Source organism: Pseudophryne corroboree, chromosome 1 (genome assembly GCF_028390025.1).
Source record: "Pseudophryne corroboree isolate aPseCor3 chromosome 1, aPseCor3.hap2, whole genome shotgun sequence".
NCBI classification, from domain to species: Eukaryota; Metazoa; Chordata; class Amphibia; order Anura; family Myobatrachidae; genus Pseudophryne; species Pseudophryne corroboree.
Window position 1 is genome coordinate 835,418,425 of NC_086444.1, and position 1,153,433 is coordinate 836,571,857.

General features: G+C 44.9%; 2 protein-coding genes, 3 long non-coding RNA genes and 1 pseudogene across 21 annotated transcripts in view; 3 read left to right on the forward strand and 3 right to left on the reverse strand.

The window, feature by feature from the left end:
- Positions 1-119,199: 119,199 nt before the first annotated feature.
- On the reverse strand, positions 119,200-119,318 carry LOC134943524 (5S ribosomal RNA; annotated as a pseudogene).
- Positions 119,319-160,059: 40,741 nt separating this feature from the next.
- Positions 160,060-645,739, forward strand: MAPK10 (mitogen-activated protein kinase 10). 7 transcript variants are annotated; one of them, XM_063919876.1, is made up of 15 exons: positions 160,062-160,510; positions 256,707-256,862; positions 347,609-347,680; positions 410,380-410,549; positions 433,992-434,121; positions 462,498-462,556; positions 465,616-465,754; positions 467,151-467,316; positions 475,671-475,742; positions 551,423-551,605; positions 575,904-576,028; positions 581,214-581,270; positions 586,856-586,919; positions 588,403-588,480; positions 643,953-645,739. In XM_063919876.1, exons 3-15 carry the CDS (start codon positions 347,615-347,617, stop codon positions 644,093-644,095), a joined length of 1,452 nt encoding a protein of 483 aa, XP_063775946.1. In that variant the 5' UTR covers positions 160,062-160,510; positions 256,707-256,862; positions 347,609-347,614; the 3' UTR covers positions 644,096-645,739. The 7 variants fall into 7 exon arrangements, with proteins under 7 accessions (XP_063775951.1, XP_063775946.1, XP_063775945.1 ...); XM_063919877.1 differs by having other exon boundaries at positions 160,063-160,510; positions 347,609-347,707; XM_063919879.1 differs by having other exon boundaries at positions 160,063-160,510; positions 347,609-347,697.
- LOC134912023 (uncharacterized) lies at positions 182,842-189,595 on the reverse strand. The gene is made up of 2 exons (XR_010176966.1): positions 187,946-189,595; positions 182,842-185,322 (listed from the first exon to the last, which is right to left on the reverse strand). It is a non-coding gene; the product is annotated as an uncharacterized LOC134912023 (long non-coding RNA).
- A 17,011-nt stretch (positions 645,740-662,750) lies between the features above and the next one.
- The window catches only part of ARHGAP24 (Rho GTPase activating protein 24), a 1,566,862-nt gene continuing 1,076,179 nt past the window's right edge, over positions 662,751-1,153,433 (reverse strand). For 6 of the 10 annotated variants that reach the window (XM_063919883.1, XM_063919884.1, XM_063919885.1 and 3 more), the window contains 7 exons: positions 801,724-801,846; positions 729,054-729,261; positions 686,075-686,207; positions 682,643-682,716; positions 676,349-676,470; positions 668,993-670,067; positions 662,751-663,573 (listed from right to left, as the gene is read on the reverse strand). In XM_063919883.1, the coding sequence (XP_063775953.1) occupies positions 663,330-663,573; positions 668,993-670,067; positions 676,349-676,470; positions 682,643-682,716; positions 686,075-686,207; positions 729,054-729,261; positions 801,724-801,846 (1,979 nt within the window). In that variant the 3' untranslated portion in view covers positions 662,751-663,329. Of the gene's footprint in view, positions 663,574-668,992; positions 670,068-676,348; positions 676,471-682,642; positions 682,717-686,074; positions 686,208-729,053; positions 729,262-767,607; positions 768,386-801,723; positions 801,847-846,568; positions 846,742-889,060; positions 889,321-1,061,254; positions 1,061,491-1,153,433 lie in introns of those variants that run through there. The other 4 variants (XM_063919892.1, XM_063919891.1, XM_063919887.1 and 1 more) reach the window with 4 other exon arrangements.
- On the forward strand, positions 754,338-772,269 carry LOC134912217 (uncharacterized). Of its 2 annotated transcripts, none has more exons than XR_010176970.1 (5): positions 754,338-754,401; positions 754,754-754,880; positions 756,347-756,506; positions 767,122-767,225; positions 771,505-772,269. It is a non-coding gene; the product is annotated as an uncharacterized LOC134912217 (long non-coding RNA). The 2 variants fall into 2 exon arrangements; XR_010176969.1 differs by having other exon boundaries at positions 754,754-754,876.
- Positions 815,912-848,276, forward strand: LOC134912233 (uncharacterized). The gene is made up of 5 exons (XR_010176971.1): positions 815,912-816,003; positions 835,349-835,507; positions 844,207-844,360; positions 845,051-845,158; positions 848,070-848,276. It is a non-coding gene; the product is annotated as an uncharacterized LOC134912233 (long non-coding RNA).

Consider the following 1,153,433-nt stretch of genomic DNA (forward strand, 5'->3'; position numbering starts at 1 on the left):
GCTTTGAAACGTTGGCTACAACACGCAGTATTGTGTCTTTATTTACCTGAGTGCCGCCGTCTACGTGTACACTATATTGGGGAGCTGCTCAGCCCTCTAATATGGAAGGCAACAGGAGGTATACTTTTTTATGTGGAGAGTGCCAGTCCTAACGATTTTATATATATATATATATATATATATATATATAAAATTGTATTTATATAGCGCTCTTTCTCCAATAGGACTCAAGGCGCTTAACAGATACATAGCATAATATAGTACAGAAAATAATGAAGTACAAAACAGCTTTTCAGAAAATACAGAAGCATGGAGATACTAAAGGAACAATTATGGGAATGCTTGAGTAAACAGGACAGTCTTGAGTCTACTTTTGAAGGATTCTATAGTTGGGGCCTCTCGCACTGTGCGGCGAAGTGAGTTCCATAGAGTCGGAGCCACATGACTAAAAGCTCGACCCCCAGATGAATTACGGGAGATTCTAGGTACTGCTAAAAGTCCTTCATCTACAGATCGCAGTAATCAAGAGGGGCAGTATGGGGTCAGAAGCTGCTTCAGGTACCTTGGGCCCTCGTCATGTAGTACTTTGAAACTCAGTAAGCCAATCTTGAAGATGTTTCGCCATCTTACAGGCAGCCAGTGAAGGGAGTAGAGTATGGGTGTTATGTGTCTAGAACGGGGCTGGTCGGTTAACAGCTGGCAGCTGTGTTTTGCACCAGCTGTAAGCGGTGGTTGGCTATGCTGCAGTCTTGTCATTTTATGTTGCAGTCCTATCATAAGGACCTCTGTTTTATCCGTGTTCAGTCACAGCCAACTGGCACTCATCCACTCCTGAAGTTCAGCTAGACAGCCATTTAGGGTTGCTATTGGGTTATCAGTGCCCGGAGCAAAGGACAAGTACAGTTGTCTATCATCTGCATAGCATTGGTAGACTAGCCCATGGCGCCTGATTATTTCACCCAGCGGGAGCATGTATACTGCAAAAAGCATGGGAAATAGTATAGAACCTTGTGGGACACCACATGGCAATGGCAGTGGTGGTGACAAGTATAATCCAGACAATACTCTCTGTGAGCTGCCTGTGAGAAATGATTTGAACCAGCTTAGGACTGTGCCATCCAGTCCACAAAAATGTATCAGTCGCTCAATCAGAAGCCCATGATCCACGGTATTAAATGCTGCAGAGAGATCCAGAAGGATTAATATTGAACAGTCACCTCTGTCTCTTGCCATCAGAAGATCATTTAACACACACACACCAGGGCTGTTTCAGTGCTATGTCTTCTCCTGAATCCTGATTGGAATGGATCATAGATATCATGGGTTGTCAGGCGGGTTTCCAGTTGATGTGCAACCACTTTCTCAATAACCTTTCCTAGAAAACGAAGATTTGATACCAGCCTGTAGTTGGTTATGCAGTCAGGATCTAAATTAGGTTTTTAGAGAAGAGGTCTAACAATTGCTTCCTTTAGGGGTCCAGGACCTTATTTGAGGGGTTGCAACTGAGAACCAAAGGGAGTGGTGGACTGACCAGATGACTGGGTGTATTTTTAGGTCAGTGACTTCTAATCCAATCTGAAAGACAAGATCAAGAGTGTGACCACTTTTATGTGTGGCAGAAGGAATGACCTGTGTGAAGCCCAGACCATTCATTGTGCACAGGAGGTCTTGGCCAAGGCGTGAGAGCTCATCATCCATATATATAAACAAAACCAACAGTAAAGGTTTAGACAGTCATCCTGGTGGGCTCCAGGATGACTGTCTAAACCTTTACTGTTGGTCTTGACAAAGGTCCAGCAAGGACCGAAATGTTGACAACTCCACGAGATATAACCTGTATGATAAAGTACCTGTGAGTCACAATAAAACTATAATGGTGAAATTGTGGTGAGTGCCTATACCTACTTTTGTTTATTGATTGGCCTGGCAAGCCTTTATGGAGCACCGCCAGATATGATTTGGAAACAGTGAGTGTGGACTTTACAATATATATATATATATATATATATATATATATATATATATATATACACAGGGGCTAAGGTGAGCTGGAATGGGGCAGAACTGCGTTCCTTCTGTTCCATTTGTAGACAGAACCGGTCCAGCCCACCTAACCCAGGATGTCAGAGCCTTAGGCCGAAGGGAGATGTTGGGTGCCTGCTGAGATTTCATTAACAGCGGGTGCTCGGCCCCTTCCCCACAGCGGCAGCTGGAGGAAGGAGTTCACTCCTGAGCTCCAGCTTCCAGCTCTTGCAGTGTGCACTTTAACTTCTCTCCTATAGTTCCAAGAAGCGGGTGGCCAGATTGATGGCAGTGGTCAGATGCAGAAGCAGGGCTTAATATAAGTTTTTTTTAATGTAAGTGACACTACTATAGTTGCATTACTAATGGGAGCACTACTACTGGTGGCACTACTACAAGGGGCATTACCACTGGGGGCACTACTACAGAGGGGCATTACTTCTGGGGCATTACTACTGAGGGCACTACTACAGGGGGTATTATACTAGAGGCACTACTAATGGAGGGCACTGCATAGGGGGCACTTCATAAGGGGCATCACTCCCGGGGGCATAATAGGCAATTCTACTGGGGGCACTGTTTAAGGGCACCACTATTATGTGCTTTGCATAAGGGGCACTATCACCATGGGCACTGCATAAGGGGCACTACCATTACATTGGGCATTGCATCAGGGGCGCTACCGCTGTGGGCATTGTATAAAGGGGCACTACTGCTGTGGACATTATGTGTAGTAGGTACACTACTACTGTGGGCATTGTGTATAAGGGTACTACTGTGTGCAGAGGCGTCGCTCTGCCCCTTTTACACCCGGTCTGGCAGGGTTAAAAAGGGGCATGACTTCGTGGATCAGGGGCGTGGTTTTCACTGGAATGTGGGCATGGTTTCTTGGGATGTGGGCGGGGCTAGCTGTCCTGACCCAGTTTTCTTCACGCTGGGGGACGGGAGGAGCGGGCTGCCCCGGGGAGTGTTCTTGCTGCAGTGCCGGTTTCTGCTCAGTTACAGGAGCCAGGTTGCTGCACTGTAATGTTACAGTGCAGCACCTGGCTCCTGTCACTGAGCAGGAGCCGCCCTCCTCGGCGGGTGACACCCAGGCATGGGCCACACCCCCTTCTGACGCCAATGACTGTGTGATAACATGAATAAGGGACACTACTCTGTGGTGTAATGTGAATAAGATTGTGCTACTGTGTGTCATCATTTTAATTAGGGATAATAATGTATGACAAAGCCCCTTTCTTTTTGAGGCCATGCCTCTTTTTCAAAGCACATCTATAGCGCGCAAAGCTCCTTTATTAAATAAGTGCCAGGGTGGTTCCCCCACTTCTGTAGGACCACTTTAAGCTCTATATATATATATATATATATATATATATATATAGTTAGATACTATATAGACTCTCCTGTTAGTGTCTTTGCATGAAATGGCATCTCGCAAAAAGACACTGTCAGGGGAGGGTCATTTGTAGAGAATCACATTCCTGAAAAAGTCAAATCAGATTAAATTTATTGGCTGATTCAAGTGGGGTTACCACAAAAAAGGATCCATCAAAAGATCACCAGGAGCTCACACCAGCTGGAAGAGTGGCGTTGACTTCAGTACCTGTCCCTAAATAGGATATCCACTCGGTTTCACCAAAGTTAGTTTAAAAAGTGCAAAAAACTTTACAATTTTATCTTATTAATAATCTGACAAAATGCTAAAAAAAAAAAAGGATCTGTGGCATGTTTTGGGTTCTAACAGCGCAAGGTTTTTTTTTTTATAGGACCATTACAGAAGAGGGGAAATTCAAAAAAGAATTTACTATTGACTTATGACCTACATTAAGAGAAAAAGTTAAAGAAAAGTCCATACATTCCATACTACAAAATATTAGTGATGAGCGGATTCGGTTTTACTCGGTTTTACTCGGTTCTCAAAACAGAATCTTATTGACTCACTGATGTCACGTGTTTTGGATAGCCAATAAGATTCTGTTTTGAGAACCGAGTAAAACCGAATCCGCTCATCACTACAAAATATAAGCAACAATATAGAGCACATTTTATTTTATGTATTCAAATTAATTAAAGAAATGAAAGAATTAAGAAATTTCTTTTTCACATTTTACTGAAATACCGTTACTGCTCTATTGGTGTATTTTTATCATGTGTGTTTTGTTCTCGCTCCATACTTACAAAAACTAATTGAAAAGACCAGCCAGTTGTTTATATGTAGAAATATAGACCTACTGTAGTTTTTTTCCCACTATCATATTTATTGGATTTTAGTTTTCAAGAAATATATATATATATATATATATAGACACAGTCGACGTCAAAAACAAAAACAAAATAGAAAGTACAGAATAAAGGGATGATGGGAAGGGGGGGGGGGTGATAGACAATTCCTACATCAGAGGAGCCTAAGCCCACAACAAAAAGAAAATATTGGGTTTCACATATGATAAGAAAGACATTGGGCCAAATGTAGTATAGTGAGAGTTTCAAAAAGTGAGAGATTTGGTAAGGTTTTTCAGTTTTTTTTTAAAGTGGCAATCATTTACACTGCAAAACCAGGTTGATCTTTCTGTGTAAATGATTGCCACTTAAAAAAAAACTGCAATACCTTACCAAGTCTCTCACTTTTTGAAACTCTCACTTTATTACATTTGTCCCATAATGTCACACATGGTAACTCAGCTCAGAGAAGACAGCTTAAGGATCATAACTAGGGGAATTAAAGACATTAAAATCTATAGGAACACTATAAATGGCCCATTTCTTCCCTAAACTCTCCCCATCTGACCCATTTCATGTGACAAGATGAGGAAGAGGGGGAATATTCACTTTCCGCCTTTTCAAATAAATAATGCTTATGGATTTTGTTTGTAATAATGGTAATATTAGGAATTAGAGGGGATTTCCTCATATTGGCAATAGCGGCCTTGGTTATGTATATGTCCCATGAGGTATCTGTCACCTTGGGACATTTTTTCCGGGTAGACATGAAATACAGCTATCAAAAGTTCTGCAGGAACCACAATGCCCAATACTTCACTAATCATAGTAAATACCTCCTTCCAGAGCGGCTGCAGGACAGGTCATACCAAGAAGATAAAAAAAGCAAATGAAGGCTGCGCTAAATTATTACATAGAACAACAATAATATCTGATAATTCAATATTTAATTAAAAGTGAATATATTTAATATAGGAATATAAACCATCAATGGTAGTTCTAAATAATAACATTAAAAAGTACACATGGTAGAATAAATAAAACCAGGGTTACCCATAGGCCAGGAATATATGCAATATTGGATTCAGGAAGTCCGTTCCAGATTTGTTCCCCCAATAATCAATATGTCCAGCAACTGCAGATTTAGGAGGTGTATATATCCAAAATTGTGGCTTTACCGCTAGAGGATATGTTGCTCCAAGGTGGTGAATGGTGAGCTCCTCATGCAATGCGGTGGCAAAAGTTCGACAGTTCAGCCAAATAACAGATGCCCTCCGATATGGATCTTGTGCTGGAATGTAGTAGGGGATGGTCCGGACTTTTAGGTAGGAGTTCCTGGCGTGGGTCCCTGTAGCCTGTCGAACTTTTTCCACCGCATTGCATGAGGAGCTCACCATTCACCACCTTGGAGCAACATATCCTCTAGCGGTAAAGCCCCAATTTTGGATATATACACCTCCTAAATCTGCAGTTGCTGGACATATTGATTATTAGGGGAACAAATCTGGAACGGACTTCCTGAATCCAATATTGCATATATTCCTGGCCTATGGGTAACCCTGGTTTTATTTATTCTACCATGTGTACTTTTTAATGTTATTATTTGGAACTACCATTGATGGTTTATATTCCTATATTAAATATATTCACTTTTAATTAAATATTGAATTATCAGATATTATTGTTGTTCTATGTAATAATTTAGCGCAGCCTTCATTTGCTTTTTTTGTCTACCTATTGTGGGAGTGACTTCCCGTCCTTACGGCTGCTCCTTGACAGAGCACCCCATATCTAAGCGCCCGAGAACTCTGGGTTATTCCTTTCTTTTACACATACCAAGAAGATGTGGTAGATATCTCCAACAGAGCCACAATTCCTCCAACAAAACTAGGATACTGAGGGCCATATCTTATGTTGCCACTCTGGAATGAAGTTGGCTCTATGTATCAGTTTATAATACATCTCAAAATGATTAACACATTTAGAGATCTTGAAACAACTTTTAAAAATAATGTCCCAATCCTACAATGTCAGGAATTGAGAAAGGTCTTTTTTCCATTTGTCTTGGGAGGGAAGCTTCTCTTTCCAAAAGCAGGTATTGATACCACCAAGAGAAACTCCCCCTCTGCGATGAAGATTTAAGCCAGGACATCATTGGGGGAAGGTACAATTTGTTCAATGGCAGCGACACATAACTCTGCAGTCAATATTTCAGCTGTAAATATTTTTAAAAGTTCCGGGGTGAGACATTAAACTCACTTTGGAGAAAGGAAAAAGAAGCCAGTCCATTCTCCTGTATCACATCCTTCAAGGTAGTTAAACCCAATACAGCCCAGGAGTCAAATTGCAGGGTTGGAATCAGAGCAGCTATTGCTTTTAAAGAAAGCTCTGGGGACAGTAACAAATTCTCCTTATTACAGGATATAAATTTACGTCAGACTTGGACTGTAGTTGACACAAATTTACAGGTATTAATGTGAGAGGGATATTGTCAAATCCCCACAGTGAGGGGACAAGAAAGAGAAACCAGTTATAACTGGGGTGCACACACACACAACTAATATTTGAAATATATACTAGATAAAACAATTTTTTAGAAGTTCCCCTATATTTTATGTTGTCCAATAAAGGCTTAAATGCCCACAATTAATAAATGATAATAGATCAATGAAAAGTATTTTTGTCATTTAGGGACTATAAATGTCCTTTATTGTTTGACGAGCGAAGTATTAAAATCAGAAAAATGTGAAAGAAAATAAGAAAAGCAAATACAGTGAATAAAGATTAAAAACAAATAGCAGATGTGTCCATTCCTTTATGTATTATATGTACTTTCTTATCCGCACAATCATGAACCCAGAGATTGAGACTGCGTAGAGTGCTGTGACAGCACTAATTCAATGGATCTAATTTATGATTGTCCCGTTGATTGCAGGTTTCTAAAACAGTAAAGCTGATATCACACAGTGAAAAGATATTGCATTCCACTATTGGTAGTAATGATACAAGGTAATGGTAACATATGTATCTAAATGTTGCAATGTTCATTTACTGCTGCTGGCAAATTGTCCAGCTATATTGAAACATTACCGTATAAGTACACTGCCACCCGCCTTTTTCTCAGGGCCATTTGCTATATAACAAAGGGGGAATCTTGTATTGATAAAAAGAGGAGGTACTGACTTTTAAAAGTGGGGTTCTTGAACCACAAGAATGTGTGCCTTTAGTTTATGGAAATAATTCAAAGCAAGTTTCCTCTTATGCTGAGAGTTCAGTCCCTTGGCATTAATAGAAACAAAGGGCCTAATTCAGACCTGATCGCAACAACAACATTTGCTGTAATGGGCAAAACCATGTGCAGTGCATGTGGGGCAGATATAACATGCGCACAGGGAGTTAGATTTGGGTGGGGTGTGTTCAAACTGAAATCTAAATTGCAGTGTAAAAATAAAGCAGCCAGTATTTACCCTGCACAGAAATAAATTAACCCACCCAAATCTAACTCTCCCTGCAAATGTTATATCTGCCCCACCTGCACTGCACATGGTTTTGCCCATTAGAGAAAGATGTTGCTTTTGCGATCAGGTCTGAATAAGACCTAAATTAGTCATTGTGAATCAAGACAAAATAGGATTTACCTAATCTCACATGTGAGATTACAATAAGAGCAAATCTGGCATAAAGGGAAAACACAACATGTATGGAAAAGTACAAATACACACAAAAAAATAAAAACATAAGCAAATCTGACCCCACATGGGCCCAAAACAGGCACCATACCATGACCATCTGAATGATTAGAATGGGGGGGGGGGGGAGGGGTTAGTGGCCCATCTCCCATCACACTGCTTAATACAAAATGAAGTTGCAACTGCATGCTTGGTTACAAACACATGGCTCCCTACCCAGTCCAAAAGACTTACTAAGTGGGTTATCTGTGGAGTGTAAAAATACCATAGGCAGCAAGTCAATGCCCGGCATCCGGACACACGGAAGAACATATTGAATTTATAATAAAATGGCATATGAACAGATTATAAACATTAATTTTAGAATATGATTCCATGAAAGTGGAGAAAACATTGCAAATAAACAACAGTAGTCTCCCTAAGGAATCAAAGTTTGATGGCCTTCTTAATTAGTTACATTATCTTTGGAAGATCTATATTATAGAAAGCAAAGGAGACACTAATGTTACTAAGCGACTAGATCCCGCCGTAGGCCAGTCCTGCTGAAGCCTAGGGGTTGGGGAGACATTAATAGGAGTCAAACAGCTTCATACCATCCGCTAAGTTATTGATTGATATAGTGGAGCCATCCCATGAGATTAACAATTTAGTGGGGAAACCCCACCTGTAGGGGATATTAGCTTTCCTAAGGACACTGGTCATCGGTTGAAATGAGTGTCTCATTAGCAATGTGGCCCTTGAAAGATCCCCGAACAGTTGAACAGAGCCAAGAGCATCCGCTTTATTAGATGACAGTCTGGCAGCTTTCAATATTGGTTCTTTTATATGAAAGAAGTGTTCTCTCATCAAGACATTCTGTTGCCCATCATCAGGAGCATTCCTGGCTTTAGGTAATCGGTGTATTCGATCTATAAGAAGCTCAGTCGCTGCAGCTGATGGGATGAGTGTCTTAAATGAAGTGATAGCGTAGTCATGTAGACTTCTGTTAGAAACAGTCTCTGGCACTCCTTGACGTTTATGATTGTTCCTTCTCGATCTGTCTTCCAAATCAATGACCTTATCTCTCAGTGTTGTGACCTCCATTTCTAAGGCATTGCGTGATATTATAAACTCATTGTGTGAACGAACCACCTCCTCCATTTTGGTCTCAAGGTGATCAGTTCTGACTCCCAGTTCATCTGTATTTTGTTGACAAGCTTGAAGGGTGGCTCAGAATTCAGCCGCCACTTCATCTTTAAATTTTGATAGCAGAGATTTCATAGTCCCAACTGTCAGTGTGTCATTATCGTCAACAGATCTGGGGTAAGCACCAACCTGTGGAGGTGAAGCAGCATTGCTACTAAATGGTGATGTAGAGGAATATCCACCCAAAGGAGGTGCCTCATTTCCCTTAGGTTTGGAAGGCTGGGGTGACCACTTGAAGAATGCAACTTGAGAGGCAGTCTTGGTCACCTTAACTTTTTTAGGAAGCATAATGAAGTTGTTTTAAAGATGAGGAAGACAATTTAGAAGTGAAGCAAATGTAAAAGAACTCCATGAATAATACATTTTATACCATTTCACAGATTAAGTAAACGACAGGAGATTATAGGCATCATCTTTCCCTCATGAGGAAACTTTCCGGGGCACATCCAAGTCAACTCCAGAATAGAAATGCAGCCAGCAGTGAATGTAATAATGATACGTAAAGTTCTGCTAGAATGTATAGAAATAATAAGTGAAGTTAGTAATGATAGAAGTAGTGACAAACATCTAGCAGATGGCGCTCCAGGTTAAGAAAAGATATCAGAGTGCTGGAGATGTAGTCATTAAATACTAGCAAACCAACCTTTAGTAATCTTAAGGGTAATAAGTAGGGTCCATGTATTCTTCAAAAATAGCTGCTTATGGACTTCTGTTTCACCAGATAGAATTACTGGGCATGGGTGTAGCATTTAATGATTACAGCAGAAGTAAAGTATGTAAGCCCTCTGAGAGTAATTTTGCCTTGTCTTGTAGTATCCTTATATATTTAATGTCAGGGATTCAGCAATAATACCTCAAAATAGTCTGGCACTCACCCAATTTATAAAAAAAAGTAAACTTGGAACTGAATAAGATCAGGTTACTTGTGTGGCTTTTGGGGATGCCCAGCAAGGTGGCCGGATGCTCCCTTCTAACCTACTTTGATCGCAGAGACAGCTCGATTCCGGTGTCTTCAGTGGTTATTTATATTGCTGTAGCCACTCAGGGAGTTTTCGGGCACTAATGCAGCACTCCACCAGTGAGGGAGCAGGGCCACTCACTTTCCTCCACAATTCGCCAAGCACACCAAAGCTGGCCACTCCCATGGGAGCGAAGATGGCAGTGTCGGTTCCCCACTCGAGACTGGGGCTTCAGTGGGATACACGGGCCACACTTGGAAGCAGGCATGGACCCGTTCAGCAGTTCAGCTCCACACTTCCCAGGTGTCAGAGAAGGCTCTCTGTATTTTTGTCTGTTCATTCTGGCATCACGCAATAACGACGAGATGATTTTGGATCAGGTTTTCACTATTGCATAGCTTAGTGACCTAGAAAGAAACTGAGATATGTATAATCTCGATTTAACATCAGGAGGAGCAATAAAGGAAAACCAGGCGTGTGACAGTGTGCAGGCTCCTCAAGTCCAAAATTACTATACGTGGGGGATTTCTGAACTGGACTTCCAGTGTACAGCATTGCATTGACTGTTGGTGCTTTCCGATCATGCTTCTGGGGAACTTGACCCTGCCCAAGTTATGCATTGGAACCCGACTTCAAGTGACTGCTCTGCAGAGGAACCTAATTGAGATAAAGATTCTAACGGAATGTGGTGTAGGTGAGACGTGTTTATACCACGTATTTCCCTTATCCCCAACAATTTTCCTATTCAATTTAAGTGCCTGCAGCTTCCTGTAAGCATTTGCTTCACTATGATGATCAACAAGTCACAGGGGAAACAGTCAGGGCTGCAGGCATAGATCTTAGTACCAGCTGCTTCTCCCATGGGCAGTTCTAAGTGGTTTGCTCACGTAGCCACAAGCATATTTTTGTGGTAATCCATTAAGGAAAATATTAAATATTGTTTACAAAGACATTTTGTGATCAATGTGTACAATAAAAAATACACGTGAAAAAAAGTGTTTTTGAAATTTTTGCTCATTTATTAAAAATAAAAAAATAAGAAATCACATGTACTGTATATAAGTATTCACAGTCTTTGCCATGAAGCTCAAAATTGAGCTCAGGTGCATCCTGTTTCCACTAATCACCCTTAAGATGTTCCTACAGCTTAATTGTAGTCCACCTGTGGTAAATTCAGTTGATTGGACATGATTTGGAAAGACACACACCTGTCTATATAAGGTCCCACACTTGACAGTGCATGTCTGAGCACAAATCAAGCATGAAGTCAAAGGAATTGTCTGTAGACCTCTGAGACAGGCCCAAATCTGGGGAAGGGTACAGAAAAATATCTGCTGATTTGAAGGTCCCAATGAGCACAATGGCCTCCATCATCCGTAAATGGAAGAAGTTTGGAACCACAAAGGCTCTTCCTAGAGCTGGCCGGCCGACTAAACTGACCGATCGGGGAAGAAGGGCCCTAGTCAGGGAGGTGACCAAGAACCCGATGGTCACTTTGTCAGAGCTACAGCATTCCTCTGTGGAGAGAGGAGAACCTTCCAGAAGGACAACCATATCTGCAGCAATCCACCAATCAGGCCTGTATCGTAGAGTGGCCAGACAGTAGCCACTCATTAATAAAAAGCACATGGCAGTCCATCTGGAGTTTGCCAAAATGGACCTGAAGGACTCTCAGACCATGAGTAACAAAATACCTGGTCAGATGAGACAAAGATTGAACTCTTTGGCATGAATGCCAGGCATCTTGTTTGAAGGAAACCAGGCACCGCTTATCACCAGGCCAATACCATCCCTACAGTGAAGCATGGTGGTGGCAGCATCATGCTGTGTGGATGTTTTTCAGTGTCAGGAACTGGGAGACTAGTCAAGATAGAGGGACAGATGAATGCAGCAATGTACAGAGACATCCTGGATGAAAACCTACTCCAGAGTGCTCTTGACCTTAGACTGGGGCGATGGTTCATCTTTCGGCAGGACAGCGACCACTAAGCACACAGCCCAGATATCAAAGGAGTGGCTTCAGGACAACTCTGTGAATGTCTTTGAGTGGCCCAGCCAGAGCCCAGACTTGAATCCGATTGAACATCTCTGGAGAGATCTGAAAATGGCTGTGCATCGATGCTTCCCATCCAACCTGATGAAGCTTGAGAGGAATTGCAAAGAGGAATGGGTGAAACTGCCCAACGATAGATGTGCCAAGCTTGTGGCATCATATTCAAAAAGACTTGAGGCTGTAATTGCTACCAAAGGTGCATCAGCAAAGTATTGCGCAAAGGCTGTGAATACTTATGTACATGTGATTTCTTCATTTTTTTATTTTTAATAAATTAGCAAAAATCTTAAAAATTTTTTTTTCATGTTGTCTTTATGGGGTATTGTGTATAGAATTTTGAGGGAAAAATGAATTTATTCCATGTTGGAATAAGGCTGTAACATAACAAAATGTGGAAAAAGTGAAGCACTGTGAATACATTCCGAATGCACTGTACATCACAATGTTAGATGGCACAACTGTCTTTGTAAAATTAGTTCCACTGAGCAATAAACAATCTTCCATACGAGTGAAGCTGCGGGTGAACACGAGTATGTATGTATAAATAATATATATATATATATATATATATATATATAAACAAATAACCCACTGCACTAAAATCAGGAGTCAGCTGCACCTCTAGTAAGGGTCCACGCATAAAACATGGAACACAATTTCTGAGGGCGCTAATATTAGTCGGAATCAGAAATATTAAAGAACAATATAAAATATATAAAATTTATTCACAATTTCCGCATAACAGAGATAATCAAAACTATCCACACAGGGAATAGTTCTAATTTAATCAAGCAGAATTTTCTTGCCAAATAGTTGTTCAAAAAAGGTGATGTATGTATCAAGAAGACACAGAACCCAACGCGTTTCGTCCCAAAGGACTTCCTCAGGGGTAAGTATCTAGATAATAAATAAAACAATAAACAATAAACATGTATAAAATACCAGTTGTTTAACAATAGTCCAACATCCTACACAACGATGTTTGTGAAGCTACTATACACAATAACATTCACTAACAGCCAGTTGATGATTTATCATAGAGTTCATTTTCAGAATAAAAGAATACAAGAATAAAATAAATGTGTATTCTTTTATTTGTTTATATGGAAAAACAAATGTGGTATGTATACCTGCTCTCTTCTCTTTTGTATATTCAATAGATTTCTGAAAATGAACTCTATGATAAATCATCAACTGTCTGTTAGTGAATGTTATTGTGTATAGTATGTTCACAAACATCATTGTGTAGGATGTTGGACTATTGTTAAACAACTGATATTTTATACATGTTTATTGTTTTATTGTTTCATTTATCATCTAGATACTTACCCCTGAGGAAGTCCTTTGGAATGAAACGCGTTGGTTTCTGTGTCATACATCACCTTTTTTGAACAACTATTTGGCAAGAAAACTCTGCTTGATTAAATTAGAACTATTCCCTTTGTGGATAGTTTTGATTATGTCTGTTATGTGGAAATTGTGAATTAAATTTTACAGATTTTATACTGTTCTTTAATATTTCTGATTCCGACTAATATTAGCGCCCTCAGAAATTGTATTACACACACACACACACACACACACACACACACACACACACACACACACACATTACATACATACACACAAATAAGTTGCGCTCACTTAGTTTTCCACTGGGGTGCAACACTCAGGCTTTATCCATTGCTGGGGCCAATATATAGAAATAGAAAAAAGAGTGCACTCACCAGACTTCTTAATTCCACATAATAAAATTCTAAATGTATTCTATATTCTTAAGAACACAGGCATATTTGGTTGATGTTTCGGTCCATTCCAGGACCTTTTACAAGACCTAGCATTGCTACAACAGACCCCACCCATGGGTAGAAAGGCCCACACATACCAGACCATACATTATGGCATGTGTTCCGTGTCTGCTTACAACAGAAATGTAGTTATAGGGGATATAGTCACAGGAGAGGCTTGGACAGCATGCCTAACTTCCTATGTGTGTCCCCTTATGCAAACGGAGGTGACTGAGGACCATTCCTAAACACAGAATGACATTCAATCACAGGTTAGGATTATCCACCTCAGAGCTACTGGTACCCATGAGCACCTGCACATCAATATACTCAGATCTTAATAAACACACATAAATCAACACATAATAAATACTGTACCTGGTCATCAGCTATATACAAAAAATATTACGAAGAAAAAAATAATAAGAAAAAACAAAAAGATAAGTCGCTTTTAAAGTGCCGACCTCAACACTACCATGGTATAACTGTCAGTCCTTATACAAAAATAGGAGTATTCATCTCATTCAAGCACCTGGGGGCTACTGTATGAAGGTGGTAAATCCACCATGCCTCCTTTTTTAATAATTTCAAACCAAGATAACCACCTCTTTGGAGTAGTGGGATCCAATCTATACTCATACAACATAGAGGAGAAATCTGGTGACCTCTCTGCCAGGATATTGGTGAATGTAGAATTTACCCACCACCATTGCTCGACATGTTGTGCAGCCTAGACATCTATAGAACCCTTTTTGCTGTGTTTGGCCAATTATTCTCAGGCAATGTTCTGGGTTGCATATTAGGTCTTAATAGGGCATCCTTTAGATTGGGTACACTCAACAGTGGTCTGTGGCCATGCAGTATCCTGAATGCCAGGTTTGTCGCCACCATAGGCCATTGTTTCTTAATAGTTTTTTGGACTGTTTTTAAACCAGTATCACAGCGCATGCTTAGGACTAACCTGCTGGCCTTATCTTTCCCAGCAGCATCCTTCTTGTTACCAGAGTGGAATATATTTTTAGCCTTGGTGAAAAAGGTCTTAATGACTTTTGGTTGATAACCTCTCCCTGCAAAACGTTGTTCACATTCCTGAAGTTGTTTCTTTACTCTTAAGTTGTTGTTGTTCCTCAAAATTCATAAAAACTGTGACATCGGTAACCCCAATTTGACAAAATCTGGATGATGGATGGTCGCTAATAGCAATGCATTCCTATCTGTCGGTTTGCAGAATACTGTATATTCAAGTGTACACCCAGTCTTAATGATCGTGACATCTAAAAAAATCATTAGTTCTTTCATTTAGTGAGGCAGTAAAATGCACTGGACTATCTAGATTGTTTAGTTTGTTTAACATGTCATTGAAAGAGGTGGCGTCGATTTTCTCAAATAAGAAAAACAACATCTATGAATCTCCGATAATATAAAATCTTATCAGAATACTCCTGTATAATATGATTTTGTTCATATTGATTCATATAAACATTGGCATAAGCTGGGGTGATGTTGTACCCCATCGCAGTCCCCACTATTTAAAAGAGCCAATGCTCTGAAATACTGAGAACAACCTCGGGCTGTGCCTGCATTATTTTGATGCTGCTTATACCTGGAGTGCCATTCACCACACCTTTGAGATATATATATATAATATATATATTTTATTGAACATATTTTCCAACAACATAAGTAAATGGTAGGGAGGGAAGGGGTTGACAGAAGGCAAAAATATGGAAGAAGGGAAGAGTTGAGAATACACCCAAGCATGAGTTAAAAGGTTGTGGAAGCCAAGGACAATAAATCTTACAAAAACATATCTAAATATGACATTGAGAAAACAATAATACAGCATATTTATATTCATTAGACATATTCATAATCACAGGAGGACCAATGGCTGCTTGGGATAGACTATGAAGTTATAGCCCAGGAGACATAGGTTAGGGAGCACTGTGGATGAGCATCCACGGAGACCAGATGGAGATACAAGTAGAATTATTGTCAACTATACTGGAAATTAACTCCATTTGGTAGGGGAACCATATCATTTCCACTATTGAGATTACAAAGGGAGGCACAGGGGACTTCCAATTAGATGTTGTGTGGCATTTGACTCCAGTCAATATGTGCCATATACGTTTCTGTAAAGTTTTGGACACACTAGCATTTGGTCTGGGTAAAAAAATAGTAGGTTGGAGAGGCAGACATGATAAGATTAGTAATCTGAAATACAGGCGATGGACCTTTTCCCAAACAGCAGTTAACTTTGGACAAGACCAAAATATGTGAAGCAGGGTACCCTCCTTACAAAGTTCAGAGGATGAGGAGAACATTTTATGCAAGCGTTGGGGAACCATGTACCAGCACAGATATATCTTTAGGTAGTTATCCAGATATTGGACTGAAGTAGCGGAGAAAACTGTGTTGGACATATTGCCGGCTCCCAGGGCCTCCCCCATGTAATATTCCCAGACCTCCTCATGATGAGCCAAAAGAGGGGCATTGTGAGTAAGTAAAAGGTGACAGCTGGTCAAGAGTAGACCCATAGCTGAAGAACAAAGAGAGCAGTGCAATTCAAGTGCAGTTCATGATCTAACTCTGCTAGGAGTACAAAGCGAGGTATGAAAGTTATGCAGCTCCAGGTATTGATAGCAGCAATGGGAGAGTCCTGATTAGGAAGGGACAGAGTTATGATTAGGAAGGGAAGGACCATAAAGGTGCAATATCAGATAAAAATAGTAAGCCTCATCTGGACCAGTGTTGGAAAGCCCCATGGTTTATCTGTATTATCCCAATAAAGGATGAAGAGATGGAGTAGATTACATAAAATCACAATGGTGAAGGCAATTTTAGGAAACTAAAGCAGAGGAATTCCTGCAACACCAGGCCACCCATAATAAAGACGAAATGTAGTGCGAGAATTCAAATTCAAGTTGGACCTATCTATATAAAGAAGGATCATACAGCCACAATACTTGCTGAGCAAGATGAGCTGCATAAAAATAGAATTTAAGATAAGGGATCACATATTAAGATGCTGGGCATTCTACAGGTTTTGCCATACTGATTTTCACTAGGTACAGTGTTAGGAATTATTAGCATTTAAGCCAGGATTAAATATCAGTTTTATTACCCGGCCCACATATACACATACACAATATTTTTCACCTCAACTCAATGATTGTTTAATCATTTAATTATTGTTTGGACTAACCATTAGTCCTAGATTTTCTCTGACCGTTTTTGATTAAACAAAATGTTGTACTTTGTTATTGTATTATCTAAATTGGTGTATAATTTGGCTCCTCCAAGTGAAAACCTTGCATTGTTTGCATTATTGATTTATATCATATTTTCTTTCTTTTTTTGTTCTATATTAGTTCATCTGTGTTATCCAGCTTTTTTACCTACTTGTTTTTTTAAGTGACTTAGTTGATTAAAACTAAAGGATCTTAACATGAATAATTTGGAGCAGAGAAGGGAAAGGGGGGACATTCCTTGTCTGCAATGGGTGAGGCGACCAACATGGAATAAAGAATGGAGATGGCTCCTCTATAACCTTTTTTTATTTGTTACTTATTATATGGGAGCATACAGATCTGAAGATCTGTACTCCATACCAATTGATGCATATGTTATGATGCTACAGTGTGATGCAAGATAAACCCATAGAGTATTAAAACACCATCCCCATTGCTCCCTTAGTGACTGGATATGTACAAAGGCACTTAGGCTGCCACCAGTTCTTACTTCTGGCAGTTTGGTTTAACTTAATAACATCTGAAGGTTGCAGTTGGTACATAGTTTGGATGTATCTGAGCTGGCAATCTTGATGTAGACGAAGGCAGAATCAGAACTCCTAGTAATGGGCTTGGCGAGGACTAATACACCAGCAGGTGAACAACAGGAAGGACATAACCTTGTTGCCAGAGGGATGGAAGTTCCGCACATATAATCGCACACTGGAGTGTGAGTGGACCGCAGGTAGTGATGGAGATTAGGTGCGGTAAGAGCTGAACTAGAAAGTAAGAGTCTTGGAAACCATCACATACACCACAGAAGACAATGGGTCCAGACAGGATGGCACTTCCCCTTTCACGTCAGTGAGGTAGCAGGAATGCCATCTGGCAGCCCCAGAAGACAGGGCCCAGCAAGTGATGCAGAAGTATGGCTATAGTAATAGATGAAAAGAGCAGACTTTTAATGTATGGGACAGACTTTGGGGTATGGGAACAGAAGACAATAGGAAAAAGAAATAAAGAAGAAATGGAGGAAATTAAAATGGGGATAGATAAGACAAAGGAAAGGCAAGAAACGAATAAGAGGAAAAGGCAGAAAGGAATAAACAGACAGAGGGAGCAGCAAGAAGAACAGAAAAAAAGAGGGTAGCCAATATAAGCCAAATTATTTAGTACTTATTAAACTGCTTCCAAATGATCAAAGAGGAACCAAAATGTTCCAGCTAGTCTAAACTAATACAAAACACACCCCAATCTCCATCCACAACAAGCCTAACCAATGAACCTACTGTAACAGGACTAAACAACTGACTTTAACATTAACTCTTTCTTTCTAGTTTTGGCAGACTCAACTTAAGGGGGGAATTTAATTACTGGCGAAGGGTGCTAATTGCCATTACTGCAGCGTTTAAATGCTCGCAATGGCAGTCCTTCTCACATCTTTCGCCTTGCTGGCCAAATGCCCTACTCACCCTATGTGATAGCGAAAACTTCTGTGCCAGCGGCTAGGCAAAGACGTCTGCCGGCAATTAAATACCCTCTAAGTGTTTAAATGTCCACTAGGTATATTAAATGTCTTCTGTGACTCTAAACTATTTATCAGCAGATTTCAGCCACCCTACCCGGACAGTTAACAAACATAACTAAAATAATGACACAGATAAGATTGGCAGGGGAAAAGGGTATGCTTTATTTATATATTTAAATGAGTGTTTAATGAAACTTGGGTAGTATGATGGTGAAAGAATGGCCACTAGTATGAAATGATGGACGTGTGTGTGTGTGTGTGTGTGTGTGTGTGTGTGTGTGTGTGTGGTGGAGTTTTAAATATTTCCTTTATAGTGCAACTACAAGTGCCAGAGATCCCTTACGGCTCGGGCATACTGGTGCTTGTTGTTTTCCAACTTCCGGCATGTGGGGAAGGCTTGCTGGAAACTGTGGTCTCACTGTAATGGACAATATTTCTTCTAATATGACACAATCAACATCACACCCATCGCCACCAGTGGTGCTGAGGACAGGTGTGTGGCGAGGGTGGCTGCATTGGAGCATGAGCTCTGGGTGCCAGAAAAGTTAGACATGCCGGAGCTCTGCTGTCCTCTTTATATGTCTCACTATCTGCTTATAGCTGTGCAGCAGGGTTACTTCTGTCCTGCTACACCACTCTACTCTGGCTGCTGCAGCACCTCTCTTTGTCCCAGTTACTGCAGCACCTCTCTCTGTCCCAGCTGCTGCAGCACCTCTTTCTGTCCCAGCTGCTGCAGCACCTCCTCTCTCTGCCCATCTGTTGCAGCACCCCTCTCTGCCCCAACAGCTACAGCACGTCTCTCTACATTGATGCTGCAGCATCTCTCTCTGCCCAAACTGCTGCTGTAGCACCTCTCTCTGCATTAGAAGCTGCAGAGTAACATGTATAAGCTCTACTGTGGCATTATATGTATAAACGGCTCTACTATGGTGTTACGTGTATAAGCTAATCTACTGTGGTGTAACATGTATAAACGGCTCTACTGTGGTGCAATGTATATAAGTGGCTCTACTGTGGTGTAATGTATATAAGCGGCTCTACTTTGGTGTAATGTATATACGCAGCTCTTCTTTGGTGTTACATATAAGTGACTCTACTGTGGTGTAACGTGTATAAGTGACTCTACTGTGGTGTAACGTGTATAAACGCCTCTACTGTGGTGCAACATATATAAGAGGCACTACTGTGGTGTAATGTATATAAGCGGCTCTACTTTGGTGTAATGTATATAAGCAGCTCTTCTTTGATGTTACATGTTTAAGCGACTCTACTGTGGTGTAACGTGTATAAGCGGCTCTACAGTGGTGTAATGTGTATAAATGGCTCTACTGTGGTGTAACATGTGTAAGCAGCTCTACTGTGGTGTAACGTGTATAAGAGACTATACTGTGGTGTAACGTGTATAAAATGCTCCACTGTGGTGTAACGTATTTAAGCGGCTCTACTGTGGTGTAACATGTGTAAGCGCCTGTACAGTACTGTGTGGTGTAATGTGAATAACGGACAATACTGTATGGTGTAATCTGAATCTGAGTACTTTTCTATGGCCATGCCCCTTCCCCATGAAGCCAATTCCCTATATTTTTGTTGCGTGCCTTCGCTGAGCACTGTCCCTGTTTTTAAACATGAGGGGCGCCCAAAGGAAACTTTGACCTTGAGCTCCACAAGGTCTAGAACTGGCCCTGTCACCAAGTTAGGATTTTTCAATATTTCTTCTTTTCAAATGTAACATGCCCCCAATTCAGTAAAGGGGAGTGTGCGTCGAAACATACCCTTTGTCCGGGCACCACGGTACCTAGCTACACCTCTGACTGAGGATATCCCGGGGCTATACCCTAGGCCTGGGAAATACTCAGGAGCAGGGGTGCATCAAGAGAGGAGGAGACCCATTTGCAGTCTCCATCCAGGACCTCTCCTTTCTGGCCATCACAGCAATAGACTCTGGACACTTGGTTACCCTAGCGATGTCCAAGTATCTAGTGCACATGCAAAGGTCAATGGGAAAATGGCGCAGCAGCAATTTTACTGGTGATTTCCTACTGTGCATGTGCAAAATGCAAGGAATATGGCCACTGTGCCTATTTCCCACTGGTTTCTGCAGTGCTGCTGCTGCCAGCGCAGGACTTTGTAGGGTAAGTATTGAAAAAGTTGTTGCAGGGTGTGTGGTGTAGTCCTCCCTGGACCCTGGGGGGGCCGTGTGTACCACGCACACTTCACACATTATAGATATGCCAGTGCTTAGGATTCCACTTCCCGAGGAATCCCTGGCCTGGGCTGACTAGATGGAGGCAGATTAATGTTTTGGCCGGGGGACCCCTGGAAGCATGTCCCCCTGCTATGGCATCACCTGGTTGAGCAGCATGGGAGACCCACACGGTTTTTCCAGGACCAGAACTAGCTGATAGGTCTGGGGATAGTTATACTTTTGGGGAGACCAATCAGAATATACACGTCTACCACAAAAAAATTCATAGGTGTAACAGTGCAATTTTTTTTAAATGATCTCTTGATGAAAGTAATGTCAAGTCCTGACATATACATAATTGTTACATGGAAAAATGTCCATCCTCTACCCATTTACAGAATATAAAACTTGAAACAATAATTTCCCCTTCTTTTTTATCTTCGGAGTGTGTTGTTCTTTTTTTAATCATCTCATTACATTTTTTTTTTTATATATATCTAAATTTAATCTAATTCTGTCCCCTTGGCTGCCCCAGAAAATATAAGACAACAAAATAGTATATAAGTAGCATACCTAATTAAAGCATACAATTATTATTAACATGGCTCATACAGATAATATACATCAGTCAGAATAATATAGACTCCCTGCTCCAAAACATCAGTAAAATAAATGGCTTTGAGATCCCTGAAGAAATAATTACCCTGGCATATAAAAGCATGCAGTGGACTCAGTCCTTGATGCTTGTAAATAATTTATGTTTTGGAAAGTCTTTGTATTTCCATAAAAAAATGTCTCATGTTACTGCTGCTCATCTGCCTGTCAATGTCTTAGGGGCATCTTTCAGGAGTAATGTATTTTAATGGATATGTCCTTGTGCGTAGGGAGCCACATTTCTTATAAGGCTTAGTATTAGTTGTGCTGAAGTACACAGCTCAGATGAAACTTCTTTTCTTCAGGCCATGGATAGAAACATGGGTCATATATTCTATGTTCTAGATATTGTCAAAATAAAAAGCTTTTCCCCCCTATAAACTACAAATACTTAGCTTTGTTTACTTTAATGCATATTCTTCTCACTTGTAAAACAGCTTTAATTTACTGGCCCATGTGAAATATATCCTGGTATAGTAGCTACAATGGAATGGGTTTGATGGATCGACCCTATTAAAGTCGACACTCATTAGGTCAACTGGCAGTAGGTCGACACCCTGAAAAGGTCGACATGGAAAAGGTTGAATGGAAAAAGGTTGACGTGAGTTTTTTTTTAGTGTTTTTGGTGTTGTTTTGTTCGTAAAGTGACCAGGAACCCCAATTAGTGCACTGTGTCCCCTTGCATGGCTCGCTTCGCTCACTATGCTTCAGGCAGGTTACCAATCCCAATTGTAGTCCACGTGGATCGTAAAGTATGAAAAAGTAAAAAAAAGTTTAAAATAAAAATGTGGCAAACTCATGTCGACCTTTTCATGTGTTGATCTTTGCCATGTCAACCTAATGCTCATGTTGACCTAATGCATGTCGAGCAATAGTGGTCCACCTTTTGAGTGTCGACCTAAGAAAGGTCGACCTAAGGACCGTATCCCAGCTACAATACCAACACTATGCAGCCTCACTAATTGGGAAACCTTGGACCCGGAGGAAAATGATTCAGAAGGGAGAAAATAAAAGTGTATATGCCTCAGGCGCATGTTTTGTATTCTAAGAGATTGAATAGTTTGGTGCAGGTATTGCTGTGAGAGTTACCCATTTCCATAAAATAATTAAAATACTGTAGGTGTAATTTCACTAATGATATGGTGCTGGAGAAGAAAGAGAATCTCGTAGCTGCAGTATGGAGTACAGTAATCTTTTGTTAGGTTCTTAACCTATATCACTGCCTATTCTTTTTATATGTTTTGTTTATATCTTAAATAAAGAAAGACACAGTATAAAGACTCAACTGGAACTCACTTGCATGATCACATTGCTCTTTAGCATCATGTTAATTCATGATTGCATTGGTGTACGATGGGGTGCTTATCCCTTTTGGGGTTTTGCCATAAGATATAGTATTTCTCGTCTATAACTTTGGGGCATTTCAATTGTCAGTAATGACTGCAAACTGCTGCTAGAGCAATCGTAATGGCGGCACTTTGTTACCATCCACATTGACAATTTTACTTCCACCCCAGAGGAAATTTGTCAAAGGACATTGGTGATGTTGGGGTACTGTATTCTACCGCTGTGTGCACAGCCAAACATCACAGCAACACATCACTGCCTATTATTTATCAAAAGGATACTTCTTTCTTTACCTCCGCTCTGCCACTAGGTGTATCATACACTCAGTTTTGAACTGATCTGTCCTTTTCTGGGACATAAGTAAATAAAGTATGTGGAGCAGTATAACTCTCAGGTGTCCTGGCATAGGCAACACACTTTAGATTCTAGGGCCCTGTCCTGCTCTTCTGAGCTAGGATGTTTGTACTGCCTGCGGGCAATGTTAGGAGATATGTACCACACATCTGTTCTCAAGACCAGGGGTTCTCAACTCCAGCCTTCAAGTATCACCAAAAGGCAGGGCTGTATCTAGGTGCAGGCGAGCCGTGCAATCACACAGGGCACCTGCTGCCACCATCGGAGGGGGAAGGGGGGGGGGGTTGCGCTTGGACAGACAGGGGCCCGAGAGGCAGTGGGGTGTGATGCTTAGCTGGTGGACAGCCATGGATTCAGAGACCACACCCGTGACATTTCAAATGTGGCACCAGTGGCCGCTCCTGATTGGCTGATGCACTATGTGTTCCAACTGGCTGGTGGCCGGCGCCTCATTTGAAATGCCAACAGTGTGGTTAGTCTCTCCATGGCTGCCTACTGTCACTCTCTCCATGGCTGCCTGCTTTCACCCCCTTCATGGCTGTTGGGGTCTCCATGCTGGAGTTACTTAGGCAGTTCCTCTGATGGCCAGTGACAGGGATCTCTCTCAAGTGAGATAGCTGCTAGAGGGGATCTGTCTCACTCAGCCAGCACTGCCCAGCTACAACCTGCCTGACTGTAAGGCAGTGCCGTAACTAGGTGTGTGCGGATGGGGCATTGCACACAGCGCAGTTGCGCTGTGGGCGCACCATCCGCATCCACACTGATTAACTGCCACCAGCTGCTGCACTGCCCACTGTAGTGTATAGTATATTAGTAGCGCTGCGACCGGCTCCTTCCCCGCCGGAGCCAGCGCTGCTAATATAGATCACAGGCACAGCAGGCAGCGCTGGGCAGTCTGTGTCTGTGAGTCTCTCCTCCGTGTGCTGTGCTTTGCTCCGCCCTCCCCCCCTCCTCCTGCTCTCCTGCACTGTACACTGGCTTCCGGGTACTGGAGAGACGGCTACTGATGCTGCTGATTAACACAGCAAGTGAAGTCTCTCCCTCCATTCCTCCCACTGTAAGATTAGGTTTTTGTATACAAGGGAACTAACGTTCAGGCTACTACATGCAAGAGAATCTGCAGAACTGCAAGTACTGGGATCAGCAGCCAAATAACAAATCCTGTTATGTACAGTCCTGAACGATCTTTTGCTTTCATATAAATTGTAATTACTTTTTCTTTGAGCAACATTATTCATAAAAGGTAAAAGACATTAAATTGATTAAATTCATGACTGTCAGAGACAGAGCTGTAACTAGGTATGGACGCTGTCTGCCGTAATGTGTAAAAAGGGGGATGCTGTCTGCCGTAATGTGTAAAAAGGGGACACTGTCTGCCGTAATGTGTAAAAAGGGGGACGCTGTCTGCTGTAATGTGTAAAAAGGGGGATGCTGTCTGCTGTAATGTGTAAAAAGGGGGACGCTGTCTGCCGCAATGTGTAAAAAGGGGACGCTGTCTGCCGTAGTGTGTAAAAAGGGAGGCTGTCTGCCGTAATGTGTAAAAAGGAGACGCTGTCTGCCGTAATGTGTAAAAAGGGGAAAGCTGTCTGCCGTAATGTGTAAAAAGGGGGACGTTGTCTGCCATAATGTGTAAAAAGGGGACGTTGTCTGCCGTAATGTGTAAAAAGGGGGACGCTGTCTGCCATAATGTATAAAAAGAGGACGCTGTCTGCCGTAATGTGTAAAAAGGGGGGCCGCTGTCTGCTTTAATGTTTAAAAAGGGGGACGCTGTCTGCCGTAATGTGTAAAAAGGGGGACGCTGTCTGCTGTAATGTGTAAAAAGGTGCTCTACCTGGTGTAGTGGCGCTACTATGCAGCGTAATTTGAGTAATGGAAACTACTGTGCACCGTAATATGAACGGGTATTATTTTGTGGCCACACCCCTTCCCCATGAAGCCACGCCCCTATAAAAATGTGCGCGCCTACGGCACGCACTGCCGTTTTACATAAGGGGGCACCGATGCCGTTTCTTGCGCACAGCTCTAAAATGTCTAGTTACGGCACTGCTGTAAGGGACCTGAAGGAGAACCTGGAGGCAAGATATCACTGATGTGGATCTGGCTTTTTCAATCTTATTTTTATGTGGATCTGGCTTTTTCAATTTTGATTTTTATGTGGATCTGGCTTGTTCAATGTTCTTTTATGTGGATCTATTTTTATATTTATTTTTATGTGGAGCTGGCTTTATTGTGGATCCTGGGGGTGCAGGCTGCAAAAGAGGGGTGTAAGGTAGTCTTTTCCTGTGAGACCACACCCCTTGCAGTGAGGCCATGCCCCCTTTTTGTCATGTGTGCCTTCGGCATGTGCAAATGTTTCTCGGTATGCAACATTTTAAAAATATTGGGGAGGGGGGGGGGGGCACATTATTACTGTTCACACTAGGAGACATATTGTCTAGAAACAGCCCAGGCCATGTTTTGCTGAATTATGTAATCTTGCACATGTGAGGTAATCCATTATGCTAGGTCAGTAATTATCCTACCTACTTCCATAGATAGAATTCCTCAACATGATCTGTTAGGAAGACTGGAGGGTAGATGTTGAGAGCCACTGCTCTAGACAGCCAGAGCCGGCCCTAACCAATATGATGCCCTAGGCAAGATTTTGGCTGGTGCCCCCTAGCACCACCGCTGGTTCCGCCTCTGACCTTGCACCTCTTTCCCAGCACCACCACCCCTCACCCATAGCAGTCCTTATTTTGGTGTTTGTACCCCCTATATTTTAAATTGGAACAGATCGCACATTTGGCGCACAGCCCAAAAAGGGGTGTGTTTTTGCTGGCAAGGGGCATGGCCACACAATAGTAACCCCAATTCCAATTACACCACACAGTACTGCAAATTTATTCACATTTGATCATGCAATAGTGTCCATAATTCATATTACATCCCACAGTAGTATCACTTTGCCTTATAAACGTTACTCCTCACGGTAGAGCCCCTTATTCACATTACATCACACTGAATTGCTCCTTATTCACATTACACCACACCCTATTGCTCTTTATTCACATTAGACAACACAGTAGTGCTCTTTCTATACGCAATGCCACATAGTAGAGCCCCTTATACACATAATGCCACACATTAGTAATACATTTATAGACATAATTCCGCACCGTAATGCCCCTTACACATGAGACAAATTATTAATTTCCTTATAAACATAATGCGCCTTACACATTATGACAACCTTTATTAATGCCCTTTTGCACATAATGTCCCTTACACATAATGACACACATTGTGCCCCCTACATATTTGCTGCACATTATTAGTGCCCCTATACACATAATGACACACATAGTGCCCCTTACACATATGTTGCACTTTATTAATGCATTTTTATATGACACACAGGGTCCCCCGTACACATTTGCTGCACATTATTAGTGCCCTATACACATAATGACACACATACAGTAGTATCCTGCTACACATATGCCGCACATTATTAATGCCCTTATACACATAATGACACACATAGTGCCCCCTACACATATGTTGCACATTATTAATGCATTTTTACATGACACACATAATGCTCCTTACACATATTCCGAACACTACTGCACAACCAACCCACTCACATGCACACAGCACTCACACTGCCACTGTGACCTCTGCCTCTTAGATACAGATGTGTCCTCATAATTATTGCCTCAATGCTAACGTCAGGCGCCTTTTTTTATGAAAATGCATCTTATTTGCATTGCTATGTGGCTAGGATGCACAAGCTGCTTCTGCTGATTAAAATGATATGCAGCATGCCTATATACTGTGTGAGACTGTGGCTGTATCTGCATATGAAATGCTACACACAGAATATAGGCATGCCGCATATCATTGTAATCAGCAGAAGCTGCTGATGCCCCTAGGCATATCAAGTGAGTGGAGGATGCTGCATATACCACTGGTGTGTAAAGTAATACAAGGGACGGATCGGGGTTGAGGACTGCCTTGCTCTTCAGAGGAGCTACTAAAACCCCACGTCCGTGTTGTCATGACCCCTTTGGTGCAGCCACACCAATGAACTGCTGAAATGTACAAAGGGCATTATTTAGTAGCATTCGCTACTGAGATATGATTGCATCTGGGCGCGGGCTGGGAGATGCGATCACATCTCAGTGATGTGAATGCCTCTGCCTAATTGACAGACATAGGCGTTCACAGGGCGGACGGAGGCGGCACTGCGGCATTGCGGGGGTGGAGTTGGAAATGGGGGTGGGTCCAGCCACTGCAGAGCAAAACATGGAGGCAGTGCGCCTTCCTTCGCAGCTAGGTTGCGCTGGCAGGGGACTAGCTACCATAGTTTTGCGGGGTCAGTGATGTGATTACAATTGAATTGCGATCCCATTGCTGGCGACCATTTGCATGCTAGGCAGGCTTGCCCTGTGCTGAGCGGCCCCCAGAATGCGATCGCAAGCAGTTGCAGTTTTGCTGATTTAGCAAAACTGCAACTGAATCTGACTAGGCTCCAATACACTGATATTAATTAGAGATGAACGGCTCGGATTTTGTAAAATCCGAGCCACCTCAAACTTCTGGGATCTGAGTCTTTCTGAGCCCTGGCTCAGGTTTTCCTGCCAAGCTTGGATTCCAAATCGAGGCAAAACAACATCCTCCTGGCACTGGATTCTTGTGAGTTTTGAATTCAATATAAGTGGGCCGCGGCCGGGAGTCGGTCCATTACGCTCCGGTCCAGGCATGCTGTTGTTTGCTGCGCTTTGCTCTGCTTTAAGTGTCTGTTGGTGTCCATCTCAGTGTGGCTGTGCGGTGTCCCTCTCAGAGTGGCATGTATTGTGTCCATCTTAGTGGCTGTGCTGTGTCCATCTCAGTGGCTGTGCGGTGTCCTGCTCAGTGGTTGTGCTATGTCCATCTCAGTGGCTGTATGGTGGGTGTCCATCTCAGTGGTTACTGCACTGACTCTGCAGGCCTCTCCCGCTGCATTAACATAAACAGTGGGTTTAAAAAAGTTAAATAAAAAAATAAAAAAAAATTAAAAGTAAAAACAAAGTAATAAAGGGTTTTAAAAATGGTATAATTTGGACTCTTCTGCGCACTGCACCCTAGTACGTTCTGTACTGCAGTGCATATGTGGAAAAGCAGTCTGACTCCACACAGTGTCAGCTGAACTGCCAGTGGAAAAAAAGGAAAACACATATTGTCTAATTTGTTTGTACAATTATGTGCACTGCACGCCAGTATGCTGTACCCAATTGCGACTTTGTTTTCAATTCCATCTTGCACCACTTTCATTTCTGCAACTGCTGTGTGTCAATGTTTCTTATAATTTTGAGCACAAGAGTAGAGTCAATTAAGTGGGGTCCCTTGTTGGGGGGCTGCAAGATTAAATGCATTGATGAATTCATTAACCAAACCCTCACTATTTATTATTGTTAGTTATTATGGTGAGTGCAGAGCCTCTGCGATTTATATATACAGTATAAAATTGATAGATAGATAGATAGATAGATAGATAGATAGATAGATAGATAGATAGATAGATAGATAGATAGATACACACATTTATAGAATACCTGTACTTTCAGAACACTCTAAGAAAATACATTTGGACACCTTTATCCTTTAGATTACATCACACATTTCTTAGCAGTCCTACCCAAAACCTTCAGTCACAGCCTCCATTATTTGAAGCACACATTTCTAAATACTGTCAAACCAATGACCTTTCATACTACAGACACTCTACTCATGCAACTATTTGTCCCTGTATAGGTCAGTATAAGAGTTCTAACTATAGTATTTGAATCTACTTGTAATTGGAAACCATTGCAACTAGACAGATCTATATTGTGTGCATCCACACTTCCTCTGCAGCCACACACTACGTAGATCTGCTAGTACTGATTATTTTTTTACAAAGGTAAATTGCATAAGTAGCTTCATATAGTTAAAATTATCATGCTTCCTATACAGGAGCAAATATCTCCATGAGTAAGGTGTCTGACTTGTAATATGAAAGATTATGGGTTTGAATCCTGAGTGTAACAGTATTATGAAAAGTGTGTCTTAAATAAAGGAGTTGGTGACTGAAGGTGCTTAGGGATACAATGGGTGTTGTGACACATGTTACACCTAGGTGGTCATTCCGAGTTGTTCGCTCGTTGACGTTTTTTGCAACGCAGTGGATTAGGTGGAAAATGCGCATGGTACGCAGCGCGCATGCGCTAAGTAATTTAACACAAAACTTTGGAGATTTACACAATCTCGAGTGACATTTTTTCAACGCTCGAGTGATCGTAGTGTGATTGACAGGAAGTGGGTGTTTCTGGGCGGCAACTCAGCGTTTTCAGGGAGTGTGCTAATAAACGCAGGCATGCCAGGTAAAAACGCAGGAGTGGCTAGAGAAACGGGGGAGTGGCTGGCCGAACGCAGGGCGTGTTTGTGACGTCAAACCATGAACTAAATGGACTGAGGTGTTCGCAATCTAGGAGTAGGTCTGGAGCTACTCAGAAACTGCAAGGAATTATTTAGTAGCAGTACTGCTAATCTTTCATTCGCTACTCTGTTAAGCTAAGATACACTCCCAGAGGGCGGCGGCCTAGCGTGTGCAATGCTGCTAAAAGCAGCTAGCGAGCGAACAACTCGGAATGAGGGCCCTAGTACCCTAGATACAGCCCTGGCATCTTGTTTTCACTTGAACTCAAATGTATTAATGATATCGCAATACTACTATAGTTTTTTCAGTCAGGAACTGGAATGCCTTCACAGAGTAATGGTGACTGTGGATTGTTTTCCGTCAGAATAGTGACCATCAAGTCCCACTCATCGTTACTGCTCAGGAGGAAAGTAAGTCAAAGTCACCAAGATCCTGAGCATTATTTAAGGTACTGTGTGTTATTCAGCTGGAACTTGTATATAGATATGTACACTTTTTTAATCTTTTATTTTAATAAATCATTGTTTGCATGGTTCACATGTCTTTAATGCTGGTGCAAAGAATTAAGGCCCTCATTCCGAGTTGTTCGCTCGCTAGCTGCTTTTAGCAGCACTGCACACGCTAAGCTGCCGCCCTCTGGGAGTGTATCTTAGCACAGCAGAATTGCGAACGAAAGATTCGCAGAATTGCGAATAGAAATTTCTTAGCAGTTTCTGAGTAGCTCCAGACTTACTCAGCCATTGCGATCAGTTCAGTCAGTTTAGTTCCTGGTTTGACGTCACAAACACACCCAGCGTTCGCCCAGACACTCCCCCGTTTCTTCAGACACTCCCGCGTTTTTCCCAGAAACGCCAGCATTTTTTCGCACACGCCCAGTTTCCGCCCAGAAACACCCACTTCCTATCAATCACAGTACGATCACCAGAACGATGAAAAATCCTCGTTATGCCGTGAGTAAAATACCTAACTTTTGAGTAAAATAACTAAGCGCATGCGCTCTGCGAACCTTGCGCATGCGCAGTAAGCGAGTAATCGCAATATAGCGAAAATCGGCAACGAGCGAACAACTCGGAATGACCACCTAAGACTAGAACTTCACAAAGAGTTAAAGGATTATATATTGAGAGTAGCCCGTGGCCTTCATGTAAGATCACATTCACCATATTTACCAACATAAGTTTGTTTAATTTTGGAACAAGATTGTATTTCAAACTGCTACACTATAGAACATCTACTTGTTTTAGTTTGCTACAAAAATTTCTTAGTTCATGTTATTTATACAACATTCACTTAATTTCTACTGACTGGGGATATATGAATAATTTGACTAGGTTCTTTCTCTAATGACTTTTATTAAATGCCTGCAATGGAGGATTCATAAGTATTGTCCAGCAAAAGTAAAATATATGATCTGACAAATTTCCATAATATTATTCCAGAGTGATTTACAGTGTGTGGTGTAAATTTGCTGTATGCTTCACTAAGAATCTCTGAAATAATTTTCTGTTATGCTCCAAAAATTCCCTCACCGACATTTTTTGCCACATAATATTGTGGAACTCAATTGATTGCCGAGCCTTTTCTTAAATGTCAGCAATACTCACTCTGCTAGATGTACAAACATGCTTAAAAAGCTATATATAGCTGCTACCAATATTGATAGCATTTAATGAAAGTGCTCACACAGTGTTGCTTTTCAGTGTATTGTCATCAGCAGAAAATACAGGGATTCTATTTCAATAAACAATCTTTTTTGTTTATAAAAATAAGATTTTAAACCTACTGGTAAATCTTTTTCTTCTAGTCCGTAGAGGATGCTGGGGACTCCGTAAGGACCATGGGGTATAGACGGGCTCCGCAGGAGACATGGGCACTGTAAAGACTTTAGAATGGGTGTGCACTGGCTCCTCCCTCTATGCCCCTCCTCCAGACCTCAGTTAGAGAAACTGTGCCCAGAGGAGACGGACAGTACGAGGAAAGGATTTTTGTTAATCTAAGGGCAAGATTCATACCAGCCCACACCATCCACACCATATAACCTGGAATATACGCAACCAGTTAACAGTATGAACAAAACAGCATCAGCCAAAGACTGATCTTAACTGTAACATAACCCTTATGTAAGCAACAACTATATACAAGCCTTGCAGAAATATGTCCGCACTGGGACGGGCGCCCAGCATCCTCTACGGACCAGGAGAAAAAGATTTACCGGTAGGTTTAAAATCTTATTTTCTCTTACGTCCTAGAGGATGCTGGGGACTCCGTAAGGACCATGGGGATTATACCAAAGCTCCAAACCGGGCGGGAGAGTGCGGATGACTCTGCAGCACCGATTGAGCAAACATGAGGTCCTCATCAGCCAGGGTATCAAACTTGTAGAATTTAGCAAAGGTGTTTGAACCCGACCAAGTAGCTGCTCGGCACAGCTGTAACGCCGAGACGCCTCGGGCAGCCGCCCAAGAAGAGCCCACCTTCCTAGTGGAATGGGCCTTTACCGAATTTGGTAACGGCAATTCAGCCATAGAATGAGCCTGCTGAATCGTGTTACAGATCCAGCGAGCAATAGTCTGCTTAGAAGCAGGAGCGCCAACCTTGTTGGACGCATACAGGACAAACAGTGCCTCTGTTTTCCTAATCCGAGCCGTCCTGGCTACGTAAATTTTTAAGGCCCTGACTACATCCAAGTATCCCGTAGCCACCGGCACCACAATAGGTTGGTTCATATGAAACGATGAAACCACCTAAGGCAAAAATTGAGGACGCGTCCTCAACTCTGCTCTATCCACATGGAAAATCAGATAGGGGCTTTTGTGAGACAAAGCCGCCAATTCGGACACCCGCCTTGCAGATGCAGAGGCCAACAACATGACCACCTTCCAAGTGAGAAATTTTAATTTCACTGTTTGAAGAGGCTCAAACCAGTGAGAATTTAGGAACTGTAACACCACGTTAAGGTCCCAAGGTGCCACTGGGGGCACAAAAGGAGGCTGGATGTGCAGCACTCCCTGTACAAAAGTCTGGGCTTCTGGGAGAGAAGCCAATTCCTTCTGAAAGAATATAGATAGGGCCGAAATCTGTACCTTAATGGAGCCTAACTTCAGGCCCATATCCACTCCTGTCTGTAGAAAGTGGAGAAAACGGGCCAAGTGGAAATCTTCCGTAGGAGCATTCTTGGCTTCATATCAAGATACATACTTCCTCCAGATACGGTGATAATGTTTCGCCGTCACCTCCTTCCTAGCTTTTATCAGAGTAGGGATGACTTCCTCCGGAATACCTTTCCCAGCTAGGATTCGGTGTTCAACCGCCATGCCGTCAAACGTAACCGCGGTAAGTCTTGGAATACGCAGGGCCCCTGCTGCAAAAGGTCCTCCCTGAGAGGAAGAGGCCATGGATCTTCTGTGAGCATCTCCTGAAGATCTGAATACCAGGCCCTTCGAGGCCAATCTGGAACAATGAGTATTGTCCGAACTCTTTTTCGTCTTATGATTCTCAATATTTTTCAGATGAGAGGAAGAGGAGGGAACACATAGACCGATTGAAACACCCACGGTGTCACCAGGGCATCTACCGCTACTGCCTGAGAGTCCCTTGACCTGGCACAATACCTCCGAATCTTCTTGTTGAGGCGTGACGCCATCATGTCTATTTGAGGAAGTCCCCAAAGACTCGTTATCTCTGCAAAAACTTCTTGATGAAGTCCCCACTCTCCTGGATGGAGATCGTGTCTGCTGAGGAAGTCTGCTTCCCAGTTGTCCACTCCCGGAATGAAGACTGCTGACCGAGCGCTTACATGATTTTCCGCCCAGCGAAGAATCCTGGTGGCTTCCGCCATTGCCACTCTGCTCCTAGTCCTGCCTTGGCGATTTACATGAGCCACGCTGTGACGTTGTCCGATTGAATCAGAACCGGCAGGTCGCAAAGAAAATTCTCCGCTTGTCATAGGCTGTTGTATATGGCCCTTAATTCTTGACCATAGTCCCTGAAAATTTCTTCCTTGTGTGACTGCTCCCCATCCTCGGAGGCTCGCGTCCGTGGTCACCAGAACCCAGTCCTGAATGCCGAACCTGCGACCCTCTAGAAGGTGAGCACTCTGCAGCCACCACAGGAGAGACACCCTGGCCCTGGGGGACAGGCTTATTTTCTGATGAATCTGAAGATGGGACCCGGACCACTTGTCCAGAAGGTCCCACTGAAATGTCCTCGCATGAAACCTGCCGAAGGGGATCGCCTCATAGGTCGCCATCATTTTTCCCATTACTCGAGTGCATTGATGAACTGACACTCTGTTCGGTTTTAACAGGTCTCTGACCATGTTCTGGAGTTCCTGGGCTTTTTCCATCGGGAGAAAAACCCTCTTTTGTTCCGTGTCCAGAATCATGCCTAAAAACGATAGCCGAGTCGTTGGAACCAACTGTGACTTTGGTAGATTTAGAATCCAGCCATGCTGCTGGAGCACTCTCAGGGGGAGCGACACGTTTTTCAGCAACTGATCTCTTGATCTCGCTTTTATCAGGAGATCGTCCAAGTACGGGATAATTGTGACTCCCTGCCTGCGCAGGAGCACCATCATTTCCGCCATTACCTTGGTGAAAATCCTCTGGGCCGTGGAAAGCCCAAACGGCAACGTCTGAAACTGGTAATGACAGCCCTGTACAGCGAATCTCAGGTATGCCTGATGAGGGGGATATATGGGGACATGAAGGTATGCATCCTTTATGTCCAGTGACACCATAAAATACCCCCCTTCCAGGCTGGAGATAACTGCCCGGAGCGATTCCATCTTGAATTTGAACTTTTGCAAGTACAGGTTTAGGGATTTTAGATTTAGAATGGGTCTGACCGAGCCATTCGGTTTCGGAACCACAAACAGGGTTGAATAGTACCCCTTCCCCTGTTGAACTAGGGGAACCTTGACAATCACTTGCTGTTGACACAGCTTTTGAATTGCAGCTAAAACTATCTCCCTTTCTGGGGGAGAAGCTGGTAAAGCCGATTTGAAAAATCGGCACGGAGGCACCTCTTCGAATTCCAGCTTGTAGCCCTGGGATACAATTTCCATCGCCCAAGGATCCACGTCTGACTTAACCCAGACGTGGCTGAAGAGTCGAAGACGTGCCTCTACCGGCGCGGACTCCCTCAGTGGAGCCCCAGCGTCATGCGGTGGATTTAGTAGAAGCCGGGGAGGACTTCTGCTCCTGGGAACTAGCCGTGGCAGGCATTCTTTTCCCTTTACCCTTACCTCTGGCGAGGAAGGAAGAGCCCGACCTCTTCTGGATTTATGCGACCGAAAGGACTGCATCTGATATTGTGGTGTTTTCTTTTGCTGTGGGGGAACATAAGGTAATTAGCAGAATTTGCTATCCTTTTCCTAGCATCGTAGGGCAAGGCCGCCCAGCATGCTGACTGCCGTCTCCCCCCTTGATGCATCAGAAATTGTGGTCGCCTTGCCTTCATTTGTTAAGCCTCTTGCGGCGCAGAAGTTCTCGATAGCGGCGGCTGTGAGTGACATCACACAGCCGCCATGATCACGCCCCAACATGCCCCCGTTTGTCCGATTCCACACCCCGTTTGCACCACACCGTCCCCCGCTACACTCCATCTCCTCCCTGGAAATGGCGATTTACATGAGCGTTGCCCACCCATCCCCGGCCTGCGACCACCTCTGCCGGACTGACAGGCAGAGGCGATCGCATTCTCTGCGGCCCCTTGCAGAAAATGCGGTGCATGCGCAGGATGGGAGCATGCCCAGGACGGGCGCTGCGCCTGTATCTTTTTCTCAGAATTTGCGGTTGGATCGCTTACTGCGATCCAACCTGAATTAGGCCCATTATACACTGGTGCAGCTGCTGGAAATTTGGTGAGTTTTGATCAGAAATGTGTGGACAAGGTAGGCAAGTGGGGAACTGTCTCACCTGCTATAGACTTTTTACTCCAGAGTTTGTACTGTAAAAATGATAAGAATAATATAAAGAAGATATTTCTAAAATATTCTTTGTATTTTACTTATACTTAATATAGCCACAAATCTGGTTTAAACGTTGGTATGACAGGAAAGGCTCTGCCTCACCTGCTGCACTCCACGGCGAAAGTTTAGAGAACTATTACCCGGAACATGCACCAGCAAAACAAAGAAGAAAGGCGAAACGTGCACACCCCCTGCGTGGGAGCATTCTGGGCAATGAGTTGGGAGAAGGCGGAGAAGTGTTTCCATGGAGCTCTTGCCCCTTGTTCTGGCATGCTGGCCTGGGAACTACAGGTGTCCGTAGCACAGATAAGTTACCCCACAGACACTTTACTTACACAAGTGCAAGTATGATAAAAAAGAGAGGGTGTCCTGACTAACCAAAGATGCAGTAATGTATCATATACTGTCATTTCAGCTCCCTGCACTGCTCTTGCCAGAAACATGCCCATTGCCCTCCTAAATATCTGTTTTATTCCACTCACGCTAGCCAACAAGCGCAATAACAACAAGAACTAGTTACTTGCAGTTGTGCAACAATAACTATGGCAAGATGTACTGCACTACATGGCCGTCTTAACAGCAGTGTAGGCCCCTGGACAGAGCAATGCACTGGGGCACCTACCCACTCTCCAGCGCTAGGGGTAGGGGGTGCTAGCAGCGGCAGTTTTGATGTCCCGCGGGCGCTAGGGAGTGTTCTTTCTTCCACTCAGAATGTACGACATGGAGCAGTAATTTCTGCTAATTACTCCTTTACTGCACAGATGGGGGTATATTTACTAAGCTCCCGATTTTGTTTGATTTGGTTTTTCTTTTCAAAATGTAATCTCGGGAAATTACTAAACAGAAATCTCGGCAGTGATGAGGGCATTCGTATTTGTTTTAACGGCAGAGTTCACAAATACGAATGAATACACCATCGGTCAAACACGCCTGTTATTTTATACAACTCAGTAATTTACTAAGAATTCGTATTCACAATCACTGCCGGCAATAGCCAAACACTGCCGGGAAATGTTAGAATTTGTAAAAAAAAAAAAGCAGTTTTCAAATAGACGTGCTTTTTTTTATCCGTATTCTGATAGGCATGCACGGATCAGTGAGATCCGTGCATGCTTATCAGTGGGAAAAGAGTGACCCCAATTAACTTTGCGGTTAACCGCAGACCGCAAAGTTCCCATCATTGGTTACAATGGAGCAGCGCTACGCTACAGTGTAACCAGTGCGCTCCTCCTGATTGACAGTGCAGGAGTGCACAGCCAATCAGGATAGTGCCATGACGTGGCGCTCCCTGATTGGCTGGCGGGAACCTTCACTGACAGAAGTCACGGGGGGTTCCGCCAGTCGGGGAAAGGGGTTCCATGTGTAAACATAGAACCCCTTTAGTAGCGTGGCCCAGGTTTTTCGTTTTTTTATTTTAAACAACTACGTGGATTACAAAGTTAAAGAAGAGGAGAGAACGATGCCGGATTCTTTGTAAGTATAATTTTTATTTACAGGTACCCGTGGATTCTACGTGGACAAGGGGACCGAGGTGCTCCGTGTCAACATAGGTAAGTATGTGTGTGTGTAAGTGTGCATGTATGTCAATTAAAGTTGTACTATCACGGTGTGTGTGTTGTGTATTTTTTGGGGTATTCTTTTTGTAGTAGAACTACAGGTACCAGTGAGCCCGTTATTTCCCCGCATGCTGGTACTTGTGGTTCTCCAAGTACCAGCTTGCGGGGGAGGCTTGCCGGGACATGTTGTTCTACTACAAAAAACAATATTCTTTCTTTTTACACAAAGGCTATCAGCCTCCCATCCACCACCCACGGATGGAGGGGACAGCCTCGGGCTTCACCCCTGGCCCTTGGGTAGCTGGAGGGGGGGGGACCCCTTGATTTAAGGTGTTCCCACTCCTACAGGGTACCCCGGCCAGTGGTGACTAGTTGGGGGGGTAATGCCACGGCCGCAGGGACCTATATAAAAGTGCCCCACGGCTGTGGCATTATCTCTCTGGCTAGTGGAGCCCGGTGCTGGTTTAAAAAATACGGGGGACTCCTACGTGTTTTGTCACCCATATTTTTTGAACCAAGACCGGACGCAGAGCCTGGTGCTGGTTGTTTAAATATGGGGGGACCCTATACATTTTTTCCCCTGTATTTTTTCAACCAGGACCGGCTCAAAGAACCCGAGACTGGTTATGCTTAGGAGGGGGGACCCAGCGCAATCCCCCCCCCCCCCCCCCCGATTTTTAACACTTTCCACACTTCATATAATGTACACAATGAAGCCCTGCACGGATCTCACTGATCCGCCCAGAATTCATTGTGTTAAGTCCGGCAGTGTTTTACTAATCACTCCCGTAAAACACTGCCTGACAATACGAATCACATCGACATTGGAAAATATGAAATTAGACAACTCGGCAGCTTAGTAAATTACATGCACTTTGGGGGTCATTCCGAGTTGTTCGCTCGTTGCCGATTTTCTCAACGGAGTGATTAAGGCAAAAATGCGCTTGCGCATGGTACGCAGCGCGCATGCGCTAAGTATTTTAGCACAAAACTTAGTAGATTTACTCATGTCCGAACTAAGAATTTTCATTGTTGAAGTGATCGGAGTGTGATTGACAGGAAGTGGGTGTTTCTGGGCGGAAACTGACCATTTTCTGGGAGTGTGCGGAAAAACGCAGGCGTGCCAGGATAAAATGCGGGAGTGTCCGGAGAAGCGGGGGGGTGGTTGGCCGAACGCAGGGCGTGTTTGTGACGTCAAACCAGGAACGAAACCGGCTGAGCTGATCGCAGTGTAGGAGTAAGTCTCGAGCTACTCAGAAACTGCTAAGAATTATTTAATCGCAATTCTGCTAATCTTTCGTTCGCTATTCTGCTAAGCTAAGATACACTCCCAGAGGGCGGCGGCCTAGCATGTGCAATGCTGATAAAAACGGAAAGCGAGCGAACAACTCGGAATGAGGGCCTTTATTCAAAAAGTTGAAAAAAAACACAACCGATACAATTCGAGATGGGGCGAGAGGGAGAACCCTAAACTGTAGAAGGGGGCATTGGGCTGAACGAAGGGGCCCCAGTACCTGACTATGAGGGTGGTAGGGGGTATTTAATATGCAGGGTAGGGGTGGATAGTGGAGTGGGCTTAATAGTAATCATTTATCATACCAGGCGTGTGGAGCTGGAGCAGGGACCAGCTACTGGAAGGCTAATAACTCTGATTCTGGGCATAGTAGAGAAAAGCTGCCAGTGCCCACCGAAATGGGAGAGCCTCAGCTTTTGGAGTATACCCTCAGAAAAATTGTAAGCCTGACAGAACCCAAGATATCTGGCTGGGAAGAGCAATTGACAGGCTCTGATGGAGAGCACTGCTTTGAAGTCAGATATCTCTGGTCCCCAGGGCCGATTTTCAAAAATCTAGTACCCCTGGAGAAAGGAAACCCTCAGCTATCAGCTGAGGGCCCTTATACTACTAGGTTCCTTGGGCAACTGCACAATGAGTCCATACGAAAAGATGGTCCTGCTGCACTACCTTTACCACTTACAGTAATAATCCTAATGATCACAGGCATTGCAATATAATCTTAAATCATGATGCAGTACAATGAAGGAAGTACAGTGTTGCAATACAGGTGATAACTAGAGATGAGCGCCTGAAATTTTTCGGGTTTTGTGTTTTGGGTTCGGTTCCGCGGCCGTGTTTTGGGTTCGAACGCGTTTTGGCAAAACCTCACCGAATTATTTTTGTCGGATTCGGGTGTGTTTTGGATTCGGGTGTTTTTTTCCAAAAACACTAAAAAACAGCTTAAATCATAGAATTTGGGGGTCATTTTGATCCCAAAGTATTATTAACCTCAAAAACCATAATTTACACTCATTTTCAGTCTATTCTGAATACCTCACACCTCACAATATTATTTTTAGTCCTAAAATTTGCACCGAGGTCGCTGTGTGAGTAAGATAAGCGACCCTAGTGGCCGACACAAACACCGGGCCCATCTAGGAGTGGCACTGCAGTGTCACGCAGGATGTCCCTTCCAAAAAACCCTCCCCAAACAGCACATGACGCAAAGAAAAAAAGAGGCGCAATGAGGTAGCTGTGTGAGTAAGATTAGCGACCCTAGTGGCCGACACAAACACCGGGCCCATCTAGGAGTGGCATTTTTGTTCTCCATATTTTAATAGGCACAACTAAAAGGCACCTCAGGTAAACAATGGAGATGGATGGATTGGATACTAGTATACAATTATGGACGGGCTGCCGAGTGCCGACACAGAGGTAGCCACAGCCGTGAACTACCGCACTGTACTGTGTCTGCTGCTAATATATAGACTGGTTGATAAAGAGATAGTATACTCGTAACTAGTATGTATGTATAAAGAAAGAAAAAAAAACCACGGTTAGGTGGTATATACAATTATGGACGGGCTGCCGAGTGCCGACACAGAGGTAGCCACAGCCGTGAACTACCGCACTGTACTGTGTCTGCTGCTAATATATAGACTGGTTGATAAAGAGATAGTATACTCGTAACTAGTATGTATGTATAAAGAAAGAAAAAAAACCCACGGTTAGGTCACTGGTATATACAATTATGGACGGGCTGCCGAGTGCCGACACAGAGGTAGCCACAGCCGTGAACTACCGCACTGTACTGTGTCTGCTGCTAATATATAGACTGGTTGATAAAGAGATAGTATACTCGTAACTAGTATGTATGTATAAAGAAAGAAAAAAAAACCACGGTTAGGTCACTGGTATATACAATTATGGACGGGCTGCCGAGTGCCGACACAGAGGTAGCCACAGCCGTGAACTACCGCACTGTACTGTGTCTGCTGCTAATATATAGACTGGTTGATAAAGAGATAGTATACTCGTAACTAGTATGTATGTATAAAGAAAGAAAAAAAAACCACGGTTAGGTGGTATATACAATTATGGACGGGCTGCCGAGTGCCGACACAGAGGTAGCCACAGCCGTGAACTACCGCACTGTACTGTGTCTGCTGCTAATATATAGACTGGTTGATAAAGAGATAGTATACTCGTAACTAGTATGTATGTATAAAGAAAGAAAAAAAAACCACGGTTAGGTCACTGGTATATACAATTATGGACGGGCTGCCGAGTGCCGACACAGAGGTAGCCACAGCCGTGAACTACCGCACTGTACACTGGTTGATAAAGAGATAGTAGTATACTCGTAACAACTAGTATGACTGACTATGACGGTATAAAGAATGAAAAAAAAACCACGGTTAGGTGGTATATATTATAATACAATTATGGATGGACGGACTGCCTGCCGAGTGCCGACACAGAGGTAGCCACAGCCGTGAACTACCGCACTGTACACTGGTTGATAAAGAGATAGTAGTATACTCGTAACAACTAGTATGACTGACTATGACGGTATAAAGAATGAAAAAAAAACCACGGTTAGGCGGTATATATTATAATACAATTATGGATGGACGGACTGCCTGCCGACTGCCGACACAGAGGTAGCCACAGCCGTGAACTACCGCACTGTACACTGGTTGATAAAGAGATAGTAGTATACTCGTAACAACTAGTATGACACTATGACGGTATAAAGAATGAAAAAAAAACCACGGTTAGGTGGTATATATTATAATACAATTATGGATGGACGGACTGCCTGCCGACTGCCGACACAGAGGTAGCCACAGCCGTGAACTACCGCACTGTACACTGGTTGATAAAGAGATAGTAGTATACTCGTAACAACTAGTATGACACTATGACGGTATAAAGAATGAAAAAAAAACCACGGTTAGGTGGTATATATTATAATAATACAATTATGGATGGACGGACTGCCTGCCGACTGCCGACACAGAGGTAGCCACAGCCGTGAACTACCGCACTGTACACTGGTTGATAAAGAGATAGTAGTATACTCGTAACAACTAGTATGACTATGACGACGGTATAAAGAAAGAAAAAAAAATACCACGGTTAGGTGGTATATAATTATACAATTATGGATGGACGGACTGCCTGCCGAGTGCCGACTGCCGACACAGAGGTAGCCACAGCCGTGAACTACCGCACTGTACTGTGTCTGCTGCTAATATAGACTGGTTGATAAAGAGATAGTATACAACAATATACTACTATACTGGTGGTCAGGCACTGGTCACCACTAGTCACACTGGCAGTGGCACTCCTGCAGCAAAAGTGTGCACTGTTTAATTTTAAATTAATATAATATTATGTACTCCTGGCTCCTGCTATAACAACCTGCAGTGCTCCCCAGTCTCCCCCACAATTATTATAAGCTTTTATACATTGATGTGCAGCACACTGGGCTGAGCTGAGTGCACACAGACTGAGTCACACTGTGTGACTGCTGTGTATCGTTTTTTTCAGGCAGAGAACGGATATAGCAGAGAACGGATATATTAAATAAAAGTTAACTTAACAACAACTGCACTGGTCACTGTGGTAAACTCTGTCTGCACAATCTCTCTCTCTCTCTCTCTCTTCTAATCTATTCTAATGGAGAGGACGCCAGCCACGTCCTCTCCCTATCAATCTCAATGCACGTGTGAAAATGGCGGCGACGCGCGGCTCCTTATATAGAATCCGAGTCTCGCGAGAATCCGACAGCGTCATGATGACGTTCGGGCGCGCTCGGGTTAACCGAGCAAGGCGGGAAGATCCGAGTCGCTCGGACCCGTGAAAAAAAAAGTGAAGTTCGTGCGGGTTCGGATTCAAAGAAACCGAACCCGCTCATCTCTAGTGATAACTGCAGTGGTGGCTCCTGAGGTGGGGTTGCAGCGCAGTCCAAAATTCAAATAGGGGAGCCATACCAACTGCCAGTGACTCCAGGCCAGCGATGTTTGGCAGCGTTTAGGGTGGCAGTTGGTGTGGCTCCCCTATTTGAAATTTGGACTGTGCTGCAGCCCCACCTCTAGAGCCGCCACTTGTGATAAGTAATGCAAAAAGGGACCCACCTGTCAACCGCCAGCATATTTGGAAATCTAGTTCTAACCAGATTGGGGATGCATGCTGTTTGGGGTGGGGGGTGCTTTGAGCTTTTTTTTAATGTGATCTGACACTTTATCTTGGGGCATGTAGGGTGTCAATGAAGGCCGTCAGCAGCACACTGAGAGCCACAGGGGTGAAGTTCCTGCAGCTCTCACACTCAATCTAATTAGTCACGAAGGGTGCAATGTGCCATTGCTGCGGCATTTTAATACCTGCAATGTCACACGATCTTGCATCCTTCATGGGCTGGTTTCTGCCCAAACTCACACAAAAATGCTTGGAGCCCTATAGGGCAGCGAGCACTTTTGTGCAAGTTCGGGCCTCCGTATCATACGACCATTGCTGTAATGACTTGCACCTGTGAGATCATCGCAGCTAATTGTATTGAGTCAATCACAGGTGACTCATCAAAGGGGTCAGAAGAGCATGTGCTGAGCCATCATTGGAAGAGCTCAGTCGGAGCTGGATTAACAACAGGTCTGTCACCCACGGGCCCCACACACACTGCCCCCCCCCCCCCCCCTTCACCTATGCATAGCTACATCACCAGCAAGGCATAATGTGAACTGGGAGCAGTACAGAGTGTTCATCAGTATAATGTGTGACAGTAGTCACACCTTATATTTTTTTATAACATTGCCAGCATATCATATTGACAATTATATTGGTAGGAGTCCCCACAAACTAGTCACCCTGGGGTCCCCACTAACCTTAATCCCGCCCTGAGCTCAGATCAAGCTAGCCTGATCCCTGCAGATACAGGTTGAGTATCCCTTATCCAAAATTCAAAATCCCACATTTTTGTATCCCCTACTGAGATAATTGGCTAGATGCATCATCGCTTGGAAAGTGGTAAATTGGAGAGTGAAAAAGTGGCAGCCAATCAGCTCCTAACTGCCATGTCACAGGCTGTGTTTGGAAAATGTCAGTTAGGAGCTGATTGACTGTTACTTTTTCACTCTCCATTTTATCACTTTCCAAGCGATGATACATCTGTCCCAATGACATATATATTATGTGTATATATAGATATATTATATAGATATATAATATATATGTATATGTGTCATTATCTCAGTAGGGGAACCAAAAATGAATGATTTAGAATTTTGGATAAGGGATACTCAACCTGTAGTCAGCCTCACATGATTCATATAATTCTGCTGAATGTTGTCACCTATCTCTTCTACAGAGGTACAGTATGTATACCATATGCTGTAGCGTTAATGTCTGATAATGTTGTTTTAATGATAAGAATGCCTGGATTATTGTGTCAAATGGATGCCAAAGAGATTTTTTATTTAATTAAAAATATGTTTTCATCTACTAATTAAATTAGAATATTTTAATATAATTTTTTTTTTCTTTTTGGACAAAAGGGTTGCCAGCAGGGTAGCCAGCCACCCACAGCTCCGTTCCTAGGTGAGATGGGATCCTGTATTGTGATGTGCATGAGTACAGTGATGGATAGGACAGATGGTGAGGGCTCCTTCCCAGTGGGTGTAGTCAGTGTAACAGGTGATTCTGGGGCAGGCGTGACCAAAGAATCCATGAACTCAACATGCAGTTAAACCCCAACAAGTGTAAAGTCAGAGTCACTGAGCAGGGCTGTTTCTAGCCAATTTGGCTCCCAGTGCGAGATTTCAAAATGCGCCACCCCCCCATAGTTCTAAAAAGAAAAATGTGCGCGCCACAAGGGTGTATGGTCTCATTAAAATGGGCGTGGTCTCATTCAAATGGCAGGCATTCTTTTCCCTTTACCCTTACCTCTGGCGAGGAAGGAAGAGCCCGACCTCTTCTGGATTTATGCGACCGAAAGGACTGCATCTGATATTGTGGTGTTTTCTTTTGCTGTGGGGGAACATAAGGTAATTAGCAGAATTTGCTATCCTTTTCCTAGCATCGTAGGGCAAGGCCGCCCAGCATGCTGACTGCCGTCTCCCCCCTTGATGCATCAGAAATTGTGGTCGCCTTGCCTTCATTTGTTAAGCCTCTTGCGGCGCAGAAGTTCTCGATAGCGGCGGCTGTGAGTGACATCACACAGCCGCCATGATCACGCCCCAACATGCCCCCGTTTGTCCGATTCCACACCCCGTTTGCACCACACCGTCCCCCGCTACACTCCATCTCCTCCCTGGAAATGGCGATTTACATGAGCGTTGCCCACCCACCCCCGGCCTGCGACCACCTCTGCCGGACTGACAGGCAGAGGCGATCGCATTCTCTGCGGCCCCTTGCAGAAAATGCGGGTGCATGCGCAGGATGGGTGCATGCCCAGGACGGGCGCTGCGCCTGTATCTTTTTCTCAGAATTTGCGGTTGGATCGCTTACTGCGATCCAACCTGAATTAGGCCCATTATACACTGGTGCAGCTGCTGGAAATTTGGTGAGTTTTGATCAGAAATGTGTGGACAAGGTAGGCAAGTGGGGAACTGTCTCACCTGCTATAGACTTTTTACTCCAGAGTTTGTACTGTAAAAATGATAAGAATAATATAAAGAAGATATTTCTAAAATATTCTTTGTATTTTACTTATACTTAATATAGCCACAAATCTGGTTTAAACGTTGGTATGACAGGAAAGGCTCTGCCTCACCTGCTGCACTCCACGGCGAAAGTTTAGAGAACTATTACCCGGAACATGCACCAGCAAAACAAAGAAGAAAGGCGAAACGTGCACACCCCCTGCGTGGGAGCATTCTGGGCAATGAGTTGGGAGAAGGCGGAGAAGTGTTTCCATGGAGCTCTTGCCCCTTGTTCTGGCATGCTGGCCTGGGAACTACAGGTGTCCGTAGCACAGATAAGTTACCCCACAGACACTTTACTTACACAAGTGCAAGTATGATAAAAAAGAGAGGGTGTCCTGACTAACCAAAGATGCAGTAATGTATCATATACTGTCATTTCAGCTCCCTGCACTGCTCTTGCCAGAAACATGCCCATTGCCCTCCTAAATATCTGTTTTATTCCACTCACGCTAGCCAACAAGCGCAATAATAACAAGAACTAGTTACTTGCAGTTGTGCAACAATAACTATGGCAAGATGTACTGCACTACATGGCCGTCTTAACAGCAGTGTAGGCCCCTGGACAGAGCAATGCACTGGGGCACCTACCCATTCTCCAGCGCTAGGGGTAGGGGGTGCTAGCAGCGGCAGTTTTGATGTCCCGCGGGCGCTAGGGAGTGTTCTTTCTTCCACTCAGAATGTACGACATGGAGCAGTAATTTCTGCTAATTACTCCTTTACTGCACAGATGGGGGTATATTTACTAAGCTCCCAATTTTGTTTGATTTGGTTTTTCTTTTCAAAATGTAATCTCGGGAAATTACTAAACAGAAATCTCGGCAGTGATGAGGGCATTCGTATTTGTTTTAACGGCAGAGTTCACAAATACGAATGAATACACCATCGGTCAAACACGCCTGTTATTTTATACAACTCAGTAATTTACTAAGAATTCGTATTCACAATCACTGCCGGCAATAGCCAAACACTGCCGGGAAATGTTAGAATTTGTAAAAAAAAAAGCAGTTTTCAAATAGACCTGCTTTTTTTTATCCGTATTCTGATAGGCATGCACGGATCAGTGAGATCCGTGCATGCTTATCAGTGGGAAAAGAGTGACCCCAATTAACTTTGCGGTTAACCGCAGACCGCAAAGTTCCCATCATTGGTTACAATGGAGCAGCGCTACGCTACAGTGTAACCAGTGCGCTCCTCTTGATTGACAGTGCAGGAGTGCACAGCCAATCAGGATAGTGCCATGATGTGGCGCTCCCTGATTGGCTGGCGGGAACCTTCACTGACAGAAGTCACGGGGGGTTCCGCCAGTCGGGGAAAGGGGTTCCATGTGTAAACATAGAACCCCTTTAGTAGCGTGGCCCAGGTTTTTCGTTTTTTTATTTTAAACAAGTACGTGGATTACAAAGTTAAAGAAGAGGACAGAACGATGCCGGATTCTTTGTAAGTATAATTTTTATTTACAGGTACCCGTGGATTCTACGTGGACAAGGGGACCGAGGTGCTCCGTGTCAACATAGGTAAGTATGTGTGTGTGTAAGTGTGCATGTATGTCAATTAAAGTTGTACTATCACGGTGTGTGTGTTGTGTATTTTTTGGGGTATTCTTTTTGTAGTAGAACTACAGGTACCAGTGAGCCCGTTATTTCCCCGCATGCTGGTACTTGTGGTTCTCCAAGTACCAGCTTGCGGGGGAGGCTTGCCGGGACATGTTGTTCTACTACAAAAAACAATATTCTTTCTTTTTACACAAAGGCTATCAGCCTCCCATCCACCACCCACGGATGGAGGGGACAGCCTCGGGCTTCACCCCTGGCCCTTGGGTAGCTGGAGGGGGGGGGACCCCTTGATTTAAGGTGTTCCCACTCCTACAGGGTACCCCGGCCAGTGGTGACTAGTTGGGGGGGTAATGCCACGGCCGCAGGGACCTATATAAAAGTGCCCCACGGCTGTGGCATTATCTCTCTGGCTAGTGGAGCCCGGTGCTGGTTTAAAAAATACGGGGGACTCCTACGTGTTTTGTCACCCATATTTTTTGAACCAAGACCGGACGCAGAGCCTGGTGCTGGTTGTTTAAATATGGGGGGACCCTATACATTTTTTCCCCTGTATTTTTTCAACCAGGACCGGCTCAAAGAACCCGAGACTGGTTATGCTTAGGAGGGGGGACCCAGCGCAATCCCCCCCCCCCCCCTGATTTTTAACACTTTCCACACTTCATATAATGTACACAATGAAGCCCTGCACGGATCTCACTGATCCGCCCAGAATTCATTGTGTTAAGTCCGGCAGTGTTTTACTAATCACTCCCGTAAAACACTGCCTGACAATACGAATCACATCGACATTGGAAAATATGAAATTAGACAACTCGGCAGCTTAGTAAATTACATGCACTTTGGGGGTCATTCCGAGTTGTTCGCTCGTTGCCGATTTTCGCAACGGAGTGATTAAGGCAAAAATGCGCTTGCGCATGGTACGCAGCGCGCATGCGCTAAGTATTTTAGCACAAAACTTAGTAGATTTACTCATGTCCGAACTAAGAATTTTCATTGTTGAAGTGATCGGAGTGTGATTGACAGGAAGTGGGTGTTTCTGGGCGGAAACTGACCATTTTCTGGGAGTGTGCGGAAAAACGCAGGCGTGCCAGGATAAAATGCGGGAGTGTCCGGAGAAGCGGGGGGGTGGTTGGCCGAACGCAGGGCGTGTTTGTGACGTCAAACCAGGAACGAAACCGGCTGAGCTGATCGCAGTGTAGGAGTAAGTCTCGAGCTACTCAGAAACTGCTAAGAATTATTTAATCGCAATTCTGCTAATCTTTCGTTCGCTATTCTGCTAAGCTAAGATACACTCCCAGAGGGCGGCGGCCTAGCATGTGCAATGCTGATAAAAACGGAAAGCGAGCGAACAACTCGGAATGAGGGCCTTTATTCAAAAAGTTGAAAAAAAACACAACCGATACAATTCGAGATGGGGCGAGAGGGAGAACCCTAAACTGTAGAAGGGGGCATTGGGCTGAACGAAGGGGCCCCAGTACCTGACTATGAGGGTGGTAGGGGGTATTTAATATGCAGGGTAGGGGTGGATAGTGGAGTGGGCTTAATAGTAATCATTTATCATACCAGGCGTGTGGAGCTGGAGCAGGGACCAGCTACTGGAAGGCTAATAACTCTGATTCTGGGCATAGTAGAGAAAAGCTGCCAGTGCCCACCGAAATGGGAGAGCCTCAGCTTTTGGAGTATACCCTCAGAAAAATTGTAAGCCTGACAGAACCCAAGATATCTGGCTGGGAAGAGCAATTGACAGGCTCTGATGGAGAGCACTGCTTTGAAGTCAGATATCTCTGGTCCCCAGGGCCGATTTTCAAAAATCTAGTACCCCTGGAGAAAGGAAACCCTCAGCTATCAGCTGAGGGCCCTTATACTACTAGGTTCCTTGGGCAACTGCACAATGAGTCCATACGAAAAGATGGTCCTGCTGCACTACCTTTACCACTTACAGTAATAATCCTAATGATCACAGGCATTGCAATATAATCTTAAATCATGATGCAGTACAATGAAGGAAGTACAGTGTTGCAATACAGGTGATAACTGCAGTGGTGGCTCCTGAGGTGGGGTTGCAGCGCAGTCCAAAATTCAAATAGGGGAGCCATACCAACTGCCAGTGACTCCAGGCCAGCGATGTTTGGCAGCGTTTAGGGTGGCAGTTGGTGTGGCTCCCCTATTTGAAATTTGGACTGTGCTGCAGCCCCACCTCTAGAGCCGCCACTTGTGATAAGTAATGCAAAAATGGACCCACCTGTCAACCGCCAGCATATTTGGAAATCTAGTTCTAACCAGATTGGGGATGCATGCTGTTTGGGGTGGGGGGTGCTTTGAGCTTTTTTTTAATGTGATCTGACACTTTATCTTGGGGCATGTAGGGTGTCAATGAAGGCCGTCAGCAGCACACTGAGAGCCACAGGGGTGAAGTTCCTGCAGCTCTCACACTCAATCTAATTAGTCACGAAGGGTGCAATGTGCCATTGCTGCGGCATTTTAATACCTGCAATGTCACACGATCTTGCATCCTTCATGGGCTGGTTTCTGCCCAAACTCACACAAAAATGCTTGGAGCCCTATAGGGCAGCGAGCACTTTTGTGCAAGTTCGGGCCTCCGTATCATACGACCATTGCTGTAATGACTTGCACCTGTGAGATCATCGCAGCTAATTGTATTGAGTCAATCACAGGTGACTCATCAAAGGGGTCAGAAGAGCATGTGCTGAGCCATCATTGGAAGAGCTCAGTCGGAGCTGGATTAACAACAGGTCTGTCACCCACGGGCCCCACACACACTGCCCCCCCCCCCCCCCTTCCTTCACCTATGCATAGCTACATCACCAGCAAGGCATAATGTGAACTGGGAGCAGTACAGAGTGTTCATCAGTATAATGTGTGACAGTAGTCACACCTTATATTTTTTAATAACATTGCCAGCATATCATATTGACAATTATATTGGTAGGAGTCCCCACAAACTAGTCACCCTGGGGTCCCCACTAACCTTAATCCCGCCCTGAGCTCAGATCAAGCTAGCCTGATCCCTGCAGATACAGGTTGAGTATCCCTTATCCAAAATTCAAAATCCCACATTTTTGTATCCCCTACTGAGATAATTGGCTAGATGCATCATCGCTTGGAAAGTGGTAAATTGGAGAGTGAAAAAGTGGCAGCCAATCAGCTCCTAACTGCCATGTCACAGGCTGTGTTTGGAAAATGTCAGTTAGGAGCTGATTGACTGTTACTTTTTCACTCTCCATTTTATCACTTTCCAAGCGATGATACATCTGTCCCAATGACATATATATTATGTGTATATATAGATATATTATATAGATATATAATATATATGTATATGTGTCATTATCTCAGTAGGGGAACCAAAAATGAATGATTTAGAATTTTGGATAAGGGATACTCAACCTGTAGTCAGCCTCACATGATTCATATAATTCTGCTGAATGTTGTCACCTATCTCTTCTACAGAGGTACAGTATGTATACCATATGCTGTAGCGTTAATGTCTGATAATGTTGTTTTAATGATAAGAATGCCTGGATTATTGTGTCAAATGGATGCCAAAGAGATTTTTTATTTAATTAAAAATATGTTTTCATCTACTAATTAAATTAGAATATTTTAATATAATTTTCTTTTTCTTTTTGGACAAAAGGGTTGCCAGCAGGGTAGCCAGCCACCCACAGCTCCGTTCCTAGGTGAGATGGGATCCTGTATTGTGATGTGCATGAGTACAGTGATGGATAGGACAGATGGTGAGGGCTCCTTCCCAGTGGGTGTAGTCAGTGTAACAGGTGATTCTGGGGCAGGCGTGACCAAAGAATCCATGAACTCAACATGCAGTTAAACCCCAACAAGTGTAAAGTCAGAGTCACTGAGCAGGGCTGTTTCTAGCCAATTTGGCTCCTAGTGCGAGATTTCAAAATGCGCCACCCCCCCATAGTTCTAAAAAGAAAAATGTGCGCGCCACAAGGGTGTATGGTCTCATTAAAATGGGCGTGGTCTCATTCAAATGGGCGTGGCCTCATCTGATATCACGGCCACCACAGGAAGAAGAAAAAAGGCCCCATTTTACACACTACGGCAGGCAAGAGTCCCCATTTTACACATTACGCAGGCACATGTCCCCATTTTACTTAGTGCGGCAGGCACGTGTCCCCATTTTACACAGTAGGCAGGCAAGAGTCCCCATTTTACACATTACGGCAGGCAAGAGTCCCCATTTTACACATTGCGGCAGGCACGTGTCCCCATTTTACACAGTACGCAGGCAAGAGTCCCCATTTTACACATTGCGGCAGGCACGTGTCCCCATTTTACACAGTACGCAGGCAAGAGTCCCCATTTTACATATTGCGGCAGGCAAGAGTCCCCATTTTACACATTGCGGCCGGCAAGAGTCCCCATTTTACACATTGCGACAGGCACGTGTCACCATTTTACACAGTACGCAGGCAAGAGTCCCCATTTTACATATTGCTGCAGGCAAGAGTCCCCATTTTACACATTGCAGCCGGCAAGAGTCCCCATTTTACACATTACGGCAGGCAAGAGTCCTCAATTTACATAGTACGGCAGGCAAGTGTCCCCAATTACACAGTGCAGCAGGCAAGTGTCCCCAATTTCACAGTGCAGCAGGCAAGTGTCCCCAATTTACACATTACGGCAGGTAAGTGTCCCCGATTACAGTCCCCAATTACACAGTGCAGCAGGCAAGTGTCCCCAATTTACACATTACGGCAGGTAAGTGTCCCTGATTACACAGTGCAGCAGGCAAGTGTCCCCAATTACACAGTGCGGCAAGCAAGTGTCCCCAATTACACAGTGCGGCAGGCAAGTGTCCCCAATTACACAGTGTGGCAGGCAAGTGTCCCCAATTACACAGTGCGGCAGGCAAGTGTCCCCAATTACACAGTGCGGCAGGCAAGTGTCAAGTTGGGGGAAGGAAGGGAGAGAGAGGGGGGGAGAGAGAGAGAGACAACTTACATATGAAGGATCTTCCTGCTCTTTGGGTTGGCCGTCTCTCCTTCCTCGCGCCTCCTCCTTCCAGCTTCCTCGCACCTCCTCCTTCCAGCCCTCCTCCGTCTTCCTGAGTACTCCTGCTCGGGGGGCGGAGTTTCGCGGAATGACACGATTGCGTCGTGACATCACGACGCAACCGCGTCATTCCGCGAAACTCCGCCCCCCGAGCAAGAGTACTCGGAAACACGGAGGACAGGGAAACTGGGACCTGTAAAGTGCCTCGGCGGGCGCCCCGTGCGGTTGCATGGCTCGCCCGCCGCAAGAAACGGCACTGTCACTGAGGTCCCATTGTTGGCCATTTCATAACTTCAGAGGGTCCTACTAAGACCCAGGCTATACAACAAAAGCCTACCCCACAGAAACGCTGAGCCTGCAGTGCTTTTTGGCTGTGAACGATTACCTTTCAAAATTTCTCCCACTCTACAATGAAGACACAGTCCCACAACACAAGGTTTTGCACAACACCGTTGAACAGTGTTTATTGGACTGTCATGCTGCTGCTATTTCTTACCTCAAGGCTATGCTCACTTACAGCCTGGCGTTACAATTTTTTGATGTGCATGTTCCCGCTGTGATCTCTAGCAATGCCTCCCAGCATAGTCCTGTTGCTGTATGTAAAGATAGGAGAGAGAAAAGATTGTCTCTTTACTGGCGCACTAAAGAAATAAATAAAATATAACTTTTATTAAGTATTATTAAATTTGGCTTTCCTTTGACATTGTATTAAAATTTAATTAAATCTTACAAGTGATGTTTAAGTATTAAGTGAAAGTGTAAACTTTAGTGATTAAAAATTCACACCTCGTTGCCTATTCTATATACAGTGTTATTGAAGTTTAATATACAGTAGATATATTCAATATAATTATTCACATGTTGGAATATAGCAAAATATAGAGGAATATATTAAAGGCCCATACACACTAGGAGATTTTCATTTCAAAAGACTTTGACAACATCTCTGGAAGATATATCTTTCACCAAAGTAGTGCATACACACTGAGCTATTTTCCCAAAGAGCAAGAGATTTTCTGGAGGCGAAAGACTTTGCTGAAAATCTTTCATTAGAAAGGCTATTTACATAATGGGCTGGCCCAGCAATGTATATATTACTGCCTTTAAAATAAATAATCATTGGTGGGCAGTGGTATATACATTATGTACAATGTATATAACCCAGGGACACAAACTTGTTGGCAGCGATTTACTTCACAGTGTGCCACTGCACGATGCTCCTCAAACGTGCGTCTCCGAGTGAGCTGGGTGGGACCGTGGCACTGTAGCCGGAGGGGCTTGGGGAGGGAGCAGGGCGGATCCGCAACAATGTAGCCGGACGGGCTTGGGGCAGGAGCAGGGCGGAACCATGGCACCGTAGCTGGAGGGGCTTGTCGAGGGAGGAGGGCGGGTTCACTTGACTGAAAGTAGTTAATCTTTCAGCCATCAGCGCTAAAGGGTGGGCCATTTTATGACTCTGCTGCCGTAATTTGTAAAAAGGGGGACACTGCTGCCGTAATGTGTAAAAAGGGGGACTCTGCTGCTGTAATGTGTAAAATGGGACCGCTGCTGTAATGGGTAAAAGGGGACTGCTGCCGTAATGGGTAAAAGGGGGACTGCTGCCATAATGGGTAAAAGGGGGCCTGCTGCCACAATGCATATAAATGGGGCTCTGTCTGCAATTTATATATTATGTATAAACATTGGTGGCCAGTGGAGCCAGAACATATACATTGCTGGCCTCTGCCAACAAAGTATATATTAAAGGCATAAATAATTGTTGGTGGCCAGTGGTGGCAGTAATATATTTGTGTGTGTATATATATATATATATATATAAATATATATATATGACACTCTGAAACGGACCCCCTGTGAACTGGACGTATGGAGAATGTATATAAATGCAGGCACACTCATTGACTGAGACCCCTGAATGAGCCCTTTTCACTAGCTGGCCCAGTCAGTCTGAAGGGGTAAGCACCTCCTCCTGCGGTTGCCTGGGAGACGTCAGTAGCACCATGGCAAGAATCCTATGGACACTAGGACCCTGAGTGCCCCTGCAGTGCTGGCCAGAGCGGGAAGGCTGAGAGACCTTTGATTGGACTTGGCAGAGCGGGAATAGAGAGGAGGCGGGGTTCGAGCTCAGAGAGGCTGTGTGAGGAGAGGCTCTGTGGAGAGCGTGTCAGCTGCTGAGGAGACCGCTGAGGAGGACTGCCAGCGACTGTGAAGCGGTACGCTCCCCCTGAGGTGACACGTGAGGTGAGCCGCATAGTGTGACCTGTCCGCCGACCGATAGATAGTGCTGAGGGGGGAGGCAGCAGTGTGCTCCCTGAAGAGAGCAAGCGGTGCAGAGGGCCAGAAGCTGGAGCCGGAGCAGTGGTAGAGGGAGACCGGACTTTGCGCACATGGAGAGGAGCCGGCACAGTGTGCTGAGAGGAGCTGCAGACGGAGTGTGTGAGACCCACAACTGCAGGGACAAGTCAGTCCAGAAACGAACGTCCACTGGAGAGCTGCAGAGGACAGCGGCAGGGAGCTGGTGGGTGTGCTGAGAGACTCTGGAGTGTGAGACTGCAGTGACAGCCACAGGTACCTTAACCCCATATCCTCTTACTGGCCGACTTACTGAGGTACAATCCTCTGCTAACTCCCTTGCGCACCTACAGAACTGTAACTGCCAGTTGATTACTTGGCATTACTGGCAGAGTGATTAGGCAAACAAAGCATCCACAGCCTCACTGTAAATAAGCCAAGCCCAGTCAGCACATACGTTAATCCCCAGGATACTAGCCCGTGATACGCCCCAGTCCGTCCAAAAGACAGTCAATCAGGCTCAGCTTGTCAGCTACTAGTATAGCTATTGGAGATAGAGGCTGAGTGAGGGAACGAGACACTGCCATCCCTGCTCCATAGACAGTTATTCAGCATCACAGGGATTCACTACAGCCTGCATCCAGCTTTGCTTAGAGCCCTTTTTTTCGCCTAAAACTGTTATTCTTCTATGCACACTAACTATCCTCTACTACTTGCAGGATAATTGGCTCTGTTAAACCTGTAAGCTTATGCATGCTATCCCTTTGACTGAACACTGTTAAGAGTTTGCATGTTATTCTACACCCTGCACTGATCTGCTTGCTTTAAACTGTACCCCTACTGCATGCTAATCAGCACTACGGAACTGTACTAAATTCTGCCTTGACAGTGCTTGATTCTGCTAATCCGCACACAGGGACTGTGCTATAAACTCTATTATTGACAGTGCTTTATCTGCTTTAACTACTACTTTGAAAACTGCAAATTTGTAAGGGGTTCATACTCCAAAGATTTTAAGGGATTCCTTTGCTACTTAGAGTAGCCATGAACTAACTACATGAGTTAAGTTAGAAGCAGATTGCAGTGACAGCTGAGGTTATAGAGTCACCAGGTGTACACGTGAGAATACCACAGGTGAACAGTACATTTATAGTATAATAAGGTAATATACTAGTACACTGTGACATGATAGTCTGAAATGGTGTTGTACCCTCTTGTTTGCCTTATCTACTTTTATTAAGAATTGTATGTGCCTTTTTAACTTATTAATTTCAGAGTGGTGACCAGTTTGTTCCTAAATAATAAATCTTTATGTCACCGTCCTAACGTGTGGTGACTATTGTGTTGGGTCCTCTGGGGTTGGGGCTCCTCGTCTCTCTGCATAGGATTCCACCAGTGAGATAAACATAGAAACATATAATTTTTTTATCCTTTAGGTAATCTCAACCCTTTTTGAACCTTAATTCTTTGTTAATTCTTTGTAAGTAAATTCATATGCCTATACCAAGCATGTTTAAATTGCTCTACAGTCTTAGCCTCTACCACCTCTGATGGGAGGCTATTCCACTTATCCACTACCCTTTCTGTGAAGTAATTTTTCCTTACATTTCCCCTGAACCTACCTCCCTCCAGTTTCAGTGTATGTCCTCGAGTTCTAGTACTTCTCTTCCTTTGAAGAATGTTTCCCTCTTGAACATTGCTAAAACCTTCGGTATATTTGAACGTTTCTGTCAGAACTCTGGTATTTTGTGTATCCAAGTTAGAATCAATATGTGGTTCTGTGGTGGGCACACAGTGCAGGAAACTTGGTGGGCGTAGATAAGACTTGCGGATGTGGTACACAGGAAGATGAGGTTAATATTGATATGCTTTATTGTAGATTACATGAAATATACTGGCAAAAGAATCAGTTCAATATCTGGATTGCTTGAGCCGGACTGGAATCCAGCGAGACAACTGGAACTGGAGTCAGTTAATATCCGACTTGTTTGAACCGGCCTGGAATCCGGTGAGACAACTGGAACTGGAGTCAGTTAAATATCCGACTTGCTTGAACCGGCCTGGAATCCGGTGAGACAACTGGAACTGGAGTCAGTTAAATATCCGATTTGCTTGAACCGGCCTGGAATCCGGTGAGACAACTGGAACTGGAGTCGGTTAAATATCCGACTTGCTTGAACCGGCCTGGAATCCGGTGAGACAACTGGAACTGAAGTCGGTTAAATATCCGACTTGCTTGAACCGGCCTGGAATCCGGTGAGACAACTGGAACTGGAGTCGGTTAAATATCCGACTTGCTTGAACCGGCCTGGAATCCGGTGAGACAACTGGAACTGCAGTTCACATGAATTCACACTGATTAGCTTGCACTTGGACTGAGCTGTTTCAGGAATGCTTGCAGCAGCACACTCAAGGACACACTGGAAGATTATTTAACTTCAGGAAACTCAGCACAGGTGTTACTACTATGAGCTGGAATCACAGTGTTAGTATTGCTGCAGTGAGTAGAAATCACAGTGCTGGTAATACTTGCTTTGAGCTGAAATCACAGTGCTGGTAATGCTGCTAAGAGCTGAAGTCTCTGTGCTGATGATATACAATGAGCTGGAATCACAGGTAGTTTAAAGAGCTTCAGGGCACAAGGAGTGAACCCTGAAGTCTGAGTCTAGACGCAGCTAGGAAGCGACGTTGTTCTGGACGATTTGCTAGGGCCCTGCCCAGCCCCTTTATCCCCCTTGCTGGACAGTGATTGGGCAGTGGAATCATGTGACTGAACCGACAGCCGTGGTTGGTAGAGTTGCGGTCAGCCGATCATCGGCAACATGGCTGCGGCCAGCGGGGAGGATAGCGGTGAGCTGGAATGGAGTTCAGGGGTACTGGAGCCAGCACAGTGGGAAGCAGAACAAGTGGCGACATGACACCTGCAGGACCACCAGAGCCGGACTAGGCTGCGCACTGGTAAGATCTGTGACGCTAAGTCCCGATTCCTGACAGTACCCCTCCCTTTGAGGGTGGCCACTGGACACCTTTTAGGCTTCAATGGAAATTTGCTATGGAAGACTCGGACTAAATAAGGAGCATGCACATCTGAAGCATTGATCCAAGCTCTCTCTTCAGGACCATATCCTCTCCAGTCGATTAGGTATTGCAGACGACCATAACGACATCTAGAATCAAGAATTTTCTCAACTTCAAATTCCACACCACGGCTGGTAACAACTTTCTGAGCTTTTGGAGGAGTCTGTTGGAAGCGATTGAGCACTAGAGGCCGGAGGAGAGAGATATGGAAAGAATTTGGAATTTTTAGATATGAAGGCAAAGTCAACTTATAAGCTACTGGATTGATTACTTGTTCCACAGGGAAAGGACCGATAAATCTTGGAGCAAACTTCATGGAAGGAACTTTGAGTCTAAGATTACGAGTAGACAGCCAAACTCGATCTCCTGGCTTTAAACTGGGAACAGCTCGTCTCTTCTGATCAGCAAATAATTTATAACTGGCGGAGGCTTTCTTTAAAGACTGATGAATTGACTTCCACACTTTAGAGAATTGCTGTAAAGAAACGGAAGCAGCTGGGACATCAACTGCCGGTAATGATTGAAAATCAGGTACTCGTGGATGTTGGCCATAAACTGTGAAGAAAGGTGTTGTGTCAGTGGCAGTATGGTAACGAAAGTTGTGAGCAAACTCTGCCCAGGGTAGTAGATCTACCCAATCGTCTTGAGATGAAGAGACATAAAGCCTGATAAATGTTTTTAATTCTTGATTTACCCTTTCTGTTTGGCCATTTGTCTGTGGATGGTGTGCTGAAGAGAATTTCAGTTTTACTTGAAGAGCTGAACAGAGGGCTTTCCAAAACTTCGCCACAAACTGTACTCCTCGGTCAGATATAATTTCAGTTGGAAGTCCATGAAGACGAAAGATTTCTCTAAGAAAGTGCTGGGCCAACTTGTTTGCTGATGGTAGCCCTGTGAGTGGAATGAAATGAGCCATTTTTGAGAACCTGTCGACCACTACCCAGATGGTATTGTGACCACGGGAAGGCGGTAACTCAGAGATAAAGTCCATATTAAATATGGGACCACGGTCGTGTTGGAATAGATAATGGCTGTAAAGTTCCCGCTGGAGACTGCCGGGAGGTTTTATGTTGAGCACATTTGGGACATGACTGCACAAAATCTTGAATGTCGGACTTCATGTTGGGCCACCAATAGGACCTTTGAAGAGTTTTATAAACTTTAAGAACTCCAGGAAGTCCAAAGAACTGAGAAGTATGTGCCCAAGTCAGTAATTTCTTCCGCAATTCTGGTGTTACAAACATTTTGCCAGGAGGAGGAGTAGAATACGTAACTTGAGTAGTAGCAAATGATACTGGACTAATAATAGGACGTTCTTCTTGTGAATTTGCCTCTGTATCCGGAACCATGGAACGTGATAAGGCGTCCGCTTTCACGTTTTGAGACCCAGGACGAAATGTGATAAGGAAACTGAATCTAGAAAAGAATAAAGCCCACCGGGCATGACGTGGGTTGAGACATTGAGCAGACTTGAGGTACAGCAAGTTTTTATGATCTGTAAGAATTGATACAGGAAATTTAGCTCCTTCTAGGAGATATCTCCATTCCTCCAGAGCCAACTTGATTGCTAACAATTCTTGATCACCAATAGAATAATTCCTTTCTGCAGGAGAAAATTTTCTGGAGAAAAAAAACACATGGATGCAACTTTCCAGCATCAGAAGTCTGTGAGAGAACTGCTCCCACATCTACTGTGGACGCATCCACTTCTAAAATGAAAGGCTTCTGAACATCAGGCTGATGGAGAACTGATGCGGTGATAAAAGCTTGCTTGATAAGGTGAAAAGCAGACAGAGCTTCCTTGGACCAGTGAGCAGGATCAGAACCTTTGCGGGTTAAAGCAGTAATTGGTGCTACCAGAGTTGAAAATCCTTTGATAAACTTTCTGTAATAGTTAGCGAATCCCAAAAACCTCTGTACTGCCTTCACAGTTGTAGGAAGAGTCCAATTGAGTATGGAATCTAACTTGGCAGGATCCATACGGAGTTCAGAGCCAGATATAATGTATCCAAGGAATGGAATAGATGAGACTTCGAATGTACATTTTGATAACTTTCCATACAAACGATTCTGACGAAGACGGCTGAGAACTTCTCTGACTTGTTGACGATGTGTTGCAAGATCTCGAGAAAAAATGAGGATATCGTCTAAATAAACAACGACAAATTTGTACAAAATGTCTCTGAAGATTTCGTTTACAAAATGCTGAAACACTGCAGGAGCATTACTTAACCCAAAAGGCATCACAAGGTATTCATAATGACCATCTCTAGTGTTAAAAGCTGTTTTCCATTCATCTCATTTGTGTATTCTTATAAGATTGTAGGCGCCTCGTAAATCGAGCTTGGTGAAGATAGTGGCTCCTTTAACTCTGTCAAAAAGCTCGGTAATTAAGGGCAAAGGATAACCATTCTTAACTGTAATATCATTAAGACCACGATAATCTATACAAGGTCGAAGACCACCATCTTTCTTTTAAACGAAGAAGAACCCAGCGCCTGCAGGAGATGAGAAAGGCCGAATGAAACCCTTTTGGAGATTTTCTTTAATGTATTCTGACATTGCTATAGTCTCAGGAACAGATAGTGGATAGGTACGTCCCTTGGGTGGAGTTTTTCCTGGAATGATATCAATGGGACAGTCCCACTCTCGATGAAGAGGTAACACATTTGCAGCTTGCTCACTGAATACATCTGAAAAGTCCTGGTATACATCTGGTAATACATCTGAAGCTTTAGTCTGTCGAACGGGAATAACATGCTGTAAACAGGACTTGAAGCAAGAGGGGCTCCAAGCAGAAATCTGAAGAGTGGACCAGTCAATGGATGGATTGTGCAATTGCAGCCATGGAAGACCTAGAACCATCTCGTGGGTAGCCTTGGGAATCACAAAGAACTCAATCTGTTCAGAATGGAGAATCCCAATACGTAAAGACAAAGGTGCTGTCTGAAGGGTGATATTACTTTCTGGTATGCGACTTCCATTAACCGCAGTCAAAGCTATAGGCCTGAGTAATGTTTTAGTAGGCAGACCCAATTCATGTACTACAGAGAGGGTCAGAAAGTTGCCTGCAGCTCCTGAGTCTAGGAGTGCTGAGAGAAATCTTGTACCATGGAAGTATTCCAGAGTTGCAGGCAGAATACAATCTTTCTGTGGAGAAGTTTTCTAAAGGATTCCTAACCTGACTTCCCCTTTACAGGTTAGGCTCTGGCGTTTCCCGGACGGGTGGGACAAGAACCCAGGAAATGACCTGGAGCAGCACAATAAAGGCACAACTTCCGTCGCTGTCTACGAGAGCGCTCCTCAGAGGATAGGCGTGATCGATTAATCTCCATTGGTTCTTCTGAGGATGCAGATGGAGAAGATGCACGAGGAACAGAGTGTATCTTTGTGTGGTCACCCCTGAATCTCTCACTAATCCGTTCTCTCATACGTAGATCAATCTTAACGCATAAGGAGATCAGGTCATCTAACTTAGTCGGAAGATCACGCGCTGCCAGTTCATCCTTTAGTTTATCAGAAAGTCCATGCCTAAAAGCGGCCACCAAAGCATCATTATTCCAATTTAGCTCGGATGCTAAAGTCTGAAACTGAATTACAAATTGCCCAACAGGGCGTGATCCCTGCTGTATCTGGAGAATGTCAGCAGAAGCGAAGGAAGACCTGCCGGGCTCATCAAATATTCTTCTGAAGGTGCTCACGAAGAGAGAATCAGCACGCTCCCATAATGGTGACACCCAGTTCAGAGCAGAACCTGACAGCAAGGACACGATATAGGCCACTTTAGTTCTATCCGTAGGAAAGTTATGAGGAAGTAATTCGAAGTGTACTTCACAAACATTTAAAAAGCCTCGGCAGAGTTTTGGATTGCCGTCAAACTTGCAAGGTGTGGGCAGCTGAAGACGTGACACCCAGGTGTCGGCTGTTGCTAGCTGGATTGATGTAACTGGTGCAGGACTGGATACTGGAGTAGCTGAATTTAAAGATGATTGCATGTTATTAAGATGTGTAGAGACCTCTTGCAAGAACTGAACCACTTGCCACTGGGCGGTTTCCTGACCTTCTAGTCTGGTTATAAGACTTTGAAGAGCCCCTGGACCAACACTCTGATCATCACTTGAATCCATGGGTCCAGAACAAACTGTCAGAACTCTGGTATTTTGTGTATCCAAGTTAGAATCAATATGTGGTTCTGTGGTGGGCACACAGTGCAGGAAACTTGGTGGGCGTAGATAAGACTTGCAGATGAGGTACACAGGAAGATGAGGTTAATATTGATATGCTTTATTGTAGATTACATGAAATATACTGGCAAAAGAATCAGTTCAATATCTGGATTGCTTGAGCCGGACTGGAATCCAGCGAGACAACTGGAACTGGAGTCAGTTAATATCCGACTTGTTTGAACCGGCCTGGAATCCGGTGAGACAACTGGAACTGGAGTCAGTTAAATATCCGACTTGCTTGAACCGGCCTGGAATCCGGTGAGACAACTAGAACTGGAGTCGGTTAAATATCCGACTTGCTTGAACCGGCCTGGAATCCGGTGAGACAACTGGAACTGCAGTTCACATGAATTCACACTGATTAGCTTGCACTTGGACTGAGCTGTTTCAGGAATGCTTGCAGCAGCACACTCAAGGACACACTGGAAGATTATTTAACTTCAGGAAACTCAGCACAGGTGTTACTACTATGAGCTGGAATCACAGTGTTAGTATTGCTGCAGTGAGTAGAAATCACAGTGCTGGTAATACTTGCTTTGAGCTGAAATCACAGTGCTGGTAATGCTGCTAAGAGCTGAAGTCTCTGTGCTGATGATATACAATGAGCTGGAATCACAGGTAGTTTAAAGAGCTTCAGGGCACAAGGAGTGAACCCTGAAGTCTGAGTCTAGACGCAGCTAGGAAGCGACGTTGTTCTGGACGATTTGCTAGGGCCCTGCCCAGCCCCTTTATCCCCCTTGCTGGATAGTGATTGGGCAGTGGAATCATGTGACTGAACCGACAGCCGTGGTTGGTAGAGTTACGGTCAGCTGATCATCAGCAACATGGCGGCGCCCAGTACCTGCGGCCAGCGGGGAGGATAGTGGTGAGCTGGAATGGAGTTCAGGGGTACTGGAGCCAGGGCCGAAACTAGGGGGGGCTAGGGGGGCAGGCGACCTGGGCGCCAGATTGGAGGGGGCGCCGAGACCCCCTAACACCCGCCGCGGCACTTTTAAACCCCCTTCTCCCGAGTGCCCAGCTCGGGGGGCGGGGTTTCGCGGAATGACGCGATTGCGTCGTGACGTCACGGCGCAAACGCGTCATTCCACGAAACCCTGCCGGAGGAGGGAGAAGGGGGAGCCCGGAGCCGCGCAGACGAGGAGGGAGAGGCGGCTAAAGAGCGGCGAGAACCGCTTCAAATGTAAGTCAGCCCCTCTCCCTTCCTCTCTCTCTCTCTCCCTCCACCACCTGCCGCAATGTGTAAAATGGGGACCTGTGCCTGCCGCTATGTGTAAAATGGGGACACTTGCCAGCGTACTGTGTAAAATGGGGACCTGTGCCTGCCACAATGTGTAAAATGGGGACACTTGCCAGCGTACTGTGTAAAATGGGGACCTCTGCCTGCCGCTATGTGTAAAATGGGGACACTTGCCAGCGTACTGTGTAAAATGGGGACCTGTGCCTGCCGCAATGTGTAAAATGGGGACACTTGCCAGCGTACTGTGTAAAATGGGGACCTGTGCCTGCCGCTATGTGTAAAATGGGGACACTTGCCAGCGTACTGTGTAAAATGGGGACCTGTGCCTGCCGCAATGTGTAAAATGGGGACCTGTGCCTGCCGCAATGTGTAAAATGGGGACCTGTGCCTGCCGCAATGTGTAAAATGGGGACACTTGCCAGCGTACTGTGTAAAATGGGGACCTGTGCCTGCCGCTATGTGTAAAATGGGGACACTTGCCAGCGTACTGTGTAAAATGGGGACCTGTGCCTGCCGCAATGTGTAAAATGGGGACACTTGCCAGCGTACTGTGTAAAATGGGGACCTGTGCCTGCCGCTATGTGTAAAATGGGGACACTTGCCAGCGTACTGTGTAAAATGGGGACCTGTGCCTGCCGCAATGTGTAAAATGGGGACACTTGCCAGCGTACTGTGTAAAATGGGGACCTGTGCCTGCCGCTATGTGTAAAATGGGGACACTTGCCAGCGTACTGTGTAAAATGGGGACCTGTGCCTGCCGCAATGTGTAAAATGGGGACCTGTGCCTGCCGCAATGTGTAAAATGGGGACACTTGCCAGCGTACTGTGTAAAATGGGGACCTGTGCCTGCCGCTATGTGTAAAATGGGGACACTTGCCAGCGTACTGTGTAAAATGGGGACCTGTGCCTGCCGCTATGTGTAAAATGGGGACACTTGCCAGCGTACTGTGTAAAATGGGGACCTGTGCCTGCCGCAATGTGTAAAATGGGGACACTTGCCAGCGTACTGTGTAAAATGGGGACCTGTGCCTGCCGCAATGTGTAAAATGGGGACACTTTTTCCTGCCGCAATGTGTAAAATGGGGACACTTTTTCCTGCCGCAATGTGTAAAATGGGGACACCTGTCTGCCGCAATGTGTAAAATGGGGTCACCTGTCTGCCGCAATGTGTAAAATGGGGAATGGGGACACTTGCCTGTCGTACTGTGTAAAATGGGGACACTTTTTCCTGGATATGAAATTTATGTTAGAAAAGGCAGTTTTTCAGGTAAAAAAGTTCTGAAAGAGATATATATATATATATATATATATAATATTTTTATTCATTTATTTTTTATTTTTTTTATTTTATTTTATTATTTTATTATTTTTATTTATTTATTGTAAAATATTTTTTTTTTTTTGCGGGGGGGGGGGGGGGGGTGTCAAATGACTACCTTGCCCCGGGTGACAAAAATCCTAGTTTCGGCCCTGCTGGAGCCAGCACAGTGGGAAGCAGAACAAGTGGCGACATGGCACCTGCAGGACCACCGGAGCCGGACTAGGCTGCGCACTGGTAAGATCTGTGACGCTAAGTCCCGATTCCTGACAGTTTCTATCATGTCCCCTCCTAGTGGCGGGAGGTCCCGAGCAGAAGGGCTTCTGGGAACTGTAGTTTATTTAGCACATCTTCACTGTAACGCGCCGTGGTGGGACACCAGCAATAGCAAGAGTGAGTGACAACTTTACAAGTCTTCGGGAGAAGAGTCACTGCCCATGGGGGGGGGGGGGGGGGGGGGAGGGCAGCGCTCCTGCTTCTAAATATCCTGCTGCTGCCCCTCAGTGAGTTGGGGCGCGGGGAGGGATCGGGGAGAAAGTGGAGTGGAGCGGGGTCAGACTCCGGAGTGCCGAGGACAGTTTCATCCATCATTGCTCAGCGCCGTACACACTGAGCGATGATGGATGAAGAAGCAGTGAGTTGGGCAAAACATTGTGTGCAAAACACACGATTGCCCACCTCACTGGCGATGATGCGGGAGCGCGCAACAGCACTCATTGTTCATCGCCCGCCCATACATACTAGAGATGAGCGGGTTCGGTTTCTCTGAATCCGAACCCGCCAGAACTTCATGTTTTTTTTCACGGGTCCGAGCGACTCGGATCTTCCCGCCTTGCTCGGTTAACCCGAGCGCGCCCGAACGTCATCATGACGCTGTCGGATTCTCGCGAGGCTCGGATTCTATCGCGAGACTCGGATTCTATATAAGGAGCCGCGCGTCGCCGCCATTTTCACACGTGCATTGAGATTGATAGGGAGAGGACGTGGCTGGCGTCCTCTCCGTTTAGACACTTGATTTACTAATTTTGGGGAGCATTAGGAGTACTCAGTAGTGTACAGTGCAGAGTTTTGCTGATAGTGACCAGTGACCACCACTTTTATTTATAATCCGTTCTCTGCCTGAAAAAAGCGATACACAGCACACAGTGACTCAGTCACATACCATATCTGTGTGCACTGCTCAGGCTCAGGCCAGTGTGCTGCATCATCTATTATCTATATATAATATTATATATCTGTCTGACTGCTCAGCTCACACAGCTTATAATTGTGGGGGAGACTGGGGAGCACTACTGCAGTGCCAGTTATAGGTTATAGCAGGAGCCAGGAGTACATAATATATTATATAGTGAGTGACCACCAGACACACAGTGCAGTTTATTTAATATATCCGTTCTCTGCCTGAAAAAAGCGATACACACAGTGACTCAGTCAGTCACATACCATATCTGTGTGCACTGCTCAGGCTCAGGCCAGTGTGCTGCATCATCTATATATATTATATATCTGTCTGACTGCTCAGCTCACACAGCTTATAATTGTGGGGGAGACTGGGGAGCACTGCCAGTTATAGGTTATAGCAGGAGCCAGGAGTACATAATATTATATTAAAATTAAACAGTGCACACTTTTGCTGCAGGAGTGCCACTGCCAGTGTGACTAGTGACCAGTGACCTGACCACCAGTATATAATATTAGTAGTATACTATCTCTTTATCAACCAGTCTATATTAGCAGCAGACACAGTACAGTGCGGTAGTTCACGGCTGTGGCTACCTCTGTGTCGGCACTCGGCAGCCCGTCCATAATTGTATATACCACCTAACCGTGGTTTTTTTTTCTTTCTTTATACATACATACTAGTTACGAGTATACTATCTCTTTATCAACCAGTCTATATATTAGCAGCAGACACAGTACAGTGCGGTAGTTCACGGCTGTGGCTACCTCTGTGTCGGCACTCGGCAGCCCGTCCATAATTGTATATACCACCTAACCGTGGTTTTTTTTTCTTTCTTTATACATACATACTAGTTACGAGTATACTATCTCTTTATCAACCAGTCTATATTAGCAGCAGACACAGTACAGTGCGGTAGTTCACGGCTGTGGCTACCTCTGTGTCGGCACTCGGCAGCCCGTCCATAATTGTATATACCACCTAACCGTGGTTTTTTTTTCTTTCTTTATAGTCATACTAGTTACGAGTATACTATCTCTTTATCAACCAGTCTATATTAGCAGCAGACACAGTACAGTGCGGTAGTTCACGGCTGTGGCTACCTCTGTGTCGGCACTCGGCAGCCCGTCCATAATTGTATATACCACCTAACCGTGGTTTTTTTTTCTTTCTTTATACATACATACTAGTTTCGAGTATACTATCTCTTTATCAACCAGTCTATATTAGCAGCAGACACAGTACAGTGCGGTAGTTCACGGCTGTGGCTACCTCTGTGTCGGCACTCGGCAGCCCGTCCATAATTGTATATACCACCTAACCGTGGTTTTTTTTTCTTTCTTTATACATACATACTAGTTACGAGTATACTATCTCTTTATCAACCAGTCTATATATTAGCAGCAGACACAGTACAGTGCGGTAGTTCACGGCTGTGGCTACCTCTGTGTCGGCACTCGGCAGCCCGTCCATAATTGTATATACCACCTAACCGTGGTTTTTTTTTCTTTCTTTATACATACATACTAGTTACGAGTATACTATCTCTTTATCAACCAGTCTATATATTAGCAGCAGACACAGTACAGTGCGGTAGTTCACGGCTGTGGCTACCTCTGTGTCGGCACTCGGCAGCCCGTCCATAATTGTATATACCACCTAACCGTGGTTTTTTTTTCTTTCTTTATACATACATACTAGTTACGAGTATACTATCTCTTTATCAACCAGTCTATATATTAGCAGCAGACACAGTACAGTGCGGTAGTTCACGGCTGTGGCTACCTCTGTGTCGGCACTCGGCAGCCCGTCCATAATTGTATATACCACCTAACCGTGGTTTTTTTTTCTTTCTTTATACATACATACTAGTTACGAGTATACTATCTCTTTATCAACCAGTCTATATATTAGCAGCAGACACAGTACAGTGCGGTAGTTCACGGCTGTGGCTACCTCTGTGTCGGCACTCGGCAGCCCGTCCATAATTGTATATACCACCTAACCGTGGTTTTTTTTTCTTTCTTTATACATACATACTAGTTACGAGTATACTATCTCTTTATCAACCAGTCTATATATTAGCAGCAGACACAGTACAGTGCGGTAGTTCACGGCTGTGGCTACCTCTGTGTCGGCACTCGGCAGCCCGTCCATAATTGTATATACCACCTAACCGTGGTTTTTTTTTCTTTCTTTATACATACATACTAGTTACGAGTATACTATCTCTTTATCAACCAGTCTATATTAGCAGCAGACACAGTACAGTGCGGTAGTTCACGGCTGTGGCTACCTCTGTGTCGGCACTCGGCAGCCCGTCCATAATTGTATATACCACCTAACCGTGGTTTTTTTTTTCTTTCTTTATAGTCATACTAGTTACGAGTATACTATCTCTTTATCAACCAGTCTATAAATTAGCAGCAGACACAGTACAGTGCGGTAGTTCACGGCTGTGGCTACCTCTGTGTCGGCACTCGGCAGCCCGTCCATAATTGTATATACCACCTAACCGTGGTTTTTTTTTCTTTCTTTATACATACATACTAGTTACGAGTATACTATCTCTTTATCAACCAGTCTATATATTAGCAGCAGACACAGTACAGTGCGGTAGTTCACGGCTGTGGCTACCTCTGTGTCGGCACTCGGCAGCCCGTCCATAATTGTATACTAGTATCCAATCCATCCATCTCCATTGTTTACCTGAGGTGCCTTTTAGTTGTGCCTATTAAAATATGGAGAACAAAAATGTTGAGGTTCCAAAATTAGGGAAAGATCAAGATCCACTTCCACCTCGTGCTGAAGCTGCTGCCACTAGTCATGGCCGAGACGATGAAATGCCAGCAACGTCGTCTGCCAAGGCCGATGCCCAATGGCATAGTACAGAGCATGTCAAAACCAAAACACCAAATATCAGTAAAAAAAGGACTCCAAAACCTAAAATAAAATTGTCGGAGGAGAAGCGTAAACTTGCCAATATGCCATTTACCACACGGAGTGGCAAGGAACGGCTGAGGCCCTGGCCTATGTTCATGGCTAGTGGTTCAGCTTCACATGAGGATGGAAGCACTCAGCCTCTCGCTAGAAAACTGAAAAGACTCAAGCTGGCAAAAGCACCGCAAAGAACTGTGCGTTCTTTGAAATCCCAAATCCACAAGGAGAGTCCAATTGTGTCGGTTGCGATGCCTGACCTTCCCAACACTGGACGTGAAGAGCATGCGCCTTCCACCATTTGCACGCCCCCTGCAAGTGCTGGAAGGAGCACCCGCAGTCCAGTTCCTGATAGTCAGATTGAAGATGTCAGTGTTGAAGTACACCAGGATGAGGAGGATATGGGTGTTGCTGGCGCTGGGGAGGAAATTGACCAGGAGGATTCTGATGGTGAGGTGGTTTGTTTAAGTCAGGCACCCGGGGAGACACCTGTTGTCCGTGGGAGGAATATGGCCGTTGACATGCCAGGTGAAAATACCAAAAAAATCAGCTCTTCGGTGTGGAGGTATTTCACCAGAAATGCGGACAACAGGTGTCAAGCCGTGTGTTCCCTTTGTCAAGCTGTAATAAGTAGGGGTAAGGACGTTAACCACCTCGGAACATCCTCCCTTATACGTCACCTGCAGCGCATTCATAATAAGTCAGTGACAAGTTCAAAAACTTTGGGTGACAGCGGAAGCAGTCCACTGACCAGTAAATCCCTTCCTCTTGTAACCAAGCTCACGCAAACCACCCCACCAACTCCCTCAGTGTCAATTTCCTCCTTCCCCAGGAATGCCAATAGTCCTGCAGGCCATGTCACTGGCAAGTCTGACGAGTCCTCTCCTGCCTGGGATTCCTCCGATGCATCCTTGCGTGTAACGCCTACTGCTGCTGGCGCTGCTGTTGTTGCCGCTGGGAGTCGATGGTCATCCCAGAGGGGAAGTCGTAAGCCCACTTGTACTACTTCCAGTAAGCAATTGACTGTTCAACAGTCCTTTGCGAGGAAGATGAAATATCACAGCAGTCATCCTACTGCAAAGCGGATAACTGAGTCCTTGACAACTATGTTGGTGTTAGACGTGCGTCCGGTATCCGCCGTTAGTTCACAGGGAACTAGACAATTTATTGAGGCAGTGTGCCCCCGTTACCAAATACCATCTAGGTTCCACTTCTCTAGGCAGGCGATACCGAGAATGTACACGGACGTCAGAAAAAGACTCACCAGTCTCCTAAAAAATGCAGTTGTACCCAATGTCCACTTAACCACGGACATGTGGACAAGTGGAGCAGGGCAGGGTCAGGACTATATGACTGTGACAGCCCACTGGGTAGATGTATGGACTCCCGCCGCAAGAACAGCAGCGGCGGCACCAGTAGCAGCATCTCGCAAACGCCAACTCTTTCCTAGGCAGGCTACGCTTTGTATCACCGCTTTCCAGAATACGCACACAGCTGAAAACCTCTTACGGCAACTGAGGAAGATCATCGCGGAATGGCTTACCCCAATTGGACTCTCCTGTGGATTTGTGGCATCGGACAACGCCAGCAATATTGTGTGTGCATTAAATATGGGCAAATTCCAGCACGTCCCATGTTTTGCACATACCTTGAATTTGGTGGTGCAGAATTTTTTAAAAAACGACAGGGGCGTGCAAGAGATGCTGTCGGTGGCCAGAAAAATTGCGGGACACTTTCGGCGTACAGGCACCACGTACAGAAGACTGGAGCACCACCAAAAACTACTGAACCTGCCCTGCCATCATCTGAAGCAAGAAGTGGTAACGAGGTGGAATTCAACCCTCTATATGCTTCAGAGGTTGGAGGAGCAGCAAAAGGCCATTCAAGCCTATACAATTGAGCACGATATAGGAGATGGAATGCACCTGTCTCAAGTGCAGTGGAGAATGATTTCAACGTTGTGCAAGGTTCTGATGCCCTTTGAACTTGCCACACGTGAAGTCAGTTCAGACACTGCCAGCCTGAGTCAGGTCATTCCCCTCATCAGGCTTTTGCAGAAGAAGCTGGAGGCATTGAAGAAGGAGCTAAAAGGGAGCGATTCCGCTAGGCATGTGGGACTTGTGGATGCAGCCCTTAATTCGCTTAACAAGGATTCACGGGTGGTCAATCTGTTGAAATCAGAGCACTACATTTTGGCCACCGTGCTCGATCCTAGATTTAAAGCCTACCTTGGATCTCTCTTTCCGGCAGACACAGGTCTGCTGGGGTTGAAAGACCTGCTGGTGACAAAATTGTCAAGTCAAGCGGAACGCGACCTGTCAACATCTCCTCCTTCACATTCTCCCGCAACTGGGGGTGCGAGGAAAAGGCTCAGAATTCCGAGCCCACCCGCTGGCGGTGATGCAGGGCAGTCTGGAGCGACTGCTGATGCTGACATCTGGTCCGGACTGAAGGACCTGACAACGATTACGGACATGTCGTCTACTGTCACTGCATATGATTCTCTCCCCATTGAAAGAATGGTGGAGGATTATATGAGTGACCGCATCCAAGTAGGCACGTCAGACAGTCCGTACTTATACTGGCAGGAAAAAGAGGCAATTTGGAGGCCCTTGCACAAACTGGCTTTATTCTACCTAAGTTGCCCTCCCACAAGTGTGTACTCCGAAAGAGTGTTTAGTGCCACCGCTCACCTTGTCAGCAATCGGCGTACGAGGTTACATCCAGGGTCGCTAATCTTACTCACACAGTCAGCTACCTCATTGCGCCTCTTTTTTTCTTTGCGTCATGTGCTGTTTGGGGAGGGTTTTTTGGAAGGGACATCCTGCGTGACACTGCAGTGCCACTCCTAGATGGGCCCGGTGTTTGTGTTGGCCACTAGGGTCGCTAATCTTACTCACACAGCTACCTCATTGCGCCTCTTTTTTTCTTTGCGTCATGTGCTGTTTGGGGAGGGTTTTTTGGAAGGGACATCCTGCGTGACACTGCAGTGCCACTCCTAGATGGGCCCGGTGTTTGTGTCGGCCACTAGGGTCGCTAATCTTACTCACACAGCTACCTCATTGCGCCTCTTTTTTTCTTTGCGTCATGTGCTGTTTGGGGAGGGTTTTTTGGAAGGGACATCCTGCGTGACACTGCAGTGCCACTCCTAGATGGGCCCGGTGTTTGTGTCGGCCACTAGGGTCGCTAATCTTACTCACACAGCTACCTCATTGCGCCTCTTTTTTTCTTTGCGTCATGTGCTGTTTGGGGAGGGTTTTTTGGAAGGGCCATCCTGCGTGACACTGCAGTGCCACTCCTAGATGGGCCCGGTGTTTGTGTCGGCCACTAGGGTCGCTAATCTTACTCACACAGCTACCTCATTGCGCCTCTTTTTTTCTTTGCGTCATGTGCTGTTTGGGGAGGGTTTTTTGGAAGGGACATCCTGCGTGACACTGCAGTGCCACTCCTAGATGGGCCCGGTGTTTGTGTCGGCCACTAGGGTCGCTAATCTTACTCACACAGCTACCTCATTGCGCCTCTTTTTTTCTTTGCGTCATGTGCTGTTTGGGGAGGGTTTTTTGGAAGGGACATCCTGCGTGACACTGCAGTGCCACTCCTAGATGGGCCCGGTGTTTGTGTCGGCCACTAGGGTCGCTTATCTTACTCACACAGCGACCTCGGTGCAAATTTTAGGACTAAAAATAATATTGTGAGGTGTGAGGTATTCAGAATAGACTGAAAATGAGTGTAAATTATGGTTTTTGAGGTTAATAATACTTTGGGATCAAAATGACCCCCAAATTCTATGATTTAAGCTGTTTTTTAGTGTTTTTTGAAAAAAACACCCGAATCCAAAACACACCCGAATCCGACAAAAAAAATTCGGTGAGGTTTTGCCAAAACGCGTTCGAACCCAAAACACGGCCGCGGAACCGAACCCAAAACCAAAACACAAAACCCGAAAAATTTCAGGCGCTCATCTCTAATACATACCAGTAGATTTTAAACTCAAAGCAGCTCAAAATACCAAAAGTTAGCTGCTTTGGGCTCAATTTTCTAGTGTGTATGGGCCTTAAAGTGTCGTACTGACGGGGAGATTTCCCCAGAGATGTGTGCTGAGTGGTCTAGCACAGACAGCTCAGCACACATCTCTCCCCCCCCCCCCCCCTTAGCACAGCGCAATGTGCTGAGCAAGGGGGGGCAGACTCGGGGGGGCGCTCATTTCACCCAGCTGTGAAATGAGCGACCTGCTAGATTGTGCCTGCATGCAGGTCAATTTAGCACCAGCAATAGCGACGCACGGGACCGCACATCGCTGTCACCAGCACCCCTACACACGGAGCGATGTTCAGCTAATTTCTAAGCAATCTAGTCAGATTCCTTCTAAATTAGCTTAACATCGCTCTGTGTGTACCCCCTTTAAGACTTATGAGTTACTGTATATGTAAATTAAATAGAACTTAAATATAAATCGATATTACAGTACTTAATCATTACACAATTCATATTTTAGTGATGCGCCTTATTATATGCTGAATCCAGTGAATGAATTTATATATTGACAAATCTGCCAAAAGATTAAGTTGCAGGTAAATCTCTGTATTTACCTCAATACTGCTTTGGTGCAAAATCCAGGTTGTACCTTGGTCTATTCTATAGTCTGGTCACGGATGTATAGAAATCCTAAAGAATATATGTGATCTGTACTTAATGTTTTGACACATTTTCATGCAGTAACACGGAAATGGTGGTCATCATATCATGCACTGCTTGTCACAGTAAGATACACATAAAATCTAGCAACACACACTGCCTGCTTTCTCAGACTGTTTAGACCAATTTGTGATTTATGTCCTATTCCTGTAGACTGTGACCGTTTCTTCCCATATGTTATGTTATGAGAGCTTGTTAGATCCCAGCTCACATGGTGTTCCTCAGTAGAGAGGCGTCACGGGGTGTGGAGACACCTGGTGCACACTCAGTATTCCTCCTCCTGTGCTGTAGATGCAGCCACCCGAAAAGAGGGTATGGCCTAATAAAAAGGGGATGTGGCTTTGCAGGGATCCCTGTTACATCATTCTGGGGGGTGTCCAGCATCCCTGGAGATGCTGGCTGCCCCCAGACACTAGGCTTGTGTAGTGCCGGCTCTTCATCTGTAACAGGAGTCGAGTGCTGCAGGAGAATATCACTGTGCAGCACTCGGCTCCTGTCACTGTAGAAGAGCCAGCACTTTGGTGTCACCTCGTCCAAGGGAGTCATCTGGGTGCGGGCTGCACCTGGGTTGTGACGCCACTGTCTCAGAGCAGGTCAGAGGCAGAGTCAACAATGTGAAGATCATAAATGTCAACATTATGGTGTGGCCATTATGGGGCGAGATTCAAATGTTTTTCTGCTTGGCAGCCACTAGATGGCTGTCACAACTGAGGGCTGAGGCTGACTGAGGGAAGCCTCAGATGTAGGGACTGGCGTGTAGGTGAACCATGGAGGTGAGATTAGGTTCCTAGACATACAGGATGTTAGAACACCATGAACCTGAAGGCGGGACCACAACAACGGAGTAAAATATAACAGTCAGTTTATTGAACACACAGTATAAATCTTGCCAATGAGATATCTTCAACAGTGAGTGCAGAATGAAAATGCAGTACAGTTCCTGGGAATGCAACTGGTATTTGAGACTGTGGCTATGCAGAAGAAGATAACAAAGTCCTTGCCAAAATCCGGAGTTGGAAAGTCTGTGGCCACAGCTAACCGCTGTAATGAGGAACGAGCAAGTACTGCCCAGTAGGTGGTAGACAGGAGACTGGGATAGGCACTGATACACTGAGGTTGAAGAGATGTAGATAGGAGTGCCAGAGACTACCGCATGGAACCGGTGTGAGGAAAGATGTGCTGAACTCACCACTGGAGCAACAGTTCGATGGTGAGCAGTTCGTAGCCAAATTCTGGCGAAGTCTGTGTTCAGCACTTCAAGTCAAGCTAAAATTTTCCACAGCTTATCACCCCCAAAACAAATGGGCAAACTGAAAGGGTGAATCAGGACTTGGAGTCCTTCCTCCGAATTTATATATCCTCTTCTCAAGACGACTGGGTTCATCTTCTTCCATGGGTCGAATTTTGTTATAATAACCAGTACCACTCTTCATCCTCTTCTACGCCATTCTTTGCCAACTCTTCTGGAAGACCATGTAATCTGGAGATTTCTTGAATAAAAACTTGAGCCAGCTTGGAAGATGATGGAAGACCGGTGAGAGGAACAAAGTGAGCCATCTTGGTGAACCGGTCAACTACCACCCAGATGGTATTATACTTGTTACATTCAGGAAGATCTGAAATAAAGTCCATAGATAAATGGGTCCATGGGTGATGAGGAACAGACAAGGGTACCAGTTGTCCAGCGGGCGACTGGCGAGGTACCTTGTGCTGGGCACATTTAGGGCAGGATGCAATAAACTCTGTAGTGTCTTTCTTCAGGGTCGGCCACCAGTATGATCTGGAAATGAATTTAAAGGTTTTCTGAATACCCTAATGTCCGGCAAAGCGAGAGGGATGTGCCCATTGTAAGAGCTTCCTTCTAAGGGCCGGTGTCACAAAGCTTTTCCCTGGCGGATGCACAGAGTCCACTCTCACGGCGGAGAATGCCACTGGATTGAGAATGGGATATTTACCAGTAGACTCAGACTCATTTTCTTGCTCCCAGGAGTGGGAAAGAGCATCAGCCTTATGATTCTGTGACCCTGGACAAAACTAAAGTTTAAAGTCAAACCTGGAAAAGAAGAGTACCTATCTGGCTTGACGAGGGTTGAGGCATTGGGTGGCTTTTAAGTACAGAAGGTTCTTGTGGTCTGTCAGGATAGTGATGGCATGAGAAACTCCCTCCAGTAGATATCTCCATTCTTCAAGAGCGAGTTTAATAGCTAAAAGTTCTTGATCGCCAATGGCGTAATTACACTCAGCAAGAGAGAACTTCCATGAGAAGAAGCCACAGGGATGTAAGTGGCCATCTTCGGCTCTTTGAGAGAGCACAGCACCGACTCCGACTGAAGAGGCATCCACCTCTAAGGTGAAGGGTGAGCTGGTATCAGGCTGATTCAGAACTGGAGCGGAGACAAACTTCTGTTTGAGTAGATAAAAAGCTTGAGTTAGCTTCTTCCGACCACTTGGAGGGATTAGCACCTTTTCTTGTAAGAGCAGTGATAGGTGCTACAATAGTAGAGAAGCCCCAAATGAACCTCCTGTAATAATTGACGAACCCCAGAAATCTTTGAATACCCTTGAGTGTTGTGGGTATTGGCCAATCACAGATAGCCTGGAGTTTCTCAGGATCCATCTGTAATCCGGAACCGGACACGATGTACCCCAGAAACGGAACTGACTTGACCTCAAAGACACATTTTTCCAATTTACAGTAGAGATAGTTGGCACGGAGACGGTACAGAACTTCCTTGACCCAATGACGATGCTCCTTTAAGTCGTTAGTAAAGATTAAAATATCATCGAGGTAGACCACAACATGTCGGAAGAGGATATTACGAAAAATTTTGTTCACGAAATGTTGGAATACTGCTGGAGCGTTACTGAGTCTGAAAGGCATGACAAGGTACTCGTAATGTTCGTCACGGGTATTAAACGCGGTCTTCCACTCATCACCCTTCCGGATACGGATGAGATTGTACGCACCCCTCAGGTCCAACTTGGAAAATATGGTGGCTCCACTGACACGATCAAATAGCTCGGTGATAAGAGGCAAAGGATACCGGTTTTTCACTGTGATGTCGTTGAGCCCACGGTAGTCAATACAGGGTCGCAGACCACCATCTTTCTTTTTCACAAAGGAGAAGCCTGCGCCAGCCGGTGAGGAGGAAGGTCGAATGAAACCTTTGGCAAGATTCTCTTTTATATACTCCTTCATGGAGTGGGTCTCTGGAAGCGACAATGGATAGGTGCGTCCTCGAGGTGGAGACTTCCCTGGAATGAGATCAATGGGACAATCCCACTCCCTATGAGGAGGAAGAATATCTGTGAGTAATGACGGCGGAGGCCGCAGAGGGTAGCAGACGGCAAACTTTAAACAGCTGGATGTTTAATATAATGTTGCCATGTCAGCGCTGCTGCGATCACAGAGGAGAACCTTGAGACACAGATATGTAGCACGCTGCCCGCAGACAGCGGAGGTGGATCCCAGGCCTGGAATGCCGTGCCAGTCTCAGAAGGCACTTAGCAGGTAAATAATGGGGGCTAATAACTAGTGATGAGCACCGGAAATTTTTCGGGTTTTGTGTTTTGGTTTTGGGTCCGGTTCCGCGGCCGTGTTTTGGGTTCGAACGCGTTTTGGCAAAACCTCACCGAATTTTTTTTGTCGGATTCGGGTGTGTTTTGGATTCGGGTGTTTTTTTCCAAAAAACCCTAAAAAACAGCTTAAATCATAGAATTTGGGGGTCATTTTGATCCCAAAGTATTATTAACCTCAATAACCATAATTTCCACTCATTTTCAGTCTATTCTGAACACCTCACACCTCACAATATTATTTTTAGTCCTAAAATTTGCACCGAGGTCGCTGGATGACTAAGCTCAGCGACCCAAGTGGCCGACACAAACACCTGGCCCATCTAGGAGTGGCACTGCAGTGTCACGCAGGATGTCCCTTCCAAAAAACACCCCCCAAACAGCACATGACGCAAAGAAGAAAAAAAAGAGGCGCAATGAGGTAGCTGTGTGAGTAAGCTAAGCGACCCTAGTGGCTGACACAAACACCTGGCCCATCTAGGAGTGGCACTGCAGTGTCACGCAGGATGGCCCTTCCAAAAAACACCCCCCAAACAGCACATGACGCAAAGAAAAAAAGAGGCGCAATGAGGTAGCTGTGTGACTAAGATAAGCGACCCAAGTGGCCGACACAAACACCTGGCCCATCTAGGAGTGGCACTGCAGTGTCACGCAGGATGGCCCTTCCAAAAACTACTCCCCAAACAGCACATGACGCAAAGAAAAATGAAAGAAAAAAGAGGTGCAAGATGGAATTGTCCTTGGGCCCTCCCACCCACCCTTATGTTGTATAAACAGGACATGCACACTTTAACCAACCCATCATTTCAGTGACAGGGTCTGCCACATGACTGTGACTGAAATGACGGGTTGGTTTGGACCCCCACCAAAAAAGAAGCAATTAATCTCTCCTTGCACAAACTGGCTCTACAGAGGCAAGATGTCCACCTCATCATCATCCTCCGATATATCACCGTGTACATCCCCCTCCTCACAGATTATCAATTCGTCCCCACTGGAATCCACCATCTCAGCTCCCTGTGTACTTTGTGGAGGCAATTGCTGCTGGTGAATGTCTCCACGGAGGAATTGACTGTAATTCATTTTAATGAACATCATCTTCTCCACATTTTCTGGATGTAACCTCGTACGCCGATTGCTGACAAGGTGAGCGGTGGCACTAAACACTCTTTCGGAGTACACACTTGTGGGAGGGCAACTTAGGTAGAATAAAGCCAGTTTGTGCAAGGGCCTCCAAATTGCCTCTTTTTCCTGCCAGTATAAGTACGGACTGTCTGACGTGCCTACTTGGATGCGGTCACTCATATAATCCTCCACCATTCTTTCAATGGGGAGAGAATCATATGCAGTGACAGTAGACGACATGTCCGTAATCGTTGTCAGGTCCTTCAGTCCGGACCAGATGTCAGCATCAGCAGTCGCTCCAGACTGCCCTGCATCACCGCCAGCGGGTGGGCTCGGAATTCTGAGCCTTTTCCTCGCACCCCCAGTTGCGGGAGAATGTGAAGGAGGAGATGTTGACAGGTCGCGTTCCGCTTGACTTGACAATTTTCTCACCAGCAGTTCTTTGAACCCCAGCAGACTTGTGTCTGCCGGAAAGAGAGATCCAAGGTAGGTTTTAAATCTAGGATCGAGCACGGTGGCCAAAATGTAGTGCTCTGATTTCAACAGATTGACCACCCCTGAATCCTTGTTAAGCGAATTAAGGGCTCCATCCACAAGTCCCACATGCCTAGCGGAATCGCTCTGTGTTAGCTCCTCCTTCAATGTCTCCAGCTTCTTCTGCAAAAGCCTGATGAGGGGAATGACCTGACTCAGGCTGGCAGTGTCTGAACTGACTTCACGTGTGGCAAGTTCAAAAGGTTGCAGAACCTTGCACAACGTTGAAATCATTCTCCACTGCGCTTGAGACAGGTGCATTCCACCTCCTATATCGTGCTCAGTTGTATAGGCTTGAATGGCCTTTTGCTGCTCCTCCAACCTCTGAAGCATATAGAGGGTTGAATTCCACCTCGTTACCACTTCTTGCTTCAGATGATGGCAGGGCAGGTTCAGGCGTTTTTGGTGGTGCTCCAGTCTTCTGTACGTGGTGCCTGTACGCCGAAAGTGTGCCGCAATTCTTCTGGCCACCGACAGCATCTCTTGCACGCCCCTCTCGTTTTTTAAATAATTCTGCACCACCAAATTCAAGGTATGTGCAAAACATGGGACGTGCTGGAATTTGCCCAGATTTAATGCACACACAATATTGCTGGCATTGTCCGATGCCACAAATCCACAGGAGAGTCCAATTGGGGTAAGCCATTCTGCGATGATCTTCCTCAGTTGCCGTAAGAGGTTTTCAGCTGTGTGCGTATTCTGGAAACCGGTGATACAAAGCGTAGCCTGCCTAGGAAAGAGTTGGCGTTTGCGAGATGCTGCTACTGGTGCCGCCGCTGCTGTTCTTGCGGCGGGAGTCAATACATCTACCCAGTGGGCTGTCACAGTCATATAGTCCTGAGTCTGCCCTGCTCCACTTGTCCACATGTCCGTGGTTAAGTGGACATTGGGTACAACTGCATTTTTTAGGACACTGGTGAGTCTTTTTCTGAGGTCTGTGTACATTTTCGGTATCGCCTGCCTAGAGAAATGGAACCTAGATGGTATTTGGTACCGGGGACACAGTACCTCCAACAAGTCTCTAGTTGGCTCTGCAGTAACGATGGATACCGGAACCACGTTTCTCACCGCCCAGGATGCCAAGGCCTCAGTTATCCGCTTTGCAGCAGGATGACTGCTGTGATATTTCATCTTCCTCGCAAAGGACTGTTGGACAGTCAATTGCTTGGTGGAAGTAGTAAAAGTGGTCTTACGACTTCCCCTCTGGGATGACCATCGACTCCCAGCAGCAACAACAGCAGCGCCAGCAGCAGTAGGCGTTACACGCAAGGATGCATCGGAGGAATCCCAGGCAGGAGAGGACTCGTCAGAATTGCCAGTGACATGGCCTGCAGGACTATTGGCATTCCTGGGGAAGGAGGAAATTGACACTGAGGGAGTTGGTGGGGTGGTTTGCGTGAGCTTGGTTACAAGAGGAAGGGATTTACTGGTCAGTGGACTGCTTCCGCTGTCGCCCAAAGTTTTTGAACTTGTCACTGACTTATTATGAATGCGCTGCAGGTGACGTATAAGGGAGGATGTTCCGAGGTGGTTAACGTCCTTACCCCTACTTATTACAGCTTGACAAAGGCAACACACGGCTTGACAAATGTTGTCCGCATTTCTGTTGAAATACTTCCACACTGAAGAGCTGATTTTTTTGGTATTTTCACCAGGCATGTCAACGGCCATATTCCTCCCACGGACAACAGGTGTCTCCCCGGGTGCCTGACTTAAACAAACCACCTCACCATCAGAATCCTCCTGGTCAATTTCCTCCCCAGCGCCAGCAACACCCATATCCTCCTCATCCTGGTGTACTTCAACACTGACATCTTCAATCTGACTATCAGGAACTGGACTGCGGGTGCTCCTTCCAGCACTTGCAGGGGGCGTGCAAATGGTGGAAGGCGCATGCTCTTCACGTCCAGTGTTGGGAAGGTCAGGCATCGCAACCGACACAATTGGACTCTCCTTGTGGATTTGTGATTTCGAAGAACGCACAGTTCTTTGCTGTGCTTTTGCCAGCTTAAGTCTTTTCATTTTTCTAGCGAGAGGCTGAGTGCTTCCATCCTCATGTGAAGCTGAACCACTAGCCATGAACATAGGCCAGGGCCTCAGCCGTTCCTTGCCACTCCGTGTGGTAAATGGCATATTGGCAAGTTTACGCTTCTCCTCCGACGATTTTATTTTAGATTTTTGAGTCCTTTTTTTACTGATATTTGGTGTTTTGGATTTTACATGCTCTGTACTATGACATTGGGCATCGGCCTTGGCAGACGACGTTGATGGCATTTCATCGTCTCGGCCATGACTAGTGGCAGCAGCTTCAGCACGAGGTGGAAGTGGATCTTGATCTTTCCCTATTTTTGGAACCTCAACATTTTTGTTCTCCATATTTTAATAGGCACAACTAAAAGGCACCTCAGGTAAACAATGGAGATGGATGGATACTAGTATACTTATGGATGACGAGCGACTGCCGACACAGAGGTAGCTACAGCCGTGGACTACCATACTGCGTCTGCTAGTATAGACTGGATGATAATGATATAAAAAATATATATATATATCACTACTGCAGGACAGGTATATATTGTATAATGACGGACCTGCTGGACACTGTCAGCACTGCAGACTCCTAAACTACTAGTATGAAGAAGATAGAAAAAAAAACCCACCACAGGTAGGTATACAATTATGGACGAGCGACTGCCAGTGCCGACACAGAGGTAGCTACAGCCGTGGACTACCGTACTGCGTCTGCTAGTATAGACTGGATGATAATGATATAAAAAATATATATATATCACTACTGCAGGACAGGTATATATTGTATAATGACGGACCTGCTGGACACTGTCAGCACTGCAGACTCCTAAACTACTAGTATGAAGAAGATAGAAAAAAAAAAAACCCACCACAGGTAGGTATACAATTATGGACGAGCGACTGCCAGTGCCGACACAGAGGTAGCTACAGCCGTGGACTACCGTACTGCGTCTGCTAGTATAGACTGGATGATAATGATATAAAAAATATATATATATCACTACTGCAGGACAGGTATATATTGTATAATGACGGACCTGCTGGACACTGTCAGCACTGCAGACTCCTAAACTACTAGTATGAAGAAGATAGAAAAAAAAAAAAAAACACCACAGGTAGGTATACAATTATGGACGAGCGACTGCCGACACAGAGGTAGCTACAGCCGTGGACTACCGTACTGCGTCTGCTAGTATAGACTGGATGATAATGATATAAAAAATATATATATATCACTACTGCAGGACAGGTATATATTGTATAATGACGGACCTGCTGGACACTGTCAGCACTGCAGACTCCTAAACTACTAGTATGAAGAAGATAGAAAAAAAAAACCCACCACAGGTAGGTATACAATTATGGACGAGCGACTGCCGACACAGAGGTAGCTTCAGCCGTGGACTACCGTACTGCGTCTGCTAGTATAGACTGGATGATAATGATATAAAAAATATATATATATCACTACTGCAGGACAGGTATATATTGTATAATGACGGACCTGCTGGACACTGTCAGCACTGCAGACTCCTAAACTACTAGTATGAAGAAGATAGAAAAAAAAACCCCACCACAGGTAGGTATACAATTATGGACAAGCGACTGCCAGTGCCGACACAGAGGTAGCTACAGCCGTGGACTACCGTACTGCGTCTGCTAGTATAGTTTGGATGATAATGATATAAAAAATATATATATATATCACTACTGCAGGACAGGTATATATTATATAATGACGGACCTGCTGGACACTGTCAGCACTGCAGACTCCTAAACTACTAGTATGAAGAAGATAGAAAAAAAACAAACCACCACAGGTAGGTATACAATTATGGACGAGCGACTGCCGACACAGAGGTAGCTACAGCCGTGGACTACCGTACTGCGTCTGCTAGTATAGACTGGATGATAATGATATAAAAAATATATATATATCACTACTGCAGGACAGGTATATATTATATAATGACGGACCTGCTGGACACTGTCAGCACTGCAGACTCCTAAACTACTAGTATGAAGAAGATAGAAAAAAAAAACCCACCACAGGTAGGTATACAATTATGGACGAGCGACTGCCGACACAGAGGTAGCTACAGCCGTGGACTACCGTACTGCGTCTGCTAGTATAGACTGGATGATAATGATATAAAATATATATATATATCACTACTGCAGGACAGGTATATATTATATAATGACGGACCTGCTGGACACTGTCAGCACTGCAGACTCCTAAACTACTAGTATGAAGAAGATAGAAATATAATGAATGACGGACCTGCTGGACACTGTCAGCAGAATGCGTTTATAGAATTAAAAAAAAAAACACCACACGAGTGTTTAACTTTTTCAGGCAGACAATATACTGGTGGTCACTGCTGGTCAGTCACACTGGCACTCTGGCAGCAAAAGTGTGCACTGTTAAATATGTACTCCTGCTCTAACTGCTCCCCAGTCTCCCCCACAATTAAGCTGTGTGAGCAGTGAGCACTACTCAGCACAGTCAGATATACATAGATGAGATTATCATGCAGCACACTGAGGCTGAGCACAGATATGGTATGTGACTGTGTATCGTTTTTTTTCAGGCAGAGAACGGATTATATTAAATAATAAATAAAACTGGTGGTCACTAGTATAACTATCAGCAAAACTCTGCACTCTCTGAGTACTCCTAATGCTCCAGTAAATCAAGTGTCTCACTCTCTATCTAAACGGAGAGGACGCCAGCCACGTCCTCTCCCTATCAATCTCAATGCACGTGTGAAAATAGCGGCGACGCGCGGCTCCTTATATAGAATCCGAGTCTCGCGATAGAATACGAGCCTCGCGAGAATCCGACAGCGGGATGATGACGTTCGGGCGCGCTCGGGTTAGCCGAGCAAGGCGGGAAGATCCGAGTCTGCCTCGGACCCGTGTAAAAAGCGTGAAGTTCGGGGGGGTTCGGTTTCCGAGAAACCGAACCCGCTCATCACTACTAATAACCCGGATTGTGACAATGGTGCCCAATGGAGCTATTCAAATGTATACATTTCAGTTTGCACACACTGGGGATGGTGAGCTGAAATGTTTGAAAAGTGATCCGTTTGGGCACCCAAACAGCACTTTTCTCATTCGCGCCTATTAGTTTATTCAGGTTTAGCCACTTTACGCGGCTAACACCGACACTAATGGGCGCGATCAGTGCGAAAGGGGGCATTAATTGAATATCACCTCCTGCGATCTCCCGTACTTTAGAAGGGAAATCGGGGGCGATAACAATTGTATTCCCCCCTATGATTGTTAACATTGTGAATGTTAACCTTATTAACTGCACCCCCTATGTGGGATAGCTCCCCCAATATAATAATACCAAACTAGCCTGTAGGTGAACCATTTAAACTTCATCCTAGTATTGGAGATAGTAGAGCACTATGGTGGCTAGAAGATCACATTTTTAGTTGGTTGTTTATAGCAGAAACTCTGTCAGCTAATGTATAGCAATCCTTCAATCCCTAAAGCTAATATAGCGCACATTCAATGTCTATTGACTACTGAATAGACTTCCAATAGCAGACCGCTGAAATCTTGTCTATAACAGACATGTGCATAGCAGATCTAAAAGAGCAAAAATCTCTGATGGCTATTGTAATGTAATGATATTACTTCTACCACTAATAAATATTATACAGACTAATTTGTATTGTCATGGCTACTGTATTGTGATTCTTATGTACAGTACTTGGGACATATATTGGGCCGCATTCAGATACTGTCCCAAAGCGGCTGAAGTACGCAAGTTGATTGATGTTTTGTACTGCACATGCATCTAAGCTGTACTGCACATGCGCAGTGAGTGAATTGTGATGGCGCACACGAAACGAGGAATCAGTCACACAGTGAGTGACAGGAAGACAGCATTTGGAGGTGGGAACAGGGAGTGGTCGGATAAATACAGGCATGTTATGACCGTTCAGGCTGTTTTCTGGGCGTGCATAAAGTAGCAGTTGCGATCTCACTTAAAACTGGAGAGCCCTCTGCGTCTCAGTAGAGCGGCTCAGCCTGCACGTCTTCAGAGGCACTCAGACTCTGCGTGACTACTTTATCTGCCACAATGGTAACGATGTTTCAGCAGTTGTACACTGTCGGACGGAAATGAGGAGGCAGCAGTGGGCATCCCTATGGTCAGGTTAGCTCCTGGGCATATTGGTGGTCATTCCGAGTTGATCGCAGCCAGCAACTTATTGCTGCTGCTGCGATCAACTAGAACACGCCTATGGGGGAGTGTATTTTAGCTTAGCAGGGATGCGATCGCTTGTGCAGCCCTGCTAAGTTAAAAAAATTTCAAGCAGAAGTAGACCAGCCCTGGACATACTTACCCTGTGCGATGGATCCAGCGATGATGGGCCCGGCTTTGACGTCACACCTCCACACTCCGTTGTCCTGGACACGCCTGTGTTTTACTCACCACTCCCCGAAAACGGTCTCCAACGGTCCGGATCCGCCTTGTCATGCCTCCTTCCTGTCAATCTTCTTAGCGGTCGCCTCTGCGACCGCTTCCGTCGGTAGCCGCGACGTAACCTGGTGACCCCTGTCGCCGAACAACGTCGCGCACGTGCACTGCGGGCACTGCGCATGCGCATTCCGCACCCGCTCGCTCCACAGCGAAAAACCGGTGCGTGCGAACGGGTCGGAATGACCCGCATTCGGCATTATTCAGCTTCAGTTGCAAAATTACAAAATCGGAAATTGGGTGATTATCAGCACACTATCCTGGGTCAACCACAATTGTTGATGGTACTCGAATTCTGTGTATGCATCGCAATTCTGCGACTGCATACGCAATTTTGCAATTGCATCAGTGGGCGTTTTTTACCTTTCTTGGAGGCTCTTCACATATGCGATTTTTAACAGAAGCAGGATTGAGAAAATCGCAATTTCTGCCCCAATAACAATCCAAGCTGAGTTAGGCCCATTAGCAGAATATACTCGCAATTGTGGATGGCAAAAACAGCAGCATCAATCACATCAGTATAGAAAATACTTTAGTAACGGCTGCTGGTTTTGTAAACACAATTTATTCACAAAATATATATTAAATTTAAAATATAGATTTGAAGCCTTCACAACACTATGTAAGAACAACTATGATAAAAATGGACACGTGTACTAAAACTAAAGGCTTGCTAGTATGACATAAATTGCTGGTTAAATGAACATAGATTGCATGCATGCACTGGAGATTAGTAACCACTGGTTAGTATTGCGCATTGAGCTCAAATGAAATGTTAGTATGGCAAGGCAGTTCTTAAGCTTAAAAAGCCTGTTTATACTTCACCAGTGTGAAGCTGATCCTGTGGAGTCCAGTTACGTGTGGAATCACGTGAGTCCTCTGAGCAAATAATATATCCACGTGTATAATCAAGTCCGATGTGCATGGAATATGGTCACTAGCTCACTGACCAGTTTGCAGTGGCCGCACTACGGCGGCTCCCCAATGTATTAGTCCTGGGTCTTGGCTGGTATGTGTCTGCCGCAGCCGCAAGGTAACCGGGGCTGAAGGCAAGCCCAAAGCTGCAGGGGACGCTCAGTCGCCGCGTTCCGCGGCAGGTGGAACCAAATCCCCGGAAACAGACCCATTTTTGTTTCTCACAAAAACACTTCAGGTTTCACGGAACCTGTGTGTTTTCGTAAGGAAAGCTGTTTTTTATGGGCAATCCTTATTGGATAGCCTGTAAAAAAACATTGGTGTAACATCTGAAAAAAGTGTGATCTTTAATAGGGCATCACCCTAGATGTGAGAATTTACCTTATACAATGTAAATGAAATCTACCATAAAATTAGAGATGAGCGGGTTCGGATTTAACGCCAGAATTAACGCCAGTTCGGTTTTATCCGGATTATTCCTATTGGCTATCCAAAACACGTGGCATCCGTGATCCAATAAGATGCCGTTTTGAGAACCAAGTAAATCCGAGTAAAACCGAGTAAAACCGAACCCGCTCATCTCTACATAAAATCTGCACCATAAAGGTTATAAAACCTCACCATTTGATTCTGAATATAATTCTGTGCAGTTCGATTGAGTGATTGACAGCAACAGGTTACATTGTATCCACCATTTGAGGTTATAGTATGTATAGTATAGTATAATTGTGACACATTGCTTGGACTTCACTGTTGGTGCACTAATCACTGCTGGGAGACAATGAATTATAACAGTGATACTGTGTTATATCTTTATGCTCTGCTAGCGAAGAGGAGACATCATGTTAACACAATACTCCAACTTTACAGCATTAAACTACTTGTTTATGGATATATTTGAAAAGAAATGGTGATGACAAGTATTGATTCTATGATTGTTTATAGGGGAGATGAGTTAATCATCTATAGGGATATGTGTGTGATGATTATTTGAGATACAGATACCATCTATTAAGATACATATTAGATACCCTGTGTCATATTGATTTTGTAGGACTAGAAAGGTGGTATCTAACTTCCCAAGGTCACGTGATACTAATAAAACCTCATGTCATTAGTTATATCATATTTAATAATACTTAATTACTTGAATGATTGAATCTGTAACACACAGTAATAAGAGTCAAGTGCTTTTTATTTCTTATCACTTATTACATTTACAGTTTTAATATTTTACTTGTTTTTCACCATTGTCACAATCATGCCATTAATCTGGATCCTTATTTCTAACCATACATTGTCATTACCGTACTAATCAATTAATCAATCAATCAATCAATCAATCAAACAATCAATCATTCCAGTGAGTGTCTTTTTCCTTTTTTTCTGTCTCTAGGTGTGCCCACCTACCTTTTCTTCCTTGTGTGGGAGGATCCATCCTGTTATTGGGAGTGCCGGACCTGTAGAATTTATCTATCTATCTATCTATCTATCTATCTATCTATCTATCTATCTATCTATCTATCTATCTATCTATCTATCTATCTATCTATCTGAAATAAACCTGTGCTAACATACTGTAATCCCTGTTTTGTTAATCAAATAAGATGTTTGTTGTTGGATTGCCTTTAATATTGACTGCTAACATTGGCATTACTTTTTGAAGAATTACCAGTAAAAATTACTATCAGGAGATGAAATTAAAACCCCCATCTTTTGACATACTACATGTTTTCCAACCTGTCCAATTCATTTATCTTGTGTGGTCTTTCATTGCACATTAATAATTGATGATACTATAAGGGAAGATTTTTCACTGGAATTGGACTTTAATGATGCACAAACATATTTATAGGACTCCTGCATTTGTCGATTTATAGGTTTTACATTTGTAATATTTTGAGAAAATATTTCCATTTATTCAGGATATTCATAGGTTTATTGATAAATGTTTGGTAGTGTGTCTAATAAAAAATGTTAGCAAATAGTCAAATAGCTGATATGATAAATGTATAGTTTATAAAGCCATGTGTGAATGAATATATACATGTTTTGTAGCAGCACAATGCAAAGAAAAAATACTATGGTAATTTTCTGCTAGCCCATAAAAGATACAGTATTAAGAATAAATATAAAACAAGTGTATGTGAGCCATTTGCAAATGCAATAATGTTTGAGTAATTTGCACATATTCTCAGTTCAGTGCTCTGTGATAGAATTGTCCACTGATTTTTTTCTAGATCACTGTTTGCTATGACTACACTGTAGATGGCATTTTAGTGACAGGGGAGTACTAGGGGGACAGGGGGACCGGGCCCCGAGACACTCAGGAGACCACAGCGCCCAGTCTATGTTCTGGCTGCTGCAGCCGACCCTGTGGAAGAGACAAAGGAAGGGATGAGCTGAGGGCCAACTATCCTATACCCATCAGTGAGAAATAGGGGGCCCAAAAAATATGAGGTACAGGGCCCCAAGAGTTCTGTTTCCAGCCCTGGAAGGAGGAGCAAAGCTGAGTGCTGCAATGTAAGATATACCGAACACATTACCCTGAACGTCTTTGGCTGATTTAATAAAGAAAATCAGGGTGGCCCTTTGTTATCATCAACAGTTGTAAATAATATGAGGATGTTTGACTTTATTTGTACAAAATTCTTATTGGCACATGCCTACAAGTTGGTGGGTACGTAGAGGATGCCGGGGCAAATGCAGGATTTATTGGCGGGGGTTTCCATATTTATGTGTATATATATATATATATATATATATATAGAGAGAGAGAGAGAGAGAGAGAGATACAAATACAAACAATATCTCTGTGCACTAATAAATATATAACTAGATTCAGTTCAGAAGGAAGCTATTTGCTCCAATGAATCAATCGGATATTCAATATATTGAGGCAAGGCAATGATTCAGATGGTCAATGCAATGGTTCCCTAAAAAAGAATCCCCTCACCAGAGATCACCCGATAAAAAAAATCAGACTTACTGTATATAGTATAAAGTTTTCTTTTACTTCTTAAAAATATTTAAAATAACACATTTTTTAACATAAAATAAATAAATCCATAACATGATTGAGTACAGGAAGTTGGAATGGTTCCACCCTCACCTATAGCAAAAGGTGTGAGCTCAGGGTGGAATTCACATGTACCAAACCATGGCAGATATTGATAGATGAACCCTATGTGCTTCATCTTAACTACTTCATCAGGGGTATATAGATTTTTAGGGTGGAAAATAGGGGAGGAACTTCACAATATTGTAATGGAGATTGACACTAATAAGTTTTATTTTATAATTAGGATTTATTATAGATATATGGTCTTTAAGAATAACTCAAGGAATGAGCGTGATCGCACAGTTAATCTTAAACCTAATTGGTATGTAATTTAATATTATTCAAACACATAAAACGTATTAGTGTCAATCTCCATTACAATATTGTGATATTCCTCCCCTTTTTTCCACCCAAAAAAATATATACCCCTGATGAAGTCATTAAGACGGTCATTAAAACGCGTAGGGCTCATCTATCAATATCTGCCATGGTTTGGTACAATTGATTCATTGGAGCGAGTAGCTTCCTTCTGAACTAAATCTACAGTTATAAATGTATTAGCGCACAGAGATATTGTTTATATTTGTATGAATATCTTGGTTTCCCACTAACAGGGGTTCCATCTCCGGTGCTGCTCACAATATAGTGCAATATTAAGAGTATCTTTTGTCTAATATATATATATATATATATATATATATACATATCATTCTGGTACACACTGGTCATACTGGTACCACACTTTGGTACACACTGATCTATTCGGAACTGTTGATAGGTACTGTAGTTTAATGATTAATCGCTACATGCTGCCTCTCAACTGTGTCTTACTGAGCATTACTCATCTGTCTAAATAATATAACATGTAAATATTATTCACCAAACTTATATAGTGTGTATATATATATATATATATATATATATATAGTTAGTTCACACGGATCGGCACTCACCTAACCGGTGGTAGACTGCTCCGGTGCCCTCTGAAGATCTATTTCTATAGACGACAAAATTCCAAACAGCGGCACTCGGAGACTTGAGCAAAATCTTAAAAAAGTGCTTTTAATCTATCATAGTGACAATTTGCATTCCATTCCAACATTTCGGGGCATAGACCACCCCTTTATCAAGGTGAGCAAACAAGAAGACTTCTTGTTTGCTCACCTTGATAAAGGGGTGGTCTATGCCCCGAAACGTTGGAATGGAATGCAAATTGTCACTATGATAGATTAAAAGCACTTTTTTAAGATTTTGCTCAAGTCTCCGAGTGCCGCTGTTTGGAATTTTGTCGTCTATATATATATATATATATATATATATATATATATATATATATATATACACTCTCTCTCTCTCTCTCTCTCTATATATATATATATTTAGCGCCTATTAAAAACATTATCCTTATTGACCGTACTAATGATTAGTTTACAATCTGTAGGAAAATAGGCATTGATACACAAGGATAGGTGTTATCTATTTCATAAAGGTCCACCAGATTGCAAAGGTTCTTGGTGGGCTGTATGATATGGTTGCACAGCAAGTTGTGAGGATATGTGTGAACTCTACAGTGGGGATGTAAGAGGATAGGAAACTCTATGAAGGCTATGTGGGCGGTTCCGGAATTTGCTAAACTTGCTTGTAAATTACTGTTCAGTAATGCTGGGGGATGTGTGGATTAGGGCATAGCTGAATTAAAGCCATGGGGTGCCCAGGGCACTTAAGACAGTGGGGCCCCTAATAAAGAGCAGGCAGATGAATTATATCAATATACATATATGAGTGTGTGTGTGTGTGTGTGTATATATATATATATATATATATAACTCGGCACTCCAGGGACACGATGTAAACGTCTTTTAATGGTGCAAAAAGTTCAACATGTTTTGAGGCACAAGCCTCTTCCTCAGGACACACCAATGACAAAACATAAAACATTTAAACAGCTTAAATACCTGTACTCCATCGAGCTGCTCCCGTCGCTGCCCACAGAGCCACGCGTCACCGCCGCCGGATGTCCGCATGCCGCTCACTTCCTGGTAACCAGTTGGCTGGTGTTGCCAAGCAACACTCAGCTTGCATCCCAACAGAGGAGTCCCGGTGTCACATCTAATGGCGGCACTGCAGTAGAACAGGGGCATATAGGCAGGGGCTGCAAAGAAATAAAACAAAAATAAAGGTAAATAATACACAAAAAAGACATGACCAAAAACATACTAATATTAAAAACATATATCACAACAAGCTATTGTAATAATTAGTGTGATAATTAGAACAGACCAAATTAGCCAAAAATACAACTAGCAAATAGGAGTGTGTTACATTAAAATATTCCAATTGATCTTATAATTTAAACCATGTGGAGAAATCGAATTTAGGCGGAAAATCCACCTGGATTCGGTGAGCAATAGATGTTTCGATCTATCGCCACCACGGGGAGATTACAGCACCTGATCAATAATAAAATACTTTAGAGATGTTAATGGGTGGCCCATCATCTTAAAGTGACGGGCCACTGGCTGATCAATCGATCTGTCTCTAGATGACAACTGTATAGCCGACCTATGTAAGGCCATTCGTTCACGAAATTGACGTGTCGTCTGGCCCACATAATACAGGCCACACGGACACACAATAACGTAAACAACAAAAGATGAAGTACAAGTCAAAACGGACCGAATGTCATAGGTTTTTGGCAGATGAGGCTGTTTAAATGATTTACAAGTGACCATAAATGTACAGGTGGTACAGTTATAACAGCTATAGCACCCTGGTGGCTTATAGTAAACATTAGGTTGTCGGGGAATACCTCTACCAGTAATATCGGTAATCATTAATCTATCCCTTAGATTACGTCCTCTTTTGAAAGCTGCCAGAGGCGCATAGTATTAAGTCCCGGTAAATCTTTATCTGTGGCCACAATTGGCCAAAGTGCTTTAGACGCACGGTTGATAACGGGGCTGGCTGTACTAAAATTGCTCACCCAAGGCAAAATACGTTCTGGCTGACGGGTACAAGTCTGAAACAATTCTGACCTGGACATTTGTAAATCCTGTAATTTTTGTTCTTCCAGGACCTTGAGATCATAACCTCTTGCTACAAACTTCAAAATGAGCTCATCTATAGCTATTAATGCATGTGAGGGATCGCTAGAGATCCTGGCCACACTCATCATCTGGGATAACGGCAACCCTCGTTTAAGAGGGCCCGGATGATGACTGGATGCCAGCAAAAAGGTATTACGGTCAACATCTTTGTTAAATACCTCTGTCACAATAACACCCTCTTTTAAGATTACACGTACATTCAGGAAGTTAGCTGTCTCTTCACTACTGGAGTAAGTGAATTTAATAGAAGAATTCATATTGTTAACTTCCTGCATGAGGGTATTAAACCTGTCAGCACCCCCCGTCCACAACAAAAATATGTTGTCTATATACCTAGTATATAATTTGATATACTGACGGACATCACAGCGATTCAGAAACATACTGTCTTCTTGGTCAAACATAAATACATTGGCGTACGACGGGGCCACTGCTGACCCCATCGCACACCCACGTTCCTGCAAATAATAACAACCATCATGAAGAAAATAATTACGGTGCAGAGTCAATTCAAGTCAACTCAAAAACAGATCACGATTAAATAAATTAGGATCCAAGAACTGAAACAGGAAATTTTTCATAGAGGCCAATCCACCCATGTGCAGAATCGACATGTATAAACTACACACATCGAGACAGCACATGAGCGTGCCCTCTGGCATATCCCCGACACCATTAAGCAATTTCAAAAAATCCGTAGTGTCTTTAAGAAAGGACTGTTTGTTTGAAAGCAGAGGCTGCAACAGATGGTCCAAAAGTTGAGCAGTAGGTTGATATAAAGAACCACAAGCCGCTATTATGGGGCAGCCCGGTGGGTCACTACTGTTTTTATGCAGCTTGGGCAAGGTATATAATACCGGAATTTTGGGATGGTCCACCTGTAACGCTTTAGCTATTTTAGCTGTAATGAGATTTTGATGTACAGCTACTGAAAGAATATCATTTAATTCTTTCTGATATTTGATAGTAGGATTACCATGCAGACGTGAATAAACTCCTTCCTCAGACAGCTGATGATTGATTTCAGCACGATACTTATGTATATATTGTATCACAATTGCTCCGCCTTTATTGGTGGGGCGAATAATAATGTCATCATAGGAGCCTAAATCACGTAGTGCCATGGATTCTCGATTTGTGAGATTTTTATGAACAATGCCCAGAGCAGCTGTAAATTTCATCACGGATTCATCCAAAAGGCGATTAAAGGTCTTAAGTGATGAATTAGTAGAAACGGGATCAAATCTAGATTTTGATTTACCTCTAAGGAAGCTTTCAAGTGAAGTTGAATCAGATATACTATTTTGATATTGGAAATGTTCTTTCAGGCGAAGATTTCTTGCAAATCTATGATGATCCATACGCCAGGTAAAATCATCAAAAATATTTGGTAGGGACAAACGAAAGTCCTTTGCGTAACACCTGCATCTCCATATCAGACAGAGTCCTATTAGATAGGTTGAAGATTAAGTTATTTTCTTGCGAGACGGATTTCTCCTGACTTCGCGTACCTCTTTTACATTGCTTGCCCCTGCGGGTGGCCTTCCTCCATGTGCTTGAGCAACAGGCACTTTGTCTAAAGGGACATCTGCTGATGTGGATGATTCCTCAGGCTCCGATGTAGCAAATTCACTATCACTGTTATTCTGCAAAGCCCCATTTTTGTTACGACTCTGAGGACGTCTCTGTTGCCATGGCCTTCTGCGCCTTTCCAGAGCCCTACTACGACTTTCACATCCACCTCCAGATAACCACTTGTAAACGCGATTTTCCTCATAATCTGCATCTACAGTATGCTTTTTGTTCTTTTTGAACTTGATAAGATTCTTTCTATATTGTTCACACTGAAGTTGTAACTTAGAAACCCAGCCAGCATTCGCCTCGTCTTCCAAGATGCTCTGGTGTTCTCTTTCAAGATTCTGTATTTTAGTGCATGCAATCTGGAGCTCGCGTCCAGCTTCCTCGATAACGAGGATCATTAAATCTAGGGCACATTTATTCAAGATACCTATCCATTTGCGAACAAAGTCTGTATTCTGTCTTCCAATAGTTGGAGCGTTATTAACTCTGAAACCCCGTGGGATTTTCCGTTCGCGAAAATAATCTGAAAGAGGATCCATGCATCAAATAGTCGATCTCATGCCTCTTCAGTTTGAACAATTGGTGATGTAAGTCATCCAAGTTATGGACAGGATCATTAATGGTTACTGTCTCTTTAAACAGGATATCTTCAATTTGGTCAGTTGTGAAGCTGAAAATCTGACTAGTGAGTGTTCTGAGATCTTGACAGCCGGCTTGATCTTGAGTAGATTTACCGGGACTTAATACTATGCGCCCTATGACAGCTTTCAAAAGAGGACGTAATCTAAGGGATAGATTAATGATTACCGATATTACTGGTAGAGGTATTCCCCGACAACCTAATGTTTACTATTTCTTGAACGAATGGCCTTACATAGGTCTGCTATACAGTTGTCATCTAGAGACAGATCGATTGATCAGCCAGTAGCCCGTCACTTTAAGATGATGGGCCACCCATTAACATCTCTAAAGTATTTTATTTATTGATCAGGTGCTGGAATCTCCCCGTGGTGGCGATAGAGCGAAACATCTATTGCTCACCGAATCCAGGTGGATTTTCAGCCTAAATTCGATTTCTCCGCATGGTTTAACCACTTGCCTGGCATGATCGCATCAGATGCGATCATGCCTGCAAGTGCTCTATCTGACCTGGTCGCACGGGATGCGACCAGTCAGATAGGGAGTGTTAGCAGCGGCAGGGAAGAGAAACTCCCCTCCGCTGCTGCTGTCAGAGGGACCGGAAGGTCCCTCTGCCTCCCTGCACTCTCCCCGTGTCTGCCGTGCTGCCGATCACTGCTGATCGGTTAGGACGGCAGGATCTCCCCCCTCCAGCGGCTGCAGACAATGGCAGCCGCTGGGGAGTGTAAATAAACCCTCCCTGGCTGCCCCCAGACCCCCCCCCCCCCCTGCATACCTCGAGGCTGTCTCGGCTTTCAAAATGAAAGCCACGATGGTCGCGATGTTCCCGATGGTCGCGATGTTCCCGATCGATGTTTCAATGTTTGGGGAAAAAATATATATATATTTTTTTAAATAAAAAATATATATTTTTCTTCTTTTTTTTAACTAAAATCATTTGGGATAGGGTTAAATTCATGTTCTTCACCTAATTCACTCATAAGAAAAACCCGACAATTTTGGAGCGTTTTTTTGCGACATAAATCGTCAGTTAAGTGGTTAAATGATAAGATCAATTGGAATAGTTTAATGTAACACACTCCTATTTGCTAGTTGTATTTTTGGCTAATTTGGTCTGTTCTAATTATCACACTAATTATTACACGTTTATTTTTGTTTTATTTCTTTGCAGCCCCTGCCTATATGCCCCTGTTCTACTGCAGTGCCGCCATTAGATGTGACAACGGGACTCCTCCGCTGGGACGCAAGCTGAGTGTTGCTTGGCAACACCAGCCAACTGGTTACCAGGAAGTGAGCGGCCTGTGGACATCCGGCGGCGGTGATGCGTGGCGCTGTGGGCAGCGGCGGGAGCAGCTCGATGGAGTACAGGTATTTAAGCTGTTTAAATGTTTTATGTTTTGTCATTGGTGTGTCCTGAGGTAGAGGCTTGTGCCTCAAAACATGTTGAACTTTTTGCACCATTAAAAGACGTTTACATCGTGTCTTTGGAGTGCCGTGCATCTTTGGAGGAGTTGTATTATTTCATTGCACCGGGACCAGCTGTTTTATTAGCACAGAGTGCCGGCACATTTGGAGTATATATATATATATATATATATATATATATATAAAAACATATATACAAATACAGCCAGCCTTACTCTGCTGGTGACACAGCCTCCCTGAGCAGCACACGACCACAGGCCACCCAAACTCCACTGGGCGCTGGCTCCACGATTCTCAAGCTGCTAGGGATCTCTCCTTCCCAGTAGCCTGCGCGCCCAGCCAATGACTGAGTGGCAGGCTGCTTCATTCATACATTATTGGACAGCTGTGCTGTCACTCAGCTGTCCCGTCTGTGCTTTCTGCTACGCTTAACCGGCCGCCACTGCAGTGGGGCCGGGAGCGCAGCACCGCAGATCGGATCGGAAGAGAAATCCGGTCTGTGACAAGGCAGGTGGAAAGGGGGGCCCGTGGTACTTACCCCCAGCCCCCCTTTAATCCGGCTCTGGGTTAGGATTAGGTTGCAGGAGGGGTGGGTTAGGATTAGCGTTAGAGTTACATTACTTGCCAAAATCCATCAGGATTTTGAACATTGGGATTCCACTGTCGGGTTTCTGACCGTTGATATGCTGAGAGCCAGGATATCATAACCAACCCATGTGTATATAGTAAAAATAATGCATGCTCAAAAACACACCTCTGTCACCATGATGGTGTATTTTGGTGCATGTAGTAAAGAAGAGCGATTAATCTCACTGCAAATGGTGCATGAATTTGTTATATGGTAATTTAGTGCTCTAGTTACTAAAGATTACAAAAGTCTAACTTGATGTGTAGCATGTTTTCTAACTATTAATAAAATAACTAGAGACTATTCAATATTGTCTAAAAAATTAACTATTTTTCAATATACAGTACGTCTGTATATCAAAAAATCACAAATGTAGTCAAATATAATATCAATCAGCAGGTCTTGTCATATGAATGAACCTGCCTTGAGGGTCACTTAATTATTTAATAAAATATCCTGAATTATTATGCCAACATACCAAGCTGTCACCATACAAAGAATCAAGAATTATTCAGAGAAATAGATAAAAAGGAAACATTTGGTTAAAATAAATATTTCTCATGTAAATAATAATATATTGCAGATAGTTTAGGACATTTATTTATAATAAACACAGTAGTTCACAGAAAAAATATATTGAATTAATCATATAAAACATTATATTGTTACATAGTAAACTGCCTAAATGTATGGCTATATCTACATATATACAATTAGGATCTCATTTATAGTTGATCTTACTCAAGGGCATCTTAAGATGTCTTAAGTCTACTGCGCCTGTCTCCAGAAACATGGCGCACTAAAGTTTGATATAATGTGAATAAGGGGCATTATTGTTTGTTGTAACGTGAATAAGGGGCACTACTATGTGGTGTAATATGAATCAGGGGCACTGCATTCAGTGTAATGTGAATAAGATTGTTCTACTGTGTGGCGTCATTTGAATTGGGGGTACTATTGTGTGACCACACCCATCCTTGTGAGACCACACCGCTTTTTTGCAACCAGGTTGTTGCCTAAACCTAAATACTGGTCCTGGCTCTGCCTAATGGAAGGGGGGGATAGGTGGTGGGGGAAATTAGTTCCCCCACCTCTCCAGGACCACTTAAAACACTGCCCCATGTCTACATAAGTCCTTATGCAGACTATGCGTAACACTGACAATTTGTTTAGGGAACTTTTACCTTTGTGATTGTGAGGCACACTTACTTATGCCAATAATATGCAACTGTTCTGCACTGTTTCTCCCAGAATGTCACTGATCCCCTTTTACTTATTTATTTATTAACAGTTTCTTATATAGCGCAGCAAATTCCGTTGCACTTTGCAATTGGAAATAATAATGATATAACAAAACTGGGTAATAACAAACAATCATAGAGGTAGGAAGGCCCTGCTCGCAAGCTTACAATCTATAGGGAAATAGGCATGTATATACAAGGAAAGGTGCTATCTATTACATAGTTGTCCACCAGATTGCAAAGGTTCTTGGTGGGCTGTATGATGTGGTAATACAGCAATGATGAACCGGGTTCGAGAGGAAGGGAAAGTGAAGAATGAGAAGACATGTGAGGATATGTGTGGACCGTGCAGAGTGGATGCAATTTGATAGGAAGGTTTATGAAAGTTATGTGGGCGGTTCTGGAATTTGATATGCTTGCCTAAAGAGGTGAGTTTTCAGGGAACGCTTGAAGGTTTGGAGACTAGAGGAGAGTCTTATTGTGCGTGGTAGGGCATTCCACAGAGTGGGTGCAGCCCGATGAAAGTCCTGCAATCGTGAGTGGGAGCGAGTAATGACTGTGGATGAGAGATGCAGGTCTTGTGAAGAGCGAAGAGGTCGGGTTGGGAGATATTTTGAGATAAGCGAAGTGATGTACGTTGGTGTAGTTTGGTTAATGGCCTTGTGTGTGAGTAAAAGTATTTTATATTGAATACGGTAGAATACAGGTAACCAATGGAGGAACTGACAGAGTGGATCTACAGATGAAGAAACGTCTAGCGAGGAAGATTAGCCTCCCAGCTGCATTCCGAATGGATTGTAGTGGTGAGTCTCATTTTGGGAAGACCAGTTATGAGACTATTGCAATAATCAATGCGGGAGATAAAGAGAGCGTGGATTAGAATTTTAGCAGTGTCTTGAGTATGGTATGGTCGTATTTTGGATATGTTTTTTAGATGCATGTAACATGATCTTGAGATAGATTGAATGTGGGGAACAAAGGACAGATCAGAGTCAAGGATGACACCTAGGCAGCGAGCTTGTGGGGTAGGGTAGATAGTCGAGTTTTCAACAGTGATAGAGATATCAGGTTGGTGTCTACTATTGGCCGGTGGAAATATAATTAACTCTGTCTTTGAAATATTAAGTTTGAGGTGGCGAGATGTCATCCAGGATGAAATGGCAGAAAGGCATTCAGTGACACGGTCCAGTACAAATAGGGACAAGTCAGGGGAGGATAGGTAGATTTGAGAATCATCTACGTACAGATGATACTGAAATCCAAAAGAGCTGATTAGTTTACCAAGAGATGAGGTATAGATAGAGAAAAGCAGAGGGCCTAAGACTGAGCCTTGCGGTACTCCAACTGAAAGATGTAGCGAAGAGGAGGTAGATTCAGAGAAGCGAACACTGAAGGAGCGATTAGATAGGTAGGATGAGAACCAAGAAAGAGCTGTGTCTTTAAGACCTAGGGATTGTAGTGTTTGTATGAGAAGAGAGTGGTCTACAGTGTCAAATGCAGCAGACAGATCTAGAAGAATAAGTAGTGAGTAATGGCCTTTAGACTTCGTAGTGACCAAATCATTAACCACTTTAGTCAGTGCTGTACTTCCCGGGATCTTTGCTCTGCTCCATTCTTTTTTCTTAAAACTCTACATCTTTCTACATTATTTTCTTCCTTATTGTCCTATCAGTTTGTGAAACCTTCTTGATATGGGTACACTTCATGTGCGTACACACTACGCAATATCACATACCATCCGGCTGTTATTGTATAGCTTGATATTGTGTTTGATGCACGCTCCCGCAGGTCGTATGCTGCATCATACATCGGACCTACATGCAGGTCTGACATGTGAAGTTGCTTACGAGGGCCATGCTGCCGAATGCCCCGCCGCCGCTCGTCACAGCCGACATCGGCAAGTGTGTATGCACTTGCCAATGCCAACCCCGCAGCCGGGTCCCGTTGCAGGTGATGTCACATCCAGCGAACATCGTCCTAGTGTGTACATAGCCATACTCTGGTTTCGCCAGCTTCCTTTCTGCTTTACTCTTAGCATCTGTTTCCTTTGTGGTAATTAGAACCTGTTCATATCACCCATTACCACAGGTAACCAAATTATCAACCTCTTTCATAGGCAAGTCAGACAATTTGTTCATGATCAAACAACTTGATCAAACAGCAACTATTTGCAGTCATCGTAATGTACAACTTCTTCTGTATGTACTCATACACTGTCATACCCAGAGATAATACATTCTGGCTTCCAGCTTGGTCCATTTCATTATATACTTCTTTGGCTCTCTCTCTGGAAACTCTCTCCAACTGACAACTCATTATCAGAATCTGCGTCACATAGTATGCTGAATATTTTATTTATTTTTCTTTGTCAGCTTCTTGGGAATAATATTGTTCTCTTGAAAAGCCAAAGGGGTATATTTGCTAAAGGCCATTTTGTTGACCATTTTAGCTGACGGATTTGCAAACCAACCATTTATGTGAAATATGTCAAAACCAGTGGAGTGGCTACATGACAATTCTGGCTGGCCACATTATGCCACACACCGTAATGCTTATTACACATTATGCCACACACCGTAATGCTTATTACACATTATGCCACACACCATAATGCCCATTACACATTATGCCACACACTGTAATGCCGTACATATTATACCACATACAGTAATGCCTATTACATATTATGCCACACACGGTAATGCCTGTTACATATTATGCCATACACTGTAATGCCTTACATATTATACCACACATCGTAATGCCTATTACATATTATGCCACACACAGTTATGCCACTGACACCATTTTATGTCCCACACACAAAAATGCCCCTTATAAATTATGCCCCAGCTGTGGGCTGGTGGTACTGAGTACCACCACCATATTTCTTAATGGTTCTCCATACCACCCCATACCACCCTACTTTCAGCACTGCTATGATCACTTCATTAGGTGTAAAAGCTTAAAAAAAGTGTGCCCCTCCAACCAAATCATTAATCAGCCCATGACCTTTCAGTATCGGCTGGTATGGGAAAATAGGGGAAATAAACAGAATGGGGCCCCCCATATATTGCTGTAACCAGCACCAGGCTGAACCCGGGGGACTCATGTTATAGCAGGGAGATACATAGTGTGGGATCTCCCAGCTAGCAACCAGCCCCAAACTTTCGGCCTAGGGCTTGAATTCCATGGAGAGTCTGGATCTCAAAAATAAATTGGGGTCACCCCTCCTGAGGAATCAACAGGCCTGGGCCCACGGGTGAGGTGGTGCAGGTTTAATAGTTAAAGAATAGATAATGATGTCTATTACAGAGACTGCAAGTCCCAGTAAGTCTTTCCCGACATGCAGACACTTGTGGAACAACAAGTTCAAGCATGCCTGGACATTAAGGGCCCACTGGCACCTGTAGTCCGCCTGTTAAGAAAATATTAAAATAAGCACAGTACTTGGCCACCAACTGTGGTAATCCTTTACTGGAAGAAAAAAAAACATCCCAAAACCACAATATTTATACTTACCAAATCCTTGGATGGGTTCCTCTTCAGTCTAAGTAGCATCCAATGGTTTTGATAAAATAAAAAAAATGAACGGAGCCCACCGGACAGGCACTATACACTGTGTACAGTTCCAACATGGAATGGCATGTCACTAGCGGAGAGTGTCATAGGAGTGAATGGGGAAGTGCTGCTATGGGCTGACAGTGACTACTCAGCCAATCTGCACTTCCCCATTCTGACTTTCAGAGGAATTCCAGCCCTGGGCTGACCAGTTTGGGTCTGGTTGCTGTCATGGAAGGGAGACCCCATAATGTGTGTCTCACTGCTATAGTGTCAGCTCCCCAGCTGGTCAACATAGTGCTGGTTATAGGAAAATAAGGTTAACCCAAGCTATTTTTACCCCTATCTTCCCATACCAGCTCAGGCTAAGAAGTTCAGGACTGGTGATTGATTGGGGAGCACGCTTTAAAAAAAAGTTAACTCTAAGATTTTAAACTTAATCCGCAAGAATTGTGAGAATTGGGGGAGAGTGAAGATATAGGATTGAAAGCAAAGTTTCAACAAGTCACTTAATCAAGAGCCATAGACCCTACTTCAAGCCATATGAAACCATGACAGTGTGAAGGTAACCAATCCCACCAATGTAGCTAAATGTTAGCCAAATATTAACATCTACTGTACAGTTTTAACACACCTGCCTTTGCTCAATAAACTACCCACAATTATCATTGAATAGCTAATCAAGTAAATGTCCCCAGCTCAGAAAGTGAGCTTTTGGAAGTATTTTAATACCTACTGACAGCCAATGCAGCAAACATCTTTTTTAACACTTTACTCAAGACCCTCAGAGCAAACTTGGCCTCATATTCAATAGCATTGTATATACAAATAATTGAGTACATTTTCCTTCCCAGCAAAGATGTTAGAGGCCCAGATAGTGACCTTGACCTTCTTAAGGTAAGTAAAATCTTCCCAATCCTTTCCCCTATTTGGTGAAGACTAGACAAATTTTGCCCCCAGCTAAAACCACCCTGGAAGATGAAATTCAACCTAATTAATAGAATGGTAGGTTCTTACATGTACATTACCGGTGTTAGCTATACTACCCCACTATCACCTACAATGGAGGTGGAACAAGGATTAAATGTTGTTGTGGGTGTATCATCTGCCTTATGTTGACAATATGAAAATAACTCCACAATAGTAATAAGATAACCATAAGATCATATGTTATTTACTAAAATGGGGGCTACTTCTTTTTTTAAATTCCTCAGAGAGATATATCAATGTTGAAAAAACCTGTAAAAGTAGATTATATAAGAATGAAATACATGGAACTAGGTAGATTAACAGCAGTAATGCCAGGGACCACCATTTGAAGCACATGGACAACTATATGAGTAAACTTAGAAAAATGACTGGGTGTGCTCACATTACTACTTTTTTGGACTGACAAATGCTATGCATTGGCATGGTAGCTGGCATTACAAATATTGCAGGTGCTGGCGTGTGTGATTACAGCTACCGGTAGAGCAACATCAAAGCTGGCATCTCTTACTTCAGCTGCGAGTGGATCGCCATTTTAAAGTCAACACAATAATAATATTTTATCTTGTTCCTTTTTTTTTACGTTCTCTGAATTTATGCTAGGTAAACACTTCAGCGAGAGGTCAGTGGACCCGCTGTCACGCTGACAGAGCGTCAATTGCAGGAAAGTATATACACTTACCGATCTACCGCTTGATGTGTTGGTCTTGCATCAGAGCCAGGCAGGCATTTGAATTTGACTGCCCACCTCTGTGTATGGTCGACGGACTGCCCATGCACACAGCCAGAAGCCCCAATGCTGTGTGCTGCACAGATGATGCGATATGTCTTTGAACAACATCGTTCACAGACATCGTTTTTATACACCTGCCAACCTACTAATGAAATATTGGCTATTCGCTTGAATGCCCAATATAGCGCCCAGTGTGTACCCAGCTTTACAGTAGATCTGCAAGAAATAGTCACATTATTTTACTAGTCTTAGAAACTGTTGTAAGGATTCTTCGGTATCAACATCCAACAAGATGACATTTTAGTATGAGTGCTCATTTGCCTTCTATAACATTACGGATCCCAGTGCAAACCATTTGCATATCTTTAATTCCCAGTCACAAGGGCTTTAATTATCTTACAACACAGTTGATTCATTAGCCAGCAAGGCTCTGCTTTTCAGTAATGGACATTTGCAAACAGGAATAAATCTGTTGACGCAGCATAAAAGCTGTTTCTTTGTATTTAATAACATAATGTGCCTATATTTGTAAATGTGTGCTAGTTTTTCATATACACACAATCATAGATGATATTTACTGTAAAAGGAGTTACATTTTATAGGAGTTCTGTAGTTGGAAATCATTAACATACTGGGAGATTACACAGACATTGCTTGCTAATTTATTTGATTCTGAACACAAATTCAAAAGCAAAATGTAATTTGCTGAAATAGATGTTATAATGAAACTCAACCCATGTGGCATTCTTTTTTTATTGGATTCCTGCAACATATTTAGTTTGGAATGGTATAGAAATAACATAATATTAAATTCTGGAGGTAATTAGGCTAGGGCTAAATTGGGGGTGTTATGTTTAGATTGTTGAGAAGGGGATGACAGGACCAGAAGGTTTAGGAAAGTTGGTTTGGGCTGTGTGGTCTTGGCTGAAGGATCCTCTTCTTGTGTTCTCCGAAGATCTTTTGAGCAATGACCTTTGTACACTCCGGGTTAAGAATCGTAGAACTCACCAGCAGGTCTTCTAGCCTATAATAGTCACTGTTCCCATAAGGCGTGATGTGCCTATCGGTACTAGGATGCCACCCGGACTTACATCGTAACAGTGCTGTAACTAGACATTTCAGCGCTATGTTCAAGAAACAGCATTGGTGTCTGGTCGCAGCGGCTGTGTGTGACGTCATGCAGCCATCGCAGCCTGCCCCCTCAATGGTCCGGGCATGCCTGCGTTGCCCAGACCACGTCTCATAAATGGCGGCCAAAAGCCGCCAGCCTGCCCCCTCCCACCCAGTGACCGCCTCTGCCTGTCAATCAGGCAGAGGCGATCGCAGGGCTGAGACAGCCATCGTTCTGTGGCGCCGGCACATGCGCAGTTCAGACCTGATCGCTGCTGTGTGAAAATGAACAGCACCGATCAGGTCTGAAATAGGCCCACAGTGTGAGTGTGTGTGTGGTGTAGCCTTAGACACAGTGTGAGTGTGTGTGTGTGTGTGTGTGTGTGTGTGTGTGTGTGTGTGTGTGTGTGTGTGTGTGTGTGTGCGGTGTAGCTTTAGACACAGTGTGAGTGTATGTGTGTGTGTGTTCAGGTGATGGAAAAGTACCAATATTCACTACTGTCAGTGTGCCATTACCGCAGAGTGGCAGAGGGAAGACGGCTGCTCTCACCCAAGCAGAGCCAGCCCTAACCAGTTTAACGCCCTAGGCAAGATTTTGACTGATGCCCCCCAGCATCGACGCTAGTTCTGCCTCTGACCCAGCACCCTTCACCCAGCAATACAGATCACAGCAGCAGCCAGCAACACCCATTACCTCTCGGAAAGGGGGAGAGAGTGATAGAGAAAGAGCAAGGTGAGAGACTGAGAAAGAGAGTGGGGGGAGAGCAAGAGAAAGGGTGTAGAAAGAAAGAGAGAGCGAGAGAGAGAGACAGACAGACAGCAGAGTAGAGAAAGCAGGGTGAGAGAGGAAAGAGGGAGAGAAAGAGAGAGGAGAGGAGAGAAAGAAAGAAAGAAAGAAAGAAAGAAAGAAAGAAAGAAAGAAAGAAAGAAAGAAAGAAAGAAAGAAAGAAAGAAAGAAAGAAAGAAAGAAAGAAAGATGGGGAGTAAAAGAGTGTTGAGAGAGAGGGGAAACAGAGTGTAAGAGAAAGAGAGGAGAGAGTGAAAGGGAAAGAGAGAGAAAGAGGTCAGACAGGGGCGAGAGAAAAGGTAGAAAGAGGGAGATGGGGCGGGGGAAGAGAGAGCAGGGCAGAGAGATAAAGCATGAGAGAAAAAGTGAGAGAGAAAGAATGAAAGAAAGAGAAAGAAAGAAAGAAAGAAAGAAAGAAAGAAAGAAAGAAAGAAAGAAAGGTAGAAAGAAAGAGGTGAGAGAGAGAAGGAGAGAGAGGGAGCTTGGGGAGAGTGGGCAGGGGAGATAGGCGGGGAAGAGAGAGAGACGGGAGAGAGAGGAAGAAAGAGAACAGGAAAGAGGTGAGACAGAGGCGGGGGTCTGAGAGAGGGGTTAGAGGGAAAGAAAGAAAGAAAGAAAGAAAGAAAGAAAGAAAGAAAGAAAGAAAGAAAGAAAGAAAGAAAGAAGGGGATGAGAGGGTTGAGAGAGAGGGGGTGGGCTGGCGGGTGAGAGAGAGGGGGGGGGAGTCGAAAAAGAGAAAGAAAGAGGTCAGACAGAGTGGGGGTGAGAAAGGAGAGAGAGAAAGGGCGGAGAGAGGGAATAAGGGGAGGGAAAGAGAGAGAGTGAGATAAGTGAGACAGACACCAGGGAAGAGAAAGCAGTGTGAGGGAGGAAAGAGAAAGGCACAAGGGGAAGAAAGATAGAGAGAGGAGAGAGAAAAAAAGAAACAGAGGGGTAGTGAGAGAGAGGGGGTTGATAGAGATTAGAGAGAGTGAAGGGGATGAGAAAGAGAGGGAGAGAAAAAGAAAGAGGGAGAGATGGGGAGAAAGAGGGTAAGAGAGAGGTGAGACAGAGTGTGGGTGAGAGAGTTGAGAAAGAGTGAGGCAGGGCGAGAGACAGTGAGGCAGGGCGAGAGAGATAAAGGTGAGACAGAGAGGTAGGTTAAGTTTAACTTGGGGGATGAGAGAGAGGGTTGAAAGAGGGAGAGGGGGGCAAGAGATAGAGAAAGAGGGGAGACAGAGTGGGAGTGAGAGAGAGAGGGGGGGCTGGGGGAGAGAAAGACCAGGGGAGAGAAAGGGGGAAAGAGGAGTGAGAAAGGGGCGGGGTAGAGTGAGATTGGGGGTACATGTGGCACTGTGCACCTCGCTCTGTACCACTACCCCCGATACAAGTGTCACTGTGTGTCATCCCTCCCTTAAGTACAAGCGGCACTATGTACCTCGGGCAGCAGCGGGTCTCCCTTCTCATCAGTGCCGGTATCAGCGGGTCCTCCTTTCACCGCCGGCGGCAGCAGGTCCCCTCTTCTGGTTTTTGTGGGATTGTGACGTTGGGCAACACAAGAGAGGAAGAAAAGGTTAAAGGAGGGGCTGGATTGGGTGGACCACTTCCTCCTGCTAGTACTGTGCTGACAGTTCTGCTGCATGCTCCTTCATTGTACCACACAGCCGCAGGTCCCCGTTTAAAAAAAAGTGTCACAAACGACACGGGGTGGGAACGTGCCCGTGTGCCCCCCACCACCCTGATCTAACAGTGCCTCCAGTCACCACACACACAGCCTGTTACCCCCATTCAAAACATACACACAAACAGCCTGGAGTCTCCAATCACGATACACACACACAGCCTGCCCCCTACAGTCACCACACACACACAGCCTGTTACCCCCCAGTCACCACACACAGCCTGTTACCCCCTGTCACCACTCACACACAGCCTGTTACCCCCAGTCACCACACACACACAACCTATCCGCTACAGTCACCACACACATACAGCCTAGTACCCCCCACAGTCACTACACACACACACACAGCCTGTGACCCCCCAGTCACCACACACACACACACACACACACACACACACAACCTGTCCCTCTACACACACACAGCCTGTTACCCACCCAGTCACCGTGCACACACACACACACACACACACACACACAGCATGTCCCCTACAGTCACCACACGCACACAGCCTGTTACCCTCCAGCCTCCACACACGCACAGCCTGTTACTCCCCCTGTCACTACACACACAAAGCCTGTTACTCCCCAGTCACCACAAACACACACACACACACACACACACACACACACACACACACACACACACACACACACACACCCTGTCCTCTACAGTCACCACACGCACCCTGCCTATCCCCTACAGTCACCCCCCCCCCTCCCACCCACACCCACATATACATACCTACATGCAGGGCTGTTTCTAGCCCATTTGGCTCCCAGTGCGAGATTTAAAAAATGTGCGCCCCCCCCACACACATTGACATAAAAAAATGTGCCCCCCCCCATAGATATAATAACAAATTTGCGCGTGTGCTCCCGGAAAAGGGGCATGGCCTCATTAAATGGGCGTGGCCTTGTCTGAAAAGTCTACCTTACACCCCAGTTTTTGACCCTGCACCATCAGATCACGGCCACCACAGGAAAGAAAAGGAAATTCTACCATATTAAGTCCCACAAAGTAATGCCCCCTTGCACCATATTATGCCACACACCGCAATGCCCTTGATACATTAAATCCCCATTTTACACATTACGGCAGGCAAGAGTGCCCATTTGACACATTACGGCAGGCAAGAGTCCCCATTTTACACCTTACCGCAGACAAGAGTCCCCATTTTATACATTACGGCAGGCAAGAGTCCCCATTTTACACATTATGGCAGGCAAGAGTCCCCATTTTACACATTATAGCAGGCAGAGTCCCCTTCTACAAAAAGAGAGAGAGAGAAAGAGAAAGTTAAGTTATACCTACATTTGCAGCGGCATCCTCCGCAGGCCAGAGGTCTTCTTCCATACCGCTTCCCGCTCTTAAGGCCTGTGCTGGCCTGCCTCTCCCTCCTCCAGCTCCTAGCTTGCCCGCCATGTCCCGGGCGGATCCACCTCCTCCTCACCATCAAATACTCCGCTTGGGGGCGGAGTTTCGTGTAATGACGCGTTTGCATTGTGACGTCACGATGCAAACGCGTCATTGGACAAAACTCCTCCCCCTGAGCAGAGTAGTAATGACGGGAGGAGGGGCAGTACAAACGGAGCAACCAAGAGCTGCGGCGGGCACACCGTGCAATTGCACGCCTCGCCCGCCGCAAGAAACGGCTCTGCCTACATGTTACCACCAGGTCCCACAGATGTAGCAGGCAGGGCTGGGCCTCACACAGACAACTACCGAGGCCCAGGCAAAGTCTGAGGCGGGGCCTAACCATGGACCTCCGTGGCCACCACGCCCCTTTCATAAAATCCCCCCACTAGAAAGCAGCAGGGGCACCTGGGCTGGAGGTGGAGCTGTTTTGAGAGAGGAGAAGGAGGCACTGGAGTCGGGAACTGCTGCCCAGCACCAGTGAGCTCTGCCCCCAAGCACCGCTGCTGTAGTGCTGCCTGTCTGGCTGCCTGTGAGCACAGGCCGCCTGAGTGCAGGCCGAGGAGGGGAGGGACCAGATATTTGCTGCGGGCTGGAGACGGGGATATTACACGTTACCGTAAAGTCTGTGGCTGTGTGCCGCACAAGCCCCGCCCAGTCCTGCTTAACCTTTCACTTTCAGTTTCTGTATTCCGGCCGTTACCGGGATGTGCGTGACTGCGTGTGTATGAGTCAGTGTAACCATGCACAGCACAACCGCCGCCTGGGAGAATAGTAATAAGACAGCCACGCACCACAACGCCCGCACTGCCGAACAGCTCTATTTTTGCCAGGGCAGCCAATCGGGAGCACATAAAGCAAGATGCGCTCCTACCGCAAGTGCGCTGTGTGCCAGGTACACTCAGCACACACCTAGTTACGGCCCTGGGTGGTAGTATGAGCTTAACCCTGAGGAACCCGAGTCAGTGCCGGTGGAATGAAAGACCCGAGGAAGAGAGGAGTTACTCAGGAACAGATAATGAGAGGAAGAGAGTGTAACTACAGTGTCAGGGGAAGACCGGGAGAACTAGAGATATAAGGACCAAAGAGTACAGACAATGACTAGACTAGAGAAGCAGGGTCTTGAATGCTATAAGGGCATGGGAGCACACGACAGGAAACACCTAGGGCCAGCAGGGGGATTTACTGGAACTGGGAGCACGGGAGAAAGGGAACACAGAGAGGAACCACCCTGTAACAAAGAAACGGGAGATAGAACAGCAGAAATTACAGATAACGATGTGACAGATTATGTCACTAGCACGGGGCTGGACACGGGTACTCCGCGGAAGATATTACTAAGGTACCCAGGCAGAGAATTCCACAGCTAATACTTGAACCAACAGACAAGGGCTCCCGCTGCAGCCAGAAACTATGGAGGTAATTCAGAGTTGATCGTAGCAGCACATTTGTTAGCAGATGGGCAAAACCATGGGGGTCATTCCGAGTTGATCGCTCGCTGACGATTTTCGCAGTGCAGTGATCAGGTGATAAAACGGCATTTCTGCACATGGTTATGCCCCGCAATGCGCACGCGCAACGTACGGTTACAAAGCTCTTTGTGGTTGTGCTCAGGTTCTAGCGAAGTTTTGCTTCGCACTGGCGGCCGCAAGATGTGTATGACGGGTGTATAACGTCAAATCCGGACATGAATAGGCTGAAGTGATCGCAAGCGCTCAGCAGGTTCAGAGCTACTCAGAAACTGCACAAACTGGTTTTGCAGAGCTCAGCTGCACAAGCGTTCGCACTTTTGCTAAGCTAAAATACACTCCTCAGTGGGCGGCAGCATAGCGTTTGCACAGCTGCTAAAACTAGCTAGCAAGCGATCAACTCGGAATGACCCCCTATGTGCACTGCAGGGGTTGTGTGTGTGTGGGGGGGCAGATATAACATGTGCAGAGAGAGTTAGATTTGGGTGGGGTGTGATCAAACTGAAATCTAAATTGCAGTGTAAAAATAAAGCAGCCAGTATTTACCCTGCACAGAAACAAAGTAACCCACCCAAATCTAACTCTCTCTGCAAATGTTATATCTGTCACACCTGCTGTGCACATGGGGGGTCATTCCGAGTTGATCACTCGCTAGCTATTTTTTGCAGCGATGTGATCAGATAGTCGCCGCCTATGGGGGAGTGTATTTTCGCTTTGCAAGTGTGTGAACGCATGTGCAGCCAAGCGGTACAAAAAAAGTTTTGTGCAGTTTCTGAGTAGGTCTGAACTCAGTTTCTGAGTAGGTCTGAACTCAGCCGCTGCGATCACTTCAGCCTGTCCGGTCCCGGAATTGACGTTAGACACCCGCCCTGCAAACGCTTGGACACGCCTGCGTTTTTCCAACCACTCCCAGAAAACGGTCAGTTGACACAAATAAATGCCTTCTTCCTGTCGATCTTCTTGCGATCGGCTGTGCAAATGGATTCTTCATTAAATCCATCGGCCAGCACCGATCCGTTTTGTACCCATATGACGCGCCTGAGCATTGCGGTGCATACGCATGCGCAGTTTTGCCGAGTTTTGACCTGATCGCATCGCTGCAAAAAATAGCTAGCGTGCGATCAGGTCGGAATGACCCCCATGGTTTTGCCCAACTGCTAACAACTTTGCTGCTGCGATCAACTCTGAATTACACCCTATGACCAGCACCGAGAGGCAGACCGGGAAGATAAAGGGAGAATGAGCCAATCAGCAAAGTCATTAAGGACAAGCCTTCCCTGATTACAATTCCATGCAGCTGTCTCTCAGCATATCTCTACAGTCCTGTGACTGCCTGGCGTCTGTGTAACCAGGCAAGTCACTAGGACACCGGGAGGAAACTCCCCCCACCCGCCGCAGGCAGGGTGTCCTGGATTCCATACAGCCGGCGGCTGGGGATGGCAGTACATAAGCGACCCGGACGCTGCGGAAGACACGGGCCGCAGCCCACGACAGCACGGCCTGTGACAGGTCTGCGATATTTAGGGTGTGGAGATTAGGGGGCTTGGGATGTAGTGATATTGGTATAATTTAACAGTTTTAGCGCTGTGTCCCCCTGAAAAATAGATTACATATTATATTTAGTGAAAATGAGACATTCATAGGCGGAACCAGGAGGGGGGCACTCTGGAACTTGCCCCCCCTGTCGTTTCTGACTTCTTCTTTTTTTCAAAAGGAGAACAGCAGCAGCACTACTGCTATTTCCGTCAGTCAGATTTGATAAAAGAGCCGGTAGTCACTAGGACCCGCCACTGCTCTAACAGCAAGTCCGTGTGGTAACCAATGGGGATGCTGGAGCTGCAGCTCCAGTCTCGCCCTGCTCACACTGCAACCTACCTCCCCCACTGCCAGCCAGCCAGAGTCCAGCCCAGGCGCGGGCAGGGCCGGCGCTTCCATTAGGCAGCTTTAGGCAGCTGCCTATGGGCGCCAGGACCTGAGGGGGCGGTATGCTGAGGCTGTCAGGAGCCCTGGTCGTTTTGACTGTTAGCCGCCAACCCGCTCTCCCCCCTTCGCCCTTTACTAGCCCCCATAAAATAGCAGCAGCAAGGCACCCGGCGGCATGGAGACACATAGCAGCGCTGCGGGTAGTCCTGCAACGATGCTAAGCTGACTGACAGGCAGCTAGACAATTCACTGCCGCACCGCTATGCAGTGGGAGCAGCGAGTTGGTTTCCCCCTCGGCCAGTCCCGTGTCCCCCATCTGCCGGGCCGGCTCCATAGCCTGCTGCTTGATGGGGTTTTTTTGGTGGTTTTTTTTATAAAAGGGGCGTGGCCACACCTCCGTGATTAGGCCACGCCCCCCGAGTATGCTAGGTCCTCGGCGGTCTTTCTATGGCTCTGCTGCTTGTTCTTTCAGACTTGCTCCTGTGATATACTGTAAGCTGGAGGTAACTACTGTGTGTGTGTGTGTGTGTGTGTGTGTGTGTGTGTGTGTGTGTGTGTGTGTGTGTGTGTGTGTGTGCCTCAGTATCAGTGTGTGCCTCAGTATGAGTTTGTCGTCTCAGTATGTGTCTCAGTATGAGTGTGTGTGTGTCTCAGTATCAGTGTGTGCCTCAGTATGAGTTTGTCGTCTCAGTATGTGTCTCAGTATGAGTGTGTGTGTGTCTCAGTATCAGTGTGTGTCTCAGTATGAGTGTGTGTCTCAGTATGAGTGTGTGTCTCAGTATCAGTGTGTGTGTGTCTCTGACTTAGTATTAGTGTCATCATACGCGGATTCAGGGGGGGGGGGGGCACCAAGGCACGTGCTCCCCCTGTCATTTAGGAGGTGGTTTTTTTTTAATGCTGCACTGCACAATGAGGCCGCTGGCTGTCGGTCCCTCCTTCCTGTAGCAGCTTACCTAGGAACGAACAGCCCAGCTCCGCCTTCTGCATTCTGATCCGCGGGCTGGGCCTAATTCGGACTTTAGTGTCACCCTCTCTCTGGCTGCACTAGTACACGGGGGAGGAGGGGCTCCGCGGTACGCTGATTGCGGGGAAGTGAGAGCCGTCAATGCCGCCGCCTGTTAGATGGAGCAAGCTGCCGCCTGATGGAGCCAGCCGGACCCGCCACCAGGAGACAGATCCCTGCACAGAGTTGGCAGTGCAGGGGTGATTGAGCTGAGCTGGGGACCGAGGAAGCAGGTAGGGTGCAGGGACACGGGAAGGGCTACTGAGTGAGTGTGCGGTGCTGCACTCGCATGTGCAGGGCCAGACAGAAACAGTGCTCTCTCAGTGTCTGCCCCCTTCTCCAGCCTGGTGCCCCCACCTTTACTGCCCCTAGCCCCAGTGTCTCCCATCCTGCCAGCCCAATGTTTCCCCTTCCCTCCCCAACCAGCCCACTGTTCCCATCTCACTGCTCTCCCATCTAGAACCCCCCAGTGAGTCTAGACATACTGATCCCTCCTCACCAGCCCAGTGTTACCCCTTTCACTGCCCCCTTCCCATCCTGCCAAGTGCCTCCCCACTCATAGTGCCCTGGGCCCCCCAATCCAGCCCAGTGTCCCCCACCATCTCACTAACTCCCTTATCCCAGTATCTACCACCCTGTCTGCCCAGTGTCTCCCCTCTCCCAGCCCCCATCTCACTGCCCCTCAGCAAGGACATCCCCTCATTCAGCCCAGTGTATCCCCTTCTACAGCCTAGTGTTTCCCCCTCCCACCACCATCTCTCTGCCCCATTTCCATCTAGGCCGGTGTCCCATATATAGATCCCACTGCCTGTCACCTACTGCCTTTCTGTCTCCAGCTATCTCTCCCCATCACTTTTCTCCCATTACCCATTGCCTTCTACTCTCAACCTGACATCACCCACTGCCTCTCCCCGTCACATTCTCCCTGTCACCTACTGCCTTTCTGTCTCCAACTATCTCTCCCCATCACTTTTCTCTCCTGTCACCCATTGCCTTTTACTCTCTACCTGACATCACCCACTACCTCTCCCCGTCACATTCTCCCTGTCACCCACTGCCTTTCTTTCTCCCACTATTTCACCCCATCACTTCTCCCTCCTGTCTGCCTCTCCCTGTCACCCACTATCTCTCCCCGTCATCCACTATGTCACAAACAATCTCACATTCTGTGGCGTCACCCACTGCCTCATGGATATGGCATTCTCTTTGAAGCCACAACCATTGTTGCAAGGCCAAACCCACTTTTCTGGAGCACGTGCGTCTTATGTGCGCACTAAAGTACCTCCCCCTCATTTCCTCTGTCATGGTGCCCCCCCCCGTCATTTTGTTCTGGATCCGCCCCTGAGTGTCATTGTGTTTCTCAGTATGAGTGTACATGTGCCTCTACCTCAGTATGAGTGTCAGTGTGTGTGTCTCAGTGTGAGTGTCACTGTGTGTCTCAGTATGAGTGCCACTGTGTGTCCGTCCCAGTATGAGTGTCAGTGTGTGTGTGTCTCAGTATGAGTGTCACTGTGTGTGTGTCTCAGTATGAGTGTCACTGTGTGTGTGTGTGTGTGTGTGTGTGTGTGTGTCTCAGTATGAGTGTGTGTGGGCCTCAGTGTGAGTAGTTGTGTATGTGTTACAGGGCTCACTGGGAAACATCCAGTACCTGTAATGCTATACCTCACACTCTGTTAAAGGTGTGGCATTTGATATGCCGGCTGTCGGGATCCCAGCGCTCAGCATACCGACGCCGGAATCCCGACAGCCGGCATACCGACAACTATTTTCCCTCTTGGGGTGTCCACGATCCCCCTGGAGGGAGAATAACAAGCGCCACTGTGCCCGCAAGGGGCTCTTTTGTGCTCGCCCCGCTGCCGGTATACCAGCGGTCAGGATCCCAGCGACGGTATGCTGGGCGCTGGGATCCCTAGCAATGTCATACCGTAGTACACCCAGTTAAAGAAGTTCCCTGCACACATACTGTATCACAAAAGGTCTGCAGTTGCTGAGAGTATAGGCAGATTCAGTGGCAGCACCGAGCACTGAGCCCCCCCCCCCCCCCTCACAGCAACAGGCGTGCTGCACTGGAGGGAGGGGGGGGATATGCCCCAGGCCGCTCCGTCATTTATGTCCTGGTCCGCCTCATCTACAGAAAGTGGACCAGTGGTTTATGCATCTGCAGCCTGATCCAACTGTCACTGTGGGACCAACGCCAGCATGTGAATGTGATACTACTATAGACTTTTTTTTACTTTGTCCTACAGACCTACGGAAGACCTGTAGGTCCATAGGCTGTGATGGATGCCGACTGATTGCTTCTCCGTCTGACGGTTACTCCTCCTTGCAAGTAAGTAGTGGAGTTTTTTTTCCATGCGTCAGCTGTAGCTGGTGTGAAACTACATTGTCCAGTATGCCCTGCTTCTTTTTTGGCAGGATATGCTGGGACTTGCAGTTCCACATTGGCTGGGGGTGCCACATTTCACCTATATTTGCAACATAAAAACTGTCAATGAACCAACATAGTATATCACAAGATATATAGTGTATGGCTGAACAAGACATCCGTACCTGCTGCTCAGAAAACGTATTTGTCAGTTTGTCGTGTTCTATTTTTTTTACCATTTATTAGTACTGAAATCTAACTGCACACACTAAAAATAAGCTGCCCAACAACGATCAGAATCCCGATGCCGGAATCCCAAGAGTCAGCATACTGAATGTAAGTATGCCGGGGAGGGTTACAGTTAGGCTGCGGGGGGAGGGGGTTAGGGTTAGGCACCAGGGTAGGGTTAGGTTGCAGGGGGGGAAATTAAAGTTAGACTGCAGGAAGGGAGGGTTAGGCGGCAGGTAGGGGAGGGAAGAGGGTTAGCATACTTTCCTACGAGGGGTTGGGATTATGGGGGTCATTCCGAGTTGATCGCTAGATTAAAATGTTCACTGCGCTGCGATTAAGTGAAAAAACAGCACTTCTGCGCATGCGTATGCACAAAGTACTTTCACAACGGCCGATGTAGTTTCACACAAGGTCTAGCGTTGCTTTTCAGTCACAATGGCGGCCTCAGAGTGATTGACATGAAGTGGGCGTTTCTGGTTGTCAACTGACCGTTTCCAGGTAGTGTTCGAAAAAACGCAGGCGTTCCAGGAAAAACGCAGGCGTGGCTGGGAGAACGCAGGGTGTGTTTGTGACGTCAAATCCGGAACTGAATGGTCTGAAGTGATCGCAAGCGCTGAGTAGGTCTGAAGCTACTCTGACACTGCACAATTTGTTTTTGCTGCCGCTCTGCAATCCTTTAGTTCGCACTTCTGCTAAGCAAAAATACACTCCCAGTGGGCGGCGGCATAGCGTTTGCACGGCTGCTAAAAACTGCTAGCGAGCGATCAACTCGGAATGACCACCTATAAGCAGCAGGATGCTGCTGTCATTCTTCTGACTACCGGCATCCTAAGCGTCAGGATCCCTTTCCCAAACTGCTGTAGGGTGTATTCTCTATACAGTCTGCAACATTTTTGATACGTTATTATCCAATTGGCGGAACAGTAGCATAGGGTAAGCATTACTGCCTCACAGCACTCAGGTCATGAGTTCAATTCCTGGTCATGGCCTGTCTGTGTAGAGTTTGCATGTTCTTTTTATGTTTCTATGGGTTTCCTCTGGGTATTCCTGTTTCCTCCCATACTCCAAAAACATATGGTCAGGTTATGTGGATTTGTCTGTGTGTGTTTGCATTTTAGAGAGTATCACTCCCATTCCAGTGGAACAGGGAGAGATATGAATTCTGATGTTCTGTGTACAAATTAGTGGCACTATATAAGTAAATAATAATAATAATAATTTTGATACTAAGATAGGGCCTTGCACATATGTTGGAGAAGCCATCACGTTTTCCCTTTGTACTTAGCAGGAGCACATTAATTTGCTGTTCTGACAATAATAAAGGGCTATATGCAAGTTATGTACTGGGGAGCATTGTGTTTTGGTTTTTCCTGTCAGGGCAAATGTGTGTTTCTTTTACCCTGTGGAAGCCAATGTGTTTTTTTCTTTTTTTCCTGAAAGGGGTAATTGTGTTTGTTATTATTTGTTCCTGTGGATGCCAATGTGTTTTATTTTATCCTGTGGTGGCTGATAGGTGTGATGGTCGGGGGGTGGGGGGAGGCTGAAGTCTTGCCTAGGGTGCCGAGAAACCTTGCACCGGCCCTGGGCGCGGGGTTCAAATGCCAGCATCGAGTAATACTGTTACTTATGACGGCGCAGAAGGCTTCATTAGCCCTCACTGTACCACAGTTTCTCAGCACTTCCTTTACCACCATGCTAGGTGCAGTCAAACTCAGCTCAGCTTTGGCAATAAACCAGGATGTGCTGCTACAGCCAATCATTACCTGATGGCGTATTCTGTGAGGTCACGCCCCCTGTGATACCACTCCTTTTATCTGGGAGCACGCGTGCCTTAGGTGCACGTAAATATAACTATTACCGTTCCCCTATCATGGTGCCCCCCCCTTTCATATTCTTCTGGATCCGTCCCTGACAACATTCAATATCAAAAGAGACAACTATTACATATATTTAAAAAAAGTGTTCCATATGTTTATGTATATTACAGAAAAGTCAATACCTATTAATGTGCCGCAAATATAAAAAGTTTATTTGGGTTTTGCTCACTATATTTAAGATGTAATTGATGAAAACACTGAAAGGTGACCTTTTCATTACACTGTTCTAATGTGGGAGGCGTGTTTCTTTTTTCAAAAATGCCAGACAAAAATAAGTCAGTGTGATCAAAGAAAACTGATGCCACCTACGAATGGAAGTTGCGGGTTGAGATCACAGAATTATAAATGAGATTAAGGATTTGTCATTCTCCCTAGATGCTACTCATGTGTCAACGCATGTGATTCATTGAACAAACTAGCAAGATGTATGTTTACCACTGAAGACCTGGAAGAAAATTAGTGGCTTATCCTGATTTACAATATTTATTGTATTATAAGTGGCACCATGTGTATATACTGTATTGTTCCATTGCTTGAATTGTTTTGGTGTTTCAGCATTTTTTGTTAAAATTGTAAGCTAAACATATTGGCAGTATTCTTGATATCACTGCTCTAACAGCATGTAGCTTGCTGCTTAATTCCATTCCCTTTCTCAAATCAAAGGTCTGCCCATGTCCATGCAATCTTGCCCTCACAAATAAGAAGATATGTATCAATAATTGGAGAGAGATAAAGTGAAGAGCAATAAATTAATTAAAACACCCAATTAACTCCTCATGTTAGAGGCTGGGGGAGATGTACTAAGCAGTGATAAAAGTGGAGAAGTGAGCCAGTGGAGAAGTTGCCCGTGGCAACCAATCAACATAACAATTAGAATTTGCATACTATACAAGTATATAGAGCAGCTGATTGGTTGCCATGGGCAACTTCTCCACTTTTATCACTGCTTAGTACATGTCCTCCTATTTTTAAAATTGACAGTAAGTAGGCAGATTGGTTGGTACTTTATCTCTCTCTAAAGGTTTGATAGATCTCCCCCATAAACTTGTACAGTCTGAAGCTCCAGAAATTCAGTTTTTCGCAACTCTTTTGAATTTCAGTTACAGTTTTCCAGATCCGGTCCTGGGCACTGGATGTAGTGACTTTTTGCTGAAATGATGGCACAGTCTTGTGCTGTCTGTCAGGGTGGACTTGCAGTGCACAGTGACTGGGAGGGAAAGAACAGGGTCTCGCGAGACTTCCAAATCCGAGACACTAAGCTGCACGCCTGCCACGTCAGGCAGCCTCACAGCTGAACTAATTTGCTGCCAAAGCTGGCTATCACAGGCAAATCACTGCCAGGAACCGCCTCAATGAGTGACTGACTATAATTAATTCCTTTTTTTCTTCCCGACTCAGAGAAATCCCCCACACCAGGGGTATTCAACATGTGGCCCTTCAGCTGCTGTGGCACATCCAATCATGTTCTGCCACAGTTTTAGCATGTCCTAATAGCAAAACTGTGGCAGGACATGATGGGATGTGTTGTTCCACAGCAAGTGGAGGGCCACATGTTGAATTACTCTACTCTAAACTGATGCACTTGTGGCAGAGGGTGGGCTTCCGCCAGCAGGTCACCTGCAATGTAACCATGGTGACTGCGTCCTGGCCCTGGCAATGGAATTTCACTAGATATCCTTACTATCACAAAGGTTCCGAATATGTCCAGTGTTCACTTAGTTAATCCGATGCTGTGTCGTTTATTTAAGATGCCTCTGCGGCTTTTGCGTGTCTTTGTACACAGCAGCTGAACCATTATCAGTGCCCTCTGAATCAGCCCCTTAGTTAATTATTTGGCTTAGCAAAATCCTTGCCCAAATACATTTATTCCTGAAAAGAGCTATAGTATTATACTGTGCATGTGTGTGAGTCCTCACCTCAACCAATCTCTTTTGTTACTCCATTTAAATATATTATTTTTATATTTATAGTTCAACTTTTTTTAAATTAATTTTTTTATTCTTCATCATATATTCATGTCTTTGATTTTCATATATACGTACAGTACTGTATACATATTAGCAGCGGCAGTGTGATCCGTGCGTGCTTCTGTGTAAAAGTGTGGGTAGTAATTTAAAAAAATTTCCAGTCTAGCGTCCTCGTGATGAGATGGCTTTGCCATTCTTCCGGTTGGGCGTAGACGTCTCCCTGCCCTTCTTCCGGCTGGGCGGGTGCGTGGTGCCTTGTCTCAGCTGTTCCCAGCATCTCCATAGTGATGTGTGGTTTCATATACCGGGATGCGGTGGCCATCTTTGAAGTGTTTTTTTTGGACTGTGATTCCAATCCATACGACGGCCATCTTTGAGGAGCCTTTAGATCGCAGACACTGCTTTATGTTTGAGGTGCAGAAGCAGGTCAAACAAATAAAACAAACACACATATTAGTATTTGTAAATAGAATGAGTTTAAAAAGACTATTTAAAACATACTGCTTAGATCTAATTAATGCTTAATGGACCAAAGGATGGATTATATTTAAACCCAGATCTGGGTTAGTGAGAATTTCGACTACTGGACTTTCATTAATAAATTGTAGTGTTTAATAAATTACTATTTAGTACATTATTAATGCTATATTAGTATACTACGTCTATTTAAATATTACTAGATCCTAATTAAAGGACGACTTTCAAATAAGTGCAGAGAGTGGATTATCTGAATGGTGATAAACAATTGTCAGTATGATGTTATAGATAAATCACTGATTGACTAGTGCAGAATTTTTGGGATATTGTGAGGATAGATGAATATAACGTGAGGAGAGTATTTTCAGAGATACGGTGAAGGTCTTAGGTCATGGAATTAAGTGAATTAAGTGTCGAGAGGGTTGTGGTTAAATTACAAGAGGCGTTATGAAATTTAGTAAGAATAAAGATATAGTGTCTATACAGATAGTGGATTATTCGTATGTCAATATTCCCTGTATTACCACTGTTACGAGCTAGCTGGTCTACCCTTATACAGTACCCAATCTTCTCAAGTGGTTACCCACTTGGTACTGATTGGGCCCAACACTGCTTAGCTTCCAAGATCGGACGAGATTGGGCGTGTGCCAGTGCGGTGTGACTGTATTTTTCGGCGAAATGACTTATTCACACAGTAACAGGTTTTTATTGGGAATAATTGACATTTTGTATTAGGACCTGATTTATAAAAGTGCAAGGTGACGACAGAAGAAGAGGAGTATACTATACACATCCATGATTGTTTGGTCGTCGATGCCTCTGTCAAAGAAAGGGTGCGATTTCATATCCTTCGTTGAAGCCCAGAGGGTGTGAGGTTTTTAGTTGAAATATCCAGAACATTTCTCTCTGGGACAGTTTCTTAGCCAGGTCTCCACCTCTGTCTCCACTGGTCCCTTACCCCTTGATGAAGTCTAAGGACGAAACGCGTTGGGTGTACCTCCACTGACTCTCCATCTTCAAAAGATAAGCATCATTTTTATCATCCTGAAATATTTTTTATCAGTATGAAATTGTTTTTACTGATTTTACATGATTTTGGATTCTAGCTAAATTATATACTCTATTTTTACCTGGATAGGGGGGGAGTTATTGCGCCACTTGTATTTCACAATTATTAAGAATAGGAAATAACGTATAACATAAAAAGTGAAGTTTAAAATAGACACTCCCTAAAAATTCAAAAGGGTGTCAGCTGACCCCCAAACAGGGATGGTAGTTCCCTGCGATATGAGAGAATGTAAACAAAGGGGGGAGGGGGGAATATAGCGACCAACGGTGTCTTTAAAAACTCACAATGAAGGTAAAAAATATAAATACAATTTATTCACATAAAATAAAGTTTTCACATTAGGTTTTACACATAAAAATATCTTAATAACAGGTCTCTTTAAAAAATGGGATAAAAACAATTTACACAATTCTAAGTATATTACCAGTTAAAAATAGATAAGAAGATTGTAACTTAACTGGGTATAAGGTCACTGCCAGGTTGGCCAACGCGTTTCGTCATACAGACTTCATCAAGACTTGATGAAGTCTGTATGACGAAACGCGTTGGCCAACCTGGCAGTGACCTTATACCCAGTTAAGTTACAATCTTCTTATCTATTTTTACCTGTTTGTTTTTTAAAATAATCTTTTTTTACTGCATATCAAATTTTTACCTACTTTTTTATCCCATCATTATGTTATAAATTGTATAAATAAATATATTGTTACCCTTTTTCTAAAACCGTATCCTGCTATATTCTTCATAGTTACATTAATTTGATAGACACTGTAAGTCGCTGGTACCCCTATTCCCCCCCTTTTCCCCCCCACAAATATATATATATATATATACTCACCTAATCCAGTGTAGATCAGTCATCTTCATTCCATGTAGGCATCCATAGGATTAAAAAAACAAAAAACAGAACTATCCCAAACCCACTGAGCAAAGGCGTGCAAAGCAGGGAGGCGCCAGGCTGGAGCCCGGTGTTGCTGCCGGCTGCCGCTGCGCCTGTCACACTGTATGACAGGCAGCGTGAAGCTGGGATGGGGAAGAATATTCCCTTTTGGCCTCACACTGTAATACCCGGGAGCCACTGTCATGTAGTGCAGGGAAAGGGTCCGTATCGCTCCTCCCTCCTCCCAGCAGTAGCAGGCACTGAAACTAAGGTCAGATAGGAAGACCTGCGTGTCCAGAAAAACAGTAGGCCCCCCCCCCCCAGGTTACTGGGTTCCGCAAGGCAGAGACAACACAAGTGTCAAATGGAGTGTTGTCCCTGGCTCTGCTCAGAGCCGGATTAATAGGGGCACTCAGGGGGCAAGTAACCCAAGGTCCCGCTAGAATAAGGGACCCCCTCGACCCATAGGAAACTTTCACTTTGGCTCTGAGGTTACGCAGCAGCTGCTGCAATTACTGTGCCGAATGGTCATCTCTCACTGCCACCAATGGACTACTCCCTCCAGGCTCCATGAAGCCCCACCCCTTTCTTTCCTCTATCCTATGTCTATGCTTATCCTGCCCTAGTCTCCATCCCTTCCTCTCCTCTTCTCGGCTGGGGGTGTATTAATGTTATCTGTGAGGGTTATGTTAAGAGGATGGGGTTGTATTAACATTATGGTTGTATATTATTGGTATCCAGGTGGGGGGTGTATTAATATTATGGGGTTATATTACTGCTATCTAGGTGGTTGGGTGGGGGTGTATTAATATTATGGGGTTATATTACTGCTATCTAGATGGTGGGGTGGGGGTGTATTAATATTATGGGGGTATATCACTGCTTTCTGGGTGGTGGGGTGGGGGTGTATTAATATTATGGGGTTATATTACTGCTATCTAGGTGGTGGGATGGGGGTGTATTAATATTATGGGGGTATATCACTGCTTTCTGGGTGGTGGGGTGGGGGTGTATTAATATTATGGGGTTATATTACTGCAATCTAGGTGGTGGGATGGGGTGTATTAATATTATGGGGGTATATCACTGCTAACTGGGTGGTGGGGTGGGGGTGTATTAATACTAGGCCTGATTTAGAGGTGGGTGGATCTGCAGGAGCTGTTACAGCTGCTACTACATCTTTATGCTAATGATGCAGCCAGTGGGCATCCTAATGTGATGTCCACTGGCTGTAACGCAAATCTGTTGATGTGCACATGAAGACGGGCCATCAATCAAACATCAGTCACACCATCAGACATTAAAGCATCCCTGTTATGTTCAGACTGTCCATTGTATCATAGCTGCCAGTGCCAGTGGAACTGCGTCTTTTGACACAGTCCCTTACATTGACACACCTACCGCCATTTGACTCCCTCCAATCACCTCCCAGGAACACCTGTCGAAACTGCATGGCTCTCCATGCAATGCCAGTATGTGTCTCCTGGTGGTAATGATTGGGACACATTATATTGGCTCCACCTGACATAGTGCTATGATTCATACATTCATAGGATTCTGTACCTTTACACCTCTGCAGATTTGAAGGCTCGGACTTCGGAAAACCAAGTGTGCAGAAGACGGGATCAGTGTAGTGGAGAAGATTCCCTCAGCGGTAAGTAGCTGTGACATGCACCCACCCACACATTTTATACCATAAAACACACACACACACACACACACACACACACACACACACACACACACACACACACATATATATATACCAGGTATCAGAGACCGAAGAGATCTCAAAAGAGGGCACTCACCAGTCAAATTGACTAAAAGGCTGTTAGCTGGCATGCTGACTGGATGTCTTTGGTGACTGTCTTGAGAAAGACCTTATAGGTCGAAACGTCGACTCTTTACTGATGACTGTGATGAAACAACAAAAGCCTTTTAGTCAATTGGACTGGTGAGTGCCCTCTTTTGAGATCTCTTTGGTCTCTGATACCTTGGTATATGTGAAACCTTTTTTGGGTTTTTTTTGAGGAGCACCCCTAATATATGGACTCTTTTGATGTGAGTGCGGACTTTCACACAAACTATATATATATATATATATATATATATATATATATTATAATATGTATATGTCTATCATAGCAAGGGGTCCAGCTCTCCCTGTAGAATAAAGCCATCTGTGCAGGGGGCCCCGAACGGACTAGTAAAAGTGTATGTTTACACATACACTTCTACTACGCGACTAGCGGGCCTCCATGTGATTGATGGCACTAGAGGAACCTGGCAGCCAATCAGGAGCCGCTGCCATAGCAACAGCTTCTTGATTGGCTTTGCTCTTCCAGGGCTCAGCCTATCACTGTTTGCCCATAGGAATGAATGGAGGCGCTCGGCTACATTCCTTCCTATGGTGGGAAATGCTAAATTGGTAAAACCACTAGGGTCAGTCCAAATTGACCTTGTGGTCAAAGCGGGAATACGTAACACAATGAAGCCCTGCACAGATTTCATTGATCCGGCCGGGCTTCATTGTGTCATGTTCGGTAGTGTTTTACTAAACTCCCCGTAAAACACTGCTCTATATTACGAATAACATCAACATCAGAAAACTCAAATTGAAGAGACACAGGAGCTTAGTAAATTACCATTTGTTTTTTTTCTCAAAAACTTGCAGTCTAAAACATTTGATACCTGTTTAATAGCTAGTCCAGCCCGGAATGACATCAATGCCAGTTCCAGCCTGGTACCTGTCTACTACCTGGTCCAGCCTGGCTCGAAAGCAATACCTGTTCCAGCCCGATTCCTGTCTGACACTGGTTCAAGCCCAGTTCCTGTCTAATAGCTGGTCCAGCCCGGCACAAGAGCAATTCCAGTTCCAGCCCAATTTCTAATAGCTGGTCCAGCCCGGTTCCTGTCTAATAGCCAGTCTAGCCTGGCACAAAAGCAATACCGGTTCCAGCACGGTTGGAGAACTCTGTCTATGAGAAAATTTAATTGATTACAACTTACAGATGCAGCCGCGCTCATCTGAGGCGCTCCATCGCAAACGAGCACTCCCGGCGTGACTATGCGATCCGTCCGCCTAGTCACGCCGGGAGTGAACAGCGACGCTCCCATTCAGAGCATCTCTGTCCGGGCGCGCAGATGGAGACACTCTCCATTCAAGTGGATGAGGCGCGTCTCCGTCACGGGTGCACGTGCCCGGGCGGACGGGGAAGCGCGCGCCCACGGAGCCACGACTAGCGTGGCTCCATCTGTAATGTTTATTTAGTTAGAGTGAATATGTGGTTGCCTCTAAGGTGAATTACACATAGGGCATACCAATAGAAAAAAATTGTTGAAAATATCAGAAAAAGTGTTTATGAAAAACTAGAGTACAATGACTCAATAAAACACACAGGCAGTCAAATGTTATTAAAGTCACAGTATAATACTGTTATGAAATGTCCAGAACTTGAAACAGAAATGGCAGAATGCAGCGTGCTTCGATGTGAAGAGACTTATCAAGGTAAATCAAATTGACACTCAATATGATCGAAGCAAAATCACAGACACAACAAATTCCATTTACAGTCACCTACAATAACACTCCAGCTTAGTGATCTCTGAGATGGCAGAATATGGGTGGTCATTCCAAGCTGATTGCAGCAGCAATTTTGTTAGCAGTTGGGCAAAACCATGGTGGTCATTCCGAGTTATTCGCTCTCTAGCTGCTTTTAGCAGAATTGCAAACGCTAGGCCGCCGCCCTCTGGGAGTGTATCTTAGCTTAGCAGAATAGCGAACGAAAGAGTAGCAGAACTGCTACTAAATATTTTCTTGCTGTTTCTGAGTAGCTCCAGACCTACTCCTAGATTGCGATCAGCTCAGTCCGTTTAGTTCCTGGTTTGACGTCACAAACACGCCCTGCGTTCGGCCAGCCACTCCCCCATTTCTCCAGACACTCCCGCGTTTTTCCCTGACAAAACACGGGAGTGTGCTAAAAAACGCTCAGTTACCACCCAGAAACGCCCCTTTCCTGTCAATCACTCACCGATCAGCAGTGCGACTGAAAAGCGCCGCACGAACAACAGCAAAACTGCTAAGTTTTTAGTTAAATAACTAAGCACATGCACGCTGCATACCATGCGCATGCGCATTTAGCAACAAATCGCAGCATAGCGAAAATCGGCAACGAGCGAACAACTCGGAATGACCACCCGTGTGCACTGCAGGAGGGCAGATATAACATGTGCGTTAGAGTTGGGTGGGGTGTGTTCAAACTGGAATCTAGATTGCAGTGTAAAATAAAGCAGCCAGTATTTACCCTGCACAGAAACAAAATAACCCACCCAAATTTGACTCTCTCTGCAAATGTTATATCTGCCCCCCCCTGCAGTGCACATGGTTTTGCCCAACTGCTAACAAACTTGCTGCTGCGATCAACTCAGAATTACCAAAAAACACTAAAAAAGGAGCGCTTGATTTAATTATGCATATTGTGTGGAACGCACATACCTGTAAAAAAATTATTTTTCGTTAGTAAAATGTTTAAGCTCTTTTGTGAAATGGTGGTGGAACGGAGACAGTTATTGTTAACAGTTGTGAATTATACCGGACAGTCTTTTTTGCCGAACTATCCCTGCTGACCCTATTAGTACCTCTCTGGGAGAGGTACTAATAGGGTCAGCAGGGATAGTTCGGCAATTTTTTTACAGGTATGTGCGTTCCACACAATATGCATAATTAAATCAAGCGCTCCTTTTTTAGTGTTTTTTGTTGTTTATTGGATGGAGCTGCTATCACAAACATAAGCGCGGTCATTATCTTACTTTACAACTCAGAATTACCCCCCATGGTGCGCTTCGATATGAGGAAACATAAAAGGTGGATCAAATCAGTATTCAATCGAAGCAATTTCACAGTCACAGTATATGGATAAATAAATAACACTTGCAATGAACCACAAAATTTTTAAAAAAACATAAGAGTGACATCATGACAGCCTTTGTATCAATAGTTAACAGATTTCTTTTGTATGGCAGCAAATGATACTTTGTTGCTGAGGTGACTGTTTATGTGTTAAATAAACTTTTAGTTTTAATCAATGTAAATTTACTCAAAGACAGAGTGGCCCAAACAAGAGAGTTTCTTTTCTTCTTTATCTCTGCTAATACTGGTTCCAGCCTGGTTCCTCTCTAATAGTTGGTCCAGCCTGACAGGAGAGCAGTACCGCTTCCAGCCCAGTTCTTGTCTATTTGCCTGCCCAGCATGGCAGGAGAGCAATATCGGTTCCAGCCTAATACCAGTTCCAGTCCAGTTCCTGTCTAATTGCTGGCCAAGCTCAGCACCAGAGTAATAATGTTTCCTTCCCAGTACCTGTCTAATAGCTGGTCCAGCCCAGCATGAGAGCAATACCAGTTCCAGCCCGGTTCCTGTCTACTAGCCAGCCTAGGCTGGCGTGTGAGAAATACCGGTTCCAGCCAGGTTCCTGTCTACTACCCGCTCCAGCCTGGCACTAGAGCAATACCTGTTTCAGCCCGGTTCCTGTCTTATACCAGTTCCAGCACGGTTCCTGTCTAAAAGCCGGTCAAGCCTGGCATGAGAACAATATTGGTTCCAGCCCGGTTCCTGTCTACATGCAGATCCAACCCGGCATAAGAGCAATACCGGTTACAGTCTAATACCGTTACCAGACCTGACATAAGAGCAATACCGGTTCCAGCTTGATGGCGGACTGATGTAGCTGCACATACACAAGGTCAGTCCCGCCTACCTAAGGTAATGGGCAGGCTCTTTGGGTAGTGGGGTCCATCCTGCTCTCAGCACTGGGCCAATTGCATAACTATTATCGAAATGGTCGAGCAGTGGACCTGATGAAACTCACGGGAATAAATAATAGGATTTTAATTACCTACTGGTAAATCCTTTTCTCGTAGTCCGTAGGGGATACTGGGAATCTATTTAGTACCATGGGGTATAGACAGGTCCACTAGGAGCCATGGACACTATAGAAGTTTGATTAGGTGTGCTGGCTCCTCCCTCTATGCCCCTCCTACCAGACTCAGTCTAGGAAACTGTGCCCGAGGAGACGGACATACTTTGAGAGAAGGATATATAAAAAGTAAAGTGGTGAGATTTCAAACCAGCACAACCATAACAAGAAGAAAGCCATCCTAACCAAAACTTGTAAATAGGAACAGCAACAGCTGAACCAAACAACATTACTTAACCAACGAGGCACTGGGCGGGCGCCCAGTATCCCCTATGACTACGAGAAAAGGATTTACCAGTAGGTAATTAAAATCCTATTTTCTCTTACGTTCTAGGGGATACTGGGAATTCATTTAGTACCATGGGGAAGTACCAAAGCTCCCAAACCGGGTGGGAGAGTGCTGAGGTTCCTGCAAAACTGATTGACCAAACTGAAGGTCCTCAGAGGCCAAAGTATTGAAATTTGTAGAACTTAGCCAACTTGCTCGAACCTGACCAAGTAGCAGCTCGGCAGCCCCCAAGAAGAACCCACCGACCTAGTAGAGTGGGCCTGTACAGATTTTGGAACTGGCAAGCCTGCCGTGGAATAAGCATGCTGGATAGTGAGTCTGATCCAGCGTGCAATGGACTGCTTTGAAGCAGGACACCCAATTTTATTGGGATCATAAAGAACGAACAGCGAGTCCAATTTCCTGTGACGAGCTGTTCTCTTTACATACACCTTCAAAGCCCTCACAACATTCAAAGACTTTGAAGTAGCAGAGGTGTCCGTAACAACCGGAACCACAATAGGTTGGTTTATGTGAAACGCAGACACCAACTTAGGAAGAAATTGCTGACGAGTCCTGAGTTCAGCTCTGTCCTCATGGAAAATTAGGTAGGGACTCTTGTGAGACAATGTCCCCAACTCCGACACACGTCTTGCAGAAGCCAAGGCCAACAGTGTGACGGTCTTCCACGTAAGGTACTTTACGTCTACCTCCTGTAACGGCTTAAAACAGTCCAACTGGAGGAACTGCAGCACCAAATTGAGATCCCAAGGTGCCGTGGGAGGCACAAAGCGAGGTTGGATGTGCAGAAAACCTTTCAAGAACATCTGAACCTCAGGGAGAGAAGCCAATTGTTTCTGAAAGAAAATAGACAAGGCCGAAATCTGGACTTTTATGGAGCCTAGACATAGGACCACATCCACTTCCGACTGCAGAAAAAGCAGGAAACATCTCAGATGGAATTCTACCGCAGAATATTGTCTGCTCTCACACAAAAAGACATATTTCTTCCAGATACGGTGGTAATGTTTAGACGTTACCCCCTTCCTGGCTTGAATCATAGTCGGGGTGACCTTGTCAGGAATCCCCCTCCTGGTAAGAATCATCCGTTCATCTTCCATGCCGTTAAATGTAGCCTCGGTAAGTCTTGATAGACGAACGGGCCCTGTTGCAAAATATCCTCGCGAAGAGGTAGAGGTCACGGATCTTCGAGCAGTACCTCGAGAAGATCCGCATACCAGGCCCTTCGTGGCCAGTCCGGAGCAATGAGGATTGCTTGAGCCTTTTCCCTTTTTATTCTTTTTAGGATTCTTGGGATCAAAGGAAGTGGAGGAAACACGTACACCAGCTGGTAGACCCAGGGAGTTGTCAGAGTGTCTACCACCACTGCATGTTGGTCTCTCGACCTGGAACAATACCGCTTGAGCTTCTTGTTGAGTCAAGAGGCCATCATGTCGATTTGTGGATATCCCCACCAACGTGTCAACCACCGGAACACCTCCGGGTGAAGGCCCTATTCCCCCGGGTGCAGGTCGTGTCTGCTGAGGAATTCTGCTTCCCAGTTGTCTACTGCCGGGATGAAGACCGCCGACAATGCCACGGCGTGTTTTTCCACCCAGAGGAGAATTCTTAACACCTCTGACATTGCTGCTCTGCTTTTCGTTCCGCCCTGTCGGTTTATGTACGTCACTGCCAGCATATTGTCCGACTGGACCTGAATGGCCTGATTCTGAAGAAGAAAAGCAGCCTGTCGAAGAGCGTTGTAGATAGCTCTGAGTTCCAGGATGTTTATTGGAAGGACGACTTCCCGACTTTAACATCTACCCTGAAACTGCACCCCCTGGGTGACTGTGCCCCAACTTCTGAGGCTTGCGTCTGTGGTTAGCAGAATCCAATTCTGAATCCTGAACCTCCGACCCTCGACTAAGTGAGAAGTTTGTAACCACCACAGGAGGGAGATCTTGGCTTTTGGAGACAGATGAATCCTCTGGTGCATGTGAAGATGCGATCCGGACCATTTGTCCAACAGATCCAGCTGGAAGGACCTCGCATGAAACCTTCCATACTGAATCGCCTCGTAAGAGGCCACCATTTTCCCCAGAAGGCGTATGCAGAGATGCACCGAGATCCGAGTTGGCTTCAGGACAGCTCGAACCATTGACTGGATTACCATTGCCTTTTCCAAGGGAAGGAATACTTTCTGAGACTCTGTGTCCAGTATCATTTCCAGCAAAGGAAGCCTCTGTGTTGGTTCTAGGTGAGATTTTGGTAGCTTCAGAGTCCACCCGTGATCCAGGAGTAATCTGGTTGAGAGGCTAATGTTCTCCAACAACTGTTCCCTGGATGATGCCACAACATCATCTCTGCCATCACTTTGGTGAACACCCTCGGTGCTGTGGAGAGACCAAATGGCAGGGCCTGGAACTGGTAGCGACAGTCCTACAGTGCAAACCGTAGATAAGCCTGATGAGGCGGCCAGATCGGAATAACGTGTTTTATGGTAAGAAATTACCCTTGTTAAAACTCTTTCTGCGAGGTACACAGAAGGAGCTGTATTAGGCAGACATGCAGTTTTGGCAGTAGCCAAGTCAGCCACTATCTTATTTAAGTCCTCCCCAAACAGAATATCCCCCTTGAAAGGGAGTACCTCCAGGGTTTTTCTAGAGTCCAGATCCACAGACCAGGTGTTAGGGTCTCCTGCCCTGTGCTGCCACGTCGTCATGGCAACCGGGAGACAAGTGCTAGTGGAGTAACCTGAGCGCAGCTGATACTCCGGTTCGGGTCTTTTGCTGTGCAGTGGTTATAGGCTCTGTGCACGGCAGGGGATCCGGTGCTGGTTTTTGTGCTCACAGTCTGTGAGGTCTGAGTGGGGCGTGGACAGCACCTGCTTTATAAGGCCTCTTTTCAGGTTAAGCAGATGCTGCTGAATCTTTGTTGGTTAGTCAGTTCATGAAAGTTAGCCAGTACTGTGTAGCTTTGTATTTGTTTGTTGCTTACTGCAAATAGGCCTGGGGATTTGGTATTACACTCTGCCAATCCAGACCTAGCAGTAAGACTGGAGTCAGTCGTTTAGCTTGCTGGGGTTCTGTTACTACTCTGTGAACTTAGCAAGTTTGCGGCTGTATTCTAAGACTTGCCTGTCTAATCCTGTCTCACTGTGCTAGGTGTCAGGGGTCAGTTTAGTGGCAGTAAGCTAAAACCTGTGCACCGCAAGTGAGAATCAGGATTGTGGAGACTCTCCTTGTGTCTATCATTCCATCTCTGACCAAGGAGTTTACTGCCACACCCGTTGGTAACCCTTTAGGGTTTTGCTGTTGCCCTTAGCAACAGCATTTCGGGTTCTCTACGTATTAAAACACAACATCTTGCTTTTTACATCTGAGCAGTTCTAATACAAGGGAGATACCCAGTTCCTTAGCCTCTGGGCTTCTCTGTTCACTTTGTGTGTATTGTGTTACCCTATCACCTTCTGTGTACGTTATGTCATATTCCCCAGTCTGTCTGTAAGTCCATTTGTTTTGCATAACAGTTCAAACACCAGTACATTCCTGCAGACACTGGAGTGCATAACAGTTCTGACACCAGTACTTTCCTGCAGGCACTGGTGTGCATAACATATTCAGCAGCCTAATACTCCTGTTGAAATTTTGTGGGAATATGGAGCATACCCCTCAAAATACGTTGCAACAGGTGGTCGATCAGGTGCAGGTCCTGACTCGACAATTTAATGATTTGTCCATTAAAATGCACACCTCCCAGGCTGCTGGCGGAGCTCCCGCAGCAGCAGCACCTGCAGGGGTTAAGGAGCCGAAAGTAAATCTCCCGGATCGTTTTTCTGGAGATCGTTCGCAGTTCTTTTGTTTCAAGGAGAGCTGCAAGCTATACTTCCGGCTTAGGCCTCAGTCTTCTGGGTCGGAGATTCAGCGGGTGGGCATAGTGATTTCCTTGCTACAAGGAGACCCACAGGTCTGGGCATATGGGTTGCAGCCTGACTGTCCGTCGCTTAAAAATGTTGATGCTTTTTTTACGGCACTGGGCATGTTGTATGATGACCCTGACAAGACGGCCTCAGCCGAGGCTCAGATTTCGATCCTTAAGCAAGGGCGAAGGCCAGTTGAGGTTTACTGTACGGAGTTTCGGAGGTTGGCCCATGATACCCAGTGGAATGACCCAGCCCTGAGACACCAGTACCGAAGAGGTCTTTCTAACCAGATAAAGGACCAACTGGTACAATATCCCTTGCCTGATAGCTTGGCTCAGCTCATGCAGTTATCCATCCGGGTGGATAGACGGCTGAGAGAGCGTAGGCTTGAAAGGGAGACTGAGATTTCCTTCCTTCCCAAGGGAACCTCAGACTCTGAGGAATTTTCTGAGGAGCCTATGCAGATTGGGGCTACCCGCCTCTCCTCGCGTGAGAAGATGCGGAGGAGACAGCAGGGGTTGTGTTTGTACTGTGGGAATAAAGGTCATGTGGTAGTATCATGCCCAGAAAAGCCGGAAAACTTCAGGGCCTGAGGGTGATGGGAAATATCCTGTCAGGCCAGAAGTCAGAATTTCCCAAGAAGACTTTTATCATTCCGGTGACCTTGAAGATCCTCGGTCAAACTGTCAAGACTGAGGCCTTTGTGGACAGTGGGGCCGACGGGGTTTTTATGGACCGCCAATTCGCCCTGAAACACTCTGTTCCCTTAGTACCCTTGGCATCGGAAATTGAGATTTGTGGGTTAAACGGGGAACCATTATCCCAAGGTAAAATTACCTCTTGCACTAGCCAGATTTCTTTGTTTATTGGAGCCACACACTCTGAAAAATTGTCCTTTTATGTGACTGTCTGTACTTTTGCCTCATTGGTGTTGGGGTTACCCTGGTTAAGGGCCCACAATCCTCAATTTGACTGGGTCTCTGGGGAGATTCTTAGTTGGGGTACTGATTGTTTCAGGAGTTGCTTGAGCCTTCCAGTCAGGCTCTCGCAGCTAAGTTTGCCAGGATTGCCAGGGTGTTATGCAGATTTTGCGGACGTGTTCTCCAAAAAAGTTGCAGAGGTACTACCTCCCCATCGCCCCTATGACTGTGCCATTGATTTGTTGCCAAATGCTAAGCTTCCCAAGAGCAGGTTGTACTCCCTGTCACGTCCTGAGACTCAGGCTATGGCAGAGTACATTCAGGAGAACTTGGCTAAGGGATTTATCAGACCTTCACAGTCTCCAGTTGGGTCGGGGTTCTTCTTCGTGGGTAAAAAGGACGGTTCGTTGCGACCCTGCATCGACTTCAGGGAATTGAACCGTATCACGATTAAAAACTCATACCCACTGCCTCTCATTTCGGTCTTGTTTGACCAGCTTCGTACTGCCACCATTTTTTCTAAGATTGACCTACGCGGTGCGTACAATCTAATCCGAATAAGAGAGGGGGATGAATGGAAGACTGCCTTTAATACCCACTCAGGGCATTATGAATATTTGGTGATGCCTTTTGGGCTCTGTAATGCCCCGGCAGTCTTCCAGGATTTCATGAATGATGTGCTCAGGGAATATTTGGATAGATTCTTAGTTGTATACTTAGATGACATCCTAATCTTCTCCCATTCCCTGGAGGAACATCGGAAGCATGTACGCTTAGTCCTCCAGAAACTCAGAGACCACCGGCTTGGGGCGAAGCTGGAGAAGTGCGAATTTGAAGTTCAGCAAATCGCATTTCTAGGATATATTATCTCCCCAGAAGGTTTCCAAATGGAGGGTTCCAAGGTACAGGCAGTCCTGGATTGGGTGCAGCCCACTAGTTTGAAGACGCTTCAGCGTTTCCTGGGCTTTGCGAATTTTTATAGACGATTTATCGCTGGATTTTCGTCTATAGTGGCACCCTTGGTGGCACTCACTAAGAAAGGGGCGGATGTTGCTCACTGGTCTTGTGAGGCTAAAGCGGCTTTTGCCCGTCTCAAAAGGGCATTTGTTTCGGCCAAGGTGCTGCGACACCCAGATCCAGAGCGTCCTTTTGTGGTGGAGGTGGATGCCTCTGAGATGGGTATTGGGGCAGTGCTTTCTCAGATGGGAGTGTCTGATAATCGCCTTCATCCCTGTGCTTACTTTTCCCGTAAATTTTCGCCTGCCGAGATGAATTATGACGTGGGTAACCGGGAATTGTTGGCTATTAAGGATGCACTCGAGGAGTGGAGACACTGGCTTGAGGGGGCTAAGTTTGTGGTCTCAATTCTCACTGACCATAAGAATCTGGCATATTTAGAGTCAGCGAAGCGTCTCAATGCCAGGCAGGCACGATGGGCTTTGTTTTTTGCTCGCTTTAATTTTTTGATAACATATCGCCCTGGGTCAAAAAACATCAAGGCTGATGCGCTCTCGCGGAGTTTTGCTCCAATCCAGGAGACCACCGAGGAGCCGTTGCCCATTGTTTCCCCATCATGTATTAAAGTGGGCATTACCCAGGACCTCTTATCATTAGTCCTTAGAGCACAGGAGCAGGCTCCTCGGTCTTTTGTTTGTGCCTCCTAGGTTAAGACAGCGAGTGTTCCTGGAATTCCATGCCAAGAAGTCGGCAGGCCACCCGGGTATTGCCAGAACTCGGGAGTTGCTATCTAGGGCGGTGTGGTGGCCCTCGGTGGCTAAGGATGTGGATCAGTGGGTTCGGGCATGTGACATCTGTGCCCGAAATAAGACTCCTAGAGGGGTTCCTGTTGGCCCATTACATCCACTCTCTATCCCATCTAAGCCATGGACCCACATTTCAATGGATTTTGTGGTGGACTTGCCCAAATCCTCGGGGATGACAGCCATCTGGGTTGTCGTTGACAGGTTTTCGAAGATGGCGCACTTCGTTCCACTGGTTGGGCTGCCATCAGCCAGACGCCTGTCTGAATTATTTATGCTGCATGTTGTGCGTCTCCACGGGTTGCCACTTGATGTGGTCTCTGACCGCGGATCCCAGTTTGTGGCCAAATTCTGGAGGGCATTTTGTTCCGATCTCCAGATTTCTGTCAGCTTGTCGTCAGGCTACCATCCGCAGTCTAATGGGCAGACTGAAAGGGTGAACCAGTCCTTGGAGCAGTTCCTCAGGTGTTATGTCTCCAAGTGTCAGACTGACTGGGTTGCTCATCTGTCCATGGCAGAGTTTGCCTATAACAACGCGGCTCACTCTGCTACAGGGATCTCTCCCTTCCTTTGTGTGTATGGGCATCATCCTAAGGCCAATTCTTTTGACCCCCTGGACTCCACGCCTGGTGGTTCCTCTGTGGTTTTGGTCCTTAGAGGTATTTGGCGGAAAGTGAAGAAAGCCCTTGTGTCTGTGTCATTAGTGACCAAAAGGGTTTTTGATAAGCGGAAAAGACCTTGCAGCTTCAAATTAGGAGACTTCGTCTGGTTGTCTACCAAGAATTTGAAGTTGAGACAGCCATCTCATAAGTTAGGCCCCCGGTTCATCGGCCCTTATAAGATCACCAGGGTTATCAATCCGGTGGCATTTCAGTTAGATCTGCCCCGTTCTTTGGGTATCAATAAAACATTTCATTGTTCCCTTTTAAAACGGGCGATTAGTAATCCTTCTTCCAGTGGAAGACCTTCCCCTCTTCTGATACGTGGCCAGAGGGAGTTTGTTGTTGAAAGGATTCTTGACTCCAAGGTGGTTCGGGGTCGGCTGTCATTTTTGGTGCACTGGAAGGGGTATGGCCCGGAGGAGCGGTCATGGGTGCGCAGTTGTGATCTTCATGCCCCCAGACTGATACGCTCTTTCTTCTCGCAGTTCCCCGATAAACCCGGTGGTAGGGGTTCTTTGACCCCTCGTCAGAGGGGGGGTACTGTTAGGGTCTCCTGCCCTGTGCTGCCACGTCGTCATGGCAACCGGGAGACAAGTGCTAGTGGAGTAACCTGAGCGCAGCTGATACTCCGGTTCGGGTCTTTTGCTGTGCAGTGGTTATAGGCTCTGTGCACGGCAGGGGATCCGGTGCTGGTTTTTGTGCTCACAGTCTGTGAGGTCTGAGTGGGGCGTGGACAGCACCTGCTTTATAAGGCCTCTTTTCAGGGTAAGCAGATGCTGCTGAATCTTTGTTGGTTAGTCAGTTCATGAAAGTTAGCCAGTACTGTGTAGCTTTGTATTTGTTTGTTGCTTACTGCAAATAGGCCTGGGGATTTGGTATTACACTCTGCCAATCCAGACCTAGCAGTAAGACTGGAGTCAGTCGTTTAGCTTGCTGGGGTTCTGTTACTACTCTGTGAACTTAGCAAGTTTGCGGCTGTATTCTAAGACTTGCCTGTCTAATCCTGTCTCACTGTGCTAGGTGTCAGGGGTCAGTTTAGTGGCAGTAAGCTAAAACCTGTGCACCGCAAGTGAGAATCAGGATTGTGGAGACTCTCCTTGTGTCTATCATTCCATCTCTGACCAAGGAGTTTACTGCCACACCCGTTGGTAACCCTTTAGGGTTTTGCTGTTGCCCTTAGCAACAGCATTTCGGGTTCTCTACGTATTAAAACACAACATCTTGCTTTTTACATCTGAGCAGTTCTAATACAAGGGAGATACCCAGTTCCTTAGCCTCTGGGCTTCTCTGTTCACTTTGTGTGTATTGTGTTACCCTATCACCTTCTGTGTACGTTATGTCATATTCCCCAGTCTGTCTGTAAGTCCATTTGTTTTGCATAACAGTTCAAACACCAGTACATTCCTGCAGACACTGGAGTGCATAACAGTTCTGACACCAGTACTTTCCTGCAGGCACTGGTGTGCATAACACCAGGATCTCAGCCACAATATCCTGCAAGCCAGGACTGACGTAGTAGAGGCCTTGGCTGCTAGGATACCGGCATCAGAAGCTGTCTCTTTAATATAACGAGAAGCTGTGACAATATATGACAAGCATTGTCTAGCATGGTCAGAGGAGATTTCAGCTTCTAACTCCAAGGCCCATGCTTCAATAGCCTCTGCCGCCCATGTAGCTGCAAAAGTGGGCCTGTGTGCAGCACCCGTGAGGGTGTAAATCGCTTTTAGACAACCCTTGACACGTTTATCCATAGGCTCTTTTAGAGACGTGACGGTTGTGACAGGTAGAGCTGAGGAAACCACCATCCTAGCCACATGTGAGTCTACTGGAGGAGGCGTTTCCCAATTCTAAGACAGCTCTTGCGCGAGGAGATAGCGAGCCAGCATCTTCTTTTGAGGCACAAACTTCGTACCCGGGCTTTGCCAGGGTTCCTGACGTATATCCACTAGGTGGTCAGAGTGAGGTAAAACTTGTTTAATCACCTTCTGACGCTTGAATGTATCTGGTTTCTTAGGAGGAACGGATGGCTCGGGATCATCCGTAATCTGCAGAATTAACTTAATAGCCTCCAAAAGATCAGGAACATCCACATGTGAACTACCCTCCCCATCAGCCGTATCTGAGTCAGAACCTGTGGGGTCAGTGTATGTGCTGTCTTCATAAGACAAGATGTCAGTGACAGCAGTGGATTGTGAGGAGACGAGCGCTCGCTTAGAGGACCTCTTGGACTTAGGCGAGCGTTGGTCAGACTTTTTAGTAGTCAGGGACTGGTTCAACTTCTTTAATTGAGCAGATAAATCGTCCGCCCACGGCGGGTTAGCTGCAGGGACCACATACGGTTGTACCGGCATTGGGGGTCCCATAGGGGGTGTGTTTATGAACTAGTGTATGCAGAAGCGTGGAAAAAGCGGCCCACGGAGGGTCAGTATGTGCCTCCGTTGCCACAGTCCCACTGGGGGGGCAAGGAGCCCCCAGAACCAGAGCCCACAGCTGCTATATTCTCCCCATATGTGCCTGTGGCTTCAGCAACACCAGCAGTGTGCTCCGCCCCAGAACCGTTACCCTCAGAAGCAGACATGATATAACTTGCAGTATGAGGTAACACAGTACAATCATTAGCAGCACTATATCCCTAAACCCAAACCCCTGCGCAGTGTAGTCAGCACCAGCAGAGATAAAGGAGAGATATGGTGACTAAATAACAGAGAAAAATACGTAATACAGTATATCTTTCTGAAAATCCTATATTAAATAACACCTGACGCACCAAGCCCCCTCAGGTTATAGAATATAGGGATAGCAAGTTGAGTGAAAGACACGAGATGGACACCACTCAGCTATCAATGCACACACAAATAGTCACAGTTTGTACAATGCAGAGGTTATTACAGACAATAATACTGCACTGGACTAGCTTACACAGCTATATAGTCAATAGATATAACAGTACACAGTAAGAACTGGATGTATATCACAGGGTAATTGTACTATAGGGATCAGTACTAAATGCCGCCGGCCGGAATCCCGGCGGTCGAAATCCCGACGCCGGAATCCCGGCCACACAATCCCGACAGGGGTGGCGAGTGGAACGCAGCCCCTTGCGGGCACGCTTCGCTCGCCACCACGCTGCGGGTACTATTATATTCTCCCTCTATGGGTGTCGTGGACACCCACGGAGGGAGAATATGTCGGGATTGTGGCGGTCGGGATTGTGGCGGTCGGGATTCCGGCGTCGGTATTTCGACCGCCGGGATTCCGGCCGGCGGCATCTTGACCGCATCCCGTACTATAAACCCCTGACTAAATGCACTCTCTCTTACTAACACTGACTAAAAAGGCAGGTAGAATACTTAAGTGTCATGTAAAGGCACAGCGCTGACAACCAGGCGGTTTTACATAGGATGATTTGCCCAAGCAGTCCCAGGAACAGTGAGCTGAGGAGTAATGGCGCCGCAGACACTGACAGGGAGTGAGGAAAAGACAGAGATGCAGCTCCAGGGCGGGAACACTTGCTGGAAATGGCGCCCTGGGGCTGGGGGAGGGGCTTCAGGTCTAAGCCTTATCCCCCTTGCTGGCAAAACCACAGGGTACTGTGGGCGATATTAAAATCGGTTTTAAGAGAAAACCTGACCTGCGCCCATGCCCTGGTGATCTAGTGGGATCGCCTGTATCCACAGTGTCCACCGCCAGCGCGCGCGGCCCGCCTCCCACTGACTGCGCCGGATCGCGATAAAGACCGGGTCCCGCGAGCGGGACCCACTTACCACCTCCCGAAGCGCGGCCACGCGATCCTGGAGAGCCCCAGCCGTGTTTGTCTAACATGAAGAAAACCGGAGCCTCCGCTGTAGGTACCCGGCAACCAGGGCTCGGGAGTGTACAGCGCCGCTGGGGAGAGCTGGAGCTGCAGCAGTGAATGTCACAAGACATTTACCACCGCTGCTGCCCTTGAAGTCTTCACTTTTTACCTCATAAAAAGCTTTTCTCAGGGCTGCTTGGAGCAGCCCCTCTGTTAAGTGCCTGCTTACTGCAGCACCAACTGACAAACTGAGCTCCTGTGCTGGGAGGTGGGGTGATACAGGAGGCGGCACTATGCATCTTGGGAAGAAGGTCAAAGCTTTGAGCCTGTTGGTGCCTCGGATCAAGATCCTACTCTACACCCCATTGTCCAGACTTGTGGAGCTCAGTGTACCCCGCAACAGAAATGAAGGTATGCATCCTTGATATCCAGAGACACTAGGAATTCCCCCTCTTCCAGACCTGAGATCACCGCTCTCAGAAACTCCATCTTGAATTCGAACACTCGTAAGTACGGGTTCAACGATTTGAGGTTCAGAATCGGTCTCACCAAACCGTCCAGCTTCGGTACAAGCTGAAATAGTAACCCTTGCTTTGTAGATGAGGTGGAACTGGAACAATGACCTGGGTCTGTAACAGTGATGGCGTGAATGGCGTCCTGTAAGGTTATTCTTGCCTCTTGTGAAATTTGTAAGCCTGATTTGAAGAATCTGTGAGGTGGGAGCTCCTGGAACTCCAGTGTGTAGCTCTGGGATATAAGGTCTATGACCCAGGTATCCTGGCACGATCTTGTCCAGATGTGACTGAAGAATTTTAGCTGGGCTCCAACTCGACAGTCTTCCAGGCATTGTGGTCCACCGTCATGTGGAAGGTTTTGAGGAAGCAGAGCCTGAACTTTGTTCCTGTGAACCGGCAGTAGCTGGTTTCCGTGGTTTACCTCTAGCACCTCTGGCGGCGGTAGAGGAACCTCTGGCTTTGCCTCTAAACTTGGCCGTCCGAATGGAATAGGCCTTCCTAGCTGGGGGAGCTGCAGAAGGTAGGTATGTGGACTTACCCCCAGTAGCTTTGGAGATCCATTTGTCTAGTTCATCTCCAAATAAGGCCTCATCTGTGAAAGGTAGGCCTTCCACGTGTTTCCTGGAGTTTGCATCCTCAGTCCACTGGCGTAGCCATAGACCCCTGCGTGCAGAGACTGCCATAGCTGTAGTGCGTGTATTAAGCAAGCCTATCTCTTTTGTGGCTTACACCTTAAAGTTCGCAGAGTCCTGTATATGTTGCAAAAGCAAAATAATCTTCCCTTGAGGCAAAGTACAGTATCAAACCCCTCAATTAGGTTACCCGACCATTTAGCAATGGCTCGCGTAATCCACCCACATGCTGTAATGGGTCCCTGGGCCACCCCCGCAACTGCATATAAAGATTTGAGCGCAGTCTCAATTTTGCGATCAGCCACGTCTTTTAGGGAGGCTGCACCTGGGACAGGCAATACAATTTTCCGTGAGAGCCTGGAGACTGATGCATCCACTACCGGTGGATTCTCCCGTTTTTCCTATCCTAAGGAGGAAAAGGAAAAGATGATAACAACCGTTTAGGGCAGTGATCACAAAATACGTGCTGTAGCTACAGTGCTCGTGGGACTCACTTTTTAAAAATGAGCGGGTACTGCAGGACACGCTGTGAGTCAGAGTCCTGTGTGCGCTTCAGCCACTACTGAAATGCTATTGGCTGGGGTGCACAGAGGACTTGCTGCGCATCCTGCAGGACCTGTTCTTTCCTCAGTGGTCGTCTCACCTGTCACTCACTGCTGGCAGCCATTCCCCATCTGAGACCTCTGTCCTTGGCTGCACTGCCAGGGGGAGTCCATGCCAACAGGCCATGTGTCCATCAAATCAGGGCAGGAACCCGGCAGGTGGGGAGCGGCAGTTGCGGTGCGGCCTCTGTAGCGCTGAGGGGACCGTGAGTCCATCTCACCAGTGCAGCATCAGGTAACGGGGTGGAGGGGGGAAAGAGGAGTGCTGCAGCAGGCTTAGCGTTAAGTACAGCAAAAGAAGGTCCTGGGCACGACACCACCGCAGGTAGCATAGAAGGAGGCAATGGATCCGTTATTGAAAATGGTCGCACGGACAGTACACTACATTGGCTGTTGGAGTGGACTCTGAAGGGACATTTGCTTTTTGGGCCTCCTTTTATACTACCTGCGGTGGTGCCGTGCTTTCCAGCCTGGGACCTTCTTTTGCTTTACTTAAAGCTATGCCTACCGCAGCACCCCTAGACGATGATAGACCCTGCATTTGGACTAAAGTTTACCTGCACTGTTGCCACTTTACACATTGCCATGTGTGTTTTTGTTTAGAATTGTATATGCAACATGTATTATTAGAAAAAAAAATTATGCGTATACTCCTCATACATTAAGGACGGTAATTTGGGGCTATTAATTTTTTGGGGGGTATAAGCGCCAACACACTTAAACAACCTGAAAAAAATTGTTTCAGGCCTCAGTAAGTAATGCCGGGGCACAGGATCTGACGTTCATAATACAGATGCCGGGATCCCAATGTATAAAATCCCGACAGGGGTGAGTAGAGGGTATTTCCCCCGTCCCTTGCCCTCGAACCCACTGTTTCCACACCCTAACCTCCCACTTAGTGACTGACCCTAACCACCCAACGGTGGTGCCTAAACCCAACTGCCTCATCCCCGCTGCCTAAACCCATTCCTCCCCTTGCAGCCTGACCCTAATCTCCCTCGGGGGTGCCTAACCCCCACTCCACTCATCCTAACCCTAACCTACCCCACCCCCGCAGCCTAACCCCCCTTCCCATTCCTATACCTTTTTATTACCGTTGGTATTCCAGGTCGGTCCCCTGCCCCTTTCAGAGTTCCGGTACCAGGATTCCTGCGGGTGTCAGGATCCCGGCTTCAGTATTTCGACTGCCAGGATCCCAACAGCTGGCATCTTCACCGCATCCCGCCTAGAATACCTTCTGTGTAGTCTGTTTTTTTTTTTTTATATATATAGATAGTAGCTCATGTTGTAAATCTGCATATTAGAATAGAGAAAGCCTTTTACTGTCGGCATGCTGTGCATTGCATTATTATTATCCTTTATTTATAGCTCTACAATAACTAGAGGACAATAGACCGGGTCCTGCAAGATACGCTGTGAGTCAGAGTCCTGTGTGTGCCTCGGCTAAAACTGAGTGGCCGTATCACCTGTTAATCACCTCCTTTCCCCCAGCATTGCCCAACATGTTTTCTACCCTTACCCCCAACACTTTCTGCCCCTAACCCACTCCTTGCCCTGAGTACTGCCCCAACTGCTACTGAGTATTGCCTCTTGCTAACCCCCTCTTTGCCGCCAGCACTGCACAAACTGCTATCATCCCTTACTCTCTTCCTACCCACAGCACTTCCTGCCCCTAACCCTCTCCTTGTTCCCCAGAACTGTCCCATCTGCTTTCTGCCCTTATCCCCCATAATATATGATGGGACCCAGAAATAGTGGAGTAGGACCCTCATTTTTTCAAGTGAGGGGTCCCTGGGACCCACAAATTCTTTCTCTCCGTGCGATCACTGTTTAGGGATTTGAAATTTCTTATCTGGATTAAACCATGGTTCTTCAAACAGGGTATTTAGTTCCTTTGACACAGGAAAAGTGACTGAGGATTTCTTCTTTATATTAAAAATAAGATTTTACACTTACCGGTAAATTTATTTCTCGTAGTCCGTAGAGGATGCTGGGACTCCGTAAGGACCATGGGGAATAGACGGGCTTCGCAGGAGGCATGGGCACTTTAAGAAAGACTTTGGACTCTGGGTGTGCACTGGCTCCTCCCTCTATGCCCCTCCTCCAGACCCCAGTTAGAGAAACTGTGCCCAGAGGAGATGGACAGTACAAAGAAAGGATTTTTGGGAATCCCAGGGCAAGATTCATACCAGCCACACCAATCACACCGTATAACTTGTGATAACTACCCAGTTAATAGTATGAACAAACAACATAGTCTCGGTCTAAACCGATGAAACTATAACATAACCCTTATGTAAGTTTTGCAGAAGAAGTCCGCACTTGGGACGGGCGCCCAGCATCCTCTACGGACTACGAGAAATAGATTTACCGGTAAGTGTAAAATCTTATTTTCTCTAACGTCCTAGAGGATGCTGGGACTCCGTAAGGACCATGGGGATTATACCAAAGCTCCCAAACGGGCGGGAGAGTGCGGATGACTCTGCAGCACCGATTGAGCAAACAGGAGGTCCTCCTCAGCCAGGGTATCAAATTTATAGAACTTTGCAAAGGTGTTTGACCCCGACCAAGTAGCTGCTCGGCACAACTGTAATGCCGAGACCCCTCGGGCAACCGCCCATGACGAGCCCACCTTCCTAGTGGAATGGGCCTTAACCGATTTAGGCAATGGTAATCCTGCCGTAGAATGCGCCTGCTGAATCGTGTTACAGATCCAGCGAGCAATAGTCTGCTTTGAAGCAGGCGCGCCAACTTTGTTGGCTGCATACAGAACAAACAGCGCTTCAGTTTTCCTAACCCTCGCTGTTCTGGCCACATAAATCTTCATAGCCCTGACCACATCAAGGGACTCGGAATCCTCCAAGTCCCGTGTAGCCACAGGCACGACAATAGGTTGATTCATATGAAAAGAAGAGACCACTTTAGGCAGAAATTGAGGACGAGTCCTCAATTCTGCCCTATCCACGTGGAAAACCAGATAGGGGCTTTTATGTGACAAAGCCGCTAATTCCGAAACACGCCTCGCAGAAGCCAAGGCCAACAACATGACCACTTTTCAAGTGAGATATTTCAACTCCACTGTTGTGAGTGGTTCAAACCAAGGTGACTTGAGGAAACTTAATACCACATTAAGATGCCACGGTGCCACCGGAGGTACAAAAGGAGGCTGAATATGCAGCACCCCCTTCACGAATGTCTGTACTTCAGGAAGAGAAGCCAATTCCTTTTGAAAGAAAATGGATAAGGCCGAAATTTGGACCTTTATGGACCCTAATTTTAGGCCCAAAGTCACTCCTGTTTGCAGGAAGTGAAGCAGACGACCCAAATGGAACTCCTCCGTAGGAGCAGTCCTGGCCTCACACCAAGAAACATATTTTCGCCATATACGGTGGTAATGTTTCAATGTCACGTCCTTCCTAGCCTTGATCAGGGTAGGAATGACCTCCTCCGGAATACCTTTTTTCGCTAGGATCCGGCGTTCAACCGCCATGCCGTCAAACGCAGCCGCGGTTAAGTCTTGGAACAGACAGGGCCCCTGCTGCAGCAGGTCCTGTCTTAGAGGAAGAGGCCACGGATCTTCTGTGAGCAACTCTTGCAGATCCGGATACCAAGTCCTTCGTGGCCAATCTGGAACAATGAGGATTGTTCTTACTCTTCTTAGTCTTATTATTCTCAACACCTTGGGTATGAGAGGTAGAGGAGGGAACACATAGACCGATCTGAACACCCAAGGTGTCACTAGAGCATCCACCGCTACCGCCTGAGGGTCTCTTGACCTGGTGCAATACCGCTTTAGCTTTTTGTTGAGACGGGACGCCATCATGTCTATCTGAGGCAGTCCCCACCGACCCACGATCTGTGCGAAGACTTCTTGATGAAGTCCCCACTCTCCCGGATGCAGGTCGTGCCTGCTGAGGAAGTCCGCTTCCCAGTTGTCCACCCCCGGGATGAATACAGCTGATAGGGCGCTTACATGGCCTTCCGCCCAGCGAAGAATCCTGGTCGCTTCTGCCATGGCCGCTCTGCTCCTTGTGCCGCCTTGGCGGTTTACATGAGCCACTGCTGTGACATTGTCTGACTGAATCAGAACCGGTTTGTCCCGAAGCAATGCCTCCGCCTGGCGTAGGGCGTTGTATATGGCCCTCAACTCCAGGACGTTGATGTGGAGACAAGTCTCTAGATTCGACCAGAGACCTTGGAAATTTCTTCCCAGTGTGACTGCTCCCCAACCTCGGAGGCTTGCGTCCGTGGTCACCAGGATCCAGTCCTGAATTCCGAACCTGCGGCCTTCTAGGAGGTGAGCACTGTGCAGCCACCACAGGAGAGATACCCTGGCTCTGGGAGACAGGGTGATCCTCTGATGCATTTGTAAATGGGACCCGGACCATTTGTCCAGTAGATCCCATTGAAAGGTCCTCGCATGGAACCTTCCGAAGGGGATGTCCTCGTATGATGCCACCATCTTCCCCAGGACACGCGTGCAGTGATGCACTGAAACCTTTTTTTAGCTTTAATAGGTTCCTGACCAGGGCTATGAGCTCCTGAGCCTTTTCCATCGGAAGAAAAACCTTTTTCTGGTCTGTGTCTAGAATCAGACCCAGAAAGGTCAGGCGCGTTGTAGAGACTAGCTGGGACTTCGGTATATTGAGAATCCAGCCGTGCCCCTGCAACATCCTCACCGACAGCGACACGCTGTCCAGCAACTTCTCCCGAGATCTCGCCTTTATGAGGAGATCGTCCAAGTATGGGAAAATTGTGACACCCTGCTTGCGCAGGAGCACCATCATTTCCACCATTACCTTGGTGAAAATTCTCGGGGCTGTGGAAAGCCCAAACGGCAACGTCTGAAAATAAGATTTTACTCACCGGTAAATCTATTTCTCGTAGTCCGTAGTGGATGCTGGGAACTCCGTAAGGACCATGGGGAATAGACGGGCTCCGCAGGAGACTGGGCACTCTAAAAGAAAGATTAGGCACTATCTGGTGTGCACTGGCTCCTCCCACTATGACCCTCCTCCAGACCTCAGTTAGGATACTGTGCCCAGAAGAGCTGACACAATAAGGAAGGATTTTGAATCCCGGGTAAGACTCATACCAGCCACACCAATCACACTGTATAACTCGTGATACTACACCCAGTTAACAGTATGAAATATAACTGAGCCTCTCAACAGATGGCTCAACAATAACCCTTAGTTAGGCAATAACTACATACAAGTATTGCAGACAATCCGCACTTGGGATGGGCGCCCAGCATCCACTACGGACTACGAGAAATAGATTTACCGGTGAGTAAAATCTTATTTTCTCTGACGTCCTAGTGGATGCTGGGAACTCCGTAAGGACCATGGGGATTATACCAAAGCTCCCAAACAGGCGGAGAGTGCGGATGACTCTGCAGCACCGAATGAGAGAACTCAAGGTCCTCCTCAGCCAGGGTATCAATTTTGTAGAATTTAGCAAACGTGTTTGCCCCTGACCAAGTTGCAGCTCGGCAAAATTGTAAAGCCGAGACCCCTCGGGCAGCCGCCCAAGATGAGCCCACTTTCCTCATGGAATGGGCTTTTACTGATTTAGGATGCGGCAATCCAGCCGCAGAATGCTTCAGCTGAATTGTGCTACAAATTCAGCAAGCAATAGTCTGCTTAGAAGCAGGAGCACCTATTTTGTTGGGTGCCTACAGGATAAAAAGCGAGTCAGTTTTCCTGACTCCAGCCGTCCTGGAAATATAAATTTTTAAGGCCCTGACTTGGAATCTTCCAAGTCCCTAGTAGCCGCAGGCACTACAATAGGTTGGTTCAAGTGAAAAGCTGATACCACCTTAGGGAGAAACTGGGGACGAGTCCTCAATTCTGCCCTATCCATATGGAAAATCAGATAAGGGCTTTTACATGACAAAGCCGCCAATTCTGACACACGCCTGGCCGAAGCCAAGGCCAATAACATGACCACTTTCCACGTGAGATATTTAAAATCCACAGTTTTAAGTGGCTCAAACCAATGTGATTTTAAGAAACTCAACACCACGTTGAGATCCCAAGGTGCCACAGGAGGCACAAAAAGGGGCTGAATATGTAGCACTCCCTTTACAAATGTCTGAACTCCAGGCAGTGAAGCCAGTTCTTTCTGGAAGAAAATCGACAGAGCCGAAATCTGGACCTTAATGGAACCCAATTTTAGGCCCATAGTCACCCCTGACTGTAGGAAGTGCAGAAAACGACCCAGCTGAAATTCCTCTGTTGGGGCCTTCTTGGCCTCACACCACGCAACATATTTTCGCCAAATACGGTGATAATGATTTGCGGTTACTTCTTTCCTGGCTTTTATCAGCGTAGGAATGACTTCTTCCGGAATGCCCTTTTCCTTTAGGATCCGGAATTCAACCGCCATGCCGTCAAACGCAGCCACGGTAAGTCTTGGAACAGACAGGGCCCCTGCTGTAGCAGATCCTGTCTGAGCGGTAGAGGCCATGGGTCCTCTGATATCATTTCTTGAAGTTCTGGGTACCAAGCTCTTCTTGGCCCATCCGGAACCACGAGTATCATTCTTACTCCTCGTTTTCTTATTATTCTCAGTACCTTTGGTATGAGAGGCAGAGGAGGGAATACATAAACCGACTGGTACACCCACGGTGTCACTAGAGCGTCCACAGCTATTGCCTGAGGGTCCCTTGACCTGGCGCAATATCTAGTTTTTTGTTTAGGCGGGACGCCATCATGTCCACCTGTGGCCTTTCCCAACGGTTTACCAACAGTTGGAAGACTTCTGGATGAAGTCCCCACCCTCCCGGGTGTAGGTCGTGTCTGCTGAGGAAGTCTGCTTCCCAGTTGTCCACTCCCGGAATGAACACTGCTGACATTGCTAAGACGTGATTTTCCGCCCATCGGAGAATCCTTGTGGCTTCTGCCATCGCCATCCTGCTTCTTGTGCCGCCCTGTCGGTTTACATGGGCGACTGCCGTGATGTTGTCTGATTGGATCAGTACCGGCTGGTTTTGAAGCAGAGGCCTTGCCAGACTTAGGGCATTGTAAATGGCCCTCAGTTCCAGAATATTTATGTGTAGGGACGACTCCTGACTTGACCAAAGTCCTTGGAAATTTCTTCCCTGTGTGACTGCCCCCCAGCCTCGAAGGCTGGCATCCGTGGTTACCAGGACCCAGTCCTGTATGCCGAATCTGCGGCCCTCTTGAAGATGAGCACTCTGCAGCCACCACAGTAGAGATACCCTGGTCCTTGGAGACAGGGTTATCAGCCGATGCATCTGAAGATGCGATCCCGACCACTTGTCCAAGAGGTCCCACTGAAAGGTTCTTGCATGGAACCTGCCGAATGGAATTTTGCTTCGTAAGAAGCTACCATTTTTCCCAGGACTCGTGTGCAGTGATGCACCGATACCTGTTTTGGTTTCAGGAGGTCTCTGACTAGAGATGACAGCTCCTTGGCTTTCTCCTGCGGGAGAAACACTTTTTTCTGTTCTGTGTCCAGAACCATCCCCAGGAACAGTAGGCGTGTGGTAGGAACCAGCTGTGACTTTGGAATGTATAGAATCCATCCGTGCTGTTGTAGCACTTCCCGAGATAGTGCTACTCCGACCAACAACTGCTCCTTGGACCTCGCCTTTATAAGGAGATCGTCCAAGTACGGGATAATTAAAACTTCCTTTTTTCGAAGGAGTATCATAATTTCTGCCATTACCTTGGTAAAGACCCTCGGTGCCGTGGACAGTCCAAACGGCAGTGTTTGGAATTGGTAATGGCAATCCTGTACCACAAATCTGAGGTACTCCTGGTGAGGATGGTAAATGGGGACATGTAGGTAAGCATCCTTGATGTCCAGGGATACCATGTAATCCCCCTCCTCCAGGCTTGCAATAACCGCCCTGAGCGATTCCATCTTGAACTTGATTTTTTTTATGTATGTGTTCAAGGATTTCAAATTTAAAATGGGTCTCACCGAACCGTCCGGTTTCGGTACCACAAACAGTGTGGAATAGTAACCCCGTCCTTGTTGAAGTAGGGGCACCTTGACTATCACCTGCTGGGAATACAGCTTGTGAATTGCCTCTAGCACAGCCTCCCTGCCTGAGGGAGTTGTCGGCAAGGCAGATTTGAGGAAACGGCGGGGGGGGGGGGGGGGGGAGACGCCTCGAATTCCAGCTTGTACCCCTGAGATACTACTTGAAGGATCCAGGGATCCACCTGTGAGCGAGCCCACTGATCGCTGACATTTTTGAGGCGGCCCCCCACCGTACCTGGCTACGCCTGTGGAGCCCCCGCGTCATGCGGTGGACTCAGAGGAAGCGGGGGAAGAATTTTGAATCTGGGAACTGGCTGACTGGTGCAGCTTTTTCCCTCTTCCCTCATCTCTGTGCAGAAAGGAAGCGCCTTTGACCCGCTTGCTTTTCTGAAGCCGAAAGGACTGTACCTGATAATACAGTGCTTTCTTAGGCTGTGAGGAAACCTGAGGTAAAAAATTTTCTTCCCAGCTGTTGCTGTGGATACGAGGTCCCAGAGATCATCCCCAAACAATTCCTCACCCTTATAAGGCTCTACGTGCCTTTTAAAGTCAGCATCACCTGTCCAGTGTCGGGTCTTTAATACCCTCCTGACAGAATGGACATTGCATTAATTCTGGATGCCAGCCGGCAAAATATCCCTCTGTGCATCCCTCATATATAAGACGACGTCTTATGTTCGCAAAATAGTATCCCTGTTTGACAGGGTTACAGACCACGCTGCAGCAGCACTATCTGCAGGTCTCAGTCTAGTACCTGAGTGTGTAAATACAGACTTCAGGATAGCCTCCTGCTTTTTATCAGCAGGTACCTTCAAAGTGGCTGTATCCTAAGACGGCAGTGCCACCTTTTTTGACAAACGTGTGAGCGCCTTATCCACCCTAGGGGGATATCTCCCAGCGTAACTTATCCTCTGGCGGGAAAGGGTACGCCATCAGTAACTTTTTAGAAATTACCAGTTTCTTATCGGGGGAACCCACGCTTTTTCACACTTCATTCACTCATTTGATGGGGGAACAAAACACTGCCTGCTTTTTCTCCCCAAACATAAAACCCTTTTTTAGTGGTACTTGGGTTAATGTCAGAAATGTGTAACACATTTTTTATTGCCGGGATCATGTAACGGATGTTCCTAGTGGATTGTGTATATGTCTCAACCTCGTCGACACTGGAGCCAGACTCCGTGTCGACATCTGTGTCTGCCATCTGAGGGAGCGGGCGTTTTTGAGCCCCTGATGGCCTTTGAGACGCCTGGGCAGGCGCGGGCTGAGAAGCCGGCTGTCCCATAGCTGTTACGTCATCCAGCCTTTTATGTAAGGAGTTGACACTGTCGGTTTATACCTTCCACCTATCCATCCACTCTGGTGTCGGCCCCACAGGGGGCGACATCACATTTATCGGCATCTGCTCTGCCATCACATAAGCCTCCTCATCAAACGTGTCGACACAGCCGTACCGACACACCGCACACACACACAGGGAATGCTCTGACTGAGGACAGGACCCCACACAGCCCTTTGGGGAGACAGAGAGAGAGTATGCCAGCACACACCAGAGCGCTATATAATTTTGGGATTAACACTATATTGAGTGAATTTTTCCCAATAGCTGCTTGTATATACAATATTGCGCCTAAATTTTGTGCCCCCCTCTCTTTTTAACCCTTTGAGCCTGAAAACTACAGGGGAGAGCCTGGGGAGCTGTCTTCCAGCTGCACTGTGAAGAGAAAATGGCGCCAGTGTGCTGAGGGAGAAGCCCCGCCCCTTTTTCAACTGACTTTCTCCCGCTTTTTCTGGAATACTGGCAGGGGTAATTTTACATCTATATAGCCTCTAGGACTATATATGATGTAGATTTGCCAGCCAAGGTGTCATATATTGCCCTCAGGGCGCCCCCCCCAGCGCCCTGCACCCTCAGTGACCGGAGTGTGAAGTGTGCATGAGGAGCAATGGCTACCTTGGTGATGACTGATGTCTTCTGCCGCCGATTTTCCGGACCTCTTCTTGCTTCTGGCTCTGTAAGGGGGACGGCGGCGTGGCTCCGGGAACGAACACCAAGGCCAGTTCCATGCGGTCGATCCCTCTGGAGCTAATGGTGTCCAGTAGCCTAAGAAGCCCAAGCTAGCTGCAAGCAGGTAGGTTCGCTTCTTCTCCCCTTAGTCCCTCGATGCAGTGAGCCTGTTGCCAGCAGGTCTCACTGTAAAATAAAAAACCTAAAATAAACTTTCTTTCTAGGAGCTCAGGAGAGCCCCTAGTGTGCATCCAGCTCGGCCGGGCACAGAAATCTAACTGAGGTCTGGAGGAGGGTCATAGTGGGAGGAGCCAGTGCACACCAGATAGTACCTAATCTTTCTTTTAGAATGCCCAGTCTCCTGCGGAGCCCGTCTATTCCCCATGGTCCTTACGGAGTTCCCAGCATCCACTAGGACGTCAGAGAAATTGGTAATGACAGTCCTGTACTGTCTCTGTACTGTACTGTACTAAATCTCAGGAACGCCTGGTGAGGAGGGAAAATCGGAACATGAAGGTATGCATCCTTTATGTCCAGGGACACCATCCAATCCCCCCCCTCCAGGCTGGCGATGACCGCTCTGAGCGATTCCATCTTGAACTTGAACTTTTTCAAGTACAAGTTCAGGGATTTTAGATTCAAAATGGGCCTGACCGAACCGTCCGGTTTCGGGACCACAAACAAGGTTGAGTAATACCCCTTTCCTTGCTGGAGAAGAGGAACTTTGACTATCACCTGTTGAAGATACAATTTTTGAATTGCAGTCAACACTAACTCCCTCTCTGATGGGGAAGAGCCGATTTGAAAAACCAGCGAGGAGGCACGTCTTCGTATTCCAGCCTATATCCCTGAGAAACAATCTCTATAGCCCAGGGATCCACCTGTGAGTGAACCCAGACCTGGCTGAAAAATCGAAGACGTGCACCCACTTGAGCTGACTCCCCCCGGGAAGCCCCAGCGTTATGCGGTGGACTTTGCAGATGTAGGGGAGGACTTCTGCTCCTGGGAACTAGCTGCATGCAGCTTTTTTCCCTTGCCTTTTCCTCTGGCAAGGAAGGACGATCCCCGTACCTTCTTGCTTTTATTGGAACGAAAGGACTGCATTTGATAATGAGGTGCCTTTTTAGTATGCTGCGGGGGGACATAAGGTAAGAAATTCGATTTACTGGCCGTAGCAGTAGAGACAAGGTCCGAGAGGCCTTCTCCAAACAACTTCTCCCCCTTGTAAGGAAACGACTCCATATGCCGCTTTGAGTCGGCATCCCCCGTCCACTGTTGGGTCCACAGGAGTCGCCTAGCAGAAATAGACAAAGCATTTATTCTGGAGCTTAGTAACAAATGTCTCTTTGAGCATCCCTCATATATAAAGCAGCATCTTTGATATGCTCTAGGGTCATTAGAATGGAATCCTTATCTAGGGTGTCAAGTTCCGTAGATAAGGAATCTGTCCATGCTGCGACAGCACTACACACCCAGACCGATGCCATAGCCTGTCTAACGATAGTACCGGAATGTGTGTAAATGTGCTTCATGGTAGCCTCCTGCTTACGATCAGCAGGATCCTTGAGGGAAGCTGTATTCTGAGAAGGCAGTGCCACCTTCTTGGATAAGCGTGTCAGCGCCTTGTGTACCTTCGGCGAAGATTCCCATCGTATCCTGTCCTTTTGTGGAAAGGGATACGCCATAAGAATCCTTTTGGGAACTTGTAGTCTCCTATCTGGAGATTCCCAAGCCTTTTCGCACAAGTCGCTTAGTTCAAATGAGGACGGAAAAGTGACCTCAGGCTTTTTCCCTTTATACATAGTGGGACTCATAGATACATTAAAAGAACCTGTATACTAGACGTGATGCATGTTTACCTTTTTGTGTGAATATATCATTGTCAGCAGGTCATACATAAAAGAGTCCATATACAAGACGTAAAGCAGGATTATAATGTGGGCTGCATATTAATAAAGATACATAGACAGTATCCACTATCTGCTATGTCTAAAACGACACTGTATAACTTGAACCTCTGTCTGAATCACAGACATGGGGGTATATTTACTAAGGTCCCGATTTTGACCGAGATGCCGTTTTTTCTTCAAAGTGTCATCTCTGGAATTTACTAAGCAAAAATCACGGCAGTGATGAGGGCATTCGTAATATTTTGGAAGTCCTAGGAAAAAATCACGAATCAATACACCATCGGTCAAATACGCCTGCAATTTGGTAGAAATCAGGAATTTACTAAAAAGTGCAAATCATAAACACTGCCGACAATAGCCAAACACTGCCGTGCAGAAATACAAATCGTAAAAAAGTGCTAAAAAAAACAGACCTGCTTTTTTATCCCGTGTTTGGATAGGCATGCAGGGATCCATGAGATCCGTGCATGTTTATCAGTGGGAAGGGGATGGGAAAGTGTTAATTTATTGGAAAAAAATTGCGTGGGGTCCCCCCTCCTAAGCCAAACCAGCCTCGGGCTCTTTGAGCCGGTCCTGGTTGCAAAAATATGGGGAAAAAATTGACAGGGGTTCCCCCATATTTAAACAACCAGCACCGGGCTCTGCGCCTGGTCCTGGTTCCAAAAATACGGGGGACAAAAAGCGTAGGGGTCCCCCGTATTTTTGAAACCAGCACCGGGCTCCACTAGCTGGACAGATAATGCCACAGCCGGGGGTCACTTTTATACAGCGCCCTGCGGCCGTGGCATTCAATACCCAACTAGTCACCCCTGGCCGGGGTACCCTGGAGGAGTGGGAACCCCTTCAATCAAGGGGTCCCCCCCCTCCAGCCACCCAAGGGCCAGGGGTGAAGCCCGAGGCTGTCCCCCCCATCCAATGGGCTGCGGATGGGGGGCTGATAGCCTTTGTTGTAAGTTATGAATATTGTTTTTAGTAGCAGTACTACAAGTCCCAGCAAGCCTCCCCCGCAAGCTGGTACTTGGAGAACCACAAGTACCAGCATGCGGCGGAAAACCGGGCCCGCTGGTACCTGTAGTACTACTACTAAAAAAATACCCCAATAAAGACATAACACACACACCGTGAAAGTATAACTTTAATACATACATACACACCACCATATACACATACTTACCTTATGTTCACAAGAGGGTCGGTCCTCTTCTCCATGTAGAATCCATGGTGTACCTGTTGAAAAAATTCTACTCACCAAATCCAGTGTAGAGGGCTCCTCGGGTAATCCATTTGTAATCCACGTACTTGTAAAAATAAAAAAACGGACACCCGACCACGAACTGAAAGGGGCCCCATGTTTTCACATGGGACCCCTTTCCCCGAATGCCAGAAACCCCCTCTGACTTAAGTCTACTTACTTTCGGTCACCCGCTGACCACAAAGTTCCCACCACTGGTTACAATGGAGCGCATAGGCGCTATATTGTAACACTGCCGTGTGCCGCCTGTCATACAGTACAGGAGCACACAGCCGATCAGGAGGGTGCCACAACGTGGTGCTCCCTGATTGGCTGATGGAACCCTCTTAGACTTAAGTCAGAGGGGGTTTCTGGCATTCGGGGAAAGGGGTCCCATGTGAAAACATGGGGCCCCTTTCAGTTCGTGGTCGGGTGTCCGTTTTTTTATTTTTACAAGTACGTGGATTACAAATGGATTACCCGAGGAGCCCTCTACACTGGATTTGGTGAGTAGAATTTTTTCAACAGGTACACCATGGATTCTACATGGAGAAGAGGACCGACCCTCGTGTGAACATAAGTTAAGTATGTGTATATGGAGGTGTGTATGTATGCATTAAAGTTATACTTTCAAGGTGTGTGTGTTATGTCTTTATTGGGGTATTTTTTTAGTAGTAGTACTACAGGTACCAGCGGGCCCGGTTTTCCGCCGCATGCTGGTACTTGTGGTTCTCCAAGTACCAGCTTGTGGGGGAGGCTTGCTGGGACTTGTAGTACTGCTACTAAAAACAATATTCATAACTTACAACAAAGGCTATCAGCCCCCCATCCGCAGCCCATTGGATGGGGGGGACAGCCTCGGGCTTCACCCCTGGCCCTTGGGTGGCTGGAGGGGGGGGACCCCTTGATTGAAGGTGTTCCCACTCCTCCAGGGTACCCCGGCCAGGGGTGACTAGTTGGGTATTTAATGCCACGGCCGCAGGGCGCTGTATAAAAGTGACCCCCAGCTGTGGCATTATCTGTCCAGCTAGTGGAGCCCGGTGCTGGTTTAAAAAATACGGGGGACCCCTACGCTTTTTGTCCCCCGTATTTTTGGAACAAGGACCAGGCGCAGAGCCCGGTGCTGGTTGCTTAAATATGGGAGAACCCCTGTCAATTTTTTTCACATATTTTTGCAACCAGGACCGGCTCAAAGAGCCCGAGGCTGGTTTGGCTTAGGAGGGGGGACCCCACGCAATTTTTTTTTAAAGTTTAAACATTTATTATTTTTTTTACAAGGTGCACAATGCAGCCCAGCACGGATCTCTCAGATCCGGCCGAGATTCATTGTATTAAAGTCGGCAGTGTTTTACAAGTCACTCACGTAAAACACTGCCTAAAAAAATGAATGACATCGACATCGGAAAAACCGAAAATGCAGAATACGGCAGCTTAGTAAATTAGTCGTAATCAATTCAAAAAGTTGCATATTTACACTTTCGATGTCATTCGTGATTGAACTTTGACCTCAAACGGGAAAATACGATTCTTAGTAAATTTACCCCATGGTATGGAAAAGTGAATAACACCATAGTTAGCAGACTTGGCTTTGTGTGGGATATAATAATAATATTCCTTGTCCTTTTTCCAATCAATCCACCTATGTGATAAATATAAGCTGACATTGTGCCCACTTGGGATATTTAATAGGATTGTATAGATGATCATAGACCTCCTGTATAGAATTTGTTAAAAGATTTAGAAACTACACACACAGCTTAGGAATACAGAAATAACAACACAGTGAGCCTGAAAGACAATTTTATTATCACTTTTCATTAATTTTTTCACATATGTATGTTTATATTTCACCAAACAGGATAATTTTAACTAATATAATAAAGGTTAAGTCTTATTAAAATTAATAATACAATAATACAATAATCTCCTTTCTAAGTGCGCCAACAAAAAGACAATTCTGTTCTTTCGTTTTTTTGTCTTCTATCTTCGTTGTCTTAGGCAGCACCCCCACTCTGTGGATCCTATTACAGATGACATGAACAATTGGGGACCTATTTAATAATAAAACTTGTGCAGAAATATTCCCATTCCCCTTTTCCCTTGTATATAAACTGAAGACAGGTTCCCCCTGAGGCCCCTTGGAGAGACAGAGAGAGAGTATGCCAGCACACACCCCAGCGCTATATAACCCTGGAGAAAAACACAGATTGTTTTCCCAGTAGCGCTGCTTAATGTATAAACGCCAATAATGTGCCCCCCCTCTACTTTAAAACCCCCTTTCACTGTGTGTCAAGCAGGGGAGAGTCCGGGGAGCTTCCTCTCAGCGGTGCTGTGGAGAGAAAATGGCGCTGGTGAGTGCTGAGGGAGAAGCCCCGCCCCCTCGGCGGCGGGCTTCTGTCCCGGTCAAACTTACTAAAAAATGGCGGGGGCTCTTTTATATACATGTACAGTGCCCACCTGTACATGTATATAGACTTTTGCCATAGGAGAGGTGTTTTATTGCTGCCCAGGGCGCCCCCCCTGCGCCCTGCACCCTTACAGTGACCGGAGTGTGTGAGGTGTATGGGAGCAATGACGCACAGCTGCGGTGCTGTGCGTTACCTCAGTGAAGCACCGAAGGCTTCTGCTGCCTGAGACGTCTTCTGTTTTCGTTTCTTCTGGCTCTGTGAGAACGGCGGCGCGGCTCTGGGGTGAACGCCCAGGACGAACCTGTGTTCACTCCCTCTGGAGCTAATGGTGTCCAGTAGCCGAGGAAGCAGAGCTTATCATTTAAGTAGGTCTGCTCCTCTCTCCTCAGTCCCTCGATGAAGGGAGCCTGTTGCCAGCAGTGCTCCCTGAAAAAGAGAAAAAATCCTAACAAAAATGCTTTCTAAGCAGGAAACTCAGGAGAGCTCCCTGCAGTGGCACCCATTCTCCTCTGGGCACAGTCTAAAACTGGGGTCTGGAGGAGGGGCATAGAGGGAGGAGCCAGTGCACACCCAGAGTCCAAAGTCTTTCTTAAAGTGCCCATGCCTCCTGCGGAGCCCGTCTATTCCCCATGGTCCTTACGGAGTCCCAGCATCCTCTAGGACGTTAGAGAAATAAGATTCCTAATTCTCCTCTGTCACCTTATCAGGGATATTCAGAACTTCTCTGATAGCTTCTATGAGAGCCTCTATACCCTGCAACAGAGTACCCTCCCCCACCTCTGAGTCCACCTCACCCTCCTCCATGTCTGACCCCTCATCATAAGAGTCAGACTGCAGGATATGGGCCAAAGTACGTTTTTGCGGACAAATGGCAGGGGACTGAGTCCTTTTTCATAAACTCAGTCAGCCATAGACTGTCTTAAGTATTGCGTCTCTTTTTCATTCCAAAATAAGTTAGTAGAAATTGAGGAAATAATTTTCCTAATGGAGTCCAGCCATGCTGGTTCAGCCCCACAAGCCTGGGAAGGGATACTACACTGAGTACACACTAGTGGAGAAGAGCAACACTGTGCTTTACATGAAATACACTCTTTGCCTGACATACTGTAACAGCACGCACACACACACACACACACACACACACACACACACACACACACACACACACACACACACACACACACACACACACACACACACACACACACACACACACACACACACCCGTCTTAACGGCAGTGTAGGCCCCTGGGCACAGCAATGCATTGGGCCCCCTACCCATCCTCCAGCGGTAGGGGTGGGGGGTGCTATCAGCGGCAGCTTTGATGTCCCGTGGGTGGTAGGGGGTGTTCTATCTTCCGCTCAGCATGTAGGACCTGGAGCAGTAATTTCTGCTAATTGCTCCTTTACTGCACAGATGGGGCGGGAGGGAGAACACTAAACTGTAGAAGAGGGCATTGGGCTGAATGAAGGGGCCCCGGTACATGACTTCCGGGGTGGTAGGGGGTGTTTAATACACAGGGGAGGGATGGATAGTGGAGTAGGCTTAATATTCATCATTTTCTGGTGGGAGGGCAGCTTGCTTGACTGCAGATATCTCAAGTTCCTGAAAATATATTTCTTGGTTTTGAATGGGATAACAAAAGTAGAGATTCCCACCTTTCAGAAGGTTTTGGGGACTTGGGGATCAGAGTTCAGGAGCCAGAGCAATCCTCCAATGAATATATAAAACTGTATACCAGGCGCGTGGAGCTGGAGCAGGGACCAGCTGATGGAAGGCTGATATCTCTGGTTCTGGGCACAGTAGAGACAAGCTGCCAGCGTCCAGCAAAAGGGGAGAGTCCCAGATTTTGGATTATACCCTCAGAAAAACTCTAAATCAGACAGAACCTGAGATATCTGGCTGGGAAGAGCAATTAACAGGCTCGGATGGGGACCACTGCTTTCACGTTGGATATCTCCGGTTCCCCAAGGCCGATTTTCAAAAATCTGGTACCCCTGGAAAGAGGGGACCCTCAGCTATCAGCCTAGTGCCCTTATACTCCTGGGGCCCTTGGGCAAGAGCCCATTGAGCCCATACGGAAAGACGGCCCTGCACACACACACACACACACACACACACACACACACACACACACACAAAGGTTACATGCACAATTAACCCCAAATAGCCCTTCCAGGGAGACACAGAGATAGCATGGAACCAGCACATAGCGCCCTAATCGCTAATGTCAAGCTTAGCCGGGTCGCAGACTAAGTACCTAGGTTATGGACCTAGTACACTAATAATCGCTCTCCCCCTGGTACCCCTGAGGTAATCTGGAGTCTCTCCGGAGGAGCTGCACGTCCCTGTCAGTCGGCGTCTGTGTCAGCTGCAGTAGGGAAAATGGCGCCTGTGAGCTGCTGAATCCGCTCAAAGTGAAGCCAAACTCCTTTTATGGCTTTGTTGCCAGTCTGGGTACTGTGTCCGCTGTTCAATGTCTGTGTCCGTACACAGCTGGGAGACGCAGTCTACCCCGTTTAGAAGCCGTGCATCTCAATACCCTCATGCCGCCATAATGGCCGGCGACCCGCTAACCGGGATGCCGGCTTAGTACTCACCACTCTTCATTCTTCTGGCTCTGCTAGGGGTGGCGGCGTGCTGCGGGAATGTAAGCTCGCCGTGGTGGGGCTTGCAAATAGTTCCCTCAGGAGCTAGCATCCTGTCAGGGTGGAACGGGACCATTAACCCTGAGAGAGGTTGGGCCGTTCACCCCACTAAGTCCCACGAAGCAGACAGGCTGGTGCCATCCAGTCCTGCCTGAAAATAACAAGGGCCCTCATTCCGAGTTGTTCGCTCGCTAGCTACTTTTAGCAGAAATGCAAACACAAAGCCGCTGCCCTCTGGGAGTGTATCTTAGCATAGCAGAATTGCTAACGAAAGATTAGCAATTCTGCTATTAAGTATTTCCTTGCAGTTTCTGAGTAGCTCCAGACCTACTCCTAGATTGTGATCACCTCAGTCCGTTTAGTTCCTGGTTTGACGTCACAAACACGCCCAGCCACTCCTCCGTTTCTCCAGCCACTCCTGCATTTTTATCTGGCACGCCTGCGTTTTTTAGCACACTCCCTGAAAACGGCCAGTTTCCGCCCAGAAACACCCACTTCCTGTCAATCACACGACGATCAGCAGAGCGATTGAAAAGCTTTGTTCGCCCTTCAGTAAAATAGCATAGTTTTGTGTAAAAATACTTAGCGCGTGCGCCCTGCTGTGCATACGCATGCGCAGAACTGCCGGATTTTAGCCTATTAGCAATTCTGCTAAAAATAGCAGCGAGCGAACAACTCGGAATGACCACCAAACTTAGAGAATAAATGCAGAAAACTCTTCAGGAGCTTCCAAACATGTGATCGGTTCCTCCGTGCACATTTTCTAAACTGAGTCTGGTAGGAGGGGCATAGAGGGAGGAGCCAGCACACCTAATCAAACGTCTATAGTGCCCATGACTCCTAGTAAACCCGTCTATACCCCATGGTACTAAATGGATTCCCAGTATCCCCTAGGACGTAAGAGAAAATAGGATTTTAATTACCTACCAGTAAATCCTTTTCTCTGAGTCCGTAGAGGATGCTGGGGTCCACATTAGTACCATGGGGTATAGATGGGTCCCTTGGGAGCCATGGGCACTTTAAGAGTTTAATAATGTGGGCTGGCCCCTCCCTCTATGCCCCTCCTACCAGACTCAGTTTAGAAAATGTGCCCAGTTGAGCCGGTCACAGCTAGGGGAGCTCCTAGGTGCTTTTCTAATTTTATTATTTTTTAAGAGATGTTAGGTACAGGGAGACTGCTGGCAACAGCCTCTCTGCTTCATGGGACTTAGGGGGGAGTAGAATGCTGTTTTACTGCTCTGATTGTGTGTAATTCACAATCAGAATGGACAGTCAGCTTTCTCTCCTTGCCTCCAAGAAACTACAGAAACTCCAGCCTGCGGGTACAGATGCTCCCTGGTCCAGCCCGCCCCTGCTCAAAGCCCATTAGAATTGTTTGGCCCTGGGCAGCTGCCCAGTGTGTCTATACATTGAGATGACCCTGCCCAGTGGCCCTGGTGCAGTGCACCTGCTGCATCATTGGTAGTTCTGCCCCTCTATTAGTGTTCATTCTTCAGTTGTGTAGTGTGCATTTCCATATTGTGTCTTAAATTCTTCCCAAGCTCAAGAATGCAATGTTCCACTAAGTGGCCATGGGATCATTGCACTAATGTAAAGAAGGAAAAAAACAATACAAAAGCAGTATAATTACTGGTAGAGCTTATTCCGCTGAATTAAAGGATTTCTTTTTTTTTTCTAAAGGAAAAGTAAGGCGGGACAAGGATTCCACAATTTTCCAAGTTATTTTGCCACCCATCTGATAACGTAACATGCCTGTATCATGAAAAATATGAGACTACATATATACAGGGATTAGTCGCCAGACACCACACTTCGCTGGAGATGGTGCCCAGAAGATATCAATGCAGAAGTGATGGTACAGGGAAAGTAATCTGTTCCTGGTTAGGTGCAGGATGCTAACCTGTGCCATTGGTGCTCTGGAGGGGGTAACAGCTACCACACATTACTGTACAGATACTGAAAATAAATGAAGCCGGTAATGGCCTGTAATGCAATAGGAGCAGACCTAGCATGTACTGCAGGATATTCCGTGTGATGCTCCAGAGGCTGCTGCTGCTGGTTACTGTGTCATGTCCTCTGATGCTGCACGGAGCAGATATAGCTGCTGCGGCTGCAGATTACACTCTTCTTCCCTCCCCCTATACTCACCCACCCAGCTCACCCCCTGAGACCTCCATGTCTCTGACGTCATGTGTGCTCCTTCCAGTTGCCATAGCGACTCCATTCCCCAAACCCCATCGCCTGTCTCCTCTCGCAGCCTCCACAATGGTACAGCCAGCATCATCATCATCACCATCACGCCGCACAGTGCTGCTAGTGCTAGCTCCAGTGACTAACTGAGAGAGGTGATTCAGCAGCAGCAGCATCCTGTGTATGCCCGGCCGCCCGCAGCCCCACCACCTCCCGCTTCTTCTGTGTGTTACTATAGAGAGAGAGAGAACTGCCATTACCCTAGCCGTGCACCCCAGCCCCAATCCGGGGTCCTGCTATATCACCTGGCTATCACTCACTACTCAATCTCACCCCCCCTCCCCCCCACCCGTCATTGGCGTCTGGAATGAGGTGTAAGAGAGCCACATAGAGGAGCAGCATCTGGAGGCGCAGCTCTAGCCCAGGATCCTCACGTTGCAGGCACGGAATGGTGAGTAGCCCGGGCGCTGCTGCTGCTGGGATGGGGGCTCAGGGCGGGGTGGTGTATCACAATATGTTATTACTGACATGTACCGTGTGGCACTGTGACTGACATATATTATATATATATATATATATATATACATACAGCTGGCACACATATAGACACATACAGTATTGGTTGGTAGGTAGGGGGGATGCTGGTGGCTGTGCACATTAGTACTGATACACAGACTGGAACCCTGCCTATAAATGCTGTGTCCTTTATGCAATCACTGTGTTTTTTGTTTTTTTTTTGGCTTTTTATTTCTTAAATTCGTGATGCTAAGAGAAATGGCCTCATGTACGTAGTTTATCAATAGCTATTAATACTTTGTCATCGCTCTCATTTATGTCTGCTCACAAGCTAATGTTTATAATGACACCTCACAGTGGATTATTCTTTTAAAAAGCAAATGTCTGCTATTTCTACCTATATGTCTGTGGCTTTCCTCTAATCGTGTACCTACTGCAGCAGTGATATACATGCCTATCTGTGTGGCGAAATGCCAAATCTGGGAATGTTTACTGAAAGGTGGGAATTATTTCAAATTAAAAAAAAAGCTAAATTGTAACGGGAAGCATTGAATAGATATTGTATTGATGGGACTTAAAAAAAATGGCATGACAGAACAGTGTTTTCTTTTTTTGTTTTTTTGTTTTGCTGCATTGCCACACCATCGTCTGCAATTTCTCCTCTCTTTACCTATTGATTACCAATAATTCATAAAGAGGTTTAATAAACACGGTGGGAGACTTGGTGGCAGAACCTAAAACTGTAGAATCCTTCTTAAAAAAGAAATGACGTGCTTTTATCCTCAGAAAAAACACAGTGAATGCATCTGATGGTATACTCGACAAGGCCGAAGCTGGATAACATTCTGGCTGAAGGTGGATATTGTTGAATGATGTGGCTAACCTGCCAGTATAGCAGATTGGTAGATGCCATAGACACTGTGCGGTATGTTGCAGGCCTCTCTCCAGCAGCAGAGACTGTGTGAGGAGACTGCTGGCTGCAGCATTGTGACAGGTTGCTCTCCTAAGCTCTGCTCCAAGAGTGCAGTATTAAACACCCTCTTGCTTTATCACTATAGCACAGTGCAAAGCCACCAAAAGGTGCCGACCCTAGTAAACCTTTAAGCTAATTACGCTGTGTTCGTCAAAGTAAATATTGCTGCTTTGTCACCTTCTGTTGCATTTTTTTTGCTGCAGTAAAACTGCTGTTAATTTAAATTGATGGCTATTTTGTAGGAAGATTTGTATACTTAGTGTACCTTTAAACAGATTCTGTTTGTCTTGAACAAGATTATAAACTACCTCTAGTTATTACAGTGGGTCATTTTTTTCAGCTTGGGCAAATGAAAACAATGATGTAATATATATTGTTACTATTCTGTTTTGTGTTGTCAGATGTAAACATGCTGTCTCATGTACAGTATGTGTACAAAACAGATCATATCAGGTATAAAAATTGTAAATAATGTCTTCATTTCATTTTGCACACTGTTGTAAGACCATTGAGGTTAATGGCTTTGGCACATAACTAATCATATTGAGTTTTAGGATTAAAGAAAGTAGAACTTCTTCAATATGCTGGTTGTCAGCCCACACTAGGGCTCTGCAGTGCCAATGGACTATCTGCTGAAATCGGAAGCATTAATTATGCTAATGCTGGTTTCAAGCCAAACCAGCAGGTATTTTCTTATGCTGTTTTATCCAGACAGTCCAATTTAGCCATAAACCTTCATTGCATCCCTTCCCCCATTAAAATGCTTATGCATAGAGCAGCCCCCCCCCCCCCCACCAGTGTAATTGACAGCTGTCAAATTGCAATGAGTGATGCTGCCATTGTTCTTCTGCTTATACTAGGATTCTGCTGCAGTTTCTGGAAAAAAAGGCACACAAAAAACAAATGGAGTTGAGTATTAAAAATGAAGAGACTACATGAACATGCACACTAGGGTGAGCTATTCCTTGAAGAATCAAAGAATCATCTCCCTTTGTTGCCTTGTGTTGACAATGGGTCTGTCAGGTTTATTTACATGGGATTATCCTATTATCCGGTCACCAAATTTTAAAATATGGAATACTGTATATATTTACAATTATAACTAATTTATAAATGCGATTGATAACCTGTCATCAGATCTTGCAGCCGTCCTTTTGTTTGGTCTGCGCTCCCTGAATGAAGTGCTTGAGAGATGAAAGGTGACAATAATAACCGTAAATGCTAGGTTCTGAATCCTACATGGAGGGGACACATTTTCCATTCACTATTGCAGTCAGGCCGACAGTTAAAATGATTGTTGGTTTTACATCTCCATTAAGCCTAACCAGATTTCCTCCATATCGTTATTATTAGGTAAATACTTTCCTATTTACACGGGTTCCATAACTCATTATATCTATATTTAATTCACAAAGCGGATAAGTTGGTTTGGTATTTGGATACGTAAATCTTGTTAATTCAGCCCACTGGTCTTTGTTCTAGTTTAGATATGGGTGAGTGTAGCTTGGTGTAGGCACTAGTGGGCAGGTTTGGAAGTGGACGACATGTTTATTATTCCTTTTATTATTATTTTGTTAATATCAGTATATTATATAGCGCCTGTGTATTACAAAGCGTGCTACGGGTGCATATGTTTTTATAATAATATTTGTCATGTATTCAGAGGGACAACGCCACCTTCTCAAATTGTAAACAACGGGATCATATTTGACTTGCTATTAGTTTTTCATCAGAATTAAAGCAGAGAACAAAAAAGTGACACGCTTGAAGCTTCACCCAATGGATATCATGCATCCCTATAGTAAATACTGTAGGTCTGTGGAACACACTTAAGCTATATAAGTTTACGATAGGCGCACCAGCTAACTGCACAGACCGTAAAATGCTGTAAAAACTATAGTGTATTAAATATTAATAAGGTCTTCAGCACACATGGAAATTCCAATTCAAATAAGAAATTTGGAAAGGGCTACATTTTTAGCAGTATTTCTTGGCTTCCTGTCAGTAACCTATGAAGTTCACTGCAGTCACTTTTCCTGGTCAGAAACTATCACAGGGAGCAATAATAATTGTAAACAAAATGTCCATAATCTAATAATTTGTCAAGGTATGGGAAGTTATGTATAGCATCTGTACAGAGTACCGGTAATTCTCAATTTGGGCTACTACTTTCCATTTCAGGGTATGCCATTTCCACACTGTGGGTCTAATTCAGCTTCAGTAGCAGTTATGCTAGAAAAGCAAAACTGCTACTGCAGATGATCGCATGCTGAGGGCTGCCTTCAGCCTGGCTTGGGATCAAAATTCGATTGCGATCACATTGCAGAAATCTGAGGATTGTCGAAGCCCCCTGCATACAGTACATAGCCAGGCTCCATATGCAGGTGCACCACTGCCATGTTTCCTATCGCAGGAAACGCAGGCGACATAATCGGGCAGCCCGAAAACACCCATGACGTGCCTACGTTTCCTGCTCCCCCCCAATGTCGCATTGCCGCTCCAACCGCTGCCGCCTATCACTCACTTTGCGATCGCAATGAAGAAAGTCTGCGCATGCGCAATGCAGACGCTGCGTATGTGCAGATGGTTGAAAAATGTCCGTCTGCGATTTTTTTACTTTTTCAATTGGTACTGATTGGGCCCTGTTTTTTTACATTCTGCGTTTTGTGGAATTTTTGTTATATAGGGCCTAATTCAGACCTAATCGCTCCTCTGCGAATTTGCAGAGGTTTGCGTTCAGATAGTCGCCGCCCAGACAGAGTGAAAATCCGCCCAGTGCAAGTGTGCGTACGCTGTGCGAAAAGCTTTGAATGTGCCGGGCAGCTACAAATCCATTCGCAACTCACCAGCTAATGTTTTTCCCAGTCTGTGTGGTAGCCCAGGACCCACTCTTACAGTGTGAAAGAAACAGGCTGATCGGGCCGGAGCTGACGTCACATACCCTCCCTGAAAACGCTTGCAGTTACCATCCCCAAACGTCCGCTTCCTGTCAATCAACTTGCGAACACCTAGCAATAAAAAAAGACGCTGATTTCTTTCGCAGTTTGGTCTTGCATGTGTGCATTATGATCCTTACGCATGCGCAGTCCTTTAATAATTATATGTTAATTTTAATAATTATTAATAGAATATTAGAATAATTAATAATTGGTTGGCTTGTGAATTCGCACAACAGCAATCAGGTCTGAATTAGGCCCATATGTAGTGTAAATGAATTCTGCATCATAGTGAAAATTGAAAGTGGAAATTTTAGAGGACAAATTTAACTAGAGACGTGCAAAACTAGTTGCTCTCTCTCTCTCTCTCTCTCTCTCTCTATATATATATATATATATATATATATATATATATATATATATATATATATACAGTTGTGCGCATAAGTTTACATACCCTAGCAGAATTTGTGATTTTCTAGCCATTTGTCAGAGAAACTTTTCTTTCACTCATGGTTAGTGGTTGGGTGAAGCCATTTATTGTCAAACAACTGTGTTTACTCTTTTTAAATCATAATGACAACAGAAACTACCCAAATGACCCTGATCAAAAGTTTACATACCCCAGTTCTTAATACCGTGTATTGCCCCCTTTAACATCAATGACAGCTTGAAGTCTTTTGTGGTAGTTGTGGATGAGGCTCTTTATTTTCTCAGATGGTAAAGCTGCCCATTCTTCTTGGCAAAAAGCCTCCAGTTCCTGTAAATTCTTGGGCTGTCTTGCATGAACTGCACGTTTGAGATCTCCCCAGAGTGGCTCAATGATATTGAGGTCAGGAGACTGAGATGGCCACTCCAGAACCTTCACTTTATTCTGCTGTAGCCAATGACAGGTCGACTTGGCCTTGTGTTTTGGATCAGTCTCATGTTGGAACGTCCAAGTACGTCCCATGCGCAGCTTCCGGGCTGATGAGTGCAAATTTTCCTCCAGTATTTTCTGATAACATGCTGCATTCATCTTGCCATCAGTTTTGACCAAGTTTCCAGTGCCTTTGTAGCTCACACATCCCCAAAACATCAGCGATCCACCTCCGTGTTTCACAGTAGGAATGGTGTACCTTTCATCATCATTGTTGACTCCTCTCCAAATGTAACGTTTATGGTTGTGGCCAAAAAGTAAAATTTTGGTCTCATCACTCCAAATGACTTTGTTCCAGAAGTTTTGAGGTTTGTCTCTGTGCTGTTTGGAGTATTGTAAGCGGGATTGTTTGTGGCATTTGCGTAGTAATGGCTTTTTTCTGGCGACTGGACCATGCAGCCCATTTTTATTCAATTGCCTCCTTATTGTGCATCTTGAAACAACTACACCACTTTTTTTCAGAGAGTCCTGTATTTCAGCTGAAGTTATTTGTGGATTTTTCTTTGCATCCCGAACAATTTTCCTGGCAGTTGTGGCTGAAATTTTTGTTGGTCTACCTGACCGTGATTTGGTTTACACAGAATCCCTCATTTTCCACTTCTTAATTAGAGTTTGAACACTGCTGATTGGCATTCTCAATTGCTTGGATATCTTTTTATATCCCTTTCCTGTTTTATACAGTTCAATTACCTTTTCCCGCAGATCCTTTGACAATTCTTTTGCTTTCCCCATGACTCAGAATCCAGACACGTCAGTGCAGCACTGGATGAAAGATGCAAGGGTCTTTCAGGAGTCCAGAAACTCACTGACCTTTTCTACACACACACTGATTACAAGCCAACAGATCACAGGTGAGGATGGTTACCTTTAGTAGCCATTCAAACCCGTTTGTGTCAACTTGTGTGCATGTTATCAGGCCAAAATCTCCAGGGTATGTAAACTTTTGATCAGGGTCATTTGGGTAGTTTCTGTTGTCATTATGATTTAAAAAGAGTAAACACAGTTGTTTGACAATAAATGGCTTCACCCAACCACTAACCATGAGTGAAAGAAAAGTGAGTTATCATTCATATTCTCTGACAAATGGCCAGAAAATCACAAATTCTGCTAGGGTATGTAAACTTTTGAGCACAACTGTATATATATACACATATATATATATATATATATATATTACACACACACACATATATAAGAACTCTTATTTTTATATAGTGATTCTTAAACATGGAGCTTTATGTGAACACTGCACATAACAAAGAGTTGAAAGGTCATAATTGACATTGGATACATTTAAATGTCAAATGAAAGCATTTCATACAGTAAGTCTGTGACCCTTGTACACTAAAGAAACCTAGATAAAGCTGTCATACACAACACTGTGCCTATGTTTGTGCTATATTTAGAAAACAGTATAATTTACCGTGTGATGGTGTTGGCTGTACAGGTGGTATTCATGTGACCGGCAGTCAGGAGACCGACGGTCACATGACCTCCCCCAACATCCCGCCTTCTCACTATCCCGATGGTCGGTATGCCGACCAACAGGGACTATTTCCTCTTGTGGGTGCCCACGACATCCATAGAGTGGGAATAGAACCCGAGCCCGCAAGGGTCTTGCTGCACGGTCTCCTGACCGTCGGTCAGCCATACCACACCCGGTTGTACATGGCATATATTTTTCAACCATTGAACACCACACCTGTCACCCCATGCATGGCCAATGGACATGTTCATAATAGGATTTTTATTTTCTTGAGAAGTGTGAAAATACCCACCCACTTTCCACTACAGCCACCTGTTACAGAGGACAATGTGTGTGTACTTGACATTGTACTTGACTTGATATTGTTGAAATGCCGACATTGCCTTTTCTGTATTATTTTAATCCCTAACCTTAACTCTAACCCTAACCCTTTGCCTAATAGAAAAGTCGGCATTCTGTCAATGTTGACATTTTGCCATTGTATACATTAATGATGTAGACATTGTAACCAGTGTTAGACTGGTGTTGACATTATGACTGGCAACATGCAGCTTGACATATCCAAACAAGCCCATTCCGGTGACACCTATAAAATATATAGGCCAATATATAGGCCCTCATTCAGCTCGCAGCGCAGAATTACAAAAATCGCAATGAATCGATTTTTTTAATTCTGCGCATGCACCGCAGCCGCACAGCATGTACACATGCAATCAGAGTTAGGAAGGATGCAACAGTACTTTGATTGACAGCAGTGAGTTTGGGGGGAGGGGTGTTAGGGTTTAGGGATAGGAAGGTTAGGGTTAGTTACTGGGGAGGGTTAGGTTTAGGCAGCGGGGAAGGGAGGGTTAGGGTTAGGCACCAAGCGGGGAGGGTAGGGTAGGGAAAAGGTGAGGGTTAGGAGGCTTAATGGGGGGCTGTCGGTATTTTGATGAACGGGATGCCGCTGTCGGTATACTGACAGCCGGCATTGTATCCATCGTCAAATCATACTGAATCCGGAGAGTACAGTCCAGGGAGAATATAGTACAGAGAGGGTGTGTATGAGAAATAGAGACAGAGGAACAGAAAGTGACAGACAGCAGTCAGAGAACAGGAATAATAGGAAACAAAGAGCAATGATAGCTGGGAGCAAAGAGCTATATAGAGAACACAATGCAGAAAGAAGAGGTCACAAAGGGAGAGCTGCAGCACGACTTGAAGAGATGCAAAGGCAGTTTGACATGGTGGCTGTGTATTACACCTGCCCCACTAACCCACCCTGCGGAGTCCTGGGAATCAGTACTCTGCGCTGGGGGTGCTCTACCAAGGTATCCTCTCCCCCCCAATCTCCTACCTGCTCTTCCAGTTCCCGGTACCTGGCTGCAGTGATCTGGCTTGGAGTCCGCTGACCAGGAGGAGGCGTATAAAGCTTCGGGCTGACACCTGTTGAAGTTCCACTGAGCAGTCTATGTCTCTCTAGATGACCTGCATCATGCAATGGGATATCCTCTGCCGGGCCACTCTCCCTGTGACTGCAAGTGCATCACATATTTTCACACACTTATACATATACATAATTACATACATGTACACATACAGTACATATATAGTCACACACATACACACCTATACACATATATACAAATAGCCACACACTTATACACACAGCCACATACTTATATACACAGTCACACACATATACACACACAGCCACACATAAATGCTCACAGACACACATAAATGCACACAGCCACATACTTATACACACACAGTCACACACTTATACACATATACACACAGCCACACACATATACACACAGCCACACACTTATACACACAGCCACACACTTAAACACATATACACACAGCCACACACTTATACACAGTCACACACTTATACACACAGCTACATATATATAAACACAAACACTTATACACACACAGTCACACATACACACAGCCTCACACATACATACATATATACATACAGCCACACACATACACTTATAGATGGTGCCTGCCCCCCCCACTCTTACTTTTACACAACACATGGCAGCACATCTTAGTATATACAGGCAGCAGCTCAGCCTCTTATCCTCCCTCAGTTTCCCACATTGCACAGCAGCAAGCAACCAGTGACTGCACACAGAGCCGTGTAGCCCCGCCCCCTGCTCGGACTCTCCTTAGTTTCACTTTCAAAAGCTTGTATGCTGCAGCTTTCAGTGCGGTGAGTGTGTGACAGGGGAGGGGGAGAGGAGGCTTCAGATGCCGGCGCCGCTGCCTATCATAGAGTGTGACAGGCGCAGCAGCCGGCATCAGCAGGGGAACTCAGCACAGGGATGCAGAGCGGGTAGAGCGCCTCTCCCCCCTGGCGCCTACCTGCACTGCATCCCTTTGCTGAGCGGTAAGTGCCAGGCCTGCTTTGCAGCCAGGTTGCGGAGGCAGGGGGCATCCACAGTTGCTGCGACCGCAATCTGATTGCGATGTGATCACAATTAGGTTGCAGTCACAGCCGCTGGGTGGCGGGTAGCATAGTGGGTGGCCTTGCCCTGCACTGGGTGGCCCCCAAGCACTTTCAAGCACTAGCACTTTCAAGCACCAGCACTTTCAAGCCATCGGCATTGCTGGAGCTGAGTGCAGCCCCTGCATCGGCTTCTCCCTCCTAGTGTGACCAGGTAACCACAGCCGTGGGACACAATCAGCACTCTGGCAAGCCCAACACCCTCACTACTGCCGTCTCAATTGGATGTGACTTAATCCTTCTCCACACGAATAAATAGCAATGCAGCCGCCCAGCATCTGCCGGCCGTTGATCTCAATCCGGTTCTTACACCGGGAAAAGTAAGTGCTGCACGCTACAATACTCACTTTTGCCACCTTAGCCAGCTCCTCGCACAATATTGTATCTAGCTGTCCATAGTAAAGGACTAAGGACCATTTTTTCGTAAAGACTCTGAAACTTTTAAGCGCATATGGGGCTAGCCAGCTAACTCTGACCTGCATTTAACCACATGAATACCATAGACCAGTTGTTCTCAAACTGTGTGCCGTGGCACCCTGGGTGCTACGGGGTACTTGCAGGGGTGCCTCAGGTTGGTGGTCAAGGACCAATTCAAACTATTTGTCAATGTAAAAGTCAAAACTCGTGCTTGTGGCTGCCAATCATAAAATATATGGACAAACAGAAGCAAATCTGTTCACCACATAATTAAACCTAAGGATGACATATAAACATAATTTACTTAATTTATTATTTTTTTCTAAATTTCTCAATAAGAAACTTTTAGCTTAGGGGGGCGTGAAAAAAATTCTGAAACTCTAGGGCGCCGTTATTCAAAAAAGTTTGGGAACCACTGGCATAGACGTCACTTACATCTAAACTTGTACTTAATATATTTTTTTATTTTTTTTTGTTCTCATCGGATACAAATTGTTGATATGGCAAGTTACAATTTTAATTGTAACAATAACTAATGTTACTGTGCACAGTACCCTTTTATATATAAATCTTTTGTTTTTTATATGGATACATTTAACTGATTGTAGTTAATAAACATTGTGGCACTGTCGGTTTGTGATGCATCTGTGAATCCTTCAGCGCAGTTAGTTTTCTATCTATAGTATAAAAGTAATATGTATATCAGTTCTAATGTGTGGTAATATTTCCTCAATAATCTGCACAGTAGTAATGGCCAGTATTTTACCAGCAATGCTCAGCAGTATCTCAGCAGTAAAATGTCTGTAGTAATGCCTAGTGATATGCTAAAAATAATACCCAGTAAAATGCCAGCTGTGAAGCACAGTAACATACTAGCTGTAATGCTATAGATGTACAGTACTAACATTAATGCTGAGCAATATTCCAGCATTGATGCTACTCAGTAATACAGTACGCAAAAAGTATTATGTCAGCTGGTGAAAGGTTGAATATTATACCATCTGCTGTAATGACAAGTAGTATGCCAATGATATGCCAACAATAACATGCCCTATAATATATTACCAATGATGCCCAGTAATAGTATGTCAGCAGTAGTGACTTCAAATAATATGCAAACAGTAATGCTAAGAATGTATCCAGACCCACAGATGTGTACGCAATCACTTATACCCCTTTCACACCAGCCAAAATTTCCCGGGTTAATGCACATGAACGCGCATCAACCCGGGAAATTTCTCAGTGTGAAAGGGTACAGGGTCAAAATCCCGGGATTCCTGCCCCGGCATTTCAACCCTGCTATCTTCCAGGGTTGGTCCCGGGATCTTCCCGGGAACCTGGTCAGTGTGAACGGGAGCCGGGTCAATGTGCCCCGGCTCCCGTTCACTCTCTATGTAGCAGGTGGCGCTTAGAGATCATGTGATCTCTTGCGCCGCCCCCGCCGCGTTACCGCTGACTTCAGCAACCCGGCAATATGCCGGGCTGCTGACTGCAGTATGCAAGGGGTCTTACTTTAATTCACTTTTCTCTAACGTCCTAGTGGATGCTGGGGACTCCGTCAGGACCATGGGGATAGCGGCTCCGCAGGAGACAGGGCACAAAAAGTAAGCTTTTAGGATCACATGGTGTGTACTGGCTCCTCCCCCTATGACCCTCCTCCAAGCCTCAGTTAGGTTTTTGTGCCCGTCCGAGCAGGGTGCAATCTAGGTGGCTCTCATAAAGAGCTGCTTAGAAAAAGTTTTTTAGGTTTCTTATTTTCAGTGAGTCCTGCTGGCAACAGGCTCACTGCTACGAGGGACTTAGGGGAGAGAAGTGAACTCACCTGCGTGCAGGATGGATTTGCTTCTTAGGCTACTGGACACCATTAGCTCCAGAGGGATCGAACACAGGCCCAGCCATGGAGTCCGGTCCCGGAGCCGTGCCGCCGACCCCCCTTGCAGATGCCGAAGTTGAAGAGGTCCAGAGGTCCGGAAACAGGCGGCAGAAGACTTTCAGTCTTCATAAGGTAGCGCACAGCACTGCAGCTGTGCGCCATTGTTGTCGGCACACTTCACACCAGCGGTCACTGAGGGTGCAGGGCGCTGGGGGGGGCGCCCTGGGCAGCAATGTATAATACCTTTTTCTATGGCTAAAATACATCACATATAGCCCTTGAGGCTATATGGATGTATTTAACCCCTGCCATATATCGCAAACTCCGGGAGAAGAGCCCGCCGTTTTAGGGGGCGGGGCCTATTCTCCTCAGCACACCGCCATTTTCCTGCTCAGCTCCGCTGTGAGGAAGGCTCCCAGGACTCTCCCCTGCACTGCACTACAGAAACAGGGTAAGGGGGGCATATTTTGGCGATATTTTTATATATTAAGCGCATATAACAGAAACAACACCTTTTAGGGTTGTTTATATACATTTTTATAGCGCTTTGGTGTGTGCTGGCAAACTCTCCCTCTGTCTCCCCAAAGGGCTAGTGGGGTCCTGTCTTCGATAAGAGCATTCCCTGTGTGTCTGCTGTGTGTCGGTACGTGTGTGTCGACATGTATGAGGACGATGTTGGTGTGGAGGCGGAGCAATTGCCGGTAATGGTGATGTCACCCCCTAGGGAGTCGACACCGGAATGGATGGCTTTAATTATGGAATTACGTGATAATGTTAGCACGCTGCAAAAGTCAGTTGACGACATGAGACGGCCGGAAAACCAGTTAGTACCTGTCCAGGCGTCTCAGGCACCGTCAGGGGCTGTAAAACGTCCCTTACCTCAGTCAGTCGACACAGGTACCGACACAGATGAATCTAGTGTCGACGGTGAAGAAAGAAACGTATTTTCCAATAGGGCCACACGTTATATGATCACGGCAATGAAGGAGGCTTTGCATATCTCTGATACTGCAGGTACCTCAAAGGGGGGTATTATGTGGGGTGTGAAAAAACTACCTGTAGCTTTTCCAGAATCAGAGGAATTGAATGACGTGTGTGATGAAGCGTGGGTTAACCCCGATAGAAAACTGCTAATTTCAAAGAAGTTATTGGCATTATACCCTTTCCCACCAGAGGTTAGGGCGCGCTGGGAAACACCCCCTAGGGTGGATAAGGCGCTCACACGCTTATCAAAACAAGTGGCGTTACCGTCTCCTGATACGGCCGCCCTCAAGGATCCAGCTGATAGGAGGCTGGAAACAACCCTGAAGAGTATATACACACATACTGGTGTTATACTGCGACCAGCAATAGCCTCAGCCTGGATGTGCAGTGCTGGGGTGGTGTGGTCGGATTCCCTGACTGAAAATATTGATACCCTGGATAGGGACAGTATTTTATTGACTATAGAGCAATTAAAGGATGCTTTTCTTTATATGCGAGATGCTCAGAGGGATATTTGCACTCTGGCATCGAGAGTAAGTGCGCTGTGCATATCTGCCAGAAGAAGTTTATGGACGCGACAGTGGTCAGGTGATGCGGATTCCAAACGGCATATGGAAGTATTGCCGTATAAAGGAGAGGAATTATTTGGGGTCGGTCTATCGGATCTGGTGGCCACGGCAACAGCCGGAAAATCCACTTTTTTACCTCAGGTCACCTCCCAACAGAAAAAGACACCGTCTTTTCAGCCGCAGTCCTTTCATTCCTATAAGAACAAGCGGGCAAAAGGACAGTCATATTTGCCCAGAGGCAAAGGAAGGGGTAAGAGGGTGCAGCAAGCAACTACTTCCCACGAACAGAAGCCCTCCCCGGCTTCTACAAAGCCCTCAGCATGACGCTGGGGCTGTGCAAGCGGACTCAGGGGCGGTGGGGGGTCGACTAAAGATTTTCAGCACACAGTGGGCGCGCTCACAGGTGGACCCTTGGATCCTGCAGGTAGTATCTCAGGGTTACAAGTTGGAATTCGAAAAGTCTCCCCCTCGCCGGTTCCAAAAGTCTGCTTTACCAACGTCTCCCTCAGAAAGGGCGACGGTATTGGAAGCCATTCACAAGCTGTATTCTCAGCAGGTGATAGTCAAGGTACCCCTCCTACAACAGGGAAAGGGGTATTATTCCACACTATTTGTGGTACCGAAGCCGGACGGTTCGGTAAGACCTATTCTAAATCTGAAATCCTTGAACCTGTACATACAGAAATTCAAGTTCAAGATGGAGTCACTCAGAGCAGTGATAGCGAATCTGGAAGAAGGGGACTTCATGGTGTCCCTGGACATAAAAGATGCTTATCTGCATGTCCCAATTTACCCTTCACACCAAGGGTATCTCAGGTTCGTGATACAAAACTGTCATTATCAGTTTCAAACGCTGCCGTTTGGTTTGTCCACGGCACCTCGGGTCTTTACCAAGGTAATGGCCGAAATGATGGTTCTTCTACGAAGAAAAGGCGTGTTAATTATCCCTTACTTGGACGATCTCCTGATAAGGGCAAGGTCCAGAGAACAGCTGGAAGTCGGAGTAGCACTAACCCAAGTAGTGCTTCAACAACACGGGTGGATTCTGAATCTTCCAAAATCTCAATTGACCCCGACGACACGTCTGCTGTTCCTGGGAATGATTCTGGACACTGTTCAGAAAAAGGTGTTTCTCCCGGAGGAGAAAGCAAGGGAGTTATCCGAACTTGTCAGGAACCTCCTAAAACCAGGAAAGGTGTCAGTACATCAATGCACAAGAGTCCTGGGAAAGATGGTGGCTTCTTACGAAGCAATTCCATTCGGCAGATTCCACGCACGAATATTTCAGTGGGATCTGCTGGACAAATGGTCCGGATCGCATCTGCACATGCATCAGCGGATAACACTGTCACCAAGAACAAGGGTGTCTCTTCTGTGGTGGTTGCAGAGTGCCCATCTGTTAGAGGGCCGCAGATTCGGCATACAGGACTGGGTCCTGGTGACTACGGATGCCAGCCTACGAGGCTGGGGAGCAGTCACACAGGGAAGAAACTTCCAGGGCGTGTGGTCAAACCTGGAGACGTCTCTTCACATAAATATACTGGAGCTAAGAGCGATTTACAATGCTCTAAGCCTGGCAAAACCGCTGCTTCAGGGTCAGCCGGTGTTGATCCAGTCGGACAACATCACGGCAGTCGCCCACGTAAACAGACAGGGCGGCACGAGAAGCAGAAGAGCAATGACAGAAGCTGCAAGGATTCTTCGCTGGGCGGAAAATCATGTCATAGCACTGTCAGCAGTGTTCATTCCGGGAGTGGACAACTGGGAAGCAGACTTCCTCAGCAGACACGACCTCCACCCGGGAGAGTGGGGACTTCATCCAGAAGTCTTCCACATGATTGTGAACCGTTGGGAAAAACCAAAGGTGGACATGATGGCGTCCCGCCTCAACAAGAAACTGGACAGATATTGCGCCAGGTCAAGAGACCCTCAGGCAATAGCTGTGGACGCTCTGGTAACACCGTGGGTGTACCAGTCCGTGTATGTGTTTCCTCCTCTGCCTCTCATACCAAAGGTACTGAGAATTATACGGCTACGGGGAGTAAGAACAATACTCGTGGCTCCGGATTGGCCGAGAAGGACTTGGTACCCGGAAGTTCAAGAGATGCTCACGGAAGAGCCGTGGCCTCTACCGTTAAGAAGGGATCTGCTTCAGCAGGGACCTTGTATGTTCCAAGACTTACCGCGACTGCGTTTGACGGCATGGCGGTTGAACGCCGGATTCTAAAAGAAAAGGGCATTCCAGAGGAAGTTATTCCTACCTTGATTAAAGCCAGGAAGGAAGTGACCGCACAACATTATCACCGCATTTGGAGAAAATATGTTGCGTGGTGTGAGGCCAAGAAGGCCCCAACGGAGGAATTTCAATTGGGTCGATTCCTACATTTCCTGCAGGCAGGATTGTCTATGGGCCTCAAATTGGGGTCTATTAAGGTTCAAATTTCGGCCTTATCGATTTTCTTCCAGAAAGAATTGGCTTCAGTGCCTGAAGTACAAACCTTTGTCAAAGGTGTACTACATATACAGCCCCCGATTGTGCCTCCAGTGGCACCGTGGGATCTCAACGTAGTTTTGGATTTTCTCACATCCCATTGGTTTGAGCCGCTCAAATCGGTAGATTTGAAGTATCTTACATGGAAAGTAACCATGCTACTGGCCCTGGCTTCAGCCAGGAGAGTATCAGAGTTGGCGGCTTTATCGTACAAAAGCCCATATCTGATTTTCCATTCGGACAGGGCAGAACTGCGGACGCGTCCTCAGTTTCTGCCTAAGGTGGTTTCGGCTTTTCACTTGAACCAGCCTATTGTGGTGCCTGCGGCTACTAGCGACTTGGAGGACTCCCAAGTTGCTGGACGTTGTCAGAGCATTGAAAATATATATTTCAAGGACGGCTGGAGTCAGAAAATCTGACTCGCTGTTTATCCTGTATGCACCCAACAAGATGGGTGCTCCTGCGTCTAAGCAGACGATTGCTCGTTGGATCTGTAGCACAATCCAACTTGCACATTCTGTGGCAGGCCTGCCACAGCCTAAATCTGTAAATGCCCACTCCACAAGGAAGGTGGGCTCATCTTGGGCGGCTGCCCGAGGGGTCTCGGCATTGCAACTTTGCCGAGCAGCTACGTGGTCAGGGGAGAACACGTTTGTAAAATTTTACAAATTTGATACTCTGGCTAAGGAGGACCTGGAGTTCTCTCATTCGGTGCTGCAGAGTCATCCGCACTCTCCCGCCCGTTTGGGAGCTTTGGTATAATCCCCATGGTCCTGACGGAGTCCCCAGCATCCACTAGGACGTTAGAGAAAATAAGAATTTACTTACCGATAATTCTATTTCTCATAGTCCGTAGTGGATGCTGGGCGCCCATCCCAAGTGCGGATTGTCTGCAATACTTGTACATAGTTATTGTTACAAAAATCGGGTTATTATTGTTGTGAGCCATCTTTTCAGAGGCTTCTTCGTTGTTATCATACTGTTAACTGGGTTCAAATCACAAGTTGTACGGTGTGATTGGTGTGGCTGGTATGAGTCTTACCCGGGATTCAAGATCCTTCCTTATTGTGTACGCTTGTCCGGGCACAGTACCTAACTGAGGCTTGGAGGAGGGTCATAGGGGGAGGAGCCAGTACACACCATGTGATCCTAAAAGCTTACTTTTTGTGCCCTGTCTCCTGCGGAGCCGCTATCCCCATGGTCCTGACGGAGTCCCCAGCATCCACTACGGACTATGAGAAATAGAATTATCAGTAAGTAAATTCTTATTTTTTTAAGTAACCGACATCGCATTTCCCATACTTATAATGGGAAATGTGATTTGAGACGAATTTACTGGGAAAAAAAAGTGAAACAAAATCGCAGTGAGCCCTGTGATAATTTCTCCAGCTCAGACTGGCGAAATCACAGGACAGCACTGCAATATGCAGCCTTTTGCAAGACAGGCTGATCACTGGTAAAAAAAAAAAAAGACATTCTTACCTGTCCAGGATTCGGTGATCGGTGCTCCTGTGCGGGCTGCTGGGTGCCGGGTTCTCCACACGCTGCGCTGTGACCCCCGGTTCAGTAATGTGATGCTGCAAAACAGCAGCTCACTTTACAGCACAGCAGTGCACAGGATCTGGCGCCCGGCAGCCCAGCAGGAGCAGCGATGACCGGCTCCCTGGACTGGTGAGAATATTTACTGTGGGGGGGTCCGCGGCACGCAGGGGGTAGTTGCAACGGGGGGTTTGACTCGGCGGTGGTAGCACTAAGGGGCGTATTTATCACCATCCACATCCAAGGATGCGGATGTGAGGTGATGTCCTAGCTGCGCACCAGCTAGGACATCGGGGTATTTTTCACAAACCCTGGTGATGCTGCGGTCAGGCATCACAGGGAAAGAGCTTGCTCGCAATCTCTGTCCCTGCATGCAATAATTGATACATCCATGCGATGTAATCAATTATCGCAGTACGGATTCAGGCAATTTTATCACCTCACATCCGCATCCTTGGATGTGGATGGTGATAAATACGCCCCTTAGTGTTTATGGCCACATGTCACGAGACGCTTGCTGCACTTTAGACACTCTGCCATGGATATTAATTTCCATACTTTTGTACTTTTTCCTATATATTGCATCTTATTTGCATCATAGCGCATACATTGTCACTCGGTGTCCTAGGGACACTGGACTAGTGATGTTGTTAAAAGGGGATTGGTTTAAAGTCACAGATTAAGCATAGCAATACGTTGCATGAGGCACGGCGTGGCTCACTTATATTGGACCTCTGTCATTTGCCCTTTTTTCCCAGATTAGCGACTGATGGCCTAATTCAATAAGGATCACTGTGGGTCCTGCGAACGCATTGCAGGGATGCAAACGCCTCTGCCTGAATGACAGGCAGAGGCATCTGGAGGGAGGTGTGGCATTAGGGAAGATGGGGGCGTGTTGCCCCCGTTTCCCAGGAAAGGCGAGGCAAAGGACTACATCTCAGACACAGTTTTGTTGACCTCGCAAGCTGCACTGCAACAGCAAGCCTGAGTAATCTCAGGCTTACTCAGCCTGTCGTCACAGATGAACAATGCGACCGATGGTCGCGATGTTCATCCCATTTACGATTGCATTGCAAATGCAGGAAGGAGGTGATATGCAATTGCAATCCTTACTGAATTAAGCCCCGAGTCTCACAGAAAAGCTACATGCAATGCAAGCATCACTGTTCAGAGTCCTGTCCTGGTACTTGGCCCTGAGTTACAGCCTATGGCACCATCTCTAATTTGATGACAATGGGCTCTGGAGAGGCAGTGGAGGCAAAAAGGCACAGTGCAACCAGATGAGTGATAAAAGATCGTTGCATACCGAGTGTCACTTTCTTGGTGCCTTTTTTTAAAGTTTATTTGAAACATATTTCTGCATCTGGCACTCTAGTCATGCCATTCCATACTGCCCACAGAGGTGACTCAAATTACAGATGTGTCTTCATGCGTCTTTTTTTGCGCCATAAGGCGTGTGATGCCTGGTGAGGCTTAGACGCACCACCACAGGTAGCACTTCCTGTGTTTGAGTGTATTTTGTGATTTATCTCACTAATAGTTGTCTGTATAGAGTGGCACGCATCGTTATGCTTAATCTGCTAATTTGTACCAATTCCTTTGCAACAAAAATACTAAAAACAGTACCATTAGCGACTTGGGCCCGGATTTAGAGATGGATGCAGAGCAGTGTTTAAAAAATGCTAATGCTACAGGAGGCGTCTGTAGGAAAGGGATCCGCACAAAGATGCAGCATCAAATCAGCATCACAACCATCAGTAACTATGCTGTCAGCCGAAACTGTATCAGCCACAGCACTCCCAGAAAATGGGGACGACACCCATTTTTTGGAACTCTGGCCAGCCCCGACCTGCCCCCCAAACATCGGCAGCCCGTCAGTCAGTCTGTGGCTTAGGAGTCAATGCGTGTGATCAAGCAGCACCCATTTTGCACATGTGCAGAATGGGTCTTGTGCATGTGCAGTCCACTCACCATTGGAGATGTACTCAAACCATTGGGTTTGCGCATATCTCTGAATGAGGAATGAGGTACCTAGTACACTATTAGTGTAATTAGACGCAAAACGACCTGATTCATGATGTTTTTGCAATGGAGTGATTATCAGCAACATGTGCCAAGGTACCTTTGTGATCATGCTTGCACTGACATGTTATACACAGAGTGATTGACAGGTAGGGACCATGTGGGGGAGTTAACGTTATAGTAGCGGCCAAAACACAGGCCTGTCATGGCTGTTTTCAAGGTGTGCATCTGCCTTCAGCTGCGAGCATGTACACCGAGAAACATGGCGCGAGCATCGCTACTGCCGCCTCCAGTCTGCATAGCCATAGGTCAACACTTGGATTCGATGTTCCTCATTATTACAGTGCTGTTTATGAGTATGCATCGGATCACAGAAGCAGCCAGGTGGTGTCTATTTACACAATACACCTCCTGCTGCATTAGCTTAATTTAGCGCAGTAACTGCGTATAAAGACACAGCCATTGTGCTACTGCACCCATCCATGAATCAGGCCTTAAGCACTTAGAGTTAGTTTAGCACATTAAGATACATTTTAAGACAAAAGTTGAAAGGCGCAGATAATTAGCAAGTCTGTGGTGCGCCAATCGGAACTTCAATATTTGAAACAATCTGAGGACATGTGTATGTGATCACATCTGTATACTGCATACAGGGAAACAAAAGATATTTTGAGAACTTTGTCTAGCAACCAAAAACGTATTGGGCAATTAACCAGTAGCACAAATTAAGGATGTTATCGGTGACATAATATTTCCAGGGGCACATCTTGCACTATAATGTTAAAGATATGTCAGATGTGGAGCGGAGTCTGAGCTACATGCAAGTCCGTTTTGCATTTCTCAGCACTGAGCATGCTCACCTCCACTTTTGACAGAAGTCAACAGAAAAGTTCAAAATTAAAATAGCGCTAATGATCTAATTAGCAAATACCTTTGAATGTAATTTGATTTCCAAAATTTGGTAGCGACTTTTGTAATAGTAACTATAGTTTTAGCAAAATAAAATGCTGTGTGTAATATCAACACATATTGCATTATTTTACTGTTCTTAGACTGTTGTTGACCTCATCCCGAGCGGTATGTTATGTCAGCAGTCATAATGTCGACATGAGAATCATCCTAGTCTTCCCATATACCAGATATGAGCAAAATATAATAATAATAATAATAATAATAATAATAATAATAAATAGAATAACAAAAAGACAAGCACAGTGCATACAGCAGATGTACTTTTCCAAATGAATCTTCAGTAGATTATTGCTTTTTATTGTAGTGAACATAATCTAATCTAAACTATAGCTAATAAAAAGATCAAATTCAAGATTTGATTTGTTTACTTGAAATGATTTAATACATTTTAATTTATTTATAAAGACGACAAGGGTGGGGATATTCTTTAAAAAGTTCTGAATATGAAGTTGAGTGCACAGGTTCTCTTTCCTTTAGATGTACATTTGACATGACATCTGTACATCGCATTTGTCTGTACACAGGGGCTAATTCAGACCTGATCGCTAAGCTGTGTTTTTGTACAGCGGGTGATCAGGTCTAAACTGCGCATGCAATTGTAATATGGTTTAACAGTTCCGCACTAGCAGTGTACTATAAAGTCACACTTAAATATAGCCGAACATAGAAATGACCAATATACATAGTGCTAAAAGCCAAATCTGGGTAGCACTTTACTTATTGGTGGTGCTCCCAAAATACTTTTGTAGGTTAACTACACATATAAAAAGAAAGGAAAGACAAAAGAAATCCTTTTTGGGAGCACTCTTATTTTAAATTTTTAATTTATTAATTAATATTAATCAGTCAAAGCAATATGATGATGTGATAATGGATAATCTAAAACGTAACATTTATTCTGTTCCTATTAAAATATCGACCAGTGCGGTCCAATGTAATTATAATCTCTATCTTAATATATAGAGTAGAGAATAGAAAGGTGAAATATAAGATATATAGTGAGAGTGAGCAATAAAGAATTGCTCCACCAGTGTTATTAAAAATGAAAATTAGGTGATCATCTTGGTGACATCCACAGTGCCTGGTATTCCTAGGTGGTCCCCCTTCAAAGTACTAACCAGGTCTATCCTATCAGCTTCCGAGATATAAGATCGGGCTACTTTCAGGATAGTACGACCTTGAATAATAGAGATGATATGAAGGAAGAGAGAACCCACTTCTGCTGTCTGTACTCTGCCTGTAATTCGTTACTATATCAGTTGGCCCCAGGCTTTTCCAAATGAGAGAGTGTTGGAAGATAGAACCATCACCTGTCTTGTTGGGAATAAATAATCCTTTTCTTTGGATATGCAACAGAGAAAAGGAAAAAAGAAAGAAGAAAGGAAGAACCACTTCTGCTTTCTGTTGTGACAGCAAAATGTACGCTGAAAAGGGCAAGGCCCTTAATCAACACTGCTGTCAGCCAGATGAGAGAGTGATGGATGGAAAAAGGGTCAGCTCAAGACAGAATATGGGAGGAGTCAAACTTGGTGGGAATAGTTCATTCAAAAGAACATCCCAGTTTTAATCGTAGTTGATCACCTTTTTAAATAGATGCCCAGTTGGTAACAATGAAAATAAAGCTGATGTAACTGGATCTACAAAGATACTTGTTTAGGATATTGTTATATATCATGAATATTATTTGCATATAATAGTTCCAATTAAGAGTAGTCACATTTGGATATAATTATATGCCATCAGCTTTAATCAATCTATATATAGTGATGGTTCCAACTAGAGATAATCAGATAGAATTTGTCAAAATCTGTGGAAATAAACAAAATTATATTCACCTAGACATCAATTGAAAAGACACATGGGAGCACCAAACTCTCACATATATAAAGAATAAATATACAAGAAATAAATGAGACAAGGTTGCAGGAAATCTTCAAAGCACAAAATCTGCACAATGAGGTCAGAAATTCATTTGATAACACAATGCTACAATGGCTATCTCATAAGGTATTATTGAGCTAATTAATCCAAAGGATTAAATCTGTTGGATTCTGACATCTTTAATATATAAACAATCATACATTGGTGCTTTCTGCAGAAGGAAAAAGTAGCATAGTGCTGCAAAATCTATATTTTTCAAGCATTATTCTACTGCGAAATTAATTCGAAAAGGATCATTATCCCCTGCTAGCATAACTGGAGATTGAATCTATGAAGAATCTGAAACATTCATTGGTTGATATAGATAATCATAATATATTGCTTGCTACAGATAAAAAGAGCAAACTAAAAAAGATAAAATGAAACAATGTTGCTTCAAACACAAAATCAACAGCATTGATACGAACAAATAATGAATAGAACCTTCTTTCAATAGCACAGTGCTGCGGACGCTATATTGCCAGACATCATTGATTGATTAGTTCAAAAACAGTCATTATCTACTGCTGATATTGCTAAGGAGATAGGTCTATAGAGTTCTGAAAGGATTTGACCTTATTTTTTTTAACCCTCGATGTGATGGCCTTACAGACGTCTGGAGTGTAAACTTTTAACCACAAGGTACATGCACAGACAAGCAGTTAAAATTCACACTGTTTATTATAAAGTTAACAAGAGTATATAAGACAATGCATATGGGTGGAACTGACAAGTGTAAAAGGGCTCATTGGCTTAGGGGTAGGTGCCTGGGTGGGGTACGTAGGGGTGGTTAATACTTGACATAACATAATTGGATATAGCAGTTGCCAGGCAGATGTTATATATGTTGCATCAGACGAAACTTAACAAAGGATCTTTTAGTAACACACAGAAGTAGAAAAAGCAGGTTTCATCTAGTAGAGAGCTGACCTTGGATGCCAGACCCACACAAGCCTGGTATCTGTATGAGAGACAAAGGCATCTAACACAGGGCAGCAGCATCCATTGCAAACACATAAGAGTTCATAAAGCATGTTTTAACCCTTCACTAGGGAAATAGAAATATTCACTTTTACACTGTAATTATTATAAGGAAACTGATCATATAAAAAGTAATATGTACAAAGACAGAAGAGGTAACCCTTCAATCCCCTCTTAGAATCATGATTATTATATGACATGATTCTTGAGTGAGGCTCCTTTCTTGTTTCTCCAGTTCTTGAGATATTGGACATAATCGTCGGGTCCCTTACTATCAGAGGAGGTGACAGGACTGGTGGTTATGTCATAATACATCAGGGCCTTATCAATGCCTTTGGAGGTAAGTTTCTTTCCACAGGGAATTACACAATAAACTATAATGCCTACAAGAATTAAAGTTACAAGTATGAATATGCTTATTTGCACAAGAGCCAGTTTCCAATTTTCAAACCATCCAAAATATTGGCTCCATGGGTTATCAATACCTGAATTTTTCTTAAGTTCTATGGATAAGGTTTCTAACTTGTTTATGGCTAAAGTAACCTTACCATTGGGACCAGTGTTGTCAGGAATATATGTACAACAGCCTTCCACCTTACTAATGTAAACACATGTACCGCCTTTTTCTGCTAGGATCATGTCAAGGGCCATTCTATTTTGGAATGTCATTTGGGAAGTGGCTTCTAGCTGTTCAGCTATACCTTTAAGAGCATCTTTGGTATCATTAACAAATCTTTGTTGATTATAATATATATAATTAATCCAGGCTACGTTTTTATTTACAGTTTCCCACATATGTAATAAATGTCGCCTAATGATCTAGTTTGGTTGACTAAAACAGTTGTTCTTTTATTTGCACAATACCCTGGTGGGAAGGTTTTTAAATTTCTCCCTGTTGTGGTGTTAGATGTATAACAAGTGTAGTTTCCAGGATATATGGTTATGGTGCTTCCTGGGTTGGGATTTTTTGACAATATGGGATATTCCCTTTTCCACATTTCGCACTGACTGTCATTTGTTTTGGTGTCATTAAAAAGGCTGAAAAAAAACAATTTTCTTGTTCTAGGGGTATATTAAGGGGCACTGTACCTAGGTGGGGCCTAGATTTGCCACAGACATAACAGTTGCTTTTATTGTGTTTGTTAGCACTATACTTCATCCATTCCAACCAAAAATTAATGTCAGAGAAACCAGTTTCAATAGCTAGGGTGTCTTCAAAGGTAGGGTTAGTAATAGCCACCATATCTTTAAAAGTGGCAATATGGGGCTTTAAAGGTTTGTTTTGGGGAGCAATTTTAGGCTGGTATTTTGGGTTTTTATACATATCCCATAAATAAAACATTTGCCTTGCACTATAATACCCTGCTTGCCACCATATACCAAGTACATAAGTCTCATTGTCGCTTCTGCTAGGGTTCACTATGTTTAGTCTAAACCTGTATGAATTTGGGCCTTCATCCATCTTATGAATGGATAGTCTAGAAAGTAGGGGTACTCCATATTTGCTCCATCTATTCTTTGCAAACGATGGGCCATATTTCCAATCTACTCCTGTATTCCACCCCACAGCTTCCCAGGAATTACAATTAGATCCATAATATCTATTGTCATAGTACCATTCGTCAGTAACACAAATATATACTGTCTCAGACATTCCTGATTTCCTCCTTTGTTGTATATAATATTTGTCATCAGCAATTTTGGGGAACATAAAATAGTCAAGGATATATGTGGCTACGTGTGTATTGGAGGAATTGTACCACAAGGTGGGGATCCCATTAGTCTGTGTAATATCAACCTCACATATTGTGTGGTGAGTGAGGGCCAGTAGGGCTATCAAGGTAGTCCCCAGGATAAAGATAGGGGACAGGTTCCTCATCTTCTTCTGTTCTTCTTTCTTCGCTAGGTGGGAGGTCAGGGCTGTCTGCCCCGGTTCGTACCTCACTGGAATCACTTGCTTCCCTCTCTAGGTCTGGTCTAGGAACCTTTTTTTTTACTCGGGATGCATGGATCCAGGTAGGACTTTCCTCTGTCAGGACTGCTGTTCGGGTAACTGCTACGACCTCTGTCTCTGGACCATAGGTGAAGTCTCCTGGGCTCTTGTTCCTGGGGAGCACCTTCACCACGACTCTGTCTCCGACTTTAAAGGGGTGTGTAGGTTCCTGTGGATTCAAAAGGGTTTTTACAAACAACCTCATGTTCAATTTCATTCAGTTTTGTTATCAGGGACCTGACATACTCTTCTCTGATAAGTTCTAGATCTCCCTCCTGTATTACTAATGGTTTCTTAGCCCAAGGTGTGGGAAAAGGCCTGCCCATTAGTATTTTAAATGGGGAGTAACCTAGAGTTTTCTGTGGGGTATTCAAGATGCTGGTGTTTAGCTTTATTAGGGTTGTTCCTGAGGCAAGTGATGCATCTGCTAACATACTGGTCCACAAGTGATTTGGCATTAGTAACATAAAAATCACTGGTTAGTAGGAGGAGTGTTGTGGCTTCACCACGGTGACCAACACCACGGCACTGGGCAACGAGCAAAGGGGCACTGGACTGGGGTATACAGGGTTTCCCCTCTTTGCAGATTAATCCTGATTTAGGATTTTTTCTGCAGAATTGGGTAAGTCCAGTCGGAGAGATCAGTATTAGTCGCAGCAGCTTGAAGTTGAGTGAGCAGATGGACGTTGTCAAGGGAGGGACATGCTCTAGTGAGTGCAATGAGTTCTGCAGCTTGCGCGGACTGATAAGGTATTGGTAGGGTTTCCAACACAGTATCAGGGAGGGTGACAATGGCATAGCCAGCCTGGTATGTATTGTCATTGGGCCTACTACAGGAGTCGTCAACAAAAACAATGTCTGTGCCTGGTATGGGAACGGGAGACATGTCAAGTCTGGGAGAAGTTTCAGCTTCAATGGAAGCAGCACAGTCATGTAGGTCGGGTGGTTCATCCTCGGGACCTTTCAAGCCTAAAAGGGCATTGAGAATGGGTGCAGGGCCAGAAGAACCAGCAGTGTACTTAATGGTAAGGGTAGGGTTACTCAAAAGGAGTACTTCATATCCACTAAGGCGTTGTGCTGACATGTGCTGTGTGTAAGCCTTTAAGTATTGCCAGGACATCATGTGTGGTGTGGAGTACTGTGATGTGGCCTAAAGTGAGGGTAGTGGCCATTTCTGCAACCATTGCACAGGCTGCCAAAGCCCTGAGGCAGGCAGGCATACCTTGCACAGACACTGGCATGACTTTGGAAAAAAAATGCCACGGGGCGCAACTTCCCTCCATGAAACTGTGTGAGCACCCCCGCCATGGTTTTACAATTGTCCCTTGCATATAGATGGAAAGGTAGTACATAACTGGGGAGGCCAAGTGCCGGACTTTTCATCAACATACATTTTAAACTTTCATATGCAGTTAACATTTCTTGTGACCATTGTACAGTTTTAGGTTTGTCCTTCAGTGTGGCTTGTCTCAAAATGTTATCACAATAAGAGCAATCAGATATCCACTGTCTGCAGTAATTTACCATACCCAGGAAGGACAGTAGTTCCTTCTGGGTAGTTGGGGTGACCAGGCCCAATACAGACTGTATGCATTGTGGACTGACTTTTCTCTCTCCCTGAGTGAGCACAAAACCTAAGTAATCAACATGCTTTTTACACCATTGCATTTTTATTTTGGACACCTTGTGTCCACATTCACAAAGCCAGTTTAGTAATGAAACACCATCCTCTCGGCAGGCCTCCTCAGTTTTACTACAGAGCAGCAGATCATCTGCATACTGTAGCAGGACTGAACCATGGTGAGGTTGCCAGGGCCTCAATGTGGCCTGGAGACAACAGGTGCGTCAATAATCTGCACCAGGTAAGTTGTTTACCCTCAAAAGAAAAGGCAAAAGTAATTGTGTCTGTGAATCTACAGGTATGCTGAAAAAAAGGCATTCTTCAACACTCAGAAAATCTGTAAGAGAAGAACGCAGCATCTGTAGGGATTGCAGAAATGAGTGAGTTTACATCTGGAACAATTGGTGCAATTGGGACAATTAACTGATTGATCGCTCTGAGATCCTGTACAAATCCCATACTACCATCAGCTTTGGCAACAGGGTTCACAGGAGTACAGTATGGTGATACAATATGTCTGAGATACCCTGTTGTAAGAATTGCTGTATCATGGGGCGGAGACCTTCTATCTTTTCTGGTGAGAGGGGGTATTGCATAAGTCAGAACACAAAACACTGGCTGCTGCACCGCTGTCCACTAAAAAGGGAATTTTACTTCCATTTATAATAAGTGGCAGCAGAGGTGAATCTCACTATGACGGGAGAGTTGAATAAAGGCTGGGATACCCTCCTCCGGGCCCCGTCAGTGCGCGGGGTCTTTGGAATGTTCCCTGACTGCGGGGTTGGTTCTGTCTGTCAAAGCGTCTGGAGCTCTGATAGTTATGAGTGGGCGCAGGTTTCTTTTTACAAGCTACAGCGACAGGCAAAAAAACACAGGCAAAAAAAAAACTTCCTTCATATGTGTATAGCTGCGTCCTTTGCAAGTTTTGCGTAAATAAGATATACAGCCATCGAGGGTAATGGTGGGCTTGGGACAGTGTTTTACTATTATCTAAACTCTGGGTTATTGGTGCGTTAGGGATAGAGCTAGTGGACGCACCCTCCAGCAGTGAAGTTGGAAGCGATCCCATTTAGTGTGAAAGGGTTACTGCTGCCAAGAGATTTGTGTCTCTGAGCGCAGGATACATTGGAATGCAAAAGGGGGGGGGGCGAGAGGGATTTCAAAGACTTACAATTCCTCTGCAGCTTCGCTTCTGTGCTATTGGAAACTGACATTTTTTCTTAAATCTCCATATAGAAAAGGTAATTACTGCCTTCCCGTAGGAATGGGTCCCGTCCTGCTTTCTCTGTCCATCCCGCTAAATTATCCACCCATGGGTTAACTAAATAATACTCTGAGGTAGAGTTACGGGCAACATACATCCTGCATGTCTCACCAGGGAGGGGCGGGGGATATGCAGTTTTTTTACTCTGACTAGAGCCCATTGTCAGACAGTAATATAAATCAACAGTACAACTTTTAAAAGAAAATTATCTAAAATATACGACACTCTACTTATACATAGGTCCCTCCCATAGTAAAAATGCAATCTACACCAGCTTTCTACGCAATTTCCACAACAACCCACAACAACTGTCTATGCAATATCACAACAAAAATGCAGTTTACAAAAAAAACCTTCTATGCAATTTCACAACAAAAAGACTTTCTATGAAATTTCACAACAAAAAAAATGCAATTTACAAAAACTTTCTATGCATGCATTAGCTAACACCAGTTAATTAGTCATTGACAATATCACAATATTATCTGTATAATGAGAACATGAAATCTTTTGACGGGTACGCTTACCTTCGTACAAGATGTCAGAAAAAATACAGCGTTTTAGACAGGAAGCAAGAAAAGTGTTTGAGTAAAGATATCTGGCAGACGAAAACTTACCAGCCGTCTGGACCAAATATAAGAACTTATCTCACTACAAACATACAAAAATATATAGGCGATCAAATCGGGGTATTCTCTACGTTACGTATAGACTCCCAGGTCTATTTTAAGTATCCCAGATACTAACGTCTTTGGAGAAGTGCGCTCGGACCCCTGGTCCCTTCTCAGACGTATCTTTAAGTCCCAGACATTAAAGATTCTATGGTATCCCTGATACCTGTTTTAAAAACTTCGTAATATTAAGTCCCGGACTTAAATATTACCTTGTCACGTGTTCCCGGAACACTGACACGGATTCAGCTTCAGTGTATGACCGCAATCCCGCATAGCAAAGACAGACAATAAATCTTCTATCTTTATTATTCGGGGACGATCACTGAATCCCGGACATAACCCCCAGCTGAAAGGATTTGACCTTATTTTTTTTAACCCTCGATGTGATGGCCTTACAGACGTCTGGAGTGTAAACTTTTAACCACAAGGTACATGCACAGACAAGCAGTTAAAATTCACACTGTTTATTATAAAGTTAACAAGAGTATATAAGACAATGCATATGGGTGGAACTGACAAGTGTAAAAGGGCTCATTGGCTTAGGGGTAGGTGCCTGGGTGGGGTACGTAGGGGTGGTTAATACTTGACATAACATAATTGGATATAGCAGTTGCCAGGCAGATGTTATATATGTTGCATCAGACGAAACTTAACAAAGGATCTTTTAGTAACACACAGAAGTAGAAAAAGCAGGTTTCATCTAGTAGAGAGCTGACCTTGGATGCCAGACCCACACAAGCCTGGTATCTGTATGAGAGACAAAGGCATCTAACACAGGGCAGCAGCATCCATTGCAAACACATAAGAGTTCATAAAGCATGTTTTAACCCTTCACTAGGGAAATAGAAATATTCACTTTTACACTGTAATTATTATAAGGAAACTGATCATATAAAAAGTAATATGTACAAAGACAGAAGAGGTAACCCTTCAAGTTCTAAGACATTCATATGCTGATGTAAACGAACAAGGATTAGTGCTTTCTGCAAAGGATGGAAATAATGCAACTTGTAACTCAATTAACCAGTGCTTTCTGCAGATAAAAAGCAACATGAACAAAATGAAACAAGCGCAAAATCAACAGCATTGATACAAACAAACAATGAATGGAACCTTATTTCAATAGCACAGTGTTGCAAACGCTATATTGTCAAAACATCATTAATTGATTGGTTCAAAATCGTCATTAACTTCTGCTAGAAATGCTGAGAAAATAGATATAGAGTTCTAAACCATTCATATGCTGATGTAAATGAACATAGAATAATGCTTTCTGCAGAGGAAGAAAAATAATGCAACTTATTGCTCAATTAAGTATAGAATGCACCTCCTGAATAATTATATATAGGGGCAGCAGGCGGATGATATAGGCTAATGTGATAGTTAAATATACTAATGCATTAGTCCTGCAGGAAAATATATATGTAAAGATTCCTGTTATCCTCAAAATTATGAGGTGCGCTGTGGAGAGAGGAACGGGGAAAGCAGAGCAGGTGCCGCCGTGAGTAAATAATTAGTCACGGTGATAGACAGCCAGTGTGTTACCCAACGCCGCTCCAAACGGCTTCGGATGCCGGCGTGTGTTAATGTCCTCCACTGCTCCGACCGACTAACAGCTTCCCTCATTCACTTCTGCCGCGCGCCGTCCCACTGAGGTGCTGCGACCGCCCGGACCAAGACGGGGGGCGTGGCCGCACGACGTCAAGTGACGTCAGTCCCGACGTACGTTTCACCGCTGGGCTTGTTCACGGGAGCCCTGATCGCTAGGCTGTGTTTTCGTACAGCGGACGATCAGGTCTAAACTGCGCATGCGTATGCACCGCAATGCACAGGCGCGTCGCACGGGTACAAAGCGGATCGCCGCTCAGCGATGGGTTTGTGCGAAGGATCCGTTCGCATAGGCGTTCACAAGGAGATTGACAGGAAGAAGGCGTTTGTGGGTGGCAACTGACCATTTTTTGGGAGTGTTTGGAAAACGCAGGCGTGTCCAAGCGTTTACAGGCAGGGTTCCTGATGTCAATTCCGGTCCCGGACAGGCTGAAGTGTTCGTAGCGGCTGAGTAAGTCCTGGGCTACTCAGAGACTGCACAAAATCAGTTTGTACAGCTCTTCTACACATGCATTCACACACTTGCAAAGCGATAATACACTCCCCTATGGGTGGCGACTATGCGGACGCAGGACTGCAAAAAACTCCTAGCGAGCGAACAGGTCTGAATTAGCCCCACAGAGATCACATGTGCAGCATTCGGGCAAGTTACAGATTCATCCTCCCCATGCCCACTTCATCTAGGTCTTATGTGTTATGAAGAATACAAGTATGCTCTGACCCTCCTCATATGCACATTAAAAGAAAATATACCTGTAATATAGTTTCCCATATAAATTTCTTTGATATTATTATGATTAATATGTTGTAAAATCGTCCTTTATATAATGCAAAGTACCAGCAAGTCACAAGAATCGTAACTAATGAGGTCACTGCTAACTGACTTAAAAGAAAAACGACCATGTGCCCTTTTGGTGTATAAATAGCGGTAATTGCTCATAGTAAAGACCCTCGTGGTTTTTAGGTTTTAGCAGCTCAGCATTCGTGTCCTAATACCCTTCTGGATCAGAACCAAACGGAAGGATTCATTACTAAATTCTGAGTGGTTCAGACAAGTGAGATTTACTGCAGGGAACTGGATATATTAATGCAGTACCAAGGCAATCACATAAAAAACTGAATATTATTGTAAAAAAGAATCTCTGGGAATTGTATCGCCACTAATTGTCCTGACATAGTGATATTCCTTAATTTACTTATATTTACTGTATAGAGCGTGCTGCTTCAACAACACCATTTGGAAAACAGGAATCAAATTAGGATTCCGGTGACCCTAGAGTTGCAGTGGAGAATACCAAGGGCAATGGAGTGGCAATGGAGAGACCAAGTATTTTCTCATCCAATATGCCAAAACTCTACACCACCACACATACAATATGTAATCACCTTGGTCACAGCATAGCAATACTATAAGGGTTGTGGGACTTAGATTTCCACTTGTTCTAATGACCTTTAATTAACCTTGCATGCCATGGGAAACCAGAAAATATTCAATGATGAAGATCCATGTGCAGGTTACTCAATGATGGAGGACAAGAACAGATGCAGAATGCTCAATGATGAAGATCAGGTGCAGGCTACTCAGTGATGGAGGACAAGAACAGATGCAGAATACTCAATGATGAAGATCAGGTGCAGGCTACTCAATTATGGAGGACAAGAACAGATGCAGAATACTCAATGATGATCAGGTGCAGGCTACTCAATGATGGAGAACAAGAACAGATGCAGAATACTCAATGATGAAGATCAGGTGCAGGCTACTCAATGGTGGAGATCAAGTTTAGGCTTCTCATTAACACTTATTTCTGCTGATAACCTGAAGCAAATACAATTTGTTTGTATTCAGTACTTGGTTTCAAACCTAGCTATTATGTGGACAGCCACCTCTACTATTTACCCCTTGGCTGGTCTTTGCTTAAACTGATACGCGGTTTAGGAGATTTTATTTTACATACCTCTCATACCTAAGATCAAACCTGAAATGCATCCTGCAAGCCTTTGAATACATCAGGCACTGATGTCTGTAGATATTAAACTTAAATCTTAAAGTGATGGAAAATATTTAATAAATACAGAGATTCTTATGGTGGATCTGTACCACTGTGCAGTATGAACGTGGTACAGAATTAAAAAATAAAATAAAAAAACGTTTCCTGTTAATATAAATAGTATCACAATCTCTAAATGTTTGCATTTAAAAGTCACATGGGGTTGTTTGACAGTGCATAGTAAAAGATACAAACTGATCAGTAATTTGATTTAACCCAGCATGTGAAAATAATGCAAATGTTTTATTTGTTCTACAAATTCCTGCTATTCAGATGCATAGAAGGGGGGAGAGGACAGGTACCAAGAACCCAGACCTGCCATGGACACATAGTCACATCCTACGATTGTGTGGTCATGCCCCCTCACCGTACCCAGCCACCTCAAGCTGAAGTGCAACTTCTGCAGAAGGCCCCCAGCACATACTGTACTTGACCTGGTTACTTATCTAAAACTGCCCCACATTCACCTCGCCATATGCTACTCAAACCTCCCAGTTGTCCCAAAACTCATCAATATGACCACAGACTTCTGCTTGCCTCAAAAAGACCTCACATACATACATACATACATACATACATACATACATGCATACATACATACATACATACATGAACAAACCTCCACAAGCCTTCAGAACCTACTCCAACCCTCCCCATGTTCCTCTCAGACCTACCTACATGCCTATACCAAAATGCTTTTCACACCTCTCCATGTGCCACACACCTTACATACCCCCACTCCCTGTTTAATATACATTACATTAAAAATACTTCCCTCCAAACCAAAGCACATCATTCTCCAGTGATGTGCTGCGTGACTTTGTTTCATTGTGCATAGGAGATCATGTGATGTGCTTATTCTTTATTACATAAGGAGGAGAACATGTCAGAAAGAGGAGTTTTAGTGAAGCTCACCAGGCAGCTGGCGACTAGAAGTCCGTCTATTGACCTGTGCTGCTGTAAGCAGGCAGTATTACTTGTTGTTGCATAGCTGGCTGTGTGTGCATAAGAATATAGATGATGGTAGTGTTTGCAGTATGTGGTATTGTGCTTTATAACTTTGTTGAACTATACTGACCGGAGACTGTTATGTGGATCAGTATTCTTCAGTGCTACATTGTAAAATGTTCTCTTAATAAGGGGGAACACTTCCAGGTGACTACTACCACAAAGCATATGAATGCTATCTGATTGACTGAATACTACATGTTTTTAATCACTGATCTGTTTGGCCAGTTAAATATTTATCAAACATTTTATCATTAAAAAAACCACATATCTAAAATTATCTATAGTCAGAATGTATTGTAAAGCTTTAATATAGTTTGTTTAATGCATACAGTTATTTCCAAAATGTAGATGTATTAAAGCAGGCATGTCCAAACTGTGGCCCTCCAGCTGTTGTGAAACTACATATCCCAGTTATCACAATTTCTTTCAATAGTGCAGCAAATATGTGTTATAAACCATAATTCATATTATACACTGTTACTGCAATCATTATACTAATATACTAACATGATGAAACCACTTTGAAAAATGCTCAAAGAATATATATATATATATATATGCATATATATGCATACATACATACATACACATACCTCCCAACATGACCCTCTCCAGGAGGGACACAATGCTCTGCTCCTGGACTTCCCTCATAATTTATGATTGCCATCACCTGGGGTGAAACACCTTTCTTATCCATTAACCTGTTCACCACAGGTGCTGGCAATTATACATTAAGAGAAAAGTCCAGAAGCAGAGCATTGTGTCCCTCCTGGAGAGGGTCATGTTGGGAGGTATGCATACATACATATAATCTGCAAAGGAACACATGCACCAATGTAAAAGTTTCGGGTGTAGTATGGTAGGCCGGCGGTCGGGCTCCCGGCGACCAGCAACCCGGCACCGGGAGCCCGACCGCCGGTTTACCAACAGTGTGGCGAGCGCAAATGAGCCCCTTGCTACGCGCGCCACGCTATTTTATTCTCCGTCCAGGGGGGTCGTGGACCCCCACGAGGGAGAATAAGTGTCGGTATGCCGGCTGTCGGGATTCCGGCGCCGGTATCCAGACAGCCGGCATACTGAAGACCACCCAAAGTTTCAAATTGGTTTTCCTCACAGCTTCCAAGAAGACAGGCAGACCCTTAGCACAATGGGTATCCGGTTGATACTGTAGATAGACAGTCAATAGATAGACACCATGGGGGGAATTCAAATGTTTGAAAAGTCAGTTGGGTGTCTGTTTTTTCCTATCTAATAGACAGGAAAAAACATACACCCAACCGACTTTTCAATTTGAATTCCCCCCATATGTTAGACAGACATTAGGTCAACAGGGTCAAAAGTCAACATGAAAAAGGTAGACAGTACAAAAGGTCGACAGGGTCAAAAGGTCGACATGAAAATGGTCGACATAAAAAAGATAGAGACTTTGTTTTAAATGTTACATGGTTTTGGACTGTTTCATACCTTCTCTATTTATGTCGGCATAGAGTTGGTTATAAACTTTGTGGCAAGCGCAGTGAGCCACCGAGCCCGAAGCGTGGCGAGCGGATGCCTTTCTACAATTGGGGGTCCCAGATGACTAAACTATCCACACAAACCACAACAATGCAAAAAACATGGTGTCTACCTTTTTTGTGTCGACCATTTTCATGTCGACCTTTTGACCCTGTTGACCTTTTGTACTGTTTTCCTTTTTTCATGTCGACCTTTTGACCCTGTCGACCTAATATCTGTCTAACATATGGTGTCTTTCTATTGACTGTCTAACTAGACACTGTCTATCTATCAACCAACACCCGCACAATGTCAGCAGGTTACAGCAAGTCACAGGTCATACAAACAGTAGTGTTCAAGAAGCACATCCAGGACTCCTAACACTAGCCACCCCCTGACCTTTCACCTGTGTGACTAATTCACCATCAGGAGCTCTGTCTCTTGTGACTGAAACCTTTTAAAACAAACTGACAGGTGTCTGCTTTCATGCCTGCTGTTGTTCATACTTGAACACCCAAAATACCTGGACTGGCTCTCGCATCCACTGGTTCTAGAGCCATGTCAAATTTGGCACTCTGGACTCCATATAAGAACTCACAACGGCTCACATAAGTATACAAAATACATAACATACCTTTTAAAGGTGATCAACCATGTGATCAGGGTCCTGGACGCGAATCCTTTTTGATCTGCGATGGCGTCACGGAATGCGCCAGCCAGCAGGAGTCATGGCTGACTCCGAGGGAAGCGTCCGGATGTATGTGACCATCACCAAGTCTACACAATAACAAAACATACTACAAATCAAATAAGAAAAACAACAGCTACATGACCATAAATCTATCATCTATATGGTAATTCTATCAAGCTGATAGTTAAATTGTAGCAGACAAAATTTAGCACAGCTACGATCATCTTCCCAGACATGCGGTGGGACGCCCAGCACAGGGCTAGTCTGCCCCACATGTCAGTCCGGCTACCCCCACACAAGTACAAAAGAGTAACTGCCAGCCAGCGCAGCTCCTGCGGCTGGCCGGGAGTTACTCGTCACTGCCCCGGGTCGTAGCGGCTGCGTGTGACGTCACACAGCCGCTGCGGCCCGCCCCCGTACGGTGTTGGCCAGACCGCACGCCTGTGTTGGCCAGACCGCCCCCCGGAAAACGTGCCGTGCTGCCCCCTCCCGTCCAGGGACCGCCTCTGCCTGTCAATCAGGCAGAGGCGATCGCTAGGCAAAGACGGCCTCCGGCCGTGTGGCATGTGCCGGTGCATGCGCAGTTCTGACCCATTCACTGCGCTGCGAACAACTGCAGCGTGCGATTGGGTCGGAATGACCCCCAAAATGCTTTCTACTTAGACTACCTTCTTAATTTATGATTGCAAACACCTGCGTTGAAATACCTTTTTTATCAATGAAATAGTTCAACACAGGTTACATCAATCATATATTAAGTGGGATGTCCAGGCAGAGAGCATTTTGTCCCTCCTGGAATGGGACATGTTGAGAGGTATGCACAACCTAATATACATCTCCTACCTTCCACCGGGGCCACCCTGTCTTAAGTGCCCCGGGCACCCCCAAGGCTTAATCCGACCCTGGTGGAGGTTGATGCGGTATTGCTCACAAAATGAGCACACATTAGTCTTTATACAAGTGCCAGGCAAAACTAAAGAAATTTCCAACCATAAATGTCACAGACAATTGTGTGCGCATTTTTTCACATGTAACAAATATATTCACTATTAGGTATCAATTAAACTGCCAAAACATGCCTAATACAGAAGAAACAACTCCTCTTGTTACATATTACAAAATAATCGAGTTACTGTAAAAAAATATAATAATTTGCTTATACGTACACGTAAAAGCATAATCTGCCTGAGCAATAAAAAAAGCACCAATCAACGTCAGTGGAATGGCGGCGAATGTCGTCACCTTCATCCCTTATCTGCCCCTCATCACCAGGGCTGGTGCTACATGCTCAGCAAAGGGATGCAAAGCAGGGTGGCACCATTATGTATGAGGGGCACTACAACTGTGAGTATAATGTGTATAAGCAGCACTACTACTGTGGGCATTTTGTGTATAAGCAGCACTACTACTGTTGACATTACTGTATGTGTGCAGTGGGCACTACTGCTGTGGGCATTATGTATAAGCGACACTACTAACATCTTACCATGTATATTTTGGAGCAGAGATGGGGAAAGGTGGGACATGATAGAAACTTTAAAGGGTTTTAGCAAAGTATAAGAGGGAAAGATTCTTCAAAGAAAGAAAAGTATTAGAGCTCGAGGACATACACTGAAACTGGGGGGAGGCAGGTTCAGGGGAAATTTATGAGAAATTACCGTACTTCACAGAAAGGGTAGTGGATAAGTGGAATAGCCTCCCATCAGAGGTGGTAGAGGCTGAGACAGTAGAGCAATTTAAACATGCTTGGGATAGGTATATCAATAGCCTTACAAAGAACTAAGGTTCAAAAAGGGTTGAGATTATCTGAAGGATAGAAAAGGGGCAGATTAGATGGGCCAAGTGGTTATTATCTGCCGTCAAATTCTATGTTTCTGTGTTTACTTCTGGGGCATTATGTGTATAAAGGCCCGTATTCACGGGCAGATGTGGGAGAGATGTGTGCTGAGCGAACCGGTGGGGGGGGGGGGGGACGACGATGGGGGTGACACTCATTTCACCCAGCGGATGTTACCTATGGGGGTAATTCTGAGTTGATAGCAGCAGGAACTTTGTTAGCAGTTGGGCAAAACCATGTGCACTGCAGGGGAGGCAGATATAACATGTGCAGAGAGAGTTAAATTTGGGTGGGGTGTGTTCAAACTGCCAACTAAATTGCAGTGTAAAAATAAAGCAGCCAGTATTTACCCTGCACAGAAACAAAATAACCCACCCAAATCTAACTCTCTCTGCAAATGTTATATCTGCCCCCCCCCCCCCCCCTTTCCCCTGCAGTGCACATGGTTTTGCCCAACTGCTATAAAATTCCCTGCTGCTGTCAACTTGGAATTACCCCCTCTGTTCACTGCAGGGGAGGCAGATTTAACATGTGCATAGTGAGTTAGATTTGGGTGTGGTGTGTTCAATCTGCAATCTAATTTGCAGTGTAAAAATAAAGCAGCCAGTATTTACCCTGCACAGAAACAAAATAACCCACCCAAATCTAACTCTTTCTGCACATGTTATATCTGCCTCCCCTGCAGTGCACATGGTTTTGCCCAACTGCTAACAAAATTCCTGCTGCGATCAACTTGGAATTACCCCCCATAGTGCATTAATATTTCTGTTACTGGCAAACAGAATCCTATTCTTGCATCTGTCATGTATATTTCAGATAAGAAATATTTTACAACATCCTAACAAATTAGTGATTTGTCTGCCTTCTAAAATGCTAGAATAAAGATTAAAATGAGGAATTATTTAGTGTAATATTCAAATTCTCTACATTACTTGATAAATTCTTTCAACATATCAAACTGGAAAGCTAATGTAATATCTCATATGATTGATACACAGTATAATGGTATGACATCAATAGTACAGTTACAAAATGTTGCTGTCTGTTTGGGAACCAACAGTTATTGCATGATGTAGGCGGAAAACCGTCTGACCTATTTCTAGAAACACTTGCATTACATGAATGAATCCCAGTGAATCTATGCTGTATGTGGTAGCCATGGAGACTTACAGGTTGTCTGAGAAATGGTAGCAGCCGGATCCCAGACCACAAAGATCCTTTTTTTTATTTTTTCTTCAGCATTTAAATTCCTGTAGTTTATTTTGTTTCTTTTGTTAATGCAAAGTATGTTGTCCTTTATTACAAAACATGTATACAAGACAGTATTCCGGCTTGGGTAATCAACATTTAATCATATAAAAGGACTTATTTTGACAAATATGTTGAATGTTAATCCCATAGACATACCTCCAAACATTTAAATAAATAACAAAATAACTAAAAACAAAATAAGCATCGGCCGACCTGCCCACTTTTTAGTGATACTCCGCCCATACTTGTCCAACTTCTGCCCTTTTTTGAGGTCTATGAATCAGGACTGTCCGGCCAAAATCCAGCAGTTGGGAATTACACATGAAATGCTATGATCAGAAATCAGTCCGTTTTGTATCTACAGGTTGCACATAAAAGCACTTTTGGCCGATTCACGTGTTTAAGCGCTGCTGCAACTCCTGTTGCGCTGTTCAATTTCTCTTACGTCCTAGTAGATACTGGGGTCTTGTACTTTAGTACCATGGGGTATAGATCGGGCCCACTGGAGCCTGGCACTTTAAAAACCTTTAGTGTGTGTATTTGTGTGCTGGCTCCTCCCCTCTATGTCCCTCCTACCAGAATCAGTTTAGAAAATTGTGCCCAAGGAGCCGGGTGCATTTCTCTGGAGCTCCAGAGAGTTTCCTTTGTTTTTATTTTAGTTTATTAGTTTCAGGTAGACCTGGTTGGCAACCAGGCTACCTGCTTCGTGGTACTTAGAGGGGGGACCGAACCAACCTCCTGAGGGTTAATGGTTCATAATCCCAGCTGACAGGACACTGAGGTCCTGAGGTACTGATCACACATCGTTAGTATGTGTGCCCACACCAGCAGCTAGCCGCCACGCTCTAACAGATGCCGAAGTACAAGGTACGGTGAGTGTTGCACCGAATCCCCGGTGCAGTTTTGGCGTCAAGTCATGCGGCGGTCCTGGGCCCAGAGCTGCGGTGCCCGCCGTGGACAAACTGGCTAAGGGCTGATGCCCCTCAGTGCTCACTGTCACAAAAAGGCTTTGTGTGCACTGTATGCATATTATGATGTTATTTCTAACATAGCCAGTATAAACTATTGATCGGGGACCACGCGCCATTACAGGGGGTGGGGCTTCCCATAGCGGGACCTGAGGCGGCAAGGCGCCATTTCCTGCTGCTGCAGATCAATGCTGCATGCACGCTGCTCCTCCAGAGACCCATGCTACTACAGGACTCTGTGCTACTACCAGGAGGTAATAGAAAGGGGGGAGCACACCAGCGGTAGCACCGCTGCACTACTGTCAGGTCATACACTTAGATACACATTGTACTGCTTTGTTTCTGTGTGCTGGTGTCCGCTCCTCAGTGACACCTCAGTGGCTCTCTAGGGTCTGTGTGGAGGTGTTGGTCAGTGGGCTGCGCTGTTTTTACGGTTGTGTAAGATGTCTGTGGACATGGTAATGTGTGCTGCTTGTAACTCAACCCCGTCTTCAGCAGCGGTGGTCACTCAAGTGTGAACAATGTTCCTTATCTCCACAAGGTCACAGTTCACAGGCACCTGACTGGCTAGATAGTTTTAAATGCATGATTCAGAATGTTAATTCAGAATTAGCTGCAGCTAGAAAAGAGACAGGTGTTAAAACACTCTATTGCTTGTGTGGCCAAAGCAGCAGATACCAAAAATGCTTTTCAGCCCCCTCTAGTGGATTCACATAAACGCTCACTGCCGCAGGTGCTCCAGACCGATTCTGATCAGCCTGATGTAGATGATGATGATAAGGATGACGACAGCTCTCTATCCCCAGGGGTGGAGGCCCTCATCTTTGCTGTGAGAGAGGCTCTTCACATACCGGATCAGGAGTCAGAGCCAAATGAGGAGTTGTATTTTAATGTTAGATCAAAGACCTCAACAACTTTTCCTATGTCCTAACAACTCCCTGGCCAAGGAAGCATGGTTAAACCCTGATAAAAAATGTAAAATTCCTCAGAGGTTCTTAACTACTTTTCACCTCCCAGCTGAGGACAAGAAAGTATAGGAAAAACCCCCGTCAGTCGATACGTCTGTATCCAGACTGTCTAAGAAATTGGTACTGCCGGTGCCAGGGGCTATATTCCTAAAAGAGCCAGCTGACCGTAAGATTGAGACCACACTCAAGGCAATATATACAGCAGCAGGCGCAGCACAACACCCCACAATTGTTTGTGGGTTGATTTCCAGGTAGTCAAGTGGTCAGATAATGTTATTGACGGTTTAGACTCTCTGCCCAGGGATGAGGTCTTTACTCTGCTGTAACATATACAGGATGCTGCGAATTTTATGAGTGAGGCTATTAAGGAGTTGTGTAAGATAAGTGGCCGCACTACTGCTATGGCTGTTTCAGCGCGCAGAGCACTGCGGTTACGTCAGTGGTTGGCAGATGCTGATTCCAAAAAGGGTGTAGAAAATCTTCCTTTTACAGGTGATGCCTTGTTTGGAGACAAATTAAATAAATGGATCTCCCAAGCAACAGCGGGTAAGTCTACCTATCTGCCGCTGTATCTGCAGGTGTTCAAATTCAAGATGGAATCCCTGCGGGTGGGGGTGTCCGCTCTGGAGGAGGGGGAATTCCTGGTGTCTCTGGATGTCAAGGATGCTTACCTACACATTCCCATGTGGCTCCCCCATTATAACAACTAAAATTGATGTTACTATTGAAGCAAAATCAATACAGGCGCTATAATGAATTAGAAACAATAAATGTGTTCACACTAATAAAATAGTACGTAAACTGCAGCTCCCATATAAGGTGTCTGCAACACCTAAAAACACAGTATATTTTATAATATAATTATAATTATAACTATATAAGAGAGCGCAAGGTGCTGAATGGATAAATACAATTTATTAAAATGTTTAAAAATAATACAATCAATAAACAAGAAGTTAGCTATTTATGGAGCATAAGATCAGCTGACCATCCCTAGTGATTAATACGAATGTCCCATCTTTTGTGAAGCATGGAATATCCAATTGATATTAGTGGAATTAATAAAGAGTATTAATGAAGAGACGTCTCCCTTCAAACTCTGTTTAGAGAACAAAGTCCACCGTGGATTAGAATGCCTCCGTATAAATTATACTGGAAAAGGTAGGTTTTAAAATGGAAATTGGACGCCACCATTAATGAGATTGATATTGATATCTCCAAGCCAACGTACTGCTTCACTTTTCAACCCCCACATATACAACTAGAAGCTCACCGCAGATGTTGATGAACAGAAGCCGTGTCCTGTAGCACTCAGGAGACCAGGCAGTGCGAAAGCAGCGGTGTGGAGACGATGGCAGGTCTCAGATATCTGCAGCACCGCAGGTGTGGAGACGATGGCAGGTCTCAAATCTCTGCAGCACCGCGAGTGTGATGATGGAAAAAAGCCGTATCCTTTAGCACTCAGGAGGCCAGGCGGTGTGGGAGTAACAGTGTGGAGACGATGGCAGGTCTCAGGTGTGGTAGTGAACGGATGTTGACAGGTCCCGGGGGGGGAAAGCAGACGCGGCTGTAGGTGGCGGAGATGGTTGACAGTCAGCCCAGTAACAATAGTGGAGATGGTCAGGACCATAAGGTAGTAGCTCCAGCCCTAATTAACGCGTTTCTCCGACTTAAGGGCAGTCGGTTTCATCAGGCTTACCTCAGGTTCGCCATATTGGACAACCATTTCCTGTTTCAGGCTTTACCCTTTGGATTATCCACAGCTCCGAGTGTCTTCATCAAAGTCATCGCGGAGATGATGCTGCAACTGCGCGTGATGGGTTTAAACATAGTCCCTTACTTGGACGATCTCTTCAAAAAGGCTGTGTCCAAGGAGCGTCTGCTGCACAGCATCGATCTGACGACTCGCCTACTTACAGATCATGAGTGGATCCTAAATTTTCAGAAATCTCACCTGGAACCGACCCAACATCTTTGCATTCGATTACTGGGCAAGATGGTGGCTGCTTACGAGGCAATCCAATATGGCAGATTCCATGCCCGTCCATTTCAGCTGGATCTACTGGACAAATGGTCGGGGTCTCACCTTCATATGCATCAGGAAGTGACCTTATCTCCGAAAGCCTGGATTTCTCTATTATGGAGGCTACAGGTTCCTCACCTGGTGGAGGGGAGGAGTTTCAATATCCACTCATGGACTCTACTGACAATGGATGCCAGCCCTCGGGGTTGGGGGGCTGTGACCAAAGGGGCCCAGTTCCAGGGGATATGGTTGAGACAGGAGTCTGTTCTGCCGATAAACAACCTGGAACTCAGGGCAGTTTACCATGCTCTTCTGCAGGCGTCTCATCTCCTGAGGGACCAGGCGATCCAGATTCAGTCGAACAACGCCACGGCTGTGGCATACATAAACTGACAAGGGGGAAAAAGAAGCAGAGCGGCGATGCGAGAGGTGTCAAAAATCCTCCTCTGGGCGGAGGCCAATGCAAGGGCTGTCTCTGCCATATTCATTCCAGGAGTGGACAACTGGGAAGCAGACTTCCTTAGCAGGCACGACCTCCATCTGGGGGAATGGGGCCTACATCCCCAGGTTTTTCAACAGTTAATTCACCGGTGGGACTATCCGCAGATAGATCTGATGGCTTCTCGACTCAACAAGAAGCTATGCCATTACTGTTCCAGAACGAGGGATCCGCAGGCTGTTGCAGTGGACGCACTGATGATGTCGTGGAGGTACCAGTTTGTGTACCTGTTCCCTCCTCTACTGCTAATCCCAAGGGTTCTAAAAAGACTAAGAAGGGAAAGCGTTCAGGCCATTCTAATTGCCCCGGATTGGCCGCGATGGGCGTGGTACTTGGACCTCCTAACCAAGGCTCTGGAGGATCCCTGGCCTCTACCGCTCTGAGAATATCTTAAGCAAGGTCCGTTCGTCTATCCAGACTTACAGCGGCTACGTTTGATGGCTTGGAAGTTGAGAGGGACATTCTGGCTAGGAAAGGTCTTCCCTCCACGATCATTTCCACAATGGTCCAGGCCAGGAAGATGGTTACGTTGAAAGATTACCATCGTTTCTGGAAAAAGTATGTTTCCTGGTGTGAGGGTAGAAAGGTTTCTCCCGTGGAATTTAGAATTGGTCGTTTTCTACTTTTCCTGCAAGCGGGAGTGAATATGGGACTACGGTTAGCCTCCATCAAAGGTCGGAGTTCTGTGCTCTCTATTTTCTTCCACAAATAACTTGCCATGTTGCCTGAAGTACAAACTTTCTTGTAGGGAGTTCTTCATTTGCAACCAGCCTTTGTCCCTCCCACGGCTCTTTCGGACCTCAATGTGGTTCTGTCCTTTTTTCCAGTCGGACTGATTTGAACCCTTACATAGGGTGGAGTTAAAATTTCTCACCTGGAAGACGGTGATGTTATTGGCATTGGCGTCTGCTATACGGGTGTCTGAATTGGGGGCCTTATCCTGTAAGAGCCCTTATTTGATATTTCATGAAGACAGAGCGAAACTTAGGACCCGTCCTCAGTTCTTGGCAAAAGTGCTGTCAGCCTTTCATGTGAATCAACCTATTGCGGTTCCAGTGTTGTCTGACGCTTCCATTGGTCCTGAGTCCCTGGATATGGTCAGGGCCCTGAAGATTTATATCAAAAGGACGGCTTGTCATCGGAAATCTGACTCGCTGTTTATCCTTTATGATGCTTCCAAGGTTGGTCGGCTAGCTTCTAAGCAATCTGTTGCTTGCTGGCTCCGGTTGACCATCCAACAGGCATATACTTCGGCGGCTCTGCCCTTTCTGAGGTCTATTCAGGCCCACTTGACAAGGTCGGAGGGCTCTTCCTGGGTGGCTGCCTGGGGAGTATCGGCCCTTCAGTAGTTGCTGCTACTTGGTCTGGTTCGAGCACGTTTGTAAAATTCTATTGCTTCGATACCCTGGCCAAGGATGACCTTCAGTTTGGTCAGGCGGTTTTACAGGGGTCTCAGCACTCTCCCACCCGTTTGGGAGCTTTGGGACTTCCCCATGGTACTAAAGTACAAGACCCCAGTATCCACTAGGACGTAAGAGAAAATAGGAATTTAATTCCTACCGATAATTCCTTTTCTCCTAGTCCGTAGTGGATACTGTGCGCCCGCCTCAGTTCTTCGTTCCTGCTTACCTGTGTAAGTATTTGGTTGGATCGGCGTTGCGGTCTCATTATGTTGTTGGGATAGCGGTGCTATCCTGGTTGGGTTGCTGTTGCTATCCTCTGTTCTGGTTAGCGCCCTCCTTTCGTTTATGGTTGTGTGTTGGCTTGTTGCCTCACCGCTGTTGTAATGTTTATTCTCTCATATTATGTCCTTCTCCTCGGGCACAGTTTTCCTAGACTGAGTCTGGTAGGAGGGTCATAGAGGGGAGGAGCCAGCACACACATACACACACTAAAGGTTTTTAAAGTGCCAAGCTCCAATGGACCCAATCTATACCCCATGGTACTAAAGTACAAGACCCCAGTATCCACTACGGACTAAGAGAAAAGGAATTACCGGTAGGTATTAAATTCCTATTTTCTGCTAGCACCCTCCAGTGGTGGCGAGCAGAAATCAGTTCCGGGTGGTCAAAGGGCATTTTGGGCATGCTAACCTGTAATTTAAATGGGTTTAACACATTTACGTGGCTAAGCCGGTGCTTTTGAGTGCAACAAGAAATGGCATCCGCAGCAGTCATGCCTGATTGGAGCAAAATTGAACAGCCCGCCGTGCACCCTCTAGAAAAAAAACAATTCAATCTCCCCCTCTATGTCCTCTCAAAGTTACCTTGTATATAAATCCATTGTACTTTTGTCATTGTTTTCACTTTTTCCACTGCATCACACGATTTACATTTCATAAAATCTTATCTCATTTAAGGATTTTTGTGAGTTTTAATGCCTCTTAGAGATTGTGGCTTCATTTAATTATTTCAATGAAAAACAATAGCTTTGTATCATTTTCTTAGATTTTTTTTTTTAAAGTGGCCACAAGTTACCCCAAATCACTTTTCTTTTTGCATAGTTAGTGTTTTTGTAATTAAACAAAATTTGTAAGCTTTTTAAATTACTTTAAAAAAAAGGATGCCCAATCAGCCTTTTAAAACCATCCAGTAAATTCCTAATGCCCACTACCAGCCTTCTATATGGTCCTGCTAACGAAGTTGTCATCTTTTTGGGGTCCAGAGAGGTTTCCCCACTTTGTCTTACTCTTTCCCAGTTTGCTTTTGAACAAAATAAGTATAACCTGCTGCAAGCAGTTTGAGTTGGCATTTGTAATTGAATTGTGAGAATCTCGGGTGTGTGTACACATGAAGGCAAAGTGTGTGAGTTTAACAATACGAGTTTGCCGTCTGCAAATTAGAATCTAATTGAATCCCCCCTTGAAGTTGCTTAAATGTATGTGTATGAATGTTACTAAGGTACGTAAATTGTCTAAAATTACATTACTATGGATTACCAATGTGCTAGACTTTAATGGAAATAAAAATTACATAAAAATGGAACAGTGCTGTCTTTTTAGAAAGACCTGCCATGATACCTTTCTTAAGCTAGATGAACCCTCCTGGTACAGGAATAGGTTACATCAATTTTAATTTACGTCATGACTTTGCCTGTTTTATGAGTTAATAAAATCATCTGGTCTGAATGGCCTCCACTTTGTCTGCTTGTCTGGTTGCATTACATTGGATAGGTGTTTTGTTTATCTGATATTGATGTGAGTTGACTAGCTTTAATATACTATAGTTTTAATAGAGCCATACTTAGTGTTCTTGTGCTTATGGTCTTCATCCTTGCTTCTGTTGCAAGCCATTGGTAATGAGCTAATTAAAAAGGTTGAACACAGTAAATAAAGCTTTATAATGAATAATAAACCACACATCATGTGAGTCATATGAATAATTAGGCAATTACTGGTACCAGGGCCCTGTGTACATAAGATGTATGTAACCCAGTAAGAGTATTATCAGTATAAAAAATAAACTCTGACATGATTTATAAAATCACACATCAATAAAACGTGTAGAACGAATACTCTTTATTCCTAAAGCCACGTAGAAACTTAGGGTCTAATTCAGGTTTGTACTTTATTGTAGAGCCGCAGGGAAGTGGCTGTGCAGTACCGGAAATGAAAATCGATCATGAGGTGGTGTTGTATGAAATAGAAGCCTACTGCATGCACCTGTGGGGCCCAAGTGCTGCGTCTGAGAATGCAGCACCGGAGCACCATCACGACCATTGGTTGTGACTCACAATGGACACAGCACTCGGCCAGTCTGCGGAAGCCAAAGCATACTCAGACTAACTATTGAATTTGGTTAGCCGGTTCCAGGAAGTCTGCATCTGACGAAGCAGACCCAGGGTCCAGCATGTCTACAAAACAGGGGCAGCATGTCCCCTATTTTAGAAAACAGACCCGCTCGCTGCCCCTGCTCTGCCCCCCAAATGCCGCAGCATGTCACTCATGCACTCACGTACGTAAATCATCGGGTAGGTATACATATCTGTATCAGGCCCTGAGTGCGGTAGCAATGAGAATGGCTTGCTGTCACCAACATTTCTAGTACTATCATTTGGTTAATGGATTTTCTCATACGTCCTAGAGGATGCTGGGGACTCCAAAAGGACCATGGGGTATAGACAGATCCGCAGGAGCATGGGCACACTATAAAGACTTAAACTGAGTGTGAACTGGCTCCTCCCTCTATGCCCCTCCTCCAGACCTCAGTTAGACTTTGTGCCCAGGAGTGATGGGTCACACACTAGGGGAGCTCTACTGAGTTTCTCTGAAAGACTTTATGTTAGGTTTTTTATTTTCAGGGAGACCTGCTGGCTACAGGCTCCCTGCGGCGTGGGAGTGAGGGGAGAGAAGCAGGACCTACTTCTTCTTAGTTCAAAGGCTCTGCTTCTCGGCTACTGGACACCATTAGCTCCAGAGGGTTCGATCACTTGGTGCGCCTAGCTGCTTGTTCCCGGAGCCGCGCCGTCAATCCCCTCATAGAAGCCGGAAGAAAGAAGCCGGGTGAGTATTGGAAGAAAAGAAGACTTCAGTGACGGCAGAAGACTTCAGTAACGGAGGTAACAGATCGTGCTACGCTCCATGCTCCCACACACCAACGTCTCTGGCAGGGTGCAGGGCGCTGGGGGGGAGCACCCTGGGGGCATGTTGCTGAGGGTCTAGGAGCTGGCGGGGGGACATATTTAGGTGCCTGGGCACCGGTATGTTCACCCCGCCAGTGTGCCGCGGGGGGAGCAACGGTGGTAGTGCTGCGCTCCCTGCTCCCACACAAACCATCGGCCTGCAGGGTGCAGGGCGCTGGGGGGGGGGGGGGGAGCGCCCTGGGCAGTATAGCTATATATATGTATCGTGTACTTCCCTGGCGGGGGGACATCCTTCGGTGCCCGCCCCGCCAGTACGCCGCGAACGGGAGGGAGCAGCAGCGGTAGCGCTGCGCTCCCCGCTCCCGCACGCCATCGGCCTGCAGGGTGCAGGGCGCTGGGGGGGAGCGCCCTGGGCAGTATATATATATATATATATATATATATATATATATTTGTGTTATGTACTTCACTGGCGGTGGGACAGCCTTCAGTGCCCGCCCCGCCAGTACGCCGCGAATGGGCGGGAGCAGCAGTGGTAGCGCTGCGCTCCCTGCTCCCGTACACCAGAAGCCTGCAGGGTGCAGGGCGCTGGGGGGGAGCGCCCTGGGCAGCATTTATTGAATGATCCCGGGCGGGGGAACATACCCGGACACCGGGTGTCTTTACCCCGCCAGGGCACCGCAGCGTGCACGCTGCGCTCCACGGCTCCCACACACCAACGGCTTCCGTGGGTGCGGGGCGCGCGCGCGGGGGGGGGGCGCCCTGGGCTGTGTTTATACCTATAGGGGTATATACAGGGGTTACTCCCTGTATATAAGCCCCAGTTCAAGTTAGGGTTATATATTTATTTATATATTGAGCGGGCTTGAGCGCGCCGGAAAGGGGCGGAGCTTAAGCCCTCACTGAGGAGTCAGCGCCATTTTCCCCAGATCCCCGCCAGGACTTGCTGGATAGTAAGATGGAGGGGGGGCACGGGGTTTTTAATGCTATATGGGTGCCATATAGCATTATGGTTTGATAATGGACGCATAATCACTCTTGTATTTCATAACTTCACTGTTTCCCTGTTTGTACCCACTATTGGTTAGTCGACATATGTCGACAGGTGTGAGGGCTTTGACACAAGCTGCTGTTGGGATAACTGTCGGCTTCGCCGGCGTGGGCGGTACTTGATTCGGAAAATTAAGTATTAGCAAATGGGTGTTTGTGTGCTTGGAACAGTAAACACGATAGGGGAGGTACAGTCGTTTGGGAATGCCCTGTCGCATCAACGGTATTTCCTGGGTAAAAAAATTATCAGGCTGTTATGGCCTTGTACCTGTATATATATATATATATATATATATATTTATATGTATATGTGAGGCGAGTGTTATCAAAATTGTATTTGTATCCTTCCCTCAGACCCCTCGGGGTTCCAAGATTATTATTATTTTTTGCCCGCTTACTATTCCTTGCTGTCGACATTTACTAAGTTCCTGGTAGATCCACATCAGGGGCATGTCAGTACATGGTCATACACATTCACAACACATTACTGTCACTAGGGACCTGACAGGTCTGGACAATCCACTTGCGTATAGGTTATATCTATATGTGTATATATGTAGACATAGGTTTATATATGCATGGTTAGGATATATGTGTTTTATTGTGTATTGCATGATGTATATCCATGAAGGCTGAAATAATGTTATTCTTCTCATGTGCTGGTCGCTCTGTTGATTAAGCTCTAGATTGGCCGTGACGAGTTGGTTTTCGATCCTCTCAAGGAGTCCGAATACTGTATTATTCTCTTCACAACGCGGAGAGAAAATTATAACAGTCAACTCCTGGTCGACGCAGAGCCCGGTCGAAAAGGATCGTACACAGGCAGCTAAGTAAAATTTTATTTCTATACATGGACCTTATTTGCACTGTATGCACTTGAGGGAATGTTGTATTCGTGTAGGCATCCGATAGAATTACCCTACCCAGAGTGGGTAGGCTTGCCTATGTTGATTCTATCTTATAACATTACAGCAGACTGCCACGTGACAGCAGGAGGGTGACCGGAAAAATGCTGAGGATGTCTCCGGGCAATCTCGGCGGATACCACTGGTAAGTCTAACTTCGTGAGTTAGCTTCCTTCACAATGGTTGGTGACGCATTCTTTTGTGGGATGCTGTCGTTTTAACCGGTTCGATACCGTTCTTTTCGGTGCAGACAGTGGAAGGTGAAAAGGTAAGAGTTCTGCAGCCTTGTTGGGTTTGCAGTAGTGGATGTCGTTTTCTGTTTCCTCCACATCCACCACTTGTCACTGAGTCTATCGGGCTGGTCCCCACTCCGGTGGGCACTCTTCTACTAAGTTTCAGTTGGTCCAGGAATAGACTAGGACCTGTGGGTTTTTTATAGAATCCAAAGGGGAACATTCTGAGTTACGGTTGTTTCCCCTTACTGTTTTTCTAATAGTTCTTGCCGTTCCACTATGGAAGGGAAGATAGTACTCGACGCCATACAGAGGTGCGTCAGGTTCAGGACATTGTCCGGTTGTCTCTGTAAAAGGGGTATCGTTGTTTCTCTCTGACTGTTCTTCGACACGAGGATTGGCTGTGGTTTCCAACGACACAGATGTTGGAGGTGGGTTTCAGAGTTGCTAATGACCGGTTAAGGTTCGGTATTTTTCCATATGAAAAGAGGTCTGAGGATCCAAAGTTGGATAGGCTTTACTGTGACGCTTCATCAATGTGCTCCGTTACTAAACCGGTTGGGTGCGGCCTGAAAGTCCTTTTTTGGTGAGCGGGTCTAATGCTAGAGTGGCTTTCAAGAGACCAAAGTAAAGAAAAGGGGATCAGTTTCTCTGGGTGCACTCTTTCCCAAGACCAATAAAGATTTTTGGTATTAAATCTGTGTTTCTATACTTTTTTATATATATATATCTATATTAACACTTGATTTATGTTACCTACCAATACCCATATGGAATAAATGAACTTTATTAATGTCCCAAATGACAGGCGGCACACGGCTTTGATTTTAATCTTCTTTATTATTTGACACTAGGACAAATAAACTCCCTTTTTTCTTTATTTGTCCATTTTTCTGATTCACGTCTATCTTTCTATATTGTTTTTATACTTCACTTTCATGGCCCAATTTAGGGTCATAATACTTCATATGGGACATTAATAAAGTTCATTTATTCCATATGGGTATTGGTAGGTAACATAAATCAAGTGTTAATATAGATATATATATATATAAAAAAAAAGTATAGAAACACAGATTTAATACCAAAAATCTTTATTGGTCTTGGGAAAGAGTGCACCCAGAGAAACTGATCCCCTTTTCTTTACTTTGTTCGCATGTATTTTAGGATCAGTGGGTAGCACCAGTCTAAAACTATGTATTTGTAATTTATAAGTTATTAAAGAGACTATATCCCTGTGACCACTATCTATTATCAGAATATTCTGGTGCGGGATTTCTTTGTTTTTTTGGCTTTCAAGAGACCAGTTGGAAATGTGGTCCGGGACTCACCTGCACATGCACCTGAATATAATCATAACGGCCAGGACATCGTTCCTGTGGTGTCGGCTCGGTTCTCTCCCTCTAGAGGGATGAAGGTTCGGGTTCCAGGTGTAGATCCTGGTGTCCGTGCATACAGATCTCCGCGACGGGGGAGCAGTACTTGCAAGGGACGTGTTTCCAGGGGATAAGGTCAAGTTGGAAAGCTTGTCTGCTATAAGCTTTTTTGAATTAAGAGTTAGTTTCGACAACTGTATTCTTCGTGTTCTGTCCGTGTTAGTTCTGCTAGACGACTTGTCAGCAGTGGAGTAAGTATGCCGCTATGGCGGAGCTAGGAGAAGAGCGGCAATGGCAGAAGATGCACAGTTTTGCCATTGGGTGTAAAGTCTGGTAAATGCTATATTAGCAGTCTTCGTTCCGGGGGTGAACGACTGAGAACTAGATTTCATCTGCTGACGCGATCTCCATACTGGGAGAAATTCAGTCATCATCGAGTAGTTTTCACAGATGTTACAAGTCTTTGAGGAATGTTACAATTGGATTTGTTGACGTCTCGCCTCAACGAGAGGCCTCAGGGATATTGTTCCAGGCCAAGGGTCGCTCAAGCTATGGCAGTGGACATCCTCGTGTCACCGTGGGTGTTTTGAGTCGGTCTATGTGGTCTCTCCGCTTTCACTTTTTCTGAAGGTGATAAACGGGAGATGAAAGAAGGTTCAGGCGATCCTCTTGGACCCGGTCTTGCCAAGGAGGGTTTGCTATCCAGTTTTTTTCATGTTTACTCACAGAGAATTCCTGCCCTCTTCCTCTACGTGAGGATCTGTTACGACAAGATCAGGGTGTGTTTCAAGACTTACCGCGGCTGCGTCTGACGTCGTGGTGGTTGATTGCCGTATCCTAAGCTGAAAGGGTGTTCCCAGTGTAGTCATTTCCTCAATTCTTAAGACTAAGAAGAAGTAACGGCTAAGCTTTACCACCGTAGTTGGCGTAACTATGGTTTTTGGTGTGTATCCAGGAAGGCCTATGGAAGACTTTCAGCTAGGTCATTCTTATCCATACATTGCAAACCGGTGTGGATGCAAGCTTAAAGTTGGGCTCCATTTCTGTGCAGTGTATCCTAATAATTTCTTTACAAATATTTCTCTCTTGGAAAGGGGTTGTGCTCTTGGCTTTGACATCCGCAAGGCGGGTGTCGGAAGTGGTGGTTTTGTCTCACAAGAGCCTTGTTTGATCTTGCATGTGGTTAGAGAGGACTTGAGAACTCGGTTAGTAGTTCTGCCAAGAATGGTGTCTGGGTTTCGCAGAAATCGGTCTATTTTGATGCCGGTGGTTACTTAGGCATTAGCTGATTCAATTTCTCTCGATGTAGCCAGGGATTTGAATATTTTGGTCGCCAGTTGGGCTCAGTTTGGAGAACCAGTGGTTCTGTTTGTCTGGTATGTTCCCAGCATGGTTTGGGTGACTGTGTTATGCAGTCTGTTACACGCTGGATCTGTGATGCTATTTGGCATGCTCCTTCTTCGGCTGGATTGCCATCACCGAGGTCGGTGGAGGCCCATTCTGCTGGGAAGATGGGCTCTTCCTGGGCGGATGCCCGAGGAGTCTCGGCGGTTCAACTTTGCCGAGGGGATACTTGGTCGGGTTCAAACGCTTTTGCTATGCTCTACAAGTTTGATACCCTGGTTGAGGGGGACCTTTTGTTGGCTCAATCGGTGCTGCAGAGTCGTTCGCACTCTCCCGCCCGTTCTGGAGCTTTGGTATTGACCCCATGGTCCTTTTGGAGTCCCCAGCATCCTCTAGGACGTATGAGAAAATAGGATTTTGGTACCTACCGGTAAATCCTTTTCTCTTAGTCCGTGGAGGATGCTGGGCGCCCGTCCCAGTACGTACTGTGTCTGCAGTTATTGTTTTGGTTACGGTCTAGTGGTGTTTCTTCGCTGTCAGACTGTTGCTGACGATGTACAGGCCATGGCATGAGGTGTCTTATTATTGGTAGTGTTGACACACAGGTTGTGTTACATATTCTCTCAGCATGTGGCTGTGTCTTGTTTATGCCGTGGGCTGGTTTTCTATTGAATGCCACGTTCTGCGGTATGTTCGTGGTGTGAGCTGGTATGACACTCCCCGTGTTTAGAAATTCTTTCCTCGAAATGTCCATCTCTCCTGGGCACAGTTTTCTAACTGAGGTCTGGAGAAGGGGCATAGAGGGAGGAGCCAGTTCACACCCAGTTTAAGTCTTTATAGTGTGCCCAAGCTCCTGCGGATCCGTCTATACCCCATGGTCCTTTTGGAGTCCCCAGTATCCTCTACGGACTAAGAGAAAAGGATTTACCGGTAGGTACCAAAATCCTCTTTTTTTTCGATACATTTATTTTATGTTGTTTAAATGGTTACTTATGTTGTACTAATTCCTCAAAGTCATACATTATTTGCAGTCAACCCTAATTTCACATTTCCTGTTTGACACTATTTTATTTCTGTATAGTAGGGATCCCTACTGTATAGTCAGTTGTTGTGTACTATTCTGAGTGGCCAGTATAGTGCAATAGGTCCTATTTTAGTCATCCAAAAGTTATAAACTTCAGTGCATACATGATGCAGAGATACATGTTTGGTCAGAATGTTGTAGATGAGATGTATCATTTTGTTTAACTACACAGATGTGACTTTTCTTAGAAAGTCTACCAGTTTTTAATGGAAAATCTAAAACCATGTACACACTAATTATGGGGCTGTGTAACTGATAATTGGCTGATTGGCTGCATAATTGGATTGTGGGTATGCAGGGGCTCCAGCTGTTAAATGGCATTAAATGCTCCGGCATCAGCCAGAATGAGAGTTTGGGATCTGGTGTGCGGCACACGTTGTCAACCTCTGGATCCCTTTAGAGAGATCTGAAAAAAGTACACACTGCATTAGAAATTTCTCAGTGTGTATGGGTACACACCAATCCGATAATTGCTCTGTAATATCGGAGCATTTATTGGATCAGCACACACTATTTGTTAGTGTGTACCCAGCTTAACACAATAAATATAAATACGCTATTCTGCTATTAATATTATATTTTCCTGATCCCTTGAAAAATTTTAAAAGAGTCTTTTGTTGTATTATGTGTTGTCTGTATGTGCTTTATATTCTAGCTACAAAATAGCTATTTTTACTTGAGTACCACCTCGTACTCCCTCGAGGGTGGCCCTGAGCATTACGAGTGCATGCTTCCTTGCATTTATATATTTCACTCATTCCTGTATCTCCATATGAAAGAATAACATTTACACAACATTTAGTTTTTTGATGCCCTTATGATGTAATGTCAAAGTATTTAGAATATTGATATTCTGAATGTCAACAACATCGTTCCCAATCTTGACATGTTCATTTAACATGCTAACATTGACAAAATATTGACATTATGCATGTCTTCATTATGGAAATATCAGTGTTAGTTTTAGGATTAGGCTGTGGTTAGGGTTTGTGTTAGGCGGCAGTCAGGGTTAGATAGAATGGTCAACATTCTCACCATTGACATGCATAATGTTAATATGCTGAACATGTCACCATTATGTCAGGTGCTGACATAGTGAATGTCGATATGTCAAATGTTGCCTTTTAGACCCTGTCGATATCCACACTGACGACATTCAGACAATGTTGACATTCTCATGTAAACATTATGGGAGGAATTCAAATGTTTGAAATGTCGGTTGGGTGTCTGTTTTTTCCTGTCTATTAGATAGGAGAAAACAGACACCCAACTGACTTTTCAAACATTGGAATTCCCCCCTATGACTGTCAAACCCTTTCATGTTACAACAGCCACAAACAAATCCTCATTTTTTAATCTGAGGAATTTAGCCAGAATAAAGCACTTAATTCCCTCATAAGCTTTGCCAAAAGTCATACATGCATTTGTATCATCTTGATTAGACTACTGCAATGCCCTCAACCTTGGTATCCCAGCAAAATAATTGCACCACTTGTAGCTGGTAAAAAACGCAGCTGCCAAACTATTAACTACCCAGCCCTGTTCTAGCCACATAACACCCATACTCTACTCCCTCCACTGGCTGCCAGTAAGATGGTGATTCATCTTCAAGATTGGCTTATTGACTCTTAAAGCATTACATGACCAGGGTCCAAGGTACCTGGAGCAGCTTCTGATTCCATACTGCCCAACTCAATTACTGCGATCTGTAGATTTTAGCAGTACCTATAATCTCCCATAATTCATCTGCGGGTCAAGCTTTTAGCCATGCGGCTCTGGCTCTGTGGAACTCACTTCCCTGCACAGTTCAAGAGGCCCCCACTCTAGAATACTTCAAAAACAGACACAAGACTTTCCTTTTTACTCAAGCATTTCTGTAATGTCCCTTTAGTATCTCCATGTGCTCTGTATTTTCTGTACTTCATTGTTTCTGTACTGTATTATGGGGATACAGTAATTCAGACCTGATTGTAGCAGCAAATTTGTTAGCAGTTGGGCAAAACCATGTGCACTGCAGGGGGTCCAGATGTATCATGCACGGAGAGAGTTAGATTTGGGTGGTTTATATTGTTTCTGTGCAGGGTAAATACTGGCTGCCTTATTTTTACACTACAATTTAGATTTCAGTTTGAACACACCCCACCCAAATCTAACTCTCTGTGCACGTTATATCTGACCCTCCCCCCCGCAGTGCACATGGTTTTGCCCAACTGCTAACAAATTTGCTGCTTTGATCAGGTCTGAATTACCCCCAATGTTCATTCAATCTTTTAAGCATTTCGAGTCCTATTGGAGAAAGTGCGCTATATAATTAAAATAATCTGTATTATGAGAAAATTGTTATGACCTTTTAAAATAAATATTTCAACAAGTTAGAATAAATTTGTGAATCGATTCTCTAAATGCAGAACGATTGGCTTAATTTTATGCTAATTCAGGATGCAAGAAATTCAGTTCTGGAATCCACTTATCAGTTCCAGGTAAATTTTAGGCACTTCCTCGCTGTAGGCTTTGCTTCAGAGCCGAACTTGTCACACCACATCACACCAAAGGTTCATATCTTATTACTAGCACATTTATCATTTCTTCATTCCATTTTGATTTTTACTAATTTACTTTTAATATATAAGCCACTCATGGCAGAGATAATGCCATCAAAAGAAGCTAGCTAAAGCAGGTGCAAGAAACCGCAGCCAGCCTCATTGTCACTCCCTGTATATGTCAACTGTGAAATGAAAAAGTGATATATTCATAGCTGCAAACAGTCCTGATATTAGTGACCTGCCAAGAAAGGATTATGGTCTCAGCACAAATGGGCATGGAGCCTAATTCAGACCTGATCACTGTTGTGCGTAATCACATTGCGGGCAATTATCGAATGACTGCGCATGCGTATGCACCGCAATGTACGTGCACGAGCCCAAACAGCGACAGAATGGTGCGAAAATTTAGATCACTAGGCATATGCAAGGTGATTGACAGGAAACGGACGTTTATGGGTGGTAACTGCCCGTTTTCTGGGAGTGTCAGGAAAAATGCAGGCGTCCCCAAGCGTTTTCAAGGCGGTTGTGTGACGTCAGCTCCAGCCCTGATCAGCCTGTTTGTATCGCACTGTAGGAGTAAGGCCTGGGCTACGCGCAGACTGCACAGAATGGAAAAATCATTCGATGGTGAGTGAGCTGCAAACGGATTTGCAGACGTCTGCTGTATGGCAAAGTTTTTGCACGTGTATGCATGCATTCGCACATTTGCACGGGGCAAGTTTTCACTCTCTATGGGCAGTCGCAGACCTCTGCAAAAATACAGAGGAGTGATCAGGTCTGAATTAGGCCCATGGTGTGGATGCTTTAGAGCACGGGTTCCCAAACTCGATCCTCAGGACTCCGCACAGTGCATGTTTTGCAGGTAACCCAGCAAGTGCACAGGTGTATTAATTACTCACAGAGACATTTTAAAAGGCCCACAGGCCGCTAATTATTTCACTTGTGATTCTGTGAGGAGATCTGGAAAACATGCACTGTGTGGGGTCCTGAGGACCAAGTTTGAGAACCTATGCTTTAGAGCACAGGTTCTCAAACTCGGTCCTCAGGACCCCACACAGTGCATGTTTTGCAGGTCTCCTCACAGAATTGCAAGTGAAATAATTAGCTCCACCTGTGGACCTTTTAAAATGGGTCAGTGAGTAATTAATACACCTGTGCACTTGCTAGGTTGGCTGCAAATCATGCACTGTGTGGGGTCCTGAGGACCGAGCTTGAGAACCCCTGCTTTAGAGCATACTTGCCTACCCAACCCTCTCCATGAGGGAGAAAATGCTCTGTTCCTGGATTTTCCTGGTAATGTATGATTGCCATCACCTGTGGTGAGCTAGTTAATTGATAAGAAAGGTGTTTCACCACAGGTGATGGCAATCATACATTACCAGGAAAGTCCAGGAACAGAGCATTTTCTCCCTCATGGAGAGGGTCAGGTAGGCAAGTATGCTTTAGAGCGAATGCGCATTCATTCTTAATACATATGTAACATCATTAGCCATGATAAAGAAACCTGAATATACTTTAATATTGCATGGCAAAAGTATCACTGTAAGTCTACTTATAAGCCCATGTTTGTTTTAAGCGATGTGTGACAGTTTTGTTTTATATTTTCCTGTGTACCAATGTGAACTTTGTGTTATATAGTTATTCTAGTCAATAGATCCAATTCCTTTAGGGAGATTTTGTTCCATTGCTGACAACGCTCATCCCCTCACAACCACCTCTTACTGATACGCTAGTATTATTTTGAGTATGAAAAGGAGTATGACAATTCCATGGAACGCTGTGGCACTCGGCTGGAAAAAAATCTCCCTGACTGAATCAGGTTAGTTTTTTTTCTTTACAGTCCTAAAAAATGTGTGCAGAAATAATGTGAATTTACTTTGCACTTTAGTTTGAAAGAAATTAAATCAGAGAAAATAAGGTCTGATTTTACAGAGAAGAAAAAAAAGATACAAGTGATAGGGCTGTAACACACGCTCCGGTTTTTGTCGGATGGCAAAAAGCCAGACAAACTGTCCGTTTTTTTGCCATCCGGCAAAGTCTTTCACACACTACAGCTTTGAGCCGTGTGTAATGCTGTACGCATGCGCAGCATTAGACACGGCTTGAAAAAAAAAAACGTGTGTGAAAGCTCCCCTTCACACACACAGTCCACTGCATGCAAAGACGGCACGGCTTCGGCACGGCAGCCGGACCTTCCAGTGGATATCTCCGGCTGCAACCCGGCAGCCGAGCCGGGGCCGTGCAATGTGAAAGGACCCTACCCCTTACACTGTTAATTACAATACTGGCACGGGAAAAAGCCATCCGGCCGGCGCGTGTGTTTCAGCCCATACTGTAGAAGTGACCTGTTTTGTCCTAACATGATTTAAAGGGGTGAAACACTCTAGATATCCACTTGAGTGTATAATGTAGTAAAGATCTTTAGGGAATACAGATTGAGTATCCCTTATCCAAAATGCTAGGGACCAGAAGTATTTTGGATATCGTATTTTTCCTTATTTTGGAATAATTGCATACCATAATGAGATATCATGGTGATGGGACCTAAGTCTAAGCACAGAATGCATTTATGTTTCATATACACCTTATACACACAGCCTGAAGGTAATTTTAGCCAATATTTTTTATAACTTTGTGCATTAAACAAAGCGTGTGTACATTCACACAATTCATTTATGTTTCATATACACCTTATACACACAGCCTGGAGGTCATTTAATACAATATTTTAATAACTTTGTGTATTAAACAAAGTTTGTGTACATTCGGCCTAATTCCGACCTGGTTGTACGCAGGCTATTTTTTGCACTGCTGAGACCAGGTAATCGCCGCCTACATGGGAGGGGGTAAGCGCTTTGCAGGGATGCGATCAGCTGTGCAGTGAGCTGCACAAACAAAAGTTTGTGCAGTTTCTGCACAGCCGAGGACTTACTCAGCCGCTGCGACGATCCGGACAGGTGGGGATGTCAGGAATCCTCCTCCAGAACAGCTGGGCACGCCTGTGGACACTCCCAGAAAATGGTGAGTTGCCGCCCAAGAACACCTTCTGCCTGTCAATCTTCTTGCGATCGCTTTCTTTGTTAGATTTGTCGCTGTCCGCCGACGTGCCTGCACATTGCGAGCCACACACATGCACTGTTCAGACCCGATCGCACGGCTGCGAATAAAATGCAGCGTGCGATCGGGTCTGAATGACCCCCATTGAGCCATCAGAAAACAAAGGTTTCACTATCTCACTCTCACTCAAAAAATTCTGTATTTCGGAATATTCCGTATTTCCGAATATTTGGATATGGGATACTCAACCTGTATAGTAACCAGTATGTGTATCAATACAAATGACATCAAATTATGAAACTCATGTATAATCATAAATAAAGTTAGCAAATCACATAATGAATTTGATAGACCTATAGTGATCATTTCTGTGGCTAGGTGATGAATAAAATGTACAACTGTGTACGTTGCAATTATGGACGCTAAGTATTTTTATAGAGTATTTGTAGTTGGAAACTACTATTTTTCATTTCCTTGATCTGTCTACTCAAATAAAATTTAGAAGTATTACACTAGATGCTGCCATATTTCTATGAGAGGCTGTCATACTGTACATGTTTTGGCAATTTCTGTACTGAAAATATGTTTCGGACTGTTTTGTTTCATTTCACAGAAGAAGCGACTAGTGAAGCAGTCTCCCTCTGGGCCCCCTTCTGTCTAGCCAGCAGCTTAGTAGACTCTGAGAACTATGGTCACTAGGAGATCCAAGTGCTGTACCAGAGTCTAGTGCGCAGATCTCTGGGTAAATGGCGCAGTGGTTTTCGAGATGCAGTTAATTTTCCAGCTGTCGGGATCCCGGCGGTCAGGATACCGACACCGGAATCCCAACAGCCGACAGTGCCTGCAGCCGGAATCCGGGCTTTCAGTGTCTCTTCCCACTGGTGGGTGTCCACGACACCCATAGAGTGGGAATTGAACCTGTGGCGAGCGCAGTGAGCCACCGAGCCCACAGCGAGCCCACAAGGGGACTCTTTGCACTCTCCCCACTGCCGGCATATTGGGGACCGGGATGCCATCGTCAGTATACTGACAGCCGGTATCCCGTCCGCTGGTAAATCATACTGATCCCTGGTTTTCCTACTTTGCATACGCAAAACACTAGTAAAAATGGCCACCACAGTATTTTCAGGATGATTTGTGTAGCACTATGGAGGGGTAAGTATTCAAGAAATGGGTGCGGTGTGGGGGCCCCTGGGCCCAGGTGCCATGTGTGCACCTCTCACCTTGCACCCATTGTAGATATGCCACTGCTAAAATCCATTTTGAAGTTCGGGTGTTAAAATTCTTTCAGTCTACATTTGAAAATATCTGTTGAATGCACACAAGATGCCCATGTACTGTATTGGAGGTTTCATGCTCCCTCTTTCTACAACAAAGCAGCAAAACAGTTTATTGCATAGAAATACATCATTCTGCTTCAGCTTATTTTAGCTAATAATAATTGTGCATATTCTGCTTTTTTATTTGGGCTTTTCTCTGCACTAATCTAGAAATAGATTTAAAAGTACATTAGATTACTGAATTTCCCAGATGTTTAGAAATGTTTGAAAAGTATTTATTTTTTCATAAACAGGATCCCTACTTACACGAATGTTGATGAACCAAGGCATAACGTTTATTTGTTTAGTTCATGTGAAACCTGGTAATTAATGAACTTTCTCTTGAAGCTAGTATACATAACCTTGAATTACCTTTTATGTGTAACATAAGTTTATCTCGTTAATTTTCTTTTTCTAAATCAATTATCTGTATATTTCACAAGTGTTTTAAAAATCAGATGTACTTGGAATAAAGGTTCCTTCAGAGTTATATAGCCAAACATTTCTTTTCAATTGAAGTTCAGATACTGCAAACACGAGTCATCTTTACCCATGCACCTGTAAGGATTTGCATCTTTTGCATCTTACTATAATATAGGTGCAAGTACACACTGATGTAATAAGTCAGCTGCATGTTTATTCTACATCTTTAGATTCATACAGCTCTGCATATATGGGACAGTATGTTATTTTTCTGTGTTTATTGAGTAATGTACAACCATTTTATCATACCTCCCAACATGACCCTCTCCAGGAGGGCCAAAATGCTCTGCTTCTGGACTTTTCTCTTAAGTTATGATTAATGGCACATGTTTTGAACAGGCTAATGCAGGCATGTGCAAACTGCGGCCCTCCAGCTGTTGTGAAACTACGTATCCCAGCATGCCCTGACACAGTTTTGCTGTCAGAGAATGCTGAAGCTGTGTCAGGGCATGCTGGGATGTGTAGTTTCTCAACAGCTGGAGGGCCGCAGTTTGGACATGCCTGGGCTAATGGACAAGAAAGGTGTTTCAGCACAGGTGATGGCAATTACAAGTTGAGAGTGAAGTCCAGGAGCAGAGCATTCTGTCCCTCCTGGAGAGGGTCATGTTGGGAGGTATGATTTTATTAACAACTCTGCATTGGTCTCAGTATGAGGAATGGTTTCTACAATTCACCTTATACTGTATGTAGATTATGGGGTTTATTCATGTTTGATAGCAAACCAAAAAAGCTAGTAATTGGGAATAACCATGGGGCCAATTGAGACCTGATCGCTCGCTAGCGTTTTTTATACCGCTGCGATCAGGTCAGAACTGTGCATGCGTATGCGCCGCAATGTGCAGGCGCGTCGCATGGGTACAAAGCGTTTCATTGCTCAGCGATGGGTTTGTGCGAAGAATCCATTTGCACGGGCGATCGCAAGGTGATTGACAGGAAGAAGGCATTTGTGGGTGGCAACTGACCGTTTTCTGGCAGTGTTTGGAAAAGCACAGGCGTTCCCAAGCGTTTGCAGGGCGGGTGATTGACATCAATTCCAGTCCTGGACAGGCTGAAGTGATCGCAGTGGCTGAGTAAGTCCTGGGCTACTCAGAAACTGTACAAGATCTTTATGTACCGCTCGGCTGCACATGCGATCTCACTCTTGCACAGCTAAAATACACTCCCCGGTGGGCGGCGACTATGCGAACGCAGGACTGCAAAAACAGCTAGCGAGCGATCAGGTCTGAATTACCCCCCATGTGCACTGCAGGTGGGGCAGATATAACAAATGCAGAGAGAGTTAGATTTGGGTGGGTTATTTTGTTTCTGTGCAGGGTAAATACTGGCTGCTTTATTTCTACACTGCAATTTAGATTTCAGTTTGAACACACCCCACCCAAATCTAACTCTCTCTGCACATGATACATCTACCCAACCTGCAGTGCACATGATTTTGACCAATTGCTAACTTTTTAGGTTTGCTAACAAACCTGAATAAGGCCCTATATGTAGATTTACAATATATAATTTATTACGATTTATTGTTTTTAGACAACTTAATATAATGACAGTAGTGGAAACATGTTCCCATGATTAACGTGGTTTTACAGTAACATTAAAAATATGCCATTTATTATTATTATTATTACATTTTATTTATAAGGTGCCACATGTGTTTCTCAGCGCCGTACAAAGGACAGTACAGGGGACAAAACATAGCATTACAGTAAATAAATAACAGAAAGAGTACAGGTAACAGAGCACCACACGTTCTCAAGACATAATACAGCTAAGATGTAAGTATTGATGGAGTGATCAGCATACTACTAGAGGCTGGTGGCAATAGATGGAGATGAGCCTTGACTAGCAGGATAAAGATGGTCGTTGAGTAGGGGAGAGCTGTGACTGAAATGTGTTGAGACGAGGGCTTAGATAACAAGAGGAAAGAGGGCCCTGCTCTGAAGAGCTAACAATCTAGTGGGGAGGGGCGACAGAGAGATGACAAGAGGTGCAGGCAAGTGGGAGGTAGCCTGATGGCAGTATTCAAGCAAAGCTGAGATGTTCACTGCATGAGGCAGGGGGGTGGAGGCGCGGCTTCAATGACTGCAATGTAATACTTCCTATCCAATGTGCTAGGGTAGAGGTTCCCAAACACGGTCCTCAAGGTACCCCAAGAGTATAGGTTTTGAGAATATCCATGGCTCAGCACAGATGGTTAAATCAAAATGACTGGGGTGGTAATTATTAAATCACCTGTGGCCAGGGGCGTAGAGCGCCACGCCCAGACCCCGGTAAAGGGAGGGGCATGGCTTAAAAAAGAGGGTACGATGATGCCCACTAGTATAAAAATAATTATTTAATAAGATATTGCGGCCCCATTCACTACACAGGGGGGCACAATTTTAACACAGAGGGGTAGGGGGGGGGGGCGCAGGGGAGGGCACCTGCTTCCTATGTTACTTCAACAGGAAGCGGGTCTCTCCTCCTCGACCAGTGCCATCTTCCCAGTGATATTTGGGAAAAAGACGCTGGCCACTAGAGAGCACAGTGCCAAAGTCTTTGCTTTCTATGTGCGGCACCATTTTCCCCGAAGAGATCACCGGGAAGATGGCGCAGCTGGCCACAGCACAGGTATACTGGATGGGGTAGTAGACTCGGGCCCCCACAGAGCCCCTCCAGCAGCCAGGCCCAGGTAATTTGTACCTGCCCCCCCCCCCCCTCTCCCCTTTCCTCTTGGCGCCACTGCCTGTGGCCAAGCATGGATAAACTTAAAATCTGGACTGTTGTGGTGCCTTTTTAGGACCGCATTTGAGAACCACTGTGCTAAGGTATGGCCAGGTCTAAAAAACAGACATGCAGTACTCAACATTGTTATGAATTAAAACAATGCAAAGTTTCACAATGTGTTTAATGTATTTTTTATGAAGCACCCTATTTATGTATTTCTCTATCGTCCTAAGTGGATGCTGGGGTTCCTGAAAGGACCATGGGGAATAGCGGCTCCGCAGGAGACAGGGCACAAAAGTAAAGCTTTTACAGGTCAGGTGGTGTGTACTGGCTCCTCCCCCCATGACCCTCCTCCAGACTCCAGTTAGATTTTTGTGCCCGGCCGAGAAGGGTGCAATTCTAGGTGGCTCTCATAAAGAGCTGCTTAGAGAGTTTAGCTTAGGTTTTTTATTTTACAGTGATTCCTGCTGGCAACAGGATCACTGCAACGAGGGACAGAGGGGAGAAGAAGTGAACTCACCTGCGTGCAGGATGGATTGGCTTCTTGGCTACTGGACATGAAGCTCCAGAGGGACGATCACAGGTACAGCCTGGATGGTCACCGGAGCCACGCCGCCGGCCCCCTCACAGATGCTGAAGCAAGAAGAGGTCCAGAATCGGCGGCTGAAGACTCCTGCAGTCTTCTTAAGGTAGCGCACAGCACTGCAGCTGTGCGCCATTTTCCTCTCAGCACACTTCACACGGCAGTCACTGAGGGTGCAGGGCGCTGGGGGGGGGGCGCCCTGGGAGGCAAATGAAAACCTTTAAAAAGGCTAAAAATACCTCACATATAGCCCCAGAGGCTATATGGAGATATTTACCCCTGCCTAAATGTACTAAATAGCGGGAGACGAGCCCGCCGGAAAAGGGGCGGGGCCTATCTCCTCAGCACACGGCGCCATTTTCTGTCACAGCTCCGCTGGTCAGGAAGGCTCCCAGGTCTCTCCCCTGCACTGCACTACAGAAACAGGGTATAACAGAGAGGGGGGGCAAAATAAATGGCAATATATTAATATAAAAGCAGCTATAAGGGAGCACTTAATCATAAGGCTATCCCTGTCATATATAGCGCTTTTTGGTGTGTGCTGGCAGACTCTCCCTCTGTCTCCCCAAAGGGCTAGTGGGTCCTGTCTTCGTATAGAGCATTCCCTGTGTGTCTGCTGTGTGTCGGTACGTGTGTGTCGACATGTATGAGGACGTTATTGGTGTGGAGGCGGAGCAATTGCCAAATATGAGGATGTCACCTTCTAGGGGGTCGACACCAGAATGGATGCCTTTATTTGTGGAATTACGGGATAGCGTCAACTCGCTTAAGCAGTCGTTTGCCGACATGAGGCGGCCGGACACTCAATTAGTGCCTGTCCAGGCGCCTCAAACACCGTCAGGGGCTGTAAAACGCCCCTTGCCTCAGTCGGTCGACACAGACCCAGACACAGGCACTGATTCCGGTGGTGAAGGTGACGAATCAACCGTATTTTCCAGTAGGGCCACACGTTATATGATTTTGGCAATAAAGGAGATGTTACATTTAGCTGATACTACAGGTACCACTAAACAGGGTATTATGTGGGGTGTGAAAAAACTACCAGTAGTTTTTACCGAATCAGAAGAATTAAATGACGTGTGTGATGAAGCGTGGGGTGCCCCGATAAAAAACTGCTAATTTCAAAGAAGTTATTGGCTTTATACCCTTTCCCGCCAGAGGTTAGGGAACGCTGGGAAACACCTCCTAGGGTGGACAAAGCGCTAACACGCTTATCAAAACAAGTGGCGTTACCCTCTCCTGAGACGGCCGCACTTAAAGATCCATCAGATAGGAGGATGGAAAATATCCAAAAAGGTATATACACACATGCAGGTGTTATACTACGACCAGCTATTGCGACTGCCTGGATGTGCAGTGCTGGGGTAGTTTGGTCAGAGTCCCTGATCGAAAATATTGATACCCTGGACAGGGACAATATTTTACTGTCGTTAGAACAAATAAAGGATGCATTTCTTTATATGCGTGATGCACAGAGAGATATCTGCACACTGGCATCACGGGTAAGTGCTATGTCCATTTCGGCCAGAAGAGCTTTATGGACACGACAGTGGACAGGCGATGCGTAGAGGAGTTATTTGGGGTCGGTCTATCGGATTTGGTGGCCATGGCTACGGCCGGGAAATCCACCTTTCTACCTCAAGTCACTCCCCAACAGAAAAAGGCACCGACCTTTCAACCGCAGCCCTTTCGTTCCTTTAAAAATAAGAGAGCAAAGGGCTATTCATATCTGCCACGAGGCAGAGGACGAGGGAAGAGACAGCAACAGGCAGCTCCTTCCCAGGAACAGAAGCCCTCCCCGGCTTCTACAAAAGCCTCAGCATGACGCTGGGGCTTCGCAAGCGGACTCGGGGGCGGTAGGCGGTCGTCTCAAGAATTACAGCGCGCAGTGGGCTCACTCGCAGGTAAATCCCTGGATCCTGCAGATAATATCTCAGGGGTACAGGTTGAAATTAGAGACAGAGCCACCTCGCCGTTTACTGAAGTCTGCTTTACCAACGTCCCCCTCAGAAAGGGAGACGGTTTTGGAAGCCATTCACAAGCTGTATTCTCAGCAGGTGATAGTCAAGGTACCTCTTCTACAACAAGGGAAGGGGTATTATTCCACTCTTTTTGTGGTACCGAAGCCGGATGGCTCGGTAAGGCCTATTCTAAATCTGAAGTCCTTGAACCTGTACATAAAGAAGTTCAAGTTCAAGATGGAGTCACTCAGAGCAGTGATAGCGAACCTGGAAGAAGGGGACTTTATGGTATCCTTGGACATCAAGGATGCGTATCTCCACGCTCCAATTACCCCTCACACCAGGGGTACCTCAGGTTCGTTGTACAAAACTGTCACTATCAGTTTCAGACGCTGCCGTTTGGTTTGTCCACGGCACCTCGGGTCTTTACAAAGGTAATGGCCGAGATAATATTTCTTCTTCGAAGAAAAGGCGTATTAATTATCCCATACTTGGACGATCTCCTAATAAGGGCAAGGTCCAGAGAACAGCTAGAGATGGGTTTAGCACTATCTCAAGAGGTGCTAAAGCAGCACGGATGGATTCTGAATATTCCAAAATCCCAATTAATGCCGACAACTCGTCTGCTGTTCCTGGGGATGATTCTGGACACAGTTCAGAAAAAGGTTTTTCTTCCCGAAGAAAAAGCCAAGGAGTTATCTGACCTGGTCAGGAACCTCCTAAAACCAGGAAAGGTGTCTGTACATCAATGCACAAGAGTCCTGGGAAAAAATGGTAGCTTCTTACGAAGCAATCCCTTTCGGCAGATTCCATGCAAAGGGATCTGTTGGACAAATGGTCAGGGTCGCATCTTCAGATGCACCTGCGGATAACCCTGTCGCCGAGGACAAGGGTATCCCTTCTGTGGTGGTTGCAGGAGGCTCATCTATTGGAGGGCCGCAGATTCGGCATGCAGGATTGGATCCTGGTGACCACGGATGCCAGCCTGAGAGGCTGGGGAGCAGTCACACAGGGAAGAAATTTCCAGGGAGTGTGGTCGAGCCTGAAAAAGTCTCTTCACATAAGCATTCTGGAACTAAGAGCAATCTACAATGCTCTAAGCCAGGCGGAACCTCTGCTTCAAGGAAGACCGGTGTTGATCCAGTCGGACAACATCACGGCAGTCGCCCATGTAAACAGACAGGGCGGCACAAGAAGCAGGAGGGCAATGGCAGAAGCTGCCAGGATCCTTCGCTGGGCGGAGAATCACGTGATAGCACTGTCAGCAGTATTCATCCCGGGCGTGGACAACTGGGAAGCAGACTTCCTCAGCAGACACGACCTTCACCCGGGAGAGTGGGGACTTCATCCAGAAGTTTTCCACATGCTATTAAACCGTTGGGTAAAACCAATGGTGGACATGATGGCGTCTCGCCTCAACAAAACACTGGACGGGTATTGCGCCAGGTCAAGAGATCCGCAGGCAATAGCTGTGGACGCGCTGGTAACACCTTGGGTGTACCAGTCGGTATATGTGTTTCCTCCTCTGCCTCTCATACCAAAGGTATTGAGGATTATACGGCAAAGAGGAGTAAGACTAGTGGCTCCGGATTGGCCAAGAAGGACTTGGTACCCGGAACTTCAAGAGATGGTCACGGACGATCCGTGGCCTCTACTTCTGAGAAGGGACCTGCTTCAGCAGGGTACTTGTCTTTTTCAAGACTTACCGCGGCTGCGTTTGACGGCATGGCGTTTGAATGCCGGATCCTAAAAGGAAAAGGCATTCCAGAAGAAGTCATTCCTACCTTGATAAAGGCAAGGAAGGAAGTCACCGCGAAGCATTATCGCCGTATTTGGCGAAAATATGTTGCGTGGTGCGAGCAGCGGAGTGCTCCGATGGAGGAATTTCAACTGGATCGTTTTCCTACATTTCCTGAAATCAGGATTGTCTATGGGTCTCAAATTGGGATCTATTAAGGTTCAAATTTCGGCCCTATCAATATTCTTCCAAAAAGAATTGGCCTCAGTCCCTGAGGTCCAGATTTTTATCAAAGGAGTACTGCATATACAGCCTCCTGTGGTGCCTAAGGTGGCACCGTGGGATCTAAATGTAGTTTTAGATTTCCTCAAATCCAATTGGTTTGAACCACTAAAGAATGTGGATTTGAAATATCTCACATGGAAAGTGACTATGTTACTGGCCCTGGCTTCGGCCGGGAGAGTATCTGAACTGGCGGCTTTGTTTTATAAAAGCCCTTATTTAATTTTCCATTCGACATAGGGCAGAGCTGCGGACGCGTCCGCATTTTCTCCCTAAGGTGGTATCAGCGTTTCACCTGAACCAGCCTATTGTAGTGCCTGCGGCTACAGACGACTTGAAGGACTCCAAGTTGTTGGACGTTGTCAGAGCCTTAAAAATATACATTTAAAGGACGGCTGGAGTCAGAAAATCTGACTCGCTGTTTATACTGTATGCACCCAACAAGTTGGGTGCACCTGCTTCTAAGCAGTCGATTGCTCGTTGGATTTGTAACAAAATTCAACTTGTACATTCTGTGGCAGGCCTGCCACAGCCTAAATCTGTTAAGGCCCATTCCGCAAGGAAGGTGGGCTCATCTTGGGCGGCTGCCCGAGGGGTCTCGGCATTACAACTCTGCCGAGCAGCTACGTGGTCAGGGGAGAACACGTTTGTAAATTTTTACAAATTTGATACCCTGGCAAAGGAGGACCTGGAGTTCTCTCATTCGGTGCTGCAGAGTCATCCGCACTCTCCCGCCCGTTTGGGAGCTTTGGTATAATCCCCATGGTCCTTTCAGGAACCCCAGCATCCACTTAGGACGATAGAGAAAATAAGAATTTACTTACCGATAATTCTATTTCTCGGAGTCCGTAGTGGATGCTGGGCGCCCATCCCAAGTGCGGATTATCTGCAATACTTGTACATAGTTATTGTTAACTAATTCGGGTTATTGTTTAGGAAGCCATCTTTCAGAGGCTCCTCTGTTATCATACTGTTAACTGGGTTTAGATCACAAGTTGTACGGTGTGATTGGTGTGGCTGGTATGAGTCTTACCCGGGATTCAAAATCCTCCCTTATTGTGTACGCTCGTCCGGGCACAGTACCTAACTGGAGTCTGGAGGAGGGTCATGGGGGGAGGAGCCAGTACACACCACCTGACCTGTAAAAGCTTTACTTTTGTGCCCTGTCTCCTGCGGAGCCGCTATTCCCCATGGTCCTTTCAGGAACCCCAGCATCCACTACGGACTCCGAGAAATAGAATTATCGGTAAGTAAATTCTTATTATTACAACCATTTGTTGAACAATTACAAAACTATTTCTGTTTTGTGACAACATCTGAGGGAAATTCTTGGAAAGTTAATTTCCTGTAACTTGCTGAGAACTCAAGATACTGTATAATGGCCCTCATTCCGAGTTGATCGGTCGCAAGGCGAATTTAGCAGAGTTACACACGCTAAGCCGCCGCCTACTGGGAGTGTATCTTAGCATCTTAAAATTGCGACCGATGTATTCGCAATATTGCGATCACAAACTACTTAGCAGTTTTAGAGTAGCTCCAGACTTACTCTGCCTGTGCGATCAGTTCAGTGCTTGTCGTTCCTGGTTTGACGTCACAAACACACCCAGCGTTCGCCCAACCACTCCCCCGTTTCTCCGGCCACTCCTGCGTTTTTTCCGGAAACGGTAGCGTTTTCAGCCACACGCCCATAAAACGCCGTGTTTCCGCCCAGTAACACCCATTTCCTGTCAATCACATTACGATCGCCGGAGCGATGAAAAAGCCGTGAGTAAAAATACTTTCTTCATAGCAAAGATACTTGGCGCAGTCGCAGTGCGAATATTGCGCATGCGCACTAAGCGGAATTTCACTGCGATGCAATGAAAAATACCGAGCGAACGACTCGGAATGAGGGCCAATATTATCAATATTATCAGCCGTTCATTTAAGAAGATTTGTGTCATTGGGGTGACTTGTTACAGATAAGCAGACTTGAAAACGAAATGCTTAATTATATATAAAAGCTTTGCGTGTAGACTTTTAAGAAGCCATTATATAAATTGTATGAATTAAATATGATATTAGCATTTGAGAAGAAATCAACCTAGTATTTGGCTTTTATCTGCTGATAAGAGCATTTGAGCTCTATCAGGAATAGTACTTTACTATTCTATTCTAGGAATAGTACTTTAGTATTCTAATCCAGTGACTCTAGAACAGGAACTGCATCTCTCTAAGTTGTAACTGGAACATAATATAGGGCAGCACTCCGGTATAGTGGTAAGCATTCCTGCTTGCGAAGCGAATAAGATACCGCCGCACAGCACTGAGGTCTTGGGCTTGATTTCCATCAAGGCCTTAACTGTGTGGAGTTTGTATATACATCATAATTGTATGCTTCCACTGGTCCAAGAACTGATATAAATGACTGTAAAATTCCCTGCAAAGTACTGCACAATATGTGTGCGCTACATATATATATATATATATATATATATAGACCAAAAATTAATACATTTAGGTGGGAAGCAAATTTTTCTTTAAGTGATTGAATACAGTTAAATTGATCTAAAATGTGTTAACATATTGTAACTTAAAATATAAATGTGCAATATTTATAGCACTTTGAGTGGTGAGCTCACGGATACCTTGTGATGAATACGCACATCCCACGTATATAATTTTAGATGTTTAAAAGCTTTGGCAGACACAGATGGGGAGATTATAGCTGTCAGGAAATGAAATATATTGAGCTGATGGTTTGCAGAGCCTCAGTGTAGCAGGTGATCGCAATGCACCATTTTCTTATGAACCGACATATCAAACATGCATATTCATATATGCCTATACTGTATCTACATGGTACACCCCTTTGGTACACGCCGTTTCGGTGAGGCTGTGTACAAGTGATGTCCATGTAGCAACACTCTTCTTGGCCATGCCTCCACCAAAATCTGTACAGGGCAGCATGGATGGTTTAATGTCTCCCAGGACTAAGATCTTGGGTTCAGTTCCCACCATGTCCCTAACTGTGTGGAGTTTGTATATTCGTGCTTGCGTAGGTTTCCTCCTACAATCCAAAAGTAGGCTAATCTAGGTTTCCAACAAAAAGTAACCCTAGTTTGTACAGTGAGTGTGTGTACATGTTGTAGGGAATATGGATTGTAAGCTCCACTGGGTCAGGGACTGATATAAATGGCTAAATATTCTGTGAAGCGCTATGGAATATGTGTGTGCTATATAAATAACTGGTAATAATGAATAAATAAATAAATACAGTCAACATGAATTATGAACGGGTCTTCCATCTACTAGAGATTGATGCAGAAAACTTCTGCCCCAACACCACTAACCTTTTATGCTCAACTATTATAAAACACACAATATTTGTTGCCAAAACCACAACGGTATATTTATATATCTTAAATATAGGAAGATCAAAGATTATCAGCAAAAAATTTAGAAATATAGATTTTGAAAAACACACAATCACTTGAATTTGCAATAAGACAACAATAGGGTTCATAAAGAATAATATCGGCAATAGATAGAACATGTGATTATTATTTATTTATTAACCGTTTCTTATATAGCGCAGCAAATTCCGTTGCGCTTTACAATTGGAAATAACAATGATATAACAAAACTGGGTAATAACAAACAGTCATAGACGTAGGAAGGCCCTGCTCGCAAGCTTACAATCTATAGAAGAGTATACAGTTGGCAGGACATGAAGAGATCAGTAAAGTGCGATGTATGGCTATATCGTTAATCACCACTGAGTGTGAAAAATTGATATAGAAGGTATAAATATTCACAAAATAGCATTGATGTCTAGCATAGAACTTTGAGCAAAAAGGATAAAGGGGCTGATTCAGAGATGAATGCAGATAGCTGCATAAGATCCAGTTCTGCGTTCATCTCTCATGCTGGGGGCCGCCCAGCACAGTGCAAGGATTAAGGTTTGTGGGGGTCCCTGGGCAACAAACTTGTGGGGGCCCCGATCTCTGCATGTATACAATAGTACATCCCGTTGGAACTTGATTTCTTATTGCCGACAATGGCGATGATATGTAATTATAATCACCGTTAGGACCTAATCGTATATATATATATATATATATATATATATATGATAAAACAAGAGTTAGGGTATAAAAGCAACCATAGGTGTCTGAGTTCTCTAAAATTGGGACTGTAAAATAGAAGTATAAATTTAAATTACTTACATAGAATAGCAAATAAAAGTATAGTCCATAAAATTGCAATGTTAGCATGAGACTCTTAGGCAATCAATCAATATAAAATGGCACTTTTAAAAAAAAAAGTAAAATATAGTAATAGTAAGGAATTTTTTATTTTTTTTTAAAGATAGAAGATGCTTATCTTTTAGAAAAGGTGCAGTCTGGGAAGGTCCAACGCATTTCGTCAGATAGACTTCATCACTTGACACATGGTCGAGTCACATTATTATGACTCCCACCTACATTTGACGGTCGCAGCGCATAGCCCATGAAGTACGTCATGTGTGGTGTGCTGGCTTGGTGGGTATATAAGGTGTGCAATAGGCCGTCTGCACACATATCCCTCGTTGCTGTCATGGGTAAAAGGAGCGATTTATCAGAGTTGCTAAAGGGGATGATTATCGGCTTTCAGCCCAAGGGTGACAGTATTTCTGAAACAGTGCTGTTTGTGAACTGTTTGCGTGCTGCTGTGGTGAAGGTGTATCGTGACTGGACAAATGGCACCATCGCAAATAACCGACGTGGAGACTGCGGAGCACTGCATGTCATTGATGTGAGATGTGAACGTCAGCTACGAAGGTGCGTAAGGGCCGACCAACACGCTACAGTAGAGCAGCTCACCGTTAAAATGAACCTGGAGGCTACCAGATATGTGTCTAAAATGATAGTATAGCTCATCTAGCTGCTGTCCGTGCTGCACACGGCGGTTACTCTGGCTATTAGCTGGTGGTCATAATAATGTGACTCGACCATGAATATATCAAATAATTGTGTAAGACTGTCTCATCCCCTGCGCACACACCCCAACAGCTCCCACTGTGAGCGGAGAAGACAAGACAGCACTGGCTGAGGAGAGCCGAGTTTAAGTAGATTGAGGTTGTTATACTAGTGTATCCATGTATAAATACTATTCAGAATATTAGTACATAAGTTAAAGTGCATGGAATACAGTTTATGTTCAATTGGTTTTGAATATGATTGAATATTGCTACAATTTCTTGACAAAGCTCACTTTCATTTATCTGGCTACTTTAACAAGCAGAATTTTTGTTACTGGGCGGAAAACAATCCTCATCAACTTCATAAAAGGCCTCTACACAGATAATGGGGCCATATGAAAGCTGAGGTCTGCAAACATCGACCAAGAATCATTAATGAACTGAAGGTTGCTATATGCCGAGAAAGGACGATATTTCATTCAAAACCAATTGAAAATAAACTGTATTCCATGCACTTTTACATTATGTACTAACATTTTTAATAGGGTTTACCATCAGGGCCGGTTCTAGACCTTGTGGCACCCAGTGTAAAAGTTTCCTGAGGCGCCACCCCATAGGGGCGTGGCTTCTTCATAGGGGAGGGGCATGGCCACAGTTATCCCCCTGTACCTGTGCCCCCCTGTAGCTGTGCCCCCAGTAGATTTGCCCCCAGTAGCTGTACCCCAAGCAGCTGGGCCCCCTGTAGCTGTGCACCCTGTAGCTGTGCCCCCAGTAGATTTGCCCCCAGTAGCTCTGCCACCTGTAGCAGTGCCCCCACTAATTGTGACCCCTGTAGTTGTGCACCCTATAGCTGTGCCCCTTGTAGCTGTGCCCCCAGTTGATTTGCCCACAGTAGCTGTGCCCCCAGTTGATTTGCTCCCTTTAGTAGTGCCCCCAGTAGTTGTGACCCCTGTAGCTGTGCCCCCTGTAGTAGCGCATCTTGCAAACACCAAAATAAAACAAAAAATAATACTTACAAGCCCCGCTCCTGCTTCCGGACTGCTGCTGCGCTGCCCTCCGTCTCCGGCCGCCGGCTCCTCTCTTTGGGAGAGACGTCATGACGTCTCTCCCATAGCAGCGCTGCACAAACACTAGAGGTCAGTTATAACCTCTAGTATCTGTCACTGGAGCCGGCTGCAGCGGGCGCCCACACAGCCCACGGCGCCTGCTGCAGCCGAGGAGAGCAGGGATCAGGAAGAGCGGCTCTTGCCATGGTGGCGGCGCCGTTGGGGCAGTGGCGCCACGGGCAAAAAGCCTGCTTGCCCGTGGCAAAACCCACTACTGTTTACCATGCCTTTTTTTGTTAATCTTATTTATTTTTTATTACCAGTTATTTATATAGCACACACATATTCTGCAGCGCTTTACAGAGAATATTTGGCCACTCACATCAGTCCCTGCCTCAGATATGTGTGCTTCTCCCCCATGTATTACAGCAGCGGTGCAGGCTCAGTGACAGGGGTGCTATGTGGCCCTGTCCTTATCAGCGCTGCTATCTATAAGTTAGCAGGCATCTCCTCTAACCTAAGTGGGTGTCCACATGTTTTCTGTGCTGGTCTTAACAAAAACAGATCCCCCAAAAGTTCTGTGTATTGTCCCCTTAAATATTTATAAATGTTGATCATGTCCCCTCTTAATCTCCTCTTTTCTAGTGTGAACATGTCAAGCCTTGCAAGTCTTTACTGGTATTCCATCGTCTCCATCCCCTTTATTAGTTTGGTCGCCCGCCTCTGAACCTTTTCTAGTTCCAGGATATCCTTATTGTAGTAGGGTGCCCAAAATTGTGCGCAGTATTCCAGGTGTGGCCTCACTAGGGCTTTATATAATGGGAGTATAACACTCTCATCCCTTGCATCAATACCCCTCTTTATGCATGCTAGTACCTTGTTTGCCTTTTTTGCCGCTATCCTACATTGGGTGCTGCTGCTAAGTTTGTTATCTATATGAACACCTAAATCTTTTTCCAGTACTGAGTCCCCTAAAATCACCCCATTAAGTATGTAGGTGTTATTTTTGTTCTTGCTACCAAGGTGCATTACCTTACACTTGTCTGTATTAAACCTCATTCTCCATTTTGCTGCCCATGATTCCAGTTTAAATCGTTCTGGAGAGACTCAGCATCTCCCTCCTAATTTATAACCTTACATAGTTTGGTATCGTCTGCAAAAATTGACACCATGCTCTCTAGACCTTCCGCTAGATCGTTAATGAAAATGGTGAACAATAGCGGTCCGAGAACAGACCCTTGTGGCACACCACTTAGAACTTCAGTCCAATTTGAAAAAGTTCCATTTACCACAACGTGCTGCTCCCTATTATCTAACCAGTTACTAACCCAAGTGCATATTGTGCTCCCTAGCCCTAGTTCATGTAACTTACCCTGATCAAGGTTCGTACTAACTGTTTCATAAAAGCCTAGTAAGTTTGACATGATCTATCCTTCACAAATCCATGTTGGTTCCTAATAATAATCTTTTTGGCTTCAAGGATCTTCTGTACACTATCCCTCAGAATGCTTTCTAGGACTTTCCCCACAATAGATGTAAGACTAACTGGTCTATAATTGCCTGGTTCAGCTTTACTTCCCTTTTTGAAGATTGGCACTACTTCCGCTATACACCAGTCTTTGGAAACTATGCCTGATGTAAGTGAATCATTGAAGATTAGAAATAGAGGTCTTGCTAATTCAGAGTGTAGCTCCATGAGAACCCTTGGATGAATACTGTCTGGACCAGGTGATTTATTAATCTTAATTTTTTTCAATCGGTCACAGACTTCCTCCTCTGGCTGTCACTGGCTGTGGTGGGCGGCGGCTCAGAACTGTGCAGGGGATCTTGCATGAGTAGCAAAATCCTGTGCATGTTCAGAGAAGCTGGCTGAGCAGGGAGACACAGCGCATCAGCACTAATCTGATGCGCTGTGTGCTTAAGGGGGGCAACGCCTGAGGGGGGAGTTTTCACTTCCCCGCTTCGGCAGACAAGACGTTAATACATCTTGTTGATATTCCTTCCTACTTTGCCTCGGTAGTAAGGCGAAGCAGGAAGTGTTATAATGGCATGATCCATGCCGCTATAATACATTTACGCCTAAATATGTTGGCTGTAATTTGAATATACATTTGTACAATTTCACTTTCATTTTTACAATTACAGATTGGCTGAATTCTGTAGGGATGAAAAGCAATATTTTTTTCTTTTTTATTGCAGACTACAAAATATTTTTATTATGAAAATTTAGATATTTCTATATGAGGTTGTTTTCACAGTGAGCATTTCTAGTTGATGTGTTTATACCATGCTGTATACTTGCTTACTACAACAACATACATATTGTTTTCCAAATCATTGATCCTTAAGGGGGGTACACACAGGGAGATTTCTCTCAGAGATGTGTGCTGGGTGATCTAGCATAGAACACTCAGCACACTTCTCTCCCCTGCTTAGCACACAGCGTGATGTGTGCTGAGCGAGGGTGTGGCGACCCTCACCTCACCCAGCAGTCAGGTGAGCGAACTAACTAGGGCCCTCATTTCGAGTTGTTTGCTCGCTAGCTGCTTTTAGCAGCTTTGCACACGCTAAGCTGCCGCCTACTGGGTGTGAATCTTTGCTTTGCAGATTAGCGAACGAAAGATTCGCAAAATAGCGAATAGAATAGCGATCAGAAATTTCTTTGCAGTTTCCGAGTAGCTCGATACTTACTCTGCCACTGCGATCAGTTCAGTCCTTTTCGTTTCTGGTTTGACGTCACAAACACACCCAGCATTCGCCCAGACACTCCCCCGTTTCTCCAGCCACTCCCGCGTTTTTCCCAGAAACTGCAGCGTTTTTTCACATACTCCCATAAAACGGCCAGTTTCCTCCCAGAAACACCCACTTCCTGTCAATCACACTCCGATCACCAGAACGAAGAAATTTCTTCGTTAAGCTGTGAGTAAAATACCAAACTTCTTAGCAAATTTACTTGGCGCAGGCGCGGTGCGAACATTGCGCATGCGCAGTTTGCGGAAAATCGCTGCGATGCGAAGAAAAATAACGAGCGAACAACTCGGAATGAGGGCCTAGATTTGGTGTGCATGCATGCCAAATCTAGAGTAAGCAATAGCGACGCGCAGGGCCGCTCATCACTGTCGCTATGGGCAGTGATGAGCTATACTAATCAGATTGCTTAGTATTTAAGCAGGTATCTCTCCATGTTTTCCCCCCTTTATGATCACCACACTTGCCTGCTCACATATGTTGCATGTGTAACATTCATACTGCATTGGACTTTAGTGGTTATGTGGTGATGTGAACATCGGGATGATGTGGTGATGTGAACATCGGAATGATGTGGTGATGTGAACATCGGGATTAATGATTCCGAAATATATATGTATTTTGCATGTTTTCATGAATACATAAACACTAAACTACATTATAATGTAGTTCATTCCAGTCTGGACTAACAATTGCCATTGGTTTACATTGCTGATATATATTGTTAAGTTGTATTGATTTAACTAGTATTGGGTGTGACTGTTATTTTTGTTACAACACATCTCAAAGTTCAGTACAGATTTTTTGTATTATTGTTTTTAATCTTGTTTCTTAATATTTCCCATGTTCAAAATTTTCCTATGGACATCTGCCACAGTTCTCAGTTCTGGTTCCAGTTTCTGTTGTATTGGATGTGCTCAATTACAGCTCATATACCAGAGATTTTCAACCTTTTACAACTCGCGGCATACTGAACAAGATTTAAATATTGACAAGGCACACTCAAATATGGTGATGCATGGTGCAGTTGCGTGTCCTAGGATGTCATGTCGCAGCTTCTCTATAGGTAACGCCTGAACCACATCTGAGAAAGCCAGAAAAGCCCAACACTGCCCGGCCCCAAAATTAGAACTGGCTCTGCAACCACTAAACCCACCAGTATTGATCGTCCCAGGGCCTCAGTAGCGGCAAAACACTGATGGGCCTGGCTCTGCTTCTATGGCGGCACACCTGGAGACTGCTCAGGGCACACTAGTGTGCCACGGCACAGTGGTTGAAAAACACTGTTATATACAGTGGGCAGAATCTATTATATAATCTCCAAAGGCATATGTCTAGCTCAGGCCCAGTAAGAGTTGTCTCCACTCACTGCTCTCACTGGCTGCCTGACTCCCAGATACAGCCTCACTTCTATCTAATCACCCCAATACGGATAGGATTGGATTGTTCACTCCTCTCAGCTCCTGCAAATACCAACTCTGCCTCCCCAAAGCTACTGTAACAATACAGTACCATAGATTGATGTACCAAAATTTTAATTTAGTTGTTTTGATGTTATTTATTTTTAGTATATTTTATTTAGATTAAAGAAAAAATCATTATCAAGAATCTTCAGAAAACCAGGGAGAAAAACAATTAACTGCTTCTGCAGCGTCTTTGAACAAAGCCATGACTGGTGGTCTTCAGGTTGCCGGCGGCCGGGCTCCCGACGGCCACCATACCGGCGCCAGAATCCAGACCGCCGGCATACCGACAACTTTTCTCCCTCTTGGGGGTCCACGACCCCTCTGGAGGGAGAATAGATAGCGTGGCGAGCGCAGCGAGCCCGCAAGGGGCTCATTTGCGCTCTCGCCCAGCTGTCGGTATGCCAGTGGTCGGGATTCCGGCGCCGGTATGATGGTCGCCGGGAGCCCGACCGCCGCCAACACATACTACACCCGCCATTACGTGCATAATACAGTCAATGATTTTGCTCTTTAAAATGTCCTACTTTATTAGTATCAATACATTATTCTGCTAATAATTACTTCCAACTCCAAATCTTTTGTGAAATGCACTCAAATTTACCATGTCTGTTCAAAATATAAAAGACATTCATATAATCAACAGTTATATTTCAGTGCAGCCGAAAGCTACATAACTAGTAGAAAATGCCACCCAGTGGCGTAACTAGAAATTTTTCTCCCCCAAGCCAAAAAATTCTTCGGCGCCCCCCCCCCTTCATGCTCCATTATTGGGAGCAAGGAAGGGCGCCAAAAAAGGGGTGTGGTTTTGTTGGAGTGGGCGTGGTTTCGCATAAAGGGGCGTGGCATTGCAGGAAAAGACTACCTTATACCCCAGTTTTGCAACCTGCACGCCCATACGTTGGCCACCACAGGGAAGAAAAATAATCCTGATTCATGACCCTTACATTATTTGTCATTTTTCCTCCTTATAGTAATGCCCAGTATACATTATGCCACATACTGCAATGGCCCTTAGACATTATTCCACGCACAATAATGCACATGACACAATATGCACACACTGTAATGCCCCAGACACATTATGCCACACACCGTAATGCCTGTGACACATTATGACAGGAATCGCAATGCCCGTTATACATTATGCTACACACTGCAATGCCCCTGATACATTATAGCACATACAATGTCTGTGACACATTATGACACACACCGCAATGTCCGTGATACATTATGCCACACACTGCAATGCCCGATACATTATAGCACATACAATGCCTGTGACACATTATGCCACACACTGCAATGACCTTGAGACATTATACCACAATGCCCGTGATATAGTATACCATACACCGTAATGCCTGTGACACATACCGCAATGCCCTGCCCGTTATACCCTATGCCACACATCGCAATGCCCGTTATGTATTATGCCACACTGCAATGACCCTGAGACATTATACCACATACCACAATGCCCGTGATATAGTATACCACACACCGTAATGCCTGACACATTATGACACACACCGCAATGTCCGTGATACATTATGCCACACACTGCAATGACCCTGAGACATTATACCACATATCACAATGCCCGCGATATAGTATACCATACACCGTAATACCTGTGACACATTATGACACACACCGCAATGTCCGTGATACATTATGCCACACACCGTAATGCCCATTACACATTAAGTCCTACAGTAAGGCTTCTAATTACTTTTCAATTACCTGCTCGTTGTTAGGGGTTTCATGCACTGGGTGTCATGCTCGTTGCCAGGGGTTTCATGCTCTTGGTTCCATGCACGGTGCCAGGGGTTTTCATGCTCAGGGTGTCATGCTCGTTGCCAGGGGTTTCATGCACTGGGTGTCATGCTCGTTGCCAGGTGTTTCATGCACTGGGTGTCATGCTCGTTGCCAGGTGTTTCATGCACTGGGTGTCATGCTCGTTGCTAGGAGGTAGTCCTTGTTGCTAGGGCTGTGCTCCCAGTGCCACATATGTCCCCGGTGCCAGATATTCCCCCACGGTGCCAGGTACTTACATGCCCCAGTGCCAAATATAGTCCCCCCCCCATGTGCCAGGTACACATATACCCCCCCAGTGCCACATATGCCCCCAGTGCCAGATATTCCCCCCCAGTGCCACATATGCCCCCAGTGCCAGATATGCCCCAGTGCCATATATTCCCCCCCAGTGCCAAATATGCCCCCAGTGCCATATATGCCCCCAGTGCCAGATATTCCCCCCCAGTGCCAGATATTCCCCCCAGTGCCATATATGCCCCAGTGCCAGATATCCCCCCCCCCAGTGCCATATATGCCCCCAGTGCCAGATATTCCCCCCAGTGCCATATATGCCCCCCGTGCCATATATGCCCCCAGTGCCAGATATCCCCCCCCAGTGCCATATATGCCCCCAGTGCCAGATATTCCCCCCCAGTGCCATATATGCCCCAGTGCCAGATATCCCCACCCCCCAGTGCCAGATATGCCCCCAGTGCCAGATATTCCCCCCAGTGCCAGATATTCCTCCCTCCCCCACCCCCGTGCCATATATGCCCCTAGTGCCAGATATTTACCCCCCCCCCCCGTCGCTTTTTGGAGGGACACGGAGGGCACAGCTCGTCTCTCCTGTGTCCCTCCTGCTGCATCATCTCCGGCGGCCGCGGGTCTAATAGGGGGAAGTGCCGGTTCGTGAGCCAATTAGAGCTCACGGACGGCACTTCCCCCTATTAGACCCGCGGCCGCCGGAGATGATGCAGCAGGAGGGACACAGGGAGGCGCGCTGTGTGCCCTCCGTGTCCCTCCAACAAGCGGCGGAGGGAAGGAGACTGCAGACTGACATGCGGACGCTCGTCCGCATGTCAGTCTGCTGTAAATCAGTGGCGCCCCCGCAGCCCCTCGCCCCCAAGCCACCGCGAGGACTGCGGGGGCAGTAGTTACGCCACTGATGCCACCCCACTGTTAACATCATTTTATAAAGCTCCTGTATGTTGTTTAAATGAAATGCAGCATAAACTGTTTACATAACCCTGTTGATCTGACTAGCATTTTTATTTAGTCCACATTTCTCTTTCTAAGCACTTTTTCGATCATAGGTAAAAAGATGAATCAATATCATAAATTCTCTAAGCACCTATAAAATATGCTGGTGTGACATTTTTGTAAAGGTCAATTGCTAATGCAAATTTTATGTGAAAGAGACCATCTATAGTGCATGCATTTGATATGTGTTTTATTATGTTCAGTAGAGATGGTTGGTGTCTATTTTTTGTGCAATAATTCCTCTTTTTAGTATTTTATTACCATTGTAATCAGGGCCGGACTGGGGCTAATAATAGGACCTGGCATATAAAGGGAAGGCATTTTCACATTTGACCAAGCCCTAGCTTAGCAGTTGTAGAGGATTAGATAGTGTTCACTGTAGGAATTGTTTAGGTCAGGAGCAGGGGCGGATCCAGAAAAAAATTACAGGGGGGGCACCATAAGGGGCGTGGCTTCGTTTGAATGGGCGTGGCTTCGTTTGAATGGGCGTGGTATTGCAGGAAAAGACTACCTTATACCCCAGTTTTGAAATTTTTCTTCCCTAAACCAAAACATTCTCTGGTGCACCGAAGGCGAGCGCTGCAAAAAGGGGGTGTGGCCTTGCAGAAATTGGTGTGGCTTTGCATAAAGGGGCGTAGCATTGCAAGAAAAGACTACCTTATACCCCAGTTTTGCAACCTGCACGCCCAGACGTTGGCAACTACAGGAAAGAAAAATAATCCTGTTTCATGCCCCTTACATTATTTGTCATTTTTCCTCCTTATAGTAATGCCCAGTATACATTATTCCACATACTGCAATGGCCCTTAGACATTATTCCACACACAATAATGCACATGACACAATATGCACACACTGTAATGCCCCAGACACATTATGCCACACACCGTAATGCCTGTGACACATTATGACAGGAATCGCAATGCCCGTTATACATTATGCTACACACTGCACTGCCCCTGATACATTATAGCACATACAATGTCTGTGACACATTATGCCACACACTGCAATGACCTTGAGACATTATACCACAATGCCCGTGATATAGTATACCATACACCGTAATGCCTGTGACACATACCGCAATGCCCGTTATACTCTATGCCACACACCGCAATGCCCGTTATATATTATGCCACACTGCAATGACCCTGAGACATTATACCACATACCACAATGCCCGTGATATAGTATACCACACACCGTAATGCCTGACACATTATGATACACACCGCAATGTCCGTGATACATTATGCCACACACTGCAATGACCCTGAGACATTATACCACATATCACAATGCCAGCGATATAGTATACCATACACCGTAATGCCTGTGACACATTATGACACACACCGCAATGTCCGTGATACATTATGCCACACACCGTAATGCCCATTACACATTAAGTCCTACAGTAAGGCTTCTAATTACTTTTCAAATACCTGCTCGTTGTCAGGGGTTTCATGCACTGGGTGTCATGCTCGTTGCCAGGGGTTTCATGCTCTTGGTTCCATGCACGGTGCCAGGGGTTTTCATGCTCAGGGTGTCATGCTCGTTGCCAGGGGTTTCATGCACTGGGTGTCATGCTCGTTGCCAGGGGTTTCATGCACTGGGTGTCATGCTCGTTGCCAGGGGTTTCATGCACTGGGTGTCATGCTCGTTGCTAGGAGGTAGTCCTTGTTGCTAGGGCTGTGCTCCCAGTGCCACATATGTCCCCAGTGCCAGATATTCCCCCACGGTGCCAGGTACTCACATGCCCCCAGTGCCAAATATAGCCCCCCCCCCATGTGCCAGGTAAACATATACCCCCAGTGCCAGATATTCCCCGACAGTGCCACATATGCCCCCAGTGCCAGATATCGCCCCCCCCCCCAGTGCTATATATGCCCCCAGTGCCACATATGCGCCAGTGCCAGATATTCCCCCCCCAGTGCCACATATGCCCCCAGTGCCAGATATTCCCCCCCCCAGTGCCATATATGCCCCCAGTGCCAGATATTTCCCCCAGTGCCATATATGTCCCCAGTGCCAGATATTCTCCCCCCCCTCCCTGCCAAATATGCCCCCAGTGCCAGATATTCCCTCCCCAGTGCCATATATGCCCCCAGTGCCAGATATTCCCCCCAGTGCCACATATGTCCCCAGTGCCAGATATTCCCCCCCCCCCTCCCTGCCAAATATGCCCCCAGTGCCAGATATTCCCCCCCCAGTGCGCCCCCCCTTCCTCCGCCGCCGCTGCTCCCCCCGCTCCCCTGCTGTTAGGAGGGACACGGAGGGCACAGTGCACGCCTCCCTGTGTCCCTCCTGTGTCTCCGGCGGCCGCGGGTCACTGTAATAAAGGAAGTGCTCACGAACGGCACTTCCTTTATGAGACCAGCGGCCGCCGGAGACCCAGGAGGGACACAGGAGAGGCGCGCACTGTGCCCTCCGTGTCCCTCCTAACAGCAGGGGAGGAAACGAGACCGCAGACTGACATGCGGATGCTCGTCCGCATGTCAGTCTGCACTAAAAATGACAGGGGGGGCACGTGCCTTGGTGTCCCCCCCCCTAAATCCGCCACTGGTCAGGAGTGCTGAACACAGAGGAGGATACATCTGTGTACACCAAAGCAGAGCTGTGACTACACATTTTGGAGCCCTGTGTACATAAAGTGCCCACCTCTATAAATGAAGCAGGGATAGCATGCACAAAAAAAAAACCCAGGTGTGGTCTCGCTGAGAAAGGGGGTGACCACACAATAGTACTTTCCAATTGAAATGATGCTACACAGTAGTGCCCTTTAGTCACATTACACCACAGTTGTGTCCCTTATTCACATTACGTCACAGAGTAGTTCCCCTTATTCATGTTATGTCACAGTGGTGCCCCTTACATTATACCACACAGTGTGCTTCTTATTCACGTTCCGCCACACAGTAAAGCCCATTCACGTTATGCCACACAGAGCCCATTCATCATGATAGACACAGAGCCCATTCACGTTATGTAACACAGTAGTACCCTTATACACATTATGCCACACAGTAGTAGTGCCCCCTTTCAACACATTATACCACACAATAATGCCACTTACACATTATGCCACACACAATAATGCCTTTTGCAACTATACCACACAGTAATGCCCTTTACAAATTATGCCATGTAGTTGTGCCCCTTTTGACGCATTATGCCAGACAATAACATTTCCCCTTACACATTATGCCATACAGTAATGCCCCTTATAGCATTATGAAATTAAAAAAGAAAGGTCGCTCTAAGGAGCCCTTGTAAATAAAACTGCCAGTGCTTTTATAAACAGTAATTTATTATAATAATCTCTTCATATAAAATCACAGTAAAGAAGAAAATCACACTCGTAGGTATAAATTAGATACAATGTTAAATTCATAAAATTGAAATCTATCGAGCCAAGTCTCAAAGGATGTTACTAAGTGCAATTTCCTTCACTGGTAACAATAAGTTAAAGGAAATAAATATTGTCCCAGGTGATCTAGAAAGTTATTTGTAAACCAGTCTTTGAGGGGTTAATTACGTTGGAGTCCGAATGATTTATTTAAACATGATATTAGGATGATAATATTAGACACCCACCTGGAGAGTTCTATATTGTATGTCCGTGAGGATAATCCCTTGGTGTTATAGACGTTGGTAATATCGAGCAATATATCAGCTGCTGTTACTCTATCCCAATCACGGGGGACCTATTACAAGGTGAGAGGAGATGGCCGTATTCCGTTCATCCCCGGGTGCAGCGGCTAAGATGATACCAGCGTGCCCGAACATCAGCAGAATGAAGGGTTTCCTCGGCAAATACTCTCCAGGACTACACGTGTCGGAGCTCCAAACAAACCCCAAATAACTTTTGTATCAAGTAGGTGTCCTAGACGTGTTTCGTCACATCCGGTGACTTTCTCAATAGGCGGTACTCCCTGTCATTAACAGAATCCTTTTTATATGTTAGGATTATATTATGACATATAGAAGGTGTGAATTTGTGTATATATTATGACATATGGAAGGAGTGTCTGTATATTATGACATGTAGAAGGTGTGTCTGTAAATTATGACATAAAGTTTCTATATTATGACACATAGAAGGTGTGTATTTGTGTATATATTATGACATATGGAAGGAGTGTCTATTTTAGAACATATGGAAGGTACAGTATGTGTATATTTTGATATATGGAAGGTGTGTGTGTATATTATGCCATATAGAAGCTGTATCTGTATATTATGACAAATGGAAGGAGTGTCTGTATAAGATGTAATAACTTTTGTATGGTAGCAAAGCTCACAGGCCTCCTGTATCAGGTAGCATCCTGCTTTTGTGTTGTCACCTGGAAGTGTCCAGCAAATGTATTTTAGGCACTACGTTACAATTTTATTTAATGCTTAGAATATGTGCCTTACATCACATAGGTATATGATGAGTAGAATACATTATGACACAAGCTTAAACAAATTAAAGTTAAAAAGTAACACCTAGGAACAATATAGCAAACATATAAACATTGTGTTGGGAAAATTGTGTTTATGACAGCATTGGTGAGTACAATCTATTAGAACAGCACTGAAATTCTGTAAGTCCCTGGAGTGTACCAGCTCAGGGACATTACATAAAGCACTTGCACTCAAGTTCTGCAAATGTGCCCTATTTGATATCAATACAGTCTGCTGTGCCCAGCAGGGTCTAGTTAAATGTATAGGGGTATATGCAATTGTGGTCGAATTCCCGAAATTGTCGAATTTCGGGTCATTTTCGACCAAAAAAAACAATTCCCCTATGCAATCCAGTGCTTTCCGACCAAAAAACGGACTTTCAAAATTCGACTTTTTGAAATTCGACTTTTTGCAAATTCGACTTTTCTGCAATGATACAAGTGCTGCAATTCGACCAAAGCATATTCAATTCAAGTTTGGAAATTCGACAGCAGTGCTTTTAGACAGCAAATTCGTCATTTTCAATCCGCCACACTTTGGAGGGTGAAAACAAATAAAAAAATTTTAAACATGTTTTTTTTTGTGTTTTTTTTTTGGGGAATAGCAGATCTATTTATATTAGAAGGGATTAGGTATTTTTTTTTTTTTTGGGGGGAGGCACAAATATTATTTATATATTTTTTAAAATATTATTATTATTATTTTTTTTTTTTGATTGCTGGAACGGTAAAATCAGAAAAAAAAATGGCGTGGGGTCCCCCCTCCAAAGCATAACCAGCCTCGGGCTCATTGAGCTGGTCCTGGTTCTAAAAATGCGGGGAAAAATTGGGCATGGATCCCCCGTATTTTTAAAACCAGCACCGGGCTCTGCGCCTGATGCTGGTGCCAAAAATACGGGGGACAAAAAGCGTAGGGGTCCCCCGTATTTTTAACACCAGCATCGGGCTCCACTAGCTGGACAGATAATGCCACAGCCGGGGGTCACTTTTATGCCGTGCCCTGCGGCCGTGGCATCAAATATCCAACTAGTCACCCCTGGCCGGGGTACCCTGGGGGAGTGGGGACCCCTTCAATCAAGGGGTCCCCCCCCCCCCAGCCACCCAAGGGCCAGGGGTGAAGCCCGAGGCTGTCCCCCCCCATCCAATGGGCTGCGGATGGGAGGGCTGATAGCCTTTGTGATAAAAAAAAGATATTGTTTTTTCCATTAGTACTACAAGTCCCAGCAAGCCTCCCCCGCAAGCTGGTACTTGGAGAACCACAAGTACCAGCATGCGGGAGAAAAACGGGCCCGCTGGTACCTGTAGTACTACTGGGGAAAAAATACCCAAATAAAAACAGGACACACACACCGTCGACAGTAAAACTTTATTTCACACTACCGACACACACATACTTACCTATGTTCACACGCCGACATCGGTCCTCTTCTCCATGTAGAATCCACGGATACCTGTAAAGAAAAGTTCAAAATACTCACCTCAACCAGGGTCCAGAGATAAATCCACGTACTTGGCAAAAAAATAAAACGCAAATACCCGCTCCATAACAGACTGAAAGGGGTCCCATGCTGACACATGGGACACCTTTCCACGAATGAGACCTGTCAGTGACAGCTGTCACTGACAGGTCTCTAAGCCAAGCGCAACTTCGTTGCGCTCACCTGATTGGCTGATCGCTGTCTGAACTCAGACAGCGCATCGCACAGCTCCCTCCATTATATTCAATGGTGGGAACTTAGCGGCTAGCGGTGAGGTCACCCGCCGGTCAGCGGCTGACCGGCGGGTGACCCCACCGCTACCGCAAAGTTCCCACCATTGAAAGTAATGGAGCGGCTTTGCGAGGCGCTGTCAGAGTACAGACGGCGCTCAGCCAATCAGGTGAGCGCCACGGAAGTAGCGCTTCCTGATTGGCTGAAGGGACATCAGTGACAGGAGTCACGTGATGTCCCGGCATTCGGGGAAAGGAGTCTAATGTGAAAACATTGGACCCCTTTCATTAGTCCGGTGGATCGTGTTCGTTTTTTTGTTTTGCCAAGTACGTGGATTATACCCTGGACCTGGATGTACCTCTGGACGCTGGAAGGTGAGTACCATTTTTTCACAGGTACCCTCGGATCGTCGGAGACCGTGGCAGTCGGCGTGTCAACATAGGTAAGTATGTGTGTGTCGGTGTATGAAATAAAGTTTTACTATCAAGGTGTGTGTGTCCTGTTTTTATTTGGGTATTTTTTTCCCAGTAGTACTACAGGTACCAGCGGGCCCGTTTTTCTCCCGCATGCTGGTACTTGTGGTTCTCCAAGTACCAGCTTGCGGGGGAGGCTTGCTGGGACTTGTAGTACTAATGGAAAAAACAATATCTTTTTTTTATCACAAAGGCTATCAGCCCTCCCATCCGCAGCCCATTGGATGGGGGGGGACAGCCTCGGGCTTCACCCCTGGCCCTTGGGTGGCTGGGGGGGGGACCCCTTGATTGAAGGGGTCCCCACTCCCCCAGGGTACCCCGGCCAGGGGTGACTAGTTGGATTTTTGATGCCACGGCCGCAGGGCACGGCATAAAAGTGACCCCCGGCTGTGGCATTATCTGTCCAGCTAGTGGAGCCCGATGCTGGTGTTAAAAATACGGGGGACCCCTACTCTTTTTGTCCCCCGTATTTTTGGCACCAGCATCAGGCGCAGAGCCCGGTGCTGGTTTTAAAAATACGGGGGATCCCTGGCCAATTTTTCCCCTGCATTTTTAGAACCAGGACCAGCTCAAAGAGCCCGAGGCTGGTTATGCTTTGGAGGGGGGACCCCACGCCATTTTTTTTTCGGGTTTTTCACGTTTTTTCCCGTTTTTTAAAATCGCGGCAAAATCCGCCAAATCGGCCGATTTTCGCCCGCGATTCTGGCGAATCCGTTTTTCATTGAATATGGTGAATCCCGGCAGGCACCTGCCGGGATTCACCTGGCGAATTTGGTCGAATTAAAAAACGGCGATAATTGCCGCGAATTCGACCGCAATTGCATATACCCCTATGGGGTATATGCAATAGCGGGCGAATTCGCGGCAATTATCGCCGTTTTTTCAATTCGACCAAATTCGCCAGGTGAATTCCGGAAGGTGGCTTCCGGAATTCACCATATGCAATGAAAAACGGATTCGCCAGAGTCGCGGGCGAAAATCGGCCGATTTGGCGGATTTTGCCGCGATTTTAAAAAACGGGAAAAAACGGGGAAAAACCCGAAAAAAAAATGGCGTGGGGTCCCCCCTCCAAAGCATAACCAGCCTCGGGCTCATCGAGCTGGTCCTGGTTCTAAAAATGCAGGGGAAAAATCGGCCAGGGATCCCCCGTATTTTTAAAACCAGCACCGGGCTCTGCGCCTGATGCTGGTGCCAAAAATACGGGGGACAAAAAGAGTAGGGGTCCCCCGTATTTTTAACACCAGCATCGGGCTCCACTAGCTGGACAGATAATGCCACAGCCGGGGGTCACTTTTATGCCGTGCCCTGCGGCCGTGGCATCAAATATCCAACTAGTCACCCCTGGCCGGGGTACCCTGGGGGAGTGGGGACCCCTTCAATCAAGGGGTCCCCCCCCCCAGCCACCCAAGGGCCAGGGGTGAAGCCCGAGGCTGTCCCCCCCCATCCAATGGGCTGCGGATGGGGGGGCTGATAGCCTTTGTGATAAAATAAAAGATATTGTTTTTTCCATTAGTACTACAAGTCCCAGCAAGCCTCCCCCGCAAGCTGGTACTTGGAGAACCACAAGTACCAGCATGCGGGAGAAAAACGGGCCCGCTGGTACCTGTAGTACTACTGGGAAAAAAATACCCAAATAAAAACAGGACACACACACCTTGATAGTAAAACTTTATTTCATACGCCGACACACACATACTTACCTGTGTTGACACGCCGACTGCAACGATCTCCGACGATCCGAGGGTACCTGTCAAAAAATTATACTCACCTTCCAGCGTCCAGAGGTCCAGGTCCAGAGGTAAATCCACGTACTTTGTAAAAAAACAAACCGAACACGATCCACCGGACTAATGAAAGGGGTCCAATGTTTTCACATTAGACTCCTTTCCCCGAATGCCGGGACATCACGTGACTCCTGTCACTGATGTCCCTTCAGCCAATCAGGAAGCGCTACTGCCGTGGCGCTCACCTGATTGGCTGGACGCCGTCTGTACTCTGACAGCGCCTCGCAAAGCCGCTCCATTACTTTCAATGGTGGGAACTTTGCGGCTAGCGGTGGGGTCACCCGCCGGTCAGCCGCTGACCGGCGGGTGACCTCACCGCTAGCCGCTAAGTTCCCACCATTGAATATAGTGGAGGGAGCTGTGCGATGCGCTGTCACAGCGATCAGCCAATCAGGTGAGCGCAACGAAGTTGCGCTTCCTGATTGGCTTAGAGACCTGTCAGTGACAGCTGTCACTGACAGGTCTCAATCGTGGAAAGGTGTCCCATGTGTCAGCATGGGACCCCTTTCAGTCCGTTCTGGAGCGGGTATTTGCGTTTTCTTTTTTTGCCAAGTACGTGGATTTATCTCTGGACCCTGAGGTGAGTATATTGAACTTTGCTTTTCAGGTATCCGTGGATTCTACATGGAGAAGAGGACCGATGTCGGCGTGTGAACATAGGTAAGTATGTGTGTGTCGGTAGTGTGAAATAAAGTTTTACTGTCGACGGTGTGTGTGTCCTGTTTTTATTTGGGTATTTTTTTCCCAGTAGTACTACAGGTACCAGCGGGCCCGCTTTTCTCCCGCATGCTGGTACTTGTGGTTCTCCTAGTACCAGCTTGCGGGGGAGGCTTGCTGGGACTTGTAGTACTAATGGAAAAAACAATATCTTTTTTTTATCACAAAAGGCTATCAGCCCCCCCATCCGCAGCCCATTGGATGGGGGGGACAGCCTCGGGCTTCACCCCTGGCCCTTGGGTGGCTGGGGGGGGGGGACCCCTTGATTGAAGGGGTCCCCACTCCCCCAGGGTACCCCGGCCAGGGGTGACTAGTTGGATATTTGATGCCACGGCCGCAGGGCACGGCATAAAAGTGACCCCCGGCTGTGGCATTATCTGTCCAGCTAGTGGAGCCCGATGCTGGTGTTAAAAATACGGGGGACCCCTACTCTTTTTGTCCCCCGTATTTTTGGCACCAGCACCAGGCGCAGAGCCCGGTGCTGGTTTTAAAAATACGGGGGATCCCCTGTCAATTTTTTCCCCGCATTTTTAGAACCAGGACCAGCTCAATGAGCCCGAGGCTGGTTATGCTTTGGAGGGGGGACCCCACGCCATTTTTTTTTCTGATTTTACCGTTCCAGCAATAAAAAAAAAAAAAAAATAATAATAATATTTTAAAAAATATATAAATAATATTTGTGCCTCCCCCCCCCAAAAAAAAAGTACCTAATCCCTTCTAATATAAATAGATCTGCTATTCCCCCCCAAAAAAACACCAAAAAAAACATGTTTAAATTTTTTTTATTTGTTTTCACCCTCCAAAGTGTGGCGGATTGAAAATGACGAATTTGCTGTCTAAAAGCACTGCTGTCGAATTTCCAAACTTGAATTGAATATGCTTTGGTCGAATTGCAGCACTTGTATCATTGCAGAAAAGTCGAATTTGCAAAAAGTCGAATTTCAAAAAGTCGAATTTTGAAAGTCCGTTTTTTGGTCGGAAAGCACTGCATTGCATAGGCGAATTTTTTTTTTTGGTCGAAAATGACCCGAAATTCGCCAATTTCGGGAATTCGACCACAATTGCATATACCCCTTAAGCTTTTAAAGATTCTGCACTGATGTTGTCTTCTTGAAAAAATATTTGATGAGGGTAAGTATGCAATAAAAACAACGTGGGCAGAGCCTGACCCCATTAGTCTGCTTACATTGGTCTCTTTTTTTTTTAGAAAATAAATATCCATAATAGATGCAATCTCAAGCACACTTAACCCCTTCATAAATGAGGGCATTTCATTCCTTATTGGTCTGACTGCATTTTCCATTTTTCCAAAGTTTAACCTGATGAACTTCATATTTGTATGCTGCAGATGGATGGGGCTTTCTTTCTGTAGCATATGGGTTGCTGTATCAAGCAGCGAAAAGAGTGCAGAAGTTGACCAGTGAAGAAGTTGCCCTTAGCAACAAATAAGCTTTGAGATAGCATTTATCAAGTACATCCAATAAAATGATAGGTAGCAGCTGATTGGTTGCTGTGGACAACTTCTCTACTCTTTTTCACTACTTCATACATCAATCCCATAGTCATGTAAATATATTTTCTTTTCTGACCATTGTTACTTTCATGCAATTAGGGCATACTTAAGAAGATTAATTGGCTTCCTTTGTTGTGTACATGGTTTTAGCAAATATGTGTTCTTTATGCAAACTCTGCTGAAGCTATAGAAACAGAAACAAAGATACAGTACTTAAGGGCCGTATTCACGGCCCAATTTGGGGAGAGATGTGTGCTGAGCGAACCGCTCAGCACACATCTCTCCCCCTGCTCAGCACATCGCCATGTGTGCTGAGCGTGCGGGGTGAGACGGGGGGCCGCTCATTTCACCCAGCGGTTGAAACGAGTGACCTGCTAGATTGAGCCTGCATGCAGGCCAATCTAGCACCAGCGATAGCGATGCACGGGGCCGCACATCGCTATAGCTGTGGGGGATACACACGGAGTGATCACTACTTAAATTCTAAGCAATGTAGTCAGATTGCTTAGATTTTAAGCAGCGATCGCTCCGTGAGTACCACCCTTAAGTGTCATTTAGATTATTGTTTTTTTATCTTAAAAATATGATGTACATTTATCTATAGCTAGGACAACATTCATTCTGTGTAATTTGTTTAATAACTTTTTTTTCAATAACATGATTTGCTTCTTATTTATTACAATATATTTTATGAGAAATTTTAAAGTATACAAAACGAATAACAATAAACAAAACAACAAAACAGCAACAAGGAACGGAAGGGAGAGATAGAGAGGGATAGAGGGAACATAACAATAGGCAAGAGCAAATAGCCTTAGGGGTAGCCACTGTGAGGTCTACATAAAAAATACACATGCATCGCAAGAACTAGCATCAATAAACTGTTACATTATGGCTATGAAGAAGGCTGACAAAGCTAAATGTTCACTATAGTAGGAGTGCTAAATGAACCATTTTATTAGGGGAAAGAAGGAGAGGATATTTTCGAGAAGCCGTTGTTTTCCATCCATGGGAGCCAACATTCAAAAATAATTTGAAGTGCTCTCAATGTCCAGCCCTACATATGACTGAAAAATGCCACATATAGATATGGTTCTGGGGAGCCAAATATCGGGCAGTGCTTAACCACTTAACTGGCTAATATTTTTCCCCCAAAACTGCTCAGAAATTGTTGGTTTTTATATGATTGTTTTAGGCTAAGAACATCTATTTAAAACTTTCCCAACATGATTGTATTAATAAAATAAACAAAAAAACTTTTTTATGAAACACATAACACCAATACTGTTTTATTTTCTAATATCAGTTGCTGATATATCGAGCCATCAAAGATTGGGACATCACAACATCGTGGCTTTAGATTTCCCTGGCTACTCCTCTCTACATCCACCAGGTTGGGGATGCTACCAGGCTGACCAATCAGCAGTGATCGACTGCACGGCAGACAGGACCGGGAGGTACCTCTGAGATTGGCGGCTGCTAGAAAATGATCTTCCAGCTGCCGTCCAGTGGGCGTTTCTGACTTCTCACATTAGATGTATCCCTGTTAGGGAAAGTCCAGCCTGGCGTGGTTGCATCTGAGCACCCACAGAACTGGCTCCTATCTGTGTTTCCATCTCATGACTTCTACAAACTTTAGCTATGATTATAAAGGTAAAGACTGAAAAAAGTTTGTGGCATCAAGCATAATAATAAAGTGTTTTAATCAGCTGCTTACCAGGGAAGAGGACTGCTAATCCTCTAAAAATACATAGTAACTCCCAGGAGTGGGGAAAATAAAATATATCAGTATCAATTCACTCAGTGGTCATGTAAAGATACAATTAAAGTGCTATTTAGTGCAGTAATAATATATGGATATAATTGAATGCAATCTATGTCACATAGTATCCAATATTCTATTTCATCAATACCATACGGTTTTCTCAAAAACACTACTAGAGTGTAGTAGAAGAATATATACTGTTATTACAGCAGTAAATAGTACATGCTCCACTTTTCTTAGAAATAGTGCTTGTGGTAAGTTCAAGATAATAATATCTTGAATGGATGTACTGAAGTTTATACGTTGTCCGTTAATAGTTCTAACGCCAGAGATTCTCAGTCCATGGCAGACAGTCTCTATGAAGCGACAGTCAACACAATATATAATGTAGAAGTTGGTTCATCCTCACAGATAAATTACTATTGTCTCACCACAACGTTGTGTAGATGTAGGTCCCGTGGATAGTATTGATCCTTTGGCAGCCTGCCGGGGCCAGCAGTGCGGCTGAGATCAATGGCACAGTGACACACCAAGGGAGGGATGCACATGCGCACTGATATATTGGTACTATACAGGCTTTCCTGTGCCGTGGCTCAGTGTATTTGCAAACAAGCCTGTAAGCTTAGGCTTGAGTCCAGTAGATGGAGCTGCACATGGCAGATAGCAACATAGACCACTGGGTGCAATCGTGTTCACCAGACACCAGGAAAACTCTGTATCTTCTACACGTTTCACCACATAACGAAGTGCCTTTGTTGAGAAACGGAAGTTTGGAGAAGAAGGGGATTTTCATAACATTGTTTTTATTTTAATTTATGTATTTATATATATTTTCTTACTTTCTATGTCATTTGTTTATTATATATTCTTTCAGATGTACACTTAACATCTCGTGCGTGACTCTAAAATCACTCACATATATATATATATATATATATACAGCATATATATATATATATATACAGTATATATATATATACACACACAATGTATATATATATATATATATATATATGTGTGTGTATATATATATATGGTTATATGTTATGTAAACGCTGGTTTACGTACAGGACTAAAAGCAACACTTTAAAAAGACATTTCATACACTTTAAATGGAGCCGCTGCGGCCGATATACTTAATCCTCAACCTACGTACTTATTACACCATTAGCGTACAGAGCCCCATACCGTGTACTTACTTTGCGTACAAACGCCGCGCTGGCTGTACAAAGTACACTCAGTGCGTACACACCCAAATATACTCCGTGAACCCTTAACAGATATACATGTGATAGTAATACACTTATAACCTTAGCAGGGAAAGGAAAACACGACACCAGTTTGTATTTAAAATGCCGGGTTCCGACACCACAACATATTATTACTGAAAGGGGGTTACAATAACAAAGCAATACAATACAAAAGAATAATGGCTACAGTCAATGGTACATACGTGTTTGGTTTTCGCCGCGCTTCCCAGTCTGGTCCTCAGTCATCTGGGTAGATGACCTTTTGAGTCTGTGTGTGATCAGGCCTGCAGCTGGCTCTTTTATACAATCTTCCAAAACTTAACACAATGGATACTGTAATCTCTTTGTCCATTGGACACAGGGATGGTCATTTACAGTACAGGAGAGGTCATAGGTTGGTTTTAATAGGTGGGCGATGTCTGTTCCAGATGCACTTGTGGGTGGTCTCCTCTGGGTTCCCGCCGCATACCAAATGTACAGTAAATACAGTTTATATCTATATTCTGCTCCTGCGCATAACTATTCGCTGGAACGTGCGACCTTCTGCAAACCAACACCGGAATATTGCCCTTAAAATACCCTACAGCTGGATACCAAACACCACCTTTTAACCTTGTTCTGTCCCCTCCTATCCTGTAAAGGTGAATCCCTTTGTTCTGATACCATTTAAACTGTTGTAACTTGCTGGTGCGGTGCAGGGAGACTATGTGTACATTGTGCACTATTTGGATTAAATATGTAATGTGTTTTGATGGCTTTTCCATGCGTTCACAAACTCTACCGTAAATACTCATACCACGCGCTAATGCGCAGGACCGTGGGAGCGACCATACGCAAATTGCGAATATGTGCACGCACGGCAAAGTACGCGCACGGAGGCCATCTGTGTGTAGTTTGTACGTGATGTGTGTACTGCAATATTTTTCGACTTTGACAGTTATACAAGCTACCATTAGATCATCATTACCAGTAACCTGTCATTGCTGAGTTGCAAGGATCCACTAGACTCAAACTTCGCTTTATTCAGCAGTAGGATCGTGAATTGCTCCACATAATAATGTAATATTTTAATGTCATAAGCCAGTGCTGTCCAACCAATGTGCCTTTAGCTACAGTTACAACACTTATCTGACATTGTTTCTACAGTATATATACAGTACTAGGCATAGTTCTAGAACTGTTGCAGACTTTTGTTTCATCTTTCTGATATGGAGTTGACACCTATCACTAGTAATTAAGTTGCAGGTGTATAACAGCAGGTGACTAGACCTGGTATGTGAGGTTTACAGCTACCTGTGCTACAGGACTAAACATTAATCGATAGAATGCTTATTCTTGTGTTAATAATAAAAAGAGTGTCAATAACATGAAAGTGCTATGGGAATTATTTCATCCCGAAAGTATCACTGTTTCTGTTTGCATAGGTTCAGGGCTGCATCCACCGAAAATCAATTCTTCGTCCCCTTCTGATATCTCTGTGAGGCATCCAGGGATCAGATTCAATACACTAAGATATGTGCAAGTGAAAGTATTTGCTTAGAACTGAAAAATTCAACCTTCAGTTTAAAGGTCATCTGCAGGTATGTTATTGCACAAAATGATTAAATCTTTACTTGATTTTGCTAAATAAAACAATTTAGAGTTGCTGTAAAATTATCCAGATTTTTAGGAGAAAATAAAAAATTCATGTAAATGCAAAAAAAGACTTCATCCTGACCAGAGCCGGCCACAGGCATAGGCAAACTAGGCAATTGCCTAGGGCATTTGATATGCCTAGGGGCATCATCAGCTTCTGCTGATTAAAATGATATGCGGCATGCCTATATTCTGTATGTAGCATTTCATATGCAGATACAGCCACAGTCTCACACAGTATATTGGCATGCTGCATATCAGTTTAATCAGCAGAAGCTGCTTGTGCATCCTAGCCACATAGCAATGCAAATAAGATGCATTTTCATTAAAAAAAAGTGCCCGACGTTAGCATTGATGCAAGATTTGTGAGGACACATCTGTATCTAAGCAGAGGCAGAGGTCACAGTGTTAGTGGAAGTGTGAGTACTGTGTGCATGTGAGTGGGTTGGTTGTGCAGTAGTGTTCAGAATATGTGTAAGGAGCATTATGTGTGTCATGTAAAAATGCATTAATAATGTGCAACATACAGTATGTGTAAAGGGCCACTATGTGTATCATTATGTGTATAAAGGCATTAATAATGTGCGGCATATGTGTAACAGGGTACTACTGTATGTGTGTCATTATGTGTATAGGGGCACTAATAATGTGCAGCAAATGTGTAGGGGGCACTATGTGTGTCATTATGTGTATAAGGGCATTAATAATGTGCGGCATATTTGTAACAGGGTACTACTGTATGTGTGTCATTATGTGTATAGGGGCACTAATAATGTGCAGCAAATGTGTAGGGGGCACTATGTGTGTCATTATGTGTATAAGGGCATTAATAATGTGCGGCATATGTGTAAGGGACATTATGTGTAAAAGGGCATTAATAAAGGTTGTCATAATGTGTAAGGTGCATTATGTTTATAAGGACATTAATGTGTCTCATGTGTAAGGGGCATTACTGTGTGGAATTGTGTATAAATGCATTACTAATGTGTGGCATTATGTGTATAAGGTGCTCTACTATGTGGCGTTGCAAATAGAAAGGGCACTACTGTGTTGTCTAATGTGAATAAAGAGCAATAAGGTGTGGTGTAATGTGAATAAGGAGCAATTCAGTGTGATGTAATGTGAATAAGGGGCTCTACTGTGAGGAGTAACGTTTATAAGGTAAAGTGATACTACTGTGGGATGTAATGAATTATGGACACTATCGCAAGATAAAATGTGAATAAAGTTGCAGTACTGTGTGGCGTAATTGGAATTGGGGTTACTATTGTGTGGCCATGTCCCTTCCCAGCAAGAAGATGCCCCTTTTTGGGCTGTGCGTCAAATGTGCGAACTGTTCCTATTTAAAATATAGGGGGTACAAGGACTGCTATGGGTGAGGGGTAATGGTGCTGGGAAAGAGGTGCAAGGTCAGAGGCAGAACCAGCGGTGGTGCTAGGGGGCACCAGCCAAAATCTTGCCTAGGGCATCATATTGGTTAGGGCCGGCTCTGATCCTGACACAGCTATGAATAAAATAGTAACCACCTACAATATTTCCAATGGCTGAAGAGGTTGTCCCAGATAATGAATTTTCCATTGAAAAGTCCATTTCCACTAGCTACTGTCAGCGATCTCCTATAAATATCCACTATCTTAAATTGACCCTTTGGTGAAAACTGCCGTAGTAAGGGTCTGATTCATTTTACAAAAGTGGAACAATTACACAAAGTAGGATTCCTCTGTTTGGTACTCTTTTCGCTAATCGTGGCTCTGTGTGTAACTAGGTGTTAGATAGGTGATAGATTATACCCCCTTTCCATCTAATTACGCGGGTCGCAGCCGGGAGCCTGACATGGGTGCTACCCGGCTGCGACCCGCGTCAGCCCCATTTCCATCTGCAATTTCCAACCCGGCATACTGCCGGGTTGGTGACATTGCCAGTGACGCAGCGGTGGCGCTGGGTGATCACATGATCTCCCAGCGCCGCCCTCCCATACAGTGTGAACGGGAGACGTGTTGCTTCCGTTTACACTGCACAGCTTACCCATGTTCAACCCTGCAAACTACCCGAGTTGGAATACCGGGTTAGTCGACCCGGCTTATTCCAATTCAGCCCTTTTACACCAGCCAGCAACACGGGTTATGCGCGTTCATGTACAATATCCTGTGTTGTATTCTGGCTGGTGGAAAAGGGGTATAAGTCACTCCTTAGGAGGTTCTAGGCTACATTCTGTATTTTATTTTGCGGTTATGGTTCAATAGTTCTGCAGTAAGAAGGTCTACAATCATTAGGTTGACACCAAATGGTCGACAGTGAAAAAGTCAACATGAACAAAAGGTCGACATGGTCATTAGGTCAACACATGAAAAGGTCAACAGGTACAAAAGAACGACATGTGAAATGGTCGACACAGGAAAAGGTTGACACAAAGTTTTTACATTTTTTTGGTGCCGTTTTTGCCATCTCAGCACGTAAACCCCCAATTAGAGTACTGCGTCCCCTTGCATGGCTCGCTTCAGTCGCCATGTTACTATTCCCAGTCATAGTCCATGTGGTTGGTAAAGTATGAAAAAGTAAAAAAAAATAAACTAATGCCAACCATATGTGTGTCGACCACTGGCATGTCGACCATTTGAACATTTCGACCTTTTGTACCTGTCGACCATAAGCACTGTTGACCTAATGACCATGTCAATCTTTTGATCATGTCAACCTAATGCATAGTGACCTATTGACTGTCTAACTAGACACTGTAGGTTTATTGACTGCATACCCTATTTTGTATTTAGACCCACACATTTTTTTAAATCACGTGTTATATATCCAGTATTTTATTTTTTATTAAAATATACTAATTAGTGCTAATACAAGAAGTGTGTCTTGAATCATTATTGAATGGCAGAACCCTCTATGGGGCATTTACAAAAATATGTGGAAAAGTACAAGTGCGCAGTAATCCATAGAATGAAATAAAACAATTACTTGCAGTAGTTTGATAAAGCTAACTCCCGATTGGTTGCCCCTGGGACAAGGGGACACACCGTCAAAGTTCTGTCTATTCCCCTCGGAACAGGGGATGTGGTATCCCCTGTTCCGAGAGGAATAGACAGAACTTTGTCGGTCCCATAGCAACATTTTGAAGGGGCCCCTATCCCAGTGCTTTTAGAGAGACACCTCTCCACATCCGTTGTTAATGTTGTGCCCCATGATAGTGCCCTAGTTAATTTTGGAAGCATAGTAGTGCCCTAGTTCACATTATGTCACATTGTAGGGCTGCTAGTACACATTATACAACACAATATCCCAAATTCACATTATGACATAGTGGGCCTAATTTAGAGTTGATCGCAGCAGCAAATTTGTTAGCAGTTAGGCAAAACCATGTGCACTGCAGGGGGGGGGGGGGGCAGATATAAAAGGTGCAGAGAGAGTTAGATTTGGGTGGGGTGTGTTCAAACTGAAATTTAAATTGCAGTGTAAAAATAAAGCAGCCAGTATTTACCCTGCACAGAAACAAAATAACCCACCCAAATCTAATTCTCTCTGAAAATGTTATATCTGCCACACCTGCAGTGCACATGGGGGGGTCATTCCGAGTTGATCGCACTTCACTTTTGGGTAGCTTGGTTTGTTGGTATCTGTATGGAGGGAAATGTATTTTCTCTTGGCAAACTAAGCAATACTGTACCATGCAGAAAAAGTACTATACATTCCTAAAAATAAGACAAAATGAATGCAGACAAAAATGACTTATTAGCACTTAAAATATACAGATAGATCACAGGTTCTCAAACTCGGTTCTCAGGACCCCACACAGTGCATGTTTTGCAGGTCTCCTCACAGAATCACAAGTGAAATAATTAACTCCACCTGTGGACCTCTTAAAATGTGTCAGTGAGTAATTAATACACCTGTGCACCTGCTGGGTTACCTGCAAAACATGCACTGTGTGGGGTCCTGAGGACCGAGTTTGAGAACCCATGAGATAGATACATTCTTTACTAATCATTTGTGCAGTTTCCTAAGTAAAGCCTATGACAGCATAAGCATTGATGGGCTATTGTATTCAAACTAAATGTTTGTTTTGGTGTTTACCTCTGAGCTTTTATTATCATTTGTTACAGCATTCTATTGCAGTGTTCTCCCCATAAAATTTTGCCAGCCAGGTGGCATCAAGTAGTAGCCAGGCGTGGGCCTTCATGCAAAAAAGGGGCATGACTTCACAGGGAAAGGGCGTGGCCACACAGCAGTACTGATTCACATTATACCCACACAGTATGGCCCCTTATTGCACATTATACTCAAATACTAGTGCCCCCTATACCCATTATGCCACACAGCAGGGACCCCCTAACCTATCGGATACTAAAGGGTGGACTGGGCCTAATGTCCAGTTACTCAACCAGGGCTGTTGCCTTCCTACCTTAGAGCACATAAAGTGTATTGGACTTAATGTCCAGAGTCACTTATTTGTGGCACGGGCCCTCTGCCTGCCTAACATGCCCCACAGGCCTGAGGCCTGTTTGCACCCATGGGCCCAAGGGGGGGAGGGGGGGTATGTTACTAGTAGCCAAGGCCTTCCTGTACATTGGAAGAGGCTGCAGTGGGGAGCTTCATTCAGCTCTTTAGGCTGCAGCACTCTCCAGTACTCTTCTTCTACCACTGGCCCATCCTAACGATGTCTTCTTGCCTCTTTAGTCGTGGCCGGAGCTCTTCAGTAGATGTCTGCTCAACTGAATGCTTAGCGGGTGGAGCTATGATGCAGTGAGCTGCAATTGATTCTCCTTGACTGCTTGTAATTAGCTGCCTGTGATGGGCTGCCTGTTCGTGAGCCGTGATTGGCTTGCGAATGGCGCAAAATTTTATTGGGCGCTACCTGTAGCCTGACTCTTAGTTAGTGGCAGCGGTGGCAAAGAATGCCGGGTGGCAGGGCACTTTTGCCGGATGGCCTGCCAGAAAAATAAAGCGTGGGGAGAACACTGTATTGTGTTCAGGTCTCTGTAAAAAGAGCTGATATGCTGATTATTTTCACACTGGCTGGTAGCAGCTAATGGGAAGGAGAGTTAACAGTGGTATATTTATAATGGGTGTAGTGTGCAGTGACACTGCTTCATGAGATGGAGGCCCTGTACAAGCCCCTTCACTTGTGTGCCCATCTTTCACCCATGGAGAGAGCCTGTTGTCACTTGTTCCTTTTGCGTTTCCTTTTGGTTCTCTCCGCCATGGTAGAAGAGCTGGAGTCCCATGGGATACGGTGGCTCCCAGACACTGGTTGGCTGGGAGTGAGCCATGCAGTGGGAGCCACCGCATAACGTGAGCTAGCTCCTTGCACTGATTCAGTCTGCTCAGGCTGCCTCCAGCTTCAACACCAAAGGCAACCTCTTCTGCCTGTGTGGCTCCATTGCTGTCACTATATCTATACATGTATGCATTTGTGCAACTCTTATTTCTATCCACTAACATTCTACTCACTCACTTTCTACTGACTCTCTTATTGTATATACCAGTGGTTCTCAACCGGTGGTACACGCAATACCACTGGTAAAATTAGCAAAGCTAGGTGGCACTCAAGCTCAAGCCTTGGCCAATGGCAATATCTGTAAATCATTGACCGACCTCTCTGCTTAGTTCCTGCTTACCCTGCTGCCTCTTCTTCTGAGGTATGATGCTGTGCACTGCAGCCGGATACTTACTCACACCACTCAGATACCATCTCCTACCTCACAGTAGCTAGGACTACCCAACACATGGCAGCTCTGCGTAAATGAAATACTTACACAGTGTGCCATTTTGCAGCTACCTGCTATCAGCAGCTGCTCTGGAGCCATTTTCTGGTTCCCCCTTAGCAACACTGCACCAAGGTAGGGGCCACTGTCCAGCGTCTTATTAACAGCTGCCACAACAGCTGAGGTCACATAGATCATTACCTGAAAGGATCAATTGAGCACAGAGGGCAGCTCCTTAATACCTTCTATACTGTGTTATTTGTTTTATGATTTTATATCAATGGCTACATTGATCTGGTTATATTTTGAGTTGGATTTATTATTTGTTGAGTGAGAGCTACAGTATGTGGAGGGGTCAGTGTGCTATGTGGAATGATTATCACAAATATTTACATGTTTTAAATGCATACCTTCTGCAAAGTGGTACTTGACCTATTCCCACTGTTGCTGTATGGTACTTGCCAAAGATAGGTTGTGAACCCCTTTTATTTACTGTAGGGAACTTTAACAGTGCATGTTATTTACTAACACATATTAAATGGTCCAAAGGTTATACTAATTATTTGATTTGTGATTTTTGAGATACCAGGAAAATATGCACTGGTTACACGAGTCTGTGAAACACTGCTCTATGGCAGGGCCATAACTAGGGTGGTACGGAGTGTGCACGGTAGGGGGCACTCTTGGTGGTACTTGTCAATTATCTGTTTTAATTACTTTCACTTATAGCTTCCCCCTTTTTAAAGCCCAGCATCTCCTGATCATCCCTGTCTCCTTCCCCCATCCCTCCCGTTGCTAATACCTATACAACATTCATGGAACCCATTGCCTGTGGCATTGCAGTCAGACAATATTCATTGCGCTATCTGCACTTGCATAGTAGACTAGAGAATTAATTTGGGGGTGGGTCAATTCTCTTTCTGGCACAGGGCACCAAAAAGTCTAGTTACTGCTCTGATCTATGGTAAGCACAATACATCCAGAATCAGTGGAAGGAAGGGGAATGGGTTGGGGTTGAAGGGAGATGAGAAAATGTTAAGAGTTATGGTGGAGGAGGAGGGTGAAGAGTGATAGGTAGAATGTTGCCCCTGAGAGGGTGACATTCAACTATTTAGGGGCACCAAAATGAAATTATACCTCTACGCCCCCAACCTAAAAACATTGTGGTATCCTAGTGCCCAGCGAAGAAAAAGTACACAGCACGGAAATCGTGCCAGGCATCTAAGGATAGGTGCACCGTATGATAGAGCAGAGTTGATTACTGACTGTCAGAAAAACATAAATATACAAAACAAATAGCAGCCACTTTTTTGAAGTATAAGTTGTCTTATTTATGTAGTTATTACTTAAATGATGGTCATTATTTTTAGCAACTTTTTTGTAAGCAAATGTTTTATTGCCCTTATATTCTGATAAATCTGTATTTAAATGGGTGTGTCATTTTTTTGTCACATTTTAGATTAATTTCATACCTATCTTAATGTTAACTAAATTCATTTTGAGACTAATTTTTCAATCTTCAACTGTCATACATTATTTTCCATACACTTTGTCTAGATTCATCTTGAGTAATGTTTCTCAGAAAACCAGTTCAACTAAAATGACCAAATGTATGTAACAGGTTTAGTTATTTTTGTATAACCCATTTTTTTTTTCTAATCTCCCCCTTCATGTAACTAATGTGAGGGAGGTTGGAACCCCCTATTGACTGAAGCCAGGATGATGGATCATGCTGATTATACAGTGCACAATGGCACGAGGGCACGAGCACAGTTGGTTTCAAATTAAGTTCACTTAACAGTGAGCTGCACATACAAAACAGTAAATATATGTATATAAAAATATGCTGTGGTTCACGCATTGTAAGATCTCTGCCAGAAGCATATGCACCTATTTAACGCCAGGCATGGGTCACATGCACTTATGTCCAATCAAAGTCGGTTCATAAGTGATGCCAATCGTAGGGGTCATCAGGTGGTTTCACCTATCCCTCACGTGTTGCTAATAATATGGCTTCCTCAGCTATATACAGTATGTGTCTGTGTCCTGTAAACTACTCTTCTTCAATGCATGAACTTTCTGGTCATGTTTTCTTACGGCATCTTATGCCCAAACTGGTATAATATTCACTTAGCCCATGAATCTCTAATTGTGGGGGGGATGGGGTGGTGGTTTTTAAATTAAAGATGACAGCTGAAAAGGGCTGATCCCCTACTGTAGGCCATAATCCTAATTATCTAATGTTAGTGTATATTAATTTGGACCCTACTACTAAAAGTAGAGACTTCATAGGATACACCATTACACAATACTAATTTTTACACATTATTATATTTCGCCCTCAGTCTCAGTTATTGAACATTTCAGCAGGCCTTATCTTTGCGATGTATACACTGAGCCATGGGTGACATAGTCAGGAAGCAGAATAATAAATACAAGAATGGACCCCTATGGCCTGCATGCTTATTTTATCTGTGCATTAGAAATTAATTATGAAAAGCTGCTTGAAATTTGCTTATTTTATGTTTTATACTAGAGGATCAGCCCTTTTAAGCTGTCATCTAATAAAGTTACTGTCTTTAGCCTTCAGCCAAATTCTTATATAGTACATGGTTCATTTAATAGACCAACGTCTTCAATTATACTGAATATTTTACTACATGCCATGATATTGGATTACTACGCTTAGGAGCCCTCATTCAGATGTGGTTGGGGGATTATCACTGCCGCTTACATAGAAGCAGCTGCAACAGCACTAATACGGTGCTGCATTACTGATATTATTGGTGACAGCCTCTGGAGAAACAGGCTGTCGCCACCACCTTCCTACCCCCAAACTGTATCCGACTGCCAGTCACTGACAGTCTGATGCCATAGTGCGACCGACTACAAAAATTATTTTGGGCCTATCTTATTAAATTGGCTAGGAGCAGCAAGTGCTAGCAGATATGGCCTTGGATGTACTGTATGTTGTTATCCATTGATAGTGACAAAGCTACAACATACATCAATATACACATTGGAAGGTGGAATACAATATAATCTTTTGTTGATTGGGAATGTTGTTTTCTCATAAAGTGGATGTTATTAATTGCATATAGTAAAAGCAATAGGAAGTCTAAGTAAAAGGAAATTATTTACTCTGATTGTATATTAATTAAGGATGTTGAAAATAGGTCTGCTTAATTACACAAAGAAATTAGGCAGCATGCAGTGAGCTACTTTAGTATGATATTATGATATTATACACCTAACATTTATTGAAACAGCCTTCCTTTTAGATTATTTTACTATGTATTTCTACTTTAAAGCCAAAGTCCTATGTGTATGGGCACAAGATAAGTTCTATTTGTAGAAATGATCTCAGAAGACATTCAATCTATTAAACATCCAACCTCTATGACCAAATACCAAACTATGGTCTCAGTCAAGGCTTCTATTTATTATTGTTTTACAGTTTGAAGTCTTATGATTGAGGTTAACTTTGACATTTTAAATTAGGGAGCAATATGAGAAATTAGTCCTAATAATATGTTTACTTTTGGGATAGTTTTGTCACCAATGTATTAGGCATAGCACTAGTATATTGAAGTGAGTCCACTTCTCATTCTTCTGTGAAATCTCTTTTCTTCCATTATTGTGCAGTGAATAACTCTTTCCTTAGGCATAATCAATGTGAGCATTTTTGTACAGGGAGTGAAAGGCCTCATTTTCTTGAACAAAGTGTTATGGAAAAGAAAACCTTCACACTGAATGCTTCTCCATGTGCCTTCAAAAACTTCTCATTGGGAAATATTTTAGAAGAGGTTAATCTATTCACAGCTGTCTCTGCCGAAATCTCTTTTGCAGCTTTGATATTCTAAGTGCTCCAGGATTTTAGAATTCTATTAAGACCTAGGGAACAGCACAATTTTAGTTTCAATGTAAAAGTGAAGGTATTAAGTGGATGTAGAGATACAAATTACCTAGAGCAATTGCAACAAAGAAAACAAAATTTGCAATGTCTTCAAGGAGGGAGATAGTTGGTTCCATTCGCATAGGGTATTGGTATCCGCTCCCTGCTTGCAGAAAGATACACTGATGTTCTTATTAGACTATAAACTGGTCTACTTTTCTTTCTTGACAAAGTAGTTATACATGTTTCTATTTTTCTTGTATTTCATTCGTTTTCCTAAAGCGATGTTTAGACAGTACACAGTCTTTTTGATCTCAGTGATATCTAGAGAATTTACAGGTAGCACACCATAGTTCCTCTGTTAATGCTGCACAAATTTTAAAGTTTAATTTAACAAATTTTAGTACACTTAGGGAAACTACTGTAAGATTAGACGGATGGCTAAATTCATGGTATTACATTTATTTATAAATACTCTCTGTATTGCTTAAAAGGACTAAGGGGTATGTTTACTAAAGGTCGATTTTCATAGATTTTTATTGATTTCAAATCAGTGAAAATCGATCTAGATCGATGTAATGTTTCTTTCCAGGGAAAAAACACACATTTACTAACAGTTCAGCCCTAAACACAACATTGAATGAGATCGATTTTCATCTATTTAAAAATGATTACTATTAAGTACAGTAAATATACATCTACAGTCGTAGTCAGAAATTACTTATTTCCACAGTAGCATTTTAAAGTTGTCTTTCAAACCTTCAAGTTCAAGTTTGTTTAAGTCCTAAACCGGTACCAGATACCCAAAAGGGAGATGTACTAGGTATGCGTTTACCAATAAGACACATCTTTATATAATATATATAAATCCCTATAGGTCTGGCATCCAAGCAACTTACTGCGTGTCCTTGCCAAGATAAGCACAAACACAAGTTGAGTAAATCCAAAAAGGTTCTTTTGCTGTATAACTTTAACGCAGGGGTGTCAAACACAAGGCCCGCGGGCCAAATCCGGCCCGCCAGACCTCGTCTGATGGCCCGCGGTGCCGCCGCCAGCCTTCCCTTTTTTTTTTTCAATGAATTTACTCCGTGCCTGCACGGAGTAAATTCATTTTAAAAATGGCTCAAGTTAAAAAAAATAAAAAAAATTTACTTACCTTCCGGGACCTGGCCCGACTTCTTCCTGCCCCGCACTGCTCCCTGGGTGTCGGACGTGACGTCATCACGTGACGTCCGCCCGACATCTCCAGGGATCAGAGGAGCGCGCGGACGCCGCGGAGAGGAGCAAGAAGAAAGAAGTAAAAGAAAGAAAGAAGTAAAAGGTAAGTAAAGTAAATGGAGGGGGCAGATGGCTGGGCACTATAAAAGGGGGCAGATGGCTGGGCACTATAAAAGGGGGCAGATGGCTGGGCACTATAAAAGGGGGCACATGGCTGGGCACTATAAAAGGGGGCAGATGGCTGGGCACTATAAAAGGGGGCAGATGGCTGGGCACTATAAAAGGGGGCAGATGGCTGGGCACTATAAAAGGGGGCAGATGGCTGGGCACTATAAAAGGGGGCACATGGCCTTGTGTTTTCCATATGTTTAATAAACAGTGTTTGGCAATATTTGTATGTTTAAAAAAAAATTAATGTTTGTTACCAAAAAACATTTTTCAATACATTGTACAATAATTGTACATTTGAATATCTACTTGTCATTATTCTGACTATGTTTCTGCTTTCAGAGCTAGTTATTACTTACATTATTACAAAAAACAGTAATAATTGAATGCAGTGACATTAATTTATGATAATAAAGAGTGGACACATAGACCTACAGATACAACCGGCCCTTTGATGGGGACCAAACTGCTGATGCGGCCCCCGATGAATTTGAGTTTGACACCCCTGCTTTAACGTTTCGGGGATTACACCTAAAGACGGATTTCTAAATCCCGAAACGTTGAAGTAAAGCATGAAAGAACCGTTTTGGATTTACTCATATGTAGTGCCATGCTTGCTTTTATATATATATATATATATATATATATATATATATATTCATATACCAGGAAATAGAGGAGTACAGCACTTAGGATACTTAATGCTTGAAATAGATATTTTGACATAAAACTGGTTTCAAGCATTATTAAGTATCCTGAGTGATGTATTTGCTAAATTGGAGTGCTATAAGATCCAAATCAACAGGCGGCACTCATCAGGACAATTTATACAAAGACACAGCAGAGCCCTGGTGGGTTTATCATCATTTCAGAACTTGTATTAGATGTTCTTTTGTCACAAGTATATAAAAATTACATAGTGTCTAATAGTGTATGTAGTTTCTTAAAACCACCAGTGTACAGTGAAGTTGATAAAAGTAGATTAACAATTTACTACACACACACACACACAAGGAAAAACCCCTGTGTAAATTCTGCGTTTGCCCCTGAGTGCACTTATCTGTCCATGGAGAAAGACAAGGTACAATATCAATATCAACTTGTTACATTGCACTATTTGTGTTTTCAAATTATATACAGCAAGTTTCTGTATTTGCAAAATGGCGACACTGACAGAATGTTGAAATGACCAAAATGCCAACACCCAATTTTAAGCCTACCCCTTAACACTAACCCTAAAGTTTGTGTTATTTACATTTTTATTGTGCCGACGATTTGCTGAAATGTTAGGTGTTGATATTTTAACCTTGTCAACATTATGACATTCAACGTTATGGTGGGGACCTTTGACTGTCAACATGATGTCTACGGCTGCTTGCAGTGTGCACAGAAAATGGGAGAATTAACCAAATGAACCAAACTGTTAATTACATTGTAAATTAGTAATTGCACTAATTACAGTAAACAATGCATTACAGTGCTTTTCTTCATTACTAATAAGAGTGATACATTTTTATTTCCAAGATTATACATGCACTAACTTTTTTTTCCAGTCACACATTATCTTGTTTAACACTAAATAGCTTTTTCCAATATTTGACTTTTTTTTCATCAATAATTTAAGTTAAAGTTTTCAAATTTAAGGGTACAGAAAAGAAGAAAGGGCAAACCAAGCACAAAGTACAACATAAAAAGGGAAAAGATACATCAAATGATCATTTTTTGAACACCACCTTCATATATAACAGCAGGAATTCTTTTTTTCTCCATACTATTATTGCAATTTTCCTTTCACCTTTTATAATAAAAGACAAAAATGACATTATGACACAATTCAGTGAGAATAGCAATGTAATCCGCTGTGCTACACAGCATTTTACTGATCCCAGTTTGACAGCTAGACGCACAGGGGCGTACTGAATACAGCTGCAACATGTTGTTAATCTGTTTTTCTGCTTCATAAAACTTGTAGTTAACCCTTTACTCTGCTAATTTCATTTCTATAAAAATATTTATGAACCTTGCAATGGTTTTTCTGTTTTTTAATCTAGACAAATAGTATATTGAGGTACCAGAAATTATAATTTTTTCCACATTTAAATTCTGAAACTATCTAATACATATATATATATATAATTTTATCTCTTAGGGTCTCTTAGGGATCCAAGTACAGTATCTGTTTCAGGGGGTGGTATTCATGTGACCGCCGGTCAGCTGACCGACAGTCACATGACCTCCTCCACCAGCCCGACGGCTCACTATCCCAATGGTCGGCATGCCGACCAACAGGGACTATTTCCACTCGTGGGTGTCCACGACACCCATAGAGTGGGAATAGAATCCGTGGCGACCGCAGGTCGTCACCGAGCCCGCAAGGGGCTTGCTGCACTCACCCCTCCCCGCCGGGATCCCGGCGTCGGTATGCTGCCGGGATCCCGGCATCGGTAAGCTGACCGGCGGTCTCCTGACCGCCGGTCAGCAGTACTACACCCGTTTCAGGATAGTGTGCAATAACCAGTGGCGCTAAACGGTGAAATAAATAGAATAGAAACATTTTATTCCTCTCTTGTAGCACTCGGATTCAATAAATTGGTTATTTGTGCATATGGGGAGAGAGATAAAACAATATAGTGTGATACTGTCACAGATAATAAAATGTATTAAATAAAATCAGCTTCTGATACAAAGTAGTAAACATTGACATACATGACTCCGTGATGGAGTGCAAAATACTGTAGTCCAACAATTGCTAGAAAGCCATACCAGCGGCTGGTAAAAGTCCAAGTTTGTTTGCAATGAGGGAAATCTGGAATCTAACAAACCTAGTATCCACTTCTGTCACACTGGCCTCAGTAGCCGTGACGCATTTTTGTGCATTCAGCTCTTCCTCAGAAGGAGTGTGTGTAAGACACTGGGGGGATTATCCGGATTCCCCTCATTGCAAACCAACACTGGACTTTTATCAACCTCTGATATGGAGCCTTTCTAGACAAAGACTGCTTACCTTTTACTGCTGATTGATTTAATTTTTGCACTATTTTTGCACTATTTTTTCTCTGACGTCCTAGTGGATGCTGGGGACTCCGTCAGGACCATGGGGATTAGCGGCTCCGCAGGAGACAGGGCACAAAAATAAAGCTTTAGGATCAGGTGGTGTGCACTGGCTCCTCCCCCTATGACCCTCCTCCAAGCCTCAGTTAGGTTTTTGTGCCCGTCCGAGCAGGGTGCAATCTAGGTGGCTCTCCTAAAGAGCTGCTTAGAAAAAGTTTTTAGGTTTTTTATTTTACAGTGAGTCCTGCTGGCAACAGGCTCACTGCAACGAGGGACTTAGGGGAGAAGAAGTGAACTCACCTGCGTGCAGGATGGATTGGCTTCTTAGGCTACTGGACACCATTAGCTCCAGAGGGATCGAACACAGGCCCAGCCATGGAGTCCGGTCCCGGAGCCGCGCCGCCGACCCCCTTGCAGATGCCGAAAAGTGAAGAGGTCCAGAAACCGGCGGCAGAAGACTTTTCAGTCTTCATGAGGTAGCGCACAGCACTGCAGCTGTGCGCCATTGTTGTCACACACTTCACACCAGCGGTCACTGAGGGTGCAGGGCGCTGTGGGGGGCACCCTGGGCAGCAATGAAATACCTATACTGGCTAAAAGATACATCACATATAGCCCCTGGGGCTATATGGATGTATTTAACCCCTGCCAGGTCTCAGAAAAACGGGAGAAGAAGCCCGCCGAAAAGGGGGTGGGGCCTATTCTCCTCAGCACACAGCGCCATTTTCCCTCACAGAAATGCTGGTGGGAAGGCTCCCAGGCTCTCCCCTGCACTGCACTACAGAAACAGGGTTAAAACAGAGAGGGGGGGCACTTATTTGGCGATATGATTATATATATTAAGATGCTATAAGGGAAAAACACTTATATAAAGGTTGTCCCTGTATAATTATAGCGTTTTGGTGTGTGCTGGCAAACTCTCCCTCTGTCTCTCCAAAGGGCTAGTGGGGTCCTGTCCTCTATCAGAGCATTCCCTGTGTGTGTGCTGTGTGTCGGTACGTGTGTGTCGACATGTATGAGGACGATGTTGGTGAGGAGGCGGAGCAATTGCCTGTAATGGTGATGTCACTCTCTAGGGAGTCGACACCGGAATGGATGGCTTATTTAAGGAATTACGTGATAATGTCAACACGCTGCAAGGTCGGTTGACGACATGAGACGGCCGGCAAACCAATTAGTACCTGTCCAGGCGTCTCAAACACCGTCAGGGGCGTTAAAACGTCTTTTTACCTCAGTCGGTCGACACAGACACGGACACTGACTCCAGTGTCGACGGTGAAGAAACAAACGTATTTTTCTTTTAGGGCCACACGTTACTTGTTAAGGGCAATGAAGGAGGTGTTACATATTTCTGATACTACAAGTACCACAAAAAAGGGTATTTTGTGGAGTGTGAAAAAACTACCTGTAGTTTTTCCTGAATCAGATAAATTAAATGAAGTGTGTGATGATGCGTGGGTTTCCCCCGATAGAAAATTATTGGCGGTATACCCTTTCCCGCCAGAAGTTAGGGCGCGTTGGGAAACACCCCTTAGGGTAGATAAGGCGCTCACACGCTTATCAAAACAAGTGGCGGTACCGTCTCCAGATAGGGCCGCCCTCAAGGAGCCAGCTGATAGGAGGCTGGAAAATATCCTAAAAAGTATATACACACATACTGGTGTTATACTGCGACCAGCGATCGCCTCAGCCTGGATGTGCAGCGCTGGGGTGGCTTGGTCGGATTCCCTGACTGAAAATATTGATACCCTTGACAGGGACAGTATTTTACTGACTATAGAGCATTTAAAGGATGCATTTCTATATATGCGAGATGCACAGAGGGATATTTGCACTCTGGCATCAAGAGTAAGTGCGATGTCCATATCTGCCAGAAGTTGTTTATGGACACGACAGTGGTCAGGTGATGCAGATTCCAAACGGCACATGGAAGTATTGCCGTATAAAGGAGAAAAAGACAACGTCTTTTCAGCCTCAGTCCTTTCGTCCCCATAAGGGCAAGCGGTCAAAAGGCCAGTCATATCTGCCATGGGATAGAGGAAAGGGAAGAAGACTGCAGCAGGCAGCCCATTCCCAGGAACAGAAGCCCTCCACCGCTTCTGCCAAGTCCTCAGCATGACGCTGGGGCCGTACAAGCGGACTCAGGTGCGGTGGGGGGTCGTCTCAAGAGTTTCAGCACGCAGTGGGCTCACTCGCAAGTGGACCCCTGGATCCTACAAGTAGTATCCCAGGGGTACAGATTGGAAGTTCGAGACGTCTCCCCCTCGCAGGTTCCTGAAGTCTGCTTTACCAACGTCTCCCTCCGACAGGGAGGCAGTAGTGGAAACAATTCACAAGCTGTATTCCCAGCAGGTGATAATCAAAGTACCCCTCCTACAACAAGGAAAGGGGTATTATTCCACACTATATTGTGGTACTGAAGCCAGACGGCTCGGTGAGACCTATTCTAAATCTGAAATATTTGAACACTTACATAAAAAGGTTCAAATCAAGATGGAGTCACTCAGAGCAGTGATAGCGAACCAGGAAAAAGGGGACTATATGGTGTCCCGGGACAGATGCTTACCTCCATGTCCCAATTTGCCCTTCTCACCAAGGGTACCTCAGGTTCGTGGTACAGAACTGTCACTATCAGTTTCAGACGCTGCCGGTTGGATTGTCCACGGCACCCCAGGTCCTTACCAAGGTAATGGCCGAAATGATGATTCTTCTTCAAAGAAAATGGACGATCTCCTGATAAGGGCAAGGTCCAGAGAACAGTTGGAGGTCGGAGTAGCACTATCTCAAGTAGTTCTACGACAGCACGGGTGGATTCTAAATATTCCAAAACCGCAGCTGTTTCCGACGACACGTCTGCTGTTCCTAGGGATGATTCTGGACACAGTCCAGAAAAAGGTGTTTCTCCCGGAGAAGAAAGCCAGGGAGTTATCCGAGCTAGTCAGGAACCTCCTAAAACCAGGAAAAGTGTCAGTGCATCATTGCACAAGGGTCCTGGGAAAAATGGTGGCTTCTTACGAAGCGATTCCATTCGGCAGATTTCACGCAAGAACTTTTCAGTGGGATCTGCTGGACAAATGGTCCGGATCGCATCTGCAGATGCATCAGCGGATAACCTTATCGCCACGGACAAGGGTGTCTCTTCTGTGGTGGTTGCAGAGTGCTCATCTGTTAGAGGGCCGCAGATTCGGCATACAGGACTGGGTCCTGGTGACCACGGATGCCAGTCTGAGAGGCTGGGGAGCGGTCACACAGGGAAGAAACTTCCAGGGAGTATGGTCAAGCCTGGAGATGTCTCTTCACATAAATATACTGGAGCTAAGAGCGATTTACAATGCTCTAAGCCTGGCAAAACCCCTGCTTCAGGGTCAGCCGGTGTTGATCCAGTCGGACAACATCACGGCAGTCGCCCACGTAAACAGACAGGGCGGCACAAGAAGCAGGAGAGCAATGGCAGAAGCTGCAAGGATTCTTCGCTGGGCGGAAGATCATGTGATAGCACTGTCAGCAGTGTTCATTCCGGGAGTGGACAACTGGGAAGCAGACTTCCTCAGCAGACACGATCTACACCCGGGAGAGTGGGGACTTCATCCAGAAGTCTTCCACATGATTGTGAACCGTTGGGAAAAACCAAAGGTGGATATGATGGCGTCTCGCCTCAACAAAAAACTGGACAGGTATTGCGCCAGGTCAAGAGACCCTCAGGCAATAGCTGTGGACGCTCTGGTAACACCGTGGGTGTTCCAGTCAGTGTATGTGTTTCCTCCTCTGCCTCTCTTACCAAAAGTACTGAGAATTATACGGCAAAGGGGAGTAAGAACGATACTCGTGGCTCCGGATTGGCCAAGAAGAACTTGGTACCCGGAACTTCAGGAGATGCTCACGGAAGATCCGTGGCCTCTACCTCTAAGACGGGACCTGCTTCAGCAGGGACCGTGTCTATTCCAAGACTTACCGCGGCTGCGTTTGACGGCATGGCGGTTGAACGCCGAATTCTAAGGGAAAAAGGCATTCCGGAAGAGGTCATTCCTACACTGGTAAAAGCCAGGAAGGAGGTGACTGCACAACATTATCACCGCATTTGGAGAAAATATGTTGCGTGGTGTGAGGCCAGGAAGGCCCCCACGGAGGAATTTCAATTGGGTCGATTCCTACATTTCCTGCAAACAGGATTGTCTATGGGCCTCAAATTGGGGTCCATTAAGGTTCAAATTTCGGCCCTGTCGATTTTCTTCCAGAAAGAATTGGCTTCAGTTCCTGAAGTCCAGACTTTTGTAAAAGGAGTACTACATATACAGCCCCGGTTGTGCCCCCAGTGGCTCCGTGGGACCTTAATGTAGTTTTGGATTTTCTCAAATCCCATTGGTTTGAGCCACTCAAATCGGTGGATTTGAAATATCTTACATGGAAAGTAACCATGCTACTGGCCCTGGCTTCAGCCAGGAGAGTGTCAGAATTGGCGGCTTTATCGTATAAAAGCCCATATCTGATTTTCCATTCGGACAGGGCAGAACTGCGGAAGCGTCCTCAGTTTCTGCCTAAGGTGGTGTCAGCGTTTCACCTGAACCAGCCTATTGTGGTGCCTGCGGCTACTAGCGATTTGGAGGATTCCAAGTTGCTGGACGTTGTCAGGGCATTGAAAATATATATTTCAAGGACGGCTGGAGTCAGAAAATCTGACTCGCTGTTTATACTGTATGCACCCAACAAGCTGGGTGCTCCTGCTTCTAAGCAGACGATTGCTCGTTGGATTGGTAGCACAATTCAACTTGCACATTCTGTGGCAGGCCTGCCACAGCCTAAATCTGTCAAGGCCCATTCCACAAGGAAGGTGGGCTCATCCTGGGCGGCTGCCCGAGGGGTCTCGGCATTACAACTCTGCCGAGCAGCTACGTGGTCGGGGGAGAACACGTTTGTAAAATTCTACAAATTTGATACCCTGGCTAAAGAGGACCTGGAGTTCTCTCATTCGGTGCTGCAGAGTCATCCGCACTCTCCCGCCCGTTTGGGAGCTTTGGTATAATCCCCATGGTCCTGACGGAGTCCCCAGCATCCACTAGGACGTCAGAGAAAATAAGATTTTACTTACCGATAAATCTATTTCTCGTAGTCCGTAGTGGATGCTGGGCGCCCATCCCAAGTGCGGATTGTCTGCAATACTTGTACATAGTTATTGTTACAAAAAAATCGGGTTGTTATTGTTGTGAGCCGTATGTTCAGAGGCTCCTACGTTTGTCATACTGTTAACTGGGTTCAGATCACAAGTTGTACGGTGTGATTGGTGTGGCTGGTATGAGTCTTACCCGGGATTCAAAATCCTTCCTTATTGTGTACGCTCGTCCGGGCACAGTATCCTAACTGAGGCTTGGAGGAGGGTCATAGGGGGAGGAGCCAGTGCACACCACCTGATCCTAAAGCTTTATTTTTGTGCCCTGTCTCCTGCGGAGCCGCTAATCCCCATGGTCCTGACGGAGTCCCCAGCATCCACTACGGACTACGAGAAATAGATTTATCAGTAAGTAAAATCTTATTTTTTTACTACAACACGGAATCATATATGTCTATGTTTACTACTTATATGCACGAATAACAAGAGTTCTAACTAACAAAGAAAAATCTTAACCTTCTCTTTGATTAGGCAACTTGTACACATTCAGAACTATATTTCTTATTTGTCATTTTAAGCATGTTATGGAAATCTTCTATCCACTGCCACCAAAACAGTAGTGTACCCCATCATGAGCATTAAGGACTTCTCTCAAAGGTAGAAACCACATTTAATGGTGAGGTCTTCATCCCCCCCAAAATACATGTATTACATTTATTTCTGACTTGTATAATTTTTTGGGGTTGACTAATTTAGATAAAAAGTAGAAAAATATCAGTACATGAGCAAATACAAATATATCTTCATTTTAGTAAATGTTTTGTTATGACTTTGAACACTTAAGGACAAATTCCACCGATAAAATAGGCAAAATTCCATGGCTAATGAGGTGAATGTTACAGTTTTGAAAATTGTACTCTTTTCAGTTCCTGGTTATAGATTGGCACATCGTTAAAATTGACTGGCCATGACTGATTGCCTAGCACAGGCCCAGTTCAGCCTTCATTATTACATTAGTTTCATAGTGTTAAATTTACTAAAGCTTCTAAAACAGACAATGCAATTGAGAAATGATAGCTAGAATCTGATTGGTTGCTATAGGTGACACCACCACTTTTCATTTTGAAAAGTTTTAGTAAATCTGTCTCTTAGAATCTAACATTCTGCGAGTTGATATATTTTAAGTACAGATGTGTCCTCACACATCTTGTTCCAAAACAGCTGCATGGCTTGGCCACAACCTCTTTGGTGTGCTTCTAATCACGGGTTTGTGGGTACGCACGCTTCTGTAATTGCCACCCCCCAGTGCGCCAGTCAAAACTACAGGTAGTGGGAGCATAATATCCTACTACCCAGTCCTGTAATCTGGCTTCTCCTCCATATGCAGGCAGCGGTAGAGACCTAGTCACGTTGACTTTGACCGCATTGATGTTTCATTTTAACATTGGGTGCGTAGGAACTCCACTGCATGCCGCTATCTTTGTCCCGTGATGCGTACGCATCTAGGGCTAAAAATGTAAGGAGACAGATCTGTATAGCAAAAGACTAATGGTGCACAAAGGCCTGTGGCCTGTATTCTACAGAAACAGTATCTACTGCCTGTAGGCTGCAGTGCCGACCACACATTGCATGGGGGGGGGGGCTAATGCATATAAACTTACATGTATTGCAGTATATATGTGACCATTGACTAGTTTCACAAGTCTGGGGCCAGGCTTATAGAGGAAGGAGAAGTGAAGCTGAATGCTGAGTCCCGGGTACAGCGTCTCAGTGAAACACATGGCAGCCCGCATATATGTTACATACAACATTACTTGTATGGTTATGTTGTATGTGTTAAACAATCCCTCCCAGCTATGTTTAGTCACACTGCAGCCCATGGGCAATAGCTGCCACTGTTTAGAACTGATAGAATGTCTAAAAGCATAACTTTAATTAATAATCTCAATTCCATAAATACATTGCACAACACGTTTACAAACCTTAAAAATCAATTCAGTCAGCAGTGTGAAATTTATTCTCTCCTATATTACAGCTGCCTTGGTAGAAACAGAGTAGCGACCGATCATTATATATTTACTATATAATACTTTGCACCTTCCTGATTTATTTTGAGAAATTTCTATTTCAAACATGATGATTAGGTTACACTTTTGTTGGTGCACTGTGAGAATAGCTAATCTATATGGATTCCTGTGAAATGTTTTGGTGAAAGCTTTTTTCAGTAGGATAAATTCAAACAATGACCTTAAGTATTGGTGTTGCATTAACTGCAGCAGTATACCATTTCATGTATAAACACTTCTAAGTAGCAATGCTTAATACTGTTAATGTAAAATCAATTAGAGACTAAATACATTAAAATCTGGAAGTCCAAGATTAGATGGATTTTTTTTTTTAATTGACAAGTGAAACAAATTACAGGTTGAGTATCCCATATCCAAATATTCCGAAATACGGAATATTCCGAATTACGGAATTTTTTTAGTGAGAGTGAGATAGTGAAACCTTTGTTTTCTGATAGCTCAGTGTACACAAACTTTGTTTAATACACAAAGTTATTAAAAATATTGTATTAAATGACCTTCAGGCTGTGTGTACAAGGTGTATATGAAACATAAATGAATTGTGTGAATGTACACACACTTTGTTTAATGCACAAAGTTATTAAAAATATTGGCTAAAATGAACTTCAGGCTGTGTGTATAAGGTGTATATGAAACATAAATGCATTCTGTGCTTAGACTTGGGTCCCATCGCCATGATTACTCATTATGGTATGCAATTATTCCAAAATACGGAAAAATCCGATATCCAAAATTCTTCCGGTCCCAAGCATTTTGGATTAGGGATACTCAACCTGTACTTTGTAATTATTATCATTAGATGAATGCAGAAAGTAGCAGTGATCTAAATATATATTTGCACTAGAAAGAGGCATTAAAGTTAATTAGTTAAAGAAGAAATATATTAGAAGAAATTGGCTTTCTAAAAGTAAAAGTACAATCTGTGTGAAAGTTTTTGCAGTGACTAGCAAAATCATTGCTAGTCAACACATCCTCAGTTTTTAAAAAAATATTTTTTATATGTAAATTACGGCATGACTGACCAAAAGGCTCAATAAATATCCCGACTAAAGATGAATTAAATGAAACAGCAAACTTCAAGGGTGTTTCGTGTCCGATGAAAACAGTAACTTTGCAACAATCTTCTAAAACATTTGACTTTTAGAACAATGTTATACAGGATGAGTATCCCATATCCAAATATTCCGAAATACGGAATATTCCAAAATACGGACTTTTTTTGAGTGAGAGTGAGATAGTGAAACCTTTTGTTTTTTGATGGCTCAATGTACACAAACTTTGTTTAATACACAAAGTTATTAAAAATATTGTATTAAATGACCTTCAGACTGTGTGTATAAGGTGTATATGAAACATAAATACATTCTGTGCTTAGATTTAGGTCCCATCACCATGATATCTCATTATGGTATGCAATTATTCCAAAATACAGAAAAATCCCATATCCAAAATACCTATGGTCCCAAGCATTTTGGATAAGTGATACTCAACCTGTATTTCAATTTGTAGCTTTAGAACAAAATAACCATTCAAAACTATTTTTTGAAAACATTCAAAAAAATTGGACAAACATATGTATAAACTACCTTTAAAACACCCTTTTAAACAATTATTTTTGAATATACTACTTTTGGCTCAATATTGCAAATCGCTGTGCAAACTATTTTTTGTCTCTATTTTATTGCAGATACTATATGTTCATATGTTCAGTTTGTCAATTCAAGTGATGGGGTGGGATGTAATGAAGTCCGAGTTCGGCAGCCGTGCAGGATGCCGGCTGAACTGTGACTTTTTTTTAAAGGGGCAATCATTTACAAGGCTAAACCATGCCTCATCATCAGTAAGTGACATATATAAGTAGGCTTACAATTATTAATAGTCTTGATACAAGAAAATATATTTAAAATTAAACATTTTTTCTCTAACGTCCTAAGTGGATGCTGGGGACTCCGTAAGGACCATGGGGAATAGCGGCTCCGCAGGAGACTGGGCACATCTAAAGAAAGCTCTAGGACTAACTGGTGTGCACTGGCTCCTCCCCCTATGACCCTCCTCCAAGCCTCAGTTAGATTTCTGTGCCCGACGAGAAGGGTGCACACTAGGGGCTCTCCTGAGTGAAAGTTTTAGTTTAGGTTTGTTATTTTCAGTGAGACCTGCTGGCAACAGGCTCACTGCATCGAGGGACTAAGGGGAGAAGAAGCGAACTCACCTGCGTGCAGAGTGGATTGGGCTTCTTGGCTACTGGACATTAGCTCCAGAGGGACGATCACAGGTCCAGCCTGGATGGGTCCCGGAGCCGCGCCGCCGGCCCCCTTACAGAGCCAGAAGAGCGAAGAGGTCCGGAAAAATCGGCGGCAGAAGACGTTCCTGTCTTCAATAAGGTAGCGCACAGCACTGCAGCTGTGCGCCATTGCTCTCAGCACACTTCATACTCCGGTCACTGAGGGTGCAGGGCGCTGGGGGGGGGCGCCCTGAGACGCAATAAAACTTGACAGAAATACCTTACATGGCAAAAAATGCATCACATATAGCTCCTGGGCTATATGGATGCATTTAACCCCTGCCAGAATATACAAAAAACCGGGAGATAAGGCCGCCGTAAAGGGGGCGGAGCCTATCTCCTCAGCACACTGGCGCCATTTTCCCTCACAGCTCAGTTGGAGGGAAGCTCCCTGCTCTTCCCTGCAGTCACTACACTACAGAAAAAAGAGAGGGGGGCACTAATTAGGCGCAGTATTAAAACATACAGCAGCTATAAGGGGAAAAACACTTATATAAGGTTATCCCTGTATATATATAGCGCTCTGGTGTGTGCTGGCATACTCTCCCTCTGTCTCCCCAAAGGGCTAGTGGGGTCCTGTCCTCTATCAGAGCATTCCCTGTGTGTGTGCTGTGTGTCGGTACGTTTGTGTCGACATGTATGAGGAGAAAAATGATGTGGAGACGGAGCAGAGTGTCTGTAACAGTGATGTCACCCCCTAGGGGGTCGACACCTGAGTGGATGTACTGTTGAAAATTACGTGACAGTGTCAGCTCTATATAAAAAAACAGTGGTTGACATAAGACAGCCGGCTACTCAGCTTGTGCCTGTCCAGACGTCTCATAGGCCGTCAGGGGCTCTAAAGCGGCCGTTACCTCAGATGGCAGATACAGACGCCGACACGGATACTGACTCCTGTGTCGACGGTCAAGAGACAACCGTTTCCAGTAGGGCCACACGTTACATGATTGAGACAATGGAAAATGTTTTTATACATTTCCGATAATACGAGTACCACCAAAAAGGGGTATTATGTTCGGTGAGGGAAAAACTACCTGTAGTTTTCCTGAATCTGAGAAATAAAATGAGGTGTGTGATGATGCGTGGGTTTCCCCCCGATAACAAATTTCTTAAAAAGTATTGGCTGCATACCCTTTCCCGCCAGAGGTTAGGGTGCGTTGGGAAACACCCCCTAGGGGGGATAAGGCGCTCACACGCTTGTAAGAACAAGGGCTCTACCCTCTCATGAGATGGCCGCCCTTAAGGATCCTGCTGATAGAAAGCAGGAGGGTATCCAAAAAGGTATTTACACACATACTGGTGTTATACTGCGACCAGCTATCGCCTCAGCCTGGAGGTGCAGTGCTGGGTTGGCATGGTCGGATTCCCTGACTGGAAATATTGATATCCTAGATAAGGATAGTATATTATTGCCTATAGAGCATTTAAAAGATGCAATTCTATATATGCATGATGCACAGCGGAATAATTGGCGACTGGCATCAAGTATAAGTGCGTTGTCCAAGTCTACCAGTAAAATGGTCAGGTGATGCGGATTCCAAACGGCATTTGGAAGTATTGCCTTTGAAAGGGGACATTTGGGGTCGGTCTTTTAGACCTGGTGGCCACGGCAACAGCTGGGAAATCCACGTTTGTACCCCAGGTCGCCTCTCAAAATAAGACGCCGTATTATCAGGCGCAGTCCTTTTTTGGCAAGCGGACAAAAGGTTCCTCTTTTCTGCTCGTGACAGAGGGAGAGGAAAAAGGCTGTAGAGATCAGCCAGTTCCCAGGAACAGAAACCCTTTCCCGCCTCTGCCAAGCCCTCAGTATGACGCTAGGGCTTTACAAGCTCAGGCACGGTGGGGGCCCGTTCTCAATGAATTTCAGTGCGCAGTGGGCTCACTCGCAAGTAGACCCCTGGATCCTTCAGGTAATATCTCAGGGGTACATATTGGAATTCGAGACGTCTCCCCCTCGCCGTTTCCAAAAGTCGGCTTTACCGACGTCTCCCTCTGACAGGGAGGCAGTTTTGGAAGCCATTCACAAGCTGTATTCCCAGCAGGTGATAATCGAGGTACCCCTCCTGCAACAGGGAACGGGGTATTATTCCACACTATTGTGGTACCGAAGCCAGACGGCTCGGTGAGACCGATTCTAAATCTAAAATCTAAAATCTTTGAACACTTACATACAGAGGTTCAAATTCAAGATTGAGTCACTCAGAGCAGTGATTGCGAACCTGGAAGAAGGGGACTACATGATGTCTCGGGACATCAAGGATGCTTACCTTCATGTCAAAATTTACCCTTCTCACCAAGGGTACCTCAGGTTATGGTACAGAACTGTCACTATCAGTTCAGACGCTGCCGTAGGGATGGTCCACGGCACCCCGGGTCTTTACCAAGGTAATGGACGAAATGATATCCCTTCGAAGGAAGGGAATTTTAGTTATCCCTTACTTGGACGATTCCCTGATACGGGTAAGATCCAGGGAACAGTTGGAGGTCGGTGTAGCACTATCTCAGGTAGTGTTGCGGCAGCACGATTGGATTCTCAATATTCCAAAATCGCAGCTGGTTCCGACGACTTGTCTTCTGTTTCCTAGGGATGATCCTGGACACAGTCCAGAAAAAAGGTGTTTCTCCCGGAAGAGAAAGCCAGGGAGTTATCCGAGCTAATCAGGAACCTCCTAAAACCGAACCAAGTCTCAGTGCATCAATGCACAAGGGTTCTGGGTAAAAATGGTGGCTTCCTACGAAGCAATCCCATTCGTTAGATTCCACGCAAGAACTTTCCAGTGGAACCTACTGGACAAATGGTCCGGGTCGCATTTTCAGATGCATCAGCGGATAACCCTGTCACCAAGGACAAGGGTATCCATCCTGTAGTGGTTGCAGAGTGCTCATCTTCTAGAGGGCCGCAGATTCGGCATTCAGGACTGGGTCCTGGTGACCACGGATGCCAGCCTGCGAGGCTGGGGAGCAGTCACACAGGGAAGGAATATCCCGGGCTTTGGGTCAAGTCTGGATACATCACTTCACATAAATATCCTGAAGCTAAGGGCCATTTACAATGCTCTAAGCTTAGCGAGACCTCTGCTTCAAGGTCAGCCGGTGTTGATCCAGTCGGACAACATCATGGCAGTCACCCACGTAAACAGACAGGGTGGCACAAGAAGCAGGAGGGCAAGGGCAGAAGCTGCAAGGATTCTTCGCTGGGCGGAAAATCATGTGATAGCACTGTCAACAGTATTCATTCCGGGAGTGGACAACTGGGAAGCAGACTTCCTCAGCACGACCTCCACCCGGGAGAGTGGGGACTTCACCCAGAAGTCGTCCACATGATTAAAAAACTCGACAGGTATTGCGCCAGGTCAAGAGACCCTCAGGCAATAGTTGTAGACGCTCTGGTAACACAGTGGGTGTACCAGTCAGTGTATGTGTTCCCTCCTCTGCCTCTCATACCCAAGGTACTGAGATTGATAAGATGGAGAGGAGAAAGCACTATATTCGTGGCTCCGGATTGGCCAAGAAGGACTTGGTAACCGGAACTTCAAGAGAGGCTCACGGAGGATCCGTGGCCTCTATCTCTAAGAAGGGACCTGCTCCAGCAAGGACCCTGTCTTTCCAAGACTTACCGCGGCTGCGTTTGACGGCATGGCGGTTGAACACCGGATCCTGAAGGAAAAAAGGCATTCCGGATGAAGTCATCCCTATCCTGATCAAAAGCCAGGAAGGATGTAACCGCAAAAACATTATCACCGCAATTGGCGAAAATATGTTGCGTAGTGCGAGGCCAGTAAGGCCCGACGGAGGAAATTCAACTGGGTCGATTCCTACATTTCCTGCAAACAGGAGAGTCTATGGGCCTGAAATTGGGGTCCATTAAGGTTCAGATTTCGGCCCTGTCAATTTTCTTCCAAAAAAGAACTAGCTTCAGTCCCTGAAGTTTAGACGTTTGTAAAAGGGGTACTGCATATACAGCCTCCTTTTGTGCCTCCAGTGGCAATTTGGGATCTCAATGTAGTTTGGGTTCCAAAAGTCACATTGGTTTGAACCACTTAAATCTGTGGAGTTAAAATATCTCACATGGAAAGTGGTCATGCTGTTGGCCCTGGCCTGGGCCAGGCGCGTGTCAGAATTGGCGGCTTTATCCTGTAAAAGCCCTTATCTGATTTTCCATTCGGACAGGGGGAATTGAGTACTCGTCCTCAGTTTCTCCCTAAGGTGGTTCCAGCGTTTTCACCTGAACCAACCTATTGTGGTGCCTGCGGCTACTAGGGACTTGGAGGACTCCAAGTTGCTGGATGTTGTCAGGGCCCTGAAAATATGTTTCCAGGACGGCTGGAGTCAGGAAATCTGACTCGCTGTTTATCCTGTATGCACCCAACATGCTGGGTGCTCCTGCTTCTAAGCAGACTATTGCTCGTTGGATTTGTAGTACAATTCAGCTTGCACATTCTGTGGCAGGCCTGCCACAGCTAAAATCTGTAAAAGCCCGTTCCACAAGGAAAGTGGGCTCATCTTGGGCGGCTGCCCGAGGGGTCTCGGCTTTACAACGTTGCCGAGCAGCTACTTGGTCAGGGGCAAACATGTTTGCTAAATTCTACAAATTTGATACCCTGGCTGAGGAGGACCTGGAGTTCTCTCATTCGGTGCTGCAGAGTCATCCGCACTCTCCCGCCCGTTTGGGAGCTTTGGTATAATCCCCATGGTCCTTACGGAGTCCCCAGCATCCACTTAGGACGTTAGAGAAAATAAGAATTTACTTACCGATAATTCTATTTCTCATAGTCCGTAGTGGATGCTGGGCGCCCATCCCAAGTGCGGATTGTCTGCAATACTGGTACATAGTTATTGTTACCAAAAAATCGGGTTATTGCTGTAGTGAGCCATCTTTTCTAGAGGCTCCTCTGTTATCATGCTGTTAACTGGGTTCAGATCCAAGTTGTACAGTGTGATTGGTGTGGCTGGTATGAGTCTTACCCGGGATTCAAAATCCTTCCTTATTGTGTACGCTCGTCCGGGCACAGTATCCTAACTGAGGCTTGGAGGAGGGTCATAGGGGGAGGAGCCAGTGCACACCAGTTAGTCCTAGAGCTTTCTTTAGATGTGCCCAGTCTCCTGCGGAGCCGCTATTCCCCATGGTCCTTACGGAGTCCCCAGCATCCACTACGGACTATGAGAAATAGAATTATCGGTAAGTAAATTCTTATTATTTTTAGAACAAAGTTGTATTTCAGTGTGTGATTCTTAGAAAGCCGTAATGTAAGTAAATGAATGCAAGTGTCATAAAATTATTTTCATTCTCCTACAAGTTTATGTTTAAACCGAAATTGACAAACCACAACTAATTAATGTTTTAGTAATTAGATCAGATTTCCCATACTTGTAGTGGGAAATGTGATCTGCTCAAATTTACTAATATAAAATTGGCAAAAAATATCTTAGGTAGCATTGTGATAATAACACCATCTGGCGTTATGCAGGCTTCCCTTCTCATTTCTCTTACTCCTGCTCTGCTCTTCCTCATGCTGACAGGAAAAGCAAAACAGAATAGGCTTCTGTGATCAGCCATGTGTATCTAATAGACCATAGCCTGATCACAGTGAAAATAGATAGTTAAAATAGAAAATAAATCAAATAAAACTTACCCGTACTCAGGGACTGGTGATTGGCTTTTCCTTCTGATCTGTGCGATCTCAGCTGAGATACCTACCAGGACTTTCACAGCATCTCAGTCTATTGCACGGATCAGCTAACCATGGTCTCACAGAAGGAGGCGCCGATTGCCAGGGCCGTCTATTCATATGGGCTCAGTGGGCACTTGCCCAAGGGCCCCATGAGTATAAGGGCCCTATGCTGATAGCTGAGGGTCTCCTTTTTCCAGGGGTACCAAATTTTTGAAAATCGGCCCTGGTGAACCAGAGATACCCGACTTCAAAGCAGTGGTCCCCATCCGAGCCTGTTAATTGCTCTTCCCAGACAGATATTTTGGGTTCTGTCTGACTTAAGGTGTGTAAACACGGTGAGATAAATCCTTTTGATTTTGACTATATAGTCAAAATCGCAAGGAAAGTTAGTGCAAATCGCAAGGTGTTAGTCACCTTGCGATTCCCATTCAATACCGATGCGCACTCCCGCAGGGTCGACTAGATAGACTGTGCAGGCAAGTCAATCTTGACTATATAGTGTACTATCTAGTACAAAGTATAGTCAAAAATGTCACTTAGTCAAAATCGTACATAGACAAAATCGAACGTATAGTCAAAATCGGTGCTTCTGGGCCCTGGGGGAGTTCAAGGGAAATCACATAGTCAAAATCGGGCATATCAAGGATCTGACCATGTGTATGCACCTTTAGAGCTTTTATGAGGAAATTTTCCAATACCTGGGACTATCCCATTCCAGTGGACACTGGCAGCTTTTCTCTACTATGCCCAGAACCAGAGCTATTAGCCTTCCAGCAGCCGGACCCAGCTCCACACGCTTGTTATGCAGTGTTATATTTTCGTTGGTGGATTGCTCTGGCTACTGAACCCTGATCCCCAAGTCCCCAGTACCTTCTGAAAGGTGAGACTCTAGTTTTTTATCCAATTGAAAGCTAAGAAATCTATTTCCAGGAATTGAAGATATCTGCAGTCAAGCATGCTGCCCTTGCACCGGAAAATGATGAATATTAAGCCGACTCCACTATCCACCCCTCCTCTGCGATTCAAACACCCCCTACCACCCTGGAAGTCATGTACCATGGTCCTTTCATTTAGACCAATGGCCCCTTCTACAGTTTAGTGTTCTCCTCCTGCCCTATATCCCACCATCTGTGCAATAAAGGTCCTACATGCTGAGTGGAAGATAGAACACCCCTTACCACCTGCGGGACATCAGAGCTGCTGCTTATACTACCGCCCACCCCTGCCACTGAAGGATGGGTAGGGGCCCCAATGCATTGCTTTGCCCAGGAGCATTCACTTCTGTTAAGACGGTTAGGCTAATTACTGGTACCTGGGTGCAGGTAAATTTTATTTGATTTATTTTCTAATGGGATCATGGCACCAGCACTAGGGGAAATCTAGTAGGGAAGGGAAGAGGGGGCAGCGAAGAGGTAGCCGGTGGCACATTCTAGGTGTATTTTTTTTTTACAATATCCTGAGACGTGCTTGCAGGGGATTCGAAGGGACAGAGCCATCTTGCAAGCTCTGTCCTTGCATGTAATATTTTATACATTCTTGCAGTGTATTCAAACACCAAATTGCGATAATTGGGAACATTTATCACATCCCATCCGCATCTGTAATCCACTACAAACATCCTGTATACAAACTGCTGACTCTTAAATCTAAAATTTACAAAATGACACAATCACTGCAGGCAATGAACACAGATGTGCACACAGCAATGCTTATTTCACTGTTATTTATAAGTGTCACACATGAACTTCATCGCCACATCTCTAGAGTTTTCTGGTAACAATCTTTGAAGGAGTATGTACAATAGAACCTACAGTATGTGAGGTATTATTGTATGTAACATAAATTACTATGGGTAGAAATTGGCTATGTTATGTCTTTAATAAAATATGTTTCTTTTTTTAATTTGAAAAGAAAAAGTTTTCTGTCACATGTTATCAGCTTCATTTTCCTTTTTAACCTTCATGTAACCCATTAGTAACTTAGCCATGAATCAATCACTTCAAGCCATTTTCATATCATCAACCATCTTAATAGCCTTGAAAGAAATGTAACCTTTTTCTTTATAATTCTGTTGTCAAAGATATGTGAAGGGCATCTCTGAAAATGTACCTTTCCTCAGAGTGGGACTAATGTTATATAATGAGGATCATACAAATGAACTCTTCATCCCAAGAACCTTTCCCCCTATGTTTCATATCACCATTTATACTATTTGACTTCACATTAATATAATGGTTGTTATTTGTTACACATTAAGTTTTCTGCCCAACCTACCATAGGGGCTTGTTTAGTCTTGATGATGTGAAGACCAACATACGTCTCCATTCCTGCACTCCACCTTTTCTTCATATTGTGGCTACTTACTGATCTCTTTGTCAGCTTGAAAATGTGTGGTAATCTCTGTGCTAGGCTGACCCCAACAACTTTAAACACACCAGGAATATAGCATGTACCTCTTTTAGGTGCTTGCATTTCACTCTTCATGAGTAGTGAAGTGTAAAGTAGTTTACAGTCCTGACAGTATGGGAGAGTCTAGAGAAATCAATATTTTCCCATCAGAACTGGAATAGTTGACAGACTGTGCTCCTTGTTCTACCGAATTTTTAACAGTAAACTATTAGTATTTACGGGTTGATGATGGAATCCCGGCGGCCGGGATCCCTAAGGTCAGTATACCGACACCGGGATCCCAGCCGTCAGAATGCCAGCAGCGGAGTGAGCGCTAGAAAGCCGCCACAGGTTCTGTACCCATTCTATCGGTAACGTGGACATCCACGAGTGGGAATTGCCCTGTCGTAGCTGTCGGCATTCTCGCCGGTCGGGATCCCGGCGTCAGTATTCTGACAGCCAGGATCCCAACCGACAGGATATTAACTACATCCTGTATTTACATTTAATAGGCCTTCATCCTCAAAAAGTTATAAGCGGATAATATTACAATATATAAATATATCAATTTACTCTATACCTAAGCATTAAATTAATAGCATTCACATTTAATAAACACCAATAACCACAAAACATTTTTATCTCCTAAGGAAACCCACCTGTTTTTCAGGTGGGATGGTGAGTCTAGCCTTTCGCCACCAGCTCATTTCAGTCTCTGAAGTGGGAAGGACGGGAGTGTGGGAATGGTAGGGGAAGAGAAAACAATGAGAGGAAAGAGGTAAGAGGAGAGGAAAAGAGAGAGGAAGTATAGAAGGGAGTGAAGAACAAAGAAGGGAGAAGTGGAGAAACAGATCTCCTATACATAGCACAGAAAAAAAGGTGGCTGGTCTAAGTGGATGAGCCAGCCAAAAAAACAATGCCTGTACAATGCCTGTAGAAAACGTGCAAGGAAACAAAATTTCTCCTGGGGGACCTCAGAACCACTTGGCCTATAACTAACAGTACTTACTTGGAGTGGCCATGATCCATTCCTCACTAACATCTGAGCTATTAGCACCCTCAGCCTTACTAATACTAGAGCTACCCTAAATGCTATTGGCTGAGCAATGGTGACAACAAGTACAATAGTTGGCATACTTTCCAACTTTTTTGTGCTTGAATAGTGATAATAATAATAATATTTATTACTTTTCTGTGTTTTCTCCCAATAGGACTCAGAGTGCTTTACATTTGCATTTACAACACAAAGTACAAACTAAGTTTAACAGAGGTTGTATTTTATTGTGAACTAAAGGGACATTAGTGAAATGCTTGAGTAAACATGTAAGTCTTGAGTCTTTTTTTGGTGGATTTTAGAGTGGAGGCATCTCTGTGTGGGACAGCGAGTTCCATAGATTCGGAGCTGCAAAGCTAAAAGTTTGACGGCCAGAATTAATGAAGCGATCTCCAGCTGTGATTAGTCGCAGCCTGGCACGCTATGCAGCATGCCGTGATGCAACATGCTGCATCGCAATAAGATGACCATGGCTACATCTGTAGATCCTAGGTACTGCTAAAACCTCTTCATCTACAGATCTCAGTAATTGAGCAGGGCAGTCTGCAATCAGAAGCTGCTTCAGGTACCTTGGACCCTGGTCAAGTAGGCTATGAATGTCAGTAAGCCAATCTTGAAATAGATTCTCCATCTTACAGGCAGCCTTTGAAGGGAGTAGAGAATGGATGTTATGTGGCTGGGATGAGGCTTGTTGGTTAATAGCCTGGCAGCTGCGTTTTGTACCATATGCAAGCGGTGCAGTTATTTTGCTGAGAAACCCAAGTAGAGGGCATTCCAGTAGTCTAGGCATGATGATAAAAATGCATGTACTTTCTGGTAGTCCAGGTGTGTGATGTTGGTGCGGTGACAGGGTACGGGTGTGGTTAGCCCTCTCTTTCGTGTTCCGCAAGATTTTCCCCCAAACTCAGAAGTCTCCAGGCAATTCTGTGAGAGTGGGCAAGCACAAACACCAGTCTTTCTCTTACGTCCTAGAGGATGCTGGAGACTTCGTAAGGACCATGGGGTATAGACGGGGTCCGCAGGAGACAGGGGCACTTTAAGATCTTTTAATGGGCGTGAACTGGCTCCTCCCTCTATGACCCTCCTCCAGACCTCAGTTGGATTCTACACTAAAGGATCCTGCGGATCGCAGGCAGGAAACTACCTTGAAATTGATTTATGCGACTACGAGAACCCTGCTCAGACCAGCGGTAGCGTCGGCATGGGTGAGTAGCGCGATTGCAGGATGGGCAGATAACTTGTCATCTGACATGGACACCCTCGACAGGGAGAGTGTATTGTTGACATTGGGTCACATTAAGGACGCAGCGTTATACCTAAGGGAGGCTGCGAGAGATATTGGCCTCTTGGGATCAAGGGCCAATGCCATGGCAATTTCAGCTAGGAGGGCATTGTGGACCCATCAATGGACTGGTGATGCTGACTCCAAGAGACTTATGGAGGCCTTGCCTTACAAGGGTGAACTTTTGTTTGGGGATGGCCTCGCGGACCTGGTTTCCACAGGTACCGCGGGTAAGTCTTCTTTTTTGCCTTTTGTTCCCCCACAGCAAAAGAAAACACCTCCATACCAGATGCAGTCCTTTCGGTCTCATAAATTCAGAAAGGGACGTGGATCATCCTTCCTCGCCAGAGGCAAGGGTAGAGGGAAAAGAACACCAGGTGCGGCTAGTTCCCAGGAGCAGAAGTCCTCTCCGGCCTCTACCAAATCCACCGCATGACGCTCGGGCTCCACTGCGGGAGTCCGCACCGGTGGGGGCACATCTTCAGCTCTTCAGCTGGAGTTCGAAGACGTGCCTCCACACCGATTTTTCAAATCGGCCTTACCAGCTTCTCTCCCAGAGAGAGAAATAGTTTTAATAATAATAATAATTAATAATAATTTTATTTATATAGCGCTCTTTCTCCAATAGGACTCAAGGCGCTTAACAGATACATAGCATAATATAGTACAGAAAATAATGAAGTACATTTTCATAAAATACAGAAGCATGAAGATACTAAAAGGGACATTATGGAAATGCTTGAGTAAACAGAAAAGTCTTGAGTCTACTTTTGAAGGATTCTATAGTTGGGGCCTCTCGCACTGTGCGGGAAAGTGAGTTCCATAGAGTCGGAGCCGCATGACTAAAAGCTCGACCCCCAGATGAATTATGGTAGATTCTAGGTACTGCTAAAAGTCCTTCATCTACAGATCGCAGTAATCGAGTGGGGTAGTATGGGGTCAGAAGCTGTTTCAGGTACCTTGGGCCTTGGTCATGTAATGCTTTGAAACTCAGTAAGCCAATCTTGAAAATGATTCGCCATCGTACAGGCAGCCAGTGAAGGGAGTAGAGGATGGGTGTTATGTGGCTAGAACGGGGCTGGTTGGTTAATAGCCTGGCAGCTGTGTTTTGCACCAGCTGTAAGCGCTGCAATTCTTTTGCTGGTAGACCAAGGTAGAGGGCATTACAGTAGTCTAAACGAGATGATATAAATGCATGTATGACTTTTGGCATATCATCTGAGGGAATTAAGTGCTTGATTCTGGCTATGTTCCTCAGGTGAAAGAATGAGGATTTTGATTGTCCAGGCAGCCTCTGCACACTAGCACTGAGTGCTCTGTAAAAAAAGAAGCAGTGCATGGGTAACAGTGGTATGTAGTCTAAGCCTGCTTGGGAGAGGGACACTGTTCACTATACACCAGAGTCGTGCTGAGCTCACTACACTACTAATTGGCCCTACCCTGCCCAAACCATATCACAGAGTGAACATGTGCACTGCACCCAGACTGATCCTGTATATACTGCACTACATCACATACTGACCATGCACATACTGTACTACACAACAGATTGACCCTGTGTACACTATATCATAGACTGACCCTGTATATACTGCACTACATCATATACTAACCATGCACACACTGTATTACACAACTACACTACACCACAGAATAACCTTGCACACACTACACCACAAACTGACCCTAAGTGCACTGCACCATTACACCATAAACTGACATGCTATTCACTCTAACAGACAGCTTACACACACTACAGTACTATACAACAGTTGTATTAGTGGTGAGTTTCCATCAGAACCTTGCGTGATGTGCGACTGTGCATATTGCGGGTAATTGTCTCATGGCTGATCCTCTCCCGGTCACCCTCACCCTGTCACCGTCTGCCTCTCACCATCACCGTCTGCCTCTCCCTGTCACCCTCTCACTGTCACCCACTGCCTCTCCCTGTCATCATCTTGTAGACAGCTTATCCTGTGAGGCAACACCCATTGCAATGGGGCCATGCCCCCTATCAGGAGCATGCACCTGAGGCTCCTCCCCTTATTGTGGTGCCCTCCTGTAATTTTCTTCTTGATCCGCCCTTGCACACATCATCTAGTGTGTACCCAGCTTTAGAGTAAAAGCTCCAATGGAGCAGGACTAATGTGAATGCTTGTACTGTATATTCACTTTAAAGTGATGCAAAATATGGTGAAGCTGTTTAAATATTAAAATATTGAAATTAAAGCACAAACAAGTCTCTTGTATACCTTTTAATTATATGGCTAAAGTCATTGGGAATCCTTTCCTGAAGTAGTGTGCGGACACCAGGTTTATGTGTGTGTTGTTCTAGCCTATTGCCCATCATCACCCTGAGAAAAGCAGTGGTTATAGTTCTTGCACGGTACCCTGCTTCTTTTATGGATCGCAGTAGATGAAGAGGCTTCTTTCATTCTTTCCCATTTAGACTTGCTGATCCTGGCTGCTCGGCCTGATGTGCGTATTTGGTAGGTACCAGTCAACCCACTCGTGCGGGTACACTAGGTTCACTTATCCATGGACTTCTCCTGATGGAGATGGTGCTCACTCCTGCTGGAGCTATCTGGTAGGAACTGGAATTCTACCTCCCAGGTTATCTAGTGTCTAGAACTGAGTAAAAAGTACTGCATGTGTTAAAACCTGTTATATTCCCACAATGAGATGACACCACTGGCTATGAGTTCCAAATCCCAAAGCCCTGGTATCGGGTACTTTAAATGAAGCACTGGCTACAGAACAGTAATACCCCTTTCTCATACGTCCTAGAGGATGCTGGGGACTCCAAAAGGACCATGGGGTATAGACGGATCCGCAGGAGCTTGGGCACACTATAAAGACTTAAACTGGGTGTGAACTGGCTCCTCCCTCTATGCCCCTCCCCCAGACCTCAGTTAGACTTTGTGCCCAGGAGTGATGGGTCACACACTAGGGGAGCTCTCCTGAGTTTCTCTAAAAGACTTTATGTTAGTTTTTTTATTTTCAGGTAGACCTGCTGGCTACAGGCTCCCTGCATCGTGGGAGTGAGGGGAGAGAAGCAGACCTACTTCTTCTTAGTTCAAGGGCTCTGCTTCTCGGCTACTGGACACCATTAGCTCCAGAGGGTTCGATCACTTGGTGCGCCTAGCTGCTTGTTCCCGGAGCCACGCCGTCACCCCCCTCACAGAAGCCAGAAGAAAGAAGCCGGGTGAGTATGTGAAGAACAGAAGACTTCAGTGACGGCAGAAGACTTCAGTAACGGAGGTACAGCGGTTGCGCTGCGCTCCATGCTCCCACACACCAATGGCACTCACAGGGTGCAGGGCGCTGGGGGGGGGGGAGCGCCCTGGGCAGCAGGTTACTGTTTTCTTTTTAAGGCTGACATAAAAGCATTTCGGTGCCTGGGCACTGTGTCTCATACCCCCGCCAGCATATAACAGCGCGCTGCGCACCATTCCTCCCCGCAGCCAGCTCCCATGGGTGCAGGGCGCTGGGGGGGAGAGCGCCCTGGGCAGCATATTACAGTTTTCTGGGCTGTGTGAGATCAGTCTGGTGGTGCCGGTCTCCGTGTCCCGGACCCCCGTCAGCATATTGTAGCGCACTACGCGCCGTTTCTTCCCCGCCGCCGGCTCCCACGGGTGCAGGGCGCTAGGGGGGAAGCGCCCTGGGCAGCATATTACAGGCAGTAAAAGGTTAAAACTGGCGGTGCCGGGGCTCCGTGCCCCGGACCCCGCCAGCATGTTCTAGCGCGCTGCGCGCCATTTCTCCCCCGACGCCAGCTCCATGGGTGCAGGGAGGGGGGACGCGCCCTGGGCTGCATATATGGTTTATAATTGTTAGTCCCCGGCTCCGCACACGATACCGCCGGTCATAGAGGCGGTCACGCGCCGCGCCGGTGCTCCCACACACCAACGTTTTACTTGGGTGCAGGGCGCAGGGGGGGCGCCCTGAACGGCAGTGTTTGTTGATATATAGTGGATTTACACTATATAGGTGTCCAGACTGTGTATTTCGGATAAGGGGCGAGAGCGCGCTGGGAAGAGGCGGAGCGTAGTCCTCAGAACGGAGTCAGCGCCATTTTCCTCACATCCCCGCCAGGACTTGCTGTATAGTAGGATGGAGGGGGGGCACAGTGTTTTTAATGCTATATGGGTGTCATATAGCATTATGTTGATAATGGATGCATAATCCTTGTTGTAATACATAAATTCACTGTTTCCCTGTTAGTTTACCCACTATCGGTTAGTCGACATGTGTCGACGGGTGTGGGGGCTTTTTCACGAGCTGTTGTGGGATTAACTGGCGGCTGCGCCGACGCAGGGCGGTGCTTGATTCGGAAAATTAAGTATTACCAAGTTGGTGTTTGTGTGCTTAAAACAGTTAACACATTAGGGAAGTCACAGTGGTTTGTGGATGCCCTGTCGGCATCAACGGTATTTCCTGGGTGAAAAATTATCAGGCTGTTATTGCCTTGTACCTATATATATATATGTATATTTATAGGTGTTTGTGGGGGGAGTCTTATCAAATTTGTATTTGTATGCTTCCCTCAGACCCCTCGGGGTTCCAAGTTTATTCTTATTTTTTGCCCGCTTACTATTCCTTGCTGTCGACATTTAACGTTCCTGGTAGATCCACATCGGGGGCATGTCAGTACATGATCATACACATTCACAACACATTACTGTCTCTAGGGACCTGACTGGTCGGGACAATCCACTTGCATATAGGTTATGTCTATATGTTTATATATGTAGATATGGGTTTATAAATGCATGATTAGGATATATGTGTTTTATTGTGTATTGCAGGATGTATATCAATGAATGCTGAAATAATGGTATTCTTATCATGTGCTGGACGCTCTGTTGATTAAGCTCTAGATTGGCCGTGGCGAGTTGGTTTTTCGATCCTCTCAAGGAGTCCGAATATTATTCTCTTCCTGACGCGGAGAAAATTTTATGACAGTCAACTCCTGGTCGACGCAGAGCCCGGTTGCACAGGATCATACACAGGCAGCTAAGTGAAATTTTATTTCTATACTTTGACCTTATTTGCACTGTATGCACATGAGGGAGTGTTGTATTCGGGTAGGCATCCGATAGAATTACCCTACCCAGAGTGGGTAAGCTTGCCGATGTTGATTCTAACTTATAACATTACAGCAGGCTACCACGTGACAACAGGAGGTGTGACCGGAAAAATGCTGAGAATGTCTCCGAGTGATACTGGAGGGAGGTATACAGCTGTTTGGTGTGACTTCTGTTCAGTCACTCTCGGCGGATACCACTGGTAAGTCTAACTTCGTGAGTTAGCCTCCTTCACAACGGTTGGCGACGCATTCTTTTGTGGGATGCAGTCGTTTTATCCGGTTCGATACCGTTTCTTTTTTCCTTTTCTGTGCAGGCAGCGGAAGGTGAAAAGGTAGGTGTTCTGCAACCTTGTTAGGTTCGCAGAAGTGGATGTCGCTTTCTGTTTCCACTAGATCCACCACTTGTCGCTGAGTCTATTTGGCTGGTCCCCACTCCGGTGACCGCTTGTCTACTAGTTTCAGTTAGCCCAGGAATAGACTAGGACCTGTGAGTTATTTATAGAATCCAAAGGGGGATATTCTGTGTTACGGTTTTTTCCCCTTACTATTTTTTCTAATAGATCTTGCTGTTGTTCCCAACGACGCAGATGTCGAATGTGGGTTTCAGAGTAGTTAAGGTTCGGTGTGTTTCCTGTGGAAAGAGGTCTGAGGATCCAGAGTTGGTTCGGCTTTGCTGTGACACCTCATCAATAGGTTCCGTTAATAAAACAGATGGGTGCGGCCTAAGAGGCCTTTTTCGGTGAGCAGGTCTAATACCAGAGTGGTTTTCAAGGGACCAGTTGGAAATGTGGTCCGAGTCTCACCTGCGCATGCACTGGACAATAATCCTAACGGCCAGGACATCGCTCCTGTGGTGTCTACTCGGTTCTCTCCTTCTAGAGGAATGTAGGTTCGTGATCCAGGTTAGATCCTGGCGCCCGTGCATACAGATCTCCGAAGCTGGGGAGCAGTCCTTTGCAAGGGACGTATTTCCAGAGGATAAGGTCAAGTTGGGAAACTTGTCTGCTATAAGCTTTCTTGAATTAAGAGCTATTTTCGCCGAACGTATTCTTCGGGTTCTGCCCGTGTTAGTTTTGCCAGACGACTTGTCAGCAGTGGCGTAAGTAAGCCGCTATGGCGGAACAAGGAGCAAAGCGGCACTGGCGGAAGATGCACAGTTGGCAGTTGAGTGGAAAGTCTGGTAAACGCTATAATAACAGTCTTCGTTCCGGAGGTAAACGACGGAGAAATAGATTTCCTCTGCTGACGCGATATCCAGCCGGGAAAAATTCAGTCATCATCTAGAAGCTTTCCCAGACGTGACAAGTCTTTGAGGAGTGTCGAAATTGGACATGTTGGCGTCTCGCCTCCACGGGAGGCCTCAGGGAGATTGTTCCAGGTCAAGGGACATTCAAGATATAGCAGTGGAAATCCTTGTGACACCATGGGTGTTTTTGGTCGGTCTATGTGGCCTCTCCGTTTTCACTTTTCTGACGGTGGTAAGCGTAAGATGATCAAAGGTTCCGGTGATCCTCTGGAATCCGGTCTAGCCAGCGAGGGTTGGCTATCCAGTTTTTCATGGTTTACTCATAAGAAGATTACTGCCCTCTTCCTCTAGGTGAGGTAATGTTACAACAAGATCAGGGCGTGTATCATGACTTACCGCGGCTGCGTCTGACGGCGGGGCGGTTGAATGCCATATCCTAAGCCGAACGGGTGTTCCCAGTTAAGTCGTTTCCTCAATTCTTCAGGCTAGGAAAGAACTAACGGCAAAGCGTTACCACCGTAGTTGGAGTAATTAATTATGTGTCTCGGTGTGTATCCAGGAAGGCTCCTATGGAAGACTTTCAGCTAGGTCGTGCTTATCCATACTTTACAAGCCAGTGTAGATGCAAGCCTAATAAGTTTCTTTACATAATTTCTCTCTTGGAAAGTGGTAATGCTATTGGCTTTGACGGCCGCAAGGCGGGTGTCTAAAGTGGTGGTTTTGTCTCACAAGAGCCTTGTTTGACTTTTCAGGTGGATAGAGAGGAATTGAGTACTCGGTTGGTGGTTCTACCAAGAGTGGTTTCTGGGTTTCGCAGAAATCGGCCTATTTTGATGCCGGTGGTTACTTAGGCATTAGCTGATTCAAATTCCCTGGGTTTTGAGTATGTAGGTCGCCAATTTGGCTCAGTTTGGAGAAACAGACGCTATGTTTGTCTGGTATGTTCCCAGCATGGTTTGGGAGGCTGCGTTATGCAGTCTGTTACACGCTGAATCTGTGATGCGGTTTGGCATGTTCGTTCTGTGGCTGGATTGCTGTCACTGGCGTCGGTGGGTGTCCATTCTTTTGGGAATATGGGCTTTTCTTGGGCGGGTGCCCGAGGAGTCTCGGCGGTTCAACTTTGCTGAGCGGATTCTTGGTCAGGATCAAACGCTTTTGCTATGCTCTACAAGTTTGATACCCTGATTTTTGGGGACCTTTTGTTTGCTCATTCGGTGCTGCAGAGTCGTCCGCACTCTCCCGCCCGTTTTGGAGCTTTGGTATAAACCCCATGGTCCTTTTGGAGTCCCCAGCATCCTCTAGGACGTATGAGAAAATAGGATTTTGGTACCTACCGGTAAATCCTTTTCTCTTAGTCCGTAGAGGATGGTGGGCGCCCGTCCCAGTGCGTACTGTGTCTGCAGTTATTGCTTCAGGTTACACCCTGGGGGTCTTATTTTTGCTTATGTGGACACATGGTTTGTGTTACATATTCTCTCAGCATGTGGCTGTGTTTTGTTCATGCCGTTGGCTGGTATTCTACTGAATGCCACGTTCTACGGTGTGTTTGAGGTGTGAGCTGGTATGACACTCACCGTGTTTATAACAATAAATTCTTTCCTCGAAATGTCCATCTCTCCTGGGCACAGTTTTCTAACTGAGGTCTGGGGGAGGGGCATAGAGGGAGGAGCCAGTTCACACCCAGTTTAAGTCTTTATAGTGTGCCCAAGCTCCTGCGGATCCGTCTATACCCCATGGTCTATTTGGAGTCCCCAGCATCCTCTACGGACTGAGAAAAGGATTTACCGGTAGGTATCAAAATCCTATTTTTACACTGCCCGAATAACTCGAGTTATTGCCTTGTCAACCCAGGTCACCCCTCAGTGTAAATGGGTCCCTGAGGAAAAGGTCGACTGACCCAGCAATCCATCCCTGGTAGCAAGCAGGGTTGGACCTGTGTAAGAGGCAGTGTAAATGGGTGACCAGGTCATCTTACCCGAATCCCGTTTACACTGTATGGAGAGTCGGCTCTCCTGTACTAGGAGATTATGCCATCTCCCAGCGCCAGCAGAGGGAAGCCCCAACAATATCCTGGGTCCAGTGTCAACCGGATTTCAGGCCACTGTGACACGCCTTGAAACCCAAGTTCAGTGACCCAGCTTGGTCCCGGGATAGCAGTATAAACAGGGTATTCTTGGTCTTGTGTTCTGCACAGTGCCCCCTGCAGTTTTGGGGGCATAAAGTGAAGTAAAATCACATCTAGAACAATGCCCACTCAGTCATGCTGACAACGGGTTTTAGCTTTCTAACTGAAAAAACTCTCTTAAACCCCCTTTGGGCATTTGTGATGTCACAGGGCATTCTGCTGACCCTGGTTTTCTGTGTGGACCTGAGAGCGGGGGGTGGGTGGGGGGGTGTGGAGTATCGGGGCTGACAGTTCGGGACTCCCTGTGGTAGGTTCTAGCAGTAATAGCAAATTGAAGAAGAAGACAACTCTATTGGGGCACAAAAAATAGAGTTGTCTTCTCTTATTTGTTATTACTGCATTACTACATTAAAAAACTCTAGGGAGCACCATTGGCCCTTATTTATCTAACACTTCCACTAAACTGATGATGCTCCGATGTCAAATAAAAGTCAAAACTACCTCTCCCGTGGGCTGGTTTCTAACCGAGCGTCCTCGGTTAGGTTATCCTGCGTTGCCCACCACGTAGCTGTCACTGGGAGGGAGAGTGCAAAGCTTGCACCGGGCGGAGTCCTACACGGAGATGCTGCTGGAGGTATGAAGGAGCCGCTATGGAGACTGAATTGCCAATGCTGCTCAGCAGGCCTTGATGTCAGCTGCGGCGTGCAGAGAATAATATGCCACTGCAGGGGCTGCAAGGCCAATGTCGGAATCTTAGTATAGATGAAAGTGCTTGTCATGCAAAATGCTTGTTAGGCAGAGTGTAGAAGTCCAGTAGGTAAAAAAGAATTGAGGAGTCCTAACTGGTTTCGTCACGCTCCACGTGACTTTCTCTCCCTATATATATTTCTCTCCCTATATACAAATGAGGACTTTCTAGAGCTCGCCCCGCTGCCAGCATACTGGTGGCTGGGATCCCACTGTCGGTCTTATGACCGCCGGTAAAATGTATGTATTCTATATTCCTTACAATACCGGTCTTACATATCTCTCACCCAGTTGGAGGGTGTTACCCAGTGCGCTATTTAACCCCAAAAAACTTTTTTCAGTAGGTCCTAGCAGACCAGACCAGTCACCTGGCTGACTGAACACAAACTATACCTAACTGCACATATTCACATTGGCTAACAAGACATCATAAACCATAATACATCATCAATATACACCCGGTCATGCAGAACATAGTTTTTCAGAACATTATGATCCTGTACACAGCAGCAGTGATGTACAAACACTTCATTTGCATTATAATGTGCAAACTTCCTTTGACACACTGTAGTGTGTTGCATATGAGAAAAGACAGCTATTTCACCCTCCAAATGTGCACGCACCTCTGATTATGCATCTGTTCCTCCTACGCTTATATATTGAGATGCAGAGAACAGGCTGGAAAAACACACTGTCAGTTTCATTACCTGGAGACGGCATCACAAGAAGTCCAAAGGGAAATTAAAATAATATATATTTTAAAGAATGCTATGTAGTCTTGCGAAGTGATACAGCAACAAGGACTATAGTGAATTAGAACTACTATTGCCTCATGTTGATGGGGAAAAAAAAAACCTTCTACATACTTTACACTGTTCATGTCTAATCAACCACTAAAAAAGTACAATTCTTTAAAATATCTTGAAAACGACTTGAATTTACATTTAATTTGAACAAACAACAAGGCTTAATCGATTTTATACAGATGGCGGTGTGGTCTGCGCTCCCTCAAAATTGGAATTTGTCTTTATGGGATAGGTTATATCAGTGCAGCCCAGGTGCCTAAGAGGAATTCTTTTCAGGGGTTCCTCGTTAAGCAATAGCAAATACAGAAACTGTTTTATTGTGAACAAAGACAGAACGAAAATCAGTGTTAGATAAGCATTTAAAATGAGAGACAGCAATATATATTTTATATTTAAACCTTTATGTATTACTGATTTCCCAAATATCAAGCAGCGCCACGGGTCCCTGTTCTTTCTGTATTTGCTAAGGCTTAATCGATGTGTTTATAATGTATGTACTAAGCACGCACTGGAATATACAACAAAATCCCACCACAAGGTAACTTTTTATTTTGGCAAGGTCATGCTGAGGTTACATAGTGTGGGCAACAGAGAAGCTAGGCTTTCTGTCACTTGGTTCAACGTATTGGCTCGCTCCTCTCCACTAGTCGATAATAGTCACCCTTGCCTAGTTAGGATATAGCTGTCAGCAATGTAAAGACTGAAATGTTTGTATGATGAGGGAAAAATCTATTTTTAGTTCTGTTATATTAAGATGCCAGTATCTGCTGCATTTATTTTGTGATTCTGCTGTATTTACACTTTTCAGTGGAGCATGCACTCTCATCTGTCTCAAGACTTAATGGCTAAATATTGCTGCCTGTACTCCCATCACAGAGCATTGTAGTGTAGCATATACTACAGAGAGCATCAGTGACAGTTTTATAATGCACAGAATGTTACAGTGGCCTACATATAATGCAGAGAATGCTGCAGTGACACCATATAATACAGAGAGTGTTGCAGTCACAGGCCAGATAATGCAAAGAGCATGGCAGTAACCACCACATAATACAGAGAGCATCACAGTGACAACCATATAATAATAATAATAAGATTTTACTCACCAGTAAATCTATTTCTCGTAGTCCGTAGTGGATGCTGGGGACTCCGTAAGGACCATGGGGAATAGATGGGCTCCGCAGGAGACTGGGCACTCTAAGAAAGATTTAGTACTACTGGTGTGCACTGGCTCCTCCCTCTATGCCCCTCCTCCAGACCTCAGTTAAGGAAACTGTGCCCGGAAGAGCTGACATTACAAGGAAAGGATTTTGGAATCCAGGGTAAGACTCATACCAGCCACACCAATCACACCGTATAACTTGTGATTAACATACCCAGTCAACAGTATGAACAACAACAGAGCATCAGACAAACCTGATGCAACCATAACATAACCCTTATTTAAGCAATAACTATATACAAGTATTGCAGAAAAAGTCCGCACTTGGGACGGGCGCCCAGCATCCACTACGGACTACGAGAAATAGATTTACCGGTGAGTAAAATCTTATTTTCTCTAACGTCCTAGTGGATGCTGGGGACTCTGTAAGGACCATGGGGATTATACCAAAGCTCCCAAACGGGCGGGAGAGTGCGGATTACTCTGCAGCATCGAATGAGCAAACACAAGATCCTCCTCAGCCAGGGTATCAAACTTGTAGAACTTTGCAAAAGTGTTTGAACCCGACCAAGTAGCAGCTCGGCAAAGCTGTAATGCCGAGACCCCTCGGGCAGCCGCCCAAGAAGAGCCCACCTTCCTTGTGGAATGGGCTTTTACTGATTTTGGAGGCGGCAAGCCAGCCGCAGAATGAGCCTGCTGAATCGTGTTACAGATCCAGCGAGCAATAGTTTGCTTTGAAGCAGGAGCACCCAGCTTGTTGGATGATACAGGATAAACAGCGAGTCAGTTTTCCTGACTCCAGCCGTTCTGGCTACATAAATCTTCAAAGCCCTGACTACATCTAGTAACTTGGAATCCTCCAAGTCACAAGTAGCCGCAGGCACCACAATAGGTTGGTTCAAATGAAAAGATGACACCACCTTTGGCAGAAATTGCGGACGAGTCCGTAATTCTGCCCTGTCCATATGGAAAACCAGATAGGGGCTTTTACATGACAAAGCCGCCAATTCTGACACACGCCTAGCCAAAGCTAAGGCCAATAGCATGACCACTTTCCACGTGAGATATTTTAACTCCACGGTCTTAAGCGGCTCAAACCAGTGAGATTTCAGGAAACTCAACACCATGTTAAGATCCCAAGGTGCCACTGGTGGCACAAAAGGGGGCTGAATATGCAGCACTCCCTTTACAACGTCTGAACTTCAGGTAGAGAAGCTAGTTTTTTATGAAAGAAAATGGATAGGGCCGAAATCTGGACCTTAATGGACACCAATTCTAGGCCCAAAGTCACTCCCGACTGTAGGAAGTGAAGGAAACGGCCCAGCTGGAATTCCTCTGTAGAGGCATTCCTGGCCTCACACCCAGCAACATATTTTCGCCGTATACGGTGATAATGTTTAGCCGTCACGTCCTTCCTAGCCTTTATCAGCGTAGGAATAACCTCATCTGGAATCCCTTTTTTCTACTAGGATCCGGCGTTCAACCGCCATGCCGTCAAACGCAGCTGGGGTAAGTCTTGGAACATACAAGGTCCCTGCTGCAACAGATCCTGCCCTAGAGGCAGAGGCCATGGGTCCTCTATGAGCATTTCTTGCAGCTCTGGATACCAAGTCCTTCTTGGCCAATCCGGAACAATGAGTATTGTTCTCACTCCTCTTTTCCTTATGATTCTCAGCACTATGGGTAAGAGAGGAAGAGGAGGAAACACATGAACCGACTGGAACATCCACGGTGTCACCAGTGCGTCTTCAGCTATCGCCTGAGAGTCTCTTGACCTGGCGCAATACCTCTGTAGCTTTTTGTTGAGGCGGGATGCCATCATGTCCACCTGTGGCAGTTCCCACCGACCTACAATCTGCGCGAAGACTTCTTGCTGAAGTCCCCCCTCTCCCGGGTGGAGGTCGTGCCTGCTGAGGAAGTCTGCTTCCCAGTTGTCCACTCCCGGAATGAACACTGCTGACAGTGCTTGTACGTGATTCTCCGCCCAGCGAAGAATTCTGGTGGCTTCTAGCCACCCTGCTCCTTGTGCCGCCTTGGTGGTTTACATGAGCCACTGCGGTGATGTTGTCTGATTGGATCAGCACCGATTGGTTGTGAAGCAGGGTCTCCGCTTGACTTAGGGCGTTGTATATGGCCCTTAGTTCCAGGATATTGATGTGAAGGCAAGTCTCCTGACTTGACCACAGCCCTTGGAAACTTCTTCCCTGAGTGACTGCCCCCCACCCTCGGAGGCTTGCATCCGTGGTCACCAGGACCCAGTCCTGAATGCCGAACCTGCGGCCCTCGAGAAGGTGAGTACTCTGCAGCCACCACCGGAGAGACACCCTGGCCCCGGGGGATAGGGTGATTAACCGATGCATCTAAAGATGTGATCCGGACCACTTTGTCCAGTAAGTCCCATTAGAAGGTCCTCTCATGGAACCTGCCGATAGGAATGGCCTCGTATGATGCCACCATCCTTCCCAGGACTCGAGTGCAGTGATGCACTGACACCTGTTTTGGTTTTAATAGATTCCTGACCAGTGTCACGAGCTCCTGAGCTCTCTCTATCAGGAGATAACCCCTTTTCTGGTCTGTGTCAAGGATCATGCCTAGGAGAGGCAGGTGAGCTGTAGGAACCAACTGCGACTTTGGAATATATAGAATCCAGCCGTGTTGCCGTTACACTTCCAGAGAAAGTGATACGCTGTTCAGCCACTGCTCTCTTGATCTCGCTTTTATGAGGAGATCGTCCAAGTACGTGATAATAGTGACACCTTGCTTCCGCAGGAGCACCATCATTTCCGCCATTACCTTGGTGAATATCTGAAATTGGTAATGACAATCCCGTACCACAATTCTGAGGTACGCCTGATGAGGTGGATAAATGGCGACATGAAGGTATGCCTCCTTTATGTCCCGAGTCACGATAAAATCTCCCCCTTTCAGGCTTGTAACGACCGCTCTTAGCGATTCCATCTTGAACTTGATCCTTTTCAGGTATATGTTCAGAGATTTTGAATTCAATATGGGTCTGACCGAACCGTCTGGTTTCGGGACTACCACATGGTCGAATAATAACCCCCTCCTTGTCGAAGGAGGGGAACCTTGACCACCACCTGTTGAAGCTACAATTTGTGAATTGCAGTTAACCCTGTTTCCCTCTCGTGGGGGGAAGCCGGCAGGGCCGTCAGTGAGGAGGCATCTTCTCAAAGTCCAGCTTGTATCCCTGAGACACAATATCTATTGCCCAGGGATCTAACAGGGAGTGAACCCACTTGTTGCAGAACTTACGAAAGCGTGCCCCCACCGGGCCTAGCTCCGTCTGTGGAGCACCAGCGACATGCGGTGGATTTTCATAGAGGCCAGGGAGGACTTCTGTTCCTGGGAACTAGCTGTGTTGTGCAGCTTCTTTCCTCTGGCCCCGCCTCTGGCAAGAAAGGACGCATCTCGGACTTTCTTGTTTCTTTGTTCGAAAAGCAGCATTTGATAATGACGTGCTTTCCTAGGCTGTGCAGGAATATAAGGCAAAATATCCGAATTACCAGCTATAGCCGTGGAGACCAGGTCCGAGAACCCTTCTCCACACAATCCTCAGCCTTCCATATGCCACTTAAGTTGGCATCATCTGTCCATTGCATATTCTACAGGACACGTCAAGCAGAAATCGACATAGCTTTGACTCTAGGACCCAGTATACTCATGTCTCTTTGGACATGTTTGTTTATATATATCTCTTAAGACAGCATCTTTAATATATATACATATCTCTCTATATACATATATATATATATATATATATACATACTAGGGTCTCAATTAGTGCTGATAAGGTACCTGTCCACGCCGCCCCAGCGCTATAAACCCATGCCGACACCATCGCCGGTCTGAGTAGTGTACCAGAATGTGCACGCTATCTGCAGGATCCCTGAGAATAGCTAGGGCTACCTTCTGGGCAAACGTGACACCCTAGGGGAAGATTCCCATCGTATCCTGGCCCTAGTGGGGAAAGGATACTGCCTGAGAATTCTTTGTGGGAAGCTGCAGTCTCTTGTCTGGAGATTCCCGCTCTTTTTCCTCATGAGAGGAAGGAAATTTACCTCAGCTTTCTTCCCCTTAAACATGTGTACCCTTGTGTCAGGGACAAATGAGTCATCAGTGATATGCAAATCATCTTTTATTACAATAATCATATATTGAATACTTTTCTGCCATTTTGGCTGTAACTTTGCATTATCGTAGTCGACACTGGAGTCAAACTCTGTGTCGATATCAGTGTTTATTATTTTGGATAGTGAGCATTGTGAGACTCTGAAGGTCTCTGCGCCATGGGGACAGACATGGGTAGATTTCCTGTCTGTTCTCTAATCTTTTGTGCAATAAATTCACCTTAGCACTTACACATATCCAAACAGGTGTCGGCGTTGTCGACGGAGACACCCTCTCACACACATATTTGCTCTATCTCCTCCTTAGGGGAGCCTTTTACCTCAGACATGTCGACACACACGTACCGACACACCACACACACAGGGGATGCTCTATTTGAAGACAGTTCCCCCACAAGGCCCTTTGGAGAGACAGAGAGAGAGTATGCCAGCACACACCCCAGCGCTATATGACCCAGGAATCACACAGTAACTTAGTGTTCACCCAGTAGCTGCTGTATATATTGTTTTTACGCCAAATTTATGTGCCCCCCTCTCTTTTTCACCCTCTTTTATCGTGCTTCTGCAGGGGAGAGCCTGGGGAGCTTCTTCTCAGGTGTGGAGAGAAAATGGCGCTGGTGAGTGCTGAGGAAGAAGCCCCGCCCCCTCAGCGGCGGGCTTCTGTCCCGCGATTTTGTGTAAAAATAATAGCGGGGGCTCATGCATGTTACAGTGCCCAGCTGTATATATGCTGCTTTTTGCCAGGAGGTACTCAATTGCTGCCCAGGGCGCCCCCCCCCAGCGCCCTGCACCCTACAGTGACCGGAGTGTGTGGGTTAGTGTGGGAGCAATGGCGCACAGCTGCAGTGCTGTGCGCTACCTCATATGAAGACAGGAGTCTTCTGCCGCCGATTTTGACGTCTTCTTGCTTCAACCCGCCGGCTTCTGTCTTCTGGCTCTGCGAGGGGGATGGCGGCGCGGCTCCGGGAACGGACGACCAAGGTTAAGTTCCTGTGTTCGATCCCTCTGGAGCTAATGGTGTCCAGTAGCCTAAGAAGCGCAACCTAGCCGCAGTTAGTAGGTTTGCTTCTCTCCCCTCAGTCCCACGTAGCAGAGAGTCTGTTGCCAGCAGAAGCTCTCTGAAAATAAAAAACCTAACTAAAATACTTTCTTAATAGCAAGCTCAGGAGAGCTCACTAAAATGCACCCAGCTCCTTCCGGGCACAGATTCTAACTGAGGTCTGGAGGAGGGGCATAGAGGGAGGAGCCAGTGCATACCAGTAGTACTAAATCTTTCTTAGAGTGCCAAGTCTCCTGCGGAGCCCGTCTATTCCCCATGGTCCTTACGGAGTCCCCAGCATCCACTAGGACGTTAGAGAAAATAATAATAATATAATTTATATATAATGTATATATATATATATATATATATGCAGTTCTATTTTTGTAGAAAAATAGGTTCAGGAACCGGGCAGTGCAGAGTTGTGTGGTGATGTGGGTGGAGCTACTACAGGGGTGGGGCATCAATTGGTGCATAAACTTTGTTTAAACATATAATGCTCCCAGCAGTACCAGTTACACAATGCCCCCAGCAGTGAGAGTTACACAATACCCCCAGCAGTGTCAGTTATACAATGCCACTAGTAGTGCCAGTTACACAATGCTTCCAGTAGTACCAGTAAAACAATGTGCCCAGCAGTGAGAGTTACACAATGCCCCCAGCAGTATCAGTTACACAATGCCACCAGCAGTGAGAGTTACACAATGCCCTCAGCAGTGTCAGTTACACAATGCCACCAGCAGTGAGAGTTAAACAATGCCTCCAGCAGTGTCAGTTACACAATGCACTAGTAGTGCCTGTTACACAATACTCCCAGTAGTACCAGTTACACAATGCCCCCAGCAGTGCCAGTTACACAATGCCTCCAGCAGTGCCAGTTATACAATTCCCCAGCAGTACCAGTTATACAATGCCTCCAGTAGTGCCAGTTAAACGATGCTTCCATCAGTACCAGTTACGCAATGCCCCCAGCAGTGAGAGTTACACAGTGCTTCCAGTAGAACCAGTTACACAATGCCCCCAGCAGTGCCAGTTACACAATGCCTCCAGCAGTGCCAGTTACACAATGCCCCAGCAGTGCCAGTTACACAGTGCCCCCAGCAGTGCCAGTTACACAGTGCCCCCAGCAGTGCCAGTTACACAGTGCCACCAGTAGTGACAGTTACACAATGCTCCCAGCAGTACCAGTTACACAATGCCCCCAGCAGTGCCAGTTACACAATGCCCCCAGCAGTACCAGTTACACAATGCCTCCAGCGGTGCCAGTTACACAATGCCTCCAGCAGTGCCAGTTACACAATGCCCCCAGCAGTGCCAGTTACACAGTGCCACCAGTAGTGACAGTTACACAATGCTCCCAGCAGTACCAGTTACATAATGCCCCCAGCAGTGCCAGTTACACATTGCCCCCAGCAGTACCAGTTACACAATGCCCCCAGCAGTAACAGTTACACAATGCCCCCAGCAGTAACAGTTACACAATGCCCCCAGCAGTGCCAGTTACACAATGCCTCCAGCAGTGCCAGTTACACAATGCCCCAGCAGTGCCAGTTACACAGTGCCCCCAGCAGTGCCAGTTACACAGTGCCCCCAGCAGTGCCAGTTACACAGTGCCACCAGTAGTGACAGTTACACAATGCTCCCAGCAGTGCCAGTTACACAATGCCCCCAGCAGTACCAGTTACACAATGCCTCCAGCAGTGCCAGTTACACAATGCCCCCAGCAGTAACAGTTACACAATGCCCCCAGCAGTGCCAGTTACACAGTGCCACCAGTAGTGACAGTTACACAATGCTCCCAGCAGTACCAGTTACATAATGCCCCCAGCAGTGCCAGTTACATAATGCCCCCAGCAGTGCCAGTTACACAGTGCCCCCAGCAGTGCCAGTTACACAGTGCCACCAGTAGTGACAGTTACACAATGCCCCCAGCAGTGCCAGTTACACAATGCCCCCAGCAGTACCAGTTACACAATGCCTCCAGCAGTGCCAGTTACACAATGCCCCCAGCAGTACCAGTTACACAATGCCTCCAGCAGTGCCAGTTACACAATGCCCCCAGCAGTAACAGTTACACAATGCCCCCAGCAGTGCCAGTTCAGTGCACATTTTCTGACAAGTTCCAAATTTTGTGAAAATGTATCTTTCACTGAGGTTTAAAAAAACAGGGAAAATGAGGTAACACAAAAAAACACAGTGTTCTAGTCTTTCTGTGATGAATACATAGAGTGCTGGAATATATCAGACCAAAAAGCCAGAGAATAACAGCATCATAGATCATTTGCATGCATAAGCTACATTTGCCATTGACAGGCAACATCCTGGGGAACAAGACTTTTCATCAAGGCTAGGATGTGACAGCAGTGACAATAGCAATGTAGTGATAGCTCCACTTGGTCAGTTTTCATGTGCAAGGTCCAGAAAATTACAACTTTATTCTGTCATTCTTTCGAGAAACAACTGGCATCTACATTACAGATAAAATTACTTGTGATAGGTAAACTGAAGTTTTCAGGTAACAACAGGAAAGTGAAGCTATATTTACATCCCATATATTTACTGGTGATTATATTGTCGTTGTAAGACCCCTTCTTTCAGCAAACGTATAATAAAATAGTTAATTGAAATTTGTGTGAGGACATATATTTTTTTCAGGTATTCATACTATATGTAAAGTACATGTAGTACATGTAGTACATGATGCAGCTCCAAAAGATAACATATTATTATATAGCAATGCAATCACATTACGCTTACAAATACTCATTCCATAAGACGTACCTAGCAATACTCATCATACAGATAGAGCTGTGACCTGACAAAGGCTTAAGTGAGGAGTTATAGACTGACCTTGTCACATGTTATAGAATTCATGGTTGGTTTTCCAAACACCTGCCAGACCACACATACAGTATGTCTTGGGGCCAACAAGTCTTACTGCTTTCTCCTACTACGGAACACCGCTTTTGCAAAATGCAAGCCAAGCTGTATGCAAATCATGGAGGAATTTATTAAGATTGTGTAGCCTAATCAAAAACTAAGGTAAACAATAATTCCCCGTTTGACTAATTCAGACAAATTTCAGTTTTGTGAAATAACTTGTGAACTGATCCAGAGGGTTTTTGAAATAAGTGATATCCCGACATAGAGCTTTAAGATAGTAATATATATATTGGTTTATGTGATGGATTAATCTCGCTTTATTGCAAGTATTAACATCACTGTATCCGAGTGGCACTGCTTGTTGGATGTGTTTGCATTTACAGTAATATATATATATATATAGATAGATAGATAGATAGATAGATAGATATACTGTATATATATAGATATATAGATAGATAGATAGATAGATACACACACACACACACACACACACACACACACACACACACACACACAGCTGACGCTTGGAGCCACATTCATTATGGACAATATTGGATATTAAGATACTCCCAACAATTATGGGACTTTACATTTTTGGGCCTCTCCTCCTATCTTATATTTAAAAATAATAATTTTGTATATATATCCAATATTGTCCATAATGAATCTGTGGCTCCAAGTGTCGTCTGATCTCTCAATTTTGCGATTGGTGAAGGTCCCAAAGTAAGTTCTTCAAGTTTCTGTAACCAGCCGATCCTCCTTCATATGGTTCTCTCATTTTTAAAAATCAACAATCCAATTTAGTTCCGATTTATTAGAGCTATTTAACAATGCTTGCCTGCTTCAAGAAGAGAGGCTGTCCTGGGAAATCCCTTTCGCCATTAAGGGGAGAGTTCAGTTATATACAGTAATTTACGAGGTGTGAAAAAAAGGTGGTAGCCTCGTCCTCTAATGCTCGAGGCTATTAAAATAGAGACCTTTTTTCTCACCCAATAAATGATCCTATTATTGGGCATTAACACATAGAATCCGGGATAAGTTCCTGGACTTATGTGTTAACATGGTTCGGGCACATGGTAAGAGGCAATTTATTGGGGATTTCTTTTTGGGTCTGCTCAGGCCCGAAACGAAATCCCCCATTACGTGCAGCCTGCGGGATTAATTTAATAGCCCTAGGGGTCAATTAGTCTGCAGTAAAATACCATGGATAATTGAATTCCCCCCTAAGTCTTTAAGTGAAAGGCTTCACTTCCTAAACCAGTTGGGTGCGCTACTGTATCTGCTGGACAGTTATCCAAATATTTCTCTACGGGAATAATGTAGCACATAGCCTACAGGTTTGCACTATAGGCTGAAGATGGCATTAACTAACAGGACCACAGTCCCCATTGACTAAAATAAACACTGCGCTGTGCAGTATTAGCACACTCTAATACACAAAAGTCAGATGAGCTGAAATACACTAATGTCGTTAACATATAATGGCCCTCATTCCGAGTTGATCGGTCGCAAGGCGAATTTAGCAGAGTTACACACGCTAAGCCTACGCCTACTGGGAGTGTATCTTAGCATCTTAAAATTGCGACAGATGTATTCGCAATATTGCGATCACAAACTACTTAGCAGTTTTAGAGTAGCTCCACACTTACTCTGCCAGTGCGATCAGTTCAGTGCTTGTCGTTCCTGGTTTGACGTCACAAACACACCCAGCGTTCGCCCAACCACTCCCCCGTTTCTCCGGCCACTCCTGCGTTTTTTCCGGAAACGGTAGCGTTTTCAGCCACACGCCCATAAAACGCTGTGTTTCCGCCCAGTAACACCCATTTCCTGTCAATCACATTACGATCGCCGGAGCGAGGAAAAAGCCGTGAGTAAAAATACTATCTTCATAGCAAAGATACTTGGCGCAGTCGCAGTGCGAATATTGCGCATGCGCACTATGCGGAATTTCACTGCGATGCGATGAAAAATACCGAGCGAACGACTCGGAATGAGGGCCAATGTTCTGGTTGACATAGATGGTTTTAGCTAAATTAACTTTATCACACTGCTGTTCAGTTTTGAAAATGTTGCATAATAGATGCCCTAACCCTGATTAGACCCAGTGGCATCATAAAGGGTGTGCGGGGTGTGTGGCCCACTCCCGGGTGTCACCTGCCGAGGGGTGACACCAAAATGCCGGCTTCTGCTCAGTGACAGGAGCCAAGTGATGCACTGTTACATTATGAGCTGCACTCGGCTCCTGTCACTGTGTAGGAGCCGGCACTGCAGACACAGCACTCCTCGGGAGACAGCCCACACCTCCCAAGTGACAAAAAAAACGGGTCTTGGGTTGCGAACCCCCACCCCTCCCATGTAACCCTGCCACCTTCCTGTGAAGCCCCGCCCCTTTTTTTAACCCCCCCAAGTGACGAAAACCTGTGTTGGGACAAAGCCCTGTCCCTCCAATGAAGTCCCGCCCCCTTCCTGCAAGTCCAACTCCCTTTTTGGCAGCGCCGCCACATCGGGTGTCCAGGAGGTATGTGACGCCTTTGATCAGACGCATCTAAAAATATGCTCTATGAAATATAATTATACATTTATACCCTATATACTGGGTATAAATCTGGTCCTAGTGCCACACAATAGTATATAATAACGTGGGGAGTTAAGTACAGTTGTGGCAGCCAAACTGATTAGAGGTGTGCAAGTCCTCTTTAACAGAAAACAGTGGAATATAAAACAGATGGTGCCGCTATTACATTACTCACCACACTTTTAATTAAAAAATAACACTTTAATAAGTTATAAATTAAATGTGTATATACACATGAAAGTGTATACATTGAAGGAATGAAATAACTTCCTGGTTCAGAGAAACGTGTTGGGGGATTATTTCTAAACTCTGCTTAGTACTATTACTACACAGTTCTCCATTTGCATCACCCCGGGACTCTGCAACAACTCCACTGTGTCCCCTGTCATCACCAGCTTTAGTGCTCCGGCTCCATTTTGGCCTCCACATGCAGTGAGGATCTGCGGCACCTAGGGTTACCACCTCATCCCTTTAATTCTGGACACATTAATTACACAGGTTCTGTGGCTGATTAAAACCAGGTGAAATGGAGTCTTGAAGTCAGCCAGCCACAGAACCTGTGTAATTAATATGTGTCCAGAATTAAAGGGATGAGGTAGTAACCTTGGCGGCACCAGAACACCGGGACAGGACTGCCAGGTGCCCCCAATAGAGAACCGCTTTTTGCCGTTGAGCTTTAAACCGCAAGCAGCTGTATTTACCAGCATCCCACGCTGTACACCAACGATGGCTTATGGGCACAAGAATCAGCTGACCATCGCAGCACACAGTATATGCCGCTGCCATCGGCAGCTGATAATATCGGATGCGGCCATTACACCTAAGCACCCCACATACATTGCTGTTGATTGTGTCAGCTCTCTGGATTTTACTGTTACCATCTAACATCCAAGTGTATCGATAAAGGAGCTGTATTACAGCTAAACATAATGCGCTGAAGAGCGCGGTCGGTGAGTGCAAAATTGTATTAGTGAGACGGATGAAAGTACCCTTACTTTTAAGTATTAAGAGACATCTGCATGCTTTTTTTTTTTTTTTTTTTTTATTAGATAGATGAGTCACAAAACAATACAGGAATAGGCGAAGACATTGTGAAACATTAAGCCTACACAGTCAACAATATACAGTAAGCATCCCCATAAGGGAGGCCAAGAACCCGAACTAACAATTTCCTGAGAGCTTATATTCCTTCTAAAATAAAGCTAAAACTCATCAATTTTCAAAATAGTACGAAGAAGTACAGAGATAAAGAAAAGAGGGGGGGGGGGAGAAAAAGGAGACAGGGAAAGAGGGAACATAGTTCCGGAGGTCGGAGAAAAGAAAGAAAAGTAGAAAAATATAGTGGATATGGGAGGGGGGGATGAGGATGACTCGACCGGATCCGTCCTAGGAATACATGGCGATGGAGACTAATTAGAGCTTACAGTATCAATGGACCCAGTTAGCGGAAGGGTGGAGAGGTCTTAAAAAAGGACGTCCACGGTTCCCAGGTCCTGAGAAATGCCTCAGAGGAGCCCTTCAGAATGCTAGTGATATGTTCCATAGTATATATGTGCCATATCTTCCCTACAATTTCTCCCACAGTGGGAACCTCTGTGGATTTCCAGGACGAAGCAATGGCACACCTAGCAGCAAGAACCATGTGAGTGAATAGTTTAGTCTGACATCGTGACGCTCCAGATAGCGACACAGAGAGAAGGAAGTGCTTGGGGCACAAGGGAATAGAAATCCCCAGGATCGAGGACATCTGCATGCTTTTCATTTATAATTGGATCCGGATAATACAGACACGGGGGTATATTTACTAAGCTCCCGATTTTGACCGAGATGCCGTTTTTTCTTCAAAGTGTCATCTCGGTTAATCTCGGTAATTTACTAAACACTAATCACGGCAGTGATGAGGGCATTCGTAATTTTTTGCAAGTTCAGGTAAAAAATTACGAATGAATACACCATCGGTCAAAACGCGGCTGTTTAAGTATGAATCTCGGTCATTTACTAAGAAGTGCAAAGCCAAAAAAGAACAAACACTGCCGTGAAAAATTACAACTCGTAAAAAAGTGCTAAAAAAAAACAGACCTTTTTTTTTTATTCGTGATTGGATAGGCATGCACGGATCCATGAGATCCGTGCATGTATATCAGTGGGAAGGGGTGGGAAAGTGCTTATTTTTTCAAAAAAAATTGCGTGGGGTCCCCCCTCCTAAGCATAACCAGCCTCGGGCTCTTTGAGCCGATCCTGGTTGCAGAAATATGGTGAAAAAAATGACAGGGGTTCCCCCATATTTAAGCAACCAGCATCGGGCTCTGCGCCTGGTCCTGGTCCCAAAAATACGGGGGGAAAAAAGAGTAGGGGTCCCCCGTATTTTTAAAACCAGCACCGGGCTCCACTAGCTGGACAGATAATGCCACAGCCGGGGGTCACTTTTATACAGCGCCCTGCGGCCGTGGCATCAAAAATCCAACTAGTCACCCCTGGCCGGGGTACCCTGGGGGAGTGGGAACCCCTTCAATCAAGGGGTCCCCCCCCCCCAGCCACCCAAGGGCCAGGGGTGAAGCCCGAGGCTGTCCCCCCCCCATCCAATGGGCTGCGGATGGGAGGGCTGATAGCCTTTGTTGTAAAATAAAAGATATTGTTTTTAGTAGCAGTACTACAAGTCCCAGCAAGCCTCCCCCGCATGCTGGTACTTGGAGAACCACAAGTACCAGCATGCGGCGGAAAAACGGGCCCGCTGGTACCTGTAGTACTACCACTAAAAAAATACCCAAAAAAACACAAGACACACACACCGTGAAAGTATAATTTTATTACATACATACACACATACATACATACTTACCTTATGTTCCCACGCAGGTCGGTCCTCTTCTCCAGTAGAATCCAAGGGGTACCTGTTGAATAAATTCTACTCACGAGATCCAGGGGTCCAGGCTCCTCGGCAAATCCAGGGATAATCCACGTACTTGAATAAAACAAAAAAACGGTTGCCCGACCACGAACTGAAAGGTGACCCATGTTTGCACATGGGTCACCTTCCCACGAATGCCAGAAACCCACTTTGCCTTCTGGCTAAGTGGGTTTCTTCAGCCAATCAGGGAGTGCCACGTTGTAGCACCCTCCTGATCGGCTGTGTGCTCTTGTCCTCACTGACAGGCAGCACACGGCAGTGTTACAATGTAGCGCCTATGCGCTACATTGTAACCAATGGTGGGAACTTTCTGCCCTGCGGTTGACCTAAAGTGACGTCACCGCTGAGCAGAAAGTTCCCACCATTGGTTACAATGTAGCGCATAGGCGCAACATTGTAACACTGCCGCGTGCTGCCTGTCAGTGAGGACAGCAGCACACAGCTGATCAGGAGAGTGCTACAACGTGGCACTCCCTGATTGGCTGAAGAAACCCACTTAGCCAGAAGGCAAAGTGGGTTTCTGGCATTCGTGGGAAGGTGACCCATGTGCAAACATGGGTCACCTTTCAGTTCGTGGTCGGGCAACCGTTTTTTTGTTTTATTCAAGTACGTGGATTATCCCTGGATTTGCCGAGGAGCCTGGACCCCTGGATCTCGTGAGTAGAATTTATTCAACAGGTACCCCTTGGATTCTACTGGAGAAGAGGACCGACCTGCGTGGGAACATAAGGTAAGTATGTATGTATGTGTGTATGTATGTAATAAAATTATACTTTCACGGTGTGTGTGTCTTGTGTTTTTTTGGGTATTTTTTTAGTGGTAGTACTACAGGTACCAGCGGGCCCGTTTTTCCGCCGCATGCTGGTACTTGTGGTTCTCCAAGTACCAGCATGCGGGGGAGGCTTGCTGGGACTTGTAGTACTGCTACTAAAAACAATATCTTTTATTTTACAACAAAGGCTATCAGCCCCCCCATCCGCAGCCCATTGGATGGGGGGGGACAGCCTCGGGCTTCACCCCTGGCCCTTGGGTGGCTGGGGGGGGGGGACCCCTTGATTGAAGGGGTCCCCACTCCCCCATGGTACCCCGGCCAGGGGTGACTAGTTGGATTTTTGATGCCACGGCCGCAGGGCACTATATAAAAGTGACCCCCGGCTGTGGCATTATCTGTCCAGCTAGTGGAGCCCGGTGCTGGTTTTAAAAATACGGGGGACCCCTACTCTTTTTGTCCCCCGTATTTTTGGGACCAGGACCAGGCGCAGAGCCCGATGCTGGTTGCTTAAATATGGGGGAACCCCTGTCATTTTTTTCCCATATTTCTGCAACCAGGATCGGCTCAAAGAGCCCGAGGCTGGTTATGCTTAGGAGGGGGGACCCCACGCATTTTTTGGGGGGATTTTACATTGTTTAATTAAAAATAAAAAATAAAAAGAACCCCAGCACGGATCACACAGATCCGGCCGAGATTGATTGTAAAAAAAAACGGCAGTGTTTTGCTAATCACTGCCGTAAAATTAGGAAAAAAAAAACGAATGACATCGACATCGGAAGAAAAGAAAAACACGAATACGACAGCTTAGTAAATCCATCGTAATAAATTCAAAAAGTTGCAGTTTTACACTCTCGATGTCATTCGTGATTGAACTTTGACCTATTTTCGGAAATTACGAATCTTAGTAAATATACCCCATGGTGTCTAATATTATTTTTTTTAAAGAATGTTGCATTACTATTACATTTATATTTTATGCTTGCAGTGTTATTGTCACTCTACTCAGGTTTTACATTGTGACATTGATTCAATGTATACAACTTTCATGTGTATATGCACATTTAATTTATAGCTTATTAAAGTGTTATTTTTTTATTTAAAGTGTGGTAAGTAGTGTACTAGCGGCGCCATCTGTTTTATATTCCACTTTCCTAATATGCCAGAAAAAAGTACACTAATACATTCGTAATATTATGCTAGATATTATCTGCCGTAAATCCTTCTTAAAGACAGAAGAACTGTGTCTGGACAGGAAGCTTATAAACACAAAACTAGCCCACAAAGGTTATTAGGATAATTACATTCTTTAAGCTTGCCTTCACCAGCCATGCCAAACTTAAACGCATGTCAGCAGAATAGCCTCAAGTAGTCACTGGGAGAAAAATCTACTCTGACTGTAGATAAGGGATTTGTAGATTAGAATTCTCGGTGTGGATGGCCATGCTAATAACTCATTGCTGGGACACTGCAGAGCTTCAGCATTGCTTCCTAAATGAGTATGCCAAAACTTAATGAAATTTACAGTCATTGAATTATCAGCAATTTAGAATTATATTACTTATTAATTGAATTGTAGATTGTCTCTGTAATAATCGTAATGTCATTTCTCTGACGTCCTAGTGGATGCTGGGACTCCGTAAGGACCATGGGGAATAGCGGCCGGCTCCGCAGGAGACAGGGCACAAGAATAAAAGCTTTAGGATCAGGTGGTGTGCACTGGCTCCTCCCCCTATGACCCTCCTCCAAGCCTCAGTTAGATTTTTGTGCCCGAACGAGAAGGGTGCAGGCTAGGTGGCTCTCCTGAGCTGCTTAGAATAAAAGTATATTTTAGGTTTTTTATTTTCAGTGAGTCCTGCTGGCAACAGGCTCACTGCATCGTGGGACTAAGGGGAGAAGAAACGGACTCACCTGCGTGCAGAGTGGATCGGGTTTCTTAGGCTACTGGACATTAGCTCCAGAGGGACGATCACAGGTTCAGCCTGGATGGGTCCCGGAGCCGCGCCGCCGGCCCCCTTACAGAGCCAGAAGAGCGAAGAGGTCCGGTGAAATCGGCGGCAGAAGACGATCCTGTCTTCAGACTAAGGTAGCGCACAGCACCGCAGCTGTGCGCCATTGCTCTCAGCACACTTCACACTCCGGTCACTGAGGGTGCAGGGCGCTGGGGGGGAGCGCCCTGAGACGCAATATAACATGATATACCTTAGATTGGCTAAAGAATACATCACATATAGCTCTGGGGCTATATGGATGTATTTTAACCCTTGCCATTTTTTACAGAAAAAGCGGGAGATAAGGACGTCGTGAAGGGGCGGAGCCTATCTCCTCAGCACACAAGCGCCATTTTCCCTCACAGCTCCGCTGGAAGGACGGCTCCCTGACTCTCCCCTGCAGACTTGCTACTGAATCAGGGTAAAAAAGAGAAGGGGGGGCACTATTGGCAGCTAAAAACTATATAAACAGCAGCTATAAGGGAATAACACTTATATAAGGTTATCCCTGTATATATATATATAGCGCTTGGTGTGTGCTGGCAGACTCTCCCTCTGTCTCTCCAAAGGGCTTGTGGGGTCCTGTCCTCTATCAGAGCATTCCCGGTGTGTGTGCTGTGTGTCGGTACGTGTGTGTCGACATGTATGAGGAGGAAAATGATGTGGAGGCGGAGAAATTGCCTGGGTTAGTGATGTCACCCCCTAGGGAGTCGACACCTGACTGGATGATCGTATTTAAAGAATTAAGTGATAATGTCAGCACTTTGCAAAGAACGGTTGATGACATGAGACAGCCGGCAAATCAATTAGTGCCTGTCCAGGCGTCTCAGACACCGTCAGGGGCCCTAAAACGCCCGTTACCTCAGTGGGTCGACACAGACCCAGACACAGATACTGAGTCTAGTGTCGACGGTGAGGAGACAAACGTAATGTCCAGTAGGGCCACACGTTACATGATCACGGCAATGAAGGAAGCATTGAACATTTCTGACACTACAAGTACCACAAAGAAGGGTATTATGTGGGGTGTGAAAAAACTACCAATAGTTTTCCCTGAGTCAGATGAGTTAAATGAGGTGTGTGATAAAGCGTGGGTTTCCCCCGACAAAAAACTGCTAATTTCTAAAAAATTATTGGCACTATATCCTTTCCCGTTAGAGGTTAGGACACGTTGGGAAACACCCCCTAGGGTAGATAAGGCGCTCACACGTTTATCTAAACAAGTAGCGTTACCGTCTCCTGATACGGCCACCCTCAAAGAACCAGCAGATAGAAGGCTGGAAAATATTCTTAAAAGTATATACACACATACTGGTGTTATACTGCGACCAGCAATCGCTTCAGCCTGGATGTGCAGTGCTGGCGTCGCGTGGTCGGATTCCCTGACTGAAAATATTGATACCCTGGATAGGGACAATATACTGTTAACTATAGAGCATTTGAAGGATGCTTTACTATATATGCGTGATGCACAGAGGGATATTTGCACCCTGGCATCAAGAGTAAGTGCTATGTCCATTTCTGCCAGAAGAGCGTTATGGACGCGACAGTGGTCAGGCGATGCGGATTCCAAACGACATATGGAAGTATTGCTGTATAAAGGGGAGGAGTTATTTGGGGCTGGTCTATCGGACCTGGTGGCCACGGCAACGGCTGGAAAATCCACCTTTTTACCCCAGGTCACTTCACATCAGCAGAAAAAGACACCGTCTTTTCAAACTCAGTCCTTTCGTTCCCATAAGTACAAGCGAGCTAAAGGCCATTCCTTCCTGCCCCGGGGCAGAGGAAGGGGAAAAAGACTGCACCATGCAGCCGCTTCCCAGGAGCAGAAGCCCTCCCCTGCTTCTGCCAAGTCTTCAGCATGACGCTGGGGCTTTACAAGCAGACTCAGACATGGTGGGGGCCCGTCTCAAGAATTTCAACGCGCAGTGGGCTCACTCGCAAGTGGACCCCTGGATTCTACAGGTGGTATCGCAGGGGTACAAACTGGAATTCGAGGCGTTTCCCCCTCGCCGGTTCCTGAAGTCTGCTCTACCAAAGTCTCCCTCCGACAGGGAGGCAGTTTTGGAAGCCATTCACAAGCTGTATTCCCAGCAGGTGATAATCAAGGTACCCCTCCTACAACAGGGAAAGGGGTATTATTCCACGCTGTTTGTGGTACCGAAGCCGGACGGCTCGGTGAGACCAATTTTAAATCAAAAATCCCTGAACACTTACATAAAGAGGTTCAAATTCAAGATGGAATCACTCAGAGCGGTGATAGCAAACCTGGAAGAAGGGGACTATATGGTGTCTCTGGACATCAAGGATGCTTATCTCCACGTCCCAATCTACCCGTCTCACCAAGGGTACCTCAGGTTTGTAGTACAAAACTGTCATTATCAGTTTCAGACGCTGCCGTTTGGGTTGTCCACGGCACCTCGGGTCTTTACCAAGGTAATGGCCGAAATGATGATTCTTCTTCGAAGAAAAGGCATCTTAATTATCCCTTACTTGGACGATCTCCTGATAAGGGCAAGGTCCAGGGAACAGTTAGAAGTCGGAGTAGCACTATCTCAGGTAGTGTTACGTCAGCACGGGTGGATCCTAAATATTCCAAAATCGCAGCTGATTCCAACGACACGTCTACTGTTCCTAGGAATGATTCTGGACACAGTCCAGAAAAAGGTGTTTCTCCCGGAGGAGAAGGCCAGGGAGTTATCCGAGCTAGTCAGGAACCTCCTAAAACCAGGCCAGGTGTCAGTGCATCAGTGCACGAGGGTCCTGGGAAAAATGGTGGCTTCTTACGAAGCGATTCCATTCGGAAGATTCCATGCAAGAACGTTTCAGTGGGATCTACTGGACAAATGGTCCGGATCGCATCTTCAGATGCATCAGCGGATAACCCTGTCGACAAGGACAAGGGTGTCTCTTCTGTGGTGGCTGCAGAGTGCTCATCTACTAGAGGGCCGCAGATTTGGCATTCAGGATTGGGTCCTGGTGACCACGGACGCCAGCCTGAGAGGCTGGGGGGCAGTCACACAGGGAAAAAATTTCCAGGGCTTGTGGTCAAGCATGGAAACATCTCTTCATATAAACATTCTGGAACTAAGGGCCATTTACAATGCCCTAAGTCAAGCGAAACCCCTGCTTCAGGGTCAGGCGGTATTGATCCAATCGGACAACATCACGTCAGTCGCCCACGTAAACAGACAGGGCGGCACGAGAAGCAGGAGGGCAATGGCAGAAGCTGCAAGGATTCTTCGCTGGGCGGAAAATCATGTGATAGCTCTGTCAGCAGTGTTCATTCCGGGAGTGGACAACTGGGAAGCAGACTTCCTCAGCAGACACGACCTTCACCCGGGAGAGTGGGGACTTCACCCAGAAGTCTTCCACCTGATTGTAAACCGTTGGGAAAAACCAAAGGTGGACATGATGGCGTCACGTCTAAACAAAAAACTAGACAGATATTGCGCCAGGTCAAGGGACCCTCAGGCAATAGCGGTGGACGCTCTGGTGACACCGTGGGTGTACCAGTCAGTGTATGTGTTCCCTCCTCTGCCTCTCATACCAAAAGTACTGAGAATCATAAGAAGGAGAGGAGTAAGAACGATACTCGTGGTTCCGGATTGGCCAAGAAGGACTTGGTACCCGGAACTTCAAGAGATGCTCACGGAAGACCCGTGGCCTCTACCTCTAAGAAAGGACCTGCTCCAACAGGGGCCTTGTCTGTTCCAAGACTTACCGCGGCTGCGTTTGACGGCATGGCGGTTGAACGCCGGATCCTGAAGGAAAAAGGCATTCCAGATGAAGTCATCCCTACCCTGGTCAAAGCCAGGAAGGATGTAACCGCAAAACATTATCACCGCATTTGGCGAAAATATGTTGCGTGGTGTGAGGCCAAGAAGGCCCCTACAGAGGAATTTCAACTGGGTCGTTTCCTCCATTTCCTGCAAACAGGACTGTCTATGGGCCTAAAATTAGGGTCCATTAAGGTTCAAATTTCGGCCCTGTCGATTTTCTTCCAGAAAGAACTGGCTTCAGTACCTGAAGTTCAGACATTTGTAAAAGGGGTACTGCATATACAACCTCCTTTTGTGCCTCCAGTGGCACCTTGGGATCTCAATGTTGTTTTGAGGTTCCTTAAGTCACATTGGTTTGAACCACTCACCACTGTGGACTTAAAATATCTCACATGGAAGGTGACGATGCTGTTAGCCCTGGCTTCAGCCAGGCGTGTGTCAGAATTGGCGGCTTTATCATATAAAAGCCCTTACTTAATTTTTCATTCTGACAGGGCAGAATTGAGGACTCAAAAAAAAAAAAAAAAAAAAGGATTAAGGCAGAGACTGATACAGCGTGGAACCTTGAAAGGCGGAACAGCTGGACCGTGGAGGAGTTACGCCCGGGATTGACCCTTCCATGTGCAACACATGCCTTGTATAGGCCCACTCTGGTACGCAGTTACTCTGTATGGTGGTGGATAACTTGTTCATTGTTACTATATGAATTTAAAAAAAAAGTTTTAGAATAAATGAAAAAATTGTTTTACGCTATGAGAGGCGTCTTTTTCTGATCTCATTTGAGGTATCTTGGACGTCTATGTAAGAAGATATCAGAACGTGAAATACTGTCACCATTATTCCTTGCAAGAATCTGATGGACATTACGTTTTGGTGATATATATCCCAATTGGGGAGCGCTATTCATAATTTTTTGTTTCACATATGCATTCTGGTTTGTGGTAACCTGTTGAGTAGCTGCACCCCTTGCATTTCAGCGCAGTTGATATATTTCTCTGTTTGAGAATTGAGGACTCGTCCTCAATTTCTCCCTAAGGTGGTTTCTGCTTTTCACATGAACCAACCTATTGTGATGCCTGCGGCTACTAGGGACTTGGAGGACTCCAAGTTACTTGACGTTGTCAGGGCCCTGAAAATATATGTTTCCAGGACGGCGGGAGTCAGAAAGTCTGACTCGCTGTTTATCCTGTATGCACCCAACAAGCTGGGTGCTCCTGCTTCTAAGCAGACTATTGCTCGTTGGATTTGTAGTACAATTCAGCTTGCACATTCTGTGGCAGGCCTGCCACAGCCAAAATCTGTGAAAGCCCATTCCACAAGGAAAGTGGGCTCATCTTGGGCGGCTGCCCGAGGGGTCTCGGCTTTACAACTTTGCCGAGCAGCTACTTGGTCAGGGGCAAACACGTTTGCTAAATTCTACAAATTTGATACCCTGGCTGAGGAGGACCTGGAGTTCTCTCATTCGGTGCTGCAGAGTCATCCGCACTCTCCCGCCCGTTTGGGAGCTTTGGTATAATCCCCATGGTCCTTACGGAGTCCCAGCATCCACTAGGACGTCAGAGAAAATAAGATTTTACTTACCGATAAATCTATTTCTCGTAGTCCGTAGTGGATGCTGGGCGCCCATCCCAAGTGCGGATTGTCTGCAATACTTGTACATAGTTTTCTCTAACGTCCTAGTGGATGCTGGGGACTCCGTCAGGACCATGGGGAATAGCGGGCTCCGCAGGAGACAGGGCACATCTAAAAAGCCTTTTAGGTCACATGGTGTGTACTGGCTCCTCCCCCTATGACCCTCCTCCAAGCTTCAGTTAGGTTTCTGTGCCCGTCCGAGTAGGGTGCAACCTGGATGGCTCTCTTATAGAGCTGTTTAGAAAAGTCTTTTTTAGGTTTAAACTAATCAGTGATTCCTGCTGGCGACAGGATCACTGCAACGTGGGACTTAGGGGAGAGACTTGCAACTCACCTGCGTGCAGGAGGATTGAAGTCTTAGGCTACTGGACACTGAGCTCCAGAGGGAGTCGGAACACAGGTCAGCCTGGGGTTCGTCCCGGAGCCGCGCCGCCGATCCCCCTTACAGACGCTGAAGACGGCGGAGACGGAGGTCCGGTGACAGGCGGCAGAAGGCTTCTCAGTCTTCATAGAGGTAGCGCACAGCACTGCAGCTGTGCGCCATTGTTGTCTCACAGGCTCACTGACACGGTCACGGAGGGTGCAGGGCGCTGCTGGGGGCGCCCTGGGCAGCAATATAAATACCTAATTTGGCAAAAGAAATACACCACATATAGCCATTAAGGCTATATGTATGTATTTTAACCCAGGCCAGTATTAAACAAACCGGGAGGAAAAGCCCGCCGAGAAAGGGGCGGAGCTTATTCTCCTCAGCACACAGGCGCCATTTTCCTGCCCAGCTCCGCTGGTGAGGAAGGCTCCCACTCTCCCCTGCACTGCACTACAGAAACAGGGTTAAAGAGAAGGGGGGCATAAATTGGCGATATATATATATATATATATTAAGAGCGCATATATAGAAACAACACCTTCTAGGGTTGTTATATACATTATAGCGCTTTTGGTGTGTGCTGGCAAACTCTCCCTCTGTCTCCCCAAAGGGCTAGTGGGTCCTGTCCTCTATCAGAGCATTCCCTGTGTGTGTGCTGTAGGTCGGTACGTGTGTGTCGACATGTATGAGGAAAATGTTGGTGAGGAGACGGAGCAAATTGCCTGTAATGGTGATGTCACTCTCTAGGGAGTCGACACCGGAATGGATGGCTTACTTATGGAATTACGTCATAATGTCAACACGCTGCAAGCCGGTTGACGACATGAGACAGCCGGCGGACAAATTAGTATCGGTCCAGGCGTCTCAGACACCGTCAGGGGCTTGTAAAAACGCCCAATTACCTCAGTCGGTCGACAGACACTGACACGGACACTGACCCCAGTGTCGACGGTGAAGAAACAAACGTATTTTTCCTTTAGGGCCACAAGTTACATGTTAAGGGCAATGAAGGAGGTGTTACATATTTCTGATACCACAAGTACCACAAATAAGGGTATTTTGTAGGGTGGGAATAAACTACTTGTAGTTTTGCCTGAATCAGATAAATTAAATGAAGTGTGTGATGATACGTGGGGTTCCTCCGATAGAAAGTTATGGGCGGTATACCCTTTCCCGCCAAAAGTAAGGGCGAGTGGGAAAACACACCTTAGGGTGGATAAGGCGCTCACACGCTTATAAAAACATGGCGTTACCGTCTCCAGATACGGCCGCCCTCAAGGAGCCAGCTGATAGGAAGCTGGAAAAATATCATAACAGTATATACACACATACTGGTGTTATACTACGACCAGCAATCGCCTCAGCCTGGATGTGCAGCGCTGAGGGGGCTTGGTCGGATTTCCTGACTGAAAATTTTGATACCCTTGACAGGGACAAGATTTTATTGACTATAGAGCATTTTAAGGATGCATTTCTATATATGCGTGATGCGCAGAGGCATATTTGCATTCTGGCATCAAGAGTAATTGTGATGTACATATCTGCCAGACAAAGACACGATAGTGGTCAGGTGAGGCAGATTCCAGACGGCATATGGAAGTATTGCCGTATAAAGGGGCGGTCCATTGGACCTGGTGGCCATGGCAACAGCTGAAAAATCCACCTTTTGTTACCCCGAGTCACATATCGGCAGAAAAGGACACAGTCTTTTCAGTCTCAGTCCTTTCGTCCCCATACGGGCAGGCGGGCAAAGGCCAGTCATATCTGCCCAGGGGTAGAGGAAAGGGAAGAAGACTGCAGCAAGCAGCCCATTCCCGGGAACAGAAGCCCTTCACAGCTTCTGCCAAGTCCGCAGCATAACGCTGGGGCCGTACAAGCGGACTCAGGTGCGGTAGGGGGTCATCTCAAGAGTTTCAGAATCACTCGCAAGGGAACTCCGGGATCCTACATGTAGTATCCCAGGTGTACATTGGAAATTCGAGACGTCTCCCCCTCACACAATTCACAGGCTGTATTCCCAGCAGGTGATAATCAAAGTACCCCTCTTACAACAAGGAAGGGGGTAGTATTCCACACTATATTGTGGTACTGAAGCCAACCGGCTCGGTGAGATCTGAAATATTTGAACACTTACATACAAGCGTTCAAATCAAGATGGAGTCACTCGGAGCAGTGATAGCGAACCAGGAAGAAGGGGACGATATGGTGTCACTGGATATCAGGGACGCTTACATACAGGTCCAAATTTACCCTTCTCACCAAGGGTACTTCAGGTTCCTGGTACAGAACTGTCACTATCAGTTCAGACGCTGCCGTTTGGATTGTCCACGGCGCCCCGGGTCTTTACCAAGGTAATGGCCGGAATGATGATTTTTCTTAAAAGAAACATGGACGCATTCCTGATAAGGGCAAGGTCCAGAGAACAGTTGGAGGTCGGAGTAGCACTATCTTAAGTAGTTCTACGACAGCACGAATGGATTCTAAATATTCCAAAATCGCAGCTTTTTCCGACGACACGTCTACTGTTCCTAGGGATGATTCTGGACACAGTCCAGAAAAACGTGTTTCTCCCAGTGGAGAAAGCCAGGGAGTTATCCGAGCTAATCGGGATCCTCCTAAAACCAGGAAAACTGTCAGTGCATCATTGCACAAGAGTCCTGGTAAAAATGGTGGCTTATTACGAAGCAATTCCATTCGGCAGATTTCCCGCAAGAACACTTCAGTGGGATCTGCTGGACAAATGGTCCGGATCGCATCCTCAGATGCATCAGCGGATAACCCTATATCCAAGGACAAGGGTGTCTCTCCTGTGGTGATTACAGAGTGCTCATCGTCTAGAGGGCCGCAGATTCGGCATTCAGGATTGGATGCCGGTGACCACGGAGGCCAGCCTGAGAGGCTGGGGAACAGTCACACAGGGAAAAAAAAAAAAAAAAAAAAAATTTCCAAGGAAGTGTGATTAAGTCTAGCTCTCCACATAGATGGAGCTAAGAGCAAAATTATAATGCTCTAAACTTAGCAAGACCTCTGCTTCAAGGTCAGCCGGTATTGATCCAGTGGGATAACATCACGGCAGTCGCCCACGTAAACAGAAAGGGCGGCACAAGAAGCAGGAGGGCAGTGACAAAACTGCAAGGATTTTTCGCTAGGCGGAAAATCATGTGATAGCACTGTCAGCAGTGTTCTTTCCGGGAGTGGACGACTGGGAAGCAGACTTCCTCAGCAGGCATTACCTCCACCCGGCAGAGTGGAAACTTCATAGGGAAGTTTTTCAGCATGATTGTGGACCGTTGGCAAAGACCAAAGGTGGACATGATGGCGTCCCGCCCGAACAAAAAACGGGACAGGTATTCCGCCAGGTCTTGAGACCTTCAGGCGATAGCTGTGGATGTTCTGGTAACACCGTGGGTGTAACAGTCAGTGTATGTGTTCCCTCCTCTGTTTCTCATAACCAAGGTATTGAGAATTATAAGACATAGAGGAGTATGAACTATACTAGTGGCTCCGGATTGGCCAAGAGGGACTTGGTACCCGGAACTTCAAGAGATGCTCACAGAGGACTAAGGGCCTGGGGAGCTAAGAAGGAACTTGCTTCAGCAAGTACCATGTATATTCCAAGACTTACCGCGGCTGCGTGTGACGGCATGGCGGTTGAATGCCGGATCCTGAAGGGAAAAGGCATTCCATAAGAGGTCATACCTACCCTGGTCAAAGCCAGGAAGGAGGTGACCGCACAACGTCATCACCACATGTGGTGAAAATATGTTGCGTGGGTGAGGCCAGGAAGGCTCCACGAAGGAAATTCAACTAGGTCGATTTCTACACTTCCTGAAAACAGGAGTGTTTTGAGCCTCAAATTGGGGTTCATTAAGATTTAAATTTCGGCCCTGTAGATTTTCTTCTAGAAATAAATTAACTTCAGTTCCTGAAGTCCAGATTGTAAAGGGTGTATTGCATATACAGCTCTTTTGTGCCTCTAGGGGCACCGTGAGATCTCAACATAGTGTTGGGATTCCTTATATTCATATTGGTTTGAACCGCTCAAATCTGTGGATTTGAAATATCTCACATGGAAAGTGACCATGCTGTTGACCAATATCTCACATGGAAAGTGACCATGTTGTTAGCCCTGGCCTCGGCCAGGCGATTGTCAGAATGGGCGGCTTTGTCTTACAAAAGCCCATATTAAAAATTTTCCATTTGAACAGGGCAGAACTGGGTCTCGTCTCCAGTTTCTTCCTAAAGGGGTGTCAGCGTTTTCACCTGAAACAACCTATTGTGGTGCCTGCGGCTACTAGGGACTTGGAGGACTCCAAATTTACTAGACGTTGTCAGGGCCCTAAAAATATATATATATATATATATATATAGTTAGGACGGCTGGTGTCAGAAAGTCTGACTTGCTGTTTATCTTGTATGCACCCAACAAGCTGGGTGCTCCTGCTTCTAAGCAGTCTATTGCACGCTAGATTTGTAGTACAATTCAGCTTGCACATTCTGTGGCAGGCCTGCCACAGCCGAAATATGTAGATGCCCATTCCACAAGGAAGGTGGCCTCATCCTGGGCGGCTGCCCGAGGAGTCTCGGCATTATAACTTTGCCGAGCAGCTACGTGGTCAGGGGAGAACACGTTTGTAAAATTTTACAAATTTGATACTCTGGCTAAAGAGGACCTGGAGTTCTCTCATTCGGTGCTGCAGAGTCATCCGCACTCTCCCGCCCGTTTGGGAGCTTTGGTATAATCCCCATGGTCCTGACGGAGTCCCCAGCATCCACTAGGACGTTAGAGAAAATAAGATTTTACTTACCGATAAATCTATTTCTCGTAGTCCGTAGTGGATGCTGGGCGCCCATCCCAAGTGCGGATTGTCTGCAATGTTTGTACATAGTTATTGTTACAAAAATCGGGTTATTACTATTGTTGTGAGCCATCTTTTTAGAGGCTACTTCGTGTTTTGTTATCATACTGTTAACTGGGTTCAGATCACAAGTTGTACGGTGTGATTGGTGTGGCTGGTATGAGTCTTACCCGGGATTCAAGATCCTTCCTTATTGTGTACGCTCGTCCGGGCACAGTACCTAACTGAAGCTTGGAGGAGGGTCATAGGGGGAGGAGCCAGTACACACCATGTGACCTAAAAGGCTTTTTAGATGTGCCCTGTCTCCTGCGGAGCCCGCTATTCCCCATGGTCCTGACGGAGTCCCCAGCATCCACTACGGACTACGAGAAATAGATTTATCGGTAAGTAAAATCTTATTATTGTTAACTAAATCGGGTTATTGTTGTTGTGAGCCATCTTTTCAGAGGCTCCTTCGTTGTTATCATACTGTTAACTGGGTTCAGATCACAAGTTGTACGGTGTGATTGGTGTGGCTGGTATGAGTCTTACCCGGGATTCAATATCCTTCCTTATTATGTACGCTCGTCCGGGCACAGTATCCTAACTGAGGCTTGGAGGAGGGTCATAGGGGGAGGAGCCAGTGCACACCACCTTATCCTAAAGCTTTTATTCTTGTGCCCTGTCTCCTGCGGAGCCGGCCGCTATTCCCCATGGTCCTTACGGAGTCCCAGCATCCACTACGGACTACGAGAAATAGATTTATCGGTAAGTAAAATCTTATTTTTTACAGTGACCTGTCTTTTTAACAATTGTGCATAAAGTTGGGGTAAATTTACTAATACCCCTTTTCCATCTAATTATGCGGTTCGCAGCCGGGAGCCTGACACGGGTGCTACCTGGCTGCGACCCGTGTCAGCCCCCCTTTCCATCTGCCGTCTCCAACCCGACATATTGCTGGGAGATCACATGATCTCCCAGCGGCGCTCTCCCATACAGTGTGAACGGGAGCCGTGTCGCTTCCGTTTACACTGCACAGCTTACCGGGTTGAATCCGTGTTCAACCCTGCAAGCTACCCGAGTTGGAATACCGGGTCAATCGATCCGGATTATTCCAACTCAGCCCTTTTACACCAGCCAGCAACACGGGTTATGCGCGTTCATGTGCAATAATAACCTGTTTTATATGCTGGCTGGCGGAAAAGGGGTATAAGATGAGAGCTCTATTTAAGATGGGATGCAACCAGATTCTACAGTACTTCTCATTTATCTAGCACCTTCTAGAAGATTATACCTGGAATCTGATTGGTTGCTATGGGCAACATCCCATCTTAAATAGAACTCCCATTTTAGTAAATTTACCCCTAACTTGTTAAACTGAAAATTGTAGCCATTGATGACAGTTTAGATAGATTTTAATATAGATATCAACTATTATTCCGTATCACTGAGTATTGCAATGCAGTACACATTCTAGTAACTGCCTCTTTGGCATTGGAATATGTAACTACCTTTATCATGAGATGGAAAGGAAATAGGGGCCCACTTTTATTTCAGTTATCATTCTGTATGTATAGAGTTTTGTTTTGGGTTCATTTTTCTAAAATGACAATCAAGTAGTGTTTAACATCGCCCCTGAGGAGGCATCGTGAGAGCGGAAGCCTAGAATGTAGTGACAATTCCTAGTGTATGCAGAACACAAACATACAGAATGCTTTGTGCCAAAACACAGCATCATTCCATGCTCATGGGTGTCATAGTAGGTACTAAAAGGGACATAACAGGCAATGGGTAATGGCTCTCTGCAATTTTTGATCGGAAAAAAAGTAACATATTATTGTTCCATTTAACAGCACGGTTGTTATTTTCTTGTTATTTACATCAGATGCAATTACCAGTAATTGTTTTTCTTGTATACAATATAAATCTTGAATTATTAAACATTAATTGTCATTGCAATAGAATAATATTTAGATCAAGTCCCAGGATTACGTTACAATTGTAAACTTAGGCTTTAATGTACAGGGAATGACACATTTAGGAAAGTCTAACCAGCAGCAAAGTGTGCCTGGAAGCTAATAATGCAGCTAATAGTGACTGCACATGCTGAGATATTGCTGCTGATACTGAGTTTTGGTCTGATGTTGCTGCACATGTGCACATGTGGATATAAGACAATGGGGGTAATTCAGATGTAATCGGAGATGTTCTAAATTTAGCACATCTACTGTACGATCATTTTCTCAGACATGCGGGGGGGACGCCCAGCACAGGGTTAGTCTGCCCCGCATGTCTGGCCCTACCAGGGCACCCACTGAGTAGCGTCCCGGGTTACGCCTCTGTTGTCCATACCGCCCTCTCCTGCCCTGTGACCGCCTCTGCTTGTCAATCAGGCAGAGGCGATCGCAGCCCTGAGATGCTTTTAGCAACTTACTGGGCTCCCGGGGTGCGCACTCCACATAGGGATTCAGACTGCGATAGCTGCCGCTGCAGTGATCCAGTCTGAATTAGGCGTCATGATGCTCCATAATTACACAGTTAAAAACCATATGACCAAGTTGATTGGTCCATAATGTACGAATTCAGGTTTTTACTCTGCTTGTTTTCAAAATAATTCACTATATACATATACGAATGGTGTAATGGTTAGCATTACTGCCTCAGAGCACTGAGGTCATGGGTTCGATTCCCACCATGGCCCTAACTGTGCGGAGTTTGTCCATTCTCCCTGTGCTTGTGTGGGTTTCGTCCGGGTTCTCCGGTTTCCTCGCAAAATCCAAAAATATACTGGTAGGTCAAATTAAGCCTAGTGTGTAGGGGTGCATGTGATGGGGAATATAGATTGTAAGCTCCACTGGGGCAGGGACTGATGTGAATGGCTGAATATTCTCTATAAAGCGCTGCGGAATATGTGTGCTCTATATAAATAATTGCAAATAAATAAATATGTATATTTACTGAACCAGCAAGTAGGGTATATATACTCCAACTTTATTGTATATGCAGGAACATTTGGAGATTGAACCTAAAGTACAGTATACATGTTGCATTAACATTTTACTAAATTTATATCCAAAAAAAGAAAAATAGTTATAAAGTCATAATTATTTTATGTTTCGTGGCTGCCTGTATTCTGATGGACAGGTTAGTTTGGTACATTATCCAAATATGCAAATTTGCATAAATCAAAGCAAATAATAAGACATTTGCTATCATTAGACAGTAATACAAATGAGCGCTTAGCATAAAACGATGCAATCTTTTTAACATTGTTACATTTAGGGGGATACTGACCACAATTACCCACTTCATGTGCAAAACGGGCTTTTAATCGCGATTGGTGAAAAAAATGCATATTCAGTTGGTCCTCCCCGGTTATCACGCAATAATTCTTCATAGATTTCATGGCAAATTTATTTCACCTACTCTGAGCAGGTGAAAAGTTTTGCTAAATCCCTATTTTAAGGTAAAAATGTTGGGACTTGGGGCCTAATTCAGACTGGATCGCGGCAGCGGTAGCAATCGCAGTCTGAAGCCCTTTGCAGAGTGCGCACCCTGGTAGCCCAGTGAGATGCTAAAAGCATCTCAGGGCTGCGATCGCCTCTGCCTGATTGACAGGCAGAGGCGGTCGAGGGGCGGGAGGGGGAATGCCAACGGCGTTAGAACGCCATTGATGGGGCGCAGTCTGGATAACGCAGGAGTGCCTGAACCATTGCGGGGGCGTGCCGCGCCGGCTGCGTGACATCACACACAGCTGCTGTGACCCGGGACATGGCGTTTAACCGCCTGCCAACACACAGGAGCTGCGCTGGCAGGGAGCTACTTAGCGGATGCGAGAGCATTGGCGCTGTGCGATGCTTTTGCACCCGTGGGGGGGGGGGGGGGGGGCAGAGCCTGACATGCGGGGCGGACTAGCCCTGTGCTGGGTGTCCCCCCGCATGTCAGAGTAAGTGATCGTAGATGTGCTAAATCTAGCACATCTATTATCACATTTGCTTTACCCCCTTGTTCCAGAACACCTTGGGCACCCCCCTAAGGACTAATTAGACACTTACAATTTTTTAATTAGCTTAATTGGTTTTTTCATTTATTTAGCTTAATTTTGGCTGAAAAAAGCCAAAATACAGAAAATTGGTTTACAAAGTATGGGACAGGTATATGGGAGTGCTTCATAAATGGGGCAATTGTTTTTAGGCTTGTAGGTGGGAGGACATTTTTTGAAAGTTTTTGGTAAACTGGCTTAAAATGACCCAAATATATACTATTACCCATATTTGTGCATCACAAATTTAAATAGAGAATTTATTTTGCAACAAAAACATGTGCTTCCATTAATTGTTTTCACAGAACACCAAATATTTTTATTGTAGCCACTAATACCCCGGGTCCTTACCGGGTGGGATCCAGCATTGGACCCTAATAGCAGGCTTCCCGATCCGGCAATATGCAGGGTCGGGATGCCATAGCGGCGGAGTCGGCAGCGGGGGCGGGGCGCCTCTCCCTATATAGTGAACGAGTCCTGGGTCAAAGCGTTTACACTGCCACTGACCCAATATTCAACCCGCGAATAACCCTTCTTATTACTCGGGTTGAATTACCATGTCAGGAGACCCAGGAATTCTCCCTGGGCCCTTTCACACCGCACACTGGGGGTAATTCTGAGTTGATCGCAGCAGGAATTTTGTTAGCAGTTGGGCAAAACCATGTGAACTGCAGGGGAGGAAGATATAACATGTGCAGAGAGAATTAGATTTGGGTGTGGTGTGTTCAATCTGCAATCTAAATTGCAGTGTAGAAATAAAGCAGCCAGTATTTACCCTGCACAGAAACTAAATAACCTACCCAAATCTAACTCTCTCTGCACATGTTATATCTGCCTCCCCTGCAGTGCACATGGTTTTGCCCAACTGCTAACAAAATTCCTGCTGCGATCAACTCAGAATTACCCCCACTGACCCATGTCGACCCGGCAATATGCCGTGTCGATACCCGGTTATTTATGCGATATGAAAGGGGTACAAAAGACTTCTATATTATCCTTTGTTTGTTTGTCTCCCTCTTTCAACCCCAACCCCAGATCTTTCATTAGTTTTGCCGGAAAGAATTATCTTGCGAATGCTGTTTTCGCACATTTCTAATAGGATAGTGCCAAAAATGGGAGCGTGCATGCATACATGCGATAAGTGGAGTTTTCACACGGCATATACAAAAAATTAATCAGTGTTAAATTACCACTTTATTGCGTACAATTGAATATCCCCCTTAGGATATGTATCATACAACAGAGTGTTCACAATAACTGCATTAACTCACATCCAGTTATAAAAATAATCTTTTATTAAAATTGTATTCAGCATTGTCAATTTTGCTCTCCCACAAACTATTTCTAAATTATAAGTGACTTGACGGTGGACTGGTAAGTAATTAAAAGCAAATGCATAAGAAATTCTATGGAGAATGACTCCACAATGCAGTATAATGCAGTTTATCATATAGAACTTATGTGTTGAAGTTGCAGTGATTAATGAGGACTAATGTAGGAAGATTTTTACCTAAATCAAGTATATATCTGTGCTTTAATGGTAAGTTAGTAATTTGTTTTGCTAAATAAGATTACTTGTAGGAAGAAATTGTTCAAAATTATCTCCAGTGTCACTGAGACTGGTTCTTGTCAAAACTAAATGTAATGAGCAACTGAAATAATTTGTTTTTCTGTCCAGATGTAATGAAAAGTACTGAAGATTCAGATTATTGGTAAGGTAATTTAGTTGGTAAATATTTTATACTGGGCCAGTAAAGTTCCATAATTACAATTTTGATTGGGAAAATTAGAGAGCATATTCAGCCATGTGTTTTCCTAGCTCTGAATCGAGCGCATACTGGCTATCTGGAAGCAGGGTAAGCCAGCTGGCACCACTCCATTTCCTGTTCACTCATTGCATTGAATTCTACCTTACTCAAAAGAAACAAACTCAGTCAGATCAATTCCCTATAGCAAGGGACTGCAATGCAATGTGCATTGATTTTTTTCCCCTATACATACAAGACCCTATCCTACTAAATGCAACATAATATAAATTATGTACAGTATCTACCTTTATAGTTCAATGAGAGACATTGATCATTAGGATATTGCTCTTTTATATTTAGGTTCTACTAAATTCAAAATGAAATGATTGAATTGATGCATAAGCATTTGTTGTCTTAATGTGTTCTGAGAACATTTTGAATAGTTCTTTAGCCTTATGAATATACATCTGTCATCTACACACAGTGTATGCAGCAATTTTGTTTGTCCCATACAGTCACTGGGTATCCGTTTTGTGTAGCTACAGTATCAACTTAATATTCACAATGGACAGTAGCATAAAAAGTGCAGCCGCAATTATAGGTTTTAGAGTGTTACTCATCTGCCTTTTAGTATTGGGCTCCCAATAACTAAATACACAATCCAGGTAATCAGTAGGCAAGGATATAATAAGTGAATCCCAATTAACAGGCAGTGGGGCAGATGCACAGCAAGGCAATAGCATTGAGCATGAATGAGACAGAAAAGTAATCCAAAGACTAGTCCAATAAAAAAATAAACAACAGTCAACAGCAACCAGGTGTATTTGAAGGAATTTCAAAGCAGAAGAGTAGTCAAAATGAATATGAGAGGGCAAAAGCCGATGTTCGAGGGGTGTGCACAAAAACAAGCTCACAGAAAATCACCTAGCATTGATTACTAGGTGGGATCCCATTATATGCAGAGATGTGCATGTTTGGATTTACTCAGTTTTTAATGCCATATTAGGTTTGGATTTATCCAAATTTTTCTTATTGGCTATCCAAAACACATGACAACCAAAGAGCAAATAAGATGCCGTTTTGAGATCTGAGTAAATCCAGGTAAACCTGAACCCGCGCTTCTCTAATTATAAATGTTAAAGGTTGTGGCTGCAATCACTGACAGATTACTTGGCAGAGCGTGTGAAGATATGCACAGGAGCTGGAGACCCTTGTTAGCCTATGTACAATACTTTGAAATCTCTGAGCATTATTTCACCCAGACACATTTTTAAAGTAAGTGGGAAGAGTACTGAATAAGTGCTTACGTAGCGCAATACATTTTGCTGATTGTGGGCCTAATTCAGAGACATATGCAAATGCCATCGCAGCTGCGAAATCATACACAGCAGCTGTTCGAAATATTTGAAGGCTCACTGCACATTGGTCATACTGTATGGTTGTGTAGCATGGCTGATGGAAGTAAGACGCAGAAGCCATTGTAGCTGCGTATACGATCAGTCACAAGCTGTGACATGTCCCAGAGATGGTCGCGAAACACCTGCATCTGAGTCGCCACTCCACGTTACCTTCCACACATGGTTCCTTACTGTCACTCGCTACTATTTCCTCTAGTCTCCAAGTGTGCTGTCTTGGAGTATTACTTGACTATTCTCTCTCCTTCAAACCACACATTCAACACCTCTCGCAAACCTGCTCTTTTCATCTCCAGGATCAGACCAAGGATGCTACTAAGACCCTTATCCACTCACTGGTCATCTCCAGACTGGACTACTGTAATCTCCTCTTACTGTATGTTGCATCCCTGACAAATTGCTCTCTCCACTCCAGACTATCCTCAATGCTTCAGCCCGGCTCATCTTCCTCACCAAATGAACTATGTCCATCTTCCCTCTCTTAAAAGCCCTTCACTGGCTCCCCTTCCTTTTCAGAATCCAATTCAAGATTCTCACACGCACTTACAAAGCCCTTACCCACTCCTTTCCCACTTACATCTCTGACCTTATCTGCCTTTACACTCCTACCCATTCGTTTCGCTCCGCTAATGTACGCCACCACTCCTGCCCACTAATTACTTCCTTCTACTCCTACTTTAAAGATTTTTCATGTGCTGCTCCCTAGCTCTGGAATTTTCTACCTCTCCTTATTAGACTCTCCACCTCTCTACGAAACTTTAAACGGGCTCTCAAGATCACTTCACTAAACCCAGCCAACTCTCATCTTAACCCTCTGTTCCACACTTACTGTGTACCCCATCTGTGTCACCCCTGACTGTCTGCCCCTCCCCTTTAGAATGCAAACTCTTATGAGCAGGGCCCTCTTCCCTCATGTTCCTTTCCTTCCCTTACTTAAACCATTTTCTACTCCATACTCCCTTCCATGGCACAGAATACCTCAGTTTTCTGCCACCCTAATACTTACTTCAGTGTCATGTGCTGATGCAGCTATGTTTATATGCCTCTTACTTGTCCTATAGTGTTTTGAACTGTTAAGGCCCATACACACTTGCTGATAAAATGAGCGACGTCGCTCATTTTCCCCTTCCCTGATTGACGTCGCTCATTTTATCGGCAAGTGTGTATGCCGCCACCGACGACCGATGCACGGCCCTGCGGGTCGGCAACGATCGTCGCTGTCGGCAGTGCATGCATGCAGGATCTGGACTGTCGTCCACGACCTGCATGCGGGGCTGGCGGAGGCCTGACGTCACTGAGCAATATGAGCGGTCCGGGAGGGGAAACATTAGACAACGTCGTGTACGGACCTTACGTTACGTTTTTCTTATTTGTTTACGTAACTGTTCTCTGTTTATCCCTTGTGGCGCCATATAAATAAAGGATAAAAACAATAATGTGTAAATGTAACAAGTGATATACTGGATGTATCCAATAGGATTCTCACTAGTTTAGACAGAGTGGTTATAACTTGAGAAACTCTATTGAATGTTTTCTGAATATTAAATAAAAGTTAATTTCTTTCTGTTTGTGAATATAGTAATCCTGCATGAAAACAGTACAGCTCAGTTTTAGGCTTTGGCAGCGGGAAGGGGGCGTTAAAGTTAGGCACCACTGGGAAGGATTAGGCTGCGGTGGGAGGGTTAGGTTTAGGCTGCGGTAAAGGTTGGTTAGGGTAAGGGAGGTTAGGGATCAGGTTTAGCATTCTAAATTATCCTGTGTCGGTATTTTAATCATCGAGATGCTGCTTTCGGTATTTTGACAGCCGGCATCCCAGCTGTGTTTAAACAAATGTCATTTTCTAAAGACAGAATATAAAAACAGGCAGTATTTTCTTATTTACTTTCTAGGACACCACACTAATCTTTTTTAATGTTAGTGTCCCCTTAAGATGAAGCTATAAGACAAACATAAAACTAAGGCTGTATACACACTAGTACGATGTGCGCCCCATGTTATATTGTATACAATTTCCCGACATACGATATCGGGCATACCCACTATTCCATAAAATAATAAGATAAGATGAAATTATATCTTGTGGGTTTGGAGTTGTTTTTAAAGGAGCACAAGCAGAATAAGAAGAAGGAGTAGGGGGGTCCAGGCTGACATCAGCGCCCTAAAATCACATGGTTGTATGTACACACTACAAAAAAGCTCATGATATTGCATCATCAAGACTGCATGCAGGTCAGATGTTGGATGTCCACGGGAGCGTGCACCATATGATAAATCGTGTGTACACACTATGCAATATTGTATGCAATCATACAACATCAGCAATATTGTATGCAATATCTCATAGTGTGTAAGAAGTAGAAGATGTTCTTCCTTTACCCTTTTGTCATTACAACCTAGAACCTTCTCCAAATACAGTAGTTATTAAAATTCTCAATTCTACATAAATGTATGGATCCTATGGTAACAGAAACTCATCAGCTGTAATTGCACTTGCGGTAAACAATCAAATCAGTGCACTCATTCTGCAGTAAATGAGACTAATGGAAAAAGAAATGGTAGTGATTGTGTACATTTCCTGATTATACAATAAATATATTTTCTCTAACGTCCTAAGTGGATGCTGGGGACTCCGTAAGGACCATGGGGAATAGCGGCTCCGCAGGAGACTGGGCACATCTAAAGAAAGCTTTAGGACTATCTGGTGTGCACTGGCTCCTCCCCCTATGACCCTCCTCCAAGCCTCAGTTAGATCTCTGTGCCCGAACGAGAAGGGTGCACACTAGGGGCTCTCCTGAGCTTCTTAGTGAAAGTTTTAGATTAGGTTTTTTATTTTCAGTGAGACCTGCTGGCAACAGGCTCACTGCATCGAGGGACTAAGGGGAGAAGAAGCGAACTCACCTGCGTGCAGGATGGATTGGGCTTCTTAGGCTACTGGACATTAGCTCCAGAGGGACGATCACAGGCCCAGCTTGGATGGGTCCCGGAGCCGCGCCGCCGGCCCCCTTACAGACCCAGAAGGCAGAAGAGGTCCGGAAAATCGGCGGCAGAAGACGTCCTGTCTTCAACAAGGTAGCGCACAGCACTGCAGCTGTGCGCCATTGCTCTCAGCACACTTCGGTCACTGAGGGTGCAGGGCGCTGGGGGGGGCGTCCTGAGACGCAATAAAAACACCTTGGATGGCAAAAAAAATGCATCACATATAGCTCCTGGGTTATATGGATGTATTTAACCCCTGCCAGAATCCATAAAAAAGCAGGAGAAAAGTCCGCGAAAAAGGGGCGGAGCCTATCTCCTCAGCACACTGGCGCCATTTTCCCTCACAGCTCCGTTGGAGGGAAGCTCCCTGTCTCTCCCCTGCAGTCACTACACTACAGAAAGGGTTAAAAAAAGAGAGGGGGGCACTAATTGGGCGCAGTATTAACTATACAGCAGCTATAAGGGGAAAAACACTTATATAAGGTTATCCCTGTATATATATAGCGCTCTGGTGTGTGCTGGCAAACTCTCCCTCTGTCTCCCCAAAGGGCTAGTGGGGTCCTGTCCTCTATCAGAGCATTCCCTGTGTGTGTGCTGTGTGTCGGTACTTTTGTGTCGACATGTATGAGGAGAAAAATGATGTGGAGACGGAGCAGTTTGCCTGTAATAGTGATGTCACCCCCTAGGGGGTCGACACCTGAGTGGATGAACTGTTGGAAGGAATTACGTGACAGTGTCAGCTCTGTATAAAAGACAGTGGTTGACATGAGACAGCCGGCTACTCAGCTTGTGCCTGTCCAGACGTCTCATAGGCCGTCAGGGGCTCTAAAGCGCCCGTTACCTCAGATGGCAGATATAGACGCCGACACGGATACTGACTCCAGTGTCGACGGTGAAGAGACAAATGTGACTTCCAGTAGGGCCACACGTTACATGATTGAGGCAATGAAAAATGTTTTACACATTTCTGATAATACGAGTACCACCAAAAAAAGGGGTATTATGTTCGGTGAGGAAAAACTACCTGTAGTTTTCCTGAATCTGAGAAATTAAATGAGGTGTGTGATGATGCGTGGGTTTCCCCCGATAACAACGGATAATTTCTAAAATGTTATTGGCATTATATCCTTTCCCGCCAGAGGTTAGGGTGCGTTGGGAAACACCCCCTAGGGGGGATAAAGCGCTCACACGCTTGTAAGGGCTCTACCTTCGCCTGAGATGGCCGCCCTTAAGGATCCTGCTGATAGAAAGCAGGAGGGTATCCTAAAAGGTATTTACACACATACTGGTGTTATACTGCGACCAGCAATCGCCTCAGCCTTGATGTGCAGTGCTGGGTTGGCGTGGTCGGATTCCCTGACTGAAAATATTGATACCCTAGATAGGGACAGTATATTTATGCCTATAGAGCATTTAAAAGATGCATTTTTATATATGCGTGATGCACAGCGGAATATTTGCCGACTGGCATCAAGTCTAAGCGCGTTGTCCATTTCTACCAGTAGAGGGTTATGGACACGTCAGTGGTCAGGTGATGCGTATTCCAAACGGCATTTGGAAGTATTGCTTTATTAAGGGAGGAGTTATTTGGGGTCGGTCTTTCAGACCTGGTGGCCACGGCAACAGCTGGGAATTCCACGTTTGTACCCCAGGTCGCCTCTCAACATGAGAAGACGCCGTATTATCAGGCGCAGTCTTTTCGTGGACAAGCGGGCAAAAGGTTCCTCATTTCTGCCCCGTGACAGAGGGAGAGGAAAAAGGCTGCAGAAATCAGCCAGTTCCCAGGAACAGAAACCCTCTCCCGCCTCTGCCAAGCCCTCAGTATACGCTGGGGCTTTACAAGCAGAATCAGGCACGGTGGGGGGGCCCGTCTCAATGAATTTCAGCGCGCAGTGGGCTCACTCACAAGTAGACCCCTGGATCCTTCAGGTGATATCTCAGGGGTACAAATTAGAATTCGAGACGTCTCCCCCTCGCCGTTTCCTAAAGTCGGCTTTACCGATGTCTCCTTCTGACAGGGAGACAGTTTTGGAAGCCATTTACAAGCTGTATTCCCAGCAGGTGATAATCAAGATACCCCTCCTGCAACAGGGAACGGGGTATTATTCCACACTGTTGTGGTACCGAAGCCGGACGGCTCGGTGAGACCGATTCTAAATCTAAAATCTTTGAACACTTACGTACAGAGGTTCAAATTCAAGATTGAGTCTCTCAGAGCAGTGATTGCGAACCTGGAAGAAGGGGACTACATGATGTCTCGGGACATCAAGGATGCTTACCTTCATGTCAAAATTTACCCTTCTCACCAAGGGTACCTCAGGTTTATGGTACAGAACTGTCACTATCAGTTCAGACGCTGCCGTATGGATGGTACACGGCACCCCGGGTCTTTACCAAGGTAATGGCCGAAATGATGATATTCCTTCGAAGGAAAGGGTAAGATCCAGGGAACAGTTGGAGGTCGGTGTAGCACTATCTCAGGTAGTGTTGCGGCAGCACGATTGGATTCTCAATATTCCAAAATCGCACCTGGTTCCGACGACGTGTCTTCTGTTCCTAGGGATGATCCTGGACACAGTCCAGAAAAAGGTGTTTCTCCCGGAGGAGAAAGCCAGGGAGTTATCCGAGCTAGTCAGGAACCTCCTAAAACCGAGCCAAGTCTCAGTGCATCAATGCACAAGGGTTCTGGGTAAAATGGTGGCTTCCTACGAAGCAATCCCATTCGGCAGATTCCACGCAAGAACTTTCCAGTGGGACCTGCTGGACAAATGGTCCGGATCGCATCTTCAGATGCATCAGCGGATAACCCTGTCACCAAGGACAAGGGTGTCCCTCCTGTGGTGGTTGCAGAGTGCTCATCTTCTAGAGGGCCGCAGATTAGGCATTCAGGACTGGGTCCTGGTGACCACGGATGCCAGCCTGCGAGGCTGGGGAGCAGTCACACAGGGAAGGAATATCCAGGGCTTATGGTCAAGCCTGGAGACATCACTTCACATAAATATCCTGAAGCTAAGGGACATTTACAATGCTCTAAGCTTAGCAAGACCTCTGCTTCAAGGTCAGCCGGTGTTGATCCAGTCGGACAACATCACGGCAGTCACCCACGTAAACAGACAGGGTGGCACAAGAAGCAGGAGGGCAATGGCAGAAGCTGCAAGGATTCTTCACTGGTCGGAAAATCATGTGATAGCACTGTCAGCAGTATTCATTCCGGGAGTGGACAACTGGGAAGCAGACTTCCTCAGCACGACCTCCACCCGGGAGAGTGGGGACTTCACCCAGAAGTCTTCCACATGATTAAAAACTCGACAGGTATTGCGCCAGGTCCAGGGACCCTCAGGCAATAAGCTGTAGACGCTCTGGTAACACCGTGGGTGTACCAGTCAGGGTATGTGTTCCCTCCTCTGCCTCTCATACCCAAGGTACTGAGATTGATAAGATGGAGAGGAGTAAGCACTATATTCGTGGTTCCGGCTTGGCCAAGAAGGACTTGGTAACCGGAACTTCAAGAGATGCTCACGGAGGATCCGTGGCCTCTACCTCTAAGAAGGGACCTGCTCCAGCAAGGACCCTGTCTGTTCCAAGACTTACCGCGGCTGCGTTTGACGGCATGGCGGTTGAACGCCGGATCCTGAAGGAAAAAAGGCATTCCGGATGAAGTCATCCCTATCCTGATCAAAGCCAGGAAGGATGTAACCGCAAAAACATTATCACCGCAATTGGCGAAAATATGTTGCGTGGTGCGAGGCCAGTAAGGCCCGACGGAGGAAATTCAACTGGGTCGATTCCTACATTTCCTGCAAACAGGAGTGTCTATGGGCCTGAAATTGGGGTCCATTAAGGTTCAAATTTCGGCCCTGTCAATTTTCTTCCAAAAAGAACTAGCTTCAGTCCCTGAAGTTCAGACGTTTGTAAAAGGGGTACTGCATATACAGCCTCCTTTTGTGCCTCCAGTGGCACTTTGGGATCTCAATGTAGTTTTGGGTTCCAAAAGTCACATTGGTTTGAACCACTTAAATCTGTGGAGTTAAAATATCTCACATGGAAAGTGGTCATGCTGTTGGCCCTGGCCTGGGCCAGGCGCGTGTCAGAATTGGCGGCTTTATCCTGAAAAAGCCCTTATCTGATTTTCCATTCGGACAGGGCGGAATTGAGGACTCGTCCTCAGTTTCTCCCCAAGGTGGTTTCAGCGTCTCACCTGAACCAACCTATTGGTGGTGCCTGCGGCTACTAGGGACTTGGAGGCCTCCAAGTTGCTAGACGTTGTCAGTGCCCTGAAAATATATGTTTCCAGGACGGCTGGAGTCAGGAAATCTGACTCGCTGTTTATCCTGTGTGCACCCAACAAGCTGGGTGCTCCTGCTTCTAAGCAGACTATTGCTCGTTGGATTTGTAGTACAATTCAGCTTGCACATTCTGTGGCAGGCCTGCCACAGCCAAAAATCTGTAAATGCCCACTCCACAAGGAAGGTGGGCTCATCTTGGGCGGCTGCCCGAGGGGTCTCGGCTTTACAACTTTGCCGAGCAGCTACTTGGTCAGGAGCAAATACGTTTGTAAAATTCTACAAAATTGATATCCTGGCTGAGGAGGACCTGGAGTTCTCTCATTTGGTGCTGCAGAGTCATCCGCACTCTCCCGCCCGTTTGGGAGCTTTGGTATAATCCCCATGGTCCTTACGGAGTCCCCAGCATCCACTTAGGACGTTAGAGAAAATAAGAATTTACTTACCGATAATTCTATTTCTCATAGTCCGTAGTGGATGCTGGGCGCCCATCCCAAGTGCGGATTGTCTGCAATACTTGTACATAGTTATTGTTACAAAAATCGGGTTATTATTGTTGTGAGCCATCTTTCAGAGGCTCCTCTGTTATCATGCTGTTAACTGGGTTCAGATCACAGGTTATACGGTGTGATTGGTGTGGCTGGTATGAGTCTTACCCGGGATTCAAAATCCTTCCTTATTGTGTACGCTCGTCCGGGCACAGTATCCTAACTGAGGCTTGGAGGAGGGTCATAGGGGGAGGAGCCAGTGCACACCAGCTAGTCCTAAAGCTTTTACTTTTGTGCCCAGTCTCCTGCGGAGCCGCTATTCCCCCATGGTCCTTACGGAGTCCCCAGCATCCACTACGGACGTTAGAGAAAATAAGAATTTACTTACCGATAATTCTATTTCTCATAGTCCGTAGTGGATGCTGGGCGCCCATCCCAAGTGCGGATTGTCTGCAATACTTGTACATAGTTATTGTTACAAAAATCGGGTTATTATTGTTGTGAGCCATCTTTCAGAGGCTCCTCTGTTATCATGCTGTTAACTGGGTTCAGATCACAAGTTATACGGTGTGATTGGTGTGGCTGGTATGAGTCTTACCCGGGATTCAAAATCCTTCCTTATTGTGTACGCTCGTCCGGGCACAGTATCCTAACTGAGGCTTGGAGGAGGGTCATAGGGGGAGGAGCCAGTGCACACCAGCTAGTCCTAAAGCTTTTACTTTTGTGCCCAGTCTCCTGCGGAGCCGCTATTCCCCCATGGTCCTTACAGAGTCCCCAGCATCCACTACGGACTATGAGAAATAGAATTATCGGTAAGTAAATTCTTATTATATTTCAGCTACAAGTTCATTGGAAGAAAATATAACATTTGTATCGCCATTGATTTGCCTGTCCTAGGCATTCTCTTTATCTGCAATCTATCATTCATGCATTTCTTTTGCCCATATATAACTATTCCCAAGTTCAGTGCACTGCAATTTATTTGCAGGAAAACTCTATTATTTAACCAATCTAAAGGGACAACAATATCCATCAAATCTATCAAGAATTTGAGACGTAGCCCTTATAGAAAAGATCTATTTATTTTTCCTGGTCTATCTGCAACTGTAGCCCATGGAACTCTAATAAAGACTCAGGAACAAGCAAATCCCCAACAGAATATTTAATTTTAATTCAGCGGAGAGGATAAAAAAGTGCAGAGTTTCATGCCTGGTATGCTACCAGCTGAGGAAAGAAAATTACCACTCACTGAACAGTGAAACTTTGATGTACTGATCTTCATTAGCATTCTGTGTCCTCTGCATACCGTAGCCGTTCACCACACCAGCCTGAATACTGTAGATGTGTTCCCCTTGCTCTTACAATTATCACAGAAGAATCTTCATCATTTGTGAAGAATAATGCTTTAATCATTGGTTGTTTTTGTTTTGTTTTTTTCACGTTATTTTCTATACTGAATTCAAGACTTTTTTTAGCTTTACAATTGGGCAATTGATTTGATGTACAGCCCATCTCATTTTAGTTTCAGCTAGTAGATTTATTAACAGGGGTAGGGCCACTGATATCACTGCAGCTTAAGTTACTACAGGTTTATCTTTTCCACCAGTATCAGATACAATTATAACACTTGTAAAAAGGTGAATTTACTTTCATGGCTCATATTTAAATCTTACAGTTTTAGGGTTTAGTGGTCCTTTAAACATTTAGCATTTTTTGGCATGTGCACATATAAAATACTAATATGACACAATAAGCATTTTCAGTAATTCAAAAACACTTAAAAAAATAATCACACTTACATACCTCCCAACTTTTCAAAGAAGGGAACCGGGACCTAGAAAGGGTTGTGGCCTCATTTGGGAGGGTGTGGCTTCTACCTGGTGGTTGGGGCCTCACAATGTGGACCCTTTTCTTTGCCATTTAGAAGGCATGCCCAGCGCTCACTGGGCAGCTAGGCAGCCCCCTACTCACCTCCCAGCACTGAATAGATGCCATGCGCATGTATTCAGAGATCACTCACTGCTTTGCAGAACAGAGCGATCAAAGGCTCCCCCAACTGCCCCACCTGCGATTGGGGCAGCGGGACAGTGTCCGAATAGCGGGACTGTCCCACTGGAGTCGGGACAGTTGGGAGGTATGCACTTACCATTGTCTTTGGGCATGCCTTATCATTCAATTTTTTGGGGCATCTCGTCCGCAGATATGCGGAGGCTAACCCTTTAAACTATGTTCATGTCACTCCCGAGTAGGCAGTTCTCTGTGTTTTTTACCCAAATCTTCTCATGACCCCTGAGAGTAAAAAGCTCTTATTTGCCTTAAGTGTCATGGAAAAGAAAATTATCTTGCAGGGCTGGCTTGAGTAAATAAGTCTAACGCTTTTTAACACTATGGGAGTCTTATATACTGTAGACACCTTGTCTTTGACAACCAGAGAACAATTTCATCACAGCCAGAGAACAAGTTCATCCCAGCCTTAATACAACCACCTGGTATCTTACCAGGATGGCTATGTTAAGGGCCCGATACACTACAACGATATGTCCTGAGGCTGAAGTCGAAGGCGATTTCCCTTGAACTCTCCCGGGAGCTTCCCAGGAGTGGTTCCATACGATTTTGTACATTTTGCATGTGCTATATCGTATGCGATCCCAGCCATGCCTGCGGGAACCGACATATCACGATTGCAGCACTAGCGATCTAGGGGAGCCGATCCGACCCTCATGAGAACGTGCATCGGATTGAAAACACCTCCAAAATGCCCGATTTCACCCGATATATCGGCCCAAATGGCCAAATTGGATGAAATTGGGCATTATCATTCTAGTGTCTGGGGCCCTTAAGATCCACCCTTTTCCTTGAGTTAAGGTATTACATGATCGACGTCTCCCGCTCAGGTTCTGTCAGCTATATACTGTAGGTGATCTATTACCAAAGTATCCCAATATTTGTCCACTGCAAGTTTATACCAATATAATACATCTTGTCTGCTCCCAATACTCTATGGATGAATATATTTGTAACAATAGAACTGTATCACACAATTGTTGCTCATGTCTGGATGTGTTAAAATGTTGTATACTGCCGATTGTTATTTTACTCTGCAATGTCTCAATAAATACTTTTCATTAAAAAAAAATCATTCTGATGCATATATAGATATTAGGTGGTTTAAATTAACTAAATATTATTTATGTAGCCCAAACCATTTCCTGTTCTAGCATATGTTTTTTCTACTACACAATTCTAACTAGTGCACAGGTTGCCCAGTGATGTCCTGTGCCAATCCATGTTGCTGAGTAATAGCGTACTCTCCATTTGTCAAGGGGCCAAGTGGCATCTTTTTCATTTAGTGGCTAAAATTTATTGCATTACCAAAATATAAACAATGTACTTTACATGCTGTCCAACTGGATGTATTGCCAGAAATAATCTCGCAAGCCTTTTTGTGTGCCTGCAGTTCTCAAACTGCGCAGACTTTTTTTGTATTATATACATATTTTTTCATTGAGTGAATAATTCATAAATGTTGTTCCAGAAATGAACCACCTAAGGTCTTATTTAATTACACAGTTATAATGTAATGTAATGTAATCTACAGCAGCCTATCAGATTTTAACATTCAATTTTTTAAAGATGTCTTAGAAATATGACAGCCTTAGCTTTATTTGTTATGGGTTACAGCATATAATCTAATATTAATATTTTAATCTTCATGCAGGTATTTATGAGCCGACATTTCTTGTACAACTGCAGTGAACCTACCCTGGATGTGAAAATTGCCTTTTGTCAGGTGTGTGTTCCATACAGGTAAAACAAGGTACCGTATGAATTTGTTCTTCCATTTCCTTCCAAATTGTTTGTTATTTGTCATTTTACAGTTTCCCAATTTCATTTGTATGAATGTCAGTGTTACATTAAATGTATCTTTCTGATATCAGTTTATGCTTGGATGTTGTATAACATTGCGTCACAATTCATTTATGCTGATAGAAAAAATTATAAATGTTATGCTAAATTTAGAAAATACATTTGTCAAGCAATTGTCAAGGAATCAAGGCGGTCATTCCGACCTGTTCTCACACTGCCGTTTTTTCGCAGCGCAGCAATCAGGTCACTACTGCGCATGCGTACGCACCGCAATACGCAGGCACGTCGTATGGGTACAAAGCGGATCGTTGCTTAGCGATGAATTTAACGAAGAATCCATTTGCACAGCCGATCGCAAGGTGATTGACAAGAAGAAGGCATTTATGGGTGTCAACTGACCGTTCTTTGGGAGTGTTTGGGAAAACGCAGGCGTGTCCAAGCGTTTGCAGGGCGGGTGTCTGATGTCAATTCCGGGACCAGACAGGCTGAAGTGATCACAAGGGCTGAGTAAGTTCAGAGCTACTCAGAAACTGCACAAAATGTTTTTGCAGAGCTCAGCTGCACAGGCGTTTGCACACTTGCAAAGCGAAAATACACTCCCCTATAGGCGGCGACTATCTGATCGCAGCGCTGCAAAAAGTAGCTGGCGAGCGATCAACTCGGAATGACCCCCCCCAAGTAATTTTTTAACACAGACAACATACTACCATGTATAATAAACCCAATGCAATAATAGAGAAAAACAAGTACAGAAAAATAAATGACATCATGTAAAACACAATCTATTGTGCACTAAAGGTTAATTACAAAAATCAATAATCCATTCATTAGCCTTCTATTCTCATACGTCCTAGGGGATGCTGGGGTCACCATTAGAAACATGGGGTATAGACGGGATCCGCAGGAGATATGGGCACTTTAAGACTTTCAAAGGGTGTGAACTGGCTCCTTCCTCTATGCCCCTCCTCCAGACTCCAGTTTTAGAATTGTGCCCAGTGAGACTGGACGCATTACAGGGTGCTCTACTGAGTTTCTCTGAAAATACTTTGTGTTAGGTTTTTTATGTTCAGGGAGGCTGCTGGCAACAACCTCCCTGCTTCGTGGGACTGAGGGGAGAGAAGTATGACCAACTTCTAGTGAGTTTAATGGCTCTGCTTCTGGCTACAGGACACCATTAGCTCCTGAGGGTTTGATCGTTGGGTACGCTCAGATGCTCGCTCCCACAGCCGGCCGTCACCCCCCTTACAGAGCCAGAAGTCAGAAGACAGGTGAGTAGAAGAAGAAAGAAGACTTCAGTGACGGCATTTCCCTGAGGTACCGCACAGCGAGTGGACGCTGCGCGCCAAGCTCCCGCTCACACACACAGCACTACTGGGAGGACATTAGTGCAAAGGCACTGTCCTAACCACCGCCAGTATAATCAGTATTACAAAGAGCGGGACGGAAGCGCGCCATTAAGGGGACGGAGATCCGTCCCCACAGCTCGCTCGGCGCCATTTCATCTCCGCTGGCTGCAGAGACGCTGGTCCTTCCTCACACTACTGAGCAAGTATCAGGGTCTAAACAGGGGGGGGGGCAGGTTATTTGGTGCAATAATATAATATAAAAAGCGCTACAGGTCTGGGGCATTTAGTAATCGCTTCAGACCCATGTATTTGGCACTGGGGTGTGAGCTGGCAAATTCCCTCTGTGTCTCTCTGACAGGCTTTTCTGGGGGTCTGTCCCCTATAAGCCCAGTGTGTCTGTGGGTGTTTCTTACACGTGTGTCGGCATGTCTGAAGCTGAGTGCTCTTCACAGGAGGAGGCTGTATTAGAGACACAAAAGGCGGTGGAGGTGACCATGTCGGCATCGCCGACTCCTGATTGGGTAAATGTGTTGAATGCTTTGAATGCTAATGTAGCTCATATTAGTAAGAGATTAGACAAGTCTGAGTCTCAGACCCAGGCATGGAAGAAATCTGTGGAAGATATGTTATTACAAGTTCAGGTCCCCTCGGGGTCACAGAAACGTACGTTTACCCAGTTGGCTGACACTGCTACCGACACGGACACTGATTCCAGTGTCGACTATAGTGATTCCAGATTAGATCCGAAATTGGCAAAGAGCATTCAGTACATGATTGTGGCTATTAAAGAGGTATTGCATATCACTGAGGACCCTGCTGTTCCAGATAAAATGGTCTGTATGTATAAGAAGAAGAAACCTGAGATAACGTTTCCTCCCTCTCATGAACTGAACACGCTATGTGAAAAAGTCTGGGAAAGTCCTGACAAAAAGTTTCAGATTCCCAAAAGAATTACGGTAGCTTATCCATTTCCCTCGGCAGATAGGGAAAAGTGGGAGTCACCCCCCACCGTGGACAAGGCCCTGTCACGTTTTTCTAAAAAGGTGGCTCTCCCGTCACCTGACACGGGATCGTAAACAAGAAACTACATTAAAGTCCATTTATGCGACCACAGGTACGCTACTCAGACCTTTCATTGCGTCTGCGTGGGTAAGTAGTGCTATCGAAAAGTAGGCAGACAACTTGTCTTCTGAAATAGATACCCTAGATAAGGATAGCATCCTCTTGACACTGGGTTATATCAAGAACGTTGCAGCATACCTTAAGGAAGCTGCAAGAGATATTGGTCTTTTGGGATCAAAGGCCAATGCCATGGCAGTCTCAGCTAGACGAGCGTTGTGGATTCACCAATGGAATGCTGATGCTGATTCCAAGAAAAGTATGGAGACTCTACCATATAAAGGTAAGGCCTTATTTGGTGACGGCCTTGATGATTTGGTATCTACAGCTACCGCGGGTAAGTCATCCTTTTTGCCTTATGTTCCTCCACAACAAAAGAAAACACATCACTATCAGATGCAGTCCTTTCGGCCCAATAAATACAGAAAGGGCCGAGGTTCTTCCTTCCCTGCTACTAGAGGAAGGGGAAGAGGTAAACGATCACCAGCCTTGTCAGGCTCCCAGGAGCAGAAGTCCTCCCAGGCTTCTGCTAATTCCACCGCATGACGTTGGGGCTCCTATGCGGGAGTCCGCACCGGTGGGGGCGCGTCTCAAACTCTTTAGTCAGTTTTGGGTTCGTTCGGACCTAGACCCATGGGTTTTACAAATAGTATCTCAAGGGTACAAGCTGGAGTTTCAAGACGTTCCTCCTCGACGTTTTTTCAAATCGGCCTTACCAGCTTCTCTTCCGGACAGGGAGGTAGTTTGCGACGCAATACAAAAGTTGTGTCAAAATCAAGTTATAGTCAGGGTTCCCCAGTCTCAACAGGGAGAAGGTTTTTATTCGAGCCTGGTTGTGGTTCCGAAGCCGGACGGCTCGGTCAGACCAATCCTAAACCTGAAATCCCTAAATTTCTACCTAAAGAAATTCAAATTGAAGATGGAGTCTCTCCGAACAGTGATCTCCAGTCTGGAGGAAGGGGATTTAATGGTGTCGGTGGACATAAAGGATGCCTACTTACTTGTTCCCATTTATCCTCCGCATCAGGCTTACCTGAGGTTTGCAATTCAGGATTGTCATTACCAATTACAAACGTTGCCGTTTGGTCTGTCCACGGCTCCGAGGATTTTCACCAAAGTGATGGCGGAGATGATGGTTCTCCTTCGCAAGCAAGACACGATCTCCATCCAGGAGAGTGGGGCCTCCACCAAGAAGTCTTCGCAGAGGTGACAAGTCGTTGGGGAGTTCCTCAAGTAGACATGATGGCATCTCGTCTCAACAAGAAGCTTCAGAGATATTGTTCCAGGTCAAGGGACCCTCAAGCAATAGCAGTGGATGCACTGGTGACACCGTGGGTGTTTCAGTCGGTGTATGTATTCCCTCCACTTCCTCTCATTCCAAAGGTTCTAAAGATCATAAGAAGAACAAAGATCCGGGCGATCCTCATTGTCCCAGACTGGCCAAGGAGGGCTTGGTATCCAGATCTTCAGGAATTACTCATAGGAGATCCCTGGCCTCTTCCTCTGCGCGAGGACCTGTTACAACAGGGGCCGTGCGTGTATCAGGACTTACCGCGGCTACGTTTGACGGCATGGCGTTGAGCACAAAATCCTAGCCCGTAAGGGTATTCCCAGTGAAGTCATTCCCACACTTATTCAAGCCAGAAAAGGGGTAACATCTAAACATTACCACCGTATTTGGAGAAAATATGTTTCTTGGTGTGAATCCAAGGGGGCTCCTACGGAAGAGTTTCGGCTAGGACGGTTTCTCCATTTTCTACAAGCAGGTGTGGATGCGGGCCTAAAATTGGGCTCAATTAAGGTACAGATTTCGGCCTTATCGGTTTTCTTTCAGAAACAATTGGCCTCCCTTCCAGAAGTTCAGACTTTCGTGAAAGGTGTGTTGCACATCCAACCTCCATTTGTGCCTCCAGTGGCACCATGGGATCTTAATGTGGTGTTGCAGTTCCTTCAATCACATTGGTTTGAACCTTTACGGAAGGTGGAGTTGAAATTCCTCACTTGGAAAGTGGTCATCCTGTTGGCCTTGGCATCTGCAAGGTGGGTGTCTGAGTTAGCGGCCTTGTCTCACAAGAGCCCTTATTTGATCTTCCATGAAGATAGAGCTGAATTGAGGACACGTCAACAATTTTTACCGAAGGTGGTTTCCTCTTTCCACATGAACCAACCTATTGTGGTGCCTGTGGCTATTGACGCCTTAGCTGAGTCAAAATCTATGGAAGTGGTCAGAGCTTTGAAGATTTATGTCGCCAGAACGGCTCAGATTAGGAAAACAGAGGCTCTGTTTGTCCGGTTTGCTCCCAGCAGGGTTGATCCAGCGTGTCCTGCACGCTGGATCTGTAACAAGATTCAGCATGCTCATTCCACGGCTGGATTGCTGTTACCGGAATCGGTGAAGGCCCATTCTACTAGAAAGGTGGGCTCATCCTGGGCGGCAACCCGGGGGGGTCTCGGCATTACAACTTTGCCGAGCAGCTACTTGGTCGGGGTCAAACACATTTGCAAAGTTCTACAAGTTTGACACCTTGGCCGATAAAGACCTTAAGTTTGGTCAATCGGTGCTGCAGAGTCATCCGCACTCTCCCGCCCATTCTAGAGCCTTGGTATAACCCCATGGTTCTAATGGTGACCCCAGCATCCTCTAGGACGTATGAGAAAATAGGATTTTAATACCTACCGGTAAATCCTTTTCTCTTAGTCCATAGAGGATGCTGGGCGCCCGTCCCAGTGCGTACTGTATATACTGTATCTGCAGTTATTAGTTGTGGTTACACACATGTTGTGTTATGTTTTTGTCAGCATGTTGCTGCATTTGTTCATGCCGTTGGCTTGTGTTCTGTTGAATGCCACGTTGTACGGCATTCTTGAGGTGTGAGCTGGTATGAATCTCACCTTAGTTTAACAATAAATCCTTTCCTCGAAATGTCCATCTCCCTGGGCACAGTTCATATAACTGGAGTCTGGAGGAGGGGCATATAGGGAGGAGCCAGTTCACACCCTTCCAAATTCTTAAAGTGCCCATGTCTCCTGCGGATCCCGTCTATACCCCATGTTTCTAATGGTGACCCCAGCATCCTCTATGGACTAAGAGAAAAGGATTTACCGTTAGGTATTAAAATCCTATTTTATACAATATACGCACGCTCCAGACATCCACATGCTAATATGTTTTTAATGAGAATTTACTCAGAAATTAAGGGCCTAATTCAGACCTGATTGCTCCTCAGAGGTTTGCGATCAGATAGTCACTGCCCAGACAGAGTGAATACCTGCCCTGTGCAAGTCTGCGTACGCCGTGCGAAAGGCTTTGCAAACGCCGGTCAGCATCAAATCTGTTCGCAACTCACTCACCATCGAAGGTTTTTTCCAGTCTGTGCGTAGCACAGGACCTAGTCCTCTAGTGCGATAGAAACAGGCTGATCGGGGCCGGAGCTGACATCATACACCCTCCCTGAAAATGCTTGGGAACGCCTGTGTTTTGCCTGACACTCCCAGAAAACATCCAGCTACCACCCCCAAATGTCCACTTCCTGTCAATCAACCTACGTATGTCTAGCGATCAAAACAAATTCTGGATTCTTTCGCAGTTTGGCCTCACACGTGCGCACTACGATCCGTACGTAGTCGATCGAAAAGCCGTCACATCAAATCAAAACAATTTGTTAGAAAAAAATCATGTTTTGCGCATGCACAAAAAAAGCCCCGTTTGCACAAGTACAAAGCTCTCCAGCTCTTGCGCGCATGCGCAAAACCTCTGCAGTGTGGCCAGCCGGGGATGAGACTGAGGGCGGGCCCATTGCAACTGAGACTGGATGGAGGAAGGTTCAGGGGAAATTTTTGGAAAAATTTCTTCACAGAAAAGGTAGTGGACAAGTGGAATAGTCCCCCAGCAGAGGTGGTAGAGGTTAAGACAGTAGAGCAATTTAAACATGCATGGGATAGACATAAGGATATCCTTGCAAAGAAATAAGGATCAAATAAGGTTAGGGTAAAAATATTGTAAAAAAAAAAAAAAGGGGCGGACTAGATGGGCCAAGTGGTTTTTATCTGCCGTCAAATTCTATGTTTCTATGTGGGACACTCAATGGAAAGTTTTGCCATAAGCTCCACAAGGTCTAGAACTGGCCCTGTACCAATTTTGGATTTTTAAATATTGTTACTTTTCAAATGTAACATGACACCACATGTTGGCTAGACCCAGGGGCGTATCCACCTATCGGTCAAGATGGCACTCGCAGGGGTGCCACCCCCGGCCAGAAGGTAGATTCAATTTTAATGGCAGCCACTGTCCACCCCCGACCACCCCAACCTCACCACCACTGACCGTTCCTCACCTGCACTGACGCCCAGGAACGATCATAGCCAGCAGCAGCGGCAGCCACTGTGGCGCGGTGTCAGACCCCGGCACCAATTACAGTCAAGAAACTGCATAAACTACAACTCCCAGCAACCCTTGATACCGTGAGCTCACTGCAGCAAGGACTGCTGGGAGGTGTAGTTCATGTAGTTTCTTGATTGTAGCGCAGTGCCGGACACCGGCGCCAATTACAGTGGCTGCCGCTGCTGCCTGCTATGGTTGTTCCTGGGCATCAGTGAGGAACTAACGGTTCGGTGAGAGGAGGGGGTTTGGGGGTGGGTAGTTACTCCTAGGAGTAGCCACTCTTCCTGCTGAGCATTGTCTACATAAATGAAATTGTGGCTTACAGCGAATTCAGCATTATTGTGTTACTGTTTGCCTTACCGAATTGGCATATTCAATACAAATCTAGCTGTGAATTCAGAGCATTTTTTATTGCATCTGTTATTGCAAGCTTGTTTTTACTGATTTTTTTTGTGAGATTTATACGATCATTGATTGGTCATCCATTCTTTTATGTTCTTCTGACCTTTTTGATAATGAGCCCCTGATGAAGTCCAGTTGGACGAAACGCGTTGGGTTTTGGTTCAGGTATGAGAACATTGGATATGTACTAATTAAGAAAACAACATTGGATTAACGAATTGTCCGCAATATACGGTTTCCATATCTGATGTCTGCATTTTAATTATGTCAGCCATTTGTCATTCACTGTGATTGTTCAATATTTTTATATAAATAAATCGGAATCTTTTAAGTGAATTGTGGTCAAATCCTGGAAGATATAATCATAGACAAGCTCCCTTAGACATTACCCCTTTTTTTGCATTTGTACCTTTGTACTCCATCTAACAGGGAGCACGTCTTGAGGTTGAGCTCCATACATAGCGCTATTTTTAGGTCTACCCCCTTTCTATATATATATATATATATATATTGTGACAAGAACACTGGGATAGTGTTTGAGGGCAGGTATATTTGTCCCAGGTTCTTGTCTTACATGTTTTAGAAAATGTTAACTTCTAGGAAAAATGCTTTTTGTTTTGTCTGAACCTTTTCAGTTTGCTGTAAAAGCTGGGTAAAGGCTCTGAGAGAGAGATAAGGCGAGTTCTAGACATTGGGCCCAGTTCGGGTCTTTGGCCTCACAGAGGGCTAATCAGGGTTTCAGCTGTGTAAGTGTGTTATAGTGCTGCTAACCTGATTAGTATGGGCAGACTGCCTGGGAAGGCTGAGGGATCTGTGTGTGAGAGACACGCTTTCTGTTTCTGATGCAAGTAAGCTATACAGTATGTACTGAAGAACTCTGTGTTTTGTTTAGTGACAGTTAGGAATATCTTATGTTTAGTTAGTGCCGGACAGGCAAGGTATTTTTATTTTGGGGTTTGTTTTATTTTCTGTTTCAATAAAACTGGCCGGGGTCAGTTGTACCAGAAACTGGACTTGTGTTGTTCCTCAGCTGCTGCGTGCTACCATATTCCCCAGGAAAAGGCGCCTTGCACCCCTACAGTGTTACAACTTGGTGGAGAATGCGAGCAACCCCGTTCTGCGCATAAGTGAAAGCAGCAGCTTTGTGAGGCCTGCAGAAAACGGTGGTTTATGCAGATACAGCCCAGTGTGAAGTTACTGAGACTCACCCCTGAGGGTTTGATATATGTCTTGGGTGAAAGCAGCTACAAAGCCGCCTGAAAAATCTGTCGACATGGAGGATCTGCTTAAAGCCTTGCTGCAAGCTACAGCGGCTCAGCAGGAGGCCAACCGACAGCAGCAGGTGGCAATGGAGGAAAATAGGAGACAGCAGCAGGTGGCTATTGACGAACTTTACCGGCAACAGCGTCAGGATAGAGAGGCCTTAACAGAAGTGGTGCAGAGCCTTGCAGCCCGGATTGGAGATGTGGCCGTCAGTGCTCCGACCAGCTCTAGTTCTATACGGGCCAGTCACTTCTTGCAGAAAATGACAGAGGCTGACGATGTGGAGGCCTACTTGACCACGTTTGAAAGGACTGCAGAGCGTGAGAACTGGCCAAAAGCACAGTGGGCCAGTCTGCTGGCACCTTTTCTGTCAGGTGAGCCCCAAAAAGCGTACTTTGATTTAAGCCCTGCTGAGGCTCGGGACTATGATAAACTAAAGACTGAGATCCTGACCCGCCTGGGAGTCACGCTGTCAGTACGAGCACAACGGGTGCACCGTTGGGTGTACGCCATGGAGAAGCCTCCGCGCTCTCAGATGCACGACCTTATTCAGCTAACAAAAAAATGGCTACAGCCAGAGACATTAACTGGTCCCCAGATGGTTGAAAGAGTCGTCATGGACCGCTACTTGAGATCTTTGCCCATGGTCCTGCGCAAGTGGGTGAGCCATGGAAACCCGGGTACTGCTGACCAATTAGTAGACATGGTAGAGCGGTATTTGGCAGCAGAGGAACTACTGATGACCACCCAGCAACCCATAGATCCTCGACAGCGCCCTTCAGTAAAGACTGGTAAGACTGTTCCGTGGGAAAACGTTGCTGGGCGGTTAAGAGAACGCAAGGCTGGAGAGACTGTAAACACTGGCCCTGGAGACAGGCCAATGGGGCTAGAACGGTCTATGTTGCCCAAACGGGTTGATAATCGTGTGGTTAAATGTTTTAGATGTGGTATGCCAGGTCATGTTGTTGCCAATTGCCCAGTCATGCAAGAACCCATGCAATGTGATGCTGCCTTTGAATGTCGCAGAATGTCTTTCTTTGCTAGGTTAGCCTGTACTGTGGTACCTTCACCTGAGCTGGAAAAACAAATGTGTGATGTGTTCTTAGAGGGTAACCGGGTAGATGCCTTGCTAGATTCAGGAAGTTTAGTTACCCTCGTGAAAGCTGGGTTAGTGAACCCCTTAAAGGTCCAGCAAATACCTATTGGGGTAACTTGCATACATGGGGATACCCAACATTATGCCACTGCTGAGGTGAATATAGAAACTTGTTGTGGGTCAGCAATGGTTAAAGTGGGACTGGTCCCTACCTTGGTGCATGAGGCCATAATAGGGAGGGATTTTCCTCATTTTTGGAAACTGTGGGAATCACGGTTATCAACAGATGTGAGAAGTAAAAAGCCAGTTGATAATACCGGTGATTTTATGGATGTACGTGGGTCTTCGGAACTTTCTGGCCCTTTGCCTTTTGCTAGTTTGGCTGGGGAAGTGACAGATGGGGAGTCCAGTGAGGACCCTCTTGCCGGGAACAGAGACATAGTAGTTAGAACTGAAAGCGTGCCTGACCTGGAGGTAAAGAAGGATCTGTTTGCGTCTGAACAGTTAAAGGATCCTACCTTAATAAAGGCTAGAGAGAATGTTAAAATTGTTAATGGGGAACCTGTGGTACCAGGTGACAGGGTTACGTATCCCCACATGGCCATCTGTAATGAGCTCTTGTACCACATTGTCAAAAGGGGTGAGGATGTGGTAGAACAGCTGGTAGTTCCCCAGCCTTATCGGAGAACGGTACTAGATTTAGCTCATAGTCACGTTACCGCAGGACATTTAGGGGCAGAAAAAACCACTGAAAGAGTTTTACAAAGGTTCTTTTGGCCAGGGGTTTATAAAGAAGTGTCTGAATATTGTTCTTCCTGTCCTGAATGCCAGTATCATGCCCCTAGACCCCATTTCAGGAGCCCACTAGTTCCCATGCCTATTATAGAGGTCCCGTTTGACAGAATAGCCATGGATCTCGTGGGGCCCTTGTTAAAGTCTGCTCGGGGCCATCAGTATATCCTGGTAATTATGGACTATGCCACTCGATATCCTGAGGCTGTCCCTTTACGCACTATCACAACCAAGGCGATAGCTAAGGAGCTGGTGCAGGTATTTAGTAGAGTGGGAATACCAAAAGAAATTTTGACTGACCAAGGTACTCCATTTATGTCAAGGATCATGAAAGAATTGTGCAAGTTATTTAAGGTCACTCACCTCAGGACGTCCATCTACCATCCCCAAACTGACGGGTTGGTGGAAAGGTTTAATAAAACATTAAAAAGTATGTTAAAAAAGGTTGTTGAGAGAGATGGGAAAAACTGGGATTGTTTGTTGCCCTACTTGTTAATGGCCATCAGAGAAGTTCCTCAGTCCTCTACGGGGTTTTCTCCGTTTGATTTGTTGTATGGTAGACACCCCAGAGGGTTGTTGGATATTGCCAAAGAGACGTGGGAAGGACAGCCCACTCCTTATAGAAGCGTTATTGAGCATGTAACACAAATGCAGGATAGGATTGCAGCCGTGGTACCTGTTGTCAGAGAGCACATGGAACAGGCCCAAAGTGCTCAACAGAGGGTCTATAACCGGAGTGCCAAGATACGGGAATTTGCTCCTGGAGATAGAGTTCTTGTTTTGGTACCCACTGTGGAAAGCAAATTCCTAGCTAAATGGCAGGGTCCATTTGAGATTAGGGAAAAAGTGAATGAGGTTAATTACAAAGTATACCAGCCGGGAAAGAGAAAACCCGAACAGATTTACCATGTTAACTTAATCAAACCCTGGAAAGATAGGTTGTCTCTGTCAGCGGAGCCTTGCCCTTCGGTGTTTTCACCCCGGTTGCTTCCCGCAGTGAAGGTGTCAGAGACATTATCAGCTGATCAGAACAATCAGGTTAAAGAATTTCTCATCCAAAATAGGGAGGTATTTTCAGAGCTGCCTGGCCGAACGACCATAATAAAACATGACATTGTCACAGAACCAGGGGTCAGGGTTCATTTAAAGCCATATAGGATTCCTGAAGCTCAGCGAGAAGCTATTTCTAAGGAAGTTAAAACCATGTTAGAACTTGGAGTCATAGAGGAGTCTAACAGTGAGTGGTCCAGTCCCATAGTGCTCATCCCGAAGCCCGACGGTAGCATACGCTTCTGTAATGACTTTCGTAAGTTAAATGAGGTGTCCAAGTTTGACGCATACCCCATGCCCCGTGTGGATGAGCTTGTAGAAAGGCTGGGAACAGCCAGGTTTCTCACCACATTGGACCTGACCAAAGGTTACTGGCAAATACCTTTATCTGATAGCGCCAAAGAAAAAACAGCCTTTTCGGTTCCGGAGGGGCTGTACCAGTATAAGATGTTACCCTTTGGGTTGCATGGGGCTCCAGCAACCTTTCAACGGGCGATGGATAAAATTTTGAGGCCCCATAGAAAATATGCAGCTGCCTATTTGGATGATGTGGTAATTCACAGTACAGACTGGGGGTCCCATTTGGTTAAAGTACAAGCAGTACTGGACTCAATCAGAGAGGCAGGGTTAACTGCTAACCCAAAGAAGTGCTGCCTCGCAATGGAGGAGGTCAAATACTTGGGCTTCACCATAGGCAGAGGTCTGATTAGGCCCCAATTGAATAAAGTTGATGCTATTCAAAACTGGCCTCGTCCAGTGAATAAAAAACAGGTAAGGGCTTTTTTGGGAATTACTGGGTACTATAGACGGTTTATTCCTAATTTTGCGACCACAGCGGTGCCGTTGTCAGACCTTACCAAAGGGAAGCAGTCAAATGTGGTGAAATGGAACCCTGATGCAGAAAAGGCGTTCCAAGCGTTAAAAGTGGCTTTGTGTTCACAACCGGTGTTGATAACACCAGATTTTTCAAAAGAATTTGTGGTACAGACAGATGCCTCAGAGGTAGGGATAGGTGCTGTGCTGTCCCAAACCAGAGATGGGGACGAACACCCTATCATTTATTTGAGTAGGAAACTCAATGAGCATGAAAAAAGGTATGCCATTGTGGAAAAGGAGGCTTTGGCCATTAAGTGGGCACTAGATACCTTGAGATATTACCTCTTGGGTAGACAATTCAGACTAGTGACAGACCATGCCCCTTTAAAATGGATGTATGTAAATAGAGGCAAGAATGCTCGTGTAACTAGATGGTTTCTAGCGTTGCAGGACTTTAAGTTTACTGTCGAACATAGACCGGGAACACAATTGGCCAACGCAGATGCATTGTCTCGCATCTTCTGTTTGGGGGCTACAAGTGTTCCGGCCCCTAGGTCGAAACAGGGGAGGGGGATATGTGACAAGAACACTGGGATAGTGTTTGAGGGCAGGTATATTTGTCCCAGGTTCTTGTCTTACATGTTTTAGAAAATGTTAACTTCTAGGAAAAATGCTTTTTGTTTTGTCTGAACCTTTTCAGTTTGCTGTAAAAGCTGGGTAAAGGCTCTGAGAGAGAGATAAGGCGAGTTCTAGACATTGGGCCCAGTTCGGGTCTTTGGCCTCACAGAGGGCTAATCAGGGTTTCAGCTGTGTAAGTGTGTTATAGTGCTGCTAACCTGATTAGTATGGGCAGACTGCCTGGGAAGGCTGAGGGATCTGTGTGTGAGAGACACGCTTTCTGTTTCTGATGCAAGTAAGCTATACAGTATGTACTGAAGAACTCTGTGTTTTGTTTAGTGACAGTTAGGAATATCTTATGTTTAGTTAGTGCCGGACAGGCAAGGTATTTTTATTTTGGGGTTTGTTTTATTTTCTGTTTCAATAAAACTGGCCGGGGTCAGTTGTACCAGAAACTGGACTTGTGTTGTTCCTCAGCTGCTGCGTGCTACCATATTCCCCAGGAAAAGGCGCCTTGCACCCCTACAGTGTTACAATATATATATATATATATATATATATATATATATATATATATATATATATAGATAGATAGATAGCTAGATATAGATATATATATATACACTGCTCAAAAAAATAAAGGGAACACATAAACAACACAATGTAACTCCAAGTCAATCACACTTCTGTGAAATCAAACTGTCCACTTAGGAAGAAACACTGATTGACAATTAATTTGGGGGTTTCGCAACATCGGGTTAATAAAGCCTTTATTACAAGCATCTGGTTGGAGATACATCCATTTCAAGTTCTGGCTGTGATCACCTGACTGTAAAATCCTCACATCAACTGGAATTTGTTTATGCATAAGATTGTAACATTGTTTTAGTGTATTTTTAGAAGGTTGTGTCAATGACGAACATTTAGGATAAATATCGTTTGTTTCTCTAACGTCCTAGTGGATGCTGGGGACTCCGTCAGGACCATGGGGAATAGCGGCTCCGCAGGAGACAGGGCACAAAAGCAAGCTTTTAGGATCACATGGTGTGTACTGGCTCCTCCCCCTATGACCCTCCTCCAAGCCTCAGTTAGGTTTTTGTGCCCGGCCGAGAAGGGTGCAATCTAGGTGGCTCTCTTAAAGAGTTGCTTAGAAAAAGTTTTTAGGTTCTTTATTTTCAGTGAGTCCTGCTGGCAACAGGCTCACTGCATCGAGGGACTTAGGGGAGAGATTTTCAACTCACCTGCGTGCAGGATGGATTGGATTCTTAGGCTACTGGACATAGCTCCAGAGGGAGTCGGAACACAGGGCTCGCCCTGGGGTTCGTCCCGGAGCCGCGCCGCCGACCCCCCTTGCAGATGCTGAAGATGAAGAGGTCCGGAACCAGGCGGCAGAAGACTCTCAGTCTTCATCAGGTAGCGCACAGCACTGCAGCTGTGCGCCATTGTTGTCAGCACACTTCACACAGCGGTCACGGAGGGTGCAGGGCGCTGGGGGGGGGGCGCCCTGGGCAGCAATGTATAATACCTGTATGGCGAAAAATACATCACATGTAGCCCTTGAGGCTATATGGATGTATTTAACCCCTGCCAGATATCTAAAACTCCGGAGAAGAAGCCCGCCGAAAAGGGGGCGGGGCCTATTCTCCTCAGCACACAGCGCCATTTTCCCTCACAGAAAGGCTGGTGGGAAGGCTCCCATGCTCTCCCCTGCACTGCACTACAGAAACAGGGTTAAAACAGAGAGGGGGGGCACTGATTTGGCGATATGTATATATATTAAAATGCTATAAGGGAGGAACACTTATATAAAGGTTGTCCCTGGATAATTATAGCGTTTTGGTGTGTGCTGGCAAACTCTCCCTCTGTCTCCCCAAAGGGCTAGTGGGTCCTGTCCTCTATCAGAGCATTCCCTATGTGTGTGCTGTATGTCGGTACGTGTGTGTCGACATGTATGAGGAAAATATTGGTGAGGAGGCGGAGCAAATTGCCTGTAATGGTGATGTCACTCTCTAGGGAGTCGACACCGGAATGGATGGCTTATTTATGGAAATTACGTGACAATGTCAACACGCTGCAAGCCGGTTGACGACATGAGAGGGCTGGCGAACAAATTAGTATCTGTCCAGGCGTCTCAAACACCGTCAGGGGCTGTAAAATGCCCATTTACCTCAGTCGGTCGACACAGACCCAGACACGGACACTGTTTTCAGTGTCGACGGTGAAGAAACAAACGTATTTTCTTTTAGGGCCACACGTTAAGGGCAATGAAGGAGGTGTTACATATTTCTGATACTCCAAGTACCACAAAAAAGGGTATTATGTGTGAGGTGAAAAAACTACCTGTAGTTTTTCCTGAATCAGATAAATTAAATGAAGTGTGTGATGATGCGTGGGTTTCCCCCGATAGAAAATTATTGGCGGTATACCCTTTCCCGCCAGAAGTTAAGGCGCGGTGGGAAACACCCCTCAGGGTGGATAAGGCGCTCACACGCTTATCAGAACAAGTGGCGGTACCATCTACGGATAGGGCCGTACTTAAGGAGCCAGCTGATAGGAGGCTGAAAAATATCCTAAAAAGTATACACACACATGCTGGTGTTATACTGCGACCAGCGATCGCCTCAGCCTGGATGTGCAGAGCTGAGGTGGCTTGGTCGGATTCCCTGACTAAAAATATTGATACCTTTGACAGGGACAGTATTTTATTGACTATAGAGCATTTAAAGGATGCATTTCTATATATGCGAGATGCGCAGAGGGATATTTGCACTCTGGCATCAAGAGTAAATGCGATGTCCATATCTGCAAGAAGATGTTTATGGACACGACAGTGGTCAGGTGATGCAGATTCCAAACGGCACAAAGATGTATTGCCGTATAAAGGGGAGGAGTTATTTGGGGTCGGTCCATGGGACCTGGTGGCCAGGGCAACTGCTGGAAAATCCACCGTTTTTTACCCTAAGTCACATCTCTGCAGAAAAAGACACCGTCTTTTCAGCCTCAGTCCTTTCGTCCCTATAAGAGTCATATCTGCCATGGGATAGAGGAAAGGGAAGAAGACTGCAGCAGGCAGCCCATTCCCAGGAACAGAAGCCCTCCACCGCTTCTACCAAGTTCTCAGCATGACGCTGGGACCGTACAGGACCCCTGGATCCTACAAGTAGTATCCAAGGGGTACAGATTGGAATGTCGAGAGGTTTCCCCCCTCGCAGGTTCCTGTAGTCTGCTGTACCAATGTCTCCCTCCGACAGGGAGGCAGTATTGAAAACAATTCACAAGCTGTATTCCCAGCAGGTGATAATAAAATTACCCCTCCGACAACAAGGAAAGGGGTATTACTCCACACTATATGGTGGTACTGAAGGCTAGGTGAGACCTATTCTAAATCTGAAAAATTTGAACACTTACAAGGGTTCAAATCCAGATGGAGTCACTCAGAGCAGTGATAGCAAAGAACAAGGGGACTATATGGTGTCCCGGGACATCAGGGATGCTTACCTCCATGTCCCAAAATTTGCCTTTTCTCACCAAGGGTACCTCAGGTTCGTGGTACAGAACTGTCACTATCAGTTTCAAGACGATGCCGTTGGATTGTCCAAGGCATCCCGGGTCCTTACCAAGGTAATGACCGAAAGGAGGATTCGTCTTCAAAGAAAATGGACGACCTCCTGATAAGAACAAGGTCCAGAGAACAGTTGGAGGTCGGAGTAGCACTATCTCAAGTAGTTCTACGACAGCACGGGTGGATTCTAAATATTCCAAAACCGCAGTTGTTCCGACGACACGTCTGCTGGTCCTAGGGATGATTCTGGACACAGTCCAGGAAAAGGTGTTTCTCCCAGAGGAGAAAGCCAGGGAGTTATCCGAGCTAATCGGGATCCTCCTAAAACCAGGAAAAGTGTCAGTGCATCATTGCACAAGAGTCCTGGTAAAAATAGGGGCTTATTACGAAGCGCTTCCATTCGGCAGATTTCACGCAAGAACTCTTCAGTGGGATCTGCTGGAAAAATGGTCCGGATCGCATCTTCAGATGCATCAGCGGATAACCCTATATCCAAGGACAAGGGTGTCTCTCCTGTGGTGATTACAGAGTGCTCATCTTCTAGAGGGCCGCAGATTCGGCATTCAGGATTGGATGCTGGTGACCACGGAGGCCAGCCTGAGAGGCTGGGGAGCAGTCACACTGGAGCTAAGAGCAAATTTATAATGCTCTAAGCTTAGCAAGACCTCTGCTTCAAGGTCAGCCGGTATTGATCCAGTGGGATAACATCACGGCAGTCGCCCACGTAAACAGAAAGGGCGGCACAAGAAGCAGGAGGGCAGTGGCAAAACTGCAAGGATTTTTCGCTAGGCGGAAAATCATGTGATAGCACTGTCAGCAGTGTTCATTCCGGGAGTGGACGACTGGGAAGCAGACTTCCTCAGCAGGCACGACCTCCACCCGGGAGAGTGGGAACTTCATCGGGAAGTTTTCCGCATGATTGTGAACCGTTGGGAAAGACCAAAGGGGGACATGATGGCGTCCCGCCCGAACAAAAAATGGGACAGGTATTGCGCCAGGTCACGAGACCTTCAGGCGATAGCTGTGGACGTCCTGGTAACACCGTGGGTGTAACAGTCGGTGTATGTGTTCCCTCCTCTGCTTCTCATAACCAAGGTATTGAGAATTATAAGACATAGAGGAGTAAGAACTATACTCGTGGCTCCGGATTGGCCAAGAGTGACTTGGTAACCGGAACTTCAAGAGATGCTCACAGAGGACTAAGGGCCTCGGGAGCTAAGAAGGGATTTGCTTTCAGCAAGTACCATGTCTGTTCCAAGAGGAACCGTGGCATCGGCCTTTAAGAAAGGACCTGCTCCAGCAGGGACCTTGTCTGTTCCAAGACTTACCGCGACTGCGTTTGACGGCATGGCGGTTTGAACGCCGGATCCTAAGGGAAAAGGCATTCCGGAAGAGGTCATACCTACCCTGGTCAAAGCCAGGAAGGAGGTGACCGCACAACGTTATCACCACATGTGGTAAAAATATGTTGCGTGGGTGAGGCCAGGAAGGCCCCACGAAAAAATTTCAACTAGGTCGATTTCTGCACTTCCTGCAAACAGGAGTGTCTATGAGCCTCAAATTGGGGTCCATTAAGGTTCAAGTTTCGGCCCTATAGATTTTCTTCCAGAAAGAATTGGCTTCAGTTCCTGAAGTCCAGACGTTGTCAAGGGAGTATTGCATATACAGCCCTTGTGTGCCTCCAGTGGCACCGTGGGATCTCAACGTAGTGTTGGGATTCCTCAAATCATATTGGTTTGAACCACTCAAATCTGTGGATTTGAAATATCTCACATGGAAAGTGACCATACTGTTGGCCCTGGCCTCGGCCAGGCGATTGTCAAAATTGGCGGCTTTGTCTTACAAAAGCCCATATTTAATTTTCCATTCGGACAGGGCAGAACTGCGGACTCGTCCCCAGTTTCTTCCTAAGGTGGTGTCAGCGTTTCACCTGAAACAACCTATTGTGGTGCCTGCGGCTACTAGGGACTTGGAGGACTCCAAGTTGCTAGACGTTGTCAGGGCCCTGAAAATATATATATATATATAATTCCAGGACGGCTGGAGTCAGAAAGTCTGACTTGCTGTTTATATTGTAGGCACCCAAAAAGCTGGGTGCTCCTGCTTCTAAGCAGACTATTGCTCGTTGGATTTGTAGTACAATTCAGCTTGCACATTCTGTGGCAGGCCTGCCACAGCCAAAATCTGTAAATGCCCATTCCACAAGGAAGGTGGGCTCATCTTGGGCGGCTGCCCGAGGGGTCTCGGCTTTACAACTTTGCCGAGCAGCTACTTGGTCAGCGGCAAACACGTTTGCTAAATTCTACAAATTTGATACCCTGTCTGAGGAGGACCTGGAGTTCTCTCATTCGGTGCTGCAGAGTCATCCGCACTCTCCCGCCCGTTTGGGAGCTTTGGTATAATCCCCATGGTCCTGACGGAGTCCCCAGCATCCACTAGGACGTTAGAGAAAATAAGATTTTACTTACCGATAAATCTATTTCTCATAGTCCGTAGTGGATGCTGGGCGCCCATCCCAAGTGCGGATTGTCTGCATTACTTGTACGTAGTTATTGTTACAAAAAATCGGGTTATTATTGTTGTGAGCCATCTTTTTTAGAGGCTACTTCATTGTTATCATACTGTTAACTGGGTTCAAATCACAAGTTGTACGGTGTGATTGGTGTGGCTGGTATGAGTCTTACCCGGGATTCAAGATCCTTCCTTATTGTGTACGCTAGTCCGGGCACAGTACCTAACTGAGGCTTGGAGGAGGGTCATAGGGGGAGGAGCCAGTACACACCATGTGATCCTAAAAGCTTGCTTTTGTGCCCTGTCTCCTGCGGAGCCGCTATTCCCCATGGTCCTGACGGAGTCCCCAGCATCCACTACGGACTATGAGAAATAGATTTATCGGTAAGTAAAATCTTATTTTCTGTATAATAAAAACTTTTAATTATTGTCATAGAAAAGGCATATTGGCTCCCACGAGAATCCTTTTCTATTCTAAATCTACTTTTAATACCTTATCTGACAGAGGGTATTTCTTGGTGGTTTGAGACTAGTGGTGTAGCGCAGTAAATTGGGGTTGAATCTTCGTTCCATATATATAGATATATATAGATATATATAGATAGATAGATATATATATATATATACACTGCTCAAAAAAATAAAGGGAACACATAAACAACACAATGTAACTCCAAGTCAATCACACTTCTGTGAAAACAAACTGTCCACTTAGGAAGAAACACTGATTGACAATCAATTTCACATTCTGTTGTGCAAATGGAATAGACAACAGGTGGAAATTATAGGCAATTAGCAAGACACCCCCAATAAAGGAGTTGTTCTGCAGGTGGTGACCACAGACCACTTCTCAGCTCCTATGCTTTCTGGCTGATGTTTTGGTCACTTTTGAAGGCTGGCGGTGCTTTCACTCTAGTAGTAGCATGAGACGGAGTCTACAACCCACACAAGTGGCTCAGGTAGCGCAGCTCATTCAGGATGGCATATCAATGCGAGCTGTGGCAAGAAGGTTTGCTGTGTCTGTCAGCGTAGTGTCCAGAGCATGGAGGCGCTACCAGGAGACATGCCAGTACATCAGGAGACATGGCGGAGGCCGTAGGAGGGCAACAACCCAGCAGCAGGACCGCTACCACCGCCTTTGTGCAAGGAGGAACAGGAGGAGCACTGCCAGAGCCCTGCAAAATGACCTCCAGCAAGCCACAAATGTGCATGAGTGTACTCAAACAATCAGAAACAGACTCCATGAGGGTGGTATGAGGGCCCGACGTCCACAGGTAGGGGTTGTGCTTACAGCCCAACACCGTGCAGAACGTTTGGCATTTGCCAGAGAACACCTAGATTGGAAAATTTGCCACTGGCATCCTGTGCTCTTCACAGATGAAAGCAGGTTCTCACTGTGCACATGTGACAGACGTGACAGAGTCTGGAGACGCCAAGGAGAACGTTCTGCTTCCTGCAACATCCTCCAGCATGACTGGATTGGTAGTGGGTCAGTAATGGTGTGGGGTGGCATTTCTTTGGGGGGCCGCACAGCCCTCCATGTGCTCGCCAGGGGTAGCCTGACTGCCATTAGGTACCGAGATGAGATCCTCAGACCCCTTGTGAGACCATATGCTGGTGCGGTTGGCCCTGGGTTCCTCCTAATGCAAGACAGTGCTAGACCTCATGTGGCTGGAGTGTGTCAGCAGTTCCTGCAAGATGAAGGCATTGATGCTATGGACTGGCCCGCCCGTTCCCCAGACCTGAATCCAATTGAGCACATCTGGGACATCATGTCTCGCTCCATCCACCAACGCCACGTTGCACCACAGACTGTCCAGGAGTTGGCGGATGCTTTAGTCCAGGTCTGGGAGGAGATCCCTCAGGAGACCGTCCGTCACCTCATCAGGAGCATGCCCAGGCGTTGTAGGGAGGTCATACAGGCACGTGGAGGCCACACACACTACTGAGCCTCATTCTGACTTGTTTTAAGGACATTACATCAAAGTTGGATCAGCCTGTGGTGTGTTTTTCCACTTTAATTTTGAGTGTGACTCCAAATCCAGACCTCCATGGGTTAATAAATTTGATTTCCATTGATAATTTTTGTGTGATTTTGTTGTCAGCACATTCAACTATGTAAAGAACAAAGTATTTAATAAGAATATTTAATTCATTCAGATCTAGGATGTGTTATTTTAGTGTCCCCTTATTTTTTTGAGCAGTATATATATATATATATATATATATATATATATACATTATATATGTATATATACATGTGTGTATGTATTATATATATATATACACACACACACACACACACACACACACACACACACACACACATAAGGAGGGCACCAGGGTAAGTACGATTCCATCAGTAGGTATTGCCAGAGTGCTGGAATGATGCTGTGTATAGTGTATAGTATAGTGTGTGTGTATATATATATATATATATATATATATATAAAACAAAAGGTAACCCTTCTTTTTGCGCTGTACCACTTGTCTCTAACCAACAAGAAATACCCTCTGTCAGATAAGGTATCTAGAATAGGTATGGGATAGGAAAAAGATCTTGTGGGAGCCAATCAGCCTTCAGGATAACAATATTATAAAAATAATTTTTTATTTATACACAAACAAAAGGTATTTATAACCTAAAAGTTTGTCCTAGGTACAAATATCTAAAAATTCAATAAAACAATTAAACAATCTTATACATAGTTGTGAGGAATTTACAGTCAGGTGATCAGTCAGAACTTGTAGGAGACGGGCATCCAACCAGGTGCTTGTATTATAGCTTTGTTAGCTCAATAGTATAAACCCAACGCGTTTCGTCCGTTAGGACTTCATCAGGGGTTGATAATCTAAATAGTTACAGAGGGAAATAAGTCACAATCTTCATGGCCAACTTTTTGGACAATAAACTCAAGTAGTCATAACGAGTGTTCTATTGAAATCAAGTATGGATGAACATACATACCAGCTTTCATGATAAAATGATTTACCACTGATTAAGACAGATTTAAATTCTTAATGTTACATCCAATCGCAAGTTCTTTTCAAATGATTTGGTATCTGAAACATTACCGTTATACTAATTAATATACATTATATCAATATATACATATACATATATATATATATACATATATATACACATATAAATACATTCCATAGGAAGGGGAAAAAGGGTCAGAAGAGAAGAACTTTATAACTGTTCTCAAATTTGTAATATATAGAGTAAAACATCAATACTAATACTCCAATTCAATTAGAAGGGGTCATACATAAATGGAGGTCTTAAGAGGAAAAGGCAATCAGACGTTATTGGAAACTTATTATGACAGTACTAGACATAAGATCCAAAAAAACATATAGAAGATATAATTTAGCGATACATACCTAAATAAACTTCATCAAAACAGAAAAAGTACAATTATGTAGAAGTCAGAAGTAGTATTTATCCCTAAAAAGGATAAGGATAAAACTGTATTTCTTATATAGCTCTTAATTAACTCATAAAAAATTTATGTATATTATACATCGTTGTGGCTTTTTTATAGGCCGTTTAAACAGAGAAAAAGAAGCCAACAACATCACTCAGAAGAAATTTATAGATCTAAAAGTACAACTTAATCACTTTAACATAGGAGACCATGCTGATATCAATTAATTAAACTCTTCAATTCTATAAGGAATCCTTTAAACAATTTACTAAATTACTAGTTAAACTATTTTGTTATCAATGGGATGGAAGTTAAATCGGTGTGGAGCCATACCCAATTGAAGATCTAATTCACAACCGTTAAACAGAAAAATGGACCGAGCTTATAATATTATTAACATGTGACTTTCTAATTAGAGCCTAATTAATCTAGTTCTTACCTAATCAAGGAGAGTAGAATCCTACAATCCAACTCTGCTCCAAAAAATCACCACAATGGGAGTCTTTAGAAATTTCCAATCCTGAACCGCACTATTCCCTACAATTAAGGAATCAGTGATTGAAGGTTATATATTTAATAACCCGTATATGCAATTAAGTTATCAATTTCCTTAATTAGCTAGGAGATCATAAGAACTTCCATAGCTAAATTACAACTAGTATTTAATCTAATTTTTAAATTTTAAGAAGAACTTACTATTTCACTGGAACTGGCATAACCTCACAGGATCACAACTACAAATGAGGGACAGTACAAGGCCTCTTTTATACCTCCCCTAACCTTACATCACTTCCTGTCAATTTAATGGGAACTACTAACCTTATAACAAACGGATAGCTGGTTTAATACTTGTCACATTGCTAATTTTATCTCATGTGTATTTTATTAATAATTTGAATGACTCCAACTTTGTGAGAATGACATAAAGCCCCTGGAACGCGCTTTGCGTTCCATTTGCGGCATCGCGTGCGTGTCACGGCCGCTAACTTCCGGTTCCGGCGGAAGTACGTCTGTATGCGTGTCACCGCCTCAGCTGCGTGTCACGGACCCGCACTTCTGGTTACGGCTATAAGCAGTGAACCGCTGATAAGACCTCAGTTATTAAACTATAGGAAATGACTAATTTAACACCAGGGACTTTTCAGCAGGTTTTATATACTCACATTACCAGTGTCGACGTTTCGGCTCCGTAACATAACCTTTCTCAAGACATCCCACCAGTAGAAGAGACATGTCTTTGTCTCTTCTACTGGTGGGATGTCTTGAGAAAAGTTACGTTATGTTTTTGTCTACACTGGTGATGTGAGTAAATAAAGCCTGCTGAAAAGTCCACGGTGAGTGCACCTTCTCTTATTGGAATGGATAAATTTTGTATAGCTCGATGTGGTATACTGGGTTAGCATTTTTTGGAGATATTTTATATATTTTTATATATATATATATATATATATATATATATATAAAAATATAAATAGGGTACGATGATGGCGGCACTTTTACAGACTCTTGAGAAGTGGCCGCTTGGTCACAATAAATGATTTAGCTACTTGCATTTTTCAAGAGTCTTTATGAGTGCCGCCATCATCGTACCCTGTTTAGTGATTTCCAGTCACCTGGAGGGCACCGCAGCCACTTATTTATTTGGTCACAGGAGTGCCGGGACTTTGTTCTGACTATATATATATATATATCAACAAGCGCAGGTGCGGCACTCGAGCCAAAATTAGCAGCGAAAAAATGACAGGCGGAGACTGTATAATTCAATCAATCAACGTTTCAATATTTGAAAATATTGTCATCAGGATTATAATAGTAAGTACAACACATACCTTTATAGTGCCCACCAAACAAGAAAATAGCGGTTCCCGGGCTGGGACTGCACACCCGCCCAGTCGCCGCACACTCACTGACGTCACCCGTGAGGCGCATTCTACTACGTACACCATTACCATGGCAACCCAAAAACAAGCTGAAAAAATACAATACAGAGTTAATCATCGACACTGTAACAATACAATACAAAATCAATGCTGGCATATACATAAAATACAAAGCATAAGGAAATCTTACCTACACATAGAGACAACGCTAATACACTGCCTCACCATACAGACTAGCAGCAAAGATAATTTCAACGTAAACTTGCAAAGGTGATATTCTCATTTAACCCGTTAGGGGAAATGACATTTAGCCTATAGATCCATCGCGCCTCACACTTCAAAAGGCGCAGGGAGCGATCACCTCCTCGGGCATTTGGCAAAATAGTATCGATCATCCGATATCTTAAGCTGGAAAGGGTATGATGGAACTCCGCAAAATGACGAGCGACCGGTTGGTCGCTAGAACCGGAACTAATAGCTGCCCGAATGGCACTCCGATGATTACCCATTCGCTCTTTAAATTTGCTCTCGGTTTTACCGATATAACTCAAACCGCAGGGGCAGATAATTTGATAAACAACAAAAGATGAATTACAAGTAAAATGATGGAGGATTTTATAAGTTTTGCCTAAATGAGGATGTTGGAACGTGTCACCAGTTAACAAAAACTGGCAAGTAGTGCATGTACACTTAAAGCAACCCATACGTGTCCTTCCAAACAAGGGGCGGTTAAGGATACTTAAGGAAGATACATCGGTTTTTACCAAGATGTCTTTTAAGTTACGTCCACGGGAGTAACAGGACATTACATCATAATTGGCAAGTTTTAATTTAGCATCGCTTTGTACAATAGGCCATAACTTTTTTATTGTTTTATTAACAGTAGGGGAAGCAAGATTAAATTTATTGACCCACCCAAACTTCTTTCTTTTACTAATATCCGGGGTGGCTGATGTGTTTGTATTATTAACTAAAGAAATTCTATCCAGAGATAAAACTTTACTTTTACAAGCCTCTAACAAATCCTTACTATAACCACGATCTAGGAATTTTTTTATCAATAAATCAATTTGGGTTTCAGACATCACCCTATCGCTATTAATGCGGTGAATACGAAGCATCTGGGAGTATGGAAGGCCATTTATCAAAGCTGACGGATGACAGCTTTGCGCTTTCAATAGCATATTCCTATCCGTAGGCTTTGTAAAGAGACTAGTATGGATCTGTTGATTTTTCACGGAAATACACACATCAAGAAAGTGAACAGTCTCTCTGCTTGACGAATAAGTAAATTTGATGGGATGATTAGAGCAATTATGCTTATTAATCAAATTACTCAATAACTCAATATCTCCACACCAAATCAAAAGCAGATCATCTATATATCGTAAAAACAATAAAATTCTAGATGATATTGTCTCATCGGAAAAGAATAGTGCATGCTCCACAAAAAACATAACAACATTGGCATAGGCTGGAGCCATGGAACTACCCATGGCACAGCCGCTGGTTTGCAAATAAAACTTGCCGTTGTACAGAAAAAAGTTGTTATTTAAAATGAGTTCAAACAACTGGAGCATGATACCAATCTTATCCGAGGAGAAGTCACTTTTATCGTTCCAAAACACCTGCAACGAATGTAACCCCAAACTATGGGGGATGGAGGTATACAAATTAACCACATCAATGGTAACTAGCCAGCAATCAGATGGTAATAAAGGTAAGTCATGCAACTTGCGTAGCAAAGTAGATGTGTCTAGCAAAAAAGTAGGTTCCACTTGAATAAGGGGTTGCAAAAAAGAATCAAGGTATGCTGCCGCAGGCTGAAAAAGGGAGCCCCGTGCAGACACAATCGGGCGCCCCGGGGGGGGGATCTAACCCCTTATGGATTTTTGGTATGGTATAAAAAATCGGGATAATGGGTGATTGTGGAAGTAATACATCTTTAATTTTCTCTGTAATAACACCCATATCCAAAGCCTGGCAGAGTACCCTTACTAATTCCCTCTTACAAACCCTAGTGGGGTCACCAGGTAAGAGGCGATATACCAACGGATCTAGTAGCTGATGCATAACTTCCCGATCATAGTCCACAAAGTCCTGTAAAACGATAGCACCGCCTTTATCCGCCTGGCGGATTATTAAATTCTTATTACCAGCCAGGCTTCTCAAAGCTTGTCGTTCAATTGGGGACAAATTAGGGTGATGATTCCCCTTCTCGTTTAATTCCGGACATGCATGAACCTCTTGATCCAAAAGTCTCATAACCGTCCTAATCGTAGGATTATTAGACGGAGGGTCAAAATGGGAACGAGATGCAAACTTTTTAAGGGATGCAGGGAGTTGTTCACTATTTGTCTCCACATCTTGACCAAAAAATTATTTTAGCCGGAGAGCACGTGATAATTCATACTTTTCCATACCCCACTCCAATTCATCAAATCGCACTGTAGGTATGAAGGATAAACCTTTTGAGAGCAAACTAAATTCTCAAGTTGACAGTTCGTAAGAAGACAAATTAAAGATTAAATCTTTTTGTAAAGTGGGGGACGTCCTACTCTTCCCCTGCCTCTTTGTTTGTTTTCCCCTTCTCGTAAACTTCCTTTGCCTCCTTCTTCTGCCGGGATATTCTTCGGAATTTTGGGACGTGTGCCCAAAGGGGCCCTCTGAGACTTTGATTGTTCTATTTCACTGTTAGAACTTGAATCTGTATCAAAACGGCCCTTAGACCGATTAACTTGGCGTCTATTTCTTCTGAAAAACGGCTGCTTTCTTTCAGAAGTCGAATTACCTGAGGTCCACCGGTAAATCGTATGGCGTTCATAGTCCCCTTCCACTTTGACCAATTTCTCTTTTTTAAATTGGAGCAGATCTTTTTTATACGTAGCCAACTGCAATCTCAAACGGTCCATCCAGTCAGTGCTTTCATCTGCTGATAGAATCGGGACATTAATCTGTTCAAATTGTAAGATCTTATCTTTGATGACCTGAAGCTCTTATTTGGAACCGCCCCTTGTTTGGAAGGACACGTATGGGTTGCTTTAAGTGTACATGCACTACTTGCCAGTTTTTGTTAACTGGTGACACGTTCCAACATCCTCATTTAGGCAAAACTTATAAAATCCTCCATCATTTTACTTGTAATTCATCTTTTGTTGTTTATCAAATTATCTGCCCCTGCGGTTTGAGTTATATCGTTAAAACCGAGAGCAAATTTAAAGAGCGAATGGGTAATCATCGGAGTGCCATTTGGTGCAGCTATTAGTTCCGGTTGGTCGCTCGTCATTTTGCGGAGTTCCATCATACCCTTTCCAGCTTAAGATATCGGATGATCGATACTATTTTGCCAAATGCCCGAGGAGGTGATAGCTCCCTGCGCCTTTTGAAGTGTGAGGCGCGATGGATCTATAGGCTAAATGTAATTTCCCCTAACGGGTTAAATGAGAATATCACCTTTGCAAGTTTACGTTGAAATTATCTTTGCTGCTAGTCTGTATGGTGAGGCAGTGTATTAGCGTTGTCTCTATGTGTAGGTAAGATTTCCTTATGCTTTGTATTTTATGTATATGCCAGCATTGATTTTGTATTGTATTGTTACAGTGTCGATGATGAACTCTATATTGTATTTTTTCAGCTTGTTTTTGGGTTGCCATGGTAACGGTGTACGTAGTAGAATGCGCCTCACGGGTGACGTCAGTGGGTGTGCGGCGACGGGGCGGGTGTGCAGTCCCAGCCCGGGAACCGCTATTTTCTTGTTTGGTGGGCACTATAAAGGTATGTGTTGTACTTACTATTATAATCCTGATGACAATATTTTCAAATATTGAAACGTTGATTGATTGAATTATACAGTCTCCGCCTGTCATTTTTTCGCTGCTAATTTTGGCTTGAGTGCCGCACCTGCACTTGTTGTATATCCTCTATCTGTGAGGGCACCGGCTCAAGTTTCTTATGCTGTGGGGAGTGCCGGACTTTGGAACTTCTGTATATATATATATACAGGTTGAGTATCCCTTATCCAAAATGCTTGGGACCAGAACTATTTTGGATATCGGATTTTTCCGTATTTTGGAATAATTGCATACCATAATGAGATATCATGGTGATGGGACCTAAGTCTAAGCACAGAATACATTTATGTTACATATACACCTTATACACACAGCCTGAAGGTCATTTTAGCCAATATTTTTTTATAACTTTGTGCATTAAACAAAGTGTGTCTACATTCACACAATTCATTTATGTTTCATATACACCTTATACACACAGCCTGAAGGTCATTTAATACAATATTTTTAATAACTTGTGTATTAAACAAAGTTTGTGTACATTTAGCCAGCAAAAAACAAAGATTTCAGTATTTCACTCTCGCTCAAAAAAGTCCGTATTTTGGAATATTCCGTATTTCGGAATATTTGGATATGGGATACTCAACCTGTATATATATTGGGTAGTGAGAGTATGGCGCCACAGGTGTATGTGAATAGAAACAGTATTTAAAGTAGTAGTCACTACAAATCGGACACTCCTTTCGTAATATAAGGTGTCAGCTTACCCCTAAGTATTAGGCAGGGATAAATTGCCTTTAGATTAAAATATGGAAAGAGGGATAGGGATACCAGCGACCAACAGTGTCTGATAAAAAATATATAGATATGAAGAAATTGATGGATACGTATGAACAATATAACAGTATATTTATTTATACAGCAAATTAAAAACTAATGTGGGCTAAAAAAAATGGAGGATATAAAAATACTAAAACATCTAAGTAAGAACTGTCTAGAACACTAAAATACTAAATTAAATGCATACAATAACGACAATAATACACTGGATAAAAAATATGTGATAAGAGAGTGCTGCTTAACTTTAAAAGTTGAGGATCAATTGAGGTACACACAATGCGTTTCGTCCATCAGACTTCATCAAGGGGCCTCTGGCTCTGTGTAATATATATGTATATATATATATATATATATATATATATATTCAGAGTCATACTATACAGAAATAATACTGCTAGTAAGGCACTGTAAAGCATCAGTTAATCACATTACAGTGGATTACAATACATCAAATGAACAAAATTAACTCAGTTTGGATGTCTTTGAGTTTTTCATATATCCATGTATTTCAGTACCACTGTTGTATAAACAAATACAATTGAGTCTCTAAAATCCAAAATTCTTGCGATCAGAAGTATTTTGCATATAGGATTTTTCCATGTTTTGGACTATATCTTGGGGATAGAACCCAAGTCTAAACAAGAAGTGCATTTATGTTTCATACACTTTACACACATAGCGTGAATGCAGTTTTATAAATTTTTACCCATTAAACAAAGTTTGTGTACATTGAATCATCAGAAAACAAAGGTGTCATTATCTCATTCAGGTTCAAAAATTGTTTAGAAATATTCTGTATATCAGATTTTTGGATATGGGAGACTCAACCTATGAAATGCAAGTTGTCTCTGTTGCTGTGGAATACTACTATTCTATATTAAGTTACAGTATTGTTACTGTTATTAAAGTACGTGACATTAAAGTAAACTTAGTTGTGGAAAGGCACATAGACAGAAGTAACTAACAATTGAAGAATTTTAAAAAATGGAATTAGGATAGATACATTTTATTAAAGGCCATTACTTGTTTCCTATTATTTCAACCAAAATGTGTATTAATTCAGATGTAGTGTCTCTCTTGCTCAGGTGCCAAAATTAATTAGTATGTGATGTCACTCTGTCTCACAACATGACATCACCTTTATCACTTAGAGCTCTTTTTTATAGCTTTAGTTGGAGAGTTACAGTATATGTGGTAATAGACTATTTCATAAGCCCTTTTTGCTGTATTGTGATATATTTATAACCCATCATTAGAGCCAATTTATGTCATGGCGAAACAGATTAGCAATCTTCAAGGAAGTTATTGGTAGTCATTATAGTGCCTTCATAGAGTACAGTCTTCCTGTGGAATAATAAATGCTGTAGTATATCTGTCATGCTGTGGCCTTAGGAAGAAATGTCTCTATAATTAATTTAACAAGTACCCCTGGGACTTGGCATTTCAGAAAGTTCACACAATGTGCAACTTTATCTCCTTGTAAGGTTCTAGACTTGATTAGCATGGTTGGATAAACAAAGAGTAACATTATGGTTATTACTGTGGTTTACAGTAAGTCACAAGTTTTTAATTAATGTCTGAAAAGAGACGGCTGATAATTAAACTGAAGTACATGGTATAGTCCAAATGCAGTATACAGCTGACGAATATGTTTTATCCTATTTACAATCAATGCTAAGAGACTGTGCAGAATATGAACTTCACTAATTGTCTATGGAGGGTAAAATGTGGTCAGATACACAGTTTTCTCTGACGTCCTATTGGATGCTGGGACTCCGTAAGGACCATGGGGAATAGCGGCTCCGCAGGAGACAGGGCACAAGAATAAAAGCTTTAGGATCAGGTGGTGTGCACTGGCTCCTCCCCCTATGACCCTCCTCCAAGCCTCAGTTAGATTTTTGTGCCCGAACGAGAAGGGTGCAGGCTAGGTGGCTCTCCTGAGCTGCTTAGAATAAAAGTATATTTTAGGTTTTTTATTTTCAGTAAGTCCTGCTGGCAACAGGCTCACTGCATCGTGGGACTAAGGGGAGAAGAAACGGACTCACCTGCGTGCAGAGTGGATCGGGTTTCTTAGGCTACTGGACATTAGCTCCAGAGGGACGATCACAGGTTCAGCCTGGATGGGTCCCGGAGCCGCGCCGCCGGCCCCCTTACAGAGCCAGAAGAGCGAAGAGGTCCGGTGAAATCGGCGGCAGAAGACGATCCTGTCTTCAGACTAAGGTAGCGCACAGCACCGCAGCTGTGCGCCATTGCTCTCAGCACACTTCACACTCCGGTCACTGAGGGTGCAGGGCGCTGGGGGGGAGCGCCCTGAGACGCAATATAACAGATAATACCTTAGGTTGGCTAAAAGAATACATCACATATAGCTCTTGGGCTATATGGATGTATTTTAACCCCTGCCATTTTTTACAGAAAAAGCGGGAGATAAGGACGTCGTGAAGGGGCGGAGCCTATCTCCTCAGCACACAAGCGCCATTTTCCCTCACAGCTCCGCTGGAAGGACGGCTCCCTGACTCTCCCCTGCAGACTTGCTACTGAATCAGAGTAAAAAAGAGAAGGGGGGGCACTATTGGCAGCTAAAAACTATATAAACAGCAGCTATAAGGGAATAACACTTATATAAGGTTATCCCTGTATATATATATAGCGCTTGGTGTGTGCTGGCAGACTCTCCCTCTGTCTCTCCAAAGGGCTTGTGGGGTCCTGTCCTCTATCAGAGCATTCCCGGTGTGTGTGCTGTGTGTCGGTACGTGTTTGTCGACATGTATGAGGAGGAAAATGATGTGGAGGCGGAGCAATTGCCTGGGTTAGTGATGTCACCTCCTAGGGAGTCGACACCTGACTGGATGATCGTATTTAAAGAATTAAGTGATAATGTCAGCACTTTGCAAAGAACGGTTGATGACATGAGACAGCCGGCAAATCAATTAGTGCCTGTCCAGGCGTCTCAGACACCGTCAGGGGCCCTAAAACGCCCGATACCTCAGTGGGTCGACACAGACCCAGACACAGATACTGAGTCTAGTGTCGACGGTGAGGAGACAAACGTAATGTCCAGTAGGGCCACACGTTACATGATCACGGCAATGAAGGAAGCATTGAACATTTCTGACACTACAAGTACCACAAAGAAGGGTATTATGTGGGGTGTGAAAAAACTACCAATAGTTTTCCCTGAGTCAGGTGAATTAAATGAGGTGTGTGATAAAGCGTGGGTTTCCCCCGACAAAAAACTGCTAATTTCTAAAAAATTATTGGCACTATATCCTTTCCCGTTAGAGGTTAGGACACGTTGGGAAACACCCCCTAGGGTAGATAAGGCGCTCACACGTTTATCTAAACAAGTAGCATTACCGTCTCCTGATACGGCCACCCTCAAAGAACCAGCAGATAGAAGGCTGGAAAATATTCTTAAAAGTATATACACACATACTGGTGTTATACTGCGACCAGCAATCGCTTCAGCCTGGATGTGCAGTGCTGGCGTCGCGTGGTCGGATTCCCTGACTGAAAATATTGATACCCTGGATAGGGACAATATACTGTTAACTATAGAGCATTTGAAGGATGCATTACTATTTATGCGTGATGCACAGAGGGATATTTGCACCCTGGCATCAAGAGTAAGTGCTATGTCCATTTCTGCCAGAAGAGCGTTATGGACGCGACAGTGGTCAGGCGATGCGGATTCCAAACGACATATGGAAGTATTGCCGTATAAAGGGGAGGAGTTATTTGGGGCTGGTCTATCGGACCTGGTGGCCACGGCAACGGCTGGAAAATCCACCTTTTTACCCCAGGTCACTTCACATCAGCAGAAAAAGACACCGTCTTTTCAAACTCAGTCCTTTCGTTCCCATAAGTACAAGCGAGCTAAAGGCCATTCCTTCCTGCCCCGGGGCAGAGGAAGGGGAAAAAGACTGCACCATGCAGCCGCTTCCCAGGAGCAGAAGCCCTCCCCTGCTTCTGCCAAGTCTTCAGCATGGCGCTGGGGCTTTACAAGCAGACTCAGACATACCAAAGTCTCCCTCCGACAGGGAGGCAGTTTTGGAAGCCATTCACAAGCTGTATTCCCTGCAGGTGATAATCAAGGTACCCCTCCTACAACAGGGAAAGGGGTATTATTCCACGCTGTTTGTGGTACCGAAGCCAGACGGCTCGGTGAGACCAATTTTAAATCTGAAATCCCTGAACACTTACATAAAGAGGTTCAAATTCAAGATGGAATCACTCAGAGCGGTGATAGCAAACCTGGAAGAAGGGGACTATATGGTGTCTCTGGACATCAAGGATGCTTATCTCCACGTCCCAATCTACCCGTCTCACCAAGGGTACCTCAGGTTTGTAGTACAAAACTGTCATTATCAGTTTCAGACGCTGCCGTTTGGGTTGTCCACGGCACCTCCGGTCTTTACCAAGGTAATGGCCGAAATGATGATTCTTCTTCGAAGAAAAGGCATCTTAATTATCCCTTACTTGGACGATCTCCTGATAAGGGCAAGGTCCAGGGAACAGTTAGAAGTCGGAGTAGCACTATCTCAGGTAGTGTTACGTCAGCATGGGTGGATCCTAAATATTCCAAAATCGCAGCTGATTCCAACGACACGTCTACTGTTCCTAGGAATGATTCTGGACACAGTCCAGAAAAAGGTGTTTCTCCCGGAGGAGAAGGCCAGGGAGTTATCCGAGCTAGTCAGGAACCTCCTAAAACCAGGCCAGGTGTCAGTGCATCAGTGCACGAGGGTCCTGGGAAAAATGGTGGCTTCTTACGAAGCAATTCCATTCGGAAGATTCCATGCAAGAACGTTTCAGTGGGATCTACTGGACAAATGGTCCGGATCGCATCTTCAGATGCATCAGCGGATAACCCTGTCGACAAGGACAAGGGTGTCTCTTCTGTGGTGGCTGCAGAGTGCTCATCTACTAGAGGGCCGCAGATTTGGCATTCAGGATTGGGTCCTGGTGACCACGGACGCCAGCCTGAGAGGCTGGGGGGCAGTCACACAGGGAAAAAATTTCCAGGGCTTGTGGTCAAGCATGGAAACATCTCTTCATATAAACATTCTGGAACTAAGGGCCATTTACAATGCCTTAAGTCAAGCGAAACCCCTGCTTCAGGGTCAGGCGGTATTGATCCAATCGGACAACATCACGTCAGTCGCCCACGTAAACAGACAGGGCGGCACGAGAAGCAGGAGGGCAATGGCAGAAGCTGCAAGGATTCTTCGCTGGGCGGAAAATCATGTGATAGCTCTGTCAGCAGTGTTCATTCCGGGAGTGGACAACTGGGAAGCAGACTTCCTCAGCAGACACGACCTTCACCCGGGAGAGTGGGGACTTCACCCAGAAGTCTTCCACCTGATTGTAAACCGTTGGGAAAAACCAAAGGTGGACATGATGGCGTCACGTCTAAACAAAAAACTAGACAGATATTGCACCAGGTCAAGGGACCCTCAGGCAATAGCGGTGGACGCTCTGGTGACACCGTGGGTGTACCAGTCAGTGTATGTGTTCCCTCCTCTGCCTCTCATACCAAAAGTACTGAGAATCATAAGAAGGAGAGGAGTAAGAACGATACTCGTGGTTCCGGATTGGCCAAGAAGGACTTGGTACCCGGAACTTCAAGAGATGCTCACGGAAGACCCGTGGCCTCTACCTCTAAGAAAGGACCTGCTCCAGCAGGGGCCTTGTCTGTTCCAAGACTTACCGCGGCTGCGTTTGACGGCATGGCGGTTGAACGCCGGATCCTGAAGGAAAAAGGCATTCCAGATGAAGTCATCCCTACCCTGGTCAAAGCCAGGACGGATGTAACCGCAAAACATTATCACCGCATTTGGCGAAAATATGTTGCGTGGTGTGAGGCCAAGAAGGCCCCTACAGAGGAATTTCAACTGGGTCGTTTCCTCCATTTCCTGCAAACAGGACTGTCTATGGGCCTAAAATTAGGGTCCATTAAGGTTCAAATTTCGGCCCTGTCGATTTTCTTCCAGAAAGAACTGGCTTCAGTACCTGAAGTTCAGACATTTGTAAAAGGGGTACTGCATATACAACCTCCTTTTGTGCCTCCAGTGGCACCTTGGGATCTCAATGTTGTTTTGAGGTTCCTTAAGTCACATTGGTTTGAACCACTCACCACTGTGGACTTAAAATATCTCACATGGAAGGTGACGATGCTGTTAGCCCTGGCTTCAGCCAGGCGTGTGTCAGAATTGGCGGCTTTATCATATAAAAGCCCTTACTTAATTTTTCATTATAACAGGGCAGAATTGAGGACTCGTCCTCAATTTCTCCCTAAGGTGGTTTCTGCTTTTCACATGAACCAACCTATTGTGGTGCCTGCGGCTACTAGGGACTTGGAGGACTCCAAGTTACTTGACGTTGTCAGGGCCCTGAAAATATATGTTTCCAGGACGGCTGGAGTCAGAAAGTCTGACTCGCTGTTTATCCTGTATGCACCCAACAAGCTGGGTGCTCCTGCTTCTAAGCAGACTATTGCTCGTTGGATTTGTAGTACAATTCAGCTTGCACATTCTGTGGCAGGCCTGCCACAGCCAAAATCTGTAAAAGCCCATTCCACAAGGAAAGTGGGCTCATCTTGGGCGGCTGCCCGAGGGGTCTCGGCTTTACAACTTAGCCGAGCAGCTACTTGGTCAGGGGCAAACACGTTTGCTAAATTCTACAAATTTGATACCCTGGCTGAGGAGGACCTGGAGTTCTCTCATTCGGTGCTGCAGAGTCATCCGCACTCTCCCGCCCGTTTGGGAGCTTTGGTATAATCCCCATGGTCCTTACGGAGTCCCAGCATCCACTAGGACGTCAGAGAAAATAAGATTTTACTTACCGATAAATCTATTTCTCGTAGTCCGTAGTGGATGCTGGGCGCCCATCCCAAGTGCGGATTGTCTGCAATACTTGTACATAGTTATTGTTAACTAAATCGGGTTATTGTTGTTGTTAGCCATCTTTTCAGAGGCTCCTTCGTTGTTATCATACTGTTAACTGGGTTCAGATCACAAGTTGTACGGTGTGATTGGTGTGGCTGGTATGAGTCTTACCCGGGATTCAATATCCTTCCTGATTATGTACGCTCGTCCGGGCACAGTATCCTAACTGAGGCTTGGAGGAGGGTCATAGGGGGAGGAGCCAGTGCACACCACCTGATCCTAAAGCTTTTATTCTTGTGCCCTGTCTCCTGCGGAGCCGCTATTCCCCATGGTCCTTACGGAGTCCCAGCATCCACTACGGACTACGAGAAATAGATTTATCGGTAAGTAAAATCTTATTTTTTTTAAATGTATATACTTTGAAATTGAATTGATACAATTGTTACTTATTATTGACAGGTTTTTTTAAATAGTGCTTGCATGTGATATAGTGCCTTACAGAGCACATTTAAGGGGGAACACAATTAGCCATGGTAATTTGCTGCAGGCTAATTGATCCCCCGTGGTTATTCCATTAGTCCCTGAAGGCAAGCTGCACTTAACGGGGATTTCTTTCTGCGTCTGAACAGTCATGAAAAAAATCCCTGATAAATAGCTTGTTTTTTGACCCTGCTCCAGTGTTAACACATAGATATGGCAACTGAATCCAGATTCTATGTGTAAACGCCAGAGAAAAAGGGCTGTACTTGAATAGATTTGGGCTTTAAAACTCAAGGCTACCTCCCTTATTCACCCCCATTAAATTAACAGGGCTAATTAAATTCCTCCCTTAATTATCTACATCAGTCAGTGTCCCAGTGTAGCTGCTATAAGGCCTCATGCAGAGTTGGACGCAAATTGCGTGTACTCACAAAAGTTTCATGCTCTCAGAAAAATAGTCTTTATGTCAATTTGACCGCAAATGCAAAATGCTATCAACTCTACATACAGTAGGAAGCAATTTCAGGACACATTTGTGATTACTTGTAACTTGTGTCCATATATGAGCTGTACATGGGTCCCCGTCCCCTAATTGTAAAGCCAGCAATAGTGTTTACAGTCCAGTGCTGTAGTGACAAGGGTGCAGAAATACCCTTTAATTTATTTTATGCTCAGTTCTGCTTGAGTCCCGTAGTGTCTGACTGACAATTAAAGTGAAACACAGGGACCACAGGGCAGTGGCAAGGGTAAGAGAGCAAAGGACATTGTTCTCCTACATTGCACTGGTAGCAGGCATATGACTATCTGGATACAGAAATTACACTAATTGCAGAGTTTACATTTATAATAGTTAAAAAGCCCTTAAGTAAGTGGTTCCCAATTTTTTGTTTTAATCAAGGCGTCCCAGGGTATCAGAATTTTTTTCAAGGCACCCCATGGCCAAAAGTTTCTTATTTAAATAAATTCAGATTTTTTTTAGGTCTGGGCCGAAACTAGGATTTTTGTCACCTGGGGCAAGGCAGTAATTTGACTCCTGAAATTTGGGTTGGTCTCCTGACCCCCTGAAGGGTAGATCAGCCTCTTGAATCCCACCCACATCTGAGTGCTCGGTGATGTGATTCACAATGAATCATGTCATCTTGGACCAGCCCCATGCAACATAATTCTGCTGTTTGCTGTTTTCACAGCAGAGAACAGAGCCACGATGAAACTATTTGCTATTACTTTCTCACAACACCTCCCGCCTGGACCTTGCCTCCTAGAGGGGAGCTGAAGAAAAGTAGGGTATGAATATGAATACAAAAATGAATACAGAGGTTGTTCCTGATATACTGTAATAAAATAGGATTTTTTTTTATCATATATGAATGATCTTAAATAGTAAAAAAAGCGCATTTCTCAATATGCCTTTATTGTACAGTACTTGCCTATATTAATTGATTGTACAAAGCATTTAAGATACAGTGAAATTTCTAATCAACCTCCGTCACTACCCGGGTTGTTTTTTTTTCTTTCAGGGACTCTTTCACACCAAGCTATAACCCAGGTCAAAGTGAACTTTGTGAAAGGGGTATGATTATCAAAGATACAAGCACACTAATATTTCTTATTAAAGAAACATTTTTACTATTATGGTTTGTTATAAAAATTGGAGCAATATTAGTTATTAATAAAGCTAGAAGGGCACCATTCTTTAGTTTGTGACCCTGGTACACACCAGCCAAGGGCATTCCTAGATGTGGCACACCTAATGGTAATTTCCCCCTTGGATCAGTTCTACAGAATGTTCAGTAGCCCAGTCCATCAAAGCAGAAAAATGAAGGTTTAAAAAAAACTGTGCAACTATAAATCACCTCCTAGGGTCTTTAGATAGATTAGAAATTAAAGCAGATTATATTGGAGCAGTACTGTTGCTAGATTAACAGATCAGTCTGTAGGACCAAATTGACTAATTAGTATACAATGTGGAGGTTACATTTGACAAGTAGTTTGCAGAACAAGAGTAATAATCCCATTTCCTCAAATCTGGAAAGGACAAATTCTGTTTCTGAAATTTGTAGAAAGAACCGATATAATTTAAGACCTTCAATCTGACATGTAATCAATTGAATTTTCCATTTTTTCTTGCCTATAATCCAGCATTGTCATGTATCCAAATAAATGACAAAATGTTATTAAGTTTCAGCTCATAGTTCTGTGATTCATGTAGTTCAATATTGGAATTCTATGTTTTCTTGACATTTCTATAAATAAACAATGATAAATTAGTTGTAGAACCAATAATTTGCTTTTTTATTTCCCTTGGTCAAATTATTTTGAGCACAATAAAACTTTTTCTTATTGTGACCAATGCACACCTTAAAAAGAACCTGAAATCATAACAACAAATATCCAGTTTAGATGAAATAGAAACATAGAATTTGACGGCAGATAAGAACCACTTGGCCCAGCTAGTCTGACCCTTTTTTTACCATATTTTTATCTCAAACCTTATTTGAGCCTTATTTCTTTGTAAGGATAACCTTATGTCTATCCCATGCATGTTTAAATTGCTCTGCTGTCTTAGCCTCTACCACCTCTGATGGGAGGCTAATCCACTCATCTACTACCCTTTCTGTGAAATTATTTTTCCTCAAATTTCACCTGAACCTACCTCCCTCCAGTCTCAGTGCATGTCCTCGTGTCCTATTGCTTCTCTTTATTTGAAGAATATTTCCCTCCTGAACTTTGTTAAAATCCTTGATACAGTATATTTGAAAGTTTCTATCATGTCCCCCCTTTCCCTTCTCTGCTTCAAACTATACATATTGAGATTTTTTTATGGCCTCCAGAATTGAACACAGTATTCTAGATGAGGCCATACCAATGACCTATATAGTGGCATTATTACTTCTTTCTGCTGCTGATTCCTCTCCCAATGCAGCCAAGCATCTGACTAGCCTGCCTCATGGCTTTATTACATTGCTTACCTGCCTTTAAGTCACCTGAATTAGTGACTCCTAGATCCCTTTCCTCCTCAGTAGTTTCCAGTATAGTGCCATTAATACTATATTTAGCCTTTGGCTTTTTGAGACTCAAGTGCATGATTTAGCATTTTTGGCATTAAACTGTAATTGCCACACTCTTGACTATTCCTCTAGTCTACGTAGATCCTCAATCACTTGTTTTACCCCTCCTTGTGTCTCTACCCTGTTGCATATCTTTGTGTCATCTGCAAAAAGGCATACTTTCCCTTTATTGCCATTTGCAATGTCACCAATAAAGATATTAAAGAGCACTGGTCCAAGTACAGATCCCTGGAGTATTCCACTGGTAACTTTTCCCTCCTGTGAATGCACTCCATTTACTACAATTTTCTGTTTTCTACCCTCCAACCAAGATCTTATCCATTCAACAATCTTAGTATCCAATCCCAAGCTTTCACGTTTATTTAGCAGTCTGTGATGTGGAACAGTGTCAAAAGCCTTACTAAAATCTAGATAAGCTATATCCACGGCTCCACCTTTATCACTTTACTCACACAGTCAAAAAAGTCAATAAGGTGTGTTTGACATGATCTCCCCCCAGTGAATCCATGCTGTTTGGGATCCTGTAAATGTATTTCTTTTAAGAGTGTTTCCCAATTTCCCTACTACTGATGTAAGACTCACTGGTCTGTAGTTGTTTGCCTATTCCTTGCTTCCACTTTTGTGCAGTGGGACTACATTTGCTCTTTTCCAGTCCTCTGGAAATACTCCTGAAGCTAATGACTGGTTGAATAATTCTGTTAATAGTGCTACCATATCCTCTTTAAGCTCCTTTAGTATCCTTGGATGTATCTCATCTGGCCCCATAGATTTGTCCACTTTCAGCTTTGAGAGATCTGTTAGGACCTTCTCCTCTGCAAATGTACTTGTTTAATTTTCCTGAATATCCTTACAACTTAACTATGGCCCCTTCCCCTCTGTTTCAGTAGTGAATACTGAGCAAAAATAATTATTAAGATGATCTGATATTACATTGTCTCCCTCAACAAGACTCGCAGTCTCTGTCTTTAGTTTTATTATTCCGCCTTTTTTTATTCTCCTTTCGCTTATATACCTAAAAAAAGTTTTGCCTTCTTTACCCACTGACTGGGCCATTTTCTCCTCAGCTTGGGCCTTTGCACATGTGATTACCTTCTTAGTCTCTTTCTGTCTAAAACGATATATCTCTTTGTCTTCATTATTTTGTGTCTGCTTATATTTCCTAAAAGCCATCTCTTTTACTTTCACAATACTTGCTACTTCTCTCACAAACCACACTGGCTTCCTTTTCCTTGTGTTTTTCTTAACACTTTTGATACAAAGGTCTGTTGCCTTTAATACTGCACTTTTTAATGTTTCCCACCTCTCTTGCACTGCTATCTTGTTCATCAATCCAGTAACATGGCCAATATGATTACTAATTTTACCTCCCATTATCAGGCCTACAATCTGAGAGTGGGAACTACAAGTCTTTTACAATGAAGTCAAAGTAAAACAATGTAAAATGCAATTTATCCTGGCTATTCTTCAGGTGCATTGTGACCAATGGGCAAAATAAAAATTCTGAACTCATGGATTGTCTAATATAATAGAGCCAATGAAATATGTGAAAAATTATGTCAAACAAACACCTACCAGCCTCTTCCAACGGGATCGGTGTAGGATCCTGGCAGTCGGGATCCTGGTGGTCAGGATACGATGCCGGGATCCCGACAGGCGGAATCCCAGCAGCGAGTGCAGCATGTCCCCTCGCGGGTTTGCTACGCTCTCCATGCATCGGGCCCAGGGCCGGATTAAAGGCCACATGGGGCTGGAGCTGAAAATATTCAAGGGCCAATTGTAAGAAATGGGGGAGGTGTGATCAGTGCTGTGTGGGTGTGGCCATTGTCATGTGGGTGCGGCCAGAGCCATGTAGGCGTGTGCATCTCCTACACTATCAACTCCAATGTCTCTCTAAGTATGTGAAAAAAAAAATTGCATCATTTTGTGCAAAAAATATAAATGTAGTCTTAATAGCTATGATTTATGGCCGACCATGTGGCCAGCTGATGGTTAGTGATCAGCATGCTGCCATGGTGATAGGCCTATTTTTATGTGGTGACCTGGAGCCATTATATTCCGCGCCACCACCCAAAGGTGAATTCCAGCTTGTGTCAGTATTCCAACTGCCGGCATTTTGCTGGGTGTCAGGATTTCGGCATCGGTATCCTGACCGCCAGGATCCCGGAAGCCAGAAGGTTAACCGCATACCCTTCGAACAACTATTCAATACAGAGACTATTATAGCATACTCCATACAATGCAGTACATTTTAATGATCGATATATAATACAGAGAGCATCTTAATGACTAAGAGAACATTCCATCTACCTCTATGCAATGCTCAGTGCATTCAAGTGATCTCTATACAATAGATAAATAATGAATACTTTTGACCTCTAGTCAAATCACAATGCATGCCAGTAACTACTAATTAATGCCAGACATGTTCTGGTGCCACTATAAAATGCAGGCCTTAATTTATCTGTTTGAATTAGATGCATGACAGTTCTCTGGTGGTTTTACAATGTGGCCACCCTAAATCTCTGGTTATGTTACAGTGCATACTTGTAACATCCCCCCACACACACTATCTCTGTTAGTGTAATATACAGACTATATAGTTCTAATGGCTTTAAAATGCTGTATTTTGAGTAAGCCAGGTTCTACCATCCCAATTACTGTCCAGTTGCACAATTCATGGCTACATTCATTAAATATGATACATTGTACCTGACCTGGGACAGAAACCACCCTATAGAAAGAAAGAAATACACACACTCCTGCGCTAGGAGGAATAACACATTCAACCCTGTGCTATGCAGATTTTCATGCAGCAAATACCACCAACAAAAATCAATTAAAAGGTGAAACTTAACATCAGGGAGTTGAAATTTGAGCCAGTAGGCTATTCTCAATTCGTAGAATTCCACAATGTAACATGTAAAGAACAAAAAAATGACATAATAGTGCAGACTGTCAATACAAGATTATTTGTTTATTCAAGAGATCCACTTACAAACGAAGGGTTAGTATCAGCTTGATGGTAATCACACAATGGCAATGCAGCATATACCAGGTGTATTGGTCCAGATGGTGATGGCCAACCTTTCATATAGACTCCATGGTAAAATAATGAATACCATAAAAAAGAAATGCAAATAGTGCAAGTATGTAAAATCGAACAGTGGTTTAATACAGATATGAACTTACAAACAAATATACGAAACACAGCATAATGGATCCCCCACTGGCAAACAGCACAGGTAGCTCCTGATGTCCTAGATGTTCCAAGGAATCGACCAGAACCCACTTCCGGATTGTGAGTATGGCAGCACACCCACGAGTTTAGCTTTATACTGAAACCTTACAAAGACACGCTAGACGCGTTTCAGACCAATGTCCTTCCTCAGTAGCGTGGCTTCAGCTCTCTAAACTGTCCTTATATCCTCCAAATATGAGCAGTCACAGGTGTCTCCATTCGCCGCTGATCGGCGCCATTCGTAGACTGCGCATGCGCGCCAAGGCCGGAACCAAAAGTGACATAGCAATTTGCGTTCCATTTTACCGTAAGTGATCACCTTGCGTTCCAAAGTCCATTTTACATGCTGTGATCACTAGAAACGCTTCCACTACGACGCGTCTCAGGATTTAAAGTTCAAGTTGTCACATAGATACTGGAGCTAAATAACGGAGATTATAAGGCACAGTTCATCTAATATATAACAACAATATTAAAAACAATTAAAACACAATTAAAAATAAAAATATAAAGTGCTGAAAAAGAAGGATAGATAAAATACCTTAAAAATCAAGGGAATAAGCAATTAAAACTAAAGATGCGTATTGATCAATATAGAGGAGTTTTTAAGTTAAAAAGCTTTTAAGCTCAAACTCAACATTGAGTCCCTTGGGTACAAGGGTCCCCAAATGGTGAATCCACCGCATCTCAGCTTGTGATAACCGCTTCTCAATATCATTGTTCCTACATTTTGGGAGTATCTGTTGAATACCCCAAAAGTTTTTATATAACATTCCCTTGAGTTATGATGGGATTCCCTTGATTTTTAAGGTATTTTATCTATCCCTCTTTTTCAGCACTTTATATTTTTATTTTTAATTGTGTTTTAATTGTTTTTAATATTGTTTTTATATATTAGATGAACTGTGCCTTATAATCTCCGTTATTTAGCTCCGGTATCTATGTGACAACTTGAACATTAAATCCTGAGAAGCGCCATAGTGGAAGCGTTTCTAGTGATCACAGCATGTAAAACGGACTTTGGTATGCAAGGTGATCACTTCCAGTAAAATGGAACGCAAATTGCTATGTCACTTCCGGTTCCGGCCTTGGCACGCATGCGCAGTCTACGAATGGCGCCGATCAGCAGCGAACGGAGACACCTGTGACTGCTCATATTTGGAGGCAGTGGTGCAAGTAGAAAAAATGTCTTATAAGTACTGTGTGTGCCAAAAAATGCATGTGGCCAAATGCCACATGGGGTGTGGCCAATGAAAATGGGGTTTGATACACATATGGGGGAGGGGCAGATACACATATGACCCCAGTAGTGCCAGATACACATTGCCCCACAGTGCCAGATATACATTGCCCCACAGTGCCAGATATACATTGCCCTACAGTGCCAGATACACATTGCCTCGCTGTGCCAGATACACAAATGCCCCCAGAGTGCCAGATATACATTGCCTCACAGTGCCAGATACACAAATGCCCCCAGAGTGCCAGATACACATTGCCCCATAGTGCCAGATACACAATACCCCCAGAGTGCCAGATATACATTGCCTCACAGTGCCAGATATACATTGCCTCACAGTGCCAGATACACAAATTCCCCCAGAGTGCCAGATATACATTGCCTCACAGTGCCAGATACAGAAATGTCCGCACTGTGTCAGATATACATTGCCCCCAGTGCCAGATACAGAAATGCACCCACAGTGCCAGATATGCCCCCAGTGCCAGATACAGAAATGCCACCACAGTGCCAGATATGCCCCCAGTGCCAGATATGCCCCCAGTGCCAGATACACATGTCCCTGCAGTGCCAGATATGCCCCCAGTGCCAGATATACATGTCACCTGCAGTGCCAGATATGCCCCCAGTGCCAGATACACATGTCCCCCCAGTGCCAGATATGCCCCCAGTGCCAGATACACATGTCCTCTGCAGTGCCAGATATGCCCCCAGTGCCAGATATGCCTCAGTGCCAGATACACATGTCCTCCGCAGTGCCCGATATGCCTTCAGTGCCAGATATGCCCCCAGTGCCAGGTATACATGTTCCCCAGTGCCAGATATGCCCTCAGTGCCAGTTATGCCCCCAGTGCCAGATATGCCCCCAGTAAAAGATACACATGTCCCCCCAGTGCCAAATATGCCCCCAGTGCCATGTATACATGCCTCTCCGCCCCCATTCCCCCCCCCCCTGCTCACCGCTGCTGCTGTCCTGTTTGTGTGAGGGGAGGAGAGCGCAGCGTGCACCTCTCCTGCCCCTCAGTCGGTGCGGGTGTCTTTCTTCAATTCAGTGGCGATCCGTGAGCCAATCAAAGCTTGCGGTCCGGCAGCATTGGCTGCCGGTCCGCGAGCTCTGATTGGCTCACGGGCCGGGCGCTGAATTGAAGAAAAACACTGAGGGGCAGGAGAGCGAACGCTGCCTTCTCCCCTCATGCAGTGGCGGTGATCAGTGGAGGGAGGGAGGGGAGCAAGGAGCGGTGGCCCGTCGGCGTGGATACGGCGTACCCACGGCTAAATTCTTAAGGGTACGCCATACCCACCCGTACCTGCCCACTTGCACCGCTGTTTGGAGGATATAAGGACAGTTTAGAGAGCTGAAGCCACACTACTGAGGAAGGACATTGGTCTGAAACGCGTCTAGCATGTCTTTGTAAGGTTTCCCTAGTAGGCTAAACTCGTGGGTGTGCTGCCGTACTCACAATCCGGAAGTGGGTTCTGGTCGATTTCTTGGAACATCTTGGACATTAGGAGCTACCTGTGCTGTTTGCCAGTGGAGGATCCATTATGCTGTGTTTCGTATATTTGTTTATATGTGCATATCTGTATTAAACCACTGTTTGTTTTTACATACTTGCACTATCTGCATTTCTTTTTTATGGTATTCGTTATTTCACCATTGGGTCTATATGAAAGGTTGGCCGTCACAATCTGGACCAATACACCTGGTGTATGCTGCATTGCCATTGTGTGATTACCATCAAGCTGATATTAACCCTTCGTTTGTAAGTGGATCTCTTGAATAAACAAATAATCGGGTGTAGTATTGTATGCCGGCGGCCGGGCTCCCGGCGACAAGCATACCGGCACCGGAATCCCGACCGCCGGCATACCAACAGCGTGGCGAGCGCAAATGAGCCCCTTGCTATATGGTATTTTCTGAGTAAATTGGATGCTTACTCTGGTACACACTATTAGCTGCATTCTGGGGGACTTTTATTGCGCACTATTACTGAAATTATTCTTTTGTTCACGTACAGATACCACCCTGGAACCAGTAGTATGCATCAGGTTTGATTAGGGTTAGGCTATGGGAGGGGAGGGTTAGGCACTATGAGGAGGGGGAAGGTTAGGCTATGGAATGAGAAGGTTAGGGATAGGCACTAGGGGAAAGTTTAGGGGTTGGGATTAATGAGTCACTGCTGGACCTGGAGTCTCCTGAACTGGCATAATAGGTAATTGGGTTTTTTTTTTCTACCACTTGGTCTTGCCATTGCTGAACACTCTTATTGATGTTGTGCTTGTGTGCTAGCTGTAGTACAGTAGTCACTGCCAAAATCAGGGTCCTTCTCAAGCACTATTTGCTTGTTATTGTGGCTGGTTCCTTCTGACTACTTTGGATCAAGACTGCTGGGTAGTAGGCAAACTGTTGACTCAGATACTGGGTTCAATATAGGACAGTCAGGGAATGAATGAGTGATTAGCTTTGATCTCTAGTTCACAGGTTAGTCAATAGGTGTCAGGCAGAATCTGGCAAGCAGAATTAGGTTTATTGCTCAGAACTAGTCCTTAAAATAACTATTATAAATCTGCGTATGGTACTGATGATCAAGTTGGTGCATGGGGTTCTAGTGCCTTTTTAATACAATTTTACACACTTGTTGGCAGGGAGTAATCCAGTCTTTCCACATTTGACCAATCCAGGCTGATTCATACATGTCGCACCGTTTAACATTGTGTCCTGTCGCGGAGGAGTGTGCTCTTCCTGCTATCCACCATTGGCCTTGGTGAAGAGAACTCAGTCCACTATCGTACATAGGCGGCCGTATTATATCTGGAGACTGCTGTGTGTGGCTGCGCTCACTGAGGAACAGCTAACAGCCTGAACGCACCAAGCAGGACCAGTCAAAAAAATCAGTAACACAGCAGCTCTGCAGAACGCGACTTTATCATCCATGGTTTCCACCAGAGATTTCCAGGTTCCCCCTGTCCCCACTTCCAAGCCCTCCTCTCAGATTAAACAATAAAAATGACAAAAGTAGAAATAGGAGACTCAGTCTAAATAGGAGGCTCCCATGTTTATTGATATATCCAGATGTAGCCAGGTTCATCGTTGCTGCGATGCGTACACACGTGGATACGCATTGCGGCAACACCTAGCTGTGCCTGGCTGTATTTATTCGCACTTGTGAGTAGGAAATGCAGTGCATATGCATCGCGGGTGCGAATATATAATGCAGCAACCTAGTCGTAGTTGTGACTAGGCGTAGCCACAATGAGAGTGGCTACATCTGTATTTGGGAATTATTAATGATGATGAGTCTATGGGGCCTATGTATCAATCAATTTTTTACTAAAATATTGTGAAAATGAATGCTTTTACTATATAGATTTTTTTCTTATTTAAGTATCTCTTCATTTTTTGGTAAATCTCCCTCATGGCCAGAATTTTCAGCCCTCTAAAATGTTGACTGTTTTTCCCATACCTCTAATGGGAAATGTGATTAGTCCATATTTAGGGGCATATTTATCACAATCTGTATATTTAATGCGGATATGATTTTTTTTATTTATTTAAATTCGCATTGTGAATACAAATATTTTCATGCAAATTTTTTTATGTATCTCTTGCCATTGCATGGGCTTTGATATGAGCCCGTCCTACCGAAGAGCTGGAAGCAGAGTGATAGCTTAGGTGTTTTGAATTAGAGATACTCCCGCACCAGATTATTTGATGATCAATATTATACAGGGAATATTAATAGCGTGATAATTTATGTTGACAAAACAAATATTTCAACATAAAACACATATAAGTGGTGCTGCTTATTGATTCAGTATACATGTACAGACTTAAAGGAGAAAAAAGGGAATCAACTTTTCAGTAGCACCACTCCTTCCCTTCCACAAGAAAATTAAATCTCCTTTCTTAGAAATAACATTATTTATACTTTATTGATAACCTTATAAAATCAAGAAGAGGTTTCAATACCCATATGTGATGTAAATTTCTTTATTGTTATCACATATGATGTAGTGTATGTCCCCCTATTTTAAGGAGGTCATGTAGAGTGAAGTATAACATTGATAAAGACAGAATAACGTGTAGAAAACAAAATACATTTGTACTTAATAAAAGTGGTTTAAAAGAAAGTGCTAGTACGCTGTCTTTATTCTGTAAATGAATCAAGTACCTGTGATATTACAGATTGATTTATGATTCTTCAAATCACCACTAACTGTTATAGCCCTGATGAAGCTTAGTAAAGTGAAATGCGCAGAGGCATTGCTGTGCGCTGTCTGTACTGTTATTATGTATAATGAAATCCTGTGTGTTTTGGGGCTGGGGCATTCAAGACAGGGGTGCCTGGGAAGAGGGGGAGTGTATATTGGATTGTGCATACCTCCCAAGATGACCCATTTCAGGAATGACATAATGCTGTCTAATTGGACTTCACTTTTGATATACGATTGGTGTCACTTGTGTTGAACTGTTTAATTGATAAGGTATTTCAGTAAGGTGATTGAACTCATAATTTAAGAGTGAAGTCAATGTGGAGAGTATTTTACCCCTCCTAAATGGGTCATGTTGGGAGGTATGGATTGTGTATATTAAATTTAAACCAATGGTGTATATTAGATTGAAACTAATAATTTAATAATGCCTGGGTACTGTTTATAGCTCCACCTAATTGAGAGAAAACTATTTTATAATGTTTTCCTGAAGTGGAGCAAAGACAACTTAAACAGTTGTAAGCTGTAAGTACTGTGTTCACATTTTTAGTTGATTTGTAGGAGTGTACTGAAAGATTTAAATAACCTTTGTTGTTATTACAGCAGTTCTTAGGGTTAAGCGGTATTTGATTAGAAGTGATTAGAAGTATCTGATTAGAAGTAATTAGAAGTATCTGATTAGAAGTAAGCGCTGAAGCACTTTGATACAGCTCTCTATAACGAGTATTATTTTTTATTAACGTTGGTGCAACTTTCTCCGCAGAGTTGTACCTATAAAGAAAACCTCAATACACCATGCGGTGCTAAATGCCCATCACCACTGAGCAACGCTGAGTGATATACAGATGTAGCCACCTTTATCTTGACCGATTCTCTGCCTAGACGGACGTTTAGTCACGCTAAGGCGATAGCTTAACTTGCTGAGTTTAATCACAGGCAGGCGCGTTGAAGCGATTCAAGATACTCAGCATGCATTACACATCTTCACCACTGGGTGGCTAATGCTCCACTAATCCAGTACTTTCGATTGTATAGCGACGGATTGATCTACAGCTCTGGCAAATGGTCAGTGACGACTGTAATCTTAATAGATGGTGACCAATAGCCAGACGGTGAGAGTTCTCAATATAAATAAATAGTTTATACAGACACGAACGAACATGTTAAAACACTTGTGTATGCAGACGCAAGATTGTGTATGGAGACGCAACTAATTGTGTAAAAGGAAGTATGTACAATGCATAAACACGGTGCTTTTGAAATACATGTACAGTATGAGCGTCCGAGTTCACGTGACATTCACATTATTATAATTTTTTTTCTTTGTTATACATTCAATGGAAGGGTGCACACAGGTTTCACATAAATCTTGTCTTGTAACCTGATCGGAACTCCCTACCTGTCTACTGCATGAACTGTGCAGGCTCCAAGGGGGGAAGGGGAAAGTGGGATGGGGGTAGGGCGAGGCAGTGGAAAATACAGTGTTCAAAGAACGGGCCAATGCTGAAGGAGCGTCAGAATCCCCTAGCTAAAATACACAGGGTCGATAGGGATAAGCGAGGTCTATGCACATAACGATACACCAGACCCCATTGCATCACAAAGTGACAAAATGTCCGAGGCACATGAACCCCCGCCTTGTAGCAATATGTGCATAGACCTCGCTTAACCCTATCGCCCCTGTGTGTTTTAGCTAGGGGATTCCGACGCTCCTTCAGCACTGCCCCAAAGCCTGCAAAACCTATGCCGTCACTCGCTCCATAGCTGAGTGCTGACACAAGGTGGATGTTCATGTGCCTTGGACATTTTGTCACTTTGTGATGCGATGGGGTCTGGGGTATCGTTAAGTGCATAGACCTCGCTTATCCCTATCGACCCTGTGTATTTTAGCTAGGGGATTCTGACACTCCTTCAGCATTACCCCGTGACCTACAAAATCTGTGCTGTTACTTGCTCCATAGCCGAGGGCCTCCATGGGGCAAGGAGTCACAGGCGGTAGCCATTTCAATTGAGTCTGCCCTGCTACAGAATTGTATGTGTACCGTATGGTGCATAGAACCTTAACAGTACAACCGCTCCTGCAGCTTTGCCCTGGTTTATGTGAATAACTCCCTCCCTGTCTACTGCATGACCTGTGCAGGCTCCCAGGGGGGAAGGGCGATGGGCTAGCGGGAGGTGGTTGAAAATACCGTGCTTTGTAAATTCAAGTACTGTATGTGTCCGAGTCCCTAGTATGTTCTTCTAGTGTACTAATTAGCACGAACAGCTTGTAACGTACAGTGGCAAGTTTAATCTTTCTATGTATAATGGAGAGATAAAAGCTCCTCCCTAAGTTCCTAGATGCCAAATCACCGTCCTTAGTATCTCTGTACAGTATGTTCTACTAGTGTACTAATTAGCACGAACAGCTTTTAACTGGATGCCAAATCACCATACTTAGTATCTCTGTACAGTATGTTCTATTAGGGTACTAATTAGCACAAACAGCTTGTAATGTACAGCGGCAAGTTTAATCTTTCTATGTATAATGGAGAGAGATAAAAGCTCCTCAGTAAGTTCATGGATGTCAAATCACCGTACTTAGTATCTCTGTACAGTATGTTCTATTAGGGTACTAATTAGCTGTTCGTGCTAATTAGTACCCTAATAGAAAATACTATACAGAGATACTAAGGACGGTGATTTGGCAACCAGGAACTTAGGGAGGAGCTTTTATCTCCCTATATTATACATAGAAAGATTAAACTTGCCACTGTACGTTACAAGCTGTTCGTGCTAATTAGTACACTAGTAGAACATACTGTACAGAGATAATAAATACAGTGATTTGGCATCCAGGAACTTAGGGAGGAGCTTTTATCTCTCTCCATTGTAATCTTTCTAAGTATAATGGAGAGAGATAAAAGCTCCTCCCTGAGTTACTGGATGCCAAAACACTGTTCGTAGTATCTCTGTACAGTATGTTCTACTAGTGTACTAATTAGCACGAGCAGCTTGTAACGTACAGTGGCAGGTTTGATCTTTCTATGTATAATGTAGAGAGATAAAAGCTCCTCTCTAAGTTCCTGGTTGCCAAATCACCGTCCTTAGTATCTCTGCATAGTAATTTCTATTAGGGTACTAATTAGCACGAACAGCTAATTAGTACCCTAATTGAACATACTGTACAGAGATACTAAGTATGGTGATTTGGCATCCAGTTAAAAGCTGTTCGTGCTAATTAGTACAATAATAGAACATACTGCACAGAGATACTAAGGACGGTAATTTGGCATCTAGGAACTTAGGGAGGAGCTTTTATCTCTCCATTATACATAGAAAGATTAAACTTGCCACTGTACGTTACAAGCTGTTCGTGCTAATTAGTACACTAGTAGAACATAGAGTACAGAGATACTAAGGACGGTAATTTGGCACCCAGGAATTTAGGGAGGAGCTTTTATCTCTCTCCATTATACTTAGAAAGATTACAATGGAGAGAGATTAAAGCTCCTCGCTAAGTTCGTGGATGCCAAATCACTGTACTTAGTATCTCTGTACAGTATGTTCTACTAGTGTACTAATTGACATGAACAGCTTGTAATGTACAGTGGCAAGTGTAATTTTTCTAAGTATAATGGAGAGAGATAAAAACTCCTCCCTATGTTCCTGGATGTCAAATTACCATGCTTAGCATTTCTGTACAGTATTTCCTATCTAGCCAGAAACCCTGCATCCTGTGCAAGCTAGGCGGACAACTGGAGGGGACCCTATACACGGTTGCTTCCCGTTTCCCTTTCCAGTGTCACATAAACTGGTGGTTGGTCTGCCCCGAAAGCCAAGAGTCTCTTCTTTTGTATGGTTCCAGTCCTGAGTCTCTGGGACACCCAGAACCAGAGATAACAGTATGCAAAATGGACCCATTTTTCCATAGACTATAATGGGCCCGTTAATTCAGACCCACCATGAGTTCCGACGCTTGCCATGAGCCTTGTGGGGGTCACAGAAACTTGAGGTTGGTACCCTCCGGTAGCTATTTGTCTCCCCTTCCATACCAACCTAGCGATGAAGGCTCTCACCTCCCGCGCTGAGAGTCCCAGGTTTGAGTCCCAAAGTGCCAACCTTTTTTTTTTATTTTTTATATGTTTCCGTGACATTCACTTTATTTTTTTTCTTTGTTATACATTCAATGGAAGGGTGCACACAGGTTTCACATAAATCAGAGTGGGCGGGGGATTTTCCTACATACAGTAGTATACTGTTGCACATGTCTTGTAACCTGATCGGAACTCCCTCCCTGTCTACTGCATGTACTTTGCAGGCTCCCAGGGGGGAAGGGGAAAGTGGGATGGGGGTAGGGCGAGGCAGTGAAAAATACAGTGTTCAAAGAAAAGGCATAATCAAAACCATGGGGAACTTTGCAGTGTATCGTTATGTGCATAGACCTCGCTTATCCCTATCACCCCTGTGTAATTTAGCTAGGGGATTCTGACGCTCCTTCAGCATTACTCTGTAGCCTGCAAAAACTATGCCGCTGCTCGCTCCATAGCTGAGTGCTGCCACAAGGCAGGGGTTCACGTGCCTCGGAAATTTTGTCACTTTGCGATGCGATGGGGTCCGGTGTATCATTATGTGCATAGACCTTGCTTATCCCTATCGCCCCTGTGTATTTTAGCTAGGGAATTCTGATGCTCCTTCAGCATTGTCCCGTAGCCTGCAAAATCTGTGCTGTTACTTGCTCCATAGCCGAGTGCCTCCATGGAGCTAGGAGTCACAGGCGGTAGCCATTTCAATTGAGTCTGCACTGCTATAGAATTGTATGTGTACCGTACGGTGCATAGAACCTTGACAGTAGAAACTCTCCTGCAGCTTTGCCCTGCTTTATGTAAAACTTGTGTTTTGTCAGTTTGCTATGCGATCGAGCCCGGTGTAACGTAATGTGCATAGACCTCGCTTATCTCTATCGCCCCTGTGTATTTTGGCTAGGGGATTGTGACGCTCCTTCAGCATTGCCCCGTAGCCTGCAAAACTTATGCCATCTCTCACTCCATATCCGAATGCTGCCTGCCACGTGGTGGGGGTTCAGGGGCGGTGACCATTTTGCCAGTGTGCTATGCAATCGAGTTCGGTGTACCGTAATGTGCATAGACCTCGCTTATTCCTATCGCCCCTGTGTATTTTAGCTAGGGGATTGTGACGCTCCTTCAGCATTGCCCCATAGCCTGCAAAATCTGGACTGTTACTTGCTCCGTGGCCTAGGGCTTCCGTGGGGCAAGGAGTCATAGGTGGTAGCCATTTCTATTGAGTCTGCCCTGCTACAGAATTATATGTGTACTGTACGGTGCATAGAACCTTAAAAGCAGAACCGCTCTTGCAGCTTTGTCCTGGTTTATTTGAATTAAAAAAAATAAAGTGTCTGGAAAAAACTAACATGCATTCGTACTTTAGGAATCGAACTCGGGACTCTGAGTATTGGAAGCGGAACACTTCACCACTTCGCCGCAGACAGATGAATAAATCCATTGGTTTTGATTATGTTGTAATGTGCTACGGGATTAGGACGCTAACATACTGTACAAAATTCCTAATCTCAAGAGGCAATAGTGAACTTCTAACACGTCCATTTGCGACAGTGTACACTACTGGTTTTATGTTGTTTTGTCTGCGGGACTTGGACGCTCACATATTCATAAAGTACTGTAGATGGATCATATACTGTATGCTGTACTATTTGCATCTGTACCGTATATACTGTATTAAATAATGCAGAGTAATGAGTATTTACTGTATTAAATAATGCAGCGTAATGAGTATTTACTGTATGCAGCGTAATGAGGCACCTTAGTAAAGTAGTCCTTATTATATATTTCAGTATTGTATTTTACGGCAGACCACACGCATGCGCAGTGGTGATTGTAAAAAGCGGCATCTGGTGGATGATCGCAGGTATTACACGTAAAGGTAACGCCAAATGCTCTGTCTGCCTCCGTGCGATTAGGTACGCATCTCTGTGACTAGGCGCACCTCCCTACTCCCCGGTACGCTGCGTATGCTCGATCGGGACAAACGCCTCAGCCAGTCAAGATAAAGGTGGCTACATCTGTAGCATAGTATTATTTGCACCGCAGACACAGATGACATGGAAAAAAATCCCACGGCTGCTGCATCATAGCACTTTCCGATTGTGCATTCAATTCAGTACAGGACTGAAAAGGGCTGTTTGGCGCAACTGCAGCAATAGTGTATGAGGACACTGGTAACAACAAATAATATTAACTGATTTCAATTACACTTTTTATTGTTTGACAAATTAAAGCATAGCTTTTTGTTCCCCTGCATTTAGCAATGTTTTTGCCTTCATAACCTTTGTAAAACACCAACATATTTAACTTTACAGCTATTTCTAATACCTTTCATTGGCTACCCATATGGATGTGTTAACTTATTGTATTTTGTTCTATAAAATAATGTAATGCCCCGCAATCCCCCTACATCAGTGAGTTATAAAAATGAATTATTCATTTCATCCATAACTACGTATCTATTACTGGATTACATTTCAAATCCTTAAGTATATTTCAAACATATTTCCCTGGGTTGGGTATAAGATCGCGGCGCACAGGATACCGGGGATCAGAATACAGATGATGAAGATCCCGATGGGTAAATGAAGCATTCTATCTCAACCCCTATCCCTCCCTTACCACAGCCTAACCCTAACCTCTTGCATTAGGGCCTAACCCTAACCTCCCTGGTTAGTGCTTAAACCGAATCCCCCACAGCCTAACCCTCCCCACTTAGAGGGTAAACCTAACTGCCCCACCCCCATCATTGGTGGCTAACCCTAATCCCCCTCCCCGCAGCCTAACCCAAACCTCCCCCCCCCCCCCCAGCCTAACAATAACACCCCCGGGGGTCGCTCTAAGATTAATCTTACAGTAAATTAAAAGATTATTTAAATTTAACTGCAGGTGGGGGTGCACCTTTGAGTATTTTCTCTTTCCTCAAATGCTCTCCCTCTCCTGAATCCCAATCTTATGGTTCTCAGTAAGAGAACATAGTTTTTAATATACTATTATAATATTATGAACACGGCATTGATTTAGCCAAACATATATAAAAGCCCAAAGGAATTAGGTTTTCCAGGGACATGGGGTCTCAAAACCACCCGAATAGAAACTGCTTTTTGCGTTGACATTCTACAGTGAACAGCAAATGAGCCAATACACAAGTCAAGTATGGAGGAAGTACAGTAAGATCAATAAATTCTTACTGTTCACGCATATATAGCTTCGTAGTAAAGATAGCTGTTATAGATTAAGTCCCTCATTCCGAGTTGTTCGCTCGCTAGCTGCTTTTAGCAACATTGCACACGCTAGGCTGCCGCCCTCTGGGAGTGTATCTTAGCTTAGCAGAATAGCGAACGAAAGATTAGCAGAACTGCTACTAAATAATTCTTTGCAGTTTCTGAGTAGCTCCAGACCTACTCACAGATTGCGATCAGCTCAGTCCGTTTAGTTCCTGGTTTGATGTCACAAACACGCCCTGCGTTCTGCCAACCACTCCCCCATTTCTCCAGACACTCCCGCATTTTTCCCTGACACGCCTGCGTTTTTTTAGCACACTCCCGGAAAACGCTCAGTTACCACCCAGAAACGCCCCTTTCCTGTCAATCATTCACCGATCAGCAGTGCGACTGTAAAGCGCCGCAGGATCCACAGCAAAACTGCTAAGTTTTTTGTTAAATAACTAAGCGCATGCGCCCTGCGGCGTGCCTTGCGCATGCGAAATTAGCAACAAATTCGCAGCATAGCGAAAATCGGCAACGAGCGAACAACTCGGAATGACCCCCTAAATCAGAGGTTCTTCTCATGAGAATTTACTATATGCTATTGTACGATTCATAACATTATGTTCCTAACATCGGGGGTCATTCCGAGTGTTTCACTCGTTGCCGATTTTCACTATACTGCGATTAGTCACTTACTGCGCATGCGCAAGGTTCGCAGAGCGCATGCGCTTAGTTATTTTACACAAAAGTTAGGTATTTTACTCATGGCATAACAAAGCTTTTTCATCAATGCTACAGAATAAATGTCAACATATAACATCAAGCGCCAGAATAAAGGAAAACTTCCCTTGGGTGCGGAAGATTCTGTAGAGGATGATTCTTTCTTTTTCACAGTTGATGGTTTCTCCTTCCACTCTCAATATGGATGGTACATGTAAAGGAATATAACAATACAATAGTGTAGTATGTCTATAACAGATGGTGTTACACCCGAGTGGTAGATTCTGAAGTTAGGGAATAGTGCAGATCCTTCACCATGGCTCTAAAAACTTTCCTTTCACTTAGATGATTAATCTCAGGTATGCATACCCCAACTCACAGGCAAGATGTTTTTTTCAAACATGTAAAGGTATCTTTAACCGGATATATTAAATCCCCCAGAAAACTGTCTTTAGCGGGCGTACCCCAACTCACAGCAAATGACGATACATAAAACACATAAAGGTTTCTTTTCTGAAGTGACAAGAGATGACAGCGTACCCCAACTCACAATTCAGTTGATTTTCGTAAGCATGTAAAGGTTTCTTTCAGCATCCAGAAAAGACCAACCAATGAGAAAAGTCCAATGTATTTATTCCATAAAAAAGTACCCCAAATTGGTTAACAAAAAAGGGGATACAACAAAGTCCATAAAACATATAAAAGTTACAAGGAGCAATGTTGCATGGTCTCACCCAGGGAAATAGGCTACTGGTATCCAAACACCCGGGTTGCAGACAGGAGCTGATCACTTTTTTTGTACTGCCTGGTCTCCCCTTTTGGACTTTGGACTCTGGAAGCCTTGAACTGGTGGGATATTCCGGAATCCGACTCGTCAGGTGTTTGGATACCAGTAGCCTATTTCCCTGGGTGAGACCATGCAACATTGCTCCTTGTAACTTTTATATGTTTTATGGACTTTGTTGTATCCCCTTTTTTTGTTAACCAATTTGGGGTACTTTTTTATGGAATAAATACATTGGACTTTTCTCATTGGTTGGTCTTTTCTGGATGCTGAAAGAAACCTTTACATGCTTACGAAAATCAACTGAATTGTGAGTTGGGGTACGCTGTCATCTCTTGTCACTTCAGAAAAGAAACCTTTATGTGTTTTATGTATCGTCATTTGCTGTGAGTTGGGGTACGCCCGCTAAAGACAGTTTTCTGGGGGATTTAATATATCCGGTTAAAGATACCTTTACATGTTTGAAAAAAACATCTTGCCTGTGAGTTGGGGTATGCATACCTGAGATTAATCATCTAAGTGAAAGGAAAGTTTTTAGAGCCATGGTGAAGGATCTGCACTATTCCCTAACTTCAGAAACTACCACTCGGGTGTAACACCATCTGTTATAGACATACTACACTATTGTATTGTTATATTCCTTTACATGTACCATCCATATTGAGAGTGGAAGGAGAAACCATCAACTGTGAAATAGAAAGAATCATCCTCTACAGAATCTTCCGCACCCTAGGGAAGTTTTCCTTTATTCTGGCGCTTGATGTTATATGTTGACATTTATTCTGTAGCATTGGTCATTTGTTTGGAGAGTGGTGTTCTCTCTGTTGTTATACATTACTCAGCAGCCAGGGGCGCCTTAGATAGATCCAATCCGTTTTTTTGTTCCTAAAGCTTTTTCATCGCTGTGCTGATCGTAGTGTGATTGACAGGAAGTGGGTGTTTCTGGCAGTGCCGTAAATAGGCATTTTAGCGCTGTGTGCAAGAAACGATAGTGGCGCCCCCCCCCCAATGTAAGATAGGGGCAGTGCGCGCCGTAGGCGTGCAAAAAATTTATAGGGGCGTGGCTTAATGGGGAAGGGGCGTGGCCACAAAATAATAGCAATTCATACTACGGTGCACAGTAGTCTACATTATTCAAATTACGCTGCACAGTAGCGCCCCTTTTATACATTACAATAGACAGCGTCCCCCTTTTTACACATTACAGCAGCCAGTCCCCCTTTTTACACATTGCGGCAGCTAGTCCCCCTTTTTACACATTGCAGCAGCCAGGCCCCCTTTTTACACATTGCGGCATCCAGGCCCCCTTTTTACACATTGCGGCAGCCAGTCCACCTTTTTACACATTGCGGCATCCAGGCCCCCTTTTTACACATTACGGCAGCCAGTCCCCCTTTTTACACATTGCGGCAGCCAGTCCCCCTTTTTACACATTGCGGCATCCAGGCCCCCTTTTTACACATTGCGGCAGCCAGTCACCCTTTTTACATATTGCGGCAGCCAGTCCCCCTTTTTACACATTGCGGCATCCAGGCCCCCTTTTTACACATTACGGCAGCCAGTCCCCATTTTTACACATTGCGGCAGCCAGTCCCCCTCTTTACACATTGCGGCATCCAGTCCCCCTTTTTACACATTGTGGCAGCCAGTCCCCATTTTTACACATTGCGGCATCCAGGACCCCTTTTTACACATTGCGGCAGCCAGTCCCCCTTTTTACACATTGCGGCATCCAGGCCCCCTTTTTACACATTGCGGCAGCCAGTCACCCTTTTTACATATTGCGGCAGCCAGTCCCCCTTTTTACACATTGCGGCATCCAGGCCCCCTTTTTACACATTACGGCAGCCAGTCCCCATTTTTACACATTGCGGCAGCCAGTCCCCCTCTTTACACATTGCGGCATCCAGTCCCCCTTTTTACACATTGTGGCAGCCAGTCCCCATTTTTACACATTGCGGCATCCAGGACCCCTTTTTACACATTGCGGCAGACGGGACCCCATTTTACACATTGCGGCAGCCGGGACCCCATTTTACACATTGCGGCAGACGAGACCCCATTTTACACATTGCGGCAGCCGGGACCCCATTTTACACATTGCGGCAGACGAGACCCCATTTTACACATTGCGGCAGACGGTGAGAGAGAGAGAGAGAGGGGGGGGGGATATACTTACCTTCTCCCCGCTGACAGGCTCCTCGTGCAGCTTCCTCTCGGTGCAGGCTGTGTGAGGTGAGAAGGAGGAGGAGGGAGGGGGAGCAGGGAGCCGCAGCAGCGCTATTTGATTGGTAGTAAGCGCCGCTGCAGCATCCCCCTCTCCTCCTGTATTGGTTGCCTGGCGCTGCTGTGGATGCTGGGGAACCGCATCCCAGCATCCTTAGCAGCGCCGGGCAGCCAATACAGGAGGAGAGGGGGATGCTGCAGCGGCGCTTACTACCAATCAAATAGCGCTGCTGCGGCTCACTGCTCCCCCTCCTTCCTCCTCCTTCTCTCCGCTGCCCGGCGCTGGTCCTCTTCTCCCTACACAGCGGGGCGCACGGCGCAGACTTCGGCGGCATGTAATGAGTCAATTTGACTCATTACATGCCGCTGGCCGTTGCGCCCTCAGGGCAACTGCGCTGTGTGCCAAGCCCCCTTGGCACACACGTAGTTACGGCCCTGGTTTCTGGGCGGAAACTGGCCGTTTTATGGGAGTGTGCGGAAAAACGCAGGCGTTCGAGTTGCAAAACGCAGGAGTGGCTGGAGAAATGGGGGAGTGGCTGGGCGAACGCTGGGTGTGTTTGTGACATCAAACCAGGAACGAAAAGGACTGAGCTGGTCGCAATGGCTGAGTAAGTCTGGAGCTACTCAGAAACTGCGGGGTAATCGTTACGAGAAAATTAGCGAAGCTTTCGTTAGCAATTCTGCTATGCTAAGATACACTCCCAGTAGGCGGCGGCTTAGCGTGTGCAATGCTGCTAAAAGCAGCTAGCGAGCGAACAACTCGGAATCACCCCCATTCCCCTAATTTTCAAATATTCAGTCTTCCACAACTTTAGCTTTTACGATTAACACTGTCTAATATTTGTAATAATTTAATTTCAATTACAAAAGCAGTATATTGAAGTGATTAAACATCAAGCACACATTTGCTTTGGGAGTACAAAATTGTAATTTAAAAATATAAAATTTTTTTTATATATCAACATGATCAAAGAGTAGCCATTTCTAATTATGAAGATCCTGTACTGTCCCAATATTTGCAGAAAGCCAAGGTCACTAAAGCCCCCTTTTATCATTGGTGACTGAACTGCTGGGCTTCTATTACTGTATTTAGTGAGAGAATCTCTGTACTGTCATTTGTCAGGCAAAGAGGCACATATTATACATCCCTGAGTGGCTCAGCACAGTATATTTCATTGTGATAGACATCCTGGTGTGTTTGGCTCCCTTACTCCCAGATAATATGCGGCCACGCATAAATCAAGTTCATGGCACTTTCAATGATGTGACTTTCGGATAGTTCACTTGAGTGCAGTAATTTTGTTTCAAGTACAGCAGCATGGACTGTAAATAAAATTTGTCTGGGGATAAAAAGAGAATTGGGATTACATTTTCAAATTTCCCCGCCCAAAGAAATCAAATCAATCTACTGCTTTTTTGTTACAACCATTAACCCTTACTAGAGTGTGGTTTTATTAGACATGTCTATATCAAATTCGCCATCACTTGACAGTCAAAATTGTTCCTACAAAACATAATATTTCAGTACCAGCTTGTAGTAGACGTTGTACAATAGTAACAGCTTGAGATATAGAACATGGCCTTAAAATAAAACTATATCTGTGGAACAGAATTGAAATGAAGGTGATGGAGTTAAAGCAAAATTCTTGGCTTTATGAATGGGGCGAAATACAGGTTTATTAATACTGCTACCCTAGGGCCCAGCCTGTGTGGTAATAAACAGTTATGTTAATAAGATATTTGTTGTAAAGGAATACGTGTCATATGGAAACATGTACAAACATAGTTTTAAGAATAGACACATTTGGGTTGGCCCTAACATATTGCTAGACTTAAGGGTAGATTACCTAAAGTTTCTAAAAATGAAAAATGGTTTTCAGATTCTAGCAATCATTCCTCTATTGTATTCTAGAAAACGGATAGAATCTGATTCATTGCTATGGGCCACACCACCACTTGTGTGTTAGAAGCTTTAGCAAGCTTTAGTAAATCTACCTCTGTAAAGAAAAAAAGGAGATAAAAGTGTAAACCTTACGGTTAACACTTAAACAATGTCAAAAGTGAGTAGATAAACTCTTTCTTGTACTAGAAATGACAAAGCTTTTAGGAAGGCACAAGCTGGTCCGGATATGTCAATCATGTGTATTTTTATAGTTTTGTTTTTTCCTTTTAAAGGACTCGCATGTTATCCATTTTATAGAAGTTTTCATTGAATAGGTTACATACTTTACATTACAATACAATTAAGAACAACATATTATAATATACAGTTATATATGCTTGATTAAGGAAAACATTGCAATTGAGTGCCTCTTCACCTGTGATGGGACATACACAAATAACATTGAAGTGTGTATGCCTAGCTAATCACACCATGAGGTATATTTACTTAAGGTCGATTTTCATCGATTTTCATTGATCTTAAAATCAATGAAAATAGAACTAAATTGATATTGAGTTTTAGCACCTATAACACAAATGTACTGGTTCAAATCATTCTCACCGGCAGGTCACAGAGAGTTTAATCTCTGGAGTATACTCATCGTCACCAGTGCCACTACCATGTGGTACTCCACAAGATAAAATACTATCCCCCATGCTACCACTGGGTGAAATAATCAGGAGTTATGGCCTGGTCTACCACTGCTATGCAGATAATACATAACTGTACCTGTCCTTTGCTCCAGGTGCTGAGAACCCAATAACAACCCTAAATTGCTGTCTAGCTGAGCTCCAGTAGTGGATGAGTTGACTGCCACTGAATCCTGGTAAAACAGAGGTCCTTATATAATCCTGATAAAACAGAGGTCGTTATAGAACTTCAACATCAAAGGGCAAGACTGCAGCATAGCCAACCAACTGGATTTACACTTGGGTGTTCAGAATTACAAAACACTGATCATGTACAGAATCTTGGCTTTGTCCTAGATGGTGGCCTGACAATTAAATATCTAATATCAGCCACAATCAGCCACAATATCTAATACTCCCAATCATTGTCAATGTTCCTTTGTCTTTTTATGTAACCTACTGTAAATTCAATCTCTGCACATCATGTTTTTTGTTGTTTTTTTCCATTGAAAACTGTTTAACTGACACCTTTATGAAATGTGTTTATCAATTTATAATGATTTTTCAGATATCATTAGGTTAAAAATAAGCATGCATGAATTGCACATTGAAATTGATTCATTGATACAGTAGGTGCCATTTCTTTAGCTACAAAAAAAGCAGTTTGAACCCAATTTGACAGAATGCCTGTATTACGTGTTGTGTAACTTTTTTACAGTCTACTCTGAGCTTTGAATGTTTATGTTGTTAGAATTGTTTGTTAAGCAATGTCTACATTAGGATCAAGTGCATAAGTTGCTAAGTTTATATTGTGATCAGATTTGTGTAATATCATTTGTACATCGTGATCAGATGTGTGTGCAGAACTTCTGCATTGTTAAGAACTTCTGATGTTTATATAAAAAAAATTCGGAATGATTTTCAACTTACAATTTTAAAAATTAAATTTTATATTATACTTATATTAATGTATAATTTATAATGATCAAAAAAAAAAATTCCTACATTTATGTTTCATATTCTAGGGATTCGGTAATCAAGTGGATGTGTCATATATTGCCAAACATTACAACATGAGCAAAAGCAAAGTTGACAACCAGTTCTACAGTGTGGAAGTAGGAGACTCGACCTTCACAGTTCTGAAACGCTACCAGAATCTCAAGCCCATAGGATCTGGGGCTCAGGGAATAGTTTGGTAAGTAAATGCATTGCTTTACTGCACAAAATCTATACACATCATAAAATGTGACGGAACACGAATTGAAAGATGCTCACAGAATGCAGATTGCATGTATGTATAGGGTTTTGCAGGACTATAATGAGTAAGAAGACTGGTACTGGCAGTAAAGTAGTAATGTAAAGTAGAAAAGTACAATACAAAGCCATACTAACTAGATCAAACATATACACAAATTACACACATGCACACCTGCAGATTATCTCACTGAGAATTAAATGTACAAAGAAAAAGATTAAGGGGGCACATTCATGTGTCCTTTTAAATGTATTGTAGAATTATGTGAATGATGCACATTTTGCCCGAGAGAGTGGGCTTGTTTACAGGTGGTGAACATGAACAAGCCCAATTTCTCTGACAAAATTCTGTGTGCATGTGTGTGTGAGACCTACATTTGTTTACAGGATTATTGACCATTTGGGTCCTCCATGAACTTTTCCTGTGCTGAAAAAAGCTCACTGAATATGATATAAATAATATTACTTTTTTTTAAATTAAGTTATTGTGAGGTTGCCTTCCATTTATGGACTTATTATATATTGTGCAAATACAGTATTTCTCCGCCGTTGTGAAGGGTAATTGCAGGAGGGTCGTGTTACACTCATCTTACAGGGGATGTGTCTGTAAGGGTGTAGTATGGCTGACCGGTGGTCAGGAGACCGCCGGTCAGCATACCGACGCCGGGATCCTGGCAGCATACCGACGCCGGGATCCCGGCGGGGAGGGGCGAGTGCAGCAAGCCCCTTGCGGGCTCGGTGGCGACCTGCGGTCGCCACGGGTTTTATTCCCACTCTATGGGTGTCGTAGACACCCACGAGTGGAAATAGTCCCTGTTGGTCGGCATGCCGACCATCGGGATAGTGAGGGGTCGGGATGCTGGAGCAGGTCATGTGACTGTCGGTCTCCCGACCGCCGGTCACATGAATACCGTCTGTAACAGTATCACATTATAAAAAGTGTACGCCACAAAAAAGATAAAACTGAAAAAAGAAATAATAAAAAAATAACAAATTATCAAATAGTCTAACTGATAAATACAACACATTTAATTGCGACCTGCTGCTTCATCCAATCCCTGAGGAAGTCGTAGGTCACATTAAATGTGACACATTTATCAGTGAGCTAAATTGATCTAGTGTCATTTTTTGTTAATTATTTTATGATTTTTTTTAATATCCTTTTGATGCCTTACACTTTATCACTGTGATTTAAATATAACTTGCTCCTTTTTAAGTTGTTTCTTTTTATCACCATATATAATTATAATTAAATATCCTTCAGAAATAACAAATATTTAACAGTAATTTGAACATGAACGGGAAACGTATATCCCAAATTTTAAATCAACCTAATTTGAATTAAGGTCTAAATTAACAAATTATATAAACATGTTTGTGGCCATGGATCAGTTGTAATTCAATTTAAATAGTAGTGATTTATTTTATGTGCACACTTATAAAATGTACCCCTTTTGCATTTTCCCAACAGATGCTGTATTATTACACAAATAGGTGCTCATTCAGAGCTGCATGCAAATCTGTTTCACTTATGGATCTTGCAATTCTTTGCACTGTAGGCAGCGAACCTCTGAGCTAATAATAACAAGAGAAGATCGGTATAAAAGAAGTTTCTCATAAACAATATTCTTCTATACTGAATAAAAGAAAAATATATATTTTCACACACAATGTATATATACATACATACATAAATAAAGAAATAAATAATTATGATGACCGGTCAATTAAACAAACACTTATAATAAATTATATATAATATATGATCTTAAATTGTGCATTTCTAAAAAGTATCAACCTATAAGTATACTCATAGTAAATTCTCAAACCGATATACTACAGTGGGTGGATCTCATAATATCTATTAAAGTCTGATCTAAATACATAGTAAGAAAAAGTACTGTGTCCACACCTACTGTATATCAAAGCGATTCCAAGGAAATTGATGAATATACAGTATATCACTTTTACTCCAGGTGCTTAGTCCCACAGTCCCTATAGTTAGTCAATGGACGAGCAATGGGGCAGATGTATGAAGCCTGGAGAAGGGATAAAGCAGTGATAAAGAAGTGATAAGTGGAAGGTGATAATGCTCCAGCCAAACATGGGTGTGGTTCATCAAATCGACAGTGTCTAGGTCGACAATGTTTAGGTCGACCACTATATGTCGACAGTCACTAGGTCGACATGGATGGAAGGTCGACAGGGTTTCTAGGTCGACATGTGCTAGGTCGACAGGTCTAAAGGTCGACATGAGGAAATTTTTTTTTTTTTTGGTGTCGTTTTCTTCGTAGAGTGACCGGGATCCCAAATTAGTGCACCGCGTCCCCTCGCATGGCTCGCTTCGCTCGCCATGCTTCGGGCATGGTGCCTTCGCTCCGCTACCGCTTCGCTCGGCAAACTTTACCGTTCCAATCGTAGTCCACGTGGATCGTTAAGTATGAAAAAATTTAAAAAAAGAAAAAAAATGTGAAAAACTCATGTCGACCTTTAGACCTGTCGACCTAGTACATGTCGACCTAGAAACCCTGTCGACCTTCCATCCATGTCGACCTAGTGACTGTCGACCTATAGTGGTCAACCTAAACATTGTCGACCTGTCGATCTTCAGACCGGATCCCCCAAACATTACAGGTTTGAAAAATGACAGTTGGGAACTGATTGGCTGGTGCGTTATCACTTGCCACTAATCACTTCTTGATCACTGCTTTATCACTTCTCCATGCTTAATATATCTGCCCCAATGTTCGCTATCCAGCCTCCACTGTGGGATGTCATGGTAAACGTCTGTGTATAGGTGAGTGATAGGGGATGGGGGCTAAGTCTCCATTGCTGGAGGGACTGCAATGCTGAAAGCCTGCTTGCTGCGTAATGTCAGTGTCCCGTAATAGCCGCAGCTTGTTCAGAGCCTCAACCCTGCAACCAATCAATGCTTCCAAGCACACAGATGAAACATCTTGCACGATCTCCTAAGGTAAATAGATTTAAGGGGCCAAATGTAATAGAGTGAGAGTTTCAGAAAGTGAGAGATTTGGTAAGGTTTTGCAGTTTTTTTTAAAGTGGCAATCATTTACACCGCAAGATCAACCTTGTTTTGCAGTGTAAATGATTGCCACTTTAAAAAAAACGGAAAAATCTTACCAAATCTCTCACTTTCTGAAACTCTCACTCTTATTACATTTGGCCCAAGGTCTCAACCTCTGTCGTGTTTATCTCCACTTAACATGGGCTTTATCAAAGAATTATCAAACTCTTTGCACTGCACGCGCTCCGTAGCTGAGCATATGCAATATTGAGCAACTACGGACAAGTTGTAGCCTGATGTCATTTTACTGCTGAGTAAGTGTAAATAGGTGGAAGCTGGGTGTTCCCAGAGGTGAGCGTCTGCAGGTACTGTAGATATGGGAGAGGAGGCCGCACAGATGCAGCAGAGTACTGAATAGAAGCAGGGATCCACATGTGAATGTGATGTGGCTGCATCTGGGGCCAACTTTTCTGCAAATCAGCCCTGTGATGTGTAAGGTGGCAAGTTTATTTATTTGTTTATTTGCAAATCCATTGTAAAGCAAATGCAAAAGATAAACTGTCTTGCCTGTAGTCACTTAGCTTTCCCGTCCAACAGAATATGTTACCCATTGTTAATATGCCCTGGAACTTCAAATGCATACTCTCGTTCAGCATATGAATAATGTCACAATGCATTTGGAATTCTAGTAACAGAGGAAAGAAATATTCTTTATCAGTAGCAGTGTCTGGGCAGTTTAATTTCATCGAAACACAGCAGCATTTTAATAACTTTGTATTCTTCGTTATATTGCAAAAACATCTTGAACAAAAATAATACACTATTTATTATCTCTGAAATATAAACAATTGATATATTATACATAGGAAAACCTTGACTTTAATGTTAAATGCTATATGATGTCCCTTGCTAGCACACATCTAATTAATTAAGATAGAAAACTGGTAATGTAAAAATCATGACCACATTGGATTGTAACATCTCAGCTGGGGTGTAGTAGGGTATGCCGGTGGCCGGGCTCCCGGGGGCCAGCATACCGGCGCCGGAATCCCGACCGCCGGCATACCGACAGCTGGGCGAGCGCAAATGAGCCCCTTGTGGGCACGGTGGCATGCTCTATTCTCCCTCCAGGGGATCATGGAACCCCAAGAGAGAGAAAAAGTGTTGGTATGCCGGCTGTCGGGATTCCGGCGCCGGTATACTGTGCTCCGGGATCCCGACAGTCGGCAAACTGAAGACCACCCCTCAGCTGTATTATATTCACTGTCCTGCTAGTAAAGCGGCCTATGGTATGTTTGTTTTCATTCATATCAATCAAAGTTTGAGCAGAAGATTTTCATTGAAAAATCAAATTTGATGGATAGCTATAAAGAGTTCCTTGATCAATTCTTTATTATTTATTTGTCAACAGTTATTTATGGGATGCAGTTAAATTGCAGGCTGTCGGGATCCCGGCATTCAGGAATCCAAATGCCGGGGACTGACAACTGCACCCACTACACTTTCATGCCGGACCCGTGATTTACACATGCACACACATTCTGCAGCGCTTTGCAAAGAATATTTGGCTATTCATATCTGCGACTGCCCCAGTGGAGCTTACAATGTATACTACTTAAATAAATAATAATTAAAACACAATGCAACAATGTGCTACGTATTTAATTATGCAATATTTGAATGTAATTAGTGCATAAGAACAAACGATCAGATTGAAATATGAAACGGTCTTTCTCTGGACAAAACTGTTATCCTCTCAATTACACCATTCATTGAATTCAATAAATGTTTAATAACAGTCACCTAAACCCCAATGTTTCATATCATCTAAATGTTAAGGACCTTTCCTGTTGAATTACTCTAATTCTTATTTACATTTTTTAATTGTTTTTGTAACTTTTTACCTGGGAAAAACCAATGCATGTGGGGAACATGCAAAATGTGCATAGAGATTTAAACTAGGTACACACTATATACAATTATCTGCCAGATAATCTGCCAGATTAGCCCTGAGCCCCATCTTTCTAATCACTTTTCCATTGTGAGATGGGTTTAAAGTTTTTCTTATGCTCTCAATGTTGTTATCCCAGGGCTATTGAGTACACAACATATTTTGTTTTCCCACCTCCATTTCTGTCAGTTATTTTAGATCTTTGATAATGTTTATTTCAAACAGTTATTTTAGGTAATTGAATTAAGGTTATTTCTGTCAGTTATTACAGTTCATTAACAATTTCATCCAAATCCATCCAGTGGCAGGCCCTGAACAGGCTCCCTGTGTCAAAGTTCTGCCCAGCATATACCAACGGGAGGTCCGACTGGGACCCCAACCCCCTAGTACAGTGATTTTCAACCTTTTTTTACTTGCGGCATACCGAACAATATTTTAAAATTGCCAAGGCACACCATCAGTTCACCCACAGGAAAAAAAAAAAAAAACACACATTGGCCCTCACAGCAAAAAAATAATAAAAAAATCCATACATACATTGGCCTACACAGAAAATACAAGGAGAAATAACATAACAAATATTAGCCGCTACCGGTCAGCTGTCCTCCTCCCTGTCCATCAGTAGCGGGGGTTATTCATAGTGGAGTGCTGCAAATACTGAGCAGCGGGCTGCCGGGCAGGTGTGGATGTGGGTGGGCAAGGAAAGCTGTGGATGCAGGAGGGAACTGGAAGTTGTATATGCAGGCGGGTGGGCTGACTGAGTGATGAGACGCGGTGGCCGTGACCTAGGATATCATGCCGCCGCGTCACAAAGGCATAGGTCATGGCTGGAGCATGACTGATCCTCTAAGAAGAGCCCGGGCCAACAGTTCATTCTGAAGGTGCAGGAAGCTGCTCTGGCTCCGCGGCACACCTTGCAACTGGTCGCGGCACACTAGTGTGCCACGGCACACTGGTTGAAAAAGACTGCCCTAGTATGTCTTCTGGGATCCAATGTTACCACTACATTTGCTGGATTACAGGCGCACATGGTGGACAGTGTACAAAAGTCACTTCAAACTTTAGCTATTTCTTTAGGAACACTTCATTCATTTACACCTTTAGATTTATCTCCTAAAATACTGTTGCTTTGAATCTCATTTTATGTTAAATGAACCCTGAGAATTGGATATGCCCTACATTTATGTGTTTGCTATTATTGCATGGATATTTCTGCATACACCAAATGTGCCTATTCGATATAAATGCCGTCCTAAAGTATAGACCTAGTCCCAGTTACTGGCACTGTATTTTCACCAGTAAAAATAAAATCACCCTTTGGCATATAAACATGACATCTGACAGGGCTGGTTCTATACCTTGTGGCGCCAAGGGCTAGTTTCTTTTGGCGCACCCCCAATGCAAAATAGGGTTAGTGCGTGTGGAAACCAAAAATTGGGGTGTGGCTTCATGGGGAAGGGGTGTACCAATTCATATTACACTGCACAGTAGTGTCCATCAGTTACCACATAATAGTACCCCTTATACACATTATGCCAGGTAGAGCCCCTTTCACAACACAGAAAAAACAAACACAGGAATTGAAAAATCCTGATGCATGCCCTTTACATTATTTGTAATTTTCCCTCCTTATAGTAATGCCCCATACACATTATGCCACACACCGTAATGCCCATAACACTTTATTCCACACACCTTAATGCCCATTATGCATTATGCCACACATTGTAATGCCTATTAGAACTTATGCCACACACTGTAAAGCCCCTTACACATTATGCCACACACCGTAATGTCTATTACAACTTATGCCACACCCCATAATGCCCATTACATGTTATGCCACACACCATAATGCCCATTTCATACTATGCCACATACCATAATGCCAATTACACATTATGCCACACATCGTAATACCCATTCCACATTATGCCACACACCGTAATGCTCATGCCACATTATGCCACACACCATAATGCCCATTACACCTGAATGAGACTCTAGAACTAGCCCTTGATGAAGTGGCTCCAGCTACCCATCACACTCCACATAGGCTTAGATGTCAACCATGGCACTTCAAATTAACAAGACAACTACAAAAACTCATACGAAAACTTGAACGTCAGTTGCATAAATCTCGTATTTCAAGTGACTTCCTCACATATAAGACTGTCTACCATTCTTATAAAAATGCCCTGGACACTGTCAAACAAACATATTTCCAAACTCTTATCTCTGCTCAAGCCTCTAACCCCAAACAACTCTTTAATACATTTAAATCACTTCTGAATCCTCCCTCACCTACCCCACCAGCCACTATCAAGGCACAGGATCTTGCTTCCTACTTCAAGGAGAAGATTGATAAGATCCGAGATGAGATGAAATGGTATGCTGTTCGGCAGACAGTGACCTGCTCCATTCTTTACCTTAACCCTCTGGCACTCTTTCTTCATTTGATACCACAAATGAAGATGAAGTATCATCACTCTTCTCATCCTGCTTCTCTACTACCTCTCCTCTTGATCCTTTACCCTCACAAATAAGTAAAGCTCTGTCTCTGGTGCTCATCCCTACCTTAACTAACATCTGTAATCTCTCTCTCTGTACTGGTATTTTTCCTTCACTCTTCAAGCATGCAGTGATTACTCCCATTTTAAAATAACAAAATTCTGACCCTAATGCTCTCTCAAACTACCGCCCTATCTCTCAGCTCCCCTGTCTCTCTAAGCTACTTGAGAGACTTGCCTACACTCGACTCACACACTTTCTTAACTCATACACTTTGTTGGACCCACTTCAGTCAGGCTTCCGTTCCCAACATTCCACAGAGACAGCACTGACTAAAGTGGTTAATGATTTGGTCACTACGAAGTCTAAAGGCCACTACTCACTACTTATTCTTCTAGATCTATCTGCTGCATTTGACACTGTAGACCACTCTCTTCTCATACAGACACTACAATCCCTAGGTCTTAAAGACACAGCCCTTTCTTGGTTCCTATCCTACCTATCTAATCGCTCCTTCAGTGTTCGCTTCTCTGGATCCACCTCCTATTCGCTACCTCTTTCAGTTGGAGTACCGCAAGGCTCAGTCTTGGGTCCTCTGCTTTTCTCTATCTATACCTCATCTCTTGGTAAACTAATCAGCTCTTTTGGATTTCAGTATCATCTGTACGCAGATGATGCTCAAATCTACCTATCCTCCCCTGACTTGTCTCTATCTGTACTGGACCGTGTCACTGAATGCCTTTCTGCCATTTCATCCTGGATGACATCTCACCACCTCAAACTGAATATTTCAAAGACAGAGTTAATTATATTTCCACCAGCCAATAGTAGGTACAAACCTGATATCTCTATCGCTGCTGAAACTCGACTATCTACCCTACCCCACAAGCTCGCTGCCTAGGTGTCATCCTTGACTCTGATCTGTCCTTTGTTCCCCTCATGTTACATGCACCTAAAAAACATATCCAAAATATGACCATACCTTACACAAGACACTGCTAAAACTCTAATCCACGCTCTCATTATCTCCCGCATTAATTATTGCAAAAGTCTCCTAACTGGTCTTCCCAAAACGAGACTCTCACCACTACAATCCATTCTGAATGCAGCGGCGAGGTTTATCTTCCTCGCTAGACGTTCATCGTCTGCAGATCCACTCTGTCAGTCCCTCCATTGGTTACCTGTACTCTACCGCATTCAATATAAAATGCTTTTACCCACACACAAGGCCATTAACCAAACTACACCAACGTACATCACTTCGCTTATCTCAAAATATCTCCCAACCCGACCTCTTTGCTTTTCACAAGACCTGCGTCTCTCATCCACACTCATTACTCGCTCCCACTCACGATTGCAGGACTTTCATCGGGCTGCACCCACTCTGTGGAATGCCCTACCACGCACAATAAGACTCTCCTCTAGTCTCCAAACCTTCAAGCGTTCCCTGAAAACTCACCTCTTTAGGCAAGCATATAAAGTTCCAGAATCGCCCACATAACTTTCATAAACCTTCCTATCAAATTGCATCCACTCTGTACAGTCCACACATATCCTCACATGTCTTCTCATACTTCACTTTCCCTTCCTCTTGAACCCGGTTCATCATTGCTGTATGACCATATCATACAGCCCTCCAAGAACCTTTGCAATCTGGCGAACAACTATGCAATAGATAGCACCTTTCCTTGTGTATACATGCCTATTTCCCTATAGATTGTAAGCTTGCGAGCAGGGCCTTCCTATCTCTATGTTTGTTATCACCCATTTTGTTATTGTTATTTCAAATTGTAAAGCGCAACGGAATTTGCTGCGCTATATAAGAAACTGTTAATAAATAAATAATAATAAATACATGTTATGCCACACACCGTTTTGCCCATTTCATGCCACACACCGTAATGCCCATTACAAGTTATGCCACACACTGTAACTCCCATTACATGTTAGGCACACACCATAATGCCCATTTCATTTTATGCCACACACCATAATGCCCATTAGACGTTATGCCAGACATTATGCCATACACTGTAATGTCCATTACACATTATGCCACATAGAGTTATGCCCCTGACACCATTTTATGCCCCTCACTCAATAATTTCCCCTACAAATTATGCCCTACAGTAAGGCTTCTAATTACTCTTAAATTACCTGTCTTAGTCAGGGGTCCAATTATCGTTGCCAGGGGTTTCATGCTCATTGCCAAGGGTTTCCTGCTCTGAGTTCTACTCTTGTTGCCAGCGGTCTAATGCTCGTTGCCAGGGGTCTCATGCTCATTGCCAAGGGTTTCCTGCTCGTTATCAGGGCTTCCCTGCTTGTTGCCAGTCTAGTGTGCATTAACGTTTATTTTTTAATTAATACCAATATAAACTCTCCTGGACCCGATACCAATCCTCATATTCTCTGTAGATGGCAACAAAAAAAAACATGCAAAATTCACGTTACAGTACAGATTTCATTCCAGGCAGCTACATTTTCTGAATACATTCAATATGATTAATGATGGCTGACGCATCCCTCTGTCCCGCTAGATAAATTGCATGCTTTATTGTTCTTGAAGATTGAGAAACAAGCACATTTACATCTCAAACAATGAAGCAGACAAGGCTGAAAATTGTGTTTGTTTCCATCTTCAAATAACTTTCAAATATATACATTTATGTTCCTGATAGTTACGTGTTCAGATTCTTTGTCTTTTTCATATTGGGATTGAGCCTCTTATAATTATTTTTATGTAAATAAGACAGAGACGTCATATTTTGGTATCATACACAGTAGACAGGTTTTACTAGTTATTTATCTTACATAGTGGCCTATAATGTCCTGCATTTTAAATGTAGTGTAGCTATGATCAGGGATGTTTCTAGGCAATTTGACTCGCAGCGCGAACAGTAAAAAATGAGCCCCAATAGACATTCTAAAATGAACCCAACTATAGATATAAAAAACCGATCCAGGTGAGGGGGCGTGGCCTAGATAAAATAGTCCAAAAATACTACTTTACACCCCAGTTTTTGACTCTGCACCAACAGACCTTGGCCACCTTTGTAAACAATTAAAATTCCACAATATTGAGCCCCACACAGTTTTCCCGTTACACCATATTATGCCCCATGTACCATATTTTGCCACACACCGCAATGCCGTGATACATTATGCCCTACAGTAAGGCTTCTAATTACTATTAAATTACCTGCTCATTGCGAGGGGTTTCATGCTCTGGGTTCCATGCTCATTGCCAGGGGTTTCATGCTCTGGGTTCTACGCTCGTTGCCAGGGGTTTCATGCTCTGGCCGTCATGCTCGTTGCCAGGGTTGTGTAATGCTTATTGCCAGGGGTTCCATGTTCGTTTCCAGAGGTTTCATGGTCTGGCTCTGGGTGTCATGCTTGTTGCCAAGGGTGTGTGATGATCATTGCCAGGGCTTTCATGCTCTGGCTCTGAATGTCTTGCTCGTTGCCAGGGGTGTGTAATGCTCATTGCCAAGGGAAAAAACTCATTGGTGCCAGCACTGCTATCCTCACCCTCCTCCCGACCATAGTACTCCACTTATTTATTACCAGTTATTTATATAGCGCACACATATTCTGCAGTGCTTTACAGAGAATATTTGCCCATTCACATCAGTCCCTGCCCCAGTGGAGCTTACAATCTATATTCCCTATCACATGTACACACTGACACATTCACGCTAGGGTTAAAAAATTTTGGAAGCCAATTAATCTACCAGTATATTTTTGGATTGTGGGAGGAAACCGGAATACCCGGAGGAAACCCACGCAAGTATGGGGAGAATATACAAACTCTGCACAGTTAGGGCCATGGTGGGAATCGAACCAATGACCTCAGTGGCTGTGAGGCAGTAATGCTAACCATTACACCATCCGTACTGCCCCAAGGGGCGGAGTTTCATGAAATAGTGTGGTTGTGTTATAATATCACAAAACAACTGCGTCATTTCACAAAACTCCGCCCCCTGAGTAGAGTACTACGGGCGGGAGGAGGGAGATCAGGATAGCAGCCAGCAGGTGTCACAGCGGGTGCCCGCCTGATCACACGGCTCGCCCGCCGGTAGAAACAGCACTGGCTATGATAATATAGACTAAATTTGCAAGGTGAAAAGAAGTTTCATGCAAGTTCAGTAGACTTTTCTTGCCATGACATTCTCTCCGTTAACAGCTTGTCCTTGTAAAGAGCACTGTATTGCCAAAAGAATTGTTGATACGGTATCCAAGCCTTCCTATCCGGTAATTTGTGAATCTGTCAGGGTCGCTGCTATACGGTCGGAAATTAAGGGATCGCGGCAGATATCAGAAATATCCGCTATGGCCCCACCTTCTTAAATCCTGGACCTGTTTTGGGGCCGGTATCCGGCAGAAACTCTTTAATAATTTTGCCCCATAGGATGTTAAAATATACAATACACAATCAAATAGAGCAGCATTGACGGAGAAGCCTTGTCGATCGGCTTGGGGGCTTAACCCTATATCTGCAGATATACGCAACTAAGATCTCCGTATTATCTGATTTATTATGTAGTATTATTATTCACTCAGTGTGCATTAGGGAACACAAATTGTTTTTTCTTACACAGAATTACCCCTCCCTTTTAGCACCTGACTGATATTACATCTGATTGAGCAGCTTTCCAATATTTGTGCATTGATTGCACTGTTACCTTTTTTATTTTGAGATCCCGAACTGCGTCTGCCATTATAAAGAAATTGTGGTGTATGCATACTTGCTTACTCTCTCTCGGAGTGTTCGGCAGACTGAGTTTTGGAATGAACGGCTGGGTTACCCTCCCACATTGTAATAGATAGCGTATTCGTAGCCCCTCCCCTTACTGTGTGATGCTACCTATTGCATTGCCACTTGGACCCCCCCTGTTGGATCTTCCAGAGTAAGCAAGTAAAGGTATAAGCTATAATCTTTAATACACTGAAATGTATTTTTTCATTTAAAACTTCAAACTAGAGGAAATACTTAATTTGCATTTCATACAGTTGTGTTTCACGAGTGATAATTCCACCATTACCTGCATTGCTGCTTCAAACAGCAACTAGTTTCCTGTTGTCAGACTGATGCTGTGTTAATAGACAACACTTAAAAGGCAGCATAGTTATTTTATAGGAAATGTCACATGTAAGACAATATTCATATATGTTGAACTTCATTACATAATTATGATTGTATATTTAGTATACTTATAAACCTTTATGCTCAGGTTAGCACTATCTGCGTTGATCCACAATTCTTATTTCTGAGCATCTATGCAGCTGGTTAGTGATCACATTTAAGTAACCATCATAATCATCTTTAAATATGTGATATAGCAATTACTTATTTAAGCTATGTAACCTATCCATAAACATTTCCTATGTTTTCCTTTTAATTATCACCACAAACAGGAATATAGGCCCTCATTCCGAGTCGTTCGCTCGGTAAATTTCTTCGCATCGCAGTGATTTTCCGCTTAGTGCGCATGCGCAATATCCGCACTGCGACTGCGCCAAGTAATTTTGCTATGAAGATAGTATTTTTACTAACGGCTTTTTCTTCGCTCCGGCGATCGTAATGTGATTGACAGGAAATGGGTGTTACTGGGCGGAAACAGGCCGTTTTAAGGGCGTGTGGGAAAAAACGCTACCGTTTCCGGAAAAAACGCGGGAGTGGCTGGAGAAACGGAGGAGTGTCTGGGCGAACGCTGGGTGTGTTTGTGACGTCAAACCAGGAACAACAAGCACTGAACTGATCGCAGATGCCGAGTAAGTCTGAAGCTACTCTGAAACTGCTAAGAAGTTTGTAATCGCAATATTGCGAATACATCGTTCGCAATTTTAACAAGCTAAGATTCACTCCCAGTAGGCGGCAGCTTAGCGTGTGCAATATTGCTAAAATCGCCTTGCGAGCGAACAACTCGGAATGACCTCCATAATTTTACACGTTTCATTATATTACTCTGTTAACTGTATTATTAGGACTTTCAGATGCACATATTAGAATTGAACTACTGGAATGCAGCATTTTACAGTCAAGTCTAGTAAATCTGTTCAGTGCTAGAGAAAAGTAGTATAATAGACTTTTTGCTGCAAAATCCATGACCATAAGTACCATCATTTTATTACATTTAGGATGACATTAAAAGGTTTATGGCTTGCAACACTGTACATGACAAATTCATGGGTGCTGAAGTGATTAGAATGACTAAATTCGATGTATCATTGACATATTTATTGTTTACACTAGCATTTTGACATTTTTAAACACTGTTTTTTTTAAGTTTTTATAAAAATAAGCAAAACGTTTTGACAAGTCTTAATGCACATTATTGGTAGCATTTCTATAAATGAAAGGCTGCTATATTTTTAAATCTCCCGGAGTGGCATATTTAACACAAACAACATTTAAGTGTGGTTGTGTATGTTATCCCCCCAACTTGCAATAGGCTTGCTTTTACCAATGTTGGGGTTCTAGGACAGGGCTTCCGAAAAAAAATTGTCCCGGCAAAGGGCTAGAAGCAAAGTCATAGCTACCACTATCACTTTGCTTCCAGGTTCATGTCTGAGATCGTACTGCACCTGCAGTCATGCTGTGTTTGCATCAGTTGGTGCCAATGCTACTATGGCCTTGTGCCATTTGAAGATGGTTTGAGCTACCAGGGCCAAACATCTTGGTACATTTGACAATTTAGAAATAACTTTAGTAAATATTCACCTTTTATGTCTCTCCTTCCCTTGAGCTATACGAATGCTGTATTTTAAGGACTGGATATTTACATAACGATTATGCATTGTTCTTCACATACATTTTTTAATGCCAGGAGGCATTATGAGGGAGGTGGGGGTAGTGCGGACTGAAGGGGTATGGGGGTGGGGGCGCAGAGAGCTCAGCCTGTAGTTACCAAAATCATTATCATCCTTCACCTGCCTTCAGATCATGCTCCGTCTTTCCTCTAACCTCTTTGCTCGCCCTGGGTGCAGAGCAGTTTAAGAAATTTCTGGGGGGAGTGCCTATCAAATAGGCCCCAGGGGAGAACACTGCTTCGATATGTATCAGTCGTTAAAAGAGCAGGAACAGCAACCCAGTATTATTACTGTGGCTTCTGCCAGTCATGATAGTACTTCAACATTTACTGAAGGTAGTCCAGGGGACAGAAAGTTTAAGAAAGGGCACATGAAATCGAAATATTTCACAGTGTTGAAGAAAAGAGCTAGAAATGTCACCTTTAAAACAGACAAGCAGTGCCCCCCAAAAAGAAGAACATTAAGGCTGAAGAACAGATCCCTGAGGAGAGACTAGGAGTGTCCATAATAGCTATGTGTGAGTCTGAGATTTATTAAATTGTACTCATAGAGAAGCCTCCTTCCACCATTTCTGCACCCCGTGCAAATGTGGGGATGGGCAGTACAAATAAATATGGTGACATAATAGAAATTGAGGATGCTAGTGTGGAAATGCAACAGGATGAATAGGCTATTTGCATACTTTCGGACGCTAAGGATGTAGATTATGAGGATGTTGTTTATGTAAAACCCCTTTCACACTGATTGGAGCTTTCTTGGGCTCAGAACAGATGATGTCATCATCCAGAGCCCGGGAAAGTGGAGGAGAAGCCCTGGAAAGTGCCGAGCAGAGGAGACAGGCAACATGGCGACCTGGACAGATCAAGAGATCAGAGAGCTGCTCAGCATAATGGGGGAGGAGGAAATACAGAGACAGATAAATGTGCAGTATACTGCACAGTGTGACAAGCTGCATCATGCTCTCATTGGCTGCATACATACTCCGTTGGCCATGACTGCTGCAATGCTGTGAGCAGGCCACACCCCTCCCTTTGCTTGCCTATTGTGACCTCATCTATGTGAGCAATGTCCATTTATAATGACATACATATGTATTTGCAGGGATTTCCCAGGATCAGTGCAAACGGGGCTGTCCCAGGTCGATCCCAGGTCTAAGTGCTGTGTGAAAGAGGACATTCCCGTGTTGTATCCCGGGATGCATCCGGGAATACATTCCCGGGTGTGACCCGGCTCTGTCAGTGTGAAAGGGGTATAAGTCAGCTACCAGTGAATGTAGTTCTTGCTTATGGTAAAAAGAAAGCCATTGTCATGCCTGAGCATAAGCCCAAATAGCCACCTTTTGGGTGTGAAATTATTTTTCCCCAAATCCTGACAACATTTGTAAAGGTACAGTATCTGTGCCATATGTGAGGCCAAAGTTAGTAGAGGTAGGGATGTTGACCATCTACTGTAGGCACTTCTCCCTGTTACATAATTTGCAGTGCATTCATGCAACTTAATTAACAAAATTGCAATAATTAGTAAAATAATAAAAAGCAGTCAAGTATCAGCTACCAGCAGGTTGGACCAGCACATGCAGTCTTCACCGTCAACCCCCTCATCATCAACCTCCTCATCATCAACCTCCTCATTAATGATCGGAGGTAGTTCTTTAAAAAAAAAAAAAACAGTTGTGTCCAAACAATCAAGCACTTCAGTCACAAAAGTGGCAGTCTCTGTCGCTGAAGTGCTGGTTTATTAAACCGTGCATGTCCTTTTTAATATCCAACAAAAGGGTGGAAAGGAGAGCCCTTCTTGCAAATATTGTGGACTAGATATAGGAGAGAAAACATGATTTCTCTGACGTCCTAGTGGATGCTGGGAACTCCGTAAGGACCATGGGGAATAGCGGGCTCCGGAGGAGGCTGGGCACTCTAGAAAGATTTATGACTACCTGGTGTGCACTGGCTCCTCCCACCATGACCCTCCTCCAAGCCTCAGTTAGATTTTGTGCCCGGCCGAGGTTGGATGCACACTAGGGGCTCTCCTGAGCTCTTAGAAAGAAAGATAGACTTAGGTTTTTTATTTTCAGTGAGACCTGCTGGCAACAGGCTCACTGCAGCGAGGGACTAAGGGGAGAAGAAGCGAACTCGCCTGCTTGCAGCCGGATTGGGCTTCTTAGGCTACTGGACACCATTAGCTCCAGAGGGATCGACCGCAGGCCCAGTCCTTGGTGTTCGGTCTCGGAGCCGCGCCGCCGTCCCCCTTACAGAACCAGAAGCAAGAAGAGGTCCGGAAAATCGGCGGCAGAAGACATCAGTCTTCTCCAAGGTAGCGCACAGCACTGCAGCTGTGCGTCATTGCTCCTCACACACACTTCACACTCCGGTCACTGAGGGTGCAGGGCGCTGGGGGGGGGGCGCCCTGAGAAGCAATTATAACACCTTGGCTGGCAAAAATACCACAATATATAGCCCTAGAGGCTATATATGTGGAAAATACCCCTGCCAGAATCCAGAAAAAAGCGGGAGAATAGGCCGCGGAAAAGGGGCGGAGCTATCTCCTGCAGCACACTGGCGCCATTTCTCCTTCACAGATCCACTGGAAGGAAGCTCCCTGGCTCTCCCCTGCAGTCTACACTACAGAAAAGGGTAAAAAAAGAGAGGGGGGGCACTAAATTTAGGCGCTGTATAAATTATATAGAAAAAGCAGCTATAGGGGACATAACTCAGTTAGTCCCTGCATTATATAGCGCTCTGGTGTGTGCTGGCATACTCTCACTCTGTCCCCCCAAAGGGCTTTTGTGGGTCCTGTCCTCTGTTGGAGCATTCTGGGAAGTCAGCATTTTTACCCCATGTCCCCTCACAGCCTAAGAAGGCGCCGTTTTATCAGGTTCAGTCCTTTCGGACCCAGAAAAACAGGCGTGGAAAAGGCGGGTCTTTTCTATCCAGAGGCAGAGGTAGGGGAAAAAGGCTGCAAAAAACAGCAGGTTCCCAGGAGCAAAAGTCCTCCCCCGCTTCTTCTGCCAAGTCCGCCGCATGACGGTGGGGCTCCACAGGCGGAGCCTGGTACGGTGGGGGGCCGCCTCAAGAATTTCAGCGATCAGTGGGCTCGCTCACAGGTGGATCCCTGGATCCTTCAAATAGTATCTCAGGGGTACAAACTGGAATTCGAGGCGTCTCCACCCCACCGGTTCCTAAAATCTGCCTTGCCGATTGCTCCCTCAGACAGGGAGGCGGTGCTAGCGGCAATTCACAAGCTGTATTCCCAGCAGGTGATAATCAAGGTACCCCTACTTCAACAAGGCCGGGGTTACTATTCCACACTATTTGTGGTACCGAAACGGGACGGTTCGGTGAGACCCATTTTAAATTTGAAATCCTTGAACACATACATAAAAAAATTCAAGTTCAAGATGGAATCGCTCAGGGCGGTTATTGCGAGCCTGGAAGAGGGGGATTACATGGTATCCCTGGACATCAAGGATGCTTACTTGCATGTCCCCATTTACCATCCTCACCAGGAGTACCTCAGATTTGTGGTACAGGATTGCCATTACCAATTCCAGACGCTGCCGTTTGGACTGTCCACGGCACCGAGGGTATTTACCAAGGTTATGGCGGAAATGATGATACTCCTTCGAAAAAAGGGAGTTTTAATTATCCCGTACTTGGACGATCTCCTAATAAAAGCGAGGTCCAAGGAACAGTTGTTGGTGGGAGTAGCACTATCTCAGGAGGTGCTGCACCAGCACGGCTGGATTCTGAATATCCCGAAGTCACAGCTGGTTCCGACGACACGACTACTGTTCCTGGGTATGATTCTGGATACAGTCCAGAAAAAAGTGTTTCTCCCGGAGGAGAAAGCCAGGGAGTTGTCATCTCTAGTCAGAGACCTCCTGAAACCAAAACAAGTCTCAGTGCATCGCTGCACGCGGGTCCTGGGAAAGATGGTGGCTTCTTACGAAGCAATTCCCTTCGGCAGGTTCCATGCCAGAATCTTTCAGTGGGACCTGTTGGACCAGTGGTCCGGATCGCATCTTCAGATGCATCGCTTGATAACCCTGTCTCCAAGAACCAGGGTGTCTCTACTGTGGTGGCTGCAGAGTGCCCATCTTCTAGAGGGCCGCAGGTTCGGCATACAGGACTGGGTCCTGGTGACCACGGATGCCAGCTTCGAGGCTGGGGGGCAGTCACACAGGGAAGAAACTTCCAAGGACTATGGTCGAGTCAGGAGACTTCCCTTCACATAAATATTCTGGAACTAAGGGCCATCTACAATGCCCTAAGTCAAGCAAAATCCCTGCTCCTACACCAGCCGGTGCTGATCCAGTCAGACAACATCACGGCAGTCGCCCATGTAAATCGACAGGGCGGCACAAGAAGCAGGATGGCGATGGCAGAAGCCACAAGAATTCTCCGATGGGCGGAGAATCATGTACTAGCACTGTCAGCAGTGTTCATTCCGGGAGTGGACAACTGGGAAGCAGACTTCCTCAGCAGACACGACCTCCACCCGGGAGAGTGGGGACTTCTTCCAGAAGTCTTCCAGATGCTGGTAAACCGTTGGGAAAAACCACAGGTGGACATGATGGCGTCCCGCCTCAACAAAAAGTTAAAAAGGTATTGCGCCAGGTCAAGGGACCCTCAGGCGGTAGCTGTGGACGCTCTAGTGACACCGTGGGTGTACCAGTCGGTTTATGTGTTCCCTCCTCTGCCTCTCATACCAAAGGTATTGAGAATAATAAGAAAGAGAGGAGTAAACACCATTCTCGTGGTTCCGGATTGGCCAAGACGAGCGTGGTACCCGGAACTTCAAGAGATGCTCTCAGAGGACCCGTGGCCTCTACCGCTCAGACAGGACCTGCTACAGCAGGGGCCCTGTCTGTTCCAAGACTTACCGCGGCTGCGTTTGACGGCATGGCGGTTGAACACCGGATCCTAAAGGAAAAGGGTATTCCGGAAGAAGTCATTCCTACGCTTATTAAGGCCAGGAAAGATGTTACGGCAAAGCATTATCACCGCATATGGCGGAAATATGTTGCATGGTGCGAGGCCAAAAAGGCCCCAACAGAGGAATTTCAACTAGGTCGATTTCTGCATTTCCTGCAAGCAGGAGTGAATATGGGCCTAAAACTAGGCTCCATTAAAGTACAGATCTCGGCTCTGTCGATTTTCTTTCAAAAAGAACTAGCTTCAGTACCTGAAGTTCAGACATTTGTGAAAGGAGTGCTGCATATTCAGCCCCCATTTGTGCCTCCTGTGGCACCTTGGGATCTCAACGTGATGTTGAGTTTCTTAAAATCACATTGGTTTCAACCACTAAAAACCGTGGATCTGAAATATCTCACGTGGAAAGTGGTCATGTTATTGGCCTTGGCTTCAGCCAGGCGAGTGTCAGAATTGGCGGCTTTATCATGTAAAAGCCCTTATCTGATTTTCCATATGGATAGGGCAGAATTGAGGACTCGTCCCCAATTTCTCCCTAAGGTGGTGTCAGCGTTTCACCTGAACCAGCCTATTGTGGTGCCTGCGGCTACTAAGGATTTGGAGGACTCCAAGTTGCTAGACGTTGTCAGGGCCCTGAAAATATATGTTTCCAGGACGGCTGGAGTCAGAAAATCTGACTCGCTGTTTATCCTGTATGCACCCAACAAGCTGGGTGCTCCTGCTTCTAAGCAGTCTATTGCTCGCTGGATTTGTAGTACAATTCAGCTTGCACATTCTGTGGCAGGCCTGCCACAGCCAAAATCTGTGAATGCCCATTCCACAAGGAAGGTGGGCTCATCTTGGGCGGCTGCCCGAGGGGTCTCGGCTTTACAACTTTGCCGAGCAGCTACTTGGTCAGGGGCAAACACGTTTGCAAAATTCTACAAATTTGATACCCTGGCTGAGGAGGACCTGGAGTTCTCTCATTCGGTGCTGCAGAGTCATCCGCACTCTCCCGCCCGTTTGGGAGCTTTGGTATAATCCCCATGGTCCTTACGGAGTTCCCAGCATCCACTAGGACGTCAGAGAAAATAAGAATTTACTCACCGGTAATTCTATTTCTCGTAGTCCGTAGTGGATGCTGGGCGCCCATCCCAAGTGCGGATTGTCTGCAATACTTGTAAATAGTTATTGTTAACTAAAGGGTTATTGTTGAGCCATCTGTTGAGAGGCTCAGTTGTTTTCATACTGTAAAACTGGATATAGTATCACGAGTTGTACGGTGTGATTGGTGTGGCTGGTAAGAGTCTTACCCGGGATTCTAAATCCTTCCTTATTATGTCAGCTCGTCCGGGCACAGTGTCCTAACTGAGGCTTGGAGGAGGGTCATGGTGGGAAGAGCCAGTGCACACCAGGTAGTCATAAATCTTTCTAGAGTGCCCAGCCTCCTCCGGAGCCCGCTATTCCCCATGGTCCTTACGGAGTTCCCAGCATCCACTACGGACTACGAGAAATAGAATTACCGGTGAGTAAATTCTTATTATTATCCCTCATACTCAGACTCTCCGGTGCACCTCTAAAATGTACTACAGAGGTGTGTTACACAATTAGGAAGGGGGTGGGGACAATTAGGAAGGGGGGGGGGGGGGGTAGCATGGCCAGCAGGTGAGCCTCCTAATATTTGTTAGTGTAAGATAATTTGATTGTGCAGCTTTGCAGTGCAAGCATTCATTTTCTTATCTAATTTTAACAACCCTTGGGTGTTAGCCAAGTTTGTTTGCAAACAAACAGTTAGCAATTGGGCAAAACCATGTTGCACAGCAGCTGGGGCAGATGTAACATGTGCAGATAGCTTTAGATCTGGGTGGGTTATATTGTTTCTGTGCATAGTAAATACTGGCTGCTTGATTTCTACACTGCAATTTAGATTTCAGTTTGAACCTACCTCACATACCCCTGCCCCACCTGCAGTGTAACATGGTTTTGCCCAATTGCTAACTTTTTTGGTTGGCTAACAAACTTGAATAAGGCCCCTTGTCAGGAATCCATGGCTATTATCTTTACTCTTTTATGGACTTTTGTCAGTGGCTGCAAAACAGATTGTTATTTTTTTATTCTAAATTAATCAATTAAATGAATCAATAAATTAATCAGTTCATTAAACCCAGGAATCCTTTGCTATTAACAGTGTACTCTTATGGCCTTTTCTCTTAGTATCTCCCAAACAGATTGTGATTTTATTATTATTATTATTATTATTATTATAATAATAATAGTAAAAAAAATTGTACATAGCATTTTTCTATAGTAGGGCTCAAGGCACTTAATAGAATGAACATACAGTAATACAGTAGAAAAGCTATTCATAAAATACAGAGAACATGGAGATACTAAAGTGACATTAACAATACCTCCCAACTTTTAAAGCTGGAGGTGCGGGACCTTGCGCACCCATGTCCAAAAAGGGGTGGGGCCTCGGGTAAAGGGGTAGGACGTCAAATGTTGGGGTTGTGGTGTAATTTCATGACCTCCGTTATTGTCATTTTGTTGGTGTGCCCTGCGCTCTCTTTGCAGCTGGGCAGCCCCCGGCTCAACCCCCTGCCTTTACATAACATAGCAGCAGTGATCACAAGCTCCCCCAACCTAAAATCCCCCCACCCGCGGGACACTGCAGCCCGCGGGCGGGACAGAAGGCCAGTGTCCGAATAGAGGGACTGTCCCGTTGGATTCGGGGCAGTTGGGAAGTATGCATTAAGGAAATGCTTGAGTAAACAGGAAAGTCTTGAGTCCGTTTTAAAGTATTGTAGAGTGGGGCCTCTCAAAATGTGTGGGGAAGCAAATTCCATAGAGTTGGAGCAACATGGCTAAAAGCTCATCCCACAGATGAATTCCAGGAGATTTTAGGTCTTCTAAAAGTCCTTCATGGGGTTGTATAGTTTATTAAGCTGACATACTGTCTGCCACTGCTGTGCCACAATGGGGTCGATTCAATTCACCGACAGTTGAATAGCGCCGGGAATTAGCTCCCGGCGCTATTCAATTCAGCGCCAAGGGACACTAATTGTCGGGAATTCTTCTCTCACCCCTGGGGGATGAGAGAGGAAATCCGACAAAAGTGCTGCCGCGCGCCCGGCGCAAGGCTGATTCTGTCGGTGGGGAGTTAAGTCGGAGAATGCCCGTTCTCCCGACAAAACAACCGGTTAAGTCCGGGAGAACGGGCATTCGCCGACTTAATTTGAGCTGAATTGAATAGCTCCGGGAGCTAATTCCCGGCACTATTCAACTGTCGGTGAATTGAATCGACCCCAGTGTTTTATAGATGTGCTATATTCTTAAAGTAACTGCTGTGTACCAATGCTTTGTCACTTCCCTATCCGAGTGGGGATTATGGCCGGCAGTCGGGATTCCGACCGCCGGTATTGCACCGGTTGACAGGATTCCGGCGTCGGTCTCCTGACAGCCGGGATCCCACCAACCGGCAAATTGACTGCTTCCCTGATCCAAATCCTACCTGCACAAATGCAACATGCAATAAATGGTGGGCACTTTTATGGCGATGCATCTACTTTGTTTTCTTAAATAAAAATAAATGTATGCACATTCCAGTAAAACAGACCTATCAATTGTACTGTAGTGGGAATGCCAGGATTGCCTCACATGCCTGAAATGGTATATATGCAAACATGAGGGAGGCTTCTAGTGCAGTAATTAAAAACACTGGATAACATATAATGAAAATATATAGGTATAAGTGATAAAATAACAAAATTAGAAAAATACACCACAATTTATGGGTGTTTTTCCACTCTGGACATAATGCTGACTGTCACAGTATTTGAGTTGTGGGACATATGAACGGGAAGTGATTTAATATAACAGGTAAGGCAGAACATCATTATTTCACCCCTATCTGTGTCTGCCCTGTTTCCAAATGTAATTGTTCAGAAATGCTGGAAAATAGCACTAGATAAAGCAATCACAGAGGAAGTACAGTGTACACGGGAAGGATAACAAGCACTGTTTTATATTCTGACCTTCTAAAGTCAAACTGTGATTTCTAATCCTCTGGACATTGTTCTTTTAATGCACTGGAAAACTACTTTGGAGATTTTCTCCATTCTCCTCTTACAAACATAATACACTGCAGTTCTCATGGTGCTTCTGTATCTTGTCTTTCAGTGCTGCTTATGATGCTGTGCTTGATAGGAATGTGGCTATTAAGAAACTCAGCCGACCATTTCAAAATCAAACACATGCCAAACGGGCATACAGGGAACTGGTTCTAATGAAGTGTGTAAATCATAAAAATGTAAGTTTCTCTCTCTCATTACTCTCTGTGCTGGTTACTTATTGTGTTATGTTTTTCTATACAAAAATTGCAGTTTATGTCTACAGTGCAAGCCAAATGCCTTGAATAGCAATACTGTATATGTACTACCAAGGCAAATGTGAAAGTATTTCCTATGTGGCTTAATGCATTGAGGATAAGGGTCTGATTCTGAGTGATCTTATGCAAATGCACATGTGTTACACAAAGTATGCACAAAGGTGGTGCTTGGGTCAGACTGTGTCAGAAATGTGGTAGAAATGTGGCGTCTCTGGGTTGTAGCTACTAGTGCACACAAAAAAATGGTACGTTCAGCGGACGTGTTATGGGAGTGTCACAGGCGTGCCAATGCAAGCAGCTGCGTTCCTAGATGCACAGCCGCAGGTATAGGAGGCCATTGTCACATGGAGAACCTGCCATAGGGCTGGTGCAACTTTCGATGGAGTGACCGATGGTGGTGTAAAAAAACACACAGTGCGGTTTTATATCGTGCATGGAAGCTGGCAGTGGGCGTCTCAGGCCTTGTTCATTTAACGCATGTACACCAGGGAAGGAATTTGTAATGACATTTGCATAAACTTTCAGCCTGGCGACCACCAATAGATGCCGATGTGTGCACTTGTGCGTGAGACTTGGAATCAGGCCCTAAGAACGCCTGTGCACCTGTAACTCGAGAGTGGCCGATTACATGTTGGCTATCTTTGTCTATGGGGGATATCCAATTAGCCCCGGTAATTTACCGGGGCTAATTGTCCCGCCGGGGGCTATCCTATTACCCCCGATAAGTCAGCACAAGCGGTGGCTTATCGCGGGTTACCTGATGTTGCACCGGGTGCCGCCTGCTGACAGCTCCCGGTGCAGTGCTGCTCCTTCGGCTCCCCGCGGTCACATGGGTGCTCCCCCGTCATGTGACCTCTGCCGGGGGAGAGGGGGTGATGCGGTCACGGTGCTGCCCCGGCTTCCCTGAAGGGTGTCAGCGCCGAGTGGTAGCTTCCAGGCCGCGGCGCCATGCCTGCAGTCCCAACCTGCTGCTGCTGCAGCGGGCATGGGACACTGCAGGTTGTCCCGGTCATCAGGGATTTTGTTTCGCCTGCCCCAGACAGGCAAAACCGGGTGTAGTATGAGTGTCCGGCGGCCGGGATCCCGGGGGCCAGCATACCGGCGCCGGGATCCCGACCGCTGGCATACCGACAGCTGGGCGAGCACTAATAATATTTTTGTAATATATTGTCTATCAATTTCTAAATCTGTAGTGTAATCTGAAAGAAGCTGTACAGTATGCGCTCCACCCTAATTACTGCTCATTTAAACTGTGAAACATGAATCTTTTTCTGGGAACTGCTATTTTACCTACAAAGGCAACTCCAGTTCTGTGTATGTGAAGTGGGGTAGTCATTTGCTTTCCTGCATTCCTCTACTGCACTTGTGTCTCAAACTGCTTTGTTCATATTACCCAAAGTGATTTTATTTACCATTATAAAACTTAGCAGTAACTGTAATTGGCTAAAACCAGTTCTGTGTGTGACCAGAAGCGCCAATCAGATCCTCAGTGACTACATCTTCAGGACAGTGTGTATTGTATATACAGTACAATTAGTGTGATCTCAGCTACAGAGACTCACAATGTTCTAGTGCATGCATCATCTTCTCTATAGTGGGAGTCAGACTACACGGCTGTGTATCACGGCATGTACTCCATGCTTTACCACCACAGACATCTCCTGATAAGTACCACTACCTAATGCTGATACCTTGTGTTATATATGGGCTCCTGATTACAGCTATCAGTGTTACATCTGAGTCACTTGTGTTCACTAAATAAACCTACATTACTGTTTAAGTCACTAAGTGTGTGGACTGACGTCACTGCACCAGATAGCCTAGCACACTCTGCCAACAGATTATGGGCCCAGTCCTGTGCCCAAACCCGCATGTACTTGAAGATTAACCCCCTGAGTGCTTTTAAATAATCACACTGTCAAAGTTTAAAGTGACATTTTATACAAGTGCAGAAAGGATGTATAACACAGGACACATCATGAACTTTGCTAAGCTGAAAGATTCAGAGAACTATGCTACATGGAAGTTTGCCATGGAAATGCAGCCTAAGCGGGAAAAGTTGGGGAAGGTTACTATAGACCCGGGAGCAGGTCAAAACGCAGATGACGTAGACAGAGCCATTGGGATAGGTTTAGCTGTAGAGCAGCATGTCTATTCAATAGTCAGTGGGACATTTTCAGCTAAGGACATGTAGACAGCCCTGCAAAATGCATATAAAGATAAAGGTCTAATGAGAAGGATGAGTTTAAGATGCATGCTGTATGGAACAAAACTGAGTGCCTGCAAAGACATGAACGATTACATTGATAAGTTATTGTCGATAGCTCAGCAGTTGGCATCTGTGGGGGCAAGGGACAAGGAAGAAGTCGCAATGGCAATGTTACAGAATCTGATGAAAAAATTAGATTTTTTTTTTGGTGGTTGCGTTAGAGTCAAACGACACTAAACTGACAACAGAGATTGTAAGAGCCAAGTTGCTGCAGTTCCAAGAACGTATTCCTGACGAGACTATAGCTGAGGGTTCTGCCTTGATCACAAAGGGCACAAAGTCCAGAAAGCACAAATTCAAGTGTTTTGTATGTCACAGGATAGGACATAAAGCTTCAGATCACAGAATGAGAAATTCCAGTGGTGCGCAGAAGCAGCGTGACAAGCCAAACGAGTCAGTACTGAATGTAGCAGACAGTCACATGAAGGATTGCTGGTACATGGACTCAGGGGCCACTAGACATTTCAGTTGCAGTAAGCATTGGTTCAATTCTTTAACACCATGTGTTCCCACTACAGTTACAGGGATTGGAAATAAGGCCCTTACTGCATTACAAGCTGGGACAATCACAGTACGTTTAAGAATTGGAGGGGAGACAGTTGTTACAGATATCCTAGATGTGTTGTACGTGCCTGATTTAGGAAGTAATGTCATTGCTATCAGCGTCCTAGAGAAAAAAGGCTAAAAAGTCCAATTTCAGAAGGGCAATTGAATGGTGCAGAATTAAAGAGGGACTGTTATTGATTCAGCAAACCGGTGCAACAAACTATATGTCCTGGACACTGAGGAATGTACTGCAATGATGGCTACTGAGGAAACTGCTAGATGGAATGGTAACAGGGATCACCATGAGCAACGCGGAAAGACCCATGTGTGAGAGTTGCATAAAAGGCAAAAAATGTGCAACCCATTTCTACAGTCAGTTAAAAGAGCAGAGACACTGTTAGCTCTAGTGCACACAGACATGTGTGGTCCAATGGAGGAAGAATCAATCAGTGGTTACAGGTATTTCATGACTCTCATTGATAACGCCACAAGAATGACACACGTGTACTTCCTTAAGGAGAAAAGTGAAAGTATCAACAAAATTGTGGAGTACAAAAACCTGGTGGAGAATCAGACAGGTCTGAAACTAAAGATCCTGAGGGTACAAAATATGATAACAAAGTCTTATCTGCATTCCTTAGGAAATATGGCATAAAGCATCAGCTAACAATTGCCTACACACCGGAACAGAATGGCATGAGTGAGCGGGCAAACCTCACAATTGTTGAGAGAGCGCGGACTATGTTAAGTGATTCTGGCCTGAAAAAGAAGTTTTGGGCAGAAGCAGTATCTACTGCAGTATACCTAAAGAATCGTGCACCTACAGTGGCCGTCAAAGGTGAAACGCCACTGGACCCGTGGTCCAGGAAAAAGTCAAGTATCAGTCATCTTCGTGTCTTCGGGAGCAAAGCTTCTGCACATATACCAAAGGAGAAAAGGAGAATGCTAGATCCAAAATCCATAGAATGTTTAATGCTCGGATAATGCAACGAAAGCAAAGGATACAGACTTTGGAATGTTACAAGTAAACATCTTCTTAAATCCAGAGATTTGGTATTCTACGAGACAGCACCACTAACTGGAGCAGTGGAGCAACAACAAAATGTATTTTTGGATGTACAGGCAGCAGAAAGCATGTCAACAAGTCAGAGAACAGAAGTTCCACGAGGAGCAACAAAGGTATTCCAGCTAAGAAATACAGTGAGGAGTATGCAAACATAGCTTACTGTGAACCTCAAAACATACAGGAAGCAAAGTCAAGCAGTGATTGGACAGAGTGGGAGTCAGCAATTGATACAGAACTGTCAACACTACATGATCTACTGTTATATCAACTAGACTTTGATTCCGCATTCCATAATAGAGATTTGATTGAGGAAATTTATAGGGAAACTCCTGATCATTATGATATGGACATATTCCAAACTGGTAAAGTTTGTCTCTTAAAGAAGTCAGTATACGGCCTCAAGCAAAGTGGTTGTTGCTGTTGCGTAAAGTTGGATGCAGCATTACAAAAAATTAACTTTGTTAATGTCAGAGACTGATCACTGCCTATACCACAAAACCATCAAATAAAAGTTGTTCATCATAGCTGTCTATGTGGATGATTTACTTTTGGCAGGTCAAGAAGATCATATCACTGATGTCAAGCACCAGCTTAAACAAAGATTCAAGTTGAAAGATCTAAGGCTTGCAAATCATCTATTAGGTATAAAAATTATACAAAACCTGCAAGAGAGAACTGTCACAATTGACCAACAAACATACATTGAGGTAATAATTTCTAAGTACGGAATGACAGATGCAAAACCAGTAAGTACTCCCATTGATAAAAGTACAAAGATGGTCAAGGCCATGTCACCAAGCAGCAAAAGGGAGATAGAGGAAATGCAAGAATTCCCATATCAAAATGCCATTGGTAGTTTGATGTATGCAAGAATTGGGACACGTCCAGACATCACACATGCAATGAGTTGGACAAGCCAGTTCGCAAATAATCCTGGGCGACAACACTGGATTCCAGTAAACAGAACACTAAGGTACCTCAAAGGTACAAGTTCACTAAAGCTGAAATTTACAAGATCATCAGATACCAGTTTAAAAGTATTCTGTGATGCCGACTGGGGATCAGATGAGGATGATAGACGTTCTTATACTGGATACCTCTTTGCACTAGCAGGCGCAGCCGTAAGCTGGGCAAATAGGAAACAACCCACAGTTGCTCGTTCTACAACAGAGGCAGAGTACATGGCGCACACAGAATCTTCAAAAGAAGTGCTTTGGATGAGAGAGACTTTATGTGAATTAGGTCTTCTTTACTACAGTGAGATCATCAACATAAAGTTTGATAACAAGGGAACAATTGATCTTTCTTGTAGCACAAAGCATCATGGACGGTCTAAGCACATTGCTATAAGACATAATTTCATTCGTGAGTTGGTGGAAAACAAGTCCGTCAATATGGAATATGTTGCAAGTGAAGAAAATATTGCTGACATGTTGACAAAAAGACTGTCATCACACTTGCTACTTGCATTCCTAATGGAATGTGGACTAGAATATGGTTAATGTTGATTTATTCTTACTGTTTTTGCTTCACGTTATGTTTTCGGTTGCAGGAGTGACTTTATTGATTTGTTTGATAAAATGTCATGTTCTTTAAACTTGTGACCGGAGACAGTCTTGAGCGAGGGGTAGTGTTAGGATATGAGGAGGAGGGGGCAGCGGTGCTGGGGGGAAGGATGGTTAGAAGGTTGGAGGAGATTTTAAACTAGGAGCCTGGGGGGAGGGTTTAGCTAGAAACTACGGGTCATGCAGTGAGAATAGTGGGGATGGTGGTAGTAAACGAAATGGGGGAGAAGTTGGGGGGAGGGTAAGAGCAGGCGGTAAGGTTACTAACATGGGTACTAAAAGGGATTTTACCAAAGCACTAACCAATGACGATTACAGGTCATCCTTGCTACATAAGGTGAAAGATGTCCCTAACGCAAGGGAAAATACTTATATTAGTTGTATGTATGTAAACGCCAGAAGCATTACTGGTAAAAAGGGTGAACTAGAAATACTTGCAGCAAGCAAACAGTATGATATTATAGGCATTACTGAAACTTGGTGGGAGGAATCTCATGATTGGACAGTCAATCTAGAGGGCTATACACTGTTTAGGAGAGACAGACTAAATAAAAAGGGTGGAGGGGTGTGTCTTTACGTAAAGCCGTTTTTAAAACCTAATATATGGGAAGATATTCAGGAGGGGACTGTAGACACTGTCGAGACATTATGGGTGGAAATTGCATGCGGGGAAAAAGGAATAAAAAATTTAGTATTGGGTGTATGCTATAGGCCGCCTGGTATCAACGCATCTGATGATGAATTGTTACTAAAGCAAATTGAAAGAGCAGCAGGAGTAGGAGACATAGTAGTGATGGGAGATTTTAACTATCCAGAGATAAACTGGAAAAACGACTTATGTGATACTGCTAGGGGCAATATGTTTTTAAACACACTTCATGATAACTACTTAGTCCAACTAATTGAGGAACCAACTAGGTACAATGCAATCTTAGACCTGGTATTAACAAACAATGGGGATTTGGTATCAGGTATTATAGTAGGGGAACCCATAGGAAACAGCGACCACAATATGGTCACATTCAATATCAGTTTCTATAAATAGCCCTATACTGGCTCAACTAGGACTTTAAACTTTAGCAAAGCAAATTTTGAAAAGATGAGAGTATTTTTCAGGGATATTGAATGGGAAGGTTTGTTTTTAGGAAAAAATACTACGGAGAAATGGGAGGTACTAAAATTCCTGCTAGCTAAAAATACACTCAAATGTATTCCTATGAGTAGCAAAAAAAGGAATAAAAATCATAAACCGATGTGGCTTAACAAAAAGATTAAGGAACTTATGGGCAAGAAAAGGCGAGCATTTAAAAAATACAAATCTGACGGGGAAGCAGAGTCATTTCAGCACTATAAGGAATGTAACAAAATTTGCAAAAAGGAAATAAGAGCGGCTAAAGTAGAAACTGAAAAACTAGTAGCAAAGGAAAGCAAAGCGAATCCCAAAAAATTCTTTAAATACATTAATAGCAAGAGATTAAAGAAGGAGAGTATAGGCCCTTTAAAAGACAAGTTGGGAGTCTTAAGCAAAAATGATAATGACATAGCGGACACACTAAATGAGTTTTTTTCAACAGTATTCACTAGAGAGGACCCAATTCAGGGACTGACACACAATCTCAATAATGAGAATATGACACTGATAGGTACTTATTTAAGCGAGGAAGTAGTCTGTGACCGATTAAAACATTTAAAGATTAATAAATCACCAGGGCCCGATGGCATTCATCCAAGGGTTCTAATGGAGCTTCACTCTGAACTGGCAAAACCGCTATCTTTGATCTTTAAGGATTCAGTTATATCAGGTATGGTTCCCAAAGACTGGCGTATAGCGGAAGTAGTGCCTATATTCAAAAAGGGAAGTAAAGCTGAACCAGGTAATTATAGACCAGTTAGTCTTACATCTATAGTGGGGAAAGTATTGGAAGGTATTCTAAGAGATAGTATTCAGAAGTTCCTTGAAACCAATAAGGTCATTAAAAGGAATCAACATGGGTTTATGAAGGACAGATCCTGTCAAACCAACTTACTTGGCTTTTATGAAACAGTAAGGGCAAACCTAGATCAGGGTAAAGACGTGGATGTAATCTTTTTAGACTTTGCCAAAGCGTTCGATACTGTACCACACATGAGACTTATCTACAAGCTACAAGAATCAGGGCTAGGAAGCACAATATGCACTTGGGTCAAAAACTGGTTAGATAATAGGGAGCAGCGCGTTGTGGTTAATGGATCTTTTTCAACTTGGACTGAAGTGCTAAGTGGTGTGCCGCAAGGCTCAGTATTAGGACCGCTATTGTTCAATATTTTCATTAACGACCTAACAGAAGGTCTAGAGAGCATGGTGTCAATTTTTGCAGATGATACCAAATTGTGTAAGGCTATAAATACAGAGGAGGATGCCGAGTCTCTTCAGAACGACTTAGTTAAATTAGAAGCATGGGCAGCCAAATGGAGAATGCGCTTCAACATAGACAAGTGTAAGGTAATGCACTGTGGTAACAAGAACAAAAATTACACCTACCTACTAAATGGGGTAAAATTAGGGGATTCTGTACTGGAAAAGGACTTAGGTGTCCTCATAGATAGCAAGCTAAGCAGTAGTACCCAAAGTAGGACTGCAGCAAAGAAGGCTAATAAGATATTAGCATGCATAAAACGGGGTATTGATGCTAGGGACGAGAGTATTATACTCCCGTTATTTAAATCACTAGTGAGGCCACACCTTGAATACTGTGTACAATTGTGGGCACCGTACTACAAAAAGGATATCCTGGAGCTTGAAAAGGTACAGAGGAGGGCGACCAAACTAATTAAGGGCATGGAGACGATGGAATACAAGGAAAGGCTTGAAAGACTAGGCATGTTTACATTGGAAAAGCGGAGACTAAGAGGGGATATGATCAACATCTACAAATATATAAGGGGACAATACACAGAGTTTGCGCGGGACCTGTTTTTGGTTAGAACAACACAGAGGACTCGTGGACACTCGCTCAGGTTAGAGGAGAGGAGATTCCGCACAATACGGCGTAAAGGCTTTTTCACGGTAAGGACAATACGTGTTTGGAATTCCCTGCCCGAGGGAGTTGTAATGGCGGAATCTGTCAACACCTTTAAGAATGGGTTAGATAAATTCCTAATGGATAAGGATATCCAGGGGTATGGTGCATAGTCATGCATTATAGTTACTATAAATAGGGATAAAATGCAACGGCTGACAGCAGCATCAGTCAGAAATTTTAGTCAAATCATCATGCATAGGAGACCACAAATAGGTTGAACTCGATGGACAATTGTCTTTTTTCAACCTCAGATACTATGTTACTATGTTAGGATATGGTGCACTCTGTACCTGTCTCATTCTGTGTATCAGTCTATGGGTGCATACCCTAGTGTTAGACCTCTAGTGCCAGGAGTCACTGGGAGGCGGAGTCATATGATGTAGGTTCCTGTTCCTCCATCTCAGGGAGAGTGAGGAGAGTGTGACACACAGACTGAGAGACAAAGGGCCTAATCAGAGTTGATCGCAGCAGCAAATTTGTTAGCAGTTGGACAAAACCATGTGCACTGCAGGGGGGGGGGCAGATATAACATGTGCAGAGAGAGTTAGATTTGGGTGGGGTGGGTTCAAACTGCAATCTAAATTGCAGTGTAAAAATAAAGCAGCCATTATTTACGCTGCACAGAAACAAAATAACCCACCCAAATCTAACTCTCTCTCTCTCTGCACGTTATATCTGCCACACCTGCAGTACACATGGGGGGTCATTCCGAGTTGATCGCTCGCTAGCTGTTTTTAGCAGCCGTGCAAATGCTATGCCGCCTCCCACTGGGAGTGTATTTTAGCTTAGCAGAAGTGCGAACGAAAGGATCGCACAGCGGCTACAAAATAATTTTGTGCAGTTTTAGAGTAGCTTCAGACCTACTCAGCGCTTGCGATGACTTCAGACTGTTCAGTTCCTGTTTTGACATCACAAACACGCCCTGCATTCGCCCAGCCACGCCTGCGTTTTTCCTGGTACGCCTGAGTTTTTTCGAACACTCCCTGAAAACGGTCAGTTGACACCCAGAAACGCCCACTTCATGTCAATCACTCTGCGGCCACCAGTGCGACTGAAAAGCTTCGCTAGACCTTGTGTAAAAATACATCGGCTGTTGTGAAAGTACGTCGCGCGTGCGCATTGCGCTGCATACGTTTTTTTTGCATCATCGCAGCGCAGCGAACATTTTCAGCTAGCCATCAACTCGGAATGACCCCCATGGTTTTGCCCAACTGCTAACAAATTTGCTGCTGCGATCAACTCTGAATTACCCCCAGAATCCTGTGTGTACAAGTGTGCAGAGCTGAGACTGGGAGCAGATCTCAGCTACAGAGACTCACAGTGTTCTAGTGCATGCATCATCTTCTCTACAGTGGGAGTCAGACTACACGGCTGTGTATTGCTCCATGCTTCACCACCACAGACATCTCCTGATAAGTACCACTACCTAATGCTACATAATGTTACCTTGTATGATATATGGGCTCCTGATTACAGCTATCAGTGTTACATCTGAGTCACATGTGTTCACTAAATAAACCTGCATTACTGTTTAAGTCACTAAGTGTGTGGACTGACGTCACTGCACCAGATAGCCCAGCACACTCTACCAAAAAGATGTGCTTAAGATGCACTTGTTGCAGAGAAATTGTTTTCTTTGCTATTCTTTACTTTAGTGAATAAAACCATAGGCGTGCGCAGCTAATTTTATTTGCACCGCAGGAGGGGCGTGTCTAGCACCACCTTTTGGTCGTGTCTAGCACCACACAGGGACATGTCTAGCACTATTTTACATTCGCTCAGTAAAATCACATGACTTAATTTAATTTCTCCCTAGTTCATAATAATAAAGTATATATAATATACCTTAGAGAAATAAAATGAAACATAATGGTGTGACCACTGGCCGATACTGACTGTCCGCTACGGCATAACCCTGAGTCCTAACTGCTGCTGCAGCCTATCGCTGCTTACACTTTCCCAATCTATCTCTGACCCAGCAGCAGAACTAGAGAGTGGTGGGCCTAGGTGCATATGCACCACCCACCCCTTGCACCCCAAGCACCTACACCCTAATTTTGAGTGGGACATTCTGAAAAGTATGGGAGACTTAGGGGGCCGAACATTTGAGTTTTAATATAACACAAGTACAGTTAAAATATACACGTGCCATCACAGCCACATCTACCTCTTTCTATGCCATCAGACCCCACCTCCGCAGGACCCAGCATTTGTCACACATGTCCCCATGCTCCCCAGCTATTGACCGTAGTGCCCCTTATTCACATTATGCCACACGGTATGAGCCAAATTCATATTATGCCACACGGTGTGACCCAAATTCATATTATGCCACACGGTATGACCCAAATTCACATTATGCCACACGGTATGAGCTATAATTCATATTATGCCACACGGTATGAGCCAAATTCACATTATGCGACACAGTATGAGCTGAAATCCACATTATGTCACACGGTATGAGCCAAATTCACATTATGCCCAGAGCTGGCCCTAATCAATTTGATGCCCCTAGCACCGCCACTACAGATGTAGCCAGCCTCATTGTTGTCGCAGTGCGTACCCACGACCATACGCATCACGGCAAGCTGCACTGAATGCGGTGTTGTGAATAGCTGCAGCCAGCGTTTGCGTGAATATGCATGCGCGCATCATAATTGTACACCAGTTCTTTTAGTCTCATTCTGTACTTTTAATAACATCTATTATGTGCCTCAACAGTCAGGGAAGATGCACAATGCTAGACACACCCTGAGCAATGTAACAGAAAGCCTTACACAGGCAGAAAGGTGACACATGTAATAAAGATAGCCCTAATACACACACACACACACACACACACACACACACACACACACACACGCACACACACACACACGCACGCACTGTCAAATGCACTGACATACACTGACACAAACCTTACCTTCTCTTTCCTGGCCGGGCACCATGGTATGGCTGCTGTTAGAGATCCACCTGCACCAGCAAGAGAAAGCAGGGCTGCACACAGATCGCCGGGCCCAGAGAAAGCTGGGGATGTGGCCTAATCGCGCACGCCACACCCACTTTTAGAAAGACCCCTCTAAATCAGGAGGAACTGCCCTGCTGGGGCCGGGAGAGGAGGCGCATGGGACTTCAGCCACTGCAGAGCAGCAAGCCGGGCTCGGCGGCAAACCACAGCAATCAGCACTCCACTGTGCAACAGCAGGCATGGAGTGTGGGGGGTGCCGCACATTAGGGGGTGCCTGTGCGCACCGGGCACCCCCCCCCCCCTGCGCATGCCTATGAATAAAACATGATACAGTTTAAATCACTAATAAACAGTACTCTGTTTACGTCCTAGAAAAAAACAATCGTCAAACCATGAAATAGTTATCCCTTTGTATGGTGTATTTCTTTTTTTTATATAATAGTTTTTACTAAACTTTACCAGAAACAGAAAATCAAGAGCAATAGTACACATTACATGAAATGTCAATAAGCGATGGCAGAAATGAGCAAACAACAGAAGTTTGCACAATACATTAACCTTAAGGCAAAGTGCTCAATTCACCAAACATGCACTACTAACCCTGGTAACATACAAAGAAAATACACAACAGAAACAGAACAAGGAGAACAACAAATTGTGCAGATAGGAAAGTGAAAGAAGGAGAGAGACAAGACAGTGACACACAGGGGGACAGAAAGACAAAGATAGAGCTCTACTATAATTGAGTTCCCAGAAACGGCATAATCAAGTAGTGGTACAGGGAAGTAGGTGTGAAACGTCAGTTATAACAGGTAATATCAGAATGTGGGGAGTATAATTGCGACAAATCTGTGGGATCACTGACAACCAAGGGAAGACCCCACCGCTCCCGAAATTCCTTCCATTTCAGCCATTTTCTTTGCACTGAGGTAGGCGATATAGAGTACACACCTCTGTCTTTAAGCAAAGCTATAGTGCGTGGTGGAATGTGGAGCGGTAAAGCTTCCGTCTTGGAAGTGTTTCATTTATAGTAAGAAATTCTGGAATATCGATTTAGGATATGATGGAGGGCAGGGAGGGAGGTGTCAGGGTGGGTCAAACAGAGCAGAATGTCATCAGCAAATAAGCTGATCTTGTGAGTCAGACCCCCTATCTCAGGACCTGTAACTGCCTTCTCAGCCCTAATGGTCTCGGCTAAAGGTTCGATAGCTAAGGCAAATATGAGGGGCGACAAGGAACAGCCCTGTCTAGTGCCATTCAATATATCAAATCTCCCTGACAGACATCCATTAACAAACACCCTTGCAGAGGGAGTGGAATACAAAGCAAATATAGAATCCAAAAACCTCCCAATAAATCCAAAACTTACATAGAACAGCCCTCAGATATCCCCAATGGAGTCTGTCGAACGCCTTCTCGGCGTCCAACAAAAGAATTAAAAGTGGCATTTTATGTGCATTGCAATATTCTATAATGTTATAGACTCTCCGAGTGTTGTCCGGGGCCTGCCTGCCCAGGACAAAACCAACCTAGTCAGCAGCTATGAGGAATAGCAGTATTGGACAAAGGCGATTGGCGATAAGTTTTGCAAAAAGCTTAAGGTCTGTGTTCAACAGAGCTATCGGGCGGTGATTTTGAACAGATGTAGGAGGTTTATCAGGTTTAGGAATAGCAACTATTTGCGCTTCGAGCATTTCCCTCGGAAACCGCTCCACATCTGATGCCTCATTAAAAACTGTCAACAGCACTGGGGCCAAGTCAGCCTTGTATGTTTTATAGAAATTAGATGGGAAGCAGTCAGGGCCTGGGGCTTTATCTCTCGGGAGATCATCAATAGCCACCTCCAATTCCTTTATATTCCAAGGGGAGCTAAGGGACAGGCAGCCCTCGGAGTCCAGCATCGGGAGGGAGATATTCCTCAGAAAAGACTGGATTTCAGCCTCCATGGGCTGGGGGGTGACCGGGTCAGACTGTAAACTATAAAGTTGGGAATAATACTCTGCAAAGGTGTTCGCAATATCATAGCGGTCAGACACTCTGGATCCCGTGGAGGAACAAAGATAATGAATTCTGGCCCTAGCTCGTCTGCCTCGTAATTTCCGAGCCAAGAGTCGACCCGCCTTATTACCAAACACATAAAATCACTGGTTCAGTCGTGCAATATTACGTTGCACATCCCAAAGAGAGAAAACATTCACCCTTTCCCTAGCGGCTAGCAAAAGCTTGAAAACAGATTTATTTTGGGGGTCAGCTTTATGCATCAATTCCAGTTTGGCAACTTCACTTTCAGCCAGCAAGCGCTCAGTTTGTTGAGAACGTTTAAGCCGAGAGGCTGTTTGAATGGCCGATCCCCGAACTACCGCCTTAAGGGAGCACCAGTTATTAAATATCGAGGTGTCGTCCGGCTTATTAGTACAGGTTGAGTATCCCATATCCAAATATTCCGAAATACGGAATATTCCGAAATACGGACTTTTTTGTGTGAGAGTGAGATAATGAAACCTTTGTTTTCTGATGGCTCAATGTACATAAACTTTGTTTAATACACAAAGTTATTAAAAATATTGTATTAAATGACCTTCAGGCTGTGTGTATAAGGTGTATGTGAAACATAAATGAATTGTGTGACTGTAGACACACTTTGTTTAATGCACAAAGTTATAAAAAATATTAGCTAAAATGACCTTCAGGCTGTGTGTATAAGGTGTATATGTAACATAAATGCATTCTGTGCTTATATTTAGGTCCCATCACCATGATATCTCATTATGGTATGCAATTATTCCAAAATACGGAAAAATCCGATATCCAAAATACCTCTGGTCCCAAGCATTTTGGATAAGGGATACTCAACCTGTATCTAAATAAAGCTGTATAGAACATCATATGGCAAGGGAAGCTTCAGAGTGACTAAGTAAGAAGTTCCCCAACCTCCAGGGCCCTGGAGAGAATTTACAGGCCTCCTGGTCCCATACTACCAGTAGTGGGGAATGATCGGACCAAGTCATTGGTGATATGATTATTTCCCTAATAGTCAGTATTATCTCTTTATTAGTTAAAACAAGGTCAATTCTAGAATACGAGGAATGGACATGAGAGTAAAATGTATAGTCCCTTACAGTGGCATGTTTAGCCCTCCACGCATCATAAAGGTCATATTCACTGAGTAGGTGGCGGAGGCCAGCCTTCCTATCAGGGGTGCTTTTATTCCTGGGTAAGGTACGTCTAGTAGAACGAGATCTATCCATAAAAGGATCAACAACTAAATTAAAATCCCCCAAAATCATGACAGCCCCTTTAGCATGTTTCTGTACTAGGGAGCATAATTTCTTGCAGAACGCTAGTTGGCCAGAGTTCGGTGCATAGCATGAGACTAAAGTGAACATAGTATTTTCAAGTAGTCCCAATAGTATGAGGTACTGGCCTTCCGGGTCTACAATTTGGGATTCTAGGGTGAAAGAGCAGTTCAGGGAGATGTATGGTGTATTTCTAATGGGACTGTAGGACACACCTATGTTGAATTTACTTAGGTACAAAAGTTTATGAGAGGCTAAATAAAATAATGCCATATACACTTGATCTGTTATGAGCTGCCACCACAGCTTATAGTTGTTGCAGGCCCTGGCCGTTGCTAGGCAATCGGGACACTGCGTCATGTCAACCACAGCGATTGCTGGGCAACTGGGACTCCGATGGCTGCTCTGTTCTGTGGTCCTGGCTATTGCCTAGCAGCTAGGACTCCTGTGTGTTTGTTCTGCTCTACAGCTGCAATCTATTAATCATTAAGGGGGTTGGACTGTCTGGCTCACTGCCATTGGTCCCTGCTCCTGATAAAAGGCAGCCTGTCCTGCGAAGCCTACTAGTGATGATTTGGAGTTCCTGTGTTATACTATATCATTCTGCTGCCTGAATAAAGTGCTGACTACAGATTATAGTCATATAGTCTTATAGTCATACCATATAGTCTTATAGTCATTCCATGCCGTGGCATGACTTGGTAGCGCTGAGTGTCTTTATTAGAGATGAGCGCCTGAAATTTTTCGGGTTTTGTGTTTTGGTTTTGGGTTCGGTTCCGCGGCCGTGTTTTGGGTTCGACCGCGTTTTGGCAAAACCTCACCGAATTTTTTTTGTCGGATTCGGGTGTGTTTTGGATTCGGGTGTTTTTTTAAAAAAACACTAAAAAACAGCTTAAATCATAGAATTTGGGGGTCATTTTGATCCCATATTATTATTAACCTCAAAAACCATAATTTCCACTCATTTTCAGTCTATTCTGAATACCTCACACCTCACAATATTATTTTTAGTCCTAAAATTTGCACCAAGGTCGCTGGATGACTAAGCTAAGCGACACTAGTGGCCGACACAAACACCTGGCCCATCTAGGAGTGGCACTGCAGTGTCACGCAGGATGTCCCTTCCAAAAAACCCTCCCCAATCAGCACATGACGCAAAGAAAAAAAGAGGCGCAATGAGGTAGCTGACTGTGTGAGTAAGATAAGCGACCCTAGTGGCCGACACAAACACCGGGCCCATTTAGGAGTGGCACTGCAGTGTCACGCAGGATGTCCCTTCCAAAAAACCCTCCCCAATCAGCACATGACGCAAAGAAAAAAAGAGGCGCAATGAGGTAGCTGACTGTGTGAGTAAGATTAGCGACCCTAGTGGCCGACACAAACACCGGGCCCATTTAGGAGTGGCACTGCAGTGTCACGCAGGATGTCCCTTCCAAAAAACCCTCCCCAATCAGCACATGACGCAAAGAAAAAAAGAGGCGCAATGAGGTAGCTGACTGTGTGAGTAAGATTAGCGACCCTAGTGGCCGACACAAACACCGGGCCCATTTAGGAGTGGCACTGCAGTGTCACGCAGGATGTCCCTTCCAAAAAACCCTCCCCAATCAGCACATGACGCAAAGAAAAAAAGAGGCGCAATGAGGTAGCTGACTGTGTGAGTAAGATTAGCGACCCTAGTGGCCGACACAAACACCGGGCCCATTTAGGAGTGGCACTGCAGTGTCACGCAGGATGTCCCTTCCAAAAAACCCTCCCCAATCAGCACATGACGCAAAGAAAAAAAGAGGCGCAATGAGGTAGCTGACTGTGTGAGTAAGATTAGCGACCCTAGTGGCCGACACAAACACCGGGCCCATTTAGGAGTGGCACTGCAGTGTCACGCAGGATGTCCCTTCCAAAAAACCCTCCCCAAACAGCACATGACGCAAAGAAAAATAAAAGAAAAAAGAGGTGCAAGATGGAATTGTCCTTGGGCCCTCCCACCCACCCTTATGTTGTATAAACAAAACAGGACATGCACACTTTAACCAACCCATCATTTCAGTGACAGGGTCTGCCACACGACTGTGACTGATATGACGGGTTGGTTTGGACCCCCCCCCAAAAAAGAAGCAATTAATCTCTCCTTGCACAAACTGGCTCTACAGAGGCAAGATGTCCACCTCATCATCACCCTCCGATATATCACCGTGTACATCCCCCTCCTCACAGATTATCAATTCGTCCCCACTGGAATCCACCATCTCAGCTCCCTGTGTACTTTGTGGAGGCAATTGCTGCTGGTCAATGTCTCCGCGGAGGAATTGATTATAATTAATTTTAATGAACATCATCTTCTCCACATTTTCTGGATGTAACCTCGTACGCCGATTGCTGACAAGGTGAGCGGCGGCACTAAACACTCTTTCGGAGTACACACTTGTGGGAGGGCAACTTAGGTAGAATAAAGCCAGTTTGTGCAATGGCCTCCAAATTGCCTCTTTTTCCTGCCAGTATAAGTATGGACTGTGTGACGTGCCTACTTGGATGCGGTCACTCATATAATCCTCCACCATTCTTTCAATGGTGAGAGAATCATATGCAGTGACAGTAGACGACATGTCCGTAATCGTTGTCAGGTCCTTCAGTCCGGACCAGATGTCAGCATCAGCAGTCGCTCCAGACTGCCCTGCATCACCGCCAGCGGGTGGGCTCGGAATTCTGAGCCTTTTCCTCGCACCCCCAGTTGCGGGAGAATGTGAAGGAGGAGATGTTGACAGGTCGCGTTCCGCTTGACTTGACAATTTTCTCACCAGCAGGTCTTTCAACCCCAGCAGACTTGTGTCTGCCGGAAAGAGAGATCCAAGGTAGGCTTTAAATCTAGGATCGAGCACGGTGGCCAAAATGTAGTGCTCTGATTTCAACAGATTGACCACCCGTGAATCCTTGTTAAGCGAATTAAGGGCTCCATCCACAAGTCCCACATGCCTAGCGGAATCGCTCCGTGTTAGCTCCTCCTTCAATGTCTCCAGCTTCTTCTGCAAAAGCCTGATGAGGGGAATGACCTGACTCAGGCTGGCAGTGTCTGAACTGACTTCACGTGTGGCAAGTTCAAAGGGCATCAGAACCTTGCACAACGTTGAAATCATTCTCCACTGCGCTTGAGACAGGTGCATTCCACCTCCTATATCGTGCTCAATTGTATAGGCTTGAATGGCCTTTTGCTGCTCCTCCAACCTCTGAAGCATATAGAGGGTTGAATTCCACCTCGTTACCACTTCTTGCTTCAGATGATGGCAGGGCAGGTTCAGTAGTTTTTGGTGGTGCTCCAGTCTTCTGTACGTGGTGCCTGTACGCCAAAAGTGTCCCGCAATTTTTCTGGCCACCGACAGCATCTCTTGCACGCCCCTGTCGTTTTTTAAATAATTCTGCACCACCAAATTCAAGGTATGTGCAAAACATGGGACGTGCTGGAATTTGCCCATATTTAATGCACACACAATATTGCTGGCGTTGTCCGATGCCACAAATCCACAGGAGAGTCCAATTGGGGTAAGCCATTCCGCGATGATCTTCCTCAGTTGCCGTAAGAGGTTTTCAGCTGTGTGCGTATTCTGGAAACCGGTGATACAAAGCGTAGCCTGCCTAGGAAAGAGTTGGCGTTTGCGAGATGCTGCTACTGGTGCCGCCGCTGCTGTTCTTGCGGCGGGAGTCCATACATCTACCCAGTGGGCTGTCACAGTCATATAGTCCTGACCCTGCCCTGCTCCACTTGTCCACATGTCCGTGGTTAAGTGGACATTGGGTACAACTGCATTTTTTAGGACACTGGTGAGTCTTTTTCTGACGTCCGTGTACATTCTCGGTATCGCCTGCCTAGAGAAGTGGAACCTAGATGGTATTTGGTAACGGGGGCACACTGCCTCAATAAATTGTCTAGTTCCCTGTGAACTAACGGCGGATACCGGACGCACGTCTAACACCAACATAGTTGTCAAGGCCTCAGTTATCCGCTTTGCAGCAGGATGACTGCTGTGATATTTCATCTTCCTCGCAAAGGACTGTTGAACAGTCAATTGCTTACTGGAAGTAGTACAAGTGGGCTTACGACTTCCCCTCTGGGATGACCATCGACTCCCAGCAGCAACAACAGCAGCGCCAGCAGCAGTAGGCGTTACACGCAAGGATGCATCGGAGGAATCCCAGGCAGGAGAGGACTCGTCAGAATTGCCAGTGACATTGCCTGCAGGACTATTGGCATTCCTGGGGAAGGAGGAAATTGACACTGAGGGAGTTGGTGGGGTGGTTTGCGTGAGCTTGGTTACAAGAGGAAGGGATTTACTGGTCAGTGGACTGCTTCCGCTGTCACCCAAAGTTTTTGAACTTGTCACTGACTTATTATGAATGCGCTGCAGGTGACGTATAAGGGAGGATGTTCCGAGGTGGTTAACGTCCTTACCCCTACTTATTACAGCTTGACAAAGGGAACACACGGCTTGACACCTGTTGTCCGCATTTCTGTTGAAATAGTTCCACACCGAAGAGCTGATTTTTTTGGTATTTTCACCAGGCATGTCAACGGCCATATTCCTCCCACGGACAACAGGTGTCTCCCCGGGTGCCTGACTTAAACAAACCACCTCACCATCAGAATCCTCCTGGTCAATTTCCTCCCCAGCGCCAGCAACACCCATATCCTCCTCATCCTGGTGTACTTCAACACTGACATCTTCAATCTGACTATCAGGAACTGGACTGCGGGTGCTCCTTCCAGCACTTGCAGGGGGCGTGCAAATGGTGGAAGGCGCATGCTCTTCACGTCCAGTGTTGGGAAGGTCAGGCATCGCAACCGACACAATTGGACTCTCCTTGTGGATTTGGGATTTCGAAGAACGCACAGTTCTTTGCGGTGCTACTGCTTTTGCCAGCTTGAGTCTTTTCATTTTTCTAGCGAGAGGCTGAGTGCCTCCATCCTCATGTGAAGCTGAACCACTAGCCATGAACATAGGCCAGGGCCTCAGCCGTTCCTTGCCACTCCGTGTGGTAAATGGCATATTGGCAAGTTTACGCTTCTCCTCCGACAATTTTATTTTAGGTTTTGGAGTCCTTTTTTTACTGATATTTGGTGTTTTGGATTTGACATGCTCTGTACTATGACATTGGGCATCGGCCTTGGCAGACGACGTTGCTGGCATTTCATCGTCTCGGCCATGACTAGTGGCAGCAGCTTCAGCACGAGGTGGAAGTGGATCTTGATCTTTCCCTAATTTTGGAACCTCAACATTTTTGTTCTCCATATTTTAATAGGCACAACTAAAAGGCACCTCAGGTAAACAATGGAGATGGATGGATACTAGTATACAATTATGGACGGACTGCCGAGTGCCGACACAGAGGTAGCTACAGCCGTGAACTACCGTACTGTGTCTGCTGCTAATATAGACTGGTTGATAAAGAGATGTCGTAGTATGTATGTATGAAGAAGAAAGAAAAAAAAACCACGGTTAGGTGGTATACAATTATGGACGGACTGCCGAGTGCCGACACAGAGGTAGCCACAGCCGTGAACTACCGTACTGTACTGTGTCTGCTGCTAATATAGACTGGTTGATAAAGAGATGTCGTAGTATGTATGTATGAAGAAGAAAGAAAAAAAAACCACGGGTAGGTGGTATACAATTATGGACGGACTGCCGAGTGCCGACACAGAGGTAGCCACAGCCGTGAACTACCGTACTGTACTGTGTCTGCTGCTAATATAGACTGGTTGATAAAGAGATGTAGTAGTATGTATGTATAAAGAAGAAAGAAAAAAAAACCACGGGTAGGTGGTATACAATTATGGACGGACTGCCGAGTGCCGACACAGAGGTAGCCACAGCCGTGAACTACCGTACTGTACTGTGTCTGCTGCTAATATAGACTGGTTGATAAAGAGATGTCGTAGTATGTATGTATGAAGAAGAAAGAAAAAAAAACCACGGTTAGGTGGTATACAATTATGGACGGACTGCCGAGTGCCGACACAGAGGTAGCCACAGCCGTGAACTACCGTACTGTACTGTGTCTGCTGCTAATATAGACTGGTTGATAAAGAGATGTCGTAGTATGTATGTATAAAGAAGAAAGAAAAAAAAACCACGGTTAGGTGGTATACAATTATGGACGGACTGCCGAGTGCCGACACAGAGGTAGCCACAGCCGTGAACTACCGTACTGTACTGTGTCTGCTGCTAATATAGACTGGTTGATAAAGAGATGTCGTAGTATGTATGTATGAAGAAGAAAGAAAAAAAAACCACGGTTAGGTGGTATACAATTATGGACGGACTGCCGAGTGCCGACACAGAGGTAGCCACAGCCGTGAACTACCGTACTGTACTGTGTCTGCTGCTAATATAGACTGGTTGATAAAGAGATGTCGTAGTATGTATGTATAAAGAAGAAAGAAAAAAAAACCACGGTTAGGTGGTATACAATTATGTACGGACTGCCGAGTGCCGACACAGAGGTAGCCACAGCCGTGAACTACCGTACTGTACTGTGTCTGCTGCTAATATAGACTGGTTGATAAAGAGATGTAGTAGTATGTATGTATAAAGAAGAAAGAAAAAAAAACCACGGGTAGGTGGTATACAATTATGGATGGACTGCCGAGTGCCGACACAGAGGTAGCTACAGCCGTGAACTACCGTACTGTGTCTGCTGCGACTGGATGATAAATAATGATATAAAAAATATATATATATCACTACTGCAGCCGGACAGGTATATATATTATATAATGACGGACCTGCTGGACACTGTCTGTCAGCAGAATGAGTTTTTTATAGAATAAAAAAAAAAACACCACACAAGTGAAGTCACACGACGAGTGTTTAACTTTTTCAGGCAATCACAATATAGTATACTACTAACTATACTGGTGGTCAGTGTGGTCAGGTCACTGGTCAGTCACACTGGCAGTGGCACTCCTGCAGCAAAAGTGTGCACTGTTTAATTTTAATATAATATGTACTCCTGGCTCCTGCTATAACCTATAACTGGCACTGCAGTGCTCCCCAGTCTCCCCCACAATTATAAGCTGTGTGAGCTGAGCACAGTCAGATATATAATATATACATAGATGATGCAGCACACTGGGCTGAGCAGTGCACACAGATATGGTATGTGACTGTCTTGTACTCCTGGCTCCTGCTATAACCTATAACTGGCACTGCAGTGCTCCCCAGTCTCCCCCACAATTATAAGCTGTGTGAGCTGAGCACAGTCAGATATATAATATATACATAGATGATGCAGGCATGCAGCACACTGGGCTGAGCAGTGCACACAGATATGGTATGTGACTGAGTCACTGTGTGTACCGTTTTTTTTCAGGCAGAGAACGGATATATTAAATAAAACAACTGCACTGCTGGTGGTCACTGTGGTCAGTCACTAAACTCTGCACTCTCTTCTACAGTATCAGCCTCAGGTCAATCTCTCTCTCTCTCTCCTAATCTAAATGGAGAGGACGCCAGCCACGTCCTCTCCCTATCAATCTCAATGCACGTGTGAAAATGGCGGCGACGCGCGGCTCCTTATATAGAATCCGAGTCTCGCGAGAATCCGACAGCGTCATGATGACGTTCGGGCGCGCTCGGGTTAACCGAGCAAGGCGGGAAGATCCGAGTCGCTCGGACCCGTGAAAAAAAACATGAAGTTCGTGCGGGTTCGGATTCAGAGAAACCGAACCCGCTCATCTCTAGTCTTTATGTGCGACTTATTCCATTTAAATGTGTCTAAGTCGCATTGCTGTGCAAATAGGACACACATGCAGCTTATGCTGATTAAGATGATATGCAGCATGCTTTTATTCTGTGTGTAACTGTGACTATATCTGCATATAAAATGGTACGTTACAGTGTTTTCCCAGAAAGCATTTTTTGCAAAAAATTAAGCCCGATTTAGGGCCTGATTCAGACCTAGTCGCTGTGCTGCAAATTACACTATGTTGGAGGAGTGTTAATTTGCCACGTGCAAGTATGCGAATGCATGTGTACGCTATGCGAAAATTCCCTTCATCCAGCAGACAGTTGCAAAACCGTTCGCAACACACTCACCATCAAATGTTTTTACCATTCTGTGCAGTGTGTGCAGTCTGTGCGTAGCTCAATACTTACTCCTCCAGTGCGAAAAAATTAGACTGGTTGGGACCGGAGCTGATGTCACACACCTGCCCTGAAAACGCTTAGGCGCCCCTGCGTTTTTCCAGACACTCCCAGAAAATGGTCAGTTACCAGGGACGTGCAGTCAGGGGAGGCAGAGGAGGCAGTGCCTTCCCTGTCATTATTGATTAAAATAATACAAAGAATATACTTATGACACATATTTTTTGTTATAAGTATCATCTTTATATTATGCTAATTATTTTAATACAGCAATAGCAGTGCCTCCCATTGGCAATTGGAAGTGGATTAAGTGGGGGTGGGGCCAAGCACTTAGGCTGTAAAAGCCCATAAAAAAAATGGTGAAAGCGGCACTTCTACATGTGCCTTGTTGACAGGGACACCCTGTCCATGTCAGCAATGCAGCTGTGATTGGACAGCGGATCCAGTGCTGGATCCGCTGTCCAATCACCCATACGCGGTGGGCGGGACTTGGGGTGACTGGCATTGGAGCCTTCTGGGCTATAGTAGCAGTGGCCCTGAAGGCGGTGTTGTTGTGGTGTGTGCGGTGACGACGGAGGACAGCGCTCTTCCCTCTCTTTTACTCCTCCGCCCTCCCAGCCAGCAGCAGCGGCACAATCCCAGATGCCTACACTGTCCTCGACACCCAGGTGAGACAGGGGGCCGCTGGGCTGGGTATTGCATTGATTATATATATATATATATATATATATATATATATATATAAAAGTCTCCAACTTTGGGACTCCAAAGACTTTAAAGCATATACTGCGCCCGGTGCCTTCCTCATTACAGCCTCCATGGCTGCACGTTTTTCACTCCTCCACTGGCGACACTCTGAGGCTTTTACCACATCACAGAAGACACGAGTTGGTTATTATTTGGCAATGTTTCAGCGCCGTGTAGCGCTTTGATAAAAGCGATACACGGCGCTGAAATGTTGCCAAATAATAGCCGACTCGTGTCTTTTGTGATGTGGTAAAAGCCTCAGAGTGCCGCCAGTGGAGGAGTATGACGTGCGGTGAGCTAAAGGGCTCAGGTGGCCCTGGCTAACCCCAGAGCCAGATTTACATGCAATATATGAGCCAAAGTGTACATCTGGGCATTATACACAGGTGCAGTATTATATACTTATGGAAATTTGGTGAGTTTTGATCAGAGATGTGCGAAAAAGTTGGCCAGGTGCGGCACTGCCTCACCTGCCATAGACTTTTTATTCCACGGTTTTGGCTATAAAAATGATTAGAATAATGCAAAGAAGATATTTCAAACATATTCTTTGTGTTTTTCATATACTTTATACAGTCAAAACTCTGGCACAAACGTTAGTATGACAGGAAAGGCTCTGCCTCACCTGCCTCACCCCACCGCACGTCACTGGCTATATATATATATATATATATATATATAGAGACAGGCAGCAGACATGACACTCCAGGTGTCTTACACAATAAATCTCTCAGGCAGGCAGTGTAGAGAGCAACGTTTCAATGCCGGTTTAATAAGGCATTTTCCTCAGGTGTATGTACCTATGTATATCAGTGCCTCCCCAGCCTATGATCTCACCGCACGTCACTGTCAATTACCACTTACAAATGTCCTCTTCCTGTCAGTCACCTTGTGAACGCCCGTGTGATCGAAATTTTCGCACCATCCTGTCACTGTTTGGCAATGCGTGTGCTCATTGCGGTGCATATGCATGTACAGTAGTTCAATTATCGCACAGCAGCGATCAGGTCTGAATGGGCCCTTTAGCAGAGCTGCCCGGGAGTTGCTGGTTTACTCACACAAGGCATCTACTTCTGCATGGCGTATTGAGGCAAGATATATGAGGACACATCTGTATATCTTCATTACTGTGGACGTTCATTACCAACAGCAGTAGTCATTGTGCTAAATTCTTGCACTGCATCCTGGTTCTGATCTGTGTATTCATCCATCAGCTGCTTCTCACCTGTGCTGCACTCCAGACCTCACATTATTCTCCTATGGCAAAATCCACATCCACAGTCTGCTTATCATTATCCTGAGACATCCCTGCCACACCTAGCTTCAGTATCCTGAACACTTCTAGTATTCCACAGTCAAGTCTCCTGTTATCCTCCAGATAATAATCCTGCAGTCTCCAGACAATTGAGTAAGCATCTTCTGCTAGAAGTTTAAGTATTGGTGGCCACTTAGGTACCGATGTGTATATCAAACACTAAGGGAACAGTGGGTGGCTGTTGTAGGCAGGAGACCCCTCATGGACTTAGAGTTCCCTAACATGGTCACACTCATGAAGGCGGTCTGAGTCAGTATCTTACATTTTTCCAAAGATCTGATAGAGCTTGCCAGAATGCAGTTATTTGCAGAATTTGTCCTACATGCAAAAAAAATTGCATTTGTCCCTTTTGCTGTTGACCATGATTGTGTGAGATCAATGTAACCAAGCCGTATATGCACCTACTGTAACTCTCTATAAGGCAACTAATAGTTTTGGACAGTTGTATTTATACATCCTCAAAACAGAGAAAAAGAGTAACAAAATAGCACAGTTACAATATCAGTAAAGTAGGTACAAGTAGATGTATTCCAAAAAATTATATAGGCAACATCAGACAAGTAAAGGACAGGTGAATACATTAGTTAAATGTCAAAATGAAAGTTACTGTAATAGTAAAAGTGACAGAGGAGGGTTCACACAAACAAAGCAGGTTCATGTTTGGTTACTGCAAAGCAAGTACTTTGTATAGGTTTATATGGTTAGCAGCTGAAAGTATGATGGCGTCTTCTTTTACATTTCAGTACTAAGCTTCCAAGAACCTGTTCTCAGTATTGTCTTATGTCTTCCCTGTATAAACTCTTGTTAAAGGTCTACATTGAAACACAGAACACGTTTGTGCTTCTGCAGTGTTGATATGGATTTATTTAATTGTAAGAGTAAGTCAGGCTGTGTAAGGAGTCCAGCCAAGAAACAATTGATCATTTCAATGCTAAAGGCATATCAGATTACACTGCTAGAATAATCATGGAGAGGCAAACACATACAGGTTTTTTTTTGCATTGCACAGTAAATAAAAGGATATATTGAGTAAGTATATCTATCCTTGTCTATTTAATTGAAATACGGAGTGTGGAATGTCTGGGTTACTGGGATACATTGCAAGATGTCCATCAATTAATGGAGCCACATGAAAGAAAACAGACAACGTGCTACCCTGAAGTTACCCTGAAGCTGTCCCCATGTTGTTACATTACTGTCACTAGAGTTGTGTTATCCCGAGTATATTTATAATCCAGAAGCCATGGGTTGAGTAAGCAGTTTGTTCATATCATGATACAGGCAATATGGGATACAGTTAAGTTTCCGACTGACGGTATCCTGAAGGACACTACAAGCCCGGCGTCGAGATGCCTACGCACTTGGGATACCGGCATCAAAATACCAACAGCTGATATCCCGAACGTCCTTCCAGCGGGAAGCGCTGGCGTCCAGCCATGCGCGAGGGGCGGGGTTAGGTTTAGGCATGAGCAGAGGGGTTAGTGTTAGGGTGAAGGGACGGAAAGGTTAGAGTTAGGTACCCGGGAGGGAGGGTTAGGTTTAGGCACTTTGAAGGGGAGGTTGGGGATAGGCACCAAGCAGGGAGGGTTAGATTTAGGCAGCGTGAAGGGGCGGGTTAGGGTTAGGCATCACCAGGGAGGGTTAGGGTTAGGCACCACCGTGGAGGGTTAAGTTTAGGCACCCACAAGGGAGGGTTAGGGTAGGGAGCAGGGGAGGCTTAAGGTACTTAACGGGGGGCTGTCGTGATTATAATGGTCGGTATTCTGACCGCCGGCATCCCGTCCATCAGTAAATCATACTGTACCCAGCAATAGGTTACAGGTGACTTTCACGGATGGTCATGGCCATCATGCTATCCATACCCAGTGACCTTTATTGTACCCAAGGGTATTATTCTTGAAGCTTCATCATTTTAAAGGTTCACTTGTTTCAGTAATGGGGCCATTACTATTGAGTGGGGTATATGAATTTCTAGGCAAATTCTTAGAGTTTACTAATTATTTACTGTAAATCCCCAAATATTGTATTTAGTGTTAATGTAAAGTTCCAGATAAAAGATGTGTATTTTATTGGTTGAGGCACACTGTGGGCTTGGTTTAGAGTTGAATGCACTGTAATGCCAACTGTGGGCTGGAAAAGTACTCTTTGGCACCTTTGCCACTGAACCAAGGTGATTCAGTCTGCCGGCAGACTCCTGGACCTTTTTGCACTTGCCGAGGAGAATTTCCCTGGTTATTTCGGACCAATGCTGCTACTGTGAGTTACTTACCACTGAATATAAGACTGCCTTATTTTCACCAGACTTTGTGCCCCGGGCATCGCTGTGAAGATACAGCGCACCAAAGTGTGTTCAAAAATATTTTATGAGGTATTGGGAGATCCATGCCACATTCCACTGTTTATCTATACTAGATTTGAATATATGTGGGGACGAGTAAATCGCAAATCTGTGTATCTACCCCTTTTATACTGTCCCTTTAATGTTTATGTTTTGTGTTTGTATTGTCTTGGTATGTCATTTCTGTAGTATACCGGTATTAGGCCATTTGAGATTGCACAGTATATCACTCTGAATTTTAACATATTTAAATAAATATTTTTATATCTATTAAAGTGTTTTTCTGATTTATATATCTGCAACATCCTCCTATTTCTGGTTTAATCTTGCCACTTTTCATAGCTAAATGGTAAGCGCAGTGTAAACATACCTATTTCTATTTTTCTAATTCAGCAAGAGTTGTAGTTGTGCGAATAGACTCATTACACTAACATGCGGGGGGCTGCCTAGCACAGGGCAAGTCCGGCATGCAAGCCGGGTCCTCTCCCCCACCGCTAACATGCAAAACACTTTGCAGTTGACGCCTACAAAATGATGCGTACCCTCCACCCGCCAGGACTTGAACTGCGATCGCAGTTTAAGTCCTCGCACATGCACACAGCGGCGTGCAAGCATGCGCAGAAGTGCTAAAATCAGCAAATAGAGATTTTAGTACTTTAGCGATCCATGTTGAATTATGCACTAATTGCAATTTTAGCAAGAAATGTCATTGACCAATAAGGAAAGCTCAACATATACAAAATAAATTGCAGAACCTAGACTTTAAAATTAAATCTAAAAAGATCCTCACATTATATGTTTTCCAATGGATTAGCATTAGAGATGGAAGAAATGAAGGCTTATGTTTTATCCTGTCTCCAGTGCCTCCATTTTCAGTTGACTGTAGCAGGTTGTTATCAAACTTTAATTTGCATAATGATTTTGTAAATTAAAATATAATTGCATATTCCTTCTTATCATATGCCTGTCTTTCTTTCCTTTTCTATTTTAGATTATCAGTTTATTAAATGTCTTTACATCACAGAAGTCTCTTGAGGAGTTCCAAGATGTGTAAGTAATGCCTGATTAAATTAAATTAATCTACAGAGGTGGAGAATGTGCCTTCATTTATTAGATAAAATCAACACTGTATTGATTGCAGGATGTTGCTGTAGTTGTAGGAAGCTTAAAAAATAAGGACGAAAGGACGTTAAAAATAATTTTAATTAGTGATTATTCACTCAGGCTATGGCATTCTTATATTTCCTTCAAGGTTTTTTTTTTCATTTTCAGTCTTCTAGAGGGATTATTCAGGTTTGTTTGCAAACTAAAAGATAAGATAAGAATAATTTATTGTCACTGTACATGGACATGTATAGCGAAATTACATACAGTTCTCATGTCATATACACCAGATAAAATACATCACATAAGTTTAGCAAAGTTGAGAATTCAAACCAACAATCACAGAAGGGAAGAAGCTATTCCTTAACCTAGTGGTACGACATCTTAGACACCTATAACGTCTCCCCGATGGCAAAAGGGAAAAAAAACACATTACAGGGGTGACCCCTATCTTCAGTCATCTTGGTTGCCTTTGACAGACTCCTCGCGGTGAATACATCCGCCAACCTTGGCAAGGGTTGGCCAATGATCCTCTCCGCAGATTTAATCACTCTTTCCAAGGCAACAAGATCCGAACACTAGGCATTACCATACCACACCGTGATCGCGTAGGTCAGCAATCTCTCTCTCACACTCTCAATCACGCAGCGATAAAAGTTAACAAGAGTAGATTGCTGCAGACCTGCTACTCAGAGCTTCCGTAAGAAAAAAAGACGCTGCAGAGCCTTCCCGACCACAGACGTGATATGCAAGGACCATGATAAATCCTCCGTGAATTTGATCCCCAAAAATTTCACATCAGTGACCCTTTCCACCTCCTCACCATTCAAAATCAACGGACAGATGATAGTTTTTTTAGATTTCCTAAAATCTATCACAACCTCCTTAGTTTTCTTACCGTTTAATAACAGATTGTTTTTTACCCCCCACTCGGCGAGCTTTCTCACTTCCTCTCAATAACCACTCTCATCTCCACCGATTATCAAACCTACCAGAGTGGTATCATCCGCAAACTTAATCACAGAGCTTGTCTCCAAATTAGACTCACAGTCAGAGGTATACAAAGAATATAAGAAGGGACTTAAAACACAACCCTGCGGAACTCCTATGTTTAACACCAGTTCTGAAGACAGGTCAGAGCCCAGTCTGACTGTCTGCGTGCGATCTGTCAGGAAATCCAACAGCCAATTACATATGGCCGTATCATAGAAAAGAGTTAGCAATTGGGCAAAACCATGTTGCACTGCGGGTGGGGCAGATGTAACATGTGCAGAGAGATTTAGATTTGGTGGGTTATATTGTTTCTGTGCATGGAAAATACTGGCTGCTTAATTTGTACACTGCAATTTAGATTTCAGTTTGAACACACCCCACCCAAATATAATCTCTCTGCACATGTTACATCTGCCCCACACGCAGTGCAGCATAGTTTTGCCCAATTGCTAATTTTGGGGGGTTTGCTAACAAACCTGAATAAGGCCCTAGGTCTGCTGTCTCTGGTGACCATCCACTGTACATTGGAAAGTAATTTACCAGCTTCATTCCTTACTGTAATGTAAATATCTGTTAAATATAGGACAGTTAGGAAAGTGGACCTTGCCACAACAATAATAACATGCATCCCATTTCCAATAAATATGTGTTTTATGTAACAAGATCATGAAACAAAAATATTTAATTTACACTTTAAGATGTTCTACATTATGTGCTGGATAATGAGAATTATTACATTTAAATCAATAGTATTATAAATTCCTGTTCTGCAGCATGTTAATAATTGGATTGGTAGAAGAGAAGATTGCCAATTTATCCACATGAGCAAATGCAAAGTATCACAACTTTGATAGTTCTCTTCTTTTTTTTTTTAACAGCTAAGCATTGCCTAAAGTGATATCTAGACAGCTAAGTGTTGTCCATGCATGTTCTAGGAGTAGGTTCTACATGATACACTAGAGTGATATCTAAAAAGATGAACTTTGTTAATATATATTCTAGAACACAGGTTCTCAAAGTCGGTCCTCAGGACCCCACACGGTGCATGTTTTCCAGGTCTCCTCACAGAATCACAAGTGAAATAATTAGCTCCACCTGCGACCTTTTAAAATGTGTCAGTGAGTAATTAATACACCTGTGCACCTGCTGGGTTACCTGCAAAACATGCACTGTGTGGGGTCCTGAGGACCGAGTTTGAGAACCTGTGTTCTAGAAGAAGGTTCTACATGTTCTAGGAGAAGGTTCTACATGAGCCTCTACTGTAATATAAAGACAGCTACAGATGGAGCCACACTCAACTAGTGAGGCTCCATCGGAGAAGTGCACTCCCGGCAGGACTAGGCGATCCAGCACCTAGCTCCGCCACAGGAGTGCACAGAGACACTCCCATTTTAGTGAATGGGGCACGTGCATGTCACAGATGCGATGATAGGTGCGCCATGATTAGCGTGGCTCCATCTGTAAGCCTTGTCAATGTGTATTCTAGTAATATGTTCTATATGAACCACTACAGTGATCTCTAGAACACTAAGCTTTGTCAATTCGTGTTATAGGAGTAGACTCTGCATGAGCCACTTGAGGGATATATAGAAAACAAAGATTTGTCAATGTATGTTCTTAGAGAAAGTTCCACATTAGCCACAATTTCCATGGCTGATTGATTTAAGAAGTAATATTTTTTATTGTTACTAAATATTAGTAAATTCACAATAGAAAGTAACAAGTTTTTATCTTGGGTTTTGTACTTATAAATATTTTGACACATATTGCTATCTAGATTCTATGTTAAATTTTAGTCCTTATTCGCTCTGCGTTGAATTCATCTTACAGTATGTGGTCTAGTAATTGGTAACACCTGTTAGAGTGCTATTACACTAACAATGTATTTAATTGTGATACATACAGTATGTGAAATAATTCCTACTATAATGTCATGTTAATAAAATGTTAATAAAATATCCAAAATGACATTTGTAGGAAGTGTTTCTTTAAATCAATTCTGATTTTTCTAGTTATCTAGTCATGGAATTAATGGATGCCAACTTGTGCCAGGTGATTCAGATGGAACTAGATCATGAGCGAATGTCTTACCTGCTGTACCAAATGCTATGTGGAATTAAACATCTTCATTCAGCTGGAATCATACACAGGGTTAGTAATATTATTGCATGGAATTTAGAATTTCTTATTTTGTCTTCTATATCATATATAATTTACAGCTACAGTTCTATGCATGAGTTCAAATAGAGTTGGATTAAATAATAATGATGTTGATGATGAAGTTGTATAAATCTTGAATTTCTTATATGAATAATGGTTATCTCCACCCTTCTTACATAGTGCCAAATCACTTTGACAATTGGTAGGCAAATGATTTGGAAGGGAAAGGCAACATAACACATAGTCATAGTAATTATAGCATTAAATGTAATCTATGGTAAATGGTAGTAATCATCTGTGATAGCTACAATTAAAGGCAAGTACTTTTATACAAGAAAGCATGCTACATGATACTGGCATGAAACACTAAGCTTCATTTCAACGTACAATGCTGCTCTAAGTTACAATTGCTGAAATAAGCTGATTATTGAGACATACAAGCAGGAATAGTAAAAGAAGCAAACTTTCACATGCCAATACATGAATGCCTATCAGATACTGAGTTTAGTGGTGACATGAGGCGTATTTTGAGATATTTGTAGAAAAATAAAGGGGGGGGGGGGCAACTAGGATGAAGACTGAGACTCCTTTGTGGTGCACTCATAATGAAATCAATAGGTTCAAATTTAACTTATAATTAAATATCTTGAAAACATAATACCCTGTAAAGCAGAAATACTTTTATGTTTAGGAGACACTCTGGTACTTGGGTTCCTCCTGAAGAGAACAAAGAGGGATCCTGTCTTAAGGTAGACAGCACTTAAGTCAACACTCATTAGGTCAACCACTATTGGTCAACATGCATTATGTCGACATGGTCACTAGGTCGACATGATCACTAGGTTGACATGGACATTCACTTTTTTTACTTTTTCATACTTTACGGTCCACGTGAACTATGACTGGGAATTGTAACCTGTGCCGAGTGCAGCGGTAGCGGAGCAAGGTACCTTGCCCGATGCATGGCGAGTGAAGCAAGCCATGTGAGGGAATACGGTGCACTAATTGGGGTTCCCGGTCACTTTACAAACGTAAACGACACCAAAATTTTTCCAAAAACTCATGTCGACTTTTTCCCATGTCGACCTTGCTCACGTCGACATAATGACCATGTTGACCTATTTCAGGTGTCGACCTAGTCACTATCAACCAATAGTGGTCTACCTAATGACTATCGACCTAGTTACTGTCGACCCTATGATCTACACCCCTTAGAGAAAGGCTGCTATCAAAATATTAGTATCAACCTAGATAGGTATTTGCAGAGTTATGTTTCTTGAGCGTGCTACGTTGGTAATGTCAGACACATTAATATGAATAACATGGAACATGTACAGAAGATTCTGCTTTATACACCTTTACTAACACATTCCCATTTCCGATGCAGGATTTAAAACCAAGTAATATTGTTGTGAAATCAGACTGCACCTTGAAGATTCTTGACTTTGGATTGGCAAGGACTGCTGGCACTAGCTTCATGATGACCCCATATGTAGTAACACGTTATTACAGAGCACCAGAAGTCATTCTTGGAATGGGATACAAGGAAAATGGTAGGCTGTGCCCTAGACACAGTCTGTTGGTAAATGAAGGGAATGTAGGAAATAGACAAGTAGACTGAGAAATAGTGAGCACTGATCTCCTATAAGAAGTTATTTTCAGGAATAGAGTACCTTTAACACCTTCAGGTGTTAGGAGGGCATGAGTCAAAATAAATTCATGTTGGGGTTCATCATGGGGTAAGAGTATATGATATTGCAAAACATATGAAACTCTGTTGTGTGGTAACAGCACTAGCAGAAGATTGTACATTGCAAGAGAGCAGCAATGCGCTATTCTTATTTTAGTGCACGGGATTACTACAATTCTCTGTCTTTGAAATACTCCTATATACCACTAAATGCCAATTAATTTTGTTAATTGCATTACATGCCACCCTAGATATAATGTACATTTTGACTGACAGTACAAAGAGAGAGATCTTATCTTTAGTTTGGTAAGGTTAATTACTGTAAAAAAAAAAATTTAGACCACTAAATGGCCTGCTGTATGTAGCAGGCCAGTACATTTGTTATGTATATCCATGAATGAATGGAAAAAAATAAAATAAAAAATAATATATATATATATATATATATATATTCAATGGAATTTTCATATGTGGTAATATAAGATATATATATATATATTTTTTTTTTTTTATTTATTTTTTTTTTATTTTATTTTTTCAAATGTGTGAGGGTTTAGGACAATAAATGAATTGGTTGTCTAACTGCTCACCACAGCTGTATTTGTTATATTATGAATAATACATAACATCAATTAAAACACAGAAACTGAAGGTAGAAAAAAGAGCACTCTCCTTCCACTTCCATTCCTCAGCCTGTAATATCTTCTAAACAGAAGGTCAAAACAGTTTTAAAGAACTGTAACACAGGTTGGGATTACATGAGTATGCAGAATGTATAGACATAACTGAGAATAACACAATTTATACAGTATGCCATCTTGTTTCTCATTGTCATATTGTCAGCTGACTAATTCATGTCCCTGTAATTCATGCAAAAACACTTATATATATTTTATGCATTTTGAGTTGAATGTATCTTTACATATAGCATATACTGTTGTGGTGCACAGAAATGTGGTCATCATCATCATCATCAATTTGGGCACTGGCACCCTGTCTATTGGACATACCTCCTAAAAGCTGTCTCTGGAAGTATCTGTAGGGGGTGTGGTTGACTTGTGCTTCCGCACCCTGACTGTACTGAACTTGCAATCTCACATGCATATCCAAGTGCAAATGGGCCCACGTATAAGATATATACTCAAATCAAATTATGGGCCTAAGTTGTGTGCATGAGCAATGCACCACAATTTACGCAAGTTGATTTTTTTATTTGACATAAATGTACTCATGTCCAACTCTAAACCAGGTCCATAGTACATTTACTTGGGACATTTGTCTGCATTGGCCCTTTGTAGTGCAGCAAATTACAATTAAGTTTGCAACTATTTCAGTAACCATTGACATGTCCTCATATTGTTTTGGTTTTATAGATTCATATGAATTTTATCATTTTATTTATTATACTTTGTTCTCCTTGTACAATTTATTTTGTTTCACTTTTTTACTTTCATGCCATTAATATTTTGAGCACAGTAATCAGATATTAGATGAAAAAATAATTTCAACAAAGCTGCTCTGATCTTCCCATCGCAACACTCTAAGTCTTTTTTTTAATTCTAATAGCATCAGTTATAATTAATTCAGAGAATGGCATGTCTTCATTACAGTCTTTTCACATTCATCATTTTACAGTAGCTTTTTGTTTTCACTGTCATTTTCATTATTTCTTGTCCTATCTTATCCCCGCAAAAAATGGTGAACTGCTCAATCAGATAGTGATGTTACTCAGGTGCTAAAAGGGAGGGGTAATTCTGTGTAGGAAAAAACAATGGTTCCCTAATGCACACTGAGTGAATAATATTCCTACATAATAGTCAGATAATACGGAGATCTTGGTTGCGTATATCTGCAGATATAGGGTTAAGCCCCCAGGCCGATCGACAAGGCTTCTCCGTCACTGTGGGTCCCTAATATTAGGTATGGGTCCGGGGTGCAGGACCCCATAACGTCGGCACAGGTCGGCTACCCCAGGTCGGCACACAGGTGAGAGTTAATAGGGTTAATAAGAAGCACAGAAGTGCTATGTAAGTGGTGTGATTAAAATAATACAAAAATATATACAAAGTGATAGGGAAACTCATAAGTGTTAATAAAGTGTTAGGGTGTGCATTAATATTATTCACTCAGTGTGCATTAGGGAACCATTGCTTTTTCCCATCTTATCCCCACCTGTACAATTGCAAGGTACCATTTAAAAGATGCTCAGCTATTTGCTAAAATGGGTATTTGTGTTAGCAATAATAAGAATTTACTTACCGATAATTCTATTTCTCGGAGTCCGTAGTGGATGCTGGGGTTCCTGAAAGGACCAGGGGGATAGCGGCTCCGCAGGAGACAGGGCACAAAAAGTAAAGCTTTAGGATCAGGTGGTGTGCACTGGCTCCTCCCCCTATGACCCTCCTCCAAGCCTCAGTTAGGATACTGTGCCCGGACGAGCGTACACAATAAGGAAGGATTTTGAATCCCGGGTAAGACTCATACCAGCCACAGCAATCACACTGTACAACCTGTGATCTGAACCCAGTTAACAGTATGATAACAGCGGAGCCTCTGAAAAGATGGCTCACAACAATAATAACCCGATTTTTGTAACTATGTACAAGTATTGCAGATAATCCGCACTTGGGATGGGCGCCCAGCATCCACTACGGACTCCGAGAAATAGAATTATCGGTAAGTAAATTCTTATTTTCTCTATCGTCCTAGTGGATGCTGGGGTTCCTGAAAGGACCATGGGGATAATACCAAAGCTCCCAAACGGGCGGGAGAGTGCGGATGACTCTGCAGCACCGAATGAGAGAACTCCAGGTCCTCCTTAGCCAGGGTATCAAATTTGTAGGATTTTACCAACGTGTTTGCCCCTGACTAAATAGCCGCTCGGCAAAGTTGTAAAGCCGAGACCCCTCGGGCAGCCGCCCAAGATAAGCCCACCTTCCTTGTGGAATGGGCATTTACATATTTTGGCTGTGGCAGGCCTGCCACAGAATGTGCAAGCTGAATTGTATTACACATCCAACTAGCAATAGTCTGCTTAGAAGCAAGAGCACCCAGTTTGTTGGGTGCATACAGGATAACAGCAAGTCAGTTTTCCTGACTCCAGCCGTCCTGGAACCTATATTTACAGGGCCCTGACAACATCTAGCAACCTGGAGTCCTCCAAGTCCCTAGTAGGCGCAAGGCACCAAAATAAGCTGGTTCAGGTGAAACACTGACACCACCTTAGGGAGAGAACTGGGGACGAGTCCGCAGCTCTGCCCTGTCCAAATGGACAACCAGATATGGGCTTTTTTGAGAAAAAAACCACCAATTTGACACTCGCCTGGTCCAGGCCAGGGCCAAGAGCATGGTCACTTTTCATGTGAGATGCTTCAAATCCACAGATTTGACTGGTTTTAAACCAATGTGATTTGAGGAATCCCAGAACTACGTTGAGATCCCACAGTGCCACTGGAGGCACAAAAGGGGGTTGTATATGCAATACTCCCTTGACAAACTTCTGGACTTCAGGAACTGAAGCCACTTCTTTCTGGAAGAAAATCGACAGGGCCGAAATTTGAACCTTAATGGACCCCAATTTGAGGCCCATAGACACTCCTGTTTGCAGGAAATGCAGGAATCGACCGAGTTGAAATTTCTTCATGGGGCCTTTCTGGCCTCACACCACGCAACATATTTTTGCCACATGTGGTGATAATGTTGTGCGGTCACCTCCTTTCTGGCTTTGACCAGGGTAGGAATGACCTCTTCCGGAATGCCTTTTTCCCTTAGGATCCGGCGTTCCACCGCCATGCCTTCAAACGCAGCTGCGGTAAGTCTTGGAACAGACATGGTACTTGCTGAAACAAGTCCCTTCTTAGCGGCAGAGGCCATAAGTCCTCTGTGAGCATCTCTTGAAGTTCCGGGTACCAAGTCCTTCTTGGCCAATCCGGAGCCATGAGTATAGTTCTTACTCCTCTACGTCTTATAAGTCTCAGTACCTGAGGTATGAGAAGCAGAGGATGGAACACATACACCGACTGGTACATCCATGGTGTTACCAGAACGTCCACAGCTATTGCCTGAGGGTCTCTTAACCTGGCGCAATACCTGTCCCGTTTTTTGTTCAGACGGGACGCCATCATGTCCACCTTTGGTATTTCCCAACGGTTTACAATCATGTGGAAAACTTCCCGATGAAGTTTCCACTCTGCCGGGTGGAGGTCGTGCCTGCTGAGGAAGTCTGCTTCCCAGTTTCCATTCCCGGAATGAAACACTGCTGACAGTGCTATCACATGATTTTCCGCCCAGCGAAAAGTCCTTGCAGTTTTTGCCATTGCCCTCCTGCTTCTTGTGCCGCCCTGTCTATTTACGTGGGCGACTGCCGTGATGTTTTTCCCACTGGATCAATACCGGCTGACCTTGAAGCAGAGGTCTTGCTAAGCTTAGAGTATTATAAATTTACCCTTAGCTCCAGTATATTTATGTGGAGAAAAGTCTCCAGACTTGATCACACTCCCTGGAAATTTTTTCCTTGTGTGACTGCTCCCCAGCCTCTCGGGCTGGCCTCCGTGGTCACCAGCATCCAATCCTGAATGCCGAATCTGCGGCCCTCTAGAAGATGAGCACTCTGTAACCACCACAGGAGAGACACCCTTGTCCTTGGATATAGGGTTATCCGCTGATGCATCTGAAGATGCGATCCGGACCATTTGTCCAGCAGATCCCACTGAAAAATTCTTGCGTGAAATCTGCCGAATGGAATTGCTTCGTAGGAAGTCACCATCTTTACCAGGACCCTTGTGCAATGATGCACTGATTTTAGGAGGTTCCTGACTAGCTCGGATAACTCCCTGGCTTTCTCTTCCGGGAGAAACACCTTTTTCTGGACTGTGTCCAGAATCATCCCTAGGCACAGCAGACTTGTCGTCGGGATCAGCTGCGATTTTGGAATATTTAGAATCCACCTGTGCTGTTGTAGCAGTATCCGAGATAGTGCTACTCCGACCTCCAACTGTTCCCTGGACTTTTATCAGGAGATCGTCCAAGTAAGGGATAATTAAGACGCCTTTTCTTCGAAGAAGAATCATCATTTCGGCCATTACCTTGGTAAAGACCCGGGGTGCCGTGGACAATCCAAACGGCAGCGTCTGAAACTGATAGTGACAGTTCTGTACCACGAACCTGAGGTACCCTTAGTGAGAAGGGCAAATTTTGGACATGGAGGTAAGCATCCCTGATGTCTCGGGACACTATATAGTCCCCTTCTTCCTGGTTCGTTATCACTGCTCTGAGTGACTCCATCTTGATTTGAACCTTTGTAAGTGTTCAAATTTTTTTAGATTTAGAATAGGTCTCACCTAGCCTTCTGGCTTCAGTACCACAATATAATGTGGAATAATACCCCTTTTCTTGTTGTAGGAGGGGTAATTTGATTATCACCTGCTGGGAATACAGCTTGTGAATTGTTTCCCATACTGCCTCCTTGTCGGAGGGAGACCTTGGTAAACCAGACTTCAGGAGCCTGCGAAGGGGAAACGTCTCGACATTCCAATCTGTACCCCTGGGATACTACATGTAGGATCCAGGGGTCCTGTCCGGTCCCAGCGTCATGCTGAGAGCTTGGCAGAAGCGGTGGAACGCTTCTGTTCCTGGGAATGGGCTGCCTGCTGCAGTCTTCTTCCCTTTCCTCTATCCCTGGGCAGATATGACTCTTATAGGGACGAAAGGACTGAGGCTGAAAAGACGGTGTCTTTTTCTGCAGAGATGTGACTTAGGGTAAAAACGGTGGATTTTCCAGCAGTTGCCGTGGCCACCAGGTCCGATGGACCGACCCCAAATAACTCCTCTTCCTTTATACGGCACTACACCTTTGTGCCGTTTGGAATCTGCATCACCTGACCACTGTCGTGTCCATAAACATCTTCTGGCAGATATGGACATCGCACTTACTCTTGATGCCAGAGTGCAAATATCCCTCTGTGCATCTCGCATATATAGAAAATGCATCCTTTAAATGCTCTATAGTCAATAAAATACTGTCCCTGTCAAGGGTATCAATATTTTTAGTCAGGGACTCCGACCAAGCCACCCCAGCTCTGCACATCCAGGCTGAGGCGATCGCTGGTCGCAGTATAACACCAGTATGTGTGTATATACTTTTTATGATATTTTCCAGCCTCCTGTCAGCTGGCTCCTTGAGGACGGCCCTATCTATAGACGGTACCGCCACTTGTTTTGATAAGCGTGTGAGCGCCTTATCCACCCTAAGGGGTGTTTCCCAACGCGCCCTAACTTCTGGCGGGAAAGGGTATACCGCCCATAATTTTCTATCGGGGGGAACCCACGCATCATCACACACTTCATTTAATTTATCTGATTCAGGAAAAACTACGGTAGTTTTTTCACATCCCACATAATACCCTCTTTTGTGGTACTTGTAGTATCAGAAATATGTAACACCTCCTTCATTGCCCTTAACGTGTGGCCCTAATAAGGAATACGTTTGTTTATTCACCGTCGACACTGGATTCAGTGTCCGTGTCTGTGTCTGTGTCGACCGACTAAAGTAAACGGGCGTTTTAAAACCCCTGACGGTGTTTCTGAGACGTCTGGACCGGTACTAATTGTTTGTCGGCCGTCTCATGTCGTCAACCGACCTTGCAGCGTGTTGACATTATCACGTAATTCCCTAAATAAGCCATCCATTCCGGTGTCGACTCCCTAGAGAGTGACATCACCATTACAGGCAATTGCTCCGCCTCCTCACCAACATCGTCCTCATACATGTCGACACACACGTACCGACACACAGCACACACACAGGGAATGCTCTGATAGAGGACAGGACCCACTAGCCCTTTGGAGAGACAGAGGGAGAGTTTGCCAGCACACACCAAAAACGCTATAATTATATAGGGACAACCTTATATAAGTGTTTTCCCTTATAGCATCTTTTATATATTTCTAACGCCAAATTAGTGCCCCCCCTCTCTGTTTTAACCCTGTTTCTGTAGTGCAGTGCAGGGGAGAGCCTGGGAGCCTTCCCTCCAGCCTTTCTGTGAGGGAAAATGGCGCTGTGTGCTGAGGAGATAGGCCCCGCCCCTTTTTCGGCGGGCTCGTCTCCCGCTCTTTAATGGATTCTGGCAGGGGTTAAATATCTCCATATAGCCCCCGGAGGCTATATGTGAGGTATTTTTAGCCAAAAAAGGTTTTCATTTGCCTCCCAGGGCGCCCCCCTCCCAGCGCCCTGCACCCTCAGTGACTGCCGTGTGAAGTGTGCTGAGAGGAAAATGGCGCACAGCTGCAGTGCTGTGCGCTACCTTAAGAAGACTGAGGAGTCTTCTGCCGCCGATTCTGGACCTCTTCTTGTTTCAGCATCTGCAAGGGGGCCGGCGGCGAGGCTCCGGTGACCATCCAGGCTGTACCTGTGATCGTCCCTCTGGAGCTAATGTCCAGTAGCCAAGAAGCCAATCCATCCTGCACGCAGGTGAGTTCACTTCTTCTCCCCTAAGTCCCTCGTTGCAGTGATCCTGTTGCCAGCAGGACTCACTGTAAAATAAAAAAAACCTAAGCTAAACTTTTCTAAGCAGCTCTTTAGGAGAGCCACCTAGATTGCACCCTTCTCGGCCGGGCACAAAAATCTAACTGAGGCTTGGAGGAGGGTCATAGGGGGAGGAGCCAGTGCACACCACCTGATCCTAAAGCTTTACTTTTTGTGCCCTGTCTCCTGCGGAGCCGCTATCCCCCTGGTCCTTTCAGGAACCCCAGCATCCACTAGGACGATAGAGAAATTGCTTTTATTTAAGCTGCTACTTTTGCTACATTTATTTGCCTTTTTATTGTGAGTAAAATTCAGCTGGGATATTTAGGAAACAGTGCTGAACAGGGGAAAAAGGTGTTAGAAACCATAGCAACCACATTCTAACTCATTTTTATAGTAGTACCTAGAACATTTAAGCACATCCTGGCAGGCTGCTATGGCTTCTAACACTTTTAGAAGTGCATAATTTTTCACAGTGGTTCCCAAATATGCTTCTTTTTTTATATGAATGAATCAATAGGTTGAACTCGATAGACAAATTGTCTTTTTTCAACTTCAGAAACTATGTTACTATGGGGGGGGGGGGATAACAGGAGTTGTGCTCTCTTACATCCATGCTTTACAAATTGACCTTCCTAGCTAACTTTGCCTTTTCCTCTTTCCACATCTTAATGGCCTTGTTTCTGCACTTCTAGTGGATATTTGGTCTGTGGGATGCATTATGGGAGAAATGGTCCGCCACAAGATCCTCTTTCCAGGAAGGGACTGTATCCTTGTACCATTTCGGAGCTTCAGTTTACTTATGGGAACATACCTTCCAACTTACAAAGCTTATACGTCTTATTATTAACCACCATACTATTTTTTGCTGTGCACTAACTCTTCTCATTATTATTTTTATGATGACAGTCAGGAATTATGGCACAGATCAGCATGAGTATAAGACATCTACTTAAAATGATATGTCATTTGCATTGGTGTTATCAAAAACTGATAAGTGCGAGTACTAAACTAAAATATAACCTCTTCCCTATTTGTCAATTTTCTACTAAAAGTAACAAACTTATTATTATCCAACCATCATACAAAAAACAGTAATATGCGCTATATCAATACACTGTATTATATCATATTTATTCATAGCTTTTAATATCATGCTAGTTTTTTGTAATTTGGTCTTGTTTAGTTTTTATTCTTGGCACCAGCTCATAGATTTTTTTTAATGCAAACAATTACTTTATTTACTATGTACATAATATATTTACATTGTAACGTTACAACCACTGGACCATTTGTACGTTTCTAATCCAGACATTTTGTGACAGGTTTGCTTTTGTTACTAACCGGATGGATTGTACCATCATATATACAGCCCCACAACGCACTTATTGCAATTCTGTTACAGAGTAGCACTTCTGACACAAAATCTCTAAGAGTATTTAACTCGCAACCTCTAACACTTTTAAGTTAAGATAACTGCTACGTAGAAAGCATTTTGTTTGCTTTATGATAGTAATGATGATATACATTTTATGGCTAAAACTAATTTGTATTGCAAATAATCACAAGGGAATGTCATTGTTGTAATTTACTATTCTACTCTCCATTATTAGTTTATAATATGTTTCGTGTTGTAGTGGCTTAATACAGAGCTGTCTAACTCATGAGGAACACCTGCCTTATGTAATTGATGCAATTTCATTCTGACTTGCAAAGGGGCATGTATTTACTGTAATATATATATATATATATATATATATATATATATTTATTTATTTTTATATTTTTATTTATATATATATATATATATATATATATACTTTATTTATATTGATTGATATAGATATAGATATATATATATATATATATATATATATATACATACCTCGTCAGTTAGACAGCAACTATTATGCATAGCTAAATTAAAAATACTTATATTCCTGTTTCTCACTTTTCATTAACTCTACATCATTCACCTAATGCCTCTAGTAATACATGTGCATGGACAGGAAAAGGGATTGATGGATGTCAGAGATGTAACACAAGTGATTGTGCATGCCCTTGTGCAATAACTAAGATACAATATTGATCCTGTATTGCAGTTTGGCTTGGATAATAGATTGTCTAAAGTCACCTTGATATAACATCTGATAAGGTTACTCACTGTAACTTGCCCTCATTACAATTGCCCAGACTACATCATTATGCTGCTTGTTGGTTTATATTACCTTGTCCCAAATTATATAACCATGGGACTCACATATAGCAGCTATATATATTTGGAGAGCTTTCTAAAGTGCTTTGCCGCTAGACAGCATTATGGCTGAAGTACGTCTTATTTACTGGTCCTGGTTTATTGAGTGTTCCTCAGATGAACAGTATTACTCTCTAACATTTTCTTCTTCAGCAGGTCACAGAAAGCGTTACCCCTGTTTTTCCTGTTCACTCTCAGAGTATCAATCATTCTACAGTCTTCTAGCTTCATTAGTTTTCCTGTAATAGTCACAATCAAAGAGCGCTAGGTTGGAAGGTATGTATAAGTCATAGCAGATAATTAACTAGAGGACAGAAAACTATGACTACCAATTATAGTATAACATATAATGTAACAATACCCATGAAATCTTTATGGTAAACTACTGCTTATTTTATTTTTGGGGTGTTGCATATTGTATTTTTTATTTGTCATGTTATGCTTTGCAAGTTCCCATTACCATACAGGATTGCAGTTAATGAAGACATCATGCCTGCACAGATGCGACCTCTTGGTTACCGCATTGATGCTCACAGCTTGGCTTACTTATGTGTTCCATTAGCAAGTGCATTTGATTCTGAGTTCCACTCTGTGAAATTGTATGACCGTTTCTCTCATCTTGTATTCCTTCTAATGCTATAATTTCACCATCACTAAGACATGCTTCTGCACATTTTACTCTTACATTTTAAATGTAGGGGATATATTTATAGAGAGGTAGTCAAGTGTTCCATTATGCTGTTGTGCTGGTACTAAAAGGGTGTTTGGGAACAGCTTCTGCAAACTGCACATTGTACAAGTCCTTTTTCATACTGAAGCTTTAATTCCATAGAAATAGAAGGCTTCTCAGAAGTCTCAGGACATGGGCTGAGTTTCAGACAGGCGTGACATTTATCACCTACCTGTTGTACAGTAACTGCTTACTGCATTTAAACCCTTTAATAAAGGGGTTGTCCTTTTTATTCTAAATACTTTTTGTCTTCTCGACCAGCCACTCATGCCGGAAAAGTGAATTAAAGAGCCAAATGCAGGGAAAATTGTGATGGCGCATTTAGCCTCCTTTTCCCACAATATTGCTCATAATCTGTACTTTTAAAGGAGGCTGCAATGTTTGATGCTAAGAATTGTCCTCAAGGTAATGTAGAAGAGAAAATAACAAGATGATTTGCTGAGCTGGGGAGGTGCAGACACCAATCCTGCTCTCCATGGAGCCCTGCACGTGAGCTGTACATTTTGAGCAAACAGCACAATCATTTTAACAGCATGGTCTTAACTGCCTCAGTAGTTCCAACAAATCAGTGGCTGATTATTATAAATTATCCTGTGAAGCCCCCTGCTAGTACAACTCTGACCACTGATGTAATCAGATCCACTGGAGAGTGATTCAACCAGAGCTAGATAGAAGAGGAAATTACACACCATAGCAGGGGTCTACTCTCAGGATGACAACAGCTGGTTCTGACAGCAAAAAAAATGTATTTAAAGCATTTTTGGAAAACTAATTACATTGAGCTTTGTTTTAATTTTATTTATTTTTATTTACTTTTTTTTTTTTTAATCTTTTTTTTACTTTCATTGAAATATGCGCTGAAAGCCCAAGACCAGGCTTCCAGCCTCTGGCACATCTGTTGCCTGTGAAGTCGGGTCATGCATGGTCATTTGCAGGCACAGAGGACTGCTAAGTCCAGGGTTACCATTGCCAGGGTGAAACTGTAGGAACTGAGCATCCATCCTGCAGCTGTGTTAATGGTAAGTAGTGGCGATTGAAGATTTTCTATAGGCTGCAATAGAAAATCTTTATTATTGCCACTATTTGATGAATACACCTTTTAGGACACAAGAACTGCTTAGTTTCTTTGCCGTATATTATATTCTTTATTTATACCAGTCACTGTAGGAACCTAGTAGAAATGCTCTGTCATTTTAATGAGTTGTTTCTTCCTATCTGCTCTTTTCTTGCCATAAACAGCATTGGTTTTCAAGAGTAGTTTGTTTCTTATGATTAAGTGAGTTTTTTCTGCTTTGTAATAGAATCAATCTTAAATATTCAAATGTGCTGGATTAAATCCTTATATTTAATTGTCATCCTAAAGCACTGCTAGCCATTCTATATGGAGAATGAAGGCAATTGTAATCAAACATAAAACTAGAAATGATGAACATCCACAATGCTCCCATATAACCTTATTACACTTTATATTCATGTTCTTTTACAATAGGAAAAACAAGTGTGAGGAATTGAGCTGAGAAATGCATAAATCTGCACTTTTCTGCCGCTTGCCGGAAATTATGGATTATGAATATTGATTCCAAGTTGTAATGTGCTCAGTATTCATTAAGTTCTGTGGCAAATTAATTTTCTTGCAAATATGTGTAATATTTAGAACTTTTTCAAGCAGTTCTCAGTTAATGGAACACTTACACTGCAAATACAACTCTGAAAGGGACTAACATTAATTAATAAAAATCCACTTATTACATAAATGTAATTTCAGAAATTAATTTAACCCAGAAGATCGATAGCAATAATTCCACCTGGAATGCAGCTTTTTGCCTTTCGGATATAATAGGCAATTGATTACACTTGAAAAACACATATTTTCTTTTAATGTTTAATAAAAGTAAAAGGGAACTTGACACGTGTAATAAATGATATCTCCTAATTAAATTTTGATTTATTACTATTAAGTTTTATGCTGCCCTAATGTAGAATAATAAATGTACAATAAATGGCACCTTCATATTTAAATGTAAAAAAAGAAAAACAATGTATGGCATACTCATTAGCCTAAATAATAATTTACTAATGGAAACCCTAATAGAAACCTGTATCAGTGTGATACACAACATCCAACCTCCACCACATCCATTTATACAGTATACTGCACAGCATCCATTCATACAGTATACTGCACAGTATCCATTCATACAGTGTACTGCACAGCATCCATTCATACAGTATACTGCACAGCATCCATTCATACAGTATACTGCACGGGTGGTCTTCAGTATTCCGTCGGTCGGGCTCCCAGCGACCAGCATACCGGCGCCGGGAGCCCGACAGCCGGCATACCGACACTTATTCTCCCTCGTGGGGGTCCACAACCCCCCTGGAGGGAGAATAAAATAGTGTGGCGCGCGTAGCAAGGGGCTCATTTGCGCTCGCCACACTGTCGGTAAGCCGGCGGTCGGGCTCCCGGCGCCGGTATGCTGGTCACCGGGAGCCCGACCGCCGGCATATCGTTGTGAACCCTACTGCACGGCACGGCATCCATTCATACAGTATACTGCACAGCATCCATTCATACAGTATACTGCACAGCATCCATTCATACAGTATACTGCACAGCATCCATTCATACAGTATACTGCACAGCATCCATTCATACAGTATACTGCACAGCATCCATTCATACAGTATACTGCACAGCGTCCATTCATACAGTGTACTACACAGCATCCATTCATACAGTATACTGCACAGCATCCATTCATACAGTATACTGCACAGCATCCATTCATAAAATATACTGCACAGCATCCATTCATACAGTGTACTGCACAGCATCCATTCATACAGTATACTGCACAGCATCCATTCATACAGTATACTGCACAGCATCCATTCATACAGTATACTGCACAGCATCCATTCATACAATATACTGCACAGCATCCATTCATACAGTATACTGCACAGCATTCATTCATACAGTATACTGCACAGCGTCCATTCATACAGTGTACTACACAGCATCCATTCATACAATATACTGCACAGCATCCATTCATACAGTGTACTGCACAGCATCCATTCATATCATGGGGTTACATCTGTGTGCATAAATCTCTATTCGCGCTAGCCATTCCAGCTGCTGCCTTCACAACATCATTACTCTGCTGTCAGGGAATTTAGTGTGGAAGGGGTTTTATTTCAGAAAAATGTTAAGATAAGGGGCATTCTAGATTAACATTTCTTAAATAGTGGAGATATCCTTTAGGCTTATTTGAACCTGCAGAAGAGGGGTTGCAGTCGTTAGGTCGACATGCATTGGGTCGACCACTAAAGGTCGACATGCACTAGGTCGACAGGTTCATTAGGTCGACATGAGTTTTTCACAATTTTCTTTTCATTTTTTGACCTTTTTCATACTTTACGATCCACGTGGACTATTAATGGGAACGATAATCTGTGCCGAGTGCAGCGGCAACGGAGCGAGGCACCTTGCCCGAAGCCGCTCGCCATGCGAGGGGACGCCGTGCACTAATTGGGGTTCCCCGTCACTGTACGAAAAAAACAACACCAAAAACAGTCAAAAAACCCATGTCGACCTTTTCACCTGTCGACCTTGCACATGTCGACCTAACAACCCTGTCGACCTAGACACCCTGTCGACCTAGTGCATGTTGACCTTCAGTGGTCGACCCAATGCATGCCGACCTAATGTGTGTCGACCCAACGACCCATACCCCAGAAGAGTTAGTTGGAAAACAGAGTAAAGTTTTAACTTTGCAATTCATTAAAATATACTCTGTCAGGCAGCTGTGACTGCTGTTACACTGCCACACACAGGTGATCTTCCAGCTCCAGGGCACATGACCAGTGTCTAGTGTAGTTACTCATGTAAACTAAGGGCGATGTGCAATGAGCCCGGACCGCCTGACGTGGGCATACACACTGTGCGATATGGCTAGTGACGTCATGCCGCACCAGGCTGTGCATGCAGTTTTGGACGATGAGTCCAGATTGAGCTGCATGCACCGCCGAGACCGGCGGTCGTTAACGACCCGCGGGGCCGTGCATCAGCCGTCGTCAGCAGCATACACCCTGGGCTATATAGTAAATGATAATGCTCAGAATGGTAAAAATAAGCGATATCACTTACTATATCGCCTAGTGTGTAGTGACCAGATCACTTGCAGCACAACTTGGGGCCTGTTAGTGTGACTGGGAATTAACCATACACATGATTAGTAGCAGCAAATTATAATCCTCTTCTGACAACATTTACCATCATACCTGATGATAATCACTTCTATCTAATTATTATTGGCTATTGCAGTCATTTTGAGACGTACATCCTGCAATCTCCATCTATCAGTTGCAATATTGCAGCTTGTTGTTTGTTTTGTTTGCAGCATCCTGTTATGACACTGCAATTCCTCTGCAGAGGAAACCATTAACACTGAAGCACATTTAATGTACTGGAATAAACTTTACAAGACATGATAGGAAAAATGCTTTGACAGGTCTTTGCAGGCAAGGCCAATTGTCTCCTGACGACTAACCTGACTAAAACCCTTATTAGAGAATTTCTTATGTTATATGCAGTAATCAATTATTATGTTTCTCTAACGTCCTAGTCGATGCTGGGGACTCCGTAAGCACCATGGGGAATAGACGGGCTCCGCAGGAGACAGGGCACTTTAAGAAAGAATTTGGATACTGGTGTGCACTGGCTCCTCCCTCTATGCCCCTCCTCCAGACCTCAGTTTGAATCTGTGCCCGGACGAGCAGGGTGCTACTTAGTGAGCTCTCCTGAGCTTGCTGTAAGAAAGTATTTTGTTAGGTTTTTTATTTTCAGGGAGCTCTGCTGGCAACAGACTCTCTGCTACGTGGGACTGAGGGGAGAGAAGCAGCCCTACTCACTGAAGATAGGTCCTGCTTCTTAGGCTACTGGACACCATTAGCTCCAGAGGGATCGTACACAGGATCGCACCCTTGGTCGTCCGATCCCGGAGACGCGCCGCCGTCCCCCTCGCAGAGCCGGAAGACAGAAGCCGGTGACAGAAGCAAGAAGACTTCGAAATCGTCGGCAGAAGACTCCAGTCTTCATATGAGGTAGCGCACAGCACTGCAGCTGTGCGCCATTGCTCCCACACTAAACCCACATACTCCGGTCACTGTAGGGTGCAGGGCGCAGGGGGGGGGCGCCCTGGGCAGCAATTAGAGACCTCTTGGCAAAAGTGGGCATATATACAGTTGGGCACTGTATATATGTATGAGCCCCCGCCAAAATTGTACATGAAAGCGGGACAGAAGCCCGCCGTCGAGGGGGCGGGGCTTCTTCCTCAGCACTCACCAGCGCCATGTTTTTTCTCCACAGCACCGCTGAGAGGAAGCTCCCCAGTCTCTCCCCTGCAGTTACATGGTAGAGGAGGGTAAAAAGAGAGGGGGGGCACATAATTAGGTGCAAAAATCAATATAAACAGCAGCTACTGGGTTAACATTAAGTTACTGTGTTATTCCTGGGTTAATAGCGCTGGGGTGTGTGCTGGCATACTCTCTCTCTCTGTCTCTCCAAAGGGCGTTTTGGGGGAATTGTCTTCAGATGAGCATTCCCTGAGTGTGTGGTGTGTCGGTACGTGTGTGTCGACATGTCTGAGGTAAAAGGCTCCCCTAAGGAGGAGATAGAGCAAATATGTGTGTGTGAGGGTGTCTCCGTCGACAACGCCGACACCTGTTTGGATATGTGTAATTAAGTGCTAAGGTTAATTTATTGCACAAAAGATTAGAGAACAGACAGGATATCTACCCATGTCTGTCCCTATGTCGCAGAGACCTTCAGAGTCTCTCAATGCTCACTGTCCAAAATAATAAACACTGATATCGACACGGAGGTTGCCTCAAGTGTCGACTACGATAATGCAAAGTTACAGCCAAAATGGCAGAAAAGTATTCAATATATGATTATTGTAATAAAAGATGATTTGCATATCACTGATGACTCATCTGTCCTTGACACAAGGGTACACATGTTTAAGGGGAAGAAAGCTGAGGTAAATTTCCCTCCTCTCATGATGAAAAAGAGCGGGAATCTCCAGACAAGAGACTGCAGTTTCCCACAAAGAATTCTCAGGCAGTATCCTTTCCCCACTAGGGCCAGGATAGGATGGGAATCTTCCCCTAGGGTGTCACGTTTGCCCAAAAGGTAGCCCTGACGTAACAGCTATTCTCAGGGATCCTGCAGATAGCGTGCACATTCTTGTACACTACTCAGACCGGCGATTGTGTCGGCATGGGTTTATAGAGCTGTGGCAGCGTGGACAGGTACCTTATCAGCAGAGATTGAGACCCTAGTATGTAGATATATATATATATATATGTATATATAGATATATATATATTAAAGATGCTGTCTTAATATATATATATATATATATATATATATATAAAACATGCCCAAAGAGACATGAGTATACTGGGTCCTAGAGTCAAAGCTATGTCGATTTCTGCTTGACGTGTCCTGTAGAATATGCAATGGACAGATGATGCCGACTTAAGAGGCATATGGAAGGCTTAGGATTTTGTGGAGAAGGGTTCTCGGACCTGGTCTCCACAGCTATAGCTGGTAATTCTGATATTTTGCCTTATATTCCTGCTCAGCTTAGGAAAGCACAACATTATCAATGCAGCCTTTCGAACAAAGAAACAAGAAAGTCCGAGGTGCGTCCTTTCTTGCCAGAGGCGGGGGCAGAGGAAAGAAGCTGCACAACACAGCTAGTTCCCAGGAACAGAAGTCCTCCCCGGCCTCTACAAAAATCCACCGCATGTCGCTGGGGCTCCACAGGCGGAGCTAGGCCCGGTGGGGGCACGCCTTCGTAAGTTCAGCCACAAGTGGGTTCACTCCCTATTAGATCCCTGGGCAATAGATATTGTGTCTCAGGGATACAAGCTGGACTTTGAGAAGATGCCCCCTCACCAACGTACCCTGCCGGCTTCCCCCCTCGAGAGGGAAACAGTGTTAACTGCAATTCACAAATTGTATCTTCAACAGGTGGTGGTCAAGGTTCCCCTCCTTCAACAAGGAGGGGGTTATTATTCGACCATGTGGTAGTCCCGAAACCGGACGGTTCGGTCAGACCCATATTGAATTTAAAATCCCTGAACATACACCTGAAAAGGTTCAAGTTCAAGATGGAATCGCTAAGAGCGGTCATTGCAAGCCTGAAAGGGGGAGATTTTATGGTGACTCGGGACATAAAGGATGCATACCTTCATGTCCCCATTTATCCACCTCCTCAGGCGTACCTCAGAATTGCGGTACGGGATTGTCATTACCAATTTCAGACGTTGCCGTTTGGTCTCTCCACGGCCCCGAGAATGTTCACCAAGGTAATGGCGGAAATTATGGTGCTCCTGCGGAAGCAAGGTGTCACTATTATCACATACTTGGACGATCTCCTCATAAAAGCGAGATCAAGAGAGCAGTGGCTGAACAGCGTATCACTTTCTCTGGAAGTGTAACGGCAACACGGCTGGATTCTATATATTCCAAAGTCGCAGTTGGTTCCTACAGCTCATCTGCCTCTCCTAGGCATGATCCTAGACACAGACCAGAAAAGGGTTTATCTCCCGATATAGAGAGCTCAGGAGCTCGTGACACTGGTCAGGAATCTATTAAAACCAAAACAGGTGTCAGTGCATCACTGCACTCGATTCCTGGGAAGGATGGTGGCATCATACGAGGCCATTCCCTTCGGCAGGTTCCATGCGAGGACCTTCCAATGGGACTTACTGGACAAGTGGTCTGGATCACATCTTCAGATGCATCGGTTAATCACCCTATCCCCCAGGGCCAGGGTGTCTCTCCGGTGGTGGCTGCAGAGTGCTCACCTTCTCGAAGGTCGCAGATTCGGCATTCAGGACTGGGTCCTGGTGACCACGGATGTAAGCCTCCGAGGGTGGGGGGCAGTCACATAGGGAAGAAATTTCCAAGGGCTGTGGTCAAGTCAGGAGACTTGCCTTCACATCAACATCCTGGAACTAAGGGCCATATACAATGCCCTACGTCAAGCGGAGTCCCTGCTTCGCGACCAACCGGTTCTGATTCAGTCAGACAATATCACAGCAGTGGCTCATGTAAACCTCCAAGGCGGCACAAGGAGCAGGGTGGCGATGGTAGAAGCCACCAGAATTCTTCGCTGGGCGGAGAATCACGTAAGAGCACTGTCAGCAGTGTTCATTCCGGGAGTGGACAACTGGGAAGCAGACTTCCTCAGCAGGCACGACCTCCAACCGGGAGAGTGGGGACTTCATGAAGAAGTCATCACGCAGATGCAAGGCGGTGGGAACTGCCACAGGTGGACATGATGGCATCCCACCTCAACAAAGAGCTACAGAGATATTGCGCCAGGTCAAGAGACCCTCAGGCGATAGCTGTAGACAGACTAGTGACACCGTGGGTGTTTCAGTCGATTTATGTATTTCCTCCTCTTCCTCTCATACCAAAGGTGCTGAGAATCATAAGAAAAAGAAGAGTGAGAACAATACTCATTGCTCCGGATTGGCCAAGAAGGACTTGGTATCCGGATCTGCAAGAAATGCTCACAGAGGACCCATGGCCTCTGCCTCTAAGACAGGACTTGTTGCAACAGGGGCCCTGTCTGTTCCAAGACTTACCGCGGCTGCGTTGACGGCATGGCGGTTGAACGCCGGATCCTAGCAGAAAAAGGCATTCCGGGTGAGGTTATTCCTACGCTGATAAAGGCTAGGAAGGACGTGACGGCTAAACATTATCACCGTTTATGGCGAAAATATGTTGCTTGGTGTGAGGCCAGGAATTCCCCTACAGAGGAATTCCAGCTGGGCCGTTTCCTTCACTTCCTACAGTTGGGAGTGACTTTGGGCCTGAAATTGGGTTCCATTAAGGTCCAGATTTCGGCTCTATCCATTTTCTTTCAAAAAGAACTGGCTTCTCTTCCTGAATTACAGACGTTTGTAAAGGGAGTGCTGCATATTCAGCCCCCTTTTGTGCCTCCAGTGGCACCTTGGGATCTTAACGTGGTGTTGAGTTTCCTGAAGTCACACTGGTTTGAGCCACTCAAAACCATGGAGTTAAAATTTCTCATGTGAAAGGTGGTCATGCTATTAGCCTTGGCTTCAGCTGTGTCAGAATTAGCGGCTTTGTCACATAAAAGCCCCTATCTAGTTTTCCATATGGACAGGGCAGAATTGCGGACCCGTCCACAATTTCTGCAAAAAGTGGTGTCATCCTTTCATATGAACCAACCTATTGTGGTGCCTGTGGCTACTCGTGACTTGGAGGATTCCGAGTTACTAGATGTGGTCAGGGCTTTGAAGATTTATGTAGCCAGAACGGCTAGGGTCAGGAAAACAGAATCTTTGTTTATCCTGTATGCTTCCAACAAGCTTGGGGCGCCTGCTTCAAAGCAAACTATTGCTCGCTGGATCTGTAACACGATTCAGCAGGCTCATTCTGCGGCTGGGTTGCCGCTGCCTAGATCAGTTAAGGCCCATTCCACAATGAAGGTGGCTCTTCTTGGGCGGCTGCCCGAGGGGTCTCGGCATTACAGCTTTGCCGAGCGGCTACTTGGTCAGGTTCAAACACCTTTGCAAAGTTCTACAAGTTTGATACCCTGGCTGAGGAGGACCTTGTGTTTGCTCATTCGGTGCTGCAGAGTCATACGCACTCTCCCGCCCGTTTGGGAGCTTTGGTATAATCCCCATGGTCCTTACGGAGTCCCCAGCATCCACTAGGACGTTAGAGAAAATAAGATTTTACTTACCGGTAAATCTATTTCTCGTAGTCCGTAGTGGATGCTGGGCGCCCGTCCCAAGTGCGGACTTCTTCTGCAATACTTGTATATAGTTATTGCTTAAATAAGGGTTATGTTGGTTGCATCAGGGTTGATCTGATGCTCCGTTGTTGTTCATACTGTTAACTGGGTAAGTTTATCACGAGTTATACGGTGTGATTGGTGTGACTGGTATGAGTCTTGCCCTGGATTCCAAAATCCTTTCCTTGTACTGTCAGCTCTTCCGGGCACAGTTACTCTAACTGAGATCTGGAGGAGGGACATAGAGGGAGGAGCCAGAGCACACCAGTATCCAAATTCTTTCTTAAAGTGCCCTGTCTCCTGCGGAGCCCGTCTATTCCCCATGGTCCTTACGGAGTCCCCAGCATCCACTACGGACTACGAGAAATAATTTTACCGGTAAGTAAAATCTTATTTTCTATTCACAATTGTATGCTTTGTGGACATGTTCTAATTGCCTTTAGGTGTGTGTTGTAATCAAAAACCAACCCATATCAAGTTTATTGACTTTTTCTATTGCACTACTATATCCTATGTAAGGATATTAAGTTCAAATAAACATTTCACTCGGCACCCACCAGGGACGGACTGAGGCTGTCTAACAGCATTGTACTTTGCACGCACAAACATGGGGCATGGTCACGGTTCACAGGGGCATGCTGTTAGTCTCTAGGGCCTGGCCTCGCAACATGTCCTTATGTCTCTGTATGTCAGATGGCCAAGCAGAGTGCCAGGAGGTGGAGCTGCTCGGCGTGCCCCTAAAAGATTGCTTAGCTGGGATGTAGGTATGATCCCGTCGGTCAGGATCCCGGTGGTTAGCATACTGATGCTGGTATCCCGACCGCCAGAATGCCGGCAGAGGGCCCAGGACTATTCCCATTTGTGGGTGTCCACGACACCCATAGAGTGGCACTAGAACCGCAAGGGACTTGGTTTCGCTCACCCCCCTGTCTGCACTCTGGCGGCCAGGATCCCAGCGTCGGTATGCTGACCTTCAGGATCCAGGATCCTGACCGACCCAACCTGCTTAACCAGCCCTCGTCTCTGTGTGGTGAACAACCCATCATGCCATCAGCTCTTCTGGTATTTACCAGAAGTACCAGATGGGCAGTCTAGCTCTGGCACCCACAGATAACATCAGACCCAGAAGTCGTCTCACTGTGGTGCTTTCCAGAGCATAGACCCTCCATCATAAAACTATCAAACAGTAGCAAAGACAAATGTAACCCCCCTTTCACTATACTGTGAGGAGCTACCCAATAATTAGCTATGACTCCACCCAAGTATGTGTACTTACTGATTCATATAGGGCCTGCTTGGGCAAACCCCTTTTTATTATAATTTTTTCACTAATTAAGAGTGTATTTATTATCACATGCACTCAAGATGCTGCTCAAGAACCAGGTAGATTTATTAATATTACACTTACGTCTTCCAGTGTCACAGAACATTTATAACATATCACATCAATAACCAGCAAGGTAACTCATTTCATTTGCATTCCATTCCATGTTATATGTTAACAAACAATAATATATTCCCCCAAGTTTTATGAATAACTGCACAGCTCTTGCTTTACTAGTAATTGTAGTCTCGGTTATATATATATATATATATATATATATATACAGTATATATATATATATATATATACACAGTATATATATATATATATATATTTATATTAGAGGTTTTTGTTAGCTAGTATTGCGCTTTAAACTTAGTGATTTTGGATATGACAAGAATTGTTGTATCCAAAATGTTTTTATACTTTTTTAAATAATAGTCGCCAGCAACTCCAAAGATTGGTCCTCTACCTGAAAGGACCTTTTGCAAGAATCTGAAAATGTTGTTTCTTTGGGGTGCGCCTAATATTTTTAACCTTCTAAGGATTGATTAGTCTTTATAGTCAGTTATATATGAGATAATGAACCTCTTATACCAATTCAATAGACAAGTGAAATAGCATCAGTCTTTTTCTTTTCCAAGATACACGTATATTTATATAAAAATATTTGTTACTAAAAACTTATTGCATCAAGACAGTAGTGAGTACATAAAAACAATTCAATTTTTCTGTAGGTATTTGGTAGATGAATTTTCTATTTCCATTAAGGATCCCAATACTATATCAACCAACGCGTTTCGTCATTTAAGACTTCATCAGGGGTGTCTTTAGTATACACTTATCAAAACAGTATTCAACTGGCTGTCATTAATGTGTTCTTCTTGATTTTTCTTTTATTCAAATTAGTATCAGTAGCTGGACAGTGTCATTAGCTGGTGCCTCCTGTCTTGTAGTATGTAGCTACCTGTAAGGTTTTCTTCAGGGAATTTAATTATCCGTTTCCTAAGGATTCTATGTTTCCAGAATGTTCTAGCCTGTATTATTATATATATAGAGATAGATAGATAGATAGATAGATAGATATCAGGTACTTACCTTGTAATGAAAAGCAAACTAGTAAAGGTCTCCAGTCCTTACACCAGATTGCTTAGTGTATTATAAATTCCTGCTTCCTGTGTCTATATGGGATGAAGGAGGTGTCTCCAGCTATACGGTAGTGAGGATACAGCTATTAAAGCCTTTAAGATAATATGTAATGGATAGTTAAAGGTTCCCAACTGAGTTCAAATAGTACTCCTGCATTAATCCTTTAAGTAAGGTATGGAATAAAGGTACAATACAGTCTCCTACTGGTATCCAGTACACTAGTTCGCTTGTACTCCATGAAAGAGATGCAGTGTCTTATGTTTCTATCTTATTTTGACAATTCAATAGTCTATTCCTCTTTAGACCAATAGAAGGGGCTATTAGACGAACTGTGCTCTTTTATCATGTACTATACTGGAGTCGGTGTCAATATAACTCCTGCTTGCCACACTAGTAAAAGTAGACCAATCCATGAACATATATGGTATGGACAGCTTGACAATGGGTTATTTGTCTGTCAAGGCATATTACTAGCATAGTAGCTGTGGATATCTCGTACATTAGTATAGTATTTTCTTCTCACCTATAGCTGAACTGCTTCAGCTATATAGGCAGTCCGACCCTGCCCCCTAGCTAGTCACCAGCCACTCTAGATGGATCTGAATGGTGCTTTATTTTACTGTCATATCCACTTTCTAGTACCTTTCCTCTCTCTGTATATTGATGGCTTCTATTAGCTGGAATGGTGCTCCCTTCTCATAGCTGCTGCTGGCCTGTCCTGTCAGCCCTTCCTTATGCCATCACTGTGTTCATGGACACTAGGGATCCCTTATGCTGAGGTAACTCTCCTCCAGCCGCAGCTCCTGTACCTTTAGTTTGCTCACATGCGGCCAGACCTCTAGGGATAGGGACTAACTTGAAGTGGTGAAAGGGATTGGGGCTGCCCCTTCAGTGGTGCCAGGCAGCTACTCACAAGTCCTCCTCAGGTAACGACACTCTGGGAATGCACTGTAGATGTTACACACCCACATCTAATGGTGACACTGTGGGGAGCTGAAGCTGATGGTGCATGCTCTGCTATTGAAAACAGGTCCCCCCGAACTTCTTTCCCTCACAGGACAAATCAATCCACAGCTGAATCACTCCGCCCCTTTCTGTAACTGTCACCAATGTCTGTGGAATGTATTAGTGCAGTTTGCAGCACTAAAATCCACTGCCCCAATGCAATAAAAGTAATAGGGGTACACACATCTCATCACAACAGACTTTAGATAATACATGTACATTTTACATGTATATATATATATATATATACAAGTACACTGTATGTAACATAGGACATGACTGTCTACTACACTTATTGTAACAAGTGGTTACACAAAGAATCTCTTACAGGTTTCAGCAAAGTCTACATTTAGTCACATTTATTAATGTTTGATAGCATGAGGATTACCTGAGATTAATACAACCCATAACACTTTTGGTATAACCTCCTTTTTCAGGTACAAAACATGACAGCACACAATCCCAATAGTCTCCCTTGTATCATCAGTAAAACTGCTACTTGGAGAGGTACTTCTCTCAAAAGTGTCTTCAAGGCCAGCAATACCATTAGGCATCTTTCTATGGCATCGACATCATTTGGGGGGCGCAGCATGAGTCCACCTAGCACAAACCCTGTTGGGCAAAATACTTATAAGAGCATATTTAGCAATATAAAATACTTTGCCTTTTAGATTATAGAAAGCTGAACAAAACAAGTATGAGATTAATGAAGATATACTTTATCTGCAAGATTCACACACACACACACACACACACACACACACACACACACACACACACACAATGATGAAGATGAGCTTTTGCCTAGAGCGCCGAGAAATCTTGCACTTGGCCCTGGGTAATTTTAACCTGTTTAGAGCTAGTTAAGCAACACGAGTGGACACATGTAAAATGTACAGTAAGGGGCTTCGGTATGTTACATCGACAGTTGAAATTCATAGTGGTCATCGTGTCATGATGACATGGTCATCGTGTCAACATTAAGCATGGTGACACTGCTGAATTGTCGACATGATCTCAATGTTGACAATCCATTTTTCAGGTATGCCTAACCCTGATGTGAACATTTCCACTGTCAGATGTCAACATTTTGTCCATGTCAACATTTTCCAGATCATCATAACTGAAAATTCTGGTGTCGCCATTATGAATGTCCAAGAAATCAGTATAATGAGGAAAACCTTGTGAAAGAATGTGCAGTTTCTCTATATCTTCCATAACACTGATAGTTTTTATTATATAAGACTGAAGCAGATACTGTACTGTGTAGAAACTATTTAGTTACTTTCTCAGTAATAAACAGTTGCAAAGCTATAACCAGGAACTATAACTCCTGTCACACCTACTGTAAATTCACTTTTTCTATATAATTAAATGACTAGTAAATGTAAATTGCACACAGGATGTCCGCAAGATGAACAAAAATGGTACAAAAATATGTTAATATATTTTATTAAGTAAGATATTTAGGTGTGAGGTTAGTCTATTGTATTGTAGGAGGGATGGTGTGTTTGTAATTTTGTGTGAGGGGAGAGGATAGATCCACGGGACTTTCATTTTGCCTCAGAAGTCATCCTGAGGTAATTACTGTATATATTATAAACAAACACCATTGTTATAAATATAGCAACCTGTAGGCTAGTAAGCTGTTATAATACCAGTTAATTTTATATGTAACCAAATAAAACTCCAATTAAATCTCACACAAACAAATGCCAGGAACCTCCATTTTGAAGTAATTGCTTCCAGATAATTCATGTGGTGTAAAGAAAGGGATTAGGGGAAGGGAGGTCCAAACATTCCTTACTACACAACACCATCTTATATTATAGAATATAAGAATGTACAGTATTGATAAGATACTGTACAAATACAATCTATACTATAATTTTAAACTAGGAACAAGGTATAAACCAGGTGCATCCAAACTTTATTCTTGGAGTGCCAATTTAGAAAATTATTTTGAACGGAGGGCCATAATATTTTCTGTCAAAGTCACCCTCACAGCACTTAGAGAAGTGTTCTTTGCTGAGTAAATCTTATTCTAAGCGCTTTACTGCTAATAAAAATATCTTGTAATGAACATATATTTTATGCTTTCAATCTATATTTTTAATGTTTTCATAACATGCCACAAAAACGAGTTTTATGGTAAGAACTTACCCTTGTTAAAACTCTTTCTGCGAGGTACACTGGGCTCCACAAGTCTGGACAATGGGGTGTAGAGTATTATCTTGATCGAGGCACCAACAGGCTCAAAGCTTTGACTGTTCCCAGAATGCACAGCGCCGCCTCCTCTATAACCCCGCCTCCCAGCACAGTAGCAGGAAAAGAGACGACAACGGCTAGTAGCCACATACACCACACTCTCACGACAAGAGAAGTGTCAGCGGCTAATGCCATATCAACCCAAAGAAGCTAAGTGCGTCAGGGTGGGTGACTTGTGGAGCCCAGTGTACCTCGCAGAAAGAGTTTTAACAAGGGTAAGTTCTTACCATAAAACTCGTTTTCTGCTGCGGGGTACACTGGGCTCCACAAGTCTGGACAATGGGGATGTCCTAAAGCAGTTCCTTATGGGAGGGGACGCACTGTAGCAGGCACAAGAGCCCGGCGTCCAAAGGAAGCATCCTGGGAAGCGGCAGTATCGAAGGCATAGAACATTATGAACGTGTTCCCGGAGGACCACGTAGCCGCCTTGCACAATTGGTCAAGGGTCGCACCACGTTGGGCCGCCCAAGAAGGTCCAACAGACCGAGTAGAATGGGCCGTAATGTGAACAGGAGCTGACAGAGCAGCCTTCACATAAGCATGCGCAATCACCATTCTAATCCACCTGGCCAGGGTCTGCTTGTGAGCAGGCCAGCCACGTTTGTGAAATCCAAACAAAACAAAGAGAGAATCAGACTTTCGAATAGAAGCAGTTCTCTTCACATAGATAGGGAGAGCCCATACCACATCCAAAGACCGCTCTTTGGGAGACAAATCAGGAGAAACAAAAGCTGGAACCACAATCTCCTGATTAAGGTGGAACGAAGAAACCACCTTAGGTAAATATCCGGGACGAGTCCTAAGAACCGCCCGGTCACGGTGAAAAATCAGATATGGGGAACTACAAGACAAGGCACCCAAATCCGACACTCTTCTAGCAGAGGCAATAGCCAGCAAGAACACCACCTTAAGGGAAAGCCACTTAAGGTCAGCTTGAACCAAGAGGTTCAAATGGAGGCTCCTGCAACGCCTCCAAAACCACAGACAAGTCCCAAGGAGCCATAGGCGGGACATAGGGAGGTTGGATACGCAACACAGCCACAGAGTGAAAGTATGAACATCAGGTAAAGTCGCAATTTTTCTCTGAAACCACACCAACAAGGCAGAAATGTGAACCTTGAGGGAGGCCAGACGCAGGCCTAAATCTAGGCCCTGCTGTAGAAAAGCCAAAAGTTTGGCTGTACTAAACTTGGAAGCGTCATAATGGTTAGATGCGCACCAAACAAAGTAGGAATGCCAGAACCGATGGTAAATCCGTGCAGAGGCCGGATTCCGGGCCCGCAACATAGTTTTAATGACCTCTTCAGAAAAACCCTTAGCTCTTAAGACGGAAGCTTCAAGAGCCACGCCGTCAAAGACAGCCGGGCTAGGTCCTGGTAGACACAGGGGCCCTGAACGAGGAGGTCTGGGCGTTGTGGAAGTAGAAGTGGACGCTCTGACGATAGGCCTTTCAGGTCTGAGAACCAGTGCCGTCTGGGCCACGCCGGAGCTATGAGAAGCACATTTCCTTTTTCTTGCTTGAACTTCCGAATTACCCTGGGCAGGAGTGACACCGGAGGGAACACGTACGGCAGCCGAAACCTCCACGGCACTGCCAGCGCATCCACGAATGCTGCTTGAGGGTCCCTTGTCCTTGCTCCGAAGACCGGAACCTTGTGATTGTGTCGAGACGCCATCAGGTCCACATCTGGAAGACCCCACCTTTCCACGAGGAGTTGAAACACTTCTGGATGGAGGCCCCACTCGCCAGCATGCACGTCCTGATGACTGAGAAAGTACGCTTGCCAATTCAGGAGTCCCGGAATGAATATTGCCGATATTGCCGGTAGATGGCGTTCTGCCCAACGTAGAATCTGTGAGGCTTCCTTCATTGCCAAACAGCTTCGAGTGCCGCCTTGATGATTTATGTAAGCCACTGTGGTGGCGTTGTCCGACTGTACTTGAACAGGACGGTTCTGAATCAAATGCTAGGCTAGGTTCAATGCATTGAAGACCGCCCGCAATTCCAGAATGTTGATCAAGAGGAGAGATTCCTCCTTGGTCCACCGACCCTGCAAGGAGTGCTGCTCCAGCACTGCGCCCCAACCTCTTAGACTGGCATCTGTCGTCAACAGGACCCAGTTGGATATCCAGAAGGGACGGCCTCTGCACAATTGTCGGTCCAGGAGCCACCAGAGCAGCGACAGACGGACCTCCGGAGTCAAAGAGATCATGTGAGACCTGATCCGGTGAGGCAGGCCGTCCCACTTGGCTAGAATCAGCTTCTGGAGGGGGCGAGAATGGAATTGAGCATACTCCACCATGTCGAATGCTGACACCATGAGGCCCAGCACCCGCATTGCCAAATGTATTGACACTTGGGGACGAGAAAGGAAGCAACGAATCCTGTCCTGAAGTTTCAGGACTTTCACCTGAGACAAGAACAACCTCTGGTTGTGAGTGTCCAACAGCGCTCCCAGATGCACTATGCTCTGAGCAGGGACCAGGGAGGATTTCTTCCAGTTGATGAGCCACCCGTGGGCTTGTAGAAACTGGACCATCATATCCAGATGACGCTGGAGAAGATCTGAGGAATTTGCCAGGATTAATAAGTCGTCCAGATACGGCAGTATCCTGACCCCTTGACAGCGGAGTACCACCGTCATCACCGCCATAACTTTGGTGAAGACTCGCGGAGCCATTGTTAAACCAAAAGGTAACGCCCGAAACTGGTAATGGAGGTTGCCAATAGCGAACCTCAGGTATTGTTGATGTGAACTATAGAGCGAAGGGTTTCCATACGGAACTTGGAAACCTTCACAAATTTGATCAGTGCCTTGAGGTTGAGAATGTGCCGGGAGGACCCATTCGGTTTTGGGACTAGAAACAGCGGAGAATAGTACCCCCGGACCCTCTGAGCAAGAGGCACCTGTACTACGACTCCTGTATCCAGGAGGGTCTGTACCACCGAATGCAGAGTGTTTGCCTTTGTCTGGTCCGATGGGACGTCTGTCTGGCAAAATCGATGAGGGGGTCGGTTTTTGAAGGCTATGGCGTAACCTCGAGTGACGACTTCCCGTACCCAGGCATCTGAAGTGGTCTTCAACCATTCCTGGGTATACCCTAGAAGCCGGCCCCCCACCCTGGGATCCCCCAGGGGGAGGCCCGCTCCGTCATGCGGCAGGCTTATCGGTCTTGGCTGCTGGCTGACGGGCAGCCCAGGCTCTTTTGGGCTTCAGCTTACCAGGTTTGGAAGTGCGGGCCTGCTTATGGTACGCCTGACCTTTTGCTTTACCTGAAGGACGAAAGGGGCGAAAGGACGTGCCTTTGGCCTTCGACACAGAAGGAGCTGTATTAGGCAGACAGGCAGTTTTGGCAGTAGCCAAGTCAGCCACTATCTTATTTAAGTCCTCCCCAAACAGAATATCCCCCTTGAAAGGGAGTACCTCCAGGGTTTTTCTAGAGTCCAGATCCACAGACCAGGATCTCCGGCACAATATCCTGCGAGCCAGGACTGATGTAGTAGAGGCCTTGGCTGCTAGGATACCGGCATCAGAAGCCGCCTCTTTAATATAGCAAGAAGCTGTGACAATATATGACAAGAATTGTCTAGCATGGTCAGAGGAGATTTCAGCGTCTAACTCCAAGGCCCATGCTTCAATAGCCTCTGCCGCCCATGTAGCTGCAATAGTGGGCCTTTGTGCAGCACCCATGAGGGTGTAAATCGCTTATAGACAACCCTCGACACGTTTATCCGTAGGCTCTTTTAGAGACGTGACGGTAGTGACAGGTAGAGCTGAGGAAATCACCATCCTAGCCACATGTGAGTCTACTGGAGGAGGCGTTTCCCAATTCTTAGACAGCTCTGGCGCGAGGGGATAGCGAGCCAGCATCTTCTTTTGAGGCACAAACTTCGTACCCGTGCTTTGCCAGGGTTCCTGACGTATATCCACTAGGTGGTCAGAGTGAGGTAAAACTTGTTTAATCACCTTCTGACGCTTGAACCTATCTGGTTTCTTAGGAGGAACGGATGGCTCGGGATCATCCGTAATCTGCAGAATTAACTTAGTAGCCTCCAAAAGATCAGGAACATCCACATGTGAACTACCCTCCCCATCAGCCGTATCTGAGTCAGAACCTGTGGGGTCAGTCTATGTGCTGTCTTCATCAGACGAGGTGTCAGTGACAGCAGTGGATTGTGAGGAGACGAGCGCTCGCTTAGAGGACCTCTTGGACTTAGGCGAGCATTGGTCAGACTTTTTAGTAGTCAGGGACTGGTTCAACTTCTTCAATTGAGCAGATAAATCGTCCGCCCACGGCGGGTTAGCTGCAGGGACCACATACGGTTGTACCGGCATTGGGGGTCCCATAGGGTGTGTTAGTTTATGAACTAGCGTATGCAGAAGCGTGGAAAAAGCGGCCCACGGATGGTCAGTATGTGCCTCCGTTGCCACAATCCCACTGGGGGGGCAAGGAGCCCCCAGAACCAGAGCCCACAGCTGCTATATTCTCCCCATATGTGCCTGTGGCTTCAGCAACACCAGCAGTGTGTTCCGCCCCAGAACCGTTACCCTCAGAAGCAGACATGATATAACTTGCAGTATAAGGTAACACAGTACAATTATTAGCAGCACTATATCCCTAAACCCAAACCCCTGTGCAGTGTAGTCAGCACCAGTAGAGATAAAGGAGAGATATGGTGAATAAATCGCAGAGAAAAAATACGTAATACATTATGGCCCTCATTCCGAGTTGATCGGTCGCAAGGCGAATTTAGCAGAGTTACACACGCTTAGTCTACGCCTACTGGGAGTGTATCTTAGCATCTTAAAAGTGCGAACGAAGTTTACGCAATATTGCGAACAAAAAAAACTTAGCAGTTTTAGAGTAGCTCCAGACTTACTCTGCCTGTGCGATCAGTTCAGTGCTTGTCGTTCCTGGTTTGACGTCACAAACACTCCCAGCGTTCGCCCAGACACGCCCCTGTTTCTCCGGCCACTCCTGCGTTTTTTCCGGAAACGGTAGCGTTTTCACCCACACGCCCATAAAACGCCGTGTTTCCGCCCAGTAACACCCATTTCCTGTCAATCACACTACGTTCGCCGGTGCGAACAAAAAGCCGTGAGTAAAAATCCTTTCTTCATAGCAGAATTACTTAGCGCAGTCGCAGTGCGAACATTGCGCATGCGCTCTAAGCTGATTTTCACTGCGATGCGAAAAAAAAGAACGAGCGAACGACTCGGAATGAGGGCCTATATCTTTGTGAAAATCCTATATTAAATAACACCTGACGCACCAAGCCCCCTCAGGTTATAGAATATAGGGATAGCAAGTTGAGTTAAAGACACGAGATGGACACCACTCAGCTATCAATGCACACACAAATAGTCACAGTTTGTACAATGCAGAGGTTATTACAGACAATAATACTGCACTGGACTAGCTTACACAGCTATATAGTCAATAGATATAACACTACACAGTAAGAAACTGGATGTATATCACAGGGTAATTGTACTATAAACCCCTGACTAAATGCACTCTTTCTTACTAACACTGACTAAAAAGGCAGGTAGAATACTTAAGTGTCATGTAAAGTCACAGCACTGACAACCAGGCGGCTTTACATAGGAGGATTTGCCCAAGCAGTCCCAGGAACAGTGAGCTGAGGAGTAATGGCGCCACAGACACTGACAGGGAGTGAGGAAAGACAGAAATGCAGCTCCAGGGCGGGAACACTTGCTGGAAATGGCGCCCTGGGGCTGGGGGCGGGGCTTCAGGTCTAAGCCTTATCCCCCTTGCTGGCAAAACCACCGGGTACTGTGGGCGATATTAAAATCGGTTTTAAGAGAAAATCTGACCTGCGCCCATGCCCTGGTGATCTAGTGGGATCGCCTGTATCCACAGTGTCCACCGCCTCCCACTGACCGTGACGGATCGCGATAAAGACCGGGTCCCGCGAGCGGGACCCACTTACCACCTCCCGAAGCGCGGCCACGTGATCCTGGAGAGCCCCAGCCGTGTGTGCCTAACGTGAAGTAAACCGGAGCCTCCGCTGTAGGTACCCGGCAACCAGGGCTCGGGAGTGTACAGCGCCGCTGGGGAGAGCTGGAGCTGCAGCAGAGAATGTCAGAAGACATTTACCCCTGCTGCTGCCCTTGAAGTCTTCACTTTTTACCTCATAAAAAGATTTTCTTAGGGCTGCCTGGAGCAGCCCCTCTGTTAAGTGCCTGCTTACTGCAGCACCAACTGACAAACTGAGCTCCTGTGCTGGGAGGCGGGGTTATAGAGGAGGCGGCGCTGTGCATTCTGGGAACAGTCAAAGCTTTGAGCCTGTTGGTGCCTCGGATCAAAATCCTACTCTACACCACATTGTCCAGACTTGTGGAGCCCAGTGTACCCCGCAGCAGAAATAAGGCTCCCAATTCATAATATGCCACACATCTGTGCCATAAAATCATATGCCGCACTTCAGTGCCCCAATTCATATTATGCTCTTCAGCATTGTCCCCAGTGAAATATGCATAACACATGTACAGTAAGTACATGTGTGTACAGTAAGTACATGTGTGTACAGTAAGTACATGTGTGTACAGGTGTGGTCTCATACACAAAGCCCAAATACGCCATGCAATGCAAGATTTCAAATACCAGTGAAACGTGCCTAGCAGTGTACCATAGCGACTTTCTCTTTTACTTTGTGTCTTATTCGCACCGCAAAACACCACTGAATCTGTACCAGGGACACCAGGCTGTAACTTTAACTACACAAGACTTTGTTTTAAATAAGTTCAAAGTTGCAGATGAAGCACAACAGAACTTGGCATGAAAAAAACTATGGTTGCCGCATCTTAGCACTTTGTAATACAGATTCAGACTCATTCATTCACAGATGTACATTACAAGTATTGCATATCAAATTAATCTGTGCAGTCTCATTAAGCACTTTTGTCACATTTAATTGTTCATTTTGATGAACATTCAAGCTAAAACGACACTCAAAACCGGCCGAGTTGCACAGGATCTGGGGCGCCAAGAAGGGAAGTTGGATGTGACTGCATAGCACACATATGTACAGTACCTCATAACAGGATGTGGCAGATGTGTGCCTGCTCTGTAGTTGAAATGACCTCAGAAATGAGATGCAGTACTATGTACTGTGGATGGCGAGATTGTGAGACCCCTCAGTCTCTCTTCAAAGAGTAATACAGAGAAAAGCCCATAGGCTTATATTATGCAACGTTGCCAACAGTGGCGTAACTAGAAATTTTTCTCCCCCAAGCCAAAAAATTCTCTGGCGACCCCCCCCCCACCCATCCCCCATAATTGGCACTAGTAAAGGGATGAACTTGTGCGCGCCAAAGGCGCACGTGCTGCAAAAAAGGGGCGTGGCTTTGTTGAAATGGGTGTGGCTTCGCATAAAGGGGCATGGCATTGCAGGAAAAGACTACCTTATACCCCAGTTTTGCAACCTGCACGCCCAGACGTTGGCCACCACAGGAAAGAAAAATAATCCTGATTCATGCCCCTTACATTATTTGTCATTTTTCCTTCTTATAGTAATGCCCAGTATACATTTATGCCACATACTGCAATGGCCTTTAGACATTATGCCACACACAATAATGCACATGACACAATATGCACACACCATAATGCCCCCGAAACATTATGCCACACACCGTAATGCCTGTGACACATTATGACAGGAATTGCAATGCCCGTTATACATTATGCTACACACTGCAATGCCCCTGATACATTATAGCACATACAATGCCTGTGACACATTATGGCACATACCGCAATGACCCTGAGACATTATACCACATACCACAATGCCCGTGATATAGTATACCACACACCGTAATGCCCATTACACATTAAGTCCTACAGTAAGGCTTCTAATTACTTTTAAATTACCTGCTCGTTGCCAGGGGTTTCATGCTCTTGGTTCCATGCACGGTGCCAGGGGTTTTCATGCTCAGGGTGTCATGCTCGTTGCCAGGGGTTTCATGCACTGGGTGTCATGCTCGTTGCCAGGGGTTTCATGCTCTTTGTTCCATGCACGGTGCCAGGGGTTTTCATGCTCAGGGTGTCATGCTCGTTGCCAGGGGTTTCATGCACTGGGTGTCATGCTCGATGCCAGGGGTTTCATGCACTAGGTGTCATGCTCGTTGCCAGGGGTTTCATGCACTGGGTGTCATGCTCGTTGCTAGGGGGTAATGCTTGTTGCTAGGGCTGTGTTCCCAGTGCCACATATGCCCCCAGTGCCAGATATTCCCCCACAGTGCCAGGTACACACATGCCCCCAATGCCAAATATGCCCCCCCCCAAGTGCCAGGTACACATATACCCCCCAGTGTCACATATGCCCCCTCAGTGCCACATATGCCCCCCCCCCCAAGTGCCAAATATGCTCCCCCTCCCCCAGTGCCAGGTACAGCTCACTCCCGCTGTTTTGTGAAGGAGGGACACGGAGGGCACAGCGCGCGCCTCTCCTGTGTCCCTCCGGCGTGTCTGTTAAATGAAGTGCCGGTTCGTAAGCCAATCAGAGCTCACGAACGGGCACTTCATTCAATAGACACGACGGGGACGCAGGAGAGGTGCGCGCTGTGCCCTCCGTGTCCCTCCTTCACAGCAGCGGCTAGGGAAGGAGGGCGACAGCAGATTGACATGCGGACATAACGGTAAATCCTTTTCTCTGACGTCCTAAGTGGATGCTGGGGACTCCGTCAGGACCATGGGGAATAGCGGCTCCGCAGGAGACAGGGCACAAAAGTAAAAGCTTTAGGATCAGGTGGTGTGCACTGGCTCCTCCCCCTATGACCCTCCTCCAAGACTCAGTTAGATCTTTGTGCCCGGCCGAGAAGGGTGCAATCTAGGTGGCTCTCCTAAAGAGCTGCTTAGAGTAAAAGTTTTGTTAGGTTTTTTTATTTTCAGTGAGTCCTGCTGGCAACAGGCTCACTGCATCGAGGGACTTAGGGGAGAAGAAGTGAACTCACCTGCGTGCAGGATGGATTGGCTTCTTAGGCTACTGGACACTAGCTCCAGAGGGACGATCACAGGTACAGCCTGGATGGGTCACCGGAGCCGCGCCGCCGACCCCCTTGCAGATGCTGAAGAGAGAAGAGGTCCAGAAATCGGCGGCTGAAGACTTCCCAGTCTTCTTAAGGTAGCGCACAGCACTGCAGCTGTGCGCCATTGCTCTCAGCACACTTCACACCAACGGTCACTGAGGGTGCAGGGCGCTGGGGGGGGCGCCCTGAGCAGCAATGAAAGTACCTATGCTGGCTAAAAATACATCACATATAGCCCCTGGGGCTATATGGATGTATTTAACCCCTGCCAGGTTGTCAGAAAAACGGGAGAAGAAGCCCGCCGAAAAGGGGGCGGGGCCTATTCTCCTCAGCACACAGCGCCATTTTCCCTCACAGAACTGCTGGTGGGAAGGCTCCCAGGCTATCCCCTGCACTGCACTACAGAAACAGGGTTAAAACAGAGAGGGGGGGCATTTTTGTGGCGATATTATTACATATTAAGATGCTATAAGGGAAAACACTTATATAAGGTTGTCCCTGTAAAATTATAGCGTTTTGGTGTGTGCTGGCAAACTCTCCCTCTGTCTCCCCAAAGGGCTAGTGGGGTCCTGTCCTCTATCAGAGCATTCCCTGTGTGTGTGCTGTGTGTCGGTACGTGTGTGTCGACATGTATGAGGACGATGTTGGTGAGGAGGCGGAGCAATTGCCTGTAATGGTGATGTCACTCTCTAGGGAGTCGACACCGGAATGGATGGCTTATTTAGGGAATTACGTGATAATGTCAACTAGCTGCAAGGTCGGTTGACGACATGAGACGGCCGGCAAACCAATTAGTACCTGTCCAGGCATCTCAAACACCGTCAGGGGCTTTAAAACGCCCATTACCTCAGTCGGTCGACACAGACACGGACACTGACTCCAGTGTCGACGGTGAAGAAACAAACGTATTTTCCATTAGGGCCACACGTTACATGTTAAGGGCAATGAAGGAGGTGTTACATATTTCTGATACTACAAGTACCACAAAAAAGGGTATTATGTGGGGTGTGAAAAAACTACCTGTAGTTTTTCCTGAATCAGATAAATTAAATGAAGTGTGTGATGATGCGTGGGTCTCCCCCGATAGAAAATTAAAGGCGCTCACACGCTTATCAAAACAAGTGGCGTTACCGTCTCCAGATACGGCCGCCCTCAAGGAGCCAGCTAATAGGAGGCTGGAAAATATCCTAAAAAGTATATACACACATACTGGTGTTATACTGCGACCAGCGATCACCTCAGCCTGGATGTGCAGCGCTGGGGTGGCTTGGTCGGATTCCCTGACTGAAAATATTGATACCCTTGACAGGGACAGTATTTTATTGACTATAGAGCATTTAAAGGATGCATTTCTATATATGCGAGATGCACAGAGGGATATTTGCACTCTGGCATCAAGAGTAAGTGCGATGTCCATGTCTGCCAGAAGATGTTTATGGACACGACAGTGGTCAGGTGATGCAGATTCCAAACGGCAGTATTGCCGTATAAAGGGGAGGAGTTATTTGGGGTCGGTCCATCGGACCTGGTGGCCACGGCAACAGCTGGAAAATCCACCTTTTTACCCCAAGTCACATCTCAGCAGAAAAAGACACCGTCTTTTCAGCCTCAGTCCTTTCGTCCCCATAAGGGCAAGCGGGCAAAAGGCCAGTCATATCTGCCCAGGGGTAGAGGAACGGAAGAAGACTGCAGCAGGCAGCCCCTTCCCAGGAACAGAAGCCCTCCACCGCTTCTGCCAAGTCCTCAGCATGACGCTGGGGCCGTACAAGCGGACTCAGGTGCGGTGGGGGGGGTCGTCTCAAGAGTTTCAGCGCGCAGTGGGCTCACTCGCAAGTGGACCCCTGGATCCTACAAGTAGTATCCCAGGGGTACAGATTGGAGATTCGAGACGTCTCCCCCTCGCAGGTTCCTGAAATCTGCTTTACCAACGTCTCCCTCCGACAGGAAGGCAGTATTGGAAACAATTCACAAGCTGTATTCCCAGCAGGTGATAATCAAAGTACCCCTCCTACAACAAGGAAAGGGGTATTATTCCACACTATTTGTGGTACTGAAGCCAGACGGCTCGGTGAGATTTATTCTAAATCTGAAATCTTTGAACACTTACATACAAAGGTTCAAATCAAGATGGAGTCACTCAGAGCAGTGATAGCGAACCAGGAAGAAGGGGACTATATGGTGTCCCTGGACATCAAGGATGCTTACCTCCATGTCCCAAATTGCCCTTCTCACCAAGGGTACCTCAGGTTCGTGGTACAGAACTGTCACTATCAGTTTCAGACGCTGCCGTTTGGATTGTCCACGGCACCCCGGGTCTTTACCAAGGTAATGGCCGAAATGATGATTCTTCTTCAAAGAAAAGGCGTCTTAATTATCCCTTACTTGGACGATCTCCTGATAAGGGCAAGGTCCAGAGAACAGTTGGAGGTCGGAGTAGCACTATCTCAAGTAGTTCTACGACAGCACGGGTGGATTCTAAATATTCCAAAATCGCAGCTGATTCCGACGACACGTCTGCTGTTACTAGGGATGATTCTGGACACAGTCCAGAAAAAGGTGTTTCTCCCGGAGGAGAAAGCCTGGGAGTTATCCGAGCTAGTTAGGAACCTCCTAGAACCAGGCCAAGTGTCAGTGCATCAATGCACAAGAGTCCTGGGAAAAATGGTGGCTTCTTACGAAGCGATTCCATTCGGCAGATTTCACGAAAGAATTTTTCAGTGGGATCTGCTGGACGAATGGTCCGGATCGCATCTTCAGATGCATCAGCGGATAATCCTGTCTCCAAGGACAAGGGTGTCTCTTCTGTGGTGGCTGCAGAGTGCTCATCTACTAGAGGGCAGCAGATTCGGCATTCAGGACTGGGTCCTGGTGACCACGGATGCCAGCCTGAGAGGCTGGGGAGCAGTCACACAGGGAAGAAATTTCCAAGGAGTGTGGTCAAGTCTGGAGACTTCTCTCCACATAAATATACTGGAACTAAGGGCAATTTACAATGCTCTGAGCCTAGGAAGACCTCTGCTTCAAAGTCAACCGGTGCTGATCCAGTCGGACAACATCACGGCAGTCGCCCACGTAAACAGACAGGGCGACACAAGAAGCAGGAGGGCAATGGCAGAAGCTGCAAGGATTCTTCGCTGGGCGGAAAATCATGTGATAGCACTGTCAGCAGTGTTCATTCCGGGAGTGGACAACTGGGAAGCAGACTTCCTCAGCAGGCACGACCTCCACCCGGGAGAGTGGGGACTTCACACGGAAGTCTTCCACATGATTGTGAACCATTGGGAAAAACCAAAGGTGGACATGATGGCGTCCCGCCTGAACAAAAAACTGGACAGGTATTGCGCCAGGTCAAGAGACCCTCAGGCAATAGCTGTGGACGTTCTGGTAACACCGTGGGTGTACCAGTCGGTGTATGTGTTCCCTCCTCTGCTTCTCATACCTAAGGTACTGAGAATTATAAGACGTAGAGGAGTAAGAACTATACTTGTGGCTCCGGATTGGCCAAGAAGGACTTGGTACCCGGAACTTCAAGAGATGCTCACAGAGGACTCATGGCCTCTGCCGCTAAGAAGGGACTTGCTTCAGCAAGTACCATGTCTGTTCCAAGACTTACCGCGGCTGCGTTTGACGGCATGGCGGTTGAACGCCGGATCCTAAGGGAAAAAGGCATTCCGGAAGAGGTCACTCCTACCCTGGTCAAAGCCAGGAAGGAGGTGACCGCACAACATTATCACCACATGTGGCGAAAATATGTTGCGTGGTGTGAGGCCAGGAAGGCCCCACAAAGAAATTTCAACTCGGTCGATTCCTGCATTTCCTGCAAACAGGAGTGTCTATGGGCCTCAAATTGGGATCCATAAAGGTTCCAATTTCGGCCCTGTCGATTTTCTTCCAGAAAGAATTGGCTTCAGTTCCTGAAGTCCAGAAGTTTGTCAAGGGAGTACTGCATATACAACCCCCTTTTGTGCCTCCAGTGGCACTGTGGGATCTCAACGTAGTTCTGGGATTCCTCAAATCACATTGGTTTAAATCGCTCAAATCTGTGGATTTGAAATATCTCACATGGAAAGTGACCATGATGTTGGCCCTGGCCTCGGCCAGGCGAGTGTCAGAATTGGCGGCTTTGTCTCACAAAAGCCCATATCTGATTGTCCATTCGGACAGGGCAGAGCTACGGACTCGTCCCCAGTTTCTCCCTAAGGTGGTGTCAGCGTTTCACCTGAACCAGCTTATTGTGGTACCTGCGGCTACTAGGGACTTGGAGGACTCCAAGTTGCTAGATGTTGTTAGGGCCCTGAAAATATAGGTTTCCAGGACGGCTGGAGTCAGGAAAACTGACTTGCTGTTATCCTGTATGCACCCAACAAACTGGGTGCTCTTGCTTCTAAGCAGACGGTTGCTAGTTGGATGTGTAGTACAGTTCAGCTTGCACATTCTGTGGCAGGCCTGTCACAGCCAAAATATGTAAATGCCCATTCCACAAGGAAGGTGGGCTCATCTTGGGCGGCTGCCCGAGGGGTCTCGGCTTTACAACTTTGCCGAGCTGCTACTTGGTCAGGGGCACACCCTGGCTGAGGAGGACCTGGAGTTCTCTCACTCGGTGCTGCAGAGTCATCCGCACTCTCCCGCCCGTTTGGGAGCTTTGGTATAATCCCCATGGTCCTGACGGAGTCCCCAGCATCCACTTAGGACGTCAGAGAAAAAAAGAATTTACTTACCGATAATTCTATTTCTCGTAGTCCGTAGTGGATGCTGGGCGCCCATCCCAAGTGCGGATTGTCTGCAATACTTGTACATAGTTATTGTTACAAAAATCGGGTTATTATTGTTGTGAGCCATCTTTTCAGAGGCTCCGCTGTTATCATGCTGTTAACTGGGTTTAGATCACAGGTTGTACAGTGTGATTGGTGTGGCTGGTATGAGTCTTACCCGGGATTCAAAATCCTTCCTTATTGTGTACGCTCGTCCGGGCACAGTATCCTAACTGAGGCTTGGAGGAGGGTCATAGGGGGAGGAGCCAGTGCACACCACCTGATCCTAAAGCTTTTACTTTTGTGCCCTGTCTCCTGCGGAGCCGCTATTCCCCATGGTCCTGACGGAGTCCCCAGCATCCACTACGGACTACGAGAAATAGAATTATCGGTAAGTAAATTCTTATTTTCTCTTAGTCCGTAGAGGATGCTGAAGTCACCATTAGAACCATGGGGTATAGACGGGCTCCGCAGGAGACATGGGCACTTTAAGAATTTGAAAGGGTGTGAACTGGCTCCTCCCTATATGCCCCTCCTCCAGACTCCAGTTATATGAACTGTGCCCAGGGAGATGGACATTTCGAGGAAAGGATTTATTGTTAAACTAAGGTGAGATTCATACCAGCTCACACCTCAAGCATGCCGTACAACGTGGCATTCAACAGAACACAAGCCAACGGCATGAACCAATGCAGCAACATGCTGACAAAAACATAACACAACATGTGTGTAACCACAACTAATAACTGCAGATACAGTATATACAGTACGCACTGGGACGGGCGCCCAGCATCCTCTATGGACTAAGAGAAAAGGATTTACCGGTAGGTATTAAAATCCTATTTTCTCATACGTCCTAGAGGATGCTAGGGTCACCATTAGAACCATGGGGTTATACCAAAGCTCTAGAACGGGCGGGAGAGTGCAGATGACTCTGCAGCACCGATTGACCAAACTTAAGGTCTTCATCGGCCAAGGTGTCAAACTTGTAGAACTTTGCAAATGTGTTTGACCCCGACCAAGTAGCTGCTCGGCAAAGTTGTAATGCCGAGACCCCCCCGGGCTGCCGCCCAGGATGAGCCCACCTTTCTAGTAGAATGGGCCTTCACCGATTCCGGTAACAGCAATCCAGCCGTGGAATGAGCATGCTGAATCTTGTTACAGATCCAGCGTGAGGACACGCTGGATCAACCCTGTTGGGAGCAAACCGGACAAACAGAGCCTCTGTTTTCCTAATCTGAGCCGTTCTGGCGACACATAAATCTTCAAAGCTCTGACGACATCCAGAGATTTTGACTCAGCTAAGGCGTCAATAGCCACAGGCACCACAATAGGTTGGTTCATGTGGAAAGAGGAAACCACCTTCGGTAAAAATTGTTGACGTGTCCTCAATTCAGCTCTATCTTCATGGAAGATTAAATAAGGGCTCTTCTGAGACAAGGCCGCTAACTCAGACACCCGCCTTGCAGATGCCAAGGCCAACAGGATGACCACTTTCCAAGAGAGGAATTTCAACTCCACCTTCCGTAAAGGTTCAAACCAATGTGATTGAAGGAACTGCAACACCACATTAAGATCCCATGGTGCCACTGGAGGCACAAATGGAGGTTGGATGTGCAACACACCTTTCACGAAAGTCTGAACTTCTGGAAGGGAGGCCAATTGTTTCTGAAAGAAAACCAATAAGGCCGAAATCTGTACCTTAATTGAGCCCAATTTTAGGCCCGCATCCACACCTGCTTGTAGAAAATGGAGAAACCGTAGGAGCCCCCTTGGATTCACACCAAGAAACATATTTTCTCCAAATACGGTGGTAATGTTTAGATGTTACCCCTTTTCTGGCTTGAATAAGTGTGGGAATGACTTCACTGGGAATACCCTTACGGGCTAGGATTTTGTGCTCAACCGCCAAGCCATCAAACGTAGCCGCGGTAAGTCCTGATACACGCACGGCCCCTGTTGTAACAGGTCCTCGCGCAGAGGAAGAGGCCAGGGATCTCCTATGAGTAATTCCTGAAGATCTGGATACCAAGCCCTCCTTGGCCAGTCTGGGACAATGAGGATCGCCCGGATCTTTGTTCTTCTTATGATCTTTAGAACCTTTGGAATGAGAGGAAGTGGAGGGAATACATACACCGACTGAAACACCCACGGTGTCACCAGTGCATCCACTGCTATTGCTTGAGGGTCCCTTGACCTGGAACAATATCTCTGAAGCTTCTTGTTGAGACGAGATGCCATCATGTCTACTTGAGGAACTCCCCAACGACTTGTCACCTCTGCGAAGACTTCTTGGTGGAGGCCCCACTCTCCTGGATGGAGATCGTGTCTTGCTTGCGAAGGAGAACCATCATCTCCGCCATCACTTTGGTGAAAATCCTCGGAGCCGTGGACAGACCAAACGGCAACGTTTGAAATTGGTAATGACAATCCTGAATTGCAATCCTCAGGTAAGCCTGATGCAGAGGATAAATGGGAACATGTAAGTAGGCATCCTTTATGTCCACCGACACCATAAAATCCCCTTCCTCCAGACTGGAGATCACTGCTCGGAGAGACTCCATCTTGAATTTGAATTTCTTTAGGTAGAACAAATTATGGCGATTAGAATGTGTAAACCAGGTATTCCCAACCACGGTACTCAAGGCACACTATCAGTGCAGGTTTTTGTGATATCCAGGCTTCAGCACAGGTGACTTAATTAGCAGCTCAGTTAATTTGATTTAACCATCTGTGCAGTAGCCTGGATATCACTAAAACCTGCACTGTTAGTGTGCCTTGAGGACCGCGGTTGGGAATGCCTGGTGTAAACAATAGAAGTAATCAGCGCCTAATAATGCCCAGAAAATGACGGTGGGGACATAGAATGAAATTTAGTGAAAAAAATGGGACAAACACTTATCTCAGATAGGAATCTTCGGTCTTCAGACCAATATCATCACAGTGATATGCAAAAGAGAAAAAGAAACAACCAATAGTGTGTACCGTTTAAACCTATATGTACTTATAGCATTTTTCTACTTAGTGAGTGTTAATTAGAAATGCTCCCAGAATATCACACTCCACAATAGCGTAGTAGAAAGATAATTTTTCACGTTTAATTAAGTACATAAAATATATCCACGGTTTAAAACGAGCAGGTATCGCACGTACAAGAAACAAATGATATAGAAGCTTATCTGTCCATAAAAATAGGGTCCAGGATATCGCCCTTCACATTTACTTTAGTACATAAATGAAACCCACGGTTTAAAACGAGCAGGTATCACACGTACAAGAAACAATTGATATAAAAGCTTATCTGTCCATCAAAAGAGGGTCCAGGGTAACTCCCGACGCATTTCGTCCTAATGCAAAGGACTTCATCATTAGGACGAAACGCGTCGGGAGTTACCCTGGACCCTCTTTTGATGGACAGATAAGCTTTTATACCAATTGTTCCTTGTACGTGTGATACCTGCTCGTTTCAAACCATGGGTTTAATTTATGTACTAAAGTATATGTGAAGGGAGATATCCTGGACCCTATTTTTATGGACAGATAAGCTTCTATATCATTTGTTTCTTGTACGTGCGATACCTGCTCATTTTAAACCGTGGATATATTTGATGTACTTAATTAAATGTGAAAAATTATCTTTCTACTACGCTATTGTGGAGTGAGATATTCTGGGAGCATTTCCAATTAACACTCACTAAGTAGAAAAATGCTATAAGTACATATAGGTTTAAACGGTACACACTATTCGTTGTTTCTTTTTCTCTTTTGCATATCACTGTGATGATATTGGTCTGAGGACCGAAGATTCCTATCTGAGATAAGTGTTTGTCCCATTTTTTTCACTAAATTTCATTCTATGTCCCCACCGTCATTTTCTGGGCATCATTAGGCGCTGATAACTTCTATTTTTTACATATATATATATATATATATATATATATATAAATATATATATATATACATATATATATATATATATATATATACACCAATCAGCCATAACATTAAAACCACCTACCTCCAAACAGCTCTGCCCCGTCAAAGCCTGGACTCCGCAGGACCTGTGAAAGTGTCCTGTGTTATCTGGCACCAAAATGTTAGCAGCAAATCCTTTAAGTCTTGTAAGTTGTTAGGTGGGGTTTCCATGGCTCAGACTTTTTTTTCCAGCACACACTACAGATGTTTGATCAGATTGAGATCTGGGAATTTGGAGGCCAAGTCAACACATGTTCATCAAACCATTCCTAATCAAATTATACAGTGTGGCAATGTGCATTATCTTACTCAAAGAGGCATCAGGGAATACCGTTGCCATGAAGTGACATACTTGGTCTGCAACAATGTTTAGGTACAGTAGGTGGTACGTGTCAAAGTAACATCCACATGAATGCCAGGACCTTAGCTTCACCCCAGAACATTGCCCAGAGCATCACTCTGTCTACCCAGTTTGCCTTCTTCCCATAGTGCATCCTGGGACAATTTCTGACCCCAGGTTAATGATGCACATGCACTCAACCATCCACATCATGTAAAAAATTAGACTTGCTTCCATTGCTCCATGGTACAGATCTGACGCTCACGTGTCCATTGTTGTTGCTTTCTGTGGTGGCCAGGGGTCTAACCATTCTGCAACTATGCAACAAGCTGCGATGCACTGTGTGTTCCGACATCTTACTGTCATAGCCAGCATTATGTTTTACAGCAATTTGTACAACAGTAGCTCTTCTGTGGTATTGGACCCATGCGCATCAATGAGGTACTAACCACTGAAAACAGGGAACACCCCACAAGAACTGCCGTTTTAGAGATGCCCTGACCAAGTAGTCTAGCCAACATTTAGCCCTTGTCAAAGACGGTCAGATCCTTACACTTGCCCATATTTATGCTTCCAACACATTAACTTCAAGAACTGACTGTTCGCTTGTGGTCTAATTTATCCCACCCCTTGACAGGTGCAGTTGTAGTGAGATAATGTTTTTCACTTAACCAGTCAGTGTTTTTAATGTTATGGGTGATTGGTGAGAGAAGAGGTGAGTAGTTGGTCACTCCACTCAGCAGGTGCATCAATTTAGGGTACCAGAGAAGTCAATATTATATGGTATAGATCAGGCCTGGCCAACCTGTGGCTCTCCATCTGTTGCAAAACTACAAGTCCCAACATGTCCTGCTATTAGGGAATGCTAGTTTCATAACAGTTGGAGAGCCACAGGTTGGCCAGGCCTGGTATAGATGCACGGCACTCCACTGTTTGTAAAAAAACAAAAACACCAATGTGCTTATTAGGCTTATAGCATAGCTACATATTTAGGTATATCTCTGCCCTTTATCACGTTGGACGCTGATGTTACGTCTTGCTCATGGTTGGTGAAAAGATGAAATTCATCCCAAAGGTGTTCACTGGGGTTGAGGTCAGGGAGAGATGCAGGGCAGTCAAATTCTCCCACACCAGAATTGGAAAACCATTTTTTAATGGACCACATTTTCTGCCACGTGGCATGGTTATGCTGAAACAGGAGAGGGCAGTTGCTGGACTATTTTCACAATCTTGGAAACACACAATTTTCTAGAAAGTCACTGGTTTAGATTAAGATTTCCCTCCATTGGAAGTTAGGAGCCCAGGCCAAATAATTGACAGTACGCAATAAGGCAAGAAGCATTTTTATGCGCAAATCAAGATTTCTCTGTCATACTGCCAGATGGTGAAGTGTGATTCATCAGTCCAGCCAACACATTTCCATTGCTATCGAGTCCAGTTTCTTTGTGCTTTACACTACTCCGACTGACATTTGGCATTGCACACAGTGATCTGCGGCTTGTGTGTGACGGCTGGGCCATGGAAACACAATCCATGAGCTCCCAATGAACAAATCTTAAGCTGAATTTGCTTCCAGAGGCAATTTGGAATTCAGTACTGAGTATTACATCTGAGGACAGAGGAGTTTTTTGTGCTATATGAGCTTAATTATCTGGCAAGCTGTTGTCCCTACACAGTTCCACAATAATAGTGCTATATGAGCTTAATTATCTGGCAAGCTGTTGTCCCTACACAGTTCCACAATAATAGTTCTTTGTGGTACTCCTTTAGCTGATGCTAAAATTATTTGTTTAGCATCACTGGAGTACCGTGGCTTTTGTTTTTCCTGTATTAATCCCCTGCTGGTGCCCTACTGGGTACCCGTACAGTGGCAAGCGCTCTCCCAGCTTCCGGGATGCCGCTGTCGGTATTCATACCGAACCCACAGCGACAGCAGATTTTCCTACCAATTCTGCTCTGTGTGTGTGCCTGCAGATTGCTGTGCTGTATCATTGCCCCAAACAACCTGGTAAGTGGCTTACCATGATCGTTTGGCCTGCATATGTCCGACATACTGTATTATATAGACTGCACTTTGTTTTGGGCAGACTATAACTTGTTAAATGCAAATTACAGATGTGTCCTCACATTCTTGCCCTAAAATGCAGCATTGCGTGGCGTTCCCACGATGCGAATGCATTGCGGGAATACGCACAGCCATGCTGCCATTCATTTGCTAATAATCACAGGTGCATGCGTACGCATGCACCCGCTACCACTGACGAACACAGCCTCCTATTACCATGGGTAGCAGGAGTATGAAAGCCCGCTACCCGCACCTACACTGAGCAGCCTTGTCCGTCTCTCTGTGGCTGGCGGTGGGAGCATCCTAATCCCACTGCCTGCGATCGCACAGCGCTTCATAGGAAGCAATCGTGACAGAAGAGTTCGCGGGAGCTATGCCGGGATTCAGTACACATCTGAATGCATCCTTCAAGGGCTGGCAACAATTGCTCTAAAATCAAACATTTGGACCCCCCCCCCCCCTGCCAGTAACCATACATTTGTAGACTTACCATACTATCATTTTAGACCGGGACACTATTGAACTACTGTACACAGGGTCTGTGGCTGGTTGACTTCAAGCTTGCATTTCACCTGGTTTAATCAGCCACAGAACCTGTGTAATCCATCCATGAGTGTCCCAGTTCCAAATGATGGTATGGCAAGCCTACTTATACACCCAAAATTCTTCTATCATTACTATATCAAGAAGGCAATAGCAGAAAAAATCAATAAAGTGCAATTATTATTTAATAAAGGATCTTTTACGTAGTAAGTAGAACAGATTTTTTTCCTTTTTTTGTGCATGTTTTTTTACTTATTTACACTTTCAAAAAATGGAACTGAAAGCGCAAGTCCAGGCTTTCATTTATACTAGGCATGGTCGATTGACTTTTACAGCTTATGCTGAGTTGCCCTGACCATATTTTATTGATAAATTATGGCAATAGGTGGCTTTATGTTACTGCAGTACCTCTATCAAGAAGTGTTAATAAATAGGCCAGCTAGTGTATAGAGATATGGGGGCATATGTAATAGGATCCAAGTTTGCCGGAGGTGCGGGATGCCAGGCGATTTTGGACATTTTTTTATAAAAGGGGCACTCATTTACAAGGAAAAACCATGCCTTGTATACGATTGCCCCTTTAAAAAAAATGTCAGAGAGCAGCTGGCATCCCGCACCTCTGGCAAACTCGGACCCTTTTATATATGCCACACGGGATGGAGAGAAAAAGAGAGAGAAAGAGATGAGATTGAGAGAGAAAAAGAGAACAATAGACAGAAAAATAGTTTAATGTTACATTGCATGACAGTGCTCCATGTGCATTGTTTTCTGTTGACATGTTGCTGTTTCTTCATTTCATAATTTTGTTTGTTTTCAGTTGACATGTGGTCAGTGGGGTGCATCATGGGAGAAATGATTAAAGGTGCTGTGTTGTTTCCTGGTACTGATCGTATCCTTCCTAAAAGAAAACACTTACTTATTATTGCCCAATTTTTAATTTGTGAGGTGACTAAAACAGAGAGCATAGAAGAGGAAAAAATACTAGGGAACACTCCAATGTGTTTGATTTGTATTTGTGTTTTTCTTTAAATCTGTTTTCATTTTATTTTATTTTATTTTTTGTTTTTTTTTACAATAAATGTCATAATGAAGTTTGGAAAAAACTTTGTTAATTACTTCCACTAAATGTAATGCATGTATTGGAATTAATTACTAATACAATCAGTAATACTATTCTGTAGTATTACTCAGTAATAGCATACCCTCCAACATGACCCACCCCACTAGGTACAAAATGCTCTGTTTCTGGACTTCCCTCTTAATTTATGATTTCCATCACCTGTGTTGAACTAGTTACATGATAAGAAAGCTGTTTCTTCACAGGTGATGGCAATAATAAATTAAGAGGGAAGTCCAGAAACAGAGCATTTTGTACCTAGTGGGGCGGGTCATGTTGGAGGGTATGTAATAGTAACACTGCAGAATAGTGCAATTCAGTTTCCCAAACTCTGCCATTACAGCCCAGGTTTTAAAGATATCCATGCTTGAGTCCAGATGTATAAATCAAATTGACTGAGGTACTAATTAATTCACCTGTGCTCAGGCATAGGTATCTTTAAAATTTGGACTGTACTGGCAGAGTTTGGAAACCTCTGGTGTAATACATTTCTAAACTTTGCACAGTGATTATCCCTACAATAAGGGTTTCCAGACAAGGGTTTTTGTTCTGAAATATCTGGCCTCATGTATAAAATCTAGCAAGTTACTTATTGTTCCCGATACTGACGCTAATATTCCTCCTCCTTATTGAGTTGCTTAACACTGCTGTGAACATTTCAGTGACAATAGGAGTGAACTTTGAGGGACCACCACGGTTGTGTATATTACATTATTTCAAAAAGCAGTAGTGGTCTATTTATTTTCTTTCTACTTTTCAGCATATTCTTGGTAACAAGTTTCTGGATAAAGCATGACGGTAGTCTTAGACCACAGGTTCTCAAACTCAGTCCTCAGGACGCCACACAGTGCATGTTTTGCAGGCAAGCCAGCAGGTGCACAGGTGTATTAATTATTGCTCACTGACACATTTTAAAAGGTTCACAGGTGGAGCTAATTATTTCACTTGGGATTCTGTGAGTAGACCTGCAAAACATGCACTGTGTGGGGTCCTGGGGAACGAGTTTGAGAACCTGTGTCTTAGTCTCTTAGACAATACTGTGTAAAGTATGACCTTCTCTTGTTTATTACAATGCAAGACAGGACTTCCTGGCCAGAGACTGCTGTGAATAACTAAGTATTCTCTGTAATGTGCTGTGTAATATATATATATATATATATATATATATATATATGTGCTATACAAATAACATAAGTTATATTAAATACAATCCTGTTTTGTGTGTGTGTGTGTGTGTGAGTGTGTGTGTGTGTGTGTGTGTGTGTGTGCATGCGCGCGCATTGGATTCAGAAAGGAACTTTCCGTGTAGTGCAAAAGCACTATACTTTAATTGCCTAACATATCCAATTCTACAGTAGGGGTGCTCTACCTCTTTATAGTAAAGAAACCAGGTGCCAGTAGGCCAGTATTTTGGTAGTTCAAAATAAGTTACTCCAAATAAGATGTACAGTATCAATGAGGGATCTAAAACATTTCTTCAGTCCCATTGGGGGTCATATTCTACAATTTACACACCTCTATTCTGCGCAATTTGAGGATAGAATAAAATTAAGTCCATGTCCAGGATTAGCCAAACGTTCCATATAGGAAAGGAATTATCTTCCTATCCATACCATTAGAGTAAGCATATCTGTAGAGAAATTGTTATCACATTCTGCATGTACCAGTATCTTTGGAATATATGTGGCCATGGGATCTAGTCATGTAACCAGCGCTCAGGATCCCAGCGGTCACCATGCCAAAGCCGGGATGCCGAGCGATCAAAAGCCCTACAGTCGGCATGCCGACTAACAGGGACTATTCCCACTCATGGGGGTTCACTACACCCATAGAGTAGGAATAGAACCTGCATGGTTTGTTGCGCTCGCCCCCCGCCGGCATTCTGTGCCCAGGATACCGGGGTCTCTATGCTGACCACCAGGATCCCCACCATCGGTCACCCAGCCCCAACCCTGTGGCCATGTGTCAGTGTGTATTTGTGGGAGCTGCTTCTTATTGGTTAGTGAAAGGATGTTAACGATAAATAAAAGATGATTGAACAACTGTGGCAAAATTTAATAGTCTGCGATTTGAGGGAACCGGCGTGATTCTCGCAAGATAGTCATTAGATTTAAATTAGCAATTAGTTTAAAGAGAAAACCAGATTGAGTGTGCCTTTAAACTAATTGCCACTTTACAGATGTGTTTTTATACATCTAGCCTCAATATGAAAATTCATCTTATTCGCATCACTATGCATCACGTTGCAGTGATTTCCAGGAGAACAATGTAATGTAGCATTTCGGATGCAGATACAGTCGCAGTCACACACAGAATATAGGCATGCTGCATATAGGGGGTCATTCCGAGTTGTTCGCTCGTTGCCGATTTTCGCTATGCTGCGATTTGTTGCTAACTGCGCAGGCGCATGATACGCACAGCGCATGCGCTTAGTTATTTTACTAAAAACGTAGCTGTTTTGCTGTGGCTTCTGCGGCGCTTTTCAGTCGCACTGGTGTTCGGTAAATGATTGACAGGAAAGGGGTGTTTCTGGGTGGCAACTCAGCGTTTTCCCGGCGTTTGCAAAAAAAACGCAGGCGTGTCAGGGAAAAACACGGGAGTGTCTGGAGAAACGGGGGAGTGGCTGGCGGAACGCAGGGCGTGTTTGTGACGTCAAACCAGGAACTAAACGTACTGAGCTGATCGCAATTCGTGAGTAGGTCCAGAGCTACTCAGAAACTGCAAAGATTTATTTAGTAGCAATTCTGCTATGCTAAGATACACTCCCAGAGGGCGGCGGTCTAGCGTGTGCAATGCTGCTGAAAGCAGCTAGCGAGCGAACAACTTCGGAATGAGGGCCATAATTTTAATAAGCATAAATTGATTGTGCATCCTATTTGCATTGCAATGGGACTAAAATGCAATTATTCTGTGTGCAACAGAATTACCCCCGTGATGTATAGCCACTACACAAAACACAGCCCAAATTTCTGCGCATGTGCCACGATGGCTTAGAGACGGCGGTCGCAATGATAATTTAGACCAGGCATGTCCAAACTGCGGCCCTCCAGCTGTTGAGAAACTACACATCCAAGCATGCCCTAACACAGCTTTAGCATTCTCTGACAGCAAAACTGTGTCAGGGCATGCTGGGATATGTAGTTTCACAACAGCTGGAGGGCCGCAGTTTGGACATGCCTGATTTAGACAGTTTGATTGACAGGGAGCATTTCTGAGTGGTTATGCTGGGGGGGTGGGGGTGGCTATAAAAATGCAGTTGTGTCATATCATTAACCCCAGCGGCTTAGTTGAGACAAGCGTTCTGGGCAACAATAGGCAAAATTATTATATCCCATCCACATTTAATATACGGCATATTATAAATTAGCCCGAGTGGCAATATTTTAATAAGTCATGGTATTTCACTTCCAAATATAGGTACATGTTACAGTGACATAGCACCCCACACTATGCACAGATCTCTCTGTACTCTGGCAAATGTATATATTTTCACACACATATACATATGTTATTTGTGATGCGGTCATATGACCAGCGCTCGGGATCCCAGCGGACACCATGCCTCACCAGAATCCCGAACGATCACAATGCTGCCCGAAGGAATGCCGACACACAGGGTCTATTCCCACTCGTGGGTGTCCACATCACAACATCCATAGATTGGGAATAGAACCTGTGGTGAACGCAGGGAGCCACCAAGCCCGCTGCGTGGCAAGCGCAGTGAGCCCCCAAGGGGCTCTGTTGCGCTCACCCCTCCGGCATTCTGCTGGTGGGATCCCGCGGTTGGTATGCTGACCAACGGGAACCCTGTTATTTATAATATGTGGAGACTGTTGGGTATATTTATATGTCTATACATACATACAGGGGTGAGCTGGCTTCCTTTCACCCAGGACAAAGACTTTGTACGGCGTCCCCCCACCATGTAGATAGTGGGCTAGCTTGAATACAGCTGACAACATTAAAAAGACTGAAATGTATGTAGGATGAGGGAAAAACCCATATTTAGTCCCGTTACGGTAAGATGCTGCATTTATTTTGTAGTTCTGGGTACTGTAGCTACGCTTTTCACTGGTGCATGCAGGCTACACTGTCTCAGTACCAGGGCTTAAAGTTGTCCTGGAGAGGTGGTCGAACTCATTTACATGGACACCGTTCCACCCCCCTTCCTTCACACACCCACACCCACATTTAGCGGAGCCAGGGCCAGTGCTAGTGTTTTCTGCACCCCCCCTGCAAACTGTAAATTAATACCCTAAATACCATACTTTATAAAGGGACATTGATCTCACAAAGAAGTAGCATGGTCACATACTGTAATAGTACCCCCAATTCAAATTACACCACACGGGCACAATCTTATTCACATTACACCACATAGTAATGCCCCTTATTCAGGTTACACCACTCAGTAGTGCCCTTTTTCACATTGCACTACACCATAGTACCCTCTAACATGTTATGCCATGTGTTGCAGCAGCGGTTAGTATAATGGGTGTGAGCATCCCCAACCCCCCCCCCCCCCCCCCCCCCTTCCCAGTGTAATTTCATCCCCCCTGAAGGCAGCAGCTGGGACAACTATATCTACTAGCAGCCCTTGAGTCTCCCAGCAGCCCCCTCCCCATTGGGAAGATGGAGGAGAGACCACTGGGAGCTGCTGAGACCACCGGGAAGGTGAAAATCTTTTTTTATTTATTTTCAAGCACCACAACCTTTTTTTTTATTTGGATAATACAGGTATGAGCACTTCTGGTACCCGCGGTATCCAGTAAAAAAAATGAGGTTGCGGCACGTGAAAATCCAAAATTGGGCACGAGGCCCGCAAGGTTTTTCACTTTGCTAAACCCTGCGCCCAATTGAATTCCCCCTAAATGTTGGTTTGCAAGTAATTTGTTACAAATATTTCCCCAATAAGGGAAATGATTTATAAGTTGCCACCAGTATTATTAAAAATAAATACGTTACTTTTTCAACAAGTTAGCTACATTTGATTTGTATGATAAAACAGCATTCTTTTTAGATGAAGTATACAACATGAACATTTTAGGGGGCATATTCATCATGAAAAAAATTGTGCAATGAGAATTTTTAGTTTTCCATTCTCATTGTATTCTCTCACGATTTTTTTACAATCAATTCCGAAAAACTGGTCTTTTTGAGAGGATAGTTCCTCGGAAAATTATAATTTCACCCCCTGGCTGCCCAGCCGACTCCAGCTGCATCTTATTGCCGGAGCTGCCCAGCTGCAGAAAGGGTCACCCACCCCTGATGGCTCCAAATTGCCGAAGCTACACGGCTGCACAATGGATCCCCGCAGCCGCGCCACCCCATCCCTCCCCTTATCGTATTGCCAGGGTGGCCCGCCTACAGTCACTACGCAGCAGTGCAACCCCCATCACACCCCCACCCCCTGCACAGCTCCTAATTGCCGGGACAGGCCGGCTGCAGAAGGGCAGCCGCGAGCCAAACAGTTTCTCATTCAAACTCCGAACATAAAGCATTTTCAGAGTTTGATGAATGTCACAATTTCTACATCCCCTGGTGAGTGTAGAAAGTGTGACAGTTAAAGGATAGTGAATATGCCCATAGACTGCTAGGTACAATGGAAATAAATGATAGGCAGTACATATGATTTGGTGCACATATCCACAAATGTTGTTTTTTCCCCCGCAATTTAATTTATTTCTCTAATGAATCAAATGAATACAGGTTTGGCACATACTTTTTATAGCCCAGCCTTTTATTTGTAGAATTCAAGCAAAGTAGTTTTTTAAAAGAAGGATTTTGTCCAAGCTGGAAACTTGATGATAGAGAACATATTCCATCATCCTCTGATGTAGTGTAGTAACATTCTGCTAGTCCAGCTGTTTATTTAAACAATGAGGTAACCCACACAGGACTTTTAGAAGTAATCCTATAAATTCTCAACACTGTAAAAAGGGTCAAAAATATTAAGTAAATTCCAGAGTGACGACAGTGTTACAAGGGAATATGAGTAATACATGAACGTTAAAGAAGAAATAACGTCCAGCTGTTTAGTTAGAAATAACTGACGTGTCTTATTTTGTTTACTAAATAGTTAAATGGATGACATACAGCTTGCTTTTAAAGAATGTGTATACTGTAGTTGTGTCAGTTGTAATTAAAACTGAATTACTGAATGCAATATAACTGTAAAGGGGCCCATATAGATTCCACTTAACTGACGATTTTTCCCTTCAAAAGCGTTAACAACATTGTTTTTTTTATTTTATTTTATTTAATAAAGTTGAAAAAGTATTTTTTCAAATATTTAAACATTATATTATGCACATCTGCAGAACGGATCTCCTCATCAAAAACGTGGGGACAGGGTGGGACGGCGCAGTTGCATGAAATCTGACCATGCCAGTTAAGTGGTTGAGCCTGGCTTGTAAATGCTTGAGATGTGCTCAGACACCCTTGTTTTGGTTTTGGCAAAACCACCCTCAAGGATTTTTTTATTTTATTTTTTATTTAAAATTGATAAAAACAGCTATGTAATTTTTGGACCTGTTGTTGTTCCTACATCATCATTTATATCAATAGCATTAATTTCCAATGTGAAATGGCACCTTAAGTCACAAGAGAGGGACTTACATGCCATCAAAACCACATAGATTTGTTTTTTAGGTCCGAGATTTGACCCCAAAGTGACTTAAGCCTGGGGGTATATTTACTTAAGGTCGATTTTGTTTGTTTTTGTTTGATGTTAGATCAGTATTTTGAAATCGATTTTAATTGATGTTGGTCTTCCAGGGTTAAAACACACATTTGCTAGCAGATGATTTTTTAATGTTAATTTTAAATGTTAGTAAATGTGTGTTTTAACCCTGGAAACCCAAAATCGATTACAATCTTCTAAAAAAAAATCGTACTAACATCGAACAAAAACAAACAAAATCGACATTTAGTAAATATAACCCCTGGACTGGGTTTAACTTGAAGCCCCAGAGTCAGGTGTGTTCAGTTTTCAATTAAACTGACCCGCTCATCTCTAGTAAATTGTACATCTTGTAGCTGTGGCTTGGAGTGCTTGGCTTATAGAGCAACCCTCTTTCTCTTACGTCCTTGTTAGGGTCTCCTGCCCTGTGCTGCCATGTCGTCATGGCAACCGGGGGACAAGTGCTAGCGGAGTGGCCTGAGCGCAGCTGATACTCCGGTTCGGGTCTTTTGCTGTGCAGTGGTTACAGGCTTTGTGCACGGCAGGGGATCCGGTGCTGGTTTTTGTGCTCACAGTCTGTGAGGTCTGAGTGGGGCGTGGACAGCACCTGCTATATAAGGCCTCTTCTCAGGTTAAGCAGATGCTGCTGAATCTTTGTTGGTTAGTCAGTTCTTGAAAGTTAGCCAGTACTGTGTAGCTTTGTATTTGTTGTTGCTTACTGCAAATAGGCCTTGGGGTTTGGTACTACACTCTGCCAATCCAGACCTAGCAGTAAAACTGGAGTCAGTCGTTTAACTTGCTGGGGTTCTTTTGCTACTCTGTGAACTTAGCAAGTTTGCGGCTGTATTCTCAGACTTGCCTGCCTAAATCCTTTCTCACTGTGCAAGGTGTTCAGGTATCAGTTTAGTGGCAGTAAGATGAACCTGTGCACTGCAAGTGAGGATTAGGATTGTGGAGACTCTCCTTGTGTCTATCATTCCATCTCTGACCAAGGAGTTTACTGCCACACCCGTTGGTAACCCTTTAGGGTTTTGCTGTTGCCCTTAGCAACAGCATTTCGGGTTCTCTACGTATTAAAACACAACATCTTGCTTTTTCCATCTGAGCATTCCTAATACTAGGGAGACACCCAGTTTCTTAGCCTCTGGGCTTCTCTGTTCACTTTGTGTTTATTTTGTTACCCTATCACCTTCTGTGTACGTAATGTCATATTCCCCAGTCTGTCTGTGAGTTCATTTGTTTTGCATCCCTATCCGTTCAGACACCAGTACATTCCTGCAGGCACTGGTGTGCATAACAGTTCAGACACCAGTACATTCCTGCAGGCACTGGTGTGCATAACAGTTCAGACACCAGTACATTCCTGCAGGCACTGGTGTGCATAACATATTCAGCAGCCCAATACTCCTGTTGAAATTTTGTGGGAATATGGAGCATACCCCTCAAAATACGTTGCAACAGGTGGTCGATCAGGTGCAGGTCCTGACTCGACAATTTAATGATTTATCCATTAAAATTCACACCTCCCAGGCCGCTGGCGGAGCTCCCGCAGCAGCAGCACCTTCAGGGGTTAAGGAGCCGAAAGTAAATCTCCCGGATCGTTTTTCTGGAGATCGCTCGCTGTTCTTTTGTTTCAAGTAGAGCTGCAAGCTATACTTCCGGCTTAGGCCTCAGTCTTCTGGGTCGGAGATTCAGCGGGTGGGCATAGTGATTTCCTTGCTACAAGGAGACCCACAGGTCTGGGCATATGGGTTGCAGCCTGACTGTCCGTCGCTTAAAAGTGTTGATGCTTTTTTTACGGCACTGGGCATGTTGTATGATGACCCTGACAAGACGGCCTCAGCCGAGGCTCAGATTTCGATCCTTAAGCAAGGGCGAAGGCCAGTTGAGGTTTACTGTACGGAGTTTCGGAGGTTGGCCCATGATACCCAGTGGAATGACCCAGCCCTGAGACACCAGTACCGAAGAGGTCTTTATAACCAGATAAAAGACCAACTGGTACAATATCCCTTGCCTGATAGCTTGGATCAGCTCATGCAGTTATCCATCCGGGTGGATAGACGGCTGAGAGAGCGTAGGCTTGAAAGGGAGACCGAGGTTTCCTTCTTTCCCAAGGGAACCTCAGACTCTGAGGAATTTTCCGAGGAGCCTATGCAGATTGGGGCTACCCGCCTCTCCTCGCGTGAGAAGACGCGGAGGAGACAGCAGGGGTTGTGTTTGTACTGTGGGAATAAAGGTCATGTGGTAGTATCATGCCCAGAAAAGCCGGAAAACTTCAGGGCCTGAGGGTGATGGGAAATATCCTGTCAGGCCAGAAGTCAGAATTTCCCAAGAAGACTTTTATCATTCCGGTGACCTTGAAGATCCTCGGTCAAACTGTCAAGACTGAGGCCTTTGTGGACAGTGGGGCCGACGGGGTTTTTATGGACCGCCAATTCGCCCTGAAACACTCTGTTCCCTTAGTACCCTTGGCATTGGAAATTGAGATTTGTGGGTTAAACGGGGAACCATTATCCCAAGGTAAAATTACCTCTTGCACTAGCCAGATTTCTTTGTTTATTGGAGCCACACACTCTGAAAAATTGTCCTTTTATGTGACTGTCTGTACTTTTGCCCCATTGGTGTTGGGGTTACCCTGGTTAAGGGCCCACAATCCTCAATTTGACTGGGTCTCTGGGGAGATTCTTAGTTGGGGTACTGATTGTTTCAGGAGTTGCTTGAGCCTTCCAGTCAGGCTCTCGCAGCTAAGTTTGCCAGGATTGCCAGGGTGTTATGCAGATTTTGCGGACGTGTTCTCCCAAAAAGTTGCAGAGGTACTACCTCCCCATCGCCCCTATGACTGTGCCATTGATTTGTTGCCGAATGCTAAGCTTCCCAAGAGCAGGTTGTACTCCCTGTCACGTCCTGAGACTCAGGCTATGGCAGAGTACATTCAGGAGAACTTGGCTAAGGGATTTATCAGACCTTCACAGTCTCCAGTTGGGTCGGGGTTCTTCTTCGTGGGTAAAAAGGACGGTTCGTTGCGACCCTGCATCGACTTCAGGGAATTGAACCGTATCACGATTAAAAACTCATACCCACTGCCTCTCATTTCGGTCTTGTTTGACCAGCTTCGTACTGCCACCATTTTTTCTAAGATTGACCTACGCGGGGCGTACAATCTAATCCGAATAAGAGAGGGGGATGAATGGAAGACTGCCTTTAATACCCACTCAGGGCATTATGAATATTTGGTGATGCCTTTTGGGCTCTGTAATGCCCCGGCAGTCTTCCAGGATTTCATGAACGATGTACTCAGGGAATATTTGGATAGATTCTTAGTTGTTTACTTAGATGACATCCTAATCTTCTCCCATTCCCTGGAGGAACATCGGAAGCATGTACGCTTAGTCCTCCAGAAACTCAGAGACCACCGGCTTGGGGCGAAGCTGGAGAAGTGCGAATTTGAAGTTCAGCAAATCGCATTTCTAGGATATATTATCTCCCCAGAAGGTTTCCAAATGGAGGGTTCCAAGGTACAGGCAGTCCTGGATTGGGTGCAGCCCACTAGTTTGAAGGCGCTTCAGCGTTTCCTGGGCTTTGCGAATTTTTATAGACGATTTATCGCTGGATTTTCGTCTATAGTGGCGCCCTTGGTGGCACTCACTAAGAAAGGGGCGGATGTTGCTCACTGGTCTTGTGAGGCTAAAGCGGCTTTTGCCCGTCTCAAAAGGGCATTTGTCTCGGCCAAGGTGCTGCGACACCCAGATCCTGAGCGTCCTTTTGTGGTGGAGGTGGATGCCTCTGAGATGGGTATTGGGGCAGTGCTCTCTCAGATGGGAGTGTCTGATAATCGCCTTCATCCCTGTGCTTACTTTTCCCGTAAATTTTCGCCTGCCGAGATGAATTATGACGTGGGTAACCGGGAATTGTTGGCTATTAAGCATGCACTCGAGGAGTGGAGACACTGGCTTGAGGGGGCTAAGTTTGTGGTCTCAATTCTCACCGACCATAAGAATCTGGCATATTTAGAGTCAGGCAGGCACGATGGGCTTTGTTTTTTGCTCACTTTAATTTTTTGATAACATATCGCCCTGGGTCAAAAAACATCAAGGCTGATGCGCTCTCGCTGAGTTTTGCTCCAATCCAGGAGACCACCGAGGAGCCGTTGCCCATTGTGTCCCCATCATGTATTAAAGTGGGCATTACCCAGGACCTCTTGTCATTAGTCCTTAGAGCACAGGAGCAGGCTCCTCCAGACCTTCCGGTAGGTCTTTTGTTTGTGCCTCCTAGGTTAAGACAGCGAGTGTTCCTGGAATTCCATGCCAAAAAGTCGGCAGGTCCCCCGGGTATTGCCAGAACTCGGGAGTTGCTATCTAGGGCGGTGTGGTGGCCCTCGGTGGCTAAGGATGTGGATCAGTGGGTTCGGGCATGTGACATCTGTGCCCGAAATAAGACTCCTAGAGGGGTTCCTGTTGGCCCATTACATCCACTCTCTATTCCATCTAAGCCATGGACCCACATTTCAATGGATTTTGTGGTGGACTTGCCCAAATCCTCGGGGATGACAGCCATCTGGGTTGTCGTTGACAGGTTTTCGAAGATGGCGCACTTCGTTCCACTGGTTGGGCTGCCATCGGCCAGACGCCTGTCTGAATTATTTATGCTGCATGTTGTGCGTCTCCACGGGTTGCCACTTGATGTGGTCTCTGACCGCGGATCCCAGTTTGTGGCCAAATTCTGGAGGGCATTTTGTTCCGATCTCCAGATTTCTGTCAGCTTGTCGTCAGGCTACCATCCGCAGTCTAATGGGCAGACTGAAAGGGTGAACCAGTCCTTGGAGCAGTTCCTCAGGTGTTATGTCTCCAAGTGTCAGACTGACTGGGTTGCTCATCTGTCCATGGCGGAGTTTGCCTATAACAACGCGGCTCACTCTGCTACAGGGATCTCTCCCTTCCTTTGTGTGTATGGGCATCATCCTAAGGCCAATTCTTTTGACCCCCTGGACTCCACGCCTGGTGGTTCCTCTGTGGTTTCGGTCCTTAGAGGTATTTGGAGGAAAGCGAAGAAAGCCCTTGTGTCTGTGTCATTAGTGACCAAAAGGGTTTTTGATAAGCGGAAAAGACTCTGCAGCTTCAAATTAGGAGACTTCGTCTGGTTGTCTACCAAGAATTTGAAGTTGAGACAGCCATCTCATTAGCTAGGCCCCCGGTTCATCGGCCCTTATAAGATCACCAGGGTTATCAATCCGGTGGCATTTCAGTTAGATCTGCCCCGTTCTTTGGGTATCAATAAAACATTTCATTGTTCCCTTTTAAAACGGGCGATTAGTAATCCTTCTTCCAGTGGAAGACCTTCCCCTCTTCTGATACGTGGCCAGAGGGAGTTTGTTGTTGAAAGGATTCTTGACTCCAAGATGGTTCGGGGTCGGCTGTCATTTTTGGTGCACTGGAAGGGGTATGGCCCGGAGGAGCGGTCGTGGGTGCGTAGTTGTGATCTTCATGCCCCCAGACTGATACGCTCTTTCTTCTCGCAGTTCCCCGATAAACCCGGTGGTAGGGGTTCTTTGACCCCTCGTCAGAGGGGGGGTACTGTTAGGGTCTCCTGCCCTGTGCTGCCACGTCGTCATGGCAACCGGGAGACAAGTGCTAGCGGAGTGGTCTGAGCGCAGCTGATACTCCGGTTCGGGTCTTTTGCTGTGCAGTGGTTACAGGCTTTGTGCACGGCAGGGGATCCGGTGCTGGTTTTTGTGCTCACAGTCTGTGAGGTCTGAGTGGGGCGTGGACAGCACCTGCTATATAAGGCCTCTTCTCAGGTTAAGCAGATGCTGCTGAATCTTTGTTGGTTAGTCAGTTCTTGAAAGTTAGCCAGTACTGTGTAGCTTTGTATTTGTTGTTGCTTACTGCAAATAGGCCTTGGGGTTTGGTACTACACTCTGCCAATCCAGACCTAGCAGTAAAACTGGAGTCAGTCGTTTAACTTGCTGGGGTTCTTTTGCTACTCTGTGAACTTAGCAAGTCTGCAGCTGTATTCTCAGACTTGCCTGCCTAAATCCTTTCTCACTGTGCAAGGTGTTCAGGTATCAGTTTAGTGGCAGTAAGCTGAACCTGTGCACTGCAAGTGAGGATTAGGATTGTGGAGACTCTCCTTGTGTCTATCATTCCATCTCTGACCAAGGAGTTTACTGCCACACCCGTTGGTAACCCTTTAGGGTTTTGCTGTTGCCCTTAGCAACAGCATTTCGGGTTCTCTACGTATTAAAACACAACATCTTGCTTTTTCCATCTGAGCATTCCTAATACTAGGGAGACACCCAGTTTCTTAGCCTCTGGGCTTCTCTGTTCACTTTGTGTTTATTTTGTTACCCTATCACCTTCTGTGTACGTAATGTCATATTCCCCAGTCTGTCTGTGAGTTCATTTGTTTTGCATCCCTATCCGTTCAGACACCAGTACATTCCTGCAGGCACAGTTCAGACACCAGTACATTCCTGCAGGCACTGGTGTGCATAACAGTTCAGACACCAGTACATTCCTGCAGGCACTGGTGTGCATAACAGTCCTAGAGGATGCTGGGGTCCACATTAGTACCATGTGGTATAGACGGGTTCACTAGGAGCCACTGGCACTTTAAGAGTTTGAGAGTGTGGGCTGGCTCCTCCCTCTATGCCCCTCCTACCAGACTCAGTTTAGAAAACGTGCCCAGAGGATCCGGTCACAGCTAGTGGAGCTCCACTGGAGTTCTTTTAGTTTTAGGTTTTTTTTAGAGTTTAGGCACAGGGAGGATGCTGGCAACAGCTTCCCTGCTTCGAGGGACTAAGGGGGGGGGAGTAGTGTCCGCCCTGAGGGGTCTGAGCCACTATTTCCGCTGACAGGACACTGAGCTCCTGAGGGGATTGAACGTTCGCCGCCACAGAGGATAGCTCACCCCAGCAGCATGCCGCCGCCCCCTTACAGAGCCAGAAAACTTCAGTGGCGAGTTAGTCTCCGCCCCCCCTGGCAAGCGGGGAGCCGGTGTGAAGATGGCTGCATCAGGGTAGGGAGCGCAGTGCTAACTGTGCTCCGGGGCTCAGCGGTACATGGTGCGGCGCTGTGAGGGGCGCCCTGAGCCAGCACCTACACCCTACACTGTCCAGCAAGCCTGTCAGGGTCCCAGGATCGCTGCCAGCACAATTCCTCAGGCCAGTATAAACTACAGGAAAGCGGGAAGCAGCGCCATGAAAGGGGGCGGAGCTTCTCAGCACGGACCCAGCACTGTTCAGCACCATTTTCCTGCCTGCAGAAGCGCTGATAGAGAGAGCTGTCCCTCCAAGTCTACTCCAGCTATCTTGTACGGTACCAGGGGGTTGTAGAAGGGGGGAGGCTATATATGTGTACTGTGCAGCCTATTAAGGTGCACAGTAAGCACTGGGTAGGGGTTTCCCTATATCTTAAAGTGCTGTTTGTGGGTTGGCTCCAAGCTCTGTGGCTCTCTTGGCATTCTTGGGAGGGAAACTCTGTCTGCTCTGTGTGTGTGTGTGTGTGTGTGTGTGTGTGTGTGTGTGTGTGTGTGTGTGTGTGTGTGTGTGTGTGGAGTGTTTGTTGTCTCCAAAAATCCATGTCTAGGGACTCTGTGTCATATGCTGCAGAGGATAATTCCTCTAAGGATGATACCATTCCATGTAATCAGGATTGAACTGTTTTAGCGCAGATCCCTGCAAGGGAGCTTGAGTGGTTAGCCTCTCTTAAAGGTATGATTTCTCAGATTTTTACTAGGGTTGCACAGAATGAGACTGCAACTCAGGTTTTACAGAACTCTATGGCAGTTTGGTCCGGTACTGTTCCGTCAGGGCCCCCTAACGTACACTGTCAAAAATGTGCTCTTGCCTAGATTATGCAAGATGACACGGACACTGATTCTGACACGGCAGATGGTGATGGGGATGTGCTGCGGGGGGCGGCATCTCTTGCAAAAAGGGTGCAGTTGATGATTGAGGCCAGGGGCGGATTGGGAACAAAAAGCGGCCCTGGAAAAATTTGTACTAGTGGCCCCACATGGGCAGCACCAGCGGTGTAAGGTTTAGCCATGGGCATGGCAGCAGCAGCCTCCCCCCAAGACTTTCCAGATAGTGGGCATGTACAGCATCAAGGGGGAAGTTAAAAAGAAATAAAATTAAATTTTATGAGCACATTATATGATACACCTTCAGAATTTAGGAAACTTTATAATTCTTTAGAAAGATATATTTTCTTGCTTATTACACCAACCGTATCCCAATCATTATTCACTCAATCTTATATGTCAGCCAAGCAGGCAGAGTATACACTAGATCATCTGCAATCACATGCTAAGTGGCAAAGTAATTTTCATATATGCAAATTATTTTGCATCTTATTCACTATGTCTATAAAAAGGACCACATGTCCTCAAACAAAACAAGCCCCACGGGTGCGTCGGCCCACCGGGACTCTTCCCTGTGAATCCTATGGCCACTCCGCCTCTGATTGAGGCCATTAGAGATGTGTTGAATATTGCTGACACAACACCTGAGCAGGTTGAGAAGGCTTACTTCACTGACAATAAGAAAGCCTCGCTAACCTTCCCTGCATCTAAAGAATTAAACGCTATATTTGAAAAATCCTGGGGGAACCCGGAGAAAATATTCCAGATCCCTAGAAAGGTTCTGGTTGCTTTTCCCTTTCCTGAGGAGGATAAGGAAGAAATGGGAAAACCCACCCATAGTTGACTCATCTGTTTCCAGACTCTCAAAAAAGGTGGTTTTACCGGTTCCAGGATCTACCGCGTTAAAAGAACCGGCTGATTGCAAAATTGACACTACACTCAAATCCATATACACAGCTTCAGGGGCGATACTACGTCCTACTATTGCCTGTGCATGGATTTCTAAAGCTATAGTAAAGTGGTCAGGCACGTTACTTGAAGATTCGGATACAATGGATAAAAGTGACTTTGAATTGATTTTACGTAACATACAGGATTCTGCAGGATTTATGGTGGAATCCATGAAAGGCCTGGGTTCGATGGCTGCAGGGATATCTTCCATGTCTACCTCAGCTCCCAGAGGACTTTGGCTGCGCCAGTGGTCTGCCAACGTGGAATCCAGGAGAGGTGTGGAGAACCTACCCTACACAGGTTAGGCTCTCTTTGGGGAAGCGTTGGATGCGTGGATTTCCATGGCAACAGCGGATGTCACGTTTTCTTCCCTCAGCTGCGCCTGGTATGAAGAAACCTTTTTCTTCAGCTGCGTCACAGTCCTTTTGGACTGCTAAATCCAGAAAGAACAAGCCGTCTAACACCTTCTTCGAGGAGGTCGGGCAAAATAAAAAAAACCTGCTACTGCGGGTTCCCAGGAACAGAAACCTGGAACATCAAAATCCTCAGCATGACGGTGGACCGCGCGGCCTGGAGGTCGGGCTGGTGAGGGCGAGGCTCAGACAATTCAGCCACGTCTGGGTGTCATCCGGCCTGGTCACAGGTCATTGTACCAGTTCCACCTCATCTGCAAAACAAAGGTTAATATTCAAAACTTTTCGTGGTACCGAAACTGGATGGTTCGGTCAGGGCCATTTTGAACTTGAAATCGCTAAACCCCTTTCGGAGAGAGTACAAGTTCAAAATGGAGTCTCTGAGGGTGGTGATCTCAGGTCTGGAGGAGGGGGAATTCCTGGTATCCCTGGATATCAAGGATGCATACCTCCACATTCCGATTTGGCCGTCGCATCAGGCTTATCTCCGATTCGCACTGTTAGACTGTCATTTTCAGTTCCAGGCACTGCCATTCGGCCTCTCCATGGCACCGAGGGTGTTCACCAAGGTGATGGCGGAGATGATGGTTCTCCGCAGGCAGGGGGTGAACATAATCCCATATCTGGATAATCTGCTAATAAAGGCATCGTCCAGGGAGACGCTGTTGCAGTCCATTGTTCTCACGACTCATCTGCTCAGGGAAAATGGTTGGATCCTGAACCTTCCAAAGTCACATTTGGAGCCGACAAGGAGATTGTCTTTTCTGGGAATGATCCTCGACACGGAAGTGCAGAGAGTATTTCTGCCGGAGGAGAAAGCGCTGGTGATTAAAACTATGGTCCGGGACGTCCTGAAGCCAACCCAGAAATCGGTTCATCAGTGCATTTGCCTTCTGGGGAAGATGGTTGCCTATTACGAGGCTCTACAGTACGGAAGGTTTCATGATCGGCCCCTACCAGCTGGATCTCCGGGACAAGTGGTCGGGATCTCATCTGCACATGCACCAGAGGATGCGTCTGTCGCCGAAAGCAAGGATTTCACTCCTATGGTGGCTGCAATTACCTCACCTTCTGGAGGGCCGCAGGTTCGGGATTCAGGAATGGATCCTCTTAACCACGGATGCAAGTCTCCGGGGCTTGGGCGCTGTCACTCAGGGAGAAACCTTCCAAGGAAGGTGGTCAAGCCTGGAATTCAGTCTTCCAAAAAACATTCTGGAACTAAGAGCCGTCTACAGCGGTCTTCTCCAAGCAGCTCATCTTCTGCGAGATCGAGCCATTCAAGTGTAGTCGGACAATGTAACAATGGTGGCCTACATAAACCGAAAGGGTGTAACGAAGAGCAGAGCTACAATGTCAGAGGTGACAAGAATAATCCTCTGTGCAGAAAAACATGCCATGGCGCTGTCAGCAATCTTCATTCCGGGAGTAGACAACTGGGAAGCGGACTTCCTCAGCAGACACAATCTCCATGCAGGGGAGTGGGGACTCCATCCGGATGTGTTCACAGAGGTAACAGATCTTTGGGGTATACCTCAAATAGACATGATGGCCTCTCGTCTCAACAAGAAGCTTCGAAGGTATTGTTCCAGGTCAAGGGACCTGCAAGCCGTGGCGGTGGACGCCTTAGTGACCCCATGGGTTTTCCAATTGGTGTACGTCTCCACTACTACTCATTCCAAGAGTTCTAAAACTCATAAGGAGAACAAGAGTTCAGGCAATCCTCATTGCTCCAGACTGGCGAAGGAGGGCTTGGTACGCGGATCTTCGGGATCTACTGCTGGAGGATCTGAGGCCTCTTCCTCTTCGGGAGGATCTGCTACAGCAGTGGCAGTTCGCTTATCAAGACTTACCGCGGCTACGTTTGACAGCATGGAGGTTAAACGCCATATACTAGCTTGGAAGGGCATTCCGAACAAGGTTATTCCTACCCTGATACAGGCTAGAAAAGGAGTAACGTCTAAACATTACCATCATATTTGGAAAAAATGTGTATCTTGGTGTGAGTCCAAGAAGTTTCCTATGGTGGAGTTTCAACTGGGACAGTTTCTCCTCTTCCTACAAGCAGGTGTGGATATGAGCCTGAGGTTGGGATCCGTGAAGGTCCAGATTTCGGCCTTATCCATTTTCTTCCAGAAACAATTGGCTGTCCTCCCTGAAGTTCAGACTTTTTTGAAGGGAGTTCTGCACATCCAACCTCCCTTTGTACCATCTACGGCGCCCTGGGATCTTAACGTGGTGTTGCAGTTCCTCCAATTGGATTGGTTTGAGCCTCTACAGGAGGTTGAGGTCAAGTTTCTCACGTGGAAAGCTGTCACTTTGTTGGCCTTAGCTTCTGCTCGACTTGTGTCGGAGTTGGGGGCTTTGTCCTCTAAAAGCCCCTGCTTGATTTTCCATGAAGATAGAGCTGAGCTCCAGACACATCAGCAGTTCCTTCTGAAAGTTGTGTCGGCTTTTCGTATCAACCAACCTATTGTGGTGCCAGTTGCTACTGACTCCTCAATTTCATCAAAGTCCTTAGATGTTGTAAGGGCTCTGAAAATCTATGTGAAGAGGACTGCTCGTCACAGAAAATCTGACTCTCTGTCCTGTATGATCCCGAGAACATTGCGTGTCCTGCTTCTAAGCAGACAACCTCTCGCTGGATCAGGTTCACTATCCAGCATGCGTATTCTATGGCAGGATTGCCGTGTCCTACGTCTGTTAAGGTCCATTCTACTCGTAAGGTGGGTTCTTCCTGGGTGGCTGCCCGGGGTGTCTCGGCTTTACAGCTTTGCCGAGCGGATACCTGGTCCCGATGGAGTTCACCCGAGGGTTCTTATGGAGCTGCGCGCTGAACTAGCAAGACCTCTATTTTTGATCTTCATGGATTCGGTTAAATCCGGTATGGTTCCCAAGGACTGGCGTATAGCAGAGGTAGTGCCGATATTTAAAAAGGGGAGCAAAGCTGAACCAGGTCATTATAGACCAGTTAGTCTTACATCTATAGTGGGGAAAGTATTGGAAGATATTCTAAGGGACAGTATTCAAAAGTTTCTTGAAGCAAATAAGGTAATTAAAAGGAACCAACATGGATTTGTGAAGGACAGATCATGTCAGACCAACTTACTTGGCTTTTATGAAACAGTAAGTGCGAACCTGGATCAGGGTAAAGAGGTGGATATAATCTTTTTAGACTTTGCCAAAGCTTTCGACACTATACCACACATGCGTCTTATCTATAAGCTACAAGAAATAGGGCTAGAGAGCACAATATGCACTTGGTTCAGTAATTGATTAGATAATAGGGAGCAGCGCGTTGTGGTCAATGGATCATTTTCAAATTGGACTAAAGTACTAAGTGGTGTGCCACAAGGGTCTGTACCACTTTTGTTCAACATTTTCATCAACAACCTAACAGTAGGTCTAGAGAGCATGGTGTCAATTTTCGCAGACGATACCAAATTGTGTAAGGTTATAAATACGGAGGGGGATGCTGAGTCTCTTCAGAACGACTTAACTAAACTGGAAACATGGGCAGCAAAATGGAGAATGAGATTCAACACAGACAAGTGTAAGGTTATGCACTGTGGGGGCAAGACCAAAAATTACACCTACATACTAAATGGGGTAATATTAGGGGATTCAGTACTGGAAAAAGACTTAGGGGTTCACATAGATAACAAATTAAGCAGCAGTACCCAAAGTAGGAGTGCAGCAAAGAAAGCTAATAAGATATTAGCATGCATAAAACGGGGAATTGATGCAAGGGACAAGAGTATTATACTCCCATTATATAAATCACTAGTGAGGCCAAATCCTGAATACTGTGTGCAATTTTGGGCACCATATTACAAATAGGATATCCTGGAGCTAGAAAAGGTTCAGAGGCGGGCGACCAAACTAATCAAGGGCATGGAGATGCTGGAATACGAGGAAAGGCTTGCAAGGCTAGGCATGTTTACATTGGAAAAGAGGAGTCTAAGAGAGGACATGATTAACATCTACAAGTATATAAGGGGTCAATACACAAAGTTTGGGAGGGACCTGTTTTCTATAAGATCAGCACAGAGAACACGTGGTCACTCGCTTAGGTTAGAGGAGAGGAGTTTCCGCACATTGAGGCGAAAAGGTTTTTTCACAGTAAGGACAAGACGTGTTTGGAATTCCCTGCCTGAGAGAGTAGTAACTGCGGACTCAGTCAACACCTATAAGAATGGGTTAGATAAATTCCTATTGGATAAAGATATTCAGGGTTAAAGTGCCTAGGCACACATTATAGTTAATTTGATTAGTCCTAACATAAAAATAACTAGTCCTATAATAAGACTGTATAGGAGACCACAAATAGGTTGAACTCTATGGACAATTGTCTTTTTTCAACCTTAGTTACTATGTTACTATGTTTGCTAAGTTCTACAAGTTCGATACTTTGGCCTCTGAGGACCTAAAGTTTGGTCAATCAGTCCTGCAGGAGCCTCCGCGCTCTCCCTCCCGTTCTGGGAACTTTGGTACATCCCCATGGTACTAATGTGGACCCCAGCATCCTCTAGGATGTAAGAGAAAATAGGATTTTAATTACCTACCAGTAAATCCTTTTCTCGTAGTCCGCAGAGGATGCTGGGCGCCCGCCCAGCACTTCGTTTTCCTGCTGTGGTTACTTGATTCAGTACTGCTTTGTTCTTAGTTCAGTACTGTGTTGTTACTTGGTTAAGTAATGTTTTTCAGCTGTTGCTGAGTTTCAAGCTAGTTAGCTTGGTTTGCCTTGTTGTGTGAGCTGGTGTGACTCTCGCCACTATCTGTGTAAAATCCTTTTCTCGAAGTTGTCCATCTCGGGCACAGTTTATAGACTGAGTCTGGTAGGAGGGGCATAGAGGGAGGAGCCAGCCCACACTATCAAACTCTTAAAGTTCCAGTGGCTCCTAGTGGGCCTGTCTACACCCCATGGTACTAATGTGGACCCCAGCATCCTCTACGGACTGCGAGAAAAGGATTTACCGGTAGGTAATTAAAATCCTATTTCTCTGACGTCCTAGTGGATGCTGGGTACTCCGTAAGGACCATGGGGAATAGACGGGCTCCGCAGGAGACTGGGCACTCTTAAAAGAAAGATTAGGTACTACATCTGGTGTGCACTGGCTCCTCCCTCTATGCCCCTCCTCCAGACCTCAGTTAGAATCTGTGCCCGGCCAGAGCTGGATGCACTTAGTGGGCTCTCCTGAGCTCACTAGAAAAGAAAGTATTTGTTAGGTTTTTTATTTTCAGTGAGATCTGCTGGCAACAGACTCACTGCTACGAGGGACTTAGGGGAGAGAAGCAAACCTACCTGCTTGCAGCTAGCTTGTGCTTCTAAGGCTACTGGACACCATTAGCTCCAGAGGGATCGAACACAGGGCCCGACCTCGATCGTCCGTTCCCGGAGCCGCGCCGCCGTCCCCCTTGCAGAGCCAGAAGACGGAAGAACCAGGAGAAAATCGGCGGCTGAAGACTCTGGTCTTCAACAAGGTAGCGCACTGCACTGCAGCTGTGCGCCATTGCTCCCACAGCACACCACACGCTCCGGTCACTTGTGGGTGCAGGGCGCTGGGGGAGGGGCGCCCTGGGCTGCAATATGTATACCTTTTTGGCAAAATGCACATAATACAGTTATAAACTGTATATGTGCCTAATCCCCCGCCATAAATATTATCAAAACAGCGGGAGAAGCCCGCCGCTGAAGGGGCGGGGCTATCTTCCTCAGCACAGCCAGCGCCATTTTCTCTTCACAGCTCCGCTGGAAGGACGTTCCCCAGGCTCTCCCCTGCAGTATACACTACGAGAAGGGTAAAAAAGAGGGGGGGGGGCACATAAATTTAGGCGCAAAAGGTGATATAAGCAGCTATTGGGGGAAAATTCACTTTGTATTAGTGTAAATCCCTCTGTTATATAGCGCTCTGGTGTGTGCTGGCATACTCTCTCTCTGTCTCCCCAAAGGACTTTGTGGGGTCCTGTCCTCAGTCAGAGCATTCCCTGTGTGTGTGTGCGGTGTGTCGGTACGGCTGTGTCGACATGTTTGATGAAGACGCTTACGTGGAGGTGGAGCAGGAGCCGATAAGTGTGATGTCGCCCCCTGCGGGGCCGACACCAGAGTGGATGGATATGTGGAAGGTATTAACCGACAGTGTCGACTCCTTGCATAAAAGGTTCGATGACGTAACAGCTTTGGGACAGCCGGCATCTCAGCCCGCGCCTGCCCAGGCGTCTCAGAGGCCATCAGGGGCTCAAAAACGCCCGCTACCTCAGATGGCAGACACAGATGTCGACACGGAGTCTGACTCCAGTGTAGACGAGGATGAGACAAATGTACAGTCCACAAGGGCCATCCGATGCATGATTACGGCAATGAAAAATGTGTTGCACATTTCTGACATTAACCCGGTTACCACAAAAAAGGGTATTATGTTTGGGGAGAAAAAGCAGCCAGTGACTTTTCCCCCATCTGATGAGTTAAATGAATTGTGTGAAGAAGCGTGGTGTTCCCCAGATAAGAAATTAGTGATTTCTAAGAGGTTACTAATGGCGTACCCTTTCCCGCCAACGGACAGGTTACGTTGGGAAACATCCCCTAGGGTGGACAAGGCGCTCACACGCTTATCAAAAAAGGTGGCACTGCCGTCCCAGGATACGGCCGCCTTAAAGGAGCCTGCAGATAGAAAGCAGGAGGCTATCCTGAAGTCTGTGTATACACACTCAGGTACTATACTGAGACCTACAATTGCTTCAGCATGGATGTGTAGTGCTGCAGCTGCTTGGTCTGATACCCTGTCAGATAACATTGATTCCCTTGACAGGGATACTATTTTGCTAACCATAGAGCATATTAAAGACGTCGTCTTATATATGAGGGATGCACAGAGGGACATTTGCCTGCTGGCATCTAGAATTAATGCAATGTCCATTTCTGCCAGGAGAGTATTATGGACTCGGCAGTGGACAGGTGATGCTGATTCTAAAAGGCACATGGAGGTTTTGCCTTATAAGGGTGAGGAATTGTTTGGGGACGGTCTCTCGGACCTCGTATCCACAGCAACAGCTGGGAAGTCGACTTTTTTACCTCAGGTTCCCTCACAGCCTAAAAAAGCACCGTATTATCAAGTACAGTCCTTTCGGCCTCAGAAAGGCAAGCGGGTCAGAGGCGCGTCCTTTCTGCCCAGAGGCAGGGGTAGAGGGAAAAAGCTGCACCAGACAGCCAGTTCCCAGGAACAAAAATCCTCCCCTGCTTCCACTAAGTCCACCGCATGACGCTGGGGCTCCACAGGTGGAGCCAGGTGCGGTGGGGGCGCGACTCCGGAACTTCAGCGACCAGTGGGTTCGCTCGCAGGTGGATCCCTGGGTTCTACAAGTGGTATCTCAGGGATACAAGCTGGAGTTCGAGGCGTCTCCCCCTCGCCGTTACCTCAAATCAGCCTTGCCATCTGCTCCCAAGGAAAGGGAGGTAGTACTGGCGGCAATTCACAAGCTGTACCTTCAGCAGGTGATAATCAAAGTTCCGCTCCTTCAACAGGGACGGGGTTACAATTCCACAATGTTTGTGGTACCGAAACCAGACGGTTCGGTGAGACCCATTCTAAATTTGAAATCCTTGAACACTTATATAAGGAAGTTCAAGTTCAAAATGGAATCGCTCAGGGCGGTTATTGCAAGCCTGGAAGAGGGGGATTTTATGGTGTCACTGGACATCAAGGATGCTTACCTGCATGTCCCCATTTACCCACCTCACCAGGAGTACCTCAGGTTTGTGGTACAGGACTGTCATTACCAATTCCAGACGTTGCAGTTTGGTCTGTCCACGGCACCGAGGGTATTTACCAAGGTAATGGCCGAAATGATGATACTCCTTCGAAAGAAGGGAGTTATAATTATCCCGTACTTGGACGATCTCCTTATAAAGGCGAGGTCCAAGGAGCAGTTGTTAGTCGGAGTAGCACTATCTCGGGAAGTGCTACAACAGCACGGCTGGATTCTGAATATCCCAAAGTCGCAGCTGATTCCTACGACGCGTCTGCTGTTCTTGGGCATGATTCTGGACACAGAACAGAAGAAGGTGTTTCTCTCTGAGGAGAAGGCCCAGGAATTGTCATCTCTGGTCAGAGACCTCCTGAAACCAAAACAGGTGTCGGTGCATCACTGCACGCGAGTCCTGGGAAAGATGGTAGCTTCTTACGAAGCAATTCCCTTCGGCAGGTTCCATGCAAGGATCTTTCAGTGGGATCTGTTAGACAAGTGGTCCGGATCGCATCTTCAGATGCATCGGTTGATCACCCTGTCCCCGAGGGCCAGGGTGTCTCTGCTGTGGTGGCTGCAGAGTGCTCATCTTCTCGAGGGCCGCAGATTCGGCATTCAGGACTGGGTCCTGGTGACCACGGATGCAAGCCTCCGAGGTTGGGGGGCAGTCACTCAGGGAAGAAACTTCCAAGGACAGTGGTCGAGTCAGGAGACTTCCCTACACATAAATATTCTGGAACTAAGGGCCATTTACAATGCCCTAAGTCAAGCAGAACCCCTGCTTCAAAACCAGCCGGTGCTGATTCAGTCAGACAACATCACGGCGGTCACCCATGTAAACCGACAGGGCGGCACAAGAAGCAGGATGGCGATGGCAGAAGCCACAAGGATTCTCCGATGGGCGGAGAATCACGTGCTAGCACTGTCAGCGGTGTTCATTCCGGGAGTGGACAACTGGGAAGCAGACTTCCTCAGCAGGCACGACCTCCACCCGGGAGAGTGGGGACTTCATCCAGAAGTCTTCCAGCTGATTGTAAATCGATGGGAAAGGCCACAGGTGGACATGATGGCGTACCGCCTCAACAAAAAGCTAAACAGATATTGCGCCAGGTCAAGGGACCCTCAGGCGATAGCTGTGGACGCTCTAGTGACACCGTGGGTGTACCAGTCGGTTTATGTGTTCCCTCCTCTTCCTCTCATACCAAAGGTACTGAGGATAGTAAGAAAGAGAGGAGTAAGAACTATACTCATCGTTCCGGATTGGCCAAGAAGAACTTGGTACCCGGAACTACAAGAAATGATCTCAGAGGACCCTTGGCCTCTGCCGCTCCGACAGGACCTGCTACAGCAGCGGCCCTGTCTGTTCCAAGACTTACCGCGGCTGCGTTTGACGGCATGGCGGTTGAACGCCGGATCCTAATGGAAAAGGGCATTCCAGTTGAAGTCATTCCTACGCTGATAAAAGCTAGGAAGGATGTGACAGCAAAACATTATCACCGCATATGGCGAAAATATGTTGCTTGGTGTGAGGCCATGAAGGCCCCAACAGAGGAATTTCAGCTGGGTCGATTTCTGCACTTCCTACAGTCAGGAGTGACTATGGGCCTAAAATTGGGATCCATTAAAGTCCAGATTTCGGCCCTGTCTATTTTCTTTCAACAAGAACTGGCTTCACTGCCTGAAGTTCAGACGTTTGTTAAGGGAGTGCTGCATATTCAGCCCCCTTTTGTGCCTCCAGTGGCACCTTGGGATCTCAACATAGTGTTGGATTTCCTAAAATCACATTGGTTTGAGCCACTTCAGACCGTAGAGTTGAAGTATCTCACGTGGAAGGTAGTCATGCTGCTGGCCTTGGCCTCAGCTAGGCGTGTGTCAGAATTGGCGGCTTTGTCCTGTAAATGCCCATATCTGATTTTCCATATGGACAGGGCAGAATTGAGGACTCGTCCCCAATTTCTCCCAAAGGTGGTATCAGCGTTTCATTTGAACCAACCTATTGTGGTGCCTGGACGTAGTGCGGGCCCTGAAAATCTATGTTTCCAGGACGGCTAGAGTCAGAAAAACTGACTCGCTGTTTATCCTGCATGCACCCAACAAGCTGGGTGCTCCTGCTTCAAAGCAGACTATTGCTCGCTGGATCTGTAGCACGATTCAACTTGCACATTCTGCGGCTGGACTGCCGCATCCTAAATCAGTAAAAGCCCATTCCACGAGGAAGGTGGGCTCTTCTTGGGCGGCTGCCCGAGGGGTCTAGGCTTTACAACTTTGCCGAGCTGCTACTTGGTCGGGATCAAACACTTTTGCAAAATTCTACAAGTTTGATACCCTGGCTGAGGAGGACCTTGAGTTTGCTCATTCGGTGCTGCAGAGTCATCCGCACTCTCCCGCCCGTTTGGGAGCTTTGGTATAATCCCCATGGTCCTTACGGAGTACCCAGCATCCACTAGGACGTCAGAGAAAATAAGAATTTACTCACCGGTAATTCTATTTCTCGTAGTCCGTAGTGGATGCTGGGAGCCCGTCCCAAGTGCGGACTTTCTGCAATACATGTATATAGTTATTGCTTAACTATAGGGTTATTGTTATGAGCCATCTGTTGAATGAGGCTCAGTTGTTGTTCATACTGTTAACTGGGTATAGTTATCACAAGTTGTACGGTGTGATTGGTGTGGCTGGTATGAGTCTTACCCTGGATTCCAAATCCTTTCCTTGTAGTGTCAGCTCTTCCGGGCACAGTTTCCCTAACTGAGGTCTGGATGAGGGGCATTGAGGGAGGAGCCAGTGCACACCAGATAGGACCTAATCTTTCTTTTAAGAGTGCCCAGTCTCCTGCGGAGCCCGTCTATTCCCCATGGTCCTTACAGAGTACCCAGCATCCACTACGGACTACGAGAAATAGAAATACCGGTGAGTAAATTCTTATTTTTCTTTATTTATTGAAGTCTACTGGGGAAAAACAAAGGAAGAACTTATGTTTTGCTTCATTTTCTAAAGTTGTAAGGCAAAATACTGTTGAGGAATATTTCCCATACTTCCAAAGAGTCACTGTGTTATTCTTCTAGTGTTCCCTCTGTCCATTTTGAGAAATTGTGTAACTGCTTCTTGAAACACTTCATGCCTGAAGCTGTATAATAGATCTAGTAAACCGTTTCATCGGGAAAGAAAAACACACAGTCCGTCCAATTTTTTATTTGATGCAGTCAGAGTGTTCTTGTGCTGCAGGTGCGCTGTAATCCACTAACTAATGTTTTCTACAAGCTATAGACTTCCATTCAAGTGCTGCAGTTCATCAGCCGAGTTTCAGAGCTCAAGGTTAATATCTCATGCTTTTCATGTGTGTCTTGGCAACCAGTTCCACCCACATGCCTTCATTCACCCGAGCAGAATGTGCACTTGAATAATAAGGGCTCCATCTTCTGTTCACATAGTAGAACACACTTTCATAAGTGTTTTCAGATGGTTGCTTGCAGTATTGACTTGCCTGAACACTAGCAATTGTAGTCAATGATAAGAACATAGCATATGGTATAACAATTTCAGTTGGCATTTTAATTAAATAATGTACTTTTTGTCACATTGTAGTAAATTTTATTTCTCTAACGTCCTTGAGGGATGCTGGGACTCCGTAAGGACCATGGGGAATAGACGGGCTCCGCAGGAGATAGGGCACTTTAAGACAGCTTTAGACTCTGGCTGTCATTTTTCAAACACAGCCTGTAATATGGCAGTTAGGAGCAGATTGGATGGTTCCTTATCTCTCTTCACTTTACCTCTCTGCAAAACTTAGTACATATACCCCCACGACACAAAAATAAAAAGAAAAAAGAAAATTTTACTTACCGGTAAATCTATTTCTCGTAGTCCGTAGTGGATGCTGGGGACTCCGTAAGGACCATGGGGATAGACGGGCTTCGCAGGAGACATGGGCACTTTAAGAAAGAATTTAGGTTCTGGTGTGCACTGGCTCCTCCCTCTATGCCCCTCCTCCAGACCTCAGTTTTACACTGTGCCCAGAGCAGGATGGGTGCACTGCAGAGAGCTCTCCTGAGTTCTCTGCCTAGAAGCATTTTTGTTTGGATTTTTTTCTACTTTTTTACAGGGAGCACTGCTGGCAACAGGCTCCCTGCATCGAGGGACTGAGGAGAGAGGGGCAGACCTTCTTGTCTAAGATAGGCTCTGCTTCCTCGGCTACTGGACACCATTAGCTCCAGAGGGGGTGAACACAGGTTCTTACTGGGCGTCCACCCCCAGAGCGGCGCCGCCATTCTCCTTAAAGAGCCAGAAGAACCGAAGTCAGAAGACGTCAGGCGGCAGAAGCCTTCAGCTTCACTGAGGTAACGCACAGCACCGCAGCTGTGCGTCATTGCTCCCATACACCTCACATACTCCGGTCACTGTAAGGGTGCAGGGCGCAGGGGGGGGGGGGGCGCTCTGGGCAGCAATATAACACCTCTATTATGGCAAAAGACAATATACATGTACAGGTGGGCACTGTACATGTATATAAAAGAGCCCCCGCCATATTTTAGTAAGTTTGAGCGGGACAGAAGCCCGCCGCCGAGGGGGCGGGGCTTCTCCCTCAGCACTCACCAGCACCATTTTCTCTCCACAGCACCGCTGAGAGGAAGCTCCCCGGACTCTCCCCTGCTTACACACGGTGAAGGGGTGTTTAAAAGAGAGGGGGGGGGGGCACATAATTGGCGGATAACATATTATACAGCACGGCTGGGGGGAAAACATTTGTGTTGGTCTCCAGGGTCATTGCGCTGGGGTGTGTGCTGGCATACTCTCTCTCTGTCTCTCCAAAGGGCCTTGAAGGGGATACTGTCTTCAGAAAAGAGGTTCCCTGTGTGTGTGAAGTGTGTCGGTACGCGTGTGTCGACATGTTTGACGAGGAAGGCTCGCTTAATGTGGAGGGGGAGTGCTTGAATGTCATGTCGCCGTCAGCAACGCCGACACCGGAATGGGTGGATATGCTGAATGTCTTGAATGCAAATGTCAATCTATTGCATAAAAGGTTAGACAAGGCTGAAGCTAGGGATCAGTCAGTTAGCCAGTCCATGCCTGTGTCGGTGGCGCCAGGCCCTTCGGGTTCTCCGAAGCGCACCATATCCCAGATCGATGACACAGATACCGACACGGATACTGACTCTAGTGTCGACTATGAAGATGCAAAATTACAGCCGAGGGTGGCAAAAGGTATTCGGTACATGATTATTGCCATTAAAGAGGTTTTGCATATAACTGAGGAACCCCCTGTCCCTGACACGAGGGTACACATTTATAAAGGGAAAAAGCCTGAGGTCACCTTTCTGTCCTCATTTGAACTGAGTGAATTGTGCGAAAAGGCTTGGGAATCTCCGGATAGGAGACCACAAGTTCCCAAAAGGATTCTTATGGCGTATCCTTTTCCACAAACGGATAGGATACGATGGGAATCTTCGCCTAAAGTAGACAAGGTGCTGACACGCTTGTCCAAAAAGGTGGCACTGCCTTCTCAGGATACGGCTTCCCTCAAGGATCCTGCTGATCGCAGGCAGGAAATTACCATGAAGCACATTTACACTCATTCAGGTACTATTGTTAGACCGGCTATGGCGTCGGCCTGGGTTTGTAGTGCGGTTGTGGCATGGGCAGATTCCTTATCTACGGAGATTGACACCTTAGATAGGGATGCCATTCAACTAACCATAGAGCATATCAGAGATGCTGCCTTGTATATGAGAGATGCTCAGAGAGACATTTGTTTATTAAGCTCCAGAATAAATGCTATGTCTATTTCTGTTAGGCGGCTCTTGTGGACCCGACAGTGGACGGGAGACGCCGATTCAAATCGGCATATGGAGTCCTTGCCTTACAAAGGGGAGGAGTTGTTTGGAGACGGCCTCTCGGACCTTGTCTCTACTGCTACGGCTGGTAAGTCGAATTTCTTACCTTATGTCCCCCCGCAGCATACAAAAAAGGCACCTCATTATCATATGCAGTCCTTTCGTTCCAATAAAAACAAAAAGGTACGGGGATCGTCCTTTGTTGCCAGAGGGAAAGGCAGGAGAAAGAAGCTGCACACAGCTAGTTCCCAAGAGCAGAAGTCCTCCCCTGTGTCTGCAAAGTCCACCGCATGACGCTGGGGCTTCCCGGGGGGAGGCAGATCTAGTGGGGGCTCGTCTTCGGTTTTTCAGCCACGTCTGGGTTCACTCGCAGAGAGGGAGCTAGTGTTGGCAGCAATCCAAAAATTGTATATTCAACAGGTGATTGTCACAGTTCCTCATCTCCAGCAAGGAGAGGGATATTACTCAACCCTGTTTGTGGTCCTGCAACCGGACGGTTCGGTCAGACCCATTTTAAACCTAAAATCCCTGAACCTGTACTTGAAGAGGTTCAAGTTCAAAATGGAATCACTCAGGGCGGTCATCGCCAGCCTGGAGGAGGGAGATTGGATGGTGTCCCTGGACATAAAGGATGCTTACCTTCATGTTTCCGGTATTTCCCCCTCATCAGGCGTTCCTGAGATTTGCAGTGCAGGACTGTCACTACCAATTTCAGACGTTGCCGTTTGGGCTTTCCACGGCCCCGAGAATTTTCACCAAGGTAATGGCGGAAATGATGGTGCTCCTGTGCTGGCAGGGGGTCACAATTATCCCATACTTGGACGATCTCCTCATAAAGGCGAGATCTCGGGAGAAGTTGCTGGACAGCCTGTCTCTGTCCATGAAGACGTTGCAGTTACACGGCTGGATTCTCAATATACCGAAGTCCCAGCTAGTCCCTACAACGCGTCTGACTTTTTTGGGCCTGATTCTAGACACAGACCAGAAAAAGGTTTTTCTTCCGATCGAAAAGGTTCAGGAGCTCATAGCCCTGGTCAGGCACCTATTAAAACCAAAACAGGTTTCAGTGCATCATTGCACACGGGTCCTGGGGAAGGTGGTGGCTTCATACGAGGCCATCCCTTTCGGCAGGTTCCATTCGAGGACTTTTCAATGGGACCTCTTGGACAAGTGGTCCGGGTCCTATTTACAAATGCATCAAAGGATCACCCTGTCTCCCAGGACCAGGGTATCTCTCCTGTGGTGGCTGCACAGTGCTCACCTACTAGAGGGTCGCAGATTCGGCATTCAGGACTGAGTCCTGGTGACCACGGACGCAAGCCTCCGAGGCTGGGGAGCAGTCACACTGGGAAGAAATTTCCAAGGTCTCTGGTCAAATCTAGAGACTTGTCTCCACATCAACGTCCTGGAGTTGAGGGCCATATACAACGCCCTGCGTCAAGCGGAGGAAATGCTTCGGGAAAAACCGGTTCTGATTCAGTCAGACAATGTCACGGCAGTGGCTCATATAAACCGCCAAGGCGGAACAAGGAGCAGAGTGGCCATGGCAGAAGCGACCAGGATTCTACGCTGGGCGGAAGGCCATGTAAGCGCCCTATCAGCAGTGTTCATCCCGGGGGTGGACAACTGGGAGGCGGACTTCCTCAGCAGGCATGACCTGCATCCGGGAGAGTGGGGACTTCATCAAGAAGTCTTCGCACAGATCACGGGTTGGTGGGGACTGCCTCAAATAGACATGATGGCATCCCGTCTCAACAAAAAGCTAAAGCGGTATTGCGCCAGGTCAAGGGACCCTCAGGCGGTAGCGGTAGACGCTCTGGTGACACCTTGGGTGTTCAGATCGGTCTATGTGTTTCCTCCTCTTCCTCTCATACCCAAAGTGTTGAGAATAATAAGAATAAGCAGGGTCAGAACAATCCTCATTGTTCCAGATTGGCCACGGAGGACTTGGTATACGGAGCTGCAAGAGTTGCTCACAGAAGATCCGTGGCCTCTTCCTCTAAGGCAGGACCTGCTGCGGTAGGGGCCCTGTCTGTTCCAAGACTTACCGCGGCTGCGTTTGACGGCATGGCGATTGAACGCCGGATCCTAGCGGAAAAAGAGATTCCGGAGGAGGTCATTCCTACCCTGATCAAGGCTAGGAAAGATGTGACGTTGAAACATTATCACCGTATATGGCGAAAATATGTTTCTTGGTGTGGGGCCAGAGCTGCTCATACGGAGGAGTTCCATTTGGGCCGTCTACTTCACTTCCTTCAAACAGGAGTCACTTTGGGCCTAAAATTAGGGTCCATAAAGGTCCAAATTTCGGCCTTATCCATTTTCTTTCAAAGAGAACTAGCCTCTCTTCCTGAAGTACAGACTTTTGTGAAGGGTGTGCTGCATATTCAGCCTCCCTTTGTGCCTCCGGTGGCGCCTTGGGATCTTAACGTGGTGTTACGTTTCCTCAAGTCACCTTGGTTTGAACCACTCAAAACTGTGGAGTTGAAATACCTCACGTGGAAAGTGGTCATGTTGTTGGCATTAGCTTCGGCAAGACGTGTTTCAGAATTGGCGGCTTTATCACATAAAAGCCCATACTTGGTTTTTCAAGTGGATAGGGCAGAGTTGAGGACTCGTCCTCACTTTCTGCCAAAAGTGGTCTCATCTTTTCATGTGAACCAACCTATTGTCGTGCCTGTGGCTACACGGGACTTGGAGGATTCCGAGTCCCTGGATGTGGTCAGGGCTTTGAAGATTTATGTGACCAGAACGGCTAGAATCAGGAAGACTGAAGCTCTGTTTGTTCTGTATGCGGCCAACAAGGTTGGCGCTCCTGCTTCAAAGCAGACTATTGCTCACTGGATCTGTAACACGATTCAGCAGGCGCATTCTACGGCAGGTTTGCCATTGCCTAAATCGGTTTAAGGCCCATTCCACTAGGAAAGTGGGCTCTTCTTGGGCGGCTGCCCGAGGGGTCTCGGCATTACAGTTGTGCCGAGCAGCTACTTGGTCGGGGTCTAACACCTTTGCAAAGTTCTATAAGTTTGATACCCTGTCTGAGGAGGACCTCCTGTTTGCTCAATCGGTGCTGCAGAGTCATCCGCACTCTCCCGCCCGTTTGGGAGCTTTGGTATAATCCCCATGGTCCTTACGGAGTCCCAGCATCCTCAAGGACGTTAGAGAAAATAAGATTTTACTTACCGGTAAATCTATTTCTCGTAGTCCGTAGAGGATGTTGGGCGCCCGTCCCAAGTGCGGACTTCTTCTGCAAGACTTGTATATAGTTGTTGCTTACATAAGGGTTATGTTATAGTTTATCGGTTGAACCGAGGCTATGTTGTTGTTCATACTGTTGACTGGGTAGTGTATCACAAGTTATACGGTGTGATTGGTGTGGCTGGTATGGATCTCGCCCTTAGATTTACAAAAATCCTTCCTCGTACTGTCCATCTCCTCTGGGCACAGTTTCCCTAACTGAGGTCTGGAGGAGGGGCATAGAGGGAGGAGCCAGTGCACACCCAGAGTCTAAAGCTTTCTTAAAGTGCCCTATCTCCTGCGGAGCCCGTCAATTCCCCATGGTCCTTACGGAGTCCCAGCATCCTCTACGGACTACGAGAAATAGATTTACCGGTAAGTAAAATCTTATTATAGTGGAGTGTTGGGATTCTCCATCTTTTTGGGAACATGCACTCCCTTGTGACAGGTTCAGCAATGTCACATTAAAATGGGTTTACTTAAGTGCGCGCATTTATATATATATATATATATATATATATATATTTCAGTTACTGCTTGTGTTACACAGGGTGAGAACAAAGCGTATAGTACATAATTTATTACATATATTAAGATTTGATTTATTTTAACTCCTATTTATTAGTAACAAATATTAGTTACAGATAATTAATTACACTACCTGTGGCTTTATACCGCTAAGCAATTATAAGACCCAGCCTGCTGGCTGTCACAATCCTCTGTTCTTCAACAAACAGACACCCCCGTTTACAAAGCCTAATATACAATTATTTACATAGAGAAACAAATAAGCTATTACAGTGGTTCCATTTACCACATATTGCACATATATTTTCTACTGAATGCAAAATAGATGTGTTGGAACAAATTCATGTTTTCTTTATACATAATATTTTTCCTGTGTTACGATCCGTAAATATTTTACTAAATGATAATGCCGTTCTCCACTGCCTATAATTTGATTCCTTAATATTACAGAAATATATCACACGTTTGGAGTTGCCCGAAGACCGTACCTATTGAGTGTTTTATTTTCATACCAACAATTATGTCATTTCAATAAATGCCTGTTTATAGTTTATATGACCATATTTGTTATGAGCACTTATTGTAGATATATTTTAACTACGCAATGTGCAATAATATAATGATTTATAAGTGTTACACTAGAACTATTAAGTGTTCTATCTAGCTGCTTAGCCAGTTTGCACAAATGTATATGAATGTATTTCCCATCCTTTTTCTTCGAGTCTGATGTCAATTCTTTTACATGCTGTATACAGAACTGTACGCTGAAGCATTCTATTCAGCTTGCAAGGACAAGTTACTGAACTACTAATCAAAAATGTAATATACAAATTTGTACTATGTATGCTGACAAAGGAAAGTGTACACCAACATCTCTATGCAGATTTGATACTCAGGCCTTCTTACGTTTGGAGAGTTGGATAGGGCGTACAAACGCAGAACTCATACCAGTGCAGTGGAGGCTCTGATGGACTCCTGTCAGTCATTCCGCGTGGTCCACAAGTCACGGGGATGGTACAACCCTCCTTGTCTTGTGCTATTTATCTGGTCCCACAATATAAACAGTTCCTAACAGAACATACTGAATATCTGTCAGGAGGGTAAATTTACTAAGATGGGAGTTCTATTTAAGATGGGATGTTGTCCATAGCAACCAATCAGAGTCTACTTCTTATTTATCTAGCACCTTCTAGAAGATAATACCTGGAATCTGATTGGTTGCTATGGGCAACATCCCATCTTAAATAGAACTTCCATCTTAGTAAATTTACCCCAGGGTATCCCAATAACAGAGTCCTGGGTCCCACTTGGGCTACATACATCTGAACGAGCCTTAATGTTTATTTAGATATTGACTGGTAGAACAAAGTTATAGCGAACCCTGTATCTGGAGTTCATGAAAAAAACTTCAACCAACAATTCAGAATTATGTTTAAAACCGACCTCAATATGCCGGACTCACATTCCCCAAACACACACAGACAGTAAAAAAGCCAATGACACACATATAAAACTTGTTAAGTCATGCATTGTATATATACAGTAGTACATATTTTGTTAAACATCTAAAGAGCCAATGAAAAAAATAACATAAAAAAACCCTATATGAAATATCACCCTTACGGAGTGTTTAATAAATATTTACAGTGTATAACAATTCTGCCAGGAGACATCTACTGTATAAGTCTGTGCCACTCACGCCTCACACCTACTGCAGCACTTGATAGATCATGTCCATAGCTCGGGGATTGCTTACAATAAATAATTGCAGATTAGTGTTAGCCTTGCAGATAGTGTACCCAGCTATATAGAAATGATGGCTAAGGCAAGAACCTGTGAAATGTTACAGTATTTGTGTTTTCAACTATTTACTGATATGTCCTCATACATTATTGCTGCAGTCATGCCAAACAGCCCAGTGAGACTTTACTAGCATCGGGTATTGCCAAAAATGTGTCTTACTAGTTACAACATAAAGTAACTAGGACACACCAGGAGACTATGCTGATTCATTTAATATTCAACAATTGTATATCCATGCAGGACTAATTCTCTGAATCAGTGTATGAAGTGGCATGATGCAGCGTCCATGGCTTTTTTTCCACGCCAAGTTCTGTTGTGCTTCATACAGAGACTCAGTCGCATATCAAATCAAAAATATTTTGGCAAAAAAGATGGAGTTGCACAGGATCTGGCGGCTCATTCGTGCCAGGCATCTCACCATGCATGGTGCATTGAGACTAGATGTATGAGGACACACATTTTGTAGTTATCCTGTTAGTGTTGTTCTGCATTATATCATTAATTACAGTATTTTCCAGTCCTGAAACCTAATTGCTAATCAGAAGCAAACAACTTAGCATGCAAAACAATGCTTGAGAGCTCCACCCAAATATTAAATATAACAAAAAAATACAAAACCTAAAGTGTTAACGTTAACTTTTGCCTCGCTGTCTTTTTTTTCTTGTCATCATTCCTCCATCATTGAGGCCCTCTTGAGGTCATATGCTTTCTAAAAGTTCCCAGCACGTGAGCCCAGATAACTACCCATGTTATGTCTCTACGTTCCCCCTTTTTCTTGATCAAATAAAGTCTATATCTGATAAGACAAACAAAAAACCCTGGAGCAAAGCATGATGGAAAAAAATATTTTTTTGAATGAACAGATTCAGAGCCCCGTGTTAAAAGCAACATAAAATGCGTGTCTTCTACTCTTTAAATTCAATTATTTGCAGGTAGCTTCAGAAAATGTTGGTATTTTCTTAATGTGTATTCAGATATTGACCAGTGGAACAAAGTTATAGAGCAGCTGGGAACTCCGTGTCCAGAGTTCATGAAAAAACTTCAACCAACAGTTCGGAATTATGTGGAAAACCGACCTAAATATGCCGGACTCACATTCCCCAAACTTTTCCCAGACTCTCTATTTCCAGCAGATTCAGAGCATAATAAACTCAAAGGTAAGTTAATAAAATATTGTACAGTAATGAAATATTGCCATAGTAGATATTCAACTCTTCTGTGACCTGCTCATCTTCTGGAGGAAGTGCCTCATACAGATGTATCCTCATACATCTTGTCTCAATATGTCACACAGCGGAGATGCCTGGCGTGAGTGTGCTGACAGGTCCCATGCACACCTATGCACACATCCATACCTTTGAAATGTCTATACATGTTTTAGCGTATGCTGATTAAAATGTGTGGCATACCTATATTTTGTGTGTAGCCGCAGACGCACACAGAATACAGGCATGTCGCATATCATTTTAATCAGCAGAGTCTGCTTGTCCGTCCTTTTCACATAGCAATGCGAATAAGATGAATTGTCGGCAAAAAAGATGTTTGGCATTAACAGAGTTTCACAGGACCTTTCAGCTCACTGAACGCCAGGCATCTCCCTCTGCGTGGTGTATTGAGGCAAGATTTATAAGGACACATCTGTATGTATAAAAAAAAGATGATACCAGTATTTATTTTTACTTTCTAGTGAATCTCCTATCGCTGTCAGATGAAGGCGTGGAACCCATGTGATTTGGGATGTATTCTCACCTTGTTTATGCATCTGCAGACATAAATTATAGTCGAGTATGAAAAAGTTGTAAAGGAAACACTGCTTTTTGTTGGGCTGCTTTGACTTATTTAGTATATAGCGCTTATCTACTATATTCAAACATCTCCTAAATATTTTCGTAGGACAAACATTTGATACTGGCAAGGGTTCCAGTAGTTCTGATGTATGGGGTGATGAGGCTCATGTGTAGAAAAAAATCATAGCATTCTCATTTAAAATGTTGATAATGAAGAATAATTGTTATCAGAAAGTAATTAAAAACTTACAATATTAGGGGGGAAAAAGAAACCTGACCATAGCTTGGCAACATCGGTGTGTTGCAGGAAAAAGAAAATGCAGATCCACACTCTAAACCACGAAGAATACTGATAGTCAACATAATTATGATAAACTCTAAAAGTATAAATAAGGTCCAACTTTCAAGTGTACATTCTATACACAAATATCAAAGCATACTGCATACTGTGGTCAAGTCGCCTCATAACATCCCAGATGGGCCCATTACATCGAGTCAGAGGACTTGGCATCAACACTATTACTTTCCCATCAACTTTTTGTGTATTAACTGAGTATATGAAATAAAGACATCCTATATTTGTATCTGTGGAATGTCATAGCTATTGCTATTATAAGATGTGCAGTAGGACCAAGACATTAGCCAATATTTTCGCATCAAGTTATAATGAAGACATGGGTCTGATAGAGTCAGGACAGAGTTGATCATTTTCAGATTTCAGAAGCATTACTACGACAGTGGGGGAACATTGACCTTGGACTATCCCAAAAGGATTTTGTATGTTTCACCCCTGTAGTTTAGTAGATACTGTAGTTTGCTGTCACACAGAATTCAAAGAAGTTGTGTTTTTCCCATGCGTCATAAAAATGCTTAGTTCAAAAGTAGAACAATGTGTAAACTTAAATTTTATTGTTAAATTGAACAAAACGCCCACTGCATCTTTCCATATGCTAACCAAGGCTTACTGGGCAGATTGTATATCACATGCATGTGTGTTGGAGTGGTACAAAAGATTTAGTGACGGTCGTTAGGATGATGAGCGTTTCAGAAGGCCTTACAAATCAAAAACAAATGTCGAAAAAATTGAGAAAATTGTTTGAAATGACAGTCATCTCAGTTTTCTTACGAGCTTGCACTCTGTTAAATACATGTGTCCTCATACACCTAGCCTCAATACTCCATATGGTGTGAGATGCCAATGCAATTGAGCCTCTGTGAAAGATGTAGCTTAGCATTATTTTATTTCAATTTTGAAACTTATTCGCATCGCAGATCCAACAAAACACCATTCAAAGAGTACTACAGAGGCTGGGCTGTGACTATAACTGCACAGGAATAACATACAAAAAACATACAAAATAACAGAGGAAGCATAATGGAACGTGGCGTGAGAAAAAGACGCAGCCCCTGCATTGTAGCACTTTGTATGCAGATTCAGACTCATTCGCACACAGATGTAAAAATGTTGCACATCCGATTGATCAGACAAATCTTGCAGGGTAGTTTTGTCATTTGCAGTTGTTTTATTTGTGTAAATAAGATGCACATTTTGAGCACAAAGGGGCGTTTGGCGTAACTAAAGCCAATGAGGACACATTTAGGAGTCCCTCAGATAATGAATTTCAAAGCAAAAGTGGTCCAATTACACCACAGGTTCTCAAACTCGGTCCTCAGGACCCCACACAGTGCATGTTTTGCAGGTCTCCTCACAGATCACAAGTGAAATAATTAGCTCCACCTGTGGATCTTTTAAAATCTGCCAGTGAGTAATTAATACACCTGTGCACTTGCTGGGTTACCTGCAAAACATGCACTGTGTTGGGTCCTGAGGACCGAGTTTGAGAACCACTGAATTACACATTAGTAAAGTACTCTTGCCATTGTCCAACTAGTTCTTGTATCAGGGGTGGCCAGACTTTTGGAGTCGGTGATCTACTTTGAAAGCTGAAAAGCTTTTGTGATCTATCTATGCGGGATAATTGCCTGCGGCGAGCGCCCAAAAAAGGGTGTGGCATGGCAAAAGGGGGCATGGTAAAACAAAAAAGGGGTGTATCCTTGCTGCAAAGGGTGTAATGACTGTCTCGCACGAAATCACACATTGGCCTCCACAGGTAAAAACCTCAAACACATATGCCCCCACAGTGGCAGATACACATATGCCCCCACAGTGCCAGATATGACCGCACAGTGCCACATATGCCGCACACAGTGCCAGATACACATATGCCCCCACAGTGTCAGATATGCCCCCACAGTGCCTCATATGCCCCCACAGTGCCAGATATGGCCCCACAGTGCCAGATATACTTACTTTAGCTGGCTGTCTCTCCACTGACTGGCTGGCTGGATCCCCGCTGGCTGTCTCCCCACTGGCTGGATCCTGCTCCCGCTTCCCGCCACTGCTGCTGTCCTGCTGCCGCCGGCACTGACTGGATCAAACCAGATTGCGATCTACCGGCGAGAGCTCTGCAATCTACCGGTAGATCGCGATCAACGTTTTGGCCGCCTCTGTTTTGTACCATTAATGTCCACCAAATGGATTGAACTTGCAGTATTTCTGCCCTCTTGGCTAGTTAAAATCTATAATTAATAACAAGGGAACATGGTCAGGTTTTCCTTTTGGATTGTATTCAACTTCTTTTCTCTGACGTCCTAGTGGATGCTGGGGACTCCGTAAGGACCATGGGGAATAGACGGCTCCGCAGGAGACTGGGCACATCTAAAGAAAGATTTAGGACTATCTGGTGTGCACTGGCTCCTCCCCCTATGACCCTCCTCCAAGCCTCAGTTAGATTTCTGTGCCCGGCTGAGCTGGATGCACACTAGGGGCTCTCCTGAGCTCCTAGGAAGAAAGTGTTTGTTAGGTTTTTTATTTTCAGTGAGACCTGCTGGCAACAGGCTCACTGCATCGAGGGACTAAGGGGAGAAGAAGCGAACCTACCTAAGTGGTGGTAGCTTGGGCTTCTTAGGCTACTGGACACCATTAGCTCCAGAGGGATCGAACACAGGACCCGACCTCGTCGTCCGTTCCCGGAGCCGCGCCGCCGTCCCCCTTACAGAGCCAGAAGCAAGAAGGTGGTCCGGAAAATCGGCGGCTGAAGACTTCGGTCTTCTCCAAGGTAGCGCACAGCACTGCAGCTGTGCGCCATTGCTCCTCATGCACACCACACACTTCGGTCACTGATGGGTGCAGGGCGCTGGGGGGGGGCGCCCTGAGCAGCAATACTGACACCTTGGCTGGCAAACTGGCGCCATATATAGCCCCAGAGGCTATATAGGTGCTTTTTAACCCCTGCCAGAATCCATAAAAATGCGGGAGAAAGTCAGCGAAAAAGGGGCGGAGCTATCTCCTTCAGCACACTGGCGCCATTTTTCCCTTACAGCTCCGTTGGAGGGAAGCTCCCTGGCTCTCCCCTGCAGTCAATACACTACAGAAAGGGTTAAAAAGAGAGGGGGGGCACAATTTAGGCGCAGTATACAATATATATAGGCAGCTATAAGGGAAAACACTCTTATATGTGATATCCCTGTGATATATAGCGCCCTGGTGTGTGCTGGCATACTCTCCCTCTGTCTCCCCAAAGGGCTTTGTGGGGTCCTGTCCTCTGTCAGAGCATTCCCTGTGTGTGTGCTGTGTGTCGGTACGGCTGTGTCGACATGTATGAGGAGGATAATGATGTGGAGGCGGAGCGAATGCCTGTAAATGTGATGTCACCCCCTGCGGGATCGACACCGGTGTGGTTGGACTTATGGAAGGATTACGTGAAAGTGTCAACTCCTTACACAAAAGGTCGACGACACAGAACAGCCGGCTACTCAGCTTGTGCCTGTTCCAGCGTCTCAAATGTCATGGGGGGCTCTAAAAACGCCCGCTACCTCAGATGGCAGAAACAGATGTCGACACGGATACCGACTCCAGTGTTGACGACGATGAGACTAGTGTACCCTCCAAATAGGTCCACCCGTTACATGATTGAGGCAATGAAAAATGTATTACACATTTATGATAATACCCCAGGTACCACATAAAAGGGTATTATGTTTGGTGAGAGAAAACTACCAGTAGTTTTTCCTGCATCTGAGAAATTAAATGAGGTGTGTGAGGAAGCGTGGTCTTCCCCCGGTAAGAAATTGATAATTTCTAAACGGTAATTGGCAGCGTACCCTTTCCCGCCAGAGGATAGGTCACGTTGGGAAACACCCCATAGGGTAGATACAGCGCTTACACGCTTATCAGAAAAGGTGGCACTACCGTCTCCGGATACGGCCGCCCTGAAGGAACCTGCTGATAAAAAGCAGGGGGTTACCCTAAAAGATATAGTCACACACTCGGGCATTATATTGCAACCAGCCATTGCTTCGGCATGGATGTGCAGTGCTCCCGCTGCGTGGTCAGATTCCCTGTCGGAAAATTACTATGGATAGGGACAATATTTTGCTGACAATAGAGCATATAAAAGACGTGGTCTTATACATGCGTGATGCACAGAGGGATATTTGCCGGCTGGCATCAAAAATAAGCGCTAGGTCCATTGCCGCCAGACGGGGGTTATGGACTCGGCAATGGTCAGGCGATGCCGACTCGAATCGGCACATGGAAGTTTTGCCCTATAAGGGGGTAAAACTGTTTGGGGATGGTCTTTCAGACCTCGTTTCCACAGCTACTGCTGGGAAATCGACTTTTTTGCCACAGGCTACCCCACAACAAAAGAAAGCACCGTATCATCAAGTACAGTCCTTTCGGCCCCAGAAAAGCAAGAGGGCTAGAGGCTCATCCTTTCTGCCGAGAGGCAAAGGTAGAGGAAAAGGCTGCAGCACACAGCTAGTTCCCAAGAGCAGAAGTCCTCCCTGCGTCCGGTAAGTCCACAGCATAACGCTGGGGCTGCTCAGGCGGACCCGGGTACGGTGGGGGCCCGTCTCAGAAATTTCAGCGCCCAGTGTGCTCTCTCACATGGATCCCTGGGTCCTTCAAGTAGTATCTCAGGGGTACAGGCTGGAGTTCGAGACGTTCTTCCCCACGCCGTTTCCTAAAATCTGCCTTACCGGCACCTCCCTCTGCCAGGGAGGCGGTGTTGGTGGCTATTCAACACTATAATCACAACAAGTGATTGTCAAGGTGCCCCTCCTTCAGCAAGGAAGGGGTTACTATTCCACAATGGTTGTGGTACCGAAACAGAACGGTTCGGTGAGACCCATCTTAAAATTAAAATACTTGAACTTTTATATCAGAAGATTCAAGTTCGAGATGAAATCGCTCAGGGCGGTTATTACGAGCCTGGACGAGGGGGATTACAGGGTCTCCCTGGACATCAAGGATGCGTACCTGCATGTCCCCATTTACCCTCCTCACCAGGAGTACCTCAGATGTGTGGTACAGGACTGTCACTATCAGTTCCAGACGCTGCCGTTGGAGTTGTCCACGGCACCGAAGGTCTTTACCAAGGTAATGGCCGAAATGATAATACTCCTTCGCAAGGAAGTTTTTATTATCCCGTACTTGGACGATCTCCTGATAAAGGCGAGGTCCAAAGAACAGTTGGTAGTGGGGGTAGCACTCTCTCGGGAAGTGCTGCAACAGCACGACTGGATTCTCAATATTCCAAAGTCACAGCTGGTCCCGACGACACGTCTTCTGTTCCTGGGAATGATTCTGGACACAGACCAGAAAAGAGTGTTTCTTCCAGTGGAAGCACACGAGTCCTGAAAAAAAAAAATGGTAGCTTCGTACGAAGCATAATTCCATTCGGAAGGTTCAACGCAAGGACGTTCCAGTGGGACCTGTGGGACAAATGGTCCGGGTCCCATCTACAGATACAACAGCGGATAACCCTGTCGGCAAGAAACAGGGTGTCGCTGCTGTGGTGGCTGCAGAGGGCTCATCTACTAGAGGGCCGCAGATTCGGAATACAGGACTGGGTCCTGGTGACCACGGAGGCCAGCCTTCGGGGCTAGAGTGCAGTCACACAGGGAAGAAATTTCCAAGGAGATTTCGCTTCACATAATTATTCTGGAGCTAAGGGCCATTTACAATGCCCTAAGCCAAGCAAGGCCCCTGCTTCAGAACCAGCCGGTACTGATCCAATCAGACAACATCACAGCGGTCGCCCATGTAAACAGACAGGGCGGCACAAGAAGCAGGATGGCGATGGCAGAAGCCACAAGGATTCTCCGATGGGCGACCTACACCCGGGAGAATGGGGACTTCTTCCAGAAATTTTCCAAATGCGGGTAAACCGTTGGGAATGACCACGGGTGGACATGATGGCGTCCCGCCTCAACAAAAAGTTGAAAAGATATTGCACCAGGTCAAGGGACCCTCAGGCGATCGCTGTGGACGCTCTAGTGACACCGTGGGTGTACCAGTCGGTTTATGTGTTTCCTCCTCTACCTCTCATACCCAGGGTACTGAGAATAATAAGAATGCGAGGAGTGAAAACCATACTCGTGGTTCCGGATTGGCCAAGAAGAGCTTGGTACCCGGAACTTCAAGAGATGCGGGCAGAGGACCCTTGGCCTCTGCCGCTCAGACAAGACCTGCTGCAGCAGGGACCCTGTCTGTTCCAAGACTTACCGCGGCTGCGTTTGACGGCATGGCGGTTGAACACCGGATCCTAAAGGAAAAGGGTATTCCGGAGGAAGTCATCCCTACCCTGATCAAAGCCAGGAAGGATGTCACCGCAAGACATTATTACCGCATTTGGCGGAAATATGTTGCTTGGTGTGAGGCCATGAAGGCCCCGAAGGAGGAATTTCAACTGGGTCGATTCCAAAACGTCCTGCAAGCAGGGGTGACGTTGGGCCTCAAATTGGGGTCCATCAAGGTCCAGATTTCGGCTCTGTCGATTTTCTTCCAGAAAGAACTGGCTTCACTGCCTGAAGTTCAGACTTTTGTCAAAGGAGTTCTGCATATTCAGCTTCCTTTTGTGCCCCCAGTGGCACCTTGGGATCTCAATGTGGTTTTGGCATTCCTGAAATCACATTGGTTCGAACCACTTAAGACTGTGGAATTAAAATATCTCACGTGGAAAGTGGTCATAAGATGGATAGGGCAGAATTGAGGACTCGTCCTCAGTTTCTCCCGAAGGTGGTCTCAGCTTTTCACTTGAACCAACCTATTGTGGTGCCTGCGGCTACTGGGGACTTGGAGGATTCCAAGTTGCTGGACGTAGTCAGGGCCCTGAAAATTTGTGTTTCCAGGACGGCTGGAGTCAGAAAAACTGACTCGCTGTTTATCTTGTATGCACCCAACAAGCTGGGTGCTCCTGCTTCTAAGCAGTCTATTGCGCGCTGGATTTGTAGCACTATTCAGCTGGCGCATTCTGCGGTAGGATTACCGCAGCCTAAATCAATAAAAGTTCATTCCACAAGGAAGGGGGCTCGTCTTGGGCGGCTGCCCGAGGGGTCTCGGCTTTACAACTTTGCCGAGCAGCTACTTGGTCAGGGGCAAACACGTTTGCTAAATTCTACAAATTTGATTCCCTGGCTGAGGAGGACCTGGAGTTCTCTCATTCGGTGCTGCAGAGTCATCCGCACTCTCCCGCCCGTTTGGGAGCTTTGGTATAATCCCCATGGTCCTTACGGAGTCCCCAGCATCCACTAGGACGTCAGAGAAAATAAGATTTTACTCACCGGTAAATCTATTTCTCGTAGTCCGTAGTGGATGCTGGGCGCCCATCCCAAGTGCGGATTGTCTGCAATACTTGTACATAGTTATTGTTACAAAAATCGGGTTTTGTTGTGAGCCATCTCTTCAGAGGCTCCAGTTGTTATCATACTGTTAACCGGGGTTCCTATCACGTGTTATATAGTGTGATTGGTGTGGCTGGTATGAGTCTTACCCGGGATTCAAAATCCTTCCTTATTGTGTCAGCTCTTCCGGGCACAGTTCCTAACTGAGGCTTGGAGGAGGGTCATAGGGGGAGGAGCCAGTGCACACCAGATAGTCCTAAATCTTTCTTTAGATGTGCCCAGTCTCCTGCGGAGCCGTCTATTCCCCATGGTCCTTACGGAGTCCCCAGCATCCACTACGGACTACGAGAAATAGATTTACCGGAGAGTAAAATCTTATTTTAACAAAGGTATGAGTCTCCAGGAGATACTGCTAACTTTATAAAGTGCAGTGATAAGCAAGCGTCAGTATTAGGGTATCACATAGGCCCATGTCTTCTGTCAGGTGTGGAATGTAACACTTCCCTGCCATCCAATAGTTGGACAGTGTCATTGCTAATGCCTTATCAGTGGTATTGTTATAATTAGCCATGCATATGGCAGGTGTCTCAGGAGAAAACGGATTCATTTTTTGTAGAGCTTCACTATTATATGTATTAAATGGAGGGGATATGTATACTGCCAAAATAATTAATGGAAATTTGTTCACAGTGGCCCCAGTATATACATTTTGGCCTCATGGGTTTACGTGTACCTTTTTCCAACACAAATTACAAAAAATACCAGTTCACCACTTGAATTGGACAAATGCACAGCCTGGTAAAGGCTACCTGATGTTCTCTTTCTTTTATTTAACCCCACCCCCCCTTCCATATTCACATAAGTATATTTTTAATTTTATTCAAATTTTGTATTTGGGGCAAACACATAAATGTGTATTATGTCTGCATATCTACCAGTTATACACCATTTTATAATTTAGTGATTGTGGGGGAGATGTATCAAATCTAGGAGAAAGAGAAAATGGATAGAGATAAACTACCAACCAATCAGTTCCTACCAGTAATTTTTCAAACACAGCCTGTTAAATGACAGTTAGAAGCTGATTGGCTGGTATTTTATCTCTCCCCATTTTGTCTCTCTCCAAGATTTTATACATCTCCCCGAGACAGTTCTAGAAAAAAAAAATATTTCTAACAGTTGTTTCATATAGGGTATATAGTATAATGCCTGTGTATTTTCCACATGGAAATCACAACCTTCTTGAATTTAAAGCAGAAGGGTAAAGGGTTCCTGCTATGCTTTTGTTACTTGCAGTATCAGAAAACAGGTCAGTTAGTTAACCTGAGTAAAATTGTGCCTGCACTATTATGCACCATTATGTTTCATTAACCCATGCTGGCTCATTAATTACATTTTGCATTACCTGGTGAAAATCTTTCTTTTGGTATTTGCACCGAAGACACTTTATTAAATATTTAACATAAATGGGAAACCACTTTTCAGTCCATAGAGGTCATACTTTGACATTCTTTAACCTATAACGTGGTGACATGCAATTGATGAGCTAGGAATGTAAGGTCTCCATTAAAGTAATTAATATGTGCTATTACCATCTGACAGAGCACTTGGCATAATGAAATCGCATATATTTTTAGAGACATTCATATTAAGGTAGTGGTTCAATAGTGGTTACTGAGTGCACTGAATTGCCTGTGAATGGAGAAAAGAGTAAAGGGCTTGATGCAGAGTTGCATATAAATCGACTGCATAAGCGGCAGCTGCATTTGGAAAAATGTATTCAGAACCAGTCACATCTGTGTGACTGCACCGCTACCATCCATGTGCTGGTGAAAGCAGCCATCAACATCATCACCAGCAGCAGCAGCAGCACACATTTACACCTGCCTTGTCCTTGGAGGGTCTAAAGTCTAATAATCTTTCCATACGCTCAACTCTGAATAGCCGGCAATTCCGTTAATATGGTAACAACACACCCACAGAATATTTATTTGACGCGTGAATGCCCAGTTGCCGCCCAGTTACACCCACTTAGTCGCAAGTATGGCAGCAAATGACCCGTAATTGCTGTAAGTTGCATATAGAGGTTCTGATGCATGTGCTTTAATAAAAGAGAAAGGGTTTGTCAGGTGCTATAATAACAAGTCTGATGCTATAATTGACATTAATTATATTAAATAAATTTTGACTCAGTTACCCTTATATGTATTCCCCCTTTGCATCCACACACTGCTGCATTCTTATCTTCCATTGGTCAAAGCTGTAGCTCATTATCTGTCAGATATTTCAACAGGATGCGTTTAGGATGGACGGGATGCCGGCCGTCATGTAACTGACGCCGGATCTCCAATATTGGTATCATTAATGACGGGATGTCGGTCGTCTTATCGCCTGCATCCCGATAAGTGGAATATCATACCGAATCAGTCTGAACAGCTCCACCGTTTTCTTCTACAGTACAGGTTTGACTTTAGTGAACAGAAAAAAGTCACACAGTGCTAGAGCTGTCTAGTTTGGAGAGTGTTCTAGCACTGCCATTAATTCATCGGTCAAAAGCTGCTTCACAGAGAGAGCTGTGTGGGCTGGAACGTTGTCCTGATGGAGGATAAAATAATTTTTCCCCATCTCTGGTTCTTTCCAACAGAGTTTCTAGAACATTTTTGTAGTAATGTTGATACACTGTTATGCCTTCTGGTACCCAGTCTTCCAAAATAACACCATTGACATCAAAGAAAACAATTAACATGGCTTTGGTGATGATGGTGTTTTCCAGTGGACAGGATCTTACTGGAAGTAAGGTAATAACTTTATCTAAAAAAATGTGATTACACTTGAATTTGTTACAAAATGTCTGTACAAATTCACTTTCGATTTTCTTTCTGCTTTGCAGTGAGAAGTCTTGGAACCATCTTAGCACAAACTTTTCTCATGTTAAGATCATGGGGTATATTTACAAAGATTCGTGTTTTGGCCGTTTTGAAGGGTGTTTGAACTCGAATGGTATCGGGTGCATTTTACTGCAACTTTTTGAATCCTGATACGATCATTCACTAAGCTGCCGAGTTTTGCACAATCGTTTTTTCCGATGTCGATGTGATTCGTAATTTCAGGCAGTGTTTTCCCATGAGTGATGAGTAAAACACTGCCTGAAAAAACACAAGGAATCCCGGCCGGATCTGTGAGATCCGTGCAGGGCTTCATTGTGTACCTTAAAAAGTTGATTAAAGTCTTAAAAAATCTGGGAAAAATTGCGTGGGGTCCCCTCTCCTAAGCACAACCAGCCTCGGGCTCTTTGAGCCGGTCCTGGTTGAAAAAATATGGAGAAAAAAATGACAGGGGTTCCCCCATATTTAATCAACCAGCACCGGGCTCTGCGCCTGGTCCTGGTTCCAAAAATACGGGGGACAAAAAGCGTAGGGGTCCCCTGTATTTTTGAGACCAGCACCGGGCTCCACTAGCTGGGGAGATAATGCCACAGCCGGGGGACACTTTGATATCGGTCCCTGCGGCCGTGCCATTAAAACCCCAACTAGTCACCCCTGGCCGGGGTACCCTGGAGGAGTGGGGACCCCTTCAATCAAGGGGTTCTCCATGTAGAATCCTAGGGGTATCTGTGAAAAAAATTATACTCACATAATCCAGTGAAGAATCCAACCTTTGAATAATCCACGTACTTGGCAAAAAAATAAAACGGAAACCCGACCACGCACTGAAAGGGGTCCCATGTTTACACATGGGACCCCTTTCCCCGACTGCCAGGACCCCCCCTGACTCCTGTCAAAAAGGGTCCCTTCAGCCAATCAGGGAGCGCCACGTCGTGGCACCCTCCTGATTGGCTGTGTGCTCCTGTAGTGTCTGTCAGGCAGCACACGGCAGTGATACAATGTAGCGCCTATGCGCTCCATTGTAGCCAATGGTGGGGACTTTGCGGTCAGCGGTTGACCAAAAGTAACCTCACCGCTGACCGCAAAGTTCCCACCATTGGCTACAATGGAGCGCATAGGCGCTACATTGTATCACTGCCGTGTGCTGCCTGAGGGGTGTTTTAATGGCACGGCCGCAGGGACCGATATCAAAGTGTCCCCCGGCTGTGGCATTATCTCCCCAGCTAGTGGAGCCCGGTGCTGGTTTCAGAAATACGGGGGACCCCTACGCTTTTTGTCCCCCGTATTTTTGGAACCAGGACCAGGCGCAGAGCCCGGTGCTGGTTGATTAAATATGGGGGAACCCCTGTCATTTTTTTCTCCATATTTTTTCAACCAGGACCGGTTCAAAGAGCCCGAGGCTGGTTATGCTTAGGAGGGGGACCCCACGCAATTTTTTTTTTCAGATTTAACACTAAACAGGCCCTTTCCCATAGATAACCATGCACAGATCACACTGATCCGTGCATGGTTATCCAAACTCGGAAAAAAACAGACCCGCACTTGAGCACTCAGAAACTAACACCCAAATACGAATGAATAGTGAATGCCCGTATTCTATGAAATAACAGCCGCGTTTGACCGATGGTCTATTCATTCGTATTTGTGAACGTTGTCATTCAAACCATTACGAATAGTCCAAACACTGCCGAGATTGGTGCTTAGGGAATTCCCGGATTGGGACTTAGAAAAAAAAACACAAATCGGACAAACTCGATTTTTTTGTAAATACTGGCCCTTGATGTAAAACTTGCCTAAAGTTTCTTTGTCAATGTTTATCATTTCTGCTATCATTCGGGTGCTGAGACAACGGTCAATTCGAACAATTGTCTCAATTTTTTTCCACATCTGGGACGCTCATCATCTTCGGCATCCTCACAGCCATCACTAAATATTTTGTTACGCTCAAATACAATTTCAAAATCGTTTTGGGATAGTCCAAGGTCAATGTTCCCCACTCCATTTTAGCTCATGCAGTATGGTTTATTTTTTTACAAGTACAGTCTTGTTAATTAATAGCCAGCATCCTCTTTCTCAACGCTCTATACTAGCACAGTCCCAGCATCAGAAAGTTCTTGATAATCCACAATGGCATAAATTCATCTCCCAAGCATGTAAGCCAAACAGAGAAATAATACAAGATAGCATAACTTTGTTAGACATGGAACCCCCTTTGTGCTCAAAATGGAGAAAATAGTCCAGTGACCACACCAATAGAAGTCAGTAGCAAAAAACATTTGTAAATATAAGTGAGACTTGAGTGCTGTGTACATGTATGATTACACCCAATAATCTTTATATTTTCACCAAACAGATATCCTTATGTATCTCTAAATGGCAGGCTAATAAACAGCACATACAGCTCCACCAAGAAAGGTCCACACAGAACATCCCAGTGGTTTATCAGATGGATTCTTGTTACAGGCCCTCAAAGATTTCTTTAGACAATGCTCCTTAAATGTGTATATTTCTGAGGGCAACTCCCTAGTAACACCCAATTCACTCAGATGTGATTTAAAAAAAACCTCATGGAGCAAAATGTTTACATTGTACTTTGCGCAGGTGCAACTGCGCCTGAATGACCCTCCTTGATGGTAGCTGTGCAAATATATAATGGCTTATCTAAGTGTACGATTACTTATGCAAACTGGGTTTTTTAGTAATTGCAGTATATAATATTTTGTGCAAATGTTATTTTTAATGTCATGTTGAGGGTTATAATTAGTAAATTAAGCTGGGAAAGGTTTGATTTAATTTATTTTAATTTTCAAGGTGTAATGTGACAGAAGTTAAGGATTTAGACAGGGTATGATGGTTTTCTGTAGGCACTGTATGAGCACAAGTAGTTATGTAATCACTAGAGGATGAGTCTTTCAGGATGACTCATCTTCTTTCATGCTGTCCTGTAAGAAAAATAGGTCTATAGTGGTGGCCAAAAGTTTTGAGAATGACAAGTATTGGTTTTCGCAAAGTTTGCTGCTTCAGTGTTTTTGTCAGATGTTACTATGGTATACTGAAGTAAAATTACAAGCATTTCATAAGTGTCAAAGGCTTTAATTGACAATTACATTATGTCACTGACCTGGATTGGGAGTGTTGTGAACTCGGGGGCTCCTCCAATGGTCGGGAAGAGGCACCACAGCTGGGTCGGAGCAGAGAAGGCCGGATATAGGTTTTCCTTATACAGGACTCTGACAATTGTGTTTGATGAAGAAATGCTGAAGAACTTTATTTAGGGAAGGAAGCAATACAGCAACACATGGAAGAAAGAAGACTGGTGGGCAATGTCAAAGGCTACTGAAGAATTTGTGAGCGATGTTTAAAGATACATGAATAAAGAACTTGTGAGCGATGGTGAAAGACACTAAAGAATTCGTGAGCGATGTTAAAAGGCACTGATGATTGAAGAACTTGTGAGCGATGTTTAAAGACACTGATGAATTAAGAATTTGTGAGCGATGATAAAGACACTGATGAATGAAGAACTTGTGAGCGGTGATAATGACACTGATGAATGAAGAACTTGTGAGCGATGATAAAGACACTGGTGAATGAAGAACTTGTGAGCGATGATAAAGACACTGATGAATGAAGAACTTGTGAGCGATGATAAAGACACTGAAGATTTTGTGAGCAGTGTTCAAAGATGCTGATGATTGAAGAACTCGTGAGCGATGTTTAAAAACACTGAAGACTAGGTGAGTGAGCAGCACGATATGCTGGGAAAGCTGACTGGATGCTGGAAACTCTAGGAGGTAGCACAGCGGTCACAGGAGCACTGGACATCACCTCTGGAAATGCGATGATACTCAGGCGCCAGAGCTCTGCCCGGCGTCTGGTTTTGAATCTCCCGCCCTAACAGGATTGGTGGAGCGGTTCTGTGATGCCACCCACTCCCGCCCACATGACGCCGGGTGCAATGGCGGCGCCCACACTCCGGGGAACCGCCGGGAGCAGCGCCAGCCAGACGCCGGGACCCGACGACCGCCGGAGGCGGGGGCCGCCAGACGGACCAGCAGACACGCAGGGGTAAGCGCGGCGGCCACTGCCTCTGTTGTGTGACAGTACCCCCTCCTCCAGGAGTGGCCCCGGGACACTTCCCGGGCTTTGTTGGATGTCTGGAATGGAAGATCTGCACTAGTCGGGGAGCCGTGACTTCAGCAGCTTTGACCCAGCTCCTCTCCTCAGGACTATAACCTTTCCATTCTACCAGATACTGTAGATTCTTGTGAAGATAACGAGAGTCAAGAATAGCTTTAATTTCAAATTCCGTTCCAGCTTCAGTCTCTACAGAGGTTGGCCTAGGAGATTCTGAATGGAACCGATTCAAAACAAGAGGACGAAGGAGAGAGACATAGAAAGAATTTGGTACCCGAAAGTGGGAAGGCAATCCCAATTTGCAGACAACTGGGTTCAGGACTTGCAACACGGGGTAAGCGCCAATGAACCTTGGAGCAAACTTCATAGCAGGCACTCTTAAGCGGAGATTGCGGGTAGAGAGCCATACCCTGTCACCCACTTTGTATTGGGGAGCTGCCCGTCGCTTCCTATCCGCAAAGAATGTGTAGCGGCCAGAGATTTTCTTGAGGTTAGCATGAACCCTACTCCAGATTTGACTGAAGTGCCGGAGAGTAGAGGCTGCAGCAGGAACATCTTCCGGAGGACAGATGGGTAATTCTGGAACTTGAGGATGGAATCCATAATTAATAAAGAATGGAGACTCACCAGTGGAGGAGTGGTACAGATGATTATGGGCAAACTCGGCCCAGGGTAACAGTTCCACCCAATTGTCTTGCGAAGGAGAGAGATAAACGCGGAGAAAAGTCTCTAAATCCTGATTGACGTGTTCAGTTTGCCCATTGGTTTGAGGATGGTAAGCAGATGAGAACCTGAGCTTTATTTGTAAGGCAGAGCAGAGGGCCCTCCAGAATCTTGCCGTGAACTGCACCCCCCGATCAGAGACTATCTCCTGAGGTAACCCGTGCAGGCGGAAGTGTTCACGAATGCATAAAGAAGCCAACTTGGGAGCTGACGGTAACCCGGTCAATGGAATAAAATGTGCCATTTTAGAAAAGCGGTCAATAATCACCCAGATGGTATTATGACGCTTGGAGAAGGGTAATTTGGTAACAAAGTCCATCGAAATATGGGTCCAAGGTCTCTTAGGAATGGACAGTGGATGAAGCAACCCCGCAGGAGGCAGACGAAGAGTTTTGTGCTGAGCACATTGAGGACATGAGTTGACATAATCCTGTATATCCTTCTTCATAGTATCCCACCAGTATGACCTTCGTAGAAATTCCCACATTTTTTGAACTCCAGGATGACCGGAAAACTTGGAGATATGAGCCCACTGCAACAATTTAGGTCAAAATTTAGCTGGTACAGACATTCTCCCAGGAGGAGGACCCAGAGTGGTAGGAGCTGCCGAAATAGAGACTGGACTGAGAATCAGAGCCTTTTCAACTGAATTTTCTTCATCCGAGGCCGTTAAGGAACGAGATAGAGCATCAGCCTTAGTGTTAAAAGTCCCGGCCCGGTACTTTTTGATGAACGAGAAACGAGTGAAGAAGAGCACCCATCTAGCTTGTCGGGGATTCAAGCACTGGGCCGTCTTGAGATACAGCAAGTTCTTGTGATCGGTGTAAATCGTAATTAGATGTTTAGCACCCTCCAATAAGTACCTCCATTCTTCTAGGACAGATTTTATCGCCAGAAGTTCCTGGTCTCCAATGGTGTAGTTTCGTTCAGCGGGAGAGAACTTGCGAGAATGGAAACCACATGGATGTAACTTCCCATCAGAGGAGTACTGGGAAAGTACGGCACCAATGCCTACCGAGGAAGCATCGACCTCCAAGAAGAATGGTTTTGAAAAATTTGGTTGCTGGAGTACCGGAGCGGACATAAAGGCTGCTTTCAACCGGGTGAACGCTGCTACTGCTTCAGAAGACTAGTGACTTGGGTCAGACCCCTTTTTGGTTAGGTTAGTAATAGGTGCCACAATGGTAGAGAATCCCTTTATGAATTTCCGGTAGTAATTCGCAAAACCCAGAAATCTTTGTACCGCTTTCAAGGAGAGAGGCTGAGTCCAGTCCCGAATGGCAGTGAGTTTTTCCGGATCCATGCGGAGCTCCGTACCTGAGATGACATAGCCAAGAAATGGAATTGAAGGGACCTCAAAGGTACATTTGGAAATCTTGCCGTAGAGATGATTCCTTCGTAGGCGAAGAAGTACGTCCTTGACCTGTACTCTGTGCTCTGTGAGATTCTTAGAAAATATCAGAATGTCATCCAAATATACCACTACGCTTAGGTATAACATGTCCTGGAATATCTCATTCACAAATCCCTGGAAAATAGCAGGGGCATTGCTGAGGCCAAACGGCATTACCAAATATTCATAATGCCCGTCCCTGGTATTGAAGGCCGTCTTCCATTCATCCCCCTGTCGGATGCGTATCAAATTATAGGCTCCCCTTAAATCGAGCTTAGGGAAGACGTGGGGTCCGCGAACCCTATCAAATAGCTCCGTGATGAGCGGCAAAGGGTATTTGTTCTTAACAGTGATATCGTTTAAGCCCCGATAGTCAATACACGGTCTTAACCCTCCGTCCTTCTTCTTTACAAAAAAGAAACCTGCTCCCGCCAGTGAGGTAGAGGGGTGAATGAATCCTTTCAGCAAATTAGACTTGATGTAGTCCGACATAGCTTGGGTCTCGGGTAAAGACAAGGGGTAAGTACGTCCCCGGGGTGGCATTTTCCCTGGGATGAGCTCAATGGGACAGTCCCAGGGTCTATGGGGTGGTAACTGATCGGCCGCCTGCTCCGAAAAGACATCTGTGAACTCCCGATAGACCTCCGGAATGAGCTCTTCATCCGACTTGGAAGATACCCGGAGCGGGTAGACAGGAGTGAGACAATTAGAATGACAAAAAGAACTCCAGGACAGTATTTGTGATGACTTCCAGTCGACGTGAGCGTTGTGAATTTTAAGCCAAGGAAGACCTAGAACCAGATCGTGGGGCATCTCCCGAATCGCTAGGAACTCCAGATGTTCTTGATGCAGAGCTCCCACCTGCAGCCTGATTGGCACTGTGCGACTGGTGATAAGAGCATTCGAAATTTGGGTACCATTGATGGCGGTCAACGTAATAGGCCGTTTGACAGACTGTAACTGTAACCTAAGTTCTGGACACAAGAAAGGGAAACAAAATTCCCTGCAGCCCCAGAGTCCAGCAAAGCTTTAACAGGTTTGGCTATTGACTCAGGAAACAGAGACACGGAGAGTAAACAGTCCACTGTCGGAGAAGGTTTAGATGTAATTCCTAACTCGACTCCTCCGGAACAAGCTAGGACTGCCCGTTTCCCGGACGGGACTTGCAGAACTTGAGAAAATGATCCGCGGCTCCACAGTAGAGGCAGAGTCTACCCTCACGACGTCGCTGTCGTTCTTCCGGGGACAGCCGAGATCGATTGATTTGCATGGGTTCGTCTGGACCTGGAGTAACCGTTTGCTTAGACGGGAGAGACCGGAATCTGGATCGATCTGACCGACTACGTTCGCCTCCCCGTTCCTGCATGCGAAGATCCACCTTTACACAGAGTGAGATCAACTGTTCTAAGGAATCTGGCAGATCCCTAGTGATCAGTTCATCCTTTAGGCGGTCGGAGAGGCCGTTCCAAAAGGCAGCCCGGAGAGCATCATTATTCCAGCATAGTTCTGAAGCTATGGTCTGGAAGTGAATCACATACTGCCCCACTGAACGGGAGCCTTGTCGGACTCGGAGCAAGTCTGAAGAAGCAGCGGTCGTTCTGCCGTGCTCTTCAAATATCCTTCGAAAAGACGCAATGAAATTGGTGTAACTAGAAACCAAAGGATCAGATCGCTCCCACAATGGTGACACCCAATCCAACGCTGAACCTTCCAGTAAGGAAATAATGTACGCCACCTTGGACCGATCCGTGGGGAAGTTGTGCGAAAGAAGTTCAAAATGCACCTCGCATTGGTTGAGAAAACCACGGCAATTCTTTGGATTCCCATTATAGCGAGAGGGAGTCGGAAGCTGAAGGCGTGACCTAGTTCCAGACAAGGATTGAACATTACTAGGGACAACCACTGGAGCGGGCAATGGAGCTGGAGCCGGAACTACTGAAGCCAGAGAAGCCTGAATTTGATCCAGCCGACCGGATAATTCCTGGAGATACTGCATCACCTGGCCCTGTGCAGCCTCCTGACTCTGAACTCGGGAAACCAAGTCCTGGATGGCACTTGCCTCTGGGTTCCGATCCCCCGGGTCCATGGGGCCTGAGTATACTGTCACTGACCTGGATTGGGAGTGTTGTGAACTCGGGGGCTCCTCCGATGGTCGGGAAGAGGCGCCACAGCTGGGTCGGAGCAGAGAAGGCCGGATATAGGTTTTCCTCATACAGGACTCTGACAATTGTGTTTGATGAAGAAATGCTGAAGAACTTTATTTAGGGAAGGAAGCAATACAGCAACACATGGAAGAAAGAAGACTGGTGGGCAATGTCAAAGGCTACTGAAGAATTTGTGAGCGATGTTTAAAGATACACGAATAAAGAACTTGTGAGCGATGGTGAAAGACACTAAAGAATTCGTGAGCGATGTTTAAAGTCACTGATGATTGAAGAACTTGTGAGCGATGTTTAAAGACACTGATGAATGAAGAATTTGTGAGCGATGATAAAGACACTGATGAATGAAGAACTTGAGAGTGGTGATAATGACACTGATGAATGAAGAACTTGTGAGCGATGATAAAGACACTGGTGAATGAAGAACTTGTGAGCGATGATAAAGACACTGATGAATGAAGAACTTGTGAGCGGTGATAAAGACACTGATGAATGAAGAACTTGTGAGCGATGATAAAGACACTGGTGAATGAAGAACTTGTGAGCGATGATAAAGACACTGGTGAATGAAGAACTTGTGAGCGATGATAAAGACACTGATGAATGAAGAACTTGTGAGCGATGATAAAGACACTGATGAATGAAGAACTTGTGAGCGATGATAAAGACACTGGTGAATGAAGAACTTGTGAGCGATGATAAAGACACTGAAGATTTTGTGAGCAGTGTTCAAAGATGCTGATGATTGAAGAACTCGTGAGCGATGTTTAAAAACACTGAAGACTAGGTGAGTGAGCAGCACGATATGCTGGGAAAGCTGACTGGATGCTGGAAACTCTAGGAGGTAGCACAGCGGTCACAGGAGCACTGGACATCACCTCTGGAAAAGCGACGATACTCAGGCGCCAGAGCTCTGCCCGGCGTCTGGTTTTGAATCTCCCGCCCTAACAGGATTGGTGGAGCGGTTCTGTGACGCCACCCACTCCCGCCCACGTGACGCCGGGACCCGACGACCGCCGGAGGCGGGGGCCGCCAGACGGACCTGCAGACACGCAGGGGTAAGCGCGGCGGCCGCTGCCTCTGTTGTGTGACACATTAAGTTTATGCAAAGAGTCAATATTTGCAGTGTAGCATACTGTCATGCACTTTCTATTTCTACATAACTTTATATTTACATGCATTCTACAGCTTATTGCGATTGTTGTATTTTAAAGCAATATTTAAAAAAACAGGGCCAAGCAATTGCACAATAAACCTACGTATAGCAAGAGTTTTCACTGGTCACAAGAATACTAAAAATGTTGGAACCAACTGGCGCATAGCTAGATTATAGATTACTCCATAAATAGTGTAAACAATTAAATAGAAAGAAACAACCTTTCAAAATAGCTGCCTGTTTCAGAAATTTTGATGGTAAAACAGCTTCCAGTAACCTCCAATGTCAATAATATGTGTTCATAGGTGGAATCAGTTATATTACTTAAGTGGTCATTCCTTAAATGGTAAATGCAACTCAGAAGAAAAGAATATAGGCCCTCATTCCGAGTTGATCGGTCGCAAGGCGAATTTAGCAGAGTTACACACGCTAAGCCAACGCCTACTGGGAGTGAATCTTAGCTTCTTAAAATTGCGACCGATGTATGCGCAATATTGCGATTACTAACTACTTAGCAGTTTCAGAGTAGCTTCAGACTTACTCTGCCTGTGCGATCAGTTCAGTGCTTGTCGTTCCTGGTTGACGTCACAAACACACCCAGCGTTCGCCCAGGCACTCCCACCGTTTCTCCGGCCACTCCTGCGTTTTTTCCGGAAACGGTAGCGTTTTCAGCCACACGCCCCTGAAACGCCGTGTTTCCGCCCAGTAACACCCATTTCCTGTCAATCACATTACGATCGCCGGAGCGAAGAAAAAGCCGTGAGTAAAAATACTTTCTTCATAGTAAAGTTACTTGGCGCAGTCGCAGTGCGAACTTTGCGCATGCGTACTAAGCGGATTTTCACTGCGATGCGATGAAAAATACCGAGCGAACAACTCGGAATGAGGGCCATAGTGCAAAAATGTATGGAAAAATAGCAAAATGTAATAATGAATTGCACTCACATTTAAAAAAGCTTATCAGTAAACATTTGGACATCCCCGGAAAGGCAATAAATGAGTAGTAGTAGTAGTAGTAGCTCTCTTATGGGTAGTGAACATGAATGAGTGAATACCCACAAGTCCCGTAACCAGTGGTTTCAGTCCAGAAAGTCTATATGTCCAAAGTGAGTAACAGACAGAATCTCCACAGGTGCCATCCAGAGTCTCAAAGGTTCCAGTATCACCTTGCTTAACACATTTCAAACCACTGCCTCGGTTCTTCTTCAGAAGCATCTGCCTGGAGGCAATTCAGTTGTTTTGCCCGAACCATCAGAGCCGGCTCTAGGCATAGGCAAACTAGGCAAATGCCTAGGCCATTCGATATGTCAAGCAGCTTGTGCTGATTAAAATGATATGCAACATGCCCATATTCTATATGTGACTGTATCTGCATACAAAATGCTATTTTACAGTGTATTCCTGGATATCACTGTAATGTAGCATTTCGGATGCAGATACACACATACAAGATACAGGGGCTGCGATTGACAGGCAGAGACGGTTGCTGGGCAGGAGGGGGCATGCCAATGGCATTAGAACGCCATTGGTGGGGCGCAGTCAGGACAACACAGGCATGTCCGGACCGCTGCAGGGGTGGGGGGCTGTGTGACGTCACACACAGCCGATGCAACCTGGGACGCAGCAGGTAGCCACTTGCCAACGCAGCTAGGCTGCGCAGAAAAAAAAATGTATACCAGCGCTGGCTGAACCAATTAATTTGTATTAAATAAAATAATAATAAGGATGGTTTGCTCTATGTAAAAAAGTAACAATTTATTGACATATCACATGTAAACAAATCTAAAAAGAAGGAATTCCTGTTGCCATAAGGTGGCGATAAAACTTGGTAATGTCTTATCTGAATAAAATTTCATGGATTTCACATTCTCCTATATTGAAATTGTCCATTCCTAAAGGCTAGGACACCCTCTCCTTGTGCATTCACTGTAATAGGTAAATAATTACCAGATCCCCACGTTAGTAAGCATCAGCGTTGGAACAAGTCCGTTTTGCAGCTGTAGGGGTAGATTAAAGCGGTTTGATGAATGAGTCCAGTGATGGGAGAGAAGTCCAAAGTATGCCGAAGGATGTCAAAGGCTTTGCGGGCCAGTTGGAGAGTGAAGTCCAGATGAGTAAGGAAAGCTCTCCTTACTCATCTGGACTTCACTCTCCAACTGGCCCGCAAAGCCTTTGACATCCTTCGGCATACTTTGGACTTCTCTCCCATCACTGGACTCATTCATCAAACCGCTTTAATCTACCCCTACAGCTGCAAAACGGACTTGTTCCAACGCTGATGCTTACTAACGTGGGGATCTGGTAATTATTTACCTATTACAGTGAATGCACAAGGAGAGGGTGTCCTAGCCTTTAGGAATGGACAATTTCAATATAGGAGAATGTGAAATCCATGAAATTTTATTCAGATAAGACATTACCAAGTTTTATCGCCACCTTGTGGCAACAGGAATTCCTTCTTTTTAGATTTGTTTACATGTGATATGTCAATAAATTGTTACTTTTTTACATAGAGCAAACCATCCTTATTATTATTTTATTTAATACAAATTAATTGGTTCAGCCAGCGCTGGTATACATTTTTTTTCTACTGTTTAGTTTTGAGGAACTGACCTTCCTCTTACCTGCTGCTGTTGGTCGCGCACCTGCTTATTTATTATTAGGCTGCGCAGAAGCTGGCTGGCAGGGAGCTACTGAGCGGGTGCAAAAGCATCGCCACAGTATGATGATTTTGCATCCTTGCGGGGGGGGACAGCGCCTGACATGCAGGGCGGACTAGCCCTGTGCTTGGCATCTCCCTGCATGTCAGAGTAACTGATCGTAGATCTGCTAAATTTAGCACATCTGTGAGGTCTGAATTATGCCCTATGTGTATAAATGCATTACTAATGTGTGGCATTACTGTATGTGTATAAGGTGCTCTACTGTACTGTGTGGTGTAACGTATAGAAAGGGCATTAATGTGTGATCTGATGTGAATAAAGAGCAATATGGTGTGGTGTAATGTGAATAAGGGGCAATGCAGTGTGATGTAATGTGAATAAGGGGCACTACTGTGAGGAGTAATGTTTATAAGGTAAAGTGGTACTATTGTGTGATGTAACGTGAATTAGGGACACTATTGCATCCTGAAAATGTAATTAAAGTTGCACTACTGTGTGGCGTATTTTCAATTGGGGGTACTATTGTGTGGCTATGCCACTTCCCAGCAACACTCATTTTTGGGCTGTGCGCCAAATGTGCGCACTGTTCCTATTTAAAATATAGGGGGTAGGAACACCAAAATGAGGACTTCTATGGGTGAGGGGTGATGGTGCTGGGAAAGGGGTGCATGGTCAGAGGCGGAACTAGCGGCGGTGTTAGGGGGCACCAGCCAAAATCTTGCCTAGGGCTCTGTGTTCCATTACTGTACTTTTATAATTAAATAATTGTTACCAAATGAATACAGTATCAAGAGTGAAAGTATATTAGACTTGTGTACATTAAAATTAACTTCAGATAATTATGGTGTCAACTTTTTCAGCCAGCCAAGCAAGAGACCTTTTATCAAAGATGCTCGTCATTGATCCAGCAAAGAGAATATCAGTAGATGAGGCTCTACAACACCCCTACATAAACGTTTGGTATGATCCTGCGGAAGTTGAGGCGGTAAGACTTTGTATTATTCTTTCTAGTAGAGCAATAGATGGAAAGGTGTCACTAGGCAACACTTAGTTGTTAAGATAAACCTTAATTTGTAAAAAAAAAAAAAAAATACCCTGATAACCATGAAACAATTCCACTTCTCAGTTGTATTAGTTATATGTGTTTGATTCCACACATCAATTTGTTTTGCCATATTATAACATAAACTCTGCTTGCTGGGAACATTATTTTTACAGGATACTTTTAATATTGTTTTATTTATAAATATATATATATATATATATATATATTTATTTAGGTATATGTATATCTACAGTATATATCTTGTGATAACGATGCCGTGTATTGGACCACACCTTGGTTCAGGAGTACTTCATCACTGTTTTATTTAGTCAGGATGACCACAAACCAATAGCTTTCACAGAGTATATGTACACAGCCCTGTCATATACTAACAGAGACCTACTCCCTAGTCACTGGTCACTAACTGGCATGGGTCATACAGACAAATGGCCTAACCAGGCCTTTATACTGTACTTTAGAGTCCTCCTCCCCCTCCCAGATTGACAGGCTAACCACACTCCCACCTTGCCATTAAAAGGGAGGCCTTCACAGGCGTTGATCAGTCAGGCTGCCAAACTGCAGGGAGAGACACAGAGAAATCAACGAGCAGGTAAAACACACATTTTACCCTTCAAATGCATAACTTCCCTGGGCTTACTAGCTAAACACCTCTTGCTCTTTTGTAGAATACTGCCTCTTTTTCCACAAATCCTTCTTTCTAGCGTCAACAAGTCTGGCGATGCAGAGTTCACAAGGAGTGAACTAGGCCATACTATGTTTCATAAAATAAACTAGTGCACTACTATGGGACATGACATTAACTAAAGCATTACTATGGTTCATAAAATGAACGAGGGGACTATTAATGGGGCATAAAATGAACAACTGCTATGGAGAGGTGTCTCTCTAGTAGCATTGGGACAGGGCCCCCTTAAAATGTTGTTGTGGGTCCCATATAGTACTGGTTACGCCCATGACTCCACTCTGTTGAAAATTACACCTTCGTCACGGTGGATCTGTGGCAGGGGGGATGCAACATTTTCCAGGAGAAACAGAGATGACAATGTGGGGAATTGAGAATGCAGCAAATGAAATGCTATGTTTGGCGGTGTCAGTAAAGGGCCATGTGAGAAGAGAGTAAGAAGGGACAGGTACAGTACTTGGTCCTGAGGCAGTGCCAGATTAAGTGCCACATGGGCCTGGAGCTGAAAATATTCAAGGACCTATTGTGAGAAATAGTGGAGGTGTGATCAGTTCTGTGTGGGTGTGACCAGAGCCATGTGGGCGTATACATCCCCTACACTATCGGCTCCAATGTCTCTCTAAATTTGTAAAAATATAAAAAAACATAATAAATTTGTAAGAAAAATAGAAATGCAATCTTAATAGATATGATTTATAGCCAACCATGTGACCAGCTGGTGGCTAGTGATCATCATGCTGTCATAATGATGGGCCTATTTTTACGTGGGGGTCTGGAGCTGTAGCTCCATCCACCCCATTGTTAATCTTACCCTGTCCAGAGTGGTGCGTGAGTTAGTTTTCGGCAGTCTCAGAAGATGTGGAGCAGACTGCCCTTCTGCTAGCAATCAGGCCACCATAAAAGCATCACTTCCAGGTAAATTTTATGAGTCTGATTAGGAACTAGGTAACATTATAGGGGCAGTTTAGATATTTTTTCCAAATACATGAGTAAGAGTTGACAACATTGTATCTAATTCATCCCCAGACCTTGAGAGCCAGCTTTAATTAGAAGCATGAGCTAGCAGTAAGAAGAGATAGATGTAGAAAACTAGCACTGTGGAAGGGGTTCTAAGTCAGCAGCGGTATTCCAGGGCAGTGCACTGAGGGCAGCCACAAGTGTGAAACTAATTGCATATCTCAAGATACTAAAGAATCTCACACTGTGACTCAGGTATTTCTCTTGATATTCTGCAAAAGTAGGAAATCCTAAGGGGGGGGGGGGGGGGGGGACTTAGAATGGGTGATGTCAGGATATCCCTGATTGGCACCAGTGATGGAGGGTTAGAGATATGATCAAATTTATGGGTATGCCTGTCCTAGATTCTAAGAGAGAATACTACTGTAGAGACTGGTCACAACTCTGGGATCCTGCTGCATGGGGGGGGGGGGTATAGGTCCACAGTGCAGTAGAGACAGAAACAGATTTGGTCAAACTCAACTCAGTGGAGATCCAGAGTCTGGTGCCACACACTGAGTGAGATGTGGCATAGAAATATAAGATTTTAAATACCAAGGCCTCCTCCTTTGCAAGTTTGTAAAGAGTACGAAGACTCACCTTCAGACGCTGGCTCACCCGAATGAATTTAGAAAATTAACGCTAGAGGGAGAGTTGGGTTCTGGAACACTGTAAATGCATTTGAACACATTGCAGCGCAATATGGCTTTGCTGCTGACTCTAAATTAAGTCTTAAGTGATGCTGCTGCTTATCACTTATAAGGAAAATACAGTCACAAACATATATAAACAACTAATTTCGTTTTGTTATAGTGGGTTTTAGTTCGGAGGCTCAGTTTCTGTGGAGAACAGCACTATCAATAGTAACATATAGGTTATAATACTAGGAAGGTTTAATCAGAAAGCAGTACACTATAATGGCTACTAGGTATTAGTTTCCTAAGTAGAGTGGCCAATCCCAGGATCAGCGGGATCCCGGGATTTAGGCTAGAAAACATCTGGGATGCAATCCCGGGATTGGAAGCTCCAATCCCGGGGATAGAGGGATCAGCGTTGAGCGTCCTCAGGACGCTCAGGTGCTGCCCGGCTCCCTCCTTCTGGATCCCCCTACGCAGCATGACGTGCTGTCACAGGTCACGCTGCACTGCCTGCTGCTTGCCGATGACCCCCGCCGAGAGTGAAGGATGATTCCTACTCTTCCGCCCCAGTACTATGGTGAGTTATGTGTGCATGTCGGGAGGTGCGGGGAGGGGCGAGAGGGGTGGACACATAGGGATAAGCCAATCACAGGATTCCCGGGATTGACCATTTTTCAATCCCGATACCTGGAATTGAAAAAATGGCCCGGGATTGGCCTACCTATTCCTAACAAATTATTTTGCAAAGACCAAATAAAAATTTTACAGTGCTATAATTGTCAAAATGTACATGTTATTTTTACCTTTGTACATGTACATATACTTACATGAAATCATCAGAGACACAACTGCTAGTTATTGGCACACCAGAAATCAGTATTCCCAGCACCCGGTATGACAGATAATCATTGTTCCAGAAGATACATCTATTTGTACATTTTGCTACTAACATAAACTTTGTTTCAATTACAAGTGATTGTCCCACCTAGCAAATTTACTGTCTCGACTACAGTAAATTCCTAAGTGCCATACAGCTACTGCATGATAAGACATGACCTCGTTCTCAGCAGGGAAGACTGGGCAGAAGGTCACTCCATTTAAGTCTTATCTGCTAGGCAGCATTAAAATGAATATAGTAGAAGCTATTATTCTGATGACAGGAAGGACCTGGTGAAATCCCCATTTAGATTACTTAAGGTTTCATCTAGCTGGGGCAACATGCCTGGGTACAGTGGACTGGAGGGGGTCCCAAACCCAAATTTGCACCATTGGCGTTGGTATCTAGATATGCTACTGCTATTGCAGGCTATGAAATTCGAGCTTTGTTGAATATCAGCATTTACTTTCTCATCTTTCCCGAGCTTGCCAATTACTGAAGAAAAGCATTTGGAAACATATACAGCATAAAGCTTCCTTTTCTGCTGCTCTCCATGGTACTGAGCCAAAATACTGTACATGCTGTGTTTTCAGTCTATGATTTCATATTCAAAAGTGTTATGCTTTCAAGTACTGTCAGTTTTTCTTGCACTTTAAAACACGGTCCTTCAGAGGCATCCCCATTGTTCATCATAAATACTGTATGTATATGCAGCACTAACAAAAACGCTGAAAGAAATGTAAAGATTTTTGTGAGTAACACATTGATCCATCCATCATTTTATCCATAAAGCTGCAGAGATTTATAAATGTCCCATCATCTGTGTTCTGGATAAAATACTTTTTCAGAAACTGATTCTTATTCAAGGTCCTTTGATGTACAGCCTTAGAAAATGAAAGTAATCGAAAATAGTATTTTCTTTTGTTCTTAAGTTTTACTTCATTTGTTTATGTCACTTCATATTGAGTAATTCGTTGATATAACACATGTACATTGATTTATGTTGACCTGTGCAACTATGCAGAATGTTAAAGCACAGCATGTTTGCATTTTATTGTACGACACTGCAGAATATGTGGCAAATATATAAATAACATATGAAAAATATATTTAGATCTTTCAAGCACTGCAGAATTAGCAAAATGGACATAAGCTATATAGGAGGAATTCAACTGAGCGCGATGGTCACAAAGTGCCTCCTTAATGGATGGGCAAACGTACTTTATTAGTAACATTGCTTAATTTCCCGAGAACCTCATAGACGTGCAAAGGAAAATGAGTGATGTTTGTCTTCCATATTAAGTGGTAATGGTGCAGGCAAACATTCATGTAGCACATCACATTGACTTGAATCCCCCCATACATTCTTACAAAATGTATCATTTCGACTAATAAAATAAGCATTACAAAATAAAATAGTGATTCTAAAAAATATATGAATGTGTACTTTTTTATATTAAAGTTCTTGTTATACAGTACATTCAGCCATACAACACATTTACATACAAGGTACTTAGGTACTATATTAAATGTGACCTACTTTATATAGTGTATATGCACAGGTTCAACTTAAAGCCAAGAGGTATCCAATATATTTCTTGCCATCTGTAAAACACACACAACTGTATTGCATTTGTTCATATACACACTTCATGCATCTATACTAATGTAGTTTATACTGTAACTGTCTGTCACTACAGTAAATGTAGACATTTTGCCATAGCTGTAATACAAAGACTAAACATTAAAAAGTCCATTCTAGCCGTCAGTAAGTGTAGACTTTGAATACTGACCCAACAGTATACAATTTGAGAAGGAAATACTTTATAGACCTGTGAGAAATGTCTTGTTATGCGCATTATATGATTTCATTCACTTGCCATGCCCATTCTCCTCTATTTTCATCCTCAGGAACCTATGAGGGAGAGATGGAATGGACAGCCAGTCAAAACACAGAATAATGAAAAGGTTATATTCTACGTTTGTAAAAATGCAATTGTACATTGTTGAGCCAGAGTCAGGCTGTAAATTAGTAAAGCTATGACAGAAGCATACAATGTGACCAGAAAGTCATTTTCAGAATAACAGAGTAAGAACATGTCAAAATGTTCTTTGCAATGAATTGTGATTAGTATATGCTTGCGCCAATACAACAAACAAGGCAGCAAAATAAAACATAGCACTAAACAAAGGGTTTAGGATATTCTTAAACAATTTCATATATGTTGGCAGTTGCCGTAATATTTGATACACATGAAAGACATCAGTTTTACATGATGTAATATGTATCATGTATATACTGTATGAGAGTGTAGCTTGTGCCTCCCTTGATTTTGTTTATTTTTTCTGATCAGTTTAGCAAAGGAGGTGGACAGAACAACATACAGTATGATTGGCTGTCAGCCCTGCCCACCAATCACTTATTGTCATCTCTAACTAGCAACCAATAAGATTCTGACATTTTCTCATCTTAACTACCTTCTTCTAAACTTTGATCTGGTCTGCCGCTGTCAGCTTTTACACAAGGGTAGTCTACAACTCTTTTAAGCACAGTATTTTTTTATTTAAAAAATAATTAGCAGATTATAGTACATTCAATGTTTCTGTTTTCACATTTAGTTTAGTACAATATTTGAAAATAAAATTAGACCATTCTCTTACTTTTCTTGACACTTTGAGCAGCTATAACAATCAGGTTACAATACCAGGTTGTTCAGGTGTTTTCCATCTATATGAAATCCATGTTCTATCTGGGCATGACTTACTACTAATGCTGTAAAACTGCAAGTATGCAGTGACATAACCCTACCAGTCAAACACTGCATTTTTATTCTAATTCAATCAACCACAGCTAATTGTCAGTTACATGCAATACTTGGCTGCACTTAAGCAATTTGAGTCTAGTTAGTAAATTGTCATCTTTGCATCACAGACTTGCAACTATTATCTTAGGCTGTCCGTATAGTATAGCAAACGGGATGCAGTCAGTATACCGGCTGTCAGGATCCCGGTGTTCAGGAGACCATCGCCGCAATCCCAACAGCCGGTGAAATACCGACGCCCAGAATCCACACCACCAACCGAGTGGGAATAGAACCCCACGTGGGCACTTGCTGCCTCGCTGCCAGGATTCTGGTAGACGGGTTGCCACTGTCAGTATAGTGACAGCTGACATCCCGTCTGCGGGATATCATATGTATCCCCAGCAAACAATAGAATACAAGGAGCAACAATATATATGTTGGAGGAGTATTATGTTACACATTACATTCATGTATGTGACTATATTCCGATCATTATATCCCTATATGGATGGGACTACAGTATATAGATAATGACACATAACAATTGCTCTTGCCAGCAAGAATTTTTTTTTTTAACCTAAAATAGCTGAGAGACAAGACTTTTGTCTTTCCAGCATTGTATATGCATGTAGTTATCATTTACAATATGCAGACATCTAGCTCTATTTCAGAAATCATAAAAATGTATATGCTACTGTACATTAATTTATTTCTGACATTGTAAATTGGTAAAAGAAACCCCATAAAGGTCCTCCTTACATAATACTTCATTACTAGTTGAAGGTGCAAAGCACACTGTAAACTGGTACTCCATTGGTAAGGGTTCATACAATTTTCCTAATATACATCAAATGTTATAAAAGTATACATTGCACTCTCCTGATCATTGTACATTGTTCTTGGAGCAGCGATTTACTGTAGTGGACAGTCCTTATGATGCTGGCCACAATTTATCTGTAGACCTTTAGACTGTGTGAGACCTCCTAGATCAGGGGTAGGCAACATATGTAGCACTCCAGCTCCAGTGGAGCTACACATCCCAACATGTCCTGCCACAGTTTTAGCATGTCCTAGCAGAAAAGCTGGCACGTTGGGGTGTGCAACTCTCAGGGTTGTTGAGAGCTGTGGCGGACCCAGGTACTTTTTCTGGGGGCCTGGCCTAATCCCGGGAGGCGAGGCCATGCGACTTTATACAAATAAATGTAAAAACGGATAGTGCAATCAGTGTGATCGCTTCCCTTCCCCCCGCCACATAGACAGAAAAGACTGCTGCAGCAGCTTCCCTGCACCACCGCAGCAGCCAGCACGCAGCAGCGTATACTGGCTGGAGAATGAACTGAAGCTGCTGCTGCTGACAGGTAAAGGGTGTGAGGGGCCAGAGGTGGACCTGGCTATCAGGCCAGGATAATTAGTACCCGCCACCCACTCTCAGCGGCAAGGGTAACTCTACAGGAGCTGGAGTGACTTCCCATACCCTTAGATAGTCAATTGAATATGAAACTCTTCTCTCATCCAGCGTTATGATTCAAACTGAACTAGTTATTGGTCTTCCAAACAATTCTACACACCATACATAATTCCTAATTGAATGATACATATAAGAACCACATGCCAGAATATATATATATATATATATATATATATATATATATTGTGAGCTGTATAGAATTAAGAAGTAAAGTCAAACATAATGCTTAGCATCAACTTAACTTACTGTACCTTAAATCAATATGCCTCAACAGTATATTTAAAAAAACATTGGACCAATGGGAATAATGTATACCTTAATACATTATTCCTATTGGTCCAATGTTTTTTTAAATATACTCTCTACAATGCATTTATTTTATTTTATTCAAAATTATAGTTAAAACTAAAACATGTTGTTTTTCATTGACTCAAATATTATTTGAAATAAAGATTACGTTTAGTGTACAGTTAAGTAGAGTTAACTAAACATCCATAATAGAATTAATGTGGAAAGCTTTATTTGTTCCTCAGACAGTGAACATTTCTTCAATTAATTCATAAATTATACACATCGATGTAAGTGTTTACTGAGCCAACACAGTATTCCTGGGACTTCAGCCTCTCATTCAATAGACATGAAGTACTGTACATTAATAATATCATCTGTTTATTAAAAAAACAAAAACCGATGGACTACATTCTCATTATATTAGTGTAGCTTACAAAATGGTAGCTCCCAAAATAGCTTTAATAATAATAATAATAATAATAATAATAATAATAAGAATATTCTGATTGTAAACTGTTGTAATAGTTTAACAAACAAAACACTACTGCAGTTATCACTTCATAAGAGCTCTATGAGTATAAAGACTACTTATATTGGAGTTGTTACTTTTCATTGGGAAGTACCCAGTATAGATCTATAAACCAGTATGCATTTAATTCAAATGTGATATAGGAACTGGTAATGTAATTACCCATTTTTCCACAATTATCACATTTTCTTTGTTAGTTTTGTAATTGCATATATATTAGGAACACCTATCATGCCAAATATCCATATATTCACAGGCGGATTGGCCATAGGGTTCACAGGGAAGATCCCCGGTGGGCCGACGCACCCGCGGGGCCTGTTTTGTTTGAGGACATATGGTCCTTTTAATAGACATAATGAATAAGATGCTAAATAATTTGCATATATAAAAATTACTTTGCCACTTAGCCTGTGATTGCAGATGATCTAGTGTATGCTCTGTCTGCCTGCTTGGCTGACATATAAGATTGAGTGAATAGTGATTGGGACACGGGTGGTGTAATAAGCAAGAAAATATATCTTTCGAAAGAATTATATAGTTTTACTAAATTCTAAAGGTGTATCATATAATGTGCTCATAATAATATTTAATTTTATTTCCTTTTAACTTTCCCCTTGATGCTGAACATGCCCACTATCTGGAAAGTCTTGGGGGGAGGGTGCTGCTGCCACGGCCCATGGGTAGACCTTACACCTCTGGTGCTGCCCATGCAAATTTTTCCAGGGCCGCTTTTTGTTCCCAATCTGCCCCTGCATAGATTCAATAGGTTTCACTGACACACACACATATTTATATACTGTATATACAGTACACACACATATATAATGTAATAGCAGCACTACGGATAAAAAGACAGTATGTTGTGGCTCAATGTTTGACGTCTTAATGTGCTATTGATATTTTCATTAAGGTGTCAATAGGATATTGAAACGTCGGTAATTTTGAGCCGCAGTGTCCTGTCTTTATTTTCTGAGTGTCCCTATGTGTTACATTGTATGGAATTGTACACTCAGCCAGTGTGGACAGGTCAGGGCAACGGACAATTTATTGTTCGTTGGTAAGTGCCACTGGATTTGCAGTTGTAAATATATATACTGTATACAATAAGCAATGAGGACAGCACTCAGGCCCTCAAATACAATAAAGCACTGACACAGCTTGTTAAGTTGACATAACAGAGACTAAACTCTTTTATCCCGACCTGAAATGTCATCTTGGCAAGCTGTATCAGCGCTTTATTTTCTTTGAGGTACCTGAGTGCCATCCACCTTGCTGAGTGGTATCCTTAGAAGAAAGACACCGAGGCAAGCTGCTTATGTTTTCAGAGGAGTGCTGGGCATTTTTGGGATTATATATTTTTGTTAGCGTGAATGCGTATGCAGTGGTAAGGTGCCTGCTAGATAGGCCATTCCATGGTTTAGCTTGTTTATATATTCAGTGTGCAGTATTATACTACGTAATGGTACTCATGTAAGTGAATGATACAAATACTTACAGAACTGATTGGAAAGTAGTGACTCTTCAACCCTCAGATTATTTGTATTGCAAGATAAACATTAGGGATTTTATAGACAAGCTTTCCTAACTGTGAACAGACAACTAAGGCCCTCATTCTGAGTTGATTGCTCGCTAGCTACTTTTAGCAGCCGTGCAAACGCATAGTCGCCGCCCACGGGGGAGTGTTCTTTCGCTTTGCAGGAGTGCGAACGCCTTTGCGGCAGAGCGGCAGCAAACACATTTCGTGCAGAACAAGACCAGCCCTGTAGTTACTTATTCTGTGCGATGATTGCTGTGACGAAGGACCCAGTATTAACGTCAGATACCCGCCCAGCAAACGCCTGCGTTTTTACAAACACTCCCAGAAAACGGTCAGTTGCCACCCTGAAACTCCCACTTCCTGTCAATCTCCTTGCGTCTGCCAATGCGACTGAAAGCGTCACTAGAACCTGTGCAAAACCACAAAGGTATTTGTACTTGTACGACGCGCCTGCGCATTGTGGTGCATACGCATGCACAGATTAGCCCCGTACTGCCATAATCACTGCGCTGCGAAAATCCGGAGTGAGCGATCAACTCAGAATGAGGGCCTATGGCCAAAAAGGAGCTTTTGTAGCATGTCCCAGAAATCAAGCCATGGGTAAAAAAATCCCCACCCAATATGATGTGATGAAATCATGTAAAATGCCAATATCAAATAAACTGGGCATCTGGCATAACTTGATATACCTGTACCCTCCCAGGCTCAAGTAATGCCAGAGAGCAAGTTTGTTAGTCTTATGTTTACTTATTTAGTAATGTTTCTCTTCTGGGATTCTATTTCCTACTTCTGTTAAATGTGTATTGTTTTATAATATTTGTTTAGATTCCAGCAGGGATGTTTACATAACATAACAAAATGTTTACATCACATAATCTTTATACAGATAATTTAAATTTTCATTATTTGTTGTGCATTGTGCAGCCTCCACCTCAGATTTATGACAAACAGTTGGATGAAAGGGAACATACGATTGAAGAATGGAAAGGTACAGTACCATAATATTACAAATCGCACAGTGTATTGCTGTTTCATTAGGTTAAAAGGACTTAAATGCTAATTCCACTCAAAACTACAAAAAAATATATATTTTTGCAGAAATGAAACAAGATAAAATAAAAAAAATTTTTTTACATACTCTTGCTCCAGTAATACCACTTTTACTTCTGCTCCAGCAATACTCTGGTTACTTATGCTCCAGAAATATTCCTGTTACTTGTGTTACAGCAATAACCCAGCAATACTGTGATTACTTGTGCTTTAGCTTCTGCGGCCACTTTTCCTTCTGGCCGTGGTTGTCTGCTTACTACACTGTGGTAATGCAAAATAGTATAGTAAAAATCTGTGTGACTTCATGGGAAAGCCTATCCCGCCAACTCTTTTTACGTCTGCTGCTACAGCTGTTATCTTTAGTTCCTTGCACCATGCTGGGTGCAAGCAATGATGTCCCATCACCTGTAACACATTAAGAATGAGCACAGAAGGTGAACATTAAACCCACACTTCCGTGACACTCCCATGAAACATAAGAGTTCTTTGTGATCCCATGGTCACAGTCCAGTTCATTACTGTACAGAAACGCACATTTCAGATAGTTTGGTCCGTTGCCGGGCAGATCAATCTGTATATACAGTACTAGCGATCCCCATCTGTGTGCCTAATTCAGACCTGAAAATTTTGCACGGCTACTATCAGCCACCCTGACATGCAGGGGGGGGGGGGGGCAGCACAGGGCTAGTCCGCCCCGCATGTCTGGCTCTGCTTCCCAGGCACAGGTACAAAAGCAAAATGCTTTTATACCTGAAGAGTAGCTCCTTACCAGCGCAGCTCCTGCACGCTGGCAGGGAGCTACCCGTCACTCTCCGGGTCGCAGCGGCTGCGTGTGACGTCACAGCAGCGATCAGGTCTGAATTAGCCCCCGTGTGTCCATCACAGAAGCTAATTTCTTTCTTTGGCACATGCACAGTAGTCTGAAATTCACAAGATCTGTGTGCATCACAACTTCCATGCAACTCAGAAACAGACCCAAATGTTGCAAACAACAGTGATGTGTCCGATTGCACCAATTGTACTTGCTTTCATCTGTATACATTGCTTTATCTATACTTTCTCTGTATTTTTCATGAAGGTCTTTACATCTACCAGATATAGTTGTTTATTTCCATTGACCATGGATGTGACACATAACTGCTTTACTGATACTGTATAATTGTTTCCAGGGCAGAGCTGAGCTGTGTCATATCCAAGAGAAATGGGAATATAGTAAAACAAAATTGTCTGATAGACCAAACTGCTTTTGTAAAAAAAAAAAGCCCCAGAAACACAATGGTAAATATACTGTAGATCAGCTAATAAACTTTGTCTGAAGGTGGAAAGACCAGTTGTAACTAGAATTTAAAAAAAAGCCCAAACAAGCTAAGTAGAGGAAGTGTCAAATGTATGCTAACAACTTCATTTTCATTTTTTTGCAGAGCTCATCTATAAGGAAGTTATGAACTTTGAAGAAAGAACAAAAAATGGTGTAGTAAAAGGACAGCCGTCTCCTTCAGGTACTCTTTGTAAATAGCAGTATGGTGTCATCAGTTGTCCATTGCTTACCTCTAAATCAAAAAGGAATTAACCAGATTCTAATGAATTACCACTGTCTGTATTCCACAGTTAGGTGCAATTAATACAATACATACAGAAGCTATATACGGTATAGTCAAATACTGTTTCCAGGGTCATTTCATTATCGTGTCCTATGGAGCTGTTCACACAATCAGATAAATGAATTTTGAACAGAGTTACAGGACCAGCATTTCAGGAAGACAACAACTGCAATTTCCCAATATCCCAAACATCCTAAACTTCTATAAAGAGTATACTGTATTTCACAAGCCAGACACATGTGGAATTATTAATGGCCTCATATAGAGACGTATCTTCCTGTGCCTTTTTATGTGTGGTTTATCTGTGGTCGCTGAACACATATTGTCATACTGAAACCATGCTTGTCAGAGCAATCAGTGTGAACACTCCACAACCTTCTGTTTTATCATTGTAATGCATTTCTGGGGATGCCAAGAAAGGGAAGTAGCGGCCTAGAAGGGCAGTCAGTGCTAGCCTGTGTAGGAAGGAATGTGTAGGAGTACTGGAGAAATTGCAGGTATATTGTATGAGCATTCTCTTATTCTTAGGGTAATATGCCGGGCACTGCAAATATCGTTGGCGTAATGTATGAGCATTATGGGATTGCTGGTATAATATGTGGGACACCAAAGATATGCAGATGTGTCCACTTACATCTTTGCTTTTTTACCAATTTGGCACAACATGCAAAACACGACTAAGCTGTTTTTCACGAGTAGCGAGTGTATGAATTAAAATATTTTTGTTTGCCATGTTGGAATATGAATAAAGTAACATATTAAAGAAGCAAATTAAGAAAAATCACAAGGCATGGTTTAATCTCTGAGTCTACGGCATGCAAAACCGTGCCATACATGGCGGGATATAGCAAAGATGCATGTGGACACATCTGTAGTTGGAATAATGTTTGGCATTGATAGTATTTTGGTAGCATAATGCATAAGGCCTTATTGTAATGCAATATGTATGGTAACTAGATATATAGGAGGCAACTTGTCTGAATGACTGCGGATTCAAGAAAGGAGCGTGATCACACAGCGAAAGGGGATGCAGTTAATATCCCAAAGGACTTAATCCCGGCAGTCGTCCAAGGGACTCCAGAAGCCCGGCGCCTAAATCCCAACAGAAGTCAGGATCCCGACGTCAAAATACTGACAGCCGGAATACTGCTCATTCTTCCAGTGATACACACTCAAGTCCTGCCACGGGGGGGGGGGGGTGAAGGTTAGGTTTAGGCATTAGAAGGGGGGTTAGGGTGCAGGGACGAGAAAGATATGCCTAGATACCGGGGAGGGAGGGTTAGGTTTAGACACTTAGAAGGGGAGATTAGGTTTAGACACCAAGCGGGGAGGGTTATTTTTAGGAAGCGGGGAAGAAAGGGTTAGGGTTAGGCACCACCAAGGAGGGTTAGGAATAGGCACCACCGGGCAAGGTTAGGTTTAGCCACCCAAAGGAGAGGGTTAGGGTAGGGGGCAGGGGAGAGTTAGGGTACTTTCCACGGAGCTGTCGGGATTCTGATGGTTGGGATGTCGCTGTTGGTATTCTGACCACCGCCATTCCGTCCATCGGGATATCAAAACATGGTCATGGCACATTGGGTCATTCAGGGTCAGACTGGCCCACAGGGGTACAGAGGAAAACCCCCGGTGGGCCCCACTGCCAGGGGGCCCACCTCCTCCTCTAGGGATCAAGTTCCAGATAGTGCACTTGAAATATACATTAAACATATGCTATCTTATACTGCAGAGGACTATGGTGTATTCTGTACAGTGAATTGCTTTTATCAATATGATACTTTATCATGCATGCATGGGTGGTCTTCAGTTTGCCGGCTGTCGGGATCCCAGCGCACAGTATACCGGCACCGGAATCCCGACAGCCGGCATACTGACACTTTTTCTCCCTCTTGGGGGTCCACGACCCCCCTGGTGGTAGAATAAATAGCGTGGCCGCAGCGTAGCGAGCGTAGCGAGTGCAGTGAGCCCGCAAGGGGCTCATTTGCGCTCGCCATGCTGTCAGTATGCCGGCGGTTGGGATTCCGGCGCCGGTAGGCTGGTCGCCAGGAGCCCGGCTGCCGGCATACCATACTACACCTGCATGCACTATCAGTATTTGCTATATATATTTATCAAGGGGCCCAGACCATGCGCTCTCTAATGGTTAGCCAAACCTCTGTGGTAGATGGCCATACACACTCTGAAGACTGGCCATACCCCTACTACTGCATTCCACCGGTGGGCCCTTCATGCCCCAGTCCGACACTGGGGTCATTGTCACCTCCTGCTTCAAAAGTACTCTGTCTCCTTAGACATTGAAGGGTTACCACTCATATCTTATACTGTACTTCTTTAAATGAGCTAAAATACCATCCTCCAGCTAAATATCAAACCTAACCCTGTGTGTGACTTTTTAAGTGATTTCAAATGCACTGTAGTTTACATGATTTCAAATGTCCTGACTTTCTCTAAAAGGAAAATGGACCTTTGCGTACGCCTCAGCATGTAAGCGTAAATAAATAAAAAATGCATTAAGATTTTTTTTGTAAATTATGCCCTATATACATTTAAAATATCATCAGGCCACTGTGTAAGAAGTGAGAAGATGTGGGTTTTTTACCAGTGGTGAATTTCCCATTAGGAACGTGAGGCACGTACCTAGGGGCTGCCCTAGGGGTTCCACTTTACTGTACCATATAGCATCTTCAGTGGAGTGTAAATGGGTAGGACTGCCCCTGTAAGCTGTATTCATAATAAAAATAAAAATAAATCATAGTTTATTTTTTTTAATTATATTAAATTGCCAATCAGTGAAAATAATAAAATTAGGCAGAGTGAGGCAGCCATTACTGTTGTGTCTAGGTACGATATGACCCCTAAATCCGCCATGACCCCTAAATCCGCCCCTGGTTTTTACCTCATGTGGGTCTCTGCAGTTACTTTTATGTTTGAGGAAAGTTGCTGATTTTATTTAATTGCTGAAGGATCCCCTTACCCACATACACTTTAGCCTTGATTTTTGGACCGGTAGATGATGCTGTAGGAAAGAAAGGAAGTTCATTTGTGTCCTTTGCTTTAGTTCTAGGGTTGGAAAGGATCCAACTTGCTGTTCTTGAAAAATTTGACATAACATATTTAAAGTGTAACGTTTGTAGTTTTTTGTCTATAATTAAATTAAAGTTCTTTAAGAATTGGCTTCCATATATTTACTGCATACACACATATATATATATATTTATATAAAAAACAAACAAAAAAGAAATATCCGGCACTCTGATAAGTAGAATAACGCCTGGGTGCCCTCCAAAAGATAATGCAGACAAACAGTCTCTTCCCACCTGTGGCTCAGGTGTTGTGTAGAGGAGGAAACAGGCGGCACTCCAAGGACTTGTATAACAAACTTGTATTCAAAACATGGTGAAAAAAAACAAAGCAGAACAAAGGTACAGGTATCTTACAACGTTTCAAGGCATGGCAGCCTTTTCATCAGGTAAGTGACCCTGGTGCTGTGAAAGAAAAGAAAAACTTTGGTTTGTTTTTCTTTTCTTTCACAGCACCAGGGTCACTTACCTGATGAAAAGGCTGCCATGCCTTGAAACGTTGTAAGATACCTGTACCTTTGTTCTGCTTTGTTTTTTTTCACCATGTTTTGAATACAAGTTTGTTATACAAGTCCTTGGAGTGCCGCCTGTTTCCTCCTCTACACAACACCTGAGCCACAGGTGGGAAGAGACTGTTTGTCTATATATTTATATACATATATGTGTGTGTGTGTGTGTGTGTGTGTGTGTGTGTGTGTGTGTGTGTGTGTGTGTGTGTGTGTATCTATCTATAATCTGTGTAGATGAACCAGCACTCTTTGCTTAATTCCCCATGCGCTGGGTGCCATCAGTGAACAGTAGATGCAGTATTTGAAAGAAACTGCAGCACTCCAGGAGTGGAGTGCCGCAGTTTCTTTCAAATACTATATATATATATATATATATATATATATATATATATATATATACAAATAAAAAAACAGATGGTGCTATATCATATGTGATATTATAAGTGTACCTATGAAGATTCATATGATAAATATAAATGTCCTTTTGGAACAGTGTCCAGTCTTGAGTGATTAAAACAGGTTCATTGAGCTTGAGTCCTCATTGGCTTCCCAATAATTGTGGTTGGTGCATCCAATACACTCTGAAATTATAACCCTCATATCAAATCACCAAAAAACAAGGGCCCAATGGGCAGTCATTGGTTGATATCAAAAACATTTTATTCTTGATAAAATTATGTCAGACAATCCAATGTTGCTAATTAGGCAGATGGTACTGATTCCCGCCAGCACCCTGTATTATTGGAGTGTTATAGGGATGTGCACCAGCCCAAATCTTGGGTTTTGGATCTGTAACTCCTTCGTGTTGTGAATCCGTATTGATTTTGCCAAAACCGCCCTTGTGGGGTATAGTTTTGGTTTTGGATCTGTATTTTTACAAAAATAATAAAAACTGCTCAAATTATAGAATTTTGGCCTGTTTTTGTTCCTACAGTATTAGTAACCCCAATAACATTAATTTCCACTCATTTTCAGTCAGTTTTGACCACCTCACAATTTTGTTTTCATCCAACATCGGATCTTGCAGGTTTTGGATTCCATATAAGGGAGCCGCAGCTGGCAGTCTGCGCAATTTTACTCCCTTTCTGCCAGGATGTCTGCAGTAAAGTGGAAATATGTTTAATTAATACAAAAATTATTTGTGTATATTGGTCAAAAACATACATACAGTATTAATTTACATGGTACATACCTGGCTGAGGCAACTTAAGGCATTCCACCCGTTGTTGCCAAACTACTCCAACGGGTGGATCCAGTTTATTAAACTGCCATCCAAGACATTAATATAACTAGCTTAAACTTTCCAGAATTACTGACACCAATTATTAAATATGACAGTAGCAAGTTTCATTACAATACAGGTTGAGTATCCCTTATCCAAAATGCTTGGGACGAGAAGTATTTTGGATATCGGATTTTTCCGTATTTTGGAATAATTGCATACCACAATGGGATATCATGGTGATGGGACCTAAGTCTAAGCACAGAATGCATTTATGTTTAATATACACCTTATACACACAGCCTGAAGGTCATTTAATACAATATTTTTAATAACTTTGTGTATTAAAGAAAGTTTGTGTCATTGAGCCATCAGAAAACAAAGGTTTCCTATCTCACTCTCACTCAAAAAATTCCGTATTTCGGAATATTCCGTATTTCTGAATATTTGGATATGGGCTACTCAACCTGTAGTACTAAGTTTCAAATTACTATAGCTAAGAAAAAATCAATTGTTAACTTTAACCAGAAAAAACATTTAAACATATAAGACCTTCCTATAAATACTGCAGTGAGGGATGTAGTCATTAGTTTAACAATATGAATGTCGACATTTATGTTGACAGTTATTATGTCGACAGTTATGATGCCATCTAGTGAAATTACATTGTCTGAATGAAATGCCAACATTGTCAGAATGAATGTCTGTAAGTCTTTTAGGAAGTGTCAGAGAGGTCTGTGTAATATAGCTGTTGTAATAGCTAGAGGGAGCCTGGACTGCACACCCTAGCTACTTATAATGGGATGTGCTACCTAGCTTAGACTTAGTACTCAGGAGAGCAAGTGCACCATACAACCATTAGCATTATAATAAAAGTATTAATTATACATCATATACAAGTTTTTTGACATAAAATTGGCCAATAGTATGAGCCTACCCACCAAACGTCAAGGTAACCTCATCGGGTAGGTCCCTAACATTATATTGTGTATAATCATTATATGATGTATAATTATTACATTTATTATAATTCTAATGGTTGTATGGTGTACCTGCTCTGTTGTTTCTGTGTTGTAGTAATAAGTAGTTGCTGACAGAGGGGTTTACTGACGCAAGGTGGCCTATCCCTAACACTAGAATGAACTGTCGACATTCATTGACATTCGCAATGTTGACATTATGATCATATTGACTTTATGTCCATGTCAACATTCAGACTATGGTGACAGTCTGAATGCCGACATAATGACTGCATACCACTGCTGATATTTTCAATTATGTTGCATAAGGACAATAACATTTATGATCAACTTGTTTTATTTGTGTATATATATATATATATATATATATAATACTAGCTGTCCTACCCGTTCTTCACATGGGAGTTTCTGATTTTCACGGTTGTAAATATGAATGAGTGTTAAACATTTGGTAAATCTATAGAGCCGTAAAGTTGAGACATCTTAATGTAAGTAAATATTAATCCATGGTTCTTGGTGTTACCGGAGGAGCACTGGTAGCAGATTTGGTAAAAAAAGTGACAGGACCATTTATGTAGTTTATTAAATTCTACACACTTGAGGTGCAAAATCCAAATTTTTATGCGATTGTCCGTTTGGGCGTTATCGTTCATGCACGTTAATGCAAGCCACACATTGGTAATGACGTCATTATGTCAACCTGCTTTTCATCTCCTTAGTAAAATTCTAATTATATAATTTTCCTATTTCTCACCTGCAGAATACCTATGTTAAATTTCATCTTCCCAACGTATCAGGAAGTAAGAGAATTAGTTAAGAGTCAGTCAGTCAGTCATTGAGGGCTTTCGCATTTTTGTAGTTTATTAAATTCTACACACTGGAGGTGCAGTCCAAATTTTGATCTGATTGTCTGTTTGGGCGTTATCATTCACGCAACGCAAGCCACGCATCGGTAATGACGTCATTATGTCAACCCGCTTATCATCTTCCCAGGGCAGTGGTAGCCAACCCCGGTCCTCGAGAGCTACCAACAGTTCACCAGTAGAGATAGGCGGCATTCCAAGACTTTTCTCCCTGAAAGAAGTAGTGTTTATTTAGATCAACGTTTTGGGGTACGTAACCCCATCATCAGGAATAACCTGATTATCCTGATGATGGGGTTATGTACCCCGAAACATTGATCTAAATAAACACTACTTCTTTCACAAAAAAAAGTCTTGGAGTGCCACCTATCTCTACCGGCTATTGTTTTGGGGTGAACCCACAGACGAGGGCACACAAGCAAGTAATTATACCTGCAGGATTGCAGACATAGCGTGAGGAGTGCCAGAGTATATGCATGGATAGATAGATAGATAGATAGATAGATAGATAGATAGATAGATAGATAGATAGATATGTATGTACAGTGGTCGAAATGGAAATTTTGAAGTGGGGGTATGGAAAAGTGAAGGCTCCATAAAAGGGTGCTTGCCCTTAAGTGTAGTGTACCACACCATATACCTCTTATACACATTATGCACCACAATAGTAGGACCCCTTATACTATCTAGTACTGGTGCTCTTTGCACATTATGCCACATGGAATGATCCAAAATTCACACAGAATGAGACAAAATTTGCATTATGCCACATGGAATGAGCCAAAATTCACACAGAATGAGCCAATATTCACATTATGCCACATGAAATGAGCCAACATTCACACAGAATAGGCCAAAATTCCCATTATGCCACATGGAATGAGCCAAAATTCACACAGAATGAGACGAAATTCACCTTTTTACACACAGTATGAACCAAAATTCACATGGAATGAGCCAAAATTCACATTATGCCACATGGAATGAGCCAAAATTCACATTTTGCCACACAGTATGAGCTGCAATTCAGGCAGAGTGACAGAGGGATACGGAGAGTGACAGAGGGACAAGGAGAGTGACAGCAGGGACATAGGGACAGGGAGAGTGACAGTAGGGACAGGGAAAGTGACAGCAGGGACATAGGGACAGGGAGAGTGACAGCGGGACATAGGGACAGGGAGAGTGACAGCAGGGACATAGGGACAGGGAGAGTGACAGTAGGGACAGGGAAAGTGACAGCAGGGACATTGGGACAGGGAGAGTGACAGAGGGACATAGGGACAGGGAGAGTGACAGCAGGGACATAGGGACAGGGAGAGTGACAGCGGGAAATAGGGACAGGGAGAGTGACAGCAGGGACATAGGGACAGGGAGAGTGACAGTAGGGACAGGGAAAGTGACAGCAGGGACATAGGGACAGGGAGAGTGACAGCGGGACATAGGGACAGGGAGAGTGACAGCAGGGACATAGGGACAGGGAGAGTGACAGTAGGGACAGGGAAAGTGACAGCAGGGACATTGGGACAGGGAGAGTGACAGAGGGACATAGGGACAGGGAGAGTGACAGCAGGGACATAGGGACAGGGAGAGTGACAGCGGGAAATAGGGACATGGAGAGTGACAGCAGGGACATAGGGACAGGGAGAGTGACAGCAGGGACATAGGGACAGGGAGAGTGACAGCAGGCACATGGAGAGTGACAGTAGGGACATAGGGACAGGGAGAGTGACAGTAGGGACAGGGAGAGTGACAATGGATCATATGGACAGGGAGAGTGACAGTAGGGACATAAGGACAGGGAGAGTGACAGTAGGGACAGGGTGAGTGACAGCAGGGACATTGGGACAGGGAGAGTGACAGTAGGAACATAGGGATAGGGAGAGTGACAGTAGGGACATAGAGACAGGGAGAGTGACAGCGGACAGGAAGAGTGACAATGGATCATAGGGACAGGGAGAGTGACAGTAGGGACATAGGGACAGGGAGAGTGACAGCAGGGACAGGGAGAGTGACAGCAGAGACAAGGAGAGTGACAGCAGGGACATAAGGACAGGGAGCGTGACAGCAGGAACTTAGGGACAGGGAGAGTGACAGCACAGACATACGGACAGGGAGAATGACAGCAGGGACATAGTGACAAAGAGAGGGACAGCAATGACATACAGAAGGGAGAGAGAAAGGCAGCAGTGTAAAATTACCTAATCAGCAGCGGCAGTGTGGAGGAGGCTGTGATTGGCGGCGAGGTGGATGAGGAGGTTGTGGTCAGCAGTGGTGCAGAGTTCGGCGGCGGATGAGGAGGCTGTGGTCAGCGGTGCGGAGGCTGTGGGTGGCGATGCGGAGGAGGTGGCGATGCAGAGCAGGAGGCTGCGGGTGCAAGAGGCTGTGGGCGGCAACACTTGGGAGGCGGTGATGTGGAGCAGGATGTTGCGGGTGCAAAGGAAACAGCGGGCGGCGGTGGCCTTTGGCGCGGCTCTGGTCTGCCTATGACCACCGCCATATCAAATCTGCAGCCACTCCTGATTGGCCACTGGTTCAATAGCGCTGAATTTGAATACTGCGGCAGCTGGATTCTCAGTCTGTGCTCAAAGTGGCGGTATGCCATACCGTCATATACCGGCCCACCTTGAGCACTGTGTGTGTGTGTGTGTATATATATATATAATACAGTGCATCCAGAAAGTATTCACAGCGCTTCATTTTATTCATATTTTGTTATGTTACAGCCTTATTCCAAAATGGGATAAATTAATTTTTTCCCTCAAAATTCTACACACAATGCTCCGTAATGATAACGTGAAAAAAGTTTTTGGGAGATCTTTGCATATTTATTAAAAATAAAAAACTAAGAAATCACATGTACATAAGTCTTTTTATATATATATATATATATATATATATATATATATATATACATATATTGATTCAAAAACGTTAGTCCATTAGTCCTACTCTTTTGAAGTGTCTCAAGATTATGTGACATTGGAATATTGCCTTTCCAATGTTTTCAGTGACAACCTGAATAACTGAAATTACTATTGCTCTCAATTCTCTTTATTTGCGTATGAGTGTTCACAGGACTCCCATTTGTAGGATTTTCCATATCAAGGAACATATTATAAAATTAAATCTGCATTATTTTTTCATATAATTTGGAGTTCATGTATTTTAATGTTAATAAGAGAAATTTACTCCGGAAACTGCTATTTAGCTATCTATCAGTAATGAGAAATACTTGCATAATGGAAATATTTGTGAATAGTAAAGTACTGTAGCTGATCAAACAAAGCAAAAATGCCTAATGTTTTAAGAAAATATTGCAGCAATCTGTACATGATCATCACTAATGTAGTTTAGCATTCATTATACCCAGATACAGTTGTGCTGTCCAAAACAGCAAGACAGACATATGCTGCCTAGTATGCAGTATAATATGTCATTGACTGCTGTAATTTCCTTACACGACAGGTGACTGTTTAATGCTCATTGCAATTTGTGATTAAGGCAACCATCCAGCAAATTAAAAAAACACAGGAGATAGCAAGTCATTGCATAGAAGATTTATTGTTGTAATTACATACATATATATACATACTGCAAGGATGTCCGGCACTCGAGGATTTGAAAAAAAAAAAACGTAGGCAAGTTGTAACTTCAACGTTTCGATGGTGAGACCCCTTTATGAAGACCATATATATGTATGTATATATGGGTTCACTACGGCTGGCCGGCGGTCGGGCTCCCGGCGACCAGCATCCCGGCGCCGGGAGCCCGACCGCCGGCTTACCGACAGCTTGGCGAGCGCAAATGAGCCCCTTGCGGGCTCGCTGCGCTCGCCACGCTACGGACACGGTGGCGCGCTACGCGCGCCACACTATTTTATTCTCCCTCTATGGGGGTCGTGGACCCCCACGAGGGAAAATAAGTGTCGGTATGCCGGCTGTCGGGCTCCCGGCGCCGGTATACTGAGCGCCGGGAGCCCGACCGCCGGCAAACAGAAGACCACCCGTATATATATATATATGTTTATAATATATTTGCAAACTCATGTAAATCTGATCTGTATAAGGTGTGAGTAATGTCATATATTCTGTTATATTACAGTATAACTGTTATAGGAATCATTTTATAAATATCAATATTTCCTGATCCTTGCCAGTCTCTAAAATGTCCAGATAAAAATAACAATATCTTTCACTATGGTTGAACTATAGGTTATACCAGTGGTTCCCAAACTTTTTTGAATCACAGCTCCCTAGAGTATCACAATTTTTTTTTTTTATGGCAGCTCTAGGCCAAAAGTTTCTTATTAAGAAATGTTAGGAAAAAATATTACATTAAGTAAGTTGTGTTTATATGCCATCCTTAGGTTCCGTTATGTGAAGATTCACTTCTGTTTGTCCACATATTTTATAATTGGTAGCCACCAGCGCTGGTTTTGCCTATCACATTGACCATAAATAATTTGAATTGGCCCTGGACCACCAAGCCAGGGCACCCTTGCAAGTGTCCTGAGGCACAGTGCTGCTGCACACAGTTTGAGAACCACTGGGTTATACAGCATCTAGCAATATTTCAGAGAATGACAAACGTAATTACATATAACCTTAGCTATTATTATTATTATTATTATTATTATTATTATTATTATTATTATACTTCGTATAGAGATTCAGGGGGATATTTAATAAACATAATTATCTAAAAAAAAAAAAAAAGATAAATATCTCTTTTCCAGTGGCAGTTGCAGCACAGTCCAAAATTCAAATAGAGGAGGCACCCCAACTGCCAGGGAGACCAGGCCGGTGATGTTTGGCAGCGTTTGGGGTGGTAGTTGCTGTGGTTCCCCTGTTTGAATTCTGGACTTTGCTGCAACTGCCACTGGAAAAGAGATATTTATCTATTTTTTTTAGATAATTATGTTATTTAGGGGTCTATTCATGGAGCAGTGAAAAGCCCTTAATCAGTGATAACAGGGCTTTTCACTGCTTCTCCCAATACATAGAAGGGGTTACCGTGCTCCTGATCAGTGCAGAAATCGCTACCCCATAACTAGTATCGGGAGAGCAATTCATAGAAGCACTGAAAGCTTAGCTTTCCGTTTCTCTTCCCTAAACAGGTTCACCATATAAGGATGGCGTAGGGAGGCTAGTTAGGGGAGAAGAGCAGTGAAGATGTCTGTCTCCTGCCTTCTCCGAACCCCCTCCTGTGTCAACAGCCAATCAGAGGAGCCCAGGGCATATGCATATGCCGGTATCCTCCTCCTGACTGCCTGGCTCGCTGCCACAGTTTACCCTCACTCAACTCCAGCCTCCTGATTGCCCGCTTGCCCCCAGCAACTCCGCCGCTGAGGTGACCCAACATATGCATATGCCGGGTCACATGCTCTTTACTGCCCTCTGCCCCCTCTGACTGCTCCTACACCGCTGCTGAGATGACCGGGTGCATGTGCTGTCACACAGATGGAAGATGATGGCGCATGCACAGAGGATTAACAAAAATGAAAGTGTACGATAAAGAAGAGAAGACAGCATTGTGGGACTCCGCCTGTATCGTGTCGCTTCACTAAGGTGAGGGTACATGAATAGCTACTTAACCAAGCTATAGATCACATCAACTGATGCGATCTATAGTGATAAGTAACTATTCTTTACCGCTCACCTACATGAATAGACCCCTTAGCGTTCTATTCACAAAGCAGTCAAAAGAGTGGAGAAGTTGCCCATGGTAACTAATCAGCTGCTCTGTATAATTTTGTAGTATGCAAATTATAAATGTTACTTCAGTGCTGATTGGTTGCCACAGGCAACTTCTCTGCTGGCTCACTTCTCCACATTTTTCACTTCTTCATGAACAGACCCCTACATATCCCCCTCAGAGACTCAGTGTCACACAGATACACAAGTGTCATGTATCAAATTAATCAGCACCATCTCCTCCTGCATCCTAGTCACATTGCATTGCGGCTAAGAAAAAAAAATGCCAGATGCAAGAAGATGCTCATGCAACCTGGCATGCCAAGAGGGGCTGTTTGGTGTGACTGCAGCAAAGATGTATGAGGACATATCTGTATAAGGTGTGACAAAGAATACCATAGATGGCAGTGGTATGGGAGAAGAATTGCAGGAGGGAGTCTGGAGGTGGCTATTAGATATGAGATGAGGTGAGGTGAAGATCTGAGCAAGTTCCAAGTATAGAAATATTTCCAGTGAGGTCTATGTGGAGAGTCAAGAGAGGAAGTTCAGCCTTTCCACGGTATTTAGAAAGGATTGGTGTAGGGAGAGATGGACTGTGGGAATTCTAGATAAGGGGAGGTTGTAATTGTAGAGGAGGAAGACTATAACATAATGAAATAGAGTTGTAAATGCATTTTGGGTAACAAAATTCTAACAATATTTCAAAGCTGTAGGCAACAATAATAGGAGAGGGTGGTCTGGTATAGAAAATGTGAGCAGAGCGTCAACGGTGACACAAAATAAGTGGCCTTCAGAGACTGATAATGTTGTGGCGTCATTGACGTTGAAGGAGGTTTGAGGAGATGTGGCGTCTGGGAGGAGAAATTAATTTAGGATTTGTTTTGGACATGTTCAGCCTTATGTAGCGTATGTACATCTATGTGAATATAGCAGAGACACAGTTGGTCACATGTGATAGGGAAGGGTAGAGATCAGAGGAGGACAGGTAGGTTTTGATGATGTCAGTGTAGAGATGGTTATGAAAGTTGAAAATGTGAATTAGTTCATCAGAAGATTATTTTTGGTCCCTAAATTATATTGGAAATACAGAAGAGGATGTACCATTCTAAGAGGCACTAGAGGAGAGGTTGGTGAACGAAGTGTATAACGAAGGTCAATGAAGTAAAGGGTGTACAAGAGAAGAGAGTGATCAATAGTGCAGAAAGATGCAAAGAGAAAAGGGAGGATGAGTATGAAGAATTGGCCCTTATACATTGCTGTTAGAAGATTGTTGATCAATTTTGTTACGGCAATTTCAGTCTAATGTTGGGGGGCAATAATTAAATTACAAAAAGTTGACTGTGGAGCCAGAGGAAAGAGTTACAGTACGTGGCTGTACACAAGTTGTTTTGAAGTGAAAGGCAGTAGAAATGTACGGTAGATGAGAAAAAAGCTGGGTAAGACTTGGTTTATTTGGATTGATGAGATAAGTTTATGTGTTAAAAAATGGGATGGGCATGTGATAGTGGAGATAGATAAGTAGAAAAGGTGAGCTCAAGGAAATTACCCGGTGTTTGAGAGGGAGCAGAGTAGTGTGGGGGAATAGGGTTGGGGGAGAGAGCACTTGTAGGCTGAGGGGGTGAGGTGAGTGTGCAGAATGCAGAAACTTCAGAAATGATGGAAGAGAATGAATTGCATGTAGAATAAGGTGGGCTGGGGGTCTGGCAGGAGGATGTATCTTGTCATATAGTGTTCATTTTATCTTTAAAGTATTGTGGGGAATATTTATTACGTTATAGCAATCAATCAGATTCTAGCTGTTATCTTCTAAAAGGTGCTAGATAAAAAAGAAGTAAATTCTGATTGGTTGTTATGGGCAGCATCTCTAGGTCTATAAACCCACACTTTAGTAAATGTACCCCTGTATCTGGCAAAGCCATGAGCTGTAATGGAAAAGAGGGGAGGTAATGTAATAGGTCAGGAAAGTGAATTGATGGTGGCAAAGAGGTGCCGGATCTCAAAAGATGGGGTGGATTTTAGATACGTGAAGCATGTTTGTTTGGCAAATGAAAGGGCAGTTTTGCCAGCTAAAAGTGATGAATTTAAAGTGAAGAAACTCGGCATTGGAACAACGGCCCTCATTCCGAGTTGATTGCACCAAGCAACTTTTTGCTGCTGGTGCGATCAACTAATCTCTGCCTATGGGGGAGTGTATTTTAGCATAGCAGGGCTGCGATCGCTTGTGCAGCCCTGCTAAGCTTAAAAAGTTTCACACAAAGCAAGACCAGGATCAGACCTACTTACTCTGTGTGACGGATCCAGCGATGATGGTCACGGCTTTGACGTCAGACATCCGCCCTCCGTTCGCCTGGACACGCCTGCATTTTTCTTACCACTCCCCGAAAACGGCTTAACGCCTTCATGCTGTCAATCTTCTTGCGGTCGCTGCTGCGACCGCTTTCTTCGCTGTCAGCGTCGTTGCTCGCCGGGCAACGACGCGCGTGTGCAATGCGCACGCTGCACATGCGCATTCCAGTCCCGATTGCAGCGTGCGATCAGGTCAGAATGAGGGCCATTATTCTCTCCAGTAGCACACAGCAGTGCAAGATCACACTTGTAAATTTGCTATGGTTGATGTTTGGATTGTAGAGACCACATGTGGCAGCTGGAGCTGCATTGTCTAGCGCTTGAATAGAAAGAATTTCCACTAGGTGGAAACAAAAAACGCCACCTAGTGGAAATTCTTTCTATACAATTGATTCAGGTGGGCTCATTATAAGAGCAGCCGGTATTCAAACCACCGACAGGCGCTGGGTCAAACATATTTAATGTTTACCTTGGCTTTTTGTTGTGGAAAGAGGCAGCCAGATCAGGACAGGATAGTTATAGGAGAGTATAGCAATTTCAGTGAAAATGAGAAGTGGATAGGGTTGAGAGCATTTAGGTGATGCTGAATAAATGGAGAATGTGGTCTGAGGGAGGGAAGGCCAAATTGACATACTAGAAATGAGCAAGAAGTGGGAGATGGGTGTGGTTCATTAGGTTGACATGCATTAGGTTGACATACATTGGGTCGACCACTAATGGTCGACATGACCATTTGGTCGACATGGTCATTATGTCCACATGTACTAGGTCGACATGGAAAAGGTCGACATGAGCTTTTTGACTGGTATTGGTGTTGTTTTCTTCGTAAAGTGATGGGGAACCCCAATTAGTGCACAGTGTCCCCTCGCATGGCTCATGAGCTTTGGCAAGGTGCCTCGCTCCGCTACCGCTGTGCTCAGCACAGGTTACCGTTCCCAATCGTAGTCCACGTGGATCGTTAAATATGAAAAAGGGTAAAAAAATGGAAAAAATTGTAAAAAAACTCATGTCGACCTATTTTCATGTCGACCTAATGTCCACATCAACATAATGCATATCGACCATTAGTTGTCAGCCCAATGTATGTCGACCTAATGCATGTCGACTTAATGACCACCATCCGTGGGAGAAGGCCCATTAAAGGGATTAAAACCACTGGAAGAGTAAAAAAGAAGGGCCCCATACACTAGAACAATAATGCCCGATTTCATCCAATTTTGGGCAATCAGGCCGATATATCGGGTGAAATCGGGCATTTTGGATGTGTTTCCGATCCGATGTGCGTTCCCGTGAGGGTCGGATCGGCTCCCCTAGATAGTTAGTGTTGGTTCCCGCAGGCATGGCTGGGATCGCATACGATATATTGCATGCAAAATGTACCAAATCATATGGAATCATATGGAACCACTCCCGGGAAGCTCCCAGGATAGTTCAAGGGAAATCGCTTCTGACTTCAGCCTCAGGACATATCGTTCTAGTGTATGGGGCCCTTTAGGTTGTCAGCTAAAGATTGTACTACCTAAAATACACCCAGCAGCATTACCACACACAGTCCCCTGCAGCAATACAGTACAGTATGTCACAAATCTTCTTAAGAACAGAATAGCTGTGTGACAGAAATATAGATTTCCTGCCTCTTCTTTTTTCAAATAAATGGCATTCTGCAATTAACCACAAAATGCAAGTATACCAAAATATTATTTAGCAAAATATAAATGAATGTTTACTTTCTTTGTACCAGGATATTAAAGGTTGGATATATTGAAATATAAGGATAATTAATGCCTAGGTTTTCAGTGATGGCTTTCCTGTCATTTTCAGCTACAGCTAGAATCTGATCTGTGAAGCGCATAGTATGTGCGGAGGGAATAATAGACATCGGTGGGGCCTATCGAGCAATGAACACGAAAGGGGCTCTGTGTTTTTATTAAGAGACATAAGAGGGAGAATGTGCATAAAAAAATGGAATGTAAGCAGTAAGTTACCATTCTGTCTAATATAACTAATGTTCTAAATATACTATTATGGTCAAATGAGGTGGAGAAGTGGGGGATAACTTCAGGGAGCAATTTAGTGAGTCACATGTTTACAGTGCAGGAAGAGGAAGATGGGTTCTTGGGTGTCCCTGTACACAACTGTTATATCACCCTCTCACCACCACCCATTGCCCCACTATCACCACTGTGCATGCACATTTTCCAAAATCAAGCATTTAGAGCTGTCCTCCAGAAATCCTGTGTTTGGACAACGAGACTCAGCAACATGCAGTACATATCACATCATTTCCCACCTACAAGGTGGCATTGTAATATAAATATTGATTGATACCGAGGTAGAGGCACGTTATGCTACCTTATGTCCCACTTGCTGTTATAGCAGACTTAATTTAAGTTTTCAATGACTCAACAATGACAAGACTGCATTTGACCAAAAGCAACTCCACCTCCTTACTGAGCTTTCAGGTGAAGGAGCTGATTGCTAGGAGTCCAATCTATTCATGGAAATAAATCTTTAATATTTCTTGTTAATATATTGCCACACTCTACCTGGGTAATACATGGCTAGAGTGTGCCACCACAGAGTAAACAGTATGTATATAATATATGTACTTTCTTCCTAGCAGCTTGTATTTATTATATTTTTATGCTTGTTTTGTTTTGTTTTCTGTGTGCACAACTTAGGAAGTTAACAGCCAGTGCTAGACATTTTAGTGCTGCGTGCAAGAAACAGCATCGGCGCCCCCCTCCCCATATATAAAACAGGGCCAGTGTGCGCCTATGGCGCGGGCCAAAAATATAGGGGCGTGGCTTCATGGGGAAGGGGCATGGCCACAGAGCTCCCTTGTACACAATACAGCAGGCAGAGCTCCCTTTTACACGGGTGGTAGTCATGTGACCGCCGGTCGGCTGACCGACAGTCACATGACCTCCTCCGTGAGCCCGACGGCTCACTATCCCGATGGTCGGCATGCCGACCAACAGGGACTATTTCCACTCGTGGGTGTCCACGACACCCATAGAGTGGGAATAGAACCCGTGGTGACCGCAGGTCGCCACCGAGCCCGCAGCGTGGCGAGCGCAGCGAGCCCGCAAGGGGCTTGCTGCACTCGCCCCTCCCCGCCGGGATCCCGGCGTCGGTATGCTGCCGGGATCCCGGCGTCGGTAAGGTGACCGGCGGTCAGGAGACCGCCGGTCACCCGTACTACACCCCTTTTACACAGTATGGAAGGTAGAGTCCCCTTTTACATATTAGGCAGGTAGAGTCCCCCTTTTACACATTAGGCAGGCAGAGTCCCCCTTTTACATATTAGGCAGATAGAGTCCCCTTTTACACATTACAGCAGGCAGAGACCCCCTTTTTACACATTACGGCAGGCAAAGTCGCCCTTTTTACACACTAAAGCAGGCAGCAGAGCCGACGCTAACCAATATGATGCCCTAGGCAAGATTTTGGCTGGTGCCCCCTTGCACAGACGCTAGTTCTGCCTCTGACCCTGTACCCCTTTCCCAGCACCATCACCCCTCACCCATAGCAGTCCTCATTTTGGTGCTCCTACTCACTATATTTTAAATAGGAACAGTGTGCACATTCGGTGTGCATCCCAAACCAGGGCGTCTTCTTGCTGGGAAGGGGCATGGCCACACAATAATACCCCCAGTTGAAATTACGCCACCCAGTACTGCAACTTTAATCACATTATAACATGCAATAGTGTCTCTTATTCATGTTACATCACCCAGTAGTACCACATTACTCCTCACAGTAGTGCCCCTTATTCACATGACACCACACCATATTGTTCTTTATTCACATAAGACCACACAGTATTGCCCTTTCTATACGTTACACCAAAAAGTACTGTAGTATACCTTATACACGTAATACCACACATTAGTAATGCATTTCGTATGCAGATAGAGCCGCAGTCACACACAGAATATAGGCATGCTGCATATCATTTTAATCAACAGAAGCTGCTTGTGCCCCTAGGCATTTTACTAGTTTTCCTATGCCTAGGGCCGGCTCTGGCAGGCAGAGTCCCCTTTTTACACATTAGGCAGGCAGAGTCCCCCTTTTTATACATTAGACAGGCAGAGTCCCCCTTTTGTTTACAGTAGACAGGCAGAGTCCCCTTTTTACACATTAGGCAGGCAGGGTCCCCCTTTTTACACATTAGATAAGCAGAGTCCCCATTTTTACACATTAGACAGGCAGAGTCCCCCCTTTTTTACACATTAGTCAGACAGAGTTCCCCTTTTTACACATTAGACAGGCACAGTCCCCCTTCTTAAACATTAGACAGGCCATAGTCCCCCTTTTTACACATTAGGCAGGCAGAGTCTGAGAGAGAGAGAGAGAGTAAGTATTATACTTACAAAGTCCCTCTCCAGACACTGTAAGACCGGAGGCGCCGGGCATTGGGGGGAAGAGCACATAGTAGATGCTAGAACCAAATTGGGGAAAGGACCTCTGACATCAGGGGGAGTAGCTAGGCCAGCGGGATAGTTCTTCTACTAGCTACGCCACCAACTACTCCCTTTAGTAACTCGTGGCGAGCGTACATTTCAGGTACCTTGTTTGGGCGTGGCTCCTCCCCCTGGTGGTGTGGCTTCTCCCCCTGGTGACGTCAGAGGTCCTTTCTCCAACTTGGTTTTAGACATAACCAAGAGCGCATGGGAAGCACACACTTCCTTTCCGCCTGCTGCTGACTGGGCGGGGCTACAGAAGCCACCTGATAGTGCCGCGGCTGGAGATGGGGAGCCAGGAGGGTGCAGGCAGCTGCAGCACTGCCTGGTTAGGTGTTCTGAGGCTCACAGCGGTCAGCGCTTCAGCTAGCGGTGGAGGTCGCGTCCCTGCGGGTTCTGCCGTCGGTCCTGCGACCACAGTGCTTTTTTGCTGTGTGCCAGGCACCGCTGGCCCTTAAGTAGTTACGGCTCTGTTAACAGCTCTTTTATTATAATGGTTGTCCTAGATAATTCTAATAATAAACACATCAAAATCTGTGCTTAAGTTTTGCCTGCTCTACTGTACTGAGCCTTCATGTTGGCACACGGCAAACGGCTGCAAGGGTAACACATGCTCCCCTATAGATACCGACGCAAGGTATGCGCATACAGTGCATCAATTTTGCAACAAGACGCATTTTTGTGTCAAGTCAATTTACATTTATGCAAATTTAGATTAGGCCTTTAGTGTGAAAGATGTTCTTGAGATGTGATGCAATAGTGTCTTAGTGCCTGGAAATGTATGGTGATTAATTTGCACCATGCTTAATAAACAACATGAGTTTTTCTATAAAAAACAAACAAAACATTATTTACTTTAAATGACATTCCAGGTGTTGTCTGTAGTGGTATATTGTCACAGTACCATAACGTATTAGTGAAGGTACTTCCAGCACTGGTTTGGAATATGTGGGTATATTCCCCGCTTGATGCATTATGTAGTGTCTCATTGGTATGCAGAGTGACATAGAGCATGTCAGCACACAGTGTATAAGCAACGGTAATAGTGCCTACTTCAACTCTAGTGCAGAAAAAGTTTAGAATAAAGAGAAATGTCCTTGTCATCCAGAAGCTCAGGATACATGTGTTTTTTTCTAATGAGTGAAGAACTGAACGGCCAGCAAGGACATTCCAATTTAATGCTACCTGGTGATTTTTACAGCTGCATAACCATACAGCCTTGAGCACCCAGCATTTGTATAGGGGTCATGTGTATTCCATTCACAGTAAGTTATGATCTGTTTTTCCAAGGAAACAAAGAGACCTGCTGAAAGATGACCAAGGCCACAACGGCAGCACTACTGAGAAAGCCGAAATATTTGAAAATGGCAATTTATTATCATTTGCCCTTTGAAGTGGTTTTTTTTTGTTTTGTTTTTACTTCAGTCTACATGCACTGCGGTTTCCGGTATGAATGGTCGACCATGTTATGGTCGACAGTCATCAGGTCAACCACTATTGGTCGACATTGGCATGGTCGACATGGACAAAAGGTCGACACGTGAAAGGTTGACACATGAAAGGTCGACATGAGTTTTTTTACCTTTTTTGGTGTCGTTTTCTGCGTAAAGTGACGGGGTACCCCAATTAGGGCACCGTGTCCCCTCGCATGGCTCCCTTCACTCGCCATGCTTCGGGCAAGGTGCCTTGCTCTGCTACCGCGGCGCTCGGCACAGGTTACCGTTCCCAATCGTAGTCCACGTGGATCGTAAAGTATAGAAAAGTTCCACAAAAGATTTTTTTTTTTAAAAACTCATGTCAATCTTTTCATGTGTCCACCTTTCACATGTCAACAATTTTCATGTGTCGACCATGTGTCCGTGTGGACCATGTCAATGTCGACCAATAGTGGTCGACCTAATTACTGTCGACCATAACATGGTCTACCATCCAAACGGATACTGTGCACTGCAGATTACCAGGGTATAAAGCAGCTGCCTTGTTCAGTCTGGGAACCTGCTCCTACTCACTTAGCTAGGAGGGTTTGTCACATCTAGCAGATCCCCAATTATATTTCACAGTGCATTAATGTTTGACTAGAGGAATTATCGCATGCTGTGTTATATTTATTTGGAACGCTGTTTGGTATCTCATCCACTGTGCCCAGTGAGTTCTCTTCTAGAGGTGTGCATGCATACTAATTCAGCCATTGAGCCAATTAAAGCACGCTTTCATGATTTCATAATGAATTTTTAAAGAGCGGTACAAGAATATGTTTATGCAGATGTCCTATTAGCAGATTTTATGCCATGAATAATCACGTTCCATTGATCTTTATGGGTTACTTTTTCTTTAGCTGCCTTTCTGCACAGAATCATTATTCAGTTCAATTTTGGGTGATAGTATACTTTCTTCCTAGTACTTCAGAGTAATTATTATATATTATGCTTGTTTAGTGGATATTAGGCCTGATTCTGAAGTGGACACTACAGATGTGTTATACATCTAGCCTTAATACTCCACTCAGCGCGAGATGCCTGGTGCGAGTGAGCCATCAGGTTCTGTGCAACTGTTGGAGATAAGCCTCCTCTATCAAGTCCCTTCAATTGTCTGTATGAAACCGGTTGGTTACCAATGATTTGGGAATCCCAGGAAGCAGACAACACACGCAGTTATGTCCACAAAATGACACTGACTCTCGTTTAATCTAGAGATGAGCGCCGGAAATTTTTCGGGTTTTGTGTTTTGGTTTTGGGTTCGGTTCCGCGGCCGTGTTTTGGGTTCGACCGCGTTTTGGCAAAACCTCACCGAATTTTTTTTGTCGGATTCGGGTGTGTTTTGGATTCGGGTGTTTTTTTCAAAAAACCCTAAAAAACAGCTTAAATCATAGAATTTGGGGGTCATTTTGATCCCAAAGTATTATTAACCTCAAAAACCATAATTTACACTCATTTTCAGTCTATTCTGAATACCTCACACCTCACAATATTATTTTTAGTCCTAAAATTTGCACCGAGGTCGCTGTGTGAGTAAGATAAGCGACCCTAGTGGCCGACACAAACACCGGGCCCATCTAGGAGTGGCACTGCAGTGTCACGCAGGATGGCCCTTCCAAAAAACCCTCCCCAAACAGCACATGACGCAAAGAAAAAAAGAGGCGCAATGAGGTAGCTGACTGTGTGAGTAAGATAAGCGACCCTAGTGGCCGACACAAACACCGGGCCCATCTAGGAGTGGCACTGCAGTGTCACGCAGGATGGCCCTTCCAAAAAACCCTCCCCAAACAGCACATGACGCAAAGAAAAAAAGAGGCGCAATGAGGTAGCTGACTGTGTGAGTAAGATAAGCGACCCTGGTGGCCGACACAAACACCGGGCCCATCTAGGAGTGTCACTGCAGTGTCACGCAGGATGGCCCTTCCAAAAAACCCTCCCCAAACAGCACATGACGCAAAGAAAAAAAGAGGCGCAATGAGGTAGCTGACTGTGTGAGTAAGATAAGCGACCCTAGTGGCCGACACAAACACCGGGCCCATCTAGGAGTGGCACTGCAGTGTCACGCAGGATGGCCCTTCCAAAAAACCCTCCCCAAACAGCACATGACGCAAAGAAAAAAAGAGGCGCAATGAGGTAGCTGACTGTGTGAGTAAGATAAGCGACCCTAGTGGCCGACACAAACACCGGGCCCATCTAGGAGTGGCACTGCAGTGTCACGCAGGATGGCCCTTCCAAAAAACCCTCCCCAAACAGCACATGACGCAAAGAAAAAAAGAGGCGCAATGAGGTAGCTGACTGTGTGAGTAAGATAAGCGACCCTAGTGGCCGACACAAACACCGGGCCCTTCTAGGAGTGGCACTGCAGTGTCACGCAGGATGGCCCTTCCAAAAAACCCTCCCCAAACAGCACATGACGCAAAGAAAAAAAGAGGCGCAATGAGGTAGCTGACTGTGTGAGTAAGATAAGCGACCCTAGTGGCCGACACAAACACCGGGCCCTTCTAGGAGTGGCACTGCAGTGTCACGCAGGATGGCCCTTCCAAAAAACCCTCCCCAAACAGCACATGACGCAAAGAAAAAAAGAGGCGCAATGAGGTAGCTGACTGTGTGAGTAAGATAAGCGACCCTAGTGGCCGACACAAACACCGGGCCCATCTAGGAGTGGCACTGCAGTGTCACGCAGGATGTCCCTTCCAAAAAACCCTCCCCAAACAGCACATGACGCAAAGAAAAAAAGAGGCGCAATGAGGTAGCTGTGTGAGTAAGATAAGCGACCCTAGTGGCCGACACAAACACCGGGCCCATCTAGGAGTGGCACTGCAGTGTCACGCAGGATGTCCCTTCCAAAAAACCCTCCCCAAACAGCACATGACGCAAAGAAAAATTAAAGAAAAAAGAGGTGCAAGATGGAATTGTCCTTGGGCCCTCCCACCCACCCTTATGTTGTATAAACAGGACATGCACACTTTAACCAACCCATCATTTCAGTGACAGGGTCTGCCACACGACTGTGACTGAAATGACGGGTTGGTTTGGACCCCCACCAAAAAAGAAGCAATTAATCTCTCCTTGCACAAACTGGCTCTACAGAGGCAAGATGTCCACCTCATCATCATCCTCCGATATATCACCGTGTACATCCCCCTCCTCACAGATTATCAATTCATCCCCACTGGAATCCACCATCTCAGCTCCCTGTGTACTTTGTGGAGGCAATTGCTGCTGGTCAATGTCTCCACGGAGGAATTGATTATAATTCATTTTAATGAACATCATCTTCTCCACATTTTCTGGATGTAACCTCGTACGCCGATTGCTGACAAGGTGAGCGGCGGCACTAAACACTCTTTCGGAGTACACACTTGTGGGAGGGCAACTTAGGTAGAATAAAGCCAGTTTGTGCAAGGGCCTCCAAATTGCCTCTTTTTCCTGCCAGTATAAGTACGGACTGTGTGACGTGCCTACTTGGATGCGGTCACTCATATAATCCTCCACCATTCTTTCAATGGTGAGAGAATCATATGCAGTGACAGTAGACGACATGTCCGTAATCGTTGTCAGGTCCTTCAGTCCGGACCAGATGTCAGCATCAGCAGTCGCTCCAGACTGCCCTGCATCACCGCCAGCGGGTGGGCTCGGAATTCTGAGCCTTTTCCTCGCACCCCCAGTTGCGGGAGAATGTGAAGGAGGAGATGTTGACAGGTCGCGTTCCGCTTGACTTGACAATTTTCTCACCAGCAGGTCTTTCAACCCCAGCAGACTTGTGTCTGCCGGAAAGAGAGATCCAAGGTAGGCTTTAAATCTAGGATCGAGCACGGTGGCCAAAATGTAGTGCTCTGATTTCAACAGATTGACCACCCGTGAATCCTTGTTAAGCGAATTAAGGGCTCCATCCACAAGTCCCACATGCCTAGCGGAATCGCTCCGTGTTAGCTCCTCCTTCAATGTCTCCAGCTTCTTCTGCAAAAGCCTGATGAGGGGAATGACCTGACTCAGGCTGGCAGTGTCTGAACTGACTTCACGTGTGGCAAGTTCAAAGGGCATCAGAACCTTGCACAACGTTGAAATCATTCTCCACTGCGCTTGAGACAGGTGCATTCCACCTCCTATATCGTGCTCAATTGTATAGGCTTGAATGGCCTTTTGCTGCTCCTCCAACCTCTGAAGCATATAGAGGGTTGAATTCCACCTCGTTACCACTTCTTGCTTCAGATGATGGCAGGGCAGGTTCAGTAGTTTTTGGTGGTGCTCCAGTCTTCTGTACGTGGTGCCTGTACGCCGAAAGTGTCCCGCAATTCTTCTGGCCACCGACAGCATCTCTTGCACGCCCCTGTCGTTTTTTAAAAAATTCTGCACCACCAAATTCAAGGTATGTGCAAAACATGGGACGTGCTGGAATTTGCCCATATTTAATGCACACACAATATTGCTGGCGTTGTCCGATGCCACAAATCCACAGGAGAGTCCAATTGGGGTAAGCCATTCCGCGATGATCTTCCTCAGTTGCCATAAGAGGTTTTCAGCTGTGTGCGTATTCTGGAAAGCGGTGATACAAAGCGTAGCCTGCCTAGGAAAGAGTTGGCGTTTGCGAGATGCTGCTACTGGTGCCGCCGCTGCTGTTCTTGCGGCGGGAGTCCATACATCTACCCAGTGGGCTGTCACAGTCATATAGTCCTGACCCTGCCCTGCTCCACTTGTCCACATGTCCGTGGTTAAGTGGACATTGGGTACAACTGCATTTTTTAGTACACTGGTGAGTCTTTTTCTGACGTCCGTGTACATTCTCGGTATCGCCTGCCTAGAGAAGTGGAACCTAGATGGTATTTGGTAACGGGGGCACACTGCCTCAATAAATTGTCTAGTTCCCTGTGAACTAACGGCGGATACCGGACGCACGTCTAACACCAACATAGTTGTCAAGGCCTCAGTTATCCGCTTTGCAGCAGGATGACTGCTGTGATATTTCATCTTCCTCGCAAAGGACTGTTGGACAGTCAATTGCTTACTGGAAGTAGTACAAGTGGGCTTACGACTTCCCCTCTGGGATGACCATTGACTCCCAGCAGCAACAACAGCAGCGCCAGCAGCAGTAGGCGTTACACGCAAGGATGCATCGGAGGAATCCCAGGCAGGAGAGGACTCATCAGAATTGCCAGTGACATGGCCTGCAGGACTATTGGCATTCATGGGGAAGGAGGAAATTGACACTGAGGGAGTTGGTGGGGTGGTTTGCGTGAGCTTGGTTACAAGAGGAAGGGATTTACTGGTCAGTGGACTGCTTCCGCTGTCGCCCAAAGTTTTTGAACTTGTCACTGACTTATTATGAATGCGCTGCAGGTGACGTATAAGGGAGGATGTTCCGAGGTGGTTAACGTCCTTACCCCTACTTATTACAGCTTGACAAAGGCAACACACGGCTTGACACCTGTTGTCCGCTTTTCTGTTGAAATACCTCCACACTGAAGAGCTGATTTTTTTGGTATTTTCACCAGGCATGTCAACGGCCATATTCCTCCCACGGACAACAGGTGTCTCCCCGGGTGCCTGACTTAAACAAACCACCTCACCATCAGAATCCTCCTGGTCAATTTCCTCCCCAGCGCCAGCAACACCCATATCCTCCTCATCCTGGTGTACTTCAACATCTTCATCTTCAATCTGACTATCAGGAACTGGACTGCGGGTGCTCCTTCCAGCACTTGCAGGGGGCGTGCAAATGGTGGAAGGCGCATGCTCTTCACGTCCAGTGTTGGGAAGGTCAGGCATCGCAACCGACACAATTGGACTCTCCTTGTGGATTTGGGATTTCGAAGAACGCACAGTTCTTTGCGGTGCTTTTGCCAGCTTGAGTCTTTTCAGTTTTCTAGCGAGAGGCTGAGTGCTTCCATCCTCATGTGAAGCTGAACCACTAGCCATGAACATAGGCCAGGGCCTCAGCCGTTCCTTGCCAATCCGTGTGGTAAATGGCATATTGGCAAGTTTACGCTTCTCCTCCGACAATTTTATTTTAGGTTTTGGAGTCCTTTTTTTACTGATATTTGGTGTTTTGGATTTGACATGCTCTGTACTATGACATTGGGCATCGGCCTTGGCAGACGACGTTGCTGGCATTTCATTGTCTCGGCCATGACTAGTGGCAGCAGCTTCAGCACGAGGTGGAAGTGGATCTTGATCTTTCCCTAATTTTGGAACCTCAACATTTTTGTTCTCCATATTTTAATAGGCACAACTAAAAGGCACCTCAGGTAAACAATGGAGATGGATGGATACTAGTATACAATTATGGATGGACTGCCGAGTGCCGACACAGAGGTAGCTACAGCCGTGGACTATTGTACTGTACTGTGCTGCTAATATAGACTGGATGATAATGAGATGTAGTATGTATGTATAAAGAAGAAAGAAAAAAAAACCACGGGTAGGTGGTATACAATTATGGATGGACTGCCGAGTGCCGACACAGAGGTAGCTACAGCCGTGGACTACCGTACTGTGTCTGCTGCTAATATAGACTGGTTGATAATGAGATGTAGTATGTATAAAGAAGAAAGAAAAAAAAAACCACGGGTAGGTGGTATACAATTATGGACGGACTGCCGAGTGCCGACACAGAGGTAGCTACAGCCGTGGACTACCGTACTGTACTGTGTCTGCTGCTAATATAGACTGGATGATAATGAGATGTAGTATGTATAAAGAAGAAAGAAAGAAAAACCACGGGTAGGTGCTATACAATTATGGATGGACTGCCGAGTGCCGACACAGAGGTAGCTACAGCCGTGGACTACCGTACTGTACTGTGTCTGCTGCTAATATAGACTGGATGATAATGAGATGTAGTATGTATAAAGAAGAAAGAAAAAAAAAACCACGGGTAGGTGGTATACAATTATGGACGGACTGCCGAGTGCCGACACAGAGGTAGCTACAGCCGTGGACTACCGTACTGTACTGTGTCTGCTGCTAATATAGACTGGATGATAATGAGATGTAGTATGTATAAAGAAGAAAGAAAAAAAAACCACGGGTAGGTGGTATACAATTATGGACGGACTGCCGAGTGCCGACACAGAGGTAGCTACAGCCGTGGACTACCGTACTGTACTGTGTCTGCTGCTAATATAGACTGGATGATAATGAGATGTAGTATGTATAAAGAAGAAAGAAAAAAAAACCACGGGTAGGTGGTATACAATTATGGACGGACTGCCGAGTGCCGACACAGAGGTAGCTACAGCCGTGGACTATTGTACTGTACTGTGTCTGCTGCTAATATAGACTGGATGATAATGAGATGTAGTATGTATAAAGAAGAAAGAAAAAAAAACCACGGGTAGGTGGTATACAATTATGGATGGACTGCCGAGTGCCGACACAGAGGTAGCTACAGCCGTGGACTACCGTACTGTACTGTGTCTGCTGCTAATATAGACTGGATGATAATGAGATGTAGTATGTATAAAGAAGAAAGAAAAAAAAACCACGGGTAGGTGGTATACAATTATGGATGGACTGCCGAGTGCCGACACAGAGGTAGCTACAGCCGTGGACTACCGTACTGTACTGTGTCTGCTGCTAATATAGACTGGATGATAATGAGATGTAGTATGTATAAAGAAGAAAGAAAGAAAAAACCACGGGTAGGTGGTATATAATTATGGACGGACTGCCGAGTGCCGACACAGAGGTAGCTACAGCCGTGGACTACCGTACTGTACTGTGTCTGCTGCTAATATAGACTGGATGATAATGAGATGTAGTATGTATAAAGAAGAAAGAAAAAAAAAACCACGGGTAGGTGGTATACAATTATGGATGGACTGCCGAGTGCCGACACAGAGGTAGCTACAGCCGTGGACTACCGTACTGTGTCTGCTGCTAATATAGACTGGTTGATAATGAGATGTAGTATGTATAAAGAAGAAAGAAAAAAAAACCACGGGTAGGTGGTATACAATTATGGACGGACTGCCGAGTGCCGACACAGAGGTAGCTACAGCCGTGGACTACCGTACTGTACTGTGTCTGCTGCTAATATAGACTGGATGATAATGAGATGTAGTATGTATAAAGAAGAAAGAAAAAAAAAACACGGGTAGGTGGTATACAATTATGGATGGACTGCCGAGTGCCGACACAGAGGTAGCTACAGCCGTGGACTACCGTACTGTGTCTGCTGCTAATATAGACTGGTTGATAATGAGATGTAGTATGTATAAAGAAGAAAGAAAAAAAAAACCACGGGTAGGTGGTATACAATTATGGACGGACTGCCGAGTGCCGACACAGAGGTAGCTACAGCCGTGGACTACCGTACTGTGTCTGCTGCTAATATAGACTGGTTGATAATGAGATGTAGTATGTATAAAGAAGAAAGAAAAAAAAAACCACGGGTAGGTGGTATACAATTATGGACGGACTGCCGAGTGCCGACACAGAGGTAGCTACAGCCGTGGACTACCGTACTGTACTGTGTTTGCTGCTAATATAGACTGGATGATAATGAGATGTAGTATGTATAAAGAAGAAAGAAAAAAAAAACCACGGGTAGGTGGTATACAATTATGGATGGACTGCCGAGTGCCGACACAGAGGTAGCTACAGCCGTGAACTACCGTACTGTGTCTGCTGCGACTGGATGATAAATAATGATATAAAAAATATATATATATCACTACTGCAGCCGGACAGGTATATATTATATAATGACGGACCTGCTGGACACGGTCTGTCAGCAGAATGAGTTTTTTATTTTATAGAATAAAAAAACACCACACAAGTCACACGACGTGTGTTTAACTTTTACAGGCAGACATTCACAATACAATATAGTATACTATATACTGGTGGTCAGGTCACTGGTCAGTCACACTGGCAGTGGCACTCCTGCAGAAAAAAAGTGTGCACTGTTTAATTTTTTAATATGTACTCCTGGCTCCTGCTATAACCTAACTGCTCCCCAGTCTCCCCCACAATTAAGCTGTGTGAGCACAGTCAGATATTATACATAGATGATGCAGCAGCACACTGGGCTGAGCACAGATATGGTATGTGACTGAGTCACTGTGTATCGTTTTTTCAGGCAGAGAACGGATTATATTAAATAATATAAAACTGCACTGGTGGTCACTGGTCAGTCACTAGTATAACTAACTAATACTATCAGCAAAATTCTGCACTCTCTGTCTGAGTACTCCTCCTAAGCTCCAGTAAATGAAGTGTCACTGTCTCACTCTGTCACTAGTATAACTAACTAATACTATCAGCAAAATTCTGCACTCTCTGTCTGAGTACTCCTCCTAAGCTCCAGTAAATGAAGTGTCACTGTCTCACTCTCACTCTCCTATCTATTTCTTCTCTAAACGGAGAGGACGCCAGCCACGTCCTCTCACTATCAATCTCAATGCACGTGTAAAATGGCGGCGACGCGCGGCTCCTTATATAGAATCCGAGTCTCGCGATAGAATCCGAGCCTCGCGAGAATCCGACAGCGTCATGATGACGTTCGGGCGCGCTCGGGTTAACCGAGCAAGGCGGGAAGATCCGAGTCGCTCGGATCCGTGTAAAAAAAGCTGAAGTTCGGGCGGGTTCGGATTCCGAGGAACCGAACCCGCTCATCTCTAGTTTAATCAGCAGGGCGTTATATTGCAAAAAGTTACTTTTATGAAGAACTGATATACGTCACAAAGTATAACAAAATGCATCTCTTCCCAGAAACCCCTTCTAGCTAAACCCCTCCATTGTGTCCTTCACAAGAAGTCTAAACACAAGAGAAAACTGTCTAATAACATGTTTTCAAGACTATAGCTACGACCTTGCTTCCCATAGAACATACTAACTATGAAATGTCAGCATTCTTATGATTTCTTAGCAAAGCATCTTTCTTACTCACTACAGTATGGCTGCTACTAAGACAAAATGGACGAAAGCTGCTTAAGCTCAATACATCTATCTTCTTCAGGCCCTCCTTTTCATAATAATATGACATTAGTTGAGCTACAATAATATGACATTACAGTTGAGCTACAAGGCATCACACAAACTCTACCTACAAGAGCCTAAGCAAACAGTCTAGCTATAATGGTGCTAAAGGCTATATTCCCGTAGGATCTTGCTTGTCACTCTATCCCACGGAAGGTAAAGAATCGTTTACATCATATCCATTAAGGTAGACTGTTCACGGCTCCTTCTTGCCAAGCTCTTCTGTAGTTTCTTAAACTTGGAGGTTTCACATGTTTGAGTTTCCAGATTTCTTTCAAGCTGAAAGTAAAGGAAACAAAATAGCATCTTAAAACACAGATATATGCAAATTGCTAAGCCAACAATTTTTAATAAAAACATCACTATTTTAACAATCTACTCTTTGATCCCGCTAAACCAATTAGCTGGATTTAAGCAGAACATTTCCTTGAACCACTTCTTGCGCACTATTTGTTTCATTAGTAATAAATATACAACACATTCTTGGAGTTCTCTTAATACACCTTTTAAACAAATGTCACACTCTATTTTGTAGTATGTACTGTATTTGCTCCAAAGAAATTTAAAACCCTTATATGCTTATATGTAGAGGGGACAGATGTCCATTCCCCTCCTTTTCCAGATGTGGGCCCATGTGAGCCCAGCATTTCTTAACTTTCTTTGAACTTCTAGAGATTTCATGATCTTTACTTTAACTTGACTAACACAAGATCTAGTGTGATACCACACTTCTTATATACTATATATATACTACATATATAAGAAGTATATACTTATATACTAAACACTGGTACGTAACTTTGGATTGGCGGACATGCCAGTTTCCCTGCCCTCTCCTGTGAGGGATATTGAGTATATTATGATTACAATAAGTACTGAAGTTCCCAATATAATGACCCATAGTGGCCTGTTTAGTTTAGGCCCAATTAGCCTCTTCATGTTTGTGTATTTCATTGTGCAAACTTAACTTGAGCAAAGTTGCAGCGGAACCCAAGTCTCTCCTTAATTGACACAGAAGTGGGCGTGGTCAGCAACACTTGATATGGACCATCAAATCTGGGCTCAAGTGACTCTCTCACGTGTTTTTCCAGATACACCCAATCTCCTGGTTAGAGCTTATGGGGATTCAGATCTGCTCCTGAATCTGGGAGGGAGGCAAAACTAGAACATACAGAGGTGTCCGTTTCTTTAGTAAGACTTTTTAACATATGCAGTCAAATTACCATATTTATGTTGTAACTCTCATGGATAAAAACATCCTATCTTAGGTATGCTATCAAACAATATTTCATAAGGTGAATAACCTATGGTTTTACTGAATATGGTTCTACTATTAACCAGTACTAAAAATAAACTCTTTAGCATCCCCTGGTGGTTTCTGTGACACACCCATTAACCTGTGGGGGATACATAGAATGCCTGTTGTATTCCCAAATCATACCTTATGTACTACATTATTTCTTTAATTAAATAAATACCACTATCTGCTACTATAATTTCTGGTACTCAATATCTGCAAATAACTTCTGAACTAATTTTATAGCTATTGATTTTGCTGTGGCTTTTGCCATGGGCAAATAACTGAAAATGTATGTGGCTACCAATACATCTCTGGCAGTTTAGATATAGTCAATTTGCAGTCTCCGAAATGGAAAATAACTTTCTTGGGGTTTGCTCCAAGGGTTGTCTTGACCTTCTGTCCTGGATTGGACATTTCCACATATCCAGTAGGCTTGTACAAACTTGGTTGCATCTGGATAACATCCTGGAGCTGTCCATCTTCCATTAACTACATTTTTCATTTGATCCTTTCCCAGGTGTGTGAGTCCATGGCTGACTTAACACATAAGTGGATATAAGCTTCTTCTTCTTGTCTGGCTCTTCTTCTTTGCCATGCTGCTTTTTCTACAGGACCTGCTTGTTCCTGAACTTTCTTCAAATCCTGTAGATCAGGCATTTGAGGCTTTGCTTCTTTCTGTTTCTTCTGTCTGTGTGGTGTAGACTGCTACCTTCACTGGTTGGTTGGTTGGTTGGTTGGTTGGTTGGTTGGTTGGTTGGTTGGTTGCTTTCTTTTTCCACAGGCTACTTTATCGCTCTATCCTGCTTGGTTCTGAAGTTCAATCAGCATAGCATAATAAGGCATCTGGTCTGGCACTGGGGTGGTTACTGTATAGGCTTGTCTTTTCTGCTGGGGGCATCTTGCTGCCCTCTTGGCTTCAGCATCTACCAGATTGTTGCCTCTTGTTTCAGGAGTGTCATTTCTTGCATGTGCCTGGATCTTCATTACTGCAACCTTTTTTGTGGCTCTTGCAGAGCTCTAACTGGTGTCTGATCAGTGAAGCATGTTATATGTCTTCGCCACTTGCCTTCTTGAAGCCTCTGCTTTTCCATATCTGGCTCACACTCTTGTACTGGGATGGTAAGGATCATGAATCCACAACTTCATGTTCAGTGGTTACTACATATCCTGTATAAGGAATCCTTCATAGTACCTTGATCCATCCTCATATAGCTCATGCTGAGCATAGGGTAGTTCTTGTTCCAGTAAAGCCACACAATCATGGGGAAAAGAAAAATCTTGCCCTTAGTAGAACTGTTATCTTGCTCTGGATTTTGCTTAGTAGAACTATCATCTTGCTCTGGACCATTCCTCTGCGTCCATGATGATCTGTCTGTATCCTCCTTCTCTGGACCACCTTCCTGGTTATTATCATTATCTTCTTTCTTGCTGATCCATCAGTAGGTAATGAAGATAATCTGTTTCTCCCTCCATTTGAATCTGGAGATTCAACACCTTAATTTATTAATGCTGGAAAAAGGGTTGATGGGTTGAGGGTAGTACATCTTCTGATGGTTACGTTGTTGGACTTAGCAGTGCTACTTCATACATGGTTAGCCTTGCCGCTGACAGGTGTTTGGTTTTTGCTTGTTGAAGCTTTTCTTAAACTCATTATTCAGCACTATGCCTGTCCTCTTGTACTCTTCTAGGACTGCTGATTCAGCACTGTGTCTGTGCTCTTGTACTCTTGTAGGACTGTTGCTGGTGCCACTGCTGTGATAGGTGCTCCTTGAGTAACGTTGTCAAGCTTGCTTGAGTGGTAGGCCACTGGTCTTCGCCTCAGTCCATAATTTTGCGTAAGGACTTCTATGTATGGCCTCCTTCTTCAATAGTCAGGTGGTTCTAAGGCTTGAGATGAGGCATTTTCAATTGTTGAATTGCTTTATTCATCTGTTGCTGTGTGTAGGATGTGGACCCTCCTCCCTTTCAGTGTTGTCATACAATGCTTGCATGTAGACTGGTGCTATAGGTATCCATTCTTTGCAGTATCCTACTAGGCCCAGGAATGATCATCTGACTTGCCTGACACTGGTTGGCATCTTAGCTTGCAGTGTGAGTTTTTTTCTCTCTTCTGTGAGATGTTGGGTACCTTGAGTATCCTATGAAGATTACTTTTTGCTTTGCTAGCTGCAATTTCTCCTTTCGAAGCTATGCAGTCTTGTTCTTCCAGAAATTTCAATAAGGACACTGTCCCTTCTTGGTACTTCTTTCAGTGGTGGTGGCAATCAGCAGGTCATTTACATACTTAATCTAGCTGTGTGTCTTCTGGATAAATCACTTGGTGATGTAGCCCCTCCCTGGGATACTCTGGTCTAGTAGTATTGCTTACTTTCTTCCACAACTGAACTTCTGTTCCAACTTGCTTTTAAAATGGTTCTGTATTTTCTGCTGGGGTGTACCGTATTCTTGCTTGGATAAGCTTCAGTACATTGTGTCCCGGCAAAGTCACTGGACATGTACTCCGAGGTCAAGAACTGGACTGGTATTAGTGACTGTAGCTCTTGCATCTCCTGTCCCTTTAAGAGTTTCTGATATCATCAGTTCTTGTGACACCTTCCGCTGCTGTCTTCTGCGTCTGCTGGCTCCAGTATTCATTGGACACAAACATCCTTTTTCAGCGGGCAAGGTGACTGTAATAATACCTTCTATTGTTTCTTCTGGAGACATTTTGTTCACTGGGAGGCACCTGAAGAAGCCTGCAATTTACGTTGGCAGAAGCATCAATAATTTGTCTTTTGGGACCTCTTGTTCCTTATTATTTGCTTTAACACTGGAGCTGCTGGTGCTTTAACTCTTCTCATGGATTACCGCTGTAATCTTGCCATATAATACTGACCACTGTCAGATGTCTTTCTTTGTTTTTCTTAAAACAGACTTCATTTAGTCTTTAAACTTTCATGCAACCTTCAAATTGCTTCTTAACTTTTCTTTTTCCAATCACCTCTCTTTATGTTTCATCCATTATTCTTCATACTTTGTCCTTTCTTCACTTGCATATTTTTTCCTTCTGCTGCTGGCATGTCATCTTCTTAGTCTAAGTCCACCCATGCTGGTGTTCAACATAATGATGTCCATGCTGGGAGTTGTTGTTCCTCTGTCTTACTTTTCCTGTGAGAGGTAGACTTGTATAGCAGCTTGTATTTCAGGTTATATCTTTGCTGGAATGTTGTAGGTATATCTTACTTTCTTGCAGGGGTAGGGCTTAACCTCCCAATCCAGTTGTTGCGATGGTCTGATCTGTAAGTAAATGTGGAGGAATCTGGTTGTGCATAAAAACAGTTCGTGAAACCCCTCTGTCTCCTGTGGGTAAAGTCACTTTTGTCGAAATGCCAGTGGTGGCTGGGTACACTGTTACTGCCGCTGACACGGGGGTTGCACACCCTCACATTCAGTCATCTCGTTTGTGCTGCTTAACATATGGCTGATAAGAAACCTGTTGGCGTGCTTTTAAAACCTGTTCTAAATTTACTTAACAGGGTCTATATATATATATATATATATATATATATATATCAATCATAGAACATACACGTATTTACTCAAAGAATGCAGAAGGATTGTATTCCCTCATACCTGGTAACTTGTTTACAATTCCCAACACATTAGACTGAAACCATGGTATGTAATGTTCTCAATCAATATGTTTGGAGCTGCAATGTCCATCTTATTTTCCCCCGCATCAAAACTGCATTACCAAATTTTAAGTATGTTAAACGATAGTAAAGTACTGTAATAATGAGCACTATACTACTATCTTCAGCTACCTGACAGATGAGAATTATTTTCTAAACCAAAACTTAAATACACATTGCATATATGAAAAATTACTTTATGGAAGTATATAAATCTGCATAATTATGCATACTCACCCATTAATATAATTTGCAGTAGCATGTACTATAAAACTTACTGCTTTCTAATTATCTTTTAAAACCTTCTAAGGCATTCAGGAATAAAATGACAATTATTTCTCTAATGCAATTTTTGCTTACTGTTATATTATTCGTATTCCGTAGTCATAAACATTTTACATCCGTATGTAATTAGTCACATAGCACTAACAGGTGAATTGTTACCTTATTTCCCATCCTTAGCCTGTATATTTACAGAGCACATAGAATAACAGATGATAATGTTACTATTACGATAAACTTTGATATATCAATTATCTATTGTTTAGACGTTGTAATATTTTGGATTTACACACTAGTACTTTGGCCATATAGAACCAGTTTCTGTGGTTTCCCTGAGGGATTTACAAAATAGACAGGCTGTGGATGATTGCTTTGCCTGTCGGTTCCTTTCCCTTTGCTATCACATTTCCATTTCCATTCTGATACTTTTGTATAAACCAGGGAACAATTTGGATCCACTGTTTTTGTGGATGACATATTTAAAACTATTCCGGAGGTTGGGTACAACTAAACCATTAAGTATTTTTAACACTCAAATATATTATACTTAGGTAACATTTAACACTTAGGTACTTTTTTTAAGCATCAATATCCAGGATCCAAAGGATCGTAGGATATGCAGCTATGTGCTCGATTTCCTGAACTAGCAAGGAAACCCGACCACTCTTTGCCGATATCACTTGGTTCTGGAATAAAGTGACACCCCATCAATATATAAACACTTTCTACTGAGTCCGTAGTGTTTCTCCACACTCCTGGTTCAACACAAAACGAAGTAGCTCTCAAAATCAAAGGGCCCTGCCCTTTTTTTTCTATAAATGCCACACACAAACACTCTGAGCATATGTCTTCTGTCGACATGTGTATACGCTTTTAACTACTTATTCATACAGATGATGTATTAAACAATATGCCCCTGAAACAGTTTGTCAAATTCTTAACAGTGTCAGTAAAACCTTGTTTATCAATCCAGGGTTTGTTGTTTGCTTCAAATCTCCCTCATTAGTCAACACTTCCCTTTCTCTGGGAAGTTTGTCCCTTACACAAATTGCACCAATAAGTGCCTATTATTTCTTCCCTAGTACTGATGATTTACAGGGGCTCACTCACTGTGCTGTCCCTTCGTGTGTGATTGATCAATTCACTTTGCAAAATCCTTCGGGACTGCACCTTTACTTGTACTGCGCAGTATTCAAAACCAAAAGTCAGTATATACCTCAGCTTAAAAGACCTACTCTTTAAAGCATCACACTTATAGTAATAAGTGTATGCTAGGGAACCAGAGGCAGAACTCTGGGAGGCAACGGAGTCATCTGCTGCCGGGCTCCTGCTCTGAAGGGGGGAACCTCTCCTCCCATTCTGTGACACCATTGAATTAAGTTAATTGATAGCTGTCGCTGTCTTTTCAGTGGCCGACTTCCTCACTGGTCCCTGCACCTTACAAATCACACCCTCTTTATTATACTGAATATACACATTTTACAAGTATCACACCCAAGATTAGAAACCATGACCTATTACACTGGAAGCAGACACCTTACTGATGAAGCTGTTTGCTCCTGTATCGGAAATATGAGAATTTTAACTATATGAAATTACTTCTCTGACAATTACATGATATATCACATAGTTAGAATTCTCATGCTTCCTCTACAGGAGCAAATAACTCCATCAGTAAAGTGTCTGCTGTTAGTGTAACAGGTCATGGGTTCTAATCCTGGGTATGACTGCTAAGAAATGTGTGATTTAAAATAAAAGACAATTAAATGTATAAATACAGTATATACATTTTTTTCAGAACACTCCATATACACACACACGTATACATATATATATATATATATACATATATATATATATACATACATACATACATACATACACATACATACATACATACATACATACATACATACATATATTTATCTTAATATAGGAAATAGGGGGGCACCAATATTTATCTTGCCTCCGGGCAAGTGATGAACTTACGCTACTGTAGGGAACTCTCAGTCTAGAAAATTTAGTATTCTAGACATCACACTTGGATTAAGTGTTTTAGGAAAATACCTCAATTTAAAAGATATATCTTCTTTTAAACATCACACTTATATTATTTAAGTGTTTTCTGTATTCACCAACAAAAAAAGGATCAAATGAAGCAAACCACTTGGATCTTAATCCTCTGACACAACCAACCAAAACTCTGTTATTACTGACTTGACTTTATCTAGTTTACAAAGACTTCTTAAATCACTGAGTCATAGTTTTTTTTTATATATGAATAAGTTACCTTTGTCAATAATGGCTTTAACGTCTACTTCTAATAATGTTAAACCAGGAATACATTTTAAGTGACGAAAAGACTTAGTATGCTTTACTATGAAAAACTGATACCGCTATTACCAAACCTTGTATGTTAAATCATGGCTGCAGATTCTGGATTTAAAAAGGCTGAGTATGTGAGTGTTCAGTGTCTTAACCTAACTCCATGCCATCTGGTTAAACGTTATAAAATTAACAGGTAATTTATCAAGACAATACAGAAATTTATCACCAATAAATTTTTCTATCATCCCCTTATCAACATGACACCCCACAACTGTTGCAAAACCCGTTTTAGGTTCCCTACAAAACTGAAATCACTATTTTGCAATATAACTTTAAATTCACAATATTCAGACGCAATAGCAGTATTATACCACAAAAATTCTGACACGTCATTTAAAAATAAAACCACATATTTTCTCTGCAAAAGTGAAACTAAAACTTATAACTTTAAAATAAAACCAATTTTTTATCAGCGCACACAGATAAATAATGAATGTTCTTCAAACAGACAATTGGGTCCAAATAATCTAATATTGCTTACCTAATCAGATGAACAGACCAGAGGACTGTATACAAGTACTGACAGAGTAATCAGGTTGATATATAATGATCAATCTTCAGAGTACTTACCCGGGTATGTCAGTAGTTGCACATGTCCAACAGTCGTGTCGTCATCTCAAGTTGATAGCTCATCGATCCCGGAATAATAGCCCCCATGTAACTGTTGGAGATAAGCCCCCTCTATCAAGTCCCTTCAATTGTCTGTACGAAACCGGTTGGTTACCAATGCATTGTGAATCCCAGGAAGCAGACAACACATGCAGTTATGTCCACAAAATGAGAATGACTCTCGTTTAATCAGTAGGGCGTTATATAGCAAAAAGTTACTTTCATGAAAAACTGATATATGTCACAAAGTATAACAAAATGCATCTCTTCCCAGAAACCCCTTCTAGCTAACCCCCTCCGTTGTGTCCTTCACAAGAAGTCTAAGCACAAGAGAAAACTGTCTAATAACATGTTTTCAATACTATAGCTACGACCTTGCTTCCCACAGAACGTACTGACTATGAAATGTCAGCATTCTAGTCTCAATAAAAAATTGTTAAAAAAAGAAAGAAATGTCAGCATTCTTATGATTTCTTAGCAAAGCGTCTTTCTTACTCACTACAATATGGCTGCTACTAAGACAAAATGGCTGAAAGCTGCTTAAGCTCAATACATCTATCTTCCTCACAACTCTGCTAGTGTCAGGCGTCTTTTCTTGCCAAACCTCTGTCTTATTCGCAGTGCGATGCACTAGGACGCACATGGAGGCTGATTCATTGGTGTGTGACTGAGTCTGTATGCGCTCCGCATGTATTTTTCAAAAATGCTGCAGCTTCGTATACAGATTCAGGGGGGTTTATTTATGAAGAGTCAGGTTGTAAAACCCATCACTTTGAATCGTGTTTCTGCCCAATATTTAATAGAGCAATGCTGCCACTAGCCATGTCTTGCTAGTAAAATAATTGCCCTTTTAAATATCGGGCAGAAAAATGATCCAAAGTGATGGGTTTTACAACCTGACCTGACTCTTCATAAATAAACTCCAGAGACTCAGTCACACAGAGACATACTGTACAAGTGCTGCATATTGACAGGGTTATTTCTAGACAATTTGGCTCCCAGTGCGAGATTTAAAAAATGTCCCGTCCCCCCCCCGACATTCAAAATTATGCCCCCCCATAGACATAAAAAAGGGGGCATGATGAGGGGGCATGACCTCATGATGAGGGGGCATTGTTTTACTAAAACAGGTGTGGCTTCACAGAAAAAGATGACCTTACACCCCAGTTTTTGACCCTGCACCAACAGACATTGGCCACCACTGGAAAAAATAAACATTCCACCATATTAGGCTCCACAGAGTAATGCCTCTTGCACCATATTATGCCATATACCGCAATGCCTGTGATACATTATGCCCTACAGTAAAACTTCAAATTACTTTTTAATTAACTGCTTGTTGCCAGGGGTTTCAGGAGCTGGGTGTCACCCTCATTGCCAGGGGATTCATGCACTGGGTGCCATGCTCGTTGCCTCGTGGTTTCACGCGCTGGGTGTCATACTCGTTGCTAGGGGTTTCATGCACTGGGTGTCATGCTTGTTGCCAGGGAGTTTATGTGCTGGGTGTCATGCTCGTTTCCAGGGATTTCATGTTCTGGCATCCATGCTTGTTGCCAATGGGAATGCTCGTTGCCAAGGGGGTGTAAGTATATTGGCTCTCCAGCATAGATTTCCCACTCCCCCTCCTCCCTCTTCATTAATACTACTCTGTTTGGGGGGCGGAGTTTTGCGGAATGACGCAGTTGCGTCGTAATGTCATGATGCATCCGCATCATTCTGTGAAACTCCGCCCCCCCGAGCGGAGTAGTATGCTAGAGGCAGGAGGGGGAGCAGAAGGAGCCACAAAGAAACGGCCCTGCATATCAAATTAGTCAGCACAGTCTCCTGCATCCTAGCTTCATTGTGTTACAGCTATGATGCATTTTTGGCAAGAAATAGGCAATAAAAAATGCCAAATGCTAGCAGAGTCGCAAGGGACGTGGCACGCTAAGAGGGACTTTCGGCGTGACTGCAGCAATGATGTATGAGGACACGCGTATTTGCATTGCTGCTGCGTCTTTGGACACAGCGGCGATGTGAATATATTCTAATGCTGTGGGAGACATCTAAAGAAAAAGACGCCTTCTGCCGGCATTGTAGATTCCAGTGCTGCATCTGAAAACACTGCATTGGATCATGGTCAAAAATGGTCGCAGTCATCGTCCATATGAGTAAGTCTAAGCTTACTCAGATTGGGTGAGGGAAAGGGCAACGGAACTCCTCTGTGCTGAAGAGAACACAACATCAGCCCTGGTGACTAAGTAGAAAGATGGTTTGCGTACTACTCGGATGGCATGTGTAATGCGAATGTGCTTTTTGCACATGTGCAGAATGGGTCCTACATTGTTGCTCACAGTGCCCCCAAGCAGAGGCGTATCTACCCATTAGCCAGGACGGCACTTGCCAGGGGCGCCAGCTGAAGAGGGGCGCCACCCGGCGGTGTCACCCGCGGCCACGGGGTAGATTCACCTTGTAGTGGCAGCACCTGTGTCCTCCTTGGCAGTGCTGCACTCATGATGACGCCCAGCAACAAGCGGCAGGCAGCAGCAGCAACCACTTTACTGGCGCCGGTATCCGCACTACATTGTATAAACTCTTAATAAACTACAGCTCCCAGCAGCCCTTGCTGTGTAAAGCTCATGGCAGCAAGGGCTGCTGGGAACTGTAGTTTACTTAGAGTTCTTGATTGTAGTGCAGTGCGGAGCCGGACAGGAAGTGTGCCTGCGTCTGACTCTAGGGCTCTTCGCTCTCCATGCAGCAGAGCCTGATGAGGATCGCTGCAAAAGGGCCATGCTTCCACCTCTCTCCTGGAGCCTGTGATCAGCCTGCTGCTACGGATGCACTCCGGAGCTCCCTGCCTGCAGCCCACCTGCTCTGCCTCTTCCCCCGGGATATTCCCTGCTGTCAGCGGGCATCCATCCCCAGCAGCTAAGGGCACTGAGAAGGCACCACAGAGATAGCACATTGCCCCCCAGCAGCCAGCCGGGCAGTGCCAGTGGTGCCCCATGACTACATACTGTCCATTTACAGAACTTTTTCTGCAGCTGAAAGACTTGGGATCAATGCCAGCTTCTTCCAAACTTCCAAGTCTGCCAACACTAACAGAGGCTTTGTGGAAAGACACTGGGGTAAGCCACAGACCTGCAGATATGCATTGTGCATTTCCAGCATTTGGGTTGTGGAGCTTTCCATAGCTGTGTCCCCACACAGAGAAGTCATAACGGATTCGGTATAAAATGAAGGCTGTCAGCAGTCAGTAGATAGACAGCGGCATCCCGACAAGTGCTGAGAAGTACTGTAACCCTCCCCCTACCCTACCCTAACCCTAACTTTTATGTGCCTAACCCCCCCACCCGCTGCAGCCAAACCCTGACCCTCCCCTCCCCCCCCCCCCCCCCCCCCCATGGCAGTGCCTGAACCTAACTCCCCCTCCCAAAACCCTAATTGTCCCTCCCTCAGCCTAAAACCTACCCCCGCCCCCTGATGGTGCCTAACCATAACAAATTTCCCCCCCCTAAGTCCCCCAGTGTAGTAGTAACCCACTCCGCTGCCTCAACGATCAGGATCCTGGTGGTCTGGATTCCGGCATCATTGTCCAGGACCTTTTCGGGATTCCGATATTGGCATTGTGCCATGGGCCAGTCTTCCTCTGGTTTACAGAATTTGGCCACCTGAAATGGAACTACAAATACCAGCCTTCCTGGGGGTGGCGCCAGGGGTACTCAGACCCTTAGATACACCCCTGCCCCCAAGACCCCAAGACACAGCATGACTGACATGCTGTGGTCGCTTGGGGGGGGGTGACAATGACGCATGGGGAGCCTTCTTCAAAATGGAGGGGTGTCACCCCTATTTTGTAGGTATGCCTTGGCTATGGTATGCATCTTTCATTGCAGATTTCCTGGCCCATGCAGAGTGAAAACTACAGCCATCCCGTGGAAACTGAGGGTTACTCAGATGGACAATGTTTTTGCTGATGCATCCTCGGATGCAGCAGCTGCTCACAGAACCCGGCGTGAGGAGTCTATTTACACAAGATGCCTCCTGCAGCATTAGCATATTTGTATAAAGCATCTGTGTCCCAAATATGCCAGAGGCTCAAGGTTGTGCACACTATCCAGCCAAACCTGTATGTAAGGGAGGTATGGTGAGGTCAGTGGCTGGGGAGGTACTTTGTAGTATCAGAGTCACATTTATTTACACACACATATATCGGATTTGGTGGTGATTTTTGAATATGGAAATGATTAGAATAATACAAAGATGATATGAATAATACAAAGATTATATTTATAAGTTAGAAATATCTTTTTTTGTATTATTCTAATAATTTTTATGGTCAAAACTGTGGAGTGTAGTGGGTATGACAGGTGAGGCTCTGCCTACCCTGACTGCCTGTCACTGCTGTGTACAGAGTAGTGGTGGGTCCTGCATAGGATAATGTACCCTGTCTGTGGAGCTAGAACAACTGTCCTTAGTGAATGATTATATAAAAAATTCAACTCTGTTATGTACGACTCTTAACCTAATGGGTTATTCATTTGCAAAACATTTCCTACAACAACACTTTTTGACATTTATAATAAAGTATGCAACATACCCTACAAGTTACAATGAAAAAACTTTAGACGTCGCTGTCAAATTATATATATATATATATATATATATATATATATATATATATATATAAAAATATGTATGTGTGCAAATTCAGATAAATGCAGTGACCAGAGGTGTGTCTATTCAACAGCGATGAATACATTTGCGCACATTGTTATGAACCAACATAATAACTTTTTTGTTTTATCATGCAATTCATCTAATAAACTCCCACTTTTGTATTACTTATACTTACAATATGTAAATCTATATCCATCAGTAATGTTTCCATTGTTTGCATATACTTTCCATGACACTTTTTTATGAGGCACGTTTATCCCCAGGGTCTGTAACACAGACTAAGGGGCCTATTTATCACAAGCCGCATCCAAGGATGTGAATGTGAGGTGATAAAATCACGATAATTGCGATAATTGATTACATCGCACAGATGTATCATTATCGCTTGCAGGGACAGAGCTTACGAGCAAGCCTTGTACCTGCAATGCCTGTCCGCAGCATCATTGGGGTATTTTTTGAGAAATATACCTCGATGTCCTGCTGTGCATGCGCCAACATCACCTCTGCCGCCGGGTCGACCCACCTGTCATGACTTCCCCCCACGCGCCACGGAACACACACACACACACACCCCTGCACTTTGAATATACTCACCCGTCCAGGGATCCGGTGGTTGCTGCTACTGCAGGCCTGCCGGGCGCCAGATCCTGTGCACTTCTGTGACCCCAGGTGCTGTAAAGTGAGCTGCCGCTTTGCAGCATCACTTTACTGCACCGGGGGTCACAGCGCAGCACGTGGAGGACCCGGTAGCCCTTAGCGGAGCACCAATCATCGGCTCCTGGACTGGTAAGTATGGTTTGTTTGTTTTTTTACTTTTTTTTTAAGCAGTGATCAGCTTGTGTGTCCATTAGACACAGAGAGCTGATCACCGGAGCCCGGTCCCTGCACAGCTTTCTCTGGCAGGGGGCAGAGAAAGCTTGGGCAAAGGGTGCTTATCGCAGTGCTGCCCTGTGATTTCACCAGCTTGGCGAAATTATCACAGGGCGCACTTCAGTGTTTTCTTTTTTCTTTAGTAAATTTGGCCACATCGCATTACCCATAATAAGTATGGGGATTGCGATGTGGGTTACTATTAAAGGGGTTGCATCAGTTTTTCATGACAAGTGCTCCAAATGCCCTTTAATACATTGGAGTGATACTAAAATAATGTGAAAGGGGTGTGAAAACACCTTTTTTCACATTATTTTAGTAAAATTAATGTTAATAAATAGGCCTCTAAGTGACCATAGAGAAAGTCTAATCATTCTCTTCTGTGTGACATGGTCACTGGACATAATTACAGTACAATTCTATTTTGATTTATAGTCACACTTTCAGGAAATCTTAATTTACAATGGATATATAGTATATTAAGAAATGCATTCATCAATCAGAGAAAAAGTTGCACTTTGCAAATGATCAATATTAAAACATCTCCATAAGCAAGAGTCCAGCATTTTATAACAATGGGCCTAATTCAGATCTGATTGCTGCTGTACGTTTTCGCACAGTAGCCCTCATTCCGAGTTGTTCGCTCGCTAGCTGCTTTTAGCAGCATTGCACACGCTAGGCCGCCGCCCTCTGGGAGTGTATCTTAGCAGAATTGCGAATGAAAGATTAGCAAAACTGCTACTAAATAATTCTTTGCAGTTTCTGAGTAGCTCCAGACCTACTCACAGATTGCGATCAGCTCAGTCCGTTTAGTTCCTGGTTTGACGTCACAAGCACGCCCTGCGTTCGGCCAGCCACTCCCCCGTTTCTCCAGACACTCCCGCGTTTTTCCCTGACACGCCTGCGTTTTTTAGCACACTCCCGGAAACCGCTCAGTTACCACCCAGAAACGCCCCTTTCCTGTCAATCATTCGCCGATCAGCAGAGCAACTGAAAAGCGCCGCAGGATCCACAGCAAATTTACTAAGTTTTTAGTTAAATAACTAATCGCATGCACCCTGCGTGCCTTGCGCATGCGCATTTAGCAACAAATCGCAGCATAGCAAAAATTGGCAACGAGCGAACAACTCGGAATGACCCCCAGTGGGCGATCAGATCCGAAATGCGCATGCGTATGCACCGCAATGCGCCGGTGCGTGAGAAAGCAACAACAGGGATCGACGGTCAGCGACGGGATGGTGCGAATGATCCATTCGCACGGGCATTCGAAAGGAGATTGACAGGAAGAGGCCGTTTGTGGGTGGCAACTGACCATTTTCAGCGAGTGTCTGGAAGAACGCAGACGGCCTCAAGTGTTTTCAGGGAGGGTGTCTGACGTCAGCTCTGGCCCCGATCATCAGGATTCTGTTGCACTGGATAAGTAAGTCCTGGGCTGCGCAGAGACTCGACAAACTGATTTTTGTGCAGCTCTGCAACACAAGCAATCACATACTTGCACAGCATTTTAACCCCCCCCCCCCCTGTAGGTGGCGACTATCTGATCGCAGGGCTGCAAAAAACGCAGCCCAGCGATCAGATCTGAATTACCCCCAATGTCCCCAATGTCTGTCTGGCTACTGTTCATATGCCATTTCAGTTTTGTGCATCCAATCCCTACAACAGCGACAGAAGAATAATCCGTGGCCATCAGCAGGTCGAAGGTTGCCCATCAATGTTCTTTGTGAGTCAAAGCAAATTGCTGACCAGCTGCTACGACTAATAAGACATTTATACTTTGGGCCTGCAATCTGGATTGCATGCAATTTACAATGCACCATCTTGTGATTTTTAGCAAACTGCCGCTACTATTCATAGTGGCTGCTTTTGTGAGCAGAGGACTGAGGTCAGAATGCTGGTTGTTTGCATACCATTCCCGATTCCAGAAAGTGGGCAGAATTACAGTTGCATTGCATGCCACTTAGAATCAGACTCTTTGTAATCTGCCATCAAAATGTGTGAACCACCCCAGTAGGCTTCAAAATTCTGGTGGCATCATTGTTCTTCTTGACAGTAGTCTAAAATACCTCAAAACACTGATATATTTATCCCTTGCAAGCTGATCAGGGGCATAGTAAAATTGGGAAGGGGGAGGATAATGTTGGGGTGATACATGTCTAGCCATTCCAGTTGACCACTCTCTGATCTTACAAACCAGCATGGGTGCCAACTCTTGTGCAGTGAAGAATCATTGGCAATTCATTTAAACTGATGCTCAGAAGACCAGGATACTACACAGAGGATGTCAGGCACCCATGTTGTCTATCCTGCCATTTTTCAGTGGTCACTTGGGCCAAATTACCAGTTAAAATGTATTATTACTAGTAGAAGCTTGTTAGCAATTAGCTTTGTTTCTGCTGTGATAGGCAACCTGATATACTTCAAGTACCACATATGAAGACATATGAAGGGTCTCACATTACACAAATTAAAGAATAAATAAAAAATCTTAAACTTACCCTGGCATATCCATGCCTCTCATCTCACAATGCCCCTAATTTGCTCTAAACTTTCACCACATGCCACTTGCTCCTAAATAGCCCCATATGCCCTAAGATCTACCCACTTGTACCCCAGTCTTCACCGAATGCCATAAGACATTTCCACATGCCTCTCACACTTATAACAAACTCCCAACTGTCCTGATTTCCCAAACCTCCAAAGGGTCAGAAGTTACAGAAAAACGGGTGTTGTTTGCGTAAAAGTAAGTGTTTTGGGAAGATTTAGGCAAATTTGGACAGACTGGTGCAGTGTATATTTTTCCTGGTATGCCATGCCTTAAAGTTGGGCAATATGTAGCTAATTTTAACTACTACAGCTCTCCCTTCTGCCCACATAGGAAGGGGTGAGTGCATGTGGTGTAGAGCACACCTTATAATAATAATAATATTTATATAGCGCTCTTTCTCCAATAGGACTCAAGGCGCTTAACAGATACATAGCATAATATAGTACAGAAACAATGAAGTACAGAACAGCTTTTTATAAAATACAGAAGCATGTGGAAACTAAAGGGACATTCTGGAAATGCCTGAGTAAACAGGAAAGTCCTGAGTCTATTTTTGCAGGATTCTATAGTTGGGGCCTCTCGCACTGTGCGGGGAAGTGAGTTCCATAGAGTCGGAGCCGCATGAGTAAAAGCTTGACCCCCAGATGAATTACGGGAGATTCTAGGTACTGCTAAAAGTCCTTTATCTATAGATCGCAGTAATTGAGTGGGGCAGTATGGGGTCAGAAGCTGCTTCAGGTACCTTGGGCCCTGGTCATGTAATGCTTTGAAACCCAGCAACCTTACTCCCTCTCTTCTGGTATGCTATATGCCCTTGACCTGCTTGCTCCATTAAAGATAGGAAGTCAGGAACTGTAAATAAGGAAGTGTAAGTAGCGCTCAGGTATTTTTTGTTTTCACAGAAAAATAGCACTTATAGAATATTACTGAACTACTGTTAAGTAAATGATACTATTTCACAGTGGATGACACTAATAGTCAATAAAATATATTACTTTATTCATGTAAGACAGAGTAATGTGCCGTACCTATTTCATAAAATAAGCGTCCTAGCATATTTCTCATTTCCATTTTATATATGTGACATTTATTAGAAACGACATCTGTTTTATAGGGAAAATAAATATTTAGTTTTATTGCTTCTATAAACACATCATCACATCAAATATAAACTAAGGCAAAGTATGCCACCCCATGCATACTGAAAAAAATACACATAACTAAAGTAAATTTAGTAAATATTTCCTATAATGTGTTTTTTTATTTACTATAGTATGTGTAAATATATAGTCTGAGGGCAGTGGCGGAACCAGTATGGCTCCCAAAGTGGTGTGGTGGCTACTGAATACCGGGGTCCACAGCCTAAGACCGTCATCTTTGCAGTCAGGGCGGGATGCAGTTAATATACCAGCTGTCAGGTTCCCAGCGTTTAGGATCCCGACAGCCGGTAAAATTTTGGCAGTCAGAATACCGACTGCTCCCTGGTATTCCCACTCGGGTGGTGGGTCCACGGCACCACCCGAGGAAGAATAGAACACGTGGCGAGCAAAACAAAGCTTTGGATCACAGGTGACAGGGGCGTTAAATAAATTACTATGCATATACAGAAAAATAATTTTGCCTCTAACCATATGTAGATTCAGTTACAGAGGGGATGTAATGGAGTCTGGGACATTTTTTTTTTAAACTGTCTTGTAAATGATTGCCCCTTTAAAAAATGTCAGAGATCGGCCAGCATCTTGCATGTCCAGCGATTTCAGACTCCATTACATCCCACCCTCATTTTGATCTTATGCTTCCTTACACTATCAGAGACGGAACAGGGAAGGGAGTATGCAAGCACACTCACTCTACCACAAAGACATGTATTGTACAGTATGTGCCCGTCAGGAGGCGTATCACTTGTAGGTGCTCTATGATGATGAGGAGGAGGAGGAGTGGCAAATGCTTCTGATTGGCTGAGTGCTTGCATTGATACTATTACTATTATTATGATTGTAGCTTCTAAGATCTATTTGCATTATTTATTTGATAGTTCCAAACAGTCCACATCATGAAAGCAGATTCCCATTTGCTTTGTTTTAAAGGAGAAGACAATGGAAATCTGTATTTAATTGGACTTATTTAGTACTTTTATATTTGCATCTGTAATTTAATAGTATTTCTCTAACGTCCTAAGTGGATGCTGGGGACTCCGTAAGGACCATGGGGAATAGCGGCTCCGCAGGAGACTGGGCACAAAAGTAAAAGCTTTAGGACTACCTGGTGTGCACTGGCTCCTCCCCCTATGACCCTCCTCCAAGCCTCAGTTAGATTTTTGTGCCCGAACGAGAAGGGTGCACACTAGGTGGCTCTCCTGAGCTGCTTAGTGAAAAGTTTAGTTTTAGGTTTTTTTTTTATTTTCAGTGAGACCTGCTGGCAACAGGCTCACTGCACCGAGGGACTAAGGGGAGAAGAAGCGAACTCACCTGCGTGCAGAGTGGATTGGGCTTCTTAGGCTACTGGACATTAGCTCCAGAGGGACGATCACAGGCCCAGCCATGGATGGGTCCCAGAGCCGCGCCGCCGGCCCCCTTACAGAGCCAGAAGACTGAAGAGGTCCGGGAAATCGGCGGCAGAAGACGTCCTGTCTTCAATAAGGTAGCGCACAGCACCGCAGCTGTGCGCCATTGCTCTCAGCACACTTCACACTCCGGTCACTGAGGGTGCAGGGCGCTGGGGGGGGGCGCCCTGAGACGCAATAAAAACACCTTAGATGGCTAAAAATACATCACATATAGCTCCTGGGCTATATGGATGCATTTAACCCCTGCCAGTTTTTCCTTAAAAAAGCGGGAGAAAGGCCGCCGAGAAGGGGGCGGAGCCTATCTCCTCAGCACACAAGCGCCATTTTCCCTCACAGCTCCGTTGGAGGGAAGCTCCCTGACTCTCCCCTGCAGTCCTGCACTACAGAAACAGGGTAAAACAAGAGAGGGTGGGCACTAAATTTGGCAGATTAATAATACAGCAGCTATATAAGGGAAAAACACTTATATAAGGTTATCCCTGTATATATATATATATATAGCGCTCTGGTGTGTGCTGGCAAACTCTCCCTCTGTCTCCCCAAAGGGCTAGTGGGGTCCTGTCCTCTATCAGAGCATTCCCTGTGTGTGTGCTGTGTGTCGGTACGTTGTGTCGACATGTATGAGGAGGAAAATGGTATGGAGGCGGAGCAATTGCCTGTAATAGTGATGTCACCCCCTAGGGAGTCGACACCTGACTGGATGGTCGTATGGAAGGAATTACGTGATAGCGTCAGCACTTTACAAAAGACTGTTGACGACATGAGACAGCCGGAAAAACAGTTAATACCTGTCCAGGCGTCTCAAACACCGTTAGGGGCTCTAAAGCGCCCGTTACCTCAGATGGTCGACACAGACCCAGACACGGACACTGACTCCAGTGTCGACGGTGAGGAAACAAACGTATTTTCCAGTAGGGCCACACGTTACATGATCACGGCAATGAAGGAGGTTTTGAACATTTCTGATACTACAAGTACCACAAAAAAGGGTATTATGTGGGGTGTGAAAAAACTACCCGTAGTTTTTCCTGAATCAGATGAATTAAATGAGGTGTGTGATGAAGCGTGGGTTTCCCCCGATAAAAAACTGCTAATTTCTAAAAAATTATTGGCATTATACCCTTTCCCGCCAGAGGTTAGGGCGCGTTGGGAAACACCCCCTAGGGTAGATAAGGCGCTCACACGCTTATCAAAACAAGTGGCGTTACCGTCTCCGGATACGGCCGCCCTCAAGGAGCCAGCTGATAGAAAGCTGGAAAATATCCTAAAAAGTATATACACACATACTGGTGTTATACTGAGACCAGCAATCGCCTCAGCCTGGATGTGCAGTGCTGGGGTGGCTTGGTCGGATTCCCTGACTGAAAATATTGATACCCTGGACAGGGACAGTATATTATTGACTATAGAGCATTTAAAGGATGCATTTCTATATATGCGAGATGCACAGAGGGATATTTGCACTCTGGCATCAAGAGTAAGTGCGCTGTCCATTTCTGCCAGAAGAGGGTTATGGACGCGACAGTGGTCAGGTGATGCGGATTCCAAACGGCATATGGAAGTATTGCCGTATAAAGGGGAGGAGTTATTTGGGGTCGGTCTATCGGACCTGGTGGCCACGGCAACGGCTGGGAAATCCACCTTTTTACCCCAGGTCACCTCTCAGCAGAAAAAGACACCGTCTTTTCAGGCTCAATCCTTTCGTCCCCATAAGGGCAAGCGGGCAAAAGGCCACTCATATCTGCCCCGGGGCAGAGGAAGGGGAAAAAGACTACAGCAGGCAGCCTCTTCCCAGGAACAGAAGCCCTCCCCCGCTTCTGCCAAGTCCTCAGCATGACGCTGGGGTCTTACAAGCGGACTCAGGTACGGTGGGGTGTCGTCTCAAGAATTTCAGCGCGCAGTGGGCTCACTCGCAAGTGGACCCCTGGATCCTGCAAGTAGTATCTCAGGGGTACAAATTGGAATTCGAGACGTCTCCCCCTCGCCGGTTCCTGAAGTCTGCTTTACCAACGTCTCCCTCCGACAGGGAGGCGGTATTGGAAGCCATTCACAAGCTGTATTCCCAGCAGGTGATAATCAAGGTACCCCTCCTACAACAGGGAAAGGGGTATTATTCCACGCTGTTTGTGGTACCGAAGCCGGACGGCTCGGTGAGACCTATTTTAAATCTGAAATCCTTGAACACTTACATACAAAGGTTCAAATTCAAGATGGAGTCACTCAGAGCAGTGATAGCGAACCTGGAAGAAGGGGACTATATGGTGTCTCTGGACATCAAGGATGCTTATCTCCATGTCCCAATTTGCCCTTCTCACCAAGGGTACCTCAGGTTTGTGGTACAGAACTGTCACTATCAGTTTCAGACGCTGCCGTTTGGATTGTCCACGGCACCCCGGGTCTTTACCAAGGTAATGGCCGAAATGATGATTCTTCTTCGAAGAAAAGGCGTCTAAATTATCCCTTACTTGGACGATCTCCTGATAAGGGCAAGGTCCAGGGAACAGTTAGAGGTCGGAGTAGCACTATCTCAAGTAGTGCTACGACAGCACGGGTGGATTCTAAATATTCCAAAATCGCAGCTGATTCCGACGACACGTCTGCTGTTCCTAGGGATGATTCTGGACACAGTCCAGAAAAAGGTGTTTCTCCCGGAGGAGAAAGCCAGGGAGTTATCCGAGCTAGTCAGGAACCTCCTAAAACCAGGCCAAGTGTCAGTGCATCAATGCACAAGGGTCCTGGGAAAAATGGTGGCTTCTTACGAAGCGATTCCATTCGGCAGATTCCACGCAAGAACTTTTCAGTGGGATCTGCTGGACAAATGGTCCGGATCGCATCTTCAGATGCATCAGCGGATATCCCTGTCTCCAAGGACAAGGGTGTCTCTCCTGTGGTGGTTGCAGAGTGCTCATCTTCTAGAGGGCCGCAGATTCGGCATTCAGGACTGGGTCCTGGTGACCACGGATGCCAGCCTGAGAGGCTGGGGAGCAGTCACACAGGGAAGAAATTTCCAGGGCTTGTGGTCAAGCCTGGAGACATCACTTCACATAAATATCCTGGAGCTAAGAGCCATCTACAATGCTCTGAGCCTAGCAAGACCTCTGCTTCAAGGTCAGCCGGTGCTGATCCAGTCGGACAACATCACGGCAGTCGCCCACGTAAACAGACAGGGCGGCACAAGAAGCAGGAGAGCAATGACAGAAGTTGCAAGGATTCTTCGCTGGGCAGAAAATCATGTGATAGCACTGTCAGCAGTGTTCATTCCGGGTGTGGACAACTGGGAAGCAGACTTCCTCAGCAGACACGACCTCCACCCGGGGGAGTGGGGACTTCACCCAGAAGTCTTCCACATGATTGTGAACCATTGGGAAAAACCAAAGGTGAACATGATGGCGTCCCGCCTCAACAAAAAACTAGACAGATATTGCGCCAGGTCAAGGGACCCTCAGGCAATAGCTGTGGACGCTCTGGTAACACCATGGGTGTACCAGTCAGTGTATGTGTTCCCTCCTCTGCCTCTCATACCCAAGGTACTGAGGATCATAAGAAGGAGAGGAGTAAGGACTATACTCGTGGCTCCGGATTGGCCAAGAAGGACTTGGTACCCGGAACTTCAAGAGATGCTCACAGAGGACCCGTGGCCTCTACCTCTAAGAAAGGACCTGCTCCAGCAGGGACCCTGTCTCTTCCAAGACTTACCGCGGCTGCGTTTGACGGCATGGCGGTTGAACGCCGGATCCTGAAGGAAAAAGGCATTCCGGATGAAGTCATCCCTACCCTGATCAAAGCCAGGAAGGATGTAACCGTTCAACATTATCACCGTATTTGGCGTAAATATGTTGCGTGGTGCGAGGCCAGGAAGGCCCCTACAGAGGAATTTCAACTGGGTCGTTTCCTGCATTTCCTACAAACAGGACTGTCTATGGGCCTAAAATTAGGGTCCATTAAGGTTCAGATTTCGGCCCTGTCGATTTTCTTCCAAAAAGAACTGGCTTCAGTTCCTGAAGTACAGACGTTTGTCAAGGGGGTACTGCATATACAACCTCCTTTTGTGCCTCCAGTGGCACCTTGGGATCTAAATGTAGTTTTGGGATTCCTAAAATCACATTGGGTTGAACCACTTTCCACTGTGGACTTAAAATATCTCACATGGAAGGTGGTAATGCTGTTAGCCCTGGCTTCAGCCAGGCGTGTCTCAGAATTGGCGGCTTTATCCTATAAAAGCCCTTACCTAATTTTTCATACGGACAGGGCAGAATTGAGGACTCGTCCTCAATTTCTCCCTAAGGTGGTTTCAGCATTTCACTTGAACCAGCCTATTGTGGTGCCTGCGGCTACTAGGGACTTGGAGGACTCCAAGTTGCTGAACGTAGTCAGGGCCCTGAAAATATATGTTTCCAGGACGGCTGGAGTCAGAAAATCTGACTCGCTATTTATCCTGTATGCACCCAACAAGCTGGGTGCTCCTGCTTCTAAGCAGACTATTGCTCGCTGGATTTGTAGTACAATTCAGCTTGCACATTCTGTGGCAGGCCTGCCACAGCCAAAATCTGTAAATGCCCATTCCACAAGGAAGGTGGGCTCATCTTGGGCGGCTGCCCGAGGGGTCTCGGCTTTACAACTTTGCCGAGCAGCTACTTGGTCAGGGGCAAACACGTTTGCTAAATTCTACAAATTTGATACCCTGGCTGAGGAGGACCTGGAGTTCTCTCATTCGGTGCTGCAGAGTCATCCGCACTCTCCCGCCCGTTTGGGAGCTTTGGTATAATCCCCATGGTCCTTACGGAGTCCCCAGCATCCACTTAGTACGTTAGAGAAAATAAGAATTTACTTACCGATAATTCTATTTCTCATAGTCCGTAGTGGATGCTGGGCGCCCATCCCAAGTGCGGATTGTCTGCAATACTTGTACATAGTTATTGTTACAAAAATCGGGTTATTATTGTTGTGAGCCATCTTTTCAGAGGCTCCTCTGTTATCATGCTGTTAACTGGGTTCAGATCACAGGTTGTACGGTGTGATTGGTGTGGCTGGTATGAGTCTTACCCGGGATTCAATATCCTTCCTTATTGTGTACGCTCGTCCGGGCACAGTGTCCTAACTGAGGCTTGGAGGAGGGTCATAGGGGGAGGAGCCAGTGCACACCAGGTAGTCCTATAGCTTTTACTTTTGTGCCCAGTCTCCTGCGGAGCCGCTATTCCCCATGGTCCTTACGGAGTCCCCAGCATCCACTACGGACTATGAGAAATAGAATTATCGGTAAGTAAATTCTTATTTTTACATGGTAAATGCAATGTTGTTATTTATTAAAATCACTGTCTAGTCACTGTACTGGAAAGTCTCATGTGTGTGACGCTTTGTTAAAGTACTATATAATGTACTGTAACTTTAGCACTTACTGTTAGCACTGTTACACAGGACTGCACCGTATGCTCCCCTTGCAGAGCTGGATGCATCTTGAGATGTGTCCAGCTTGCAAGCTGCGCAAAATGCTAATTTTTAACCCACATTTTATGCCTGTGTTATATGGGCGCAAAATGCATTAGATTGGGTTGGGTTCTATACTTACGTTTGTGATCCCGGCGCTCAGGATTCCGAAAGGTGTCGAGCTTCCTTCGCCGTCATTCTGACGGCCGGGATCGCAAATGCGGGCATGGTGACTACATTCCATATATGGTGAAACACCTCACTCCTTTAACTTGTATTTCCTGATGATACTTAACTGCCAATTCTGACATCATTCATTCTTTACAGTTAAATAAATATATATATATATATTGTTCCATACTTTCTGAGCCATTGCAATGACCGTTTCATTTTGAGTGAATTTACTAAGGTTCAATTGCTTTGCCGTTCATTTTCTTAGCACAGGTGCAGCAGTGAACAGCAGTGAGAGCCCCCCTCCGTCCTCATCTGTCAACGATATATCCTCCATGTCCACCGACCAAACACTGGCATCTGACACAGACAGCAGCCTTGAAGCTTCCGCAGGTCCCCTCGGTTGTTGCAGGTGACTAGCCGCCTGCCTGAGAAACCCTACCTTCTTCAGAGGATGACGTGATTGGGAAAAAAAATCATTATAGCTATATAATTGCAAGAAAGGAAGTAGAGAGTCAAATATTTCCCTTCTATCCTGCTTTCCTACAGAGTTATGTCATGCAGCTAAGCTCAAATGTATATTTAACTTATAGTTGCTCTGCTTTGGTCTTCTGGTTATGCTTACTGCAAGAAAAAAAGGGTTATTTCACACACACACACACACACACACACACACACACACACAAAACTCTGTTTGCATATATTGTAAAATTAATGGCTGTGAAACCAGCAAGACCCAATTTATCTTTTCTCATTATAACATGACAAAAATGTGCAGTAGCCCTTCAAGCGTTTGCGTGTCCGTGTGACTGTATGCGTGACCTGTACGTACTTTTTCATCAGAATTGTTTGAATATCTGTTTGAAACCCTTCCATCTTTCCTGAATGATGGATGTAGATAACCTCACACTTGTACATCAGATGTACTGTATACATGCAAGCATATATGTATATTAAAAGAAGAAGAAAAGAAAAAACTCACAACTGTACAGTAGTTATTACATAGAGCAGTATATATAGTAATAAAGGGCCTGTTTTGTGTTAGCTACATAAATTGTTGCTGTAAACTTACGCTAGCATATAAGATGTTAAGTTCATACATTTGTCAAATTGTGGAAATAAAATAAAAAATAAACTTTGTATCCTATAACAAGAACGCATCTTTAGCAGAACCGAGCATGATGGCTAATTAGTCATAATTACACGGATCATGCAAAAACACAAACTATCCAAATAGTTGTTCACAGTTCTAATAGCTATTTATTTTTTTACATGCACAATATTTTTTATTTCAGACCAGATGTGCTGAATTAAACCAGCAGTTGAGCTAAAGTAAACTTGTATACAACTGTATATTTTAGTTTAGGGATTGTTTCCTTTGTAGAGTACAGGAGTAGTAACAATTTAGGCTTTGCAGTAACCCACTAGAGAGCAGGTTGTGCCAATGAGATCCACACACAAGCAACCGCCTCGTATGAATTGCTTAGAATGCAGCACAGATAGTAAACTTGTCATTGGGTTGTATGGTATAGTGACATACTGTATGGTAATATTTTACACATGTTTTCTTCATATTTTGTGATACAATATTAGCCATCTTTCAAGTTAAGTTTGTATTGAACCTGCGATAATAAGATCCGGTGAGGATGGTGTTCTTTGGATATTACTGAGATAACAAATGTTGAGAGCTGAAAACATTTTTTTTTGCATTATTATTTATGTATTATGCATCAGGGATGAAATGTACCATTGCTATGTTTTATGTTTTAATCCTCAGGAGAATAACACTTTGGAGTCTTATCCTGTTTATTGACTTAACATGTTTTGTTAGATGTTGGCATTTTGTAGACTGGCTATAAACATCTGCAAAATAAACTTTAATCACTGAAATCTCACTAGAGAAAATAAGGTTGGACTAGATTGGTACAAATGACTGATTGGAAACTCTTTTGTTTTTCTTTAAATGTTATGTGTTATTAAGAGTTCTCAGACTTTATGCTTCATTTTCATTTCACATTTACAAATTGCAAACAAAAAATTAAAAGGTCAGACTTGTTGAATTTTGAGTCCAGTATTTAATAAGGCAAGCTGTGCTGTTTCTGTGAACAAATAACAAAGGTGCTATGAAATATTACAACCTCCCTTGCTGAAACAAATCACATTAGTAAATATATCCTGAGTATAATAGAGAAATGTGACAGATGCAGTTAATCCTCAGGTCACCTTACATCACTCTGAAGATGTACAGCAAAGTAATGTAAGGTACAGTGGGGCAGATGTAGTAACCTGGAGAAGGCATAAGGAAGTGATAAACCAGTGATATGTGCAAGGTGATGATGCACCAGCCAATCAGATCCTAACTGTTAATTTACATATTGGAGCTGATTGGCTGGTGCATTATCACTTTGCACATATCACTGGTTTATCACTTCCTTATGCCTTCTCCAGGTTAACACATCTGCCCCACTGTATGTGCTGCAGTATACTTCTTTCACTTACCTTATCTTGCTACGCAGGCAGCAGTGACAATCCATGTGTTTGAAATTCAAGTCCGAAACAATTCATGGCAGGAAGTCTACATGATGCAATGGCGCTGTATTAAAGTGTTATACGACTGAACACTTGATCTAATCTGTGCGTGCACTATACACTATGACCTCTGTATAAGGGAGCGGAGAAACTTTCATGACTTGGGATTATTTGGCACCAAGAAAATATAACATATATATACTAGCAACCCGCGGCAAGTAGGGAGGGGGCATTTTATTAACATATTGTTTTCGATAAGTGCTAATTGACTGACAGCATTGCCCTCTCATAATTGTTCCCAGTTGTACAGCTCAATGGAATAGGCTGGCATTATATAAGTAAATGAATATATGATCTGTTTGTTTAGTCACTTTCCCCTAAGAAGTGATACTGTTTCATGCCTTGTGTATGGGTCAGGGGATGCTACATTTGGATGCGGAGTAAACGGGTGTGGATCATAGGGTCGTCCACACTTAGGTCGACAATGTCTAGGTCGACCACTATTGGTCGACAGTAACTAGGTCGACATGGTCTCTAGGTCGACATGTACATGGTCGACAGGACAAAAGGTCGACATGAGTTTTTTTATTTTTTTTATTTGTATCGTTTTCTCTGTAGAGTGACAGGGAAGCCCGATTAGTGCACCGTGTCCCCTCGCATGGCTCGGGCTTCGGCAAGTTTGCCATTTCCCAATTGTCGTCCATGTGGATCGCAAAGCATGAAAATGTTCAAAAAATAAATCTATTTTTGAAAAACTCATGTCGACTTTCTGTCATGTCGACCTAGAACATGTCGAACTAGAGACCATGTCAACCTAGCAGCCATGTTAACCTACTTACTGTCGACCAATAGTGGTCGACCTAGACATTGTAAATTTAAGTGTGGTTGACCTAGAGACCGGATACAGGAGTAAACAAACCCTTTTACACCTTACAGAGAGCCATAGAAAACAGTCATTTCCATAACATACATTACCTTTAGTCTTCACTGGAGTAATATTATGGAAATGTATTTATTTTAGTATTCAGTTATCATATTATTCATAAAAAAAACGAAATACCTAGGCGCTAATTTTAAGGAAAAATTGGATATGTATGTGTATATATACACATGCAAATATGCACGTGTACATCCAAATTGATCGTACCTCTGTGTCTCCCGTTCGCTGCTGCAAACAAACTTCTGTACGTTTGTATATGAATATAAGAAGAGAAAAATAATACAGCTGCGCCCGGGATTAACAGAGCATATAGTAAACCATAATTAATCCATTAATTGCACATGCGGATACAGGTCACCGAGTGTCAAATCAATCAAACCCAATCAATAATGCACATAAATGTTTTAATATAACAAAATAAAATTATATTTAAAATATACTGTGCACAGTATCAAATTAATATTGCTTTAAAAAAGCCAAGGAGAAAACATATAAGACATAAATCATAAAAATGTATCCAGTTATGGACACAACACTGTAGCATAAATGATATCTCAGACTTGTCTCAATTGGGAAATATGGTCATTGAGAAACACTGTTTGCGCAATTGATTTTTTATACAATGACTATAAAATCAATTTAAAGTCCACAATATTGTATGGTGCTATATAAAATTCGCACAGATATCTCAATTCATCAAGTCCATACGGTATATAACTGGTCTTATGATAAGTACTGTTCGTGCAAAAAAAAAAACTGTGATATAAATTGCTTGTTCACTAAAACAGGTACGTGTGGCGTCCCACCGTGATGTTACCTGATATGTAGTAAAGGTAGGAGCTGATGTTCGGATTAAGCACACCTCATGTGGCTGCTAAATTGACTGGTAATGTTGAGACCGCTGGTCCTTGATTAAATAGCGGAGGGAAAGGTGCTGGTAATGACCGCCAGACTGCGCTGGCCTCAATGATCACCTCGTGATGCTCTCACCGGAAAATCCGTCCCGTAGATAGTGCAGATAGTGACCGCCAGACTGCGCTGGCCCGAAGGATCACCTCTTACCGCTCTCACCGGCAGACCCGTCCTGTGGCGAGGAGGAGCCGAGCTGGATTTAAACACCTCACGTCAACCCGCCGGGTCAGATGGAAAAGATGTGACCGATAAGCTGCAGCAGAGATAGATTAGCTGTGTCTCATAGGCACCAGTAAAGGCTTTTTTGTCGGTTCGGACCTCTGGATATCAGACCAGAGGAATAACGTGTAGCAGGTATCCCAGGTGGGAACAATAGGGAGGAGCTAATCTATCTCTGCTGCAGCTTATCGGTCACATCTTTTCCATCTGACCCGGCGGGTTGACGTGAGGTGTTTAAATCCAGCTCGGCTCCTCCTCGCCACAGGACGGGTCTGCCGGTGAGAGCGGTAAGAGGTGATCCTTCGGGCCAGCGCAGTCTGGCGGTCACTATCTGCACTATCTACGGGACGGATTTTCCGGTGAGAGCATCACGAGGTGATCATTGAGGCCAGCGCAGTCTGGCGGTCATTACCAGCACCTTTCCCTCCGCTATTTAATCAAGGACCAGCGGTCTCAACATTACCAGTCAATTTAGCAGCCACATGAGGTGTGCTTAATCCGAACATCAGCTCCTACCTTTACTACATATCAGGTAACATCACGGTGGGACGCCACACGTACCTGTTTTAGTGAACAAGCAATTTATATCACAGTTTTTTTTTTGCACGAACAGTACTTATCATAAGACCAGTTATATACCGTATGGACTTGATGAATTGAGATATCTGTGCGAATTTTATATAGCACCATACAATATTGTGGACTTTAAATTGATTTTATAGTCATTGTATAAAAAATCAATTGCGCAAACAGTGTTTCTCAATGACCATATTTCCCAATTGAGACAAGTCTGAGATATCATTTATGCTACAGTGTTGTGTCCATAACTGGATACATTTTTATGATTTATGTCTTATATGTTTTCTCCTTGGCTTTTTTAAAGCAATATTAATTTGATACTGTGCACAGTATATTTTAAATATAATTTTATTTTGTTATATTAAAACATTTATGTGCATTATTGATTGGGTTTGATTGATTTGACACTCGGTGACCTGTATCCGCATGTGCAATTAATGGATTAATTATGGTTTACTATATGCTCTGTTAATCCCGGGCGCAGCTGTATTATTTTTCTCTTATCATATTATTCATGTCAACTTTAACATTGCAAGTAAATTACTAACACAGCATGGAAACTGAGATGCTGGATTGTGTTACACTATTTCAAGTTGCATTTCTTTACTACCTTAATACCAGCAGCCTTTCTTATTCTCTATAACACTATCTCCACAGAACCTACAGACATTGCCATATGCACAGTAATACATATGAGTCTACAGTATTGTGTTTCCACCACCTTTAAATGATTACTATGATGATAAATGTTCTCTCTCGGCAAAGAAATAGAAATATGAGAGCCAAAAGCTGAGATCTTCATGATTCAGGAGATTCTGGCTATTATAGTCCTTATTCTTACCCAGGAGTAATAGTCTTAGAAATGCAGCCTAGGGGTAAGCGTTGGTGCAGCTTATTGTACCGGTGGTGACAGCTACTGTCAGGAATGGCTAAAGAACCAGATTGTTTCTGGCGAGCTCCATACTACTGAATTATTACTGACAAATTCCTGTCAAGTGCGTGGTTCATGTCTACCTGTTACCTTGCAGAAAATCCTGAATACCCCTACCATCTGCTTACCATTTTTATACATCAATTAAATCATTTGGAGTCATTTTACTATGTTATATAACATTAGCCTTTATAATATAAGATTCCTTCGAATAGGTATGGGCTTCATTAATAGGGAGATTCCAAGAGTATAGTATTTTAGTAAAAGCAGTAAATAAATGATTCTGCTTCTATTCTAATGACAGCTGCTGTAACCTGTCACATCTTTTATTTCTCAACCTTAAACAGTTTGGTTTATGTAATTGCTAGCAGCCAACTTCCTGTGTCAGTGCACTGATAACCTAAATGAAATGAGTTATTCAAACTCAGATAGTACATATACTGTATGCTGTATACACTACTGTAGGTGCTTTATAGAGAGTTCCTTGTTCCATAATCCCACCTTTATTTGTTGTATATAGGTTGTGATTTATGAAATTATGGGGAGTCTGTATCAGTAGCAGAGCACGTAGAAAGACCACGTCACTGAACTCTATGGTATTTGAGGAGTAAACCAAAACAAGTTGCCCTAACATAAAATGATCAACACATACAGGGGGTCATTCCGAGTTGTTCGCTCGTTGCCGATTTTCGTTATGCTGCGATTTGTTGCTAACTGCGCATGCACATGGTACGCAGAGCGCATGCGCTAAGTTATTTTACACACAACTTAGTAGATTTGCTGGTGTTTGTGCGGCGCTTTTCAGTCGCACTGCTGATCGGTGAGTGATTGACAGGAAATGGCCGTTTCTGGGTGGTAACTGAGTGTTTTCCGGGAGTGTGCTAAAAAACGCAGGCGTGTCAGGGAAAAACGCGGGAGTGTCTGGAGAAACGGGGGAGTGGCTGGCCGAACGCAGGGCGTGTTTGTGACGTCAAACCAGGAACTAAACGGACCGAGCTGATCGCAATCTAGGAGTAGGTCTGGAGCTACTCAGAAACTGCAAGAAAATATTTAGTAGCAATTCTGCTACTCTTTCGTTCGCTATTCTGCTAAGCTAAGATTCACTCCCAGAGGGTGGCGGCCTAGCGTTTGCAATACTGCTAAAATCAGCTAGCGAGCGAACAACTCGGAATGAGGGCCACAGTACGGTATATCAAATATCAACTCAAATACAATGGCAATTGTGTGGCCAGACTGGAGCGATGTGGTTGTTCTATAGCCATGGCGGCAGCTGGCTACCAATACTTTGCATTTCTATGTCGAACGAACATTCTACACAGAATTAGGCCAGTAATGGTCAGTTCTCATACAATAAGATTGGGGTTTGTTCGGTATAGCAATAACTATTATCCTGCGTATTGTACAATGTTTGCTCAATGTAGTCAAATATCTGATCAGCCTTAAAAAAATTCCTTCAGTTGATAATTTAGCATTTTAGGCGACTAAGGAACAAAATTAAGAATGTATAATCTTTTTTCTTTTTTTTTCTGTGCTTTGTATTAGATTGTTGCCAACAACGACCAAAGAATAAGGCCTTATAATTATTAAGGTGCCTTTATGGCAGCATAGATGTTCGTGCACTATTTTAAGTTTTTATGATATTTAATATTTAGTATTTTATTATACTGCTGTTTCAGAGGTGTATTTTATTTTACATTGTTGTGCTTTTATTTGGCTATTTGCATTTGGTATGATACAATAATTAGTTGTAATGGTATAGTTATTGCAATCACTATCGTGCTACTAAGAGTTAACATGGTTTACCATGGCATGCTAATATAAAACGTAATCATTGAAATCAAACAAAGCATACATAATAATAATAATAATAATAATAATAATAATAATAATATTGATTTAGCTTCCTGTCTATATGTAAAAACTTGTAGCAATTCTTAGGAGCCACTTCTGTGGATGCTGTAGGTACTTGAGCACCCCAAATATCTGTGCTGGCATTATCCATGTCTCTACCTGGCATTTCATGGGGGCACCCCCAGTAATTTTTAAAATGTATCAATTGATGTCATCATCATATTTGTTTATTTGTCTGGCATCACAAACCTGCAGCACCAGACAGTGGGTGTTACAAATATATGTAGAACTAATCTTGAATACAATGGACAAGCACATTGCATGTTGACAAAGTTAGAGAAGGACATGCTTGATAGGAGAAGATACATACACTGAGACAGTAGGAGCTAATGGAACTTGGAGTGTAGACTTTAACGGTAGCTAGCAGTACCCGGATGGAGGAGTATTGAGTGGAAGTTGGATAAGCTATAGGAAAGAGGTGGATTTTCAACATTTTAAGGTTCAGAACAAGTCTGGTCAGGCAGGGTAGAGCATTGCTTAGTGGTAGCAGCATGGGGGTTCTCTGGAGGTGGTAATCAGATGAGAGACATAAGTCAGCATCAGGTCAGAGACATAAAGGAGATCACCTTGTGATGAGACCAGAGCAGTATAGTACTATAGAGGTAAAGGAAAGTAGGCTAAATTGGACTATGGTAGGTCAGTGTGGGTTTTTTGATTGAGGGGTGCAGTGGAGGTAGAACAGTGTCAGAGCGAGATCAGTATCATTGTGGTATTTAGGACTGATTGTGGTGTGGAAAGATGGGTGAGAGGAAAGAAAAGTAACAGGAGGTTCCACAACTGAAGCTGGGACATAATGAGAGAAAATAGATACTGTTTCTAGTACTTTAGAATAAGCATATCCTTAAGTGTGTATTATTGATTTAATAACCCTTACTGTGACCATTACAATAATGTCTAAGTTGACAAATGTCAGTCATCTGAAACTACATCTTTAAAACCTCATGAACAAACTAGAATAAACAATTTGGACACTCAGTTTTGTTGGCAAATTCAAATTGTTTAAACATTCTCGCCAATGTAAGGACCTATTAGAATGATAGACAGATTAGAAGATACAGAGATTTGTCTGCATGTTGATGTTCATAGCATGAATAATCAGGAAACAAGTAACAATGCAACATTGGGGGTGCCAAGAAAATGACAAAATGAAAATAAGTATGTGCTTGGCTTTTAACAGTTACATTACCTTCTACCTGTGCATATCTTATTACATATTCCAATGTTACCCTCTGTGATATTAACTGATGGTATTTCAGCAGCTACACAAGTTATATTGAACTATATATATATATATATATATATATATATATATACACTGTGTGATAGAGCTTATAAAAGGGAGTTTATTATTATTATTTTCATGTGTCGACCACTTTCATGTGTCTACCATTTGTCCATGTCGACCATGTCAATGTCGACCATTAGTGGTCGACCTAATGAGTGTCGACCTTAACACGGATACCTTTGCGCCTACACATGTACAGTATTAATATGCCTGCTGTTATGGGGAATTACCTAGATTTTATGACCAAAATGGAGGGGCTGCTGGGGGTGGTACATGTTGTATCTTCTGTAGGAACAGCAATAATTAATCAGCAAGCAAGGGAGAGTGATGATGTTTAATTTCTGTGCCAATTTTTTATTTCAAGTAGAGAATACAAATGGGAACCAGGCACAATGTATGTGCTTTAATGTGCAAACAGCTACCCATGCCATCATTATATTAACTTTAAACCATGAGTGGCGACTTTAAACTACTTATGTGTCTGACATGTCTGTATACCTATACATTTTCCTGCGGACATCCCTGTTTACATTATTTATATTTATATTTGGTCACATGTGCTGTGTTCCAGGAAATTGGTATGATCAAGAGGTATGCAAGTGGATAATAGATCCCACTGGATATGACATTCAAAGCTTTGTGCCACATGACTAGTACAGTATGTCAGTAAGTCTGCTGCATTAGAATGTGCCAATACAGTTATGCCCACAGACTGCACCTAATCCCCCAGTTGAATCCTTTGCAAGAAACCAGATTTACACCCAGATGTCGTATCATTATCATTGGATACATACTTGTCACAAGGCAAAATAGATTTCCACTAATGACAGACAGTACAGATGCTCAAAGAAGGGATTTATGCTGCCCTCGGTCAATGAAAGTGTTAGCTAAAACTTACACAGCAGTTTGGTAGCCAAGGTAGAATTGTGTGTCCTTTCTGTATGGTACCATATGATGGTTCATTTATTTCACAATCATTATTTCCTTTTTATGTGTTTTATTGTCCTGACGTATTCATAAACACATATGAAAGAGTCTCCACTCCCACACACGTTTGCTACCACTTCTATGTCATGAATGACCAAAGGTATGATAAAAGATGGACATTTCCATGTAGATCAGGCATGTCCAAACTGTGGCCCTCCAGCTGTTGTGAAACTACATATACCAGCATGCCTTGACCCAGTTTTGCTGTCAGAGAATGCTAAAGCTGTGTCAGGGCATGCTGGGATGTGTCGTTTCTCAACAGCTGGAGGGCCGCAGTTTGGACAGGCTTGATGTAGATAAAAGTGACTTTATGACATGCCGTAGAATGTGATAGATATTTGTTAAAAAAAGAGAGAGTTACAACAATTTGAGTTTCAGGTTAAATATGTGTCTGCTGCATTTGTCATAGATTACACTAAGGTGCTCAGAATAAAGACGTATGCAAAAATAAAAACCTATTTACTTGTGAATGCTGGGAATAGTAGTACAGTATTTGTGCCAGGTGTACAAGGGAGGGCATAGGGATGCAGTGGGTTTGTATTAAGTGCTAAAGTCACATTAGCCAATTGTACATAATATAATAGTAATAATAATAATAATAATGGAATAAAGGGGGAGATTTCTCAAAGCTTGGAGACCACCAACCAATCTACTCCTAACTGACATTTTTCTAACACAGCCTGTAAGGTGACAGAAGCTGATTGGATGGTACTTTATATCTCCCTACTTTATCTTTCTCCAACCTTTTATAAATACCTCCCAAAGTGTCAAATAAACAAGAGAGGATAGTGATTTGGCTATTATTAATACATATTAACATCCTATTTTTCATATTAAATGTAATTAAATACAAAAACCTCCACTTACATTGTTTACTACTTTACAAATGCAATGACATCTTCATCCCTATAGAAATCTAAATTTAGATGATAAATATCTATTGTGAATAGACGGCTGTAACCTGATATGATATAACCGTAACACTATCAATTTAACTGCTATCAGCTGCAGAGGTCAAATATGCAACCAGCCAATCAGATGCAGCCAAAAGTGCTGGTGATTGTCTCCATCATAACTGCACATCTGGCAGACGCCAGGCCATCAGTATATACATAACGGCTGTAATTATGTCACACTTACCTGACCATGCTTAACATGGTGCATTAAATGCCAAAGGCTGAACATAGCTAATAGCACAGAGGTAAGGCATATTGTATCCTGCTTATATAGCTTTAGGTCAGATAAGGATGTCTGCAGACAATAACATGATAAGCCACTAGATATAGGGCTTACCAAGAGCAAGTATAAATATGATTACTACCTAGAGAAGGTGCCTCACGTAAAGTCACATCTTAATTGGGTCTCTATACGTTTACATATATATGTAAATATAATTTATGTATAAGTTACTTTATTATAACATTTTTCATATTGTTCCCTTTTTCTGTTGTGTCAGGACAATACTGCAATTCAGTTTGTAGCACAATGGGACTTCTGGCCAGTATATGTCATTTATATATCATCTTACTAGACTAACCATCTAAATTATTCAGCTTCCACGTTACACACAAACATTGTGCTTACGGTAATTCTCCATGACATAATGTTTTTCCAAGATAGTAAAAAATCATCTTTAACTTAAAACAATATATTCCATTCTCCATCAATTCAATGTAAAATTGTATAGCCTCATTATAACCTTATCAATTCATGTATTACATGTCTGTGTCAAGTGCACTGTATTGGTTTTATATAATTTTACTTGCGTATAAGAAGTGAGCATTCACAGTTTTGGCAGGTTACTCCCAAACAAATGTTGATAGTTCTACTTCTGGGCTACCACTAGGCAGACACTATGCAATATCTGGCCGATCCGCCGATAACTGTACAGACATCTTGTCTGACATCTCATCAAGACATTGAAAATGGTTTGTGCTGTGACAGATCATCATAGACTTTCAAGATGAGCTAATTAGACCCCCAGAATATACTATGATGAGTCCATTTTCTTGGTGTCTTGCTATGTACGTTTTTACTCCCCAATTAATTTAACAATAGCGTGTAAAAGTTATATCCAATACATTTGCATCAAATATCACATTTTCATATTAAATACACCTGCGTTTGTAGATGCCGGGAATATATGTGGCAGAGTCTCACGCAACTGCACGTCACTGATATGTGAACTCTATTGATTTCAAATGATTGATTTACATACAAGATTATTGATTTACAAAGAATCCTATTAGAATGCGATTTTCATTTACCAAACAATACAGGTCATTCTAAAGATGTAAACTTTGTGTATATGCAGGAAAGTATTTGTACTAATGCACTGGATTGGCGCCATGCGGATACATAGGTGGGGACCCACCCGTGCAGGCTAGTTACACCCACAAATACAGATGTGCATGTTGACAAAAGCATGTTGCCAGTTTTAGACTGTTCCTTTTATTAGTAATTGCTTTTCCATATATTCTCGTCTTAAGACTGTAAGGGGAGATGTATCAAACTTTTGAGAGAGATAAAGTGGAGACGGTGCCCAAAATGCACAATCGGCTTCTAGATATCATTTATCATCTAGCGCAGTCTGTAGACAGAAGCTTATTGGGTTCTATTGCAATATCTCTCCCCTGTAAATGTACTTTGGTGTATACATGGACGATTGACCTTGGATTTCCATTTATGGACTATTATCGTTGTCGAAAATCTCTGCCACCTACAAGGATGTGTAAAAAGCCCAGTAGCTTTGTAGGGAAGAAAATGAATGCAGCCACTTGCTAGACTGGAAATTAACCCCTAAATAAGCAGTCTTCACCCATTAAATGCTCAAGCAAGCAGCCAGTGGTTCAGTGATAACCATATAATTAATTATTTGCTAGAAAGTTTAGTGTGACTTTAAACATTTTATTGCTGATGAATGTAAATGACTTTATATGACATTGAGCGTTCTTTAATGTATAGTTTATTTGCATAGGGAAGAGCAAATCAATTACTAGTGACCGTTTTGCAGTCTGTTTATTGCACCATCTACTCAAATGAAGATGATATCAGTTTGAACACTTGGTTTTCATTATTAATATTTATTTTAAGCTAGAACACAAGGTTTTTTTCTGCATATAACAATATTGGATTTAATGCTGCTACAACAGAAACACACTGTCGGGTAAATGTAGTAGGGTGTGAGTTGTCAAAGGTGAGGGACTTCGGGCGAGAGTACCCGTATTTTTAAAGCGGCAATCATTTACAATCTAGGTTGGTTTTGTCTTATAAATGATTTAAAAATACAGATATTCTTGCCCGAAGTCTCGCACCTCCGGCCATTCGCACCCTATTACATTTACCCCCATATATTTTCAAGCTTGTTAAGATATGTAAATAACATTTTGCAGTAAACATACAAGGTGCAAGCTCTGCTGGACACTGCCAAGTATGGATTGTGTTTGGTTTTTATGCTGCAAAGTTAAATTGAAGATGTGATATTCTCTAGTTATGCCTCACAGCATGGCTGCTGAATATCAGGCACTAGTACAGCATTCGTATAAAAGTATCCAGATTAGCATTGTCTTTACATTTTTCCTATATATGGCACGGAACACTATTGGCCGTGCCATATGTAGATTACCTGGTTTCATCCTGTCTAGATAATGTGACTCAGTCATCAGCCATCTCTTACTTCTATTATCCTGCTGAGTTTTACATATTTGACTGGTTTCTTGGACCTGTACTTGGCAAATAAAACACACACATTGATAGAAAACATTGTGGTAATAGGAATATGTGTGTTTAAATGTAATGTTAAAGAATTGTTTGTGTTGAAAAACATCAGGGCATTTGTCCATGAGGTTCATCATCAAAGACTAGTTGATACAGATATAGATAAAAAAACAAAAACCAACCTGTAAAGCAAATTCCTTCCTATCCCCGAACTGGCCATCATAAAATGATTTGGTTCAATATACTATAGGGAAGATGTATGGGGAAGATCACACCTACTACAGAAATAAAGTAGAGAAGTTGCCTTTAGCAACCAATCAGATTCTAGCTATTATTAATATAGCACAGTCTGTAAAATGACAGAAGCTACTGGTTGCTATGGTAAGCTTCTCCACTCTATATCTCTCTAAGGCACTGGTTCCCAAACTATCTTGTATCACGGCGACCTACAGTATCAGCATGTTTTTAATTGAGAAATTTAAAGGTTTTAATTGAGAAAACTGGAAAATAAATTTAAGTAAATTGTACCTACCTGTCATCCTTAGAGTCCGTTATGTGGTGGTGTCCAGATGTGCTTCTGATTGTCCACATGCTTTATGATTGGCAGCCACTAGCACTGGTTTTGCCTATCACTTTGGCCATAAATAATTTAATTTGGTCCTGGACCACCAACCGAGACACCCCTGCAAGAGCCTAGAGGCCCCCCAGGGTGCCTAGGCACACAGTTTGGAAGCCACTGCTCTAAGGTTTGATTCATCCCCTATAAATTCTGTTACTGTTTTTTTTTTTTACAAAAACTTCCAATTATTGTTTTTTTTTCTCAACAGTCTACCAGTACCCAGTTATTGTGTGACCTATTCCACAGTTGTACAGCTCTTATAGTACTAATTGTTAGTTTCCCATCGAAATAGGATTTAAGAACTTCATCCTTAATTTATAACTGTTATAGTGAGAGATCTTTCAAAAATAGCACTGAAGAACTATGGAAAAACACACGGTAATGTGTAGAATCAGTCCCAGCTTGTCATTGGCGTCCATGAACACACAAGGACGTCTTTGACAAAACGAGGCAAGTTTGTGAATCTGCATAGAAATCTCTTGTGGCCGATGCAGGTTATAAGCAATGCCTGATGTATTTCTTGTCTAATCACAACATATCTGGGGTGAAATGTGGAAGGACCATACAGAGTTGGGTGTGGGGGCTTCATACTGCAGAGACATGATATGATAGTTGTTACTATAATACTAACAATTGGTCTTTATTTTGTACTGTTTCTGAATCATTCTTGTGTGAGAATGAGACTTGTGCTTTTCTTTTCCAAAATTGCTTTGTTCCTGACTCACTTTAATTTTTTATGTTTTTCTTTGCCAAATCAAGAAAGAAAATCTTTTTAGAACAAATACTCATTTCAGATATCAAGTTACAGCACACAGAAACTCATTGTGATATTTGATTTGTAATAAAAAAGCAAACACAAAACAAAATCAAAGGCACGCGATATTTTAAAATGACTGTATATGAATACAACTATATGTATGTGATTGAAAATAAAAGAAAATGACTCTTTGAATTGAGAAAAGCATTTCACTGTGTATTATTTTGCCAGAAATGATCAGTGCATGTTTGTGTGGTGTATTTGTTGTGGTACTTAGTAGTGCAAATTGTATCTTATCCGCATGTGTAGGATTCACTGTATAAATATCCATAGCTACCGTCGGTCAATAAGAAAAATCTAAATAATAATAATAAGACACAGATGTAGTGTAACTGTACCAACCTAAAGCAATGGTCTGATTTATAAACCCTCTTCACATTTCTCCAACGTCTGAGATCCATATACTGCACATCAACGAGAACCTGAATATTGGGGTTGATATACTGTAGTAAGCCTTAGAGATAAAGTGGACGGAGATAAAGTACCAACCAACCAGTCAGTTTTCAAACCCAGCCTGTAACATGGCCGTTAAGAGCTGAGTGGCTGACACTTTATCTCCGTCCACTTTATCTCTCTCCAAGACTTAGTAGATAGACCCTAAAGTTTGTGAAAACAATTCTTGTCAGTACCCCACGGGAGAACTGCTGTACATCCGGATGGACATTGGGATCTGCACACAGGAATGTGGAGCTGAACAATGTATGTGCGCAAAGGAAATGCCCATATAGCCGTGTTACTGCATAACACATTAATACAATTTAGAAATTAAATTAAATATGGAATAACATAAAACAAAATGTAAAATAGTATTTAACTAGATGAGCTACAGATTTGTAAATACACATATGATTGCCCCTATTAATAAATATCTGATTCAATCTATTTTAGTGTCTATATCAGCATCTTACCTTTCTCCGGGAGCAGGGCCCTCCTCCCCAGCGGCGCCATCTTCCCAGTGATATTCGGGAATATGGAGCATATACACTAGATGATAAAGTCTTTGCTTTCACTGTGTACCCTTACCAACATGAGGAACACTATGTGAAGTCAGGCATCTGGCTTCATTAATTCCAACTGATCGCTTCACCCTCACACTACCTCTTAGCACACCTCTCTGACAACATACAGTTTTATCAACTAAATGTGTTTGGTTGCAAATCAACGTGCCAGGCTATTAAGTTCTGAGGAATACAAATAAAGGACCATGAGATCTATTTAAGAAACCTTTGTGAGAGCTAAAGTGGAGAAAGATAAAGTAACATCCAGCTCCTAGCTGTCATTGTTCAAATACAGGAGTCTAATTATGAAGCAGTAAAAATAGTGTAAAAGTGAGCCTGTGGAGAAGTTGCCCATGGCAACCAATCAGCTGCTCCATACAATTGTAAGTATGCAAATTATAAATGTTACTTCAATGCTGATTGGTTGCCATGGGCAACTTCTCCACTGGCTCACTTCTCCACACTTTTCACAGTTTCATGAATAGACCCCAGAGCCTTTAACATGGCAGTTAGGCGCTGATTGGCTGGTACTTTATCTCCATCCGCTTATCACTTTCTGGGCGGGATTTACTATGATTCTTTTTTTTTTGGGTACATGCATTTTGTGCAAACTTTATTTTCATTTAATGTAGGAAGTGTGGTCACAGCAGGGTGCTGCAATGGTAATATCATATCCGAGATATGTTTTGGTGCATGCTCATATGTGTGTTCCCTTTTTCCTGTTATGCGCACACAGACTTCCAGGATGCCGATCCGTCTGCAGGCAGGTGCCATAGCTGCTGATGTGCCTCATGCCTTCCTGCAATCAATCTTAAACCCCTGTCTATCCCATGTTGTGCCTCATGCCTCCCTGTACTATCTCCTGTTGTGCCTCATGTCTCCCTGCAATCCCCCTTAAACCCCTGTATCTATCCTGTTGTGCCTCATACCACCCTGTACTATCCCGTTGTGCCACATGCCTGCCTGCAATCAACCTTAAAATCCCTCTACTATCCCCTGTTGTGCCTCATGCCTCCCTGCAATCACCCTCATGCCTCCCTGTACTATCCCGTCGTGCCTAATGCCTCCCTGCAGTTATCCTCAAGCCACCCTGTACTATCCCCTGGTGTACCTCAAGCCTGCCTGCAATTAGCATCCCTGTATCTGTCCCCTGTTGAGCCTCATGCCTTGATACTTGCACTATGCAAAACAACCCAGAGCAGTGTCTTAAACCTTATTTTCCTCTATACAGCCACAACTAGCTGTTTACATTAGCCCCTTTGACAACCTAGCTCTCCTGCCACTAAAGAAACAGAAATCTCACAAAAAGAGAAAAATGTGGAAACGCATTTTTATTCTACTTTATTGATAAATTGCCGAAAACCGGAAAAGGCTCTCCAACGCTACGAAGAAGTATAGTAAATCCCAGTCCCAAGGCTTAGTACATAGACCTCATGTTTTTATAAAAGGCAATGGCCCTCATTCCGAGTTGTTCGCTCGCTAGCTGTTTTTAGCAGCAGTGCAAACGCTAAGCCGCCGCCCTCTGGGAGTGTATCTTAGCTTAGCAGAAGTGCCAGCGAAAGGATCGCAGCGCTGCTACAAAAAAAGATTGTGCAGTTTCTGAGTAGCTCGAGACTTACTCCTAGCTTGCGATCACTTCAGTCTGTTTAGTTCCTGTTTTGATGTCACGAACATGCCCTGCGTTCGGCCAGCCACGCCTGCGTTTTTCCTGGCACACCCGCGTTTGTATCTGTCACGCCTGCGTTTTTACACACACTCCCTGAAAATGGTCAGTTACCACCCAGAAACACCCATTTCCTGTCAATCACTCTGCGGTCAGCAGTGCGACTGAAATGCGTCGCTAGACCTTGTGTGAAACTAAGTCGGCTTTTGTGAAAGTACGTTGCGCGTGCGCATTGCGCACCATACGCATGCGCAGAAGTGCAGTTTTTTTCCTGATCGCTGCGCTGCGAACTAAAACAGCTAGCGGTCAACTCGGAATGAGGGCCAGTGTTCTAAGAATATTCACATAAGGTCATTCTTGTAAAGTTTGCGACATATGCGATGATCCAGCTGATCTTCATCTGCTATATGCATTCCTTATTTGTAAGACAATATATTTTATCTTACTATTTATTTTTAATATCCAAAGCGTTGCTTTCTTCATTAGCAGTTGTGATTCTGTCAACCAGGTGGCTCATTACTGCTTACTGACCTTATCTACCGGATAGAATTCTGATGTATTTTATAATACCTTTATGGCGAAAGAGTGCTTAGATTTTATACAATTACAAGTACTGTATGCCTTTTTCGGCTGTACCATGTCAGGTATCTACAAGCAAGGAGCAGCCAACATTTCCGCAGTACAGTAATCACCGAGGTGTTTCTCATATCATTAGTTTGTGACTTAATTATAAATAACTGCAATTACAAACTTTGATGACACAATACCTGGTAATAGTACTGTACATTAGCGCAAGTGAGTGAATATACAGTATGGGAGATAATGATCATTTTAGCAAACTGAGTGCAATGTGGCACCGGTTTCAGGGAGTGAAATGTCCCTCATCATCATCATTATCAACAACAAATAGATTATTTTTAATACATATAGAAGAATGGCATATTATACAAAAGAGCCAGGCATGACCAGTTTTGCGGTAATGCTTTATAAAATTCTGTACACTTTCTTTTGGTCATAGGCAATTGGTTGGCACAAACATCAAATCCACAAGTTTCATCCTATATTGTTTTTTTTTACTTTGTTCATTCCCTGTCAACATAGGAATTGTAACAATTGATATACAAAATAAGCTGATGGTAGCACAATGCGCAAAAATATTGTATTATGTTTAAGTGCAAGGGTATATAGACTTCATATAAAGCTGACTGCGACAACATATCAATTTGCCATTTTAAATACAATACTTGCATTATTATAATTCTTGAAATACAATTCTCTTATTTTTAATAACATAACACTTTTTAGATCTATGTACACACATCCAGTTGTAACACTTGACAGTAGCATTATGGAGCATGTAATAATATAACAGACTCTCTGAAAGATACTGCTTATGATGTTGATTAATCTTATTTCCTTCCTCCCTAAAAGGTACCAAGTATTATGAGTGCTAATGTCAATCAGGTGACCAGCCACCTGACACCTTCCCATGACAACGCTACAACTACTGTACATCTCACTGTCCAACATACTTTGGCCCACTTCACTGAATCCATATTGTGTTTCCTCTCTCTGGCCTACGAGGCTCCACAGTAAGGTCTCCAAATGTAGAGAAAAACTGCTCCATCTCCTTCTGCAACATGTCATTTCTTTTCTCGGCGTCCTCCTTTGCACGTTCCGCATTCCTCATCTTAATTTCCACCATCGTATACTTCTTTTTCTCTTGTTCCAGTTCCTCATGCAGGGAAAGAACTTCTGTCTCCAGAGTTAGATTTCGTTGTTCTAGGCTGAAGAGACACAGATGAGGGTCAGTTGGAGTAGAGAATAAACATATATATGTAAAATGTTGACATTTCTTTTCCATTGGGGTCAGTATACTGTAGTCTGAATAACTTCAGTTAATCCCAAACCTTAGTCCAGAGCTTTTCAAACTTTTACAACTCGCGGCACACTGAACAAGATTTAAATATTGCCAAGGCACACTCAAATATAATGGTGATGCATGGAGCAGTTGCATGTCCTAGCATGTCATGTCACAGCTTCTCCATAGGTAACGCCCGAGCCACATCTGAGAAAGCCAGAAGAGCCCAACACTGCCCGGGCCCAAAATTAGAAATGGCTCTGTAACCACTAAACCCACCAGTATTGATCATTCCAGGGCCTCAGTAGCTGCAAAACACTGACGGGCCTGGCTGTGCTTCTATGGTGGCACACCTGGAGACTACTCAGGGCACACTAGTGTGCCACGGCATAGTGGTTGAAAAACACTGCCTTAGTCATTGATGTTTACTCGGATTTTGAAAATAATTTTGCAAATAGGGTTAATACATATTATTATATAGTTTAGAAAGTGAAAAGTTTAAGGAGTTATAAATGTAAAAATGAACAGATGATAGACCAAATGTAATGTCCCCGAGTTCTGCAGCTATGCGGTATGCCAACCAAACTCAGACTTTTTTTTAAAGGGGCAATGACTTACAAGGCAATACCATGGGATTTGCACTTTAAAAAAATATCCCGCACGGCTGCTGATCTCGGGTAGCATTACATCTGGTTCGATGTGTATAGGGATCTACACATCTATACATATCTATTTCTATAAGGATAGAAATGGAAGACAGTAAGAATCAATGTAACTCTTTTTTTTTTCATTTATTTTAATTAAAGTGATCTGAAATTGGTGTTTAGATAAACTCGATGCTAAGGGCATATACTACTGTGTGAACTGAATAAATAAATCCTCTTGCTGATATCACTGCTGAGTCATTGAGCAGTCAGTGTGGATTGTACAGAATCCCTCTTGTTATACCTCTAGTACAATCATCACCACTAGTGCTCAATGTTTTATGTCTCCTTGTCCCAGTTAGCTCTCCCATATGATGGTTAAAGTATAACTGAGATCTGTTTGCCTCCCCACAACTCATTACTGCTGTTCCTAAAGCGTCCCTACTGCCTGATCCTACACCTACAGCATCACTACTGCCTGCTCCTACACCTACAGCGTCACTACTGCCTGCTCCTACACCTACAGCGTCACTACTGCCTGCTCCTACACCTACAGCGTCACTACTGCCTGCTCCTACACCTACAGCGTCACTACTGCCTGCTCCTACACCTACAGCGTCACTACTGCCTGCTCCTACACCTACAGCGTCACTACTGCCTGCTCCTACACCTACAGCGTCACTAATGCCTGCTCCTACACCTACAGCGTCACTACTGCCTGCTCCTACACCTACAGCGTCACTACTGCCTGCTCCCACACCTACAGCATCACTACTGCCTGCTCCTACACCTACAGCGTCACTACTGCCTGCTCCTACACCTACAGCGTCACTACTGCCTGCTCCTACACCTAAAGCGTCACTACTGCCTGCTCCTACACCTACAGCATCACTACTGCCTGCTCCTACACCTACAGCGTCACTACTGCCTGCTCCTACACCTACAGCGTCACTACTGCCTGCTCCTACACCTACAGCATCACTACTGCCTGCTCCTACACCTACAGCATCACTACTGCCTGCTCCTACACCGTCACTACTGCCTGCTCCTACACCGTCACTACTGCCTGCTCCTACACCTACAGCATCACTACTGCCTGCTCCTACACCTACAGCATCACTACTGCCTTCTCCTACACCTACAGCGTCACTACTGCCTGCTCCTACACCTACAGCATCACTACTGCCTGCTCCTACACCTACAGCATCACTACTGCCTGCTCCTACACCTACAGCGTCACTACTGCCTGCTCCTACACCGTCACTACTGCCTTCTCCTACACCTACAGCATCACTACTGCCTGCTCCTACACCTACAGCATCACTACTGCCTGCTCCTACACCTACAGCGTCACTACTGCCTGCTCCTACACCTACAGCATCACTACTGCCTGCTCCTACACCTACAGCATCACTACTGCCTTCTCCTTTACCTACAGCATCACTACTGCCTGCTCCTACACCTACAGCGTCACTACTGCCTGCTCCTACACCTACAGCGTCACTACTGCCTGCTCCTACACCTACAGCGTCACTACTGCCTGCTCCTACACCTACAGCATCACTACTGCCTGCTCCTACACCTACAGCATCACTACTGCCTGCTCCTACACCTACAGCGTCACTACTGCCTTCTCCTACACCTACAGCGTCACTACTGCCTGCTCCTACACCTACAGCGTCACTACTGCCTTCTCCTACACCTACAGCATCACTACTGCCTGCTCCTACACCTACAGCATCACTACTGCCTGCTCCTACACCTACAGCATCACTACTGCCTGCTCCTACACCTACAGCGTCACTACTGCCTGCTCCTATACCTACAGCATCACTACTGCCTGCTCCTACACCTACAGCGTCACTACTGCCTGCTCCTACACCTACAGCATCACTACTGCCTTCTCCTACACCTACAGCGTCACTACTGCCTGCTCCTACACCTACAGCGTCACTACTGCCTGCTCCTATACCTACAGCATCACTACTGCCTGCTCCTACACCTACAGCATCACTACTGCCTGCTCCTACACCTACAGCATCACCACTGCCTGCTCCTACACCTACAGCATCACTACTGCCTTCTCCTACACCTACAGCGTCACTACTGCCTGCTCCTACACCTACAGCATCACTACTGCCTGCTCCTACACCTACAGCATCACTACTGCCTGCTCCTACACCTACAGCGTCACTACTGCCTGCTCCTACACCTACAGCGTCACTACTGCCTGCTCCTACACCTACAGCATCACTACTGCCTGCTCCTACACCTACAGCATCACTACTGCCTGCTCCTACACCTACAGCATCACTACTGCCTGCTCCTACACCTACAGCGTCACTACTGCCTGCTCCTATACCTACAGCGTCACTACTGCCTGCTCCTACACCTACAGCGTCACTACTGCCTGCTCCTACACCTACAGCGTCACTACTGCCTGCTCCTACACCTACAGCATCACTACTGCCTGCTCCTACACCAACAGCATCACTACAGCCAGTGTTGGACTGGGGCATGAAGGGCCCGCCGGGGGAATGCAGTGATAGGGGCCCATACTTAGGGGTGTGGCCAGCCTACAAAGGGGGGTGTCGCTAGCCTCCACAGAGGCTTGAAATATACAATAGTTTAGTGCAGTGTAATGCAACATATCTACCATGTATAAACAAGTGCACAGTCTGGAACCTGATCCCTAGAGGAAGGAGTGGGCCCTCAGGCAGTGGGGCCTACCGGTGGTTTCCCTGGTACCCCTGTGGGTCAGTCCGACCCTGCCTACAGCATCACTACTGCCTGCTCCCACACCTACAGCGTCACTACTGCCTGCTCCTAAACCTATAGCGTCACTACTGCCTGCTCCTACACCTACAGCATCCCTGCTGCCTACTTCTATACCTACAGCATCACTACTGCCTGCTCCTACACCTACAGTGTCACTACTGCCTGCTCCTACACCTACAGCATCACTACTAGCTTCTCCTACACCTACAGCATCACTACTGCCTGCTCCTACACCTACAGCATCACTACTGCCTGCTCCTACACCTACAGCATCACTACTGCCTGCTCCTACACATACAGCGTCACTACTGCCTGCACCTACAGCGTCACTACTGCCTGCTCCTACACCTACAGCATCACTACTGCCTGCTCCTACATCACTACTGCCTGCTCCTATACCTACAGCATCACTACTGCCTGCACCTATACCTACAGCGTCACTACTGCCTGCTCCTATACCTACAGCATCACTACTGCCTTCTCCTACACCTACAGCATCACTACTGCCTGCTCCTACACCATCACTATTGCCTGCTCCTACACCTACAGCGTCACTACTGCCTGCTCCTACACCTACAGCGTCAATACTGCCTTCTCCTACACCTACAGCGTCACTGCTGCCTGCTTCTACACCTACAGCGTCACTGCCTGCTCCTACACCTACAGCGTCACTACTGCCTTCTCCTACACCTACAGCATCACTACTGCCTGCCCCTACACCTACAGTGTCACTACTGCCTTCTCCTACACCTACAGCGTCACTACTGTCTGCTTCTATACCTACAGCATCACTACTGCCTGCTCCTACACCTACAGTGTCACTACTGCCTTCTCCTACACCTACAACGTCACTACTGCCTGCTCCTACACCTACAGCATCACTACTGCCTTCTCCTACACCTACAGCATCCCTACTTCCTGCTCCTACACCTGCAGCGTCACTACTGCCTGCTCCTACACCTACAGCGTCACTACTCGTTGCTCCTACACCTACTGCATCACTACTGCCTGCTCCTCTACCTACAGTATCACTACTGCCTGCTCCTACAACTACTGCATCACTACTGCCTGCTCCTATACCTACAGCATCACTACTGCCTGCTCCTACAACTACAGCGTCACTACTGCCTGCACCTACACCTACCGCATCACTACTGTCTGCTCCTATACCTACAGCATCACTACTGCCTGCTCCTACACCTATAGTGTCACTACTGCTTGCTCCTACAACTTCCAGTATCTTGACCAATCAAGCTATGTGATGGCTACTGTCTGCTTCTGCAAATAAACAGCCAGTCACTGGATGGGCATACAAAAGCTGCATCCAATGGCTGTCCACCATCAAAAATTTGGAATTTGATAGAAAAATTACTTCAATCAGATCGAGAACATTGATGGTTGCTGACCATTTGCTTGCAATGTTCATTCCCAGAGCAAAGCAAAAAATTGGAGAAACCATGAAGCATTGCAGGTGGGGCAGATATGAACTATGCAGAGAGATATAGATTTGGGAGGTGCTTGTTTGCACTCAAATCTACTTGCAGTGTAACAAAAAGATGTCCAGTAATAGTAGGCTACATGCAATAGCAGCCAGTATTTACCCTGCATGCATAAAACATGTATGTGCACCCCTGCATTGCCTCGTGGTTTGTTCCAGATTAAAAAAAAATTCTTTGCTATGCTCCCAACTAAGAATCATCCCCTTTATTTCTGTTCTCAGATAGAAACCAGCTGGTGACCTGTCCACTTATTACTCACCTGAGCCCCTGACAATGTACACGATATACACACATCAGTATGCAGCTGCTGTACTTTACATGAAATGTCTTGTTTTCCTGCTGTGTGTTTTCTGCTAACAATATTATTGTACAACTCTTTATGATGATATGTTGGAGCTTTATAAATACAGAGCAATGGTAATACCTTTTTACTCTGGTCTCATACTCCATTTTCTGCTTTGACATTTCCTGCTTTAAACTGGAGACAAGGCTATGCAGCGCACTATGGTTACTTGTGTTGCTCACTACAAAAGTCTCACTGTTATCACTGCTGCTGGTAGCCCTGCTGCTGCGCCCTCCTGCACTTCTTCTGTCGAATTTGCTCTCAAAGTCTGCTTGATTGGTAATATCCTCATTGGTTGGCCCGTCTAAAACAGGGTCTTCAAAATTCCCACCATAAAAGTCCTGCTCTGCACAAGTTGTTGTAGAGGAACGGCAAGAGTTGGAGTTTTCAGGTAGGGATATCTCACACGATGATGTAGACCATGTTGCACTGTCTATGCTCTGTTTATCATCAGAGTTCATCATGGAAAATTGTTGGTGCACGTTATCGTACGTGGACAACCTGTGCTGGTGTGCGGAATCACTTGTTGAGTCTTTTTGTTTGTTATCTCTTAATGTTACATAACCATTGGGCAGCCAGGTTGAGGTCCGACTATTCAAAGCATTGCTCATTGTGTCTGTGCTGCACACTCCCATTTTCACAGCACCGTTCTGCACACTGTGAGTGCCCATTTTAGTTCCTGAACTTTTCAGCGAAGAGGTTCTCCTGGCCTGTAAGGTACCATTAGGCAATGAATGGTGTTTGTCATGGACTTCCGCTGAGCTGCTGAAAGACCCGTTTGTCACAATGCCACTACCCTTATTAAACGCTGGGTTCTTCTTCACCATTAGTGGTGGACTGCGGGTAACATCCAGTTTGTGAATGCTATTCCTTGGGCTGCTGGATTTACTTCCTGAGAGTGCAGTAGGGGAGCCATTGTCAACACTGGACCTTTGGGTAGAATCAGACTTCTCCCAGGAGCCCCGCCTGACTGCTATGTCTTTTGTGTTATTGTTCTCTTTATTTTGGATTTGGCCTAAAATCATTTTCTTCTGTAATTCAATATTGTTGTTGCTAAGCTCTTGTCCAATTTGTATCTGAACATCGGCATCTTTGGGGAAAAGTACTTCATGCTCACTTATCATCACCGCCATAAGCTGCTGCACCATAACAGTACCTGCAAAAATAAGGAGAATACTTCTGGTTAAGTAAGCCATCTCTAGTGATATCTATTGGCTGTGTATACACCATGTCATACTTTATTTGTTTCTGGATTTTAAAGTTTTAGATATTTTGTACATAATTGATCTAGTGGTAAAACATTGGTAAAGTCACACATAGAATATATGGGCAGCAGTTGGTTTTATCACACAGAAAGGTGCATGGTTTAATGTGTAAATAAAGGATAATGTGTAGTGTTTACACTGCAAATGTTTTTATGTAACAAATACATTTATATAAAAATAAAATTGCACAAGTTAATTTTGTGATCTGCACCGGGCAGCGTTACATCTTTTTTGTGTCTTTTTCGTGAATATGCATCTTAGTTGCAATGTGATGTGCCAAAGCTACTTTACAAGACTGCACTGATTAATTTGATGTGCCCTACTTGTATATCTGTGTGTGACTGAGTCTGTATACAAAGCACAGCAGAACTTGGCACAAAAACAAGTGCCATCTACTGCATCATAAGCCTTTGTATACATATTCAGACTCATTCCCACACAGATCAAGTGTATATATATCAATCAGTGCAGTCTTATTCATCTCCATTACACTGTGACTAAGATGCACAGTCGCAGAGAAAAAGCACGAAGAAAATGACTGGCATAAAATCAGTTGCATGGGACCTAGCGAGAAGGGATGTTTGGCGTGACTGCAGCAGTAGTGTATGAGAACACATCTTTATGTTTCTCTGAATTGAATAAATTTGTATTAATTTAAAGAAAGAAATGAAGAGAGGTGTCTGCATTCCAGAGAAAGTGTTGTGGCTCAAGTGAGCATATATAATAAAGGAATCTACCTTATGGATTTTTTGTGCAAAATAGATCCCAAATTTGGAGCACTGTAAAATCTCAATGCCATGTACATGTACAGTAGTTTGCCAGATATATTCTAAAATTTAGTTTACAGAATACTAGCTGGAGTACTCGGCGTTGCCCAGGATTTGAAGGTGTTTGTTTATAAAAAGAAATGTAAATATTAAACACACAGTATAAATTACATTGTAGATAGCTGAATACCCGTGCTTCGCTACGAGATGAGGATGGTAAATTAGAATGTTAGTTGTTTGTTAATTTACGTTGGTTGGAGATCTAGTATATAGGCATATCTTGCTTCCCTGACGCACTTTGTGTATTGGCCGGACCCCTTTTTGTTCCCCCAAGGGACCCTGCTCTACCCACTACACAACTCTCAGTCTGTGGCATCCTGCTGCCTCCATTCCACTCCTCACATCATGTCAGTGCCCCTGTGAAATTATCTATTTATTTACGGTTTCTTATATAGTGTAGCACATTATGTATCTCCTGATATACTCTGTGCTGCCGGGGGACCGTGCTACTTCCACTATATAACTCTCAGTGTGTGGGTTCCTGCTGCTTCCAATCCCCTCCTTACGTCATGTCAGTGCCCCTGTGAAATTATCATTTTTTTTACAGTTTCTTATATAGCGCAGCACATTATGTATCTTCTGATATACTCTGTGCTGCTGGGGTACCGTACTACTACTTCCACTATGTAACTGTCAGTGTGTGGGTTCATGCTACCTCCATTTCCCTCCTCACATCATGTCACTGGCCCTGTCACATGCAGCCCTGTCATCACTGACATATCATGCATGTCCTGATATAGTCTGTGCTGCTGGCCCACCCCTAGGGGTGCTAGTGGTGTGTTACCCCCACAGTGTTTGTTTCCATAGTGTAAGTCATATGTGTAGCACGTTTGGTGTAAATTGCTGCAGGCATTCCAGAGTTATGCTGTCTGCTGAAATACTCAGTGCTGCTGCCTCACACCTAAGGGTGCTGGGGTGTCTTCCCCCCACAGTGTTTGTTCCCAGATTGTAAGGCATATGTGTACCAATTTTTGAGTACATTGCTCCAGCAATTCTGGAGTTATGCTGTCTCCTCACATACTCTGTGCTGCTGTCTGCCCCCCTAGGGGTGCTAGGGATTGCAAATTGTTATAGTTGCCTCGGCCGTGTTTTAATACGCTTGTAGGTGAAATTTCATGATCTTCGCTTGTAAACTGTGGATTTGTATAGAAAGACAGAAGGACAGATTTTCGTTTTTATATAGTAGATGGGGTTATATTAAATAATATAAATTAGCAAACTTCCCTGTTAGATTTAGACTGCCGGCATGATATGTCATCTGAAGGCTTTGAGGGGGATTTAATTTAAGGGCTAATCTGTTCGCCAAACCAAATATGTGCGGCATCCATGCGCTTTACAGCAGCGGGGATCTCACTCAAAAGTGTTCACTACTCCATGCACTTTTTAACGAATTGGGGTATGAATCGGCTGGGTGAAGAATGCGAGAAGGACTGCAGTTGCTAATGTTTTAATGATGCGCAATGCCAATTCACACACTTTGCTGGCAATTTAATTCCCCCCATGATTTCCAATCTTTATCAACTATTACTGAAGTGTACCCAGCCCCAAAAAGACTCCTATGAGCTTAAATATACAGTAATACACTCATGCAAATATCCAAGAGTTGCAATAAGGTCCAAGGCGTTATCATGCCTCAAAAACACCATATACTGTACAATATGGATGCCTTCTGCGGTCTTTGCAGTGACCCAGGTCAGATACCCAGGCCGGCCGTTTCCACTGCAGCATTACATGGTTGTTCCCCTAATTGCGTGGGGTCCCCCCTGCTAAGCATAACCAGCCTCGGGCTCTTTGAGCCAGTCCTGGTTGTAAAAATACGGGGAAAAATTGACAGGGGATCCCCCGTATTTTTACAACCAGCACCGGGCTCTGCGTCCGGTCCTGGTGCAAAAAATATGGGGGACAAAAAGCGTAGGGGTCCCCCGTATTTTTTAACACCAGCACCGGGCTCCACTAGACAGAGAGATAATGCCACAGCCGGGGGACACTTTTATATCGGTCCCTGCGGCCCTGGCATTAAATCACTAACTAGTCACCCCTGGCCGGGGTACCCTGGAGGAGTGGGGACCCCTTAAATCAAGGGGTCCCCCCCTCCAGCCACCCAAGGGCCAGGGGTGACTAGTAAGTGATTTAATGCCAGGGCCGCAGGGACCGATATAAAAGTGTCCCCCGGCTGCGGATGGGGGGCTGATAGCCTTGTGTCAAATAAAAGAATATTGTTTTTTGTAGCAGAACTACAAGTCCCCGCAAGCCTCCCCCGCAAGCTGGAACTTGGAGAACCACAAGTACCAGCATGCGCGGGGGGGCGCTGGTACCTGTAGTTCTACTGCAAAAAAATACCCAAATAAAAACAGTACACGCACACCGTGAAAGTAAAACTTTATTACATACATGCACGCCGACACACACATACTTACCTATGTTCACACGCCGACTCAGTCCACTTCTCCATGTAGAATCCATGGGGTACCTGAAAATAAAATTATAGTCACAAAAATCCTATGTAGCATCTGTCCTCTTCTCCTTGTAATCCACGTACTTGGCAAAATAATAAAACGCAATAACCGGACCACGCACTGAAAGGGGTCCCATGTTTACACATGGGACCCCTTTCCCCGAATGCCGGGACCCCACGTGACTCCTGTCACAGAGGGTCCCTTCAGCCAATCAGGGAGCGCCACGTTGTGGCACTCTCCTGATTGGCTGTGCGCATCTGAACTGTCAGACGGCACATGCCGCTCCATTATCTTCAATGGTGGGAACTTTGCGGTCAGCGGTGAGGTTACTCGCGGTCAGCAAATTATTTAATTTATTAATTCCAAGCAGATACTGTCTCCATGTAATAGATACACTGTAACCATCAGTTTGCCTGAGAATAATATCTACTAGCTCTTGCTTCATTGAGCCTCTCAAAACTACTTATCTGTTATCTAAATATATGCAGAAGCAGAGGTTAGCTATGAGAGGCAGCTACATAATGCAATGAGATGATCTGACTAGAACATTACATTTATGTGAACCATAATGCCTCCCTTATACATGAAGGTGGGTTATTTTGTTGATGTGAGTAAAATGTGGCTGCACAAATGGTGATTCCAAGTGCACAAAACCAATACCAAGATGGTAAGATGTAGCAGAGCTTTTGACACATATAAATGGGGACGTGGTGTAAGGCCGGATACAGAGGTATGGATAGACCCCACTATTTCATAGCAGTGTTGTAAGTACATCAATTAATACAAAACTGAAGATCCAATTAGCAGTAAATTATGCAGACAGTGACATTTCTATAGGGTGTAGGAGCAGCGTGAGTTCTGTATGCAAATATCTGAGATGTGCACCAATCATTCGGCATTTTATATATATATATATATATATAAAAAAAACAAATAGATGCGGGGGCGCACGGGTAACGTTCAGTGGGCACTAAGAGTGCACGTGAATCTGTGATTTTAAAAGAATAAATATATATATAACGTAAAAAATATATATAACTAACCCAATTAATGGGTGGCCGCAACCTTAAACAATGTGATATGTGCTTGGATGGCACATAAAGGATAAGTATGAAACTAGTGAAGATAAGGGCGCCTATTTAGTGTTTCTTTAAAGAATTGATATGAAGTGAATCAAGTGAAAATGTATGGACATCACTTATCTGGTATATACACTTTCTTCGGTCTCATGACCAGTGCACATATGTAAAAAGAAATAAAACAGAAATATCATAGCGCGTACAGTTTTAAAGCATATTTCACCATACAAAATAGAAGTAGTTGTATCTAAAAAACCTCCTAAGGATAAGCAAATCCTCAATGTTAAAAATCCACCAGCGGGGATTATTGGGGTTTTTCACAAAATTTTAATACAACATATAACATAGAAGGTATAAAATAGTAAAAATGCAAGCGTACAGAAGATAACAAGATTCGAGCTTATCAATCTGTATGTACAATCAGGTACATCCTGTTTTCCATAAAAATCCAATATTGGTAAAAATGCAAACGTACAGGAAATCTGAGTTAAAAAAGCTTATCTGTCCATAAGGAGGTCTCAGGTACAGCAGTCCCAACGCGTTTCGTCAGCAGTATGACTTCATCATGGGGATATAGTCAGTAGTGAACAGGTATCCTATTTATACCTGTAAGCAGTGTGAGGATCTGTCACATGGTCCAACAAGTAGTGACCTCACTTCCTTGCTCTTGCATCTAACACCAGAGGGGAAACTAGTTTCCCCTCTGGTGTTAGATGCTTGTACAGTTTCCCGGTGACGTCATCTAAAAGCGACTTTTATGTCAGCGGCAGCGCTGTACTGTTACTTTCTAATTGCTGCTTCTTCTCTAAGCAACCAAGGAGAGACTGAAGCAGGCAACGCAAGCTGAGGCGCAGTAGTGTGTGTCTGACAGGGTAATAATCTGAGCTCCTACTTGTACTCCGTAGGTATCTCTCAGCTCTCATTCACCCTGACGCCTGGACATGAGCACACAGTACAGCATCCTTTACAAGCAAGAGCAAGGAAGTGAGGTCACTACTTGTTGGACCATGTGTTAGATCCTCACACTGCTCACAGGTATAAATAGGATACCTGTTCACTACTGACTATATCCCCATGATGAAGTCATACTGCTGATGAAACGCGTTGGGACTGCTGTACCTGAGACCTCCTTATGGACAGATAAGCTTTTTTAACTCAGATTTCCTGTACGTTTGCATTTTTACCAATATTGGATTTTTATGGAAAACAGGATGTACCTGATTGTACATACAGATTGATAAGCTCGAATCTTGTTATCTTCTGTACGCTTGCATTTTTACTATTTTATACCTTCTATGTTATATGTTGTATTACAATTTTGTGAAAAACCCCAATAATCCCCGCTGGTGGATTTTTAACATTGAGGATTTGCTTATCCTTAGGAGGTTTTTTAGATACAACTACTTCTATTTTGTATGGTGAAATATGCTTTAAAACTGTACGCGCTATGATATTTCTGTTTTATTTCTTTTTACATATGTGCACTGGTCATGAGACCGAAGAAAGTGTATATACCAGATAAGTGATGTCCATACATTTTCACTTGATTCACTTCATATCAATTCTTTAAAGAAACACTAAATAGGCGCCCTTATCTTCACTAGTTTCATATATATATATATATTAGGCATCCACACAAGTGGTAACATGCATACAATTGGTTTTCTGTAGGAACAAATTGTTGGTTATGGTTACTATAAACAATTATGTCTAGTCTGTATGCTAATAGTATTGAATTTTAGGTCGATACATGACCCTAATATGATACCGACCCATGCTAATTGTAAAGAATATATATTCATTTACTTACCCTCCATTATAGTCATTGGATCCTCCACCTTGGGACGTAAGATGTTGGGGCCAAAAACTGTGGCCAGGTTCTGTACACTCATTTTATTTACTCCAGAGTAAGACTGAACTTCATCCAGGAACCTGTCACACATATTGGATAATTACAGTGAGGTAGAGTGTAGGAGTAAACACATTTATTCCACACAATAAACTACTTGAAAAGGAAAGATAATGCATCTGACGGATATCAAATAATCTTTAAACAAATCACGTTTTTCTTCTGTGCCTACACTGCCGGGCCAGTCACATGAATAAATCCTACTTTTTTAAAGAAAATATTGGAAAAGGAGACACAGGGGATTAAAGAAACATGTATGGAGCGAGCATTATGGGTAGCAATGGTCTATGTAAAAGAGGATAAAAATAAAAGGTACTTTGCGTATGTTGGGGTGAAATGTGATCGGTGCAGATTCACTTGGACAGAAAATAGTTTATAAGTTGATCACTGTGCCCAGATATATCTAAGAGAATACTTACACTTATAAGAATTTACGGTAGGATGAGTTTTTCCTTCCACAAGATCTGCAGCACAGTTTTAATGATCTATTAGCTTACAGAGCAGTGTTTGTGACTTTATGCAGAATCACTGATGCTGAAAGGTGAAGTACCATTTAAACGTGTAAAATCTATATGTACCCCAGGGAGAGGAAGCAAGCAGGTCACAGATGTTTAGAAAGTCATTAAAAACACAAGATATTGGAAGGAAAAGCTATCCTTGGTGATGAAAAGACTCAAATGAAAACCATTCCAAAAATACAAAATAAATTATTGTGTTTATTACAGTATTTCTTGCCCATGACTTGTAATTCGCAAATCCCAAATATTTTGATGTGGAAAATTGAATAGGTTTTCCAGTTAAAAAATAAATACAAAAACCTTAGATGCTAATGGGTCTGTTTATCACAGCTATGCACAGCGATAAGTGATGAATTTAGGGAACAAGGGCCCTCATTCCGAGTTGTTCGCTCGCAAGCTGCTTTTAGCAGCATTGCACACGCTAAGCCGCCGCCTACTGGGAGTGAATCTTAGCTTATCAAAATTGCGAACGAAAGATTCGCAATATTGCGAAAAGATTTCTCTGTGCAGTTTCTGAGTAGCTCGAGACTTACTCTGCCAGTGCGATCAGTTCAGTGCTTGTCGTTCCTGGTTTGACATCACAAACACACCCAGCGTTCGCCCAGACACTCCTCCGTTTCTCCAGCCACTCCCGCGTTTTTCCCAGAAACGGCAGCGTTTTTTCACACACTCCCATAAAACGTCCAGTTTCCGCCCAGAAACACCCACTTCCTGTCAATCACATTACGATCACCAGAACGAAGAAAAAACCTCGTAATGCCGTGAGTAAAATACCTAACTGCATAGCAAATTTACTTGGCACAGACGCAGTGCGAACATTGCGCATGCGCAATAAGCGGAAAATCGCTGCAATGCGAAAAAAATTACCCAGCGAACAACTCGGAATGACCACCTATATATCAATGGTGTTATGCCAGGACAGTGCCTCTGATAAGAGACTATCCCAGGGATGACTGAATCATATAAGATCTTTCACATCGTATTTATTGCTGCAAAATGAATGTGATGTCTTTAGTGTGCATGCGTGACTACTGTGCAGTACATGCGTGCACTCCAGCCTGCCAAGGACAGATCCAAATAGCCCCATGCAGTGATGTGAAGCTGTAGATTAGACGTGCAAATGTCATAATCAGATACAGCTTGAGTAGCCCTTATCCAAAATTAAAAATCCCACATTTTTGGGTCCCCTACTGAGATAATTACATATATATAATATATTATGTGTATATATAAATATATTATATAGATATATAAAATAATATACATCTACATGTTTCATTATCTCGGTAGGGGAACCAAAAATGTGGGATTTTGAATTTTGGATAAGGGATACTCAACCTGTAGTGTAAACTATCAGGGACAATCTCAGTAAAGCTAAGATTAATAAATTGTTAAAGATCACAGTCCCCGGTGATAACAAGTGGACTGCATTTTTCAGCATTACTTTGGAGAATGCAACTTAACTGATTATTATTTTTTTTAAATCACATAAAAAAATGATGCCTATTTTTACTTAATAAAGTCAAGGACATCATTTTAAAAACATATTTAAACATCTTGGTGGAAAAAAATACATTAAATAGTGTGTTTCTGACTGATGTTACTATTGTACTTATACCCTATTGATAATCTGCCTTTTTATATTGATAAGTGGTGCTCCCCACTACCTTTGGGCCTCTCTCCCAAGAAGGGTGTATATAACTATTGTTGGTTACTATGTGTGCAAGTTCAGAAGCAGTCGGAGCTTGGGGGATGCAGGGCCATATTAACAGCAGTGTAGGGCCCTGGACAAAGATATGCACTTGGGCCCCTACCCATCGCTGATAGCACCCCCACCCCTAGCAGTGGGGGTGGGGAGTGCTATCAGCGGTAACTTAGATGTTCCGCTCAGCATGTAGGACCTGGAGCAGTAATTTCTGCTAATTACTCCTTTACTGCAGAGATGGCGGGAAATGGGGCTGGAGGGAGAACACTAAACTGTAGTAGGGGGCATTGGGCTGAATGAAGGGGACCTGCTACATGATTGCCAGGGTGGTAGGGGGTGTTTAATACGCAGGGGAGGGGTGGATAGTGGAGTGGGCTTAATATTCATCATTTTCCGGTGGGAGGGCAGCTTGCTTGACTGCAGATATCTCCAGTTCCAGGAAATAGATGTCTTAACTTTCAATGGGATAAAAAAGTAGAGAAGATAGTCCACTCCCTTCCTAATGAGGACACATGTAAAGGAGGGACAAAAGAAACCGCTTCGTGATTGAAACCATCCTGTGTTATGTGAGTACGGTACGTCCCAGGAACGGGATTGATGTGGGAAGGTGATTGTCTACTTTGATTCTTAACACGTGGGATGATCGTGACTACAGATATCTTTATGAGAAATATTCACCCTATCATAGTGTGAGTTTGGTACGCTGTGCTGGCTTGTACAACTACTGGATATATTTTACATTGGTGCACCCTTGAGTCCATAACCTACTACACCAGGGGTGGCCAACCCGCGGCTCTTGAGCCGCATGCGGCTCTCCCCTTCATATGATGCGGCTCCCGCACCTGTCACTCACTGGTCCCAACCTCCCACTAGCAGCCAATATCATCCTGAACAGGAGGCTGGGGATGCGCCGGCACGGCTCCACTTTGTGCGCGATGTGACGTCATGATGTCACATCACGTAATGAGAGGCGATACTGCTGCTATGAGGAGAGAAGAGAGTCAAGAGACGCGGTCGCGGGACTCGTTTACGCCGCGGTAAGTATGTATTTATCCCTAGGCCTAATAGCCCAACTATGCTGATGGGGGGGTGCAAGCCTGGAGCCTGCCTGGTGGGAGAGCCTGGAGACTGCCTGGGGGCGAGCCTGGGCAGCCTGCAGTCTGGAGCCTCTTGCCTGCCGTAATGTGTAAAATGGGAACGCTAGCCTGCCGTAATGTGTAAAATGGGGACTCTTGCCTGCCGTAATGTGTAAAATGGGGAATCTTGCCTGCCATAATGTGTAAAATGGGGAATCTTGCCTGCCGTAATGTGTAAAATGGGGACTCTTGCCTGCCGTAATGTGTAAAATGGGGACTCTTGCCTGCCGTAATGTGTAAAATGGGGACTCTTTACTGCTGTAATGTGTAAAATGGGGGCTCTTGGCTGCTGTAATGTGTAAAATGGGGGCTCTTGCCTGCCGTAATGTGTAAAATGGGGACTCTTGCCTGCCGTAATGTGTAAAATGGGGACTCTTGCCTGCCGTAATGTGTAAAATGTTTGTGTTTCTCGCCCCCAGTGTAACTAAAAATGGGGGGGTGATGCACGGTCATGCTCCTACGAACGTCATACTGAAGGCAGGTACAGTTAGGCCACGCCCCAGTTTTGCCCGGCTCTTTGGCTTGATTACAGATTTTTTGGGGGCTCTTTGCCTCTGACTGGTCCATCCCTAAACTGAGCAGGGCCACGGCGCTGTCACTGTGTGACAGAGGCTGCCAATTCAACTGGTGTCAGGCAATCCTGTGAGAGAGGGGGTCAACTGATCCCTGGTGAGAGAGTGGGTCTAGCCCAGTAGTAAGTATACTTTACTTCCGGTGACCCATCAGTCCCTTTATGCATCCCTTTTTCTAGCTCCGTTGTAATTTCCTATTCCTAACTATAATTGACAAACCACCAGTGATGCTGACATTTCTTTATTATATGCACTACTGTACTTTCCACCTTGCTGCTCCCACAAAGCATAACTGAATTTACACTCTGAATACATTAGTATGTATTCAGCATGCAGTATATGGCGGGAGCAGTATATGGAGGACGGAGGTGCCCTGTATACAGCATATCTCCCAACATGACCCTTTCCAGGACGAATAGAATGCTCTGCTCCTGGACTTCCCTCTTAATGTAATAAATTAAGAGGAAAGTCCAGTCTGTCCCTCCTGAAGAGTTTCATGTTGGGAGGTATGATAAAGGGGGCACTATATGGAGGGGTATGAGGGTGCAGTGTGTATATAGGGGCAGTATATGGTGGGGGTGCAGTGTAGATAGGGTGTGTGTGTGTGTGTGTGTATGTCCTTGTCCCTCCAGTGGCTGTCAGCGGCACCACAGAGGTGAGGAGCAGTGTTAGATTAATGTAACCGGAAGTGGAAACAAAAGGATATCCCTGTAGCTCACCCGTCCACTTACTCCCCTGTACATACACCAGGGCCATCCCTGGCTCAAAACTGAGACCATGACAACTCCAGCAGCTCCACCAGCCCGCTTAGACGGCCGGGCTCATCCATTTCGGTCGCTCAGTTCATAGGTGCATTCAGTTTCACGCATCGGAAGGGAGCCACCTGTCACGACATCCACAGCACCACAACCAGAGCTTCTCTCTGACGTCTAGGACACCTGTCATGGAAGGCTGCTGATGACATCAAGGTCAGGCCCATCCGCCATGTTGGTTGGGGAAGGAAAGTGGGGAGCTACTGTCTGTGTAAGGAAACTGTGCAAGTAACCATCTGTGCACCACCTAAAATCCTGCTCCGGGGTACATGCCCCCCTAGCACCAGCTCCTACTACGTATGCTTAGTAGCAAGGACTATGTCTAAGTGCTGTGATTCAGTTTACCAATTTATTGTTCAAGTAATTCCAAATTATAGTTGACTTTTGGTATGTAAGTGGATTTAAAGTCAGGATAAAGAAGAGTACCCCCACAAATTTAAAAAAAGTGCCACACTTCATGCTTGCAACCAACATCACATGCAACCAAATATGGCTGAACAGGGAGTATCTGGTGGCATGGCCGGGATCCTTGATAATAAGCAGCAATAAGTAACACAACATGACCAGTGCACTATTGAGAGACATGTATTCAGCAATTTCACCCCACTGTGTTACACAATGCATACTTATTCCTGACATGAACACTGTGAAACAGTTGGGCATACAGTACTATACATTACCGCGGGTGAGCTGTGTACTGGGGTATGGGTCGTTGGGTCAACTCAACTTAGGTCGGCAGTCATTAGGTCGACCATGGAACGTCGGCAGTCATTAGGTCGACCATGGAAGGTCGACATGCATTAGGTCGACATGGTCATTAGGTTGGCATGTACTAGGTCGACAGGTCAAAAGGTCGACATGGGGTTTTTGACTGTTTTTGGCATTGTTTTCTTCGTAAAGTGACAGGGAACCCCAATTAGTGCACCTTGTCCCCTTGTCCCTTCGCTCGCCATGCTTCGGGCAAGGTTACGATTCCAAACGTAGTCCACGTGGATCGTTAAATAATGAAAAAATCCCCAAAAATACAAAAAATGTGAAAAAAATCATGTCGACCTTTTGACCTGTCGACCTAATGTATGTCAACCTAATGCATGTCGACCACCCAATGCCTGTCGACCTAAGCTGTGTCGACCTAACGACCGTATCCCGTGTACTGCATGGTGTGAACCATCTTGCATCACAGCGCACCATGGCACGGCTTTGTCACATATTGCAATGCACCAAGGACAACTATTTGGAGCGATCTGAGGACAGGTGTATATGGCTTCTTTGTGTTTAATGTGCTATTATTCCTTGGAAACCGTAAGTTACTGACTAACCCCTTTCATCATCTATTACAGCCCACGGAGAAGACACTTCATAACACGTACATTTCATCAGGAGGATTTGTTTTTTGTTTGTTCAGTTAAATGTACATGTAACACGTAACATACCAGTACTCTGGAGGCTTACCTACAAATATACTTCAGTAGATTGTAATTTACTGGAGGGAGACTTTTCACTTGCTTCACTAATTCTGCCACACCCTATGAAGTGCAATAAACATTATTATAATTAATGTAATTAACATAAAACACAAAGCTATATAAATGCACTACTGCAGGTGAGGCGCCAAAGAGGGTCTGATTCTGTGTTGGAAATAATCCAAAAGAGCACGTTATACCTCTTTCTGAAAGATGCGGGACATTGCCGGGTCTAGCAAGCTGGCAAATTCCTGGGTTTTAGCCCGTGCTGGGTCATTTCCTTTCCAACAATCAGAAATCCTTAGTTGATGCGCGTCACATGCAAAACCTGGGATTTTGATGCATGTGTGAAAGTTGTATAACTGTGCACCTGAACAAACCATGATGCAATGCAAGGGGTACAAATATATATGTATGACGTTTGCACGCAGGGTAAATACTGGCTGCTTCTGTATGTTGTATGCAGCCCACAAATGGTGGGCAGCTTTATTTTTACACTGCAGTTCAGATTTGAGATCAGACACATCCCTCTCATACCTAAATCCTCTGCAGTGCAGCATGGTCTTGCCAAGGTACAAATGCGACAATTCAACTGCAGTCTGAAGCCCTTAGTGGAGTGTGCACACGCAGCAGGCACACGCAGAGAACACACTCCAGGAGGCCCAGTGAGATGCTAACAGCATCTCAGGGCTGCGATCGCCTCTTCCTGATTGACAGGCAGAGGCGGTCGTGGGGCGGGAGGGGGCATGCCAACCTGGGCGCGGTCCAGACAACGCAGGTGTGTCCGGACCGTTGCAGGCACGTGCCGCGGTGGCTGGGTGATGTCACATGCAGCCGCTGCAACCCGGGACGCGGCAGGTAGATGCCTGCCGGAGCAGCTACCTGCTGGGTGCGGAAGCTGTGCAATGCTTTTGCACCTGTGCAGGGGGGAGGGGGGGGGGGGGGGGGGGAGGGCCTGACATGCTGGGCGGACTAGCCCTGTGCTGTGCGTCCCCCCACATGTCAGAGTAACTGATCGTATATGTGCTAAATTTAGCACATCTACGACCAGATCTAATTACCCCCCAAGTTACTTGCTGTTATTTGTTCCCAACTCAGACAGAATCAGCCTCTTAATGCTCCTTTTTATCTTTTTGATTATTGCAATAATCTCTAAATTTATGCTTCAGAAAAATTCCAGCAACAATGACATAAAACACCTATGCAAAGTTCTTTACTTAATAGAGTTGCACCCCGCTTTCCCAACAGCACCCACTCCTACGTGTCACCCCAGTAGGTCAATGTGCTGATCTTCTCAGGGAATTTTCAGCATTATCTGACTGACTGCAGCCACCACTCAGTGCTAAGTCACAGGAGAAACCTTTCTGCCTTAGTTTACTTGTCCTGCCCTGCGACGTCAGGCTGCTACAGTAGCATGGGAAGTGTGTACTGAAGGGCAGCAAGCCAATTACACTTCCAATACTATTATGTTTTCTCCTGTCTTTGTTCCTATAAATCACGGCTAAGCAGTGTCTACAGGCAAGTGGCATTCGAGGCACCAAAGATGGCAGGATTGTAGGGACGTAAATAAATGTGCTAAACTGGGGAAGGAGAACTCCAGGGTAGATGTAAGACCAAGAGATATGGGGAAGAAGTGGTGTCAGTGCATGTTATGTGTGCTGATATCGCTGGTCCCCTGTGTAAGACAGCAGTAGTTACCGGCAAATGCCAGGAGCGCTATGCGGGGCCATGTATGAATGGTCAGTGGCACTGACCGTTCCGTCAACTTCAGTTAGCGATTTCGACAGCTGCAGGTGTTGTTGCTCTTACATCGCAGCTGGTTACTGCAGCTGCCGGCTCCGGGCTGCATGTGAGATCTTGCCCATACCCAGTAACCAGCCAGAAGCAGAGACACAGGTCGTCAGCACTAAGCAGATGCACTGTGAGTTGAGACAGGGATCGCCAGAGGGGGGAGTTTACACTCCCTCACGCCGGCAGCCGAGCTGTACATACATCTCGTCGTTAATGCTTCCTGCATCACCTCTGTAATAAAGCAAAGCAGGAAGAGTTATAGTGGCACAATTCGGGCCAGTGTAATACATCTACCCCTTAGTATCCAGAGATCGTTTGCTCATAGTCAAGAGATGCTCTAGCAGACAAACTATTTGAGTGGTAGCCACAAATAAGTATCCCCTGAATGTATGTACAGGGTGTACAGAAGATATCGGACACGCTTGCTGCGGTCCCCCGTATTAGCTTGCAAATGCATCCACCATAGAATTGTAAGGGGTCTTCTTTTTGATGATTCTACTAAGCTCCGGAATGCAGAGATAGTGTTAGTCACTGTAGCCTGTAGGCCAGGCCTGGCCAACTTGTGGCTCTCCAGCTGTTGTGAAACTACACATCCCAGCATGCCCTGCCACAGTATTGCTATAGGGAATGCTAAAACTGTGGCAGGGCATGCTGGGATGTGTAGTTTCACAATAGCTGGAGAGCCACAAGTTGACCAGGCCTGCTATTGGCTATAGATTGCAGTAGTTACTGAGAGAGGAATCAGTATATGCAGATGTACAGTGTATGTACATATGCAGACCACATGTGCGCATTGGTGCGCCCAGCAGTAGTGCGCCTCACAATAAAGATCACCACTTCTAACACTCTGCAAGGACATATTCCTGTCAGAGCCCCTATCCCTGCGGGTGTTTCTTAATACATCTGGTCAATCATTCATTTCTTATTGCCGTAAATAGCAATAACAAAGTACTATAATTATTGGGTCTAAGAAATGCAGTATCCTGATAACAATGAAACGAAATAGCTGAAGCCCTTACGTGAAACAAGCAAAATAGTCCAAACACTATCCACACAAACCTTGGTCAAACAATGCCTCTTATGGCAGAACACCCTTTCAGGCGACCTACACCTTCCAAGGATGTCAAAAATTGAGACTGGCCTGATTCATATTTGTAAGTAAAGCAAAAAAAGCAAGTAACTTAATGTCTGGAACAAACCAAGTTGCCATGCCAGGGGGGCAAATACATTTATTTTCTCTGTGCAGGGTAAACACTGGCTACTTTTGCATGCAGCCCACAAATTAGTTAGACAGCTTTATTTTTACACAGAAATTTAGATTCAGTACTTTGAACACACCTCACCCAAATCTAACTCTCTCTGAACATTACATCTGCCCCATCTGCAGTGACACATGGTTTTGTCCAGTTGCTTGCTTTTATGCTTTACTTACAAAAATTGAATCAGGCCTACTGCTGTCAGGTATGTTTGTATCAGGTTACTTGAAAATGTGTGTTTAGAGTATACTTATCAAATTTTGACATCAGAAAATAATCATTACAAATTAGCGATCTCTCCTGGCATAAATAACTGAAGAGTAGGAAAATGTTTTAATAACTTGGAGATCATGCACCATTCATCTGCTACTTACAGATTCCTCTTCTTTGCTGAGCTGTTTTGCACATGAGAGAAAATCCTCAAATTTTGCATATGGGATGACAGGCTCTGGCAGTTCTCGCAGGTACAGCTTCAGAAGTGAGGCGACTGTGTGGACATCTGTGTTGCTGCAGATAACAGACAATGCAGGAAGTGGTTAATGTACATAAAACAGCAATCTGCAAATCCGTAGTACACTTCCCAGTCTATGCCACAGATTTATATATCATTCCTCTACAACTGCAAACTAAACCCCTATTCCATTTTCCTTTTGTCTGTTTTTCCAATCACGCCAAATGAAATAAATTTGTATATTAACATTTATCTAAAAGCAGGTTCCTACTGACAGACGCACTGCGTGAAATTTGAATAGCTTATTTAATATTAAACAGGCAGCTGAGAAAGCAAAAGAATAAATCAGGATCTGGAGTTGTATTAGATTTTTAATGCTAGTCCGATTTACCTTGAAATAAAAGAAGACTGGTACAAGGAAGAAGACTGGTGTAGCTGCAGTACATAGTTGGTTGGCATATATGCAAGCTGCCCTAATTTGTCTCCAGACTGGCTTGAAAACAATTTTCTGCCCTGTCACTTTCCAGCCTGTAGAAAATGCTCTATTTCCCAAATAGCCACTTCATGTACTAATACTATATTTAAGTACCTATATGATCACCTGTCTCCATTTTGCTCATCAGTGACGCTGGTGGAAATGTCATAAATCTTCTAAAAAGTGGAGAGGTGGTGAAGGTGTACATAGCAACCAGTCAGCTCCTAGCTAGCATTTATCAAGTACATTGTATAAAATGACATGAAGCAGCTGACTGGCTGCTAGGGGCAACTGCTCCACTTGTCCACTCTTTAGAACGTTTGATACATTTCCAATTCTGATACTGTCTGTCCTCCAACTAAATGACCATACACGATACCTCCTTACATTTGGGCATCGGAAGGAGGGACATCTTCATGCGCGTGCCTGAAAAGGGGCGTGGGCTACCGAAAAGGGGGCGTGGCCTCATGGAAGGCCCGCAATCGCGAGAACATGCCCCCACTCAGTTCTATTTCCTCACTACTCCCCCAGTGCAACCTGTACCAGCTAAGTGAGTCTCTAGCCTATCCCCTACTCCCTCTAGCCTTCATTGTCTTTAGTTTTAGCACTGTTTATAACTATTCCATGTATGCTATTTATGAAATATTTGTGTAATTATATTACTGTTCAGAGCCGCAACACATAAATAAACGTCAATATCAATGCTAAAAAATGAGAGGTACTTTTATCACTGTATGTCCAGTGAAAATATCAAGTTTTGGTGGCACAGGAATAAGGATGGATCACCAGTACAACAGTAGCATCGTTGTCTTCCTTGAACCCTTAGTCAAAGTTTCAAAATAAAAGTTGTGACAAATGATGGTGCCAAGTACATTTATCATCACATGTCACCACCAACACCTATGGCGTCTGCACCTCCATAAAGAACTGGTATATAGAGTTCCTGATGCAAGCACAGAAACATTCATTCTGGGACCGTATTCAGGGCAGATTACCATGGGGGCCAGTGCCTGGTAATAATAACAAACCAAGCACTTTAGCAGCAGGGACTGACACTTTTGTGCTGAAGTGCTTGGTTTGTTTGGGCCCCCACAAAACAAGCTACAACAGGCTTAAGGCAGCTAAGCTAACAGCTCTGTGGTGCCAAGATGCTAGCTCAGCTCTGCAGGGATTCAAAAGGCTTTTCTATATACATGAACAAAGTCACAATGGGGTACAGTGCACAAAACAGTACAAACAATATAACAATATATTCTGTTTTATTTTTTAAATTTGCAGCTAAGCTCACACTCTAGGGATTCAAAAGGCTTTTCTATATACATGAACAAAGTCGCACTGGCTTACTACACATAGGCCCTCATTCCGAGTTGTCGTTTGCTAGCTGCTTTTAGCAGCAGTGCAAACGCTAAGCCACCACCCTCTGGGAGTGTATCTTAGCTTAGCAGAAGTGCAAACGAAAGGATCGCAGCGCTGCTACAAAAAAAGATTGTGCAGTTTCAGAGTAGCTGCAGACCTACTCCTACCTTGCGATCACTCCAGACTATTTAGTTCCTGCTTTGACGTCACAAACACGCCCTGCATTCGGCCAGCCACTCCCCCGTTTCCCAAGCCACTCCTGCGTTTTTATCTGGCACGCCTGCGTTTTTACACACACTCCCCGAAAACGGTCAGTAACCACCCAGAAACACCCACTTCCTGTCAATCACTCAACGATCAGCAGTGCGACTGAAAAGTGTTGCTAGACCTTGTGTAAAACTGCATCGGCTTTTGTGAAAGTATGTTGCGCGCCGATTTTTAGCCTGATCGCTGCGCTGCGAACAACGGCAGCTAGCGATCAACTCGGAATGACGCCCATAGTACAAACAATAGCACAATAGAACAAAACTGACCTCACAGTGCCTGGAGGTGGGGTTATAGAGGAGGGACCCAATGCATCCTGGGATGGCTACAGTTTTAACCTGTTTGTGCCCTGGATCCAGATCCATCTATACATCCCCAATGTTTTCCTGTGGAAACCCTATGTACCCTGCTGCAGAAATTTTTACACAGCTCAGCTCACACTCCAGGGATTCAAAGGGCTTTTCTATATATGTCAACAAAGTTGCATTGGGGTACAGCACACAGAACAGTACAAACAATAGCATTATATATATATATATATTATTATTATTATTTTGTTATGTTTTTTTTAAATTTGCAGCTCAGCTCACACTACGGGGATTCTAAGTGCTTTTCTGCATACATGAACAAAGTCGCACTGGGGTACAACACACACAGGTTGTACAAACTTAAAAAAAATTACTTTTTTTTTTACTTATTAACTTTTTTTTTACTTTTTCACAACTGACACTGCAGAGTCACCCTGCAGTGCTTATATGTGAACACAGTGGGGTATGGCCTGTGGAGTTAGTGCCTCACCACTGTGTGACAGAATTAGACTAAGGGGACTGGACACAGTACAGCCACTGGATTGACACAGCACAGCCACGTGACGGATGCAACACATCTTGTGGATGGACACAGTAAAGAACAGTGCAGGCTTGTGGATGGACAGAGCACTTTTGGATAGACACAGCAGAGCACAGCAAAGTATATAGCAGCGAGTCACTGCCACGGGGTCTTTATATAGAATCCAACACCGGGATTACAATGTTTTGCCTCAATTTGGAATCCGAGCCTAGAGGGATAACCCGAGGCAGGTCTTGGATTTACTTGGTTACTGGAAGTTCTGTGGGTGCTCAGATTTCACAAGATCCAAACCGCTCATCTCCAGTAAAGATAGATAGATGTCACACACACACACATCTTCAGAGAGGAGGAGGCTTATGTGCAGTCTCCTTCTGGGCCACCTATTCTCTAGCCGGCAGTGCTCCTGCTCTAAGCACTAGGGTTACTTGGTGACCCTAGCGCTGTCCCAGAGTCTAGTGCTAATGTGCAGATCTCCAGGAAAATAGCATGGTGGCCATTTTCCCAGTGCATTTCCTACTGTGCATGTGCGAAACACCAGGAAAATGGCTGCCACACCATTTTCCCAGTGATTTCTGCAGCGCTGCTTCTGCGACGTGGGACTCTGGAGGGGTAGCATTGAAAAAAATGGGTGCAGGATGTGCAGTGTGAACCCCCCTGGACCCCAGGGGCCCATTTGCGCTGCACACACTGTACCCATTATAATATGCCAGTGTGCACACACACACACACACACACACACACACACACACACACACACACACACACACACACACTGTATATACAAACATATATTCACACATACCAGGGGCTGAAAGGAGAAGACTGGTGGCAAAGGCACAGTAGAATATGAGGACGTAGAGGGACTGCTGTGGCTGAGCATGCATAGCAGCTCCCACGCTCCTCTGGACATTATCTGTATGCAGAAAGCTCTGCATTCCAGAGCTCCCTGCAGAAACAGCTGTGATCGCAATTGCTGTAGTGGTTGTGGTTTGTGTTGAGGCAGAGAAACAGCTGTCTCCATCTCTAAAGAAAAATAATTTGGCCCATCGCTGGGTTTCTGGGTACTCAGAACCCACCACGTTCGCCCCAGTGGTCAACATGTCAACAGACAACATGCTGACATGTTCATCATGTCGACATTGATGTAATGGGAAAAATGTTTACAAGCTATTTTTCAGTTAACTGTAACAGTAATCCTAACACGAACATGTGTATTGTCGTCTTTTTTTTAGATACTATACGAAGAAGTTGAAGATGAAGAAGATAAAGATGAAGATGATGACGAAGAAGACCTTTTGTATAATAAAAAAGGTCATACTGAACATGAAACACATGTAATGAACACAACTACCACTAGATGGCAGAATGTACCAGCAGCACAAAAAAGAAAGTGTATAACGAAATTCTTATATGGAAAATGAACTAACATTTTATACATATCCATATAAAAAAATAAATAAAAAATTATATATATATATATATATAATGTACAAAACTAAATATTCAGTTCTATTAACGATACACACAATGATAAATTAAGAATGTATAAACTAATGATCAGACACCCCAAATTGGTTCTTTAATACATTGCATGTTTACCACAAACTGAATTGTATTTTATATTTTTTTTGTTTCACAATCTTTAAAGATTTTAGGTTCTTTCATGACTTTGTCCCTTAGGTTGGTGATGTTTTAACACAAGTCTTTGCGGTGATTTGCACATTCTGGTCAGAGCTGATTACATTTGCTTGAAGTTCACCACTTGCCCTCAACCAGTCTTCCGAACATCAATTACAGTCAGGTCACACTGAAAATACACTATGTTCTCTCACTGCTACTCTGTGCATCTAATGCCCTTGTACATCTTTGCTGATGAAGAAATATGAACATTCTCTTAAGATATAGAGCACATACAAAAAGCATTATGATTAGTTTACTAATTACAGTAAGTACTCCTCTGACTTTGTAAATAAGACATACTGTACATACAATATTTTAATCACATTGAGGTTCATTTACAAAGAGAAATGTACACAATGGCCCTCATTCAGATGTGGTTGGTCCTGCGCCTCATACCACAAAGTACCGATGTTCGGGACGCAGGATGGCATCAGAATGTCAGTGATTGACAGTCTGATGCCATTTGGGGGCGAGGAGGGGGTGGTGACGGACATTTCCTGGCCTCTTACAAGGATCTGCGACAGGCGGCTGATGTGACCTGTTTGGTGCCACAAACTGCCTGATGGTATCACTGTAATCCGATGCGGCGTCCTTAGACGCAGCTCGGATCATTACTGCAGCAGAAGGTATCTACTAGTTGTAACCTGTATGTATAGGCAGCTTCCTGCTGCCTATACATACAGAGCTATCACTGCTGCTTCCTAGGAAGCAGCAGCGATAGCCAGGGGCGTATTAAGAGAGGAGGGGGCCCGTGTGCAGTCTCCAACGGGGGCCCCAACTCTCTCTCGCAGGCAGCCGTGCAGCATAATTAGTGGCCATCCCTATGTCACTCTGAGTGACTGCACCTGGCGCTAGTAGACTCTTCTAGAGAGGTGCTACAGTCTACTGTGCATGCGCAAATTTTCCCAGCGATTTACCCTACTGCGCATGAACAATATGGCAGATGCTGGACTCTGAAGAGGTGAGTACTGAAGAAATAGGTGCAGTGTGGGCCCTCCTGGACCTGAGGGGCCCGTGTGCATTGCACATCCTGCACCCATTATAGATGCACCACTGGTAATAGCTACTCCAACCACATCTGAATGAGGGCCAATGACTGCAGTAAAAATAAATTGAGTGTAGTTTGGGAGGTTCCATGCACAGATTATAGATTTCATTTTTTATTCTCTGATTTGTGGTATAATCCTACTCAAGCTCCATATAACCCACCATAATGTTCATTGATGCTAGACAAAAAAATAAGAATTTACTCACCGGTAATTCTATTTCTCGTAGTCCGTAGTGGATGCTGGGAACTCCGTAAGGACCATGCTGGGAACTCCGTAAGGACCATGAGGAATAGCGGGCTCCGAAGGAGGCTGGGCACTCTAGAAAGATTTATGACTACCTGGTGTGCACTGGCTCCTCCCACTATGACCCTCCTCCAAGCCTCAGTTAGGACACTGTGCCCGGACGAGCTGACATAATAAGGAAGGATTTAGAATCCCGGGTAAGACTCTTACCAGCCACACCAATCACACTGTACAACTCGTGATACTATATCCAGTTTGACAGTATGAAAACAACTGAGCCTCTCAACAGATGGCTCAACAATAACCCTTTAGTTAACAATAACTATTTACAAGTATTGCAGACAATCCGCACTTGGGATGGGCGCCCAGCATCCACTACGGACTACGAGAAATAGAATTACCGGTGAGTAAATTCTTATTTTCTCTGACGTCCTAGTGGATGCTGGGAACTCCGTAAGGACCATGGGGATTATACCAAAGCTCCCAAACGGGCGGGAGAGTGCGGATGACTCTGCAGCACCGAATGAGAGAACTCCAGGTCCTCCTCAGCCAGGGTATCAAATTTGTAGAATTTTGCAAACGTGTTTGCCCATGACCAAGTAGCTGCTCGGCAAAGTTGTAAAGCCGAGACCCCTCGGGCAGCCGCCCAAGATGAGCCCACCTTCCTTGTGGAATGGGCATTTACAGATTTTGGCTGTGGCAGGCCTGCCACAGAATGTGCAAGCTGAATTGTACTACATATCCAGCGAGCAATAGACTGCTTAGAAGCAGGAGCACCCAGCTTGTTGGGTGCATACAGGATAAACAGCGAGTCAGATTTTCTGACTCCAGCCGTCCTGGAAACATATATTTTCAGGGCCCTGACAACGTCTAGCAACTTGGAGTCCTCCAAATCCCTAGTAGCCGCAGGCACCACAATAGGCTGGTTCAGGTGAAACGCTGACACCACCTTAGGGAGAAATTGGGGACGAGTCCTCAATTCTGCCCTATCCATATGGAAAATCAGATAAGGGCTTTTACATGATAAAGCCGCCAATTCTGACACTCGCCTGGCTGAAGCCAAGGCCAATAACATGACCACTTTCCACGTGAGATATTTCAGATCCACGGTTTTTAGTGGCTCAAACCAATGTGATTTTAAGAAACTCAACACCACGTTGAGATCCCAAGGTGCCACAGGAGGCACAAACGGGGGCTGAATATGCAGCACTCCTTTCACAAATGTCTGAACTTCAGGTACTGAAGCTAGTTCTTTTTGAAAGAAAATCGACAGAGCCGAGATCTGTACTTTAATGGAGCCTAGTTTTAGGCCCATATTCACTCCTGCTTGCAGGAAATGCAGAAATCGACCTAGTTGAAATTCCTCTGTTGGGGCCTTTTTGGCCTCGCACCATGCAACATATTTCCGCCATATGCGGTGATAATGCTTTGCCGTAACATCTTTCCTGGCCTTAATAAGCGTAGGAATGACTTCTTCCGGAATACCCTTTTCCTTTAGGATCCGGTGTTCAACCGCCATGCCGTCAAACGCAGCCGCGGTAAGTCTTGGAACAGACAGGGCCCCTGCTGTAGCAGGTCCTGTCTGAGCGGTAGAGGCCACGGGTCCTCTGAGAGCATCTCTTGAAGTTCCGGGTACCACGCTCGTCTTGGCCAATCCGGAACCACGAGAATTGTGTTTACTCCTCGCTTTCTTATTATTCTCAATACCTTTGGTATGAGAGGCAGAGGAGGGAACACATAAACCGACTGGTACACCCACGGTGTCACTAGAGCGTCCACAGCTACCGCCTGAGGGTCCCTTGACCTGGCGCAATATCTTTTTAACTTTTTGTTGAGGCGGGACGCCATCATGTCCACCTGTGGTTTTTCCCAACGGTATACCAGCATCTGGAAGACTTCTGGATGAAGTCCCCACTCTCCCGGGTGGAGGTCGTGTCTGCTGAGGAAGTCTGCTTCCCAGTTGTCCACTCCCGGCATGAACACTGCTGACAGTGCTAGTACATGATTCTCCGCCCATCGGAGGATTCTTGTGGCTTCTGCCATCGCCATCCTGCTTCTTGTGCCGCCCTGTCGATTTACATGGGCGACTGCCGTGATGTTGTCTGACTGGATCAGCACTGGCTGGTGTAGGAGCAGGGATTTTGCTTGACTTAGGGCATTGTAGATGGCCCTTAGTTCCAGAATATTTATGTGAAGGGAAGTCTCCTGACTCGACCATAGTTCTTGGAAGTTTCTTCCCTGTGTGACTGCCCCCCAGCCTCGAAGGCTGGCATCCGTGGTCACCAGGACCCAGTCCTGTATGCCGAACCTGCGGCCCTCTAGAAGATGGGCCCTCTGCAGCCACCACAGTAGAGACACCCTGGTTCTTGGAGACAGGGTTATTAAGCGATGCATCTGAAGATGCGATCCGGACCACTGGTCCAACAGGTCCCACTGAAAGATTCTGGCATGGAACCTGCCGAAGGGAATTGCTTCGCAAGAAGCCACCATCTTTCCCAGGACCCGCGTGCAGCGATGCACTGATACCTGTTTTGGCTTCAGGAGGTCTCTGACTAGAGATGACAACTCCCTGGCTTTCTCCTCCGGGAGAAACACTTTTTTCTGGACTGTATCCAGAATCATACCCAGGAACAGTAGCCGTGTCGTCGGAACCAGCTGTGACTTTGGGATATTCAGAATCCAGCCGTGCTGGTGCAGCACCTCCTGATATAGTGCTACTCCCACCAACAACTGTTCCTTGGACCTCGCTTTTATTAGGAGATCGTCCAAGTACGGGATAATTAAAACTCCCTTTTTTTTTAAGGAGTATCATCATTTCCGCCATAACCTTGGTAAATACCCTCGGTGCCGTGGACAGCGTCTGGAATTGGTAATGGCAATCCTGTACCACAAATCTGAGGTACTCCTGGTGAGGATGGTAAATGGGGACATGCAAGTAAGCATCCTTGATGTCCAGGGATACCATGTAATCCCCCTCTTCCAGGCTCGCAATAACCGCCCTGAGCGATTCCATCTTGAACTTGAATTTATTTTTATTTTTTTATGTATGTGTTCAAGGATTTCAAATTTAAAATGGGTCTCACCGAACCGTCCGGTTTCGGTACCACAAATAGTGTGGAATAGTAACCCCGGCCTTGTTGAAGTAGGGGTACCTTGATTATCACCTGCTGGGAATACAGCTTGTGAATTGCCGCTAGCACCGCCTCCCTGTCTGAGGGAGCAATCGGCAAGGCAGATTTTAGGAACCGGTGGGGTGGAGACGCCTCGAATTCCAGTTTGTACCCCTGAGATACTATTTGGAGGATCCAGGGATCCACCTGTGAGCGAGCCCACTGATCGCTGAAATTCTTGAGGCGGCCCCCCACCGTACCAGGCTCCGCCTTGTGGAGCCCCACCGTCATGCGGCGGACTTGGCAGAAGAAGCGGGGGAGGACTTTTGCTCCTGGGAACCTGCTGTTTGTTGCAGCCTTTTTCCCCTACCTCTGCCTCTGGATAGAAAAGACCCGCCTTTTCCACGCCTGTTTTTCTGGGTCCGAAAGGACTGAACCTGATAAAACGGCGCCTTCTTAGGCTGTGAGGGGACATGGGGCAAAAATGCTGACTTCCCAGACGTTGCTGTGGAAACTAGGTCCGAGAGACCATCCCCAAATAATTCCTCACCCTTATATGGCAACACTTCCATGTGCCTTTTAGAATCTGCATCTCCTGTCCACTGGCGAGTCCATAAGCCTCTCCTAGCAGAGATGGACAATGCACTAACCTTAGATGCCAGTCGGCAGATTTCCCTCTGTGCATCTCTCATATATAAGACTGAGTCTTTTATATGGTCTATGGTTAACAGGATCGTGTCTCTGTCTAATGTGTCAATAATTTCTGACAGTTTATCTGACCACGCAGCGGCAGCACTGCACATCCAAGCTGACGCAATAGCTGGCCTAAGTATAATGCCTGAGTGTGTATATACAGACTTCAGGATCGCCTCCTGCTTTCTATCAGCAGGTTCCTTGAGGGCGGCCGTATCCGGAGACGGTAGTGCCACCATTTTAGACAAACGTGTGAGCGCTTTATCCACCCTAGGAGGTGTTTCCCAACGTGACCTATCCTCTGGCGGGAAAGGGAACGCCATTAGTACCTTCTTAGGAATTACCAATTTTTTATCAGGGAAAGCCCACGCTTCTTCACACACTTCATTTAATTCATCTGATGGGGGAAAAACTACGGGTAGTTTTTTCTCCCCAAACATAATACCCTTTTTAGTGGTACCTGTATTTATATCAGAAATGTGTAACACCTCTTTCATTGCCTCAATCATGCAGTGAATGGCCTTAGTGGGCATCAGGTTAGATTCATCGTCGTCGACACTGGTGTCAGTATCAGTGTCGACATCTGGGTCTGCGGTCTGAGGTAGCGGGCGTTTTAGAGCCCCTGATGACCTGTGCGACGCCTGGACAGGCACGAGCTGAGAAGTCGGCTGTCCCACATTTGGCATGTCGTCAAATTACTTATGTAAGGAGTCTATACGTGCACTCATTTCTTTCCATAAGCTCAACCACTCAGGTGTCTGCCCCGCAGGGGGTGACATCCCTTCTAAAGGCATCTGCTCTGTCTCCACATCATTATCCTCATCAAACATGTCGACACAGCCGTACCGACACACCGCACACACACAAGGAATGCTCCAACAGAGGACAGGACCCACAAAAGCCCTTTGGGGGGACAGAGTGAGAGTATGCCAGCACACACCAGAGCGCTATATAATGCAGGGACTAACTGAGTTATGTCCCCTATAGCTGCTTTTTCTATATAATTTATACAGCGCCTAAATTTAGTGCCCCCCCTCTCTTTTTTTTACCCTTTTCTGTAGTGTAGACTGCAGGGGAGAGCCAGGGAGCTTCCTTCCAGCGGATCTGTGAAGGAGAAATGGCGCCAGTGTGCTGCAGGAGATAGCTCCGCCCCTTTTCCGCGGACTATTCTCCCGCTTTTTTCTGGATTCTGGCAGGGGTATTTTCCACATATATAGCCTCTGGGGCTATATATTGTGGTATTTTTGCCAGCCAAGGTGTTATAATTGCTTCTCAGGGCGCCCCCCCCAAGCGCCCTGCACCCTCAGTGACCGGAGTGTGAAGTGTGTGTGAGGAGCAATGGCGCACAGCTGCAGTGCTGTGCGCTACCTTGGTGAAGACTGATGTCTTCTGCCGCCGATTTTCCGGACCTCTTCTTGCTTCTGGCTCTGTAAGGGGGACGGCGGCGCGGCTCCGGGACCGAACACCAAGGACAGGGCCTGCGGTCGATCCCTCTGGAGCTAATGGTGTCCAGTAGCCTAAGAAGCCCAATCCGGCTGCAAGCAGGCGAGTTCGCTTCTTCTCCCCTTAGTCCCTCGCTGCAGTGAGCCTGTTGCCAGCAGGTCTCACTGAAAATAAAAAACCTAAATCTATACTTTCTTTCTAAGGGCTCAGGAGAGCCCCTAGTGTGCATCCAACCTCGGCCGGGCACAAAATCTAACTGAGGCTTGGAGGAGGGTCATAGTGGGAGGAGCCAGTGCACACCAGGTAGTCATAAATCTTTCTAGAGTGCCCAGCCTCCTTCGGAGCCCGCTATTCCCCATGGTCCTTACGGAGTTCCCAGCATGGTCCTTACGGAGTTCCCAGCATCCACTAGGACGTCAGAGAAATAGTAATAAATCCAACAGCAAAGAGATAGCCCCTTTTTATCCTAAAAACAAACATGCAAGCAGTTCAGACTGTGTCTAAGGGGGAGGGGAGCATGTGACTGCCGAGACACAGGGGGTGGAATGAGGCTGTAGAACTACAAAGGGTGGTATAAGGCTGGAGAGACATGGGGGTTAGGGGTTAAGTGCGGGGGAATGGACCGGAACTGAGTTCCATCACCTGTAATGATACGTAGGACTAGTTCCGCATCCATCACGGAACTGCACAGTGATTCCAACAGAAAAGCCCTACCTACCACCCACGTCAATAGATGATGCAGGCAGCATTAGCTGCAGCCTCCTCCCCCTTCCTCAAGTCCTGCCGACTCCATGGTCCTCCTCCGCCTTTGGCCCACCCCTCCTGGTACTCACATACACTGTGTCTGTTGGACAGCATTCAGCACTCCTCAGGAATGGTATATTAGGGGCACTACTGTGGGCAGTGTGTGTAGGGGCACTACTGTCAGTTCTTAACATATATAATGGGTATTACTGTGTAGCATAACGTGAATGAGGGGAATTACTGAGTGATGTAACATGAATAAGGGGCACTACTGTGTGTCGTAATGTGAATAAGGGGTACTAATATGTGGTGTAATATGAATCAGGTGTGAATAAGATTGTGGTACTGTATGACATAATTGAATTGGAGGTACTATTGTGTGACCACGCCCCTTCCTTGTGAGACCACACCCCTTGGCGCGCACTGTTCCTTTATAAAGTTTGGGAGGTAGGGCACAAAATTGACAAAATGCAGGGGGTGACGAAATCCCTAACACTGGCCCTGGCTCCGAGGATTTATTTGCAAAGTGATTGACTGTCAGGTACCATTTGGGGGAAGTAACAGGGAGTGGCGGCAAAAATGCAGGCGTGTTGCAGCCATTTTGAGAAGAGTTTCAGGCTGTGACTCTGTACGGAGAAAACATGGCGTCCCTGCAGCCATTCGGCATGACCATAATATTACTCAGATGGGTGATTATGGAAGGATCTGAAACTGGCACTGCATCTTTATACACAACAACTTGGATTTGCGAGGTCCTTGGTGGGCGTCTCTACATATATGGAGTAGGCCCAGGGGTGGAACTGCCGGAGACAATGGAGTCTTTTGCCGCCGGGCTTCAGCCCTGAAGGGGGCACTTCATCCATTGTTCCCCGGCCGTTCCGTGCCCTTTTAACTATAGCAGATACAGCAGCTATCATCACCCAGCACGGCTTCCTTGCTGTTCCCCACCACTGGCTGCAGCACTGCCAGCGGTGGGGAACAACGGGGAAGCCGTGCTGGGTGATGATAGTACGGCGGAGCCTGTTACTAGTCCCTACGCTGTACACGCTGCCTCCGCTCCTTCACACACTGCCACAGCACATACAGGGAGCCGGGCAGCGGCCAGCGCTGTAGCTGGCCGCCTGCACGCTCCGCCACCTCCCGGCCACTACTGCTGCTCTACCAAGTGATCCCAGCGGAAACAAGAGAAGACCAGCGCGGGGAGCGGAGAGGCAAAGGTATGGGATGGGGGGCGTGGCTGGGAAGTGGCTGAGTGTCCTCTGTCCTGTTACTCATGTACAGTAGCTAATGTAACAGAACACCTGCTGCTGTCATCGCTTACAGGGTCCTTTTGACTAAGCTTGGCTCTCTCTCCTTCCCTGTTCTCACCCCATCCCCTCCACCTCTGTGCTGGCCCTGTCTCCCCTCTCTCCTGTCCCTTTCACCCCTGTCCTATCCCTGTCACCCCTGTCCTGTCCTATCCCTGTCACCCCTGTGCTGTCCCTGTCTCCCCTCCTGTCCCTGTCACCCCTGTCCTGTCCTATCCCTGTCACCCCTGTGCTGTCCATGTCTCCCCTCTCTCCTGTCCCTGTCACCCATGTCCTATCCCTGTCACCCCTGTGCTGTCCCTGTCTCCCCTCTCTCCTGTCCTGTCCGATCCCTGTCACCCCTGTCCTATTCCTGTCACCCCTGTCCTATCCCTGTCACCCCTGTGCTATCCCTGTCACCCCTGTCCTATCCATGTCACCCCTGTGCTGTCCCTGTCTCCCCTCTCTCCTGTCCCTGTCACCCCTGTCCTATCCCTGTCACCCCTGTGCTGTCCCTGTCTCCCCTGTGCTGTCCCTGTCTCCCCTCTCTCCTGTCCCTGTCACCCCTGTCTCTCCTGTCCCTGTCACCCCTCTCTCCTGTCCCTGTCTCCCCTCTCTCCTGTCCCTGTCTCCCCTCTCTCCTGTCCCTGTCACCCCTGTCCTATCCCTGTCACCCCTGTGCTGTCCCTGTCACCCCTGTGCTGTCCCTGTCTCCCCTCTCTCCTGTCCCTGTCACCCCTGTCCTATCCCTGTCACCCCTCTCTCCTGTCCCTGTCACCCCTCTCCTATCCCTGTCACCCCTGTCCTATCCCTGTCACCCCTGTGCTGTCCCTGTCTCCCCTCTCTCCTGTCCCTGTCACCCCTGTCCTCTCCTGTCCCTGTCACCCCTGTCCTATTCCTGTCACCCCTGTGCTATCCCTGTCACTCCTGTGCTGTCCCTGTCTCCCCTCTCTCCTGTCCCTGTCACCCCTGTCCTATTCCTGTCACCCCTGTGCTATCCCTGTCACTCCTGTGCTGGCCATGTCTCCCCTCTCTCCTGTCACCCCTGTCCTATTCCTGTCACCCCTGTCCTATCCCTGTCACCCCTGTGCTGTCCCTGTTTCCCCTCTCTTCTGTCCCTGTCACCCCTCTCCTATCCCTGTCACCCCTCTCCTATCCCTGTCACCCCTGTCCTATCCCCGTCACCCCTGTGCTGTCCCTTTCTCCCCTCTCTCCTGTCCCTGTCACCCCTGTCCTCTCCTGTCCCTGTCACCCCTGTCCTATCCCTGTCTCCCCTCTCTCCTGTCCCTGTCACCCCTCTCCTATCCCTGTCACCCCTGTCCTATCCCTGTCACCCCTGTGCTGTCCCTGTCTCCCCTCTCTCCTGTCCTGTCCGATCCCTGTCACCCCTGTCCTATTCCTGTCACCCCTGTCCTATCCCTGTCACCCCTGTGCTATCCCTGTCACCCCTGTCCTATCCATGTCACCCCTGTGCTGTCCCTGTCTCCCCTCTCTCCTGTCCCTGTCACCCCTGTCCTATCCCTGTCACCCCTGTGCTGTCCCTGTCTCCCCTGTGCTGTCCCTGTCTCCCCTCTCTCCTGTCCCTGTCACCCCTGTCTCTCCTGTCCCTGTCACCCCTCTCTCCTGTCCCTGTCTCCCCTCTCTCCTGTCCCTGTCACCCCTGTCCTATCCCTGTCACCCCTGTGCTGTCCCTGTCTCCCCTGTGCTGTCCCTGTCTCCCCTCTCTCCTGTCCCTGTCACCCCTCTCTCCTGTCCCTGTCTCCCCTCTCTCCTGTCCCTGTCACCCCTGTCCTATCCCTGTCACCCCTGTGCTGTCCCTGTCTCCCCTGTGCTGTCCCTGTCTCCCCTCTCTCCTGTCCCTGTCACCCCTGTCCTCTCCTGTCCCTGTCACCCCTGTCCTATTCCTGTCACCCCTGTCCTATTCCTGTCACCCATGTGCTATCCCTGTCACTCCTGTGCTGGCCATGTCTCCCCTCTCTCCTGTCACCCCTGTCCTATTCCTGTCACCCCTGTCCTATCCCTGTCACCCCTGTGCTGTCCCTGTCTCCCCTCTCTCCTGTCCCTGTCACCCCTGCCCTATCCCTGTCACCCCTGTGCTGTCCCTGTCTCCCCTGTGCTGTCCCTGTCTCCCCTCTCTCCTGTCCCTGTCCTCTCCTGTCCCTGTCACCCCTCTCTCCTGTCCCTGTCTCCCCTGTCCTATCCCTGTCAACCCTGTGCTGTCTCTGTCTCCCCTGTGCTGTCCCTGTCTCCCCACTCTCCTGTCCCTGTCACCCCTGTCCTATTCCTGTCACCCCTGTGCTATCCCTGTCACTCCTGTGCTGGCCATGTCTCCCCTCTCTCCTGTCACCCCTGTCCTATCCCTGTCACCCCTGTCCTATCCCCGTCACCCCTGTGCTGTCCCTGTCTCCCCTCTCTCCTGTCCCTGTCACCCCTGTCCTCTCCTGTCCGTCACCCCTGTCCTATCCCTGTCTCCCTTCTCTCCTGTCCCTGTCACCCCTGTCCTATCCCCGTCACCCCTGTGCTGTCCCTGTCTCCCCTCTCTCCTGTCCCTGTCACCCCTGTCCTCTCCTGTCCCTGTCACCCCTGTCCTATTCCTGTCACCCCTGTCCTATTCCTGTCACCCCTGTGCTATCCCTGTCACTCCTGTGCTGGCTATGTCTCCCCTCTCTCCTGTCACCCCTGTCCTATTCCTGTCACCCCTGTCCTATCCCTGTCACCCCTGTGCTGTCCCTGTCTCCCCTCTCTCCTGTCCCTGTCCTCTCCTGTCCCTGTCACCCCTCTCTCCTGTCCCTGTCACCCCTGTCCTATCCCTGTCACCCCTGTGCTGTCTCTGTCTCCCCTGTGCTGTCCCTGTCTCCCCTCTCTCCTGTCCCTGTCACCCCTGTCCTCTCCTGTCCCTGTCACCCCTGTCCTATCCCTGTCACCCCTCTCTCCTGTCCCTGTCACCCCTCTCCTATCCCTGTCACCCCTGTCCTATCCCTGTCACCCCTGTGCTGTCCCTGTCTCCCCTCTCTCCTGTCCCTGTCACCCCTGTCCTCTCCTGTCCCTGTCACCCCTGTCCTATTCCTGTCACCCCTGTGCTATCCCTGTCACTCCTGTGCTGTCCCTGTCTCCCCTCTCTCCTGTCCCTGTCACCCCTGTCCTATTCCTGTCACCCCTGTGCTATCCCTGTCACTCCTGTGCTGGCCATGTCTCTCCTGTCACCCCTGTCCTATCCCTGTCACCCCTGTCCTACCCCCGTCACCCCTGTGCTGTCCCTGTCTCCCCTCTCTCCTGTCCCTGTCACCCCTGTCCTCTCCTGTCCCTGTCACCCCTGTCCTATCCCTGTCTCCCCTCTCTCCTGTCCCTGTCACCCCTCTCCTATCCCAGTCACCCCTGTGCTATCCCCGTCACCCCTGTGCTGTCCCTGTCTCCCCTCTCTCCTGTCCCTGTCACCCCTGTCCTCTCCTGTCCCTGTCACCCCTGTCCTATTCCTGTCACCCCTGTGCTGGCCATGTCTCCCCTCTCTCCTGTCACCCCTGTCCTATTCCTGTCACCCCTGTCCTATCCCTGTCACCCCTGTGCTGTCCCTGTCTCCCCTCTCTTCTGTCCCTGTCACCCCTCTCCTATCCCTGTCACCCCTCTCCTATCCCTGTCACCCCTGTCCTATCCCCGTCACCCCTGTGCTGTCCCTGTCTCCCCTCTCTCCTGTCCCTGTCACCCCTGTCCTCTCCTGTCCCCCCTGTCCTATCCCTGTCTCCCCTCTCTCCTGTCCCTGTCACCCCTCTCCTATCCCTGTCACCCCTGTCCTATCCCCGTCACCCCTGTGCTGTCCCTGTCTCCCCTCTCTCCTGTCCCTGTCACCCCTGTCCTCTCCAGTCCCTGTCACCCCTGTCCTATTCCTGTCACCCCTGTCCTATTCCTGTCACCCCTGTGCTATCCCTGTCACTCCTGTGCTGTCCCTGTCTCCCCTCTCTCCTGTCCCTGTCACCCCTGTCCTATTCCTGTCACCCCTGTGCTATCCCTGTCACTCCTGTGCTGGCCATGTCTCCCCTCTCTCCTGTCACCCCTGTCCTATTCCTGTCACCCCTGTCCTATCCCTGTCACCCCTGTGCTGTCCCTGTCTCCCCTCTCTCCTGTCCCTGTCACCCCTCTCCTATCCCTGTCACCCCTGTCCTATCCCCGTCACCCCTGTGCTGTCCCTGTCTCCCCTCTCTCCTGTCCCTGTCACCCCTGTCCTCTCCTGTCCCTGTCACCCCTGTCCTATTCCTGTCACCCCTGTCCTATTCCTGTCACCCCTGTGCTATCCCTGTCACTCCTGTGCTGGCCATGTCTCCCTTCTCTCCTGTCACCCCTGTCCTATTCCTGTCACCCCTGTCCTATCCCTGTCACCCCTGTCCTATCCCTGTCTCCCCTCTCTCCTGTCCATGTCACCCCTGTCCTATCCCTGTCACCCCTGTGCTGTCCCTGTCTCCCCTGTGCTGTCCCTGTCTCCCCTCTCTCCTGTCCCTGTCACCCCTGTCCTCTCCTGTCCCTGTCACCCCTCTCTCCTGTCCCTGTCTCCCCTCTCTCCTGTCCCTGTCACCCCTGTCCTATCCCTGTCACCCCTGTGCTGTCCCTGTCTCCCCTGTGCTGTCTCTGTCTCCTCTCTCCTGTCCCTGTCACCCCTGTCCTCTCCTGTCCCTGTCACCCCTGTCCTATCCCTGTCACCCCTCTCTCCTGTCCCTGTCACCCCTCTCCTATCCCAGTCACCCCTGTCCTATCCCTGTCACCCCTGTGCTGTCCCTGTCTCCCCTCTCTCCTGTCCCTGTCACCCATGTCCTCTCCTGTCCCTGTCTCCCCTGTCCTATCCCTGTCAACCCTGTGCTGTCTCTGTCTCCCCTGTGCTGTCCCTGTCTCCCCTCTCTCCTGTCCCTGTCACCCCTGTCCTATTCCTGTCACCCCTGTGCTATCCCTGTCACTCCTGTGCTGGCCATGTCTCCCCTCTCTCCTGTCACCCCTGTCCTATCCCTGTCACCCCTGTCCTATCCCCGTCACCCCTGTGCTGTCCCTGTCTCCCCTCTCTCCTGTCCCTGTCACCCCTGTCCTCTCCTGTCCGTCACCCCTGTCCTATCCCTGTCTCCCTTCTCTCCTGTCCCTGTCACCCCTGTCCTATCCCCGTCACCCCTGTGCTGTCCCTGTCTCCCCTCTCTCCTGTCCCTGTCACCCCTGTCCTCTCCTGTCCCTGTCACCCCTGTCATATTCCTGTCACCCCTGTCCCTGTCACCCCTGTCCTATTCCTGTCACCCCTGTGCTATCCCTGTCACTCCTGTGCTGGCTATGTCTCCCCTCTCTCCTGTCACCCCTGTCCTATTCCTGTCACCCCTGTCCTATCCCTGTCACCCCTGTGCTGTCCCTGTCTCCCCTCTCTCCTGTCCCTGTCCTCTCCTGTCCCTGTCACCCCTCTCTCCTGTCCCTGTCACCCCTGTCCTATCCCTGTCACCCCTGTGCTGTCTCTGTCTCCCCTGTGCTGTCCCTGTCTCCCCTCTCTCCTGTCCCTGTCACCCCTGTCCTCTCCTGTCCCTGTCACCCCTGTCCTATCCCTGTCACCCCTCTATCCTGTCCCTGTCACCCCTCTCCTATCCCTGTCACCCCTGTCCTATCCCTGTCACCCCTGTGCTGTCCCTGTCTCCCCTCTCTCCTGTCCCTGTCACCCCTGTCCTCTCCTGTCCCTGTCACCCCATGTCCTATTCCTGTCACCCCTGTGCTATCCCTGTCACTCCTGTGCTGTCCCTGTCTCCCCTCTCTCCTGTCCCTGTCACCCCTGTCCTATTCCTGTCACCCCTGTGCTATCCCTGTCACTCCTGTGCTGGCCATGTCTCTCCTGTCACCCCTGTCCTATCCCTGTCACCCCTGTCCTACCCCCGTCACCCCTGTGCTGTCCCTGTCTCCCCTCTCTCCTGTCCCTGTCACCCCTGTCCTCTCCTGTCCCTGTCACCCCTGTCCTATCCCTGTCTCCCCTCTCTCCTGTCCCTGTCACCCCTCTCCTATCCCTGTCACCCCTGTGCTATCCCCGTCACCCCTGTGCTGTCCCTGTCTCCCCTCTCTCCTGTCCCTGTCACCCCTCTCCTATCCCTGTCACCCCTGTCCTATCCCCGTCACCCCTGTGCTGTCCATGTCTCCCCTCTCTCCTGTCCCTGTCACCCCTGTCCTCTCCTGTCCCCCCTGTCCTATCCCTGTCTCCCCTCTCTCCTGTCCCTGTCACCCCTGTCCTATCCCCGTCACCCCTGTGCTGTCCCTGTCTCCCCTCTCTCCTGTCCCTGTCACCCCTGTCCTCTCCAGTCCCTGTCACCCCTGTCCTATTCCTGTCACCCCTGTCCTATTCCTGTCACCCCTGTGCTATCCCTGTCACTCCTGTGCTGTCCCTGTCTCCCCTCTCTCCTGTCCCTGTCACCCCTGTCCTATTCCTGTCACCCCTGTGCTATCCCTGTCACTCCTGTGCTGGCCATGTCTCCCCTCTCTCCTGTCACCCCTGTCCTATTCCTGTCACCCCTGTCCTATCCCTGTCACCCCTGTGCTGTCCCTGTCTCCCCTCTCTCCTGTCCCTGTCACCCCTCTCCTATCCCTGTCACCCCTGTCCTATCCCCGTCACCCCTGTGCTGTCCCTGTCTCCCCTCTCTCCTGTCCCTGTCACCCCTGTCCTCTCCTGTCCCTGTCACCCCTGTCCTATTCCTGTCACCCCTGTCCTATTCCTGTCACCCCTGTGCTATCCCTGTCACTCCTGTGCTGGCCATGTCTCCCTTCTCTCCTGTCACCCCTGTCCTATTCCTGTCACCCCTGTCCTATCCCTGTCACCCCTGTCCTATCCCTGTCTCCCCTCTCTCCTGTCCCTGTCACCCCTGTCCTATCCCTGTCACCCCTGTGCTGTCCCTGTCTCCCCTGTGCTGTCCCTGTCTCCCCTCTCTCCTGTCCCTGTCACCCCTGTCCTCTCCTGTCCCTGTCACCCCTCTCTCCTGTCCCTGTCTCCCCTCTCTCCTGTCCCTGTCACCCCTGTCCTATCCCTGTCACCCCTGTGCTGTCCCTGTCTCCCCTGTGCTGTCTCTGTCTCCTCTCTCCTGTCCCTGTCACCCCTGTCCTCTCCTGTCCCTGTCACCCCTGTCCTATCCCTGTCACCCCTCTCTCCTGTCCCTGTCACCCCTCTCCTATCCCAGTCACCCCTGTCCTATCCCTGTCACCCCTGTGCTGTCCCTGTCTCCCCTCTCTCCTGTCCCTGTCACCCATGTCCTCTCCTGTCCCTGTCACCCCTGTCCTGTTCCTGTCACCCCTGTCCTATTCCTGTCACCCCTGTGCTATCCCTGTCACCCCTGTGCTGTCCCTGTCTCCCCTCTCTCCTGTCCCTGTCACCCCTGTCCTATTCCTGTCACCCCTGTGCTATCCCTGTCACTCCTGTGCTGGCCATGTCTCCCCTCTCTCCTGTCACCCCTGTCCTATCCCTGTCACCCCTGTCCTATCCCCGTCACCCCTGTGCTGTCCCTGTCTCCCCTCTCTCCTGTCCCTGTCACCCCTGTCCTCTCCTGTCCCTGTCACCCCTGTCCTATTCCTGTCACCCCTGTCCCTGTCACCCCTGTCCTATTCCTGTCACCCCTGTGCTATCCCTGTCACTCCTGTGCTGGCCATGTCTCCCCTCTCTCCTGTCACCCCTGTCCTATTCCTGTCACCCCTGTCCTATCCCCGTCACCCCTGTCCTATCCCTGTCTCCCTTCTCTCCTGTCCCTGTCACCCCTGTCCTATCCCCGTCACCCCTGTGCTGTCCCTGTCTCCCCTCTCTCCTGTCCCTGTCACCCCTGTCCTCTCCTGTCCCTGTCACCCCTGTCCTATTCCTGTCACCCCTGTCCCTGTCACCCCTGTCCTATTCCTGTCACCCCTGTGCTATCCCTGTCACTCCTGTGCTGGCCATGTCTCCCCTCTCTCCTGTCACCCCTGTCCTATTCCTGTCACCCCTGTCCTATCCCTGTCACCCCTGTGCTGTCCCTGTCTCCCCTCTCTCCTGTCCCTGTCACCCCTCTCCTATCCCTGTCACCCCTGTCCTATCCCCGTCACCCCTGTGCTGTCCCTGTCTCCCCTCTCTCCTGTCCCTGTCACCCCTGTCCTCTCCTGTCCCTGTCACCCCTGTCCTATTCCTGTCACCCCTGTCCTATTCCTGTCACCCCTGTGCTATCCCTGTCACTCCTGTGCTGGCCATGTCTCCCCTCTCTCCTGTCACCATTGTCCTGTCCTGTCACCACTGTCCTGACCCTGTCACACCTGTGCACACCTGTCACCCCTCTTTCCTACCCCTGTACTGTCCCATCCCTGCCACCTCTGTGCTGGCCCTGTCTTTTCTCTTTCTTGTCACTATCTCCCCTGTCCTGTCCTTGTCACCTCTGTGGTGCAGGCCCTGTCATCTCTCTGCTGACCCTTCCGTTCTGTCCCCTCTGTCCAGTCCCTGCCACCCCTGTCCCTGTCAACTCTGTCCTGGCCCTGTTAACCCTCTCTCCTATCCCTTCAGTTCTGTCCTGGTATCTCTGTACTGGTTCTGCCCATGTCACCCCTGTCTTGTCCCTGTCCTCTCTGTCCTGGCCCTGTCACCTATGTCCTGGTCCTATCACCTCTATCTTGGGTCTCTATCTTGGTCCTGTCATTTTTGTTCTTCTCCACTGGACTGTCCCTGTCATCTCTGTATTGGTCCTGTCACCTCTGTCCTGTCCTCGACACACTTCTCTCCTGTCCTCTATATTCTGTCATGGCCATGTCATCCCTGTACTCTCCCTGTCCCCTCTGTCCTGGTCCTGTCACCCATCTCTTCTGCCCCTCTGTTCCGTCCTGGCCCTGTCACCTCTGTCTTAGTCTGTCCTGGCCTCACTGGACTTTCCCTTTCATCTCCGTACTTGCCCTGTCACCTCTGTCCTGGCACTTTTTATTTCGAGGGCTGGGGGCACCAAGCTCTAACTTGCCTCCTGGCGACGGGGATGAACTTACGCCACTGAGTAGGCCACAGCATTAGCATAGTTTCTCGCATCCACTGTGTACGGGATCGCAGCTGCCAATACTTTAGCTACATCTCTAAATCAGGCCCTCGCTCTGCCTGTGCCCATTATCCCAGCACAAATAACCTGCATCACATAAACCAAGCTATACCTGCAGCCACAGTTTGGGGCTTACATGATTACTTATCCAGTTAAAATGTTAATATCACTTACGACACAACAAGAAAAAAAATACATTTCAAAATGTTTTCTTATTACTGTGGGTGTAAGTAGGAATCTGCAGAATTACACTATACTCCCACAATGAATTACTGAAATCCCTTAGTGAGAGACCAATTACCCTGTTTTACAGTCACCAGGATTTTGCTGAGTTAGGAACTTGCTTCATAGTCTGTGGGTAATTGCTAAACCATGTGTAACGCAAAAAAAAAAAGTAAGAGGCACTTTCTGCGAAGGCCAATACATATGCACTGTTCAGACTCCTCAGTTTGTTCCGCATCCACACAAGTACCTAGCGAGTCAGCTATGGTAAAGAGCTGTATATGTAAGATGAGCACAGAAGAAAGAAGAGATAAGAAGCATCAGCAGCAGCAGCAGCAGCTATCTTCGTCACACTTCAATATTCACATGGAATACAAAATGTGAAATATAGAGTACAAGATACACAAGGAATAATCGGTTCCATGGATTGGTGACACTACTCACATAAGTACCAGGTGGGGCAGCCATTTTAACTGCACTCAGGGGTGGATCTAGGGGAGGGCAAACATGGCAATTTCTGGGAGCGATGGGCCCTGAGGGTGCGACTACAGTCACCCTGCCGCCACCGTCAGTCTGATGGCTCCCGCCACCAGTGAACAGGTCCAGCCCACTGATGGTGATTGCCCCCCAACTCCCCGCGATTTATCTGCACTAATATCTTTCAATCTGGTGAGTAAAGGTGCAGGCGCTGACTGCGCTGACCAGCAGTACCAGTCCTGTCATTGGTGCTGCAGTATTTGGGGGAGAAAGGCAGCAATATGCTTAGGGATTGCTGGCTGCCTATAGAGCGGTTTAGGCAATTAGGGTCATTTAGGTTTCTCAGACTTGCCAACTCTCCCGGAATGGCCGGGAGGCTCCCGAAAATCGTGTGACCCTCCCGGCCCCCCGGAAGAGCAGGCAAGTCTCCCGATTACAGGGATCCCCCCCTGCCCGGCCGCCCACTTAGCGAGTAAAGTGGGCGGTCCGGGCAGGCGATGACGCGATTCTTGTTGAATCGCGTCATCATAGCCACGCCCCCTGCTGTATAATGCCGGTAATAGCGGCATTACACAGTGGGGGCGGGGCTTACACGGGACGATCCTGTAGCCACACCCCCGGCCTGCCTCCGACACGCCCCCGGCCCACCTACGCCACGCCTCCAGTCCGCCCCCCTCTGCACTCACATCGCAGCCCGCCCCCCCTGCCGAACCGACCTGGCTGCTCTCTCCCGGAGAGAGCAGCCAAAAAGTCGGTAAGTATGAGGTTCCTGCGTGCGCTATTTCAGTCATCATGCATTACACAGTTATGTTGCTGTGGCTACCTCCTGGGGGTGGGTGTGGGTGTGGGTGTGTGTGGGTGTGTGTGTGTGTGTGTGTGTGTGTTGCGCTTTCCTCTCCCCACACACGGAATAACTGCCAGATTAAGGGGGGGGGGTGGAATCTGGCGGTAAGTACCCCTGGGCCCCCCTATATGCCGGGGTCACCTGCCGCAGATCGGATCTCTATTACCGGCAGCGTGTGTAAGTTGCGCTCAGTGGAGGGACAGAGAGCAATGTTTCGTGTGTGTCACAGCCTGAGCAGAAGCAAGTCAGGCTGCATTAATTTTAATTAGTTTGGGGGTATCTATCTATCTATCTATCTATCTATCTATCTATCTATCTATCCCAAACAGCCCAGCTCTCCACTTCTTTAAGTAACTGCTCTGGTGCCCTCTGGTATAGATGGATATGTAGGCAGATAAAAGCAGGCAGCGGCACTCGGATCTGAGATTTAATCTGACCTGCACCCTGCTTGCACCACATATTGTTCTGCTCAAACTATAGCTGGGTACACACTGGAGCGATGTCGCTCCAAAACGCCATTTTGGAGAGACATATTGCTTACATCGCTCAGTGTGTAACCAGGATTGCGCGCTCCCGCAGTCGCATGCGACATATGCGTAGCTTGATGTGCTGCACATTAAGCCATGCATCCATCGCTAGTGTCCTGTATTATGTTAATGAAGGACGGAACATGGTCGTTCATTAGTGTTTTTAATGTGTGCAGTGCACATGGGCCCCCAGATCCCAGGGGGCCCATGCCCTTACACCTTGCAACCAATTTCTTCAATACTTACCTCTCCAGAATCCCACATCAGCAGCAGCAGTGCTGCACAAATCTATCGAATGGTCGATATTATTAAAGATTCAAAATTTGTAAAAGAAAGTAAGAAAGAAACTAAAAACTTAAATAATTTATTCTTTAAGATTTTAAACATATTCATTGACAAATACAATCATTACTTATTGCTGCATTTTTTAATAAATAGGGAATTCAATTAGAATTGGGCTTTACCGCAAGATTACAGCTTCCGGGTAAAGTGCCCATATTCAATTAGCAGCCTGCGGGTTACTTGTGACTAGCCCCGAAGTCACACATATATGAGCCTGCCCACTTTCTTCACGGTGACCTTATTGGATAGGTCACCATGACTAGAGCACAGGAAATGATTGCTGTTAGCCAAATATAGGCCCTCATACCGAGTTGTTCGCTCGCTAGCTGCTTTTAGCAACTTTGCACACGCTAAGCCGCCGCCTACTGGGAGTGAATCTTAGCTTTGCAGAATTGCGAACGAAAGAGTCGCATAATTGCGAATAGAAATTTCTTTGCAGTTTCTGAGTAGCTCGGGACTTACTCTGCCACTGCGATCAGTTCAGTCAGTTTCGTTCCTGGTTTGACGTCACAGACACACCCAGCGTTCGCTCAGACACTCCACCGTTTCTCCAGCCACTCCCGCGTTTTTTCCAGAAACGGCAGCGTTTTTCCGCACACACCCATAAAACGGACAGTTTCCGCCCAGAAACACCCACTTCCTGTCAATCACACTCCGATCACCAGAACGATGAAAAATCCTCGTTATGCCGTGAGTAAAATACCTAACTTTTTAGCAAATTTACTTGGCGCAGACGCACTACGAACATTGCGCATGCGCAGTAAGCGACTAATTGCAATATAGCGAAACTCGGCAACGAGCGAACAACTCGGAATGAGGGCCATAATGTGTTTGGGGAATAGTTGCCTGCCCTCCCGCATTCTGCAGGATACTCCCTGAAATAGTAGCAATCTCCCTGACTCCCTGAATAAACCAGCAATCTCCCTGATTGCGCCTTATCCCCATTATGCAGCGGTTACATTCTTGAGGCAAAAAAAATAAAAAAAATCAGAGATACATACATTTAAATGGGTTCATCAGTACCATTTCCCTGCATTGGTTAAAAGGCACAATGATCCTTATGGATTTAAATAAGGTTTCTCGTGGCCAGTGCTGCAAGTATGGGGATACGGGGCGGTCACTGCATACCAGTAAAATATTGGCACAAGTACGCCACCTTGCAGCCACTGTTTTCGGGAGAGGAGAGGCAGCATTCAGCTCTCCACTCCTACCCAGCAGTCAGTCCGGTCTCTTCTCTTCCTTCGGCGACAGCGGCAAGTATCACAAGCAAATGCTTGTTCTTTGAGCCAATCAGAGCTCGCGGACTGCCAGACAATCAGGAGCCGCCACTGCCGGACCGCAGGCTCTGATTGGCTCACGTACCGGCGTTTGATTGTGATACACGCCGCTGCTGCCGAAGGAAGAGAAAAGAGACCGGACTGACTGCTGGGCAGGAGATGGGCAGGAGAGGAGAGCCACATGCAGAGCCGGGCCCCAGGCAGCAGCAGCAACTGTGAGATGCACTGCTGGAAGCATATGTTTATCTGGCACTACTCTACTGGGGGCGTATGTGTATCTGGCACAATTGGGGGGCATATGGGTATCTGGCACTACACTACTGGGGGCATGTGTATCTGGCACTGTGGGGGCATATTTGTATCTGGTACTATTGGGTGCATATGTGTATCTGGCACTGCACTATTGGGGGCATATGTGTATCTGACACTATTGGGGGCATATGTGTATCTGGCATTGTACTATTGGGGGAATGTGTATCATGCAACCCCATATGTGTATCATGCCCCCATTTTTATTTGCCATGCCCCATGTGGCCACACCCATTTTTTGGCACACACATTCGGAGTGTGCACACAGTACCACTAAGACCTTTTTCTTCTACTTGCACCACTGCTCGTGACCACTTACAGTGGGTGGTCTTCAGTATGCCGACTGTCGGGATACCGGCGCACAGTATACCGGCGCCGGAATCCTGAAAGCCGGCATACCGACACTTTTTCTCCCTCGTTGGGGTCCACGACTCCCCTGGAGGGAGAATAAAATAGCGTTGCGCCACCGTGCCCGCAGCGTGGTGAGCACAGTGAGCCCGCAAGGGGCTCATTTGCGCTCGCGGCGCTGTTGGTATGCCGGCAGTCGGGCTCCCGATGCCGGTATGCTGGTCGCTGGGAGCCCGGCCGCCGGCATACCATACTACACCCCTTACAGTATATGTAACCTCTTGTAGACACAATATCTGTGTCTCTTCTTCAACAAGTAGATCTTACTAACTTTGGGGCTCATTTACATTTGGATGTAAGTCATTTTTATGGCACACCTCTTAGATGTAGCAGTACACGTCCGTGCTGATAGGTTATACTTTCACAATCTCCCTGAAATGCTTTTTCAAAAGTAGCTAAGTATGGTTTGGGGGAATCACAGTGTACTGAACAATACATTCTAATCTTCAGCAAGAGAAGATTTGCATGTGAAATAAGAAAACATCTGCAAAGTTCAATGTACTCTACAAAATGACACTGTTTACTTGATAAGAAAAGTATGTGGGCTGTATAGTATACGTACTTTGCACTTCCACCTACAGTATGGTGATCAATCACTGATTTCTTTACATTGTCATATTAACTATGCATGCATGCACCTGCATACATTTGTTCTGTAGATATTCTCTGCAGCTGCATACATTACATTGAATTTGCACAGTGTTTTTTTTTCCTATATCGAAAATATTCTTTTTTCCAAGCTTTTTCCAGCTAACATTCTGCTGAGAGTTGGAAGGAGGTGTTACTCACAGTAAGAAAATAAATGGAATCAGTGCCTTGAGATGCACTTAAAAAAACAGAAAAAATAAGATTTTAAACCTACCGGTAAATCTTTTTCTCCTAGTCCGTAGAGGATGCTGGGGACTCCATAAGGACCATGGGGTATAGACGGGCTCCGCAGGAGACATGGGCACTCTAAAGACTTTAGATGGGTGTGCACTGGCTCCTCCCTCTATGCCCCTCCTCCAGACCTCAGTTAGAGAACTGTGCCCAGAGGAGACGGACAGTACGAGGAAAGGATTTTTGTTAATCTAAGGGCAAGATACATACCAGCCCACACCATCCACACCATACAACTTGGAACATACGAACCAGTTGACAGTATGAAACAAAACAGCATCAGCCCGAGACTGATCAAAACTGTAACATAACCCTTATGTAAGCAATAACTATATACAAGTCATGCAGAATTTAGTCCGCACTGGGACGGGCGCCCAGCATCCTCTACGGACTAGGAGAAAAAGATTTACTGGTAGCTTTAAAATCTTAATTTCTCTTATGTCCAAGAGGATGCTGTGGACTCCTTAAGGACCATGGGGATTATACCAAAGCTCCAGACCGGGCGGGAGAGTGCGGATGACTCTGCAGCACCGATTGAGCAAACATGAGGTCCTCCTCAGCCAAGGTATCAAACTTGTAGAATTTAGCAAAAGTGTTTGAACGCCTCGGGCAGCCGCCCAAGAAAAACCCACCTTCCTAGTGGAATGGGCCTTTACCGAATTTGGTAACGGCAATCCAGCCGTAGAATGAGCCTGCTGAATTGTGTTACAGATCCAGCAAGCAATAGTCTGCTTAGAAGCAGGAGCGCCAAGCTTGTTGGCTGCCTACAGGACAAACAGTGCCTCTGTTTTCCTAACCCGAGCCGTCCTGGCTACATACATTTTTAAGGCCCTGACTACATCAAGGCACTTGGAATCCTCCAAGTCACCCGTAGCCACAGGCACCACGATAGGTTGGTTCATATGAAAAGATGAAACCACCTTAGGCAAAAATTGAAGATGAGTCCTTAATTCTGCTCTATCCACATGGAAAATCAGGTAGGGGCTCTTGTGAGACAAAGCCGCCAATTCGGACACCCACCTTGCAGATGCCAAGGCCAACAACATGACCACCTTCCAAGTGAGAAATTTTAAATCCACCGTTTGAAGTGGCTCAAACCAGTGAGATTTTAGGAACTGTAACACCACGTTAAGGTCCCATGGTGCCACTGGGGGCACAAAAGGAGGCTGGATGTGCAGCACTCCCTTTACAAAAGTCTGGATTTCTGGGAGAGAAGCCAATTCCTTCTGAAAGAAAATTGATAGGGCCGAAATCTGTACCTTAATGGAGCCTAACTTTAGGCCCATATCCACTCCTGTCTGTAGAAAGTGGAGAAAACGGCCCAGATGGAAATCTTCAGTAGGAGCATTTTTGGCTTCACACCAAGATACATACTTCCTCCAGATGCGGTGATAATGTTTCGCCGTCACCTCCTTCCTAGCCTTAATCAGAGTAGGGATGACTTCCTCCGGAATACCTTTCCTAGCTAGGATTTGGTGTTCAACCGCCATGCCGTCAAACGTAACCGCGGTAAGTCTTGGAACACGCAGGGCCCCTGCTGCAATAGGTCTTCCCTGAGAGAAAGAGGCCACGGATCTTCTGTGAGCATTTCCTGAAGATCTGAATACCAGGCCCTTCGAGGCCAATCCGGAACAATGAGTATTGTCTGCACTCTTTTTCGTCTTATGATTCTCAGTATTTTTGAGATGAGCGGAAGAGGAGGGAACACATAAACCGACTGAAACACCCACGGTGTCACCAGGGCGTCCACTGCTACTGCCTGAGGGTCCCTTGACCTGGCACAATACCTCCGAAGCATCTTGTTGAGGCGTGACGCCATCATGTCTATTTGTGGAAGTCCCACTGACTTGTTATCTCTGCAAAAACTTCTTGATGAAGTCCCCACTCTCCTGGATGGAGATTGTGTCTGCTGAGGAAGTCTGCTTCCCAGTTGTCCACTCCCGGAATGATGACTGCTGACAGAGCGCTTGCGTGATTTTCCGCCCAGCGAAGAATCCTGGTGGCTTCCGCCATTGCCACTCTGCTCCTTGTCCCGCCTTGGCGGTTTACATGAGCCACAGCTGTGACGTTGTCTGATTGAATCAGAACCGGTAGGTCGCGAAGAAGATTCTCCGCTTGTCGTAGGCCGTTGTATATGGCCCTCAATTCCAGTACGTTGACGTGTAGACAAGCCTCCTGGCTTGACCATAGTCCCTGAAAATGTATTCCTTGTGTGACTGCTCCCCATCCTCGGAGGCTCGCGTCCGTGGTCACCAGAACCCAGTCTTGAATGCCGAACCTGCGACCTTCGAGAAGGTGAGCACTCTGCAGCCACCACAGGAGAGACACCCTGGCCCTGGGGGACAGGCTTATTTTCTAATGTATTTGTAGATGGAACCCCGACCACTTGTCCAGAAGGTCCCACTGAAACGTCCTCACATGGAACCTGCCGAAGGGGATTGCCTCGTAGGTCGCCACCATTTTTCCCAGTACTCGAGTGCATTGATGGACTGACACTCTTTTCGGTTTTAACAGGTCTCTGACCATGTTCTGGAGTTCCTGGGCTTTTTCCATCGGGAGAAAACCCCTATTTTGTTCCGTGTCCAGAATCATGCCTAAGAAAGATAGCCGAGTCTTTGGAATCAACTGTGACTTTGGTAGATTTAGAATCCAGCCATGCTGCTGCAGCACTCTCAGGGAGAGCGACACGCTTTTCTGCAATTGATCTCTCGATCTCGCTTTTATGAGGAGACCGTATAAGTACGGGATAATTGTGACTCCCTGCCTGCGCAGGAGCACCATCATTTCAGCCATTACCTTGGTGAAAATCCTCGGGGCCGTGGAGAGCCCAAACGGCAACGTCTGAAACTGCTAATGACAGTTCTGTACAGCGAATCTCAGGTATGCCTGATGAGGGGGATATATGGGGACATGAAGGTATGCATCCTTTATGTCTAGTGACACCATAAAATCCCCCCCTTCCAGGCTGGAAATAACTGCCCGGAGCGATTCCATCTTGAATTTGAACTTTTTCAATTACAGGTTTAGGGATTTTAGATTTAGAATGGGTCTGACCGTACCATCCAGTTTTGGGACCACAAACAGGGTTGAATAGTACCCCTTCCCCTGTTGCACTAGGGGAACCTTGACAATCACTTGCTGTTGACACAGTTTTTGAATTGCAGCTAAAACTATCTCCCTCTCTGGGGGAGAAGCTGGTAAAGCCGATTTGAAAAATCGGCAAGGAGGCACGTCTTCGAATTCCAGCTTGTAGCCTTGGGATACAATTTCCATCGCCCAAGGATCCACGTCTGACTGAACCAAGACGTGGCTGAAGAGTCGAAGACGTGCCTCCACTGGCGCGGACTCCCTCAGAGGAGCCCCAGCGTCATGCGGTGGATTTAGTAGAAGCCGGGGAGGACTTCTGCTCCTGGGAACCAGCCGTAGCAGGCATTCTTTTCCCTCTACCCTTACCTCTGGCGAGGAAGGAAGAGCCCCGACCTCTTCTGGACTTATGCGACCGAAAGGACTGCATCTGATATTGTGGTGTTTTCTTTTGCTGTGGGGGAACATAAGGTAAAAAAGTAGATTTACCCGCGGTAGCTGTGGAAACCAGGTCCGCGAGACCTTCCCCAAATAAAACCTCACCCTTGTAAGGCAAAACTTACATATGTCTCTTTGAGTCGGCATTACCCGTCCATTGGCGGGTCCACAGGGCTCGCCTAGCAGAAATCGCCATGGCGTTGGCTCTCGAACCTAACAGCCCAACGTCTCTCGAAGTGTCTCTCGTCTTTAACGTGGCCTAAGGTCAATAAAATGCTATCCCTATCTAGGGAATCAATGTCAGATGACAGGGTATCTGCCCAAGCTGCTACAACGCTACAAACCCAAGCCGACACTATTGCCGGTCTGAGCAAGGCACCCGTATGTGCATAAATTGATTTTAAGGTAGTCTCCTGTCTGCGATCAGCAGGATCCTTGAGGGCTGCCGTGTCTGGAGACGGTAACGCCACCTTTTTGGACAAGCGCGTTAAAGCCTTGTCCACCCTGGGCGAGGATTCCCACCGTAACCTGTCCTGTGCAGGGAAAGGATACGCCATAAGAATTCTCTTGGGAATCTGCAGTTTCTTGTCTGGAGTTTCCCAAGCCTTTTCAAATAACGCGTTCAGCTCATGAGATGGGGGGAAAGGTTACCTCAGGTTTCTTTTCCTTAAACATGCATACCCTCGTGTCAGGGACCGAGGGGTCATCTGTGATATGCAAAACATCTTTTATTGCAATAATCATATAATGAATACTTTTGGCCATCATCGTAGTCGACACTGGAGTCAGGATCCGGTGTCGGTATCAGTGTCTGCCAAACTTTGGAAAATATATATATTTTTAAAAAGGTACTTTAAGTGTGTGCTGAACAGCATGGCCGAACTGGCCAGAAGGGCCGAACCGGTCACTCAGAGAGCCGGGAAGGCCGCGCGCAGCGTAGCCTCCGGCTCTCTGGTTCCATGGTCTCCATGGAAATGGGGGCGAGTCCACGCCCCCGGACTTGCGGCACGCCCCTGCCCCCCAGCAACCGTCGCCATGGTAATGGGGGCGTGCCACGAGTCCACGCCCCCATGACTCGTGGCACACTCCCATACGTCGTGCGGCACGCCCCCTGTGACGTGTGCGCGTGTTCACGAATGCCAGGGCCGAATTAAGGCCCCAGTCCGTCGCTGCTGAACAGGGAGGAGCTGTGATCCCCCCGGCCAGAAACAAATCCAAGAGGGGGCGTGCGATGAGTGCACAGGCAGAGGACTGCCTCCCCAGCCACACTGCAGCCTAGCAAACAGCAGCGTGTACTAGGCTAAGGAGAAGAGCTCTGTCTGAAGCTGCCAAGTAAAGTGAGGTGGGGGCCCTGCACATGTTACATCTGCCCCACCTGTGGTGAAACAGATTTTTGCCCATTAGTGTTCTTTTTTGATTTGCTAATAAACCCAAATAAAACCCAATGTGTAGCTAATTAAGAGCTAATAAAAAAATAAAAATAACAGCTATACGTAAAGTAAAATAAGTACCATGCTTTTAAGTTGGGGAATATTTTCTTCTTTCTTTTTTTAACAAAGGAAATGACCTACAGCATGTACATTTGTTATCTGCAAGAACAATAACATTATTGATATAATATAAGTAATTCAACAAAAACTAGAAAGCCTGTGATTATAGCAGATTTTGCTGTGTGTTGTGTGTGCAGATTAAGGTAGAGAATGTGCTGGAAATATTACAGTATCACAGCAAATCTAGATTCACCTTGGGAAAAGGTAACATGAAAGTGCTATCTGCATATTTGCAATGTTGCCCCCAGTTCAAACGCATGTTCTTGCATGTATATTAAAACATTTCAGATTTTCAATACATAGCAGTAATATTTTGTCAGATGCTTCATTGTTTCTGAAAGCCTGTCTACTACTAGTATAATTTCAGATGGAGAATTTATTTTAAAATGCTCCTAAGGATTGTTTTACATTAATAGTTACTCATTTTGCATTTGGCAACAAAATTTCACACACTTTTGAATTCAACCTTAAGTGTTCTCGGATCCACCTCAACTATGCCGCACTACAGAATAAATTGACCATTGTTGTCCCAGTTTTATTCCTAGGCTATAAATTCCACAAATTAACAATTTACAATTACAATAGTGCAGAATGGAAATTCAGCAGAATAGTGAAACGATGTCAGAAAGTCCGGTCCGACACGTGGATTTGTACAGCATATTTCCCCTCTGTGCCCGCTATTATGACCGCCTGGCTAAGAGATATGGGTTGCAACAATGTTATAATATTGGACCTCATTCAGCTTCAGTTGCGTGAATACCTGTAGTAGCAGAACTGCAACTGCACAGAGGGGGTCATTCCGAGTTGTTCGCTCGGTAAATTTTTTCGCATCGCAGCGATTTTCCGCTTACTGCGCATGCGCCATGTCCGCACTGCGACTGCGCAAAGTAAATTTGCTATGCAGTTAGGAATTTTACTCACGGTTTTTTCCTCGTTCTGGTGATCGTAACGTGATTGACAGGAAGTGGGTGTTTCTGGGCGGAAACAGGCCGTTTTATGGGTGTGTGCGAAAAAACGCTACCGTTTCTGGGGAAAAACGCGGGAGTGGCTGAAGAAACGGAGGAGTGTCTGGGCGAACGCTGGGTGTGTTTGTGACGTCAAACCAGGAACGACAAGCACTGAACTGATCGCAGATGCCGAGTAAGTTTGAAGCTACTCAGAAACTGCTAAGAGGTGTGTAATCGCAATTTTGAGAATCTTTCGTTCGCAATTTTAAGAAGCAAAGATTCACTCCCAGTAGGCGGCGGCTTAGCGTGTGTAAAGCTGCGAAAAGCAGCTTGCGAGCGAACAACTCGGAATGAGGGCCAGAATCCACAGCAGTAGCTGTCCAGCATGTTTAAAAGGACGCCAAGCACACAATAAGCCGCCCACAGATGCATTCGCAATGCTGCTAACACAGCTGCAGAACTGCGAATGCATTGCAAAAATTGTGCACCATCGACAGTTCTGGATGTCCCAGGGCTACTCAGAATAATAAGAATGCAGTCGCACCGGGCGCCATGTTTTAAGTCACAGCAATTGCAGCTGCTGACATCAGGTGCACGCCCCATAAACGGCCATGACAAGCCTGCGTTTCCTCAACCACTCCCCACAAATGCAATGTGTACACCTACGAATGCCCGTCGCCTATCAATCAACCTGCGATCGCATCCCGGCAAGATGCGATTGCAGAAGAATTAACGGGAAACTGTGCAGGGTCGGGGGCATTTTCCGGGAGTGGTAAGGTCAAGGATTGGTATGAGAAATGCTGTTTTCTTGGCCTGTCCGTCATAGATGAACATCTAAAGCTGAGAATGGTCATAGAGCTTTGATCGCAAATCGTATATGCCCCTCCTACTGCATTTGCATTGCTATGGATTGCATTTGCAAAGCTGCTGCAAGCAGCAACTTTGCAATTGCAATCCATTCTGAATGAGAGCCAGTATCCACAATGGCCAACAAGTGTACACGACCAAGGCCGGATTAAGCCTTGTGGCGGAGCTGGGGTACTTAAGCCAGGAGGGGCCTGCCCCCACTCTTCAGGCCCTCCACATCTTGTCAGCACTGCCTCCACTTGTCATTCTGGGCTCTGAGTGTCTCTCTCTCTCTTTAGTCCTGAAAGCTCTCATCAGATAACAGGTTACACAGGACCCAGACACACCAATCTAGCCTGCTGTATATTGGGGGGGGGGGGGGGGGGGGGGAGGGGAGGCTACACTGCACACTGTCCTGCTCACATTTTGGCTGCCTGGGTTTTTCCTTCTACTGCTGCATAAGAGGGAGAGCCAGGGTGCTCCAGCCGGGGGCCAATCTGATAGAAGGGGGCCCAGAGTACAGTGTCCCCTGCACCCCACCCCATACTTGTCTACCCTCCTGGAATGGCCGGGAGGCTCCCGAAAATCGGGTGACCCTCCCGGCCCCCCGGAAGAGCAGGCAAGTCTCCCGATTTCAGGGGTCACCCCCAGCCCGACTGTTGAATCGCGTCATGCAAGCCACGCCCCCCGCTGTATAATGCCGTTAATTGCGGCATTACACAGTGGGGGGCGTGGCTTGCATGATGCAATCCAGCAGCCATGCCCCTGTCCCTCCTCTGCTCCGCCCCCGTGCCACCTCCGGCCCGCCCCCCTCTTCACGTCACCTCACTGCCCGCCCCCCCTGCTGAGCCGACTGGCTGCTCTCTCCCGGAAAGAGCAGCCCAAAAGTCGGCAACTATGCCCCACGGCCCCCACCCCATTAAAGAGCATTATAAATCACGTTTATAAAATAACCCCCTCAAATTTTATATTGTTCCTGTCATATTTGTACATATATCACATATACTGTACACACTCTTTCACATCACATCACAAACCCATACAGGTGCAGCACTCCAGGTTTGTTAGCAAATCAAAAAAAGCACACTAACGTGCAAAACCATGTGCACTGCAGGTGAGGAAGATGTAACATGTACAGAGAGATTTAGATTTGGGTGGGGTGTGTTCAAACTGAAATCTAAATTGCAGTGTAAAAATAAAGCAGCCAGTATTTACCCTGCACAGAAACAATATAACCCACCCAAATGTAAATCCATCTGCACGAACCACATCTGCCACCCCTGCAAGGCAACATAGGTGGTCATTCTGAGTTGATTGCAGCCAGCAACTTTTTGCTGCTGCTGCGATCAATAGTCCACGCCTATGGGGGAGTGTATTTTAGCTTAGCAGTGCTGCGATCGCTTGTGCAGCCCTGCTAAGCTAAAAAAAATTCAAGCAAAACTAGACTAGGCCTGGACATACTTACCCTGTGCGATGGATCCAGCGATACTGGGCCCGGCTTTGACGTCACTCCTCCGCCCTCTGTTCTGCTGGACACGCCTGCGTTATACTCACTACTCCCCGAAAACGGCTCCAAACGGACCGGATCCACCCAGCCACGCCTCCGTCCTGTCAATCTTCTTTGCGGTCCGTCCTGCGACCGCTTTCTTCTTTAGACGCGACGTAACCCGGTGATCTCTGACGCCGGGCAACGTCGCGCACAGCGGCCGCCGTGCATGCGCTTTCTGCACCCGTTCGCACCGCAGCGAAAAACTGCTGCGTGCGAACGGGTCGGAATGACCCCCATGGTTTTGCCCAATTGCTAACTTTTTTGATTTGCTAACAAACCTGAATAATCCCCTAAGTGTGGCTATTTGCGGGCTATACATAGCTGTAACACGTTTTCAGATTTAGCCTTTGACCAAGTATAGCCTGGTGCAAGGTTGCGATGATAATGATTAGTGGCAGACTGAATGTATACAGAAGGGCCATGTGGGAACACATATGTGTTCACTTCTGTATCAAGATCCATATGTATATCATATTCAAAACAAATTCATTATTCATTAACACTAAGAGATTTTAAAATCTGACCCTAAATAGCAACTAATCTCTCAAACTCAGCCGTCACTTCAAAGTTCTCTATCTACTGAGCTTATATATTAAGAAAAGCGGCCTAGAACTGCAAAAGTAGAAAGAAAAAGGTTCTTAATAAAAAAGTTTAAATACAGTAATTTGGCAGCTTTGTGGTTTTGTAATTGATAAACAGTTGCATTTTAGAGAAATATTGCACAACTGTATCTATGACCTTTTATAAATAGATTTCTACATGTATTTATAATTAATGATGGGTATGGAAAAAGTTCATCATGTAAAGACCTTGTGGTATAGTGGAAATGAGTCCCACTGCAGAAAAGTGGAAGCAAGGCAGATGCTAGCAACTATCGACCAGTGAGCCTTACATCAGTAGTAGGGAAATTAACAGAAACACTCGTAAAAGAAATCCAGCAATTTACAGGAGCCCAAACAGCATGAATTTACTAGGGAGAGATTATGTTAAACAAATCTTATTTACTTTTTTGACTGGGTAGCTAAAGTAATAGATCAAGGGGAAGCCGTAAATATAGCTTATTTAGGCTTTAGTAAAGCTTTTGACTCTGTCCCACATCACAGACTGTTAAATAAACTTGAAAGCATGGGATTTGATTCTAAGATGGTTGAATGGAAAAGATCTTGGTTGCTAAATAAAAAAAAACAGGATTTTAATTATCTACCGGTAAATCCTTTTCTCGTAGTCCGTAGAGGATACTGGGGATCCACTTAGTACCATGGGGTATAGACGGGTCCACTAAGAGCCATGGGCACTTTAAGAATTTGATAGTGTGGGCTGGCTCCTCCCTCTATGCCCCTCCTACCAGACTCAGTCTAGGAAACTGTGCCCGAGGAGACGGACACACTTTGAGAGAAGGATAAAAGGATAGTGGTGAGATTCCAAACCAGCACACAAACAAGAGGAAAGCGATGCTAACCAAACTCGAAACAGGAACAGCAACAGCTGAACAAACCAGAATACTTAACCAAGTAACAGTGCAGGAAGAACGAAGCACTGGGCGGGCGCCCAGTATCCTCTACGGACTACGAGAAAAGGATTTACCGGTAGGTAATTAAAATCCTATTTTCTCTTATGTCTTAGAGGATACCGGAGATCCATTTAGTACCATGGGGAAGTACGAAAGCTCCCAAACCGGGTGGGAGAGTGCTGAGGTTCCTGCAGAACTGATTGACCAAACTGAAGGTCCTCAGAGGCCAAAGTAACGAACTTGTAAAACTTTGCAAACTTGTTTGAACCTGCCAAGTAGCTTCTCGGCAGAGCTGTAAGGCCGAGACACCCCGGGCAGCCGCCCAAGATAAACCCACTGACCTAGTCGAGTGGGCCTGTACAGATTTAGGGACCAGCAATCCTGCTGTGGAATAAGCATACTGGATAGTGAGCCTTACCCAGCGCGCAATTGACTGCTTTGAAGCAGGACATCCAATCTTATTGGGATTGTAAAAAAACAAACAGCGAGTCCGATTTCCTGTGACGAGCTGTTCTCTTCACATACACCTTATAAGCTCTCACAACATCCAAAAACTTTGACGTAACAGAGGTGTCGGTAACAACCGGAACCACAATGGGTTGGTTGATGTGAAACGCAGACACCACCTTAGGAAGAAATTGCTGACGAGTCCTGAGTTCAGCTCTGCAGGGATGCCTCTCCTGGCTAGAATCAGCTATTGAACTTCCGTGCCGTCAAACGTAGCCATGTTAAGTCTTGACAGATGAACAGGCCCTGTTGCAGAAGATCCTCGCAAAGAGGTAGAGGCCATGGATCTTCCAGGAGCATCTCCAGAAGGTCCGCATACCAGGCCCTTCTTGGCCAGTCCGGAGAAATGAGAATTGCTTGAACATTTTCCCTTTTTATTATTTTCCAAATTCTTGGGATCAGCGGAAGTGGAGGGAACACGTACAGCATCGGATAGACCCATGGAGTCGTCAGGGTGTCTATTGCCACTGCCTGTGGGTCTCTCGACCTGGAACAATACCGCTTGAGCATCTTGTTGAGACAAGAGGCCATCATGTTGATTAGTGGACATCCCCATCGACGTGTCAGGTAAAGGTCCCACTCCCCCGGGTGAAGGTCGTGTCTGCTGAGGAAGTCTGCTTCCCAGTTGTCTACTCCCGGAATTAAGACCGCTGACAATGCCACAGCGTGTTTTTCTGCCCAGAGGAGAATTCTTGATACCTTTGACATTGCTGCTCCGCTTTTCAGTCTGCCCTGTCGGCTTATGTATGTCACTGCCGTCAAATTGTCCGACTGAACCTGAATGGCCCAATCTTGAAGAAGATATGAGGCCTGCAGAAGGGCATTGTATATAGCCCTAAGTTCCAGAATGTTGATTGGAAGGATGACTTCCTGACTTGACCATCTTCCTTGAAACTGCAGCCCCTGGGTGACTGCTCCCCAACCTCTAAGGCTTGCGTCAAACCAGGAACTAAACGGACTGAGGTGATCGCAGTCTAGGAGTAGGTCCAGAGCTACTCAGAAACTGCAGGGAATTGTTTAGTAGCAGTTCTGCTAATCTTTCGTTCGCTATTCTGCTAAGCTAAGATACACTCCCAGAGGGCGGCGGCCTACCGTTTGCAATGCTGCTAAAAGCAGCTAGCGAGTGAACAACTCGGAATGAGGGCCATTGTACATAGAGAAGGGTTCACCACACTCACCACTTAATATAGGAAATGGATTTATTTCATTGATGTATTGTATAACAGCAGCCTATTCTAAACTTCATGGGAATCCATCTTCTCAAACCACAGGTTAATAACCTTTGTGTTGCCTTGAGAATAGCAGACTTTCTTCATACAAATATAGATACTGTATGTAGCTTTTTGCTCTTGTTCATTTTAAAATACATTATTAGAATTTATTTCAAATACGAATTTCCCCACATTTTGGGGCCAGGTCATCGGGGGGCCTGATGGTGAAGCATCCAACTTGCCACAAGTTGCGGTGGTGGATACTTAACTACCGAAGCAATTCTGTATTGTGCGGGGACAGCTGCTCCACAAAGCAGCTGTCCCTGCGATCCCTAACACTGCAACCAAAGTAGCAGCGTTACTTACCACCTTTGTGCTAGACAACTGCGCATGCATGCCCTGACTCCACACATACGGATTGCCGCAAGACACACACTGCAGAGGCGGTTGAGGTAACCCATTAGATCCCTCTTTGCAACCCCTGACCTCCTGTTCATAGGAAGGAGCAGGGCTCTGCGAACCAACACCACATTTCATATGCAAAAAAAAGCTAGTTTTTTTCGGAGTTTGCTGAATACAGTACTAGGTGGCCCCAAAGGCCCCTAATGATGAATGGGCCAGTTACTTAAAAAATGCACAAAGTAGTATTTCTGCATGTGCATCGGGTCCGTAAAGGATGATGAATAGGCCCCTTTGTGAATTAACAAAGCCAAACATAAGTCACTACAAAACAAATGTATCAAGCTGTAACTTGATAATGCAGCTGGCCTCATAAAATAACTGGCAAGGTCAAATATGTCTGGCTTTACATTATTATTTTTTTCACGATAGGGTATAAACAAAATGGTTTAGTCACAGTTTAAAATGCCAGTGTCTTCCAGCAAATAAAAGGACAGCATTAAATTTGTTTGTGTATAACAACACAATATTATGACAACAGCAGAAGTCAAGATCTGCCTTTTAATGAGTACACATTATGGCAGAGATGGACCATCTGTCTGTGTCAACATTTTAATTTCTAGACTAATTAAAAATGTGGTACGGGAGCAGCTTTACAAATACACATTCATTGTCAAGCGTATCTTTATTGCAGTTGGCAGCAGCAGAAACACTCGCATAATTATGGCAACAGGTTTACACAGTAGACACAAGAATGAGGCCCTTTAATTAATAAACGCACAAGGGCTACCGTCACATAAAAATAAGATTAGTTGTATGCTGTCCGGCTGATGCAGAGTTGGTAGCAAATAGTTGGTGCAAATCACTCTTAGGGCTGTAACACACTACACGGTTTACACCGGATGGCAAAAAGCCAAAAAGCTTTGAGCCGTGTGTAATGCAGTGCGCATGCGCAGCATTAGATACGGCTTGAAAAAAACCCGTTGTGTGTGAAAGCTCCCCTTCACACACACGGTTCACTGCCTGCAAAGATGGCACGGCCCCGGTCCGGCAGCCGGACCTTCCAGTGGATATCTCCGTCTGCAACCCGGCAGCCGTGCCGGGGCCGTGCCGTGTGAAAGGACCCTACCCCTTACACTGTTAATTACAATACTGGCACGGGAAAAAGCCAGCGCGTGTGTTACAGCCCATACAAAAAATGTGTATTCCCGCCCATATGCAGGCGCCCATGCCTTCCTGTTGTAAAACATTTACTTCATGTGCAAAAAAGGCATTTTAACTTTTAATGGGGCTTATACTATTTTTTAAGCATTGTAAGGCAGATGTATCAATCGGTGAATTGCCAGTGGCTTATTTAATTTACCCCAGCAATATCACTGCTGGCTCACAAACAATATGTTAGCTGCAGAGGATGGTAGCAAGTTTAACTAAGCGAGTGCCAGTGGTACCATCGCTCTGAGGGGGTTATTCAGTACGGAGTTCAATTCTGCTCATGAAATGGCAGATTACAACTGATGCAGATCCAATACAACACAGTGCGGGTTCACCACCTGCATACTGCCATCCCATGACTTATGGCACTTCAGTGTATATATACAGCAGATATGTGGACAGCACTCTAGACGACTTGCGAATAAACACAGCAATGCCCACTTGTAAAATTCAATGTTTCAGAACTTTTACTATTCTTACATCAGGATACAAAGGTATCCTGACGAAAGAACTAGTAAGAGTTCTAAAAAGCACTGCCACATATGTATTATTTATTCTTTGTCATTTGCAAAGGTAATTAGGAGGGCACCAGGACTCCATAACTGACTACTTGCACAGGAGTGCCGACACACTGCTGTCAAAGCACGGACAAAGATATCAACAACATTTCCGTCATAGCTCAGCCCTTTATCAAGCTATAGTCTCTATATAGCACTACAAATCAAACTGCTTTGGGTACTTTTGGACCATACTCACGAGTTCCCAATTTAGGCCACACACCTACAGACAGGAAGTATGTCAGTCAATAAGCTCTTATGAGCTAGTTTATGTTTCATGATAAGTAAACTACTTCATTAGAGCTAATTGACATACTTGTTACAGTAAATGCAAAAGTCACAATACTAAATTATACATATTATTGTAATGAAATGTCATATACCCATGAGATAATAGTGTTTTAACAGTTATTCATAAATGGGAAAGTCACATTTTCTATAAAAATTGGAATGCAATACAAAATTCTTTACATCTTTTATTCACCCCTTTATATGAATCTGCTTTTCTGCAGCAGATAAGGAAATCAATAACGCAAGTGGAGGCAACCTGATATAATATATCTGAAATGCAGATGAATCAATTATTATTACCTGCAGGTATCAACATGCAATCTGTCAACCAGAATCAATTGCTGATAGCCATTTACACATATCTTTGCACTAGTTCTCCAGTAACTACAAAAATAAACCTACAAATTATTTTCTGGGTATGTGTCCTATACTTTTGTGAATACGGTTTGCCTGTACTCGACATATGATTTCCAGCCCCCATTCCACCTCTAAAGGCTGAAGGGAATATCAGGGCCATAACTAAGGGTGTACATAGGGCTCTGTGAGCAGCAGTGTCACTGCTCCACGGTCCCTGCATTTGGAAATGGCACCCTGCAGCCAAGATCTCTGCTGCAGTGCATGCTGAAGCATCTTTTAGATGCTCTGGGCACCATACAATCTCTGCAGTCACCTGAAGCGTCCTGCAATGCAGAACTCGCTGGCGCAGGTGACCCTGTCCTCTTAGCGATGTCATTAGTCCCGTTAACACTGTGGTGTGGTCGGTGTCATTGCCCGCACAGGGCACCTTGAAACCCTGTTATTGCACTGGGAGATACAAGGCTACGTTGTGCACAATTCTAGATATGGATGCCCATTGCCCATTGCTTTCATGCTACAGAAATGTCATACAGCTAACCGCACACGGCAGGGACGGACTGGGGCCGTGGAGCAGCACATGACACGGGGAGCGCTGCCATGGGTGAAGGGGCATATCACAACTCAGGGGGGCCTGGCTCATGCACGCCTCCAACTATCTGAATACCAACCACCTGTAAGCGGGCAGGAGCTTTAACAAGCAGAGATGTGGGAGGCTGCGCTGCTCGGCCACTCCGCTCTCTGTGTGCCTGGTCCGGCCCATCCAGCCATCTGACCTTCTGGCATTTGCCAGATGGTCAGACTGGCCTGGCCTCAGGATATGGAAAAAGTTCCTAATCGATTTGACAAATGTATTTCCATTATTCAAATTACCCTAATTACCATTAAGTTTTATACAGCAAAAAAGACAAAATACCTCCTCAAAATCAAATTCAGCTTTAAAGTACCTGTCAAATGATGGCTTCTCTCCACAGTCAAAGGCATCTTGTAGTTCCTTTACCAGGTTGGCCTGGCCTGGCAGTCTAAATAACCCTTCCTCGGTCAGCCCTCGCTGTCTGATAAAATCCACACACTGCTCCACCAGCAATGGGGCCAGGCGTGCGCCATATCTCTTCTCATAGCGTACAGTGTCCTCCAGCTTCTGACCAAAGATGCCTGCAGTGATTAAAGTAAAACAGAACTTAAGAGATGTACAGTCTTCACAGGGACGTAGCCAGAACTTTGCGGGCCCCATAGCAACATTCTGAAGGTTCCCCGTCCCAATGCTTCTAGAGAGACACTTCTCTGCAGCAGTTGTTAATTGAATGCCCTATAATAGTGCCCTAGTTCATTTTCTGAACCATAGTAGAGCCCTATTTAATGTTATGCCCCATAGTAATGTCCTAGTTGCTTTTATGAATAGTATCAGTGCTTAAGTTCACCTTATGTCACATTTCAGAGCTGCCAGTACACATTATGCCGCATAGTACCCCCAATTCACATTATTATATATAGTGCTCCCTGTTCATATTGTGCCTCATTACAGTGCCTCGGTTCATATTATATAACATTAAAATGCCCTCCAGTTCATTTTATACCACACTACAATTAGCAGGTCCAGAGGCATACCTAGATATATTGCAGGCTCCAAGGAAAAAGTTTGAAAGGACCCCTACGTACCATTCAATGGCGAAAAATATATATAACACATGTAACTTTGACAGGGAAAGTGGGCCCCTCTCAGCACTGGGCCCCATAGCAGCTGCACTGCCTGCACCTATGGTAGCTACACCCTTGAGTGTTCAATAATATGTGCACCAGTTTATGCTGCATTATGTCCATATGAATTATGTTATCCAGCCTATAGTCAAAATATAAAGTGGCTTGCACTTCAAAATAAATGTTTTATCTTAAAGACACTGTCATGTACAGTCAAAGTGATAACAATCCTCAATTTCTATCTAGTAGATCATCACTGGGATGTAATTGAAAACAAAATGTAATGACAAGTATAGCATTATTCATCCAACATATAACAACAGTCTCTATTGCAATATTGATGTACAAGGTGATCTAAAAGTGATGATTCTAGTATTGTCCATTGTACGTACTGTTTACTTGAAGGTCACAATAACTGATTGCATCAGGAATAAATGTTGGTTTCTTGAGAGACTGCCTTACCTGCCATTTAGTGACCAATGGCTGACAGTACTCCCTTCTGTACACAGTAAGTAGATCTAGTGCTCAGGCTTAAGCTAACAAGTCACGTACACATGAGATCTCCTTACTGTACTTTCCATCCTGATTCTAAAGGTTATTTGATGAAATCAGTTTCTGTAAATAGCATCATTTCTACCTCACAGACAGTGTAAAGTAAGAGTTTTGAGACATAGGGGTATATGCAATTGCGGTTGAATTCCCGAAATTGGCGAAAAACGGGACTTTTTCGTCCAAAAAAAAAAATTGTCAATGCAATTCAGTACTTTCCGTCAAAAAAACGGACTTTCAAAATTCGACTTTTTGAAATTCGACTTTTGTCAAATTCGACTTTTCTGCAATGATACAAGTGCTGCAATTCGACCAAAGTATATTCAATTGAAGTTTGGAAATTCGACAACAGTGCTTTTAGACAGTAAATTCGTCATTTTCAATCCGCCACACTTTGGTGGGTGAAACTAATAAAAAAAATTTAAAACATGTTTTTTTTGGTGTTTTTTTTTTATTGGTAATAGCATATCTATTTATATTAGAAGGGATTAGGTACTTGGTTTGTCTTTTTTGGAGGCACAAGTATTTTTTATATATTTTTAAAAATAATATTTTTATTTTATTTTTTTTAGATGGAATGGTAAAATCCCGGTAAAAAATGGCGTGGGGTCCCCCCTCCAAAGCATAACCAGCCTCGGGCTCTTCGAGCCGGTCCTGGTTCTAAAAATCCGGGGGGGGAAATGACAGAGGATCCCCCGTATTTTTAAAACCAGCACCGGGCTCTGCGCCTGGTGCTGGTGCAAAAAATACGGGGGACAAAAAGAGTAGGGGTCCCCCGTATTTTATACACCAGCATCGGGCTCCACTAGCTGGACAGATAATGCCACAGCCGGGGGTCACTTTTATACAGCGCCCTGCGGCCGTGGCATTAAATATCCAACTAGTCACCCCTGGCCGGGGTACCCTGGGGGAGTGGGGACCCCTTCAATCAAGGGGTCCTCCCCCCAGCCACCCAAGGGCCAGAGGTGAAGCCCGAGGCTGTCCCCCCCATCCAAGGGCTGCGGTTGGAAGGGTGATAGCCTTGAGAAAATATAAAGAATATTTTTTTTTTCCTGTAGTACTACAAGTCCCAGTAAGCCTCCCCCGCAAGCTGGTACTTGGAGAACCACAAGTACCAGCATGCGGGAGAAAAACGGGCACGCTGGTACCTGTAGTGCTACTGGAAAAAAAATACCCAAATAAAAATAGGAGACACACACCTTGAGAGTAAAACTTTATTACACACCTGCCGACACACACATACTTACCTATGTTGACACGCCGACTGCCACGTCTCCTGATCCGACGATCCGGGGTACCTGTGAATAAAATTATACTCACCTCAATCCAGTGTCCAGATATAAATCCACGTACTTGGCAAAAAAACAAACCGCATTTACCCGAACCACGGACTGAAAGGGGTCCCATGTTTACACATCAGACCCCTTTGCCCGAATGCCGGGACACCACGTGACTGCTGTCACTGAGGTCCCTTCAGCCAATCAGGAAGCGGTACTTCCGTGGCGCTCACCTGATTGGCTGTGCGCGTGTGACCTCAGACAGCGCCTCGCAAAGCCTCTCCATTATACTCAATGGTGGGAACTTTGCGGTTAGCGGTGAGGTCACCCGCGGTCAGCGGCTGACCACGGGTAACCCCACCACTGACGGCAAAGTTCCCACCATTGAAAGTAATGGAGGGAGCTGTGCGATGTGCTGTCTGAGGTCACACACGCACAGCCAATCAGGTGAGCGCCACGGAAGTAGCGCTTCCTGATTGGCTGAAGGGACCTCAGTGACAGGAGTCACATGGGGTCCCGGCACATTCGGGCAAAGGCGTCTCATGTGTCAACATGGGACCCCTTTCAGTCCGGCATGGTCGGGTATGCTTTTTCTTTTTTTAACAAGTACGTGGATTATCTCCCGGACACTGGATTGAGGTGAGTCTAATTTTTTTCACAGGTACCCCGGATCGTCGGAGACTGTGGCAGTCGGCGGGTCAACATAGGTAAGTATGTGTGTGTCGGCAGTTGTGTAATAAAGTTTTACTCTCAAGGTGTGTGTCTCCTGTTTTTATTTGGATATATTTTTTCCAGTAGAACTACAGGTACCAGCGGGCCCGTTTTTCTCCCGCATGCTGGTACTTGTGGTTCTCCAAGTACCAGCTTGCGGGGAGGCTTGCTGGGACTTGTAGTACTACAGGAAAAACCAATATTCTTTACATTTTCTCAAGGCTATCAGCCTCCCATCCGCAGCCCTTGGATGGGGGGGGACAGCCTCGGGCTTCACCCCTGTCCCTTGGGTGGCTGGGGGGGGGACCCCTTGATTGAAGGGGTCCCCACTCCCCCAGGGTACCCCGGCCAGGGGTGACTAGTTGGATATTTAATGCCACGGCCGCAGGGCGCTGTATAAGAAGTGACCCCCGGCTGTGGCATTATCTGTCCAGCTAGTGGAGCCCGATGCTGGTGTATAAAATACGGGGGACCCATACTCTTTTTGTCCCCCGTATTTTTTGCACCAGCACCAGGCGCAGAGCCCGGTGCTGGTTTTAAAAATACGGGGGATCCCCTGTCATTTTCCCCCCCGGATTTTTAGAACCAGGACCGGCTCGAAGAGCCCGAGGCTGGTTATGCTTTGGAGGGGGGACCCCACGCCATTTTTTTTCGGGTATTTCCCGTTTTTTCTCGTTTTTAAAAAACCGGATCAAAATCCGTCAAATTGGCCGTTTTTCGGCCTCGGGACTGTCGAATCCGGTTTTTATTGCATATGGTCAATTTCGGCACCCACTTGGCGAAATTAGCCTGTCGAATTGTGTCGAGTTGAAAAACGGCTGATAATTTGCCGCGATTCGCCGCTAATTGCATATACCCCATAGTATTGCAAGTCACAGGTGACATCTATAATATAACCGTTGTAATTGTCAGTCTATGGGGTATATCCAATTTTTTCCGTTGTTTCACTGAGGGAGATGGGGAGAGGGAGATAATAAGGGGAGAATGGGATCAAAAGGGACTAGAAGGGGAGACAGGGAGGAGAGACAGAATATACAGGCAGATGGGGGAGAGAGAATATAGGAGAAGATGTGGGAGAGAGAAGATGCGTGGTGGGGAGAATATACTGTAGGTAGAGAGACTGAATGAATATAGAGGGAAACAGAGAAGAGAGAAAAAATAGGGATTGGAGCAATATGAGAAGACATGGAGAGAGGGATGGGAGCAATAGTCTAGAGGAAAAAGAAAACTATGCAGGGCACAGTAACAAGCAACATGGCAAAGTAATAGTCTGAAATACTATCATTAACATATGGGAATAACTTATTTATACAGTAGATTTTTATTTTATCACTAGTTTATCTGCTGTGGTTGCCCTCTCCTTTCACTGTCAATTGATGTATGCCATGTAGTAATACCAAGTGGCGGCAATGTCTGATAGCGGACATGTTAGCTACGGAAAGGTGGGAAAACCTTAGAGGGTCAAGATCACTGTGAAATGTACATCAGGGGGAGCAGGAGAATGTGTTTCTGTTGCATGTTTGATATTAAACAGACCAAATGCATCAGTCAAATGCCATTTTATAAATGTTACACACTGTAGATTACATATGGGAACGAATGCCATCTTCATCTTCCTATGGGAAGAGAGTCCAGAGTATAAAGAGATACCCATATGGACCATATCTCCTCCAACTCTCCCAGTACGCATCATGCACGCACAGTAACATTGCCACAATGGAGTCCGTCATTGTAAACTTTCACTGATATTATCAGCGTCAAAGTCAGACTGAGGGGACTGCTACAGAGTATTACTTCTATCAGCCACTGCTATTATCAGCGTCAAAGTCAGACTGAGGGGACTGCTACAGAGTAATACTTCTATCAGCCACTGCTATTATCAGCGTCAAAGTCAGACTGAGGGGACTGCTACAGAGTATTACTTCTATCAGCCACTGCTATTATCAGCGTCAAAGTCAGACTGAGGGGACTGCTACAGAGTAATACTTCTATCAGCCACTGCTATTCTCAGCGTCAAAGTCAGACTGAGGGGACTGCTACAGAGTAATACTTCTATCAGCCACTGCTATTATCAGCGTCAAAGTCAGACTGAGGGGACTGCTACAGAGTATTACTTCTATCAGCCACTGCTATAATCAGCGTCAAAGTCAGACTGAGGGGACTGCTACAGAGTAATACTTCTATCAGCCACTGCTATTATCAGCGTCAAAGTCAGACTGAGGGGACAGCTACAGAGTATTACTTCTATCAGTCACTGCTATTATTAAATGACTAAACTCCAATTATTTTCCTGTACTGAACTATGAAATCTCAGTGTAGGACAAGAAATGGATCTGTTGCAGTGAAGTTTCATAATGTCTGATAAATCTCACCAGACTGAAGTTTGCTTTGTACTCTAGTTGGCATATTACTGTGAGGTTAGCTTTTTATACTAACCACCAAATGAAATCCACCTCTACTTTGCTACCTCTATCAGTTAGGTGTGCGGTGTGGGCCTCCCTGGACCATGTGCATCACACACACTGCAACCATTATAGATATGTCTATGCTTCAAACGTTCCCTGAATACTCTCCTCTTCAGACAAGTTTATCAAATTCCAGACCCACCAACATAAACTCCATAAGCTATCCTATCCAGTTACACCCCCCCCCTCCCCCCTCTATACAGTCCACAGACAGCTATACACAGTTTTCTCTTTCTTCATTTTCACATCCACCTGAGCCTTGGCGAACATTGCTATGGGACTATAGCAGAGCTGTAACTAAACATTTTGGTGCCCTGTGCCAGACGGTGTATTGGTACCCCTTACATGAATACGGACAGTGCGCACTAAAAAAAATGGGCATGGTCTCATATGGATGGGGTGTGGTCACACAATAGTACCCCCAATTAAAATTCAGCAACACAGTGGTGCAACCTTATTCACATTCCAACGCACAGCAGAGCCCCTTATAAACATTACGCCACATAGTACAGGTTGAGTATCCCTTATCCAAAATTCTAAATCCCACATTTTTGGTTCCCCTACTGAGATAATGACACATATATATGTATATTATATTATATATCTATATATCTATATATACACAAAATATATATGTCATTATCTCAGTAGGGGACCCAAAAATGTGGGATTTTGAATTTTGGATAAGGGATACTCAATCTGTAGTACCTTTTATGCACATTGTGCCACATACTAGAGCCCCTTATTCACATTATACAACACAGATGTTTGGAAACTCCTGTACAATTTACATCAGACCCCTAGAATACCAGTGAGGGTCTTCTGCCTACAACAGTTGCCCATTGTTCCCTTAGCGTATTATGGGGGTCATTCCGAGTTGTTCGCTTGTTGCCGATTTTCGCTATACTGCGATTAGTCGCTTACTGCGCATGCGCAAGGTTCGCAGAGCGCATGCGCTTAGTTATTTTACACAAAAGTTAGGTATTTTACTCACGGCATAACGAGGGTTTTTCATCGTTCTGGTGATCGTCGTGTGATTGACAGAAAGTGGGTGTTTCTGGGCGGAAACTGGCCGTTTTATGGGAGTGTGCGAAAAAACGCTGACGTTTCTGGGATAACGCGGGAGTGTCTGAAGAAATAGGGGAGTGTCTGGGCGAACGCTGGGTGTGTTTGTGACATCAAACCAGGAACGAAACTGATTGAACTGATCGCAATGTAGGATTAAGTCTCGAGCTACTCAGAAACTGCTAAGAATTTTCTATTCGCAATTCTGCTAATCTTTCGTTCGCAATTCTGCTATGCTAAGATACACTCCCAGAGGGCGGCGGCTTAGTGTGTGCAATGCTGCTAAAAGCAGCTAGCGAGCGAACAATTCGGAATGAGGGCCTATGTACACAACTGTACTTAGGATGCCGTCAGGTCTTAAACCTCAAGCAGTAGGGGCTGAGATCAATAGGCAATTTGCAGACAGTGGGTGCGGGCTTTAATTATTAGAGCAGTACTAATCCAGAACAGCAGCTTGGTACTACAGATGATAGCCCTCATTCCGAGTTGATCGCCGCTAGCTACTTTTTGCAGCCGTGCAAACGCATAGTCACCACCCACGGGGGAGTGTATTTTCGCTTTGCAAGTGTGCGATCACATGTGCAGCCGAGTGGGATGAAAAAGTTTTTTGCAGTTTCTGAGTAGGTCTGAACTTACTCAGCCCTTGCGATCACTTCAGCCTGTCCAGTCCCGGAATTGACGTCAGACACTCGCCCTGTAAACGCTTGGACACGCCTGCGTTTTCCCTACCACTCCCAGAAAACGGTCAGTTGACACCCATAAACGCCCTCTTCCTGTCAATCTCCTTGCGTTCACCCATGCGAATGGATTAGTCGCTAGAAGCATTGCACAGCAACGATGCTGTTTGTACCCATATAACGCGCATGCGCATTGCGTTGCATACGCATGCGCAGTAGTAACTTGATCGCTGCGCTGCGAAAATCGGCAGCATGCGATCAACTCGGAATGACCCCCGATGAGCGAATACAAAGATCTGCACCACAGCTTAGAATGCAGTAAAAATGGTTAAACACAATGGCTCCTGCTGTTCACAATAGAGATCCACAGCAAGGGTGTTATATACATCCAACAATTACTAGAGCAACAGTAGTAATAAAGTATGAAACATATATATCACAGTTGGGGGTAAATTTACCAAAGCTTCTAAAAATGAAAAGTGGTGATGTTGCCCACAGCAACCAATCAGATTCTGTCTATCATTTTCTAGGATGTAATCGAGAAATGATAGATAGAATCTGATTGGTTGCTATGGGCAACATTACCACTTTTCCTTTTTAGAAGCTTTGGTAAATGTACCCCTTGGAGTCCACGGCTGAGAGATATGTTCACTTTGCACAGAAATCCAGTATAGAAATATCTGTAGTAATTATCCAGGGATTCCAGCAAGTCACAGGTGGAATTCACAGCAGTGAATAAATGCAAAGATCACACAGCATATACTGTGAACAGTGGAGGCAATACTTGGAAGTTCAGGTACTTACCTGAGATGTAACTTCAGGAAACACAACTAGAATTACAGGAACTGTTACAAAAAAAACAGGGACCGATTGACAAGGCTTCCAACAATAAATTATCACCGGGAAGGCTGAAGAATTGAATGCTTCTGGGCAGCTGCAAGTAGACAAGCAGTGTCCAGGCTACTAAGTAACAGCTGGGACCAGGAATTGCCATGGCCGCCCCCGAGTTGAGACCACAATCCTTAGCAGCGTCCTAATCAGGGCCGGTGCTAGGGTGTTCGGCGTCCCCCTGCAAACTATAAAATTGCGCCCTCCCATATTCCGTTGGCGTGCGCCGGGAAAAGGGGTGTGGTCTCACAAGTAAGGGGCATGGCCACACAATAGTACCCCCATTTAAAATTACGCCACAATGTAGCACAATCTTATTAATCTTATACGTATTGCCCCACCCGTAGTAGTAGCGTCCTTATATGTAATGCACCCCAGTAGTAGTAGCACCCTTATACATAATGCACTCACAGTAGTAGTAGCATCCTTATACATAATGCCCCCAGTAGTAGTAGCATCCTTATACGTAGTGCCCCCCCAGTAGTAGTAGCATCCTTATACATAATGCACCCAGAGTAGTAGTAACATCCTTATACGTAGTGCACCCCCAGTAGTAGACGCGTCCTTATATACGTAATGTCCCCCCCCAGTAGTAGAAGCGTCCTTATACGTAGTGCACCCCCAGTAATAGTAGCGTCCTTATATATAATGCCCCCAAGTAGTAGTAGCGTTCTTATACGTAATGCCCCCCCCAGCAGTAGTAGCGTCCTTATACGTAGTGCACCCCCAGTAGTAAAAGCGTCCTTATACGTAATTCCCCCTAATAGTAGTATCGTCCATATACGTAATGCCCCACAGTAGTAGTAGCGTCCTTATACATAATGCACCCCCAGTAGAAGCCTCCTTATAATAAGAATTTACTTACCGATAATTCTATTTCTCGGAGTCCGTAGTGGATGCTGGGGTTCCTGAAAGGACCATGGGGAATAGCGGCTCCGCAGGAGACAGGGCACAAAAAAGTAAAGCTTTACTAGGTCAGGTGGTGTGCACTGGCTCCTCCCCCTATGACCCTCCTCCAGACTCCAGTTAGGTACTGTGCCCGGACGAGCATACACAATAAGGGAGGCATTTTGAATCCCGGGTAAGACTCATACCAGCCACACCAATCACACCGTACAACTTGTGATCTAAACCCAGTTAACAGTATGACAACAGAAAGGGCCTCTTAAAGATGGCTCCTTAACAATAACCCGAATTAGTTAACAATAACTATGTACAAGTATTGCAGATAATCCGCACTTGGGATGGGCGCCCAGCATCCACTACGGACTCCGAGAAATAGAATTATCGGTAAGTAAATTCTTATTTTCTCTATCGTCCTAAGTGGATGCTGGGGTTCCTGAAAGGACCATGGGGATTATACCAAAGCTCCCAAACGGGCGGGAGAGTGCGGATGACTCTGCAGCACCGAATGAGAGAACTCCAGGTCCTCCTTTGCCAGGGTATCAAATTTGTAAAATTTTACAAACGTGTTCTCCCCCGACCACGTAGCTGCTCGGCAGAGTTGTAATGCCGAGACCCCTCGGGCAGCCGCCCAAGATGAGCCCACCTTCCTTGTGGAGTGGGCTTTTACAGTTTTAGGCTGTGGCAGGCCTGCCACAGAATGTGCAAGTTGAATTGTGTTACAAATCCAACGAGCAATCGACTGCTTAGAAGCAGGTGCGCCCAACTTGTTGGGTGCATACAATATAAACAGCGAGTCAGATTTTCTGACTCCAGCCGTCCTTGCAATGTATATTTTTAAGGCTCTGACAACGTCCAACAACTTGGAGTCCTCCAAGTCGCTAGTGGCCGCAGGCACCACAATAGGTTGGTTCAGATGAAATGCTGATACCACTTTAGGGAGAAAATGCGGACGAGTCCGCAGTTCTGCCCTATCCGAATGGAAGATTAGATAAGGACTTTTATAAGATAAAGCCGCCAATTCAGATACTCTCCTGGCAGAGGCCAGGGCTAGTAACATAGTCACTTTCAATGTGAGATATTTCAAATCCACCTTTTTCAATGGTTCAAACCAATGGGATTTGAGGAAATCTAAAACTACATTTAGATCCCACGGTGCCACCGGAGGCACCACAGGAGGCTGTATATGCAGTACTCCCTTGACAAAAGTCTGGACCTCAGGGACAGAGGCCAATTCTTTTTGGAAGAATATTGACAGGGCCGAAATTTGAACCTTAATGGATCCCAATTTGAGACCCATAGATAATCCTGATTGCAGGAAATGTAGGAAACGACCCAGTTGGAATTCCTCCGTCGGAACCCTCCGATCCTCGCACCACGCTACATATTTTCGCCAAATGCGGTGATAATGTTTCACGGTGACTTCCTTCCGTGCCTTAATCAAGGTAGGAATGACTTCTTCTGGAATGCCTTTCCCTTTTAGGATCTGGCGTTCAACCGCCATGCCGTCAAACGCAGCCGCGGTAAGTCTTGAAAAAGACAGGGACCCTGCTGTAGCAGGTCCCTTCTCAGAGGTAGAGGCCACGGTTCGTCCGTGAGCATCTCTTGAAGTTCCGGATACCAAGTCCTTCTCGGCCAATCCGGAACCACTAGTATTGTTCTTACTCTTCTTTGCCGTATGATCTTCAATACCTTTGGTATGAGCGGCAGAGGAGGAAACACATACACTGACTGGTACACCCAAGGAGTTACCAGTGCGTCCACAGCTATTGCCTGTGGATCTCTTGACCTGGCGCAATATTTGTCCAGTTTCTTGTTGAGGCGAGACGCCATCATGTCTACAATTGGTCTTTCCCAACGGTCTATTAACATGTTGAAGACTTCTGGATGTAGACCCCACTCTCCCGGATGAAGATCGTGTCTGCTGAGGAAGTCTGCTTCCCAGTTGTCCACGCCCGGGATGAACACTGCTGACAGTGCTATCACGTGATTCTCCGCCCAGCGAAGAATCTTGGCAGCTTCTGCCATTGCACTCCTGCTTCTTGTGCCGCCCTGCCTGTTTACATGGGCGACCGCCGTGATGTTGTCCGACTGAATCAACACCGGCTTTCCTTGCAGGAGAAGTTCCGCCTGGCTTAGAGCATTGTAGATTGCTCTTAGTTCCAGAATGTTTATGTGAAGAGACTTTTCCAGACTCGTCCATACTCCCTGGAAGTTTCTTCCTTGTGTGACTGCTCCCCAGCCTCTCAGGCTGGCGTCCGTGGTCACCAGGATCCAATCCTGAATGCCGAATCTGCGGCCTTCTAATAGGTGAGCCTTCTGCAACCACCACAGAAGTGACACCCTTGTCTTTGGTGACAGGGTTATTCGCAGGTGCATCTGCAGATGCGACCCTGACCATTTGTCCAACAGATCCCTTTGGAATATTCTTGCATGGAATCTGCCGAATGGAATTGCTTCGTAAGAAGCCACCATTTTTCCCAGGACTCTTGTGCATTGATGTACTGACACTTTTCCTGGTTTTAGGAGGTTCCTGACCAGATCGGATAACTCCTTGGCTTTTTCCTCTGGAAGGAAAACCTTTTTCTGAACCGTGTCCAGAATCATTCCTAGGAACAGCAGACGAGTTGTCGGGATTAAATGGGATTTTGGAATATTCAGAATCCACCCGTGTTGTCTTAGCACCTCTTGAGATAGTGCTAAAGCTGTCTCCAGCTGTTCTCTGGACCTTGCCCTTATTAGGAGATCGTCCAAGTATGGGATAACTAATACGCCTTTTCTTCGAAGAAGAATCATCATCTCGGCCATTACCTTGGTAAAGACCCGAGGCGCCGTGGACAATCCGAACGGCAGCGTCTGAAACTGATAGTGACAGTTTTGAACAATGAACCTGAGGTACCCCTGGTGTGCGGGGTAAATCGGAACGTGTAGATACGCATCCTTGATGTCCAAGGATACCATAAAGTCCCCTTCTTCCAGGTTCGCTATCACTGCTCTGAGTGACTCCATCTTGAACTTGAACTTTTTTATGTAGAGGTTCAAGGACTTCAGATTTAGAATAGGCCTTACCGAGCCATCCGGCTTCGGTACCACAAATAGAGTGGAATAATACCCCTTTCCTTGTTGTAATAGGGGTACTTTGACTATCACCTGCTGAGCGTACAGCTTGTGAATGGCTTCCAACACCCTCTCCCTTTCGGAAGAGACGGTTGGTAAGGCAGACTTCAGGAAACGATGAGGAGGATCCGTCTCTAATTCCAACCTGTACCCCTGAGATATTATCTGCAGGATCCAGGGGTCTACCTGCGAGTGAGCCCACTGCGCGCTGTAATTTTTGAGACGGCCCCCCACTGTCCCCGAGTCCGCTTGAGAGGCCCCAGCGTCATGCTGAGGTTTTTGCAGGAGCCGGGGAGGGCTTCTGTTCCTGGGAAGGAGCTGCCTGTTGGTGTCTCTTCCCTCTTCCTCTGCCTCGTGGCAGGTACGACAAGCCCTTTGCTCTCTTATTTTTGTAGGAGCGAAAAGGCTGCGGTTGAAAGGTCGGTGCCTTTCTCTGTTGGGGAGTGACTTGAGGTAAAAAAGTGGATTTCCCGGCAGTAGCCGTGGCCACCAAGTCTGATAGACCAACTCCAAATAACTCCTCCCCTTTATACGGCAAAACCTCCATGTGACGTTTTGAATCCGCATCGCCTGTCCACTGTCGTGTCCATAAGGCTCTTCTGGCTGAAATGGACATAGCACTCACCCGAGATGCCAGTGTGCAAATATCCCTCTGTGCATCACGCATATAGATAAATGCATCCTTTATTTGTTCTAACGACAGTAAAACATTGTCCCTATCTAGGGTATCAATATTTTCAATCAGGGATTCTGACCAAACTACTCCAGCACTGCACATCCAGGCAGTTGCTATAGCTGGTCGTAGTATAACACCTGCATGTGTGTATATATTCTTTTGAATAACTTCCATCTTTCTATCTGATGGATCCTTAAGTGCGGCCGTCTCAGGAGAGGGTAACGCCACTTGTTTGGATAAGCGTGTGAGCGCCTTGTCCACCTTAGGGGGTGTTTCCCAGCGCGCCCTAACCTCTGGCGGGAAAGGGTATAATGCCAATAACTTTTTTGAAATTATCAACTTTTTATCAGGAGCAACCCACGCTTCATCACACACGTCATTTAATTCTTCTGATTCAGGAAAAACTGTTTGTAGTTTTTTCACACCATACATAATACCCTGTTTTACGGTATCTGTAGTATCAGCTAAATGTAACGTCTCCTTCATTGCCAAAATCATATAACGTGTGGCCCTACTGGAAAATACGTTTGAATTTCTACCGTCGTCACTGGAATCAGTGCCCGTGTCTGGGTCTGTGTCGACCGACTGAGGCAAAGGGCGTTTTACAGCCCCTGACGGTGTTTGAGGCGCCTGGACAGGCATTAATTGATTGTCCGGCCGCCTCATGTCCTCAACTGACTGTTTAAGGGAAGATAAACCATCACGTAATTCCACAAATAAAGGCATCCATTCTGGTGTCGACCCCCTGGGGGGTGACATCTGCATATTTGGCAATTGCTCCGCCTCCACACCAATATCGTCCTCATACATGTCGACACCACGTACCGACACACACCGCAAACTCACAGGGAATGCTCTAATGAAGACAGGACCCACTAGCCCTTTTGGGGAGACAGAGGGAGAGTCTGCCAGCACACACCACAAAGCGCTATATATACAAGGGATATCCTTATATTAAGTGCTCCCTTATAGCTGCTTTAATATATATATATATATAGCCATTAATGTGCCCCCCCTCTCTGTTTTACCCTGTTTCTGTAGTGCAGTGCAGGGGAGAGACCTGGGAGCCGTTCTGACCAGCGGAGCTGTGACAGAAAATGGCGCCGTGTGCTGAGGAGATAGGCCCCGCCCCTTTTTCGGCGGGTTCTTCTCCCGCTATTTTTCCAGTCAGGCAGGGGTTAAATATCTCCATATAGCCCCTATGGGCTATATGTGAGGTATTTTTAGCCTTGTATAAGGTTTATATTTGCCTCTCAGAGCGCCCCCCCCCAGCGCTCTGCACCCTCAGTGACTGCCCAGTGAAGTGTGCTGAGAGGAAAATGGCGCACAGCTGCAGTGCTGTGCGCTACCTTATGAAGACTGAGGAGTCTTCAGCCGCCGGTTTCCGGACCTCTTCACGCTTCAGCATCTGCAAGGGGGTCGGCGGCGCGGCTCCGGGACCGGACTCCACGGCTGGGCCTGTGTTCGATCCCTCTGGAGCTAATGGTGTCCAGTAGCCAAGCAGCAAATCCACTCTGCATGCAGGTGAGTTTACTACTTTCCCCCTAAGTCCCACGTTGCAGTGATCCTGTTGCCAGCAGGACTCACTGTAAAGAAAAAAACCTAAACTAAACTTTCTCTAAGCAGCTCTTTAGGAGAGCCACCTAGATTGCACCCTTCTCGTTCGGGCACAAAATCTAACTGGAGTCTGGAGGAGGGTCATAGGGGGAGGAGCCAGTGCACACCACCTGACCTAGTAAAGCTTTACTTTTTTGTGCCCTGTCTCCTGCGGAGCCGCTATTCCCCATGGTCCTTTCAGGAACCCCAGCATCCACTTAGGACGATAGAGAAATGTAATTCCCCCGTAGTAGTAGTAGCGTCCTTATAAGTAATGCCCCCCCCAGCAGTAGTAGCGTTGTTACGCGTAATGCCCCCCCTGTAGTAGCGTCCTTATACGTAATGCACCCTCCCAGTAGTAGTAGCGTCGTTACGCGTAAAGCCCCCCCTGTAGTAGTAGCATCCTTATACGTAGTGCACCCACAGTAGTAGTAACATCCTTATACGTAATTCCCCCCTAGTAGTAGTATCGTCCTTATAAATAATGGCCACCCCAGTAGTAGCGTAGTTTCACGTAATGCCCCCCTGTAGTAGTAGCGTCCTTATACGTAATGCCCCCCCAGTAGTAGTATCGTCCTTGCATGTAATGGCCTCCCCCAGTAGTAGCGTCATTATACGTAATGCCCCCCCAATACTAGCATCCATAAAGTGCGCGTACGCAGACATACCTCACACACACAATTCACACATATATACACACACATACACACCCACCCACCATATGCACACATACACACTCACCATATACACACACACACACACCACTTACCTAAGCCAGTCTCCCTCTGTACTGCAGCCTGATCAGTGTAGCTCCGCCCCTTCTATCCCGTTTAGCCCCGCCCACTTTCGACCCGTTTAGCTCCGCCCCCTTCTGTCCCGTACTCAGCCGCTGTCACACGGGGAGGGGAGGCAGGAGGTTTTTCATTCAGCAGGCGCTGCTGCCAGTGACTGTCATACCGTGACAGTCACAGCAGCAGCAGGGGGACAGGACGGCGCAGCAGTGAAGGGATTCAGAGCAGGGGGAGCGCCTCTCTGTCCCAGCGCCTCCCTGCACTGCATCCCTTCGCTGAGCGGGTAGCGCCGGGCCTGGTCCTGATCCCCTAGCAATGGCCGGGACCCACTACAAAGATGAGCCGCAGCGGCGGCGGCTCATAACAACAGTAGTACCCGTTATACACATGGGGCCTAATTCTGAGTTGATCGCAGCAGCAAATTTGTTAGCAGTTGGGCAAAACCATGTGCACTGCAGGGGGGACAGATATAACATGTGCAGAGAGAGTTAGATTTGGGTGTGGTGTGTTCAAACTGAAATCTAAACTACAGTGTAAAAATAAAGCAGCCAGTATTTACCCTGCACAGAAACGAAATAACCCACCCAAATCTAACTCTCTCTGCACATGTTACATCTGCCCCCCCTGCAGTGCACATGGTTTTGCCCAATTGCTAACAAGCTTGCTGCTGCGATCAACTCAGAATTACCCCCATTATGCCACACAGTACTATCGCTTATACACGTGTGGCATAATGCCTTATCTCTTACAACACTGGTGAATTGGTAGGGGGAAAGAGAGAGTGAGAGATGGATGTAGGAGGTGGGCACAGTACATGGGGGAACATAGCAGAGGATGTGGAGGCAGTAGTGAAGGAAATAGCAGAAAATGTGGTGGCAGTAGTGAAGGGAACAGCAGGGAATGAAAGGGGCAGTAGTGATGGGAAAAGCAGAAGAAGGAGGGCAGTAGTGCAAAGGATGAAGAGAGCTGTAGTGAATGGAATAGCAGGGGATGTAGGGGCAGTAGTGAAGGGAACAGCAAGGAGTGAAGGGGGCAGTAGTGCTGGGAACATCAGGTGATGGGGGGGCAGTAGTGAAGGGAACAGCAGGGGGTTAAAGGGTCATTAGTGAAGGAAACAGAAAGAAATGAAGGTGTCAGTAGTTCAGGGGATAGGGGGCAATAGTGAAGGAGAGAGCAGGGATAGGGAGAAGCAGTAGCCTCTGCAGAGAGGGGAAGAACTAAAAGCTACGCTCTCTGGCGGAAGCTAATAATGGCGGAGACACCGAGCTGGAGGGAGCTTACTAGGAGTCGGGTAAGCTGAACCCACCGGTGAAACAAGGAGAGGACCAGCACCGCTATGTAGCATAGTGGCGCTGAGCAGAGGAGACAAACATCCATCATCAGTCAGGGATGCACGTCGGGCTGGGTGGTTGGACAGAGATTCAGGCCGCATACCATACAGGGTCCCAGGACCTAAGTTCAGCAGAGGGGTGGAGCTGTGGCAGGGAATAGGGGGGGTTAAAGCAGAGTGGAACGCCAGGGGAACACTTGAATCCGGACCCCTCAATAAAACAGAAGGAGATGGGTGCACCGTTAATAAAAACTGCGCTGTGTGCAAAGCACCCTTGGCACCACCCTAGTTATGGCCCTGGGCTATATCATACAGCCCAGCATGAAAATCTGCTGTCTGGTAGGACCATTTTGCAATATGTAGCACCTTTCCGTATATAAATGCCTACTCCCCTATATATTGTAAGCTTGCGAGCAGGGCCCTCTTACCTCTTTGTCTGGCTGATATTGCCCAGTGTTGTTTTATTACTAATTGTTCCCAATTGTAAAGTGCAACGGAATATGCTGGCCTTACATAAGTACCTGTTAATAAATAAATTGAGCTCTGTTTTGTATACTGGTCAACATACTGTATTTGAATCTGTTTGTGTACTAGTCACCAGATTAGATTGCAGCCATCATATTGGGGGACAAGAATTTATTTTGTATTTGTTTTACCAGACTAGGACCTGTGTTATATCATAGCCAACTTACTTGGCTTGGTATTGATAAATAGCCACCAGACACACTCTACTTTCTACCAGTTTGGGATCTGCAAAATTAGATTACAATGGAACATACAATTTAGTTAAAATACTGGTGGATGGAATTGCCCGTTAAGTTCTTGGTTCATGTATGTTTGCAATATACAGTCAGGAAATAATTTAGGCTCTAGTTTGGAAAGTGCAAATTTCACAACACTATCCAAGAAACAGATGTGCAGCACAGAAGCACTGATCCATATGACAGATATGCTACTGTGAAGCTGTCCATTTGGGAAAGGTCATTGCAGAATGAAAACTACTTTGGCAACAGCTGAAGGACCGCAGTAAAATAATTTGACCATAAAAACTATGTTACAAAACACATTTTGTTTTGTTTTTTGCCTATATTTTTTGTATCCCTTTGATAATCTTTATTAAAATGTTAGATTTCAAAGAGGACATTTGAGAATGTTTAACAAAAAATGTATTAGAGTTATCCTCTGAGCCTGTACAATACACAACAAGAAGAACAGTCAGTCTCATGAAGGAAAGCATACTGATAAATCACATGTGCTTGATATCAGGGTATATAATCTAGAGGTGTTCAGTCTACACCATGGGGGTCATTCCGAGTTGATCACTCGCTAGCAGTTTTTAGCAGCCGTGCAAACGCTATGCCGCCGCCCACTGGGGAGTGTATTTTAGCTTAGCAGAAGTGCGAACGCATGTGCAGCCAAACTCTGCAAAAACAGTTTGTGCAGTTCCTGAGTAGCTCAGAACCTACTCAGCGCTTGCGATCACTTCAGCCTATTCGTGTCCGGATTTGACGTCAAACAACCGCCCAGCGTTCGCCCAGCCACGCCTGCGTTTTCCCTGGCAAGCCTGCGTTTTTCCAAACACATATTCACACATTTGCGCAAATATGTGTAACGAAGATCTCTGAATTCTATTATTATGTGGAATTTAAATCTGGTTACGGTTATCATTCAGGGTGCTGGGGGAAACAAATGGCTTTTTTTCTTGCTTAGAAATACCCCTCCCTTTCGAGCACCTGAATGATATCACTAAGCTAATTGAGCATCTACCAATGTATATGTTTGTTGTGAGAGGCAGAGAGGTTCCTGCATTAGGAGGAGGTGCAGGCCCTGACATGCCACATGGAGCATTATGGGGTTGCTCCAAGGTAAGTAGCTCTTAGCTTAGACATATTGTAGTAAGGAGCCATTATCATGTGGCTCCTTGCTGGTTAATCTTAGACCCAGATTGGGGTAATGGAGGTGTGAGGTGTGGTGCCTCTGGACTGGCTGAGCTGGATGGTCTTAGTGTGGCATACCCTTACATTCTATTAACACTTTTCACTTATTAATGTTTTAATACTATTTCTCTATTTTAATTGCATTTCATTTTTGTATCACTTTCTCTATAGCTTCGGCTTCCTAAATACTAATTTATTAACACTATAGTTTTTTCACTGGTATGCTACGCTGGGCTTTCTGGTTTATGCTGGTGTTTTGGGGTGCCACACCCTGCACCTAGATATAGCGCTAGGGACCCCAAATATACAGAGACGCCTTGATGTGGCTTTGGGGCTTATTCACACATTTGCGCAAATATGTGTAACGAAGATCTCTGAATTCTATTATTATGTGGAATTTAAATCTGGTTACGGTTATCATTCAGGGTGCTGGGGGAAACAAATGGCTTTTTTTCTTGCTTAGAAATACCCCTCCCTTTCGAGCACCTGAATGATATCACTAAGCTAATTGAGCATTTACCAATATATATGTTTTTCCAAACACTCCCTGAAAACGGTCAGTTGACACCCAGAAACGCCCACTTCATGTCAATCACTCTGCGGCCGTCAGTGCAACTTAATTATTCGCTAGAGCCTGTGCAAAATCACATTGTTTGTTGTACCCGTACGTCGCGCGTGTGCATTGCGGGGCATACGCATGCGCAGAAATTCTGTTTTTTGCCTTGATCGCTGCGCTGCGAAAATCGGCAGCGAGCGATCAACTCGTAATGACCCCCCCATACACAGCAAAATCCATCTAAAGGGAGCATACTTAACTGGAGGCAATTTCAATACCTTTATGTAAAGAATATGTAGAGTTATTCGAATTATTCCATATATTTCAACTAGCAGCTCCGCCCCATATACACAAAGTGTTATATTTACAAAAGTTAAGTTTGACTGATTTTGTATTTTCCACCAATTTACGGATAATTTTTTTGTCAATTTTGAAAATCAGAGATTTACTGAGGGTAAAATTATACCAAAATCAGTCAAAATGAATCAATCTCAAACCCTGAAAAACATTGCTGGTTTAAACATGGTTTTGATGTAGATCGGAGATTTACTATCACTCGACTTGTAAAATCAATAAAAATATAGACTTTTTCACTTTTAAAACACATGCTGTCGCCTAAACCTTCATTATGATGCTTATGAAAGTAGGGATGACGGACGCTATGCCGATGTTTTTGCAATTGAGCAATTATCGGTAAATTGCGCATACATATGCTTTGCACACGCCAAAGTCTAATAGTGATGCTGCTCACATCGCTTTTCTTCAAGCAGAGTGATTGACAATCAGGCATCATTTGTGGGCACTGAATACAGGCCTGTCGCGGACGTGTTTTCTGCATTTCTGTACAGGCTGACTGCTGCTTGGCCACTGATTTACTCAAGCTGACAATTATCGAAGGATCTGCGCGTGTGCTGTGAATGTGTACACAGTGTCTGTACCTTTGCAATGGCTCTGGTGGGCGTCTCTGTACTTTTCAGTGCTACTGTTATAATTTTGCACATCCTCAGCTTGCACAATCGCAGCTGCAATCGCCATAACGTCCGTCAATGAATCAAACAGCTTAGGGGGCACTGTGCATGTACTCCACCATCAGAGATGTATTAAACCATCGCAGGCAACCCACCATCAGATATGTACAGAAACTAAAATTGGAGGAACCACAGTACTTCTTGCATGTGCTACGTTTTGTCCAATAGAAAATCAGCATATCGGGAAGTAAGAGAAATAGTCAGTCAGGGTGGAATTCAATTGTTTGAAAAGTCGGTTGAGTGTCTGTTTTTCCTGTCTATTAGATTGGAGGTGCAATCCAAATTTTTATACAATTGTCCATTTGGGCGTTATCATTCACACAACGCAAGCCACGCATCGGTAATGACGTCATTATGTCATTATGTCAACCCCATATTCATACCCTTAGGGGAGGTTTATTAACATTCTAATTACGTAGTTTTCCTATTTCACACCTGAAGAATACCTATGTAAAGATTTCAGCTTCCTAACGTATCGGGAAATAAGAGAATTAGTGATGAGTGAGTGAGTGAGTGAGTGAGTGAGTGAGTGAGTGAGTGAGTGAGTGCTTTCGCATTTACATATATATAGATAACTTTAATACAGTAGTGTAACAAAACCATAATTATTAGGCATGTGCACTACTACATCTTATTCCAGATTGGACTACCTCCTACTGCCTCATCAGTTTCTACACCTCCTACACCACAACTTTAATGTGTTGACGACCTGGTCTGACCACACTTTCTACCACTCACGCTCTGTCTAAGCAGTGCATTTGGCTTCTGAATGAGAGTCTTCTTTAAGATGTTTATTGCAGGCATCGATTATTACTGACTTTTTTTTACCTTAATAACTCTTCTGTGGTTTCCAGCCAAACTGTCTGGTAAGTGTGTTATCAGGGGAAACAATAATACCCATTTTCCACTGGTTATTGCTGCGTATACCCGGTTTGTGGCTCAGTTGAAAAGGGTTCCTGAAAAATAGACCGGCTCCATGGACTTGGGAATATGACCCTGGTAGCTACCAGAGTAGGAATAGCCATTGACCATCAATGATTTGAAATCATCGATGGTCTATGACCAATGATGACTACTTTTACGATGGGGGAGAACAAGATGTTTTTCTGCCATTAATGATATAGAGCTACCCAAAAAAAATGTATCCGAAGTGTTGAGATATGGAGTATAGCTCCGCCCTCAACACCCACGTAGCCTTGCCCCTGGGCTCTAATTGGAAGGAATCTCATTGAACAACAAAGCATGGGTAAGCATTGGTGTGTGAAACTTATGAATGTTTCACACCATCAAGGTTATCTATCAATGGAGTCATCAATGGATGACCCACCATTGGCCATCCCTATACCAGGGTTGGACCTGGGATAGACCCGGGTAAGGCTGCAGTATAAATGGATGACATGGGTCATCCGACCAGGGTCCTGTTAAAAACCTTTGGAAAGCCAGATCACCAGTGCTTGGAGATGTTGAGCGCCGGCAGAGGGAAGACCAGCCACTAACTGAGGTCCAGCCTGCAGTGTCAAAGGGTTTCAAGCCACTTCACACAGCTGGAAATCATGTTTAATTACCCGAGTTGGACACAGGTTTTTAGTGGAAAAAGGGTATTAGGCTCCTACCTTAAAAGGCAAGGGAGGGCCATAAGTTGCAACTTCTACAACAAATTTGGTCTAACCCATAAAGCCAGGTCCGCCGAGAGGGGGGAGGGGGAGCAGGTATAAGTATCTGGGTTTGTTGGAGGGGCCCAGCATTGGCCTGGGTCTGCTGCTGCTCCAGGTCTGCTGCTGTGTGTTGGGCTGCAGTGGGGCCAGAGAGACTGCTGCCACTGAGCAGCAACAGTCTCTGCCTTTGTAGAAGAGGGCAATAACACTGATTGCGACAACTACCCACAATTTGCCCCTGAATGAGGAGCTCAGAGAACCCCTTTGTTCATCATGCAGTGCCACGAGCTACAAATACTTTTTTCCCTTTAGTTTTCTAAGGGTGTGTGGCCATGCTGATTAGGTAACACCCCCAAGATGCTGCTGGTGTTTAATTTTTTTCTCCGAAGTCCATATTATAGTCATCCACAAGCAGAAGCAGGCTGGCCCGATACAATTCTGCAGCACTATGGCTGCCTGTGTGCTGTGTATACATACACTTGACAGCTAGGAAGGTTCCTCTGCCTGCCTCCCGGCTATCAGTGTCAGACCGAGGCTGCTTCACACTGTGGTGTCCAGCAACCAGCATGAGAAGGGGTCAGCAGTTCCAGAGGTGGCTACCATAAGGAAACAACCCCCCCCCACACACACACACACACACACACACACACACACACACACACACACACACACACACACACACACACCTGCAGATCAGCTTAGCTTCCAGAAGTCTGCAGTAGCCCCACTCCTAACTTCTTTCCTCTCTAAGTTCTCCTCCTTATTCCCTGGTACCTGCAGAGAAGAAGGCTGGACCTGTATCAGCCAGCTGCGGAGCACAACACAAAGGTGCATCATGTTTCCTACAGTCAATCTCATTATATACAGTACCTGTCCTCTGCAGTCTATCTCACTATATCCCTATTCTATGCAGTTTCTATCACTATCTCCCTGTCTCCTGCAGTCTCTCTCACTATCTCCCTTTATTCTGTAGTCTCTCATACTGTCCCCTGCAGCCTCTCTCACTATCTCCCTATCCCCTGCAGTCTCTCTTGCTATCTCCCTGTACTCTGCAGTCTCTCTCTCTATCTCCCTATCCCCTGCAGTCTCTCTCACTATATTCCTTTCCACTGCAGAGGCAATGAAGTTTGGGGGCCCCCCCCAGTAAAACTGCTCATAAACAACATGGAAATCCGCCCCCACCCTGTGCATAACACCTGCACCATCATGGAGACAGCCCCCTCCCCCTCCCCCACAACACAGAATTGATCAAATAAAATATACATAATCATATAAACATAATCAAACCCCCCTTCCGTGGAATACAATAACTAATTAATAGACTCACCTAGTCCCACAGGGAGTGGCACTGTCTCACTGGAGCTGGGCTCGCTGGTGCAGCACTGGTCTGCAGCAGCAGCAGATTTTCCTGCTCCTTGCGCGTTCCGTCCTGATTCCCTCAGCGCCACTTTCATTGGCACTGGGACACTCAGTACAGTACTGCTGCGCAGACGCGGCTGAAGAGGTGGGTCGGCATGGGTATGCAATGAGCGGAATCTGATGTCATGCAGCGCAGCCCATAGCCAGGCAGCATCTGAGCACAGTGCTCTTGGGGGTCTTTGCTGCCCCTACCGGTGCACACCAACCACGGCACGGCACCACATACGACGCACACCACACGCTGCTGCTACACTCCCAGGGACACAGATGTATGTGGGGGCCCCCTGGACAACCACCCGTCGGCCCTGCTTTAATCTGGCTCTGCTTCTGAATCACAAGGGGTTGGATCCCACCTCTTTCCATAGAATTTTGGCACTTTATGCTTTGCCTACGGCCCACATAAAAATGAATGGTTCACTGACAGCCCCAGTGCTTATCTCCAATGGCACTAGGCAGTGCTGCCCCTTGTCCCCCCTCATATTTGTTGTCTGCATGGAGGCTCTGTCTTGTGCAATATGACTTAATCGCTGACATCTCTGGATTGAAAGTAGGTAGCTGTGGTTATAAATTGGCTTTATTTATGGGTGACCTTCTGGCCATTCTGACTAATCCTACTGTGTCTATACCCAATCTAGTCCATGAATTTCACACATATGGCTCCCTGTCATATCTATAGCGGTTAACCTTATGGTCCCCCTTCTTCATTGGTAGATGGTCTGAGGTCCTTTTGATGTGAGACACACATATCACAGTACTAAAACCCCAAATTACATACGGTTAATGATGGGCTGGAGATGGTTGTATATGAATGTAGGTGTCACTTATAAAGAAAAAAGTGTGAATATTATCTAGTTCAAGCAATTAAACATAGTATAATATACCTGGATTCTTTTTGAAGAGCTCATTAAGATAAAAGATCATGTCACTAAACAATGTCAATGACATACAGTGTGTAACCTGACCTATATCTATATGAGAACTGTGTGATATAAGGAGCAAATGTGGAGTAACCACACAATGGTTTTTTTTTATTATATTATGTTAAGTCTTTCCAGATAAGAAAGAACAACCCGACATGTTCTTGCAAAGGGCATTATATTGTATATTTTAGTGGTACCTTTAATTATATCATACTTGTCTACTTTAGGGGAAGTCCAACTGGCAAATGCAGGATGTGACACGATTTGCGGCACGATTACCTCTGTGCAATGCTGTGATTCACTGCTCTTAGATCCCTATAAATATGGATGTGACAATATTAGAGGTAGGGGAGATTCCATCTGGTCAACTCTCCCTATTAATAATGGACACATCTGAAATACAGAGGTACCGCAACTGGGAAACAGAAGTAATCCCACAGCCCCTACATTAATCATATGTCTATCTTCTTAAATGGATGAGCTGGCAACTGTAGATAAGTGCCTGCCAAGCATGACTGCAGTCACATGGAGATAATGGCTAAAGTAATAACCTTATAGGTATTTAAATGAACTGGAATTTCAAAAATGTGCATATTGTTAACTCATTCATGTCCTGGTTTGTGTTTATCTTCAAGTGCTGTAAAATAAGAACACAGTTTTCTTTTGGCAGTAAAGTCTGCCTGGTCCACTTCAAACAGTCATCCAGACAAATCCACTAAAATCTCCATCTCTAGAGGAACAAGCTGTGACACATCATCACACATCATTTATTTCAGCAGCCAGGCCAGCAGCTCTCTACAGATAGAAAGAGACCTACATGTCTGCAGCTTAACTCAGGCTTTAGGCATGTATACAGTAAATAACAAAAGTACTTGCAAATGAATAAAAAATAACATTACAAAGTTGCCAGGGCAAAGGACAGATTAAGTATTAACAGGAACACTCCTAACAGCTTTGACTAATGAAACATGCCAAGATCTGCATGATCACATGTCTGCCTTCCACGGTGACACCATAGAAGGAACACTGATTTCAAGGTACTATGACAAGTTATTCCAGGCAACAGGTATTATCTGTGCTGTTATAAGGATTTGTCATTTCTCCAGTATTTTACATTAAGTACATAGATATTAAAAATGAACGTTGGGCTTCTGAGAAGTGTTCATATATGAAGATAAACAGGCAATTTTTTTCTGCAACACAGTAATGATTAAAGGATTAGCTGAGACCAATGAAAAGGCATAAAACTGATTTATCCAATTATTGCATGATTGCCAATTGCAGGTTTCCCACAACTAGAAAATGAATGTTCTTGTTGGTGGTCTGCTATTTCTTCTTCTTCTTTTTTTTTAAATGTTTCATGAAACTAATTGCACATTTTATTTTCAGTTGGAGCAATGTCCTGAAATCACTTTAGTCATCTGAAAATTAATCTGTTAATCTCAGTCTCCAAATTCTGCACATTCCATGAGTAGCTGGGGGGGAGCATCTGCAGAAGCCAGCTGCTGATTGGTGGGTAAGGCAGTTTGCAAACTCTTTCACAGGCTTGCTTATACAAACGCAGTGTCAGACCATGGATACACAGCATAACATATCCTCTGGTGTCACCAAGACAAAGCACAGAGGCATATTTGTCAGGCAAGAATGCCACTTGTTTAACATAATACATTTATTAACAAAGATCTTGCTGCGCTGTCGGAGTATAGTGGGCACTGTGAACCTAAACTACTCCGCTGAGCATAGTGTTTAGTCTACAAGCACCACTGGCAGAGAACCATAGACAGCAATGCTTACCTCAAATGGTGCAACATAAGGTTATTGAGGAAATTAGATACATTAGCAGCTATAAATAGTTAACACTTCTAGCAAACACTTTACAATAAAGACTACTGTACTTCAATAATAAAGGTGGATATGGTAGATAATTTCAGTTGATATAAAAGTGTGTGTGTAAGTAACCTGTGTCAATGTATATATGGGATACATTTAAAATGCCGGCTGTTGGGGTCTCTGGTGTTCAGGAACCGACACCGGAATCCTGACAGCCGACACCCGCCTGAAATTTGCCACCAACCACGTGTAAATAGAACCTGTGGTGAGTGAGGGGACTCGTGGCCCCCCTGCCGGGATTTTAGCAGATGGGATGCCGCTGTTGCTTTACTGACAGCCGGCATATCATACCAAAACAATGGATGGGCATAGAGAGGTGCGGCACTACAATTAATAGGCTATATCAGCCGCTTCAATAAAGGCATTGAAACGTCTATACCTGTCGCTGATATAGCTTATTGATTGTAGTGCCGCACCTCTCTATGCCCATCCATTGTTTTGTGAGGGCACCCAGCTAATTGATTAAAGTAAGTGGTTGTGCTGGACCCATGTGTATCCTAAACGTATATAAAGATAGATATATATGTATATATTCTTCACCATGTTGGAGATCTGTTTCAGTTGAGAATATATTGTGGAAATTTGTGATATGCTCTGATCCCATTTATTGAAGTATGGGTTTTTAATCTTGTTAACCTATATTATATATATTTTTAAACATATTACACTATGATTCTGTGTGGTGTATTTGGTGCTGGGCTCACATTAGATCATATGGATTGTTTATCTGTTTCACCCTAACAACAAAGAAGATGTGGATGTAAAGACTACAAGATAAGCCTCACCTATTTTATTTTAAAGTATGCATAATACCTCAGTTTGAGATCCAAATGGAACTCCTAAACTATGAGCACCTTCCCAGTGGACATGGAGGGGGAATATAATAGTGTGCCGAGCGCAGCGAGCCATGTGAGGGGACGTGGTACACTTATACAGTGTCCATGTCAACCTATGTCGACATATACACACAAAAAAAACAATGAAAAGCTTGTGTCGACATTTTACATGTCTGTATTTTGACCTTGTCTGTATTTTAAATGTTGGTATTTTGAGCTTGTCAGTATTTTGACTTTGTCGGGATTTTGATTGTAGGTATTTCATACTGATCCCCATACTACTATGGTATTTAAGAAAGCTCTCAAAACCACTCTTCCTCCCCTCACTCTCCGTTTCACTTCTTTCTTATGCTGGGATACACTCCTGAGCGATCCATTGGCTGACCAATCGTCCCACAGATCGAGCAACTGATTTGGTAAGTAAGCTATACACACTTACCAGCCGGCCACTCAATTTGTCTGGCAAGACATCACAACTGGATGGCCATTAAAATTTGTCTGCCCAGTTGTGATATCATTGTCAGAGTATCCAGCGGCCGTATAATGAATCAGTCGGAGGGTTGCCCATACACACACAGGCAGATGTACAGATATACAGGTATCTGCTTGATGTATCGGCATCGGCTGTGCTGCAGGGCTAACCTAACATATCTGTGAACAAGGTTGTTCACAGACAAATTAGCTGTGTATACACTGCCGAAGCACTAACAATATATAGTTCGTTGGCTTTACAGATGATATATTGAGAATGTGTACCCAGCCTAACTGTTCTACTACAGACTTCTAGATTCTTTTTTTACTTCCTCCATACTTCTAATTTTCTTTTTTAACACCCCTTCCAATAATGCAGCTCTTCTTTGTGGCTGAAAGGCTCATCTTCTTACTGCCTGTCAGAGGTATGACATTATGACATGTTAGCATCTCTTGGTGATGAGATCGGACACCAGGGCGGGATCCATTCTGCCGGGAAACCAGTGCCACTTTAATGCAACATAGACACCATTACACTTGTCAGCAGGAGCAGAAGTCATATCGCCCTTGCTAAGGTCCTGGATAAAAGGCAGCAACTGGGGTGCTGAATCCTCAATGACATCCACCAGGTCGTCACAAGTATAATCCAAGGAAAGCAGAGGGCACTCACCAGGGATTTTTCTACAAGAAGCTTGATTTATTATTCATAAGTTAGATCACCAAAGCATGTTGATGTTTCAGTCTATCAGCAGACCTTTGTCAAGAACCCAACTTCTAAGAGTGCATCACCTGGAGGGCTTGACTGGGGCGATACACCTGTCAAACCATAACAAAGGTGTCCTCAGGCGAGCTCAGGGATAAAAGAAACCTCCAGTAGTGCAGCTGGGCAATGTAATAGGATGTCTTTGGTTCATTTTAGCATCTTCATTATATTTGTAAGAATGTCTCTCTTATACATTCTATGTATTTTACTATGTTATAAAATTAATAAGATATATGTTTAAGAAAACATTGTTTGTTTCAATCCTCTGGTGGCATCATTTTGTGATTCCCTAGTGAAAGCACCAGAATGTCATAAGTTGTATACTGGATACTCCCAGTAAATCTAAATTTGGCAAGAGATACATTTAGTGACATTCCTAAGAACTTAGACGCTTAGAGCAAAAAAAGAGTATAAACGCTGATAGGGTTTAGGGACTGAAGAACCTAGCCCAGGCTTTGCCAACCTGTGACTCTTCATCCTTTGTGAAACTACACATCCCAGCATGCCTGCTACAGTTTCAGCATTCGCTAATAGCAAAACTGTTGCAGGGCACACTGAGGCTTGTAGTTTAACAACAGCTGGAGAGCCACAGGTTGGCCAGGCCGTGTATGGGTGATTAGGTCGACTACACTTAGGTCGACAGGCATTAGGTCGACCACTATTGGTCGACATGCATTAGGTCGACCTGGTCACTGGGTTGACGTGTACTAGGTCGACACGGAAAAAGGTCGACATGAGTTTTTAACTTTTTCGTGGTGTTGTATTCTTCGTAAAGTGACGGGGAACACCAATTAGCCACGCATGGCGAGCAAAGGCAAGGTGCCTCGCTCCGCTACCGCTGCGCTTGGCACAGGTTACTATTCCCAATCTTAGTCCACGTGGATCGTAAAGTATGAAAAAGTAAAAAAAATGGAAAAAAAGTGAAAAACTCATGTCAACCTTTTTCCATGTCGACCAGGTACATGTCGACCTAGTGACCATATCGACCAATAGTGGGCGACCTAATGACTGTCGACCTAAGTGTGGTCGCCCTAATGACTGTATACCAGCCAGGCCTGACCGAGCTTAATTAAAGAGGAAGCTATGCGCATAACGTCCCACTAGCTGATGAAGGTGTGAGCAGTGACCGGTTACTGTAATGGAATCCGGCCCTTTGAGAGTGTCGCCACCATCATCCTGACCAACTAATTGTATACAAACAACTATTAAATGGATTATTAGTTGTTGTTCTTATGGAGAAACCTCTATTTGTCATATTCAGTTACCATACAATACTATAATAAAACAGAAAGCAATGATTTACCCTATTATGGCAGAATTAGGAACATCCTCAATGAAATGGAGAGGCCCAACAAACTGCATTTCCTGTTTGACAGATAAATGTTTCTCTATCGTCCTAGTGGATGCTGGGGTTCCTGAAAGGACCATGGGGAATAGCGGCTCCGCAGGAGACAGGGAACAAAAAGTAAAGCTTTAGGATCAGGTGGTGTGCACTGGCTCCTCCCCCTATGACCCTCCTCCAAGCCTCAGTTAGATTTTTGTGCCCGGCCGAGAAGGGTGCAATCTAGGTGGCTCTCCTAAAGAGCTGCTTAGAAAAGTTTAGCTTAGGTTTTTTATTTTACAGTGAGTCCTGCTGGCAACAGGATCACTGCAACGAGGGACTTAGGGGAGAAGAAGTGAACTCACCTGCGTGCAGGATGGATTGGCTTCTTTGGCTACTGGACATTAGCTCCAGAGGGACGATCACAGGTACAGCCTGGATGGTCACCGGAGCCTCGCCGCCGGCCCCCTTGCAGATGCTGAAACAAGAAGAAGGTCCAGAATCGGCGGCATGAAGACTCCTCAGTCTTCTTAAGGTAGCGCACAGCACTGCAGCTGTGCGCCATTTCCTCTCAGCACACTTCACACGGCAGTCACTGAGGGTGCAGGGCGCTGGAAGGGGGGCGCCCTGGGAGGCAATGAAAACCTATTTTTGGCTAAAAATACCTCACATATAGCCTCCGGGGGCTATATGGAGATATTTAACCCCTGCCAGAATCCGTTAAGAGCGGGAGACGAGGCCGCCGAAAAAGGGGCGGGGCCTATCTCCCTCAGCACACAGCGCCATTTTCCCTCACAGAAAGGCTGGAGGGAAGGCTCCCAGGCTCTCCCCTGCACTGCACTACAGAAACAGGGTTAAAACAGAGAGGGGGGGCACTAATTTGGCGTTAGAAATATATAAAAAAGATGCTATAAGGGAAAACACTTATATAAGGTTGTCCCTATATAATTATAGCGTTTTTGGTGTGTGCTGGCAAACTCTCCCTCTGTCTCTCCAAAGGGCTAGTAGGTCCTGTCCTCTATCAGAGCATTCCCTGTGTGTGTGCTGTGTGTCGGTACGTGTGTGTCGACATGTATGAGGACGATGTTGGTGAGGAGGCGGAGCAATTGCCTGTAATGGTGATGTCACTCTCTAGGGAGTCGACACCGGAATGGATGGCTTATTTAGGGAATTACGTGATAATGTCAACACGCAGCAAGGTCGGTTGACGACATGAGACGGCCGACAAACAATTAGTACCGGTCCAGACGTCTCAAAAACACCGTCAGGGGTTTTAAAACGCCCGTTTACTTTAGTCGGTCGACACAGACACAGACAGGGACACTGAATCCAGTGTCGACGGTGAATAAACAAACGTATTCCTTATTAGGGCCACACGTTAAGGGCAATGAAGGAGGTGTTACATATTTCTGATACTACAAGTACCACAAAAGAGGGTATTATGTGGGATGTGAAAAAACTACCGTAGTTTTTCCTGAATCAGATAAATTAAATGAAGTGTGTGATGATGCGTGGGTTCCCCCCGATAGAAAATATGGGCGGTATACCCTTTCCCGCCAGAAGTTAGGGCGCGTTGGGAAACACCCCTTAGGGTGGATAAGGCGCTCACACGCTTATCAGAACAAGTGGCGGTACCGTCTATAGATAGGGCCATCCTCAAGGAGCCAGCTGACAGGAGGCTGGAAAATATCATAAAAAGTATATACACACATACTGGTGTTATACTGCGACCAGCGATCGCCTCAGCCTGGATGTGCAGAGCTGGGGTGGCTTGGTCGGATTCCCTGACTAAAAATATTGATACCCTTGACAGGGACAGTATTTTATTGACTATAGAGCATTTAAAGGATGCATTTCTATATATGCGAGATGCACAGAGGGATATTTGCACTCTGGCATCAAGAGTAAGTGCGATGTCCATATCTGCCAGAAGATGTTTATGGACACGACAGTGGTCAGGTGATGCAGATTCCAAACGGCACAAAGGTGTATTGCCGTATAAAGGAAGAGGAGTTATTTGGGGTCGGTCCATCGGACCTGGTGGCCACGGCAACTGCTGGAAAATCCACCGTTTTTTACCCTAAGTCACATCTCTGCAGAAAAAGACACCGTCTTTTCAGCTTCAGTCCTTTCGTCCCTATAAGAGTCATATCTGCCCAGGGATAGAGGAAAGGGAAGAAGACTGCAGCAGGCAGCCCATTCCCAGGAACAGAAGCGTTCCACCGCTTCTGACAAGCTCTCAGCATGACGCTGAGACCGTACAGGACCCCTGGATCCTACAAGTAGTATCCCAGGGGTACAGATTGGAATGTCGAGACGTTTCCCCTGCGCAGGCTCCTGAAGTCTGCTTTACCAAGGTCTCCCTCCGACAAGGAGGCAGTATGGGAAACAATTCACGAGCTGTATTCCCAGCAGGTGATAATTAAATTACCCCTCCTACAACAAGAAAAGGGGTATTATTCCACACTATATTGTGGTACTGAAGCCAGAAGGCTAGGTGAGACCTATTCTAAATCTAAAAAAATTTGAACACTTACAAAGGTTCAAATCAAGATGGAGTCACTCAGAGCAGTGATAACGAACCGGGAAGAAGGGGACTATATGGTGTCCCGAGACATCAGGGATGCTTACCTCCATGTCCCAAATTTGCCCTTATCACTAAGGGTACCTCAGGTTCGTGGTACAGAACTGTCACTATCAGTTTCAGACGCTGCCGTTTGGATTGTCCACGGCACCCCGGGTCTTTACCAAGGTAATGGCCGAAATGATGGTTCTTCTTCGAAGAAAAGGCGTCTTAATTATCCCTTACTTGGACGATCTCCTGATAAGGGCAAAGTCCAGGGAACAGTTGGAGGTCGGAGTAGCACTATCTCGGATACTGTTACAACAGCAGGGGTGGATTCTAAATATTCCAAAATCGCAGCTGATCCCGACAACAAGTCTCCTGTGCTTAGGGATGATTCTGGACACAGTCCAGAAAAAGGTGTTTCTCCCGGAAGAGAAAGCCAGGGAGTTATCCGAGCTAGTCAGGAACCTCCTAAAATCAGTGCATCATTGCACAAGGGCCATGGTAAAAAAATGGTGACTTCCTTCGAAGCAATTCCAGTCGGCAGATTTCATGCAAGAACTTTTCAGTGGGATCTGCTGGACAAATGGTCCGGATCGCATCTTCAGATGCATCAGCGGATAACCCTATATCCAAGGACAAGGGTGTCTCTCCTGTGGTGGTTACAGAGTGCTCATCTTCTAGAGGGCCGCAGATTCGGCATTCAGTTTTGGATGTTGGTGACCACGGAGGCCAGCCCGAGAGGCTGGGGAGCAGTCACACAAGGAAAAAATTTCCAGGGAGTGTGATCAAGTCTGGAGACTTTTCTCCACATAAATATAGCTAAGGGTAAATTTATAATGCTCTAAGCTTAGCAAGACCTCTGCTTCAAGGTCAGCCGGTATTGATCCAGTGGGATAAAACATCACGGCAGTCGCCCACGTAAATAGACAGGGCGGCACAAGAAGCAGGAGGGCAGTGGCAAAAACTGCAAGGACTTTTCGCTGGGCGGAAAATCATGTGATAGCACTGTCAGCAGTGTTTCATTCCGGGAATGGAAACTGGGAAGCAGACTTCCTCAGTAGGCACGACCTCCACCCGGCAGAGTGGGAACTTCATGGGGAAGTTTTCCACATGATTGTAAACCGTTGGGAATTACCAAAGGTGGACATGATGGCGTCCCGTCTGAACAAAAAACGGGACAGGTATTGCGCCAGGTTAAGAGACCCTCAGGCAATAGCTGTGGACGTTCTGGTAACACCGTGGGTGTACCAGTCGGTGTATGTGTTCCATCCTCTGCTTTTCATACCTAAGGTACTGAGAATTATAAGACGTAGAGGAGTAAGAACTATACTCATGGCTCCGGATTGGCCAAGAAGGACTTGGTACCCGGAACTTCAAGAGATGCTCACAGAGGACTTATGGCCTCTGCCGCTAAGAAGGGACTTGTTTCAGCAAGTACCATGTCTGTTCCAAGACTTACCGCAGCTGCGTTTGACGGCATGGCGGTGGAACGCCGGATCCTAAGGGAAAAGGCATTCAGGAAGAGGTCATTCCTACCCTGGTCAAAGCCAGAAAGGAGGTGACCGCACAACATTATCACCACATGTGGCGAAAATATGTTGCGTGGTGTGAGGCCAGGAAGGCCCCACGAAGAAATTTCAACTCGGTCGATTCCTGCATTTCCTGCAAACAGGAGTGTCTATGGGCCTCAAATTGGGGTCCATTAAGGTTCAAATTTCGGCCCTGTCGATTTTTCTTCCAGAAAGAATTGGCTTCAGTTCCTGAAGTCCAGAAGTTTGTCAAGGGAGTATTGCATATACAACCCCCTTTTGTGCCTCCAGTGGCACTGTGGGATCTCAACGTAGTTCTGGGATTCCTAAAAACACATTGGTTTAAAACCAGTCAAATCTGTGGATTTGAAGCATCTCACATGAAAAGTGAACATGCTCTTGGACCTGGCCTGGACCAGGCGAGTGTCAAATTGGTGTTTTTTTTCTCAAAAAAGCCCATATCTGTTTGTCCATTCGGACAGGGCAGAGCTGCGGACTCGTCCCCAGTTCTCTCCCTAAGGTGGTGTCAGTGTTTCACCTGAACCAGCTTATTGTGGTGTCTTGCGCCTACTAGGGACTTGGAGGACTCCAAGTTGCTAGATGTGGTCAGGGCCCTGAAAATATAGGTTCCAGGACGGCTGGAGTCAGGAAAACTGACTTGCTGTTATCCTGTATGCACCCAACAAACTGGGTGCTCTTGCTTCTAAGCAGACTTTTGCTAGTTGGATGTGTAATACAATTCAGCTTGCACATTCTGTGGCAGGCCTGCCACAGCCAAAATATGTAAATGCCCATTCCACAAGGAAGGTGGGCTCATCTTGGGCGGCTGCCCGAGGGGTCTCGGCTTTACAACTTTGCCGAGCGGCTATTTAGTCAGGGGCAAACACGTTTGTAAAATCCTACAAATTTGATAACCTGGCTAAGGAGGACCTGGAGTTCTCTCATTCGGTGCTGCAGAGTCATCCGCACTCTCCCGCCCGTTTGGGAGCTTTGGTATAATCCCCATGGTCCTTTCAGGAACCCCAGCATCCACTAGGACGATAGAGAAAATAAGAATTTACTTACCGATAATTCTATTTCTCGGAGTCCGTAGTGGATGCTGGGCGCCCATCCCAAGTGCGGATTATCTGCAATACTTGTACATAGTTACAAAAATCGGGTTATTATTGTTGTGAGCCATCTTTCAGAGGCTCCGCTGTTATCATACTGTTAACTGGGTTCAGATCACAGGTTTTACAGTGTGATTGGTGTGGCTGGTATGAGTCTTACCCGGGATTCATAAATCCTTCCTTATTGTGTACGCTCGTCCGGGCACAGTATCCTAACTGAGGCTTGGAGGAGGGTCATAGGGGGAGGAGCCAGTGCACACCACCTGATCCTAAAGCTTTACTTTTTGTGCCCTGTCTCCTGCGGAGCCGCTATTCCCCATGGTCCTTTCAGGAACCCCAGCATCCACTACGGACTCCGAGAAATAGAATTATCGGTAAGTAAATTCTTATTTTTTCTTCTTCCCTCTCCTCTTACTAAATGTAGTATAATTTAGAAAAATAGACACTGCATGAAATATGTAAAATTGGTATACTATAAATAATAACAACGACGGAATGATCATTTAACAATGAAAACTGCATTAAATATCAGAGCTGAGCTTTCATTTCCAAACCTTCCATTTTTCATCTGTATGTGTAAGGTACAGTACATTCCTGCTGTCTCTGTCCTCCCTAGCTGAAAGCTGCCACTGGCGGCCCCTTACCCACAGCTGAATGCTATATTACACAAGTGTATTCTGGCTTCTCTCCCTCTTTTTTCAAAGCCTGATTTATATTTACAGTACACAACATAATGTTTTCTCTTCACCTGCTTGAAAAGGTCACAGCTCAGCAAGCCCACTTCGCTTTGATGCTAGCTTTGGCTTAACCATTCTCTTTAATAGGAATTTAGATAACATGTCAAAAAGAAAGCACTGCCTATGTAACAATAGTGTAATAAATAACTTGTACATACCACTAAGATATTTATTGATCCTACAGCTCTTTCTTAAGCATGATGAGGGATGTTTATCCGACATGCTTTTATTGACTAGGTCAGAGGTTTCCAAACTTTTTTGAATCACGGCGCCCTAGAATATCAGAATTTTTTTCACGGCACCCCTAGGCCAAAAATTTCTTATTGAGACATTTAGAAAGAAATATTAAATTAAGTAGATTGTGTTTATATGTCATCCTTAGGCTCAATTGTGTATTGAGGGACAAGATTTGCTTCTGTTTGTCCCCATATTTTATGACTGGCAGCTACTAGCACTAGTTTTGCCTATTATATTGACCATAAATAATTTGACTTGGTCCTGGACCACCAATCCAAGGCACCACTACAAGTGTCCCGAGGCACCCCAGGGAGCCACGGCACACAGTTTGGGAACCACTGGACTAGGTCAAAAAGAGTTACGACAAAAATCTGGTTAACAAGCCACTTCCAGCAAATGATCAGTTATCACTCAACTAATAACTGGAAATCTTGCAGCACAATTTACTATGAAGTATGCAGACTCACTTCTTAAAGGGCTCAAATGTGCCCTGTACTGTCCCACCCGAGAGCCCAACATCATGACGTTGCACGAAAGGGGCAGGAAAGTCCTAAGGACACTCCAATCAGCTATACAGGCTGCAGGGTGCCTGTCTGGCGTGTCTAAATTCCAGGCACCCTGCTAGCCAGAAGCAAGGAATGTGAGGTAGCAATGGTGCCACCCACAGAGTGCTCTGTGCGATGTCACCGGCTACACCCCCTTACTTACGGTAAGAGGGTGACAGATTCCTGGTGGCAAAACTCTTTCAAAAGTAAAGAGGACATTTTTTGCTAAAGACGTCTACACACATATAACTGGTTTTAAGCAGCTCACAGCGGGTCATGAACACAGCCTCCACTTTTCTAAATTCAATCAGCGATCTCTGTCAGTCAGGTAAGTTGCCAACTGGTAAGAGGAGGGGTGATGGCGGACTCTGGCCTCTGCCAGACACCTAACACAAACCCAGTCCCCAGGAAATTAGTACCCCCCTCCTTCCTTGATGGTCCTGCATTTAGGGGAAAATAGACCAAAACTTCTAAAGAGTGGAGAAGTTGCCCATAGCAACAAATCAGCTTCTAGCCAGAAATTAACAAGTACACTCTATAAAATGATGGGAGTACCTAATTGGTTGCTATGGGTTACCTCTCCACTTCTTCATTCTGTAGATGGTTTGATACCTTACCACCTTAAAACCATATTAACTTTAAATTGAATGGGCCAGTGTTGGCTGTGCCGAACTTCTCAAAAATATCCCACAGGTAAATTTACTAAACATATAAAATGCAAAAGTGGAGGTAGCAACCAATCAGATTCTAGCTATAATTTTCTAGAATGTGCCATAAAAATGATAACTACAGTATAATTGGATTGGTTCCGATAACACTTTCACATTTTATACTTTAAACGTTTTGGTAAATCTATCTCTTGTGTTATCAACATCTGTGCAATCCAGTTGTCAGTTAAAACTGCCTAAATCGCACAGATTTCATTAGTCACTGGGCCAAAGTACCATCTTACCATGTAAACATGACTCTCACCACCTACTAAGTTTCACTAAAGACAGAGGTGTAGCGTGTAATCATGGTCCCCAGAGCACAAGCATACTATGGTACCTTCCAACACTACCAACCCCCACCCCCATCATGAAATGTTTCAGGGAGCGGGTATGTCCAGCATGTGGGGGGAAATAAAATGAAGCTAGAGGCAGTATCGGATTATGGCCTTAGGCATTATATCCATCGGTCCTCTCTGGCTATCTGCCTAACCCCCCTCCTCCCATGTGTGGATAGACAGACAGACAGACAGACAGACAGACAGACAGACAGACAGACAGATAGATAGATAGATAGATAGATAGATAGATAGATAGATAGATAGATAGATAGATTCTTTGGCAGGGTAATCTACGTACAAAGACTTCAGAGCTATGAGTGGTAGTATAAATATTACACTGAAACTCATGCAGGAAATCATATGCAGATATAATAAGTAACAAGGAAAAACACAGCTGCAACTTGTTATGTCACAGGATGGACACTTTCTTACTAGAGGAATATTTACAAGACTAATAACCAGCATCTACAGCAAAACGTGTAGTGTCACACACATACAAGTGTCATAAAAGTAGTAAAATTCCAATTCTGTATACTCCTATAATGCTTCCATACACTTTCACAATCCTCCATTGTTACATGACCCTTTTATAACTGTCAGGTATGCCATTGCTAAGTGATGTGCAAGTAGGTAACTGCAGATGACCTGTAAGTGGATATTTTATAATATGGCATTCTCTTTTTTTTCTACATGGAATTCAAGATTCAGATTCATGTTCGTGTGTACCGTATGCAGCTGAGTGCTACCTCCTGGGGGATGTTATATGAGCTGGAAGAGCAAAGCCTTTCAAGTGTTCAGAAAACATTGTGAGTGCTTTCCCTTTGACTTTGCGCGTGATTGAGTTCACTGCTCCTACACAACCATCTGATTACTTTGTGTAAACTTCAACCCTACCAAGGATTTGCTGCATAATGTGATAATGTGGTCCAGTGGAATAAATGTTAGAGGATATATCAACAATAAACTAATCCAAACGCATTACATTGTTCTGCTTCCCCCATTCAATCATGTACATGCACTAAAAATAATCCTTCTAGGCGTAGTGTTTTGCTTAAACTTTTAATGAAAATATGAAAACAGAATTATATATTTTTTTTTAAAAACAGCATTTATGTTTTCACATCAGAAATAAGGGCAACATTATCAAATCAGTCCCAAGGGTAGGTAGATTTACAGATGTGGACATACCTCTCCTGAAGCTAAAACACCTTTTGATCTTACGGTACGTTGCTTTGGGAATGAATGTGTTGGAGGACAAGGATGCGGAGGGAGAATCTGCTGCATTTCGGTCTTCGAGCATCATACAGGTACAAGCCTGTGTTGGTACCAGTGCTGTCCCTCACAAGTAGCATTTGGATAAGACCTATGAATCATTCCCTGGGCCATAGATCTTTGTCTTTAATGTCATCTTGTGAGTATTGTTTGTGTCCTTGCGTATTTCCTTCATATTCTTTCTGTCAGTCATGAAAGGTTACTTAGAAGAGTTCAGGATAAAGACTTTTATCTGATCACATGACTGGTCTTGTTTGTGAAGATGTCAAGAACAATCAGTTCCCCCTCTCAGTTAAAAGAAAAATGGTAAATTAGCATGGAAAAAGTCAGAAACCTGGTGAAAAGGGTACTGTATAATCCTTTCAGGCTTTCTCAATTCATATACCAAGTTGTAGAACTCTATAAAAAACCTGTATAGAGTGATGCCATGTTTATAGTGTTATCTCATAACTCTTTTCATAAAGTTACTGAACTCCATCACAGTTCCATGTACCAGAATGTCTGATACCCAGACTTCCCCAGGAAGGTTTTCTTTTCTCCCAGTTAGTAGACTAGAAAAGTGAAGCTCAGACTACTCCTTAGCCAAGGAATGAAGTGGTTTCATGTGCTCCAGGCACTTCACATCCAGCATACAGGTGCAGTTTTAAGCAGCAGCAGGCAGGAGAGCGTAAACAACTATCCCAGGCAGCAGTAGTAATGAATTCCCTAGCTCTGACTTTGAGTTGACTTCAAGCAGGCATCACGTGTGACAGCTTAGTGATTATTAAAGGTGCAGTCCTCCCTCTTCATTCCTTCTTCAAATAACCTTTACTTCTGATTTACACTGCGTCCACAACTCTCCAGCGGATTTTCTCTCAACTAGAATCTCATGTCAACGTACTAGTACCACAACTAAGTAAATTATATAATAATAATTATCTGCTGTATCTATCTATCCAATATATACATATATATTATATTCTATATGCGCGCGCACACACACACACACACACACACACACACACACACATATTTATATATATGCAGGCTCCGAGGCGCGGCACTCAGCATATTCAAATGAAGAAACAGCAAATGCAGTTTACAGATCAACGTTTCAATATATTAATTATATTTTCATCAGGCGAAAATATGATAACGAAAATATGATTAATATATTGAAACGTTGATCTCTACACTACGTTGCTGTTGCTTCATTTGAATATGCTGAGTACCGTGCCTTGGAGCCTGTATACATTTGATTTAGCGAGGGCACCGGCAGCTATACATTTGATTTAGCGAGGGCACCGGCAGCTATCGTTTACGCTTTAAGGAGTGCCAGACCCAGGACTATTGTATATGTGTATATATATATATATATATATATATATATATATACATACAAGCAGAAAGTTCAGCACTCACCATAGCAAGCTCACTTATCCTCACAACATCAACAAATAAATGATGAGGGTTTAGTTAGTGAATTGGCCAATGCACGGAAGCCTGCAAACCGCTCGCCAAGGTACCCCACCTTCATGCAGGTCCTACACTATCACAAAGTTTAAAAAACTAAAAACTGGCAACTGTATCACACATAATATAACTGCAAACATGCCCACTAGGTTTAATGTGTATCTGCCACAAATCATATGGCTTTTAAAGGTACACTAGTCACCTGACACCTGTGTCAGCTGCTCCTTAGTAATTTATTAGCCAGTGTCACGACTTGCCCGCTGTAACACTTGACTGGATGCTGTATACTCCATCTTCCAAGGAATCACCGATTTCTGATTTTTAACTCTTGAGGTGAGCAATTGTTTCCTGTCCAGAGCGAACACCCCCATTTTCTGCTTCTTCAATTCGGTTAGGTTATATCCCCTAGCAACAAATTTGTCAATAACAGTATCGATGCTACTTGCTGCTATCATTGGATTGCTTGCGATTCTAGCTACCCATATCATTTGGGATTTTGGCAGTCCTTTCTTTAGGGGTTTAGGATGGAAACTCGAGGATAGTAGAAGCGTATTCCGGTCAGTCGGTTTCGAGAACACTTCGGTCCTCAATTTACACTCCTCAATGGATACTCTAACATCCAAGTAGTGAATGGAAGTTTTGCTGTGGACTGACGTAATCCTAATGGTTGAGGGTCTTGAATTGATAGCCTCAATGAGGCCTAAGAGGGACTCTTCATCACCTGTCCATAGAAGAAACAGATCGTCAATGTAGCGCATATATGTTTTGATGTACCTGGTAGTACTGGGGTGAGAGAAGAACATGGACTCCTCTTCAAAGAACATATAGATGTTCGCGTAACTAGGCGCGACATTGCTCCCCATGGCACATCCTTACAGTTGCCTGTAGAAGGTGCCGTTATAGATGAAATAGTTACGGGTGAGTGTAAGTTCAAGGAGTTGCATGAATAATTCGATGTTCAAATCAGTGATTCCTTCATTGATGTAAAAAGTTCTTACTGCTGATAACCCCTGTGCGTGTGGAATTGACGTATATAGGCTGTTGATGTCCATGTTGCATAGAATAGCCTCAACTGGAACATCCACAATGTCGATTAGACGATTAAGAAAACTGGTCGTATCTTTAATTAGTCTGTGATGTTGAATCACATAAGGTTGCAAGATGTTATCAAGGTACATTGCAGTGGGTTGGTATACAGAGTCTTTTGCGGAGATGATAGGGCGTCCAGGGGGGTGTATCGGGTCCTCGTGAATCTTGGGGACAGTGTATAGAATCGGACTCACCGGAAAAGGTTGCTGGAGAGCTGACAAGAGTGCATCGTCTAGATGGCCCTCTGATTTTTGTCAGCACCGAGTGCGGGTTCGTTATTGGGACTATATATATATATATATATATATATATATATATATACACACACACACTCTCTCACACACACACACACACACACACACACATGTATATGCATCTCATATGTCCCCAGTTTGTGTTATCCTATCTTTAACTACCGTATATACTCGAGTATAAGCCGACTTTTCCAGCCCTTTTTTTTGTGCTGAAAAAGCCCCCTCGGCTTATACTCGAGTCAGTGCTGGCAGTGCAGTGCAGTGGGAAGGAGGGACACGGAGGGCACAGCGCGCGCCTCTCCTGTGTCCCACCTGCGTCTCCGGCGGCAGCGGCGGGTCTATTAAAGAAAGTACCCGTTCGTGAGCTCTGATTGGCTCACGAACCGGCACTTAATTTAACAGACCCACCGCGGCCGCCGGAGACGCAGGAGGGACACAGGAGAGGCACGCGCTGTGCCCTCCGTGTCCCTCCTTCACAAGTTAACGCGGGAGCGGCGGAGGGTAAGTTATAGCAGGCACTGGGGGAGCATATTTGGCACTTGGGGGGGCATATGTGGCACTGTAGGGGCATATCTGGCACTGTGGGGGCATATCTGGCAGTGTGAGGGCATATCTGGCACTGAGGGGGCATGCATATCTGGCAGTATGAGGGCATATCTGGCACTGTGGGGGCATATCTGGCAGTGTGAGGGCATATCTGGAACTGTGGGGGCATATCTGGCACTGTGGGGGCATATCTGGCAGTGTTAGGGCATATCTGGCACTGTGGGGGCATATCTGGCAGTGTGAGGACTGTGTACGGCTAGAGCTGCATTTCCCACCCTAGGCTTATACTCGAGTCAATAAGTTTTCCCAGGTTTTTGTGGTAAAATTAGGTGCCTCTGCTTATATTCGGGTCGACTTATACTCGAGTATATACGGGTAATTTTTTATATGCGTGAATTGCAAATTTTCCCACACCCAAACACCATTCTTCTGGGGCCACTCCACTACCACACTTACTACATCTTTCTTGCAGGATATTGGTTGGTGAGGATGACAGTGTGAAGGAGAAGGCGACGTAGCAGAGGGGACCTATGAGGATCATTTATGGCACACATTTGATTTTCTATCAGAGCACCTACATGGTCTGCCTTGTGCACATGAAGACGAACGCCTTCTTTCCGCTTATGGGACGGCCAACCCCTCCACTGACTAGAAGTGCACAATGATGAGGGGAAGAAATTACAGCTCAATGTGCAAATCTGTGAAAGTTCATCCCTCTATTACTTTAAAACTACCCTTATTTTAAAACATTAAACGTATGACTCCAATTAATCATGAAAGAAAGGGAGCACTGAGATATTAGTGGGTGTGTGTAAAAGTTTATAGTATTTTGTTCAGAGTATAAACACCTGTACACTTCTCTGCAAAAATGCAACATGGAGGTATAACTATACTTGCAAACTCTTCTGGGACACTTTCTAGAAGTCCCCACGAACTCCTGTAAATCATCTCCCACCTATTTCTTAGTGACATGGGTTAGACTGCGGGCCAGGAATGACATGATTCTCAGTAAATAGTTTTACTGTAGCCCCACCTTCTGTGCGCTCTGCAGTATTGTATCATATGGGGTGGGATGACAAGAACTGCATCATCTTAGCCCCATCCCCATAATGCAATGCTGCAAATTGCAGCAGCGTGCAATGACCACCTGCTTCTCCGCTCCAGAGTAACTAAGTATGTGTACAACATAAGTCCCATTATATAGTAGGTACTGAATAAAACCCAGTTCTTTTGAAAATATCCTAATGCTGCACCTTTACTGCTCCTTTGTTTTATTACTATATCCTTGCTTCAGAAAGAAACAGCCATATTTATTAATGATTAGGTTTTAAACCTGTTAATTTGTTTTGTTTTATCAGGTTTATTTAAAGTTTTCAGGAAAAGAGTATAAGAATAAATACTGTTTGAAAGCAATCAAAATAACTGTAGAATACACATGAAAATACAAAAGACCACATGGGAAGGGGGTGTGGGGGGATGCTAGGAAAATCAGCATGGTAAAGAACCAAGCCGGGATAGGTGTAGCATTATGGAAGCTTGTTCAATACCATGGTACTCATTAAACTGACACGTAGGGGTAAATGTATTAAGATAGGAGTTCTAATTAAGATGGGATGTTGCTCATAGCAACCAATCAGATTCTAATTCTTTTATCTAGCACCTTCTAGAAGATAATAACTGATCAGTTGCTATAGGCATTATCCCATCTTAAATAAAACTCCCATCTTAGTAAATTTATCCCTTAAAATCAGCATTTTTAAAACATGCATAGAAGACATAAAAAATGTAGGAGGATAACAGGGGGTGGAAGAGAAGTCATAAAGAAGGGGGATAGGAACGAGAGAATTAAGGAAGGCGGGTGAAAGGAGGGAACGAGAGAGAGAGAGATTCACCAAATCAGGATTCAAACCACAAACAAGAGTAGAACAATAAAAAATGTCCGCAACAGCGGGTGTAGTACTGTTAAAGGCGGAGACAAGAGAAAGGTGCATCAACATTACAGTAGGAGGTCCGAAAAGCCCAACAGGAGAGTTCCACGCGACAAGCGTTGCTGCATGGTAAAAAGTCACAGCAGACCATGAGAAACCTATGAGAAGTGTTATGGCTGCCACATGCCAGATGTTATTCAAAAGTTGCTGACAAGAGAGTGGGTCAAGGCACTTCCAGTGCTTAGCCATTAGACAATGAGCCACATTTAAAATGTGCATCAAGAGTTTGCGTGTTTACTGAGACCTTCTATTGGGCAGTCAAGGAGAAAAGACCAAGGTGATTTAGTCAGAGGTACCTTTTAAACTGCTGATAGAAGACAAGCAACGTCATCACAAAATCGAGCAATCTTAGGGCATGACCACCAGATATGTAGCTAGGTGCCCGACTCACACATCCCCTCTAACACCGATCTGAGGACGAGGAGAACATTTTGTGTAGGTGGGCAGGAACCAATTACCATTTGGAATAGACTTTACATGCATTTTCTTTTATTAAAGAAAAAATAGAGGACCAGGACATCTTCTTCCGTATCACAGATCTGGGGCCAGATGTAATAGCGCCCGAGTTCGGTGTCCGTACAGGATATCAGCTGAACTCTTAACATTTTTTTAAAGGACAATCATGTACAAGGCTAAACCATGAAATTATGGAGTTGAAAATACACAAAACAACTAAAAGAAGATATTCAAAAGTTATGTTGAAGAGAACCCAGAGAAGCGCATCAACCTGAATCAAGGAGATCAAACACCACCCGAGCTCCTCCCTCTATCAACGTAGCGAAGCGCGGGGTGGTCATATCCTGGGGAAAATGCTGGATTGCACTATAAAGGAGTGATGGGGGATGGTGCTGTCAAAGTCGAAAAATATTGCAGTACACACATCACGTACAAACTACGCACGGATGGCCTCCGTGCGCGTACTTGCTCTGCTGTGCGTGCGCATATTCGCAATTTGCGTATGGTCGCTCCCGCGGTCCTGCGCATTAGCGAGTGGTATGAGTATTTACGGTAGAGTTTGTGAACGCATGGAAAGCCATCAAAACACATTAATATTTAATCCAAATAGTGCACAATGTACACATAGTCTCCCTGCACCACATCATTAAGTAACAGCAGTTTAAATGGTAACAGAACAAAGGGATTCACCTTTACAGGATAGGAGGGGACAGAACAAGGTTATAAGGTGGTGTTTGGTATCCAGCTGAAGGGTATTTTAAGGGTAACATTCCGGTGTTGGTTTGAGAAAGATTGCATGTTAATGTGGATAGTTATGTGCAGGAGCAGAATATAGATATAAACTGTATTTACTGTACATTATGTATGCGGCGGGAATCCAGAGGAGACCACCCACAAGAGCAGTTGGAACAGACATCGCCCACCTATTCAAACCGACTTATGACCTCTCCTGTACTGTAAATGACCATCCCTGTGTCCAATGGACAAAGAGATTACAGTATCAATTGTGTTATGTTTTGGATGAATTGTATAAAGAGAGCCTGCAGCAGGCCTGGTCAGACGCAAGACTCACAAAGTTATCTATTAGATGATCGAGGACCGGACCAGGTAGCGCGGCGAATCCAATCACGTATGTACCATTGAATGTAGCCATTATTGTTGTATTGTATTGTTCATATTGTAACCCCCTTTCAGCAATAATACGCTGTGGTGTCGGAACCCAGTGGTTTAACTACAGACTGGTGTCGTGTCTTTTTTTCCCTGCTAAGGTTTAAAGTGTAATAGCATCGCACTGCATTGCTGCATAAGGTTTAAAGTGTATTAGTTGGGTGTGTACGCGCTGTGTGTACTTTGTACCGTCAGCGCGGCGTTTGTACGCAAAGTCCGTACACGGTACGGGACTCTGTACGCTAACAGCATAAAAGGTGCGTAGAGTGTGTATTAAGTTTAGCGGCCGCAGCAGCTCCATGGTAAAGTGTATTTAAAGTGTGTATAAGGTATAGCTTTTCATTCCTGTATATAAATCAGCATTCTCAATTGGGGGCTCCGTCCGGGTTTCCACATACTCACAGTCTAACAGGTCACAGCAGACTTAATCCATCAGCAAAAGGGTGGACAGAAAGTATCCTACGTATCCTTTTCCTGGTCGATGGATACACTGAAAACCCTACTTATTTGCTGATTAGATGGCGTCTGCTCTGTATGGTTTGTAGAGATGCTGGTAGAACCCGTAAGGTAAACATAAAAAAAGCTATTTAAAAATCTGTGAATTTTTTTGGGGCGCCAAAGGCGTACACAGCACTTACACACTTTGTATACCCTCACATTGTTGCCATAACATTCAGATTGCTAGATTAATTTAGACCTGTGTGAAACCGGAGATATTTGTTGCTATATAGTTAAACACGTAATAAATCTTCCAGAATATTACCTAGTTTTGGAGTGTTGGATGAACACTCTATTTTTATGTGTATTCCTGCTGCATGATTTTGCTTGTTTTGCGCACACTTGTAACACCTAAAACATATTTTCCATATAGTTAAACTAAAATAAATATTTAAGGAAGTAAGTGTAAAGCACAAACGCAGTCTGGCCTAGTTGTAAAGGTTTATACAGAAAGAAACTGTGTTGTGTTTAGTGGGCAATAGTAGTTTTATTGCTCACATTTATAGAGTTGTATGATTTGTGCTATTGCGGACGTACGGTTTTGTACACGTGTCTCAGACAAAGTACGGAACTGCACACACGGCGTAAGAGACACGCACGGTCACGTGTTTACGCAAATTGCGTAAGAGTACGGGCGCTAAGTACAAATTACACAATAGTTCGTTTAGTTTAAAGGTGGGACAGTAGCCACGCTACAATAGCACAAAACTACCCGGATTCTAAAAAAAAATTAGTATAAAAACAAAATTTAGTATAAATAATTTTTATTTAAATTGCCTCTGGGGGTAAAGCTGCCAACCTGAATGACTCCAAATTTTCTGTACAGAAAAACAAAGTATATTTGAGTGAGCGAACGTAAGAGTGAACGTATTGAACTCCGGAAGTCGGGTCTCGTGGTACATCGAGTAAGTAGAGGCTTGGTGGCGTGAAGTGGCTGACTCACGTTAATATAGATTGAAATACGCAAATCGTGAGGTGATTTGCAGAGGAGCGTGATAGTGCATTGTATTGCGAAGTATTGAAGTAAAAAGGTTTTTGTATTACGCTCCGGGCTGAGGGTCGCAGTTTGTACAACGACCCGTGGTTGTACGGCATATAGGTAACAAGTACCTATATGCTGTGCGATTGGACCGCGCATTTGTGGGTGCGATATATATAGCGCAACTGGATACCCCTTTACGAGCTTTTGTGTAAAATTGCGGTACCATTAGTGCTGTATAGAGCATGCGCAAGTGTGTTTTGTGTATAAGGTTATAGGGAGTTTTCGCTGGTCTCTCTCAGGAAAATCTCCAGCGGTGTATATTTACTGGAATAGGTAAGTCACTCCTAAACACTTCCAGTAAATAGAAACCGATAGGGCCTCGCTGGGTATGCGGTGTTCACTATTGGAGTGAGTCGTGGTACTCAGTGGATAAGGAGCGAGTGAAAGCGCTAGGTGTCTTTCACCGTCTATCTGTGGTGTGCATTGGGGATTGCGTGTATTGGCAAAAAGTCCACAATGGGATCCAATTGCACAAGCAGTGGGCGTTCAGCAGCCAGGGTTCAGGCTGAAGAAGTGCGACCGAGAGGGTTAGCAAGGTTTATTATGTGTGAAAAGTATGGTTCACACACGGAGGCTTTTTGCAATGAATGGGTATGTATGACTAACAAAGATAGGGTACCATACCCTAGGGTGGGCAGCTTTGAACCAGAGGTACTGCAGAATGTAAGCAGTAAAATATGTCTTCTTAAATCCAGAAAACAAAGGATTAGACATAATGATTGTTTAAAATTATGGCAACAAGAGGGGGATATGCAAAGGGAACAAATTCGCAAAGCAGGTTCAAAACCTAGCGGGAATGAGAACACAAACACACCATTGTCGACACAGGTCGAAGGGGAAGAGATGGCTACAGTCAATGGTATATCGGTAAATGATAGTAGTATGCAAAAACAATGTATTAACCCTAACCTTTGCAAGTTGTATCCTGTTTTGAAGTCTTTTCAAGGTTATATGTCACAGGAAGATGAAGGATCCAGCCAAATCGCAGCTCTCCTCCAAGCAGTCACTTTGCAAGAAACTCAGGTGGGGCCTGTCCAACCAGGTAGTGCAGTAACAATATTCCCCAATGAAAGAACTAGTGAGGTCACAGCTACCGGTAAGTATGAGACAGTTCATTGCACAGAGACAACAACACCTTACAGTAAACAGATTAGGAACGGAATGGTAGAATTACACCCTGTCTTGGAGATAGTAACTCCCAATGGGGGAACCAATAGTCAGGGAGTAGTCCTCACCAGGAATAATGCAATGTATTGCCCATGGCCCAGAGATGAGCTGCGATCAATCATTTCAGAATTCCCCGACCCTCGGAAGCATTTAGTCAGATGTCAAAAGTTTATCAGAGATCTGGGTAATGCGTATGAACCGACAAACAAACACTGGCGGATATTTTTGAAAGCGTGCCTACCCCCTAATATTGACACCACAAAATTTATCACTGATTGTAGATTAGAGTCGGATAGGCCTATGACTGACAGAAACAATCAAGAAAATGTAGAACGAATTAATAGGCAACTAGAGTTGTGTTTCCCCATTAAGTGGAGAAGAATTTTCTCCATAAAACAGAGGGAAAATGAAACGACATCTGAATATTTCCATCGGGCCCTGCAAATAATGGATAGATACATTGGGGTATCAGATACAGGGAACGATGCGAATTACAGGGAAATGGCCGTCTCTGTGCTAATGGACGGACTCAAAAAGGCAGTTAGGGACAGGGTACAAGCATCTTTGCCTAATTGGAGAGGGGCCACAGTAGCTTGTGTTAGAGCGTGTGCAATTGAACATCATAAGAATATTGTTAGGAGTAGAAAACAACAGGAGGAGAAGCTGAGGATTGAAAGTATACAGGCTCTTACACCAAAGCCTCATCAACCTAAACCCCAAAACCCAGATAGTAAGAAAAGACCTAGGATATGTTACACTTGTAGGAAGGAAGGGCATTTTGCCAAAGATTGTAGATATAGTAGAACACATAGTCAATATAGACCCCTAGACAAAGAAAACAAGCCACGTTTTTAAACACATAGACGGGATCAAGGGACATATAGTAAGGAATCACAAGCCATATAGAAAACACAGATTCGGTTAATGGGAAGAACAGAATAAATGCAACTATACCCTTTTGACAGAACTTACTGGGGTTAGGAAGAGGTCTCTAAACTTTTGCTTCTTTCTCTAGCAGAAGTGACCTCTAATTAACTTAACAGAAGGTTTGTTAGAGATGGTATATATATATATAGAGTGCTCCCACCCAGGAAGCACAAAGTATATTGGATACCCACGAAGACTAATGTTGCATTTCACTGTTCTAGATGCATGTCCATCACAGGTAGAGGAAATTATCTCAAAGATACCGGGTTCCCTATGAACTTAGAATGGACAGGACACTGGATTGATGGCTGGGATAGTCCCAGTAGAGATATAACACACATAGAATTTTTTTTAAGGGAACAGACCGAGTAGAGAATCATTCCCCGTAGTGCCCAATCCAGATGTCAAATTTTGTAAAATATTCTTTGCCTCTATAAATTTACCCGTTACTAATTTCTATGTGATCTTTCTTCAAAGTTTCCTCTTCATCTCTTACGTTCACCGACAGGATTACAGTTCAAACGCCACATGCCTACTCGGTCCTTCAGAGTTCTGCCCAAATCCAGTATATCTCACCAGCATAGGGACACCAGTATTAATGCAGTGTGCCTGGTCATGCACAAAGGGTGGAGAATGAGAATACTGGTGAAGGGAGACTGTGCATAGACACCGATATGCATGATGGTGTGACAGCCTAATGGTGAACGCAAATCTGACAAATTTTCTTTTTATTATTTCCCCTCTCTTTTCGCTTTCCACAGACAGTTTACTTCACACAACTGATAATACACAACAGTTAAACAAAATGAAAAAGATTTGTGTTCTTTACAGGAAAAGGCAGTCTGGAGGTCAAAGGGATATGGCCAGGAATCCTCAGGACTGTGGACAGGTGGACAGGGTAAGCCAGTAGCCCCCAGAGCATATCTTCCAAGCTTAGCTGAGGCGGCACACGGTCTGACTCATCTGGGTAACGAGGGTATGTGTAAGCTGGTGAGAGCCTACTGGTGTGCGCCAGGATTCTCTTCTCATGCAGGTAAGAGAGCAATGACATGTTTTACTTGCTTGAGGAAGAATATTGGAAAGTCAACACCAACAGAGCCATCCCATATCCCTCCGACAGACGGACCTTTTCAGGTAATACAAATCGATTTCATACAGTTACCACCCTGTAGGAATTTTAAATATGTGTTAGATTGTATTGATGTATTTTCCAACTGGGTAGAAGCGATCCCTGCTGCCACAAATACTGCTACGTTCACTGCAAAGAAAATTGTGCAGGAATTTGTGTGTAGATATGGTATCCCTAGAATAATTGAAAGTGATAGGGGTACCCATTTTACAGGTGAAGTCTTTCAGGTCATGTGCAAACTGATGGGAATAGCAAGCTGCATACTCCGTACCGTCCACAGGCGAGTGCAAAGGTGGAGAGAGTGAATAGCACTATTAAGAACAAGCTGAGCAAATTAATGGCTGAAACTGGATTGTCGTGGCCAGAAGCTTTGCCACTAGTGTTGTACAGCATCAGAACCACTCCCAGGTCTCCCCTTAACCTATCACCCTTTGAAATCCTTTTTGGTCGACAACCTCATGTAATGATAGACCCCCAGGATGATTTGAAATGTAATAATGAAGTGACTGTGAAATATTTGGTTGGGAAGAGCCAGCAGCTGAGAAATCAACAAAGAAATTTAAAGCTGGTGATTCCTGACCTACCGAACAGTAATTGTCATGACATTGAACCTGGGGATTATGTGATGATTAGAAATTTCTTACGCTCAGGTTGCCTCATAGACAGGTGGGAAGGACCGTATCAAGTCTTGTTAACCAGCACAACAGCATTGAAGGTCGCCGAAAGAGAGACTTGGATCCACTCGTCCCACTGCAAGAAGGTCGCTGACCCGGAGAGAACTCGTGACAAAGAGCAGAGTGTAGAGAATCTCGTATCACTGGAGTGTCTGTTCCGGGAAAGTTGAGAGGCAGGACTGTTGAAAGGCATCTGAGCACAGAGAGTAACAAGAGCTAGAACGGTTGTCGTACCACTTTTTTTTTTCACCTCCCCCTGCATTTTTCCTTTCTTTTCTCCTTCTTATTTTCCTCCTTTCCCCTAACGAAATGGATCGATCACAAGAGACTGCGTTTCGGGTTCTGTTAGTAATTCTGGTTTTGATAAGGACAGTTTGTTTTGGTGAGGGTCCCAGAGAGATCGAGCAGGGATCTGGAATGGGTTCTGATGGCAAGTATGAATTTGTAGGATCTCAGGATCAGCGCATCACTTTAGTAAAGGCTGGCATCAGTAAGCGCTCTGGTAGTCAGGGAGCTCGGAGGCACTGTGAGGGGTTATTGTCTGATTAATATTGTATTTGTAGGAATTGTGAGAATATAGTTGAGGATGGGTGCATCCAGAGATGTCAGTCCAACCTTAATATCGACATGGACCGTCATCCGTTGAGTGATTACCACTCACTAGTGGGTAAGGTCTTAAACCAGACAGAATGCTGGGTGTGCTCACAGGTACCTCAAGGTCAGAGCAAGTCAGGATTAGTACCGTACCCTTTAGCAATAGATGAGGTACTCGAATTACGGGGTGGGAGACCGGTGGACAAGAAATTCAATATCTCTAGGCCCCCTAGTTTGAAGCTCCACCAGTATCATGTAGACAGGTCCTTATTGTGTTTTAATATTTCCAATTACCGAAAACCGGGAAATTGGGAAGTGACGTGGAATAACCAGACAATTACCTTTTCACACAGAGCTGATAGGATACCCATAGACTCAGAACTTGTACGCCAAACAGCCAACAGTGGGAGGCATTTTCGGTATAGGTATACTCGTGGAAGCAAGACCATGTGGGTTGGAAAAGTATCACCAGGGTATTGTGCTCATATCATCCAGCCCGATACTTGTACTGAGCAGATGGGAGAACTAGGGATTGGTTTCTTCACTTGGAAAGTTTGTAATATAGTGATAATATATTTTGTCCCCTATGTTCTCCCAGATGATGCCTATTTCATATGTGGGAGGAAGGCGTACAAGTGGCTTGCCCCGAGCTCAGAGGGATTGTGTTATATTGGGAGAGTACTACCAGAGGTCATGACCATAACCCATGATAAGATGAAAGACGTTCACCGCAGTGCTCAGGCTCCTTATACTCATACTTACTATGAACACATCATCAAGAGACACCTCATAGATAGGACAGAGCACGCAGCCTCTGATTTGATCCACGAATCCACCGGGATTCAATTCCTTCTCGCATTAGACATCACCCGTACTGCCAGAGGAATTATAAATTATAGGTATATCCATGCGCTAGCGAACTTGATAGATAATATCACTGAGATGTATGACGACACCTTCAGGTATATGGGAAGGGAGTTACAAGCTTACAAGCAGGAACTGATTCAGCACAGGATGGTCCTTAATTATATCACAGCCGTGACAGGTGGGTACTGTGTTACTCTGGCAACTCAATATGGTGTGAAGTGCTGTACGTATATTACGAACAGTACTGACAACCCCATGGAGATCATCGATCAAAAGATGGACGATATCTTGCAGTTGAAGTGGGAGTTCAGGAGGAAGCACAACCTTACCTTAGCGACTGTGAGTAATGAACTGACCGGCTGGGTCTCATGGTTGAACCCACGAAATTGGTTCTCAGGTTTAGGAGAATGGGCTCAAAATGTTATTATGAGTGTAGGGAAGTTTCTCCTTTGTATCCTGGGAGTCGTCATATTTATTGGTTCAATATTTAGGTGTGTTCGAATTCTGATGCGGCGCAAGCACGGCACAAAGTTGATGAGTCTAAGGAGCGAGGGCGCTGTTATAGCAGCAGATTTAATTTATGACCCATCCATAGAGACAGTGTTATGATAAGGATTGCAAATGAATTTCATGGCCTGTTTCTTTCACCAGTTTTTCTTTTGTTTCCCCCTCTGCCCAGATACATCCATCCGGAAGAGACATCAGCCCTACCCAAAATGTTTATGTTAATGTATTTTAGATATGTGTCTTATCTTCATCTCTGCAACCTCCAGTTAATAGCACACATAGTCGACAGGTGATATCCACATATACTAGCACTCACATATGTTCCCCCTCCATGTATCATCAACTAAATGTGCACCCCATTTGTTTTAACAAGAAGCCGGAAAAAAAAAAGAGCTCTGTAGTGTTTGTTGGCCCATTTACAGACCCTTAATATGGGATGAGAAGAATTTAATGTATACTTCGCAATACCTCGAAGCTTATTTAGAACATATACGGCACGATGATACATGCCCCTCAGACATGGATTCATACATACATGCTTTCTACAATCCAACTAGGTCATACGTTTCCCACCTACAACTCTCCCCCGACCATCCAAAACTTCTGTAGATATTGTGTAGATATTTTTCTGTTTAGTGATTAAATAGTGGCAGTTATTGGTGACTGCCAAAGTAAAAAAATATTGCAGTACACACATCACGTACAAACTACGCACAGATGGCCTCCGTGCGCGTACTTGCTCTGCTGTGCGTGCGCATATTCGCAATTTGCGTATGGTCGCTCCCACGGTCCTGCACATTAGCGCGTGGTATGAGTATTTACGGTAGAGTTTGTGAACGCATGGAAAGCCATCAAAACACATCACATATTTAATCCAAATAGTGCACAATGTACACATAGTCTCCCTGCACCACATCAGAAAGTAACAGCAGTTTAAATGGTAACAGAACAAAGGGATTCACCTTTACAGGATAGGAGGGGACAGAACAAGGTTATAAGGTGGTGTTTGGTATTCAGCTGAAGGGTATTTTAAGGGTAACATTCCGGTGTTGGTTTGAGAAAGATTGCATGTTAATGTGGATAGTTATGTGCAGGAGCAGAATATAGATATAAACTGTATTTACTGTACATTATGTATGCGGTGGGAATCCAGAGGAGACCACCCACAAGAGCAGTTGGAACAGACATTGCCCACCTATTCAAACCGACCTATGACCTCTCCTGTACTGTAAATGACCATCCCTGTGTCCAATGGACAAAGAGATTACAGTATCCATTGTGTTATGTTTTGGATGAATTGTATAAAGAGAGCCTGCAGCAGGCCTGGTCAGACGCAAGACTCACAAAGTTATCTATTAGATGACCGAGGACCGGACCGGGTAGCGCGGCGAATCCAATCACGTATGTACCATTGAATGTAGCCATTATTCTGTTGTATTGTATTGTTCATATTGTAACCCCCTTTCAGCAATAAAACGCTGTGGTGTCGGAACCCAGTGGTTTAACTACAGACTGGTGTTGTGTCTTTTTTTCCCTGCTAAGGTTTAAAGTGTAATAGCATCGCACTGCATTGCTGCATAAGGTTTAAAGTGTATTAGTTGGGTGTGTACGCGCTGTGTGTACTTTGTATCGTCAGCGCGGCGTTTGTACGCAAAGTCCGTACACGGTACGGGACTCTGTACGCTAACAGCGTAAAAGGTGCGTGGAGTGTGTATTAAGTTTAGCGGCCGCAGCGGCTCCATGGTAAAGTGTATTTAAAGTGTATATAAGGTATAGCTTTTCATTCCTGTATATAAATCAGCATTCTCAGTGCCAGGCAGCTGCCAAGAACTGCCTAATGGTAGTGCTTGTCCTGGGTAAGTATGCAACAGTACAGTAAACGGGATATAAGTTAGAGCACAGTCTGAACAGGCCAACCTCCTCAATTAAAATATACAAATAAAAAAAATTAACACAAATACATCCAGCCAATGAGGAAGAAGACAACATACAGACATAGACAAATTTGTTGGTACCCTTCCACGAAAACAGAAGAACACAAAAGTAACAAAAATAATTGGCATCCAACATTGTTTATCCCACATTTAATAGAAATCAGATTTTACATATCAGTTCTGCTTCCACAGAATATTTTAAATTAAAACTAATGAAAATGGCATGGACAAATGATGGGACCCTTCACTTAATATTGTGTTGCACAACCTTTAAAGGCAATTACTGCAATCAATTGATTTTTGTAGCTCTCAATGAAACGTCTGTACTTGTTGGCTGGTAGTTTGGATATTCCTTAGCAAACTGCTCCAGCTGTCTCGGGTTTGATGGATTCCTTCTCTAGACTGCATAATTCAGCTCTTTCCATAGGATACAGATCAGGGATCATGTAAGGCCACTTCAGAATAGTTTATTGATTGGTACTTATCTATCCATGGGTGCTTTTAGCTGTGTGTTTTTCAGGAGGAATGAGGCACTATTTCATTGCGCTGCAAGGGTACCAACAAATGTGTCCATGTCTAAATAACAATAAATATAATTTATTGACATAAAAAAAGTCAAAAACATAGAAAACGCAATAAGGAAAAATACAGTAGTACCAAAGAACTCCTACAGGAGCTATCATTCAAGCTAAGAACACACAGTAGTTATGCGACAAATAATTTATGTTCACAGTTGTGTTGAGCTGGTTTCCTAATCTGGTAGCAAGTTACTTGTAATGTTGGCTTTTATTTGCTGATGTGCCACCTCGCATCAGCATCAAGGGGAATATTTACTAAATGTCGATTTGGGTACATTTTGATAGATTTTTGGTCTATGTTTGTATGTTTGATCGATTTTTGATTGATTTTGTGTTTCAGGGTCTAAATCCTACATTTTTTTTTTTTAACTTGAGTAATTTTTTTTAATTTTCTTTTTTTTGCAAGGGAAACAAAAAGAGCATAGAAACAAAAGGAAAAAAAAAACACAGACAAACACAAAAACATACAGAGAATAAACAGATACAATCCATGTCACAATGTCATATACATATCAATAAAAAGTGCCGTGTTTATATCAATACATAAGGGTTTTGTGATCATTAATCTCTCATATAGTATTAACAATCAGAGAGTTGAGCTGGAGCCGCCACAGCCGTAGCTAGACGGGAGGCGTTCCACCTGTTCCACTTATTGAGATAATGTGGCAGGGTCCCTCTAGACCTATGTGTAAACCTTTTGTGTCCAGATACCTCGTTTACCAGAGCCCGCCAGTTGTATAGGTTAGGAGTGGAGACAGCAAACCAGTTACGCGCTATAATCACCTTCGCTAAGGTAGTCAAGCAAAGAACATATTTATAAAGTATCGGACAGTAGGTTTCCTCTAAATCTAGGGCAAACATACACAATTTGGAGAGAAAGGGGGTAACGTCGGTTCTGTAATTAGTATGTCTGACCAAATCGCTTTCCAGAAAGCATACACAGTTGGGCATAACCATAATAAGTGCCAGAAATTAGCTCCAGAGGCACCACACCTCGGACATGTATCATTAGGCCACAGCCCCGCTTTAAAAAGAGAAACTGGAGTTCTATACGACCTATGAAGAATAAAAAAGAAGACTTGTTGATATCTGATACATGGAGTAGTATACTTAAGAGAGCACAACACCTGGAGCCACTGGTCATCTTTAAGCGGACCTATGTCCTGCTCCCATTTAAGTTTAAGCGGGTCAAAGACATTCGGGCAAATGTGATCATTAAGGCTAGCATATAAAGTGGAAACTTGGTGTCTCGTTCGGGATCCGGATTGAAAGTCGACAGTAACTAGGTCGACAATGTATAGGTCGACCACTATTGGTCGACAGTAACTAGGTCGACAGGGTGTCTAGGTCAACAGGGTCTCTAGGTCGACATGTTCTAGGTCGACAGGTCAAAAGGTCGACATGAGTTTTTCACAATTTTTTTCTTTTTTTGAACCTTTTCATACTTAACGATCCACGTGGACTACGATTGGAACGGTAATCTGTGCCGAGCGAAGCGGTAGCGGAGCGAAGGCACCATGCCCGAAGCATGGCGAGCGAAGCGAGCTATGCGAGGGGACGCGGTGCACTAATTGGGGTTCCCGGTCACTCTACGAAGAAAACGACACCAAAATAACATTAAAAACTCATGTCCACCTTTTGACCTGTCGACCTAGAACATGTCGACCTAAAGACCCTGTCGACCTAGACACCCTGTCGACCTAGTTACGGTCGACCAATAGTAGTCGACCTAGACATTGTCGCCCTAGTTACTGTCGACTTTCAATACCACACCCGTCTCGTTCCCAGGTCCACAACCAATTCTTTAATTGGCGAATTAGAAATGGTCGGAGACGAAACCCCAAATTGTGCCTGCACTGCATGACGGAGCTGTAGGTAACGATAAAAGGATTTATTGGATATACCAAGCTCCTCCTGCAGTTGCGCAAAAGATTTGAAAACACCATTATCATATAGCTGTGAAGTTGTTATAAGGCCCGCAACAATCCATATATTATCTTGTGTGAGATGCAATAGCACCCTATATGTTGTGTTAAACCAAAGGGGCGTATCGGGATCTGTATCGCTCCAGTCATAAAAAGAGTGAGCCAGTCGCCATACAAGTAGCGATTGACGGAGTAAAGGGGGAAGACCAGCAGTAGAAGAGGCTGAAAGAAGGAACTGAACAGGGGAGAAGTGAGACCCCACACACTCGGCAAAGAATCTCACAAACGTGGGACTATCCCTATTTAAAATCCAATTCGACAAATGTACAAGTTGGGCAGCCAGATAATAAGCGTGCATATTAGGAAAACCCAATCCTCCAGCAGATTTAGCCTTAACCAGAGCTCTCAGGGCAACCCTAGGCGTCTTGTTACCCCAAACAAATGAAGAGAGTACACTATCAATGCCAGAGAATACCTTCTCAGGAATATAAACAGGGGAATGTTGTAATAGGTAAAGAAATTTCGGTTGGATCACCATTTTAATTAGATTAATGCGACCCGTGACAGTAAGGGGAAGCTTCTTCCATACATGGACCCGACGCTTCAAATCCTCCATGACCTGGTCTATGTTATGATGTACAAAGTTGTGACATCAGGAGTGATCCAGACACCAAGATATCGAAAGCAGAGGGTCCACTGCAGTGAGCAAACAATAGGTAACGGGTCAGGGATAATACCAGATAAGGGGAGGACATGAGATTTATTCCAATTGATAGACAAGCCAGAATAGAAGCCAAATGTGTCAACTATATTCAGCAGGGAGGTCAGGGAAACATCGGCATCATTGAGAAACAAGAGCATATCATCAGCGTACAATGCGATAACATCCTCATGTCCATCAATAGTAATGCCCCTAACATCAGGGGACATTCTGATAAAACTCGCCAGTGGTTCTATAGCTAGGGCAAAGAGGGCAGGGGACAATGGGCAGCCCTGTCTAGTACCACGATATAAAGCGAAGGGGGACGTAACAAAACCATTGACAGATAGACAAGCCATAGGAGAGGAGTAGAGCAACTGCAACCATCGTATAAATTTGGGGCCAAAAGCAAATTTTCTAAGGACTTCCCACAGGTAATCCCATTCCACGGAGTCGAATGCCTTAGCGGCGTCCAAGGAAACCACCACGGCATCCAATCCCGATTGATCCCCCCTCTGCAGATGACAAAACAGCCGCCTCAAGTTTTGTAGGGTAGACTTGCCTGGCATAAACCCTGTCTGGTTATCATGAATATCGATGCTACAACAGTATTAAGTCGAATCGCCGAAATCTTGGCCAAAATTTTTACATCAGTGGATAGCAATGATATTGGGCGGTAGGAGTCTAGGACCGTAGGGTCCTTACCTGGCTTAAGGATCACTACAATAAGAGCTTCCGACATAGAAGGAGGCAAACAACCACCCTCCAGTAGAGCGTTAAAAAGATTTAGAAGGTAAGGGCCAAAATATTCACAATACTGTTTATAGACCTCAACACGTATGCCATCACTAACCGGGGCTTTCTTATTGGGGAAGGAGGCAATAGCCGCCTCAACCTCCTCAACAGAGATACCACTATCGAGAAATTCAATAGCTTGTTGTGATAATTGGGGCAAATCAACACCAGAGAGGTACTGTTGCAATTGACCTGAGGTATAAGTGCTTCTAGAAGTATATAACGAGGAGTAAAAGGACTGGAAAACTTGGGCTATCTCAGGGGTAGTATAGACTATTGCTCCTTGGGGGTCACAAATCTTTTGAATGGATCCTCCAGCTCTCTCCTCCCGCGCCAGAAAAGCTAAATAACTACCGCCTGTGTCCGACTGTGAATAGAGGGCATGTTGCACGCTAGCTGTTTTTCGCAGCCGTGCAAACGCATAGTCGCCGCCTACGGGGGAGTGTATTTTCGCTTTGCAAGTGTGCGAACGCCTGTGCAGCCGAGCTCTGCAAAAACATTTTGTGCACTTTCAGAGTAGGTCTGAACTTACTCCGCCCTTGCGATCACTTCAGTCTTTTTGGTACCGGAATTGACGTCACACACCCGCCCTCCAAACGCCCAGACACGCCTGCATTTTCCCTACCACTCCCAGAAAACGGTCAGTTGACACCCATAAACGCCCTCTTTCTGTCAATCTCTTTGCGGTCAGCTGTGCGAATGGATTCTTCGTTAAATCCATAGCTCAGCAACGATCCGCACTGTACCCATATGGCGCGCGTGCGCATTGCGGTGCATATGCATGTGCAGTAGAGACCTGATCACAGCGCAGCAAAAATCAGCAGCGTGCGATCAACTCAGAATGACCCCCATATGGTAGTGTGCCACACAGTGGTGCAAGTAGAAGTATTTTCAAAGTGGTACGGAGTGCTGAAAAATGGGCGTGGCCATGTTCTGTGAGGGTGTGTGGCCACATGCTGCTAATGGGAGTGGCTACATGACACTAGCGGTGTGGCCACACGACAGCCCCCTTTTTTTTTTTTTATTTGGAGGCAAGGCTAAAAATATATAGTAATGCCTCCAGTATAATAGAAATATATAGTGATACCTCTAGTATAATAGAAATATATAGTAATGCCTCCAGTATAATAGAAATATATAGTGATACCTCTAGTATAATAGAAATATATAGTAATGCCCCCAATTTAATAACAATATATTGAAATGCCTCCATTCTAACAGGAAATACAGCCACTGTCGCACCCCCAGTAACCCTGAATTGTACTACACATCCAACTAGCAATCGTCTGCTTAGAAGCAAGAGCACCCAGTTTGTTGGGTGCATACAGGATAACAGCAAGTCAGTTTTCCTGACTCCAGCCGTCCTGGAAACTATATTTTCAGGGCCCTGACAACAACTAGCAACTTGGAGTCCTCCAAGTCCCTAGTAGCCGCAGGTACCACAGTAAGCTGGTTCGGGTGAAACACTGACACCACCTTAGGGAGAAACTGGGGATGAGTCCGCAGCTCTGCCCTGTCCGAATGGACAATCAGATATGGGCTTTTTTGAGACAAACGCCGCCAATTCTGACACTCGCCTGGCCGAGGCCAGGGCCAACAGCATGGTCACTTTCCCTGTGAGATATTTCAAATCCACAGATTTGAGCGGTTTAAACCAATGTGATTTTAGGAATCCCAGAACTACGTTGAGATCCCACAGTGCCACTGGAGGCACAAAAGGGGGTTGTATATGCAGTACTCCCTTGACAAACTTCTGGACTTCAGGAACTGAAGCCAATTCTTTCTGGAAGAAAATCGACAGGGCCGAAATTTGAACCTTAATGGACCCCAATTTGAGGCCCATAGACACTCCTGTTTGCAGGAAATGCAGGAAACGACCGAGTTGAAATTTCTTCATGGGGCCTTCCTGGCCTCACACCACGCAACATATTTTCGCCCCATGTGGTGATAATGTTGTGCGGTCACCTCCTTCCTGGCTTTGACCAGGGTAGGAATGACCTCTTCCGGAATGCCTTTTTCCCTTAGGATCCGGCGTTCAACCGCCATGCCGTCAAACGTAGCCGCGGTAAGTCTTGGAACAGACATGGTACTTGCTGAAGCAAGTCCCTTCTTAGCGGCAGAGGCCATGAGTCCTCTGTGAGCATCTCTTGAAGTTCCGGGTACCAAGTCCTTCTTGGCCAATCCGGAGCCACGAGTATAGTTCTTACTCCTCTACGTCTTATAATTCTCAAAACCTTGGGTATGAGAAGCAGAGGAGGGAAGACATACACCGACTGGTACACCCACGGTGTTACCAGAACGTCCACAGCTATTGCCTGAGGGTCTTTTGACCTGGCGCAATACTTGTCCAGTTTTTTGTTCAGGCGGGACGCCATCATGTCCACCTTTGGTCTTTTCCAACGGTTCACAATCATGTGGAAGACTTCCCGATGAAGTCCCCACTCTCCCGGGTGGAGGTTGTGCCTGCTGAGGAAGTCTGCTTCCCAGTTGTCCACTCCCGGAATGAACACTGCTGACAGTGCTATCACATGATTTTCCGCCCTGCGAAAAATCCTTGCAGTTTCTGCCATTGCCCTCCTGCTTCTTGTGCCGCCCTGTCTGTTTACGTGGGCGACTGCCGTGATGTTGTCCCACTGGATCAATACCGGCTGACCTTGAAGCAGAGGTCTTGCTAAGCTTAGAGCATTGTAAATTGCCCTTAGCTCCAGTATATTTATGTGGAGAAAAATCTCCAGACTTGATCACACTCCCTGGAAATTTTTTTTTTTTTTCCTGTGTGACTGCTCCCCAGCCTCTCAGGCTGGCCTCCGTGGTCACCAGCATCCAATCCTGAATGCCGAATCTGGGGCCCTCTAGAAGATGAGCACTCTGTAACCACCACAGGAGAGACAGCCTTGTCCTTGGAGATAGGGTTATCCCCTGATGCATCTGAAAATGCGATCCGGACCATTTGTCCAGCAGATCCCACTGAAAAGTTCTTGCGTGGAATCTGCCGAATGGAATCGCTTCGTAATAAGCCACCATTTTTCCCAGGACTCTTGTGCAATGATGCACTGACACTTTTCCTGGTTTTAGGAGGTTCCTGACTAGCTCGGATAACTCCCTGGCTTTCTCCTCCGGGAGAAACACCTTTGTCTGGACTGTGTCCAGAACCATCCCTAGGAACAGCAGACGTGTCGTCGGAACCGGCTGCGATTTTGGATATTTAGAATCCACCCGTGCTGTCGTAGAACTACTTGAGATAGTGCTACTCCGACTTCCAACTGTTCTCTGGACCTTGCCCTTATCAGGAGATCGTCCAAGTAAGGGATAATTAAGACGCCTTTTCTTTGAAGAAGAATCATCATTTCGGCCATTACTTTGGTAAAGACCCGGGGTGCCGTGGACAATCCCAAACGGCAGCGTCTGAAACTGATAGTGACAGTTCCGTACCACGAACCTGAGGTACCCTTGGTGAGAAGGGCAATTTGGGACATGGAGGTAAGCATCCTTGATGTCCAGGGACACCATATAGTCCCCTTCTTCCTGGTTCGCTATCACTGCTCTGAGTGACTCCATCTTGATTTGAACCTTTGTATGTAAGTGTTCAAAGATTTCCCATTTAGAATAGGTCTCACCGAGCCGTCTGGCTTCAGTACCACAATATAGTGTGGAATAATACCCCTTTCCTTGTTGTAGGAGGGGTACTTTGATTATCACCTGCTGGGAATACAGCTTGTGAATTGTTTCCAATACTGCCTCCCTGTCGGAGGAAGACGTTGGTAAAGCAGACATCAGGAGCCTGCGAGGGGGAGACGTCTCGAATCTCCAGTCTGTACCCCTGGGATACTACTTGTAGGATCCAGGGGTCCACTTGCGAGTGAGCCCACTACGCGCTGAAACTCTTGAGACGACCCCCCACCGCACTTGAGTCCGCTTGTACGGCCCCAGCGTCATGCTGAGGACTTGGCAGAAGCTGTGGAGGGCTTCTGTTCCTGGGAATGGGCTGCCTGCTGCAGTCTTCTTCCCTTTCCTCTATCCCTGGGCAGATATGACTGGCCTTTTGCCCGCTTGCCCTTATGGGGACGAAAGGACTGAGGCTGAAAAGACGGTGTCTTTTTCTGCTGAGATGTGATTTGGGGTAAAAAAGGTGGATTTTCCAGCTGTTGCCGAGGCCACCAGGTCCGATGGACCGACCCCAAATAACTCCTCCCCTTTATACGGCAATACTTCCATGTGCCGTTTGGAATCTGCATCACCTGACCACTGTCGTGTCCATAAACATCTTCTGGCAGATATGGACATCGCACTTACTCTTGATGCCAGAGTGCAAATATCCCTCTGTGCATCTCGCATATATAGAAATGCATCCTTTAAATGCTCTATAGTCAATAAAATACTGTCCCTGTCAAGGGTATCAATATTTTCAGTCAGGGAATCCGACCAAGCCACCCCAGCGCTGCACATCCAGGCTGAGGCGATCGCTGGTCGCAGTATAACACCAGTATGTATGTATATACCTTTTTAGGATATTTTCCAGCCTCTCAGCTGGCTCCTTGAGGGCGGCCCTATCTGGAGACGGTACCGCCACTTGTTTTGATAAGCGTGTGAGCGCCTTATCCACCCTAAAGGGTGTTTCCCAACGCGCCCTAACTTCTGGCGGGAAAGGGTATACCGCCAATAATTTTCTATCGGGGGAAACCCACGCATCATCACACACTTCATTTAATTTATCTGATTCAGGAAAAACTACAGGTAGTTTTTTCACACCCCACATAATACCCTTCTTGTGGTACTTGTAGTATCAGAAATATGTAACACCTCCTTCATTGCCCTTAACATGTAACGTGTGGCCCTAAAGGAAAATACGTTTGTTTCTTCACCGTCGACACTGGAGTCAGTGTCCGTGTCTGTGTCGACCGACTGAGGTAAATGAGCGTTTTACAGCCCCTGACGGTGTTTGAGACGCCTGGACAGGTACTAATTTGTTTGCCGGCCGTCTCATGTCGTCAACCGACCTTGCAGCGTGTTGACATTATCACGTAATTCCTTAAATAAGCCATCCATTCCGGTGTCGACTCCCTAGAGAGTGACATCACCATTTCAGGCAATTGCTCCGCCTCCTCACCAACATCGTCCTCATACATGTCGACACACACGTACCGACACACAGCACACACACAGGGAATGCTCTGATAGAGGACAGGACCCCACTAGCCCTTTGGGGAGACAGAGGGAGAGTTTGCCAGCACACACCAAAAACGCTATAATTATACAGGGACAACCTTTATATAAGTGTTTTTCCCTTATAGCATTTTAATATATATATACATATCGCCAAATAAGTGCCCCCCCTCTCTGTTTTAACCCTGTTTCTGTAGTGCAGTGCAGGGGAGAGCCTGGGAGCCTTCCCACCAGCATTTCTGTGAGGGAAAATGGCGCTGTGTGCTGAGGAGAATAGGCCCCGCCCCCTTTTCGGCGGGCTTCTTCTCCCGTTTTTCTGAGACCTGGCAGGGGTTAAATACATCCATATAGCCCCCAGGGGCTATATGTGATGTATTTTTAGCCAGAATAAGGTACTATCATTGCTGCCCAGGGCGCCCCCCCCCAGCACCCTGCACCCTCAGTGACCGCTGCTATGAAGTGTGCTGACAACAATGGCGCACAGCTGCAGTGCTGTGCGCTACCTTATGAAGACTGAAGAGTCTTCTGCCGCCGTTTCTGGACCTTCACTTTTCGGCATCTGCAAGGGGGGTCGGTGGCGCGGCTCCGGGACGAACCCCAGGGTGAGACCTGTGTTCCGACTCCCTCTGGAGCTAATGGTGTCCAGTAGCCTAAGAAGCCAATCCATCCTGCACGCAGGTGAGTTCACTTCTCTCCCCTAAGTCCCTCGTAGCAGTGAGCCTGTTGCCAGCAGGACTCACTGAAAATAAAAAACCTAACAAACTTTTACTCTAAGCAGCTCTTTAGGAGAGCCACCTAGATTGCACCCTTCTCGGCCGGGCACAAAAATCTAACTGAGGCTTGGAGGAGGGTCATAGGGGGAGGAGCCAGTGCACACCACCTGATCCTAAAGCTTTTACTTTTGTGCCCTGTCTCCTGCGGAGCCGCTATTCCCCATGGTCCTGACGGAGTCCCCAGCATCCACTTAGGACGCCAGAGAAATATATAGTAGTGTCCCACATTACAATATAAATATATAGTAGTGTCCACATTATATAAAAAAAAAATTACCCCCCCCCCCACTGTGAAGCCAGAGACATGCCCAGCAGACCAGCCTGTAAAGAACAAAAGCCGCTCAGTGCCGATGCATCACTCGAGCTAAGTGAAGGGAAACAGCTGGACACTGCAGGAAAAGGCACCCAGCCCAGTCCCCGGGCTCCTCTCTCCATGCCAACCACGGGCGCCAGGAGAGGAAGCGCAATGTGATCTCATGACTTCACTGTTGCATTCGCTGTAGCCCTGACAAAGTGGGAGGCGCCATCATGCTGCTGAACACCATGGTCTTGTTGCTCAGCTGCGCATTATAATTTGCGGTAATGGCAGTCACGGGTGACAAATTCTTAAGGGTACTCCATATCCGTGCGTACCTGCATACTTGCACTACTGAGACTGTGTATACTGCTAAGAGCTGAGGTAGATGTGTGTTGAATTTCAAATCATAACTGATGTCTGCAAATTAAGGAGACACATTTTAGAAGTACTTGTCTACATAATAGGCAATCTAGATTTCATAACAGTAACTGTGCATATATCAAGAAATTAGTATGCACAGATTTTGAATTATAGAAGCGACTAAGGTGCCTATTTATCAAACCACTCCGCCAGGACAGCATCGTATCACAAGCACTGTCCTTTCTCCAGAGCAATTAAAAAAATGTTCTGAAAAAGATTAGTAATCAGAAGGAATGTGCATTCTCTCAAAGATGTATAAACAGGATCATTAGTAAGTTGAGGGTTTATGTTGTATAAGCAAAATATATAGTCCATGTATTTATGTATTTTTATTTTAAATTTGATTTAGTTGTGGTTAGAGAGTGGTTTACACCGGATCTATAGGAACAGAAGTATTAGTGAACTGAAACCAGTTTTTCAACTCAGATAGTTTACTTTAGCAACTTAGATATTAGTGGAATAAGCAGCGTTAGGGCCAGAACGGTTTATAGTTTTCAGTAATTTTGCTCTTCAAATCTAGAAGGTAAATGACAAATACTATACAAAAAGATTCCACTAATACCCCTTTCACACCGCAGCTTTAACCCGGTAAATTGCAGATTTTTCAGCCTTCCTAAACGGTTCTAGCTGCGATGTGAAAGGACCACCTTGAATTTACCGTTTTCAAAATACTGGTATTTTGAAACGGTTAAAAAGCAGGGTCCTACCCGGTTCAGAACCGTTTCACTGTGTAGTGTGAAAGGCTCTGAAACGGTATTTCCAAGCCACAGGAGGTGATAGGCTGTCTCCATGTGTGATGTCACCAGGCAGAAGCAGGAAGCTGGAGGAAAAACACATCAGACACATGAGAGTGGGTTTAGAAGCGTTTTCTTACTGCAAATATATTATACAATGGCAACTTGGAGTGATGAAGAGGTGAGGGAGCTGCTAATAATCAGAGGGGATGAGGAAATCTGCAGACAAATTACTGGGACAGTCAAGGATACCCTCATATATAAAAACATGGTTAAAATGCCTCAAGCTGCTGGGTTCCATCGTACAACTATCCAAATTATGAATAATTAATTAATTAATAATTATTAATAATGTGTGGGCCAGAAAAGTCCATTTATAATGACAACCACTGTTTTCTATGGGTGAAATGGGTTCAGTGTGAAAGGTACCAAAACGGTAATGAAATGGTAATTTACTGGTTACAACATGCGATGTGAAGGGGGTTTAACTGCTCAGACCCGTTTTAAGAACCGTTTAAAGAACCGTTTCAAAAGCAGGTTTTGCGATGTGAAAGCAGCATAACTATCACAGATACAGGGCCAGGCCAGGAAGATCTTGTGAATCATGGGGCTTCATGGGTCACGGGGGTAACCTACTTTTGTTAAACTAGTCCAGTTGGGGGGTGGAGGGGAAGTGTCCAAGAAACCTACACTAGTGGCTCCCAAACGGTGTGCCTTGGCACCCTGTGGAGCTGCCAGGCTCTTGCCAGACTGCCTCGGTTTGGTGGTACAGGACCAAATCAAATTATTTATGGTCAAAGTGATAGGCAAAACCATTGCTTGTGGCTGCCAATCATACAAATTGTGGACAATGAGAAGCACCTCTGTACACTACCACATAACTGATCCTAAGGACATATCTCCCAACATGACCAATTTCAGGAGGGACCAAATTCTCTATTACTGGACTTCTCTCTTAATTTACGATTGCTATCACCTGTGTTGAACTAGTTAATTGATAAGAAAGTTGTTTTAACACAGTTGAAGGCAATCATAAAATAAAAGGGAAGTCCAGGAACAGAGCATTTTGTCCCTCCAGGGATGGGTCATGTTGGAAGGTATGAAAGGATGACAGACAGGCACAATTTACTTAATTTAATGTATTGTTTCCAAACTTATCAATAAAAAACCTTTATCGTACGGTTGTTATGACATCTTCCACAAGCTGGTGGTATCATGTGGGTCACAGCGGGGCGGGGGGCGATAATGGGTTAGGGTGTGATGGGTACATGTCCAGTTGGGGGTTGAGGGAAAGTGTCCAAAAATCCCCTACACTGTAACGTTTACAGCCCAATAGTATGATTTCTCCTGGTAATTGGAGCAACCATTTTCACACATTTTCCAGAGTATGGTGGCAAAAGGGAGATTATTATTTGTTCTCACACACCCACAGATTATTGTTCCAACTGGCCACCTAGCTGGTTGGAACAGTAATCACTAGTGTGTGACAAGCTTCACATTGGGGATAAGTGCATAAAAAATATTTTTTTTAACTCATTTTTCAATTTCATCTTTAATGTCAATATTTTCAGCAATTACCTGTGTATGTATAGCATTAAACATAATTATCAGAATAATTGTAATTATTATTATATGATTTTTTTTATTTTTTTTTGCTTCCAGTACATAATGTTCAACACAGTAATCCAAAGACAAAGAAAGAAATCTCTCAAAATTATCAATGTGTGGTGCATCCCTGGTGATACAGAAATGTCCTTACACACATGTATTTTGTATTAGTCTCTGTTATTTCCAAGTGACCTTGACTGACCTTCAATAATGCAGAAGGGCACTGTGTATACAAACACACAAGCAATGTCCTAAGTGACTTTGCTGATGCTGTTTATTCTAGTAACATTGTTCTTTCTTTGAAGAAAAAAAAAAAAAAGGAATGATGTTCTAGATACAAGCTTTCACCCCCAGCAGGAGTGAACAAACATTAATTTAATCATGTAGTTAATGATTAATAAAGCTGCCAGTTCACACAACAAACCTGATGAGGCAGCCCTATGATAGACCAAACACTGGTTCATAAGTACAACGTACAGTGTCTAAGAAGGAGAAATACCCAGAAAAAAGTACTCAGTCATCATTACAAAAGATATAGAGAAAAATCTGTCCCAGGATCTGTTTTAAAATTACAAATATCTCTAGTAAATATCTTAATGTCAGCAGATTTAATACAAGTAAAATCCCAGCAGGATTAAAAAGTTACAGGCACTATAGTCTGCAATGCCTCACAAAGTACATACACAGAAACAGTGCAAACAAAATAGGAAAAAAGGCTTAAGCAGCCATACTGTACATCAGACCAACTTTCATCCAACTATCCAACTAGTTGGCTGGTTGGAATGAAAATCTGGTAATTTATGGGAGAAAATTTCAGCCATTTGCTCACAAACACTGGATAACGGACAAAACCTATCCTTTAGACAAGTTGTTTAAATAAAACAGATTTATCCAACTTGACTTAACGGGATCTGGTCAGAATCCCAGCAGTTGAAATACTGACGCCGGAAATCTGACACTGCTCGGAATGCTGGCGCTGGCATCCCGAATGAGATCACTATCTTGGCGCCGGCATCCTGACAGCCAGGATCCCAAACGAGTGACTGCAGGCCGCCGGAGAGGTAAGCTGCGAGGTGGGTTTATGTTTAGACTGTAAGGGGAGGGTTAGGGTTAGCATACTTACCTGACCCCTGTTGGGATTCTAACATCAGACTGGCATTTCAGCCTCTGCCTGAACAACTGTTTTTGTCTATTTTGCCACTGCAGCAGCCTGATCCTAACCATTCTCTCCTGCAGCCTATCCATAACCCCTCCTGGAGCCTATACCTAACCTCCCCCAACCCGCAGCCTAACCCTAACCCTCCCGCTGGTGCATAACCCCAATGCCAGCACTTAACTCCGGGATCCGTCAGGATTGTGACCATTGGGATCCCACTGTCTTTTGATCCAAACGGCAGAGACCACATCCCTATCTTACATTGTAAAGCCTTGGATTAACTCAAAATTGCGCAAACTCTTCCTACTTGACAACAAGACAAAACATCATAATCCAATTTCAGTTCTTGCATGACTTTGTTGGCATCAGCCCACTTCTATGGGGCATAAAATTAACAAGCTCATAAAATGAGAGAGGTGTCTCACTATGTGCATTGGGACAGGGCAACGCTTCAAAATATTGCTATGGGGTCCGCAAAGTTCTGGTTACACCCCTGGTGAGCAGTAAATGATCTGCTGCCAGGAAATAGAAAACAGCTGCCTTTGTTGGAGACATAAAGCCTTTGCACTCTGTAGGAAGGCAAGGCAGGTACGAGTATATTTTATTTTCATTGTCTTTGCTGCAATTATTGCATTGTGTTTGATGGTCCATATGTTTGCTATAACCTAGTACTGTGTGTAAGATTGGTCAAGTATCTGGTGTTATACAATCCTGGACATTGAAGGGTGTTTCCCAACAATACCTATATTGGACTCATCCTACATGTATCTTGTGTCTGGACATACAGTTATGTAATTTCCCTTATATGCGGTAATCATGTTAGCATGACATAAAATAACTCTGAATAAATTATGATGATTTTTGGACTATTTATGATGAGTGTGATGTCACTTGATTGAAATATTTTCTGATAATAAGAATAGATGAGTAAAGTTTGGAAAAAACATTATACGTAGACAGAAACAATGTCATAAAAGTGCATTTTGTGTCACCGCTCCTGCCAACAAAATGTGGTGCAAGAGATTGTGATGATAAATAGATGGTAATATTGGGTAAATGCATGTAAGTGATAAAACACTAATGTATTATCTTTAAACATTTTCCAGCAAATTTACATTACTGGTGACATCCAACTAAAATTCCATCCTACTTATGTTAAACAAAGAAATTAGTTAATCCGCGTCTGACTGACGTGTGATGTCACTACACCCTTCCTAGGCAATATCAGCCATTAGTTATAGATCATAGTTAAATAACTTGTCATGTAGTATATTTTCTTGAATGAGTAAACATAATTAACTTTAAGTGTGCAAGCAGTTGGTTAATGCAGTCGATACAATGACCACTGGACTTGGATTGAACTATAGCAAAAAAAATCAGTAATCACAGTTATCACAAATAGCAAAATCGAAAAGAAAAAGAATTCCAAAGTCTTGACTGCAAGTAAAGCACATATTTCACTGGTTCCCAATCTGTGTGCTTGAGCACCCTGGGGGGCCTCTAGGCTCTTGCAGGGGTGTCTTGGGTTAGTGGTCCAGGACCAAATCAAATTATTTATGGTCAAAGTGATAGGCAAAACCAGTGCTAGTGGCTGCCAAGCATAAAGCATGCAGACAATCAGAAGCACATCTGGACACCACCACATAACTGAACCTAAGGATGACAGGCAGGGGTGTGGTTCATCAAATCGACAGTGTCTAGGTCGACAATGTTTAGGTCGACCACTATAGGTCGACAGTCACTAGGTCGACATGGATGGAAGGTCGACAGGGTTTCTAGGTCGACATGTGCTAGGTCCACAGGTCTAAAGGTCGACATGAGGATATATTTTTTTTGGTGTCGTTTTCTTCCTAGAGTGACCGGGATCCCAAATTAGTGCACCGCGTTCGCTCGCCATGCTTCGGGCATGGTGCCTTAGCTCCGCTGCCGCTTCGCTCGGCACACTTTACCGTTCCAATCGTAGTCCACGTGGATCGTTAAGTATGAAAAAATAAAAAAAAGGAAAAAAATGTGAAAAACTCATGTCGACCTTTAGACCTGTCGACCTAGAAACCCTGTCGACCTTCCATCCATGTCGACCTAGTGACTGTCGACCTATAGTGGTCGACCTAAACATTGTCGACCTAGACACTGTCAATCTTCAGACCGGATCCCGACAGGCAGATACAATTTACTTAATTGAATATTTTTCTCCAAATTATTTAAAAAAAAAATGTTATCCTAGGGCAGGGGTGGGGAACCTCCGGCCCGCGGGCCGTATACGGCCTGCGAAGCCGTTTGGTCCGGCCCACCAGGTTGTGTCAGTGAGACACGCTGCCGCTCAGTCGGGCGGCAGCGTGTCTCAGCTGTCAGAGCAGGGAGACGGAGGAGAGCGCGGCTGTAGAATGGGACCAGCGGCGTGTAGTACTTCAAACCAGCCGCCGGTCCGTGAGCCAATCAAAGCTCGCGGACCGGCAGCCAATCAGGAGCCGCGGCTGCCGGTCCGCGAGCTCTGATTGGCTCTCGAACCGGCGGCTGATTTGGAGTACTACACACCGCCGCTTTCACCCGACAGCCTCGCTCTCCTCCGTCGCGTCCACGGTAAGCAGCACGGAGGTGAGAGGGGAGGGCATTTGTATACCTGGCACTGTGGGGGCTGTATACCTGGCACTGTGGGGGGTATTTGTATACCTGGCACTGTGGGGGCTGTATACCTGGCACCGTGGGGGGTATTTGTATACCTGGCACTGTGGGGGGCATTTGTATACCTGGCACTGTGGGGGAATCTGTATACCTGGCACTGTGGGGGCTGTATACCTGGCACTGTGGGGGGTATTTGTATACCTGGCACTGTGGGGGGCATTTGTATACCTGGCACTGTGAGGGGCATTTGTATACCTGGCACTGTGAGGGGCATTTGTATACCTGGCACTGTGGGGGGTATTTGTATACCTGGCACTGTGAGGGGCATCTGTATACCTGGCACTGTGGGGGCATCTGTATACCTGGCACTGTGGGGGGCATTTGTATACCTGGCACTGTGAGGGGCATTTGTATACCTGGCACTGTGAGGGGCATTTGTATACCTGGCATTGTGGGGGCATCTGTATACCTGGCACTGTGGGGGCATCTGTATACCTGGCACTGTGAGGGGCATCTGTATACCTGGCACTGTGAGGGGCAATTGTATACCTGGCACTGTGGGGGCAATTGTGGATCTGGCACCGCACTATTGGGGGCATATGTGTATCACGTCCCATTTTAACTGGCCACACCCATTTTTTTGGCGCGTGCGCGCCTCCGGCGCGCACACACAGTAACTCTGAGGGGCAGACCTACTGGGGGGCAGGGTCATTTTTTAAGTTGAAAATTTTTGTATGGCCCCCGAAGGATTTTATAAATATCCAAATGGCCCTCGGTAGAAAAAAGGTTCCCCACCCCTGTCCTAGGGGGTGCCGTGAAAAAAATGCTGATATTCTAGGACCCCGTGAATCAAGAAAGTTTGGGAACCACTGACATAATCCTTCATTTATTGACACAATTCAGCGATCCGCACTGTACTGCTTCTGTATTACATATTGCATTATTGTCTCTGTGATATCCAAAACTCACCTCCTCCAAATGGCGCCCATATTACTCTTCGGATAGACTTCACCCAGTCTTCCATGTCATTCTGTGTGCTGGCCATAAGAAGGTATGTTTCATGATTTGCAGTCATTCGTTCCCGGTCACCCCCTACAAGAACCAGAACAAAAGATTACAAATATTGTCTCTATAACATCACTGGGGAGAACAATTTTATAATCTGTGTATTTGCATCCAGGCCAGTGAAAGCCAAAAAAAAGCATGTGCTCAAAATCCACATACCTGACATAAATGCTGTTACTATATTCCAGTGTATTTACCATACACGCCATCACACAAGTGGTATACAAACCAAAATGAGACCAGCTACATACAGTTCAGTTTTGGGTACTAAAGTTCACTTAACATTTTTTACACCTGTGTTTCAAGTATGGTCACTTCAGCTATGGTACCAAATAGGTTTCGTATACTGTATGTTCTGCATGCTGCTTATAGAGATGAACAAACAAATTCAGCGGATTGTGAAATTATACTGAATTTCAATGACAAGCGATTAAATTATTGTTCCAGATTCACCTAAAATCCTCTAGATATTATATGCCCCCCAGGAGAGATTACTGCACCTCTCAAACTCGTTCTTCCAGGAAGTTTCTATTTTTATGAAAACCTATGAGAAATAACTATAATTCAACCTGTCAACCTATGTTGAAAACTCAAAAGATACACAGTTACATATTTTTATTGGCGTGATCCTTTGCACTGTCCAAAGCTTGAAGATTAGGCATAGACGAACAGTTCATCTCCCTCACAGTGAAGACTTATCTCATTTGATGCCTATATTACATATACTTTCATTGGTGTATTCTGCAGAGCTTCTTAGCTGCTGACCCCTGAGCTCTTGTCTTATGTCACCTGAATAACATCCAACCTCTGCCATTTTAAAAATGCTGCAAGCTCCATTGTTTACAGAACTTGCAGCTAAATTACTTTTAACCATCTTGAAAATAATATCTACCAGCTGATCATGAGATACGCAGATGCAGAAAGTATACAGTGTTTGTTCACTTTGTAAAACATATCTTGCTATTGGATTATAACATTTAGGAGGGCGATATTCAATTTGCCACTGTATAATTTACTGCTGCTAAATGACCCCCCACACACACACACACACACACACACACACACACACACACACACACACAACGGTGCTATTCAATGAGCCCTGATGCCGGAATTTAACTGAGATTATTTTCAGGTGGTAAACCTCCACTTCCCACCCCCCTCCCTCCGCCCTAACCAGCCCTACCTAATCAGTCTTGGTTTTCACAAAAACACATAGGTCTGTGAACTTACAACAGATTCTATGTTTAAGCCTGAAAATGGAAAATGCTTAGAGTGCAATAATTTAAACTCAAATATGGATAAAAAATGGTGCAAAAATAAAAAGAATGGAAAAAATATATATTTTGAGACTAATTGAATATCCCCGTATGTACTGTATGTAAACAAAGGCTTTCAATGAATATAAGCTGCAGTCCATTGTTACTTAGATATACAGTATTTATTTTGTAACAACTTGTGGCATTTCTAACAACTTGTGGCATTTCATGTCTGTCTTAACTTACAATAACTCTTCTTTCTCTACCCATGGAGCATCTGAAAAGTTAAAACCTACTGTACAGTTTTGCCTCGCTTGATAACAGGTCACTTTGATTATATATAATTTTCCTCAGATACCAATTTATGCTGGTATATATAATCATTTTCATTTGAAAGTAAATGTTTGTGTTCTCAAAATATACTGTATACCCTTTGTTCCATTAATTGTTGCATTGTTTCATTAACTGATTAAAATAACTTAAGGTTTATTACATGACCGTTACTTAAATAATGTAGTGCACACACTTTCTCCATCCATGTTTTTTTATTACTGTAGCTTTAGTAACACGGCCGTGTGCACGGTACTGCCATCTCTCCATAGGGATTAATGATGTTCTGTTTCTCCTTCAACCAACTGACTTAAACAGAATGGACAGAGATAAATAACTGCTGCTGCCACATCCTTACATATGCCCTTACTCTGTAGCGTTATTGGCGCCCATACATTAGTGGATGATCGATGATCCATCGGTGGAATTGGCAAAAAAACAGCATGTTAAAAATCCACAACTTAGTTTTTCATTGGAGTGGGAAATTGTAGGTTTCAGGCCTCGCTCAGGTCAATACAGAGTTACAGTAGAGACTTCAGAGGCACCAAGGATGGAGGGAGGGGGAGTAGAATTGATTACCCAGGCCTGGGGGTGTTGAAGGGGCCCAGAGGGGGACCTGACCCAGCTACTGAGGGGGACAAATGGTGTATCCCTGCCCCCCCCCTGCTGCATTTTGCATCACACAGTGAGTGGTGGGGCTAAAGTTATTTGATTTACGGAAATATCTTCCGTACTCCCCCATCCTGTCCACTTTTTCTATGTAAGCTCTCTATTAACTAGTGCTTTAATATAATATCTTAAAAAGAGGCGGACCATATCTAGGATAGCATCAAACATCATTTCAGTCTTACCAGTCTGAGCATTATGTATTCTTATTCAAAGCCACAGATCCTGAGCAAATATCCCATACTCAGCTATACCGTATAGTATTCCAAATAAGCAAAATCAGACAGAGATCACAGCACACTTGTGCGACAAGTTCAGTCACAGACCTGTCAGTAATACCACATAGGCTACTGAACTGTACACAGCTAAGATGTTATTTTTAGATGTAAAGCTATCAAACAAATAGATTGAAAGCTGAATGGAAAACATAGAATAACCTCAACATAAAGTATTATACTATAAAGTATTATATAATAACAAAACAATTCAGTAATATGTAAGCGTAGTACTGTATGTGCTAATTCACAGAACTGTACACAGTATCAACAGTGCCTAGGAAATGACTTATTCCCCTTTCACACATGCAGCTATATCCTGGGTTTTTGGACAAAGTCCCGGGTCCACGACCCTGAACTCAACTAGGGTCATGAAGCTGTGACCCCGGAATTTGCCAGTTTCCTAGACCCAGCAAATTCCCTGGTCACATGTCTGAAAGTGGCATAAGTGGTTCAAAACTGAAGTGAGGACGAGTTGCCTTAAAAATGTAAAAATTAAACGTGTTCTTGAATATGATGGAAATCACATTTGATTCTCTATAAATGCATTATTGTACTGTAATTGTTGTTGCACTTATGTTTTTGTTTTCTCTTTGTGACTGTCACAATTTCTTCTGCAAACACATTAGATCCTTGTAAAATGAAACCTTTATATTACACATAGATTCAGGTATCATGTGGCATGCGTTCTGTATAATCAAGTCATAACTATAGCAGATATTTTTAGAGATAATAAGGAGGTAGCTGTTGTTCAGCCAGATGGCTTGGTACTTGCACTGACTGTCTAAATAACAAGTCCTTTGGTTAGATAGCTGCAAAAGTCGGTAAACATCATTATTTTCCTATGGATTACAAAAGGCCTTCCACAAAATGCCAGCACCTTGTCCCTCCTGACACTAGCTGTAGTACACACAGCAATTTATCACAGCTCAAAATGCCTCCTGTCACTTATTCTCTTATAAGTTCCATAACAAAGCAAAGGCTTATATAATTGGCCGCACATTTAGAAAACTCAGAGTTTATGGAATGAAATTCAGTCTATGCTGAGAGTAATGGTAATTTTCCAATGTGTGTATTTTCTGGTTTGCATTGTGATAGCCTGTAGACAAGGCACCATCAGATAAATATTAAAGGCATTGCTCAGTATGGCTTTAATTGTGATGTGATTTCCTTTTGCAGAATATCCTTTTAAAGTAAACGTGTAGGACAATATGAATGGATACACCATAACTAACCACTGATCACTACACAGGGCGACCCTTATTGCCAGTTATACCGTACACTGAATTGTGCAAACATCACATATAGAAAATGAATATGCCTATGGCATTCACCAGTGGAGCAAAGGGAGTGGATCTGCACAGTTCTTTATGTTGGAAAAAAAAATCAAGAGATAATTGCATCCAGCATACAGACAAAGAGAACATGTCTGAATCTATCTATCCTTACTGAAAAATAGAAACTATATTGAATGACATCCAGATTACAGGCCAAAATAGGTGGTGATGTGCAGTTCATATATTAGGAAGTAGCAAGACATAAGAAATATAATCCTAGCAAGGATTTACAATCTGATCTGGGATTTCTAAGGTAAATTGTGTGAAGCATGAGAGAGCCTTTCCACAGTCTATCTAGTAGAGATTATGATTACTCATAACGACTTTATAAAAAATCCCCACACAGTGATACCCTTCCAAGAAAAATGAATGGCCTATTAGATGAAAGCATATGGAAGTAAACCAAATAATGTGTGGAAAATGTGAAACATAACATACTTATACATAGAATAGAAAATGTATTGAATATTGGGGGTAATTCCAAGTTGATCGCAGCAGAAATTTTGGTAGCAATTGGACAAAACCATGTGCACTGCAGGGGAGACAGATTTAACATGTGCAGAGAGAGTTAGATTTGGGTGGGGTGTGTTCAATCTGCAATCTAATTTGCAGTGTAAAATAAAGCAGCCAGTATTTACCCTGCACAGAAACAAAATAACCCACCCAAATCTAACTCTCTCTGCAAATGTTATATCTGCCTCCCCTGCAGTGCACATGGTTTTGCCCAACTGCTAAAAAAATTCTTTCTGCGATCAATTTGGAATTACCCCCATTGTCTTATTTTTTCCATCTTTCTTCAGTCCTCAAACTACTGTATACTTTTCATGTATCATTACTACCTGGTTCCTATTTGTAAGGATTGCTTTCTCAATCTTTGGTCAGGACTTCCATTTCCTCTAGAATCCAGCAATGTGAGCAATCATATCCTGCTGGATTAAGACTAGCTTGAAGGAATGAAAGATTCAAGGAAAGACTAAAAACTGTAACTTAGGCAATACAATAGCAGAAAACAAATGTTCTGAAATCATAATGTACGTATATAGGGGGTCATTCCGAGTTGATCGCTCGCTGACGATTTTCGCAGTGCAGCGATCAGGTAAAAAACGGCAAAACTGCGCATGCGTATTCACCGCAATGCACAGGCACATCGTGCGGGTACAAAAAGGATCGGTGCTGGGTGATGGATTTAGAAAAGATTCCATTCGTACAGCCGAACGCAAGGTGACTGACAGAAAGGAGGCGTTTATGGGTGTCAACTGACCATTTTCTGGGAGTGTCTGGGAAAACGCAGGCGTGTCCAGGCGTTTGCAGGGCGGGTGTCTGACGTCAATTCTGCCACCAAAAAGACTGAATTGATCGCAAAGGGTTGAGTAAGTCCAGAGCTACTCTGAAACTGCACAAAATGTTTTTGCTGCGCTCAGCTGCAAAGGCGTTCGCACACTTGCAATGCGAAAATACAATCCCCCGTGGGCGGCGACTGTACGTTTGCACGGCTGCTAAAAGTTGCTAGCGAGCGATCAACTCGGAATGACCCCCATAGGGCCTAATTCAAGGTTGATCGCAAAAGCAAAATTTTCCTCTAATGGGCAAAACCATGTTGCACTGCAGGTGGGGCAGATATAACATGTGCAGAGAGCGTTAGACTTCTACCTTATCTTACATATCATTGCAAGTAACTTATTTGCATTGTTAACTCCCTCAGTGTACAGTGTTGTGCAATATGCTCAGTATATAGTGTTACATTATATACCAGTGTTTTATAAATAAAAGCTAATACTCAAAAAAGTGAAGCGCCTATTAGTGTTTAAAATGATATAACACCCAAAAGGTGACATAAAGTGGTAGCTGATGGTTACGACACTACATATCTGGTAATTATATCTTCGGTCATATGACAACCATTAGAATCATGAAATATGAACTACAAATGAAGAAATGCAACATAGTGTGGCTGGAGACAAAGTGCACAGTGGGTGCTGAGTTTAAACTCCATATGTTACCAGCATTAGTCCCATTGTTATTGCCCAATGACCTGCAAGTCCAAGATGTCTAACATTTATCTTAAGGGGAGCACTGCTAATGTCATAGTATAGGGTCAGTATTATAGGGATAAAGTCAGTATCATAGTATAGAGTCAGTATTATAGAGATAGCGTCAGTGTCATAGTATAGGGTCAAAGTTATAGTATAGGGTTGTAGGGATAGGGTCAGCATTATAGGGATAGGGTCAGCATTAGCGTTATAGGGATAGGGTCAGCGTTATACGGATAGGATCAGCGTTACAAGGATAGGGTCAGCGATACAAGGATAGGGTCAGAGTTACAGGGATAGGGTCAAAGTTATAGTATGAGGTCAGTGTTATCGGGATAGGGTCAGCGTCATAGTATAGGTCAGAGTTATAAGACTAGGGTCAGTGTTATAGAGATTAGGGTCAGGCTTGTCATGTTTTAGAAGGGTCGGTTGTAAAAGCTAGGTTTAAACGCTGCCCCCTGAAAATCCATGTTTTAAAGATAGTCCTGCTTGAGCACAGGTGACCTTATAGGGGTTTTGTTTTTAGAGCATATGTGATGTCATGCTCTGTTTTCATGAATATCCCTAAATATAGCTTGTTATGTCACCCCCTGTATCCATTTTATGTCAAATTGCTTTTCAATGGTTGTGTAGACTGATATGATGTTTACATTTTAAATGCTAGTGGTTTTTTTTTTCTATTTTATCATTATTTATTACCAGTTATTGATACAATGCATGCATATTTCGCAGTGATTTACAGAGAATGTTTGGCCATCAGTCCCTGCCCCAGTGGAGCTTACAATCTATATTCCCTACCACATGTACATGCATACACATTCACACTAGGGTTAATTTTATTGGGAGCCAATTAACTGAGAGCCTAAGTAAATATACTACCAGTATATTTCTGCATTGTGGGAGGAATCAGGAGTACCACATACCACCCAACTGTCCAGATTTTCGAGGGACAGTCCCGTTTTTTTGGGTGTGACCCACTGTCCCTCACGCGGGCCGCAGTGTCCCGTGGTGATGGGGAGGGGCAGTTGGGAGCAGAGCAGCAGTGAATACACGCTGTGCGCATGCGCACAGCATCTATTCTAGTGAGGCAGAGGGACTGTGGGCATGTCCAGCAGCTCACAGAGCGCTGTCCGTTCCCTCACTGTGACGAAAATTGGAGACGTGGCTTACGATCGCGTCATCCATGTGAGGTCACGCCCCCTTTTAAATAGACCACGCCCCCTTTTTGACACTGCGTGGCTTTGTCGCGCCAGGAGTCCCTCCTTCTGGGATCCAAATGTTGGGAGGTATGTTACCATTACGAAACGCACACAAGCATGGGGAGCATATACAAACTCCACACAGTTAGGGTCATGGTAGGAATCAAACCCCTGCCCTCAGTGCTATGAGGCAGTAATGCTAACCATTACATCGTCCATGCTGCTCATTTTGAGGGTCGTTTGGTATTGTTTGCTTGTCATGTGTTAGCAGGTTTGTTGTAAACGCTACAGTAGATTTACTTTAAATGTTGCCCTCTGAAAAGCCATGTTTTAAGGATATTGTGTCCCATATGGAGGCAGCCATTTTGGGTGAGACAAAACAATTAAAACTTATTATTTTTCCTATAGTCAGTGGAGTGAGTGCCTGCCACTGAAGGACACCCCCCCTAGTGGTAATAGATACACCCATAGGTGAGCTAGACATGCCCTTTGTGTGGAGCATGACACACTGCTTCCTGCTTAAACCTGCTGTACAATCTCCCTGAAACCAGTTTTGAAAAGTAGGCAAGTATGCTTTATATAGAATATTTGGTAATTCACATCAGTCCACTAGTAAACTAGGGTTAGTCTTTGCCAGAAACCAATTGCCCTATCAGTATGCTTTTTGGATTGTGGGAGGAAAACCACTTAAACATTGGAAGAGAACATAACAACTCCATACAGAAAGTGCATTAGTGGTAATTGGACTCAAGCACCATTATGCCATCCGAGTTAAATATTCTTCCTCCCACGTAGCCAAGGCTTCTCAGGGGGAATGGTTTTGCATGCATAAAGCCCATTTATCTCACAACACAAAACAGTAAGTGGGATGAGGAAACAACATTTTATTTGTGCACAGGAGAAACCATGGTACTGAATATGCCTACATATGTGACCTGCCTTAGGGAGGCTTTTGTGACTACAAAGCAATAATAAAATGACACCTGTATAGTAGAAGAATCCAAACAAAGCCTGGAATCAGGGCCGGATCTAGGGGGGGGGGGGGGGGGGGGCGAAGGGGGCGACCGCCCCCCCTAACACAGTCATAGCCACGCCCACTTTTGAGCAGAAGAGAGCTCTCCTGGGAGAGCCTTAGGCAGAACGATGTGCTGCAGCTTATACCACAGCAGCACAGGGGAGCCAGGAGAGCAAGGGTTACAGAGCATTTGCCCCTCACTTGCTGGTGTGTGGCTACTAGGGCTAATAAATACAATTACCCCATAGCACAGTCACATGTAGATAGAACAATCACAAAGCTCTATCTCAGTCTCACTCAAAAAGTTCAGTCAGAATTGAGAGAGGAGGAGTTAGGACTGCAGATGGGAGGAGTTGGGACTATAGAGGGAGGAGTCAAGATTAAACAGTAAACCGCCCCCCCTAAAGAAAAGTCTAGATCCGTCCCTGCCTGGAATAACACACCATTTAAATGAGCAATACCTGTATTTGGGTTTTAGGACTGAAACACTAAAGACAGAGCAGATAGAGCCCAATGAAAGTATGATCTCACCATCATTTTATCATATACAATCTAACTGTAACAATTAACATGTGAGCCCATAAAGTTAGTTACTTATGCTTAACTTTTCCATGAGCAACATCAACATTTCCCTAAGCAGTGTGACAAGACTATCAGTCATTCCGCATACAGTAAGCATGTCATCATTATGCCTGGGTATGAATCATGAGCAATTTACTGCAGTTCAAAGGAGTATCTAAATGACTTAAGCTGGTGCAGAAAAAATTAGCATGTAAAATAGCAATATAGAACAAGACAGGAATTCTCACATGTACATATGGAAAGTATGAAACAATGACATGGCAAGGGTGTAACTATAGGCATAGCAGGCCATGCAACGCTTGTGGGGCCCAGCAGAACTGGCGGCCTTGTCGCATGCTGTTATAGTGTGAATCAGCCCTGTTTGTCTTTTATCCTACCCTAATATGCTTGCTTCCACTTCCATTTTTTTTTATAATATGTCCAATTAAATAACAGCAAAGGGAATGATTATTTAACCATTTATTCATAATTTTGTTTAGAAATTACTGTTCAGCTACTGTATTGTGAGAATTATTTAAAGCAGTAAACTATAACATTGAATATCAGAATTTTTAGTAATGAATGCACCAAAGAACCTTAAATGAACCCTTACTGTGTTACTTTATTAAATCTTAGGGCCTAATTCAGACCTGATCGCAGCAGCAAATTTGTTCTCTAATGGGTAAAACCATGTGCACTGCAGGGGAGGCAGATATAACATGTGTAGAGAGAGTTAGATTTGGGTGGGTTATTTTGTTTCTGTGCAGGGTAAATATTGGCTGCTTTATTTTTACACTGCAATTTAGATTTCAGTTTAAACACACCACACCCAAATCTAACTCTCTCTGCACGTTATATCTACCCCACCAGAAGTGCACATGGTTTTGCCTATTAGAGAACAAATTTACTGAAGCGATCAGGTCTGAATTAGGTCCTTAGTTAGCCAAAAGCAGCGCAGCATGAATTTTTACAACACTGTGCTGAAATGGTAGAGCAGGGGGCATTGTGGAGGGTGGGAGAGTGGGTAGAGAAAGGAGTAACCACCTCAATGATGCTGATAATACAGACTTGATGCCATCTATATAAAAATGAGACTTGCAGATGTAAAATATTTCACTTGCTTCTTTATTAGAACACAGCAAGAATAATCAAAGTAGTTAACATTGATCCTTTTATATCCTTTTATATCTTTTCTCCCTACAGTACTAACCAAATACTGTGCATGACTATGAAAGCAATTCCTAGAAATTACTTATCGGAAGCATAACTCTGTATAAAGTGTTATAGCTTTGTTCCCGTGCAGCATTAAGTTTTAAAGCGAAGGGAAGTTTAAAGAAAATAAATTATGCAGTCATGGTATTTCAAACTCCATTTGTATTCATGTTGTTCCTCACTGGGTATAAATTTGCATGAGATTAAACTGTGACTAACTAATTGTTCTAGGACATGTAGTTAATGCATCACATTTAATAACATGCAGATGAAACTGATTTTCTTTTATTGCTAAACAAATTACAGTCTATATTTTTCTAACAGAGCATGTACAATAGGTCATCGTTATTCCCAGCAGGCTCGGTATTCCAGCATTGGTATTCAGAATGCTGGGATTCCGTGCGCCGGGATCCTGACCGCATCCCGCCAAACCCTTCCTATAAAATTTGATTTTGATAACTAAGATCTTTGCACCTTGTAGGTCAGGATCCAAAATTGTGGATCTGCTCGTCAGATATGAAACTCATTTTATTTGAAACAACCTGTTTTTTGGGTCCAAGAACAATGGCATGCTGACAGTAAGATACACAGTGCCGCTTCTAGTGGCGGGACGCCCGCCACGGCACTTTGTGGCTCCTATTTTGCTCCCCCTCCTCCCTCTTCCTTAGTACTCCACTCGGGGGGGGGGAGACTTGATCAGAGTTTTGTGGTATGTTACCTTATGGAACTGGAATTTTGCAGTTGTAATTAATATAGATGAGGTTTGAGGTTAATTAAGATGGTGAAGGAGGCATATTGCTAGAGTACTTATTCATTCCCTGAGTCACCCTATAGAGGTTAGGTATGATACGGCAACAGTCATAATGTTGACAGCAGCGTCTTCCAGGTCCTGGCGGTCGTGTGACCATCACTTCCAGGTTAGACGTCCAACCCTCCAGCATCCGGGTAAGTATTTCTCCATTAACCCTAATATCTACCTCAACCCTCGATCTAGTGCCTAACTCTAACCCGCTAACCCTGCTGCAGACTAACCTTAACACTCCCCAGCTGCAGCCTAACTCTCCCACCCTCAGCCTAACCCAATGTCTACATTCTGACAATGTCAACATGTTGCATACCAACACTTTGACAGAGTCACCATTACTATTGACAGCCTTTTGACTACATTCCCTTACAGACCACACCTTGTGTCCCAACAACAGTCTCAATATTTTCACAATTGGACAAATCAGACCAAGGGTGTGTGGCCTATCTTAAAGTGGGGTGGGTTTTGATATATTGTGGGTGTAGTTTGGGTGGTACAGAATATGGTTTGGGCATACCAGGGCCAATGCTTATTTGTACCAATTTGGCTCTAGGACACAATATACAAAACATGATGTGGCCTATTAGTTATGATACATAGTCTTATTTTAGTTTCATGTTTCAATATGTAAAAAAAAGTGTCCATGCAGCCCCTCCCACCTCCCTCTTACATAAGTTATTCCCTTCTGTATCCCCCCTATGTTGGAGGTGTGGTAAAGAAATGGCACTCTCCTCCATATATGGTGGGACTGCCCTTTGATTACCACTTTTTGGAATAAGGTTATTCAACTAACTTCTGAAATCTTGGGGTTCCAGGTTCCTACTGAGCTCGATTTCTGGTTGCTCTCCCACACTACGACTTCACTAACCCAATATAAACATTATCTTCTTAAACACCTTAATAATGCAGCGATATGGAAATGGTTCCAAAGAATAGAGTTTTATAGAACCATGGAAGATATTTATTATTCAGCACTGGAAAAGTAATCTGATTATGTCGCTACATGGTTTTCCTGGTTAGCTTTTAAAACTACTTCCGCCTTTCAAGACCGGATGCCATTAGATTCCCCATAATGCTGTTTACCTGTAAAGGCTGTCACATTAGCTGGATACACACTGGGCAATGCTTAACCCTGTTGTTTTCTTGAAGGATATATATCCACAATTTTATTGTATTGTTATTGGCATATCGATACACTTTGTTATCTTGTTGTATTAGTCTGTATATATCCTTATTATTTTGAAATGTTTGTACTGTCTGAAATAAAGAATATATATTAAAAAAAAAAGTGTCCATGTGCTCCAGGTGAGTTCAGGTGATTTCCAATTATTTATTTTTGCAATGCACAGCCGCAAAAAAAATGTCATAAAATGAATTAGCAATTCAATTCGCAAAATATGCAGGTAATAGCATTTATAATTATAATTTTTTTTCATTACAACATGTTATATTTTCAGTGCTTTTTAGTAACATTGAACTTATTCAAAATCGTGAAGCTTTATGCCAGCCTGTACAATGTAAGCAAAAACAAGTGACACATAAAACAGTACACTGTTACTTTTGTTTCGTTGAGTTTTAATACTGTCTCTACAGTAACTGAGGACAAGGAGCCCTCTGGTGTACAACCCAGCAACATGACATGACAGTCACTTCCCAGTGGTAAGCATCCCAATAGATATAACAAATAAAATAAGTTTACACTTTTGTTATTTTATTCTAAAATAATAAAATGACACGTAGCACTGTATTTTATTAGCAGAAATTATTGCACAGATGGACTTTTCATACTAGTGTGTATACAGGTGAGTATAGCCAGTGCTGGGCAAATGATTCTCTTTAAATGCCAACATATACTGAACGGATCGCAGTCTACCCGTCGTATATTAATTCTTCTTCATGTCTGAATTCCGGTGTAGGCGAGCAGTACTGAAACAGCTTTCCCTTTTTCAAGGGACATTAATCTGTTTTACTTTACAGTGTCAGCATAATAAGTGAAAATAAATAGGTCTCTCAATCGAATAGCATCACCTCATTGTAGATTCACTGCATTGAGACCCGCTAGGGTTGCAGAGGTGGCATTGTTCAAAAGGGCAGAGCTGCAGCAATGGCCTTCATATTTTATTAATAATCTTATAGAATGTGCTTGTACCCAGGATCATTCTACATCTACTGTAGCAAATCCCACTACGCTGCAAGAATATTTATTACAGCTCAGTATGGAACAATGTAAAAGACACAATAACAATTAAGGTGAACATTTTATATTTTGCTAATTCTTCATACTACATGCCCCAAAGGATCGGGCATGATTTATCAGATTAGGTCTAATTTGTCTTGGTTTTCCATTTGGCAAATAGTGATGTCTGTAGCCAGATTCAGTATGATTTGCCGGTGGACGGGATGCCGGCTGTCAATATCCCAACAGCGACATCCTGCCCACCAGAATGCCGGCAGCGGGGCGAGCGCAAAGAGTTCCCTTGCGGGCTCACTGCACCCACCAAGCTGTAGGCTCTAGTAGGAATAGTCCTGGTGCACCGGGATCCCGACAGCCAACATATTAAACACACCCCTGTAGCCCTTCTTAAACTCTATAATGGAATATGTGCTTTTTTTATTGCATGGTAGCAGGGCAAAATTAAAGGCCACATGGGCCTTGTTAGGAAAATGCTGAGGGGTCTATTATAAGAAGGGGTGGGTGTGTGTCTAGTGCTGTGTGAGCGAGGCTAGTGCCAGAGAGGGCATAGCTAGCGCATCCTTCCAAACACCTACAGAAAAAATTGTTGTGGATCAGTGGAGACCTGTTTTACTCATGCTTCACCCTGCTCTGAGCACATGGGGTGCATGACAAAGAAGAAGTACAGGCTTCAGTAATTGACCAGTAGGTTTAGCAGCTATCTCATATATGTTTGTCCAGATCTGTGACTCATTTGCTAAAGGTGTGTACACACGGTGAGATATTTTCTTTCGATTTTGACTATATAGTCAAAATCGCAAAAAGTTAGTGCAGATCGCAAGGTGAAAGTCACCTTGCGATCCCGATTCGATCCCGATGCGCGGCCCCGCCAGGTCGGCATCGCAAGAAAAGATAGACTGTGCAGGCAAGTCAATCCTTGCTAGATCGGTTTACTATCTAGTTCATCACACATGTCAATATGTATAACTGGCATTGTGGGGCATATCTGGCACTGGGGGCATATGTACATATGGCACTGCGGGGCATATGTATATATGGCATTGTGGGGCATATGTATATCAGGCATTATGGGGCATATCTAGCACTGTGGGGCATATGTATAACTGCCACTGTGGGGCATATCTGGCACTGTGGGGCATATGTGTATCTGGCACGATAGATTGTGGAGGGTGCTCGTCATTGTGACATCACAGCAGTGCTGTGGGGAGAATACAACTCCCGGCATGCCTTGCGCGGCCAGGAAGGAACATGGTAGTTGCTGTTTCTAGTGCTGGAGCAGAGTGAGAGGGACAATGAAGCTGGTGAGAGGATAATACTATATACTGTTATGAGGGATAAGTCCCCAGCGTGCACACTGTGTATGTGATATTATATAGGGGAAGGGGCTGTATAGTGATATAAATTTGAGCAATAATCTCCCAACACACACACACACACACACACTGTGTATGTGGTATTTACAAAACATTGTCATTATACCTACATTATGTACACATAACATATTATTAACACACTAGGTCATTCATCATGCCCTGCATCCGCTCTTCACGCCGTCGCAAGGGCCTACGCCCCCTTGACCATTGCACGCCCTTTGGCCATAAAATATTTAACCACTAACAGCATTATGCTTGTAGGTAATAATTCATATAATACAAATATTGCCCGCCCAAAGGATGTGCAGGGGTTAAGGGGGCGTAGCCCCTTGCGACGGTGTGAAGACCACCCGTAGGGTGCGATGAATCACCTAGTTCTAATATTATACATTTTGTCAATTTATAACTTTCAATGCAGTAATCCACACCAGCAACATTAAGAAATGTTACCAACAACAGCACAACTTACTATGCATAACGCACCTCCCATGTGAGCTCTGCAATGGCCAATGGAAAGAGCTGCTACAAATGAGCAAGCACAGTAACACTTAATGAAACAGAGAAGAAAAGCAGCCGCGGCGCAGGAATAAAAATCAGGCAAGTTGTAATAGGAGGTTATCGGGTTGTAGCTGACATCATCGTCCTATTGGGCCTGTTTCTCTATGGAGTCCTAGGGCTATAATCCCACGAACACTATCCCATTATTATTCTGGCCCTGCTGGTATTTGATGAAATCTAATACAGAATAGTACACTGGTGCCCTGAGCATAAATGAGAAGGCTCCGGTATTGTTAAACCATGCATGCAATTCAGTTAGTTTTGTCTGCGTGTGGCTTTCTGACTGATACAAAGGGGTATATTTAATGCTTGTCAGCCGTTCCCGACAATGCCAATCTGTCTTTATTTTAAAGTCGGATTGACATTGTCGGAAACGGGGCTAAAACCTGTCGGATTTGACGTTGAATCCGACAAAACACGTGGATCGGCGGATCAAGCCGCAAATCCACGTGCTTTCTGACAAGTCGGATTTTCTGCGTTGTCGGATAAATAGGAGTATGATTGAATAGATTCGACCTTAAACTCCCGTTAATCCGACAAGTCAGGAAATCTGACTTGAATTGAATACACCCCATAATGTTCATTTTGAGGCCTGCAATGTCCCAAGTACACACAGTATCTTTTATTTAAGACACAAGGGCGCTGTTGAAGTGTAATGTTTACCTTAGTAGGCATAGATTGTAATATAGCAGTTTTATTGCTCCCAGTGTCTAATCACAGTGGTTTATAAAATCAATTGATTATTAAATCAATGGTGACACCCCATGCTAAATATTGTCTGCCATGCTTTATGCTAAGCATGAGGATTAAGAGATCACAATTTGAAAATATACATATCCATGTCTGCCCTGGCATGCACTGGCTCTAGTCCCACCTGCTCGGTGCAGAAAAGGATTAAACAAAACAGAAAATAGGTGACTGTATGGACCTACAGATCTTTGGCTTTCTGTTCATCCACCTAATCACAACACCCTAGTCTGTTTATAGGTAATCACATCTGGTCTATCTAAACAGCACCATCCTGGATATCTTCTAGTAATTCTACTGGTCAGTCCAATCCTGCTTGCAGTTATGGCAGTTATTAATTAAGACTTTAACCCATAGTGCTCTTCTGTATGTTATATAATTTATGGTCCCCATACATCAGTGGCCCTGATTCCCTCCGATACCCCAATCTGTCGGCTCTGCCGATCCACAGACCTGATTGGCCAGCAATGGTGATAGATGGGGAGTGGGGGAAATGAAGCATGTTAAAAACGCCTGATTTGCCAATCCCAACCGTTTTCATTCGGGTCATGGAATCAGAGACTTGCCCCAATATATCTGTGATGTACTGTACAGTATGGGGACCATAAGTCCTAGAACTTTGATTTACACTATCACAGTCCTTTTGTTTCTTCTTCTAGTCTTTGAAACCTCTGGGTTAACTTTGTTTATTCATTTGGAGAAATGAAGCTGGTTAGTTGCCTTTATCAAAATATTCCCATGGGTCTACTCACATATGGGCCCTAGGGCCAATTTAGTTAGACATCAAATACACAGTGAGAACATATAGACTTCATACAGCTTTATATAATAAAAGAAAAAAAGACTATCTATATGTTTAAATCAAAATAAGTTTCTGTATATACCCAATTGTTACGAACAAAGGAGGTAATTCAGATCTGATCGCTGTTGTGCGTTTCTGCACAGCGGGCAATCAGATCCTAACTGCGTATGCATATGCACCGCAATGCGCACGCCTGTTGGACAACAACAACGGGCATCACTGGTCAGCAAGGGGATGGTGAGAAAAATCCAAATGCATGGGCATTTGCAAGGTGATTGGCAGGAGGAAGCCGTTATTGGGAGTGTCTGGAAAAAATGCAGGCTTACCCAAGCGGTTTCAGGGAGGGTGTCTGATGTCAGCTCCGGCCCAGATCAGCCTGTTCTCATCGCACAGGAGGAGTAAGTCCTGGGCTGTGCACAGACTGCACAAAGTTGCTTTTCGCAGCTCGCCATACACATGCGATCGAACACTTGCACGGCGAATTTACACTCCCCCTGGAGGCGGCGACTATCTGATCACAGGACAGCAAAGTTAGCAGCCCAGCGATCAGATCTGTATCACCCCCAAAGTGATTCTACTGAACAACCATTAATGTCAAATTAACCCTAAGTGATAGATTAGGAACATAGCAATAATTAATATGCACAGAAGTGTCGAAAACAAATATACCTACTATATTATACAGTACAATAAAATATGCCTAATTCCTCATAAATCACAATGGGTTTGATTCAGAGGTGCAGCCACTGCTGCATCTCGGCCTACTGAGATGTCCTCCGGCTGTAGTGCTAATCCCCACTGTGCATATTAAGAAGCACCATGGGTCGTACCATGGAGGCGCAGAATCTCTGTCTCAACATGGTGTCTGGGTCAATGCACCCGCATCTGTAGATGCAGTCGCTGACTGTGACACACCCACAATTGGCTACGTCCAATATTGCCTCTATCTGTTTGCAATTTCAACCTGCGTTTTTGTGCAGTAACCACTGGGACACATGCAGTGAGAATGGAAAGCATGCACAAACTGAAAACATCTACCACTTGTGTCTAATATCATCACTGTATCCACCAATCAATCAGGCCCACAATGTCGGAATATCAAGTATAGGTGAAACAATATCATCAGCAGGGGCTATACAAGTAAGGCAGTTAGTCTGACATAATAAGTAAAATCACACAATCGTAAATCCATATAAGTCCAACAGTTAAATGCATGAAATTCATGTGTGAGTTGCAGGATTCAATCCAACCTTAAGGTGGGTACACACTTAGCGATAAAGTGAACTATATCCCTCATTTTCCACACTCCTGAGTGATCTAGTTTACTATATCGCCCAGTGTGTATGTCGCCCCTGATGAGCAATGCACGGCCCCGCAGGTGGTTAATAACCCTTGGCCGTGCATACAGCTCAATTTGGACTCATTGTCCAAATCTGCATGCCACGGCCGGCCGTGGCATGACGTCACTGTGCAATATCATTAGTAATACGGCACAATGTGCATACTAGAGATGAGCGCCGGAAATTTTTCGGGTTTTGTGTTTTGGTTTTGGGTTCGGTTCCGCGGCCGTGTTTTGGGTTCGACCGCGTTTTGGCAAAACCTCACCGAATTTTTTTTGTCGGATTCGGGTTTGTTTTGGATTCGGGTGTTTTTTTCAAAAAACACTAAAAAACAGCTTAAATCATAGAATTTGGGGGTCATTTTGATCCCAAAGTATTATTAACCTCAAAAACCATAATTTACACTCATTTTCAGTCTATTCTGAATACCTCACACCTCACAATATTATTTTTAGTCCTAAAATTTGCACCGAGGTCGCTGTGTGAGTAAGATAAGCGACCCTAGTGGCCGACACAAACACCGGGCCCATCTAGGAGTGGCACTGCAGTGTCACGCAGGATGTCCCTTCCAAAAAACCCTCCCCAAACAGCACATGACGCAAAGAAAAAAAGAGGCGCAATGAGGTAGCTGTGTGAGTAAGATAAGCGACCCTAGTGGCCAACACAAACACCGGGCCCATCTAGGAGTGGCACTGCAGTGTCACGCAGGATGTCCCTTCCAAAAAACCCTCCCCAAACAGCACATGACGCAAAGAAAAAGAAAAGAAAAAAGAGGTGCAAGATGGAATTGTCCTTGGGCCCTCCCACCCACCCTTATGTTGTATAAACAGGACATGCACACTTTAACCAACCCATCATTTCAGTGACAGGGTCTGCCACACGACTGTGACTGATATGACGGGTTGGTTTGGACCCCCACCAAAAAAGAAGCAATTAATCTCTCCTTGCACAAACTGGCTCTACAGAGGCAAGATGTCCACCTCATCATCATCCTCCGATATATCACCGTGTACATCCCCCTCCTCACAGATTATCAATTCGTCCCCACTGGAATCCACCATCTCAGCTCCCTGTGTACTTTGTGGAGGCAATTGCTGCTGGTCAATGTCTCCACGGAGGAATTGATTATAATTCATTTTAATGAACATCATCTTCTCCACATTTTCTGGATGTAACCTCGTACGCCGATTGCTGACAAGGTGAGCGGCGGCACTAAACACTCTTTCGGAGTACACACTTGTGGGAGGGCAACTTAGGTAGAATAAAGCCAGTTTGTGCAAGGGCCTCCAAATTGCCTCTTTTTCCTGCCAGTATAAGTACGGACTGTGTGACGTGCCTACTTGGATGCGGTCACTCATATAATCCTCCACCATTCTTTCAATGGGGAGAGAATCATATGCAGTGACAGTAGACGACATGTCCGTAATCGTTGTCAGGTCCTTCAGTCCGGACCAGATGTCAGCATCAGCAGTCGCTCCAGACTGCCCTGCATCACCGCCAGCGGGTGGGCTCGGAATTCTGAGCCTTTTCCTCGCACCCCCAGTTGCGGGAGAATGTGAAGGAGGAGATGTTGTTGACAGGTCGCGTTCCGCTTGACTTGACAATTTACTCACCAGCAGGTGTTTGAACCCCAGCAGACTTGTGTCTGCCGGAAAGAGAGATCCAAGGTAGGCTTTAAATCTAGGATCGAGCACGGTGGCCAAAATGTAGTGCTCTGATTTCAACAGATTGACCACCCGTGAATCCTTGCTAAGCGAATTAAGGGCTCCATCCACAAGTCCCACATGCCTAGCGGAATCGCTCCGTGTTAGCTCCTCCTTCAATGTCTCCAGCTTCTTCTGCAAAAGCCTGATGAGGGGAATGACCTGACTCAGGCTGGCAGTGTCTGAACTGACTTCACGTGTGGCAAGTTCAAAGGGCATCAGAACCTTGCACAACGTTGAAATCATTCTCCACTGCGCTTGAGACAGGTGCATCCCACCTCCTATATCGTGCTCAATTGTATAGGCTTGAATGGCCTTTTGCTGCTCCTCCAACCTCTGAAGCATATACAGGGTTGAATTCCACCTCGTTACCACTTCTTGCTTCAGATGATGGCAGGGCAGGTTCAGTAGTTTTTGGTGGTGCTCCAGTTTTCTGTACGTGGTGCCTGTACGCCGAAAGTGTCCCGCAATTCTTCTGGCCACCGACAGCATCTCTTGCACGCCCCTGTCGTTTTTTAAAAAAATTCTGCACCACCAAATTCAAGGTATGTGCAAAACATGGGACGTGCTGGAATTGGCCCAGATTTAATGCACACACAATATTGCTGGCGTTGTCCGATGCCACAAATCCACAGGAGAGTCCAATTGGGGTAAGCCATTCCGCGATGATCTTCCTCAGTTGCCGTAAGAGGTTTTCAGCTGTGTGCGTATTCTGGAAAGCGGTGATACAAAGCGTAGCCTGCCTAGGAAAGAGTTGGCGTTTGCGAGATGCTGCTACTGGTGCCGCCGCTGCTGTTCTTGCGGCGGGAGTCCATACATCTACCCAGTGGGCTGTCACAGTCATATAGTCCTGACCCTGCCCTGCTCCACTTGTCCACATGTCCGTGGTTAAGTGGACATTGGGTACAGCTGCATTTTTTAGGACACTGGTGACTCTTTTTCTGAGGTCTGTGTACATTTTCGGTATCGCCTGCCTAGAGAAATGGAACCTAGATGGTATTTGGTACCGGGGACACAGTACCTCCAACAAGTCTCTAGTTGGCTCTGCAGTAATGATGGATACCGGAACCACGTTTCTCACCACCCAGGATGTCAAGGCCTCAGTTATCCGCTTTGCAGTAGGATGACTGCTGTGATATTTCATCTTCCTCGCAAAGGACTGTTGGACAGTCAATTGCTTGGTGGAAGTAGTAAAAGTGGTCTTACGACTTCCCCTCTGGGATGACCATCGACTCCCAGCAGCAACAACAGCAGCGCCAGCAGCAGTAGGCGTTACACGCAAGGATGCATCGGAGGAATCCCAGGCAGGAGAGGAATCGTCAGAATTGCCAGTGACATGGCCTGCAGGACTATTGGCATTCCTGGGGAAGGAGGAAATTGACACTGAGGGAGTTGGTGGGGTGGTTTGCGTGAGCTTGGTTACAAGAGGAAGGGATTTACTGGTCAGTGGACTGCTTCTGCTGTCGGCCCAAGTTTTTGAACTTGTCACTGACTTATTATGAATGCGCTGCAGGTGACGTATAAGGGAGGATGTTCCGAGGTGGTTAACGTCCTTACCCCTACTTATTACAGCTTGACAAAGGGAACACACGGCTTGACACCTGTTGTCCGCATTTCTGGTGAAATACTTCCACACCGAAGAGCTGATTTTTTTGGTATTTTCACCAGGCATGTCAACGGCCATATTCCTACCACGGACAACAGGTGTCTCCCCGGGTGCCTGACTTAAACAAACCACCTCACCATCAGAATCCTCCTGGTCAATTTCCTCCCCAGCGCCAGCAACACCCATATCCTCCTCATCCTGGTGTACTTCAACACTGACATCTTCAATCTGACTATCAGGAACTGGACTGCGGGTGCTCCTTCCATCACTTGCAGGGGGCGTGCAAATGGTGGAAGGCGCATGCTCTTCACGTCCAGTGTTGGGAAGGTCAGGCATCGCAACCGACACAATTGGAGTCGGACTCTCCTTGTGGATTTGGGATTTCGAAGAACGCACAGTTCTTTGCGGTGCTACTGCTTTTGCCAGCTTTAGTCTTTTCATTTTTCTAGCGAGAGGCTGAGTGCTTCCATCCTCATGTGAAGCTGAACCACTAGCCATGAACATAGGCCAGGGCCTCAGCCGTTCCTTGCCACTCCGTGTGGTAAATGGCATATTGGCAAGTTTACGCTTCTCCTCCGACAATTTTATTTTAGGTTTTGGAGTCCTTTTTTTACTGATATTTGGTGTTTTGGATTTGACATGCTCTGTACTATGACATTGGGCATCGGCCTTGGCAGACGACGTTGCTGGCATTTCATCGTCTCGGCCATGACTAGTGGCAGCAGCTTCAGCACGAGGTGGAAGTGGATCTTGATCTTTCCCTAATTTTGGAACCTCAACATTTTTGTTCTCCATATTTTAATAGGCACAACTAAAAGGCACCTCAGGTAAACAATGGAGATGGATGGATTGGATACTAGTATACAATTATGGACGGGCTGCCGAGTGCCGACACAGAGGTAGCCACAGCCGTGAACTACCGCACTGTACTGTGTCTGCTGCTAATATATAGACTGGTTGATAAAGAGATAGTATACTCGTAACTAGTATGTATGTATAAAGAAAGAAAAAAAAACCACGGTTAGGTGGTATATACAATTATGGACGGGCTGCCGAGTGCCGACACAGAGGTAGCCACAGCCGTGAACTACCGCACTGTACTGTGTCTGCTGCTAATATATAGACTGGTTGATAAAGAGATAGTATACTCGTAACTAGTATGTATGTATAAAGAAAGAAAAAAAAACCACGGTTAGGTGGTATATACAATTATGGACGGGCTGCCGAGTGCCGACACAGAGGTAGCCACAGCCGTGAACTACCGCACTGTACTGTGTCTGCTGCTAATATATAGACTGGTTGATAAAGAGATAGTATACTCGTAACTAGTATGTATGTATAAAGAAAGAAAAAAAAAACACGGTTAGGTGGTATATACAATTATGGACGGGCTGCCGAGTGCCGACACAGAGGTAGCCACAGCCGTGAACTACCGCACTGTACTGTGTCTGCTGCTAATATATAGAATGGTTGATAAAGAGATAGTATACTCGTAACTAGTATGTATGTATAAAGAAAGAAAAAAAAACCACGGTTAGGTGGTATATACAATTATGGACGGGCTGCCGAGTGCCGACACAGAGGTAGCCACAGCCGTGAACTACCGCACTGTACTGTGTCTGCTGCTAATATATAGACTGGTTGATAAAGAGATAGTATACTCGTAACTAGTATGTATGTATAAAGAAAGAAAAAAAAACCACGGTTAGGTGGTATATACAATTATGGACGGGCTGCCGAGTGCCGACACAGAGGTAGCCACAGCCGTGAACTACCGCACTGTACTGTGTCTGCTGCTAATATAGACTGGTTGATAAAGAGATAGTATACTCGTAACTAGTATGTATGTATAAAGAAAGAAAAAAAAACCACGGTTAGGTGGTATATACAATTATGGACGGGCTGCCGAGTGCCGACACAGAGGTAGCCACAGCCGTGAACTACTGCACTGTACTGTGTCTGCTGCTAATATATAGACTGGTTGATAAAGAGATAGTATACTCGTAACTAGTATGTATGTATAAAGAAAGAAAAAAAAACCACGGTTAGGTGGTATATACAATTATGGACGGGCTGCCGAGTGCCGACACAGAGGTAGCCACAGCCGTGAACTACCGCACTGTACTGTGTCTGCTGCTAATATAGACTGGTTGATAAAGAGATAGTATACTCGTAACTAGTATGTATGTATAAAGAAAGAAAAAAAAAACACGGTTAGGTGGTATATACAATTATGGACGGGCTGCCGAGTGCCGACACAGAGGTAGCCACAGCCGTGAACTACCGCACTGTACTGTGTCTGCTGCTAATATATAGACTGGTTGATAAAGAGATAGTATACTCGTAACTAGTATGACTATAAAGAAAGAAAAAAAAACCACGGTTAATTGGTATATACAATTATGGACGGGCTGCCGAGTGCCGACACAGAGGTAGCCACAGCCGTGAACTACCGCACTGTACTGTGTCTGCTGCTAATATAGACTGGTTGATAAAGAGATAGTATACTACTAATATTATATATACTGGTGGTCAGGTCACTGGTCACTAGTCACACTGGCAGTGGCACTCCTGCAGCAAAAGTGTGCACTGTTTAATTTTAATATAATATTATGTACTCCTGGCTCCTGCTATAACCTAAAACTGCACTGTCTGGTGGTCACTGTGGTCGTCAGTCACTAAACTCTGCACTCTCTTCTACAGTATCACAGCCTCAGGTCAATCTCTCTCTCTCTCTCTCAACCCTAATCTAAATGGAGAGGACGCCAGCCACGTCCTCTCCCTATCAATCTCAATGCACGTGTGAAAATGGCGGCGACGCGCGGCTCCTTATATAGAATCCGAGTCTCGCGAGAATCCGACAGCGTCATGATGACGTTCGGGCGCGCTCGGGTTAACCGAGCAAGGCGGGAGGATCCGAGTCTGCTCGGACCCGTGAAAAAAACATGAAGTTCGTGCGGGTTCGGATTCAGAGAAACCGAACCCGCTCATCTCTAGTGCATACCTGCCAATGGGCAGCCTGGCCTGGGTGGGGAAACACTAGGCGATTGCGCTTACCAAGCACATTGCCTAGTGTGTACCCACCTTTAAAGCAGACCATAAGAGACACAGATACCTGGAAGCACTTTACCTCTTTAATCTTTCCACTGCTGAAAAATGAGTCTCTCTATAATATAATATAAGTGAGTTGGTACTTAGCTCTGTAACCTTTGTAATTCCAAAATGATTAAGCAGTGATTTGCTCTCCGATAGAAAAAAGTACAGTAACAGTGAGTGACCTAGTCACCTGCTATAGGAACTATCAGTAGCACGTATTAGCTGAAATGATTAGTCACTGTGAACTTAAGAGGCTTAAGCTGGGAACACACTTTTGCGATCACTCATCTGATTGGGTAAATGCTTCCGATCAGTATTGTGTCCTCAGCTTGACCCCCTGTGAGCCCCATACACACTGTGCTAGAAATAGCTTAGTGTATGAGAATTATGGGTTTCAGAGGTTGATCCGACAAATAATAAACAGTACATGAGATGTGACCGCACGTTGCCATTTATCAGCTAACGCTCCTGCAATGTTCTTGCATACACACTTATACAATCGTTAAATTGTTCACCCGATATTGGGTGATCGGGCCATGGATTGTATAGGTGTGTACCCAGCATTAGTCCAGAATATAATAAAGTGGCAAATTTTCAAAGACTTTTAAGATGATAAAAATCACAGCGTTTTTCATTTTCTTTTGTGACTAGCCTACAAATCGCAGAATATAAACGGCTGGGTGTGCGTCAGGTTATAAATACATCTTTTGACATTATTCAAGGTTTGTTTTTAAAACATATAATGGGAGAACTGTAGGGTCCCCTCCTCCAATTAAAAGCAGCAGTAGTGCTTCAGCCTAAGCTGGTACTGTATTGGAAAATGCATGGGGTCTAGACAAAATTAGCATTGCAGCACTAGGCATTGCCAGCAAGGCTTGGAGCTGCTATAGTAGGAAAGACACACAGTCTGGGGTCCACCTGCCATAATGCCAACTAGCGCTATGCTGGGCAGCTCATGGCTTTATTCCCCAGGGGGGTTCAGGCCTGTATAAAAAAATATCTTCAGGAAAAACAGCCCCATGCTAACAGCACTTAAGTTCATCCAAACACCCTCTAGCTTTGGATGTAAGGGTAATACACAGTATTTAGAATTAGAAATTATAGATAAATGTACTGGTGCACTACAGGTCCCAGCAATCCTGGGGGGTTATTATCAGTTATACAGCCCACACATATTCCCCAGTCCTTTATAGAGAATATGTGGTAATGTACATCAGTCCCTGTCCAGTGGAGCTTACGCTCTAATTTTTCTTACTGTATGTACACACACATACAGTACACAGTAGGGTTAATATGTGCCTGGAGACAAATCACCTACCAGTATATTATTAAGGTGTGAGAGGACACGGGAGTACCCAGAGGCAGAGCCACCATCAAGGGGTAACTGCTGGGACTAGAATCATCGGCCCGGACAGACGGGGGCCCGACCCTGGCTCCTAAAATAAAGTGGGACAGTATTGTCAACTGTCTCACGGGACTCCAAACAAGCTAGCATCTACTTAAAGCTACTTAAGTACGAGCAGCCCCCGCTGTCTGTGGGCCAGACTCGCACAAGATTAGAGGCTGTTGAGAGACCTCTCTATATTACCACACATGTCCTCAGTTCAGGGGGTCAGTGGCAATTTTCTTGTTCTCTGTTCCCTAGCCGTGTACTGACAGACGGGAGCAGCGCCCAGTTTCCTGTGATCTGATCAACAGAGAGCAGCCAACATTGAGTCTGGTAGCAAGTAATGATATTATTATTCAATAGGTTGAGCAGCTCTGGCATCATTTTCTTGTACTACAGGGGGAGCAGACACTGATTCCTTTTAATAGTACAGCTGGAGCAGACTGGTGCTGCTTTATCATTGTACAGGTGGGTTACACTTTAGTGTCCTATTTTTATAATACTGGTGGTGCAGACTCCGTTGTCACTATAGTACAGGGGGCACAGTCTCTGCTGTTAATATAATTCAGGTGACGCAGACTCTTGTTACTATAATACAGGTGGTGCAGATTCTATTGTTACTATAATACAGGTGGGGCAGACTCTGCTGTTATTATAATACAAGTGGCACAGTCTCTTGTTACTATAATACAAGTAGCACAGTCTCTGCTATTACTATAATACAAGTGGCACAGTCCCTGCTGTTACTGTAATACAAGTGGCACAGTCTCTGTTGTTACTATAATACAAGTGGCACAGTCTCTGTTGTTACTATAATACAAGTGGCACAGTCTCTGCTGTTACTATAATACAAGTGGCACAGTCCCTGCTGTTACTGTAATACAAGTGGCACAGTCTCTGTTGTTACTATAATACAAGTGGCACAGTCTCTGTTGTTACTATAATACAAGTGGCACAGTCTCTGCTGTTACTATAATACAAGTGGCACAGTCCCTGCTGTTACTGTAATACAAGTGGCACAGTCTCTGCTGTTACTATAATGCAAGTGGCACAGTCTCTGTTAATATAATACAAGTGGCACAGTCCCTGCTGTTACTGTAATACAAGTGGCACAGTCTCTGTTGTTACTATAATACAAGTGGCACAGTCTCTGTTGTTACTATAATACAAGTGGCACAGTCTCTGCTGTTACTATAATACAAGTGGCACAGTCCCTGCTGTTACTGTAATACAAGTGGCACAGTCTCTGCTGTTACTATAATGCAAGTGGCACAGTCTCTGTTAATATAATACAAGTGGCACAGTCTCTTGTTACTATAATACAAGTGGCACAGTCTCTGCTATTACTATAATACAAGTGGCACAGTCTCTGCTGTTACTGTAAAAAAAAGTGGTGCAGGAAAGGTGTGGGTTGGGCCCTGCCTATTTTGTCAGTTCAGGGCTCCATAATTTCTGATGCAGCTCTGCCCGGAAGAAACCTGCTCAAGCACAGGGAGAATATACAAACTACACACAGCAAACATGCCTACTCTCCCAGAACAGCCAGGAGGGTCGTACATATTACAGTACAACATTAGAAAAACTGTGATCCGTTTTGCGGCCAGACTTGTTTCAGTCTGGTGTGTTTCTGGACTTTTTTTTTTTTTTGAGTCGTACAATTACATACACCAGCTTCCAAACTTGCTGGAGAAACACCAGAATCACACCAGGCAATTACATTACTTACTCGATATGGATAATTATAAATGTGTCAGTGGTTAGTGGTATTGAGAAGAGGTCTATAAGGAGGTTTGTGTGTCTGCGTAACTATGCATACTAAGGGGGGGAATTTACTATGTGTGGTTTAGCAAAATTAATCTAACTAATAGGTACCAGGACAAACCTGTCAAAAATTCTGCAAGTGCCTGCTACACTATTAGTATACAGGAGTAGACGCTATAATTGTTGTTCCCCTTTGCAGAATAATAAACACATTGTATCCACTTAGTCTAATGGGCCCTACACATATGGCGATGTGCCGCCGAGGTGCCCAACGGCCGATACGGCCGACGGGCGACCCGGCGGCGGGGGGGCAGTGACGGGGGGGAGTGAAGTTTCTTCACTCCCCCCGTCACCCGGCTCCATAGACGTGCAGGCAAATATAAACGAGATCGTCCATATTGGCCTGCATGCACAGCCGACGGGGGACCAGCGATGAACGAGCGCGGGGCCGCGCATCGTTCATCGCTGGAGCCTCCACACTGAAAGATATGAACGAGTTCTCGTTCATTTATGAACGAGATCGTTCATATCTTTCAAAAAATCGGCATGTGTAGGGCCTATAAGTAAAATAAACCTGTCCACAATTATTAATATAGAGAACTTTGCACAGTTTTTAACATACATTTAGACGTGAGACCACTATTAATGTAAACATAGAGCAGTGGCCGCTTAACACTATCGCACATCTCTGATAACTAAATCACCCCTATAAGACTCTAAATTATAAATAAAACACATTACTGTCCCCTATTAAGCAGCAGTGTAACTGTGCACAGTTCTAAGGTCTTTTCGCCTTTGCCCATTATTATCATGTACACGCTCTGTTCCAAAAACACATCTACTGTGCAACTTGCTTTAAGTCTCCTTCCCAAAGAGCATTTCCTGCTGTCACTATGTCATTAAATGCTTGCTGAGGAGTTCAGTTGTACTAACATGACCTAGCTACCTTTTATGGCCTGAAATCCACTCCAAATTGTTTTCTTGGGGAAGAAACAATAAATCTAAAAGACATGCTCAGTGGGCAGCGATGAGATTTTGTACAGAAGTAGAAATAAGGTAAAGGCACTGCACGGACAGAATAAAAGAGAATTATATCTGCACGTACAACATAGGCAGAGGCGGATTGGCCATAGGGTTCACGGGGAAGATTCCCGATGGGCCGACGCACCCGTGGGGCCTGTTTTGTTTGAGGACATGTGGTCCTTTTTATAGACATAATGAATAAGATGCAAACTAATTTGCATATATGAAAATTACTGCCACTTAGCCTGTGATTGCAGATGATCTAGTATATACTCTGCCTGCTTGGCTGACATATAAGATTGAGTGAATAGTGATTGGGATACGGTTGGTGTAATAAGCAAGAAAATATATCTTTCTAAAGAACGATATAGTTTCCTAAATTCTGAAGGTGTATCATATAATGTGCTCATAATATTTAATTTTATTTCTTTTTAACTCCCCCCTTGATGCTGGACATGCCCACTATCTGGAAAGTCTTGGGGGGAGGGTGCTGCTGCCATGGCCCATGGCTAGAACTTACACCTCTGGTGCTGCCCATGTGGGGCCACTAGTACAAATTTTTCCAGGGACGCTTTTTGTTCCCAATCCGCCCCTGAACATAGGTATCAAAGTATGTTCTTTCACTACACGCAGTGTTTATTTCCAGCCACCATGGATGCTGTAATTAGCTTGGTGTACCGGACTGGGTGTGTTAAGCTCATTGAGATGATTCAGGAGCAGTCCATTAGTTATCAAGTGTCAGAAAGCTAGATAATCTAGGCTGCTTGTGATGGCGATAATCACTGCTTAGGAGAGTGGGGTTTTCGCTGGGGCTCCAAGAAGAACCCAGGATTGTTAAATTGTGTGAAAACTGCATGCTGTATCCCTGTAATACTGTACGTTACAATAATCACTGCAAAATGCAGAATGCGCCCACTGAAACACTAATGATTAATAGAGCCATTAAACTTGAAATAAATGATACATAGATTTGGAGACAATATGGTGTCTTGGGTGTTCTGTTGTAGAAATGTCCGATGTTAGACCTCTACACAGCATAGACAGCAAGTATCTTATTCAGTGTTAAAATAGGATTCCATTGGCTACACATTGTATCAAACAGAGGAACCCAGAAGCAGTTACAACCCTGTATTTCCCCTGGTTCCTAGGCATGAGCATGCATTGTCAGGCAGCTATTGCACCCAAGATACCGTATATTACATTCTGTTTTGCTCAATTAGATTGCTACTATAATGGTGCAAAACTGTATACGTAGCAACATTTAGCACCCAATTAGACATACAGTGTATATTACTAATATTTATATCTTACAGTGATACTATAGCATTAGCTATCACTATACTGCTGTCCCAGTAAAGGTCATTTTGTTCAAAAGTCCAACAAAATCAATTACACTTTTAGGGGCCCCACAATCTGCTTTCCCTAGTCTGCATTGAATAAGACAGAGTAATGGTAGTTAGTAAACATACTCCCAATATCTTCAGCTGCTCTGGAGAAGAAGCTACAGTAAGTAATTGGTGGGCATTTAGCATACTTGTTACCCTAAAAGTGGGTACACACTAGGCATTGAGCAACATCGTCTAGTGTGCCCCCTCCCAGCCCGGGCCACCCGACGGGCATACACACTGTGCGATATCACGACCGGGCCGTGCATGCAGCTTTGAACGATGAGTCCAAATTGAGCTACATGTACAGCCAACAAAGAGGGTCATTAACGACCTGCGGGGCCACCCATCGGCCGCCGTAAGCTACATACACACTGGGCGATATAGTAAACAATATCGCTCAGGAGGGGGTAAAATGAGCTATATTGTTGACTGTATCACTAAGTGTGTATGCACCTTAAGTTAGTATGACAAACAAAATGTGAGGTATCAGTAGGAAGGAATAAGTCACAGGAAGGTACTGGATGTAAATAATAGATAAGTCCAGGAGCCCTATAAATTGCTGAGCAGATTGTGTGGCGTGCCCAGGGTATTTATACTGTAGTGCCTTAATTAGGGTACATTGTGGGCAGTGGCGGAACTTGTGAGTTGTGGGCCCAGGTGCAAAAATATAATTTGGGCCCCCCTCCTCCATCCCTACCTAGGTTCACAGTATGTCACACAGCAATGGGTGACCTGGAAGAGGCAGAGGATGACAGCGTAAGGCAGAGATTAACATAGAGAGGCAGAGGGCGAGAATGGAAGCCAAGGGGAGGCAGAGGGTGACAGGTGTACAAACACAATGTTCTATGTGGTGTGGAGAACAGGGGGCATGTACCTTGGTGAGGGCAGGAATGCAGGGACCCCCGCCCTTTGTTCTTTCCTCAGTTTGGCACTCGGTCAGGCAGACTCTGACAGTGCTAGTTACACGGCTGTGAGCTGCCTGTAAGTCACAGCCACAGACAGCAGTGAATAAGAAATAATGTACATTTGCCTGTTACTTAGAGGTAGTATGTGGCTATGATCATCAGTGCTGATAGGTGGCAGGACTCCTGTATCAGTCCGGCACACACAAGGTCAGCCCTCTAAGATAAAAGGCAGGTGTGGCCCACCCTGCTTTCTGTACTGGGCCATTCATCCGACATTGCTCAAAATGGTCTGCACTAGTGGGTAGGGGATAAATAATTTCTGGTCTGGGCAGCAGTGGGCCCCTTAGTCCTCAGGGGCCATGGTGCAATGCACCTGCTGCACCAACGGTAGTTCCGCCTCTGATTGTGGGGCTCTAGACAGTTCATGGTTGACAGTGATTATTGAAAATGCCCTGCTTAGGTGGTAACTACTTTGTGCATCATTTACAATACTTTTTTTTTCCTAAATATGCAAATATGGAGGAGCAATGAGTGCCAGTATACTATATGTAGTAACACTAGGTGATTCATCACGCCCTACGGGCTCTCTCCACACCGTCGTAAGGGGCTACGCTCCCTTAACCCTTGCAATATTTGTATTATATGGAGTATTACCACCAATCATAATAGTGTGAGTGGTTAAATATTGCACGGACAAAGGGCGTGCGATGGTTAAAGGGCGTAGAAGTAGAATGCACAGTTTTTACATACAGTAATGTAGTTTTTACAAATAGTCATTTCACTCCAATACTTATCTAATTAACAAAATTGCTACTTAGGTTTATCTTTGTGTCATTTATCACCTCATTAATGTGCCGCTAGGGAGTCAGCTTGTTATAGACAATTAAATATAGCCACACTGATTATATTAAGGTAGTAGGCCGGGGGTTTGATAGTAGTGCACTAGCCTATGAAGGATATTAGTTTGACAGTAACATAAATTGATTTTTTTCTGAGACTTACACATTCTCAATCTATTATAAAGCAGTTAGGTAGCGCTGACAGCACCAGTTTCAACATGGACCTTCTGTACTGGTTTCTAAACCATCTTCTTGGCATGTAGTAAAAGCAATTGCTATGTCTTTTGATAAGAGTCAAAATATATAATATATATTTATATTGCTGGTATTGTTGCCATATGATGGAGAGTGCCAGACCTTATATAAGGAGTATGTAAATGCTAGAATTTAAATAGTTATTTTCCGTTTTTGTAATGTACTCAGGGGATATATGAAAATATGTTTTTCATTAGCTTTAGATGAAACAGCTATGGCGTTAAGGTGTTACATAGTACCCGGAATACTAAGTCATGTGTTAAGCAATATTACCATACCCAGAGGACAAAAGTAGCTCTGTTTATGTATGTGGGAACTGATAAAGACATATCAAGGTGAAAATGAAAAGAGATTGCCCCTAGGGGAATTTAAAGTATTTTCCACGCCACAATTGGGAAACATTACATGCATCTACAGTATACTGTAGCTCACTATACCATAACACTTGCTGAATTGTGGAAAGATTTTGGTTGCTGTGATCTAATTTTCTTTATGGCACCATAGAGTTTATTATGAATACTCTGCTTATTGAAACAAACATTTTCCAGCTACTACTACTACTACTACTACTACTACTACTAATAATAATAATAATAATTATTATTATTATTATTATTATTATTTTGTTAATATTACTTAAATAACACCCTTATTAAATGTGTATAGTTCATAGAGCTGGCAGCGAGGCACTGCATGAGTACTTATTCTGTGTTGTGCGGTCAGTGAACTTCTTCTCAGTCTTGGTTACTACTTCTTACTTGGTCTTTCACAGTTCTGTTTCCTTTTCCTATTTCTCAGCCATGATCAATATTTCTCATTCTGCTTTGGTTATAACAGCATTGCCACCTGTTTCAGCCATTGCTGTATCTGTTACCCCCAGCTCCTCAGCTCCCCTTATTGCTCCCAGTTTCTTGCCACCTGTCTAGCACCTTTTGTTTGCTGTATTATAGACAGTAAGCATGTACCAACCAGCACGTTCCATCCCTTTCCTACGTACATGCTTTTACTTTGGTTTAAAACCAGTTAAGAATTGAATGCCAGTCTGCGAGTTTGGAGCCAGAAGATTCCTTCTACATCCCCACATGATATGTCCGTTTAAAAGCATACTTTTTGTATAGACCACTGAAAGTCACCACTGTAAACTAAAAATGTAACCTAATAAGAAGTAAAAGGTTGGTGCCTTAGGTATATAAAGCTAAATTACTTGTCACAACTCATAAAGAACAGCAATTCAGCTATCATCTTCATTGTACAATTTCCCAGAGATTGTGTTCAGAACAAAGTAGTCCCATTACATTAATGTAATTCCCCTTTCTAGGAGATCTGTCATCTATGTTGTCTTGCACACAGTGACAATAGACCACATCCTATGAGAGGATGTTATAATACCAGCCTCAGACAAGTATAAACACACTGTGGGGCAGTTCCTCATGGTTTTGGGTCAAGGGATTCAGCTCAGAGAAATCCAAGTTACAGTAGGTGCCTGAAGAAAAGAGATCTATATATAAGTAAGCAGATAATGTACTGCAGAATGGGAGAGTGATACTTCTTTTTTACCAGCATCAGTATAAAAGTAACGCTGCCTTATTATTATTCACCACAACACAATGCAATTGTCCATAGCTCACTTTGCTGAAGGCAAAGGGAACAGTGTTATGGTTCAATGTATTATAATGAGGTACATAAATCAGAGTATTGAGGAGGTTAGACTGCTTGATTCATCTAACTGACTGCACTCCACTGCTGCCCTAGCAATGTTTCTATTACGCATACACTGCTCCAAACTCTCATTTCAGCATAGTGCAGACAGAAATAAACATCTCATTTATTGCCCAATCCAAATATCCTTTTTTTCTTCCACAGAGTTCTTACAACTAACGTTACTGGAGAACCATATTTGGTAAATACACTGGCAGCCAAATCTAACACAAGGCAACAGGAAATAGTATTTTCAGGGCTGTGAACAAAGCAGGTTTTTTTCTATCACTACCCGTGATTCAGACTGATGTGATCTACTTATAGGTAAAGCTATATAAAATGTAAACTATACAATGTCGTGATTCACTCAAAAAGAAGTTAAAACCATCCAAAATGCAAATTATGAATATTTGTAATGTACACAGTATAGTAAGCTGATGTTACTCACTCTCCTTAAAGATATAGGGCCTGATTCATGATTGTAAGTAAAGCAAAAAAGCAAGCAACTGGGCAAAGCGATGTTGCACTGCAGGTCGGTCAAATGTAGATTTAGATTTGGGTGGGTTACATAACATTGTTTCTGTGCAGGCTAAATACTGGCTGCTTCTGCATGTAGACCACAAATACTGGACAGCTTTACACTGCAATTTAGATATCAGTTTGAACACACCCCACCCAAATCTAATGGGTCCTACACATTGGCCGAGGTGCCCGACGGCCGATAGGCCGATGGACGACCCGGCGACGGAGAGAGTGACGTTTCTTCACTCCCCCTGTCACCTGGCCCCATAGACCTGCATGCTAATATGGATGAGATTGTCCATATTGGCTTGCAGGCATAAACGAGCCGGCACCAACGATCAATGAGCACGGGCCTGCGCATCGTTCATTGTTGGTGCATACACATTGAAAGATATGAACGATATCTCGTTCATTTATTAACGAGATCGTTCATATCTTTCAGTGTAACTGGCCAGTGTGTAGGGCCTATTACTCTCTCTGCACATGTTACATTTGCCTCACCTGTAGTGCAACATGGTTTTGCCCAATTGTCTTTTTTTTATTTTGCTTTGCTTGCACACATGAATCATGCCCATTATGACTGAATTAATACATTGAAAATTATTTTTCTTGTTACAAGTACCAGCAGATATTTTATTGTAAAAAAACAAAAGTTCTCATAAATTGGTTGCTACGACTAACTAACTAACTAACTAACTAACTACGTAACAAACTACTTCATTTCCCTCATCATTACAAAAGGCAGTTCATGGGTGTACATATGTATATTTACCAGTGATTACATTAGCACAATACAGGGGCGTTTTAAAAGAGGAGGGGGCCCATGTGCAGACTCCGGGTGGGCCACCTCCTGTCTATGTCACTGCAGGCTCCGGCACTGTGCCGGAGTCTTCTGCACATGCGCAGGTCTCCAGAAACATGTCACCTGTCATGATCTGGAGACTAATTTTCTACTGCGCATGCACGGCAGCCGTTTTGGGAGGATTTTTTTGCTGCGGCTCACAGGACTCCGGAAAGGTGAGTATTAAAACAATATGGGTGCAGTGTGTGCAGCCTGGGCCACCCTGGATCCAGGGGCCCATGTGCACACATTGCACCCATGATAGAAATGCCAATGGCACAATATATAGAACAATAGCACAATATATAGAATTCACATTTTGAACCACCTAGCAAACACCTATGATCACTAGCAGTAGCAACAGCTAGTGCCTCAATCTGTGCAAGATGACTATGGTAACAATTATTCAATGGACATGCGATATATAAACACTTGTATATTTAGACCTTATGAGTCATAACTTCCATCATGACCAATTTTACTGATTGCAGTGCACAGTCTTCTGCTTCTGTGTTTGCCTTTTATTATTTCACATTTAACATCATGGACACAATACACATCAGCATTTGGAATAACTGATCTTTATGCCAGCAAACCTTCCTTGTACACAAAGTACAGAATTGTTTGGGCATGATCATGCAATTCATAGTGAACCATGGTATCATGAACCTGCTGTACAATGCTGCAAACCGCGTTGCCACATCCCCAGCATTGCCACTTGGATTTACCCTCTGGAGTCTCCAGGAGGCAAGAACAGGGCAAGTTTGTGTTAAAGAACAATGGGCCTGATTCATAGGTGCACGCTAATGCTGCAGCAAATGCAATTTTTGACTCAGAGGATGTGCACAAATAAGCTAAATGAACAGCCACTGGGTATTGTAGAGACACCCACCGGAGCCTTAGCAGCTGCCTGCAACGGTGAACACATTTGCAGCATCAACGCAGATCTGGGAAACAGCGTCTCCTCCACTAAGTCTATGGTCACTCAGAATGGCCACCACAACTGAGACACCTGAGACGTGTTTCCTTCATACAGGATCATAATCAGCGGCTGATACACAGCCTGAAAACGGTCCCAATACCCCACATTTTTGCCTTCACTCCCCATTAGCTCCGACAAAATGGCCACTTGATGTCAATCACTTGCTAATGAATTCTCACTGAGAGCGTAATCACAAATCATTTGCAGCTCATGTAAATTGTGACAGTGATGCACACGCATATTACCAATAATTTCTTAAGTGTGAAAACATTGCCACAACTCTGAACCAGCCCTATGTGTTTTGAGTGGTGTAAGCTTTTATTAGTTAAACAAAAAAACTAAGCAATGAACATCTGTGTTTCTAATTCCCTTTTTTTTTTTTTTAATATGACCCATTCCTTTTTAATCAGCATCCTCATTAGGAATTCTCAAACAGAAAATAAGATTTTACTTACCGATAAATCTATTTCTCGTAGTCCGTAGTGGATGCTGGGACTCCGTAAGGACCATGGGGAATAGCGGCTCCGCAGGAGACAGGGCACAAAATAAAAGCTTGAGATATCAGGTGGTGTGCACTGGCTCCTCCCCCCATGACCCTCCTCCAAGCCAGCTAGGATACTGTGCCCGGACGAGCGTACATAATAAGGAAGGATATTGAATCCCGGGTAAGACTCATACCAGCCACACCAATCACACCGTACAACTCGTGATCTGAACCCAGTTAACAGTATGATAAATTTAAAGGAGCCTCTGAAAGGATGGCTCAACAATAATAACCCGAATTTTTTGTAACAATAACTATATACAAGTATTGCAGACAATCCGCACTAGGGATGGGCGCCCAGCATCCACTACGGACTACGAGAAATAGATTTATCGGTAAGTAAAATCTTATTTTCTCTAACGTCCTAAGTGGATGCTGGGACTCCGTAAGGACCATGGGGATTATACCAAAGCTCCCAAACGGGCGGGAGAGTGCGGATGACTCTGCAGCACCGAATGAGAGAACTCCAGGTCATCCTCAGCCAGGGTATCAAATTTGTAGAATTTAGCAAACGTGTTTGCCCCTGACCAAGCAGCTGCTCGGCAAAGTTGTAAAGCCGAGACCCCTCGGGCAGCCGCCCAAGATGAGCCCACTTTCCTTGTGGAATGGGCTTTTACTGATTTTGGCTGTGGCAATCCTGCCACGGAATGTGCAAGCTGAATTGTACTACTACAAATCCAACGAGCAATCGTCTGCTTTGAAGCAGGAGCACCCAGCTTGTTGGGTGCATACAGGATAAACAGCGAGTCAGTTTTCCTGACTCCAGCCGTCCTGGAAACATATATTTTCAAGGCCCTGACAACGTCCAGCAACTTAGAGTCTTCTAAGTCCCTAGTAGCCGCAGGTACCACAATAGGTTGGTTCATGTGAAATGCAGAAACCACCTTAGGTAGAAATTGAGGACGAGTCCTCAATTCCGCCCTGTCAGAATGAAAATTTAGGTAAGGGCTTTTACATGATAAAGCCGCCAATTCTGACACACGCCTAGCTGAAGCCAAGGCCAACAGCATCGACACCTTCCACGTGAGATATTTTAAATCTACCGTAGACAATGGTTCAAACCAGTGTGATTTTAGAAATCTCAACACAACATTGAGATCCCAAGGTGCCACTGGAGGCACAAAAGGAGGCTGTATGTGCAGCACCCCTTTCACAAATGTCTGAACTTCAGGTACTGAAGCCAGTTCTTTCTGGAAGAATATCGACAGGGACGAAATTTGAACCTTAATGGACCCTAATTTTAGGCCCATAGACAGTCCTGTTTGCAGGAAATGCAAGAAACGACCCAGTTGAAATTCCTGTGTAGGGGCCTTCTTGGCCTCACACCACGCAACATATTTACGCCAAATGCGGTGATAATGTTTTGCGGTTACTTCCTTTCTGGCTTTTACCAGAGTAGGGATGACTTCTTCTGGAATGCCCTTGTCCTTCAGGATCCGGCGTTCAACCGCCATGCCGTCAAACGCAGCCGCGGTAAGTCTTGGAACAGACAAGGCCCCTGCAGTAGCAGGTCCTGTCTTAGAGGTAAAGGCCACGGTTCGTCCGTGAGCATCTCTTGAAGTTCCGGGTACCAAGACCTTCTTGGCCAATCCGGAACCACGAGTATAGTTCTTACTCCTCTCCTTCTTATGATTCTCAATACTTTCGGTATGAGGGGCAGAGGAGGGAATACATACACTGACTGGTACACCCACGGCGTTACCAGAGCGTCCACTGCTATTGCCTGAGGGTCCCTTGACCTGGCGCAATATCTGTCCAGTTTTTTGTTTAGACGTGACACCATCATGTCCACCTTTGGTCTTTCCCAACGGTTTACAATTTGGTGGAAGACTTCTGGGTGAAGTCCCCACTCTCCCGGGTGAAGGTCGTGTCTGCTGAGGAAGTCTGCTTCCCAGTTGTCCACTCCCGGAATGAACACTGCTGACAGTGCTATCACATGATTTTCCGCCCAGCGAAGAATCCTTGCAGTTTCTGCCATTGCCCTCCTGCTTCTCGTGCCGCCCTGTCTGTTTATGTGGGCGACTGACGTGATGTTGTCCGACTGGATCAACACCGCCTGACCCTGAAGCAGAGGTTTTGCTTGAATTAAGGCATTGTAAATGGCCCTTAGTTCTAGAATGTTTATATGAAGAGATGTTTCCATGCTTGACCACAAGCCCTGGAAATTCCTTCCCTGTGTGACTGCTCCCCAGCCTCTCAGGCTGGCATCCGTGGTTACCAGGATCCAATCCTGAATGCCAAATCTGCGGCCCTCTAGTAGATGAGCCCTCTGAAGCCACCACAGGAGAGACACCCTTGTCCTTGGCGACAGGGTTATCCGTTGATGCATCTGAAGATGCGATCCGGACCATTTTCCCAGTAGATCCCACTGAAAAGTTCTTGCATGGAATCTTCCGAATGGAATCGCTTCGTAAGAAGCCACCATTTTTCCCAGGACCCTTGTGCACTGATGCACTGAGACCTGTCCTGGTTTTAGGAGGTTCCTGACTAGCTCGGATAACTCCCTGGCCTTCTCCTCCGGGAGAAACACCTTCTTCTGGACTGTGTCCAGAATCATTCCTAAGAACAGTAGACGTGTCGTTGGAATCAGCTGCGATTTTGGAATATTTAGAATCCATCCGTGCTGACTTAGCACTACCTGAGATAGTGCCACTCCGACTTCTAACTGTTCCTTGGTTCTTGCCCTTATCAGGAGATCGTCCAAGTAAGGGATAATTAAGATGCCTTTTCTTCGTAGAAGAATCATCATTTCGGCCATTACCTTGGTAAAGACCCGAGGCGCCGTGGACAATCCAAACGGCAGCGTCTGAAACTGATAATGACAGTTTTGTACTACAAACCTGAGGTACCCTTGGTGAGAAGGATATATTGGGACGTGGAGATAAGCATCCTTGATGTCCAGCGACACCATATAGTCCCCCTCTTCCAGGTTCGCTATCACCGCTCTGAGTGACTCCATCTTGAATTTGAACCTTTTTATGTAAGTGTTCAAAGATTTTAGATTTAATATTGGTCTCACCGAGCCGTCCGGCTTCGGTACCACAAATAGTGTGGAATAATACCCCTTTCCCTGTTGTAAGAGGGGTACCTTGATTATCACCTGCTGGGAGTACAGCTTGTGAATGGCTTCCAGAACTGCCTCCCTGTCGGAGGGAGACTTTGGTAAAGCAGACTTCAGGAACCGATGAGGAGGAAACGCCTCGAATTCCAGTTTGTACCCCTGTGATACTACCTGTAGAATCCAGGGATCCACTTGCGAGTGAGCCCACTGCGCGTTGAAATACTTGAGACGGGCCCCCACCGTGTCTGAGTCTGCTTGTAAAGCCCCAGCGTCATGCTGAAGACTTGGCAGAAGCAGGGGAGGGCTTCTGCTCCTGGGAAGCGGCTGCATGGTGCTGCCTTTTTCCTCTTCCTCTGCCCTTGGGCAGAAAAGAGTGACCTTTTGCTCGCTTGTACTTATGGGAACGAAAGGACTGAGTTTGAAAAGACTGTGTCTTTTTCTGTTGATGTGAAGTAACCTGGGGTAAAAAGGTGGATTTTCCAGCCGTTGCCGTGGCCACCAGGTCTGTTAGACCAGCCCCAAATAACTCCTCCCCCTTATACGGCAATACTTCCATGTGCCGTTTGGAATCTGCGTCCCCTGACCACTGTCTGGTCCATAATGCTCTTCTGGCAGAGATGGACATTGCGCTTACTCTTGATGCCAGGGTACAAATATCCCTCTGCGCATCACGCATATATAGCAATGCATCCTTTAAATGTTCTATAGTTAACAGAATATTGTCCCTATCCAGGGTATCAATATTCTCAGTCAGGGAATCCGCCCATGCGACTCCAGCACTGCACATCCAGGCTGATGCGATTGCTGGTCGCAGTATAACACCAGTATGTGTGTATATACTTTTCAGGATATTTTCCAGCCTCCTATCAGCTGGTTCTTTGAGGGTGGCCGTATCAGGGGACGGTAACGCTACTTGTTTAGATAAACGTGTGAGCGCCTTATCTACCCTAGGGGGTGTTTCCCACCGTGCCCTAACCTCTGGCGGGAAAGGGTATAGTGCTAATAACTTATTAGAAATTAGCTGTTTTTTATCGGGGGAAACCCACGCTTTATCACACACCTCATTTATTTCCTCAGACTCAGGAAAAACTATTGGCAGTTTTTTCACACCCCACATAATACTCGCCTTTGAGGTATTTGTAGTGTCAGAAAGGTTCAATGCCTCTTTCATTGCCGTGATCATGTAACGTGTGGCCCTACTGGACATTACGTTTGTCTCGTCACCGTCGACACTAGATTCAGTATCTGTATCTGGATCCGTGTCGACCCACTGAGGTAGCGGCCGTTTTAGGGCCCCTGAGGGTGTCTGAGACGCCTGAACAGGCACTAATTGATTTGCCGGCTTTCTCATGTCGTCAACAGTTTTTTGTAAATTGCTGACATTATCACTTAATTGCTTAAACACAATCATCCAGTCAGGTGTCGACTCCCTAGGGGGTGACATCACTAACACAGGCAACTGCTCCGCCTCCACCTCATTTTCCTCCTCATACATGTCGACACACGCGTACCGACACACAGCACACACACCGGGAATGCTCTGATAGAGGACAGGACCCCACTTAGCCCTTTGGAGAGACAGAGGGAGAGTCTGCCAGCACACACCCAGCGCTATATATATACAGGGATAACCTTATATAAGTGTTAATCCCTTATAGCTGCTGTTAATCTAGTTATTTGCTGCCAAAATGCCCCCCCTTCTCTTTTTTACCCTGAATCAGATGCAGTACTGCAGGGGAGAATCAGGGAGCCGTCCTTCCAGCGGAGCTGTGAGGGAATAATGGCGCCAGTGTGCTGAGGAGATAGGCCCCGCCCCTTCACGACGTCCTTAACTCCCGCTTTTTTGTGTAAATGGCAGGGGAAAAAATACATCCATATAGCCCTGGAGCTATATGTGATGTATTCCTTTTGCCAGCTAAGGTATATGTGTGTTATATTGCGTCTCAGGGCGCTCCCCCCCAGCGCCCTGCACCCTCAGTGACCGGAGTGTGAAGTGTGCTGAGAGCAATGGCGCACAGCTGCGGTGCTGTGCGCTACCTTAGTCTTGAAGACAGGATGTCTTCTGCCGCCGCTTTCACCGGACCTTCGTCTCTTCTGGCTCTGTAAGGGGGACGGCGGCGCGGCTCCGGTGACCCATCCAGGCTGAACCTGTGATCGTCCCTCTGGAGCTAACGTCCAGTAGCCTAAGAAGCCCAATCCACTCTGCACTCAGGTGAGTTCGCTTCTTCTCCCCTTAGTCCCACGATGCAGTGAGCCTGTTGCCAGCAGGACTCACTGAAAATAAAAAAACCTAACTAAACTTTTATTCTAAGCAGCTCTGGAGAGCTACCTAGTTTGCACCCTTCTCGGCCGGGCACAAAAATCTAACTGGCTTGGAGGAGGGTCATGGGGGGAGGAGCCAGTGCACACCACCTGATATCTCAAGCTTTTATTTTGTGCCCTGTCTCCTGCGGAGCCGCTATTCCCCATGGTCCTTACGGAGTCCCAGCATCCACTTAGGACGTTAGAGAAATATCATATTAATTTATATATGCAGTTACACCAATATACAGTATACAGAGAATTTAGATTACAGGGACTGCATGAGAATCACTGAGATATAGGCTGGGTACACACCACAGTGGCATGTCGATCAAGCCACTGTTGCGCCGACAGAGCAGCCGATTAGGTAAGCTATACATACTTACCAATCGGCAGCTTGATATGTTGGGCCAGATGTAACAAATGGATGGGCATTTAAATTTGCCCGTCCAGCTATCAGTCTGCAGCCAGTGTATGGGCGTCCAGAGGGTCGCCCGTACACACAGCCAGACATGCCTATATATCTGCTAGATACTGTATATCAGCATCGGCTGTGCTACAGGGCCGACACCATATGTCTGTCTGAACTACACCGACCAGCAGGAACAGTTTTAGTATAAACAGAACAATTACTTTATGTTAAGTATATAATTTTGACACGGTCAACGACTGCTTACAATACCACTGGTTAGGGTGGGTTAGGGGGTAGCCAAAATTATGAATGAGTGACATATTTTACTGCCACTTATCCAGCAACTTTATTTTTCTAAAGGACTGGAGTTCAGCAGCAGCAGCAGCCAATCTGCACTGTCTCCATTCAATAGAGCCGGCAGGCACTAAGACCTGCTACGGCTCTCAGAGCTGCTGCGGATGCGAAGAAATGCCACTGCCTTCGCTCGCTAAGCTGCAGTGTACCTGGAGTAAAGGTAAGTCAGGTACTGCTGTGGGATGCTATGGTGACAGTGGTGTGGACATTAAAGTGGTGGGAACTGCTGTGAGGTGGTTATTAAAGGGGGGGGGGGGGAGGGCACTGTGAGGTGAACAGTGAAGTGGGACTGCAGTGAGATGAAAAGTGAAGTGGGGACTGCTGTGAGGTGGACAGTGAAGGGGGGGACTGCTGTGAGGTGGACAGTGAAAGGGGGGACTGCCGTGAGGTGGACAGTGAAGGAGAGGACTGCTGCGAGGTGGACAATGAAGGAGGGGACTGCTGTGAGGTGGACAGTGAAGGGGGGACTGCTGTGAGGTAGATAGTGAAGGAGGTGACTGCTGTGAGGTGGACAGTGAAGGGGGGGACAGCTGTGAGGTGGGCAGTTAAGAGCGAGAGCACTTTGAGGTGAACAGCGAAGGGGGACTGCAGTGAGGTGAAAAGTGAAGGAGCGGACTGCTGTGAGGTGGATAGTGAAGAGGGGGACTGCTGTGAGGTGGGACGTGGAGGTGGGTACTGCTGTGATGCAGCAGTGAAAGAGGGACTGCAATTAGGTTTGCAGTTAAGGGGGGACTACGGGGAGGTGAACAATAGCATAAACTGTTATTGTACCAATGTATGTCCGTTGCTTTTTAACTGCACTGTCCCCGCTTTCATTTTAATGACTGACTGTATAACTAATGTGCTTCAGCTAAGGTGCACAGACTGTAGGATAGGAGCTAAAAGGCTGCAATCGCTTGCAACAGCCAACAGGAAGACAATGTCACTGACCAGGAGAGACCCAAGGCATGGCAAGCAGGTAAGGGTCTTGGCTTTGCTTATCGTGACAAAAGTGAGGGCTCTAGCTTGTGAGGATAGAATAACCTGTGAGGCCATGCCCCATGCAGTAAGGACATGGCCTTTTCCCAGGAGCACGTGCAGATATCACTGTTACCGCTATCTCCAAACCCTGCCCCTGTTTATAGGTGCTGCATAAAAGAACAACATACTGTAAACATGCATCCACTTTTTTCTTCTGAGTTTACTGTACATACCTGTACATGGGTTACTTTACAAGTCAGGATGCATAGCTAGGCCTCATAAGAACAATTTTAGGGGTGGTGGACCAAAGATATGCATCAACCACTCCATAGGCTCTTCTAAACGTATGTATGTGGTGCATGGTGCATGTGCAGGGACACCAAGCTTCAACTCCAAAGCTTTACTCTGCATTCACCTGCCACAGCACCTGCACATTGTATGGAAAGCTTCAGTAGAATCCATATTCCACATAGGGATGTGGGACATATACAGAACATCTAGCTCTCACTGGCACTGAGGAAGTAGCACCTATAGCCAATGGAGGGAGACATTTCCTGACCCTATAGCCATGAAAATGCAGCATTTCACTAGAAACCAGTGACCAAATCAGCATGAGGCATGAAGTGATGCTATCCTTTGCTCCTTACGAATTCATAGGTAAGTTATAGCTGAGGACATTCAGTGCAGGACTCCGTGGTTTTTAAAGTACTTGCTGCACCAAGATAGAACTTCCATGATCCAAGAAATAACAGCATACATCATTTCAGATTAAACAATCAGCGTTACTTTGTTAGATTGGAAAGACATTTACTTAGGAACTTGTTGAGGGAATGGAACTAAAATAAAAATGAAATGTTTCCATTAAAGGAAAAATATACTTTTCCATTTATTTTATCTGAAAATGAGCCGTGCAAGCAATGTAACAACATTTCACGGTAAGCAGCATTTATGTGCAAGCATAGATTGCAGTGCAAAACATTATGCAGTCTCTATAAATAGCAACACCTTCATGCTGCGGAGCTACAATTGCCAGGCAAAGTAGCAGTTAAGTCACAAATATCTTTGAAAGTTCAATATTTACATCTGTAAGAACAAACAGTACTGTTTCACATGACAGTGTACATGAAAATGATGTTATATTATGGCTAGCATTGAGCTAGAGGGAGAACCTGAACGCTCTAGACCTTACTTGACCTCTATTAGAACACTTGGTAAAGTAACTCACAGAAATAGTTAAATGATGCTTCACTTACGGAAAGTACTACTAATACAGTGACTATGTTACTGTGCTTATACTGATGGGAAGCTGCATTACGTTTCATGTGCCCAGTGCTGAGCAGACGGGTTATGCTCTTTCTATATTAAGCCAAGAGGGAAAAGTCCCTGAAAAGTTGACAGTAGTTTTTACCTGCCATGTTCTTCATTGGAAAGTTAATCATTCTTCAGCCATTATTCTCACATAAACTTCGGTTACTGCCTCCTTAACCTTCCCTCATATCCAAAGCTATTCCACGGATAAGCTCAGCAAAGCTGTTCTAGGAGCGAGAGAGCAGAGACTACAGACAATGGGAATGAAATCCCTCATGAGCCAGTGTTTACATGACGGAGTCTGACAGACACACTGTGCTGCAGAAAGTTACACCCATAATGGTCCTTTATGACAGTTTTAACAAAGGGTACAGTACAAGCTCAACATGACTGCTTAACACTTCTCATTACACTTCTATACAGTATGTTCTGAAAAACATATTAGTGCTTAATTGCTAGTATGGTGCATTAAGAACCTGAGAAATAACTATATACTGTTTTATACTACTTACATCTCCTGTTTATCCACGTCTCCAGATTTGAAGTGGGCGGCAACACCATAACATACAGCCAATCAGATTATCTAAATATGAGTTAGGGTGGGGCTGGATGTGACATTTTTTATTATTATTATTATCATCATCATCATCATCATCATCACAACTTTTGAAGGTCATTAGAGAATTTATCTATCTTAATATCTATTTTAATATGGAAAAGAGAAAATACATGAATTTGAAGCACAAAGGCGTTGGGCTCTTGAGATCATATAGAGGCACTGTCAACCCAAAAAGAAATGCTACCATTCTTGCAAGTACCGTATTGCTTTACTGTTTTATATTAATGACATTATCCTGAGTAGCAGTGCTATCTGAGTGGAATACTTTTAATTAAACCTGTGGATTACTCAAAGTATTTAAAATGGACTAGAGCCAAAAGTAGGCCTTACATTACACAAACTTTATTTCAATCACTTGTTCTTTGTGTAGTATTTATATACCTGCTTATCCATTGTTCCTTCTTTAGCTAAATGACAGCATGAATTAGTCTATTGTGCAGCTGAGGTTATGTAGTTCCAAACAGATATTCTGTTGTCCCTTAATTTAAAAGTAATGAGAAGAAAACCAAGAACACTAATGTCAAATGTTTTAGTGCCTATTAAATGTAATCTTGGATTATATTGAATATATATGATAGATAGATAGATAGATAGATAGATAGATAGATAGATAGATAGATAGATAGATAGAGATATATATACGATCAGTATACAAAATACCAATAGTGTATTATTTTGTGATGCAGTAAATGTATTTTCTGTTTATGCTTATCTCATTAGATGAGATGATTCTTTGGATTTTCTCGCTGGTATTCCTTAATCCAACCAAATGCTAATGTCAGTCAATGAAGTAGGTCTTTAACTTTTTCACTGGTATTTCTTGTTCCAACTGGAACTTTCACGTTTTCTGTGGAGCTCCTAGAAATAGACCCTTGCACCAAAAGCACCCAAAAAAGGCCGAATATCACTCACTGTGTAATATTTCACAAACAGAATTTATTTGATTTAAATAATCGTACATTAAAATCTTTTTTTTTTTTAGGACTTCCGGTAGATGGGGCACCCAGTGTGGCCGCATTTTGCATGATCTCCAGCCCTTGATGATCAAACCAGCTTTGTATCTGGGTTTTCCCCTTTGCTGCTGGTTACAGTAACATTAAAACTTCCACAAGGATTTTGAACCTGCTCTTAGGTCTGGAGACCCCTTCTCTACACTGAAGTCGAGCTTTTATAGTCACAGTGTTCATGACCGCCCTTGGCTATCTTTGGGTGCCAACAATGGGGAGAGACTGAGAACTCCTGTTGTGTATGACCTGCTCTCTCCTCTGCCGGTTACTGGGGAGGACACCGCTGTAGTGAGAGCCCCCACCAAGCTGGATCGTAAATGTGCTACTGGATACCGCTCCACCCCATCATTGCATGCCATATTCTGGTAGTGGGAGGGCCCAGTGATTGCATCTACAGAAACCCGGCTTCTACTGAAGAACCCACTACCGACAGGGACTGTTGGAGTGGCTTCCTCCTTGAGCCCCCTGTCTATCTGTGGGCTGCGTACTGACTCTTATGAGTGCCGAGCCAGCTGCTGTTGCACGGCTTTTCTCCCTGGTTTGATTGCAGGAGGCGCTTTCCTTGAGGGACAATTGCTTGGACTGTGCCATTGTTGTGTCTATACATCCTTGAGCTACCGATCAGGTTGCTGTGGTCTTTACATGCTCCCTCCAACTCATCGCCTGGCCACTTATCGGTTTCAATGTCATTGTGGGATTTACTATTGCCCACCTTAGACTGGATACGGCTAGTCTTGTGTATGGAGTGGTAGTGATAACCCCCTCCTCGATGACAGAGCTGGCTGAAGCTTTTGCTACAACCTTTATGTCTCAACTAGATATAACATTTGAATGTACTGAGACTAAATTAACCACCTTTCTAGATAGGATGGATTCTAACTCCTCAAAACAACCTGATCAGGATCAGGCAAGGGGATAGCTTGAACTTTGTGGACCCCATAGCAACATATTGAAGGGTCCCTGTCCCAGTGTTTCTATAGAAACACCTCTCCACCGCATTTTTTTATTTTATGTCCCATAATAGTGTCCTACTTCATTGTATGAACCATAGTAGTGTCCTAGTTCACATTATATCACATTGTAGGGCTCCCAGTACACATTATGCAACACAGCACAAATTAACATTCTGACATATAGTGTCCCCAGTTCATATTATGCCACATTGCAGTGCTGGGACATGCACTCCCCGCTATCCTGTGTCTTTTGCCGCTCCATTCACTGTGAATGGGGCGCATGCATGTCTAAGACATGCGTGTCTTAGATGTGCACGTGGTCGCGGTAAACAAGGTGCGAATGCATCTAAATGTAGCCACGTTGAGCATGGCTACATCTGTAAGTCACATTACAGTGCCCCACTTCATATTATGTAACATTATAATGCCATCCAGTCCATTTTATGCCACATTACAATGAGCAGGTCCAGGGGCATAACTAGATATATTGCAGGATCATGGCAAAAGTTTTTAAGGGCCCCTATGTACCACCCAATGGTGGAAAATGTATATAACACATGTAACTTTGGCAGGGAAGGAGGGCCCCTCTTAGTTCTGGGCCCAATAGCAGCTGCACTCCGTGCACCTATAGTAGCTACGTCCCTCTCAATAGGGAGATCCTCCAAGGGAGGATGTAGCTGAAAATACTGAGGAATCCCCCCAAACTTCTCATACTTGATTTCTGCCTGCTATTCTAGGAAGATCTCACCTTTTAGGCAGTGGATTTTTCTGAGGAGTCCAAGCTCTCTGAGTCTTGGGGACCCACTCTGATTAACCTCCTCAGCTTTGTTTCTATTGGTGACCTTAGTGGATGCATAGCCCAGTTTACAAATCAGGACAGAGATGTTCAGAGTTGGACATAAGCATATTTATGCCTGTTTCATTGAGTATTTATTGCACATTGTATAGGACAGGTACAAATGTTAACTCACAACAACTAGTAAGGAACTAGGCACACACGGAGAGGATGTGGCTTCATAATATACACACAACTGCATATGGGAACTATACAGTACATATTTCTTCTTTGCGCTCATTTTTGGACCAACATACACCTAATTATTTACAATTTAGCATCAGGCCCTTAATATATATGGAATAATCTTACGAGGTTATTGAAGAAACGCTAAGGATTTGGTCAAATAATATATTATTGTACACAAGCACTGTATTATATTATTGTACACAAGCACTTTATATGATTTAAAAAAGTCACCTCTTAAATCAGTATTAAACAAATGCCTTTATCACCCATGTGGGTACCTATCAGTCTTCTGAAGCATGCACAAGAATTTAAAGAAATACCACAGATTTGCATAATAACTTTACAATTATAACATTTTGATATGTATGTACTTTTGGGGAGCTCCTCCCTTTCCTTCACTATTTTGTACTGGTTGTGTACTAAGACGCTGCACTAGTGGGTGCATTGATTTAGCCATTAAGTCCATATTTATCATTTTATTTATTACCAGGTATTTATATAGCGCACACATATTCCACAGCACATGACAGAGAATATTTGGCCATTCACATCAGTCCCTGCCCCCAATGTAGTTTACAATCTAATTTCCCTACCACATGTACACACAATGGTTCCTGTATATTTTTGGATTGTGGGAGCAAACCAGAGCAAAGCCACGCAATCACAAACTCCACAGGGCCACGGTGGGAATCGTACCCATGACCTCAGTGCTGTGAGACAGTAATGCTAACCATGCTGCCCAATATATAGAATCATTTTATTAGGTACACCTTTTTAGTACTGAGCAGGACCTCCCTCCGTCTTCCTCCCAAAAACCCCAAATTCTCCTTGGAATAATCCAACATACATTAGATATTCTGGTCCATGCTCGTATAACAACATGCAGCTGCTTTAGATTTGTCACAATTGTGCAGTGAATCTCCCGTTTCGTTGCTATACTGATATTGTAACTGGACAGGCAGAAAGTGGCACTGTAGGATATAGTACACACAAGGGAATATGTCAGAAAATAAATGTTTATTGAGTCACAATTCTCAAGCACCAAAACTGACGGAGGTACAAACTACACCATTCACACCCAGAAGAAATGTTGATTTTAGACCAGTGAGTGCACCTACAGTAACTTCCCTGTTCATCCGGAGACAATTGCTTGTATGAGTGGTTAGGGATACATACATTTGCTAGCCACCCATTTGTATTGGCCAATTTATTTAATTTTTGTCATTATTGTTTTCTTTATAATTTTTTTCTTTCTCATTTTGTTTAGTTTATACAGTACCTCCATCAATTTTGTGAACTATGTGAATATTTTTATATATTAATATATGTGAGAAACACATGAGCTCTTGTTTTGTTAATAGTCAATACTTCTGCAGGTTTGCCAGGAAACTGATTGACCAATATCTTTAGAAGGCTAACAGCTGTACACATTCTAATCCTGTTCTCCTGTGACAATGAATCTTACAATAAATGCCAACTTTTGCAAAGCTGACAAATGCAATTCTTTTGAAATAAATAGATTTGCTCTACTATTCACAAGAGAAAACACGTTTTGAGCCATATGTCATTGATAAGCTTTGCTGGAAAGCTGTCCGCTGACAGTCAATGATAAACCATAACCAGGGAGAGTTTTATGTATTATGATAATTCATTGCCTTATGAAGTATAGAAATAAATACGCAAATATATAATTCCTGGATTTAGTCCTCACGCTTCTATGTTATACCCACTGGTAAAATACAATAGCCTATGGGGTATATTCAATTAGTGTCGAAAACTGCCGTCTGTCGAAAAGACGGCAGTTTTCGACTTTTTAAGGCCGAATCGTGATTCGACCTATTCAATCCCAGCAGTTTTTATTCGACAAGTCGTGGAATTCAACTTGTCGAATAGTACGTGAATCGGCGGTATAGCTGCCGATTCACGTACTTTTGAGGAAAACGGGGCCAAATTCGACAGGATTTGGCCCCGTTTCCGACCATATCTCAGTCCGACATAAAATAATGTGGGACTGAGATGTGGGACCCAGAGGAGGAGAGGGGGGGAGCTGCAGGGAGACGGGGGACATCCGCGGGCATACAGGGGAGAGCAGCGCTACAGCACAATGTCTCACAGCTGCGCCGCTCACGGCAGCGTCCACTCGGCTCCAGCAAGTGAGGTCACGCTTGCTGGAGCGGGGTGGACAGTGCCGTGAGGTCAGGCGTCTGTGAGACATCCTTCTGCAAGTCGAATTGAGATGGGATTGAACTAACTACACTAGGTCTCAACAACCCTCCGTGCCATCACTGAACTACAGCATTATTAAGTAAGTGTTATAAATAAGTTAACAGACAATATACTGCTATATGATTCAATCAATTGTGCCCTATGTCCCATACATTATAAAGGATCAGTGCATACCAAAGGCGCGCACTGCAAGAAAGGGGTGTAGTCTCACATGGAAGGGACGTGGCCACACAACAGCACCCCCAACTCAAATTATGCGTCACAGTGCCACAATATTATTCACATTGCCCCACATATTAGTGCCCTTTGCAGACACAATGCCCACAGTAGTACTGCCCCTTACAAACACACAGTGCCCCTCCCTCCCCAAGCTTCAGGGATTTTGATAATATTTTTTTAATTTTAGATGTGGCGCACAATGTACCAACCTTTGCTCACCTCTCATGTCTTCCATGTTTCCTTTCTATTTTCTTATGTTTGCTTTTTTCTGTCAGTTTCCTCATGTGTCCATATAATCGTAGGTAACCCTCTTTTACTTAACCTATTTGTGATCACAGCTTTCTCATGCACCCCTTTCTAAGCTCATTTACTTTAAACCGGTCACGGGACGGTAGGGGGCATGCCAATGGCGTTAGAAAGCCTTGGCGGGGCGCGGTCTGGACAACGTAAGCATGTCTGGACCGTTGAGGGGGTGGGCCACGGTGGCTGCGTGACGTCACACAGAGCCGATGTGACCTGGGATGCGGCAGGTAGCTCTCTGCCAGCGCGCAGGATCTGCGCAGGCAGGGAGCTACTCGCCAGGTGCGAACGCATCGCCGCCGCGCGATGCTTTTGCACACGTGCAAAGGGGGGGGGGAGAACAGAGCCAGACATGTGGTGCGGACTAGCCCTGTGCTGGTCGTCTCCCCGCATGTCTGGGAAACTGATCTTAGATGTGCACATCTACGATCAGATCTGAATTAGGCCCCTGGTATGATGTAACCTTACGATTTTGACAATATAGTCAAAATCGTAAGGAAAGATAGTGCAAATTGCACTTCGTGTACACAATTTGCCATATCGATGCGCGCTCCCGTGGGGTCGATATTACAAGAAAAGACAGACTGTGCAGGCAAGTCAATCTTGACTATATTGTGTACAATCCAGTACATAGTATAGTCAAAATTGGCACTTAGTCAAAATCTAAAGTAAAGATGTCAATATCGGTGGTTCTGGGCTCCGGGGAGTTCAGGGGAAATCACAAAGTCAAAATCAGAGATAGTCAATATCTCACCGTGTGTATGCACCTTTAGTGGTAATTCAGGAGTTGTGTTGGTGACTGTCTCACCTTAAAGGCCATAACTTAGTTGGCAAGTGAGCTTTAAACCATGAAGCACATTTTCAGTTTGACTTTGATGTGATAGCAGTTGCCAGGTTCTTAGAAATCTGGGTGATAGAGTAGAACTTGCAGTGAGATGTTGGTGTCACGAACCGGTCTCTCACCTTTGCGGGTTCTGGGGTTCATCCGTTGCCAGTGCGGTTGCTCGCGGTGCTGTGCGCCCGTGTGGGGACACGGCGTGATCAATGGCACAGGTAATGCAGAGTCTGGGAACTGTGAGTGCGGGGACCAAATGGCCTAAGGCACTGCGGTGTGTCTGCTGTATAGGAGGTGGCCATGTTGGAGACCAAATAGCTAATACTGAGCACTTGTGAAAACACCTGTGGGCAGGTGTAAGCCAATCCCGTGCTTGTGCTGCCTTTAAGTAGGCTGGGATTATGTCACTCTGGGCCAGTGCTTTGTTGTATCAAAGCTGTGCTCTAGCTCTGAACTCTCTCCGTGCATTCCTGTGTGATTCCCGTGGTCCAGATATCGCCTCCGTTCCCAGAGGTCCGTTTTGCAGCCTTCACTGCCAAAGATCTACCGGCTCTCCATTGTGCTATCAGTCAATTGCACACCTATTGGAAATACTTGGATTCCCAGTGTCCTGCATGAGGTTACCTTGTCTGTCTGCCTATCATACAAAGTCTGGAGGATTCCAATTCCCTCAGCTGTTCGTTTGTTCAACTCTGCATTTAACCCATTCATCACCTCGCCATCTACTACAGTTTCACAGTGATCTCCGGAACCCGCAAGTAACCCAATTCAGTACTTTTTCTATGTTGTCATTACAAGGATAATTCTTCACAGTCTCTCAGTTAACTCTTAAAACTCCATTGCAAATTCTTACAGTTAATTCTCCATGTCTGCATTAACCAGTTAAACACAATCTGCAGTTCAGCATCAAAGCCTGTTTATATTTGGACAATTCAACATTTATTCTTCAGCTTGTTTTTGCATATGTTTCCATGAACATTTCTTTTATTTATTTCTGAGTTTTCTCTTGCATATTATTTCTGTCATTCCTGCAATACTTCAGTATAATGATGATTAACAACTAGTCATTTAACTCCTTACTGAATTGTTACTTTAATAAATATATGAAACGGAACTTCCTTCGTCCTCCCTGTTTTCTTCATACCCCAGCACCTACCCCTGTGGTTGGTTCCAGGTTAACGGATTCACAAAAACACCCGGACCTGACAGTAAGCACTGGCCACATGGATCCGTCAAGTGACCAATTCGCAGGAGGCGGTGCTACGTCAAATATCCTTTCCCGTCTGGAAAACCAGGAGTCTATACAGACACAAATAGTGCAGTTTATGCAAACTATGGCAGACCGTTTAGAGACTCTTCATACAGCAATTAAAACGTCTCAAGTCCAGATTCCAACTCCGGTTGTCCCAGTTACCACTACAGCTTCTCCTGTGATGCTGCCTACGTCCCGCTTGCAGTTACCCTCTCCGAGTAAGTTTGACGGAACTCCAAAACTTTGCAGGGGATTCCTGAATCAATGCGAGATCCAGTTCGAACTGATGTCCGCCAGTTTCCCATCAGCTCGTTCTAAGGTCGCATATATTATTGCCCTCCTCTCCGGTCAGGCTCTGGAGTGGGCATCACCATTATGGGAGAGAGGTGATCCTATCCTCTCTAATTACAAAGAGTTTGTATCTTCTTTCCGGAGAATCTTTGACGAACCCGGCAGGACCACCTCAGCATCTTTGGAGATTCTCCGTCTACGTCAAGGTTTACGTCCTGTCAATCAATATATTGTTCAGTTTCGCACGTTGTCTTCAGAGTTAAACTGGAATGAGGAGGCCCTGATCGCCGCGTTTTGGAATGGACTTTCTGAGAGAATCAAGGACGATTTAACTATCCGGGATGTGCCAACTAAACTGGATGAATTGATTTCTCTCTGTAACAAACTTGACCTACGCTACAGGGAGCGATGTTTAGAGAAATCCAGGGCAGAGCGATCCAGTCCACGTTATCATCCTAGGCCTCGACAAGATTCTTCATCACAGTCTCCGGTAACGACAGACGAACCTATGCAGATTGGGCGCTCTCGCCTCACAGAAGAGGAACGACTTCGTCGTCGACAGGGTAACCTCTGCATGTACTGTGGGTCCTCTGAACACTTAGTTAAATTCTGCAAACTCCGACCGGGAAACTCTCGCTCCTAGCTTATTCAAGAGAGGTTAAGCTAGGAGTTACTCTAGAATCACGTTCTGGGAAAGAGCCGACCTTGTCTATTCAATTAGAAGTGCCAAGTTCTACAGTGAAAGTTTCAGCTCTCCTAGATTCTGGGGCAGCCGAGAACTTCATCTCCTCAGCCTTTGTCATGCGGTCTAAAGTTCAAACCATGCCTCTGGAAGCAGCAGTTGCCGTTACAGCAGTGGATGGAAGTCGAATTCCAGATGGTATAATTACTCATCGAACCGTATGTCTCAAGATGAAAGTTGGTGTGCTCCATTCCGAATACCTCTCCTTCTACGTGATTCCCAAAGCCTCTCAAGATGTGATACTTGGTTTACCTTGGCTGCAGAAACATAACCCTCAACTTAATTGGCAAACCATGGAAGTCCTTTCATGGGGTAAATCTTGTACCAAGAACTGTTTAGCCTCAATTGTACCTCTCCGGTCAATCAGCCTTCCCGACCTACCTCCGGTGTATCAATCCTTTGCGGATGTTTTCAGTAAACAAGCAGCAGACTCTCTACCTCCTCATCGCGAATGGGACTGCCCAATTGTCCTGGTTCCGGGTAAAACACCTCCTAGGGGACGAATTTATCCGCTATCCATCCCAGAGACGCAAGCTATGTCTGATTATATACAAGAAAATCTAACCAAAGGATTTATCAGACCATCTTCTTCACCTGCAGGAGCCGGATTCTTTTTCGTTAAGAAGAAGGACGGTGGGTTACGACCATGCATAGATTACCGTGGACTCAATGAGATCACTGTGAAAAACAAGTATCCATTACCCTTAATTCCAGAATTATTTGACCGGGTAAAAGGAGCTACTGTGTTTACAAAACTGGATCTCCGAGGGGCCTACAATTTAATCCGCATCCGAGAAGGGGACGAGTGGAAGACTGCTTTTAATACCCGGGATGGGCATTACGAATACCTTGTAATGCCTTTCGGTCTTTGTAATGCACCTGCAGTTTTTCAAAGCTATGTGAATGAACTTTTTCGTGATCTTCTCTACAAGTGTCTAGTAGTGTACCTGGATGATATCCTAATATTCTCTAGGGATATAAAGTCTCACCGTCACCAAGTTAAAGAGGTACTGACACGTCTGAGGAAAAATCAACTTTATTGTAAGTTAGAGAAGTGCACTTTTGAAGTATCTTCCATACCGTTCCTTGGTTACATCATTTCTGGATCAGAGCTATGTATGGATCCCGGTAAGGTACAAGCTATCCGAGATTGGTCCACTCCTACAACTCTCAAGGGGATTCAGCGATTTCTCGGCTTTGCTAATTTCTATAGGAGATTCATTAAGAATTATTCTACGTTAGCTGCTCCCATCACAGCCCTAACTCGTAAGGGAGCAAATCCTACGAACTGGTCTTCAGAAGCAATCAAAGCCTTCTCTGATTTAAAGCAAGCCTTTGTGTCAGCTCCCATTCTTCGACAGCCTGATCTGAATCGTCCCTTTCTACTAGAGGTGGATGCATCTACAGAAGCAGTAGGAGCTGTGTTGTCACAAGTCTTTAAAGATAAAAAGGTCCATCCCTGCGGATATTTCTCCCGTAAGTTCCTCCCGGCAGAACGTAATTATGCAATCGGTGAGCAAGAGTTACTTGCCATCAAGTTGGCATTTGAGGAGTGGAGATACCTTCTAGAAGGAGCTCAACATCGCATTACAGTTTATACTGATCATAAGAATCTTCTGTATCTGCAGTCAGCTCAGTGTTTGAATCCACGACAAGCCCGATGGGCGCTTTTCTTCTCACGATTTGATTTCAAACTCACCTATCGTCCAGGGTCTCAGAACAAAAAGGCAGATGCCCTTTCCCGGTCCTTTGCTTCTTCTGAATTAAATGATGCTACCACGAATCAAGCCATTGTGAATCCTAGGTCCTTTTTAATGACTCGAACCTCTCCAGTTCCTCCGCCTGGCAAGACCTTTGTCGCCACAAGTCTTCGAAAACGGCTGCTTACCTGGGCTCACTCCTCTTCCTTCATGGGTCATCCTGGGGTTCTAAAGACTCTCAAGTTTATTCAACAGTCTTATTGGTGGCCACGTCTCAAAGCCGATGTCCAAGAGTTTATAGCAGCATGTCCTAAATGTGCCCAACATAAGAGTCCAAGAAGTTCTCCACCAGGTTTGTTACATCCACTATCCATACCCAAACAACCATGGACTCATATCTCAATGGATTTCGTGACCGATCTACCTCCATCAAAAGGGCGAAATACCATTTGGGTGATAGTGGATCGATTTTCGAAAATGGCACATTTCATTCCATTAACTGGGTTACCATCAGCCCCTTTACTAGCCAGATTGTTCATCTCTGAAATCTTCAAGTTGCATGGCCTTCCTCGAGAAATTGTTTCTGATCGGGGAACACAGTTTGTGGCCAAGTTTTGGAGGTCGCTTTGTTCATCTTTAAATGTCAAGTTGAACTTTTCTTCTGCATATCATCCTCAGACAGATGGACAAACTGAGAGAGTCAACCAAGACCTTGAAACATTTCTCCGGCTATATATATCGTCCTCACAGGATGACTGGGTTGACTACCTTCCATTGGCAGAATTTGCTCATAATAATCTCTTCCATTCATCTTCAGAATCTACGCCCTTTTATATTAACTTCGGCTTTCATCCTCGTGTGCCAGAGTTTCATCCATTGCCAGCCCTAGAGGTCCCAGCGGCAGATCAAGAGCTTCAACGTCTATCTAGCATCTGGAGTTGTGTACGTAAGTCCTTGGTCAAAACTTCCGCTCGTTATAAATCTTTTGCAGATAAAAAACGTAAAGCTGTACCGAATTACAAAGTGGGAGACCAAGTTTGGATTTCTACGCGCAATCTCAAGTTCAAAGTTCCTTCTAGGAAATTTGCTCCCAGGTTTATTGGTCCATTTCCCATTGTAAAGGTACTCAACCCTGTGTCATACAAAGTCAAGCTGCCACCGTCTTTGAGAATTCCTAACGCCTTTCATACATCTTTGCTGAAGCCTTTGATTCTCAATAAGTTCCGTACTACCCAGTCCAAATCTCCTAAAGTTCACTCTTTGCAGAATGAGGAATTTGAAGTTAAAGAGATTGTGGACTCACGTTCCCGATATGGACGTTTACAGTTTCTGGTCGACTGGAAGGGTTATGGCCCGGAGGAGAGATCCTGGGTTTTCTCTGAAGATGTTCATGCTCCAAGACTGGTACAGAAATACTTCTCCAAAAATCCTGACAAGGTTCAAAGGTGTTCGGAGACCACCCGTAGAAGAGGGGGTACTGTCACGAACCGGTCTCTCACCTTTGCGGGTTCTGGGGTTCATCCGTTGCCAGTGCGGTTGCTCGCGGTGCTGTGCGCCCGTGTGGGGACACGGCGTGATCAATGGCACAGGTAATGCAGAGTCTGGGAACTGTGAGTGCGGGGACCAAATGGCCTAAGGCACTGCGGTGTGTCTGCTGTATAGGAGGTGGCCATGTTGGAGACCAAATAGCTAATACTGAGCACTTGTGAAAACACCTGTGGGCAGGTGTAAGCCAATCCCGTGCTTGTGCTGCCTTTAAGTAGGCTGGGATTATGTCACTCTGGGCCAGTGCTTTGTTGTATCAAAGCTGTGCTCTAGCTCTGAACTCTCTCCGTGCATTCCTGTGTGATTCCCGTGGTCCAGATATCGCCTCCGTTCCCAGAGGTCCGTTTTGCAGCCTTCACTGCCAAAGATCTACCGGCTCTCCATTGTGCTATCAGTCAATTGCACACCTATTGGAAATACTTGGATTCCCAGTGTCCTGCATGAGGTTACCTTGTCTGTCTGCCTATCATACAAAGTCTGGAGGATTCCAATTCCCTCAGCTGTTCGTTTGTTCAACTCTGCATTTAACCCATTCATCACCTCGCCATCTACTACAGTTTCACAGTGATCTCCGGAACCCGCAAGTAACCCAATTCAGTACTTTTTCTATGTTGTCATTACAAGGATAATTCTTCACAGTCTCTCAGTTAACTCTTAAAACTCCATTGCAAATTCTTACAGTTAATTCTCCATGTCTGCATTAACCAGTTAAACACAATCTGCAGTTCAGCATCAAAGCCTGTTTATATTTGGACAATTCAACATTTATTCTTCAGCTTGTTTTTGCATATGTTTCCATGAACATTTCTTTTATTTATTTCTGAGTTTTCTCTTGCATATTATTTCTGTCATTCCTGCAATACTTCAGTATAATGATGATTAACAACTAGTCATTTAACTCCTTACTGAATTGTTACTTTAATAAATATATGAAACGGAACTTCCTTCGTCCTCCCTGTTTTCTTCATACCCCAGCACCTACCCCTGTGGTTGGTTCCAGGTTAACGGATTCACAAAAACACCCGGACCTGACAGTTGGGCTGCAAGATAAAATGCATTGATCAATCCATGAACAAAACACCATCACTTATTTATGTATTTAGATCAGTGAGCTTACTATGGTGAGTGCTGGGCTCTCTGGTTTTTATTTATTTAAACATAGAAACATAGAAACATAGAATTTGTCGGCAGATAAGAACCACTTGGCCCATCTAGTCTGCCCCTTATTTTTTTTTTATATTATTTTTTATCACTAACCTTATTTGATCCTTATTTCTTTGTAAGGATATCCTTATGTCTATCCCATGCATGTTTAAATTGCTCTACTGTCTTAGCCTCTACCACCTCTGATGGGAGGCTATTCCACTTGTCCACTACCCTTTCTGTGAAATAATTTTTCCGCAAATTTCCCCTGAACCTCCCCCCCTCCAGTCTCAGTGCATGTCCTCGTGTCTTATTGCTTCTCTTCATTTGGAGAATGTTTCCCTCCTGGACTTTGTTAAAACCCTTCATATATTTGAAAGTTTCTATCATGTCCCCCCTTTCCCTTCTCTGCTCCAAACTATACATATTGAGATTTCTTAGTCTTTCTGGGTATGTTTTGTGATGTAGGCCATGCACCATTTTAGTTGCCCTCCTTTGTACAGTTTCTAATGTATTAATATCCTTTTGAAGATATGGCCTCCAGAACTGAATACAGTATTCTAGATGAGGCCGTACTAATGACCTATACAGTGGCATTATTACTTCTTTCTTTCTGCTGCTGATTCCTCTCCCAATGCAGCCAAGCATCTGACTAGCCTTCCTCATTGCCTTGTTACATTGCTTACCTGCTTTTAAGTCATCTGAAATAGTGACTCCTAGATCCCTTTCCTCCTCAGTAGTTTCCAGTATAGTGCCATTAATACTGTATTTAGCTTTAGGATTTTTGAGACCCAAGTGCATGATTTTGCATTTTTTGGCATTAAACTGTAATTGCCAGACTCTTGACCATTCCTCTAGTCTACCTAGATCCTCAATCATTTGTTTTACCCCACCTGGTGTGTCTACCCTGTTGCATACCTTTGTGTCATCTGCAAAAAGGCATACTTTCCCTTTAATGCCATTTGCAATGTCACCAATAAAGATATTAAAAAGCACTGGTCCAAGTACAGATCCCTGGGGTACTCCACTGGTAACATTTCCCTCCTGTGAATGCACTCCATTTACCACAACTCTCTGTTTTCTATCCTTCAACCAAGATCTTATCCATTCAATAATCCTAATATCCAATCCCAAACTTTCAAGTTTATTTAGCAGTCTGCGATGTGGAACTGTGTCAAAAGCCTTACTAAAGTCTAGATAAGCTATATCCATGGCTCCACCTTTATCCATCACTTTAGTCACACAATCAAAAAAGTCAATAAGATTTGTTTGACATGATCTCCCCCCAGTGAATCCATGCTGTTTGGGATCCAGTAAATTGCCGGATTTGAGATAATCTACAACTCTTTCTTTTAAGAGTGTTTCCATCAATTTCCCTACTACTGATGTAAGACTCACTGGTCTGTAGTTGTTTGCCTCTTCCTTGCTTCCACTTTTGTGCAGTGGGACTACGTTTGCTCTTTTCCAGTCCCCTGGAATTTCTCCTGTAGCTAATGACTGGTTGAATAATTCTGTCAATGGTGCTACCAGCACCTCTTTAAGTTCTTTTAATATCCTTGGATGTATCCCATCTGGCCCCATAGATTTGTCCACTTTCAGCTTTGAGAGTTCTGTTAGGACCTTCTCCTCTGTAAATGTACTTGTTTCATTTTCCTGAATATCCCTGCAACTTAACTGTGGCCCCTTCCCCTCTCTTTCAGTAGTAAATACTGAGCAAAAATAATCATTAAGATGATCTGCTATTAAATTGTCTCCTTCAACAAGACTCCCAGTGTCCGTCTTTAGTTTTATAATTCCGCCTTTTGTTTTTCTCTTTTCGCTTATATACCTAAAAAAAGTTTTGCCTCCTTTACCCACTGACTGGGCCATTTTCTCCTCAGCTTGTGCCTTTGCACATCTGATTACCTTCTTTGTCTCCTTCTGTCTAACAAGATATATCTTTTTGTCTTCATTATTTTGTGCCTGCTTATATTTCCTAAAAGCCATCTTTTTTGCTCTCACAATATTTGCTACTTCTTTTGCAAACCACACTGGCTTCCTTTTCCTTGTGTTTTTCCTAACAGTTTTGATACAAAGGTCTGTTGCCTTCAATATTGCACATTTGAATGTTTCCCACCTCTCCTGCACTGTTTCCAAGTTCCTCCACTCTGCCAAAGAATCGCTTACACATTTTCCCATCCCTACAAAATCAGCCTTCCTAAAATCCAACACCTTTGTTTTTGTATGGGACGAGTCAGTCTCTGTCTTAATGCTGAACCATACTGCTTGATGATCACTGGATCCCAGGTTTTCACCCACTTTTACGTCCGATAATCTGTCTCCATTTGTAAGTATTAAGTCTAATATTGCGACAATTTAAGCAACATTGTCACAGGTGACTGGGAAATAGCTGCACTGCTGCACCCAGCATGGAACGTAGCGTGAAAGTGCACCCAAGCTCTTCTCTTCGCGTCAGCCACATCTGCCAGAGGAGGAAGCATGATGTGACGTCATGACATCACCGTTGCACTCCCAGTAACGCTGACAAAGTGGAAGGCGCCGTTATGCTGCTAAGCACCATGGTCTTGTTCCTCGGTTGCGCATTATAATTGTGGTAATGGGTGCAAAGTATGTGGCAGGTGGTACTGCATACATGCTGCAAAATTCTCAAGGGTATGCCGTACCCGAGCGTACCCGCATGCTTGCACCACTCATTATACTATACTAAGTATTGTCGCTAATGGGATGATTTATCATATCCCGCTTATTAAAAGTGGATTGATTATGATAATTTTGCCTAAATTCACAACGAGAAAATTAAAATGTTCACATGGATATACGAAGTATCTCCTGCCGGAACATGGGTTTTATCCATGCATGTATTGCACTGGAGCTGCCATTGGCCTGTGCATGTGTCATCAAGGGCAGACGGGGATCACTCTAAAAAAAAACAGTGGTACAGTAGCCCATAGGCTACTATAGACTGCACTTTCTGGAGGTTGGTAAATCTGACAGCTCCACTATAAAATTGTTGGAGGGAGGCCAGTGGTTCTCAAACTGTGTGCAATGACACCCTGGGGTGCCCCGGGAAACTTGCAGGGGTTACTTGGATTTGTGGTCCAGGACCAATTCAAATGATTAATGGTCAATGTAACAGACAAACCCAGTGCTTGTGGCTGCCAATCATAACATATGTGGACAATCAGAAGCAAATCTTGTCCCTCAACACATAACTGAACCTAAAGGGTCGTACAGATGGGGAGATGTGGAGGTAGATGTGTGCTGAGCGAACCGCTCAGCACACATCTCTCCACCCGCTCAGCACAGCAGGGGGACGGACGGACATGGGGTGCCGCTCATTTCACCCAGCGGTGAAACGAGCGACCTGCTAGATTGTGCCTGCTTGCAGTTCAATCTAGCACCGGCAATAGCGACGCGCGGGACCACGCATCACTGTCGCCGGCACCCCTACACAAGGAGTGTCACACCACCACAGCACTTATACCCCATGCATTGGCACACAATAGGCCCTTCAAAATTTTTAGCTTCAGGCATATTGAAAAATCTCTACACAGGACATGCAGACAACCTCTGAGGTTAGAGGAGAGAGAATTTCATACCCAACGAAGGAAAGCGTTCTTCACAGTAAGGGCAGTAAGGATTTTGAATTCTCTACCTGAGAAGGTAGTAATGGTGGACTCAGATAATATGTTTAAACATGGAATAGATAAATTCCTAACTGAAAGAAATATCCAAGGATATAGCATTTAAAGAGTTTATTTTAGAAAAAGCATGAATTACAGTTGTTAGTTCAACTTAATAACTTAACTTTGTCTTAGTCATTATAGTTAAACTAGTGTTACATACAGATTAGTGTAAGAATAATAATAAAGGTTGAACCCGATGGACATTTTGTCTTTTTTCAACCTCATTAACTATGTTACTATATGTTACTATATGTGGACATTAATCTAGCACTGTAAAGCACTACAATGTACATACTGTACATATAGTAGAGGAGACCCATTGACTATTGTACTGTCTATGTCCCTGATGGTATTAATTTGCCATTTACCAGAGTTTTAGGACTGTCATGCTCCTATAGATATGCTCTGTTTTGTGATATTGCTCTGTATGTATGTACAGTATATCTATACACAAACGTGATAGAGAGACTTTTAGATGTACAGGCTAATTTGTAATACTGAAACATGTGGCCAATACAAAGGTACCCGGTGCTTCTTTTCTTTCTGTCTGGTCTTCCTAGTATTTAAGTGACAGCGTGTATTAATTAAAATGAAGACACATTGCATTCAACAGTTACTTGTATCAAAGGTTATACTCTGCTATCTTTTAAAAAGAGAAATACATCTTCAAAGGAACTACTGAGTTAAGACAGGTGTAATAGAGGAGAAACTCATTAGCAAAACATTAGAAAGAGTGATCATTTTAATTTCATTTTAAGACACAGAAGCTGCCTCCAGGCAATCTTACTCATACACTTCTGCAACTTGGTGAAATGAAAAAGTTTCAACTCAAGCATGATTAAAATGTAAAGCACAATTAATAGGCTTACCATACTATCCTTTAAACAATCATAAATTACACAGGTTCTGTGGCTTTAATTAGCCATAGAAACTGTGTAATTTTCCAGTATCCCGGTTTAAAGGTATAGTATGGTAGGCCTAACAATTAAAGATATTTAAACAATTAAAGCTACACAACTATGGAACAAGACCTGATATACTGAACAAGATCTTTGGAACACGATCTGTTCTGCATACCTCCCAACATGACCCTTTCTAGGAGGGTCAAAATGCTCTGTTCCTTGACTTCCCTCTTAATTTAGGATTGTCCTCTCCTGTTTTGAACAGGGTAATTGATGACAAAGGTGTTTCAACACAGGTGAGTGAATCTTAAATTAAGAGGGAAATCCTGGAACAGAGCATTGTATCCCTCCTGGAAAGGGATCGGTATGTTATACCGCCGCCCGGGATGCCAAATGTCAGTATACCGACATCGGCATCCCAAGCAGTGGAATGCCGGCAGGGGGACGAGCGCAACTAAGCTCCTTGAGGGCTTGCTGCTCTCACCACACTGCGGGCTCGGTGGCGAGCGCAGGTTCTATTCTCCCTCTATGGTGTCATGAACACCCATAGAGGGGTAATCACCTACCTTGCCAGTCTACTGGCAGCGGTATGACAACCCAGTCGGCATCCAGGTGTCGGTATTGTGACAGCCGGGATCCCGACAAGCGGTATGCTGATTGCATACGCCTGGAAAGGGTCATGTTGGGAGGTATGATTCTGATTTATGTCTGATATACTGAAATCACTCATGTCATAATAAGCATTAAAGTCCCTTATGATTGGTTATTGACCACCATGTGACCGGGTCCCCCTACTCTATATGGTCATTTGTTTAATATTTTAGTTCAATAAACAAATGTTTGTACTTATCAATCAAGTCACCTCTAAGTGATTTGTCATTACCCTGCATGGAGCAGAATATTTATTAATACATATGAATTATTACTCAGCAGATTATGAGTATTAGTGTACAGAAAATGAGGGGGGCGTATATCTATTTGTTGAATGTAAAATCTGCACATTTGTACTGAGCATGACCTGAATGCAAATTTTACAACGTCTTACCCTTGAAACTCCTTACAGCTGGATATACAATATGGGGGGAAGTAAGGGGTGATCAAATACGGATCAAGTACAGAAAGGGTGTTAGTATAATTGGACTGAGGCCGACCCACACATATATACTAGTGATGAGTTGATTCGGTTTTACTCAGTTTTACTCGGTTCTCAAACGGCATCTTATTGGCTATCCAAAACACGTGACATCCGTGAGCCAATAAGATGCCGTTTTGAGAACCGAGTAAAACCGAGTAAAACCGAATCCGCTCATCACTAATATATACACCTGTCAGTATTATTAGCATGTTCCTAATGGCAATAGCTTGCAGGTTGATTGTGAGTTACACCTCTCCAACTTGATGTAAAAAATATGGTTTAAAAATAGAGCTGTTGCAGACCATTCACAATGCACAAATGGTGAGTGGGCAAACTTGAGGTATTTGCTATAGGAACAGAGCTGAAGACATCTTGAGGTTCATCTGACTGAGCATATGTGCATAAATCAAAACATATTTCTTTACATAATCCTACCACCCCCCACCCAACAATGTAACCTCCTAACATAATCTCTGCTGCCCTGACCCTTTATGAGTCCATCCACAGGGCTGTAACTAGGGTAGTGTTGGCAGTGCCTGGCACACAGCGCACACGCTCTGTGGGCGCAGGACCGGTAGGCAGCACCTGCAGTACTGCACTGTGCTTTTCCTCTTAATGTGCTGCCCCAGCCCAGCCACCACTAACTGCAGTGCTGCCTGCTGTCATGTATGTACACCATATATACATTACCACGGGCAACGCTGCAGCTGCCCACCCACATGATCCGCCCCCTCCTGGGTCACTCACGCTCCGGCAGCCCTCCCTCCTCCCCAGGTAGCTTGGCACCGCCATCTCCTCCTGCATTCACACATCTGCAGTCAGGGTGACCGGGTTCCGTGGCCCCTCTCTGAGAGGCAGGGCTGTAAGCAGGGCAGCTCATCCGGACCTGGCTATCACTTTCTCCATCAGTTCACTGACACTCAGCATGCAGTGGGAAGCACCTGCCCTGAAACTTCCCATCTTGGAGAAAAGTAAAACTGCCCCAGCCACAGTCATCCATAAAAAGTAAGTTAAAAGAGTGTGTGGCACTGGAAACTTGAAATATATAAGGGATGATGGGCTTATTGTATATAAGGGGTGGGAGGTAATTGGTTTAATAAAATATGTAAAGGGTGGGGGTGGGTATAAAATATATAAGGGATGGGGTAGATGAGCATAAAACATATAGGGGAGGGTACACAAAATTATAAAATATATAGTGAAGGGGTATTATGAGGCACAAAATCACTAAATATACACTATATACGGAAAAGGATGGGGGAGGTACATTGGATAATTACATATATATATATATATATACACACATACAAAGGAAGGAGTGGGGGGGACATTTATTACATATAAATGTGCAAATAGCATGTGCAACTGTCTACAAAGAAAGAAACAGAAATGAGGAGGAGGGGCTATGCTGTCTGGTGCAATGTATCCAAGGGGACTATTGTGTGCTGTCTGAGTCAGATGAAAAGAGGCCAAATCGCACTAGTGTATGGCCAGCTGTAGATTCCACTGATAGATGTTAGTTGGAGTACTGGATCAGAGTCATTTCAAGCATGAAGTTGCTGCCTAAAAACTATTATTCAAACAGCTATGGTAGGAAGTGGGATACAGTACTCAGCGGCAGATGTATTAACCTGGAGAAGGCATAAGGAAGTGATAAACCAGTGATATGTGCAAGGTGATAAAGGCACCAGCCAATCAGCTCCAATATGTAAATTAACAGTTAGGATCTGTTTGGCTGCTGGTTGATACATCTGCCCCTCAGATACTTAATATCAAGGCTCGGTGCTGTATAGTGCTGAGTGTCATTTTTGTTGGGGGGGGGGGGGGGGGTTATTGTTAAATGCTAATTAAATTGATTTCTGGAGATTTCATTAGTCTGTTAATGGCTTGAATGGTTGATCAGCTGAAGAAATAACATAGTATTCCCATAACTTTCATTCATCATAACATAAAGATATTGCTCTTTATCACTGCTATTCTTTGACATCCCAGGAGGAAGGATACAAATCAAAGAGGTAACTTTATAACAAGAAACCTGTTACATCTGTAATATTTAATAACCCTATAATCCTTGGCATATGTTTTATAATATAGTAATGATATAACTTACTTTGTCAGACACAGTGGCGGCTAATGAGGTGGAGCTGAGCACAGTCCAAAATTCAAATAGTGGAGCCACACCAGTGAGTTCCGGCTGGTGATGTTTGGCAGTGTTTGGGGTGGCAGTTGGTGTCATTCTCCTATTTGAATTTTGAACTGCGCTGCAGCCGCACCTCTGCAACTGCCACTGGTCAGAGCCATCAACAGCTATGTGCTCACTCTTGTGGATTTATTTATACGTTGCTGAAACGGGATACCACAATGTTGCAGACCCTGCCAGCACAGAGATTTGCCATGCTTCTCCTAGTGAGAATAAGGATGTACCTCCACCAACCTCACATTGCTATCGCCATCTTAGGATGTCATTAGCACAGGATACAGACAGAAAAAAAACTGTATTTATTTAGTTAAATTAAGCGATTTTCAAAGTGGAATAAGCAGAACATTTTTATTTTCAAAAGTTTAATTATATTACAGGTTGAGTATCCCTTATCCAAAATGCTTGGGACCAGAGGTATTTTGGATATCGGATTTTTCCGTATTTTGGAATAATTGCATACCATAATGAGATATCATGGTGATGGGACCTAAATCTAAGCACAGAATGCATTTATGTTACATATACACCTTATACACACAGCCTGAAGGTCAGTTTAGACAATATTTTTTGTAACTTTGTGCATTAAACAAAGTGTGTGTACATTCACACAATTCATTTATGTTTCATATACACCTTATACACACAGTCTGAAGGTCATTTAATACAATAACTTTAATAACTTTGTGTATTAAACAAAGTTTGTGTACATTGAGCCATCAAAAAACAAAGTTTTCACTATCTCACTCTCAGTCAAAAAAGTCCGTATTTCTGAATATTCCGTATTTCGGAATATTTGGATATGGGATACTCAACCTGTATTATCATTTTTGCCAGTGGAACTGGAAGCTCAATATTAAGATAGAGAAATCAGCAATACAAAATTTATTTGAGAACTACAGTACTACACCTGCTATACCTTTTTTTTTTTTAAACAAAAAAACTATTTTCTCTTTTGGCCAACCTGAATCTTCAAACAGGGTGTCATAAGTTGAAACCTTCATTAACGCCGGATATGAGAAAAGGAGCTTAATTGTGTTAAAGGAGTAGAATGAAAAGGTACTATTTATTGCACATAGGGGGAGACTTATCAAAGCTTGGAGAGAGATAAAGAAGCAAGTTATCAGCTTCTATCATTTTTCAACCACAGCCTGTGAAGTGACAGAAGCTGATTGGTTGGCACTTTATCTCTCTCCAAGCTTTGATACATCTCCACCATAATCTGGTCTCCAGAGATATCATTGTGAAACTTGTGGTCTCAGTCCAAAATATCTGGGCCACTCAAATGTGAATAGGTTTGATATACAGTATTACAAGGTCATTTTAGTTATATTTAATCTTAGTATATAGATGTAGCCACGCTCATCCAGCCTGCGACTCAGCTGCACAGGCATATGTCCGGGCGCACCTAAGTACGCTGAGCTACGTCTAAGTACACCGCCCAAGTATTCCAATGGGTGCGTGTACTTAGACACATGCGCTCGCCCTAGTCGTGGTGCACACTTGCCGCGCATGAGTTACTGCGAATACACCGAGCTAGGCTGAATTAGCATGACTACATCTGTATTTGGGTATCTTTTGCAGTGTACAGATAGACATACTATTGAGGTGTAGTAAAATGTCTACAGTATTTAAGAGACATTGCATACCATAAATATGTCATGAAAGTCAATTTTTATCTTCAAATACATTTTACATAGCACAAGAATTTTTTCTTGCTCAAAAAATGTTTCAATCTGAAAACAATGGTGAGCATTTTACTGCTGTGTAAGAAGAGCTGCGGAGTGCCCTCATTTACAAAGTGGCATTCTGCTTACCCAGTGTTTTATAGTGTGTACATAAGCATACTCTGTGTCTGAGCCAAACAGGATCCTCTAATGACAACAGCCTTTCTAAAACTGAAACTACACAATTGGCAGTTAGCAATTAGAGCAGTATTATGTTGTGCAGCGTACAGTACATTGTAATTTTAATCAGAGTATTATTTTTTTACTTACACAAAGTGTACTGTATGTTTGGCTATAAACTGTATACATACTTACCGACAATCTGGCTGCCCCCTCCGGGAGAAGGTAGCCGGGTCAGAGCAGCAGGGGCGTGGTGATGATGTATGATGACGTGTAGGGGCAGGATCGGAGACGTAACCGCATGACCGCGTCATCATGGCCCCGCCCCCTGTCTAGCAGCACCGATAATAATGGCATTGCAAGGCAGGGGGCGAGGCTGGGATGACATGAATCGCATCATCTGACCCTCAGACAGCCCACTTTGAACTGAGCCATCGGGAGCTTGTTAGGGGATTCAGGGGGGTTGCGGGCAACGGGCGCTCGGCCGGGAGACTTGCCCACTCTTCCAGGGGGCCGGGAGTGACACCCGATTTTCGGGACCCTCCCGGCCATTCCGGGAGAGTAGGCAAGTATGACTGTATAGCTTCAGCATATTTAATCTCAGAATTCAAACTCTTCAATTTTCCTAGGTATTTACCCTGCAACCTGAATGAACAAATAACAGAAATTATTTTTAACTAGTTTGTATAAATGGTTTCCACATCAGGGCTATCTTAACGTACAGACATACTGGGCAGCTGCCCGAAGCCCCATTCTAGGAGCCTTCAAGCAGGAGAACAGCGAGGCAGCATTCTCTCCTGGACTATAGACTGCAGCCAGACACTCAATGGCTATCAGAATGCTGACAGGTAGTTGGCTGGAGCTGGTGGCGTGGGAAGCAGGGGGGCATCCACAAATTTCATTGCGATCGCATCGCTGCCGGGTATTTGCATGCTGGCCGGCCTTGCCCTGTGCTGGGTGGCCCCCAGCATGTGATCACAGCCAGTTGCAGTTTTGCTAGAATAGCAAAACTGCCACTGAAGCTGATTGATGGCCAAGGTTGAAATGGCCCACAGTGGAGCAGGGGAAACCCCCGGAGGGTCCCAATGCCTGGGGACGGGGGGGGGGGGGGGGATCCAACACCTCCTGTAGGGATCAGTTTCCAGACTGTGCACCTAAATTATACGTTATACATATATTACCTTCTGCTGCACCGGACTATGATGTATTCTCTACAGTGCATTGCTGTTATTAATCTGGTACATTGCATGTATGTACTAGCAGTATTTATTATATATGTTTAAGGGGCCCAGATATGCACTCTCTAATGGTTAGGCAAATCTCTGTGCAGGCTGGCCACACCCCCTCTGGAAACTGGCCACCCCCCAAAACATGGGCCCCTACTTCTTTATTCACCCGGTGGGCTCCTCATACCCCAATCCGACAATGGGGTGATTATAGAGGGGAGGACTTTGCCATGTCAGCACCAACAGTGCCATTTCTGGTACAAGTCATTGCAGACCCTTTTGCCGCTACAGGCCAGTAAAAAAAAAAAAAAAAAGTACTGTACCAGCCAAAACAGTACAGTTAGAGGGTCTGATATCGCAATTCAGCAAATCTCATAGGACTCATACGACTCTGCAAGGTTTCATACAAATTGAAAAACAAAATTAGTAAAGAATGGAACAAACCTTGTGATTTTTCTTCATTTTTAACTGAACAAAGTGTGCTCAGGATCAGACTGGCCCATAGGGGTACAGAGGAAACCCCCAGTGGGGCCACTACCTGAGAGCCCACCCCCTGCTCTAGGAATCAGGTTTTAGACTGTGCACTTGAATTACAGATTATATGTATGGTACATTATGCTGCACAAGACAATGGTGTATTCACTACAGTGCATTGCTGTTACTAAACTGCTACATTATCATGCATCTACTAGCAGTATATACTATATTTATGTATAAAGGGGCCCAGACCATGCACTCTCTAATAGTTAGCCAAGCCTCTGTGGTGGATGGCTACACCCCTAAGCATGGGCCCATACACTGGTACATTCCACGGTGGGACCTTCATGCCCCAGTCCGAGTGTGTTAAGGGCCTATAATCACAAATATATACTGATTGTAAAAGTTCCAGGAAATTATCAGAATGGAACAATATACGAGTATTACAATAGAGTTGTGATTGTGGGGGCGATATTCCTTCTATAAATAGCAAACTTCCTGTCAGTAATCCCGTAAAAGGGCAACTTTTATTTATCTAGCTGATAACAGTAGCTCGCAGTCCGTACACAGCAAATGTAAATAGATTATTATATATCAAGTTCTGTCAAGGTCTGTGACATTTTACATACTGTATACTTCTATAGATTTTATTTACAGTATGTCTAGTTTTCAGTTAAAACAATAGACATTAAAAAAAGAAAGGAGATTTGAAGGAAAAAGTGTAAAGGAACGAGGTAAGAAGTATTATATTAGTATTATATCTCCTATGCCAGACTCAACACAAACTCAATAAGCATGTCCAATCCAATATATTTATTTGATGTATACAGCAAAACTGTACTAGTCAAAAGAAACCAATATTATACATACTGTACACATCCCAGAATGAATCCCTGACGGTGACAATCCAGACATAATGGGCCGAATGCAGATGTGGTTGTTCTTGCTATTGCCAATGCTGCCTTTTGCTGTATGCAATGTGATTATATGCTAATATGTGCAGAAGCTAACCTGAGTATAGGGATGACCACTGCTATCGCATCATTTCCCTCTGATGGCGTATAATTGCTGAAACATTGGTATGATCATCGCACACAAGTCGCAGAGTCCGAGTGCCTCTGTTGATACGTAGGCTGAGCTGCTCTCCATGGACACAAAGGGCTCTCCAGTAGCAAGTAAGAAAACAAATGCCAATTTATGCACACCCATAAAACGCCATCTGAATGGCCATGCCAGGCCTGCATTTATCCGACCACTCCCCGTTACCACCCCAAACGCTGTCTTCCTGTCACTCACTTTGTGACTAATTCCAATTCACTCACTGTGCGTGCGCACTGCAGCTCAGACGCATTCGCAGTAAGAACACATTGGCCGATTTGCGTACAATAGCAGCTTTGTGACCGCATCTGAATTAGGCCCAATAGGTACACAAACTTCCCAACATTTACTTACTTACATTTTTACAAATATGTATATAACAGTGATCATTGTGAGCAGCAGAAAAACACAGCCATTCGAAAATAACATACATGTGCCGATATTATGAATTAGTCGCAGCAATTTACCGGACCACTTGAGCCTCGGGCAGGCAAAACCAAATACCTGATAACCAGCCCTATCAGCCCCATTTTTTCATGAAAACAAATAGGTTTGGGATCTTATCCCAAATTCTATGTATTTTCACACGAGTACAGGGTATGTTTCGCACAAAAAAAGGGAGTATAATTGAATAGCCTAAGTGAACAGCAGGCAAAAATCCAGATAATACCTAATTATTTTGTGAAATTTATCAGAGACAATTGAATACCCGTCATGGTCTGTTTTAATATTTGTATTACCTTTTCCCAAAAGTACGAGTTTGGTGCAAAGAGTTCAAAGGAGAGCGACAAATACACAGCTCTTAAATATCCATACCTGTCAACTTTTATATTATTCCCTCCAACAGAGAAGTCCAGAGAGGAGATGCAGCCGACAGCTGATAGAGGCAGGGCTGGGGGACACATTTCAAATTAAGGTCCCACACGTTTGTGACATAATGCAGTGATTTGTGGGTTTATGAAGAGGTGATAGGGCCAAAATGAAGTGAATCTCATAGTATCGCCTACGACTCATGCTACTATCCTCTCCATCCCACCCATCTCAGAATGTGGAAGGAACACCTACTCTTCTAAGGGGGAGGGGTCAGCAGCTTCAACAATATTTTCTTATTGAATTGGGGAGATACCTGATTTTTTAAAATGCTAGGTACACACTGTCTGATTTTTTGATCAGGATGACAGTCGGGCCGATTATTTGGCTAGTGGAAGGTCCCGATATCTGTGCTACACACTTTTTGTTACTTATGAAAAACCTGATGATTTCTCATTACATCGGTTGAGGGAGAAAAATCGGGATTACCCACACACTACCTGATTTTTACACCTGGAAATATGGTGAGATTATTGAGAATGAACTGGTCGATATCAGGAGTTTGAGGCCAGGTTTGGCTCTTGACCGTTATATCAGATAATCGCACTGTAGGTGCGAGCAAGATTTCTCAGATTTCTTGGCAAAACACTGAAACGATTGTTCATACACACTATACAATAAATCAGGTTGATCAGCCAATAATTGTATAGTGTGTACCTAGTTTATGGGTCTCTCAACAATAAAGTGGAACCTAATTGATCTACAAAATTTGAAAGGTACCTGGTTTTGAATTCATCTGGTATTGTGATTTCTCTAATATATAATTTGTTTTTACATTTTTCTAAATTGGTTTTAGGCCTAAAAACAAAGCTAATCCATATCACCAAATAATGTGATTCCATTCAAACTGATGGCATGTCTTACTTTTAATCCTCCGTGAAGGGTTGCAGGAGCAAATGCAGGATGTTTGCGTGCACTGTATATACACAAACCTACATCTACAGTATATCACATGAAAAATCAAATTTCACCCAGTTCCTCTGTAGGATCCCAGGCTCTCTACAGCTATTGATCCTACTGAGGTTTTTGCAGAGCTCCATAGTGGGTTCTCTGGAACCCACTGTGAACTCTCCACAGTGGGTTCCAGGACTCTCCCCCACTCTCTCTTGTATGGGGGAGTGATGAGTGCTCCTAACACTTATCACCCCACAGGTGTCAGATTGGGGCCAGCAGACCATACATCAGGCAGATTAGATGGCACAATGGAGATGGGGACATCTAGTGGCTCCCAGCAGTATTGCACCCAGCAGTGACAGCAGCTCTCTGCTCCGAGCTAACTCATAAAGAACAATCCCCTGCTTGGCACTCTAGTTAGAGTATCTGCCATCTGACCCTGATAAGGAGGGATTTCTGGGTACACGGAACCCCCCTTGCATCTGCCACTGCGTTGCTAGTCAGGGGAAGTGGGTTTAAATGTGCCCCGACCAACAATAGAGCGTGGGACTGAGCAGAGCTAATGTGGGGCTGTCTTGTGCTATTTCTTGAGTCTGACAAGCACTGGCTTCTGTATAATTAACTTATACTTCATTGTTTTACTCCCTTATCCTAGATCTGTCATACATGATTTGTGATGATAAACTGATTTTACTGAATTTTCAGCTTATCCTATACAATTTCTAAGCATCCAATATGCCCTTTTAATATTCTAATAGAAACAATGTTGCTGCATACTAATTTATTTTTTTAATGAAAAACATCTAACAGATGCCCAGATGCAATTTAATTTGTGCTGCATTTATTATTTAAAAAAAAAATGAGGTAGATATATCAAAGCTTGGAGAGAGATAAAGCACTAACCAATTTGCTCCTGCCAATTTACAGGCTGTGTTTGAAAAATGACAGTTAGAAGCTGATTGGTTAGTACTTTATCTCTCTTGATTTTGTGTATGCCCAGCAAGGTAGAGAGAGGTTCATGCAGTATGCGAGGAGCCAGTAATGGTAAGATGAATAACTTGCAGCTATCAAACAGCAGCATCTATTTGTTGGCAAAAATATCTTGATATACGCACAGATGTTATCTTTGGAATTAAACCCTTGTGGCTAAGTCCCAGATGGCATGCAATCTCTATGATTAGGAACTGTTAAATTACTTTTAATGGCGTATGTTCTAAACGTAGATTGCAAGCTGATGTTGGACAAGGTCTTAGCTTTTATTGCAAGAAGATGCTGTGCAGTTTGTATATATCAGCTGACTTTCTTTTTGTAGCTGTGCCAAAACTATTTTAAAATGACACATAACAAAGTGAATATCAGTTACACATAATTAATAATAATTTGTCTGTGGATGTAACTTTCAGTATTGACAGTGAAGTTACAGTATTCTTACATTACAGATATAAAATTAGGAAACGTCTGTGACATGTCACCTGCTCTTCCCATTCCAAGATGATGACACACAGCATTATGTGTGATTCGCCTAATAAAAGAAGCACTGACTTGACAAAGAAACAGGCTCCTCCTATTTCTACCACGTGACTCTTTATCAGTGTGTTTCATGGTGTGAATTCTAACAGTAATTTAAGGACAATGGGGCAGATGTACTAAACCTGGAGAAGTGATAAAAAAGTGATAAGTGGAAAGTGATAATGCACAAGCCAACCAGCAGGCTTGGAGTCACATGCTGTAGCAGCAGCTAGAGGCGGTGGCATCATGAAACCCCTGACAATGAGCAGGTAGTGTGGCATACTTGTGAGGGGCATTACAATATGAGGCTTAATATGGTGTTAGGGGAATAATTGTGTGGGGCTTAATTGTCAGGGCATTACTGTTGGGGCATAATTTGGTGCAAGGGGCATAATGTGTGGTGCATAATTTGTTACAAGGGGCATTACTGTATGGGGCATAATATGGTACAAGGGGCATTACTGTGTGGGACATAATATGGTGCAAGAGGTATTTCTGTATGAGGTATAATATGGTGCAAGGGGCAATACTGTGTGGGGCATACTATGGTGCAAGAGGCATTTCTGTATGAGGCATAATATGGTGCAAGGGGCATTACTGTATGGGGCATAATATGGTACAAGGGGCATTACTGTGTGGGACATAATATGGTGCAAGAGGTATTTCTGTATGAGGTATAATATGGTGCAAGGGGCAATACTGTGTGGGGCATACTATGGTGCAAGAGGCATTTCTGTATGAGGCATAATATGGTGCAAGGGGCATTACTGTATGGGGCATAATATGGTACAAGGGGCATTACTGTGTGGGACATAATATGGTGCAAGAGGTATTTCTGTATGAGGTATAATATGGTGCAAGGAGCAATACTGTGCGGGACATAATATGATGCAAGAGGCATTTCTGTATGAGGCATAATATGGTGCAAGGGGCAATACTGTGTGGGGCATAATATGGTGCAAGAAGAAGAGGCATTACTGTGTGGGGCATAATATGGTGCAAGGCAGTGATGCGCGGTGAGGTCAGTGGCTGGGGAGACACACATGGAATGCGTCTAGTCGGCTGTACATGCAGCTCAATCTGGGTATGTCGCTAGGGATTCCATGCTGCCAAATGCATCGGTATGAGCTCAAGATCCCGCCGGACGGAATCCCGGCAGTCAGAATACCGACACCGGGATCCCGACCGGCACAATCCTGACATATTCTCCCTCTGTGGGTGTCCACGTCACAAATTAGTGTGCCGAGCGTAGCGAGGCACCGCGCCCGCAGCGTGGCGAGCGCAGCGAGCCCGCAAGAGGCTGTGTTGCGCTCGCCCCCCTGTTGGGATTGTGCCGGTCGGGATCCCGGTGTCGGCATTCTGACCGCCGGGATTCCGTCCGGCGGTAATACGTACTAATCCCAATGCATCATAGCCCTGCTCCTCCCCATGCCGCCACAAGTGTGTGAGCAAGCTCACCAGGTACACACATCGTTTAGTGTGTTCCCGGCTTAATACTAGCGCTACCCTAACTGCAGCCTAACCCTAATTGCTGCCTTACCCTAATCTAAATGCATCCTAACCCTAACCGCAGCCTAATACTAACCCTACCCTAACTTCAGCCTAATCCTTGTTCAGCACTTGTTGGCTGCTTTTCCTTCACTCTGCGGTCCAACTCATCCCAAACCATCTCAGTTGGGTTTAGGTCAGGTGATTGTGGAGGCCAGGTCATCTGACGCAGCACTCCATCACTTTACTTCTTGGTCAAGTAGCCCTTACATAGCCTGGAGGTGTGTTTGGGGTCATTGTCTTGTTGAAAAACAAATGATGGTCCCAGTAAGTGCAAACCGGATGGGATGGGATGGGATGGCATGGCGCTGCAGAATGCTGTGGTAGCCATGCTGGTTAAGTGTGCCTTGAATTTTGAATAAATTACCAACAGTGTCACCAGTAAAGCACCCCCACACCATCACACCTCCTCCTCCATGCTTCACAGTGGGAACCACACATGCAGAAACCATCCGCTCACCTTCTCTGCATCTCACAAAGACAAGGCGGTTGGAAACAAAAATGTCAAATTTGCACTCATCAGGCCAAAGTACAGATTTCCACTGGTCTAATGTCCATTCCTTGTGTTTCTTGGCCCAAACAATTCTCTTCTTCTTTTTGTTCATCCTCAGTAGTGGCTTCTTCGCAGCAATTCGACCATGAAGGCCTGATTCACGCAGTCTCCTCTGAACAGTTGATGTTGAGATTTGTCTGCTACTTGAACTCTGTGAAGAATTTATGTGGGCTCTAATCTGAGGTGCTGTTAAGTATCGGTTTCTGAGGCTGGTAACTCTAATGAACTTATCCTCTGCAGCAGAGGTTACTCTTGGTCTTCCTTTCCTGGGGCGGTCCTCATGAGAGCCAGTTTCATCATAGCATTTGATGGTTTTTGCAACTGCACTTGAGGATACTTTCAAAGTTCTTGAAATTTTCCGTATCGACTTACCTTCATGTCTTAAAATAATGATGGACTGTTGTTTCTCTTTGCTGAGTTGATTGGTTCGTGCCATAATATGGACTACAACAGTAGTCAAATAGGGGTGTCCACTGTGTACTAACCCTACCTCTGCACAACACAACTGATGGTCTCAAACACATTAAAAAGGCAAGTAATTCCACAGATTGAATCTTGACAAGGCACACCTGTTAATTCAAAACCATTCCAGGAGTCTACCTCATGAAGCTGATTGAGAGATTGCCAAGAGTGTGCAAAGCTGTCATCAAAGCAAAAGGGGACTACTTTGAGGAAACTAAAATATAAAACATATCTTGATTTGTTTAACACTTTTTTGTTTACAACATAATTCCATATGTGTTCTTTCATAGGTTTGATGTCTTCAGTATTAATCTACAATGTAGAAAATAATTACAATAAATAAAAACCATTGAATGAGAAGGTGTGTCCAAACTTTTGACTGTATAGATATATATATATATATATATATATATAAATATTTTTTTATTTTTTTCCTGTCAAATAGTAAAAAGAGGGGGCGCTTCATAGTGCATTAACGTTTTAATTTTAAAAACATTAAAAAGGCACTACACAAGATAAAAATCTATCCTGCTCATACTGCAATGTAACCAGTGTGGGCTGGTTACCACATGATATCACAGAATGTTCTGCTGGCAAACACAGGACCACCGCTGCAGGAAAACACGGACTCCAACCACCTGCTGCTAACCGCCACTGGAGATCGCCACAGGTTGGATCACAGTAACCACTGGTTCGTCAGCGTTAAATGGACTTTTAATAAGTATGCTAAATTTTTATTTTTTTCATTTGTTTAATTGTGAACTAAGGAGCAAGATTTTGTTAGGCTTCAGGTGACCAACAAATTTTGGTCCAAGTATTCTACTTATTAAGGCACAGACTCACTATTATTGCGTACAGATGGAGCCGCGCTCATCTTAGGCAGCTCCATCGCAAACGTGCCCTCCCGGCGTGACTAGGCGATCCGTCCGCGCGGACGGAGGCGCTGTCCATTCAAGTGAAAGGGGCGCATCTCTGTCATGGGCGCACGCGCCCGGCTGGAAAGGGGACGCTTTTGGCGGCATGGGCGCACCTAGTCACAGATGGAGCCACAACTAACGTGGCTCCATCTGTATGTGTTGGGTTTAGTTCTTGCTAACAGGGAACTTAGGGGGTCATTCCGACCCGTTCGCACGTAGCGGTTTATCGCTGCGGTGCGAACGGGTGCGGAATGCGCATGCGCGGCGTGCGCAGTGCGCGAAGTTGCCCGGCGACAGGGGTCGCCGGGTTACATCACGACTTACAAAGGAAGGGGTCGCAGAGCCGACCGCAAAGAAGACTGACAGGAAGGAGGCGTGCCATGGCGGATCCAGAGCGTTTGGAGCTGTTTTCGGGGAGTGGTAAGTATAACGCAGGCGTGTCCAGCAAAACGGAGGGCGGAGGAGTGAACTCAAAGCCGGGCCCATCATCGCTGGATCCATCGCACAGGGTAAGTAGGTATAGGCCTAGTCTACATGTGCTTGAATTTTTTTTCGCTTAGCAGGGCTGCACAAGCGATCGCAGCCCTGCTAAGCTAAAATACACTCCCCCATAGGCATGTACTAGTTGATCGCAGCAGCAGCAAAAAGTTGCTGGCTGCGATCAACTCGGAATGACCACCTTAGTGAGAGTAGCAGCCTGGTACCAACCACATTTTTAAAGAAGTTACATACATCATACATGCACACGCACATACCCCTATGTGAAGGACTCACTGTTCTGTCTTATGCTGTCACTGATTACTTACTGCTTGTTAAAGCCATTTAGCATAATCAAATGTGCTTTAAAAAGTATTAACTGTCTTAATTTTCTTTTTACAACACTCATTATGATGACACTTTTAAGCTGTTGTTATAGAGAGACAGCACTACAGTTACAAAAGAAGCCAACATACTTGTTATATGCAGTTCATTTATTAGAAAATGATTTCATTGTTGGCTTTCTGCAAAGCTTCCAATAAATCTCTACATAAGTGTACTGCCATTATAATTAATGCCTTCTTCCTACATACATCACAATAGACATTGATCTGCACTTAAAAAAAAAGAAAGAAAAAAAAAACCATCCACATAAAGCACACATTCAGTCTCAAGGAAAAAGGATATAGATACATAAGCTGCTGCATTTAAAAGGATGCAAAAGCTTTATGTACAGTAATACACACAAGACGTACCGTAAATGTAATCAATCAAATATATTGCAGATAAAAAAAACCTAAAGCCAGGTCAAGATGTTTTAACTTTGAGATTCAGGAGGATATCCAGCTGAGGGGAAAAACAGGTATAAATTGTACGCGCATTACATTTTTATGTTAGAGTTTGTTCTTATAATAAAGGCCGTACTGTGTATTTTGCTTCTCATTGCTGATTGGTAAACTCATTTTTGTTTTAGAACACTGCAGATGTCTACATGCAAAGTGTCACAACGGACAGCTCTATTCCAAAATGATTTCCTTCAACGTCACATTTAAGTTGGGTACACATTTAATGATAATGTGTACTCAGCGAGATCAGGACCAGTAGACTCTGGTTGGGAGTGCCAGCATTGACAAATGCATATACACTTGACGATGCCGGCAGCGCTGGAGCGATGGCGGGGTAGAGCAGGGGCCATGGTGCATTCGGTAGCATGGCATCATCAGCATCATCCGGATTGAGCTGCATCTGTCATAAAGACGTGGGATGCCGCTAGTGACCCGTGGGAGCGTGCATAACTAGCGATGTAGTAGACGATTTGTCCTAACGACTCGTCATTATTGGGCAAATCGCTCAAATTGTCGGTTATTTTGTACCCAGCTTTAGAAGCAGTATTTGTCCGGAAGTTGTATAACATTGTATATACGTATTTACATTAAATAATATACATAAACAGTGGTGCTAGTAAATGTTTTGTTCCATTTAGAATTATCTGAAGTTCTGCATAAATTAAATGTGTTCAGATCATCATCTAATTCATAAAAACATATAAAAAGAACTTAATAAATAAAATAACACACAGGAGAATGTACATGTTTGGTCATTTACAGTTTCAAATGATCTAAAAATAAGTTTCTTTGTCAGAAATACGGAAATTCATTAATGTAGAAATTCCGAAAATTCTAAAGAGCTTCTAGCACTGCTGGAATTGGCTGAAGTGTGAATATACTGTATCATTAATGGAGAAGAAGATAGCAAAAAAAATAACAACAACAAAAAATAATAATAATAAATACCTCAAAATCAAATGTGTTGTTGAAAATGAAGCAGCTAAAGTAACCCAACATATTATATCAGCGATTTAGTCTGTTGAATGTTTGTTACAAAAATAATTTTATATCAAATGAGATCAAAGGAGAAATTTTACATCAAAGAGATTATAAAGGAAAATAGTAAAATGTTTCTCCAGGTGGAAAGTGCTTTTATTTAAGATAATATATGTATTGCATGATTTTGTCAATATTTCACTGGAGGAAATGCCAATAGCGATAAAATTGGAAATAAAAGAATTAATTGAATATGATGTTAAATGCATTTCATTCTCACAAAGAGTTTGCAGAACAACCTGTTCATTTATGTAGAAACTGTACTGACATTTTCCTGATGTGAATCAGTGTAATAGAATGAGCTGGAAAGTGTAGGACAACATCTTGGGCCTAATTCAGTGAGAAAAGCAAATTCTCTAATTAACAGAATTTGCCATCTTTTGGATCGCATGCTGGGGGCCGCCCATCACAGGACAAAGCCGCCCAGCATGCTGACCGGAGCCTCCCCCACTTCAACTAGCAGAACTTGTGAATGCTTCGCAATTTCTGCTTGTTAGTAGAAACTGTGGAAGCCTCCTGCCGGTGCAGCTTAGCTGCGGCCGCAGGAGACTCGCTGCCATCTTCCTGATTGCTGCGGCTGCTTGTGACGTCACGCAGCCACCGTGATCACGCCCCTGACACCCCCCCCCCCCATTCAGCCGTCTCCACCCCCCGTTCGGCCGCCTCCACCCCCGCATCGCTCTGTCTCCTCCCTGGAAACAGAGCATTGCCCGCCCCCGCCCCGCGACCGCCTCTGCCTGATTGACAGGCAGAGGCAATCGTATTTTCTGTGCTCCACCACAGTAAAAACGGGCGCATGCACAGGACGGGCGCTGCACATGCACCCGCATCTTTTTCTCAGAAATTGCGGTTGGATCGCTTATTGCGATCCAACCTGAATTAGGCCCCTAATCAATAAGAAACAGAGTATCAAAAATAGGTTCCGTCAAAGGCTGTGGTTTCGGATTAAGTATGATACCCTACTGGACATCAAGCCAGCTGCCAAAATCCTGATAGCCCCTCAAAAAGTACTCAAACCCTTCCCTGCCCCCTATCCTAACCCTCCCTTATGGGTGCCCAACCCTAATCCTCCCCGGTGGTGCTTAACCCAAACCCTCCCCGGTGGTGCCTAACCCAAAGCTCCCCTTCTACATGCCTAACCCCCCCTCCCCGGTACCTAACCATAACCTTCATGTCCCTGCACCCTAACCCAGCGTCCCGCTAGAAGAATGATCGGAATTCCGGAAGTCTCTATTTTGCAGCCGACATCCCGTCCTCCGTATGGGATTTTGATGCCGGTTTTATGCCGTCATTTGGGATTCTGGCGTCTGTATTTCGCCTGCCCGGATCCTGGCCGGCGGCATTTTAACTGTATCCTGTGCTTTACACTCTTATAAGTAGTTGTGGATGACGAATAGTGAGCGACGTCGCTCATTTTATCGGCAAGTGTGTATGGGTCTTTACTCCTGCTCTTACCCAATCTTACCCAATTATACCAAAAGCATTGTATTATAAAATAAAACAAAGAATCAGATTATCACTGCATCAATGCCAATACAAAGGGTTAAATGGTAGAATATGTTATTATACTAATCCAATGTGCAACAACACCATTTGACTTGACTTGCCTATGATGTTACATTATTCTCCTCTTTAATAATCTTGCGTCTGCTTTCCAACAAAACTAAAATGTTAAGTCATCCTTGCTTAGATGTCATTTGTTTGTGTTTCCAGGGCAATTTTCTTTTTTTTTTTTTGTTGCAAAACCTACAGTAGATCTGTAGAACCGAAGCAAAATTCATTCATCTCAGTTCTCAACTACATTGTGCAGATGAGGGTGGGAGCTTAATTACCTTACTGTACAGAAGAAAACAAAAACATAAAAATAATAAGTAGGTGAATGTTCTACAGAACAACCCACACTTATTTTCATTATATTACACTCAATAATTTTTTTTTTTTTTTTTAAATCAAAGTACATTTAGATAGGAACAGAATAAATTTGAGGATAGTTCGGCTGAACGCCCACCAGTTATTGCAACACAGAAGCCATATTTACCCACACCACAGATTATGTTGAGTTGTTAGATGAAACATTACAGACCACATGGTTTGCCACAGCAGCATACACCTACAGCTACAGATGACATGCCTTGGAAACCTGTGTATCAGGGAGCCTTTACAATAAGATAAAGTTGTTCCTCAACACATTTTCATCAAAGAGCTATTTTTATCTATATCTATGCTGTCAGCTATATGATTTATGAAACAACTCTAAGGCGGTGTTTCCCTACTCCTAGAAACCATGGTATTAAGGATAGTCATGCTTGATATTTACAAAGAACATAGCAGTGGTGACCAACATTTTGTACAATCTGCAGTATCCCACAGTATAAGGGACCCCTTACGAGAGTAGTACTCTGGCAGTAGGTAACCTCATCTTCTTCTAGCTTTTTTGGCACATATTAGCAGTACGCATGTGAAGGTGGGCGATTCAGACATGCACCAATCTACTGGTCCAAGCTAGCAGAACTTTTTCTTCTTTTTTGTGTAACGGGCACTACTAGAGGGGACATAACCACTGGGGGCACTACTACAGGAGGAATTACCACTGGGGGTACTACTATAGGGGGCATTACTACTGGGAGCAATACTACAGTGGGCATTACTACTGGAGGTACTACTAATGGGGGCATTGCATAGGGGGCACGTCATAAGGGACTTCACTACTGGGGGCATAAGGGGCACTACTACTGGAGGCACTGCATAAGGGGCATCACTACTATGGGCTCTGCATAAGGGACACTACCACTATGGGCACTGCATAAGGGGCACTACCACTACAGTTTTCATTGCATAAGGGGCACTACCACTACAGTGGTAATTGCAAAAGGGGCACTAATGCTGTGGGCATTGTATAAGTGGCCCTACTGTTGTGGGCATTATGTGTAGGAGGGGCACTACTACTGTGGGCATTATGTACAGTATAAAGGGCACTAATGTGGGCATTGTGTAAAGGGTCACTACTGAGTGTCATAATAAGAATAATGGACACTACTATGTGGTGTAATGTGAATAAGATTGTGCTACCAAGCTGTGTATATTTGATTGGGGATACTATTGCGTGACCATGCACCTAACTTTTTGAGACCATGCCCCTTTTTTAAAACAGACCCCCTTTTTTGGGTGCGCGCTGTAGATGTGTGCAATCCCTTCATTAAGTAAGCGCCGGGGGCATTTCAACATAAATATATTTCCTGTGAGAAGTCTAGAGTCGGATAATGCATTTCCAAACCAGAGCTTCATCATGAAGAGCAAAGAAAAGGTTATTAAAAAGCAGCAATCAAAAGCTATTACAAAATTAGAATGTTTTATAGAGTCTTATTGCCCGTACACACTATGCAATATCATTTGCGATTTGAACGATATTGTTCGTTACTGAATGATATTGTATAATGTGTACACGGTATCCGACGTACGATGTGCGCTCCCGTGGGTCGCATGCGACGTAATACTTCGGACTGCATGCAGTCTTGATGAGGTGATATTGTGTGGTTTTGTACTCCAGTGATGACTTTGTTTCTAGATATCGTTTGTAGTGTGTACACACGATCCGATCCGATATGATATCTTATACAATATCATATGATATGGTATCGTATGGGATCGCATAATGTGTACATAGCATTAGTATCCTCCAGGGCATGTGCTAAGTCTATTATAAGTAAGTGGGTATGGCACAAATGTGAATTTGTATAGATAAAGTCATCCTCCAAAACTGAGCATCTGTGACCTACAGGTACTTGTTAGTTAGGTCACAAAGAAGCCTTTGACAACTGTATGAGTTTTAGTTTTATATGGTAGAGATGTTTGACTGGGGTCTACTACGGTACACCGGCACTTGGGATCCCCGCGCCGGTATACCAGCAGCTGGGCGAGCGCAAAAGAGTCCCTTGCGGGTTCGCTGCGCTCACCACATTGCAGGCACGGTGGCGCGCTATGCGCGCCATGCTATTTATTCGCCCACCAATGGTGTCGTAGACACCCCAAGAGGAAAAATAGTTGTTGGTATGCAAGATGTCGGGATTCCGGCGCCGGTATGCTAAGCGCCGGAATCCCGACAGCCGGTATATCAAGTGCCACCCGTTTGAATGGTCATGTTACAAAACCGTGTTTTATCTGAGGGTTGAAAAAAGAAAGCCATTACTGAAGAAGACTCATATGAAAGCTCAGCTAAAATTTGCCAGAAGGCATATAGCAGGAGCATAATGCTATCGGGATGTTTCTCTCCTTCTGGTACTGAAAAAGTTGTAAAAATAGGCAACATGTTGACAGATTATGGTGATAAACCTGCTGCAGTCTGCAAGAGACCTTAGAACTAGGGCCCTCATTCCGAGTTGTTCGCTCGGTATTTTTCATCGCATCGCAGTGAAAATCCGCTTAGTGCGCATGCGCAATGTTCGCACTGCGACTGCGCCAAGTAACTTTACTATGAAGAAAGTATTTTTACTCACGGCTTTTTCTTCGCTCCGGCGATCGTAATGTGATTGACAGGAAATGGGTGTTACTGGGCGGAAACACGGCGTTTCAGGGGCGTGTGGCTGAAAACGCTACCGTTTCCGGAAAAAACGCAGGAGTGGCCGGAGAAACGGTGGGAGTGCCTGGGCGAACGCTGGGTGTGTTTGTGACGTCAACCAGGAACGACAAGCACTGAAATGATCGCACAGGCAGAGTAAGTCTGGAGCTACTCTGAAACTGCTAAGTAGTTAGTAATCGCAATATTGCGAATACATCGGTCGCAATTTTAAGAAGCTAAGATTCACTCCCAGTAGGCGGCGGCTTAGCGTGTGTAACTCTGCTAAATTCGCCTTGCGACCGATCAACTCGGAATGAGGGCCTAGGTACGGTAGATCATTTATATTCCAGAAAGACAGTGGCCCCAAGCATACAGCAAATGCTACACTGGAGATACTGGATACTGAAATCCATGTCCAGACTTCATGCCCATTGAGAATAGGTAGCATAATATGAAAATTGCTGTTTAACCTTTTGCAACTCATACAAAACCGCAAAGAAGCATGGGTGTCCAGATGTGCGCAGCGGGTAGAGACTTATCTAATAGACTCCCAACTGCAATAGCAGCTAAAGTTACTTTTACTAAGTATTAAAAGAGGATGCATAATAGCACTTAAATGAATACAAAATATATATATTTTGTAAAGACCAGTGGTAAAAATTTCTGAATAAATTACATTTAATTCCATAATATAATAAGACAATAATCTATGGGGGTCATTCCGAGTTGTTCGCTCGCAAGCCGTTTTTAGCAGCTTTGCACACGCTAAGCCTACGCCTACTGGGAGTGAATCTTAGCATAGTAAAATTGCGAACGATGTATTCGCAATATTGCGATTACACACCTCGTAGCAGTTTCTGAGTAGCTTCAGACTTACTCGGCATCTGCGATCAGTTCAGTGCTTGTCGTTCCTGGTTTGACGTCACAAACACTCCCAGCGTTCGCCCAGACACTCTTCCGTTTCTCCGGCCACTCCTGCGTTTTTTCCGGAAACGGTAGCGTTTTTTCCCACACGCCCATAAAACGGCCTGTTTCCGCCCAGAAACACCCATTTCCTGTCAATCACATTACGATCGCCAGACCGATGAAAAAGCCGTGAGTACAATTACTAAGTGCATAGCAAATTTACTTGGCGCAGTCGCAGTGCGGACATTGCGCATGCGCATTAAGCGGAAAATCGCTGCGATGCGAAGATTTTTACCGAGCGAACAACTCGGAATGAGGGCCTATGAGCGTAACCAAAAGAAATAAGTACTTTTTATATTTACTGTACATAACATATTCAGCTGTTGGTGAAAAGTAAAGATAGACTTCCCCTATATATGAAATGCTGTGCTTATCCTTATACCTTGCGTCAGGTCACAGTCTTATACAGAAGACTCGTGATGTAAACTGAGATTAATATGAGCAGGAAAACTGACGCAGACAGGTTCTGTACATGTAATGTTTCCAGCACACACATTTACAGTGCTGACCTGCTGGCATGCTATTTACCAGCACAAGAGACATGACTGTTTGTCTTAGTGACACAGATACTGCAGTGCCTTCACTGGAATTTATATGTATCTGTTTGTCAGCTGAAATGCTAAATGAAGATTCAGTACTGTAGATGCCCTGTTCAAAACTCAGCACATCATACTTTCATTCATCAATGAGCTGCATTAAAATGTCTCATTACTCAATTAACGTGTTTATAAAGAGACCTCCATCCAGTTATTACACTTTAGCATCACACCGTCTCTGGATTCAAGAAATGTAACTGCACCAAATTCCATTCTAACCAACCAAGCAATAACCTATTCAAAACCAGTACTATCTATCTATCTACACACATATACACACACATTGAAAGTGATCATTTTTACGATAGATAGATAGATAGATAGATAGATAGATAGATAGATAGATAGATAGATAGATAGATAGATAGACAGACATACATGCACACAGAATCCTTTACAAATGCTACAGTAAGTGCAATTTGCATAAGATTGGACAGCAGTGAAATAAATCAGAGCAATCAACAATTGCCAATTGATGCAGCCTAGTCTGGAGCAGTGTAACCACTGGAAACAAACAGCTACACTTGCTAAAGGACATTATTGAAGATAAGTAAAATAGCTAATGTAACTACTGTATATAACAATATTCAGTGTACAGTGATTGTGTAAAAGATGAATCCAGAGGTGTTCAAAGTTCACTCAGAGGAACATCCTACCCACACGTGTGTTCCAGTGATTATATTGTCACCCAAGGGACATTGTATACTAGGAATAACAGCTTTCAGAGAAGTAACAGGCTGTATGAGAGACCAATGCATTGCAAGTACCCAGTACTATATTACTGTCAGGATGACATATCCCGGCTACTTTCACAGGAGCTTCTTGGTGACAAGTAAGACCTGGGAAGTCCTGTGCATGCCCCACACTCCGTACTCCGAGGAGGGGAACCTACACTAGAACAGACTCGTGCTGCTGAGCAGCTGGCAGACAAAACTCACCCGTGTTGATGCTTTCACAGCCCAGAGGATATTCCCCGTACTATCCTAGTGGCGCTGCTGCTCTGCCTCTGCTCCCTGTGTGACTGCTCTCTGCAGACTCTCCCATGACTCCATCAGCCAGGAATGGCACTGCCTCTTACTAACACTAGTCAGGCTCAGGTGTGAGGTGTCATTGCTTTAGTAGGGTTACAGCAGGTATAAGGACAGGAGCGGCAGAGTATAGTGACTAGTACAGAGAGAGCCGGCAGCGTGTGACGAGGAGGAGGAGGAGGGGGGAGAGGAGGAACCATGCTGCCCTACAGCTGCAGCACATCTCTGGGCTCGGATATACAGTATCATGCTGCTGCTGCTATGTCATCTACCAGGAAGCAGAGGTTAGAGGGGGAATTGGATTTTATCATCGCAACATGACCCTCACTGTCCATCATCCATAACATGCAGCAGTCTATAGCTGAGGAACAGCCAGCCAGGAGTGTCAGTTTCCCAGTTCTAGAACACTCTCAGTGTTGAGTTCAGATGTCAGATGTTCAGATGTCAGGAGTGCTGGGTCTTATTGCAGAAGCAGCTAGATTAACAAGGACAAGGAAATCACTTCACTAACTCTCCATCTATTTCTTTATATATTTATTTTACTTCCCACAGTACGCTGAATAAAGCTGAGCAGTTCCTCGAACAATCGTCCTAACAATACTTTCAGCCGGTTCCGCCTAACTAATGGTGTCTTCATGTAAAGACAGAAAGCAACAAACTGCAAGCAGGGCATTTATCATGCAAGTGGGAAGTGTTATTATGGTTATGCAGTTTTCATTAAATACTGTACACTGGCTAACTTCCTTCTAGTCAGAATCTCTGTAATGGAGTCAGTACTGTGGAAGAAGTGTTTGACATCTGTTCTAGATTTTAGTTTAGATTCAGGGGAGTGGTGTATGCCTGTGTTCTCCTTCTGTGTATAGAACTCTAAAACAATAGATGCATTTGCACATCTTTTATTACGCAGTATTTGCATGTTGCTATTACTGTATCTCTATAGATCCTGTGCCCTTGGTGTTCCTTAAGGCCCATACGCACTGGGTGATTTTGAGCTTAAAGCAGCTCACTTTTGGTGTTTTTTAGCTGCTTTCAGCTCAAAACCGCCCAGTGTGTATACCGCAGCGATGAGCGCTGATGCGCGCTCCGGCTTCATGAACTGCGGGGTGGACGGCTTTCTGTAGCGTCCTGCTATGGAAAGCCGTTCACCCCCGCTGACATGGCTGGGCAGTGGGAAAAATAGGTCAGTGTGTATGCACTGAGGGACTTTCAGCCCAGCGATGTCAGCGATCATCGCTGTGCATACACACTGGGCAAAAACGCTCAGTGTGTAATGTATGCATCTTTAGGGGGAAACTTCAGCAACAACTTATTTTTTAACAGCATAACAACAAAGGTCCTACTGTATGTTACACTTTTCCAGTGATAGTACATAAGGCAGTGGTTCCCAAACCTTTTTGAATCACGGCGCCCTAGAGTATCATCATTTCTCTGACGTCCTAGTGGATGCTGGGACTTCCGTAAGGACCATGGGGAATAGCGGCTCCGCAGGAGACTGGGCACAAAAGTAAAAGCTTTAGACTAGCTGGTGTGCACTGGCTCCTCCCCCTATGACCCTCCTCCAAGCCTCAGTTAGATTTTTGTGCCCGGCCGAGAAGGGTGCATGCTAGGTAGCTCTCCTGAGCTGCTTAGAGTAAAAGTTTAAATAGGTTTTTTATTTTCAGTGAGTCCTGCTGGCAACAGGCTCACTGCATCGTGGGACTAAGGGGAGAAGAAGCGAACTCACCTGCATGCAGAGTGGATTGGGCTTCTTGGCTACTGGACATTAGCTCCAGAGGGACGATCACAGGTTCAGCCTGGATGGCTCCCGGAGCCGCGCCGCCGGCCCCCTTACAGAGCCAGAAGAGCGAAGAGGTCCGGAGAAATCGGCGTCAGAAGACGTTCCTGTCTTCAGATAAGGTAGCGCACAGCACTGCAGCTGTGCGCCATTGCTCTCAGCACACTTCACACTCCGGTCACTGAGGGTGCAGGGCGCTGGGGGGGAGCGCCCTGAGACGCAATAAAACACTATAAAAACCTTATATGGCTAAAGAAATGCATCACATATAGCTCCTGGGCTATATGGATGCATTTAACCCCTGCCAGTTTTCCTAAAAAAAGCGGGAGAAAAGGCCGCCGTGAAGGGGGCGGAGCCTTTCTCCTCAGCACACAAGCGCCATTTTCTTTCACAGCTCCGCTGGAAGGACGGCTCCCTGTCTCTCCCCTGCAGTCCTGCTACAAGAATCAGGGTAAAACAAGAGAGGGGGGGCACTATTGGCAGCTAATATAAAACAGCAGCTATAAAGGGAGAAACACTTACATAAGGTTATCCCTGTATATATATATAGCGCTCTGGTGTGTGCTGGCAAACTCTCCCTCTGTCTCCCCAAAGGGCTCGTGGGGTCCTGTCCTCTTTCAGAGCATTCCCTGTGTGTGTGCTGGGTGTCGGTACGATTGTGTCGACATGTATGAGGAGGAAAATGATGTGGAAGCAGAGCAATTGCCTGTGTTAGTGATGTCACCCCCTAGGGAGTCGACACCTGACTGGATGGTCGTATTTAAAGAATTACGTGACAATGTCAGCACTTTGCAAAAAATTGTTGACGACATGAGACAGCCGGCAAATCAAGTGCCTGTTCAGGCGTCTCAGACACCGTCAGGGGCGCTAAAACGCCCGTTACCTCAGATGGTCGACACAGACCCAGACACGGATACTGAATCCAGTGTCGACGGTGAGGAGACAAACGTAATGTCCAGTAGGGCCACACGGTACATGATCACGGCAATGAAGGAGGCATTGAATATTTCTGACACTACAAGTACCACAAAAAAGGGTATTATGTGGGGTGTGAAAAAACTACCAGTAGTTTTTCCTGAATCAGATGAATTAAATGAGGTGTGTGATAAAGCGTGGCTTTCCCCCGATAAAAAACTGCTGATTTCTAATAAATTATTGGCACTATACCCTTTCCCGCCAGAGGTTAGGGCACGTTGGGAAACACCTCCTAGGGTAGATAAGGCGCTCACACGCTTATCAAAACAAGTGGCGTTACCGTCTCCCGATACGGCCGCCCTCAAGGAACCAGCTGATAGGAGGCTGGAAAATATCCTAAAAGGTATATACACACATACTGGTGTTATACTGCGACCAGCAATCGCCTCAGCCTGGATATGCAGCGCTGGAGTGGCTTGGTCGGATTCCCTGATTAAAAATATTGATACCCTGGATAGGGACAGTATATTATTAACTATAGAGCATTTAAAGGATGCATTACTATATATGCGAGATGCACAGAGGGATATTTGCACCCTGGCATCTAGAGTGAGTGCGATGTCCATTTCTGCCAGAAGAGCGTTATGGACGCGACAGTGGTCAGGTGATGCGGATTCCAAACGACATATGGAAGTATTGCCGTATAAAGGGGAGGAGTTATTTGGGGTCGGTCTATCGGACCTGGTGGCCACGGCAACGGCTGGAAAATCCACCTTTTTACCCCAGGTCACCTCTCAGCAGAAAAAGACACCGTCTTTTCAAACTCAGTCCTTTCGTCCCCATAAGGGCAAGCGGGCAAAAGGCCACTCATTTCTGCCCCGGGGCAGAGGAAGGGGAAAAAGACTGCACCAGGCAGCCTCTTCCCAGGAACAGAAGCCCTCCCCCGCTTCTGCCAAGTCTTCAGCATGACGCTGGGGCTCTACAAGCGGACTCAGGCACGGTGGGGGGCCGTCTCAAGAATTTCAGCGCGCAGTGGGCTCACTCGCAAGTGGACCCCTGGATCCTGCAGGTAGTATCACAGGGGTACAAATTGGAATTCGAGACGTCTCCCCCTCGCCGGTTCCTGAAGTCTGCTCTACCAACGTCTCCCTCCGACAGGGAGGCGGTAGTGGACGCATTCACAAGCTGTATTCCCAGCAGGTGATAATCAAGGTACCCCTCCTACAACAGGGAAAGGGGTATTATTACACGCTGTTTGTGGTACCGAAGCCGGACGGCTCAGTGAGACCAATTTTAAATCTAAAATCCTTGAACACTTACATAAAAAGGTTCAAATTCAAGATGGAGTCACTCAGAGCAGTGATAGCGAACCTGGAAGAAGGGGACTATATGGTATCTCTAGACATCAAAGATGCTTATCTCCATGTCCCAATCTACCCTTCTCACCAAGGGTACCTCAGGTTTGTGGTACAAAACTGTCATTATCAGTTTCAGACGCTGCCGTTTGGATTGTCCACGGCACCACGGGTCTTTACCAAGGTAATGGCCGAAATGATGATTCTTCTTCGAAGAAAAGGCGTCTTAATTATCCCTTACTTGGACGATCTCCTGATAAGGGCAAGGTCCAGGGAACAGTTAGAGGTCGGAGTAGCACTATCTCAGGTAGTGCTACGTCAGCACGGGTGGATCCTAAATATCCCAAAATCACAGCTGATTCCAACAACACGTCTACTGTTCCTGGGGATGATTCTGGACACAGTCCAGAAAAAGGTGTTTCTCCCGGAGGAGAAGGCCAGGGAGTTATCCGAGCTAGTCAGGAAACTCCTAAAACCAGGCCAAGTGTCTGTGCATCAATGCACGAGAGTCCTGGGAAAAATGGTGGCTTCTTACGAAGCGATTCCATTCGGAAGATTCCATGCAAGAACTTTTCAGTGGGATCTGCTGGACAAATGGTCCGGATCGCATCTTCAGATGCATCAGCGGATAACCCTATCTCCAAGGACAAGGGTGTCTCTCCTGTGGTGGTTACAGAGTGCTCATCTTCTAGAGGGCCGCAGATTCGGCATTCAGGATTGGATGCTGGTGACCACCGATGCCAGCCTGAGAGGCTGGGGAGCAGTCACACAGGGAAGAAATTTCCAGGGCTTGTGGTCAAGCATGGAAACGTCTCTTCACATAAATATCCTGGAACTAAGGGCCATTTACAATGCCCTAAGTCAAGCAAGGCCTCTGCTTCAGGGTCAGTCGGTATTGATCCAATCGGACAACATCACGGCAGTCGCCCACGTCAACAGACAGGGCGGCACAAGAAGCAGGAGGGCAATGGCAGAAGCTGCAAGGATTTTTCGCTGGGCGGAAAATCATGTGGTGGCACTGTCAGCAGTGTTCATTCCGGGAGTGGACAACTGGGAAGCAGACTTCCTCAGCAGACACGACCTCCACCCGGGGGAGTGGGGACTTCACCCAGAAGTCTTTCAAGTGATTGTAAACCGTTGGGAAAAACCAAAGGTGGACATGATGGCGTCCCGTCTCAACAAAAAACTGGACAGATATTGCGCCAGGTCAAGGGACCCTCAGGCAATAGCGGTGGACGCTCTGGTAACACCGTGGGTGTACCAGTCGGTGTATGTGTTCCCTCCTCTGCCTCTCATACCCAAAGTACTGAGAATCATAAGAAGGAGAGGAGTAAGAACTATACTCGTGGCTCCGGATTGGCCAAGAAGAACTTGGCACCCGGAACTGCAAGAGATGCTCACGGAGGACCCGTGGCCTCTACCTCTAAGAAAGGACCTGCTCCAGCAGGGACCTTGTCTGTTCCAAGACTTACCGCGGCTGCGTTTGACGGCATGGCGGTTGAACGCCGGATCCTGATGGAAAAAGGCATTCCAGATGAAGTCATCCCTACCCTGATCAAAGCCAGGAAGGATGTAACCGCGAAACATTATCACCGCATTTGGCGAAAATATGTTGCGTGGTGTGAGGCCAAGAAGGCCCCCACAGAGGAATTTCAACTGGGTCGTTTCCTGCATTTCCTGCAAGCAGGACTGTCTATGGCAGTGGTTCCCAAACTTTTTGGAATCGCGGCACCCTAGAGTATCAGAATTATATTCACGGCACCCCTAGGCCAAAAAATTCCCAGTGGTTCCCAAACTTTTTGGAATCGCGGCACCGTAGAGTATCAGAATTTTATTCACGGCACCCCTAGGCCAAATAATTCGTAGCGAGAAATTTCGAAATAAATATTAAATAAAAAATTGTGTTTATATGTCATATTTAGGTTCCATTATGTGGTGAGGAACAAGATTTTCTTCTGTATGTCCACATATGTTATGATTGGCAGCCACCAGCACTGGTTTTGCCTATTACATTGACCAGAAATTTTGATTGGCCCTGGATCACCAATCCAAGGCACCCCTGCAAGTGTTCTGAGGCACCCAAGGGTGCCTAGGCACACAGTTTGGGAACCACTGGTCTATGGGCCTAAAATTAGGATCCATTAAGGTTCAAATTTCGGCCCTGTCGATCTTCTTCCAAAAAGAACTGGCTTCAGTGCCTGAAGTTCAGACGTTTGTCAAGGGGGTACTGCATATACAGCCTCCTTTTGTGCCACCAGTGGCACCTTGGGATCTCAATGTAGTTTTAGGGTTCCTAAAATCACATTGGTTTGAACCACTCACCACTGTGGAATTAAAATATCTCACATGGAAGGTGGTCATGCTGTTAGCTCTGGCGTCAGCCAGGCGTGTCTCAGAATTGGCGGCTTTGTCATATAAAAGCCCTTACCTAATTTTTCATTCAGACAGGGCAGAATTGAGGACTCGTCCTCAATTTCTCCCTAAGGTGGTTTCAGCGTTTCACATGAACCAACCTATTGTGGTGCCTGCGGCTACTAGGGACTTGGAGGACTCCAAGTTGTTGGACGTAGTCAGGGCCCTGAAAATATATGTTTCCAGGACGGCTGGAGTCAGAAAATCTGACTCGCTGTTTATCCTGTATGCACCCAACAAGCTGGGTGCTCCTGCTTCTAAGCAGACGATTGCTCGTTGGATTTGTAGTACAATTCAGCTTGCACATTCTGTGGCAGGACTGCCACAGCCAAAATCTGCTCGGCAAAGTTGTAAAGCCGAGACCCCTCGGGCAGCCGCCCAAGATGAGCCCACTTTCCATTCCACAAGGAAAGTGGGCTCATCTTGGGCGGCTGCCCGAGGGGTCTCGGCTTTACAACTTTGCCGAGCAGCTACTTGGTCAGGGGCAAACACGTTTGCAAAATTTTACAAATTCGATACCCTGGCTGAGGAGGACCTGGAGTTCTCTCATTCGGTGCTGCAGAGTCATCCGCACTCTCCCGCCCGTTTGGGAGCTTTGGTATAATCCCCATGGTCCTTACGGAAGTCCCAGCATCCACTAGGACGTCAGAGAAAATAAGAATTTACTTACCGATAATTCTATTTCTCATAGTCCGTAGTGGATGCTGGGCGCCCATCCCAAGTGCGGATTGTCTGCAATACTTGTATATAGTTATTGTTACAAAAAAATCGGGTTGTTTATTGTTGTGAGCCATCTTTTCAGAGGCTCCTACGTTTATCATACTGTTAACTGGGTTCAGATCACAGGTTGTACAGTGTGATTGGTGTGGCTGGTATGAGTCTTACCCGGGATTCAAAATCTTTCCTTATTATGTACGCTCGTCCGGGCACAGTATCCTAACTGAGGCTTGGAGGAGGGTCATAGGGGGAGGAGCCAGTGCACACCAGCTAGTCTAAAGCTTTTACTTTTGTGCCCAGTCTCCTGCGGAGCCGCTATTCCCCATGGTCCTTACGGAAGTCCCAGCATCCACTACGGACTATGAGAAATAGAATTATCGGTAAGTAAATTCTTATTTTTTTTCATGGCACCCCTAGGCCAAAAGTTTCTCATTGAAACATTTAGAAATAAATATTAAATTAAGTAAATTGTGTTTATATGCCTTCCTTAGGTTCAGTTGTGTCGTGAGGGACAGGATTTGCTTCTGTTTGTCCACATATTTTATTATTGGCAGCCACAAGCTCTGGTTTTGCCTATTATATTGACCATAAATAATTTGGATCCATGGCACCCCTGAAAGTGCCCCGAGGCACCCCAGAGTGCCCTGGCACACAGTTTGAGAACCACTGACATAAGGGGAGTTTGGAAGTATTTTTCTGTCCTATCTTCTGGTGTAACAACCTGGGGAACTTTTGTATAGGGATGGCTATCAGCCATCGATGTTTCAAAATCATTAATGGTCTATGGCCAAGTTAAATACTTTTACCATCGATGGTGTATAACCAGCTGGTAATATACCATCGATGGTAACTGTCTGCCCAATTATTATTATTTTTTGACACACTGACTTTTTCAATAAGGCTGTTGTTGCACAGGGCTGCTAGATTGTCAGCCAGAAGCCACATGCCACCCCCACGGTGTGTAAGAGACGGGAAGGGGATGTCCCACCACCTTGACAAGGCCAACTGTCAATCACAGCTCAACGCCCGCCCCCTGCTCTCATATGGAACAAGCACCAGTCAGCATGCATGTGCATAGACAATAGTAATGGCCATCGACCATTGATGATTCATATTCAACGATGGTCTGTGGCCAATGTAAAATACTTTTGCCATCAATGGGGAGGGCCAGATGGTTTCTCTCTCTCGATGGCACAGCATAACCAAATTATTATTATTTTTTTACAAGGTGCCGAGACACAGAGCATAGCTCTGCCCCCTAGACACTCGTGAAGCCCCACACTCAGGTTCTGATTGGCCCATAGGCAGGTCGGTCAAGAACAATTATGGACATTGGTTGGTGAAACCATCAATGGTCATCCATGGCTTAGTTGGCTACCATCGATGGCCACTTGCCATATCGCCATCTATGGTAACCATTGATGGCAACCACTCCGATGGCCATCCCTATACAATGACTGTAAAACCATAGATAGAAAAGCACAGAATAGTTGTCTGCCAACAATGGTTTGTGTCACCATTGGTGAGGCAACACTGGTTGTCCCTACCTTGATAAGGAGTAGTGTACAGACTATCCTGATTGTTGCTGAATGGACAAGCAAAAAGAGCTGTCCAATAAACTTCAATAGACACCATGAGTGGTATTCAAATGATATATCACGCCCAACGTCCTTTCTAAAATGTTCCCCGTTATCGCACTTATTGCGCCCATAGGCCCTCATTCCGAGTTGTTCGCTCGCAAGCTGCTTTTAGCAGCATTGCACACGCTTAGCCGCCGCCTACTGGGAGTGAATCTTAGCTTATCAAAACTGCGAACGAAAGATTCTCAAAATTGCGAATAGAAATTTCTTAGCAGTTTCTGAGTAGCTCGAGACTTACTCTGCCACTGCGATCAGTTCAGTCAGTTTTGTTCCTGGTTTGACGTCACAAGCACACCCAGCGTTCGCCCAGACACTCCCCCGTTTCTCCAGCCACTCCCGCGTTTTTCACAGAAACGGCAGCGTTTTTTCACACACTCCCATAAAACGTCCAGTTTCCGCCCAGAAACACCCACTTCCTGTCAATCACACTCCGATCACCAGAACGAAGAAAAAATCACGTAATGCCGTGAGTAAAATACCAAACTTCTTAGCAAATTTACTTGGCGCAGTCGCAGTGCGAACATTGCGCATGCGCAATTAGCGGAAAATCGCTGCGATGCGAAGAAAATTACCGAGCGAACAACTCGGAATGAGGGCCATAGTTATCAAGTTTAGCTGTGTAAAGGGTTGTGTGCCTCACTACCCCGCTGAAATGATGATACCATGCCCACGAGGGCAGAAACAGATCGGGTATGGAAGGGGGAGAAAAGAATTGAATACCGCCCCATGACTGAGTCCAATAAACAAGAAAGAATAGTTGTGAAAAGCGCTGGTATTTAGTAAGAACATGATGTTTAATTAAATTATTTTGTTTTATTAAAACACAATGTTATCATAATACAAATATCAAATTAAAAATAATTATCACCCGCCAGTGATTTCAATAAGTATCACATGCCAATTTTCACATTTTTATTTATAAAAAATATTTTTTATATACATTTTTCTCATTTCACTTCACCAACTTAAACTATTTTGTGCATATCCATCACATAAAATTCAGATTTAAAAAAAAAATTAAATTACAGGTTGTAATGTAACAAAACAGAAGCCAAGGGGGGTGAATGCTTCAGCAAGGCACTGTAGGCATGGAAGCTTTAGGTCACCACACTGGTTTGCGTCTCTGGACCACGCTCCACATCAGGGACTCCCTATAGTCCCAGTCTCCAGCGGAAAATACAAGCCTCTGATAACAGCAGATGATGTCTCCACATCACAAGTGTTAGTTCACAAGTGTTACGCGTTTCATCACAGTCGGACTTCAGAAGGGGGTGTTATATTCTAAATTTCTCCTTCGTCCTAGAGGATGCTGGGGACTCCAAAAGGACATGGGGTATAGATGGGATCCGCAGGAGACATGGGCACTTTAAGACTTTAAATGGGTGTGAACTGGCTCCTCCCTCTATGCCCCTCCTCCAGACCTCAGTTAGATTCTGTGCCCAGAGAGACTGGATACACACTAGGGGAGCTCTACAGAGTTTCTCTAGGAAAGACTTTTGTTAGGTTTTTTTATTTTCAGGGAGACATGCTGGCTACAGGCTCCCTGCATCGTGGGACTGAGGGGAGAGAAGCAGACCTACTTCTGTGAGTTAAAGGCTCTGCTTCTTAGGCTACTGGACACCATTAGCTCCAGAGGGTCCGATCACTTGGTGCGCCTAGCTGCTCGTTCCTGGAGCCGCGCCGCCGCCCCCCTCACAGAGCCTGAAGAGAGAAGCCGGGTGAGTAGCAGAAGCAAGAAGACTTCAGAGGCGGCAGAAGACTTCTGATCTTCAAAGGTACCGCGCAGCAGTCGCGCTGCGCGCCAGTGCTCCCACACACCAACGACTCTATATGGGTGCAGAGCGCAGGGGGGGCCTGGGCAGCAATTAAACTTCATTTTGGGCACTGGCATGACAGTATACAGTGCATAGGCACTGTATACAGACCCCCGCCAGTATAAATAAAAGCGGGACAGAAGCGCGCCATGTAGGGGGCGGGGCTTCATCCTCCAGCTCTAATCAGTGTCATTTTCTCTCCACAGCAAGCTGCAGAGACGCTGGCTGGTCCTGGCCCTTCACTTCTGTATCAAGCAACAGGGTGCAAAAGTAGGGGGGGGGGGGGGCACAGCTATTTGGTGTTGTATTGATTTACATATAAAAGCGCTGCTAGGTCTGGGTTTTGTAAATTCTTCAGACCGGGTGCGGCGCTAGGTGTGAGCTGGCAAACTGCCTTTCTGTCTCTCTAAAGGGCCTTACTGTGGGTCTCTCCCCTATAGGTCAGTGTGCTTGTGAGTGTCGGTACACGTGTGTCGACATGTCTGAGGCTGGATGCTCTTCCCAGGAGGAGGCTGGTGCGGGGGCAGAACAGACTGTGGGAGTGAATCCGTCGGCACCGCCGACTTCTGATCGGGTGGATATGTGGAATAGTTTAAATGCAAGTGTGGTTTTATTGCATAAGAGGTTAAACAAATCTGAGTCTCAGAACCAAACATGGAGATGTTTTGTCACAATCTCAGACTTCAGGGTCACAGAAGCGTACGTTTACCCAGATGACAGATACAGATACCGACACGGATTCGGACTCCAGTGTCGACTATAATGATGCCAAGTTGAATCCCAAACTGGCTAAGAGCATTCAGTACATGATTGTGGCTATAAAGGATGTATTACATATCACTAAGGACCCCGCTGTCCCTGAGACGAGGGTCTGTATGTTTAAAGGAAAGAAACCTGAGGTAACGTTTCCTCCCTCTCATGAACTTAACGCTCTTTTTGAAAAGGCTTGGGAAGCTCCTGACAAAAAGTGGCTGATTCCCAGGAGAATTTCTATGGCATACCCGTTTCCCTCTGAGGATAGGTTAGGGTGGGAGTCATCTCCCACGGTGGACAAAGCTCTGGCGCGATTGACCAAGAAGGTGGCGCTACCGTCCCCTGACACGGCAGCCCTTAAAGATCCTGCAGATCGTAAACAGGAAACTACTTTGAAATCTATTTATGTCACTACGGGTACGCTGCTTAGGCCGGCCGTAGCATCGGCATGGGTGAGTAGCGCGATTGAAAAATGGGCAGATAACTTGTCATCTGACTTAGACACCCTGGATAGGGAGAGCGTGCTTTTGACGCTGGGCCATATAAAGGACGCTGCAGTCTATCTAAGGAAGGCTGCGAGAGATATTGGCCTCTTGGGATCAAGGGCCAATGCCATGGCAATCTCGGCTAGGAGGGCGTTGTGGACTCATCAATGGAATGGTGATGCTGATTCTAAAAAGGCTATGGAGGCTCTGCCCTATAAAGGTGGAGTTTTGTTTGGAGAAGGTCTCGTGGACCTGGTTTCTACAGCTACCGCGGGTAAGTCTTCATTTCTGCCTTTTGTCCCTACACAGCAGAAGAAAACACCTCACTATCAGATGCAGTCCTTTCGGTCTAATAAATTCAAGAAAGGACGAGGCAAGGGGAGGGGAAAAAGGTCACCGGCTGTGGCTAGCTCCCAGGAGCAGAATTCCTCCCCGGCTGTTAGGGTCTCCTGCTCTGTGCTGCCACGTCGTCATGGCAACCGGGAGACAAGTGCTAGCGGAGTAACCTGAGCATAGCTGATACTCCGGTTCGGGTCTTTTGCTGTGCAGTGGTTACAGGCTCTGTGCACGGCAGGGGATCCGGTGCTGGTTTTTGTGCTCACAGTCTGTGAGGTCTGAGTGGGGCGTGGACAGCACCTGCTATATAAACCCTCTTCTCAGGTTAGGCAGATGCTGCTGAATCTTTGTTGGTTAGTCAGTTCCTGAAAGCTAGCTAGTACTGTGTAAACTTTGTATTTGTTTGTTGCTTACTGCAAATAGGCCTTGGGATTTGGTATTACACTCTGCCAATCCAGACCTAGCAGTAAGACTGGAGTCAGTCGTTTAACCTGCTAGGGTTCTTTTGCTACTCTGTGAACCTAGCAGGTTTGCGGCTGTATTCTCAGACTTGCCTGCCAAAATCCTTTCTAACTGTGCAAGGTGTTCAGGTGTCAGTTTAGTGGCAGTAAGCTGAACCAGTGCACTGCAAGTGAGGACTAGGATTGTGGAGACTCTCCTTTTGTCTATTACTTGATCTCTGACCAAGGAGTTTACTGCCACACCCGTTGGTAACCCTTTAGGGTTTGCTGTTGCCCTTAGCAACAGCATTTCGGGTTCTCTACGTATTAAATCACAACATCTCGCTTCTTGCCATCTGAGCATTCCTAATACTAGGGAGACACCCAGTTTCTTAGCCTTTGGGCTTCTCTGTTCACTTTGTGTTTATTTTGTTACCCTATCACCTTCTATGTATGTAATGTCATATTCCCCAGTCTGTCTGTGAGTTCATTTGTTTTGCATCCCTCTCCGTTCAGACACCAGTACATTCCTGCTGGCACTGGTGTGCATAACATATTCAGCAGCCTAATACTCCTGTTGAAATTTTGTGGGAATATGGAGCATACCCCTCAAAATACTTTGCAACAGGTGGTCGATCAGGTGCAGGTCCTGACTCGACAATTTAATGATTTGTCCATTAAAAAGCACACCTCGCAGGCCGCTGGCGGAGCTCCCGCAGCAGCAGTGCCTTCAGGGGTTAAGGAGCCGAAAGTAAATCTCCCGGATCGTTTTTCTGGAGATCGCTCGCAGTTCTTTTGTTTCAAGGAGAGCTGCAAGCTATATTTCCAGCTTAGGCCTCAGTCTTCTGGGTCGGAGATTCAGCGGGTGGGCATAGTGATTTCCTTGCTACAAGGAGACCCACAGGTCTGGGCATATGGGTTGCAGCCTGACTGTCCGTCGCTTAAAAGTGTTGATGCTTTTTTTACGGCACTGGGCATGTTGTATGATGACCCTGACAAGACGGCCTCAGCCGAGGCTCAGATTTCGATCCTTAAGCAAGGGCGAAGGCCAGTTGAGGTTTATTGTACGGAGTTTCGGAGGTTGGCCCATGATACCCAGTGGAATGACCCAGCCCTGAGACACCAGTACCGAAGAGGTCTTTCTAACCAGTTAAAAGACCAACTGGTACAATATCCCTTGCCTGATAGCTTGGATCAGCTCATGCAGTTATCCATTCGGGTGGATAGACGGCTGAGAAAGCGCAGGCTTGAAAGGGAGACCGAGGTTTCCTTCTTTCCCAAGGGAACCTCAGACTCTGAGGAATTTTCCGAGGAGCCTATGCAGATTGGGGCTACCCGCCTCTCCTCGCGTGAGAAGACGCGGAGGAGACAGCAGGGGTTATGTTTGTACTGTGGGAATAAAGGTCATGTGGTAGTATCATGCCCAGAAAAGCCGGAAAACTTCAGGGCCTGAGGGTGATGAGAAATATCCTGTCAGGCCAGAAGTCAGAATTTCCCAAGAAGACTTTTATCATTCCGGTGACCTTGAAGATCCTCGGTCAAACTGTCAAGACTGAGGCCTTTGTGGACAGTGGGGCCGACGGGGTTTTTATGGACCGCCAATTCGCCCTGAAGCACTCTGTTCCCTTAGTACCCTTGGCATCGGAGATTGAGATTTGTGGGTTAAACGGGGAACCATTATCCCAGGGTAAAATTACCTCTTGCACTAGCCAGATTTCTTTGTTTATTGGAGCCACACACTCTGAAAAATTGTCCTTTTATGTGACTGTCTGTACTTTTGCCCCATTGGTGTTGGGGTTACCCTGGTTAAGGGCCCACAATCCTCAATTTGACTGGGTCTCTTGGGAGATTCTTAGTTGGGGTACTGATTGTTTCAGGAGTTGCTTGAGCCTTCCAGTCAGGCTTTCGCAGCTAAGTTTGCCAGGATTGCCAGGATGTTATGCAGATTTTGCGGACGTGTTCTCCAAAAGAGTTGCAGAGGTACTACCTCCCCATCGCCCCTATGACTGTGCCATTGATTTGTTGCCGAATGCTAAGCTTCCCAAGAGCAGGTTGTACTCCCTGTCACGTCCTGAGACTCAGGCTATGGCAGAGTACATTCAGGAGAACTTGGCTAAGGGATTTATCAGACCTTCACAGTCTCCAGTTGGGTCGGGGTTCTTCTTCGTGGGTAAAAAGTACGGTTCGTTGCGACCCTGCATCGACTTCAGGGAATTGAACCGTATCACGATTAAAAACTCATACCCACTGCCTCTCATTTCGGTCTTGTTTGACCAGCTTCGTACTGCCACCATTTTTTCTAAGATTGACCTACGCGGTGCGTACAATCTAATCCGAATAAGAGAGGGGGATGAATGGAAGACTGCCTTTAATACCCACTCAGGGCATTATGAATATTTGGTGATGCCTTTTGGGCTCTGTAATGCCCCGGCAGTCTTCCAGGACTTCATGAACGATGTGCTCAGGGAATATTTGGATAGATTCTTAGTTGTATACTTAGATGACATCCTAATCTTCTCCCATTCCCTGGAGGAACATCGGAAGCATGTACGCTTAGTCCTCCAGAAACTCAGAGACCACCGGCTTGGGGCGAAGCTGGAGAAGTGCGAATTTGAAGTTCAGCAAATCGCATTTCTAGGATATATTATCTCCCCAGAAGGTTTCCAAATGGAGGGTTCCAAGGTACAGGCAGTCCTGGATTGGGTGCAGCCCACTAGTTTGAAGGCGCTTCAGCGTTTTCTGGGCTTTGTGAATTTTTATAGACGATTTATCGCTGGATTTTCGTCTATAGTGGCGCCCTTGGTGGCACTCACTAAGAAAGGGGCGGATGTTGCTCACTGGTCTTGTGAGGCCAAAGCGGCTTTTGCCCGTCTCAAAAGGGCATTTGTCTCGGCCAAGGTGCTGCGACACCCAGATCCAGAGCGTCCTTTTGTGGTGGAGGTGGATGCCTCTGAGATGGGTATTGGGGCAGTGCTCTCTCAGATGGGGGTGTCTGATAATCGCCTCCATCCCTGTGCTTACTTTTCCCGTAAATTTTCGCCTGCCGAGATGAATTATGACGTGGGTAACCGGGAATTGTTGGCTATTAAGGATGCACTCGAGGAGTGGAGACACTGGCTTGAGGGGGCTAAGTTTGTGGTCTCAATTCTCACCGACCATAAGAATTTGGCATATTTAGAGTCAGCGAAGCGCCTCAATGCCAGGCAGGCACGATGGGCTTTGTTTTTTGCTCGCTTTAATTTTTTTATAACATATCGCCCTGGGTCAAAAAACATCAAGGCTGATGCGCTCTCGCTGAGTTTTGCTCCAATCCAGGAGACCACCGAGGAGCCATTGCCCATTGTGTCCCCATCATGTATTAAAGTGGGCATTACCCAGGACCTCTTGTCATTAGTCCTTAGAGCACAGGAGCAGGCTCCTCCAGACCTTCCGGTAGGTCTTTTGTTTGTGCCTCCTAGGTTAAGACAGCGAGTGTTCCTGGAATTCCATGCCAAGAAGTCGGCAGGTCACCCGGGTATTGCCAGAACTCGGGAGTTGCTATCTAGGGCGGTGTGTTGGCCCTCGGTGGCTAGGGATGTGGATCAGTGGGTTCGGGCATGTGACATCTGTGCCCGAAATAAGACTCCTAGAGGGGTTCCTGTTGGCCCATTACATCCACTCTCTATTCCATCTAAGCCATGGACCCACATTTCAATGGATTTTGTGGTGGACTTGCCCAAATCCTCGGGGATGACAGCCATCTGGGTTGTCGTTGACAGGTTTTCGAAGATGGCGCACTTCGTTCCATTGGTTGGGCTGCCATCGGCCAGACGCCTGTCTGAATTATTTATGCTGCATGTTGTGCGCCTCCACGGGTTGCCACTTGATGTGGTCTCTGACCGCGGATCCCAGTTTGTGGCCAAATTCTGGAGGGCAATTTTTTCCGATCTCCAAATTTCTGTCAGCTTGTCGTCAGGCTACCATCCGCAGTCTAATGGGCAGACTGAAAGGGTGAACCAGTCCTTGGAGCAGTTCCTCAGGTGTTATGTCTCCAAGTGTCAGACTGACTGGGTTGCTCATCTGTCCATGGCGGAGTTTGCCTATAACAACGCGGCTCACTCTGCTACAGGGATCTCTCCCTTCCTTTGTGTGTATGGGCATCATCCTAAGGCCAATTCTTTTGACCCCCAGGACTCCACGCCTGGTGGTTCCTCTGTGGTTTCGGTCCTTAGAGGTATTTGGAGGAAAGTGAAGAAAGCCCTTGTGTCTGTGTCATTAGTGACCAAAAGGGTTTTTGATAAGCGGAAAAGACCCTGCAGCTTCAAATTAGGAGACTTCGTCTGGTTGTCTACCAAGAATTTGAAGTTGAGACAGCCATCTCATAAGTTAGGCCCCCGGTTCATTGGTCCTTATAAGATCACTAGGGTTATCAATCCGGTGGCATTTCAGTTAGATCTACCCCGTTCTTTGGGTATCAATAAAACATTTCATTGTTCCCTTTTAAAACGGGCGATTTGTAATCCTTCTTCCAGTGGAAGACCTTCCCCTCTTCTGATACGTGGCCAGAGGGAGTTTGTTGTTGAAAGGATTCTTGACTCCAAGATGGTTCGGGGTCGGCTGTCATTTTTGGTGCACTGGAAGGGGTATGGCCCGGAGGAGCGGTCGTGGGTGCGCAGTTGTGATCTTCATGCCCCCAGACTGTTACGCTCTTTCTTCTCGCAGTTCCCCGATAAACCCGGTGGTAGGGGTTCTTTGACCCCTCGTCAGAGGGGGGGTACTGTTAGGGTCTCCTGCTCTGTGCTGCCATGTCGTCATGGCAACCGGGAGACAAGTGCTAGCGGAGTAACCTGAGCGTAGCTGATACTCCGGTTCGGGTCTTTTGCTGTGCAGTGGTTACAGGCTCTGTGCACGGCAGGGGATCCGGTGCTGGTTTTTGTGCTCACAGTCTGTGAGGTCTGAGTGGGGCGTGGACAGCACCTGCTATATAAACCCTCTTCTCAGGTTAGGCAGATGCTGCTGAATCTTTGTTGGTTAGTCAGTTCCTGAAAGCTAGCTAGTACTGTGTAAACTTTGTATTTGTTTGTTGCTTACTGCAAATAGGCCTTGGGATTTGGTATTACACTCTGCCAATCCAGACCTAGCAGTAAGACTGGAGTCAGTCGTTTAACCTGCTATGGTTCTTTTGCTACTCTGTGTACCTAGCAGGTTTGCGGCTGTATTCTCAGACTTGCCTGCCAAAATCCTTTCTCACTGTGCAAGGTGTTCAGGTGTCAGTTTAGTGGCAGTAAGCTGAACCAGTGCACTGCAAGTGAGGACTAGGATTGTGGAGACTCTCCTTGTGTCTATTACTCCATCTCTGATCAAGGAGTTTACTGCCACACCCATTGGTAACCCTTTAGGGTTTTGCTGTTGCCCTTAGCAACAGCATTTCGGGTTCTCTACGTATTAAATCACAACATCTCGCTTCTTTCCATCTGAGCATTCCTAATACTAGGTAGACAACCAGTTTCTTAGCCTTTGGGCTTCTCTGTTCACTTTGTGTTTATTTTGTTACCCTATCACCTTCTATGTATGTAATGTCATATTCCCCAGTCTGTCTGTGAGTTCATTTGTTTTGCATCCCTCTCCGTTCAGACACCAGTACATTCCTGCTGGCACTGGTGTGCATAACACCGGCTTCTGTTAAGTCCACCGCATGACGCTGGGGCTACCTTGCGGGAGTCCGCAACGGTGGGGGCGCATCTTCAGCTCTTCAGTCAGGTCTGGGTTCACTCGGGCCTAGATCCTTGGGTGCTGGAAATTGTGATCCAAGGATACAAACTGGAGTTTCAAGACGTGCCCCCACACCGATTTTTCAAATCGGCCTTGCCAGCTTCTCTTCCGGAAAGGGAGGTAGTGTGTGCTGCAATACACAAGCTGTGTCAGCAGCAAGTCATTGTCACGGTACCCCCGTCACAACGGGGGGAAGGGTTTTATTCAAACCTGTTCGTGGTCCCGAAGCCAGATGGTTCGGTTAGACCGATTCTGAACTTAAAATCCCTAAATCTGTTTTTAAAAAGCTTCAAATTCAAGATGGAATCTCTCCGAGCAGTGATTTCCAGACTGGAAGGGGGGGATTTTATGGTGTCAGTCGACATAAAGGATGCTTACCTGCATGTCCCCATATATCCTCCTCATCAGGCGTACCTGAGGTTCGCTGTTCAGGATTGTCATTACCAGTTTCAGACGTTGCCGTTTGGTCTTTCCATGGCCCCGAGGATTTTCACCAAAGTAATGGCGGAAATGATGGTGCTCCTGCGCAAGCAAGGGGTCACAATTATCCCATACTTGGACGATCTCCTGATAAAGGCGAGATCAAAGGAGCAGCTGCTGAAAAACGTTGCGCTCTCCCTGACGGTTCTGCAACAACATGGCTGGCTCCTAAATTTGCCAAAGTCACAGTTGATTCCGACAACACGGCTGTCGTTCTTGGGCATGATTCTGGACACGGAACTACAGAGAGTTTTTCTCCGGTTCGAAAAAGCTCTGGAAATCCAGAACATGGTCAAGGGACTTCTGAAACCGGCAAGAGTGTCGATTCATCACTGCACTCGAGTGCTGGGGAAGATGGTGGCGGCTTACGAGGCCATCCCGTTTGGCAGGTTTCATGCCAGAGTGTTTCAGTGGGACCTGTTGGAAAAGTGGTCCGGGTCCCATCTACACATGCACAGGAAGATATGCTTATCTCCCAGGGCCAGGATTTCTCTCCTGTGGTGGCTCCAAAGTTCTCACCTCCTAGAGGGTCGCAGGTTCGGGATCCAAGATTGGATCCTGGTGACCACGGATGCGAGTCTCCGAGGTTGGGGAGCGGTCACACGGGGGAAAATTTCCATGGAAAATGGTCCAGCCAAGAAGCTTGTCTGCACATAAACATTCGGAATTAAAGGCCATTTACAACGGTCTGGTTCAAGCGGAACATTTGCTTCGCGGCCTACCCGTCCTGATTCAGTCGGACAACATAACAGCGGTGGCACACGTAAACCGCCAAGGTGGAACAAGGAGCAGAGCGGCGATGGCGGAGGCCACAAGTATTCTTCGCTGGGCGGAAAAACATGCAAGCGCTCTGTCGGCGGTTTTCATTCCAAGTGTAGACAACTGGGAAGCAGACTTCCTCAGCAGACACGATCTCCATCCAGGAGAGTGGGGTCTTCATCAAGAGGTCTTTGCAGAAGTGACGAGTCGTTGGGGACTTCCTCAAATAGACATGATGGCGTCTCGCCTCAACAAGAAGCTTCAGACGTACTGTTCCAGGTCAAGGGACTCTCAAGCGATAGCAGTGGACGCACTGGTGACACCGTGGGTGTTTCAGTCGGTCTATGTGTTCCCTCCACTTCCACTCATCCCAAAGGTGATAAGGGTCATAAGAAGAACAAGCGTTCAGGCGATACTCGATGTTCCAGATTGGCCACGAAGGGCCTGGTATCCGGATCTTCAGGAATTACTCATAGGAGATCCCTGGCCTCTTCCTCTAAGAGAGGATCTGTTACAGCAGGGGCCGTGCGTGTTCCAGAACTTACCGCGGTTGCGTTTGACGGCATGGCGGTTGAACGCCAAATCTTAGCTCAGAAGGGTATTCCCGGAGAGGTCATCCCCACTCTACTGAAAGCTAGAAAGGAGGTAACGGCGAAGCATTACCACCGTATTTGGAGAAAATATGTGTCTTGGTGCGAATCCAAGAAGGCCCCTACGGAAGAATTTCAGCTGGGTCGGTTTCTCCATTTTTTGCAAGCTGGTGTGGAGGCAGGCCTAAAGTTAGGATCTATTAAAGTGCAGATTTCGGCCTTATCAATTTTCTTTCAAAGGGAATTGGCTTCGCTTCCAGAAGTACAGACTTTTGTGAAGGGCATGCTGCACATCCAACCTCCATTTGTGCCCCCAGTGGCACCATGGGACCTTAACGTGGTGTTACAGTTCCTTACGTCACATTGGTTTGAACCTTTACAAAAGGTTGAGCTGAAATTTCTCACTTGGAAAGTGGTCATGCTATTGGCCTTGGCGTCCACGAGGCGGGTGTCGGAATTGGCGGCTTTGTCTCACAAAAGCCCCTATTTGGTTTTCCATGTGGATAGAGCGGAGTTGAGGACTCGTCAACAATTCCTCCCTAAGGTGGTTTCTTCATTTCTCATGAACCAACCCATTGTAGTTCCTGTGGCTTCTGAAGCCTTGGGTGATTCAAAGTCTCTCGAGGTGGTCAGAGCTTTGAAAATTTATGTAGCCAGAACGGTTCGTATCAGGAAAACTGAGGCGCTGTTTGTCCTGTATGCTTCCAACAAGATTGGGGCTCCTGCTTCTAAGCAGACTATTGCACGCTGGATTTGTAATACGATTCAGCATGCTCATTCTACGACTGGTTTGCCGTTACCGAAATCGGTGAAAGCCCATTCCACTAGGAAGGTGGGCTCATCTTGGGCGGCTGCCCGGGGTGTCTCGGCGTTACAACTTTGCCGAGCAGCTACTTGGTCGGGTTCAAACACTTTTGCAAAATTTTACAAGTTTGATACCCTGGCTGATGAGGACCTCATGTTTGCTCAATCGGTGCTGCAGAGTCATCCGCACTCTCCCGCCCGGTCTGGAGCTTTGGTATAGACCCCATGGTCCTTTTGGAGTCCCCAGCATCCTCTAGGACGAAGGAGAAAATAGGATTTTAATACCTACCGGTAAATCCTTTTCTCTTAGTCCGTAGAGGATGCTGGGCGCCAGTCCCAGTGCGGACTCTATCTGCAGTATTTGTTCTTAGTTATTGCTTTTGTTACACAAAGGTTGTGTTTTGGTTCAATCAGCCTGTTGCTGATTTTTTGGTTCATGCTGTTAACTGGTTTAGTTAAATGCCATGTTGTACGGTGTGTTGTGGTGTGAGCTGGTATGTGTCTCACCCTTAGTTAACAAAATCCTTTCCTCGAAATGTCCGTCTCCCTGGGCACAGTTCCTATAACTGAGGTCTGGAGGAGGAGCATAGAGGGAGGAGCCAGTTCACACCCATTTAAAGTCTTAAAGTGCCCATGTCTCCTGTGGATCCCGTCTATACCCCATGGTCCTTTTGGAGTCCCCAGCATCCTCTACGGACTAAGAGAAAAGGATTTACCGGTAGGTATTACAATTCTATTATTTTAAACTTGTATGCATGGGCTTTGATTTAACTGATTAATATTCAAAATAATAATTTCCATACTTACAACTCTGTATAAAAGGCTGCTTTTCTGTGTTTAATGAGTTAGCGGGAAAGAAAATAATAAAGGTGAATGGTAAATAATATACAGTATATGATGAGTAAGTAGTTTAAATATTTACTCTAAGGGCAGTAGCGGATCTTGCCACGGGCAAGCAGGACTTTTGCCCGGGGCGCCGCACCATGGCAAGATCCGCCACTGCTGTGCCCTTCGCTGCCCGCTGTGTCCCCCGGCTGTGAGCTGTGTCCCCTGTGAAGAGAACTTGACGCTACGCGTCTAGTTTCCCTTCGTGGAGAGGACCTTTGCTGAGCGGTGTGCGATGACGTCATCGCGCACCGCACAGCAAAGGTCCTCTCCACGTCTAGTTTCCCTTCGTGGAGAGGACCTTTTGCTGTGCGGTGCGCACCGCTCAGCATATAAGCGGCGCTACTACTGTACAGGGGGCGTAACTGACCACACCCCCTGTATTAAGCTACACCCCCATATCCTGCCCGGAGCGCAGAGGGCTCTCGAACCGGCCCTGTCTAAGGGTCTAATTCAAGGTTGATCACAAAAGCAAAATCTTCCTCTTATGGGCAAAACCATGTGCAGTGCAGGGGGCGCATATATAACATGTGCAGAGAGAGTTAGATTTGGATGGGGTGGGTTCAAACTGAAATCCTGTGGCGAACGCAGCAAGCCAACGAGCCCACTGCATGGCGAGTGCAACAAGCCTTCGAGGGGCTCCGTTGCACTCGCACTCCCTACGGCATTCTGGCGACCGGGATCCCGGGGTATGCTAACCTCCTCGATCCTGACCGCCGGCATTACAACCACAACCCCATGTGAACTATGGGCCTAATCCATATCTGATCGCAGCAGCAAATTTGTTAGCTAATGGGCAAAACCATGTGCACTGCAGGGAGGGGGGAGCAGATATAACATGTGCAGAGAGAGTTACATTTGGGTGGGGTGTGTTCAAACTGAAATCGAAATTGCAGTGTAAATATAAAGCAGCCAGTATTTACCCTGCACAGAAACAATATAAACCACCCAAATCTAACTCTCTCTGCACATGTTACATCTGCCCCACCTGCAGTGCACATGGGTCCTCATTCCGAGTTGATCGCTCGCTGCCGATTTTCGCAGCGCAGCGATCAGGTGGAAAAACGTCAATTCTGCGCATGCGCATGGTACGCAGCGTGGATGTGCTAAGTACTTTCACACAAAACTTTGTAGTTTTACAGAAGCTCAAGCGACGCTTTTCAGTCGCTCGAGTGTTCGTTATTTGATTAACAGGAAGTGGGTGTTTCTGGGCGGCAACTCAGCGTTTTCAGGGAGTGTGCTAAAAAACGCAGGTGTGCCAGGTAAAAACACAGGAGTGGCTGGAGAAACGGGGGAGTGGCTGGCCGAACGCAGGGCGTGTTTATGACGTCAAATCAGGAACTAAACGGACTGCAGTCATCGCAAGCTAGGAGTAAGTCTTGAGCCACTCTGAAACTGCATAAAATTTTTAAGAAGCAGAACTGCTAACCTTTCGTTCGCTATTCTGCTAAGCTAAGATACACTCCCAGAGGGCGGCGGCCTAGCATTTGCATTGCTGCTTAAAACAGCTAGTGAGCGATCAACTCGGAATGAGGGCCATGGTTCTGCCCATTAGAGGAAGATTTTGCTTTTGCAACCAACATTGAATTAGGCCCTAAATGCTTATTAAAAGACTGTAGCTCTATGCACATCACAAAAAGGATCTACATGGGTTAGATACGATATCCCTGCTGGCGGGATGCCGGCTATCAGGATCCCAAAAGCAGCATCTCGCCAGCCATAATACCGCAGCTTCGCACACCACTGGTTCTATTCTCCCTCGGGTGGTGGCGTGGACCCTCCACCCATGTGGGAATACCAGGGGGGGGGGGGGGGGGGGGGCGGTTGGTATTCCGTCCGCCTTCATTTTACTGGTTGTCGGGATTACGGCGTCGGGATCCCGAAAGCCAGTATATTAACTACATTCCTTTTACACAGCATGCCCAGTGGCTCCACAAATCAGCTTGATCAAGTTCATAGACAGGGATCATTAGAACAGATACCCCTTTAAGTTACACTTATGTTGTGCAGGGCTGTCAATATATATATGGCAGACCTGGATGACACTGAGGGGGGCATGGCAAAATCAGAGAGCTATTGCCCCCTCCAAAAGAATTCTTGTGCTTGAGACGTTGTTACTGGTCTCTTCCTCGCACTATGGGGGTCATTCCGAGTTGATCGTAGCTGTGCTAAATTTAGCACAGCTACTCTCATGTTCCCAGACATGCGGAGGGACGCCCAGCACAGGGCTAGTCCGCCCTGCATGTCTGTCCGGCCCACCCCTCGCACAAGTACAAAAGCATTGCACAGCGGCGATGCTTTTGTACTTGCTGAGTAACTCCCAGCCAGCGCAGCTCCTGCGAAGAAAGAGTTATACCCGAAGGTAGTTGGGCGCTTTGGGTGTGAGATGCTTTGTCGAGCTGCAGTCACAAAGAGAGGGGAGAGTCACTCCCGTTGTGTTACACAGCAGAAAAAAGGGGGGGATATTGTGACTGCGCTGGGTTTGATGAATACAACACTAATGGTATAATAAATAAAACAAATTTATTCCTAAAAATTGCACAATAGATATATAAGAGTAATATTGATAAAATATGCACATGTATCGAGTATTAAGTAATACAATTGCTAGAATGTGACAAATACATCCTAAGGGACTACCCAATTCGCCAGGTGTTGAAACAAGACTTTGTGGAGATATATGCAGTGACCGTTCCTGATGTATTTCCCCTATGTCATTACAGTCCAGTTTATGTAATAGTCTCAGAATTTTAGGCAGGGTCCAATGAATGGACTAGTTACCGTTAGAGGGTATTGTGCTCCGGAATCTGTAGTAGAGAGCTCCTCATGCGTTACGGTTAGTGCAGTCCTTTATGCGGTATTTGCCATATGGAGTCTGAGAATTAAGCGGATCGTCTGGACGAAACTTTGGGGAATGGTTCGGTCCTCCTTAGAGTCACTTCTGGCAGGGGTCCCTGGTATCACCTGACGCGTTTCGCTGCAACCAACTGGCAGCTTTCTCTGAGAAAGCTGCCAGTTGGTTGCAGCGAAACGCGTCAGGTGATACCAGGGACCCCTGCCAGAAGTGACTCTAAGGAGGACCGAACCATTCCCCAAAGTTTCGTCCAGACGATCCGCTTAATTCTCAGACTCCATATGGCAAATACCGCATAAAGGACTGCACTAACCGTAACGCATGAGGAGCTCTCTACTACAGATTCCGGAGCACAATACCCTCTAACGGTAACTAGTCCATTCATTGGACCCTGCCTAAAATTCTGAGACTATTACATAAACTGGACTGTAATGACATAGGGGAAATACATCAGGAACGGTCACTGCATATATCTCCACAAAGTCTTGTTTCAACACCTGGCGAATTGGGTAGTCCCTTAGGATGTATTTGTCACATTCTAGCAATTGTATTACTTAATACTCGATACATGTGCATATTTTATCAATATTACTCTTATATATCTATTGTGCAATTTTTAGGAATAAATTTGTTTTATTTATTATACCATTAGTGTTGTATTCATCAAACCCAGCGCAGTCACAATATCCCCCCCTTTTTTCAGCGCAGCTCCTGCGGCTGGCTGGAAGTTGCTAGTCGCTACCCCTGGTCGCAGCGGCTGCATGTGACATCACGCAGCCGCTGCGGCCCGCCCCCGCACGGCGGACAAACGCTGCTGTTCCGCTCCCTCCCGCCCAGCGACCGCCTCTGCCTGTGAATCAGGCAGAGGCGATCGCAAGGGAACAACGGCCTTCGTCAATCCAGCATGCGCCAGCGCACTGCAGCGCCGGCGCATACGCAGATCCAACCCGATCGCTGCGCTGCGATAAACTGTAGCGAGCCATCGGGTCGGAATGATCCCCTATGTTATTTTAAGTAGTTGCAAATGAGGGCCCCAATTAAAATGCTCGGATGTATGGATGGTGTAATGGTTAGCATTAATGGTTAGCATTACTGCCTCAATGTGGTCATGGGTTCGAATTGTGTGGAGTTTTATGCTTGCATGGGTTACCTCCAGGCACACCAGTTTCCTCCCACAATCCAACAATATGCTGGTAGGTTAATTGGCTCTCAAAAAAAAAAAAAAAAGTCTATGTTTCTAAACTTTCTATGTTTTTATTGAGTTCATCATGTTCCTGCCAATTTATTTGCTTTTGTTACTTTCAACGTTTGCACAAATTGTGCGGGGAGGGTTTTACAATGCTGTGACTCCCTTTGGAGAATGATATGGGAACCAGTGTCAGACTAGGGCATGACGGGAATGCATTGGGACCAGGTTTAAGGGGTGTGGCCAGCCACCACAGGTGGACTTGTCCATACATTAAAAGATCCACAACAGGCTCTCTTTATAAAGGAGTGTGTCAGGATCACCTACTATGAATGGCAGAAGGGCTAAACTTTGTGTAGTTTCCAAAGAAACAAGTTAATCCGTGATCATGTTCCACCAGGTTACAGATCCCTAGAGGAGGGAGTGGGGCCCTCAAGCAGTGATGACCACAGAGGATTTCCCCTGTACACCTGTGGGCCAGTCTGACTCTGGTGGGGACTATCTTTGATGTCTGAGTATTGGCAGTCTACAATAGCCATGTCTAGCAGAGCGATTGTGTCTGCAAAGCGCACTAGGGTAAAGCACATAAACAGTACAAACAATAGAACAATATATTTCTTTATTTTTCTGTCTTTGAACTTGCAGCTCGCTTCAAACTGCGTGGAATCACAGGGCTCATAGATGCATGTGAACAAAGCGCACTAAGGTAAAGCACACCAAACAGTATAATTTACAGCAGAGTACAGTGCAGCATACAGCAGCGTGTAGCATGCCCTCATACACAGATACTATACAGAACATAGCCACTTGCAAGTCTGAATACAGCACAACCAATACAGCAGAGTACAGCGCAGCATATAGCATCATACCCCCATACACAGTAACTTTAGAGAGCACAGCCACTTGTGAGTATGGAGTCTCATCACAGCACAACAGTAGTACAGTGGTTGAGCTGTCAAACTGTACACCCCCCCCCCCCCAGGATTGCCCAGCAACCCCCCATGCTACTGTCTGTGTCTGAAGTGGGCGATTTGATGGTGTCCCATTGTAGCCCCGCCCCCTGCCTTAATACCGGTAATCTTGGCATTGCATTGCAGGGGGTGGGGCCATGATGATATGAACATGTGGTCACACCCCCATGTCACGTCATTCACCCCCATCACGCCCCCTTGCATCGCTTCACACTCCTCCCTGTGTCGACATGGCTGCCCCTTCCCGCATAGGGCAGCCAGAATATTGGCAAGTATGGTGAAATGGTGCCGAGTCCCGGCCGCAGAACCTTATCTACTGTAAAATCCAAATCCCAAGAGAATCCTACACCGAGTGCATGACGTTCGGCCTCAAAGTGGGATCAGAGTCTGGTGGGAACACCTGAGCTGTGGACTTGGATCCCAGGAGTTTGGAGCGGTTCAGGTTCCCTGGAATCTGGACCACTCATCTCTAATTGGAATTACATCAAATTGAAAAACATACAGAAATAATTAACATTAACAATTAAACCTAGAAGGCACACCAAGGTTGGTGCAGATATTTTGGGTAATAATTTCCATGGGTTATATATTCCACCCATGTAAGGTACCAGGTAAGGCAGCCATCTTGTGCACACTACGTAGTATTACCTGGGCGGTATAGGTCTCGCCCAGAAGAGATGACAGGGTCCTAGCGCTAGGTTTTAGTGTTCTAGCGTGAGGGGTAGTGTCCCAACATAACTTTCATCCATGTAATTTTTAATTCCAACCATGAGTGTAACAGGTGAGGCAGCCATGTTTGGCGCACTACAAATAGTATAATATGAATAGATCCACATACTGCCAACAGAGGAACCATACAAGGCAGTCATCTGGGGCCTGGGGTGCACTGCGTGACTTAATCAGTTACGTGTGTGTGTGTGGGGGGGGGGGGGTAGAGGTGCAGAAGCAAGTCTGTACAATTTTTCTTACAAATAATGATTTTAGGAAAAATTGGACTCTGAAGATGTTTAAAAGAAAAAATTGAGCAACCAGAAGAAAAAAAAAATTTCACCCAATTAAATACCTCATGGGTTTGAGATTTTTGGTAAACTCGCACCTAATTGAATATGTGTTTACATATGTACGAATTCATCACTCACTTTGAGGATGAAAGCGAAATTTTGCATTTAACAAAAAAAATTGGTCAAAAAATCGAGAAAGAGGTCATACAATATAATTTATAATTAAATAGCTATTCTGTGAACTGTACTTATATCTAATAATATATGATCACCAGATTTCTAGCATGGTTTATAATTGTGTAATACAGTAATTATTACTTGCAATAAATGAACAAATATAGACCAGAAATGTCTTCAATGACTCAACAACTGCATATCAAGAAAATGTTTCTTTATCCCAGCAGGAGGAAATGTAAATCTGTAATTTCATATGTGCAATATAATTCTTATTAATAGAGTTATCTAAGAGGAGCTCTGTACAGATGAATACGCCACCCATGGACCATCATTTACTTAATGTGACACAACCTGATTCCCTGCCTTGAAGCATTTCTTTAAATTCAGCGACTTTTAAGCAGTTTTTATATATCATTAATTATTAGAATGAATAGTAATCTGTGTTCTTTGAATACATCAGTAAGCTAGCACAAATCCTACATCTCTTTTCATGTATTTCTACCAGAAGGCATTTCTATATGTCTATCACCTTTACCATAAAGCACTGATTTATTACTACAGTACTTCTACAAATATAGGGATTGATTAAAAAATAAGGCTTACACCAGGGGTGGGGAACCTCCGGCTCGCGGGCTGTATAAGGCCCGCAAAGCCCTTGGTTCCGGCCCACCCGCTTGTGTCAGTGAGACACACCGCCGCTCAGTCCAGCAGCAGCATGTCTCAGCTGTCAGGGAGGAGAGCGCAGCCACTATGTCTGGCGGCAGGTAAGATCTCAAACCAGCCGCTGGTTCATGAGCCAATCAGAGCTCGCGGACCTGCAGCCAATCAGGAGCCGCCGCTGCCGGTCCGCGAGCTCTGATTGGCTCACGATGGGGGCATTTGTGGATCTGGCACTGTGGGGGCATTTGTATACCTGGCACTGTGGGGGCATTTGTATACCTGACACTGTGGGGGCATTTGTATACCTGGCACTGTGGGGGCATTTGTGGATCTGGCACTGTGGGGGCATTTGTGGATCTGGCACTGTGGGGGCATTTGTATACCTGACACTGGGGACATTTGTAGATCTGGCACTGTGGGGGCATTTGTATACCTGACACTGTGGGGACATTTGTGGATCTGGCACTGTGGGGGCATTTGTGGATCTGGCACTGTGGGGGCATTTGTAAATCTGACACTGTTGGGTGCATTTGTATACCTGACACTGTGGGGGTATTTGTATACCTGGCACTGTGGGGGCATTTGTGTATCTGGCACTGTGAAGGCATTTGTGGATCTGGCACTGTGGGAGCATTTGTATACCTGACACTGTGGGGACATTTGTGGATCTGGCACTGTGGGGGAATTTGTATACCTGACACTGTGGGGACATTTGTGGATCTGGCACTGTTGGGGCATTTGTATACCTGACACTGTGGGGGGCATTTGTATACCTGGCACTGTGGGGGCATTTGTATACCTAGCACTGTGGGGGCAATTGTGGATCTGGCACTGCACTATTGGGGGCATATGTGTATCATGTCCCATTTTAATTGGCCACACCAATTTTTTTGGGCGCGCGCACACAGTACCTCTAAGGGGCAGACCTATTGGGGGGCAGGGTCATTTTTTAAGTTGAGAATTTTTGTATGGCCCCCGAAGGATTTTATAAATATCCAAATGGCCCTTGGTAGAAAAAAGGTTCCCCACCCCTGGCCTACACTATGTAAAGTACAAGTTGATCAATAGGAAAAGTTGATCAATAGGAAAAGGCATCTTCATTAAATACAAATGGTGTGGACAATCCAGGGGTCCGATCAGCAAGTCATAGGCCTTAGAGCACATTAGTGTCCCACTTGCTGCTTGTAAATGCTTGATAAACATCCCTTCAGCTACAGACTATACAGTCTATACCCCGTACTCCCAACTTGATTAGAGTATTTTTATTTATCTCTACATAAAAAAACTAAACCCATTAAGGCCTCCCCTGTTGACTGTATATGTGTAAATATATATATATATATATATATATATATATATATATAAATGTTATCTAATTCTGTAGATACTTAAGCTGGCCATAGAGAGCACACTTGGTGCAGATGAACTGGAGCACAGGAGTTAAGGGCCAATAACAGGAATGCCTATATACACTGTAAGATGTATACAGGTAATTTGCATTCACAGTGTGGATTTGGATAAATGACTGTTGGGAGGATCAGGCACGACTGATAACCAAAACAAACTATCCAGGCTTTTATTCAGTCATTTTCAGGCTGTGAATGATTATCATTAATGTACATGCACTAGGTAATAATTATTCAGTCCATTGGCATCTCTATCATGGGTGCAGTGTGTATGGTGCACACGGGCCCCTTGGTCCAGAGGGGGCCCACACTGCACCGATGAGTCAAAAAATCACTTGTAAAATGGCCACTGCACATGCGCAGTAGTGATTAGTCGCCGGAACATGGTGGACGCCATGTTTCCAGAGACCTGTGCATGCAAAGTAGACTCAAGGCACAGTGGCAGAGACTACGATGCCATAGAGAGGAGGGGCTCCATATACAGTCTTCATATGAGCCCCTCCCTCTTTTAATCCACCCCGGTTCAGTTGTTTTTGTCAGCTGATTTAAATGATTTACGTTCAGCGTATGTCCTGTTTTAGATTCAATCCAATTTTCATTGTCTGTGATTTGGAATGGAGATTCACAGGTTTTCCCCTGTATAGGATGTAAGCACAGTGGGAATGCTGTATATTTGCCAAGGAGGACTGGCCCATAAGGGTACAGAGGAAACCACCAGCGGGCCCTACTGCCTGAGGGCCCATCCTCTCCTATAGGAATCAGGTTTTAGACTGTGCATTTGAATTACACATTATATATATTACATTATACTATACTGGACTATGGTGTATTCGCTACAGTGCATTGCTGCTGTTAATATGCTACATTATAATGCATGCACTAGCAGTATTTACTATATGTATTTATAAATGGTCCCAAATTATACACTCTATAACAGTTAGCCAAGCCTTTATGTTGGATGGCCACACCCCTAAGCATGATCCCCTATCACTACATTCCCCTGGTGGGCCCTCCATGCTCTGTCCGACACTGGCCAAGGACCAGAGTTGCGTGGCTTGAAGACACAGTACTGTGGACCTAAGGCTCTCAGTAACGATGCAGGATGATGATGCTAGTAGACACAATTGTCAATTTAAAAATGAGGTCGTTGCTTACCAGGCCTGATGGTATACTGTGATAGTTCCAATATCCCATTATCTAGCTAGGTGCAAGCTATTTCCTCTCTAAATTGTATAGTGCCGTAACTAGGTATTTTTGAGCTGTGTGCAAGAAATGGCATTGGCGCCCCCCCCCCCCCCCATGCAAGACAGGAGCAGTGCGCGCCGCAGGCGCGCAAAAAATATATAGGGGCATGGCTTCATGGGGAAGGGGCATGGCCACAAAATAATGCCAATTCATACTACGGTGCATAGTAGTCTCCATTATTCAAATTACACCAGGTAGAGCCCTTTTTTACACATTACGGCAGACGGCGTGCCTTTTTACACATTACGGCAGACAGCGTGCCTTTTTGCACATTACGGCAGACAGCATCCCCCTTTTTACACATTACGGCAGACAGCGTCCCCCTTTTTACACATTACGGCAGACAGCGTCCCCTTTTGTACACATTACGGCAGACAGCGTCCCCCTTTTTACACATTACGGCAGACAGCGTCCCCTTTTTACACATTACGGCAGACAGGGTCCCCCTTATTACACATTACAGCAGACAGCATCCCCCGTTTTACACATTACGGCAGACAGTCCCCCTTATTACACATTACGGCAGACAGTCCCCCTTATTACACATTACGGCAGACAGCATCCCCCTTATTACACATTACAGCGGACAGCGTCCCCTTTTTGTACACATTATGGCAGACAGCGTCCCCCTTTTTAAACATTACGGCAGCCAGTCCCCCTTTTTACACATTGCGGCAGACAGACACGAGAGAGAAAGAGAGAGAGAGAGAGAGAGAGATACTTACCATCTCTCCCGTTGGCAGTCAGGCTCCTCGTGCTGGCAGAGATCCCGGGCAGCCGCAGGGGAGAAGGAGGAGGATGTAGGGGAACTTGAGCCGCATTGCCTCATCCCAGCATTCTCAGCAGCGCCGGGCAGCCAATACAGAAGGAGAGGGGAGTGCTGCAGCGGCGCCGCTACCAATGACATAGCGCAAAAAATATATAGGGGCATGGCTTCATGGGGAAGGGGCATGGCCACAAAATAATGCCAATTCATACTACGGTGCATAGTAGTCTCCATTATTCAAATTACACCAGGTAGAGCCCTTTTTTACACATTACGGCAGACGGCGTGCCTTTTTACACATTACGGCAGACAGCGTGCCTTTTTGCACATTACGGCAGACAGCATCCCCCTTTTTACACATTACGGCAGACAGCGTCCCCCTTTTTACACATTACGGCAGACAGCGTCCCCTTTTTTACACATTACGGCAGACAGCGTCCCCCTTTTTACACATTACGGCAGACAGCGTCCCCTTTTTACACATTACGGCAGACAGGGTCCCCCTTATTACACATTACAGCAGACAGCATCCCCCGTTTTACACATTACGGCAGACAGTCCCCCTTATTACACATTACGGCAGACAGTCCCCCTTATTACACATTACGGCAGACAGCATCCCCCTTATTACACATTACAGCGGACAGCGTCCCCTTTTTGTACACATTATGGCAGACAGCGTCCCCCTTTTTAAACATTACGGCAGCCAGTCCCCCTTTTTACACATTGCGGCAGACAGACACGAGAGAGAAAGAGAGAGAGAGAGATACTTACCATCTCTCCCGTTGGCAGTCAGGCTCCTCGTGCTGGCAGAGATCCCGGGCAGCCGCAGGGGAGAAGGAGGAGGAGGTAGGGGAACTTGAGCCGCATTGCCTCATCCCAGCATTCTCAGCAGCGCCGGGCAGCCAATACAGAAGGAGAGGGGAGTGCTGCAGCGGCGCCGCTACCAATGACATAGCGCTGCTGCGGCTCAGGTCCCCCTCCCTCTTCCTCCTTCTCTGCCTCCGGCGCTGCTCTCCCTCCAGCGCGGCACACGGCACCCAGCAGAGGCAGCATGTAATGAGTCAATTTGACTCATTACATGCCGCTGGCCGTGCGCCCTCAGTGTAACTGCGCTGTGTGCCAGGCACACCAGGCACATAGGTAGTTACGGCGCTGATTGTATATACTTGCCTTCGGGATTCCGGCTGTTGGGATTCCGGAGTTAGAATCCTGATATGTTCTGGATTCCAGCGTCGGTGTTCTAATGGGTGTCGGGATTCTGGCGTCAGTATTTTGGCTGCTGGGATCCCAGCAACCGGTATCTTGGACAAATACAGTTTCTACGCTTAAAGGGGGTAATTCAGATCTGATTGCTGCTGTGCGTTTTCGCACAGCGGGTGATCAGATCTGAACTGTGCATGCGTATGCACCCCACTGCGTAGGCGCGTTGCACAGCTACAACGGGCTTCGCCGGTCAGCGACGGGATGGATTTGCACGGGCGTTCGCAAGGAGATTGACAGGAATAGGCCGTTAGTGGGTGGCAACTGACCGTTTTCAGGGAGTGTCCGGAAAAACACAGGTGTTTTCATGGAGGGTGTCTGACGTCAGCTCCGGCCCCGATCAGCAGGAATCAATCGCACGGAAAGGGTAAGTCCTGGGATGCGCAGAGGCTGCGCAAAATTAGTTTGTACAGCTCTCTTACACATTAGAGCGCACAGCGAATTAACCCTCCCCCTGAAGGCGGCGACTATCTGATCGCAGGGCAGCAAAAAACGCAGCCCAGTGATCAGATCTGAATTAGGCCCATAATTCAAGTTGAAAACTGCTGTTTTTTTAATGTTTAGCAATTAACAATAAATGTTTAGCAATTAACAAAAAAAATATTGTATCGAGATCTTACACTAGTGAATTACAACACCAGCAATGAGTTGGAGGAAGTAGATAATCTGAAAACAGCCCACGGAGCATCTCTTCCCTAACAGCCCGTTGTTTTTGTTTACAGTTAATTTAAGATCTTATTTATTGCATTGGATATAATTGTCTGGGGATGTCTGACGTGAGTTGTCTGAACATAGGGATTCATTCCGAGTTGATCGCTAGCTGCATTCGTTCGCTGTGCAGCGATGAGGCAAAAAAACTTCACTTCTGCGCATGCATATGCGGCGCACTGCGCACGCGCGACGTACTATTACAACGAACGATGTAGTTTCACACAGGGTCTAGCGAAGCTTTTAAGTCGCACTGCTGGCCGCAGAGTGATTGACATGAAGTGGGCGTTTCTGGGTGTCAACTGACCGTTTTCAGGGAGTGTTCGGAAAAACGCAGGCGTGCCAGGAAAAACGCAGGTGTGGCTGGGCGAACGCAGGACGTGTTTGTGATGTCAAAACAGGAACTGAACAGTCTGAAGTGATCGCAAGCGCTGAGTAGGTTTAGAGCTACTCAGAAACTGCCCAAAAAAAAATTGTAGCCGCTCTGCGATCCTTTCGTTCGCACTTCTGCTAAGTTAAAATACACTCCCAGTGGGTGGCAGCCTAGCGTTTGCACGGCTGCTAAAAACTGCTAGCGAGCGATCAACTCGGAATGACCACCATAGTGAGGAAGGACACTAAAAAGCATAATATGAAAGATTCAAATATTCTCTATTATGCAAAGTGAGTTATACAAGCTAATACAGTCACTTCATTTAAACTTTCATTTAAAGAGTGTTCATTTATCAATACATGTAAAGGTGCGTACACACTAGGCAATTTTGACAACCGATATGCATGATAAAGATAACGATAATGACATTATCGTACATATCGTCTAGTGTGTACGCGCTATAACTATAGCAATGCGCGCTCCCACCAGCATATACTGTATGTCATAATGTGAACTGGAGGTACTTTGTTGCATTATGTGTACTTGCAGCCCTACAATGGGACATAATGTGAACTAGCTCAATACTATGGTTCATAAAATAAACTAGGGTACTGCTATGGTCCAAAAAATTAACTAGGGCACATTTATGGAGCATAAAATGAATAACTGCTGTGCGGAGGTGCCTCTCTAGAAGCTTTGGGACATGGACCTCTTAAAATGTTGCAGTGAGGTCCACAAAGTTCTGGCAATGCCACTGCTGTAGGTCTGTCATTATATATACTTTTGAGTTATGCACCTCTCAATGACCTTGCTTTTTATTTCCACAGGATTTTTCCACCCAGATATAGCTAAACTGAGCACAGTAAAGTAAACAGATGAGGCACACAAATCAGGAGTGTCAATAAGCCTGTCTAGGTAACAGCATACTGTAGGTCCTGAAACTGATCCATTAGCAAACCACATGGCTGGCAATTATTTAATGCTTTCTAGATACAAAGAAAATAATCTTCAGAAAAGGAGGGCTGTATTAACATTGTTATTCACGGCAATGGTCTCTGCATTATATGGAGGGCACTGTATTGCTCTCTGTATTATATTTCAATAACTGCCTTGTCTCTGTATTATATGGTGGTAACTGCATTCTTTCTGTTTATATGGCGGTCAATGCATTGTTTCTATATTAGATTATGGTCACTGCATTGTTCTCTGTATTATATGGTGGTCACTGCATTGTCTTTGTATTATATTATGGTCACTGCATTTCTCTCTGTATTATATGGAAGTCACTGCATTGCTTTCTGCATTATTTAGCAGAATCTGTAATGCTCTCTATATTATATGGCGGGCATTGTGATGCTCCCTGCATTTTATTGTGGTCATTACGCCACTCTCTGTATAATATGGCGTGCATTGCAATGCTCTCTGCCACACCCCTTCAATCAGCTGGTCACATCTCTTCAACTTTGCACTGCCTCCCTTCAGTAGACCCTGACCATTGCATTCCTCCTGTGGAACCTTCATGCCCCAGTCTATCACTGTGGGCTCTATATGCCAAAGTCATATAATGCTAGGAGACATAGTACACACACATTCAATGAAATGTGTACATATATAGAAAATATTGTGTTATATGGCCAGCCAGTTTGGGATCACAGTAAATAACCTCTCAGTCAGTATGGGAACACAGTACATAACCTCTCAGCTGGTATGGGATAACAGAACATAACCTCACAGTCTGTGTGGGATCACAGTACATAACCTCTCAGCTGGTATGGGATCACAAAACATAACCTCTCAGTCGGTGTGGGATCACAGTACATAACCTCTCAGCTGGTATGCTATCACAGAACATAACTTCTCAGCTGGTATTGGATCACAGTACATAACCTCTCAGCTGGTATTGGATCACAGTACATAACCTCTCTGCTGGTATGCTATCACAGAACATAACTTCTCAGCTGGTATTGGATCACAGTACATAACCTCTCAGCTGGTATGCTATCACAGAACATAACTTGTCAGCTGGTACTGGATCACAGTACATAACCTCTCAGCTGGTATGCTATCACAGAACATAACTTCTCAGCTGGTACTGGATCACAGTACATAACCTCTTAGCTGGTATGCTATCACAGTACATAACCTCTCAGCTGGTACTGGATCACAGTACATAACCTCTCAGCTGGTATGCTATCACAGAACATAACTTCTCAGCTGGTACTGGATCACAGTACATAACCTCTCAGCTGGTATTGGATCACAGTACATAACTTCTCAGCTGGTATTGGATCACAGTACATAACCTCTCAGCTGGTATGCTATCACAGAACATAACTTCTCAGCTGGTACTGGATCACAGTACATAACCTCTCAGCTGGTATTGGATCACAGTACATAACCTCTCTGCTGGTATGCTATCACAGAACATAACTTCTCAGCTGGTACTGGATCACAGTACATAACCTCTCAGCTGGTATTGGATCACAGTACATAACCTCTCAGCTGGTATTGGATCACAGTACATAACCTCTCAGCTGGTATGCTATCACAGAACATAACTTCTCAGCTGGTATTGGATCACAGTACGTAACCTCTCAGCTGGTATGCTATCACAGAACATAACTTCTCAGCTGGTACTGGATCACAGTACATAACCTCTCAGCTGGTATTGGATCACAGTACATAACCTCTCAGCTGGTATGCTATCACAGAACATAACTTCTCAGCTGGTACTGGATCACAGTACATAAACTCTCTGCTGGTATGCTATCACAGAACATAACTTCTCAGCTGGTATTGGATCACAGTACGTAACCTCTCAGCTGGTATGCTATCACAGAACATAACTTCTCAGCTGGTACTGGATCACAGTACATAACCTCTCAGCTGGTATTGGATCACAGTACATAACCTCTCAGCTGGTATGCTATCACAGAACAGAACTTCTCAGCTGGTATTGGATCACAAAACATAACCTTTCAGTTGGTATGGGATCACAGAACATAACCTCTCAGCTGGTACGGGATCACAGTATATAACCTCTCAGCTGGTACGGGATCACAGTATATATCCTCTCAGCTGGTACGGGATCACAGTATATATCCTCTCAGCTGGTATGGGATCTCAGTACATAATTTCTCAGTCGGTGTGGGATTACAGAACATAACCTCTCAGTCGGTGTGGCATCACAGTACATAACCTGAATTGCAAGCTAGATTTGTCCATACTATTAGTATCATAGCCTGTAATTTACTTTTCCCTCATTGATTCAAAGACTAAAAGTACACATGAGTTTTGGAAAATTGATATTGCTGTGGTGGCTGCTATATTTCACTTAAATATGCAGAAGTCCATTTATATAAAGCTGGACAGACATCTTTTTTCATGTGTAAGATATACATTTCTTTGCTGCTCATACACACCATGAATGTAACAAAATGTCCAAATTTCATTGAGCTGCATCCCTTACACCATTAGGTTATGTTCATATAACTGTAACACAAATAGGTGTGTACTCATCCACAGAGACACCTTTTTGGCAGTATATATCTGGATGCCAGAAGCAGGGCCATCTTAACGTATGGGCTCATTGGGCAACTGCCCAGGATCCCACGGTTCTTGGGGACTTCGAGGAGGAGCCCCTCCCTGGCTGGTGCCTGTGGAGAGCTTTCTGGGAGGCAAGTAGAGAATGCTGCTAGCTGCTCTCATCTACAATAAGAGCGGCTGGAGAGCATCTTTCTCTGCCTAAATGGAACCAATCAGAGTGCAAACAGCCATTCACTGCATGGAAGTCTGTGGAGAGAAGGTGCAGGACTGCAGGAAGGGAAAGTTAAGATTTTTTTTTTGTTTATTCTGTGAATGAGTGGGTAGAGGCACCAGTGCATTGCTTTGGCCTACAATGCTATTAAGATGACCTTGGCCAGAGGACTGACGCAACAATGCACAATGATGCTGCTGCTGATGATGGTAATGACTATCAGCAACACTACCAGCTATATTGAAGAAGTCACAGGCATTTACTTGCATAATTCACTTTTCAATTTCAATTACTGCATTAAAGAAGACTCTTATTAAAAGGGAAAACACGTTTATATTAAGTTAAATGTGTATTGTATTCGTATTTACGTACATTTTATATTGAAAACAAAATTTTCACCGTTGGCCATTATAGACATTTTTTCAAGCACTCCTGAACGTGACTAGTGCCCTAGGTTGAGAACTACTGAAACACGGTAATGTAATATTAGAATTTTCCAACCAACAGTGATCTTTAAGTTATCATGATGCACAATTATACACGCTTGTATGCTTGATATATGCCTGATGCAAATTTTGCTGGCTTTGAGCTGGACACATGTTGAGAATATATGTATATATTAACATTGCTTTTATTTATGTGCGTCTTTCCCTATGTATGTTCTGATACACGCTCATTTCATAACAGTAGAAAATCAGCTTAGATATTACTCCTGACTAACACAACCATCTTGAAACTAATAGAAGAATGTTAGCAATAATATGACTACAGCTTTATGAAGGAAATTGAGCTATATTACCTTATTCCGGATTACATATGTTTTACCGGCGGGTGGGATGCTGGCTGTCAATATCTCGACAGCGGCATCCCGCCCACCAGAATCCCGGCAGCGGATCGAACGCTAAGAGTCCCCTTGCGGGCTCGGTGGATCGCTGCGCTCGCCACAGGATCTAGTCCCACTCTATGGGGGAGATGTACTAAGCAGTGATAAAAGTGGAGAAGTGAGCCAGTGGAGAAGTTGCCCATGGCACCCAATCAGCTGCTCTGTATTCTTTTATAGTATGCAAATTATAAATGTTACGTCAATGCTGATTGGTTGCCTTGGGCAACTTCTTCACTGGCTGACTTTTCCACTTTTATCAATGTTTGGGAACATCTCCCCCTAAGGGTGTTGTGGACACCCACGAGTGGGAATAGCCCTGGTGCAACAGGATTCCGTCTGTCGGTATCCTGAATGCTGTGATCCCGACAGCCAGCATTTTAACTGCAACCCCCTTATTCCATATGGTTTAGCCAAATATACAAAATGGTATTTTGAATATTAACATTTTTTAAATAAATTATATTTAGATAAAAACCTGCTTATGCATTATGAGTAATGTACAACAGTTCTAATCTAAACATTTAAAAGCACACAATAACAAATACACCAAAACAATATTATGACTGTCATACTACAGAAAGAGCTTTGAGGTAATCACTAATGCTACAGTCATAAGAAAACCAAATGCGGGCATACTGTGGCTTTAAGATATTTCCTCTTTGCAATTACTTTGTTGCATATCTGTACATTATAAAATCTTTGTATCAAAGAGAGGATGTTATTTTTTTATGCTGCATCCTATTCTGAATGCAGGTAAAATAACTAAATGTGCCAAGTCCTGTAATGAAAATGTTTGAGTTAGAAAAGCCTGGAAGTGACAAGAGTAAAATTTGTAAGACAGGATATTTTGTTCTTGTTGAATGACAGGAAATGTTTCATTGTAAAATGTCTTCTTTTATTAGTCATACATGGTTGTGTACAACTAAAATAAAGATATTTTTTAGAAGGAAGTAAAGATACTGTCTGAAAGGAATACATAATAAAGTCTATATATTATTCAGTAAATAAAATACATAAAATAATAGAAGCATTTACAGTATATTGGGGGTAATTCAGATCTGATCGCAGCAGCAAATTTGTTAGCAGTTGGGCAAAACCATGTGCACAGTAGGGGGGGGGCAAATATAACATGTGCAGAGAGAGTTAGATTTGGGTGGGGTGTGTTCAAACTGAAATCTAAATTGCAGTGTAAAAATAAAGCAGCCAGTATTTACCCTGCACAGAAACAAAATAACCCACCCATATCTAACTCTCTCTGCACATGATACATCTGCCCCCCCCCCCTGCAGTGCACATGGTTTTGTCCATTAGCTAACAAGTGTGCTGCTGCGATCATATCTGAATTACTCCCATAGTTCACAAGGGGTTGTGGTTGTAATGCCGGCGGTCAGGATCCAGGAGGTTAGCATACCCCGGGATCCCGGTCGCCAGAATGCCGTCGGGAGTGCGAGTGCAACGGAGCCCCTCGCGGGCTCGTTGCACTCGCCACGCAGCAGATTTGGTGGCTTGCTGCACTCGCCACAGGTTCTAATCCCACTCTATGGGGGTCATGAACACCCACAGGTGTGAATAGTCCCTGTTAGTCGGCATGGTGACTGTTGGCATTGTCAGCGGTCGGGATTCCAGCGTCTGCATCCTGGCCACTGGCAAATCAACTACATTCCTTCACATGGCAGGATTCATATTGAAGAACAGACAGGTGCTCCTAGGGGGTGGAGGTGGGTACTAATTAACGGAGCATGTTGAGATCCTGGCAGGGACCCTGGGCCATCTGATGAGGGGGATGAATGCCCCCCTTAGCAGTGTGCACCTTAGTAATATTTTTTTTTCCAAAGGAGACATGGCTATGCTTCCCAGGTTTAGCCACACCCCTTTAGTATCATCTTGAAGGCCCTGAGTGCAGAACCAGTAAGGTCATAGTAATTCCATGAATGCTTTTTGACCTCTATCACATGCTATAAGGATATGGTCCATGATATGTGGGAGGAACTTCAGCTTTCTGTGGGGAGGTTTTACTTTACTTTTTAATACAGCTGCAGTGGAAAGTTAGGGTGACACTAAACACTGTAGTTCATGGAGTTTAGTAAAGGTGTACTCAGAGAAATTCATAAATATGTCCCATGGTACACAAAGTTATATTGAAATTAGATTGGAAATGCCTATTACAGTGGCGCTGTGATGTTTCTAGTATGGTCAAAGAAAACTATGATATTGGATACACCTTGTTATTGTCAGTCTATATTTGAAATAATCAGTTTATAAACAAGAAAAAAGGTAATTTAAATTCTATTTTGTGGTTAACCTATGTTATATATTCATGACGGTGACTAAGTTGTGGAATAAACACACACACACACACACACACACACACACACACACACACACACACACAGATTAAGGGTCACAATGGACTGAGACTTAAATTATTATGGGCTGCCTTAACATTGAGAAGCAGTAGATGTGGTGTCAGTGGTGTGTTGGCATGTTCAGAGCTGTGTGGCCAGTGCTAAAGAGATCAGTACTATAGAGATCAGTAGCTATCTAACCACCTACAGTACAACTCCCTTGCATATTCTGCATTGTACACAGTCCAGGGGCGTGTGGGGAGGGAAATGGCTGGGGAGGCACTGGCTAGTACCAGAGTCAGATTGACACAAAATATATGAGCCCAAGGGTACATGTGGGCATTATACACAAGTGTAGCAGTATATACTGCTGGAAATTTGGTGAGTAAGGTAAAGTACCAACCAACCAGCTCTGAATTGTCATGTTTCTAATACAGCCTGTAACATGGCAGTTAGGAGCTTATTTCTGTATACTTTGCCGGCTGTTGGGATCCCGGCGGGCAGGATACCGATGCCAGAATCCCGGCAGCTGACAATGCCAACAGCCGAAATCCTGACACCCATAGAGTGGGAATAGAACCTGTGGCAAGCACAGCGAGCCACCGAGCCCGTAGCATGGGGAGCGCAGCAAGCCCGCAAGTGGACTCTTTGTGCTTACCCTGCTGCCAGCATACTGGTGGCTGGGATGCCGTTGTCGGTATACTGACGGCCGGCATTCCGGCTGCCGGTAATTCATACTGATCCCCTTTATCCCTCTCTGAAGCTTAGTACATAGACCCCTTAGACACCCACTTGCCATAGAATGTTCGCAAAAGCCATCAGGTACCACATTTACTCAAAGACTACCCCAGAACACTCAGAACTTCCCTTATGCAACCCATCTTTCCCCATGGCACTTAGTCTGCCTTACTTGCCTCCACATGCCACATGATTTTTTTAAAAGGTCCCACATGCCACAACCCCAGAACTACCCACATTTTCCCCATTTGCCACTTAGACCTCCTGGAATACCTTATAGACCTCCCCACACATACCGCCAAGACCACCATGAATGCCACTTACACCTTCTCCCATGTTGCCCATATGACACCTCCCCATGTACCATTCAGATCTCATGTGCCTTTCAAACCTCCTGAAATGCCCCTGAAACTTCTCCACACACTACCCACACCACCCCACATGCCCCACATACCTCCTCACTTGACCTCAACACCTCCCCACATGCCACTCAGACATTCTTCACTGTCACTCAGACCTCCAAAAATGTTCCCCAGATGCTGTTCAGACCACACCATATGCCACTGAGGCCTCCCCATATGCCACTAAATCACCCCACGTGTCCGAACAACTTGTTACATGCCACGCAGCTCTCATCATATGACACTCAGACCTCCAAAATAGCTCAACACATGCCACTCAGACCTATGTGCATGTCCCAACACCTCCTCACATGCCATTCAGAATGCACTTATAATTCCACAAAAGCCCCCACACCTCCACACACTCCACAGGATGCCCCAAATGCCACTTAAACCTCAACACATACCTCTTCATATGCCACTCTGACTATACCACATGTCACTCAGGCCACCCCACATACCAATAAAATTTATACCCATGACACTCCCATACCTCCCACAATGTACATATGCAAAATTGGGACAAATGATGCACCGTCCATTTCCATATACATGGTTGGGAAACTGGGATAGATAATAAATATGCACTGAACACATGACCCCCACAAGCTGGCACTCCACACATGTGCGCACTTCACTTAAATGCTAGTACCTTTCTAGATGCCATGGCATCCTGGGGAGTGAGAAGGAAGAGCACACGGTACTCCATTCTTGGAAGGCTGATGGACCTATTTCTAGATGGAGGTCTGGGGCAGCATGTTTATTCATCCCATACACAGAGCCTTTCTTCACACTTTGCAAAGTCAATCCAGATTCTATAGATAATAGTATAAAATAATAATACAAAACAATACAAATGGAAAAACAGAACTCAGCATTTCACTTATGCCCCTTTATTTCTTAAAACAAAATATTACTCAGTCATCTAAGTTTTCTTCACATTTGTCAGTACTTAGTTGACCATCTTTGATAGGTCTTGGTCAGCAATCATTTCTGATAGTTTTCTTTTACTTTACTTGTGAACACAGAGATGGTTCTGGGTAGTTGGGGGAGTTTGTGGTTATCCTGCAGATTTAGGAAGGGAATAAGGTAATAGTTTCAGTATTGCTATGGCAGTGTGCTCATAATAGGAATTTTTCTCCTCAGGGACCTAGGGAATTAGGAAATAATAGTGGCTGCACTATTGATCTTCCCATTGTTAGTCCCTGACACTGAAAAGCATCTCATTGCCTTCTATCCATAAAGATCCACTTTTGTCTCATTAGACCACAAAATGTCTTGAAACATCTCTGCATTATCTAAGTAATGAGGTTTTGAGATTTTTCAGTCACAACTTACTTGCAACCCTCCTATTTTGGTCCATTTTGTTGGAATGCCTTTAAGGTTATTGACCCATGTATATTATCTTCCATCAGTCACTGACTACGGTATCTCATTCAGAATTGACTTTGCTACAGCATCAATGACGGGGATGGGATTTTCTACTCAAACCTTATGTCAAGGACCCTTCTTCTCCAGCAACTATCTTTTGGGGAGACAGTCTGCACTGGCCTCCAAAGGACATTCATTGCAGTGACAATGGTCATCTTACCTTACTCTGATTTATGCCTCAATGTATATGTCTGATTGTTTGGAACACCTTTCAGCTTGATGTTGAAACCTTTTTGTTTCAGATAGTTTCTACCACATTGTAGAACCTCAAAAACAGAGAGAGGTATTGACCTCAAAGACAGAGAGGTATTTATATTTACCAAAGAACTAACAAGAGGCAACCCAATGATTTCCTCCATACGTGGAGTCAATGAGTAACTTCTCAGGTAATATACATGTATTGCATCTTTGAAAATGTAGCCTTTCATCATCATCATGTACATTCATCAATAAAACAAAGTCAAACTAACAAAGCGTTAGTGGACTAAGACAAAATATCACTTCTACATATGGAACGATCTGCTCCAAAGTAAAACACAACCACATGTAAGGCTATAGTAGCTCACAAACAGAAGGATTTACCACTGAACAAAGTAAAGACAGAAAAAGTTAAGCAATGTATACACAATTAATCAAAAAGGTTGTTATGATTGGCCCATCAGTTGCAATAAAGACAAAATTAAACATTAATATTGTCTGAAGACTTATCCAGAGTATAGTAGTTACTACAAATCTTTTATTGACTTGTAACTTTAGGTGAGTAATGGTATCTTTTTATCTGAGTGCTGGTATCTTTTTTTGTTCATGTCCCACTGAGGAAGTCCAAGTGACAAAACGTGTGGGAATTGTACTGTTGGACATTGATTTCTCGATGAGGATCTCCTTTTCTGCTTAATGTTCAGGGCATCCAAGGATTGAAATATTGAGTTCCAGTTAGGTGAAATCCCTCAATATCTTTGAGCTAAACTTTTAGTTATAATATTATTGTTGAAATATGTGTAGTCAGTCAGTTGTCAAATTAAGTTTAAATAAAGTTAAAATTAAAATGGAATGAAAATTAAAGTTGTAATACACAATGGGGAGATTTATCACAGCTTGGAGAAAGTGGAGAGTGATAAAGTACCAACCAATCATATCCTGTCATTTTTCAAACACAGGGGCAAATGTATTAAGTCTGGAGACAGCATAAGGAAGTAATAAACCAGTGATAACGCACCAGCCAATCAGCTCCTAACTGTTAATTTACATATTGGAGCTGACTGGCTAGTGCGTTTATCACCTTGCACTTATCACTGGTTTATCACTTCCTTATGCCTTCTCCAGGCTTAATACATCTGCCCCACAACCCATAAAAAATGGCAGAAGATCATTGGTTGGTACTTTATCTCTTTTCACTTTAGCTATCTTCAAGTTTTTATAAATCTCCTCCCATGTGGTTACTCACCTTTTCCTGTATTTGAGATAGCCAAGCAAGGGAAAACTCCAGAGAGAATATACTATACACTAGGGGTGGGCAAAATACGGCCCGCGGGCCGGATGCAACCCGCAAACCGATCCTGCCCGGCCCACTGCCTCGCACCAGCGAGCAATGACAAGCGGCCCGACCGGCTGAGCTGCTTGTCATTGCTCTGCACTGCAGTACCTCCAAGCTGCCAGCGGAGCCTCTCTCCCCTGCTGCTCCTGCTGCTGCGTTGTAGCAGCCTCCTCCAGAGTCCCCAGTGACAACGGCTGTGTTCAGCCGAGAAGGGGGTGGGGCTACGTGCCGGTGAGGGGGTGGGGCTACACAGGACCTCAGGGGGCGGAGCTACACGGGACAAGAGCCAGACTGCTACAGATTCATCCTTCCTGCCACTGCCAGCCAGATCAGTAAGTTAATGAGAAAAGTGAAAAGAAAGTGTGTGTGTGATAGTGTGCATATATTTGTGTGTGCGGGCAGTGGCGTCAGACTGTTTTTAGGTTTGGGGGAGAGATCTTTAGCTCTCACTGTACAAACCCCTCCCGTGTTCTGTCACCATGTCACCCCCATGTTCTGTCACTATGTCACCCCCCCCCCCCCCGTGTTCTGTCACTGTCACCCCCCCCCCGTGTTCTGTCATTGTCACCCCCCGTGTTCTGTCACTATGTCACACCCCCCGTGTTCTGTCACTATGTCACCCCCCCCGTGTTCTGTCACTGTGTCACCCCCCCGTGTTCTGTCACTGTGTCACCCCCCCGTGTTCTGTCACTGTGTCACCCCCCCCCCCCGTGTTCTGTCACTATGTCACCCCCCCCCCCCGTGTTCTGTCACTGTCACCCCCCCGTGTTCTGTCACTATGTCACCCCCCCGTGTTTCACTATGTCACCCCCCCGTGTTCTGTCACTATGTCACACCCCCCGTGTTCTGTCACTATGTCACCCCCCCCGTGTTCTGTCACTGTGTCACCTCCCCGTGTTCTGTCACTGTGTCACCTCCTCGTGTTCTGTCACTATGTCACACCCCCCGTGTTCTGTCACTGTGTCACACCCCCCGTGTTCTGTCACTGTGTCACACCCCCCGTGTTCTGTCACTGTGTCACCTCCCCGTGTTCTGTCGCTGTCAACCCCACCATGTTCTGTCACCATGTCACACCCCCCGTGTTCTGTCACTGTCACCCCCACCATGTTCTGTCACTGTCACCCCCACCGTGTTCTGTCACCCCCCCTCCCCGTGTTCTTTCACTGTGTCACACATCCGTGTTCAGTCACTGTCACCCCCACCGTGTTCTGTCACTGTCACACCCCCCGTGTTCTGTCACTGTCACCCCCTCCCCGTGTTCTGTCACCGTGTCATCCCCACCATGTTCTGTCACTGTCACCCCCCCCTCCCCGTGTTCTTTCACTGTCACACCCCCCGTGTTCTGTCACCGTGTCACACATCCGTGTTCTGTCACTGTCACCCCCCCTCCCCGTGTTCTGTCACTCCCACCGTTTTCTGTCACTGTGTCACACACCCGTGTTCTGTCACTGTCACCCCCCCCCCCCTCTCTCCGTGTTCGGTCACCCCCACCGTGTTCTGTCACCGTGTCACACACCCGTGTTCTGTCACCCCCCTCCCGTGTTCTGTCACCGTGTCACACCCCCCATGTTCTGTCACCGTGTCACCCCCACCGTGTTCTGTCACTGTGTCACACCCCCCGTGTTCTGTCACCCCCACCGTGTTCTGCCACCGTGTCACCCCCACCGTGTTCTGTCACCGTGTCACCCACCCGTGTTCTGTCACCGTGTCACCCCCACCGTGTTCTGTCACCGTGTCACACCTTTCCCCAGGGGCCATAAGACACTGGATAATTTGCTTGCTGCACAATAATTATCCTAAATAAAATGTTAATGTGTGTAAAAGGGGGCTCTACCTGCCGTAATGTGTGTAAAAGGGGCTCTACCTGGTGTAATGTGTGTAAGTGGCGCAATTTGAATAATGGAGACTATTGTGCAGCCTAATATGAATCTGTATTATTTTTTGCCCACACCCCTTCGACATGAAGCCACGTCCCTATATTTTTGTCAAGTGGGGCGAGCTGCTATTTTGTATGTGGCCCTCGGATACTGACAGGAAATGTCAAGTGGCCCCTCAGCTGAAATAATTGCCCACCCTTGCTATACACTAAGAAAATCTGGATGACAGATTAATACAGATAAACCTGAATTATTAGCAATTTTCTCCTAGCAGATCTGCACTTTACTGGGCACACTAATTTAATTGTATATACTGTACTCTCAGCTGCCTACTCTTTTATATTGTTACAGATATAACCTAACACGTACTATAAACTCCTGCTGAGAAAACAAGGTTTATGTACAATATGTGATGCATAGTAGTATGTGTTTTTCATGGAAATGGTTATTGGAGATGTAAAGTATAAATATAAGTTATAAACAGCCTGCGATAACAAGTCATCTTCCTGTCACTGATTTTACAGTCATGTTACATATTTTTCTTTAATTCTGAATCTTTACTGAAGGTTTTATGTGCTGAAAGAGAACATTATAATCATATCAGCTTTACGCATTAATCTATAAACCAACAAACATACAGCGACACCTGCTGAATTAACAATGCCATAGTATACCATTCCCATACTGTAGGTAAGACAGAGCAAATGCCAATGTAAAAGAGAATGACAGACAAATAGATTGACTTACAGGCAAAGAAAACAACAGGATAGGTAGCTGCATACACTTATTTATTTGCTGTTATGTATTTATCTACACAGAACATCAACAGAAAGGCGAGCACTTTCACATATTTCCATAGCACTGGAGCGGACAATGGAGGTAATTCAGACCTGATCGCTAGGCTGCGTTTCTCACAGCCTGCAATCAGGTCCGAACTGCACATGCGTATGCACCGCAATGCGCCAGCGTGTCGGATGACTGTACCGGGCATCGATGCATAGCAACGGGATGGTGTAAAAAAAGCGATCGCATGGGCGATTGCAAGGAGATTGACAGGAAGAGGGCGTTTGTGGGTGTCAACCGACCATTTTCAGGGACTGTCTGGAAAACGCAGGCGTGTCCGACGTCAGTTCCGGTCCTGAACAGCCTGATGTGATCGCAGCGGCTGAGTAAGTCCTGGGCTGTGCAGAGACTGCACAAAATCAGTTTGTGCAGCTCTGCTACACATGCGTTCGCACACTTGCACAGCTAAAGTATACTTCCCCAGTAGGCGGTGACTATCTGATCGCAGAGCTGCCAAGCAATCAGGTCTCAATTGCCCACAAAGTACCAGTCACAGCCCATCTGTTTTGACCCTCCGGCATGCTAAATGAACTGCTACCGTTTAACCAAGCAGCATTTTTTAGATATGTTATACATAGTCAACAGGTTTGGGGGGGGGGGGGGGGGGGGTGTATTCTATTAGTGCCATTTTTTCAACCAGTCGAAAAAATTGCAGTTTTTGTCCGTTTTTAGGTCGAATTTACTGGTCGAAAAATCTGGCACTGGCGAACACCACGTGTATTGGCAAATTCGCCACCAACACGTACTTTGGCGAATTCGCAGGCGTTTTCACACATGTTTGGTGCAATTTTCGCCCATGCTGATTCAACAAAAAAAAAGTAAAACGACATGGGCGAAAATGGATTCAAAGCCGGGCAAAAACGCTCGCTATTGAATACACACAGGTCGAATTAGTGCCGAATGCCGGAAAATTCGGCACTAATTGAATATACCCCTTAAGCTTCTAAAAAAAAACCTAGAATGTCACTCTGGTTATTATTATCCATGTCTTTTTTATATTTAACAGGTAATCCATTTCCATCTAAATCATATATATTAAAAGTGCGTCTGCTGTATAATAATGCAGACATATAAAACTTGATGCCAGATTTTTAAGTTAAGTTTCTAATTAAACTACTGGATATGGTGCCTTTCTTGTCATTTGAAAAGTGATGTGCTTAAACATAAAGTATAAAAAAAAAGACATTTATGTGGCAAAATAAAAAGGATGTTACTGAAATGTAAAAATATGTGAAATATGACATAAATTTCATCAGATTACAGTTTTCTTTTCATGATGTTTAGATTTTATATTTTGGACACTGCCATCTTGTGGTGACATTTGTGTGTCAAAGAAACAGTTATTTCTCATACTGTCTAGACCAGTGTTTTTCAACCACTATGCCGTGGCACACAAGTGTGCCCTGAGAAGTCTCCAGGTGTGCCGCCATATAAGCCACAGCCATGCCCGTCAGTGTTTTGCCGCTACTGAGGCCATGGAACGATCAATACTGGTGGGTTTAGTGGTTGCAGAGCCAGTTCTAATTTTGGGCCCGGGCAGTGTTGGGCTTTTCTGGCTTTCTCAGATGTGGCTAAGGCGTTACCTATGGAGAAGCTGCGACATGACATCCTAGGACATGCAACTGCACCATGCATCACCATTATTTGAATGTGCCTTGGAAATATTTAAATCTTGTTCAGTGTGCTGCAAGTTGTAAAAGGTTGAAAATCTCTAGTGTAGACCATGCCTTAGAATAATAAAATTTATAAGGGTGTCCAATTAGCCCAGATAAATTGGTGCAAGTCACGGCTTATCTGGGATTTTGCTTCACCTGCCTCATGCCAAACAAATCTTATTTACTTTTTATACTCCGTGACTAAAATAATATAACACTGGGAGGGGTGTAAATATAGTATTTCTTGACTTTAGTAAGGCATTTGTCACTATCCCACATCGCAGACTGTTAAATAAACTGGAAAGCATTATAAAACAGTTAAATGGATAAGAACTTGGATGCAAGATAGGAAACAGATAGTTGTAGAAAATGGAATGCATTCTATGGAGGGAAATGTTACCAGTGGAATAACCCAGGGATCTGTACTTGGACCACTACTCTTTAATATTTTTGTTGGTGACACTGCAAATGTTATTGAAGGGAAAGTATGCCTTTTTGCAGATGACATAAAGATATGCAACTGGATAGACACACCTGGATGGTTAAAACAAATGATCTAGGTAGACTTGAGGAATGGTCAAGAACATGTCAACTACTGTTTAATACTAAAAAATGCAAAACCATGAACTTGGGTCTCAACAGCCCAAAGGCTAAATATAGTATCAATGGAAACTACTCAGGAAGAAAGGGATTTAGAAGTCACTATTTCAAGTGACTTAAAGATGGAAGCAATGGAACAAAGCAATGAGAAAGGCAACTCAGATGCTTGGTTGCACAGAGAGAGAAATCAGTAGCAGGAAAAAAGAAGTAATAATGCCACTGTATAGGTCATTGGTATGGCCTCATCTGGAATACCGTCACAGATTTAGCTGTTTTAGCAAAATCTGCTACAATTAAAATTACATGCTGGGAGCCACCCAGCACAGGGCAAGGCTGCCCAGCATGTGTGACGCCACCCCATGATACGATCTCAAATGATCGCTGCCATGTTTCCAAAATGCAGGAAACGCAGGCGACGTCCTCGGCCAGCCCCCAAAACAGCTATGATATGCCTCTCGTTCCCTGCTCTCCTCTCACCCAACGTGAGTCGCCGGCCCTGGACGCCCGCCGCTTGTCAATCACTATGCGATTGCATTACTCCAGGATGCGATTGCATAGTGAAGAGTCACGCATGCGCAATGGGACCGCAAACAGATGATTTTCGGGATACTGCATCCATCTCTGAACAGCCCCCCCCACTTTGTCCAGATCTAAAGACCACATCTCCAGAAGGATATAAATACATTAGATAGCGTACAAAGAAGGGCAACTAAAATGTTGCATGGCCTACATCACAAAACGTACCCGGAAAGACTAAAAGATCTTAACTTGTACAGTTTGGAGCAGAGAAGTGAAAGGGGGGACATGATAGAAACTTTCAAATGTACCAAGGGTTTTAACAAAATATTCTTCACAGGAAGAGAAGTGTTAGAACACGAGGACATACACTGAAACTAGAGGGAGGTAGGTTCACGCAAAATTTAAGGAAAAAATTTCCTAACAGAAAGGTTAGTGGATACAGTAAGTGGAATAGCTTCTTGCCAGAGGTGGTAGAGGCTAAGACAGTAGAGCAATTTAAACATGCTTGAGATAGACATATGAATATCTTTACAAAGATCTAAGGATCAAAAAGGGTTGAGATTACCTAAAGGAAAAAAAAACCAAACAAACGGCAGACTAGATGGGCCACGTGTTCTTATCTGCGGTCAAATTCTATGTTCTATGTTATGTCATAAGCTTTAAAATACGGCTGTTGAGATGCCAGTCATCATCATCAACTTGAATGCTGGATTAATGTATATTTAAAAATAATAAGAAATAATTATTTAACAATAATAATGAAATTATAAATGGCATATTGTTAGATCAATTATTTCCCTAACAGAGCTCTTGATATCGCCTGTTGGGTTTTATGCTGTAAACTGTGATTAGTTTATTATTTAACATACATACTAATATTTGTTTAATCTAATGTTATAAAACATTTACTAGTACAGTATTTCATTGCCCTTGTTTGCTTCCCTTCCTTAATGTACTGTATCTCCCTCCGAAGCGTGCAGTGACTAGGAGTGCCTTTTTTGAAAAATGATTGGGGTCCTAATGCACCATGCTATTAAAGGTCAACACAATGGTGCATTAGTTACCATTGCTACAATACAGTGCTGGACATTTGCGTGATTGAACTGAGGCCCTGTGTTGGGGTTTGTGTGTTTCCCTGGAGTTTGTAGGTTCTCCCTGTGTGTGCATTGGTTACCCCCAAATGCTCTGATTTACTTGCACAGTCTATAAACATACTGAGTTACTTCCAGGTCCGACATTTCTCTCCCTCAACAATAACCTGAGGCCCCTGCAACTAGCCCAGGCTTAAGTAATCAGTAGCCACCCACTCACCAGACTCGGCACTCCTACTTATATTCACATAAGTTCAGGCTCTTTGTCAACTAATGTGGCTAAGGATTAGCTCAGCTGATGTTTTTATTTCATTGAAGCCCAGAGTATCCTGATGCCAAATCAACTTCACTAGTGTAAGAGCAATATTGCATAGATGCAAACCGATACCTTAACATTTGGAAATAGCCAGCTTGTAGGGTTATCTATTTTTAACATCAATCTCTGAATTTGCTATAAGGAGAAGGAGGAGTCTGTAAAGTTAATTCTACTTGTCCTCTGTACAATTGTTTGGTGTCATTTGTCAAAGAAGGATACTATTTCCAGTACCACTGTTTGTTTTTTTATGTTTTAATAAATTTTATATGGAACATGTTAATGTGATTTTTATGCTCTTAAATATTGAGCAATTATACCTTTGAGATCTCTGTTGAGTCCTATTTAATTATTGGGTGGAAACACGACCCAAGGGCGCCCATTCCTCTATTGCTATATATTGTCTGTTTAGTATTCACATTTAACCCAATTCCCCCTCAAACAGCTCCAACCTAAGTAATTAGTATTCATAATTAGTAAATAGAACTCCTCCCCAAACCCAGCCCCACATTTAATTAGTCCCCATGTCATCCAAGCATTAGCCAACCAGTACCTTCATCCATTTTTTAATTGCCACTATCTATTGAAGTTCTATTAAATTAAAAAGTCCCCACCATAAAATAATTTGCTTTCACATGTACAATGCCACTTTTTTCATTCTTAACCATAATATTTTAATTCTGAATTAGTTTAATGGCAAATTTTCCGTCAAATTACATTTTTAAAATGACATTTTTTCTTTACATTTTTTCATATTATAAAAAATATAATCTATGTAAAGTATGGCCTTCCTGTCAATTCAGTGGTTTATAGAGGACCTGCAGAATGATTTACCTCAGTTAGAGCTTTTGGGCAGGCTTAAAAAAAATCACTCTCTCAAATTTGTGCCTTTATTTTCTTAAGACTTCAGTGTGTATTGCGGGGTGGGATAGAATGAGACAGAGCAGCAGAGAAGGTGGTAGTATGGGACAGAGTGGGGGGTGGAGCAGCAGATAGAGAGAGGGTGGGCCAGATTGCGTGAGGGGATTTCTTGAGGTGACCTGGATCCCTTTACTTATCTGTCTATCTATCTATCTATCTATCTATCTATCTATCTATCTATCTATCTATCTACTGTATCTATTTTTTACAATTTCTTGGATTTGGAGGTACAGAAGAGCAGCCATCAAAAGCCCTTGACCCATGGGGTTAAAACCAATCCTCCTCCTGTTCACTGTCCCATTACTTCTCACAGATGACATACCTTACGATGCAGGAGGCACACGGGGACAGAACACTGAATTATTTTGTTTGATAAAAGAAATATAAGTGTTGTGAAGAGAAATTTGCTTAAAAAAAATGTACAGATCGAAACAGTAAACCAGAATCTTCAACAAAAAGAAGCTCAAGAATTGTAAGGGAGGTTTACGACTTCCTATTGTCAAAACTGTTCGTGTGACACTTCTGTGTGAAATATGGTAGTGTCTGGAAGGGGACACATTTTACTAACATTACACATTAAGGCAATCCTAACAATACTTTCCGACTACTCCCTTATTCATTTTAATTTTTTCATTTTTCTCTTAGAATACTGTTCAGTTTAGTGTCTTTTACTTTAGATTAATCATGAGAACAATGAAAAATTAATACTTTATTAATCTTTATTACATGTATTACTTTTATGTGTTCAATATATTAATTTCATTGGTCGCAAAGGCCAGACAGGACCACCACTAATGACCTGTACTGTAGAAATTATTTTGCCAAAGATAATTTAAGAGGGAATGTCCCAAATGTACCCTTAATTACCATTTAAATAATCTTGATCACAACACAAAATCACATTTCTATACAACCGCAGATGTATCTAAAATGACATATCCATGTGTTTTCCAGTAGCCATAGCTACTCAAACCAGCATTTGCACTGTGGGCCAGGAAATCTCCACTTTCCTCAATAACCTCTAATGATTTTATTTACTAAGAAATAAACGGTTTCCTTGTGCATGTCTCGGTGTTACACAGATTACTGAATTGGAACTTTACTGAAAAGTAGGAAGTTCTACAGTTTATACAGAATGTACTGTATAAAAAAACCCATAACCCTTAATCTGTGCCCCTTTTCTGATATTGCGTAGGAGGAAATGAAGCTAAAAGAAATTGAACTTCATCTGAAATCAAGCTGTTCAATTTCTTCCTCCTCAGTCTTCAAAAGTAATAAAATGGCATATAAATATTAAACAGTCAGCCAGACAGAGGAGTGTGAGAAGGGAGCACGTATCTACAGCAGTAGGGAAATGCACACAGAGGAAAAGGCACAAAAGACAAAATCTATCCCTGTTATTACATTTCAATATTAGAAACGCATTATGTGTTACCATAATTGTATTTTATGAGAACTACTAATCTCCAGGTAAAACTGATTAAAGCTGCAAGTTGAATTGCACGCCTGTTACACTCATGGGGTGTCTTCATCTTAATTTATAAATGTACCAAACGACATTTCTTATACATGGGAAAAGCCGTGGGTGCTGGTTATTCAGTGCTGGATAATGATCATTTGTTATTTGATACTGTCCAGAAAGCTCCCAAAATTTCACAGGGTTTCCGCACCTTGCCAAAGAGTAGGTAAATGCAGAAATAGTCTAAAGCTTCCAATACAGAGAATTGGTGATGTTGCCCATAGGAACCAATCAGATGTCATCTATCATTTTCTAAAAGGCAATAGAGAATTAAGAGACAGCATTGGATTGGTTGCTATGGTCAACATCACCAATTCTCTGTTTTAGAAGCTTTAGTAGATGCTGTATTTGTGACATAGCAGCCACATCCTGCAGAAGTGTTAAGATCCCCATATACTACTGCAACTTCTTTGAGGGGAGAAGTCTACTTCGATCTGCCCGGAAGCTTCCTGGGGCGGCAGGATTGCATACGATACAGCGTGTGCAATCCTTTTGCATACAATGTATTGTATGCGATCCCAGCCAAAGGTGTCGGAGGCTGCCAGATCTTAGAAATCTGTAGTGCAGCCCTTGCGTCGTACAGGCTTCAATCTTTTCAGCACAGCATCGTGCATCGGATCGGATTCACATGCGATTTGACACTTTTCATCCGATTTCTCGGCTCGATACAACAGAATCAGATGAAAAGGGCCAAAATCGCACTAGTGTATGGGCACCTTAAGACTTCAGCCTATTTTTGCATACTTGCTCTGTTAGGTGCCGCGGTCCGCGGCTCCGCTCGGTCTGCTTCCGAGCGACGCTCACGGCTGCCGCACCTCCCCTCCTGCCCACCGCCTAGCAACGCCAGGACACCGTGCGCGCTGAGCCGCCGGGTCCCTGGCAACGCCAGGACACCGTGCGCGCTGAGCCGCCGGGTCCCTGGCAACGCTGGGACGCCGTGCGCGCGTAGCCGCCGGACCCTTAGCAACGGGGACGCCACAGACGAACCGCATTCCCCGTTGCTTCCTGTCAATCAATACACCTGTTAGCTCTGGTCGTGCAGCAGGGCAGCTGCACGACATTACTAATTAAGCTTCGCTGCAGCTATTGGAGGGCTCCCTGTTATATTCTCCCTCACTACCTGGCACAGACGCCGGTGATAGCTTTCTGTATGCTGTTCCTGCCTTGTAACGTCTGTTCCTGGTCAGCTGTATCTGGTCGATCCTGTGCTCCTGAGTCCTGGAGTTCTGAAGCCAGTCCTGGGAATCCTTCCTGTTCAAGTGAACCTGTTGCAGTCATCTGGGGGTTCTCGTTTGTTGGGGTTCTCTCCCGGTTTCGTGAGTAGCGGCTTCTGCCGTGTGTTGCGGCCTAGGCCGCTTTGTCCTTTTGGTACTTTTTGTATTGGTGGTTTTTGCGGAGGTTTCCGCTTTTCACTGTCCTCCCCGGAACTCGGCGGTGCCGTGTGGGGGAGTGGACAGTGATATCTTTTGTTGTTCTTTTCCTTTGGCGGCGTGCCGCACATAAATTTAGTTTTAGGGTAGTTAGTAGCCCCTAGCTTCTGTTTGCGTTAGTTAGAGGTCCCCTTGTTATTATCCTGTCTCGGTTCACGCTTTGTCTCACGCTAAGACCTGGGGGCATCGGAGTTGGGCAGACATAATCCGCCCTTCAAACGCGGCTGCCGTGGGCCCAAGAAACCATAGTCACTCAGGCGTGAACTGACCACACGGGTAAAACAACGGAGGTAGGGTGCTAGGGGCTATTCTCGTTCCCTTCCTATTTCAGCGTCACGTCCTGGCGCTCTGGACTCACTTCGCAACATCTTTGTAGTTCTGAGCATCAGGATCGTTACATTATCACCGGCCCAAAAACACACACACAAAAAAAAAAAGTTATTTGTATTTGGTGGGCTTTGAAATTCGGCCTCATGAATCCGGCAGTATTAGGACCGAATCCCAGCCAGCTTTTGGCCAACCAGATTCAGGAACTAACTCAGATGGTTCAGGATCTTACTCTTCGGGTGAGATCGCAGGAAGATCTTTTGCGAGCCTCCCCGAGTATGATTCCAGAACCAAAGATGCATCTACCTGACCGTTTTTCGGGTAACCGAAAGGATTTTTTTAATTTCAAGGAAGCTTGTAAGCTTTATTTTCGTTTAAGGCCCCGATACTCTGGTACGGAGTCTCAACGGGTCGGGATTGTGATGTCATTACTACAAGGCGATCCACAAACCTGGGCTTTTGGTCTAAAAGCCGATGATGTTGCCTTGCTATCTGTAGATGCCTTTTTTAAGTCCTTAGGCCTTTTGTATGATGACCCTGATAGAGAAGCGTCGGCTGAGAGCCACCTGCGTGCACTTAAGCAAGGGAAAAATCCAGCAGAGGCGTATTGTACCGAGTTTCGCCGTTGGTCAAACGACTGTGGCTGGAATGACCCGGCCCTGCGCAGTCAGTTTCGCCTCGGTTTGTCTGAAGTGATTAAAGACAGTCTCCTTCAGTACCCCGCTCCAGAGACTCTAGACAAACTCATGGAGCTTGCTATTAAAATTGATCGTCGTCTCCGGGAGCGGAGGGCTGAAAGAGGAGCTAGTTTCAGGCCTAGTCCATGTGTGTATACTTTCCCTGAGGACTTCGAGGAGCCCATGCAAATGGGTCTCTCCCGGCTGTCCCCAGAGGAAAGAACCAGAAGGCTAAATTCTGGTCTTTGCTTGTATTGTGGTGGCAAGGGACATATCGCACGTAATTGCCCGAATAAGCAGGGAAACGCTCTGACCAAGTGAATAGTGAGGGGGTTCACTTGGGTCTGCAGTTAATCTCCTCTAATGATTCCTTATTAGTTCCTGTAAAAATTTCCTTTGGTAGCCTCAGTTCGTTGGTGTCGGCCTTCGTCGACAGTGGAGCTGCGGGAAATTTCATGGATCTTGGTTGGGCTCAGGCTTTGGGCGTTCCACAGATACCTATGGATAAACGTATCACCATGCACGGCTTGGATGGTGGTCCGCTTTCTAACGGGGTAATCACTCACCGCACACCTCCAGTACAACTGACAGTGGGGGCCCTACATTCAGAGAAAATCGAATTTTACCTTACCCATTGTCCGGCTGTCCCCGTAGTTCTGGGTCACCCCTGGCTTGCCTTTCATAATCCCACCATAGATTGGCAGTCTGGGGAGATTTCCCGATGGGGTCCCTTTTGTGTTAAGGAATGTATTTCCCGTCCAGTCCGGGTTGCGCCAGTCACCCCAGAACTTATTCCTTTGGAATATCAGGACTTTGCCGACGTTTTCTCCAAGGGTAATGCGGATATTCTGCCTCCTCATCGGTCCTATGACTGCGCTTTTGACTTAGTTCCCGGTGCCTCTTTACCTAAGGGGAGACTATATGCCCTGTCTGGGCCGGAAACTACGGCAATGAATGATTATGTACAGGAGAGCCTAAAAAAAGGCTTCATTAGGCCCTCGAAATCTCCATTGAGTGCAGGGTTCTTTTTTGTTGAGAAAAAAGATGGGTCGCTCAGACCATGTATTGATTTTCGGGCTTTGAATAAAATCTCTGTTAAAAACACCTACCCCTTGCCACTGATTTCAGTACTATTTGATCAGCTCCGGACTGCCGTTATCTTTTCCAAGATCAATCTTAGAGGGGCTTACAATCTCATCCGAATTAAATCTGGGGATGAGTGGAAGACGGCTTTCAGCACACAGTCGGGACATTAAGAATACCTGGTGATGCCGTTTGGGCTGTCAAATGCTCCTGCTGTATTTCAAGATCTCATTAACGACGTCCTTCGCGACTTTCTAGGAAAGTTCGTGGTCGTTTATTTAGACGACATTTTGATTTACTCCGAGTCTTTAGAACAACATATTACCCATGTGCGACTGGTCCTTCAGAAGTTACGGGAAAATCATTTATACGCCAAACTGGAGAAATGTGATTTCCACATCACAGAAGTGTCCTTCCTGGGGTATATTATTTCTCCTAAGGGGTTTTTCATGGAACCAAAAAACTCCAGGCCATCCTAAATTGGGCACAACCCACGAATTTAAAAGCAATTCAGCACTTTTTAGGGTTTGCAAATTACTATAGGCGTTTTATTCATACCTTCTCTGATTTGGTTGCTCCTATAGTAGCATTGACTAAAAAAGGAGCGGACCCTTCCAATTGGTCGCCTGAAGCCAAGTCTGCCTTTCTAGCCTTAAAGCAGGCCTTTGTCTCAGCTCCAGTGCTCAGACACCCTAACCCGAAGCTCCCCTTTATTGTCGAGGTAGATGCCTCAGAGGTTGGAGTGGGGGCTATTCTTTCTCAGGAAGACCCGGAGTCTCAGGAATTACACCCATGTGCCTTCATGTCCAGGAAATTCTCCTCCGCAGAATCCAACTATGATGTTGGTAATCGAGAATTGTTGGCAGTTAAATGGGCTTTCGAGGAGTGGAGGCATTGGCTGGAAGGAGCTAGGCATACCATTACGGTGTTTACTGACCACAAGAACCTGCAGTATATTGAGTCAGCTAAACGGCTTAATGCTCGACAGGCACGTTGGGCTTGTTTTTTACTCGTTTCAGGTGTATTATCACCTTCAGGCCCGGTTCCAAGAATACAAAAGCCGATGCCCTGTCGCGTTGTTTTCTTCTGGTTCACAACAACCACCCGGCTACTACCCCCATAGTTCCATCGTCTGTCATCCGGGCTGGCCTCACACAGGACTTATTTACACAGCTAGTCCAGCTTCAGCAGCAGGCTCCCAAAGTCACTCCTGCAGATCGTCTCTTCGTCCCTGAATTTCTGAGAGGCACTGTTCTAGCTGAGTTTCATGATAATAAGGTTTCTGGTCATCCGGGTATCACTAAGACCTTGGAGTTAATCTCTCGCTCAGTGTGGTGGCCTATTCTTTCTAAAGATGTAAGGGAATTTGTCCGTTCCTGTCAGGTTTGTGCTCAGTACAAGGTATCTCGATCGTTGCCGGTCAGGCAACTCATACCTTTAGCCATTCCTCTCAGGCCATGGTCACATATATCCATGGATTTCGTGGTGGAGCTTCCTCTTTCAGCTGGATTTCGAGTCATTTGGGTGGTAGTAGACCGTTTTAGTAAGATGGCCCACTTCATTGCTCTCCCCCGATTACCCTCTGCTCAAGGGTTGCCAGTTTTATTTCTCCGCCATGTGTTCAGGCTCCATGGTTTACCCAGGGATATTGTCTCTGATCGGGGACCGCAATTCATCGCCCGTTTCTGGAAACGTTTTTGTGCCTCATTAAATATGAAACGCTCTTTAACATCTGGGTACCATCCACAGTCTAACGGACAAACTGAACGTGTTAATCAGTCGTTAAAACAGTATTTACGGCTATATTCGGCCAAACTTCAGAATGATTGGTCTGAATTTCTTCCTTTGGCCGAGTTTGCCTATAATAACTCTTGTCATTCTTCCACCAAGGAGTCCCCATTCTTTTCGGTCTTGGGCTTTCATCCTAGAGCCAATTCTTTTTACCCTCATTTTCCAGTCTCCTCGTTGACCTTAACTTCCCGTCTCAGAATGATTTGGAAAAAGGTGCACCTTGCCCTTAAGAAGGCTGCCTTCCGAGAAAAAAAAAATTCTGATAGGTTCCGACGCCCATGCACTTTTAAGGTGGGAGATAAGGTGTGGTTGTCAACCCGCAACATCAAGCTCCGACAACCCTCGGCTCGATTGGGACCCAAATTTATTGTACCGTTCCTTATCATTAAGAGGTCAACCCAGTTGCTTTTCGGCTACGCTTGCCTAAATCACTCAAAATTGGCAATACTTTTCACTGTTCCCTCCTGAAGCAGTATTTTTCTTCCAGGAGATTCCCTCGGAAGACTTCCCAGGGTAGACCTCCGGTGGATGTTCAGGGGCAACAAGAGTTCTTGGTGGAGAAGGTTTTAGATTCCAAAGTTTCTCGGGCCGGCTTTATTTTTTGGTTCACTGGAAAGGCTATGGCCCGGAAGAAAGGTCTTGGGTCCTGGATAAGGATCTACATGCCCCTAAACTTAAGAGATTATTCTTTCAGGAATTTCCTCAGAAACCCGGCTTTAGGGGTTCTTTAACCCCTCCTCAAGGGGGGGGGGGGGGTACTGTTAGGTGCCGCGGTCCGCGGCGCCGCTCTGTCTGATTCCGAGCGACGCTCACGGCCGCCGCACCTCCCTTCCTGCCCGCCCGGCACCTAGCAACGCCAGAATGCCGTGCACGCTGAGCCGCCGGGTCCCTGGCAACGCCAGGACGCCGTGCGCACTGAGCCGCCGGGTCCCTGGCAACCCTGGGACGCCGTGCGCGCGTAGCTGCCGGACCCTTAGCAACGGGGACACCACAGACGAACCGTGTTCCCCGTTGCTTCCTGTCAATCAATACACCTGTTAGCTCTGGTCGTGCAGCAGGGCAGCTGCACGACATTACTAATTAAGCTTCGCTGCAGCTATTGGAGGGCTCCCTGTTATATTCTCCCTCACTACCTGGCACAGACGCCGGTGATAGCTTTCTGTATGCTGTTCCTGCCTTGTAACGTCTGTTCCTGGTCAGCTGTATCTGGTCGATCCTGTGCTCCTGAGTCCTGGAGTTCTGAAGCCGGTCCTGGGAATCCTTCCTGTTCAAGTGAACCTGTTGCAGTCATCTGGGGGTTCTCGTTTGTTGGAGTTCTCTCCCGGTTTCGTGAGTAGCGGCTTCTGCCGCGTGTTGCGGCCTAGGCCGCTTTGTCCTTTTGGTACTTTTTGTATTGGTGGTTTTTGCGGAGGTTTCCGCTTTTCACTGTCCTCCCCGGAACTCGGCGGTGCCGTGTGGGGGAGTGGACAGTGATATCTTTTGTTGTTCTTTTCCTTTGGCGGCGTGCCGCACATAAATTTAGTCTTAGGGTAGTTAGTAGCCCCTAGCTTCTGTTTGCGTTAGTTAGAGGTCCCCTTGTTATTATCCTGTCTCGGTTCACGCTTTGTCTCACGCTAAGACCTGGGGGCATCGGAGTTGGGCAGACATAATCCGCCCTTCAAACACGGCTGCCGTGGGCCCAAGAAACCATAGTCACTCAGGCGTGAACTGACCACACGGGTAAAACAACGGAGGTAGGGTGCTAGGGGCTATTCCCGTTCCCTTCCTATTTCAGCGTCACGTCCTGGTGCTCTGGACTCACTTCGCAACATCTTTGTAGTTCTGAGCATCAGGAACGTTACATGCTCCCAGTTTAGTTGCAGAGATGTTAGCATCTTAGGCATACTTATGTACTCTCCCAAAACGACTGGGAGGCTCACGAAAATCAGGTGGTGCTCCCACCCCCAATGGGAAAGTGGACACGTTTCCCGAAGCCACCCACACCCCTGCCACTCTTTTACCATCATATCCAGACTCCCCCACCCCCCGCTGTACAATGCCGGTAATCTCAGCATTGTACAGCGAGGGGCGTGGTTATGACCACGCAAATGTGCAGCCACGTCCTCACCCATTGCCTCTATTGCTGTATCACACCCCTCCCTACTCCCTTTTACAAGCCACGCCCCTGCATCACCCACCGCTATTCAAACCTCGCTGCCATAATGTCGGCAACCATGATCTTAGGATTTGTAAGAGTGGGGAAGATCTTAGTTGTTCCTGGATGGATTTATCAGAGAAACACAATTGAGTACTAAGCGGGGATAACCCCATTCTTCTGCTTTTTTGACAAAGAAAAGAGTAATTGTTGAGTAATTTCTTTTGTGACCATATCCAACTTTGGAGACAGCGCTTAGGGTGTGACCAGGGCATGTGGCTAAACCTGCAGTAGGGTTACAACTAATTTATTTCTTGGATATCTGTTAAAATTGACAGGCAAATTGTCTATTGCTGTTTTATTGTTATCATTAGTATAACACATTGAAGGTAAGAGTTCAGTACAGTATAGGTAAGGCTGGATGTGCCTTGCGTATAGAGGTTCCTTTTGGATTGTTTGCCGTGCAGCTAGCATATATGAGGATACCAGGCCTCACTGGACTGAGTACAAGGATGATTGGTTATGCAGCTTCAGTACAGTATAGTCTTGTTATTTATTTGTCTGGACATTTTCACGCTTTTTTCAGATTGTACAGCACTACACTTCCCCTTTATGCACTAATAATGAATTTTTGTACCAATGGTTTTGTTTGTTTTTTGCTTCCCATGTCCTAATTTGTCACTCCGCCAAATTTGGTGACATTCTGCTTATTAGAGCAGACTACAGATGGCTCTGAATATATATATATATATATATATATATATATATATATATATACACACACACATACATACATACATACATACATACATACATACACACACATACATGCAGTGTATATGGTACATCATTTCTTGCTACATTGTTTATGACTTGCTTTTACTTCAGATATGAAAACATTACACATTTTCACAGTAGAGTTTTGTAGACTGATATATGTACAGTACTAGTGTTCTCTTACAGTGGAGGTTGGAGCCACCACAACAAAAACATAACTATTGGCATTGTCCATGTGATTGTTATGAGGTCCAGCAGTTGAGGCAGCCCAGAGCCCACAGGGCATGTGATGATTTTATGTGACACTTCTGTCTGACTACATACTGAATTATTTAAATACGGAAACTTCTGTAGATGGAAGTGTGCCTTCTTGGGTAATATGGGATTCGCACTAAAACACTGACAAAAAGAACTTTTACATTTTGTAATGGGTCCAAATAATTTGAAATTAATATACAGCAGACAGTTCATGCAGCCTTAAGGAGCAGCAGCTTAGATGAGTAAATAGTCGGAGATTAAATGGACTGAAGGCGTACCTAGCAAGGGTCATATTTTGTCCTTGTTTTACAGAGCAGTGCAGAAATGGTCATTCATTTTGAGAAGCGAGGTTATTGCATTGTGATAGCCGGGCGAATACTGTACATATCTAGAAAATTTATTTCGATGCATGGTAATTCCAATTTTGCAAAAGAACTTGAACTCTGTCAGTGTCCGGAGTCTTACCGGTACGCTGGGGCCGCGGGGCTGGCTTCCTTGGCGTTGTGCGGGCAGCGGCGGAGGTGGGCTGCTGCGCCGGATCCGTGGGCAGCAGTAGCGGAGGTGAGGGGGTCCGCTCGTGGTGGCGGGACGCCGCTACAGCGGGTCGCTCTTGCTGAACCGTTGCTTGGAGACCAGGGGCAGTGAGCAATGTGGCTTTGCAAAAAGGTCTGCATTACTGGGCGCCGCCATGTTGGAGACCAAGTTTTAAGCATAGTTCCTGTTTCCTGTTTCTTCCAGCCAATCCAGGGGAAGCTCTCCCTATAAAAGGGGGCTGGTTTAGGACAGGGATGCCAGTGCTTCAAGTTACAACCCTGTTGTAGGTGCTTTAGCCTGTGCTCCCAGGATTCCTGCTGTATCTTGGTTCCTCCTGATCCTGCTTGGTCGGCTCTCTGTTGCTGCTGCAGCCCTGCCGTTTCTTGCCTGCTACTGCCTGTGGAAGCGCTCCTGGAAAACCCGGTCCAGTAAGACTCTTTGGGCACAGTCGGCCCCGGGTCTTCTGCCTCGTCTTTCAAGCCACACTCCACAGATCTCCTTCACCAGCCACGCCTTTGTACCACTGACCACAGCCTGCAGATTATTATCTTCAAGCCTCGTTTTCCAAACCACAGTCCACAGTCCTTGTTTCCAGCCACGTTTTCAACTACCATCCACAGTTCCACAGTTCATCATCTACAGTCTCGTCTTTCAAATCACAGTCCGCAGTTCTTCACCTCCAGCCACGTCTTTAACCATTGTGCTTCAGCCTCAGTTCCCTACCTCAGCTCTGTACATAATAAATACTTTCCATTGACTCTCAAACCCCGCCTACGTTCTTCATTGCTCCGTGTCCCATGCGAAGGAACTATATCCAGCCCCCTCATCTGGTTCATTCACAGCCTGCTACCTCCTCGGGCAAATCTCAGCTGCCGGATCCTCAAACCCTGCCAGACGTGACAGTAAGCACTGGCCCAATGGATTCGACGGGTGATCAGGCCTCAGGAGGGGATTCAACTGCAGATATCTGGTTTCGCTTAAGTAAGCAGGAGGCCACACAATCTCAAATCGTGCAGTTCATACAGAGTATGTCCGAACGTCTCGATTCTCTCTGTGTTGCCATGACGGCACCTCAAGTATCTACAGCTGCTCCCACATTGGCACATCCGGTCCTGCTTCCTCCTGTACCAGTACCACTTCCACGTTTGCATTTGCCACCTCCCAGTAAATTTGATGGGAATCCAAAACAATGCCGCGGGTTTCTTAACCAGTGCGAAATCCAGTTCGAACTACAGTCGGCCAACTTCCCATCAGCACGAACCAAAGTAGCCTATATAATTTCTTTACTTACCGGGCAAGCGTTGGAATGGGCTTCACCTTTGTGGGAGAGGATGGATCCCATCTTATCTAACTATCCAGAATTCATGGCCACCTTTAGAAGAATCTTCGACGAACCGGGCAGGACTTCTGCCGCTTCATTGGAGATCCTGCGCCTGCGTCAGGGCACGCGTACGGTCAGTCAGTACGTGATCCAGTTTCGCACCCTTTCCTCAGAACTGAACTGGAACGAGGAGGCTCTCATTGCAGCTTTCTGGAGCGGTCTCTCCGAAAAGATCAAAGATGACCTCGCAACTCAGGACGTACCTGATAAGTTGGATAAACTAATTTCTTTATGCAATAAGTTAGATCTGAGGTACAGAGAACGCTGTATGGAGAGGTTGCGGTCAGATCGCCCTAAGCCTAGAGTTGTTCTTCCACCAACACCATCATTACCAACTGTGGAAGAACCCATGCAGATTAATCGCTCCCACCTCTCCAATGAAGAACGTCAGAGATGGCGACAAGGGAACCTCTGCCTGTATTGTGGTGCATCTGATCACTTTGTTAAAACTTGCAATCTACGTCCGGGAAACGCCCGCTCCTAGTTTGTGCTGGAGAGGTCAAGCTAGGAGAATTCTTAGAATTACATACCAAGAAAGAGTCTGTCCTGTTCACCCAATTGGAGCTCCCTTCTTCTTCTCTTCTCATCCCTGCACTACTCGACTCCGGAGCCGCCGAAAGCTTCATTACGTCAGCTCTGGTCAAACGATCTGGAATACAAACGGTTCCTTTGGATCGTACCATTTCTGTTACCGCAGTGGATGGAAGTTTTATCCCAGAGGGTATTATATCCTTTCGTACTATTCCTCTCAAGATGAAGGTCGGAGTTCTCCATTCAGAAAAAATCTCTTTCCTTGTAATTCCTAAAGCCTCTCATGAACTAATCCTAGGGTTTCCATGGTTAATCAGACACAATCCCCACATAGATTGGCAAACTATGGATGTTCTCTCTTGGGGACAAGACTGCTTTCAGAACTGTTTACCTTCAGTTAGACCTCTCTGTTCTTCCAACCCTTCCAGCCTTCCTGTGGAGTACCAATCTTTTCAAGATGTTTTCAGTAAGCATGGGGCGGACACCTTGCCTCCGTATCGTACTTGGGATTGTCCCATTGAGCTAGTACCCGGTAAGACTCCTCCCCGAGGTCGAATTTACCCTCTCTCACTTCCCGAGACACAGGCCATGTCGGAGTATATACGGGAGAACTTGGAGAAAGGGTTCATCAGGTCTTCTACATCTCCGGCCGGAGCAGGGTTTTTCTTCGTCAAAAAGAAGGATGGGGGGTTGCGGCCCTGTATTGACTATAGAGGCCTCAATGACATAACAATTAAGAACAGATATCCGTTACCTCTGATTCCAGAACTGTTCGACCGTGTTAAAGGAGCTACTGTATTTACTAAGTTGGACTTACGGGGGGCCTACAATCTTATACGTATTCGCCCAGGGGACGAATGGAAGACGGCATTTAATACCCGCGACGGCCATTATGAATACCTGGTAATGCCTTTTGGCCTATGCAACGCCCCAGCCGTCTTTCAAGAGTTCGTTAACGAAATCTTCAGAGATCTCCTCTATGACTGCTTGGTAGTGTATCTGGATGACATCCTCATTTTTTCTAGGGATCTGAAGACCCACCGGGAACAAGTCAAAGAAGTGTTAACTTGTTTACGAAGGAATCAGTTATTCTGTAAGTTAGAGAAGTGCACCTTTGAAGTACCCACGATTCCATTCCTCGGTTACATTCTTTCAGGGCAGAGGTTACAGATGGACCCCGCTAAAGTCCAGGCGATTCAGGATTGGGCACTTCCAGCTACCCAAAAAGGAATTCAACGTTTCCTGGGGTTTGCTAACTTCTACCGAAGATTCATTCAAAATTATTCTTCTGTCATAGCTCCTATAACCGCATTAACTAGGAAGGGAGCTGATGCTGCCAAGTGGTCTCCGGAGGCTTTGGAAGCTTTTTCATCTTTAAAGGAGGCCTTCACGACTGCTCCAGTTCTTCGACAACCCGATCTCAGCTGTCCGTTCTTGGTGGAGGTGTAGGAGCAGTATTATCCCAGCTTTTCGAGGACAAGAAGGTCCATCCTTGTGCATTCTTCTCGCGAAGATTCTCCCCCGGTGAACAGAATTACGCTATTGGGGAACAGGAATTACTGGCAATTAAGTTGGCCTTTGAGGAGTGGAGGTATTTGTTGGAGGGAGCTCAGCATCCAATTTCGGTGACCACGGATCACAAGAACCTCCTGTATCTACAGTCAGCCCGATGTCTGAACCCACGCCAAGCAAGATGGGCACTCTTCTTTACCCGTTTTAATTTTAAACTCAGTTACAGACCAGGTTCCCTCAACAAAAAGGCAGATGCATTATCTCGCTCCCTAAGTTCAGAAGAACCCTCTGACCGTTCAAAAGAGCAATTTATCCTGGAATCCACCTCTTTTTCTGCAACTAATACCTCTCCACTTCCTCCTCCAGGGAAGATCTTCGTTGCACCAAATCTTCGCAAAAAACTTCTTACATGGGCTCACTCCTCCTCCTTCATGGGCCATGCGGGCGGTCATAAGACACTTAAATTCATTCAAGTGGCCTCATCTCAGGACTGACGTTCAGGAATTCGTAGCTGCCTGTCCAAAATGTGCCCAGCATAAAAGTCCCAAAGGTCCACCAGCCGGGTTACTCCATCCTTTGCCGGTACCACTAAGACCATGGACGCATATTTCTATGGACTTTATTACAGATTTACCTATGTCTGGTGGGCGGAACACCGTATGGGTCATAGTTGACCGATTCTCTAAAATGTCACACTTTGTTCCTCTGGCTAATCTTCCATCTGCATCCCAGTTGGCAAAGTTGTTTATAGCAGAGATCTTTCGACTCCATGGTCTACCCCAGGAGATCGTGTCTGATAGAGGTCCTCAATTTGTGGGCAGGTTTTGGAGATCCCTATGTTCTGCTCTTGGCGTGAAATTAAACTTCTCCTCAGGATATCATCCTCAAACGGATGGTCAAACAGAGAGAGTGAACCAGGATCTGGAGACTTTTCTGCGTTTATTCATGTCCTCCTCACAGGACGACTGGCTAGACTTCCTCCCGTTCGCAGAATTTGCCCATAACAATCTTTATCACTCTGCCACAAAATCTTCTCCATTCTTCATTAATTATGGTTACCATCCAAGAGTTCCTGACTTCCAACTTCTGCCTACGCTCGAGGTTCCGGCCGCAGAGTCAACACTTCGTCAATTTACTGAAGCCTGGAAACAAGTTCACAAGACTTTGCTCAAGACATCCAAGAGATACAAGACCTATGCAGATCTGAAACGAAAAGCTGTACCAAGCCTTAAGGTAGGAGATCGGGTTTGGGTTTCCACACATAACCTAAGATTAAAGGTTCCTACAAAAAAGTTTGCTCCCAGATTTATTGGGCCTTACCCAATCGAAAGAGTGTTGAATCCTGTGGCTTACAAAGTGAAATTACCTCCGCAGTTAAGAATTCCTAATGCATTTCATATTTCTCTCTTAAAACCACTGGTACTTAATCGGTTCAGAGCCGCTCTGCCTAAATCACCCAAGATCCAATCAGCACATGGAGATGAATTTGAGATTCACAAGATCCTCGATTCTCGCAGACGTTATGGTCGCATCCAGTACCTTGTCGATTGGAAAGGGTATGGGCCAGAGGAGAGATCTTGGGTAGATGCAGAGGATGTCCATGCTCCAAGACTTCTTCGGACATTTCATGCCAAGTTTCCAACTAAACCACATAGGTGTCCGGAGTCCACCCGCAAAAGGGGGGGTACTGTCAGCGTCCGGAGTCTTACCGGTACGCTGGGGCCGCGGGGCTGGCTTCCTTGGCGTTGTGCGGGCAGCGGCAGAGGTGGGCTGCTGCGCCGGATCCGTGGGCAGCAGTAGCGGAGGTGAGGGGGTCCGCTCGTGGTGGCGGGACGCCGCTACAGCGTGTCGCTCTTGCTGAACCGTTGCTTGGAGACCAGGGGCAGTGAGCAATGTGGCTTTGCAAAAAGGTCTGCATTACTGGGCGCCGCCATGTTGGAGACCAAGTTTTAAGCATAGTTCCTGTTTCTTCCAGCCAATCCAGGGGAAGCTCTCCCTATAAAAGGGGGCTGGTTTAGGACAGGGATGCCAGTGCTTCAAGTTACAACCCTGTTGTAGGTGCTTTAGCCTGTGCTCCCAGGATTCCTGCTGTATCTTGGTTCCTCCTGATCCTGCTCGGTCGGCTCTCTGTTGCTGCTGCAGCCCTGCCGTTTCTTGCCTGCTACTGCCTGTGGAAGCGCTCCTGGAAAACCCGGTCCAGTAAGACTCTTTGGGCACAGTCGGCCCCGGGTCTTCTGCCTCGTCTTTCAAGCCACACTCCACAGATCTCCTTCACCAGCCACGCCTTTGTACCACTGACCACAGCCTGCAGATTATTATCTTCAAGCCTCGTTTTCCAAACCACAGTCCACAGTCCTCGTTTCCAGCCACGTTTTCAACTACCATCCACAGTTCCACAGTTCATCATCTACAGTCTCGTCTTTCAAATCACAGTCCGCAGTGCTTCACCTCCAGCCACGTCTTTAACCATTGTGCTTCAGCCTCAGTTCCCTACCTCAGCTCTGTACATAATAAATACTTTCCATTGACTCTCAAACCCCGCCTACGTTCTTCATTGCTCCGTGTCCCATGCGAAGGAACTATATCCAGCCCCCTCATCTGGTTCATTCACAGCCTGCTACCTCCTCGGGCAAATCTCAGCTGCCGGATCCTCAAACCCTGCCAGACGTGACAAACTCTGCACCAGCTCACATCTGTAGATATTGGGTCTGTCCTGTTACACTGTGACCTCGGTTGTGTCAAAAAGCCCCTCTCAGTCCCGGGTGACTCATTCGCGCCTAGTGGGTTTTCACTCAAAATGTGCATTTTATTAGCACAAATAAAATTACTGAAGGCTACAAAGCGGTATTGTTAATGTACTCATACCACCGTGATATGAGAGTTAGAAGCTGTGCAAAACGGCTCCAATGTTTGTATGTGTGTGACACCAATTCCTGGGCGGTTAAATTGGTAGCCTAGCGTCTCTAGTACACTGTGAGTGGCTTTGTGGCTATAGAACACAAAACTTAAAGAAGTAGGCTACTCCTCTCTGAGCTTCTCAGTCATGTCAGGCATCACCTGGACTGTGGAGACTAGAACAATTAATTTGTCCCTGTGGAGTGGCAATTTTGGTCCTATATGATGAAGTTTACTGTATAAGACCCATGTCCTTTATACATGAACAGTGAAAATAAATTGTACACAATATTTAAAATAAACTTTCATTAAATATAACACTCCAAAAACTTGATTCACTACTTTATTAAATATTAAAATCTCTGCCTTTTATTGTGGACCCACTGGGGTAATAAAGTTGGCCCATAATTGTCAAGTACATTTATAACATAGATTGCAGACACAGTCACAAGACACTCCTACATTGCTACAGTATATAGGGGGTAATTCAGAGTTGATCGCAGCAGCAAATTTGTTAGCAGTTGGGTAAAACCATGTGCACTGCAGGTGTGACAGATATAACATTTGCAGAGAGAGTTAGATTTGGGTGGGTTATATTGTTTCTGTGCAAGGGCCCTCATTCCGAGTTGTTCGCTCATTATTTTCCTTCGCATCGGTGCGATTTTCCGCTAACTGCGCATGTGCAATGTTCGCACTGCGGCTGCGTCAAGTAAATTTGCTAAGAAGTTTGGTATTTTACTCACGGCATTACGAGGTTTTTTCTTCGTTCTGGTGATCGGATTGTGATTGGCAGGAAGTGGGTGTTTCTGGGCGGAAACTGGCCGTTTTATGGGTGTGTGTGGAAAAACGCGGGAGTGGCTGGAGAAACGGGGGAGTGCCTGGGCGATCGCTGGGTGTGTTTGTGACGTCAAACCAGGAACGAAAATGACTGAACTGATCGCAGTGGCAGAGTAAGCCTCGAGCTACTCAGAAACTGCTAAGAAATTTCTATTCGCAATTTTGCGAATCTTTCGTTCGCAATTCTGCTAAGCTAAGATTCACTCCCAGAGGGCGGCGGCTTAGCGTGTGCACTGCTGCGAAAAGCGGCTAGCGAGCGAACAACTCGGAATGAGGGCCAAGGTAAATACTGGCTGCTTTATTTTTACACTGCAATTTAGATTTCAGTTTGAACACACCCCACCCAAATCCAATTCTCTCTGCACATGTTATATCTGCCCCCCCCCCCCCCCTTGCAGTGCACATGGTTTTGCCCAACTGCTAACAAATTTGCTGTTGCGATCAACTTGGAATTAGGCCCATAGACAGGAGTATTCAGATGCAGGTTGAGAGTTGACAGCTGCCTAGTTCAGTCTTAAGTTAAATTGTCCTACCTACAGTATTATTTTAATTTTAACCCACACACTTATGTTATCTTACACCCTTGTAGTGAAATTATATTGCTCAATCATGTAGCTGGAAAACTTGTGTCTCAATACAAATATTAAGTATCCATTTAAGCTATGTTCCATACTTGACACTACATGCTCCAATAAAAATAGCCAAATGTCACATGAAGAGGGCACAAAGTACAGGCGGCTTACAATAGACTATGGAGCAGTGACTCATGTACTAGATGTTTGACTCTAGATAAAAAGCCACATCAGCCACTTGAGGACAGTCTACAAACATCACAACACATGGAAAGCTGGTATTGGACTGGAAAACTATAGGTACAGTATAGTATGTTGTTTTTTTCTACATGCCTTGTTTGTTTGTTTGTTTGTTTGTTTGTTTGTTTGTTTGTTTGATTTATAAATTATGGATGTTTATTTAGGCAAATTTCTATTAATGTATTTGGTGTCATACTCAGAGGTCTGGCTGTTGGCAGCCATGTAAAACATGATCACGATGTCACATCAAGCATACTGTAGGAACAGTGTGAAGAGAAGACATCCAACTGGAGAAGAGCAGCAGCCATGAGGACAGTGACGATGCACACGGATAGTGAGGCAGGCTCTCAGACTATGTGACAGCTACCTCAGAGTTTTGACTATAAAAATGGGTTCCTATATGTGTATGTAAATGTGTCTCTGTTACGAGCCAGTGCCTCCCAGCTGTTGACCACAGCGCAAACACTGCAGGACAGGACTCCTGGAGAAGTGGAGAGTCCTCAGGAGACTAAAGGAAAGCAGGCTGCTTTAAGCAGGCAAGTGTGTGTACTGCTACAAAAGACAGGACAGTGGTGGAGAAGGGTCAGTCTGCTGCAAATTATACCAATATTAATATGTTCAGTGGCAGATTTTACCTATGGGCTTCAGGACTGTAGCCCCCCCCCAGGTAAAATCCAACGCCCCTCTCAGTGTCAGTGAGTGAGATACAGTCCTTGACTGCACCGGCTTTACTGCTGTGAATGGCAGTGACTTCCTACTGGAAGTCTTACCTGTCAGTCACAGACACTGCAGGCAGTCCCATTGGGAGGTGTCACCTCCCTTTGGGACTGCCAGACCAGGCTTCGAGTAGCAGAGAGCTGGCTAATCGAAGTGTTTAGTATGTTAAACAGATGATGTAGGAAAATTGATTGACTGATTAATTATAAACTTATTTGGTTGATTTTGTATTGTTTAAAGTTACATTTAAGAAAATAAATAAGACTATTTGGAAAATGAAGTGGCATTAGTAAATATATTTTGTCATTATGCTCATGTTTAAACTCGAAAAGTCATTTGGTCCATTTACCCACAGATGGCTCAATTTATCCATCGAGTTGGCTCAATTTACCCCTCATCTGGAGTAAATTGAACTGCATGACCTTTTTTTTTTTTTTTGAGAAGTCATATTTTCACAGCCCTTAGATGTATTATTATCATTTTCAACTGACAGGCTGCATCCGGTAATGATAGAAGATATTTCCCATTTTTACTTCTGTCTCAATTTTCCTTGCCTAGGGGACAACATAAGTAAAAATTGCCTCATCTTTACACACTCTCCCCTAGCGTGTGTGTGTGTGTGTGTGTGTGTGTGTGTGTGTGTGTGTGTGTGTGTGTGTGTGTGTTTTTACTGTCGTTGCTCGCTCCAGTGGTGCTCCAATAATAATTCCTGCTTTATTGTTAGTTACCTGTGCTGCTGAGATTTACCTCATCAGCTAATGTCTGGTGGCCAACACTTGGGAAGGATTTCAAATAATGAATTTAGTAATATTAGATGTGTTCCCATAACAAAAGTTAAAAGGATTTCATTGTAAAATTACCACCACTTCAGGGACTCAATACCATATGGTTGGTTGTGGACAGATGTATTAAGATGTCTTATTTTATCCAGACTTTCTATTGGTTCAACATATTTTCAGACTGCATATGATTCGGGCCAATATATTCTCCCACAGCTTATTGCACAATATCAGTTTATTTCTCTGTCAGATGACTGCACAACTAGAAATCATTTTGTACCCTGTTGGGTATTGATCTGAGTTTTCCGTCAGCCTATCATCCACATTGCTACAGCAGCTGGTGCTTGGTGACAGGCAACAGGACTTTGCACACTGGTGTTAAATCTGCTCTGGCCGTAGCATTGGTTTTCAAGGAAATCTCACTGGCATCCTCTTATTATCAGAGCCACCCTTCTTTGCCAGGGTGTAGTACTTATGGGAGCGCTGTCAGTGCTCAAACTATTGGTCCAGGCACGTTTAAATGGCTTGCTTGGGCTTTTCATACTCTCTAGCGATATTTCCTGCTTTGCTGAGCTGCTGACATCTACCTCCATAAGGCCAATTCATTATCCATTAGGGGCCCATTACACAAATGGAAACACTAGTTTTTAGTAACATTATTAGGGGACGATAGGACTGCCTAGTATTCAGCAAACTCCAAAAACAATCAGGTCATGGGAACCAACATATTCAGATAACACTGGTTCCTAGAGTCTCCCTCCTTCCTATAGGAAGGAGGTCCCGGGTTGCAAAGAGGGATGTGTGTGCCCTGCGGCCGTCTGCATGCGGAAACTGAGGTCATGCAGGCATGGTTGGATAGACTGGCAGGGGTAAATATCATTGCTACTTTGGCAGCAGCGTTAGGGATAGTGGGGATAGCTGCTTTTCGCAGCAGCTGTCCCCAAACGAGAGCAATGCTAAATTGCTCCCATAGTTGTATCCACCGCTGCAACTCGCAGCTAGTTGGATGCTTAATTATCGGCAATCAGTAGGTCTGGTTGTCACTGATACCATCCTTTTATTGTTTACAGAGTTCAACTGAGCTTCAAAGTTGTGCTGTCCAACTGCACTCTACTTGCACCAAGGCTGTAAGGAATAAAGTGAGCGTAATAAAATCTTCTCCACAAGGTGAACAATGCTGTAGCGTAACACAGCTGTTTTGTGTTGTTATGTTTTTTTTTCCCTACCACATAATGCAAAGTGCATACAACAACTAATGCTCATAAATGTTTATAAACCTATTAAGATAAATTACATTCTGTTGCTCTTTAGAAGTTTCTAAAGCTAATGACTGTTCAAAAAGAGTAGTGCACTAAGGAAATGTCCCAACTAACGAGACCTCAGCACAGTATATGAACTATGTATCTTGCTGCTCTATGAACTGACAAACAATATTTTGTGATCTTTACTATATAGAATAAACACTAAATCAAGTGCATAGGAATAGCATATACATTAACATTAATAAATATTGGATGTCACAAAAATGTTTGAAAACCACCAGTGTATTCAATAATTTATCAATCTATTACAAAAAGACAATAATTTGATTTAATATTCACATATAACAACCACAAGAGAAACAGGTCTATAGGTGTTTGGTGTGGTAAAATAATGTTTCTTTTTTCACCAATGAATTCCTTTTTTCTTACAGTGGTCTATTATGTAACCAGCAGTTGATACCCACTGGTTATTGAGATGACACAGAATGTCCAGTTCCTAAGGCTTGACTTTACTATGCTAAACTCACATGCCCTATTATGTGAAGAAACATGTAGACGCCGAATACCTACCAGCATACACTACCATACTCTTGACAATGCCTGGGAAATAATTAAGGCCTTTTCACAATTCATTTAATTAGCTATTTCTTCTTTATTTTATGCTAAAGTAATGCACCTGCATTTACATAGTTCCTTTGACCTTTTCTATTCTAGTGGGCACCAGTAAATCTATGTCATACTGATTAGGCCAAATACATTTACTAATAGAGTAAGATATAAAGAAAGTAGTGTTCAGTGGAGCATATATTGTTACTGCAAACATTGTTACTCCAACAGGGTCGGGTTGGCTCAGGACACTTATATGATCACCATCACTGAACTTACGCCCACTGCCATTAACTATTGGTGTTACTGTAAGAAATGATATATAAGTATAATAGAATATCACAAGGACACAGCGGTGTCACTGTGCAGCTGTCTCATGGTGGTACAGACCCTACCCTTCTCCTCATAATAGGATTTTCTTCAGAAGCAGCAGGGGGATTAGAGAAAGGATAGTAGTGGATCAGATTCAATGGGTCGGACAGCATAAATGGTAAAGTCCTGGTAAATAATTTATATGAACGTTGACTATAAGAGCACATAAAGAATCATTGTGACACTATGCCACCCTGTCGTTTTGCATGCTTATCTCTGGTCTTACTGGTTTATCCTGGTATTCTCTTTACCATCAGTAATGTCCTATTATTCCAACATGTGGTACTTGGCCGCAAGACCACCACCGACTATGATAGGGCAACAGTTCACACATAGGCTAAGATTAGGAGGGTGTGTCAGGTGCATGTACACAGCAGATTCGGTCAGGATCCCGGCACTCAGAATACCAACTCTGGAATCCTGACACTATTCGGAATGCCATCCTGAATAGGTTCACCATCCTGGTGCTGGAATCCCAACAGCCAAGATGCGGAGCAACAATCCACTGGGCAACCGGAGATGTAAGCCATGGGGTGGGGGGAGGTTAGGTTTAGGCAATTGAGAGGGGAATATAGGGTCAGGCACCCCCTGTGAAGTGATAGGGTTAGGCTGCTGAGAGTGGGGGGGTTAGGTTTAGGTACCACTGCCGAAAGTTAGGGTTAGGCTGCAGGGGCGGGGGGGGGGGGAGGAGTCAGGCTGCGGCAAGGGGCGGTTAAGGGGCCAGGGGAGTGGAAGGTAAGTATACTTGCCTCCCTCTGTCAGGATTCCGATCTTTGGGATGCCGCGGTCAGTATTCTGACCGCCAGCATCGCAAACGCCGGCAGATCAAACACAACCCATACACAGAATTGCGGGTTTGTGCAGCTGTATGTTTTTAGGTGGATCTTTTGCACAAAGTATAGGGTGATGGGGCTGCTGCAAGTGATGGTGCCATGAAGCCTCACACATGGATAGAGGAAATGCAGTCAAAGAAGCTTACAGCTCACCATTTAGCTCCGTGCATGCACCGTAATAACTGACTTGTGAGCAAACTCTGAAATTGTCTTTGTAAGTGCAAACTGTACTGTAGAGTATTAGTGGCCACCAAAAGGCTCCTTCACTGACACCACTTACATCTGTTGTACTACTCCTAGTGGCGGGCTGGTTCTCCTGGCTGCTTACATTACTTACAGTACAGTATGTACAGTACAGGCCACACACTGGTAAAACATATTTTCTCATACGTCCTAGAGGATGCTGGGGATGCTTCAAGAACCATAGGGTATATAGACGGGATCCGCAGGAGACATGGGCACTTTAAGACTTTAAAAGAGGTGTGAACTGGCTCCCCCCTCTATGCCCCTCCTCCAGACTCCAGTTAGATTATGTGCCCAGTGAGACTGGATGCACACTGAGGAGCTCTCCAGAGTTTCTCAGAAAAAAAGACTTTATGTTAGGTTTATTATTTTCAGGGAGCTCTGCTGGCAACAGGCTCCCTGCATCGTGGACTGGAGCTGGCGCTGGCTGCTTTTCCAATAATTAAAACAATTAAACAGCTATGGATGATGAAAAAAATATTTAAATTTATTATTAAACACTAGTTAATAAATAAAAACATGAATAAAATCAAAAAACATATTCATATGAAGTTAGGGCATGTATGGAGCTGAAAAGATTTGGAATGTGCTGCTAAATAAATGTCCACTGAGGATCCCGGACTGGAACGCTGAACCAAAAGTTCCCTGGGGAAATAAGTTGAATTACAGCTGGTTTTACCCGTATAATCGGAGACTTCCAAATGCTTTATAGAAAACAGCAGGCACGCTGTATCACTTGTATCCAAGCTGGGTCTCTCCGAATGGTGCTGTGATGTAGAAGTCCCACAGGGAATGGTTCCAAGGCAATGTTCCAAAGTGTAGTTAGTGAATGTCCATATCTGGATCCTGTTGTGATGTGGAGTACTTATATTTAGGCAGCTTCTTCACACTTCACTGTTCCCCAGGGAACTTTTGGTTCAGCGTTCCAGTCCGGGATCCTCAGTGGACATTTATTTAGCAGCACATTCCAAATCTTTTCAGCTCCATACATGCCCTAACTTCATATGAATATGTTTTTTGATTTTATTCATGTTTTTATTTATTAACTAGTGTTTAATAATAAATTTAAATATTTTTTTAATCATCCATAGCTGTTTAATTGTTTTAATTATTGGAAAAGCAGCCAGCGCCAGCTCCAGTCTATCTTGTTGTTTAAACTCTTTCTTTGGGACTGACAATCCCTTGCTGGCTGCTGTGACAGCGCGCCTGGAAGTGTTTTCTTCTTTCCCTGCATCGTGGGACTGAGGGGAGAGAAGCAGACCTACTTCTGTGAGTTTAAAGGCTCCGCTTCTTAGGCTACTGGACACCATTAGCTCCAGAGGGTCTGATCGCTAGGTAACCCTAGATGCTCGTTCGCGGAGCCGCGCCGTCACCCACCTTGCAGAGCCAGAAGTCAGAAGCCGGGTGAGTAGAAGAAGATCAAAGACTTCAGTGACGGCAGAAGATTTCAGTGACGGCTTTGAGGTACCGTGCAGCGGGCGCGCTGCGCGCCATGCTCCCACATACATGACGGCACTGCAGGGTGCAGGGCACAGAGGGGGTGCCCTGGGCAGCATAAAACCTCAATAGCAACTGGCATAAGAGTATACAGTGCCTGGACACTAAATATAGACCCCCGCCAGTATAAATATATAAAAATAAGCGGGACTGAAGTGCCCCATTAAGGGGGTGTGGCTTAGCCCTCACAGCTTTAACCAGCGCCATTATCTCTTCACAGCTGCAGAAATGCTGAGCCTGACCTCCCACACTGCTGTACAAGTAACAGGGTGCAAAACGGGGGGGGGGGGGGCACAGTTGATTTGGTGCTATTTTATTGATATTAAAAGCGCTAACAGGTCTGGGCAGTATATTTCCCTCTGTGTTTCTCTAAGAGGCTTTGCTGTGGGTCTGTCCCCTATAGCCCCAGTGTGTTGTGGGTGTCGGTACGCGTGTGTCGACATGTCTGAGGCTGAGTGCTCTTCCCAGGAGGAGGCTGGAGTGGGGACAGAAAAGGCTGTGGGAGTGACCGTGTCGGCACCGCCGACGGCTGATTGGGAAAAAGTTTTGAGTTTTTTGAATACTAATGTGGCTCGATTGAATAAAAGATTCGATAAATCTGAGTCTCAGAACCAGACATGGAGAAAATCCATGGAGGATGCATTATCACAAGTTCAGACCCCCTCGGGGTCCCAGAAGCGTTCATTTACCCAGATAGCGGATACAGATACCGACACGGACTCTGATTCCAGTGTCTACTATAGTGATGCCAGATTGAATCCTAAACTGGCTAAGAGCATTCAGTACATGATTGTGGCGATAAAAGACGTATTACATATCACAGAAGACCCTGCTGTTCCTGATACTAGAGTCTGTATGTTTAAGGGAAAGAAACCTGAGGTGACGTTTCCTCCCTCTCATGAACTGAACGCTCTTTTTGAAAAAGCTCGGGAAAATCCTGACAAGAAGTTACAGGTTCCCAAGAGAATTCCGGTAGCATATCCGTTCCCCTCTGGGGACAGGGAAAAGTGGGAGTCAACTCCCACGGTGGACAAAGCTCTATTGCATCTGTCCAAAAAGGTGGCGCTTCCGTCTCCTGACACGGCAGCCCTAAAGGATCCTGGGGATCGTAAGCAGAAAAATACACTAAAATACATTTTTGTCACTACAGGTACGCTGCTCAGGCCTGCCGTTGCATCGGCATGGGTGAGTAGCGCTATTGAAAAGTGGGCAGATAACTTGTCATCTGATATAGATTCCCTGGACAGGGATAGCGTTCTTTTGACACTGGGTCATATCAGGGACGCTGCAGCCTATCTAAAGGAAGCTGCGAGGGATATTGGCCTTTTGGGATCAAGGGCCAATGCCATGGCAGTCTCGGCTAGGAGGGCATTGTGGATTCATTAATGGAATGCTGACTCTAAGAAGGCTATGGAGTCTCTGCCATTTAAAGGTGGTGTCTTGTTTGGTGACGGCCTCGCTGACCTGGTATCTACGGCTACCGCGGGTAAGTCATTGTTTCTACCTTATGTCCCTGCACATCAAAAGAAAACACCCCACTATTAAATGCAGTCCTTTCGGCCCAATAAATACAAAAAAGGACGAGGGTCTTCCTTCCTTCCTACGAGAGGAAGAGGAAGGGGAAAAAGGTCACAGGCTGTGGCAAGTTCTCAAGAGCAGAAGTCCTCCCCGACTTCTACTAAATCCACCGCATAACGCTGGGGCTCCTCTGCGGGAGTCCGCGCCGGTGGGGGCACGTCTCCAACTCTTCAGTCAGGTCTGGGTTCGCTCGGCCCTGGATCCTTGGGTATTAGAAATAGTAGCCCAAGGGTACAAATTGGAGTTTCAAGACGTGCCCCCTCACCGATTTTTCAAATCGGCCTTACCACCTTCTCTTCCAGAAAGGGAGGTACCGTATATACTCGAGTATAAGCCGACTTTTTCAGCACCTCTTTTTGTGCTGAAAAAGCCTCTTCGGCTTATACACGAGTGAGTATTTAGGAGGGACATGGGAGGGCACAGCACACGGCTCTCCTGTGTCCCTCCGGCGGCAGCGGCGTGTGCTAAAGGAGGGACACGGGAGGGCACAGCGCGCGGCTCTCCTGAAAACCGGCACTTCCTTTAACACACACACACACCGCTGCCGCCGGAGACGCAGGAGGGAAACAGGAGAGCCGCGTGCTGTGCTCTCCATGTCCCTCCTTCAGAAGACAGCGCGGGAGCGACGGGACAGTGCGGGAGCGACGGAGGGTAAGTAACAAACTGGCACTGTGGGGCATATCGGGCACTGTGGGGTATATCTGGCACATCTGGCACTATGGGGCATATCTGGCACTGTGGGATATATCTGGCACATCTGGCACTGTGGGGCATATCTGGCAGCATGAGGGCATATTTGGCACTGTGGGGCATATCTGGCACATCTGGCACTGTGGGGCATATCTGGCACATCTGGCACTGTGGGGCATATCTGGCACATCTGGCACTGTGGGGCATATCTGGCAGCATGAGGGCATATCTGGCACTGTGGGGCATATCTGGCAGCATGAGGGCATATCTGGCACTGTGGGGCATATCTGGCAGCATGAGGGCATATCTGGCACTGTGGGGCATATCTGGCACATCTGGCATTGTGGGGCATATCTGTCAGCATGAGGGCATATCTGGCACTGTGGGGCATATCTGGCAGCATGAGGGCATATCTGGCACTGTGGGGGCATATCTGGCAGTATGAGGGCATATCTGGCACTATGAGGGCTGTGTACGGCTAGAGCTGCATTTCCCACCCTAGGCTTATACTCGAGTCAATAAGTTTTCCCAGGTTTTTGTGGTAAAATTAGGTGCCTCGGCATATATTCGGGTCAACTTATACTCGAGTATATACGGTAGTATGCGCTGCAATACTAAAGCTGTGTCAAAATCAAGTCATTGTCACGGTACCCCCGTCACAACAGGGGGAAGGCTTTTATTCGAGCCTGTTCGTGGTCCCGAAGCCGGATGGCTCAGTCAGACCGATTCTGAACCTAAAATTCCTCAATTTCTATCTAAAAAAATTCAAATTCAAGATGGAATCTCTCCGAGCAGTGATCTCCAGTCTGGAGGAGGGGGATTTTATGGTGTCGGTCGACACAAAGGATGCCTACTTACACGTCCCCATATATCCTCTACATCAGGCTTATCTGAGGTTTGCTGTTCAGGATTGTCATTACCAATTTCAGACGTTGCAGTTTGGTCTGTCCACGGCTCCTGCGCAAGCAGGAGCTCACAATTATCCCGTACTTGGACGATCTCCTGATAAAGGCGAGATCCAAGGAGCAATTACTGAAAAAGGTTCCGCTCTCCCTACAATTTTGCGACAACATGGTTGGCTCCTAAACTTTCTAAAATCACAGTTGGTTCCGACAACACGGCTGTCATTCTTGGGTATGATTCTGGATACAAAATTACAGTGGAAAAGGCTCTGGAAATACAGAACATGGTAAAACAGATTCTGAAACCGGCAAGAGTATCGATTCTTCAATGCACTCGGTTGCTGGGGAAGATGGTGGCGGCCTACGAGGCCATTCAGTTTGGCAGGTTCCATGCCAGAGTGTTTCAGTGGGACCTGTTGGAAAAGTAGTCCGGGTCTCACCTGTACATGCACCGGAAAATAATCCTATCTATCAGGACCAGAATCTCTCTCCTGTGGTGGCTGCCTCCTAGAGGAACGCAGGTTCGGGATTCAGGATTGGATCCTGGTGACCACAGATGCAAGTCTCCGAGGCTGGGGAGCAGTCACACAGGGGAAAAATTTCCAGGGAAAATGGTCAAGCCAGGAAGCTTGTCTGCACATAAACATTCTGGAATTAAGGGCCATTTACAACGGCCTTCTGCAAGCGGAACATCTTATTCGCGGTCTGCCCATCTTGATTCAGTCAGACAACATAACAGCAGTGGCGTACATAAACTGCCAGGGCGGAACAAAGAGCAGAGCGGCGATGGCGGAGGCCACAAAAGTTCTTCGCTGGGCAGAGAAACATGCAATCGCTCGGTCAGCAGTCTTCATTCCAGGAGTGGACAACCTGGAAGCAGACTTCCTCAGCAGACACGATCTCCATCCAGGAGAGTGGGGTCTTCATCAAGAGGTCTTTGCAGAAGTGACAAGTCGTTGGGGAATTCCTCAAATAGACATGATGGCGTCTCGCCTCAACAAGAAGCTTCAGAGATATTGTTCCAGGTCGAGGGACCCTCAAGCAATAGCGGTGGACGCCCTGGTGACACCGTGGGTGTTTCAGTCGGTCTATGTGTTCCCTCCACTTCCACTCATTCCAAAGGTGATAAAGATCATAAGAAGAACACGGGTTCAGGCGATACTCATTGTTCCAGACTGGCCAAGGAGGGCCTGGTATCCAGATCTTCAAGAATTACTCATAGAAGATCCCTGGCCTCTTCCTCTATGAGAGGACCTGTTACAGCAAGGACCGTGCGTGTATCAAGACTTACCGCGGCTGCGTTTAACGGCGTGGCGGTTTAACGCCAAATCCTAGTCCGAAAGGGTATTCCCAGTGAAGTAATTCCCACACTACTTCAGGCTAGAAAAGCAGTAACGACGAAGCATTACCACCGTATTTGGAGAAAATATGTGTCTTGGTGTGAATCCAAGAAGGCTCCTACGGAAGAATTTCAGCTAGGGCGTTTGCTCCATTTTTTGCAAGCAGGTGTGGATGCGGGCCTAAAGTTAGGCTCCATTAAAGTACAAATTTCGGCCTTATCAATTTTCTTTCAGAAAGAATTGGCCTCCCTTCCAGAAGTTCAGACCTTCGTGAAAGGCGTGCTGCACATCCAACCTCCCTTTTGTGCCCCCAGTGGCATCATGGGTTCTTAATGTGGTGTTGCAGTTCCTGCAATCTCATTGGTTTGAACCTTTATGTAAGGTTGAGTTGAAATTCCTTACTTGGAAAGTAGTCATGCTGTTGGCCTTGGCATCCGCAAGGCGGGTGTCTGAATTGGCGGCTTTGTCTCACAAAAGCCCCTATTTAATCTTCCATGCAGATAGAGCGGAGTTGAGAACTTGTCAGCAATTTCTGCCAAAAGTGGTTTCATCGATTCACGTAAACCAGCCTATTGTGGTGCCAGTGGCTACTGACGCCTTGGCGGAATCGAAGTCTCTCGATGTGGTCAGAGCGTTGAAAATCTATGTCACCAGAACGGCTCAGATTAGGAAAACAGAGGCTCTGTTTGTCCTGTGGGCTCCCAACAAGATTGGGGCTCCTGCCTCTGAGCAGACTATTGCACGCTGGATCTGTAATACGATTCAGCAGGCTCATTCTACGGCGGGATTGCAGTTACCGAAATCAGTAAAGGCCCACTCTACCAGAAAGGTGGGCTCATCCTGGGCGGCTGCCCCAGGGGTCTCGGCATTACAGCTTTGCCGAGCAGCTACTTGGTCAGGATTAAACACCTTTGCGAAATTTTACAAGTTTGATACCCTGGCTGATGAGGACCTCTTGTTTGGTCAATCGGTGCTGCAGAGTCATCCACACTCTCCCGCCCGTTCTAGAGCTTTGGTATAAACCCCATGGTTCTTGAAGCATCCCCAGCATCCTCTAGGACGTATGAGAAAATAGGATTTTAATACCTACCAGTAAATCCTTTTCTCTTAGTCCGTAGAGGATGCTGGGCGCCCGTCCCAGTGCGGGCTGTATCTGCAGTTATTGGTTATGGTTACACACATGTTGTGTTGAGTTCAGTCAGTCTGTGGCTGATGTTAGTCATGCCGTTGCATGCGTTGTTGTTGAATGCCATGTTATACGGCGTGTTTGAGGTGTGAGCTGGTATGTATCTCACCTTAGTTTAAAAATTAAATAAATCCTTTTCCTCGAAATGTCCATCTCCCTGGGCACAGTTCCTATAACTGGAGTCTGGAGGAGGGGCATAGAGGGAGGAGCCAGTCCACACCCCTTTTAAAGTCTTAAAGTGCCCATGTCTCCTGCGGATCCCGTCTATACCCCATGGTTCTTGAAACATCCCCAGCATCCTCTACGGACTAAGAGAAAAGGATTTACCGGTAGGTATTAAAATCCTATTTTTAAGCTTTAGTTACCGCAATGGTTTTAATATTTTATTTATGGGATAATCTCAGTCATTACTGTATAAACACCTAAGACAACATGAGTAGGATAACATTTTAATAATCAGTTAAATCTGACAAAGGTCATACTTGCATGGCTCTAAGGTTGTCTACTAACAACTGTTTAATGTATTATGAAGCATGAACGCTGAAAAGCTGCACTGGAATAGGAAAAAGTAATTTGCAGAGCTGATATTCTCCAAGTGAAACTCATACCTGAATATTGCAGAACTTATAAAAGAGGAAAATAAGATCAATTATTTGATTTACTACAAGCAATAGCTGATATTACAGCAATACTCTGAGAAATCCTCTTTATCTACAGGTACCTAAAGGCAGTGATAATGCAAAACAAAAATAAAAGCCTGCTGGGAATGTCATTTTTTTATCCATTGATTTTAAAAGTGGCTTAGTCAGAAATGAAACCTAGCTTTTTTTAATCTACATTTAAATTAGAAAGCGGTTCGGTCAACATTGCAAGGTTGACTCAGCTTTTATCTCCTATATTGCTTTAATACTTACAGTATGTTTTACCATAGGTCTTGTATATGGCGTAGTATACACTCTCCCTTAGTTTGAATATATATGTAAAATACGAAGTTCAAGTAGGAATCCTAGGAAGGCTGCTTCATAGACCCCAGAACAATTCTAACCTATATGTAAATTTCAATATTGTTATTATTTACGTTTAACCAGGGGCATAGCCAAAACTTTATGGTGCCCATGCAACATTCTGAAGGGGCCCCTGCCTCAGTGCTTCTAGAGAGACTCCTCTCCGCAGCACGTGTTAATGTTATGCCCCATAGGGGTGGTCTTCAGGTTGCCGGCGGCCGGGCTCCCATAGTGCCCTAGTTCATTTTCGGAACCAGCACCAACCCCCATCTACAAGAACAGCACCTCATGGCAGGTTGGGTAGGGGTAATTGGCAGTCGGGATCCCAGCAGTCCATATACAAACACTAGAATCCCGGACGCAATGCTGACAGGGGGGTGAGCACAACGAAACGCTCGCCACAGGTCCTACTCCCACTCTATGAGTGTCGTGGGCACCCACGAGTGGGAATAGTCCTGGGCCCCCTGCCGACATTTTGGCGGCTGGGATCCCGGCGTCGGTATGCTTACCGCTGGAATCATAACTACATCCCCTCATGGCCCCTTTAGCTAGATGTCGGGCACTTTTTTGCCCAAATCCATCACATCCCTATTTAGGTAGCTACCACTTTCATATGTGTAGGCTGATGATGGCTGTGCATGCACATGTAGCAAGCTAGGTACGAACTTTGTAGCATAGTGTTAGCTATCACTTTTAGCCTTAACTAGGGTGGACTATTTTCTGAGCCTATGTCCCTACATTTGCTTCTTAATAAATCATTTTTAGAGCTTTAGAGCAATTAATAACAAATACACTAGGTATAAATTACTCAAAATGAATTTTATTTTTGCAGTAAACAACTGTTGATCCTAACCAATATCTGATAGGGATTGGTAAAATGTAAGTTAAAAGTGCTGAAAAATTAGGTTGAACACTTACCACAAAAAATGGCCTGACTTAACTAGCTGTGCCCTTAAGCAACTGGTCATCCAGCCCAAATATATTATTATTTACTCATTTTAGTTGTGCTTAAAAGACATAAAAACCTTTGCACTTGCCCCATTCATTTGACTTGCTATTGTTTAACATTATTCATTTTAAAAGAGTCTTTACAGAGTTGGAACAGGGCAGTGGGTGAAGAAGGAAGCATATTTGGGAATAAATGTGTCTCCTATTGCCAAATGAAAATGGCACCACAGCCTGTAAGGTTAATGGCAGTGTGAAATTGGCAGAGGCCAGGCGGCTATACTGACCATGCAGCAGGAACAGTCCATCCTGCTGCAGAGTTTCTATTAAGGGCCCTATAGACTGGGCGACCCGCCACCGAGCTGCCCGACCGCCGATATGGCAGACGGGCGACCCGGCGGCGGGGGAAGGTGACGGGGGGAGTGTAGTTTCTTCACTCCCATCGCTACCCAACTCCATAGCAATGCATGCTAATATGGACAATCTTGTCCATTATCAAGGGGGCAACAACGATTAACGAGCACGGGGCCACGCATCGTTAATCGTTGGTGCCTATACACTGCACGATATGCATGAGAAGGTTCATATCGTGCAGTGAGATCTGCCAGTGTGTAGGGCCCATTAGACAATCCCTGCAGCCTGAGCACCAGGAATAGAAGCGTGCCATGAGCCCTGACTGAAGGAGCTCAATGTATGCATCTCTGACCCAGTGTGCTCAACCTGGTGTAACTGATCTTAGGCCAGGCAAGGGACCATCATACAGTACCTCAGCCATTGCTGTATTGCTCACTGGGGGTCATTCAGACCTGATCGCACGCTAGGATTTTTCGCTGCGATCAGATCCGAACTGCGCATGCGTATGCACTGCAATGCGCAGGCATGTCATACGGGTGCAAAGCGGATCGCTGCTGAGTGATGAATTTAACAAAGAATCCATTCGCACAGCTGATTGCAAGGCGATTGACAGGAAGAGGGCGTTTGTGGGTGTCAACTGACCGTTTTCTGGGAGTGGTTGGAAAAACACAGGCGTGTCCAAACGTTTGCAGGGTGGGTGACGGACGTCAATTCCGGGCCAGAACAGGCTGAAGTGATCGCAGTTGCTGAGTAAGTTCTGAGCTACTCAAAAACTGCACCAAACTTTTTTGTAGTGCTCGGATGCACGTGCGATCGCACACTTGCAAAGCAAACATACACTTCCCTATAGGCGTCTGCTATCTGATCGCAGCGCTGCAAAAAAATAGCCCCCATAGTAAGAGCAGTCAGGCAGTCAAGATGCGCTTCAGCATTTCAGGACTCAATTATGTGTAATATAAAAGATTTTAATTTAATTTGTTTAAAACAAATAATGAAAGAGACATATGTATTTAGAACTTGAAGCAGAGTTGTTCAATCTGTGGCTTTCCCAGCTGATGGGAAGCTACAAGCCCCATGCTGGTAAGCTGTGCTCATGCTGTGGTACACTGTACCACAAGTAGAGGACAACATTCTACATAATAAGTGTGTTTCAGGTTTGCTGCATTCATGTGCTGTGATTGCTTTGTGAAGTATTAGAAGTATTCAGGTATGTCAATTGGTGCAACCTGTATACTGTGCAGCGATTAGTATCAGTGATGTGCGGTGGGGTGAGGAAGGTGAGGCAGAGCCTTTCCTGTCATACTAACGTTTGTGCCAGAGTTTTGACTGCGTAAAGTATATGAAAAATACAAAGAATATGTTTGAAATATCTTCTTTGCATTATTCTAATAATTTTTATAGCCAAAACTCTGGAGTAAAAAGTCTATGGTAGGTGAGGCAGTGCCTCCCCTGGCTAACTTTTCCGCACATCTCTGATCAAATCTCACCAAATTTTTAGGAGTTTATACTGTTGCACCTGTGTATAATGCCTAGATGTATGTTTTGGCTCATATATTGCATGTTAATCTGGCTCTGGTGCTAGTCAGTGCCTCCTGAGCTATTTAGCTCGACGCACGTCCCTGATTAGTATGTATCGTGTGATATCAGTATGACTGTGATCTGTATGATCAGAGTGCAACGGATGTACAGTATAAGATCGGATTGAGTTGTGTATAGTGATTAATGAGTTTATCAGGTGTGTGATATATCAGTGTTTGGTGATTGGAGTATATTAGGTGTGTGATATCAGTGTAGAGATGTGATAATTTTTTTTATATTGTAGAATAAACTTGTGAATGGTTTACAGCATCTCCTACCTGGATGGAGGAGGGGGGCTGCTGCTGGCCATGCTGCCTAGTCCCCACCATGTCCTGGCACCTACACAATGTAGCTGACAGGTGCCGGGACCTGAACATGCGCAGTAGCAGCCGCATGAACAAAACCCAGGCTTCTATGGACTGCATCTGCTGCAGCCCATAGAAGCTGGCTAGGGCTGAAAGGCAAAGAGAGGCACTCTCTGCTAATCTCAGCCCGGTCTGGCAGTGCCAGAGGGAGGGAACACCTCCCAATGGAAAGGCCTGTCCTGCAGGTGATTGGCAGGTTGGACTTCCAATATTTATTAGTTATTACCAATTATTTATACAGCGCACACATACAGTATTCTGCTGTGCTTTACAGAGAATATTTGCCCATTCACATCAGTTTCTGTCCCAATGGAGCTTACAATCTATATTCCCTATCACATGTACACAAAGACATATTCACACTAGGGTTAGTTTTGTTGGGTGCCAGTTAACCTACCAGTATATTTTTGGATTGTGGGAGGAAACCGGAGCACCTGGAGGAAACCCACGCAAGTACGGGGAGTACATACAAACTCTGCACAGCTAGGGCCAAGGTGGGAATCGAACACATGACCTCAGTGCTGTGAGGCAGTAATGCTAACCATTACACCATCCATACTGCCCTAATAGGAATAGGAATAGCAAAAGGAAGTCACTGATAGTCACAGTGTAGCCAGTGCAGTCTCACAGACTGCATCTGGCTTACTGGTATGAGCAGTGGTGGTGGTTTTCACTGGAGGGGGGCTGCAGGTAATAGGTCCATAGGTAATATCCTTAACTTAGTTTAATATAAAGTCATTTATACTTTTACTAGCAGTGGTACAGGAACAGGGTTGCTATCCCACTGCTAGCCTCTGGACAGGGGCGTATCTAGAAAGGAGGGGGTCCATGTGCAGGCTCCGTCAGGGCCCCCTCCTCTCTAGCGGCGGCAGCGCTGTGACTCTGGGCATCATCAAATAGCGATGTATGCACTTTTGTGGGGCTCACTGAATAAGCCCCAATATACAGAATCTGAGCAACTTAAGGAAACCCTGGCCTGGTTGATACTTACTATATGGAGAATACAGAAAATGAATAAAACCAATGGCACAAAACAAAGAGGAACATGCATACATTTACAAAACCACAACCTGATTTGCTTCTATAAGGGTGTGATTGTCAATTCCTCGGTGTTGGTATAGGGTATAAATACCTAGCTGGACATAAGGTGCACCAAGTTTCTGAGGAAGGACCATAAACGTGCAGGTCCGAAACGCGTTAAGCAAGGTGCCTTTTATTGTGGAACGTTTGAGGGGTGGAACTGGAACTTGACCATCGGATGTGGATATCCAGGACTCTTTGGGACCCATTTCCATTGTCTGTGAGGACCGGAAACCCCCCCCCCCCCCATGTTTTTATGCTATGAATTCTTGTGTTAAATGTGAGTGTGATTTTAATTAAAACTGTGTAAAAAAATCCCACAGTGTTGCACTAAATATTTTTCCTCCGAGGTGTTGATCCAAAGAAATACGGGAAGAGATCACTGTTTTGGCTACATCGTGAAATCCTATATATGCGTTGTTTTGATTCCTTCATGTGAGTGGAATATTATTAAATTGGGATCCTTCTATACCAAACAGTGTTGCACTATAATTCTTCTCTTTTGAGGTCAACATCGGGAGCTGATATACCAACACCGAGGAATTGACAATCACACCCTTATAGAAGCAAATCAGGTTGTGGTTTTGTAAATTTATGCATGTTCCTCTTTGTTTTGCGCCATTGGTTTTATTCATTTTCTGTATTCTGCATGTATCTTGGGCTTTGGTGAACCCTCTGTCTAAAACTTGGCCGCACCTAGAGTGTTTATTGCGCAAAAACTAGGTTTTTCTTTTTACAGCACTTACTATATGGGCCTAGTAGGGAGGAATTATATGAATAGAAAATGGATGAGGCTCTGAAATTAGGGTACCATAGGGTTCTGAATGATTTACACTATGCAATGCAAGTCTATGGGGTGATATAGTACTGTACATTCAGGAAATAGGTCAGGTAGCTCAGTCTCATCTGTATTGCTAGTGTCTCTGTATTGTAATTGTATGGAATTGGATAAATCAATTCAATAAGCCTTTGAACATACTGTAGCAAAAACACAAAAAATATAACAAAATACTGAAAACTGGCCTAATGTGGATTATGTTGTTCATGTAAAATGGATGATGCAGTAAATTACAGTGTGCATGCTGTGATAATCATCCTATCATTTTGGGTGTACATTTAATTATGGAATAAACATATCTATTTTGAAAGTGAGCAGAAATTCATAGAGAATTGACAATGACTGCATCTTTTGTGTTTAAGCAGAAGTATAGTAAATGCCATCTGTGAGTTTAACTCTGACAATACAAAATTACAATATGTAGGTCAAAGCTTATAGACATTGAATAAACTAAATACACCAGGGCTGTGAAGTATCCTTTATCAGGTATGTTGTGTTTGTAACTCAAATTAACCCAGGGCCATCTTAACACATAGGTACACTGGGCAGCTGACCAGGGTGGCCACAATTCTAGTGGCCTTCGAGCAGGGGTGGGTTGAGTCGTGGGGTATCTGCCCTTCCACAAAGCAGGTGCCTCTGTAGCTTCTTGGCAGGTAGGTAGAGAATGAATTACCGTATATGCAATCAGAGAGGCTTAGTAGCCTCTCAGCCTAAAATTAGACAGTGAATGGCTTTCAGCATGTTGATTGGTGCATGGCTGGAGCTATCCGCCAATCAGAGTGAGGCATTCTCTACCTGCCTTCAAGCCTGCTGCCAGACAGTGAATGGCTGTCAGCATGCTGATTGGTGGATGGCTGGAACTATCCACCAGAGTACTTACAGCCATTCACTGTATGGAAGCATATGGAGAGACGATGCGCGACAGGAGGGGCATGCTATGATTTTTATTTATTTATTCCTATGAATGGGTGTGTAGGGGCCCCAGTACATTGCTTTGCCCAAAGCCTACAATGCTGTTAATACGGCGCTGAATTAACTTATATCCTAACCTGTAGAGATGCCTGATTATTGCTTGTTAGCAGGGCCGTTTCTTGGGGCAGGCGAGCAGTGCAACCGCACTGGGCGCCCGCCGCGGCACTGACTGTGGCTCCCTGCTTCCCCCTCCTATTTCACCCCTAGTAACCTGCTCGGGGGGCGGAGTTTCACGGAATGACGCGGTTGCGCAACCCCGTCACTCCGCGAAACTCCCCCCCCCCCCCGAGCGGAGTACAGAGGGGGATCCCAGTTAGGAAGAGGGAAAGGCCGGCGCGAGGAGCGACTGGTGAGGCGGGCCGAAGAGCGGTAATCGCCTCTGTAAGTATTCTCTCTCTCTCTCAATGTGTAAAATGGGGACACCTGCCGTAATGTGTGAAATGGGGACTCTTGCCTGCCGTAGTGTGGGGATTTAATGTATTAAGGGCATTGCGGTGTGTGGCATAATATGGTTCAGGGGCCATTTCTGTGTGGGGCTTAATATGGTAGAATTTTTTTTTCCTGTGGTGGTCGTGATCTGTTGGAGCAAGATCAAAAACTGGATTGTGAGGTAGTCTTTTCAGACGAGGCCACACCCATTTAGATGAGGCCACGTCCCCTTGCCGGGTGCGCGCACAAGTTTTTTTTTTTTTATCTAAGTGTGTGGGGGGGGGGGCACATTTTTTTATGTCAGGGGGGGCGCATTTTTAAATCTCGCACTGGGAGCCAAATTGGCTAGAAACAGCCCTGCTTGTTAGCAATTATCTAAACACCACAACAGTGTTCTTTATTGTGTGTGCCAGGCTTCATATTGATGCAAACTGCCACAGTGGATGAACAATTTTCAAAGCACATGAGATGTATGTACTGTATCTGTCGGTCAGGTGGGCTTGTGTTTTTCCAATCTGCGGCAAGAAGAAATTCTGTACCGCCTAGATGTATTAAAAATTTAATCCAATGACAAGATGCTCATCCCTACGGTGTGTAAGGTAAAGTAGTCGCATCAGTGATTACTATACTTTGTGCCACGGGACCTCGGGTGGCCTACAGTGCATGCATGTAAATCTCATAATATAACAGCCCCATAGAAACATATGGGGTCTGCTTTTGCGATCAGAAACAGGGGAACTGCAGCAGATATTGGGGATTTTTGGATACCTGATGCTTTCCCTGCAAAATTTATGAAATATATATGCCCAGTAGCAGGGGCGTAGCTATGCGCATTGGGGCCCCATAGCACAGTTAGTCAGGCCCCCCCCTTCCGCTCCGCCCCGCCCGACTGCAAGAGGCACCCTCTCCCAGTGGGTGGGCACTCACCAATAGGGCGCCACCGTTTTCTGAAGTGTGCTGCTGCCTTATCTGCTGCTCTCCCGGCCGGCTCCATCTAGAGAAGGAGGAGGTGGACGCTGAGAGGAGGAGGAGGTGGAAGCTGAGAGGAGGAGTGGTGGACACTGAGAGGAGGAGTGGTGCCCGTGGTCCAACGATGTCCCTACAGACTCAGCCACGCCTCCTCCCAGTGTTAGTTAGGACTCAGGAGAGGCAGAGCCAGCCGGGTGAGCAGCAGCACAGCATGAGCACACCTAGTGTAAAAGCAGGCAGCGCCGGAGGCTAAGCAGCTAGGTGCAGGGGGAGGGCAGGCCCCAGAGACGACTCGGGCCCCATAGCAACCGCATCCCCTGCACCTATGGTAGCTACGCCCATGCCCAGTAGAGTTTGTCGTGCCCAAATTTGTTGCATAAGATATACATTTACATATTGTGACCATATCTAGGTATTTGTATATAATACACTTGCGTACCCTGTTACTTCGAGAGTCAAGGGGACCATCACCATGCTGAATGGATGTGTATGTGCTGACATGTAAATCTAGCAGGAACTGGGTATATATAGATGCACTGTGCGACATAGTTGTGTTCAACACATGCTTGATACAAAGCCAGGATTAACTTTTTCGGTTTGTTGGCTATTGTTCCAAACCATGTGACATTTGACAGCGATTATTATGTGGGAGTACCACAGAACAAAAACACATGGGGAGAAAATAACACAAACGCCTCTGCTTATTTTATTTTTTTGCCAATTTAGCTAACACTACTCTTTCAATGAGGCATCATTCATATTAGCTGTAATAACAACCTTCTAGAAGGTATGTGCACATGTCTGATTAAGGTACAACTACTAACTAACACAGCAAGCCCACAGCTGGAGACCCTCACAGAGTTCACTGCACGTATTCCAAATACATGTAACAGAATAAGCCAGGTGAGCACGCACATTATTATTACAGCGATACAGCTATAGAAGCATGAAAAAAAAAGCAAAACACAGCCTTGAACAGAAGACAATTTACCGTTACACACTATTATCCCAATTCGTACACAAATAAAAATACAACTGACCATGTGATATAATACATGACATGTGCAATTGTTTATTATTGCTACTTGCCCATTATACAGTGTTCCAAGACCTGTAGGTTTATATAGACTTGTTTCCAAACTGCATTAAACTATCATGACTGAAAAACTCACTACATTTAGCAGCATACTGTATATGTGGGAGAATTACAAAAATCAATTAGCAAAATAATCAACTATTTATGATAACTTTTTAAATGAAACATTGTTTGTGAAATGTAAAGCCAATTCCTTCATCTGGTGAGTATGTGAAAAATGTAGTTTTGCCAGACAATAAGGGCTCGCTCCCATGTATTGCGTAGTGAGGGTATACACATTCATTGAGCTGTAGGAGCAAGTATTGCAATCTGCACTGGATTTCTGTGGGCTAAAGTGTTCATACACTACTTGGAACTGAGCAGGATATTAGCATCACTTACAGTACTGTAATCCACGCTGGCATTGGGCTGACGCTGATAGTTGCTACAGTATCATTGAGTAGTGAATCTGCACAAGAAGAGTTGGGGAAATCTCATGTGTAAATGACCAAAATAAATCTGATTTAAAATTTACTTATTCTGTTAAGAGCAAGTTGGTATGAACTGTTTTGACCTACAGTAGGTAAATTAAGGCTGAAAATGGAGACTTTGGGACCATTTACAGTTGCATGCAAATGTGGCCACACTATGACCTCAGAGATAAATGTGGATCTTCACATCTATTCATGGCAGCAAAGGCGTTGGAACGGGATGGGGAAGGGGGGTCATGGGGGCAACTCGCCTGCTCAAGTTTGAGAAGCACAAGTCACTGCTGTTGAGAAAGCAGCACTGTCACATAGGGGGTCATTCCGACCCGATCGCTCGCTGCAGTTTGTTGCAGCGCAGTGATCGGGTCGGCACTGCGCATGCGCCAGCGCTGCAGTGCGCCGGCGCATGGCAGCTTTCGTTACCTAGCGATCGCCTCTGAGACAGAGGTGGTCGCTAGGTGGGAGGGGGCTGAACGGCGGCATTAAGCCGCCGTTTAGGGGGAGCGGTCTGGCCAAAGCAGGCGTGGCCGGACCATTTAGGGGGGGGGGGGGGCGGACTGACATTCGGGGTGGACTAGCCATGTGCTGGGCATCCCCCCGCATGTCAGGGAACATGATGGTAGCTGTGCTAAATTTAGCGCAGCTACGATCAACTCTGAATGACCCCTATCGTACAGAGCCGGCTGGCACTTGGAACTGCTGAGGCTCTCACAGAAGCTACATCCTGCAACAGGCATTACTGCGCAGGTGCGGAAGTTCCCTGGGTCTCTCTCTTCTGATGCACCCAGGTCTCCCTCGGACCCTGCTGCACCTTTTGTGCCTCACATTAGATCCCCTAGAGCAGGGCTGGCCAAACCGGTCCTTGAGATCTACCAACAGTTCACATTTTCCAGACCACCTAGCTGGTGCACAGGTGTAGTCATTACTAATTAAAATGTGCTGTATTCATTCCTAACTGACAATTCTACAGATCTCCAGGAGGCCTGGAAAACATGAACTGTTGGTAGATCTCGAGGACCGGTTTGGCCAGCCCTGCCCTAGAGCATAGGTTCTCAAACTCGGTCCTCAGGACCCCACACAGTGCATGTTTTGCAGGTAACACAGCAAGTGCACAGGTGTATTAATTACTCACTGACACAGTTTAAAAGGACTGCAGGTGGTGCTAATTATCTCACTTGTGATTCTGTGAGGAGACCTGTAAAACATGTACCGTGTGGGGTCCTGAGGACCGAGTTTGAGAACCTGTGCCCTAGAGCCTTTGTAATATCCTTAATTGCATTGATTAGCACAAGCTGAAAGAGGGAGATGGGTTTATTTGAGCACACTTTGCAGTGAGACCAAGCTGCTGTATCTGCATCAGTGATGAACTATGTGATCTATGTTTATTACACAAGAAAGATCTTTATCCTTACAGTGCCACGGAAATCATCAATGCAACCATAGGGCCCGATTCAGACCTAATCGCTGCTGTGCGTTTTCGCACAGTGGGCGATTATCTATAGATTGCACATGTATATGCACCGCAATGCGTGCACACGTCGCCAAACAACAGGCACTGCCGAACAGCGACAGGCTGTTGCTAAAATTTTAATCGCACAGCCATTCACATGATTGACAGAAAGTGGTCGTTTGTGGGTGGCATCTGACCGTTTTCTCGGAGTGTCAAGGAAAACGCAGGCGTTCCCAGATGTTTTCAGGGAGAATGTATGACGTCAGCTCCGGACCCGATCAGCCTGTTCTCATCGCACTGTAGGAGTAATTCCTGGGCCACGGACACACTGCACACAATGGAAAAATCATTTGATGGTGAGTGTGTTGCGAACGGATTTGCAGCTGTCCGCTGACTGAGGGATTTTTTGCAGCTCGGAGTACACATGCAATCGCACACTTGCATGGTGAATATACGCTCCCCTTGAACGCAGGACAACAAATTTAGCAGCCCAGCGATCAGGTCTGAATCACCTCCATAGTGCAGAAACCCTGAACCATTTGTGCAATCACTCATTTATACCACCACTGCTATATATAGCACAGGGCTGAAACTAAGTGTGTGCGGAGTGTGCTCTGCACATAGCACTGCAGGGTAGGGGGAGCTGTTGGCAGCATTTGTCAGTTGAGTCTCTCATGACCACCCCCGTCTCCTACCCATTGGCGTTTCTATAATGGGTGCAATGTGCGCGGTGCACACGGGCCCCTGGGTCCAGGGGGGGCCCACACCACACACACTGCACCCATATTCTAATACTCACCTTTCCGGAATCCAGCGCTGAGAGCTGCTCATAGGGCGCAAAGCGCAGCTAAAATGGCCACCTTGCATGCGCAATAGCTAAATTGGTCTCCAGAACATGGCGGGTGCCATGTTTCCGGAGACCTGCGCATGCGCAGTAGACTCTGGAATATTGCCGGAGCCTACCATGCTGTGCAGAGGAGGGGGCCCACCCGAAGGTGCACATGGGCCCCCCCTCCCCCCTATCAAAGGGCACCTGCTCCTACCCTCACCCATGTTGTCGCTAATACCTAAATAGCATTCATGGACTTCACTTGAGAGCTCTTTGTTGTTCAGTCGCATTGTCCTTTATTACATTTCAGGATGCTGATGTTCTCGGGATTCAAACCCGTTGCCTATGACATTGCAATTAGACACTCTATTCATTGAGCTATCTGCTCTTGCATAGAAAGCTAGATAATTCACAGCTGGAGAGTTTCAACTATTTGTAGCTTACCTTGTACTTTGTGAAAGGGTGATCAGCATTGCAGCTGGGCAGATCTATGTAGTGTGTAGCTGCAAGAGATTGGATGTGTGGCTGCACACCGCATGGATTTGCTCGATTAGGGTGCTGGTTATTTTTTTTACTGGGATCAGGTAGCTTCATATAGTTAGAAATCTCATAGTTTTTATGCGGGAGCAAGTGATTCGGTGGGTGTGGTGTTTGTCTGGGATGCAGCAGGTTGTGGGTTTGAGTCCTGGGTGTGGCAGTATATTGAAATGTTTTGTTTAATGAGGAGTATTGTGGCTGAATGGAGGCAAGCTCTCGTATTGAGTGCATGAACGTGGTATAAAGAGGGGTTGTGTACATATCCATTTTCTTGTATTGTTCTATAAATGTGTTTGTAAATGTCATGCCCCTTCCCCTCAAGGCATGCACCTTATGTCCCTATTGGAAAAAATGGGTGGAGGGGTCGCCAATCCTCTTTCTGGCGCAGGGCACCAAAAAGTCTAGTTTCGGCTCTGATATAGCATATATACAACCAGGGTTGGACTGGTCAACAGGGGCAACCCCCTGTGGGCCCCACTGCCTGGAGTCCACCCAGGTTCTAGACTATACATTGAAATTATACATTAAACATATGTTAAATTATAATGCACAGGACTGTGGTGTTTTCTCTACAGTGCATTGCTGTTATTAATCTGGTACATTATCATTCATGGACTAGCAGCCCAGACCATGCACTCTCTAATGGTTAGACAAGCCTATGTGAGGGCTGGCCATGACCCTCTGGTGGCTGGCTACATCCATAAGAATGGGCCCCAAAAACTGCTTTCCCCTGGTGGGCCCTTCGTGCCCCAGTACGACACTGTATACTACCACCTCTTAGGTGCCCAAGCACCCTACTGCCCTCACAGTGAGTTTAGAGCCTGATGGTGCATTCTGCACCAGAAGCACTAGTACTATAATGCCCTGTATGCTCCAGACTGCCACTGTATTTCATTCTGTTTAACCCCTGCATCAGGTAGGTGGTGTGGTGGGTTACTGCTGCTGCCCCAGACGGGGCGACCTTCAGCAATTTATGATATCTTGGCCCTCCAACTTAAAAACCATCTTATGTCCTTGGTTGGCAGAAAATAAGGGGTTGCTCTGTGGAAGTAGCTGTCATCATTATTAGCGTGCATTTATACCAAGCCTAAACTTGGTGCAGAGATCCATCTGAAATCAGATGGTGATCTGTGCATTCTAACCTCTGACTCTTCCAGAATGCTGCCTACATTACACTGACATTTTACTGTGTCAGAGTGCCTAGTTGACCCCGTTACGCCCAATCATCCGCATGTTGGTGATGCAGCTGAGATGAGTCTCAATTGCCCAATTGCTTGAATGCTTGCACAGTGCGATGAATCACCAGATCTACCCATAGACTTATACTCCTTTTATACCAAGCAAAAAACCAGAGTTATTGCCGTTGGTGTAAACAGCTCTCAAAAAAACAACCCACATCGATTTACCCGGCAAATCTATTGACCGGGGTTGAACACAGGTAGAACCCGTGGTGAGGGGCAGTTTAAATAACCCAGGTCATCCAACCCGGGACCCGTTTACAGTAATGGGAGAGCCCATCCCTCCCAACCGAGGTCGGGAGGCAGGGTGCACGCAGTCTCCAAAGGTGCCGAGGTGAAAGTGAATGGACGTCCATTCATTGCACAGAGACAGAGGCTGGGGGCAGCCCAACAGCTGCCAGATTACTGAACTTGCTTATGGGGTCCCGATCTGCAGCTTTCCTAGCACTCGGAGATGATGTCATCTGCAAGCGCCAGCCTTAAAGACACTGCACCCATGTGCAGTGTGAAAGGTGCCGACCCAGGAATATCCCGCGTTGGCACTATAGTGGAAACAGGTCAAATCCCGGGTCTGACCCGGACTGGAACCATGTTTTAAAATCGTGGGTCAGATCTGGGATTTTGGTGTAAAAGAGGTGTTACATGCAACTCTGAATTAAGTATTTCAGAGAGTAATATATGTTTCAAATGTTATTTTTCTTTTATTTCTAGCACTAACCTTGTCCTGGAGCAGCAACACTGGTGTCTCTTGAGTATTAAACTAACATAAAAATAAATATTTACCTATTGTACTGACATTTGAATTACCTCCAGCTATGAATGGGTTAACAAAAATTATTTTCTCAGAAAGTGATTGTGATAGATTGATTACATTCATTAACTTTATGTGTAGCTAATATATATTATTTCTTTTAAACTGCTTAGAATTCCACATTCCTCTGCGTGATGTTACAGTGTGGATGTGAATGGCCAAAAATTCTCTGTACAGCGCTGCAGAATATGTGTGCGCTATATAAATAACTGGTAATAAATAAATATATAGATGAATGAATGAATGAGTTAGCTGAAATATTCACTATGTCTCAAAGGATCTGGGTAATAAATGTCTTCTTTTCTAATGTGACCATGGATATGATTCATACTGTAACATTTGTGAATCACTGCATGTGCGATACTGTAAACACAGCTGAAGTGTAGGAAGTTGACTTAACCTATAGTATGTTTGATCATACAAATGTTTGCACGTTGAGTTTCATAAATAGTCCATTTAATGACACTCTCTTGGTAAACTCATGAAAGAATAGATAAATATGGGGTTTATTTTTTAATTATTACTATCGCACCACCAAAATTAACATTACATATCGCTGCATATTGCGGCCATTTGGAACGTTTTTTGCTTAAAAATGTAGCAATCTGGTGTTCCTCTTGGAGCTTTGGCAAAAGCCCAACTACCTTCTCACCAGCAGCCTTAGGGTACAAGCACTATTCCAGAGGCCTCTTCTGCTCGGCAGGTTCCTATTTGAACGGTATAGGGCAAAGCCATCTCTAGATAGTATTACCTAGCCACTTGATAAAGTGAGCTGAGCCTGATACCTCAGTCAGTGATCTCTATCTGGTATCTCTCTCTTGAAATAAAAGAAAGTGGTCATACAGTAGCCTCTTTCTACAACAGAAACAGCCTAAGGCTCAGTACACACTTGCCAATGGCACATTAGATCTGAATGATATCGTTTGCTTCATGTCAGTGACGGTATGCACTCACATGCCGTCTTGTACAATATCTTTAGATTTCAAGGTGAAAACGAAAGATATTGTACATCGCTAATGACCCATGGGAGCGCGCATCATTAACGATAAAGGGGGTCGTTCCGAGTTGATCGCTCGCTAGCTACTTTTTGCAGCCGTGCAAATGCATAGTTGCCGCCCACTGGGGAGTGTATATTTGCTGTGCGAGGGTGCGATCGCATGTGCAGCCGAGCGGTCCAAAAATAGTTTTGTGCAGTTTTCTGAGTAGCTCTGAACTTACTCAGCCCTTGCAAACACTTCAACCTGTCCGGTCCCGGAATTGACGTCAGACACCTGCCCTGCAAACACTTGGACACGCCTGCGTTTTTCCAACCACTCCCAGAAAACGGTCAGTTGACACCCATAAACGCCTTCTTCCTGTCAATCTCCTTGCGATCGGCTGTGCGAATGGATTCTTTGTTAAATCCATCGCACAGAAATGATCCGCTTTGTAGCTGTACGGCGTGCCTGCGCATTGCGGTGCATACGCATGTGCAGTAGTGACCTGATTGCTGCACTGCGAAAAACGGCAGCGTGCGATCAGGTCGGAATGACCCCCATAGTGAATACACACTGGACGATGTGAACTATATATATCGGGTGCATATTGCCAAGTATGTACCCAGCCTAGGAAACACTTTATCAGTGCTTCATAAATAGACCCCTATGTACTGTATGAAAACCCCCATATGACTATTCAGTATATCATGTTAAATCATATATACATGATCACATATTTGCACAATGAAAGAAACATAATTAAATGTGTGAGTCACTCCTATTGCATTCAGAACAAGCTTTACTAAATAGTAATCACACAGATCCTGATTTCAGAACAACTGATAAGTGAGATACAATTTACATAACTACTGCACTTATCTGTTACTGACTCACAGGTGTTCATACCAGCTCTAAATGCTGGGAAGGTCATAGCATAAAAAACAATGATCACAAAAAATACGGTCAGAATTTGTCAGAATATGTTATGTGGCTATGTGTGGGACGGCAGGGGTCATCTCTGCTGCTGGGGAAGGAGGCAGCTGTCTTACAGTAGGTGAAAAAAGTCAAAAAGTAAATTACAGGTCTAGTCTAGATTTTACAATACACATTGCATGTGCTCATTAAAGAAACTTTCTGTTCCTATTTTACAGATATTAAGTATGTGATAAATATAGTGATATAATCTACACATAAGAATTCTGCTTGGGTGTGCTACTGATATTTAGGTTTGCGTCTGAAGCACTGATATATTACTGATACTTCTCTTTATAGCAGCTTGTAGCTTTGCTGCAGATACTTTGTCTTTCTGGACTGGGAGAAAAAGTTTTGATTTGATTTATCTTATAAAAAACATGTCTATAGAATAAATGGGGAAGCTACATACCAGTCCCTCCTAATCCCTCACTTGAAATCAGCCTTTAATCAAATTCTAAATGGCGTCCCTTTCCACTCAGATTCGACAAAAGCAACTATAACAGTTCTCCAAAAGCCAAATAAGGATCTCCAATATGTTACTAACTACCACCCCCATCTTACTACTTAACTCCAACCTGAAGTTATTTGCTAAAATTCTAGCAAATAGACTGAGGGAGTCATTCCGACCTGTCCGCACGCTGCCATTTTTCGTAGTGCAGCAACAGGTCACTACTGCGCATGCACCGCAATGCGCAGGCACGTCGTACGGGTACAAAGCGGTTCGTTGCTGAGCGATGGATTTAACAAAGAATCCATTCGCACAGCCGATAGCAAGGAGATTGACAGGAAGAAGGCATTTATGGGTGTCAACTGACCGTTTTCTGGGAGTGTTTGGGAAAACGCAGGCATGTCCAAGCGTTTGCAGGGCGGGTGTCAATTCCGGGACCAGACAGGCTGAAGTGATCGCAAAGGCTGAGTAAGTTCAGGCCTACTCAGAAACTGCACAAAGGGGGTAATTCCAAGTTGATCGCAGCGGGAAATTTTTTAGCAGTTGGGCAAAACCATGTGCACTGCAGGAGGGGGGGCAGATATAACATTTGCAGAGAGAGTTAGATTTGAGTGGGTTATTTTGTTTCTGTGCAGGGTAAATACTGGCTGCTTTATTTTTACACTGCAATTTAGATTGCATATTAAACTCACCACACCCAAATCTATCTCTCTCTGCACATGTTATACTGTATCTGCCTCCCCTGCAGTGCACATAGTTTTGCCCAACTGCTAACAAAGTTCCTGCTGCGATCAACTCAGAATTACCCCCAAAATGTTTTTGCACAGCTCGGCTGCACAGGCATTCACACACTTGCAAAGCGAAAATACACTCCCCTATAGGCGGCAACTATCTGATCACAGCGCTGCAAAAAGTAGCTAGCGAGCGATCAACTTGGAATGACCCCTTGAATAAATAGCTCCATCAGTAAGGTGCCTGCTTCCAGTGTAATAGGTAGTGGGTCCTAATCCTGGGTAGCCTTTTAAAATGTGCATCTATAATACAGAGGGTGTGACTTGTAAGGTGCAGGGACTAGTGGGGGAGGGGAAGAGATAGCAGCGGCTGAACACGGAGTATGGGAGGAGAGAGACCCCTACAGAGCAGGAGCCCGGCGGCAGCTGACTCCATTGCCTCCCACAGTTACGCCTCTGACACCCACACTGCTTTTATCAGGACCCATATTTCTGCTGCTGGCACCTTAGTATAATAGCCTGGGTTTCTTTCTCATGTTGTGCCCCAGTCCAAAAGCTTCACACCCCTGCCAGCCCCATATACAACATTTAAAGGTCCTTTAAAGGATTTCTCAAATGAAATATTTAACTTTATGACTGTCTACTCTTTTGGACATTTTCCTTAATTGATTTGCAAAACCATAAAATGGCATAATGGTAACCAATTTACTTTTTGTATTGTTTTACTTTTTGTTACTACTGTGTGTTTCTAATCCTTTTTTATTGCTGTTAGTGCTAGGGGCTGTATTATAATATAATGCAGAAATACACAGTAAGCAAACTAAAAACCTGCAGGCTCTCAGAACACAATAACGTGTGTGTGATACTCTAACAGGGTATGCTAACAAGCATCCATATTCCTATTTCATAGCACAAGCTTTGTGCACTGTTCTCCTGCAGTTCTGGGGAATGAGACCTGACAGAGCAGCAAATTAGAGCGAGATAAGTGTATTTTACAGCAGCAATATCTGAGCAATGGCTATGATGCCTCCAGCGATTGCATCTGCTCATTAGCTTTGGAGCTTTCCCAATGACATGCTGTAATGAACCTTTCTAGGTCCTCATAGTTACATCCAGACTGCACTCACCATGGGATATCACAAACACAAGAGAAAGTGTAGTACCTGCTGACACTGTCAACTCAGCTCATAAAAACACTTAATTCATGAAGAAATATTTAGGGTTATCGCTAATAAATGAAATATAATACAGAATCTGGAGCACAGGTAGCATTATAGTGTTCCTAACTGTCATCTGGATAAAATGATCATACATTTTTTCCTGGATGACAATAAATGGGAAGCAGTGAAGATTCCGGCTGTTGGGAACCCGTAAGTAAAAATACCAACGCTGGAATCCCGACACGCATTGGAATCCCGATGCCGCAACTCCAAAAGGGGCAGGAAACCAACGTCGGAATCCCGACAGCCGGCATGCCGACTGTAAGAACTGCTGACGGGTTAGGTTTAGGGATGGCACGGGGAGGGTTTAGGATTAGCTGCCACAGGGGGGGTTAGGGTTAGCTGCGGGGGTTGGTTAAGGTCAGCCACCAAGGGGGAGGTTAAGGTTGGGCTGCAGAAACAGAGGGTTAGGAGGTAGGGGACAGGGGGGGGGGGAATAGCCTCTACTCACCTCTGTTAAGATTTCATACATCGGGATCCCAGCGCCGGTATTATGAATGCCGGGATCCAGGTCGCCAGTATTCCATACTGATTCCCAATAGACACCTAATAAGTGTATTGTTTTGGCCCACAATGCGGACTACAACATGAAGAGACACTGCCTATTTTGATAACAACAATAAATAAATAGTTTCAGAAAGGCAAAAGATGCAGGAGATTGACTAGGTAGTCAATTCCTTAATAAGTACCAAAAACTCTGAATGACATCCATATTTAATGCATCAATGTTCTTTTGTCTACAGATATAACACATTTATAATGATCAAAATATAAGATGACCTATGACCTGGCCTGATATCAGTCAAGCAGATTGGAGGACTTTTCTGATCATACTTCAGACCAGCATATCGACTCAGAACATGTACAAAGTCAGCCCAGGTCCCACTATTATCAGAATAGAGTTGGGGACTAGGGAACATTGTATTGCTATGAGGTCCATTGGTGCCATGCTCTGACCCTGGATAGAATCATTACCATCAGTACCAATAATAGCAGCTAGTGGCGAAGCTATTTCATCACACAGTGTCTCTAACTAAAGTGATCAGAGGTAGGCTTACCATACTATCCCTTTAAACCGGGACACTAATGAATCACACAGGTTGGTTGGCTGACTTCAAGCCTGCATTTCACCTGGTTTTAATCAGCCACAGAACCTGTGTAATCCATAAACATCCTGGTTTAAAGGGATAGTATGGTAAGCCTAATCAGAGGACAGTGGCTACATGGCAAAGATTTCACTGTCCATAGTAGCTCCTGAGGGATAGCAAAAAGCCCTAATTCCAGCAATAGCGGCTTTTCAGGGTTTGATAAATAGACCCCTTAGCCTCACTATTCTACAATTCTAAGCACTGGTTTTTGGTGAAGGCTTGTATGCAGTCCAAAGAGTTTGAGAACAGAGATTTCTGTTAAGCCGGGTACACACTAGCTGATGTGTGTTCCTGGCAATATCGGCTGCGGCGGGGTGCCGGCATCAGCAAGTGCATACACACTTGCCGATGCCGGCGTGAAGGGAGCGACACGGGGAGCGGGGACCATGCTGCAGCTATAGAGCTTTGATATTAAATAGTACACACTATATATATATATATAAAAAGAATATAAATACACATATAAAATTAATATATAATAAAAAATTATAATACATAATCTAATAAACACATTGAGGTGTCATAGGTCCTGTGATAGATATCTAGTCTATACACCTATGTTTTGATTAACACTGATATAATTTAAGCCATTAATGGTAATTACTAGTTCTAATTATGATCACGGAGAATACTTTTAAGCCTTAATGGCTAAAGGATACACAACCTGTACTTTCCTTAATATACAACAAAGAGAATAGATAGACTAGAATGGGATGCAGACAGACATAAATATAAGTATATGGGGTATATAGATCTAGTTCAAAGAATGAGTACAAATGGGGAGATCACTAGCAGAGATATATATTTTGTATCAGCTTGAAGAGGGATTATGAATATATAGTGAAGACTTGTTAGTGCACATATTCATTTGGGACTACCATCTCTAATATTCTACCATACAGATAACATTTTGTTTACCATCCTAAAGACATTATTATTTGGTATGGAAACACATATTATACAGTGCTTACTAATACATTATGATATAGAATACACTATTCTCTAAATGAGGAGACACAGGACACAAAATTAACGTCACTATAATTGCATATAACTATATTCCAAAAAACACCTGCATTTGGAATATTTTCTTAAAGGGACCTACGTATATATATAAGACATTTACAAATGATAGTCTAGGAGACGCGTTTATATTGCGAATATTTTCTTAAAGAAACACATGTATATATGGCTGTTATATGTTGTTAAGCTCTATGTTCTCATTTATGTTGTCATGTTCTATCATGACACCTCAATGTGGTTATTAGATTATGTATTATTATTTTTTATTATATATTAATTTTATATGTGTATTTATATTCTTTTTATATATATAGTGTGTACTATTTAATATCAAAGCTCTATAGAAAGGCTCAATTAAACTTCACAGCTGGTTTAATTGGGTATCCTAAGTAGGAACCGATTAGCTGTTATCAGTAATGTTCTAAAGAAATCTCTGACCAATGAGGAGTCCCTGAGGGGGATAGAGACTGTGCAAATGGAAATCTAAACCTCTGAGGAAACCGCCACCCACTAAAGGTGGAGAAACGCGTCAGGTGATCGAGAACGTCAGGTGGAACGCACTGGAAGCCGGTAGCTCCGAAAAACCCGGAAGTCGCGGTCCGCGACCAAGCGTTCCCTGCCACACCACACGCTTTAGAGTTCAATGCTCAGCCGAAGACAGCTGTACGCCGCCGGTACCACCTTGCCAGGCAAGAGACACCAGAACCGCCGCAGTGTGGAGGGGTAAGCATTGCCCACAGGAGTGTCATGCCGGGGAACAAGTAATTACCAGCATTACATCATGAAATCATTATAAACCGCTACTTAACACTATTGCCTGAACAAAATTGCTAAAGCAAACAATACTTCAGCAGTAAACAGTACGGGACTATGACTTTTTATTACAGCACTAATTATGCTTATCTAACAGCTTTTCAACGTTGATACCAATAAGTCCCCTGGAGGGAGATAACAGCTTTACTAACCAGCAGGACTGTATGAAAAGATTGTGCTGTGCTTGACTTAATTAACATACCGGTATGCATGCCATTTACTGACACAAAAGTCCAATTGGCTAGAGCTTATATTGTATATTACATCCATTCCCTTTTTTTTTTTTCTCGATTGTTATTTTATTGAGATGTTTTGATAAATGTTTTATATAATTCATTGTTTTTAGGAGATGAATAAAGGTACTTTTATTAAACCAGCAGCCTCTGATTAAATTAGAAGTTCCAATTTAATTCATTTGTGCGCTCACACTTGATATATACATTCTCTGGACCTTGTGTCTTTTAATTTGAGGATATCCAGATCCTCATTGTGTGAGCTGCCGTCCATTAATATATTTCTTATTCATTTACTTATTTAATCTTTAGCGCCCACTTTTCAATTGTGTAACTGTAAGTATAAGGAATGGTTGCACTATATAGTGTATGTGTAATTGATGTATGTGGTGATTGTACATTGGGGTGTGTGCATCTGAGATCTGAAGCACAGTGCACAGGGAAATTAGGTAGAGTCATTGTGTTGCGGGTCTGACTGCAGCTCTAGCAAAGTATCTGAGCTTTTGGCAGGGGAGGATTTGCTCTGGGCCCAGTGATTTGTATTTATGCCCCTGGTAAACTTACACATGTTTTTAAGCAAATGGATAACGCAGATCAATTACACAAAATAGATGAGCAAACTAAACCATCGATCAGCCATCTGTTTGTTTAAAATGCGTACATTAGGCATCCAACAGGCAGGAATCAATAAATATGATGCTATTCTGGTCTTGGCACAGCACTGAAACCCACTGAAATGGAAGAGAGGAATATAATGCAGCATAGTGTCTATGTACTGTACGTGTGGCATAGAGAGGAGCAACACTGGCTCAAGGGTACAACTTTCAAAATAGAACCACCTCGTCTTTGCAGACTAGGTAGTCAGTCAGTCCAGCTCTAGGTCAGAAGTGCCCTTTTCATCCATGGGTTACTATCATGAACGAATACAAACAAACTTTCTAGCTATTACAAGCCTATGATATGTAATCTCATATTATATAACAAACCAAGCAGACGTTATAAACACAACTGTGCAATATTGCTTGTTTACTGCAAATCTAAGGTATGTTGGATATCAGACTCATTTTATTACAGTAACTTATTGACAGGGTAAAACTGAATATAATTAATGTTTTCCTTGACAGCTTTTACGAACACAAAAAGGAAAAGAGCTCTACATTTATTTATATCAATTACACCATACACCAAATCCCAGGTAACTGTTCATTAATGCTTTAAAGATGAGAAATGTCTCCAATTTGAAGCTCAGATGTCAGGCGCCTCAATGGGAGAAGTAATGTGATTATAAACTCACTGTGGAATAAGGAAAATCTATGTGCACAATATAAATTGCAATTTCGGCAAAAAGGGCGGAATTGCTTCCATCAATTTTCAGGCTCAGTGAATATAAGGAAGCACATTCATCCTAGGAGAGTTGAGCAATGTGATATTAAGGTGCACTGAGGCATCATACCCTCTCTCCAAACTATCTTCTTAGTAAAGGACAAGTGATATTTATGTATTTACAGGTGTTAGAAATCATATTTCATACTGTACGCTTAACCCAATCAATACTGTAAAACAACCATTCTTGCAAAATTGGATACTTCTCACTATATCAAGCAAGTGGTATGCGTCACATGTTAGTTGTTGCAACACATACAGTACAATCAGGGGGCTTGGTGCCAGTAAAACAATAATAATAACAACAGCAGAGCAAAAGGGCAAACCTGTAGCACAAACTCTGTGTTGTGACGCTATTACAGGTTGAGTATCCCATATCCAAATATTCCAAAATACGGAATATTCCGAAATATGGAATTTTTTGAGTGAGAGTGAGATAGTGAAACCTTTGTTTTCTGATGGCTCAATGTACACAAACTTTGTTTAATACACAAAGTTATTAAAAATATTGTATTAAATGACCTTCAGGCTGTGTGTATAAGGTATATATGAAACATAAATGAATTGTGTGAATGTACACACACTTTGTAAAATGCACGAAGTTATTAAAAATATTGGCTAAAATTACCTTCAGGCTGTGTGTATAAGGGCCCTCATTCCGAGTTGTTCGCTCGGTAAAAATCTTCGCATCGCAGCGATTTTCCGCTTAATGCGCATGCGCAATGTCCGCACTGCGACTGCGCCAAGTAAATTTGCTATGCACTTAGGAATTTTACTCACGGCTTTTTCATCGGTCTGGCGATCGTAATGTGATTGACAGGAAATGGGTGTTACTGGGTGGAAACAGGCCGTTTTATGGGCGTGTGGGAAAAAACGCTACCGTTTCCGGAAAAAACGCAGGAGTGGCCGGAGAAACGGAGGAGTGTCTGGGCAAACGCTGGGAGTGTTTGTGACGTCAAACCAGGAACGACAAGCACTGAACTGATCGCAGATGCCGAGTAAGTCTGAAGCTACTCAGAAACTGCTACGAGGTGTGTAATCGCAATATTGCGAATACATCGTTCGCAATTTTAAGATGCTAAGATTCACTCCCAGTAGGCGGCGGCTTAGCGTGAGCAACTCTGCTAAAATCGCCTTGAGAGCGAACAACTCGGAATGACCTCCAAGGAGTATATGAGACATAAGTGCATTCTGTGTTTAGACCTAGGTCCCATCGCCATGATATCTCATTATGGTATGCAATTATTCCAAAATACGGAAAAATCCGATATCCAAAATACTTCTGGTCCCAAGCATTTTGGATAAGGGATACTCAACCAGTACAGGGATGCACATGTATATCAGGGCCAGATTATAACTGTACACTGACCAATGGGAGGACATAAGCAGGTACAGTACTTCACACCTGACATTCACTTTTCCTGTTAAGTGGTGGTAGTTTATTTCACCATTATACCTACTGTACCTCTGTAGAACCAGTGTGGTATATTTTGGCAATATTTATCATGTTAACATGAGAATGTCAACTTAATCACAATGTTGGCATACTGCATGTCAGCTCGCTCACAATGTCAACATGAACCAGATACTATTAGCCGCGATAACGCGTTCGCAGCTAATATTATCACACCTATCTCCCGAAAAATCAAGCTATCGCACCCTGCGCGCTCCCGTTTATCACATCTATCCTATTCCAAAACGGTGATAACGGGATTCGCGCGTTAATTCTATCCGGCAAAAGCGGTGATAAGTGTAGGAGAAAATTAAGAAATCTGCCTGTACCCCCAAAAAGCAAAACTGATATAGGAAAACATTATAGAAGTCTATTATTGGTTATAATAAAAGTATTTGGTGTAATTAAATTACAGTAGGTGAAATGGCTGTTATATGCATTTAAAAAAAAAAAGATCGAAAGCTATTTTTGAAAATGTGGGGTACATAAAAATGGTTATAAGTATATATTTGGGTTTTAGCTTTCTAGTGTGCATCGCATGTGTTGCAGAGCTGCACAAAAATCAGTTTGTGCAGTCCCTGCGCAGCCCATGACTTACTTATCCAGTGCGATTGTATCCTGCTGATGGGGGCCGGAGCTGACGTCAGACACCCTCCCTCAAAACGCTTCAGGCTGCCTGCGTTTTTCCGGACACTCCCTGAAAATGGTCGGTTGCCACCCACAAATGGCCTCTTCCTGCCAATCTCCTTGCAAACGCCCGTGTGAATGGATCCTTCGCACCATCCCGTCACTGACCGCTGATACACAAGCGCAGTCCGGATCTGATTGTCCATTGTGCGAAAGCGCACAGCAGTGATCGGATCTGAATTAGGCCCTATATAGAAGTAAGATGGTTCTTAAAAAAAACCTGAATATTACATTTACATTACATAAAGATCATATTGCTAAGGTCTGTCAGAAGCAATATTACCAGTGATTGCGTGTTATTATCACATCAGAAGTCAAAACAGATCATACAAAATTAACTGCTGTGTATGCTGTTTTTCATCCTACCAATTCATTAGCAACTAGCAATCTGGTTGAGGTAGGCAGGATTGTGTGCCTCAGTAATCTCATTACTCCCTATTATTTTATGATAATCCAAAGATGTATAATTATGTGATATTGGTTATCCAATAAGGGGACAGTACATATGAAAATGCAGTAACACCCCTCAAGATGGGGGTTTTACCGCATTTTTCCTTTAGTACATCCCGCCCATAGTCCTTAAGGGCCCTACACACTGGCCGACATGACAGCACGATATGAACGATCTCGTTCATTAATGAACGAGATACCGTTCATATCGTGCAGTGTGGAGGCTCCAGCGATGAACGATGCGCGTCCCCGCGCTTGTTCATCGCTGGTCCCCCGTCGGCTTTACATGCAGGCCAATATGGACGATCTCGTCCATATTTGCCTGCACTTCAATGCAGCCGGGTGTCGGGGGGAGTGAAGAAACTTCACTCCCCGCGTCACTGCCCCACCCCCCCCCCGCCGTGTTGCCAGTCGGCCGTATCCGCCGTCAGGCAGCTTAGCGGTGGATCAGCCAGTGTGTAGGGCCTATTACACTCAAGGGCGTAGCTACCATAGGTGCAGGGAGTTTATGTTAAAGTTACATGTGTTATATACATTTTCACCATTGTGTGCTACATAGTGGCCTTTGCAAACTTTTGCATTATATATTGTGGTATCTGGTCTCTAGGTCGACCACACTTAGGTCGACAATGTCTAGGTCGACCACTATTGGTTGACAGTAACTAGGTCGACATGGTTTATAGGTCGACATGACAGAAGTTTGACATGAGTTTTTCACCATTTTTAATTTTTTTTAACTGTTACATACTTTACGATCCACGTGGACTACAATTGGGAACAGTAACCTGTAAGGGGACACGGTGCACTAATTGGGGTTCCCGGTCACTCTACAGAGAAAACGACACAATTTAAAAAATAAAAACTCTTGTCGACCTTGCACATGTCGATCTTGCACATGTCGACCTACAGACCATGGTGACCTAGAAACCATGTCGACCTACTTATTAGTACTAATAGTGATCGACCTAGACACTGTCGACCTAAGTGTGGTCAACCCTACGATCCACGCCTGATCCGCACCCATATATAGTTATGCCCCTGGACCTGCACATTGTAATGTGGTATAACATGAACTAGAGGGAATTAATGTTACATAATATGAACCAGGGCACTATTATGGGGCATAACAGCAACAACTGCTGCAGAGAGGTGTCTCTCTAGAAGTATTGGGACAGGGGCTTCTTAAAAATGTTGCTATGGGGCCCACAAATTTTTGGCTAAACTGCTGCTTACGGCATTTACTTATTGTGGTGACAAAAGGATTGCAGTGACGAAAAGATGACCTTCCAGCCAGGTTCTGTCATTAGCGTGCCCTAGGATTCAATGTTGTCTGTATTTCTTTGTAAAATCGAAGTTATTCAGCCTAAAAAATGGTCATCTACATTGTGTGTACTGTGTGTAAGTGTAATAGATGAAGAAGAAGCAGATATTGAATTTTAATGTAGAGGGAAAGAGCGCTGTAATTATTCTTTAAATAACACTTTACCATCACACATATACTGTACATATATTAAAGATTTGTACAATATGAAACACGTCCTTTGTGTTTTACTAATGTACCCACCATTTATCTGTGTCAGCTGCGATACTCAATAGCACAGCAAACTGTGTGACAGTAGACACACACACATTTAATCAAGGACATTTTCATCCAATAACATGGAGAAAAAGCCTAGGTACAAAATACTTCACAATGTTTATGTGTCTACTTTGTCAATTTTTGCATATTTAAAGGACAATAAAAATTGAAAAGAACAGTAATGTTCAAGGTAAAATCCTTTTCTCAAAGTATGTATGGCCAAGTTAAAACATTCACTATTCTTACCTATTTTTCTTTACTGCACATAAGAGAAAGAGAGGGAGATAGAGAGAGAGAGAGAGAGAGAGAGAGAGAGAGAGGGTGGGGCAAAGAGGGAGAGAGAGAGGGGCAGAGAGACAGAGAGAGAGGCCGAGAGAGAAAGGCGAGCAGAGAGAGAGAGAGAGAGAGAGAGAGAGGCAGAGAGAGAGAGAGAGATGTAAAAATAGATGCTTAAGGTATTACTTCATTGATGACAAAATATAGCAAACCATAAAAATAGATAAATAAATAAATAAAATAGAAATAATAAATAAATTAGAAATAAATTACACTGGACCAAGATAGATTCTCTCTCTCTCTCTCTCTCTCTCTCTCTCTCTCTCTCTCTCTCTCTCTCGGGTCACCTTAGCTTTCCCCAGCTACACTTATCCCTTTTCTCTTGCAGCCAATTTGTAGCATCCTTTTGTGCAGGGCAGCTGTGTATGGGGGATATGAGGAAAAGACTATACTATATGCTTGTTAGGGGTAGGGAGACATGGCAGATGAAGATGATACTGGGTCTATGTATGAAGCTGATATTTGTGGTTTCTCCGCTATTATCTCACCGATTTCTCCTGCGGTACCTTTCTTGATGCAGTTTAGTCCCAACAAACCTTTATGGGGAGGGCAAACAGGCAATTTTACCTGTGGTAAAGATACTTTTCACTCCGAGCTTAATCAGTCTCAGAACATCAGCACAGATACATTGGAGCAGATGTATTAAGCCTGGAGAAGGCAGAAAGAAGTGATAAAGTGATGATAAGTGCAAGGTGATAACGCACCAGCCAATCAACTCCAATGTGTAAATTGACAGTTATGAGCTGATTGGCTAGTGCATTATCACCTTGCACTTATCACCACTTTATCACTTCTTTATGCCTTCTACAGACTTAATACATCTGCCCCATTAATAGTTGCACAGATATTAGCTACACATGTCCACATCCCTTTCACCCTTTGCAGAGTTAGGCTGCCAATGAGAAGATGAAACCCCACAGGAGCCCAGTCTTGTGAAATTGCAGCAGTAGTTCAACGATACATAATGATAATATGACTTTGGTAAATAGACTCTTATATGGGAATATTTACCAATGATTTACTTAAGTACTGTATATCACAAGTCTAGAAAAGGATCATGTGCAGGCACTGAGACCCATCCCTTTGGTGTGTAAGACTCCGACACAGCTACTGAGCCTGTGCATTCTCTATATAGGCTACAATGGCTAACAATGGCGTTGCCTTTGCATTCCAAAGATTGGTAAATTGTAGCCCTCCCCCATAGAATGGGGCTGCTCATGCAATTGAAAATGTAAGGACTGCTGCAGATATCTGCTGTAATTCTCATTACTTATATCCTGGGGATATTTAGTTTAAGCGGGTATCCCCGGAAAACAGCTATTTTGGGGGGATTTCCCACAAAAAAATGGTTTTGTAACTATGCCCTCAGTGTGGTAATGCAGAAACAAGGGGCAGCTGACAGAGGTTAGGTTACCAAACCATGCGATATTAACCACTGCAGTAGTTCCCAAATATATTTTTTTATTTGGGAACAGTGTGCCTCATATAACTATAACCTAAAATGTTATGACTCAACTGGCAATAACAGTTATAAAGCCTTTCCCAACCGCAGTGTCATGGTCCGGACTGGGAGAGTCCGGGGGAACCGTGAATTACCCGAGCTAGTGCTCTGGCAGAGGTGCAGGAATGGGGATGATATACCAACTGATGGGATGCCGGCTGTCAGTATACCGACATAAGCATCCCGTCTACCGGTATACCAGAAGTGAGGCAGCGAATTCCCTCACAGACTCACTGTGCTTGCCATGCTTTGGACCCGGTGGCGAGATTTGCTCGCCACAGGTTCTATACCCACTCGGGTGGTGGCATGGACCCACCAACTGAGTGGGAGTTACGGTTGGTGACGGTATTCTGCCAGTAATATGTCAACTGTTGGGATTCCGGCGTCGGGTTCCTGAACGCCGGGATCCCAACAGCCAGCATTATAACTGCATCCTGTCGTACGGGCTGCTGGCGGTGGGCGAGGTGTGCGGGCAGGTCTGCGGGGGGGTGTCCATGGAGCTCTCTCACTGGGCTCTGGTAAGAGACAAGCTGGATACTGATTCAGCGGCGCCAGATGCAGGGCACCCACCATCTTGGATTTTGGTCACGACTGCAGTAGCCAATCCGGTTCCAGGAAGGATCTGCTGACCCTAGCAGCCAATAGATGGAGGCTACAGGTATAAACAAGGAAGTTGGGATACCAGAAATTGCCAGTGTAAGGTTTTACACAGCTAGGCTGTGTCCCTAGTTCTCTGCTTATTTGTTGCATCTGTTATCAGTGCCTCTAAGAGTGCAAAACACCTGTTCTTTTTTTTGCCACAGCTTGCCTCCATAACTCTTGACAGTATGCATTTAGCAGCACGGCTCTCTGTGGCCTAAACCTGCCATCTTACTTCAGTCGCCAGTGACCAGACCCACCAGGAACACCAGCCGTCTCCAGATAAAAGTTAACCAGCTCCAGATTATCTCCTATACAGGCCAGAACGTTTCCTCCTGGTTTCTTGTTACTCACGGAAGCCAGTGTTCTTCACACAAACTCTCAGCATTATATCTCTAGCTATTCATAAAATCCATGAGATGAACCTTCATACGTCCTGCCCGTTTTCTGTTCAAAGAAACCGTGCTCCCTGATTCTCCTCCATCCAACCTGGATCCACAAAACGCATGGAGCGTGACACACAGTAAATGCATTATTGAAAAAAATACACTTACTTGTTATAAAGTTTAACATGCTTTATATATTTTAAGTTTAGCTAAAAATTAGATGGAGTACAATCAGCGGCCAATGAGGAGAATGTCTGGAAGATGGAAGAATTATTGAACGATAACAATGTGGAGAGGCTCTTGGGAAATAAAATTATCAGCAATAATGAATTTGTTCTCACGCGTTATAAATCACAGCAAATTAATGTTACTGAATCCATAAGGAAATCAGTGGGCACTGATTTATATTCTGTTTAGTTTCTTCAGAGGCTTTGGGAAATGGCACATTATACAGGTATGGATGCTATTATCGGGAAAACTGACTGACAGCAAGGAAAACAAAAGGGGAATAATTATTCCTGTTTGCTGGGAATAGTGTAATTTACATAGACATCGTCACCCTATGTTTCTACTTAAATGCATAGTAAGTACTAAGCCAGTTTATCTTGCCTGGCTTGGATCTGTCCATGCTTACAGAGCAACCACATACAGCATGTGCAATTGCAGACCTGTGCACATGATACACTCAGCCCTTCCTATAACTGGAGTAGTGCTAGAGGGAAGGTGCATCTAACATAGGCCAAGTACACTAAGGGGTGTGTTTATTGTCCGTCCGTCCCCACACAGACACACATGCAAACCATATCTTTTGAAGGTAAGCATATACTACCTCTCTCTTGATCCTGCATAGTCCAGCAAACTGGACCACACCATAGACCTTTCCACTGAGAATGACATACATTATAGATGAGCAGCCAATCAGGATGGTATTTTATGATAAATCTCATACAGAATCTCCAAGATCTGCTGGGTCAGGTGCATCTTGCTGTCACCAAAACTGAGGTGTAACCCCCATAGGCAGCAGCAATTGGTTGACTAGGAATCATAAAACATTTTGTGACCAAATCCCGGTAAGAAAAGTCTTTGCCAAATGCCCAACAGCATGTTGACATATGCTATATATATATATATATATATATATATATATATATATAAAATTTTATTTTTTTAAGCAATATATATATATATATATATATATATACACATACACTGTATATATTTACATTCTATAATAAATTATATTCCCTGATATATAAAAACACAGATCTGAAAGATGTTGTCCTTTTCATTTAAACATGAGCATATGTCTAATGTGTCAAAGAGACACATTTACAGTTCCGTGTAAAGCTGGGCTTAGTACCTCTCCGGGATTTCTCCGGAGAGTCCAGAAAACAGGACATTTGTCAGCAATCCTGGGTGAGTAATGTCTGTAAAAGTAGATAAGCATGTCCCTGTCACTACTGTCAGCCAACCCTGTTACTGCAACTTTGGTTCCTGGAAGAGCCTCTGAAGCGTCATCAGGTTACAAAGGGTCAGGCCCCATATATACGTGAGGAATGCATGCGTGCGCCACAACACATAGAGCACCAAACTTAGGAGAGTGCCAGTGTCATGTTCTACAGATGGACGGATAAGCTCCAGAGAATCTATGTCAGAGGGCGGTATTGTCGGTTCTTCTAACCCTGTACTTTTCCTGAGGTAGCGCTATCAATAGTAGACATTTAAGTCTGACACCTCCAATGACAAGCTACTGGGATCATGGATAGAAAGCCAATGATGAGTTGGGGTCTGTCTGATAAATGACAGGTATAGCAAAAATATCCATGCATCTGATCCCTTGTCTCCCAAGGAAGCAGTCCTCTAGAAGTGGCAATTATACCCATGATAAAAATGGTGGGAGCTCTGTAGGAGATGTGGGACCACATATTACCAATTAACTTTATTATGGAAAAAGAGTGGTGTGTAAAAATTCCCCAGACATGACACTACTTTAAATTAAAACTATATACTGTAGGTGTGGGTCTGATGCAGTGACATGCGGTGAAGTGAGGCAGGTGAGGCTGAGCCTTTCCTGTGATACTAACGTATAAGACAGAGTTCTTTCTATATAAAGTACCGTATATACTCGAGTATAAGTCGACCCGAATATAAGCCGAGGCACCTAATTTTACCAATAAAAACCTGGGAAAACTTATTGACTCGAGTATAAGCCTAGGGTGGGAAATGCAGCTCTAGCCGTACACAGCCCTCATACTGCCAGATATGCCCCCACAGTGCCAGATATGCCCTCACAGTGCCAGATATGCCCCCACAGTGCCAGATATGCCCTCATACTGCCAGATATGCATGCCCCCTCAGTGCCAGATATGCCCTCACACTGCCAGATATGCCCCCAGTGCCAGATATGCCCTCATAGTTCCAGATATGCCCCCACAGTGCCAGATATGCCCTCATACTGCCAGATATGCATGCCCCCTCAGTGCCAGATATGCCCTCACACTGCCAGATATGCCCCCACAGTGCCAGATATGCCCTCATAGTGCCAGATATGCCCCCACAGTGCCAGATATGCCCTCATACTGCCAGATATGCATGCCCCCTCAGTGCCACATATGCCCCCCCAAGTGCCAAATATGCTCACCCAGTGCCTGGTATAACTTAGGTATAACTTACCCTCCGCCGCTCCCACGTTGTCTTGTGAAGGAGGGACACAAAGGGCACAGCGCGCGCCTCTACTGTGTCCCTCCTGCGTCTCCGGCGGCCGTGGCGGGTCGTGAGCCAATCAGAGCTCACGAATGGGTACTTCCTTTAATAGACCCGCCGCTGCCGCCGGAGACGCAGGAGGGACACAGGAGAGGTGCGCGCTGTGCGCTCCGTGGGGTGGTCTTCAGTATGTTGAATGTCGGGATCACGGCGCACATTATAAAGGCGCCAGAATCCCGACACCCGGCATACCGACAGCTATTCTCCCTCGTGGGGGTCCACGACCCCCCTGAAGGGAGGGAGAATAAAATAGCAAGGGGCTCCTTAGCGCTCGCCACGCTGTCGGTATGCCGGCGGTCGGTCTCCCGGCGCCGGTATGCTGGTCGCCGGGAGTCCGAGCGCCGGCATACCGTACTACACCCCCCTCCGTGTCCCTCCTTCCCACTGCACTGCACTGCCACTGCACAGTATAAGCCGACGGGGCTTTTTCAGCACAAAAAAAAAAGTGCTGAAAAAGTCGGCTTATACTCCAGTATAGAAAAAACAATAATTAGGAGCGCTTGAATATTTAAGTTATATATTGAACGCACATACCTGTAAAAAAAGGAATTGGTTAATATCAATGTTGCAGCTCTTTTGTGATTAGGTGGTGTAACGAAGATGATTAGCGGTATTAGTTTCCCAATTCAGTTTGGGATGGACAGTCTTTGTATGCGGGTATTGCTATCCCTACTGTCCCTACTTGTACCTCTCGCGGCTTGATGTTACAGCATAAGCGTCTGCCGCGGATGTAACTGGTCCCGTCTTTCCGTTGCTACGGCCGCTACGGCTTGGTCTCCTCATGCGGCTTTCTTGTTTCGGAGCGTGCCAGCGTTTGCATACACTGGCGGAAGGTCCTCCGTTGTACACCGTGAAATCCCCAACGCGTTTCGGGTTCAAAAACCCTTTAACTAGGATCCTAGTTAAAGGGTTTTTGAACCTGAAACGCGTTGGAGATTTCACGGTGTACAACGGAGGACCTTCCGCCAGTGTATGCAAACGCTGGCACGCTCCGAAACAAGAAAGCCGCATGAGGAGACCAAGCCGGAGCGGCCGTAACAACGCCAATACGGGACCAGTTACATCCGCGGCAGACGCTTATGCTGTAACATCAAGCCGCGAGAGGTACAAGTAGGGACAGTAGGGATAGCAATACCCGCATACAAAGACTGTCCAGCCCAACCTGAATTGGGAAACTAATACCGCTAATCATCTCCGTTACACCACCTAATCACAAAAGAGCTGCAACATTGATATTAACCAATTCCTTTTTTTACAGGTATGTGCGTTCAATATATAACTTAAATATTCAAGCGCTCCTAATTATTGTTTTTTCTATTGTATTTATTATATGGAGCTGCTGACATAATATATACAAGCGCGGCAATTATCTTATTATCTTTTATACTCGAGTATATACGGTATATGAAAAATAGAAAGACTAAATTATAAATATCTTCTTTTTATTATTCTAATCATTTTTTAATTCACAATTCTGGAGCAAAAGTCTATGGCAGGTGAAACCGTGACTCCCCTGTCTGTCTTTTCCGCACATCTCTGAACAAAACTCACCAAATTTCCAGCAATGGCCCTCATTCCGAGTTGTTCGCTCGCTAGCCGCTTTTCGCAGCAGTGCACACGCTAAGCCGCCGCCCTCTGGGAGTGAATCTTAGCTTAGCAGAATTGCGAACGAAAGATTCGCAAAATTGCGAATAGAAATTTCTTAGCGGTTTCTGAGTAGCTTAAGACTTACTCTGCCACTGCGATCAGTTCAGTCAGTTTCGTTCCTGGTTTGACGTCACAAACACACCCAGCGTTCGCCCAGGCACTCCCCCGTTTCTCCAGCCACTCCCGTGTTTTTCCCAGAAACGGCAGCGTTTTTTCACACACACCCATAAAACGGCCAGTTTCCGCCCAGAAACACCCACTTCCTGTCAATCACACCCCGATCACCAGAACGAAGAAAAATCCTCGTAATGCCGTGAGTAAAATACCAAACTTCTTAGCAAATTTACTTGACGCAGCCGCAGTGCGAACATTGCGCATGCGCAGTTAGCGGAAAATCGCACCAATGCGAAAGAAAATAACGAGCGAACAACTCGGAATGAGGGCCAATATACACTGCTGCACCTGTGTATAATGGCCATATAAATGCTGGTCGCCGGCAAATCTCGAACGTTTTTTTTTTAAAGGGACAATCACTTACAAGGCAAACCATGCCTTGTAAGTGATTGTACCTTTAAAAAAATTTAAGAGTGTGACTGTACCAATTGACTCCTTGTTCCCTCTTCCTCCTTTCCCTTTTCTCTGTACTTCCCCCCCAATTCCGTGACCAACGGACCACAATTTCAATATAAACTATTGATGAAAAATAAAATGTCCGAGATCAACTGGCATCTCACACCTCCGGCGATCTCAGACTGCATTACATCCTGCCGCTTGGCTCATATATTGTGTGTAATTCTGGCTATGGTACAAGCCAGTGCCTCCTCAGCCATTTACCTCAGCGCACGTCTCTGGTCTGATGACTGGAAAGTACAATGTGCTATTATTGTTCCATGACCACTTGCAAAATAACAATAGTAGCATGCTGCAATTATTATGCAGCAACAGTGATACAGTACATTGTATTATGTTTGCCAATATATAAATGAATGATGTACTTACATTAGTACAAAATATTCCCTGCCTGGCTTGCTAATATTTAGTTCTTTTCAGCTAATTTGATATATGTGTAAGTTCCACTAAATATTATCTGTCCAAACTGTGATGTAATGTGATTTGTGAAGTAATGATTTACCCAATAATGAGAGTATAGATTTCTTGATAGATTCTTCATAGATCTCTATTAAGGTGTGTACACACGGTGAGATAAATCTGTCAAATTTTGACTATATAGTCAAAATCTTATGAAAAGTTAGTGCATATTTCAAGGTGTTAGGCAGCTTGCAATACAGATTTGATCCCGATGTGCGCTCCCGTGGGGTCGGCATCGTAAGGCTAGATGGACTGTGCAGGCAAGTCAATCTTGAATATCTAGTGTACAATCTAGTACAAAGTATAGTCAAAATTGTCACTTAGTCAAAATCGTACATAGACAAAATCTAAAGCACAGATAGTCAAAATCTGTACAATCTGTGCTATCTGGGCTCTGGGGAGTTCAAGGGAAATCGAATAGTCAAAATCGGGCATAGCAAGGATCTCACCGTGTACACACTTTTACACTATCTTATACTCAATACTCCCTTTGATGGCACCTAACCCCTGGTTTTCTGTATATACCTTGTACTTGTCCTATATTATCTCAAACTTTAAGTGCTTTTTTCTTGTTTTGCTGAACCGTTGTGGCGCCATATAAACAAAATATAATAATATCATACATTAGGAAAACTTAAACTTATACGTAATAAGGAACAATGTAGACCCACTGTTCATTATTAGAGCTGTTACAGATACTATAAGCCATTTCGGAAGTGTGGTACATACTTAAAAGGATGGGGGGGGGGGGGGTGTAAGGTGTTTAAAATCTCCCCACTATTACGCTTACTTGTCACACCCCCTGTCCAGGAATCTGAAAATTAAAAGGTGGTAACCCTATGTAAATGTGAGCCTGGCTAAGGTATTGCTATTTCTTATTTCAGGTTACCACATAATCTATTGCATTGTATAGTTTGGGAATCAGTTTTCAGATGCATTCCCAGGTAAATAGTTAATTAAATTCATCTAATTTAAATAGTGTGATTGCTAACAATTGTAGCTTAAAACACTTAGGTGGATATGTACTAAGCAGTGATAAACGCGGAGAAGTGTGCCAGTGGAGAAGTTGCCCATGGCAACCAATCAGCTGCTCTGTTTATTTTTATAGTATGCAAATTATAAATGTTAAGTCAATGCTGATTGGTTGTCATGGGCAACTTCTCCACTGGCTCACTTATCTACTCTTTTCACTGCTTAGTACTTCACCCCCTTAAAAACACCAACAAAAGTTATTAGTCATTCAACAAATAAAATACTTGAGATTTACTTTCTTTTTAGGAAATACACAGTCCGGGTTTATACAGTAGGTTCATTAGATAAACTCTTGATTCCAGCATTGTTATTGCTGGTTACTGTTCTAGAACAATGGGTTGTCACATCAGTTTAGCGTAAAAGTAAGTGTTATGCTTGAGGGGCTGTGATTTTGAGCTTTCCATCACTCTTTTCTTGCTGACACTGAAAGCTGTAGCACTATTTCACATCTATCCGCTGTTCATTCTCTTTGCAGCATCTAAGTAAGGGCCTTATTTATTAAGGTTCTTTTGTGGTCTGTTTACTACTAATGTAAGCATCAGGGCTGATTAATATGACAGTCTTTCTGGTTTCCTTCACACAAGCAGTCTCTATAACTTTCTATCATAGAGACTGTGAAATGACTAATTTAGCAAGCTTCGGGAAATGTAGCTTCTCACAGCTTTGCCCTGATAGCTAATGCCACCTTTAGGCTACATTTTTGCATTTTTTAAGCTGGAGAGGGTTTTTCTGATGCCTCCCCCAACAGCCAGTACTTCATACTTGCCCACTCTCCCGGATCCTGCGGGAGACACACAATTTTTAAGGTAGTCTCCCGCACCCCTGGAAGAGTGGGCAACCCTTCTGCATCCCGCCCACTTTCTAGTGAAGTGGGCAAAGTGGGGGAGAAATATACCTTAGCTCTGTGGTCTGTTTGGAGAGGTCGGGGCCCAATTACATTATTCTATTGTAATCGCGTCATTTTAGCCCTGCCCTCTTTCCAAATCTGGTCGAATCACTGCATTTTACCATGAGGGGGAGAAGCCTAGTGACATCACTGGTCCTGCTCCGCCGCCATCACCGCCCACCTGCTTCTCCACTCTGGGTTTCTCCTGGAAAGCAAAACTTGATGTTGAAAAGTATGCACTTGCACATGCACAGACTGAAGGCAATTCTGTGCATTCACATGTCTTATGCCAGCCTCACACTGGCAGTAATCAGTAATTTTATAAATTATAAGGTATCACTTTACAATTGATCTCTTCAGTAGGATGGGCTCTTATTGAAGTCACTGACCTGGCAATATAATTGTGATAAATAGAAAGTAAAAATAATTATATTTTATTAAAAATTATAAATCGGTCCCTAAAACCTGTACGCTGCATTATAAACAGGATGAGTGATTTCTTATGGGTTTATTACCACCGCTGGTTTCTGAAAATGCAGAATTAAAATGGGAAAAGTGTATCACTTATTTGTGAGGCATTAATATGTGCTACTAGTTCAGTACAGATGTGTCCTCATACACCTATTCTTTTGCACCATATGGTGCGAGTGACCTGGAGCTACGTAGACTCTCTGCTCTGGATAGTGATTCCTGTGCTTGCATACTTTTTTTTACTGAATGTTTCATCTTAATTCACTAATAGTGTACTAAGGGCCTAATTCATATTTGTACACACTTGCCTATGGAGCTGCACATTTTTATGCTTCGGAATTGGTAATCATCACAAGTGAAGCTGCCGTACCAATAAGAAGATAGACGGAGCCATCGCAAACTATTCATAACTGGGCACACATACGCAAACTATATGCAATAACAAGAACATCGTCTGCTAGGGTAGCCATATGGCTACATACACTAGACATGGCAGTAGCGACGCAGCCGCTATATTTCTTAACATACATGATTGCTACTGACATCATATACACCCGTCGAAAACGGCCAGAACATGACTGAGCTTTTGGTGCCATTCCCCATTACCATCCCCAAACAATCACTTCCTGTCAGTCACTATGCGATAAAAATCTTAGAGCACATTCGCAATGACAGGTTGGCCCGTGTGCAGTCTGCCAGTAATCGCTCCTTTATTTGAACATCGGCATTTTGTACAAACATGAATTAAGCCCTAAGTACTTTGGATTAGTATTTTTGTGGAAAGAAAATTGTTATAAAGTAGCAAATTAATAAAAAGTTGCATAGGCCCAATCCCCCTCCAATCCCCGATGATCGGCAAACCATCAGGGTCTCTGCAAAATAAAGAATTATATTTTGGGTCAGAATTGGCAAACTGAGGATTTTCAACATGTTGGATTTCCTCAGTCCTCCGACCCAGGCAACGGAAGATTGGGTATTTGCATAGATAGCTGCCTAATATATGGGTCCCATTAGTTAAATTGGGTTATTTGGTGTGATTTAATGAAAGGCGTACATGGATACATCTGTACATTGTATTGTTACAAGTACAGTATAACACATAAAAACAATATGGAAATTACGTTAAAAACACCACAAAACTGCACCTGAAAAATTAGTTAATTTTCATGTGTGTTTACATAGAGTACATGAGGTTTTAAATATGTGTAAATGAGCCCAGAACACTAGCTATAACATTTATTTCCATAAAAACAACTGTGAAAGTTGTGAGTGGCAATACAAGCAGGGCCGGATTAAGCCCTGGGGGTGCCCGGGGCACTTTAGCCCAGGGAGACCCGGTGGAAGGTTGGGTGGGTGGGGGGCTGTATATAAGACTGTGCATACCTCCCAACATCACCCATTCTAGGAGGGACAAAGTTCTCTTTACATGAACTTACTTCTTAATATATGATTGTAGTCACCTGTGTTGAACTATTTAATTGATACAATATTTCAACATAGGTGATTGCAATCATACATAAGAGGGAAGTCCTGGTAGAGAGCATTTTGTCTCTCCTGGAATTGGTCATGTTGGGAGGTGTAGATTGTGTATATTAAATTTAGCCCAATGGTGTACATTAGATTTAAACTAATAGAGCAGTGGTTTCCAAACTTTTTTGAATCACGGCGCCCTAGAATATCAGAATTTTTTTTCACGGCACCCCTAGGCCAAAAATTTCTTATTGAGAAATTTAGAAAGAAATATTAAATTAAGTATATCACGTATATATGTCATCCTTAGGGTCAGTTGTGTGGTGAGGGACAAGATTTGCTTCTTTTTGGTCACATATTTTATGACTGGCAGCCATCAGCACTGGTTTTGCCTATTATATTGACCATGAATAATTTGAATTGGTCCTGGACCACCAACCCAGGGCACCCCTGCAAGTGTCCCGAGGCACCCCAGGGAGCCACGGCACACAGTTTGGGAACCTCTGTAATAGTGTAATAATGCCTGTGTACTGTATATAGTTCCACCTAGTTGAAAGACAAATATTTTATAAAATGTTCTTGTAGTGGAACAAAGACAACTTAAACAACCTTAAAATACACATAGATAAATAACATCTATAATTTATCTTGTCACTTGCAAAAACAGCAGCAGCCTCTGTACTACTTACACACTGGGACATGACTCAGGAGGACTGTGTGTGTGTGTGTGTGTGTGTGTGTGTCTCTCTCTCTAGACATTCATTAGATAACAAGTTACACAGGACTCAGACACCCAGGTGTGGAGAAAGCTGTGAGTGTCACTTACAGCTCTCTCCTCCCTCCTATCTCTCCTCTGGTTGGGAAGCACCGTTGATAGCTCATGAAACATGATATTCCGGTGCCTCTGCCTGCACTGCATACTGTCCTGCTCGCATTCTGGCTGTCTGGTTCTGCTGCTGCATAAGAGGTAAAGCTAGTGATGTGCTCTGGCCGGGGGGGCCAATGACCTAGGGGGGCCCGGGATACAGTATGCCCTGCATCCCCCCCTTAATCTGGCTATGAATACAAGGTAACATAATCTGTGTCTGACCTGTCAGATAAGCAGTGAGGTGACCAACATATAGCTACAAACTTCATTAAAGAGATCCCTTTTCGTTTGGTCTGCTGCATTAACCAGTTTGTACAGCTGGGCATTGGGAATCAAAGTCATGAAGCCAACCATATAATCTGCAAGCATATGTTTTATCCTGTCAAGCATTACTAACCTGGATCAGGGAAAATCACTTTTAGTGATTGAGCTGTTTTTTTTAGCAGCTAGAAATTACTACCCAGCCAGAGGAACAATTCTTAAGCTATTGCAAAGTTCTGCAGAATAATAAAAAAAACATCTTTCTCTAGCGACCCAGCATATATGCATTTATACACTATAGACAAAATGTTCACAAAGCAGTAGCATCATTGGGTTTGAGAATGATATAATATAGTGATCCAGTCACACCTAATGTGGCTACAGTGCATGACTGAAAATAGATGCAGGTTTGCATCACCTGAAATGACTGGATGTTTGTGTAGGTTTAACTCTTAATAGGCACAGTAACATCTAGAATCAGAGGCACAGAGAGGGATAGACTCCAAAACAGCATAGCCATGCCCTAAAGATAGGGGGGCCATGCTCCCTTCAGTGACAAGCTGCCACTTTGTAGCACTGCAGCATCTGCATAGGGGCCTAGATATTCACAGTGTGCCGAACTCTACTTATCCAGGGCTATTTTTCTGCCAGAACACACTGCAACGCCATTCCTGGTCCCTCATTCCGAGTTGTTCGCTCGCTAGCTGCTTTTAGCAGGATTGCACACGCTAGGCCGCCGCCCTCTGGGAGTGTATCTTAGCTTAGCAGATTTGCGAACGAAAGATTAGCAGAATTACGAATAAATAATTCTTAGCAGTTTCTGAGTAGCTCGAGACCTACTCCTACACTGCGATCAGCTCAGCCCGTTTTGTTCCTGGTTTGAGGTCACAAACACGCCCTGCGTTCGGCCAGCCACTCCCCCGTTTCTCCAGACACTCCCGCGTTTTATCCTGGCACGCCTGCGTTTTTCCGCACACTCCCAGAAAACGGTCAGTTTCCGCCCAGAAACACCCACTTCCTGTCAATCACACTCCGATCACTTCAACGATGAAAATTCTTCATTCGGACGTGAGTAAATCTACTGAGTTGTGTGCTAAAATACTTAGCGCATGTGCATTTTGCCTTAATCGCTCTGTAGCGAAAATCGGCAATGAGCGAACAACTCGGAATGACCCCCATTGTCTTTTGTAAAATGACATCAGGAATGGAGTGCCGGAAACCTCCTGTCAGAAGAGATGCCGACGCCAGCAAAGTTTTTTCTTCTTTAGCAGGTGGGCAGGCCTGGGGGTGAAGGAGGATCACACCTTGGCCTGAAGCAAGCTATTATTGCTGCATCCAGGCAAGGGTATGGTGTGCGTGGAGCCATCTGCACTGACGGGGAGTTGGGGGAGAAGCCGGCAGAGATGCTTTGTGACTTCACCTTTAACTCCAGGATGTCGGGGAAAGCAGGAGATGATTGCGCCTATCTAATCTGGACCTGTAGATGCCGCCACACTGTAAGTGTAGTTCCAACACTTACAGTACTTCCCCCTCCCCTCTGCAGCAGCCCCTCCGTCCTGCCCTGGTCCCTTTAACGTACTTTACCCTGTACATCTTTCTCCCCAGTCTCCTGACATGTCTACATGCCCCCCGTCAGGCTGTCCCCTCCCAGTCTCAATATGTATGTTTCTCTGCCCCCTCATTCACCAGTGTCTGTGTTTCTATGGCCTACTCCCCCCACCCCCATCACCACTGTGTATGTCTCTTTCGCCCCCTCAATATGTATGTCTCCATGCCAAGTCCTTCCAGTCACCAGTGTGTATGTCTCCCTGACCCCCCCCCCCCCCCAGTCACCAGTGTATGTGTCTCCATGTCCCTCTCCCCCCAGTCACCAGTGTATGTGTCATCAGTGTGTACAGTACTGTCCCCCAAGCCCCAGTGTTTTGCTGTATGATCTGACTTTTTTTCAGTGTACCATATGAGGATCTGGCTTTTTTTGGTGTATTGTATATGGGGGTTGGGTACGGGATCCCGGCGGTCAGAATGATGGCAGGGGGGCAGGCGCAACAAAACCCCTTGCGGGCTCGCTGTGCTCGCCACGCTGCGGGCTTGGTGGCTCGCTGCGCTCCCTACAGGTTCTATTCCTACTACATGGACACCGAGGAGTGGGAATAGCTGTGGCGGCACTGCCGGCATTCTGGCAGTCGGGATCCTGGTGTCGGTATTCTGACCGCTGGGATCCCGATTGTTGGGATCCTGATTACATCCCGTATATGGGCCTGGCTTTTTCAGTGCATTGTATGTGGATCTGGCTTTTTAAGTGTATTGTGTATTTGTATTTACTGTAGTATGCATTCTGGTTTTCTGTGGATGTCAATTTATATACGTTTTTTTCCTATATTTTTTTATTTCTGTAAATTATTATATTATATGACTAGCTGTTCGACCTGTTCTTCGTACGGGAGTTTCTGATTTTCACGGTTGTAAATAAAAGGAGTATTAAAAATTAGGTAAAGATGTAAATTTAAGACGTCTTAATGTAAGTAAATATTAATCCATGGTTCTTGGCGTTACCGAAGGAGCACCCGTAGCAGATACAGTAAACAGTGACAGGACCATTTTGTAGTTTATTAAATTCTACACACTGGAGGTGCAATCCATATATTGATCTGATTGTTCATATCGGCGTTATCAGTTACTCAACACAAGCCACGCATCTGTAATGACGCCATTATGTCAACCCCCTTTTCATCCCCTTTGGGGAGGTTTATTAAAATTCTAATGACGTAGATTTCCTATTTCCCACCTGAAGAATACCTATGTTAAATTTTAGCTACCTGACATATCGGGAAGTAAGAGAATTAGTGATGAGTCAGTCAGTGAGTGAGTGAATGAGCATGGGCTTTTGCATTTTTGTAGTTTATTAAATTCTACACACTGGAAGTGCAATCCAAATTTTGATCCAATTGTCCGTTTGGGCGTTCTCCTTCACACAATGCAAGCCACGCATCAGTAATGACGTCATTATGTCAAACTCCTTTTTATCTCCTTAGGGGAGGTTAAATAAAATTCTAATTACGGAATTTTCCTATTTCCCAACTGAAGAATACCTATGTTAAATTTCAGCTTCCTGACATATCAAGAAGAGAATTAATGATGAGTGAGTCAGTGAGTGAGTGAGTGAGTGAGGGCTATAGTGCTTGATAATTATGACTCCTAAAATTATCAAATCAGGCGCTCTGATATAAGGCACAAAATAAAGCTGTTGGTCACCCAATTTATATAATAGAATTGATATACTGATATCTATATACTTATAGCTGCTCCCACATGAGTATTCTGCGATACTCAAATAGATACAAAGTAATTGTGAAACATGCAATATCACAAGAGAGCGCTAGATACCGATCATTACTATATAAACATTTTATTCAATCACATAAAATAAAAGCATAAAAAATGCAATGCATATTTTCATAAAAGAATTATTCCCACTGCTGATACACGCTGCCATATACTGTATCCCAATTGTATATTGCACAGATGTCCACATCCAAAAGACCAGTGTGGCTGGTTCGCTCCAAAGCAAATTATAAAGTCCCAATTTGTTTTAGGGAATGTGAATGGTGTTCACTAGATGGTGAATGTTCAGCTGTATAAACGATGGGCGCTATGCTACTACCTCCCCCGACCGCCAAACAATTTTGTGCTCACCACTTATTCCTTAGAGTCTCATGTGAGGCTGGCTGTCAGCATGCGGAATCCGTTGTGGTTGGTGGGAGCGGCGGTGTTCTATTCAGTTCACCGGGGAGGGAGGGCGCCGTTCGTAGCTGCAGAATTCAGGCAGTATGCCGTGTGCTGGAGTCCGGACTGTGGTGCTGTGCTTGTGTAGATCTCAGGGAAAAACAGCAGTGTGAGATGTCCTTAACATGTTTCTCCGTGAAAATCAAACCACGGTTTCATCCACACTGAGGACACCACCGGTACCCCTGCACTGAGGATACTGCCAGCCCCCACACTGCTGACACCGCCAGCACCCACGCACTGAGGACACTGCTAGCACCCACGCACTAAGGACACTGCATCCCCGCACTGCCAACACTGCCAACATCCCCACACTGAGGACATTGCTGCACCCCCGCACTGAGGACAGCATCGGCACCTCCACAGTTAGGACACTGCTGGCACCCCCACACTGCCAGCACCGCCAGCACCCCAGCATTGAGAACACCGCAGGCACCCCCTGTCACAGTAAGTGCACTATTGGTGTATATGACCTGCACTGTTTCCTATCTATACTATATCCGACCTGCACTCTATCAAACTCACACTGTATCCCGGACTGTATCAAACCCGTAATGTCTCTCGTAGTATTTCCAACCCACACTGTAATTAACCCAGTGTATACAACCTGCACTGCATCCAACCTGCACTATATCACAAACTGTATTCAACCCACACTATATCCCGCACTGTATCTAGCCCACACTATATGTAACCTCTACTGCAGTGATTTTCAACCTCTTTTTACTTGTGGCACACCGAACAATATTTTAAAATTGCCAAGGCACACCATCAGTTCCCCACAGAATAAAAAACAAAAAACACACATTGGCCCTCATAGTAAAAAAAAATCCACACATACTGTACATTGGCCTACACAGAAAAAACAATCACATTGTTCCCCACATAAATCCTATTGCTCCTTACATAAAATAAGAATTTACTTACCGATAATTCTATTTCTCATAGTCCGTAGTGGATGCTGGGGACTCCGAAAGGACCATGGGGAATAGCGGCTCCGCAGGAGACTGGGCACAAAAGTAAAAAGCTTTAGGACTACCTGGTGTGCACTGGCTCCTCCCCCTATGACCCTCCTCCAAGCCTCAGTTAGGATACTGTGCCCGGACGAGCGTACACAATAAGGAAGGATTTTGAATCCCGGGTAAGACTCATACCAGCCACACCAATCACACCGTACAACTTGTGATCTGAACCCAGTTAACAGCATGATAACAGAAGGAGCCTCTGAAAAGATGGCTCACAACAACAATAACCCGATTTTGTAACAATAACTATGTACAAGTAATGCAGACAAACCGCACTTGGGATGGGCGCCCAGCATCCACTACGGACTATGAGAAATAGAATTATCGGTAAGTAAATTCTTATTTTCTCTAACGTCCTAGTGGATGCTGGGGACTCCGAAAGGACCATGGGGATTATACCAAAGCTCCCAAACGGGCGGGAGAGTGCGGATGACTCTGCAGCACCGAATGAGAGAACTCCAGGTCCTCCTCAGCCAGGGTATCAAATTTGTAGAATTTAGCAAACGTGTTTGCCCCTGACCAAGTAGCTGCTCGGCAAAGTTGTAAAGCCGAGACCCCTCGGGCAGCCGCCCAAGATGAGCCCACTTTCCGTGTGGAATGGGCTTTAACAGATTTTGGTTGTGGCAGGCCTGCCACAGAATGTGCAAGCTGAATTGTACTACAAATCCAACGAGCAATCGTCTGCTTAGAAGCAGGAGCACCCAGCTTATTGGGTGCATACAGGATAAACAGCGAATCAGATTTTCTGACTCCAGCCGTCCTGGAAACATACATTTTCAGGGCCCTGACTACGTCCAGCAACTTGGAATCCTCCAAGTCCCTAGTAGCCGCAGGCACCACAATAGGCTGGTTCAAGTGAAAAGCTGAAACCACCTTAGGGAGAAATTGAGGACGAGTCCTCAATTCTGCCCTGTCCGTATGAAAAATTAGGTAAGGGCTTTTATAGGATAAAGCCGCCAATTCTGAGACACGCCTGGCTGAAGCCAGGGCTAACAGCATTACCACTTTCCATGTGAGATATTTTAAGTCCACAGTGGTGAGTGGTTCAAACCAATGTGATTTTAGGAATCCCAAAACTACATTGAGATCCCAAGGTGCCACTGGAGGCACAAAAGGAGGCTGTATATGCAGTACTCCCTTGACAATAGTCTGAACTTCAGGAACAGAAGCCAGTTCTTTTTAGAAGAATATTGACAGGGCCGAAATTTGAACCTTAATAGACCCTAATTTGAGGCCCATAGACAGTCCTGTTTGCAGGAAATGCAGGAAACGACCCAGTTGAAATTCCTCTGTAGGGGCCTTCCTGGCCTCGCACCACGCAACATATTTACGCCAAATACGGTGATAATGTTGTACGGTTACATCCTTCCTGGCTTTGATCGGGGTAGGGATGACTTCATCCGGAATGCCTTTTTCCTTCAGGATCCGGCGTTCAACCGCCATGCCGTCAAACGCAGCCGCGGTAAGTCTTGGAACAGACATGGTCACTGCTGGAGCAGGTCCTTTCTTAGAGGTAGAGGCCACGGGTCTTCCGTGAGCATCTCTTGAATTTCCGGGTACCAAGTCCTTCTTGGCCAATCCGGAGCCACGAGTATAGTCTTTACTCCTCTCCTGCTTATGATTCTCAGTACTTTTGGTATGAGAGGAAGAGGAGGGAACACATACACTGACTGGTACACCCACGGTGTTACCAGAGCGTCCACAGCTATTGCCTGAGGGTCCCTTGACCTGGCGCAATATCTGTCCAGTTTTTTGTTGAGGCGGGACGCCATCATGTCCACCTTTGGTTTTTCCCAACGGTTCACAATCATGTGGAAGACTTCTGGGTGAAGTCCCCACTCCCCCGGGTGAAGATCGTGTCTGCTGAGGAAGTCTGCTTCCCAGTTGTCCACTCCCGGAATGAACACTGCTGACAGTGCTATCACATGATTCTCCGCCCAGCGAAGAATCCTTGCCACTTCCATCATTGCCCTCCTGCTTCTTGTGCCGCCCTGTCTGTTTACGTGGGCGACTGCCGTGATGTTGTCCGACTGGATCAACACCGGCTGACCCTGAAGCAGAGGTCTTGCCTGACTTAGGGCATTGTAAATGGCCCTTAGTTCCAGGATATTTATGTGAAGTGACGTTTCCATGCTTGACCACAAGCCTTGGAAATTTCTTCCCTGTGTGACTGCTCCCCAGCCTCTCAGGCTGGCATCCGTGGTCACCAGGACCCAATCCTGAATGCCGAATCTGCGGCCCTCTAGGAGATGAGCACTCTGTAACCACCACAGGAGAGACACCCTTGTCCTTGGAGACAGGGTTATCCGCTGATGCATTTGAAGATGCGATCCGGACCATTTGTCCAGCAGATCCCACTGAAAAGTTCTTGCGTGGAATCTGCCGAATGGAATCGCTTCGTAAGAAGCCACCATCTTTCCCAGGACCCTTGTGCATTGGTGTACTGACACTTGGCCTGGTCTTAGGAGGTTCCTGACTAGGTCGGATAACTCCTTGGCTTTCTCCTCCGGGAGAAACACCTCTTTCTGTACTGTGTCCAGAATCATCCCTAGGAACAGCAGACGTGTCGTCGGAATCAGCTACGATTTTGGAATATTTAGAATCCATCCGTGCTGTCGTAGTACTACTTGAGATAGTGCTACTCCGACCTCTAACTGTTCTCTGGACCTTGCCCTTATCAGGAGATCGTCCAAGTAAGGGATAATTAAGACGCCTTTTCTTCGAAGAAGAATCATCATTTCGGCCATTACCTTGGTAAAGACCCGGGGTGCCGTGGACAATCCAAACGGCAGCGTCTGAAACTGATAGTGACAGTTCTGTACCACAAACCTGAGGTACCCTTGGTGAGAAGGGCAAATTGGGACATGGAGGTAAGCATCCTTGATGTCCAGAGACACCATATAGTCCCCTTCTTCCAGGTTCGCTATCACTGCTCTGAGTGACTCCATCTTGAACTTGAACCTTTTTATGTAAGTGTTCAAGGATTTCAGATTTAAAATGGGTCTCACCGAGCCGTCCGGCTTCGGTACCACAAACAGCGTGGAATAATACCCCTTTCCCTGTTGTAGGAGGGGTACCTTGATTATCACCTGCTGGGAATACAGCTTGTGAATGGCTTCCAATACCGCCTCCCTGTCGGGGGGAGACGTTGGTAAAGCAGACTTCAGGAACCGGCGAGGGGGAGACGTCTCGAATTCCAATTTGTACCCCTGAGATACTACCTGCAGGATCCAGGGGTCCACTTGCGAGTGAGCCCACTGCGCGCTGAAATTCTTGAGACGGGCCCCCACCGTGCCTGAGTCCGCTTGTAAGGCCCCAGCGTCATGCTGAGGACTTGGCAGAAGTGGGGGAGGGCTTCTGTTCGTGGGAAGAGGCTGTCTGCTGCAGTCTTTTTCCCCTTCCTCTGCCCCGGGGCAGATATGAGTGGCCTTTTGCCCGCTTGCCCTTATGGGGACGAAAGGACTGAGCCTGAAAAGACGGTATCTTTTTCTGCTGCGAGGTGACTTGGGGTAAAAAGGTGGATTTTCCAGCCGTTGCCGTGGCCACCAGGTCCGATAGACCGACCCCAAATAACTCCTCCCCTTTATACGGCAATACTTCCATATGCCGTTTGGAATCCGCATCACCTGACCACTGTCATGTCCATAATCCTCTTCTGGCAGAAATGGACATCAAACTTACTCTTGATGCCAGAGTGCAAATATCCCTCTTTGCATCTCGCATATATAGAAATGCATCCTTTAAATGCTCTATAGTCAATAATATATTGTCCCTGTCTAGGGTATCAATATTTTCAGTCAGGGAATCCGACCAAGCCACCCCAGCACTGCACATCCAGGCTGAGGCGATTGCTGGTCGCAGTATAATACCAGTATGTGTGTATATACTTTTAAGGATATTTTCCAGCTTTCTATCAGCTGGTTCCTTGAGGGCGGCCGTATCTGGGGACGGTAACGCCACTTGTTTTGATAAGCGTGTGAGCGCCTTATCTACGCTAGGGGGTGTTTCCCAACGCGCCCTAACCTCTGGCGGGAAAGGGTATAATGCCAATAACTTTTTAGAAATTAGCAGTTTTTTATCGGGGGAAACCCACGCTTCATCACACACCTCATTTAATTCATCTGATTCGGGAAAAACTACGGGTAGTTTTTTCACACCCCACATAATACCCTTTTTTGTGGTACTTGTAGTATCAGAAATGTTCAAAACCTCCTTCATTGCCGTGATCATGTAACGTGTGGCCCTACTGGAAAATACGTTTGTTTCCTCACCGTCGACACTGGAGTCAGTGTCCGTGTCTGGGTCTGTGTCGACCACCTGAGGTAACGGGCGCTTTAGAGCCCCTGACGGTGTTTGAGACGCCTGTACAGGTATTAACTGATTTGCCTGCTGTCTCATGTCGTCAACAGTCTTTTGTAAAGTGCTGACACTATCACGTAATTCTTTCCATAAGACCATCCAGTCAGGTGTCGACTCCCTAGGGGGTGACATCACTAACACAGGCAATTGCTCCGCCTCCACATCATTTTCCTCCTCATACATGTCGACACAACGTACCGACACACAGCACACACACAGGGAATGCTCTGATAGAGGACAGGACCCCACTAGCCCTTTGGGGAGACAGAGGGAGAGTTTGCCAGCACACACCAGAGCGCTATATATATACAGGGATAACCTTATATAAGTGTTTTTCCCTAATATAGCTGCTGTATATATTTATATGCCAAATTAGTGCCCCCCCTCTCTTGTTTTTACCCTGTTTCTGTAGTGCAGGACTGCAGGGGAGAGTCAGGGAGCCTTCCTCCAACGGAGCTGTGAGGAAAAAATGGCGCCAGTGTGCTGAGGAGATAGGCTCCGCCCCTTTTTCGGCGGCCTTTCTCCCGCTTTTTATGTAAAAATTGGCAGGTGTTAAATACATCCATATAGCCCAGGAGCTATATGTGATGTATTTTTTGCCAAAAAAGGTGTTTTTATTGCGTCTCAGGGCGCCCCCCCCCCCAGCGCCCTGCACCCTCAGTGACCGGAGTGTGAAGTGTGCTGAGAGCAATGGCGCACAGCTGCAGTGCTGTGCGCTACCTTATAGAAGACAGGACGTCTTCTGCCGCCGATTTTCCGGACCTCTTCCGTCTTCTGGCTCTGTAAGGGGGACGGCGGCGCGGCTCTGGGACCCATCCATGGCTGGGCCTGTGATCGTCCCTCTGGAGCTAATGTCCAGTAGCCTAAGAAGCCCAATCCACTCTGCACGCAGGTGAGTTCGCTTCTTCTCCCCTTAGTCCCTCGGTGCAGTGAGCCTGTTGCCAGCAGGTCTCACTGAAAATAAAAAACCTACTTTAAACTTTTACACTAAGCAGCTCAGGAGAGCCCCTTAGCCTGCACCCGTCCCGTTCGGGCACAAAAATCTAACTGAGGCTTGGAGGAGGGTCATAGGGGGAGGAGCCAGTGCACACCAGGTAGTCCTAAAGCTTTTTACTTTTGTGCCCAGTCTCCTGCGGAGCCGCTATTCCCCATGGTCCTTTCGGAGTCCCCAGCATCCACTAGGACGTTAGAGAAATCCTATTGCTCCCCACATGAATTATTCACATTGTTTCCCCCATAAATCCATATTCTCCCCACATAAATCCTATTGTTCCCCACAGGAGAAAAAAACAAAAACAAATATTAGCCCCTACCGGTCAGCTGTCCTCCTCCCTGTCCCTCAGTGGCGGGGGTTGTTCATAGTGGAGTGCTGCGAATACTGAGCAGCGGGTGGGCGGGCAGGCGTGGATGTGGGTGGGCAAGGAAAGCGGTGTATGCAGGCAGAAACTGGAAGATGTGTGTGCAGGCGGGTGGGCTGGCTGGGTGGTGAGATGCGGAGGCCGTGACCTATGATCTCACACCCCCGCGTCTTCAAGGCATAGGTCACGGCCAGAGCACGACTGAGCCTCTAAGAAGAGCCTGGGCCAACAGTTCACTCTGAAGGTGCAGGGAGCTGCTCTGGCTCCGCGGCACACCTTGCAACTGGCCGCGGCACACTAGTGTGCCACGGCACACTGGTTGAAAAAGCCTGCTCTACTGTATCACTCGCTGTATCCAACCCACACTGTATAAAACCTGCACTATAGTCCTCATTCAGCCTGGATCTCTATATTCCAAAAATGTAAATTGGTCAATTATCGGAAGACTGCGCATATGTGTGTGTGTGTGTGTGTGTGAAAGCCGCATTGCAATCGCCGTGCTATTGCAGCCTCTGTGAAATGCGATTGCAGAGTGATTGACAGGAAGTGACCGTTCGTGGGTGTTAACATGGCGATTGTGGGTAGTGGTTGGAAAAATGCAGGCGTGTTATGGCCATTTTTGGGGTGTGTATCTGACATCAGCTGCGATCACTTGCGATTGTGCAGGTGTGACTGCATCTGCTTTATTCTGAAAAGGCATGGGTCAATAGCAAATGTTATTGGTTCTTGGTTTCTGTATATGGATCGTACCACTGTGACTACATATGCAGAGTTGAGATCGAAGTGGTGGACGTCTTTTAATATTTCTGGGTCGGCACTTCATATGCGATTTTTCACGGTAGCAGTTTTGAGACAATTGCAATTTCAGTCTCAATAGCGATCCATACTGAATCTCCCCCTATATCCAACCCACACTGTACCCAACCTGCACTGTATCCAACCCACACTAAATCTAACCTGCACTGTATCCAGTGTCGGACTGGGGCATGAAGGGCCCACCGGGGGAATGCAGTGATAGGGGCCCATACTTAAGGGTGTGGCCAGCCTACAAAGGGGGTGTGGCCAGCCTCTGCAGAAGCTTGAAATACACAATAGTTTAGTGCAGTGTAATGCAACATATCTACCATGTATAATACAAGTGCACAGTCTGGAACCTGATCTCTAGAGGAAGGAGTGGGCCCTCAGGCAGTGGGGCCTACCGGTGGTTTCCCTGGTACACCTGTGGGCCAGTCCGACCCTGACTGTATCCAACCCACACTGGATCCAACCTGCACTGTATCTCGCACTGTATCTGACCAGCACTGAATCTGGCCCGCACTGTATCCAACCAACACAGTGTCCTGCACTGTATCCAACCCACACACAGTGTCCCGCACTGTATCCAACCCACATAGTGTCCCGCACTGTATCCAACCCACACACAGTGTCCCGCACTGTATCCAACCCACACACAGTGTCCCGCACTGTATCCAACCCACATAGTGTCCCGCACTGTATCCAACCCACACACAGTGTCCCGCACTGTATCCAACCCACATAGTGTCCCGCACTGTATCCAACCCACACACAGTGTCCCGCACTGTATCCAACCCACACACAGTGTCCCGCACTGTATCCAACCCACATAGTGTCCCGCACTGTATCCAACCCACACACAGTGTCCCGCACTGTATCCAACCCACACACAGTGTCCCGCACTGTATCCAACCCACACACAGTGTCCCGCACTGTATCCAACCCACACACAGTGTCCCGCACTGTATCCAACCCACACACAGTGTCCCGCACTGTATCCAACCCACACACAGTGTCCCGCACTGTATCCAACCCACATAGTGTCCCGCACTGTATCCAACCCACACACAGTGTCCCGCACTGTATCCAACCCACACACAGTGTCCCGCACTGTATCCAACCCACATAGTGTCCCGCACTGTATCCAACCCACATAGTGTCCCGCACTGTATCCAACCCACATAGTGTCCCACACTGTATCCAACCCACATAGTGTCCCGCACTGTATCCAACCCACACAGTGTCCCGCACTGTATCCAACCCACACACAGTGTCCCGCACTGTATCCAACCCACATAGTGTCCCGCACTGTATCCAACCCACACAGTGTCCCGCAGTGTATCCGTCCCACAGTTATGGACTGTTTTTATGTTTGGGGAGACTTAGGGCAACTGCTCAGCAAAAAGCTGATTGATTGGTGCTGTACATGGGCACAGAGTGCCAGTATTCAGTGGCCCAGGGCCCCCAGGAGGGATTTTACACTGAGAATAGGCACGTGCTGGGAGCATGAGCACTTGTGTAGGGGGCATCCATGTCTGCTGTTGCTATTTTACAAATGTTGGTTTTCTTTTTCCTTGCTGTTTGTTAGCTACTCCTACTAATTTTGAGCAATGATATTCCACACAAGATCCTTAATATATTTCTGTCTTGGATTGTCTACTATTGAAAGTACTTACGAGTTGGTTAGAGTGGTTATTTCTAATAAATTACTATTTTGCAAAACATTTTTAAACAGAAATAACTGCCATGTGTTTGTGCAGCTGCTCTGCTGCTTTTGCCCTATATTGATGACCAATATTGTGAGCTGTGAGGATGTCAAAATTGAGTGAAAATTACTGGAAATTATGTTATTGAGGTTAAAAACACAATAGGAAAAAATAATGTGATTTTAGCTTCTTTTTTTTGGTATATTTTTGGGGAACATACAAATCCAAAACCAAAATCAGTTACGGCCAAAATCCAAAACCAAAACTGACAGATTAAAACCAGAACCAAAACCAGCAAAAATGGTCCGGTGCACATCTCTAGTTATAGGTGAATAACAGCAAATACATAAATTATAGACTTACCTACCTTCAAATGGCTCAGCTAAAGGCAAATGGTGTGTTTTTTTTACTGCAAACATTATTGATGTATTATTATTATTATCAGGGGCCAATTTTTTAATTATCTGGTTTTTGGCCTCTATACGTGGCAATAAGAAATTAAGTACTGCCAGCATGTTTAATGAAAAAAACACACGCAGGGATAGGGACTCCGATGGGGTGCGTCTTCTATGGGGACTGCTTTTGCAGTTAAAAGAAGATACATTTATCTCCAATATGTGTCGAATATCAGCTGTGGTCTCCAGTAGATACATGTTAGGTATATTTACTTTGCATGTACTAACTGAAAATTATCGTTTGATAAATAGGCTCCTCAGTGTTGGTGCTATACTTAAAAAGCTAAATATTTTGCACAATAAATGCACAAAACAGTAATCACTGTATAGAACTAAATAATGTAATGCTAATGAGATTAGCACCCAAAGCACTTGCATATTTATAATGGGAGCAGTGTGTGGTATACATGGGCACCCAGGGGCGGATCCAGAACAAAATGACAGGGGGGGCACCACAACAGGGGAAGGAAGGGGGGGTTCGGTACATGTGCTCCTGTGAAAGGGGTGTGGCTTTGTAACAAGGGGTTTGGCCTCACAGAGATTGCCATACCCATGAGTCACGCCCTCGGCTTCATCATGCTGGGGGCATGGAGTATAAGGGCAGTGGGTAACAGGATGAGAGTGCGGGGACGGTGAGTAAGCGGGGACAGGTCTGGTAGGGGACAGGGCGAGTGTGCGGGGACAGGCCTGGTAGGGGACAGGACGAGTGTGCGGGGCAGGCCTGGTAGGGGACAGGGTGAGTGTGCGGGGACAGGCCTGGTAGGGGACAGGGTGAGTGTGCGGGGACAGGCCTGGTAGGAGACAGGGTGTGTGTGCGGGGACAGGGCAAGTGTGCCGGGACAGGCCTGGTAGGAGACAGGGTGAGTGTGCGGGGACAGGCCTGGTAGGGGACAGGGTGAGTGAGTGTGCGGGGACAGGTCTGGTAGGAGACAGGGTGAGTATGCGGGCACAGGCCTGGTAGGAGACAGGGTGAGTGTGCGGGGACAGGCCCGGTAGGAGACAGGGTGAGTGTGCGGGGACAGGCCTGGTAGGAGACAGGGTGAGTGTGCGGGGACAGGCCTGGTAGGGGACAGGGTGAGTGTGCGGGGACAGGCCTGGTAGGAGACAGGGTGAGTATGCGGGCACAGGCCTGGTAGGAGACAGGGTGAGTGTGCGGGGACAGGGCAAGTGTGCGGGGACAGGCCTGGTAGGGGACAGGGTGAGTGTGCGGGGACAAGCCTGGTAGGGGACAGGGTGAGTGTGCGGGGACAGGCCTGGTAGGGGACAGGGTGAGTGTGCAGGGACAAGCCTGGTAGGGGACAGGGTGAGTGTGCGGGGACAGGCCTGGTAGGGGTCAGGGTGAGTGTGCGGGGACAGGGCAAGTGTACGGGGACAGACCTTGTAGGGGACCTGCCACACACACACAGCCACAATTACATACACAGCCACACACATATATAGCCACACAGTCACATAGCCACATGTACACAGTCACATATGCACATGCAATCTCATATACGCAGCCACATATGCACAGATACAGACACATACAATACACAGTCACATATGGACGGACTGTCACATACAGTATACACACACAGTCACATATACACAGACAACCAGGTTCAGTAAACACACAGTCACATATAGTCGCATATACACACAGCCACATATGCACAGTCACTTATACACAGAAAGCCACATACAGTATACACACACAGTCACATACAGTTTACGTGTACACAGACAGCTGCATATGCACACACAGTCACATACTGTATACAGACAGCCAGATTCAGTATACACAGACAGCCATATACAGTACACACACACAGTCACATATACAGACAGCCATATACAGTATACAGTCACATAAGCACAACCAGCCACATATACACACACAGCACATATATACAAACAACCACATATGCACCCACACACATATACACACAAACACAGTCACAGGATGTTATAACATTAATACACTATCCCCCCTTCCCATTGTATTTTGGGCCACATAGTTACAGACTCTTCTATGCACCCTGCTGCGCGGCGCCTGCTGCTCTCCCGCCCACTTGCACAATGACAGCCGCATCATCTCTGCACTCCCGAGTCCCTCACACACTGCACAGCGCAGACGGCACCCCAGTCAGGCTCTGTGTCGCGGCCGGAAACCACGTGACATCCGCGACCAGAGCACAGAGATCACCACTGGGCTGGCGCCAGGTCACACAGCAGGAGGAGCCAGCGCGCTGATGCTGAGGGGCGCAGCGCTCGGTGGCTCCCGAATCCTCGGCTCTCACAGTAGCTGAGTGGAACTGGTACAAGCGGAACGGGAGACAACGGAGGAGGTGCCCGCGGCACCTGACTCCGTTGTCTACGGCTGTTCCACCACTTAATGCACGCTAAAATGAAAGTTTAAAAAAATCTTCTAAATGACAGGGGGGGCACGTGCCTGGGTGCCCCCCCCCCCCTAGATCCGCCACTGTGGGCACCCGAAGTCCATATACCTGTGTGTGTATGTATGTGTGTATATATATATATATATATATATATATATATATAAAATAAGATTTTAAACCTACCGGTAAATCTTTTTCTCCTAGTCCGTAGAGGATGCTGGGGACTCCGTAAGGACCATGGGGATAGACGGGCTCCGCAGGAGACATGGGCACTAAAAAAGAACTTTAGGTATGGGTGTGCACTGGCTCCTCCCTCTATGCCCCTCCTCCAGACCTCAGTTAGAGAAACTGTGCCCAGAGGAGACGGACAGTACGAGGAAAGGATTTTTGTTAATCCAAGGGCAAGATTCATACCAGCCCACACCATTCAAACCGTATAACTTGGGTAATACGAACCAGTCAACAGCATGAAACAACACAGCCTCAGTCAGAGACTGAACAAAACTGTAACATAACCCTTATGTAAGCAATAACTATATACAAGTCTTGCAGAAGCAGTCCGCACTGGGACGGGCGCCCAGCATCCTATACGGACTAGGAGAAAAAGATTTACCGGTAGGTTTAAAATCTTATTTTCTCTTACATCCTAGAGGATGCTGGGGACTTCGTAAGGACCATGGGGATTATACCAAAGCTCCCAAACGGGCGGGAGAGTGCGGATGACTCTGCAGCACCGATTGAGCAAACATGAGGTCCTCCTCAGCCAGGGTATCAAACTTGAAAAACTTTGCAAAGGTGTTCAAACCCGACCAAGTAGCAGCTCGGCACAGCTGTAATGCCGAGACCCCTCGGGCAGCCGCCCAAGAAGAGCCCACCTTCCTAGTGGAATGGGCCTTAACCGATTTTGGTAACGGCAATCCAGACATAGAATGAGCCTGCTGAATTGTGTTAAAGATCCAGCGAGCAATAGCCTGCTTAGAAGCAGGAGCGCCAACCTTGTTGGCTGCATACAGGACAAACAGTGCCTCTGTTTTCCTGACCCGAGCCGTTCTGGCCACGTAAATTTTCAAAGCCCTGACTACATCAAGGGACTTGGAATCCTCCAAGTCTCGCGTAGCCACAGGTACCACAATAGGTTGGTTCATATGAAAAGATGAAACCACCTTGGGCAAGAATTGAGGACGAGTCCGCAATTCCGCTCTATCCACATGGAAAACCAGATAGGGGCTTTTGTGAGACAAAGCCGCTAACTCCGACACTCGCCTAGCCGAAGCCAAGGCTAACAACAACATAACCACTTTCCAAGTGAGATATTTTAATTCCACCATTTTAAGAGGTTCAAACCAGTGGGACTTAAGGAAACTCAACACCACGTTAACGTCCCAAGGCACCACCGGATGTACAAAAGGAGGCTGAATATGCAGCACTCCCTTCACAAAAGTCTGTACTTCAGGAAGAGAAGCCAATTCTCTTTGAAAGAAAATGGATAAGGCCGAAATTTGGACCTTTATGGACCCTAATTTTAGGCCCAAATTCACTCCCGTGTGAAGGAAGTGAAGCAGACGGCCCAAATGGAACTCCTCCGTAGGAGCAGCTCTGGCCTCACACCAAGAAACATACTTCCGCCATATACGGTGATAATGCTTAGCTGTCACGTCCTTCCTAGCCTTTATCAGAGTAGGAATGACCTCATCCGGAATGCCCTTTTCCGCTAGGATCCGGCGTTCAACCGCCATGCCGTCAAACGCAGCCACGGTAAGTCTTGGAACAAACAGGGCCCCTGTTGCAACAGGTCCTGTCTTAGGGAAGAGGCCACGGATCTTCTGTGAGCATTTCCTGCAGATCTGGATACCAGGCCCTTCGCGGCCAATCTGGAACAATGAGAATTGTCTGTACTCCTCTTTTTCTTATGATTCTCAACACCTTGGGGATGAGAGGAAGAGGAGGAAACACATAGACCGACTGGAACACCCACGTGTCACCAGGGCGTCCACTGCCACCGCCTGAGGGTCTCTTGACCTGGCGCAATACCTCTGTAGTTTCTTGTTGAGGCGGGACGCCATCATGTCTGTTTGGGGTAGTCCCCACTGACTTGTAATCTGTGCGAAGACTTCCTGATGAAGTCCCCGGTCTCCCGGATGTAGATCGTGTCTGTTGAGGAAGTCTGCTTCCCAGTTGTCCACCCCCGGAATGAACACTGCTGACAATGCGCTTACATGATTTTCCGCCCAGCAAAGAATCCTGGTGGCTTCCGTCATTGCCATTTTGCTCCTTGTGCCGCCTTGGCGGTTTACATGAGCCACTGCGGTGATGATGTCTGACTGAATCAGAACCGGTAGACTGCGAAGCAAAGTTTCCACTTGACGAAGGGCGTTGTATATGGCCCTCAGCTCCAGGACGTTGATGTGAATACAAGTCTCCTGGCTTGACCAAAGCCCTTGGAAGTTTCTTCCCTGAGTGACTGCTCCCCAACCTCAGAGGCTCGCGTCCGTGGTGACCAGAATCCAATCCTGAATTCCGAACCTGCGACCCTCTAGAAGGTGAGCACTCTGCAGCCACCACAGGAGAGATACCCTGGCCCTGGGGGACAGGGTGATCATCTGATGAATCTGTAGATGTGACCCAGACCACTTGTACAGTAGGTCTCACTGGAAAGTCCTCGCAAGGAACCTGCCGAAGGGAATGGCATCGTAAGACGCCACCATCTTTCCCAGGACTCGAGTGCAGTGATGCACTGACCCTATCCGTTTGATAGTTAGACAGTGTCTAGTTAGACAGTCAATAGATAGACACCATATATTAGACAGACATTAGGTCGACAGCGTCAAAAGGTCGACAGGTCAAAAGGTCGACATGTCAAAAGGTCGACAGGTCAAAAGCTCAACATGATCAAAAGCTCGACATGGTCAAAAGCTCGACATGAAAATGGTTGACATAAAAAAGACAAATGGATTTTTTTTTATGTAACATGTTTTTGGACTATTTCATACTTTCTCTATCCATGTCGGCATAGAGTTGGTTATAAACCTTGTGGCGAGCGCAGCGAGCCACCGTGCCCGAAGCGTGGCGAGCCCCGCGAGGGTATGCCTTTCTACAATTGGGGGTCCCAGATGACAAAACTATCCACACAAACCACAAAAATGCAAAAAACATGGTGTCTACCTTTTTCATGTTGACCATTTTCATGTCGACCTTTTGACCCTGTCGACCTTTTGACCCTGTCGACCTAATGTCTGTCTAACATATGGTGTCTATCTATTGACTGTCTAACTAGACACTATCTATCTTTCATACCGGAACCATGCACTGACACCTGTTTTGGCTTCAATAGGTCCCTGACCAGAGTCATAAGGTCCTGGGCCTTTTCTATCGGAAGATAAACCCTTTTCTGGTCCGTATCCAGAATCATGCCTAAGTAGGTCAACCGAGTCGTAGGAACCAACTGTGACTTTGGGATATTGAGAATCCAGCCGTGACGCTGCAATACCTTCAGCGAAAGTGACACGCTGTTCAACAACTGCTCTCATGATCTCGCTTTTATGAGGAGATCGTCCAAGTACGGGATAATTGTGACACCCTGCTTGCGCAGGAGCACCATCATCTCCGCCATTACCTTGGTGAAAATCCCCGGGGCCGTGGAAAGCCCAAACGGCAACGTCTGAAATTGGTAATGACACTCCTGTACCACAAATCTCAGGTACGCCTGATGAGGTGGATAAATGGGAACATGAAGGTATGCATCCTTTATGTCCAGAGATACCATAAAATCCCCCCCTTCTAGGCTGGCGATGATCGCTCTGAGCGATTCCATCTTGAACTGGAACCTTTTCAAGTATAGGTTCAAGGATTTTAAATTTAAAATGGGTCTGATTGAACCGTCCGGTTTCGGGACTACAAACAGGGTTGAGTAATATCCCTTCCCTCGTTGAAGCAGGGGAACTTTTACCACAACCTGTTGAAGACACAATTTGTGAATCGCATTTAGAACTATCTCCCTTTCTGGGGGAGAAGCTGGCAGGGCCGATTTGAAAAACCGGCGAGTAGGCACCTCTTCGAATTCCAGCTTGTACCCCTGGGAAACAATTTCTATTGCCCAGGGATCCACCTGTGAGTGAACCCAGATGTGGCTGAAAAGTCGAAGACGTGCCCCCACTGGGGCGGACTCCCTCAGCGGAGCCCCAGCGTCATGCAGTGGATTTTGTAGAGGCCGGGGAGGACTTCTGCTCCTGGGAACTAGCTGTGGTAGGCAGCTTTTTCCCTCTGCCCTTACCTCTGGCAAGAAAGGACGATCCTCGTACTCTCTTGTTTCTATTTGACCGAAAGGACTGCATCTGATAATGTGGCACTTTCTTAGGCTGTGAGGGAACATAAGGCAAAAAATTTGATTTACCTGCCGTAGCTGTGGAAACGAGGTCCGAGAGACCTTCCCCAAACAATTCCTCACCCCTGTAAGGTAAAACCTCCATATGCCTCTTTGAGTCGGCATCACCTGTCCATTGCCGGGTCCATAGGACTCGTCTAGCAGAAACCGCCATAGCGTTGACTCTAGAACCCAGTAGGCCAATGTCTCTTTGAGCATCTCTCATATATAAGACAGCATCTTTAATATGACCCAGGGTCAATAAAATGGTATCCTTATCCAGGGTATCAATGTCTGCCGATAAGGAATCTGCCCACGCTATTACCGCGCTACAAACCCAAGCCGACGCTATCGCCGGTCTGAGTAAGGTACCAGAATGTGTGTAAATGGACTTCAAGGTAGCCTCCTGCTTGCGATCAGCAGGATCCTTGAGGGTAGCCGTATCTTGGGATGGCAGCGCTACCTTTTTGGATAAGCGTGTCAACGCTTTGTCCACCCTTGGGGAAGATTCCCACCGTATCCTGTCCTTAGCCGGGAAAGGATGCGCCATAAGAATCCTTTTGGGAATCTGCAGTTTCTTGTCTGGAGATTCCCAAGCCTTTTCAAATAACTCGTTCAGCTCATGAGACGGGGGAAAGGTTATCTCTGGTTTCTCTTCCTTATACATGTGTACCTTCGTGTCAGGGACAGGGGGTTCCTCTGTGATATGCAAACCATCTTTTATTGCAATAATCATATATTGAATACTTTTAGCCAATTTTGGCTGTAACTTTGCATCATCGTAGTCGACACTGGAGTCAGAATCCGTGTCGGCATCAGTGTCTACTATTTGGGATAGTGGGCATTTTTGAGACCCCGAAGGTCCCTGTGACATAGGAGCAGGCAGAGCTTGACACCCTGTACATTCCCTGGACTCAGCTTTGTCCAACCTTTTGTGCAATAAATTCACATTAGCACTTAAAACATTCCACATATCCAACCAGTCAGGTGTCGGTGTTGCCGACGGAGACACCACAGTCATTTGCTCCACCTCCTCCCTAGGAGAGCCTTCTACCTCAGACATGCCGACACACGCGTACCGACACACCACACACTCAGGGAATACTCTTATCTGAAGACAGTTCCCCCTTAAGGCCCTTTGGAGAGACAGAGAGAGAGTATGCCAGCACACACCCAGCTCTAATGACCCAGGGAAAAAAACACAATATGTTTACCCAGATAGCGCTGTTTAACCTTATCTGCGCCAAATTATGTGCCCCCCCCTTCTTTAAAACCCTCTTTCACCGTGTAAGCAGAAGAGAGTCAGGGGAGCTTCCTCTCAGCGGTGTGCTGTGGAGAAAATGGCGCCGATAAGTGCTGAGGAACAAGCTCCGCCCCCTCAGCGGCGGGCTTCGGTCCCGCTGAAAATTTAAAAAAACTGGCGGGGGATCTCTTATATACCGTGCCCAGCCTGTATATATCCTTTTAAGCCAGATATGGAGGTTCTTATTGCTGCCCAGGGCGCCCCTCCTGCGCCCTGCACCCTTACAGTGCCTGCCTTGTGTGTGTTGTGTGGGAGCAATGGCGTGCAGCGGTTACCTCACTGAAGATCTGAAGTCTTCTGCCGCCTCTGAAGTCTTCTTTCTTCACATACTCACCCGGCTTCTATCTTCCAGGTCTGCAAGGAGGACGGCGGCGCGGCTCCGGGACGAACGCCAAGGGTGATACCTGCGTTCCCTTCCCTCTGGAGCTAATGGTGTCCAGTAGCCTAAGAAACAGAGCCTAACGTTAAAGTAGGTCTGTTTCTCTCCCCTCAGTCCCTCGATGCAGGGAGTCTGTTGTCAGCAGGCTCCCTGAAAATAAAAAACCTAACAAAAAAACTTTATTTTCAGGAAACTCAGGAGAGCTCCCTGTAATGCACCCAGTCTCCTCTGGGCACAGTATTAAACTGAGGTCTGGAGGAGGGGCATAGAGGGAGGAGCCAGTGCACACCCATACCTAAAGTTCTTTTTTAGTGCCCATGTCTCCTGCGGAGTCCGTCTATTCCCATGGTCCTTACGGAGTCCCCAGCATCCTCTAGGACGTAAGAGAAATATATATATATATATATATATATATATATATAAATAAAGATAGATAGATAGATAGATAGATAGATAGATAGATAGATAGATAGATAGATATTTGGTGCTATACTTAAAATGCTAAATATTTTGCATAATAAATGCACAAAACATTAATCACTAGATAGAATTGAACAATTTAATGCTGATGACATTAGCACCCAATGCACTGGTGTATTTATAATGGGTGCAGTGTGTGCAGTGCACACGGGCCCCCGGGGTCCAGGGGGGCTCACATTGCACACCCTGCGCCATTACTTTTAATACTTAACCTCCGGAGTCTCGCGGCGCAGCAGCAGTGCTCCAGACATCACTGGGAAAATGTTGCGGTGCCATTTTCCCGGTGTTTCGCACATACACAGTAGAAAAAACACTGGGAAAATGGCCAACGTGCCATTTTCCTGGTGATCTGCACATGCGCCCTAGACTCTGGGACAACGCTAGGGTCCCTAGGGGACTCTAGTGCGCTGAGTCACAGCGATGCCGGCTAGAGAGTAGGGGGTCCAGACGAATCCTGCACACGGGCCTCCTCCTCTCTAGAAACACCCCTGACCCAATGTTACTGTAGAAAATACTTCCCAAGCATCTTTAATGTACAGAGGAATAGCAAGACAAGTTTGGGTCAAAACAGGTTCACAGAGACATTTAATTATGAAAAACAAACGTCTTCATCTGAGAGTGTGTATTAGTTTAGGTTGACACTCATCCTTTGAATTTAACATATTAGAGTTAGACATTTAAATTTCCACAAGAAATAATGAGGAGAAAGTATAATGAGCTGAAAATGTGTCACAAAAAACACAGTAATTTTCTGTTTGCCATATTTAACCCCTGGAGTGCTCATACAGATGATACCTTTGTTATGTCTCTATGACAGATATGACATTTTTCTGGTAAACATTTTTTCTCAGTTGGCCAAATACTGTTAAGTTTTGCAAGTGGAGTTTGGCCTTAAATGCTCCCAGTCCTGCCCAGCCACATCACCCAGTAGAATAAGCTTAGAATAAGCTGGCTATGGTCCTCCCAGCTCTATTATTTTCGCTGGACAGTCCTGTTTTTTAGGGACTGTCCGGCTGTCCCACCTGCGGGCAGCAGTGTCCCGCGGTGGGGGGGGGGGGGGGGACGACAGTTGGGAGGCTCCTGCACTCGCTGCAGAGCAGGGTGAATAGACGCTGTGCATATGCGCACAGCGTCCATTCACTGGAGACAGAGGGAGAGGGGGCATGCCAGCAGCTCACTGAACGCTGGCCATGCCCCCATAGTGACAAGAACGGGGGCCGCGGCTCGCGATTGCAGCATTGCCTCGAGGCCATGCCCCTTTATACGAAGCCACATCCATTTCATGTAGCGCGTGAGGTCCCGCTTCAGAATCCTAAAAAGTTGGGAGGTATGCAAATGCAGTGTGGAATCATGGCAGCATACAATGGTAAAGCAAAGGCTAAGCTTCATATCTAGAATTGCATATAGAAGCTAAATAGTACAGTGCAAATATGAATGTAATATGAATATATACAGGAAAAATAGTGATACTGGGAAAAAAAATTTTCAAACAAGAGATAGAGGCCATGATTCATGTTTGTAAGCAGTAGCGGCTGCTGCTCCTGGGCTACAGTGTCGACCACACATTGCAAGGGGGAGCCGGTCAGCACATATAAACATACATGCAATGCTGTATGTAATATACAGTATGTGCGGGAATCAGCAATGCCGCTGTGTTTCACTGACCTGCCGCAGCACAGTACACAGCACAAAACTTGTGTATCTTTTTTAAGTTTCACAAGAGTCTGGAAGTGGGCTTACAGAAGATAGACAAGCTGAGCGCTCTCCATATTGGACAGCTTTATTTTCTGCCATTTAGATTTCAGTCTGAGCACACCTGACCCAAATCTAAATCTCTCTGCACATGTTCTATCTTCCTGCAGTGCAACATCATACCTCCCAACTGTTTCCGATTCCATTTTTCTAGGTTTCTAGGAATGTCCCGCATTCCCACCCATGGGTTGCATTGTCCTCCCGGCGGGAGGGGGGAGGGGGGGGTTAGAGAGGTTGTGGAGGATAAACTGACACCGCTACTTTGCAGTGCAAAGCAGTGGAGATTGGATGATGGGCACATGTGTCGGCTCCAGGAGAGACTGGGGGCCTTCAGCTGCTCCAGGAGTACTGGGCAAGCCCCCAACATAATGAAAAGGAGGCATGAATCTCCAGCTCGACATTGTGCTAGAAGCCATGCCCCTTTGTTACTAAGTTATGCCCCCAAATTTGGGGGGCATTTGTCCCATGCCGCACATCTGATAAGTTGGGAGGTATGCAACATGGTTTTGCCCTGTTGCTAGCTCTTTTTGCATTACTTACAAAGCATGAATCAGGCCCACTGTGCAGTTAGATAATCAGAATAATATGCTTTCCAATTATGATAATATAATAATGATAGTCATCTGGTCTGTTATTTCAATCCACCAGTTTGGCCACAAACTCCCCCCTTGGAGCCACTGGCAGACCCACAGTGGGTGCATGGGGTGTAGCCGCTATGGGGTCTGAAGTGGTATCCTCTCTCACATCAGCAGAACAGAGGTCTTGTGCCAGTCACCCATGCCTAGAAGAGATCATCAAAGGGGACCCTGAAGGATAGAGGCATCCTACCTAAATTTTGCTAAAGGTCTTGGAGATGTACTGTTCTGCAGCTACTTAAAATTTTTATACATTTGCCATATTTTTCAGTATTATAAACAACATTGGGTTCATCAACATGTCTAAGAATATAGGTGTATATGGTGAAATCTTCATTATTCACTTATGTATGCATCATGGTGTCTATCTTATAAATCACCCACTAGAAATAATAATTTGGATGGTCCTGAGACATTCCATTCTTCTGCTAGGTTCTCACTGGGAAGGATTCCCCTGCCATATGCTCACTGTCTGCATGTATTACTATTTTAGAATGTATTCTCTGCACCATGCATACAAAACACATTGATTCAATTTACACTAGATTGCAAGTGACTCTTCAAGAGGAAAACAGCAAGGCATTTGTTGACTCAAACTATTTTCCCACAGTGTTTACAGCCGGAAATTCTCAGTCAGTGAAAGGGAAGTTTACAGGAATAGAGTTTTTTAAAAATATTTTCCTGTATTTTTCTGCAATCAATATTAAAGTTTCTGTTCTTATCACTTATATTTATTAAAATGATTAAAAAAAACAAAACGCTGTTACTGGCAAAAACAAGTGTTTTCACCGAAGATAGGTCCTTGAGGGCCTCTATATCAAAAGGTGGGTTAAGTCACACAAAGCTGGGAATGGGAAACCTGATATCTCCACCATTATCTGTATGGGATGAGAGCTGAAAAACATTTGTCTGGCTGATCATCCTGCAATGCAGTATCCTGAACTCTTCCCCACTCCCCACTCCTCTGTGGTCCCAGGTGGGAAAAGTGAAGAGTTCATCTCTTACAACTAGAAGGCTCCCAGATTTTACCTGGACACGGATACCAACTGGAGGGAGTTAATCCAATTTTGTGGACACCAATGACAATCCATAAACTCATCAGGGCTAAGGACCTAATATATTCTATTCCATGGCTTCCTGTTGCAGCAGCAAAGCTTGCATGTATGTACAGTATGTATGGGAGAATGTGATCACCAAGAGGCTCACAGACAGACACAAACATTTGGCATGGATGGCTGTTTAGGCGGAGTATGCACTGCAACACGTTTTTGAACTTCAAGAATGTGTAGAGATACTGTTATAGCCCCTGGTGCATCTCTCAGGAGGAAATATCTGTCCCTTTGCACAGGCATTGTTTTGTGCACTGCAACATGTAGTCAGAGATACCCAGGGCAAGGCTCTCATACCACTCAGTACTGTATTTATGGGTTATTTCCTGGTACCTATACTTTGGGGGCAATTCAAGAGACCTTGCACCTTGTGAATTGTTTTAACAACCCTTTGAGGTTATTCCAGGAATCGCCGCTGAAAAGACTGGTAAGTAGCTATTCATTAGGACAGTGGTTCTCAAACTGGGTGCTGTGGCACCCTGGGGTGCTTCAGCACACTTGCAGTGGTGCCCTGGGTTGGTGTTCCAGGACCAATTAAAACATGTTATGGTCAATGTAATAGGCAAAACCAGTGCTAGCAGCTGTCAATCATAAAATATGTGAACAAACAAAAGCAAATCTTGTCCGTCACCACACAATTGAACCTAAGGATGACATCTAAACACAATTTACTTAATTATATTTCTTTCTAATTTCTCAATAAGAATCTTTTGGCCATGGGGTTCCGTGAAAAAAAATTCTGATACTCTGTGTACCGTGATTCAAAAAAGTTTTAGAACCACTGCATTAGAACACTAACACAGTCCTACTAGCCCAGGAGGGCCCATACCGCACGCACTGTACCCATGTTTTTTTTTACTTACTTTTCCAGAGTCCCATGCTGGAGTTGCAGCCACTGTAAAAAATCACCGGCAAAATGCCCACCACGCATGCGCAGAAGTGATTTTGTTTCTGGAATATGACAGATGCAGTAGACTCTGGCACAATGCCAGAGTCTACTGCAAAATGGAGAGGAAGGGGCCCACCCTGAGTCTGCACACGGGCCCCCTTCTCCTTTAAAACGCCCCTACATAATGTGTCTGGTTTGGTTTTAAGACACAGGTGCTGCTTACGTGTAGTATCATTCTGGGGTCCTAATGCCTCACTTCTTTGAGGATTTTATATTTATTTCCATAAAAAGGGTCTTTTTTTATTATTTTATTCACCATGAAAGACAAAAACATCTGTTTAGGATATACATTCAAGTTGCCAGCTGTCGGGATCCCGGCATTCGGGATACCGACGCTGGAATTCTGACACCTGGCAATGCCGGCAGCCGGAATACCGGCCAAGCAGGACTATTTCCACTTGTGTGTGTCCATAACACCCGTAGAGTGGGAATAGAACTTGTGGCAAGCGCAGTGATGCGCCCACAGCGTGGTGAGCACATCAAGCCCACAAGGGGACTTTTTGCACTTGCCCCGCTGCTGGCATACTGGCGGCTGGTATGCCGTTGACGGTATACCGACAGCCGGCATCCCGGCCGCCAGTAAATCGTACCGAACCCTTATTTAGTAAATCGATAAAAACATATTTTCTCCAGCATTTAAGCTGTAGAAAAGACATTTAGGGGTCTATTTACTAAGCCTTAGATGGAGATAAAGTCAACGGAGATAAAGTACCAGCCAATCCGCTCCTAACTGTCATGTCAAAGGCTGGGTTTGAAAAATGAGAGGAGCTGATTGGCTGGTACTTTATATCCATCCAAGGCTTAGTAAATAGACCCCTTTGACTCTTCACTCTATTCATGGGAAAGTAAACAATAGTAAAATTGCTTATTTCACCAAGTTTTCTTACAGATGTGTCCTCATACACTATTGCTCCAGTTGTGCAAAACAGCCCCGACGATGTACAGTTCTCCATCTCCTTAGAGATTAATATCCGGAGTGTTTTTGTTTCTCAAATGTGCATCTAAGTCGCACAAATTCAACAACTGGATAAAACAAAACTGCTAAATGAGACTCCACTTACTAATTTGATATGCGACACTTGTACATCTATGTGCAAAGGAGTCTAAATCTATATATGAAGTGCTATGATGCCGCGGCCATGGCTTTTTTCACATCATATTCTGTGGTGCTTCATCTGCGACTTTGTACATATTTAAAACTAATTGTGCGGTTAAGGTCGAAGCCTGCCATCTGCAGTGCAAATAAAATGCACATTTAAAGAAAAATTCACTACAGTAAGTCTCAGATTATGTCATAAATCTCAGCACTTATCTCTGGCTCGGCCTCTTTTTTGAGCATGAAGCTGAGAGGTCTTTTTATCTCGCCAGGAGACATTTTCTAGTGGTGATGCCTTCCTCATAGCAAATCTGGAAGATGTCTTACTCTTCTCCCACACTGATACTGATAATATATATATATATAGTTAGATTTGGGTGTGGTGTGTTCAATCTGCAATCTAATTTGCAGTGTAAAAATAAAGCAGCCAGTATTTACCCTGCACAGAAACAAAATAACCCACCCAAATCTAACTCTCTCTGCACATGTTATATCTGCCTCCCCTGCAGTGCACATGGTTTTGCCCAACTGCTAACAAAAATCCTGCTTTATGGGTGTCGCGGTTGTGACAATACAAGCGGCTTCATTCCCAGATGCACAGTTGCAAGCATAGGAGGACTGTGGTCAGATGGCGTAACTGCACGTGATGTGCCATAAGGCTGGTGCAATTTTCAGTGGTGTGACCGATGGTGGTTAAAAGTCCTTGTACATTCGGCCACAATGATGTACGTACACCAGGGAAGGAGTTTGTAGGCCATTTACATTACCTCGCAGATGGGTGACCGCCAGTACAAGCTACTGTGTACGCATTTGCATGCGGCTCAACCAGCCCCTACGAGTGCATTAGGAACAGTTAGTACACGGAGTGCATGGGGTTAGATTCAAAAATGTGATTTTTTTATTTACTGCAACTCCACACTTCATGGGAGAAATTTTTGTATAAACAGAATAGAATGTATGCATAAATAAATTAGAGAGAGCATCTTAGAGTATAACAGTAGTCTATGTCTATAGTAATTCTCAATGCTCTACATTACAATTATATGTATTTCTTGCTTGACAAAGCAATCAAATACTGGAAAATAAGAGTTGGTATGTGAGTAAAACTTCCTTGTGCTTAGGCGACTTTATGAGTTTTCATGGGAATAAATGTCGCTATTTTAACCTTTCCTGTGTTTTTTTCTGGGAAAAATGCTAGTTCTTCGGCCTTTGACTTTCATTCATTTGCCATTATATTATATAGTTATTTTTCAAGTTCTAAAACTGTTTTGTGTACTACTGTTTATATGCCGTTCTTTTTTTTTCTAATTACCAGGAGCAGTCTTAATAAAAGATTTGTGTCTGGTAATGTTTGTCCATGCAAATGTCCCTATTTTTCAGTAATGACCAACTTTAAACTCTTGTTCTTTGCATGCTACAGTAGGTGCAATGCTTACTATCTGTTCTTATGCTTGGCCTTTTAAATTATGGTTTATTAGGCTAAAACATTAGAAGATTGAGATAAAACATTGGGAATACGTTGCATAATACGTTGCATGTCTAAATGTTGCCAAGCCAAGTATACTTAAGGTATATTTGTTTTGACTCAATGAACAGTGAGAAAAATTACACACACAAAATTACGTGTCCGACCTGTCTACCACACTGTAGTGTTTTTGTTTTCTTGGTTTTTGGGTTTTGTATGGGGGCGGGGGGAGATAGAAGAGACATAAGTAGAAACATCTTGATTAAAGTGGAAAATATCTAAAAATACATGAACTTAGCGTACATTAGATGTGATAAAGATGCATTTATTCCACTCACAGTATGCCTAAATTCCACTTACTTTCTGCAGCTTAATGAAATCATTGCCCAGTCCATTGGGGGGGATTCAGATTGCAGCAGGACTTTTCCGCGGGCTTTTAGCTCCTGGGTTAATAGCCCAGAGCTAAAGGGCCCTACTCACTTGGCGATGTGCCGCCGAGGTGCCCGACGGCCGATACGGCCGACGAGCGACCCGGCGGCGGGGGGGCAGTGACGGGGGGAGTGAAGTTTCTTCACTCCCCCCGTCACCCGGCTGCATTGAAGTGCAGGCAAATATGGACGAGATCGTCCATATTGGCCTGCATGCACAGCCGACGGGAGACCAGCGATGAACGAGCGCGGGGACGCGCATCGTTCATCGCTTAAGTCTCCACACTGAAAGATATGAACGAGTTCTCGTTCATTTATGAACGAGATCGTTCATATCTTTCAGAATATCGCCAAGTGTGTAGGGCCTATAAGTAATTACTGTTTGCAAGCCCACTAACTAGGGGTGTTCGAGTGGTACTGTTGCCGGTATCGTCAGTGCCCCACAGCACCTGAATTAGGCTTGGAGGATGCCAGCAATGTCACCCTGCAGCCAGCAGCACTGCTGCAGAGCCACCTGGGGCGTCCAAAGCACACTCTTGGCATGCACCCTGTAGCATCCTGTTATGAGCCACGGCTGTGGCTCATTCCTGTTTTGCATGTCAGTTAGGTATTTTATGTTTATAAGTTGTTTCGCAGGCCAGGATTTCCCGTTGCTCTGTTTAAGAGTACTCTTGGCTGCTGCCGCTGGTGAGTCTGTGTAATTGCAGCTTGTTCCCATGTGTTCAGCCTCACCTGGCTGCTAATTGCATCTTGTCAGTTTGGAGTCATGCAACAGGGCAGCTGCATGAGATTATTAATTAGGCCTCTCTGTTATATGCTGGCTCAGTGCTATTCACAGACGCTGGTGATATTTCTGGGTTTCCAGTCTGCTTGAGTTCTAAGCTTGGTTCCTGCTAGTTCCTGAGCTTCCTGTGTCGATTCCTGTGTCAGTCCCTGTGTCGATTCCTATGTCTGATCCCGTGTCCTGCCGTGAGGTGTTCCTGTCCTGAGGTCCAGTGCCTTTGCCTGTGCCTGGTCAAGTTTCTGGCTTCTTGGTGTCCACCGGTCTGTCGTTTGGGATTCTGCCTGTCCTCCAGTTCTGAGAGTCTGTGTCAGCAGCATTGGGAGTTCCTGTCCGTTTGCCAGTATTCGTACCGGTTCCGTGAGTAGCGGCACTGCCGCGTCCGTCGGCCTAGGCCACTGTATTCCCTTATTATTTCTGTCACTGGTGTTTTGCAGAGGGTTCTGCTTATGCTGTCACCGCCGGTACACAAAAGTATTGTGTCGGCGTGTGGTCAGCATTTCCTTTGTTGTTCTTTTCCTTTGGCGGCAAGCCGCACATACTTTGGTTTTAGGTTTGTTAGTAGCCCCTGGCCTTGTTGTTTAGTCAGAGGGCCCCTTGTTATCACCCTGTCTCGGTTCACTTTTTGTCTCTCATTAAGACCTGAGGGGGCATCGAAGTTGGGCAGACGTAATCCGCCCTTCAAACGCGGCTGCCATGGGCTCAAGCAACCATAGTCTCGCAAGAGTGTACTGACAGCACGGGCGAGACAACGGAGATAGGGCGCCAGGGGCTATTCCCTTTCCATTCCCCTTTCCCAGCATTACGTCCTGGTGCTCTGGACGCGCTTCATAACATCTCCCTTGTTCTGAGCACCAGGAACCTAACACATCCTAAGAAAGCTCCAGGCTGTGCTCTACTTCCTAGTGCCGGTGACTCCACCCCCCTAGACATGACATCATGATGACACAGGTTGGGGGGGGGGGGCGAGGGTGTATTTAATGTAGATTTCTGTTTGCACCTTTGAAGGGTGCAAACAAAAATCCACGTTAAGGGCACCCTCTGGGGTTACCCTGGATTGACTGCACATTGTAATTGCATAGCTCTGGACACTTTACCCGGAATCTATGCCTTACCACTTTTTTATAACAGAGGAGTAAGAATGAACTTCCAGGTTCTGAACCAGTGTCTTTAGTGTACATGGACAATCAATCGCTCGCACACGCGTCAAGCCTCACAGGGAGTGATAGTTCTCCTTTTCCTAGCATCATAGATCTTCTGCTACAAGAGTTAAGGGCCCTACACATATGTCGATGTGACGCTGAGGTGCCCGACAGCCGATACGGCCAGCGGGCGACCTGGCGGCGGGGGAAGAAACTTCACTCCCCCCGTCACCCGGCTCCATAGCACTGCATGCTAATATGAACGAGATTGTCCATATTGGCCTGCATGCATTAGCAACTGGGCACCAACGATGAACGAGCGCAGGGCCGCGCATCATTCACCGTTGCTGCCTCCACACTGAATGATATGAAAAAGTTCTCGTTCATTAATTAACGAGAACGTTCATACAGTATCGTTCAGTGAAATCTCAGTGAAATTTGCAAGCGTGTAGGGCCCATTACCCTTATCTTCTAGATTTTACACCGAACTATCAGTGTACAGTACCTGTCCATGTGCAAGTACTTCATTAAACCACCTAGCTTCTTGCATTCAGGTTTTCCTTCCACTCTTACAATAGACTTCAGTCTGGGAACACAAACCAGTCCAGTCCTGACAACACTATCACATTTTAATTGTTATTTGTGGTCTATGATCAGATTCCCTATCTTCCACTAAACAAACTGCCTTATTTCTGTCTGGTCCCCCCTCTGACTTAGCCAGAAGGATATACTGCTGGTCTGTCTGTGTAAATTCTAATACTTTAATAAATTGGCACAATAAATTTCACATACTGCTGGCATGAGAGCATGACAGAAAGGCAATACAAAAAAATAATAATTTACCATTGTTATCATTTTTCTTTTTCTTTTTTGTACATGGCCAAAATAAAACTTGTAAAAAAAATTCTTGTATTTCTTACAGATTTATTGCTTGTGACAAAGTTTTCATTTTACAGTTTTTTAACAGCATTATTGGCAATGTTATCCAAGTGCACTTGGGCACCATCATACTTTATTACATTCCTGTTGAACTGCAAAACAATAAATTGCAAAGCTGTCAACAGCATCTCTATATTCTTCACAGAACAATACAGGAACGTCTTATTGTGATAAAAATGTCTAATAGCGCTGAGATCAAAGCTGCTGTAAAGGACTGAAAATACTTTTATAGGCATTTCCCATAAATGTAGAAACACAGAAGCATTTGATTTTGGCTTATTACCCATATTTTCTAAAATCAGACAAGCCAAGTAATCGGACAAACTGAATTCATTTTCTAACGTTTCCCATCAGTCAGATACAGTACATGGGCAATGTTAGGAAACAGGTTTTATCTGGGTAAAACTAGATGAATGGGGGCATATACAATTGTGCGCTGTTTTCCAGCAGCCCCAGGGTCTAACAGTAGCTGCAGGGTTTTTCCTATGCAACTGGAGAGAAAATGGGCAGATTTTCTATAGAAATCACATCATTTTTCTTGCTCCCACAGAAAGGGGCGTCTTAAAAGAGGAGGAGGCCCGTGTGCATCCTCCTCTGTCCAGGCCCCATTGTAGAGTCTGAGCACTAGGGGCCCAGACTGTAATATGCATGTGCAGATCTCCGGAAATAATGGCACGGTGGCCATTTTTTTCCTGTTGATTTCTCTATTGAGCATGCTCAAAATGCAGTGAGAATGGGAGCTGTGTTTTCCCGCTGATTTGTGCTCTTGCGACCGTCGACAGGGAACTTCAGAGAGGTGAGTATTAAAAAAATGAATGCAGCATGTGCGGTGTGGGACTCGGGGGCATTGTAATGAACCACACATACTTCATCCATTCCAAACATACCATTTTTCCCTTAGCAAGTCTGATTTTTCCTAAAATCTTTATTTTTAGGAAAAATTATCGGGACTTGATCTGGCACCCCCTCTAATGACTAATTAAGCAATTGAAAGTTTCCAAGTTAGCTTAATTAGTACTTAGTTACTTACCTTCAGTGTCTTCTTCCTCCAGCAGGGTTGCTTTAAGAGAGGAGGAGACCCCTGTGCAGACTCTCTGTTCGGGCCCCCGTCTCTCTGCCAGCAGCGCTGGAGAGTCTGAGCACTAGCGGGCCCGGACTCTACTGCGCATGCGCAGATCACTGGGAAAATGGCATGGTGGACATTTTCCCAGTGATTTCTCTGCTGCACATGCACAGAACACCGTGAAAATGGCCGCTGTGCCATTTTCTCAGTGATTCCAGAGTGCTGCTGACACCGGCGCCTGGCTCAGGAGGGGTAAGTATTTAAAATATGGGTCAAACGTGTGTGGTGGGGGCCCTCTCTGGACTCAGGGGCCCATGAGCACCACACACACTGCAACTATTATAGATATGCCAGTGTCCCCCAGCCTGTCGGGATCCGGACTTCTAAAGCAGTAGTATGTGTGAGACCCCTGTCAGGTGTGTGACCCCCAGTGTGTGTGTGACCCCTCTGTGTGTGTCCGGAGGCAGCAGCTGGAAGAACTACATCTCCCAGCAACCACCGTCCCTCCCAGCAGCCACCTTCCTAGTGGAAAGGTGGAGGGGACATGACTGGGAGCCGCGGAGACCACCAGACCGGTAAGCATAAGATTTTTTCTAACACCGTGGGATTTTCAAAGCAGAAAACCTTTCATTCACTTTTTATTAACTGGATACCATGGGTATTGGGAGCGCATATACCCACGGTAATCCAATATTGGGTGCAAGGTTCCCAAGGCTTTTTTCGGCTAAAACCTTGCACCCAATTGTATACCCCACACAGGCTGGGGGAGCGGTAGAAAAACTTAGTACCGACTCTGGACATTCCTGTACACATTGGTCTTTTTATACACTGGACACGGTGTGGAATACAGTATTTATATTTTTATAGATGGTCTATAGTATAAGCTGTATCAACATATTTAACTAATATAAATAAAATAAGTGGTCATGAAAAAGTTAAACATCCCATGATAAATAAATACACAAATATAATAAAGCCGTAGAGACAGAATTGCAATTTTTAAGGACACATTCTCCCACCTCAGGGTAAGGAACCTGTCTCTTTTTCCTGATAGCTTCTCTCTGGTCCAGTGCACTGATTGTGGGCTCAGATCTACACACGCAACAAACTTGGTAGTAGACGCTGCTACCACTGGACATGTGCAGCAGCCCTGCTCTGTCCCTTAAACTGCATGTTGTGGCGGCAACTGTAGTAATTACATTATATAATATTACTATTGTTATCATTTCAGCTGCTGGCCAAGATGAGGGGAACCCTTTTGTCATTGCCTATGCAGGGCTGAAACTAGGCTTTTCGTCATCCGGGGCAAGGCAGTAATTTGTCAGCCCCACCCCACCCCTCACCCCCTAAAAAAAACAACCGAACAAACCCTGTCAGTTTAAAATAATTAGATTATCAAAATTTTTGAAAAAAAGGGTATACTATTGGACAATATGTGCCCCAGATGCCCTAAGCGTCACATGCCTCCCCAGCAGCGTGTTCCACTACTACTGTGTGTCCCCATACATTGCACTATGGGGGTAATTCAGAGTTGATCGCAGCAGCAAATTTGTTAGCAGTTGGGCAAAACCATGGGCCTAATTCAGACCTGGTCGCACGCAGGCTATTTTTTGCACTGCTCCGACCAGGTAATCGGTGCCTACAGGGGAGGGGCTTAAGGACTTTGCAGGGGTGCGATGGGCTGTGCAATGTGCTGCACAAAAAAAAGTTTGTGTAGTTTCTGCACAGCCCAGGACTTACTCAGATGCTGCGACGATCCGGGCCAGCTGTGACGTCAGGAACCCTCCTCCGGAACGGCTGGGCACGCCTGCGTTTCTCCGGACACTCCCAGAAAACGGTAAGCTGCCACCCTGGAACGCATTCTGCTTGTCAATCTTCTTGCGATCGTCGGTGCGATCGCTTTCTTCATTAGCTTTGTCGCTGCCCGGCGACCCCCGTCGCTAGCTAGCGACGAGCCTGCACATTGCAACCCGTGTGCATGCGCAGTAAATACCCGATCGCACGACTGCAAAAAAATGCAGCGTGCGATCGGGTCTAAATAGCCCCCCATTTGCACTGCACGTGCGGCAGATATAACATGTGCAGAGAGAGTTAGATTTGGGTGGGTTATTTTGTTTCTGTGCAGGGTAAATACTGGTTACTTTATTTTTACACTGCAATCTAGATTTCAGTTTGAACACACCCCACCCAAATCTAACTCTCTCTGCACATGTTAAATCTGCCCCCCCCCTCCCCCACTGCAGTGAACATGGGCCCTCATTCCGAGTTGATCGGTCGCAAGGCGAATTTAGCAGAGTTACACACGCTAAGCCGCCGCCTACTGGGAGTGTATCTTAGCATCTTAAAATTGCGACCGATGTATTCTCAATATTGCGAGCACAAACTACTTAGCAGTTTTAGAGTAGCTCCAGACTTACTCTGCCTGTGCGATCAGTTCAGTGCTTGTCGTTCCTGGTTTGACGTCACAAACACACCCAGCGTTCGCCCAACCACTCCCCCGTTTCTCCGGCCACTCCTGCGTTTTTTCCGGAAACGGTAGCGTTTTCATCCACACGCCCATAAAACGCCGTGTTTCCGCCCAGTAACACCCATTTCCTGTCAATCACATTACGTTCGCCGGAGCGATGAGAAAGCCGTGAGTAAAAATACTTTCTTCATAGCAAAGATACTTGGCGCAGTCGCAGTGCGAATATTGCGCATGCGCACTAAGCGGAATTTCACTGCGATGCGATGAAAAATACCGAGCGAACGACTCGGAATGAGGGCCATGGTTTTGCCCAACTGCTAACAAATTTGCTGCTGCGATCAACTCTGAATTAGGACCTATATCACTGCACTAGGGGGGTCATTCCGAGTTGATCGCTCGCTAGCTACTTTTTAGCAGCCATGCAAACGCATAGATGCCGCCCATGGGGGAGTGTATTTTCGCTCTCCAAGTATGTGATCGCCTGTGCAGCCGAGCTCAGCAAAAACATTTTGTGCAGTTTCAGAGTAGTTCTGGACTTACATAGCCCTTGCGATCACTTCAGTCTTTTTGGTGCTGGAATTGACGTCAGACACCCGCCCTGCAAACGCCTGGACACGCCTGCTTTTTCACAAACACTCCCAGAAAACGGTCAGTTGACACCCATAAACACCCTCTTTCTGTCAATCACCTTGCGTTCGGCTGTGCGAATGGAATCTTTGCTAAATCCGTCGCCTAGCACCGATCCTCTTTGTACCCATACGGCGCGTCTGCGGTGCATACGCATGCGCAGTTTTGCAGTTTTTTTACCTGATCGCTGCGAAAATCAGCAGCAAGCGATCAACTCAGAATACTGAAAATACACTCCCCCGTGGGCGGCGACTATGCATTTGCACGGCTGCTAAAAGTAGCTAGCGAGCGTACAACTCGGAATGACCCCACTGATCGTAGCAGCACATTATTTAGCAGATGGGCAAAACCATGTGCACTGCAGGGGGCGGGGGGGGGGGGCAGGTATAACGTGCAGAGAGAGTTAGATTTGGGTGGGGTGCGTTCAATCTGAAATCTAAATTGCAGTGTAAAAATAAAGCTGTCAGTATTTACCCTGCACAGAAACAAAATAACCCACCCAAATCTAACTCTCTGCACATGTTATATCTGCCTCCCCTGCAGTGCACATGGTATTGCCCATCTGCAAACAAATTTGCTGCTAAGAGCAACTCTGAATTACCCCCTATATCATAACACTTCATCACTGCACTAGATTCCCCTATCCACTGCACTACATCACTATACTGTACTACATCCCCTTATATGCTACACCACATCAGTGCACTACATGCCCCTATATACTGCAATACATTACTACACTACATACCCTATTATCTGGTACATGACATCACTAAACTACATCCCCCTATATTAGGGGTGGGCAACATGCGGCCCGCGGGCCGGATGCGGCCCGCGGACCGATCCTGCCTGGCCCGCTGTGCCCCACCAGAGTGCAATGACAAGCGGCCCGACAGGCCGCTTGTCATTGCACTGCTCGCAGACGCGGCACCGCTGAGGAAATCCCGGTCACGTCACATGGTCAGCTGACCGGGATTTCCTCAATCTCATGCGCTGGGCGTCACAGGGGCGACGCTGGGCAGGCACTGCAGAGCCGAACGAAGAAGCGGCCAGTGGGGAGAAGAAGCGGCGGCGGCGGCCAGCGGGGAGAAGCAGCAGCAGCGCGGATCATCACTGACAGTGGGGGTCGTCACTGACAAATAGGTAAACCCCCTGGATAAAGCTGAAGCTGCCCTATAAGTAATGGGGAGGGGAGTTAAAAATGGTTGTATGGGTTTAGGGGAGCTGGGGTGGGGGAGGGTAATGACTGCTATAAGATATACTGCTATATGGGTCCAGGGGGGGGGGGGGGGGGTGTTAAGGCTGCTGTTTGTTTTCAGCCCCGTGTTTTTTTATTTTTATTACTGGATTACTGTGTTTATTGGACATATTTATTGTGCCTGTAAAAAAAACGATATATTCTACTATGTATGTATGTATGCACTGTGTATGTATTGTATATTGTATTGTGGTGTGTGTGTTTTTATAGTTATATGTACTCAGGGCCGGTTCAAGGGCGCTCTACGCCCCGGGCAGGAAATGGGGCTTGGCCTAATACAGGGGGCGTGGTCAATTACGCCTTCCTGTACATTAAAAGCGCCGCTTGAATGCTGAGCGGTGCGCGATGACGTCATCGCGCACCGCACAGCAAAAGGTCCTCTCCACGAAGGGAAACTAGACGCTATGCGTCTAGTTCCCTTCGTAGAGAGGACCTTTGCTGTGCGGTGCGCGATGACGTCATCGTGCACCGCTCAGCAAAGTTACTCTCCAGGAAGGGAAACTAGACGCATAGCGTCTAGTTCCCTTCAGGAGGCGGACGGCAGCGGGCAGCGGAGGCGGACGGGGACACAGCGGGCAGCAGTGGCGGATCTTGCCACGGTGCGGCGCCCTCCGGATGGCGGCGTCCCGGGCAAAAGTCCTGCTTGCCCGTGGCAAGATACGCCACTGTATGTACTATGTTTTTATAGTTATATACATAACTATGGGCCTTATTCAGACCTGATCGCTAGCAGGCGATTTTTGCACTGCTGCGATCAGGTAGTCGCTGCCTACAGGGGGAGGGGGTAATCGCTGTGCCGGGGTTGCGATCGCATGTGCAAGAGAGCTGCACAAACAGAAATTTGTGCAGTCTCTGCGCAGCACAGGACTTACTCAGCCGCTGCGATTATCGGGGCCGGAGCTGACGTCAGAAAGCCTCCCTCGAAATGCCTGGTGCCTCCTGCGTTTTTCCGGACACTCCTCTAAAACAGTCAATTGCCATCCACAAACCTCCTCTTCCTGTCAATCGGCTTGCGATCGCCTGTGCGATCGCTTTGTTCGCACCATCCCGGCGCTGCAGACTGACGTGCCTGCACATTGCAGTGTATGCACAGTTCAAAGCCGATCATCTGCTGTGCAAAAATGCACAGCAGTGATCGTGTCTGACTTGGGCCCTATAACGGGTCTTATTTTGAGTTGGTTGCATATGCATTTTGCTGCAACTGCTGATTAAAGGGCTGATGCAGACTTGATCACTGTGCTGCTAATTTTGCTGTCCTGCGTTCGGTTAGTCGCCGCCCCCAGGGGGAGTGTAAATTCGCCTATGCAAATGTGCGATCGTATGTGTACAAAGAGCTGCAAAAATCTACTTTGTGCAGTCTCTGCGCAGCCCAGGACTTACTCAGCCGCTGCGATGATCGGGGCCGGAGCTGACGTCAGAAACCCTCCCTCGAAATGCCTGGTGCCTCCTTCGTTTTTCCGGACACTCCTCTAAAACAGTCAATTGCCATCCACAAACGTCCTCTTCCTGTCAATCGGCTTGCGATCGCCTGTGCGATCGCTTTGTTCGCACCATCCCGGCGCTGCAGACTGACATGCCTGCACATTGCAGTGTATGCACAGTTCAAAGCCGATCTTCTGCTGTGCAAAAATGCACAGCAGTGATCGCGTCTGACTTGGGCCCTATAACGGGTCTTATTTTGAGTTGGTTGCATATGCATTTTGCTGCAACTGCTGATTAAAGGGCTGATGCAGACTTGATCACTGTGCTGCTAATTTTGCTGTCCTGCGTTCGGGTAGTCGCCGCCCCCAGGGGGGAGTGTAAATTCGCCTATGCAAGTGTGCGATCGTATGTGTACGAAGAGCTGCAAAAATCTACTTTGTGCAGTCTCTGCGCAGCCCAGGACTTACTCCTACAAATATTTGTCATTCATATCAGTCCCCTCCCTTTTGACGCTTACAGTATGAATTCCGCAACACCTCCCAGTATATTTTTGTGGTGTGGGAGGAAAGCCATACAAACATCGGAGAACATAAAAACATCATACAGATGTCAGTAATGCGCACCACTGTGTGAGTCTTGTTTATATTTATTGCCTAAATTTTGATTTTGATTTAAAATCAACAGACTAAGAAATGAGTTTCACAAAGAAAAGAAAGATAGACGGTGAATGCAGAAAATTCAACAAAGAATGGACTCCTAAATATTTTTTTTTCCTTGTTGGTGAAAAAGCAGTGTGCTTAGTTTGTAAGGAATCCGTGGCAGTATTCAAAGAATATAATTTAAATCGCCATTTCGAGACAAAGCATGCTTTGAAGTATAAAAATTTATCTGCTGAAGACAAATTGGAGAAAGCCAATGAGATGGTTGCTCGAATCCAAAAAGAGCAAACATTTTTTACAAAATTATCATCTGCACAGGATGGAATTACAAAGGTGAGCTATTTAATAGCACACAAAATCGCCAAGAACAGTAAGCCGTTCACCGAAGGAGAATTTATAAAGAAATGTATGGTTGACTCTGCTGCAATATTGTGCCCAGACAAGAAAAAAATGTTTGAAAATATTAGCTTGTCACGGCGAACTGTTGTGAGGCGCATCGAGGACATATCCGAGAATATGGAACTGCAATTAAAAAAGAAAGTCAACAATATGTCATATTTTGCGTTAGCACTGGATGAAAGTTGTGATGTCAAAGACACAGCCCAGTTGATGATTTTCATTCGAGGTATCAATGAAAATTTTGATATTACAGAAGAACTGGCATCAATGCAGTCCATGAAAGATACAACAACTGGAAAGGATTTATTGGAGGCTGTAAATCAGTGTGTATCCAAACTTGGAGTGGAGTGGGAAAAATTGGCTGGTGTGACAACTGACGGAAGCCCCAATCTAACAGGAAAAAATATTGGATTGCTAAAAAGAATTCAAGACCAAGTCAGTGAAAAGAATCCAGAACTCAAAATTGTCTTTCTACATTGCATCATACATCAAGAGGTCCTTTGTAAAAGTGTTCTAAAATTAAGCAACGTTGTGGACACAGTTACAAAAGTGGTTAACTACATTCGCGCAAGAGGATTAAATCACAGACAATTTGTAGCTCTGCTAGAGGAGACTGAAGCTGAGCACACAGATATCCTGTATCATACCAATGTGAGATGGCTTAGCTTGGGGAATGTTTTGAAAAGAGTGTGGGAGCTGAGAGAGCAGATTGGGGTGTTTCTAAACATGAAAGGAAAAGAACCCGATTTTCCCCAGCTGAAAAATAAGGATTGGCTATCTGATTTCGCATTTGCTGTTGATGTTATGGGCCACATGAATGAATTAAATCTAAGATTGCAAGGGAAGGGGCTTTTTGCTCATGATCTGCATTTCAGCGTGAAGTCATTTATGACCAAATTGCTGCTTTTCTCCCGTCATTTAAGGAACAAGCAGTTCACTCATTTCTGCACTTTGCATCAAGTTGCTGTTTCAGATGAAAATCTGGAAAAATACGCATCATCAGTACTCGATTTACATGGGGAGTTTTCACGGAGATTCAATGATTTCAAAACAATAGAAAAAGATTTATCTTTGGTCTCCTCACCTTTCACATTTGATGTCGAACAATGCTCCTTGTGATCTTCAACTTGAGCTTATTGACCTGCAGTGTGATGCTTTGCTTAAAGAGCAATTCAAATCAGAACCTCTTCCACGGTTTTATGCCTCTCTCAATGGTCAAAACTTTCCAAAGATCAAGGCTCATGCGCGGAAGATGCTTGTGCTATTTGGTTCAACCTACATATGCGAGCAGGCATTTTCTGTGATGAAATTTAACAAGTCAAAACACAGATCTTCCATGAATGATGAGCACCTTGCAGCTGTGCTTCGGATTGCGACAACAGAGATGATGCCTGACTTCGCTTCTCTGGTTAATGCGCATCAGAGGTTTCAATCATCTCACTGACTCTTTTATGTAATTGTTAATTCCACCTTTGATTGTTAGTTTTTTTTTTTTAAACGAACACTCCACTTGATTGTACGAAGGCTTGAGTGTTTGTTATTTTTTCTCTCTCTTGTGTTCTGTCTTCTTTCTGTCTTCTCCTCCTCTTCCTCCATTTCTGTTCCTTTTACTCCTACCTAGACATTTACTGTGTTCTATATTGTATCAGTGTTCATTTTCTTATTCTGTTTGCTTCGTATAATAAAATATTTTTTAATCAAAATCTAACAGCATTTTTGTGATATATATTGTATTTACAAGATATTTTGTATGTGGCCCTCGAATATTCGCTGGAAGTGTTAAGCGGCCCTCCAGCTGAAATAATTGCCCACCCCTGCTTTATATACTACACCAAATCCCCCCATCTGGGAGGCAAAGCGGAGGCTGATACTGCTAACTGGGAGCACAGTGCTGATAATAAAGTCTGTCTTTAAACTCACCACAAAGCTGCTGTAGTGATACTTGGTGAGAGTTGTAGGTTGTCCAGGATATAAGGGGTGTATTTACTACACCTTGGAGAGAGATAAAGGGGGATATTCAATTGTTTGGAAAGTCAGTTGGGTGTCTGTTTTTTCCTATCTAATAGACAGGAAAAAACAGACACCCAACCGGCTTTTCAAACATTTGAATTTCCCCCAAAGTGTCCAGAGATAAAGTACCAGCCAATCAGCTCCTAACTGCCATGTTACAGTGTGTTTGAAAATGACAGGAGCTGAATGGCTGGTACTTTACTCCCTCCAAGACTTAGTAAATAGACCCCTTAGTTTCCACTGTCAAGTGTATAGCTAGCAAAGTGAGCCTTTGATTTCTGTAACATCGTGACTGCACCCGTAAACAAGCAAAAGCCTGGGGCAGTGTGTCCTCTCAATGGTGTGTAGACGGCAGCTTGTTATCGGTTGGTGCTGGGCAGGCAGCCAGGATCATAGCCTGCTGAAAAAAAACACAGCACCAACAGCTCACTTTTATAGCTTGCACGGTGCACCACACGCTAGTCGCAGCACTGCATGGCAAAGAAGAGAGTTTAAGACAGTACCCGGCCTAGGAGAGATCCCAAGTATTGGAGCTCACACGCACAGCGTCGGAGCCAGCTGCAGGCAGACAGGTGGGTCAGAGACACTGCCCCGGGAGCCGTCAGCTGTCTCACTGGAGCAGTACAGCACTGGTAAACAAAACAAAAGACCTGCTCCTTTTTTTAACTCCTCTGCGCCCTCTTAATCCTACCCCCCTCCTCCTAGTTGCAGCCCTGGCCTATGACCAGGCAGTCTGTGCAGTTCTCAGGATGGTCCGAGCAGTGTTGCACTATGGGGGTAATTCAAAATTGATCGCAGCAAAAAATGTGTTAGCAATTGGGCAAAATCATGTGCACCGCAGGTGTGGCAGATATAACATTTGCAGAGAGAGTTAGACTTGGGTGGATTATTTTGTTTCTGTGCAGGGTAAATACTGGCTGCTTTATTTTTACACTGCAATTTAGATTTTAGTTTGAACACACCCCACCCAAATCTAACTCTCTCTGCACATGTTATACCTGCCTCCCCTGCAGTGCACATGGTTTTGCCCAACTGCTAACAAATTTGCTGCTGCGATCAACTCTGAATTAGGCCCTATCTGAGGCTGGTGGCCCCACCCCTCTACAAGATATCATGCGCTTAGGTGGCGGGCCGGCATAGGGCACTGAGTACAGTAGATTGTGGAGGGAGGTGTTGGAGTGGTTTCAATTCTTCTTATTTTTTTATTTTTTGCATCACTATTTTAATATTGTATATCATATTTGCCCACTCTCCTGGAATGTCTGAGCACCCCAGTAATTTTGGAGAGTTTTTTTTCTGCCCTCCTGGGGTGCTGACCATACTCCTTACACAGCCCACTTTTTCCTCTGAGATCTCCAACGGAGCAGGAGTTCAAAATAGACTACAGTATACTGTACTGTGTACTTTGTTCCCATAAATCTGACCCTTACATCCTTTGGTGTCCAGTTATATACAGACTTGTACACAACATTGATTTAACCATGTTGCAGTTGCTTTCTCCCTGTACATACTGAATTACAGATGTAGCCGCTGTCATCTTTGCTGCGATCGCGACTGGTGTGCCAGCGATTGGGTGCTGACATGCAGAGACATAAGAAATGCATGGTGCGCTTGCACCTGCGTCTATATGTGCCGTGCTGCGTATAGCTGCTTGCCACAATGCATATGGCCATGCACGGATATCGTGGCAAAGATGACAGCGGTCACATCTGTACATTCCAACAGGCACTGGAATTTTCTGTAGAATGAGAGGCTTGTGAGTACAGTATGCTGTGTATCACGTGTACAAGGTGAAAACGTTAGGTTCATTCAACAGGACACTCTTTGAACAATGCATTTCTCAGTACAATAGTTACACAGTTATATCTATCCTACACAATGGAAACTACTGTAACAATTGGTGTAGCACATCACAAAACTTCACTATCAATATTCCACAGTACATACAATGTACCCATTTTTAATAAACTAAATGTCACCAATGGATCATGCTAAACTTTTCTTGAAGAAATACACTTTGTGACACCACTGAAATATGACAACTGTCCAAATGTACCCAGAGGAAATAATTCTTACAATGTGTATGTCATATAATGTCAAAGTCTACCTTTAAAAGCATGAATGAAAAAGTGTCAGCATGGTTTATTTTGGACGTGACTCAGAAGTTGAATGCACAGAGGAAATGTACTGTACAAAACAAAACTCTCAGCTCATATGAGCTGGCTGACAAACAATTTAAATATAGTGGGCCCCTGAGATTGGTTATTTTAAGTCTAGCCACAGCTGCCAACCCATCTCAGTGTGGGCTAGATGCATCATCGCTTGGAGAGTGAAAAAGTGCCAGACAATCAGCTTCTAACTGCCATGCCACAGGCTGTGTTTGGAAAAATGGCAGTTAGGAGCTGATTGGCTGGGACTTTTTCACTCTCCATTTTATCACTCGCCAAGCGATAATGCATCTGGCACTGTATGTGTTAAGCGCCACTGGGTGATGATGTATACAGTTGCATCCTAGTTCCAGGACCATACCCCTTCAGAGAGACTCAGTATTTTCCCTCTGGTAGTGTTGTAGATATTGATGCCAAGAAGTTTCTCTTGTACAAGAAAAAGTTGAGCGAGATAGATGCCTGCTTAAGTTTGTGTGAGTGGATGCTCTCCAATTCCTGGTCCAGGTGAGAGCTACTGTACCTTCGATGCCCAACAGGGAAACCCAGCTACTACTGTGAACTTTTGGCAAATCAAAGATGTACTGTAGTTCCGCAATTAAACTCTGCCATTGTAGTCTCTCATCATTCCTTGTGTATTGGTGTCTTGTCGCCATCAGGATGGGCTGTGAAGGGCTGCTGCTGGTGTTTATGTATCTACTACTATGTCCAGAATCCAACATACCTCTGCAGTAAGGTACTTCATGGGGAAATATGCTGATCAGTGCCCTAACAGCTTGGGGAACTAGGTACAAACAATTGGTGGTTTTTGCGGCCTTGAAAGGATAAGAAAATTCCAGAAATTCTCCAACGGAATACAAATGCAAACAATGTCCATTCTGTCACAGGTTCCCCCAACTGAATAGTCAGTATCACTTCCTCAGAATAGTTTATTGAACATGTGTACTATGGCACCAATAAAAAATGTATCTATCAGGTACAGCACGTGATAAAACTGCATTAACTTTGTTACGCGTTTCACCAAACTGCAGCCTGCTTCTTCAGGCAGCACATGCCTATTTTTTTCTGACGAAATCAGAATAAACACACTTTTTATCCTTTCATCAGAAAAAATAGAGATAAACTGCCGCAGTCCGGTGAAATGCCAAACACAAGTGGTGCTGACTCTTCAATTGGGGTAACCTGCATCAGAAAGAGCATTATTTGCAGTAATGTACTTTAAACTTTTGTTGAGATTATCCAGAAAAATCTTCAATTATAATTTAAATCAATTTTATTTATGAAATACATTTTGGTATATTATCAGTCACTTTAGCTTTACTATTCATCTAAAAATAAAACAGTAATACTAATGTACAGTAGATATTAAAAATAACAAAAACATCAATATTATTATTAATAATAATAATAATAACAACAACAATATAAAATAAAATACATGTCAGGGATGAGTTTTTGTTTGTTAGTGTTGATGAACCAGCCCTGTGAGCAATCTTATATTTGCATGATACAGTATATGCCACTTGTGCTTTTTGATACCACTACTTACAGCAGAAATATGTATCAAACAACATTTGACCAATCCTAGTGTACTGGTTCCTGTATATTGAGAGGGAAGGATGGGGGAGGAGGGGTGCCTTGTTTCTTATGCGGGAACTGTGAAGCATGACATTTGATATTTTATATTCCATGGTATGAATTTAGAATTTAACAAAGTAAAAAATATCTTTCTATCTACTGACAACTGCTGGCAATCTAGGCTAGCTATCTGATGTTGGTCATATTTTCAGAAAAAGAGTCATACTGTATGAATGAGATGACTGCAGGAACCAGGTACATTACAGTTCACCTAAGCATAATGTAAAGACTTACAATTCACTAACAGTCATGTTACAGTTCATTAAATGGGGATTGTCACACTGGTTATATACATTAACACTAGACAATATAAAAGAAGAAACTATGCATAGAAACAGAGTGTCTGTGACTTACATGCATTCAGCAGAGGGGAGAGTTACAGAGATATCCTCAATTCCAGTTAGATGAAAAGCACACTGAATAATAACCAGTAAAGAGCAGAAGGATATCATACAGCCAGAGACTGCAGAGGGCAGTGTTGTTGTGTATTACATCAGCTAGCCATTTACGTATCAATGTCAGCAGGCAGGAAAATACTAATATAGTTTAAAAAAGAAAGTTCTCTTATGGTATAGTGAAACGTTCCTTTGCAGCTCACTGTATAAGTCGCATCAGCCTCCAGCTAATAATGCTAGCAGAGGGAGGCGGTGTCAATATCATGTTAATGTTACTCTATTCATCTGTTAGTTTTCCGGAAGCAAGCTGTCTTCATTCCACAGCATGGAAAACACATGTCGCCTGGCGTTTACAGCTGTAACCTCAGCCACTTTGCACTGGGGTGGTGCAGTCCACTGTACACAGTATGTCAGCAATCAGGGCTGCCATCAGAAATTGAGGGGTCCGGGACTGACAAAATAGGCAGCCCCCTAACCCCCTCCGAAAAAAAAGTTAAATAAAAATAAATATATATTTAAAAATAAATAAAAAATGTAATTTCTATGCAGACACGGAGCAACACCATTTTATGTCTCTTGCACCATATTAAATCCCCACAGTAATGGCCGTCACCATATTATGCCCCACACAGTAATGCCCCTGACACCATATTGTGGCCACACAATAATTATGCAAGTACCTGTTACTTGTCAGGGCAGGGGTTCTGCGCGTTGTCAGGGGATTCCTTCTCTCCCCCATTTACGGCGGGGACCACGGCGGGCGGCAGGTGGCTGCATGAGCATCCCGGACCCTCCCCTCTCTGTCAGGGCTGCCGGGCCCTGAACAGCTGTGCCCCCAGTACCCCTGATGGCGGCCCTGTCAGCAATCTCCCCTCAGCTCTGCCTACTGGTTGAGCCTATCACTGATCCTGGAAAATAGGGATAAGCCAAAATGCTGAACTCAAGTATGTAAAATCAATATAACCTATTATTTTACAACTATTTTAATGGCCTAAAATAAAATCTCTCCAATGAACACATTAAAAAAACACTAACATCAAGTGAGGAGGCAATAAAATGACATATTAAGTATTCATACAGAAGCAGTCAATGAATTTTAGAGCAAATCATAAAGTATATGAATGTGAATGAGTAAAGTTTTCTTACTTCAGGGTAGTAAAGTTTACTACCGTTCAGTTTAGATTTCTTTAGTTATGCTTTATACATTTTTTTTTTTTTTTTAATACACTTCTAGTTAAACTACCAATGTTTACATTGGGGTGCAATGGTCATTCATTCCAATCATACCTTTTGTCCATTCCACCCAGCCAACACTGTCTTTTCTCTTTTTAAAAGTCCACAAAATCTAAACCATAAACTTTCTGTGAAAGACGCGCTAATAACTTCTAAAATACTTGCTTACACCTGCACTTGCTTATCAGAGCAGAAGACATTTGTGAGAAAAACAGAAGGGGGAGAATATGTTTCCTATGCACAACTGGCTTTCTGTCTTTTATGCTGTTTCACAAAGCAATGCTGGACGCACCCAGGAATTGGAAACGGGTCCTTCCCGGGTGCGACCCGGCATTGCACTCTTTCACATTGGCTTCCCCACCCAGCAATATGGGGGGCGGTGCCGGCATCAGGGGCGGGTGCGGAGGCGGCGCTGGGAGGTGAGATCATCTCCACACCACCTCTGCCTATGCTGTGAATGGGTCCAGGGTTGCATCGACCCGGGAATTCGTCAGTGAACCCTTTAACACCTCACAGCGACCCGCATCGAACCAGTGATGTACCGGGTCGATACCGGGTTATTTGTGCGGTGTGAAATGGGTATAAGTCTACTGTTATGCTGCTCTCTGTGTGCAATGGCTGATGATAAACAGAGCCAGATTAAGGCTGGGGCGACATGGATAGCCATCCCAGGGACACCACACATTAGGCGCCCACACACCCTGGATTTTGAAATGTAGGAGTCTTCCTTCAGCGGCTCAGCTGTTCAGTAACAGCGGCTGCTGAGGAGCTCCTGCACAGTCAGTCTCACAGTACAGGGAACTACAGAAATGCAGTGAGACAGTGACTGCAAGCCGCCGATGTCTGCTGGTCTTCCTGCACTTCCTGCTGCTATGTAATTGACGGTGTTTATGTGCGTATATGTGTGTATGTATGTGTGTGAATGCGCGCACAGGCCGGGGGAGGGGTTTACTTTGCCAGCAATCATCGGTGGAGTCCCTCCTGGGCCCCCACCACACTTAAGGTGCATACACATGGGGGGTAATTCCAAGTTGATCGCAGCAGGATTTTTGTTAGCAATTGGGCAAAACCATGTGCACTGCAGGGGAGGCAGATATAACATGTGCAGAGAGAGTTAGATTTGGGTGGGGTGTGTTCAATCTGCAATCTAATTTGCAGTGTAAAAATAAAGCAGCCAGTATTTACCCTGCACAGAAATAAAATAACCCACCCAAATCTAACTCTTTCTGCACATGTTATATCTGCCTCCCCTGCAGTGCACATGGTTTTGCCCAACTGCTATCAAAAATCCTGCTGCGATCAACTTGGAATTACCCCCATGGTGCGATTTTGACTTTGCGATTTCCCTTGAACTCCACGGAGCCCAGAACCACCAATATTGACTATCTATACTTGAGATTTTAACTATGTGAGATGTTGACTATGGCCCTCATTCCGAGTCGTTCGCTCGGTATTTTTCATCGCATCGCAATGAAAATCCGCTTAGTACGCATGCGCAATATTCGCACTGCGACTGCGCCAAGTAATTTAACAATGAAGATAGTATTTTTACTCACGGCTTTTTCATCGCTCCGGCGATCGTAATGTGTGTCAAAGTCAGAAAAATGTCTCTATGCACGTTGCCATATTTGCACCGCACACTGGTCCGTGCTGCGCATGCGTACGCTCTCCCGTGAAGGCGCATACCCGCAATAGCGTGCACTCGCAGGCGCGGTATGCGTATTTACGGTAGAGTTTATGTAGTCGTAGCGTGCGACTCATTCGTTACATATTTTCACAATTAATGTAGTTTATAGATCATGGTCCCTTTGATAGTTTCTGAAAGTTTGGTTAATATAGAAGGTCCCTGAGCTAAGGAATCCCTCTTTGTATCGTACGAAGGGTCTAACAGGAATCATACAGCAGTGTTTGGTACCCATCGGAAGAGTATTTAATTAGCAATATTCCGGTGTTGGTTTGGAGCGTATTAATCGCTCGTGCGAATAGTTATGGACATAAGAAGTTTATGTCCATTTCTACTATTTACTCATACTCAGGTATGCGGCGGGAAACCTAGTTCCCCACCCACCTGAGCTGTTTGAAATCGTCACAGCCCACCTGTATGAATCAACCTATGACCTTTTGTTATGATGCAGGGCCGAATTCCGACGTCCAATGGACAATGGGATTGTAGGGACTGTAGGATTGCATTGTGTGTGGGGCATAAATAGGCAGGCCGACCACATCCAGCTCTCACTCTTCAACGGTTCTCATTGCTGAAAATCGGGTGCTGGATGTCCAGGCGCATGCGATCATTTACCCTGTGCGTAAGTTTCTCTCCGTTATCATTGTCTTTCTGTGAGCCAATTTCTCTCATCTCTCTCCGTCTCCCTCTCTCTCTTTCCCTTCTCTCTCTCTCTCGTATCTCCCCTAGACTAGTATTGTATTGTATTAGATAGTATTGTTTAGTTCTGTGGTTAGGAAGTCTCTGTTATATTGTAGTGTATCATTTGTACTGTTATCCCCTTTTTACAAGTATACTAGATATAATACAGTTAATAGGCTTTGGAACCTAAACCAGTATCTGTGTATTTTCTATAGTGTTAAGTGTTCACTTGAGCGTCGGTGACGCTCAAGCAGCTTTGTAGTTAATCAGGTTACACAAGGTTGCACTTACACCCTGTATTCACATTAAGGTATTCTGTGTATTTCTTTGGTATAAGGTTTAGACATAAAGGTATAGCGTTGTGAGCGTCTGCGCCGCTGGTGATCTCCTCGTGGTCTCGAGCGTCCGCTACGCCATAGCGAATCATTACTCTAGTCATAGCCAATAACGTGTCCTGTGATCGCTGGGCCGTGAGCGAACGTGACGCTTGAGCGTCTCGCCTACGGCTGAGCGATCGTTACGCAACTAGCGTACCATTACGGTACTTCTTAAGTAAACAGCGTACAGTGTTCTTAGCTTCATAAAGGGTTGTTTATACGACAAGGGAATTTAGCATTGTCAATTGGGGACTCGTCCTATCCTTCTCATATCTGCACTAGGTAGATCAGCAGACATTATCCATCAGCAAAGGGCGGGATCATATTCCTTGCAGTGCTGATTGGATAAGCGTCTGCTTCGCTTAGATAAAGAGTGCTGAAGGAATCCGGGAACCGGAAGTAAGAACAAAACGCTTGTGTCTTTTAAAACTGTTTTATTTCTCTTCTGTCTTGCGTATACACGCACACATACATTTATCTGCATTTCTTTTTCAAATTTCGTATATCACTATTCCTGTTTGCCAAGTTTTATAGTTGATAGAAAGTGCAAAAAGAGATTTGCTGTTATTCCATAGTAGAGGTAATAGTTAAAGTATAGACCAACACACGGCTTGTCTGGGAGATAAGACAGTCAGTGTGGTGTGCGGTAGATGATCAGGGATCATCTACAGTGATAAAGGTAGAAATTGTGTTACAGTGGATCTTTGTTTTGCGTACACGTGTCCCTAACAAAAGACTTGCGTACGCAATCCAAACGGCAGACGCACGCAGCGTACATTACGCAACGTAGCGTCTGGTTACGCCCACGTAGCTCAAGTCACGAAAAGTTGAATTAGCGCAAAGCGATAATTAGCGCAAAGGCGATAAGTAACGCACAGCGGTAAATAACGCGACGCGGTAAATAACGCAAATCTATTTTTGGAAAATCTGAAATTTAGTTTAACAGATCCTGCTCCTAATTGGTAACACTGTTGGACTGAAGACAATTTCTGCGCAGAAATAGATATAGAAACAAAAAGTGTACATGTGTTGAGTGAGTGTGGTTTTGTATACAAAAGTTTATATAACTTTAAGGTGGAACCAAAAGGAAAGTCGGGTACTCGTCAAGGGACACACGTGTAAGTGACATATACGGTGGCTAGGGAGGCATCCCTGGTTAAATAATATTTGAGCATTAGAGTATAGCGGACCATAAGGTAACAAGACCAGGAGGTCATTAACAGAAGGTAACAGACCAGGAGGTCGTAAGGTACTAAAGAGGTCCGCTATAAAAGTCCAGTGGCACAACGCCTGGGGTGTTGGTGCAGAACCCATATAGGCCATAAGCTCTTGCTGAAGGAATCGCGGCCGGAAACATCGATTCCATTGATCTTTCAGTACATGACAAGTAGTGCTTGTGTACTGAACGATTGGACCACACGTAATTGTGTGCAGTAGTTAGTAATCTGACCTAATACCATTAGAGTAAAGTGGTCACAAACGCTATCTGTACATTCTGACGTGATTTGTGTAATTTTTTATTTTTGGAAGGGAAGTTCGCTGGTCACTCAGGAACTATCTAACAACCCCACCTTTACTGGAAAGAGTAAGTGTCCTGCGGGTAACCCTCATATGTTCCAGTAAACTGAAGGTTCCATAGGGGCCCTGTATCGAGTACGCCAGCACCATATCGGTGTGATCAGGTCGTATTGGTCGAGGTGGGCGAGTGAGTGGGGTACTCGGTAAACCGCCACCGCCGGCCTACTGTGGAGTAATTTGGTTGTCTGTAAAGGCTTGCTGAAAACCTTGATACAGAAATCCAAGGAGGACTAAGCAACACCTGCAGACTATGGGGGCCAGTTGCTCAGGTAGGGGGCGATCAACCCTGGTTCAGGTTGATTCTGTGAACCGACCAGTTGGGTCGGCACGATATGTAATGTGTGAAAAATATGGAAGTCACACCGAATCTTTATGTGATGAATGGGAGAGAATGACTGTACAAGACAGGGACAAATTCCCAAGAATAGGTAGCTTCAGTCCAGACGTGTTACAAAATTTAAGGAGGAGGATATGTCTCGTAAAATCAACAAAGAGACGAATTCAGCATCATGATTACTTACAGTTATGGCACCAGGAAGGTGAGATACAGAGAGGTTTGGCTCTGGCGGCGGGATCTGGGGCAGTCAGGAAGCTGATAGCCACAGCTCCACCTCCACCATACATTGCAGGAGAGAAGCTGATTACGGAGAGAAACGCACTGGGTTGTAAAACACAAACTCTTAGTAACCCTGTAAATGTTAATGATGTTAACCAAATAACTCATGCAAGTATTAACCCGTGCAAGATGTACCCTGTTTTGAACCTTCCTCAGGAGTGTGATCAAGAAGAAGATTCGGCAACAATTTCAGCACTCTCTCTAGCGGCCACCATATCAGAAACCACAGTAGGAACTGCACCACCCACGAGATTAGTTAAGGCCCCTAGCGGAGGGATAGGTGAGGTCGTGTCAACGGGTAAGTACGGCACCATGCATTACACTGAAACAATTGTACCACAAGTTGTAGAATCTACGCAGAATGAGGCTGTTAGAATTGCTCCTGTAAAGGTGATAGTAGTTCCCAATGGGAAAACAGATGCATCAGGAGCCACACCCGTCAGGAACATTGCCATGTATTGCCCGTTCACTAGAATGGAATTGAGGACCATAGTGTCTGAATTCCCAGACCCCAGAAAAGATTTAGTGGCAAGCCAAAAATACATCAGGGATCTAGGAAACACTTTAGAGCCCAATAATAAGGATTGGCAGATAGTGCTAAGAGCTTGCTTACCTTCCAATGTCGACTCAGTTAAATTCTTGGCTGATTGTGGACTAGATAAAGATGTACCGCTTACAGATGTGTACGACCAGGATAATGTAAAAAGGATAAATTTACAGCTAAAGGAGTATTTCCCAGCCGTTGTTAAATGGAATAAAATATTTTCCATTAAGCAAAAGGAGTCCGAAACGGCAGCAGAATATTTCCACCGGGCACTATCAGAAATGGCAAAATACACTGGTATAGAAGACATTAAGACCAACCCAAACCATCGAGAAGTAGCAGTATCTGTACTGATGGATGGTTTGAAAGAAACATTAAAAGCTAGGGTACAGACCACACAACCATGTTGGCGAGGTCTGTCAGTGTCCACCTTGAGAGAGGCTGCTGTTGATCACGACAAAAACATCACTAGACACAGGGAGTCGCAAAGTGATAAGTTGATGTCCGTAAGTATACAGGCGCTGACCACAAGGCAGCCTGCGTATGTACCACCGAATCCTGTGGGTAAGGCAAGTGTAATAACATGTTTTTCTTGTAACAGACCGGGACACTTTGCACGAGAATGTAGAACAAAGAATGTACAAAGATCTTTTTCAACCCCCTAGACAACAACACAACACACGACATTGGGAGCAGGGTCCACAGAGGCGGAGTTTTGAGCCACATACAGGGGAAACAAAAAGATATCCCCCGAACAGAGACTGGCAGGCCTCTGGTAGTTCCCAGCTAACTCCCCCACAAGTAGTTGCTGCCAATGGGATTCAGGGAGGTCAGCATACCCAATAGGGGTGTGGCCACACCTGTAATCTGCAGCCAGTTAAATTGATTGCCAGTCTTGGAAGCGAACCAGAGATTGCAATCAATGTAGCTGGTAAAACTTTAAACTTTCTTGTAGACACAGGGGCGGCCAAGTCAGTGATAAATTCGACAGTGGGCATGAGAACCACTGGTAGGACAATTCCAGCCATGGGAGTAACAGGAGTAGTCCAGCACTACCCTGTTAGCAAACCAGCCGAGATTACAATAGGGCCTTTGCATACCAAGCATTCCTTTTTGCTGGCTGCATCGGCACCAACTAATCTCCTGGGGAGAGACTTACTATGTAAAATGGGTTGCGTCATTTATTGTACTCCTGAAGGTGTATTCTTGGACATTCCTGAGAATCACGCTCAGGAGGTACGAGACATGTTAGACTCCCCATCAAAATTAATGTCACATTCCATTATGACAAATAGGAATCCATCCCAAGTAGAAGAGATGACATCTCAGATACCAGAGTCACTTTGGACAAAAGATGGACAGGACACTGGATTAATGGCAAACGTAGCTCCAGTAGTTGTACAAGTAAAAGATGGTAGGATAGCTCCAAAAATCCCACAGTATCCTCTGAAGCCAGAGGTGGAGTTAGGAGTTTTCCCAGTAATAGAACGCTTGCTGCAACAGGGCATTCTGGTAAGAACGTCCAGCACAGCCAATAGTCCCATCTTCCCTGTTAAAAAGAGTGGGGGGAGGGGTTACAGGCTAGTGCAGGATCTAAGGGGGATTAACAAAATAGTTGAAAGTCAGTTCCCCGTAGTGCCTAATCCAGCTGTCATCCTAATGCAAATTCCTCCCACTGCCAAATTTTTCACTGTTATTGACCTCTGCTCCGCTTTCTTTTCGGTACCTCTGCACCCTGACAGCCAATATTTGTTTGCATTCACATACAGAGGAGTCCAATACACGTGGACTCGGCTACCCCAAGGTTTCATAGATAGTCCAAGTATATTTTCTCAGGCTTTGCATGATTGTTTACAGTCTTTCCAACCAGACAGTGGATCAGTATTGATACAGTATGTGGACGATTTATTACTGTGTTCAGATTCACTGGAAGCATCTCTGAAGGATACGAAACAGCTCCTGTTTCATCTTTCAGACACAGGTCACAAGGTTTCCAAAGACAAGTTACAATTATGCCAAACTAAGGTAAAATATTTGGGACACTGTCTAACACAAGGACTGAGACACCTGACCGCTGATAGAATCCAAGCCATTAGAGACATGACACTGCCACAAACCCAGCAACAGATCAGGACGTTTTTAGGAATGTGTGGGTATTGCCGTAATTGGATCCCAGGGTTTTCCATATTGGCGTTACCTTTGCAGGAAATGGTCTCTTCAAACAAACCTGATCGGATTTCGCATACAGACGAATCCGAAACAGCATTTGAGAGACTCAAACAGTGCCTAACGCAGGCACCAGCATTAGGTATGCCAGACTATGGGAAACCCTTTGAACTATACGGAACAGAAAGTGCTGGGTGCGCAGCAGGTGTACTAACCCAAAAACACGGTGACGCCAGCAGGCCAGTCGCATACTACAGCGCCCAGCTAGACACGGTAGCGCGATCCCTCCCCACATGCTTGCGTAGCGTTGCGGCGATAGCATTGCTAGTGACGAAAAGCGAAGATGTCGTGCTAGGCCACAACCTCACAATCCATACACCGCATGCGGTATCTGCCTTATTGAATTCTGCCCAAACCAGACACGTCTCATCAGCAAGGTTTACAAGATGGGAATTGGCATTAATGGCCCCAGTAAACATCACCATAAGGAGATGCAGTGCATTAAATCCTGCAACTTTTCTCCCAGGTGTGCCTGGTCAGACACAAAGGGTGGAAGGTGAGAGTGATGGGGAAGGAGGATTTAATGCAAAGGGAGATACACATGATTGTATGGAATATTTGACCCAAAATTTTACCGCAAGGCCTGACATCAGTGACAACCCACTGGAAGATGCAGAACTAACGTTCTACACGGACGGTAGTTGTCATAGACAGTCAGACTCGGGAGACTTGTGTACTGGGTACGCAGTCGTAGATGACCAAGACACCATAGAAGCGGAACCATTAGGCCCACCTCACTCAGCCCAGGTTGCTGAACTGGTCGCCCTAACCAGAGCATGTGAATTGGCTAAGGGTAAGTCAGCCAATATCTACACCGATTCTAGATACGCCTTCGGGGTAGTACATGATTTCGGAGCCCTATGGCGGCTCAGAAATTTCATGACGGCGGCTGGTACACCGATAGCGCATGCAGCTCACATAAAAAGGCTTCTAACAGCGATACAGGAACCCGACAGAGTGGCTGTTATCAAATGTAAAGCACATACATATAGCCAAGACCCAGTATCCCTTGGTAACAGCCGAGCAGACGAAGCCGCAAAGCTTGCAGCTGCTACCCCCATACAGACAGACACCACACAACTGATGGTATTTAATACCATCAACACACAAAAGTTGTGTGAGATGCAGAATTTGTGTTCCACACAGGAGAGAGCAGTCTGGAAGGCAAAGGGATATGGCCAGGAGTCCTCAGGGCTCTGGACGGATGGACATGGTAAACCAGTGGCCCCCAGGGCATACCTTCCATGTCTGGCTGAAGCAGCTCACGGGCTGACTCATCTAGGCAAGGAGGGGATGTGCAAATTGGTAAGAGCATACTGGTGCGCCCCAGGATTCTCCTCTCATGCGAGTAAAAGAGCAATGTCATGCCTTACCTGTCTGAGAAAGAATATTGGAAAAGCAATACCTACAGAACCATCCCATATCCCACCTGCCGGCGGCCCTTTCCAGGTAATACAAATTGACTTCATTCAATTACCCCCATGTCGAAATTTGAAATATGTACTTGTTTGTATAGATGTTTTCTCGAATTGGGTCGAAGCTTTCCCAGCAGCTACAAATACCGCTATGTTTACAGCTAAGAAAATTGTGCAGGAATTTGTATGTAGATATGGTATCCCTAGAATCATTGAAAGTGATAGGGGTACCCATTTTACAGGTGATGTCTTTCAAGGAATGTGTAAGTTGATGGGAATTGATAGCAAGCTGCACACTCCGTACCGTCCACAGGCGAGCGCGAAGGTCGAAAGAGTGAACAGCACTATTAAAAATAAATTGAGTAAAGTAATGGCAGAGACAGGATTGACGTGGCCAGAAGCTTTACCCATTGTTTTGTATAGCATCAGAACCACTCCCAGGTCCCCTCTTAATCTGTCTCCTTTTGAAATCTTGTTTGGTCGACAACCGCATGTCATGATTAACCCTCAGGATGATTTGAAATGTAACAATGAAGTAACTGTAAAGTACTTGATTAACATGAGTAAGCAGTTGAGGAATCAAAATGATAATCTGAAGTTGGTGATTCCTGATTTACCAGATAGTAATTGTCATGACATTGAACCTGGGGATTATGTAATGATACGAAATTTTCTACGCTCAGGTTGTCTTATTGATAGATGGGAAGGACCATACCAGGTCTTATTGACTAGCACCACAGCATTGAAGGTGGCTGAGAGAGAGACTTGGGTCCATTCATCCCACTGCAAAAAGGTTGCTGATCCAGAGAAGTCCCGTGATAAGGAACAGACGGTAGAGGTTGTATCACTGGAGTGTCTGTTCCAGGAGGACTGAGGCGGCACCTGAGCCTTGAAGACCGAAAGCAGTTGTCGACTCCCTTCTCCCTTTTATTGTTTTTCCCCACTTCCCATCCCCTCTTCCTTGAAATTTCTTTTTCCCCCTTCTCATTCTTCTCTATTTCCTCCTCAAAGATGGACTTGCCCCAAGAGACTGTGATCCGGATTTTGATGTTAACCATGATGTTGACCAGAGCAGTCTGTTCCGGCGAGAGTACCATAGAGGTCGAGAGAGGTTCTGGAATGGGTTCCGATTATGATGATGGAGGCGTAGTTTTCCAAGATCAACCAAACCAACAAGCAAAGGCGAGTATCAGAAAACGATCCGATAGAAGAAATTGTGATGGATTGTTAGCTGAAGAAAATTGTATCTGTAGGCTCTGTGATAATCTGGTTGAAGATGGATGCATAAAGAAATGCCAATCTAGTTTTAATATCCATATAGACCGGCATCCATTGAGTGACTATCACTCCTTAGTGGGTAACGTGTTAAACCAAACAGATTGTTGGGTATGCTCTCAAGTACCTCAGGGTCATAGCAAATCAGGGCTAGTACCATTTCCTTTAACGTTAGGGGAGGTACTTGAGCTAAGTGGTGGGAGACCGGTGGACCGGAGGTTTAATATCTCCAGCCCTCCTAGTTTGAAGCTCCACCAATACCATGTGGATAGGTCCCTCTTATGTTTCAATATCTCCAACCCCCGTAAGCCGGGAAATTGGGAAGTGTCATGGAGCAACCTTACCATGACCTTTTCACACAGAGCAGATAGAATGCCTACAGATACAGAGCTGGTACGCCACATAGCCAGTAGAGGAAAATCTTTTCGGTATCGATATACCTTAGGAAATAGGATTACTAGAGTTGGAGAGGTATCACCAGGATACTGTGCACATATCGTACAAACTGATACGTGCATTAGGCAGATGGAAGAATTAGGGTCAGGAGATTTCACCTGGAAGGTTTGTAACATGGTCATGTCTTTCTCCGTCCCATATGTTCTCCCCGATGATGCATATTTCATATGCGGGAGAAAGGCGTACAAGTGGCTTGCCCCAAACTCTGAAGGATTGTGTTATATTGGAAAAGTATTGCCTGAAGTGATGACTGTTACACATGACAAAATGAAGGACATACACCGTGGTGCCCAAGCTCCTTATACTCACACTCATTACGAGCACCGAGTTAAAAGACAACTGTCAGAAAGGTTAGAGCATCCGGCCTCTGATCTTATCCATGAATCCACCGGGATTCAGGTTCTGGTAGCGTTAGATTTCACTCGCACCGCTCGAGGAGTGATGAATTATAGATACATTTCCGCACTCGCCAATTTGTTAGATAATATCACTGAAATGTATGATGACACGTTTAGATACACTGGAAGAGAACTTCAAGCTTATAAAACAGAACTAGTTCAGCATAGGATGGTTCTTAATTATCTTACAGCAGTAACAGGCGGATATTGTGTTACATTAGCAACACAGTACGGCATAAAGTGTTGCACGTATATCACAAATAGCACCGAGGATCCGGTAGAGGTCATAGACCAAAAGATGGACGATATTCTGCAATTAAAGTGGGAATTTCGTCGAAAACACAATCTCACCCTTGCTGCTGTAGGTAATGAGCTGACTGGTTGGGTGTCATGGTTGAACCCGCGAAATTGGTTCTCCGGTTTGGGGGACTGGGCTCAAGGAGTCATAATGGATGTTGGAAAGTTTCTACTATGTATCTTGGGTGTCGTTATATCGATTGGATTGATATTTAGATGCGGGCAGGCTTTAATGAGGTGCAAACAAAGTACAAGAGTGATGAGCTTGAGGAGTGAGGAAACTGTAATTAACCTGGATTTGATTTATGACCCAATGATAGAAACCAGGATGTGATGAAAATGCGATTATACGGTCCGTTTCTTTCACCTGTTTTTCTGCTTTTCTCCAAGATACAAAGACCCCCTTAGACGAGGAAGTTGACGAGACGCTATACAGACAACAGACAACGGATTGACCAAAGAAGAAGATTTGACAACTTTAAATATGGACACTTGATGAACTTTGCCATGGATCCCCAGTTTCCCTAGTACCTTTAAACTCACGCTAGCCCAACATTTTTTTGTAAATCTGATGGCTCAGACAAAGCTATTTGCTCATGCCCAAGGAGCAATACAGCGCAAAGAAGACGACTCTCAACAGATACCGAACACAACTTCGACGACAGATGTACATTTCCCTGACATAGAATATCATTGCATTTTTCATAAGTGTTCTTTATCTTCATCTCTACAACCCTCAGGTAATGACACACATAGACGATAGGGAATACAGGCACAGATATCAGCAACCACATACCTCCCCCATTCATGTATCATCAACTAAAATGTGCTCCCCATTTTGTTCAAAATCCGAAAAGAGCTCGGTAAAGTTTGACAGCCCATCCACAGACCTGTACCACAGGATAAGAAGGAATTCAAATGTATACTTCGCAATACCTCGAAGCTTGATGTACAACACGTACGGCACGATGATACATGACCCCCCAAACATGGATTCATACACACATGCTTCTGCTATCTCACTAGGTCATACCCTCTTCACACCTTCTCCTCTCTCCTCCCTTACCCAACCATGGAAATCAATTAACCCCTGACTTGCATTTTTCTCCTTAAATGTTTTGTGGCAGTTATTATTGACTGCCAAAGGGTGGACTGTCAAAGTCAGAAAAATGTCTCTATGCACGTTGCCATATTTGCACCGCACACTGGTCCGTGCTGCGCATGCGTACGCTCTCCCGTGAAGGCGCATACCCGCAATAGCGTGCACTCGCAGGCGCGGTATGCGTATTTACGGTAGAGTTTATGTAGTCGTAGCGTGCGACTCATTCGTTACATATTTTCACAATTAATGTAGTTTATAGATCATGGTCCCTTTGATAGTTTCTGAAAGTTTGGTTAATATAGAAGGTCCCTGAGCTAAGGAATCCCTCTTTGTATCGTACGAAGGGTCTAACAGGAATCATACAGCAGTGTTTGGTACCCATCGGAAGAGTATTTAATTAGCAATATTCCGGTGTTGGTTTGGAGCGTATTAATCGCTCGTGCGAATAGTTATGGACATAAGAAGTTTATGTCCATTTCTACTATTTACTCATACTCAGGTATGCGGCGGGAAACCTAGTTCCCCACCCACCTGAGCTGTTTGAAATCGTCACAGCCCACCTGTATGAATCAACCTATGACCTTTTGTTATGATGCAGGGCCGAATTCCGACGTCCAATGGACAATGGGATTGTAGGGACTGTAGGATTGCATTGTGTGTGGGGCATAAATAGGCAGGCCGACCACATCCAGCTCTCACTCTTCAACGGTTCTCATTGCTGAAAATCGGGTGCTGGATGTCCAGGCGCATGCGATCATTTACCCTGTGCGTAAGTTTCTCTCCGTTATCATTGTCTTTCTGTGAGCCAATTTCTCTCATCTCTCTCCGTCTCCCTCTCTCTCTTTCCCTTCTCTCTCTCTCTCTCGTATCTCCCCTAGACTAGTATTGTATTGTATTAGATAGTATTGTTTAGTTCTGTGGTTAGGAAGTCTCTGTTATATTGTAGTGTATCATTTGTACTGTTATCCCCTTTTTACAAGTATACTAGATATAATACAGTTAATAGGCTTTGGAACCTAAACCAGTATCTGTGTATTTTCTATAGTGTTAAGTGTTCACTTGAGCGTCGGTGACGCTCAAGCAGCTTTGTAGTTAATCAGGTTACACAAGGTTGCACTTACACCCTGTATTCACATTAAGGTATTCTGTGTATTTCTTTGGTATAAGGTTTAGACATAAAGGTATAGCGTTGTGAGCGTCTGCGCCGCTGGTGATCTCCTCGTGGTCTCGAGCGTCCGCTACGCCATAGCGAATCATTACTCTAGTCATAGCCAATAACGTGTCCTGTGATCGCTGGGCCGTGAGCGAACGTGACGCTTGAGCGTCTCGCCTACGGCTGAGCGATCGTTACGCAACTAGCGTACCATTACGGTACTTCTTAAGTAAACAGCGTACAGTGTTCTTAGCTTCATAAAGGGTTGTTTATATGACAAGGGAATTTAGCATTGTCATGTGATTGACAGGAAATGGGTGTTACTGGGCGGAAACACGGCGTTTTATGGGCGTGTGGATGAAAACGCTACCGTTTCCGGAAAAAACGCAGGAGTGGCTGGAGAAACGGGGGAGTGTCTGAGCGAACGCTGGGTGTGTTTGTGACGTCAAACCAGGAACGACAAGCACTGAACTGATCGCACAGGCAGAGTAAGGTTGAAGTTACTCAGAAACTGCAAAGTAGTTTGTAATCGCAATATTGCGAATACATCGGTCGCAATTTTAAGAAGCTAAGATACACTCCCAGTAGGCGGCGGCTTAGCGTGTGTAACTCTGCTAAATTCGCCTTGCGACCGATCAACTCGGAATGAGGGCCTATATTATGTACTAGATTGTACACAATATTGACCCTCATTCCGAGTTGTTCGCTCGCTAGCTGCTTTTAGCAGCATTGCACACGCTAGGCCGCCGCCCTCTGGGAGTGTATCTTAGCATAGCAGAAGTGCGAACGAAAGATTAGCAGAACTGCTACTAAATAATTCTTTGCAGTTTCTGAGTAGCTCCAGACCTACTCACAGATTGTGATCAGCTCAGTCCGTTTAGTTCCTGGTTTGACGTCACAAACACACCCTGCGTTCGTTCGGCCAGCCACTCCCCCGTTTCTCCAGACACTCCCGCGTTTTTCCCTGACACGCCTGCATTTTTTAGCACACTCCCGGAAAACGCTCAGTTACCACCCAGAAACGCCCCTTTCCTGTCAATCATTCACCGATCAGCAGTGCCATTGAAAAGCGCCGCAGGATCCACAGCAAAACTGCTAAGTTTTTAGTTAAATAACTAAGCGCATGCGCCCTGCGTGCCTTGCGCATGCGCATTTTGCAACAAATCGCAGCATAGTGAACGAACAACTCAGAATGACCCCCATAGTCAAAATGAACTTGCTTGCACAGTCTATCTTTTCTTTTGATACTGACCCCACGGGAACGCGCATCGGTATCGCAAGCTGTGTATACACAGTGCAATTTGCACTAACTTTCCTTACAATTTTGACTATATTGTCAAAATCATAAGGTTACATCGCACTGTGTGTATGCACCTTTTATCCGGCCCTGATGATAATATGTTGAATTTAGCCACATAACATATATCAATCAAATGTCAAACATTTTATGTTCTGCCAGGTTGCCGCCAACTCTGCACGTCTACATCGCGAACATTACCTTTTGTCCCGGATACAAGAGAAAACATTTTTTTATTCGTCATCTTCACGAAAGTGTATATTAATTCCTTACAAAAGGCCCACAATGTATTGCTACATGAAATTGTTTTTAATACTTTCAATGGGACAATGGGCCTAATTCAGAGTTGATCGCAGCAGCAAATTTGTTAGCAGTTGGGCAAAACCATGTGCACTGCAGGGGGGGAAGATATAGAGTTAGATTTGGGTGGGGAGTGTTCAAACTGAAATCTAAATTGCAGTGTAAAAATAAAGCAGCCAGTATTTACCCTGCACAGAAACAAAATAACCCACCCATATCTAACTCTCTCTGCACATGTTATATCTGCCACACCTGCAGTTCACATTCAACTCTGAATTGCCCCCACTGTCTGTTCACTCTAAGGCATAAAATAAATCTGCAGTTACACTTATTGGGGTATAGTAGCAAACCCCTTATAGATTGAATTTGCCCATAATAAAGTGCAATGGTCAAATAAACAATCCACACAAATCATATTTACCTACTCTCCTTGTATGTCTGGGAGACTCCGATTCCCGAATAACGGGTGGCTCTGCCGGACGCCTGGAAAATTAGGCAAGTCTGAGGAGAACCCCTGCGGTCTCCTCCCTTGCTTTGAGCTATATGGTGCCATTGCTTTACAATCCTGGCCGACTACTCCTCCTGGCGACCCTGGTGACCTATGAGCATTTGTGAGACAAATTGTACCCGTATGGTTACTTTTCTACTTTACTTATTACATTGTACAATACTCCAACAACATTTCTGCGTGATTAAATCCAAAGCTTCAATTAGGGTGCCCCAATAATTGTCACATGTAATTTATTATACTGTGGATTAGTTTTCTGAGTTTTATTTGCTAGCTTTGAAATGTGTACAGACTCTAGTAACTGGAGCAGGCCATTCTCTGCTTTATTTCAGTGGACAGAGCAACATCATAGGCAAGATTCCACCAGCATCATTCACTGGTATCAAGGACAATAGTGTGATCTGTGCGGTCACGGCTATGCCAAATGGTAGCAGATGGCGCCTTCTTCACAGGCTCTGCATTCACAGCGCTAAACTTGGCAAGCTGTAAAGATCACCCTCCCTGGGTAATGTTCTTGACAAATTTAATGACACCGCAACTGTAGCCATTCTTCTTTGCATCATATGCCTAAGTAAGTTCATATGTGGCTGTGTGGGATCCTTTACTTGTAACGCAAGACTTTCCTGCATCGTGAGGAATTTCGCTGCTCTGTTCTGCCAAGAACTTCATACTGGTCCCACTTTTAAGTACTTAAATAACGTATGAAACTCTATCAACAATTTCAGACAAAAGGTTAGCTAGAAATATAATGAAAACTACAGTAAGAGCAGCTGATAAAAAAACAGATTTGAAAGTGAAACTGATTATATATCCTCTGCATGAGGATAGCGTCAGTCTGCCAGCCAGCTGTATGTCTGCTACGCCTGGTACTGTATATACAGCAGCTCTCATCATTAGTCCTCAACCCTTCAGAGCCTGTATTGATTGTGGAAAGCAGTGACAGCTTACCGTACCCAGTGTGATACAAGGTACACTGATAACACCACACAGAAAGCTGAATACCATAATGAATATAGTGTCTGGTAATATACTGTATTTGTTTTTCCCACAACTCCATACAGGCAGTAAGATTTTTAAGAATCAAATTTTATTGAATTTTTTTTCTAACTAATTATTATGGAACTGAGATTGGACAAAGCTTGGTAATGTCTAACACATAAAAGCGACAAGGTTTAAAGTCGTACTGTAAATATATGATGCACTATTCCTTGCTTAATCTCAATATTTCAGTTAGGTTACAGTGAATCAGTGTCCTGTGCGTGTGAAGATACATATGTGTATTGACATTCTGGTAATAGTGACGTCAGTGGAATGTATGTTCATATTCATGTGCATTACAGTGGGAAACACTTCTTATGTCACTTTAGGAGTAAAGGTGCATACACACGGTGCAATTTTCCTTGCGATATGTACTATATAGACCATATCGAAGGAAAATATAGGGCCTGATTCATTATTGAGCGGGCGATCAGATCCTAACTGTGCATGCGTATGCACCACAATGCACACACGCGTCGGACAACAACAAAGGGCATCGCCGGTCAGCGACGGGATGGTGCGAGAATTACATTTGTACGGGCGTTCGCAAGGTGATTGACAGGAAGAGGCAGTTCGTGGGTGGTAACTGACCGTTTACTGGGAGTGTCCAGAAAAACGCAGGCGTGCCCAAGCATTTACAGGGAGGGTGTCTGACGTCAGCTCCGGCCCCGATCAACCTGTTCTCATCGCATTGTAGGAGTAAGTCCTCGGCTGCGCAGAGACTGCACATACTGGATCCTTGCAGCTCGGCGTACACATGGGATTGCACACTTGCACAGAGAATTTACACTCCCACTACAGGCGGCGACTATCTGAATGCAGGACAGCAAAGCTAGCAGCCTAGCAATCATGTCTGAATCACCCCCATATTGCATATCGCACCGTATGCATACAGCTTGATGATTTGCAAGCTCCCAGGGTTGGCATCGCAAGAAATAATAGACTGTGCAGGCAGCCCAACATTGACTATAACCAGAGGCGTCACCGGGTGTGGTGACACCCGGAGCGCACTCTGTATTATCACCCCACCCCCTTCCCACCGGAGCCGCGCGCATCCGAAAAGGGGCGTGACCTAATCCAAAAGGGGCGTTGCCTCTCTGATCTTTTATTTCTTCGCTCCGAGGGCATGTCCAGCTTCCCTGAAGATGCTGGCTGCCCCGGAGACTGCTCAGCGTGCAGTGCCGGCTCTTCTCTGTGACAGGAGCCGAGTGCTGCAGGAGTTTATCTCACTGCAGCACTCGGCTCCTGTCACTACAGAAGAGCCGGCACTTTGGGGTCACCCCTTCCGAGAGGGACACACGTGTGCGGGCCGCACCCCCCGCACCCGCCTTCTGACACCACTGACTATAACGGTGGTGCCAGGCTCCGGCCAATTCGCGAAGTCAATGTCGTTTGCTATGCACATCGCACCATGGGCCTAATTCAGACCTGAACGCTGCTGCAGGGGGAGGGTCAGACATGCGGGGCGGACTAGCCCTGTGCTGTGTATCCCCCCGCATGTCAAAGTGGCTGATCGTAGCGGCTACTATCAGGTCTGAATTAGACCCCTTGTGTATGCACTTTAAGATCTACTGAAGTATTGTTACTTATCTAGCCATATTGAGTCATGATTTGACATAATTTTACTTTGTTATTGCTGAACTTGATTCACAGTTTACGGGTTCTGCTTTGAATACAGGCATAGAAGCTGGTAGCTTTATTTTTCATAGCAAATAACATTGTATACAGTAACATTAGTGATGAGCGCCGGAAATTTTTCGGGTTTTGTGTTTTGGTTTTGGGTTCGGTTCCGCGGCCGTGTTTTGGGTTCGAACGCGTTTTGGCAAAACCTCACCGAATTTTTTTTGTCGGATTCGGGTGTGTTTTGGATTCGGGTGTTTTTTTCAAAAAACCCTCAAAAACAGCTTAAATCATAGAATTTGGGGGTCATTTTGATCCCAAAGTATTATTAACCTCAATAACCATAATTTCCACTCATTTTCAGTCTATTCTGAACACCTCACACCTCACAATATTATTTTTAGTCCTAAAATTTGCACCGAGGTCGCTGGATGGCTAAGCTAAGCGACCCAAGTGGCCGACACAAACACCTGGCCCATCTAGGAGTGGCACTGCAGTGTCACGCAGGCTGGCCCTTCAAAAAACTACTCCCCAAACAGCACATGACGCAAAGAAAAAAAAGAGGCGCAGTGAGGTAGCTGTGTGAGTAAGCTAAGCGACCCTAGTGGCCGACACAAACACCTGGCCCATCTAGGAGTGGCACTGCAGTGTCACGCAGGCTGGCCCTTCAAAAAACTACTCCCCAAACAGCACATGACGCAAAGAAAAAAAAGAGGCGCAATGAGGTAGCTGTGTGAGTAAGCTAAGCGACCCTAGTGGCCGACACAAACACCTGGCCCATCTAGGAGTGGCACTGCAGTGTCACGCAGGCTGGCCCTTCAAAAAACTACTCCCCAAACAGCACATGACGCAAATAAAAAAAGAGGCGCAATGAGGTAGCTGTGTGAGTAAGCTAAGCGACCCTAGTGGCCGACACAAACACCTGGCCCATCTAGGAGTGGCACTGCAGTGTCACGCAGGCTGGCCCTTCAAAAAACTACTCCCCAAACAGCACATGACGCAAAGAAAAAAAGAGGCGCAATGAGGTAGCTGTGTGAGTAAGCTAAGCGACCCTAGTGGCCGACACAAACACCTGGCCCATCTAGGAGTGGCACTGCAGTGTCACGCAGGCTGGCCCTTCAAAAAACTACTCCCCAAACAGCACATGACGCAAAGAAAAAAAGAGGCGCAATGAGGTAGCTGTGTGAGTAAGCTAAGCGACCCAAGTGGCCGACACAAACACCTGGCCCATCTAGGAGTGGCACTGCAGTGTCACGCAGGCTGGCCCTTCAAAAAACTACTCCCTAAACAGCACATGACGCAAAGAAAAATTAAAGAAAAAAGGAGGTGCAAGATGGAATTGTCCTTGGGCCCTCCCACCCACCCTTATGTTGTATAAACAGGACATGCACACTTTAACCAACCCATCATTTCAGTGACAGGGTCTGCCACACGACTGTGACTGAAATGACGGGTTGTTTGGACCCCCACCAAAAAAGAAGCAATTAATCTCTCCTTGCACAAACTGGCTCTACAGAGGCAAGATGTCCACCTCATCATCATCCTCCGATATATCACCGTGTACATCCCCCTCCTCACAGATTATCAATTCGTCCCCACTGGAATCCACCATCTCAGCTCCCTGTGTACTTTGTGGAGGCAATTGCTGCTGGTCAATGTCTCCACGGAGGAATTGATTATAATTCATTTTAATGAACATCATCTTCTCCACATTTTCTGGATGTAACCTCGTACGCCGATTGCTGACAAGGTGAGCGGCGGCACTAAACACTCATATAATCCTCCACCATTCTTTCAATGGGGAGAGAATCATATGCAGTGACAGTAGACGACATGTCCGTAATCGTTGTCAGGTCCTTCAGTCCGGACCAGATGTCAGCATCAGCAGTCGCTCCAGACTGCCCTGCATCAGCAGTCGCTCCAGACTGCCCTGCATCACCGCCAGCGGGTGGGCTCGGAATTCTGAGCCTTTTCCTCGCACCCCCAGTTGCGGGAGAATGTGAAGGAGGAGATGTTGACAGGTCGCGTTCCGCTTGACTTGACAATTTTCTCACCAGCAGTTCTTTGAACCCCAGCAGACTTGTGTCTGCCGGAAAGAGAGATCCAAGGTAGGTTTTAAATCTAGGATCGAGCACGGTGGCCAAAATGTAGTGCTCTGATTTCAACAGATTGACCACCCGTGAATCCTTGTTAAGCGAATTAAGGGCTCCATCCACAAGTCCCACATGCCAAGCAGAATCGCTCTGTCTTAGCTCCTCCTTCAATGTCTCCAGCTTCTTCTGCAAAAGCCTGATGAGGGGAATGACCTGACTCAGGCTGGCAGTGTCTGAACTGACTTCACGTGCGGCAAGTTCAAAGGGCAGCAGAACCTTGCACAACGTTGAAATCATTCTCCACTGCGCTTGAGACAGGTGCATTCCACCTCCTATATCGTGCTCAATTGTATAGGCTTGAATGGCCTTTTGCTGCTCCTCCAACCTCTGAAGCATATAGAGGGTTGAATTCCACCTCGTTACCACTTCTTGCTTCAGATGATGGCAGGGCAGGTTCAGGCGTTTTTGGTGGTGCTCCAGTCTTCTGTACGTGGTGCCTGTACGCCGAAAGTGTCCCGCAATTCTTCTGGCCACCGACAGCATCTCTTGCACGCCCCTGTCGTTTTTTAAATAATTCTGCACCACCAAATTCAAGGTATGTGCAAAACATGGGACGTGCTGGAATTTGCCCAGATTTAATGCACACACAATATTGCTGGCGTTGTCCGATGCCACAAATCCACAGGAGAGTCCAATTGGGGTAAGCCATTCCGCGATGATCTTCCTCAGTTGCCGTAAGAGGTTTTCAGCTGTGTGCGTATTCTGGAAAGCGGTGATACAAAGCGTAGCCTGCCTAGGAAAGAGTTGGCGTTTGCGAGATGCTGCTACTGGTGCCGCCGCTGCTGTTCTTGCGGCGGGAGTCCATACATCTACCCGGTGGGCTGTCACAGTCATATAGTCCTGAGCCTGCCCTGCTCCACTTGTCCACATGTCCGTGGTTAAGTGGACATTGGGTACAACTGCATTTTTTAGGACACTGGTGAGTCTTTTTCTGAGGTCTGTGTACATTTTCGGTATCGCCTGCCTAGAGAAATGGAACCTAGATGGTATTTGGTACCGGGGACACAGTACCTCCAACAAGTCTCTAGTTGGCTCTGCAGTAATGATGGATACCGGAACCACGTTTCTCACCGCCCAGGATGCCAAGGCCTCAGTTATCCGCTTTGCAGCAGGATGACTGCTGTGATATTTCATCTTCCTCGCAAAGGACTGTTGGACAGTCAATTGCTTGGTGGAAGTAGTAAAAGTGGTCTTACGGCTTCCCCTCTGGGATGACCATCGACTCCCAGCAGCAACAACAGCAGCGCCAGCAGCAGTAGGCGTTACACGCAAGGATGCATCGGAGGAACCCCAGGCAGGAGAGGACTCGTCAGAATTGCCAGTGACATGGCCTGCAGGACTATTGGCATTCCTGGGGAAGGAGGAAATTGACACTGAGGGAGTTGGTGGGGTGGTTTGCGTGAGCTTGGTTACAAGAGGAAGGGATTTACTGGTCAGTGGACTGCTTCCGCTGTCGCCCAAAGTTTTTGAACTTGTCACTGACTTATTATGAATGCGCTGCATGTGGACAAGTGGAGCAGGGCAGACTCAGGACTACATGACTGTGACAGCCCACTGGGTAGATGTATTGCCTCCCGCTGCAAGAACAGCAGCGGCGGCACCAGTAGCAGGATCTCGCAAACGCCAACTCGTTCCTAGGCAGGCTACGCTTTGTATCACCGCTTTCCAGAATACGCACACAGCTGAAAACCTCTTACGGCAACTGAGGAAGATCATCGCATTTGTGTTGAAATACTTCCACACCGAAGAGCTGATTTTTTTTTGTATTTTCACCAGGCATGTCAATGGCCATATTCCTCCCACGGACAACAGGTGTCTCCCCGGGTGCCTGACTTAAACAAACCACCTCACCATCAGAATCCTCCTTGTCAATTTCCTCCCCAGCGCCAGCAACACCCATATCCTCCTCATCCTGGTGTACTTCAACACTGACATCTTCAATCTGACTATCAGGAACTGGACTGCGGGTGCTCCTTCCAGTACTTGCAGGGGGCGTGCAAATGGTGGAAGGCGCATGCTCTTCACGTCCAGTGTTGGGAAGGTCAGGCATCGCAACCGACACAATTGGACTCTCCTTGTGGATTTGGGATTTCGAAGAACGCACAGTTCTTTGCTGTGCTTTTGCCAGCTTGAGTCTTTTCATTTTTCTAGCGAGAGGCTGAGTGCTTCCATCCTCATGTGAAGCTGAACCACTAGCCATGAACATAGGCCAGGGCCTCAGCCGTTCCTTGCCACTCCGTGTGGTAAATGGCATATTGGCAAGTTTACGCTTCTCCTCCGACAATTTTATTTTAGATTTTTGAGTCCTTTTTTTACTGATATTTGGTGTTTTGGATTTTACATGCTCTGTACTATGACATTGGGCATCGGCCTTGGCAGACGACGTTGATGGCATTTCATCGTCTCGGCCATGACTAGTGGCAGCAGCTTCAGCACGAGGTGGAAGTGGATCTTGATCTTTCCCTATTTTTGGAACCTCAACATTTTTGTTCTCCATATTTTAATAGGCACAACTAAAAGGCACCTCAGGTAAACAATGGAGATGGATGGATACTAGTATACTTATGGATGACAAGCGACTGCCGACACAGAGGTAGCTACAGCCGTGGACTACCGTACTGCGTCTGCTGCTAATATAGACTGGATGATAATGAGATAAAAAATATATATATATCACTACTGCAGCCGGACAGGTATATATTATATAATGACGGACCTGCTGGACACTGTCAGCTCAGCACTGCAGACTCCTAAAGTAAGCTACTAGTATCAAGAAGATAGAAAAAAAAAAAAAAAACACCACGGGTAGGTGGTATACAATTATGGATGGACGAGCGACTGCCGACACAGAGGTAGCTACAGCCGTGGACTACCGTACTGCGTCTGCTGCTAATATAGACTGGATGATAATGAGATAAAAAATATATATATATCACTACTGCAGCCGGACAGGTATATATTATATAATGACGGACCTGCTGGACACTGTCAGCTCAGCACTGCAGACTCCTAAAGTAAGCTACTAGTATCAAGAAGATAGAAAAAAAAAACACCACGGGTAGGTGGTATACAATTATGGATGGACGAGTGACTGCCGACACAGAGGTAGCTACAGCCGTGGACTACCGTACTGCGTCTGCTGCTAATATAGACTGGATGATAATGAGATAAAAAATATATATATATCACTACTGCATCCGGACAGGTATATATTATATAATGACGGACCTGCTGGACACTGTCAGCTCAGCACTGCAGACTCCTAAAGTAAGCTACTAGTATCAAGAAGATAGAAAAAAAAAACACCATGGGTAGGTGGTATACAATTATGGATGGACGAGCGACTGCCGACACAGAGGTAGCTACAGCCGTGGACTACCGTACTGCGTCTGCTGCTAATATAGACTGGATGATAATGAGATATAAAATATATATATATCACTACTGCAGCCGGACAGGTATATATTATATAATGACGGACCTGCTGGACACTGTCAGCTCAGCACTGCAGACTCCTAAAGTAAGCTACTAGTATCAAGAAGATAGAAAAAAAAAAACACCACGGGTAGGTGGTATACAATTATGGATGGACGAGCGACTGCCGACACAGAGGTAGCTACAGCCGTGGACTACCGTACTGCGTCTGCTGCTAATACAGACTGGATGATAATGAGATATAAAATATATATATATCACTACTGCAGCCGGACAGGTATATATATTATATAATGACGGACCTGCTGGACACTGTCAGCTCAGCACTGCAGACTCCTAAAGTAAGCTACTAGTATCAAGAAGATAGAAAAAAAAAAAACACCACGGGTAGGTGGTATACAATTATGGATGGACGAGCGACTGCCGACACAGAGGTAGCTACAGCCGTGGACTACCGTACTGCGTCTGCTGCTAATATAGACTGGATGATAATGAGATAAAAAATATATATATATCACTACTGCAGCCGGACAGGTATATATTATATAATGACGGACCTGCTGGACACTGTCAGCTCAGCACTGCAGACTCCTAAAGTAAGCTACTAGTATCAAGAAGATAGAAAAAAAAAACACCACGGGTAGGTGGTATACAATTATGGATGGACGAGCGACTGCCGACACAGAGGTAGCTACAGCCGTGGACTACCGTACTGCGTCTGCTGCTAATATAGACTGGATGATAATGAGATATAAAATATATATATATCACTACTGCAGCCGGACAGGTATATATTATATAATGATGGACCTGCTGGACACTGTCAGCTCAGCACTGCAGACTCCTAAAGTAAGCTACTAGTATCAAGAAGATAGAAAAAAAAAACACCACGGGTAGGTGGTATACAATTATGGATGGACGAGCGACTGCCGACACAGAGGTAGCTACAGCCGTGGACTACCGTACTGCGTCTGCTGCTAATATAGACTGGATGATAATGAGATATAAAATATATATATATATCACTACTGCAGCCGGACAGGTATATATTATATAATGACGGACCTGCTGGACACTGTCAGCAGAATGCGTTTATAAAAACACCACACGACGAGTGTTTAACTTTTTCAGGCAGACAATCACAATATACTGGTGGTCAGCAGACAATCACAATATACTGGTGGTCAGTGGTCACTGGTCAGTCACACTGGCAGTGGCACTCTGGCAGCAAAAGTGTGCACTGTACTTAAAATATGTACTCCTGCTATAACTGCTCCCCAGTCTCCCCCACAATTAAGCTGTGTGAGCAGTGAGCACTCAGCACAGTCAGATATACAGTATTACATATGATGCAGCACACTGAGGCTGAGCACAGATATGGTATGTGACTGTGTCACACTGTGTATCGTTTTTTTTCAGGCAGAGAACGGATTAATTAAACTGGTGGTCACTGGTCACACTATCAGCAAGTAGTACTCCTAATATGCTCCCCAAAATTAGTAAATCAAGTGTCTCTAGTACTCTAGTCTAAACGGAGAGGACGCCAGCCACGTCCTCTCCCTATCAATCTCAATGCACGTGTGAAAATGGCGGCGACGCGCGGCTCCTTATATAGAATCCGAGTCTCGCGATAGAATCCGAGCCTCGCGAGAATCCGACAGCGGGATGATGACGTTCGGGCGCGCTCGGGTTAACCGAGCAAGGCGGGAAGATCCGAGTCTGCCTCGGACCCGTGTAAAAAGGCTGAAGTTCGGGGGGGTTCGGTTTCCGAGGAACCGAACCCGCTCATCACTAAGTAACATCTGCTTCAACGCTTTATTATGAAGAGAATAAATCCTTAAAAAATGATAATATCTTCTTCTTCCCATCAGTTATTCAACTATTGTGACAGCAACCACAGTATGAAACAGCTACAGTCACCTTCATATTACACCAGACTTGCCTACTTTTGAAAAAGCATTTCAGGGAGATTGTGAAAGTAACACCTATCAGTGCAGACTTGCACTGCTACACCTGAGATAGAAATGACTTACATCCAAATGTAAATGAGCCCCAAAGTTAGTAAGATCTACTTGTTGAAGAAAAGACTCTTATATTTTGCAGAATATGTCCGTGTATTGTGCTTTACAAGAGGTTTCATATACTGTAAGTGGCCACGAGAAACTTTATTTAAAATGCATATAGCCGTAGGGATCATTGGTGGTCATTCCGAGTTGTTCGCTCGCTAGCAGTTTTTAGCAGCCGTGCAAAAGCTAGGCCGCCTCCCACTGGGAGTGTATTTTAGCTTAGCAGAAGTGCGAACGAAAGGATCGCAGAGTGGCTACAAAGTTTTTTTGTGCAGTTTTAGAGTAGCTCCAGGCCTACTCACTTCAGACTGTTAAGTTCCTGTTTTGACGTCACAAACACTCCCTGCGTTCGCCCAGCTACGCCTGCGTTTTTCGAACACTCCCTGAAAACGGTCAGTTTACACCCAGAAACGCCCACTTCATATCAATCACTCTGCGGCCAGCAGTGCAACTGAAAAGCTTTGCTAGACCCTGTGTGAAACTACATTGTTCGTTGTAATAGTACGTCGCGCGTGCGTATTGCGCCGTATACGCATGCGCAGAAGTGCCTTTTTTTGCCTCATCGCTGCACAGCGAACGAATGCAGCTAGCGATCAACTCGAAATGACCACCATTGTGTCTTATAAGTTATAACCAATGCAGGGAAATGGCACTGATGTTCCCATTTCAATGTATCTGTGATTTATTCCCCCCCCCCAGCCGGCGCCGGCGCATGCGCAGTTCTGACCCGATCACTACGTTCTGAAAAACTGCAGCGTGCGATCGGGTCAGAATGACCCCCTAGGTGCGAGTCGTACTACGATTTCCCCCGCCAGCCGCCGGGCATGCAATAGATTGCACAATGCTTTAGCACCATATGATCTATCGTACCTCTGCAATTTCCGGCGCCCGGGATCAAATGATCATATGTGCAGCACATATGATCAGTTGATGCAATGTGTGACACGTGGGGCTGTGAATCGCATTGTATTCGCACCCAAAACATGCACAAAGTAAAATGACAGGCTGTTATCGTGTATTCGTACATGATATCGACCTAGTGTACGGCCATCATTAGAGTTGTACGCAAACTCAATGGTATGCGTACAACTGCAATGGTGGGTGGACTGCACATGCGCAGGACCCGTTCTGCCATGTGCATTAAAGATACTGTTATCATCAAGTTAATAGTAACTGCATCTTTGCTAAGGCTACATCTATATACCAGAGAGAATATATTTACTGTACAGCTGATTATATATGCTAGATTTTAATTTGCAGTTTCCTTACATTATGTGCAACTCAAAATCTACATGTAAAAAAAAAAAAAATGACTTGTTCATATGCCTTGTTTGTTTACATTCTGGTCATACAAGCGGTCCCTTAGTTACCTTTCTCACTTTTCATTCATTGTGCTAGAATACCTTAATCACTGTCCTAGGTCACCTACTATGCACAACCATGTAACCGTCTTCCAATACATCTTTACTCCACCATGAAATACTCATACTGTATGCAGTCAAGCACCACTTGGGGCTGATTGCCTGTCACCCCCAAATGTTGGTGTGGGAACCTGCTGCTGTAAATTCTCAGTTCTACCATCTATAGCATTTAAGAGATTCACCACTGGTGAATTAATTTGCAATAATAAACAATACCCATGAAAAGAAGCCAATGACCAAGTACAGGTTGAGTATCCCTTATCCAAAGTGCTTGGGACAAGAAGTATTTTGGATATCGGATTTTTCCATTTGGAATAATGTCATACCATAATGAGATATCATGGTGATGGGACCTAAGTCTAGGCACAGAATGCATTTATGTTTCATATACACCACCTTATACACACAGCCTGAAGGCAATGTAATACAATAATTTTTCATAAATTTGTGTATTAAACAAAGTGTGTGTACATTAACTTTACGTATTAAACAAAGTTTGTGTACATTGAGTCATCAGAGAACAAAGGTTTCACTATCTCACTCTCACTCAAAAAATTCCGTATTTCGGAATATTTGGATATGGGAGACTCAACCTGTACCAACAGGGGCAGATGTATTAACCTGAAGAAGGCATAAGGAAGTGATAAACCAGTGATATGTGCAAGGTGATAAAGGCACCAGCCAATCAGCTCCAATATGTAAATTAACAGTTTGGATCTGATTGGCTGGTGCCTTTATCACCTTGCACATATCACTGGTTTATCACTTCCTTATGCCTTCTCCAGGTTAATACATCTGCCCCAAAATCCTTTATCTCAGCCTTAAAAAAGGTTCTTACAGATGCTCTGATACTCATCCTTCCCCGACTGTACTTGGTAATCACATCTGATCTACGGATGCTCCCTGTGGGTGTTAGTAGTCATTCCTGTGCATTCTGCTTTTGGCACTTAGCTGTAAAGCATTATTATCTTATTTGTTGCCTCAGATTACATTTTTTAGACATTTTAGCTTTATTACTGAGCTAATTAGCAAGACTGTCACAATTATCACATAATTGGTTTTATAGAAAGTCATCATGTCAACATTATTTTGCCTGTATACAGCAAAATTATAACATAAGGGAGGATCAAAATAAATGAAAACATTTGTTGGATATACAGTAAATTAGTTTCATTATTTTATTACTTAGAGTTTGACACTCCCAATACTTAATTGCTGTAATGATGTTATGAAGAAATACACACTGAGCTCATTTGGAATGTAATAGATGTGCAGGTCATATTTCTTTTTCATTTTAAAAATGATCTTTATATTCACAGTCTGGGTACACAGTAGGTGATGTACTCTATGAGCGACGTCGCCTAGTGTTTCCCCTCCAGGGCCGGGGTGGTCGGCGGCAGCGCATACACACTGAGCGATGTGACGACCATATCGCTCAGTGACGTCACGCTGCGGCCGGGCAGTGAATGCAGCTTTTGGACGACAGTCCAAATTGAGCTGCATGCACGGCCAACAGCGAGGGTCTTTAACAACCCGCGGGGCCGCGTATCGCTCGTCGTTCACTGCATACACACTTGCCAAGAAAGTAACTGTCGCTCAGGAAGGGTGAAAATGAGCAATGTCGTTCACTTTCTCGGCAAGTGTGTATGCACCTATTGTCCTGTGAAAAATATTGTGAAATGTGTATACAATAATTTTAAAGTCTTTACTTTTGTCCTGTATCTATTGGCAGCAGTCCATAAAGGGTCCTGGATCTGCATAAAAATATAATCTAGAATTCTAACTTTAAAAATCAGAATTCTCAGATTAAGGTAATTAAGCAACTATTTGTACGTCAAATTCTGAAATTTGACCTCTGAATCCTGACCTACAAAGGCAAATGTAGTCTCTGCGATTAAATCTTATAAGATACACTGTGCTGATTTCCGCTACTTTGCACATAATCGCCTGATTAATCCCCCTGAAAACTCATATTGAGGACTGAATTGCCTTAGAAAAAAAAAAAAAAGGATTAACCTTTCATCCCCTTATATTCAATGTATGCTGTTAACAGCTAACTTGTGAGATCAAAGGTGGCAGTCATACAACACAGCAATTAAAAATTTGCTGTGTAGTTTTTCATTTAGGAAATAAGCTGCTGCAATCACTCTTGTCACTGAGAACTCTGTCTTTTAAAGTCAGAATTGTAACCTTTTCATCTCAGTATTGCTATTTTTACATTTCTGTTGGCAACAGAGCAATACAAAAAAATGGCCACCTAAACCACCAAAAAGATAATACATAATTCTGATCTTAACCCTCTGGCTGACATAGATGTGAATTCTGTTCTTGCACTTTAGTTCACAGGTAACTGAGGACATAAAGTTATATTATATGCTGTCAGTCAACAACCAATTGTGTTCCTGAACACAACTCAGTATTTAACCATTTAATAGACACATGATGTTCCTGCAGGAGTGATCTGGTGGTCATAAAGTATTTATTGATTACATCCTGCGCTAAGTGAAGCCAAAAGAATGCATCGGGAAGTAAACAGGTGGATTGCCCTCCACTGCAGATGGAACATCATCAGCTGTGACAATGACCTGAAATAAACTTCAGGTTACCCTTTTGGAGTGAAAGGACGACCCAGAGGAGTTTTAATAGAGAGAAGTGATGTTATCTTATTGTCTGTTGCATTTATTGTAGGAAACAAATGCTGCCTTCAGACCACTATGGGAAACAGTATTGGCAAAAAGAGAGTGAGACCTATTGGCTGTCAAATCACTATACTATGACAAATCAGAGAGCAGAACTAGGCTCTGATTGTCTGCCCTCTGATTAACTCATCTACCCTTTGATTAACTTAATTTTGTATATAAATTGTAACTGTCCATTACAGTGTATGCATACTGGCCTACTCTGCCGGAATGTCCTGAATATTCCTGAACACTCCTGTGTGAGTAGACCAAACTCCTGGACCATGCCCACTTCTCCAGTGAAGTAGGAGCTTTGGAGAGTTGATTAAGCAATTTGCGGTGAATCATGTCACTCTAACCCCACCACATCACTGCTTTTTGATGCATTTGGCAGCACTGTTGCATCACTATAAAACCGTAACCCCCTCTCCAACTTTCATCTTGGACTCTCCTCTGGAATCTGGAGACAGAAAAACTAGGCAAGCATGCTTGTGTGATATATTTTACTGAGATTATTGTATCCCTGCATTTCTTACTGAGATTATTGTATCCCTACATTTCTTACTGAGATTATTGTATCCCTACATTTCTTACTGAGATTATTGTATCCCTGCATTTCTTACCAAAATTATTGTATTCCTACATTTCTTACTGAGATTACCCCAACATTTCTTACTGAGATTAGCCCTACATTTCTTACTGAGATTATTGTATCCCTACATTTCTTACTGAGATTATCCCTACATTTCTTACTGAGATTATTGTATCCCTGCATTTCTTACTGAGATTATTGTATCCCTGCATTTCTTACTGCGATTATCCCTACATTTCTTACTGATATTATTGTATCCCTACATTTCTTACTGAGATTATTGTATCCCTACATTTCTTACTGAGATTATTGTATCCCTGCATTTCTTACTGAGATTATTGTATCCCTACATTTCTTACTGAGATTATTGTATCCCTACATTTCTTACTGAGATTATTGTATCCCTGCATTTCTTACTGAGATTATTGTATCCCTACATTTCTTACTGAGATTATTGTATCCCTGCATTTCTTACCAAAATTATTGTATTCCTACATTTCTTACTGAGATTACCCCAACATTTCTTACTGAGATTATTGTATCCCTACATTTCTTACTGAGATTATCCCTACATTTCTTACTGAGATTATTGTATCCCTGCATTTCTTACTGAGATTATCCCTACATTTCTTACTGAGATTATTCTATCCCTGCATTTCTTACTGAGATTATTGTAACCCTGCATTTCTTACTGCGATTATCCCTACATTTCTTACTGAGATTATTGTATCCCTGCATTTCTTACTGAGATTATTGTATCCCTACATTTCTTACTGAGATTATTGTATCCCTGCATTTCTTACTGAGATTATTGTATCCCTACATTTCTTACTGAGATTATTGTATCCCTGCATTTCTTACCAAAATTATTGTATTCCTACATTTCTTACTGAGATTACCCCAACATTTCTTACTGAGATTATTGTATCCCTACATTTCTTACTGAGATTATCCCTACATTTCTTACTGAGATTATTGTATCCCTGCATTTCTTACTGAGATTATTGTATCCCGGCATTTCTTACTGCGATTATCCCTACATTTCTTACTGAGATTATTGTATCCCTGCATTTCTTACTGAGATTATTGTATCCCTACATTTCTTACGGAGATTATTGTATCCCTGCATTTCATATTGAGTTTACTGCACTGCAGGTGGGGCAGATATAACATGTGCAGAGAGAGTTAGATTTGGGTGGGTTATTTTGTTTCTGTGCAGAGTAAATACTGTCTGCTTTATTTTTACACTGCAATTTAGATTTCAGTTTGAACACACCCCTCCCAAATCTAACTCTCTCTGCACATGTTACATCTGCCCCCCACTGCAGCGCACATGGTTTTGCCTAACTGCTAACAAATTTGTTGCTGCAATCAACTGTGAATTAGACCCATTGGGGGTCATTCCGAGTTGATTGCACACTGCAACTTTTTGCAGCCCGTGCGATCAGATAGACGCCGCCTATGGGGGAGTGTATTTTAGCTAAGCAAGTGTGCGATCGCATGTGCAGGGGAGCGGGGCAAAAAAGTTTTGTGTAGTTTCTGAGTAGCTCTGTACTTACTCAGCCACTGCGATCACTTCAGCCTGTCAGGTCTCGGAACTGACGTCAAACACCCGCCCTGCAAATGCTTAGACACACCTGCGTTTTCCTCACCACTCCCAGAAAATGGTCAGTTGCCACCCAGATCCGCCTCCCTGCTGTCAACCTTCTTGCGCTTGCCGCTGCGATCGCTTCCTTCGCTGTTCTTCTTCAGTTGTGACCTGTTCGCATGGCTGCGAAAAACTGCAGCGTGCAAACGCAGGGGGAGGCAGATATAATGTGCGGAGAGAGTTAGATTTAGGTGGGGTGTGTTCAAACTGAAATGTAAATGACAGTGTAAAAATAAAGCAGCCAGTGTTTACCCTGCACAGAAACAAGATAACCCTCCCAAATCTAACTCTCTCTGCAAATGTTATATCTGCCCGACCTGCAGTGCACATGGTTTTGCTCATATGCTAACAAATTTGCTGCTGCGATCAGAGGCAGTTTTGGCAAGATGCCTTTTCTTGGCGTCTTTGATCCTGAAATTTAAAACGGCAATGATTTGCTTTTAATATCATTGCCATCTTAAACACGCCAACAATCAGCAGTTTACAAGAGCCACCACTAATACCCCTTTCACACCGCAGCTTTAACCCGGTAAATTGCCGATTTTTAAGCCTTCCAAACAGTTCTAGCTGAGGTGTGAAAGGGCCACCTTGAATTTACCGTTTTCAAAATACCGGTATTTTGAAACGGTTAAAAAGCAGGGTCCTACACGGTTCAGACCCGTTTCATTGTGCAGTGTAAAAGGCTCAGAAACGGTATTTCCAAGCCACAGTAAGTGATAGGCTGTCTCCATGCGTGATGTCACCAGGCAGAAGCAGGAAATAAACTGGAGGAAACACATGAGAGTGAAGAGGCATTTTATTATACAGAATACAGTTTTAAATGGCAAATTGGAGTGATGAGGAGGTTAGGGAGCTGCTTAGGATCAGAGGGGATGAAGAAATATGTAAACAAATCACGGACCGTGAAGGATGCAGTAATCTACATAAACATGGTAAAGATGCTTGAAGCTGCTGGGTTCCATTGTACGACTAGCCAAATTATTAATAATTAATAATTAATTAATAATTATTAATAATGTGTGGGCCAGAAAAGTCCATTTACAATGACAACCACTGTTTTCTATGGGTGAAACGGGTTCAATGTGAAAGGTACCAAAACGGTAATGAAATGGTAATAATAAGAATTTACTCACCGGTAATTCTATTTCTCGTAGTCCGTAGTGGATGCTGGGAACTCCGAAAGGACCATGGGGAATAGCGGGCTCCGAAGGAGGCTGGGCACTCTAGAAAGATTTAGGACTACCTGGTGTGCACTGGCTCCTCCCACTATGACCCTCCTCCAAGCCTCAGTAAGGACACTGTGCCCGGACGAGCGTACACAATAAGGAAGGATTTTGAATCCCGGGTAAGACTCATACCAGCCACACCAATCACACCGTACAACTCGTGATATGAATCCCAGTTAACAGTATGAAACAACTGAGCCTCTCAACAGATGGCTCAACAATAACCCGATTTAGTTAACAATAACTATGTACAAGTATTGCAGATAAACCGCACTTGGGATGGGCGCCCAGCATCCACTACGGACTACGAGAAATAGAATTACCGGTGAGTAAATTCTTATTTTCTCTAACGTCCTAGTGGATGCTGGGAACTCCGAAAGGACCATGGGGATTATACCAAAGCTCCCAAACGGGCGGGAGAGTGCGGATGAGTCTGCAGCACCGAATGAGAGAACTCCAGGTCCTCCTCAGCCAGGGTATCAAATTTGTAGAATTTTGCAAACGTGTTTGCCCCTGACCAAGTAGCTGCTCGGCAAAGTTGTAAAGCCGAGACCCCTCGGGCAGCCGCCCAAGATGAGCCCACCCTCCTAGTGGAATGGGCATTTACAGATTTTGGCTGTGGCAGGCCTGCCACAGAATGAGCAAGCTGAATTGTACTACAAATCCAGCGAGCAATAGTCTGCTTAGAAGCAGGAGCACCCAGCTTGTTGGGTGCATACAGGATAAACAGCGAGTCAGATTTTCTGACTCCAGCCATCCTGGAAACATATATTTTCAGGGCCCTGACAACGTCTAGCAACTTGGAGTCCTCCAAGTCCCTAGTAGCCGCAGGCATCACAATAGGCTGGTTCAGGTGAAACGCTGACACCACCTTTGGGAGAAATTGGGGACGAGTCCTCAATTCTGCCCTATCCATATGGAAAATCAGATAAGGGCTTTTACATGATAAAGCCGCCAATTCTGACACATGCCTGGCTGAAGCCAAAGCCAATAACATGACCACTTTCCACGTGAGATATTTCAGATCCACGGTTTTTAGTGGCTCAAACCAATGTGATTTTAAGAAACTCAACATCACGTTGAGATCCCAAGGTGCCACAGGAAGCACAAATGGGGGCTGAATATGCAGCACTCCTTTCACAAATGTCTGAACTTCAGGTACTGAAGCTAGTTCTTTTTGAAAGAAAATCGACAGAGCCGAGATCTGTACTTTAATGGAGCCTAGTTTTAGGCCCATATTAACTCCTGCTTGCAGGAAATGCAGAAATCGACCTAGTTGAAATTCCTCTGTTGGGGCCTTTTCGGCCTCACACCATGCAACATACTTCCGCCATATGCGGTGATAATGATTTGCTGTAACCTCTTTCCTAGCTTTAATAAGCGTAGGAATGACTTCCTCCGGAATGCCCTTTTCCTTCAGGATCTGGCGTTCAACCGCCATGCCGTCAAACGCAGCCGCGGTAAGTCTTGGGAACAGACAGGGCCCCTGTTGTAGCAGGTCTTGTCTGAGCGGCAGAGACCACGGGTCCTCTGAGATCATCTCTTGAAGTTCCGGGTACCACGCTCTTCTTGGCCAATCCGGAACCACGAGAATTGTGTTTACACCTCGCTTTCCTATTATTCTCAATACCTTTGGTATGAGAGGTAGAGGAGGGAACACATAAACTGACTGGTACACCCACGGTGTCACTAGAGCGTCCACAGCTATCGCCTGAGGGTCTCTTGACCTGGCGCAATACCTCTCTAGTTTTTTGTTTAGGCGGGACGCCATCATGTCCACCTGTGGACGACCCCACTGATTTACAATCATTTGGAAGACTTCTGGATGAAGTCCCCACTCTCCCGGGTGGAGGTCGTGCCTGCTGAGAAAGTCTGCTCCCCAGTTGTCCACTCCCGGGATGAACACTGCTGACAGTGCTAGTACATGATTTTCCGCCCATCGGAGAATCCTTGTGGCTTCCTCCATTGCCATCCTGCTTCTTGTGCCGCCCTGTCGATTCACATGGGCGACTGCCGTGATGTTGTCTGACTGGATCAGCACCGGCTGGTGTAGGAGCAGGGATTTTGCTTGACTTAGGGCATTGTAAATGGCCCTTAGTTCCAGAATATTTATGTGAAGGGAAGTCTCCTGACTTGACCATAGTCCGTGGAAGTTTCTTCCCTTTGTGACTGCCCCCCAGCCTCGTAGGCTGGCATCCGTGGTCACCAGGACCCAGTCCTGTATGCCGAATCTGCGGCCCTCCAAAAGATGAGCACTCTGCAGCCACCACAGAAGAGACACCCTGGTTCTTGGGGACAGGGTTATCAAGCGATGCATCTGAAGATGCGATCCGGACCACTTGTCCAACAGGTCCCACTGAAAAATCCTGGCATGGAATCTGCCGAATGGAATTGCTTCGTAAGAAGCTACCATCTTTCCCAGGACCTGCGTGCAGTGATGCACCGATACCTGTTTTGGTTTTAGGAGGTCTCTGACTAGAGAAGACAACTCCCTGGCTTTCTCCTCCGGGAGAAACACTTTTTTCTGGACTGTGTCCAGAATCATTCCCAGGAACATTAGACGTGTCGTCGGGACCAGCTGTGACTTTGGGATATTCAGAATCCAGCCGTGCTGGCGCAGCACTTCCTGAGATAGTGCCACTCCCACTAACAACTGTTCCTTGGATCGTGCCTTTATTAGGAGATCGTCCAAGTATGGGATAATTAAAACTCCCTTTTTTCGAAGGAGTATCATCATTTCCGCCATAACCTTGGTAAATACCCTCGGTGCCGTGGAGAGTCCAAACGGCAGCGTCTGGAATTGGTAATGGCAATCCTGTACCACAAATCTGAGGTACTCCTGGTGAGGATGGTAAATGGGGACATGCAGGTAAGCATCCTTGATGTCCAGGGATACCATGTAATCCCCCTCCTCCAGGCTTGCAATAACCGCCCTGAGCGATTCCATCTTGAACTTGAATTTTTTTATGTATGTGTTCAAGGATTTCAAATTTAAAATGGGTCTCACCGAACCGTCCGGTTTCGGCACCACAAATAGTGTGGAATAGTAACCCCGGCCTTGTTGAAGTAGGGGTACCTTGATTATCACCTGCTGGGAATACAGCTTGTGAATCGCAGCTAGCACCGCCTCCCTGCCTGAGGGAGCAATCGGCAAGGCAGATTTTAGGAACCGGTGGGGTGGAGCCGCCTCGAATTCCAGCTTGTACCCCTGAGATACTATTTGAAGGATCCAGGGATCCACCTGTGAGCGAGCCCACTGATCGCTGAAATTCATGAGGCGGGCCCCCACCGTACCTGGCTCCGCCTGTGGAGCCCCACCGTCATGCGGTGGACTTGCCTTTTGGAATCTGCATCTCCAGTCCCCTGGCGAGTCCATAAGCATCTCCTAGCAGAGATGGACAATGCACTTATTTTAGATGCCAGCCGGCAGACTTCCCTCTGTGCATCTCTCATATATAAGACTGAGTCTTTGATATGGTCAATTGCTAGCAGAATCGTGTCTCTGTCTAGTGTGTCAATATTTTCTGACAGTTTATCCGACCACGCAGCGGCAGCACTGCACATCCATGCTGACGCAATAGCTGGTCTAAGTATAATGCCTGAGTGTGTATATACAGACTTCAAGATCGCCTCCTGCTTTCTATCAGCAGGTTCCTTAAGGGCGGCCGTATCCCGAGACGGTAGTGCCACCTTTTTAGACAAACGTGTGAGCGCTTTATCCACCCTAGGAGGTGTTTCCCAACGTAACCTATCCTCTGGCGGGAAAGGGAACGCCATTAGTACCTTCTTAGGAATTACCAATTTCTTATCAGGGGAAGCCCACGCTTCTTCACACACTTCATTTAATTCATCTGACGGGGGAAAAACTACAGGTAGTTTTTTCTCCCCAAACATAATACCCTTTTTTGTGGTACCTGGATGTAAATCAGAGATATTTAACACCTCTTTCATTGCCTCAATCATGCAGTGAATGGCCTTAATGGGCATTAAATTTGACTCATCGTCGTCGACACTGGTGTCAGTATCCGTGTCGACATCTACTTGTGCCATCTGAGATAGCGGGCGTTTCAGAGCCCCTGATGACTTTTGAGACACCTGGACTGGCACGAGCTGAGAACTCGGCTGTCCCGCAGTCGGCATGTCGTCAAATTTCTTATGTAATGAGTCTATACGTGCACTCATTTCTTTCCATAAGCACATCCACTCAGGTGTCTGCCCCCCAGGGGGTGACATCCCTGCTAAAGGCATCTGCTCCGCCTCCACCTCATTATCCTCATCAAACATGTCGACACAGCCGTACCGACACACTCCACACACACAGGGAATGCTCTATATAGAGGACAGGACCCACAAAAGCCCTTTGGGGGGACAGAGTGAGAGTATGCCAGCACACACCAGAGCGCTATATAAGGCAGGGACTAACTGAGTTATGTCCCTTATAGCTGCTTTTTAATATAACTATATACTGCGCCAAATTAAATGCCCCCCCTCTCTCTTTTTTACCCTTTTCTGTAGAGTAGTCTGCAGGGGAGAGCCAGGGAGCTTCCTTCCAGCGGAACTGTGAGGGAAAATGGCGCCCAGTGTGCTGAGGGAGATAGCTCCGCCCCTTTTCCACGGCCTATTCTCCCGCTTTTTTATGGAATCTGGCAGGGGTATTTACCTCATATATAGCCCCTGGGGCTATATATTGAGGTATTTTTGCCAGCCAAGGTGTTTTTATTGCTGCCTCAGGGCGCCCCCCCCAGCGCCCTGCACCCTCAGTGACCGGAGTGTGAAGTGTGAGAGGAGCAATGGCGCACAGCTGCAGTGCTGTGCGCTACCTTGGTGAAGACTGATGTCTTCATGCCGCCGATTTTCCGGACCATCTTCTTGCTTCTGGCTCTGTAAGGGGGACGGCGGCGCGGCTCCGGGACCGAACATCAAGGCTGGGCCTGCGGTCGATCCCTCTGGAGCTAATGGTGTCCAGTAGCCTAAGAAGCCCAATCCGGCTGCAAGCAGGTGAGTTCGCTTCTTCTCCCCTTAGTCCCTCGCTGCAGTGAGCCTGTTGCCAGCAGGTCTCACTGAAAATAATAAACCTAAGACTATCTTTCTTCTAAGAGCTCAGGAGAGCCCCTAGTGTGCATCCAACCTCAGCCGGGCACAAAATCTAACTGAGGCTTGGAGGAGGGTCATAGTGGGAGGAGCCAGTGCACACCAGGTAGTCCTAAATCTTTCTAGAGTGCCCAGCCTCCTTCGGAGCCCGCTATTCCCCATGGTCCTTTCGGAGTTCCCAGCATCCACTAGGACGTTAGAGAAATACTGGTTACAACATGCGATGTGAAGGGGGTTTAACTGCTCAGACCCATTTTACGACCCGTTTTAAGAAACGTTTTAAAAGCAGGGTTTGCGCTGTGAAAGCAGCATTAGTAAATTTACTCTGTATTATCAGTGGCATTTAATTCAGTACCTATAGGTGATTAGCCTTAAGTTGCAGTTGCAGAGACCTTTAACCTAACTCTACTTTACTTCCTGTAACAGTGGCTATATCCCTAGTGGTCTTGAAACAATTCACACTTTTATCTTGCTGATTCCATCTTGCCTTTAGGGGTTCAGTATGATTTACCGACGGACACAATACCGCCGGTCATTGGGCCTAATTCAGATCTGATCACTGGGCTGCAGTTTTTGCTGGCCTGCGATCAGATAATCACCACCTACATGAGGAGGGGAAAAGCACTGTACAAGTGTGCGATCGCTTCTTTTGCAGAGCTGCACAAAAATCAGTTTGTGCAGTCTCTGCGCAGTCCAGGACTTACTCTTTCTGTGCGATTGAATCCTGTTGATCGGGGCTGGAGCTGACGTCAGACACCCTCCCTGAAAACGCCTGAGCCCATCTGTGATTTCGGGACACTCCCTGAAAACGGTCAGTTGCCACCCACAGACAATCTCCTTGCGAACGCCCATCGTATTTTTTGCACCACCCCGTTGCTAGGCGCTGATGTCTGTTGCTGTTGTGCGACCTGCCGGCACAGTGTGGTGCATACGCATGTGCAGTTAGGACCTCAGTGATCAGGTCTGAATGACCCCCATAATCCCGACAGCCATTTGCCTGCAGTCAAAATACTGACACAGTCAAAATACCGACATTCATTATGCCGACATGTTCAAAATGCCGACATAAGCAGAATACTGATATTTGAAATGCCGACATGTCAAAATACCAACATGAATTTTTCTGTTTTATTTGTGTCAATGTCGACATGGGCACCATCTAAGTGTACGGTGTCCCCCAGTGGCACTATTATATTCCCCCTTCAGGTCCACTGGGATGGTAAAGTATGAACAAGTCTGTTTTGGGGCAAAAATTCCTTAAAAACGCATGTCGGCATTTTGACACATTGGCATTTCAAATGGCGGTATTCTGACTATGCTGGCATTTTGAACATGTCGGCATAATGAATGTTGGTAATGGTATTTTGTCCGTGTCAGTGTTTTGACTGTCAGTCAATGGGTGTCGGGATTATGACCGTCGGTAATGTGTCCGTCGGTATATCAATTGCTACCCTGCCTTTAGATAGTATGATAGCTATCAGCCCTCAGTTTTGATTTCTAAAATATTTGAGCTATTTTGGCAATTTACTTTTTTTTTTTTAATTAAAGGACAGTGTACATGCATACTATATAACTACTAGAAAATAAGAAGAAATCAAAAACCTCAATTAATTTTGCATACATGGCAGTTCAGCTTTCTACAGCCTCTGAGCCAGGAACAGAATAATGGAGAGACACAGCCAAGTCAAGCACGTAGTGACATGCTGCTTTTCAAACAACTGATATTTCCATCCACCTGTGCAACGGATGGAGAAGGGACAAGCAATTAATGCCACCTGCTTCTGAGCCAAGACACTCAGTAGGCTCTTGATATCTCCTAACTATATTGAGTCATTTAACAAGTGTCTGTACTTTAGGGCATTATGCCATAGACGTGCAAAGACGCTCAACCACCAGCACTGTGTACTGTCACACCATTTATGGTTATTTACTGAATAGGTTGCGGCTTGCTCTCATTTCACTCTTTCCGTGGGGATTGTGGTGAAATACATGTTATCTAACTGCAGCACTCTGCATGCCCTGGAAGCCAGATGTTATGTACTGTATATGCCACTGAGCTACAGAAATAATTCAAACAATATCTTCAGCTCCCCATCCACTCTATTTCTTATTCCCCAGTTCATTATGGGGTGTATTCAATTCTTGTCGGAAACTGCCATCTTGTTGGAAAGTCGTCAATTTCCGACTTTTTTAGGTCGGAAGGGGCTCCTTATTTCCAACAAGTCGGGAATTCCGTCTTGTCGGAAAGCACACGGATCGATGGCTTCCACGTGTATTGTCGGAAACGCAGCCAAATCTGACAGTTTCAATACGACTTTAAAAAAAGTTGGGTTGGCATTGTCGGGAACGGATTTGGCCGCTCACTGAATATTTAGATGTCGGAAAGGAACTGACGTCTATTGAATACGCCTGTATGGGATCGAGTACAAATAAACTGTTATTAATTAAATAATATTCAGTGGTGCATACAGGGGGGTTTCCGAGCACCCAGAAACCCCCTGACAGACCCCAATTTTTTTTTCCAGAGATGGAGACATCCTTGCCTCCATCTCTGCAACACCCGCAATCAGCGCTGTCGGCTACGGCCTGCCTGTTCAGCTGTCAGCGCTTCCGCGTCAGTCCACGGGAGCGCTGGCAGCCGTTAGCCGGGCAGTGTACCCAGAGGGAAGAGGAGACAGGAAGGCTCTGCACCGCCCGGCACCTAGGGTCATGGAGGTCCGCAGCTGCAAACTTTGAAGGGCAAGCTGGGATGTGTGTATGCACTGTAAGTATGTGTGTGTGTGGGGGGGAGACTGTATGCTCACTGTGTAGGTTTGTAAGTATTGTTACATAGGTTCAGCACTACCCGCCTGAATAGTTAAATGGCTCCGTGCCCTTGCAGAGAAAATACAAAGTCCAAATGTGTGTGAATGGAAGCCCTCCCCCCCCCCCCCACACACACAGGCACGGCGCTGCAGCACTTGAAAATTAATTAAACTTTAATCATTCAACGTTTCGGGACACATATGTCTTCTAGATGATGGGACGATGTGTCCCGAAATTTTGAAGGATTAAACTTTCATTAATTTTCAAGTGCTGCAGTGCCGTGCCTGTGTGGGGAGGCTTCCACTCACACACATTTGGACATATATATATATATAAATAAATGTGTGTGTATGTATATGTGTATTATATATATATATATATATATGAAACGAAATAGAGGAGATGGCGCCAAGGGAGTTATATCAACGCCCTACCTAAAAACGGACCCTTACAGTACTCTCCGGATAAATTACGTCAGATAACAAATACTAACATAAAAATTTATTAAAACAACATATAAACCCGACACAAATGTTCATAAGTATACAGAGTTGATACATTTACATTTGTCGCACAATTTGAACAATCAGTTTGTAGTGATGAGGAAAAAGCGTAGATATATCACTACGATTTCCTCCTCCTTATTGTAGATTCGGAGGTAACATCAGATAATAGATAGATAAATAATCCAACGCGTTTCGTCTTGTTCCAAGACTTCATCAGGGGTTAAATCTCTTCATTTCAGAACATATTGTCAGCACATAAAAGGTCATTCAAAGATGTATGAACAATGTTTCAATATTTCAATGGGACTTGATTGATACAGCGAGGACCATACCTCATATATCATCAGCATGAGTCTGACATTCAGATATTCGAATATGGGGAAGATTCAATTTCATATGTGTATAGAATCTAACTGGTTCACAAGCATAAGGAACCTCGTCGGTCAGCAGCTTGAACCTGACACTCAGAGACTCAGGAGTGAAGGCAATTCAAATGGGTATAATGTCTAACCAATTCAGAACACGTGGTAGACCCTCCAGTAGTGCAGTGCTGACAGCCAAGTCTCTCTATATATATAGCCCCCCCCCCCCCAACAATCCTGCGTTTGCCCCTGATATTACTGTTTGGTATTTAAACTTGCCTAATTCTCTTCGGGATTTAAGACTAGAATGCCGCATGAATCAGATCTATGCCTACAAATGTAGCATGAATCGAATACCTCTGATTTATGAAGGATGACTCCTTGCTAAGATTTATTGTATATAAAAGAAATTCAATAAGTGTTTTCTTTAGTACTAAATGGTGTCTTATTATTCACATATTAAAAAGGTCAATTGCATTTTATTGCAGATATCCTGAATTTTTAGCTTTATTTCCACCAGAAACATTTATAATCATATTTGACAAATCCTTTTATTATTAATTAGGGGCTGTAAGTTAAAAGAAAAAAAAAAGTGTTTTCCCATAATATTTAATTTTTTCTTTTTATGATTTTTTTCTTGTAGTTCTACACCGGTATTATTTTATCTTGTCAAAGCCATTTAAAAGGTATGCAGAAGGCAATGACAGATGATAGGAAAATAACATATGGTGTGCATAATTACTCATCTAAAGAGTGTCCTAGAGCAACATCATTTCTAGAACAATCTTGAAAAATTACACAATCGTGGCATGCAAAAAAACCATGTATTTAGGCTTAATTGCTCACTTTGATAATGATTAACGCATACCTGATTTCGTCCATTTGTACCTTAGACATAGGACCTGTCTACTTTTGTTATATCACATATCGATGGTCCTCTATGAATGAATTAATAATTTCATAAAATTAAAATATTGTATGTCACCTATGAACCACAAAATGGCCACTCCATATGTCCATTACAGCTCTGTACCCGCTATTTGCCTTTATTTGACAAGTGTATCTAGATTTCTACCATAGCACCCCATAGATTTGGGGTGCATGATCACTGCATTTGTGATGGGTGAGTAGTTGGTTGAGCAGAACTTAGGTGATGTACGGAGCAGGTGCACTGATTCATCTTGTTTTATGGAACAGCTGGGAGACAAGATTTTATTTGGCTGAGCGAGATTATTGTAACAAGATAAAGGAATTAAGTGGGTGCATTTTCAGGGGAGTCAGTCATTCACATTGAAGCACCTCAGCATGGTCTCACCCTATACCATACATATCATCTCTCCTGGATGGTCGGAGACAGTGATGAATTTGGGAAGACTCTCTTGGCCTCCCAACAGAGTTGGCCAATCTCCTGGTGCCATCCTCTTCCCGGCTGAAGTGAGAGGCCTGGAGGTTGAATAACACAATTCACATTTATTCATCTGAACAAATGAAATATTAATTGAACATTTTATTTTTCTGTTGCTTGTATTTCATTTGTTTCTCTTTATTGTTATCCATGTTCAAACTTTTTTATGTTTATTATCAAAGAATTAATTAATACTAGCTGATGTGCCCGGTTTCAACCAGGCAAATGTTTGCAGACCAGAAAATTTTCCCCCTTTCCCCCCCCTTAGGAGTCGAATAAAATCCCTGCTTAGTGGGTGGCTGCAGATACCTGCCACAGTTTCCAGACCACCCAACAGGTTACATGGTCACCCAGTAGGTACACAGAGAGAGGAGGGGGTTCAGATTTTCCAGAGCACAATGGTGGTGCATCGTAAATGGCAGGCGGATGTTTTTACTATTGTTGGTTTATATATATATATATATATATATATATATATATATATATATATATATATATATATATATATATAATTTTGCACTTGATTGTATTTTAAAGAATGTATGTGGTATATGTGTGTAAATTTCTGTGACGTGCAGTTGACCGGAGACAAATTCCGGGTGTGCGGAAGTATACCTAGTCAATAAACTATTCTGATTCCTCCAAAACAAAGCAACCAATTACAACACCAATATGTTTCTGAAAATCTATGGACCAAGACCTTTTGGTTGGTAATGATATGATGTGTGATTCTGCTTTTAATATATAGATATGATAGAGATCAGAAGGCAGTGAATTATAAGAAACAGAGGGTGTATATTACAATGGGGAAACATATTGTCCTGGCCTCACTCATAGATTAGGCACCAACTAAGCCTCATGCAAAAGGGGAGAATTGTATATACCTTACCCTGATTTGTGGGGAAGAGGAAATACAGTATATGGACAAGTGTCACGATCCGGGTATCTGGACGCCATTTCTTACCCATCAGATGCCTCCTAAGGCTGGCTCAGCGCTCCAGGACCGGATCCCATCTGTTATCCTGATGTGTACATTCCTGTATCCTCTCCTGTCACTCTGGGACGCTGTCACAGTAAACGCCATATTACACCTGGCATGGCGTCTCCCGCGGCCTCCGCCGCCGTCCCTGAACTTCTGCATGCAGAGTGTCTGAGTTGCGATTACGTCAGCCGCGGCCTCCGCTGTGTCCGCGTGGTTGGATGTGCATCTGTCAGCCTGGCGCCTCCTGTCTCCGGTGGTCGGCGCCGCCATTACTGTTTTCATTACCACATGGATTACAAACCAAACTTCCCTCCAAGTGTCTGCATGGGCGCAGCCATCTTGGATTCTGTCAGCTGATCATTTCCACCAATCTGTTCTCAGTATTGATAATCTGCATAATTGCCTAGCCAATCCCTTCCTTGCTGCAGGTATAAATACACTGTGCCTGAGCAAGGAAGGCGTCAGTGCTTTGGTTGTCAAACCTAGTTCCTGTTTGTCTCTCTCCTGTGATTGTCTTCCAGGTTCCAGCTCCGGTCTCAAGACTTCCACCATAGAGACCCGCACCAGCATTCCACCTGCGGTGTAGCCTGACTCTCCAATCCATTGTGGATTCATCTGTTTCCAGCTACAACATTACCTGCTTCCAGCTCAGCTTCCAGCAGAGTACAGCTTCCCTTAAAGGGCCGGTGTCCTTTCTACACTTTACCACTCTCCACCGGTATTATTATTTCTCCGCTCTCAAGTTCTACATTTCAGTTCATATTTCATCGCTCCCAAGTTCATTTATTATTTAACTGGTTCCAGCCAGTATCCACTCCGTGCTAACAACAGTCTGGTTCCAGCCAGTATCCACAGCAGCTGTTTTATCTTCAGCAACCCAGCTTTTCCTGGAACACCAGCTGGCACAATCCTGGGTTATCTCCATTGCTACAGTCGGGCCTGGTAAGGACTTTCCATCTAGAAGATCATAAGAACTATCTCACACTACCAGTGCCCTGTGGCTCCTGCCATCCTGTAGTACCCAGGAACTGTATTTATTCTTTGCTGACTTTTACGTTTTCTTTTACTACTGCTGTGTTGCGGAGTTGTCATAATAAACATCATTGACTTTTATCCAAGTTGTCGTGGTCACGCCTTCGGGCAGTTATTATTCATGTTACTTACATGTCCAGGGGTCTGATACAACCTCCCAGGTTCCGGTACATCTCAGCCCCTACAACTGAGGCTGCCTCCCGTCAGCTCAGGCCCTCAGTTGTGACAGTAAGCACTGACCTAATGAATCCAGCCGGAGACCAGGATCAAGCGGCCAGGCCGATGCAATAACTGGCAGCCCGACTAGAACATCAGGAGGCTGCACAGGGCCACATCATCCGCTGTCTCCAGGATCTCTCTACTCGGCTGGATGGGATTCAGACAACTCTCCGTGGATCAGGCGCGTCTGGTGCGTCAACCACAGTGACTCCAGCTATAACCCCACCCACCTTACCCATTTCTGCTCCACGTCTTCATCTTCCAACGCCAGCAAAATTTGACGGATCTCCAAGATTCTGCAGGGGATTTCTCAACCAGTGTGAGATTCAGTTTGAGCTACAACCTGGCAATTTTCCCAGTGACCGTACAAAAATTGCCTACATTATTTCTCTTCTCAGTGGCTCAGCCCTTGATTGGGCATCACCGTTATGGGAGAGGTCCGACACCCTGCTATCTTCCTACACTGCCTTCGTGTCAACATTCAGGCGCATCTTCGACGAGCCAGGCCGGGTAACCTCAGCTTCATCCGAGATTCTCCGTTTACGCCAGGGGTCACGTACTGTAGGACAATATCTGATACAGTTCCAGATCCTGGCATCCGAACTGGCATGGAACGACGAGGCCCTGTATGCTGCATTCTGGCATGGCTTATCTGAGCGTATTAAAGATGAGTTAGCTACCAGAGACTTACCTTCTAAGTTAGATGAGCTAATCTCACTCTGCACGAAAGTTGATTTACGTTTCAGAGAGAGAGCAACTGAGCGTGGAAGATCATCTGCTCCAAAATCTTCTGCTCCTCCTCCTCGTCAACTGTCACCATCTAAAGATGAGCCCATGCAACTTGGCCGTTCCCGTTTAACTCCTGCTGAGCGCCGAAGACGTCTCTCCGAGTTTCTCTGTCTCTATTGTGCAGCTCCGTCTCACACCATTAATGCCTGTCCCAAACGTCCGGGAAACTCCAAATCCTAGCTCGCCAAGGAGAGGGCCGGCTAGGAGTAATGATCTCCTCTCCATCTCCTCAAGATTGTAATCTCCCAGTCTCGCTTCAAGTTGCTCAACGTTATCGGAACGTCATTGCCCTCCTTGATTCCGGAGCAGCTGGGAACTTTATTACCGAAGCCTATGTTAAACGGTGGTCCCTACCCACCGAGAGACTTCCTTCGTCCATTTCTTTAACTGCCGTGGATGGCAGCAAAATTTTTGATGCAGTTATTTCTTTAAGGACTCTACCAGTTCGTCTGAGAGTGGGAGTTCTTCATTCCGAACTTATTTCTTTTTTAGTGATTCCAAGAGCCACACATCCTGTGGTCCTGGGCCTTCCATGGCTCCGTCTTCACAATCCTACAATTGATTGGACGACTACGCAAATCCTGGCATGGGGTTCCTCCTGTGCTGAGACATGTTTGTTTAAAGTATTGCCTGTCTGTTCTTCCTCCCCCAGGTCGTCTGATGTTCCACCTCCTCCATATCAAGATTTCACGGATGTGTTCAGTAAAGCTTCTGCTGATATCCTTCCTCCTCATAGAGAATGGGACTGTCCGATTGATCTCGTTCCAGGGAAGGTTCCACCTCGAGGCCGAACTTATCCGTTGTCTCTGCCTGAGACGCATTCTATGGAGGAATATATTAAAGAGAACCTAGCAAAGGGGTTCATTCGACCTTCTTTTTCTCCAGCCGACGCAGGCTTCTTTTTTGTAAAAAAGAAAGATGGTGGTCTGCGGCCGTGCATCGACTACAGAGGTTTGAACGACATTACCATCAAGAACCGTTATCCTTTACCCCTGATTACTGAGCTCTTTGACAGAGTTAGCGGAGCTACCATCTTTACAAAGCTGGACTTGCGAGGTGCATACAATCTCATCCGGATCCGTGAGGGTGACGAGTGGAAGACCGCCTTTAACACCCGTGACGGACATTATGAGTACCTCGTCATGCCCTTCGGATTGAGCAATGCTCCAGCTGTCTTCCAGCATTTTGTCAATGAGATCTTCAGAGACATTCTATACCGTCATGTCGTGGTCTATCTAGACGATATCCTCATTTTTGCCAACGATTTAGAGGAACATCGTTTTTGGGTTAAAGAGGTTCTGTCCCGTCTCCGTGTCAATCATCTCTATTGCAAATTAGAAAAATGCGTCTTTGAAGTCAAGTCCATTCCGTTTCTAGGGTACATTGTGTCCGGTTCCGGACTAGAGATGGATCCTGAGAAACTACAAGCAATCCAAAATTGGCCGGTACCCTTGACCCTCAAAGGGGTCCAGAGGTTCTTAGGGTTCGCCAACTATTACCGAAAGTTTATACGAGACTTTTCCACCATTGTGGCGCCTATTACTGCTTTCACTAAGAAGGGTGCTAACCCGTCCAAGTGGTCTGAAGAAGCCATGCAAGCATTTCATCTTTTAAAACAAAGGTTCATCTCTGCGCCTGTTCTGAAACAGCCTGACATCGACTCTCCTTTCATCTTAGAGGTGGATGCCTCCTCCGTTGGAGTAGGAGCGGTGTTATCTCAGAGGGCTAAAGATGGCCATTTACACCCTTGCAGTTTCTTCTCCCGGAAGTTCTCCCCAGCTGAGCGCAACTATGCCATTGGCGACCAGGAGTTGCTAGCCATCAAGCTCGCTCTAGAAGAGTGGAGGTATATGTTGGAGGGAGCTTCTCATTCAATCACCATACTTACAGACCACAAGAACCTTTTATACCTGAAGGGCGCACAATGTCTCAACCCTCGTCAGGCCAGATGGGCACTTTTCTTTTCCAGGTTCGACTTTAAACTCCAGTTCTGTCCGGGCTCTCAGAATCGCAAGGCCGATGCCCTTTCCCGCTCATGGGAGCAAGAAAATGAGTCAGAGTCTTCAGACAAGCATCCTATTATAAATCCGTTGGCATTCTCCACGGTAGGGATGGACTCTACGCCCCCATCAGGGAAAAGTTTTGTGAAGCCGATGCTAAGGAAGAAGCTCATGCATTGGGCCCATGCTTCCCGTTTTGCCGGACATACAGGTATCCAAAAAACCCTGGAGTTTATCTCTAGGTCCTATTGGTGGCCAACTCTGAAAAAGGACGTCTTGGAGTTTATTGCATCTTGCCCAAAGTGTGCCCAACATAAAGTATCCCGCCAGTCGCCTGCGGGGCAACTGGTTCCACTATCCGTTCCCCGTCGACCATGGACCCACTTGTCGATGGATTTCATTACAGACTTACCCATGTGCAACAAGTTCAATACCATCTGGGTGGTAGTTGACCGGTTCACCAAGATGGCACACTTCATTCCTCTCACCGGTCTTCCGTCAGCTTCCAAGTTGGCTCAAGTATTCATACAAGAGATCTTCCGACTCCACGGTCTTCCTGAAGAAATTATCTCAGATCGAGGAGTTCAATTCACAGCCAAATTCTGGCGAAGTTTATGTCAAGTCCTCCAAGTCAAGCTAAAGTTTTCCACGGCTTACCATCCTCAGACCAATGGTCAAACCGAGAGGGTGAATCAGGACTTGGAGGCCTTCCTCCGCATCTATGTGTCCTCCTCTCAAGATGACTGGGTTCAATTACTTCCCTGGGCCGAGTTCTGTCATAACAACCAGTATCATTCTTCATCTGCTTCAACACCATTCTTCACTAACTTTGGATTCCACCCTAAAGTCCCTGAGTTCCAACCGCTTCCAGCAACTTCTGTTCCCGCAGTGGATATCACCTTGCATCAGTTTGCCAATATCTGGAAGAGCGTACGATCAGCTCTGCTCAAGGCATCGTTCAGGTACAAGAAGTTTGCGGATAAGAAGCGTCGAGCAGTTCCTGCTCTCAAGGTGGGTGATCGGGTATGGTTATCCACGAAGAATTTGAGGTTAAGAGTTCCCAGTATGAAGTTTGCACCTCGCTATATCGGTCCTTTCAAGATTGAACAAGTCATCAATCCTGTTGCTTACAGACTCCAGTTGCCTCCCTTCTTAAAAATACCCAGGACATTCCATGTTTCCCTGTTGAAACCGCTGATCTTGAATCGGTTTCATTCCTCACTTCCTCCAACTCCGAAAGTCCAAACTCAACGAGGCGTTGAGTATGAAGTGGCCAAGATCCTGGACTCACGTCACCGTTACGGTCAACTACAATATCTTATTGACTGGAAGGGTTATGGTCCTGAGGAACGTTCATGGACCAATGCTTCTGATGTCCATGCTCCTGCCTTGGTCCGGAGATTCCATTCCAAGTTTCCTCAAAAGCCAAAGAAGTGTCCTGGGGCCACTCCTAAAGGGGGGGGTGCTGTCACGATCCGGGTATCTGGACGCCATTTCTTACCCATCAGATGCCTCCTAAGGCTGGCTCAGTGCTCCAGGACCGGATCCCATCTGTTATCCTGATGTGTACATTCCTGTATCCTCTCCTGTCACTCTGGGACGCTGTCACAGTAAACGCCATATTACACCTGGCATGGCGTCTCCCGCGGCCTCCGCCGCCGTCCCTGAACTTCTGCATGCAGAGTGTCTGAGTGGCGATTACGTCAGCCGCGGCCTCCGCTGTGTCCGCGTGGTTGGATGTGCATCTGTCAGCCTGGCGCCTCCTGTCTCCGGTGGTCGGCGCCACCATTACTGTTTTCATTACCACATGGATTACAAACCAAACTTCCCTCCAAGTGTCTGCATGGGCGCAGCCATCTTGGATTCTGTCAGCTGATCATTTCCACCAATCTGTTCTCAGTATTGATAATCTGCATAATTGCCTAGCCAATCCCTTCCTTGCTGCAGGTATAAATACACTGTGCCTGAGAACGGAAGGCGTCAGTGCTTTGGTTGTCAAACCTAGTTCCTGTTTGTCTCTCTCCTGTGATTGTCTTCCAGGTTCCAGCTCCTGTCTCAAGACTTCCACCATAGAGACCCGCACCAGCATTCCACCTGCGGTGTAGCCTGACTCTCCAATCCATTGTGGATTCATCTGTTTCCAGCTACAACATTACCTGCTTCCAGCTCAGCTTCCAGCAGAGTACAGCTTCCCTTAAAGGGCCGGTGTCCTTTCTACACTTTACCACTCTCCACCGGTATTATTATTTCTCCGCTCTCAAGTTCTACATTTCAGTTCATATTTCATCGCTCCCAAGTTCATTTATTATTTAACTGGTTCCAGCCAGTATCCACTCCGTGCTAACAACAGTCTGGTTCCAGCCAGTATCCACAGCAGCTGTTTTATCTTCAGCAACCCAGCTTTTCCTGGAACACCAGCTGGCACAATCCTGGGTTATCTCCATTGCTACAGTCGGGCCTGGTAAGGACTTTCCATCTAGAAGATCATAAGAACTATCTCACACTACCAGTGCCCTGTGGCTCCTGCCATCCTGTAGTACCCAGGTACTGTATTTATTCTTTGCTGACTTTTACGTTTTCTTTTACTACTGCTGTGTTGCGGAGTTGTCATAATAAACATCATTGACTTTTATCCAAGTTGTCGTGGTCACGCCTTCGGGCAGTTATTATTCATGTTACTTACATGTCCAGGGGTCTGATACAACCTCCCAGGTTCCGGTACATCTCAGCCCCTACAACTGAGGCTGCCTCCCGTCAGCTCAGGCCCTCAGTTGTGACAACAAGTCTGTGATCTGTCCAATGTAGAAAGAGAATGCACCCTCACACCTTTTGTATTTAGAATACCACAATGCCTTCTAAGATCCTTCTAGGTTCCACAACGACACTGACTCATCATAATCCTTTAATTAGAATATCTTCATGTTAGTAGAAAATTAATTGTTAGATGCCATCAATAACACAATTTAAATATGAAGCAATAAATTAATCTTACCAACAGTAATGTGTTTTTATGGTCATTAGAGAAACATTATAAAGTGCTACTTGAGGCATATTGCAATGCAGGATTAATAAATAGACTTTGCTAGTTGACATTGTGGAAACAGCATTTAAATGTCTCTTGGAAGATCTGAGTTCAAATTATCTTGACGAGATATAAGTTGTAACAAGAAAGATTCAGCCGGGATCTGTCAATATATTGATAACTTTTCCTATTTTACAAGGCAAAACCACGCCTTGTAAATCATTGCCGCTTTAAAAAAGTCAGTTCAGCCAGTAACCCGCACCTCATCCCAACTCGGACAGCATTACATCCCACCAGTGGTCTCCAGCTGATGTGGAGCGTACATATATTTCAAGTGTGCGTACAGAGTATATGACTGCAACTTTATCATCAGTGTCTTTTATATTGCCCACACCCTAACAACGTGACCTTTCCAATTGCACTGTGATAAAACCACAGTGAGCTTAGTCATATACTGTACTCCTACTTGGATTCATCAGTGAAATCTATATACTGTAGTGTTCTATCAAAGGACCATCCTTCCTGGTTCCATTCCATAGACAACTCTGCGGGATGCTGGCCGATCTCGGACGTGTTTGGCAATCATTTATAAAGGCATGAATTTGCCTTGATTGCTGCTTTAAAAAACATCCGAGATCGGTCGGCATCCCGCTCCTCCGGCAAACTCGGACCCTATTATATATGCTCCCTTATCTCTGGAAGACACAGCTTTGCTGCATGGATGCAGGATTTAATATTAAATGGAAACTGAGAGTATTTTGCATTTAATATTTTTATTTTTTCATACCTTCCAACTTTCATAAAACCGGAAGAGGTCTGCAAGGCCATGCCCTTTGTGTATGAGGTTTTGGGGAAGGGTGACCATGTGTTGTTCCCTATTTTTTGTCACGCTAGGGACAAGCTCAGCACTTTGGCAGCTGCCGGCCAGCATCCATTCACCGCCGCTCTGCAATGCACAGTACCCAAAAAGCGGGATTGTCCTGCTGAAATCGAGATGATTGGAAGGTATGCTCTTTTAAAGAAAGTGGTGTGGCATTGAAAAGCTGCCACTTAGTAAATATTTTCCTAACATTTCAACTTGTTCTCCCAGTTTTTTAAGGCGTGGAACAGGCAAACTCTATGTTAATCAATGTTCATACTGTATGTTCATTGTGCCTGTAAATAACAATAGACTCAATTCAAAAAACACCTGCTTCTTACTGAACATTTTGCCAATATTTAGTTCATGGCATTTAAAGGGCATGTCTGACACATAAGCATTTATGAACTGACATTTTAAAACTTTTATTCTGGAAGGAGGTAAGTGCTTTGTTAAGTGTGTCCCTCCAATATTACATCTTTTTGATGCTGTAAGAGTTCAGTAAAAACATAAATACATATGTATTACCAAAGTATACATTTTGAAATTAAATGATTTCAAACATCAAGAAAAACAAATGTTAACAATTACACAGTTGTCAGTAATAAGAACTGAATTCAGAGTTTACAAAGTGTGCTTAATACTGTCGGCTACTCCACTAAGGCACATGGATGGTTGTAAGAACCAAAACCGAAACACAAAGTCAATACAGATCCAAAACCAAAACATGGGGTCAGTGCACATCTCTCTCTCTCTCTCTCTCTATATATATATATATATATATATATATATATATATATATATATATACTGTATATCAAGTGGGAAGGGACATCATAGGAAGTGCTTTCACCGGGTGCCAGGGATTGCCTTACCTCCCTGTTGGAATATGCGGGGCACCAATGTTTTTTCTGGCCCAGGGTGCCAAAATGTCCAGTTAATAGCAATAATATCACTAACACACATTCACCCATTTGCAGAGCTGAGCTTATCTTGTGTGAATTTTCACTGTCCAAGCCCCGGCAATGAGTGCATGCAAATATTGACAATGCAAAGTCATATGCATTTTGATCACATCTACATTTACATCTGTGCTCCGTAGTTATGAATGCTGGCAGGGCGGGGATGACAGATGAGGAGTCAAGACAAGACTCATATCCCGGCGGGGGCGAGTGCACTGATTGACTGCTATAGTCAGTGCGGCTATGCCTTCGGTCGCCAGACTAAATGGCACTGGTGGGGTAACTGTGGCTGCACCTCTATGGTGCAGTGTCCCAGCAATAGCCCTGCCAGTCTGCCCCTTGAGCCGCACCTGAATTTGTCAACTGTGGGCCATCTTTTGCACCTACTGTACTATAGTGCAGGTGCAAGTACGTAGTGATGATTATCATCATGATAACTGAATTGCATCATCGTGACCCCACCTCCTGTTTCACAATGCCAGTAATTGTGCCCGCCAACCCACCAAATTTTCCGTGACACCCACTCCACTGAGCCGAGGGGCAGCCAGGACGTCGGCAAGTATGACATATGCATTTTTCCGTGCACACTTCTTTGGTGCAAAGTGTGCCCAATTTATTTGCATCAAGCCATTTATGTACACTGGTTTAAAAAAACTAGGTTCTTTGTATAATCATCACTGAACAAGCACCTAAATGACTGAACTCCGCTACTGATTAGTTGAAAGCAAGTGTAAGTCAACACCTGGTGTTCTGCTTCTTATTAAGTGTAACAGACAATATGCTGTAGTCCAAAATACCTCTTTCCCACTTATTAAACATTGCTAGTTAAGCCCCCGAAACAGCTTGAGGGTTTGAATATTACGTTCCACAGTAAAGGGCATATGGTTTGCGTGTGGGTGATTTCTACATCTTTCCCTAGGGATTCTTTGTATGTCATATTATTTGTTCATTCCAAATCCAGTTATAAAGACTTTCAGAAATGTCGACATAATGATGGTCAAAATCTTATTGTGTTTGGTTTATTTTTACAGAGAGACACGTTAAATGTTATTTTACAAAGACAAAGCTACTAACAGCCCTGTGCTGATTGCTAATTAATAATCGCATGAAACAGATTTAGAATATGAACATGTAAAAAGAGGAAACCACAGATGTAGAAATATAGTTTCCCTGATATAACCAGGTATGCCAAGCAAATATCACAGCAAGGAGAAGAGATCAGCACTTCTTATAAGCATTGGCCACAAAGGGGGTGATTCTAGCTGTTTGCGGGTATAGCGGAAGACAGATTTCTACCTTATGCTAATGTTAGATTCCTTACAGCTAATGTGAGAACCCATGTGTCTACAATCCGGAAGTCGCACCACCCAATGATTTTACGCCAACCGCAGCACCGGTCATCGTTTATATAGATACATGCACCAGCCCCATGCTAAGTGCAAGAGATCCACCAGAAACAGGCTTCCCTTCTCCGAACACATGACTATGAATAACATGGAGCTCAAACCACAAGCCCAATGACACTTCCACATGTCAGAACAGTCCAGTTCCGCTCTGAAATAGCCAATATTACAGAAAAATAGATCTGGCCATGTTCTCTATGACACAGAATAGGACAGCCATATGCAAAGTACATATATTCATATCTGGTCACGCACTGTATGCTAAAACTCACCGTATGCTAAAACTCTCCATTTGCACCTATCCGACTCAGAATCAGCCCCAATATGACCAGTAATGATATCAGTATCTCACAAGTCCAATTTGACACGATCAGGGAAGATTCTTACAATATTTCAGTTTAGATCTAAACACTACCACATATAGGGGTATATGCAATTGCGGTCGAATGCCAGCCGGAATTCAACCGTTTTTGGATTTGACACAATTCGACAGTCGAATCCCGGCCGCCGGGACCCGAATTCGACATATTCAAGAAAAAACAGATTCGACAGTCCCGCTGTCTTAAAACGGACCAATTGACGAATAGTGTGCGTCCGGGATTCAACTTCATGGACGGCACAAAAGTGTTCAAAAAACCCTAAAAAAAAATTGCGTGCCCCCCCTAAGCATAACCAGCCTCGGGCTCTTTGAGCCGGTTTTGGTTGTAAAAATACGGGGGGGGGGGGGGGGGAATGACAGGGGATCCCCCGTATTTTAACAACCAGCACCGGGCTCTGCACCTCGTCCTGGTGCCAAAAATACGGGGGACAAAACACGTAGGGGTCCCCCGTATTTTTAACACCAGCACTGGGCTCCACTAGTCAGAGAGATAATGCCACAGCCGGGGGACACTTTTATATAGGTCCCTGTGGCCCTGGCATTAAATCACTAACTAGTCACCCCTGACCGGGGTACCCTGGAGGAGTGGGGACCCCTTAAATCAAGGGGTCCCCCCCTCCAGCCACCCAAGGGCCAGGGGTGAAGCCCGAGGCTGTCCCCCCCATCCAAGGGCAGCGGACGGGGGGCTGAGAGCCTTGTGTCAAAAAAAAGAATATTGTTTTTTTTTGTAGCAGAACTACAAGTCCCAGCAAGCCTCCCCCACAAGCTGGTACTTGGAGAACCACAAGTACCAGCATGCGGGGGGAAACGGGCCCGCTGGTACCTGTAGTTCTACTACAAAAAAAATACCCAAATAAAAACAGTACACACACACACACACACACACACACCGTGATAGTATAACTTTATTACATACATGCACACCAACATACACACATACTTACCTATGTTGACACAAAGTGTCGGTCCCCTTTTCCACGTAGAATCCACGGGGTACCTGTAAATAAAATTATACTCACAACAATCCAGTGTAGATTGGTCCTCTTCTTGTTTGTAATCCACGTACTTGGAAAAATAAAAAACGGAAACCACGGACCACGCACTGAAAGGGGTCCCATGTTTACACATGGGACCCCTTTCCCCAACTGCCGGGACCCCCTCGTGACTGCTGTCAAAGAGGGTCCCTTCAGCCAATCAGGGAGCGCCACGTCATGGCACTCTCCTGATTGGCTCTGCGCGTCTGAGCTGTCAGGCGGCACATTCGAGATACAATGTAGCGTATAGACGCTCCATTATATCCAATGGTGGGAACTTTGCGGTCAGCGGTTGACCGCGAGGTTATGTGGGGTCACCCTCGCGGTCAACCGCTGACCGCAAAGTTCCCACCATTGAATATAATGGAGAGCCTATGCGCTCCATTGTATCTCGAGTGCGCCGCCTGACAGCTCAGACGAGCACAGCCAATCAGGAGAGTGCCACGATGCGGCGCTCCCTGATTGGCTGAAGGGACCCTCTTTGACAGCAGTCACGGGGGTCCCGGCAGTCGGGGAAAGGGGTCCCATGTGTAAACATGGGACCCCTTTCAGTGCGTGGTCCGTGGTTTCCGTTTTTTTAATTTTTCCAAGTACGTGGATTACAAACAAGAAGAGGACCTATCTACACTGGATTGTTGTGAGTATAATTTTATTTACAGGTACCCCGTGGATTCTCCATGGAGAAGGGGACCGACACTTCGTGTCAACATAGGTAAGTATGTGTGTATGTTGGTGTGCATGTATGTAATAAAGTTATACTGTCACGGTGTGTGTGTACTGTTTTTATTTGGGTATTTTTTTGTAGTAGAACTACAGGTATCAGCAGGCCCGTTTCCCCCCGCATGCTGGTACTTGTGGTTCTCCAAGTTCCAGCTTGCGGGGGAGGCTTTCTGGGACTTGTAGTTCTGCTACAAAAAACAATATTCTTTTTTTTGACACAAGGCTATCAGCCCCTCATCCACCGACCTTGGATGGGGGGGACAGCTTCGGGCTTCACCCCTGGCCCCTGGGTGGCTGGAGGGGGACCCCTTGATTTAAGGGGTTCCCACTCCTCCAGGGTACCCCGGCCAGGGGTGACTAGTTAGTGATTTAATGCCAGGGCCGCAGGGACCTATATAAAAGTGTCCCCCGGCTGTGGCTATATCTCTCTGACTAGTGGAGCCCGGTGCTGGTATTAAAAATACGGGGGACCCCTACGTGTTTTGTCCCCCGTATTTTTGGCACCAGGACGAGGTGCAGATCCCCTGTCATTTCCCCCCACGTATTTTTACAACCAGGACCGGCTCAAAGAGCCAGAGGCTGGTTATGCTTAGGAGGGGGGACCCCACGCATATTTTTCGGAAATTTTAACCCATTCCCACCCCTTCCCACTGAAAAACATGCACTGATCCCTCCATATTATTTAAGTCAGTAAAAAAAAAAAAAAATCTTTAAAAAAATCTATTAAATACTTGTGGGTCATAAATAGACAAACCAAGTAGATAATCCCTTCTAATATAAATATATATGAAAAAGCACACAAAAAAAACATGTTTTACATTTTTTTTTATTAGATCACGACAGCAAAATGAGGCGGAATGAAATTGACGAAATGACTGTCGAAAAGCACTGTTGTCGAATCGACATTCTTCAATTGAATATACTTTTGTCGAAAAGCCGCATTTTTACCATTGCAGACATGTCGAATTTGAACAAATGTCGAATTGCAAAAAGTCGAATCTGAAACGGCAGGTTTTTTGTCGAAAAGTACTGTATTGCATTGTCGAATCCAATTCAACAGGTTTTTTTTGTCGAAAATGCCCCGTTTTTCGACATTTGCGGCAATTCGGCTGCAATTGCATATACCCCATAGCGGGTTATTCAGGTTTGTTAGCAAACTAAAAAAGCACAAAACCATGTGCACTGCAGATGAGGCAGATATAACATGTGTAGAGAGAGTTAGATTTGGGTGGGGTGTGTTCAAACTAAAATCTAAATTTCAGTGTAATAATAAAGCAGCCAGTATTTACCCTGCACAGAAACAAAATAACCCACCCATATCTAAAGGGCCCCATACACTACTGCGACATGTCGGACCCTCATGTCACAGGCGATCACCCCGGCATCTTCCCGGGGGGGGCAGGAACGCATAAGATACATTGTATGCAAAAGGATAGCACACAATGTATCTTGTGCAATCCCAGCCATGCCCAGGCCCGGCGACAGGGAGGGGGGGGGGTCAAATGGGACACCTGTCCCGGACCCAGTCGTTGTTAGGGGCCCCAAGGTCCAGGCAGCGGGGGCTGCATTTCATCACAACGCTAAAAAATACTATATTGTTCCCGGCATCGCTGGCCGCGGGCAGCCTGCTGCGCTGTGTTTCAATGTGTGTGTTTGCGCCCCCCCCCCCTACCTTCTCTCCTGAGTCCTGTGTCCTGTGTGCTGTTCACCCCTCAGTGCCCCCGTCCCCCAGGTCACCTGTTATCCTGCCAGCCAGTTCCCAGCAAGGAAGCTCGTGCGGACGAGACCGCCCCTCCAGCGTCCTCACCGCACGCGGCCTCTCTGTCTCTGCTGTGTGAGACTGAGGAGCCGGACGGAGGCACGGAGCGCAAAGCAGGAGCTGCCCGGCCAGGACAGGACAGACAGAGTACTGCGGCCTGCGGGAATTGGGGAGGCGAGCCTGGTGAATTAGCGCCGCGGCTGTGTCAGTGTGTTGCTTCAGCAGCCAGCAGGGTAAGGCTTTTCTCAGGTCATAAATCATAATACATGTTTATGTATAGGGAATGGGATTTGGGTTTGGTTTAGGGCTTCAGGATTAGTTTGGGGCGGGATGCAGGCAGGCACATTATGCATGCATCTGCATTCTGCACATAGATGCATCTTTCATGCATGCATGTGCGTGTCAGATGAGATCAGACTCATCAGAGCAGAATGTCTGTGCTGTGGTGGTGACTGGTCATTCAGGCTCAGTTGCTGCTCAGCACAGATAGTGCAAAATTCCTGACCATTGTGGGTCTGTGAATCTTAATTTTGGAAAGGGATGATCCCATTGTATCGTTATTGTATAGGGCAGGCGGGATTGGGATCGGGACGTAGTTATGATCCCGGCCGCCGGGATCCTGGCGGTCAGCATACCGACGCCAGGATCCTGGCCGACAGAATGCCGGCAGGGGGCCCAGGCATATTCCCACTCGTGGGGATCCCGTGTCGGTATGCTGACCACCGGGATCCCCTCGAATGGGAATATGCCTGGACCCGGAATGACGCCCTACGTGTAAATGTGTTTAGGGCAGATTAGATGCACAAAGTGGTTCTTCTCTGTCAAATTCTAGGTTTCTTTGTGTACTGCTGAACAATACAGCCATATGTACTTTTTGAATATATCATTCCAAAACCACGGATATAGAATTGCAAGCAATCATTACCTATTTGAAGACTTGTAGCCTAGCTCCATGCACTTAACCCAGGAGCTATTAGTTAACCACGGACTTACCATGCATGGAAATTGGCAAGTAATGGAATATTTCAAGGCATTAAACTCGGGAGTTGAAGATGTGCAGTAGCAAGTCCTGGGTCTAACTGAATCTGCCCCAAGGTGTAAGTGAATGTCTGATGGCTTGTGATTCTGCAATCTGCAATGCCCTACTTTTGCACCTATTATGAGTCATTTTCCTACCCGGTTCGTGGTTTCATATTAATGTTTGGTACTTAGACTACTGTATGTACTGTACTTATGCTTTGGTCTACCATTGTGTATGCTATGCAAAGCCCCGATGCCAGGGGTGGTGGTGTACACTTCCTATGCTCTTATACCCAGTTTGGTGTTAGTTTTTTATGCTCTGATACCCAGTTTGATGCATGGTATAAATGCTCTGATACCCAGTTTGGTGTGTTTTTTTATGTTCTGATACCCAGTTTGATGCATGATATTTATACTGTGATTTCCGGTTTGATGCATGGTATTAATGCCCCTATACCCGGTTTGGTGGTGTGTTTTTTTAATGCTCTGATACCCCGTTTTGTGTATGGCAGATTTCCCCAAACTCTGCCTTTACAGTCCAGGTTTTAAGGTTATCCATGTTTGAGTCCACATGGTTAGATCAAATTGACTGAGGTACTAATTAAGTCACCTGTGTGCAAGCAAGGAAAGCCTTAAAACATGGTCTGTACAAAAATTAGAGTGTCAATAAGTTGTTTGTCTTATACTTTATTTCATTGTATTATTCATGACATTTCATGTACTGTGTACCTTTACATGTGAATCAGTATCGATATCACTGACCGATATGAACGTTCTCGTTCATTAATGAACGAGAACTCGTTCATATCGTTCAGTGTGTAGGCACCAATGATGAAAGATGTGTGGCCCTGCGCTCGTTCATCGTTGGTGCCGGGTCGCTTATGCATGCAAGCCAATATGGACAATCTCGTCCATATTAGCATGCACTGCTGTGGAGCCGGGTGACGGGGGGAGTGAAGAAACTTCACTCCCCCCGCTACCTCCCCCCACCGCCGGGTCACATGTTCGCCGTTTTGGTCATAGGGCAGCTCGGCAGCGGATCGCTGAGTGTGTAGGGCCCATGACTCACTGACTCATCACAAAATCTCCAGAACCTTGGGGACTAGGAACTTGAAATTTGGACACTAGCTTTGTAATGTGACGTAGGCACCCACTAAGAAGGGATTTGTCAAAATCATGTGTTAAAATTAGAGATGAGCGCCTGAAATTTTTCGGGTTTTGTGTTTTGGTTTTGGGTTTGGTTCCGCGGCCGTGTTTTGGGTTCGAACGCGTTTTGGCAAAACCTCACCGAATTTTTTTTGTCGGATTCGGGTGTTTTTTTTCCAAAAACACTAAAAAACAGCTTAAATCATAGAATTTGGGGGTCATTTTGATCCCAAAGTATTATTAACCTCAAAAACCATAATTTACACTCATTTTCAGTCTATTCTGAATACCTCACACCTCACAATATTATTTTTAGTCCTAAAATTTGCACCGAGGTCGCTGTGTGAGTAAGATAAGCGACCCTAGTGGCCGACACAAACACCGGGCCCATCTAGGAGTGGCACTGCAGTGTCACGCAGGATGTCCCTTCCAAAAAACCCTCCCCAAACAGCACATGACGCAAAGAAAAAAAGAGGCGCAATGAGGTAGCTGTGTGAGTAAGATTAGCGACCCTAGTGGCCGACACAAACACCGGGCCCATCTAGGAGTGGCACTGCAGTGTCACGCAGGATGGCCCTTCCAAAAAACCCTCCCCAAACAGCACATGACGCAAAGAAAAAAAGAGGCGCAATGAGGTAGCTGTGTGAGTAAGATTAGCGACCCTAGTGGCCGACACAAACACCGGGCCCATCTAGGAGTGGCACTGCAGTGTCACGCAGGATGGCCCTTCCAAAAAACCCTCCCCAAACAGCACATGACGCAAAGAAAAAAAGAGGCGCAATGAGGTAGCTGACTGTGTGAGTAAGATTAGCGACCCTAGTGGCCGACACAAACACCGGGCCCATCTAGGAGTGGCACTGCAGTGTCACGCAGGATGTCCCTTCCAAAAAACCCTCCCCAAACAGCACATGACGCAAAGAAAAAAAGAGGCGCAATGAGGTAGCTGTGTGAGTAAGATTAGCGACCCTAGTGGCCGACACAAACACCGGGCCCATCTAGGAGTGGCACTGCAGTGTCACGCAGGATGGCCCTTCCAAAAAACCCTCCCCAAACAGCACATGACGCAAAGAAAAAAAGAGGCGCAATGAGGTAGCTGTGTGAGTAAGATTAGCGACCCTAGTGGCCGACACAAACACCGGGCACATCTAGGAGTGGCACTGCAGTGTCACGCAGGATGTCCCTTCCAAAAAACCCTCCCCAAACAGCACATGACGCAAAGAAAAAAAGAGGCGCAATGAGGTAGCTGACTGTGTGAGTAAGATTAGCGACCCTAGTGGCCGACACAAACACCGGGCCCATCTAGGAGTGGCACTGCAGTGTCACGCAGGATGTCCCTTCCAAAAAACCCTCCCCAAACAGCACATGACGCAAAGAAAAAAAGAGGCGCAATGAGGTAGCTGACTGTGTGAGTAAGATTAGCGACCCTAGTGGCCGACACAAACACCGGGCCCATCTAGGAGTGGCACTGCAGTGTCACGCAGGATGTCCCTTCCAAAAAACCCTCCCCAAACAGCACATGACGCAAAGAAAAAAAGAGGCGCAATGAGGTAGCTGACTGTGTGAGTAAGATTAGCGACCCTAGTGGCCGACACAAACACCGGGCCCATCTAGGAGTGGCACTGCAGTGTCACGCAGGATGTCCCTTCCAAAAAACCCTCCCCAATCAGCACATGATGCAAAGAAAAAGAAAAGAAAAAAAGAGGTGCAAGATGGAATTGTCCTTGGGCCCTCCCACCCACCCTTATGTTGTATAAACAAAACAGGACATGCACACTTTAACCAACCCATCATTTCAGTGACAGGGTCTGCCACACGACTGTGACTGATATGACGGGTTGGTTTGGACCCCCCCCAAAAAAGAAGCAATTAATCTCTCCTTGCACAAACTGGCTCTACAGAGGCAAGATGTCCACCTCATCTTCACCCTCCGATATATCACCGTGTACATCCCCCTCCTCACAGATTATCAATTCGTCCCCACTGGAATCCACCATCTCAGCTCCCTGTGTACTTTGTGGAGGCAATTGCTGCTGGTCAATGTCTCCGCGGAGGAATTGATTATAATTCATTTTAATGAACATCATCTTCTCCACATTTTCTGGATGTAACCTCGTACGCCGATTGCTGACAAGGTGAGCGGCGGCACTAAACACTCTTTCGGAGTACACACTTGTGGGAGGGCAACTTAGGTAGAATAAAGCCAGTTTGTGCAAGGGCCTCCAAATTGCCTCTTTTTCCTGCCAGTATAAGTACGGACTGTGTGACGTGCCTACTTGGATGCGGTCACTCATATAATCCTCCACCATTCTATCAATGTTGAGAGAATCATATGCAGTGACAGTAGACGACATGTCCGTAATCGTTGTCAGGTCCTTCAGTCCGGACCAGATGTCAGCATCAGCAGTCGCTCCAGACTGCCCTGCATCACCGCCAGCGGGTGGGCTCGGAATTCTGAGCCTTTTCCTCGCACCCCCAGTTGCGGGAGAATGTGAAGGAGGAGATGTTGACAGGTCGCGTTCCGCTTGACTTGACAATTTTGTCACCAGCAGGTCTTTCAACCCCAGCAGACCTGTGTCTGCCGGAAAGAGAGATCCAAGGTAGGCTTTAAATCTAGGATCGAGCACGGTGGCCAAAATGTAGTGCTCTGATTTCAACAGATTGACCACCCGTGAATCCTTGTTAAGCGAATTAAGGGCTGCATCCACAAGTCCCACATGCCTAGCGGAATCGCTCCCTTTTAGCTCCTTCTTCAATGCCTCCAGCTTCTTCTGCAAAAGCCTGATGAGGGGAATGACCTGACTCAGGCTGGCAGTGTCTGAACTGACTTCACGTGTGGCAAGTTCAAAGGGCATCAGAACCTTGCACAACGTTGAAATCATTCTCCACTGCACTTGAGACAGGTGCATTCCACCTACTATATCGTGCTCAATTGTATAGGCTTGAATGGCCTTTTGCTGCTCCTCCAACCTCTGAAGCATATAGAGGGTTGAATTCCACCTCGTTACCACTTCTTGCTTCAGATGATGGCAGGGCAGGTTCAGTAGTTTTTGGTGGTGCTCCAGTCTTCTGTACGTGGTGCCTGTACGCCGAAAGTGTCCCGCAATTCTTCTGGCCACCGACAGCATCTCTTGCACGCCCCTGTCGTTTTTAAAAAAATTCTGCACCACCAAATTCAAGGTATGTGCAAAACATGGGACGTGCTGGAATTTGCCCATATTTAATGCACACACAATATTGCTGGCGTTGTCCGATGCCACAAATCCACAGGAGAGTCCAATTGGGGTAAGCCATTCCGCGATGATCTTCCTCAGTTGCCGTAAGAGGTTTTCAGCTGTGTGCGTATTCTGGAAAGCGGTGATACAAAGCGTAGCCTGCCTAGGAAAGAGTTGGCGTTTGCGAGATGCTGCTACTGGTGCCGCCGCTGCTGTTCTTGCGGCGGGAGTCCATACATCTACCCAGTGGGCTGTCACAGTCATATAGTCCTGACCCTGCCCTGCTCCACTTGTCCACATGTCCGTGGTTAAGTGGACATTGGGTACAACTGCATTTTTTAGGACACTGGTGAGTCTTTTTCTGACGTCCGTGTACATTCTCGGTATCGCCTGCCTAGAGAAGTGGAACCTAGATGGTATTTGGTAACGGGGGCACACTGCCTCAATAAATTGTCTAGTTCCCTGTGAACTAACGGCGGATACCGGACGCACGTCTAACACCAACATAGTTGTCAAGGACTCAGTTATCCGCTTTGCAGTAGGATGACTGCTGTGATATTTCATCTTCCTCGCAAAGGACTGTTGAACAGTCAATTGCTTACTGGAAGTAGTACAAGTGGGCTTACGACTTCCCCTCTGGGATGACCATCGACTCCCAGCGGCAACAACAGCAGCGCCAGCAGCAGTAGGCGTTACACGCAAGGATGCATCGGAGGAATCCCAGGCAGGAGAGGACTCGTCAGAATTGCCAGTGACATGGCCTGCAGGACTATTGGCATTCCTGGGGAAGGAGGAAATTGACACTGAGGGAGTTGGTGGGGTGGTTTGCGTGAGCTTGGTTACAAGAGGAAGGGATTTACTGGTCAGTGGACTGCTTCCGCTGTCACCCAAAGTTTTTGAACTTGTCACTGACTTATTATGAATGCGCTGCAGGTGACGTATAAGGGAGGATGTTCCGAGGTGGTTAACGTCCTTACCCCTACTTATTACAGCTTGACAAAGGGAACACACGGCTTGACACCTGTTGTCCGCATTTCTGGTGAAATACCTCCACACCGAAGAGCTGATTTTTTTGGTATTTTCACCTGGCATGTCAACGGCCATATTCCTCCCACGGACAACAGGTGTCTCCCCGGGTGCCTGACTTAAACAAACCACCTCACCATCAGAATCCTCCTGGTCAATTTCCTCCCCAGCGCCAGCAACACCCATATCCTCCTCATCCTGGTGTACTTCAACACTGACATCTTCAATCTGACTATCAGGAACTGGACTGCGGGTGCTCCTTCCAGCACTTGCAGGGGGCGTGCAAATGGTGGAAGGCGCATGCTCTTCACGTCCAGTGTTCGGAAGGTCAGGCATCGCAACCGACACAATTGGACTCTCCTTGTGGATTTGGGATTTCAAAGAACGCACAGTTCTTTGCGGTGCTTTTGCCAGCTTGAGTCTTTTCAGTTTTCTAGCGAGAGGCTGAGTGCTTCCATCCTCATGTGAAGCTGAACCACTAGCCATGAACATAGGCCAGGGCCTCAGCCGTTCCTTGCCACTCCGTGTGGTAAATGGCATATTGGCAAGTTTACGCTTCTCCTCCGACAATTTTATTTTAGGTTTTGGAGTCCTTTTTTTACTGATATTTGGTGTTTTGGTTTTGACATGCTCTGTACTATGCCATTGGGCATCGGCCTTGGCAGACGACGTTGCTGGCATTTCATCGTCTCGGCCATGACTAGTGGCAGCAGCTTCAGCACGAGGTGGAAGTGGATCTTGATCTTTCCCTAATTTTGGAACCTCAACATTTTTGTTCTCCATATTTTAATAGGCACAACTAAAAGGCACCTCAGGTAAACAATGGAGATGGATGGATTGGATACTAGTATACAATTATGGACGGGCTGCCGAGTGCCGACACAGAGGTAGCCACAGCCGTGAACTACCGCACTGTACTGTGTCTGCTGCTAATATATAGACTGGTTGATAAAGAGATAGTATACTCGTAACTAGTATGTATGTATAAAGAAAGAAAAAAAAACCACGGTTAGGTGGTATATACAATTATGGACGGGCTGCCGAGTGCCGACACAGAGGTAGCCACAGCCGTGAACTACTGTACTGTGTCTGCTGCTAATATATAGACTGGTTGATAAAGAGATAGTATACTCGTAACTAGTATGTATGTATAAAGAAAGAAAAAAAAACCACGGTTAGGTGGTATATACAATTATGGACGGGCTGCCGAGTGCCGACACAGAGGTAGCCACAGCCGTGAACTACCGCACTGTACTGTGTCTGCTGCTAATATATAGACTGGTTGATAAAGAGATAGTATACTCGTAACTAGTATGTATGTATAAAGAAAGAAAAAAAAACACGGTTAGGTGGTATATACAATTATGGACGGGCTGCCGAGTGCCGACACAGAGGTAGCCACAGCCGTGAACTACCGCACTGTACTGTGTCTGCTGCTAATATATAGACTGGTTGATAAAGAGATAGTATACTCGTAACTAGTATGTATGTATAAAGAAAGAAAAAAAAACCACGGTTAGGTGGTATATACAATTATGGACGGGCTGCCGAGTGCCGACACAGAGGTAGCCACAGCCGTGAACTACCGCACTGTACTGTGTCTGCTGCTAATATATAGACTGGTTGATAAAGAGATAGTATACTCGTAACTAGTATGTATGTATAAAGAAAGAAAAAAAAACCACGGTTAGGTGGTATATACAATTATGGACGGGCTGCCGAGTGCCGACACAGAGGTAGCCACAGCCGTGAACTACCGCACTGTACTGTGTCTGCTGCTAATATATAGACTGGTTGATAAAGAGATAGTATACTCGTAACTAGTATGTATGTATAAAGAAAGAAAAAAAAACCACGGTTAGGTGGTATATACAATTATGGACGGGCTGCCGAGTGCCGACACAGAGGTAGCCACAGCCGTGAACTACTGTACTGTGTCTGCTGCTAATATATAGACTGGTTGATAAAGAGATAGTATACTCGTAACTAGTATGTATGTATAAAGAAAGAAAAAAAAACCACGGTTAGGTGGTATATACAATTATGGACGGGCTGCCGAGTGCCGACACAGAGGTAGCCACAGCCGTGAACTACCGCACTGTACTGTGTCTGCTGCTAATATATAGACTGGTTGATAAAGAGATAGTATACTCGTAACTAGTATGTATGTATAAAGAAAGAAAAAAAAACACGGTTAGGTGGTATATACAATTATGGACGGGCTGCCGAGTGCCGACACAGAGGTAGCCACAGCCGTGAACTACCGCACTGTACTGTGTCTGCTGCTAATATATAGACTGGTTGATAAAGAGATAGTATACTCGTAACTAGTATGTATGTATAAAGAAAGAAAAAAAAACCACGGTTAGGTGGTATATACAATTATGGACGGGCTGCCGAGTGCCGACACAGAGGTAGCCACAGCCGTGAACTACCGCACTGTACTGTGTCTGCTGCTAATATATAGACTGGTTGATAAAGAGATAGTATACTCGTAACTAGTATGTATGTATAAAGAAAGAAAAAAAAACCACGGTTAGGTGGTATATACAATTATGGACGGGCTGCCGAGTGCCGACACAGAGGTAGCCACAGCCGTGAACTACCGCACTGTACTGTGTGTGCTGCTAATATATAGACTGGTTGATAAAGAGATAGTATACTCGTAACTAGTATGTATGTATAAAGAAAGAAAAAAAAACCACGGTTAGGTGGTATATACAATTATGGACGGGCTGCCGAGTGCCGACACAGAGGTAGCCACAGCCGTGAACTACCGCACTGTACTGTGTCTGCTGCTAATATGTAGACTGGTTGATAAAGAGATAGTATACTCGTAACTAGTATGTATGTATAAAGAAAGAAAAAAAAAACCACGGTTAGATGGTATATACAATTATGGACGGGCTGCCGAGTGCCGACACAGAGGTAGCCACAGCCGTGAACTACCGCACTGTACTGTGTCTGCTGCTAATATATAGACTGGTTGATAAAGAGATAGTATACTCGTAACTAGTATGTATGTATAAAGAAAGAAAAAAAAACCACGGTTAGGTCACTGGTATATACAATTATGGACGGGCTGCCGAGTGCCGACACAGAGGTAGCCACAGCCGTGAACTACCGCACTGTACTGTGTCTGCTGCTAATATAGACTGGTTGATAAAGAGATAGTATACTACTAATATTATATACTGGTGGTCAGGTCACTGGTCACTAGTCACACTGGCAGTGGCACTCCTGCAGCAAAAGTGTGCACTGTTTAATTTTAATATAATATTATGTACTCCTGGCTCCTGCTATAACCTATAACTGGCACTGCAGTAGTGCTCCCCAGTCTCCCCCACAATTATAAGCTGTGTGAGCTGAGCAGTCAGACAGATATATAATATATATAGATGATGCAGCACACTGGCCTGAGCCTGAGCAGTGCACACAGATATGGTATGTGACTGACTGAGTCACTGTGTGTATCGCTTTTTTCAGGCAGAGAACGGATATATTAAATAAACTGCACTGTGTGTCTGGTGGTCACTCACTATATAATATATTATGTACTCCTGGCTCCTGCTATAACCTATAACTGGCACTGCAGTAGTGCTCCCCAGTCTCCCCCACAATTATAAGCTGTGTGAGCTGAGCAGTCAGACAGATATATATAATATTATATATAGATAATAGATGATGCAGCACACTGGCCTGAGCCTGAGCAGTGCACACAGATATGGTATGTGACTGAGTCACTGTGTGCTGTGTATCGCTTTTTTCAGGCAGAGAACGGATTATATTATGTACTCCTGGCTCCTGCTATAACCTATAACTGGCACTGCAGTAGTGCTCCCCAGTCTCCCCCACAATTATAAGCTGTGTGAGCTGAGCAGTCAGACAGATATATATAATATTATATATAGATAATAGATGATGCAGCACACTGGCCTGAGCCTGAGCAGTGCACACAGATATGGTATGTGACTGAGTCACTGTGTGCTGTGTATCGCTTTTTTCAGGCAGAGAACGGATTATAAATAAAAGTGGTGGTCACTGGTCACTATCAGCAAAACTCTGCACTGTACACTACTGAGTACTCCTAATGCTCCCCAAAATTAGTAAATCAAGTGTCTCTCTAATCTATTCTAATTCTAAACGGAGAGGACGCCAGCCACGTCCTCTCCCTATCAATCTCAATGCACGTGTGAAAATGGCGGCGACGCGCGGCTCCTTATATAGAATCCGAGTCTCGCGATAGAATCCGAGCCTCGCGAGAATCCGACAGCGTCATGATGACGTTCGGGCGCGCTCGGGTTAACCGAGCAAGGCGGGAAGATCCGAGTCGCTCGGACCCGTGAAAAAAAACATGAAGTTCTGGCGGGTTCGGATTCAGAGAAACCGAACCCGCTCATCTCTAGTTAAAATTTGATGGCATGTAAGGGTCATATCAAACGGTCACATAAAATTTTCGGAGGCAACTCTAATTTTACTTCTATCATGCCATTGACCCCCAAATTGTATGGCTCCTGTCTCCGCACAATTATGGTATTATAGTATCAAATATTTGTCAATACATTTATTGGCACATGCAGGGAGGGATGTGTGTGAGTCAAGGGGCAAGAGGGTGTTTGGGCTGGGGCGGGGAGGGGGGGGGGGGGCCGCAGAGATATCAGTGTACCGGGCCCCAAAAATTCTGTTGCCGGCCCCGGTTCCGACTATAATTGAATACACCCCTATGTAGAGAAATGCTTTTGGGAAGTGTTGCTTACAGTCCACAAAATGGAAAATATATACTGAATTACGAACAAGAGCAATATATAGTTATTGAAGATGTTACAAAAGTGCTTTTTATTTTACAGCTCTATTAATGTTTTTATTGTTTAGAATTCCATTGCTTTATTGTATTGTAGATTTAGCCATCTTTAATATCACCAATTATAGGCATTCTGTATTTACAAGTTCTGCTTTCCCACGAGTTTCTTCATGGATTGGAAACTATGATTGTGTCAAAGGTCAAAACACTTTATCCTACCAGTTAAAAGTTCACATACAGTGAATGGCTCATTACAGGAAACAAAGATTATAAAAATAAATTCCGTTCTATACGCTCGATGTTAAGCATGTTTCCAAATTATGGACTGTAAATTATGTTTGCGGATTGTTTTTTCCTCTGCAAACCTTTATTTGTAAGAGTACGTGTTGTTAAATCTATTTCTCACAGAAGAATTTGGAACATGAGATCAAGTCAGAATTTCTTTGGTGTTTCAGCAAATCATTTTAATTCTTCACACGTCCCATCCCTAATTCAAAACTACAGAGTCACTGAGTCTCTCCTACTCACATTCTCCAAATGAAACATGCATTATAAACAGGAAAAACTTTTATCGCTGCCCACAAATGTATTAAACAAGACAATTGACTATTTAATATCCTGTTTTTGAGGCTAACACAAGCAATGACCTGTGCCAATGCATATTCCACCCCAACAAACACACAGGGGGAAAAAAAATCATACTTAATGTAATGACATACAGTAATTCATTCTCCGAATGCTTTAGAATGACATTACAATTGAGTATGCTGAGCTTCCCAAAGCAAGACGTACATTTCAAGGGCACGTGTTGATATTTTTAAAAATGTGGTTCTTGCCGTCCTATTGTATATAATAAAAGTTCTTAAATGTCAGTATTGTGCAATAGTCACTATTTTTCATTGTCTGTAAAACCTTTTACTTCAGGTTATCATAAAATGAATATCCTTACCTACCCCAAAATATATTCGAATCCAGTTGGGAATGTTTACTGACACCCTTAGTTTTACTGACAAACACATTCATGAATATTGGAAAACAAGCAGATATATTAAAGCATAAAACAGTTCATTTACTAACGTACGGAATTACAGTATATTTAATTTCATTTTGTACTAGTAGGGTATATTCAACACCAATAGAAAAAAAAGTTGAATTTATTCAGTTTCATCACCAAAATACAACATAGATTTATGGCCTCAGGGGGAGATTTACAAAGCTTTAGAGAGTGATAAAGAGGAGAGAGATAAAGTACCGGCCTATTAGCTTCTAACTGCCAAGTTACAGGTTGTGTTTGAAAAATGACAGGAGCTGATTGGTTGGTACTTTATCTCTCTCCACTTTATCACTATCCAAGGCTTAGTACATCTCCCCGTCAGTCTTTCAGTGGTAAGTCATACTCACCAAAGCATTACTCATAATCAACATCAGAATTAGTAGAAGAATCCACAGGTTTAGGCTGTAAATAGAAACGAGTGAGCCACCTTCCTCACATGCACACAATGATTCAGCTCATGATAACACATTGCCAATAATAACCGTTTGTCAGAACATTTGACCTAACCTACTGTATGTTCTATTGTTGGCAATGCAGACTGCTAATGTGAAAGCATATGCCAACTGATGTGTAAATCGCTGCATTATTACTATTAAAAACACATAAAGAAATGACCCCAGAGGATGCCTAATATACATCAATTCACTATCCCTAACCATGTTAGTCTATCCACTCTGTAAATACAGCATCAGGTTGTAACGGCTAGTATGGCCAACAAATGCTAGTGGATAGATTAGGAAAGTTCAAGACTATAAAACTATAAAACATAATAGTAAATCCACCCAAGAAATGGTGAGACCATTTATGTCACTATAACATTACCTAAGTAAAACCACTCAAATTAGATCACACTAACAGGTTTCTCCGACATCTGTAACTATTGTGACACAGTAGACCTTATATTTCCCTATCACAGTATCACATTCCATGTTTCTATTGTACACACATAACCAAGACAAGTATGTAGTATGTCAGCTGCAATAAAAGTGGTCAGTGACATGTCATGCTGTGTTGCACAGTGGATGATTTGGAACGCACGCCACACACATGTGGAGTAAACGTGTGACTCCGCAGTACAAGGCGGACTATGGGGGTCATTCTGACCGAATCGCTCACTGCAGTTTATCGTAGCGCAGCGATCGGGTCGAAACTGCACATGCGCCAGCGCCGCAGTGCGCCGGTGCATGCCCGACAGCCGTCGTTCCCTAGCGATCACCTCTGCCTGATAGACAGGCAGAGGCGGTCACTGGGCGGGAAGGGCCGGCACGGCGGTGTTTGGCCGCCGTTATGGGGCGCGGTCCGGCCAACACAGGTGTGGCCGGACCGTGCAGGGGGCGGGTCGCAGTGGCTGCATGACGTCACACGCAGCCGCTGCGACCAGGGGCAGCGACAATCAACTCCCGGCCAGCCGCAGGAGCTGCGCTGGCCGGGAGTTACTCCGCAGGTACAAAAGCATTGCCGCTGTGCGATGCTTTTGTACTTGTGTGTGTTGGTGGGGGGGGGGGGGGCGGACTGACATGCGGGGCGGATTAGCCTTGTGCTGGGCGTCCCCCCGCATGTCAGGGAAGATGATCGTAGCTGTGCTAAATTTAGCACAGCTACGAACAACTCGGAATGACCCCCTATGATTTAAAGAAATGGATTGCTGTTCATATTGCCTTTGATCCTGTTGGGATAAGAAGACCCTTTTCCAGCACTGTTCAATAAGTACCTGAGGCGCATTACTACTTTTCCCATATCAACTTCCAACAGCCACTGAAAGAGCTGCAAATTATCTGGGGAGATTGGCTATCACTTCTGAAAGAATACTTGGTGAATATACCCCTTATACAGTAGGTGCACAGTGATGGACTATGACATGAAGGGCCCACCAGGAGTATACAATAGCAGGGTCCCACCGGGAGAGGGAGAGGTAAGTAAGGTGAACAACTAGAGGGACGTTAGATGTCAGTTTGCACCCGCCAGATGACAATGTGTGATGGTCGTGGCAACTGACCAAGACAGTCCCACGGAGGAGAAGATACTGAGACTGACATAAAAATAAGAGATGAAGGGGAAGAAGATTGAATGGCAGGTGGGACATATAGGGACATGAGTGAAGTAGCATTACAGAGATGGGGAAGAGAGAGGGGGAGATATAGGGGGTCATTCCGAGTTGATCGCTTGCTAGCAACTTTTTGCAGCACTGCGATCAGGTGTATTTTCGCTTTGCAAGTGTGCGAATGCTGTTGTAGCCGATGGCACAAAAAAGTTTTTTTGCAGTTTCTGAGTAGGTCTGTGATCACTTCAGTCTTTTTGGTCCTGGAATTGGACACGCCTGCGTTTTTGCAAACACTCCCAGAAAATGGTCAGTTGACACCCACAAACGCCCTCTTTCTGTCAATCACCTTGCGATCGGCTGTATGAATGGATTCTTCGTTATATCCATCGCCCAGCACCGATGCTCTTTGTACCCGTATGATGCGCCTGCGCATTGCGGTGCATACGTATGCGCAGTTTTGCAGACATTTAACCTGATCGCAGCGCTGCAAAAAGTTGCTAGCGAGCGATCAACTCGGAATGACCCCCATAGAGACAGTGTAGCAGGAGAAAAAGAACGTGGGGAATAGAAATAGACAAAATGGGAGAAAGGAATATGGGGGCAAATGTATTAACCTGGAGAAGGCATAAGGAAGTGATAAACCAGTGATATGTGCAAGGTGATAAAGGCACCAGCCAATCCGATCCTAACTGTTAATTTACATATTGGAGCTGACTGGCTGGTGCCTTTATCACCTTGCACAGATCACTGGTTTATCACTTCCTTGTGCCTTCTCCAGGTTAATACATCTGCCCAAAGTGAGGAGCGTCAGCAGCGGCGGATTGGGAACTGAAAGTGACCCTGGAAATTTTTTTTCCATTTTTTTCTAATTCTCTTCATTTTGAAAAGTGGAGAACAGTACAATACAACATATAATACAACAGTACAATACAACAGAGGGCTGAAAAGTTGTTTGGGGCAAATTCCCCTGAAATGTGTATAAGTCTAGTTATACCCACTGTAACCCAAGGGCGCATATAAGAAGCCATATAACCCAAGGGGAAGCCGGAGTGGGGCCAGATAGGTGTCAGAGGAGAAGGGTATGGCGCTAACTTGTGATTCCTATTGTGGCTATCCCAGGTTTTCAGTACTGAATGGACACAAGGAGTGGCACTGACCGAGGCTGGTCTCATATACGGTGGTAGCCATGGAAGAAAGCTGACCTGGTGATAATCAGGTTGTTTTCCAGGGATACCCACTTCTTGCACCCCTCCTGGGCATGCCATGCTACTATGTGGCTCAGTTGTGTGGCTTGGAAGTACCGTTCAAATATAAGTAGGCCCAAGCTCCCATTGATCGAGGATTTAGCGAGACACTTCCTGCAGAGTCTAGGTGTTTTATTAGCCCAGACAAATTGGCCGCACAAAGATTGCACTGTGCGAAGAAAAGAGGAGAGGACAACTATAGGAATAGTTTGAAATAAATAGAGTAATCTTGGATGAATAGACATTTTAATCAAGTTTATTTTACCCGTCCATGAATACTTAGGGTTCAATACTTAGGGCGTACAACAAAGGGGACAGCGGGCAACCCTGCCTGGTGCCATTTCCCAAGCCAAACACAGGGGAGGAGAGCCCATTAGTGGAGACAATTGCAGCAGGGTTATGATACATAGCATGCAATGCAGACATAAAGCCACCACATAGGCCATAGGACCGCAATGTTTGGAACATAAAAGGCCAGGACAGGAGGTCAAAGGCCTTTTCAGCGTCCAATGATAACAGAACTGCTGGTATTTTATGTTTATTGATGTGTGAGATTAAATTGACAGTACGCCTAGTATTGTCTAGGGCCTGTCTGGTAGGGACAAATCCCACTTGATCTGCATTGATCAATTGTATCAGGTATATATTGAGCCTACTAGCCAATATTTTCGCAAGTAGCTTCATGTCTGCATTGATGAGTGAAATAGGCCTGTAGCTCGTGCAAAGTGTAGGGTCTTTTCCAGGTTTGGGGAGCACAATGATTGTCAATTTTAAGGAGTCAGCATGGAAACATTCTCCTTGCATCACTTTGTTAAAAACGGCAACCAGATGGGGAGCTAGTAAGCCAGAGAAAGACTTGTAGTAGGACATGGGGAAACCGTCGGGGCCTGGTGCTTTAGATGATTTTTGTGTCTTCAGGGCTGAGTGAAACTCCTCGATCTAGAAAGGGAAGTTGAGGGCGTGTATGGCAGAGTCCGAGAGTTTAGGAAGGTTACATGCGTCCAGGTAGTGCTGGGCAATTACGGAGGGCATATTGGGTCTAGGAGCCAGGGCAGGCAAGTTATGAAGAGATTTATAGTAAGTATAGAATTAATTATTGATAGAGCCTGGATCGTAACTAAGGGCATTCGATTCATTTCGAAGAGCCATGATAGTTTGAGAGGCTCTCTTAGCCCTGAGTCTCGCTGCCAGAAGGGCGTCAGATTTATTGCTTTTCTCATAGAATTTTTGGCTGAGGTATCGAAGGGATTTTTCGGTGCGCTCAGCCAGAAGGGACTGAAGTTCACCTCTAACGCTCTGGATCTGGTTTAAAATTTAGGAATAATTGGATCGTTTATGTATGTGTTCTAGATGGGTCAATTGGGAAGTGAGAGAAGTGATCCTCTCGTTTTTGATGTTTCTTCCTATGTGATGCACATTTAATTATCGCGCCACAAAAGACCGCCTCGTGGGCTTCCCAAATTACTGGAAAGGGAAACTCGTCCGTAATATTAACCTTGAAATAGTCTTTTAATTGGGTTTTGATGTAGTCCTGAAAGTGTGGGATGCGAAGGAGGGTTTCATTTAATCTCCAAAATCGGTGGCCCTTATGAGTATCCATTGGATCTATGGAAGCCAGAACAATTGAATGGTCTGACCAGGCATTGGAAATAATGTCTACTGTCAGTAAAGATTGAATTAAGTTACTGCAACCAAGAATCATATCGATGCGTGTGTACATACCATGGGGATTCGAAAAGAAGGTATAATCTCTGTAGGACGAATAGCGTGTGTCTCCTTGGATTACCTGGGGGGTTACGCTGAGAATGCGGGTGGATTTGGCTGCTTTTATCTAAATCTGAAGATATTATAGAATTAAAGTCACCCCCCCCCCCCCCACCCACCAGGAGGACACCCCTGCGGATGGATTGAATTTCTCTGAATAATTTCTGAAAAAAGCTATTTTGGCCCACATTTAGAGCGTATGAATTTACAAGGGTCATAACCTGGGGACCCAATTGACATACCAGTATAATGTAACGCCCTTCAGAATCAGTATTGGTGGCAAGGATTTGAGTTGGAACCGTGGATCACAACAATATGGCAACTCCATTATTTTTTTGATGAGAGGAATACACTGCAGCAGGGAAGCATCTGGATTCCAAGGAGGGGTGGGAGTGTTTTCTAAAATGTGTTCCCTCAAGAAACACTATGTCCCTGTGCTGAGTATCGAGCGTTCTAAATAAAAGGGAGTGTTTTTGGGGAGTGTTCAAACCTTTAAACATTCAGAGAGAAAACATTGTAGGGCATGATGTACTATGTAGACTCACTCTACTACTACTGTACTATGTGCTAGAGGGTAGAGGCCTGAAAGCAAGCAAGCAATAGTAATTGCTGAAGGGGAGTTGAAATGGGAGAGGTGGGGGGGTGGGAGTGTGAACTAGCAAATGCCTCAACAAGGAGGAGTGAGTTCACTTAGAGTGGGTCCGGTTTGGAGGAGGGAAGGTAGGTAAGCTTAGAAACCCAAGCAAACCTGGAGGACCCAGGTGATGGGAGTGCTAGGGAAAATAATCAGTTACCCAAGAATCGGAGAGAGCGGGAATGGGAGGAAAAGCTCTCAATTTAATCCCAACTAATTTGGGGGTGGCCTAGCGTGGGAGAGCTAGAAACTATCCACCCAGAACCAAAAAACATTAGTTACTGCAAATATTACATAGTAGTAAACTGGAATAAGAACAACAGAACCAACAACATATCATGTATAGAATGATGGAAGAACGTAATACCAGTACATTGCGTTAATAAATCAAAACAGAGGAACAATATAAAGAATATGGAAAGTATGGAAGGTCCCACTCCCAAACATATTAAAAGCCGGTGAACTAGGGCTAAGTAATTGGAAGGTTAGTGGTGATATAAAAGTTCAGAGGCCAGATAGATTACAATTGTCCAAATAAACACAATCCAGGGACCATAGTCTGAGAATAACGTAGTGAAAAAGTCAAAATAGTGAGGAGTGGGACCTCCGGCTACCTGCTGGGTAATCCCCTTCAGGATCGTGTCGGGCTACCAGAGGAGGAGCCGGCCACCGTCTGAGAAAGCTGGAGTCTGTGAAGTAGATCAGAGCCTTCCTTAGGGTTGCTCACCGATAATGGCCGACCGTTCACGTCCACTATCAAACGAAATGGAAAACCCCACTTGTATTTGTATCCATTGTCGTGGAGGACTCTGTTGACGTCACATAGTTCCCTTCTGTTAAAAATGGTTGAAGGAGCTAAGTCCTTTGAAGATTTGCAGTTGGGAGTATTCGCATATTATTCGAGGGAAAAATCGTCTGGAGTTGGAAATTTGATCTTTTACTTTAAAGGAAAGAAATTTCAACACCACATCCCTCGATGGGTCGCCCTCTTTAGGTTTGGGGTGGAGGGCCCTGTGAGCCATTTCAATATGTAGAGGTTGATCCTTAAGAGCAGGAACCAGTTTCTGGAAAAGGTGCGACAGATACGTTTCCAGGTCGCGGAGAGTGAGGAATATTCTGGATTCGAAGATTACATTGTTTCTCCCTATTCTCCAGATCTTCGGCCTTGTCCCGTAGAAATTCCACTTCCCGATATAGATGATTGACATCCTGAGAAAATTCCAGTAGGCCTTTGGAGTTGGAGTCGACTTTAGTCTCCAGTGCAGCAGTACGGTTAGAGAGGGAGGTTAAATCGTTTCGTAAATCTGCAAATAATTGCTGGAAATTGGTAGGGAGAGTTTTGCTCAAGTCCCACATCATCTCCCGGATATCATTTTTAGTAGCAAAAGAGTCTTCAGAGGACGCAGCTACTTCTGGGGAGTTAGCCGGAGAAGCCGGGAGTCAGACGATTGAAGCGATGTTGGTCATGAAAGGTGTTGCATAATTCCCTGTTGTGTATTCTTTTTCACCTTGTTGTTTGTGGACATGGTGAAGCTGGAACAGAGCGAATATGATAAACAAGCAAAGCCGTAGATGTTCCGGGTGAACAGTAGAGGAGGGTTCAAAACATAGCCGCCACAGGAAGTCACCCCATGATGGAGATCGCTGGAGGCAAGGAAACAGAGAAGACTGTGCCACACACGTAGACCTGTAGATCCCCTCAGCAAACGAAGTGGCAGGAACACAGCGAGAGGTGGCCAGCACGAATCCCCAGTTCCGTGTGTCTGGGATCATCAGGGGAGTCTTGGGCCAAAGCAATGTTGTCTAAAGGCTGGGTCACAGCTGCCCATTCCTGCCCAGTGTTTTGGCGGACCCTGCCACTGGTCCCAGGTGCGGTACAGCTTGATGGGGGACAGGGTGAACTCTCGAGGCTATGGGCTCAATAAGTGGGGGTCTCCAACACGGAAAGCAGGCAACCTTTTAATAACAGAGGACAGCAGGGGGCGAGAGTGGGTGTTGGGTAGTTGTAAGGGCGCAGTTTAGGGCTTCCCTACCTTACAGCCCAACCACATTTCACCCAGGAACAGCTACTGGAGGCAGGCAGTGAGCAGAGTCCAGGGGGGAGCCTTACCCCCTGAGCTGTCTGTGGCAGTGCTGCAGGCAAGATGGCCGCCGCTTGTAGGAGGCTTGTGAAAGACAGCTAGTGTGCGCTGTGCGCCGAGTCCTGAGCGCCCATCCATGGGCTAACCGGGGCCTGCCACGGGTGGTGAGGAGGCCAGAGGGTGCAGGGGAGGAGAAGGGAGGCATCCGTCACTATCCCGGAGTGTCCAGCGGGTTCGGCGGACGGCTTCCCAAATCGAGGTCCCGGCTGCAGCAGGGTGAGTAGGCCGCAACCTGCGGGGCTGTGAAAAACGGCCCCTGGCTCTGCAGCACCGTGGCAACCCCACCGGAGGGTAAGGCGGAGGGCAATTAGGGCGTGAAAGGGGTGAAATGCAGGCACGGCAGGCAGTTTTGGGAGTGTAGGAGCTGGAGCCCTGTGAAACTGCAGCCGCACTCCTCCGTCTCTAGGCCACGCCCCCGAACCTGAAAAAATGTATAGAAGTGGCTTCACATGGGCAGCACTAGAGGTATAACGTGTAACCATGGTGGCAGCACTGCCCCTCATATGTCAACAAACAAAATAGACCCCCACATGCACATTGGCCCATCAAGAATCTTCCCTGTGGGTCCTATGCCCAATTCACCCCTGAGTGGCAGATAGATAAGGAAAACAGACAAGACCCTGTATATACAACACACTGACAATTCTAACAGTTTACCATATGCCCGTATATACATTAATTACTAACATTTAATACAATTAGAATACCATCAGAAAACAGCCCATCAATTTTCCTACTAATCAACACTATACCACTATCTGTAGCCATAGAGTGTTTGATTACATATTTGTGAGCACATACATTTTCAATGTATAATATTAACTAAATGTGCTTGATTGAACTGTACTAATACAGTATACTCATTGTTACTGTATTTATGTATTGTTTTTAATAGTGATGAGCGAGGTTCGGTTTTACTCGGTTTTACTCGGTTTTACTCGGTTCTCAAAACGGCATCTTATTGGCTATCCAAAACACGTGACATCCGTGAGCCAATAAGATGCCGTTTTGAGAACCGAGTAAAACCGAGTAAAACCGAGTAAAACCGAATCCGCTCATCACTAGTTTTTAAATACTATTTTAATTTAGCAGCAGTACACCAGGAGTATTATTTTTCTTTATTGGCAATAGGATTCTGACATTCCTGGCATTCCTATTTGGTGGAGGTGCCTTAGTAGCTATACCCTTTAAAGTACGATTTGTCAGATTTTAGCAATTATAATAATCCTCTTTCTGAAGCAAAATAAATACATGTGGCCTCATTTAGAGCAAGGAGGTAATACCCATGCACAAACAAGGTGCAAATACAAAGTTCATTCTTCTTACATGAAAGAAATATATTGCTGCTACTGCATGTACAGACGGAGCCGCACTCATCTGGTGCGGCTCCATCGCATACGTGCACTCCTGGCGGGACTAGGTGCCTAGCCCAGCCACGGGAGTGCACAGAGACGATCCCATTCAAGTGAATGGGGCTCGTGCGCGTCACGGATGCACGTGCACCCCAGGCACGACGTTAGGTGCGCCCAGGCACAGACAGAGCCATGATTAGCGTGGCTTCATCTGTAGCACATAAGTACTGGACAGTTTTGTTTTTGCGCTGCAATTTAGTGTTGAGCTGGAACACACCCAACTCTAAGTGGCTGATTCTGAGGTGGCCGGAAATGGAGGCAAACTGCACATGCACATTGTGGTCACATCCATCCAATGATCTGCGTCCATCTCTGATTGAGCTCACACATCTATTTTATCCTTTCCCTGTGTACCCATTTTTGTCTGCAAAGAACATTGCACTTTTATTTATTTATTTAGTTATTTACATGTATTCTGTGAATTCTATTTTATTGTACACAAAAATATAACATAGAACAGTATACAGTTCCAATTTGACCTTGGAAAAAAAAATCAGAGGTGTACATATTGTAACACTGTCAGGGTACAAGGTGCCGTTTCCTGGGGTAAGTGGCAGCACGCAGCAGCTGAGGAATCACACAAGTCCAGTTTGTGGTGCAACTGGCCACAGCCAGTTTTATTAAACAGAAAATAAAACAAACACCAAAAGAAAATACCTTGCCTGTCCGGCACTAACTAAAACACAAGACGTTCCTAACTATCACTAAACAAAAACACAGAGTTCTCCAGTAAACACTGTATAGCTCACTTGTATAAAGAAGCGTGTTTCTCTCTTCAGAGAGTCTCCAGTCTCCCCAGGCAGTGTGCACCCACTAATCAGGCTAGCAGCCCTAAAAGGCTCTTGCACAGCTGAAAGCCCTGATTAGCCCTCTGTGAGGCCAAAGACCCGAACTGGGCCCAATGTCTGGAACTTGCCCTCTCTCTCTTTCAGGGCCCTTATCCGGCTTTTCCAATAAACTGAAAAGGTTCTGACAAAACAAAACATTTTCCTAGAAGTTTTCATTTTTCTAATATATGTAAGACAAGAACCTGGGACAAACATACCTGCCCTCAAACACTAGTCCAGTGTTCTTGTCACATATCCCCCTCCCCTGTTTCGACCTAGGGGCCGGAACACTTGTAGACCCCAAACAGAAGATGCGGGACAATGCATCTGCTTTGGCCAATTATGTACCCGGTCTATGTTCAACAGTAAACTTAAAATCCTGCAATGCTAGAAATGGTGCTATTGACAGCCATTTCGGTGTCGACGTACAGCAGCGTGGGCAGCCGGCGCCCACTACCAGGAAGGAGACAGTGATTAATTCCTCCACCGTTGAAAGGCCTGGGTAAGCTATATGCACGAGACTGTACTAATAGCGGCTTCAGCTTAAAAAGTCACTGCAATTTGTATGGAAGCATGTCCATTTAAGCTACCCAGCAAAAGCCTCTTTTCATTCATTTGGATAAAACTGTGAGCACTTAAGCTTTTCACTAAATGGTGGACATTTCATATCACATTCATATCGTTAAAATGTGGATGGACTCTTAAGGAAACCTCGAATGAATTTATATGATTAATCAGCCCATGCATGGAGCTTAATAGAAGAAACATCAGTTAATTATAAATGCTGCGTTTCCAATTGGAATACAGGTGGTCACATTTCTCCTAGGGAGTTTCTACAATGTGTCTTATATATTGTTACTATTTTAGCTACTAATGTTTGATACATATTATATGAGTTAACCACACAACAGGATACTTGGTTTATTTACAGAATTGTGATAGTTATATATCTTTTAACAATAAATTTTATCAATGCTGTTTAATGGTAGCGCTTCTCTGAGTATTTTTTGTTCTGTGACTAGTCTGAATTGTCTACCCAAGAGGTAATATCTCAAGGCATCTAGTACCCACTTAATGGCCAAAGCCTCCTTTTCCACAATGGCATACCTTTTTTCATGCTCATTGAGTTTCCTACTCAAATAAATGATAGGGTGTTCGTCCCGATCTCTGGTTTGGGACAACACAGACCCTATCCCTACCTCTGAGGCATCTGTCTGTACAACAAATTCTTTTGAAAAATCTGGTGTTATCATTACCGGTTGTGAACACAAAGCCACTTTTAATGTTTGGAACGCTTTTTCTGCATCAGGGTTCCATTTCACCATATTTGACTGCTTCCCTTTGGTAAGGTCTGACAAAGGCACTGATGTTGTCGCAAAATTGGGAATAAACCGTCTATAGTACCCAGTTATTCCCAAAAAAGCCCTTACCTGTTTTTTATTCACTGGACGAGGCCAGTTTTGAATAGCATCAATTTTATTCAATTGGGGCCTAATCAGACCTCTGCCTATGGTGAAGCCCAAGTATTTGACCTCCTCCATTGCGAGGCAGCACTTCTTTGGGTTAGCAGTTAACCCTGCCTCTCTGATTGAGTCCAGTACTGCTTGTACTTTAACCAAATGGGACCCCAAGTCTGTACTGTGAATTACCACATCATCCAAATAGGCAGCTGCATATTTTCTATGGGGCCTCAAAATTTTATCCATCGCCCGTTGAAAGGTTGCTGGAGCCCCATGCAACCCAAAGGGTAACATCTTATACTGGTATAGCCCCTCCGGAACCGAAAAGGCTGTTTTTTCTTTTGCGCTATCAGTTAAAGGTATTTGCCAGTAACCTTTGGTCAGGTCCAACGTGGTGAGAAACCTGGCTGTTCCCAGCCTTTCTATAAGCTCATCCACATGGGGCATGGGGTATGCGTCAAATTTGGACACCTCATTTAACTTACGAAAGTCATTGCAGAAGCGTATGCTACCGTCTGGCTTCGGGATGAGAACTATGGGACTGGACCACTCACTGTTAGATTCCTCTATGACTCCAAGTTCTAACATGGTTTTAACTTCTTTAGAAACAGCTTCTCGCTGAGCTTCAGGAATCCTATATGGCTTTAAATGGACCCTGACCCCTGGTTCTGTGACAATGTCATGTTTTATTATGGTCGTTCGGCCAGGCAGCTCTGAAAATATCTCCCTATTTTGGATGAGAAATTCTTTAACCTGATTGTTCTGATCAGCTGATAATGTATCTGACACCTTTACTGCTGGAAGCAACCGAGGTGAAGACACCGAAGGGCAAGGCTCCGCTGACAGAGACAACCTATCTTTCCAGGGTTTGATTAAGTTAACATGGTAGATTTGTTCAGGTTTTCTCTTTCCCGGTTGGTATACTTTGTAATTAACCTCATTCACTTTTTCCCTAATCTCAAATGGACCCTGCCATTTAGCTAGGAACTTACTTTCCACAATGGGTACCAAAACAAGAACTCTATCTCCGGGAGCAAATTCCCGTATCTTGGCACTCTGGTTATATACCCTCTGTTGAGCACTTTGGGCCTGTTCCATATGCTCTCTGACAATAGGTACCACGGCTGCAATCCTATCCTGCATTTGTGTTACATGTTCAATAACGCTTCTATAAGGAGTGGGCTGTCCTTCCCACGTCTCTTTGGCAATGTCCAACAGCCCTCTGGGGTGTCTACCATACAACAAATCAAATGGAGAAAACCCCGTAGAGGACTGAGGAACTTCTCTGATGGCCATTAACAAGTAGGGCAACAAACAATCCCAGTTTTTCCCATCTCTATCAACAACCTTTTTTAACATACTTTTTAATGTTTTATTGAACCTTTCCACCAACCCATCAGTTTGGGGATGGTAGATGGACGTCCAGAGGTGAGTGACCTTAAATAATCTGCACAATTCTTTCATGATCCTTGACATAAATGGAGTACCTTGGTCAGTCAAAATTTCTTTTGGTATTCCCACTCTACTAAAAACCTGCACCAGCTCCCTAGCTATCGCCTTGGTTGTGATAGTGCGTAAAGGGATAGCCTCAGGATATCGAGTGGAATAGTCCATAATTACCAGGGTATACTGATGGCCCCGAGCGGACTTTAACAAGGGTCCCACGAGATCCATGGCTATTCTGTCAAACGGGACCTCTATAATAGGCATGGGAACTAGTGGGCTCCTGAAATGGGGTCTAGGGGCATGATACTGGCATTCAGGACAGGAAGAACAATATTCAGACACTTCTTTATAAACCCCTGGCCAAAAGAACCTTTGTAAAACTCTTTCAGTGTTTTTTTCTGTCCCTAAATGTCCTGCTGTAACGTGACTATGAGCTAAATCTAGTACCGTTCTCCGATAAGGCTGGGGAACTACCAGCTGTTCCACCACAACCTCACCCTTTTTGACAATGTGGTACAAGAGCTCATTACAGATGGCCATGTGTTAGGGTCTCCTGCCCTGTGCTGCCACGTCGTCATGGCAACCGGGAGACAAGTGCTAGTGGAGTAACCTGAGCGCAGCTGATACTCCGGTTCGGGTCTTTTGCTGTGCAGTGGTTATAGGCTCTGTGCACGGCAGGGGATCCGGTGCTGGTTTTTGTGCTCACAGTCTGTGAGGTCTGAGTGGGGCGTGGACAGCACCTGCTTTATAAGGCCTCTTTTCAGGGTAAGCAGATGCTGCTGAATCTCTGTTGGTTAGTCAGTTCATGAAAGTTAGCCAGTACTGTGTAGCTTTGTATTTGTTTGTTGCTTACTGCAAATAGGCCTGGGGATTTGGTATTACACTCTGCCAATCCAGACCTAGCAGTAAGACTGGAGTCAGTCGTTTAGCTTGCTGGGGTTCTGTTATTACTCTGTGAACTTAGCAAGTTTGCGGCTGTATTCTAACACTTGCCTGTCTAATCCTGTCTCACTGTGCTAGGTGTCAGGGGTCAGTTTAGTGGCAGTAAGCTTAAACCTGTGCACTGCAAGTGAGAATCAGGATTGTGGAGGCTCTCCTTGTGTCTATCATTCCATCTCTGACCAAGGAGTTTACTGCCACACCCGTTGGTAACCCTTTAGGGTTTTGCTGTTGCCCTTAGCAACAGCATTTCGGGTTCTCTACGTATTAAAACACAACATCTTGCTTTTTACATCTGAGCAGTTCTAATACAAGGGAGATACCCAGTTCCTTAGCCTCTGGGCTTCTCTGTTCACTGTGTGTGTATTTTGTTACCCTATCACCTTCTGTGTACGTTATGTCATATTCCCCAGTTTGTCTGTGAGTCCATTTGTTTTGCATAACAGTTCAAACACCAGTACATTCCTGCAGACACTGGAGTGCATAACAGTTCTGACACTAGTACTTTCCTGCAGGCACTGGTGTGCATAACATATTCAGCAGCCTAATACTCCTGTTGAAATTTTGTGGGAATATGGAGCATACCCCTCAAAATACGTTGCAACAGGTGGTCGATCAGGTGCAGGTCCTGACTCGACAATTTAATGATTTGTCCATTAAAATGCACACCTCCCAGGCTGCTGGCGGAGCTCCCGCAGCAGCAGCACCTGCAGGGGTTAAGGAGCCGAAAGTAAATCTCCCGGATCGTTTTTCTGGAGATCGCTCGCAGTTCTTTTGTTTCAAGGAGAGCTGCAAGCTATACTTCCGGCTTAGGCCTCAGTCTTCTGGGTCGGAGATTCAGCGGGTGGGCATAGTGATTTCCTTGCTACAAGGAGACCCACAGGTCTGGGCATATGGGTTGCAGCCTGACTGTCCGTCGCTTAAAAGTGTTGATGCTTTTTTTACGGCACTGGGCATGTTGTATGATGACCCTGACAAGACGGCCTCAGCCGAGGCTCAGATTTCGATCCTTAAGCAAGGGCGAAGGCCAGTTGAGGTTTACTGTACGGAGTTTCGGAGGTTGGCCCATGATACCCAGTGGAATGACCCAGCCCTGAAACACCAGTACCGAAGAGGTCTTTCTAACCAGATAAAGGACCAACTGGTACAATATCCCTTGCCTGATAGCTTGGATCAGCTCATGCAGTTATCCATCCGGGTGGATAGACGGCTGAGAGAGCGTAGGCTTGAAAGGGAGACTGAGATTTCCTTCCTTCCCAAGGGAACCTCAGACTCTGAGGAATTTTCTGAGGAGCCTATGCAGATTGGGGCTACCCGCCTCTCCTCGCGTGAGAAGACGCGGAGGAGACAGCAGGGGTTGTGTTTGTACTGTGGGAATAAAGGTCATGTGGTAGTATCATGCCCAGAAAAGCCGGAAAACTTCAGGGCCTGAGGGTGATGGGAAATATCCTGTCAGGCCAGAAGTCAGAATTTCCCAAGAAGACTTATCATTCCGGTGACCTTGAAGATCCTCGGTCAAACTGTCAAGACTGAGGCCTTTGTGGACAGTGGGGCCGACGGGGTTTTTATGGACCGCCAATTCGCCCTAAAACACTCTGTTCCCTTAGTACCCTTGGCATCGGAAATTGAGATTTGTGGGTTAAACGGGGAACCATTATCCCAAGGTAAAATTACCTCTTGCACTAGCCAGATTTCTTTGTTTATTGGAGCCACACACTCTGAAAAATTGTCCTTTTATGTGACTGTCTGTACTTTTGCCCCATTGGTGTTGGGGTTACCCTGGTTAAGGGCCCACAATCCTCAATTTGACTGGGTCTCTGGGGAGATTCTTAGTTGGGGTACTGATTGTTTCAGGAGTTGCTTGAGCCTTCCAGTCAGGCTCTCGCAGCTAAGTTTGCCAGGATTGCCAGGGTGTTATGCAGATTTTGCGGACGTGTTCTCCAAAAAAGTTGCAGAGGTACTACCTCCCCATCGCCCCTATGACTGTGCCATTGATTTGTTGCCAAATGCTAAGCTTCCCAAGAGCAGGTTGTACTCCCTGTCACGTCCTGAGACTCAGGCTATGGCAGAGTACATTCAGGAGAACTTGGCTAAGGGATTTATCAGACCTTCACAGTCTCCAGTTGGGTCGGGGTTCTTCTTCGTGGGTAAAAAGGACGGTTCGTTGCGACCCTGCATCGACTTCAGGGAATTGAACCGTATCACGATTAAAAACTCATACCCACTGCCTCTCATTTCGGTCTTGTTTGACCAGCTTCGTACTGCCACCATTTGTTCTAAGATTGACCTACGCGGTGCGTACAATCTAATCCGAATAAGAGAGGGGGATGAATGGAAGACTGCTTTTAATACCCACTCAGGGCATTATGAATATTTGGTGATGCCTTTTGGGCTCTGTAATGCCCCGGCAGTCTTCCAGGATTTCATGAATGATGTGCTCAGGGAATATTTGGATAGATTCTTAGTTGTATACTTAGATGACATCCTAATCTTCTCCCATTCCCTGGAGGAACATCGGAAGCATGTACGCTTAGTCCTCCAGAAACTCAGAGACCACCGGCTTGGGGCGAAGCTGGAGAAGTGCGAATTTGAAGTTCAGCAAATCGCATTTCTAGGATATATTATCTCCCCAGAAGGTTTCCAAATGGAGGGTTCCAAGGTACAGGCAGTCCTGGATTGGGTGCAGCCCACTAGTTTGAAGGCGCTTCAGCGTTTCCTGGGCTTTGCGAATTTTTATAGACGATTTATCGCTGGATTTTCGTCTATAGTGGCGCCCTTGGTGGCACTCACTAAGAAAGGGGCGGATGTTGCTCACTGGTCTTGTGAGGCTAAAGCGGCTTTTGCCCGTCTCAAAAGGGCATTTGTTTCGGCCAAGGTGCTGCGACACCCAGATCCAGAGCGTCCTTTTGTGGTGGAGGTGGATGCCTCCGAGATGGGTATTGGGGCAGTGCTTTCTCAGATGGGAGTGTCTGATAATCGCCTTCATCCCTGTGCTTACTTTTCCCGTAAATTTTCGCCTGCCGAGATGAATTATGACGTGGGTAACCGGGAATTGTTGGCTATTAAGGATGCACTCGAGGAGTGGAGACACTGGCTTGAGGGGGCTAAGTTTGTGGTCTCAATTCTCACTGACCATAAGAATCTGGCATATTTAGAGTCAGCGAAGCGTCTCAATGCCAGGCAGGCACGATGGGCTTTGTTTTTTGCTCGCTTTAATTTTTTGATAACATATCGCCCTGGGTCAAAAAACATCAAGGCTGATGCGCTCTCGCGGAGTTTTGCTCCAATCCAGGAGACCACCGAGGAGCCGTTGCCCATTGTTTCCCCATCATGTATTAAAGTGGGCATTACCCAGGACCTCTTATCATTAGTCCTTAGAGCACAGGAGCAGGCTCCTCCAGACCTTCCGGTAGGTCTTTTGTTTGTGCCTCCTAGGTTAAGACAGCGAGTGTTCCTGGAATTCCATGCCAAGAAGTCGGCAGGTCACCCGGGTATTGCCAGAACTCGGGAGTTGCTATCTAGGGCGGTGTGGTGGCCCTCGGTGGCTAAGGATGTGGATCAGTGGGTTCGGGCATGTGACATCTGTGCCCGAAATAAGACTCCTAGAGGGGTTCCTGTTGGCCCATTACATCCACTCTCTATCCCATCTAAGCCATGGACCCACATTTCAATGGATTTTGTGGTGGACTTGCCCAAATCCTCGGGGATGACAGCCATCTGGGTTGTCGTTGACAGGTTTTCGAAGATGGCGCACTTCGTTCCACTGGTTGGGCTGCCATCAGCCAGACGCCTGCCTGAATTATTTATGCTGCATGTTGTGCGTCTCCACGGGTTGCCACTTGATGTGGTCTCTGACCGCGGATCCCAGTTTGTGGCCAAATTCTGGAGGGCATTTTGTTCCGATCTCCAGATTTCTGTCAGCTTGTCGTCAGGCTACCATCCGCAGTCTAATGGGCAGACTGAAAGGGTGAACCAGTCCTTGGAGCAGTTCCTCAGGTGTTATGTCTCCAAGTGTCAGACTGACTGGGTTGCTCATCTGTCCATGGCGGAGTTTGCCTATAACAACGCGGCTCACTCTGCTACAGGGATCTCTCCCTTCCTTTGTGTGTATGGGCATCATCCTAAGGCCAATTCTTTTGACCCCCTGGACTCCACGCCTGGTGGTTCCTCTGTGGTTTCGGTCCTTAGAGGTATTTGGCGGAAAGTGAAGAAAGCCCTTGTGTCTGTGTCATTAGTGACCAAAAGGGTTTTTGATAAGCGGAAAAGACCCTGCAGCTTCAAATTAGGAGACTTCGTCTGGTTGTCTACCAAGAATTTGAAGTTGAGACAGCCATCTCATAAGTTAGGGCCCCGGTTCATCGGCCCTTATAAGATCACCAGGGTTATCAATCCGGTGGCATTTCAGTTAGATCTACCCCGTTCTTTGGGTATCAATAAAACATTTCATTGTTCCCTTTTAAAACGGGCGATTAGTAATCCTTCTTCCAGTGGAAGACCTTCCCCTCTTCTGATACGTGGCCAGAGGGAGTTTGTTGTTGAAAGGATTCTTGACTCCAAGGTGGTTCGGGGTCGGCTGTCATTTTTGGTGCACTGGAAGGGGTATGGCCCGGAGGAGCGGTCGTGGGTGCGCAGTTGTGATCTTCATGCCCCCAGACTGATACGCTCTTTCTTCTCGCAGTTCCCCGATAAACCCGGTGGTAGGGGTTCTTTGACCCCTCGTCAGAGGGGGGGTACTGTTAGGGTCTCCTGCCCTGTGCTGCCACGTCGTCATGGCAACCGGGAGACAAGTGCTAGTGGAGTAACCTGAGCGCAGCTGATACTCCGGTTCGGGTCTTTTGCTGTGCAGTGGTTATAGGCTCTGTGCACGGCAGGGGATCCGGTGCTGGTTTTTGTGCTCACAGTCTGTGAGGTCTGAGTGGGGCGTGGACAGCACCTGCTTTATAAGGCCTCTTTTCAGGGTAAGCAGATGCTGCTGAATCTCTGTTGGTTAGTCAGTTCATGAAAGTTAGCCAGTACTGTGTAGCTTTGTATTTGTTTGTTGCTTACTGCAAATAGGCCTGGGGATTTGGTATTACACTCTGCCAATCCAGACCTAGCAGTAAGACTGGAGTCAGTCGTTTAGCTTGCTGGGGTTCTGTTATTACTCTGTGAACTTAGCAAGTTTGCGGCTGTATTCTAACACTTGCCTGTCTAATCCTGTCTCACTGTGCTAGGTGTCAGGGGTCAGTTTAGTGGCAGTAAGCTTAAACCTGTGCACTGCAAGTGAGAATCAGGATTGTGGAGGCTCTCCTTGTGTCTATCATTCCATCTCTGACCAAGGAGTTTACTGCCACACCCGTTGGTAACCCTTTAGGGTTTTGCTGTTGCCCTTAGCAACAGCATTTCGGGTTCTCTACGTATTAAAACACAACATCTTGCTTTTTACATCTGAGCAGTTCTAATACAAGGGAGATACCCAGTTCCTTAGCCTCTGGGCTTCTCTGTTCACTGTGTGTGTATTTTGTTACCCTATCACCTTCTGTGTACGTTATGTCATATTCCCCAGTTTGTCTGTGAGTCCATTTGTTTTGCATAACAGTTCAAACACCAGTACATTCCTGCAGACACTGGAGTGCATAACAGTTCT

Coding starts and splice junctions, on each gene's coding strand:
- MAPK10 (XM_063919881.1), top strand. Junction 434,122..462,497: donor AGTGTGTAAATCATAAAAAT/GTAAGTTTCTCT, acceptor TTTCTATTTTAG/ATTATCAGTTTATTAAATGT. Junction 586,920..588,402: donor TACGATTGAAGAATGGAAAG/GTACAGTACCAT, acceptor ATTTTTTTGCAG/AGCTCATCTATAAGGAAGTT.